Source organism: Kogia breviceps, chromosome 14, assembly GCF_026419965.1.
Source record: "Kogia breviceps isolate mKogBre1 chromosome 14, mKogBre1 haplotype 1, whole genome shotgun sequence".
NCBI lineage: Eukaryota > Metazoa > Chordata > Mammalia > Artiodactyla > Physeteridae > Kogia > Kogia breviceps.
Window position 1 is genome coordinate 75,798,092 of NC_081323.1, and position 1,153,433 is coordinate 76,951,524.

The following is a 1,153,433-nucleotide window of genomic DNA, read 5'->3' on the forward strand; positions in this document are numbered from 1 at the left end:
ATTACCTGCAAGGGATAGAGACCTGCCTGAATTTCTGCAAGAAAGTGGGGGCTTGCTGTGAAGATACATGGGGCTCAGTTGTGAGGATGTGCGTTCTGGGGGACTAAGCACCCCCCAGAACCAGGCTGCTCTTCACCCCTCTCTCAGAGGCTGTACCGCTCCCTCACATCTCTGCTCCTCTCTGTGAATAGACTCCAATTCCCTTTTTGTTACCTCTACCCCTTTGAAATTTAGTTTTCCCAAGGCATCACTTCTGCATTCTGGAAGGGGGGAGGGGGCAAGAGGGAAGGGTCAAGGAGGGGCGGTGTCAGCCCTCTGTCCATCAAGGCTTTCCTTTACATCTCATTGATCAGAATGGGGTCACATGACCACTCCTCGCTGGAGACAGGTTGGGAAAACCTGTAAACAGCTTTTCCAGTCCCTATTGGAGAGACAGACAGAAGAGTCAGTGGAGGTGGAAGTCAGACCAACCTGCCTGGGAGTGTTGAGACAAAAATTTATAAAATGGCTTGAAACTATAAAGCTTTCTGCAAACATTGGCTTCAAAATAGAATGCATGTTGTACCACCCATTTGGAGAGTCATTTGGCAGTGAGTAGGAAGGGTCCCAAAGTGTGCATCATCTTGGCCCCAGTTATTTCATCTTAAAAATTCTATCTGGGGACTTCCCTGGTGGCCCAGTGGGTAAGACTCTGCGCTCCTGATGCAGGGGGCCCAGGTTCGATCTCTGGTGGGGGAACTAGATCCCACATGCATGCTGCAATGAAGAGTCCGTATGCCGCAACTAAGGGTCCACATGCTGCAACAAAGATCCTGTGTGCCGCAACGAAAATCCTGTGTGCCGCAACGAAAATCCTGTGTGCCGCAACTAAGACCCAGCACAGCCAAAATAAATATAAAATGTTTTTAAAAATTATATCTGAAGAAAAGAATTGCAAAGAGCTCTGTGCAGAAAGTTGTTTAATGCAGTATTGCCTAAAATAGTCAAACACTAAAATTTCTCAACTTAATGGAATATTTTATACCATTAGAATAAGCCCTGTAGAGCTTGCAATGAATGCAAACACACAGCTATATATAAGATAGATAACCAACAAGAACCTACTGTATAGCACAGGGAACTCTATTAATATTCTGTGAGGGCTTCCCTGGTGGTGCAGTGGTTGGGAGTCCGCCTGCCGATGCAGGGGATACGGGTTCGTGCCCCGGTCCGGGAAGATCCCACATGCCTCGGAGCGACTGGGCCCTTGAGCCATGGCCGCTGAGCCTGCGCGTCTGGAGCCTGTGCCCCGCAACGGGAGAGGCCACAACAGTGAGAGGCCCGCGTACCACAAAAAAAAAAAAAAAAAAAAAAAAAAAAAAAAAAAAAATTCTGTGATAACCTACCTATATGAGAAAAGAATCTAAAAAAGAATGAATATATGTGTATGTATAACTGAATCACTTTGCTGTACACCTGAAACTAACACAACATTGTAAATCAACTATACCCTAATAAAATTTTAAAAATAAAGTCTTGGAAAGCTACATGAAATATTTGTGCTAAAACGTTATATGACAAAACCATAGTACAGAATCAAACCTATCCTATTATGACGTTTGTAAATAGTATCTGTGCAGAAAAGCTGATATATTATGGTAGTGGGACTCTGTGTTGTTTTTTCTTGTTTTCTTTAGTATTGTCATAATACTGTTTGCATAGTTCATACAATTGGGAGAAAGAAATACAATTACAGTGGCTTCCTAGGCCTGCCCCAACTTCTTAGGAGTTGAACAGTCAGATATCTTAGGACACATCAGACTCACACTCCAGAAGAACCTGCCTTGTGGGGTTGGGGAGGGGCGGTTGACCTTTTACATTTGCGTCTACCCCTCTGACCCCAGAAGCAAAATAATCTGCTCAAAAGATCTTCTGGTTCTTCTCCTCCCCTGACAGAAGCACAGCTTCCTTCCTGTCCTATTCCAGGAATTAGTATTTTTCTCCTCTATTCTGCTCAGGTCAGGTCCTGAGCTACTTCTGCTTTCAAGGATGGGAAGCAGGAGGAAGTATTTCGGGGTGGTGGCAGTGCACGTCTGACCCTGCCCTGCGAGTGACCTCTGGCCAACCATGTGCTTAGTGTGATTTTGGTGGAAATGCCCAAGATGCCCATCAAGCCTGTGGTAGGAATTTTTCTCTGATCTGCCTGACGTTTGGCTCCCTGCTTGGACAACTGAGGGAGCAGGTGGAAAAGTCTAGAATGCTTCCAACTGAGTGACAGGCAACTCTGATGCCAATATACCATTTATGTGTCATTGGGGCCATGCCAGCCATATCATGGTCAACCCAAGGCACAGTAGGTCAAATAATTATAGCTAATGTTGACTGAATATTCACTACGTGCACTCTGACATCTATTATCTCATTTAATCATCACAACAACCTCAAGCGGTGAGTACTATTATTACCATCATTTCCCAGTTGAGGACAAAGGGGTCCAGAGGGTAACTTGCTCAAGGTCCTAGGCTTATAGAGCTAGGATTTTAACCCCCCAAGTCTGGCCCCAGGCATCAAAGGCTTAACCAGATTGTTGAGGATGACATTCAAGTGGAACTGTCCTTGGCAATTCAGTGTAATGGAAAAACAATATTCTGTTGTTGGTACTTCCCAGAACCTTCTTAGGAGGGTCGATCCTGTGAGGCAGTTGCCTTTGAATGTGGTATGTCAGGCAAATTGGAGGGGTTTAGACAGAGGTAAGTTGTCTGGCTAGGTGAGGGAAAAGAGATTTGGAGAGATGGGTCTGAGAGATTGTGTTGGGGAGAGAGGAGCCTTGATCCTGGTTGCTTCACGGGGCAACAGGAGATGGAGACCCTGCTACCTTCTTTCTCTTGAGAGCAAAGCCAGAAAAGTTTGGGAAAAGAAACATGGCAGAGAGGATTTGTAAGGCTGAGCATGGAGAGTCATGTGATAGCAAACCCACTTGTTTGAAGGAGGTGGGGGAGTGACCCATGCAAAGATCTGGGGGAAAAATACTCCAATCAGAGGGAAGAGCCAATGTGCTGGCCTTGAAGAACTGCAAGGAGGCCAATGTGGCTGGATCTGGGGAGCAAGGGCTCAAAGAGAAGGAGATGAGCTCAGAGAGGCAAGGGTGCAGGCTGGGACGACAGATCATGCAGGGCCTGGTAGGTTATGGAAAGACTGGCTTGGACTCTCAGCGAGGTAAGAGACTTTGTAAGCTTTTGAGCAGAGGAATAATTTATGCCTTGTGGGTTTTTTTGGTTTTTGTTTTTTAACATCTTTATTGGAGTATAACTGTTTTACAGTGGTGTGTTAATTTCTGCTTTACAACAAAGTGAATCAGTTATACATATACATATGTTCCCATATCTCTTCCCTCTTGCGTCTCCCTCCCTCCCACCCTCCCTATCCCGCCCCTCTAGGTGGTCACAAAACACCGAGCTGATCTCCCTGTGCTATGCGTATGCCTTGTGTTTTGAAAGGCTCCCTCTGGCTACGGTTTTGAAAACTGACTTTGTGCTGTTGGGGGGAAATAGAGAAGCAGTGGGGCACAGACAAGGTCTAAGGCTCCATCCCAGGTGGGACAATGGTGGCTTCCACAATTTTGGTAACAGTGGAGTTGGTAAGGAGGGGTCATATTTTTGGACATATTTGAAGGTAGAGCCGTAGGATTCCTTATGACTTTCAGTCTGAGCGACTGGACGTGTTACTGACCAGGGTTTTTGGCCTTCAACAATCAACTGAAATTGAGAAGAGGCCAGTGAGGAGCTTCAGGAAAGTCTATATTGGGGTTCCTGCAGCTGTAGGAGGGGGCAAAACCAAGTGACAGGTTTCCTTGCTCGCTTCCCGAGGGGGGCGGGGATGAGCCAGCTCTTTATATGGGGCGAGAGTAGGGGTGTGTCCAGGGGTCGTGCTGGAGGCGTGGCTTAGGTGGTTTGCCCACCCCTTAGGTAGTGTTGAGTGCAGGGGGCAAGCGCAGTACCCTACTTTAGCTCCCTTTCCTTCAGAAGTAGCAGTTGCGTTTTTTTTTTTTTTTTTTTGATCTTTTTGTATATTTTGTCCAGAATTTGCCCCAACTGCACGTGCATGCAGTTATAGTCCCTTACAGTTTCCTTGTATTTTGTTGCTCAAGGAGACATTTGTCCGGGTGCAAGCATTACAGCAGTGCAGCAAAGAGTCCCAGGCCCCAGCCTGTCTCACAAGGACACTGCTGCCACTGATTGAAAGTGGGGGAATAGCGCTGCCATGGTGCCCCCAGCCACCTGGCACTACCACATGGGCCACACAGGCAAAGGCTTGAACCACAGCTCGTCTGAGTTTCAGCAGAACGTCTGTGAATCTTCCTGGAACAGAGGATGAGAAGCTGCTCTGGGGCCACCTCCTGCTCACCCCCTACATCCCTTAGGAGGGTCTCAGGAGTCATGACTCATGTCCCAGGTTCTGACTATGTATGAGGCTTTCTGCCTCACCCACCGCCCGCTGCCCTGCAACAGAGCTCCAGATTAAAGCTGCTTTGCCTCTTGGTCTAGGATATAGCCTCCCTCTTTTTTTTTGGTATCGTCCTTTTTGATGTATAGGACGACCATGGAAGGATTGGTTTTGCTGTCTATGTCTATTGGTTTTGCTGTCTATGTTTTGCTACCCTGCCCTCTTTCCAGAATTCTCTCTCTGAGGGAGGGGCGGGGGGATCTCTCTTATGAACCAGGCACTCTTCTGTGCACTGGAAATAGAGTGATGAGCAAGACAGACAAGAATCTCTGCTCTCTGGAGCTTATAGACTCTAGTTGGGGACTCAGACAAAGATAAACTAAATAAATATGTAATATAATTTCATGTAATATTGAGCGCTATGAAAAAATATCTGAGTATCTGTAGCAGACACTGCAATTGCTCCATTCACGTCCCGTCAGTGTTTATCATTCTCGTGCAAGCTGGCCAGGTTTCCAGCTGCCAGTACCTGCCTGCCTGAGGGCTCTCTCTGGCTCCTGGAACCTTCTCTGCCTGGGTGCAGGGCAAATTGGATGCACCAGAGAAGGAAGGCTTTCCCGGAGAGCAGCCCTCCACTGATAGCTGATGTGAGCTGTGTATAAAAATCTAGCCCCCTCTCCTCTCAGGTGGGTAACTCTGAGGCATGTTCTACCCTGGATTTCAGAGCTCAGTGTATTGAGCTCCGATCATCCACAGCAGTAACTTGTTTCATCTCACAGCTTTTATGGGCTCACTTCCTCACCAGTGTTTCCTGGATTACCTCTCAAACAAATTACTTCCCCTTGTCTCAGTGTTCATGTACAGGGGAACCCAAGCTAAGCTTTCATCAAGAGTAGGGGTAGGGGATGGGTGGGAGCTTACAGCTAGGTGCCCACCTGTGGTTACCTGGTCAGGTGCACACCATAGGATGGGTCATTAAGAAAGGCTCTGGGGGTTGGACAATCTTTCTGAGATACTGCCTATGCCTTTAAAGTGGGCCCTTGGCCACTGCTAAGGGCACAGAGGGGCCATGATATCTGAGCAACTTCCTGTGGAGGTCAGAGTGTGCAAGTTTTTTTTTTTTATCAAAAATAAACCCAGCTTATTTATTTATTTATTTCTGCATTAATTCATTTTTTAAAAAAACAATATTTATTTATTTATTTGGTTGCGCCAGGTCTTAGTTCCAGCACATGGGCTCCTTAGTTGTGGCATGCGAACTCTTAGTTGCAGCCTGCATGTGGGATCTAGTTCCCTGACCAGGGATCGAACCCAGGCCCCCTCCATTAGGAGTGCAGAGTCTTAAGCACTGTGCCACCAGGGAAGTCCCGCCAGCTTATTTATTAAAATATGTCCCCACACCCTGGTTGGTAGCTTCTCATCCTGATCCAATGGTCTTATTTCTTTTTCCACAGCCTCCTTTCCTGCAAACAAGAATGGGCCCTTTGTTGTTTAAATTACTTATTGGTGTTTTTCTTTTCTTTCTGATTATAAACGTCACTCTTTTTTTTTTTGTATAAAAAATTTAAGTACACAAATATATATAGAAGAAAATTAAAATCTGTGGCAGATTAAAGTTGATCACAAATTCTTTGACACACCTCCCACGGAGAGGTGAGATCTTTGTCCCCCTCTCTTAGAATGTGGTCGAGCTCTGTGATTGCTTGACCACTAGAATATAGTGGAAGTGACTCTGTGACAGTTTCCAGATCAACACCTTAAGAGACTGGGAACTTTCAATTCTTATCTCTTGGAATACTTGCTTTTGAAGTCTAACCACTATGCTGTGAGTAGCCCAAGCCACACAGAGAGGTTACATGGAGGTCCTCCAGCTGACAGCTCCAACCGAGCTCCTGGCCTGCTGATGGCACCAACTTTCAGCCATGGGAGTGATCTGTTTTGAAAGTCCAGCCGAGCTGAGCCTTCAAGGACTCCAGCCCCGGTCACGATCTGACTGTAGCCATCTGAGATTTCCCTAGTGAGAACTGCTGAGGCTAGACAGTCCACAGCACCATGACACAATGAGAAGTTGCTGTTTTAGGCTTGTGGTGGCCAAGGGAGAGGGCATATGGGGGAGGGATGAACTGGGAATTTGAGATTAGCAGATGCAAACTATTCTGTATATGTAGAACTGAATTACTTTGTTGTACACCAGAAACGAACACACATTGTAAATCAACTACACTTCAATAAAATAAATTTTTTAAAAAGTCGCCATTTTATGTGGAGTAGTTTGCTCTGCAGCAATAGAGTAGAACAGACCCATTGTCCTATGATCCAGCGACAACCACTATTAACATTTTGGTTTTCCTACAGATACGTATTTTTAAACAGGTAATTTTAAAACAAAATGTTCAGAATTTTAATGGAATTTTTTCCAGGGCACACACATTTCTTTCCTCTGGTTATTAAGAAAGCAGAACTAAGGGCAAGAGAAAATATTTTGGAGAGAGAATGAAAAATGATTGGCTTGGGAATCACATTAGCAGACACAAGTATGGTTTGGTGTTCTATATAATTTCATGAAGATATGCTCCTGTGTCTTTGAAAACAGCTTGTGCAGGCATCTTTGACTGTACTTCTCAGATATTTCTTAGGATAAATTCTTGGAAGTGAAAATTCCAGGGCAAAAGAGTTTGAGGCTCTTTTCTTTTTTGGCTGCATTGGGTCTCGTTGCTGCGCGCGGGCTTTCTCTGGTTGCAGCGAGCGAGGGCTACTCTTCCTTGCGGTGCGCGGGCTTCTCATTGCGGTGGCTTCTCTTGTTGCGGAGCACGGGCTCTAGCCCACGGGCTTCAGTAGTTGTGGCCTGCGGGCTTAGTGGCTCCACGGCATGAGGGATCTTCCTGGACCAGGGCTCAAACCCGGTTGCCTTCCTTGTCAGACGGCTTCTTAACCACTGAGCCACCAGGGAAGTCCTGAGGCTGTTATTTTGTTTGTTTGTTTGTTTGTTTAAAGCAAAATAATATTAAAAAAACACCGCGTAGAGGACTTCCCTGGTGGTGCAGTGGTTAAGAATCCGCCTGACAATGCAGGCGACACGGGTTCGAGTCCTGGCCCAGGAAGATCTCACATACTGCGGAGCCACTAAGCCCGGCGCCGCAACTACTGAAGTCTGCGCGCCTAGAGCCCGTGCTCCGCAGCAAGAGAAGCCACCGCACTGAGAAGCCTGCGCGCCGCAACGAAGACCCAACGCAGCCAAAAATAAATACATAAATAAATAAACTTATATTTTAAAAAAGCACCTGGTTTCTCTGTACCTGAGTTGACCTTACTCGTGGCCACACAGGAGGATAGCTCTGGCTGACAGGTACTCTTGTTTCCCTGAGCAGGAGGGAGGGACATTTTGCAAAGCGTGCTTTCAGGGAGACATGTTCTTGGGGGCAGGTCATAAGTCTGTGCTTTGCTGTTCATAATGTTTCTAGAAGCAGGTGGGCAAACAAAGCCACCTATGGGTTAGTGACCCTGATGGTTTGGGCTGGGAGGCTGGGTAGAGGGGGCAGGTCCGGCAGGGCAGTGTGCTCACTGAGCCTCCGTCCTCTTCCTTTGAGTTTCTGACAGACTTCTGCCTCCTACTTCCCTTTTTCGGTCCTTCCTGGCTTTGGTGGCTTCCTTGAGGTGGCTCAGTGGTGCCTGCAGCCTCACAGCTCCTGCTCTCTCCAGCTATGACTCACAGAGTCCTTCTACTAACAGGTGCGCCAGGAGTTGGGGGGCCCTCAGGGTGAGGAGGAGGGGAGGTTTTGGGTTTGTGAATTTGTGGAGAGAAAGGGTACAGAATATTTAGGAGTTAGGCTGGGAGAGACAAAGGGCATTGGGGGAAGGTTAAGGGATTTAAGAAGCAGAGTAGAGCTAGACCGAGATGGGATGAGCAGAGAAGCTTGGATAAATGACTCAATTCATGGACTAGGCAAGGGGGTTTGGCTGGTCCCTTCTTCACAGAGGAGGAAACTGAGGCCCCGAGAGGTGAAATGACACGTCTAAGTGTGCAGGGCAGGTCTTGGCTTCTCTTCTTGGAGTGTTTCTTCTTGGATTCCACCTCACCTCCTCTTATTGGTCTCTTTTCCAAGGACGCAGGTGTAAATGTTTGTTGAATGACTGACTGATCAAAATGATTCAAGTTTTTTCCCTTTGTGTCTGTGTTTTGTGGACTAAGAGCCAGAGAAGGGAAAGAAATGCTTGAAAGTTGCACAGGAAGGAAATTACCTAGCTGAGTCTTTAGGAACTTGATTGTTGGGCAAATCAGTTGGGTGGGAACCCAGGGTGGGGCTCAGAGAGGGGCTGAATGCACCTGTTGATGGAAATAATCAATGAACAAGAAAAGAGTTTTCTTTGAGCCAAACTGAGGACTATAGCCCAGGAGACAGTCTCTCAGAGAACTCTGGGGAACTGCTCCCGAGTAGCATGGCTTTCAGCACAGTTCTATATCTTGTCAGAACAAAGATCATCAAACAAGTCAGGGATACATTCCTTCAAGGTTAAAAACAAACAAAACAAACAACAGATCAGCATCTACACAGCCAGTCAGTATGGCCTTAGTACCTGGGAGTCTTATCATCAAAGGAATAGCAGCTCTGGCATCCCAGGAAAGGAGACATTTAATCTTTATTTTTAACATGGACGATCTTTACTTCTGGACAATGCACCCTTTTCTTTAATTAGTAAAATAGTTGTACGATGTATGTTTGATAGGCTACACACAGGCTGTTTTAGTTAGCATAAAATTCAAGCTAAATCATGTATAAGCCAGAATGACTTCCCCATAGCTCAATATGTGAACATTTCTTCCTTTACACCCTGTTGGTGTTTCTTAGGCCAGGAGTCAGCAAACTGTCCTCTGTGGGCATAAGATGAGGGCTCCACCATGTGTTTTTGTACAACCTGGAGCCATAGGTCCCAGATGAACATTTATAATCGATTTATGACAGGGAACACTAACTCTGAATCATTTTGAACACTAACTTTGAATGGCGTGCAATGTTATTTCGCCTAAAGAATTCCACTTGTCTCATCAGTAAATTTGTATTACAAAAAAAAATTGTACTCAATTATTATATTTTGAATTTCCTTCATGAAAAATTTGTAGACATGCATTTCCTCTTTTCTTATATAGGTACATACATAATAGACTCCATTTGCCTCTTGGTCCACAAAGCCTAAAATATTTACTATCTTGCCCTTTATAGAAAAAGTGTGGCGACCTCTGCTCCAGGCTGGGACCTGGGAGGCACCCATGTCCATGCTGGGTTAGGGTGAATCCCAACAGGAAGATGCTTGGGGCAGGAGGTCAGGCTGCTTTCTTTTATTTTTAAAAAAATACATTTATTTATTTATTTATTTTATTTCTGGCTGCGTTGGGTCTTCGTTGCTGCGAGCTTTCTCTAGTTGCGGCCAGCGGGGGATACTCTGTTGTGGTGCGCAGGCTTCTCTTGTTGCGGAGCATGGGCTCTAGGCACGCGGGCTCAGTAGTTGTGGCATGTGGGTTCTAGAGCGCAGGCTCAGTAGTTGTGGCGCATGGGCTTAGCTGCTCCGCGGCATGTGGGATCTTCCTGGACCAGGGCTCAAACCTGTGTCCCCTGCATTGGCAGGTGGATTCTTAACCACTGCACCACCGGGGAAGTCCCCAGGCTGCTTTCTTAACTGTCTCCTTCTGTCCTCCTGACTCCTGCCCCCCTTGTTTTCCCTCCAGCCTTGGCCTTATGTCACGGGTTCAACCTGGACACGGAAAAACCAGTCATCTTCCAAAACAATGCAAAGGGCTTCGGACAGAGCGTGGTCCAGCTTGAGGGATCCAGGTAAGGGCCCCGGGGGGACTCCCTGCCCACACACTTTCCCTCCAAGGCTTAACATACCTGAAAAAAAAAATCACAATTTCCTTGATTTGTTTTTTTCTTAATTTATCAGAGTTCTAAATTCAAAAGATACAAAAGAGTGTGATAGAAAGTCTCTTCCTCACTCCCTTCCCCCAATTCCCTCCCTAGCAGGGTCCCTGTTGAATGGTTTCTCGTGTGTTCTTTCAGAGAGATTCTACAGTGCACAGACCTCCACATCATCCTGCACACAGTTTGTAGCACACATTATACTCAAACTACAACCTGCTGCCTATTTTTGTAAATACATTTTATTGACACTTGGCTACCCCTACTCCCCACTTGTCATTTATTATTATTATTTTTATTATTTTCCAATACTTAAAAAAATTTTACTGGAGTATAGTTGATGCACAATGTTGCATTAGTTTCAGATGTACAGCAAAATGATTCAGTTATACATATACATATATTCATTCTTTTTCAGATTCTTTTCCCATATAGGTTATTAAAGAAAATTGAGTAGAGTTCCCTGTGCTATACAGTAGGTCCTTGTTGGTTATCTGTTTTATATATAGCAGTGTGTGTGTGTTAATCCCAAGCTCCTAATTTATCTCTCCCCCTCACATTTCCCCTTTGGTAACCATAAGTTTGTTTTTGAAATTTGTGAGTCTGTTTCTGTTTTGTAAATAAGTTCATTTACATCCTTTTTCTCTGTGTGACTTACATCACTTAGTATGATAATCTCTAGTCATTTATTTTTTAGGGCAATTTTGGAGCTATAGTAGCAGAACAGAGAGGCTGGAACAGAGCCTCTATGGCCTGCAAAGACTAAAATATTTACTTTTACAGAAATAATATTTATGGAGATTATGTTACTTTTCTAGAAGAAAGTTTGCTGGCCTCTGCTCTATACTGTCCTTTGCATTTTTAAAAAAATTAATGAAACTTGCTGATTTTACCAAATAAATGAAAAAAGAGCTTACTTATTCTTTTTAATGCTTACATCATATCCTATTATTTGGAAGTACTGTAATTTACATTTATATTACATTTAAATCTCTTTTTAAAATTTATTTATTTATTTAGGCTGCTCTGGGTCTTACTTGCGGCACATGGGATTTTCGTTGCAGCATGTTTAGTTCTTTAGTTGCAGTATGTGGGATCTAGTTCCCCTGCCAGAGATTGAACCCGGGCCCCCTGGATTGGGAGCGTGGAGTCTTACCCACTGGACCACGAGGGAAGTCCAAAAATCTCTTCTTAATGGACATTAGATTGTTTCCAAACTTTTGCTATATGAACAATATTGGCATTTTGTACATGTGCTAGTATATTTTGGAAGCAAATTCCTAGAACTAGGATTGCTGGATCCAAGGGTATATGTGCATATGTAATTTTAATAGATTTTTCCAAATTACCCTCTATGAGGGTGGCAACAATTTGCACTCACACCAGAAGTTTATGCAAACACCTACTTCCCCACCCGCTTGCCAACCCAAAGTGTTAGCAAACTTACGATCTTTGTAAATTGAACAGGTGAGAAACGGTATCTCAATTTAGTTTTAAATTACATTTATTTTTTAAAAAATAATTAATTAATTAATTAATTTATGGCCGCGTGGGGTCTTCTCATTTCGTTGGCCTCTCTTGCTGTGGAGCACGGGCTCTAGGCGCGTGCGCTTCCGTAGCTGTGGCTCGAAGCCTCTAGAGCGCAGGCTCAGTAGTTGTGGTGCACGGGCTTAGTTGCTCCGCGGCATGTGGGATCTTCCCAGGTCGAACCCACGTCTCCTGCATTGGCAGGTGGATTCTTAACCACTGCACCACCAGGGAAGCCCTGCATTTCTTTTTTAAGGAGAGATTTATTTCCTTTTCTGTGAACATGTTTTTCTTATCTGTTGCCCATTTTTCTCTTGGTTTGTTTCTTTTTCCTTACTGGTTTGTGGGAGCTCTGACTATACTGAGGAAAGTAGTCTGGGGTATGAGTTGCTCATCTCCCTCCACTGGTTTATCGTTAGTTTTCTGACTTTGCTTTTGGTAGTTGATCAGATACAGAAATTTATTTAAAATGACAGTGGGGGAAAAAATAAAATAAAATAAAATAAAATGACTGTGGAGTTGAATGTATTCACTTTAAAATGACCTCTGGGTATTATGTCATTCTTAGAGAGGCCCTTCTCTCTCCAAGATTAAACATTTTACCATTTTTGGATTGTACATGGATTAACTCATTTAATCCTGATAATAACCTTGAGGTAGGTACTGCTATTATCCATATTTTAGAGATGAGAAAATTGAAGCACAATAAGGTAATTAATTGACTTGCCCAAGGTCACACAGGAAGTAAGGGTGGGACTAAATTTCAATTTCAGGCAGTAAAACTCCAAGGCCTCTATTCCTGTCCTCTATGCAATATTGCATCCCTGCCTGAATGTCGAAGTGATTCCAAGTTGGGAAGGTAGGCTGTCTACCTTCACTGTTTGGCCTTCAGGATTTGGAAATTCTTGAATTTACTGAAATGACCCCTGGGAATTCGAATGACTGGATTACGAGAATATTCACAATAAACAATCAGCGGTTAAAAAAAATTCTCATGTTTTTCTTTGCTGAATCTTCCTCCTATTTCTGGGAGTTGGGGAATCCCTGTGAGGTTGGCTCCCCCACTTTTATTTTGGGTGGCGGGACTTCCATGGTCTCCTTCTGTCCCCAGATGTCATAGCATTCTCTTGTCCCTGTGGTGAGCTGTTCCCACCTCTCCCCGCAGGCTGGTGGTTGGAGCCCCCCAGGAGATAAAGGCTGCTAACCAGACGGGCGGCCTCTACCAGTGCGACTACAGCATGGGCAAGTGTGAACCCATCCCCCTGCAGGGTGAGTCACTGCCCCTTGCTGGCACCTAGGGCTAGGGTTCCACCTTTGCACACACCTGGACTTGCCAGACGTTGCCTTTGTCTTGGGATCTGTGATGGGGGCCCAGGGAGCCAGCTCCCTGGCCTCTGAGCTGTATGCAGGCACCCTCGGACACCCCTCTGTGTCCCTTTCCATGACCTACGTGCCTCCTGGAACCCCTCACACCTCCATGTCTCCCTGGTTGAGGTTCCTGTCCATCCCCTGTCCAGTTATTACACAGTCCTGTCCATTCCCCGAGGGTGACCATGTATATATCTGTCCCCTCAGTCCCCCCGGAGGCTGTGAACATGTCCCTGGGCCTGTCTCTGGCGTTCGCCACCAAACCTTTTCGGCTGCTGGTGAGTTGCCTTGGGTCATGGGAGCGTCCCAAGGGAAGGAGTCGGGGGCCTAAGACTGCTGGGGCTGGGGTCTTGTTGGGTGGAGGTGCTGGGGTGAAAGGACAGGAAGCAGGGACAGCCCCTCCCACCTGTCCCCTGCCCCCTAGGCATGTGGCCCCACCGTGCACCAAATCTGCAAGGAGAACACCTATGCGAAAGGCTTCTGCTTCCTGTTTGAACCCAATCTACGGCAGCAACCCAGAAGGCTCCCAGAGACCCTCAGAGGTGGGTGCAGACGAGCAGCATGAGACTGGAGGGAGCTGGCAGGACTGGGCTGAGGGGCTCATAGTCTGGGGGTTTATTTAAAAGTCTTGGTGCAGAAGCGTGAGGGAACTGGCTTCCAATGCGGAGAGGGGCTCTGGAGAGGTGCTAGGATCTTGCGCTTTGATGAAAGTCCTGATATAGCCACCCATCTTTGTGAGACAATGTCTCAACCATTGTCCTTAGAGTTAGTGCCTGACCGTAGCCTTTGAGGCTCTAGCTGGTGTGGCCCCCGTCCACCTCTCCAGCTTCTTTCCCAGCCCTTCTACCTTAGTCACTGTGCTCCAGCTGCCTTTCTTCTCCAAGAACCACACCAAGCTGTCCCTGCCTCAGGGGCTTTGCACTTACTATTCCTTCAGCCTGGCATGATCTTTCCCCAGATCTCAGCTGACAACCTATTACTGTCATCTCAGCTCAAATGTTAACTCTTCAGAGAGACCTTCCTTGAGTGGCTCTTCTAATCATTTCCACCATCACTTCCTACCACATTGCCCTGCTTTGCCCTCTTCATAACTATATATCCATATTTTACTTATTTCTTAAATGTCCTTTCTTCTGGGATGTAGGCTCTGTGATAGCCAGAGATTTTGTTGAGCTTGTTCACTTGCTGCTTGACAAATTGCCCCTGAACTTAGCAGCCAAAAACAAGAAACATTAATTATCTTACAGTTTCTGTGAATCAGGAATCTGGACACAGACTAGTTGGGTATCTTTGTCTCATGGTTTCTCATGAGCTTGAAGTTGTCAAACCAGGGGTGTGGTCTCATCTGAAGGCTTGACTAGGGGAAGATCCGCATCCAAGCTCACTTATAAGAGGGTTGGACTGAGGGCCTCAGTCCACACTGGCTGCTGGCTCCTGCTTCCCTCACTTGCTTGTCCCATGGGCTTCCCCACAGAACAGCTCACAACGTGGCAGCTGGCTGCCCTCAGGGTGAGTGAACAAGGCAGTGAGAGAGCAAGAGAGAGTAAGAACCCAAGATGGAAGCCACAATCTTTTATAATCTAATCTCAGAAGACTTCTGCCATATTGTATTCTTTGGAAGTGAGTCAAAAAGTCCAGCTCACAGGGAGGATGTAGAGAAAAGGGAACCCTCCTACACTGTTGGTGGGAATGTAAATTGGTACAGCTACTATGGAGAACAGTATGGAGGTTCCTTAAAAAACAAAAAATAGAACTACCCTATGATTCAGCAGTCCCACTCCTGGGCATGTGTCTGGAAAAGACAAAAACCCTAATTCAAAAAGACACATGGACCCCAGTGTTCATAGCAGCACTATTTATAATAGCCAAGACATGGAAGCAACCTAAGTGTCCACCAACAGAAGAATGGATAAAGAAGATGTGAGATATATCTATATCTATATCTATCTATCTATCTATCTATATATATGTACACACACACACATAAACAGAAACAACAGAATATACTCAACCACAGGAAAGAATGAAATAATGTTATTTGCTGCAACATGGATGGACCTAGAGAATATCACACTAAGTGAAGTAAGTCAGAGAGAGACAAATATTACATGGTATTACTTATATGTGGAATCTGAGAAGACAATATAAATGAACCTATATGCAAAAGAAAAACAGACTCACAGACATAGAAAACAAATTTATGGTTACCAAAAAGGAAAGGGAAGTGGGAGGGATAAATTAGGAGTCTGGGATTAACAGATACACACTACTACATATAAAATAGATAAGCAACAAGGATTCACTGTATGACACAGCGGACAACATTCAATATCTTGTAATAACCTAAAATGGAAAATAATCTGAAAAGTATACTTGAATCACTTTACTGTACACCTGAAACTAACACAATATTGTCAATCAACTATACTTCAGTAAAAATAAATAAATAAAAACTCCAGCTCACAATCAAGATGAGGAGATTATGCAAGGGTGTTACTATCAGGAGGTGAGAATCTTGGGGACCATCTTGGTGGCTCCTTACCCTTGTTCCCCAAACATCTGTTGATTGAAAGAGAGTGAGTGAATGAATGTTTTTATCCAGCTGATTTCTTTCTCTTTTTTTGTGTGTGCGTGGCTGTGTTGGGTCTTCGTTGTTGCACATGGGCTTTCTCTAGTAGCAGCGAGCGGGGGCTACTCTCGTTGCAGTGTCTGGGCTTCTCAGTGCCGTAGCTTCTCTTGCTGCAGAGCGCGCGCTGTGGTTGTTGAAGCACGCAGGCTCAGTATCTGTGGCACGTGGGTTCCAGGGCGCACGGGCTTCAGTAGTTATTGCACGCGGGCTCAGTAGTTGTGGCACATGAGCTTAGTTGCTCTGTGGCATGTGGGATCTCCCTGGACCAGGGCTCGAACCCGTGTCCCCTGCATTGGTCAGAGGATTCTGAACCACTGTGCCACCAGGGAAGCCCCATATCCAGCTGACTTCTGACACTGATTTCTTCAACTGCTTGGTCATCTTTTTGCTTGTTTCCAAGTTGCTTCTGGAACCAAGGGCAGATATGTCTTCCTTTTACAGTTTTTTTTTTTTTTCTCAAGTTCCTTTGTACTTCGCTCTCAACCCATAACCTTCCCTCCTTCTTCACCGAATAAACGAAGGCTGCCAGGTGTAAACTCCTTCCACGTCCTCCTTCTCCTTGTCCAGATTTCCTCGATGGCACCACTCTCGGCAGCATCTCACTGGTTTTAGAGGAAGACCTGTCCTTTCCATGAGTAATTCTTCCATCTGGGCTTTTGAGGCTCTCTCTCATCACCAACTCTGAGGTTCACATCTTTAATCACTTGCTCTCTCCAGGAACCTAAATCCCGCCCCCTCCTTTGAATGTAAACCTGCTCATGCTTCCCATAACTTAAAAACAATCAACCACTCAAACTGATAGCAATGAAAATAACCTTTCCTCCCCCACCCCCTCTCCTCTCCATCTTCTGCCTTCTCTCCTCCCCTTCATCACCAACCTTCTTGGAAGGGATCTCTCTCCTTGCCTCCATTGCCCCCATGCTGTGATCCTTCGCCCTTTGACATCTGGCTCCTGCCCACCCATCATATAGACCTTGCTGTTGCCAGTGGCATCTGTGACCCTCTAAAGGCCAAATCTCTATTCTGTCCTCATGTTCTCTGACTTTTCCAATGTGACCTGCAGATCACCTCTTCCTTCCCCCAGCACCTTGGCTTCAGACATCTCTCCTCTCCTCTCTTCTCTTTCTCTTGCTTGTGTCCCTACTGAGGGCTTCTGCGAAGCTCCAGCTCCAAGCTGTCTTCCTCTGCCTCCTCTGCCCACCTAAGGGCACCTGATTACAGCTTCTGTTCTTGCCCATGTGCTCTTCGTGTCTGACTGCATCCAATTTTGTGGCTTCAGCTCCCACCCCCACGTTTCTCTCTTCAGTCCTCACTCTTGAGCGTTCCAGACTCTTCTTTTTGAAAACAGTTTCATTTCCTTAAAAATAGATAAGACATGCACTTGGTTCAAAGTTCAAAACGCACTAAGGGATATACTATAAAAACCTCTCTTTCTTGGGTCACCGAGGCTCCTCTTTCCTTCCTGAGAGGCAGCTACTGTTACCAGCGTCTCATGGCTTCTTCTGGAGGTACTCCACGTATCAATATTTACTGACATAGGCGTCTGTATACTTCACTTTGTGCCACAAAAGGTAGCGTGCTCTACACACTGGATTGTACCTTGATTCTTTCCACTTAATGTACCTTTGAGAGTTTCAAGAAAATTTCTGGCTTATCTTCCCTGTTTATTTTCTATATAAATGTTAGAATCTGCTTGTCTATTTTTTAAAAAGCCAATACTTTTTCTGGGTAATTTTATCTTACTTTTTCACTGATGATACAGTAAAATTGATCTTTTTTTCCCTTGTAGTGTACAATTCCATTAATTTTAAGATATGCTTAGACTTGTGTAGACAGCAACATGAACAGGATGTGGAAGAATTCTTTTACGTCCTAAAAAATCCTTTGTGCTGTCTCTTTCTACACTGAACCCTTGAAAAATGGCCAGTTTAAACTGCGTGGGTCCACCTAGATGTGGATTTTTTTTTTTCCCACTAAATTCATGCTACAGTACTACCGGATCTGAGGTTGGTTGAATCCACAGATGCAGAATTGTGGATATGGAATTGCGGATACGAAGGGCAGACTGTGAAGTTATACACGGATTTTTAACTGCATGGAGGGTGGGGGCCCCTCATCCTTGCGTTGCTCAAGGGTCAACTGTATTTAGAAAGGGACTAATTATAAAGGTGTGGCAGGGTCTAAAGAAGCTACAAGGGATGGTCCAGGAACCCAGGGTGAACAACAGTGGAGCTGTTGCCACCCTAGGCTGATGGGACAAGGAGAGGCAGAAGTCCCCAGAATCTGGAAGGACAGGGAGTCATGGGGAGTGGGCCTCCTTGAGAGGAGCACTGATCTGTTGAGGGACACGGTTGGCCCAAAGCAGCCTTGCAGGAAGGGAGCTGAGGGAACTACTCTGATCTGACCCTCTTCCTTCCCTCCAGTCTCTTGCTGAGGCTCCTGATTGGGCAAACGCAGCTAGAAGCCAGGGGTTGAAAGAGCCCCGTTGACATATCCCATGTGGGCTGAGCTCCGGGCAAAGTGGGGAATGGTAGAAAGTGGATTTGGCGCTGGGGCAGAAAGGGGGGGTGGAGGGAGGACATCCAGCATACCTTTATATGCACTATTCCTTTTTTTCCCTGTAACTTACTTCTCCCTTTGTATTTCTGGCAAATTATTTCTTATTCTTCATGAGGTAGCTCTGATGGCACTGCTTTCCCTGACTGCCTTGAGCAGAAGAAACCATCTTTTTCCATACCACTCTGTCCCGTGTTTTTATTTAGCTAGGCACATGGGTTGCATCTTGTTTACCTTTCATTCTCATTGCTCAGCAGAGAGCTGACATGCAAAAAATGAACGCTGAGTCTCTTGTAATCAATTCCTTTTCCTTTTTCCCCAGGGTGCCCTCAGCAAGACAGTGACATTGCTTTTTTGATTGATGGCTCTGGTAGCATCAGCCAAACAGACTTTCAGAAGATGAAGAACTTTGTCTCAACTGTGATGAGTCGATTCCAAAAGTCCAAAACCTTGGTAAGGGTCAGTGGGTAGGTTAGGGAACAGCTTGCATAAGGCTGGCAAATACGTGGCAACCAGGCTGCCACGTTCCTGTCCTGCTTCTATTAGAGATGTTGCCAAGTTGCCAGTTGATCATCGTTTTCTTTCATGATTTGCTTCCTTGGCTCTGTCTGGATGTGGCCTCAGCCTTCCTCCAGCCCCCTGTAAAGCAGGCAGACTAACTGACAGGGGTTGGCCTGGGACATGAAACCCACATGTCATCTCTGGCTGAGCTCTAGTGCTGGGAGGTGGGAGCTGATGGCCGATCTCTGTCCTGGTGAGGGAGAAGGACTGGGGGCAGCGCAGAATTCGGAGGAATTTGGAGACTAGAGTATTTCAAGATTTATGGAGAGCTTGCTGGGAGATGGTTACGGGAGAGGAGGGACGCCTTCTCCAGTGTAATACCAGGTGCCCGTTCCCAGTTCTCTTTGATGCAGTACTCTGAAGTATTTCAGACTCATTTCACCTTCAAAGAGTTCAAGAGAAACCCTTCCCCGGAATTTCTGGTGAGGCCAATAATGCAGCTGTACGGGAGGACACACACGGCCACAGCTATCCGCAAAGTTGTGTAAGCTCTTCCCTCTTTGCTTAGGGTGGAAGGAGGAGGTTTTATTTTTTGTGGAGCTTTGCGGGAAGAGGGGAGTTGTTCAGACAGGGCCGGGGTAGAGGGCATTTCCGGTGGAGGGGTGAGTAAATGTGTGGAGGAGGGACTGTGCCTGGTATGTTCATGACATACAAGTCGTGGGTAAGGGTGGGATTAAGGGGGCGGGGAGGGAAGGGAAGGCTAGAGAGAGGCTAGAAAGATCATTTGAGGCCAGGTCACCAAGGCAACTGAAAAGCCAGTGGATCCATTGAAGGTTTTAGCAGCGGGGAGACGTACCCATATCTTGTTTTAGAAAGTTCACTCTGATGTGTGTGTGTGTGTGTGTGTGTGTGTGTGTGTGTGTGTGTCTGTGTCTGTGTGTGTGTGTGTCTGTGTGTGTCTGTGTAGAGGCAAGGGTGGGGATTGGGACAAAAGTGCAGGAAGATACACTGGAGAACCATTGCCTCACATCAGGAGAGGTTTGATGAAGGCACAATTAAGCTTATTAATTTTTTAAATTTAGAAGGAATAATACTCAGTTAAAAAAAATCAATCTATGCCAAAGTATGTAATGGCAATGAAGGCTTCCTTTCCCTCCACTCTTTCCCGTTCTCCTGCTGCCCTTCCAGATCTTGGGGCAGCCACATCTCAGTGTTTGTCCCAGGAGAACCCAAGCGCCTCCTAGACAGAGCCCAGTTGCATCTGTAACTGCTGACGTTCCTTCCCTAGCATCAAGCGTATCTCTGTCGGCTCGAATTTGACTTTTCCCTCCTCTACTCTGGACAGAAGAGAACTGTTTCACAGCAGAAATGGATCCCGGGAGAATGCCCTTAAGATCCTGATTGTCATCACAGATGGAGAAAAGTATGGCGATCCTTTGGACTATGAGGATGTCATCCCTGAAGCAGATAGAAAGGGGGTCATTCGCTACGTCATTGCGGTAGGAGATGTGGCTCCCCGGCCTGATGCTTCTGTAGAGGGTTCTACTTGGATACACCCTCCTTTGAATTTGCAAACATCAATAAAATCAAAGTGGGGCAAGGCTCATCTCTGCTAGCCCATATGTTCACAATAGTGAACTATTGTCGCAATAATGCTATGTAACAAACTATCCCAATATTCAGTGGCTTAAAACAGTAAGTGAATCTGTGCATCAGCTGGGCAGTTTCTCCGGTCCTAGCTGGACTCCCTCATGCGTCTGTAATCAGCTGCAGGTTGGCTGGCAGCTCTGATGATCTTGGCTGGGCTCTCTCCATTTCCGAGGGTTGCCATCAATATCTGTTTGCCAGGCTGGAACGACCCGGGTAACTTGGCTCTTCTGTTCCCTGTGTCTCATCCTCCAGTGGGTTAGCCTGGGCGTGTCCTCATGGTGAAGGCAGAGGAACAAAAGAGCAAGTGGAAACGTTGCAAGCACTTTTTCCAGCCTCTGTTTTTATCACATATGATAATGTCCGCGGGCTGAAGCAGTACACATGGCTGAGCCCAGAGAAAATGAGCGGAACAGAATACTCTGCCAAGAGGAGGAGGGCAGAGCACAGCTTTGGGGAAAGGCCTCGGCTACAGGAAGGGGCAAAGGATTGGGAACATCAGTGTCCTCAAATTACGACAGTATCTTGGATGGCATAGAAAGAGGTATCATCACGGGTCTCTGGCTTGGCAAGTAGGAAACACCTTCATATGAAGGAGAAAGCGCCCCCTTGCTCTGAAGGGAGGTCAGCCCCACACCAGGAGGTATGACACAGCAAACGGACCAAAGGCTGGATTTCAGCCCCAATTTCTCCCTTGACAGAATGTAGAGTGTACAACCTGCTCTACCGTACCTGGCAACTCTGTCCCAGGGGCCTTCTGGTGCATTCCTTCCTTGGACAGATATTGTTTCAGATTCTTTTCCTGCAGAATTTTCTTTGCTGGAGGAGAGTGCTACCCCCAGAAAGTGTCTGATTCGGCCTCTGTTTTTTGGTAACAGGTGGGAGGTGCCTTCTCCAGTAAAAAATCTCTAGAAGAGCTCGATACCATCGCATCCAAGCCGTCTGGTGATCACGTGTTCCAGGTGAATAACTTTGAAGCTCTGAAGACCATTCAGAACCAGCTTCAGGAAAAGATCTTTGCGATTGAGGGTGAGCTAAGGTTTTGTAGTCCTGGAGCAGCTCCTTATCCCCAAACACGTGCTTCCCTGTAGAAGCAAGAACCTCCCAGCCCTCGGTACCCTGAGTCTCAGTGTCAACTCCCTTCTTCTTCCATTTCCCAGCAACTCTGGCCTCTCTTGCTCAATTACTTTGAAATGGAAGGATCTAGACTTTTCTCTCTAATTTTGCAATCTTGGCTATAGGCTGAAAAATTAGAGGGTAGGGGACTCAAATCCCTCACAGTATTTTCCCCCAAATTTGGATGTGTTGCCAACATTTGTCTCTTTGGTCCACTGCTGTATCCCCAGTGCCTAGAATAATGCCTGGTACATAAAGGGTGCTCAATAAGTGTTTGTTGAATAAAAGAATTTAAAAGTTGGGGGAAGGTTCATATACAATCTGGATTTATGGTTTCTCTTGAAAATTTGGAAGATTAGACACCTTTAGGACCATATTCCCGCTTGGCAAAAAGTAGTTGGGGCCAAATAGCCACCATCCCTTTAAAAGGGGCATATGGCTAGATAAGCAACAAACATATACATTGTAGCCATTATCCTTTTTTTTTTTTTTTCCCGATTTATTCATTTATTTTTTTTGGCCATGCCATGAGGCGTGCAGATCTTAGTTCCCCGACCAGGGACCGAACCCGTACCCCCTGCAGTGGAAGTGTGGAGTCTTAACCACTGGACCGCCAGGGAAGTCCCTGCACTATCTTGTAACAACCTATAATGGAGTATAATCTGCAAAAATACTGAATCACGATGCTGTACACCTGAAACTAACATTAATATTGTAAATTAACTATGCTTCAATAAAAAAAGGAAAGCATAACAGAGGACATGTAAGAAAAAGGGGGGTGCACATGGCTTCCATTTGAGCCTCCTTCTGTCTGGCCACCATAGCATTGAGTTTCCAACCCCTGTTCTAGGCTCCTCTACTTTCTTTAATGTAAACTTTCTTCTCCTCACAGGTACGCACACAGGAAGTGCCAGCTCCTTTGAGTATGAGATGTCTCAGGAAGGCTTCAGTGCTGTCTTCACCTCCGTAAGTGGTCTTCTGTTTAATGGGGGTTGGGGGCAAGACGAAGAGGGAGAAGAGGTTCAAAGGTTTGGGGGCTCATCTCTGTGACAGGTGTTTGTTGGGAGGCACCTCTTTGAAGGGCAGCTGTGGTCCCTTCTCTCTTCCTTGTCAATCCTGTTCTTTTTTTAAAAAATTGAGATATAATGGACATATAACATGATAATAGCCTCAGATGCACAACATAGTGATTTAGTATATGTATATAGCATTGCGAAATGATCACCACAATAAGTCTAGTTAACATCCATCACCTTACACAGTTACCCAATTTTTTTTTTCTTGTGATGAGAACTTTAAGATTTATTCTCTTAGCAACTTTCAAATACACAATACACTATTATTAACTGTAGTCACCATGCTGTACATTACACCACCAGGATTTATTTATTCTATGACTGGAAGTTTGTACTTTTTTTTTTTAACATCTTTACCGGAGTATAATTTCTCTACAATGGTGTGGTAGTTTCTGCTTTATAACAAAGTGAATCAGCTATACATATACACATATCCCCGTATCTCCTCCCTCTTGCGTCTCCCTCCCACTCTTCCTATCCCACCCCTCTAGGTGGTCACAAAGCACCGAGCTGATCTCCCTGTGCTATGTGGCTGCTTCCCACTAGCTACTTTACATTTGGTAGTGTACATACATATGACCATTCCACTCTCTCACTTCGTCCCAGCTTACCCTTCCCTCTCCCCATGTCCTCAAGTCCATTCTCTACTTCTGCGTCTTTATTCCTGTCCTGCCCCTAGGTTCTTCATAACTTTTTTTGGGGGGGGTTCCATATATATGTGTTAGCATATTTGTTTTTCTCTTTCTGACTTACTTCACTCTGTATGACAGACTCTAGGTCCATCCACCTCACTACAAATAACTGAATTTTGTTTGAAGTTTGTACTTTTTGACCACTTTCACCCATTTTGCACACCACCCACCGCTGCCTTTGGCAATCACAAATCTGTTCTCTGTATGTATAAGTTTGTTATTTTTAACTTCACATATAAGTAAGATCATGCAGTGTTTGACTTTCTCCGATTTATTTCACTCAGCATAATCCTCCAGGTCCATCCATGTTGTCACAAATGGCAGAATTTCCTTCTTTTTAATGGCTGAATAATATTCCATTGTGTACATATACACCACATTTTCTTTATTTGTTCATCTGTTGATGAACACTTAGGTTGCCTCCATGTCTTGGCTATTGTAAAAAATGCTGCAGTGATCATGGGGTAGCATATATCTTTTCAAGTTAGTGTTTTCATTTCTTTTGGATATTTACCCAGAAGTGTAATTGCTGGATCAAACTGTAGTTTTATTTGTAAAGTTTTGAGGAACCCCCATACTCTTTTCCATAGTGGCTTCACCAATTAGTACAAGGGTTCCCTTTTCTACACATCCTTAACAATACTTATTTCTTCTCTTATGATGACAGGCATCTAACAGGTGTGAGGTGATACCTCATCGTGGTTTTGATTTGCATTTCCTTGATGATTAGTGATGTTGAGCACTTTTTTCATGCACCTCTTGGCCATCTGTATGTCTTCTTTGGAAAAATGTCTTTTCAGATCCTCTGCCCATTTAAAAATCAGGTTTTAAAACAAAATTTTGAGTTGTATGAGTTCTTTATATATTTTGGATATTAACCTCTTATTGGATATATGATTTGCCAATATTTTCTCCTGCTCTGTAGGTTACCTTTTCATTTTGTTGATTTCCTTTGCTATGTAGAAGCTTTTTAGTTGATGTAGTCCCACTGCTTATTTTGCTTTTGGTGTTAAATCTAAAAAATCATCACCAAGACAAATGTCAAGGAGATTACTACCTATGTTTTATTCTTGGAGTTTTATGGTTTCATGTCTTATGTTCAAGTCTTTAATCCATTTTGAATTGATTTTTGTGACTAGTGTAAGATAGTGGTCCAGTTTCATTCTTTTGCATGTGGCTGCCTAATTTTCCCAACACCATTTATTGAAGAGACTGTCCTTTCGCCATTGTATATTATTCTCTCCTTTGTAGTATATTGATTTACCATATATGCATGGGTTTACTTCAAGGGTCTCTGTTCTGTTCCATCGATCTACATGTCTGTTTTTATGCCAATACCATACTGTTTTGATAACTATAGTTTTGCAATGTAGTTTGAAACCAGGAAGTGTGATGCCTCCAGCTTTGTTCTTTCTCAAAATTGCTTTGATTATTTGGGGTCTTTTGTGGTTCCATACAAATTTTAGGATAGTTTGTTCTATTTTGATGAAAAAAATGCCATTGGGATTTTTGATAGGGATAACACTGAAGCTCTAGATTTCTCAATCCTGTTCTACCTTCTTGCCCAGGATGGTCCCTTGTTGGGCACTGTGGGGAGCTTTGATTGGGCTGGCGGAGCCTTTCTGCATACGTCAAAGGATAAAGTCACCTTCATCAACACAACCAGGGTAGATTCAGACATGAATGATGCTTACTTGGGTAAGTGGAGAGGGCAGGGTTACTTTAAGAAGGGGTCAGGATATGGCATAACTCAACTAGTTTAGATGTCCTTGGATCTTTCATAAGCTCTTGGGATAGGTTTAAAGACAGAAATTTCAAAGCTTCATTTTAATTATGTTAACAAAGAGGAATATATAGTGCAGGGTCCAATTACCCCAAGCTCCCAAGCATGGGGCTGCCCCACTGCCCCTGCTCAAGGGATAGTCCTGTTGGAGGAGGCAGTGCTTTTCCTCTTAGTTCATCATCTTCAGGTTATGCTGCTGCAGCCATCTTGCGGAACCGGGTGCAAATTCTGCTTCTGGGGGCGCCTCGATATCAACACATTGGCCTGGTGGTGATATTCAAAAAGAACGCAGGTGCTTGGGAGAAAAACTCTGAAATCAAGGGCAGCCAGGTGAGTGCAGAGTGTGTGGGGCATGGATGTGCCAACAGAGGCACCCTGGGGGCTGAGGGCTTCTGGGATGGGCATCATCAGATCCGAAGTATGGCAGAGTTTTGTAAAGCAGAGGGCTTTAAGCTGGAGAGTCATGGGACCAACTTTGCATTTGAGAATGTTGTGTCCTCACTTTTCTAATAATGGTAAATAACAACACTTGACCTGTACAGAGCTCTCTACAAGTCTACCTGTACACAAAGCTGGCATTTGACCAGTCCATAACCAGTATAGCCATATTAGTTATTAAAATATTGAAATAATTCTATATCTGTCAATAAATAGCTGTTTCCTTGAGACATCCTTCCCCCCTGAACCTGCCATACACTCTGGTCCCTCCCCCCAATACTCTTTGAACTTCCCCATGATCCAGTAACTATGAAGTCAGACAGGGAAACTCAGGAGACCTCTAGGACCCACTCCAGCTAAGCCCATGGTTGGTGCCTGAGAAGTCCCAGGAGTTCAATATTTTGAATATCACCCCTGCAAAAGCTGTTTTGTAAAATCCTCAAAAAAAGTATCAGCAAAAAAAAAAAAAAAAAAAAAAAAAAAAAAAAGTATCAGCAAACAGAATCTAGCAATCTATAAAAAGGATAGTACATCATGACCAATTGTGGTTTATCCCAGGAATGATGCAGGGCTTGTTCAACAATGTTGCAGAAATGGACAAGCTGATTCTAAAGTTCATATGACAATTCAAGAGACCCAGAATAGCCAAAATAATCTTGAAAAAGAAGAACTAAGTTGGAAGATTCACACTTCCCAATTTTGAAACTTACTGCAAAGTTACAGTAATCAAGACAGGGTGGTACCAGCATAAGGACAGACCAGTGGAATAGGACTGAGAGTCCAGAAATAAACCCATACATCTATGGTCCATTGATTTTCAAAAAAGGTGCTGGGTCAACTGGATGTCCACAGGCAAAAGAATAAATTTGGACCCTTACCTCACAATATGCAAAAATTAATTCAAAATAGATCAAAGACCTAAATATAAGAACTAAAGCTATAAGCCTCTTAGGGGGATTCATAAGTGAATTTTTGTAACTTTAGATTTGGCAACGATTGTTTAGATATGACACCAGAAGCACAAGCAACCAAAGATAAAATAGATTAGTTGGACTTCATTAAATTAAAAACTTTTGAGCAGCAAAGGACACTATCAAGAAAATGAAAAGAATGGGAGAAACTATTTACAAATCATATATCTGATAAAGGTCTAGTATTTACAATATATAACGAACTTTTACAATTCAACAATAAAAAGCCAACCTCATGTAAAAATGGGCAAAGGATTTGAATAGATATTTCTCCAGATAAGATATAAAAATGACCAATAAGCACATGAAAATATGTTCAAATTTATTCATCATTAGGGAAATACAAGTCAAAACCACAGTAGAGATACCACTAGAATGGCTATTTAAAGAAAAAAATGAAAAATAACACATGTTGATGAGGATGTGGAGAAATTAGAACCCTCATACATTGCTGGTGGGAATGTAAAAGAATACAGCCCTTATGGAACACAATTTGACAGTTCCTCAAAAAGTTAAATATAGATTTATCATATGACTCAGAAATTTCACTCCTAGGTATATACCCTTTTCCAAAATGAAAATAGTTGTTCAAAAAAAACTTATACGTGAATGTTCATAGCAGCATTATTCATAATAGTCAAGAGGTAGAAAGAACCTAAATGTTCATTAACTTATGAATAGATAAACAAAATGGGGTATATCCATACAGTGGAATACTATTTAGCCGTAAAAAGAGTGAAGTGTTGATACATGCTACAACATGGATAAACCTTGAAAAATTTATGCTACGTGAAAATAGCCAGTCACAAAAGGACACATATTATATGATTTAATTCGTCTGAAATGTCTAGAGTAGACAAACCCACAGTCAGAAAGTAGATTAGTGGTTGCCAGGGTATGGTGGGGGGTGGATTGGGAGTGACTTCTAACAGTTACAGGGCTTCTTTCTGGGGTGAGGGAAATGTTTTGGAATTAGTGGTGATGGTTACATAACATTGTGAATATACTAGAACCCACTAAATTTTATACTTTAAAATGATGAATTTTATGTAATGTAAATTTTATCTCAATTTAAAAGAGCCATTCTGAAAAAAAAACTCAATGTAATTCACCATAACAACAGACTAGAGAAGAAAAGTGTAATAATCTTAACAGATACAGAGAAGGAATTTGACAAAATCCATTCTTCCATGATGTTTTCTTCTCAGCAAACTGGGAATTAAAGGGAACTTCCTCAACCTGAGAAAGAACATTTACAAAAAATCTAGAGCTAGCATCATATTTAAAAGTAAAAGAGAATTTTTTTCTCCTAAAATTGGAAACAAGGCAGGAAAATCCACTCTTACCACTCCTATACAACATCATACAGGAAGACGTAGCTGGTGCAATAAGTCAAGAGAGAAAAGTAAAAACAGCATGTGGAGTGGAAAGGAAAAAATAAAGCTATCTCTATTTGGGGATGACATGATTGTTTGCGTGGAAAATCCCAAAGAATCTACAAAAAAGCTATATAACTTATTTCAGTGAGTTCTCAGGATACAAGATCAATATGTAAAAATCAGTTGTATTTCTATACTAACAATGAACATTTGGAAATTTAAATTTAAAGAAAAAGGACCATTTATTAATACAATAGCACCAAAGACCATGAAATACTTGGGTATAAATCTAACAAAATGTGTACAACATCTTTATACTGAAAACTACAAAACACTAATGAGAGAAATCAAAGCCCTAAATAAATGGAGAAATATACTGTGTTCATGGACCGGAAGACTTAATATTGTTAAGATGTCACTTTTCCTCAAGTCGATCTATAGACTCAACACAATGCCAATCAAAATCCTATTTTATTTTGTAGAATTGACAAGCTAATTCTAAGATTTATATGGAAAATCAAAGAAAGTAGAATATCCAAAACAGTTTTGAAAAGGATATTATGTAAATACCATTAGGTATTTAGTGGAAGATTCATACACTATGTGATCTTAAGGCTTTCTATAAAGTTACAGTAAGCAGGACAGCGTGGCATTGACAAAAGGATAGACATGAACATCAGTAGAACAGAATAGGCCTGAAGTATAAGCCTGACACATATTGATTTTCAATAAAGGCACAAAGACAATTCAACGGAGAGTTCAATGGTGCTGGAACAATTGAACCCATGGTAACAAAACAAAACAAAATCCTTACCCATATCTTGTCAATTCAACCATGTTAAGATTAATTTAAATCGAGCATAGAGCTAAATGTAAAATCTAAAACTACTGGGCTTCCCTGGTGGCGCAGTGGTTGAGAGTCCTCCTGCCGATGCGGGGGACACGGGTTCGTGCCCCGGTCCGGGAGGATCCCACATGCCGCCGAGCGGCTGGGCCCGTGAGCCGTTGCCGCTGAGCCTGCGCGTCCGGAGCCTGTGAAACTTGGGTGAATCCTAAATGCTTACTCTAGTTGAAAGAAGCCACAGCCAAAAGGCTACATACTGTATGGTTCCATTTATATAACATTCTGGAAAAGGCAAAACTATTGGGAAAAAAACCAGATCAGTGGTTGTCAGGGGCTGGTGACTGAGGGAAGAGGTTGATTACAGCATAAGGGAATATTTTGGGGTTGATGAAACTGTCCTGAATCTTGACCATCATGGCAGTTACATGAATTTATGCGTTTGTCAAAACTCATAAAACTCCACTAAAAAGTCTGAATTTTTTTTAATGGAAATTATACCCCAATAAACTTGACCTAAAAACACAAAAGTCTGTTGACTTTAGGATGAAGCTTAAATGCTGTTACTGGACCATTGGGAGGCCTCCCTCAGTGGTGGGTGGGGCAGAGATCAGACTGTAGTGAGTCATGTCTTGACGTCCTCTGCACTTTCCTTCCTAGAACTCGCCCCAGAAGTTTGAAATTTCCATATACATCTCCCTTTGATCTGTTACTATTCCCCTCCATTCCACCCTGCTGCACCTAGAGCCTTGGAAGGCACTGTCTCCACTACCCAGCCTCACGCTTAGCAAATAAGCGTTGTTGGTTGAATGAAAGAATGACTAAATGGATGGTTCCTATGGATGAATTCTACCTATTTACATTGAACATATTTTGGTGTTTTTTTTGAACATACTTTCAAAATTCTTTTAAAAGGTAGACATTATTTCTCAATATCATGCAAAAAAATTCCTGTGGCAATAGTTGTTTTTCATCTAAGCCAGTTGATTCCTTGTTAGCCAGACTGCCAAATTTGACTTACCTCCCTAAAGACTTGCAATATATTGAAAGGATATCCTGTCTGGTCTTCCAGGCTTTTCTGTCTGTATTTTCAAATCCATCTTCTTCGCTACCTTAATCATCTCCCTGGAACACCATTTGGGGTAGATCCTCACCCACTACCTGTCAACTCTATCATATACTCACTCCTCTAACTGACAGTATATTCAAACAAGGATTGATCATGAAACAGAGAGAGGATCACATCCGCTCCAAAGGGCTTTCCTCAGCAGGCATGATTTTTCTTCACAAGGAGAAAAATCCCCGTGCTCTGCTTTAGGTGGAAAGAGGTATGTGATCTTGGCCTTATCTCTTTCAGATCGGCTCCTACTTCGGGGCCTCCCTCAGCTCCGTGGACGTGGACAGAGATGGCAGCTCCGACCTGGTCCTCATCGGGGCCCCCCATTACTATGAGCAGAGCCGGGGGGGCCAGGTGTCCGTGTGTCCCTTTCCCCGGGGGGTGAGTGGCTGGTGAGACCCGGGCTGGGTGGGGTCTGGGTGTGGAGGGGTTGCGTGGGGTGGGACCTGAGGCTGCTTTTGTTCTGCAGAGGGCTAAGTGGCAGTGCGGTGCCGTCCTGCGAGGGGAGCAAGGCCACCCCTGGGCCCGCTTTGGGGCAGCTCTGACGGTGCTGGGGGATGTGAACGGGGACAGGCTGACGGATGTGGCCATCGGGGCCCCGGGAGAGCAGGAGAACCGGGGTGCTGTCTACCTGTTTCACGGAACCTCGAGACTGGGCATCAGCCCCGCCCACAGCCAGGTGAGGCCCGGTCCCTGTTTTTGTTACAACTGTAGCCTCTTTGCCAATCTGTCCCTTTCTAATTCAATGTTCCGACAGCTGCCAGATCAGCTTCCTTTTTGGAAGCTTCAAAAATAACACATACTTCACAGAAAAGGTTCATTCTTATCCCAACGAGAGGAGGTGCACAGAGCCATCATCAGCCCCACTTTACAGACGAGAAGATGAAGGCTCAGAGGTGATGAATGGTGAGCTGGAAGTGTTAGGATGTAGACATTCCTTTCCTCCGAATCTCAGTCTTGGTAGGATGACCAGCAGACCCGGTTTGCCCAGGTCTGTCCCGGTTTTAGCTCTGAAAGTCTCCCAGCTCAGGAAGCCCTATGGTTGGGCACCCTTCCAGGACCGCATGCTTCATGGGCTTGTGACTTGTGCAGTTACACGGGGCTCCTCTCTCAGAATGGCGCTGTGCTTAGATTAAGGCTCTGCTCTGGCCATCTTGAAACTCTTAATAACTTTTGAACAAGGAGTCCTACATTTTTTTCTCCCCACTGGGTCCTGCAGCTCATCCTGATGGTTGGTCACTTGAAATGCGGGTCACCACAACTGCTTTCCACTCTAAACTGGCTCCATGTTTCCTGCTGGACGAAGCCCACTGTCTGGAGGGACCCCCAGGTCTGGCAGTCTCCCATCACAGCCTGCCGAGGCCATCCAGTCTGCTGGCTTCTGGTCTCTGGTTTTTTGCCAGCCTCACAGTTTTCTTCTGTCCTTTCTCTCTCTGTCTCCTCATCACTCCTGCCAAATCCCTCACCCTAGAGGTTCAACCCTACCCACACATCAAAATCACCCGAAGGTCTTAAAAAAACAGGTGCCTGGGCCCTGCCAGTAGGGGTTCTGATTTAATTGGTCTGGGGTCAGGGCCCCAGGCATCAGTAGAGTTTTTTCAACATTTTATTTAGAAAATTTTCAAAGTTACTGCAAAGTTGAAAGAATTGTCCAGTGGACATCCATATATTTATGAGCTAAAATCTACGATGGATATTTTACTAGATTTACTTTATCACATCTCCATCCTTGTATTCATCCTTTTTCTACCTGTCCATCAAGTTCATCGTTATTTTTCTAATGCAATTCAAAGTAATTTGCAACACCAGTCCAACTTTGCCCCTAAATACCTCAGCATGTATATCATTAACTAGAATTCAAAATATTCAAATATGCTGACTGTTGTTTTTAAGATAAATTGTACAGACAGGTAAAGCACAAATCTTTAGTCAGTCAAAGAATTTTGAGAAATAGAATCCACAATCCCATCAAGATGCTGAACATAATCATCACTTTAGAAAGTTCCCTCCCGCCCCCATCCAGTCAATTTCTGACCCCACTCCCTCCCAGAGAAAGCTACTGTTCCAATGCCCATTCTAGTGTATGGAATAGTACACTACATAGGCCCTAGTATTTTTCACACGCTCTTTAGTCGCAGCCCAGGCTAAGCACTACTGCCTTACGTTGTTCCCCCTGTGTCACGGAGCCTCTTTCCACAATTGTGTGAATACTATAATATGCCTCTGTTCATTGGCACCTGTTGCTTCTCTGTGTAAATGGGATTTGAAGGCTCTGGGTTTACTTCATTTTTATTACAAAAGCTTTACATGCTTGTACAGATTTAAAAATCTAAAGTAAACAGTACCGCAGGTTCAGACATTTGGTGTATGTGCTTGGCTGAGGAGCCAGTGGGGCGAAGCTACCATCTGTGGGATTATGATTGAACGCCTCTAAGTCAGAATCCCGCCCAGGCGGAACGATGCGGCAGCGCCGCGGAAGCCTCGGTTGCCCTCGGATAGCCGGTCCCGTCCCCGCCGGCGTGGCGCGGCGCGTCGGCACCGGGGTCCGGTGCGGAGAGCCCTTCGTCCTGGGACACGGGGTGAGGCCGGAAAGGCGGCCGCCCCCTCGCCAGTCACGCACCGCACGTTCGTGGGGAACCTGGTGCTAAACCATTCGTAGACGACCTGCTTCTGGGTCGGGGTTTCGTACGTAGCAGAGCAGCTCCCTCGCTGCGATCTATTGAAAGTCAGCCCTCGACGCAAGGGTTTGTAAAATAATAAGAAAAAAAGAAGAAGAAGAAAAAAAAGCAACAGTGAAAGTCTTAACACTCTCCCCTTATCTGCACCTGGAAAGGAAAACAAGGTAAGGGGAGGGTCCACACACTCACCCACTCTCACCCACACCTACATACCTGCTCTCACCCACCCACCATACACCCACTCCCACCCCACAGACTTTGGAATTAAAAACAAATGCAAAAAGCGTCATGCAATACTATTGCTCTACTGTTTGCATTTTTTTTACTTGCTCTTTTCCTATGACTGGGGCTATGGTGGTCAGTATGCGGGCGAGCAAAACTGCTGTGGCTCTCCCAACTACCATATTATATAACTGCAAAACAAAGCATCCTTCCAACAGGATACGCTTTTTCTCAAAAAAATTTGCAGTGTAATGTACGTGCAGTAAACGCACAAATCTCAAGTGATGAATTTTCCTATCTGTGAACTCACCACCCAGATTAAGATATAGCACATTTCCAACATCCTGCACTTCCTCATTCTTCTTTCTAGTTGATAAATTCACTTAAAAAAATGGCAGTAAAATATCCATGACCTAAAACTCACCATCTTAACCATTTTTATGTGTACACTTCAGCGGCATTAAGTACGTGACAAAATCACTTTTAACATTTCTTAATATATTTGGCTGTTATCCTTTCAGTGTTACTTTTGCGCATAGATTAAGGAGTCAAAATTGTTCTTAACAGCTTATAATGAAAAGCAACAATTTCCACACCCACACTGTGATTTCCTCTTCATTTTCCCTCCCTTGAGGAAACCACTTTCAGCTCTTTCAGTGATTCTCCATACTTCCCAAGGGCACAAGTATGTTGCTGCTTCTTGATTTTTGTTTTCGCATTGACTTCCCACTATGGGAGGTGAGGACTGAGCTCTCTTTCAGACCCCTCTTGCCACATATTCATACGCCTCCCATCCCACCCCCCCATTCCTTAAATTTATATGATAATTTTGGTTCGATCTATGTTCAGTGTTTGCATTTTCCTGACCATGTAAAAGAGATTCAACTGTGTCAAATAGTGTACTATATCACTTCTTTCCTGTGATACTTTTTGTTTTTCCTGGAAAACCCAGTAATTGATGGACACTTTGGGTATCACCTCAAGGTTGTGGTCTAAAGCTTAATAGTTACCCAAATTCCTTGAGAAGGTGTGGGAGATATGACTTGAGTGGAGCCCAGACAATCTCTCCTTGGGTCATCCCAGGAGACTGAGTTACACTCTTCCCTGTTCTTTCCCACCATTTTCTCTCCTCCTCTTTTCTACCCTCAGCGGATCACAGGCTCCCAGTTCTCTCCGAGGCTGCAGTATTTTGGGCAGTCACTGAGCGGGGGCCAGGACCTCACAATGGATGGACTGGTGGACCTGGCTGTAGGGGCTCAGGGGCACGTGCTGCTGCTCAGGTGAGAGCACACCAGGTATCTTCTTTTTCTTTTTTTTTAAACATATGTACTTTTTATTTTTAATAATTTTAAAAAATATTTATTTATTTATTTATTTAGGCTGCATTAGGCCTTCGTTGCTGCGCGGGCTTTCTCTAGTTGCGGCAAGCGGGGGGTACTCTTCGTTGCGGTGTGCGGGCTTCTCATCGCGGTGGCTTCTCTTGTTGTGGAGCATGGGCTCTAGGCATGCGGGTTTCAGTAGTTGCAGCACGCGGGCTCAGTAGTTGTGGCTTGTGGGCTCTAGAAGCACAGGCTTCAGTAGATGTAGCACGTGAGCTCAGTAGTTGTGGCTCACGAGCTCTAGAGCGCAGGCTCAGTAGTTGTGGCGCACGGGCTTAGTTGCTCCGTGGCATGTGGGATCTTCCAGGGCCAGGGCTCGAACCCGTGTCCCATGCCTCGGCAGGCGGATGCTCAACCACTGCGCCACCAGGCAAGTCCCCCAGGTATCTTCTTTTTAAGGAGTGGCTTTGCTGTACGAAGGCCCCTGAGGGCCCTCTGGTGTCCCCCCACAGGTCCCAGCCGGTGCTGAGAGTTGAGGCGACCATGGAATTCACACCCAGGGAAGTGGCAAGGGATGTGTATGAGTGTCGTGAGCGGGTGGTGAAAGGTCGGATCGCTGGGGAGGTCAGAGTCTGCCTCCATGTCCGCAAGAGCACATGGGACAGGCTGAGTGAAGGTGAGGCTGGGTGGATAGGTCTCAAGAGGTTAAATGACTGGGGACATGGACAGGTGGCCCAGAGTAAAGTTCTCACAGGCTCCGATAGCCTTCTTCAAGCTTGGGTGGAGTGAGCAGGTGGTCCCCTGCTGGAGGGTGGGTGGGGAGGCCCAGCAAACACCCCTAAAGAAGTAAGCATGTGGCACTCCTTTACACTCTCAGTTCTCCAGAGAATGAAGGGCCCCATCCCTGTGAACTAACCAGGTCTTTTTTTAAAAACTGAGAGATGACTCGTTTAAAGGGGAGGTTGAGCTGATGAAGCTAAACACAAACTCACAAAGCATTCAGATATGCATTTTATCACAACTAACACGACTTCCTTCCTTGTCTCTATTCTCAAAGAGTGGCATTGTGCTTGGGGTGAGGAAGAGTAATGGTGGTTCTAGAGGGAAACAGGGGGAGGGAATAAAATTGGTTTCTAGCAGTAATCTTACCAGACTGAGGAGAGAGCAGTCAGAGTTTGGGGCAGCCAGCATGGCTAGAAATTGAGAGCAAAGTCTTGGAGACTAGAGAATTACAGAGAAGGTATCCCAAAGTCTACATAGAAATTTCCTGTAAGTCATTGGCTGACTTCTAAGCCATGCATGTCCAGATCAATACTCTTAGAAACTCAGTGGAAGAAAACAGCGGGAGAGCTCAAGAGTTGAACAGAAATCTAGCAGCTTCCCCATGCTGGGGAAGCAGAGATTTGAGAGGGACCTTAAAAAACACCTTGGTCCTTCTACTGGGACAATGTCCATTGAAACCAGCAAACCAAGAGAAACAATAGACAATAGAAATAGATCCATAGGTGATTCAGCAATTAGAATTATCAGATAGGAATTTAAAAGATAACTAAAATTAATATCTTCAAGAAAAAAACAGGAGATGATGGAGAACTTCATAAAAAACCTGGAATTCATGAAATAGAGTTAAATGGAAACACTAGCACTGAAAAATACACTGAATGAAATTGAGAATTCAATAGATTTAATAGTGGACTAGAAGCAGAACAAACAGATATATACTACTATATATAAAATAGATAAACAGCAAGCATTTACTGTATAGCACAGGGAACTATATTCAATATCTCATATAACCTATAACGGAAAAGAATCTGAAAAAATATATGTATAACTGAATCACTTTGCTGTACACCTGAAACTAACACAATATTATAAATCAACTATACTTATATTTTAAAAAAGTAGAACAGAGAATTAATGAACTGGAAGGTAAGTAAATTGCAAGTATCCAGATGAACACACAGAGAGAAAAATAAACCATAGGAGACATATGTGACATGGTGAAAGATCTAATAAACATGTAATTGGAATTCCAAAAGGAAGGGAGAGAGAGAGAATAAGAAAGAAGCAACAGTTAAATCTAAATAGGAAAAGAATGTGAAAAAGAACAGATACATGTATATGTATAACTGAATCACTTTGCTGTGCACCTGAAACTAACACAACACTGTTAATCAACTATACTCCAATATAAAATAAAAAATTAAAAAAAAGAAATGGTGGTAAAGAATTTTATAAAATTGACGAAAAACATCAAGATTCTCTACCAAATTAGGAACTTCCCTGGCTGTCCGGTGGTTAAGACTCCCTGCTTCCAATGCAGGGGGCGTGGGTTTGATCCCTGGCTGGGGAACTAAAATCCCATATGCCATGCGGCCAAAAAATAAATAAATAAATAAGATTCTCTACCAAATCAAAGCAAGATAACATTAGACATTGTACCATCCCAAGGCACAAACTGCTGAAGACCAAAGACAGAAAAAAAGTTAAAAGCAGCCAGAAAAAATATACTTAATTTTCCAATATGTGACAGAATAGCTACTATTTATTGAGCAGTTACTGTGTGGCAGGCACTGTGCTAAATGCTCTGTAGGCACTATTTCGTTTTCACTATTGGGAAGATCCAATTATTATCTTCAATTTAAAAATAAGGAATTGAGGTCCTCAGAGAGGTCAGCTAACATGTCCAAATTCAGAGAGCTGGGGCGCAGAGGAGGTGGGCCTCCACCTCCTGCCAGTCCGACTCCAAACCCAGGTTCCTCACCACCATTCTGCCCTGTCCCTTCAGGAGGTACCCAGAGCACCATCACATATGACCTGGCTCTGGACCCAGGTCGCCCACATTCCCAGGCCATCTTTGATGAGACAAAGAACAACACTCTCAGACATATAGTGATGCTGGGGCTGAGTCAGAAATGTGAGACCCTGAAGCTCCGGTTACTGGTGAGCAGAGAGTGACCATACTCCTGTGTCCTCCAAGCATGGGGTGGGCTTGGGATGCTGAGGAGGGCCGACCACCAAACCCCCTCTATCTCTCAGGATTGTGTAGAGGACACAGTGACCCCCATTGCCCTGCGCCTCAACTTCTCTCTGGTGGGGAAGCCCTTGCCCTCTTTGGGGAACCTCCGGCCAGTGCTGGCTGTAGACGCTCCGACACTCTTCACAGCCTCGGTGAGTCTGGAAGTTGGGGTCCAGCAGAGGTGTGGAAAGGACCAGAGGCCAAGGTTGTTGAAGCTCATTTTATTTCATTTCACATAATTTTATTTCAAGATTTCATTTTACTGTTTCATTTCACATCTTTTCATGATTTCCTTTCATTTTTCTCATACTCTGTTTATGGCAGTTTCCCTTTGAGAAGAATTGTGGCAATGACAGCATTTGCCAGGATGACCTCAGCATCACCTTCAGTTTTATGAGGTGAGTTTCCTGTCCTCATTTTTACCCCCAGACCTGCACCATGACCTGCTGCTCTGTTCTTCTCCTGGCCCCCAAGGGAGCCCGGCGCAGAGCAGCTGCCTCAGAGGTGTGTTTGTGTGGCTGCCTCGTGTACTGTCTTCTCTCTCCGAGTGTCCGCGCCTCCTTCCCGCCGGATCAGACTCGCTGCAGGAAAGCCCTCAGCATCTCATGGCCTGGCTTGTTCCCACCACAGCATGGACACCCTGGTGGTAGGTGGTTCCCGGGACTTAAACGTGACGCTGACTGTGAGAAACCAGGGCGAGGACTCCTACAGAACACAGGTCACCTTCTTCTACCCATCTGGCTTGTCCTATCGGAGGGTGTCAGGAGCCCAGGTAGCCAAACCCTTCTCAGGCTCCATCTGACTTTGAGTTCCCTGCCCCCATGGCTGCTGTTTGACATCATCACCTCTGCCTCCCTTGCCTTCCAGAACCAGCGCTCACAGCGGTCCTGGCACCTGACCTGTGAGTCTGACATCTCCACTGAAGGGTCTCGGACCTTGAAGAGCACTAGCTGCAGCATAAACCATCCCATCTTCCCAGACAACTCAGAGGTCAGACTGCTGGCTCCTCCTCCCTTTTTCTCCTTTGTCTTCCTCTGAATTCTTCCCTTGTTCTTCTCCTTCTCCTTCTCCTTCTCCTTCTCCTTCCCTTCCTCCTCCTCCTCCTCCTCCTCCTCCTTCTTCTTCTTCTTCTTCTTCCTCTTCTTCTTTTTCCTCTTCTTCTTCCTCTTCTTCTTCTTCCTCTTCTTCTTCTTCTTCCTCTTCTTCTTCTTCCTCTTCCTCCTCTTCTTCCTCTTCTCCTTCTCCTTCTCCTCCTCCTCCTTCATCTTCTTCTCCTTCTCCTTCTCCTTCTCCTCCTTCTTCTTCTTCACTGCACTGCATGGCTTATGGGATATTAGTTTCCTGGCCAGATATTGAACCTGTGCCCTCAGCAGTGAAAATGCGTGGAGTTCTAACCAATGGACCACCAGGGAATTACCTTCTTTTTTAAAAAAAGTAGATGTTTCTGTTTTTTTTTGAAAAACAGCTTTATTGAGATAAAATTCATCTACCACACAATTCACTCACTTCAAGTATACAATCCAGTGGCTTTTGCAATGTTCACAGTGTTGTGCATCCATCACCATGATCAATGTTAGAGTATTTTATTACCCCAAGAAAAGACCCTGCTCCCCTTAGCCATCAGCCCATGTCATCCCATCTCTCCCAGCCCTAGGCAACCACTAATCTATTTGCTGTCTTGAGATTCACCTATTCTGGATATTTCATATAAATGGAATCATATAATAAGATTGCTTCTTTGAGCATCATGCTTTCAGGATCATCCATGTTGCAGGATGTATTAATACTCAGATTCTTTTTACTGCTGAATACTATTCTGTTGTACGGATGTGCCACATTTTATTTACCCATTCTTCAGCTGATGGACATTTGGGTTGTTCCTTCTCTCTTACTCTTGTCACTGTCTCTTCTTTCTCCAACTCCAGATCACCTTCAATATCACATTTGACGTGAACCCTGATGCTTTCTTTGGAAACAAACTACTTCTCAAGGCCAATGTGACCAGGTGCGCTATGCCTGGCCTCCTCCATTTTGAGGCCCCAGCCCCCGGCCCCCATGCTCAGGGTGGACCATTGCCCTCTCCCCACTGGTTCTCCCTTCAGCTCATTTGTTTACTCGACAAACACGAACTGAGCACCCACCACGTGCCAGGCATGGCCCCCTGTGCTGGTGGGACAGTGATGGACAAGACAACTGTGATTCTTGCCCTCACAGAGGTTATAATTTAGGGGCAAAGATAGACAGGAAAGCCGATGATTATGATACAGTATGAAATGAATGATGTTCAGTCTTCTTGGGAGATTAGTGTTCAGAGAAGACTATACATTCAGGCTGTGAGTTAGCCAAGCAAAGGCATGAATTGAGGCTGGGCATGAAGACAGGGAGAAGGAAGTGTGGACCAAGCAAAGCCCGGAGGCTGCAAAGGTCAGGCTGAGTTTGAGCACAGGAGGCAGGATTGAAGGAGTTGGTTAGATATGGGCCGTGTCATGAAAGAATCGATGAGTGTTCTTAGGGAATTTGCAGTTTAACTTGGGAGTGACGTGACCACCTTTGCATGCTAGAAAGATCACTCTCCAGGAGCGGGGGGGAATTGGGGTGGGAGTCGTTTTGAATTCAGGGGACCAGTGAGAAGAAGGCACCCTTCTGCAGGCATCCGTCCTGGTGAGTAGGGATGGGCCTGGGCTACACAGGGGCAGCCTTGGTCTTTCCTACGATCTCTGTTTCCTCTGTTGGATTTAGAGGACAGCGTTTAGGATGCTGAGAGGACAGGACTTGGTGGTTGGTTGGTGATGGAGGGTGAGGGAGAGGAAGAAGGAGAAGGAAAGGCTGATTCTCAATTCTCAAGAGCTGACCAGAGCTCTCTGTTTCCCTTCAGTGAGAACAACATACCTGGGACCAACAAAACCGAGTTCCAGCTGCAGCTGCCTGTGAAATACGCTGTCTACGTGGTGGTCACCAGGTACTGGCTGCTGGGGCTTTAGTTCTGCCTTCACCACTGGGCTGGACATGGCTCACTGAGTATCTGTGTGCACGAGTCTGTGCACATGTGCCTGTGAGTGAGTCTGAGGATATGTGTGCACACGTCTGTGTCTGTACGTGCATGTGTACGTGTGTGGGGGAGGGGCCCAAACCGGCACGTGCTGCAGGTCCCGCCCACACTGTCCCTGCACACCGTCCCGCTCGCACCTCCCAGGGCTGCGTTACCGCGTGCCTGTTTACCCCTTTACACACTTAGCCCAAGACCCCCTCCCAGGACTCCCCTGATGTTCTGTCACCTCCTGCCCCTTCTTCTTTCTCCCATCAGCCTTGAGGTCTCGACCAAATATCTCAACTTCACAGCCTCAGAGAAGACCAGCCGCATTATAGAGCATCAGTACCAGGTGGGGAGCTGAGAAGGAGGCTGGGGAGGGAAATCGAGATGACGGGAACACGGAAAGAATGGTAGGAGGGACTTCCCTGGCGGTCCAGTGGTTAAGACTTCGCCTTCCAATGCAGTGGGCACGGGTTTGATCCTTGGTCGTGGAACTAGGATCCCACATGCCACGTGGCCAAAAAAAAATATGATGGGAAACATGCATGAGGTGCCTGCTTTGGGCCAGGCTCCGTTCTAAGCTTGCTGTGAATTCGCACACACCACCACGTGCATCCGTATGTATATACACACACGTATGTAATTAACTCATTTTATCTTCGTAATGACCCTGTGACGGAGGTCCTGTTGTCTCCCCCAGTTTATAGACGAAGAAACGGGGGCTCAGAGAGGCTAAGAGAACGTGCCCACGGTCTCACCCCCAGTGAGTGGAAGAGCCATTGCTTCCGACCAGCCTGTCTGGCTCTGGAATGGGTGTTTAACCCCTGTGCTCTCCTGTCTCTCAGAAAGCATCAAGAGGCAGGATGCTTGGGTCTGTGAGACCTGATTCAGTACCGGGCTGTTGGGAGCGGGGAACCTGGTTCTAGTCGCTGGTGGGGGCAGGAAGGCCAGAACCCTGACACCTGCCCCTCCCACCACGCAGTTCAACAACCTGGGCGGGAGGAAGCTCCCTATTAGTGTGGTCTTCTTGGTGCCCATCCAGCTGAACAGGGTGACCGTGTGGGATCAGCTCCACGTCACCTTCTCCCAGGTAAGCGCAGCTGGGCCTGAGGATAGGGCCCAACACCTCTCTCCACAGCCCTGGTCTTGCCTAAAATCTGTTTCCTCTTTTGGGTTTTGGAGCCATTTCAGACCCTCTCCTGGACCTTGGTTTTCTCACCTCCCGGAGGGTGGACCCAGGAGCCCTCGCTTCAATCCGTCCTCACAGTGTCTCTCTTTCCTCAGAACCTCTCCAGTAGATGCCACAGCAACACGCGTGACCCTCCTCGCTCTGACTTCCTGGGGGAGCTTAAGAAGACCCCACTGCTGGTGAGACTAAGCCCAGCCTCAGCCTCGCGGCTGCACGCCGACTCCACGCTGCCCCCTCACCTGGGCCCAGTACCGGCTCTCAACTGCCGGCTGAGGGCATGGGATGTGGCCTGCATCCAGCTTTCCTGCTCACCTCTCTCCCCTCCTCCCTTCCCCAGAACTGCTCCATCGCTGTCTGCCAGAGAATCCAGTGTGACATCCCATCCTTTGGCGTCGAGGAAGAATTCCAGGTCACCCTCAAGGGTAACCTCTCATTTGACTGGTACATCAAGGTATGTGGGCGCCTGAGGCTCGGCTGGGCACAGACGAGATCCTCCAGGGCCAATGGGTCCAGCTCCCATCCTCTCTGTCCCACAGACTTCGCATAAGCACCTTCAGCTTGTGAGCACTGCGGAGATCTTGTTTGATGATTCGGAGTTTGCCCTGCTCCCAGGACAGGGAGCGTTTGTGAGGGCCCAGGTATCTGTCTCGCAGACATAGAGGGGCCGCTGGAGGCAGGAGAGGAGGCTGGGCTTGTGGGAGAGAGAGAGGGAGAGGGGGCCGCGGAGGAGGAGTGAGGGGTGGGATTAGGGGGCACAGGGGATTTAGTCATGGGGTTCGGGGAGCACACAAGGTCTGACTGGGGAACCCCCAGAAATCCAGAGTCTTTCTCCCCTGATGCCCCCCTCCCCCTCTCCCTGCTCCAGACAGAGACCAAAGTGGAGTCTTACGAAGTACATAACCCTGTCCCGCTGATCGTGGGCAGCTCGGCTGGGGGGCTGGTGCTCCTGGCCCTCCTCACGGGCGGCCTGTACAAGGTAACTCCCCCGGGGGCCCTCTTCCTGCCCCTCCCCTCCCCCCACCTCCACGGCTTCTCACTCAGCAGCGCCTTCCTGGGTTCAGCTCCCAGCTGTGCCTCGGGCAGCTCACAGAGCCTCAGTTTCTTCAGCTGTAAAATGAGACTATAAATACCCATTCTGTGGAGGTCTTTGGTTTCGTATCTCTAGAGCACTTAGAATAGTCTCTGGTACAGGGTAAACACTATATAAAAAGTACTTATTATTATATTTTAGATTTCTTTCCCTCTTTTCTTTCTCAGCAGTGATGCCATCCCCCTCCCTGTCCCACTTTCCCCAGATCTATTCTGCACTCCGCCACGTTATTCTTTTCATCTCTTGGTCCCACCGTCTCCCAGCCTGGCCTGCATGGCCTTCACTCGCCCTCCTGGCCTTGGTGCCCTTACTCCCCTGCCTCTGCCTCCACAGCTTGGCTTCTTCAAACGACAGTACAAGGACATGATAACTGAAGCTGGCCCTGAAACTGCCCCCCCCCAGTAACAGCAGCTCCTTCCCCACTCCTTGCTGAGTGGCCTCCCCTGCAGCAAATAGGATGTGGTCGGACCGAAGAGTGAGCGGGTCCCCAGGCTGCTGGACGGACACATCTGTTGGGAGACCAGGGTGGTGATGTCTCACTCAGGAGCGACCTGCTTGGGTTTCCATTCCTCTGTGTGTGTGTGTGTGTGTGCGTGGGCGCGCGCGCGTGTGCACATACACGAGTGTGAATTGTGTGTGTGGCTCAGATCTCTCTTGCGTGAGGACAAGTGCCTTCAGCACAAATCTCAGGCAGAAGGGAGTTGCCTGGGCTTCCTTGTGTGTGGGTGAAGGTGCCATTGGTTCTTCCTCGGGGACAGAGGTCATGGCAGCTCTTGTGGGCGAACACAAAGGGAAGTGCAAGAAATCCTCCCCCAGCTATAGGAAGCGAGATCTCCTTTCGTGGGTGAGACCGCAGGTCAGCAGGAGCCCATGCAGCTGGGCCTGAGCCTACCCGGACAAGCCAGCAGGAACCTGTCCAACCACTCCACACTAGAGCTGATGTGTCCAGTGTGCAGTGGTGCACCTCCCCTTATGTATTCACTTTATTATTTTAATGCTACTTTTATTTTTTGATTGGATGAGCAGGTCCGTAGTATCAAAATCAAAAGACATGCAAGGGTGTGCGGTGAAGTCTCCCTTCCATCCTGGTCTGCCAGCCATTTAGGTCTCTTGTAAAGCGCAGTCCAGGCTATGCGTTTGGGGGTCTCCTTCACAAAGATTCTGGGCATATGCAAACACACACACACAAGTTTTTTTACACAAATGGCAGCATGCGTTGTTTATACTGTTCTGCATCTTGCTTTTTTCCCTAATGTGGCTCAGACATTGTTTTATACCAAGACATAAAGTGCTTTTCCATTCCTTTATATAGTGCGCCATGTTCCACTGTGTGGGTGGATCCTAGTGTCCTTAACAGTATCCCTCATACATTATTTCCAACTTCTCGCAATGACAAATAATGGTGAATTAATAAATTGAATATATGTCATTTTTGCATATGTGTAAGACAATTTATAGGATACATTCCCGGAAGTCTGAATTCTGCCAGAAGCAACCCCAAGAGAAGAATTTGAGTGAAAGAAGCTTATTTAAGAGAGACTCCGGGAAATACCAGTGGGGGAGGGACGTGAGCTGGAGAGGGGAAGGCAGCCAGTAAAGGGTATATTATCAACAGAGGGACCATTATGAGCTCCTGGAGTGTAACCCCACCGGGGAGGTCTGGGACGCAAAGTAGAACACGCACCTTGACACTTCCCATCCGAGCAGAGAAGGAGCTGGCGCATGGATACACCAATTCCACATAGTTATTGGCTGAGGGTTGCCCTTCGTGGGGAAGGAAGTGCTAATTCCCTGGCACCTCTGGCTGGACAGACAGAACCCTAGGACAAATGGTAAAAGCAAAGGTATACAGACAAAATCACTCACAGAAGCATACACATACACACTCACAAAAAGAGAAAAAGGAAAAAAAAATATATATATATCGTTGCTCCCAAAGTCCACCTCCTCAATTTGGGTTGATTCGTTGTCTATTCTGGTTTTCCACAGATGCAGGGCACATCAGGTTGATTGTGGAGCTTTAATCCGCTGCTTCTGAGGCTGCTGGGAGAGATTTCCCTTTCTCTTCTCTGTTCGCACAGCTCCCGGGGTTCAGCTTTGGATCTGGCCCCACCTCTGCGCGTAGGTCGCTGGAGGGCATCTGTTCTTCGCTCAGACAGGACGGGGTTAAAGGAGCCGCTGATTCGGGGGGCTCTGGCTCACTCAGGCTGGGGGGAGGGAGGGGCACGGAGTGCGGGGCGAGCCTGGGCTGCAGGGGCCGGCGTGACGTTGCACGGGCCCGAGGCGCGCTGTGCGCTCTCCTGGGGGAAGTTGTCCCTGGATCAGGGGACCCTGGCAGTGGCGGGCTGCACAGGCTCCCGGGAGGGGAGGTGTGGAGAGTGACCTGTGCTCGCACACAGGTTGGTTTTTTGGTGGCGGCAGCAGCAGCCTTAGCGTCTCATGCCCATCTCTGGGGTCCGCGTTTATAGCCGCGGCTCGCGTCCATCTCTGGAGCTCCTTTAAGCGGTGCTCTTAATCCCCTCTCCTCGCGCACCAGGAAACAGAGGCAAGAAAAAGTCTCTTGTCTCTTCGGCAGCTCCGTGCCCGTCTCTGGAGCTCCTTTAAGCGGTGCTCTTAATCCCCTCTTCTCGCGCCCCAGGAAGCAAAGAGGGAAGAAAAGGTCTCTTGTCTCTGTGTCAGCTCCAGACTTTTTCCCGGACTCCCTCCCGGCCAGCCGTGGCGCACTAACCCCTTCAGGCTGTGTTCGCGTCGCCAACCCCAGTCCTCTCCCTGGGATCTGACCTCTGAAGCCCGAGCCTCAGCTCCCAGCCCCCGCCCGCCCTGGCAGGGGAGCAGACGAGCCTCTCGGGCTGGTGAGTGCTGGTTGGCACTGATCCTCTGTGCGGGAACCTCTCCGCTTTGCCCTCCGCACCCCTGTGGCTGCGCTCTCCTCCGTGGCTCCGAAGCTCCCCCTCCGCCACCCGCAGTCTCTGCTCGAGAAGGGGCTTCTAGTGCGTAGAAACCTTTTCTCCTTCACAGCTTCCTCCCACTGGTGCAGTTCCCCTCCCTATTCGTTGTCTCTGTTTTTTCTTCTGCCCTACCCAGGTACGTGGGGAGTTTCTTGCCCTTTGGGAGGTCTGAGGTCTTCTGCCAGCGTTCAGTAGGTGTTCTGTAGGAGCAGTTTCACGTGTAGATGTATTTCTGATGTATTTGTGGGGAGGAAGGTGATCTCCACTTCTTACTCTTCCGCCATTTTCTGGTGCACCATTTTGGACCTTGCAGATGAGGGCAATACCCAAGAATGCCAGAGGGAGACAGAATGAGCCTGGGTTCCAACTCTGTAGAGCTGCCATATTAGCCCTGGACTCCATATTCTCATACTGTCGTAGGAGAGAGAAATGAACACTGATCTTGGCTGAGCCTCTGATACAGCAGCTGCCCCTGTTTTGCAACTGTTAGCACTACCTTCCCAAAGGTTCTGTTTTCCACTTGATCCAAGAAACTAAACTTGTGAAGGCTTCTTGAAGGTGTTGCTACCCCAGTTTTAGCATTTCGGTCTAGCATTTCCTTCTCATCACAGCTCATGATATGGCTGGCACCCAGCATGGAGGGGCTAGAGTATTCCTGTCTATCCATCCTCGTGATGGAAACAGGCCTCGGTTATGCTTTGTAGGACCTTCCTGATTAGCCCACTTGGTCTGGTCTCCAAGGATTTATCCTCAACTTCTGAGAGCACCAGGGGAGGGTCCTATCTCTCGATCCCTTTCCTCCTGGACGCAGAATGACCTAGTAGAGAAATGAACTGCTCTGTTTCCCCTGTAGATGCATGAGAAAGGTACTAGGGGGGTAGTTCCCCTCCCTCTCTCTTGAGAGATGACCCAGAGATGTGTGTTCTAATGGCGTCCTTTCCCCAGGGAAAGCACAGGCTTTCTTTGTTGTTGTTGTTGTTAAATCCTTATCTCTTAACCACTTACAGAAAAAAGATTTCTAACTGGCAACCTTTGGGCCAAAAGCAGCCCTCAGGTTTTATTTAGCACCCATGGTTTTATTTGTTCATTTAAAAAAATCAATAATTAAATTTAATGTTATCCATTGTTTTCCATTTTACAACATTTAATCAAAAATTTTTTTTTAATTGGGGTATAGCTGTTTTACAATGCTGTGCTAGTTTCTACCGTACAGCGAAGTGAGGTAGAGTCCCCTGGGCTACACAGCACGTTCTTATTAGTTATCTATTTTATACATATTTGTGTCTATATTTCAATCCCAATCTCCCAATTCATCCCACTCCCCCCCCCCTTTTTTTTTTTGCGGTACGCGGGCCTCTCACCGTTGTGGCCTCTCCCATTGCGGAGCACAGGCTCTGGACGCACAGGCTCAGCGGCCATGGCCCATGGGCCCAGGGGCCCAGCCGCTCCACGGCATGTGGGATCTTCCCGGACCAGGACACAAACCCACGTCCCCTGCCTCAGCAGGCAGACTCTCAACCACTGCGCCACCAGGGAAGTCCCCCACTCCCTATTTTTGATTAGTTGCTGACATTAGAAAATGGAGAGGTTTCTGAGGGAAATCCTGTCTGGTTTCTCGTGAAAAATGGGGGTGTTTGGCCGAATGAGGCTACAACTTGCCAGAGGCAGCCTGTTGGGCAGGACACGGCTCCCCAGCTCACTCCGTATAGGACTTGTGCCTCTGAGGCCAGAGCCTATTGTATTTAAGGTGACCTTCGAGGCCCTATGTGTATTGGCCCTGCCAACCACTGCAGCTCACCTGTTCCTGCCCTCCCCTCTCAACCTCATATTTCTCAAATGCACCATATTTAGGGTGACCAACTAGGACCTTTTTTTTTTTTTTTTTTTTTTTTTTTGCGGTATGCGGGCCTCTCACTGCTGTGGCCCCTCCCGCCGCGGAGCACAGGCTCCGGACGCGCAGGCCCAGCGGCCATGGCCCACAGGCTCAGTCGCTCCGCGGCATGTGGGATCCTCCCGGACCAGGGCACGAACCCGTGTCCCCTGCATCGGCAGGCGGACTCTCAACCACTGCGCCACCAGGGAAGCCCCTAGGACCCTTTTGAAAGTGAAAGAGAATGTGATTAGGAATTACATTGGGATTGAGGCTTAAACATGACCTGCTGGGACAGATCTGGATACACTGGTGCTCCCCCTATACTCTCTCTCACATCCTGGTCTTTGCCTATGCTGTACCCTCTGACCAGACTCACTTCCTCTCCTCCTTCACCTGATTCTTGTCTTAGCTTGAGTGTCCCTTCCTCCAGATCCTCCTGACTCCCTGGCTGAGAAAAACTGCAACTCTCACTTGCTGTCACAGTAACCTGTGTTTTTTCTTTTTTTTTTCTTTTTCTTTTTAATGTCTTTATTGGAGTATAATTGCTTCACAATGGTGTGCTGGTTTCTGCTGTACAACAGTGAATCAGCTATACGTATACATATATCCCCATATCCCTTCCCTCTTGCGTCTCCCTCCCACCCTCCCTATCCCACCCCTCTAGGTGGTCACAAAGCACCGAGCTGATCTCCCTGTGCTATGCGGCTGCTTCCCACTAGCTAGCTATTTGACATTTGGTAGTATGTATATGTCAGTGCTACTCTCTCACTTCATCCCAGCTTACCCTGTAACCTGTGTTTTTTCCTTTGGACACTGTACCTTCCTGGAGGTACAGGAACCCCTAGGGCAATATCTGGAACACAGAACAAACAACTGCTAAATATATGTGTTGAGCAAATGAATGAACAGGCGTGGATTGCCCAGCTTCCTGTTCTTGAGCTCTCTACCAGAAGACAGAGCTCTCAAAGAATCAGTTTCTCTATATACATCCCAACGCATTTCTTTAGGACCATATGGTATCTGACTATATGTGATTACTTCACATTTTCTAAATCCTGAGAGACTGAATATACAAATGGACAGTGGGTAGACACAGAACTCTGACCCACAATCTGCAGGAACCAGCTCAAAAAACCGACCCATCATCTAGAGTAACCAGCTCAGGAAGCCAACCTGCTACCTATAAGCCAAACTTATAGGAAGTCAGACCACTATCTCTAGCAGCTGGTCCAGGAAGCCAAACAATAACACCTGTAATAATCAGCTCAAAATGACCAAGGCTGGGCTTCCCTGGTGGTGCAGTGGTTGAGAATCAGCCTGCCGATGCAGGGGACACGGGTTCGTGCCCCGGTCCCGGAAGATCCCACATGCCGTGGAGCGGCTGGGCCCGTGAGCCATGGCCGCTGAGCCTGCGCTCCACAATGGGAGAGGCCACAACAGTGAGAGGGCCGCATACCGAAAAAAAAAAAAAAAAAAAAAAGACCAAGGCTTGATTAATAACTGATAGCTCCCCTAATTTTCGGCCCTGCTTCCAACTTAGGACCAATTGTGACTGGGATGGGAACTAACTGTATCTTCTGTACAAAGAGACCCATTCCCTTGCCTGAGATCATCGCTGCCTTTCTTTAACTTCGCTCATGCACTGGGTATTGATGGGGTGCTTCCTATGTGTCAGGTGTTGTGCTGGGTGCTGGGGATAGAGGGGCTAGAAGGACACAGTCCCTACATTGAAGAGAAATTCTCCAGCGCCCTCAAATCATCCATCACACCAGAACTCCATGCCCAGGGATCCAGGAGTGTAGGGAGAACCAGATGCTTTTGGAGAGAAGCATCTTCCTGAGCACCTATGCCTGTGTGTGTTTCTACATGATAGAATTCAAATAAATTCTGTTTTGAGAAAATTTGGGGGCAAGGTAGGAAACTGTCCTTCCAAGACAGAGAAGTGAGATGGGTTGCTTGTAGCAGGAGGAAGGGCAGAAACTTTAGGGAAAATCCATTCAGGCCCTGTAGGTGAGCATGGGGTGGAAATACATGAGAAAGACGAGGGTTTCTGCCCACTAGATTTCTGTTCTCTTCTTTCCATGGAAAAGAAACAATCTGGGAGACAGATCCCAAATTATTCAGTTCCACTTAGCTCAGGCAAACCAGACCTGAATTAAAACAGCTTTTGTCCTGGTTTCTCCACCACCCCAACCTTGCCCCAGTATGTGGCAGATCAGATGCAGCCCCTCCTGCCCCACTATCCTTCTGGAATCTTCTGTAGCACCTCTGAGCTCAGGGACAGCGTAGAAACTTACTGAGTCAGGAATGCCAGCAGTGGAAAAGGATGACTGTTCTCCAAATCTCCCCAGACCCTCCCTCTGCCTTTGACCAGGCTAGGGGTGCCAGGAGGACAAAGCTGGATGTGGACTCCCTCTTGCTAGAACACCAGAATCACAATTAGCTGCTGGACAATCATCAACAGGAAGACACTGGAACTCACCAAAAAAGATACCCCACATCAAAAGACAAAGGAGAAGCCACAATGAGATGGTAGGAGGGACACAATCACAGTAAAATCAAATCCCATAACTGCTGGGTGGGTGACTCACAGACTGGAGAACACTTATACAACAGAAGTCCACTCACTGGAGTGAAGGTTCTGAGCCCCACATCAGGTTCCCAACCTGGGGCTCTGGCAACGGGAAGAGGAATTCCTAGAGAATCAGATTTTGGAGGCTAGTGGTGTTTGACTGCAGGACTTCAACAGGACTGGGGGAAACAGAGACTCCACTCTTGGAGGCCACACACAAAGTAGTGTGCCTATCGGGACCCAGGGAAAGGAGCAGTGACCCCAGGGGAGACTGAAACAGACCTACCTGCTAGTGTTGGAAGGTCTCCTGCAGAAGTGAGAGGTGGCTGTGCTCACCGTGGGGACAAGGACACTGGCAGCAGAAGTTCTGGGAAGTACTCCTTGGTGTGAGCCCTCCCAGAGTCCGCCATTAGCCCCACAAAAGAGCCCAGGTAGGCTCCAGTGTTGGGCTGCCTCAGGCCACAGAAACAACAGGGAGGGAAGCCAGCCCCACTCATCAGCAGTCAAGCGGATTAAAGTTTTACTGAACTCTGCCCACCAGAGCAACAGTCAGCTCTACCCACCACCAGTCCCTCCCATCAGGAAACTTGCACAAGCATCTTGCATAGCCTCATCCACCAGAGGGCAGACAGAAGCAAGAAGAACTACAATCCTGCAGCCTGTGGAACAAAAACCACATTCACAGAAAGATAGACAAGATGAAAAGGCAGAGGACTATGTACCAAATGAAGGAACAAGATAAAACCCCAGAAAAACAACTAAATGAAGTGGAGAGAGGCAACCTTCCAGAAAAAGAATTCAGAATAATGATAGTGAAGATGATCCAGGACCTCGGAAAAAGAATGGAGGCAAAGATCGAGAAGATGCAAGAAATGTTTAACAAAGACCCAGAAGAATTAAAGAACAGACAAACAGAGATGAACAATACAATAACTGAAATGGAAACTACACTAGAAGGAATCCATAGCAGAATAACTGAGGCAGAAGAACTATAAGTGACCTGGAAGACAGAATGGTGGAATTCACTGCTGTGGAACAGAATAAAGAAAAAAGAATGAAAAGAAATGAAGACAGCCTAAGAGACCTCTGGGACAACATTAAGTGCAACAATATTCTCATTATAGGGGTCCCAGAAGGAGAAGAGAGAGAAAAAGGACCCAAGAAAATATTTGAAGAGATTATAGTTGAAAACTTCCCTAACATGGGAAAGGAAATAGCCACCCAAGTCCAGGAAGCACAGCAAGTCCCATACAGGATAAACTCAAGGAGAAACACGCTGAGACACATAGTAATCAAACTGGCAAAAATTAAAGACAAAGAAAAATTACTGAAAGCAGCAAGGGAAAACCAACAAATAACATACAAGGGAACTCCCATAAGGTTAACAGCTGATTTCTCAGCAGAAACTCTACAAGCCAGAAGGAAGTGGCATGATATACTTAAAGTGATGAAAAGGAAGAACCTACAACCAAGATCACTCTACCCAGCAAGGATCTCATTCAGATTCGATGGAGAAATCAAAAGCTTTACAGACAAGCAAAAGCTAAGAGAATTCAGCACAATGAAACCAGCTCTACAACAAATGCTAAAGGAACTTCTCTAAGTGGGAAACACAAGAGAAGAAAAGGACCTACAAAAACAAACCCAAAACAATTAAGAAAATGGTAATAGGAACATGCATATTGATAATTACCTTAAATGTGAATGGATTAAATACTCCAACCAAAAGACACAGGCTTGCTGAATGGATACAAAAACAAGACCCATCTATATTCTGTCTACAAGAGACCCACTTCAGACCTAGGGACACATACAGACTGAAAGTGAGGGGATGGAAAAATATATTCCATGCAAATGGAAATCAAAAGAAAGCTGGAATAGCAATACTCGTATCAGATAAAATAGACTGTAAAATAAAGAATGTTACAAGAGACAAGGAAGGACACTACATAATGATCAAGGTATCAATCCAAGAAGAAGACATAACAATTATAAATATATATGCACCCAACATAGGAGCACCTCAATACATAAGACAACTGCTAACAGCTATAAAAGAGGAAATCTACAGTAACACAATAATAGTGGGGGATTTTAACACCTCACTTACACCAAGGGACAGATCATCCAGACAGAAAATTAATAAGGCAACACAAGCTTTAAATGACACAATAGACCAGATAGATTTAAATGATATTTATAGCACATTCCATCAAAAAACAGCAGATTACACTTTCTTCTCAAGTGCACACGGAACATTCTCCAGGATAGATCACATCTTGGGTCACATATCAAGCCCCAGGAAATTTAAGAAAATTGAAATCATATCAAGCATCTTTTCTGACCACAACACTATGAGATTAGAAATGAATTACAAGGAAAAAAACGTAAAAAACACAAACACATGGAGGCTAAACACTACATTACTAAATAAACAAGAGATCACTGAAGAAATCAAAGAGGAAATAAAAACATACTTAGAGACAAATGACAATGAAAACATGATGATCCCAAACCTATGGGATGCAGCAAAAGCAATTCTAAGAGGGAAGTTTATAGCTATACAAGCCTACCTTAAGAGACAAGAAAAATCTCAAATAAACAATCTAACCTTACACCTAAACGAACTAGAGAAAGAACAACAAACAAAACCCAAAGTCAGCAGAAGGAAAGAAATCATACAGATCGGAGCAGAAATAAATGAAATAGAAACAAAGAAAACAATAGCAAAGATCAATAAAACTAAAAGCTGGTTCTTTGAGAAGATAAACAAAATTGATAAACAATTGGCCAAACTCTTCAAGAAAAAGAGGGAGAGGACTCAAATCAATAAAATTAGAAATGAAAAAGGAGAAGTTACAACAGATACCGCAGAAATACAAAGCATCCTAAGAGACTACTACAAGCAACTCTATGCCAATAAAATGGACAACCTGGAAGAAATGGACAAATTCTTAGAAAGGTATAACCTTCCAAGACTGAACCAGGAAGAAATAGAAAATATGAACAGACCAATCACAAGTAATGAAATTGAAACTGTGATTTAAAATGTTCCAACAAACAAAAGTCCAGGACCAGAAGGCTTCACAGGTGAATTTTATAAAACATTTAGAGAAGAGCTAACACCCATCCTTCTCAAACTCTTCCAAAAAATTGCAGAGGAAGGAACACTCCCAAACTCATTCTATGAGGCCACCATCACCCTGATACCAAAACCAGAAAAAGATACTACAAAAAAAGAAAATTACAGACCAATATCACTGATGAATAGAGATGCAAAAATCTTCAACAAAATACAAACAAACAGAATCCAACAACACATTAAAAGGATCATACACCATGATCAAGTGGGATTTATCCCAGGGATGCAAGGATTCTTCAATATATGTAAATCAATCAATGTGATAAACCATATTAACAAATTGAAGAACAAAAACCATATGATCATCTCAGTAGATGCATAAAAAGGTTGTGACAAAATTCAACACCCATTTATCATAAAAACTCTCCAGAAAGTGTACATAGAGGGAACCTATCTCAACATATTAAAGGCCATATACGACAAACCCATAGGAAACATCATTCTCAATGGTGAAAAACTGAAAGCATTTCCTCTAAGATCAGGAACAAGACAAGGAGGTCCACTCTCACCACTATTATTCAACATAGCTTTGGAAGTCCTAGCCATGGCAATCAGAGAAGAAAAAGAAATAAAAGGAATACAAGTTGGAAAAGAAGAAGTAAAATTGTCACTGTTTGCAGATGACATGATACTATACATAGAGAATCCTAAAAATGCCACCAGAAAACTACTAGAGCTAATCAATGAATTTGGTAAAGTTGCAGGATACAACATTAATGCACAGAAATCTCTTGCATTCCTATACACTAATGATGAACAATCTGAAAGAGAAATTAAGGAAACACTCCCATTTACCATTGCAACAAAAAGAATAAAATACCTAGGAATAAACCTACCTAAGGAGACAAAAGACCTGTATGCAGAAAACTATAAGACACTGATGAAAGAAATTAAAGATGATACCAACAGATGGAGAGATATACCATGTTCTTGGATTGGAAGAATCAATATTGTGAAAATGGCTATACTACCCAAATCAATCTATAGATTCAATGCAATCCCTATCAAATTACCAATGGCATTTTTTACAGAACTAGAACAAAAAAATCTTAAAATTTGTATGGAGACACAAAAGACCCTGGATAGCCAAAACACTCTTGAGGGAAAAAAACGGAGCTGGAGGAATCAGGCTCCCGGACTTCAGACTATACTACAATGCTACAGTAATCAAGACAATATGGTACTGGCACAAAAGCAGAAACATAGATCAATGGAACAAGATAGAAAGCCCAGAGATAAACCCATGCACCTATGTTCAACTAATCTATTATAAAGGAGGCAAAGATATACAATGGAGGAAAGACAGTCTCTTCAATAAGTGGTGCTGGGAAAACTGGACAGCTACATGTAAAAGAATGAAATTAGAACACTCCCTAACACCATACACAAAAATAAACTCAAAATGGATTACAGACCTAAATGTAAGACCGGACACTATAAAACTCTTAGAGGAAAACATCAGAAAGACACTCTTTGACATAAATCACAGCAAGATCTTTTGTGATCCACCTCTTAGTGTAATGGAAATAAAAACAAGTGTAAACAAATGTGACCTAATGAAACTTCAAGGCTTTTGCACAGCAAAGGAACCATAAACAAGACGAAAAGACAACCCTCAGAATGGGAGAAAATATTTGCAAACGAATCAACAGAAAAAGGATTAATCTCCAAAATATATAAACACCTCATGCAGCTCAATATTAAAAAAACAAACAACCCAATCCAAAAGTGGGCAGAAGACCTAAATAGACATTTCTCCAAAGAAGACATACAGATGGCCAAGAAGCACATGAAAAGCTGCTCAACATCACTAATTATTAGAGAAATGCAAATTAAACCTACAATGAGATATCAAGGTATCAGTTAGAATGGGCATCATCAGAAAATCTATAAACAACAAATGCTGGAGAGGGTGTGGAGAAAAGGGAACCCTCTTGCACTGTTGGTGGGAATGTAAATTGATACAGCCACTATGGACACAGTATGGAGGTTCCTTAAAAAACTAAAAATAGGGCTTCCCTGGTGGCGCAGTGGTTGAGAGTCCGCCTGCCGATGCAGGGGACATGGGTTCGTGCCCCTGTCTGGGAGGATCCCACATGCCACAGAGCGACTGGGCCCATGAGCCATGGCCACTGAGCCTGCTCGTCCGGAGCCTGTGCTCTGCAACGGGGGAGGCCACAACAGTGAGAGGCCCGCGTACCGCAAAAAAAAAAAAACACACCTAAAAATAGAATTACCATATGACCCAGCAATCCCACTACTGGGCATATACCCAGAGAAAACCATAATTCAAAAAGACACATGCACGCCAATGTTCATTGCAGCACTATTTACAACAGCCAGGTCATGGAAGCAACCTAAATGCGCATTGACAGACGAATGGATAAAGAAGATGTGGTACATATATACAATAGAATATTACTCAGCCATAAAAAGGAATGAAATGGGGTCATTTGTAGAGATGTGGATGGATCTAGAGACTGTCATACAGAGTTAAGTAAGTCAGAAAGAGAAAAACAAATATCATATATTAACGCTTGTATGTGGAACCTAGGAAAATGGTACAGATGAACCGGTTTGCAGGGCAGAAATTGAGACACATATGTAGAGAACAAACATATGGACACCAAGGGGGGAAAGCGGCAGGGGTGGTGGTGGTGGTGGTGGTGGTGGTGTGATGAATTAGGCAATTGGGATTGACATGTATACACTGATGTATATAAAACTGATGACTAATAAGGACCTGATATATAAAAAAATAAATAAAATTTAAAAATTAAAAAAAAACAAAACAAAACTGGATGTGACTGACTCATGATCCCACTAGGCTGAGAAGATGAGTAACTGGGGGGTGTCCACCCCTTCCTTGCTTATATCATCCCCTTCAATTGCCATCTTTTTCTGGAAATGTCAAAGCCATGATTCACTGAAATAGGGCTGTGAGTTTTAGACACCCTAAGGTCTTGGCTGGAGCCTCACTGTCCTCATCTGTAAAATGAGTGTGCTGAATTAAGAACCCATCCTGTTCTACACTTTTATGATCCAAGTTATCCTTGACAAAGGCAAGGTGCCTTACCGTGACTTTTCTCTGAAGCATCATGGAAGTACGTTGGGCAGCTTGAGAGAAGAGATGGAGTCTTACTGGTCCAACATTCTTATCTTGTCCATCCTCACTCATCCAGGGTGGAACCCAAGTCTAAGAAAAGAGAGCGAAGGAAAGGCCAGGTTCAAGGTCCTTCGAAGGCTGGTGGTCTCTCGACCTGTCCACAACAGCAGCCCTGAGTCTCCCAGACTTCTTCTGGTTTAAATCATTTCTGGTTGTCTTTTATCCTCTCCAGGATCTGGACCACTTCTCCTTTCTCTTTATTGGGTTTTTCTGTCACAATTTCCTTCTTGGAATTGAACCGCTGCACCCTCGCTCTCTCCCTCTCTCAAATTTTCTTCATCGCCAAGAATTCCAGGGCCTTTATCCAGCCATGTTGTGTCTGAGGTCTCCTCAGGGCTGCTCCCCTCCGGGTGACATTGCTACTCCCATCCCTGTCCCCTCCCTCTCCCCCACTGCCCTGGCACAGCCCAACTCCAGGGTCACCAACGGCCTCTGTAGCCAGATCCAGAGACTTCCTCATTTCTTACTTCACTCAGTGTCACTTGACAGCAGCCTGTGATGTTGTTCATACTCCTTCTCTCCACGCTGCCTTTGCACTGTGCCCTTCTCTCTCCGTCTTCGCGGACACTTTCTTTCCCCACCTTCTTGAGCCCCTATTCTGTGGCCATCATTGACATTTCTTGGGACCCAGCTCAGGCCCATTTTTCTCCTTCCTCTTCACACTCCCATCAGGATCTCATCCAGCACTTCTGCCGATGGTTTCAGAACTCATCTCCAGCCCATACTTTTCTCCTGAGATCCAGCCCTGCACACCCTTCAGGATGTGGAGGCTTCCCCCCTTGGGAAGCACACTTACCTAACACAATAATCATCATAGCATAGTAAGGATAATAGCCAATAATAAAAGCTCTTAAATAGTCTTTTGAGCATTTTCACACTTACAAACTCAACTGTCTCAGCAACAATAGGAGGTGTGTATTTTTATTAACACCCCATTTTGCAGAGGAGGAAACAGGCATAGAGAGGTCAGAAGAGCCCACGCTTTTCTTTTTTTAACTTTAAAAAATTTTATTTTTTAAAGTTTGTATTTTTATCAAAGTTATACATAGGCACAGTCAAATTATTTTACAAGCTTTGCTATGAAAAATATCAGGCCCTTATCCTTTCCCTCCACATCTCCCTCCCTGGAGCCGTCATTTTCAATGAAAGAGCCCAGATAAAGGAGGGAAGGATATACAGTGGAGAAAAGACAGCCTCTTCAATAAGTGGTGCTGGGAAAACTGGACAGCTACATGTAAAAGTATGAAATTAGAACACTCCCTAACACCACACACAAAAATAAACTCAAAATGGGTTAAAGACCTAAATGTAAGGCCAGACACTATCAAACTCTTAGAGGAAAACATAGGCAGAACACTCTATGACATAAATCACAGCAAGATCCTTTATGACCCATCTCCTAGAGAAATGGAAATAAAAACAAAAATAAACAAATGGGACCTAATGAAACTTAAAAGCTTTTGCACAGCAAAGGAAACCATAAACAAGACCAAAAGACAACCCTCAGAATGGGAGAAAATATTTGCAAGTGAAGCAACTGACAAAGGATTAATGTCCAAAATTTATAAGCAACTCAGGCAGCTCAATAACAAAAAAACGAACAACCCAATCCAAAAATGGGCAGAAGAACTAAATAGACATTTCTCCAAAGAAGATATACAGATTGCCAACAAACACATGAAAGAATGCTCAACATCATTAATCATTAGAGAAATGCAAATCAAAACTACAATGAGATATCATCTCACACCGGTCAGATTGGCCATCATCAAAAACTCTAGAAACAATAAATGTTGGAGAGGGTGTGGAGAAAAGGGAACCCTCTTGCACTGCTGGTGGGAATGTAAATTGATACAGCCACTATGGAGAACAGTATGGGGGTTCCTTAAAAAACTAAAAATAGAACTACCATATGACCCAGCAATCCCACTACTGGGCATATACCCTGAGAAAACCATAATTCAAAAAGAGTCATGTACCAAAATGTTCATTGCAGCTCTATTTACGATAGCCAGGACATGGAAGCAACCTAAGTGTCCATCAACAGATGGATGGATAAAGAAGATGTGGCACATATATACAATGGAATATTACTCAGCCATAAAAAGAAATGAAACTGAGTTATTTGTAATGAGGTGGATAGACCTGGAGTCTGTCATACAGAGTGAAGTAAGTCAGAAGGAGAAAAACAGATACTGTATGCTAACACATATATATGGACTCTAAGAAAAAAAATGTCATGAAGAGATTAGTGGTAGGACGGGAATAAAACACAGACCTACTAGAGCATGGACTTGAGGATATGGGGAGGGGGAAGGGTAAGCTGTGACGAAGTGAGAGAGTGGCAGGGACATATATACACTACCAAATGTAAATTAGATAGCTAGTGGGAAGCTGCCGCATAGCACAGGGAGATCAGCTCTGTGCTTTGTGACCACCTAGAGGGGTGGGATAGGGAGGGTGGGAGAGACGGTGACGCAAGAGGGAAGAGATATGGGAACATATGTATATGTATAACTGATTCACTTTGTTGTAAAGGAAAAACTAACACACTATTGTAAAACAGTTATACTCCAATAAAGATGTTAAAAAAAAAAAGAATCCATGAGTTCATAGTGACGGGAAGAAAGAGAGGAGGGAAGAAGGAAGAGAAAAGAGAGGGAGGGAGAAAAGCAGGGAGAGAAAACTCTTCTGTACAATAAAGGGCCAACTAATAAATACAGAAGGAATAACAGAGTTAGAAAACCACCACCTTACAACAATCCTAGCAGCAACTAATTTAGGCAAAATGGGTAATAGATATTCACACAGCCTCAAAGTAGCCTCTCATAGATTTTGTATTAATCACAGAAGGAAATAGAGTTAACTTCACAGTGGAGAAATCCATTAACCACTACTTAACCAAGGGATCGATCCAAGTTGACATCACCAATAATGGAAAACCCTACATCGTGTGTCTCCCAGAGTGTGGCACCGAGAAGGACACAACATGCATTGTGTATTGCTCCCACACAAATGCAAAACTTGATTCTAATTATGAGGTGCTGGATATACAGAAATGGAGGGAGATTCTTCAAAACTACTGGTCTGTATGTTTCAAAAATATCAGTAACATGAAAGACAAAGAAAGGCTGAGGAATCATTCCAGATTAAAGGGAACTAAAGACATGACAGCTAAATATAATGAATGATTCCAGATTCCAGTCCTGGATAGAAGAAGGGGAATGTCTGTCAAGGATATTAACGGGAAACTTAGCAACATTTGAATATGGACTAAGCATTAGATATAGTATTGTCTCAATGTTAAATATTTTGAATTTGATCATTGTGTTGTGGTTGCATAAGAGAATGACTTTGTTCTTTGGAAAATCTCACTGAAGTAATTAAGGGTAAAGTGAACACATTGTCTGAAACTTACTCTCAGTTGTTACAGAAAATAAATTGTGTGTGTGTGTTTGAGTAAATTCCACAATCAAGAAGTGGAAAAAAGCCAGGATTTGAATTCATAAGATTTATAAGTTTATTAGCATAAAGTTATAAGTGATTGTAAAATGCTAAAAATTGGTGAATCATCTTGAAGGATGATGGAATTTATTGTACTATTCTTGCACCTTTTCTAAAAATTTGAAATCTTTTCAAAACAAAAAGTCAAAAATAAAAATATACGTAAGTAGAAAAAAAAAAGAGCACAAACACTTTTAAAAAAAATTAAATTAAATTTATTTTTATTATTTTTAAAAATTTTTAGTGGAGTATAGGTGATTTACAATGTTGTGTTAGTTTCTGTACAGAAAAGTGAATCAGTTATACATATACATATATCCACTCTTTAAAATTCTTTTCCAGCATAGGTCATTACAGAGTATTGAGAAGAGTTCTCTGTACTATACAATAGGTCCTTATTAGTTATCTATTTTATATATATAGTGTGTATATGTCAATCCCAATCTCCGAATTTATCCCTCCCCACCCCCCTTTCCCCCATGGCAACCATTAGTTTGTTTTTTATGTCTGTGACTCTATTTCTGTTTTGTGAATAAGTTCATTTGTACCATTTTTTTAGATTCCACATATAAGTGATATCATATAATTGTTTTTCTCTGACTTATTTCAGGTCCATCCATGTTGCTGCAGATGACATTATTTCATTCTTTTTTATGAGTCCAAACTCTTAAACACCATGTTTTGGTTTCCTTAACACCAAAGTTGCCCTAGCCCACCCCCGTCCCTCCTCCAGCTCAGGGACCATCACGACTTCACGCCTTAGGGACAAGTCAGCCTTCAGTTCATCCACAGGCCCCCATCACCTCCCTCCTGAATGATCTGTCTCCAGCTAGCTCCCAAGGAAACTGTGCCCTACACAGCCCCTCTTTCTAGCTTTCTGAAACATAAAATTGAAGATCTCAGTCTTCATAATTAGCTTCTATGCTTCCCTCTGTCCTCGAGATAAAATCAACAGGCCTTAAGGGGGCTTTCTGGGCCTGGGGCCTGCTTCCCCTTCCCTCCTCCCCCACTGACCTCATCTCTTGTCACTTCCTACCTCCCACTGTCTGGTTTCTACCACTGATTTCCTAAGAGGCCCTCCTATCTCATGCCACTTCCACAGTTGGCCAACCCTTCTGATATACGCTCCCCTCTAGTCAGTTGCCTTCAAGACTCAGATCAAGTGTCACCTCTTCAGTGAAGCCTTCCTGGAAATCCACATGCTTCCAAACTGGGTAAGATACCTTGTGACCGATGGGTACCTTCTCCTCTCACAGCAATGTCTTGCTGTTTACATATTTTTCTTCTCCACTGACCACAGGGCTGGGGCCTTGTGGCTTGTGTTTTCTCCTGCTTACAGAGGGCTTGCATAATCAGCCTCAAATTAGACTTGTTGAATAAGTTATGAACAAATGAGCAAATACCCACTCTGTACCCCCTCCTAGGGTCCAGCCACTTGACTCCTGGGCCCAGAACTTTCCAGGTCCAAAAAGGAGGGTTCCTACCAGAGTTTCTCTTAGGGCCCTGATCCCACCTTGGCATCTACCCCTTCCCCTCCCCAGGTTAACTGAAGTTTCAAGGTCAAGGGGAAACTTTTGCCAGTACAATGAGGGAAACTGGAGAGGGAGGGCAGGGCAGGAGATTTGCATCCACCCGAGCCTAGGGTGGGGACACAAAGAGAAGCAAGTCATGTCATCTCTGAACTCAGAGCATGTGGGCTGCCTGACTGACCTCTTTCTCTTCTTATTTTAGTTGCATTCTCCTCCCTCCACCTCTGAGTCATGCTGACAACTTCCCTCCCTACCTCTGGCCTCCTGTGCCCCTCTCTGTTCACTTGCTTTCTTGGCACCTTGGTTCAGCTGTTTCCCTGGTGGCTCTGATGCTCCGATGCCCATGTCTGACCTTCCAGTCATGACCTGGACCAGGATTTTCCTCCTCCTGTTGATGGGTAAGCTGAGAGTCACGAGGAAGGGGGAGGAGGGCATGGGGGTCCAGGCAGGGAGAGAGCTGAGAGTGCATGCTTTGGACTCAGACATTAGGGGAGGGATCTGGAGTTACACCGGGTTTGGGATCTGGAGTTTGTGGAGGTTGAGAGGATACTGAACCAATTTTAGGGAGGTTCAAGAGATTCTGGAAGAGAGGCCAGTTGCCAGGAAAATCCAAACGTTTTTCAAGTAGGCAGAACGAGTCAATCTTTTTTTTTTTTTTCTTGCGGTACGCGGGCCTCTCACTGCTGTGGCCTCTCCCGTTGCGGAGCACAGGCTCCGGACGCGCAGGCTCAGCGGCCGTGGCTCACGGGCCCAACCGCTCCGCGGCATGTGGGATCTTCCCGGACCGGGGCACGAACCCGTGTCCCCTGCATCGGCAGGCGGATTCTCAACCACTGCGCCACCAGGGAAGCCCACGAGTCAATCTTATACTCTGTCCACTGCATCCGTTTGGCCCCAAGTTTTCCTGTATTCTTCCTCATAGGATCCCAGGGGGAGGGGTGGGGAAGGAGTGTCTTTAGAGCTTGGGCGTTGCTCTGTGGAAATGAAGAACTGAAACTTGCTAGCAGACCAGTGGGTGAACAGCTGTCTCTGCACCATCTGAAGGAGAGAAGCAGGGCTGAGCCTGGGGGTCCAGAAGACCGGGAGATGCTGGGGCATTGCGACTGGAGGGGACAGTGAGGGAGGGGCTGGGGGCCAGGGAGATGGAACAGAAGGGAGGCCCTTCACCAAAGTGTGTCTCCTCACCCTCCTCCCCAGCCCTGGCTTCTTCTTTCTGCTTCAACTTGGACATAGAGCAGCCAACAACCTTCCGTGTGGACAGTGCTGGGTTTGGATACAGCGTGGTCCAGTATGCCAACTGGTGAGGACGGTGTGGTATCTGGCCTTTGGCTCTCATCCAGTCCTCCCCTGCCCCTCCCCACATCCCTCTCTTTATTCACAAACTCTCCTCTGTCTGCCATGGCAATTCCCGCCAAGGCTATGAAGAGTTGGACTGAAAGAAGGGCCATTTTGCCAACTCGAGGACCCCAGCTAACTTTATTTATTTATTAAGCAATTACAAAGTGCCAGGCACCCTTTTGTGGGCACTGATTTCATCCTCACAGCAACCTTATGATGTAGGAATCCATCACTCAACTAATGTTTATTGAGCATCTATTACTAAATGTCTCAGGAGCCAGGCATACACCAGAGCATAAAAGAGACAAAAATCTCTCCCATGAGGAATTTAAATTGTTATTAATCTCCACTTTACAGATGAGGAAACTGAGGCTCAGAGAGGGGAAACAAACTGGTCAAGTGGCAGTCTGGCTCTGGCATCCACACTCTTAGCTGCCATGTTCTTTTCTCCCCCCAGGCTGGTGGTTGGAGCCCCCCAGGCGATAAAGGCGGCCAATCAAACGGGCGGCCTCTACCAGTGCGACTACAGCATGGGCAAGTGTGAACCCATCCCCCTGCCGGGTGAGTCACTGCCCCCCGGCTGAGACCCAGGTCCGGGCTCCCGTGCTCTGGGGGACTGTGGAGAGCACAGGAGACCCACTTCCTGGCTTCAGCTCTGTCTGCAGACCCTTACCCTCAGACAGGCTTCCTGACCCACTCAGAGTCTCCCTTCCCAACGCACCCCTGCACCCCCATACCTCCATCAATACCTGAGAGCCCCCTTCACCTGTCAGACCCCCTAATCTCCCAGAGATGAGGTGCTCCCTGCCTCCCCTGTCCTGAGGGTGACCATGCACACATCTGTACCTTCAGTGCCTCCAGAGGCTGTGAACATGTCCCTGGGCCTGTCCATGGTGGCCACCACCAGCCCCTTTCGGCTGCTGGTGAGTTGCCCTGGGTCACGGGAGCATCCTGAGGGAAAGAGTGGGGACCTGGGGCTGCTGGTGCTGGGGGTCTCGTGAAGGATGAAGGTGCTGGAATGGGAGGGTGGGACAGAAGCAGGGGCAACCCCTCCCACCAAGCCCCTCTGTCCACAGGCCTGTGGCCCCACCGTGCACCATGCCTGCAGGGAGAACATGCACTTGACCGGGTTTTGCTTCCTGCTGGTCTCCCCGTCCTGGCAGGCCCAGAGAATCCCGGCTGCCCTGCAGGGTGAGTGTTTGGGGCCACTGAGTCCTTCAAGGTACCTATACACATCTGACTCTGGTTTGCAGTGGAGCCAGAGACACCGCAAAGTGGATAAAAAAAGAGGGATCCAGAAAAAAAATTTACTGGATGGTATTGTGATTCCAAACATGGGCTGGAGGGGTCACCGGCTGCTTTTACAGCTGCCCCATCACTGTCCCACCGCAGGACCTTTCCTAGGACCTTTTCCTCTCTGAGCTTCAGTTTCTTCATCTGCCTGTGGGATAATATCACACCCAACACTGAGAGTAACATACAATGATCCTCGGCTAGGGCTTAGCACAGTGCCTGGCATGTGGTGAGGGCTCAGTTAATGCCAGCTGCAAGAATTTTTAGAGTGAAGGGCATTTATTTTCACACAATGCACCCTGCAGCATAGCCAACTAGTTCATGCAGCAGGTTGGGAAAGGGTGATGTGGGTGCAGGCAGTCTGAGCAGCGTGTATGTATGTGTGTGTATGAGTATATGTGTATGTGTGTATGTATGTGTATGAATATATGTGTATGTGTGTGTATGAGTATATGTATATGTGTATGTATGTGTATGTGTGTATGAGTATATGTGTATGTATGTGTGTGTATGAGTATATGTATGTGTATGTGTGTGAGTGTGTGATGTATGTATACATGTATATGTGTGTGTTGTGTTATGTGTGTGTGTGTGTAGTGTATGCATATATGTGTATGTGTGTATATGTACGTGTGTGTGTGCATGTTGAGGCGCAGGACCCGGCTTCCCTGGTGCTGACACGGAAGGGGTATGAAGAGGTGGAACAGTGAGCTTTTCAGACCCCCCATCCAGGGCAGGCCGAGGCCCCTCCCTGGTTTCACATTCACACTCAGGCCGTTGGGGAGACTGACGTCTGGGGCCCTGAATGGGGTGCCCCTCCCAGTGCCTCCTAGGTTCTAGATTCATCCACAGGTGCCTGGGCTACCATCAGGACACCCGTCTCTCTGATGGGAAGCCTTGGGGTAGAAGGGGGCAGCTGGGAGCTAGATAGGAATCTCCCTGAGCAAGTCAGGCCAGGAGAGCTTCCGCTTCTGAGGACAGATTCTTCACTCACTCCGAGGAGAGTGGGGTCCAGACTGCAGCTGAGGACAGCACAGGACCAGTGTGCTGCTGTTGCCGGGGATGACGTTAAAAATATTTAACAAAAGTGCAGTTTGGTGCTGACCAGCTTGGGGTGTACCCGGGCCAGGGGCTGGAGCAAGGTCCTTTTAGTGCTGGATGGTGGGCATGTTGGGGGAGAAGGTGGGGTAGGGTCAGGGGGTGGGGCACGGACAGCCGAGGAAGAAGGAGGGGCCCCCAGCCTCTCACCATCTGGATTGGAGGAACTGTTCCTTTTTTATCAACCAGGTGTGAGCAGCTGAATCACAGATATGTCCTCTTTAGAGACTTCAGGACACCAAAGGGCCCTGCTCTAAGCAGGAATTAGGGCAGCCCCTGGGAGGGTGGGTTCTCGTGGCCAGGAGGCCTGGGCTTTGGGAGTGTCCCTTGGGGGACTGGTGCCACCTCCTTCTCCAGAGTGCCCAAGGCAGGAGCAGGACATCGTCTTCCTGATCGATGGTTCAGGCAGCATCTCCTACACCAATTTTGCCAAAATGCTGAACTTCGTGAAGGCTATGATGAGCCAGTTCCAGAGGCCCAGCTCCCAGGTGTGCTCTCAGGGGAGGGAAGGGAAGGGTGCAGCTGCCCCTAGCCCTCCCCTCCCCAGGGGAAGCTTGTGGGAGGAACCCCAGGGTTCTGGTGCCTTGGCCCGGCCGCCAGCCCTGTGTCGTTCTCCCAGTTCTCCCTGGTGCAGTTCTCTGACCAGTTCAAGGTGCACTTCACTTTCAAAGCTTTCGCAGACAGCTCAAACCCACTAAGCCTGCTGAACTCCGTACAGAAGCTGAATGGGTACACGCACACGGCCTCAGCCATCAGGAAGGTCACGTGAGTCCTGATTCCTCCCACGTCTTCCCCCAAAGCATCTGGGTCTTCCTTTAGGCCGCATCTGTCTCCAAGAGGAAGGGAGAGATGGGTACCGGAGTTCAGCCTGTGGTCTCCTTACCAAGCCGGGGGCCTCTGGGTGGGACGGGGGCATCACAGAGGAAGCGGCATCTCCCTGTTCTCACAAAGGCATCAGAGGCTAAGCAGCAGCTCTGTTCACCGGCCTCTGGACCCTCATCTTCTCTGACAGAGAACAGCTGTTCAGTGCCTTGCATGGGGCCCGGAAAGATGCCTCCAAAATCCTCATCGTCATCACTGATGGGCAGAAACAATTTGACCCTCTGGATTACAAGGATGTCATTCCCAGTGCTGAGGCTGCTGGCATCATCCGCTATGCAATTGGGGTAGGATGTGGCGGTGCCCTCCCGCTGCTTCATCCCCTCTCGTCCTCTTAAGCCACCTTCCCTTCCAAGGACAGAAACCCCAGCTCTCTCAGCTTCTACTTCAGGATGAAAGCTCTGTTCCAGCCTGGGGTAGCCTCATCCTTTCCCTCAGCTCCTTGACGAGGCTGTCTGGGCCTCATTTTTCTTGCCTGTACCCTGGTGTAATAATATTAACCTTGCAGGGTTATTGGAGGATCCCAGCATCCAGCAGGCATATGATAGCTATGATTATTTTCCCTGAATTGGTCTTTGCTGGGCACAGGTGGGATTGGCTTTTCAATATGCATCTTCCTGGCAAGAGTTAAAGGACATCGCATCGGAGCCCTCCCAGGAACATATATTTAAAGTGGAGAACTTTGATGCTTTGAGAGACATTCAGAACCAACTGAAAGACAAGATCTTTGCCATTGAGGGTAAGTCAGAGATGGAACTACTCACTTCAGAAGCCCTCACCCGTAAATGTTTTTCCTTCTAGAACCTGGACCCCATGGGCCAGTCTTTCCCTTTGGGTATTAGTCTCCAACATGAGATCCTCTTAAAGCTGAGCTCCTTCTTGAACCTGGCAAAGCCTGTCTTTCCCCATGGATCCTAGGTGTCATGCCTTTCCGCAGGTACGCAGACCATAAGCAGCAGTTCCTTTGAACTGGAGATGTCCCAGGAGGGCTTCAGTGCTGTGTTCACGCCTGTGAGTGGGGCCCCTTTCAGGCCACTGATGTCGGGTGAGGCAGAGATAGGAGGCGGGAAGGCAAAGGGTGAGCTGCAGGCGAGTGGGCGGAGTCAGTGGCAGCCATTGCTTCGGAATAGGCTGTCTTCTTCTTCTTCCCACCCGCTCAGCCCTGGAATCCTTTCCTCCCAGGATGGACCAGTGCTGGGGGCTGTGGGGAGCTTCAGCTGGTCCGGAGGCGCCTTCCTGTACCCCCCAAATAGGAGCCCCGCCTTCATCAACATGTCTCAGGAGCGCGCGGACACGAGGGACTCTTACCTGGGTGAGGCGAGGCTGTGGCCGGAGGGCCGGGCGGGAGACGGGCGGCCTGGGAAGGGCGGGGCGCGGGCGTGGGGAGTGGAAGCCTCTGTGCCGAGGCCTGGTCCCCTCAGGTTACTCCGCAGAGCTGGCCGTTTGGAAGCGGGTACACAGCCTGGTCCTGGGGGCCCCCCGCCATCAGCACACCGGGAAGGCTGTCATCTTCACCCAGGTGTCCGGGCAATGGAGGCCGAAAGCGGAAGTCACAGGGACCCAGGTTGGGCGTGGAGGAGGGTCTCCAGGGGCAGAGAGGGAGATGAAGGGGGTGCGGGGGCCCAGCAGGGAGGGGCCGGTATCTGGGGAGAGGCGGGACCCGGCGCAGAGCGGGTGCGGGGTAGCAGGACGACTCCACGCTCTGCCCTCCAGATCGGCTCCTACTTCGGGGCCTCCCTCAGCTCCGTGGACGTGGACAGAGATGGCAGCTCCGACCTGGTCCTCATCGGGGCCCCGCATTACTATGAGCAGAGCCGGGGGGGCCAGGTGTCCGTGTGCCCCTTGCCCCGGGGGGTGAGTGGCTGGTGAGACCCGGGCTGGGTGGGGTCTGGGTGTGGAGGGGTCGCGTGGGGTGGGACCTGAGGCTGCTTTTGTTCTGCAGAGGGCTAAGTGGCAGTGCGGTGCCGTCCTGCAAGGGGAGCAAGGCCACCCCTGGGCCCGCTTTGGGGCAGCTCTGACGGTGCTGGGGGATGTGAACGGGGACAGGCTGACGGACGTGGCCATCGGGGCCCCGGGAGAGCAGGAGAACCGGGGTGCTGTCTACCTGTTTCACGGAACCTCGGGCCTGGGCATCAGCCCCGCCCACAGCCAGGTGAGGCCGAGTCACTGTCGCTGTTGCCACAGCAACCTCCTCCAGGCTTTTCCCTGTCTTTGACACTGCTTCCTGGAAAATTCTTTTTTCCCTTGTCTTAATTTTTTTGTCCAGCACTGAGCACCTAGTAGACAGCAAGCAAAATCTGTGGAATTTGAGAAATGGAGACATTGTTACATTCCCTGCTTTGCATGGTGACTTGATACTTGAGTGGGTTCTCCACCCAAGCCTTTTAGTCCCCCAGCAGTTTTGCACTGTACATAGGCCAGACATTAGCAAACGCATTTTAGAGATGAAATCTGGGGCATGGAGAAGATAAGTGCCTTGACTTGTCCAAGGTTTATAGTGGATCAGGAATGATGATGAGGGAGGTTCCACCCTCCTGACTCTAACCCAATGCTCCGTCTCTTGGAGCCTCCCTTTGCCAGTCACCTTAGTTCTGGTGGCCTCAGTCTGCCTGTCCCCTCACCTCTTCATCTCCCTGGATGCCATGACTTTACTCTCTCCTGCCGTCAGTAATCCTGCCAAATGCCCATAGGTAGGAGCCTTTCACCCAAGGGGGCAGGGTTCCCTGAGAAGGGAGAGCTACTTCCCCTGGCGAAAGTTAAGGAAGCCCCAATTAAAAAATAAGGAAAGGATCTGAAAAGACTTTTCCTCGAAGATGATATACAAAGGACGAATACGCACGTGAAAAGATGTTCAGCACCATTAGTTACCAGTCATCAGGAAATCAAAACCACTTCACATCCACTAAGATGGCTAGAATCAGACAGACAGATGACAAGTGTTGGTGAGGGTGTGGAATATCTGACACTCTCATCCACTGCTGGTGGGAATGTGAAATGATGCAGCTACTTTGGAAAACAGCTCCTCAAAAGGTTAAACACAGGGTTACTATGTGACCTGGCAGTTCCACCCAAGAGAATTAAAAACATGACCGCACCAAAATAGTTACACATGATTGTTTATATTAGCATTATTTATAATAACCAAAAGGTGGAAATAACCCAAATGCCCATCAACTGATGGAACAGGTAAATAAAATGTGGTATACCCATACAATGGAATATTATTCAGCCATGAAAGGAACGAAACACTGACACATGCTACGACATGGATGAACCTTGAAAACATTATGCTAAGTGAAAGAAGCCAGACCCAAAGGACCACATATTGTATGATTCTATTTACATGAAGTGTCCAGAATAGGTAAATCTATAAAGACAGAAAGTAGATTAGTGGTTGTCAGGGGCTGGGGTGTAGAGGAGAATGAGGGACATGGGGATGACATGGTGGTGAGATCAGTTCTCCTGCACACAAGGCTGTCTGGCTGTGTTTGTACTATTTCTACCCCCTCTTCCTTGGTAATCGGTAAATTTCTCTTTCATTTTATTATTACTACTCTCAATGTCTGCCAGTCTCATCAGTGCCCAGAGATTTAAAGGGCATATTCTTAAAGGGACTGGTCGTTACAGGAGCCACGGAAATCAAAGGGGAGGGAGCCACAGGGAAGGTGGTCCAGGAGCGTAGAATCTGCATATGGGTGCAGCCCCTCCCCATCCCGACCGGGTCCCACCTTGTCTTCTGAAGAGACAGGGTGGCTACGGAGAGCAAAAAGGGGTCTTGGGCATGAGGTCAGAGCATCTGATTTCAAGTCTGGAATTGGCCTCTTAAAGGCCCTATGGCCTTGGCACCATCTGCAATGTCGGGGGTAGGGCTGGAGCCCTGATACTCATAATAGTAAGTTACTGACTCGTGGTTCTAAGAACTCCATGAATTAATTCATTTAATTCTCTGAGGTGTTATTATCCCAGCTGAGGGATGAGGAAACTGAGGCACAGAAAGACTGACTCCTGGCCTAAGGTCCCATGGCTCATAAGTGAAGGAGCCAAAATCAGAACCCAAGACTAACTAGCTGAGTGAGTGAACAACTCAGGTCATCAGGCCAGTCTTTCCATCTCCACTTCTTCATTTATGTGCTAGAAATCTTCCCTTGTCTCTAGTCACCATTTCCCCATCCCCACCTCTCTCTTTGGGCACTTCTTAGAGATATCTTTTTACTGCTCACCCCTTCGTTCTGTCTCCCATACCCCCAGCTCCCTGCTCCTCTCGTTCTTCTGTCCAACTTGTTTCCATCACCCCCCAACCTGACTTGCCTCTCCCTCTCTGGCCAGCGGATCACAGGTGCCCAGTTCTCCCCCAGCCTCCAGTATTTTGGGCAGTCGCTGAGCGGGGGTCAGGACCTCACCATGGATGGACTGGTGGACTTGGCTGTGGGGGCCTTGGGGCACGCGCTGCTGCTCAGGTGAGAACAGCCTTCCCCAGACACTCCCCGGGTGGTCCTGGGTCTGCCTAGGACACCAGCCTCCCTACCTGCCCTCCCAGGTTGTCCTCCCAGGACCAAGGGCCTGTCCTCAGCTCAGTGTTCTGCCTGCAGGACCAGACCTGTGCTTAGGGTGTGGGCAAACATCCACATCACACCTCCAGAGATCACCAAGTCTGTGTATGAGTGCCACCAGCAGCTGGCCTTTGCCCAGTCTCTGGGTGAGGCCATTGTCTGCCTTCGTGTTTCTCAAAGTCCCAAGAACCGGCTGGGTGAGTTATTTCCCCTCTGACCCAGGATGCCCTGATCCTGGGAGTCTGCAAGCCGAGGACTCCTGTCTCCTACCTCGCCCCTTGCCCAGCTGGGAAGTTCCTCACTCTCTCAGCCTTTTCTATCCCCCGCTTTCCCCTACAGCTAACGTCCAAAGCGTTGTGACCTTTGACCTAACCCTTGACCCTGGCCGCCTGAGTCCTCGTGCTGTCTTCGAGGAGACAAGGACTCGGAATCTGACTCGCGTTCGACACCTGGGGCTGACACAGCACTGCGAGCCTGTGAGGTTGCTCCTGCCGGTGAGGGGCCCTCAGAGTCCTGGGAATAGAGGCAGTTCTGAGGCTGGCAGGGGGCTGGGCAGGGAAAGAACGCGTGTGTTCTGGTCCTCGCTCCGCCCCAGCATGGCACACGGAATGCAGGAGGTACTTGAGGTACTTGACACATGTTGGTGGAGTGAGTGAGTGAATGGATGGATGAGGTTGGCTGCATCTGCCAGAGGCTACATGGCTGGATTTCAGGAAAACGAGTACGGCTGCTTCAGAGAGCCATGGGGCGATGGGGATGGGATCCTTTTATCCAACTCCTCCTCTGAGACAGGCCCTGTCCTTGTCACCAGGGACCCCGCAGTGGACAAAACAGTCATTCCCAGGGGGAGCTCTGGGGGAAGATCAAAAGTGATGAGATTCCTAAATAAGAGATGTCAGGTAGTGATGAAGGCTATGAAGAGAGATAAAGCTGGGGAGAGGACAGAGAGAGTGTAGGGGCGTCACTGGGAGCAGTTTGGGGAGACCCTGAGTAGAGTGCGTGAGCCTGTGGGAGGCTGCAGGAAGGATGTTCAAGACCAAGGACAACCACAGCAGAGGCTCTGCACGCAGACTCCTATGGATGAGCATTTATGGGGGGTGGGTAGGTACCACTGTTACTCCATTTTACGGATGAGGAGACGGGACCCAGCTAGTGGCTGCGACGGTGCGTTTCTTAGCCAACTGGTCCCTCCAATGTCCGTTTGCCAGGCCTGTGTGGAGGACTCGGTGACCCCCATCATCTTGCGTCTCAACTTCTCCCTAGTGGGCAAGCCTGTCTCTGGCTTTGGAAACCTCCAGCCTATGCTGGCAGTGGATGCCCAGAGATACTTCATGACCTCTGTGAGTTCTGGTGCTGGGCTCTTCCAGAGAGGGTGGAGGGTGTGGACTCCAGATCTTGGGGAAAACCCCTGCTTTCCCTTCACTCTCAGCTCCCCTTTGAGAAGAACTGTGGTGCCGATCACGTCTGCCAGGACGACCTCGGCATCTCCTTCGGGGTCTCAGGGTGAGCGTCCAGCCCCTCAGACTTCCCCTGGTCCCCCAGCCCCCTTCCTGGAACCCGGAACTCCCGCCCCTGGCTCTCCCTAACATCTCTACCCAGTGCTCTGGACCCAGACATCCTGTCCCCATCTCTCCCCTGCTTTCCCACTCTGTGTTTCATCCCCACACCGTTTCCAGCCTCAGTCACAGAATCACCTCCTCCCCTCTACTCCAACACCCAGCTTGAAGACCCTGATTGTGGGGAGTAACCTAGAGCTGAACTTGGAAGTGAGAGTGTGGAATGATGGCGAGGACTCCTATGGAACCACAATCACCTTCTTCTACCCGCCGGGGCTATCTTATCGACGTGTGGCAGGGGGCCAGGTATTGTCCTCTCTGGGGAAGGAAAGGCTGACGGTGGGGCATCAGCAGAGACTCCTGTGTTGGGTTCAAGGCTCAGGCAGGGCTTCCATTGTTTAACAGCCTCTTGTAAGCCAAGAGGGCTGGGCTGATCGTGGTTGGATGGATGTGGTTGTGTTGGCTGGGGCATGCATTGGCTCATTCTGTGTTCAACCCTGGGCTTGCATTTTAAGAATGACAGTCAGGAATGAGTTCCCAGGAGGCTGCTAATGTGAGGAGAGCAAGGACCCTGCCTTACATTTCTTTGTATTCCACATCGTATCAATATTCCTCTTTTAAAGGAAAACATATCTTGACCTTCAAATACTTTATTTTATTTTTTTAACATCTTCATTGGAGTACAATTGCTTTACAATGGTGTGTTAGTTTCTGCTTTATAACAAAGTGATTCAGTTATACATATACATGTATCCCCATATCTCCTCCCTCTTGCGTCTCCCTCTCACCCTCCCTTTCCCACCCCTCTAGGTGGTCACAAAGCACCAAGCTGATCTCCCTGTGATATGCAGCTGCTTCCCACTAACTATCTATTTTAAAATTTGTAACATATATAAGTCCATGACCCTCTCTCACTTCATCCCAGCTTACCCTTCCCCCTCCCTGTGTCCTCAAGTCCATTCTCTACATCTGCATCTTTATTCCTGTCCTGCCTCTAGGTTCTTCATGACCATTTTTTGTTTTTTAGATTCCATATATATGTGTTAGCTTACAGTGTTTGTTTTTCTCTTTCTGACTTACTTCACTCTGTATGACAGACTCTATGTCCATCCACCTCACTGCAAATAACTCAATTTTGTTCGTTTTATGGCTAATATTCCATTGTATATATGTGCCACATCTTCTTTATCCATTCATCTGTCGATGGACACTTAGGTTGCTTCCATGTCCTGGCTATTGTAAATAGTGCTGCAATGAACATTGTGGTACATGACTCTTTTTGAATTATGGTTTACTCAGGGTATATGCCCAGGAGTGGGATTGCTAGATCATATGGTAGTTCTATTTTTTGTTTTTAAGGCACCTCCATACTGTTCTCCATAGTGGCTGTATCAATTTACATTCCCACCAGCAGCACAAGAGGGTTCCCTTTTCTCCACACCCTCTGCAACATTTATTGTTTGTAGATGTTTTGATGATTCAGCTTTCAAATACTTTAAAACACTGTTCTGGGGAATTCCCTGGTGGTCCAGTGGTTTGGACTCGGTGCTCTCACTGCCGTGGCCTGGGTTCAATCCCTGGTTGGGGAACTAAGATCCCTCAAGCTGTGCAGCGTGGAAAATATAAAATAAAATAAAATTAAATTAAATTAAAAAGTAAGTAAAATAAAATAAAATACTGCTCTGTAGAAGAAAGAGTTGAATTTATTGGTTACTCTAGATCAGAGCTTGGCATACTTTATCTATAAAGGGCTAGATAGTAAATATTTCACCTTTGTGGGCCACAGAGTGTCTTCACATCTCAACTCTGCTGATGTAAGGTGAAAGCAGCCATTGACAATATGTGTATGAATGAGCATGGCTGTGTGCCAATAAAACTTTATTTATAAAAGTTGGGGGCTTCCCTGGTGGCGCAGTGGTTGAGAATCCGCCTGCCAATGCAGGAGACACGGGTTCGTGCCCTGGTCCGGGAAGATCCCACATGCCGCGGAGCAACTAAGCCCGTGAGCCATGGCCGCTAGGCCTGCGCATCCGGAGCCTGTGCTCCGCAATGGGAGAGGCCACAACAGTGAGAGGCCCGCGTACCGCAAAAAAAAAAAAAAAAAAAAAAAGTTGGTGCTGGGCTGTCATATGGCAATCCCTGTTCTAGAGGACAGAACTAGGACCACAGGGAGTCAAAGAGAAACAGATTTTTAACAAAAATTTTATTATGAAAAATTATGTTAAACATTTACAAAAGAAGAGAGTAGTTCAACAAACCTCCCCCAAAATTATCACCCAGATTCAACAATGATCAACGTTTCACCAGATTTATGTCACCTGTTTTTTTTTTCCCCCCCTTTACTCAAATTTTTTTTTCTTTTTTTTTTTTTTTTTTGTGTGTGTGTGTTTGTGTGTGTGTTACACGGGCCTCTCACTGTTGTGGCCTCTCCCATTGCGCAGCGCAGTCTCCGGACGCACAGGCTCAGCGGCCATGGCTCACGGGCCCAGCCGCTCCGCGGCATGTGGGATCTTCCCGGACCGGGGCACGAACCCGCGTCCCCTGCATCGGCAGGCGGAGTCTCAACCACTGCGCCACCAGGGAAGCCCTACTCAAATATTTTAAAACCAATCCCAGACATCCTGTCATCACACACCTTCCTATGTCACTGTTATGGACAGTAGGGACATCTTACGTGACCCTGCAGTCATTATCACACCTAATGAAATGAATGTTTCCTTGGTATTTAGACCATAATCAAATTTCCTTAACTGTCTTAAAAATATTTTTTAACTGGTTTATTTGAACCAACATCCTAACTAGGTCTGCACATAATGTTTGGTTGGTCTCCCATGTCTCTCTTAAGCTAGTCTTCCCAATGGGAGTATATTTTGATCAATGCATGAAGAAATACACTAGGAATGGCAGACTCCAGCTGTGTGAGGGGTGAACACCCTATCACTGGACTTACTCCTAGACACATCAACGAGATGCCATGTGTGGACCTTTGTTGGATATTGCATTTAAAAATGAACTGTAATGTAACATTTTTGGAGACCATCTAGGAAGACAGAACATGACCTGGATATTAGCTGATCTTAGGGATCAGCTTTTGTTGAGTATGATTTGTTGAGTCTTGTCTTATGTTAAAAAATACCCTTGTTTGTTGGTGATACACACTGAAGTCTTTCAAGATGAAAGTATGTGATGTTAGGAATGTGCTTTAAATTAATCAGGAAAAAAAAAAAGAATGGAGAACAGCTGAATAAAACAAGAGTAGAAAGATGTTGGTAATTTAAGCTGCGTGATGGGGCCATGGGGTAGATTTACCTAGTCTCTCCGCTTTTGAGTATATTTGAAATTTTCATAGTACAACCTTTTAAAAAGAACCATAAATAAAAAGGAAGAAAAGCAATTATACTCCAATAAAGATATTTTAAAAAAGGAAGAAATGCTAATAAATCTGGGATTTCTACATTAGGAAGAAGTTTGACCAGATAGTGTTTAAAGATTTTTTGTAAGAAACATAACCTTAAGGTAGATTCCAGGAAACTGTCAGTACTTTATGGAGTCTCGTTGGAACACTAACAAATGCTCACCGGCCTTGGTTCATCTGTGCTTCCTTAGAACCAGCTGCAGTCACGTGCCCTGCGCCTGACCTGTGACAGTGCCCCCACCGGGAGCCAGGGCACCCTCAGCACCAGCTGTAGCATCAACCACCTAATCTTCCGTGAGGGCGCCCAGGTGAGCCTTGCTCCTGCCCCCCCTACTCCCCTGCCCCCCACGTCCTACTCCTCGGTGACCTCCCCCCCACCCCATTCCCACCTCTTCCTCAGATCACCTTCAGGGCCACCTTTGACGTCTCCCCCACGGCCATGCTGGGAGACCGGCTGCTTCTTGAAGCCAATGTGAGCAGGTGAGCTGGGCCAGGCCCTGGGCAGTGCTCCCTCCCGCTCAGCCTCCTCTTCTGGGGAACTTGCCAGCTGGGATCCTCCTCTTTTGCCAGTGAGAATAACAGCCCCAAGATGAGCAAGACCACCTTCCGGCTGGAGCTCCCGGTGAAGTACGCTGTCTACACCGTGATCAGCAGGTGCCACACCATGACCTCAAAGGGCTCCTCCTCCATCACTCTGTGGGGCTCGGGGAATTCTCACTCTCTGCGGCAGCTGAACATCTGTGATATTTAAGTTTTATCACCACCCTCTCAATCGGTAGACGACACTGCTAGCAGCACTTACTAATCAGTCATCGAGTGCTCACTGTGGGTTACTGATGATAATAGTAATTGTGGTATTATTATCATTACATCCTACATTTAACAGAGGCTACAGTCCTCAGAAGCCTTTCTTAAAAGCCTCAAGATTGTCCGGGGTTCTCTGAGACACACGAGATGTGACCCTGTTTTCAAGGCTCTTACAGCCTTATTGGGGAACGAGGTGATCCTGATTCAAGGAAGAATCTCATCAGGGGCCTCCCTGTGGTTCTGTCTCCTGAGGCTGCCTGAGTTTTCAAGGGGGCGAGGGGACGCTAGGGGCTCCTGTCAGGGGAGGCTTCAGCTAAACGTTGAAGTGTCCATGGCACTGCGCTTAAGCCTTGGCATCTGGGCAGGACAATTCCTCACCACAAGGAACAGATTTACACTCTGCAGGGCTTTTAGAACCACCTGTCCCCTTTTTCCCAGTCTCCTTTGGGAAGGACAGGGGGAAATGACCTGCTGGCTGCAGAGACTGGGGATCAGGGAAAAGCTGGATGAAAGGAAAAGGGCTTAAATGCTGCCCAAGGAGGGCTACGCACGGTGTTTGATACTAAGGAGTCAAGCCAAGAGCTTGAGCGGATACCTTCCTTCAACAGATACCTTCCTAGCATCTACTGTGTTCCAGACACAGTGCTGTGGTTACTTTCCATAAATTCATTTGTCATTCGGCAGAGCTTTATTGAGCCCCTCTTATGTGTAATCAACACCAGATATAAGGCCTGCCTTTGTGAGAGCCACACACTCGTGGTGTGAAACAGGCCCACATGGCTTCGCCTGGGTACCTTCCTCTGCTAGTTCTGCCCACGGGCCTCCTTGGATTACCTCCTTCTGCCCGGGGTTTCACCCTCTCCTTCACACCTGCACACTGGGGGCTCTCAGCAGCCCAGGCAGCTGCCAGCTCGGAGCTTGCTTGCTGGTGTGAGCACCGGGGTTATCACACCTGCTTGCAGGGGACCCACAAGCAGGACATGCCACGCCTAGGTGTGTGCGACTCTACACTTGTATTCTACAGTTGTGATTCTGTGGGTCGGGGCACTCCGAGGGGCCCCCAGGACAAGGCTGGGGTGTTTGAGCCCCTCACAGAGGAAGGATGAGACTTTGGAGTCGGAGTGGGGGTTAGAATTTGAATGGTACAGGTAAAGGGCAGGCATGCAAAGAGTAGAGTGGGGCAGGGGGGTGGGGCAGAAGTGAGAGCAGCCGCCCAGCGAGGGGCCAGGCTGGCCACTGGGTCTCCAGAGGGGCCTAGGCAACCTCAAGGTGTTGTTACACCGCCACCCAGGGAAGAGTCTGTGTTGGGCCCACCCTCACCTCCAAACCTCAGGCCTAGGAGGGCTGAGGAGTGAATTCCCCGACGGTCCAGTGGTTAGGACACTGCACTTTCATTGTCGAGGGTGCGGGCTCGATCCCTGGTCGGGGAAATAAGATTCCCACAAGCAAAAAAAAAAAAAGAAGGAAAGAAAAGGGCCCCAGGGAAGGCCTCTGGGAGACCAGAAGGGGCAGGTCCAGAGACATTTGTCAACAGCATCTGCCTGAGTCTCCCTCAACCTTTGTTTTGTCTTACCTGCCCATCCGGCATCCTCCGTGTCCATGAGGGCCTGGAAGGAAAACCCAGGCGCAGAGAAGACAGGCCCTGGGTCCCACTCCCCCCGGGTCAGAGCTCTCAGTCCCTGTCACCGCAGCCCCAGCCCAGCTGCCTCGCGGTCTCCTCTGTGGGCAGCCTCTGCAAGAACCTTGCACCCAGCTTGAAGCCCAGCCCTGCTCCCTAAACCCTCCCGTTACCCCAGATCAGCCACAGACCTCATTGCAGACCAGCCCAGGGGCCTCTGACAACCTGTCCTGTCATGCTCCCAGCCAGAGCCTCCTTAGGAGGCCCTAACGGGACTGCCCATCCGCCCACGCCTCCTCTCCCCTCAGCCATGAACAATCCACCAAGTACCTCAACTTCTCGGCCTCCGAGCAGGCGGAAAGCAGCGCGACTCAGCACAGATACCAGGCACGTGCCGGTGACTCAGGAGCGTGGGCTGGGGCGGGGGCCCAGGAGCCAGAGATTCGGGAGGGATGTGAGGCTCGGCATGCTCTTCGCCCTCACTGTCCTCCGTGCAGGTGAACAACTTGGGACAGAGGGACCTGCCTGTCGGCATTGACTTCTCAGTGCCCGTGGGGCTGAACGGGGTGAAGGTTCAGGATATGGAGGTCCTCCACCCTCAGGTACTCAACGACCGTATGGCTCCTCCACTGATGCCCTCTCCCTGGATTCCTTGGTCCTCATGAATCCCTGGTGACCCCATCACATGCTTCCTCCCTGTGCCTTTTCCTAGAACCCATCCATTCAGTGTCCTTCAGAGAGGACAGTACCCACAGAGTCCAACTTCCTGACCCACTTTCAGAAGAAGCCTGTCCTGGTGAGAGGGCCCTGGGCTGTCCCCCACTGGAAGCCACACTTCAGAGGCATTTAATTCAGGAATGCGTGTTACATTAGGGGGGTGTCTGCTGAACAGCCTGCTTGAGCTCAGATGTGGCCGCTCCCCTCAAATCAGACGGTTGAATGCTGTCTTTTACCTTCAAACCCACCTTTCTCCGGCCTGATGCCACTGCTCTTCCCCAGGACTGCTCCGTTGCTGACTGCCTGAGGTTCCACTGTGACATCCCCTCCTTCGGCGTCCAGGAGGAACTTGACTTCATCCTGAAGGGCAACCTCAGCTTCGGCTGGGTCAACCAGGTGTGTCCCCTCCCAGACTCAGGTGGGGCCTGATGTGTGTGAGCCCACCTCGAGCCAGGGCGTTTCTCTAACCCCGAGCCCTCCCCAGAGCTAGTTCCCAGCCTTCCCCTTCGCTTTTGCAGACACTGCAGAAGAAGGTGTTAGTTGTGAGTGTGGCTGAGGTCACGTTCAACAGATCCGTGTATTCCCAGCTTCCAGGACAGGAGGCGTTTTTGAGAGCCCAGGTAGTGACCGTGTGGTAAGGCAGTGACCAGGCTGGTCAGAGAGCTCCTGATGCTAGATCTGTGATGCTGAGTGGGGGGCTTGCAAGTCTGGAGGGAGGAAGGATGGAGGTCCCTGGGCAGGACAATTGTCCCTTAGCCCATGAGTGCTTCTGTATCTCACCTCTTGGAGCAGAGCCTGATGAAGAAGGGGAGGGAGTTAAAGGGGACCTGGGAGGAGTCTGGGATAGCAAGAGGCCTGATACTTTCTGATGGGGTCATCTCCACTCCAGACGGAGCTGGTGCTGGAGAAGTATGAGGTCTATAACCCCACCCCCATTATTGTGGGCAGCTCTGTGGGAGGACTGCTGCTGCTGGCTCTCATCACAGCCATACTGTACAAGGTGAGTGTTTTCATCCCACTCCTGACACCACCAACATTGGGTCCCACACTTTCTACAGTGTAAGAAAGACACACCATGGAGTCAGGCACACATTCTTCCTAAGTCACTGCATGTGAGAGATCCCTTCCCACCTGTGACATAACCAGTCAACCTCGGTTGACCCCATGTCCTTCTATCTGATTCTCAAGCCTCCTCTAATCTGTCTCCATTTCTTTTTCACTCTTCTCCACCTCTTTACCCGCTTCCCTTAAAATCAAATTAGAACATGAGAGCGCAGCTTGGATTTGATGTTGACACCACCACTGATTCTTTCCTTGACCATTGGCATGTGCTTGGTCCATGCTCGGTCTCGGTTTCTCATTCTGAAGGTGGTTCTACCCAGCTCACAGAACTGTGGCAAAGTCTAGATGACACAATTTAGATAAAGCTCCTAGAGCAGTGCTGGAACATAGGGGGGTTCCAGAAATGGTCATTGCTCCCCCTCCTCCTCATCTCGTTTCCTCTCTCCCACTGGACTTCCTGATTTTCTTCTCCTTCCTCCCCAACAGGTTGGCTTCTTCAAACGTCAGTACAAGGAAATGATGGAGGGAGCAAATGGACAGACATCTCCAGAAAATGGGACAGGAGACCCCCAAGTTTCCCAGTAAGAAACTACCTCCTGCTCTCCTTTGGACCTGCTCTCCCCTGAGAGGTTCCCTGGCCTTCTTACTTTCACCCAAGTCAGGCCTGATGAGGAAGAACATTCCACCAGAGGGAGACTGACATCAGGCTGCTTTCTCTCTTTGGGAGGATGCAGTGTGTTTGCACAAAGTACCTAGCCTGGGAAGGGCCATTAGTCTTGTCAAGGCTCCAACTGGAAATCCCAGGACAGGATCCCTGACACGCCTCTCCTGAGGACTTGACTTGGAATTTCTACCTAGAAATAGATGGACAATAGCCTCAGGCTCCAGTGTCCCTTCGTCCACTAACCACCGAAGGTCTTCCTAAAATACAGTTCTGAACCAGGCTCTCGTCCGCATCCATCTTCAGTGGCTTCCCATCACTCGCAGTGTAACTTCTGAACTCTTCAGCTTGTGAACCAGTACGCAGATGTTCCTTACAAACCCTGGGATGTATTGAATGGAACATTGTCTGCGTGTGGTTAGTGATTGGAGATTGGAGAGCACTTTGAAGTCCTCTAGCAGAGATGTGCTGCCCCCAATAAGGTCATTCTTATTATTATGACACCCGTCTCAGCATAACGCTCAAAGTAGTGCCTGGTGCCGACCTGGGAGTCAACACACAGCAGCCCGTTCCCTGCCCTGGAGAGAACCCACTGCTTCCACAACCGGGGTGCCTGGGCCACGTGGATGCTTTAGTTAGAAAAGCAGAAGGGGAGGCAGTTAACCATGGGACTTGAGGTGACACGGTCAACTGTATCCCCTTCTGTCCCCAAACTATCTCCCCCATCCATCACAGGGTCCAAAACCCGTTAGGATTTGGAAGCTTTGGGAACTCAGAAGGACCAATGATGATGAAATTGCCTCAAGCTGGGCTCCATTTAGACTTTCTGAAGATTGAGCTTTAGAGTATTATTTTCTCAAAAGGTGTTCCACGAACCTCTGGTGGTCTCCAATGGTCTCCTAAGTGCTATGTTTTAGAGGGAAAAAAAAAAACCAAGAAAGTTTTAAACCCACACATCTCACACATTTGAACCTGGTGACCTTCACAGAAATCCTGTTATACCCTTAATAATTGTGTTCCTAAAGCTTGTCCCTGGACTCCAAGAACTGCAGGGGGCTCTTGTCTAACATGCAGGCAATGCGTGCTATTTTTACATAATTTTCCTTCATGCTTTATTGCTTCCCTTCATTATATTTGCATTTTTTCAGGATTGCTATCTAATTGTATTATATCTCCAAATCAAAAAAAGAGGATCAATGGCTCAAAAATTATTCACTGAAGCATAAAAGTTGTGATTAAATCAATAAAACATAATTGCTGCAACTTAGAATAATGTCATCAAAATCAGTACTGAACGAGTTTCTAGTGCACATTGAGTATAGAGATGCATGAATGCTGGGATGAGTGCTTATGAGCCAAAAAATTAAAAATCTATCCAGAAAATATACCATCTGAAAATTGGATTTTAGTGGGTCAGGTATCCGTTTGTTCCTAGGCTGTTGTCCATTATGAAACTCTGTCAAATCGTACCATGAAACTATCAAAGCTTTTGTGTCATTTTCAAACAAAGTATAATGACCTCTCACATAAAGCAACAGAGGCTTCTTAGAATGACTGCAACATATCACTTTCCTATCTAAAATCAATTAATTTTATCACAGAAAAACTCCAGTGGCATAAATCAAAGTTGCTTTGATAACAAAAGCATGTGCAAGTCACATAATTTCCAAGAAGCTTACAGAACCAGCAGTGAGGTTAATGTTTCCACAGAAGATTGCTTTTGGCTGCAATAACAGGAACCCACAGAGTACATAAAGGCATATAAAAGGCCTTCACGCAAGAGGTCCAGTAGACCCCTGGCCACTGAGTCTCCAGATCAATTTGCCTTCACGCGGGAGGGGCAACAGTGAACCTTTCAAGTGCTCCCCAAGGCCACCTGCACAGCCCTGCCGTATGTCACGGGATGGTAGCCCGAGACCTGTTCCTGTTCTCCTTCCCCACGTTAGTAAAACGGGCCCATTACACTGGTGATAGAATATTAACATAGGAAGACTTGCCTCTGCTCAGGACACTCTGCAGACTTCGCTGGAACATGTGTGAGGGAGAGGATGGGTGGTGATCCCACAGAAAATTCAAGGCCCAGGCACTGCCGTAAAGTCTGGGGGACTCCTTTGTTGGGGTAAGGGGCACACTGTCCCAGAAGCTGTGATGGGTGAGGTGCAAGCCTATCCATGGGGAGGAAGCACCAGTGTCTGTAGGATTTGGGGTTTGGAGGACTTGCATTCCTCACCTGCACAGTGCCTCCGTCCCTTGTACTGCCGGATAAAGGAAGGGCGCGTGTGGTACAGGGGATCAGAGCAACAAGCCGCCTTTGAGAAAGCAAGACGCTAGTGAAGCCCATTAAAACTCTAGGCATCCCCCAAGAAGGACTACCATTGGACTTAGATACGTCTGTGACTCTGGGAGGTATGACTCTGGCACAGCCTCAGAGACAACAGGAGGGAGTACCCCTAGGATTTTGGTCCCAGTTCTAGAAGGGTGTAGAAACCCAATAAACCTGCATATAGCACCAGCTCCTAGCAGGTGCACACGGTGCTCGTCCAAGTGGAGTCTCTCACGAAGGAACGGCAATCATGGTAAGAATCTCCCTTCCTCTCGAGGGGCAGGTTGACAACACGTGACACCAACCCACCTCTGCCACGGCGCTAACTCTCACGTTGACAAAAGGGCTCGCCCGTCTGCAGCAGAGGGACACCCTGTCCCCCCAATTCTCCTGCCCCTAATCTTGCCCCTGTGGCCTGTAGGGAGGGAGTGGGGGAGACACCTGCTGATGGCTGGTATACAGATGGGTCTGGCTGGGGTGACCCGTCTACAGGGACCGCAGTCACTGTTCAGCCCAACACTGACACCATCTGGAGGGAAACGGGAATGAACCACAGCTACCAGCGGGCTGAACTCAGAGAGGTTTGCCTGGTGGTCAGTCATGAGCTCTGGCCGTTAAGGCTTTGCACTTACAGTTGGGCTGTTCTAAAGGGATTAACTTTACAGCTTAGAAAATGGGAAGCTGAGGGGCGGATGACCATAAATAAGCACTTGTGGGGTCAGGATATGTGGAAAGACATTTGGGTTTACCTGCAAGAGCCTGAGTCAGTCCTCACTGTCCTCCATGTCCCGGCTCAGGGGGCGCCAACACCCTTGGCAACGAGGAAGCTGATGCCGTAGCCTGGATACGCACCCTAACAATGAACCCTTCACGTATAGTGCCCGAGTGGGACGGTACATTGCCAAGGATGCTGCATTGCCCTTGAAATACAGTAACTTGGCTAATGCAGTAACAGCATGTCCTGTATGTTCTAAACAACAACCAGGGCAACCGCCAAAGGAGTCTGGGGCCATCCACTGCAGTTTCCAACTGGGGAGGGATTGGCAAATCGAGTATATTGGCCGGCTCCCTCTGAGCGAGGGCTCTAAACATGGCTTGGTTTGTGTGGACACTGAATCTGGTCTGACTCAAGCTTTCACCTGTTGCCGCACAAACCAGGCTTCAGTTAGGGGATCCGAGAAGGTGAGTACCATGGCCAGGTACCCTCATCGTGTAGACAGTGATGGGGGTCACATTTCAACGGTCGTGAAATGCAAGACTGGGCGAAGGAACATGACATTGAATGGAGGTTCCCTCTCCCCTATAAGCCGCAGGCAGCAGCGTTGGTAGAAAGGAAGAATGAAATATTAAAGCAGCAGATTCAATTACTAACAGGTAAAACCACCTTGGCCGAGTGGACTAAAGTACTGTCCCAGCCTTTAATACGTTTGCATGACAACCAGTAGGGCCTGTTGCCCCATTTGCCAGACTGGGGACCCCCTGCCGAGACACCCAATGCCTTAAAGGTATGCAAGTCATGAGAGACAGACATCGCCATGAATCAACATGCTGTGCTGCTGAGAACACCAAGCCCCATCACGCCTGGAAAGGCGTTATCTACTGGAATTTGCGATGGGATGTCCCACTGGGGTGGGTAGATTACTTCTCCACTGAATCCCACTGTCCTGCCGTAAGCCGGACCAGGGGAAATGCACTCTACCTGGAATGGAAAATGCACCACTGAAGGAGGGGAGAAGGTGGGGTCCTGGTCCGGCATATCCCACCCCCAGTCCATGTCCTCACGCCTGACAGTCTGCCTCCCCAGAAGCACGACCAGGTCAGGTTCCTAAAGCTGCAGCCACATTAACATCCAAGGGTCAGGCCACACGTGTAGTTCACATAGAAGGGGAAGACCTCCCCATACAAGTTCCTACTACGTATCTGTCTTTTTGACCTTAGACTTCTGCTCCTGTGGTGTCCGGTCACGGATGGGCCCCTGATGGAGATGCCTTTCTACAGTGGGCCCACTTGATGCCCGGCAAAGGAATCAGTCCACCTATTAGGTATGTGGGCAGCTGCCCCTCTCAGCTCGTCAGGACAAGCATGGCGGGTATCACCACTCCAGGGAGGGGATTGGAAGGCCCTAAAGAAGTACATTAAGGAAAAACAAGCTAGGACTAGTACTCGTTTTCTCTTTTTCTTGAAGTATTGTTGATTTACAATATTGTGTTAGTTTCAGGTGTACAGCAAAGTGATTCAGTTATATATATATATTTTTTTTCAGATTCTTTTCCATTATAGGTTATTACAAGACATTGAATATAGTTCCCTGAGCTACACAGTAAATCCTTGTTGTTTTTCTATTTTACTTATAGTGGTGTGTATCTGTTAATCCCAAAATCCTAATTTATCCCTCCCCCTCCTCTTTCCCCTTTGGTAACCATAAGTTTGTTTTCTTTGTCTGTGAGTCTGTTTCTATTTTGTAAATAAATTCACTTGAATTTTTTTTTTTTAGATTCCGTATATAAGTGATATCATATAACATTTGTAGGACTAGAACTCTTAATTCATCTGATATCACCAATATGATCCTGGCCTGCGGCACCCATGATCAATAGCACTGGGTAAGAGTATTCTTTTTCTGTCAATCAAGCTGCAGAGACAGCCCATCAAACTGCTGGCAGGAAGGGTCCTAAAAATACCACCATCAGAGCCATGGGTGGCTGCACTCAGATTTGGGATGGGTTCATGTGGGGCACCCAGGGTTGTGGACGTTTGAGCACCTGGGCAACTCTATGTTGGGAACAGAAAAATCACTCTAGAGAGAATCAACCCAAGTGTACCCTGGGACATGGGATGGATATCGCTGGAACTGTGTGGTCATTCTGTCACATGAAAGGATAGCGACTGGTTTGGCACTGACTGGTCACACCCCCCAGATACTTATTGGGTGGCCCTGAACGGGACTCAATGGTTGTGTGGCTCATATCCTTGGCCATGTGGTTGGGCTGCTGCACCCTGGGTTTTCCTGAGCCCAGGGAAGAATCCACCCACAGTAACAAGAACTGCCAACCTCTCTCTCCTCAAGTCCAGATGGGCACATTCTGTTTTCCCCTGGTACGATCATTTGGCCTCCATCTTTGTCCCCTCCATTAGCCTGGAAGACATCATAGCACACATAGAAGCCCTTACTAAGTTTCCCCAGCAAGGCTTCGGTGACAGCAGGCAAAGCCTGACCTTACTAAACCTTGAACTGTGTCTAGTGAGAAAAGCCACCCTACAAAAGAGGATGGCCTTGGACGTTATTGCTGCCTTGCAAGGGGGCACAGGATGTTGTGTGTTCGCACCCGATGAGTCAGCTAATGGATCATCTTTAGTAACTCACATGAGGACACAAGTGGTTGCTCTGAGTGATCCAACCCCAGCCCAGGGGCTTTTAATAAATCAATGATTTAGATCATGGGACTCTCGGTGGAAAAAATTGTTACTTATTCTGAGAATAATTATCTTGATCTGTGTTTTCTCTTGCATGTGCCTCTATGGCTGCTGTGGCATCTGCCTCCAGTGCAACCAGACAGCCGCCCCAACGAGCCACCTCCACGCTAGTGACACCCCTTGTTGACCGCTCAGAGATGATTGTGGAAGAGGGGGACAGGTGAGACTGTAACAGCTGGTCATGAAGGGTGGGGTGTCGGAGGAGGTCACCAAGAGGACGTGACAGCTGGTTGACCCACGAGCTGGACCCCCTCCTCTGTCCCTGTCGTGTACTCTCTGCCACAGTTCTCACGGTGGGAGCCATTTCAGTGACGCAGCCTTGAGAGAGTCCAGTGTTGCTGAGACCATCCGGACAGTATACATGACGAAACCCAGTTTAAGGCCTCCGTATAAACTTTTAAGATTCTGGCGGGCCGGTGTGGAGATCTACTCGTCTTGTGGCACCCCAAGGCAAGCCTCGTATGTAAGTTCCCTTGCTTGTTACACTTGCCACCTGACAATCTGGGGTGGTCTGCCTCTTTCTTCGGTCTCGCCTTGTCCTCCATGTACAGGGCCAGTGTCAGGTTTTAGTTCTTGAGACTGCAAGTGAGTTTCTTCTCACGTCTTTATGTATCAGGGAGGTAAATCTTTTCCATAGATCCTCAGATGATGCCCCCTTAGATCTCACTGACCGGGATTGAGTCAAATTCCATCCCCTGTTGCAACAACATGGATAGACTTGGAGGGTATTGGGCTTAGTGAAATAAGTCAGACAGAGAAAGACAAATACTGTATGATATCACTTATATGTGGAATCTAAAAAATAAACTAGTGAATGTAACAAAAAGGACTTACAGATATAGAGAACAAGCTAGTGGTTACCCACGGGGAGAAGGAAGGGGAAGGGGCAATACAGGCATAGGGGATTAAGAGGTACAAACTATTAATAAGTAAGCTACGGGACTTCCCTGGTGGTCCAGTGGTTAAGAATCCACCTTCCGATGTAGGGGACGCGGGTTCAAACGCTGGTCAGGGAACTAAGATCCCACATGCCACGGGGCAACTAAGCCCATGTGCCCCAACTACTGAGCCCGAGTGCTCTGGAGCCCGTGAGCCACAACTAGAGAGAAGCCTGTGCGCCACAACAAAGAGCCTGCGGGCCGCAATGAAAGATCCTGTGTGCTGCAACTAAGACCCGACGCAGCCAAATAAATAAATATTTTAAAAATAAAATAAAATAAGCTACAAGGTTGTATTGTAGCACAGGGAATATAGCCAATGTTTTATAACTATAAATGGAGTATAACCTTTAAAATTTTTGAATCACTATATTGTACACTTGTATCTTATATAATACTGTACATCAACTATATCTCAATTTTTTTTTTTTTTTTTTTTTTTTTTTTTTTTTTTGCGGTACGCAGGCCTCTCACTGTTGTGGCCTCTCCCGTTGCAGAGCACAGGCTCCGGACGCACAGGGTCAGCGGCCATGGCTAACGGGCCTAGCCGCTCTGCGGCATGTGGGATCTTCCCGGACCGGGGCATGAACCTGTGTCCCCTGCATTGGCAGGAGGACTCTCAACCACTGCGCCACCAGGGAAGCCCTATATCTCAATTTTTAAAAGTTCCATCCGCTGACCACATGGGACACTGAGAAAAGGAATATCTGCCTTTTGCAGGCTTAGTAATAGATATAGCTGCGCCAGCCAGGCACAAGGTGGCACGGCTGGTGGCTATTGGGTAGGCTTCACCCCCAGTGTCTGGCAAATGTTATGCTTGAAGAATAAGTTGTGGGCAAAACTTTTATCAAAGACCACTTGCACGTGGTGTAATGTCAAAGGCATGCAGTGAAGTAGCAATGACTCACTCGTGTATGGCCAAGAAAACATATCACTTTACACTTGGATGCACTCACTGATGTGGCAAGTCTGAATCAGCCCTGGGCTTTTTTAAAAAATAAAAATACACGTATTTATTTTGGGTTGCGTTGGGTCTTTGCTGCTGGGCGTGGGCTTTCTCTAGTTGCGGAGGGCGGCGGCCGCTCTTCGTTGTGGTGCGCGGGCTTCTCACTGCGGTGGCTTCTCTTGCTGCGGAGCACTGGCTCTAGGCACGCGGGCTTCAGTAGTTGTGGCTCGCGGGCTTAGCTGCTCCACGGCATGTGGGATCTTCCCAGGCCTGGGCTCGAACCCACGTCCCCTGCCTTGGCAGGCAGATTCTTAACCACTGTGCCACCAGGGAAGCGCAGCCGTAGGCTTTTTTGGCAGTGCATTTATGGGAGAGAAGTGCTAGATAAATTTTTGTTTAGCGCTGAAAACCTGAGTAACAGAAAATGAGATTTGGTTGGTTGTTTGTAATTAAAGTTCATCTTGTGAACTGCAGAAGAAAAGGGGTAGGGTCAGTCCTGCTGGAGTGCTGGCCGGAAGAGGCTGGTCTGCCTACGCTTGCTTCGCAGAGAACGGGGGCAGTTGACAAGTCGCCTTTCAACCTTGATTCAGTGCTGAAGGAAAGAGAGAGAATTGAGAATCTGACCAAATCATGGCCCCTGGGTGTTCATCTTTGCAGTGCTGTGTGGAGAGATGGGTAATTATTTCACATTAAAGTAATGTCAGGGAGAAATACAGTCACTTGAGATTTTATTATTATTTTAAATCGTGGTAAAATGCGTGTAAGGTAAATTTCACCCTCTGTTTTTAAGTGTAAAGTTCAGTACCGTCAAGTGCTTTCCCTTTTCTGGGCAGCCATCACCACCATCCATCTCTAGAACTCTTTTCATCTTGCACAGTCAAACCTCTATACCCATTTAACAACTCCCCATACCCCGCCACTCCCCAGCCTCTGGCAACCACCGGTGGTTTTACTTTCTATATCTGTGAATTTGACTACCTTAGGGACCTCCCATAAGTGGAGTCAAAACAGTGTTTGTTTTTGGTGATTTAGCCAGAAGTAGAATTGCTAGATCATATGGTGATTGTGTTTTTAATTATTTGAGGAGCCACCATACTGTTTCCATAGCAGTTGCACCATTTTACCTATTTACCAACAGTGCCAGTGGTTCCAATTTCTCCATACCCTTGCCAACACTTGTTATTTTATATTTTTTGTTGTGTATTTGTGGGGTTCTTTTTTTAGATAATATACATCCTAAAGAGTGTGAGGTGGTACCTCATTGTGGTGTTGCTTTGCCTTTCGCTAATTATTAGTGATGTTGAGCATCTTTTCATAAGCTTGTTAGCTATTTGTATATCTTTGTATATACATGTCCTTTGTCTATTTTTAAATGGGGTTTTTCTGTCGTTGTTGATGAGCTGTAGGAGTTCTTTGTGTATTCTGGATATTCCCTCTTTATCAGATATACATTTGCAAATGTTTTCTCCCATTCTATCTTTTCACTCTGTTGACTGTGTCCTTTGATACACAGAAGTTAATTTCGATGTGGTTCAGTTTATCTATTTTTCTTTTGTTAATATGCTTCCAGTGTCATATCCGTGAAATCATTGCAAGATCCAATTTCATGAACTTTTCATGTATCCAGTTTCCCCTATTTTTCTTGTAAGGGTTTTATAATTTAGCTCTACGTTTAGGTCTTTGATACATTTTGAGTTAATTTTTGTGTATGGTAAGGGCCCAACCTCACTCTTTTGCATGTAGAGATCCAGTTTTCCCAACTTTATGCCTCTTTTTAATCTCAGGCAACCACTGATTTTCTTTTTGTCCTTATATGTTAGTTATGCATTTTTAAAAGATTTTCTATAAATGGAATCATACAGGATTTGCTACTTTTTGTTAGGCTTCTTTCTCTCAGGATAATGACTTTGAGATTCATCCCTATTGTTGTGGGTACCAATATTTCATTCCTTTTTATTGTAGAGTAGCATTCCATTGTAATTCCATGGGATTTTTAAATGGCTAAGGAGACAAAGCATTTTTTATCAGACTCTGATGATGACCATAAACCCAGTTTAAAAATTTCAAGTGGTTTGTTCAAGTTTCACATTTCACAGCAATATATTATTTAGTATCTTAAATAGCTTAAACCTGTCTAAGGCCAAAATATCACAATTTTCAAGGTGAAGGAAAAGCCATTGGGATTTCTTAAGACCAAATTGTGTTACAAACTTTTGTGTTTGCCCCAACTTCAAGATGTTCTTTAGTCATCAGAGAAAAACAAATAACCAATAATACAGTGGTAGGCATGATTCAAAACTACATCTTAACGCTGTAGCAGAGCACAGAGTCTGAGGAAATGCAATCAAAGACAGAGCTAGGAAGCCATGTGCTACTCTTCCTAAATCCCAGCACTCAAGCTCCCCTCTTTGGAATGTTCATCAACTTAGCACCTGATGAAACTCTAAAAGTCATCTGAGAGGGACTTCCCTGGTGGTCCAGTGGGTAAGACCCCACATTCCCAATGCAGGGGGCCCAGGTTCAGTCCCTGGTTGGGGAACTAGATCCCACATGCTGCAACTAAGAGCCCACTTGTCGCAACTAAGAGCCCACTTGTCGCAACTAAGAGCCCACATGCCGCAACTAAGACCCAGCACAGCCAAAATACATAAATAAATAATAAAATAAAAATAAAAGTCATCTGAGAGACTTTTTCATGACTTTAGGTGTTCATGTTTTTTTCTGGAAATCTAGAATTATCATGCACAGCTGTCAACACATGCAGCCATTCTATTGACTTATAGTTTCGAATTCGGATTTTCTTGTTCAATCAAAATAAATAGTAGGAGAAAGAAGAAAAAAACCTACCGGATGTGGAAATTAAGCTGTGGGGACCTGTGTTCATGCCTCTGTTACTGAGGCAAGCACAGATCATTCTGGTGAAAGGTTGCAAAAATATCCTCCCTCACACTGATTTGAAGAGAATATTAAATGTGTTGTTTAATTATTTTTTTTCAGCCCTGGGGGCTCTTTATTGAAACAACTCACAGCACGGTATTTGAGACAGAGAGCATTGGCTGGCTGAATCCCAGGAGGCTGAGAAATTAAGGCTCCAGCACCCATCTCTGCCCTCCTGGGGAGGATTCCTCCATGAAGGCAACCAGGCCTGAGCAGCCCCGGGCTGGAGGGTGGGTGGTCCATACATAGAGTCAATAAGAGCACTAGAGATCAGTGGCCCTGCAGCACTGCCCTAGGCTGGGCCCCCAAAGTCCCGCAGTTGTGGCATCCATGGGGCGGGGGCAGGTGCACCCTTGTTTAATTATTTTTTAAGTATAGCTTTGACAGTTCTGAGCACCCCAGTTTGAATGGTGTGCGTGCGTGTGTGTGTGTGTGTGTGTGTGTGTGTGTGTGTGTGTGGTTTTCCATATAACCAAGCAATTCTCGGACACTATCTGGGTGTCCTGCAATTTAACTCAATTCTGACACTACCCCGAGAGAGCATCAGATTCCACAGGTGAAGGGCTCAGTCCTACAAGTCTGCTCCTCGCCATCACTTCAGACACTAATTGCAAATCCAGGCTATCACCTGTGCGGCTGACCAGCTGGCTGTAGATAGGACGGTCCCACCATCCCTCCTCCTTAGGTTTGCTTAATTTTGCTAGAGTGGCTCACAGAATTCAGAGAAACATTTTACTCACTGGATTACTGGTTTAATATAAAAGGATGTAACTCAGCAACAGCCAGATGGAAGAGAGGGCAAGGTTTGGGGAAAGGGTACAGGGTTCGACCTCTCTGAGCGCATCAGTCTACCCAAATCTCCAAGTGTTCACCAACCCGGATGCTCTCCAAATTCCGTCCCTTTGAATTTTTATGGAGGCTTCATTACATGGGCATGTAGATTAAATCATTGGCCAGTGGTGATTGAACTCAACCTCCAGCCCCTCTCCCCTCTCAGTGGGGCTGAAAATTCCAACCCTGTAATCACGTGGTCCCCTCTACTGGCAACCAGCCCCCATCCTTAGGTGCTTTCCAAAAGCCACCTCATTAACATAACAAAAGATACCTTTGCCACTCGCATCACTGAATTCCAAGAGTTTTAAAAGCTCTGTGCTAGGGGCCATGACCAAATATGTATCTCTTATTGTAAATCATAATATCACAGTCCAACCACTGGTCTTCCAACATGGCTCTCTTATAGTAAAACAACCAGAAAAGTCAGAAGTACTGGTATATTACTAGAATCCTTATGAATAACTATCAGCTACTGATAACAATCCAGTCCATCGTCCTATGGTATGAAAAAGCCTATCAGGATGAGGCCACTCAGGTTTTCAGGCTTCCATTTAATATTGTGAGGCTCCAAAAGCAGGAGTGGAGTCAGCTTCACCCTTTCAGGCCTTTGGTATAATTGAGCTAAGAGACAACATCATCTCTTGCTCTGAACCTTTTTGGAGGTGTTAATGTAATGTTAGATTTCCCTTGTTACATAACCCATTTATTCATTCCTTTACCCAGAACTACTATTTTTCCTTCTCTCCTTTTATACCCAAACTTTTCCACCTTTGGAAGTGACATTAAGTTTGGCCACTGTGCTGGTCTAGATTGCAGGCAGCAGCACTGGTGTAGCAAATGCCTCCCCTTCAATCCACTTCTATTCAGAAAACGTAAGGTTACAACAGGTGCAGAACTGGTGGGCTATCTTTACCACCAGGCAATATAGCTGCATTTATTGTTAGCCCCAATTTTGTCAGATGGGGTGAAGGTATGTCCTGCCCCATCAGTCCCTTAGGAATTCCAACATAAAGGTTAAAAACACAGTCAGAGTTTCTTGCTTAAGAATCACCCCCATTTCCTGCCTTTGTAGTTGCAGCCCTGGTCTTATAACCATTGCATCAAGAAGGGGAGGAAAGGGCTTCCCTGGTGGCGCAGTGGTTGAAAATCCGCCTGCCGATGGCAGGGGACGTGGGTTTGTGCCGCGGTCTGGGAAGATCCCACATGCTGCGGAGCAGCTGGGCCCGTGAGCCATGGCCGCTGAGCCTGCGTGTACAGAGCCTGTGCTCCGCAACGGGAGAGGCCACAACAGTGAGAGGCCTGCGTACCACAAGAAAAAAAAAAAAAAAAAGAAGGGGGAGGAAAGAAAAAAAAGTTGCAGTGATGCAAGGAAGAGAGAATAACAGCACCTTCCCTAACCTCCCTTCCCCAGATCTGAAACCTAGCAGGACCCTGGGGGGGGCCTTCCCAAGTACAAAAGCCTCTCTGAGTCCCTCATTTCTTGTTTGTAGAAAGAAAGCTTTCGTCTCCTAAGCTTTCCCTGAGCTTCAAAGAGCAGACTCAAGCAGTTGCTAAGTAGGGAAGTGAGGGAATGCAGCTACAAAGGAAAAGTAGTCAAGCAAGAAAAGTAACGATAGCTTAAACAATAGCTCAGTGATAAAACAGAGTCCTAGTTCCTCCTCAAGGAACATACATAATGATCTGACACATGTCTTTGAGTTGTTCTGCAGAAACTAAGACCCTTACTCAGGTGGGAGATGCTAACTACATGCTGACTACAAGCACGTAGATCCCAGACTGGCTGCAATCAGAGGGTTGATGATTAAGATTCCAGAAGCATCAACCTGTTACCTCACCACCAACCAATCAGAAGAAAGTGCAGGAGCTGCACCCCTCACGCCAAGTGTTACCTTTAAAAACCTTCCCTGAAAGCCATTGGGGAACTCAGGTCTTTTGAGCACGAGCTGCCCATCCTCCTTGCTTGGTGCCCTGCAATATTCCTTCACCATAACCAGCAGACTGGCTTTGCTGCATTGCGGGTGAGCAGACTCAAGTTCAGTTCTGTACCAGATCCACCAAAAAAACGGAGAAATCTATCCAGTGGGGACACTCCTTTAGCCCCACTCGTTTTCGTGTTGGATGTGAGTACACACTTGTGAAGGCATGTAAGCCAGCTTTCATGCCTTTATCCCCACCCCCACACTGTTTTAGACAACCAGTGCTTTAACTGTCAGTTCCAATTCTCTATCAAACTAGTACTCCAAAGAGGATATCTCTCTGCCCATTGTTGGACATTATAAGCTCTAGAGTGAGTTCCTTGGTCTGAAGAAATGACGGTTAGCCATCCATATTGGTATAATATCTTCTCTTCCAGTTCTTTCATCATGCTCTAAGCATTTGCATCTACACCAAGTAAGCAAAGCCCATTCCAGAGTCAGTGTCTATTCCTGTCAGTATCCGTCTGCAGACCCCAGGGCTATGAGAATCAGTCTGACTTGACAGCTATGTTCAGGGCCTTCCCACCAGGGAATCTGCAGTCTCTAACCACCTGCAGGCTCTGTCTTTTTTGCTGGAAGACAGTACAGTTCTTATTGACATTTTGCACCTTAGAGAGTGTGATAAAAAGGAGACAATGGTCCCCAAATGGATTAACCTTTGTTAGGTTCCCATGTCAGCAAACCAAGACTTAACACATAACTAATTACAGTTTCAATCTTCCCCAGGAATGCGACCTTTAGCCAGCAAACCTGGAATTTCCTGGGCAGCACAAGGAAGAAATCTGCTGATAAACCCCTTCCATTCCCACTTAGAAGGATGACCTTGCCTAAAACAATGCTTTCTTTGCTGATAATTTCCTTTTTTCTGTTCCCTCTCTGCCTTTAAAGACCTTTTCTTTTCTGCAGGTTGATGGAGCTCCTTTCTATTGCTAGATGAGGTGCTGCCCAATTCATGAATCATTTTATAAAGCCAATTAGATCTTTAAAATTTACTTGTTTGAATTTTGTTATTGAACAGGTACAAAAGGAACACATCTAGATTCAGCCCATCTCTTCATTGCTGCAGTGCCCCCATGTCCCCTCATTTCTGGACCCAAGGGGCCATCTCAAGAGAGCATGTGGGGGGACTTCCCTGGTGGAACAGTGGTTAAGAATCCACCTGCCAATGCAGGGGATATGTGTTCGAGCCCTGGTCTGGGAAGATCCCACATGCTGAGCAGCAACTAAGCCTGTGCGCCACAACTACTGAAGCCCGCATGCCTAGAACCTGTGCTCTGCAACAAGAGAAGCCACTGCAGTGAGAAGCCCATGCACTGCAACGAAGGGTAGCCCCTGCTTGCTGCAACAAGAGTAAGTCCAAGCACAGCAACAAAGACCCAATGCAGCCATAAATAAATAAATCAATTTATTTAAAAAAAGGAAAAGAGAGAGCATGTGGGAATGTCTGCTTGTTAATTCCAGTCACTTTCCAAACCTGGAAGGGAGTTCTGATGGGCATAGACACGTCCTAATTTAATGCACTCCTCCGATTTCCATAGGGTTGCACCCCTTATAGGCATCCCTTTAATAGGTCAGGTTTCCATTAACCTCCCACCTGACCAAATGGACTGGGCATTGGCCACTGCCCATGAGTCATTAAAAACCCAAACGTAGGAGTTTTTACCACTGTTCAACTCTTCCATCACTGCTATGAAAACAGCATGCAATTCAGTACACCAGGCTGATCTCTTTCTACCTCCTTCAATCAGATTGGTGGCCTTCCAATCAGAATGTTGTCCATTTACCTTGGAACTGCCATCTACAAACCAAGTAGCTCTTTGTCTGTCAGTGGAGAACTGTTTATAGGGCACTGACCAAGTGACAATAGAATCCATCAACTCCTCACACAGTTCCAGAGTCAGTCTTAGGGGGGGAAAAGGCTCCCTGCTGGTGTCTATGTCCTCCTTGCATTCTCCCCAGAAAAAGACCCTATATAAGCAATTTCCATTTTACTGTGGAGCTCTTCTGGGCACCGCCATCTTCATTAGAGTGTTTCAACTCTCTGGTCCTAAGTCCCAGTAGGCATTTCTCATAGGCTTTTGCCATATGTCCCAGCCTGTGCTCCATGCAGGGCTATCTCACATAGGGCTATCACAGGGAGAATTTGTCCCCACCAACACTCCAGTTTCTATTCTACAATGTGTGAGCTCAGGGAATCTTCCTGATTCCCATTTAGCATGTCCAATTAGCATTGCTTGAAGGGCGGATTTACATGCCTTCTGTTTTACACAATACTAAGTAGGGGAAATATTCCCCTGTGAGAGTTGATGTCCACCCCCATAATACAACAAAGTAAAAGAAATGCAACCACTATAAAGACTGTTGGAACATATCAATCTTTCTACAAACTTTTACCTTACATTTCTAGCTGTAGCCTCCATTAGGACTTCATCCAGAGGTTTTGGTTTGCAATACTGGGTAGGAGAAGTGTTCCACAGCCAAATATAATAACCATTCCCATAAAAGGAGACACAAATTCTTTACGTATAGCCTGTTTAAGCATTCCAACTGTCATAATCCTATCAATCATTACACGTTTACATTCTCTCGATCTAATTGTTGCCCATGTAGGAGTTTCACCAATAGGTGTGGCTTCTGTATCAAGGAATCCTGGAAACTTTTCACCACCCTCTGACCACTTCGCGCACTCTTGTGCCAAAGTCTTTTGGTCACCAGTGAGGGAATGAAGCCAGGCGCTTTTGTCAATCTTTAACCTGATTAATCTAACCACTGTCCCAAACGATGACTGGTCAGGTTTCTCATTGTAATTTCTGCATTCTGACCTTTACTTTTCTTTTTTTTTTTTCATTATTTAGATAATACTTTATTAGTTTCTGTAATCAAACCCAAGTAGATAGGACGTTACCTATTTAATACAGTGCATTAGCCCTGTACAAATGGAAAAAATTATGTTTAATGTTTCTAGACAAATATAGCTGCTGACTTTTAAAATTTCTCCAAAATCATCTAAAAATTCCCCTCCTGCTGGGACGGGTCCCATGACTCTCGCCTTTCTGTTTCCTCTTTGTTTTGCTCTTATCAATATTTGCTTATTCACCTTATTTCTTAATAACCATTAAAAAATTTCCACTCTGTTGGGAAGTCATTTGAGTCTCCCCTCGGCCTCTTTGCATTCTCTTGTTAATTAACTTAATGTTTTTATCACCATCTGTGAAACTGAGTTCTCCTAAAACCAAGTTATGCAAAACTTTATTCCCCTTCTTGTCTCCTCTAACCTCAATTCTGTGCTAACTGAACACTAGCCAACCAGAGTCAGATGACTAAAATTTTGCTGTTGTCGATAAAGTCGTTAATGTACAAAAATTGCTCTTATAGATATCATCATTAACGTACAAACTCAGGTTGTTTCTTCAGGGTAAGATAAGCTCACAGACTCCCAAGCCATGGACCACCTGGTCAGAGAATCCTACATCAGAGACATCTTGACTTCCAAAACCGTGATTAAGACATGTCATAAGAAATGATTAACCCCAGCCTCTTTGTTCCTCACCTTTAAAAAACCCCCAAAAACCTTTAGTTCAAAGATCAAGTTGGAGTGGATTGGAGGCTTGTCTCCCATTCCCTTTCTTGGCACCCTGAAATAAATCCATATCTTGCTGCAAACGCCTGCTGTCACAGTTTGGCTTTCTGCGCTGTGGGTATGTGAGCCCTTTGCTTGGTTACATCTGTAAGGCCTATGAGGAGAAGCTGAGACAGGAAATTCGATAAAGCTTCTGCACTGTTTTTTGGTTTTGCAACAATAGGGTTATAGGGAGTGCCTGTGTGAAAGGGGACCCCTTAACCACAGCATTTACCATGTCCTGGGTAATGGGCATATTCATCAGGTAAATATCTCGGTCATCACAAAGCCCGTGCCACGTGGCTTACATAGGAAGCATACCAGCGGCTTCATTTGGGGTGTCCCACTTGGCATTCATAGGGGCTGATGGGCAGTCTCCCTTCTCAGGGTTAACGGATGTTTTCTCCAGTCCACCAGGCTGGCTGAGCCCTCGGGAATAACCTCGTGTGTGTCTGGATCACATACAGCCATCTGTGATTTTTCTGTAGTGAGCTGTGTGTCCTGTATCAACCCAAACATGCTTTTCTACTCTGTAGCACTCAACCAGAGACCAGTCCCCAAATTAATTACTCTCACAATCCATTTTAGTAAAGTTTCCTCAGGAAGCTGATAATATCAATTCACAAAATGAAACAACTCCTTCACACTCTAGTCCCTGGTTTTAATAGTTGCTTGTCTTTGCCCTTCTTTCACATTGACTACCTTCTTCATGACCAGGGATCTTAGAGGTACTTTCTGTTGTCCCTTGTTTACAAAATTTTTTTCCAACTGAATAAATTTTATTTATTTATTTATTTTAAAATATTTATTTGGCTGCACCAGGTCTTAGTTGCAGCACACGGGATCTTGTTCCCTGACCAGGGATTGAACCTGGGTTCCCAGCGGTGGGAGTGTGGAGTCTTAACCACTGGACCACCAGGGAAGTCCCTCAACTGAATAAGTTTTTTTTTTTTTGCGGTACGCGGGCCTCTCACTGTTGTGGCATCTCCCGTTGCGGAGCACAGGCTCCGGATGCGCAGGCTCAGCGGCCATGGCTCACGGGCCCAGCCGCTCTGCAGCATGTGGGATCCTCCCGGACCGGGGCACGAACCCGTGTCCCCTGCATCGGCAGGCGGACTCTCAACCACTGCGCCACCAGGGAAGCCCTGAATAAGTTTTAAAGATCTAATTGTCTTTACTGAACCATTCATGATTTGGTCAACATCCCATCTAGCAAGTAGAGAGGAGCTCTGAGGAGCTGTACTAAAAGGAAGGCTTTTCTAGGCAGAGAGTGGATTACCTCATCTTCCTCTGGGGGATGGGAAGGGTCGGTGTGCCAGATGACCTCACTGGTGCTGACCAGAAAATTCCAGGCCGGCTGGTTAAAACTACGTTCCTGGGAAATGTTGAAGCTGCAATTAGGTTAGGTATTATGTCTTGGTTTGCTGGTGTGGGCCTTAGCACAAGTGACCCCATTTGGGGCCTGTTGTTCCTTTTTAATGATTCTCCCCTTTTGATCAGACTCTATGCTTAGCTGAGAGATGTGATAAAAATTTTAAGGCATGGGGGCTTCCCCGGTGGCGCAGTGGTTGAGAGTCCGCCTGCCGATGCAAGGGACATGGGTTCGTGCCCGTGTCTACAAGACCGCCTCCCACCCCCACTTCAGACACCGATTGCAAGCCCAGGTTATCACCTGTGCTTCTGACTGTCTATTGATTGGAGGTGTCAATGACACCCTTGCTTTGGTTCCATTAATTTGCTTGAACGGCTCACAGAACTCAGAGAAACATTTTACTTACTAGATTGCCAGTTTATTATAAAAGGATAGAACTCAGACACAGCTAGATGGAAGAGATGTAAGGTGTGGGGAAAGGGTATGACTTTTCTGAAAGGGCGACTCTGCTCTCCAAACCCCATCCATTTGGGGTTTTATGGAGGCTTAATTACACAGGCATCATTTTTGAAATTAATTTTTATTGGAGTATAGTTGCTTTACAATGTTGTGCTAGTTTTTGCTGTACAGCAAAGTGAATCAGTTATACATATACATATGTCCCGTCTTATTTATTTATTTATTTATTTCCCCCTCTTTTTTAGATTTCCTTCCCATTTAGGTCACCACAGAGCACTGAGTAGAGCTCCCTGTGCTATACATTAGGTTCTCGTTTGTTATCTATTTTATATATAGTATCAAGAGTGTATATACGTCAATCTCAATCTCCCAATTCATCCCATTCCCCCATTCCCCCCTTGGTAACCATGATTGATTAAATCATGGCCATTAGTGATTGGACTCAATCTCCAGCCCTTCTCCCCCTCAAGAGGTTGAAGGGTGGGGCTGAAAGTGCCAAACCCCTAATCGTGCGGTTGGCTCTCCTGGCCACCAGCCCCCATATTTAGCTGCTTTCCAAAAGTTGCCTCATTAACATAATTACCTTTATCTCTCACTATCTTGGCATCTTCAGCATCCGGCCTGGCAGAAAGACACTTTCGTGGCAACACGTGGTTTTCACAAATATTTGAAAATCTTTTTGCCATTCGCCCTTAGTGTTCTTCAAAAATGAGTGGAAAACAAAAAACTTTTGTGGATACAAGTGATAGTACAACTGAGGCAAAGTTGGAACTTTGTTTCAGTTGCTGAAACAGCCAAAAGTTAGTTAGCCTCAAGCTTTGCTTGTAAAGAGAAGTCCGAAAGTAAAGATTACGTATAAAATGTGATGTCATTCAAGAGTGTTTCTAAAAGATGAGGTGTTGGTGAAGATGGAGAAAATGAAGAGAACTTTAAATTTTTGGATTAACAAGAATCGTGCTGCCAAGAGAACAGTCCAGAAGTTGACAACGGTATCAGGACCACATTCGTGTGTCATTTAAAAAATCAGTTGGGGGCTTCCCTGGTGGCGCAGTGGTTGAGAGTCCGCCTGCCGATGCAGGGGACACGGGTTCGTGCCCCGGCTCGGGAAGATCCCACGTGCCGCGGAGCGGCTGGGCCCGTGAGCCATGGCCGCTGAGCCTGCGCGTCCGGAGCCTGTGCTCCGCAACGGGAGAGGCCACAACAGTGAGAGGCCCGCATACCGCAAAAAAAAACAAAAAAAACAAGAAAAACATACACACACAACCCCTCAAACCATTTGCATACACACACATATATATTTATTTATACACATACACAAACAAATAAACAAAAAGCCCAGCACGGCCTTTCAGCATATGTGGGTTAGACTCAGGCCCTGATTTTTAATAACCTCACATGTGGCGGAAGCCAAGAGCTCCCCTCATGAAGTCTCACTTCCCCATGACACTTCTTCACCCGAAGCGCTTTGTGCCCCAACCCCTCCTGTGACTGTCTGTCCTGGTTGTGCCTCCAGACTCGTGGTGGGAGCCCCCCTGGAGGTGGTCGCAGTCAACAAAACAGGACGTTTGTACGACTGCCTGGCTGCCGCCGGCGTGTGTCGGCCCATCTTGCTGAATAGTGAGTGACTCGCCCCAGGAATCAGGGCCTTCAACCCTCCTACACCAGACCACCCCCTCCTCAGCCTCCGGCTCGAACTGTCCCCCCAAACGAGGGTGTGCCCTTGAGTGTGACCCTGTGTGTCTGCCCCCTCAGCACCCCCAGAGGCCGTGAACGTGTCCTTGGGCGTGTCCCTGGTGGCCTCCACCCATCTCTTCTGGCTGCTGGTGAGTGTTTCTGGGTCCCGGGAGAGTCTCGAGGGAGGAACGGGGGCCAGAGGAGGCTGGGGCTGGGCGAGAAGGAGGAGAAGTGTTCTGGGGGCCCCCTCGCCCACACAGGCCTCTATCCCCGGGACTGCGGCCCAACCATGCACAGAGCCTGTGGGGAGAACATGTATGCAAAAGGCGCTTGCCTCCTGCTGGGCTCCCACCTGCAGATCATCTGGACAGTCCCCGCCACCCTGCCAGGTGGGTCCCCTAGATACAGCAGTTCCGTGTGGAGCAAGTGCTGGCACTGCTCATGCGCGCAGAGCATGAAGCCTGGGTCTCGGCCTCTTGGGCCTCCTGTGTGCAGGCCCCTTCCCAGAGGCCTCGGCAAGCACAGGAGGGGCTGGGAGCATGGTCTGGCCTGGCAGGAGGGGTAGCTCATGGCAGGAGCCCTAAGCCGACCAAGCGGTAATGGCTCTGATGGGGCAGGAGGGAGTCCAGCTCTTGCAGGAGGCATGAGGGCCCTACATTTGCCAACAGGTGCAGGGATGCCCCCTGGTTTCCAGAGGAAGGGCCTTGTGGGGGTGAAAATGTGTGGTGAGGACGATAGATCCAAGAATCCAAGAGGGAAGCAGTCCTGGCTCATTCACTGCTGAACTGCCAGGACCCCCCCAGACTCACTCCTCCCCTTCCAAGGGGAGCAAATGACCCAGCCATGGCGAGTGTGAGGCACAGTTTTGCAGCACTGATGTCATCCACAGAGAATGGTGACTGGGGGCCCTGCCGTGGCTTCTCTCTGAGAGTCTGTCTTTACAAGTTCATCTTCTGTGTCCTTGGGCAAGTGGCTTCTTTCCCTGGGCCTTAGTTTCCTCATTGGTAAAATGGAACTTAATAATCGAGGTGGCTATTAGGATTAAAAAATTTAATACACATAAATTGCTTAGACTCCTTTCTGGCACATGTAGGTGATTGCCATAATGACTGATTTTCTAGCTGAAGACCATGTGTTCCGTCTAGGAGGAAGTTATGGATAAACTGCCCCATCTGTGGCATCAGAGGGAATAGTGGGCCCCAAGTGAGATCCAGGGACCACTCAAGGCATGTTTTGGACCAGAGAAACCATGATGCCAGCCTTGGTGGGCTTTTAGCAGAAAGTGAAACAGCAGCAGAAAGAGGCCCCAGACCAAATTGTGAGAGCAGAGTCCATAGAGGGGACAGAGAGAGTGGAAAAGACTCTTGTGGGTACCATGCCCCACCTGGGATGTCTGTGCAGCCAGACATTTACTAGATGGTAAATGTCTTTTCCTAGATGTTTCTGGGGCTCGTGAGGTGGGATGCCTGATGAAGATGGGACACAGATGTGTAAAACTGGTCCAGACGAGGCAGGTTTGAATAGATTTGACAAGACTGTGTGTCAGGCAGTACTGGGTACTGGGTTCCGGGTGTGCATCACATTATAGCATCCTCTCAAGATCCTTGTGGAGGCCAGGATGATCTCCATTTTATAGAGAAAACTGAGGCTCAGAGAGGTGAGTTTCCACTTTAGGAAGTGGCAGAGCCCAGAGCTTGAGCCAACCTTGCCTGATTGGCTCAGTTCTTTTTCAGAAGGCCATTCAGCTACAGCCAGCTGCCTGCTATGGGAAGCCCAGTGGATGCAATAAAAGAAGCAAGAGCACTTCCTTGGTGGCACAGTGGTTGGGAGCCCATCTGCCGATGCAGGGGACACAGGTTCGTGCCCTCGTCTGGGAGGATCCCGCGTGCCGCGGAGCGGCTGGGCCCGTGAGCCATGGCTGCTGGGCCTGCGTGTCCGGAGCCTGTGCTCCACAGCGGGAGAGGCCACGGCAGTGAGAGGCCCGTGTGCCGCAAAAAAAAACAAAAACAAAAACAAAAAAAGCAAGAAACAGAAGTAACTTTGCAAGGGCGCTGGCCCCAGGCCTAGTCTGAGAGAGCATGTGGGGGTGGTTTTGTGACGCAGCTAAAAATGTGGGCCCGAGTACAAGATGTGGTGGCAGGGAACGCCAGCTACCCAGCTGTCGGGGACAGATCAAGGGTGAGAAGGGGAGCGCCTGAGGGCTTCTCGGCCTGCTGTGTCAGTGGATGGATTTCCTGGTCTTCAAGGAAGCAGGGAGGGAAGTGATCTTCCATTTCTTCTGGGCACTGGTGATGTTGGTTGAGTAGGTGGGATGGGTGAGGAGTGAGGAGATGGGAGAAGGCGTTTTTGCTTCAGTGCCCTGAGGCAGGGTACCACAGCTCAGTATCACACCTCAGAGCTGTGGTGGTCTCATCTCCCAGCACCCTGGGACCAAAACAGGATGTGGGGTGCTGGTGGAGGCATCAACCGGGTTTTGCACGCAGGCCACAAGCCCTTACATAAGTCTGGGGATAACCTGAAATGTTTAATTTGTTCATTTACGTATGATGTGTCTTTCCATTACGGTGTGGACTCCACAAGGGCAGGGACGAGATCTTTTTTAAAGCTATGGTCTTCAATCAGATTTCCCTGGAAATAGACTCTGAGGCTCACCTGGGAATGTTCTCGGGAGCAACCCTTATGAGAGTGTGAGGGAAGCAGGACTTGACAGCTGGAGAGGGTGCACTGTGAGAGGCCTCAGCTGCCCCATGGAGAGCTCAGAGCATGGCCGGATATGGGTTGCCCACAGGAGCAGGAGGTGACCTTGGGCAAGGCACCTCCCTTTTGAGTGGGGTGACACTTAGGGAGGAACTCTGTTGGGAGCCATCAACAGCCAACTTCCTGCAGCTGGGGATGAGCACCTCCAGCCTGATGGGGGGCAGGTCTTGGTGGCACACCTTAGCATCCGCTGCAGGTGTGTCCTTGGGCCTAGAACAATGCCTGGCATGTGGTGATGATGGTGATAACAGCTACCCCTTATGGGATGCCAGGCCCTGTCTTAAGTACTTTATGTACATATTCATTCTTTTTATCTTTGCAATAATCCCATGTGGTAGGCACTACTACTGCCCATTTTACAGATGGGGAAAACTGAAGCCCAGTGAGGTTATGTAACTTGCCTGAATTCACCACTAAGAGCTGGGCAGAGGTGGGATTCGAGCCCAGGCATGCTGGCTCCAGGATGCACATTCTGAATCACTTTGCTAAATTGCCTTCCGCTGTGCCCCACAGTATCCCTGGTGGTGTATTCAATAAACATTTGTTGACTAAATGAGTGAGGAACCCACCCGGCCCCACCCTCTACTTCTTTCTCCCCTTTTGTAGGCCTTGTGGAAGGAGGGGAGCAACAGGGGTTCTGCTGAAGGGAGAAGGGGCTTGGGCAACAGATTTGGACCTCCTCAGTGGAGGGTGTCAGAAACTGGGTGGGCCAGGGGGCCTTGGCATCCCTACGCCAAGGATGGCCCCCTGGCTCTGTGGAGCAGAGAGGGTTTCTGGGTCCCAGGAAGTGGCTGGGACCTGCCCATGCATTTCTGATTCCTCCCTCTCTCTCTGCAGAGTGTCCAAATCAAGAGCTAGACATTGTCTTCCTGATTGACGGCTCTGGCAGCATTGACCCAAATGACTTTAAACGGATGAAGAACTTTGTCAGAGCTGTGATGGACCAGTTCAAGGGCACCCACACACTGGTGAAGGTGGGCCCCCGAGGCCTGGGGATTAAGATCAGGGAGGGTCTACCTCTGGGAAGGCCAACCTGGGAGGGGGCCTGGCATCGCTGGGGGCTGGCTCAATGGACTTGTGCCATGGGGAGGCCAGGGTCCAAGGTCAAGTTATGGTTCCGGTGCAGGGCCGATCTGAGCCCTAACCTGAGGAGGTACCCCCAATCACATGTACTATGTCCCCACATGCCACAGGAAATACAAAGGTTTTGCTGTTTAAATACATTGAAAGGATTATCAAATCATCTTACTGTGAAATTTGACTGAAGGTAACTTGGCCAAATGATGATTTCTTTATTATGTTTTCCATGTAACTCACAATTTCTTTATCTTATTATTTTATTTCCCAGTAATCAGTGTGTGTGTGTGTGTGTGTGTGTGTGTGTGTATGTATATATATATATATATATATACAAATTCTTGAGAAGCAAGGAAATATAACCTACAAATTAATTTCATGTATTACACATTAAAAAAAAATCTAAGTTTAACAAATATTGTGGTTGGCAAGGCTATTCTTTGTAAACTATGAAAGAAACATTATTTAGTTTTGATTTTCCAGTTTTCTTTTGGGGCCATTTATTTTTATTATTTATTTATTTATTTATTTTTGCGGTACGCGGGCCTCTCACTGTTGTGGCCTCTCCCACCCAGCCGCTGCACGGCATGTGGGATCTTCCCGGACCGGGGCACGAACCCACGTCCCCTGCATCGGCAGACGGACTCTCAACCACTGCGCCACCAGGGAAGCCCACGGGCCATTTATTTTTTTCTGGGTCTCAGTATATATTTGTCGGGCCTCAAAACCACACGGAACATGGTTTATAAACACAAAATTATTCCAAAATAAAAAACTTCCTAAAAAACAACTCCTGAGCCCCAGGGCCCTCTTCTTGGCCTTCACAGTTCTCGCTGATGCAATACTCAGCCCTCAGCAGCATCCAGAAGCAGCTGCAGGAGAAGATCTTTGCAGTCGAGGGTAAATGGGGAGTGACCTTGGGTCTCGGAATTGAAAGAGTCACAACCCAGTCCTGAAGGTTCATCCCTGCTCTTAGCTCACCCAAAGTTGTTCCCCAGAACCCAAGCCCCAGACCACATTCTCCTCTTTCTGCTCTGAATCTTCATGGTCTCAGGGTCTCCGGGAGCCTGATTGACCTGTTTCCCCACAGGAACGCAGTCAAAGACAAGTAGCTCCTTCCAGCATGAGACGTCTCAAGAAGGCTTCAGCTCCGTCCTCACAGCGGGGAGTGGAGTGTGTGCTTGATTAACGAGTATCGGGCACCAGCCCTGTGTTGGGAGCTGGGAACCAGAATAAACAAGAACGCAGACCCTGTCCTCAAGCTCACCATCTAGTCCAGGAGAGACACACAGGCAGTGTATGTAGGTACAGAGAGCTGGATAGCGGAGGTTCCTGCTCTCTGGGAGGAGGTGACAAACGACAAACAAACGAAAGACTTTCAGATTGTGCTAAGCATTGGGATAGAGAAAGAGAGGTGATCAGAGGAGGCCTAAGGAGAAACGGCTGAGGCTGAATGATGACAAAGGGCGAGGCCTGGAAAAATATGGCAAGAGATTGCTCCAGGTAGAGGAAAAAGCAAGTGCAAAGGTCCTGAGTCAGGAACAAGGTTACTGTACTAGAGAGATAGAAGGGCCAGCCACAGCTGGAGCGGCATGGAGAGAGGGTGGGAGAGATGGGAGAGACCAGCCCATGCAGAGCAAAGAAGTGACAATATAGACAGACAATTGTCCGAAAGTAGATGTGTGTTCAAAATATCCAGAGGGATTTGCTTCAGAATAATTTTTCAGGGCAATCGAGGGGGACGTAGACGTGCAACAAGGTTTGTCATGAGTTAATCACTGACGCTGGGTCACGGGTTCTTATGGGTTCATTACACATTTCTTTCGAGTTTTGTATATGTCCTAAATTAGCCATAATCAAACGTTTGAAAAGGCAATAAGCATTCAGAGGAGGAAATGCTAATCACTTCCTGAGGGAGCCAAGGAAGACCTCGCAGAGGTGACTTAGAGGTTGACTCTTCCAGAGAGAGGAGCTGCGTCCCAGAAAGAGGAGAGAGGAGCATCCAGGCCAGAGGCTTGGTGTATTTTGGAACAGAGGGTCACTCCACAGGCTCCATAGGTTAGAATCCTAAATCCCACCCTCAGGAGCTTGGGGACGGTGAGCCACCTTGGTTTGCCAGCGGGCTGGTGGCTGCACGTTTGGGTGGGAAGAAACCCAACTCTGGGGCAGTAGATGAAACAGAGGAAAGCAAGCTAGGAGGCAGGAAGGGCAGTGGGTGAGAGGCGCTGGGGTGACCGTGATGGCGTCAGTGGGGACAGACTGAGAGAGGTAGGAATCGGGCACACGGAGGCTGCTGGTGAGAGCCAGGGAAGAGCAGAGAGAATTCCACAGGATGGGCGGAGTCAGTGGCAGCCATTGCTTCGGAATAGGCTGTCTTCTTCTTCTTTTTCCCACCTGCTCAGCCCTGGAATCCTTTCCTCCCAGGATGGACCAGTGCTGGGGGCTGTGGGGAGCTTCAGCTGGTCTGGAGGCGCCTTCCTGTACCCCCCAAATAGGAGCCCCGCCTTCATCAACATGTCTCAGGAGCGCGCGGACACGAGGGACTCTTACCTGGGTGAGGCGAGGCTGTGGCCGGAGGGCCGGGCGGGAGACGGGCGGCCTGGGAAGGGCGGGGGCGCGGGCGTGCCAAGGCCTGGTCCCCTCAGGTTACTCCGCAGAGCTGGCCGTTTGGAAGCGGGTACACAGCCTGGTCCTGGGGGCCCCCCCGCCATCAGCACACCGGGAAGGCTGTCATCTTCACGCAGGTGTCCGGGCAATGGAGGCCGAAAGCGGAAGTCACAGGGACCCAGGTTGGGCGTGGAGGAGGGTCTCCAGGGGCAGAGAGGGAGATGAAGGGGGTGCGGGGGCCCAGCAGGGAGGGGCCGGTATCTGGGGAGAGGCGGGAGCCGGCGCAGAGCGGGTGCGGGGTAGCAGGACGACTCCACGCTCTGCCCTCCAGATCGGCTCCTACTTCGGGGCCTCCCTCAGCTCCGTGGACGTGGACAGAGATGGCAGCTCCGACCTGGTCCTCATCGGGGCCCCGCATTACTATGAGCAGAGCCGGGGGGGCCAGGTGTCCGTGTGCCCCTTGCCCCGGGGGGTGAGTGGCTGGTGAGACCCGGGCTGGGTGGGGTCTGGGTGTGGAGGGGTCGCGTGGGGTGGGACCTGAGGCTGCTTTTGTTCTGCAGAGGGCTAAGTGGCAGTGCGGTGCCGTCCTGCGAGGGGAGCAAGGCCACCCCTGGGCCCGCTTTGGGGCAGCTCTGACGGTGCTGGGGGATGTGAACGGGGACAGGCTGACGGACGTGGCCATCGGGGCCCCGGGAGAGCAGGAGAACCGGGGTGCTGTCTACCTGTTTCACGGAACCTCGGGCCTGGGCATCAGCCCCGCCCACAGCCAGGTGAGGCCCCTCTGCCTTCAGCCTCTTCCGTTCGCCTCCTCCCCACCCTGTCGTAGATTCACCTGATGCCACCTCCTGTCACCTGCCTCGGCAGTGACCATTCCCTTCCTCCTTTTAGTGGTTTACTTTCCTGAATTTCCCCAGGCCCAGCTAAGCACAAATTCTCTTTTCTCTCCTTTGACTCCAGACTTCAAACTGTGTGGGCAGCTTAGTAGTTAAGAGATCACAGGCCCCAGGTCAAATGCCTAACCAGCCCTGTGAGCTGCGTGGCCTCAGGCAAGTGACCGGTTTAGCCTCTGTGGGCCTTGGTTTCCTTCTATGAAAGGATGAGCAAATTCTATTGGCTTCTTGTAAAGATAACTCAGTGAGAGCACCAAGCACTCCATTCCTCAAATATTTATGAATGAACATACGTAATTTACGTATAAACGATGAATGAATGAATCTATGATGCTCCCATCATTACCCTTTGTCATTAACCTGCACCTTCGTGGTCCTCATTGGACCAAAAGTGCTCCCCGCTCTGCCTGTGAACTGTGGGGTCCTCACTTTGCTTGCTCTCCACTCCTTCCCACTCTTCAACTTCTCTACTCAGTGTCCTTTCCAAATCTTTCTTCTCCAACCTTTCCAATCCCCTTTCCTTGACTTGCACTTCTTTTGTCCCTCTCTGGCCAGCGGATTGCAGGCTCCCAGCTCTCCCCCGGGCTCCAGTATTTTGGGCAGTCGCTGAGCGGGGGTCAGGACCTCACCCAGGATGGACTGGTGGACCTGGCCGTCGGGGCCCAGGGGCACGCGCTGCTGCTCAGGTGACAATTCCCCTACGTCCCCCTTGCCTGCCCCTTGTGTCTGATTCACTAAGCTGTCCCCTCCCTTGTTCTCCTTCTGGGGGCCAGAGGCCCACCCTCAGCCCCTCACGCACCCTCAGGAGCCTGCCGGTGCTGAACGTGGAGGTGGCTATGAGATTCACGCCCCCGGAGGTGACAAAGTCTGTGTACCAGTGCTGGGAAGAGCTGCCCACCGCCCTGGAAGCTGGGGACGCCACAGTCTGTCTCACTATCCACAGAAGCTCACAGGACCAGCCAGGTGAGTTTCCTCCTGGTAGATCCAGACCCTCACTGCCCCCGAGAGACCCCCAGCCCTATATCCCCAGGACAGAATGAGCCCAGGAACCCAAACCTCACCTCCATGTCCACGCAGCTGTCCTCCTCCCTCCTTCTTCCAGCACCCGGGCCTCTAGGTTCTGTCTCCAGGACACATCCGAGGTCTGCCCTCTCCACCGCCTCTCGCGAGGACACAGCTTCTCCTTCCCACCCACCCTGAGCTGCGCCCGGGGCTATTCTTGCACGCCCCCTCCACTCTCCACAGGGAACTACGGCAATTGGTCCTAAATACTGCTTAACACTCCTCAACCGCCCCCTTCTTGCACTTATAAAGACCAGAAGTTTTGCCCACAATGACCCCATGATTTGGTCCCTCTCTGCCTTTCCAGCCTCACCTTGTCCCGTTCCCCCGTACGCCATACACTTTTTTTTTTTTTTTTTTGGCCGGGTCACATGGCTTGCGGGATCTCACTTCCCCCATCAGGGATTGAACCCAGGCCCTCAACAGAGAAAGTGCAGAGTCCTAACCGCTGGACCTCCAGGGAACTCCTTTTTAATTAATGTGCCAACCTCCCTCTCCCTTCTGGTCTTAGCCACTATTCCCAGAGTCTGGGATTTTCCCCTCCCCTCTTTTCACCTGACTCCTGTTCGTCCTCCAGGTCGGAGCTCAGACAAAGCCCATCCAGGAAAGCTTCTCTGACCCTCAGTCTGAGTTAACAAGCCCTCCCGGGTACCACTGAGGATCCCACCCTTGCATGGATCTCGCTGTGATGTTATGTCCTACGTGCTGGTCTCTGTTTCTAGGCTGTGAGCTTATGAGTGCAGGGACCATAATTCTCCACCTTCCCCACATGTATCCCCAGCACCTGGTACGGTTCATGGCCCACAGAAAGCGCTCAGCAAGTCTTTATTGCATGAAACAATGAAAACAGAACATTTGCGCTTCTCTCACTTTCCGTCTTCCATGCCCCCTTCTGCTTCAGGTGACATCCGAAGCTCTGTCATGTACGATCTGGCATTGGACCCAGGTCGTCTGATTTCTCCTGCCGTTTTTGATGAGACCAAGAACTGGACTTTGACTCGAAGAAAAACCCTAGGGCTGGGAGAGCACTGTGACACCGTGAAGCTGCCTTTACCAGTGAGGACTTTGGGTTCTGGGAAAGGGAGAGGGAGGGAGGAGCCCAAGGCTAGCCTCTGGCATCTCCACTCCCTGCTGAGTGAGGTGGGAAGGGTGGGAGGCCGCAGCTGGAGAGGGGAACGTCGGGCCCAGGGAACCTGGCTCCACAGTGTGGATGGGGTGCTGCCTGGTCAGCGGGGCACGGATGCAGTGGAGGAGAAGCCCGAGTAGTAGCAAGTGAGGAGGAGGAGAGCGGGTTCTTGAATGGCCCTCCTCCCTCAGGACTGTGTGGAGGGCGCGGGGAGCCCCATCAGCCTGCGACTCAACTTCTCCCTGGTTGGGGAGCCCATCTCCTCATCTCAGAACCTACGCCCTGTGCTGGCTGTGGGCTCACAGGACCGCTTCACTGCTTCTGTGAGTCTTGCGACGAAGTCCCAGGGATGTGCTGACTTTTACTGTGTCTCCATGTGCTTAAGAGCCTAGAGTGGCTCCCACCAACCACTTCAAATCGAAAATGCTCCCACCCAGTTACCACAGCCCCGCCCGGCTTGGATCCCTACACATCCCGGCTGGTTATCCACTTCAGCCCAACATAAACTCGCTGGTCATTCTGCAGACCCTTCCCAACTTTTCTCATGTCTCTCTGTGCCTTTGTCCATGTCGTCTTTCTTCCTTCCTTCCCTTCCTTCCTTCTCTCCCTCCTTGCTTCCTTGCTTCCTTCCTCCTTTCCTACCTTCCTTCCTTCCTTCCTTCAGTTTTCACATTACGATTCCTTTCTTCTTCCGGAGGAGGCACTGTCAAATGATCATAGGTACCTAGAACTGCTCATAATGTTCCTAATAAGGGCACATAATACACAGATTAAGACATTGTTTGGCAGTTGATTTTTATACCCTTCCTGCATGCCATATTTCTTATTTGGAAAACATCGCCTTCTCTCCACCTCAAAGATCTCCTCTAGTCCCCAAAGCCCCAGTCTGATCTCCCTCTCTTTTGAACACGTCACTCAGCATCTGTCACCTCTTCTCTTCATGGTGATACCATGCCAAATATCACGTGACTGGACTCATAGCAAGCTGTGTCTACTTCTGTGGCTGCTTTGGTATTGAAGGTTCCTTGAGTGCAAGAACCATGTCTAATTCACCTGTAGTTCCCACCTTTCCTGGCCCAGAACCTGTCCCATTATTGACAATCTATAATGTTTGTTGAATGGTTGTTCCAGTGTGAGCTGGATTTGACTCCTCAGCTAAGCTTTCTGTTCCTTGAAGCCAAGGATCTTGTCTTATCTCCCCTTTATATCCTAACTGCCCCGCCCTCATTGCCCTACTTGCCAGTGTTTAGCAGGGTGCTGGGTGCAGGGTGGGTGCTAATACTCAATGTCATGAGTGCTCCTAATGAGGGGATTGGAGATGGATTAAGACATGGATGGGAAGAGAATATACTGTTTTGCTGCAGCTCCCCTTTGAGAAGAACTGTGGGCAAGATCACCTCTGTGAAGGGGACCTGAGGGTCAGCTTCAGCTTCTCAGGGTGAGTGAGCTCTATCGCCTTTCGTAGCCAGACACTCAAGCTTTTGGGTCTCCCATCCTCATAGGATGAGAAGTCCTTGTGTTTCCCTTTGGCTCTCCTTCTAACAAAGAAATGCTTTTGATCGGAAGGTTATCAGCCTGTAGCTCATGAGTTCCCACAGCCCGGCCCCTGCCCCTGATTCAATTCCAATCTACTTCCTTGAGTCTCTGTCCCAGTCTTGTCCTTCCTTGTTCGGCCTGCAGACCCTGGTGGTGGCGAGCTCCCTGGAGCTCAATGTGACAGTGACTGTGTGGAATGAGGGTGAGGATTCCTATGGAACTGTGATCAGCTTCTACTATCCAGCAGGGCTGTCCTATCGACGAGTGCTAAGAATCCAGGTAAACAGCTCCCTTGGGCTCTAGTGGCTGGGACCTTTCTCCTGCTCTGGGTTATAATACGTTCCTCTTAATTTCTTCTATAATGAAATATAAACACACACACACACACACACACACACAAGTGCATAGGCATATATATAGTTTAATGACTAACTATTAAGCAAAAGTCTATGCAGTTAACATCCAGGTCAAGAAATAAAGCACTGCTAGCACCTCCAGAAGCCCTTTCACTATGTGCCTTTCCTCATCCTAACCTCACACTCTTCCCAAAGGTAATCACTATTCTGACTTTGCAATGATCAATTCCTTGTATTTCTTTATAGTTTTACCACCCATAAATACATCTCTAGATAATACTGTTGGGTTTTGCCAATACTTGAACTTTATATGAATGGAGACATGTTGTATGTTCCTTTTTTCCTGCAAGTTTTAAATTATAGTTGATTTACAATCTTATATTAGTTTCAGTTGTACAACATAGTGATTCAATATTTTATAGATTATACTCCATTTAAAATTATTATAAAATATCGGCTATATTCCCTGTGCTGTGTAATATGTCCTTGTATCTTATTTATTTTATATACAGTAGTTTGTACCTCTTAAACCACGACCTGTATCTTGCTCCTACCCCACTTCTTCTTCCCACTGGTAACCACTAGTTTATTCTCTAGATCTGTGAGTCTGTTTCTGTTTTGTTATATTTATTCATTTGTTTCATTTTTTAGATTCCAAATATAAGTGATAACAATGTTGTATGTTCTTTTGTGTCATTCTTCTTTTCTTCAATATTATGCTTGTGAAATTCATCCATGTTGTTGCTTGCGGCTATGGAATATTTTCACTGCTATTCAGAATCCCTTTGCATGACTAAATCACAATTTATTTACCCATTCGATGATCGATGGTCATTTGAGTTGTTTCTGATTTTGGCCATGACTATTCTTGAACATGTATCCTGGTGCCCCTACACATAATATTTGGAAAGTATATACCACATGTAGAATTGTTGGATCATTGGCTATGTGTATCTTCAATTTTAATAAGTAAAGCCAAACCATTTGCACTTCCATCAGCAACGTATGAGAGTTCCTGTGGCTTTACATCTACTCCAACGCTTGGTATTGTCAGACTTTTAAATTTTTGTTGATCTGGTAGGTGAGTAATGATATTTCTTTGCAGTTTTAATTTGTATTTCTCTAATGAGGTTGAGCTACTTTTCATTTGGACTTCTTGGTTGTTTGGATTTCTTCTTTTGGGAAGTGCCTGTCCAACTCTTTTTCTTATTTTTCTACTGAGTTGTCCATCTTTTTCTCATTGAGTTGTAAGAGCTCTTTGCATATTCTGGTTACTCGTCCTCTTCCAGTTATATGTGTTCAAATATCTTTTCCATTCCTACTGCTTATGTTTTCAGTCTCTTTATGGCATCTTTTAATAAATAGATGGTCTTAATTTGGTTGTGGTTGACTTTTATCAAAATTTTCCTTTGTATTTAGTTTTATGTGTGTATCATGTTTAAGAAATATATCTCTACTCCAAGGTTATATATAAAGACATTCCCTTATATTATCTTTTAAAAGACTTCTAATTCTGCCTTTTCACATTTGAGTCTTTAATCCAGTCAGGATTTATTCTAATGTATGGAGTGAGGTAGGGATCCAGTATTTGTTTGTTTGTTTGTTTGTTTTGTATGGGCCAATTTTCCCAGGACCATTTACTGAAAACTTGTCATTTCCCCTACTGCTTTGCAATGCCACCACTGTTATACATCAAGCCCATATATACATGTGGGTAAATTTTAAAAAATTCATTCTCCTCCTCTGGAAGCAACCCCATCAGCGTCCCCTGCGCCTGGCATGTGAGGCAGTGCCCACTGGGAATGAGGGCCTGAGGAGCAGCAGCTGTAGCATCAACCACCCCATCTTCCAAGAGGGCACTAAGGTCAGAGCTTCCCCCCAATCCTCATCACTCTTCTCCCTTGTCCTGGCCCATTTCCTTCCCTCACTCCACCATGGCCTTCCCTATCCCCAGCTCTTCTTTCTTACTCCCTCAGGGCACCTTGATAGTCACATTTGATGTCTCCTACAAGGCCACCCTGGGAGACAAGTTGCTTTTGAGGGCCAATGCAAGCGGGTGAGCCCAGGCCACATATGGTGTGTCCCTTGCTCTCCTTTTTCATGCCCCAGCCAGAAACTCCTCTCCTGGATCCCTTCCCAACCAGTCACCCCTCTCTCCCTCCAGTGAAAATAATAAGCCTACATCCAACAACACTACCTTCCAGCTGGAGCTCCCAGTGAAATATGCTGTCTACACAGTGATCAGCAGGTACTTAATCCCTGGCCCTTCCCTTTGGACCTTTCTCCAAGCCTAGTACCTCCCCCTGCAGGCCAGCCTGGTCTTTTGAGGATGGGTATCTAAGCTAGCCACTCTGATTCCCCACATGGTGATTCTTGTGACCAGCCATATATTTATACCATAGCACCATATCCCACAATTCTTGGTTCTCTGACGAGCTGACCTGCTGGTGGGACACACATACCTTGCCACCACTGTGTATCCTCTTCTCTCTCTCCAAGATGCAGGCTTCCTTTAACATGAAGCCAATTCCAGCCTTTGTGCTAAACACGAATACGCTGAATTGAAGCTACGAGATTAAGACTGAGGCTTTTCTGATCACTCTAAAGTAGGGAGCTTGTGCCCAACAGGATATGGTCTGTCACCACACAGAGTGAAGAGAAGGTCAGGTTTTCACAAAACTCAGAGGAGAGCAGAGATGTGAGAAACTGTTGGGACGGTTTTTAAGAGCTCAGGGCTGAGCAGGCCACACGAAAGGCACGTGTAGGGCTGCTGCTCTGGGTTCTAAAGGTTGGGGAAGGGGCAGGGGTGGGCCAGCCTGGGAGCAGGACAAGGAGCCCCCCCCACCTGGCTGAATTCCAGAGGCTTTAGAGTTGATCAGAAGCGTATAATATTGCCATGGGACAGAGTTTGCTGCTGCTGCTGCTGTGCCAATTTTTAGGGGAACTAGAGAGGGGGTTCAAGCAGTGTCATTGCCTTTCCAAATTCCATGTGTGAATTTCCCCTTCTATCTATGGGAAAACACTGAAACTTACAATAAGAGTTTACAGTCATATATACTTACGATATGCCAGGCCTTGCTTTAAGTACTTTACATGTATTTACATTTATTTAACCACTCTATTAGCTCTGTGATATAGCCATTGTAAATTTATTTATTTATTTATTTATTTTTGGCTGCGTTGGGTCTTCGTTGCTGCACACGGGCTCCCTCTAGTTGCGGCGAGCGGGGACTACTCTTCGTTGCGGTACACTGGCTTCTCATTGCGGCGGCTTCTCTTGTGGCAGAGCACAGGCCCCAGGCGCGCGGGCTTCAGTAGCTGTGGCACGTGGGCTCAGTAGTGGTGGGTCGCAGGCTCTAGAGTGCAGGCTCAGTAGTTGTGGTGCACGGGCTTAATTGCTCCGCGGCATGTGGGATCCTCCCGGACCAGGCCTCGAACCCGTGTCCCCTGCACTGGCAGGCGGATTCTTAACCACTGAGCCACCAGGGAGGTCCCTATATAGTTATTGTTATACACCTTTTTGCCAACAAGGAAATCCAGACGTTTTTACCCCTGTCATTCAGCTGGTAAGTGGCAGAACCAGGAATCAAACCCAGGTGGTTTGGCTTCAGAGCTGTGCCCATGGCCATATACTACATGCCTCTCCAAGGATTGGAGAAGCTGAGTGATTTACTCAAATTTGAAAAGAGCTTAGAACTGGAAGATTTTAAGATGGGAAAACTGAAGCAGAGAGAGAAAGGGGTAGGACGGGGAGCAGCGAGGAAGGCTAGTATCCTAAGTGGAAAAATAGATTTTAACATTTATGGCACTGCTGCAAACCTCATCACAAGTCTGTTACAGGCATTATTGTTAGCATCTCCATTTTATTTTTAAAATTTTTTTATTTTTTATTTATTTATTTTTTTTGCGATACGCGGGCCTCTCACTGCTGTGGCCTCTCCCGTTGCGGAGCACAGGCTCCAGACGCGCAGGCCCAGCGGCCATGGCTCACGGGCCCAGCCGCTCCGCGGCACGTGGGATCCTCCCGGACCGGGGCACGAACCCGTGTTCCCTGCATCAGCAGGCGGGCTCTCAACCACTGCGCCACCAGGGAAGCCCAGCATCTCCATTTTAAAGAGGAAAAAACTAGAGGGGCCCAGAGAGGTTAAGGAATTTGCCTTAAGTTACTCAGGAAGGAAGCAGTGGACCAGAGATGTGAACCCAGGTGGTCTGGCCTATATGCTTAATCACCAAGCTGACAGTCACATCTGTGGGAAAACTGTGGGGCCCATGGAGTTTCTGTAGGGCTGACCTGGCTTCTTTACACTAGTTACTGGTGAAACCTGCAGGCCCCTCTGCTTGTTTGCCTGATTCCACTGAGCCCTTAGATGTTAAACCCTGGGAAGACAGGGATTATGGCTTGTTAACTGTTGAATCTCCAGAGTCAAGCACACAGCCTGGCAGATGATGAATGTTGACTAAAGGAGGCCATGGATGGATGGATGGAAAGAAAGCCACCTGCAGCCTGGGACATTTATGTCCACTTTGTGGGCTTGTGTCTACACACCATCTTTCCTCCCAGTTACTTAACTGCCCCAGGAGAGCCGGATCTATTTTCTTCATTCCCATTATGGAAGGGCTTGCACCCCATTTCCAGGCCTTGGTTCCCTCAAGTCCCCTTAGATTTATTTGCTCTGGCAGCTGTCTCTGCAAGCATTACGGGAGGCCAACCGTGTACCTAGTAGAGAAAGCAATGGGAACGCCTTTTTTCCCATGGGAAATGGTCAGCCATCACGAGAGGTCATGTTCAAGTTGGGCCTTTAGGTGAAAATTTCCAAAAGGGGAGTGTGTAAGGACATTCCAAGCAGGGAAAAAAAGAGCTTGAGCAAAGTCATGGGGAGAGGAAAGGGCCAGGGTCTCAAGGGACAAGCTAGCAGTTCTCAGGGACGGGGGCAAAGGCCACGAAGGAGAGGAGCTGAAGCTGAGGCTGCACAGTCACAGGGGAACCATCATCGCTCCCCTGGGTCATCTGCTGGGCCCAACGGAGGCCTCGGCAGCAGGCTGGCGTGCAACTGAGGTGTTTTTCACCAGCAAGCCCTCTCTCTCTCTCTCCAGGCAGGAAGAATCCACCAAGTACTTCAATTTTTCAGCTTCTGACCGGAAGAGCAGAAAAGAAGCTGAGCATCGATATCGTGTGAGAGGCCAGGGAATATCCACGTCTGTCCCTCCCATGTAAACGTAGGAAGCTGGTGGGCAAGGATGGAGAGGAGTCGAGGGCTGAAGCCAGGAAAGGTGGTGGGGGGTTGGGGATGCTCCAGGGACCACAGTAATGTTTTGTCTCTATTTTCTGCAGGTGAATAACCTGAGTCAGAGAGATCTGGCCATCAGCGTTCATTTCTGGGTCCCGGTCCTGCTGAACGGTGTGGCTGTGTGGGATGTGGCTATGGTGGCCCCTTCACAGGTGCCTGCCTGCCTTTTGTCACTCTCCAGGGTCTGACCCCACAGGGCCTCATACCCTCTCACCAGGGGACTGTGGATCATTCTATGGCTATTCCTCTCTTCCTAGAGTCTCCCCTGTGTGTCAGAGAGGGAACCTCCCCAGCAACCTGACTTCCAGACCCAGATTCCAAGCAGTCTCGTGCCGGTGAGAAAGATCCCACCGCAGGACGAGCTAGGAGCTGGAGGATCCAGGGAAATGTACTGCTAGCTGTGTCACCATGTTTACGTTCTGTGATTGTCCATCTGTTCCCCACCCCAAATGTGATAGATTTCATTTTCTCTTGCGGTTCCTCCTTAAGTGAAGACCCTCCTCAATTTCATTCCTCTCCTGTCCCCAGGACTGCTCCATTGCTGACTGCCTGAGGTTCCGCTGTGACATCCCCTCCTTCGGCGTCCAGGAGGAACTTGACTTCATTCTGAAGGGCAACCTCAGCTTCGGTTGGGCCAGCCAGGTGTGTCCCCTCCCAGACTCAGGTGGGGCCTGATGTGTGTGTGCCCACCTCGAGCCAGGGCGTTTCTCTAACCCCGAGCCCTCCCCAGAGCTAGTTGCCAGCCCTCCCCTTCTTTTTTGCAGACACTGCAGAAGAAGTCATTGGTCGTGAGTGTGGCTGAAATCATTTTCAACAGATCCGTGTATTCCCAGCTTCCAGGACAGGAGGCGTTTGTGAGAGCCCAGGTAGTGACCATGTGATAGGCAGTGACCAGGCTGATCAGAGGGCTCCTGATGCTAGATCTGTGATGCTGAGTGGGGGGCTTGCAAGTCTGGAGGGAGGAAGGATGGAGGTCCCTAGGCAGGCAACTGTTCCTAAGCCCATGAGTACTTCTGTATCTCACCCCTTGGAGCAGAGCCTGATGAAGAAGGGGAGGGAGTTAAAGATTGGGAAAGTGGGAGGAGTCTGGAACAGCAAGCGGCCTGATACTTTCTGATCCCCAAATCAGGTGGAGATGGTGCTAGAAGAGTATGAGGTCTATAAGCCCATCCCCCTCATTGTGAGCAGCTCTGTGGGAGGACTGCTGCTGCTGGCTCTCATCACAGCCACACTGTACAAGGTGAGCGTTTTCATCCCACTCCTGACACCACCAGCATCCAACCCCGGCCCTCCCACAGACAGGATGGTATAGCAGGAAGAACTCAGACAGTGAAGTCAGGCAGGTCCGGGTACACACTTTGGCTCTTACTCGCTGTATCATGTCAGGCAAGTTGCTCAACCTCTCTGAGCCTCTTTCATCATTTTCGAAATGAAATAATGCCTACATCATAGGGTGACTGAAACGAGACAAACATGAGGCCAGGGTGTGCAGAATCTTTGCTTTTCTGCTATGGATGATGTGTACAGCTACTGAGCTGGGCACAGAGAAGACACTCAGTATGTGATAGGTGACTGTTCACATAAGTGTTCTGGCACACCAATACAAGTCAGTTTGGTCTCCTTCTTCTGTCTCAGCTTCTTCCTACTCCCAACTTCCTACCCTGCCCTCTGATCCAGACTTTCTGATTTATTTCCCCTCATAGTGTGGCTTCTTCGAACGTCAATACGAAGAAATGATGGGTGACAACCCTGAAGACACTGCCACATTCAATGGGGAGTATCTCAGCTGTGAGGCCCCCAATCAGCCTTTGTCCTAAGAATCCACTTTCCCATTTACCTCTACCCCCCTGGGCTGACGTCCATGGGAATAACTTCTGTGTAGATCTGGACTGGCCAGATCTACAACTTACCGGGTGCTAAGTCATCTTCCCAAGGCATTGAAAGGTTTTGATATTTTTACATATCTACCCGACTTCTTCAGTGATGACCCACTTTTTACAGAAGCGGGCATGATGCCGGCATGAATTCTCATGTGTATAAGAATTGTCACATTAAATGAGGATGTTTATAACACAATTTCCTTGTATGAAAGAGCTCTAATCTAGGGACCTGAATGCTGTTCTAGTAAGGGGGGAGGGGCTGCTTCTGGGTACAGAAAATGTACTCTCTTTCTCAGGTGACTGGGGCCTGTGAGCATCTTTTCTCAATGGTGCTGTGAGTAGTTTGAGGAGAGGAGGGCAAAATAAGCTCTGTGTGTGTGTGTGTGTGTGTGTGTGTGTGTGTGTGTGTTGGTCATGGGTTTCAGCTTAGGCGTCAGGCCCCTTGGTAATGGCACATGAGCTGACTGTCCTAGGAGGTGAATGAAATGTCCAGAGCTTGTCTGAACCAACATCCCCCTTGAATGGGGTCCCCCAAAACTAGGAGAACCAGGCTTCCAGAAAGGGAGCATCTAATTTCCCCCAACTAACACAGAAGACCCATTAAAGGTGGTCATAGAGAATGACCAAAATATTCCAAATCCAGAATTAGGTCATGAAGATCTACACAGAGGGCTGTAGATCCTGTGTTTGAAATCACAATTGTCTCCAGACGGCGGGAAATCACAGAGGCCCTGAATGTGTGTCAGGAAAAGAGTGGTACCTCAGGATCTGCAACCCTGAGTCTCCCCTGGGCCTCTGACAAGCTGCCTGAATTGAAGTCATTTAATCTCTGAGAATCTCAAATTCCTCCTCTGGAGAAGGTGGAACCAAACTTGGACCTTGCTCCCAGAGTTACTGTGAGAAGTCAGTGTATGTTAAAGCCCTTTACAGCCTAGAGCCCTAATTATTAATAGGTGAGAGGGGAGGGGCCATCTCCTACCTGTCCATCGAGGCTGTTCCCTCGCGTCCCTCCCAAGTCAAGGTCCCCAGAAGAGGACGTGGAGCGCCCACTGCGCTTTGCGCACGAGCCCAGCTCTAGCCATGGACGCCCCGCCCCGCGGTCCCCACGGAGCCCGCGGCCACACGCAGCTTCCACACTTTTATTGTGTCTGGGGGCATCGGCCAAGGCCTCAAGGCTTTTCGTAGCCCGTGGGCAGAGGGTTGACCCGGGGATTGTGGAAAAGAGTGTGGTTGCCGTCTCCCCAGGAGTAGGGCTGTGGAGAGAGGGAGGGGGAGCGAGGCGTCAGCCTGGGGGTCCCCCGCACCCCCTCGCTCGCGCCCGCGCGGGCCGGTGTACCTTGGTGCGGATCCGGAGGTGATGGTAGGGGATGAACTCTGGGCGCTCGTGGTGGCCCGAGTGGAGCCAGGAGTTGAGGGTGCAGAGGGCCACGCTCGGGAGCGCCAGCGTGAAGGTCAGGAGGCGCCAGGTGCGGGCTGCAGCGGGGAAAGGCAGGGGTGAGAGAGAGAGATGGACTGCGCGGGAGTGGCGGCGTCGCCAGGACCCTGGAACGTCCTAGAGGCAGGAGTGGGGGACAGATGGACAAGCTCAGGAAGCCTCAGGGTCAGGCCCTGGCTGCAACTCACCTCCTGTCCCTCCGTGGTCTCCCTTGGCCGCAGTGGCCAAGCCCCGACCCAGGGACCTCAGAGGCAAAGCCATGGCGGTGAGAGAAGCTGGGGACGACGGCACCGTCCTTTCCTTCTCCTTCACTGAGGCCTCGGTTCCCCTCCCCTCTGTTCCCGCCAATCACCTGTTGAGTCTGGGTGGCTATTTTTAGGGGGTTTCTATATTTAAAACGCGGCCTGCCTGGCTGGAGGTCTTTCTCTCCAGACAGCTGCTGTACTGTGCCTCTGATTTTGGTAAGGGGACATTTAAAATACAATATGCCCTTCTTTTTATAGTTGTGGGGAACTATTTTGTTCAATACTCTATTCCCAGTGGCTGGCACACAGTAGGCCTTTAATAAATATTTGTAGAATGAATTGTGTCCTTTTGAATCGCAGGTGTTTTCAGGTGTAAACTGTATAATAATTTGTACCTTAAATGATCCTTATGAAGTTTAGGTAAAGCAACAGAGGATTGTGCCAGCCTAGAGTCTGGCACGTAACAGGAGCTCAGTATACGTATTGGTCACAGTTCTTTGCAAAGAGCAGAACTCCCTTTAACTAGCTTTAAAAAGGTATGCAATTGCGAATCTTAGGTAGCTCGCAGTATCTCTGGTACCGCCAGAAACAAACCATTCTGTGGGCCAACTGTGCAGAGACAGTTCACACTGCTGGACACCGAGTGCCAAAAACTTCATCAGTGCTGCCATGGAAAGTGTCACCAAACTTTAATCAGTAGTCAATCTAAGAAAGACATAGGGACTTTCCTGGCGGTCCAGTGGGTAAGACTCCCCGCTCCCAATGCAGAGGGCCCAGGTTCGACCGCTGGTCGGGGGAACTAGATCCCGCATGCATGCTGCCACTAAGAGCCCGCATGCCACAACTAAGACCCGGAGCAGCCTAAATAAATAAATAAATTAATTAATTTTTTAAAAAGAAATGGAAAATTTTATTGGAGGCAACCTGAAGGTTATAACCAGGGAGACAGTCTTTCAGAAAGCTCTGAAGATTGTTCCACGTGTCAGAGGTCGAGATACAGTTATGTAAGTTGTTGAGACAAAGGGTTATACATCAATGTAACATACTGACAGTTTACATACTCCAACAAGGCATGTAGTGGGCTATTGTGACCCCTTACGGGATTGAGAAAGGAACGTTATCTCCAAGGAATTACCTTGCTGGCGCCAGGAGGAAATTGCTTTCTTTTGGGGATGGAGGGGAGCGAGTAGGCATTCCTGTGTCTTCTAAGGGTATCTAGTTAACGTATAAGGCAGATACACAATGCACACTAAAGGGGAGGGGGAAGTGGCTCAACCGGGCAGAGAATTTTATGCTTAAAAATTCCCTTGTCCCGCCTTAAAAATTTTATTTCATCAAAAGCTAGATTCTTCCACCCTCATCCCCTCTTGAAAACGGATTCTTCATGAAACTTGCATCCTTCAGCTGCTCTCTTCTCGATCAAAGAATCATGTGGGCACCAAATGGCAACACCTAGGTCATTGCCTGTGCCATAGCTTCGAGAAAGGCTGGGAAATCTATCTAGTTCTGGCTTCTGCCTTCAGGAGGTAGGAACTGTGTCTCGGAGAAAATGTAGGATGAGTGTTCCAAAGACGCTGGACAGCCACAAACTTGACAAGTGTCAACTGCTAAGTATGTTATTTCAGTCTGAAAAATCAGACGACTTGGAGGAAAAAGAAGAAAGCATATGCAGGGCTGTGTGAACCCTAGAGGCTCTAGAAAACTGCAAGACAGGGCAGGGCTGACGTCTGCCTTGTCCGTGGTTCTGTCCTCAGCACCAGCACAGAACCTGGCATGAAGTGGGTGTTCTAAAAAGGTGTATTTAATGAATGTTTGGACCGTGTTACTTTGGATAACGCTATAGAAACACCTTTTCAGAACTACAGTCCAACAGGATGTCCCCAGCTTTGATCAAGAGCTGATGTACCTGATATGAATTTAATATATAAAAGAAAAATAAGTTTTATGTATTGATACCTAATCTAAATAGATGAAAGAAAAATGAGGAAGGTATATTTTCAAGAAGGGGCTCCATACCTGTTCCTCCTGATGGGTCTAAACTGGTTCTACATGTCTTTTTTCAGCTTTTTGTTTTGTTTTGTTTTTAGTAACCTTGTTGAACAGTTAAATGTTATACAGTGTTGCTAAATTATTCCCACACCCTCACTGAGCTATAACAGAGTTCTTCCTACAGTTGCTTTTTCCCAGTTGTATTTTGGAACTGCTGCTGAGAAGATGGGACCTTATTCCAGTGAAAGTTCCTTGGCTTCTTTGTCCACACACAGTCCCCTCAAGCCCCCTCCCTACTGAATGATTATGGCTCTTGGAGAAAACAAAAATGAAGGGGGTATTTTTACCTGAAAAGGTTCTAGGCGCCCCTCTCTCCACTCAGTGTTGCTGGTCATCACCAAACAATTCCTTGGCGATTCCCATCCCTTAGCCTCAGCTTGGAAGCTCCCACTAAGAGCTGGTACTTGGTCGATGGCCCGAGGGTTGCCAGCATCCTCTGCTGCTGTTGCCCTCTTGTGGCGCACTTGCCCAAGGACCCCTCTTGCTGAAAATCTGATGAGCCCACACTGAGAAATGTATACACTGGCAGAACCACCAACGCAATCAAGATAGAGAACATTTCCATCACCCCTCAAAGTTCTTTCATGTCCCTGTGCAGTCAGCACTCCCTCTCCCACCCAGCCCCAGATAATCACTGATATCTGCTTTCTGCCCCTATAAATTAGTTTGGCCTATTGTAAATTTTCGTCTAAATGTAATTGCACATTATGTATTCTTTTGTGTCTGGCTTCTCTGGTCTAGCATCATTTTGAGAGTCGAAAGGAACAACTTCTCCTCTCTCCTGTCCCTCAAATCTCACCATTTACAGAAGGATTTAGGGAGGTAGTAGGCAAAAAGGTATGTTACTGAAATCCTTATATCCTTGGTATGGACAAGCATAATATTAAGTGATGTCTCAACATCAGTGATTAATAAATTATTTCCCTTGTGTTTTATAAAAATTGTTTACAAATTATTACTTGTTGGTCTTCCCAACAATGTGCTATTAGCATCAAAAAAATGTGGAGTTCGATGAGAATTCAAATAGCATAGAAGTGCCTCAGAGCATCACCCATCCCGTTTCCAGGCTTGCTACCTAAGTCCTTTTTTTCTTTTTACTTATTATTCTTATCTTTTCATGTGTTCTCTTTTTATTTTTTTAATTTTTGGCTGTGAGGCTTGTGGGATCTCAATTCCCCAACCAGGGATTGAACGGGGGACCTCGGCAGTGAGAGCACGGGGTCCTAACCACTGGATCGCCAGGGAATTCCCCTTCCCAAGTCCTTGACTCCGCTTTTTCCCCTAGCTCTGCACCTCCAACTCAGATCTCTTCAGGCACCAGATCCTTTTTGTTCTACTTCAGAAAGACTTCTCACCTCCGTCCTCTCCTCTCTGTTGCCAGTTCTACTGCCTGAAGTGCAAATCCTTGTCATCATTTGCCTGGATTATTGCAAAAGACTCCTTACCAGCCTCCCCTGCTTCCGGTCCCTGCATTCCGGTTTATCATCCGTATAATCCACCAATGATAGTTCTCCCTTAAACCCCAGACTCCAGCATTAAATCTGATGTCACTCCCCTGCTTCAAAGCACCCGTGCCTAAAGGCCACCCACCACATGGCCTACAGAAGAGGGTTCAAATGCTTCAGCACGGACAGCAGAGCTTCTCAGCCTGGTTTTGCCCCACCTCTGCAGCTTTACTCGCCATGGCCTTTCACATCTCTGTGCTTTTGTACTTATTTTACTTCCAACTGCCTAGAATGCCCTCCCTACCCCCCGTCCTGTCGCCTAAACTAGTCCTACTTATCACGTGAACCCCCAGCTCCATCGAAAGCTTTCCCAAACTCTCCTATCACACTTGGCGTGGTGACTGCTGCAGCGGCATTGAGAATCATCACGAACGTCTGGTCACATGTCTGACACCCCAGTAGACTGAGCTCCGCGGGAGCAGAGGCTCTGGCCTAGTGCCTGACACAGTAGGCACTCAATAAATGGTAACTGAATCAAGGAACCACTTCCGGGTGCTCAGGTTTGTTTATGCTAAGACTCAGATTCTTTTATCTTTGTTGTCCTCCCAAGATACAATGTGGACACACTTGGAAGGTTAACCAAAGGGATCATGAAAGTGACCACACCCAATCTAAGTCTTCCCAGGCACTTTGCCTGCCACTCAATGAGATCATGGTTATTTCTGTAGCAATAACAGAGAAAAGCAACTAAAAATATTGCTCTTTACTTGGGTCCAGTGCCTTTCATCTACGCATCTGTACTAATGAGATTATCTGTTCTAAGAATTTCCGCACATTGATTAAACCTCACGACAACTAACCGAGAGAGGGACTATCACCCCATTTTACAGATGAATAAACTGAGGCACCGAAAGGTCTTATCCTTGCCAGTGCTCATCCATGTGATAAGTGGCAGAACCAGGACCCAAACGGTCTGGCTTCCTGCTAATTTCTCTGCTAAAATGCCCATCTCATTAGGACAATTTGGAAAAAGAAACTACCTTTCCTCCATAACCCCGCTGCTTCTAAGAATAATATCATCGTGTTTGCATGTTTCTTCAGGCTTTGCCGACATGCCTACATATTCTGACTACTCTATAGTCATAGTTTAGCTACTGAACAAGAGAAAACTACTCCAAGCAAAAGATGAGTCTAATTTTGCTTTCCGAAAAGAATTTGTGCATTCTTTTTTCACTTGTGAACATTTTCTGGCTCATTCATATTCTTTCACAAGGATATTTTAATGGCTACATACAATTTTTATTTAAAATCCCACATTTTATTCATTTCTTTTATTACTGGAATGTCATTACTACAGAAAGTGCTGTCATGAGCATGTTCAGGCCACGCACAGAGCTTATTTTTTTTAAATCTCTTGTGTAGAAATCATCCTCAGGAGTGCAGCTCATGCCCTATGTAAGAAAGGGCCTTTGGCCTTCATAAAGTAGACGCTCTTCTGAAAGTCTGAATGGCCGCAGTTCAATTTGCTAGTGTCTGAGACTGAGCCAAGCCTGATGACCGTGGCCCATTCATGGTCTTGGGGGCCCTAGGAAAACCACAGCAGTTCTGGCAATGCTGAGTCAGCTGGGACACAGTCAGTGCAGTCAGTCCCTGTGACAATTGAAAGTGCCACATGTTGCCAAAAACTTCGATCTTGTTAGCCACCATAATCCATCACTCTCTCTGTGACTATCACAGCTCTCCCCTCCTACATTCCCTGCCTAGCCTGGGCTTTCCTTACCTCTTCCTGAGATTATTGTGTTTCCTACTTGGCCTTTCTTCTAACTGCCTTACATAAGGCTGTCAGATACGTTTCTTACTGTAGGGCAGAGCTTCCTTTTTCCACAGCCTGGGACACATAGAAAATGTTAACAATGATTTGTGCAGCACACTGGGATAAAGGGTTGAGGCTGCTCCCAGCTGGAGGTGCCTGGCCTAGTGCTTCTGGCCAGCCCAGGCCCCACCCATCTGTCCTAGGGGTTAAAGCAGTGGTCTCAACCCTGGCTGCACACTAGAATTAACCAGAAGTTTTACAAAATTCTTTTGCCTAGGTTGTACCCCAGAGTAATAACAATAATGTACAGCCAAGGTGGAGAACCTTTGAACTAAAGGGATATCTCAGGTTATCCTCAGTAACCTCCACAGGTTACTCCTTCCTTCACTGCAGTGTTTCCCTTCTGAGCAATGGGTCCAGGGTATCAATAGACTAAGAGCGAGTCCTGAACTTGGGTGTGTGCAGCTCTCAGTAGCTGGACTCAGTGTCACATGATGATAAAATTTAACTTAACCAAACCGTCTAAACCTACATGATTGTGTCCGGGCTGGGGGTACACAGTGGCCTAGTGGAAAGCTGAGAAAGCTGAACCTGACAGAAGGCGGGTGCGCGGGGTGGGGTAGGGTGGTGAAGGCATAACGCGCGGACACCTTGGGAACAGCAGTAGAGGACCGGATTTTAAGGCGGGAGGGGCTGTGGTTGCCTAAGGGACTTAATAGAATAACTAGACTCCAGGAAGAGAATGGAAGGTGGAAAGCTGAAAAGGGCAGTGGAGGTGCTCGTCCCGCCCCTTCTGCCCCGGATAACACCCGTGTGCTTTCCGGGCTCACGGGGCGCCGCATCAAAGGGACTCGGCGGAGGCGTGTGTTCAGAAACGCCCCCTGCTCTAGATGGAGGCGGCGGGCCGGGCTGCTGCCCATCGCCAGCTCTTACCCACTGAGACCCCGCACCTCCGTGTCTCCTGCATGACACAGCCGGGGTGCAGCCGAGACGGGGCCGGTCGCCCCCACTGTCCGGAGAGGGCCAGACCCCAGCTCCGGGAAGGCCATCCGTGGCGTGGCGAAGGGCCCAATCCCGAGAGGGCTGACCCCCGAGGGATGGCTGAGAGAAGGCGGCAGCGGCGGCGCCTGGCTCCGCTGCAAGGGATGCAGCCAAGCCTCCGCGACTGGCAACCTCCGCGGCTGGCAACCTCCGCGGCGCCTTCTGGGAAATGTAGTCCCCGCAAAGGGGCCGAGACCCGGATGCGAAGGGTCCCGGGCATCCTTACTCAACCTCCGGCAGGGGGCGCTCCATCCCCCGCCGCCCTGCTTGCTTCTCCTCCCCCAAACCCGCCCCACCTGTCCCCAGGCCTTCCCAAGATGGGCCGAACTGGTCAGAGCAGTAAGCACACCATAAAGAGCCACCGAGGAACCACATCCCAGGCCCTAACTGGAATGTGAGCGGAAGTAGCCGGCTGGGGCGCCCGGGAGAGCGAGCCCTGGTGGAGGTGACCTGGCCTAACGTGGTGTGGTGGCACCTAAAACCTCTCGCTAAGGAAAGACCGAGAGTGAGGAGCTGGCCTCTGGCAGAGAATTTAAGGGAACGCCCCCAAACTCAGTAATCAAGAGAAGCGACATTGTAACTTGATATTTCAAAAAATCAAAATGAATGCAAAAAATTCATGGTGAACAAAATATCGAAGATTTAAATAAAGACAGGCATCAACCCTGTATTTTCTCCACCCGGCCTCACTCACCTCACCCTAATCACGGCCCTGGTACCAATAAAACTTTATTTACAAAAGCAGGTGGCTGGCACAGGTAGTAGCTTTCTGATTAAAAAGTATATATAGGGGGACTTCCCTGGTGGTCCAGTGGTAAAGAATCCACCTTGCAATGCAGGGGACAAGCGTTCGATCCCTGGTCAGGGAACTAAGATCCCGCATGCCGCGGGGCAACTAAGTTCACGTGCCTCAACTAGAGCCCGGGTGCAGCAACCACAGAGCCCATGCGCTCTAGAACCCGCACGACACAACTAGAGAAGACCTGCACACTGCAACTAGAGAGAAGCCTGCGCACCGTAAGGAAAGATCCCGCATGCCTCAACAAAGATCTCACGTGCCACAACTAAGACCCAACGCAGCCAAAAATAAATCAAATTAAATAAATAATAAATAAACCTTTAAAATATATATATACGCATAGATGTATCATTTATCTTGATTGTGAGTATTTTCATGCTCCCTTAAATTTTGCACTAGAGGCTGGTGCCTCGCTCATCTAACCCTAGTGCCCCTCTGCCAAGTCCCCTCAGCTTTGGGAGCCACATATCTGCCCTGGAACCCAGAAGTGGACTACATCTGGAAAGGACCCTGATTTTGGTCTAAGTTCAGCCACCAGCTGCCTGAGTGACCTTGGGCCAGTCAGGCTCCACCTCGCCCTCTGTTGACCCCCAGAGCTGTGTCTTCCCAGAAGGGGCAACTTTTTCTTCACGTGGTGTCATACAAGCTCGAGGAGACTTGGATCAGAGCTGCAAACCGGCGATTAGGAAGCTGCTTCGTTGCCTCTAACCTGCTTCTTGACACCCACAAGGCTGAAGATTAGACACTGCAACACAAACCCCCATGCCTCCTCTACCTTACTGGTCATCAGAAAATAGCAGCAAGAAAGTGGCCCATTTCATTCACACCTTCTAAATCTCATGCAAGGACATTGGAAGAACCTAATATGCAAGGGAAGCTAAGAAATGTACTGTTTAGTTTTCCAACAACTACAGTCTAGAGAGCCTCTTTGGAAGGAAGTGAGAATAGATTCTGGGTGTCAGATGACATCCCAAACTATGGGAAAGCCAAGTTTCAATGCAGGTATAAACCCATGCTGGCAAACACGCACCCTACACATAGCACAATCATAAACTCTTTGAGGGAAAGCTCTGCGAGAGGCCCTGAAAACCATCTCATCCTATCTGCTTATTTTACAGCTGAAGAAACTGAGGCCCAGAGAAAGGAAGTGATTGGGGAGTGGGGGTGGGCAAAGAGTGTTATGAAGACGCTGGCACGGGTGAGCTGGAAGAAGAACCTGCAGAAAACTTCTTGGTGCCCAAAGAGTTTCTAAATTTACAAAGATTGTACTGAGGTTTGAATGTGTTGAGCCTAATTCAGATCCAGGAGGACACTGGCCATTAAGAGATGTAAGCATGGGCTTCCCTGGTGGCGCAGTGGTTGAGAGTCCACCTGCCGTTGCAGGGGACACCGGTTCGTGCCCCGGTCCGGGAAGATCCCACATGCCGCGGAGCGGCTGGGCCCGTGAGCCGTGGCCGCTGAGCCTGCGCGTCCGGAGCCTGTGCTCCGCAACGGGAGAGACCACAGCAGTGAGAGGCCCGCGTACCACAAAACAAAACAACAACAACAAAAAAAACCAGAAGCAATACTGTAACAAATTCAATAAAGACTTTAGAAATGGCCCACATCAAAAACAAAAAAATTAAAAAAAGAAAAAAAAGAGATGTAAGCATTTTTCCAGGTCATGAAAAACAAAGAAATTGTCCTAAAATACTAAAGAATTCTTCTAGATTAGAAGAGACTAAAGAACCATGCAATATGTGCATGTAGTTAGGATTATATCCTGGACCATAATTTTTTTTGTTATGCTATAAAGGCTATTAGTGGAATAACTGGTGAAGCTGTAATAGTCTGTTCATTAGATGACAGTACTGGATCATTGATAATTTCTTTGTTTTTAGAAAATCCACATTAAATTATTTAGGAATAAAGAGAGAGAGACAGAGAGAGAGACGGAGAGAGGGAAAGAGATAAGCATTTTGAACTGGCAGGAAAGAAGAACAGAAAGGGATCCTGAATCCCAGAGAAGAGAAGCTGCGGATCACCAGGCAGTGTGATCAGACCCTCCTCAAGGTGTTCTGCACCTGCCCCACGTGGGATGCTGGGGACTCAACGGGGACAATGCAGAGTCCCTGTCCTCCTGGAATATGTCTAGGGAAGGGAGGGAGGGAGGGAGGGACTTTGGCTTGGGGCAAGGGGGTGCTGTTGCGGCATCCCCAGTGCACCTCTCAAAGCACCTGCCAGCCACTGTTGAGCTTCTGGGTGGGTGGGACTCCAGCTGCCAGCCCGTGGCCACACCCACTGCCCAGCACCAGCCTCTGTACCGCCCACCAGGCTCAGAGGAGGAACCAGGCTCCCGGGACTGGGTGAGATCAGACAGAACTGGATGGAGTCCAAGCTCATGTCCAGAAGCCAGGGCCAGCCCAGGGGACACAGTATTACTGACTCCCCCTCCCTCCGAGCCCACCCGGGCCTTAGCGTTTATAGAGCACCTCCACACCTGCTTGCTTCCCAAAATCGCCCTGCGAGGGGTGTCTGCGGGGACTGTCTCCCTTAGGCTCACAGGGCCCAATACTTGGCCCTCTGACCAAGGCACACAGGGGTTTGCCTGGCCTTGCTGAACTCGTAAGCTCTGCCCCTACTCCCTGGCACACATGGAAAGGAGCTTCAACATTAGAGGGTGATATCTGGGGTCGGGAAAGCAGGTCTGGTCTGTCAGCTGGGCTGGGAGGCTGGGGAGGAAAATGGCTGGTGGGGGGCAGGAAGGGGTGAGGGAAAAGAGAAACTGCCTCCACTGCATGGGTCTTTCTCACGCATGAGAGTGTAGGGTGGGGGATGGTCACCCCCAAACGCCTTTCTGTAGCTGTTAGGCAAGTAATTCAAATGAAACTCACTGAGTCAGGGACACACCAGGGAGTGGTGGGGACTGTCCATGTCCGGGGCAGCCACTACTCAGCCTTGTCAACACGTTGTTGCTGGAAAGCTCCAGTGTTGCTGAATTTTCTGATCCTCTCCCCTCTCTCCTCCCCAAAAACAGCAAACTAGAAATCTAGATTGTGATGTGAAATCTCCCGATTTAAATGTTGGTTCATGGGACTTCCCTGGTGGTCCGGTGGTTAGGACTCCACACTTTCACTGTTGAGGGCATGGGTTCGATCCCTGATTGGGCAACTGAGATCCCACAAGACGCCGGCAAAAAAAAAAGAAAAGAAAAGTGGCTCAATAGTGTGAACACACACACACACACACACACACACACACACACACACACAGTGAAGGCCAAAGCAAACACACCCCGTTGCCTCTGGCCTAAGCACTGGCCACATGCTTGGAGAGTGAGGCTGCCTCTTTCCCCGCTCAGGGCACAGTGAATGCCGGATAAACCCCTGTTGGATTAAGCCCATCCTTCCTGTTTCCAAGGATGGGCCTGCCTCCCTGCTCTGGGCAGGACCTGTCTCTACAATTGAGAGGAGATGGGGCCCAGGGCTATTTACCTGAATGTGAGAAATTAGCTTCCAGTTGACTGACGGGATTTTGCAAACAAATTCTCCTCCCATGCCCACCTCTGCCATGTACCTAACGTCCATCTGCAGTTACAATTTTGCAGAGAACGCAATCCAGCTTTGAGGAAGCTGAGGCCCCAAGGTTGCTAGTAAGAGTATAAACAGGACCTGATCATAACAACTACTTATTGAATGCCTACTACAGATGCACCTGGCTCAGGCCTCCAACTCAGTCACTGGCTTGTGCTATTTTGAGATGCCATTGATGGGGAATATGCCAGAACCCATCCATTCATCGCAGACCCAGCTTGAGGAGACAAGTGGCATCCGTTAGATGTCACCTTCATGAAGCCTCTTAGACTTACTCCAGGTGATGCCCTTTCTCCGGTGCCAGCATCGAGCCTGAGTCCATCTCCTTCACGACACCAAACTACTCCAGGACTGGGGCTGTCTCGCTCATTTCTGTAACCTTTGGGAGAAGCTAGGAAGCACGCTGGCATGATGTCTGTGGGCTGACACCACCGGTGGCAGGGTGACAGACTTAAGGAAGAGCAGAGAAACTGAGGACTGCCCAGTCCTTTCCTTGACAAGTCCTTTCATCATCCCTGTTTTACAGACGAAGAGACTGAAGCTCAGAAGAGGCAGACCTGTCCAAGGTCACGCAGTCACAAAGAGAGAAGCCTGGACACTCTGTGCTAGAAGCTGAGAGAGGAGTTACCTCACATCCCTCCCCTTTGGCCCCTCTTCCCCGTGGATACAGTTCTAGATGCACCAAGCCTGATGAGACAAGATTTGGGGACAGGGCTCACGAGGCTCATGATCCCATGGGGTGGGCATTAGGCCTCCCCCAACCTCCTAAGGGCTACATTCTGTGCCTCTCCCAGGAACACAGCCAGCTACGGCGGGGAGAGCAGGGCCTCACAGCTTAGACTCTGCTCTGGGCACACATTGTGCAGTGCTTTGGGAAACCTCCCTCTGGCTCCCATATACTTTAAGTTTTACCAACAGAAACACATTTGTTTACGGAGGCAGCCAGCCCCAGCGCCCTGGCAAAATGGACCATGTCCAGTCCCCAGTGTCCGGGCACAAGTGAATCTTCGCATTTTCTCCTCTGTTGAGGGATCAGAGAAAAAGCCTGGGGAACCTGTGAGGGAAGAGGCTAAAGAAGAGGAAGGGGCAGACGACCAACCTCGGGCCTTCTGCCCTTGCCTAGAAATGTCACCGGGCACCCCCCAAACTCAACAGACAGGCCTCCCGGTCCTTTGCTTTGGCCCTGGGCCCCACCAGCTTCACCCTGTAAAGACAGCTCTCTTGCAAAGGGGTCATACACCCCAGAGCTCACCTAATGGCCCCAAATTCAAACTCTGATCCTTGTGCTAGAACACAGCCTGCCTTATGGTACCCTCTGGAGGTGAGGACCTCCCTGACCCCCTCTTCCCCTACTGTGCTCCTCATGGGGTCTTGCCTGCCGTTGAGCCCCGATCCCCTGGGCTGAGGTAACTGTTGCTATTGGTGTGATTAGCCCCATCACTCCCTAGGCCTGTGAAGGGACACACCTAGGCTGCCAAAGGTGTTCTGCATCTTAAAGCAGCTGGGCCAGCTCTTGCCATCCCCAAACTCTCCCTCCAGCTGGAATCCCATCTCCAGGGCCTCAGAGAACAGGCCTAAGCCCACTTTTCTGTTCCGATTCCTCCAGCCTGGGGTTCCCTGATTCAGCCCACTAATCAGCAGCCCTAGAGGAGCAGAAGTGAGGTCTTCTGAGAAATGCTGGTCCCCTCAGGCTCCTTGAGGACTGGACCAAAGTCAGAGCTGAAGTCTGGGCTGCAACTTAAGCCAGGGATACTGGCAGGGGCTGCGCCCCTGCAGCGTCCGCTGGTGCTGGCCCAGGTTGGAGCTGCGGGCGAAGGCCTTGCCACACTGCAGGCAGACGTAGGGCTTCTCTCCGCTGTGCGCCACCTGGTGGATGAGCAGGTGGGAGCTCTGGCGGAAGCTCTTGCCATGCTCGCCGCAAGCGTAAGGCTTCTGGCCCCTGTGAGTGTGTTGGTTCCGCAGCAGATGTGAACTGTCTCCAAAACTCTTGCTGCAGCTGGGGCACTTATAGGGCTTCTCGCCTGTGTGCGAGCGTTGGTGTTTAAGGAGCTTGGCGCTGTGGGAGAAGGATTTGCCACATTCTGGGCAGGCATAGGGTCGTTCACCCATGTGAACACGCCGGTGCTCGGTGAACTGGGTGTGCTCACTGAAACCACGACCACACTCAGGACACTTGAAGGGCCGCTCTCCACTGTGGGTGCGCTGGTGCTGTAGGCAGTCCGAGCTGTTGGTGAAGTTCTCGCCACGCTCACAGAAACTGTAGGGCTTCTCCCCAGTGTGCGATCGCTGGTGCTTGAGCAGAGAAGAGCTAAGTCCAAAGCTGTCACCACACCAGGCACAGCGGAAGGGCTTCTGGCCCGTGTGTGAGCGCTGGTGCTGCACCAGGTTGGAGATCAGGCTGAAGCGCTTGCCGCAGTCCCCGCAGGGGTAGGGCTTCTCGCCCGTGTGCGTGCGCTGGTGCTGGATCAGGTTGGAGCTAACGCTGAAAGTCTTACCACACTCAGCTCAGGTGTAAGGCTTCTCACCCGCGTGCACCCGTTGGTGTTTAACCAGGTCCGAGCTGCGGCCAAAAGCCTCCCCGCACTCCAGACATTTATGGGGCTGGAGGCCTGAGTGAGAGCGACGGTGTTGGATGAGGTTGGAGCTCAGGCTGAAGCAACGGCCACACTCAGGACAGGGGTACGGTTTCTCGCCACTGTGTACCCGGTGATGCTTAACCAGATCTGAGCCACGTCGGAAGCTTTTGCTACACTCCGGGCAGCAATAGGGCTTGTCGCCCCCATGGCTGCTTTGGTGGTGAATGAAGTGAGGGAGGTAGGCTGCGGACAATCCACACTCCTGGCACTCGAAGGCTCTGGGGACTGCAGGATAGTTGGTCTTCTTCCTCCCCAGGGCCAGAGACTGACCTACGTAGGTACTGCAGGCCCATCATCATTTCCCGGGCGGCCGGTTGCCCCGGCCACACCAGGAAGGGCCGCTTTGGTGGAACAACTCCGCAATCGAAGGCGGACCTCGGGACTCCCTGGGATCCTGGCGACCGGTTCCCCCGCTGCTCGGCCCCGTCGGAGTCCTCCCTTGCCGTTTCTGGAGCCACCGACTCCACAGAGGTAAGAACATATCGTTTCCTAGACACCAACCACCGAGCGCACAAGCACAACCACAGCTGGAGACACTGAACCCAGGGATTCAGCACCGGAAACGGAAATGTCCACCAGCCCGTGCAGTTCTAGGAAGTGGCTGCGAACGGTCTCGGTAGGTTTAACCCTCTCATTCACCTGGCGGAGCAAGTGCTCCCATCTGCCGCCTCTGTCAGGAACTTGATACTTTCCGCTTGGCTCGGGGTTCTCAGTCCGTCAGCGCGGACTTCGGTGCCCCGGCCACCAATGGGGGGCGGCGAAGCGAGCCTGAAGGAAAAGGCTGTTGCTGCCAAGGACATGCTGGGGGCAGAGTAGACAAGTCACCTGGAGCAGCACTGTACTGAGACTCCATGATCGGACGTCTGGGTTCTCCAGAGGCACCGGCCCACCCCAGTCCCTTGAGTTTCCCATCCATCCTAAGCAAGGCGTCTTAAGCTTGGCGCGGACTACATATCCCAGCATGCGCCGCACGCGCCTCTGGGGCTCGCACAACGATTAGATAACCACTACTCTCAACTGGCCTTCTGCAACTATGCAAGCCGGAGCACCGGGATCGAGAACTACAACTTCCGACTTGCATGACAACTGCGGCGGCGCTATCTAAAAAGCGTCAGAGAGGAGGTGCCTGGCTACGCCCTGCTCTTCCAGTTCCGCTCCCTAGGATGCTGCGAAGAGAGGGGCGGAGCCTTAGGCCTGAGCCAAGATGGCGGCTGCGAAGCTAAGCCCCGCGGACTCGCTCTCATTCTGCCTCGCGCAGCTCACGGCGGCGGCCGGGGAGGGTCTAGGTGGGGGAAAGGACACAGCTACCAACGAGACACCCTTGGGCCGTGCGCTCTTAGCCCTCCGTACGCGCCACGTCAAGGCAGCTGGGGGAATCGAGCGCTTCCGGGCACGCGGCGGGCTCCGCCCCCTTCTCGCGCTGCTACGGCGAGCGGCTGCAGCGGGTCCCGCCCCGTCCCAGGCTGGCCCAGGCTCCGCCCCCTCGTCGGTCGAGTCAGCGGCTTCTTCTGGCCCCGCCCCTTCGCCGGGCCCCGCCCCCTCTGCTGCGTCGTCATCGACGCCCTCGCCACCAGCGCGCCTGCGCAAGACGCTGGACTTGGCGCTCAGCATCCTAGCCAACTGCTGTACGGAAGGGGAGTGCCGGGCTGAAGTGCGCAGACTCGGAGGCATTATCCCTTTGGGTAAGTGCCCCGCCCCCATTTCCTAGAAGGATTCTACCCACACCTCTGTCTGGGCCTGGGCGGAGTCTTGAGTTCTTTGTGTTGTAGCCTGGAAGATCGTGCTTTCTGACGGCGCAGCGCCCGCAGCTCTCATGATGTCATGGCCCGTGACGTCACTGCTCTCTCTATAAATTACACCCTAGCCCTCTTAGATCAGATGCCAATTACCTGGGTATTGGTTGTGGAGCACTTCTCTCGCATCTGGGCTGGTGGAAGCCAAAGGGTTATTTGGTGACTCTTTGAAATGATTCTTACTCTCCATTTATGTTCATAGCAGGCACTCAGTGCCGGCTGTGTCCAGCCTTGTGCAGGGCTCTGAAATCCCATTTGATGAGCTGGGGGTCGGAAAGTGTAGTGGTTGAGAATGTGGGCTCTGCAGTCAACTAGACCCATCCGAGGCTAGGATTGTAAAATGGAGTAATAACAGCTACCTCAAAAGACTGGAATAGGGAGAAAATGAAATACAAAGATAGAACGCAGATATCTAAGTCTGGACTGGGTACTTCTAGTTATTAAAAACTAGCATAATGGGAACAAATCCTGGGAATTCCCTGGCGCCCAGTGGTTAGGACTTGCCCCTTTCACTCCTGGGGCCCGGGGTTCTGATCCCTGGTCGGGGAACTAAGATTCCGCAAGCCTTGTGGCACAGCCAGAAAAATAAAGAACAAATTCTAAGCCAGTATTTTATAATAACTATAAATGGAGTGTAACCTTTAAAATTTGTGAATCACTGTATTGTACACCTGAAACTTATTTAATATTGTGCATTAACTACACTTCAAATTCTTTAAAAAGAACAAATCCTAACAAAAGATAGCAAGCTTTTCTGTTTACCAGCTAAATTGGCGCCTTCTAGTGGCAATGTTGTGAACACAGTTTACACTTCATTGCCAGCTATGAAATTATGCCTATTTTGATGAAATCTTAATTTTTTTGATAAAATAAAACATTAATATATTTTAAATTTTCATTGACAAGAGGCCTGGCACATTAATAAGTCCTCAGTAAATATAAGTTTTGTTGTTAGTGTATAACCCCCATCATTCATTCACTGTTTTGTATTTTAAATATCTCCTGAATCCATCCACTTCTTTGCCTTCTTCCGTCACGTGCCCAGAGACTGTGCTGGGTTGTGCTGGTAGCTGACTTGGGTCAAGCCATCTTCTCACTATTGCAACACCCTCCATGTTGCTCCTCCTGCCTTATTCTTTCCCCCTGTAATCCATTCTCCCCGTGGCTGCCAGATTTTATCATGTCACTTCCATTCTTAAAACCCTGTGTGGCTCCCAGTGCCCTCACATTCAAGTCCTGAGCCCTTGGCCTGATCAAGGCCCTTCATGAAGTCAGAGCATAAACACTAGATCTCACCTCTGGGCCTTTGCAAAGGTTACTTCGAAACCTGAAATGCCCTGTAACACTCCCATCCACCATCCTTCTAGAAAATACCTACCTATCTAACTTTCCAGACCCCACAAGTGTTAGGCCTATTCTGGAGGCCTTCCCTGACTCTCTCAGGCCACGTTCTTGAGGTGATTAATGAGAGAGACAAGAAGGGGTGGAAACCTCAAGAGGCCAAACCCTCTTGCAGTGACTATTCTTCAGTGTGTGAAGACAGACAGCATCCAGAACCGAACAGCCCGTGCTCTGGGGAACTTAGCCATGGAACCTGAGAGCTGTGGGGACATCCACTCTGCTGGTGAGCAGGCTCTGAGGGTGGAGCCATCTAGGGCTTGGGGGTGGGAGAAGGGCTTGGGTGTCTGTCCTCGCTCACCTTCTGTCTTCTTCCCTCTCCAGGTGCCGTTCCCCTGCTTGTTGAGGGCCTGACGGCCTGCCAGGACTCACAGTGCCGCCAGAGTGTGGTTCGTGCCCTCCGCAACCTGGCGGACTCACCCCAGCACCGCCTGGCCCTGGCAAAGCAGGGAGCGGTGCGCCCGCTGGCCGAGCTTCTGGCTGCTGCCCCAGACCCTGCGCTGACCTTGGCCTTAGTCCGTGCCCTCCTGGAGCTGAGTCGAGGCTGCTCCCGGGCCTGTGCTGAGCAGCTAAGTCTGGGTGGAGGACTAGGCCCACTGGTCAGCCTGGCCTCCCACCCCAAAAGAGCAGTGCGTGAGGCAGCCATCCTGATCCTTGCCAATCTGTGCGCCCAGGGCCTGGTTAGGCCTGCGCTGGGCAATGCTGGTGGTGTTGAGGTGCTACTAGGTGAACTCCGGCGGCGCCGGGGCCCCGGCGGGGCTAGCCCAGCCTCCCAGCAGCCCCTGGTGCGGGCCGTGTGTCTGCTGTGCCGGGAGGCTATCAACCGGGCCCGACTGCGGGATGCTGGTGGTTTGGAGCTGCTGATGGGCCTGCTGCGGGATCCTCGCGCCAGCGCCTGGCACCCTCGTGTTGTGGCAGCCCTCGTGGGCTTCCTCTATGATACTGGGGCCCTGGGCCGGCTGCAGGCTCTGGGACTTGTACCTCTCCTGGCTGGGCAGCTTTGTGGTGAGGCTGGTGATGAGGAAGAAGAGGGAAGAGAAGCTGCTTCCTGGGACTTCCCTGAGGAGAGGACTCCTGAGCGGGCAGAGGCCGGAAGCTTCCAAAGCCTCAGGTGAGTTCCCACCTGATGCTGTGGGGTAGAGTCTCTTCACTACCCTCACTCTCCGCCCATTCTGTCTCGGTAAGACTTATTGACTCTGATTCCTAATTCCTTGTTCTCGCTGAACATGACCACTTTCCAGTCCCCATTAAATACACCTCTTCTCTCTTGGGGCCACCTTTGACCTTGGCTCCACCCCAGCACCTCTGAACTTTGGGGCACAGACAGGTTCCCTGGAAGGTAGTATGTGCACTGGTTCTGATGATACGTCCTGGCGTCTAAGTTCTTATTCTGGTACCACCACCTACAAACTGAGTCATCTCAGAAAAGTTAATAAACTTCTCTGAGCATCGGATTCCTTGTTAGTAGAACGAAGGATAATACATACCTACCCCATAGAGCTGTTGTAAAGATCAAATGAGGGCACTTTAAACCTTACCTGGCATTAAGCAGCGCTCAGTAAACGTCAGAGTTCTGTGAACTCCTGACCTCATTTCCCACTGCTTTCCTGGTGCCCACTGTACTCTTACACATTGGCCTTCTAGCTAGTTTTTGAACCTGGCAGATAAGTACCATCTCAGGGCCTCTTTGGTTATTGTTCCCTGTGCCTAGGGCACTCTTCCTCCAAGATGCCTTGATTAGATCTCACCCTCAGCAGCACCCAATTTAAAAATGTCAGCTCTCCCCTCCCCGGGCTCTTTTCTGTTCCCTTTTACTTTGCTCCATATGCATCACTTCACACCACACTAACTGCACACTAACATACCTTGTGGCTTCCTTATTTTGTTATCTGTTTCTCCTCACTAGAATATAGACTCTAGGAGGCAGGACCTTCTGCTCACTGCTTCTCCCCAGCACCTGAAACGGGGCTTAGCACACAATAGGCATCAGTAATTGCTGAATGAGCTGGGGTTTGCCCCTACCTCCCTTTTTCCCTGTCTCCCGCTCAGACCCACCCTCTCTCCTGGCCTCTGTCACCTCTTTTTGCACAACGCGTCTTTTGGCCCTGCCCCCTCCCCTCGGCTCTGGGTTCCATCCCCTCTTTCTCCCTCGGCAGGTCCTGGCTGATCTCCGAGGGCTATGCTGCAGGCCCGGGAGACATCTCTCCCGACTGGTCGCCCGAGCGGCGCGAGCGCCGTCCGCCACCGCCAGAGCCGGCCAGTCGGGCCAGCCCCTCCCTGGGCCCGACCTCGCTGCGGACGCCCCGCGCCCTGCGCCCGCCCGGCCGCAGCCCCGCCGCCACTGCCCCCGAGGAGCCCTGGGGCCGCGAGGGGCCAGCGCTGCTGCTGCTGTCGCGCTTCTCCCAGGCTCCCGACCCCAGCGGGGCGCTGGTGACCGGCCAGGCCCTGTGCGGCTTGCTGGCCTACGTGACGGGCGCACCGGGCTCGCCGAGCCCCCGCGCGCTGCGCATCCTGGCGCGGCTCACCTGCAATCCCGCCTGCCTCGAGGCCTTCGTGCGCAGCTACGGGGCGGCGCTGCTGCGCGCCTGGCTCGTGCTCGGCGTCGCCCCCGACGACTGGCCCGCGCTGCGCGCCCGGCCCGCTCGGCGCAGCCAGCACCAGCACCGGGAGCTGGGTGGGTACCCGCGCGCCTCTCTGCCCACGTGTGAGGCCACGAGCCCCTCCATGCCTTCTGCGCACCCTGCAGCTCACCCGCTGTCTCACTGCCCTCCTCTGCCCACCGCCCTCCGTTTGGACAACCTCAGCCACTAGGTGGTGGCGGGGAGGGACTCCCTTCTGCTCCACTGTCCCCCACACGCAGAGTTCTTCAGCCTCTGCCCGAGCCTTGGGGCCCAGAGACCCCAACACTGGGCTTGGCCCGAACAGCTTAGACTTGTGCCTGTCTTTGTCTCCTTACCCAGTGTCTTCTTGGCTCTGCATTGTCCTGACTCCTGCACTGTCCTTGACTACCACTGGGCCCACTGACGGTGAACCCAGGCCCAGGCACCATGTCCTCCCAGGCCCCACCACCCCTTCCAGCCCTGCCAAGGAATGCCCAGGCTTCTGTGCCCTGTTTCAGTCCTTGAGGGCCCAGACTCACTCCTTGACCATCTCACTCCCCGTTCTTGCCCTTGACCTCCAGTTCTTAGTGTCCAGACCCCATCCCTCCAGGGCCTGCAGTCATCCCCCTCTTCCTTGCCCCGGGGTTGTTCGCCCCCATTCCTTTCGGGGACCCAGAGGCCTGTCCTGCCCATCCACTGCCATCTTGGATACCAGCTCCCAACCTGACCTGCTCTGCCCACCCCTGCAGGTGAGATGCTGCTGCAGAACCTGACCGTGCAGGCCGAATCGCCCTTTGGAGTGGGTGCCCTCACTCACCTGCTTCTCTCCGGGAGCCCTGAGGACCGCGTGGCCTGCGCACTCACCCTGCCCTTCATCTGTCGGTGAGGGAGGCGTGGGTGCCTCGCAGGGGTGGGGGGAGCAAGGTTGCTGTTCCCCAGCCCCGCCTTTTCCCACCTTCTGAAAGGTTCTCTTTTCTCCCCGAAGGAAGCCCTCCCTGTGGCGCCGGCTGCTTCTGGACCAGGGCGGCCTCCGTCTCCTCCTCTCAGCACTCACTCGGCCAGCTCCACACCCACTCTTCCTCTTCTTTGCCGCGGACTCCCTTTCCTGCCTCCAAGGCCTGGTGTCTCCCGCTGTGAGCCCGGCCCTCCTACCTGCAATCCCCTTGGACCTGGACCCGCCCTCCCCTTGCCTCTATGAGCCTCTGCTGGGCCCTGCCCACGCGCCGGCCCCTGACCTCCACTTCCTGCTGGACTCAGGTCTCCGGCTCCCTGCTCAGAGAGCGGCCTCAGCCACCGCCTCCCCCTTTTTTCGTGCCCTGCTAGCTGGCAGCTTTGCCGAAGCCCACATGGACCTAGTGCCACTGCGGGGCCTGTCACCCAGCGCAGCCTGGCCTGTCCTGCATTACCTGCATGGCTGCCGGGGCTGCGGAGCTGCCCTGGGGCCCGTCCCTCCGCCGGGCCAGCCCCTGCTGGGCTCAGAGGCTGAGGAAGCCCTGGAAGCTGCTGGCCGTTTCCTGCTGCCCGGGCTGGAGGAGGAGCTGGAAGAGGCCGTGGGCCGCATCCACCTGGGACCCCAGGGCGGCCCCGAGTCAGTGGGTGAGGTGTTCCGCCTGGGCCGGCCCCGGCTGGCTGCCCACTGTGCTCGCTGGACCCTGGGGCCGGGGCAGTGCCCACGGAAGCGGGCCCTGGCCCTGGTGGGGCTTGTGGAGGCAGCAGGCGACGAGGCCGGGACCCTAACTGAGGCCTTCCTGGCTGTGGTGATGGGGGTAGAATTGGGGAGCGAGGGTCCCAGCCTAGACGGTTGATGTCCCCTGGGAGGAGGCCCGAGGATGCGTTGGCTGTGAGGAGTTCTCCCTCAGAGCGGCACAGGAGGAGGCCGAGCAGGAGGAGTCCCCGTCAAGGACCGATGAGAGGGTGGGCCGAGACCCCGGGATGATGATCTGAAGGCTCAGGAGTGAGAAGCCAAGGCGAGGCATGGGGCCCACAAGATGGAGGACGGCCCAGGGCCCCAGGCACTTGGCCTGGCTCAGCTTTCTGGAGTTGGAATTAAACACTTTGGAGTTGGCTACCCCTGTTGTGTGGTGTCTCTGCTTACCTTCCTGTGGTAGTACCCCGACCCCTTCACCCATTCAAGTAGGGTCCTGTCCCGGTTTCTGTGTCTCAATACAGGCCACCCTTGGCGTATAGGAGTTGTTTTCTAAATTTTTTATTTATTTACTTTTGGCTGCGTTGGGTCCTCGTTGCTGAGCGCGGGCTTTCTCTAGTTGTGGCGAGCAGGGGCTACTCTTCGTTGCGGTGCGCGGGCTTCTCATTGCGGTGGCTTCTCTTGTTGCGGGGCACAGGCTCTAGGCGCACGGGCGTCAGTAGTTGCGGCATGTGGGCTTCAGTAGTTGTGGCTCTCCGACTCTAGAGCGCAGGCTCGGTAGTTGTGGCGCACGGGTCTAGTGGCTCCATGGCATGTGGAATCTTCCCGGACCAGGGCTCGAACCTGTGTCCCCTGCATTGGCAGGCGGATTCTTAACCACTGCGCCACCAGGGAAGCCCAGGAGTTTAGTAAGTAATTATGCGCTGGTTCCTGGAGCCCTGGGATATGGTTGAGTTCCCAGGCTTCTTCTGAGGATGTGGTTTTAGACCCCAGGGGAAGCCTGCTTCCTGCTGAGGCTACTTCATTGCTCAGATAGCCACCCAACTGGACACAGACCTTGATGAGGACTAAGAGGGTTGTGCTGAGGGGATGTGAGTGTGAGGATGTATATCCAAGACCTTGGCATTATGGTTTCCTCAGTTCCCTTCACCCCTTGTGTGTCTTTAGTCTCTGGATCCATTTTCATCTCTTGGGCCAACTGTCCTGCCATTTTTCTGAGGGAAGATCTACTGTGTTCTTCAAGCCCCTGAGGCCCTTAGTCATGCCCAGAGGGAGCTGGAGCCCTAGGCTGGCATTCAGGTGAGCAAAGGGCTTGCATTGCTTTGGTCGTCCAGGCAGTGTCTCCATAATCTGGCTCCCAGATCACTGGCCACTTAGGTGGCAGCCTGACTTTGAGGACAGTGTCTGGACTGGGCCTGTCTGCTAGCTTCTGGGGAACTAAGGTTGCCCCTTGCTGCCTCTGTGCCTCAGGGAGTGTCCAGGTCTCTGTTCTCAGGCTGTGCCTTAAAACCACCCAGAGAGCTTTTTTTCCCCCGCTAATGTATTATATAAATATTTATGTAAGGATCTCTTCATTTCTCTCTCTGGCATTTTTGCGTGTGTGTGTGACACGCGGCATGTGGGATCTGCATGCAGTATCTTAGTTCCCTGACCAGGGATCCAACCCATGCCCTCTGCAGTGGAAGCATGGAGTCCTAACCACTGGACTGCCAGGGAAGTCCGCAGAGAGCTTTTTAAAAATACTGATGTCTGGGCCCTTTCTGACTGAATTGGACTGAGGGGAGGGTGACTTGGGCATCAGTATTTTGAAAACAGCTCCCAGGTTCTGATTTACTGCTGGGTTGAGGGACCCCCTGCCCCCATTCCAGTGCTCATGTCTGGACTCAGGTCTGGGTTGAGACCCACAGTCCAGTGGCTGCAGCCACACCTGTTGTGTCTGTCCACACCTATCTATAGAGTTTCTCGTTTCCGACTTGATTTCTCAGGGTCTCAGTCCAGGGAAGGCCTCTTGTTCCTTTGTGGCTGGAGCCTGTGTCTTGCTTTCTTCTCTATATTCAGCAGTATCTTGGGAAAGGGCTCTTTTGGGACAGGTCTGGCTCATCTCAGTGCTGAGGATGGCTGGCTGGGGTCTGGCTGCCTGGGAGTGTTTCCCCTGAGTCTGTGGGGCTGTTTCTGTTTACCTGTGTCTGTATGTCTGTTTCCAACACTATAGCTTAGAGTCTGTGGGTGGGTTCATTGTGTCTCTCTGTCTCTGAGAGATTTCTTTGTATCTAGTTTGTGTGCCCTTTGGGATCTCTGTTTATGTCATTGTCATGGTCTCTAAGGGAAGGTCTCAGAACCTGGGATCTGACTGATCCTTAGAACATCACTCCCACCTCCAGCCCCAAAACTCTGTCTGGAGCAGGCTCCCAGGAACAGCCTGGGTGGGAGGGGAGCTCTGTCTAAGACTCAGGGTGCTAGTTTTGGGGTGGGGGTGGGCTTGGGGGCCTCAGTCTGTGTCTAATGGTCTCACAGGCAGAGGATCCCCAGCTTAGTCTGCAAGAGCCACTTTCTTACTTTGGCTCTGGCGGCCTGGGGCTCCCTGCCGCTGAGGCCAAGGCTGGGGTGTGGCCGTCTCCGCAGCAAGCAAGCAGGCTGGGCCTGAGTGGGCCGGGGCCCCGGGGCCCTCCCTCCCTTTCAGGCCCCCACCCCGGGTTCTCCCGTTCATTGCCCCCCCCCCCCAGCCCTATCCCAGCGGGTCCCGGCTTCCTTACATGGTCACGGCTGGGCCTCCAGCTCCCGGACGTCCCCCCGCCCCCCGCCCCCACCGGACACGGCCCCCGCCCTGCTCGCCCCGCGCGCGGTCTGCCCGCGCCCCGTCATGGAGGACCTGGGTGAGTGGGGCCCGGGTGCCCTTGTCCCCAGTCCCTCCCCACCGCGTGGACCCGCTTCCCCATCCTGGCGCACCCTCGCACTCCCGGCATCTCTCCATCCCTGCCTCCTGTCTTCTCGCTTCTGGTCTCTGCCGGCGCCTCCTTTCCGACTCCACGTCCCCCTTCCTGCCTCTCCCTTCCTGCCTTTGCCAGACTGGCTGCTCCCTCCCTTCTTCCCTCGCTCCACTCCTCCATCAGTGGCTGCGGACGGATGGGCAGGGAGGCGCAGCGCCTGTCGGTGCCTGGGCTCAGGAGCTCTGGAAAGGGAGGAGTTAAAGGCACCTTGGGTCCAGGGACTGGGAAAGTAGACGGGAAGGGAGAATATGACATCAAGTTCTGGAGAAGAAAATGGGCTTGCCCTAGGGTTTTGGGAAGGAAAGAGTTAAGGGCCCTTAAGTATGGTAGGGGTCAGGTCCTTGGGGCAGAAAGTATAATAGATGAGTGCCAAGATGCCAGGGAGAGGTTAAGAGTTCCACCAAGGCACTCAGAGATGCAGAGTAAAGGGGCAGGGACTTCTAGATTCTGGAAGGTAATGAGTTCAAAGGATCCGGATCTGGGGATGGAGGGTGGGGGGCAGGGGAGGGGGACGGCGTGTGTGTGTGTGTGTGTGTGTGTGTGTGTGTGTGTGTGTGTGTGTGTGTGTCTGTCTGTCTGTCTGTCTGTCTGTCTGTCTGTCGGTCGGTCGGTCTTGGGGCAGGAAGGAGCACCCAGGCATCTCATCCTCCCTGTCTGTTAGAAACGGGGCTGGAAAGCTGTGCCCTTCGTGGGAGAGAAAGGGTTCCAGCACCCTGCAGTAGGGGGTGCTGCTCAGCTGGGGTAACGCTCACTGGTACGGTGAAGAATAAGCCAATCAGAAAGCAGGTCCCAGGAGACTCACCAATGAGGTGCATAGGGTGGAGCCCAGTGGCGTCTGGAGGTGGGCCAGGGCTGGGAGGGGTCTCTTTAGGTGTAGGGGGTGTGGCAGAAAGAGCATCCAATCAGAAAGCTGGTGTCAGGCATACAGCCAATTGAGCAATTTGGGGTGAAGCCAAATTTGGCTCCAGTAAAAAGCCGCTTTTGACTGCATTACGGAAGATTCGGAGAATAAAAGAATCAGGTAGCTGAATTTGTATATGAACCTCAGGATGAGCCATGTGGGATGTTCTGATCTTAAATAGTCCTTGCTGCCCTTACACATCTCTGCCTTGGTCTGGCTTTGTGTTTCTTCTGATTCTTGACCTCTGCTCCTAATACTGGCTTCCATCCAACTCAAACACTGCCCACTTAGAACACTTGTTCTCTGATCTCTTAAGGCCCTGTCTCTGCCTTAACCTTGACCTCCCAACCTCTCACCCTTGACGGCCTCTCCCTGCAGATGCCCTGCTCTCTGACCTGGAGACCACAACCTCACACATGCCAAGGTCAGGGGCTCTAAAAGAGCGGCCCCCAGAGCCCCTCACGTCTCCTCTGACACAGGTGAGATCAGATGCTGGGGACTGGGGCAACCACTAGGGCCAGGTTTGGCAGGGGCAAAGGGAATCTAGGCCTGAGTGGGTGCGGTACAGTACAGGCAAGTACAGTACTGTACTTTACAGTACAGTAAAGTACAGGCCTATCATCCCACACATATGTCTTTCTCTATAGATGGGGTCCGGGGAATCTTCAGGAGCCTCTGGGGACAAGGATCATCTGTATAGGTGAGGGGGCTGGGTACTGGGAGATGGGGGAGCCAATTGGGACTCAGGCTTGTATTCCCCACCCCTGAACCCAGGCCCCCACCCTGTTTCCCAGCACGGTATGCAAGCCTCGATCCCCGAAGCCTGCGGCCCCTGCAGCCCCTCCATTCTCCTCTTCCTGTGGTGTCTTGGGCACGGGTCTCTGTGAGCTAGACCGGTTGCTTCAGGAACTTAACGCTACTCAGTTCAACATCACAGGTACCAGCGTTACTAGGGCAGGGCTTGATGGGATGGGGGGCAGGGCAGGGCAGACACTAAGTGGGTATAGACTTCCCAGAGGAGCAGCTAAAGGGATACAAGCCTTAACTGGGAAGGAGGCTAGAGCATGGCCCCGTGTCCAGTGCCCTTCTATCCTCTCTGCAGATGAAATAATGTCTCAGTTCCCATCTAGCAAGGAGACTGCAGGGGAGCAGAAGGAGGACCAATCTGAGGACAAGAAAAGGCCCAGCCCGTGAGTTTGGCATAGTTGGCAGGGCTGGGAGAGGGGTGATCAGTCCTGGATGCCTGAGTTACGGGAGGAAGCGTTACTCTGCGGCTGTAAGCTGACACAAGTTGTGTTCTTCACAGCCCTCCCAGTCCATGCCCTGTTCTCCCAAAGCCTTCGGCCACCTCAGCCACCCTGGAGCTAGATAGGCTGATGGCCTCACTCTCTGACTTCCGTGTCCAGAATCATGTGAGTCACTCAGGGAGTGAGGGGTGGGCCAGTGTGGATTTGTGGCTCTCAACCCATTTTAGACCCTCCCACATCTGCTGCCTTGCTGACTCAACTCTCCTGTCCTCTCTGCTGCAGCTTCCGGCCTCTGGGCCAACCCAGCCACCAGTGCCAAGCTCCGTGAATGAGGGCTCTGCCTCCCCACCAGGGCCCGCTGGCAAAGGCAGCCTAGACACCATGCTGGGGCTGCTTCAGTCTGACCTCAGCCGCCGAGGCGTTCCCACCCAAGCCAAGGGCCTCTGTGGCTCCTGCAATAAACCCATTGCTGGGCAAGTAAGTGGAACCCTGCGAATAAGGGAGTAGAGACCCACAGACCCATCTTTACTGAGAGCCAATGGGTACTATTGTTATTCGTATTTTACGGATGAGGAAACTGAAGCTCCAAGTCACACAGCAAGTATGTGGCAGAGTAAGAATGCCAATCCAGTTATGTGGATTGTGTGTGCCAGGCTCCTTTACAAACCCCCATCTCAATTAACCTCCACAAAAGCCTCATTGGCTCCACCCACCAGTCTGGGTTGGGAGCTCCGGTCCTTGGCTTACTGACTGAGCAGATGTTACTGGCAACTGTGCCCAGTGGTTGACCTAGTTCCTCCTGCTAGATAAAGCGCCCTACCGCCATCCTAGAATTTCCAACCTCAGCAAAGCAGGGTAGCATTGTGACTTTCGTGGGCCCTGAACACTTTCACCTTCATGGGTCCCTTCTTCCATTAATAAAATTATATTAAAAATTGCATTTTATGACTGTGTTGGTATAAAGGTGAATATATTAGTATTATATATGAAATCATTCTTCTCCTAGCTCATTTTTTCTTCTAATTTTAAAAGAAATTACAACATTTTTGTGGGTTCCTAAAGTATGCTGGGCCCTAGGCACTGTGCTGGAAGACGGGTCGAGTCTCCATCACTTACAGACTGAGTGACTTGAACGTTAGATTCTTCATCCTGATTGCTCACAGATAAGATTCGAAAAGTACCACGTAAACCTTGACTCACCGGGCACATGGCAGCCCGAGGGCCACTCTGACCCAGGCCTCACCCCCCAACTCGCAGGTGGTGACGGCGCTTGGCCGTGCTTGGCACCCTGAGCACTTCGTTTGCGGTGGCTGTTCCACAGCCCTGGGAGGCAGCAGCTTCTTCGAGAAGGATGGAGCTCCCTTCTGTCCCGAGTGCTACTTCGAGCGCTTCTCCCCGAGATGCGGCCTCTGCAATCAACCCATCAGACACGTGAGCCCCGCCTCTGTCTCACCCAAGGCGCCTATGGGATGGGCCTCATCCACTTACAATTCTCCCATCCCCACACCCACCCCAGCCCCGCCCCTCGTTCTCGTCCACGGCCCTTTAGACTTCGCCCTGTCTCTTTGATTCCCAAGTTCCTGCTTAGGGCTCCCACACCTTACACTCGCACTTCCACCCACTCACCTAGGTTCAGGGCGGAAGAGGGAGGGGAGTAGTAATTGAGGGCCACACTGAGTGTTCCCTTTTATTCCCCGCAGAAGATGGTTACTGCCTTGGGCACCCACTGGCACCCGGAGCATTTCTGCTGCGTCAGTTGCGGGGAGCCCTTCGGAGATGAGGGTGAGAGCTTGACTCCCACCTTGAAAGCCGCGGGTCAGCTCGACATCCCGCCCTGCTCTCTTTAGGCCAGCGCACTACGACCTCCGCAGTCCTCGGGGCCGCGAATTTTCTCCTCTCTCTCCTGGCCCCAAGCTGTCCCCCTGTGTGTTCCCATCCCACCCATTCCCGCTCTGCCCCCGCCCCAGACCCCATCCCTCGCCGCCTACCGCCTCCCCTGGCCCCATAGCCTCAGATCTTGTGGGGCTCCTGGTGCCACCTCGCACCCTTTTCCTTCCTCCTACTCGGTTCCCGCTCCTAGGTTTCCACGAGCGGGAGGGCCGCCCCTACTGCCGCCGAGACTTCCTGCAGCTCTTCGCCCCGCGCTGCCAGGGCTGCCAAGGCCCCATTCTGGATAACTACATCTCGGCGCTCAGCGCACTCTGGCACCCAGACTGTTTTGTCTGCAGGGTGCGTGGCTGGGGGGCGGGGCCTGGGAGGGACAGGCCAGCGCGGGGCGGGACTAGGAGCCTGGGGCGGGGCGATTATTCAGAGCAGGGTCCTGGGGAGGCGAGGCTTCGCCTTTGAGGGCGGTGCGAGGGGCTGCGGGGGGTCGGAGGGGGTGTCTTGGGACGGGGGGCGGGTTATTCAGCTCGTAAGGCAAGTTATTTCGTCTGGAGATCGGCGCTGACACTTCCTTTCGCGGTTGCCCTTCCCCAGGAATGCTTCGCGCCCTTCTCGGGAGGCAGCTTTTTTGAGCACGAGGGCCGTCCGCTGTGCGAGAACCATTTCCATGCGCGGCGCGGGTCGCTGTGCGCCACGTGTGGCCTCCCGGTGACCGGCCGATGCGTGTCGGCCCTGGGCCGCCGCTTCCATCCGGACCACTTCACCTGCACCTTCTGCCTGCGCCCGCTCACCAAGGGCTCCTTCCAGGAGCGCGCCGGCAAGCCCTACTGCCAGCCCTGCTTCCTCAAGCTCTTCGGCTGACCGCCTGCCGGGCTCGCCCTTTTGGGAGAGCGCGGCCCCCAAAACCTCGCCCTTCCCGAAAAGACCGGGCTCTCCAGACCCCAAGGCCTTGCTCTTAGAGCTTGGGGCTCCCCCAGCCCAGCTCCGTGAGGTGCCACCCGCTGGAGGGACCGGCCCCGAAGGTACTGTACGTTCTCCATGGGCGAGTTCAGAAAAGGCCCCGCCGATCCTAAGGCCACGCGCCCCGCGAAGTGGGTCGTACACTGGCAAGCGATCCCGCGTGAGCGCTTCACTTTATTCCCAGCCTTGAGGGAGCCCCCCGACCGGAGGAGGGCCCTTGCAATTCCCACGAATCCGAGGCCAGGCCAGGATGTCCCTCTCCCCTCCCCTCACTGCTCAGTGCACTTTTTTCTACCTACATAAACACACAATCCACGTCACACTGGTGCTGTGTCTCTGCGCGGGAGTGCCTCGCCTTGCGTCGCGACGCCCCACCCCTTATACTGGCTCGGGCCTGATGCGTTCTAGGCCACCGCCCTGTGGCGGGAGCCGGACCTTCAGACTCAGCCCTTGCAGGCTGTCCTTCACCTGTCAGATGCGCCTGAGGCTGGAAAAGCCGGCCCCCTGCGCAGGATTGTACAGACGGTGACGAGCCGGGACGACAGCTCAAGCAGGACCCACCAAACCTTCCCGTCCCCAACCCCCCATCCTTCAGTTCCTTATATCCTCGAAATAAGCACTTAATCTGTACCCCTCCCACTCCCTTCCACCTTGCCACCTTGGCTGGCTTCCAGATTCTTTTCCCCCCTCCTTAAAAGACCCTGAGAGATGGGGCTCCAGTCAAGTGCCAATTTACGCCCATTGTTTGGATCTGGGCATTAAATTACAGCTTCCCTCATACAGGTATTGACTCATAACAGCTCCGCTAGGCAGAGGATGACACTTGGGGTGGTCAGGGCAGTGACTGAGGGAAGTGCTGGGGGGCTGTAAGAGCCAGAAGGAGGCTTCTAACTCAGATTGGAAGTCAAGGAGGGCTTCCTGGAGGAGGTGACACCTGAGCCTAGCCCCAGCAGAGAAGGGTGGGGCCAGGGGTTCTTAAGTATGGAGAAGTTCAGGCTCCATCTGAATCCCCAAGCCCCAGAGACCTTTCTAAGCCTGGTACCTTAGACTCTGAAGTTCCCTAGGGAGGGGGCCTGGACTCCTGGGTCCTAACTACAGGGACCTTTGAGGCTGGAAACAATGGATTCTCAGAGGCCCTTCCAGCTCAAGGAGGAACTAACAGCCAAGGAGAACGTGTGGGCAAGAGACAAAGGTGAGGTTCTCTGTCTTGGCCTTGGGCAGAACCCCCAGATCCTTTCCTCTCTGAGGCTCCACCCCCTGGGTCTTCCTAGGCCTCCTGCTCTTCCTCTTCCACAAATTCTCCCTGGGGAATGCTGTCCATCCCTTGGCTTGTAACCACCACCAAGTCTTGAGCCATTCATTTACCAAGTGTTTACTGAGCACGTGCTGTCCTAGGCTCCATGCCAGGTGCTGGGGAGACCATAGGGAACATGTTCCTTGGCCTCACAGTCTAGTAGGGGAGACAGAGGAAAAACAAACACACAGTGACAAGCGTGATGAGGTAATGGGGACTTCCTTGATGGCCTAGGTAAAGCTGGCCCTTCCCTCTAGTTTCCACCCACAGCACCTCCCTAGTCCCTCACTTATCACTATTGCAAATAGGTGTTTGTTTGTTGCTTGTTTATTTCTGAAATGAAGGCAAGCTCCTGGGAGTTTGTTTGTCAGATGACATGTTTGTTTTGCTGACCGTTATCTGTCCAGTGTCTAGGATGCTGTCTAGCATGTGGTAAGTGCTCCATAAATGCTTGCTAATGAAGGAAGGAATGAGGAAGGAAGGAAAGGAGCGAAGGCTAGAAGGAAAAAATAGAGAACTAAGTTAGTGAAGGTGGGGAAGGGAGTACTTGAACCAGACTGTCAGAGAAGGCCTCTGTGAATATCTACATTGAGACTTTGAAGGTTGAGGAAAGAGCCAGCCAGGCAAAGAGACTGAGGAGAGCATCCCAGGCAGAGGAAACAGCGAATGCAAAGGCCAGGCGGTAGGAAAGAGCTTGGCATATTGGAAGAAAGAAAAGAAGGCCAGTGTGGTTGATTAGAGCGAGCAAGGGAGAGAGTAGTTGGAGATGAGGTCAAAGAGGAACTAGGTGCCACATCACGAAGGGCTTTGCAGGCCCCCGTGAGGGCACATAGATTTGATTTTAAGTGCCCATAACCCCAACGTGTCCTCTGATGCTTGCCCCTGGATTTCTCCCAGGCCCTTCAAATTCATCACCCACTGAAGCAGACACTGTGGGTGCCCTGCCCGTATCCACCTGGCCCATCTGGGAAGTCGTATGCAGACACTTCCCAGACACCCAGTCTCCCCAGCTGCTCCCTGAGTTTCTGTCTAAGGGTGCTCTCTGGAGGAGGGCCTGGGGTGGGTGGGGGAGGTTCTGTAACCTCCAGCCAGTTAGAGACAGGGATTGGTGAATGAATACCCCAGCTTTCTGGCCCCTTGGGGGTCAGTTCTGAGGTGAGTTCTCCACAGTGTCTCAGAGGGTCCCCACTGGGATTGTCACAGTGATAACCTTTCGATCCACACGTGATTTATTGGCTTTTCTCCTTTCTTTGTCTCTCTTCCCCATTCCTTACTGGGATTGGCTCCCCGATACAGTCCTTGCACCCCAATTCTCATCGTAGAGTCTGCTTTTGAAGGGACCAAATGAAGGCATTCCTTAAATAACTCATCACATTCCCCTAAAATATCATTCTCCGTTCCCCATCTCCAGCATGAACCCAGTTCCCATAATCAGACATCCAAGTCCGGTCAGTTCTAGAAAGGCAGAGGTATAGATATTTATCCAGCCCCTCCCTTCTTGCATCCAGCCCTGTGCTGAGCAATGGGACTCCAGGGACGAATCAGATCATTTCCTGCTCTTGGGGAGTCTTTGGTCAACTGGGGAGACAGACCTGGACCGAGGCAAGGTCCATGCCATGTGCTCAGAACTGTGTCAGGAAAGTCCAAGAAGTTTTTCCCAAAGAGATGCCATGGGCTGGGCACTAAAGGCTGAGCAGGAGCTGACCATTTGAGAGGCAGGGAGGCATTCTAGGAAAAAAACACAGCTCACACAAAAGTTTGGGGGTATGAGAATACAGGGGCTGGGTTGGGCAAGGGAATGGGAAGGAAATATGATTTCACTCTGGGTTTGGTATGGAGGAGCAAGGCGAAGGGTGGGCAGGGGTCGGGCCGTCAGGCTGAGAAGCTGCTGCCTCCTCCCGGGTGTGGTGGGGAGCTATGGAGGCTTCCTAAGCAGGGGAGTGACACTGTCAGATTTGGGTTTGAAAATGATTCCTCTGGATTAGTCAGAATCAGGGGGCTGGCTCAGCCGGGATCCCTAGGTCAAAGCTGAAGGGTAGGCATTTTTAGCAGGTGAAAGAAGTGATTTTGAGCCTGGAGCTCTGGGGAAGGGGCGGGGGCTAAGGCCCAGGAAGGGGAGTGCTCTTGAATTTGAAAGTGTCCAGCTCCCGCAGGACAAGCCTGCAGCCTCGATGAGAACTGATTCAGCTAAACAAAGCCAGGGAGGGGGGACTTGTCGGCTCATTGCCCCGGGGGTAACCATTAATCCTTCCCCAGGGGGAATCCAGGGGCTGGTGCCCTGAGGGGCAGATCCTGGGCAGAATGGAGGAACACACAGAGGCAGGCTCAGCACCAGGGCTGGGGGAACAGAGGGCCCTAATTGACAATCCTGCCGACATCCTGGTCATTGCGGCTTATTTCCTGCTGGTCATTGGTGTCGGCTTGTGGGTGAGAAGTTGGGGGATGCTGCTGGGAGCCCGCTTTTGGAGCCTGGGGGAAAAGTCTCGGACAGTCCCGATGTGTGGTAGGGGAAGGATGCCTGGATCTTTGAGGGAGAAAGCCGGGGTGGGGAGCAAGTAAGTCTTTTGCTAGCCCCAGGGTCTGTCCACCTTTGGATCGGACTAGTTGAGGGGTTGGTGGATCTTCAGTGGGGACAGCATTCTAAATGAGGTCTCTTCTGCATAATGGCTGGCTGACCAGAAACCCAAATCCAGGGCCCCCAGGAAAGTGCGGCCAAATGCAGCCACACTCGGGCTTGGGGGACCGGACCCTAGGTTAGGGTCTGGGTAGATCTGGGTGCCTGGGAGGAGGCTGGGGGTGCAGGTATGAACCGTCAGGGGAGCCGTGCACTGGTTAATCTTCAGCCTGAAACAAGGCTGAGGAATGTGTTGAGGAGGCTAATGAGGTCCAAAGATGTGCCCCAAACCCAGGCCTCTCCCCACTCCCGTCCCCCAGTCCATGTGCAGAACCAACAGAGGCACCGTTGGCGGCTACTTCCTGGCGGGGCGAAGCATGGCGTGGTGGCCGGTGAGAGAGACTGGGCTATGGAGCGGGAGGAGGCCTAGAGGAGCAGCCCGGCTCAGCCCAACCTCTGGCCACCCAGGTCGGGGCCTCTCTCTTCGCCAGCAACATCGGCAGCGGCCACTTCGTGGGCCTGGCAGGGACGGGCGCGGCAAGCGGCCTGGCTGTGGCTGGATTTGAGTGGAATGTGAGCGTCCCGTTTTGCCAATAACCCCCACCTCCCCGTGGGAACCCCTGGAAGGGTCACACCTGGAGAGGCTCCAGGCGGGAGAGGTGGGGATGTGAGACCAGAGGTGGGACTTCCCAGCTGTGAAGTGGGGTTGGGCTTCGAGGGAGGCTCACGCAGCCAGCTTGGAGGCAGAGGCAGAGGCATGTGGGAGATACCACGTTCAGGGCAGGGGTAAGCCCTGCTCCTGACTCGCTATCGCTGTGTGAGCCTGGACCAGCCACGCCCTCTGTGGCCTTGATTTGACTCCTCTCTGAAGTGGCATGAACAGCCTCAAGGATAGTGAAGTGCGTCTTCTGGTGCTCTCTGAATCTGTGGCCTGTGAGGATCCCTAGGCTAAATGAAAGCCCCTTGCAGAAGTGGGCAGGAGACGAAGCTCTGGGACTGAGGTTCGCCTCGGAGGTTTGGGAAAATCAGGGCTTTGAGCTCAGGGCTTCCTGGAGGAGGAGGCCTCTGAGCTGAGCCTTGAGGGAGAGAAGGTTTGGGTGGGTGGAGAGGAGAGGGAAGGCAGAGGTTGGGGGTAAGGCTGAGGGTTCTGTGCTTGGATTCAGGTGTGTTGTGGGGGGGAGGACGAGGAGGATAGGGGTCATCTTGGGAGGGATGGCAAGGGGTCATGGCCTGGCAGGGCAAGAAGGGCTCTAGTTAAGGGCCCAACAAAGTATCAAGACCTTGTCCCTGATGACCAGGGCCCAGGGACATCTGCATCTGTGTCCTCTGGGCCCCTCCTGCAACCTTGCCTCGGAGTAGCACTTTTCACCAAGAGAAGTTTCCTTAGACCCAGCAGGGGCGAGGACGCACTCATGGCAGGATCTCCCACAGGGAGTGACCCTCAGCTGTCGCGCTGTGCCCGCAGGCGCTGTTCGTGGTGCTGCTACTTGGCTGGCTCTTCGTGCCCGTGTACCTGACCGCGGGCGTCATTACGATGCCGCAGTACCTGCGCAAGCGCTTTGGTGGCCGTCGAATCCGCCTCTACTTGTCCGTGCTCTCGCTTTTTCTGTACATCTTCACCAAGATTTCGGTGCGCATGCGCGGGGAGCTGGTCGGGACCCTGGTAGGGTGGGATCACCCAGTGGAGGTCTCTGGAAAGCCCTGGACGGGGCGGGACCAAGGAGCAATGGCTGTAAGAACCGTGATGGAGGCAGGGCCTGGAAGGAATAGGCTTCTGGGGCGACAACCATAGTGAGAGGTATCTGGGAAGACCAGGTCATCAAAACACGAGGGGACCTTTGAGGTGTGGCCACGTAGGGTCGTGATCTGGGCAGGAAGTGGACCTGGGTCCCCACCCTGGCCCCTGGGTCCTGACCTGCGCGCTTGCTCCTCCCCGCAAGGTGGACATGTTCTCCGGGGCGGTATTCATTCAACAGGCTCTGGGCTGGAACATCTATGCCTCCGTCATCGCGCTTCTGGTCATCACCATGATCTACACTGTGACAGGTGGCAGGTGGCAGGGGCTTAGGGAAGGGAGCGGGGATCTGTGGGCGGGGCTTAGGGGAGTCGCCAAAGGAAAGCGGGCTGGAGAAGTTCTTAAGTGTGCTGTGATCCAAGCAGGAGAAGGACCTAAATCTTTGGAAAGCAAACTACTCCCCCCACCCCACCCCACCCCACATTCCTTGGATTTGGTCTGGAAGTTCAGAGATCTGAGCCCGTCCTGGGCCTGGGTAAAAAGGAAGATTTAACAGCTCTTGAACACCTGGGAAGGGAGAGCCGACTTGGCCAGACTCCAAAGCTCACCAAACCCAGTGCAGGTTGGAGGATTCTGGGGTGGTGCCCGAGGCCTGATGCTCGAGCAGCGTGGGTGGGGCCTGGTACCAAGGCCGGCTTGAGGGGCCCGTCCCTTCGAATGGGATGAGAATCGGACCTTAGAGAATCACCTCCTCCTATCACACAGAGGAGAAAACTGGGGCTGAGAGGAGGGCCTGTAGTGGAAGTCCTGCACGTGGGCACCTGGCATTAGTGGAGCCTAAAACTCAGCCCACTGTGCTCACGCAGCCCTGCCTCCTGATGCCGGAGTGCGTGAGCCCAGGGAATGGGCCATCCTTTTGAAATTTGCCCTCCAGGAAAGGGGAACCCTTTTCCAGTTCGCACAAAGACACTGTATGTACCAGTGGCAGCCTGTCTGGGCTGTCTCCACTGACCCAGGCCATTGCAGGAGGGCTGGCAGCGCTGATGTACACGGATACGGTGCAGACCTTCGTCATTCTCGCGGGGGCCTTCGTCCTCATGGGTTACGGTACGGGCTCAGCTGATGGGGGAGGGGCGCAGAGGTCACAGTTCGCAGATCTCTCCACCTGGGAGCGGGGACATCGCGCGTCTGTGGCATGTGGGTCCTAGGGAGGGCCACGTCACGGGCACCATGTCCCCTAACTGCTTTGCCCTCACAGCCTTCCACGAGGTGGGCGGGTATTCGGGGCTTTTCGACAAATACCTGGGGGCAATGACGTCCCTGACGGTGTCCGAGGATCCGGCGGTGGGCAACATCTCCAGCTCCTGCTATCGACCCCGGCCCGACTCCTACCATCTGCTCCGGGACCCTGTGACGGGGGACCTGCCGTGGCCTGCGCTGCTTCTGGGGCTTACCATTGTCTCAAGCTGGTACTGGTGCAGCGACCAGGTGCGGCGGGGTCAGGGCCTGGGCGGGGAGCGAGGCTGGGGCAGAACTGGAACCGCGGTGGGCGGAGCTGCGATGGGTGGAGCCTGAACCCGTCTGGGAAGCCAGGTGGAAGGCGTGGTCCGGGGGAGCGGGAAGCCCGCCAGTTAGAGCTAAACCAGACGGAGCCGGATGCGAGTCAGGGTCTGCGCTTGGAGCTGTCTTGCCCGCTTCGATGGGCCAGCCGCGGGGCCTGGATTAGAGCGGCGAGTTGAGGCAAGGCGGAGGGGCGGGGTACCGGGGCTGGACGCAGGTAGTTGAACGCCCCTCGTCGCAGGTCATAGTGCAGCGCTGCCTGGCTGGGAAAAACCTGACCCACATCAAGGCGGGCTGCATCCTGTGCGGCTACTTGAAGCTGATGCCCATGTTCCTCATGGTCATGCCGGGCATGATCAGCCGGATTCTTTACCCGGGTAACGTCTGCAACCCCGCCCCGACCGAGAGTCCTGTGCCCCATCCAGCCCCTTTCTTGTGCAAGGATACAGGTGCCTGTCTCCCCTTTCCGTTCCCGTCCTAAGATCTGGGCCACCCAGTCCCACCTCCCACCCGGGGGTCCCATCTCTCCTCCACTGGGATTCCCCGTCCCCACTTCTGGGATCCGAAGTTCCAGACCCGGTGCCGCCCTAGCCGCGTCGTGCCCTTTCCCGCAGACGAGGTGGCGTGCGTGGTGCCAGAGGTGTGTAAGCGCGTGTGTGGCACCGAGGTGGGGTGCTCCAACATCGCCTACCCGCGGCTCGTCGTGAAGCTCATGCCCAACGGTGAGGGCGGGCCCCCGGGATGCCCCACTGCCCACAGGCGCCAGTGGGAGGCGTCACCCCTCGCCCAGCTCGTACCCTCCCGGGACCCCCTCGTGGCCCCAGGCTCACGGCTCCGTCGGCCCGCAGGTCTGCGCGGACTCATGCTGGCGGTCATGCTGGCCGCGCTCATGTCCTCGCTGGCCTCGATCTTTAACAGCAGCAGCACGCTTTTCACCATGGACATCTACACGCGCCTGCGGCCCCGCGCGGGCGACCGCGAGTTGCTGCTAGTAGGACGGTGGGCCTGGGTTTTCCATCTCCTGCCCCACGAATCGGCCCCGGGCGGCGGCAGGGGGCACTCGTAGGGACAGGGGGAGACGGGGTCCTGGGTGAAACCACCTGATGGCCGTTCACCGCAGGCTCTGGGTGGTGTTCATCGTGGCCGTGTCGGTGGCCTGGCTTCCCGTGGTGCAGGCGGCGCAGGGCGGGCAGCTCTTTGATTACATCCAGTCGGTCTCCAGCTACCTGGCGCCGCCGGTGTCGGCCGTCTTCGTGCTGGCGCTCTTCGTGCCCCGCGTCAACGAGAAGGTGAGTGTGTGTGTTCATTGGGAGCTCGGGGCAAACCCGAGGCTGATGCGCTCTCTGGCCCCGCAGGGCGCCTTCTGGGGACTGATCGGGGGCCTGCTGATGGGTCTGGCACGCCTGGTTCCCGAGTTCTCCTTTGGCTCGGGCAGCTGCGTGCGCCCCTCGGCGTGCCCCGCGCTCCTCTGCCGCGTGCACTACCTCTACTTCGCCATCGTGCTCTTCGTCTGCTCCGGCCTCCTCACCCTCGTGGTCTCGCTGTGCACACCGCCCATCCCGCGCAAGCACGTAAGTGCGGGCCTCTGGATGGGGCACCAAACGTGGGCCGCTGCGGGCCCTCTCCACCGGCAGTCGGCCAGCCTGCTTCCCAGAACTCCCAGTGGGTAGCACCTGAATTTCTATACCAAGGCTTGGTGAGGGCAGGCTGAGAGTCCCGTCTGAAGCTTCATTTGCAAAGCAAGTACAATGTTTTTATTTAAATCACATTTATTTGAGGTGCTTTGGAGGCGGCTTGAAGAAGACTGTGGGGGAGGTTAAAGCCCCCCCCCCCAAGTCTTGGCCTGATTGGTGGCGGAGAGGGACAGCGTACTACCCTGAAAGCCCCAAAAGGGTTTGGTCTTGTGCTGTGGCAAGGCAGGTGCCCCAGGGCAGAGCTGATTGCGGGGAGGACAAAAGAGATGGGCCTGGAGGGACCGGCAGGACCCCACAGGTGGAGAAGGGGAAAGGCAGCAGGAGGGAACGCTGTGAGCAAACACCCATAGGAAGGAACAGCTGTGAGCAAACACCCACAGGAAGGAACACTGTTAGCAGGGCTGTAAGACTAAAGTACTACAATCGTGAGTGTAGACAGGGTGATGAAGCAGAGGGCTGAGCAGGGCCAAGAGCTTTAAACACCCAGCTGAGGATCTTGGGTTTAGCCTGAGGGCAAAGGGCAGCCATGGAAGGCCATCCTGGAGTGAGCCTGGGAGGGTGTGCAGGCTGGACAGAGGAGGCGAGGGAGTGCCGGGCGTGGATGGGAGGCCTCCAGTTCGGTGGGGGGGGTGGGGAACGGCACTCCCACTTGGTCCCTGCTCCCACCTTTCCCCAGCTCCACCGCCTGGTTTTCAGTCTCCGGTACAGCAAGGAGGAGCGGGAGGACCTGGATGCTGAGGACCTAGAAGGTCCAACCTCAGCCCCTGTACAGAACGGGCGCCCTGAGCACGCGGTGGAGATGGAGGGTAAGGCACTGCCCGGGGAGTTGGGCTGGCGGAGCTCGGGGAGCTGACTAACTGTAGGGCCGCAATGTCTCCCAGAGCCCCCGTCCCCAGCGCCAGGCCTGTTCCGCCAGTGCCTGCTCTGGTTCTGTGGAATGAGCAGGGGTGGGGCGGGCAGTCCCCCACGCCCTACCCAGGAGGAGACGGCTGCCGCAGCCAGGCGACTGGAGGACATCAGTGAGGACCCAAGCTGGGCCCGCGTCGTCAACCTCAATGCCCTGCTCATGATGGCCGTGGCCACGTTCCTCTGGGGCTTTTACGCCTGAGGTCAACTGTGTCGGGCACCAGGAGCCACAGTCTTGCAGTGAGTGGGGGTGGGGAGCCTGCAGTGGTGAGAAGGGCCTGGGGCAGGAGAGTGCGGGGGGAAGGCCCTGGTACTCCTTCTCTCTACCTTGTCTCTGCCTGGGGCCCAGTCCATCTGATTGGTAGTCACTTCCTTGGCCAACTGGCCACATCGGTGCCCCTAAGCAAAAATAAAGCTGCCTTTCCCAGGTCCTGCTGTGGCCAAAGTGTCCTCGCTCCAGGCTCCTGTCCTGGGACCTGGGCCTCTGGCTGGGCTGCTCACAAGAGCTTCTTTTCTGGACACAGGAGCCACGTGGCCCTCCACTCATCCACCTCAAGCTGGTGATTCTCAGTCCTCCAGCCCGCATCCTGCAGTCCTGGGGAGAGGGCATAGGGATACTGCTGAGGAGGAGACTCTGGGCTGACCCTGCGGAGGAGGAAGGAGCAGCAAAGGCTGGGCGTACCGCTCAGGTTCCCCTTGCCTCTGCTGGGTAATCTCTGGCATAAAATGAGCCTAAAACCTCGTCTGGTTGCAACAAGAATTCATTGAGCAGCACATGAAAAAGGACCAGAATGGAGTAGGTGCTAAATGAAAGAGCATCATCAGTAATTTGTGAGCCTTACCCACCCCCCGCCCACCATTCTCCAATGCCAACTGGGATTCCATAGTCTGTCAACACTGACAGCGCCTCAGAGACCATCCTAACCTCCCCATCCTGCAGACAGGGGAAGTGAGGTCCAGACTTGAGATCACAGAGAGGAACCCAGGTCTTCCACCCTCTAGGTGAAGGGGGTGGGGATGGGGGTAGGCAGGGCCGCCGGGAGAAGGCCTAGGAGCCATGAAGCAGAAGGATATTACCTTTTAAGAACTTTGGAAATAGCTTGTCCAACACTTGGTGGGTCTCCCTGACGATGACGCAGCTCTCTTTCTCGGGACCTGGAGTGGGGTGAAGAACCAGAAGCTCCTGGGTTCCCCAAGCCGAACAGGGTCCTTCCTCTCTCCACCCCGCTTTGAGTCAGAAGCAGCCTAGATGGTGAGGCGCTTACCAGCCCGTACTCGGTTCCTCAGTTCCTCCAGCTCTCCCGGGAGGGGTCCATCTCCCTGCAGGGCTCCAAGCACCAGTCCGTGAGTGGCAGCCCTTAGAATGGTCTCAGGGCCTGCCATCTGGCTCAGGACAACCTGGACCTGGTCTGGAGAGACCCAGGGACAGACTGGCACCAGGGAAGGGCCACCTCCCCAAACACTCTCAGGCCTACCAGCCTGCTTCCTCCCTGTCTGGACCAAAGGCCTCGGCCTGGCATGAAAGGTCATCTCTCACCCTTTCCTTTCCAACTTCATCTCACGTTGCTCCCCAGTGCTCCGGCCAAGTAATTTCCAAACTACAACTTCAGAGCAGCTCCCTGAGGTGGCTTTAGTTTGCACGTCTTTAATGGCTAATGAGAATAAGCAGCTTTTAACACACGACCAGCAGACCAGTAAACTTTAGTACATGTTTCCTCAAGAGGTGACCCCGGATAGGAGAGGAAAGCGGTTCCTCAGGGATAACCAAAGGTCTTAATCTTATCTGAGTGTGCTGCAACGTACAAAGTGCTTTTACAGAGTCACCTTATTGGATCCTCATAAAAACCCTGCAGCTAATAAGGCAGGTGTTGTTAGCGCCATTTTACAGAGTGGTAAAGGGAACTTCACTGGGGCATGTAGCTATCATCTGAATGCATCCGATGTTAGTCTAGAGCTCCCTTCAGGACACTAGGCAGACTCCAAACCGCCCAGCGCATGTCCAGGGCTTGGGGCCCTGGGGCTGGAGGAAGGAGAGGCTGAGCCCAGGAGGGTGAGTCTGAAGCTGGGGGAACGCGGCACACTTACTTTGTGACTGGTCCCAGCGAAGGAGGTAGGGTTCTTGGTGCCCCTCAACCAGCTTTTGCAGCTCAAAGACACTGAAGGAGGGAAGAGCGTGCAGTGGAGGAGGAGAAGACAAAGGCAGCAGGGAGCACCCAGTCAACTGCACAGCCACCTAACTGTTAACTGTCCTGCACCTCCTCGCCGTCCATCCCTCCTCCCCCGCATCAACCCTTCCTTTCTTCCTGCATCCAACAAATATAAGATCCCTTATATCTACTTCATGTTATACACCTGCTGCCCTCAAGCACCCACACTGACCCCAAGTCTATTCGGTGGAAATAGAGAACCAGAGAGGTGGGGCTTGGTTGGGGGAGGCCAGTGTATAATCAGGACAGGGAGCCCGTGTGGGGCGGGGGTGACAGTGGTGATGGGTCAGAGACGCTGGGCCACTCACCTGGAAGTCACACGGTGCAGGGGGACCCCCAGGGACAGAGACAGAGATGGCCAGAAACCTGTGGGAAGCTGGAGTCAGGAGGCCCAGGCAGGGGGAGACTAGGAGCCATAGGAAACTTGAAACGGAGGGGCTGGCTCACCTGTCCACAGCGGCTCCATCTGATTGGCTGAAGCGGGGCCAAGTACCTCTCCCCGCTGAAGGAAGTGCTTCAGGACCAGCCAGAGCCGGCCTTCGTTCAAGGTCTCTATGACAAGGGCCCGGACTGCCCGGTAGTTGGCATAGATGTGGAGGGCAGTGAGGAAGAAGAAGCAGCCAAGGCTTAAGCTGGGGTGACAGAGTGAGGTGGTCAACGAGAGCAGAGGCCCAGCGGGGCGCCTCCTCCCTGCCCTTGATCCTGGCTTACCTAGGGCAATCTGACACCAGGGGAAGCATCAAGAGGCTGACCAGGAGCCCTGCCAGGCTTACCAGCGTCTCCTGGAAAATGGCAGAGGGGATGGGAGCTGGAGGGTTCCCCTCCAGGCCAGAAAGAATACCCCTGAGTGCCTTTCACCACACCCCTCCCTGCCCCAGACACTCCCTACACTGATAAGGGTGCCTAGGAAATTTTTAACGTTTTTGATGAGTGAGCTGTCATTTAAGATACCAGCTGCTTCTCTGCCCAGGTAGGTGCAATGCCCTTGGAATGCCTGTGGAACATGCCTTCTTTGTTTTGCAAGAGTCAAAGTGTAGCCCTACACTCAGGCAACTAAATGTCCACAGAGTAAAACTACTTTATCTGGTGGTTTAAAAAAAAAAAAAAAAAAGGGAATTCCCTGGCAGTCCAGTGCTTAGGACTCTGTGCTTCCACTGCAGGGGGCACGGGTTCGATCCCTGGTCGGGGAACTAAGATCTTGCAAACCATGCAGCGTGGCCAAAACAAACAAAAAAACCCCCAAAAACAGAAAAAAAAAAAAAAAAAAAAAAAAGGTCCATCCGCCCAGTAACCAGCAGATACTTTTGCAAAGGGGTCAAGGAACCACCCAGGAAGAAAAGCACAAGATCCAAACTTCCCTTGAGAATCAATATTATCAGACCCCTCTGATGGCCCGAGATGGCCCGACTGAGCTTACCCTGGGGGAGAAGACGCCTGGCCACCGCCCCTCAACTCAGCATGAGAGAGGAGGAGTCTGGACTGGTGTCCCTGACTACGGGGTTCCCCGGGGCAGAGGGACCTCCCCTCCCCCAGGTGGGAACAGTCATTTCCAGCATCCACATCACGTGGCAGCAAAGCAACATCAGCAGAAAGCAGGGGCCTAGTCTGGGGCTGGGCACGTGTCTCGCTGCCCCAATGACGTTACTGCCTCCGTGAACTGAGGAAGCCCTGGGGCCTTGGAAAATGCATCTGGGGGTGGAAGGGGCTGGGGGTTAGAAAGAGGGCAGCTGAGACAGCAGGCACGGGGCTGGTTGTCCTTATTTCCCCTCCCTAACAACCTGTGGAAGTGATAATGGGGAAGAACTCATCCAACCATTTCTGGGGAGAAGGGATGTGCTCAAAGGGACCCAGGGAGACTCAACCATTCGGTGCCTTTTTTCCCCTCATCTGTAGAGTGGCAACAATGAACACCCCTGCACAAGACCACTGTACGGATTTAATGAGTTCATACAAATGAAATCGTTGGCACATGGTTAATGTTTAAAAAACATTAGCTTGTGTTAATATTACTGAAAGGAGTTAAGTCAATTTTTTTTTTAAATGAAATTCTATTTAACAAAACAATATAAGAGAAGGCCAGAAAGTAGGACTGGAGAGAACAGAGGTTTCTAAATTGCTTCAGTGTCAAAGAAAACCATCACACTTGTGACCAGCCTGGGCCTCACTTTCCTCATCTGTAAAAGAGAGATAATAACAGTGTCCACCTTAGAGGGTTGGTGTGAGAGGTAAACGACGCAGTGCACATAGGCACTTAGCACCAGGGTACAGAGGGAGGCGATACCTGAAGGGTTCAGCCTAAGGGTGCCTCCACCTGCACTTCAGGCTCCTTTGGTCACGTGAGGGCTGGGCCGGAAGGGCTTTGCTAAACTGCCCAGCGGAGGCCTCTGCAGTGACTCCGGCCTCCTCCCACGCTGAGCACTTTCTGACTTGCCAGGCGCTTTAACGTGTGGGGCCTCATGGGGTCAGAACACGCACCTCCCAGGGTGGGGCTCTGCCTAGAGAGGGCGAGGTCCAGGGCAAGGGCTCCCTCCTGGCCTCACGGGCAGCAGGCAGGGGCTGAGATGACCAGCTTGGACTCGTTGCCGCCAGAGCCCGAGCCCTAGCCCTCACACAGACTACCGATCCTAAGAGTCAGAGCAGGGAGAGGCTACGTTTCCTCCCGCCTGTCTCCCACCCCACCCCGCGGGAGCACTCAGGTGCTTCTCTTCATATGCCCAAATCGTGGCTTGGTCTGATGGCTGCCCCGCCTCCCGTACATCCGCGCTGCCCCCACCATCCCTCCGATTCTGGCTGCTCACCTGGCTGCCGTCCTTGGCTGACACGTCGGCCATGTTGTTTCTCCGGGCCTGATGCATGGTCAGTGCTGCCCGAGTGGCCCCACCAGCCACGCCCACAATGCACTGGGTGGGGAAAGGAAAGAGTGAAAGTCAGAGTGGCCATAACCTGCTGCAACACAGGAGTTTCTGTGGGTGAGCCAAGTAAACGGCTCAAACCAGTTTAAGAAAAGTAGGCCTCAGGCCACCCCGCAGCAAAACCCTGAACGCCGTCCTTGGTCTCCTGTTCTCACCCCGCATTTCCACTAGGCCCGCCTCCCCTGTCTTGCTCCAGGAGAAAAACTGAAGGCCTGCCTGTCACACCACCCTGTGGACCCAGCCCCAAAGAAACTCACTTTCTCCCCGCAAGGTGGAGGCCCACAGACCATTCTTAGCCCAGAACTTCCCCAGCCTCCAACTTCTGCTTTGGCTGCACCCTCCCCCCTGCAGAGCCAAGTCTGGTTTCCAACTTGGTGCTTACATTCTGCCTGCCTGGAACTAACTCCACTCTCTTCCTGCCCCAGTCGAGGCCCAGCCAAGCCTTCCAGGCCAGTTCAAAACCCACACCAGGGGGCTTCCCTGGTGGCGCAGTGGTTGAGAGTCCGCCTGCTGAGGCAGGGGTCACGGGTTCGTGCCCCGGTCCGGGAAGATCCCACGTGCCGTGGAGCGGCTGGGCCCGTGAGCCATGGCCGCTGGGGCTGTGCGTCCGGAGCCTGTGCTCACTCCGCAACGGGAGAGGCCACGGCAGTGAGAGGCCCGCGTGCCACAAAAAAAAAAAAAAACAAAAACCCACACCAGTGGCTCTGACCTCCTAGGGCTCTCCCTCTGAGATGGGAGAGCTCATCGATTAGGGTCACTGACTTCGTTCATGTCTATCAAATCTCTTCTAGATGTCAGATACAGATTTAGGTGCTGTGAGAGACTTCAATACAACCCCTGCCCTCGTGAAGCCTGTAAATCATCAGATGGTAAACGAATAAACTAGTTGTTACATAGGCAGTGTTTATTTGAAGGTAAGAGGAATGTGAATCAAAATGAGGCTGGAGTTATGGGCGGGGACCTGATCACATAGAACGTACCAAGCCTTGTAAGGTCTTTACACCAAGAGCAATGGGCACGGGGAAGTGACCTGATTTGATTTCCACTCTAATGAGGACGACGGGGTTGCTCTGAGAAGGGCTGAAGAGGGGTGAGAATAGACGCAGGGAGATGACCTAGGAAACAACTGTGCTTTTTCAGCAGCAAGGAATCACCAGGTGACACGGGGATGGAGGCGTGAAAGGTCTGGAGAGATTTAAGAGGGCAAATAACGGACATGAATGGAGGTTGAGCTGAGGGTGACAGGTAAAGGGGGCGGAGATGAAGGCCTGGATGACAACCAGGCTTCTGGTTGGTGTACCTCAGGGATGGAGGTGCTGGAACTCTAGGGAGGGGCGGGAAGGTGGGGAAGGGGAAGTTCATGGCCCTGCTCGAGTCCCTTATTCGACAGATGAAGAGACTGAGGCCCCCAAGGCGGAGCTTAGTGCAGAATTTAGGCAGAGGTCACAATCCTTGGTTTCTCTGTGGTCTCCTGCCCTGGAGGGGCAGGCGGTGCTCATGGCCTTTAGTGCCTGGGCCAGGGAAGCTCGGTGGCCTCCACCACAAAGAACTGTTGGCTCCTAAATATCAGTAGCGCCCAGCAGAGAAACACAAGTGATTGTGAACAGATGGATGGGCCTTTAAGATGGGTCTTACGTGTCTTCTTAAGACTCTTTGCCCTGTGCCAGGTACTTAGCCCTGTAGGGAAGACAGGCTGAGCTCTTTACCGAACCTTGCCAGGCCTCAGTTTCCTCATCTGGATGAGGCCAACCGGAAGGAACCATGAGGGTGAGCAGCATGGCAGAGAAGGGCTGCGATTCACCCCAGTCGCCCCTTCAGCCTTGCTGCCCAGTCTGTGCTGTCTTGCCGCTGGACCTGGACCTGCACTCTTCTTTCCGCTCAGAATGCCCGCGCTGTGCCTCTCACTCATCCTTCAGAACCCAGCCCCAGGGAAGACCTTCCTGCCTCCCCGGACCAGGCCAGATTCCCTGCTGAACCCTGCTGCAGCCCCCTACACTCCTCATCTGACATAGCTACAGCTATCACTCGATAAATATTTAACTATGTGTGGCTTCTTTCAGAGATGGGAGGGCCCGTATTCTGTGCCAAACATGCAGTAGGCACCCTAAATATTTTCCTGAAAGAATGAAAGGTAGCCAGGGAGCTGGTCCCAAGACGTTGACACTGGACCACCCTTACTCTCTTTCAGCTCAGAGCTCCCTCACCAGTCCCGTGGCTCCAGACACTGCCTTAGACTGACTCTCTGAGGCTCTAGAGGCTGTCTGGCTGGAGGAGGATCAGAATACGTGGCTGAGTCCCAGAAGAAACATCTGAACTTCTTCACTCTTCTAGAAATGCCTCGAACACGGGGCCCAGGCTGGGATCCCCTGTGGGCCCCAAGCGAGCCCGCACACAGCACCACCAGGGCAGGTATCTTGGGTACAGGGGTGTCCCAGAGGTGGGTACCTTGGCCAGATTGCTGATGCAGATGGTCATGGTGAAACACACGGGAAATATGGGAGCCATAATCTCGAGGAACATGGCCACATCATTGAGGATGTCGGCAAAAAGCCTGGGGGAAGGGATAAGAAGTCAGAGGTCAGAGACCTTCATACTAGAAGACTCCCCTCCCCTCAGTTCCAGCCCCTTCTCACCTCCACTGCTTGGCATTACAGTCCATTTTGCTCCTGTGGGGGAGGAGAGGTTGGTTTGCAATTTGGATTTAAGGAGAAAACACAGCCTGTGGGCAGTGCAGGCCATTCCTATGCCTTGGTAAGGTCCGAAGGGCTCAGGAAAACCCACACCCCAGCCAGACATCTGTCCCCACACCCTGTCACTGCTGCCTCAAATGCCACCATTAGCTGGGAGGACCTTCAGCGGTCACTCATATTTCCCCTTTACTAACCCATGAGGCACCAAAGGAAAAAACTGATTGTCTTGTGGCTGCTCCCAACCCTCGGGTCCTCCTGGGAGAGAGGCCATCCCTGGGTTCCTCTGCCAACTCCCCTCCTCTTCCTTCTGCTTCATAGAAGGCACCCAGCAAGAAGTCCACATATTCTATAAACAATATATTTATTGTTTATAAATACCTACCCTGCATGTTATAGACAACTAGCCCAGAGAGGGATATGACTTCCCTCGGATCAAATGGGAGAGGGGGGAAAAGGCCGAAAGAGCCAGGCTCTGACATCCAGCCTAGGATATCTCTATTACATGATGCTGCAAATGGTTCCCTCCTCTGCAGGCTGAGTGACACCCTGGCCCTTGCACAAACCCCCAGGGACTAGTTCTCCAAGATCCCAGTGGCAGGAGATGCTGCAGCCCCCTGCCCAGCTCAGAATTTGCAGCATTAGCCCTGACCCTCAATTTGAAACCTCCTAGAGGGAAAGGGAGCATTCCTGGACGGGGCATGGGACACACATGGGGAACTCCGGATGGAACGAATATATGGCAAAGGCAGGACTAGAACACGTGGGCCTGGTCTTGGGCTCTGTCTGATGCCACAGAAAGACCACAGGCTTTAGGTTCAAATCCCATCTCACCAGTTACAAGCTGTGTGACTTGGTCTGCTTCACATCTGGAAAAGGTACACATTCAATCCAATTCTACACAGTTACTATAAGGATTAGAGAGGATACACAGAGAGCTGGTGAGGCCCAGTTAGGGTTAGTAATCGCAGTTGGTGTTTACTGAACACTTATTAATGTGCTAAGCACTTTACATAGCTCACTGCACCTCACAACCACGACTGACGGCAGATACTAACTCACTCCTGAGGTCACCCAGTAGTGACTCAAGGAGGGAGCAGGCAGCACGAGACCCTTAATCCCTTCTAGATAAATGGTGATGTGGATCCCACGTTGGACAGGGATCCTGATGACCTACCCAAGCCCACTCCCCACTCAGCAAAGTCCAACCAAGTATCTAAGCCGCCACAGTAGCCTCTGGAGTAAAGGTATTCCTTCTGGGCTAAGCACTGTCCCATCCAAGCTTCTCTTTTAACAAGCCAGCAGAGGATGCTCAGAGCCTGTGGCTCCCTGTGCTTTTCCATGATGGGCAGCAGAGGGGCAAATCGGTGCTCTTGAAGGCAGATCTCATCCTGGCAATGGCTCTGTGGCCTCACTGCTTGGTGACCCCGGGCAAGTCACCTGTACTGGGTACTCGTTAAGACTCCTTAGCTCTGATATACCTGCTAAATCTCCCCGCCCCTGGAGACTGGTAGGAAAGAGGGGGAGCTGAAAACACAGCCAGGGCTGAGAAAGACATGACTCCTGTCTAGGGAGAGTGGCTTGAAGTCTGCAGATCGGGAAGAAAAACTCACCCCATCCACCAGGCAAAGATGATGCGGCCCAGCATGCCAGTTGAATCTGGGGGAGAGAGGCATCGGTAAGGAACAAGCAAGAGCCTTGGGGGCTGTAGGGCCTGGCAGAGCCTGACACTGGGATGGCTTTCCACCTCGGATCGCTGCCCTTGGGAGCTCAGTCTGGTACGATAAGTTCTAGACAGACGTAGCTGCATTATGGGGTCAGAAGTGCCTAGACCAAGCAGTCCCTCAGCATGTACCCCAGAGAACTAGGTCCCCATGCACACCAAGAGACACGGACCAGAAATATTCTTTGCAGCATTGTTTGTAACAGCAAAAAACTGGGAAGAATGCAAATGCTCATCAACAGGAGAATGCATAAACAAATTCTGGTACATTTACTCAGGGGCAAACTAGACAGCAGTGAATACCTAATGGACCACAATTACCCACGTCGGCATGGATGAATCCTAGTATTATCATCCTGCATGAAAAAGATGACTACATACAGCACAGTATACTCTTCATAAAGCTCGAAAACGACTGAGACTAAATAATATAGTGTTTGGGTATATATATCTGTACGGTAAAACTATTTTGTTTAAAAAAAGCAGGAAATTCTGTGTGGAAGGTTCAGAGGTTATTGTTGATATTCTAGCTCTTAGGCTGTGCAGTGGGTTCACAGGTGGTCATCAGAGTATAAATAAATAAAAAGGCTTTGAACTGCAGGTTGGTGACAAGCGAGCTGGCCAGTTGGGAGTGTGGGGCAGAGGAAGAGGCCTTCCTCAGACTAGGGAGAGTCAGAGAAGTCTCTGGAATCCACTAGACCTTCACTTGCACGACAAGTGCTTCTTGGCTACCCACTGCCGTGAGGCCTGGGGGACACCACAGCGAGCCAGAGTCATGGTTCCAGGCTCAAAAGCCAGTGTAAAAGCAGACAGCAGCCACTATGAAAAACACTGATTTAGACCAAGGGTCAGTTAACGGTGGTCTGTGGGCTTCTACACCGTTTCTGTAAATAGTTTTACTGGAACACAGCTGTGCCATTTGTTTCCAGACTGTCTACGGCTTTTTTCAGAAAACAATGGCAAAATCAAGGTGCTGCAAGTGAAACTGTACAGCCTGCAAAGGGTAAAACCTTTACAGTCTGGTCCTTTACAGAAAGTTTGCCGACCACTGATTTAGACCCTACCTTATACTGAGAGTAGTACTCATTAAGCCCAGCAGGGGGATCGCAAAGAAGGACTGTTCTAGAATCAAACTGAGAAGGGCTCACACTGCGGCCACTGGGAAGGACAGGCAGAGCCCGCAGAGGACCCTTAGCTTGTCTGAGCTTGAGGGAAGGGACCCTTAAGTGGGGGCCTGCAAGAAGAACTAGGTTGTGGGCAGGAGGGATGAGAACGTCCCACGACATATAAAGGTGGTGACATGGGCCAGTCTTCCTCATCCTCCTCTTGCCACGGCGGCCATCCTTGGGCATTGACCCCTTCTAGCTAGACATCTTTACCCAGCCGTGGACTTGAAGGAGACCGCTAAGCACTCTGGCAGAAACCTGAAATACCCATGTCCTCCAGTCGTCACGAGAATCCTACGAGCTTGAGGGATCATCCCCTTTTGAAGATGAAGCAACTGAAGCTCGAAGGTTCATAAACGAAAATGGGGCACGTTACAAGAAAATCTGGATTTACAGCTTTCCGAGAAGAACCTGAAGACACGGCAGCACCAGGCCTGCTTCCCCTCGCCGCTCCAGTTGGCTGGGGCTGAGCAGCAGCGGCCTCATCCAGAGGCATGTGTACAACACATTTCCCATCCGGCCTGCCCGGCTTCTCTATTTCTGTCCCCTCTGTCCCTGGAAGTTATACTTCCCAGGGTGGCTTTAGAAGCCTCCTCCTGCTGTCACTCACCCATACTCTTCCTTTCAAGCACTTTTAATTCTGCACAAAATTTTCATTGTTCAAGATTTTTGTACTGGATCATTTTAGTGACTCTGAACATGGCAAGGTTACTTTTACTGGTTGAGAGCTCACAGGGCCAGACTATTTTCCTTCCCTCCGACTGCACAGTCTTTGCCAGTCAGGTGTGTATGTCCTTCACACAAGAAAGGGGCCTACTCTATCTTTCATCGGAGGCAGTCTGCAGGGCCCTTGTCAGAATCTGGAGGTTGGCAATAGGATTCAGTGACATATATCCTCCCTATTAGCTGAAAGTCAACACTGTCCACTAGACCAAGAAACTTAATTCCCACCTGCTCCTCTCTACCTCACTTACAACTGGCCATGCTGTAAGATCTAAAAATTTTGAGTCCTAGTAAGGGATCAACTGTCCATAAATTGTACTCGGCTCCACTCTGAAATCCTAACTGGCCAAAGAGTGGGTGGTTAAGAGTAGGACACAGGAGTCAGTGGGCCTGGGTCCAAATCCTGGCCCTATGTGACCTTAGGCAAGTTACTAAACCTCTCTGTGCCTCAGCTTCCCCCCCCGAAAAAGGTACTCATAAAGGCATCTCCCTAATATGGCTGCTGCAGAGACTAAGTTACATATTACATGTCAAAATGCCTGGCATACACTCAGCTGGCAAAATATTGGCTGCTAGTAGTATTACTATTGCTAGTTATGACAATTAACATCATGTTCTATTAAGAGATCTGTAACTAAAAGTGACCACATCAAAAAATTCCAAGGGAGTTTCTTATATAAAGCTCTGCATACAAATTTCCCATGTCTGACGGAAACAAGTTTGTAATATCCTTTCTAATTAAGGGGGTTTCCTTTAATACCAACAACAGGCTTTAAAGTAAGAGGATATTTTTCCACATCTCAAAATGATCTTATTTTTTTCTTAATAACTTGCCTGAGCTGAAGACATACATGAGCAACATGTTGGCGATAAGACTAGGGTGCTGAGAAATGACATGGAACTATTGACCCAAGCTCCCACTTCGTTCCAAACAATTAACCAATAGGAGAGGAATGGAAAAGATCCAAATTAAGCACAGTGTGGTGGTATGAAAATGTACTCTGGAACTAAACCTCCTGGGTTCACATCCGTGACCCTGGGCAAGTTACCGTTCTGTGCCTCAGTTTTCCCATCTATAAAATGGAGATAATGACAATACCCGTCTCAGAACTATTGTGAAGACTGAGTCAGGACATTTAAAGACTGGTACACAGTAAGTACTGTTCAGGGAACTATTATTATTAAAAGAAGAGACAACTAGGACAAGAGGCACAGATCACCACCACTTCTCCACTGATATGCAGTCTCAGAGAAAGAGCTTCTTTCCAGCAGTGACTCACATTTGGACAGTATGCTCGTCTTAATGGTAAGGGTATAAGAAGGAGCCTCCAGATTCTCCAAAAGGTCCACGGAGGCTCACCAGCGCTGTGGCCAGGCTGATGCCAGGTGCAGAATGAGCCTTACCTTGGGTCTGATTTAAACGGCCACTGGGAACAACAGTGAAAGACAAAGGATGGTGGAGAGAGCCATTGGCCCTCCTGATGTGGGCCGTTTCCCTGTTCTTCTCTACTTCACTCTCTAGGTAGCACGGTACCCAACTGTATCTTTATTCCCCCCCTCTTTAGTGGTTTTTCAAAAAGCGGTACACATTCAACAGATAGTTACTATAGTTATTATTCATGGTATCATCTAGCATCCCAGAGGATATAAAATGCCTTTCATCCTTCCCCAAACATCCTCTATGCCACTCAGGACCTATTACAAAACTGTTTCTGTCTAGAATTAACTAATTTCCCACACCCAAGGCAGTTGGCAGTTTTATTCAATAACCAAATTCTTAAGGCAGTCCTCCACAGATTAGGAGTAAAAGGGAGGGGACGGTTTACTTGGGGATCTGGGCTCCAGATGATTAAGGGACACTGCACAGTACGTATGGGGAACGGAGTGCAGCTACCAAGGCTAGTGGGCGGGATAAGGGTGTTCCCGCCATGGGTTACTAGTCAGTCGTCAAAAAAGCCAATACAAATCTTTAAAATTTACTCAGTTGAATTTTGTTTTTTAACGAGGTACAAGGCACTCTTCTAGAAAGTGGGGAGGCTTGGCTCCCGGATCTAATCAGACAGGAATGCATAAATAAACATACTCATCAGAGCCCAGAGCTAGGTGACAAAACACTGGGAGAAGGGGAAAGGAGGGGCTGGGCCTCCCGGCCGAAGGAAAAGGTGGACAGAGAAACGGCAGAGCTGAGAGGAGCGATCGGTGAGACTCCAGGGGTCCAGCTCACCTTTCACGAGCCAGGTGGCCGTGGCAGCTGAAACTGAGGCTTTTGCGTCCCCTACCCCTATGCCCAGCAAGACTGCGTGGGTGGCCAGGGAACCCGAGAGGCTGGAAGCAAAGGCCTGGAGAAGAAAAGAAGTGGGGTGAGGAGTGGGCGCAGGAGCATGGAGGTCTAAGACCTGTTATCAGCTCTCCTGGGTGTGTGGCCTGGGATGTGTCACAGCTTGGCTCTGGGCCTCAGTGTCCAGTGTGTAAGTGGGGAGGGAGAGGTGGCGCGCTGTCTCCCCTGCCCCGGCTACATGTCGCTCCCTTCCCCAGTCGGCCGGGCTGACCTGCACGGAATCCCACAGCTGGTAGGGCAGATAGTCCGGGCTGACGCTATCGGGGAAGCCCTGAGGCAGGAAGACAGCCAGGAGCCGGGAAAGAGGTGGGACGGCAGTCCCGGGAGCCACCCTTTCGCCCCCATCTCGTCCTCCGGGTTTCGCTGTGAGGGCCCCGGAGAACCCCCACCAGCGCCGCCCCCAGGCCTCCCACTGCAAGCTCCCGTCGGCGGCGGCGCGGCAGCCCCGGGCCGTCCCGGAGCCGAACTGCTCGGAGCACAGTTGATCCTCACTCCTAGCAACATATGCCATCCTGGATTCCTCCCTTTAGTTCCGCGGGAAGAGAAACGTGGCCGAAAGACGTGTCTTGCTCGGCTACGGCGGCTGCAGAGGGGCATTATTCCTTCGCGAAAGGGCCTCCTGTCTCCGCGTACTCTTTCAGCCAGCCCAGGAGCCAGATGGTTCCTTTCCGACCTCCCGGCTCCGCCTCGACCCCTCGGGGCTGGTCCCGGTCCTGGTTCTTTGTAGCATCTTGTCTGGGGTCGCGGGAGCCCTTTGGCCCTCCAAGCCCTGAAGGTACCTGCTTTGCTGTGACCCACGACTTACAGTTATGGGGAGAAGGGAAGAGGGCGTCCCTAGGGAATCGCGTTGAGACCCGGTGCGGCCACAGAATTTTTCGCTGTGTGGCTTTGGGCAACTCAATGTCCCTCTCTGGACCTCGGGTGGCTTCTTTGCTGTGAGGCCAGGGCCTGTATTTTACTCCTATTCTAAACCCGGTACCCAACACATAGTAGGTGCGTAAAAGAGATAATATTTATGAATGAATGCATGCATAATGAGAAGTTGGACCAGATGATCCCTGAGGCCCCTGTAAAGCTTCTCTTTTTGTTTGTTTGTGGTTTTTTTGGTTTTTGTTTTCCTTCTGGGCGTCTCTGGCCCTCCACTAGAAATTTTCTGCCCTTCAGCCTTTCCCGACTGGAAGAGTATTATTTCTGAAAGGATCCTAAGAACATCTGAGGAACAAGAGAATCAAGGGATTGTAGTGAATAGTATCAGCAAATAGGAGAAATAGGCAAGAAGTTCTTCTGTGTTTATTGGGGGAGAGGGTCTATGAAATTGGGGGGAAAGTCTAAAGACAGTGTTTCCCTCCAAACTCACCTCTTTTTCTCTTTCCCTCTCTCCCTTTCTCCTTCCCATCTAGTGCACTGTACTGCCTTCAAAATAGAAATTTGCTAAAAGCGTCCTCCTTTCTTCAGAAAATAAAATATCCTGGTTCCTTAGCTCAGCATTCTTGGATCCTCACAGTTTGATTCCCTGCTTGAAACTTCTGATTCTCCCAAACTATCATCTTTCTCTTGGATCTCAGCCTGCAATGCTCTCCACCTCACCTCACCTTACCTAAAACCTAGGCAGAGTCTCTGAGGCTGAGGTAGACCCAGGGCATTTGATTTTTTTGTTTGTTTGTTTGGTTCCTGTGAGAGTGAAAAATTGAAGGGATACAAACGTGTAATATTTTAAATGTTAGCTTCTGTGGGTATATTGAACTGAGACTAACCTCCAGGAATGAATCCACCAGAGGGCCTTAGTTTGGATGCAGGTTCTGTCACTTAGTATCTGTGAGACCTTGGGCAAGTTTCTCACCACTCTGGCCTTCAGTTTCCTCACCTGTAAAAGGGGAATAATACTAGTGCCTACCATATAGGGTTGGGATGAGGATTAAATGAGTCATATGTGTAAAGCTCTTAAACTAAGTTTGGTACATAGTACATTGCTATTTAAGTGTTGACCATTATTTGGAGTTACTGTCAAGTATTCAAATGTGAGGCCCTTTGCTTCATATGGCCCTCATGACCAGCACTACTCTATGACATATTGTCCAAACCAGGATTTTTTTTTGGCTGCGTGGCGCGGCTTGCGGGATCTTAGTTCCCAGACTAGGGATTGATTGAACCTGGCGCCATGGCAGTGAAAGCACTGAGTCCTATCTGAATCTCGAAGAGGACTGCCACAAGGATCTGGAAAGCAGAGTTTTGCTGTGAAAAGCAAAGATCCTTTACCTACACATTTTACAAGAAATGTACAGAAAGCCATTGATAAATATGCCTGTGAATCCGCGTCATCACTTTCACCAAGTGGAAGCCCCGTGCCCACAGAAGCTCCCAACTCCTGGTCTGGGTCTGGGACACAGAGTTCAACCACAGACTTATCAACCGAGAGGAGCTCCATTTACTCTTGGAGAGATGATGTATGTCTCACAAAATTTTGGATCATCCCATGGTTACAACTTATAATGATGATTTGCTTTCTTATTTAAAAAGAAATCTTTTTACCAATTTTAAAAGCATTACCTAGGCCACACATACATATACATAAATATAAAAGCACTTACATGTCACACATGAAAACTGAAAATACAGAAACTCTAAGGAAAAATAAAAATTGCCCATAATCGCATAAAAAAAAAAGAAAAAAAAAGAAAGCACTGAGTCCTAACCACTGGACCGCCAGGGAATTCCCCAAATCAGGATTTTTGAGAGTGTCTTTAAAGGAGGCACCATTAATAATCACATCGGGCTAACAGACTGGAGCCATCCTGGGCAAACTGAGAAATACGGTCACACTATTTACCAACCCTCTAGGCTTTACTGAACATCTTTGTCCACTTTGACCTCTCCCTGCTCAGAGACCATGGCATCCCTTGTTCACTGTAGAACTTATTTAACACTTAGCATATGCTTTCTGGAGCCAGTTTGTACTTGCTTTTATTAGGTATCTAAGTCCTGTCTTCCCAAGTGGACTGTAAGTACCTGATAAGGACTCATACACTTCTTTGCAACCCCAGTGTCCAGATCAGTGGCTTGACAAAGAGATGAGGGATGCTTCCTCTTCCCCTACCCCATGAGACTTCTTGGCAGCCTGCATTCACAGTATAGTAAGCACCGGGCAGAACACTCCAAGCTCCTCATCTCCTTGACTTTATCCTCACTGATCTCCCCACTTCCACAACTACCCGCTTATGGTCTACTCCCTACACAGTTTAAAACTCCCCAGCTCAAAAGCTTTCAGCAGCTTCCTGTTACTGTTAGGGAAGAGGATTGCAATATTCTCCTCCAAACCCTTCAATGACTTTCCTTCATATTTGAAAATAAAACATGAACTTCTTGTCATGGCCCGTGAAGCTCTGTAGATTGGGCCCTGCTCCATCTTTCAGACTTCACCCCTTACGGTTCATCGTCTCACTCCCCCCACTGGAACATAAGCTCCCAGAGAAGAGGAACTTTGTCTTTGGCACTGATGCATTCCCAGGGCCTGGCACAAGGCAGGTGCCAAATACCTATTTGTGGAATGAATGAATTTATTTTCTCAGTAACCCTCATAGGTATTATTTCATTCCTCCTTTAAACAAAGAAACTGGGGTTTGCATGTGTGAAGTGACTTCATCAAGGTGACAGAGCTGAAAAGTGGCAAAAGCGTTCATTCTCCTATTCATTCAACAAATATTTAGTGAGAAGCTGCTACTCTTCTAGGCCCTGAGGCAGGTGTCCAATTTGAGGCTAATGGTTTCAGAACTATACCATCTTGTTTCTTTTTTATTTTGTATTCTTGTTAAGTATTTTAAAAAATAATAGAAGGATACATTCTCGCTATAAAATAATTCAAACAATATAGATGGAGGTCAAATTCTCCCTTGACATTCATCGCTCTTTCTATTTTTCAGCAAATACCAGTCAATGCCCAGAAGTAAACGTTGTTCACCATGAGAGAGAGAGAGACAGACGGAGAGACAGACAGAGAAATATAATTTTACATTTAATCCCCTCTCCCGTACTCGCAGCCTGAGGTAGCCTGCTCTAATTATAGTTCATTTAACATTGTCATTGAGATCTTTTCCTATCAGCACATATGTAGCTACCTCATTTATTTTAATAGTTGCATGTCATGCCGTGGTGTGAATGTGCCATAGTTTCTATAAAGATTCCCCATATTGCTTTTTTCATTATTACAAATAGGTATGATAAATTCCTTGTACAGGCCTTTCTGTACATTGAATATGAATATTTCTTTAAAATGAGTCCAAAGCAGAATTGTGTGGCTGAAGGTTATGTGTATTTTAATTTGAACAAGTATTGTCAAACTATCCCTGTAAAAAGCTTTACCAATTTACACTCCTACTAACAGTATATAAGAATGCTTGTCGGGCTTCCCTGGTGGCGCAGTGGTTGAGAGTCCGCCTGCCGATGCAGAGGACACGGGTTCGTGCCCCGGTCCGGGAAGATCGCACGTGCCGCCGAGCAGCTGGGTCCGTGAGCCACGGCCGCTGAGCCTGCGCGTCCGGAGCCTGTGCTCCGCAACGGGAGCGGCTACAACAGTAAGAGGTCCGCGTACCAAAAAAAAAAAGAATGCTTGTCATAGTCAAGATATGTATTCCCATTATCTAAAAAAGTTCTCTTGGGCACCTGTGCATTTTAATGTCCACTCTTGTATTCTGATCGCAGATAACCCCTGATGTGCTTTCTGTCACTATAGATTATTTTGTCTTATTCTAGAATTTCAGAGAAATGGAATTATACTGTATATGGTCTTTCATGCTTGGCTTCTTTTGCTCAGCATAATGATTTTGAGATTCTTCCATGATGTCATGAGTACCATTAGTCTGTTTCTTTTTATTGCTGAATAGTATTCCATTGTATGAATATACCACAGTTTGTATATGCACTCACTGGTTATTGGACATTTGGGTTGTTTCCAGCTTTGGGTTATTGTGAATAAAGCTGCTATGAACATTTGCATTTGCATGTAAGTATTTTTGTAGACGTGTATGGACTCCACCTAGGAGTGGAATTGCCAGGTCCTGTGGTAAGTGTATGTTGAACTTTATGAGAAATTGCCAAATTGTTTTTTCAGACATTTCATTTTACCTTCCCGCTGGCAATGTATGAGATTTCTAGTTGTCCTAAATCCTTACCAACACTTAATCAGTCTTTTTAACTTGCAGTCGCTGTAGTGGGTATGTAGTGGTATCACATTATAGCTTTCATCTGCATTTTCCTGATGAGTAATAATGTTGAACATCTCTTCATGTGCTTATTGGCTATTTATATATCTTCTTTGTGAAGTGCCAGTTCTAATCTTTTGGCCATGTAAAAAAACTGGGTTGTCTTATTATTGAACTATTAAGAGTTTGTTTTAAATTCTGTATACATTTTTTGGTCAGGTTGTATTGCAGTTATTTCTCCTAGTGGTAACAAATACTTTCTACCCTAAATACATGAAAACACGTTTACACAAAAATCTGTACACAAATATTTATAACAGCTCTATTCATACTTGCCAATAACTGCAGACTATCCAGATGTCCTCCGGTGGGTCGATGAATAAACAAACTAGTGCGTCCGTACGATGCAATGGAAAGGAACAACTCACTGCTACTTGAAACAACTCGGATGGAGCTTTTAAGGGCATTATTTTGAGAGAAAGAAGCCAGTCTCAAAGGTTAGATGTTTTATGACTCCATCATAGGACATCCTCAAAAACACTGAACTGTAGTGGTGGGCAACAGATCAGCGGTTGGCAGGATTTAGGGGTGAGAGTGGGGGTGACTACAGAGGGGTGGCACGAAGGAGTTTGGGGGCAATGGAAATGTTCTGTATCCTGATTGTGGTAGTAGTTACATGAATCTACATATTAAAATCCAAACATCGTACACCAAAAGGACGTTAATTTGCTGTGTATTAATTAAGATAATGCTATAAACAAAAAAGCAGAGCAACAAGCCATGAGTGAATAGGTGCCTATGAAAACTGGTTTTTGAAGGCAGGAAGATGTGACAGGAAATACACACATCTTCAATGCTGGTTACTTTGTCGGGGGAGGGAGCAAAAATGATCCACTTTTCAGTGTGAATTTTTATAATGTTTCACTTATTTCAGTTATTATATGGTGATTTTGAAATTTGAAAAAATCTATTAAAAATGGAAAACATTAGGAAAATATTTTTTAAAAAGAAAAAGAGTATTTTTGCTTTGTTAAGTACCCAGTGATATGTTAGAGAATAAGACACGAGTCTCCATTCCTGTGGAACTCAGCCTAGTAGAGTCCAGTCCCCTCCATCTTACAGAAGGCTCATCTGCAAAATATGACTATTATTGGAATTTGCCTAACAAGAGTTTTCATAAGAATAAATACTTATTTATTCATTTATTTTGGCCACACCATGTGGCTTGCAGGATCTCAGTTTCCTGACCAGGGATTGAACCCGGGTCATGGCAGTGAAAGCCCTCAATCCTAACCACTAGGCCACCAGGGAACTCCCAAGAATAAATACTTTAATACTTGCTTGAAACAGTGCCTGGCACAAATGATGACTGTAATGTTAGCTGCTATTAATATATCACCTATGAATTGGGAGAATAATTGCCACCACTTGTTAGGATGATTTTAAAAGTGTCTTTCTCGTAACAGGGCATCTAACAGTTACTGTTAGTTTCGTTAGCATTTGGAGCCTGGATTCTGGGATGTGGGGGAGAGGGCATGGCTCTATCCCTGGTTTGGTTTTCTGGGTCTCCCCACTTATCTGTTCTCTTGGCTTTGCTATCTCTCTAATTTCAGGGAAGCCTCTCCCTCCTTCCCCTCCCCTTGTTGACCTATCACCCTCCCTCAGGACCTAAATGCAGGGCGTTTCCCTCTTTGGCTGACACTGGACTCCTTGTCTACATCTAGCTTGGCACAGAGGGACATCCAGACCCTGAAAAGTGTAGGTGAGACGTCTATACATAGCGCTGTTGGACCTGACTGTGAGCCAACCTGGGGGAAATGTGATCTCAGAGCAGGGCAGGGTTTGAAAGGTGGTGGAGGGGAGGTGATCCTGCAGGGCCCCAGGGATGCTTAAGGGCAGTGAGGAGATTGGGGGAAATACCCTGGGAGAAAAAAATACTTAAATTCCATCTCTTTCTCTAATCAGGCAGATGGCCCTTCTTCAAACCAATAAGGATCTCATTGCTACAGGAATAAAGGAATTTAACGTTCTGCTAAATCAGCAGGTAAGTCTGGTGCTCTGTTTCATAGGACAGGCCTGGAGCGTTGGGAGGTGGGTGAGGACAGAGAAGGGAGAATAATGTGGAGCTGGGAGGGTAATGGTTGAGTTGATGGAAACAACTAGAGACAGGTAATACAAAGCAGAGAAAAGAGGATGTCAGAGTTTGTGGTTATTCCTGAATCACGTGGCCGAGCGTGGTCTCCCTTGCCAAATCCTGACCTCCCCCATCCCCATCCGCTCCCCCTCCAGGTCTTTTCTGATCCTGCTGTCCCTGAAGAAGCCATGGTGACTGTGGTGAATGACTGGGTGAACTTCTACATCAGCTATTATAGGCAGCAGATGGTGGGAGAGCAGCAAGAGCAGGACAAGGCTATGCAGGAACTTCGGCAAGAGCTGGATACTCTGTCTGCCTCTTTCCTTGACAAATACAGGAACTTCCTGCAGTCCTTGTGAGCAGCCGATCACAGGCTGCCTTCCTCCTAGCCGGGAGACCCAGGCTGCCTTCCTCCTAGCCGGGAGACCCAGGTGTGCCTGAGACCCGTAACTGCCGCCTCTGTGTTCTTCAAGGCCTCAGGCTCTGCTCCTTCATGGTGTTACTGCACCCTGACACCTCAATAAAGACCAGTACTTGTGTTGATGGTTTTCCTGGCTCTGTGGCTCTTCTTTGGTTTCCATCGCTGCCTCGTGGAGACAGTTGGTCCTTTTGCCCTCACCCTGCTTCCTAGATATGATCTTGGAGATCTAATTCCTTAGAGCAGAGGTTTGCAGCCTTAAGTCACCCCTGGGCAGCACTAAAATAGCCCTAAGGAGGGGCCAGCCGGCAGAGCCGAAAGAATAAGTGCTGAGGGACGGGGGAAGGGCTCGTAGACAAAACAGGGGAGATAGAGGCTCTCCAGAAACTGTGGCCCTGTGACCTGCTGTCGAGAAGACAGTTGTTGAAATCTCCCAGTCTTGTTTATCCTTCACTAGGTGGAATCAAGAGTCCTCCCGCCTCAATTTTCCAATCCCCTGCCCTTGGCCCCAGTTTGAACAACGTTATAGGCTCTTCTAACTCTAAAGACGACCACAGAACACCTCCTGGGAGTACCTCTTGATTTAGAGTTGGAAGGGGTCTTGGGAACTATTCAGCACACCCCTTATTTTTCAGACGGGATAACCTTGAGCTCTATCACCCCTCAGCCCCAGATCCCAGGCTTGGGAAGCGAAGATTCCTGCCAGCCGGCCCTGCCGCCCCAACTTTCTCCTGTCACTCCCCGGACTAGACCCCCTTTCACTACGACCTCCAGACCCTAGGCCTCCTTATTTGAGGGCTTTAGGGTAGAACAAGGGCCGGGCCAGGCTCTCGGGCTTTTAAAAAGCGAAAAGAAGGTATTAGGGAGAATGAGGAAGGGTCCGCTGGCTGGAAGACCCTTACCTAAAACCCCGGGGCGCGGGGCAGGAAGGGCGGGGCTCGGGGACAGGGCGCACCAATCAGATGCGGTGCTCGGCGCGCGCCGGGGGAGGGAACGGGGAGTTCTCCTGGGGACTCTCTCTACCGCGTTGGAGAGAGGATAGAGAAGGGGTGTTTTCTCGTTCCAACCTACAGCGAGCCTTCATTTCGGATCTGTGCACTCCCACCTCCGACTTTTGGTTTTTGGGGTCTCTGTAGTCCAGTTCAAGGTCCAAAGGGAATGAGCTAGGTAACCCCAGCCATCCTTTCAAACTTGGGGTATGTGGAGGCCCCAGACCTTGCAAGAGAGTAGCGGCCTCCAGGTAACTAGGTAATGAGCACCTCTACGGTGTGACTGGTGGCCCAGGCTGAGGCCAAGGCCTTCCCAGTGCGCCCATCAGAAAGTCTCAGCCCGTTAATGGGGACCCAAGGGCCTGCTCAGGGGGGATGGTAGTCAATGGCGTCACCTGTGCAAAAAGACCCGGACTGCTGCGCGTGGGTAGAGAGAGAGAGACAGAGGTGCCACATGAAAAAAATATTAGATTAACCCCATTGCTGTTGGAAGCATAGCTGAAAAGTATGGTCAGAAGCCACTTCTTTCCTGTCTTTCTTTATCCCCTGCTGCCCCCAAGAGCAAAGATTAATTTAAAGGCAAAGATGGAGTCCCTGTAAACTCACCTGTCCTCATTGACACCTTCCTTTTCTTTTCCAGTGCAGCAATTAAAAGTAAGTATAAAGCATGGTGATTTGGAGTTGCTTTGTGTGTGTCGGAATCACTGGTAAATTGTTGGCTGAGAGCAGTTCCTCCCCTTGCACTGTGAAAAAACACTGAGTGCTTAAAGAGATTAGAACGAGAAATAATTTAATATCTTTTCTCTTAAAAAAAAAAAAAGAAGAAGCCATTTTGGCTCCATTAATGAAGGTAAACTTTCTATAAATTTGGAACTATCTAGCTTTGAAGCTGTAAGCCAACCGTTTCTCAACGTCTAAATTCCATTCTGACCATTCCATTAACTGTATGAAATTGAGAAGTTGAAAAACATTTTTTAGGCCAGAAATCTGTTAAATTGCACTGCATGTTCTTGAATTCCTACCATCCAAGCATCTGGCAGTAAATCTACAAAGAAGTAAAATTTGGAATATTTTGATTTTTCAGAGTTAGTGGTATGAATTATCTGGATCTGATGGTCCATAATAATACAATTAAAATTACTGGGCCAGTGAGTACCCCAAATCCATTACTGTTCCCACAGAAAAATTAACCAGAATCAGCAGGAATAATAATGTTCCTTTTACTTTGACAGCAGTACTTGAATTAATACTAGAAATAAGATTGTAAACAAAAGGTGAAATATTACAGCCATAACCCTGCCCTTATCCTCACCCTGACATTGACTCTGCCCCTAGAGCTGTGAACTTGAACCTCACCTTTAATCTCACCCTGACTCTGATGCTTATCCACTCTCACTTGACCTTGATTCTGACCATGACAAACACCCTTACCCTCCCACTGTCCCTGACCTTCACACTGACATTATCTCTCATTCTTACTCTCACACTGATCCTGATGCTGAACTAGACCCTGAACTTTATCTGACCCTACTTTTCACCCTGACCCTGATTCTGACTTCTACTCTGACCCTGACTGACAGACATATCCTGTCCTAGACACTGACTCTGAAGTTGACTTTGACCCTGATACACATGAGCACCCTGCCCCTAAACCTGACTGTGACCCTCATGTCTGACTTATATTCTGACCCTTAACCTCACATAGTACATAGCTCTGAACCTCACCCTGACCCTGAAAGTTACAAGGACTCTCACCCTGACCCTCACCCTGAGTCTGCTCTTGATGCTAATCCTGACTGATTCTTAACCTCGCCCTGACCCTGAACTACTTACTCACACTGATCCTGACTATTACACTGGCATGACACTCAACCTGACACTGACCCCAATTGTGACTTCATTATGGCCCTGCCCTACTCTGATGTTGATCCTACCCTGACCCTCACCACATCCCCGATTTTCGCATTGCCACTGAATCTCTGTCACCCTGACCCTTACTTGACATTCACACTGAACTTGACTGTCACACTCATCCTCACCTGACCCTGACGTTGACCCTCAGTTTGACCTAAACACTGATTATAACCATCACTCTGACCCTGAAGTGTATACTCACTCTCACCTTGACTCTGAGTCTCACTCTCATTCTGATACCACCTCTGTTCAATACCTGAATCTCACCTTGTTACTCACTCTTACCTTGTGTCTGACTGTGACACTCACCCTGACTTTGATCCTGCTACTCATTCAAACACTCTATCTCATTCTCACCCTGACTCTGATTCCGTACCTGACCCTGACTCTCACTCTCACCTTTACCTTCAATTTCATCTTTACCCTGACCCTGCCCCTAACATTGATGCTAACCCTACACCAGCACTCAACTTGACCCTCACCCTGGCCCTGAATCTCAGCCTCACCATGACTCTCATCATGACCATAAACTTGACCCTTACCTGACCCTGACCCTGACTCTTATACTCACTCTCCATTTACCCTGACTTGACCATTACCTTCTCCCTGAGCCTGACCTCACTCTGACTCTTCAATGACCCTTACACATACCTTCACTATGCCCTTGACACTGTCTTGAATATGAAACTTATGCTTAACCTGAACCAGATGATCACCCTGACACTACCCTTCCCTCACCCTGGCCCATGTTGGCACCACACCCTGATCCTGACCCTGATCTTGGTGCTGAAACTGACCTTGACCTCTTCCTGATCATGACTCTGAACATTTGCCTCACACCCTTGACTGTTCTTCCTGACTCTGACACTAACCCCCGCTCTGACCCTCACAATGACACTCAATCTGACCTTGAGCGTGACCCTTACCTTCATCAAGACCCAGAAATTAGCATGGGCCTCACCTGAACCTGACACTGATCTTTACCTTTAAATTTACCTGATTCTGACCTCTCTTCCTTTGCCTCCTGACCCTGACTGTGACCCTGACCCTGATCCTGAACCAAACCCTCACTCTACAATGAATCTCATCGTTATCTTGACCTTCACTTAACGTTTACCCTGACCCTGAGACTCACAGCCACCCTAATCTTGACCATGACCCTTACCCTTAGCTCTATTCTAACACTACCCAGACCCTGATAATCCTCAAGACCAAGATATCCCTCAGCAGGTGAATGGATAAATAAACTATTATATCCATACAATGGAATATTGTTTGGTGGTTTAAAGAAAATGAGCTGTCAAACCATGAAAATACATAGCAGAACCTTAAATATGTATTGCTAAGTGAAAGAAGCCAATCTGAAAAGGCTACATACTGCATGAGTCTAATTATGTGACATTCTGGGAAAGGTAAAAGTATAGAGACAGTAAAAAGGTCCGTGGTTGTCAGGAAGGAAATGAGAGTCAAAGAGGGTTAACTAGATGAAGCATAGAGGATAGTTTTTTAGGGTGATAAACCTATTCTGTATGCTACCGTTATGATGAAGACATTATGCATTTTTTGAAAATTCATAGAACTTTACAGCATGAAGAGTGAAACTTAAGTATGCAAATTTAAAGAAAAATAATTTGGCTATGTTTGAAGGATCCCAGGAGGGAATGCAGAATGTGACATGAGAGTCAAACTATTACAAATGTACAAGACAACCTCACTGTAGGGATGGGGGAATGAAATGTACTAACCTAAGTGACTTTGGAAATGATGGAATTGATAAGGCTAAGCCAGAAATAACTGCACACAAACACTGTGCTCTAGTTGATAAAGTTATTTCTCACAGATGTACTAGTTAATAATTCTGATACTGCTGTACATGCACATTAGAATTGAACAATGAAGTAAATAGATTGTGGATGATGGGAGCTGGGTTTCTTAATGATGGAGCGGGAATTTAGGGATAAGCGCAGGGGGAAGGTTAGAATAATCTATGTAGTAATGGATTAGAGTTAGAAATATCAGCAGGGATAGACTTGTAGGAGTGATATCAGCATATGGCCAGTGGGGTAAGTTGCTCCTCTTTTCCCTCCCACTTTTTAAACAACTAATTAGACATCCATCACTGAACAAAAGTGCCTCTGCACATTACATCAAGGAAGCCAGGAGGTTTCTAACCCACCTGTGTACCTGAAAATAAACAAACAGGACCTCAGTAAGGGTTGTAGATCCAAAGGAGTCAGCAAACCTGCTCCACCCCCACTAGTCACAGCGGGGCAGGGGATGGAGGGGAGGAGAGCCTGGAGATTGCCAAACGGGGAAGAGACCAAGAGACCCTCTAGAGAGAGAGAATTTGTGGAAGTCCAGCCTGCCTGAGGGGGATTCTACCATGCCATTGGAACAAGGTGAGGATGAGTTTAGAGGCAAGAGGGAGAAACTTGTCAAGGTGGCCCATCTCCCCAGGGTGACACTAACAAGGGACTGAGCTTTTGGCAGCAGTGGTGGTGACTCCTCCAACAGAGGAAGTGGAAAGCCATGAGTTGGTGGAAAGCGGAAGCGATGAGTGACTGGCCCACTATCCCAGTCATGCGAGTTGCAACTGGAGGAACCCATTTCTCTCCAGCAGCAACCAGATTCCTGAGGAGGGACCTCCATGACTGAGGGGAGAGAGGAAAAAGGGAAGGAAACAGATAAGAATATCAAGAGGCATTAAAGGTTTGTTTCCTGCTATCTGCTTCAGGACTTCAGCAGGAAGTCTGCCCACAAACCTGCTGGAGAACCTCACTCGAGGAAACACCCACCAACCGTGGGCACTCCAAGAACCCCAAGTGCTGAACCCATACCTCCTTCTACTCTGCTGTCGCCTCCCAAGTGCATCTGCCAGAGTGAGCCCTAGTTGACACAGAGGGTGCTCAGATAACAGGCGAAGGTTTGCGGTGGGGGTGGTTGGGGGTGGAGGGCAAGGAAGAAAATACAAACTTGAGCTATAGCACCACCTTCTGGGGTACAAAAGAAAGGATTCTAATAGCCGGCCTGGTGAACTGTAAGAGCCAAAGAAGACATTAAAACTTACTTAGTTAAGGTTTCTGCTACTTCTAATGTGAAAGCAGAAGTGTGTACCTATAAACACTATATAAAAATCAAGGAAATATGATGGACCTAGAGATTATCATACTAAGTGAAGTAAGTCAGACAGAGAAAGACAAATATTATGATATCACTTATATGTGGAATCTAAAAAATAGTACAAGTGAACTTATTTACAAAACAGAAACATAGAAAAACATAGAAAACATAGAAAAAACATAGAAAACAAACATATGGTTACCCAAGGGGAAGCAGGGGGAGGGATAAATTGGGATTATGGGATTAACAGATGCACGCTAACATGTATAAAATAGATAAACAACAAAGTTTTACTGCATAGCACATACAGTATATTGAACTATATTCAATATCTTGTAACAACCTATAATGGAAAAGAATTTTGAAAGAATATAGATGTGTATAACCGAATCAATTTGCTATACACCTGAAACTAACAAAAAATCAAGGAAATAGGCCATCATAAAAAGAAAATGACAACCTTCAGAATGGGAGAAAATATTTGCAAATGAAGCAACTGACAAAGGATTAATGTCCAAAATTTATAAGCAACTCATGCAGCTCAATAACAAAAAAACAAACAACCCAATCCAAAAATGGGCAGAAGAACTAAATAGACATTTCTCCAAAGAAGATATACAGATTGCCAACAAACACATGAAAGAATGCTCAACATCATTAATTATTAGAGAAATGCAAATCAAAACTACAATGAGATATCATCTCACACAGGTCAGATTGGCCATCATCAAAAACTCTAGAAACAATAAATGCTGGAGAGGGTGTGGAGAAAAGGGAACTCTCTTGCACTGCTGGTGGGAATGTAAATTGATACAGCCACTATGGAGAACAGTGTGGAGGTTCCTTAAAAAACTACAAATAGAACTACCATACGGCCCTGCAATCCCACTACTGGGCATATACCCTGAGAAAACCATAATTCAAAAAGAGTCATGTACCAAAATATTCATTGCAGCTCTATTTACGATAGCCAGGACATGGAAGCAACCTAAGTGTCCATCAACAGATGAATGGATAAAGAAGATGTGGCACATATATACGATGGAATATTACTCAGCCATAAAAAGAAATGAAACTGAGTTATTTGTAATGAGGTGGATAGACCTGGAGTCTGTCATACAGAGTGAAGTAAGTCAGAAGGAGAAAAACAAATACTGTATGCTAACACATATATATGGAATCTAAGAAAAAAAATGTCATGAAGAGATTAGTGATAGGACGGGAATAAAACACAGACCTACTAGAGCATGGACTTGAGGATATGGGGAGGGGGAAGGGTAAGCTGTGACGAAGTGAGAGAGTGGCAGGGACATATATACACTACCAAATGTAAAATCGATAGCTAGTGGGAAGCTGCCGCATAGCACAGGGAGATCAGCTCGGTGCTCTGTGACCACCTAGAGGGGTGGGATAGGGAGGGTGGGAGGGAGGGTGACACAAGAGGGAAGAGATATAGGAACATATGTATATGTATAACTGATTCACTTTGTTGCAAAGGAGAAACTAACACACTATTGTAAAACAGTTATACTCCAATAAAGATGTCAAAAAATAAATAAATAAATAAATAAAAGCAACTCATGACAAATAAATCTGGGCCTCCATATTGGTATGGCCATTTTCTGTCATGTACTAAAATTACATAAATAAATATATATATATAACAGCTTATAGTTATAATGATGGATATCATCATAATTATATCATTGTCAATTTGATGTTTCTTGGTGGGGACAGGTGGTAGAAATTCTTTTACTGTCATCTTGCTGACATCATCCTAAGAAAGTCCTCTGCTTCCTCTATTGCCTGTACATTTAAAGTATTTGCAGTTTATTTTGTGTCATTATACTGTAATAAACTAATTCAAAGGAGAAAAATGAAATGATGCATGACGGGCCATAGGGGTTTATTTTACTTGTTTTGTTTGTTTGTTTGGGGTTTTTTTCTCTCTGTCACCACAGGATCTTAATCACATGGAGCTGAGTCACATTGAATAGGTGTGTGATATATGTCTTCTAACTGGGAAAAAGCAAATTGTTATTTATGGCTATATGTAAAATGGAATTAAATGAAGGCAATTCACATTTTAAAAACTCACTTTTTTTTTTCCTTTTGGGATTTCCTTGGTGGCACAGTGGTTAAGAATCCACCTGCCAATGCAGGGGACACGGGTTCGAGTCCTGGTTGGGGAAGATCCCCATGCCGTGGAGCAACTAAGCCCCTGCACCACAACTACTGAGCCCACGTGCCACAACTACTGAAGCCCGGACGCCTAGGGCCCGTGCTCCACAACAAAGAGAAGCCACTGCAATAAGAAGCCCGCGCACCACAACAAAGGGTAGTCCCAGCTCGCTGCAGCTAGAGAAAGCCCACGCGAAGCAATGAAGGCCCAATGCAGCCCAAAATATATTAATTAATTAATTAATTTTAAAAAATTGGACAGCCATATGCAAAAGAATGAACCTGGACACCTACCTTACACAATACACCAATCCCACTCAAAATGGATAAAGACTTGAATGTAAGACCTGAAACCAAAGATCTCCTAGGAGGAAACAAAGGCAGTAAGCTCTTTGACATCAGTTGTGGTGGTGATTTTTTGGATTTGACACCAAAACAAAGGTAACAAAAGCAAAAATAAACAAGTGGGCCAACATCAAACTAAAAGGCTTCTGCACAGCAAAGGAAACCGTCAACAAAATGAAAGACATCCTACTGAATGGATGAAAATATTTGCAAATTATGTATCTGATAAAGGGCTAATATCCAAAATACATAAAGAATTCACACATCTCCATATTAAAAACAATAGAAAACAAAACACCAATCCTATTAAGAAATGGACAGAGAAACTGAATTGACAGTTTTGCAAAGAAAACATACAAATGGCCAACAAGCATGTGAAAAAGTACTCAATATCACTAATCATAAGGGAAATGCAAATCAAAATCACAATGAGGTATCACTTCATGCCTGTGAAAATGTCTATCATCCCAAAGAGAAGAGATAACAAGTGTTAGTGAAGATGGAACCCTTGTCTATTGTTGCTGGGGATGGAAGTTTGTATAGCCACTATGGAAAAAAAAAAGGATGTTTCTCCAAAAATTAAAATTAGAATGACCATGTGACCCAGCAAACATACTTCTGAGTATATATTCCCATGTTTGTTGCCGCATTATTCACAATAGGCAAGATATAAATACAACTTCAGGTTATATCAATTGATGAATGAATAAAGAAGTGTGGAATACTATTCAACCACAAAAAAGAAGGAAACCCTGCCATTTGCAACAATTTGGATGAAACTTGAGGACATTATGCTAAGTGAAATAAGTCAGACAGAGAAAGGTACATACTGTATGATATCACTTATATGTGGAATCTAAAAATGCCAAATTCAAGAAACAGAGAATGGTGGTTACCAGAATCCAGGGTTGGGGAAAATGGGGAATTATCAGTCAAAGGGTGCAAACTTTTAGCTATAAAGTTAACAAGTTTTGTACAGTAATCTAATGTACAGCATGGCGATTATAGTTGATAATACCATATTATATACTTGAATGTTGATAAGAAAATAGGTCTTAAATGTTCTCAACACAAAGAAATGATAAGTACCTGACAGTGAGAAGGTGTGTTAGCTAACGCTATGTGGGTAATAATTTTGCAATATATAAATGTATCAAATCACCACACTGTACATCTTAAACTTATACAATGTTCTATGTCAATTATATCTCAATAAAACTGGAAACAAATGATAGATTGAACTGTATCTCTTTCTAACATTGAGAATGAGATAATGAAGCCCCCGTCACCACTTCTACTCAACATTGTACTAAAAGTCATAGTCAATTAAGTAAGGCGAGAAAATAAAAGACATAAAATTTGGAAAAATAAATGGCTTTCGCTCAGATACCATGTAGCCAGGAAATCCAAATAAATCTACCAAAAAAGCTATTACCACTTATTAGTGAATTTAACAAGTTTTAGAAGGGTTACAGAATAAGATAAATGTATAAAAATCATTGGAATGTGTATTACTAGCCATGATCAAGTAGAAACTGAAATTTAAAAAATATGATTTACATTAATATCAAATAAATAATCTAGCAAATAAAAACTCTAAGGAAAAGTAAAGTATACTTATAAGTTTTTAGTAATCTGACTTATTAAAACTTTCTGTGCTACATAAATCTGGAACCTCTGTTTAACATGAAAGTGGATCTGAAAGAGAAAAATAATTTTATTCATATAGTTAAAAGCTATATAGGAAAAAATACTATTCTATAAAACCATTATTTAATGAGCAAATGTATGCTTTATAAACTACTAAATCATAATTTGTTTTATACATTTGGAAAGAAAAACCATATAGTTTATTTAGGGTGAATCTTTCCTTTCTCTAAAAGAAACTATGGACTATCACATTATTACCTAAAGGGTCCATCCTCAAATGCAACCAAGTGCATTTTATAAATGCACTTTTACAAGGCTAACGTTATTGTTTTTTATATATGTAACAACATTGGTGACTCAAATTTTAATAACACTGGATTATGTTGAGAGAATGAGAAGATGAAAATCCCTTAGCTGTATAATTCACCAGCATGTGGAAAAGCAATAATAAGTTATACTAATTGTTTATCTTCTAAAAGTCAATGATCTAAATTAAACTATCCATGCATATAATATAGCTAATGTACTATTATTGTTTTCATTTATTCAATGAACAATTACCACCATGTGCCAGGCACTGTTCTAGGCCTAGGGATGAATTCATAAGTGAACAAAACAAAGATCCTGGTCCTTGTAGAGTTTCCATTAAAAGTTCACATAGTAGACTTCATTCTTCCCCCAAATGATAAAATCATAAGGTGACCTAATAACATATATAAAAATCATTATGGATATACCTCCCTTTCCCTGTATTTTTCAAAAAAAATTTTTTTCAAGAAGTAAAGGTATTATAAATCAGATTATATTTTCTCAAATATTTGGAGGCAAAATCACAATACCCTGATACCCTGAAAAAAATGCTGCCTTTGAAATGAATGCAGTAATAAAATTATAACAGAAGAAAAATTTATTCTTTTAGGGACATGAGAAAAATTCCATGAACTATGCCAGATGTAGCTGGAGTAAATATATACAGACCCTCAACGGTAATACTTTCATAGAATGAGTCATGGTGAGTCAGCCACGCACATAGGTGAACTGACATTGTAAATGCGGAAAATCAGGATATATAGTCAGAAGGAAAATTTTGAAATGGCAAAAAAAAAAAGTCCACTTTATTTGATAACTTTAGTTTTAACATATACCCCAAATATGTAAGGTGTAATATTATCATCCAAATGTTACTCATGGTTTCCCACTATTTTCTGGCTCTCCCTAACTTTTCAAGATTTATTCCAATATTAGTTTTACAAGGTCTAACATAAAAGCCTAAGAGTTCCAATCAGAAACAATCTTTTATTTAATAAAAACTATTAAGAAATTATTATCAGTAGAATTTGTTAAGAAATATCAGCATAAGAATTAGCCTTTTCTAACATAATATTTTATGCCAACAAATCCCCTACTTCTATTTAGATATGAAATAGTATATATACACTTGGTCCCTGGAGCCACAGGTAGGGCTATGGTAAAAGAATTTCAACAGCTAATCACTTTTTACACTGTGCTATATAATTCTTTGATTTTCTTTCATTTTAGCAAATATTTATTGAGTGCTAATTCTGTGCTACTCTTGTTCTAAACACTGAGGACAGAACATTTACCAAGATGGTCAAGGTACCTACTCCCAAGGAGTTCACATTCTAGTTGGAGAAAATATACAATAAGCAAACAGATTTTAAAACTTAGTATAATTTCAATCAGAATTAGTGCTATGAGAAAAATCTCACAGGAAGTGGGATTGAGAGTGATAGGGCTCTATGACACACAGAATGGTAAGAGAGGATTATTTCTTACGATCTTTGTCCTTCCTTATATTGGTACACCCCTGAGTCTTCAATGTTCCAGAGGCAGCCTTCATTTTATAAAAATCTATTATTTCTTCTTCCAATTGTCTTCTCTCCTCCTCAAGTTTCATTGTCTCCTCTTGCTGGACCCTCTTAAGATGCTCAAACTTGTCCTGTAGCTGTGAAACAAATCTGCAGTTGTCACTCAAAGCACGCTATGGTGGCACATCCCCAAGAACGTGTTTCTTTTTTTCTGGTTATCAAACATACCCTAATCATCAGAGTAGCACTTGATCTTAATAACAGTCTCAAAAATTATCTCTACTGGAGTCATATTGCTTGTAATTACATTTTCAGACCTGAGAAGTGAATGAGCATCTAGATACAATGGCAAGAAGAATGACTGCAAAGGCTGGGGATGTGGGAGTGTGGTATTTATAAATGATGGCAAAATCATTGAAAAAACTTTTTACTTAAAGATGGGAGGTTGAAGGTAGAAATCAGAGAAAGCTAAACTTTATCTTAATACATAAACATTTCAAATATTAACTACTCTGGTGAGAAACTCGAACTTTTCCTGCAAATCAGGTTCAAGGTAAGGATGTCCCCCCTCACTACTCCCTTTCAACATTGTACTGGAAGTCCTTGCTAATGCAATAAAGTAAGAGAAGAAAAATAAAATGTATACAGATTGGGAAGAAAGACATAAAACTGTCATTGTTTGTAGATAACATAATCATCTATGTAGCAAATCCAAAAGAACTGACTTAAAGCTCCTGGAACTAATTAGCGATTATAGCAAGGTTGCAAGATATAAGGTTATTATATAAAGGTTAATTGCTTTCCTATATACCAGCAGTGAACAAGTGGAATTTGAAGTAAAAAATGCAATAACAATTGCATTAACCCCCCCCCATGAAATACTTAGGTATAAATCTAACAAAAATACATACAAGATCCGTATGAAGAAAACAACAAAACCCTGATGAAAAAAATTAGAGAAGAACAAAATAAATAACTATTTCATGTTTGTGGATAGGAAGATTCAATATTGTCAAGTTGTCAGTTCTTCCCAACTTGACCTACAGATTCATTGCAATCCTAATCAAAATCCCAGCAAGTTATTTTATAGATATTGACAAACTGATTCTAAAGGTTTTATGGCAAAACAAAAGACCCAGAATAACCAACACAATATTGAAGGAGAAGAATAAACTTGAAGAACTGATGCTACCTGACTTCACTGACTATAGTAATCTGACTAAAACTACAGTAATCACGATAGTCTGATATTGGTGAAAAAAATAGAGAAATAGATCAATGTAACAAAATAGAGAGCCTAGAAATAGATGCAAATATATTTAGTAAATTGATCTTTGACAAAGGGGCATAGGTAGTACAAGGAGGAAGGATAGTCTCTTCAACAACTTGTGCTGAAACAACTGAACATTCACATGAAAAAAAAAACCCCCAACGATGTTGTAAAGGAAAAACTAACACGCTATTGTAAAACAGTTATACTCCAATAAAGATGTTAAAAAAAAAACCCAAAGAATCTGGACACAAACCTTCACAAAAATTAAACTCAAATGGATCATAAATCTAAATGAGGGGACAGAAAAAGTATTCTATGCAAATGGAAAGGAAAAGACAGCTGGTGTAGCAATACTTATATCAGCCAAAATAGGCTTTAAGGCAAAGACTGTAACAAAAGACAAAGAAGGACATTAGATAATGATAAAGGGATCAGTTCATCAAGAAGATATAACAATTGTAAATATAGATGCACCCAACAAAGGAGCACCCAAATACACAAAGCAACTATTAACAAACTAAAAGGAAGAAATTGACAGTAGCATTATCATATTAAGGGACTTGAATAATGCACTCACATCCATGGACAGATTATCCAGACAGAAAACCAATAAGGAAACATTGGTCTCAAATCACACACACACACACACACACACACACACACACACACACACACACAGAATACTCTGTCCAAGAGCAGCAGAAATATACATTCTTTTCAAGTACACATGGAGACCACAGAAGAAGTCTCAATAAATTTAGAAGAGTGAAATCATATCAAGCCTCTTTTCTAACCACAGCACTATGAGCTAGAAATCAACTATAAGAAAAATACTGCAAAAACACAAACATGTGGAGGCCAAACAATATGCTGCTAAACAACCAATGGGTCATGGAAGAAACAAAGAGGAAATTTTAAAATACCTGGAGATAAATGAAAACAGAAACACATTTTTCCAAAATCTATGTGATACAGCAAAAGCAGTGCTGTGAGGGAAGTTTATAGCAATACAAGCTTACCTCAGGAAACAAGAAAAATATCTGGTATAAACAACTTAACATTACACATAAACAAATTAGAAAAGAAGAACTAACAAAACCCAAAATTAGCAGAAGGAAATAAATCATTAAGGTTGAAGCAGAAATAAATGAAATCGAGGCTTAATAAATAGAAAAGGTCAATGAAACTAAGAGCTGGTTCTTCCAAAAGATAAACAAAATTGATAAACCTTTAGCTAGACTCATAAGAAAAAAAAGAGAGGGCTGAAGTAAAATCAGAAATGAAAAAAGAGAAGTTACACATGATACCACAGAAATACAAAGGATCATAAGAGATTAATATGAAAAATTATATGCCAATAAAATGGGCAACCTAGAGGAAATGAATAAATTTCTAGAAATGTACAATTTCCCAAGACTGAATCAGGAAGAAATTCAAAATATGAACAAATTACCAGTAGTAAAATTGAATCAGTAATTTTAAAACTCCCAACAAACAAAAGTCCAGGACCAGATAATTTGACAGGTGAATTCTACTAAACATTTAAAGGAGAGATAATGCCTATCCTTCTCAAACTATTTCAAAAAGCTGAAGAGGTAGGAATACTTCTGAACTCATTCTACAAGCCCAGCATTACACTGATACCAAAACCAGACAAAGAAACCACACACACACAAAATTACAGGCCAATATCACTGATGAACATAGATGCAAAAATCCTCAACGACATATTGGCAAATCAAATTCAACAATACATCAAAAGGATCATATACCATGATCAAGCAGGATTTATCCCAGGGGTGCAAGGATGATTCAATACTCACAAATCAAACAATGTGATATATACTATATTAACAAAGTTGAAGAATAAAATCATATGATCATATCAATAGATGCAGGAAAAGCTTTTGACAAAATTCCACATCAATTTATGATAAAAACTCTCAACAAAGTGGGTATAGATGGAACATAATAACCTCAATATAATAAAGGCCATATATGACAAACCTACAACAAACATGGTACTCAGTTGTGAAGAGCTGAAAGTATTTCCTCTAAAATCAAGAAAAAAACAAGGATGTCCACTCTCACCACATCTATTCAACATAGTATTGGAAGTCCTAGCCAGAACAATCAGGCAAGAAAAAGAAATAAAAGGCATCTAAATTAGAAAGGAAGAAGTAAAGCTGTCACTGTTTGCAGAGGACATGACGCTATATATAGAAAATTCTAAACATGTCACCAAAAAACTGTTAGAACTAGTAAACGAATTCAGTAAAGTTGCAGAATACAAAATTGTTACACAGAAATCTGCTGTATTTCTATACACTAACAAGGAACTATCAGAAAGAGAAATTAAGAAAACAAACCCATTACAATTGCAAAAGAACAATAAAATACCTAGAAATAAAATCTAGCCAAGGACGTAAAAGACTTGTATTTGGAAAACAATAAGACAACGATGAAAGAAATTGAAATGACACAAATAAATGGAAAGATATACTGTCATCGTGGATTGAAAAAATTATTGGTATAATAACTACAATACAAAAGGCAATCTATAGATTCAATGTTATCCCTATCAAAGTGCCAATGGCATTTTTCACTGAACTAGAACAAATAATTCTAAAGTTTGTATGGAAACACAAAAGACCACGAATAGCCAAAACAATCTTGAGAAAGAAGAACAAAGCTGGAGGTCTCTCTATCCCTGATTTCAAACTATATACTACATAGCTACAGCAATCAAAACATATAGTACTGGCACCAAAACAGACACACAGACCAGTGGAACAGAAGAGAGAGACCAGAAATAAACCCACACTTAATACAGTCAACTAATCTACAACAAAGGAGGCAAGAATGTACGTGAGGGAAATACAGCCTCTTCAATAAATGATGTTGGGAAAACTGGACAGCTACATGCAAAGGAATCAAACTGGACTACTTTCTGATGCCATATACAAAAATAAACTCAAATTGGATTAAAGATATAACTGTAAGATCTGAAACCACACAACTCTAGAAAAAACATAGGCAGTAAGCTCTTTGACATCGGTCTTATCAATTTTTTGGGATATGTCTCCTCAGGGAAGGGAAACAAATGCAAAAATAAACAAATGGGACTGCATCAAACTGAAAAGCTTTTGCACAGTGAAGGAAGTTATTAACAAAATGAAAAGGCAGCCTATTGAACGGGAAAAGACATTTTTAAACAATATATCTAATAAGGGGTTGATAATCAAAATATATGAAGAATGCATACAACTCAACATAAAAAAACCACAAACAGCCCAATTACAAAATGAACAGAGGAACTACACAGACATTTTTCCAAGGAAGATATGGAGATGACCAACAGGTACATGAGAAAATGCTCAACATCACTGATCATCAGGGAAATGCAAACCAAGTTCACAATTAGATATCTCTTCACACCCTTCAAAATGGCTATTATCAAAAAGATAACACTTTGGCAGGGATGTGGAGAAAAGGCAACACTTGTGCAGAATTAGTGGGAATGTAAATTGATACGGTCACTATGGAAAATAGGACGGAGCTTCCTCAAAAAATTAAAAATAGAACAACAGTATGATCCAGTAATTCCACTTCTGGGTATTTTTCTGAAGAAAACAAAAACACTAAGTTGAAAAAAATATATGCACCTCTATGTTTATTGCAGCATTATTTACAATAGCCAAGATATGGAAGCAATGTAAGTGTCCATCAATAGATGAATGGATAAATAAGATGTGGTATATATATATATATATATATATATATATATATATATACAATGGAACATTAGCCATAAAAAAGAATGAAATTTTGCCTTTTGTGACAAATGGATGGACCTGGAGGGTATTATGCTAAGTGAAATAAGTCAGATAGAGAAAGATAAATGCCATATTATTCAACTTATACACGGAATCTAAAAAACAATTCAAATGAACAAACATAATAAAACAGAAACTGACTCATAGATACAGAGAACAAAGAAGTGGTTGCCAGAGAAGAGTGGCGTTAGAGGATGAGTGAAATAGGTGAAGGAGATTAAGGGATACAAACTTCCAGTTATGTAATGGGCATATAATGTACAGCATAAGGAATATAGTGAATAATATTGTAATATTGTAATAATATTGGGACATCATGGTGATCATTTTGTAATGTATAAAAATATTCAGGGGCTTCCCTGGTGGCACAGTGGTTAAGAATCCGCCTGCCAATGCAGGGGACACAGGTTCGAGCCCTGGTCGGGGAAGATCCCACATGCCGCAGAACAACTAAGCCCGTGCGCCACAACTACTGAGCCTGTGTGCCGCAACTACTGAAGCCCATACACCTAGAACCCGTGCTCCGCAACGAGAAGCCACCACAATGGGAAGCCCACGCACCGTAACGAAGAGTAGCCCTCTCTCGCCGCAACTAGAGAAAGCCCGCGTGCAGCAAAGAAGACCCAACACAGCCCAAAATAAAAATAATAAAATAAAATAAATAAATTTAAAAATATCAGTCACTGTTGTATACCCGAAACTGATATAATATTGTAAGTCAAATTATACTTCAGTTTAAAAAATTTTTAAAGTGAATTCTCCAAATGCTCTAGAAAAAAATAAGATTACAGATGGCAAATTTTTAAAGGCTGTATCCAAAACCTATATGGTAAACAGCTACTTTTTGAAGAATAGTAAGTATCCTCCAACAAAATCATCCAAACTCTCGAGGTGAAAACCTCCAACTTAATAGGACACCTAAACTTGAATACCAATTATATCAAACTAGCAGGACTTGCCTCTTTTTCAGCTTCTTTAAATGCTGTTTCTTTCTCCTTTACTCTCTGCATAAACTTCTGTTTCAACTCTTCTTCTTCCCTCTGACATTGATCCAAGAAATCCTGCCTTTTGGCTTCATAGATATCTTGAAAACTGAAAAGAAATTTGTGTTACTTTTATATTAAAATGTTAATATAAATGAACATGTAAAAATATATATTGTTTATTAATATAAGTAGCTCATACAACTCAACAACAAAAAAACCAGACAACCCAATCGAAAAACAGGCAGAAGACCTAAATAGTCATTTCTCCAAAAGAAGACATACAGATGGCCAACAGGCACATAAAAAGATGCTCAGCATCCCTAATTATTAGAGAAATGCAAATCAAAACTGCAATGAGGTACCACCTCACACTGGTTAGAATAGCTATCATTAAAAAATCTACAAATAACAAAGGCTGGCGAGGATATGGGGAAAAGGGAACCCTCCTACACTGTTGGTGGGAAAGTAAATTGGTACAGCCACTATGGAAAACAGTATGGACATGCCTCAAAAAACTGAAAATAGTGTTGCTATATGATCCAGCAATCCCACTTCTGAGCATATATCCAGACAAAACTATAATTCAAAAAGATACATGCAGCCCTGTGTTCATAGCAGCACTATTCACAAGAGCCAAGACATGGAAACAACCTAACTGTTCATCAACAGAAGAATGGATAAAGAAGAGGTAGTACATATATACAATGGAATACTACTCAGCCACAAAAAAGAATGAAATAATGCCATTTGCAGCAACATGGACGGACCTAGAAATTATCATACTAAGTGGAGTAAGTCAAAAAGAGAAAGACAAATACCATATGGTATCACTGATATGTGGAATCTAAAATAGGACACAAATGAACTTATCTACGAAATAGAAACAGACTCCCAGACATAGAGAACAGACTTGTGGTTGCCAAGGGGGATGGGGGAGGGGAGGGATGGATTGGGAGTTTGGGATTAGCAGATGCAAACTATTATATATAGAATGGATAAACAACAGGGTCCTACTGTATAGTACAGGGAACTATATTCAATAACCTGTGATAAACCATAATGGAAAAGAATATGAAAAAGAATATATCTATATCTATATATATATCTGAATCACTTTGCTATACAGCAGAAATTAACACAACATTGTAAATCAACTATACTTCAATAAAATACATATATATATATAGTTATGTCACATATAAGGACATTTACCAATATTCTCTCATGTATAGAAATGAAAATTTCTATATCAGGAGATGTAAAAAAGTGAGGTGCCATATTGAATATAAGTATAGAGAGTGTATATATAGTAAGTACTCACATTTTGAAACACTTAAAATATGTTTTGTTTCTCCTACCACTTTTTATTATATCACACTTCTTCACATCTTTTGACAACAAAACTTGGGGAAACATCTAATTTATGAGGTTCTCAAAATAATTAAAATAAGGCCAGGCGTCTTTCAAAATATAATGCATTTAAGATAGCCAGTTCAGGGCTTCCCTGGTGGCGTAGTGGTTGAGAATCCGCCTGCCGATGCAGGAGACGCGGGTTCGTGCCCCGGTCCGGGAGGATCCCACATGCCGCGGAGCGGCTGGGCCCGTGAGCCATGGCCGCTGAGCCTGTGCATCCGGAGCCTGCGCTCCGCGATGGGAGAGGCCACAACAGTGAGAAGCCTGCGTACCACAAAAAAAAAAAAAAAAAAAAAAAAAAAAAAAAAAAAGATAGCCAGTTCAGTTCTGGTTGCCCTCAAAGTACTGTAACTAATATAACTGGATTGTTCTACACTGTCATCCTTCTACAGCACAAATCCTGTTCCTCCTCAATATAGCTAAGTACACCTGCTCTCAAACTATTTTCACTTGACTTCCATTGAAACTGAGTCCCCCGAAAACCTAGTTCCTCTGCCAAGTTTACGATTGAGCTCTCCGTTCAAAACGTTATTCCCTTTCTTGTCCAACACCTGTTCCCCTCAAGATTGAGGGATATCAAAGAAAAGGGGAAATTGAAACCAGGCATAAAAGCCTTTCTGTGTACCCCCTTTCTTGTTTGTGGGAAAAAGGCTTTCTGCCTCCTAGACCTTCCCTGAGTTCCAAAGGGCAGATTCAAATAGTTACTGGGAGGAGAGTGAGGGAATGCAGAAACAATAGTGCAGCATGGGGTCCTGGACCTGGTTCCTCCTGGGGCAGGGACGGGAGTGTCTGTATGACAATCTGATACACATCTCTTGAGTTCTTCTACAGGAACTAACGTGCCTACCCAGGTGGAGGATGATAATTTCACGCTGAGCACAAGCAGGTAGACCCAGATTGGTAGGAACCAGAAGACTGATGACTGAACATCACCCTGTTACCTCACCATCAACCAATCAGAGGAGAGTTACACACCCTACAGCCCTCCCCCACAAATTTTGCCTGTAAAAACTTCTTCCGTGAAACCTATCAGAGAGTTCAGGTCTTTTGAGCATGAGCCACCCATTCTCTCCTTGCAAGGTCCTTGCGATAAACCTTTCTCTGCTCCAAACTCCAATGTTTCGGTTTGTTTGGCCTCACTGTGTGTCGTGCACATGAACTTGGATTCGACAACGCCATGACATTACACTGCTGCTTTTCCTCTTTCCTCCATCCAATCCTCAATATCCTTTGCCATCCTTTTCAATATCCTTTGCCATCTTATACCAATTTTTACTAATATTTGCAAATCTCTTTCCTGAGCTTCTGTTCCATATAAAATCTACTTTTTCTTTTGGATACACATTTCAGCACGTACACATGTTGGATGCATATAAACGAGCCTTTGCATTATGTTGCTCCTACTAACTCTCCATCTAAGTCTGAAGATGAAGAAAACCCACAATATTTAGGATGTGAGAAGTACAGCTATTCTCATTTCAAAATAATCATATCTCATCGTTGCAGGGGATTTCTAAGTCACCCGTCATCTTGTTTGAGCAAGATCTCCACTCACCTAACTGGCTGGTTGTCTGGACCCACATCAGTAAATCCCATTTTCTGAAGTTTGCTGCACCTATAACGTTCATAGTGCCGAGTGTGGGTTTGTTCTTTCAAGTCTTCCATGTTTGTAAAAAGAAGCACATCCCGGAGCTTAATAAAGTCACAGTGATTTTCATTTTCCACTAGGCAGAAAAATAATAAAGCCACATTGCTTATTATCAATCCCTATCACTTTCTAAGTATTCTTGAATGAGCTAAGAGAGCGTTCAGATTAATAGTTATAATTCTTTTAACCATGTAACTATGGTTGTATGGTACATACCAATTATAAGTAGAGTTTATTTATAGACCAGGAAATTTGCTTGAAATTTATTAGCCAAAGAATAAATAGGAAACACTGAACTAACATGTAATATGAGTAGATGGCATAAACTTTCATTAATAATTGTGTTCGTATTTTTCAGATGAATATTCTCAAGGTATTTTACAGAGCACTAAAAAAGAATATAGGGCTTCCCTGGTGGCGCAGTGGTTGAGAATCCGCCCGCCGATGCAGGGGACACGGGCTCGTGCCCCGGTCCGGGAAGATCCCACATGCCGCGGAGCGGCTGGGCCCGTGAGCCATGGCCGCTGGGCCTGCGCGTCCGGAGCCTGTGCTCCGCAACGGGAGAGGCCACAGCAGTGAGAGGCCCGCGTACCACAAAAAAAAAAAAAAAAAAGAATATAATTTCACTAAAGTAAATAATTTTATTAAAGTAAATCCTGCTAACATAAAGGTCTTAACTATGCATGATTTAGTTATTAAACTATATTTATACACCATATTTATGAGAATGAATTAGTCAATTTTCAAAATCACTCAATAAATTCACATGGCTCTCTACTCTCTTTGTCATATCCAAAAGACTGAGCACAATACTTTGTGCATTGTGTATGATATTGTAACCAAATGTAATATTCATTAAAATATGTTGTTTTTAAGTACATTTCATAAATTTAAAAATTTGTAATGTATTAACTGAAAATAACATTTGGAAACTAGTCCCCAATAATTAGTATCACAAGTATATGAATCAGACAATAAATGACTGCTATTACATTATTCTAACTCATCATTATGCTAGATAACTAATATAAATGTCTAGGTATAATTTATCCAAAAATGAATTGTATTACTTTATTTTTTAAATTTTTTTTCACGGTACGCGGGCCTCTCACTGCTGTGGCCTCTCCCGTTGCGGGGCACAGGCTCCAGACGCGCAGGCTCAGCGGTCATGGCTCACGGGCCCAGCCGCTCCGCGGCATGTGGGATCTGCCCGGACTGGGGCACGAACCCGTGTCCCCTGCATCGGCAGGCGGACTCTCAACCACTGCGCCACCAGGGAAGCCCTATTACTTTATTTTTAAAACGGTTTTCCATCCTTTTTTATAGTGACCACTTTAAAATGCTTTATAAATTAGGTCGAAATTAACTTATATAACATGTTTCAAGTACCAATGTTTATGCTTCTGTGTTGTTCAGAGTTCTTTTGTTCAAAGAACTTTCCAACATTCTGAATGTGATGGTTTATGCATAGAGAGGTAATCTGCATATGGCAGATAGGGGGAAATGAGGAGGTTCTGCCCAGTTTCTGAATTTTTGCCTAAAGCACCATCCAGAAAACTCCCGTGAGAATAGATTTACAATCAAAATAAGCATTATCTTAAATGAAACAGAATCTGTGCTCCTTATCAGTAACTATTAATTTGCTGTTTAGCGAGAGTTACCAATATTTACTCAATTAAAATATTTTGTTTTATATATTTATAGTTATATTTTATATAATTTTTATAATTATATATATATTTAAGCATAATCATTCCAGAGCAAGCCTGTGTATCTTTGTTACATTTACCTTGTAAAACTCCCCAAGGGTACTGACGGCCTCTGACCATTCTTTTTCCAACTTTCACTTCATCCATACTTCCTACTACAGCAAAAGGTAAGAGTCCCTAGAAAGTAAGTACAATTTTAATGTTTCCTTATACCAATATGACTTACTCTATTACTCTTATTTCTGTTATGGAAACAACAGAGACAATAATATCATCATAAGTTTATTCAAACAAGTGATTTATCCTGCCTCAGATTTTATGACTTCACATTAAATATGTGTAAATTAATTTCTGTAAGCATTTGTGCAAAATTATGAACACAACTGAAAACTACCTACTGAGTACAGCCTAAAGCAAGGCATTCTACTGTGGGGAATACAGAGAAAACAGTTTTGGGTAGACATATCATTTTTCTCACATTATCTTTACCCTGAAACACAATAAGCAAATCACTTTTAACTCCACTATAAAAGCTAAAAGACAAAATTAAGAAAACTCTAATAATTAGTTAATTGAAATATAACATGAAGCATATTAATAAATAATACTATATAGAAAATGGAAAAGAAAATTTAAAAAGAAAAAAGGAATGCAAATCAGAAAGGAATAAGTAAAACTATCTGTTCTCAGATGATATTTTTTAAAATATTTTTTAATTGGGATATAATTGACATATTATATTAGTTTCTGATGTACAACATAATGATTTGGTATTTGTATATATCGTAAAATGACCACCACAGTAAGTCTAGTTAACATCCATCACCACACAGTTACAATTTTTTTTCTTGTGTTGAGATCTTTTTTAATCTACTTTCTTAGCAACTTTCAAATATACAATACAGTACTATTAACTACAGTCACTATGTTGTACACCACATCCCCAGGACTTATTTATTTTATAACTGAAAGTTATGCGACACAAACGTACATATCTATGAAACAAACAGACTCACAGACATAGAGAACAGACTTGTGGTTGCTGGGAGGTGGGGATTGGAGGAGAGAAGGAATGGGAGTTTGGGATTAGCAGATACAAACTAGTATATATGGGATGGATAAACAACAAGATCTTACTGTATAGCACAGGGAACTATATTCAATATCCTGTGATAGACCATAATGAAAAATAATATATGTATATATATATATATATATATATATACATATATAACTGAATCACTTTGCTGTACAGCAGAAATTAACACAACATTGTAGATCAACTATATCTCAATAAAGTATAAAACAAAATAAAATAAACTATTTGGGGTTAAAATAAAGAAAGGCAACTGATTTCTGTATGTTAATCTTGTATCCTTCTACCTTGTTGAATTCATTTATCAGTTCTAGTAGTTTCTGTGTGGAGTCTTTTGGGTTTTCTATATATAGTATCATGTCACCTGCATATAATGACAATTTTACCTAATCCCTACTGATTTGAATACCTTTATTTCTTTTTCCTGTCTGATTGCTGTGGCTAGGACATCCAATACTATGTTGAATAGAAGTGATGAGAGTGCGCATCCTTGTCTCGTTCCAGATTTTAGCAGGAAGGCTTTAGCTTCTCACTGTTGAGTAGTATACTGGCTGTGGGTTTGTCATAAATAGCTTTTATTATGTTGAGTTACATTCCCTTTATACCCACTTTAGTAAGGGTTTTTTATCATGAATGGATGTTGAATTTTATCAAATGCTTTTTTCTGCATCTATTGAGATGATCATATGGTTTTGTATGCTGTACATGGTGTATCACATTGATTGATATGCTTATGTTGAACCATCTTTGTGACCCTGGTCATGGAAGGCTTGTTTTTTAAAAAGGTAAACAAAATTGACAACCCTTTAGCCAGGCGGAATTAAAAAAAGAGAGAGAGAGGACCCAAATAAACAAAATAATAAGTGAAAGAGGAGAAATTACAATGAATATTACAGAAATTTAAAAATCATAAGAGAATACTATGAATAATTATAAACCAATAAGTTGGACAACCTAGAAAAGTGGATAAATTCTTAGAAAAATATAATCTCCCAAAACTGAACCAGGAAGAAATATATAATCTGAACAGACCAATATTTAGTAGTGAAATTGAATCAGTAATCAGAAAACTCCTAGCAAACAAAAATCCAGGACCAGACATCCTCATATGGGAATTCTAATAAACATATAAAGAAGAGCTAATACCTATCTTTCTCAAGCTACTCCAAAAAACTGAAGAAGAGGGAAAACTCCCAAATTCATTCTACGACTCTACCATTACCCTGATCTAAAACCAAAGACACAGCAAAAAAAAAAGAAAAAAAAAGAAAGAAAGAAAATGACAGGCCAACATCTTAGATGTATATAGGTACAAAAATCCTCAACAAAACATTAGGAAACCAAATTCAACAATATATAAGAAGAATCATAAACCATGATTGAGTCTGATTTATTCCAGGGATGCAAGGATGGCTCAATATCTGCAAATCAATCAGTGTGACACACCATATTAACAAATCAAGGGATAAAATCTCATGATCATCTCAATAACTGTAGAAAAAGCATTTGACAAAATTCAACATTCATTCATGATAAAAGTTCTTATCAGTGTTGGTGTAGAGGGAATATATCTCAACATAATATATGTCATTTATGACAAACCCACAGGTAAAATCATACTTAATGTTGAAAACTGAAAGTTTTTCCTCTAAAATCAATAACAAGACAAGGATGCCCACTATCACCACTTCTATTTAACATAATATTGGAAGTCCTAGCTACAGCAGTCAGAGAACAAAAATAAATAAAAGGCATCCAAATTGGCAGGGAAGAAGTAAAACTGTCAGTATTTGCAGATGACATGATACTATATACAGAAAACATTTAAGCCTCTACCAAAAAACTACTGGAACTAATAAATGAATTCAATAAAGTTGCATAAAAATGTTAATATACAGATTTCTGTTGCTTTTCTATACACTAATAATGAACTATCAAAAAGAGAAAGCAAGAAAACAATCCTGTTTAAAATCACATCAAAATGAATAAAATACCTAGAATTGGCTTAAAAGAGGAGGTGAAAGACCAATACTCTGAAAAATATAAGACGTTGGTGAAGGAATATGAAGGTGACACCAATTAGTTAAAAAAATATACCACGATCATGGGTTGGAAGAATTAATAATGTTAAAATGTCCATACTACCCAAAATAACCCGTAGATTTAATGCAACCCCTATCAAAATACACATGACATTTTCCACAGAACCAGAATAAATAATAATAAAATTGCATGGTACCACAAAATCCTTGAATAGCCAAAGCAATCTTGAGAAAAAAGAACAAAACTGGAGGTATCACACTCACTGACTTCAGACTATACTATAAAACTACAGTGTCAAAATAGTATGGTACTAGCACAAAGACAAACATGTAGATCAATGGAATAAAACAGAGAGCCCAGTTATAAAACTACACACATATGGCCAATTAATCTATGACAAAGGAGAGAAAAATATACAATGTGGAAAAGACAGTCTCTTCAATAAGTGGTGCTGGGATAACTACATGATAACTACACAGCTACATGTAAAGGAATGAAATTAGAACCTTTTCTCATAAGATATAGAAAAATAAACACAAAGTTGATTAAAGACCTAAATGTAAGACCAGAAATCATAAAACTCCTAAAAGAGAACATAGAACACTCTTTGACATAAGTGGTCACAATATTTTTTTGGATCTTTCTCCTCAGGCAGAGGATACAAAAGCAAAAAAAAAATTTTAAATGGGATCTAATTTAATTTAAAACCTTTTGCACATCAGAGGAAACCATCAACAAAATGAAAAGACAACCTACTGAATTAAAAAAATATTTGCAAATGATATAACTAATAAGGGGTTAATACCTAAAATATATAAACAGTTCATACAACTCAACATCAAAAAAAAGCAAACAACCCAATTTTTAAAAAGGGCAGAAGACCTCAATAGACATTTTTTCAAAGAAGACATGCAGATGGCCAACAGGCACATGAAAAGATGCTCAACATCACTAATCATCAGGGAAATGCAAATCAAAACCACAATGAGATACCACCTCACATTCATTAATATAAACTATTATTTTAAAAAAACAGAAAGTAACAAGTGTTGGTATGAATGTGGATAAATTGGAATCCTTGTACACTTTTGGTGGGAATGTAAAATAGTGCAGCCACTATGGAAAACAGTATGGTGGTTCCTCAAGAAATTAAATGTAGAATTACCATACAATCCAGCAATTCCACTTCTTGGCATTACCCAAGGGAATTGAAAGCAGGGACTCAAATAAATATTTGTACAGGTATAAAAGGGAAAATATTATATATTTCCCTCTACTAGAAGTACCTTGAATAGTCAAATTCATAGGGCTGAGGGAAGGAGTAATGGGGAATTATTGTTTATTACAGAGCTTCAGTTTTTGAAGATGAAAAGAGTTCTATGGATATAGATGGTGGCAATGATAGTAGCACAACATTGTGAACGTATAATGCCACTCAGCTGTAAGCTTTAAAAGGTTTAAGATGTGGGCCTCCCTGGTGGTGCAGTGGTTGGGAGTCCGCCTGCCAGTGCAGGGGACACAGGTTCGATCCCTGGTCCGGGAGGATCCCACATGCCGTGGAGCAACTAGGACCGTGCACCACAGCTACTGAGCCTGTGCTCTAGAGCCCGCGAGCCACAACTACTGAGCCCACGTGCTGCAACGCTGCAACTACTGAAGCCCGCGCGCCTAGAGCCCGTGCTCCACAAAGAGAGAAGCCACCGCAATGATAAGGCCACTCACCGTGACGAAGAGTAGCCCCCACTCACCGCAACTGGAGAAAGCCCCGCGCGCAGCAACAAAGACCCAACACAGCCAAAAATAAATAAATAAAATTATTTTTAAAAAGGTTTAAGATGGTAAATTTCAGGTTATGTGTATTTTACCACAATTTTAAAACCTCTTAGAAGAAAACTTGTAAGTAAATCTTTATTACCTTGGATTTGACAAAACATTCTTAGATATGACATAAAAAGCATAAGTAACAACAAAAATAAATAAACTGGACTTCATCAATATTAAAAATTTTGCTTTTCAAAGCACACCAAAAATAAAATGGAAAGACCAATAGATTGGGAGAAATATTTGCAAATCATGTATCTCATAAGCAACTTGTATCCAGAATATATAAAGAACTCTTACAACTCAATAATAAAAAGACAAAAGCTCAATTAAATATAGACAAAGGGTCTGAGTAAATTTTTCTCTTGGGAAGACACATTAATAGCCAATAAAAACATGAAAAGACCAAATATTATATAATTCCATTCATATGGTATGTCTAGAACAGAGAAATCTGAAGAGAAAGAAGTTGATTAGTGGTTTCCTAGGGTTGGTGGAGAGGAGGGCTGACAGGTAATAGGTGAGAAAAGCTGAAGAGTATGGGATTTCTTTTTGAGAAATAAAAATGTCCTAAATTTGGTTGTGGTGATGGTTGCACACATTGTGAATAGACTAAAACTCACTAAATTGTATATTCTAACTAGTGAGTCACATGGTATGTGAACTATATCTCAATAAAACGCTTTTTAAAAGAATTGATTATCAGCAAACATTTTTCAAAATCAAGGAAGTGAAACATTTTCCCACACTGGCTTTTAGAAAGAAAATATCTTATTTATAGTATCTGTCAGATACAAGTGACACTATATTACTAATATTGTTACTTATAAATTATACTTTCATTCCCACCTGTCAAATAGAACTGATATTCAGTAGTTAGAAGCTTACATTCATTGAGGTGTTCACGCGCGTGGTAGCTTCATCTGTTGGGAGCTGGTATATCTGGATGCCATTACTAATCAATTCACTCATTATCTTACACTTAAATTTCTGTAAATCATTTTTAGAAATTGTATCTGCTTTGGCAATCAGTGGTATAATGTTCACCTATTAAGAAAGAAGCAAACAAAATCTCACCATTGAGGATTTGTTATTAATTTGTTATATTTACAGTCAAAACTTCAATCTCTGACAATAAATTTTCATAACTAGATAATCACTGGCTATCATGACTTCTTCAAAGAATTACTTTCCAAAATCATCAGTACTTTTGAAGATTAATCCTTAATCAGAATTCAGGTTTAGAAATCTCAATTTTCTTTCTCTTCTCAAATTTTCTTACACTTCCGACACATCTGGAGTTAGTAAAATGTATGTAGCAAAATGAAGTATGATCAATTTGATTTCATTATTAATTTGATTTCTTATTAAACTGAGTATTAAAAAGTCAAGAGACCTTTCATCAAAATTATAGAACAGATCAACTTTGTCCTTCTACCTGTCATTCATTTGCATCATCTTCTCCGTAAATCCATCTTAATCACTGTCCCATCTTCTAGGTAGAATTTGTTCTACCTAGATGACCTTGCAGGTAGATCTGCTTGTGTTTTCCAAAGACCATCTAAAAACAGTAGACTTTTTTTTACTATACTTTAAAAGCTGAGTGTGTATATGTGTGTGTATAGCACCTTGCTAACAAAAAAGTCCATTTGTAATTTGTAAAAAGAAATGATTTCACATTGCATATTTGAAGTTGAAATTTTATACATAAAATTTTCTTCCTAGCTCTACAATATGATCATTCCTTCTCAATGAATTTACACCTTAATAATTAAACTTTGTAGAAAATAGCAATATAAAATGCCAAAATATGTTTTATTACTGTTAAAATAAATCATTACTGTTAAATCATAGCTACACAACGTTAAGTTCTGTGATCTAGTATAAATGCATAAAAGTCAGTTTTAGGTCTATTGCTTTTCTTTTAGGTTCCTCAAAGTACATTTTTTAAAAAATCCTTGTGAAAATCTAGGGCTTCAACATTATAACGTGGATGTTCAAAATTTTGTCTAATTTTAAAATCTTGAATAATAGCTTCCATAGTAAAAAGCAGACAACTGCTATGGTAGATTCAAGACTAACGTAAATGTCTTGGGTTGTATTAGTGAGAAAGCTGGGAAAAGATATCCTCCAGTGATAGTAAATCATTAACACATGAGAAATGAAAATGCTTCATGTCAATAATTCCTCAGGTGTTCATATCTAAGGAACAAAAATCACTTATTGTAAGGAGAGCTGAGAAACCAGTAAGAGAAGACAACAGAGAGACACACACCCTTGCCCAACCCTTTATGCAATGGTCTTTGCAAAAATTAGCAACTTCCTGTATCTGGAAATGGCTTGATGATTATAGCTGCCCATAAAATTAAAAATAAAACTGTGTGTCCTTGAGTATTGAATATACTACTAATCGAGAAATTGAGACAGCTCTTAATTTTAACTAGAAATCTAACTTCTTTCAACTACTTGGTGACTTAGATTAAGTACAACGTTTTTTTCCAGTTTGAACAATACGTAGCAAAGGTCAGGCCTTCTTTGATAAAGGGAACGCAATTTTAGAACTCTTCCTCCCTTCAACTGAATAAAGTTGAAGACAGCATGTTTTATCAGGGCTGAGTGCAGAAAAGAATCTCATGACATAACAAGTTCTTTCATATGTATATTTGCTCTCTGTTGGAAAAAATAATTATATATATTATGAATTTTCTCTGACAGAACCAGTAGCCAGGATCATGAAATCTTCATGTTTCCCACCATCAGTGGTACCAGGTAAACGTTAATGGCATTATTTTATAGTACTATAGAGTAAATTCTATTTCAAAACTACAGGTAAATGACAATGATCTGAATTATGATTTAATCACAAAACCCCTAAATTTTAAAAAGAGTTTTTAAAATTTTTATTTTAGATTGGAGCATAGTTGATTAACAATGTTGTGTTAGTTTCAGGTGTACAGCAAAGTGATTCAGTTATACACATACATGTATCTATTCTTTTTCAAATTCTTTTCCCATTTAGGTAATTACAGAATATTGAGCAGAGTTCCCTGTGCTCTACAGTAGGTCCTTGTTGGTTATCTATTTTAAATATAGCAGTGTGTACATGTCAATCCCAGACTCCCAGTCTATCCCTCCCCCCAACCCTTCCCCTCTGGTAACCATAAATTCTGTTCTCTAAGTCTGTCTGTTTCTATTTTGTAAGTTCATTTGTATCAATTTTTATTTAGATTCTGCATAGAGGTGATATCATATGATATTTGCCTTTCTCTGTCTGACTTACTTCACTTAGCATGATAAATTTTAAATTTTATTAAACTTTTTAAAACCTGTGTCTCATTTTCCTAACTGATACACATTCTAATTAAATTTCTCTGGAAAGGAAGAAAGGTTGAAATGTATCAAATGCTATTATGGGCTGAATATGTCTCCCCCTTCTCCCTCACATATATCTTAAAGCCCTAAACCCCAGAATCTCACAAAGTGTTTGGAGATAGAACCTTTAAAGAGGTGATTAAGTCAAAATAAGGCCATGAAGATAGGCCCTAATCCAATCTCACTGGTGTCCTCGTAAAAAGGGGAAACTTGGGGCTTCCCTGGTGGCGCAATGGTTGAGAGTCCGCCTGCCGATGCAGGGGACGCGGGTTCGTGCCCCGGTCGGGGAAGATCCCACATGCCGCGGAGCGGCTGGGCCCGTGAGCCATGGCCGCTGAGCCTGCGCGTCCGGAGCCTGCGCTCTGCAACGGGAGACGCCACAACAGTGAGAGGCCCGCGTACCGCAAAAAAAAAAAAAAAAAAAAAAGCGGTGGCGTGTGTGGAACTTGGACACACAGAGACATCAGCTGTGTGTACAAAGGAAAGATCATGTGAGGACGCAGTGAAAGTGGCAATCTGCCACCTAAAAAGAGGTTTCAGAAAAAATGAAACTCGGCGACACCTTGATCTTGAACTTGTAGCCTCCAGAATTGTGAGAAAATTAAGTTCTGTTGTTTAAACCACTAAGTCTGTGGTATTTTGCAATGGTATCCCTAGGAAACGAACACAAATGCTTTAAAGATTAACAACAAAAAAGATATATATACGTATTACAAAATAACAAGTTCTCTGTGTGCAAACGCCTTCAGGATTTGTATTATTTCACAATAAGTTTCAAATCTTGATTGGTTGATAGATTTACCAAACTCACCTTACTGTCAATGTTCTTCATGGTTAATAGATCAAGGGATTTCAGAGAATGTCCTGTAGGTGAAATGAAGTAAAGGCACACGTGGATACGGGAATCACGGTAGTCAACAAAGGAACGCTTAATTTTCAATTCTTCTTGAAGATAGGACTCAAATTGGGCATCTATGTACTCAACTATCGGCTGGTAGCTGAAAAAATGATTATTTAAATATTTAGCATAACAGATTAATAGCATCTGATGTCTGCATTTTTACCATTTAATATCTAGTTACTATGTGTACTCACTAGTTTGCCACAGTGATAAAATAACATGTCCTTACAAAGATAACAGCTACAAAGCAATAAGAAGTCCTCTTGTTTATAGAAAAGGAAAAGTGATCTATCAGTTCAATGAAGTTCCAATCAGAAAACAATTTTTTATATGCATACATATGTATAAGTGCAAAGAACCAAGAATGCTCAAGACGTACTGAAAAAAAATGAAGGAGATATATTCTTCATATATCAGGTCTTACTATGTATGAAGTAAAACAGTTAATATGGGATGGTATCAGCACAAGGATAAATAGACTGAAGCACAAGAGAATTTTTGGATGTGACAGAACTGTTCTATGTCACAACTAAGACGGTGGGTATAAACCCTATGCATTTTTAAAAACCTGCAGAAATATACACCACAAAAATTGAGTCTTACTGTATGTAAATTTTAAAACAGTGCCATCAGCATCATGACACTGAATACATCTCTCCTTTTGCCCCCCTTTTTAACAGCTAATAATTGGGTCCACCCACAAACAAAAGTACCTCTGTGGGAGATGGGACACAGCACCACATGCCAGGGAACCAGGAGGAATCTTGCCCATCTGTCTGGCAATAGGGAGACAGATGTCCATACAGGCTGTGGAACCAGCAGGAGCCGGTGAACCTGACACACCCTCTTGCATACAGTCATGGAAATTTTGAAGTGCGCTGACTTGGACACATACCCACAGATGGGAGAGACCTGTAGAAGTTCAGCGATCCATATGGCAGATTCCAGCACTTCGTGGAGAATAAGAAAGAATTTGGATGTGCTGGAGAGGGTAAGAGGAATTTCTTCAGTGTCAATGCTTCCCCAAGACAACACAGCACAGGGCTGAAATAGTCATCAGTAACCTCTCCCACAGGAGAATGGGAGGCCGTGAGTGAGTGCCCAGCACCCAGTGCCTGGCTGTGCAGGACACTGTTGGAGAAAACCGTTTCTCTCCAGCAGCACCCAGAATACTGAAGCCGGAACTCCATGACTAGGGGCAAAAGGACACCGGGAAAGAGGTAGATAGAATATCAAAGGGCATTAAAGGGACATGCTGACCAAGCTCAGGACTTCAGCAGGAAACTCAGCCATTAGCCTCTGGGAGAACCTCACCTGACAATCTCCCCATTGGACCCATGCGTATTCTCAGTGCCCCGTGTGCTAAACCCACACCTCCCTACACTCTGCAGCAGGCTGTGTGCACACTCCTGCATGTGATGGCAAGAGTGAGATCGGGTAAATGGAGTGTGCTCAGAAAAATCAGACCAGAATCTGTGAGCAAGAGAAACCACTTTCTGGAAATTTTGAGCTATAGCACCACTTTCTGAAAGGAAAAAAAGAAGTTCCCAGAAGCCAGCCAGGAGAGTTGTAAGAATCAGAGAAGGCATAAAAGCTTAAGAATTTGGCCACAAGAGGGAGCAAGAATTGTGGAGCTGGGCTGTACATACAAGGTCAGAGAAAGCCCCCAGATATAACAGGACGGATAAACAGTTTATCCATCTAAATGCAAGTAGTAAAAGATTTGAGGAGCTGTCTGCTACTTCAAATGCAAAAGCAGCAATGCAAAACTCCAAGGAATGTGAAGAATCAAGAAAACATGTCACCCGCAAAAGATAGTGATAATCCTCTAATAACTGAATCAAGGGCACAGAATTTTGCAATCTATCTGAAAAAGATTTCAAAATAATTGTTTTAATGAAACTCAATGAGATACAAGAAAACACATAAAGACAATTCAACAAAATCAGAAAAACAATGTATGAGCAAAATTAGAAACTTAACAAAGGGATAGAAATCTTAAAAAAAAAATCCAAACAGAAATTCTGGGGCTGAAAAATTCAATGAATGAAATAGAAAATGCAATAGAGAGCATCTACAGCAGAAGAGACCAAATGAAGAATAGAATTAGTGTGCTAGAGAATTGGAACTTTGAAATAACTCAAGCAGAGGAAAATAAAGACAGAAAGAATGAAAATGAATGAAGAAAGCCTATATGATCTAAGAGACTTCAAAAAATATATAAATATTAGAATAGTTGGAGTTCCATACTGAGAGGAAAGGAAGAAAAGGGCAGAACATTTATTTAAAGAAAGAATAGGGACATCCCTGGTGGCACAGTGGTTAAGAACCCGCCTGCCAATGCAGGGGACACGGGTTTGAGCCTTGGTTCGGGAAGATCCCACATGCCACAGAGCAACTAAGCCCATGAGCCACAACTACTGAGCCTGTGCTCTAGAGCCTGTGAGCCACAACTACTGAGCCCGCGAGCCACAACTACTGAAGCCCGCGCACCTAGAGCCCATGCTGCACAACAAGAGAAGCCATGATGATGAGAAGAAGCTCGCGCACTGCAATGAAGAGCAGCCCCCCCTCGCCACAACTAGAGAAAGTCCGCACACAGCAACGAAGACCCAAAGACAGCCATAAACAAACAAACAAACAAAAAACAAATAAATAGAAAGAATAGCTGAGTGGTGACCTAAATGGGAAGGAAATCTAAAAAGGAGGGGATATATGTATACGTATGACTGATTCATTTTGCTGTACAGCAAAAAACTAACACAACATTATAAAGCAACTATACTCCAGGAAAAATTAACTTAAAAAAAAGAAAGAATAGCTGAGAACTTCACAAATTTTGGGAGACACTTAGCCATCTAAGTTTACAAACATAATAGATCACCATATATCTCAATGCATAAAGACCTTCTCAAGACACATTATAATGAGGCTGTCAAAAATCAAAGACAAATAGAGAATCCTAACAGCAGCAAGAGAAAAAAAAAGTGTAACCTGTAAAGAAACCCCCATTAGGTTATCAGCAGATTTCTCAGCAGAGACCTACAGGCCAGGAGAGAGAAAAATAACAAAATATTAAAATTGCCAGCCAAGAATACTCTGTTTGGCAAAGTTATTCGTCAAAAATGAAGGAGAATAAGACTTTCCCAAACAACAACAGAAAAGCTGAGAAAGTTCATCAGTACTAGATCTGCCTTGCAAGAAAATCTTTAAGAAACTCTTCAGGCAGAAGCAAAAAGACACTAATTAGAACATTAAAATGTACAAAAGTATATAACACACTGGTAAAGGCAAATATACAGATTTAGAAAAATCTAATCTGTGATAAGATAGCATGTTAACAACTTAACTAGAGTATAATGGTTAAGGACAAAAGTATTAAAAATAACTATAGTACTGTAATTTGTTAAAGAATATACAATATAAAAAGAGATAAATTTGTGACCTCAAAATATCAAAAGGGGAGCAAACGGGTGAAATTTTCTTATGCAATCAAAGTAAACCACCTATCAGTTTTATCTGTAAGATGTTTTATGTAAATTTCATGACAACCACAAAGCAAAAACCTAGAGTAGATTCACAGAAGATAAAGAAAGGGAAATCGGAACATACCAGCACAAAAAATCACCAATTTACAAAGACAGAAAGAAACAGAGAAAAAAACTAAATAATGGAACTACGGAAGAGACAGAACACAATTAATAAGATGGCAGTAGTAAGTCCTTTCATATCAATAGTTATTCTAAATATAAATGAGTTGAACTCACTAATCAAAAGGCACAGATGGCTAGATGGATTAAAAAAATGAAACCCAACCATCTGCTGCTGACAAGAGACTCATTCAGCATTAAGGACACACATAGGCTCAAAGTAAAGAAATAGAAAAAGATATACCATGAAAGTGGAAATGAAAATAAAGCAGGGGTGGCTGTATTTATGTCAGAAAAAAATAGACTTTTAAGCAAAAAGGGTAACAAGAGACAAAGAAAATCATTATATAAAGGTAAACTGGGGCTTCCCTGGTGGCGCAGTGGTTGAGAGTCCGCCTGCTGATGCAGGGGACACGGGTTCGTGCCCTGGTCCGGGAAGATCCCACATGCCGCGGAGCGGCTGGGCCCGTGAGCCATGGCGGCTGAGCCTGCGCGTCCGGAGCCTGTGTTCCACAGCAGGAGAGGCCACAACAATGAGAGGCCCGCGTACCGCAAAAAAAAAAAAAAAAAAAGATAACCTGGCCAATCCATCAAGAGGTTATAACAGTCACAAAATACATGTACTCAGCATTGAAGCACCTATATATTAATCAAACACTAACAGATCTGAAGGGAGAAAGAGACAACAATAGCATAATTGTAAGGGACTTCAGTACCCCACTTTCAGCAATGGGTAGATAATCTAGAGAGAAAATTAACAAGAAAACGTTGGACTTGGGAGTTCCCTGGCAGTCCAGTGGTTAAGACTCCCCACTTCCACTGCAGGGGACGTGGGTTCAATCCCTGGTCGGGGAACTAAGATCCCACAGGCCACGCTGGACAGCCAAAAAAAAAAAGGAAAAAAAAGAAAACATTGGACTTGAACCATGCATTAGACCAAAGGGACCTAAGAGACATATATAGAACATTTCATCCAACAGTAATAGAATACACATTTTTCTCAAGTGCACATGGGACACTGCTCCCAACAGCCAAGACTGGGAAAATGTGAGCAAAAAAAATTTTTTTTACAGTAATGTATTATAACTCATAAAATAAAATAAGTATCCACGAGTCCAACTGATATAAAAAATGAATAAGTAAATAAATGGGGGAGAACATTAAACTTCCCTTAGAGAAGAATTCCAACTAATAAGTGTAGAAGGAATAAGAGAAATACAACTTCAACATTAAAGCACCACAGCAATGATTGTTACAGGCAGAATCCAGATGCTTACAAGAGTAGTTGAAAATTTTAGGAGAAATAGAATATTTGTATAGTCTCAAAGTATTATTCCCCAAGATGTTTATTCATTACAAAGGTAAAAAAAAAATCTTAACAGTGAAGAAACCCTGGTAGATACTATCTTAATCTTAATCAGTTTAACATCACTAGCAGTAAGACACGTCCACATTATGCACCTGCTGTTATGACACATTGAGAAAGTAAAATCGACTCTGTGGTATTCTTGCCAAATTGTACAGACTCAGTCTAATCATGAGAAAATATCAGGGAAACCGAAATTGTAAAGCATTCTACAAAATAACTGGCCAGTGCTCTTAAAAATGTTAAAGGTCATGAAAGGTGAAAAAACAAACAAACAAAAAACTGCCATAAATTGGAGTAGACTAAAGAGACATGACAAATAAATGAAAACTGAGATCCTATGTTGAATCCTAAAACAGAAAAAAAAAAGTTGCTAGTGGAAGAACTGGTGAAACTGAATAGTCTATAGTATAGTAAACTACATTGTAGCGGTGTTCATGTCTTACTTTTGATAATTGAACTATAGTTATGCAGGATGTTGACATATATGGAAAAATGGGTAAAAGTTATAAAGAAGCTCTCTTTACTAATTTGAATCACAAAAGTCTAAAATTTCTGTAGGTCCAAAATTATTTTGGAATAAAATAATTTTAAAAACTCAGTAGGAAAAAGAAACTCAGTAGATAAGCAACAAGATTTACTGTACAGCATAGAGAGTTATACCCAATATCTTATAGTAACCTATAATGCAATATAATGTGCAAAAAAAACCCTATAATGGAAGATAAACTGCAAAAAAAATCACCATTCTGTATACCCAAAACTAACACAATATTGTAAAACAACTATATTTCAATTTTTTAAAAAAGAGGAAATACCAAAGACAAAAAACAAATAAAAAAACAAACAAACAAAAAGAGTAGAAAAATAAGAAAAAGATCGAACAGGGATTTCACAAATCAGGTTCACAAAATTAAATGTCAAAAAAAAGAAAATATAAAAATCTCAGTAGTATTTAGGGAATTGCAATACAATACAATCATAAACCTACTAGATGGCAAAACTTGAAAAGTCTGTCAATATCTGGTGAAGGTAAAGACGTGACACAAAAAGGTGTGGTGCATACTTTGCTGCTGGCAGTGTATATTTTTATAAAAACATTGGAGAAAAGTTCGGCATTATCTAGTAAACTTGAAGATATGAATATCTTCCGATCCAGTAGTTTTACTCCCAGTTATATATTTAGGATACATTTACAGCAATGTCTATTGCAATACTGTTTTAAATAGCGCATGTGGTAGCCAGTCTTCAAGAGATAACCAATGATCCTCAAAGTCTGCTATTTGTATCCTGTGTGGTCCACTCCCAAGAGTTAATAAGGGTTGCTAAGTAGCAAGTAAAAGTGACCATATGTGATTACCAGGGCTGGGTTATAAAAGTATTTCATTCTCCACCTTAGTCTCTAGGATAATTTATTCTGGAGGATGGACATCTAACATGTTATGAAGATACTGCAGCAGTTCAAGCAGGCTTTTGGAAAGATTTATGTGAGGAGAAGCTCAGTCATCCTGCCAGCATCCAGAACCAACTTGTTAGCCATGTATTTGAGTCATTATAGAAATGGATCCTGTAGCTCCAGTCAAGCCTTTAGACAACTGTGGCCATAGCTGATATCTGACTGAACCTCATGAGAAACCTGAGCTAGAACTTTTCCAGGTGGCTTTGTATGAATACATGATGCACAGAAAATGTAAGAGATAAAAAAAAAATTATTGAACATGTCTGGTTTTTACATATTTTGGGAGATGTAGAAACCTAAAAAGATGATTGCTCTCATTCTTACAACAAACAACAAGGATGTACTTGTTGTTTGCACAGGTAACTATATTCAATCTTATAATAACCTATAATGGAAAAGAATCTGAAAAAAATATGTATATAACTGAATCACCTTGCTGCACACCTGAAACTAACACAATATTGTAAATCAACTATACTTCAATTAAAAAAAAGAAAAGAAAAAAGCTGGGCAAAGTGAAAAATCAATGACTTTTCTTGAATCCATCAGAGAAACAAAGTCATAGAACAAGAAACTTACTGAAAATCTAGAGGCAAAGAGAGGTGTACAGGGAAAAATGGTAACTGATCATTTGCTTACCTGAGACACATGTCAATGAAAACTATATATCCCAGTAAAAACATTAAGCTAGGATTTTTTGTTGTTGTACGCGGGCCTCTCACCGCTGTGGCCTGTCCGGCTGCGGAGCACAGGCTCCGGACGCGCAGGCTCAGCGGCCATGGCTCACGGGCCCAGCCGCTCCGCGGCACGTGGGATCTTCCCGGACGGGGGCACGAACCCGCGTTTCCTGCATGAGCAGGCAGACTCTCAACCACTGCGCCACCAGGGCAGCCCTAAGCTAGCAATTTTTAACTAACTGTTAAAATCCAAGAGTGGGCTAGCCTGAGAGCATAAAACACTTCAGGAACCATATTAGGGAATCACAGAGAAGATCAGGGAAAATCCTGAGAAATTTCCCCCAAGATGCTGGCGAGGGAAAGGTCACAGCAGTCAATGCTGAAACTTCAAACAGACCTGTCTTCCAAAGGAATAAGTCTTAACCTTCAGGGATAAAGGCTTCAAAACTGCAGCCTGAGGGCACTAGTAGAAAGCCACTGAAGATTAAGGAGAGGAACACAGGCAAAAAACAAAAACAAAAGAAAAGGAAAAACTCTACCCACAAGGAAGGCACAGAAATAACAAAAACAAAAGAAAACAAAAAACTCTACCCACAAGGAAGGCACAGAAATACGTGCTAGGCCAAACATTATATATGTAGGAGGAGAAATAATGCTTATGAAGACCACACCCTTGATAAACAGATTCTTAACAACTAGCTAACATTAAATTTTAATTAGAAAAATAGACAATGACTGATGAAGCCCCAATGATGTGAGTGAGGTAGATACTGTTCCATGAATTATACAGAAAAGGAAAACTGGGCTGAAAGAAGTCAAGTAAATCTTGAACAAAATGGTGGACCGGGAAGCCCCAAGCTCTCACTCCTCCACAGCAACATTAAATAACATCCAAAAACTACCTGAATTAACTTTAATAGAGCTCTTGAAAATAGTCAAAGATTTATAGGCACCAAATAAATGCCCAATCAACAAAAAGCCACCTTCAAATAGTAAGAAAGTTTTGTGGCATTTGTTATTTGCCTTTGTTTCACCACCTCCTTGTCATGGAAGTGGTCTTGGCATTACAGGAGTGACAACCCAAATCACAATTTCCTCCCTCAAACTGGGGGGAGCAGAGCAGACCTTATTTGCAAATTGTTTAGCACTTATGTTCTAACCAGTGGAGCTACCTGAAAGACAAATCAGAAAAGAAAATAGAGACATTACTACTGATAATACAGAAATAAAAAGGATTTTTAGAGAATACAATGAACAATTATATGCCAACAAATTGGATTACCTATAAGAAATGAATAAATTTCTGGAAATATACAACTGATCAAAACCGACTCATGGGGGCTTGCCTGGTAGCACAGTGGTTAAGAATCTGCCTGACATTGCAGGGGACTCGGGTTTGAGCCCTGGTCCAGGAAGATCCCACATGCCACGGAGCAAACTAAGCCCGTGTGCCACAACTACTGAGCCTGCACTCTAGAGCCCAGGAGCCACAACTACTGAGCTCACGTGCTACAACTACTGAAGCCCACGAACCTAGAGCCTGTGCTCTGCAACAAGAGAAGCCACGGCAATGAGAAGCCCGCGCACCGCAATGAAGAGTAGCCCTCACTCAATGCAACTAGAGAAAGCCTGTGCACAGCAACAAAGACCCAATGCAGCCAAAAATAAATAAATAAAATAATTTTTTTAATTAAAAAAAAACCTGACTCATGAAAAAATAGAAAATCTGAATATATCTATAACTACTATAGCTATTCAATCTGTAATTTTTAAATTCTACATAAATAAAATTCCATGACAGACGGCTTTGTTGGTGAATTCTACCAAACATATAAAGAAGAATTAACAGCAAACTCTTCTAAAAATTGATGAGGAGGGACTATGTCCTGACTCATGCTATGAGGCCAGCATTATCCTGATGCCAGAGCCATACTAAAACACTAAAAGAAAAGAAAATATACACCAATATCCCTCATGAATATTAATGCAAAAATCCCCTATTAAATATTAGCAAAGCAAATTCATCAGTACAGTAAAAGGATTATCACCACAAATAAGTGGGATTTATTCCTAAAATGCAAGGATGTTTCAACATATGAACATCAATCAATATAATACATCACATTCATAGAATGAAAGGGAAAAAAACAGATGATCATCTCAATAATTGCAAAAAAAGACATTTGACATAAGTCAATACCGTTTCATGATAGAAGAAAACACTTAATAAACTAGGAATAAAAGTAACCTTTCTCAACATGATAAAAAACTATATATGAAAACCCCACAGCTAAAATCGTACTCTATTGCAAAGTCTGAAAGACTTTCCCCTAAGATTAGGAACAAGTCAAGTATGCCTACTTGTGCCACTTCAATTCAACATAGTATTGGAAGACCTAGCAAGAGCAGTTAGGAAGAAAAAGAAATGAAATCCAAATTGGCAAAGAAGAATTATCTTTGTTCATGGATGACATGAAAGCAATTTCATTTATAGTAGCATCAAAAAGAATAAAATACTTAGGAATCAACTTAACCAAAGAGGTGAAAGATTTGTACACTGAAAACTACAAAACATTAATGAAAGAATTTAAAGAAGACACAAGTTAATGGAAAGAAATATCATGTTCAAGGAGATTTAATATTGTTAAAATGTCCATAATACTCAAAGCAATCTACAGATTCAATGCTATCCCTATCAAATCCCAGGGGATTTTTTTTATATAGAAATAGAAAAAACAGTTCTAAAACTCATATGAAAACACAAAAGACGGGAGATTCTGAAGGTGAAGAAGAGAACAACTGAACTAAAAAACCACTAGAGGGATTCAAGAATGACTTGATGAGGCAGAAGAAAGAATCAGCAAACTCAGGTTATTTAAAATTGCCCAGTCAGAGGAGCAAAAAGAAAAAAAAGACTGAAACAGGGTGAAGAAAGCCTTAGGAAATTATGGGACTCCATCAAGCAACAAGCAAACCAACATGCCTATCATGAGAGTCCTAGAAGAAGAGAGAGAGAGAAATGGGCGGTAAGCTTATTTAAAGAAGTAATTGCTGAAAACTTCCCATATCTGGGAAAGGGAAATGGAAGAGGAGATTGAAGAAACTCAGAAGACCCCAAAATAAGATGAACCCTAAGAAGTAGCCACCAAGACACAATATATTCAAACTGTCAAAAGTCAAGGACAAAAAGTAAATTTTGAAAGCAGCAACAGAAAAGCAACTCATCATGTATAAGGGAGCCCCCATAAGACTATGAGCTGATTTATCAGGATAAAATTTGCAGGCCAGAAAAGAATGGGATAATATATTCAAAGTGAAGTAAAGAAAAAACATGCCAACAAAGAATATTATACCCAACGTAACTGTCCTTCCAAAATGAAGGAAAAACAAAAACTTTCCCAAATAAACATGGAGGAAGTTCATCACCACTAAATCTGCCTTAAAAGAAATGCCACTAGATCTGCCTGAAAAGTAATGCTAAAGGGAGTTCTTCAAGTTGAAACAAAAGGACACTAAACAGTAACACAAAAGCACACAAGTGTATGAAACTCACTGGTAAAGGTAAATATATAGACAAATAGAGAATACTGTAATTTAAAAGGTATGTATATCACTTTTACCTGTAGCATAAAAGTTAAAAGAAAAAGAGAATTACAAATAACTATAAATACAAAAATCTTTTAATGGATACACAACATAAAAATATGTAAAGTTTGATATCAAAACAAAGTGAAGGACAGGTAAAAGGGTAAAATTTTTGCATGTGATTGAAGTTGTTATCAGCTTAAAGTAGACTGTTATAACTATAAGATGCTTTATGGAAGCCTCATAATAACCACACAGAAAATACCTATAAAAGGTATTTTATAAAAAAGAGAAAGGAATCAAACATATTACTACAAAAATCAACAAAATACAAAGAAGTTCAAAAGAGAGAGGAAAAGAGGAACAAAAGAACTACAAGATAGACAGAAAACATTTAACAAAATAACAATAGTAAGTCATTCCCTGTCAATAATTACTTATATGTATTACTATATACTATATATAATAGTTACTTGAATGGAGTAAACTCTCCAATCAAAAGACATAGAGTGGTTGAGTGGATTTTAACAAAAAAGATCCAACTGCATGCCATCTATTACAATAGACCCATTTTATTATTTTTTAATTGAAAAATAGTTGATTTACAATGTGTTAATTTCTGCTGTACAGCAAAGTGACTCAGTTATATATATATATGTACATGTATATATACATATATATAAATTCTAGAAGACTATTACTTTTTAATACATGGAGAAAGAAAGTTCCTTGAAATAAGAATAATTTTTAAATTAAAATAAAAAACCACTCACCTGGCTTCCTTGTTTATTTGATCACCATACCCCACTGTTTTCACAACAGTTAAGTTCAATTGAATATTGCTTTCCTGAAGTTCATATGTCTGAATTTTAAGTCCAACATTTGGGTTAAAATGTGAGGATTTTTTGTCTTTCAAATTAGTATTGAACAGTGTGTCGATCAATGTTGATTTTCCAATCCCAGTTTCCCCTGTATAAACATGGATACATCATAGGGGCATAAGATGTCTGAGAAGAAGTAACACCCTGACCCTCTAGGATGGTTTAAAGGGTCCCAAACACTTTAAAGACTGGAATGTCCTTGAAAGTATACATGCTACTCTTGACTCCCTCCATCATTAACATAATATAGAAAGATAATATACACAAAGCTATATCAGATTTTGAAGAGCACTGAAACACTTAAAGAAAAAAGTCTAAGTAACATGACTAAGAAGATACAAACCAATGCAAACATGAAGACATAGTCTTAAATTAACAGCACCAGTGTTATGCTGCTTAAGATAAGTTGAAATGAGCATTTAGGAAAATTAGGAAATAATTCATGTGAGGGGTTTGGCACTTACCCACACAGAGAATATTTAAAAAGAACCCTTGCTGAACAGATTTGTTCATCAGTTGATGAGGCAAACAATCAAAACCAAAATGACCAAGCGTAGTTAAGCAACGGATATTATCCTCTTTTGGCTTATAGAAAAAAACAAATAAAAATATATTAATTGGAATAGAAAATATCATTTGAAAATATGACTATAATAATGTTAAAGAAATGGAATTGATTATCATTTGATTATCATACCTCAGATAAGATGCAAATGAAGTAAATTTGTGAAAAATCTTTATCCAGACACATAGATTTTTGTCATAATTTTTATAAATAGTGACTCTATCTCTGATCACACTCAGGCTATGTTTCTAAATTTAAAAATAGGAAATTAAAGAAATACCACAAGAAAGCCTAGTGTGTTACTATACAAAATAAATTATTTTTATAGAAAAAAAGGAAACAAAATTCTTTCACTCCGTTTCAGTGTGGTAATACATTCAGGAAACCCAATATATGTTAATATAAGTAAGGAAATCAAAGTTAATTTGAATTTTTTAAAAAGCAACTAAAAACTTTGACTTCAAATTTGTTATATGCCCTCTGAGAACTTGTTATATCAAATTGTTAAAGGAATCCACTGCTAATAATACCAACCTAGAAAACTAGAAATCCAACAATATTATATATAAATTTAACAACTGATTATTTTTAAAAGGTGGAAAAATAATTCAAAGAATGCTTAACAATCTACACTAATCTCACCCCTAGAAATCTCTCCCAAACAACTAGAAAATTTCACAAATGCTTTATGCAGAAAAGTGTTCACTGTAGCTATCTAACATCGAAATATATGACTCTCTGAAATAGAATATCCAAGTAAATGATAATATATTTTTTCATGCACACACTGGGGCATTCTTAAGTCATTTTTAAAGATATTTATGAAGAATGCTTTAATAAGTTGAAAAATACATGAAAATATTAAGTTAAAAAAGTAAGGTGTGAAATTGTGTGTACACTCCTAGTTTTTGGTGATAGAGTAACTTATAGCATTTTACCTTTCCTTACATCAACAATTAGAAACAACTATTTGGGGAGTTCCCTGGTTGCCTAGTGGTTAGGATTCCGGGCTTTCATGGCTGTGGCCTGGGTTCAATCCCTGGTCGGGGAACTAAGGTCCCTTAAGCCGCATGGTACGGCCAAAAAAAAAAAAAAAAAAAAAAGGACTGTTTGAAGGCACTGGGAGGGAAAGAAAAGGAGGCAGAAACAAGAATAAATCACGCTGGAAATAAGGTTAGCATAAGAGGTGAAACTAGGTTTATCCATATATTCCCTTGAAGTGACTCCCCAGTAAATGAGAAACTTGGGAAGCAGAGCTCAAGCAGAGTGACGATCTTGAGCTGGGAAGTCTAAGGTCAGAAGTTGGGCTGCCAAAATACTGGGATATTGAGAAAGAAATGCTGGAAGAGCAAGCCACAGAGTGAGGAGATCCAAATCTGCAAACTTTAGAACACTTGTATGAGTCTAACTCTGCACATGCAGGCATGACGACAAGAGCTCCGTGGCAATGGAGAGAAGAGTTGGCATTTCAAAAGTGCTAAGGTGGTATCTCAGCAGTGGTCCTGGGAAGACCCAAGGACACAGAGTTTGGAGTTTACATTTTTTCCAAGTTAGACAAGTTTGGTCAACACTTTAGATAAACACTTTGGACTTTAAATTTGTAAAAGGACTTGCTATAGGATTTAGGATTATGTTCTAAGTCAAAAGGTTACTCCCAAGTCAAAGGGTATAACTAAGGTAACCCATCTTTACAAAGAGTATCATGACTCAACAGGATCCAAATGACTTGCCAGTAATCTAACTGCCTGCTAAAACAAAATTCAATACTCTTTAGAGAAATATAGTAATAGAATTCAGACTTTCTACAATACCATCCACAATGCCTAATGCATAATCAAAATGACTAGATTTGAAGAAGCAGAAAAAAATCTGTCTCATAGCCAAGGAAAAACACAATCAATAGAAATACCCACACAATGAGGATATTGGAATTGGCAGACAAATACTATAACTATTATGAACATGTCTAAGAATCTACAGAGGGCTTCCCTGGTGGCGCAGTGGTTGAGAATCCGCCTGCCGATGCAGGAAACACGGGTTCGTGCCCTGGTCCGGGAGGATCCCACGTGCCGCGGAGCGACTAAGCCCGTGAGCCATGGCCGCTGAGCCTGCGCGTCCGGAGCCTGTGCTCCGCAACGGGAGAGGCCACAACAGTGAGAGGCCCGCATACCGCAAAAAAAAAAAAAAAAAAAAAAAAAAGAATCTACAGAAAAAATGAGTTTAATGGATGAAGTGATAGGTAATTTTAGATACATGAAAAATGATGATATAGGAGTCAAAGCATACCACCAAATAAAGTCATCAAATCACAAAGGAAGACAGCAAGATAACAAATAAAGAACAAAGCAATTACAAAACAATCAGAAATGATTAAGAAAATGGCAATAATAAGTCCTTACCTATCGATAATTGTTTTAAAGGTAAGTGAATTAATTCTCCAATAAAAGGTCATAGAAGGTTGAATGGATTTTAAAAAATCAAATGATATGCTGCCTACATGAGAATAACTTTAAGAACACAACAGACTGAGAGTAAAGGGATGGAGAAAGATATTTCAAGCAAATGGTTACCAAAATAAAGCAAAGGCAGTTATACCTATTTCAGACAAGATAGACTAAGTTATCATTATAAAGAGGACAATCTATCAAGAAGATGTATTTATTATAAATATGCACTCAGTACCTAAATATGTAAAGCAAATACTAGCAGAACTAAAAGGAGAAAGAAATAGCAATGCAATAGTAGCTGGGGACTTGAATACCCCACTCTCAACAATGGATACATCATCCAGATTGAGAACCAATAAGGAAACAGCAAATGTGAACAATGCAATAGACTGAATGGACCTAATAGGCATATATAGACAGTTCCACCTAACAGCTGCCTACTACACATTCTTCTCAGGTGCACACAAAATATTTTCTAAGGTAGAGCATGTATTAAGCCACAAAACAAGTCTTGATTAATTCAAAATGATAGAAATAATATCAAGTATCATAATGATATGTAAGACATTTACACTGAAAACTACAAAAGAACGATAAGAGTGATTAAGATTGAAATAAATAAATGGAAATATATATCATGTTTACACAGTGGAAAAACCATTAATATTAAGATGTTCTTTCACCCCATATATATTCAAATGCAATTTCAAAAGCACAGGAGAATCTGTTTAAATGGCACCTACTGGCCAAATGTTGCATAGCTGAGCATCAAAATTATTAACTATGAGATTACTGTTCTTTATATTCCAATTTCATGCTCCTTTCTACATGCCTACCCCTTCCTGAATCACCCTGCTATGGGACTCTTTTTTTTTTTTTAAAGAAGATATTGGTGGTAGGAGTTTATTAATTTATTTTTGCTGTGCTGGGTCTTCGTTTCTGTGCGAGGGCTTTCTCTAGTTGTGGCAAGCGGGGGCCACTCTTCGTCGCGGTGCGTGGGCCTCTCACTATCGCGGCCTCTCTTATTGCGGAGCACAGGCTCCAGAAGCGCAGGCTCAGTAGTTGTGGCTCACGGGCCTAGTTGCTCCGCGGCATGTGGGATCCTCCCAGACCAGGGCTCGAACCCGTGTCCCCTGCATTAGCACGCAGATTCTCAACCACTGCGCCACCAGGGAAGCCCTATGGGACTCTTAATTGAGTTCAGTATAAGAGTAAAATAGGTTTACTATATCATGTTTTTAGCATAACTATTTTGAATAGTGTGGTCAAAAATATGAAATTATTAAAAAATTTTTCTTAACAAAGAAAACATAGAATTGGTAGTCCTAAATAAAAATATGCTTCAAAGATTTTTTTTAAAAACACTCTTTGCATAGAAAATAAAATTATGCTATTTCTTTTTCCATAAGCATTAAAATATTATAGACACAATGATATAAGGAAACATTTGTATTAATAGTTTCACTATGATTAGTATTAGAATTAATTTAATCCTCTTATGTTAAAATAAGGGATTAAGATCCAAACAGTTTACATGATTTACCCAAAGACAGAGTTCAATACACTTTGGGCTCTTTGAGATAGAATTTTATTCATTTTATATCATTAACTCCCAGCTCACAGTAGGCTTTCAATAGTTTTTGGTTGAATTAGTGCATGCTAAATGAAGAGTGAATGGTAGGGATAGGAGCCTACCAGGGTCCTATCTGGTCTCAACTAAGAATCCAGGAATCAACCAAGAATTAATTAGTAAAAATTCCATGGGGATTTTATATTTAAAGAGAGCGTATTTAGCAATACTAAACTGAAAATACAATCAAATAAGAAATAATAAAAAATTTCAGTTTGTAACTATTTGTGCTCTTAGAAGACAGTGTTTATATATGGTGGTACATTTTGAGTTCTCTACTCAAAAGAGAACATTCTGACTCACATAATCTGAAGATTATATGTAACAATAAAAGATTTGGACACTCTACTGTCCTCTCTGTCCTAGACTCCCTTGTGACAGGCTTCTCTCATTTTAAAAACTGTAGCTTAGGGAGGTACCAGATCAAAGTGCTTTGTGTGTCCATAGAACAAAATATAGCCCATTTTCTTATCAGGAACAGACCAGAAACCTTGGCCTCATGAACACTGACTTTTCACCCACAGAGCAAATATCGATAGAACAAGCAGGGGTTTCCATAGAATCATCACTGTTACTTAACAAACGTCTTCTGATGGGCCAAAAGTTCTTTCTTATAATATTTACTTTTATAAAATTCTGATATAATCTATGTAGAGAACTTAAATATTTCAGATTCTATTAATTTGGAATTTGTGATCTTTCAAGTCTCGTTCTTGAATTCACCTTTGCATCATCCACAAACAAAGCACAATAAAGCAAATTAAGAAATAAACAAGGTAGATATATAAAAGTATATGAACCTACTATTAAAAGGATTATTTCATATGCATTCACATGAAACTGAAATGCAAATCGTACATTATTTTAATCCCTCATGATAGCAAGGACACACAGACTACATCTAGCAAATGGGATACTGTACATAAAGTTATAGTCTGTAAATTTATAAAAGGACTCTACAAGCTCTGACAAGCCCTGATGTTAACCCTGTACTCACTGAACATTTTTTTCCAGCGGTACGGGGAAAGGTAGCTGAATAAGAAAAGTCACTAGTCATTGTGAGCCTTTGGGACAGTCACTGGTGCCTGTTTTCTCTTCTGTAAAATGAGAACATTTGATCAAGAGAGCTTAAAATTCTTTCACACTCTGATGTTCTATAAGTCAAAGAGTCTTATTTATGAAGAGCCTACAATTTCAATGAGAATAAAAGCCATGAAGAAAAAGTTAAAATATCTATTAATATCATACTAAGTACCAAAATTATAGAAAAGTCAAAAAATAATATAGGAATTTGGAAGAAGGATAGATGACTGTGGAGTAGTTAAAAATAATTTTTAAAGATGGCAGATTGTCTCTTGAAGACAGGATAAGATTTGTATGAAGGAGGGAGGTATTATGAACAAGAGGCAAAAAACGGACCCCAACAATAGAGAGTTTTAAATGTGAGGCTAAGGAATATGGATTTTATCTAAATGGTAATGGGCAGTGGCTAGAGATTTGAGCCAGAGAATAGTAGAAGGAAGAAGCATTTCAAAAAGATGAATAAGGCGGGCTTCCCTGGTGGCGCAGTGGTTGAGAGTCCGCCTGCCTATGCAGGGTACACGGGTTCGTGCCCCGGTCCGGGGGGATCCCACATGCCGCGGAGCGGCTGGGCCCGTGAGCCATGGCCGCTGGGCCTGCGCGTCCGGAGCCTGTGCTCCGCGATGGGAGGGGCCACAACAGTGGGAGGCCCGCGTACCCCACCCCCACCAAAAAAAAAGATGAATAAGGCACTAGCATGACAGTGGCCTGGAGAGGAAACTAGAGCCAGAAGATGAGTTGTGAAGCCCCTTCCCTTATAAAAGTGAGTGTTCTGTTGGTGGGAATGTAAATTGATACAGCCACTATGGAGAACAGTATGGAGGTTCCTTAAAAAAACGAAAAATAGAATGACCATATGACCCAGCAATCCCACTACTGGGCATATACCCAGAGTAAACCATAATTCAAAAAGAGTCATGTACCACAATGTTCATTGTAGCTCTATTTACAATAGCCAGGACATGGAAGCAACCTAAGTGTCCATCGACAGATGAATGGAGAAAGAAGATGTGGCACATATATACAATGGAATATTACCCAGCCATAAAAAGAAATGAAATTGAGTTATTTGCAGTGAGGTGGATGGACCTAGAGTATGTCCTACAGAGTGAAGTAAGTCAGAAAGAGAAAAACAAATACCGTATAATACATATAAATGGAATACATGTTAATAACACATATAAATGGAATCTTAATAAAAAGGTTCTGATGAACCTAGGGGCAAGACAGGAATAAAGACACAGACGTAGAGAATGGACTTGAGGACACGGGGAGGGGGAAGGGTAAACTGGGATGAAGTGAGAGAGTGGCATGGACATATACACACTACCAAATGTAAAATAGATAGCTAGTGGGAAGCAGCCGCATAGCACAGGGAGATCAGCTCGGTGCTTTGTGACCACCTAGAGGGGTGGGATAGGGAGGGAGGCACAAGAAGCAGGGGATACGGGGATATATGTACACATATAGCTGATTCACTTTGTTGTACAGCAGAAACTAACACACCATTGTAAAGCAACTATACTCCAATAAAGATGTAAAAAAAAGAACAGAGCTATTAAAAAGAATTAGGTTGATCAGTACGGGCTGATATGAAAAGTTGTCCAAAGATTAGATTAGTTATTGCCTGTAAAGAGCTAGGTTGAGAGGCCTGTTATCTCTTTCCTATTGTTTGAATTTTTCTTTTAATAATGTTATTTTTAATTTCAAAAAGGAGAATAAATCAAGTTGCCAGTTGTAAAGGGTTCAAAAAAAGTTTGGAAGACTACTTGCTAAATGGTTTGTAGCAAGCATTTATATATCGGATTACAGTTCGACTAGTTGGCCTTTGGGATCCGCCTATTCTAAAATTTTATGATTTTCATGTCATGTAAACAGAGGAGCATTCGCCGTGATTTAATGCATCAGAGGGCCCAAAGGTAATATGGGATGGACGTAAGTCAGTGGTTTAGTAACTGAGATAGGACTCTGACAGTAGTTTTGTCACCAGCAAAGCTCACTGGGGTACCTGGGAAAAATATGATGGAATCTAGGTGATGGGATAAGGTCTAACCTCTTCGTCTGTGCTTAGTCTAATCTCACTTGCCTTAAGGGGGCCAAGGGCAGAGCCCCTACACCCAACGTGTGGGATTAGAGTTCCCAGCTCAGAACCACGGCACTCAGGACTTCCCTGGTGGCACAGTGGTTAAGAACCCACTTGCCAATGCAGGGGACATGGGTTCAAGCCCTGGTCTGGAAAGAGCCCACATGCCAAGGAGCAACTAAGGCCATGCACCATAACTACTGAGCCTGCACTCTAGAGCCCACAAGCCACAACTACTGAGCCGACGTGCCAAGAGTAGCCCCCGTTCGCTGCAACTTAAGAAAGCCTGTGCGCAGCAATCAAGACCCAACGCGGCCAAAAATAAATTAATTAATTAACAAAAAGAACCGCTGCACTCGACACGCCAACTTGGCGCTCCATATGGAGAAGCGCTGCGCATGACATCTCAATTCAAGATGATGACAGTGAACCGTGTACAGAGATGCCGCTGCACCCGGCACTGCAGTCGCCCTCCAAGAACGCCGCCCCTCTCTCCCCTGACAAGAACCCTATAAAGCGAGCCCGTCAACAGCTTGTTCAGGAAAGCCAGGACTCTAGAGCGAGAGCTCACACCTCTCTATTCTTTGATCAAAGAATAAAGCTTTCCTTTGCTTCTGAACCAAACTGGCTCTCATTCTATTGGCTCCAATAACACCAGGCAGGAGGACTCTTGTTGGAGCCCGACTCAAAAGGGTCGGTAACAATAATATAAGGTCTAACCTTTTCTCTCGCGCTAAGTCTAGTTTCACTTGCCTGCGGGGGGCCGTGTGCAGAGGCCTGCACCTAACACCTCCGATTAAAGTTCCCAGCACAGAACCGCAGGGCCCAACACCGCAACTTCGCATACCGCGTGGAGAAGCCCTGCGAGCAACACTTCAACTCAAGATAGAGGTGGGGTGCCGTGAGCACCCACGAGAACTCAGCCCCTCCCTCCGCAGACTGGAACCCTACGAAGCGGCCTGCCCACAGCCTGATCGCAGAGCGTGTACTTTAGAGCTTGAGCTCACACACCTCTCCATTCTTTAATCAAAGACTAAACTTTCCTTTGTTTCTGAGCCACACTCAGTCTCACTCCACTGGCACGACTGACCCCAGGCAGGAGGACCCTTGTGGGGACCCGACTTGAAAGGGTCAGTAATGGTTTCAGAAAAGCAACGAAGATGAAAGTTGGATCAAATGTGATTTTTAAAGTGTGGCTGATAGAAAAATAAAGGTGGAATAAGCCATTCCCTTCAGAAAAGTAACTGAGAAAGAGAAGAGAAAAAATATGATCATTTGATGGTTCAAACGAAGATACAGAAAACCATGCATGATTGGAGGAAAACACCGAAAAGAGAGTCATTAGTTATTAAGTCATAAACAAATACGACTTAACATAGCTCAATATTCATGTATCTATTTTGGTCAAAAATAGTTCTAAAACTCAGTTTTCACCCATTCAGATATACTACTCTCTCTTTTAGGGTAAAATTGTATGTGAATTACTATGTTTTCCCTAGTACAGAGGCGCGTCTTAAAATGGAACTTGGTTCAATCTCCCACTCAGTAAAGTAATAAAAAAGCAGCCGCCCAGCCACTTCCTAAAATAACTTCATTAAAAGTTTTTTATTATCAGTATCTAAAGGTCCACAAACATATGCATCAAAGTAGCATTATTCTCCTCACCTACTGGGAGGTTCTGGAATTTTCATTTGTTATTCTTTGGTGTTAAATAGGATTAGTTTTTTGTACTACTAAAAATGTCTGCAGATGCAAGAAACATGCATCAGTTATTTAAACGATCATTGATATTTAACTCCAATCAGTATAAAAGTTAATTCATGTCCAAACATAAGAAACATAAGCCTTTACCATCTAGGTCTGTATCAGTTTACTGAGTCAATATTTTGAAGCTACACAATTTTGTTAGGACAAAAAGGAGAATTCTCTTTGAAAGATATACTCAACTATATCTTCATCATCGGGTATTTGTGTGGACATACGCATTGGTTTTTCTGCCATGTCAGACTGAAGGAGCTGAAAACAAAGAAACAAAAACCTTTAAAAGATTACTTTAAGAGGCTACATTCCTACAATATAACTTAGATCAATAAGGGAGCCTAATATAGACATTATCCCTGGTTTTGGCTTTCAGTCCACACTGTTAACCTGTTTTCAATTGTGGCTGCTTTGCTAGACAGGCTTTTATATAATAAATAATACTCAACTTATAATGTACAGTAATACATTTAATCATAAACACACAAAAAGCTTCTAAAGAAAGGTAAACTCCCTTTTGAAATCAAAAGGACAAAGAGCATTGTTCTTCTTTAAAGAACTCTCTGGGCATGAGAAACGGAAATAGGGAATTTTGCTTTTCTTTTTCACTTTTTCTTTAGTGAAGTATAGTTGATTTACAATAGTATATTAGTTTTAGGTGTACAACTAATAGTATATTGCTTTCAGTGATTCAATATTTTTATAGATTATACTCCATTTAAAGTTATTACAAAATAATGTCTATATTTCCCTGTGCTGTACAATATATCTCTGCTGCTTATTTATTTTATAGGTAGTTGTTTGCGGCTCTTAATCCCGTACTCCTATATCATCCCCCTTCCTTCTTAAAAAGTGCTAAAAGAACCAGGAAGACACTTATAATTACTTAACTTTACAGAGTAGCTTATCAGGGGAGGCTGGGGTGTTAGAGTGTACTTATTGAAGGAGAATTGAGAAAGCAGAGCTTCTAAAAATCTAAATGACTCCCTTAGACAAGGAACTAAATTAATGATAGTTGTCATTTATGAAGCATTGTGCTGAGTGCTGATATGCTTTATCTCCTTTAGTTCTCATAATAGATATGAGATACACATATTTTCATTGCCATATGCTAAAAGAGAAAATTTAGAATCAAAAAAATTAAGTAACTTACTTGCTTAAGATTTCAGCTATGCGGCAGACACAGGTCTGAACTGACTCCAATGCTGGTGTTCTTTATACTGTCCCCAGTTCTGGACCAAATATTCACTGTGTTTGCAACAGTTTGGAACAAGGGAGGAGAGGTACAAGAGAGCAAGCTGTGCTGATTTCTAAGCAACACTGCCTGAGAAAGACATGCTACCCTACTTTTGAGTATAACACAAAGATACTGAGACTATGAGGCATGTTTTAAAGTGAAATATTATATATAAGCATAGCAAAGAGAAAAGCAAACAGAATTAAAGAATGGCTCTGTACCATGGTCTTTTCACTTGATATATCCTGAGGATTATTCCACTTTAGTATATAGATTTACCTCATTTTTTCCCTAATGGTAAATAGTATTTTCTAATACAGGTAGTGTTTTGTTCTATGGTATGGTTTACTCTAGTCTAGTATATATGAAGGTTCTATATTATTTAGCAGAACAATAATGGTGGGTATTGCAGTGATTTCTGAGCTTTAATTGCAACCCAACAGTAAACACTTAAACCACTGAAAAAGGGTTATTTCTTAACTTCTTATACTTATCCTACCTCAGAATTTGAAGTAAATTACTATAAATTTAAGAATCTTTTGTTTCAGTTATGCAGATGAAAAAAATTCTAGAGATCTAATGTACAGCGTGGTGACTACAATTAACAATACTGTATTTTATACTTGAAATTTGCTAAGAGTAGATCTTAAGCATTCTCCTCCCCCAACACACACACACACACACACACACACACACACACACACACACACACACACACACACACACACACACAGAGTGGTAACTATGTGAGGTGATGGATATGTTAGCTTGATTGTGGTAATCATTTCACAATGCATATGTATATCAAAACATCACATTATGCACCTTAAATATATACAACTTCTATTTGTCAATTATATCTCAGTAACTCTGGAAAAAGAGAGAGGAATTTTTTAAAAATAAGAGTATCTCTGTGTAACTGCTGACTTTTTGTCAAGTCTGCAGAAGACGGTTTGAAAACTAAAGATACAAGTTACCTTATTTTTTAAAACCTAATTAATGGTGCCTTAAACAAATAGGGGCTTACTTCTTTCACATAAATCTAGAGCTGAAGTTTACAAAGTATGGTCCCTGGGCCCCTGGGGATCCCTGACTCTCTTTCAGGGGGCCCATACGGTCAAATTTTTTTTTCTAATAATACTAAGGTAATTTGCTTTTTCCACTGTGTTGACATTTGCACTGATGGGTCAAAAGCAATGGTGGCTAAAACTGCTGCTACTTTAATCAAGGTAGTGAGTACCGTAAAGCATTTATACCATATACAAGTTCAATGGCTCTCTTGAGCAAAACAAGTTATATGATTGTGAGAAATAGTAACTCCTTATTTTATGGAACACCAATTTCAACTGCAAAAACAACGGACAAATACTAGTTTTTTAGACTTGGTTATTTCTAAGACGGTTTCTTGAAAATGAATGAAGTGTGCTTTATAGCATGAAGGAAAATAACTGAAAATATATGTTGTAAATGATAAAATTTGAACTTTAAAGTTTTTGGAGAACTTGTATCCACTATCTTGACAACTTCCTAATACTTACAAACTTTTCCCAAAAAGATTAGTGATGATATTAACAAACACAAATTTTTATATTGTATAATGAAATATGTCAGCATTAAATAAACTAGGGTTTTCCAACCTCAGCACTATTGACATTTGGAGCTATGTAATCCTTTGTTATGCATCGTTAAAATGTTTAGCAGAATCTCTGGCTTCCACCCAGTAGATGTCAGTAGCAACCCCAGCGTGTGACAACCATTGCCACATATTGCCAAATATTATTTCCTAGAGGGTAAAATCATACCCAGTTAGGACCCACTGAATTAGGTAACTCAGTAAACAGATATTTTCCAAGTGGCCAGTGTGTGACATTACAAAGTCATACATGAGTTCAAGATCCATTTGGAGAGTGAGATAGACTAACAGATAGTGGTGTAAGACCCCAAAGTATATGAATATGGTTTCAGATTCTACACTGCAATTGATCTCATCAAGTTCTGGTGGGGTATCAAAGAAGAATATTCACAATTACATGAGAAGACTTATTAAAGGATTCTTTTTCCCAGCTATGTATCTATACGAAGGCAGATTTTCTCCAGAAACATCAGCCAAAACAACATATTTCAAAAGATTAAACGTGGAAACAGATATAAGGATCCAGCTGTCTTTTTTCTCTTTTTATGGTATTAAAAAATACATAACATAAAATTTACCATTTTAAGTTCAGTGGCATTCCGTATATTCACTTTGTTGTGCAGCCATCATCTCGAGAAGTCTTTTCATCTTCTCAAATTGACATTTTGTACTCATTAAACAGTAACTAGACATCTCTATTCCACCTTCAGCCCCTGGCAACAATTGTAATGTCTGTCAATGTCCAAATTTAACTACTCTAGGTACTTCATATAAGTGGAATCATACAGTATTTGACCTTTGTTTTATAACTTTTTATTTTATATTGGGGTATAGCTGGTCAACAATGTTGTAATAGTTTCAGGTGCACAGCAAAGGGACTCAACCATACATATGCAGGTATCCACTCTCCCCCCGACTCCCCTCCCATCCAGGCTGCCACATAATATTGAGCAGTGTTCCCTGCGCTGTACAGTAGGTCCTCGTTCGTTATCCATCTTAAATATAGCAGTGTGTATATGTTGATCCCAAACTCCCTGACTATCCCTTCCCTCCATCCTTCCCCCCTGGTAACCATAAGTTCGTTCTCTAAGTCTGTGAGTCTGTTTCTGTTTTGTAAATATGTTCATTTGTGTCATTTCTTTTTAGATTCCACATATAAGGGATATCATACGATATTTCTCTTTCTCTGTCTAATTTACTTCACTAAGTATGACAATCTCTAGGTCCATCCATGTTGCTGTAAATGGCATTATTTCATTCTTTTTAATGGCTGAGTAGCATTTGACCTTTTGTGACTGAATTATTACACTTTGCATAATGTCTTCAACGTTCCTTCATGTTGTAGCATGTTTCAGAATTTCCTTCCTTTTTAAGGCTGAATGATACTCTATAGTATGTATACATATAGCACATTTTGCTTATTCATTCAACTGTCAACCAACACGGGGTTTCTTCCACTTTTTGGCTACTGTGAATAATGCTGTAACACACATGGGGATGCAAATATCTCTCTGAGATCCTGCTTTCCAGTCTTTTGGTGTTATCTACCCAGAAATGGAATTGCTGGATCATATTGTAATTCTATGTTTAATTTTTTGAAAAATTGCCAAACTCTTTTCCACAGCAGCTGTACCATTTTACATTCCCACCAGTAATGCACAAGAGTTCCAATTACTCCACATCATTGCCAACACTTGTACTTAACTGTTTTTTTCATAGTAGCCATCCTAGTGGGTGTGACTTGGTATCTTATTGTGGTTTTGACTTGCATTTCCCTAATGAGAAGTGATGCTGAACATCTTTTCATGTGCTTTTTGGTCATTTGCATGCCTTGTTTGAAGGATTGCCTATTCAAGTCCTTTGCTCATTTTAAAATCTGGTTACCTGTTTATTTGTTTTTGACTTAGAGTAGTTTTTTATACATTCTGGATATTAATCCCTTATCAGATATATGATTTGCAAATATTTTCTCCCATTTTGTGGATTGTCTTTTCACTCTATTACTACTGTTCTTTGATGTACAAAAGGGTTAAATATTGAAGTCCAATTTATCCACTTTTTTCTTCTGTTGCCTGTGCTTTTGATGTCATATACAAGAAATAATTGCCAAGAACAACATCATGAAGCTTCTCTCCTATGTTTTCTTCTAAGAGTTTTATAATTTTACCTCTCACGTTTAGGCTTTTTGATCCATTTTGAATTACTTTTTGTATGTGGTGTAAGGCTAGGGTCCAATTTTTTTCTTTTGCATGTGCATTTCCAGTTGTTCCAACACTATTTGTTGAAAAGTCTCTCCTTTCCCCATTGAATACTAGCATTAACAGATGAACATTTGCAACCGATTTTGGTGAATCCCAATTAAGCAAAATGTTATCCCCTTAAAAGAATTCCATTAGCCTCATCAGTAGACCTGTATTATATATTATATATTCAATCATTATTATTGTATTTTTAGTTTCGTCAATATAAAATTCGGGAGGGGGACGGTATTTCAGGACTGAGGAGAGCGACGGCTTGTGTGGTCACCTGGGGGACCGAGCAGCAACCCACGCGGGAGCTTCTTATTGGCAGGGGCTATGAGGGGTTCTCGGCCCTCTCGGAAGGCGCAGTTCTCCGAGTGCCGGGAGCGGGAGGTCCGGGCCCGCGGGGTCAGCGCGGCCCTGGTGACAAGCAGAGCCGGGGAAGCGGGTGGGAGTTCCGAGCCCAGCACATGGGAAGCGGTCGGCCCTGGGCGCCGCCGGCGCATGCGTATTGCAGAGCCGAAGCCAGCGCGGCGCGGCCGCCATTGCTTGGAGGCTTTCGTCAGAGCCCGGCTGGCGCCGGCGGCTGGTCCAACCCCAGGGGCCCCGTCACTGGGCGTCATTGGCTCAGGCATCAGGGCCCTCATCACCCTCTCCCGCCAGGGTCCGGACGGGCGGCTGCGGCGGTGGTGCCGTCGTCAGGGGGCGGAGCCGGCCTGGTTGCCCTTTGTCTGTGGAGGCGGGTGAGTGCGGCCCCCGCGGGCCGGGCGGCGGGCGAGAGGGCAGGGCGGGCGGCAGCCCGGGGGTCCCGGGTCGTGGACGCCGCCCCTCCGGTCGACTCGGAGCCCCCCAGCGGCGCCCTTAGGCTTCTTGGACACCCTGTACCCCTTTGATTGGAAGGCCTCCCCATTCCAAGATTACAAACCTATTTTCCTCTAATATCTTCTACAATTTATTTTGGTATAGGCGTGGGTGGGTATCATTTTTGGAAAGTTTTCCCCATCTCAAGAGTATTAAAACATTCACCTTTATTTTCTTGTAATACTTTTAAAGGATTTTTTACATAGCTTTTTTTTTTTTTTTTTTTACATTTTTACCTACTGGGTATTAATTTTGTGATAACGTGTTAGATAGGAATATGCCTTTTTCCCTGGTGGTCTTGCCATCATATTTTCCCACTGAATTGAAATGACGCTTTTATTCTATTCTACAGGCGTGTGTATACTCGGATCTGTTTCTAGACTGTTTCACGGCCCTCATATACTCGGTTCTGTTTCTAGACTGTTTCACGGCCCTCACAGTTTCTGCACTGATACCATTTTGTTTTAATATGTGGCAGAGCAGATCCCCCTAATTGTGTCTTTTAACATAATGAGCTTTCTGTGTCTTTTAGTTATTTTGAATTGTGGGAAATGTAAAAGGTACAAAAGTTACCATTTTCTGGGCTTCCCTGGTGGCGCAGTTGTTGAGAATCCGCCTGCCAATGCAGGGGACACGGGTTCGTGCCCGGTCCGGGAGGATCCCACGTGCCACAGAGCGGCTGGGCCCGTGAACCTTGGCCGCTGAGCCTGCGCGTCCGGAGCCTGTGCTCCGTTGAAGTTACCATTTTCTAAGAGACAGAGTTGACCATGGCACTTAGTAGGTGCTCTTATTAAATGGAGAATTTGTTGAAAGTCACTCTATTGCTGAAAACTTTTATGTGCTTCCCTGCTGCCATCAGGATATTTTAGCTTCTTAGCAGTGCCCTCAAAGCCCTTTATGACCTTAATATTGCATACTGCTTGGCCTTCCACCCTTGCAGTTTATGCTGTAGCCCTACCAAACCACCCAAACAGGACGCAAAACCCTTGGGGAAAATTCACTAATTTAATGATATCGAAATTTAAAGTTTTTGTATTTGAAAAGAACAGAGGGCTAAAAATTAGAGATATGAAGAAAATATTTGTAACATGTGTTAGAGAAAGTGACCATAATATGTAAAGAGACTTGTTGAAAAAAGAAAAGAGAAAAAAGAAAAGTGGGCAAAGGATGTGCACAGGCAATTTATAGAAGATATAGGAAACCAATGAAAAAAGTGCTTAACTTCATAAGTCACTGTAGAATGCAAATGAAGACATATTTTTCACCCACTGGACTGGCAAAATATAAAAATATTGGTGATACAAAGTGTTGAGGAAAGTGCAGGGGGGAAGGGCACCGGTTGTACAGTTGAGGAAGTATTTTGGGTGGCAATTTGACTGCATTTATCAAAATGTTAAGTGAGCTCACTCTGTGGTTCAGAAATTCTATTCTAAGATCTGTCCTGCAGAAATACTTGCACAGGTGCACAGGGAAGTATGTACAAAGATGTTTATTACAATATTGTTTGTAATTTGAGAAATAGGTACAGCTTAAATGTTCACTCTGGATATGTTTAAACATATTGTGATAGACCCATACAGTGGAATATTGTGCTGCTATAAAATAGAATAAGATAGTTTATTATGTAGTTTATTGTGAAGTTAACACACAAAGAAAGATCTCTAAGACATTTGGTGAATAAAGGATGTTGCAGAACAATGAATATAGTATGGTGTGCATTATGTTAAGTATGTATGTGGTTATATTATGTATGTTCATAAATACACAGAAAAGGATGCAAACCAAGTGACTGACAATGAGTTACCTCCAGGGAAGGAAGTAGAGTAGAAGAGAAGTTAAAAGGCACACATGGGCTTCCCTGGTGGCGCAGTGGTTGAGAATCCGCCTGCCGATGCAGGGGACACGGGTTCGTGCCCCGGTCTGGGAAGATCCCACATGCCGCAGAGCGGCTGGGCCGGTGAGCCATGGCCGCTGAGCCTGCGTGTCCGAAGCCTGTGCTCCGCAATGGGAGAGGCCACAACAGTGAGGCCCGCATACCACAAAAAAAAAAAAAAAAAAAAAAAAGGCACACATATTTTACTCTGTGTACACCCATGTTTTGCATACTCATGTTTTTATGTAGAATGTGTAAAAACAAAAAACCTTGTTAACATGTATAATCTGTGTAAGGAAAATAAAACAAAACAAAAACCCTCACATGCACTTAGAACCTATACAGAGAGAAAAAAAAAACAGGTTTTATAAGGTAAACTTTTTAAATATTAGCTCTTTTTAGAAAGCAGCAAAAATTAAAGACAAATGATGAAGTGAAGACTATATTTGTTATCTATGTTATGACAGGGGAGTTGCTGGTTACTATCTGTGTTCAGAGGTCCCCAACACCATACTCAGGTTCAGTGATGTTCTAGAAGTACTAACTCAGCAAAACTGTTATACTCCCAGTAAGATGAGTATTACAGTGAAAGGATGCAGATTAAAATCAGCAATGAAAAAAAAGCATGTAAGGCAGGGTCCAGGAGAGACCAGGTGCAAGCTTCCAGTTGTCCTCTCTCAATGGACTTGTGCAAGTAGTCCTTAATTCTCCGAGCAATGATGTGTGGCCATGTGTATGCAGTACTGCCAACCAGGAAAGCTCATTCAAACCTTGGTGTCCAGAGTATTTATTGGAAGTTGGTCATATAAGCATGGCTGACCATCCATTTTGCTGACCTCCAGTCTCCAGCTCCTCCAGTGGGCAAGCTGATACCACATGGCCCAAGGTTCCCACCATAAATCCCATTGTTAGCATAAACTTTTTGACCTGTCCCAAGGCCTCAGGTAAACAGAGACACTCTTAACAGACAGGATGTTTCAGGGGCTTGTAGGTTATCTACCAGGAGCCAGGCCAGAGTCAAACCTTTCCTTGGAATATGCAGAGTTTGGACCATTCAGACCTGCTCATTTAATCCTTTATTGCAGACTATGTAATAAAGGACTCTTACAAATCAATAAGAAAAAGACAATATGGTAGAAAAGTGGACAATTGACACAAAAGGGTAATTTATAAAAGAAAAAATATAAAAGTTAAAAATGTTAAAAGTCCTACCTTACATGTTATCTAAGAATTGCATATTAAAGCAGCAGTTAAATACTATTTGTGTATTAGATTTAAAAAGAATAATACCTAACATTGGCTAATGGTCACTATCATATATTGCTGAATATGTAAAATGATACACCTTCCTGAACACCTTTTGCCTTCCTTTGTACCCATCAGTTCCTCTGCTAGGAATTTATCCTAAGGAAATAGTCAGGCAAAATTATGCCAAAACTGTATAATGTTTGCTGTTGTCTGTAACAGCAGAGAAAGGAGAGAGAGAGGCCTAAATGTCTATTAATAATAAACTTGTTAAATAAACTTTAGGTATCTCATGCAATGGAATATACTATGAGCCTATTTTTTTAATGAATATTTGGGTTTTTGTTTTCTACCATGATGTATACAATATTATCAATTAAAATCCAGGTTTCAAAAAAGAAATAACATGCCATATTATAATGTGCATGGGTGTGTGTGTGTGTTTGTGAAGGAAAAGCCTGAAAGGCTATATCCCGAAAAAGTAATTGGTTATCTCTGGGTGATGACATTATAGGTGATTTTTTTCTGCTTTTCTGTATTTACTAAAATTTTCATTTTAATATTTGTCAGAAAATAAAGTGAAGGTGTTTCCACAGTAGAGAAGGGGTGTGGAGAAAGATCTCTCTGGCTGCAGTGTGAAGAAAATGTTGGACTACAGTCAAGGACCAGTTAGATGGGTGTGGCTGTAATCAAAGTGAGAGATGATACCTGAATAAAGGTAGTGGAAGTGAAGATGGAACACTGACCACGTGTTTAAGGAGGGAAATTTACCAGGATTTGACGTTTGATTGGGGAATGAGACTAAGGGAAAGAAAGAGAGGTCAGGAATGGCACACTCAGGTTTCAGGTTTGGTAGCGCTATTCATTGAGACAGGGAATATGATAGAGTAAGAATAATATGTAAAATATATAAATACCGCTAACTAAGTGCTAATATGATCTGAATATTTACAAATATTTAATCCCTTAAGCCTCACAACAAACCCACGAGGTAGGTGGGGATGTCCAGTAAGAGTGTATGTGGTTATATAGCTCAAAAAAGATGATCAATGAAACCGTAGCAATGGGTGAAGCCACCTGAGAGTAAATAGACTACATTCAGCCCTTTGTTTTTCAGCTTCCATATTTATATATTCAACCAACTGCAGATGGAGAATATTTGGGGAAAAAATTCCAGAAAGTTCCAAATAGCAAAACTTGAATTTGCCATGTGCAGGCAACTGTTTATGTAGCCTTTATACTGTATTAGGTATTATAAGTAATGTCATCTAGAGATGATTTAAAGTATACAGGAGGATATGTATAGTTTATATATAAATACTACACAGCATATTATATAAAGCATTTGAGCATCCTCAGATTTTGGTATCTGCAGTGGATTCTGTAACCAGTCCCCCAGGGATACCAGGGGACGGCTGTAAAAATAGAAGATAATGAATACAAACACTAACAAACATAACTGTAGTACAAATGAATGACATAACCTCACTGAAGGAAGTGGCAGAGAAAAGAACTGACCTAAGTAACTTTAGCAACCACTATCTTGACTGGATACTCTTAAGGTTAAAGACAAAGAGAACTCTACATAAATGCTGTAATCAAGCTAGTAAATGTGTTTCTCACAAGGGTATGAGTTAGTAATTCTGAAACTACTTTGTGTGTATACCAGAATTGAACAAATAAGTAAATATATTGTAGATAATGAGAGCCAACAATTTTTCACTGTTGAAGAAAGAAGTTACCAATGAGAAAAGGAAGAAGACCAAAATGAGCCCTGTGGTATCGAATTGGAATCAGAGGTGTCAGAGTGTGAACTCATGGTATTTAATATATAGACAAACACAATAGAAGTATGTATATATATGGTTGATATGCATACATATATACTTCATAGCTCAGTCTCCTGGAGGGCCTAGAAGCAATGATACAGCAGTAGCAAGCAGCACACCTGGTAACCAGATTTTTGTGTCTAAACACTTTTCCAATAAATGGAACCAGGGCTCTTTGGAGAAGTGGCTGATTCCAGGGATGGTCAGGGAGAATACAAGAGCCTAGAACATCTTATGGTGCCAGGAAGTGTGGTCAGAATAACACAGGAGCCTCCTAATGGCCAAAGCTGGAACAGTTTGTATAATAAAATAATAATGTTTTGTATTTTAACTCATAGAATAAAACAAATATCCATAAATCCGTACAGATATAAATAAATTAGAGCCAAGGAACAGATTTTCCTTATGGAAACATTCCAATTAATAATTAGTAGGAAAGAGGGAAATAGAGAAATCACCATTAAGCAAACACCATATTAATAATTGTTGCAGTGGAGAAAACTGGTAAACACCACCTTAACCAGGTGATAATGGTCAATGTTACCATTCATAAAACATACCTACATCATAAACCCATTCATATTATGCACTAAAAAAGACACAACATCACTTCTGTGTCATTCTTGGTAAAAATCTTAACTTCATTCCAACCCTGAGAAAACATCAGACAAACCCAAATTGAGGGACAGTCTACAAAATAATTCATTAGTACTCTTCAAAAGTATCAAGCTCAAGAAAGAAAACCTGGGGAGCTGTTACAGATTGGAGGAGACTCAGGAAAAATAAAAACTAAATGCCATGTGGGATCCTGGATCAGAGAATATTAGTGGAAAAACTGGTGAAATTTGAATAATGTGAATTAATAATATTGTTAAATTCCTGGTATTGATCATTGTACCATGGTTATATAAAATATTAATGTTAGGACAAGTAGGGTAAATGGTATTTAAGAACTGTGTACTACTTTTGCAGCTTTACTGTAAGTCTAAAATTGGTTCAAAATAGAAAGTTAAAAAATAAAAAAATAGAAGAGCAAACACCAGAACCCTTTCATTTACTCATTTAGCAAATATTTGATACATATCTACTGTGAATCACATACCGGGCCTTGAAATTAGAATAGTTAAGCAAGACAGAACAGATTCCTGCCTTCACGGAGGTTAACATCACACAGTAGTGAGGTATAAATAAAGATGGATAACTGTACAATAATTACAACAATAAAAAATGCTACCTAAAGAAGGAAGGTGTGAACAAGGGAGCCTCACTTCGTCGGTGATGTCAAAATCTTAACTTGATTTAAGCTGAGACCTGAAGGAAGCGTACGTATTGCTAGGGGAGGAGGTGGGGGTGGATCCCACACATGGCACATTTAAACACCTAAAAGCAGGATGCTGTGTATGAACCCTCAAAAGCAAACAGCAGAGTGGCTTGAGAGGGAACAGGAAGCAGGTCGTAGGTTTCTTTACGGCTTTGTACTCCAGCCTGAGGAAGCTGCTGAAGAATTTCAAGTGAGGGACTGATACGGTCAGGTTCAAATCTTTTAAAGATCCCTTTACTTCAAGTGTGGAGAGAGCGAGAGTAGATTTTGGAAAATCCTAAGGAACAACAAACAATATGTGAATGGTAGGCAGAGGAAAAGGGATTAGAACGTAGCCCACTGAAGTAAAGCAAGACGCAGCTGTCAGCCGTACCAGATACCATCAGAGCTCAAGAAAGCAAGAAGTAATGAGGTCCACTGCATGAACTACAAAAAGAGTTTGGTATTCTTGACCAGAGCAATTTCAGGGGAATGCTGATGGCAGAACAGAAGCAAGATTACAGAGAATTGAAAAATAAATGGGTAATGAGGAAGTAGAGACAAGTATCGACAATCCTTTGAAGAGTTGTGGCCTTGAATAAAAAAAGAATGGTAGTTGCAAAGGGGTGTAAAAGCCAGTGAAAAATTTTAATGTTGGGAGAGACATTAAATGATTTTAAATGATGATAGGAAGGAGTCAATAAAAGTTCAAGTTGAAGATCTAGGAATGAGAAGATAGGTGCTAGATTAGTACCTGTAGGGAGGCTGGAGAGAACGGACTGATTCCAGGGAAGAAATACTTTGTAATGCAAATTCTTGGGCCAATAATATCTCCACAGGTGCTATTTCATGAGATCTAGAATAGGACCAGTGAGTCTGCTTTTCAACAAATACCATGATTCAAGTGCTCTTCAGACCACACTTTGATAAACACTGCTCTTTTGTCTATTTTCCCTGCATCTATTAAACCACTACTCCTGCCTTCATTTTCTTCCCCATCTAGTCTAGAACCTAGGTCTCCCGATTCACAGTCTAGTGTTGTGTAAGGTAAGAAAGATTTCAGAAGTGGTTCGGCCCTAGAAGTGGGTGACTGAAGTAGAATGATGGTGAAAATCATTGGGATTGAGGGTGTGAAGGAAACGAAAGGCTCTGATAGTTGTTCTGAGTTCTTGCTTGCATCAGAATCACTTGTGGGGCATTTAAAAAATATGTGGATGCCAGAATTCTTCTCAACAGTTTCTGATTTAGTAGCTCTTGGGTAGAGCCTTGCCATATATATATATATATATATATATATATATATATATATATATATATATATATATATATATATGCATCTGTAGTGTCATTTTAAATCTGGGCTGAGTCTAATGCACAGCCCAGATTGAGAACCACGGCATAGGTTTTCTATGGGCAGTGAAGTTCACTCAGATTTTTGGAAGAGCTTGGGGTGAAAATGAAAACTGTTAAGCCAGAATCATTCTTCCTCTGAACTGACTATAATTCTAGTATTCTTTAAGCAGTCAAGGGAATTTGTTACTTTCCCAACCATCATGGTTACTTGTTTGAAAAAGACTGGCAATTCTGCAGTCTCTTTCTCTGGAAAGCTCCACCCATTTGTATGAGGAATTGCACAGTTTGTGGGTTGGGAGTGCTTCTCTTTTTTTGTTCTTTCCAATCTAGGAATTAAAAGGGAAATTATGAAAAGAAAGGGATCATATTTTTTTAAAAAGAAAAGGGAGAAAACAAGTAGCAAAAAGGACTTTAGTGTATACTAGGAAAAGCCCAGGGCTGAATCAGAAGACCTAAGTGTTCTAGAACCAGCTCTTTCACTTAGCTCTGTGATTAGAGCTTCATTAAGCCAAGAATTCATTAAACTCAGAATCCTTCATTAAACCAAGAAACTGAGAACTAAATCAGCATTTCCAAAGGTGTATTTTAAGGAACCCTAGTCCCATCAGATGCCATAAAAAGTATTCTCAGGGGACTTCCCTGGTGGCGCAGTGGTTGAGACTCTGCACTCCCATTGCAGGGGGCGGGGGGTCAATCCCTGGTCAGGAACCAGATCCCATATGCATGCCGCAACTTAGAGTTCACATGCCACAACTAAGGAGCCCACGAACTGCAACTAAGGAGCCCACCTGCCACAACTAAGGCAGCGCAACCAAATAAATATTTTTTAAAAAAGTATTCTCAAACTAGCTATATTTGTATACAATGTATAATATATTTGAAATGTTCCTCATTGCCTTGGGTTCACACATATAAAGGAGAAACCCTGTCCACTAACATGGTTAGTGCTGTTTTTGTTGTTGTGAATAAATGGTTTTCAGGTGACTGGGTTTGAAACCTCAGGACATCCTCGTAGATCTACCTGACTCTTCAGACCACAGTACCTTTTTAGAGCTTTTGCTTGGTAAAATAAGGACCTGGTTCTTAAAGTGCTTTTAAATTACTCTTGAAAGGTCTGCCTCTTGGTCAACTGGTTGTAAAATGTTAGAATCGTGCCATGTCTTGGCTTGAATGGCTTCCTTATCTAACAGGGCCACTCCATTGGAACTGCAGTTTTCTCTTTTTCTTCTCAGAAATGACTTCATTCTTCATTTCTATCAGTAGTTTTTGAGAAAAGTTTTTCAGGTCAACTTTTGTGAACAGAGAACAAATGTATTCTCTCATGATTACTAGCAGATCAGTACATTTCACTCTGTTGTTGGTATTGGTGAAACACCTGTTTTTTCTTCTTTCTGAGGAGAAAACTCTATCTGAAAGTCTTCCTCTGGGCAAGGACCACATGTTTTCTGTTCTGAGAAGAAGGTGGGAGAGGACTGAGGCTAAGTTTGTTGTAGTTGATGCATCTGTACATCTCTGCTCTTTGTAATCTGAGAAATTCTAAAAATGCTTTTTGCTTGTTTTAAAGAATTCCACATCCTACGGTGCTCTATCTTTATGAATGAATAGTTTGTATGTCTCTTTATAGACTCCCTAGGTCCCTAGGTGACTGACACTGCTGGATTTCTTCTGCTGACTCTGGTGCATCTCATTACAGCTGTTCAACCTGAAACTGCTCAACCAGGAGGCAGATTTGAATATCATAGTGAAGTCTGTACATGAAGGATTGATGCCTTTAGAGAGAAAAACTAATGTAATAGCCACTTTCAGGAACCTCTGCATCTCAACTCTGCATGAACAAGGCAAGATTCTGAGAGTGGCTGCTCCTGGCAAGCAGAAGTCATTCTCATGGATATCTACTGGCTCCTGACCCTCTCATGAGTTGAGGCACCTTTAATACCTGGGAGTGGCTGTTTCCTGTAAGGCACTGGGAAAAATCAGCCTTCAGGGACTGACAAGGATACTGAAGCTGCTAGTACTGGTATATCTCCTGACTGTCATGCTAGAAGAGAACAAGGCTTTGGGGACATTACAACTTAAGAACTGCAAAGAGGTGTAGTCATCCTGGTGGAGGACTGAATCCAGGTACTCAAAAAGGAAAGCAAACATTCTGAAAAATGAAAAGAGTGAAATCTCATTTCTATATTAGAAGGGCCATCTTAAAGAGAGTAGAGGAGATATCTGGAGTTTGAGGTTAGGGATGAGTTTATCCCCTTAAAGGGTAAGAATAGGCCCTTAACATATGTTCTCTGCATCACCTCATCTCAGTGGTTCTCATTTCCCACTTAGAATCACTTGGAGACTTTAGAATTTAAAATGCTGTTGCCCAGGATCACCCTAGACCATTAAATCCAAATCTTTGGGAATAGGGGCTAAGCGTTGGCATCTTTTTAAAATTCCCCAAGTGTGTAGCTAGGGCTGAAAATCAGTGAGCACCTCTGAGCTTCCCATATGTCACAATAAGTGGAGAAAACAGAGGAGAAAAAGTCCCATATTATGTTCCTCAATGTGATAGAGGAACAAGAATGTCACAGTTAAGTCACCCAGCCTTTAGGCTTATGTCTTAGAGGGCTTCTCTCTAAACCATTTGCCATCCTAATCCAAAACAAAAGGTCCAAGGTTTAGGTTCAGCTTTAATGTCATACATTGACAAGATTCTTCTTTTCTCTTTTTCCCAGTAATGCCTTCTCAGAATGCTTTACTTTCCCAGGAGGGAAACATGGAGAAGGAAATGAATGTTGGATCACAGATACAGTGGTCTCAGGTAAGTTCAGTCTTACTCTGCTCTGAAATGCTATTATAGTTTTCAGAATGCGGGTACTTTTATTTTTCAATTTTCAGAAGTACTAAGCCCCCAAAATCCAGAGCACTTGAGGCTCTTGAGACAGGTGCTGATCTCTACAGGATGTTTCCCACTCTCTTTATGTGCCCCTTTATAGCTCTTCTCTCCTTCAGCATTTTTATCAGATCATGGACTCATGTCTGAGCTAGATGGTGTAAAGGTAACACAAGAAGCCATAGACTGTGTTTTAATCACCCTTCCCTTAAATAGCTCACTAGAATTCAAACAACACTTGCCACTCTGTCTGCAAACAATGAATGATGCCCAAGTCACTGTGACTGCTTGAAGGTAACAGGACTGTTAATGTACCTGAGAACATCTGCTGCCACAAGTTAATATTTATCAAGAATCTGTTGTATCTCTTGCAAAACCTGTTTAAACCAGTTGTTACAATTTGATTAAGTATGATGTAAACCTCTATGAGGTATAAGTATGATAAGTTGTTTCGATGAAAACTAGTCGAATGCTTTGGAAAGACTCAGTAAATGCCAGTCACCTTTTAAAATATTGCTGTCAAATTAGGTGTGAACAAAACTGTAAAACATTGAAGGAAAATCCTAAAAATCTCAGAGAGTTCTACACCAGTATTATTTCCTAAGAGTCATTTGCTTGTTCTGATTTAATGAAACAGGAAGTGATACATTTTGGATATGGGCACTCAATCATTAAAATCATTCTCATATCAAAAGACAAGGGAATAAATGTACACTTATGTATTTTAAATTTAAATGTTTAAATCTTTGAGATATTCTTTATGGATCTCCACTTTAACCAGCTGGTACGTACCAGATACCAGTCTCGATTGCTTCAGAAAGGAGGATTTCTGTTGTTCCATGTTGTTATGAGATAATCATTATCCACAGATAGCAAACTCATTGGAGGAGATTTTTTAAAGCCTACATCACACAGTTAATATTTAGAAAAGTGTAATGTTAGGTTCTTCTCTGAAAGCCAAAGACAACAGATACAGCAGGTGCTCAGAGAGGAGAGAAGTCCAATTAAGACTGGAGTGGCAGGGGCTTCCCTGGTGGCTCAGTGGTTAAGAATCCGCCTGCCAGTGCAGGGGACATGGGTTCGAGCCCTGGTCTGGGAAGATCCCACATGCTGTGGAGCAGCTAAGCCCACGTGCCACAACAACTGAGCCTGCACTCTAGAGCCCACGAGCCATAGCTACTGAGCCCATGAGCCACAACTACTGAGCCCACATGCCACAACTACTGAAGCCCACACGCCTAGAGCCTGTGCTCCCCAACAAGAGAAGCCACGCAATGAGAAGCCCACACACCGCAACAAAGAGTAGTCCCTGCTCACCTCAACCAGAGAAAGCCCACGCACAGCAATGAAGACCCAATGCAGCCATAAATAAATAAATAAGACTGGAGGGGGTCAAGACTTCCCTGGTGGTCCATTGGTAGAGAATCCGCCTTCCAGTGCAGGGGGGTGCAGGTTCAATCCCTGGTCAGGGAACTAAGATCCCACATGCCGCAGGGCAACTAATCCCGCACACCACAATTACTGAGCCCCCAGGCGCCTCAACTAGAGAGCCTGCATACTGCAAACTACAGAGCCCCCCCACCCTGGAGCCCATGTGCCACAACTAGAGGAAGAAAACCTGCACGCCACAACTAGAGAGGAGCCTGCATGCCGCAATGAAGAGCCTACGCACCACAACTAAGACCTGACGCAGCCAAAAAAAATAAAAATAAATTAAAAAAAAAAGAAAAGGCGAAAAAAGAATGGAGGGGCAAGGGAAGACTTCATGAGGAAAGGAGAGTTTGAATTTGTTCTGATATCAGGTAGTATTTGGACATTAGAGAAGACAGGAAATAGAACTTGAGCAAGAGCAGGGACCATAAGGAGACCATCTGCCGAGCTTTAGCATTTATTTGGTACATCAGTGCTTTGGGTTGCAAGGAATAGATTCATTCAGTTTACTCTTAATTGTAAGGCTCCCCACAGACAGGGATAGAAAGACATTGAGAACTAAGGTAGTGTATCTGCTTGGCATTCTAGCCAGAGGAGTTTGCTTTAATTTTCCAGAACCATTTACTTTGTTCAGAAGAAAGATGATTCATTCATTCAATGAGTATTTTTTGAGCAATTGCTATGTGCCAGAAATTGTGCTTGGCATCAGAACTACATCAGTGAGCAAAACAGACATGGTCCTAAACCCAAGTTGTTTAGCAGAGACAGACATTCAGCAGATATACTAAGGAATTGCAAATTGAGATGTTTATTATACATAATAAGAATAAGGCATTGTGAATATGCATTAGGGAATCAGGGAAGAACTTTCTGGGGAAGCTAAATTTAGGGTGGTATGTGAAGGAGAATATAGGAGTTATAAAAAGTAAGTAGACCATCTCTACAACCTCATAGCAACATCTGTTCACAGGTTGCAACCCAGTTGAACTGCTGTATACCTGGGCACCAGGGCATTGGAAAAAATAAGAAATTTGTATCTGCTTATACTTACACGAAGAAACTCTAGAAGAATACATAAAATACTGATAATAGCGATTATCTGTGGGAATGGAGGTGGGGACCAGGTCAATTGTACCAGGAACGTGAGACCTTTTTTGAGCCGTATAAATACACCTGTTCAAAAATATTTTAGGGCTTCCCAGGTTGCACAAGGGTTAAGAATCCACCTGCCAGTGCAGGGGACAGGGGTTCAAGCCCTGGTCCGGAAAGATCCCACACGCCGCAGAGCAACTAAGCCCATACGCCACAACTACTGAGCCTGCGCTCTAGAGCCCATGAGCCACAACTACTGAGCCCACATGCCACAACTACTGAAGTCCGCGCGCCTAGAACCCGTGCTCCGCAACGAGAGAAGCCACTGCAGTGAGAAGCCCACGCACTACAACAAAGAGTAGCCTCTGCTCGCTGCAACTAGAGAAAGCCCGCGTGCAGCAATGAGGACCCAGAGCAGCCATAAATAAATAAATAAAATTTATTTTAAAATTTTTTAAAAATTATAAACAGTGTACCAGAGAAAACTAAATTGGATATAATGAAGCTTGATGACAGCTTCTGACGTCAATAAAAAAGCAGATTTGGAAAAAAAAAATAAGTGGAAAAGAGCATTTTAGGCATGTGCTAAACATCATGTACAAACACTATGGGTATATTTGAGAAATCAAAAGAAGGCCACTGTTGTTGGACAGAACGGAGAGGGGGACTTGGAATAAGCTTGGAGAAGTATGCAGGGGCTACGTATACATGGCTTTATGACCATGATAAGAAGTTCAGTTTTTATTCTAAGTGCAGTGAAAAGCCTTTGAGAGAATTTAAGCAAGGTAGTAACATAATAAGTAACTGAATTCTACTTTAAACATCACCCTGGTGCGTGCTAGAGTGCATTTGTGGAAGGCAAGAAAGGAAAGGGGAGAGATCCCTTAGGAAGCTACTGCAGTATTCTAGATGATAGAAAGTAATACCTTAAAATTAGAAGATGGAGAAAAATAGGTGGACTTGAGTGCTCTGCTCTGGGAAACAGCAGAGATTAGTGAGAGGGATAAAGACAAAGGAAGAAAAAAGATGACTTCAAAAAATGTAGCCCACATAGAGAATGGACTTGAGGACACAGGGAGAGGGAAGGGTAAGCTGGGACGAAGTGAGAGAGTGGCATGGACATATATATACTACCAAATGTAAAATAGATAGCTAGTGGGAAGCAGCCGCATAGCACAGGGAGATCAGCTCGGTGCTTTTTGACCACCTAGAGGGGTGGGATAGGGAGGGTGGGAGGGAGACGCAAGAGGGAGGAGATACGGGGATATATGTATATGTATAGCTGATTCACTTTGTTGTACAGCAGAAACTAACACACCATTGTAAAGCAATTATACTCCAATGAAGATATTTTTTTAAAAAAAGACGTAGCCCAGGTAATAGCAGGCTAATGGTAGATCAGACCATGTCACTCCTGGCTCTCATTTCACTCAGAGTAAAAGCCAAAGTCCTTATGATGGCCTAAACAGTCCTACAGAATCCAGACCTGTTACCTCTCTGACTTCATCGTTTACTTCTCCCCCTTGCTCATTCCACTCTACCCTGGCCTCGTTCATCTTCCTTGATCATGCCACACACTCTTGCCTTTGTACTGTTAACTTTTCAAGTCTTTTCTCCATTGTCACCTCTTCAATTATATCTTTCCTGACCACCTTATATAAAATTGCAACTGCCTCACCTCGACATTCTCAAACCCTCTTCCTCTACTCTTCTTTTACCTTCTAACACACTATGTAATTTACCTAGTTTTTATGTTTATCTTCTACTTCCTCTGCTAGAGTTTCATAAAGGAAGAGAATTTTAGTCTCTTGTTCACTAGTATATCTCAAGCACTATAGTTGGCATGTAGGAAGCACTGAATAAATATCTGTTGAACAAATAGGAATTTAGCATATAATATAGGTCACATCTCAAACCAGTGGTGAAAAGATGGTTTATTCAATAATTTATGGTATTTCTATGGAGCCACCTGGAAAAAGGCAAAGTTGAATCCATACCCCATACTTTACATCAGAGTAGTCTTCAAATTGATCAAATATTTAAATGTGAAAAATTAAGCCATAGAAGTTACACAAGTATAAAATGGGAGAATTCCTTTATAGAGTTCACTGAGTAAAGACTTTCTAATTACAACTGAGAATCCAGAAGCCATCAAAGAAAAAATTGATGGGTTCAACTCTTTAAAAATACCCAAAAATCTGTATGAGAAAAGAAAACTGTAAGCAAAATAAAAAGACATGTCAAATTTGGAAAAATATTTTTGCTACTCAAATTGTAGTGGGGTAATCTTTCTAATAATAATAGAAGTCTTTCTAATAATAATAAAACACTCCTCTAAATCAGGTAAGAGATTAGGAGTCCAATGGAAAAACAACATAAAAAGACAATTCACAGGAAAGAAAATTCAGATGCATCTTAAACACAGGAAAAATGTTCATCTGTACTCATAACAAGAGGAAATTTAAACTAGAGAAAGCTTGGCGTTTTATTACCAAGCTTTGTATTTCCTACGGGGTTGATATTTTCCACAAGCTTGATAACATACTCTCTTGGCAAAGTTTTGGGAAAACAGACACTCTCTTACATTGCTAATGTGAGTGTGTGGCCGATCGCATTTCCAGAAAAATGACCAAATGTCTGCCATCCAAAATGCTTTCTATACAATGACTTTGACATTTATCCCATCAAGAGACATTAAGGTCAGTGTTTCCTCCATTGAATCTGGGCAAGCTTGTGACCAGTAAAAGTGAAACTATGTGACTTTCAAGGCAGGTCATAAGAGGCAGTAAGACTTCCGCTTCATTCTCTCATGATGCTTGGTCTAAATCCAGCCACCTTGCCACACACACACACACACACACACACACACACACACACATCACACACACACACACACACACACACACACACACACACACACACACACCCAAACAGCTCATGGAGAAACCTACATGGAGCGGAACCAAGGCCCACAGACCTGGCTGAGCTCTCAGCTGAGAGCCAGTACCAACTTGCCAGCCATGTGAGTGAGCCATCTTGAAAGTAGACTCCCCAAACCACAGTCAAGCCCTCCCAGCTGATGCCACGTAGATCAGAGGCAAGCTGTCCTCACTAAGTTATGCCCAGATTACAGATTTGTGAGCAAAATCAATGATAGTTGCTGTTTTAATCCCCCAAGTTTTGAGGTGGTTTATTATGCAGCGATAGATAAATAACTGGTACAGATTTTGTTACCTGGAAGTGGTGTGCTACCAAAACAAACATAGAACCACATGTTCTGCTTTGCAGCAGAGCCAGTTGAACAAAGGGCAGAAGATGGAAAGGAAAAGATTATTAGTAGAATCATAATGGCCTCAAGGAGAGTTAGTGGAGGCCTATGGGACCTTTCCCAGGGCTTAAAGGATAATGAGGAAAATCTTACTATGAGCTGGAGGAAAGGGGAAGCTTGAAGAAGGAATTTTGGTCAACACTGTCACCTTCAGTAACAAGGAAGATAGGAAATATACTTAATGGACTCAATGATCTACTTAAGGAGATTTACAGGTAGAAGATTGAAAGTGCCAACTGGCAGCTTCTGGCTGCCTAAAATAAAATGCTAGAGGAAAAAGAAGATTAAAAAAAAAGAACTTAAATATACAGGAACCAGACATGAAAATATGCTCAACATTGCTAATCATCAGTGAAATGCAAATCAAAACCACAATGAGATATCACCTCACACTTGTCAGAATGGCTGTCATCAAAAAGAACACAAATAACAAATTTTGGCAAGGATGTGGAGAAAAGGGAACCCTCATGCAATGTTGGTGGGAATGTAAATTGGTGCAGCCACTGTGGAAAACAGTATGGAGGTCTCTCAAAAAACTAAAAATAGAATTACCACATGACCCGGCAATTCCACCCCTGGGTCTATATCCAAAAAAATCTACAACTAATTTGAAAAGATACATGCACCCCAATGATCAGAGTGGCATTTACAATTGCCAAGATGTGGAAGCAATCTTAGTGTCCATCAACAGATGAATGGATAAAGATGTGGTGTGTGTGTATATATATATATATATATATATATACAACAAAATACTACTCAGTCATAAAAAGGAATGAAATTTTGCCATTTGCAGCAAGATGGATGAACTTGGAGGGCATTATGCTAAATGACATAAGTCAGAGAAAGACAAATACTGTATGATATCACTTACACGTGAAATCTAAAAAACACAAACTAGTGAATAAAACAAAAAAAGCTGACTTGCAGATATAGAGAACAAACTAGTGGGGAGAGGGAAGCGGAAAGGGGCAATGCAATTGGTAGGGGATTAAGAGCTACAAGCTATTATGTATAAAATAAGCTACAAGGATATACAACACAGGGAATATAGCCAGTATTTTATAATAACTATAAATGGAGTATAACCTTTCAATTTGTGAATCGCTATACTCTATACCTATAACATATAATATTGTACATAAAAAATATTTCAATTTTTTAAAAAGTCTAAAAAATAAATATAAAGGAGCCAGGAGTTACTGAGCTTGAAAAGAAAACTACTTGTCATTCACACCTCTCAACATGTGCCCAGCTCAGCTACATTTTAGAATTGCTATGAATTGCTGTGTACTTGAACGGGAGTGTCTCTCATGGTTATTTCTATGCCTTTCCCACCACTTCGAGTTTGTGAAGGGTAGAGGGTGGGGCCAGATAACTATTTCTTTAGCTCACAGAAGGAAAAATAGGGAGAAAGATTTCAAGGAACTGTACCTGAGGAACTGCACTCAAAGATCCTTATCTGCATGTGGACCTGATATAGGTGACAAGATCCTGAACTTCACACTGACGCTCTAACAGGATGAAACATGAGGGTCTTGAGGAGGATGAATGTATTTTGCATGTGGGAGGGATGTGAATGTTTACATTCAGAGGGTAGACAGTAGCAGATTGTATTTTCTGAAAATGGCACAATTTCTCCCATTCCCTAGGCTCCTCATATACTATGATTTAAGTACTCTTTCTATCAAGAGATGTGGGAGTGTGTTCCTTCCCCTTGGATCTGGGCAGGCCTGTGACTGTGGTGGATCTGAAGCTATGTGACTCTTATTTTTTTTTAATTTTTATTGGAGTCTAGTTGATTTACAATGTTGTGTGTTAGTTTCTGCTGTACAACAAGGTGAATCAGTTATACATATACATATATCACCTCTTTTTTTAGTGAAGCTATGTGACTCTTGAGGCTGGATGATGAAAGCTGGTTCTGTTGGGAGTTTTGCATTTGGGGTCCAGCTACCATGCCGTGAGGAAGCCCAAGCAGCCTGTGGAGAGGCCTGTATGGAGAGAACCTGAGGCCCCTGGTTGAGCTCACAGCTGACAGCCAGCACCAACTTGCCAGCCACATGAATGAGCCTCTTAAAAGTGAATCCTACAGCCCAAAGTTGAGCCGCCCCAGCTGAAACAAAATGGAACAAAGATGAGCTAGTCTCACTGAGTCCTGCGCATGTTACAGATTCTGTGAGCAAAATAAATGATTGTTGTTGTTTTGAGCCACTAAATTTGGGGGTGGTTTGTTATACAGCAATAGATAATGACAGAACTGATACAGCCCCTGTGGAGGTCAGTTTGACAATATATATCAAAATTGCAGATTCATATGCTCTTTTGGATTCTAGAGATAGACTTACATGCAATTGCAGAATAATATACATAAAAGATAATTCACTACAGCATGATTTGTAGTAGCAAGAGAGTAGAAAGCAGCTAAAATGTCTGTTAATAGACTAGTTAAGTAAATTGTGGAACATTCACTCTGTCCCATCCAACTATAAAAACAAATGAGGAAAATATCTATGAGTTGATGTGGAGGGCTTTCCAGGATAAGCTGTTCAGTGAAAAAATATCAAAGTGCAAAAGAGTATCTGTAAAATGCTACTTTTGTGTAAGAAAGAAGAGGAAATAAAAATATGCATATAGGGACTTCCCTGGTTGTGCAGTGGATAAACTCCACACTCCCAATGCAGGGGCCCCGGGTTTGATCCCTGGTTAGGCAACTTGATCCCACGTGCATGCTGCAACTAAGAGTTCACGTGCCACAGCTAAGGAGCCCACGAGCCACAACTAAGGAGCCCACCTGCTGCAACTAAGACCGGTGCAAACAAATAAATATTTTTAAAATATGCATATAAATCTATTTGCTTGTTTGAGCAAAAAGAGACATTGGAAGGGTAAACTTGAGTCTAATGAGTTTGGTTACTTGTAGGGCTTATATGGGACTGGGGTTGGGGTGGTATGGGAGGAGGGCTTAAAATTGAATACAAACAGAAACAAGTGAACCAAACTGTACTTCAAATTACTGATATAGCCACACTGAAAAGGAGTTAACTTTTGAACCTAAATAGTTATTTATACTCTGTGTCCTCAGGCTAAAAGCAAAACAGTTCTAAATAGTGAACTCTCATTTGTAGGCTTGTTTTGCACTGAGGCATGTGTTAGCAATACTGAAACCACTTTCTTTACATTCTAGGATTGAGCAAATAAGTAAATTCATTGTGCGTAATAGGAGCCAGGTTTCTCTTGGTCAAAGAAGGGAATTACAGATATGAAAAGAGAGGAGGATGGAATGAACCTTGCCATGTTGGATTAGAATTAGAGGTGTCAGTGTGGACTCATGGGTTTTAATACGTATAACTAAATACAGAATTGGGTATGGAGTTGTGTGTGTATACATACATCATTATGTATATTCCTTTCTTTCCCAGGTGCGACCCCTGAGAGGGCCTAGAAGCAGTAATACTCCAGTAGCATTGGACACATCTAGTGCCCAGATATTGGTGTCCAAGTGCCATTCTCCATTAAAAGGAACCAGACATATCCACTCAGTATTTGACCAACAGAGCAGAACATGACAGACTGTGACTCTGTAGAGCTTCTAGTGGGAAGCAGAGCTGCTCAGTATTTGACCATTAGGAGTCAGGGATCCTTTGAGAAATGGCTGATTCCAGGTTTGGAGCAGGAAAAGCACAACATGAACCTTGAAAGAACATCTTTCTATCCCAAAAAGTAAAGTACTCAAAGAATGATAGGTACATTTCAAAAGAACAAAAAAGCCAGTTTGAAGGGGCTTCTTCTGGCTAAATGTAGGACCATCTGAGCATTTTTAAAATAGTGATAGTAAATGATTATAACTTATAGAATAAAATAAGTAAGTAAATCCACCTCATATAAATTAATGAATAAATAGGAAGGGAAACTTCTTCAGCACAGTAGAAAGCCAACTAATAATGTACAAAGAGTGTTAGCATTAGAAAAGCACCATGAAAATTACAGTTGGTTCAGGCAAGAATTATCAGTGAAAGCCAAAATGAGTGGGTGAAAGTTTGAGGGGGAACAAAGTATCTCCTCTGCAAGAAACTTAGTAATTACAGGATCCAATAGTAATCTTCCAGGGGAAATTACTGGTAGGTAACCACCTTAACCAAATTATCAAAGTTAACATTGCCAGTAATGGAACTAGTCAACAATGCATACAATTCACTGAGAAGAACCCAGCATCGCTCCTGGACTATTCCTGCCATAAATGCATAGTGTGAATCTACTCATGATGAGACATTAGACAAGCCCAAATTGAGGTTTATTCTACAAAATAACTAGCCTGTGTTTTCAAAATGTCAGTGTTAGGAAATACAAAGAAGGGCTGGGGAACTGTTGCAGATTCAAGGAGACAAAAGATACAAGACAACCAAAAATCTTGATTTTTGTTATAAAGGACATTATTAGGACATTTAGTGAAATCTGAATAAGTATATAGCTTAGACAACAGCACTGTATCGATGTTAATTTCCTGATTTTGATCATCCTGTTGTTATGTAAGAGAATTCCTTGTATTTAGGAAGTCAATTTTTTAGGGGTAAAGGGGAATCACCTCTGGAACTTACTCTTTTGTAATAGATTTATTTATTTTTAGCCGCGTTGGGTCTTCGTTTCTGTTCGCAGGCTTTCTCTAGTTGCCGCGAGCAGGGGCTACTCTTCGTTGCGGTGCGCCGGCTTCTTATTGGGTGGCTTCTCTTGTTGCAGAGCACGGGCCTTAGGAGCACGGGCTTTAGTAGTTGTGGCACACAGGCTCAGTAGTTGTGGCTCATGGGCTCTAGAGCGCAGGCTCAGTTAGTTGTGGCGCACGGGCTTAGTTGCTCTGAGCATGTGGGATCTTCCCGGACCAGGGCTCAAACCCGTGTCCCCTGCATTGGCAGGTGGATTCTTAACCACTGCGCCACAAGGGAAGTCCCTCTGCAACTTACTCTTTTTTTTTTTTTTTTTTTTTTTTTGGTACGCGGGCCTCTCACTGTTGTGACCTCTCCCATTGCGGGGCACAGGCTCCGGACACGCAGGCCCAGCGGCCATGGCCCACGGGCCCAGGCGCTCCGCGGCACGTAGGATCCTCCCGGACCGGGGCACGAAACCGTGTCCCCTGCATCGGCAGGAGGACTCCCAACCACTGCGCCACCAGGGAAGCCCTGCAACTTACTCTTAAACAGTCCAGGAAAATTATAGAAAGAGAAAGGGAGAGGATGGGCTTTTTCTTTTGCTGATCCCAACATGCATCACGTGCCTTCTACTCTCAACCTATTTGCCCTTGTTGCCTTTTTTTTTTTTTAAACACAGTGGAATATTCTCTCTCCTCTTCTGTCTAAAGCTTAAAAATCTGTTAAGGATGTACACATGATCCACCAACTTGATACCTACTTTCACTATTTCAGCATATCCTGAATTCTTTCAATTCCGAAATCTTAATAGTATGAATTTTCCATGTAGCTTTTTAATTGTTTAGATGATACGAGAGAGTTTCCTCCGCAGCAGGTTGTAAAAAGCCTAAAAGCAAGCATTATTTCATGCATGTTTTTATACCTGTCTTGAAAGGTGATAGAAGATAGAATTGTTGCTTCCAAAATTTTGACCTGGATTACTCAAGAGTCCTGAAGACCTTCAGCACAACTGTTTAGACATCCTAACCTTTGTCTACTGCAGCACCTTTGCCTTTTACCCTAAGGGCCCCTGTAAAAAAAAGTTTTCTGGCTGAACAAGGATGTACTTGATATTTCAGGAATCACTGACATTCCAGGACGTGGCTGTGGACTTCACCAGAGAGGAGTGGGACCAGCTATACCCTGCTCAGAAGAACCTCTACCGAGACGTGATGCTGGAGAACTATAGAAACCTGGTTGCACTGGGTAAGGATGGCATCCCTGTAAGACTGGAACTCATCCTACATGGGTTTCTTTCCTTTAGTAGTGAAAACCTTCAAAGCTTTTGTGTATATAGTTCAGGTCAGGATGGAAGAATGCTAATCAGTTTTGGAGACAGAGACCTCTGTTTTTTGCTTTCTTCTCAGGTGAAAGGTCCTGATTTTGAGATGGGTAGCTTTAGTTTGCTGCCTCTGAAGCCTCCCCTTTCCAAATCCAGAGGCCCTAAAGATTAAACAGGTTGGAAATGAATTCTGAGAGAGATGTTTGTTCCCAGTATAAAATTCTAAGATACACATTTTTTCCCATGAGTAGGGCATCAACTTTATAAGCCAGAGGTGATCACTCAGCTGGAGCAGGAGGAGCAGTGGATGATGGAAATAGACAGCCCACCAGACACTCATCCAGGTGAGAAGCAAGCATGTGGGTATTTGCAACTCAGTGAAGGAAAAGAGTCGCTTTTGAAATACTTAACTGAGTGTGTTACAAACATCTGCCTCTGGGATTTAAAGAGGCATGCTTCTTAAAAATTCAGTTCATATTTGACATTTTTCCAAAGTGGAAATGAATCTCATACTTTTTTTCTGATTAAACAGATAATATATACTTTTTTTTTTTTTTTTGCGGTACGCGGGCCTCTCACTGTTGTGGCCTCTCCCGTTGCGGAGCACAGGCTCTGGACGCGCAGGCTCAGCGGCCATGGCTCACGGGCCCAGCCGCTTTGCGGCATGTGGGATCTTCCCGGACTGGGGCTCGGACCCGTGTCCTCTGCATCGGCAGGTGGACTCTCAACCACTGCGCCACCAGGGAAGCCCTATACTTATTGTTTAAAAAAGTTACACAAGACAAATTTATTTTGAAGGTGTTAATTTGAATGTCCATAAATACCTTGATGTTGCAAATCTCCACGAAGCATTTTCTTTCTCTTCTTTATTCATACATCCTCTCGGTATTCTTTAAATCTTTTTCTTCTCCATATCAAAAATCCTCTGCCATTTTTACCCATTTTTCATTCTTTTTTTTCTTTTTATTATCAAACACATTAAACTTGTCTAAAACCCATAGCTTCCGTTCTAATTCTCTAGCTCACCTTTGTCATGTGACAAAGGTGTTCTACCAGTGTTACCAAAATTGTTTTCTTGGAGATTACCACTGACTTCCTTCCAGTCAAATCCAGTGACTAAAAAACCACAGTTATTGTCTCCTATGATTGTGTTGCATTTAACTGTGCTGACTTGACTTTATTGAAAGTCCACTCTGGCCTGTGATACACACCATTCTTGCCTCTTCTGGCCTCTCCCCTGTCTCTCTACCTGCTCCTTTAAATACCCTCTCCCTCCTTATTCTTCTAAAGGCATATATTCTTATGGACTTGGTATTCACTCTGTAGTAGTGTGCTTTTTTTTTTTTTTTTTTTTTTTTTTTTTTTTTTTTTTGCGGTATGCGGGCCTCTCACTGTTGTGGCCTCTCCCGTTGCGGAGCACAGGCTCCGGACACGCAGGCTCAGCGGCCATGGCTCACAGGCCTAGCCGCTCCGTGGCATGTGGGATCTTCCTGGACCGGGGCACAAACCCGCGTCCCCTGCATCGGCAGGTGGACTCTCAACCACTGTGACACCAGGGAAGCCCATACTGTGCTTTTAAGTGGCCTTTCTATGTTCATTTTCCCATTTCTACATTTCTACATTTCTAGCCTCAGTATTTCACCCACATTCTCTTCCCAGATTTTAGATTATATTTGTGTTTATGAATGTCATGCTATCATCTTTTTTTTTGGCTTCATTGGGTCTTCATTGCTGTGCACGGGCTTTCTCTAGTTGCAGTGAGCAGGGGCGACTCTTCGTTGCGGTACGTGGGCTTCTCATTGCGGTGGCTTATCTTGTTGTGGAGCATGGGCTCTAGGCACGTGGGCTTCAGTAGTTGAGGTGCACGGGCTCAGTAGTTGTGGCTCACAGGCTCTAGAGCACAGGCTTCAGTAGTTGTGGTGCATGGGCTTATTTGCTCCATGGCATGTGGGATCTTCCTGGACCAGGGCTCGAACCTATGTCTCCTGCATTGGCAGGCAGATTCTTAACCACTGTGCCACCAGGGAAGCCCCTGTATAATGCTTAATGAGGGTGTTCGTCCTTAACAGTGCCCATCCTTAAGGGCAGTTGCAGTCATGTCTACTAACATAGGGACTTGGGTTAGGTGAGGAGCTGGAGCAAAGAGACTAGAGTTTGTTTTCCAAAACTGCTTTAAAGCCCAAGATAATCATTGTCTCCATCTGGAGTCTAGACCCTGTCCCCTGGCGTCTTGCTGGGTGGCAACCCTTTGGTTGAAGATCTGATGTGCCTTGAGGGTGTCTACCATGGGGGAGCAGTGCCTATACATTTCATGCACTATCACTCCTCCTGGTATGTTGATCAGGCTGCGCTGTTTCCAGGGATAAATGAAAGTTCTGGAAGATAGGCCTTAGGCAGTGAATGCCCTGAAATGTACTCCTAGGCTGTAGGAGCCTAGAGCACCACACTTACCTGTGGTTCCAGGAGCCAGGTCAGCAGCCTATGGATTTTAATGCTAAGAGAATAGAAAAGACAGTGTTCTGAGCCTCAGCCAGTTATTCCAACCATTTGAGAGCCAAAGTCCCTGAGCAGATAAAAGCAAGTGGTCCAGTTGATAATTCTGTTGAAATGATAAACTGGTTTAAAATGAATATTTTAAATCATATTTTTCCACATATAATTTAATTCTTGACCAGAGTAAGTTTATTTTCTGACTTGGACTTTTTCTTTTTATAATTTCTATTGCATGTTCAGCCAACTAACTCATCATGTTGTGCTGTTTGTGATAAGAATAAGCCCAAAGTAACCTAAATGTGAATTGACTTTGGCATATCCATAAAATTGGATATTTTACAGTCCTTTAAAAATTATGTGGGGGCTTCCCTGGTGGCGCAGTGGTTGAGAATCCGCCTGCCGACGCAGGAGACACGGGTTCGTGCCCTGGTCCGGGAAGATCCCACATGCCGCGGAGCAACTAAGCCCGTGAGCCATGGCCGCTGAGCCTGTGCGTCCGGAGCCTGTGCTCCGCAACGGGAGAGGCCACAACAGTGAGAGGCCCGCATACCGCAAAAAAAAAAAAAAAAAAAAAAAAATTATGTGGAAATGTATTTGATGACATGGAAGTGTGTTCATGATATGCAATAATGTAAGAAAGCAGAATACAACAGTATTATGGTATAATTCTATTTTATTTTCCCACGACAGTTGCTGGCATAATTATTTATTAATGTTGCCTCTTTTGCTGTCAAGTGTCCTTGACCATAAGCATATGTGCCAGCTTAAAGCGGAGCACTCGTACAGCTTTTTATATACCTCCCCTGTGGGTAGAAGACCAGGACTAGTGCATGATTCACATCTGAGAAAGCTAAAGCAGTACAAGGCCTGAGAACAGCTGACTCTGACTAAGGAAATGGCTCGATGGGTGAGCCAGGAGAAGCTGCTGAGTTAGGATCAGTCTGTGCTACCCAAATTTTGTTGGGACAAGGTTTTATGAGTGTTTTTCATGAGTCAGCCAACATGATCTTGGATCTCGTCCAATAGGGTTCATGCCCTAAGGCTGGTCCCAAGGGATTACCCCAAATAGAAATATATCTATCCTAGATCATGGAAATGACCGGAGAGAAGAGAGGTCTAGCTAGAACCTTCCAAGAGTCATAAAAGTTCCCAAAAGTGAGTCTGTTTTAAAGATCCACCAAGCTGAGAATGTGAAGCTAAAAAAAACTGGCCTATCTCTTGATCTCTCTTCCCTCCACACAGCTGCTACCCTCCAACTCTTGTTAGAAGGGAATTAAACAAGAGTTAGTGAGTGAAGGAAGAGGTGTGTAGGGAAATAGTTAAGGGGAGAAAGAAGCAGAGGAGAAGCAGGGAAAAGACTAGCAGGGAAGGAGTAGGGCGGGGGAGAGGCAGGGAGAGAGAAGGAGGAATATTGACTCTGTAACAGCCCAGGGAACGGGAGAGGGATTAATTTTGAAGTTTTGAATACTATACATGACTGAACACTTTAATTACTGAATAGAGACTGTGTTTGCAACTTAATGTAACAGTAGGAGTATCTGTTACCTAATAATTAAAGGAAGAGCATGGGTCCTGCCCAAATCTTCATACAGAAGCAGAGGAAAAATACCCCCACTAAATAAATTTTAAAGAAGCAGTGGGAAACTCAAATGAAATTTTGTTTTTACCACAATCCATGTGTCATGCTTGTTCAAAATATGGTTACATTTATATTTATGTGAATATAGGAGAAATCTGGCAAGAGAGGCTCCAAACTTAACAATGATTACATTTAGGGGGTGGAATTCTTACTTTGTACATTGGATATGTTACTATAAGCAAGTATTAGTTTTATCATTTTAAACAAAAGATTAAAAATCGCAAGAAATACTTTTAAAATAAACAAGTAGTTGGCATTATAATAGAATAATCCACAGGTGAGATTTAGAAGGTCTTGGACTTGGACCTGTCTTCTCTAAGTAGTCTTTTCTCTGTCTCCCACCTCTGAACACAGACCTTACCCTGATATTTCTTATTCTCCTTTCCATTTCCTTTCGACTATGTATGCTCCTGATTGATCTCTTCTTTTTATGATTACCACACATATTTTAAAATTTCCACCTGCTCACTGCTTCTCATCATCCTTCTATAGTCTTTCCCCTGTTACATGGCCATATTTCAAAACTTTTAATGCCATATTTGCCTTGTCTGCATTACTGTCAGTTTCATTTGGTAATTCACTATGCAATAATTTCTTTTACAAAACAGAGAATACTGAAAAGTGTTTATATGTTCTGAATTTCTTTTAGATGGGGAGAATAGTCCAGAAATTAAAAAATCAAATCAGAATATTTCTGATGAAAATAAAACCTGTGACATGCTAATGGAGAGATTAACAGGAGACAGTTTTTGGTACTCCATCTTAGGTGGACTCTGGGATTTTGATTACCGGTTAGAATCTAACCAAGAAAACCAGCAGAGACATTTAGGACAAGTATCTTTCACCCACAAAAAGATCACACAGGAGAGAAGCCTTGAATGTAATAGATTTGGGGAAAACTATAATCTGAACTCAAACCTTGTTATGCATCAGAGAATTCCTTCAATTAAAATACCCCTTAATTCTGACACACAAGGAAATAGCATCAAGCATAATTCAGACTTGACTTACTATCAGGTAAACTATGTAAGAGAGAATCCTTATGAATATAATGAGTGTGGAAAAATCTTCAATCAACATATTCTTCTTACTACCCGTATTCATACTGAGGGGAAACCCAGTGAATGTGGGAAGGCCTTCAGCCAAAACTCATCTCTTACTCAACCTCAGATAGTCCTCACAGGAGAGAAGCCCTATAAGTGTGATGAATGTGGGAAAAGATTCAGCCAGAGGATACATCTTATTCAACATCAGAGAATTCACACAGGAGAAAAACCTTTTATATGCAATGAATGTGGGAAAGCCTTCCGTCAACATTCATCCTTTACTCAACATCTGAGAATTCATACTGGAGAGAAGCCCTATAAATGTAATCAGTGTGGTAAAGCCTTTAGCCGTATCACATCCCTTACAGAACATCATAGACTTCATACTGGAGAGAAACCTTATGAATGTAGTTTTTGTGGGAAAGCCTTCAGCCAAAGGACACATCTTAATCAGCATGAGAGAACTCATACAGGGGAGAAACCCTATAAATGTAATGAATGTGAAAAAGCCTTCAGCCAGAGTGCACACCTTAATCAACATAGGAAAATCCATACTCGGAAGAAATTATGTGAATATAATAAATGTGAGAAAACCTTAAGCCACAGTCCTCCACTTACTCCTCAGCACGTAACTCAGAATTTTTAGCTTTGTCCTGGCGGGGGTGGGGGTGGAGTAAGGGACTCATATGAATATATAAATGTAGGAAAATTTTGGTCAGACCTTTTCATCCCATGCAATATCATATTATTCATAGTGGGGAGAATGGTTATAGATAGACTTTTAATGTGTAGAAGCCAAATAAATTTAGGCCTTTAACTAGTAGCATATTATATTCCCAGGAGAGGTTATAAATAGTGAGAGTAATTTATTTTATAAACAAGATTATATGAGGAGTCATGTTCCAAAACTTTTCTTAATGACCAGAAATCCTGTAGGCAATAACCTATGATTATTCCCCTGTGATTTTTATAGCATAAAGTTTTAAAATTATATAAACATTGATTAATCAAGGCAATGATATAGTATAACCAGTCACATAAACTTGAAATAAACAGAAAAGAGCAATATTTCTTAAACTTCAGTCATTTGTATGCATCCTTTACAGATTTTACCATATTCAGTGTTTACTTAATATTTTCCTTTAAAGGGACTCAGAATTTTTAGCCTTGTCCTAGGAAATATTATTTATGGAAATTATGAGTTCTGTATGCTAATTATATTCTAATTTCCATCAAAATAAATATATAACTTTGAAATTGAAAGTATCCATTGGTGTACCATCTAAGTCTTCTGACCATTTTTTGAGAAGCCATGTGAGAGGATATGACAATATTATGTTATTTTTTAGGAATCCTTGCATTATTTTCATCAAACAGGTCCTAGGATCTTTAAGAAGAGTCTTGGAGGAGACTGAGGGTCATATTGATGAACTTTGAAAAGTGATTCAGAGAAGTCTACTTTTCTATCCTGTTATTCTAGTTTTAAATTTCCCTGTAGCAAACATAGATTTTTGAACTAAAATTGTCATTTCTGTTATTATTACAGATTTGAATAGAGAGGAGGTTTTATTTTATAATGACAGGGGCTTTATAAGAATCTCTACACCACTGTGGAAGACGGAAGTAGGGTACCGTGCCAGAGGATGAGTGGTGGTGCCACACTGAGGCTAAGAACCAGGGAAGAGCCTTACTGGCTTATATAAACAACTAAGGAAGTGTTACTAATTGGCTTATTAATTCATTTTATTTATTAAAATATATTTATGTACCACCTTTTTCCAAAAAGAATTTAAGGTGTTTTAATTTGATTTTTATGATTACTGCCTTGTTTGACAGAAATCACTTTTTTTTTTTTTTTTTGTGGTACGCGGGCCTCTCACTGTTGTGGCCTCTCCCATTGCGGAGCACAGGCTCCAGACGCGCAGGCTCAGAGGCCATGGCTCACGGGCCCAGCAGCTCCACGGCATGTGGGATCTTCCCGGACCGGGGCATGAACCCGCGTCCCCTGCATCGGCAGGCGGACTCTCAACCACTGCGCCACCAGGGAAGCCCAGAAATCACTTTTTGACATTACAAAGCATCATAAATATAAACTGTCATAAGCCATGCGTAGCTGCAACTAGGATGCTGCTTCTGTTTCTTGGCTTTCTGTTTTTCTCTCGGTCTTCTCAGGAATGGCTGAAGAAGCCATGAGGCTAAGTAAGAATGCAGTCCCCTTGCTTTCTCACCTTCCTTCTAACATATCTCCCAGCTCAAGACTTGCCATTTTTTTTCCCTGTGAAGGACTAGATATCATAGGCCTTAAGTGAAAGCTGGAATGATTTAAATTTTTTTAAAAATTAAAACACTAAAAACCAAGAAAGTAATGAAATGAATTCATTTCATCATGGAAGTTAAACTTTTCAAAGTACATTTATGTCCCATGCATCAGTGGATGTAATAGTTAATAAAACCCCAAGTTACTGTAGTCATGGAGGATTTCTAATAGTATTTTGTGTTCAAGTATCTGTGAAATGGAGATCCATTGTCAAGACAGATAAGTTCTGGAAGTGTCTCTTCACCAAAAGGATCTACATTGAACATTTATTTACCCTAAGGAGGCAGAGTATAGAGCACTCAGGTTTCAGGAAGAGAGAGTGAGCCAAGGCGAAGTCTCAGATAGCAAAGGTATGTATGAAAAGAAGTAATGGTTAATTACAATTGGTGAAGCCTTTGATCAAAGTTTAATTTTGCAACCTTGGTGCGGGGGGGAACCTGAATAATCCACAAAGAGTGCTAAGGGCTTCAGTACAAGGCAGTGTATCTCAGCACAGGGGAAGAAGGAGAGCAGTATGGGATTTTTCAGGAGAGGATCAGCAGAATTTGGACAATTTCAGAAAAGAGGAGTCAGGACTGAGGAAGACCAGTTGGCCATGGATTTTCAGCAATTCTTCATAAATAGGCATTATAAAATTAAAAGCTTATTATATATCCTTAGGGTCATAAATGATTATGCTTATGTTAACTGTACAGTAAACTGTCATTCTGGTGTGAATTCATTCTCATGTCCTTTGTTGTCTTCAACATGTTCCAAGTTAAGTGAATCCTAAATATATTTATTACATCAAAATTCAAGGAAGCCATAGGAGTAGTACTCATTCAGAAACCTGTTGTTATGATTTATTTCTGTCTAGTCTGTCTAGACTTTTACATATATTAATTCATTTGGTCCATCCAACCAGGTGTTGTTGCCTTTCTTTTATGAAAAGAGATACTTCAGCTTAGACATAATAATAAGTGATTTATTATTCAGGGTTTCTTGGACTGAAATGTCACTAGAACATGGATCATGTTACTCTTAATCCAGTGGATACAAAAAGTGCCTGGAACAGTGTTTTATAGCACTCTGAAAACATTTGATAACTATATTAAAATTAATAAAATTGAGAGATTGCTGCTCAACACCAAAATTCATATGACTCTTTCTCTGAACCTCAGAGTATAAAAGGATTACCATGTTGATAGATTCTCTTATGTCCAAAGGGCTTATGGGTTGGAGAAAAATACTCATCTGGATTTTGATTAATGTTCAATTTATTAATTTAAGGAACCAACTGACATTCTTTAAGCAGCCAACATTCCTCTAATTATTCATAGATGTGCAAATAATAAAAACTTAAGAATTTCTAAAAGTAGATATCCCTACTCTTTTAAACACTGATCAGATTTAAACACATGTCAACATTTCATTAAAATCACAAACCTAGGGCTTCCTTGGTGACACAGTGGTTAAGAATCTGCCTACCAATGCAGGGGACATGGGTTCGAGCCCTGGTGCGGGAAGATCCCACATGTTGCAGAACAACTAAGCCTGTGTGCCACAACTACTGAACCTGCACTCTAGAGCCCGTGGGCCACAACTACTGAACCTGCATGCCACAACTACTGAGGGCCACATGCCTAGAGCCCATGCTCCACAAGAGAAGCCACTGCAATGAGAAGCCTGTGCACTGCAACAAAGAGTAGCCCCTTCTCGCCACAACTAGAGAAAGCCCACATGCAGCAACGAAGACCCAACACAGCCAAAAATAAAATAATTTTTTAAAATTTCACATTTTATTAAGTGCCTTAAACACATTAAGAAACAGGTAAGAGGTACCCAGATTATAAAAATAATTATACCAAAACTAGTTATAAAAATGTTAACTCTGGGCTTCGCTGGTGGTGCAGTGGTTAAGAATCCACCTGCCAGTGCAAGGGACACAGGTTCGAGCCCTGGTCTGGGAAGATCCCACATGCCACAGAGCAACTAAGCCTGTGCTCCACAACTACTGAGCCTGCGCTCTAGAGCCCATGAGCCACAACTGCTGAAGCCCGCGTGCCTAGAGCCCATGCTCCGCAACAAGAGATGCCACCATAATGAGAAGCCCACGCACTGCAACAAAGAGTAGACCCCGCTCGCCGCAACTAGAGAAAGCCCGCGTGCAGCAGTGAAGACCCAACACAGCCCAAAATAATAAGATAAATAAATTTATTTTAAAAAGTTAACTCCATGGACTTGATGTTTTTGTCCTTATTTGAATATTTTCCCAGGGTTCCAATTTTCATATGTTCCTAGGTTTACGTTTTGCTACCAGGTACTATTTGTATACCTTCCTCGGGTTTTATTAATCTTATTCAACCAAAAATAAGAATAATACTGTAACAGACAAATTAAGTTGAAATTTATGGGTTAGCAACTGGCTGATCTTTAGTTAGGTCATCCATAAAACCTAGTTGCACAGACCAAATATTCTTCGGTCTCCTTTTAAAACAAAATATCACTTGTTATGTCATGAGACATTTTAAGACCTTACTTTTATATAGATTGTAAATTTTTGACACTTGAATTTCCCAAAATCATCTGGCCCATTGGCCTGTCATTATGGTATGGTGATCTCGCTGGCTAGCATTATTTAAAGCTTTTATGTGCATCAATAGGATAATTAATGAGGCTATCCAGCTCCTTCCGAAAGAATGCAAGTTTTGTTGTCAGTTTTCCTCTATAGAACATTTGGCTACCTCATCATTTTGCAACATAACTGCAACCAACTTTCTGCTTGTTTACTGTATGTGACCGTTAGAGGTGATTAACTGTTGAACCATCTTTCCACTTGGTCTGAGTGACTGTCCGGTTCTTCCTATTTCTTGATATGGTTCAACATTTTCCAGGATTATCTGGCTTGCCCCACACCCCTTTGTTTCTTCTTAACTGATTAAACAGGAACAAATACATATATACACATACATGCATGTATATATACATATATATGTACATATGCACATACTTAGCAAGAAATATATATATTACTTTTTAAGATCAGTATTGAATTATACATACCATGTTACAATCATCCTTTTATGACTGTTTTAACACACTTGACTTGAGCATCATTATGAACACTTGGCCTCTTATATAACAAGCAGTTCCAATGAACCAAATTTTTAAATGCTCAAATTGTGAGAACATGGCCAGTGGAAGTTGCATTAAGCTAGCTTCTTTTAACTCTTAGCACTTTATCTGTTATCTGTAAACACTTTCTCATTTTTGGAAGTAAGGTGGTCCAAACCCATTCCAAAATTTTTCACTGCTCCAAGACGTGAGTATACTGTCTTTTTTTTGGCCTCACTCAGCATGTGTAATACCAGTTCCCCAACCTAGGATCGAACCTGCACCCCATGCAGTGGAAGCGTGGAGTCTTAACCACTAGACTGCTGGGCAACTCCCAAGATATGAGAATAGATCTCCTCCACCTCCTGCCCAAAGAGTTCTAGATTCTTTTAGTACAGAGTAGTAGAAAAGACCAAAATCTGGGCACTAGGGATGTCCATGACCATTGAGAGTGAGCAAAAGTCCTGCTGTTACTACAGCCACTGCTATCAGGACACTTTTTAGACTTTATAGAAAACCTTCAAAACTCCACCAAAAGCTATTAAAACTAATAAATGAATCCAGTAAAGTTGCAGGATACAAGGTTAATATACAGAAATCCGTTGCATTTCTATACACTAATGATCTATCAGAAAGAGAAATCAAGAAAATAATCCCACTTACAATCACATCAAAAAGAATAAAATACATAGGGAATAAATTTAACCAAGGAAGTGAAATACCTATACTCTGAAAACTATAAGATACTCATTAAGGAAATTGAAGATGTTACAGATAAATGGAAAGATGCCCCATGTTCATGGATTGGAAGAATTCATATTGTTAAAACGTCCATACTACCTGCAGAAAACTATAAGGCACTGATGAAAGAAATTAAAGATGATACAAATAGATGGAGAGATATACCATGTTCTTGGATTGGAAGAATCAATATTGTGAAAATGACTATACTACCCAAAGCAATCCACAGATTCAATGCAATCCCTATCAAACTACCACTGGCATTTTTCACAGAACTAGAACAAAAAATTTCACAATTTGTATGGAAACACAAAAGACCCTGAATAGCCAAAGCAATCTTGAGAAAGAAAAACGGAGCTGGAGGAATCAGGCTCCCTGACTTCAGACAATGCTACAAAGCTACAGTAATCAAGACAGTATGGTACTGGCACAAAAACAGAAATGTAGATCAATGGAACAGGATAGAAAGCCCAGAGATAAACCCATGCACATATGGTCACCTTATTTTTGATAAAGGAGGCAAGAATATACAGTGGAGAAAAGACAGCCTCTTCAATAAGTGGTGCTGGAAAAACTGGACAGCTACATGTAAAAGAATGAAATTAGCACACGCCCTAACACCATACACAAAAATAAACTCAAAATGGATTAAAGACCTAAATGTAAGGCCAGGCACAATCAAACTCTTAGATGAAAACATAGAACACTCTATGACATAAATCACAGCAAGATCCTTTTTGACCCACCTCCTAGAGAAATGGAAGTAAAAACAAAAATAAACAAATGGGAACTAATGAAACTTAAAAGCTTTTGCACAGCAAAGGAAACCATAAGATGAAAAGACAACCCTCAGAATGGGAGAAAATATTTGCAAACGAAGCAACTGACAAAGGATTAATCTCCAAAATATACAAGCAGCTCAATATCAAAAAAACAACCCAATCCAAAAATGGGCAGAAGACCTAAATAGACATTTCTCCAAAGAAGATATACAGATTGCCAACAAACACATGAAAGAATGCTCAACGTCATTAATCATTAGAGAAATGCAAATCAAAACTACAATGAGATATCATCTCACACCAGTCAGAATGGCCATCATCAAAAAATCTACAAACAATAAATGCTGGAGAGGGTGTAGAGAAAAGGAAACTCTCTTGCACTGTTGGTGGGAATGTAAATTGATACAGCTACTATGGAGAACAGTATGGAGGTTCCTTAAAAAACTAAAAATAGAACTACCATATGACCCAGCAATCCCACTACTGGGCATATACCCTGAGAAAACCATATGTACCCCAATGTTCATTGCAGCTTTATTTACAATAGCCAGGACATGGAAGCAACCTAAGTGTCCATCAACAGGTGAATGGATAAAGAAGATGTGGCACATATATACAATGGAATATTACTCAGTCATAAAAAGAAACGAAATTGAGTTATTTGTAGTGCAGTGGATGGACTTAGAGTCTGTCATACGGAGTGAAGTAAGTCAGAAAGAGAAAAACAAATACCGTATGCTAACACATATATTTGGAATCTAAAAAAAAAAAATCATGAAGAACCTAGGGGCAGGATGGGAATAAAGATGCAGACCTACTAGAGAATGGACTTGAGGACACCAGGAGGGGGAAGGGTATGCTGGAAGAAAGTGAGAGAGTGGCATGTACACATATACACTACCAAATGTAAAACCGATAGCTAGTGGGAAGCAGCCGCATAGCACAGGGAGATCAGCTTGGTGTTTTGTGTCCACCTAGAGGGGCGGGATAGGGAGGGTGGGGAGGGGAGTCACAAGAGGGAAGAGATATGGGGATATATGTATATGTATATGTATAGCTGATTCACTTTGTTATAAAGCAGAAACTAATACACCATTGTAAAGCAATTATACTCCAATAAAGATGTTAATAAATAAATGTCCATACTACCAAAAGCAATCTACAGATTTAATACAATTCTTGTCAAAATACCCATGACATTTTTCACAGAACTAGAATAAATAATTCTAAAATTTGTAGGGAACCCAAAAGACCCTGAGTAACCATAGCAATCTTGAGAAAAAAAGAACAAACCCAGAGATATCAGTCTCCCTGACTCTAGGCTACAAAGCTGCAGTATGAAACAGTATGGTCCTGGCACAAAAACAGACATACTGATAAATGGAACAGAATAGAGAGCCCAGAAATAAACCCACACGGTTATGGTCAATTAATCTATGACAAATGTGGCAAGAATATACAATGGAGAAAAGATGGTCTATTCAAGAAGTGGTGCTGGGAAAACTGGACAGCCACATATAAAAGAATAAAAGTAGATCATTTTCTCACAGCATAAAAACAAATAAACTGGAAATCATTAAAGACCTAGATGTAAGACCTGAAACCATAAAACACCTAGAAGGAAATATAGGCAGAACACTCTTTGACATAGGTCTTAGAGATATTTTTTTGGATCTGTCTTTTCAGGCAAGCGAAATGAAAGCAAAAATAAACTAATGGGACAGAATCAAACTTAAAAGCTTTTGCACAGCATAGGATACCATCAACAAAACGAAAAGGCAAGTGTCCATGGACAGATGAATGGGTAAAGAAGATGTGGTATATATATATACAATAGAATACTACTCAGCCATAAAAAGAATGAAATATTGCCATTGCAGCAACATGGATGGACCCAGAGATTAACATACCAAGTGAAGTAAGTCAGACAAAGACAAATACCATATGATATCACTTATATGTGGAACCTAAAAAAATGATACAAATGAACTTATTTACAAAACAGAAACAGACTCACAGACATAGAAAAAAACCTACAGTTGCTAAAGGGGAAAGAGGGAGGGGAGGGATAAATTAGCACTTTGGGATTAACATATACACACTACTATATATAAAATAGGTAATCAACAAGGACCTACTGTATAGCACAGGGAACTCTACTCAATATCTTGCAATAACCTATAATTTAAAAGAATGTGAAAGAGAATCTGAATCACTTTGCTGTACACCAGAAACTAACACAACATTGTAAATCAACTGTACTTCAATTTAAAAAATTCGACAACACGTTAAAAGGATCAAAAAACATGATCAAGTGAAATTTATCCCTGGGATGCAAGAATGGCTCAACATACACAAATCAATAAATGTTATATACCATTAATAGGATGAAAGATAAAAATCATATCCTCTCAATGGATGCAGAAAAAAACATTTGACAATCCTGTCATGATTTTTTAAAAAAATCAACAAATTGGGTATAAAAGGATATCCTAAAGATATCTGCATTCCTATGTTTATTGTAGCATTATTCACAAAAGCCAAGATATGGAAATAACCTTAGTAGTGTCTGATGAATGAATAAGGAAATGTCATATATATATATACAAAATACTATATATACAAAATACTATATATATTTTTACGTTATATATATGTGTATATATTATATAAATACAAAATTCCATCTCTATATATGTATATACAAAATACCATAGACTGAGTGACTTATAAAAACAGAAATTAATTGCTTACAGTTCTGGAGGCTGGGAAATCCAAGATCAAGGTGCCAAAAATCTGTGTTTAGTAAGGGCCCACTTCCTGGTTCATAGACAGTGCCTTTTTGCTGTACCCTCACATGGTAGAAGGGAGCAAGGGAGTTTTCTTGGAGTCCTTTTGTAAAAGAGATTGAATCCCATTAATGAGGGCAAAGCCTAATCACTTCCTCAAAGCCCCATCCCCTAATACCTTCACAGTGGAGGTTAGGATTCAAGATAAGAAATTTAGAAGGACACAAACATTCACACCATAGCAGTGACCGTGAGGAGAAATGGATGAGAAGGATGGGCTGGGGGGCAGGGGGCGGAGGGAGAGAGAGAGGGAGATTGAATATGAGAATGAATAATGTGTATATGGGTTATGGGTTAGGGGACTGGATGGCTGACCAAGAAGCTTATCAGATGTGGGGTGGTTTTTTTACTCCTTTCCAAAAGCATCTGATTCATGTCTTACACTATGAATGATTGCATGTTGTTTTCCATTTTCCAAGTGCCAACTTCTTTATAGGCTAAATTTTTGTGGGTGCAAGCAGCAGACATTGACTCTGGTTGTATAGTCTCTTCAGGACACCTCCCTCAGGATGCAGTAGCTCCAGTCACCTCCCATCCTCCGATCAGAGCGCTCAAGATTCATATTCCTGGAAGGTAATTTGATTGGTCCAGCTTGGGCCTCGTGCTAAACGAAGATGGAGGACTTTGATTGGCAGACCCATTGAGGCTACAGACACAAGAATTCACAAAGGCAAATCAAGGTGTTTTTTGTTGTTTGCGGTACGCGGGCCTCACGCTGTCGTGGCCTCTCCCGTTGCGGAGCACAGGCTCCGGACGCGCAGGCTCAGTGGCCATGGCTCACGGGCCCAGCTGCTCCGTGGCATGTGGGATCTTCCTGGACCGGGGCACGAACCCGTGTCCCCTGCGTTGGCAGCCGGACTCTCAACCACTGCGCCACCAGGGAAGCCCATCAAGGTGTTTTTACCACAGCAGACAGGACACTAAGGGGTGATAGGACTCAATCGGATCCCCCAAAATGGTATAAAGATTCCCTTAAACTGAGGACATTGAAGATACAGCGGATGCAGAAAAAAAGCCTTTTCAGAGTGTCCCTTATCTAACTAAAGGCAGAGCTTTCTTTTTTCTTTTTTAAAGACAATAGTTTTAATATTTATTTTGGCTGCGCCGGGTCTTAGTTGAGGCATATGGACTCCTTAGTTGAAGGAGGTGAGATCTAGCTCCCTGACCAGGGATCGAACCCGGGCTTCCGCACTGGGAGCAAGAAGTCTTACCCACAAGACCACCAGGGAAGTCCCTAAAGGCAGAGCTTTCTAAGAGTGAAGCTGCCGTAAATCCCCTCTCAGGGGAGATTCCAGCTAGGAAGGAGACCAACAAACTACTGGCACCAGGATGAGAAATTGAACAAACAAACATTATGACAAAATACTTTCCATTGTTCTCATAAAAGCCCATTTGCCTTTCCTAAAAGTCCACTTGTTTTCCCAGAGGCTCTTTCTCCCTCCTTCCTTTCCTGTATTAAGTTGGTATATAATCTCCTATTTCTAGTTGTCCAGGAGTCTCTTCGTCTGCTCCTGCATGCATGTGTAAATAAACCTTGTCTTTTCCCCTGGCAATCTATTATCAGTTCATTCACAGCCCCACCATCAACACTCAAACTTAAGTTAGTAGAGGGAATGTTTTCCTCCCAATGAGGGTTGGAAAATATCAGCAGATGTTTTTTCTACCTTCGATGGTGTGAAATGATTTGATTTGCATTAAAAAAAATCATTCTGGGGGGACTTCCCTGGTGGTCCAGTGGTAAAGAATCCACCTTACAATGCAGGGGACGCAAATTCAATCCCTGGTCAGGGAACTAAGATCCCACATGCCACTGGGCAACTAAGCCTGCACACCACAACTACTGAGCTCGCGCGCCTCAACTAGAGCTCACATGCCTGAAACTACAGAGCCTGGGTGCACTGGAGCCTGCACGCCACAACTAGAGAGGAGAAAACCCGCACACCACAACTAGAGAGATGCCTGCGCTGCAACGAAAGATCCCGCATGCCTCAGTGAATATCCAGCGTGCTGCAACTAAGCCCCGACACAGCCAAAAATAAATAAAATAAATAAATAATAAACCTTTAAAAAAAATCACTCTGGGTATGTCTTGGTTTTATTAACAAGAGAAGTTGTAAGCTTGCTTGTAAAAGAAAGGAATTTAAGTTCATAGCTAGAGGGAAATATGATATCCCAGAAAAGTTTTTGTTCATATGAAATAATGCATATAAAGTTATTACCACTTTCATTGAAAATTAGCTCCCATTTCTGAAATTTCAAACATCTCACACTCTCTCCACCACCATCTCTCCTTTTAAATTCACTTGCTAAGTGTGCCCTTGGCCTTAATTCTTTATCTGAATTCACACTTCAATCTAATGACACCACCCCCCCCTTTTTTTTAACCCTCCATTAGCTCCCGCCTAGTCTAGCAATTCCCTAACAAGAGCCTAATACGTTCCCAGCCTTCCTTCTAACTGAGAAGGCGTCAGCAGCAGCCCACATATATATGTACCCACACCGGACTTCTCTCCATCTCACAGATATTGAAAACACCTGAAGTCATACTAGATATAAAAATCTCCCGAATTTTATCTTAAATACAACTGCTGGGGGTGGAAACGCTTAAACATTTCAGTCTCAGCATTTGGCAGCGTCCAATGTTTCAATGTTTGATGAATGAATTAAGTTCCTTTGATTTGGAAGGCCTTGTCCAATGCCTGGGAGCTCAACAGAAAAAGAGGGAAACTAAGTGGAACGGATAAAGGAAAGGCCAAATCCCAACGCTCCAGCCGCCGTGCAGGTGAGGAAAGGATAGGTCAACGTCTCCAGTTAAGCCACAGCCCGCGGCTCCTTTTAAGGGGGAGTGGGCGGAGCCCTGACTTTAACCACGCCCAGGACTGAGGGGACCCGCGGCCAATGAGAGGGCGGTCCGGGGTGGAGCGACCTGCGTGCGACGTGACGCCATCACGCTCCGGTCGGCGCTCCGCAGGACGTGCGCCGCAACAGTGGACTTGGTAGGTGACCGTCTGCCCCGCTCCGCAGTAGAAGTGGGGTGGATTCCGGAGACCGAAGCGACGCGTCGTGGGAGCCCTCCAGGCGAGTCGAGTTGAGTCGAGTCACCCGACCTCGGGGTTTTAGGGGCGAAGGGATCAATCACCCCCAACCTTCCTCATGCCGCCCATGCTGGGCGGCATGGACTCACTATTAATTGATCTCGAAAGCGATGCCAAATCAAGGTCTCCTGTGGAGAGGATACCACGGCCGCGCCGCGTCGGCCTTGCGTGCCCCAAGTAGCCAGGCTGTGAGCGTCTGGGGAGAGGCAGCCCAGCGGGATGGAAAGCAATAGGGACGCCAGTAAAGGCCAGTGTTTATTCGCGCTGTCGGGCACCTTATAGGTTAAATCTTCAAAGCACTCCTGTGAGTAAGCTCTGTTGTTATTCCCATTTTGCAGAGGGGTAAACTCAGGCTTAGAGAGTTTAAAATTACAGCTTTGTGGGGGCTTCCCTGGTGGCGCAGTGGTTGAGAATCCGCCTGCCAATGCAGGAGACACGGGTTCATGCCCTGGTCCGGGAAGATCCCACATGCCGCGGAGCGGCTGGGCCCGTGAGCCATGACCGCTGAGCCTGCGCGTCCGCAGCCTGTGCTCCGCAATGGGAGAGGCCACAACAGTGAGAGGCCTGCATACCGAAAAAAAAATAAAAAAAATAAAAAAAATAAAATTACAGCTTTGTAAACAGTATAAAGATGGGAGGTTGAGTAGTTAAGGAAGTAATAAAACGTGTAAGCAACTCTAAAGCGGTGATTCCAGAGGGCCAACAAAAGCTGTTTCTGAACTGGGGCAGTTCTAGTGACAAAATTCATTTGGTGAGGCACAACCATCAGAATATTGAACTTTGGAATTTGTTTTCAGGTGACCAAAGCCACATAATGTCAATAGTTCGTTCATCTGTCCATGCCAAATGGGTCGTGGGGAAGGTGATTGGGACAGCAATGCAAAAAACTGCTAAAGTGAGAGTGACCAGACTTGTTCTGGATCCCTATTTATTAAAGGTAAGGAACATCTCTGTTTTCAGATGGCATCGATAAATCACCAACATGTTCTGGGTTCTGAACAGAAAAACACTCCCCTGTCAGTAAAGATGCATTGAGCATCTGCTGCATACCAGACATTGTGCTGGTCTGTGGGTGTAACAAAGTGAATTAATCATGGTTCACACTCACATTTTAGAGACACACAGTTAATTTCAATTCAGTCTGATAACTGCTATAGTCATTCTATGTGCAAAGTACTGTGGGAGCAGAAGACTCCTCGTTCTTCCTTCCCAGGTTGCTGAGAAGAGCATTATTGATTATATAAGACATATGAGCTGAAGCTCCAAAAGGATTTTATCCAGAGGACCAGCTGGGGGGCAGGAGGAGTTAGGGGGAGTCATTCCAGCCATGATGAATGGTTTGTGGAAGTTCTTTTAGCCATGTATTTACCTAAAACAAATAGACTGCTAGTTATTTCAGCAGCAAAAATGGATTTATTCGGGATCAGCAGAGAATTGCAATTCAGGGTCTGCAACATGGTGAGCCACGTGCAAATCCCCCACAAACGTGGTGCGGTGACCGGGGAGGAGAGTGCTTTTACAGAGGGGAAAGGAAGTTGGGAGGGGATGGTAAACAGAGTCCATGGCTCTTCACTGGCTGAGTTGTTGCCAGGAAAGAAGAGAATGTCTTTCTTCCTGTTGAGCTCTGCTATCACCACACGGTGTGAGGACTTCCCCTTCAGGTCTCCTGACTCTGTTTAATTGAGGTTTCTGTTTATTAATTCCTTACACGTGAAAGGGCATGACATTCTAACTGGAGCAGCAAGTGGTTCGGCAATGTTGAGCCCAGAGCTTGGCACTAAGTAGACGCTGTTGTTGAATGAACACGAGAAGGATTGGAGCTGGAGTGTGAAGGGTCTTTTATGTTGTGTTTTGGATTTCATCCTATAAGCAAAGGAGACAGATAGGGATGAGGACTGGAGGTAAGGAAATGGGTAAAGAGGTTATTGCAGATGTCTAGGATGGAAATGATAAAAGAACTGAACAGTCCTGGGAGCAATGAGGCTGGAGTGGAAAAAGATTTCAGGAAAGAAGGGACAGCGTCCTTGATTTGGTAGATGCGCAAGGGAGGGAGGGAGAAGTGCCAAGGATGTTTCTGCTTTCAAGATTGGGCACACTGGTGGGCACAAATGCTGTTTGTTATCTAGGATCAAAAACACAGGAACCTTTTCAGGGTCTTGTAATGCTGGGGAGACCCAGCCGGGTGAAGGACATTGGATCTCATTGTCCTCCTAGCCCTTCGACTCTCCCTCGAAGCCTCTCAGTGAAATGGCTTGATCCCAAAGCAGAAACAAAAACAAAACCACAGGAGCAAGCTGAAGAGTGATGGCATGATCATTGGCCTTAGAATCAGAGGGCCTTAGTTTGAGTACTGGCTGTTGGTTACTAGCCGTGCACATTACTTAAGCTCCTTGAGCTTGTTTTTCTCATCTGTTAAATGGGACTACCTGCTGTGGCAGGGTTGTCTTGAGGAAGAGGTGGTTCTAGTTCTCATCTGTGGTTTGTTTGCAGTGCTTTGAGTGAGGCATGAAGCTAAGTGCTGTATGAACATTATAATGTTTCATTCTCTTGATAACTTTAGAGGTGCAGGTATTGGAGCCTCATTTTATGGTGGGGAAAAAAAAACTGAGCTTGGAGTAGTTAAGTGACTTGTCCCAAATCACACAGCTAGTGGTGAGATAGTGTGTTTTTAGGCTGGAGAGAAGGCTCTACTGGGAAGGAAGAGTTTAAATATTGTGGAAGAGGATGATAACTGATAGAGCAAGGGTACTGCAGGAAATAAGCAGGAGAGCTCGGGACAAGATCAGTTCTGGAAAAGTCATTGCTGTTTTCCAGAAATTAAGCAGCTAATTTTTGTATTGGAAGTCTCCATAAGCATGTTATCTATTTTTTCCCCCAAGTTCCAACTTGTTTTCTGCGCATTCCTTTTTCAGATTTTGTACTGCATTGCCAGGTCATGGATGGGAACTACTGATTTGTTTCCTCCTTCTCTCAACAGTATTTTAATAAGCGAAAAACCTACTTTGCCCACGATGCTCTCCAGCAGTGCACCGTTGGAGATATTGTGCTTCTCAAAGCTCTGCCTGTCCCGAAAACAAAGCACGTGAAGCATGAACTGGCTGAGATAATTTTCAAAGTTGGACAAGTCATAGATCCAGTGACCGGAAAGCGCTGTGCAGGAACCACCTACCTGGAGAGTCCAGTCAGTCTGGAAACCACCCACCTAAGCAAAAACCTGGAAGAACTCGATCTCTCTTCAACACAGTGAAGGAGGATTGGAAAACAGAGCCAAAAGGGAAGGATTTCTAAGTTTGCTTTATGGAAAAATTTTTATAAGTTTCCTCACAAACCGTCCAGTTTCTCTTTTGGTATTTATGAACTAGCTAAAAGTAAATGAAGTAAAGGCCTTGTTGTAATTTTTCATAAAGGTTTACAGTCATGTTTCACATTTCCTTCTCAGCGAACATACTTTCCTGTTACACTAAGTGTGCCTAGCAGTGCGATGCATTGTTTTGTAAGCTCACTGTTGTAGAAGGGGGTTTTTTGTTTTTGTTTCTGTTTTCATTCAAAGGAATCTGGAATTTATCTTAGAACTTTTATTTTGGGAGAAGAAAACCTTTTTATATCATAACCAGATAAGACCACATTAAGTGAATATTTATTTTTGATACTATATATTCGAAATTAAGTTTTTCTCTGATTTAACCAATTCCAAATGGAAACAATTAACATGCTGGGGTCAGACTTTATCAGATTAAAGTCTGTATTAATAAGAATGTTGACACGTAGAAAATAAAACAAATTCTGTCACTTTTCTCCTGTATCCTAGGCTAGATTAAGTAGGAATAAGTTCTTAAAATCTGATACATTGATGAAGTTGTGGGATTTCTCACACATGCATTTGAGTTGGAGAGTTGCAGAGTTTTATTGCTGTTCATTGATAAACTGTGATAACTTAGATTTTGACTTGATGAAACACTGAGCTATATATTTCAGTTTTCTGGCTCCCAGAAGGGACTTGGAGTATATTTCAACCTCAACAAATATGTCAGTATTTGGGTAATAACCACAGGCACTGCCCCCTCCTCAGGGCTTATAATCTCCTGGGCAGGTATGCACAAGTGTCTTCATGACAAACACAGAAACACATGGGTGGGGGAGAAATTGGGATGACTTTCCAGAAAAAAATGAGAGAATGCTAGAACTGAATCTTAAAGGAAGAGTCTCCAGGTTAGTGCGTGAGGCATTTGGAAAGGGCATTCCAGGCAGAGGAAGGGAGTGTAAAGTCCTCGAAGGATGAGAGAAAGGACTGTAACCAAGGGGTTTTGGAAGTGGTGAGCACTGCTGGGACATTGAACAAGGGTGGAACTCAAGTAGAGAAATAGGCAGGAATTGTAAGTGGTGGTGGGTTGTTTAATGTTTTAAAGAGTGATATAATTAGATTCACATTTCTGTAAAGTAATAGCATCTGTGTCAAGAATAGACTGGACTGGGAAGAATTGGAGGTAGGGAGACCGTGACCTGTTCAAAGATTGGTCCTAAGACATAAACTGAGTTGGGCAGGGAAGATGAAAAGAAGATAGATGATGTTCCGAAGTAGAACTCAGGGAGGATGAGCCAAAGGGAGGCATCTTAGCCTGTCTGCCAAGGGGGTGGCTATGCGGTACCGGTTATCCTGGAGGGGACAGGACACCTGTCCGAGCCATCTCGAAAAGCTCAAATATTTTAAAGGCTTACCTATACTCTAATGTATCATTTTTATCTTAACATAGATACTTTGCCTGAAAACCTTGGTGTAACAATTATCCTCCAGGAAGATGCCCCATATTTAAACTATGACATTGTAACCTAAGGCACACACCTGTGAAATAAGAGTATCTCCTTCCCCCCAGTAAAAAGCACTGGATTAATGGAACTTCAGAGCAAAATGATAGTGGAGAAAAAAGTGCAGAATGAGTGGCCTAATACTAAACAAAAAAAGCCAGGTCAGCAAAGAAATGCCTTCCAAGTTAACATTTCAGGAAAATAGACTTGAAAGCATCTGTCTCCTGAAAGAGAGCTGAGAAATTGGGGAATATGTAGGAAAGTCACACCGACACCACTGGCTTGAAGAGGCCCTGCCTCCCATAGTGCAGGATGGGGACATGTCCTTTCCGCCCTGGAGAGAACTCCAGCTTTCCTTTTGCGTCTCTGCAGCCTCTATGGCCTCACGAACCATAAGCCAGTTGAGATCAGGAGCTGGCCTGATCAACAGCCTCTGGCCTCCTGTCCCTGTGTGCCTGGCCTCCTTTCCACCAGATGCCTCTCTCTGGTCTGGGGCAGTTCCTTGTTTCCCTTCCTCCATCCACAGGATCCACTTCTGTTCTCCCTGGTGGCTCCTTGCCGTATTAACATGTTCAAACATTGCCCCAGTCAGAGAAACTCCTGCACCCCTGGAGCCCCCTTGCCCTTCCTTCGCCTCCAAAGATTACCAGCTTCAGAGAACCCCTCAGTCCGCAAGCCCAGTTCCTGCCCCCAGCCCTCCTAGCAGAGACCTCCCAGCTCCCCAGCCCTGAGTGTCATGGTCCGAACGCGGGTTGGAAAAGAATTTCCAGACACGAGGCAGAATGTAAAGAAGATAGAATTTATTAGAGGGAAGGGTCGCTGTCAGAACAGCGGGCCGACTTCCTAGTAGTCTGGGAGAGCCGAGCCAGAACATGTGCTATTGATCAGTTTTTATAGCCAAAAAACAAAGGAATGGTCCGAGGTGAAAATTTCATTTACCGATCGGTCGGGGCACATATACCTTCCTTCTCTAGGGTGGGAGTGGGACAGGCCAGATGCCTTACCTTATTTGGGACAGGTCCTGTTGCCCAGGTGGGAGTCACCCAGGTGGACTCAGGAATTTTGTAACCATCGCAACATGGTGGGGAGGGCGAGTAAGAGTCCGGTGAGAGGTGTTGAGGGGTATAACGCTGACACTTTTTCAGGCAGGGTCGTACTTTGCCCTTGAGGCACCTTTGTCCTTGGAGCACCACACAGGATTCGCACTGGCCTTGAAACGCTCCCTATGGTGGCTGGGGAGCTCCTCCCTGTTTCTCTCCCTTTTCTAACTGTCCAGCTCACTTTCTGTGGGCCTTGTCTTGGTTGCGGTTTCATGAGTACATCTGTGGCTCTTTTATCTTGCCACAGGGTACATTTCCCCCCAACAGTGCCATCCCGACCCACGCCCTTCTTTAAGCTGTTTCCTTGGCCAGACAAGTTGTACTCCCTTCTTCCACGAGTCAACTCTTTCCCTTGGGACTGCGCTATTGTGCCAGCTCCCCGGGGTCTATCCTCCACTTCCCAGGCACCACCGGTTACATGCTCTCCCGTCCGTGTTCCCTCCCTTCTCTCCATTTCAACACTTGACACTCCAGTCATTTCACATCCAGTCCCACAAGACTGGGACGGCTCGAGGGCGAGGATGGGTCCCAGCCCACCGGTGCTGAAATCAACGGGAACAATGGAGTCTGGAGACCACGAGAGAACCTGAGTGCGCCGTCCATCCAGAATGCTTCTATTACAGCGTAATTTATTTTTGAAAAGGCAATATATTTACACGGAGCAAAATCCAAAAGGGTATTCGGGGAGAAGCCCGACCCCCCCGCCCCAAGCTTCGCACCCCAGGTCCTGGCTTCCCCTAGGAACCGTGTTACTCTCCCTTTGTGGATCTCTCCACGTGCATTCAAGCCTTGCCCTTGTTCCTTTGGCGCGCCCTGTGTTACGCAGAGAGCTCCCTTCTCTGGAGCTTAAAGTCTCAAGATAGGTTCTTCTCCGGCTTCCCTTTGTCGCGGCTCGGGACCTCAGCGCCGGCACGCGCTGCGGACGCGACCGCTGCGGGCCCCGCTCCCCCTGGCGGCCGCGCCCCGCACTGCAGCGGTAGCGCGCCCGCCCCGCCCTGTCCCGCCCCCTCCTCGGCTGGCCCGGCCGGGGGAGGGGTCGCGGCGGCGGCGGCGGCGGCGGCGGCGTCAGCGGCGGCCCGGGCGGTGGGAGCCGAGGCGCTGGAGCAAGATGGCGGCGCGAGTGCTGCGCGCCGGCAGAGCGGCCTCGGCCGGCAGCTTTCTGCGGCGGGCCGGCCCCTGCAGCCTCCAGCCCGGGCTCTGGTGAGCAGCGCCGCCCTTTCCGGGAGCGGCCGGGGAGGGGCTGCCGCGGGGCGGAGGGCACGGGTCCCCGGCACGAGTCTACGCCCCGGCCCGGCCGCGCTCCCCCTGGGCAGGGCCTCCCAGACTGCGGGTCGGCGGGACCGAGGCCTCTGTCGGCGTGGCTGTGCGAGTCGGAGCCTCGGCGGGGTCGGAGTGCCTGCCTGCCGGGCCGGCCGGGCTCAAGGTCACGGTGGGAACGACGCTTGGCGCCGAAGCCACGTCCGCGCGCCGAGCCTGCCCGGCCTGCGGGACCCTGACCCGGCGCGACCCGGAGCGGTAGCCGGGCGGCCGGCGCATGCCTGAGGCCGCAGGCCCTGAAGTTGCGACCGCCTGAGAACACTGCTCGCCCGCGCAAAGCCCCAGTGCTCGATTCCGCAAATGGCAGTAGAGATAACCCTCACCTCCTGGGTTGTTGTGAGGAAGAAATAAAATACCGCATCGTCCCCGGTGAGCCCTCAAGTGGAGGTCGGGGGAGTAGTGAAGAGGTGTCAGCCCTAAGAACAGTCGTTGACTGCATTTAAAAGTAGATAGCGAATCAAAAAGTATGTACACTTATCAGCACTAAGAGTCCAGACTGAGTCCTAAAGAACACCTACAGTTAAAGCAGACTAGAGCCCAGTAAGGAGTGAGTAGTCGGAAGGTACAGGGGACCTTGTGTAGAGAGACAAGGCTTCATGTTTAAACTTTTTTGGCTTCATGTTTAAACTTTTTTTCTAACCTCATTGGATTAAATATTTGGTTTTCAGAATCCATCCCTGAGATAGCCATGTCCCATTTTCCAAATTGAAAAACCGAATCCCATACTAACGTACACGTCGATTTGCTTCTTCGGTTTCTTTACGTTGGGTAACTTAAATTTTCTCTTTTTTGTTTGTGTTTAATTGAATAGTGAGCCTATAGAAAATACAGTTGGCACTTAAAAATGGAAGCGCGAGGGAGCTACCTGTTTGTTAAACTCTTAATATGGGCCAACTTTATACTGTTACGGCTTATTTAATGTAATCCTAGTAGCACTCTTAAGAAGTAAGTAATAGGATCTGCATTTTAGAGATGAGAAGGAACCTAAAGGGCTTGAGACACATGGCTGGAAAAGGCATTTGAACCCAAGTTTGTGAGGCTTGAGGCCCAGTGCCCTTCCAAGGACTCATGCTCAACTTGTGTTTCAGAATTTGATATTTATGTTTCCAAGTTGGTTAACAAATCACCCTCCTTTTATTTTTATTCTGTTATTAAGTGTCTACTGTTGCTTTATTTTTTCACACAGATGATAAAAGCCCATGAAATTGATATTTTCTTCTTTTCACAAAAGACAGCTGAGACTGAAGGTGTTCCCCTAAAGTGCCCAAGGTCACTTGAAGCTAATAAACTGGAGATTTGGACCCGGGTGTCCCCGGTACCCCCACCTCCTGCTGGGGCCAAATGCTCTCGACACTGGCGTCCTTGTCTCCATACAAGGTCCCCTGTACCTTCCGACTACTCACTCCTTCCTGGGCTCTAGTGTGCTTTAACTGTAGGTGTTCTTTAGGACTCAGTCTGGACCCAGCTAACTCATTGATTCTATCAGATATTGAATGTATATGATGTCGTTGAAGCCCCTTGGACTCTCCCCAGGAAGCCATGGCAGAGGTGAAATCCCATGTAGACTTACAGATTGAGGTAGGTGGCATGGGAGAATCAGGGAACCTCCCTGCATGAGGTCACATGGCAGAGTTGTGAAATCCCATGTAGACTTACAGATTGAGGTAGGTGGCATGGGAGAATCAGGGAACCTCCCTGCATGAGGTCATGGAAGGCCTCTCCGAGAAGGTGGCATTAAGCTGAGACCTGAAGGATCAGTGGGCATGAAAGCCATGAACGGGAGGAGTCAGGCATGCTGGGAAACCCGAGAAAAATCCAGGAGCAGGAGTAAAGGGAAGATGGAGAACAGGTGGTGGGGAGCAGGGGCCCGATAATTCCAGGCCTTACAAGCCATTGAGAGAGCTTGGATTTTACTCTGAGAGCCATGGAAGGTTTAGTGTGACATGATCTGATCTACGTTTTTAAAAGATCAGCCTGACTTTGAAAAGGGGACAGTCAGGATGATGGCCAACTAGGCAGATGCTGGTGCCATTTACCGAGACTCGTTTGTTCCAAAGGTGAGAGTGCCTACCACGTGCCAGGTGCTGTTGGGAAGCATCAGTGAATAAGGCACACAGGGTGCTTGCTAGTCATTCAGAGAAGGAGGAACAGGTGCAGGGTGGGGAGGGAGCGGATCCAGGGCAGTTTTGAACCCTGTGAAATTGGAGATGTCTGTGAGCTACTCGAATAGAAAGACCCAGTAGGCAGTTGGCTTATTGGACCTATATGAATCCTGCAGGGAGATGTCTGGACAGCATTTGAGAGTTGTCAGCATATAGGAATGCAAAATGTTAATAGATCCATGGGTTTCAGTATACTATATTTGATTGAAATTTTTCATAATAAAATGCTTTTTTAAACTATAGGAATGGATGAGATTTGCTTGAGGAGTGTGGATAGAGAAAGAGCTGAGAAGCAGGCCTTGGGCTGTATGGATATTTACAGGCTGGATATAGGAAGGAGAGGCAGCAAGGGAGCTGGAAGGGGCAGCTGTGAGGTCATTATGGGTCAGGGCCTGGGGGCGGTATTTCAAAGAGGGAGTGGTTCAGCTGTGCCAGATGCTGCCAGAAGGTTAAAATGATGGAAGAAAACTGCGCTTACCGACAGGGGTGTTGTAAGTGACATTGCAAGAGTGGTTCCAGGGGGACGGAGGACGCGTTCCCGGGAGGCTGATTTGCCAAGCACGTCTTTGCTCTGCTCAGTGCCAGGCCCTCTGCTCGGCTGTTCACTGAGCACTGCACCAGTGTCCCCCAGGTGCTGGAAACAACCATGTACCCAGAATTTAACTCATCTTCCTCCTGCAAAGCCTGCTTGCTCCTCCTGGGTTCTGTCTCCCCAGCCATGGAACACCTTCCATTTAGTGGTCCAGGCGGGAAACGAGGTCTTCCCGAAGCCCTTCCCCTCCTGCTCCCCCGCCTGTCTAGTCAGTTGCCAGATCTGTTAGTTCTGCCTCCAGCATGTCTGGACTGTGCCTCTGCATCACCACTCGGCTGGATTCCTATCAGGAAGTGTAGACTTGAAGCCATTGGTGAGGGGGACAGCTAGAGAATTCCGCAGAACAGACGAGCAGGACATTTTCCTACTAGGAGGACCTCTGACGTGAGCCCTGACTGGATCCTAATCCCTCTTCCTTTCCACCCCACCTCCACCAAGAGGAAATCTATAAAAAACATTTTAGGGACAACTGGGGACATTTTAAGATGGAGTGGGTATTAGATATTATAGAATTATTATTTTCCTTAGATGTGATATTTATCAGTAGTGACGTGGTTTGTCCTTGATCTTAGGAGATGTGTGCTGAAGTATTTAGGGATGGTGTATCATGGTGTCTGCACTCTGGTTTCATATGGTTTGGTAAAAATGAAAAAGCAAAATATATATAAACAGTAAAAATTATAAAATGTTCATTTTTCATCTAGATACAGGCCATAGCGGCCTTCGTTATACTGTTCTTTCATCTCTGTGTCTGAAGTTTTTCAAAATGAAAGGTTGGGGAACTGCTGTCTCTAGCAGCAGTGGCGAAGACAGATTTCCTGGGCTTGGCGGCCCGGGCGGGGGAGGGGAGTCCCATGGCTCCTGCTTTAAGGCAAGACTCTTCTTGGGTGGGCCCTTCGGCCTCCGCCCCTCCCCCTCATCTCTGCCGCATTCACATTCCCCTGGCTTTGGCAGCTAGAGTTCTGCTTCCGAGAAAGTCCTTCCTCCCGTGGGCAGCAGCCTGACAAACTGCTCCTCATCTTCCAGGTCCTCAGCTCAACAGGTGCCTCTTCAGAGGGCTGGTCCACGTCTCCCTCAGGCTGACCTAGACCCCACTTCCTCTGCCCCAGCCCGCCACGCCACGCCACCACCTGTGTCTCCACGGAGGGGCCTTTCTTCCCCTGGGCTGTGATCACCTGGGCTGTGATGACGTTTGTCCGTCTGCTTCCACCAGCAAACCGAGCTCTGTGAAGTCAGGGCCAAGTTTATTCCTCTTCGTAGCCTGTGCCTGGCATGTGCGGGGCACAGTCTGTGCATATTTGGTGATCAGACACCCAAGCCCCTTGCCTCATCCCGTGGTCTCTGTTAAATGTATCTCCCTTCTGTAATTTGCCAAACCCAGACACCACCTTCCACACCTAATCAGGACCCGTGTCTCCTCCTCTTCACCTCAGGAGTATCTTTTGAATGTAATCCATCCCCTTCATCCCTCCTGCCGTCACCTTAACCCGGGACCATCCTTTGGTCCATCCAATGAGTATCAGATGCCCTCGGTGTGCCGGTACTGCTGGGCTGGGCAGCCGGCCAGGAGCCATGCCCCTGCCTTTCTTGCTTAGTCCACCCACCACACCACCGCCGGGCTGCTTTGTACACCTGGATCTTTCTGCAAACTTTCTAACATTGCCCCATCTACAGGATAAGGTCCAGCGGATAGGCTTGGTGCACGGGAGCCCATCCCCCCTGGCCCTCTTGCCCTCCCATGGTTCTTCTCACTGTCCTCCCACACCCTGTTCTCTTGCCTTCCCGAATCCAGAAACATGCCACACAGCTTCACGGCTCCATGCCCCAGGACACGTTGCTCCCTTTGACTGGGATTATCACTGGCTTTGTCCCCTGTCTTGCTTGTCCTCCAAGACAGAGCTAGAATGTCTCCACTGGAGTCCCTCTCACTCCTTGCAGGCCAAGGCCAGGACGGTTCATTTCCTCGAGTTCCCACAGTGCACGTGAGTCCGCAGTGCCTGTGACCGCTCTGGCTGTTTACTGGTAGGTTTTTCCCATGACGGTGGGAAGGCTAGGCATCTGTTCATCTTTGTATCCATTGAGCCAGGCACATAATGCTTATTCTATTTAGAATCTAGTGTTTTGTAGGATGTGCTGCCCCCTACCTCACCCTCTGTAAAGTGCCACCCAACACATAAATGATGTTGTAAAAACAGCTGATTGCAGTGTTTGTCACTCTTGGTAAAGCACCCTGGCCCAGCCCAGGTCTTAGCACCCTGACAGCTGTTGGCATGGCTGCTTCTGTCCCTTTCCATGATTCAGCTTGGACAGTGAGGTGGACTGGGCACATGAAGCAGTTTTGGTCACCTGCCAGCTGAAAGATTTCAGAGCTCGACAGTCAGTTGGGGCTGTGCTGCGCCACACTGTTTTTCATTTGTCAGGACAGTTGCTACCCAACTTTGACAAGTAAGCAGCGCTCAGGTTCTTGTGTGTGTCCTGTGATGTTGACTACTTCTTAGGTTAATATTTAGCTTACAAAGTGTTGTCATATCCCTTACCTCATCTTACCCATCCTAAAGTAAATCCCTTTGGTATTAAAATCTGGAACGAATGCTCACTTGGGGAGGTTTGTGTGGAGGAGGCATCCCTTATTAGTGAAAATATTTTGAACTTTACAGTTAGATCTGGGTTCATATTTTTATCTTGCTGCTTCTTAGCTCAGGTTGTGTAATAACCTCTGTGAGCCAGTCCTTAAAATGCAATAATACCTACCTTGCTAGATTGTTCCAGGGATTAAATGAGGAGACAGGAACAAACTGCCTAGTCCAGTGCCTAACAGGAAGTATGTGCTTATTAGCTTGTAATCCCCTTAAATTCTAAGGAGGAAGGGAAGAATTACTTTGGAATTTTTTTCCCTTCCAGATTTAGTCTGTCAATAATTCTTTCTTATGCTCTCTTATTTTATAAAGTATTAAATGCCATAGGAATTAAATATCAATATGAGTGCACATGGTATACACTTGTCTGTGCACTTCTGGAAGGATTCATTAAGAACTATTAGTAGTGGTTGCTTTGGTGAGTATTTCTTAATGAAATTCCTTAGTGCTGATATTTTTAGAAACTTCCATTGTACCCCTTTCCTAGTTGTTCATAATTTTTATTCCTAAAAAAAAAAAAAAAAAGGAACTATACAGAGTCCCATTAAAAAAATCCTAAAACTTTCTACTTTGCATATCACTAATTTTATATGCTTGCCATTTCACTTCATGATATTATTTAAGCAAATATCCCAAAACATGGTGTGTTTAAAATACTTTAAACACAGGAATTCCCTGGTGGTCCAATGGTTAGGACTCGGTACTTTCACTGGCGAGGGCCCGGGGTTCAATCCCTGGTCAGGGAACTAAGATCCCACAAGCCACGTGGCACAGCCAAAAAATAAATAAAATGAAATACTTTAAACGAATTAACAAAAATGTTTTTATTTTTATTGAAGTAAATTTTACCATGATTCATTTGGAGAATTGCCTTCTTCAGAATTAGTTTATTTATATAATCAAAGAGTCGGGGGGGGGCTTCCCTGGTGGCACAGTGGTTAAGAATCCACCTGCCAATGTAGGGGACACGGGTTCGAGGCCTGGTCTGGGAAGATCCCACATGCCGCGGAGCAAATAAGCCCGTGCACCACAACTACTGAGCCTGGGGTCTGAAGCCTGCATGCCTAGAGCCCGTGCTCTGCAACAAGAGAAGCCGCTGCAATGAGAAGCCCACGCACCACAACGAAGAGTAGCCTCCACTCACAACTAGAGAAAGCCTGCGTTCAGCAACAAAGGCCGAATACAGCCAAAAATAAATAAATAAATAAATTTGGAAAGAAAAAAAGTGAATTGAAAACAGAGACAAATACCGTATGATTTTGGTTTCTGCTAAAGAGCTAATAGTTGTTATATATAATTTCTTTTAAAAGTTTTTTTAAAGTAGTTTTAAAAGTTTTTAAATCTCACCATTAATCAGGTGCTGTCCTAAGTGCTTTAAGCATATTTACTAGGTGTTAAACATGTACTTAAAAATATACAAGAGTAAAATAAAAAACATAGTCAATACAGATACTATATGGGGAAAGATGTGTGTCTCCTCTATTTTAACTCTCCATCCTTCCTTCAGGGATACCACCGTTAATACTTTTCTTAATTCTAAGGCATTTTAACATATAATAAAAGCAAAATGGAAGAATTTCCACCTTCTTTTTACAAACCCCGCTTAGGACTATATATTTTTGCCCTATGCACTAATAAGAAAAATTGCATGTACTGGTATTAACTTGTTATTTTGCTTATTTAACATGAGCTTGCTGCTTTTTAATCTTAAAAGATTTGAAAAAATGCTTTTCTGTTTCTTGATCATTACTGTATTTATAGAAAACATTTTATTGTTAATTTTATATTTGTATATTTTGTTTATATATTTGTAAGCTCCATTGGTCAAAAAAAATCTTTTTATCTGGTTTCTAGCTATTTGTGATAATATCCTATGAATTGATTTTTAAATTTAAAACAGTCATATGGAGTGAAAAGAATTCTGAAATGTTTGTTCATTAAAGCAGCAAGTCGATTTTTTTTAAGCAAAAAAATAAAAAGGCTGCCAGTGTAACCCGTGAAAGTGAAATTTAGAGTTCTGTTTTTTCTAAAGCACCATAGTTGAATAAGAATAGGAATTTGTATTAATGTGGAATACACACGTTCATCTCAGTGAGGCATTGGGGAATTTGCATGTCATGCAAGTTTTTCTTGCCTCTTGTTTAAACTCCCCTTCCTTAACACCTGGGGTCACTGCCTCTTTTCCTCATATTTGCTTTATGGTATCTGTGCCCTTAAACAGGTCTGCTAAGCAGATTGAAAATGGTCTGTAGGAAATCATCTAGTGTTTCCAAGAGATCCCCCTAGAAAAGGCTCACGCTGGCCTGTCAGTAGCCAGACCTTGTTTTGAAGCACTGGATAAGATCTGAGTGTTTGTATTGGTCATTTGGAATCCCAGCACGTTACTGCCCTTGGCATGATCTAGCAAGGGGCAGAAAAGATCATTTATGTGTTCATGAATTAAAGATCAAAACAATAAAGAGTATGCGGCGGTAGCCCCGGCCAGAGAGTATGGTCATCTGCATAAAGGCAGTCGTGCAGAAAGAATGGGCAAGACTCAAACGACTGCATTCTGTATGATTCCATATATGAGACATTCTGCAAAAGGCAAACTATAGAGACATAGAACAGATCAGTGGTTGCTAGGAGTTGGGAGACTGTAGAGACATAGAACAGATCAGTGGTTGCTAGGAGCTGGGAGAAGTGTTGATTACAAAAGGAGGAATTTTAGGGAGTGAAGGAACTGTTCCTTATCTTACTGTGGTGGTGGTTACATGGCTTTATGCATTTGTCAAAACTCATAGAACTGTATGTCCAAAAAAGAGTAATTTTACTGTGCATGAATTAAAGTGGAGAAGATGAAGGGATGCCATTTGTCATTTGATTATGGTTGTATGAAGTTAGGAAGAGGGTGAGTCTCAGCCAGGCTTTAATTTTTAAAATCTTGTTCTCAGGTTATATATACCTATATACCTTACCCATAAAGGAGTTTCTAAACATGCAGTTTAGATATTTTAGCTAATTTTAGGTATAAAAATAATATATGTATATGGAAAATTCTCAAAGAGTCCGGAAGGTTATACAACAAAAAGGAAAACTCTCTCCTCCCATCCCAAGCCCACTCACAGTCCCCAGATGTCCTCACTATTAGCAGTTCACTTTGTGTGTGTATTTGTGGCACTGTTCTGGGCCTACTTTTCCATGTAACTCATCTCAGCGATACCAACATATCAGTGCGTGTAGATCTACCTCATTCCTTGTACTGATTGCATTCTATTCTGATTTTGGCTCTACTTTGATTTATTTGACCAGTCCCCATTAATGGGTTCCAAATTGCCTGTACCAGGAACAAACTGGAAACAAGGTAGTAAGGAATGCTTGCATGCATTCAGCTGTGTGCACTTGTCTAAATATAGCTGCCCATGGGACATACTACAAATGCAACTCTTAGGCCGAAAGGCCTACGCAGTTTTAATTTTGCTATAGATAATGTCACACTGCCCTCTAGGGAGGTCACATAAATTTGTGATCCCACCAGGAAGCATATGGGAATTAAACATGCACTTAAAATTTCACGGGTAAAGTGTAGTTTGTTACTTAAGTCAAATCTGTCCCCACTTTCTGACAGCATGGATAGTAGGAGTTCATTTAAAAGATGAAAATAAGCAAATTATTTATACATTAATGAAGTCTGTATTCTTAGGTTTTTGTGAGTTAAAAATCTTGATTCTAAGGTTAATTTAGTTTGGGGGTAAAATAGTTTTTTTAACGAAAGAATTCATTTCACTTTCTCTGTATATTCCTTTTCACATTCTTTTGTTGTGGTAAAGTACATATAACATAAAATTTGCCATTTTTAAGTGTACAGTTCAGTGGCGTTAAGTACGTTCACATTGTCGTACAACTGTCACCCCCATCCCTCTCCAGAACCTTTTCGTCTTCCCCAGCTGGAACTCTGTACCCATTAAGTAGTAACTCCCCATTCTCCCCTCCCCTCTGCCCCTGGCAACCACGTTCTACTTTCTTTCTCTGTGAATTTGACTAGTCTAGGTTTCCTTGTATGTTTTTTCTATGTTGAAAATGTCCTTGGAGGAAGGAAGAACGCATGGTGGAACTCACAAAGGTACACGTGAGAGCTCTCCTAGGAGTGCCGAAGTTACTCCCCTCACGCTTTGCTCCTGTGCTCGGAGTGCATGCTGGTGGCATGGAAAGTGGACATGTGGTATCCCAGGTTCTAGAGCAGTGCCTAGACAGTGTGCTCAAGGCGTGTTTGCTGAATGGATTGATGAATTTATGAAAACAGTGTACTACGCGACAACCTAAAGACCCTGAGATCTTCGTACCTCTGATTAAGCTCAAATTTTTGCATTTGTTATTCCATAGGAAATTGGCGTCTTCCAGTAACAGACCTCGAGAGGACAGCTGGTTAAAATCCTTATTTGTCCGGAAAGTTGATCCAAGGAAAGATGCTCACTCTAATCTCCTAGCCAAAAAGGAAACAAGCAGTCTGTACAAATTACAGTGTGAGTCATAGGTTTGCTATCTTCATAGTTGACTTTTTTCCCTTTGTTCATAAGTTTATCGTTGAATTTTCTTTTGTTTCAGTTCACAATGTTAAACCGGAATGCCTAGAAGCATACAACAAAATTTGGTGTGTATACCAAACTATCCTTTACTTGGGGAAAAATAATGATTTTAATATTTGTCAATTGCGCTAACCCTTGATAGCAGAGCGAGATCTTTCACACCTCTTCTTAAAGCTGAACATTGAGAGGCTCTTAAGTTGAGCTCTCTTGGGCATTACCAAGGGTGTTTTGATTTTAAGCGCTCATTCAGCTAACTTCTCACATAGGCTATCAGACTTCGGAATGTTACTGAACTCTTCAGGTTGGAAGGGACTTTGCAAGGCGGTCTATCTAGCCCAGCTACTCATCCAGTGCAGCCCTTCCTGACGCTATGCTTAAATATATTTCATATGCTCCATTTCTGGACAGCTTTGAGTGTTAGGAGTTAGAATTCACATCCCTGGGACCTCCACTGTGTCCAGTTTTATTCCTAAGTAATATTGCCACGTGAGAGCCCTGTATGGATTTCAGTAGAGCTGCCATTTCTTCCCAGGTCTTCCATCCGCCAGGATTCAGGTCCCTTCAGCAGATTTTCACATGACATGAAACCCATATATTCTTATAGAATTTGTAAACTTTAAGACCAAAGAGAATTAAGTGTGTTAGTTCTTAACAGAAATAGCATTTTAATGATGAGTTGTCCACAAATATAATTTAAAAGCTTTTTTTTAACCTTTCATATCTTTTGCTTTCATGAGAAAGCAAATGATTTTGTTACCAGAATCAGCATAACTTTCAGAAGCAAAACATCTTTTGTTTTTTTATTTTTGGAGGCGGTTCGTGAAATGTAACATTAGTGTTGTTTCTTGCTCCCCTTAGCACAGTTCTCTTTATTGTAGAAGTGTCCTAAAAACAAAACAAATGCTTTTTTCTAATTCTCTTCTCATAAAATGAAATTTTTCTGTATGCTGATGTTTCCATGGATTATCTTTCCTGTCCTTTTTTTTTTTTTTCACTTCATCTCCTATCTCAGATTCCTGGCTATCTATTCATGTTCTTTTTTTTTTTTTTTTTTTTTTTTTTGGCCGTACGCGGGCCTCTCACTGTTGTGGCCTCTCCCGTTGCGGAGCGCAGGCTCCGGACGCGCAGGCTCAGCGGCCATGGCTCACGGGCCCAGCCGCTCTGTGGCATGTGGGATCTTCCCAGACCGGGGCACGAACCTGTGTCCCCTGCATTGGCAGGCGGGCTCTCAACCACTGCGCCACCAGGGAAGCCCTGTATTCATGTTCTCACTTCAAACTCAATGTGTAGAATTACCCTGCTCTTCCACTTTCTCCATGTGTGACACTCACCATGGTTTTATTTGACTCTTTCCTTAGTTTTATGTGAGTAGCCAGTCACTAAGGGCTGTGCATTCTTCATTTGACGTGTATTTTGCTTCTCTTTGCTTGTTTCCCTCTCCAGGCCTGTTGAGGCCCATTTCCAAGTAGCCCTTTCTGACTGCCTTCCTGGGCTTGAAGCTGCCCCTGTACCTTCACCCCACCCTGCAGTCCATTACCCAAAAGTTTGTCAAATTGATCTGCTTGAGTTCTGTTTTTTCCTTCATCATGTTTGTTTTTCTTTTCCCTGAAACTTTCAGCAGCTCCCTGTTTCCAGCCTGGTTTTTAGGGGCCCAGATAATGAGGTTCTTCCCAACTCATCAAGTTCTGGGTACAAGTACTACCTACCTTACAGCCCCCATTCACCTGGCTCATCTGTGCAGGCTTCCATCTGCCACACTAACTCCAGTGCTGTGTGGTTTACTTCTTGCTCATGTCATGTGGCAAAAAGAAAACCCAATTCCATTTCCCTGACATAATCTGTCTTTCTCCACCCCCGATTTCCATCAATCCCATGTGTTTTCTGAACATTCATGGGTCGTACATCAGATACACTTAGTATCTGATCTTAATTTTAAAAGTAAATGCTACCCTTCAAAAAATTACGTGGATTGGTCATTGTACTGGGTCTTAAAGACATTTGAGTTTTCAGTTAGACATACAACCATTCAGAGCTTTTCTCTGTTAACTAGTCATATCCACCCAGTCCTAGTGCTTCAACATTGGGTGGTGATCAAAAGCTTAATATCACTTGATGTCAGCAAATAATCAGAACAGGTTCCATTTCTGACCCTTGATATCTTTTTGCATCCATTGTTGGATCTATATGGCACTTTTTCATCATAATTTTTCTATTCAAAAAGTGTGCAAATTTTAGCTTTTCTCTTGGAATGATGCAGTTATGCCTCTTCCCTTTGCCTTTCCCTGTCCATTAGAATCTGTAATGTGGGAAGGTTTCCGTGGAACCAGGCTCTGACACCTCTGTTAAATTAATACACTGCCAGGACCATGCGCGATCAATAGTGACAGACTGGGCGGTGTGTCCAGTGTGGGATTAGGTGCGGTACCTTTCACATCCTCTCAGCTGGTTGAATTGAGTAGAAACTAATTTATGCCTCATGTCATCTCTTTCATTTGGATTCCCCTGCCCCTTTGATGCCCTTCGGGATGGTTGGGGTCGGGGTTGCTTCCAGACTGTGTTGTGTCCCGGCCCCGTCGTCTTCCTTAAAGCCCACTCGTTCTCTGCTGCTGCTTCCTGTGCCTCCTGGGCCACTCCTGTCATCTACCCCGTCCTCCACATGACCTTCTTCCCTTTCTTCTCCCGCGTTCTTTTTCTGCTATTCCCGTTTCTCTCATCCTTCTTACCTTTGGAACCAGCAAAAGTTAGCTTTCATACACATCACCATTCCTAAGTATATACTTCTTTTTTTTTTTTTTCTGAAACAGCAAATAATAGACTCATAGTTCCTGGAATTTTCGGACCTTTGGCTCTTCTTTATCATTATTATCAATATACTTGAGTTACTTACCACTGTTGTAGATAGCTGGGGTATCAGTCACCTAAGCTTCTGATAAGTGGGACATGAGAGCACAACAGAATTCAGCCAGAAGGCTAATTCTGCATGTCTTTTTATCATAAACGTATTCTGAGGTCAGTTGTCAGAACACAGAGTAGATGACCTTTTCCTGTTACTGATCATGTGTTGTCCACCTGGTGTAATTTTGGTGGTTGTTTAATTAGTGTTGCTCTTTCTTCTCTTTAAGTCAAGAGGTGTTGCCAAAGATTCATGAAGATAAACATTACCCTTGTACTTTGGTGGGGACTTGGAACACGTGGTATGGCGAGCAGGATCAAGCTGGTAGGAAGCAGAAGTCTTTGGAATAAACACTTGTTCCTTAAGCCTTTACTGTCATTACTTAAATCATTTTTAACATAATGCTTGTTTTTATAAGCAATGCTTTTCAAGTCTCAGTCTAGTTTTATGGTTAAAGTAGTTTCTCCAGTAAATCACTGCAAAAACTCCTTTTTGATCATTTTTCATGTTTGAATCTATTATTGAAACTTTATGGTGTAACTTGAGCCAACACACATTACAGTTTTGTACTGTGTTAACACCATGCGTATCTAGAATATTTGCAAGGTAAGTATCGTGAAACTCTAAATGTATGTTATTGTTTAAAATATATTTCAGTTCACCTCTGGAGGTATGAAGGAGGTTATCCAGTCCTCACGGAGGTCATGAATAAACTCAAAGAAAATCAGGTAATGATTTTTGAAAAAGACTAATGATATAGTAGATGTTAGTACAGAATTAAATGACTTTTCTGTCATTATTTTTGTTAGTAAACTGTTAGTTTTCTGTAGTAAAAATTTTATTATTTGAACTCTTGAGGTTGTATTTAAACATAGAGTAGCCAGTTGTAATACTATTAAAATAATAGTTCTTATTGTAAAAGTCGGTTGTACTTTGATAAGCTGGAACTCTGAAACCGGTAAGTCAGTCGGGGTCACCTAACACACACCTGCTTCAGGAACTGCCAACCACATATGCTTCATCTTGGGCCGACTTTGCTCTTCTCCCCCTCCCTTCACGAATAGGTGTGTGTCAGTGGAGAATATTCTACCAGCCATACATTATTAGGAAAGAAAACCTTTTGTGTAGACTCCCCATCCATAGATAAATGACTTTTTTTTTTTTTTTTTTTTTTTTTGCCTGGTTGTGAGGCTTTTGGGATCTTAGTTCCCGATCAGGGATTGAACCCGCGCCCTCAGCAGTGAAAGCACGGAGTCCTAACCACTGGACCGCCAGGGAATTCCCAAGATAAATGGCTTTTTGATTATCTGATGTTTTGAGGTGTCCATGTCACCTGTCTCAATATGCTGTCAAACATGTGTTAGAAGAACCTAAAATCATAGGAAATTAAATTAGTTTACTTTGTCGTTTAAATAATTAGGATGACTATGTAATTTGATATCTAAACTTGGACACTTTTGAGAGTGAAAGGGAGTACTAATTAGTCATTATGCTGGTTCAACGAGATGTAAACTGGGACTGTCGTCTCAGGCCAACTGGACCCTATTATAATAGTATTCTATTGTGGGAGGGACATAAATGTTGCTAAAGTGGGCTTATATGTAAATCTTCTAATATTTATAATATAAATATTAGAAGATTTCACAAGCACCTTTGTTCACTCAAAGGAATTTGAGGAATTCCGTAAGGCGAGAAGCAACATGCTTCTCTCGAGGAAGAATCAGCTGCTGTTGGAGTTCAGTTTCTGGAATGAACCTGTCCCACGGTCAGGACCGAATATATATGAACTCAGGTCTTACCAGCTCCGAGTAAGTACTGAAATAGGAGTTAACTGTCCCCTTGTTCTTCTGTGCAGAAGGACACGCACCCCTGATGCTGAGTGGACAGCAGACACTGAGCGAATGTTCTGTGATGTGTGTTTGGCTCGTTTTCTCCCCTGTCCAGTTCTTCTCCTCTTGTTTCCTTTTTTTAAACCTTCCTTCTTTCTCCTTCTTTCTCTTTGCTAAGCTCATTTGTTTTTTGTAGCCTTACACATAAGAGGAAAGACCTAACATGCAGGACCAGCTACATTATATAGCATCTATTGTCATTGAACTAGAGCAGCTAATAAGCATGTGACTATTGAATACATTATACAGCACTGCAAGACAAAAGGGGAATAATATTTGTACGACTTTCTAGATATTTCCCTACTTAGGTGACCACTAAAAAGAAAGGCCCAGGTGGCAACATAGTTAAAGTGAAAAAGTATCAGTAGATCTTGGTGGTCTAATACTCAGTATTATACTGGAAAAAAATCCAAGTGATGTCCTTGTTAGGTTTACTTAAATTGAATTATTTAAAAATTTCACGATAAAGTCTGAATAGGTGCCAACAATTTAATCATCGTGGGCCTAACTATGGTTTTCATAACTATAATTGTATGACTTAATTAACTTTCACTTTGTGTGTATGTTGTCTTCTTAGATGAATATTACTTCCCCTGTGGGATAGGTATGAACACAGTGAATAATACTATTTTGTTACTTTTTTTAATCTGTTAGATCTCACATTATTAAAAGTTAATTTTTAAGTTAGTCTTGTCATTGGGTGTTTTTTATACTGTTAGTTCCATATTTTTTCACAGAAGAACTAACAAACCAAATCCAAATCTCTTTTCAGCCAGGAACTATGATTGAATGGGGCAATTACTGGTGAGTATTTTACCAAATGATGAGTTTGTTAAGTTTTATAAATAGATTCTTTTAGGCCATAGTGTTACTTCTAGAAATAAAATTTGGGATTAGTGCCATGATTTGATACTATACTGTTGTTTTGTTTGACGTATTTGTATTATGAAATTTTTCAAACATATACAAAACTAGAGAGAATAATACCACAGATCTCCCTTCCATACCCGTTACTTAGCTTCAGTAATTATCAACACGTGGCCAGTCTTGCTTAGGTCTAAATCCTCCAACCCAGAGTATTTGGAAGTAAATCTCAGACAACATAAAATTTCATCTATAAATATTTTAGTATATATCTCCAAGAGATAAAGACTTTAAAAAAAAAAAAAAAAAAGCCCCCAGTGTCACATGACGTTATTTCATATTCTTCTTGGATGTTATCTTTTCTGAAATGTTGCTTTTGTCACATAAACAGAGCACCACAATGATACAGTTGCTTCTTTTATTTTCTTCTTAGTTTAGCAAAATACGAATTTTTCTTCAAACTGATCTATAGATTCAACAGAATCCCAATCAAAATCCCAGCAGGCTTTAGAAATGCAAGGGACCCAGAATAGCTGAAACAACCTTGAAAAAGAGGAACAAAGTTGCAGGACTCACAGTTTTCAATTTCAAAACTGACTGCAAAGCTAGAATAATCAGGACAGTATGGTACTGGCATACGGACAGGCATATAGATCAATGGGATAGAATTGAAAGATAAGAAATAAATTCTCAAGCATGTGAGCAATTGGTTTTTGACAGATGTACCAAAGCAGTTCAATGGGGACAGATGGTCTTTTCATCACAGTGTCCTCAGACAACTGGGTATCCTTGCAAAAAGATGAATTTAGACCCCTGCCTCACATTGTATTAAAAAAAACTAACCGAAAATGAATTGTAGACCTAGATGTAAGAGCTAAAGTACAACACTTTCAGAAGAAGACATAAGAGAAAATCTTCGTGACCTAGGGTTTGGCAAAGAGTTCTTACATAAACACCAAAATCACAATCCACAAAAGAAAAAAAATGGTAAATTATAATTCATCAAAATTAAAACCTTTTGTAATTCAAAGGATACAGTTTTAAAAATTAAAAGACGGGTCACAGACTAGGAGAAAATTTTGCAATCACATATCTGATAAAGGACTTGTATCCTGAATATATGAAGAAATCATACAACTCAATCACGAGAAGATAAATAACCCAATTAAAAAATGGGCAAAGGACTTGAATAGACAGTTCTCCAAAGATACACAAATAGCCAAAAAACATGAAAAGATGGTCAGCATCACTAATCATAAGATAAATGCAAATCAAAACTACAATTATTTTCCATTCATCTCACACCCTTTAAGAAGGCCATTATCAAAAGAACAGAAAATAGCAAGTGTTGGCAAGATACAGAGAAATTGGAACCCTTGTGTACTGTAGGTAGGAATATAAAATGGGGCAGTCATCATGGAAAACAGTACAGAGGTTCTTCAAAACATTGAAAATAGCATTACTCTCTGACCCAGCAACCCTACTTCTGGGTATATATTCAGAAGAATTCAAAGCAGCATCTCAAAGAGATGTTGCACACCCATGTTCATCACAGCATTATTCACAGTAAGTAAGAGGTGGAAGCAACCCAAATATCCATCAACAGATGAATGAATAAAAATGTGGCATATATATATAATGGAATATTAATGCAGCCTTTAAAAAGAAGGAAATCCTGCCACATGCAGGGTGAACCTTGAGAACATTACGCTAAGAAAAATAAGCCAGTCACAAAAGGACAAATACTGTATGATTCCACTAATACAAAGTTTCTAAAGTAGTAAAAACCATAGACACAGAAAATGAAAAGGTGGTTGCCAGGGGCTAGGTGCAGGGGAGTTGGTGTTTAGTGGGTATAATTTCAGTTTTGCAAGATGAAAATGTTCTGGCGATCTGTTGCACAACAACGTGAATAGACTTGGCCCTACTGGCCTGCACAGTTGAAAATGGTTGAGATAAATGTATTGTTAGGTGCTTTTTACCACAATAAAAAATAAAATCATAAAATAAATTTGGAAAAATAAATTTAATGGGCAAAGAATTTGAATAGACATTTCTTCAGAGGAGCTCTATGAATGCCTAAAAAGCTGCTCAACATCCTTAGTCAGTATGGAAATGCAAAGTAAAAGCACAGTGAGATAGTACTTCATACCCAGTAGGATGGCTATAATTAAAAAGACGGAATAACATGTTGATGAGGTTGTCAATGAATTGGTATCTTTACACATTTCTGGTGAGAATGTAAAGTGGTACAGCCACTCTGGAAAAGGAAAACCATGACTTTTTACTTACTTTCAATTTATATATAGTCTCTTTTTTTTCAGTTATAAAATTTCTTGCTTTGGGCTAGATAATTTCTAAGATCTACCTCCAAAAAACAGTTCTGGGATCTCTTTTTCTAATGAATCTTTTCTTCTTAGGTCATCAAAGGCTAAATAATGCAAGGTAGAATTCCTTTTCATTTGAAAACTAAGAAATATGTATTTGATTGTATACTATTATTGTAGACATCATTTTATTAAGGAATTGGGGGGTAGGGTGGATGCTATAAGTGTAGTAATTTAGTTGCCCACAGAATAGGATCACCTAGTTCTATGTTGCCGTATTACTCGTTGAGACTTGCCCACCATGGAATCCACAAGGAAGGAACTGAGGTTATTCTTCAGTTATTTTAAAAATTATTTATAAAGCCAGTTCAGCATTCAGTTTATATTTTGGCACATAGGTAACTAAGGTGGTGATCTCCTCTTCACCACATGCTTCTGACTATTTCCAGGCGAAGGCAAGTTATGTTTTCTTTGCCTACTGAGAAAGTGAATGAGAAAAATTCAGAGTGAAATGAACAGTCCTGAATATTTATCACTGTCAATGAAACTGAGGGTTTTCCCCCTTAGGGTTAGAATGCACATTAAAGTGATTTGCTTAATTTCAGTAATTTACAAATCAGATTGGTAATTTTTGTGAAGACTATGATCACTTAACACTACATGGAAGGTTAAAGAAATTAACATCAGTTGGAGGTAGCCCATGGGGGCATTAGCAAGAGATCCCTCCTGTTCCCCTAAAGAACCTGAAAGCATGGGTCACCTTCGTGGAGTTGAGCACGTGGTGAACGAGAGCCAAGATGTACAAAGTGACCTTGAGGAGACTGGCTTCCTCACTGCCACCACAGGCTGCCCTTGCTCTGATTCCACGCCCCGTTTTGAGATGTTCTAATTCAGTTACTATGAAGTTTGCCTCTAAGAAGAGAATGCGTTGGTCAAGCCGACTCACTTATCTTTCTCTCACTGTGGATATTAGTGGATTGAATCCTTGTTCATAGTCTCCAGCTCTTTTAAATGAATTAGAATGAATCCATCTTCCCAAGTCCTGTCCACTCTGGGACCCTAATATGACTGAGACATCAGGCCAAGCCTGGGAAGTGTTGATATAAATTGACTGGGTAACTGGGGTGTGGAGTCTCTTGAGAGACTCTACCTGTGGCCTTCCTACATCACTTGAAGCTGCTTCCTTCATTTTCAACTTTGATTCTAGAAAACTGCTTTAAGAAATCATACATTTTAAAAACTTGTTCAGGATTTCAAGTGCATCACTAAATATAATAATAAAGTACTGGTGCAGACACAAAAGAAGGTGTTTAAAAAGCTGATACCTTTTGCAGCAGGGAATCTTAAAAAGCAAAGTTTAAGGCAAGTGCCAATTTTTAACCAATTTAATCACAATTTCATGTTATACACATAGACACGTGTATCCACACATGATGCATACATAATGAATGCCATTTGGTACTCATTTTCCTAACGGTTTGCTGAGGTAAGTGGGGAGAAAAGGAGGCAGCTTCAGTGTTGGCAGTGACAGTGAACTGCCAGGAAGCTCACGTCCATGGTTCTTCCATATGCTGTCCAAGGGGTCGCAGAATTCGACACCCGCCCTCGGCCATAGATCACAGAGCTTGCGCGTTTCTCAGCTCACTGTGTGCAGCTGCTTTGTAGGTGCGGTGCACTTCCTTCCTCTCTGTTTTAAGCCCCGTTCTCGAGACAGGGTCCCTGTCTCCCTTGGAGTACAGTGCCTGTGGCACCGTGGGGTTCTCGGATCGAGAATTCCCTCACTTGCAGTGTGCTCTTGGAAAGCAGTATTTTTTTAAGTTGACAGGTCCTACCCTCTGCCAGTTTTCTAGACTTTAAGTTAAGAATCAGCAGCGCAACCAGATATCCTCACGTTGTTTTTATTTTTTATTTTTTTAAATTTATTTATTTTGGCTGTGCCGGGTCTTAGTTGCGGCATGTGGACTCTTAGTTGCAGCATGCATGCGGGATCTAGTTCCCCAACCAGGGATCGAACCTGGGCCCCCTGCATCGGGAACGCAGGGTCTTACCTACTGGACCACCGGGGAAGTCCCATGTTGTTTTTATTTTAATAGTTATGAATAATTACTGCCCACTTTTCACAAAAATGACTGCTGTAGCTACAGAAAGGTACATTTACATCTTATGTACATTAAAATAACTTTAGAATGCATTCTGAACAACTTGCGCTGAGGATGGGGGGAACCCACTGATACTTTTTAACATACCTGATTCAGTATCTGAACATTGTTTTTTTTCTTAACAGGGCTCGTGCAATTCGCTTCAGACAGGACAGTAACGAAGCAGTTGGAGGATTCTTCTCCCAGATTGGGCAGCTATATATGGTGCATCATCTTTGGGGTATGTTTTTTTCCCTTCATTTTTGTATTCCTGGGATTTCAGAGTTCATTACTAACTAACTTGTCCTAGCAGTAAATCGTGTCTCAAGTCAGGAAACTTAAACACTGCAGCTGACCCAAATGTCCCAGATGGAACGTAGGTGCTGGGCTGCCCGGAACAAGAGGTCAATAGTGAAGGGTCCACAGGTGTGCGGCACGCCAGTGCACTGGTGACAGTGAGAGTGGGGCGAGAGAGGTGAGGCAGCAGCCCCGGGTGAGGGGAGATGATAGAGCTGCCCCCGGCTCCCTCAGGGACGGTCCCGCATTCCATGCAGTAGAGGGGCCCACACGCGCACCCACCCCCTGCCTCGGGTCTGACTCCACTGTCCCAGGGGCCCTTCTCTGCCTTTTCCATCCCCGCCCACTTTGGTTTGGTACCATCTTTGGTGTCTTTCAGGGCCTGACTCAGATGTTCCCCTTTGTCCCCAAGGGAATGTCGCTGTCCTCTGAGCCCCCAGAGCCCAATACTGTGTGTGTGGTCACAGTCATGGCTGTTTGTGTCTGTCTCCCTGCTGAACAGGAACCGGGTCTCAGCAGTAGCTTGGTTCATTCTGGGCACATTTGTAAATGGTTATTAAAGTTAAAGAGATGAAAAGCATGACTTTTTCCAAACCTTATTAATTTGCTGAGGTGTTGGTTTGCCCTGTTTGGTCCACCAAGTGCTGCGGAGTCACGTGCCTGCTGGGTTAGCAGGAGGCTCAGAGACCGATGACAGGTCTGCTGAGCGGGAAAGCAAACCTGAGTGACAGGCCACCAGGCCGTGCTGAGTGGTGAGTGACGCAGGGAGTTGCAGTTGGGGTCCTCCTCGTCAGGAGTGTATATCGGGTTATAAAGGGGTACAAAGCTGTGAATTGGGGGAAAACCAGTGAAAGGTGGAATACGAGCTAGACTTCAGCATCTAGGTAGGACTGGAGAGGAGGTGGGAAGGAGGGGCTGGAACAGCAGTGGAGACACGGGAAATTATAAAAAGTGCTCAGGAAACTACAAATAGTGCCAATGGGCTAAACGGTAAGATACCTGCCGGGGACCTGGGTCTAAATGGGTGAGTTGAGGCAAGAAAAGTCATTTTCACATTGTGCCCCTGGAACCTTTCCCTGAAACCCTCCGCGTCTGGGGAGGAGACCCCACTCCAAGTCCCCGCCAGCCACTGCTTACCTAAGCCACACACACTGGGCTTCCCCGGCATTTAAAAGATTGAAATCTGCACCAAATGATTAGAGGCCACCAGTAACCCTCAGCTCCCGGAATGTCGGGGCCAGTGGTGTTCCTGGGAGCTGTTTTCTAGCCAGCGGAGATTTGACCTCCTAAGGATCAGAGTTTTCAAATGGAGTAGATTTGCAAACAGATCTTTAAAAGATGTGTTCTGTGTCCCTGCCTTTTGATTATACTAAGTGTAATTTAACCTTTATGGGTTCAAGGTGGGAGTGAAGTCATTTTTATCATTTTTTAGTGCATGATCTGTCCAGAGGATATGAACTGTAAAGACAGACCCCTCCCCTTCCCCAGCCTGTAGGGGCCTCTGAGGGCGGCTTCTGTAGTGAGTGAGCGCGGAGATGGATGGGTCAGGACCCACGTGCTTTGGTGCACAGGCAGAGGTCAGGCACATGTCTACTCTGAGGCCCCGCCCTTCTCCACCTTCCTTTTTGTCTTGAGTCTGTGTCCCAAATGTCCACTGCCCACTTCCTACTTTATAGGAAAAAGTCTTGAGATGTGCAGAGATGAATTCTCAGTTGTCTGCCCCCAGAACTTACCCTCACTTTTCCATCTTTTTTAGAGAAAGAGAACCAACATTTATCAAGCACCTCCAGTGTGTTGGTTATTCATGCACCATTCCCTTTAATCCTTACAGCCACACACCACAAATGAGAGACCTGTGACTCACGGGTGATGAATAAACCACCCAGGACCCACAGCTGTTCAGGAGCTGAGCCAGGCTCAGACGTCAGCAAGTCTGGCTTCAAAGCAGGCCTTCCTGCCAGCACAGCCCCCCTTCCTGTTACCCTTGCACGTGATGCCATCCCTCCCCCACCTCCTCAAGGCCTCGCTGCAGCCACGGCTCCTCCATTACCCCATGTGTGGCCTCCTTCCCTTAGTATCTGAATGGGCTCAGTGCCTCCCATCTTTAAAAGCCTCCCCAAACCCAAAGGTACATTGACAGATGAACAAAATGTGGTTTGTTCAAATTCATAGAAACAATGTAGAGTAAAGCGTATCGGGTTGGGAGAAGAGGGGATGGGAAGATATTGTTCAATGGGTAATGGTGGCACAACGTGAATGTACTTAATGCCACTGAACTACACATTTAAAAATAGTTAAAATAGTCAATTTTGTTATGTATATTTTACCACTCCAATTATTTTTTTAATTAAGAAAATTTGTGAAAGAACACAGGCCTCTCCAACCTGTGTTTGTTCCCTGAGGGGGGGCCGGGGGGGGCAAGGCGTCACCACATGGTACCCTAGGTGTGCACCTGACCCCGGTGAGGACACTGCTGCTTGTCACATGAATGTGGTGAGAGGTAAAAGATTTTGTTTTCCTTCTGTTTTTCAGCATCTTCAGTATTTTATGTAATAAATTTATACTCCATTACTAGTGGAGGGAACTTTTGTCTTTAGATGGTCAAATTGCCAGGCCTGCAAGGTTAGGTCTTCTCATAGGGAGAACGAAGCCCCAAAACAGAAACTAGAACTGAGGAGGGAGCCCTGGGTGATGTCTTAGTCACGACTGACACCGTGTCCAGATGCCTAGGAGGCATTTCCCTGGTCACTGGTTGGAAGGATCTTGCCCGGGTTGGGAATCAGAGACCAAGGCACGTGGGTGAGATATCCGAACTGTACCCCAAGGACTCTGACCCTTGGCCCGTGCTCTTCCCTCCACCTGGAGCACCTTTCCCTCCTGTTCCCGCGTGTCGATGATGAAATGGCCTTTTCAACCTTGAAGACCCACTTTGTCAGATCACAGCTTCCAGGCAGCTCTCCCTGGTCAGCTGTGTTCTCCCTGTTGAGTCTCTTTGTTCTCCACTGCCTTGAGTACAGTCTCACCCAGATCACTGCAGTGCTTTATAAATGCTGAGAAAAATGGAATCTAATATTGCTTATCCATAGTCTGACAGTGTGTGGGTACAGATTTAACATATATCGAGGAAGTTCACTTGGTTTGTAAAGGCACGTCTTGAATCCGCTAGACTGAGCCTTGAGAGCGGGTGTTTTGCGTCTCCCACGAGGCCTAACGGTTTTGCTCAGAATAGCCACCGCACCGTCATTCCAGCTTAGTACTGAGTTCCCAAAGTATACGTGGTCCCTGACTTACGACGGCTCAACTTAGAATTTTCCAAATTTACGACGGTGCAAAAGTGATCCACGTTTAGTAGAAAGTGTACTTCACATTTTGAATTTTGCTCTTTTCCCGGGCTTTCGATACATTCTCTCGTGATGCTGGCCAGTGGCAGCCGCAGCTCCCGCTCAGCTACACGATCACGAGGGTGAACAACCAATACACTTAAAACTATTCTGTTTTTTACTTTTAGTGCAGTATTCAGTAAGTTACATGAGATAGTCAACACTTTATTATGAAATAAGCTCTGCGTCAGATGATTTTGCCCAACTACAGGCTAATGTGAGTGTTCTGACGTTTAAGCTAAGCTAGGCTAAGCTAGGATATTCCAGTAGGTTAGGTGTATTGAATGCATTTTTGACTTACGATATTTTCGGCCTACAGTGGGTTTATTGGGATGTAACCCCGTCATAAGTTGAGGAAGGTCTGTAGGCTCTTTGAGAAAACAAGGAGTGCAGCAGAATCAACACTTAATGGATACACAGTTGACCCCTAAACAACACAGGTTTGAACTGCTGGGGTCCACTTACATGCAGATCTTTTTCAGTAAATACACACAGTACTGTATGACCTATGGTTGGTCAAATCCAGGAGTACAGAACCATGGATACAGAGGGCCGGCTATGGGATTTGAGCACCTGTGGATTTTGGTATTCACAGCGGATCCTGGAACCAGTCTCCCACTGTACTAGTGGAATTATGTTTGGTTTAAGTCTTAATTCTTCTGTGTGGCTATTTTTAAGCTTACAAGGATCTTCAGACCAGGGAAGATATACGGAATGCAGCATGGCATAAACACGGCTGGGAAGAGCTGGTATATTATACAGGTAATACCTTAATAGACATAAAACATTTCATTCTTCTCATCTCATTGTTTTAATGTTCTTTCACCCTGAAGCTAATATGTATTTTTTTAAAAAAATAGTACCTTGCTCTAGGATTGTGAATTGTAAGGTTGAGGGAATGGAGAAATAGTCATATTTTTCTTTGACAGTTACAGGACATTTTTTCAATAGAGAATATTCATTCTTTCAAGTATATATGTTGTCTGGTACAGTTCTCAGATCTCCGTGTGTTGTAAATTTTACATCATTACCCTTTTTGTACATTTCTGTATTCTCTGAAGATTTATTATACAAGTAAATTTTTTTCTAAGCTTTTCCTTTCTCATCAAAATTGTCCATTCCCCAAAGCATTACAATTTAATACAGCAATTAAAAAGTAATTTTGAAAATTAAGTTGGTATTTAGACTTTCCATATGTACATGTGTACATATGTGTACACCTATACATGTATGTATACCCATACATATACACACACACACACAAAATGAAATCCTAGTTGCTTGATTTTTAGAAGAAAACAACCAGGCTGAATACCACCCAATGACACCAATGCAGGTACGACCTATGTTGCATGTCAGTTACATTTAAGCCCATATCCTACCAGGAAGATCAAAGAGTAATTTGTTCTGGAAAATAACTATTATCTTGTCTTTTAATTCAAAAAAATCATATAACTGTATGTGGCTTTGCTGTTTATTCTTACATTTCCATCAGTTCCCAAAGATGTGTTTTACTTAGCACTGACAGTTCTACAAGTAGTGTATTTGTTCCTTTATACAGGATACAGTCAAATTATTTGAAGTTATATAAATTTTAATTCAGTTGAAAGAACCTTCTGAGAAAGCACCATTTTTCTCACAATATGGACTTCCCTAATTTCCTACAAATGAAACACATTTCCGACAGAATGTTTAAGTATCTTATAGGATGTCAGCTGATCTGTCATTAGCTTGTGTATTTCTTCCCCTGAGATCAGTCCTAAATATTCCAGTACTCTATTCTGATTTCAAGCAGCATGTCTTCTGAATATACTTAGCAACCTATTTGTTAATGTATATTTACTGCAGTCTGTTTAGAAAAGAACAAGACCAGTAATCTTGATGTTGGTTTTCAGTCCCACTTATTCAGGAAATGGAATCCAGAATCATGATCCCACAGAAGACTTCACCCCTTCAGTAAAGCTACAGAATTTCGATGTGCCTACATAAATTTATGTGACAAGTACTTGTCATAAATTAATTTGAACTGTACATCAAGTGAAAAGAAACACTGAAGTGTAAACTGCTGTATATAGCTTGTAAGAGACCTCTTTTCTTTAAAATTTACAAAATCACAAGAAAGTAAACTATTACAGTTTGGCTGATTGTAGCAGTGCTCTGTAGTCCTCTGAAACATCCCTGTATTTGTCAAATATACCTTACAATACTGGGCCACCTCTCCCCACCCTCCAGGAAAAGAGGGCCCAAATTAAAATTGGAATCGTCTCCAAATAAGAATCCAGCCATGAAAAAAAGTTAGCCATTTCTTTATAAAAAGCAAATCTGTTTTATAATTACAGATTTTTAGACAAATTTCTTGTATCAGGAAGAAATATAAATTTTGTCATGTTTCTGTAACATTTTTCTGAGTCTCAGACTAGGAACAAATTATAAGTGTACCCAATACCTGAAAATGTTTTACTTCACTCTCATTTTTAATGTCAGCATAGTAAACAGTGTATCATTACTGAGCTGGAAGTGGTTGATCGGTAATTCAGTCTCCACATTGTGTATCGTGATATCTTTATATGAGAGGAAAAAATGGCTTGAACCTGTGTATCATGTGACTTTGAAATGAACACCTTGAATAGCACTAATTTTTATTTGTAATATTTTTCTATAACAAAACGAGTAGCACTAGGAAAAGAGGTTTTATTTTGTAAACAATCATCTGTGACCTCAGACATTCTCTGGTTAATATTTTAGTAAGCTCACGGACGATTTTTCCAAGATCATGTGTGAGAGGTGGTGCATGTTGAGATGTAAATTGGCATCAAGCTGCATACTGTGTCTAGCTCTGATTTCATTTTTTAATATAGTGTGCCAATTTTGTGACTGTAATCATGTGAAAGTCCAGTTGAAATGAAAAATTATGTCTGACCCCCAGATCAAAGAATTTATGTTAAAGTGTGAATAAAAATCTCATGTCAAATGTCAAGCTTTTACATGAGAATGGTTTTCTCCAAGAACATATAAAAGTCAATAAAATCCTCTTAATTTTCACATATTACATGTTTGCGATCTTTTTTTAATGACTGGTGCTGAGAATGACCCTGTCACTCTTGAAAGATAGCTTGTCCCAGTTCAATGGGCATATGTGCGTCTACAGAGTAAAATATTAAATAGGCTCATCAGCTGCTCCTTATGGCCACTTGGTAGGTGTTATGAGGAATGGGTGTTTGGGTACCAGTGCATGATGGCCTGATGTTTGGGCGCTGGGACTGCCAGTGGAGGAACAGGCTGTGCTCCTTGATGGGGTACTTACCCCTCCTGGGTGTTGGGTTCCTTAACCTATAAAATGGGGAGGTTGAATCCAATAGCCTTTAAGGTCCCTTCAGCTCTGAATTTCTGTAACTGGCTCTTCATGGTGGCACAGGAAGCAGTGGGAGAGAGAGGGTATATCAAGCTGTGACACAGAAAACCTGCAGTTTAGCACCAGCTACTCTACTGATTAGATGCTCTGAGCATGTTTGCAGCATGTGAATGAAAACTACATGAAACTGCTTTCTAAACTACTTAAAAATGGTAGAATTACTATTACTAGTAAAGGTAATCTAGCTATTCAGAACTGAAAAAGCATTGCTGGGAACAGGGAATTTTCACTTACAAAATTGCGTGGACTTGTAAATGAAACAAACCCTGCAGAGGTCAGGAATCTTCTATCATACACTGGTGTATCCGGGTCCAGAGAAACAGAACCAATAGGATATCTAGATATAGGTATATTTAGGGGGGGTGAGGAAGGGGAAGACCGGGAGTTGGGGATTAGCAGAGGCAAACTGTTATATATAGGATGGCTAAACAACCAAGTCCTACTGTGTAGCACAGGGAACTATATTCAACATCCTGTGACAAAACATAATGAAAAGAATATGAAAAAATATACATATATGTATAAATGAGTCACTGCTGTACAGAAGAAATTAACACAACGTTGTAAATCAACTACACTTCAATAAATTTTTTTAAAGATATATTTAAGAGGAGATTTGTTATAGGAATTGGCTCATGCCATTATGGAAGCCAAAAAGTCCCATAGCCTGCTGTCTGCCAGTTGGAGAACCAAGAAACCCAAAGGTAAGATTCTGTCCAAGTCCAAAGGCCTGAGAATCAGGGGGAACTGATGGTGTAACTCCCAGCCCGAGGTCAAAGGCCCAAGAACCAGAAGCTCCAGTATCAGAGCAAAAGATGGGCTTCCTACCTCAAAAAGACAGTGAATTTGCCCTGCCTTCACCTTTTGGTTCCATTCATGTCCCTGACGGATGGGGTGATGTCCACCCACATTGGGGAGGGTAATGCGCTTTACCCAGTCTATTGAATCACATGCTAATCTCTTCCAGGAAAACCCTCACAGACACACCCAGAGATAAGGTTTTACCATCTGAGCATCCCTTAGGCCAGTCAAGTTGACACATAAAATTAACCATCACGCTGGGCTCAAGAGCTTCCCCAAACTGCCTCATGCACCTGACTCCCCGTCCACGGGCCATTCAATATCTGGTGAGAACCAGAGTGTCCAGGTGCCAAACAGAATATGAAAGGATGACATTTTCTTTTAGAAATAGTTCACTTCTCTCTTTCGAAAGTCTTGCTTTCTCTTCAGAAAAGCATAGAGGGGACTTCCCTGGTGGTCCAGTGGTAGAGAATCCACCTTCCGATGCAGGGGACGGGGGTGCAATCCCCAGTCAGGGAACTAAGATCCCACATGCTGCAGGGCAACTAAGGTCACGTGCCTCAACTAGAGAGCCCGCGTGCCGCAACTAAGACCCGACGCAGCCAAAAATAATAAAAATAAACAAATTAATTAAATAAGTATTTAAAAAGAAAGAAAGAAAAGCGTAGAGCAATAAACCGACTCTAAAACGGAGTTCGGGACTTCCCTGGTGGCGCAGCAGTTGAGAATCTGCCTGGCAATGAGGGGGACACGGGTTCAATCCCTGGTCTGGGAGGATCCCACATGCCTCACAGCAGCTAAGCCAGTGTGCCACAACTACTGAGGCTGCACTCTACAGTCCGTGAGCCACAACTACTGAACCCATGTGCCACAACTGCTGAAGCCCGCACGCCTAGAGCCTGTGCTCTGCAACAGAAGCCACCGCAATGAGAAGCCCGCGCACTGCAACGAAGAGTAGGCCCCTCTCGCCGCAACTAGAGAAAGCCTGTCTGCAGCAAAAAAGACCCAATGCAGCCAAACATAAATACATAAAATAAATAAATTTTAAAAAATAAAAAATAACATCAGCTCATATAGTGAAAAAATAAAATAAAATAGTTCAGAATACACCCTCCTCTAGAGTCCTGAGGAATTTCTGTCCTAATTAAATCATTGGGTTTCACAAGGCAGCAAAAAAGCCCCACACTGGGCTTTCGTCTTCATTCAACTCAACAAACGTTGAGCTTCTGTTATGTGCCAAGCACCAGGCACTTGGAATAACATGAACAAAACATGATCCCTGCCCTTGCGAAGCTTACAGTCCAGTGAGAGGAGACTGGAAATTAAAATAAAAAACCCTGTAAGTTACATGGTATGGTAGAAGTTGATAAATGCTGTAGTGGAAGAAGGTAGAATGGGTAATGGAGTTCAGGAATCTGAGGGGGCGCTGGGAGGGGAGGTACATAACATTATATACGTTTGATCAGAGTTGGCCTTTCTGAAAAGCTGAGATTTAAAATTGAAGGAGCTGGGCTTCCCTGGTGGCGCAGTGGTTGAGAATCCGCCTGCCAGTGCAGAGAACACAGGTTCGAGCCTTGGTCGGGGAAGATCCCACATGCCGCAGAACAACAAAGCCCGTGCACCACAACTACTGAGCCTGCGCTCTACAGCCTGCGAGCCACAACTACTGAGCCCACGTGCCACAACTACTGAAGCCTGCATGCCTAGAGCCCATGCTCCGCAACAAGAGAAGCCACCACAATGAGAAGCCCGCGCACCACAACGAAGAGTAGCCCCACTCTCTGCAACTAGAGAAAGCCAGCGTACAGCAATGAAGACCCAATGCAGCCAAAAATAGATAAATAAATTTTTTTTTAAAAATGAAACCACTTGTATTTTTTGCAAAACAGGTCTTCCATCGTAGGAAGTAAACTTTTATCTACTGTATTAATATATGTTAACACTTGTGATCACAGTTCAGGGTGGATTCTCTCGGCCCCAGTAAATTGTTAACACTCTAGTAATGCATAAGATAAGGAATGCTGTGGAAATCATTGGCCTGGGTTCCAGCTCTGAATGTGACCTCGTAGCAGTCATTAACTTCTCTGAGCTTGTTTCCTTTCTGTTAAAAATAGGGCAGTGATATCTGACCTCAGGGCTATGAGAATCACATGAGGAACATGTGAAAACACCTTGGAAAATGTGAAAATAAGCAGTGTGACTTGTGGTCAGATCACTCCCCAAGTTTTCTGAACCTGATCATAAAGATTCTGAGGGTCACAGAGGCAAAAGCCACCATGCCGTGCCGTCAGTTACTGAGGCCGACCACTTCAATCTCTGGAATCTCTTGCTATACTCCTGCCCCAGGTCTAGAATGCTGTCCCCTGCTCTTGGAATGGCAGCCAGATGGGCCTCCCTACATGTCATGGAGAGACACTTGTCTCCACTGGAAGAGACAGTGAGAACCCAATTCTCAATTTTTTTCTTTTTACATAACCCAGTGCTCATAAACAGAATGAAAAATGGTGGGTGTCACAAGGATAGGAAGCCACATAACACTAGCACTGCTTTCTGAATCCTGTCCTGGTGTCACCATATACATAACTCCTGGGAGAGCCTTTCGGTGCTGTTTCCAGTGAGTCCAGAATTAGAAAAGCATGAAAGAGGTTAGCACAGTTCTCGGGACTGTGCTAACTCACCCCTCTGACTCAACAAAGAAGGGACTGTGCCTGCTGCTTTTGTGCAGCTTGTGAGAGCTGGGCAGCCTGGGGGCCAGAGGAGGGGCTGTATAATTGGTATAAAAGGTTTTCTGTGGGTATCATGATTCCTCAGCAGATCAGACTCCTCTGAGCCAAATTTAGCATGCACCGCCCCCCGTTCAGGCTGCTGCCCAGTGGAGGGCAGGCTCTGAAGGCCAGGCAGTTAGAACAGAAGGAACAGAATGGTGGCTTTTGCCTCTGTGACCCTCAGAATCTTTATGATCAGGTTCAGAAAACTTGGGGAGTGATCTGACCACAAGTCACACTGCTTATTTTCACATTTTCCAAGGTGTTTTCACATGTTCCTCATGTGATTCTCATAGTCCTGAGGTCAGATATCACTGCCCTATTTTTAACAGAAAGGAAACAAGCTCAGAGAAGTGAACCTGCCCACCCGGCTTGCTCCAGCTTATGCACACAGGGTGGTAGCAGAGGCTGAAACACTTTGAAGCACCCTTCACAGGCCTGGCATGCCTGGCCCGGCCAACTTTGCACCTCTGAGAGTGCCAACACCGCAAAACAGCTTCGAAGAGAGCTGCCAGCAAGCACTCACAGTTATGAAACAACTGCCTTGCTGTCTGGGGTCTTGGTTAAAGGTTGCCAAACTTATTTCATGGCTCTCCTACAGAAACTTTGATCTGGAAGGAAGCTTGATTCACCTAATTTGATTATTTGGCTAAATAATTATCTGACAATTTGGCCAAATTTGATTATTTGGTTAAAATATAAATTTTTCAAATAACTCCCAATGTTAAACCCTTCCGGCCTTTTCTACTTAATTATCCAATAGTATCCACTCATGGCCTGCCTCTTCCTAAACCTGTGTCTCTGTCTTCCCCCCAACTTTCCCACCAGGGAGAGAATATAATCTCCTACTTTCAAAGCATGTTCTGAAATGTCCCTTTCAAGGCGCTACTCAGAATAAATATGAACCTGGGCTTTCAGGTCCTCCCAAGCCCTCTGTAAGAGACAGAAATGGTTCATATATGTTCTGAGGAGTTACTTCTTAATTCATTTAAGGGAAAATTCATTAAGGGAAAATTCATTTGGGATAAGTAAAACTTGTTTTTAGTTCTCCTAGTTCATGTGATTATCAAATCCATTTTTTAAGATCAGTACTTTTGTTTAAGGCGCCATGGTTATCTTTTTTAAAAAATCTTTGTAACATTCCCTATAGGACAAATACCAAGAGGTAGTAAAAGCATTTCCATCCCTCTGGCCCAGCGCTTCCCTCAGTGGCGGGGGCTGAGTGGTGGATTCACTGTGACAAGCACTCTGCCCTGTGCTCAGGAGGGTCTCGACTCCTTGGTTCCTTGCCCGGAGGTCGTTTCTACTCAAACACTTAAACACTTAAAATACTGGATACTGAAATACATGATAGGCAGAATTAAAAATTCTACAAATTGAGAATTTTCTGGCAGTCCAGTGGTTAGGACGCCATGCTTTTTCACTGCTGAGTACTTGAGTTCAATCCCTGGTCGGGGAACTAAGATCCCACAAGCTGCGTGGTGTGGCTCAAAAGAAAAAAATTAAAAATTCTACAAATCTGTTCTGATATGTGGATAAACTTTTATTTATATATAAAGGGAAAACCAATTTCACTTAAAGCTGCCTAATCCATATTTCCAATAATGAAGGTGTTTAATTTACTATCTACCTTCAAAAGCCTTCAAATAAAATATAGCTAGGAAAATACACAAAGAATTTAAATTATAAAACTCTCCAGGTAATTAAATGGTCATAATAATACCAGAACTACAGTTTAAAAAAAAAAATGAACCACAATGTTCTATGAGCCCTAACTATAGTTTACTTGGAAGTACAGATAATCAGTACTAAATTTATATAGTAAGTCCTAATATGCAATTGGAAGCAAACAGTATCAAACTGTATAACTTTTAAAAATTAACCTGAAGTTGTTATGAACTTGTATAAAAACTGATCTTACTCTTCCAGTTCTCCCAAAAGCTCTACAAAATCAGTGATGTACCATTCCGAGTTGTCCTTTACTTGTTGCCTGATCACATTTCCTCCAAATCCAATGAAAACATCCTAAGAAGAGAACAAAAGGGAAATAGTTTAAAAGAGAGAGAGAAAGATACAGCAGCAGCCTAGGGCAGTAAGTGTTGTTTAAAAGAATAAACTCTATTCAAAGAGAGGTGAGCCCAGCCTCACCTGGGGCACCTCCCTCCCCAGCTCCCTGTGAGCCTCTTCCCCTCCTCCTGCCCCAAGAATGAATGAGTCTGACCACCACTGCTGCAGATGCATTCAGCTGGACATTGTGGGCTTCAGGAGAACTGAAGCCCTCTTAAAACCAAGACAATTGCTTACAAAAATAAAACCACACCAGCTGGTAAACATCTGAGTTCTAAACTAGGTGGCAATCACATCCAGGCCAGACAATTTCAGAAAAAGAAGATCAAAGAGAAGCCTGTGGTGCCGTGGAAATGCCTGAGGCCTGGAATCAGGACCAGAGCAGGTATCTCGGGGCTGGCATCCTGGGTGAAACTGAGGGAACTCCCTCCCAGGAGGGCATGTTATTCTGGGCTGAAGGAGATGACAACCCCAGAGTATGTTAGCAGCACTCTACTTTTCACTATTTAAAGTTACATTGTTTCATTAATTTCTACTCAGTGATACCTTCTTTTAGTCAATGATCTTTTTAAATAGTATTTTCTCTTTTTCTGCCAGGCTACAGACACAATATACACTAATTGAGAAGTACAAAATTCTCTTACTTGACCTTTGTCTTCATTTTTATTTTCATACCATACAAGGGGGGGGGGGAATAACTAGATGCTTCCCTTCTAGTTAAATTTAGCCTCCTCCTAACTGAGCTCCCTGCCTCTGCTGCAGCCCTTTCTGCATGCCAGCACCAACTCAGCTGTCCTAACACACTGACTTGTTCCTTCTCTGTCCAGAAGCCTTCCAGGGCTTCCCAGGACCCAAAGGTAACACCAGAGTGCCTGGTACGTGGGGTCTTCTCTTGCTGAAGAGAAAGCTCACTCGTGCCTAGGACCATGCTAGTACAGCCTTACTGTGCTCTGCTGCTTCCCCTCCCTCTAGAAATTCCACACACACACACCCTGCCAAGTCCTGCCAGGCCTCCACATGGAGGCTGCTAACCGTCCTTTAGGGCACAGATTCCTCTAACCACCTTCCAGGGCTGCACACCACTTTCTCTTGGTTCAGTCAGGCTGTATCATTTTCTGACTGGTAGGGTCATCTGAAATTTGTAATTTTGCTCCTTCTGGACACCGGGATCGGGGGCCCCCTGAGAGAACCTTGCATTTTATGCCTTGCTATTCAACTAGACCGGCGTTCACTACTTAGTCGACCCCAACATCAGCTATAAATCATCTAAGAATGTGTTATCTCGAACTGACTCAAGTAGTGTTAAAAGGATCCCAAAAGATTCTTTAACCACGAATGCTAATCATTGACAGAGAAAGATGCTATTTTTAGATCTCAGGAAACTAGGTAGTAAAATGTTCACCACTATATTTTTGGTTCAGTTTTTCTTAAGTTAGAACAAGACAATATAGTCATAGTCCTACGTGAAATGGACATGTGATAAGTTAATATATTGGCTTAACTTAAGATAAGATATTGGCTATATAGCATTTGTTTCCTGCTAGTCTCAGAAAACAATGTTAATTCAGAAGAATAAAATGCCTTAATATGGGCATGGTATCAAACCTCCCTGAGCCTCAGTTCCCTGATCAGTAAAAAGGAAAAGATAATACTTTTACCTCACAGGGCTGTTATGAGGATTAAATGAGATAACGTATGAGGAAATAGTTTATCAAATATAAAACAACATTAAAATTTTGGTTATAGTAATAAGAGCTGCATTATTTGTGGAAATGAAGCCAAACCTTGTTGAGCACATACTTGGGCTAAGAGGTGGCAGCCATCCTGTAGGGACAAGGGGTCTTTGGAAGTTTTAAAAGGTTTTTAAGTTCCTTATTTGCAACCCTCATTGGGTTTGCAAAAAGTCAATTAATATATTGAGATTGAATTTGTTTTATTTATTTTGGTTTTTTATTTTAGGCTGATACAGGTTTTTGTTTAACTCTCGCAAATTGTACTGAGTTCTAAGTCAGCTGTCAACAGTAAAAGTACAACTGCAAAAAAATTAGTACACTTAATACATACAGCAGGAGGACAGGCTTCCATGTCTGTGGCTCCATCTCCAATCATGACTATTTTCTTAAAATGAAATTTTTCCTTTAAAAGTTTAATAACTTTTCCTTTCCCACCAGATTCGGCTGTTGGCTGCATCTCATCAAAACCTGCATATTCACCTTAAAAGAGCCATTAAAACAGTGTTAAAGATCCACAGGATTGTATCAGTAGGGCCAGCCTTTTGCATAGATGATAGCCTCACCTTCATGTCACTCACAAAGCTAAAAACAGCCTTCAGTAAAGTGACACAGCCTGGACTTCCACACTTACTCCTCAGAATGAAAAAGCTTTGCTTTTAAATTACAAATACCTCTTGTCAAGGTTACTCCTTCAGATGATAAACATCTTGGAGTAAATTAATTTTATCCTCTAAGCTTCCAGTGTCATAATTCTCAAAACTTGAGGTGGCAGAACACCATGAAATAGTAATATATTAATTTAAAACATGTTAATATACAATTTCATCTAAGAGGAGATTCCAATTTATATTTGATGGGTTATTTCCATTCTTATAGTAATTACCACACTTATTCTCTACTTTTTTTAAAGACTTCTATCTATAGACCCTTAAAAAGTGTTCTATTAATACATTTAATTTTTTTTAATTAATATTATTTGGTTTTAAGAATGTCAGCCACCCCTTGACATAACTGGAGACATCTTGAGATGACAGAAAACTACAGCTGTGGCTCTGTGGTGGTCCAGAGAGGGGCCAGGAGGTGCCTCCAAAGGAAGCTAAAGTGCAGCAACTTGCTCACAAATTAACTCTCCTTCCTGAGTCTAAATTGATTCAGATACATGAGAGCTTTCATAGAAGTGAAATATGATGCATAACAAAATAAGTGAGGTGGGTTACATAGGAACTAACATTTTACTAAGTACAGACATTTATATACAGATAGATGATTATATGGATACTGAAGGTAGGAGAGATGATGACCTAAGCCTATTTTGCAGAGTAAACGATACCAAGGTGCAAAAGACATCAGTAAAGAGAATCCTTTATCTCAACATTTAACTCTGATGCCACCTTGCTTGAGTCGCGTTCCAACAGACATTACCTAGGATATTGAATACTAAAACTGATAAGAAGGAGAAAATGTTACTATTAAAGACTTACCATTAAAGTAGAATTTCAGCCTGTTGGCAAATACATTGGTTGATGGGATGTTGAGCTTTGAAGCCACATGCTCCACAATGCTCCTAAAGCCTCCAGATATTAGAAAAACCTGAACATTTCGCTCTTGTAGGCGACTTACTAGCTCCCTGAAAAAATAAAAACAGAAAAACATATAAAATACCAAATGCTGATTAATATAAAAGAGAAAACATGAAACATGAAAAGGAAACTCAAATATATTTTTTTCTCCAAATGCATTTGCCCAAGGTACACCAGACAAGGTATACTGCCTAATGAATTAATGTTTTATATATGTTTTTCTAAAATCACTTAAAAATTAGTGGGTGGGGCTTAACTGCATTAGGAAACCATTCTACAACTCTATTCTGCCCATGGACCCAGAAACACAAGAAAGAGAGAAGGCTTAGGCTCTCTGTGGGGAGAGAGGGAGGGCAGACGTGGGCAGGACCAACTAGCAGACAAGACCATATACAAGTACCAAAGGAAGCACAAAGAAGGGAGCTCTAAAGTAATGGTGAGATGCCCTCAGGAGGACATGCCCCCAAATGCAGGTGCTGATAGGGAGACAGTGTACCCAGACCAGCGAGCCCCTTACCTTATGCCAGGGGTCAGGTGCGGTGGGTGCTCTGCTATGAGCCTTTGCACCTGTTCTCTGGAGGGCTGGATCAGAGCTAAGCGCTCTGTGAGGGCAGCCTTGAAAGGCACTGCCCCGCCCATGGCTCGCCGTGTCCTAGGAGGAAGACCCAAAAATCAGGCCAGCCAAGTGCTGTCTTCGAAGTTTACACGCCTACCCTCCCCCGCTCCTCACAAGGTCCACGCATGAGGAAGGTGCCCCACCATATAACAGACGTGGTACATGGCCATGGGAGTGAGTGAGGCCTGGGATAAACTACTGAAGGTTTGCTTGAAAATCACATTACTATTTTGCAGCCAAAATAGCCTAAGTCTATTTTGCAGAGCAAATGATACCAGGGCGCAAAAGACATCAGTAAAGATAATCCTTTATCCCTTGCATCTACAAATACACCATCCAGTGAGCTAAGAAAACCACATATACAATCCACAGGTACGTGCCTTGGAAGCTGTGTTTGTAAACCAAGAAAGAAACCAAAGGCCAGGTACTCTTGCATCAAAGGAAGCTGAACATGAAATGGCCCATGACCTAGAGACTGCAGGTGGCACAGGGAGGGCAGGAGGGAGGGAGGGAGGGACTCTCACCCAGGCATCCATGAAGAGACTCTGAACCATAACTAGCTTTCTAGCCACAAAGCACTGGACCCCTGGAGACCCCCCAGGTCATCTTCTTTGGTTACTTATCATCATTCCCCTGACCAAGCTAAGAGTATGTCATCCATATTTGTTTGTCAGAGGCAACCATATATTTTTTTGCCATAAATATTTGTATAAATGGATGGTTGGATGATATACACTACCAAATTCAGCTCTCAGTGATGGAGGAAAAAGCCTAGTGCCCATGTTTCATAGGCAGGGACTAAGATCAGGGAATTGTGGCTCTGGTCCTGCATGTCATCCAAAAGTCACTCTTCTTTTGCAATTCTTTATCATTTCCTAAGGTGAATAAATACTGTTCCTACATTTCTGACACAGCATCCTCAACGCCACAGAATTTGGCCAGCTCATCAATTCCTTCTTCTCTGATGACTGTGCTGTCAACGTCAAAGCACACTGCATCAGCTGAACAGAAAAGTTTCCTCAACTCTGAATGGGAGACCATCCTGGGAAGAATTTTCCTCCTACAACAGAAAAAGATAAATATAGTTAAAGACATAAAATATAGTCATAAAAAGGTCTAATTTTGCCTATGACTGTCAATATATTTTAATTTGTATCAAAGTCAGTGTAGCCCATATAAGCATGTCCTCATGGAATCATTCTTTTTTTTTTTTAACACAAATTAAGCATCTTCTAAATGTCAGGCTCTGGGGTTACAAAGATTAGCGGGACCCAAACTCTGCTCCCAAGAATTGTCTAGTGAAGGTACCAACTTATAAATATATTTGATGTTCAACCAATATTCAAGGACTTTTGACCTAACAGAGCAATAAGCCAAGGGCTACAATGGAAATGTGCATAAGATACCGTGAGCACACAGAGGAAACGTTGAACCTTGTCTATGAAACAGGGCTTCCAAGAAGTACAGGCATTAAGCTGAACCTTGCAGAGTAAGTGGCCCTCTGATTGGGTTCTCAAAGGGCGGGGTATCAATTTGGGGTGTGCTGGGAATTAGCAGGGAGGGAGACGCAGCAAGGAGAGAGGGTATGTTGGCAGAGGGAAGAGCAAGGGCAAAGGCAATGCAGCAGAAGAATGGATGACGTGCTGGAAGCTGCCCAACAGCCCAGTCCAGCTGCCAGGCAGTGCACAGGGAGTTAGTGTGGGCCGGGCTCAGGAGTTTGGATTTTAACTTCTAGCTAATGGGAAACCTTGCTTTCCACCTCAGAAGAGAAGTCAGAGCTACACACACACGGGTTACTCTCTGGTGCAGAGGTGGTAGCTGAAGTCACAGCCTGATGGAAGTCACCAGGGAGAGTAGAAAAGGGGAGAAAGAAAAGGCCTGAGGACAGAGCGCAGGAACGGGACATTCAAGTCAGGAGCCTGAGAGGAAAATGAGAGGGAAAGGTCACGGGAAGAAACTCTGGGAGACCACAGTGCTGCAGAAACTATGGAGGATAGTTTCTAAAGAATTTTGAGTATTTCTTTCTTTTTTTTTTTTAAAGAAAATCATTGGACTAGAATCGTGGATATGAACTAGATTCTAGAAGTTACCCAGACCACTCACCCATCAAAGAGACTAATATGTCATGTACAACGCCACACAGACAATGCAAATCAGCATAAACAGTGGCTGAAAACAGACTCAAAGGAGTCTGGCCAACCCACTTTGTAACTGATTTCAAACCAATGCATTTGGGGCTTCCCTGGTGGCGCAGTGGTTAAGAATCTGCCTGTCAATGCAAGGGACATGGGTTCGAGCCCTGGCCTGGGAAGATCCCACATGCCACAGAGCAACTAAGCCCATGTGCCACAACTACTGAGCCTGAGCTCTAGAGCCCTCAAGCCACAACTACTGAGCCCACGTGCCACAACTACTGAAGTCCACACTCCTAGAGCCCATGCTCCGCAACAAGAGAAGCCACGACAATGAGAAGCCCGCGCACCGCAACAAAGAGTAATCCCCACTCACCACAACTAGAGAAAGCCCACGCACAGCAACGAAGACCCAACACAGCCACAAATAAATAAATAAATAAATTTTTTTAAAAAAACCAATGCATTTGGCAGAATGATCTGGTTCAAAGTTGACCTGGAAAAAAAAAATCTTTTAAGCCAGGGGTCAGCAAACTACAGCCAGTAGGCCAAATCCAGCCTGCCACTTACCTTTGTACAGCCTACAAAGAATGACTTTTTTACCTTTTAAGTAGTGGGAAAAAAATAGAAGAATAATATTTTGTGAAACATTAAAATTACATAAAATTCAAAATTCAGTGTCTGAAATCAAGTGTTATTGGAACACAGCCATGTTCATCGTTTATGTGCCTATAGCAGCTTCCCTACTACAACAGACAAGTTGAGTAGCTGCATCAGAGACTGTACAGCTTGCAAAGCCTGAGATATTTACTATCTGGCCCTTTACCAAAAAAATTGTTGATCCTTATTTGACCTCTTACAAGAGAGTACTCCAAACAGGAAATCTGAGTTTCATTAGAGACCCAATAAAAATAGGCAAGGGAAGATAAATTAATGAATCCAGTTAGATAATAGAATCTTAAACTCTGCATTAACATTATCAACCTAAAAGTGAATAAGTCTCCATTCAACAGAAAACTATTCTTAAAAAACATGAATACTAAACACATCTACTCCTGGTTACCAACAATTTGTTTTTTTCCCCCGGCATCACGCTCTTGTTCAAGCTGATCCCTCAGCTTAGAGGACTGACTTCCCAGGTTCACAGATCATCGGCTCTTTGAGGCTAAGCTCCTTTGCTGGTTGGTTCTCTTCTGTTCTCTTAATGTTGCAATGGCCCATGGTCCGTCCTTGGTCTTCTCTACCTATACTCACTCCCTAGATGAACGAATTCATCCAGGCTCATGGCTTTAAATGCTGTCTCTATGACAGTAACTCCCAAACGTACACCTGCAGCTCAGTTTTCTCTCCCAAACTCAAAACTCCAACTTACCTACCTGACTTCCACTCAGATGTTTGGTAAACATCCCAAACTTAACATATGCAAAACTGAACTCTCCCTCTTCCCTCCCCCCAGAAAACTGTCATTCTTGCAGCCTTCCTTCTCTCCCTTGATGGCAACTCCATTCTTTAGTCACCCTTGACATTTCTCTTTCTCTCAAATCCCACATCCAATCTCTCAAGAAATGCTGTTGGTTCTGCCTTTAAGCTCTAGCTAAAATATGACCACTTCTCACCACATCCACTGCTATTGTTCTAACTTGAGTCACCAATGTTTCTTGGCAAGATTATACCAAAAGCCTCCTAAAAGGTCCCCACCCCAGTATTTGCTCTCGACATAACAGCCAGAGAATCACTGTAAGCTATAAGCAAATCATGCTACACTTCTGGCTCAAAATCCTTCACTGGCTCCTCATTTTACTAAAAGTAAAAACCAAAGTTCTGATGATTACTTAGAGGTCTGCCCCCCAACTCTGGCACCACCACCACCATGCCCTCCCCATTACTTCTCTGGCCTCATTTTCAACTCCTCTCCCCCTCGTTCTCTCTGCTCCAGCCTCGCTGGTCCTCTTGCTGCTCTGCAAATACACCAGGCAGACTCCCCACTTAGGGCCTTTGCTCCAGCTGTGCCCTCGGAGGGAAGGCTCTTCACGCGAATATCCACTTGGCCAATTCCCTTGGCAAGAGTTTGCCCAAATGTCAACCTGACCACCCTGTTTACTGCTGTAACCCCCGCTCCCTAACCTTACCCCCGACATTACTAACCTCCCTCATGATGCCCTACTTCTTTTTTCTGTAACATCTCTCATCTTCTAACACATGATAAAACTTAAGTTTATTATGTGTTGTCTATCTGTTCCCATTAGGATGTAAATTTCACAAGAGTAGGATCTTTATCAGCTTTGTTCACTGCTGGATCCTTAGGACTGAGAACAGTATTTGGCACACAGTAGGACTCAGTAATATCTGTTGAATTAAGTGAATGAATAAAGCTCAAATGCCATCTTCACTATTAAGTCTTCCCTGATTCCCCTGAGCTGGAAAAAAATCTCTCCCCAAAACTTCCACAGTACTTCATGTAGATCTGTTTTTTTAAGATATGGAATTCATAATATTCCAACTTATCTTAAATTGAGTTATGTGCATAGCACCTCCACTCTTGGATTGTAAGCTCTTTATACTAAGATCCAAAATTTTCTAAAACACCTATTGTTTTGAACCTCTTTTGAGTAGATGCTCAATTAATTCTGAAGGTTGAATGAATGAATAAATGATAAAATTGTGAATTACATACCCACAACTAACCATTTTTTAAACTTTTTATTGTGGCAAATTTCAAATGCATACAAAAATAGAAAGTATAAATACATGAACTCCATGTATTTATCATCCTGCTTCAACAATCATAGCAAATCTTGCTTTATCAACCCCACTATAAAAGGTTCTGCACCCCAATTCCAACATTGGGGGCGGTTAGGGCTCCCACACTACCAAGCAATTCTCGGACACCAGCAGGGTATCCTACATTTCAACTCAATTCCGACACTATCTACCCATAGGAAGAGCATCAGGTTCTACAGGTTAACGGTTCAGTCCCACAAGACTGACCCCACTCCACCCGCGACACACATACACACACACACACGTGCACACACACACACACACACACACACACACACATTTCAGATGCCAGTCACAAATCCACAAGTCCAGATTATCACCTGTGCTTCTGACTGACCGGCTATAGACTGGAGGTTCCAACAACCCCCTCCTTGGGTTTGATTAATTTGTTAGAGTGACTCACAGAACTTTACTAGATTTACTCTAAAAGGATATAACTCAGGAACAGCAGATGAAAGAAATGTACAGGGCAAGGTATGTGGAAAGGGGCATGGAGCTTCCATGCCCTCTCCAGGCATGCCATTCTCCCCAAATTTCCATGTGTTCACCAACCTAGAAGTTCTTCGAACCCCATCCTTTTCGGTTTTTAGGGAGGACTCATTACAAGGGCATAATTGATTAAATCATTGGTCATTGGTGACTAAGCTCAGCCTTCAGCCTCTCTTCCCTCCCCAGAGGTCAGGGCAGTGGGACCAAAAGCTCCAACCCTCTAATCACATGGTTGGCTCTCTTGGCAGACAGCCCCCATCCGTAGGTGGGTCCAAAAGTCACCTCATTAACATAAGAGACATCTTTATCCCTCTCATCATAGGAAATCCCAAGGGTTTTAGGAGCTCTGTGCCAGAAATGGGACAGGACCAAATATATGTCTATTACAAATCACAGTGTCACACCCACACACTTCCACCTTTGAGATAAATCTGATTTATCTCAAAGCAAATCATATCATTTCATACAAAAATATTTCAGTACGTATATTTTAAGGTAAAGACTTTTTTGTTAACATAGTCATTTGCACTTAAATTTTAACCATACTGCTGTGCCTGCCTGTGTTCAGGTTTGGCTGCTGAGGACTGAAGAATCAAATCAGGTTAATCACATCAGACCTCATGATGCCCTTGCTCATCCATTCTTCATCATTAGCATATAAATTAACAAAATGTCTCTGTTATTCATTTATGCCCTTCATGATTTGAATTCTATTTCACCAGTCTCTTCCCCATTGCTCTTCTCCCCTCACATACACTCACATACACACACACCTTATGCTCAAGGATTACAGAGGACTTCTTGTTCCTTAAACATGTCATGATTTTTTAGTTCTCTGTACCTTTGCAGATGCTGTTCCCTCTGCCTGAAATCACCTAATTACTCATGTCTAATGGGAAAATCCCTATTTGTTCTTCAAGGTTCAGAATAAATTATTTTCCTAGCTCCTTCATAACCCCCTCAGAGAATTAATTAATCATTCCCATTCCCTTCCTAGAATGTGAGTTCCTTCAGGGTAGGGACCTTGACTGAATTATCTTTCTGTTTCCAGCACAGTGGGTGCTAAAATTAAATGTTTCATGAATTAGAATTGAATCTAAGCAGTTACTGAGAACACAGAATTGAGTAGATTACTATTTTCAATAAAACAATTCAAATTTAGTGTGCTATTATCCTAAAATTAAAATCCTTAACAAGCAATGATGACTATAACAGAGAAACAGAATCAATACCATATATTATGAAGTTGGAAGGAAACTCAAAGCCATTATCTGGGGCTAGTCCCATGCCTTTCTGCAGGAACAATATTAATACATCCATTTCACAGATTAACTAACAGAGGTATAAGGAAGTTAAACGCTTTACCCAAGGTCATACAGCTCCTAAATGATGGCCAAAGAACTGAAACTTGGGTCTCAAATGCACAGAGAGAACATAAAAGAGGTGGATAAATTAAGCAGAATTAAATAAGGTTAGACATTGTTAAGAACGTAACGTGGGGACTTCCCTGGTGGCACAGTGGTTAAGAATCTGCCTGCCAGTGCAGGGGACACGGGTTTGACCCCCGGTCCAGGAAGATGTCACATGCCACGGAAGCAACTAAGCCTGTGTGCCACAACTACTGAGCCTGCGCCTAGAACCTGTGCTCCACAACAAGAGAAGCCACTGCAATGAGAAGCCCACACACTGCAATGATGCAACTAGAGAAACCCCGTGCACATCAATGAAAACCCAACACAGCAAAAGAAAGAAAGAAAGAAAGGGAAGGAGGAAGGGAGGGAGGAAGGAAGGAGCTAAGGAGGGAAGGCAGGAAGGCAGGAAGGAAGGAAGGAAGGAAGAAAGAAAGAAATGTGGACCCAGGAAATGTCAAAGACTTTCAGCAAGAATTCAGACTGTCCTCCAAAGAAGACATACATATGGCCAACAGGCACATGAAAAGATTCTCAACATCGCTAATTGTTAGAGAAATAGTGAAAGAAGAAAGTCTGCCCATTCTTTGGGAGACCAGCAGATGGAAACAGGTTTCATAAATTGTCAAATTCCCACCAAGCCAGCGAACTCCAAGGAGCCCCATATCCCACTCTCTGTGCCTCAGAAACACCCATTTGGCTCTGGTCCAGAGGGAATTAAACTAATATTACATGGCTAAGCAGGCTCACTATAAAAGCCTAGAAGACAGAAGTCTATCAGCAGAGAAGCAGTGCTTAATGCAGTGCAGTTCCACTGAACATGGAGAATGAGCCATTTGTAAATGGAGAGAAAGCCAGCAACAGACAAACAAATGATGTTAGAGGACCTAAAATGAGATAAATGGAATGGGCTAAAGAACCTTACAAGAATGTACAGGAGGCGACATTCACAGAAAGATAGACAAGATGAAAAGGCAGAGGGCTATGTACCAGATAAAGGAACAAGATAAAACCCCAGAAAAACAACTAAATGAAGTGGAGATAGGCAACCTTCCAGAAAAAGAATTCAGAATAGTGATAGTGAAGATGATCCAGGACCTCGGAAAAAGAATGGAGGCAAAGATCGAGAAGATGCAAGAAATGTTTAACAAAGACCTAGAAGAATTAAAGAACAGACAAACAGAGATGAACAATACAATAACTGAAATGGAAACTACACTAGAAGGAATCCATAGCAGAATAACTGAGGCAGAAGAACGGATAAGTGACCTGGAAGACAGAATGGTGGAATTCACTGCTGTGGAACAGAATAAAGAAAAAAGAATGAAAAGAAATGAAGACAGCCTAAGAGACCTCTGGGACAACATTAAACACAACAATATTCTCATTATAGGGGTCCCAGAAGGAGAAGAGAGAGAAAAAGGACCCAAGAAAATATTTGAAGAGATTATAGTTGAAAACTGCCCTAACATGGGAAAGGAAATAGCCACCCAAGTCCAGGAAGCGCAGCGAGTCCCATACAGGATAAACTCAAGGAGAAACACGCTGAGACACATAGTAATCAAACTGGCAAAAATTAAAGACAAAGAAAAATTATTGAAAGCAGCAAGGGAAAACCAACAAATAACATACAAGGGAACTCCCATAAGGTTAACAGCTGATTTCTCAGCAGAAACTCTACAAGCCAGAAGGAAGTGGCATGATATACTTAAAGTGATGAAAAGGAAGAACCTACAACCAAGATCACTCTACCCGGCAAGGATCTCATTCAGATTCGATGGAGAAATCAAAAGCTTTACAGACAAGCAAAAGCTAAGAGAATTCAGCACCATGAAACCAGCTCTACAACAAATGCTAAAGGAACTTCTCTAAGTGGGAAACACAAGAGAAGAAAAGGACCTACAAAAACAAACCCAAAACAATTAAGAAAATGGTAATAGGAACATGCATATTGATAATTACCTTAAATGTGAATGGATTAAATACTCCAACCAAAAGACACAGGCTTGCTGAATGGATACAAAAACAAGACCCATCTATATTCTGTCTACAAGAGACCCACTTCAGACCTAGGGACACATACAGACTGAAAGTGAGGGGATGGCAAAAGATATTCCATGCAAATGGAAATCAAAAGAAAGCTGGAATAGCAATACTCATATCCGATAAAATAGACTTTAAAATACAGAATGTTACAAGAGACAAGGAAGGACACTACATAATGATCAAGGTATCAATCCAAGTAGAAGACATAACAATTATAAATATATATGCACCCAACATAGGAGCACCTCAATACATAAGGCAACTGCTAACAGCTATAAAAGAGGAAATCTACAGTAACACAATAATAGTGGGGGATTTTAACACCTCACTTACACCAAGGGACAGATCATCCAGACAGAAAATTAATAAGGAAACACAAGCTTTAAATGACAGAATAGACCAGATAGATTTAAGTGATATTTATAGGACATTCCATCCAAAAACAGCAGATTACACTTTCTTCTCAAGTGCACACGGAACATTCTCCAGGATAGATCATATCTTGGGTCACAAATCAAGCCTCAGTAAATTTAAGAAAATCGAAATCATATCAAGCATCTTTTCCGACCACAACGCTATGAGATTAGAAATGAATTACAGGGAAAAAAACGTAAAAAACACAAACACATGAAGGCTAAACAATATGTTACTAAATAACCAAGAGATCACTGAAGAAATCAAAGAGGAAATCAAAAAACACCTAGAGACAAATGATAATGAAAACACGACGATCCAAAACCTATGGGATGCAGCAAAAGCAGTTCTAAGAGGGAAGTTTATAGCTATACAAGCCTACCTCAAGAAACAAGAAATGTCTCAAATAAACAATCTAACCTTACACCTACCTAAAGGACCTAGAGAAAGAAGAACAAACAAAACACAAAGTGAGCAGAAGGAAAGAAATCATAAAGATCAGAGCAGAAATAAATGAAATAGAAACAAAGAAAACAATAGCAAAGATCAATAAAACTAAAAGCTGGTTCTTTGAAAAGATAAACAAAATTGATAAACCATTAGCCAGACTCATCAAGAAAAAGAGGGAGAGGACTCAAATCAATAAAATTAGAAATGAAAAAGAAGTTACAACAGACACCACAGAAATACAAAGCATCCTAAGAGACTACTACAAGCAACTCTATGCCACTAAAATGGACAACCTGGAAGAAATGGACAAATTCTTAGAAAGGTATAACTTTCCAAGACTGAACCAGGAAGAAATATAAAATATGAACAGACCAATCACAAGTAATGAAACGGAAACTGTGATCAAAAATATTCCAACAAACAAAAGTCCAGGACCAGATGGCTTCACAGGTGAATTCTATCAAACATTTAGAGAAGAGCTAACACCCATCCTTCTCAAACTCTTCCAAAACATTGCAGAGGAAGGAACACTCCCAAACTCATTCTATGAGGCCACCATCACCCTGGTACCAAAATCAGACAAAGATACTACAAAAAAAGAAAATTACAGACCAATATCACTAATGAATATAGATGAAAAATCCTCAACAACATACCAGCAAACAGAATCCAACAACACATTAAAAGGATCATACACCATGATCAAGTGGGATTTATCTCAAGGATGCAAGGATTCTTCAATATACGCAAATCAATGTGATACACCATATTAACAAATAGAAGAATAAAACCATATGATCAACTCAATAGATTCAGAAAAAGCTTTTGACAAAATTCAACATCCATTTATGATAAAAACTCTCCAGAAAGTGGGCATAGACAGAACCTACCTCAATATAATAAAGGTCATATATGACAAACCCACAGCAAACATCATTCTCAATGGTGAAGAACTGAAAGCATTTCCTCTAAGATCAGGAACAAGACAAGGATGTCTACTCTCACCACTATTATTCAACATAGTTTTGGAAGTCCTAGCCATGGCAATCAGAGAAGAAAAAGAAATAAAAGGAATACAAATTGGAAAAGAAGAAGTAAAACTGTCACTGTTTGCAGATGATATGATACTATACATAGAGAATCCTAAAAATGCCACCAGAAAACTACTAGAGCTAATCAATGAATTTGGTAAAGTTGCAGGATACAAAATTAATGCAAGAAATCTCTTGCATTCCTATACACTAATGATGAAAAATCTGAAAGAGAAATTAAGGAAACACTCCCATTTACCACTGCAACAAAAAGAATAAAATACCTAGGAATAAACCTACCTAGGGAGACAAAAGACCTGTATGCAGAAAACTATAAGACACTGATGAAAGAAATTAAAGATGATACAAATAGATGGAGAGATATACCATGTTCTTGGATTGGAAGAATCAGTATTGTGAGAATGACTATACTACCCAAAGCAATCTACACATTCAATGCAATCCCTATCAAATTACCAATGGCATTTTTTACGGAACTAGAAAAAAAATATCTTAAAATTTGTATGGAGACACAAAAGACCCCGAATAGCCAAAGCAGTCTTGAGGGAAAAAAAAACGGTGCTGGAGGAATCAGACTCCCTGACTTAAGACTATACTACAAAGCTACAGTAATCAAGACAATATGGTAATGGCACAAAAACAGAAACATAGATCAATGGAACAAGGTAGAAAGCCCAGAGATAAACCCATGCACCTATGGTCAACTAATCTATGAGAAAGGAGGCAAGGATACACAATGGAGAAAAGACAGTCCTTCAATAAGTGGTGCTGGAAAAACTGGACAGCTACATGTAAAAGAGTGAAATTAGAACACTTCCTAACACCATACACAAAAATAACCTCAAAATGGATTAGAGACCTAAATGTAAGACTGGACACTATAAAACTCTTAGAGGAAAACATAGGAAAGACACTCTTTGACATAAATCACAGCAACATCTTTTGTGATACACCTCTTAGAGTAATGGAAATAAAAAGAAAAATAAACAAATGGGACCTAATGAAACTTAAAAGCTTTTGCACAGCAAAGGAAACCGTAAACAAGACGAAAAGACAACCCTCAGAATGGGAGAAGATATTTGCAAACGAAATCAACGGACAAGGGATTAATCTCCAAAATACATAAACACCTCATGCAGCTCAATATTAAAGAAACAAACAACTCAATCCAAAAATGGGCAGAAGACCTAAAAAGACATTTCTCCAAAGAAGACATACAGATGGCCAAGAAGCACATGAAAAGCTGCTCAACATCACTAATTATTAGAGAAATGCAAATCAAAACTATAATGAGGTATCACCTCACACCAGTTAGAATGGGCATCATCAGAAAATCTACAAATAACAAATGCTGGAGAGGGTGTGGAGAAAAGGGAACCCTCTTGCACTATTGATGGGAATGTAAATTGATACAGCCACTATGGAGAACAGTATGGAGGTTCCTTAAAAAACTAAAAATAGAACTACCATATGACCCAACAATCCCACTACTGGGCATATACCCAGAGAAAACCATAATTCAAAAAGACACATGCACCCCAATGTTCACTGCAGCATTGTTTGCAATAGCCAGGTCATGGAAATAACCTAAATGCCCATCGACAGACGAATGGGTAAAGAAGATGTGGTACATATATACAATGGAATATTACTCAGCCATAAAAAGGAATGAAATTGGGTCATTTGTTGAGACGTGGATGGATTTAGAGACTGTCATACAGAGTGAAGTAAGTCAGAAAGAGAATAACAAATATCATATATTAACGCATGTATGTGGAACCTAGAAAAATGGTACAGATAAACCGGTTTGCAGGGCAGAAATTGAGACACAGATGTAGAGAACAAACATATGGACACCAAGGGGGAAAAGCCGTGGTGGGTGAGGATGGTGGTGTAATGAATTGGGTGATTGGGATTGACATGTATACACTGATGTGTATAAAATTGATGACAAATAAGAACTTGCTGTATAAAAAAATAAATAAAATTAAATTAAAATTTTTTTTTTTAAAAAAGAATGTACAGGAGGCAACACAAATAACGGAGAATGGGCAAGACTCCTGAGTATGACTGACAAGCTCCTGAAGCCTCGAAGATGAAGCCAATCTACAGTGCCTCTCTGTGCCTAGCACAAGTCCTGGGAAATGCAGAATGGGCACCATCCTCAAGAGGTTCCCTGTCTCGTTGGGATGATCAGAAAAATCATTATTGCTCACATTTGAAAAGCCAGCACCTTTAGCCTCTTTCCAACCACTGATATCAGCAATAGTTTCAACCAGATCATGAGCCTCAAATATGAAAGGAAATGTACATTTCCTCAAATAAAGTGAGGACTGATTTTCACAGACCCAGATGAACATTAGTCCTGACTTATGACTCAGAATTGCTGACACCTGCATCCTGGGTTGCACTGTGGTTCCAAAAACAGATTTTGCTTCCAAAGACAGGATTTTTGAGACAAACTATTGGAGGACAGAGGGAACGAAAAATGCCCACCAAACTGAGAAGGTATCTTGAGACCGAAAAATGATGCAGGCAGCTCTGTATAATCAATGTTTATCATAGGTAACTTTATCATAGGTAACTTACTCAGAGGGTGGGATCTGGATTGGGTGGACAACAATCCAGAAGCATTTGCAGCTGCACTTCCCACCACCAAGGGGCCACTGGGACAATTTTATAGCGCTTGGGAGTAGGTGCTTGGAAACAGGGCGTGCACTCCCAAGACAAGATTTATGAATGGGTAAGTAGTCTCGTGGGTGCCGGGAATACATCAGGGGAGGGTTTTCATCATTGTTTGGGGACTAACAGAGCATAGAGGCTACCTGGTACTAATGATTATTAAACAATGTCTATTAACTACAAAGCCCTTGATGACAGAGAAGTGAGTCACTGCACAGTACAGTCCTGGGTAGGGTCAGCGGAAGGACAGGAGAAACTGTAAGGGTCCATGATGGTGCCAGTTATGCTACCAGCCATACACAAACATTATACTGAAGTTACATGGAAGACTGATTCTTTCTTCATGCCCTCCCTAGCAGATGGAGCTGGATTATATGACCTAAACTTTGCCCACTAAATGCTCGTGCCAGAGGATATGCCCCCCACTCCTCAGCTTACATGGGTTTCAATCCCCTGCTTATACTGCAGAACAAATTCAGCTTCCTTTAGCGTTTCCCAACCCACACTGTAAAATTCTCTGCCTCCTTGTTCACTTCTGGTTCCCTCTTTTTTTCATTGTCTCCACCAGTAGTGACTCATGATTCATACAAAGTCAAAATTCTCATAGCTCCAGGGGACAGAGGGGAAATCTGCTGAGTAAATTCAGTTGCTTCAAAGTGAACTGTGTACATTAGAAAAATCGTTGCTGGAGAATGGACTCTGGATCCTTCACATCTGGCCCTTGCAAGGAAGGGGGACAGGACGGGGGTGGAAGAAATCCTGGTGGAAAGGTCTGTGCTTAGACATGGCAGCTTCCAGGCCTGGTCCCGACCACTGGACCACTGCCTTCTGTGTCTCAGGACAGGACTCCTGCCCACCCGACCTCAAGCAGGTCCATCTTGGGGAAGCAGAGGGCCAACTGGTAAAGAAGCCACAGCTGACAACCCCTTCTCACCCCCAGCTCCAAAAGTACAAAAACAAGTTTTCCTTCATGGCCAACCTTAGGAGGTCTGGTTTTAGATAAAAGGAGAAAAACTTGCTCATCCAAACTCTCTTCCAACTTTTCCATCTAAGTGTCTCACAAGAGGCATCTAAGATCACCTTCACCAACTTCCTCTTTTGCTGGGATTGACCTCTTACCTTCACCTGTGTAAGAACAAATATAAGCTGGTACAGAGGTTAAGGAAGCCGACAGAGCAAAGCTTCCTGGGCTTAGATGGGCGTCACCTGGGGTGGCTTTGGTCTTAGGGGTGAGTCTGTTTGGGGCCCTCCAAGCAGTGAAACAATGCCCAGTGGAGTCTGAGAGGTTTCTGAATCAGAGGAGAGTCAAAGAGGCTTCCTGTGACTAGGACTATGGTTTCTGGTCAATGCATTATAGTATATTTTATGATAAAAAAAGAACAGCTATTCTTCGGGGAACCTGAGATTTTTAAGCATGCCACATAGGTTACAGCAGAAAAATTTTTTTTATTCAGTGAATATTAAACTGTTAACTGATAAATACACAACAATGACAATGAAAACAGAAGACAAACTGGACTCACGTTTCTCCAGGGCTGGATTCCTAGGAGACAATACTCTTCTCTTCCTGCTTCTTTCCTGAATAAAAACACAGCACAAAGTTCTGACTACAAATTTCTTTAAGAGAGATCTTGTGAGTTCTGCAAGAGCAAGAGCCTAGAAAAAAACAGGAACATGAACATCAAGGTCCAGACACAGGAGAAGAAAGAGGAGACTGTCTAGCTTCACTGTCCCTCCTAGCAGGACTGGTACAAAGAAGGGTCAGCTGCAAAGTCTCCTAAGACTGCTTCCCCTGGGAAACCCTTCACCTCTGTCTCCTTGAAGTGCGCAGAGGAGGAAACACTCTTCTGTGGCTTTAATTCTGCAAAAGCTTCAAGTCTGATAGGAAATCACCTACACCTGATTAGCAAGCCTCAAAGGCAAGGGAAGGAGAGAGAAAAGGAAAGAGGATCTGCTGGGAAAACACGATACAAATACAGAGAAGCCAACACAGGTCCATTACAGGGTCTACAAAATGGTCCCTGCTGTCTTCAAAATGAGGAAAGTCAACAACATTCCAAGAACAGTCAGAGGGGAATCCTGCTGCCCTATAACAAGGGAACGAAGCCAACAACTTCAAATTATAATCCTCATCATTTAAACTGTAAATAGAAGTGGATAGGGACTTCCCTGGTGGCGCAGTGGTTAAGAATCCACCTGCCAATGCAGGGGACACGGGTTCAAGCCCTGGTCCGGGAAGATCCCACATGTTGCGGAGCAACTAAGGCCATGCGCCAGTACTACTGAGCCTGAGCTCTAGAGCCCGGGTGCCGCAACTACTGAAGCGTACACGCCTAGAGCCCGTGCTCCACAACAAGCCACCGCAATGGGAAGCCCGAGCACTGCAACGGAGAGTAGCCCCCGCTTGCCACAACTAGAGAAAGCCTGCACGCAGCAACGAAAACCCAAAGCAGCAAAAAAAAAAAAAAAAAGGATAAAGGTGCTAAATCTCAGAAGCAAAAAAGAGATAAAAAGAAATAGTTAAGAACAAGCGGCAAGAAAAAGCAAAGTAGAGGTTGACAAAGAAAGGAAGCCAGAATGGAAATAAATCATTTGGAAGGTTCGAATATGGTCCTCACTGAACTCAGAAAGGGTTCGGTGTACCCTTCTCTCAGTGGAGTCACACAGGATAATACTCCTGTGAAGGAGGAAGAGTACAAAGTGTACTCAAAGCCTTGTACCTGAGCATGCAAGTCTAGCGTTTCTTTCCACTCTGCTGAGCATGACTGGCTTCTGCAGGTGTTCTGAATCCCACTCCCCTGCAGGCCAGCTGCACCCTAGCGACCCTCCCCGGAAGCTGCTGTTCTTAAGGAGAACCCACTGCCCGGAATGGCAGGACAATAAAAGGAATATTTCCAATTTGCTTCTTTAATAGAGTTTATTCTTCCTCCTTTGATCCATTGGTTTAATTATAAAGGCCCACTATTTCTCTTCTAATTTAGAATTCATACTTTGCTACTGGCCTTTTTTTTTTTTTTAAATTGGGCATGTATTAGATCATGTGAAAATTTAAGACATCCCTTGTTTCACCAGCATGAAAATGACAAGACTCTGATCGTTATTATATTGAAATCCTACCTGGTAGTTTTATTTTTAATAAAATATAGAAATGTATATTCTTCCCTAACTTGTAGTCCAATGCCAAAAATTAACTCCAAATGAATCAAGACCTAAACACAAAAGCTAAAACTTTAAGACTTCTAAGACACAGAAGGAAAATTGCACACCTGTGGTAGGCAGCCTCTAAAATGGTCCCTAGTGGGAATTCCCTGTCGGTCCAGTATTTAGGACTCTGTACTTCCACTGCAGGGGGGCCTGGGTTCCATCCCTGGTCAGGGAACTAAGATCCTGCAAGCCACACAGCAAGGCCAAAAAACAAAAAATCCAAAAAACCTAGTGAACCGACTTCCTGCTATCCCAACCTATCTGTAACCCCCTACCCTTGAGGGTGAGCTGGGTATAGTGACTCTCTTCCAGTGAATAGAGTGAGGCAGAGGTGCTAGGATATCACTTGCAAATTTAGACTGCCACAGATGAGTGTGTGTATAACTGTGAGGTCTGAACAAGCTCTATGGATTGTGCTAGTGTCAGTTCCTTGGGATGTTGTCTTCAGGGGAAGGGACATGGGCAAAGGAGGAATGCATGAGATTTCCCTGTATATTTCTTTGCAGCCTTCTGTGAATCCATAATTATTTCTAATTAGAAAATATTATAAAAGTGGTTTTTTTATAGTGAGTTAATCTTGGGGAATTCCCTGGCAGTCCAGTGGTTAGGACTCGGCACTTTCACTGCTGGGGCCTGGGTTCAATCCCTGGTCGGGGAACTAAGATCCTGCAAGCCACACAGTGAAGCCAAAAAATAAAATAAAATAATAAAATAAAGTGAGTTAATCTCAAAAAAAGAAAATAAAAGGAATGTGGCTTCCATCTTGCCCCAGCACCCCCACTCCTTGCTCTGGAGGAAGATAGCTACCATGTTGGTAGCTGCCCAATGAGAGGCCCATGTGGCAGAACTGAGGGGACGTCCAGCAAACAGCCAGTGAGGAACTGAGGACCTCAGTCCAACAACCCTCAAGGAACTGAATCCTGCCAATAACCAGGTGAGTGCTCTAGGAAGCAGATCCTCCCCCAATAAAGTGTTCAGATAAGTTGACCTTTGCCAACTGCAACCTCTTAAGAGACCCTAAGCCAGAACCACCCAGCTAAGCTGCTCCCAGATTTCTGACCCACAGAAAGTGAGAAAATAAACATCTGTCATTTTAAGCTGCTGAGTTTTGGGATAATTTATTATGCAGCAATAGATACTAATAGAACAACATTAAGGTAGGCAAAATTTTCTCAAAAAAACCCAAATAGCATGAATAATAAAAGGAAAAAAGTGACAAATTGGACTTCATCAAAATTAAAAACTTCTGCTTTTCAAAAGACACCATTAAGGGGGAGGGGGGAGAAAGAAAGGGAAAAAAAGGCAAGTCGCAGAATGGGAGAAAATATTCATATTCACAATACATATATTTGATAGAGGACTTGTATCTAGAATAAAGAAGTCTTATAACTCAATAAAACAAACAACCCATTAAAATATAAGCAATAGATATTTCAAAAAAGATGTGCAAATAAACTCAAAAGAAGAATAACAAAAATAAAAAAGACTGACAATACCATGTATTGGTGAGGACATGGAACAACTGGAACTCTTATACATTGCTGGTGGCGATGTAAAATGGTACAACCACTTTGGAAAAGTTTGGCAGTTCCTTATGAAACTAAACATTGACCTACCAAAAGAGTCAGCAATCCCACTCCTGGAGATTTATTCAAGTGAAATGAAAGCATATTCAGGGGGCTTCCCCAGTGGCACAGTGGTTAAGAATCTGCCTGCCAATGCAGGGGACATGGTTTCGAGCCCTGGTCTGGGAAGATCCCGCATGCCGCGGAGCAACTAAGCCCGTGAACCACAACTACCGACGCCCGAGTGCCTAGAGCCCTGTGCTCCTCAACAAGAGAAGCCACCGCAATGAGAAGCCTGCGCACCGCAACAGAGAGTAGCCCCCACTCGCTGCAACTAGAGAAAGTCCGCGAGCAGCAAGGAAGACCCAACACAGGCAAAAATAAATAAATTAATTAAAAATATATATTTTTAAAAAAGAAGCAGCTAAGGTATGGGACTTCCCTGGTGGTCCAGTAGTGAAGATTCCACACTTCCAATGCAGGGGGCATGGGTTTGATCCATGGTCGGGGAACTAAGATACCATGTGCCGTGCGGTGTGGCCAATAAATAAATAGATGTATGTAAAAAACCAAAAAACATATTAAAAGCAGCTTTATTCATGATAGCCCAAAACTAGAATGACCACCAACAGATAAATGGATAAACACAGTGTGTTACATCCCTAGAATAGAACACTACTCAGGAATAAAAAAATATGAATTACTAATGATGCTGTAACATGAATAAATATAGAAAACATTATACTGACCAGAAGAAGCCAGACACAAAAGAGTACGTACAATATGATTCTGATTATATGAAACCCTAGAAAATACAAACAAATGCTATTATGACAAAAATCAGGCCAGTAGGGCTAGGAGTGGGGGGATCTGACTGCAAAGAGGCCATAGGAAACTTAAGGGTGATGGAAGTGTTTTATTGTGGTGGTGATTATAAGTGTGTACAACATTGTCAAAATTCATCAAAATGTACATGTAAAACGGGTGCATATTATTGCATTAAATTATACATCACTAAAACGTTAGCTTAAAAAAGGTTATTAGGCATGTATCAAATAAACTGAAAACTTAAAACGTCCGGACTACTTTGTTTCCCATCATGAAAGTGACAGGACTATGATCATTACATTGAAAATACACCAGGCAGTTGTAATAACGTATAGAAATCCTGGATTTAATTTTTCTTCCCTGATCCTCATTCCAATACCAGTCAGTCAAATATTTAAAGAATAAACACAACGTGCAAGTCACATATAAAGAAAACATAGTACATAAGTTTAATGAATAGAAGAATTATTTACTTAATTCCCAGCTTGAAGCTCTACCTTTACAACAATTTATCTGGTAAGTGCATATTTAAAATTCTAATTCTAATGGTAAAGAAGTTGATGAAGTCAGACACTGCAACTCTAAATTCTGGAGATTTTCCTACCCTTGTCCTGATGACTCCCCTATGTAGGATTGCATCATTCATTCATGCTGTTTGGTAACAGGCAGCAGTGGGATAAAACAAGTGAAAACCATTCAAAAGTAAACGGATGAAAAAATAGCCTTGGAATCCCATGAAATATTTTATCTATCCCGATTAAGGAAAATAAATGTAGAATCACAGAAGCCCTGAGTGTAGGACAGACAGACCGGTAATCAGAAAGTTGGGCGCAGAGAGATAAACACATGCCCAGACTTACCCGGGCGCTGCTGCTAGTTCCTGGGCCGCTGCCACCGCCTCCAGGTCTCCCGCGGCTGTAACCGTCCGACTGCAGGGGGGCCGAGGGCTGGCTCCGACGTGGAGTCTCGGAGTTCCGAGGGACGTGACCTGTGTAGACCCGCAGAGCCTTTACCAAACAATCGTAAGATCTGCTGATAAATGCGGTGGCTTCTGGCCGGGTTTGCCTGCGCTTTACTAAACTGGAGCCTGCAGACCTCCGCTCTGCAGGGCTGGGCAGCGAAGCAGCCCTTGGCCCCGCCCCCGAAGGAGGGACTCCCTGAGCCCGCCACCTCCTCCCTCAGGGGGCTCAGCGCTGGCGGACCTAGACTTGAACTCCGCGGTGGACGCTATCTCGCAAAGCCTCGGGCCACACCACCTCCACTTTGCGGAGGAGGAACAACAGAGCTCGAGTGCTACCCAAGCGCTCCCCACCGCCACCACCACTTGGGATAAGAGTACGTGAGAGGAGCGAGGGACCTCTGCACTGATTTTGCACTTAACGAAAGCCCCTTAGGGACCTTTTTTGAAATCCACGTTTGGCTTTATGCTGCTGTAGTAATGTAGGTCCCAAGAGAACTTCAAAAACTACTTACATTCGCAAATGCAAAAAACCGTGAGTGACGAAATAAGTCTTTGCACACTTTTTTTTTTTTTGTCATCTTATTTTCTTCTAGGTGTCACTTGCCCAGCTACTTTTATGTTGACTACAATAAATAAGAGTGATCGCCCCCAAACATTTACTTTTGGGTACAGCTGGCTGGAGCTGGGCAGTGAGGTCCTACCCTAAAATACAACCTGAAACCTCAGATACTGACAGTCATGTCTGCAGGCTCCTTCCAGAACTGGTCATTCAGGCAGAGGGGACGCAATTGCTGGAGCAAGACTCGCTCGGTCACAGCATCCCTGCCCTTTGCTACAGGACCCCTCAAAAAACATAATTCTATCCAGAAACAAAAGTCCTGATGCTCCGTGGTCACATGTGCCTTTGAAGTTCAATGTTCTCAGATTTCATTAGTAAGAATATGTTTGCAGGTTTGGGGCACACCCTGTTTAATTTCTCCCAGATCTGCCAGAGATGGTTTTGATGAAGGATGGAAAGGAGGAATTTTGATGTTTTGAAATATGAGGTGAAAGATTATACAATTAGTAGGGGAGGGCAAAATAAAGGGGTCTAAAATAACAGTCTAGTCAAGAACTTGTTTATATTTTATGATAAGTAATTTAAAAATAAGTATAATAAAAGAAACAAGATGTTAAACACCAAATATTTACTTGTATATAAGTATAAAATGGTAACTGAGAATTTATTTCAAGAGGGAAAGAAACCCAAGTACCATAAATGTGAAACAGTAAAAGAGTTCATTTTTGCTATTATTCATATTTCATAGATGTTTAATATTAAATAGGTTTCAGATAAAATATACCAAATAAAATCTGTCAGCTATTTACGGTCCCTGTACCCACCTCACATTTACACCTGTATTAACACTTGTGGGTGGGAGGTGGCAGTGTTGTAGGCACAGTTTAGCTAGAACACATAACATTAAAAAAAAAAAAAATGTTGTCCAGAGGAAGCTAATGGGTTGTCACAAATACATATAACAATCAGGAAGTAATACATGTAACAATCAGACAAGGCATAACTATATAAACAGATTATAATATGCTTATTGTTGTTCCTCAGTAATATGTTAAATAGCACACCTAAACCAAATACAATATAGTATAATGAAGTCATAATCAAAACATCAGCAAGTTATTTTGCAAAGTTTTAATCATAACTGGCTATTAAAAAGTAATACAAGTAATACTAGTGTTCCTGAAAGGTTTTCTATAGATCACATTTTTATAAGCTAACAAATTTTCTAATGATTAACTATGTTAGAATCAAGTACTATTTTTTTAAGTAATTCAGTGCTAATCAAATAGCCTTCTAAAATATAGAATGTTGGAACAGTCACTCTAGAAAACGATATCGTATTATTGAGCAACATTGAACCTGCACATTTTCTATGACCCAGCAATTCCACCTCAAGAATGCACTCAGAAGAAACTCTCATACATGAGTACTGAGAGTCACATAGGAGAATGTTCACAGCAGTACTGTATATATATAAATCGTCATTGATTGGAAACGTTAAAAAGATAATATCACTTAATATCATAAATGATAACTCATAACATAAAATTCAGAATGGCACTTACCTCTAGGGACAGAAAAGGAAATGAGACTGGAAAGAGAGTATAAATAGACTTAGTTCTTTAATGGTATTGACAGTATTCCTTTATTTTAAGGGCAGTGCATATACAGGACTTTTTTTGTATCTGTGTATATATAAAATATTTTATAATACATGTAATATTTTATATCAGTACATTAAATGCCAATATATTAAAACATCGTAAACATTTTAAAAGAATATACTTAAAGAAAAAATACAATTTAATGTAAACATTGACATTCAAAATGTCACACCCTGAAAATGTGCCCATGATATGTCATGTGAATAAAGCAGGTTGCAGAACATTATATATGGCTTAATTCCCATTTTTGAACAAAGAAAACTCTGTGTATGTCTATAAACATGTGCGGTATATGATTATATGTCTATGTCTACATATAGTTGTTAATTCTGGGGAGTAGTTAATCCTGGGGAGTAAAAGGAATGAAGAATTTACCTTTCTACTTTATTTGGTTTCGCAGATACAGAGAACAGCCTTGTAGTTGCCAAGGGGGAGGGTGGGTGGGGGAGGGAAGGGCTGGGAGTTTGGGATTAGCAGATGCAAACTATTATATATAGGATGGATAAACAACAAGGTTCTACTGTATAGCACAGGGAACTATATTCAATATCCTGTGATAAATCATAATGGAAAAGAACGTAAAAAAGAATATATATATGTATAACCGAATCGTGTTGCTGTACAGCAGAAATTAACACAACATTGTATATCAACTATACTTCAGTAAAATTTTAAAATATATTTAAAGTAACTCCTCTTAGGTCATAATAGTTGCTTGGAAGAATAAATTCTGATAATTTAAAAAAATGGTGTAAATCTATATCTATTGATAAAGAAGAACTTTGGGACATATTATTGAATAAAAATGCAGAATACAAAACAGCATATATAGTATGAGCTTATTCTTATAAATCTGTGTATAACTGAGAGACGTTTGGAATGTTTACCAAAATGTTGAGTAGTTGCCTCTCAATGATTTTCATTCTTCCTTGTACTGTTTTGTATGACTTGAATTTTCTACATGATTATGCATTATGTATTATCTTTGGCATTAGAGAAAATATACAGCTATCTTTATAGTGGAGAAAAATGGGGAAATTTTACATTACAAAGCAATATGATTATGATATAGGTACTGCAGTTATGTATGACTGAATGTCCGCCACCCCACCCTATAAATTATATAAAGCAATAGGGAAATATAGGAAGGAAAAAAAAAAGAAAATCCCATATTCCACAATACCAGGAGACAAAGAGCAGGGGGAGACTACGAGACCTGAGTAAGGATTCCCAAGAGCAGCTGAAATTGGGCAGAGGTTGCATGGCAAGAGACTCTTGGAGTGTTTAAGGGAAACAGCAGCAGCAGATACCAGAAAACATCAGCAAAAATAGACTCCCAGAGAATGAGAAAATAGATTCACTGAGGATGAGAAGTTCATGCGAAAGTGAAAATGTTTGTTGTTCTAAACAATCAGAGCAGAAGTAGAGATAAAAAGAACTGAGGTTGGGTTAAAGCTATAGGGAACATAGTAGGAAGAGGAGGTACAAAATGTCCAAAAGAATGTCTGGGAAACTCAGATATAAAAATCTCAGAAAGTAGATAAAGAGCTCACCTAAAATGCAGGGGCTATGTTTCCTGTGTGCAATGACTAGTGATGATACCAGAGAGCACAGGTTGGGGGCAAAAGCCCTGTTTAGAACAGAGAAGCAAAGAAAGCAGGGCTACACAAAAACTACAAAAAGGGCCACACTGAATGAGACAGTCTGATTGTCGCAGCTGAAAACCTTTGCACTGTGAAGCCTGGAAAACTACCTTGGTCTCTCTTGCCCTTCCTTCACAGAAGACACTTGAAAATGGTTGGAAAACACAATTCATTTAATAATGGATTAAAAAAAGAAAGAAGAAGGGTAAGCTGGGACGAAGTGAGAGAGTGGCATGGACATATATACACTACCAAATGTAAAATAGATAGCTAGTGGGAAGCAGCCTCGTAGCACAGGGAGATCAGTTCGGTTCTTTGTGACCACCTAGAGGGGTGAGATAGGGAGAGTGGGAGGGAGATGCAAGAGGGAGGGGATATGGGGATATATGTATACGTATAGCTGATTCACTTCGTGATACAGCAGAAAATAACACACCATTGTAAAGCAATTATACTCCAACAAAGATGTTAAAAAAAAGAAGAAAGTGACAAACACCTTTGTTATGAGACGAACTGTGTACCCCAGAAGTTTATATGCTGAAGTTCTAACCCCTAGTACCTCAGAATGTGACTCTATTTGGAGATAAGGTCTTTAAAGAGATGATTAATTTAAAATGAGTTCTTTAGATTGAGCCCTAAACTAATCTGACTGGGGTCCTAATAAAAAGAGAAAATTTGGATGCCAGAAATGCGAGTGTGCACAGAAAAAAAACTATGTGAGGACACAGTGAGAAGGCAGCCACCTGCAAGCCAAGAAGAGTGGCCTCGGAAGAAACCAAACCTGCCAACACCTTGATCTTGGACTTCTAGGCTGCAGAGCTTTGAGGGAAAAAAATTCTATTTTTTAAGCCACCTAGTCTGTGGTATTTTGTTATGCAGTCTAATGCAATCTTTCATACAAAATTACTATTAAAATGGTAGAAAAGAGCAGCTAATCCTACCTATAGACAAAAAACACACACTAGAAAACTAGAAAACTGTTGGCCACAGAAAAAATGAAAGCTGTGATTGATTATACATTCTGCCTTGATATTTAAAAACACAAAGGGACTTCCCTGGTGGCACAGCAACGAAGAACTATGCAGCCAAAAACTAATTAATTAATTCATTCATTTTTTTAAGACAAATCATGAAGTGAGAAAAAAATATTTGCAGAACTAATTTCCCTAATATAAAAAGAAGTCCTGGGCTTCCCTGGTGGCGCAGTGGTTGAGAGTCCGCCTGCCAACGCAGGGGCCGCGGGTTCGTGCCCCGGTCCAGGAAGATCCCACATGCCACGGAGCGGCTGGACCCGTGAGCCATGGCCGCTGGGCCTGCACGTCCGGAGCGTGTGCTCTGCAACGGGAGAGGCCACGACAGTGAGAGGCCTGTGTACCGCAAAAAATAGGAAAGAAGCTCAATTTCACTTACATGAAATGCAAAATAAAACCATACTGAATGATTTCTCACTGTTGTATAAAGAAGTTACAAATAAGGAAAGCAGAAGTACTAGAATGAACCTTGTGGTATTGGATTAGAATTGAAAGTATGAGTATAAATGGATGGTTTTTGTATATATGCAGATTGATGTAGATGTGTATGTGTTCATACAAATATTCTGCTGAGAGGGTCTAGTGGCAATGACACCCTAGTAGCAGTAAGCATACCTAGCATCCAGACGTTACTTTCCAAATACGATTAACCAATAAGAAGTCCAGAGCTCTTTGGAGAAATGGCTGGTTTCACGGCTTGGGCTAAGAAAATACAAGATGCGTTTGGAACATTTTATACTGTGCTGCCAGAAAGTAAAGTGCTCAGAAAATGACGGGGACAAGTCAAAAAACAAAAGAGCCAACTTGAAGAGCTCCTAATTTGAGGATCAAAATAAAGACTATAACTGACTACAATCTAAGAATAAAACAAGAATCCTTGAGAGAAGGGGAGAATGGAAAGATCTTCCTTACAGTAGAATTCCAATTAACATAAATACATAAAGAATGATCAAAATAGAACAAAGGAGGCAAGAATATACAATGGAGAAAAGACAGCCTCTTCAATAAGTGGTGCTGGAAAAACTGGACAGCTACACATAAAAGAGTGAAATTAGAACACTCCCTAACACCATACACAAAAATAAACTCAAAATGGATTAAAGGGGCTTCCCTGGTGGCGCGGTGGTTGAGAGTCCGCCTGCCGATGCAGGGGACGCGGGTTCGTGCCCCGGTCCGGGAGGATCCCACGTGCCGCGGAGCGGCTGGGCCCGTGAGCCATGGCCGCTGAGCCTGTGCGTCCGGAGCCTGTGCTCCTCAACGGGAGAGGCCACAACAGTGAGAGGCCCGCGTACCACAAAAAAAAAAAAAAAAAAAAAAAAAAAAAAAAAAAATGGATTAAAGACCTAAATGTAAGGCCAGACACTATAAAACTCTTAGAGGAAAACATAGGCAGAAAACTCTATGACATAAATCACAGCAAGATCCCTTTTGACCCACCTCCTAGAGAAATGGAAATAAAAACAAAAATAAACAAATGGGAACTAATGAAACTTAAAAGCTTTTGCATAGCAAAGGAAACCATAAACAAGACGAAAAGACAACCCTCAGAATGGGAGAAAATATTTGCAAACAAAATCAACGGACATAGGATTAATCTCCAAAATATACAAGCAGCTCATGAAGCTCAATATCAAAAAAACAAACAGCCCAATCCAAAAATGGGCAGAAGACCTAAATAGACATTTCTCCAAAGAAGACATACAGATGGGCAACAAACACATGAAAGGATGCTCAACATCATTAATCATTAGAGAAATGCAAATCAAAACTACAATGAGGTATCACCTCACACCAGTCAGAATGGCCATCATCAAAAAATCTACAAACAATAAATCCTGGAGAGCGTGTGGAGAAAAGGGAACCCTCTTGCACTATTGATGGGAATGTAAATTGATACTGCCACTATGGAGAACTGTATGGAGGTTCCTTAAAAAACTAAAAATAGAACTACCATATGACCCAGCAATCCCACTACTGGGCATATACCCTTAGAAAACCATAATTCAAAAAGAGTCATGTACCACAATGTTCACTGCAGCTCTGTTTACAATAGACAGGGTATGGAAGCAACCTAAGTGTCCATCGACAGATGAGTGGATAAAGAAGATGTGGCACAAATATACAATGGAATATTACTCAGCCATAAAAAGAAACGAAATTGAGTTATTTGTAGTGAGATGGATGGACCTAGAGACTGTCACACAGAGTGAAGTAAGTCAGAAAGAGAAAAACAAATACCATATGCTAACACATATATATGGAATCTAAAAAAAAAAAATTGGTTCTGAAGAACCTAGGGACAGAACAGGACTAACGATGCAGACGTAGAGAATGGACTTGAGGACACGGGGAGGGGGAAGGTAAGCTGGGACGAAGTGAGAGGGTGGCATGGACATATATACACTACCAAATGTAAAATAGATAGCTAGTGAGAAGCAGCCACATAGCGCAGGGAGATCAGCTCAGTGCTTTGTGTCCACTTAGAGGGGTAGGATGGGGAGGGTGGGAGGGAGATGCAAGAGGGAGGAGATATGGGGATATATGTACATGTATAGCTGATTCACTTTGTTATACAGCTGAAACTAACACACCATTGTAAAGTAATTATACTCCAATAAAGATGTTAAAAAAAAAAGAATGATCAAAATAGAAAATTACCATTTGGCAAACTGTCAGGTCTGAGAGTTAATTTTATCCTACTTACAAACTAATAAGTTAGACTGATACCACTTCATAGATGGTGGCCAAAAACAGAGACTCCTGGATCAGAGACAAAGGACTTTATCACTTACAGCATAGCAAACAGCATAAGCATCATTTTATTTCCATCAGTTCTCCTTGTTCTCAAGTTCCATGGGGGCAACATAATACAGCAACATAATACAGCCCTCATGAAAAGGATTAGTGCTCTTATAAAAGAGATACCACAGAGACCCCCCAGTCCCTTCCACTATATGAAGACACAGAAAAAAGGCACTGGCTGTGAACCAGGAAGAAGACCCTCACCTGACCAGGCTGGCACCTTGATCTTGTACTTTCCAGCCTCCAGAACAGGAATACGGCAAGGATGCCCACTTTAACCACTTCTGTTCAACATAGTACTGAAAGTTCTAGCCAGAACAATTAGGCAGGAAAAGAAATAAAAGGCATCCAGATTGGAAAGGAAGAAGTAAAATTATCTCTGTTTGCAGATGATATGATCTCATATGTAGAAAACCCTAAAGACTCCATAAAAAAGCTTTAGAACTAATAAATGAATTTGGCAAAATAGCACATTAAAAAGTTAACACGAAAAAATCAGCTGCATTTCTATACACCAATAATAAACAATCTGACAAGAAATTACAAAAATAATTCCATTTACAATAGCACCAAAAAGAAAAAAAAAACTTAGGAATTAATTTAACCAAGGAGGTGAGAGACTCATACAATGAAAAGTACAAACTATTGCTGAAGGAAATTAAAAAGGATATAAATAAATGGAACACATCCCATATTCATGGATTGGAAGACATAATATTGTTAAAATGGCAATACTACCCAAAGCAATCTGTAGATTCAATGCAATCTCTATCAAAATTCCAATGATATTTTTTGCAGAAATAGAAAAAACCTATCCTAAAATTCATATGGAGTCTCCAGGGACCCTGTATATGTCCTAAAACAACCTTGAAGAAAAACAAAACTGGAAGACTCACACTTCCTGATTTCAAAACTTACTACAAAACTATGGTAATCAAAACAGTATGGTATTGGCATAAAGACAGACATATAGACCAATGGAATAGAATAGAGAGCTCAGAAATAAACATCTATGGTTAAATGATTTTTGACAAGGGTGCCAAGACCATTCAATGGGGGAAACAATCTTTCCAACAAATAGTGCTGGGAAAACTGGATATTCACACAAAAAAGAATGAAGCTGGACCCTAACACCTTATACAAATATTAATTCAAAATAGGTCAAGGACCTATATGTAAGACCTAAAACAATAAAACTCTTAGAAAAAAAAGGACAAAAGCTTCAAAACATTTGATTTGGCAATGATTTCAGGATATGACACCAAAGGCACACATTACAAAATAAAAAATAGACAAATTGGATTTCATGAAAATTTTAAAATGTTGTTTATCAAGAAACAGTATCCAGGGCTTCCCTGGTGGCACAGTGGTTGAGACTCTGCCTGCCAATGCAGGGGACACGGTTTCGAGCCCTGGTCTGGGAAGATCCACGGAGCAACTAGGCCCATGAGACACAATTACTGAGCCTGCGTGTCTGGAGCTTGTGCTCCGCAACAAGAGAGGCCACGACAGTGAGAGGCCCACGCACGGTGATGAAGAGTGGCCCCCGCTCGCCGCAACTAGAGAAAGCCCACACACAGAAACGAAGACCCAACACAACAAAAAATAAATAAATAAAATTTTTTTTAAAAAAAACAGTATCCACAGAGTAAAAAGGTAACCCACAGAACGAGAGAAAATATTTTCAAATCATATATTTGATAAGGGATTAATATTCAGAATATACAGAGAACTCCTAAAACTCAACAACAACAAAAAAAAACCAACCCAATTCAAAAATGGTCAAAGGACTTGAATAGATATTTCTCCAAAGAAGATATACAAATAGCAAATAAGCACATGAAAGGAGTTCAACATCACTAATCATAAGGGAAATGCAAATCAAAATTACAATGAGATACCCACCTCATACCCATTAGGATGGCTGTTATCACAAAACAGAAAACAACAAGTGTTGATGAGGATGTTGAGAAATTAGAACACTTGTGCACTGTTGGTGGGGATGTAAAATGGTACAGCTACTATGGAAAACAGTATGATGGGTCCTCAAAAAATTAAAACTGGAAAAAAAAAAATTAAAACTGGAATTACTATATGACCCAGCAATTCCACGTCTGGGTATATACTCAAAAGAATTGAAAGTAGGGTCTCGAAGAGATATTTGTACACCCATTTCATGGCAGCATTATTCACAATAGCTAAAACATGGAAACAGCCCAAGTGTTCATCAATGGATGCATGGATAAGCATAATGTGGTATATACCATCAACGGAATGTTGTCCAGCCTTAAAAAGGAAGGAAATTCTGCAATATGCTATAACACGAATGAAACTTGAGGATGTCTGCTAAGTGGAATAATTCAGTCACAAAAAGACAAATACTGCATGATTTTTGTTATGTGTATACATATATATATCTTTACATATATAGAGATGTGTGTGTGTGTGTGTGTGTCTGTGTGTACAGGCATACCTTGGAGATACTGCAGACCACTCCAATAAAGTGACTATCACAACAAAGCAAGTCACACAAATTTTTTGGCTTCCCAGTGCATATAAAAGTTATATTTACACTGTCATGTAGTCTACTAAGTGTGTGATAGCATTATTTGTTAAAAAAAAGTACACACCTTAATCTAAAAATACTTTACTGCTAAAAACTGCTATCATTTGAGTCTTCATTGAGTTGTGATCTTTTTGCTGGTGGAGCGTATTGCTGATATCTGATGACTGATCAGGTTGCTGAAGGCTGGGGTGGCTGTCACCATTTTTTAAAAATAAGGCAGTGATGAAGTTTGCTGCATCAACTGAGCATTCCCATCGTGAACAATTTCTCTGTAGCGTGCAATGCTGTTTTAAAGCATGTTACCCACAGTAGAACTTCTTCCAAAACTGGAATCAGTCCTCTTAAATCCTGCTGCTGCTTTATCAACTGAGTTTATGTAATATTCTAAACCCTTTGTTATTTTAAAAATCTTCACAGCATCTTCACCATGCATAGGTTCCATTTCAAGAAACCACTTTCTTGGGAGTTCCCTGGTGGTCCAGTGGTTAAGACTCCTTGCTCCCAATGCAGGGGGCCCAAGTTTGATTCCTGGTCAGGGAACTAGATCCTGCATGCCACAACTAAGAGCCCACATGCCACAACTAAGTGCCCACATGCCGTAACTAAAAAAAGAGCCCACATGACCCAGTGTAGCCAAAATAAATAAATAAATATTTTTTTTAAAGTAAAGAAGAAAAAAGAAACCATCTTCTTTCCTCAACCGTAAGAAGCAACTCTTCATCCATTAAAGTTGTATCTGGAGGTTACAGCAATGCAGTCACATCTTCAGACTCCCACTTCTGATTCTAGCTCTCTTGTTTCCACCACGTCTGCTGTTACTTCCTCCACTGAAGTTTTGAACCCCTCAAAGTCATCCATGAGGGTTGAAATCAACTTCTTCCAAACTCCTATTAGTGTTGATGTTTTGACCTCTTCCCATAAAGTACAAATATTTTCTTAACATTCTTAATAGCATCTAGAATGGTGAATCTTTTACAGAAGGTTTTCTTCTCTTTTTAAAAAAAAAAAATTTTATTTATTTATTTTTGGCTGTGTTGGGTCTTTGCTGCTGTGCACGGGCTTTCTTTAGTTGTGGCAAGAGGCGGCTACTCTTTGTTGCGGTGCACAGGCTTCTTATTGCAGTGGCTTCTCTTGTTGCAGAGCACGGGCTCTAGGCACACGGGCTTCAGTAGTTGTGACACGTGGGCTCAGTAGTTGTGGCTCACAGGATTTACAGCACAGGCTCAGCAGTTGTGGCGCACAGGCTTAGTTGCTCCGCAGCATGTGGAATCTTCCTGCACCAGCGCTTGAATCCATGTCCCCTGCATTGGCAGGTGGATTCTTAACCACTGCACTCCAGGGAATTCCCCAGAAGATTTTCTATTGACTTTGCCCAAATCCATCAGAGGAATCAATGTCTATGGCAGTTATAGCCTTATGAAATATATTTCTTAAGTCATAAGACTTGAAAGTCAAAACTTCTCCTTGATACATGGACTGCAGAATGGATGTTAACAGGCATGAAAACGTTAATCTCATTGTACATTCCATCAGAGCTCTTGGATGACCAGGTGTATTGTCAGTGAGTAGTAATATCTGGAAAGGAATTTTTCTGAGCAGTAGGTCTCAGTGGGCTTTAATTACTCAATAAACTATATTATAAACAGATGTTCTATCATCCAGGCTTTGCTGTTCCACTTATAAACCATAGGCAGAATAGATTTTGCATAATTCTTAAGGGTCCTAGGATTTTCAGAATGGTAAACGAGCACTAGTTTCAAATTAAAGTCACCAGCTGCATTAGCCCCTAACAAGAGAGTCTGCCTGTCCTTTGAAGCTTTGAAGCCAGGCATTGACTTCTCCTCCCTAGGTATAAGAGTCTTAGACAGCACCTTCTTCCAATATAAGGCTGTTTAATCTACATTGAAACTCTGTTATTTAGTGTAGCCACCTTCATTAATTATCTTCGCTAGATCTTCTGGATAACTTGCTGCAGCTTCTGCATCAGCACTGTGGCTTCACCTTGCACTTTTACATTATAGAGATGGCTTCTTTCCTTAGACCTCGTGAACCAACCTCAGCTAGCTTCAAACTTTTACTCTGCAGTTTCCTTACCTCTCTCAGCCTTCACAGAATTGAAGAGAGTTAGGGCCTTCCTGTGGATTAGGCTTTGATGTAAGGGAATGTTGTGGCTGGTTTAATCTTCTAACCAGGCCACTAAAATTTTCTCCATATCAGCAATAAGGCCGTTTTACTTTTTTATTTGTGTGTTCACTGGAGTAGCACTTGTAATTTCCTTCAAAAACTTTTCCTTTGCATTCACAACTTGGCTAACTGGCACAGGAGGCCTAGCTTTCAGCCTGTCTCAAATTTTGACATGCCTCCCTCACTAAGCTTAATTATTTCTAGCTTTTCACATGAGAGACATGCGACCCTTTCTTTCACTTGAACACTCAGAGGCCACTGTAGAATTATTAATTGGCCCTGTTTCAAAATTTTTGTGTCTCAGACACCAAGGGGGGAAAGCGGTGAGGGGGGGGCCGTTATGAATTGGGAGATTGGGATTGACATATATACACTAGTATGTGTAAAATGGATAACTAATAAGAACCTGTTGTATAAAAAATAAATAAAATAAAATTCAAAAAAATATAAAATTTGAAATATGAAATATAAAAAAAAAAATTTGTATGTCTCAGAAAATAAGGAAGCCCAAGGAGAGGGAGAGAGATGGGGAAATGGCTGGTAGATGGAGCAGTCAGAATGCCCACATTTATTAATAAGCTCACCATCTCATGTGGGCAGGTTTCATGGTGCCCCCAAATAATTACAACAGTAACATCAAAGATCACTGATCACAGGTCACCATAACAAAGATAATAATAATGAAAAAATTTGAAATATTGCAAGAATTAGTAAAATGTGACACAGAGACATGAAATAAGCAAATGGTGTTAGAAAAATGGTACCAGTAGACTTTCCTCAATGCAGGTTGTCACAAACCTTCAATTTGTAAAAAGTGGAATATTTGTGAAATGCAATAAAATGAAGTACAATAAAATGAGGTATACCTGTACTATACACACACATACACACACACCACAGAGAGACAGAGAGAGGTACTTTAAGGGATTGGCTCACGTGACCATGGAAGCTTGGTGAGTTCAAACTCTGCAGGATAGGGCAGCAGACTGGAGACCCAGGGAAGAGCTGCAGATTAAGTCCAAAGGCAGTCAGCTGGCAGAACTCTGTCTTGCTATGGGGAGGTAAAGTTTTTGTTCTATTAAGGTCTTCAACTGATTGAATGAGGCCCACATGTTATATAGCATAATCTGCTTTACTCAAAGTCCACTGAGTTAAATGTTAATCGTATCCAAAACACACCTTCACAGAAACATCCAGAATAATGTTTGTCCATATATCTGTGTACTGTGGCCCAGTCACGTTAACACATAACCATCACAAGTCCACCCCTTGTCTAGTTGGCACTCGTATGCCTCTCCTCAAATTTAATAATCAAATAAAGACAATAACAAGGTCATAATTTTGCCTAACATGATACAACTCTCCTGCAGACAACTGAAAACATCCTAACCCTTTCCCCAGAAGAGGATGCAAAGTCCTTGGGTGATGTTTATTCTTCTTCCTGATATCCCATAACTTAAAAACTATGCTATAAAGTCAACGATAAATACTATGACATAAAGTCAATAATGTTACATGACTATGTTACATGATAAAGGAATGAGACAGAAGAAAACAAAGATATTTGCTCAAGACACACACACATGAATAATAATAACATAAGGAAGAAATACTCGACAAATACAGTCCTCGTTTCTGTAACTGGTTATGTGGTTGCCGATGGTATTTAGAACTACCTTCTTCCACTCCCATATGGTGTTCCTGTTGCCCTCAGCAAGGACTTCAGCTAGTCACAGTTCTTTATTTGTTGGAGTGGCCCAAATCTTCATGCCTGAAGGGTCCTGGGGCATTAGTAATCCTGCCTGAATTGAGTTGTTATAGTTTTCCACTGACTTTTTTTTTTTCCCACTAACTTTAATCATAGGCATGGTAATACTAAGAGACACCCTGTGGGATATCTTGTATCCCAAACATATCTGTGTTGTGGAGTAGTCCAATTTCCCTTTGTTTGTTTGTTTTGTTGTTGTTGCTGCTGTTTTTGTCTGCACCGTGCAGCTTGCAGCATCCCAGTTCCCTGACCAGGGATCGAACATGGGCCCCTCCAGTGAAAACGCCAAGTCTTAACCACTGGGCCGCCAGGGAATTCCTCAATTTCCCTTTGGTAGTCAGGATAAATCACCCCAGTCAGCCCAGTAAAACTCTTCTTTCCCTGTTGACCCAGAGGCATGAGGAGCTCAAAGTGGCTGAGTGGCAGTATTAATTTCCAGTTCCATGGAATTATTATTTTGTCTCCTAGTAGAAGCATTTCTCCCTTTGGAACTAAGACCTGTAGGCTAGTAGAGCATAAGGTCATGAGGACAGGTAGCGAAAATTTTACTAGTGGGTCACTAGGGGTGCCACTCTCATTTCTACTCCTAGATACCTGTGATTCCTGGCTATGGGAGAAACAGCACTGTATATTGGACCTTAATTCAGAGCATATAAGCCTCCTGGAGAACTTTTTCCCAGCACTGCAAGGGACTGCCACCTAGCTAGCCCAATAACTGAGTCTTCGAAAAGCCATTCTTCCATTCTATCAAGCTGCTTCAGGAGGGTGGGGAACATGGTAACATCAGTGAATTACATGAGCATGGGCCCACTGCTGCACTTCCTCTGCTATCAAATGAGTTCTTTGAACAGAAGCAATGCTGTGTGGAATACCATGATGGTGGATAAGGCATTCTCTAAGTCCACGGATGGTAGTTTTGGCAGAAGCATTGTGTGCAGGGAAAGCAAATCCATATCCAGAGTGTCTATTCCAATAACAAAACGTTGTCCCTTCCATGACAGACGTATGGTGCAGTGTAATCAACCTACCACCATGTAGCTGGCTGATCACCCCAGGGAATGGTGTCACATCAGGGATTGAGTGTCATGTCACTCAATCTCAGTGCTCAGATTGAGCACTCAGCGGTGGGGGTAGTCAAGTTAGCCTTGGTGAATGGAAGTCCATGTTGGAAGTCCCATGCATACCTCCATCCCTGCCCCCAGGGCCACTTTTTTCAACTTCACTGGGCAATGACAGGGGTGGCTGGGGAAAGAGGCCAACTGTTATCCACAGAATAAATTATTCTAGCCACTTACAAAAATCTTCCTCTGCTGAGGTCACCCTTTGGTGAGCATTCACATGGGACAAAAATATCTTCACATTGTTCACCCATTCAGAGAGGTCAATCCATGTATCTCTTTCCAAGACTTCCTTGTCACCAATTTTCTAATCATGTTTCTTTCAAGTCCCTGACCATCCAGCCAAAGCATTGGCCACAGCCCATGAACTGGCATATAATCACTCATCAGGCCTTTTCTCTTTCTAAGCAAAATGAAAATCCAGTTGCATTGCTTGAAGTTCTGCCTGCTGGGAGGATTTCCCTTTACCATTATCCTTCAGGAATGTCCCAGAAAGGAGCTATAGTACTACAGTTGTCCACTTTTAGGTGGAGCCTGCATGCCCTGCAGAACCATCAGTAAACCAGGCCCAAGTTTTCTCATCCTCTGTCAGCTGATCACAGGGAACTTCCTATGAGGCCATAGGTGCAGGCTGAGAGAGAAGGTAAGACAGCATGAGTTGGGATCATGGATATTTAGGCCACTTCTTCATGTAACTTACTTGTGCCTCCAGGGCCTACTGAGACTTTAGTCTAGTTACAGCTTCAGAAGTAAAAAGGGGTGAGTCCTGAAGAGAATCACCAGTATTTTGCAAGGCAACTGCCTCAGAGGAGGCCATTACAGTTTCATAGAGCAACATAGCGTAAATCTCCACAGACGGGGTTAGAGAGGCTGCTTCTACCGGCAAAGAAGATTCAACAGAATGTAGGGGCTCAATGTCCCCAGCTTCATCAGGGTATTCTCATACGTCCCACTCCAAATTGCAGATCCCATTCCTTCCTCATAATGCCCTCACTTTTCAATTTGCATTGTAATTCAGCCACTCACATGATAAGACTTCAGCAATCTCAGCCCTGTGGCTATAGGAGCTAAAAGTCTCTTTCAGGATAGACATAGAAGCTTTCAGGTGATTTATATATTGCTTAAGCTGGGAATTTGAATCCCTGATCTCATCCTTTTCTTCCCCCACTTTGTCCAGTGACATTAGAAGCAACCAGCCAACCTCATTATATGCATTAGTTTGACAAAAATGTTCGAAGGTATCATATATATGGTTACCCAGGTCCTTGCCTCTTGTGTTTGATTAGGAGCATCCAATTAGGATACTTTGCATATTTTCATAACATGCCATGAACTATACCATTACTACTACTCTCCTTTTTATCAGAAACAGAATCATTAGTCTTTAAATCTAATATTAGAAAGCCAATTCCAAAAACCCCAGAACAAATTCAGAAAATTCATCCTTAAGATTCTGCTCCTTGGGCTTCCCTGGTGGCGCAGTGGTTGAGAGTCTGCCTGCTGATGCAGGGGACACAGGTTCGCGCCCCGGTCCGGGAAGAATCCCACATGCCGCGGAGCAGCTAGGCCCGTGAGCCATGGCCGCTGAGCCTGCGCATCCGGAGTCTGCAACAGGAGAGGCCACAACAGTGCGAGGCCCACACCGCAAAAAAAAAAAAAAAAAAAAAGATTCTGCTCCTTTAGAAGCCTTATCAGCACCATAATCTGTATTAGTCAAGATTCTCCTGAGAAACAGAACCAACAGAATGTGCATCTAGATATCTATCTATACATATCAATCTAGATATATAGATATACAGCCTCACAGCATATCTGTTAAAGTGAAGACATGTAGGGCATCACCCACGTTAAAATGAGAGAGATTGATTTACTTTAAGAAATTGGCTCACATGATCATAGAGGGCTGGTAACCCAAAGGCTGTCTGCTAGCAGAATTTATTCTTGCTAGGGGGAGATATGCCTTTGCTCTATTAAGGCGTTCGGCTGATTGGAGGAGGCCCACCCATTATTGTAGGATACTCTGCTTTACAATACAGTAAATTTAATGGTTAAATTTTAAATCCACCAATTTAAATGTTAATCTTATCCAAAAAAAAAAAAACACCTTCACAGAAATGTCTGGAGTAATGTTTGACCTAATATCTGGGCACCATGGACCAGCCACATTGACACATAAAATTAACCATCACAAATGGTCACCTTTGAGCAATGAGATTATGAATTTATTTTAAATTTATTTGCTTCTGCTACTTTTTCTATAATGATTATGTATTATTTTTGTAATAAGAAAATCAAATATAATTTTTTCAATAGTTAAGAAAAAGAATTGCTTTAGGAAGTCTTCTCTAAATAGCATGCACTGAGATTATACATACCATAACAGGTCTTTAGTATATTGTATATATTACGTATGTTATTGTGTGTTTGTCTCTCTACACTGGGAAGTCTTTGAAGGGGCCTTCTCTTTTCATGTGTATATTTACTCCAAGCACAGTACTTGGCAACACAGTAGACACTCAGAAAATGAATGGCCAACAACAGAAGAAACATTACCCAAAATCAATATTGTTACCCCACCTCCCCATACAAAACCTGCCCCTTTTCCGGAATTTCCTTGACCTCTTCAGACTCCTAGACTAGAAATGGTAACTATGTAGCAGGTTTCGAAATTCAGTCAATTTTATGTCAGAAATGCCTCTAGCCCCTGGCCTTTTGCTATCTCCACTTCCATTGCATAAATTTGTATATTCCACCTGTTAAAACATGTATTTTACTTAAAAAGTAATAAAAAAAGAGATTTTTTAAAACTAGATTAATTCTATTATTTATTTAAAAAGAAAAACAAACATGCAAAATAGCCAGAAATTTTCTGAAAAAAGATTGATGAAGAGGATCTGGCCCTACCAAACTTTGAAACATACTGTAAAACTATAGTAAATTAAACAATATGGTGTTGAAACGTACAACAGTATGGAACTGAATATAGTCCAAAGTAGATCCAGATACATCTGGGAATGTAGCATATGCTAATAATTACATTATACGTTAATGGTGGAAAACATTAATTATTCTGGAAGAAAAATTAAATTGGATTCTGTGTGAGTTTTTCCCAAGCACCAATTCCCAGAAACCAACTATCTGATTCTCCACCACCAACTGGGCATCCAGCAACTCAATCTTGACACTATCTGGAGTTAGGGCAACCCCCACAGTTAAGGGTTCAGACCCACAGGACTGCCTCCACTCAGACACTAGTTGCAAGTCCCAGGTCCCTAAGCTACCCACACTTCTGTCCACCTTGGTTACAGATTTTGGGGTTCCCACAAAATCCCCTCTTTAGGGCAAGCTGAAAATTTTTGAGACTGACCCACAACTCAGGAAATCACTTGACTTAGGTTTAGTAGCTTATTAGAAAGGATACAACTCAGGCACACCCAAATGGAAGAGGTGCACAGGACAAGGTACTGGGGGAGTGACGCAGAGCTACCATGCCCTCTGGATGTACCACCCTGCCAGGACATCAATGGGTTCACTCACACTGATTGTTCAAGCATTTTTATAACCCATCTCCAGCCCCCCTCCACTCTCCAGAGGTTGGGGGCACGGGGCAGAGACTTCCCAACCTCTAATCACATGTTTGGTCTTCTTAGTGACCAGCCCCCACCCTGAGGCTATCTAGGGTCCCTACCTTGACTCACCTCAATAGCACAGACTCAGGTATATTCTAAAGGGGACTGTAATGGATAACAAAAGACACTCCTATCTCTCAGAAACAAATAGTTTTAGTTCTGTTCCAGGAACCACGGACAAAGACCAAATATATATTTTTATTATATCACAGATTCTCTCATTCCTTACCAAAATAAAATAAATTCCAAATGAATGAAAGATTAAAATGAAACACGAAACCTTAAAAATACAAAAGAAAACATGGGAGAAATTTAAAAATATTTTTTGTGTGTAAAGCTTGTTTTACACAGTATAGCACAAAATTCAAACACACATAAAAGAAAAAAGATACAACTGACTACCTGAAAAAAATTTTAACGTTTAATTGGAAAAAAAGGCATAAATACTAAATATAAATAACACTGGGACAAATTAAATGCAACACAGAAAACACAAAGAGCTCCTGCAAATCCATAAGAAACCAAATAGGAAAACAGAAGATGTAAATAGACAGCTCACAGAAAAAAAACCTACAAATGGCTCTTACATATAAGATATATGCTCAACCTCACCCTCAACAAACAAAACTATAAGGGAGTTCCCCGGTGGACCAGTTATTAGGACTCCACACTTTCACTGGTGGGGGAACTAAGATCCTGCAAGCTGCATGGTGCAGTCAAAAAAAAACCCCAAAACTTTCAGATACCATTTTTCACCTATAAAATTGGCAAAGATAGAAACAAAATGTTCAACATTTTGAGGATATCCTTCCTGTCCTTTACATATATAAATTTTTAATATATACATATGTATTTTTTTGGCGGTGCCATGCGGGATCTTAGTTCCCCGATCAGGGATCGAACCCGTGACCCGTGCAATGGAAGCTCGTCTTTTTTTTTTAATTTTAATTCTTTCATAGTTACATGTTTCATTAATCACGTCTGAGAAAAGTCATTGATTTTCATTTAGAAGCAGTCTTAACCACTGGACCGCAAGGGAAGTCCCCTAAATATTTAATATTTTTATGAAATCATATGTGCATATACATGATTTCAAAAAATAAGACACTGGACATACTTTGTATATTTCATATTTTCATGTATATAATTCTGTATCCCGCTTTTATGGATACATAAATTGGGGGGGGCTGCAAAAATGAAAACATTATGAATTTTTTTAATATAGTCAAAGTTAATACCTTTTAAAATATTTATTTGGCTGCGCCGGGTCTTAGTTGCGGCACACAGGATCTTTTAGCTGCAGCATGTTGGATCCAGTTCCCTGACCAGGGATGGAACTCGGGCCCCCTGAACTGGGAGTGTGGAGCCTTAGCCACTGGACCACCAGGGAAGTCCCCAATGTTAATATTTTGATGCATATCCTCTGTCCTTTTTTGTATAGATGCATGGAGAATGGTTAAAAAACTGAGAACATATTATACATGCTATTTAAAACATGATTTTCCCCCTTATTTATGTTATTAAAAATGTTTCATCACCTTCTGCATGGACTTTTCAACCCCTTTCTTTCTGATTGCCTTATCCTCAGTCTTCTCCCTTAGTTCATCCTCCACTGCACCTCCAGAGTTATCTTCATCACTACTTCTTTGGGTGGATTCTCACCAAAGAATCCAGCTGGCAGGCTTCGGCCCAGACTTCTTAACTAGCAAACCAGGCCCTAACAGTCAGGACAAGCTACTTCACCAAATTTGTCTCTTGCAGATTGTATCCACCCACCTTCCGCTGGGCATGCCAGGCCCTTCCACTGTCACTCTCTGTCTGATATCACTGTCCTAAGCCCTCTTCTCCTGCAAAGTATCTATGTATCATTCAAAACTTACCTCCTCCAAGAAGCCTTCCAATACTCCGAGTTAATATGTTTGTGCTCAGAGAACTGCATTCATCCCTTAAATAAAACATCCTATACTCTACTGTCATTTGTTTACAAGTTTATCTCCCTAACTAGGCTACCTGCTTCTTGAGGATTAAGGCTCTCCAGAACTAATCATGCATCTCCTTCTACTGTGTAACTCAAACTTAGATGCTTCTGTGATTCTCAAATACACAAAGCCACTTAAAAGCATTATATACCACGGTAGTCGCTAGAAGACTGGGAACAACCTAAATGTTAACCAGTAGGTGACTGGCTAATCAGGTCATTCTTATAAAGAATATCATGCAGCTATTAATAAGAATGAGGAAGACGTATTTGTATTGATATGTGACAATCTCCAAGATACTGTAAGTGTAACACACCCAATAGTGCGTATTATAAACTGCCATTTTGTGGGGGGGAAATTTCTTATATTTATATATGTATTTATTTAGAAATGCAGAGAGCATCTGGGGAATTCACACTATCTAAAGGAAACTTATGTAGCTAAAGGTACATGCCAGGAAGAAGTTGAACTAGAGGAGGGAGGAAGACCTTTCACCATATACGCTTTGGCACCTTCTGAATTCCGAACAGTTTTAGTCATTACCTATAAAAATAAAATACAAAACACTAGTGAATACCTGGTATCTACGCAGGGGGCGGGAACTGGATACTAGAAAACAGTTGTGGACATCTTTCAGAATAAAGGAGTTCTCTCAAAGGCTGGACACCATTGCTCAACGAAGTCTGAGTTTTCAAAACTGCCTTGAGGGCCTGAAGCCTCAGCACTGTGTCGAGTGCCCGAAGGGTGGACTGACTCTAGCTTTTCCTCAATTGCCATCGCACCAATCAAGTAGCTTTCTAAAGGCTTCTAGCACTTTCCACCTCGCATTATATCTCTTCGTCTTCCCTACGCCTGAAACACCTAGGATACTGAGATGAAAGGAGCAAGGCGATAAAAAGGGCAAACGGCGCGAGCGGGGGAGGGAGGAGGCCCACCCTACACCCTGCGGCCGGAGACCTCCGGGAAAGAGCAGCCGCCTCTCCCCTCACGCCCTGACGCACGCGGCCAACAAGCCCGCTCCGCCTACGCCCTCAGATCCGCGGCCAGCAAAACCCGGCGCTGACGAGGGCCCCGCGAGCCCCGGCTGCCTGTGGGAAACGCTCCTCCCGAGCGCAATGGCGCCACGGCCAACGCGAGGGGCGGGGCTACGTGCGGCCGTGACCCAATGAGCGGCACCGGCCGACCCGAGGCCCAATGGCGGTGGCGCGCGGTCACGCTGGAGGCGGGCCCGGCGCGCCCGATTTTTCCAGAAGACCCGGATAGCGCCTCCCGGCCACGCTGAACCGGCTCTGGGCTTTCCGGACGCCGGGTTCCCTCATTTTCTTCTGTTGGGTCAGCTATGGCGGCCGTGAAGACCCTGAATCCCAAGGCTGAGGTGGCCCGAGCCCAGGCGGCGTTGGCGGTCAACATCAGCGCGGCCCGGGGGCTGCAGGACGTGCTGAGGACCAACTTGGGGCCTAAGGGCACCATGAAGATGTAAGGCGGGGCTGGGCGGGCACCGCGCACCTCGCTCTGTCGCGGGCCTGCGCCGGGGACCGAGGCCTGGAGCCCGCCGCCTCCGGGCCTCTGCGCTCGCCGCGGCGGCCTTTCTTCCCCCCATTGTCCCGGGTCGGCCCTATTTCTTGCCCTGGCCGTTTCTTTTGGTGATCGATGCCGTCTCCGCAGAGAACAAAGCTTCCCGCGTGCGCGGTTTCCCCCCCGCCCCCCACCGCGCCTGGGACCTAAGAGACCCTGAGGACTGTTTCCCAGACGGGAGGGGGTGGGCATTGAACCATTCCTGTTACCGGAAGCAGAGAACCAACCCTTGGCCCCAGCTCCTGAGGATCTGGGTAAAGCCCGATTTTTATGGGCCTCTTAATTTGGTCTCCATTGAAAAAGTCAAACTGTGATTCATTTCTGCCCATTGAACAGGCTTGTTTCTGGTGCTGGAGACATCAAGCTCACTAAAGATGGAAATGTGCTGCTTCATGAAATGGTGAGAGGCTGCTAGACTAGGTCCAAAATGTCTTGGTTTTCCGTAGTACATTTGATTTGTAGGAAGACTTTTACTATTCGTTTACAAAGTAGGAGAAAATCACATTCATTCTTCTCAACAGGTAGTTTTCCAGACAATGGAAGAAGTAGAAAAAATGTAATCAGTACTGTTGTTGACAGTATGGTACAGTGAGGAGCCCTGGAGTCTAAGAAACTTCCTTTTGAATCCCTTACCCTTGCCATTTAAGGCCTTCGTTAAAGGGTATTAATTACTAAAATTCTAATAAAAACTGAGAGCAGTTGACATAATCAGGGAGGCAAAATGCGACAGGATGGTTATACTTTTTCAAACAGCACTTCTGTTATATCACACTTCTCCACCACCAACTGGAGGAGAAATAAAACTATACCATTTTTAAAGTCCCAGTGACTAAGAATCTGAGGTTACTGAGAGGAGCAATCATTTTACTCATCCCTAAGTTTCCAAAATCTAACAGTTCAAATCCTAGAGAAGGAAATGACTTGCCTATGTTTTGAGTTTAGAGTAAAATTTAGGGTTTTGATAATAGCATATCATGCCTTCAACATTCCAGGTGTTTGTAAATATCTTCAGTAAGGAATAGCTAACCTAGAAGGTGTAGTTTTTGTTTGGTGGCTTAAGTGGTGGCCTGTGCTAGCAGAGAACATTAAGAGTCATAGTTTAAACTTGATGTCAGAAAAGTCATCTCTACATGGCTGGAGTATAAGAAGACAAAAGCAGTGCAGGAGCCATGTTGGAGCCTTTGTAATTAAGAATCTGTGGGTGACAAACATAATATTCTGTTTTTCCAAAACCTTTCCAGAGTGACTGAGCATCCATTGATGATCTTTGCTAAAGAGGCTAAGTTTTTCTTTTTTTTTTTTTTTTTTCATCTTAATTATTTGTTCAGTGCCAAGTAAACTGGGCAGATGGGCTTTCATTTAAAAGGCACTTGGTTTATTCTCACAAGAATCTTAAATTTGTCATAAAGAGGCACGCATGGATTTGAAATTATTGCTTGTTAGTTCTATCACCTTGAGTTAACCTTAACTGGGTCTCACATTTCCTCATCAGTAAAGTGGAAATAATCAGAAGGAAACATTTATATATGAAGGTGTTTCTGTCATCATAAACTGGTAGCTAATGGTGAGTTTTTAATCAGAGTAATATGTAACTGTACACTTGGGCATTTTGTGCAGATAGATTAGCCCTTCACACATTTTAAGGTATATTTGGACTGTTTTCATTTTTAAGTTGTTGCACAAATTTTTTTCTTTCTCTACCTGTAGCAAATTCAACACCCAACGGCCTCCTTAATAGCCAAAGTAGCAACAGCCCAGGATGACATAACTGGTGATGGTACCACTTCCAATGTCCTAATTATTGGAGAGCTCCTGAAGCAGGCGGATCTCTACATTTCTGAAGTATACATGATTCTCGTGTTTCTGTGATATTTTATTGTGTATAGGAAATAATCTTAGTTTTACTTATAAAAACTGATGTGCTAGTCGTAACTGAGGCCATATAATAGAATGTAAAGAGCATGGGGTTAAATATGGGAACAAGGGTCTGTATCCTACTGTGACACAAATTTACTATGATCCTGGATGAGTTGAAGAATCTTCCTTGGCATGAAATGTGTTTTTCATCAAGTTGCATTGCATATACAATATGCCTATAACAGATTAATAATTGTGATGTAGAAATGGAATATTCAGGATTAGGCATATTTTTAAGGAAAAAGCTAACAAAAACCTTGAATTTAAATAAGAATACTACAACTTTTTTAGCCCTCAGTAGTTCCAAGGTTAAAGCAAACCTCAGTGAGTACTAATCTGATGTTAGGAAGAATTTCCTGGGAAGAGAGAGAAAGTAGACTCTTATTCTTCCTGTTTATTTTATTAGTAAATGGTGTGAATTAATTTCATATCACCTATAGGAAAGATATAATGGTCCTATTGACTGCCAGTTGTTACGACACTTTGAGTTTTGGGCGTTATCCCTTGTGGTTTGCACAGTGAACACCCAAGTGTGCTTTATAGTTCCCTTGGCTTTGACTCTGTGCTAGAGCAATGTCTGTTCTTTTCCTCTGCATTGAAAGGAGTATTTGTCCTTTTAAATGTATTCAGAAAGTCAGCACATTATATTAATTGTGTTTAAGGGTATGAATGATCCAGAATATCCCTTCATAAATTTGCTTTATCGTGAACTAGTTGCATCTAACTGAAGGTCTCTGTTGTTAGTGGCGGTTTTGTAATTGTGTGTTTATCATAGGGTCTTCATCCCAGAATAATTACAGAAGGATTTGAAGCTGCAAAGGAAAAGGCACTTCAGTTTTTGGAACAAGTCAAAGTAAGCAAAGAGATGGACAGGGAAACACTTATAGATGTGGCCAGAACATCTCTACGTACTAAAGTTCATGCTGAACTTGCTGATGTCTTAACAGAGGTATGTGTTAAATTTGGTATGTGTCTGGTACATTACACCTATACTGAAAACCCCTGGCAACTGGAAACATCAGTATTCTTACTAATTCCAGTTATAGAGTGCCATCTGAAGTCTTCACAGTTCCATCCTGTGTGGAGTAAATAGGTTCATTTTTGTGGCAGTGATAACCTGATCTGTGGGCCTAAAAGTAGAAAAAAAAATAAGTAAAGTGAGAAAATCATAATCACATACCTGGCCAGGTTACGAAGGTATAATCAGAGCTTTCAGTAAAAAAGGTTTCTAAGATGGAGATTTCCTTATTAAAAAGCTACTAGTAGTAGAGATGCCAGTGATTCTTTAGGTAATTACAAATTGAGGTTTCAGAAATGTAAATGACTTCAGCCCTTTACAAATAATGCATTCTATTAGTGTGTAAAAAAAGACTTAGATCAATTCAGAGATTTTTAAAGACGAGAAGCTGTCTGCTTTAAACTTTTCTGAAGAATAAACAACAAAGTGTCTCAACTTCTGCTAGTCAAATTCATTGAATGGTTATACTTTGTTGCAGGCTGTAGTGGACTCCATTTTAGCCATTAAAAAACAAGATGAACCTATTGACCTCTTCATGGTTGAGATCATGGAGATGAAACATAAATCTGAAACCGATACAAGGTAGGTGGTGGAATGCTATGAAATAAAAAGAGTGTTTACAAACTTGAAGGAGTCTATACAATACATATATTTTGCCTGGTTTTTTTTTTGTCTTTGAATTAACGTATATTGCCTAGATGAGTATTTCATTTACTCAGTAGTATCAGTATTTCCTCTTGAAATGAAGTTAATGGTATGATGTATTTTTACATAGAATGATTCTGGAAAGTCAACTATATCAGTCACTTGGCATTTATTGAACAAGGCATATGGGAGACTTCAGGGAATTTTAAAGAAAATTATTTCAAAGACCTAGTTTGAAAGCATTTTTTAAATGAGGTGATCACAGTTTAATAGCCTATCAAACTTGTGACTATTTCTCTGCAGAACCTTCTGCACAAGACAGGGTTGTTACTTATATTTGAATGGCTTGTTTTTGTCATGATCTGGAATTCTGCTTTTTCACAATTGAATCTTCCTAGGTATTACCCAAAAGTCTTGTTCAAATAGCTCAAGAAGTAAAGCTGATTGTGTGAAAATTATCAATACAGTCTCAATTCAGTGTTTTAGTTTTGTTAGCATATGTTACACCCCATCTGGAAATCAATAAGAACATAATTTTTATGTGTTGTAACAGCTTGATCAGAGGTCTTGTTTTGGACCATGGGGCACGGCATCCTGATATGAAAAAGAGAGTAGAAGATGTGTACATCCTCACATGCAATGTGTCATTAGAATATGAAAAAACGTGAGTTTATGTATAGCTCCTTAAAAATGGAAGAGGTGGAAGAGCTTGATAATTGGGGCAAGTCACTTTTTTGTGAGACTCAGTTTCCCCGCTGTACGGACAATAATGCCTCAATGGGGTTTCGGAAAATTACAGGAAATAGTCTCTGAAAACGTACCAGGGGTGGAATTGGAGCTCGGTGACTATTTGCTAAATATTTCCTCCCCTTTCTGTAACTTCCTTTTTTTTAGAGAAGTGAATTCTGGCTTTTTTTACAAGAGTGCAGAGGAGAGAGAGAAACTAGTGAAAGCTGAAAGAAAATTCATTGAAGACAGAGTTAAAAAAATAATAGACCTGAAAAAGAAAGTCTGTGGTGATTCAGATAAAGGATTTGTTGTTATTAATCAAAAGGTAAGAAATTTTGTTTTATAAATAGTGTGTTTATTTTTATTTTAAAGGTAAAATATTGAAACTTATTTTTTATTATAGGGAATTGACCCCTTTTCCTTAGATGCTCTTGCAAAAGAAGGCATAGTAGCTCTGCGCAGAGCTAAAAGGAGAAATATGGAAAGGTATGGATAGCAGACTGTGACATGAATTTCACTTATTTTGCAAGTTAACTTAGATTATTCCTTTTTTTCTCTTAGTTTTGTGATTTACTTATTTTTTATTGCAATAAAATATACATAATATAAAATTTATCTTTTTATCTGTGTTTTCCAGGATCACTTTTCTTTTTAAGGATAATATTCCATTGTATGAGTATACCACATTTAGTTTCATTTATTTTATCTGTTAGTGGACATTTATTTGGGTTTCTGCCTTGGCTGTTGTGAATAGTTCTGCTATGATTGTTGATATACATGTTTTATTTATTTATTTATTTATTTATTTATTTTTGCGGTACGCGGGCCTCTCACCGCTGTGGCCTCTCCCGCTGCGGAGCACAGGCTCAGCGGCCATGGCTCACGGGCCCAGCCGCTCCGCGGCACGTGGGACCCTCCTGGACCGGGGCACGAACCCGCGTCCCCTGCATCGGCAGGCAGACTCCCAACCACTGCGCCACCAGGGAAGCCCATACTTGTTTTATTTTTAAACGATGACCTATACAGTACACATTTTTCCATGTCAAGAGACAGCATCAAGGGTTTCAGAGGAATACTTTCTTCCAAAGAGCTCACCATGATGAAGAGCACCTTTAGATTTCATATCAGAGGAGTATTTGCTGACTTAAGAAGTGTTTTAAATGGAGAGTTAGGAGAAAAGACCAGTTTTCAGCTAGTTGGTAGTGAATGGAAAGGCTTAAGCTAAAGTATATTTTAGAATATGATTTTTGCATGTAATTCTAAAAAAGATTGCTTTCTAAAAATATTAATCTCTAAACATAACTAATAAAACCCCTTCTGCATTTCCCTTAAAACACTTGAATATTTCAGGCTGACTCTTGCTTGTGGTGGGGTAGCCCTAAATTCTCTTGATGACCTAAATCCTGACTGTTTGGGACATGCAGGACTTGTCTATGAATATACATTGGTAAGTGTATTTTCTTTCCAGAATAATACTACTTTTTGGCTCATGAATTCTTCAGTAGTTAAAAATTCATTCAAACTTTGGATGATATTTTTGCTTTGTTAATATACATTTTGATGATTTATATGTAGTAGTGATAAGCCATTGATGGGAAAATCACATTTCTTTTATGTGACTTTTTTAAAGAAGTTATTTGCTTTAATGTGATCAGTGCTGTGCCCTATTAATATGCTACTTATTCCCTCATAAGGCCCTCTCATCTGGTCATTCTTTGCACAACCGTATCCTGGTTTTTGAAAATAGTCTCTTCACACAGGGAGAAGAGAAGTTCACCTTTATTGAGAACTGTAACAATCCTCGCTCGGTCACATTATTGATCAAAGGACCAAATAAGCACACACTCACTCAAATCAAAGATGCAATAAGAGATGGCTTGAGGGCTGTTAAAAATGCTATTGATGATGGTAAGATCGTCATTGTATTTAAATTGTATTCTTTTGCTAGTCTAAAAGGCATGGCTGAATACTGTGTTCTTTTTATCAGTAGTTTACACAGCCAGACACCATGCAAAAGTAAAGTTTTACCTTTAAAATGGCTATGATGGTATGCTGTTTTTTCATGGCATGCTATTGTTAAAAGGGGATACAAATAAGTGAACTAATACTAAGAGGATGTTGCCTGTATTGCTTTGAAATGTAATATTAAAATTGCTGTGGTTATACTGAATTCTCAAATTAATGGATTTCCGGTGTGTGTTTTAATTTATATATTTTCTTAAAATTGCCTCTACAGTTTTTTTTTCTTTGTAGCTTAGCATTTCTCTCTTCCTCCCACCCAACAGGCTGTGTAGTTCCAGGTGCTGGTGCAGTGGAAGTGGCAATGGCAGAAGCCCTGATGAAATATAAGCCCAGTGTAAAGGGCAGGGCCCAGCTTGGAGTTCAAGCATTTGCTGATGCATTGCTCATTATTCCCAAGGTGTGAATGCTTTAACTGTTTTCTAAACTACACCAAAATGATTCATCTGATGAAAACTTTTTGTTAATGTGGGTTTTTTCATAATGTGGATTTTGAATAAAAAGGGTTCATCAGTTTTCACCCTAACACTAGAACAGGTATTTATTATCTAAATGTATTGGTTCCTCTGGAGGGGAGGCTTGAATATCTGATGTTTCAGATGGCAAGAGATAGCTGTTTTAAGAGGGTTTGCAGTGTGGGGGTACAAGCTTGCTTTTTGTTTTTGTTTTAAACTAAGGTTAATACTGTGATTAAATTGTATGCTTATTTGAGGGTACAGTTTATGACCAGTGTATTGCCGGGCTTGGGGTGGATTAGTAAGTTGGTTGGTAATGTATATCTAGTCATTCTCTGAAGTGAACATAAATACCGGTCTGTTTTCACTTATTAAAGGTTTTCTTTTAACTATTAATTGGAAATACTGTTCATTTATTACAGACTTGACTATCTGTTATTAGGTCCTGTCTTTTAAATAAATTTGTTTCCTTTAGGTTCTTGCTCAGAACTCTGGTTTTGACCTTCAGGAAACACTAGTTAAAGTTAAAGCAGAGCATTCAGAATCAGGTCAACTTGTGGGTGTAGACTTGAACACAGGTAAGGAGGATGTGACTATTTGTAGGGGGTGAACTAGATACTATAGGTGAGGTAAGACCAGGAAGGATAAAAAAAAAAAAGGGAGCGAGAAGAATCTTGGAGTTGCTTTTGCTCTTTGACACCAGTGCTATCCGGGATCTCTGGGTTCTAAAATATGATACAAAAATGTAATGACTAGATACAGAAATAAAGGGAATCGAGGAGACATTTGAATAATTTAGAAGAGTACGGATTTGTTGATATTGCTGAGTTGTGGTAGGTGGTTTGGTTTAATGTTGAAGGGTTTCATGTTGAACTGCTTTACTGTTTTTTATCAGGGACTTTGATTAAAATGATACATTTCATGATCATACTCATGGGTGAAAAAAGGCTGAGGATAGCAAAAAATGCTGGAAGAGGGAACCAAATCTAAAAATGAGTAAAGCCCTGATCTTAGGCCAGTGTAATCCAAATTATACAAGTACAAAGTGGAAGAGAGATAACTGAGATACATCTGTGCAGTATGTGTAAGACCTATTGTGAACAGCATCATTTACATTGAAGTTAATATCAAAGGTTTCTTTTTTAAATTAACTTTTATTGTAGTATAGTTGATTTACAGTGTTGTGTTAGTTTCTGCTGTACAGCAAAGTGAATCAGTTATACATATATCCATGCTTAGATTCTGTTCCCATATAGGTCATTACAGAGTATTGAGTAGAGTTCCCTGTGCTATACAGTAGGTTATTATCTATTTCATATATATATAGTAGTGTGTATATGTCAATTCCAGTCTTCCAATTTAGTTAATTTAAAAAGGTTTCTGGAATGAGGGTAATGATAAGCCTTTTTGCTAGATTATATTTCAGGTGCTATACTTTAATATGGACAAATAGGAACATCTCCAGAAAAACAGAGATGTTCAAATATTTGATAACCAAATAGAGCATTCCTATCACTGGAAGCATTCTAAGTAGAGGAGAGCCGCTCATCAGAGCTGCTGTCCACAGGAGTCATGGTCTGGAGTACAACATTGGGCTAACTGAGGAACTTTGGGTTCTCATAGATAATACTGGAGGAAATGAGTGACCACTGATGAGTAAAGCAGCACAAGATACTCTTATTAGTTCTCTCAGACAGTATTCTGATCTTAGGACCTGCTCTATATGATTTTAAGAATACTGGGTTACTTTTCAGGTGAGCCAATGGTAGCAGCAGAAGTAGGCGTATGGGATAACTATTGTGTAAAGAAACAGCTGCTTCATTCCTGGTAAGTTTGGGAAAGCCAAAATTATAACATTTGGGGAATATTCGTACTCTTTAATGGTATGTTTTATTTAATTTTCTTTCTGTAAGAAAAGGTAATCAGTCAAAAGTAGCAACTAAGTGAGCCTTCTATGTATGGAAAGGGAAGGGGAAACCTGACTGGATATAATTTGTGCAATTTAATTGGAGATTGAGTTGAATTAGAGTTCATACCTCAAACCTGAGTAGTCTGATTGTTTTCCCCCCCTTTTCAGCACTGTGATTGCCACCAACATTCTCCTGGTTGATGAGATCATGAGAGCTGGAATGTCTTCTCTCAAAGGTTGAATTGAAGCTTCCCTTGTATCATCTGAATCATGAAGATTCTACAGAGTGATCCTAAGAATATAGCTATGGAATTTTTGTCCGAGCTTCAAATGATTTTCAAAGGATTTTCTTTTCCCATATAAAAAAAGGAGAGAACACTGGCATCTGTTCAGATTCTGAAGTTCTGAAATTAAAATTACAATATTTTTTAAATTGCACTGTAGTGTACACATACAGGCCATACTTACGAATAAACAGGATGTTTTGCTTTAGCGTCAGTGATAAAAATACATGTTAGATAAGTGTATATTATCTACTGTATTAAATATTCCTTGAAAAACATTTTAATGGTTTAATAATTCTTCTAATGTATTTTATCTCCAATAGTTCCCCATCATTAAGCATTTAAGTTTTCAATTTTTATGCTAGTTATTAGACTTAAGTAACTTAAGGTTTTGAAAGCATTCCTGCTTCCTTAGTATAAATCCTTTTGAGCAGTGGTACCCAACCCCTGGGCAGAGGACCAGTAGTACTGTTTAGTGGCCTGTTAGGAACCAGGCCGCACAGCAGGTGAGCAGGGAGCAAGGAAGCAAAGCTTCATTTGCTGCCCCCCATCGCTTGCATGACTGCCTGAACCATCCCCCGCCCCCCTCGAAAAACTGTCTTCCACGAAACCAGTCCTGGTGCCAAAAAGGTTGGAGACAGCTGCTTTTGAGTAAAAAAAACTTGGATAAATTGGACTTTTCATGCTTTTGAAGTAGCTTTGCTAAACTGCTTCCCAGAAATGTTACGTTGTAGTTGAGTAGAAAGATGGAAATAGAGTCAAGGGAGTTGAAAGAGCTGCAAGTCTAAAGTGGCAAAATAGGAAAGGCAGAGGTTAAATACATGGCTGAAGGTGTGGTGACAGAGGACCAGGTGAGGTAAGAGATTTTCAGGCAAGACAGTATTTTTGCACCTCGTAACCTTGCTTAGGCTAATGTCCCTCCCAAACCCTCTAGTGGCCTATTTTTCTCACCCAAATTACTGTTCTCCTACATGTTGCAACAAAATACAGTAGGTATATTTGAAGACCCTGAAAGGGAAGTTGTGTTGCTAAGCTTTGCGTTTTGAGGACTAAGCAGTTACCTACAGTGAGTGTACAATAAATTGGAAGTTGAAACCTTTTCTGTGATCTTGCGGTGGTACTCCAGGGCACAAAAGGGAAGGAAATCAGTCCGTCCAAATGTTCACAAACTAAAGAAGGGGTTTCTAGAATGGCAGGGTCTCTGGACCCCAACGCTGAGAAAACTGCCTTCTCTTAACTACCTGGCCGGGCAACAACGGAGCTTCGGCCCCAGGAGTATTTTCTAGGTGGGGCCGCGTAGAGGAGCAGTGCGCACGCGTGCGCAGGGCACGGCCGCCGACGTGATGCGCGCGTTGCGCGTGCGCAGCAGATCCGCATGGTGGCGCGTCTTGTGGGGCTCCAGGGGTCGTGTTCTCGGCATGGGCACCTCGCTGTTGCCGCTGCTGACTCTGCTGTCGCTCCTCTCCGCCTCGTGGCTCGAACTAGGTCAGTGTGCTGGCCTGCCCGACTGCCTCTGGCAGGCAGGAGAAAAGGGGTGGAGCGCTCGGCCCCTGCGGGGAAAGAGATGATGGCCGGTCTGCCAGCGTCCTGCGCTATCTTGCAGCGGCCGGAGGTGCCTCCCAGAGGCGGCCAACTTGGCGAGGTGTATCTCACTTCTTTTTTACTTTTAACTTATTATTCTGGAATCTTTTGAGCATAAAAAAAGAATAAAACGATCCTTTCCCGTCCACCACGTACCCGTTAACTTGTTTAAACGGTTGCCAATTTATGGCTTTAATCTTGCTTCTTTGGGACCCTTCCCCTGGGAAATTCACTTTGGAGTGAATCGAGGCACAATACAATTTTATTCCTCAGTATTTAACTTGAATAGCCAAAAAGACAAGTCACGAAAAAAACAGTATCACTCACTTTCCCACCTAAAAAATTAACCGTACTCCTTAATACCATTAAACATTCAGTTAGTGTTCAAGTTCACCTACTGTAAATGTTTTTAAGTTATAGTTTACTTGTTGAATTAGTGTCAAAATAAAATTCATATATTGCTAATGTGTGTGTGTGTGTGTGTGTTTTGTTTTGGCTGTGTTGGGCCTTCATTGCTGCGCGTGGGCTTTAGTTGCCGCGAGCCGGGGGCTACTCTCTTCGTGTGCTGTCGCAGCTTTTCATTGCGGTGGCTTCTCTTGTTGTGGAGCATGGGCTCTAGGCTCATGGCCTTCAGTAGTTGTGGCATGCAGGCTCAGTGGCTGTGGCTCAAGAGCTGTAGAGCACAGGTTCAGTAGTTGTGGCGCACGGGCTTAGTTGCTACGCGGCATGTGAGATCTTCCTAGACCAGGGATCGAACCTGTTCTCCTTGCATTGGCAGGCAGATTCTTAACCACTGCGCCACCAGGGAAGTCTCTGTATGTTGTTTCTTAACTCCCTTTTAATCTGAGAATTTCCTGCTTTCTCTATTCCAACCCTCACCCCCCTTAAAGTGGACGAAATCATGTGTGAGTGTGTCAGAATGTAAATGAGAAAAGGGCCAAAGATGGGATACTGGGGAACATGAAAAGATGTGGACTCTGTCTTTAGGGAAATTATAGCACTTAGACACTGTTAGGTAGAAACATAACAAAACAGTACGTCAAGCCAGAAAAGTGTGACCTTTTGGAAATAGCACTGACCTGGAAGTAAGGAGACCTGGGTTTCTCCTGTTAACTAGCTCTTTAAGTCATTTCCCTTTTGGGTTTTGGTTTCCTCCTGTCATATGAGGGGGTTGAAATAAAGATCCTTTTAATTCTATGATTTTTGGAGGTATCCAAACAGCAAGTGTAAAGCAGTTCATTCAGTCATTTGATGATAATTATTGTGAACTTATGCTAGGTGCCAGGGATACACGGGCAAAACAGATGTAGTTCTTTTTTCTTTCTGGAACATATGATATAATGGTGAAAATCATTACGAATTGATGAGTTCAGACAAGAAAAGGAAGAGTCAGAGAAACATGCACAGTAGTATGGGTAGAAAGTTGATAGATGTATTTCAGAGTATAGTGTCTAGATTTATCTCTCTGGGACAAAAGGTTGTCATGCAGAAGAATAGAGAGGTAAGGAAAGGAACTAAGCATTTGTTGAAAACCTACTGGGACTTCCCTGGTGGTCCAGTGGTTAAGAGTCTGTGCTCCCGGCGACTTCCCTGGTGGTGCAGCAGTTAAGAATCCGCCTGCCAATGCAGGGGACACAGGTTCGAGCCCTGGTCCGGGAAGATCCCATATGCCGCAGAGCAACTAAGCCCGTGTGCCACAACTACTGAGCCTGCACTCTGGAGCCTGTGAGCCACAACTCCTGAGCCTGTGTGCTGCAACTACTGAAGCCCATGCACCTAGAGCCAGTGCTCTGCAACAAGAGAAGCCACCGCATAAGAAGCCCGCGCACCACAACAAAGAGTAACCCCCACTGACCGCAACTAGAGAAAGCCCGCGCAGAGCAACAAAGACCCAACACAGCCAAAAATAATAAATAAATAAAATTTAAAAAAAAAAAAAAGACTCCGTGCTCCCAATTCAGGGGGCCTGGTTTCGATCCTTGGTCAGAACTAGATCCCACATGTATGCCGCAACTACGAGTTTGCGTGCAGCAACTAAGACCCGGCACAACCAAATAAATAAAATTAATTTTTTAAAAAAAGAAAACCTACCATGTGCTAAACATTTCATACATTATTTTAATACAGCCATCCATTTGAGTTAGATATTATCCCCATTTTATAGATGAAGAAATTGAAATCCAGAATAAGTAATTTGCCCAAGGTGTCACCCAGCAAATTAAGTGACAGACAAGAATTTAAAGCCAATTTTTAAAAATAAATTTATTTATTTATTTAATGTTGGCTGCATTGGGTCTTCGTTGCTGCACGCGGGCTTTCTCTAGTTGCAGCGAGTGCAGGCTACTCTCATTGTGGTGTGCGGGCTTCTCATGGCGGTGGCCTCTCTTGTTGGGGAGCACGGGCTCTAGGTGTGTGGGCTTCAGTAGTTGTGGTGCAAGGGTTCAGTAGTTGTGGCTTGCGGGCTCTAGAGCACAGGCTCAGTAGTTGTGGCACACAGGCTTAGTTGCTCCGCAGCATGTGGGATCTTCCTGGACCAGGGCTCGAACCCGTATCCCCTTCAATGGCAGGCAGATTCTTAACCACTTCGCCACCAGGGAAGTCCTAAAGACAAATTTTTTAAGCCTCCATTGTTTTTTTCATTATAGCATGAGTTTTACATATGATCCAAATATTGCCACTTCTTTTACATATATTCGACTCTTTTTTTCTCTGCAGGGAGTGGGCAGACGACCAACATGGTCCAGCTACCAGGTGGGAGATTCCAGATGGGAACAAATTCACCAGATGGCAGAGATGGTGAAGGACCTGTCCGGGAGGTCACGGTAAAACCCTTTGCCATCGACATATTTCCAGTCACCAACAAAGACTTCAGGTACATCCAGTGTTCTTCCAGGAGAAGTAAAGGCTATTCTAATCTTCATAATATTTAAAAGGAGATTAGCTTGTTCACTTCCACATATCATCTTTGCAATGGTACAGTGAGATAAGTGTTATCCACGTTTTTAAGATGAAGAATCTGAAGTCCAGGGACTTCCCTAGTGGCACAGTGGTTAAGAATCTGCCTGCCAATGCACGGGACACGGGTTTGAGCCCTGGTCCGGGAAGATCCCACATGCTGCGGAGCAGCTAAGCCCGTGCACCGCAACTACTGAGCCTGTGCTCTAGAGCCTGCAAGCCACAACTACTGAAGCCCTCACGCCGAGAGCCCGTGCTCTGCAACAAAGAGAAGCACTGCAGTGAGAAGCCCACGCACCACAACTAAGAGTAGCCTCCGCTCACCGCAACTAGAGAAAGCCCGCACGTAGCAACGAAGACCCAACGCAGCCAAAATTTTTTTTTAAAGTATCTGAAGTCCAAAGTTTCTGTTAGTGGCAGAGCTGGGCCTGGAACTCAGATCCTCTGACTTTTGAGCCAGTGGATTGTCCAGTGCACTGGGCATAGCGCTGAGAAATATGGGCAGAAGTCAGACACTCAACAGAAACCTCTGCAAGAGGGGAGAAGGAATTGGGAGAAGGGTCATAGTAGGTGAGAGTCCCTTAAATTCCCTTTACATTTACTTAGGGAAATGGCATTGTTTCCAGAATCAAACATTTTGGTTCCAGCTTAATCTAAGAAGCCATGTTGAGCTGCGTCAGTGTCCCCAAGGTGATATGTTTTGGGTAGGCCAAAGTAGAAAATGATCCAGGACATATCTATAACTTACCCTCAAATGGTAGAGGAGGGAGTGTATAGAGAGGAGAGGGAAAGGAAGAGGAGGGGATGGGAAGACGGTAAGGCAAATGTGAGAAATGACTTAAATGTTACATTTGTGGACTTAAAACTTTTCAGGATAAAAAGTTTTGGGGAAAATTTGATTCAGAAGACACAGGCTGAAATAAGCATAAGGATTATCAGTATACTCCTCAGGCCTTTTGACTCATTGGTTCCACCTCTAGGGATTTGTCTTGAAGAATTAAAAGTCCTGAAAACATTTAGCTACACAACGTTTAGCTATTGATACAACGCTAATACATTTACAATGTCATCTTGTAAAGAAGTGTTAACAATTTTAGGATCTCTTAAACATATTGTATCAATATAACAGACTACTTAGCAGCCCTTAAAAATCCTGTTGTCAAAAAGAGATAGCTTTCTAGCATGAGAAGTGGCTGAGGCTATTATTTAACATATTGACTGCCCCTGTGTCATTTTTTTTCACATTTAAAATGTGCCACTGAAGTTTTAAATTGGATAAGACAAGCTTACAAACCTGAAAATAAACTTGAGAGAACTTCAAAAAAGAGAGATAGTTCTGAAGTGTTAAGAGAAGAAAGTAGGTTACAAAATACTAAATAGGGTATGATCCTATTTTTTAAAACTGTATGTATAGAATGTATATGCATTAAAAAAGACTTGGAAGATGCAACATGGCATTAGGTGACGGATTCTGCTCATGTTTTTGTGACTTCCAAAGGAAAATAATTACAGGAAGCACCTTCTGAAAGCTATTTAAAAATCCTTGGTTGTGGGGTGAAGGGGGAAAGAATATGGACAAGTATATCTTAGTTGGTGTGATAATGGATGATTTTAGTTTTTTTCTTTTTACCTACCTCTATTTCCTCATTTTTCTATGATATGATGTTACATATGCTTTTAAAAAAATATTTTTAAACAGGAAAGTTATTAAAATCAAAGGAGAAATCACTTCTAATCAGGCTTGCACCGCATCATGACAACCAGAAATAGCTAGCTAGGTAGATGCATTCTTTTTTTAAAAAAAATTTAATTTTATTTATTGATTTTAGCTGTGTTGGGTCTTCATTGCTGCGTGTAGACTTTCTCTAGTTGTGGAGAATGGAAGCTACTCTTCATTGCGTAGGCTTCTCATTGCAGTGGCTTCTCTTGTTGCGGAGCCCAGGCTCTAGGCACGCGGTTTTCAGTAGTTGAGTCTTGCGGGCTCTAGAGCGCAGGCTCAGTAGTTGTGGCGCACGGGCTTAGTTGCTCCGTGGCATGTGGGATCTTCCTGGACCAGGGCTTGAACCCATGTCCCCTGCATTGGCAGGCGGATTCTTAACCACTGTGCCACCAGGGAAGCCCTAGATGTATTCTTTTATATTTTAAATTGACCTTTTATATTATGGAAATATAATGTCACCTTCAGTAAGCCCCTAAACTTTGCTTAGAACCCTAATCTGTCTTTGCCTCTCCGGTAAAAGAGTCTCAAACCGTTCAGGTGGTCAGAGGTCGGTAAATAGCTATTGCTACCAAATCTCATCTCCTCCTCCATTCTCAATGCCCCTTTGATGGGTGAACAATGTCTTCTCATCTCAGAAGTCTGGCACAGATAGAGTACTCCTAGCCCAGTGAAAACAATCCATCTTAACCCTGGAAATCTGCTTGCTGAAATTTGCTCAGCCATACCAAACTATATGAAAATCCATTCTAAAATCTCGGCAGGTCATTTTTGTTTGACTCAATCTCCCTCATCTGTTAGAGGGAGATAATAACCCCTGTTCTGCCTCCCTCCTGTGATTGTTGTGACATTAGGTATGTGATGAAGACCTTTCCGAAGAGAGACCCATTCCCACCCTTGAATCTTCTCAGCAGCTTTATTCATTATATCCAAAAACTGGAGGTAACCCAGATGACCTGCAACTGGTGAATGGATAAACAAAATATGGCCTATACATCCAATGAAATACTACACAGCAATGAAAGGCAACAAACTGCAAAAGAAAAAAAAAAAAGGAACAGGGAATCTTGGGAGCAGTATGCTAAGTGAAAGAAACCAGACCCCCAAAACTACATACTCTGTATCATTCAATTTATGTGAATTTATATTCTGGGAAAGGCAAAACTATAGAGACAAACAACAGATCAGTGGTTGCAGAGGCATAGGGGAATTTTGGGGGGTGGTTGATGGAACTGCTCTGTATCTTGATTATGATAGTGACTACGTGCTTTGTCACAACTCACAAAACCATACACCAAAAAGAGTGAATTCTCCTGTTTGTGCACTGCACACACAGCAACGGGTTTTAAAAGCAAATCTGCTCAGGTTCTCAGGTTAATTCCTTGTAGTTCATGAAAATTCTGTGATGTGTGACTAACAGGATAAGGGTTTATGAGGTTTTCTGGAGCAGGAGAGGGTGAGGGTGGAGCACAGAACCCTATTAGCTAAACCGTATGAAACATCTCTTTTCAGGGAGTTTGTCAGGGAGAAAAAGTACCAGACAGAGGCTGAGGTGTTTGGGTGGAGCTTTGTCTTTGAGGACCTTGTCTCTGATGAGCTTAGAAACAAAGCAACCCAGAAAATGCAGGTAAGAGAACCTGGGTTTGCAGCTGAGGGGATGGGAGTGGGACCTAGACAGAGAATCCTGTGGGATCTGGGGTCCCCTGGGCCACAATAGAGAATCAAACCTGAGAACCAGAGGCAGGGAGGAAGCAAGAGAGACCCACCCTGGACGAGTCAGATGAACACACACTCCCAGGAAGTTCACCCTGTGCTGGATTCTGTATAGAGAGACTCTGTAAAGATGCAGATACACACAGGGTTCAAGATACTCCCTGGACCAGTAAGAGAACCTCTTGAGAAGCCTCCCTCCAATACGGGTGGTGAGATTTTGGACACAGCCTCGCTTGGACCACCTGAGTCTCAGCCTAAAGTCTCTGCTTTGCCTCCTGGGTGTCAGTCAGGAAGGTGCCCTCGCTGGGTCAGAGCATCTTTTGAGTCGTGTTTCTTCCTTTTTGCAGTCTCTCCTCTGGTGGCTTCCAGTGGAAAGGGCATTCTGGAGGCAGGTACGGGTTGGTTCCTCTACTTTGTTTTCTACCCCTGTTGACTCTTGGGAAGCCTGGCTTCCCTAGACCCTTGCCCATCTAGAAATACTGAGTTCAAAAGGATGACAGAGAAATTTCAGGGAAGCAGCCAAGCCACCCTGTTTTCTCTGCCCTAATCCTTTTACCCCTGACCCATTCCATTTCTCCCTTTCGTCTCATGCTTAGTCCTTCTTTCTGACTCTGGACTTCTCCTCACTCACCAGGCTCTCTCTTCCCACTTCCTTGCTCCATCTGTGGTAAAACCGAACTCAGGCACCCTAAGCCTACCCTTCCTCAGACTTCCACGAGCTCCCAGAAGCTTGTCTCACTTCATCCTGGCTATCAGCCTGCAGGTCCCGGCTCTGGCATCCGAGAGAAACTGGAGTTCCCAGTGGTACACGTGAGCTGGACTGATGCCCGTGCCTACTGTGCTTGGCGGGGGAAACGGCTGCCTGTTGAGGAAGAGTGGGAGTTTGCTGCCCGAGGGGGCTTGAAGGGTATAGAGATGCCATGCGATCTCCCTTTATTCTTTCTCCCCATCCTGCCTTGCATGGGGGGCTTTAAAGGGTGGGACAGGTTTGTGCTTCCTAGAGCAGTGCTGCTTCTTTTTTTTTTTTTTTTTAATTTATTTATTTGTTTTTGGCTGCATTGGGTCTTTGTTGCTGTGCACAGGTTTTCTCTAGTTGCAGCGAGTGGGGACTACTCTTTGTTGCGGTGCGCGGGCTTCTCATTGCGGTGGCTTCTCTTTGTTGTGGCACACGGGCTCTAGGTGTGCGGGTTTCAGTAGTTGTGGCTCTCAGTCTCTAGAACGCAGGCTCAGTAGTCGTGGCGCACGGGCTTCGTTGCTCCACGGCATATGGGATCTTCCCGGACCAGGGCTCGAACCCGTGTCCCCTGCATTGGCAGGCGGATTCTTAACCACTGCGCCACCAGGGAAGCCCCGAGCAGTGCTTCTTACACTGTGTAGTGATGGACCAGTTGTTGGTGGTGTTATTTCTAATCCATCTCATACCAATACTTCCATAAAATAGCATAAAAATTAGTAACTGGCAAATGGAATGAAAAAAACAGACATATTTTTTTAATTATTGGAGAGTCTACAGACATGTTCCATTTCAATAAGTATAATCAGAACAACATAGCATGGGAAAAAGAAAAGGATTACCTATACTGTATACCTTTTCAATAGCTGTATAGGGATTAATATAACATTGCTGTTTGCTTATAACTTTGTTAGTTTGCAATCCTAGCTAAACAGAAAGTTAGAGTGAAATAGCAATTTCCCATATTCAACACCTCTACACAGTCTTTGAATGAACACTGGCTATACCAATAGTCAAAGTTATTAGTGTGATAAATGAGGTTGCTTGTTCATTTATCCAGTCTTAAGTCTAGCAAACAAGTTTCTCAATGCTTACTCTCAATTTCTGTACTTATCCCAGCATGAGCTGGTAACAGATAGTTTGCAGAATGGCATTGGTCAGAACCACACCTAGAATTGTCCTGTCCTGGAGCAAATCAGAAGCCAGGGCCTCCGAGTGCAGTACTGTGAGTGGAAGGGAGGGGTGTGGGAAGTAAAAGTAAGTAATCTTACTCTTCTGTTCTCATCACTTCCTTACTTCCTTTCGGTTGCCTCGCTCTTTCTGCCTTTCCCTTCTTCCCCAACTCCTCACCTCTTCCTCCTCCGCTGTCTCCTTGCCCTCCTGGCAGGTCAAGTTTACCCCTGGGGAAACGAGTTCCAGCCAAACCGTACCAACCTGTGGCAGGTAAGACACACGTTCCTCACTCCTGTCCCTTCTCAGAGTGTTGATCGAGACCCGCTGTGGGCTAGACACGTGTGTTAGGCTGTGGGACTTAGAGGCCTTCGTGTTCTAATGAAACTGAAAGGTGGTAAAGGGGTAAAGCAGAAGACAGCGTGGTAGGGCTGTATAGTGAAGATGTGCAGCGTGTGCTGGGGGGTGTGCTGGGAGTGTGCTCTCTTGTGCTGCAAGAGCAGGGCGTGACTTCACAGTGAACATGCCATTTGAGCTGATTGAACCGGAGTTTGCCACGAGAAAAGTGGAGGAAACAACATGGATGTCAGTAGTGGGTTAGGAAAGGGTGCTGTGTGTTCAGAGACATGCCAGACTCGGAGAGGCTAGCGCACAGGGAAACAGGAGGTATAAGAGTTGAAGTAGGGCTTCCCTGGTGGCGCAGTGGTTGAGAATCCGCCTGCCGATGCAGGGGACGCGGGTCCGTGCCCCGGTCCAGGAGGATCCCACATGCCGCGGAGCGGCTGGGCCCATGAGCCATGGCTGCTGAGCCTGCGCGTCCGGAGCCTGTGCTCCGCAACGGGAGAGGCCACGACAGTGAGAGGCCCGCGTACCGCAAAAAAAAAAAAAAAAAAACAGAGAGAGATGAAGTAGGCAGTGGATTGGAGGCAGATTACGAAGGACCAGGGGTGCCAAGATGTGGTTTTAGATTCTGCCCTCCAGGCAGTGGGGAGCCGACAGAGGTTTTGAAACAGGGGAGCAACAACATCATTTTGATTTGGGGGATGCTGATTGTTGAAAATTTGTGTGGGATCAAATGAAGTAGAGCTGCAGGAGGTCTCTGATTCTGAGGCTGCGGCCATGGCCCGGGGATGTGAACACTTGAATGAAGTGGAAGTGAAATCGAGAGGAAGCCAGGTGGGAGACACCTGCCTGAGAGGAGAGACAGGGTTTGGTACTTCGCCAAACATGGAGGAATGGAAGAGAGAAGAACTCAAGCATGAATCCAAGCTTGGGCAAGAGAGTGCTGGTGTGACCATTATCCAGAATAGATAATATGCATGTTGGGGTTCAGAGGGACAGGACTTGGTCAGTTTAGGATCAGCCTAGCTTAAGCCGCCTTTGGGTCATGGATATGCTCAGTAAGAGGTTGAAAGTATGTGTTTGGAGCTTAGGACAGAGGTCTGGGTCAGAGCAACTGGTTTGGAGTCAACAGCATACACTGTAGGCAGGAGTGACATCCCCCAGGGGGACTCTGCAGCATGAGGGGAGCCCAGCACCAGCATTTTAGGGTGAAGCCTTGAAAAGGGTAGACTGACCTTTTAGATGATCTTGGGATCAGAGCTTTGCAAAAAGTCTTATCTGACTTATTCACCATGGGATCTTTGATAAATTAACTGTTTTGAGTCTCAGTCGCTAGCTTTTTTTTTTTGGCTGCTAGCTTTTTTTTTTGGCTGCTAGCTTTTTTTTTTGGCTGCGTTGGGTCTTCGTTGCGGTGCGCGGGCTTCTCATTGCGGTGGCTTCTCTTGTTGTGGTGCATGGACTCTAGGAGTGCGGGCTTCAGTAGTTGTGGCACACGGGCTCAGTAGTTGTGGCTTGTGGGCTCTAGAGCGCAGACTCAGTAGTTGTGGCACACGGACTTAGCTGCACCGTAGCATGTGGGATCTTCCCGGACCAGGGCTCGACCCCGTGTGCCCTGCATTGGCAGGTGGATTCTTAACCACTACACCACCATGGGAGTCCCAGTTGCTAGCTTTTTAAAGGGAGAAAATACTTGCCTTACAACCTGGTCAGGATTAAAGACATAGATGTAGCAGCCCTAGCACATAGTTGGCGATGAGTAAATTGTAGCCCCTTCATCTTCCCTTTCATAAGATCAGCCTCCATAGAGCAGGGCCAGCTGAACTCCAATTCAACGAGAAGCAGAATGAACAAGCTGAACAAGTTGCGTCAGCAAATACAGGTTACTTTTCCAGAATCTTGGCGGTAAAAAGCAGGAGGTGAGGAAGGCAGGGTCAGAGCAGATGAGGGAGAGTTAAGGCTGTTGGTGGTAGAAGGGAAAGCGATGGTACAGGGGAGCACAGGATGAGCATCTTGTTCCTGAGGAGACGGGTGCAGGTCATGGAGGAGGGGAGGCAGAGCCTGTCTTCTCAAGGCACATGGGGAGGAAGTCGAGAAAGTGGGAGTGGGACAGGCTGGTGTGGACACAGGGGAAACGACACACTTCCTTACCCAGTCAGGAGGTCATGGTGGAGGACATGAGGCAGCTGGTTTGGGAGCTCAGGGTGGGAACCTCGGGTCACTGCCCCGTGCCCTTCCCCTACCGCAGAGGATACCGCAAGATGGCCTTGGTTTAAACTCCTCCGGGCAGGTGGGAGCAGCTGCCTTGGGACGGGATGGTAAATCTTTGAGCCTGAATTTCTCCCCCTCAGGGAAAGTTCCCCAAGGGCGACAAGGCTGAGGATGGCTTCCACGGAGTCTCCCCGGTGAACGCTTTCCCCCCACAGAACAACTACGGTAAGATTGCTTGTCGGGTTGCCTTCAGCGTTCACAGCTTGGCTGGTGGGATGGTCCTGCCGGAAAGATGAGGAGGAGAGAAGCAGCACGCGGCACCAGGAAGCGTTAGCTCCCCAGGGCCGGCGATGGCCAGGAGGGGCGGGGGTGGCGCTCCCCAGCCTGGGCCAGACCCACCACTGTGCTTCAGGGCTCTCCGACCTCATGGGCAACGTGTGGGAGTGGACAGCATCACCATACCAGCCCGCCGACCAGGACATGCGTGTCCTCCGGGGGGCGTCCTGGATCGACACGGCGGACGGCTCTGCCAATCACCGGGCCCGGGTCACCACCAGGTGAGGGGCTCGGTAGCTGGGGGCTGAGGGTCTGGGTCCTGGTCTCCCAGAGCACAGGTGGCACCAGATCTGGCATGGCCGCCGCTGCCGTGCCTCCCCCTCCACTGGGGGCTGTGGGTACAGAAGAGGAAGGAAGCCACACTTGCCGTCCAAGAGCCCGGGACTGCTGCTGCCTTTTCCTGCCAGCCGTCAGCACCAAGGCAGACTCTATGTCCAGCATCTTAACTGTGTGGTTTTCCCGCTTGTCCTCCGAGCTAGGCTTGCAGAGAGAGGGAGGTGGAATGGCCACATTGATAGGTCATGGCCAGCGGTCACGGAAATATTGACTTTTCCAACGAGTGTGCACATGAAAAGTCATTTTCGACAACCATTTTGTTTTATAGTCAAGAAAAAAATAGGCTCAGGGAGGTCCTGGAACCTGCTCATTTCACACAGATGCCTAGTGGGGGCACCTGAGTGGTAGAGTCCCCGGCTTCCGAGTCCCCTTCTAGGACTTTCTGCTTTGTTCATCTGTAGATTTATTTTGGTTAATCTCCCTGCAACTCCTCCTGCTCCTGGATTCCATAAGGACTGTCGAGAAGCCACTGTTCCTGTGGCCTCAGGGTATCAGGTTTGCAGGCGTTTCTTTGATACGTTGAGCCCCCTGGATTTTCCTCACCTTTTTCTTTAGGACAAAGTAGTGGAGAAAGTATTGGCCTGGGGACCAGGAAACTGGGTTTGCCACTGATTCTGTTGTGCCACTGAAGCAGTGGTTGGCCTTGGGCAAGACATTTAAATATTTCTAGTGTCTGACTGTGGGTCTGTGAGATGGTGAACAAAACACGCCTTCGAGAGCAGTAAGGGAAATGGCAAATGAAGGAATACATGTGAAACTTCTTTGGAAAGTGTGAGGTACTGATTGGTGCTGTGATAGTCTCACTTCTTGCCGACAGGTTTTTTTCGGCTGAGTTATTCTAAACTACCGACAGTCGAAGTTATTACTTGTGGCCTTTCCTTCCTTCCAGTTCAGTCTCTCAGGACCACCCTCACTTCCTCCACTGTGTCCCAAGGTCCCTTCTTACCCCTTTCCCCCAGGAATGGCACACCCTCAGGCCCTACCCTCACGCTAGGTTTCTTTCCAGACTGTGTATTCCCCCCCCACCAGTCCTTAGGCGCCCCAGACCACAGCAGGCCCTGGGAGCTGGAGCAGGAGAGTTGGGTAAGGCCCCGGGTCCCTTTCTCAACAGATGCCCATTCTCTCTCCCCTTCTCTGGTGCCAGGATGGGCAACACTCCAGATTCAGCCTCAGACAACCTAGGCTTCCGCTGTGCTTCCAGTGCAGGCCGACCACCTGGGGAGCTGTGAGCAGCCACACAGAGAGGAGGAGAGTCCCCCGTGGCGCTCCCTGGCCACGTGCCAAGCGCGGGACGACGCCCATCCCCTCCCCCATCCTCTGTGGCAGGCACCTCTCCCCGGGGCAGGAAAGGACCCTGACCTCCGCGGAGGGGCGCCACTGTCTCTTGGAGAAGGGGCCCAACTTACTGATTGTGCCCAGGAGCCAGATGTTTCTCTTAGAGGTCAAATATTGACCGTATGGGGGCCACATACTCAAAACAGTTGGGGCACAGTGTGCTCTGAAAGGCAGTTTGTGAAAAAATTTTAAATCTGCTCCCTCCTCCTTTCTCGCTGTCTGACCCGGGGACCTGACATTGTTTGCTCAAGGCAGAATTTCCCCAGGTCTCCTTGTTTCCCAGCAAGTTGCTGTAGAAGGAAAATGATTCCTCCATTTGCCTTATTTGTGGGGTTTCGTGCACCTCCGAGGGAACCTAGTTTCCACCGTATGTGAAATGCAGTTCTGGGGGCTCTTGAAAGCACGCTGTCAGTCTTAAAAGGGTCTAGGAGAACGACGGATCTACCAGGCGCAACTGTGTATTCTGGGAGGCACAGAGTGAGTAATACTCCACAAAGACAAACAGCAGAAGCTTCCCTTTCTATTATTAATTACGTAAGGGCTGCCCTATGCCTCTAAAAACATGGCCCCGGAGAAGAACCTGCTCCCGTGGTGTCACTGGACTTTGTGAGGTCAGTAAAATCTCCTGTGATTGCAATTCTCAGACTGCTCTCTTTCGTCCTCACCCTGGGACCCTAAAGGCGGTGCACCGAGTGTCAGTAACTGGGGGCCTCCCGTGAGGACAAGCGGACGTGGTGGTATAGCTGGGCCGTGGAGAGGCAGGGTGCTCCTGGTTCTGGACCACAGCTGGTCCCCCTCCGTGGGCCTGGCTCCAAGTGCACTGACCACCACGTGACGCCTCCAAGAGGGGAGAGTGGCCCCAGCTCCTGGGGTCCGGGCTGGGGCCAAGTGCCCCCTCTGGACAGAGGCCTGCACACGCTCTCCTGTGCCCTCCACGTCGGTGGCTCCTCCTCCCGGCCTGAGCCCCGCCCCAGCTGCCCTGCCGGCCGGCCAGTCAGTAGCCCTCCTCGGCCAGGGAGAGGAGCACAGCCTTGGGTGTGTTCTCGAAGAGCGCCGCCCGGTTCTGCTGCTGCCCCTTCTTCACCCAGTGGCCGTAGATCCGGAAAGCGTAGGCGTCGATGAGTCGCCGCAGGGGCCGGAGGGCATAGGGGTCTCGGATGACGATCTCCCGGGTCACGGGCTTCACCCGGCGGTACTGGTAGTAGATCCGCACGGAAGCCAGCACCGTCAGGGCGATCACCTGTGGAGGGCCTGGCCTGAGAACCGGGCCCGCTCCGCGGCCTGTTTCCTTCCCCATCCCTGGCGGCAGGCCCTGAGCTTGTTTGCCACGAAAGCTTGTGTGGTTTCCGCTGGGCCTGTCCTAGCGTTCCCGCCCCCCGCTCCTCCGTTACCCCCGTTTGCCACCCGACCAGCAGGCACGGGGCTTAGGGCTGTCGGAGCCAGAAGCCAGAAGCTGAGCTGCAACCATCACAGGGCTGGGCGGGAGGAGAAGGGTGGCTGCTCTGGAAACCCCGTGGGCGTAAGGAGTCCCCAAGAAGGACGCCGGGAGCTTGGACTTCAGGGGCCTGCGGCACCTGCCCCGGGGCCCTGAGTGGCAGGGGAGCCTAAGTACCTTGAACTTCCCCCGGGGGCTGAAGTGACGCACTTCCTGCACCGTGTACTGCTGGAAGAAGGGATGCGCTAAGGCCTCTTCAGCCGAACAGCGGCCTTTGGGGCTCACCACCAAGAAGCGGGAGACCTGAGAGCACGAGACAGAACGGAAGACGTCTATGGGGGGCGGGGGGGGTCCCTCCTGGCAGGGCCTCCATCCCATGGCATGCACGGCACACTCCCCCCTCCCCACCGTCTGCCCCTCGCCTGACCCCCGGGCCAGGAGGCCTTTGCTCTCACCAAGTCCTTCACGGTGTCCGAGTAATCATCCCACTCTGGCGAGCCAAACTGGTAGTTGCCACTCATGATCATGCGCAACATCAGCATCTGCTTGCGGTGCCAGAAGGGTGGGGAGCCGGCCAGCAGCGTGTACATGATGACGCCCGTGCTCCACCTGGCACCGGGCAGCGGGGAGGAAGGCAGGGGGGCCAGCTGTAGCTCCCACCGTGCCCGCCTCCCCAGCCAGGTGCTCCCGGCCATGGGGGCGTCCCTGTCCCTACGGGTCACCTACCTCCCCCAACACACTCACATGTCCACCTCCTTCCCGTAGCCAGGGTGGTCATCGTCCATGGAGCACTCGATGATCTCAGGGGCCAGGTAACTGGGGGTCCCACAGACCTCTGCAGGGACAGTTTCCATCCGAACAGGTCAGCAGAGGCACTTGGAAGAGGAAAGCCCAAAGAGACAATGGAGAAGGAACCGAAGTGGTGGCTGGGCTGGGACTCTCTGAACACGGGCCTGGCCCAGGGCCAAGGGCAGGGCCAAGGTGCTGGGTCCTGTGGCCGCCCGATGGGGGACCGTCAGTGGCCTGGTCGCTTCTAGCTATCCTGGCCTGGAATGCAGGCAGTGGGAACCTGGCTCAGCCCATTCCGGGGAAGAAACACCCAGCCCTGAAATGGTAGGATTTTTACTCTGGGTTGGGGGGGAACCCAGGCAATCTCTGTTCCTAGGAGAGCTGAGGAGAGAGCCTGAGCCCCTGACATGGGCCAAGGCCTTGTTACCGGACCTCGCAGCTTCTCTCCTGGCTCCAGCTGGCAGGAAAAGCCGAAGTCTGTGAGCTTGATGTTCATGTCATCATCCAAGAGGATGTTCTCAGGTTTCAGATCCCGATGCACGATGTTGAGTTTGTGCAAGGTGAGGATCACCTCCAGCAGGGCTCTCATGATCTTTCTGGGGTGGGACAGGAACAGGTTACTTTCATCTGCTACTCTGCAGGGTCAGGTAACAGGCAGGGACACCAAAGCCCATAAGCCAGCTGGACTGCAAGTGAGGGAGGACTCAAGACAGGCCAGGCCTACCTTGGCTGAGTCGAGGAAGGGAGGCCACCAAAGCCAGCGGAGCACACTGCCCACCCAGACGGCTTCATGCCACGCCTCCTCCAAGACCTCGGTGCCTAAGCAAGGGACTCAGGCCGGAAGTAGGGAGAGGGGCAAGTGGACCCTCACCTGGTTTCCTTCTCACTCAGGGTGACCTTCTCAGTGAGGTAATCAAAGAGCTCCCCTCTCTTCATCCTGTGGGGACAGAGGGTTTGTAGCTGGATGTGCCCCCAAGGCTACCCCCTCCTTACCCTGCACCCGGAAAACTGTTTCCCACCCTAACACCTCCAGGGGCAAAGTGGGCTGCTCCCCACAAGGGACCAAGGTCTGTGGGGAGGAGCTAGGGAAGTGAGTGGAGAGGCTGTCTCGGAAGGTTGAAAGAAGAACAAGGGAGACTGGGGGCTGGGGGATGGCACCAGTGCGAAGGTCCCCCCATGTGTGGGAGTGACAGCATGGACTGGGATCCATCAGGGTCAAAATCAGGGTTGGCGGGGGGGGAGAGAGGGAACTTGAGCCACTGGCACAAGGCCCCAGACCCAGATCAGAAGGACAGGAGTATCCTGATTTTTCCCAGGAACAAACAGAAGCAACAGCAGTGATAGAAGAGCAGTTTTACCTATTTTAGGATTTCTTAGGTTTAAGAATTGCGGTTCCATTTTCTCACCTGGGATGATCTAGAAAGAGGTTTCTGCTAGAATCATCTAGTTACACCCTGAAGGGCAACTTGGGGCAGCATTAAAAATAGCTTCCCCAAGCAACTTCTTCAAAGGTTAGACATTTGAGCTGCCCCCAAGGGCTCTACAGGGCAGTGCCACCGAATGGAGTTGAGACAGCTGGAGCTGGGCAAATCTGGAGGGGCCCTAGGAAAGTCTCCTTTGGTTAAATAGGAAAGGTGCATACTGCCTGCCCCTCCAGGAAAAGCAGGGCCCACGGGAAGAATTCTGGCCAGTATCTGAGGGAGGCAAGAATATCCTTGAACTTAACCGGTGGGGTGGGGAGTTGAGTTCTGTTTGAGGAGCAACCCAGAAATTACAGAAGTGAGCCTTGTTTCATACACGATTGGTACTGTGTCCCTAAAAGGCAGTGTGTGCCTCCAGTTTTGATCACTTTAATTCCATTTTAAACACGCTAGGAGGACTCACTAATAGCAGCAGCAGCAAAAAGATTTACCAGTCAACACTGGGACCCTGCAAGGTCCATCAGCAGTCTCCTGCCTTCCTGGAGCCGGTGGTTGAATTGTACACACAGGCCAAGTTAAATTGTGTCTCCAAGAAAAACTTAACACTGCACGTGTTCAGTATGGCTGCAAAATGAAGTGTTCCAGCAATACAAAATCTGCTTGAATAATTTTCTCAAGTAAAGCTAGTCCCTAAATTAGCAGTTACGTACGGAGAAGCCAAGACAGCTCTCCAACAATGATTCGTGCAACAGAGGTGTGTGTTCTTTAGTGAGGACTCAATGGAGCGGGGGCATGGGAGCTGGAGAGTTCCCTTCCTTGGGAACCTTTTCCAGTAAAAGTGGTAAGAAGTCTGGGGGCTTCCCTGGTGGCGCAGTGGTTGAGAATCCGCCTGCCAATGCAGGGGACACGGGTTCGAGCCCTGGTCCGGGAAGATCCCATACGCCACGGAGCAACTAAGCCCATGCGCTAAAACTATTGAGCCTGCACTCTAGAGCCCACCAGCCACAACTACTGAGCCCGAGTGCCACATCTACTGAGCCTGTGCTCTAGAGCCCACGAGCCACAACTACTGAAGCCCACGCGCCTAGAGCCCATACTCCACAAGAGAAGCCACCGCAATGAGAAGCCCGTGCACCGCAACAAAGAGTAGCCCTCGGTCGCCACAACTAGAGAAAAGCCCGTGCGCAGCAGCGAAGACCCAATGCAGCCAAAAATAAACAAATAATTTTTTTAAAAAAATGGTAAGAAGTCTGAGTGCACGGTTCACAGAACACTTTGTGTTGTTGGAATTTGATGCTTGGAGCCTGGTGAGATGGACGGTATCGCTTTTCCTTTCCTGAGAAAACAGAGGCTCTCACAGCTAAAAGGCCCACTGGTCCCTGGGGGCAGAGGGCTCTGTGACAAGGAGCTCATCTTGATGGCCCGGTTGGTGCACAAGCAGGGGAATAGTGACGTGCTGCTGTTGATGCTCCTGCTGGTGACAACGATGATGATGTCCATCTCTGAACCACGTCCCAAAGACAATCTCTACCACCTGTCTCCCTGCTGGGCCTCTTGCCCCCATAGCGCTGGCTTCCTCCTTTCCACTCTCGCCTCCTTACAGGCAGTGGAATCCTTTATAAAAGTAAGTCAGATCACATCACCCTCCTGCTCTTGGCCCTCCAAAATGCCTGCATAATCTGCTTTTTGGTACCGACTGACCTTGCATCCTGCCATCGCCACAGGCTTGCCCCAACCCCCCATCCTGACTTGCTTGCCGAGCCTCAAACATGCCAAGCCCACACGGCAGCACCCCTGCTCTGGCCCTTCCCTCTGCTAGAGGCTCCTTCTCCAGCTCTTGGCACGGATCCCTCCCTCCCTTCATCCGGGTCTCTGCTCAGGTCACCTCCTGGAGCGCATTCCCTGCCCGCTCGCTCCCTCTGACCCCTGCTCAGCTTTACATTCATGTGTATATGTATAACCCTGTGTGTGTTTTATGACTTGATTGCTTTCTGTTCACGCCCTGTGAAAATCAGTGCATGAAGTAGGACTGCGTATCCTCAACGTCTAGGGTAAGTACTGAATGACCGCCGTGGTCATCGTCGTGGTAGTTCATAATCATTAGCATTTACACGGTGTCAGTCGCTGTGCCATTATTACGCCTGCAATACCGATGGGAAAGCTGACACTGACAGAAATCATCCAGCCCATAAGTGATGGACCCAGGATTTAAAACCTGGCAGCCTGACTCCAGGGGCGGATCTGCCTAAAGCGTCTGTGGCCTAGTTTGGCATCCACGGTGTAAGGGGCTGGCTGCTCGTCTCCAGGAAGCCCTGCATGGGGGACTACAACAGAAGCCTCTCCAGTAGGCCCCAGGCCTGGGTACTTACAGATCAAACACCAAGAAGAAGAAAGTGTTGGTCTCGTAAGTGTCCTTCAGCTGTACTGAAATGGAAATGGCTCGCTCGTCTCAGGCAACAGAGGAACCCAGGCGGGGGCAGTGGAGGCGCGGGGTCAAGGGGACTAAGGCCGCTGAGGCCGGACTCAGAAGCCGGAAGGGGTATCGCGATGGTGTTCAAAGGAGGCGTACCAGGGGAGGGGGCACCCAGGGACTTCACACTCCCATTCCCGCGCCTGCACCCAGCCCTGCCTGTCACCCCTTCTGTGGGGCTGGAAGAGGAGGCTGAGAGCTGACTCCCGGGAGCGGTGAGGGTGGAGCCGGGTCCCTCGAGCCTCTGGGCACTGGGCTTTCAGGGCCTCAGGGTGCGGGAGACACTCTGGTGGTCCTGGCTCGCTGCACTGGGGCCATACTCCCCGGCTTGGGTTATCAGAGCAGACCCGTGGCAGGGCACCGCGCCGCGGCTCGGGGCCGTCACTCACTGATGTTGGGGTGTCCTGAGACCTTGTGCAGGATGTCCACCTCCTTCTGCGTGGCCTCTCGCAGCTCCTGCACCTCCTCGGAGCTGAAGCTGCCCCCACCCGTGACGTCGATGATCTTCACAGCGTACTCCTGGCACGTGGGCTTGTGGATGCAGCGCCTGACAACGCTGCTTACTCCCCTGGGGGTGCAGAGGACAGATCATGCCCGGGGCCCCTCACCCCAGGCGGAGGCCCAGATCCAGGCCGCAGCACAGATGCCCTGCCTTGTCCCCCAACTCCCTGTGAGCTTTGGGGGATGGTAGGATGAAGAAGGCACAGAGAGGGCCATTTGCCCGGAGCCCAAGAGGAAGAAGCCCGCTCTGGGGCCTCCTAGCTCCTAGTTCAGTGCTCTTTCTCAGCACGGAGGCAGAAGCTGTACCCTCTCAGGGCCATAAGTTTCTCTCTGACACCTGATTCCCGACCCTGGCCCCAAACTCTTGGCTGGGAGAGGTCTCTAATCTGGGTGCCCTTACACCCGCTTCCTCCATCCTGGTGCAGGAGGGCAGGACCCCGAACTGAGAGTTTCTCCAAGTGGACAGTACTTTCGGGATGGAAATGGGGTCAGTGCTCAGGGTCAAGCAGAGGTTGCTGCCGCCCGCCGTGCCGGCCGGAGCCCAGGACAGAACCTCATGGGGAAGGCCCGGGCCTCACCTGCCCAGGATCTCCTTGGGTTCGTAGTTCTCATAGAAGCCCTGTGCGGAATAGGAGTCCGGCAGTGCCTTGTTCTGGGTCATGTTCAGCTCCTTAAAGAGGGGAACACAAAGAAGCGGTCAGCCTTCATGACCTGGGGGTTGTGCTCTTTGAGGGCCGAAGCCGTTTCTCCCTTTTTTGCTTTTGGCTGCACCGCACAGCATGCGGAATCTTAGTTCCTTCCTCTGGTAACCAGGCACCTAGCAGAACCGGGGATCAACCCCGTGCCCCCTGCACTGGAAGTGCGGAGTCTTAACCGCTGGACCGCCAGGGAAGTCCCTCTCCCTCGTCTTTGTATTTCCTGGCATTGGTCTGGCCTCTTGTGAATATTCAAAATAAATGTTTATGAATTTTTTTAAAAAGCTTTGGAAAGAGCCCAACTTGCTTCTCCCCACTGGCTGTGAGCTCTCGTGACCCCAGGTGACCAGGTGGCTCCCGGCATGTTCTCACTGGTCGTTGTTGCTCCCCGGTAGGAGCAACAGATGGGCAGACAGGCCGAAGCCCAGGCTCGAGGCAGGAATCGGACCGCCAGGCTGCAAGGTTAGTTCCGACAGGGCCAGCACACGCTTGATTTTAGAAAGCACCACCGAGAAACCGCAAAGGACAAATTAAAGTGCTCTTTCCTTTCCTCTTTGAGGCAACGAGGCTGGTCCTGCTTTTCCTCTGCCTGCTCTCTGCACTTCTGGAAAAGGTGAGACGCTTCATGGTTTCATTTTCAAATATGCTGCTGCCATAACCTCTCCTTATCTCCCCCACTTGTAACTGTCCTACCCAGAAAACACCCCTCCTTCTGGGACAGCCTTGCTGTGCTTCCCATTGCTGCTTCCTCACCCATTCTGCCCTTAGTTTTTGTGATCACTGTCCTTCCTTCCTTCCTTCCGTCCTCCCTTCCGCCCTCCCTCCCTCCTTTCTTCCTTTCATACTCTGAGAAGTACTGCGCCAGGCGCTCTGATGGATGCAGTTTGATGGGTGAGTCCTGGTCCCAGCCTCTGGTATCACTTGTTCTCTCATCTCTAACCCACCATGATCATCTCCACATCTTCCCGACCATCCCTCCCCACTGTGCCCAGTGCAGGTGTGTCGCAGGTGCTGCTCCGTAGATATAAGTCAATGGCTGGAGGTGTCCCTTTGGTCCAGGTTCCTGCCAGCAGGATGGTCATGTCCTCAGAATGCCCTGTGTCCTACCTAACGATGGCCAATGAGCCCCGAGCGGTCCTGCTGCAGCATGGGTTAGAACGGAGCCAGGACACTCAGGCCTAGACCCAGAGGAGCGGGCCGGCTTTGCTTCAGGAACATAGAGGCCACTGGGTACGGAACTCCTACCTGACGTGGAGGATTTGAGGAATGGAGAAAACGCTGTACCAACAGGAAGAGGGGCAGATAGAAAATGGGCACGAGCTGCCTCTCAGCGGGGCCAAAGATGCCTCTGGTCCCATTTCCACCGCCCTTTCTGGGTCCAAGAAGGTCTGGCCTGTCAAAGAGGTCAATTTGCTGACCAGCCAAGCAGCAGCCCTGGCTGCCTCAGGACAGGCTGGCTGTTCCAGGGAGGCTGGTGTCCCCACTGCTGGGTGCCTGGTTACCAGAGGAAGCATTAGAATAACAAGAGTCTCCTCTGCCAGCAGCAGGCTCTGGAGCTGTCTCTGTTCCACTCCCGTCAGCAACCCCAGCTGAGCCCCGGAGTGTCTGTTCCCTATAAAGACTAGCCCAATTCCTGGTAAGCCCTTTAAAGTTCCCACGAGGGGCATCTGTTCCTCCTCCTCCCCCCACCTCCCAAAGCTGGGTAAGGAAAGGTCTCTCCCTTCCTGCAGCCCTCCCTGCACAGACGGTACATGTGGACCCAGCCCGGGATGCCGTGCCGTCCGGGCCCGTTCCCTGGTACAACCGGCCCCACTGAGCCCCAGCAGCACTCCCGTCTCCTGGGGTGGGCGGCGGAGGTCTATCTTGCCTCATCCCCTTACTCGAGGCCTAACCTGGGGCCAACTTCGCGCCTCTGTCCACTGCCCCCGCCTGCATTCCCCATGCCTTACCGAAGATGCCTTTGGAAAGGGTCCCCAAACGGGAGTAGGTAGCCTGGTCCTTTCTGGAACATGACATCCCTCCCTGAAACTTAAGAGAATCAGTGCTGCCACTCTTCTGGGCCCATGTGCCTTCAGAAGCAGGGAGAGGTGGGTCTAAGGGATGTGGGGGGTTCTGTCTTCCCTACGCCACAGCAGCTCCCGTTCCCAAACCAGCTACTCACCTCTATGTCCTCGCAGGCCCTGGAATGAATGTGACAGGAATCCCAAAGGTCCAGGAGCCCCCTGGGGACAGGGGACAACAGAGGGCTGAAGCGTGTCCCGAGCCGACGCTTGTGGCCAGAACAGGATATCTTGCAGCTCTTCCTTCAGGCTTTGCTACTTGAGGACGGAAGGCTGATGTGCCAAAAATAACTCCCAGCTGCAAAGCTGGGGTGCAGGCCAAGGCTCAGCACGACAGTGCACGAGTCGGGGCCAAGGCGCAGCACCCCGGGTGACCTCTAGTGGAGGGTGAGGGAAGCTCCGGTGGCCTGGGAGCAGGCAGGACAGCACAAGGTGACCCATCTTCCCTCTGGAGCTCACTCAACCTCCAGGCTTAGAGGAGATAAAGCCAGCTTGCTGGGAACACGCTGGCTTCTCTGGGAGCCATTCCTGTGTGTGCTGAGAGCAGAGCCCTGGAGACACCCCAGCACACTGGCGTGCCCACCCTGCAGCCCTGGCTGCTACAGGGACCCGCTCAGCTACGGTTTGTGTGGCTGCCTGACCCAATGCAGACCTCAAAGGCTAGGGAACATTCCCTTCAAGACTCCATCTCTGATCTGCCTCCATTTCATCCTTAACTTCAGCCTGCAGTTTCCAATGAATGAGTTGTTCCATGTGCCACGAAAAGCACGTGGGCTCTACCCGTGTGTGGCTTTAGGCTCTTTGGGTGAGGATCCTCATCGGTGAGTCTAGCTTAAGAGGCTGACAGAGTTGGAAATAATGTATGCAACATGCTGGCACACAAGTAAGACACTTTTTAAATGCTCACCCTCATTCTAAAGCTACCTGTTCTTCAAACCCCTAGTTCTTCTAAAATACCAAACGAAGAAAGGGGTAATACACTGCTTCATACAGGTGCTGAGCACACAAAAACCCATTTAATGAGCATCTTACAAAATGCACTCATACACACTCTCATTGGGCCCCCAAAACTCTGGTATTAAGCCAATTTTAGAGATAATGTGACTTGCTCGATGAGGTGAGTAGGAGGGCCTAGGTGAACCTCAGTGTAGGCCCACGTGCTCTTTCCATTGTATCATGCTCACCATCTCTTCCACTCTGGGGAAATACTTTGCTGAACTGCTGCTATATAGAAAGGAGTTGTAAATGACTTTGTCCCTATCTTTAAAGGCTTCCAGCTTATCGAGATACAACATCTGGTTCCAAAGGTGAAAACACTGAATTCTCCTTTTACCTGTCAATAAGCCTTTTTCCCCGATTCTAAGCTGCAGACGCCTGGTGGCTTACACTTCCAATACATGACAAAAATCCCTTCTGACTTTAGGGTAAAGGCCAATACACCTGCTGGATTATTCCGTGACCTTCTCTGTGTAGCCATGGCTCCCACCAGAGGCAGGCCAGGTCAGCCAGACTCTTGCATTTTATTGTCAGTGGCTCATTCTCCTTTGATTCAGTGATTCAACCATCTTTGGGTACCCACCATACAGCATCACACCTTGGACATAAGGGGCATTAACACTATGAACTCAGAGGTCCTGAGCCTTTAGGAAAATGGTTAAAAGAGCTCACTGATGAACCCAGGAGGGAATATGCTGGGGGACTGGCCAGTAGTGAATTGTCTGTGGTCATTTAGGTCCTTGGGCAAGGTAGTCTTGGCCTCTTTCAGAAGTGAATGATTAGGTACAGAATGGGGCATTCTAAGAATACTGATGACAGGGAGGTAACAACTGATTAATTCACTTACTCAACAGCACTTCACTCACCTTGCAGTAACAGAGAGGAAAAAAAAAATCAGATAATGGAAACTATGAAAGGTATATTTGAAAGTAGGAAAACTGCAAAGCATAATGGAGACTGGAGGTCAACTCCCAGAAGTAAATGAAATTTTAAGCTCTTTGTGAGGGATGGAACTGGGTTCATTAAAAAAAAAAAAAAAAAAAAAAAAGATGCACCCCAAATTGAGTCCAACATGGACTTAAGACAGCTTGGAGAGGGCAACCTAAGTCTTTCAGGAAGAGGAAGCTACAATGCCTTAAGTAGAATAAAAACATCTGCAGGGAAACTGCCTATATTAAGAGAATGAATGTTCATCTCCAACCAATAAATTGGGTAATCTAGGTTAACAATGATGTGTAGTGTTGACCTGGCCACAGGGAGCCCACATGTGTAATGAGTCTGCTCCCAGATTTCCTTTATCATTCACCTGATTAGAACAGTTAGTATTTTAGTTTTGTTACTGCTCAGTTTACTGAACATTGGCTCCAAAGGCCTGTAGCACCTGGAACCTTTTTAATGAGCAGCACGTTTGCTAGGGAGCTACTCTTTACATAACTATTTCTCTACCAAAGCTCCTCAGGAAGCTCTGCCAGATGTTCCAGGTGGCCACTACTTTAATATCCAGAGACTACAGACTAGATACACTTAAAGACATGTAGACAACTGTGTTCTTCTGCAAAATGCATTCTGTTCAGCATGTGTATACCATGTGTGATTTATAAGCTTATACTTAAGAGACACATTTGGGTATAACTGATTCACTTTGTTGTAAAGGAGAAACTAACACACTATTGTAAAACAGTTATACTCAAATAAAGTTAAAAAAAAAAAAGAGAGACACATTTGGAAATAAAATCACTTTATTCTAATTCACAAACAAAAGCATGTTTAAGACGCCACACATCCGCCTAGCCCCAAACTCAGTATCATCTCAGTGAGCTTCTATATGGTAAGAATACCCTCTTCCATGGCAATCCTGAACCACAAAAGCTATTAATGATTGCAGAGCGGTTTAACTGGTGGCTTCACACTTTATATCTTCACTATCAATTACATTTTTAATGCTAAATCAACGTGGTCATGAGAGATGATTTTTCATGCCTTCAACTGGAACTTCTTGATTAAGCTAACCCTGCAAACAGAAAAGGTTTGTTAGAAGAGCACTAGCTACGTATGCTCAACAAAACAGAAGTCCTCCAAATTATGAAAGCAGGGATGAAGCCCAAGGTTATTAGTTTCTTTCATAAGCTGTTTAAGGCATCCTGCAACCAATAAAACTTCAACTCTACACTTTGAAGCAGAAATATAGTTACTTTGGTATTAGACGTAGCTTCATCAAAGACTTCTGATAAACTTGGCCATGCAATCTCTTAATTCCACAGTTTGACCACCTATAAGGATTAACTTCTCCCCTATTTCCTACATGAATGAAGGTGGGGAACTTTGAGAACCACTGGCCCAGACCAGGGTTTTAAAACGTTTTTCCGTAAAAAAATCAGGTAAATACTTTTCGCTTTGTGGGCCATATAGTCTCTGTCACAACTGCTCAACTCTTCCTTTGTTATGGAAAGCAGCCATACACAATACCTAAATGAAAAGGAGATGGCTGTGTTTCAATAAAATTATTTACAGAAACAGGTGTCAGGATGGCTTTGGTAAAGGGATCATAGGTGGTCAACCTCTAGCCTAGACCAATTCAGTGTAAGAAGCCTGAAAAATGACTGTATATATTAAATATACTCTGTGACTCCATGAGAATCAACTATAGATTTATCCACAAAAACTCTTTCTAAGTTTCTAAATAAAATCTGCAGAACTATAAATAAAAACACAGGCAGGAAAATGAAAATAATTATTTTTAATCGATGGCAAATTCTTAGGATGATAGGAGGAAATCACACAAAAACAAGTTGACTGCCAACATTCCAGAGAACCTACACCTCAAAGTCCCACTGAGGGATTTAATAAACTTGTCTCTCTCAAGTGAGGTGTGCAGAATGACAATGCTCTGTCAGATCTTGTGCTCATTCCTGGACTTTGGTGAAATCAGCGCTAAGGCTATGCAATAACCACAGTAAGATCTTGGCACACTAATCTATACCCGCCCAAGGAAGAATCAGATTCAGAACATAACTGAATCTGATTCTTCCTTAGGTAGGTAAAAGCCTAAGATAATGACTAGAAAACTTTGGACCAGCTCCTTGTTAGAAGAGTTAGATTATTTTTAGAGTAATTTAAACAAAATCTCCTCTAATTTGTCAGTTTAATTTATTAAACACAGACTCCCTAAGTTTTATAAGGTCCAGGGGTACCATTCAGTGAATTAAGCAGATGCAAGTTCAACTATGGATCGATGTATCACCTACCGTTCGCCAATCTGCACTGTTTCAGCACCTCACTGAAACCTTCACAAAGCTTAAGGTCACCCTGGTTCTGGGCACACTCCAAAAACTGTTTCACCTCAAAAAAGCATGGGCCATTCTGCTGCTGCTGTGCCAGCTGGGTTCCCTGAGGCTCCTGCAAAGGCATAACATTCAGGACTGTTAAGAAAGGAAATCAGGGACTTCCCTGGTGGCACAGTGGTTAAGAATCCACCTGCCAATGCAGGGGACACGGGTTCGAGCCCTAGTCCGGGAAGATCCCACATGCCGCGGAGCAACTAAGCCTGTGCACCACAACTACTGAGCCTGTGTGCCTAGAGCCCATGTTCTGCAACAAGAAGCCACTGTAATGAGAAGCAGAGTAGTCCCCGCCCAAAGCCTGCGCACAATGAAGAGTAGCCCCCATTCGCTGCAACTAGAGAAAGCCCACGTGCAGCAACGAAGACCCAACGCAGCCAAAATAAAATAAATAAATAAAAAAGGAAATCAGACTTACACCCGAACAAAGAGTAATAGCCACTCTTTGAGGTTAACTGGGGGAACAGAACTAGAAACAGATGCAAATTAAAGTTTCTATCTAATAACATGGAGAGTGAAAAAAAGTAAAGGCAGAAAGAAATGAGCTTTAACAAAAATCCCAGTTGTCATCACAAAGATTCATGAACAAAGATGCAAATAAAGTGGTTATCTGGGCATCTAAAGACCAGTGGTTCAGTGATGTTTCATGGAGGAAAAAATGGGCCTACTACAGAAAAAGAGATGGATGAGAGTTTTAAGTACATCAGAAATACAGAGTATACACCCATGCTCCTTAGAGGAGAAAATTCACGTATCTCAGAAAGAAGGGCAGTGGCAAATATCCGATAAGAGATGAGAGAGCACAGAGCCATTAAAAAAGATTTCTGAACACTTAACAAAGATTGAGATTGAATTAGTTAGGCGCGACCATGACAAACAAAACAAAACATATATATGTATATATATATGTATATATTTATATTCATTTATTCATTCACTCATTCATTTATTTATGCCAGGCCACACGGCTTCTGAGGTCTTAGTTCCCCAACCAGGGATTGAATCCCGGGCCCACGACAGTGAAAGCGGCAAGTCTTAACCATTGGACCACCAGGGAATTCCCCAAAATATTTAAAATAAGGGGAAAGTGGCTGTTTGACAGTGCAGCAGATTGAACTGCCACAATTCTACTCCTTGAGAAGAAAAACCATTTGTCCAGGACTCTATGACGCTGGCCTAAGTAAGGTACTAACTCAACTGCTGCCAAATATGGATAAACCATTCTCCACAGGTGGAGACAGTCCCAATACATAAGGCACTTACAACTAACTAGGTGTTCTCATAAAATACACCACCTTAGAGAAAGCTGCCCCAAATCTTACCTGGTAAGTGATGTCAGGCCTTGAGGGCTCAGCATTACTTCCTCCACTAAAGCCACCAGTGATGGCATGACCCAGAGTGTGGCCGACGGCAGAACCCACAGCCATGCCGGCTGCAGTGGTTGCCATCTGGGCCATCAGACCTGGCTGTCGGGGAGCAGCAGCAGGGGAGCCAACAGCAGATGGTGGAGCCGCTGCTGGTGGCTGAGCTGCGGGCGCTGGCCTGGGCACAGTTCTCATCTGAGGCGCCCGGCTGTGAAAGAAAGAAAGAACAGAAAGTATAAAGTTCCCACTCCCAACCAAGTTTGGAAATTGTCAACTTTTTTTTTTTTTAATAAATCCAATGGGATATTAAGTCGATGTTATATTTTTTTTAAAAAAATAATATTTATTTATTTGGCTGTGCGGGTCTTAGTTGTGGCACGCGGGATCTTCGTTGTGGCACGTGGAATCTTTAGTTGCAGCATGAGGGATCTAGTTCCCTGACCAGGGACTAAACCCAGGCCCCCTGCATTGGGAGCGCTGAGTCTTAACCACTGGACCATCAGGGAAGTCCCAGGAAATTGTCAACTTAAATAAACAAACAAACAAACGAAAACCCCCTGTATATTAAAATAACCTCAGGATTTCATTTTAAATCATTAAATGCAAATACTACATACATACAAGAAAACCTTACAGAACACAATTCCCTGAACTGTTTACATCATTTTCCCTTTAACCTTTTACGGTTGTAATCACCAAGTATAAACGTTTTTTTCCCTGCTTTTTTCCAACCATTTCCACGTATTCACAAAGTCTATAGTATCTTTAGAGAACACAGTTATTCCAATACGTCATAAAAATCAATATAACTGTTAATGAGACAAAAGCCTCTACCTTCGTGGAGCTGACATCCTATTGAGGGATCAAATAAATGTTAAGAAAAATGTTAAGAGAGAGCACAGCGTGTTGTGGGATGCTGCAATTTTCGGACAGTCAAGGGAAGTCTCACTGAGCTGGTTAACAATTGAATAAACACGGAAAGATAATCATCTGGGGAAATAAACTAGTCCAATTCCTTCATTTTACAGATTAGAAAACTGAAGCCCAGTAAGTGGAAGTGACTTGCCTGAACTGTTATACCTAAACTGATTTCAACTATTTCCCATCTGTAGAACATTTGGATGCCTTCAAAATTTCACTATGTCCAATGTTGCTCCAAAAATCTTTCACACAGATTATACCAACTCTGCATTTTTAGATTGTTTCCTTGGGCGCTCTTCCCTCAAATGATGCTAGGTTAAAAGTTTATGACTTCACTTCCTATCAGGTGGTATCTGGTCTAACTTTACAAAAATGTGGTTTACCCTCCTTTAGATAGCAGCATCTTTCCATTAGTGAACTCCTTCCCTATGCTCCTAGCACACAGTTTAAACACAATTCACCTTAGTCTTGAGAAGCAACGTGGTCCTCTGCTAAATGTCCTGAATTTGTCACCGGAAAACTCAGGTCTGAGAGCTGGCTTCTCTACTTATTGGTGGCATGACCTTGGACAAGTCACTTATTCTGAGTCTCCAGTTTCCTTACTCCTGTAAAACATCTACCTCTGAGGCTATCAGGAGGTGCAATTGGCAGTACATTTTACAAGTATTTTATGAACTAGAAAACGTCATGTACACGTGGGGCCTTAGTGACTATGACTGTGTCCTCTACTGGGCCGAGCCCTTAGAATGCTCACTGCTCCTGGAAGGTGCTCAAAGATTACTTACTGAATTGAAATACGATCGTTTCTCCTGATTATACTACCTTACACTTTTTTTTTCTTGCTATTTTTAAAGAAATTTATTTATTTACTTATTTTTGGCTGCACTGGGTCTCCGTTGCTGTGCGTGGGCTTTCTCTAGTTGCCGCGAGGGGGGGCTACTCTGCATTGTGGTGCGCAGGCTTCTCGTTGCGATGGCTTCTCTTGTTGTGGAGCATGGGCTCTAGGCACAAGGGTTTCAGTGGTTGTGGCGCACAGACCCAGTAGCTCCGCGGCACGTGGGATCCTCCCGGACTAGGGCTTGAACCCGCGCCCCCAGTACTGGCAGGCGGATTCTTAACCACTGCGCCACCAGGGGAGCTCTTCTTGCTATTTTAGACGTTTCAGCCAGATTACATTTAGGAATATCCATTTCTTTCTAGAAGTGGCCTGCTTTAACTTAAAATGTATTCTAAGTATTTTAAGTAATAATTCATGGACATTCCAAATTAGCAAGTTTGCCACTAACGGGAAAACTAGCCAAAGCCCTACAACCAGCTGCGGCGACCGGAGGCGGGCCCACGCCGCCCCAGCCTTCGTACGCCCCGTCCCCCGCCGCCCCGCCGCCCCGAGGCCCAGCGCAACCTCCCTCTGCGTCATGGCGTCGCCAGGGCCCCAAACCTCGCGGTGGCCTCACCTGGCCGGAGGGGCTACGCGGGAAGTGCGGCTTCGGCTTCCACGAGGCATCTTAAATGCGTGGCGAAGCGAGATCTACAAGCCCGAAACTCGGAGGAGACCCTGGCTGCTCCTGCGACGAGCGAGAGCGGAAGGCGGAAGGCGGAAGGCGGGGCTGGACTCAGCGCGCGGCCAATTAGAGCAGAGGAAGGCAGAGGCCTTCCTTTCGCCGACGTCTCCGCGCGTCTGAAGGTCACAGGAAGAGCAGGACGTCACGGCGGCGCCTTGACGGTTGACGTCAGGAGCTCGGCGCAAGGACTGTTTAGAAAACCGGAAGTGACAGTTGTTGGCGTGCGTACCTTGTCCTGCGATCCTAGCGCGGACCTTGTCCTCCGAGCCTAGTGCGAGTCACAACCGCTAGCTGTTTGCTTCCTAGGGCACAAGGACCGTCGCTACTACCTTCAAACGTTTGCCTTATTAACATGGTAGGTCAGCTCCAATCTTGAGAGAGTGAGTCAGAGCTCTGGCGTGATTGTCTCTGGACCTTGGGCCAGTTACTTAACCTTTCTCACCATTAAGTTACTCATTTGGGTAAATATTTTTTGAGGCACAATGTGGGCACATAATAAGACGGAAAACTTTAGGGATCGACAGAGCTGAGTTGGTTCTACTTTTATTTTGTCCGTGGATCCAGTCAACAAGTTAAATTCAGACAGTAATAATGCCTTACATTTATGTATTTCGTACATTTTCAAACCCCTTTCATATATTATAGAATTTGTGCCCGTAATTTGTATGGTATTCGTTTACTGATACTTAAGTGAGATGTTCTGAATGATCTCCAAGTGCTAGCTAGGTTTTGGAGATAGAGCAGGAAATAAGACTACCTCCAAGGAGTTTAAATTCAGGGAGGCAAGAGACAAACACCTACATAAATTAGATGGTGGTGATATGAAGCGAAAGCAGGGTAAGGGTGGTAGGGAGTGAGGGGTTGGAGAGGGCATGAGTCTTTGAAGAGGAAGTATTTGAATGGAGTCCTTGAGGAAGTGCGGAAGCAAGCCTTGTGTTTATCAAGGGTGCGAGCATTGCTGGCAAAGGGAATGGCAATTGCAAAGGCCCCAAGGATCTGTGCTTCAGTGATACTTGGTGTTAAATGCTTTTAACAGTACATTTTAGCGCCTCTGCAGTAGGGGACAAGTTAACTAGTGGCATTTCATGGGGGGCTTCATGGGAAAGTCCTTGGGGGTGGGGTGGGATTTATGGAGGAGAGAAAGCAGAGGTAAACCTCCATTTCTGCTTGGATGCCAATCAGAAATTTCCCCCTTCCACCAGAGGTAGCAGAGTTTAACACAGCCTTTCCAACAACAGCAGAATGTTTGTGGAACTGAGGGGTAAATAATGCAAAAAGCTTTTGTGAAAAACAAAGTTTTATTTTCACAGAACTTTTTAAAGAAATGAAAGGTTTACAAATGATAAGCCTTTGTATTCGCCTTTGGATAATTCATAAAAAGAGATGGGAGAAAGGAACTTTATTTATAAAGGACATTCTGGCACCAGAAGAGCTTAAGCGTGAGCAGAGCTTTGGACAGACAGGCATGCAGACCAGAACAGAGACAATTTTAATCATACTTAGCCAAGTCATTAATTCCTAAATTGAAGAGAGAAAATTAGATGTTTGTACAAGGTTATTTTGTGATAGTAAAAGATTAAACAGTCTAAATTCCTGTCAGCAGAATACAGGTTAAAAAAATTATGGCACATTCACACAATATGCAGCTATAAAAAAAGTTTTTCTGTGTATTGATATGAAATGATTTCCAAGATAAACTGTCAAGAGAAAAAAAGCAAGGGGCAGAATTGAGTATAGGGTGCTATTTGTGAAATGGAGAGAAAAGCCCATAGTGTCCATGCATAAAATATCTTTAGCTGATAACACTGGTTGCCTTCAGGCAGTGGCACAGGGGTGAGACTTTTACTGATAACATTTTCTGTCTCTTGGATTTTGAAACAGTTAATGTATTACCTCTATTCAAAAGACAACAACATGTTAAAAGTTAAAATGAATAGCAAAAAAGTGGGAATTGAAAATAAATAGAATTCTACTACCTATCATTTGCAGTTTGGCGGGTTAGGTGTGCTGAAGTTCACACTTTAGTAGAATTTATATACCAACTTATTCCCTAGTGATCACAGTCATTCTCAACAAATGCAATTACAGTGATCAAAATTTGAACAACGAACTCTTGCAGGCATTATTACAGATATTTGATGCAGATATTTGAATGAACTTTTGATGATTGCAATAAAGATTCTACTGAAATTAGGTGGTAAATATCAGAAGTTTTAAAACTGTGCAAACTCTGTTCCAGAAATTCCATGTCTAAATATTGAGAAAGTCATGAATGTGAAAGAAATTAGCCATGAGGATGTTGATTTAACAAAATGTATAAAATAGGGAAAACGTGAAATAACCTAAGTGTCCTGCAATATACAATTAGTTAAATAAGTTATAATACATACATACAATGAAATGCTATGCAGCCATTTAAAATGTTGTGAAAGAATATCTGAAGTGAGAATTATCTTCACAAAATACCAAGTGAAAGAGCAGGTTACAAAGTAGTATACATAGTATGTTTGTATTTTGAGAAAGTTCTTTTATATTTTAAAGTCTGTAATTATATACATCCCAGTAGTGATGTTATCCATTGGATAGTGATTTCTTTCTTCCTTCCTTTTTTTTTTTTTTTTTTTTTAATTTATTTTTTTGGTGGTACGCGGGCCTCTTACTGTTGTGGCCTCTCCCGTTGAGGAGCGCAGGCTCCGGACGCACAGGCTCAGCGGCCATGGCTCACGGGCCCAGCCGCTCCGCGGCATGTGGGATCTTCCCGGACCGGGGCATGAACCCGTATCCCCTGCATCGGCAGGCGGATTCTCAACCACTGCGCCACCAGGGAAGCCCTCTTCCTTCCTTTTTTTTGGCTTGTCTATATTTTCTAATTTGTCTACAGTGAACACACAATAATTAAACCTACATTGGTGGTTTAAAATATGTCCTCAGGGCTTCCCTGGTGGCGCAGTGGTTGAGAGCCCGCCTGCCGATGCAGGGGACGAGGGTTCGTGCCCTAGTCCGGGGGCATCCCACATGCCGCGGAGCCGCTGGACCCGTGAGCCATGGCCACTGAGCCTGCGCGTCCGGAGCCTGTGCTCCGCAACGGGAGAGACCACGACAGTGAGAGGCCCGCGTACCACAAAAAAATAAAATAAAAAAAAAAAATAAATAAAATAAAATATGTCCTCAAATTCCTTGATGCTCCCTTCAAAAGGTGGAGCCTAATTCCTCTCTAGCCTCCTGAAAGACCCTGAGTTAGAATCATCCAGCTAAGCCACTCCCAAATTCTTGACCCACAGAAACTGAGATAGTGATTTGTTACACAGCAATAGGTAACTAATACACATAACTTCTGCAGTGAGCATATTTAAAATTTAAAAGCTCTAGTATCTTAAAATGAGCAAAATCTAGTTAGAACATCTTAGAGTGTTGCTTTAACATAGCTGTTGTCTCTCTGGATATGCTGTACTTTACAACAGGAATTGTGTAGGAACTGAGATGTTTAAGACATTAAGGTCTATACACTATAAATGTAGTTTTCTCTTTGGATAACTAAGACATAGTTATATGAATATGGTGCCTTGCACATATCAGACAAAAAAAGAATGAATGAATTAAACTGTCGATCTAAAAAAGTACAGAATACTATAAAACAAATGGTTAAGTGGTGTTTATATGAAGTTCTAAAGGATTTTAAAGGAATGGACAGTCAGTGTGGATGAATGCTTCAGGGAGAAAGTGGCACTTGGTGCCACTTTCACTTAGGTGAAATTAGTTTTAGAAAAATTAAAATTGTAAAGGGCACACTGAGTAGCACAGCACAGATTCAAAGAAGCAGAATTGAATATGGTGAATTTAGAGGACAGAAGACGTGTGTCACGAACCAGTGTGTTTTTGGAAGTTTTGAGAAACAAACTTAAAATCCAACAGATGGGGACTTGCCTGGTGGTCCAGGGCCTTCCAATGCAGGGGACGCAAGTTCCATCCCTGGTCGGGGAACTAAGATCCCACATGCTGCGGGGAAGCTAAGCCCACGTGGCACAACTCGAGAGAGAAAACCCACAGGCCACAACTAGAGAGAAGCCTGCGCACTACAACAAAAGATCCCGTGTGCCGCAATGAAGATCCCACGTACCACAGCTAAGACGCGACGCAGCCAAAAAATAATGCAACAGATGATTTGCAGCACAATATAAGGCATTTAAGCTTTTTGGCCTGCAAGGTTAGAGCAGCACTGAGGGTCTTTATATTATTAAAATGGTCTTCTGAAGATTAATCTGGACATGTGTGAGATACTGCAGAGGGAGACTAGGGGTAAGGAAAAAAATCCTGATGGCTAAGACAGTGGTGATGGGAACATTATTACTAATTATTTGAGTGCCTATTGTATACCAGGCACTGTGAGCTTTACATGCGTTATTTCATTTATGCCTCACAAGAACTCTTGAAATAGGTACTGTATCATCCCTATTTTATATGTAAGGAAACAGATGCTTAGAGTTTAAGCACCTTGCCCAAGTCCATACAGGTGTTTGACTCCAAAGCGAAGACTCCTACCACACCACACTGCCTGAATGCTGGAGACATTTTAAAATAATTAATGAAGTGAGTGAAAGAATTTAAGACTTCCCTGGCAGTCCAGTGGTTAAGACTCCACACTCCCAATGCAGGGGGCACGGGTTCCATCCCTGGTTGGGGTACTAAGATCTTGCATGCCGCATGGTGCGGCCAAAAAAAAAGAAAAAAAAGACTTCGTGACTAGAGAGGAAGGAGAAGAGGGATCACGTTCTGTAAACTTAAAAATAATTACCATTTATTGAGCATCGGTTATGTGCCAAGCCCTTAAGGGTGTCAGACATTTTATATATTTTATCTATAATCCTGTTTGGCGAGGTAACCCAGTATTATTCCCATTTTACAAATGCAAAACCTGAAGCATGGTGGAACTTGAAAGTAGCTACCACTCAGAAATTTGCTGAATGCCAGATTGATGAACACCCATAGCTAGGATTAAAATTCAAGTTGCTTCTTCCAGAACACCACCCTTCTCCCCCAACAAAGGACTCACCGCTGGGCGAAGAGACCTGACTGCAGAGTGAAGAGAAAGAAAAGGGACCCTGCCATACTCTGCATAATTTTTAAACTATAACCCTAGTTCTTGGACATGGAGTTTGTGGGTGGTTCTGAACCACAGAAGGATGTCTACAGTTGAGGAAAACTGATGCTGGGAAGAGTGAATGTTTTTGAGTATCTCTTATGCCAGGTTTTCTAATTAGCTGTACGACCTCTGGAAAGTTACTTGAGTTCTGTGCCTCAGAATCCCGTCCGTAAAATGGCGATAGCATTCGCTTCAAAGGATTGCTGAAGGGTCAGCAGCGCAGGGAACCTAGCATACAGCATTACAATTTAAAATATTCCTATTCTGGAAAATAAATATTAAGCCTGCACAGTAGTATATGACACTTGGGTTGAAATCTTGACAAATTCCTATCTTTGTTCTGCCCAAATTCATCTTTGTGACCTCTTCTTTGCAGATAAGAACTCAAATATTTGTGGACTTGAAAAGTTACCACAGCAACTTAAAAAAAACAAAACACCAGAAAAATTTTAATGCCATTCTTGCTGCTCTTTTAATTAAAAACCCTAAACAGGCATACCCACTTGGATGTTACTTAATTAACAATCAGTAAGGAAAAGATACTGAACTTAAGCGATGTCGAAAAGAAGTTCTGTTAACCAACATGGACTGTTCCCGTTAGGACCACAGTTACAGCTGGAGTCAGAGAAAATACTTTTATCAGGTCCTTTGGGTATGGGTATCCTGTTGAAAACCAGACAAAAACAAAAAACAATTATTCTCTTTAGTCCGTGCATAAACACTGGAAGTAAATCCCTTACTTGTATGTTTAGAAAGATGTTTTCTGCGTTTCCTAGCCCCTTCTACCCAACTAAAAAATTCCAAAAGGTAGAATTTTAACTGCAGCCGGGAGATAGGCTGGGAGTTTAGGAGGCCCAGCTAATGACTCGCTACGCGGGGCAGCCTCGTGGGGGGGCGACTGTGCCCCGTTCGAGTCGCAGGGGACGGACCGGAGCGTTACCAGGGCGCTCGCGCGGGCCCGCACGCACCAGCGCTCAGGCGAGACGTGTGCGCGGCCGGGGCTGCAGCTGGCGCTGGCGACGCTGGCGCTGGCCGTTGAGCTTCTGCGCGATCCTGCGCTCGTGGCCGCCGGGCACCCGCCAGTTGGTGCGCAGTTCCCGCTCGCGCCGCGTCTGGCCCTTGCTGCGCCCGGCCCCGCAGGCCGGGAAATCGCGCAGGTAGTAGTAATCCGGACAGGCATAGAGCGTCTCCTCGGAGCCAACCAGCGGCCACGTTTCGGGTGGCGGCGGCTGGGCCTGACCCTGGACACCGGGAAAGGCCGAGTCCATCGCGCCTGGCCTCCTAGTCGCCCGCTTGCGCGCTCGCGCGCCTGAGTTTCTGGAACCCCCCCCCCCCCCTCAGCGCTTCGATTGGCTCCGCCGAAGGGGGCGGGGCCTAGAGGTGTGTCACAGAGCCGGGAAGGTACTCAGCGCGAGGCCTCTGCGGTTTGGCACCTGGAACCGTGATCCCTTCCTCCATCACGACCTGTGCGCCGCCGGAGCGAGAAGGGTATTTGGCAAAATTCGACCAAACACTTGTTTATGTCGGTCAAAAATGGGAAATTATCCAAGTATGAAGTGTGAGGGAGCTGTGCATTCCTCCGGCGGACTTTTATCAGCATTGAACATTTTGTTAGGCTATTTGATGACAGGAGTAAGTGCTCAATAAATGATGCAATGTGAAAAAGGAGCTTCTGAAGTAATATCTCTGGTATCCCAGTAATATATTTTTAAAACATGTCTGGAGTGAAAGGAAATGCGGTGGAATGCTAAAAGTATTTCTGACTGGTAGGGACACACGCACATTAGTTCGTTTTCCTTTCCACAACCCACGTGTTTGATAAGGGGTTCAAATTAACTATTAAGCGAGCGAGCGATTAAGAAGGGAAAGACCCTGCCTGGTGCGAGGCCGGGAACCGCGTGCAATTTCGGATTATCAGCAGGGGCCCAAGCCCTGCGGCCAGGGGACGCTAAAATTGTGGTAGCTTGATGCGCCTGCAGTTTGGGGGTGAGAGCCGAGAGTTGGGAGCGGCCGCGCCGGGCAACCAGCGCGAGGCCAGCGTCCCACCCGCCAGCCCCGGGTGCGCCCGGCCCCGCGGGCGTTGAGGGAAGGATGCTCCCCGAGAGCGGCAGAGGCGAGAGGAATCAGGGCGAGTGCCCTGCGCTCAGAAAAGGCCAGGCCTACCTCCTCGCCGAGGGCAGCTGCACAGCTGAGCAGAAGTCATTAACACCCTGCGGCACCCGAGGCTCTGTGGTGACTCCCTGGTCTAATTACCTAATTACTGTCTCCGTAAACGCTGCTCTCAGGGAGATACTGCGAAGAATGCCTTTGTTTTGGTTTGGTTTAACTAGCGCAGATAATTCTCTTCCCACGAAAATTGCATCTATCCCCTCGGGGATTTTCTTTTTAATAGATCGAAAATAATTCAATACTTAAAAAAAAAAAAAAAAGTCCTTTTCAGGTATTTGATCTTGCTGAGTTTCTGTCTGTGACCAAGTTGCCAATTTGAGGTTTTTTTTCTGCTCTCTGTGAAGTATCCCTGGTGGGGCGTGGCCTACATACCACGCTCTGAGGGCAATTTTGTTAGTTCCTTAAATGAGCAAATCCCAAGAGAGAGTTTTTAATAAAACGCAGAGAGGATTTTCTCTTCCACCCACGTGTCTTACACCTGCTACTGGGAAAGAGAGAAGCTAATATTTATCCCTCTACCACTCTCCCACACATCATCTCCTTTTAAAACTATCTTTAGAATTTGTTATGAAAATATTCAGACCTTCTCAGAAGTGAAAATAGAACAAAGAACTCCCGTATCCCATCACACGGATTCAACAATTATCAAGATCCTGTCAGGTTTGTTTTACCCCTTTCTGTTTTGCTCTGCTGCAGACCTTATGTCATTTTACTCCTCTATATATCAATATACAGCTCTAAAAAACTAGACTTTTTTCTTACATAACCTCAATGCCATTTTCATACTTGACAAAGTCAACTTGGCCCTGTTATCATCTAAAACCCAGTCCAGAATCAAATTTCTCTGATTGTCTAAAAGACAATAGAAAACATACAACTCAGAATACGTACAGAATCTACACATGAAATTTTCTTGTGTGATGTTTAAGCCTCTTATAATTTAGGGTGGGCCCCTGCCCTTTTCATTTTTCCCTGTCATGACTTGCTGCAAAAACTGGATCAGTTGTCCTGTAAAATGCCCCACTTTGTGGATTTTTCTGTTTCCTTGTCGTGTCATTTAACTTCTTCCTCTCTCTCCCATATCGTATAAATGGAGGTTGGCTCTAGAGGCTAGGAGGTGAAGTGTGTTGGTATCACACCAGGAGACCCGCAATAGCTCATGGTCCCAATTATAGTGATCAGTAGGCTCAGGTGGTGACAGCCTGCCCCTGCAATTGTATAGTTCCACGTTAAGCTCTTATCTAATAGTTTCAACCATGGTTCATTGCTTTATTTGCTATTGTGTTCATTTGCTATTATCTTACTAGGGGCTGTGAAATGGTAATTTTCTAATTCAATCCTTTCTTCCACATTTATTAGCTAGAATTCTTTCCCTCATGAATTTAGACTCTTTGGTTACCCTGATACACCTTTTTTTCTTCCAGTTTTATTGGTATATAGTTGATGTACAGCACTGTGTAAGGTGTACAGCAAAATGATTTGACTTAATACATCATGAAACGATGACCACAGTAAGTTTAGTGAACATCCATCATCTCATATAGATACAAAATTGAATAGAAAAACTTTTTTTTCTTGTGATGAGAACTCAGGATTTGCTCTGTTAACTTTTGTATATCACATACAGCAGTGTTAATTATATTTATCATGTTGTATGTTACATCTCTAGTACTTATTTGTCTTATAGCTGGAAGTTTGTATCTTTTGACTACCTTCATCCGATTCCCCCTGCCCCCCATACCACTCTCCCACACATTACCACTAGACCTGTCCTACAAGAAATGCTACAGGGATTCCTTCAGGTTGAAATGAAAGGATGCTAGACAGTAACTTGTAGCCAGATATAGACATAAAGATCCCTGTTAAAGGTAAATACATTGGCACATATAAAAACCTATTGTTGGGGCTTCCCTGGTGGCACAGTTGTTGAGAATCCACCTGCCAATACAGGGGACACGGGTTTGATTCCTGGTCCGGAAAGATCCCACATGCTGTGGAGCAACTAAACGCGTGCACCACAACTACTGAGCCTGTGCTCTAGAGCCCATGAGCCACAACTACTGAGCCCACGTGCTGCAACTAATGAAGCCCGCGTGCCTAGAGCCCGTGCTCCACAACGAGAGAAGCCACCACAATGAGAAATCAGCGCACTGCAACGAAGAGTAGCCCCCACTCGCCGCAACTAGAGAAATACCACGCACAGCAACGAAGACCCAACGGAGCCAAAAATAAATAAATAAATAGATAAATAAAACCTATTATTATACATTTTTTTGTAACCCCACTTTTATTTTTTCACGGGATTTAAGAGACAAATGCTACAGTAATCAAAACATGTAGTACTGGAATAAGGCAGACATATACACCAATGGAACAGAATAGAGAACCCAGAAATAAGCTCTTGCATATATGATCAAATGCTTTTCAACATTTGGTTCTGGGTAAACTGGATATCCATATGCAAAGGAATGAAATTGGACCTTTACCTTACATCCAATACAAAAATTAACTCAAAGTGAATCAAAGACCTAAACATTAACTCTATAAAACTCTTAGAAGCACACGTAGTGGAAAAGCTTTATGACATTGGATTTGGCAATGATTTCTTGCATATGACACCAAAAGCACAGACAACAAAAGAAAAACTATATAAATTAGACTTCATCAAACTTGAAAACTTTTGTGCATCAAAGAACACTACGAAGAGAGTGAAAAAGCAACTTATGGAATGAAAGTATTTGCAAATCATTTATCTGATAAGGGTTTAATATCCAGAATATATGAAGAACTCCTACAGCTCAACAACAACCAAAAAACAACCCAGTTTAAAAATGAGCAACAGACTTGAATATACATTTCTCCTTTCCTAACCTTCCTTGCCATATTGATTTCTAGCCCCCTATGGTACTCCAGCAGCTATGATAAACAATATGGGGTCTGTGCCAGTTGCCAATTTATTGCCTTTTGGCTCCAAATTCACCCTTCATTGCTTGCTGTGCAAAAATTGGAGCTGGACCATTTAAGTATTTTTTTCTTTACCAGTTGGCACAGTGTTAGACTTTGTCAGGTGAGGGCTCTGGAGAGTAATTGCAGGAGGAAGGGGTTTCCCTTCTCATTCTAATGTACTCTTTTAGCAGGCTCCTGCAGCATGCATGGGTTCCTTAGTGCTCAGCTCCTGCAGTGCAGATAGCTTCCCCAGCACCAGCGTTCCTCAGCTCATGTAGCTCTTCCAGAGCCCGGCTCCTGCAGTGACAGTGGCCAGCACCACCCAGCCAGTAGTTTCCCCCTGAATCCTCCCATCCTTGGTTGCCTTTGAGATACCTCAAAGGGTATCTCAACGGCACCTCATAGGGTGCCTCCATTGAGATACCTCTCCAAGAATGGCTTTCCTTGACACCCTAGAAGGTAGGTTTCTGGCAAGTTCTGGAGGGCAAGTTTCCAGCAACTACCATTGCTCTGTAAAGCTCAGCTTCTATGTACACCGGTCCCAAATCTCAGACACAGAGTTTTGGGTAAAGTAGAAAAGGATAGCTTTATTACTTTGTCAGGCAAAGGGGGACTCCTGCCTGGAAAAACTGTGTCCCAACCCGGGAGGATTTGATGAGGGGTTTTACAACAATGGTTCAAAGGTGGGGTCTCTGACAAGATGAGGGTGTGTGCGAGGCTTGCACTTCCTTAATCTCTTCTCAGATGGTGGGTCTCCTAATCTTGATGAGCTTCTCTGGTTCCTTTCATCTTGCCTCAGGTGGTTTCTTGGCTGCTTCTCCCTTGATTAGCAACTGTTCGAATCTGCCCTTTGGAACTCCGGGAAGGTCGTGGAGACTGGAGTCTTGCCTATAAGAAACAGGGGACAAAAGGGCCTCTATACCTGGGAGCCTCACAGGGTCTCACTGGGTTTCACCATTGGCCCAGCATTGAGTGACTTCTGTGCCATCCAGTTACCCACAGCTGTGTAACTCTCCAACAAGGTCTGGATCTCAGCCCTGGTCCTCTGCCTCAGCTTAGGGGCTGAGGGATGCACCTTATATATGCCAATCCTATATTCTTTAGAGTTCTCTCTACTTTTTGGCTAGCAGCCAATCCCACTTTACTCAAATCCCCTATTATAGTTAACACTTACATGTATTAAAATTTTGCTGTTCAAATTGCTGTGTGGCTTCCATCTCCCAATTTAACCCTGAGTGATACAGGGTCTCTGCCCAACATAACAAGGAAGAAGGACACCCAGTCTCTCGTCATTACACAGTATGGTGTGCTAAACCAGTAGTGGGACAGAGTATTGGGGGTAGTGGGTAAGAAGATACCTAGAGGGTCCATGAAGACTGAGAGAATTAAGCTGAAAGGATAAGGAGGGGATCAGGGCACTCCAAGTTCATCATTAACACCTCTTGTCTTTCTTCCCACCATCACTAAATCTCTGAGTTATATCAATTCTATCTCCCAAGTCTGGTCCATGCTTTCCACCCCACTGCTGCATCTTATGCCAGGCCATCATCGTCTCTGGCTGGTTTATTGTGAGGGCTCTCTAATTATCCTCTTTGCTTCCACCCCTTGTTCAGCCTGTTCTCCACAATGAAGCCAGAGAGATTCTTCTAAAAGACAAATGTGAGTCCTTGATTAAAAACTGTTGGTCGCTGCCCATTGCCCCTAGGACAAAATCTGACTCATTTGGCCACAAGGTTTGGAAAGATCTGGCCTCTGCTCACCTTTTCAGTTTCATCTTGTGCCACCCCTGCCTGTATTCTTACTCTCCAGCCACATGGAATGTTAGTTTCCTTAGGAACCTTTATTAGTACTGTTCCCTCTTCCAGGAAACCCTCTCCCTACCACCACCTTCACCCTTTCACTCTCATCTTTGCTTCTTTAGCTCATCCTTAGCCTCAGCTAAGATATCTACTCCTCGGAGGAGACTTCCCAAGCCTATCTTTCTCTGATCTGGCTAGGCACCCCTTATGTATATTTCAGTCAATCCTGGTACTTTTCTCATAATGCTTATCACAATTGTAACTGGCTGTTAACATGTATGTCCCCTCACTACCATGACGTGAAATTCATACTTCGTGGCAAGAAAAGAAAAATTTAAACATAAAAACTTTTCTCTGCCCTTTGGCCTCCTCTCTCCCCTCTACTGTGCATTGTGTATCTGCATTATGCATCAACCATGCCTCCCCATAGGCAGAAATACCTTCTCAGCCATAAAGAGCAACATTCTCCTAGCACCAGCAAGACAACTCCTTACAAGATAACATTCCTTCCTGACTTTGTAAGGGGTCACGATGACCCACTTACAAAATTGGCACTACTTTGCACTCACAGATCTGTATTGTGTAAACTGTCAATAATACGTCACTTAATGTACGGCCCCTTGTCTCAAAAAAACTTACGTAACTGTGCTTTGACTTCTAATGGGCGGAACACTTCTTGGAGCTTTCTGAGAGGCTGTTCTCAGGTTATAATCCTCAATTTGGCTTGAATAAAATTTTCCATTTCTTAGATGGACTGATTAATTTTTCGTCGACACTACACTACAAGCTCCATGAGGGCTGAAACTCTTGTTCACCCTTGTTTCCTCAGCATCTATTAATATTATAGTGCATGGTACATATTAGGCACTCAATAAAAGTTGGGGGGAAAAGAATGAACCAGCAAAGATGACAGGGAGAATGTGTGAAAGTATGTGATGTAAGCAGAGTGTAGGGACATGGGTAAGAGTGGCTGGACCTGAAGGGCCCTGTAATTTATACTGAGCAATTTGTACTATAAAATGTAAATCACACACTCCACATTGGTTGCTGGTGATTGAACTGGGCTTCCTGTTCATACGTTTGGTTTGACCAGCACAGTTTTAAGAACCTTTGAATGTGTATGCCTTTCAGTTTGCCACAATTCCCACTGGTCCCCACATTACATGGGCCTCCTTTCCTCATTGAAGCTGGCTGCCTGCCTCACTGAGATCTGTGTTTGCTATCCCCGCATATGGATGGGAGGTAATTTAAAGAGGGGGATTTAAGATATGAGTTCTAGAAAGATGAATCCACCCTCAGTGGCGGTGTGCTTTGAGGATTCCTCGGGAGAAGTGAATTTGTTTCATTCAAAGAGCCCTGGGAATAAAGGTAGACTCAGAAAATCAGAGGCATCGACCACATTTTGAACAGCTCACGTCTTCAGACTGCTAAGTTGGCCATTGCCGGGCTGGGTCCATCCTCTCCTGTTTGCTTTCTGAAACACAAACTGCCCTGGTGAAATCTGAAGTCAGAGCTGCAACATTGACTCAACAGCCTGCCATATTGCAAAGCCTCATGCCAGGAGCTGTGGGGGGATATAAAATGTAAGGGGAGGCTGGAATATAGCATTTCCTAGGGGATATGGCAGCTGTGGCCACACAGTGCCCCACAGAGACAGGGGGTTGGTGCTGTTAGGGAAAACTGGATTTGCCTCTTGGTAGGTGTGGAGCCAAAAGTCACAATCAAGCCAAAGAGTGGGAGGAGGATTTATTACTTGCAGCAAGTAAAGAGAACACTGGAGATCTTTCCCAAAGCAGAGTGTCTCCCCAAACAGCAAAATTGGGGAGGTTTTAAGCTAAGCTTGTATACATATTCATGAAAGGGCTTGGGCTGTCCACAGAGTCCAAGCTTTAGTTGATTGAAGTATCAAGGGTCAGAAAAGGTCAACATCATCATCCCTTAGGTTTCAATTGATCTGGTAGTTGAGTCCCGGGAGGGGGGGGGGTGTTAAATTCTGCAAAACACCTCAAGAAAGTGCTTCAGAAGGCTAGTCTTTACCATTGAAACAGAACTTAAGAGTCTTTACAACAGATTTGTTATCTTTGCTATTGTTAACTTCTCTTGCTTGATAACAGTTTATTCTTTTGTTCCCCTTCTCCTACAGTTTCCCTACATTTACATTCTGAAATATTGTGTTATGCTTGTTATAACTGATGAACCATATTGATACATTATTATTAACTAAAGTCCAATATTTTATATTAGGGGTCACTTTTTGTGTAGTACATTGTATGCGTTTTGACAAATGTGTCCATCATTACTGTATCATAGAGAATAGTTTCGTTGCCTTAAAAATCCTCTGTATTCCACTCTTTGTCCTTCACTCCCTTCCCCCAACCTCTGACAAAACTAAAACTCCCGGAAAATAACATAGGTGAAAAATCTTGGTAACTTTGGTCTTGGTGATGACTTTTCAGTTACAACACCAAAAGCATGATTCATGAAAGAAAAAATTGATAAGTTGGACTTTATTAAAATTAAAAACTTAGGGACTTCTATAGTGATCCAGTGGTTAAGATTCCATGCTCCTGGGACTTCCCTGCTGGTCCAGTGGTAAAGAATGTGTCCTGCAATGCAGGGGATGTGGGTTCGATCCCTGGTCAGGGAATAAGATCCCACATGCCACAGGGCAACTAAACCTGCGTGCCACAACTACTGAGCCTGCGTGCCTCAACTAGAGAGCCTGTGTGCTGCAAACTACAGAGCCCACGTGCTCTGAAGCCCGCGCACCACTAGAGAAGAGAAACCCCGCACGCCACAACTAGAGAGAAGCCTGCGTGCCACAGCGAAGAGCCCGTGTGCGGAACAAAGATCTCGTGTGTCACAACTAAGACCCGACACAGCCAAAAATAAAAATAGATAAGTAAATAAAAGATAAATTAAAAAAAAAAAAAAAAAAGGCTCCGTGCTCCCAATGCGGGAGCCTGTGTTCGATCCCTGGTCAGGGAACTAGATCCTGCATGCATGCTGCCACTAAAAGATCCCGTGTAGGGCTTCCCTGGTGGCGCAGTGATTGAGAGTCCGCCTGCCGATGCAGGGGACGTGGGTTCGTGCCCCGGTCCGGGAAGATCCCACATGCCGCGGAGCGGCTAGGCCCGTGAGCCATGGCCGCTGAGCCTGCGCGTCCAGAGCCTGTGCTCCGCAATGGGAGAGGCCACAGCAGTGAGAGGCCCGCATACCGCAAAAAAAAAAAAAAAAAAAAAAAAAAAAAAAAGATCCCGTGTACAGGGAACTCTACTCAGTGCTCTGTGGTGACCTAAATGAGAAGGAAATCCAAAAAAGAGGGGATATATGTATACACATAGCTGATTCACTTTGCTGTACAGTATAAACTAACACAATATTGTAAAGCAACTATACTCTAATAACAGTTTAAAAAATAAAAAAAATTAAAAAACAGAAAAATAAAAGATCTTGTGTGCTGCAACTAAGACCCGGTGCAGCCAAACAAATAAATAAAATATTTTTAAAAATGAAATGAAAAACTTGGACTTCCCTGGTGGTCCAGTGGGTAAGACTCTGTGCTCCCAATGCAGAGGGCCTGGGTTCAATCCCTGGTCGGGGAAATAGATACCACACGCACGCCGCAACTAAGAGTTCGTGTGCTGCAGCTAAGACCTGGTGCAGCCAAAATAAATTAATAAATAATAAATAAGTAAAATAAAATAACAAAAAAAATGCATTAAAAAAATAATAATACATTTAAAACTTAAGCTCTGTGAAAGACACAGTTAACAGAATGAAAAAACAAGTCACAGACTGGGAGAAAATCTTTGCAAAACACATATTTGATAAAGGAGTGGTATCAAAAATATATTTAAAAAGTCTTACCGCAGGCCTCTCACTGTTGTGGCCTCACTCTGGAGGCGCAGGCTCAGCGGCCATGGCTCACGGGCCTAGCTGCTCCGTAGCATGTGGGATCTTCCCAGACGGGGACACGAACCCGTGTCCTCTGCATTGGCAGGTGGACTCTCAACCACTGCGCCACCAGGGAAGCCCCTACAGTCTCCAATTTTTTGATGTTTGTCACCATCCTTGTCAAATAGTGGAAAGCTTCTTTCAATTCTGCACTGTTTTCCCTTCAGCTGGTCAACCATGCTACCAGTGCCACTTGTCTTCAAGTGACAGTCACACAAACGTTCAGTTCATTAGCTCCACTCAGACTCTCTGAAATACTATTACTTCTTAATGTTTATATGTTTATATTTATACATATTTTAAGTAAAACTTACATGGAAAAAGCTTATGTGTGCATTCACTATTTTTTAAAATTTATTTATTTTAATTGACGTATAGTTGATTTACAATGTTGTGTTAGTGTCTGGTGTACCTCAAAGTGATTTCTTCCCCCACCTCATCCTCTCTCTTGGCAACCACAAGTCCGTTTTCTATGTCTATGAATCTGTTTCTGTTTCATAAGTAAGTTCATTTGTAGCATTTTTTTAGATTCCACATATAAGTGATATCATATGGTATTTGTCTTTCTCTTTTTGTTGTTTTTAAAAAAATATTTTATTTTATTTGTTTACTTTTATTTTTTTGGCTGCAGCGGTCTTCGTTGAGGCGTGCGGGCTTCTCTCTACTTGTGGTGCATGGGCTCCAGGATGTGTGGGCTCTGTAGTTTGCGGCACGCGAGCTCTCTTGTTGAGGTGTGCAAGCTCAGTAGTTGTGGCTCACGGGCTTAGCTGCTCTGTGGCATGTGGGATCTTAATTTCCTGATCAGGGATTGAACCTGGGTCCTCTGCATTGGAAGGCGATTCTTTACCACTGGACCACCAGGGAAGTCCCTTTCTCTTTTTGACTTACTTCACTTAGTATGATAATCTCTAGGTCCATCCATGTTGCTGCAAATGTCAATATTTCATTCTTTTTTATGGCTGAGTACTATTCCAATGTGTGTGTGTGTGTGTGTGTGTGTGTGTGTGTGTGTGTGTGTATCACATCTTCTTTATCCATTCATCTATCGATGGACATTTAGATTGCTTCCATGTCTTGGGACTTCCCTGGTGGTTCAGTGCGTAAGACCCTGGGCTTCTAATGCAGGGGGCCCAGGTTTGATCCCTGGTCGGGGAACTAGATCCCACATGCATGCTGCAACTAAGACATGGGGCAGCCAAAATTTTAAAAATACATAAGTAAATAGATTGCTTCCATGTCTTGGCTATCATAAATAATGCTGCTATGAACATAAGGGGGCATGTAACTTTTTGAATTATAGTTTTGTCAGGATATATTCCGAGGAGTGGGATTGCTGGATCATATAGCAACTCTATTTTTAGTTTTTTGACAAACCTCCGTACTGTTTTCCATAGTGGCTACACCAATTTACATTCCTGCCAATAGTGCAGGTGGGTTCCCATTCACTGGATTTTGCAAATTCATTGGTTTATTTGATAAATGCATGTGTGCATTGGTAACCACCCAATGAGAAAGAAAGTCATTTGTTACAGTCAGGAACTGGTTTTGCACTATCAGGCTTTGGCATTCTCTTGTTTTTTATTGCTGAATACAAGTCTGCTGTATGACTATACCATACTTGGCTTTTCCATTCACCTGTTTGTGGTCATTGGGTTGTTTCCAATCTTTAGCTGTTAAGAATAAAAATGGTATGAATAAAAAGACTTTGTACATGTATATTTTGTGAACATATATTTCATTACTCTTCTAGAAAATATCTAGGTGTGAAATTGCTGGGTCATATGGTAGGTGACATTTAGCTTTATGACTAGCTGCCAGATTTTCCAAAGTGTTTTACCATCTTACATTTTCCGACAATGTGTGAACGTTTCAGTTGCTCTTCTTCCTTGCCAAACAGGGTAGGCGTTGTCATTGTTTTCAATGTTAGCCATTCTAGTGGGTAGGAAATGGTATCTTGTCGGTTTAATTGAATTTCCTTTTCAGAAAACATCATCATATTAACTGAATGCTGCTCATTTGAATTTTACTGTTTTTTAAATATATTTTATATTTATATTACTGTACAATTACATTTAATTTTCTAACTTGCTTTGGTTTTATCCTTGTACAAGGATCCATAAGAATAAGGCATTTATATCTACTTTTCTGTTTGTACATATTTAAGTAACATCATAATAAAAATAATATAGGTCAACATTTGAGGCTCATAATTTTTCCTTTACAAGATGTAAGTGCATTGCTCAAGTCTGAACTGCTAACCCAGCCCACGCATTTCTGCCATTCAAGTCTTTGTCCAATTTTCTTTTTTAAAAAATGTATTTTATTATTATTATTTTAGAAGTCAGTTTTTTTTTAATTTAAATTTTTATTTTTTAAATTTATTTTTGGCTGCGTTGGGTCTTCGTTGCTGTGCGCGTGCTTTCTCTAGTTGCGGCGATTGGGGGCTACTCTTCCTTGCAGTGCGCGGGCTTCTCTTTGCGGTGGCTTCTCTTGTTGTAGAGCATGGGCTCTAGGTGCGCGGGCTTCAGTAGTTGCAGCACGTGGGCTCAGTAGTTGTGGCTCGCGGCCCCTAAAGCGCAGGCTCAACGACTGTGGCGCACGGGCTTAGTTGCTCCGCGGCATGTGGGATCTTTCCTGGACCAGGGCTCGAACCCGTGTCCCCTGCCCTGGCAGGCGGATTCTTAACCACTGTGCCACCAGGGAAGTCCCAATACTTACTTTTAAATAAAGATGTAAGAATTGTCCTCTACTCCTTAGCTCCATGCTCTTATTTTAAAAGACAATTACTGTTAACAATTTGGGGGCTTCCCTGGTGGCACAGTGGTTAAGAATCCGCCTGCCAATGCAGGGGACATGTGTTGGAGCCCTGGTCCAGGAAGATCCCACATGCCGCAGAGCAACTAAGCCCGTGTGCCACAACTACTGAAGACCGTGTGCCTAGAGCCAGTGCTCTGCAGCAAGAGAAGACACTGCAATGAAAAGCCTGCACACCTCAACGAAGAGTAGCCCCCGCTCACCACAACTAGAGAAAGCCCACCTGCAGCAATGAAAACCCAACGCAGCCAAAAGTAAATAAATAAAATTAAAAGAGGCACATTTTTTAAAAAAAGTTTGGGGGGTTAGTGGGAGGGAGGTCACTTCATACTTTCCACTTTAATACATCATGGACACCTATGCTTATATCTACTGATCTATCTTAATCTTTCTCATGGTCACATCGTGTTTCATTGTATGAATGGATTACAGTTTTCTCACCAGTCCCTGTAGGCTTTTAGATTCCTTCTCACATTTGTTATGAGCTCTTTACATCATTAAAAAATGAAAATATCTCACATTTCCTGGTAACATTTTCCTCTCTAAATTTTCCCCATAAGCCTTTGAATGTTGTTAACTTTTCACACACCATTTAAAACTTTTAAGAACTTATAGTGTCTGTGTGTTCCTTCTTTTTCTTCACGGTGTCTTCTGCTCTACTCTGGGCTTCACCATCTAGGAAGAAAGGCTGAGGAGGTAACATGGCTCCTGCGTGCTGGGCGTGGGAGGGACAACCCCTCAGCTCTAACGTCTCCTCCAGTGCCCGCCCTAGGAAGGTGATATTCAGTGTTCTGGAATCAGTTCCCCCACCCCTTTATTTTTTTTTTTTTTTGCTTTATTATCCCCTGACATAACTTCAACTGCTCTCTCCCTATCTGCTTCAAAATCTGTCTCTTTAGCACCAGACTCTCCCCCAGATGCCTTCTACTCCTATCCAGATAGATGCCTTGCATCTCCAAGACAACAGCTCTCCAGCCAGACTCATTATACTCACCCACAAAAACTGATTCCCTTTTTCTCAAGACCTCCTAGTCTTTCACCATCCATATCAAACCAGTCATCACAAACCTCATTGATTCTACCTTCTAAGAATCTCTGGATGCTTTCTCTTCAAGCCCACTGTTACCGTCTGGGTTATGGCAATTGAAATTGTCAAGTCCTGTGTGTGACAATTATTTAAATCTTAGTACAACAACAACAAAACACAAAACATAACAGAAAAATCTTAGTACAATTGACCCTTGAACAACATGGGTTTGAACTGCACAAGTCAACTCATATGTGGATTTTTTTCCCACTGCATAAATATGTACAGTAGTACAGAATGAGCAGTTGGTTGGATCCAGATGCAGAACCACAGAGGGCCAAGGGCTGACTGTAAAGTTACTGGAGGATTTTTCACTGGGCAGTTGGGTGCCCCTAACCCCAGTGTTGCTCAAGGGTCAACTGTCAATAGAAATGATCTAATTTCCTCCCTTCCTCTCTGTTCCTCTCCCTCCCTCCTTTCTTCTTCTTTGTCTCCCCATCCAATCCATCATCCATGCTGCCCCCCAAAGTTCTCTCTCCAAAAGACAGATTTGGTTGTTACTCCAAAACTGTAAGATAATAAACTTGTGTTGTTTCAAACCACTAAGTTTATGGCAATTTATTACAGCAGCAATTGGAAATTAATAGTGGGGGTGGGCATAGACAGCAGTGTTAAGTAGAGTGGTCAGGGTTGGCCTCATTAAAGTAAAAATTAAGCAAAGTCTTTCTTTTTTCCAGGGAAGCCCAAGCAAAGTCTTGAAGCAAGTGAAGGAGCTGGCTAATGGTCCACCTGGGGCAAGAGCATTTCAGGTAAAAGGAACAGAATGAAGGCCCTGAGAGGGACCTGTCTGGTGTGTCTGAGGCTTAGGAAGGAGGCCAGTGGAGCAGAGAGAGTGAGGGAGAGAGAAGTGGGGGAAGAGGCCAGAGAGTTGACAAGCTGGGGTCCATGCAGATCATGTGAGCCCTTGGAGGTCGTTGCCAGGATTTGGCTTTTACTCTTACTGATATGGAAATCAGGAAAGGGTTCCAGCAGAGAGGTGACATAATATGTCTCCTGATTTAAAAGGACCTTCTGGCTGCTCTAGGTTGAAAAGACTCCAGGAAGATTTGGGTAGAAGCAGGGAGACCAAGCTATCGCAACATGTGGGTGGGAGATGATAGTGGCTCGGACCAGGGTCATAGCAGTGGTGAGAAGTTGTCAGATCCTGAATACATTTTGAAGATCACCAATGGGATTTTCCTGACAGACTGGATATGGGGTGTCAAGGCTGAGTTTTATTTTTGTGGAATTCTTTTTTTTTTATAACCTTCAATATTCTTTTATTAAAATGAAAATATTTTATTTTTAATATCAGAATACCTTAGATAGCTATAATTAATGTACTACACTGTAGATCATTCTCATTCTAACTTCTTTATATACATAGAACAGTGAGACTCTTACCCAAGGTTGTAGCTCACCTCTACTTCCTCACAGACTTTTTTTTTTAACATCTTTATTGGAATATGATTGCTTTACAATGGTGTGTTAGTTTCTGCTTTATAACAATGTGAATCAGTTATACATATACATATATCCCCATATCTCTTCCCTCTTGCATCTCCCTCCCTCCCACCCTCCATATCCCAACCCAAAGCACCGAGCTGATCTCCCTGTGCTATGCGGCTGCTTCCCACTAGCTAGCTGTTTTACATTTGGTAGTGTATATATGTCCCTGCCACTCTCTCACTTTGTCCCAGCTTACCCTTCCCCCTCCCCATGTCCTCAAGTCCATTCTCTAGTAGGTCTGCGTCTTTATTCCTGTCTTTCCCCTAGGTTCTTCATGACCATTTTTTTTTTAGATTCCATATATATGTGTTAGCATACGGTATTTGTTTTTCTCTTTCTGACTTACTTCACTCTGTAGGACAGACTCTAGGTCCATCCACCTCACTACAAATAACTCTATTTCGTTTCTTTTTATGGCTGAGTAATATTCCATTGTATATATGTGCCACATCTTCTTTATCTATTCATCTGTCAGTGGACACTTAGGTTGCTTCCATGTCCTGGCTATTGTAAATAGAGCTGCAATGAACATTGTGGTACATGACTGTTTTTGAGTTATGGTTTTCGAAACTTCTCTAGTAACAAACTATAGAAATGATCCCTGAAAGTATAGTCTTTATTTTTGTGGAATGCGTAAATGATTTTTAAAAATAATACTGCCTTTCCCAATCCTACCAAGAATGGGAAGCTAGATTAAAGAAATCTCAAGTCAGACCAGTCCCTCTTTGACTATACAGACCTTATAACACCCCAACCGTACAATCAGGATTTTGTTACCAAGGATTAGGAGAGACCCCTGCACAGCTGGTGCCTGTTGTTGTATTTTTTTTTCATCTACTAATCAAACTTACTTTATCATTCTTTTTTTTTTTTTTTGTGGTACGCAGGCCTCTCACTGTTGTGGCCTCTCCCATTGCGGAGCACAGGCTCCGGACGCTCAGGCTCAGCGGCCATGGCTCATGGGCCCAGCCGCTCCGCAGCATGTGGGATCTTCCCCGATTGGGGCACGAACCCGCGTCCCCTGCATCGGCAGGCGGATTCTCAACCACTGCGCCACCAGGGAAGCCCTATCATTCTTTTAAAACATTTTATTTTATTGAAGTATAGTTGATATACAATATTATGTTAATTTCTGCTGTACAACAAAGTGATTCGGTTATACATATATATACATTCTTTTTCATATTCTTTTCCATTATGGTTTATCACAGGATAATGAGTATAGTTCCCTGTGCTATACAGTAGGACCTTGTTGTTTATCCATTCTATATGTAATAGTTTGCTTCTGCTAATCCCAAACTCCTACTCCATCCTTCCCCCACTCCCCCTCCCCCTTGGCAACTACAGTCCGTTTTCTATGTCTGGGAGTCTGTTTCTGTTTCGTAGATAAGTACATGTGTGTCATATTTTAGATTCCACATCTTTATCATTCTTGATAGTCTTATATACATGTGGTTTTGGGAATTCTTTGAACAGCTTGTAACATCTTATTGGTTCCCTCATTAATTAATTTTTCCCTAATCAGTTTTGATAAATGAGGAAATAAAATTATGCTGTTTGCATACTTTATCCAAGATTGGAGTCATATTGGCTACATCAAATCAATGCTTGAGCAAATGTGAAATTAGAGCTTTTTTAGCCTGGAACATTCTGGGTGTTGTTATTAAAGAAGATGCCATTTTATTTATTTATTTATTTATTTGTTGATTTATTTTTTTCAAACAGTGAAGAGAGTTAACCAAATTTTGGCTGTATTTATTGATACATAGTGTTTATTTTTATTTATTTATTTTTAATTTATTTATTTTTGCCTGCGTTGGATCTTTGTTGCTGTGCTCGGGCTTTCTCTAGTTGTGGTGAACAGGGCTACTCTTCCTTGAGGTGTGCGGGCTTCTCATTGTGGTGGCTTCTCTTGTTGAGAACACGGGCTCTAGGCACGCGGGCTTCAGTAGTTGTGGCATGTGGGCTCAACAGTTGTGGCACATGGGCTTAGTTGCTCTGCAGCATGTGGGATCTTCCCTGACCAGGGCTGGAACCTGTATCCACTGCATCGGCAGGCGGATTCTTTTTTTTTTTTTTTGTGGTACGCGGACCTTTCACTGTTGTGGCCTCTCCCGTTGCGGAGCACAGGCTCCGGACGCGCAGGCGCAGCGGCCACGGCTCACGGGCCCAGCCGCTCCGCGGCACGTGGGATCCTCCCGGACCGGGGCACGAACCCGCGTCCCCTGCATCGGCAGGCGGACTCTCAACCGCTGCGCCACCAGTGAAGCCCAGGCGGATTCTTAAGCACTATGCCACCATGGAAGTCCCTCACTGTACTTCTACCAAAGAAGTTTATTTAAGTCTCTCCTCTTCTCAAAATCCATAGATTTTACTCTCACAGACCATATCTATTGTGGTATCAGGCAGAGCGGTCACAAAATCCCTGTAACATCAATTTCATTGTCCAAAACCGAGAAAAATACATACTATTTGAGCATCATGGGAATATCACAGTACAGTCCCAAGATGATTTCAGCACACATTTTATATATTTATTTATTTATTTTGGCTGCACCAGGTCTTAGTTGTGGCACGTGAGATCTTCGTTGCCGTGTGCAGGATCTTCGTTGTGGCATGCAAACTCTTAGTTGCAGCATGTGGGATCTAGTTCTCTGACCAGGGATCGAACCCAGGCCCTCTGCCTTGGGAGCACAGGGTCTTAGCCACTGGACCACCAGGGAAGTCCCTCAGCCTACTTTTTTAAAGCATGTTTTTTTTTTTTTTTGCGGTATGCAGTCCTCTCACTGTTGTGGCTTCTCCCGTTGCGGAGCATAGGCTCCGGACACACAGGCTCCGCGGCCATGGCTCACGGGCCTAGCCGCTCCGCGGCATGTGGGACCTTCCCGGACTGGGGCACGAACCCGTGTCCCCTGCATGGGCAGGCGGACTCTCAACCACTGCACCACCAGGGAAGCCCTAAAAGCATGTTTAGTACAATATTTTAGTAGAACTGAGATGTTTGGAGAGTCTTTGGAGGTTTGTGATAAGAGAATGTGACCCATATCTCTCAGGTTATTCAACCTAATCACTAAATGATTACTAATTCAAGTCCTTTCTATACCTCTGGGTATATGGGTGATTTTGAACATGGCAGATCCTTAGGGTAGACGGTGAAGAGTGGAGACTGAAAGCTTTGTCTTTGCTGTAAACGAGCCTGCCAGACAGATGACCTGGGGAAGCCCATTTAGTCTCTTTGAGCTACAGTTTCTCATTTGGGCTCAGAGTTAAATATCACTAAGGGGCTTCCCTGATGGCGGAGTGGTTAAGAATCCTCCTGCCTTGGGGCTTCCTTGGTGGCGCAGTGGTTGAGAGTCCGCCTGCCGATGCAGGGGACACGGGTTCGTGCCCCGGTCCGGGAGGATCCCACATGCTGCGGAGCGTCTGGGGCCATGAGCCATGGCCGCTGGGCCTGCGCGTCCGGAGCCTGTGCTACGCAACGGGAGAGGCCCCAACAGTGAGAGGCCCTCGTACAGAAGAAAAAAAAAAAAGAATCCTCCTGCCAGCGCAGGGGACATGGGTTCAAGCCCTGGTCCGGGAGGGTCCCACATGCCGAGGAGCAACTAGGCCCGTGCGCCATAGCTACTGAGCCTGCACTCTAGAGCCAGCGAGCCACAACTACTGAAGCCTGCGCTTGTAGAGCCTGCGCTCCACAACAAGAGAAGCCATTGCAATGAGAAGCCCTCGCACTGCAACGAAGAGTAGTCCCTGCTCGCCGCGACTAGAGAAAGCCTGTGCACAGCAAGGAAGACCCAACGCAGCCAAAAAGAATTATAAATAAATAAATAAATATCACTAAGGTTCTTTCCAACGTAGAGAGAGTAGTATTTTCTACGCAAAGACCTGGATTTTAGTTTTTAGGCTTTGCCATTTATTAGCTGTGTGGCCTTGGGCAAATTACAAAACCTCTTTGAACCTCTGACTTCTCACCTGAAAAATGGGAATAATCATAATTTGCAAGTTGTACCAAGCACCAAATAAACTGATATATGGGATAATACTGTCTAATAAACCATAAAGGAATACTAATGCAGAGGTATCAATTTTTATTTTTAAGAGTAGCTGGTCATAAAGGAAAACAAAATAAAACACAGTTTTGAGTTGTGTTCTTGGTTTCTTCAGAATTTGCGAAAACAGAAAAATTGTAAATGTGCTTACTGGGCCTTTATAGCAACGAGCACTTAGTTTGAAATACAGTATTAATGGCTTATAATATATAGACCAGTGCCCTCTGGGAATGTTTGGTCGTGGTGAAGAGAGCCTATCAGCTCTGATATGGAGGTGCATGGAGCCCAGCATCAGGGAGTGGCTGGTTATATGTCTCCAGCAGGACACAAAACATAGCACATCATGTGGCCATGAAACACTTTGATTCCTGGGACCTTTTTATTTTTTAAATTAATTTATTTAATTTGGTCTTGGCTGCATTGGGTCTTCGTTGCTGCGCACGGCTTTCTCTATTTGCGATGAGCAGAGGCTACTCTTCGTTGTGGTGCGTGGGCTTCTCATTGCGGTGGCTTGTCTTGTCGCGGAGCACGGGCTCTAGGCACACGGTCTTCATTAGTTGTGGCACGCGGGCCCAGTAGTTTTGGTGTGCGGCCTCTAGAGCGCAGGCTCAGTAGTGTGGCACATGGGCTTAGTTGCTTCCAGAGCATTTGGGATCTTCCCAGACCAGGGCTCGAACCCATGTCCCCTGCATTGGCAGGCGGATCCTTAACCAGAGTGCCACCAGGGTAGTCCATGTGACCTATCTTTAAAGCCAGCAATGGCTGGTCGAGTTTTTCTCCTGATGCCATCCCTCTGGTTCTGCCTCTCTCTTCTGCATTTAAATGATCCTTGTAATTACACCTGGCCCCCCTAGATAAGATTTCCCACCAAAGTAATCTTCTTTTAAGGTCAGCTGATTAGCAACCTTAATTCCATCTGCACCCTTAATTCGCCCTTCCTGTGTAACATAACATAGTTACATGGGGACTAGGACATGGATGTCTTGGGTGGGGGGCATTATTTTGCCTCCCACAGTGACGATTTTGTCACTGTGCTAACAAGACCAAGTGCTGAGCTCAGCACTGGGAAATTAAGCATGAATAACTCGAGCTCCCTAATCTCCATTCATTCATGGGGGGAGAACCTCACCTAGGTTTGGCAAATCAGAGTGGGCTTCCAGGAGGAGGTGATGTCAAAGCTGACAAGTGTCAGATGAGTAGGAACAGAAGCAAGGCCAGCTGAGAGCAGGGGTTTAAGAAGAATGTTCCGAGCAGAGGGGAATAACACACTCCAGAGGCTCCCCGAAGAGAGAGCATGGGGCATTTGGGGGGCAGAAGAGATTCAGGAGGGCTAGACAGCAGGTAAAATGGAGAGGGGAAAACAGTGATGTTGCAAGGTAGGACAGAGCAGGGACCGTTAAGAAGTTTGGACTTTATCCCCAAGGCAAGGTATTTAAATGGGGAAGCGACACGATCAGATTCATGGGGTAGAGGCATCACTCGGGCTGCTGTGTCCAGAAGGCACTGATAGGAGCGGACAGCTCAGTGGGAGAGCTGGAGAGGCCCAGGGGAGAGGCAGTAGAAATGGAGAGGATGGATGGATGGATGTAGGAGATGCTGAGGAGACAGAATCATCAGGGGTGGTGAATGGAGTTAAAGGGAATGTGCCTGGGTTTCTGTTTGGGCAACAGGTGCTTCTGTGTGTGTCTTTCACAGAGACAGAAATAGGGTCACATTGCGGCGGCGGGGATGGGGGTGGGGCAGTGGTTGTAATAAGATGCTTTTAGGACGTGTTAAATTTGGGATGCTTGTGGCCATCCTAGTGTGGATTCTAGTAGGCACATCAGTGTAGAAGTCAGAGACCCAGAAGAAGAGTCTAGGATGAAGATGCCTATTTTGGTGTGATCATCAACTAGATGAAAGCCATGGGAGGGGATGGTTTCACCCAGGAAGAGAGTGCTGAGTGAAAGTCAAGAAGTCACAGGATAAGGAGCACAGACATTGGAGGGACTGGAAAGGCAGACTCAGCCTCCTATAACTGGAGGGGCCAGCTTCCTTTCCCTTCCTTTCTTCCACCCTCCCTCTCTCCTTTTCTTCCCTTGTTTCCTTTCTTCCTCACTCCCTTCTTTGCTTCCTTCCCCTTTCTCCTTTTCATTATTCCATTCCGATTCAGCCCCAAATTAGGCTTGACGAGGCCAAATGAGGTGGTCATGGTGGCCTGTGTGAGGACAGCAAAGAAATGGGGTGGCAGGGGCAGCCCACCGGGGTCAACTGATTGGCGACATAGAGAGGGTTGAGCACATGGAGACAGATTCTTTTTATTTTATTTTATTTTTTATTTTATTTTTTTTAAACATCTTTATTGGAGTATAACTGTTTTACAATAGTGTGTTAGTTTTTCCTTTACAACAAAGTGAATCAGTTATACATATACATATGTTCCCATATCTCTTCCCTCTTGCATCACCCTCTCTCCCACCCTCCCTATCCCACCCCTCTAGGTGGTCACAAAGCACAGAGGTGATCTCCCTGTGCTATGCGGCAGCTTCCCACTAGCTGTTTATTTTACATTTGATAGTGTATATATGTCCCTGCCACTCTCTCACTTTGTCACAGCTTACCCTTCCCCCTCCCCATATCCTCAAGTCCATGCTCTAGTAAGTCTGTGTTTTATTCCCATCCTACCACTAATCTCTTCATGACATTTTTTTTTTTCCTTAGAGTCCATATATATGTGTTAGCATACGGTATTTGTTTTTCTCCTTCTGACTTACTTCATTCTGTTTGACAGACTCCAGGTCCATCCACCTCATTATAAATAACTCAGTTTCATTTCTTTTTATGGCTGAGTAATATTCCACTGTATATATGTGCCACATCTTCTTTATCCATTCATCTGTTGATGGACACTTAGGTTGCTTCCATGTCCTGGCTATCATAAATAGCGCTGCAATGAACATTTTGGTACATGACTCTTTTTGAATTATGGTTTTCTCAGGGTATATGCCCAGTAGTGGGATTGCTGGGTATGGAGACAGATTCTGAATATACATTGAGATACTGGGAGCCAAGTTTCTCACTGTTCGAGAAGAGAGGAAGCAATATGGTGGAAAGAGGAAAGGAGAATGGGCCCTTTGTTGTTGGCTTGGAATTGCAACTGTTGGTGTAAATTCATGCTTTATAATGTAGAAAGATAGCTATAAAGAGAGATATAAAAGTATATGTGGGGGGGTATACATATATTTATTCCCTGTTCCATCCACTAAAAGAGCCTGGGAGCCGTGACTCCTCATAGCAAATGAAACCAAGGCTCCTTGAGAAATGACTAATTTCAGTCAAGGCTTGGGAATGTATAAGATGGACCTGGAAAATTTTGCTGTGGAAGTAGTGTTCAAATAATGATGGGAACGTGTCAAAAGACACAGAAGGTGATTTGAAGGCTCTTACTTGCCAAATCTGAGATAATTTGACCACAAAAGTAAATAAGGATAATAATTGGTTAAAACCAATTGAAAAAATACAGAAATTCATGAGTCTACACGGATCTAAAAAAAATGAACAAATAAATGGGGAAGAGAAACTCTTCTTCATATAGTAGAATGTAAATCAACAAATGGAAAGAAACCAAGAGGGCCTAGAGATAGGAGAGAATTGAAGAAACATAATGGAAACCAGAAGAATGACATGTATGGAGGAGGGTGTGGTCAACAGTGTTGCTTATTACTGAGGGGAAGAGCAAGGTAAATTCTAGAAAGGGTCTTATGGCTTCGGGCCCATGGAGGTTGTTGATGAGAATCTATTGAGCAGGTTGAGGAGGAGGGAATGGGGAGGGAGAAAGTGGACCCACTGAGCACAGACAATTCCCTGAAGAAATTTCGCTATGAAGTGGAAGAAATAGAGGGGTAGCCGCAGGGAAACACACTGAGTTTAGGGAGGGCTTTTCGAAATGGAAGAAACATGAGTAGTTTAAATGCTAATAAGAAGGAACTAAAAAAGAGGGACAGGTTAAAAATACAGGAAAGTGGGAAGAAAATTGGTGTGAGGTTCCCGAGAAGCCAGGAAGAGAGGAAACGCCCCAGCTGGGGGATTAGCACTTTCTTTATAACATGAGGGAAGGAGGAAAGGCAGAGTACAGGATAATATGTAGATTTAGGGGCAAAAAGTTGAGAGAGTTTCTGTCTGATGGCTTCCAAGTTTTTGTGAAATAGGAGATGGGGTCACTGATGGCAAATGAGGGGCAGATGAAGAGCACAGAGAAGCATCTGGAAAACATGGGAGACAAAAAGCTGGCAAACATGCAAACAACTCCTTGGAAGTATCAGGGGTCCAGTGGAGGGTGGCAGTCATCAAGTTACAGTGGCCCCAACCTATGTGGTTATGGGGTCTTTGTCCTGTCCTTCTCAGACTGGCTCTGCAAACCTGAAAGGGCCGGCTTTCTTTTCCTTCCTTCCACCCTCCCTTTCTTCTTTAATCCCTTCTTTCTTTGACAGGTGGAAATGATATATCATGTACCAGTTACCAATTGATGCCCCTTAGCTCCAAATCCACCCTTCATGGTCTGCTTTGCAAACGTGGAGATGGGTCCTTTTAAGTGTTTCCTTGTGAGCTGATGCAATATTAAGTATGGTCAGTAGAGGGCAATAGAGATCCATTGCAGGGACACGGGGCTTTTCTTTCTGGTTCAGGTGTACTATTCTCAGGCACCTGCGGTGCGCGGTGGTTAGCAGCACCTGACGGCCAGCAGCTTTCCGCAGCACACCCCTTGGGTGATTTTATAATGGACTGCCTCCAGCGAGACATGTCTTCATTAACCGCTTAATCTAGCACCCCGAAAAGTAGATTTCCAGCAAGTTCCAGGAGGTGGATTTCTAGCACACCCCACCCACCACAACTCTACCATCCAATTACTCAGGACTGTGCCCGCCCCCCCTCCCCACCAATGTGGTCTGGATCTCAGCCCTGAGGGACGGCGTGGTGGGGGGAGATCCTTCCTTAGGGATAATAGCTACCCTTTACATCTGCTATTGTTATATTCTTTAGAGTTCTCTTTACTTCTTACTAGCCAGTCCTTAGTTCCTCAGATCCTCTGTTACAATAATTCTTTATTTGCTTAATTTTTGTGTGGTTTACGTCTCCTGATTGGATCCTGACAGATACAGGATTGGTACAAGCAGTGGTACCAGGAGATAGACTTGCAAAGATGGGATTTGGGGATAGGTTTGGTCATGGCTTTGGCTTTGAGTACAGTGCTGAGCTCCTTGTCAATGGAAAATGGGATGCTGGTAGTTTATCACATGAAGTGAGGTTGCAGTTAATCAAGCTATTTGTTGTTTATTGTGATGAAACGCCAACTGAAGCACATACCTTGGAGGCTAAGTGGCTGCTGCACTTGACAGTTACAACAGTAATGATGACTTTGAAGACTGTGGTATGAGACGGATTTTTGTGAGTGTACTTAAGCACTTACAGAGAGAAGAACCACAAGCTCAAGTCTTTAACTCTCAGCTTAAGTCATGGTTTAAGAACCTGAGATTGCCATGATAGCCCTCTTATTCTTATACAAGAATCTCTTATTTCTTGTATCAACAGGGCTAATACTGCTGAAAATCAAACACAGATTTATGTATGTGGGTTGTTGAATTACAGCAAGAGTTGAGCTCACAGTCTCACCACGTTTCTCATGTGAAAGTTAGGGCATGAATTGGTAAAGAATGGGATTCTAAAACTTGGAATGGGAATGTATGTTTAGATCCAGATGAAAGTGACGATTTCTCACATAAGCTGAGAAGCCAAAGGGGTGGATTATCCAGTTATTAATTTATTGCTTCTCAGATCCAAATCCATCCTTCATTGCCTGCTCTGCAAAAATAAAGATGGGTCTTTTAAATATGTTTTCTATGCCAGCTAGTATGATGTTCAGCTTTGTCAGCAGAGGTACTGAGGAGACACTGCAAGAGGAAGTTTTCCTTCCTGCTTCTGATGTGCTCCTGTTGGCAGACTCCTGTGACGTGAACAGCTTCTCCAGTACCCAACTCTTGCTTGTCCTGGATGCTGTTTCTACTCAATGATTCAGTTGACCCGAGAGTCAGTTGAAATTTCTGTTTCCCTACTGTCCCATATGTTGACCACCAGGTCAAGTGGATTCTTTTTTTTTTTTTTTGGCTACGTTGGGTCTTCGTTGCTGTGCACGGGCTTTCTCTAGTTGCGGCAAGAGGAGGCTACTCTTCATTGCGGTACGCAGCTTCTCATTGTCGTGGCTTCTCTTGTTGCAGAGCACGGGCTCTAGGCATGCAGGCTTCAGTAGTTGTGGCTCGCGGGCTCTTGAGCACAGGCTCAGAAGTTGTGGCACACGGACTAAGTTCTCCGCGGCATGTGGGATCTTCCCGGGCCAGGGCTCGAACCGGTGTCCCTTGCAATGGCAGGCAGATTCTTAACCACGGCGCCACCAGGGAAGCCCGGGTCAAGTGGCTTCTGTCTGCTGAATATTTCTCACCCCTCCTTCACTCTACCCCCACCCCTACCTCCTCTCCATGCCCACTCCCACTGCTTCTATTCAAGCCTTGCTTGCAGGGTTTGAGTAGCTCCTAGCCTACAGCCTCTGCCTGTATTTTCACCTCTATTAATTCACTCTCCACACTTCAGACAGAGTGATTTTACTAAAATAAAATTGGATCCTGTTGTCCCCCAGCTTAAGTTCTTCAGATGGGTTCCCGGTGCTTCTAACAGTGGTCTCCAATCTTCGTTCCTACATAGCATCAGTGAAACATTTTTGAGCATGCAACCACAATCTGTGTACATTGTTATAGATATGTTCTACTCTACTTAAAATTATGAAAATGGGGGGAGGGATAAATTGGGAATTTGGGATTAACAGATAGACACCACTATATATGAAATAGATAAACAACAAGGACCTATTGTAGAGCACAGGGAACTATAGTCAATATCTTGGAATAACCTGTAATGGAAAGGAATCCAAAAGAGAGTATACACACACACACACACACACACACGGTTTTATATATATATATATAACTAAATCGCTTTGCTGTACACCTGAAACATTGTAAATCAACTATAATTCAATAAAAAATTTAAAAATACATTCCAGTGGGTAAAAATTATGAATATGATAAAATATATATAAAAAAGGAATGAAAATGTGCAAAATAAAAATAAATATGAATAGAAGTTCTGGTATTTTCTTTCCACACTCAATAGTTATTTTTGGAATCTCCTGGGGGAATATTTGCCCATTTTGAATACCACTTATTAATTGGACAAAGGAACTGCTTAGCTTGGCATACCAAGCCTACATGATATCTTTTATTTGACAATAAAACTTGGCTTAGGGACTTCCCTGGTGGTCCAGTGGTTAAGACTTCGCCTTCCAGTGCAGCGGGTGTGGGTTCGATCCCTGGTCGGGGAGCTAAGAGCCCACATGCCTCAGGGCCGAAAAGACAAAACATAAAACAGAAGCAATATTGTAACAAATTCAATAAAGATTTTTAAAAGGGTCCACATCAAAACAAACAAACAAAAACTTGGCTTAAAAACTGCCTCTCGGGGCTTCCCTGGTGGCGCAGCGGTTGAGAATCCGCCTGCCGATGCAAGAGACACGGGTTCGTGCCCCGGTCCGGGCAGATCCCGCATGCCGCGGAGCAACTAAGCCCGTGAGCCATGGCCGCTGGGCCTGCGCGTCCGGAGCCTGTGCTCCGCAACGGGAGAGGCCACAGCAGTGAGAGGCCCGTGTACCGCAAAAAAAAAAACCCAAAAAACCAAAACTGCCTCTCTAGGGGATATATGTATACATATAGCTCATTCCCTTTGCTGTACAGTATGAACTAACACAATATTGTGAAGCGACTATACTCCAATAAAAATTTTTTTAAAAACCACCTCTCACCTGTGCCACCTTCTCTTACTTTTCCAGCTGAAGCTGGAGACTTCTGCCCAAGATCCTGTGGCCCCCTTTTTCAGATTTTTACCATAGCATTTTCATTAGTGGCAACTCCAGAGGCGGAAATCCGGTTGGGGTAGCTGGGTGTGGAGGGAGCTGCAGCTGCCTGGTTTGTCCTACTACCAAACACACACTTTTTGCTTAGACGGTAGGGACTTTCTGGCTGTGCCACCCAGGCCCACGGCAGTGAAAGTGCCAAGTCCTAACCACGGGACCACCAGGGAACTCCCATTTAGGGACTTTTGGGGCCTGACTTCAGTGGAGGTGTTGAAGGTGATGAGGCTGCTGAAGCACCCTGACGCCCACCCCTTGGCACACCTGAGTTTGGTGCGAGGCCGTCAGGGTGTGTCCGTAGGGGACTCATCAGGAGGAAAGAGCACCGAGGCACACGTGTCGGGTTCAAGAGCGCTGGGCCAGGATCAAGGGAAAGTGGTTCTGAGTTGCCTTCTCAGCCTGTTCCTCTCATCGTCTTCCAGCCCACGGCCCAGAGAGAAATGCGGTTAGAGAGGCAGATGGGGCCAGATGCTGCAGGGTCTCCCAGGCCATGGTGAGCCATTCACGGTGTGTGGTGGGACCCCCCACTGTAGGGTTTGGAGCCAGGGAAATATATGGCTTGATTCATGTTTTACATCCACTACTCTCTGTCTTGTGGAAAAAAGATTGTAGAGGGACACGTGGAAGTAGGGGCAGATTTGTGTGGGTCCTGCGGCAGCGATGGGACCTCAAGTGGACCACGGCCCTGGCAGTCATTGCTATATGGGGCCCTCACGATTCTAGGAGACATGATTATGAGCATGCCACATCAGAGGAAGATCCAGTGGGGTAGCCAAGGACACATGCCACACACACCCTGGGCAACTCAAGATTTTATGAGATGGAGTTCCCAGAGAGCAGGTTGGGTAGGACCCAAACCATGACATTCTCTTACAACTATGATGGTGGACTCATTTTTCATCTCCAGGCTCCTGTTAGCATGGCCTGGGAAACGTGGGTGACACTTTTATTGCCATTTGCTTTTCATCTATCATTAAGAATTTTTTTATCCATATCGTGTGACTATATATAAACATTCATTATGAAAGAGATATTTGAATACCCAGAAATTGATACGTTTCCTCAGGCTTTTGAAACAACCCTTGTAACAAAGACTAAAGAAGTACAAAGTATCATTGCTAATGAAAGTGGACAGAGGTGACGAGTCAATAGTACTTTGTACTTCAACCACCTTCCAGCAGAGCATCTCAAAGGGCTGGATATATATCTGAACATCAGACCCTTTTACAGAGGTCAGGAGGCTCTGTGATGATGACTTCTCTTAAGACCTAAGTGTGACCCTTGTCAGGGTGAAGTCACCAGGTATTTCCCCAATCATAGAGATATTGAATAACAGCTTTGGTCAGGATATGAGTATTGCATTTGGCTTGTCATAGCAGTGTCCTGGCCTGGGCAGGTGGAGTATTGCAGAAATGTGTGTGTGCGAACACTCACATGCACACGGTGGGGGTGGAGGTGGTGGTTGAACTTGATAAAACCAGGGGGAGGCAGGCTGCTAAGGGGGACATTGGCTTTGGCCTTGGGCAAAGTTCTGACTCTGCCCTTCCTAGCTGTGTGACTCTAGCAAATTAACAAATACCTGTGGGCCTCAGTTTCCTCTTTTGGAAAATGAAGATGATAATTCCTCCCTTGATGAGTTAGTTATATGTGGATTAGATGATCCAATATGTGCAAAATATCTAATACATAGTAGGGGTTGACTAAATATTTCCTGTAGCACATTCTTAATGACTGCTTAATTTAAGAATTTTTAGAATGACTATTGTTTTTGTAAAAAGAATTTGAGATTGTAAATGTAAAATTGTAAAATTCAAGTCATATACAAAAGCACGAAGAAGAAAGTAACAAATCATAAAATTTCCTACCACCAGGAAATAACTATTTTTAACACTAGGTGATAATCATTTCATATAATCATTTCATACCTCTTTCTGTGCAAATAGGTAGTTTAATAGGTAGTTGGATAAATGAATGGATTAAAAATAACTTTACATATTATGTATGTATTTTAGTTGAAATACAAATGTGAACTTTAATTTTCCTTGGGAGCTAATGAAACTAAAGTAAGATGAAAGATTTTCTGAACTTCAGAGAAATGCTTATGTACAAGTGATATTTGTTTCTTTGAGATTCATTAAGGTTGTGAAAAAAAGATCATAAAAAAATACGCTGATTCTTTTTAAACTGCAGTGTCCGTTTTAGCTCATATTTATTTCCCAAATTGGTACATGTTTGAGAGTTTCTGCTTAAAGCTTTTGTACTTGGGATGACATCATTTTGGATGGAATATTGTTGATTCATTTTTTTTCCAGCCCTTCCTTTGAGCTGGTAGAGGCTATGGAAAGTTCTGAGGTTAGCTGAAGTTTCTTCTCAGATGTAGGTCATGGTTTCCTGCCCGAAGTCCTGTGGAATGCTTTCTCTTTACTTGAAGTTCAATAGCTTAGCCAGGATTTTCTCTGGGCCAGTCACTCTATTAATTTTTCAAGGTATTTGATGTACCCTTCGACTGCTGATTACCTCCTTCTATATCTCTGCATACTTTTCCTGTTTCCTTTTTTTAGGTTCTCCGCCTCTGAGTCATCAATTACAACCAAGTGTTGGATCGTCTCTTTCTAATTTCCACAATTATGATATTTTTCCAGGTCCTTTTATCTATTTCTTTTCTCCTGTGAATTCACTATGATTATCTCCAGCACGTCCTTCATTAATAATTCTGATTTTTGATCATGTTGGTTCTCTTCCTTGTGTCTAATTGATTAGATTTTCATGGTGGTGTTTTGGTCCTCTCTTTGTTTCCTTTTTTTTTTTTTTTTTTTTTTTTTTTTTTGCCACTTGTGGGATCTTAGTTCCCTGACCAGGGGTCGAACCTGGGCCCTTGGCAGTGAGAGTGCAGAGTCCCAACCACTGGACCACCAGGGAATTCCCTCTCTTTGCTTCCTTAGTTCTATAATTTCCCTTTTCATCTCATTCTGGGGTGCTATTTTCTTTTCCTTGTGCTCTTATTTCCTGATTCATCTATAGTGCAAAGCACTTGTAGGGGCATTTTCTTCCAAACAGCATTCTAAATGCTGCAGCATCTCTAGGACTGGTGCTTTTCCCTTCTCTGCCTACATCCTCTGGCTAGGTGATCTCTTCTATCCTATGACTGAATGCCATGTAGATGCTTATGACTGGCAAAGTTATACCTTTAGCCCACACCTACCTATCTCTTGAACTCAAATTAAAATTCAGCTGATTTCTTGACATCTCCACTTGCAAAGCTAATATGCATCTCAAAATCCAAATGTCCTATACAAATTTCTTGATTTTCTTCTCCCACCTCCCAGTCACTCTTCCTCCCTCAATCATCTCCATTAGAGTAAATGGCACCAATATTCACCCTGTTGCTCAAGCAAAAGGCCTCACAGACATCCTTCTCCTCACGCCCTACGTCCAGTCCGCTACCCAGCCCTATTATGTCTACCTCCCAAGTGTGTCCTAGCATTCTGCACCTCTTTCATCTCCACCCCATTGTTATTTCCTGCCTGGATAGTCCACTGACTCCTAACTGGTCTCCCTTCTTCCACCATTGCCCCCCTATAATTTATTTTCCACTTGGGAACCAGGATGTGGTGGTTTAAAACATGTTTGCAAATTCTTTGCCGCATCTGTCATCAACATGTGGAATCCAGTTCCCCTTCCCTTGAATATAGACTTAGTCACATGCTTCTAAGAATAGAATACCCATGCCTTCAAGGCTAGATTGTAAAAGATGATCTGGTTTCCACCTGCCTCTCTCTCCTGCGATGGTTGCTCTTGGGACCCATTCCCCATTCCTTAAGTGAGCCCAGGCCACGTGGAGAGGTTACCTGTACATGTTGCACTGGACAGCCCCAGCAGAGGTCCCAGCCAACAGCCCACTTTAACCACCAGATATCTGAGCAAGGAAACCCTGAGATGAATCCAACCCAGCTGTTGTTTAAAGGCAACCACATAAGAGACCTTGATCAAGAACCACCTAGTTGAGTTTAGTCAGCCCCCAGAACTGTGAGAATGATAGTGAGTGTTGTGATTTTACATCACTAAGCTTGGGGTGGTTTGTTACACACAATAGGTAACTGATACACTGAGTGACTTTCAAATATAAATGATATTATGTGACTCCCCCACTTGACAGCATTGAATGTTGTAGAATTGAGTTTATTTTTTAATTTTTTTGGCCACACCACGCAGCTTGCAGGATCTTAGTTCCCGACCAGGGATTGAACCCAGGCCCTCAGCAGTGAAAGCACAGAGTCCTAACCATTGGACTGTCAGGGAATTCCCTCAGCAGTGAAAGCGCAGAACCCTAACCATTGGACTGCCAGGGAATTCCCTCGAATTGAGTTTAAAGTAAAATCAAAACAAAATCCTAGCATGATCTGGCCCCACCTTCCATCTATCTCTTCCCTCTTGCTCATTGTGCTCCAGCCCTGTAAGCACCAAGTGTTTCCTCTTCTCAGGACCTTTGCACATGCTCTTCCCTGCATGAAATAGACTTCCCATACCTCTCACCACGGCTGGATCTTTCTCATCTTTCAGGCCTCAGCTCAAGCCTCACCTCCACAGAGGATTCCTCTCTCACTCTGTCTAAAGGAGGAACTCCTCCTTCTGGTCACACCACCCTGCTTAGTTCCCTCAGCGCAGATACCACACTCAGAAATTAGCTCATTACTTGTTTATTTAAAAAAATTGTATGTCCTACCCCCCAAATTAGAACACATGGCAGGAGTCTCATCTTGTTCATTCTCAGAACCTAGTAATTGACACATAGTAGGCACACAATAAATGTCTTTAGAATGAATGCGTATCAAGGGAGGGAGATTTTGTGATTTACCTCCTCTATATGGAAATCCTAGCAAGCGTTGAAATTTTCCATTTGATGGCATTTCCTAGTATTGAATCTGGACTAATTAAAAGAGAATAACCTTTTGTTGGTTGTCCTCACTTTTTTCATTCACTCATTCATTCGTTCATTCATCAAGCACAAGATTCCTTCTCCCAGAAGGTGGAAGTAAACAAACAATAAGTATTAAAGGTACAATGTAATATTAGGATGTGATACATCTATGAAGCAGGGCAAGGGGATAGAGTGTGAGTATTTTAGGGGGACTGTTTCAGATGGAAAGACCTGTCTGAAGGGGTGACTGGAGCAAAGACCCAAGTGAAGTGAGAGATGGAGCCACAGGAGGATCTGAGAGTCCTCCCGCAGAGAGATGGATCAGTAAGTGCCACGACCCTGAGAAGGGTGTGTGCCTGGTGTGTTTGAGGAATCGCAGGGATGCCAGTATGGCCAAAGCAGGACAGAAAGGCAGGAGATGAGGTCACAGGGGTCACAGGGGCCAGTCAGGAAGGGTTTCTGAGACCCTGGTAAGATCTTTGGTGCTTACTAAGAACTATGGGAGGCTGTTGAAAGGTTGTGAGCTGAGAAGTAACTGATCTGAAACTGGACAAGGAAGGGAGAGGGAGGAGGATAACTGGTGAGGAGCTCCTTTTCACTCCAGGCCAAGTTTTCAGCAGGGCCCCGGAGAAAACGTGGCCCAGCCCCAGGTCCCCTCACCTGTGTCTGGTGAGGAGGCCCAGTGGGTCCAGACTGTGGAGGCTTCTCGGGAAACTGTTGGCTCCTTGAAATCAACATCTTAATTCATTCCTTCACTGGAGACAATGGTCTGTCTCTCCTCAGACACCTGCTCCATCCAACTGCAAACAGAGTGGAGTGTCTCTTAGCTCAAGGGCCTGTGTTGCTCAAACAGAAATCCTTGTCACAGGCTGCCTCCCAGTTGATGTGGCTTAGTTATGAGTCAAAACAGCCTTTCGACAGCGGTGGGCTTCTAAAGAACAAAAGTTCCCCAATAGCTCTTTTCCCAAGTTTGAAAATGACACCCACACTTTGAGAGGGACAAAGACATAGGGAAGAGATTGACCAAGAAACCAACCAGGCTTGCCTGGATCAACACAGTGTCCTTTAAAATTGGTTTTACTTCCACTATTGTCTCTGAACTTTTTTTCAGTTTCTTTGAATTTAAAATTTCCCAAATGGTATTTGAGTTGTTTTCCTTCTCAGTGAATTCGAACCTTGAGTATCCATTTTGTCATTGAACAAAGCTGATATTTTACACTTGGAAAACTGTTTTTTTGCGGTACGCGGGTCTCTCACTGTTGTGGCCTCTCCCGTTGCAGAGCACAGGCTCCGGACGCGCAGGCTCAGTGGCCATGGCTCACGGGCCCAGCCGCTCCGCGCGCGGCATGTGGGATCTTCCCGGACTGGGTCACGAACCCGCGTCCCCTGCATCGACAGGCGGACTCTCAACCACTGCGCCACCAGGGAAGCCCGGGAAACTCTTTTTAAATATGAGTGGATTATATGGGCTTCCCTGGTGGCGCAGTGGTTGAGAGTCCGCCTGTCGATGCAGGGGACGCGGGTTCGTGCCGCGGAGCTGCTGGGCCCATGAGCTGTGGCCGCTGGGCCTGTGCGTCCGGAGCCTGTGCTCCGTAGCGGGAGAGGCCACAGCAGTGACAGGCCCGCGTACCACAAAAAAAAAAAAAAAAAAAGAGTGGATTATAGAAAGAAATGGACAAACTGGCGGCCAGGTGGAGGAGGGTGTCACTGTGGCTTGTGTCCCTCAGCCCCTTGCACACCTCCTCCATCCCCTGTTCTCCCAGCATGCTTGTTAAGTGGCATAGGGTGCAGAAGGAGGGATTACCAAATGGAACATCCCAAAGGCATAATTCTTGGCTTCATGGAGTTCACTTACTTTTATCTAATTTTTTTACTTATAAGATTCATTAAATGTGCACTGTCTGAGGACTTCTGAATATCTACACCAACTGTTAAACACAATGATGATATTGGATTCTTAAAACAAGCTTCATTTTGTAATCGTGAAGACAGGCAATGAGGGCGGGTGAGATGTGTGTCATGGGGCTGGAGACACGCGGCCCTCTGCAGGCTCTTGGTCAGAGTGTATTGACTGGCTGAGTGATGGTATGTATTCTCCCAGCTTTATCTGCCAGCTCAGTGACTGGCACTGCCATGTGCTGTAACTGGCCATCTCAGCCGGGCACCTGGGAACCTTCTTGAGTTTTCCCTTTACCCATGCCACCAGATCCACTTGCTCTCCAGGTCCCATTTGGTTGTATCTCTGGACCATCTCTCTTGTCTGCCTCTTCCTCTCCGTCATCCCCACCATCATACTCTCAATCCAGCGATAATCATTTCTAGCCCAGAGCAGTGCAGTAGTTCCTAGTTGGAATCTTTTAAACTCCCTCTTTTAATCAGAGGTAGAACTCTCTACAAAACAGCTAAATTTAGACACTTCCTGGTATAATGACACATTGCCTTTTAAATGATCCAGGTACCATGTCTGTGTGTCTAAAATGTTTACGCATTCTAATTACCATATGATCCAAAAGAGGACACAGTTGTACCCCCCAAACACATCAAGTTGTATGCGTTAAATATGTACAGCTTTCTATATGTCAGTCATACCTCAATAAAGTGGTGGGGGGAATACGACTTTAAAGAAATGAAATACGTAGGCACTTTTCTCAAACTTTAATCGTTAACTTACTTCGACCATGATCTCACTAGGCCAGAATGAAAATGATCCTTTGTAACTCATCGGATTTTCTTAGACCCCAAATCTCTTGCTAATGTGTTTTACTCTCTCTCCAAGTGGAAAGTCATTTTCCATTTTCACTTTAAGTTGCTCCCTGGCATATTTAGTTAAGCTTCATTCTGGTTCACCAGAACAAAGGCATCCCTGGCTGCCCTGGAGTGAATGCTTCCATTGTCTGAGTTTATTGTGTCCAATTTCCACGGGGAAAATTCCAGAGGTGGTAGGGGAGCAGATTGTACTAGCTCACAGCTTTCCTCCCTAACTAAATACTTGAGGAACAAGCATGGATTGAGAAATAGGAGAGAGAAGTCAAAATAGGGCTTGGAATCCTTTCTGGAGGTAAATTCAGAATTGGAGGGGAGAGTAGTGAAGCAAGGGCTTAGTCCTGCCTGGAATTTTCTGGGGATTTCCCCACTTCTCCTTCAAGCCCTCCTTCCCTTTTTAACTTCCTCCCCTGTCTTTCTCTCCCCTCTTTTTTTTTTTTTGATATTCTGGGAACCATAGGGAATAAATATTAATCTTATTTCCATGGGCAATATTTTAATGGAGGAGAGTCCAGTAAACACTATGTTTGATAAAAAAATAACCTGCTCAACTCTTGAAATGTCCCCCTCTTCACCCTCCATTTTCTCCTTTCCTGATCTCACATCTGATTTCACTGAACACTGGATTTCACTGGATACAGTGAAAATCAGTATCCACTGATTTCACTGGATACAACCGTCTTCCTTCCACTCTTTGGTCTTTTCAACGTGTTGTCTTACATTTCCGTGTTTTTTCGATCTTGCATCTAGAGCTAAAAGTTAGGTTTCATTTGGGCTAAGGGAAAACATAGAGAAAAGCAGACACATTATTTCAACCTTCATTAACATTAGCTTCAAAATTCTTTGAGGGTTTTTACTCCCTTTCCTGGCTGTTCCCTGTGTGGTGGCCAGTGAAGTCTTCTAGAATAGTAACAGTTAATGCTCTCCTCTAGTTGACTATTTTTCTTTTACTTCAAGAGGAAAGTAACTTTAACCCCTCTTTTTTTTTTTTTTTTTTTTTTAATGGAATAAGTTCGTTTCAGAGAGAAGTGCAAGGAAAAGCACAGGGTGACACAATTCCCGAAGGAGAGGCCTACAACAGGGTGCATGGGATCTGGCACACGTGAGGAATCACACTCCAAGCAGAGAAAGAAGAGGAGGAGAAAAGACCCTGTACTGGGCAGGTGTCTGGCCGGAACCTTGTCTGCTCTTGGCTTTGGCTTCTCCCTGGGGGTTCTTCCAGGCCCACAACTGTCCCCACTGACCCTCAGTGAGATCTGGACCAGCACTGTCCTCTTTTACTGCTGTGCACCAGTATTGTGTGTGCCTGGGGCTGACCTTGACTTCACTCTGGAGTTGGGGGGGGCACCCTGGAGGCCCCCTGGGGATGTCACTTGGCATGGCCACCCAGCTCAGAGCACTCAGTCAGGACTGGCAGGTGCTTCCTGGGTTGGACCCCCAGGGACCTGCTGGCTGTGGTGCTGGGCAGTCATTCTGGATGGCCCAGTCCTTACTGCCCTCTCCAGCCATCAGAGGGATCAGGACAGGACCTCACAATCCCTGAGGCTGGTCTGGCCACTTCTACCCCTCGTTGATGGGCCTGGTCTCTACTCACCTAACTAGGAACAACAAATGTGTTTTCAAGCCTCTGTGGAGAGAGTTGGGTGCGGGCCGAACCATCGCAGCCTTTGCCCTCCATTGCAAACAGAGTGGAGAGCTTCTTGGTGCAGGAGCTGGCGCTGCTCAAGGGTTTGCACAAACACAAAGTTGAGAAATCCTGCTTGCTGGAGGGTGTGCGAGAGGCAAAGGGAACTGGTTGTCCTTGTAGGAGGAGACACTACTGTGTTGGCTTCAGCTGTTCCTCGTTGGACCCCTTGTGGGAATGGTTGACCTAAGTGTCCCTCTTCTCCATCTACTTGGTGAGTAATTTAGCCTCTGTGGAACCTGATTTCCTCATCTTTGAAATTAGGGATAAGACCACATGTTCCTCAAGATCCTTTTCATCTTGGCCGTTCTATGAGTTAATTAGTTAATTGGTTTTCTAATAAGCACACACCCCAAAACAGTGCTGTGGTCGTGAAAGTAGGTATTAATGTATTCCTATAATCTTGGATTCATCCAAAATGAGGGGGAAGTACTTGAAGGAAGGGACCTTCCTCCCCTCCTTCCTCCTTTCCTTCCTTTTTTTCCTTCCTTCTTGGCTTCATTGCTTTTTGATAACCTTAATTACCTTCTACAATCTTATGTCTTTTGACACTAAAGTTGACATTTATGAACAGCCGTTTGAGCCAGGTCTTGTGGATAAGTGAGGGTCAAACATGATGCCATAACTTTGGCTATGACAGTTTCCCAGAGAGCGTGCTGTAAACTCTGAAATGCTGTCTGCCAGTCACTGAGCCATAGTTCAGACATCTTGCCAAATTCAGAATTACACATGAAAAATATCCTTCGTGTGAAAGGAGTAAAGCACAAGGGCCTTCCCTTTCTTTTGATCCATTTATTTTCTTGGTTCTGGAATTTTTAACTGCTGCCTTTGATAACTGGTTTGGTTGTACTAGACACTCCCACTGCTGTTTTCTTTCGCACTTGCTGATTTGTCCAGCTCCTTTGAGAGATCTTTGCTGTTTTATATGTCAAAATACGTGGACTAATAATTGCAGAAACATTCTACATATTCCAGGTTACTTTAAAAATTAAACCAAATCTTTATTTGTAATTTACCTTTCAGCTTTTGTGAAAGCAGCTAGCCATCATTTAAAGAGAATAGAATCTTCTGACCTTTCCACCATTTTTGCAGGTTGTAAGGTGCCTGCATGGGCATGGGTGAACATCATAGGCAGATGGTTTCTCGTCCAGTATGACTAGGAGACCATTTCTAACCATGTCATTGTGCAGATGTAGAACGAGAAGCTGCTTGTCAGGGAGCTATATTGGGAATTCAGGCATCATGTGGGTGGCGGGATTTACGGGGCCTTTTCTTTTCAACCAGAAAATTCTGCATTTCTGTGATTCTAACCCCTTCCCTACATTCTATACACCATCTGTAGGCAGCTTCTGACATGACTCCCAATAATCCTGCCTCTTGGTATTCACTCCGTTGTGTAATAGCTTCCTCTTAAGTGTGGGTTGCACCTGATTCCTGGATTCTAAGGAATAGAATACACAAAGATGATCGGATGTCACTTCCATGATTAGGTTACTTACAAAAGACTGGGACTTCCATCTCACTACCACTTTCTTTTAGCTGGCACTCTCTCTTGCTCTCTCTGCTTGCTTACCCTGATGAAGCAAGTTGCTACCTGGGGAGGCTCAGATAGTAAGGAACTGAGGTTGATCTCTGGGCAACAGTCATCAAGGAACTAAGGCTCCCAGTGCAACAACCAGTGAGGAAGTGAATCTTGCCAAAACCATGTGAGGAAGCTTTGAAGCAGCCCCTTCTCCAGTCAAACCTTCAGATAAGACTACAGCCTTGGCTGAAACCTTGACACAGCCTTGTGAGAAACCCTGAGACAGAGGACACAGCTAAGCTGTGGATTCCTGGGAACCTAGATTGCTGACTGAGAGAAACTGTGAGATAATGACTATTGTTGTTTTATTTTTATTTATTTATTTGGCTGCACCACGAGGCATGCGGGATCTTAGTTCTCCAACAAAGGATCGAACCCATGCCCTCTGCAGTGGAAGCACAGAGTCTTAACCACTGGACTGCCAGGGAAGTTCCAATAACTATTGTTGTTTTAAGCCACTAAAAGTTTAAGGCTTGGGGGTAATTTGTTATGCAGCAGTAAATAACCAATACATCATTCAAGATTGTCAAAAACCATCACTCTCTTAACATTGTTTTATTGACCAGAACTCCTTTTAGGGTATCAAGTGTTTTGCTTATAGATTGAATTTGACTGAAATTTGCTATCAAAGGGGTTGGACTCAGTCATCTAGAGAGTTCCTTTCAGCTGTAATTTTCAGAGACACATTCTTTGCTCCAAAAAACGAGCATTCATTTTTTCATCCTCATGAAATAAGAAGGCTTAAGTGGCCACAGTTGCTGGTACAGGATTAACTGGCCAGCCGTGCAGAGGGCTGCCGGTGTGAGCAGATTCAGGGCCAGGGTGTGCAGTCGTGACTCCTTTGCAGTAGCTCCTTTACAGAACAAACTGTACTTTAGCAGTTCTGTTCCTGAACTGAACTGTACCGTAGCATTGTTTTTTTAAATTAATTAATTAATCAATTAATTTTTGGCTGCGTTGGGTCTTCGTTGCTGCGCGCGGGCTTTCTCCAGTTGTGGCGAGCGGGGGCTACTCTTCATTGCAATGCGCGGGCTTCTCACTGTGGTGGGTTCTCTTTGTTGCAGAGCACTGGCTCTAGGCACACAGACTTCGGTAGTTGTGGCTCGTGGGCTCAGTAGTTGTGGTGCACTGACTTAGTTGCTCCGGGCACGTGGGATCTTCTCTGACCAGGGTTTGAACCCATGTTCCCTGCATTGGCAGGCGGATTCTTAACTACTGCACCACAAGGGAAGTCCCATAGCATTGTTAAAGATACTCCTGAGACTCCTTTTTTCTTTCTTCTTCAAGAACAGGTGCCTGAGTCCTCACTTGTCTTGTTCCTTTGAGGACATTGACGCAAAGACAGGTTAAGTGACCCACTCCTGGCCAGATCCTGGACTCCTCCCTCCTTATGGCTGGGCATCCCAACCTTGAAGTATCTTCACTGAAAAATGAACTCTAGGCTTCCCTGAGGATGGTGATGATGCTTCCAGCACACCCTGAATCATCTGAATTGGACAATTCATGATGCTACCTAAATTCTCTAGAGTTGTATGAAAGTGATATCGTCAGCTTTAACCTATTTTCCCTCTCTTCTTTTTCTATTTTCCCTATTTTCTGCCCCTTTCTCCCTCTCTTTATACCACCTTCCTGTATCATCTGCTACGGGTAAAGACAAACAAACATTGTTTGTTTAAAAAAAAACCCAAGTTGATATATATATATCAATTAAAAATTTAGGGGCTTCCCTGGTGGCACAGTGGTTAAGAATCCGCCTGCTAATGCAGGGGACACAAGTTCGAGCCCTGGTCCGGGAAGATCCCACATGCCATGGAGCAACTAAGCCCTTGAGCCACAACTCCTGAGCCCACGTGTCACAACTACTGGAGTCCACACGCCTAGAGCCCCTGCTCTGCAACAAGAGAAGTCACCATAATGAGAAGCCCGCGCACTGCAATGAAGAGTAGCACCCGTGCACTGCAGTGAAGAGTAGCCCCAGCTCGACTCAACTAGAGAAAGCCCTCATGCAGCAGCAAAGACCCAACGCAGCCAAAAATAAATAAATAATTTTTTAAAAATCGAAACAAACAACGAATTTCAGAATTCTTTCCTTCTCAACCCCAGACATTCTAACAAGCCTTGATGGCTCCTATTTTGAGGTTACGTACTGTGACCAGGACCTGGGCAACAGGTCTCCTGGTGACTCGTGGAGGTTGTTGTGGACTAACAGGTTTCCTAGGGCCTGCCTCAGCCTGTGGGTAAATAGAAGGTCACGTCAAGAGTTATGAACATCCCGAATGTCTCTGGGTCTTAGCCTCACCTGCTGTCATAGGATCTTCCTCCTGCCTCCTCCTGCCCTTAGAGGGAGTCTTATAGTGTGTCCTATTGGTACTCCTGAGAACTGGCAGGTTTGTTGCCCCAGGGCATCACCATGTTCATTCCCCCTTGCTCTGGCCTTCTTGGTTAATGCCCACAGCCCCTTGGCAGGCCTTACGTCTTCTGAGCCAGGGCATTCTCATAGAGCTTGTGTCCCTGCTGAGGGCACTGTGCTCGGAAGCTTCTGAAGTTAAAAAATGCTAAATACTGGTCGAGGTACTATGGGCAAGCATCACAATCAGCTCTGGCTAATTCAAAAGGAACAGAAATTTATTAAAAGGATATTGGATAGTTTGCAAAATTGCTGGATGGTCAGGGAAAACATGATGGGAAGCTCTATAGGCAGCAACAAGGGCCCAGGTCCTGTCTGGGAGCTGCTCTGGTGAAGACACCCCTCCCTGATGCCCTAGCTGGACACCTGGCATGCCCCCCCACTGGCACCAGAACCCTGTCACTGTCACCTCCAGAAACTAATGCTGCCATTGCATCTACTGTCCCTGACACAAGGCCTTTGGGTCTCCCCACACCCTCCTCTGTGGAAATATTGGGCTGCCTGTCAGAGTTTGGGATTGTGGCAATAATTACACTGAGGCAGTGACAGCAGTGGATTGCAGCCAGTCCTGTGTGTCCACTCATTGGCATCGCTGAGAAGTTATGGGAACCAGTGGCTGCAGGGTCTTGGCTCAGCCAACAGGGGCACTAGCCATGGTGGAAGATTTACAGACAGTGACAGTGATTAGGGAAATAGAGGCCAGAGGCAGTGGTATACTTGGACTCAGGCACTTCTGAGGACCTAGGAGGGCCATGACTGCGTAGTCCTGGTTCAGTGAGCAAAGGAAATATTGATGATAGTACCGGTGGTAACATTAGCTAGTGTTTATGGAGCATGCCAGATACTATTCTAAGTGCTTTCCATGTATTTATTCACTTAGTCCTCACTACAACACTATAAGGTAGATACTACTATTATCCTTCTTTTACAGATGAGAAAGTTAGGCTTGGATAGAGGTTGTTATGTCGCAGATTGAGATTTCCAAGGATTTCCAAAGCTGCCACCATATTGCCTAACCCACATGTTATTCTGCAATGTGCCCTTGATCCTCCTACCACTGAGCGATGGTGTTTATTCCCCTCTGCTTGAATCTGGACAGGCTTCTGACTCTCTTGGAACCTACAGAATGCAGCAGAAATGAGGCAATGTGACTTTCAAGGCTAGGTCAGAAAAGGAGATGCCCTTTTCAACTTGTTTACTGGAACACTTATCCTGAAGCCCTGAGCTGCCATGGAAGGAGTGGCCTGAGGAAGCCATGCTGTGAGGAAGCTCAAACTAACCCACCTGGTATGACCACATAGAGAGGTCCTGAAACTACATAAAGAGTGAGAGTGAGAGATACCCAGCCAGCCCTTGTTTCTCCTTCCCCCTACTGCCCCAATTCTAACCCCTGTCTGATTTCAACCATATGGCGAGATGCTGCACCAACCAAGCCCTTCTTAAACTCCCAACCCACAGAAACCTTGAGAAATAACAAAACAGTTGTTGCTGTTTTAAGCCACTAAGTTTTGCAATAATTCGTGAGGCAGCAATAGATAAGCAACAGTAACTTGCCCCCCTTGTTAAATAATGGAGCTGAGATTTGAACCGTCAGTGTGGCAAATAAAAAGACAACACCCGCATACCCGAAGACACTTTTTTTGAGATCTTCAGATAAACCTGGGGAGGAGAACTGATTATTGCACAATCATCTGGTGTTCAAAATTCACAAGCCTCAGTTACAATTTTAATGAAACCTTGTTTATTTGCACACATTGATGAGGTCTGGGAAATTGAAATTACACAGCAAAGTCAGACTTTTTCTTTTAAAAAATATGTCTGGCTTCTCTCTAGCGTGTGAATGACCAGTGTTGAAAGTGCTTCTCAAAGACTTGCCCTGGAGGGGAGGGGCTGGTTGAAAAATGTCGATTGCTGAGTGTCCCCCAGATCTCTGAATCAGAATCTCTTGGTGGTAGCACCAAGAATCTGAATTTTTAACAACTCTTCAGGTGATTTTTGAGCACATTAGAATTTGAAAACAGCCGCTTTAGGGCCAACATCATTTAACCTGGAGAATATTCAAGGTAGGGGTACTAATTAGCCTCCCCAGGAAAGCCATGCACTCATTAACCCTCCAATCAATATTACTGCCAGAATTTGTCTGATTGTAAGGATCACCTAGAGGATTTGGCAAAAGTACACATTCCCAGGTCTCTCCTCTGCTGGGAATCAGGGAAGAAGCAAAGCACAGGAATGTGCACTTTAAATTAGTTGTTAAGCACATTAAAAGGATCATACACCATGATCAAGTGGGGTTTATTCCAGGAATGCAAGGATTCTTCAATATACGCAGATCAATCAACGTGATACACCATATCAACAAACTGAAGGAGAAAAACCATATGATCATCTCAATAGATGCAGAGAAAACTTTTGACAAAATTCAACACCCATTTATGATAAAAACCCTGCAGAAAGTAGGCATAGAGGGAACTTTCTTCAACATAATAAAGGCCATATATGACAAACCCACAGCCAGCATTGTTCTCAATGGTGAAAAACTGAAACCATTTCCACTAAGATCAGGAACAAGACAAGGTTGCCCACTCTCACCACTCTTATTCAACATAGTTTTGGAAGTTCTAGCCACAGCAATCAGAGAAGAAAAAGAAATAAAAGGAATCCAAATAGGAAAAGAAGAAGTAAAGCTGTCACTGTTTGCAGATGACATGATACTATACATAGAGAATCCTAAGGATGCTACCAGAAAACTACTAGAGCTAATCAATGAATTTGGTAAAGTTGCAGGATACAAAATGAATGCACAGAAATCTCTGGCATTCTTATACACTAATGATGAAAAATCTGAGAGTGAAATTAAGAAAACACTCCCATTTACCATTGCAACAAAAAGAGTAAAATATCTAGGAATAAACCTACCTAAGAAGACAAAAGACTTGTATGCAGAAAACTATAAGACACTGATGAAAGAAATTAAAGATGATACAAATAGGTGGAGAAATATACCATGTTCTTGGATTGGAAGAATCAACATTGTGAAAATGACTCTACTACCCAAAGCAATCTACAGATTCAATGTTATCCCTATCAAATTACCACTGGCATTTTTTACAGAACTAGAACAAAAAATTTCGCAATTTGTATGGAAACACAAAAGATCCCGAATAGCCAAAGCAATCTTGAGAACGAAAAATGGAGCTGGAGGAATCAGGCTCCCTGACTTCAGACTCTACTACAAGGCTACAGTAATCAAGACAGTATGGTACTGGCACAAAAACAGAAATATAGATCAATGGAACAGGATAGAAAGCCCAGAGATAAACCCACACACATATGGTCACCTTATCTTTGATAAAGGAGGGAAGGATATACAGTGGAGAAAAGACAGCCTCTTCAATAAGTGGTGCTGGGAAAACTGGACAGCTACCTATAAAAGTATGAAATTAGAACACTCCCTAACACCACACACAAAAATAAACTCAAAATGGGTTAAAGACCTAAATGTAAGGCCAGACACTATCAAACTCTTAGAGGAAAACATAGGCAGAACACTCTATGACATAAATCACAGCAAGATCCTTTTTGACCCATCTCCTAGAGAAATGGAAATAAAAACAAAAATAAACAAATGGGATCTAATGAAACTTAAAAGCTTTTGCACAGCAAAGGATACCATAAACAAGACCAAAAGACAACCCTCAGAATGGGAGAAAATATTTGCAAATGAAGCAACTGACAAAGGATTAATATCCAAAATTTATAAGCAACTCATGCAGCTCAATAACAAAAAAACAAACAACCCAATCCAAAAATGGGCAGAAGAACTAAATAGACATTTCTCCAAAGAAGATATACAGATCGCCAACAAACACGTGAAAGAATGCTCAACATCATTAATCATTAGAGAAATGCAAATCAAAACTACAATGAGATATCACCTAACACCGGTCAGATTGGCCATCATCAAAAACTCTAGAAACAATAAATGCTGGAGAGGGTGTGGAGAAAAGGGAACACTCTTGCACTGCTAGTGGGAATGTAAATTGATACAGCCACTATGGAGAACAGTATGGAGGTTCCTTAAAAAACTACAACTAGAACTACCATATGACCCTGCAATCCCACTACTAGGCATATACTCTGAGAAAACCATAATTCAAAAAGAGTCACGTACCAAAATGTTTATTGCAGCTCTATTTACAATAGCCAGGACATGGAAGCAACCTAAGTGTCCATCAACAGATGAATGGATAAAGAAGACGTGGCACATATATACAATGGAATATTACTCAGCCATAAAAAGAAATGAAACTGAGTTATTTATAATGAGGTGGATAGACCTGGAGTCTGTCATACAGAGTGAAGTAAGTCAGAAGGAGAAAAACAAATACCGTATGCTAACACATATATATGGAATCTAAGAAAAAAAAAATGTCATGAAGAGAGTAGTGGTAGGATGGGAATAAAACACAGACCTACTAGAGCATGGACTTGAGGATATGGGGAGGGGGAAGGGTAAGCTATGACGATGTGAGAGAGTGGCAGGGACATATACACACTACCATATGTAAATTAGATAGCTAGTGGGAAGCTGCCGCATAGCACAGGGAGATCACCTCTGTGCTTTGTGACCACCTAGAGGGGTGGGATAGGGAGGGTGGGAGGGAGGGTGACGCAAGAGGGAAGAGATATGGGAACATATGTATATGTATAACTGATTCACTTTGTTGTAAAGGAGAAACTAACACACTATTGTAAAACAGTTATACTCCAATAAAGATGTTAAAAAAAATTGTTGTTAAGGGAATTCCCTGGCGGTCCAGTGTTTAGAACTCTGCGATTTCGCTCCTGAGGGTGCGGGTTCAATCCCTGGTGGGGGAACTAAGATCCCATAAGCTGTGCAGTGTGGCCAAAAAAAAAAAAAAATTAATTGCTAAATGTTCTTCTAAGTAACTACACAATTTTATGTGTTTCATGGAGTTATTGAAATACAGCTCAGTTAAATTTTGGATAGCATTTACCCAATATGATAATTTTAGTTTTCAAATAGCAGTTTATTTTAAGCCATCGCTTCTGGAAGAATTAAATTTCACCGAATGCTTCATTTTTCTTTTACCCATAGAGACAAGGATTAAGATGACAATAATTAGCATTTATTGGGCACTTACTATGTGCCAGGCACCATGCATTTGATCCTCCTCAGACACTTTGAGACAGGTACTATTGCTATCTCTTTGGCCAAAAGATTGCTAGAAGCCTTGCTCCTAACACACAGGCCTCTTCTAAAAAATATTTTCTATATCAGCAAGAAAAGATTGCCAACTAAATTATGAGAGAAGGTAAAGCCTTTTGTTAATGACTTTTGAATAATTTATTCTTGGGCTTCCTCTGAATTGTTCAGGAATTCACAGAGTATCTTGGAAAGCCTCTAATTAGGAAGTTTTAAAATAAAGCATAAACATTCATAGGAGTTATATTTGAAGGCAACTGTTTTTGTGTGGTTTTTTTTTTTTTTTTTTTGGTGTGTTAGTTTCTGCTTTATAACAAAGTGAATCAGTTATACATATACATATGTTTTTAACACCTGATCCTGAAACTGAGCAAAGGGCTTATGTGCCTGCGGTGCAGAAAGCCAAACTGCCAGTGGAAGTTTGCAGCAAAGTACGGAATTACTGCAATTACAGGGCACCAAGCAAGGGAGTGGGATACAAGCCTCAGATCCACTCCATCCTGGGCTTTGAGTTTGGGGATTTTTTAAAGGGGAAGAACAAAAAGGCTGAGATAAATCATCATCTTGTGACATTTCTAAAATTGAAGTATGTATATTTGATTGACAATATTGTGTTAGTTTTAGGTGTACAGCAAAGCGATTCAATTATATATATATATTTTTCAGATTATTTTCTATTATAGGTTACTACAAGATATTGAATATAGTTCCCTGTGCTATACAGTAAATCCTTGTTACTTATCTATTTTATGTATAGTAGTTTATATCTCTTAATCCCATACTCCTAATTTATCCCTCCCTCCCTCCCTTTCCCCTTTGGGAACCATACGTTTGTTTTCTATTTCTGTGAGTCTGTTTCTTTTTGTATATAGATTCATTTGTATTATTTTTTAGATTCCACATATAAGTGATATCATATAATATTTGTCTTTGTCTGACTTACTTCACTTAGTATGATATTCTCAGTCTATCACATTGCTGCAAATAGTAGTGTCTCATTCTTTTTTATGGCTGAGTAATATTCCTGTGTGTGTGTGTGTGTGTGTGTGTTTGTGTGTGTGTATGTGTATATCACATCTTAAACCAATCATCTGTTGATGGGCACTTGGGTTGTTTCCATGTCTTGGCTGTAGTAAATAGTGCAGCTATGAACATTGGTGTGCATGTATCTTTTTGAATTAGAGTTTTCATTGTTTCTGGATATATGCCCAGGAGTGGGATTGCTGGATCATATGGTAACTCTATTTTTAGTGTTTTAAGGAAACTCCATGCTGTTTTCCTTAGTGGCTACACCAATTTTCTGTGACATTTCTCCCTTTCTTTCTTTCTTTCTTTCTTTCTTTCTTTCTTTCTTTCTTTCTTTCTTTCTTTCTTTCTTTCTCTCTCTCTCTCTCTCTCTCTCTCTCTGTTTCTTTCTCTTTTAAGAGAAGTAAACCTTTATTTCCTTGTTTCACAAATAAAGCTGGCTGAGTTGGTTGCTTTCTGTGACATTTCTTAATCATAGTTTTGGGAGTCAGGATGTATCTGGTGTATGATTCTGTGGCCAGGTTGTCCATGGCTCGGGGCCCGTTAGCTCATCTTGCTCTGGAGAAACAACCTGAGTTTGTACATTAAGATGATATCTATAATAACAACTTTAGCACATTAACATGTTACTGACAATAGCCATTCTTGTCATCTGACTCTGATGAGTGTTCAGTTAGCAGAGGATTGAGGTCAGAGGGGACAAGAAAGGGAATAAAGTTTTGGAGAGAGATTAATCATAGACTCCATAAGGGAACTCACTTTTAGGGGGATTGGGTTTCACTCCCACTAGGAATTAAGCAACTTGGCAGGAGTTATTTATTGTCTTCCTTGAAACAGAAAGCACGCACATCGATTAGCTCAAAAGTGTTCTCATCCTCATATAGTGTAGAAAATATATGCAAGAAGAGAAAGTGTGCTGGGCAGGGAGGGCCAGGTGCAGCTTGTATTTGGCTTCACTGCTGGCCGGAGTGTGGACCATGGACAAATTAACTCATCTCTTTATGGGTGGCATATGACCCTCCTCGGAGAATCTCAGAAATTCTCAGGGAGGGAACCCTGCAAAGTCAGGGCTTGCTACCATCACGTAGATTGAGTATTTAAGGTGATTAAGACTGCGGGAGAAGAGAGAGACATTTAGCTTAACCAAGCAGGATGAAAAGTGGTCTTGAAACAGCCATGAAGATCAGGGAGATGTCCCAACCTGTCACCTGCTGGGACAATGGGGAAAACGTTGATTAGGACACAGCAGGTCTCTAGGGAGAGACTAGAAGGAAAGAAGGGTGTTTCAATTACCCTTACTTCATAATGTATAAACCCAAAACTTTAGAGGCTTAAAACAATAATCTTTTTTTTTTTTCATGGTTCTGGGAGTTGACTGGGTTCCGCTAGGTGGTTTGCACTTGGGTCTCTGATACTGTTGCCGTGGCTAAGTCTGGAGTTATCTTTTTTTTTTTTTTTTTTTTTGGTGGTACGCGGGCCTCTCACTGTTGTGGCCTCTCCCGTTGCGGAGCACAGGCTCCGGACGCACAGGCTCAGCGGCCATGGCTCACGGGCCTAGCCGCTCCACGGCATGTGGGATCTTCCCGGACCGGGGCACGAACCCGTGTCCCCTGCATCGGCAGGTGGATTCTCAACCACTGCGCCACCAGGGAAGGCCTGGAGTTATCTTAAAGGCTTCTTTAGTCCCATGTCTGGTGACTGATGTTGGCTGTCAGTTAAGACCTGCAGCTGTTGGCTCAAAGACCTAAATGCAGCCTCTCCACTTGTCCTGGGGCTCCTCACAGCATGGTGGCTGGCTTCAACAGGCAAGCACCCCAAGAAGACCATGGAGGAATGGTTTACGATCTGACCTCAAAAGGCACAGAGCATCATTTCTGCCACAGTCAGACTCTCAGATTTAAGGGGAAAGATCATAGCCCCAAAGTCTGGATGGCAGCAGGGCCAATATCACAGTGAAGAAGAGCATGTAGGATGGGAGATCTTATTGTTGCCATCTTGGAAAATGCAATCTGCTGTAATAGGGAAGAACAAGGAGCAGAGTATAGATGTTTACGATTTCAGAAATCTGGCCATTCAAAAGGGTCACAAGGACCACTCCTGTGGGCAGCTGAAGTAGAATGGAAGCAAAGGTCATCAGAGTTGAGGAAGATATGGGGCAATGAATCAGGAGAGTTGCATGGCCATTCACAAGGACACTGACATCCTCAGGAAAGCAGAGGACTTGAGAGAGGTGTGCTGAAGGCAGAGAGGTCAAATTCTATTACAATGTCTTTCTTGAGTTTTTGCCTTTTGTTACCAGGTGGTGAAAAAAGTAGTCTCTGGGGGGAGAATTTCTCTTTTATTTGGAAAAAGATGTTTGCTGTGGGCTTATTATTTGTGCAAAGATACTGATAGCTAACATTTTTTCAGCACTCATTCATTCAAAATGTACTTACTGGGTACCTACTCTGTGGTCAGGTCCTGTTCTAGATGCTGATACAGTAACTAACAAAGCAGACAAAGATCTCTGCCTTTGGGGGGCTTACATTCTCGTGGGAGAGACAGACATAAAAGAGATTTAAAAAAAAATATATTATGTTATATGGTGGTAAATGCTAAAGAAAAAGAAATCTGAATTCTCTGTGTGTATTAGCTCATAGCACAGAAGCTAAGAGCATAGATCAGGAAGCCAGCCTGCTGGAGCTTGAATCCCAGTTCTACAACTTATTAGCTGTGTGATTTTTGGCAGTTTACTTAGCCTCTCTGAGCCTCAGTTCCTTATCTGTAAAACATAGAAAACAATAATTCCTACATCAGAGGTTGTTGTCGGAATGAAATACAGGTAAAGATCTTGAGAACAGGATGGCAGGGGTGAGGGCCTGGTGGGGAACATCACCAGCTTCAGGGTTCCTACTGGAGCTCTGGGACCAAGTTTAGGCTGGGTGGTCAGGGTGGTCATGCTGAGATTCATGGATCTTGGGAGGAAATGATCTCAGTGGAGCCTTAGGCTGCCCCAGCGTGGTATCTGGGATGGCAGTGAGCAGACGTCAGCATTTAACCCTGGGTCCAGCCTACCACAGACCACAGGGATATATTGGGTTTTACATTGAGGCAGGAACAGGGAAAGACCTTGGAACTTGGTTACATGCATAGAGTAGAATGGAAGGGAAGGGTTGGTGAAGAATCCATTCATACATCTGGGAACAAACAGAGCATCCATGTCAAATTGAGAGATGCCTTCTCAGAGAGAAGCCACATGGGCTGGTGGAAAGATGGGGAACAAAAACCAGATCGGCCTGGGTACTAATTGAAGCTCTGCTTCTTACAGTAATTGGGCCAGGTACTTAGCCCTCTGAGACTTACTTTTCTCCCATGGAAACTGGAGATAATGATACCTACCTTGTACAGAGCTTATGAAATTTAAATATAACATATCAGAAGCCAACACAGTGCCTGGTATGTAGATGTGTGCTCAGTGGACAGCCTCTTCATCTGGTGGGTCGGCAGGTCATCTATGTACATAGGATGTTTACTAGTCCACTCCTCATCCAGTATTATAAAAAGAGATTCCATCTGTGCTGACAATAATGAAATGATATCAGCATCCATTCCATTATGGCTTGAAAGCAAAAATGACACATCCATCCCCTTTCAGTAGGATATTCACTTTGAGTGGGATTTTCCCGAAGGACACTGGGAGGCTTGGGATGTCACAGACTCTGTTATAAAAAGATTTTTAGGGAATTCCCTGGCGGTCCAGTGGTTCGGACTCTGGGCTTTCACTGCTGAGGGCGCAGGTTGGATCCCGGGTTGAGAAACTAAGATCCCACAAGCTGCGTAGTGTGGCCAAAAAAAAAAAAAAGAGATTTCTAGCCAGCAACTGCCACACCTACAGCGTCCTGCTGTATCCTTGCTGTGACCTTTCTCAAAACTTGGACAGAAAATATACAGTGTTCTAACCCAGCAAAGCAAGTTTGGGGTCATGAACAAGCTTATAGAAGCCTTTTGGGATTTCTGGTTCTGGTATGATGGATTGAGCCAACACAGGAACTACAGAAATACAAATACAGAAATATGAGATAAAACCTTCTGAGAAAAAAAGCTTAGGGGATTCCCTGACGGTCCAGTGGTTAGGACTCTGCCGAGGGCCTGGGGTGGATCCCTGGTTGGGGAACTAAAATCCCATAAGCCGCACGGCATGGCCAAAAATTAAAAATAAATTAATAGGAGATCTTTTAAAAAAAGAAAGAAGAAAAGCTTAAACACATAGCTGAGCTCAGTAGGAAGAAAGGCGTATCTCCAGGTGTTGATGAAAGGGACCCTAAAACCAGCCCCAGGAATGAAGTGCTGTAGCTGCAGTGGCCCGAGGGGATGTGGCCAGGGAGCTGGCCCCAGAAGTTGGGGTGATAAACTGGAGTGGAGACTCCTCCCAGCCTGAGTCTGTCCTTCCATGAAAGAGAAGGGTGGTGGTGGGGTGCTCTTCGGGAGCACAGAGGGGAGGAGTTTCCTGAATGAGGTGGCATTTAAGCTGGTATCATTCATTCAGTCATCCATTCACCAAATAATTCTTAAGCCCGTGTTATTGTGCCAGGCACTACCCCAACTGCTAGGACTACAAAAGACACAGCCACCGCCCTCATGGGATTTGTAATTGGTAGAGACAGACATTAAGTGAGCAATTACAACACGGAAGCTCTATGTACACATTTTTTAAAATAACAGTTTTTTTTCTTTTCTTTTGTTTTGTGTTTTTGGCTGTGAGGCATGTGGGATCTAAGCTCCCCGACCAGGGGTTGAACACGCACCCCCTGCATTGGAAGGCGAAGTCTTAACCACTGGACTGCCAGGGACGTCCCTAAAAAGTAAGTTTTATTGAGGTGTAATTCACAGACCACAAAATTCACCCTTTTAGAGCGGTTTTAGCATATTCATAGAATTGTGCTTCCACCACCACCGTCTAGATCCAGAATGTTAGATTACCCCAAAAGGAAACCCCATACCCGTTAGCAATCACTCCACATTTTCCATCACCCCAGCTCCTGGCTACCAGTAATCTAGCTTCTCTCTCTAGGGACTTGCCTACTCTAGACATTTCATTTAAAAGGAGTGTTAACGTAAATAAGCTTCAAGGATATATTGCACAACAGGGGGAATATAGCCAATATTTTATAATAACTATAAATGGAGTATAACCTTTGAAAATTGTGAATCACTATGTTGCACACCTGTAACTTATTTAATATTGTACAGCAACTATACTTCAATTAAAAAATAAATTAGAGTAATGACATAATACATAGCCTTTTATGTTTGGGTCTGTCTTCTTTCATTTAGCATAATGTTTTCAAGATTCATCCATGTTATAGCGTATATCAATATTTCATTCCTTTTTTTTTTTTTTTGCCACGCTGTGTGGCTTGCGGTATCTCAGTTCCCCAACCAGGGATTGATCCGGGGCCATGGCAGTGAAAGCCCAGGATCCTAATCACTAGGCCGCCAGGGAACTCCCCATTTCATTCCTTTTTATGACTGAATAATAATACTCCATTGTATGCATATACTACACTTTGTTTATCCATTTATCAGTTGATGGGCATTTTTGACTATTATGAATAATGCTGTGATGAACACTCATGTACAAGTTTTTGTGTGGATGCATGTTTTCAGTTCTCTTGGGAACATAGCCAGGAGTGGAATTGCTGGGCCATAGAGTAACTATGTTTAACATTTTGAGAAATTGCCAACCTGTTTTCTGAGGGGCTGCACCATTTTACATTGCTACCAGCAACGTATGAAGTTTCCATCTATGTACAAGGTTTTTTGTTTGTTTGTTTGTTTTGGCCGCCCTGCGCGGCTTGCGGGATTTCAGTTCCCCCACCAAGGATGGAACCAGGGCCCCCGGCAGTGAAAGCTCAGACTCCTAACCACTGGACCGCCGGGGAATTCCCTATGTACAAATTTTGAAGTTCACATTCTTGGATTGGCACAAAGCGACCTCCCAGAGTTGTGCCCACCAAGCACAGAAGGCCTCAACTGCCTCTTGGCACTACAGAAAGGTTGATGAACTGCTTTGCAGCGCAGAAGAGCTTCTTCTGGACAGAGACAAGGGCTGTTCCCTGTGAACCCCCAACAGTGACAGCCTCCCCCAGCATCCTCCCACAGCAGCTTCCTCCTGCTGGGTCTGCCCACCTACCCCTTCCTGCTTCTGGGAACAGCACTTTCTTGTTTTTATCTTTTTTTTTTTTTTTTTTTTTTTGTGGTACACGGGCCTCTCACTGTTGTGGCCTCTCCCTTTGCGGAGCGCAGGCTCTGGATGCACAGGCTCAGTGGCCATGGCTCACAGGCCCAGCCGCTCCGCAGTATGTGGGATCTTCCCAGACCGGGGCACGAACCCGTGTCTCCTGCATTGGCAGGCGGATTCTCAACCACTGCGCCACCAGGGAAACCCTAACTTTCTTGTTTTTAGGAGAAATGGTTTTGCATAGACTCTCTTGTAGGTCTGGGGGGCGGCTGCCGTCTCCAGCACTCTTTTCTTTTCTAGCTACAGGGCTCATGAGTGACCTGAGTCTGGTCGAGCTGTCTGAATTCTTCATCAGGATTTTTAAAAATGGATTTAAGGGAGGAGAGGCATTCCCTTACTGGCAGGAGAAAACAAAGATGCAAATGGAGGAACTATGGCACCACTTTTCCTTCTATAGGCAAAAAACTGACCTGAGGGAACAAAATTGACATGTAGGTAGGAAGTGGACAGAGAGAGTCTTGAGGGGGTTTGAATCCCTGGCCTAGTGAGCCCGATTAGTACAATAGAAGTGGGAAAGTCTTCAAGGAGAAAGAGATATCTAAAATGTGGGAAAGTAGGAGTTTGAAAGCTCCAAGGTGAAAGTAGTAAAATGTGTATGAGGAATTCAAAGAAGTCTCTTCATTGTTCAGCAAAAAACACCATTAAGAAGGAGAAAGGGCACTTTTTCCGGTAAGCGGCCTGAGGTGACCTCTAAAAATGCTGTGCTATTCACTTGACCCAGAAAACCCCACAAAATCATGCAAATCAGGAAGTTCAGATCTTCGTGTTCACTTTAAGAACATTCGTGAAACTGCCCAGGCCATTAAGGGTATGCGTATCCAAAAAGCCACCAAGTATCTGAAGGATGTCACTTTAAAGAAGCAATGTGTGCCATTCCATCGTTACAATGATGAAGTTGGTAGGTGTGCCCAGGCCAAACAGTGGGGCTGGACGCAGGGTCGGTGACCCAAAAAGAGTGCTGAATTTTTACTGCACATGCTCTAAAATGCAGAGAGTAATGCTGAACTTAAGGGCTTAGATGTAGATTCTCTGGTCACTGAGAACATCCAGCTGAATAAAGCCCCCAAGATGCGGCGTAGAACTTACAGAGTTCACGCTCGGATCAACTCATGCATGAGCTCTTCCTGCCACATTGAGATGATCCTTACTAAAAAAAACCAGACTGCTCCTAAGCCAGAAGAGGACGTTGCACAGAAGAAAAGGATATCCCAGAAGAAACAGAAACTTATGGCCCAGGAATAAATGCTGCAAAAAAATAAAAGTTAAAAAAAAAAAAGGGGGGGGGGAAACAGCAAGCCAAAGTATAGGAGAAGGTGGGACTTCCCTGGGGACCAGTGGGAAGACTGCGCTCCCAGTGCAGGGGGCCCAGGTTTGATCCCTGGTTGGGGAACTAGATCCTGCATGCATGCCGCAACTAAGAGTTCGCATACTGCAAGTAAAGAGTCCGCATGCTGCAACTAAGTCTGCATGCCGCAATGAAGATCCTGCCTGCCACAGCTAGGACCCGGCGCAGCCTAAATAAATAAATAATTTAAAAAAAAAAAAAAGCATAAAAGATATCTGCAATACACATACTGACAAAGATTTGTATCCAGAATATATAAAGACTTTCTTTCTACAAACCAATAAGAAAAAGACGACCCATTTTTTAAAGTGCTAAAAAGGCTTAAATAGGCACTTCACGAAAGAGAACATCTAAGTAGTCAAAAAGCATATGAAAGGAGCTCAAATTCGTTGGTCTTCAGGGAAAGGCAATTTTAAAACCACCACGATCCCTCTAGAGAGCCACCAAATTTTCTAAAACGGAAAGCACTGACCTTGCCAAGGATTGGTGAGGATGTGGGGTACCCAGAACTCTCATACTTTGCTAATGGGAGCTTAAATTGGTACAACCCCTGTTTGGTAGTGTGGTGGCCCTGGTGGTACACCAGTCAGTCTCCCTTCAAGAGAGTCTGCTGCAAAGAGGCTAGCTGGCCAGTAGCCTCCAGTGGCTGCCTACACCTTTTTTTTTTTTTTTTTTTTTTTTTTGCGGTATGCGGGCCTCTCACTGTTGTGGCCTCTCCCGTTGCGGAACGCAGGCTCAGCGGCCATGGCTCACGGGCCCAGCCGCTCCGCGGCATGTGGGATCTTCCCGGACCGGGGCACAAACCCGTATCCCCTGCATCCGCAGGCGGACTCTCAACCCCTGCGCCACCAGGGAAGCCCCTGGCTACACCTTTGGATCGATCACAACATTCATGCTGAGGCCATGCTCTCCCCAGGCTGCTCCCAGCCCATGACTGTGCCTGGCAGGGCTACTAGATAGGGGGTACTCCTGCCTGCTCCCTGTCAGCCTGGCTGAGACTGCAGAGCTTTCATAGTGGTCAGACCTGCTTTGTGATCTGGAGGTTCTCCATGCCTGTTCTTGTTCCCTGTCTCCGTTATCCTTCACAGGAATTGCCCCCTGTCAGTCTCTTACACATCTGATTTCACTATGGCATCTCCTCCTTGGAGGACCTAAATTGACTGAGGCAGTATAACTAATACTGTCTGACTCTAATTCCGCCCCTGGATGTATTCCCAATACACATGACTGCATACAGCCACCAAAAGACATTTACAGAATGTTCACAGCAGCTTTATTCAAAATAGCTAACAACTGGCCAAATGTTCATCAACAGTGGACAGACTGGATAAATAAAATGTGGTTAGTTATATAGTGGACTATTATACAGCTGTGTACAATAACATAGATATAACCCTCACAGACATAATGATGAGTAAAAGAAGCCAGATAATCAATAGATTTTATCAAGTCAGTGAAGGAATCCAGAAGGAGGGGGCTACAGGAGAATGAGTCCACTCAGAAGTATGAAAACCACCAGAGAGTTAGAGAGTCGATCTTTTTGAGGACAGTGTTAGGCAGGCTTTAAGATGATCCCAATGAGGGCTTCCATGGTGGTGCAGTCGTTAAGAATCCACCTGCCAATGCAGGGGACACACGATCCCTGGTCCAGGAAGATCCCACATGCCACGGAGCAACTAAGCCTGTGTGCCACAACTACTGAGCCTGTGCTCTGGAGCCCACAAGCCACAACTACTGAAGCCCGTGCCCTCTAGGGCCCGTGTGCCGCAATTACTGAGCCCGCATGCTGCAACTATTGAAGCCCACGTGCCTAGAACCCGTGCTCCACAACAAGAGAAGCCAATGCAATAAGCCCGAGCCCTGCAACGAAGAGTAGCCCCTCGCCATAACTAGGAATGAAGACCCAACGGAACCATTAAAAAAAATTATTTTAAAAAAAAGATGATCCCAGTGATTCCCCTTCTGGTATTCATGCCTTTGTGTAATCCCCTCCCTTTCAGTGTAGACTGGACCTAGGGACTAGCTTCTGTTTCTCCTCCAGTTTGGTTTTTTTTTTTTTTTTTTCGGTACGCGGACCTGTCACTGTTGTGGCCTCTCTCATTGTGGAACACAGGCTCCGGATGCGCAGGCTCAGCGGCCATGGCTCATGGGCCCAGCTGCTCCGCGGCACGTGGGATCTTCCCGGACCGGGGCACGAACCCGTGTACCCTGCATCAGCAGGCGGACTCTCAACCACTGCGCCACCAGGGAAGCCCTCTCCTCCAGTTTTATTGAGATATAATTGACATATAACATTGTGAAAGTTTAAGATGTACAACATGATTCGATATACATATGTAGTGAAATAATTACCACAATAAGATCAGTTAACACATCCATCACTTCACATAATTACCATTTTTTATTTTTGGCCTCGAGGGAGGGAATGAGAACATGTAAGATTTAGCAACTCTCTTAGCAACTTTCACATATACAATATTGTTAACTATAGATACCATAGTGTACATTAGATCTCCAGAATTTATTTATCTTATAATTGGAAGTTTGTGCCCTTTGACCAACATCTCTCCGTTTCCCCCACCTGCCAGCCCCTGCCAACCACCAAACAATTCTGTTTCTATGATTTCAGCTTTTTTAGATTCCACGTGTGAGATTGTATAGTACGCTTGACCCTTGAACAACACACGCTTGAACTGCACAGGTCCACGTATTGGTGGATTTTTTTCAATACACACAGAGGACAGTAATACATGATCCTTGGTTGAATCTGTGGCTGTGAAACCTCGGATATGGAGGGCTGCCTGTACAGTTATATTTGGATTTTCAACTGCACAGGGGGGCTGGTGCCCCTAACTCCTGCCTTGTTCAAGGGTCAACTGTATTTGTCTTTCTCTGTCTGATTTATTTCTGTTATCATAATGCCCTCAAGGTTTGTCCTTGTTGTCTCAAATGGTAGGATTTCCTTCTTTTTTGTGGCTGAATAATATTCCATTGTGGGTACATACCACATTTCCTTTATCCATTCACCCATCCATGGACACTTAGGTTGTGGACTAGCTTCTAAGTAACAGAATATGTAAAAGTGATGGGCTATTTCTTCTGAGATTAGGTTACAAAAAAGTCTGTGACTTCCATTTCCCTCACTCTCTCTTATCCCTTGCTTTAAGGGAAGGTAGCAGCTTCTTATGGAGAGGTACAAGTGGCCAGGAACCGATGGATCCAGCCAACAGCTGAAGAGGACGTGAGGCCTGCCAACTGCCCTGTGAGTGAGCTTGAAAGAGGATTATCCAGACTTGAGATGCCTGCAGCCCCAGCCAACATCTTGATTGCATCCTTGTGAGAGACCCTGATCCAGAGGACCCAGCTAAATAACACCCAGATTCCTGACCCACAGAAACTATGAGAAAATAAAAGATTTTTGTTGTTGTTGTTTTAAGCTGCAAGTTTGGGATAATTTGTTACCCAACAATACATAACTAATAGGACATCAATTATTCAAAATCACTACATAAAACTGAAATTTCTTGGCCAGAGGCAACCAGGAAAAATCTAGCAATCTCCAAGAACAGTGTGTTTCTTCTTAGAGACGGTGAGAATAACATACATGTATTTTTCTTTTAGTTTTGGCCACCAGGAAGCTCAGAGCCAAATTTATGGCTCAGTTTTAATAATTATGTGATACTCTATGGCCTGCTTGTCTGTGTTCTTTTTTAAAAAATTAATTAATTTTTCGCTGCATCAGGTCTTACTTGCAGCACGCAGGATCTTTTGCTGCGGAGGGTGGGCTCTTTGCTTTATTGCAGTGCATGCGCGGCTTCTCTCTAGTTGTGGCATGCGGGCTTCTCTGGTTGTGGTGTGTGGGCTCCAGAACACTTGGGCTCTGTAGTTGAGGAGCGTGGGCTCAGTAGTTGTGGTGAGCGGGCTTAGTTGCCCCACTGCATGTGGGATCTTAGTTCCCCCACTGGGGATGAACCAAAGTCCCCTGCATTGCAAGAAGGATTCTTTTTTTGCAAGACGGATTCTTTTTTTTTTTTTTAATTGGTCTGAGCCATTAAGGCATTTTATTCATTCATTCATTCATTCTTGGCTGCGTTGGGTCTTCGTTTTTGAGCGTGGGCTTTCTCTAGTTGCCGTGAGTGGAGGCTTCTCTTCGTTGCGGTGCGCAGACTTCTCACTGCTGTGGCTTCCCTTGTTGTGGAGCACCGGCTCTAGGCATGCAGGCTTCAGTAGTTGTGGCTCGAGTGCTCTAGAGCACAGGCTCAATAGTTGTGGCACATGGGCTTAGTTGCTCCGCTGCATGTGGGATCTTCCCGGACTAGGGATCGAACCCGTGTTCCCTGTAGTGGCAGGCGGATTCTTAACTACTGTGCCACCAGCAAAGTCCCTTGTCTGTGTTCTTACTCCTGGTCTTTTATTTATTTATTTATTTATTTATTATAAATTTATTTATTTTTATTTTTTGCTGTGTTGGGTCTTCATTGCTACGTGCGGGCTTTCTCTAGTTGCGGCGGGCTACTCTTTGTTGCGGTGTGCGGGCTTCTCATTGGGGTGGCTTCTCTTGTGGAGCATGGGCTCTAGGCATGCAGGCTTCAGTAGTTGTGGCTCGCGGGTTCTAGAGCGCAGAGTCAGTAGTTGTGGCGGACGAGCTTAGTCGCTCTGCAACATGTGGGATCTTCGCGGACCAGGGCTCGAACCCATGTCCCCTGCATTGGCAGGAGGATTTCCAACAACTGCGCCACCAGGGAAGCCCCTGGTCTTTTATTTTGATTTGTCTTTTTCTTCGTCCTGATTTTTTAGTTCATTTTTATACTTTACTATATTACACGATATGTTAAGCCATCTCAAATTCAGCTTACAGGGAAGCAAGACATTCAGAAGTAATGTTTTAAAAATAGTTAAGTGGGCTTCCCTGGTGGCGCAGTGGTTGAGGGTCCGCCTGCCGGTGCGGGGGACACGGGTTCGTGCCCCTGTCCGGGCGGGTCCCACGTGCCGCGGAGCGGCTGGGCCCGTGAGCCATGGCCGCCGGGCTTGCGCGTCCAGGGCCTGTGCTCCGTAGCGGGAGAGGCCGCAGCCGTGAGAGGCCCGCGTACCAAAAAAAAAAAAAAGTTAAGTTTGCACTTGTTGAACACAAAGTGCGTGGAGGTGGTGATGGGGAAGATCAGGTAATGTAAACGTGGCTCTGGAGCTTGGCTCTGGAGCTCTGGGAAATGGCCAAGGCTAATTTGGATTGGGTCAGAAAATATCAAGTGATAATGACAAAAAAAAAAGGCAGAAAGTATGGCAATTGATTACCACCCGCAGCAGGTGGGGCCAAGGGCTTATCCAGTCACACACGGTGGTATCTTTGAAATTTATTCCTTTCACCGGGTACCCTAGGGCCCGCCCCGCGCCACCCCTCCCCTTCCCTCCCCTCCCAGAGCCCCGCCCTTCCCTTCCCCTGGCCCCGCCCCTCCTTCGGCCCCGCCCGCTGCGCGCGCCGTACTGCCTCTGGCTCCACCCCCCGGCCGGCCTCCCGGCCGGTTGCGCACTCCGTCCCCCACTCCGCGCCCGCGCGCGCCTTCCCCGCCCCGCCAGGATCTCTCCTTTTGGGGCGGTTGGGCCGCGCGCCTGTGGGGGCGGGGCCCGGAGGAGGCGGTCGAGCCAATGGGGCGCGGCGGCGGCGGTGGCGGTGGCGGCGGCGGCGGAGGCGGTAACGGTAGCGGCGGCGGCTGGGTCGGGCCCCGACGGGCGGCGGCGGCTGAGGTGGAGGCGGAGGGAGGCGGCGGCGGCGGCGAAGGAGGCGGCGGCGGCGGAGGGGGGAAGATGGCGGCGCCCGTCCTGCTGAGAGTGTCGGTGCCGCGTTGGGAGCGGGTGGCCCGGTATGCAGTGTGCGCCGCCGGGATCCTGCTCTCCATCTACGCCTACCACGTGGAGCGGGAGAAGGAGCGGGACCCCGAGCACCGGGCCCTCTGCGACCTGGGGCCCTGGGTGAAGTGCTCTGCCGCCCTTGCCTCCAGGTAGCCCGGCTAGGGGGAGCGGGCCGGGAGCGGCCGAGCGGGGCGAGGGCGTAGGCTGGGGGTGGGGAGCGCGCGGCGGGAGCTCGGGCCTGGGGGGCGGCGGGGATCGGGCCGCGAAGGGACCGACGGCGCCGGGAGCCTGGCCGGGAGCCTCGGCCGGGGCCGGGGGGCGGCGGCCGGGGTGGGGCGGCCCGAGTGCAGGCCGCCGAGGCTGAGGTGGCGGGGCCGCGAGACCGGCAAGGAGGGATGAGGTGGCAGAGTGCAGCCGCGAGGCCGGAGCGGACCGGGGGCAGTTGGGCAGGCTGGGGCCGGGCTCGGAGGGAGCAAGCGAGGTTCGCGGAGGGTGGGTCCCGGCCGCTTGACAGATTTCGTGGTTCTCACCCGGGGAGGCGAGTCGGGGGTGTGGGAGTCTGCCCGAGGGAGCCGTGAGGTCAGTGTCCACCCCTCGTCTGGGGTCGCTGTTGCTGCCTAAGTCTGTACGGCCGGCGTGGGCTCGGGGTTTGCATTTCCCACTGTCTTCCCGGTGCTAGGACAGGTGTTTCCGTGGTCAGGCCTCTTTGTACTCTGTAGCGCTAATGAGAATTTGCAGACTTCTTGAGACAGTGACATTTGCGGGCAAACAAGAATTTGACCCTACTCTGGAAGGAGATACCTGCACTTAACATATCTGATTTCTTGGATTCCCCCTCGTATATTTCAGTTTGTCCGCGATGGGGGAATGGCCTGAGTTTGGATCTGGTCTAAGCATAATTTGAGTAAAATACGAGTATGTCATGTGTAATGATGATGTTTGGGGCATTAGGGTGCCTTTTAAACGTTGTTGGTTTCTATAATGGAATACCCACCGAAGCATACAATTACACGCATTGCTAAACTGGAGGGATTGGTTTGTTTTACTGTTACTTTCAGGTTTTTAAAAATATTGTCGTCGATTTATCTGTTACACTTTATTTTCTGCATTAGATTTTTCTGGGCAAGTTACTTTGAAAAAAAGGAATTTATATCTTAAAAGTGGCTGCTCTTTTTTTTAAATTGAGGGTTCATTTTTTAAAAGTAGAAACAGTGAAAGAAATTATTTCACAATTGATAGGTTATAATTTTAATAGAGACATACTATGCCTAATATTTTGAGTTTGTTAACAGTAGTCACATTTGAGCAGTTTCTTCCTCTCATATTGATCTGTAAATTATTAGGTAGACAGTAATGTATAGCTCACAAGTTTATTTTGACCTACATATTGGTGATTACATGAACGACCTAGCACTGGAGTTAGTCTTGTTACTATTTACAAATTTCAGGCTGCTGATCTTTTCCACTTAGACAGCCTTCTTGATGAAACACGTACTCTTTCTCATTTGCCCTGAAACCAAAATCCTGTAGCTTTTTAGTGGGAAAATAGTCATCATTTTTGCTACATTAGACATAATGTGTTTAAAATGCAGATACCAGTTAACAGTTAAAATATGTCAATGTGACAGAACCTCACATTTGTTGTTGGGTATTTTGAACCAAGTTAATAGACCTAACAGACTCTCAGATATCCTTTGAGAACCAGAGTGTATTTTATACAAACATTTTTGTATTATTTTCACTATCCATTGGAAAGGACTTTTATACTTAAAGTACCTTGCACCCAAAGTTAGCTAACTAACTATATAATGAAAAGACTAAGCAGCAGTATATTTCAGGTATTTGAAAAAAGGAATAAAAATTACTTTTGGTATTAGATTAATATGGAATTTAAGCAGAATTATTACCAATTTTAGCTTTTGGAAACACTGTAGTCTGTCATAAATTTAACTAGACCTTTTAACATTTGGATTTGGAAAGAGTGCTTTATGTTATCCAGACTGCATGTTTAAGTTCTTAAAACTGGCTTTCCTTTAAAAAAGAGTGTTTTTGAACCATGTAATAAGTATAGATTATAAATATTTTCAGTTATGTATCCTGCAAGGTCCAGATTTTTGTGCTCTGATTTCTGTTTAATAAAGTACCATAAGATAATATAAATAACATCAAGTGAGATTATATATAAAGTATATGTGTAAGACTGAAAATATCTGGATCTCTTTATAGTTTTAAATGTGAATTTAATATGTTGTGACTGACACTAATGTTTAATTGTGTAGCTGTGTACATAGAATATTTTAAATTTGATGCTCACTAAAAAGGAAGATAGGTAAGAAATAAGACATGCTAATAAGAGGAATAAATAGCTTATTTGCTGTGTACACAATAAAATTCAAGAAATTTAGACAGTTTGACCAACCTGTTTATAAACTGCTTGCAAAACCATATATATCAATACATATATACATTATATATATATAAACTATATATTGTATATAAATGATGGAGGTAAAGAAATGTGGAAATTAAAGTGGCTTGAGTCTAATTTATAGATCAGTTTTCTTTTGGAAGTAGGTAGACTAAACATAATTAAAAGTTTTTATTTTGTCAAAGTGAAAAAGGCTTTAAATAAAAGCAGATTATTGGACACCTCAAGTAGTAGTTCTTTTTATTTGACTTACGTATTGATTGCCAGTTAGCAGTAGTAGTAAAAAATGTGACTATTTTATTTATTAAAAAATTTTTATTATTATTATTTTTTATTATTTTTGGCCATGCCACAGGGGCATGTGAGATCTTAGTTTCCTGACCAGGGATCGAACCCGCGCCCTCTGCATTGGAAGGGTGGAGTCTTAACCACTGGACCACCAGGGAAGTCCCAAAGTGTGACTTTTAGGAACAGAAAGTTTGAGCCCAGGTTTGAGTAGAATTAAAGATAAAGGATGAGAACAATTAACCAGTGAAATCCTGAGGAAAGTTCTCTGCCAGAATCCAGCGTTAACTCATGTGATTTTGGATTGCTGAAACTCACTTTATTCTCATTTCTTAATCCTTATGAGTTCTAATCCAAATAAAGTAGAGATTAATGAGAGAATCTTGAGAGCTATGTGTGTGTGTGTGTGTGTGTGTGTGTGTGTGTGTGTGTGTGTGTAAGTCCTCTGTTATTTTGGGAGGCATCATTGTCTAAGGAAGTAGTTCCCAGATTTTTGGATTTCAAAAGAAGTATTTCCCCCCCAAATTGGGAGGCTGCAATAGAGTTGCCAGTTCTGCTGGCTATAGTCAATAAAAACAGCAACAGTAACCCATACCACTATCTACTGTCACTGTCATTTCATTGTAAGTAAGGATATTTTAACTCAAATAGTTAGAAAGAACTGAATCTCTTAGCTTTATTGAAAACTTTCTTCTTATTTTTCCTCATTTTTATTTAAATTACTAAAAACTTTGTTGCAAGTCTGCACCAGCCTGCCTGCTAATCCCTGTCCAGTGCACTAAGTTCAGATCCAGAGGTTCGGGGTGGACTCCTAGCTCGTCCACTTGTTAGACTGTGGCCTCGAGCTAGTCACTCATCTTCATGGAGCTAAGGTTGCTTCTCGGTTAAATGGGGTTATTAAAACCTACTTTGCCAGATGAATGGGTAGGATTAAAGACGATACATGGAATAAATAAATGGATGATACTTGAAATAAAATATGTACTCCATTAGTTACAGCTGTTATTGACTGGAGGTGGTATGATTATTTTTTTGCAATGTCTGATCATAAACTCCTTAAAGTAGTACAAGTTACTTGTCTTAGATGTAGTCATTTATGTATTTTAAATGTAAATTGTTTTAGAGTACTTTATTGTTCACTCCATGGCATAGTATAAAGACTTAAAATCCATTTAAAACAACTCCAAAAGTGTGGCAAGAGACACAAAATAATGTATAGAATATTCTTTATAGGTATTTCCTATACGTTGCATTAGACCCCTTCTAAGAAGAGCTTTTATGTAAGAAAAAAATGATTTTGAAAGATGAAGAGGCTTAACAGTTCATGTCCTCAAAAAGTTGCCTTATTTTGCAAAATGGTGGACTAGTACCCCTCTCATGTCTTAAAAATAGTACCATCTGTTTACTACCCTCCTCTTTGAGATACATTTTTAGAATTAGAATAGAACCTAGGAATCTGTGCTGCCCCTTGCATAGCTCAGCTAGACTCAGAGGTTAAATGACTTGTGCAAGGAAACACAGTTAGTGGCAGATTGGGACTAGAAGCCTGGCTTCCAGAGTACTTGTTTAGAGGGACCACCCCCCCACCCTCCTCCATTTTAAAAATTAAATTCTTATATAGGTAATATATTCACTGCTTAAAGTTTGAAAGATACTAAAGCATATATAGTGAACTGTCCCCTTCATAACCCTGCCCCCAGACTTGTAGTTCTCCCTTTCCTTAAGCAGACATGAAACTTTACAGAGCCATTTTATGCATATACAAGCATAAATAAGACCATATTAGTCTCCCCATTTTTTACACATAAAACTACCATATTCTATGTTCTGATCTGTACTTTACTCTTTGCTAGCATTCTTTCTATCACCACCATACTTTTAAGTGCTTACATTCATATTTGGTGAATGTTAATAACTGCTACCATTATGTAAAAAGCAGTTTGTTCTACTGGTTAGTTTTGACCAAGATGAATTTAATAAATAAAATACAGGTCTTATGTGACCATTGTTTCTTGATATGGAAATTTCAGAAGCAGTATGGACTTCAAAGAATGTAAGGGGAATAGAGGGATATCACAAAGAGGTAAACCTGGATTGCCATGCATTAGAGATAATTGTTAATACTTGGATAATGTTTACTGTGTACTAGGCAGTGTTCTAAATGCAGTTTATTTAATTCTCACAGCTGTCCTGTGAGGCACTTTTATCACCATTTTACAGATGAGAAAATTGAGGCACACAGAATGTAAATGAAACTTGATTTAGATAGTACAGTGGCAGAGGCCACATTTTAACCCAGGCAGTCTGGCTCTTTACCACTACTTTAAATTCCATTTGATCTGATTTTGATATAGTGTTACCCATATCAGCCAAATTTTAAAAATTATGCAAACATCTATGCTTTTTTTTTACATCTGTATGTTTGTGTTTTAGCTTTTACTTATTGGGAGCAATCTTTTTGGAAAAGCAAGGACATTACTCTGAAGGCATGGTATTCAAGAAGTAAATCCCTGGAGTGTTTGCCTTCTAAGCCTAAACTTGTGAAGATAAGGCATTTGTCACACCTAGTGAGTGAACAGGTATACAGTGGGGTGAGCTATCAGGAAGACCTAACAGAATAGCTGAGGGAAGAAAGATAAAGTGGATCTAGGTACCTGGAGGTGTAGAGGGGAGGGGAAAATGTTAGTATGAATTTGTACTGGGGTGGGGTAGTCTTCCTAAGAGAGGTGTTGACTCATAAGGACCTACTGCATATAGAAACAGAAGAATTGGGCCTGGGATGTGGTGCGGTTAAATCACCAGAACCAGGAATTTAAAAGAGGGATTCATTTCCTTGATGATTTGGAAGGATTCTAGGAAGCAACATGAGGAAAGGCAGAAAACGGTGACCATTTTGAGGGGAATAGCAAATGGTCATATTTGAATGTAATATAGATTTATTTACCTGGGTTAGGAAAGGACTGGAATCTAGAGCTTGGCCAGAAAAATGCAAAACCAGGCATTCTTGTAAGCCACGTGTTCTTGTAAACAAAGATAAAACTTAACTAGCACTGTGCCTTGGGTTTGTCTTCTGTACTGTGTTTGTACTAGATTGCACTAGACTTGTATTAGATTATCAATTTTTAAAATTCATTCCCCAGAATCCTAGTTCTGTGGTGATACAACAGGGATTTCATAAGCATTTGAGTCACATTTTTAACATTGTAAACTTTAAAACGATTTTACATTAGAGACGCTGATTTGTACTGCCGGGTTATCTAGGTAAAAAAAAACATTCAATCTTAAAAGGTTACAGTCAGGCTTCCCTGGTGGCGCAGTGGTTGAGAGTCAATCTGCCGATGCAGGGGACACGTGTTCGTGCCCCGGCCCGGGAAGATCCCACATGCCGCGGAGCGGCTGAGCCTGTGAGCCATGGCAGCTGAGCCTGCGCGTCCAGAGCCTGTGCTCCGCAACGGGAGAGGCCACAACAAGTGAGAGGCCCGCGTACCACAAAAAAAAAAAAAAAAAAAAGTTACAGTCTATAAGATTGCATTATATAACATTATTGAAATAACAAAACTATAGAGATGGAGAATAGCTGTTGCTGGGAGTTAGGAATGGGGGAAGGGGTGGTTAAGGAGGCAGCACAAGAGAGCTTTGTGGGGAGGGAACAGTTCTGTATCTCAGCTGTGGTTACTTGAAGCTACAAATGTCAAATGTGATAAAATTGCATATAACACACACACACACACACACACACACACACACACACACGAATGCAGAAGTGGTGAAATAAGAGTAAACTCTGTACCAAGGTCAGTTTCCTGGTTATGATCTTACACTAGAGTTATGTAGGATATTACCATTGAAGGAAGTTAGGTGAAAGGTTTTCAAGGACCTTCCTGTACATTTTTTTGCAAATTCCTGTGATTTATAACTATTTTTAAAATAAAAGTAAAAAAGCAAAAAAAAAAAAAAAGTAGTGTATTTAGGGTGTTTGAGGGGAAATAAGCGAAAAGAAAAAAATGAAAATTATCCATAATGCCAACAGCCAGATAACAATCCTTATAATAGTGTTTCTTACTTTCTTTGTGCATATACTTGAATTTTTAAAATTTTTATTGATTGGAAAGATTGTAGCTTTACACTGGTCTTTTAAAAATTCAGACCAGTCCGTGTTTGCTTATGTAAAATTATATGAGCAAGTTTGGTCCTGTAGACAACTCTCATTGCATTGTGTAATAACATGTGACTGCCTTATGTATAATGCCTTGATGTCGATTAGTATATATTTTAAGATTTTTATTTTTTACCAAAATATTTGTGGTTACCAAGTATTCTCATTCCTAATATTATTAGAGATTTAACTTAGAAATGTTCTACTTGGACTTCCGGACAGGTGTAATAAAATCCTCAGATAGCATTTATGTGCTGTTTTTTAAAGAATCACAAAAACTCTTATTTGCAACGGCTACTCTCTGTGAATCAGGTTTTTCTTGATACTGCGCAGTCAAACAAAACAAATTCGACTGCCTTAATCATCCATAATTTGAAGTTTGTATTCACCAGAAGAGCTTCATTGTAAATGTTATAAATTTGAGCTTTTCAAATATACTAATACAATGCAATACTGCTTTAATCTGTTTCTCATATCGTAGATCGATTTAAATTTTCATTTATAAAAAAGTTCTTTTGCTAAACAACATTTTTAAATCCCCTGGATTATGATCTATAAAGTTTCTTTTGTTGTTAGCACCTGTAACTTAGGGGCATTTCAAAGATGCTGTTGTCACTGTTGTGTGATTATTGACCTTTTAAAAACCATCATTGTGTTTGAAAAGTAAAATGGAAAATCCATGACAAAATAGGAATTAAGTGGAGTATATTCAACGTCACTTTGTCATAGGAGTTTTAGGAGTTTGATTTATTTCTTCCTCTGCATTGTGCTAACAGTTAGAATCACAGACTCTAGAGCAAGTGTAACTGGGTTGAAACTTTGGTTCCATAACTTGATCTCGTCGCAGTTTCCTCCTCCATCAAATGAAGATAATAATAGCGTCTAACTCAGGATTATTGTATGAAGTGCACCAGTGCACCAATACCTGTAAATGGTCTTAGCACAGTGCCAGGCACAGAAGTAAGTGCTCATAAAACTTAGCTCTTATTTTAAAATATGGTTGAGATCATACTGTACATACTTTATATCTTTTTTCCTCATCTAACATGTCACAACTATTTTCTTATGTCATTAAAAATTCCACCAGTAATGTAAGAGAATGTCAAATGCCCTGTACCCCTGCCAGTATTGGGCATTCTCATTTTTTAGACCTTTATCAGTTTCATGTATGAAAAATATCATCTCATTGTTTTGACTTGCATTTCCCCCCAAGGTATAAATAAGGTTTAATATTTTTCACATTTTATTAACTGTTTGCATTTCTTCTCCAGTCTTGCCTGTATAGATCTTAGAATTTTTATATTGATTTAGACAAATGTTTTATATACTTAAAGGATATGAATATTTTATTATATGTGTTAATATTTTTGCCAGTTTAGTTCTATTTCATTAATTTTTGCAGTACTATGGGTTTGTTTTTTTAACATTTATTTATTTATTTTAATATTTATTTATTTTTGGCTGTGTTGGGTCTTCGTTTCTGTGCGAGGGCTTTCTCTAGTCGCAGCAAGCAGGGGCCACTCTTCATCGCTGTGCCCGGGCCTCTCACTATCGTGGCCTCTCTTGTTGTGGAACACAGGCTCCAGACGTGCAGGCTCAGTAGTTGTGGCTCACGGGCCTAGTTGCTCCGTGACATGTAGGATCTTCCCAGACCAGGGCTTGAACCCGTGTCCCCTGCATTGGCAGGCAGGTTCTCAACCACTGTGCCACTAGGGAAGCCGGGGGTTTTTTAAGTATATAAAATTTAATTACTTTTATGTAATATTTTCTCATAGGTTTTAAGTTTAGAAGGGCATTTCTCATTCTGATATCAGATGAATTTATAATTTCTCTTAGTTTTGAAAAAATTAATGTCTTAATCATCTAGAATGTAGCTTATCAGGTATTAGATGAGTCTGTAACCTAATTTTTGTACAGACATATGTTTAATGGGCATTCGTATTCCTTCTGGATATTGCAGGTTCATGCCTTTGCCCATTTTTTCCCTTCAGTGTTGTCTTTTTTTCTTATTGGTTAGCAGGAATTCTTTAGATATCACAGTAGTTAATCCTTTGTTATATGTATTACAGATATTTTCTCCTAGTTTCTCACTTTTAATTCCATTTATGGTATTTTTATTCATACAGAAGTTTAAACTTTTTATGTGGTCCCATATTCGACTTCTTTGTAGCTTTTGAGTTTTTTTGTTTTTTCTTTAATCTTGTTTATCAAAATCTCTACCATCCCAAGTTTTTTTTTTAAGATTTTTTTTTTGATGTGGACCATTTCTAAAGTCTTTATTGAATTTGTTACAATATTTCTTCTGTTTTATGTTTTGTTTTTTTGGCTGCAAGGCATGCAGAATCCCAGCTCCCTGACAAGGGATCAAACCCTCCTGCATTGGAAGGTGAAGTCCCAAACCACTGGACCGCCAGGGAAGTCCCAAGACTTTCTTTTTTATAAAGTTATTTATCTATTTATGGCTACATTGGGTCGTCTTTGCTGCACGCGGGCTTTCTCTAGTTGTGGCAAGCGGGGGCTGCTCTTCGTTGCGGTGTGCGGGCTTCTCATTGTGGTGCCTTCTCTTGTTGCGGAGCACGGGCTCTAGGCACATGGGCTTCAGTAGTTGTGGCTCGCGGGCTCTAGAGCACAGGCTCAGTAGTTGTGGTGCATGGGCTTATTTGCTCTGCAGCATGTGGGAACTTCCCAGACCAGGGCTTGAACCCCATGTCTCCTGCATTGGCAGGTGGGTTCTTAACCACTGTGCCACCAGGGAAGTCCCCCCAAGATTTTTTTTTAAACTCTCATATGTTATATTTGAAATTTGTTTTTTCATATTTAACTCTTTTAGTTTGTGTGGAATTTACTTTTTTGTCGGATGTGAGGTAGGGATCTAACGTACTCTTTTTTTTTTTTTTTTTTTTTTGTGGTACGCGGGCCTCTCACTGTTGTGGCCTCTGCCATTGCGGAGCGCAGGCTCCGGACGCGCAGGCTCAGTGGCCATGGCTCACGGGCCCAGCCGATCCGCGGAATGTGGGATCTTCCCAGACCGGGGCACGAACCCGTGTCCCCTGCATCGGCAGGCGGATTCTCAACCACTGTGCCACCAGGGGAGCCCCGTACTTTTTTTTTAATTGATAGGCTTTTGCGTAATTCCACTTATTGACTTGTCCACATTTGAAATGGTGTGAGAATTTCCTTATATATATATAGGGCCTCTTTCTGGACTCTCAGTTCAGTTCCAGTGATTTGTTTGTGTATGTTTCTGCAGAATTCCATTACACAGTCGCTCTTTCCCCTGTGGCTTTATATAATACAGTTTGATACCTGATAGAGCAAATATGCTCATTTTCAAATTTTTCTTGGCTATTATCATGCATGTATTGTTTCAGGTGAATTTTAGAATTTACTTTGATGAGCTCTAAAAAAAAAAAAAATCCCATTGATGGCCTTCCCTGGTGGCACAGTGGTTGAGAGTCCACCTGCCAGTGCATGGGACACGGGTTCATGCCCCGGTCCCGGAAGATCCCACATGCCGCAGAGCGGCTGGGCCCGTGAGCCATAGCCGCTGAGCCTGCGCGTCCAGAGCTTGTGCTCTGCAACAAGAGAGGCCACAACAGTGAGAGGCCCGCGTACTGGGAAAAAAAAAAAAAAATCCCATTGAGATTTTGATTAGAATTGTACTGAATTTATAGATGATTTGGGAAGGAGACAACCTTCACTAAAATCTTTATATCAAGGAACAAACGTATTGTGACTTCCTACTTATTCTGGAGTTGCTAATCTGATGCCATTTTAACCAAATGCCCATTGTGGTTTTGTTTTGTTTTGTATGTGATTTATGTGGTGCTAGAAATTGAGAAATTTTATGATGATATTCCGGTGGGATCCAGGAATAATAGAATTCCCTCCAGTCCACAGCCATTATTTTCAAGTCTATAGGGTCCCTAAGGGAGAGATTTATATTTGTACCGGCAATGAAAAACCAAAATACTTTGCATCTTGAGGAGGACTTGGGCATCAAAGTCTAAGACAGAAGACTGGAATGAACCCAGCTGCTTCATGTGGAGATGCTGTTTTTCTCAATTTAGTTAAACTTCATTTGTTTCAAACTGAAACAGGCCATGGGATGGCCACGCTCCATCTCCCCAGTTTTCAAACGTGGCTAGATCTTTCCCTTGTGATGTGGACAAAGCTGCTCTAACTCATTCCTATCAGTGCTCAGGGCCTTGTAACCAGAGAGAGCCCATTTGCCCTGGCTGACTGCTGATCTGGTCTTGGCCACGTGCCTCTGGCCTTTTCTGCCCAAGTAGTAGGTTTGACCCTGGCTGTCACTTGGAGTAGAGGAAGTCCTCTCTTGAAGGCGTCTCATACCACTTCAGTCACATGGAAGAAGCAGAAAAATGAGCCCGCACGTGTGTACTGACCTTTACATGGTGATTCTACCCAGTAGCACACAGACCTATCAGTGCTCCCAAATCTGTCTTCTTCCTTACTGAGAGTCAGGGAGAAGAGTGAGAGGGGCCTTAATTCCTCACTTCTAAAGATAACACAAAAACTTGCAACCATTCTCAGAAGCATTGGTTTTCTCTCTGGGTGTTGCTTCTCTCAAATCAGCGAGAGAGAGGTGGAGTAAAAACTGCCTTGCTGAGTATTGTACATAACCTGTATGTTTTTTTAACTATGCATCAACCTGCAGTAAATGACTAATTACTCATGAGATGTTCTCTTCCCTTGCTTAATGGTTCATGACATGTTCTTGATTGTCCTCCCGCCGCTTGCTTCCTTCTGAGTTTTCTTTACCGGTTTATCATCCTGTACCTGTCCATTAAATGCTGACATACCAGGGATCAGCCGTACACCCTCTCGTCAGTCTTCTTTCCCTAAACAATCACATCCCTGTCCATGATTTTACTTACAGATGAATCCAAAATTTATATTTCTAGCCTGGACCTCTCCTTTGAGCTCAAGATCTGCATATCTAATTGCCTGTTGGACATCTCTGCTTGGATGTCTCAAAGGTACCATTAAGTTCACCATGTCCAAAGTTTAATTCATATTCTTCCCCTGAAATGCTGTTTCCTGTCTCAGTGAAAGGCAGCCCACCCAAACAGTTGTGCAAGTCAGCAACCCGGGCATTTTCGTTGGTTGCCTTTACTAACCCCCACCCCAACCCAGTCAGTCACCAGGTCCAGTTGACTTTTTTAAACCTTTTTTCTGATTTGTAACCTTTTTGTTTTTGTTCTGTTAGTACAGAAAAGTCATTGATCTGTGCATCTTTTTTTTTTTTTTTTTTTTTTTGCGGTATGCGGGCCTCTCACTGTTGCGGCCCCTCCCATCGCGGAGCACAGGCTCCGGACGCGCAGGCCCAGCGGCCATGGCTCACGGGCCCAGCCGCTCCGCGGCATGTGGGATCCTCCCGGACCAGGGCACGAACCCGCGTCTCCTGCATCAGCAGGCGGACTCTCAACCGCTGCGCCACCAGGGAAGCCCTGTGCATCTTTTTTTGATGTGGTTATAAAGCATAAACCGTGTAACCAACATTCAGGTCATTAAACAGACAAGTTTTCAGCACTGCAGAAAGCCCTCCTTAAACTCCCTCCTTATGAACTATACTTCTACTCCTTCACTAGAATAAGCTCTGCCCTGACTTTTATGATAATCACTTTCTTTTCTACCTAAGGTTGCACCCAAACTTGGTAGTTTAATTTTGCCTGCTTTTTCAACCTTATATAAATGAACTATTCATTTTGTATTCTTTACTCTGGCTGCTTTCATTCATCTTATTTTGTGAGATTCATCTGTGTGTGATGGAGCTGTAGTTTGTCATTGCAGAATGTTCTTTTATACAAATATATCACGGTTGATTTTTTTTGCTCTTTTTTTGGATGGGTATTTAAATTGTTTTTACCTTGCAGCAATTATGAATAATGCTGCTGTGAACACTTCTGTGATTCTTCAGTTTTAGTTGATAATGCTAGACTATTTTTCAAAGTGGTTGCACTAGTTTAGATTCCTACCAGCAGTGTATGAGAATTCCTGTTATTCCACCTCTTTGCCAAGCCTTGGAATTGTCAGTCTGTTAAAGTAACCATTCTGGTTTATATGTAATCGATTTTTGTGTGTAATTTGAGGTATATGTCATATGCAATAAGTTGCAAAAATCTTAAATGTACAGCTTGAAGAATATTTTACATATGCATGCACCATATCCAGATGAAGATGTAGAATATTTCCATCACTCCAGAAAGTTCTCTCATACTCCTTTCCAGTCAGAAGCTGTTATTCTGACAAAACTGTTTTGACTTCTACCACTATAAATTTGTTTTGCCTGTTCTTGAACTTCATGTAAATGGGTTTGTAACAGTATGAACTCTTTTGTGTCAGGCTTCTTCTGCCCAGCATAATAATGTTTTTTGCAATTCATCCAAGTTGTTGGTTTTATTAGTTATTCTTCTTTTACTGCTTAGTCCCATTTTATGATTATCATTTTCTTATTGATTATTGTTTCTAAGTTTGGCTATTGTTAATTAAGCTGCTATGAATATTCTCATGCACATCTTTCTATATATACATACTCATTTCTCTTGACTGTATATCGAGGAGTGGATTTTGGGGCATCAGGTAGGCGTTTAATTTTATTAGAAACTACAGAACAGTTTCCCAAAGTGGTTGTACTATTTAACACTCCTCTTTGGTTTTAATTTGCATTCCCCTGATTACCAGTAGGGTTGAGCAGCCTTTTGTGTGTTTATTGACCATCATCTTTTCGAAAGGCTCATTAAAGGCTTATTAAAGTCATTTTCCCATTTTTCTATCTGGTGTTCTATCTTTGTCTTATTTGTGTGTGTGTGTGTGTGTGTGTGTGTATTCAGATACTCATATTGCAGATATCCTCTTCCACTCTTTGGCTTGCCTTACCTTTTCATTTTCTTAAAGGTATATTTGGATTAACAGAAATTCTTAATTTTAATGTAGTTAAGTATGTCAGTCTTTTCCTTTATAATTAGAACTTTTTGTATCCCGATGATGAAGATATATCCTATATTATTTTATGTTCGTTTTTGCCTTTCACATTTAGATCAGCAATCTATGTGGAATTTTTTTAATGGTGTGAGATAGGGGTCAGTTTAATTCTTTTCCTAGATGACTGTCCAGTTACTGTTATTGTGGCACCACTTTTTAAAATGTCCATTCTCCCCTGCTCTGTAGAGTCACTTTTGTCATAAATCAGCTGATTGTATGTGCAAGGATTTGTCTGGACTCTCCTCTTCCATTTTTCTGTTTTGTCTGTCCTTATGCCGAAGTGCCATTGTCTTAAATAGTCTATTTCATTAGTTCTCCTGGGACCATGTAGGGTCCCTGAGACCGTTTAAGGGGGTCTCTGAGGTCAAAACTATTTTCATGGTAATAATAAGATGTTATTTGCCTTATTCACTCTCATTCTCTCATGAGTCTACAATAGGTTTTCCAGAGGATGCATGACATGTGATATTGAAATAGTTTGAATAAAGGAGCAGATTTGAGAATCCAGCTGTCTCCTATTAAGCCAGATATTAAAGAGATTTACAAAAATGTAAAGCAGTGCCACTCTTTCCACTAAATATTTTTGTTTTGGAAAACGGTTATTTTTCATAAAGTTATTTTTGTTAGCATGTAATGGGTTTCTTATCATTTTTAAATGAATAAATAAATATTTCAGAATTTTCTGCTTCAGTTTCAAATGTGAAAAAAAAATAAGCTCACATAAACTAAAGCTCTTTAGAGTCTCAATAACTTGTAGGAGTATAAGACCAAAAAGTTTGAGTATTACTACTCTAGTTTTATAAATCTTGATATGCAGTAGATAATTCTTGTTTATTTTGAGCCCCTTGCATTTGCATATGCATTTTAGAATCAGCTTGTGAGGTTCCACAATGGGAAGTTTAGTGGTAATTGAAATCTTTATACTGATGAGTCTTCCAATTCATGAGTATTTTCTCTCCATGTGTTTTGGTCTTCTTTAATTTTTTTCTCAATAATGTTTTATAGATTTCTAAATAGAGGTTTTGCATATCTTCCTAACAGAATTTTTGAAGAGAAAAAGGTAATTTAACAATAGGCATAAAATAAAAATCCTCAGCATTATGTCATAGCTGGGCAATGTCTTATTTTTTAGTGCTACATAAAATAATTGTAAATCTTACATCGAAGGTATCTTTTTTTAAGTTTTTATTGGAGTATAGTTGATTTACAGTGTTAGTTTCACATCGAAGGTATCTTGAAGTTTATAAAATATAATCTGTAAACTCAGTGTAATAACAGTATCTCAAACAGGGTTTTCAAAACTGGATTCTAAAGTTCATATGAAAGGACATATGTGGAATTTTTAATAAGAATTATGAAAACCAGTGTTCATGAAGGAGGTATTAATGCTATTAAAGTCTGTGTTAAAGCTAAAGTAATTAAGGGTACCAGAATAGACAGGTTATCACTGGATAGAGTTGAGAGTACTGAAGTGGCCTCATTTATAGAAATGTTATATGTGATAAGGATGAAAACAATTCTTCAGTAAATAGTATGGGGTCAACTGAGTAGCCATTTGGGGAAAAAAAGCTAGCTTGCTCTCTCACTTTAAAAAAGAAAACCTTTTATTGAGGTACAATTCACAGGAAAGTATGCATACTTGAAGGGACCAACCCAACAAATTTTTATGTATGTATACACAAAGTACTCACCGCCCCAATCAAGATATAGACTATCTCCAACATCTCAAAATTCTCCATTATGCTCTTCCCAGTCAATACCACCTCCACCAGTGATAACCACTATTCAGACCTCTAGCCATAGATTAGTTTTGCCTGGTTTTGCTCTTCAAATAAAGCGAATCATATAGTAAGTCTTCTTTTGTGTCTAGCTTCTTTTGCTTAACATTATGTCTGTGAGGTTTATTTATGTTGCATGCAGCAGTTCTTTTTTTTACTGTTGTGTCATATTATGTTGTGTTAATATGCCACACTTTATTCTACTGTTGATAGAAATTTTGGTTCATGCTTTGGGGGGTAAATGAATAAAACTGCTGAGAACATTCTTGTACATGTTTGTGGGGGGAGCACAAGTGCTCATTTTCTGTTGGAATTGAGTGGAAATGCTGGGTCATATGCTGGGTCATAGGATATGTGTATGTTTAATTTTAGTATATTTTGCCAAACAGTTTTCCAGAGTGACTGTACCGGCTTATACCCATCAGTAACGTATGACAGTTCCAGTTGCCCTAAATGTTGCAGAACCCCAGAAACCATAAAGAAAAAAAAGTTGATGAATTCACATAAAGACAGACAAAACCTATGCGTGGCAGTAAGTAGCATAAAACAAAGTTAGAACTCCAAAGATAAACTGGGAAATAAATTTGCCATGCATCATATTTAAGGAGCTAATTTTCTTTAAAAAGAAAAAACAAAAAACCTGGAGTCCTTTTAAATCAGTTCAGAAAAGACCAACAACTCAATAGACAAGTGGGACAGGACATTCAAAGACAGTTAAAGTAAAAACAAATAATTTTAAACAGGAAATGACCCCCAGTTTCAATCATAATAAGAGAAAAGCAAATTGAAAGTATATTGAAAGCATTTTTAATATATATGATTGACAAAAAGAAAAAAGTTTGATTAATGTAGCTAAGATGTAGAGAAATAGCTACTTCCACTTAGTAATGGTAGGATTCTAAACTATGGAGAACAGACGATATCCATTAAAATTAAGAATGCATGTATCTCAAGAGTAATATGGATAAGTTGTGATGTATTACACAATGGAATATTACAGAGAGAAAGAATGAATGAATTACGGGACTTCCCTGGCTGTCCAGTGGTTAAGATTCCGTGCTTCCAGTGCAGGGGATGCGGGTTTGATCCCTGGTTGGGGCACTAAAATCCTACATGTCGCGTGATGCAGCAAAAAAAAAAAGAATGAATGACAGTTCATACACCATATAGATGATTCTCACAAACGTAATATTGAGTGGAAGAGCCAAACACCCAAGTTCAAAACCAGACAAAATTAATCTATGGTGTTAGAAGTCAGGGTAGTGTTACCCTTGATGGAGCTCACTGAAAGGGAACACAAGAAGGGCTTTGAGGGGCTTGTAATGTCCTGTATCTTGATGTGGGTGCTGGCTACACGGTTGTGTTTACATTGGGAAAATTCATCAAGTTATAAACTTAGGATTTGTGTACTTTTCTGAATGTATGCTATACTTCAATAACAATTTTAAATAAAAAGTGTATATACATAGTCATAAAGTGTATACCTTTGTTTTAGCAATTCCCTTCTATGCTTGTAAGCACACACATACATAAACATACACATTTGTATATATGGAGGTTAAATAATATGAGCATATTAACTGCTGTGATTGTAATAGTAAAAGTTTGGACAAAACCTATTTATCCATCGGTGGGAAACTGGTAAAATAACTAATGGTATAGTCATACAATGAATTAGTAGTAGCTCTTAAAAGGAGTAAGGCAGTTCTATATGAACTCCTTTAGAAATATCTCTAAGATATATTAAATGAAAAGACCAATGTGCATGAACACTATTTGTAGTATGCTACCGTTTCCGTTTGGGTATTTTCTTTTAAGGCAGGTACATACAAACATATATAAATAGAATATCTCTAGAAGGATAGAAAAACATACTAATGCTGGCTTTCTCTGAGAAGTGGGTGGCTGGGGGCAAAGTGGGAGACACTTGCTCTGCATACTGTTTTGTGACTTTTAAATTAAAAAAATTTTTAATTGTGGCAAAATCCACATAACATAAAATTTACCATCTTAACCATTTTAAGTGTGCAGTTCAGTACTTACTGTTAAGTATATTCACGTCTTTGTGCAAGCAGTCTCCAGAACCTTTTCATACCCATTAAATAACTCTTCATTTCCTCCTCACCTTGACCCCTAGTAATCACCATTCTACTTTTGTTGTTTCTATTACTTTGACTACTCTAGATACCTCATAAAAGTAGTCACACAGTACTTGTCATTTTGTGACTGGCTTATTTCACTTAGCATAATGTCCTCAAGGTTCATTTAACCTATTTTGTGACCTTTGACTTCTATACCTTGTTCATTTATTACTTATTTTTAAAAGATCATTAAAATAAAAAGTTATGACCTTATTATTCAGAGCTGGCTAATTATATGGTAAAAAGTTGATAATGTGTATCATTCACCTTAACCAAAATTTAATGCCAGTTTTGTCAGTAAAACAACCTTATGCCAACGTGCCATTTGAAGCTTTATTTCATCTGTAGGTGCCAACCCAAATGCAGGCTTATCGAGTCCCCAGTCTCTTGACCCTCAGTCTGCTCAGTAGTTTTTACCCTGGGCTTATTGTCCAACTTTGATCTTCTCAAAATCGAGCTCTTTACCCCAGGCACAGCCTGGTTCTCTGCCAAGGGCATTGCTTCCTCTTTGCAGATTTCTCCTCTATCTCTGACCTGTTTAAGAGGGTTTCTGGTTCTGCTAGCTGTTCAGTACTGCTTGAGATCATTACTTTAGAGCCTTCTGCAGTAATCTTGTTTCCTGTGAATTGCAACTCATTGTTTCATTGGAATTGTTGACTGTGGGGATTGATGTGGAGACAAAGGAACAAGTTGAAATGGCTTTGAAGTTTATGGGAGGACTTTGTACCATTAAATAGAACAGAGGGGGACAGGCAGGCTCTAGGTGGAAGATATGTGACTGGTTTTTGAAAATTTTGGTTTGAGATGCTGGCCTGTGAAATAACAGGAGCTGTGAGCTAGACATGGGGATTTAGAAAATAAACTTGTCATTATAAATGTATTGTTTATGTGTGTATAGAAAGTAAAGAAAATATATAGAATAAAAAGTATTCATAAAACAGATAATCATTCTTAACATTTAATTGAATTAACTCCTGGGTATTTTTATGGTTACATACATATAAATGTACATAAATAAACTCACATTTTAAGATGTAGTTGAGATTTTACATTTTGTATTCTGCATTTTTTTTTCTTTGTGTTCTATTCATGAATGAAGAAGTCCAAGGCCAGTTACATATGGTGCTTCTGTTGTGTTAAGAGTCAGCAGCAAAAGAGGTCATAAAGGAAACTGTGGGGCTTGTTGAAATTACACATGGTGAGATTGTGCACAGATGGAGAACAAAATGTGGCAAGGACATAACTTTGGAAACTTGCCTGTATTTGAGGATTCAAGAATAAATCATAATCAGAGAAGGAGAATTAAAAGAGTTTAGTGTCAAACTGGGAGTGGAGCAGATTCTAAGAAAAAAAAGGAGTAGTTAGCATTGTTAGATTTTTTTTTAAAAAGAGGTAGAGCTGAATGAACTAAGAAAAAGGCTTTAGATAGGAAATTGTAAACTAGTTAGTTGATTTACAAAACTTATTCTGTCTAGCAATGAGGGAATAACAAGGACTGAATTTACCTTGCTACCTTAAGCAGCTAGAAAACTAGGCAATGTAAGAAATAACAGTTAAGAGACATTGGATAACAGGCAGCACAGGAACTGTGATCACTGAAAGAAGAGAAGCAAACCTTCTGAGCTCTATGGTTGCCTCAGTTTATTATCTGGAGGTGGTTTTCAGGCTGCAGAGCAGGAATGGGGAACCCAAACAGAGCCAAACAGAGTGGTCTCACTGAGTTGAGAAGACAGAGACAGGAGTTTGAAGGCAGCTATGATTTGTGGGGAAGACAAGAGAGGAGGGAGTTGCACAGAGAACTCCAGAGATATGCAGAGGTGTCCCCTTGATCTTCTCAAAATCTAGTATTTTACCCCAGGCACAGCCTGGTTCTCTGCCAAGGGCATGAGTCAGTACTCACATGCATGAGAGGAAACCCCCTGAGGCCAGAGAAAGAACTTCACTGGAAAATGGTAGGTGGGAGCTCACGTGGGTTGGGAAGAGTCTAAGTTCTCACTTGCCAGAGCATGCACAGGGCATCAGAAAGGTATTGCCTCGGTAATAGGGCTAAATTAGCCCTAAATTAAAGGCTGCTCTGGACTTACTCTCACAAAGCACAAAAGCAAGCCTTGGAGGATCCAACTGATTCCAAGAAACTTAACTGTACACCAGAACAAAGTCAGGCACTCTTTAAAGGAATACAGCAAAATCCAGCACCCAAAGCATAAAATTCACAAGCCAATCAAAAATTACCAGGCATTCAAAGAACCAGGAAAATATGACCTATAATCAGACAAATCAATCATCAGAAATAGACCCAGAGTGGATGGAATTAACAAACAAGGATGTTAAAGCAGCTGTTATAAATATGTTCTGACACACCACTGTAAAGCAATTATACTCCAATAAAGATGTTAAAATATATATATGTTCTGTATGTTCAGGCAGGTAGAGAAAATGATTAACAATGGGGAGAGAAATGGAAGATATAAAAAAGACCTAAATATAGCTTTTAGAGATGGAAATGGAATGAAAAAATAACACTGATGGAACTGACAACAACGAGGCACAGCAGATGAGTGAACTTATGTAACAATAGAAAGTGTCTGAAATGAGAAAAAGAGAAAAATGTTGGGAAAATTAATAGATCACCAATAACTATAACAGACAGAAGTCAGGAACAAAAAACAGTCTAATGTACATATATTTGAGCCCTTTTTGGAGAGGAAAAGGGGAGGATAAAAAATACTTTTAAAAATAATGGCTGGAAATTTCCAAATTTAATGAAAACTACAAACCCACAGACCCAAGAAGCTCAGTACATTTCCAAGGAAAAGAAATATAAAGGAAACCACACCAAGGAACATCATAGTCAAATTGCTGACGACCAGTGATAATGAGAAAAATCCCGAAAGCAGGTAGGAAAAAAACCCCCACACATTATGTACAGAGTAACAAACTTAAGAATGTCGGCAGATTTTTCATCAGAAATTTAGCAGATCAGAAGATGGTGAAGAGGGACTTTGCTGGTGGCACAGTGGTTAAGAATCCGCCTGCCAATGCAGGGGACACGGGTTCGATCCCTGGTCCGGGAAGATCCCTCATGCTGTGGAGCAGCTAAGCCAGTGCTCCACAACTACTGAGCCTGAGCTCTAGAGCCCGAGAGCCACAACTACTGAGCTGGCGTGCCACAACTACTGAAGTGTGCATACCTAGAGCCTATGCTCCACAACAGGAGAAGCCACTGCAATGAGAAGCCTGCACACCGCAACCAAGAGTAGCCCCCGCTGGCCACAACTAGAGAATGCTCATGCACAGCAATGAAGACCCAACACAGCCAAAAATAAATTAAAAAAAAAATAAAAAAAGAAGATGGTGAAGAGACATCTTTAAAGTGCTTAAAAAAAAAAAACAACCCACAAAACTGACAGCCTAGTATTTCTTACCTAGGAAAATGCCTTTCAGAAATGGGAGCAAAATACTTTTTGAATAAGCTAATAATGCCAAAATCATTTGTTGCCAGCAGACCCACACAAGAAATGTTAAAGGAAGTTTTCCAGGCAGAAGGAAGATTATTTAAGATGGACATCTGGATCTTTGCAAAGGATTAAAAAGTACCAGAAGTCGTAAATGTTGGGGCAAATATACAGAAATTTATTCTTATTTTTTAATCCTTTTAAAAGACGATTGAACTGAGAGTGACTTCCAACAGGTGGAAATGTTTTGGAATTAGAGAGTAGCTAAAAAAAGACGCTCTGTTTTTAAAGCAAAAATAATGACATAGGTTTTACAACATGTAGAAGTAAAACATTTGACAACAGCACAAAAGTTGGGAGGGAGGTAAATGGAAGCATACAGTTGTAAAGTTCTTACATTGTACATGAAGAGGTATACCATAGGCAAGCAGAATGAGAAGGTAAATACGTATAATGTAAAGCTTAGAGCAACCACTAGAAAAATTAAACAAGTATAGCTAGTTAACTAATTGGGGAGATATAACAGAATCCTAAAAAATACTCAGTTAATCTGGAAAGAAGGCAGGAATTGAGGAGAAAAGGAACAAAGCACAAATGGGACAAATAGAAAACAGCAAGATGGTAGACTTAAACCCAGCTGTATTGGTCTGTCATTACATTGAGTATAAATGGTCTTGAAAATTTTATTCTGGTTTTTTAAAAATTTGCAAAGTAAAGAAGATAAATATTATCTCCAGTGTCACCACGATTAACATTTTTAGTGCACTTCCTTCTGGTTGATATTTGTCTATACATATGTATGTGTATACATATGTATATGTATATATGTATATCATACAAATGTTTATGTATACACATAAATATGTGCCTTTTTTTAAGAAACTAAGTTGAGACTATGCTCTTTGTTTTCATTTAATTTTGAATTGTAAGCATTTTGACATGTAATAAAATATTTGAAAACAGCTTTTGATATCTGCATAGTATTCCACTGAATGGCCAGAATGTAATTTGTTTCATCCTAGAATGTTTGCCATGTAGTTTTTTTTTTTTTTTTTTTGGCTGTGGTGCACGGCATGTGGGATCTTAGTTCCCCAACCAGAGATCGAACCTGCACCCCCTGCATTGGAAGTGCAAATCTTAACTGCTGGACTGCCAGGGAAGTCCTAGGTTGTTTCTTTTTGTTTGTTTTGTTTTGTTTTGTGCAGTACGTGGGCCTCTCACTGTTGTGGCCTCTCCCGTTGCGGAGCGCAGGCTCAGCGGCCATGGCTCACGGGCCCAGCCGCTCCGTGGCATGTGAGATCTTCCCGGACCGGGGCACGAACCCATGTCCCCTGCATCGGCAGGCGGACTCTCAACCACTGCACCACCAGGGAAGCCCCCACATTGTTTTTTAATTTGCCATTTTCAATACTGCTGTGATGAGCACTCTCGTACACTTTTATGTAAATCTTTACCTCCTTGGTTATTTTCTAGGCTATATTCCTGGAAGTGGAATTGTCAAATTTATCTCTAGAAAATTTTACCAATTTATATTTCCTCTGTAGCATATAGGAGTGCCAATTTAACCTCATCCTTGTCCACAGGTAATATTAGTTAAACATTGCCAATCAGATTTTTTTTTAATTGTAGGTAACTTGACTTGCACTCTGAATGCTTATCGGATACTTTATCTTTGAAGTTTGAAATTCTACCAGAATGTCTTTATATTAAATTTAGCTACAAGACAAAATGTGGACATTTTTCCTTCTCCTTCCTTCCCTCCTTCCTTCTTTTCTTCCTTTCTCTCTTCTTCAGCAGTAGAGTTTTCATTTCTTTGGTTATTGCTTCAGCCTCATTTGTTCTAGAATGTGAACTTTTCCATGTCTATCTTGTTCACTGTTGTCTCCTCAGTGCCTGGCTATAGTATACTAAATGCTCAATAAATTTGTAGAAGAATAAATACTGTTTTTCTTTCTACAACTATTATTGGTAAGGTTGATCTGTATAATTCTGACTTTTTTTCTTTCATTTTATTGATCTATTTTGTCTTTTTGATTAGAGTTGTGGGATAATTTATTCATTTATTTTATTATGTCACTGATTTTCATTTGGTAATATTTCGTCTGCCATTCACCGCTTCTATTATTTCAAATTTGGCAAATCATGTTTTTTGTCTTGGAAAATCTTTACATCTCTGTGAAATCTTTCCTCATCTTAGATTATTCCCACTTTATGATGATTTACATAGTTAGAATTCTCTCAAATTCTTTTAATTAATTTATTTTTAAATTTATTTTTGGCTGCATTGGGTCTTTGTTGCTGCGCATGGGCTTTTTCTAGTTGCGTTGAGTGGGGGCTACTCTTCATTGTGGTGTGCGGGCTTCTCATTGCGGTGACTTCTCTTGTTGTGGAGCACGGGCTGTAGGCACGCAAGCTCAGTAGTTGTGGCTCGCGGGCTCTAGAGCGCAGGCTCAGTAGTAGTGGCGTGTGGGCCTAGGTGCTCCGTGGCATGTGGGATCTTCCCCGACCAGGGCTTGAACCCGTGTCCCCTGCATTGGCAGGTGGATTCTTAACCACTACACCACCAGGGAAGCCCCTCAAATTCTTTAAAAACATTAAGTACTCTGCATTTTATTATTTTCTCCTCAATTTATACCAGCTTTTTGAGACTCAGTTTTTTTATATCTTTTTGTCAGCTCTAGGGAATTTAAACTTCAATGGGAAATAAAAGAAAATGGAATGTCCATTTGTTGATTAGTTTTGTCATTTTTTCCTTTACTTCAACCGCCTCAGCACAATTTAAATGTGGTATCACAATATTTTTAATAGTAGAAATTTAGGCTCAAGAGTTCTTATTTGGGGCTTCCCTGGTGGCACAGTGGTTAAGAATCCACCCGCCAATGCAGGGGACATGGGTTCGAGCCCTGGTCCAGGAAGATCCCATATGCCGCGGAGCAGCTAAGCCTGTGTGCCACAACTACTGAAGCCCGTGCATCTAGAGCCTATGCTCTGCAACAGGAGGAGCTACCACAATGAGAAGCCCATGCACCACAAAGAAGAGTAGCCCCTGTTTGCCACAACTAGAGAAAGCCTGTGCACAGCAACAAAGACCCAACGCAGCCCAAAAAATAAATAAATAAATAAAATTAAAAAAAACTATTGGGGGGAAAAAAAAAAGAGTTCTTATTTGCAAATACTCCCATGTAGGAGTGTTCTAGAAAACACCTACTTTTTGAACTATATTTTGAGACCTCCAAAGGTAGAGAACTGGATCAAAGAAACAAGTAATCAAAGAAAGTTTGAATACAAGCTACCTATTTTTGAGAAGACCACATATTCAGAACTTGAAAGAGTTGGAGTTATTCCTTTTCTTAATTACATACACTTTGGAATTTGACCCTGGGGACCCCGAGGTGAATAAGAGTTCTGTTCTCAAGGAGTCCATCACCTTTGTCTGGCATTAGACAGAAGGGTGGTGGTGGTGGTGGTGGTGCTGTACCAGATGGTGAGGCAGATCCATAATTCTTGGTTTCCATTTTCTACTGAGAGAGGCCAGGAGAGGTTTATGCAGAGTGAGGGAGCTTTGAGATTGCATTTTGGAGTAATAGACTTGAACCTGGGATGAGTAAAAAAATTACAAATTAATGCTTAAGAGTTTTTTTTTTTTTCTAGTAGTGTGAGTCCTCATGTAGAGTTAGAAAATGACAGTAATTATTGATTCGATAAGGTGATTTGAAGGAAAATGGGACTGAGCAACAAAGTGCTTGACAATCAAGCTCAGTTTTGTGCATATAACTGCTAGAATCCTCATTACTTTTCATATTTAATGTGAAATTAATTACCAAAACGTCAAGTTAAAATGGAAGTTTAAAATGTTTTTCCTCATACCTGAAAACTATTCATGGTAGCAGTATTTCTGATGGCCTCTGGCATCCTCTTTCCCAACACGGATTACTGTCTTGAAAGAATGGCTTAGATTTGCTTTCACATTACAGAATGACTCACAGAAGACCTCCTAGTGTTCAGTTTTGGTGACTGGCAGATATGCCACTGTGAATACTACTGGTTTTGTTTTTTGTTTTGTATTTTAATCGTGGTGGAAAGGTCTAATATTCTCATCAATACTAGCTGGCTAATGATCTGCAGATCTCCGAAGCAGGTGTTTAATTGGTTTTCAAGTTGAAATATACTTAAACTTAAGGGAGTCTGACATTAAAATCAGAACACTTTGATATTTCCAAAGACAATTTTCTTCAGTTTGTTAAACTCTAAACTAGATAAGTTTTGTTCTGAAGGGAATATTCCTTGTTTTTTGATTTTTCCTATCAGAGACAACAGTTTCAATGGATAGGACACTGGATTAAATATGAAAATGTGCTCTAGTCTGAGCTTTCATTATTTACTGTGAAAACAAGCAAGCAATATGTGAGGCCTGTTAACTCCTCCGCTGCCTGGGGGCCATGAGTACTCTGCATATAAATACCAACAACTGGTTAAGATGTTTTCCTAGACCTGTCAAATTTCTAGATACTTAAAAATTTAGGTTTACTTCACAAAATCTCAATAAAGATGTGTTCAGGATTTACATGAATTTACTCTGTTGACACAAACTCAGGATACAAGTTTGGATTCACTGTTTGAGGCTAGCCCAGTGTTTCTCAATCTGTGATGAAGGAAGAGTGAAATTTCCAGTCCATTATGGACGTGTATATTTACAAAATGAATTATTAGCAAATAGGTGAAAACAACAGACATACTAAATATGAGCTCAAGTAGTTTAGTCATCTCACAAAATTACATTTTACTGATTAATATAATCAGTAAAATAACAGTAGAACACAAAGAGTTACAAAAACTGTAAAAAGGAACCAAAACACTGTGTATGCATAGTCAATTACTAGGGTGAATTTCTCTGCTATATTCTTTTTTTTTTTTTTTTTTTTTTTGCGGTATGCGGGCCTCTCACTGTTGTGGCCTCTCCCCTTGCGGAGCACAGGCTCCGGACGCGCAGGCTCAGCGGCCATGGCTCACGGGCCCAGCCGCTCCGCGGCATGTGGGATCTTCCCGGACCAGGGCACGAACCCGTGTCTCCTGCATCGGCAGGCGGATTCTCAACCACTGCGCCACCAGGGAAGCCCTCTCTGCTATATTCTTAATGTAATTTTGTGATTGTAACTAAATAAAGTTATGCAATAGCAAGTAGGTGTTCTAAACACCTAACATACACTTGAACAAACATTATTTTATCACTATTTAAAGTTTTGATGTGACAGGCTCACTTCTTGCTTGTTAACTTATCTAGGTTGGATGGAAGACAGCACTACTTTCAGGTAATAACGTAGCTAAACTGTTGCTGTGCTTTGATTTAGTAATACTCAAGTAGAGAAACTATCTTTACTGAGTTATGCTGATGGGATTGGAAGAAGAGATACTAAGGCAATTTCCTCAAGCTCAGTATATTCATTTAGAATTTTATTCAAAAAAAGTGGTGCTGTAGTCTCAAATGTATCCTTTACCATTGAACAGTAGCCAATTCCAACAGTTTATATAGTGAATAGTTATATTATCTTTAAATGAAAGAAATGGGTTTAGTTCTATTACATTTACTATCTGTGAATCTCATTTGGTTGGAAAATTGAATTTGAAAATGGTCTATGACATTTATGAGGTGTATGGTGGTAATCTGTAGAAACTGTTCTTTCAAGTTTCCAATTTTTGTTTTTCCCTTTAATCTTACCTGTCACTGAAAAGCACCTGTCATTTCTTCCTTGTGAGAAAGTCTTAAGATTGTTAAAAGTACTGAAGATATTAGACAAATTGGTTATCCAATTTACATCTTTTAAAGTTGGAAGCAACCTGTTTTTTGTCTTGTAGAAACACTAAGTATGTTCTGTAATTCCAGTTTACCCCCTTAAAACCATTGTTTTAACATTGACATTGTTTTAACGTTAAATTCATTAGCAGTCATTTATAAGATACTTCTTTATTATTATATACTAATGAGAATGATCTCTAACTTAATGCTTTAGCATTAATATTTTGATGGTTTTTATTGTGACACTAAACATGCTGTTTAGTTCAGCTGACTTTTTTTGTACCAAGACTTTGTCAACAAAAGAAGCACTGTGTTGATTTACTTTCTGGTGCTCCTTCTTAATCTGGGGAATTTCTCCAGAATGTTTTCTTGTCTTTGCAGCTGTGACATCGGAACATTCTTCTCTACAAAACTCCAGACAACCTTTGTTGATGATGTAATTCTTTAGAGTTTTCCAGAGCGGATTGTGTTTGTTGGCTATAAAACTGAGAACAACAGTTCTTCCTCCATATTACCATCATGTTCAAATAGCAATATCTGTGCGCTTGTCAAGGGGCAATGAAAAATACTTTGCAAATTGGTCTTCCGTGTCATTAGTTTCTAAATGTGGTGAGCTGTGCTGTCATTGGAAAGTGCAGATTGACCCAGTATTTCCAAGCAAATATCTTTCATGTACTTGTTCACTTATCTCTTAACAATTGTATTTAGCATTTTAGTCTTGCAATCCAAAGTGCAAGGATAGGAAGTCTGTAAAACCAACATTTATCGATGAAATACTGAATATCTGCTTCCGTTAGCCTTTTTAATTCAGTGCTTTTTCTTTCAAAAATTCTTTTGTCTGTGAGCTTATTTTTGTATACATTTTGTAAGTGAATGCTCCTTAAATTTTGATGTTTTTGTTGCTCCATTAACTAGTATATCTCTGCAGTTAACACACTGATGTTAGCACTTCATCAATTATGGCTACAAAACTGAACTCAGTGTATAAGGGATCAAACTCCTGAATGAAAGAAGGCCTCTTTGGTCTTCATCTGTTTGGAATCACTTCCTTCACCCTTATTTGGTTTACTACTGCTGGTGCATTCAGAAAAGGTGTGTCTTTTCCACTAAACAACGCTGAAAAATCCACGGAAGCTTGTTTGTCCCCATGTAAATTTGGTTAAAAATAATATAAATTTCACTTCTCTCATTTAACTAATGATATAAAATTATAAATTAAAAAGCAGGCATGATTAAGATTAAAATGTTTGTAAAATTAACTAGTTATTAAAAATGAGTAAACCTGTGGGTTTTTTTTGTTTTTTTAGATGTGTTTTTTTTTTTTTTAAATTATTATTTATTTATTTTTGGCTGTGTTGGGTGTTTGTTGCTGCGTGTGGATTTTCTCTAGTTGTGGCGAGTGGGGGCAACTCTTCGTTGCGGTGCGGGGGCTTCTCATTGTGGTGGCTTCTCTTGTTGCGGAGCACGGGATCTAGGCATGCGGGCTTCAGTAGTTGTGGCACGCGGGCTCTAGAGCGCAGGCTCAGTAGTTGTGGCTCACGGGCTTAGTTGCTCCGCGGCATGTGGGATCTTCCCGGCCTAGGGCTAGAACCTGTGTCCCCTGCATTGGCAGGTGGATTCTTAACCACTGCGCCACCGGGGAAGCCCCAAACCTGTGTTTTTTCTGAGATTTTTATACACCTTTAGGTAGTTGACAGAGTAACCTTAAAATATTACATGTAACTTTGTTCTACTATGCCTCACTGGCACATCATGCCAGATGCAGTTCACTATTGAATCGATAAGTTTGATAACACTTGGATCTATCTGTATGCTCTTCAACAAGACAAATCCACTAATCATGTGCTTTGATGTCATGGCAATGTCAAATGTCTGTAAAAGCTTCCAAGTGCTTAGTTTCAGTTTCTGAACTGATCTCATCACGGATCTATAACAAATAGTTCATAGACCATCACTGGTGTGTGATCCATGCTTTCAATGGCAGTGGACTACCAATAGAGTAGTGCTTTATGTTCACTGGTACTTAAATCTATAGGAAGTAATCAGTTTCACTGCATCTTTTAAAAGGAGTTATTTGATACCTATTACATGACACAGCAGAGCAAATTACACACTATTGAGATATAATTCCATAATAAGATAATATTAAGGTAAAAGAATATCTTATTAGAAACAATAAGAAATACCATACTTATATTTAGTCATTATTATACTTTAATTTTCAAATATTTGACAGTGCTTTTGTGAACAAATGTTCAGGCATCTACTGTTTTAACTGGAATTTCAGAACATTTAAAGTAGATGTGAGCTGTTCTTAAATGTTTGTGAGATGTGAATTTGCAAATGTAACTTATTAGTGATGGTGCAGCTGTACAGTATTGTTTCTTCCCCAAGAAGCCATCAAGAAAAGCACCACTGTGTGGTGTTACTTGTGGCTCTTTCCAAGATCACAGTGCTTACAGCTGACACTTTTCAGTGCATACTTACCCCCATGCTTCTGAACGAGCACCACTGGGTATCTTCTGCTTTATGTAATGGATGAGAATGTGTGATGAAATGTGTAAGAGTAACCCAACATTTTGTTATGAAATTTTTCAAGCATACAGAAAAGTTTAAAGAATTTTATAGACTTCCTGTATACCCACCACGTAGATTCTACCTTTAACATTTTACTATACTTGCATTATTACATGCCTATACAAGTATCTATACCTCTATCCAACTATCACTAAAAACTTTCTCCTAAAAATGTCAGCATACATATCATTAACTAGAGTTTATTGTTTGTTTACAGTCTGTTTTCTTTTGAGCTAAAATACACATACATTGCAATACACAGATCACAAGTGTATGTTCTCTGAGTTTTACCAAATCATGAACCTATGTAAGCCAAAGCTCTGTCAAGATATAGGGCGATTGTATTCATTTAGGGGCAGTTTTTCCTCCAAGGGACATTTGACAATGTCTGGAGCTATTTTTGGTTGTCCAAGCTGGGCAGGGTAAGGATGGGGTAGTGCTGACATCTAGTGGTTAGAGTCTAGTTACAGTTCTTTGTCTATAGTGCCACTTTTGAGAAATCTTGATGTAGAGCATTACCATAACCCTGGAAAGTTTCGTCATTTCTCTGGCCAGTCAGTCCCCCCCTTACCCCCGAACGTTCCAGAGATAACCATTGGTGTGGGGTTTTTTTCTACTATAGTTTTGCTTGTTCTAGAATATCATATAAATGGGATCATACATTATATACTTCATGGCAGTCTTGTCTAAAAAAACCAAAACAAAACATTGCCTATAACTCATCAGGGGAGGCAGTTTTCTCCCTATTAACTATAAAAGAAATGTCTTGCAGGGTTTCACATAAAGGACACAGAGACATGTAGACAATGTTTTCAGCAGCATTCCTATAGGAAACAAAGTACACGTATTCCCTTGGTATCCACAGGGGATTGCCTCCAGGATCTGCTGTGGATACTAAAATCCACAGATGCTCAAGGCCCACAGTCGGCTCTCTCTGTATTCATGGTTCCACATCCTCGGATTCAACCAGTCTCAGATCATGTAGTACTATATGTATTTATTGAAAAAAATCCGCATATAAGTGGACCTATGTAGTTCAGACCTGTGTTATTCAAGAGTCAGTTGTAAAGGAGTTCATTCATATGACTGTTTCCTTTAGGAATTACCAAGACATAATGCCAACATGAAACTCAGTGCAAGCAAGTTTATATAGAGACAATATTGTCCAAAAGCATAGATTTCTGATGGTCCAAGTTGATTTCAAATTAAAATCCATAGATGAATGTTTGGAGTGATCTTCAAACACTCCCCACAAAGGGTACTTTTTGCAGCCAGGATTTGATAAGATATGTACAGCATCCATTTCAAGGTATATACAGAGTGCAGATAACATGGTGCCAGTTAAGGGGAAATCTGCCAACTTTGTAGAACAAATAAGAAACTTGCCTTGCCTGAATGTTGGCTATGCAGTTTTTTCCTTGAAGATGGTATCTGAGAATATCTGAAAGCAAAGAAAGATTCTTTAAAAACCAAAACAAATAGCATAGTTTTTTTCACTCCAGCAGAAGCTCAGGTTCCCAAGCTAACCACCACTTTTTCATCCTTGACAGCTCTGATGACTGATAGTCATGTTTATTAGTCATTGATTGATGAATTGATTCATTTATATCAAAAGTTACTTGGCAATGTCATTTCAGTCTCATGACTTTGAATACCACCTATATGCTGACAACTCCCAAATTTCTTTTTTTTTTTTTTAAACATCTTTATTGGAGTATAACTTTTACAATAGTGTGTTAGTTTTTCCTTTACAACAAAGTGAATCAGTTATACATATACATATGTTCCCATATCTCTTCCCTCTTGCATCACCCTCTCTCCCACCCTCCCTATCCCACCCCTCTAGGTGGTCACAAAGCACAGAGGTGATCTCCCTGTGCTATGCGGCAGCTTCCCACTAGCTATCTAATTTACATTTGGTAGTGTATATATGTCCCTGCCACTCTCTCACTTCGTCACAGCTTACCCTTCCCCCTCCCCATATCCTCAAGTCCATGCTCTAGTAAGTCTATAAACTTATAAATCCAAATGCCTACCTGACATCTCTACTTGGATATATAAAAGGCAATTCAGACTTCATGTTTCTAGAACTGGAGTCTCTCTCTTGTCATTTCCCTAAAGTCTTCTCTTTCACATCTCAAAAGAGCCAGCTTTCTGGCAGCTCAAGTCAAAATCCTCCTATCATCTTAGACCATTTTCATTGTCTCACACTGTACAACCAGGCTGTGAGCAAGTCCTGGTGGCTATATCTTCAAAATTTATCCTGGGAATAACCGTTTTTCGCCGTCATCTCCACTGCCATCATCTGCCACCATAATCTCTTTCTGGGATTATTGCAGTAATCTCATAAGTGGACTCCTTATTTCCAGCTTTCTCCCTCATAGGCTGTTTTAAATACAGCAGTCAGAGTGATGCTTTAAAAATATAAACAGTGGCTAAACCCGCAAATTAGCTTCCTGTTTCATTCAGAATAAAAGTCATAATAATGGCCTAAACACCCTATATGATCTTCTGTGACCCTTGCCCTGGATTTTTTTTTTTATTTTTTAACTTTATCTCCTATTACCTTCTTTCATTTGCTCACTCTGTTCCATCCATGCTTCCTGACTGTTCTTCAGACCTGCCAGGCGGGCATGGTTTGCTTTTTCACCTCAGGGAGGCTTTCCCTGACCCCCCTGACTTCACAATTTAAATGTAAAGTTTAAATTGGAGTTCTTTCAGCCCTAAACTCATCTTGCCTTTGTTTCTGTTTATCCCCATTTGGCATAGTATATATTTTCCTTGTTTGCTTGTCTCTCCTTCCATGAGAATGTAAACTCCATGAGGACACAGAATTTTGTCTATTTTGCTTATTGTATTCTGGACACCTAAAACAGTACCAAGCACGTGGTGGACATTCAGTATTTGTGGAAATGAGTGTTGAGTGCCTAGCCTGTGGCATGCTGTTCACTGGCTAGACCTTGGGTAGTCAGTAGTGAGTGATCCCTCTCCTCATGGAGCATGGAGCATAGACAAGTACAGCAACACAGTAATTCGCACATAAATGGACGTACAGAATCTGAGATAAAAGCTCTCCAGGAAAGGAGCTTGGTTGTATGAGTATTAAACCAAGAAGCTGACAGGAGGGGTGGGGAGGCGCTTCCCTGGTCAAGTGTCAAAAGCTGGGATCTGAAAGATGGAAGTTAAGTAGTTTCTGTACGTGGCTCACCCTTACCCTTTCTCATTCCTGAAACTGTTTTCCTCTTTTTAAAATTAAAGATGGGCCTTTATGGGCATTGATCCCTTTTATTAATCTTTGGTTTGTGCCATTATACTTCCTATTTCATTGACTACTTATCTTACATTTATTAGTTTCCTCCACTTTGGGGAGGTTTAATTTGCTGTTATTTTTCTAACTTTCTGAGATTAATAATTATATCACTAATGCATGCAGTTATGGTTATAAATTCCCTTTAAACAGTGTTAGCTTAAACCCACAACTGTTGGTAGTGATATTCTTAGTAGGTTTTTTGTGTGCGTTTGGTATGCGGGCTTCTCACTGTTGTGGCCTCTCCCGCAGCATGTGGGATCTTCCCGGACCGGGGCACGAACCCATGTCCCCTGCAGCGGCAGGCGGACTCTCAACCACTGCGCCAACAGGGAAGCCCTTAGTAGGTATTTTAACAGACTTTTTACGTGGTGAGTTTAATTACTGATATATTTGGATTTAAAAATAACATCTAACATCTAACAATTTCGATTTCGATTTCTCCCACCAGTTGTGTTTATTTTTCTTTCTTGTCTTCTCTTGGATTAATCAAACATTTTTATTATTCCATTTCCCCACTGTGTTATCTTATTCATATACATTCATTAATATCCTTTTAGTCACTACTCTACAGATTATACCATGCATCCTTGGATTATTGAGGTCTAGTATAAATTAATAGTTTTATCACTTCTCTCTCAGTGCATGGACCTTGGAATATTTATGCTTCATCTACCACAATCCCACCTTTTATGTTGGGATTTTAATTCTACATATCTGTGACCCCACAGATATTAATATTGTTTTGTATAGTCCATATTCATTTAGCTCTTCTCTCATATTTCTCCTTTTGTCTTCATTCTTCCAGTTTGCAGTGCTTCTGTCTGGGGTCATATTTCTTTTGCCTGAAGAACTGTTTTTAGTGTGGGTCTTCTAGTGAACACATTCAGTTTTTACTCATATGAGAAAGCATTTTCCCTTCATTTTCAAATGATATTTAGACTTGATATAGAATTGTAGGTTGGCAGTTCATTGTCTTTTGGCTTCCATTTCTGTTGGTGTTAGCTGTCAGTCTTATTGTTGCTGCTTTAAGAGTAATGTGTCCTTATATGCCCCCCAGCCCCACCCTGGCTGCTTTTTAAGATGTCTAATTTTCTTTTGTTTTCTGGAGTTTTACTATGATATTCCTGTGTGTGTTTTTCTTTAGATGTGCTGCTTGGGATTCAGCACCTCTTGAATCTATGGCTTGGTATTTGTCTTCAGTTTTGGAAAATTCATAACCGTTATCTATTTCTTCAAATATTGTTTCTGTCCTGTTTTCTCCTCTGTTTCTGGTGAAACAAAGTGGAAGGTTTGATCATGGGAATGGATGACTGACTTGGAGTTACTAAGTGGGTAATTGATGTGGTTGGCTGGTTCATCTGTGTGATGTTGAAGTCTCTCAAAAAGATTATGGGAGCTGGGGAGGAGAGAAAGCCTATGAACCAGGAGCCAAAGGGTGTGAGAGTATGACTGTCAATGTGATTACAAGGTTGGTAGGTGGCAACAGTGAGAGTGGTGGCTGGGCTTGTATATTGAAACACAACTGCAAGGAGCAGGGAGTTTTGCAAGAGGGAAAGAGGGGTAAAGACTTGAAAGCAAAAATTAGAAGGAAGGAGCATATTTTCCTTCCTGGCTCTGACAAATGTGTATGAGACAAAAACGTGTCAGCATGTGAATGGACTGTAAAGGAATTCATGTTGTCAGAGAGCTAAAGAAGGCAGAAGAGGGTTTTTTAAAAGAGAAGAGCTGACGGGTCAGTGAACAGGATTTCAGAAGATATAACTAAGAGGTTTGGGAGGTAGGGGAGAAGAATGAGATACTAGATTTTTTTTTTTTTTTTTTTTTTTTTTTGCGGTACGCGGGCCTCTCACTGTTGTGGCCCCTCCTGTTGCTGAGCACAGGCTCCAGACGCGCAGGCTCAGCGGCCATGGCTCACAGGCCCAGCTGCTCCTTGGCACGTGGGATCTTCCCGGACCAGGGCACGAACCCGTGTCCCCTGCATCGGCAGGCGGACTCTCAACCACTGTGCCACCAGGGAAGCCTGAGATACTAGATTTTAATGGGAAGTACATCATGTGATGATGCCTGATTTAGGAAGTCTGACCTTCTGGCAGTGACAGGTAAAAGGGATGACGTGAGGCATAATGAGAAGGGTCCTGATAGTTTCCGAGATAAAGATGGCCTACCAGATTTCCTCTCCTGATTATGAAGGCTTCCCCTTCAGGTATGGGGAAATGAGGTGGTGCCTTCCTAGAGCTTTAATGTATTGGTTCTTATGAGCTTATTGGATAGGGTGACTTAGCGAGGGCAGGCTTCCCAGTGGAGACTCAATGCTCTAATATCTTCATTCATGGCTTACTGAGGCTGGAAATAGCTTCTCAAGGCTTTTCAGGGTTTTGAGATTTGAAACCCAAAGCAAGGCCCTTGACCGTGACCAATGCACCAAGCTAAATAGCAATTTGTGAGACCTCTGATGGCCTCACAATTGGTATTTTTCTTTTCTTTTCTTTGGTTAGTTTTTATCCTCTGTTAGTCTGGACAGTCTATCTTTACATTCTGTAACTGCATAATCTTTATCAATAGTGACATTATTCCGGTCAAATACAAAGATTGGCTGACTTTTTTTTTTTAACAGTGGGTCCTTGTTGGTTATCTGTTTTAAATATAGCAGTGTGAACATGTCAGTCCCAAACTCTCAATCTATCCCAACCCCCCAACCTTTCCCACTGGTAACCATAAGTTCATTCTCTAAGTCTGTGAGTCTGTTTCTGTTTTGTAAATAAGTTTATTTGTATAATTTTTTTTTTTAGATTATGATATTTGTCTTTCTCTGTGGCTGGCTTTTTCTTTAAAGGGCCAGATAGCAATTATTTGAGATTTTGTGGACCACATGATCTGTCCCAATTAACTTGACTCCCTGAGCCATCTTATTCGTGGCTGTAGTTTTTAGAACCGCACTTCTAAATCCACATTTTAGACCAATTTATAATCCTTCAGATTTTTCTTTTTGTCTGCTTATTAAACACAGTTATGTGTGTGGCTCAGAGACATGAAAGCTCAAAATGTCAAAACTCAACTCCATCCTCCATCGTTCTTCCTCCTGTGTTTGTCTCATGAATGTCCTCACCGTCTACCCAATCATCCTGGAAACTTGGGAGTCAGTCATCCTTCCTCCATAATTCAGTACATTATCAAATCCTCTCAATTTTACTTCCTAACGATCTTTTGGATCCATCTTTAGTACTCTTACTTCTAGTTCAGACCTTCATATTTCCCCTAAATTATTACAGTAGTTTACAAATTGGTCTCACTGTTTTGAATTCTGACCCCTTGGATCAGTCTGTGCTATATACCAGTGCCACAATCCCTTGTTAACCCTCTCAGGCAGAATTAAACCTTCTTCACTTAGGAACATAGGTACTTTACAGTGTTTATTAGTTTGCATTATGTTTCTGGATGTCATTTTTCTCTCTGTTCTTTAAGACAAAGCTTCTTGAGGGTATGGGCTGTGCTTCATGCATTTATATGTCCAGCTTCACAGCCTTACTGCTTTAAACACCTACTGCTTTGATAAATTTGATAAAATTTGAATAAGTGAATTTTAGATTTCTGGATAAACATAATGGATTTTATGCATGTGTTTATCTCTACACCCTCAGGAAATTCCAAGGAAATGAGAGTAAAGGAATAAAAGAAATTGTATAAAACCACAAAGACAAAAAGAATGGGAAAGTAGACACAGCTCTAAGAACACTAGCAGCCAGTCATCTTCAGCCGTATCCCTACCCCTAGCAGTAGGAGACTGGTGGATTTTTTTTTTTTTTTTCCCTAGAGAAACATTTACTTTCCAAAAAAAAAGAAGTACAGATACTGACATTCAGGGACCTTTAATGATATGATTAGCTCTCTACCTAATAACCCACCTATAGTAACATCTAATGTTGATAAAACCATACACAATAATAAAAATTCCATTCTGCTTTTAAAATCTAAATTACTTTAAAAATTAATTTAAATTTACATAAAGGAAATTTGCTATTTGGCTTCCAGTTTGTTGAGTTTAGACAGATGCAGTCAGGTAGCCACCAGTACCATCAACATCAGAACAGTTCTTCCCCTTTTTAGTCAGCCCTCTTCCATCCCTAACCCCTGGGAAACATTGATCTATTTTCTGTTCTTATAAGTTTCGCCTTTTCCAAAATATCATTAGAATGGAATTTTACAGTATCTAGCTTTGAGTTTGGCTTTGTTAACTTAGCATAATGTATTTGTAGTTGATCCATGTTGTTGCATGTATCAGTAGTCATTTCCTTTTATGACTGAGTGATAGTCCTTGATATGTACTAGTTTGTTCATCCATTTACCTATTGAAGGACAATTGGGTTGTTTCCAATTTTTGGCCATTATAAAGTTATTATAAACTTTTACAATCAGATTTTTGTGTGAGCATAAGTTTTCATTTCTCTTGGGTAATCAACCAGTGGGAGTGCTGGGTCATATGGTAAGTGTATGTTTAACTTCTTAAGAAACTGCCAAGCTGTGTGGCCCGAGGAGTCTCGGGAGCTGGGGGAGAATCCCGGACATGCGCCAGCACCGGCTTCCTCGGCTTCCTCCGCAGAAGGAGCTCCCGGGAGCGGCTGCCGCCAGCGTAATTTAAAAAAAAAAAAAAAAGAAAAAGAAACTGCCAATTTGTTTTCCAAATGACTGTACCATTTTGCGTGACAACCAACAACGTATGAGAGTTCCATTTGCTTTGAATCCTTATGAGCACTTCGGTGTGTATGTTTTGTTTTATTGTGTTTATTTACCATTCTGGTAGGTGTGTAGTGGTATGTCATTGGAATTTTAATTTGCATTTTTCTTAATGACTGAAGATGTTGAGCATCTTTCCGTGTACTTATATGTCATCTCTATGTATTTGGTGGTGTGCTTATTGAAATCGTTTGTGCTTTTTTTTTTTTTAACCTAAGTTGGGTTTTTTTTATGGTTGAGGTTTTAGAGATCTTTATGTATTCTGGATAAAAGTCCTTTGTTTTATATGTAATGTCCAGGTATTTTCTCTCAGTCTCTGGCTTATCTTTTCATTTTCTTAACAGTGCCTTTCACAAAGCAAATGTTTTTAAGTTTCAAAGTCCAACTTCTAGTCTTCTCTATTGAGAATAGTGATTGAGGTTTCTTTCTCCAATAAGTTGTCTTTGCACTTTGGTTAAAATCACCAATTGTATCTACTTCTGTTGTCTTTGCACTTTTGTTAAAATCACCAATTGTATCTACTTCTGAGCTCTACATTCTGCTCTGTGATCTCTGAGTCTGTCCTTTTTCCAGTAGCACACTATCTTGATTACTATAGCTTTACAATATCTTGAGATTAGTGTTTTCTCCAGCTGTATTCTTTTTAAAAAATGTTTTGGCTTTTCTAGTTCCTTTACCTTTTTTGCCGGGGGGTGGCTGAGCCACGTGGTTTGCAGGATCTTAATTCCCTGACCAGGGATCAAACCCGCATCCTTGGCAGTGAAAGTGCAGAGTCCTAACCACGGGACTGCAAGGGAATTCCCTTCTTTACCTATCTATGTAAATATTTGTCACTGTCTGCCAAAAATCCCACTCGTATTTTGATTAGAATTGCATTGAATCTGCATTGCAGTCTGAGCAGAGTTAGTATCCTAACAATATTGAGTCTTCCAGTCTTTCTCCATCTATGTAGCTCTTCTTTATTTTATCAGCGTTTTCTAATTTTCAGCATACAGATACTACACATATGTTGTTAGATTCGTTCCTATGTATTTTATTTGTGTGTTTATGTACTATTGTAAATGATAATTTTGAATGTTTTATTTTCAATAATTCATTTCTAGTATATAGAAATACAGTTCATTTTTGTATACTGACCTTGTGTTGTATAACCTTATAAACTAACTCACCTGTTAATTCTAGGAGCTTTTTAGTAGATTCATAGTTTGGAAACAAATGAAGACCACCCAAATAAGAACAAGTAGGGCACCAGCCACCGTTACTTACATTTGGCACAGACTCAAAAGGAAATCTAAAAGGAGAGTATAAAAGCTTTAGAATGGAAAAAAGGGAAAGCTTCAGGTTGTCTTAATTGGAAGTTGTTGGCATGGGGAAGCTGGAAGCAGACCTAACTAGAAGTAGGGCATCCTGTGTGATTGGTTAGGGGAGCATATTTGGCCTTCTCTGGTTGGTCCTAAATTGGAAGTGGGGGCAAAACTGAGGGAAGCTGGCAGTTATTGATCAAGGCCTGGCTGTTTGGAATTGATTGCTACAGAAGTTGTGGTTTGGCTTCCTGAACTGGTTGCTGCAGAGGCTGTGGGTCAGAGTTGGTTTTGGATGTGGTCTGGCTATTGTCCATTTGTATATTCAGTCTCTCACTTGGGATAGTCTATATAGACAATCCTGTGGTCTTGCAAATAGAGTTTTATTTCTTCCTTTCTAATTGGTATGCCTTTATTTTCTTCCCTAATTGTACTTGCTAGGACTTCCAGTACAGTGTTGAATAGGAGTGGTGAGGGCAGACATCTTTAATTTTGTTCCTGATATTAGGGAAAAAAAGATTTAGTCTTTCCCTATTGAATGTGATGTTAGCTGTAGGTTTTTTTGTAGATGACTTCTATCAGATCAAAGAAAACCCCTTCTCTTCCTAGTTTGTTAAGCATTTAAAAAATCATGAATGGATGTTGCATTTTGTCAAATGCATTATCTGTATCTACTGAGATCATCATGTGGTTTTTTTTCTTTAGTCTGTTAATATGATGAATCACACTGATAGATTTTTGAATGTTGAACCAGCTTTGCATTCTCACAATTAATCCCCCTTGGTCATGATGTATTATCCTATATGTGTATTGCTGGATTTGATTTATAATATTTTGTTGAGGATTTTTGTGTCTATTTTCATGAGAGAGATATTGTTCTGTAATTTTTTTTTTTGCTTTTGTTTGTTTCTTGTAATGTTTTTGTCTGGTTTTGGTGTAATGCTCGCCTCATAAATTGAGCTGAGAAGTATTGCATCCTCTTCTGTTTTCTGGAAGAGATTATTTTCTGGAAGAGATTGTATAGAATTGGTATTATTTCTTCCATATATATATATAGTAGAATTTGCCAGTGTAACCATCTAGACCTAGAGAGTTTTTGTTTTCTTGAAAGATTCTAAACTATTAATAGTGCTATTGAGATTCTCTTTTTCTTCTTCAGTGAGTTCTGGTATTTGTGAATTTCAAAGTATTTGTCCATTCCATCAAAGTTGTCAAATTTGTGGGCATAGAATTGTTTGTAGTATTCCCTTATTATCCTTTTAATGTCTGTACCTGTCTGTAATGATATCCCCTCTTTCATTTCTGATATTGATACCTTTTGTCTTCTCTGTCTCTTTTTCTTTTTCTCTTTGTCAAGTGTAGCTAGAGATTTATCAATTTTTATAGATCATTTCAAAGAACCAGCTTTTTATTTCATTTACTTTATCATTTTTCTGTTTCAACTTCATTGATTTCTGCTCTAATCTTATTTTCCCTCCTTCCTTCTTTTAATACTATAAATTTCCCTCTAAGTGCCACTTTAGCTGCATACCACCACTTTTGATATGATATATATATATATATATATATAGTGTGTGTGTGTGTGTGTGTGTGTGTGTGTGTGTTACACGGGCCTCTCACTGTTGTGTCCTCTCCCATTGCGGAGCACAGGCTCCGGACGCGCAGGCTCAGCGGCCATGGCTCATGGGCCCAGCCGCTCCGTGGCATGTGGGATCTTCCCGGACCGGGGCATGAACCTGTGTCCCCCGCATCGGCAGGCAGATTCTCAACCACTGCGCCACCAGGGAAGCCCGATATGTTATATTTTTATTCAGTTAAAAATATTTTCTAATTTCCTTGAGACTTTATCTTTGACCTGTGGATTTTTTTTTTTTAAGAAAAAAAAATGTCATGAAGAGATTAGTGGTAGGACGGGAATAAAACACAGACCTACTAGAGCGTGGACTTGAGGATATGGGGAGGTGGAAGGGTAAGCTGTGATGATGTGAGGGTAGCAGGGACATATACATACTACCATATGTAAATTAGATAGCTAGTGGGAAGCTGCCGCATAGCACAGGGAGATCACCTCTGTGCTTTGTGACCACCTAGAGGGGTGGGATAGGGAGGGTGGGAGAGAGGGTGACACAAGAGGGAAGAGATATGGGAACATATGTGTATGTGTAACTGATTCACTTTGTTGTAAAGGAAAAACTAACACACTATTGTAAAACAATTATACTCCAATAAAGTTGTTAAAAAAAAAAGTGTGTTGTTTAATTTCCAAATAATTGGGGGCTTTTTTTTTTTTTTTCTTTTGCGGTACGTGGCTCTCTCACTGTTGTGACCTCTCCCGCTGTGGAGCATAGGCTCTGGATGTGCAGGCTCAGCAGCCATGGCTCATGGGCCCAGCCATTCCGCGGCATGTGGGATCCTCCTGGACCGGGGCACAAACCGCGTCCCCTGCATTGGCAGGCGGACTCTCAACCACTGCGCCACCAGGGAAGCCCTGGGAGTATTTTTAAGATACATTTCTATTACTGGTTTCTAGTTTAATTTTCATTATGGTCCGAGGGTATACTTTGTATGATTTCAATTATTTAAATTTGTTAAGGTTTGTATATAATATGTTTGTGTTTTGTTTATAGTGTGGTTTATCTTGATGTGTATTTGAAAAGAATATATATTCTGCTATTGTTGGGTGGAATGTTCTACAAATGTCAGATCAGGTTGGTCTGGGTATGATGTTCTTTGAGTTTATCAACTCTTTCATGTTCACTGAGTTTTATTTTTTAATTTAAATTTAAATTATTTTAATATTTCTTTTTAGAATTTTTTAAAAATTAATTACTTTTGTCTGTATTGAGTCTTCGTTACTGCGTGTGGGCTTTCTCTAGTTGTGGCGAGCAGGGGCCACTCTTCGTTGCGGTGCGTGACCTTCTCATTGCGGTGGCTTCTCTTGTTGCAGAGCACAGGCTCTAGGCACATGGACTTCAGTATTGTGGCACTCGGGCTCAGTAGTTGTGGCATGTGGGCTCTAGAGCGCAGGCTCAGTAGTTGTGGCACATGGGCTTAGCTGCTCCATGGCATGTGGGATCTTCCTGGAGCAGGGATTGAACCCGTGTCCCCTGCATTGTCAAGTGGCTTCTTAACCACTGTGCCACCAGGGAAGTCCCTGAGTTGTTTTTTTTTTTAATCCATTATGTTTGTATTTTGCTAAATTTGAGGAGTTTTAAGCCACTATTTCTTAAAAAACTTTTGTGCCTCAATCTCTTTTTCTGTCCCCTTCTGGGAATCCAGTGACATGAATGTTAGACTGTTTGGTATTGTCCTACAAGTTCCTAAGTGCCTGTTCATTTTTTTTTTCTTTTTCTCTGTTCTTCAGGTTGGATAATTTCTATTGATCAATCTTTCAGCTCACTGAATCTTGCCCTTTGCCATCTTTATTCTGCTTCTGACTTCATCTAGTGAATTTTTAATTTCAGATCTTTCATTGTTATATAATTTCCATTTGGTTCCTGTTTTTTTTTTTTTTTTTTTTGCGGTACACGGGCCTCTCACTGGGGTGGCCTCTCCCGCTGCAGAGCACAGGCTCCGGACGCGCAGGCCCAGCGGCCACAGCTCACGGGCCCAGCCGCTCCGCGGCATGTGGGATCCTCCCAGACTGGGGCACGAACCCGTGTCCCCTGCATCGGCAGGCGGACTCCCAACCACTGCGCCACCAGGGAAGCCCTGGTTCCTGTTTTATAGTTATTCTTTCTCTTCTGAGAACTTTCATCTTTCCAGTCATTTTTCATTACCTTCACCTTGTGGAACATAGAAGGATTACCTTCACCTTGTGGAACATAGATATAACTGTTTTAAATCTTTTTCTGATAACTCCAATATCTGTGTCATTTTAGGATTGACATTTTTGTTTCCCCTGAGAATTGGTTACTTTTTCTTTTTTCGGTTCGTTGTATGTCATATAATTTTGGAATATATCCTCAACTCATTTGGAATGTATCTTGAATATTTTGCTTTTAGACTCTGGCTTCTGTTAAAATCTTGAGAACATTGATTTTTGTTTTAACATGCAATCAACCCAGTTAGATTAAGACTACAAGTTCTATCTCCTCTGTGGGCGATAGTTTCAATGTCACTTCCATTTTCAAAGCCTTTGCCCTCACATGCCCCACTCAATAGTCAGTCTGCAACTTGAGTGGTGTTTAGTTCTCAGACTTTGGTGGGCTTCTTTGGTTCTGTTCCATGCATTTGCAGCTCAGGGGTGAGACTGGGACTTGTGTTAGTTGCTACACAGAATTAGGAGATCCTTTCTTTGGCTTCCTCCTTACTGGGATTTTCTTCCTAACCTCTGGTTCCCAGTGGCCCCTTTTCCAGTTCCTCTAGCTAGAAAGACAGGTTTCTCACAGCGCATTTTATTCCCCTTGCTGTCACATAGTTCCACATGACAGATTTCACCCTCAGGGTAAAGCAGTGAGAGAAATGAGAACAAAAATGACAGGATTCCCCTTACTTGCTTAAGACCACAGGGGCCCCTTTTCTCATTTCTTCCAGGCAGAGACAGGTTTTCTCTCAATTTGAGGTACCTGGACTGTCATCCCTGAGATGCAGTTTCAGAACACTTGCTCACCTTTAAGCAAGGCCAAGAGGGAAAAAATAATATGAAAAGAAACTGTGGTTGCCCCCCTCACAAACTACTCAGCTCACATGGGTCCCTTTACTTCATCTTCTAGCCAGAAAGAGGGGCTTTTTTGGCTGTCTACTACCCCTGGGCAATTCTGAAACTTGAGCTACTCTTGCTTCAAAGGCAGAAGATAGAAGAGGGTAAAACCCCCAGAAAACTCCACAGTACCGGTTGTTCAAGTTTCAACTTCTTTACCCTGTTCACTTACTGTTTTTACTTTTTAGAGTTCTCAGGTGGTTGGTTTTCATATTCTTTCCAATTTTCAGTTGTAATCAGTGAGAGAGAGAGGCTATGGTGGGCATAATCTATTTTGTCCAGCACTGGAATTGGCATTCATATTTTTTATTATAAATTTATATATTTATTTTTGGCTGCGTTGGGTCTTCGTTGCTGCGTGCAGGCTTTCTCTAGTTGCAGTGAGTGGGGGGCTACTCTTCGTTGTGGTGCACGTGCTTCTCATTGCGGTGGCTTCTCTTGTTGCGGAGCACTGGCTCTAGGCGTGAGGGCTTCAGTAGTTGTGGCTCACGGCTCTAGAGCACAGGCTCAGTAGTTGTGGTGCACGGGCTCAGTTGCTCTGCAGCATGTGGTATCTTCCCAGACCAGGGCTTGAACCTGTGTCCCCTGTATTGGCAGAGAGATTCTTAACCACTGCGCCACCAGAGAAGTCCCAGCATTCATATTTTTAATGCCTTGGTCTACAGATGACTTGACAGTTAAGGGTCCTCAGACATTTGAGGAAAGTCTTCAGTATGAGAGACAGATACACGTAGACACACACCAAGGAACTCAGAGGAAACAGAAAATGAAGCTGCCTGAAGTAAACTTAAAATAAACATAAATGGTTCTATCTCCTTAAATCTAAGATAAAAAAGTGGTTACCTTGGGCTTCCCTGGTGGCTCAGTGGTTGAGAGTCTGCCTGCCGATGCAGGGGACACAGGTTCGTGCCCCGGTCCGGGAGGATCCCACTTGCCGCGGGGCAGCTGTGCCTGTGAGCCATGGCCGCTGAGCCTGCGCGTCTGGAGCCTGTGCTCCGCAACGGGAGAGGCCACAGCAGTGAAAGGCCCACGTACCGCAAAAAAAGGTGGTTACCCATAAACAAAGCAAGATGCTATTTATGTAAAAGGAGCCATCAGCTAATAAGAATCCAATGTATGGTAGCAATAAGTTTAATAAATGAATTAAGATTGCTTGGAAGAGTACATCATGTTAATCTAGAAAATGGAACCAAAGGAAAGAGAGATGGCAAATAGAAGGAAAGGTAAAAGAAAATTAGAGGTTCTGTTTTACAAGTCCAGCGGTTGTCTAAATCATGTTATGTGAAAATGTCTGTACTGAAGAATACAAATTTCTATGCTGAAAGAGCCTACTAAGGGCCCTTCACAATGAATGACTGAAGACCCACACCAAGGCACATCCTTTGTGAAATTTTATATCACTAGAATTAACATGCAGTTTCTTAAAGCTTCATGGAGGGACAAAAATAGGTCATATTCAAAGGTCAGAGTGGCATCAGATTTTTCAAGGACCAACTCTGGAAGTAGGATAGTGGAACAATGTCTTTAAAAATTCTGAAGGAAAATTATTTTAAATTTGTAATTATATACCCAAACAAAATGTCAGTCCATTGTGATGGTAGAAGAAATATATATATATATATATATTCTTTGACCGCACCACACGGCTTGCAGGATCTCAGTTCCCCAGCCAGGGATTGAACCCGGGCCACTGCAGTTGAAAACCCTGAATCCCAACCACTAGGCCACCAGGGAACTCCCTAGAAAGATATTTTTAGACTTTCAACATCTCAGAAATTTTACCTCTAGTATGTGTTTTCTCAATGAAGCTATTAGAAGATTGTTTCACCAAAATAGGCGATTAAACTAAGGGGGAAAGGAGCATGCCAAACCTAAGAAATAAAAGATTCAGTGTAGGGAAGAGATTGGAAGTCTTAGGATGACAGCTGTGCAGCAAGCCCAGAGAGCAGCCAGCCCAAATCAAGTCCTCTAGAGTGGTTAGGAAGGTCAAGGGTTACAGGGACGATGTCTCCAGGGGAAAAAATGCAATTCGTAGATTTTTTAAAAATTATTTATTTATTTATTTATTTATTTATTTATTTATTTATGGCTGCGTTGGGTCTTTGTTGCTGTGCGCGGGCTTTCTCTAGTTGCGGTGAGTGGGGGCTACTCTTTGTTGCGGTGCGCAGGCTTCTAGTTGTAGTGGCTTCTTGTTGCAGAGCACGGGCTCTAGGCTCGCAGGCTTCAGTAGTTGTGGTGCACAGGCTCAGTAGTTGTGGCTTGTGGGCTCTAGAGCTCATGCTCAGTAGTTGTGGTGCACGGACTTAGTTGCTTCACAGCATGTGGGATCTTCCTGGACCAGGGCTCAAAACTGTCCCTTGAATTGGCAGGCGGATTCTTAACCACTGTGCCACCAGGGAAGTCCCTGCTAGTAATATTTTATTGACAGTTTTTGCATCTATATTCATCAGGGTATTGGCCTGTAATTTTCTTTTCTGGTAGTGTCCTTTTTTGGCTTTGGTATCAGGATCATGCTGGCCTCATAAGATGAGTTTGGCCTCTTCAAATTTTTTGGAAGACTTTGAGAAAGATTGGCACAAAATTAACTATTTTAAAGGGTACAGTGACATTTAGTATACTTGCAGTGTTGTGCAATCATCATCTCTATCCAGTTCCAAAACATTTTGATTACCCCCAAAGGAGATACTGTACTGATTAAGCAATCACTTCTCACTGCCCCCTCCCCCAGCCCCTGGCAACCACAAACCTACTTTCTGTCTCTATGGATCTGTCTGTTCGGGAACTCTCATATAAATGTGATCTTTTGTGTCTGGCGTTTTTCACTTAGCATAATGTATTCAAGGTTCATCCATGTTGTAGCATGTATCAGTACCTCATTCCTTTTTATGGCTGAATAATATTCCATTTTATGGATATACTGTGTTTTGTGTATCCATTCATCAGTTAATGGGCACTGAGTTGTTTCCATCTTTTGGCTATTGTGAATAGTGCTGCTGTGAACAAGTACTTGTGCTTTCTTGAATACCTGTTTTCAAATATTTGGGGTATATACCTAGGAGTGGAATTGCTGAGTCATATGGTAATTCCATGTTTAACTTTTTGAGGAACGAAAAAATTGTTTTCCTCAGCAGCTGCTTCATTTTACCCACCAGCAGTATACAAGGGTTCCAATATCTCCACATCCTCACCAACATTTGTTATTTTCTTTTTTTTAAAAGTTATAGCCATGGAATCTATAAAAATATAATTTATTAAAGGTATATTATTTATTTTGTTGAGGTATAATTGACATCATTTTAGGTGTACAATGCATTGATTTGATATTTGTATATATTGCAAAATGATCACCATAATAAGTCCAGTTAACATCCATCACCATACATAGGTATACAAAATTTCTTTTCTTGTGATGAGAACTTTCAAGATCCACTTACCTAGCTACTTGCAAATATACAATACAGTATTCTTAACTATAGTCACCATACTATATATTATATCCCCAGGGCTTATTCATTTTATAACTGGAAATTTGTACCTTTTGACTCTCTTTACCAGTTTTGCCCACTCCCTCCCTGAGGCAACTGCCAATCTGTTCTCTATATCCATGAGCTCAGTTTTTTTGTTCATTTGTTATTTGTTGTTTTTTTAGGTCCCACATATAAGTGAGATCATACGATATTTATCTTTTTCTGTGTGACTTATTTCATTTAGCATAATGCCCTCAAGGTCCATCCATGTTGTTGCAAATGGCAAGCTTTCATTCTTTTTTATGGCTGAATAATATTCTATTCTCTATATATATTATACACACACACACACACACACACACACACACACACACAGCCAGCACATTTCCTTTATCCATTCACCCACTGATGGACATTTAGGTTGTTTCCATGCCTTGGCTATTGTAAATAATGCTACAGTGAACATAATACACATATTTCCAGTTAGTGTTTTTGTTTTCTTTGGATAAATACCCAGTAGTGGAATTGCTGGATCTATTTTTAGCTCTATTTTTAGTTGTTTGAGGAAGCTCCATACTGTTTTCCATAGTGGCTGCACCAATTAACATTCCCACCAACAATGTGCAAGGGTTCTCTTTTCTCCACATCCTCACCAATGCTTATTTCTTGTCTTTTTGATAGTAGCCACTCTAACAGGTATGAGGTGTTATCTCATTGTGGTTTTGATTTACATTTCCCTGATGACTAGTGATGTTGAATACCTTTTCATGTACTTGTTAGCCATCTGTGTCTTCTTTGGAAAAATGTCTATTTAGTTTCTCTGCCCATTTTAAAAATCAGATTGTTTGGTTTTTTGCTATTGCATTGTATGAGTTCTTTATATATTTTGGGTATTAACCCCTTATCAGATATATGATTTGCAAATATTTTCTCCCATTCAGTAGGTTGCCTTTTCATTTTTTTAATGGTTCCTTTTGCCCTGCAGCAGCTTTTTAGTTTGATGTAATCCTACTTGTTTATTTTTATTTTTGTTGCCTTTGCTTTTGGTGTTAAATCCAAAAAAACATTGCCTAGACTGCTGTCAAGGAGCTTACTGCCTATGTTTTCTTCTAGAAGTATTATGGTTTCAGTTCTTATATTCAGGTCTTTAATCCATTTTGAGTTAATTTTTGTGTATGGTGTATATAGTGGTCTAGTTTCATTCTTTTTTTTTTTTTAATTTTTTAAAATTTAATTTATTTATTTATTTATGGCTGTGTTGGGTCTTTGTTTCTGTGCGAGGGCTTTGTCTAGTTGTGGCAAGCGGGGGCCACTCTTCATCGCGGTGCGCGGGCCTCTCACTATCGCGGCCTCTCTTGTTGCGGAGCACAGGCTCCAGACGCGCAGCCTCAGTAATTGTGGCTCACGGGCCCAGTTGCTCCACGGCATGTGGGATCTTCCCAGACCAGGGCTCAAACCCATGTCCCCTGCATTGGCAGGCGGATTCTCAACCACTGCGCCACCAGGGAAGCCCTAGTTTCATTCTTTTGATGTGGCTGTCCAGTTTTCCTAGCACAATTTATGAAGAGATTATCCTTTCCCCATTTTATATTCTTGGCTCCTTTATCATAAATTAATTTACCCTATATATGTGGGTTTATTTCTGAGCTCTCTATTCTATTCCATTGATCTATGTGTCTCTTTTTATGCCACTGCCATACTGATTTGAATGCTGTAGCTTTGTAGTATAGTTGAAAATCAGAGACTGTGATGCCTCCAGCTTTGTTCTTTCTCTACATTGCTTTGGCTCTTCAGGGTCTTTTGTGATTTCACAAAAATTTTAGGATTGTTTGTTCTATTTCTACTTTATCTCACCCCAGTTTTTAAAATTTTGTCTGACCTGTGATTTGTTTTTTGTTGGGGGGGGGAGAATTGGTCAAAAGCAGTGATTTTCAAACTTTTTGATATCAGAACCCCTTTATATCTTTAATAATTATTGAATACCCCTAAAAGGTTTTGTTTGTATGGGTTATATCTCTGTGGGGTTTATTTATTTAAATATTTATTTATTTTTTAAATTTTTGGCTGTGTTGGGTCTTCGTTGATGTGCGCGGGCTTTCTCTAGTTTTGGCGAGTGGGGGCTACTCTTTGTTGCGGTGTGCAGGCTTCTCATTGTGGTGGCTTCTCTTTGTTGCAGAGCACAGGCTTCAGTAGTTGTGGTGCATGGGCTCAGTAGTTGTGGCTCACGGACTCTAGAGCACAAGCTCAGCAGTTGTGGCGCACAGGCTTAGTTGCTCTGCGGCATGTGGGATCTTCCTGGTCCAGGGATTGAACCCATGTCCCCTGTGTTGGCAGGCAGATTCTTAACCACTGCGCCACCAGGGAAGCCCCTATATCTTTGGTATTTACTGTATTAGAAGTTACAAACTGTGAAATTATTTAAATACGTATTCATTTATTGAAACGTAATAAACCCATTACATTATATTACATTTGTTAACATTACATGTTTACAAAATATTTTCATGAATAATAACTTTTTCCAAACACACACACACAAAATAGTGGAAAGACTTGCCTAGTTTCTCTTATTGCAAATCTCTTTAAAGCCTGCCATAAAATAAGACTGTTGGATTCTCACATCAGCTCCTATATTCAATCTATTGCATTATCACATGTGATGCATGTAGCCTTTGGAAAACTCCCCTATACACTTACGAGAGAATGATAATGAAGGAGGCAAATATTGTCTTAGATTTATCCTCAGGGACCTAGGATACCCAAGTTGGAGAGCAATTGGTTTTAAGATTTGTTGTTTCTGGCAAAATTAGGAGTGTTTCGAAACCTTTCAACAATTTCTCATAATACCTAGGGAAGAGGTATGGGTTGTTTATGCACCCAAATACAGAATATCCAAGGAAGTTACTATTTGGGTCAAAGATGAACCTTTTTTTAGAGTCAGAGATTAAAGAGAAGTTCTTATTTGCATAATCACTTCATTGATGTTATTCAATACTATACTGAAGCAAAATGAACATCTGTATAAGTAGTACTTTAAGAAAACATTTCTTTTTGCTCCATTGGTTAATATCCCATCTTGTCCCGTAAAGTACTTGGGGCAACTCTGCAGGTAAGTAGTATAATAGAGTTTTGAATATAGATGGGACAAGAAGAAAAAGGTTAGAAACTAAGATAAAGCCAAGCATAAAGTTAGCACATAAAATTTATTTCATACACTTTTGTATAGCTTTTAGAAGTGGGAGAAAACTACAGTATTGTCAAATGTTCCAACTTGAAAAAAAAGATTCACTAAGGGTTTTGTTTTTGTTTTTGTTTTGTGTGGTTCTTGGGTCTCTTACTGTTGTGGCCTCTCCTGTTGCAGAGCACAGGCTCCGGTCGCACAGGCTCAGCAGCCATGGCTCATGGGCCTAGCCGCTCCGCGGAATGTGGGATCTTCCCGGACCGGGGCACGAACCCGTGTCGCCTGCATCGGCAGGCGGACTCTCAACCACTGCGCCACCAGGGAAGCCCCACTAAGGGTTTTAAATTACTCACACCATCCTTAGCAATTGTGAAGTATAGTGTCATTTATGAAAATCTGCTCTTATTCACCTTTCCTAGGAAAATAATCTTAACGTAATGCCAGTCTACTTTGCTAGTGATTTCACTTGCTAACAGTTATTCCATCAGCCTTATCAAAGTTAATTAAGCATTATTCAACTTTATTAATTGTATTTATCAAGGAATTAAGCTATTATTCTGTTTGATTGAAAATGCTGGAATGGTAACTGCATTTTATAACTTCATGCAACATGAGAGAAAGAGCACAGCACTGCGATCCAGGAGACCAGAGATCTAATTTTGGTTCCGAGACTGGATTCCTACAAGCCTAGGCAGCCACATGCATCTTGCTCATGTGTGGAGAGGAGTGTGGATTGCTGGAAAGCGACTAACAGTTTAATTTGGGAGATGGAAGCACTCTATAGAATGTTGAGGTGCTTTTTTGTTTGTTTTTTTTATGAAAGGTACTTACATTCTCACTTCACACTCCTGCAATTACTTCACACTTCAGAATTATTGTACCAGGACTAGTTTACCAGGATTACAATTTGTATACCAGGGTTACTCAGGTGTATGTATTTGTCAAAATTATACAGTTAAGATTTGTGCATTAAATATATGGACATTTTACCTTAAAAAAATCTAAAAATAATCATCAGGTGGTTGGGGGTAGAGGTGGAGATAAAACAAGAAAGGCACAATTTTCGGAACTAGGTGATAGGGACCTAAGGTTATTACACTGTTCTTTTCACTTTATGTATATACATTTGAAGCTTTCCATGTCAAAATGTTTTTATTTTTTTTAAAGCAACATTTTGGTCTACCATATTAGAAGGTCAAAAGATTGATAAATCAAGAAATAGCGGTGTAAGCATATTATTTAGAAACGTGGAAGTGAATAGAAGGGAAAAACAGTTAAAAGGCATCCAAGTGGTTGCCTATGGGGATCAGAGCTGAGTGTGGAGAGGCCTGGAGTAGGAAATATCTCTATTTTGTTTTATAAGGCTTTTAGTGTTACTTGATTTTTAAACCTTATGCATGTATTACTTTGATAAAATGATGCATTCATTCTATGGATTACTGCTTTGCTTTCAAGGAAAATATCCACATGATCATATGTGAATAATTAGGCATAGACTAATGCTTAGAATATAAAAATTCTGTTTATGTGTGATAATTCTGGTACTATGCCCAGTTATTTCCATTGCCAAAGTTGGTGATTTACATTTGAATTCCTACTTCAGATGAGTAGGGCTTCAAAGTGTGATTGCATAGTTTGTCCCTGCCCTCCTGAAGTTTGGTCTTTACACAGTAGTCAAGAGTGATCATCAATAAGCTTATATTACTTTCCTGTTTAAAAGCCACTGAATGCCCTTCCCATTGCAGTTAGAATGGAATTCAGACTCTTCATCATGGCCTACAAGCAAGGCTATAAATTATTATAAATGATGGAACGGTGCCTCATTCTCTTGCCACTCTCCCCCATCAGTGTCAGCCTTGATGGTCTTCTTTTACACTCATAGCTCTTTCCAGGCCTTTGTACTTGCCATTCCTCATGAGATTGGCTGCTTCAGGATTTCATTCAGGATTTAATTCCTGAAAAAGGCCTTCCCTGACCATGTAGCTAGAGTAGCTCCTTCCACCCCTTCTCCGCCTAGAGCAGTGGTGCTGAGTGTGGTCCTCAGACCAGAAGCATGAGCATCACGTGGGAGCATTTTATTTTGTTTTGTTTGGAAATGCAGTCCTCCACCCCACCACAGACCAGCTGCAGTAAAATCTGCATTTTAACAAAACTCCAAGGTGATTGCATGCAGTTTAAAATTTTCAAAAGCTCTGATCTAGAATAACCCCCCTTCTCAACTTTCCTGTGTATCTGTTAATAGTGCATCCATTTCTGAAGATAAGTTAGTCATTTACTTGTCTGTTACTTTTCCCTAAATGGAACATGAGCCCCACAAGGGCACCACTTTGACTTGTTCACTCTGGACAAGTCAGCACCTGACCCACTGTCTGCATCTGGAACACACTTAATGAGTATTTGATATGTAAAAGAATATATGAATATGATCGAGATTATTTTGTGTTCCTTGACGCATATAATTGTATAACAATCTTCATGGTTCTCACTTGCTTGTAAAACTGGGGTTATCACCCAACATCATCATTATGAAGAGATTTCACTCTCTTTCTTAGATACTAAAGTTGTGTGACTAGTAAGGAATCACTTATTTATCCTTATTTTCAGGTAGTTTGTCTTCAGAACCCAAGTTTAGATTTTATTGAGTAATTTGCTACAGAGTGAAAACATTTTCTTTTTGGTATTTTAAAAAGCACTTTCATTCAGAGTTAAAGTTATTATCAAAGGTTTTTATCCAAAGTAAATGTTAGTTTGATATTTGTATCAAATTTTATTAAATCAGAATTTAATTTTTAATAAGAAAATAAGATTCTGAAAACGTAAAGTCAAATGCAACATTTTCAGTTAAACTGCAAATAAAAACTGATGGGGCAAATAATGTATCAACTTTTTACTCTTGAGATAAGATTCTAGGAAAGACTTTAGTTTCTGATATTCTATCGTACATTTAAAGGTGTGTTCCCAGGATATGTTTCCTCATGCATGTCCCGGTCAGGAAGCAACATTATGGTCTATGTACTTTGAATGAAGAAATAGGAGAGCTTACATCAGTGACTTCTAACTGGTGGTGATTTTGCCCCCAGGGGACATTTGGCAATGGCTAACGACATTTTGGGAGGCACAGCTGGCCAGGGGGGTGGAGGCCACGGATACTGCTGAACATCTTGTAACGCACTGAATAGCCCCCCACCACAAAGAAGCATTTAGCCCAGCGTGTCAGTGCTGCTGCTGCTAAGAGACCCTGGCTTAAATCGAAAGAGCCCTTTCTCTGCAAATACTAATGCTGTCAGGAAGACACTATATAGAAATGGGCAATTTAGAGATTCAGATGGGTATGTGGGCATGATATGCTCAGATAATTCTACATTTTTTAAAACAGGAAAACTCAAGTATAGGTTTACTGGTTTTCTTTATTTTACAGATGGGGTCGAGGATTTGGTCTTTTGGGTTCCATTTTTGGAAAGGATGGTGTATTAAACCAGCCAAACAGTGTCTTTGGACTTATATTTTATATACTACAGTTATTACTTGGTAAGTATTTATACAGCAATACAAAAATAAGTTATATTTCATTTAGTACTTTGTGTCTTTGCCCTGATGTGTGTCTTTATATTAAATAAAAGCATATGTTAGTGATAGAACCGCTGGTTTGTAACACATTTTGGTGGGAAAACTTGGTTCACTAAGATTTTGATGAAGCTCAAGCTGAACTTGGTTATCTGTTGGTGTTTAATCAGGGATAGCAGCATCCCATGATGCCTAGAAAAACAAGTCCCATTCAGAGAAATTATTACTCCAAACAGTTTGCCCTGGAAACCTTTTCCCTTATTATTTTGTATACTCTAGCTATTTTAAAATATTATGCATTGAGAAAACATGAATGGTATATGATATTCAGTCATAATTCCATCACCTTTACATAGCCACTATTGCCATTGTAGTCTACTTTTTTCACTTAATTTTATGTGAACTCTCTTATATTGTCTATCCTCTTAAATGTTTTATTATTGTGAACATCAAGGCCTCAGATTTTTTAATATCCTAAATAACACTGCACTGATCAACTTTGTTTAAAGTCCCCTTCTCATACCCCCTTCCCTCTTTGAATTATTTCTGCAAAATATCTATAGGATGAATGAATCAACAAACAAAGATTTTTTTTTTTGGTATGGATTTTAATAGGTATAAGCTTTTCCTTCAGTTGTAAGGTTTCCCCAAAGCTTCATCCATCCTCATTTTAAAAAGTTTTTTCTGTAAAATTTCTAATTCAGTAGTTACATATTAGTAGCCATTATTTTAATTTTACTGTATTTTAATTTACTTTTATTGCCAATTTAGTTATTGGGATCCTCATAATAGTACACTTCATATTTGTTACAGACATTTTACCCATTCTTTATCCTTTTTAATGTTAGTTTCGTGAGTTTTGATTGTACAAAAGTTTTCATACTTTTAGAGTTAAATCCATCCTTTTTTGTCCTTGCATTTCAATTGTTAATATTTTATCCTGTTATCTGCCAGGTCTTCTGTCTAGCTGCAGTAGATTTATTACAAGGCAAATCATGTATCAGTTTTTCTCAGTACTCCCGTCATGTTTGCCCAATTCCATATCTGTATATCCTGCAGAAATATGAAAATACACACAAGAATATTCACAACAGTACAGTTTAAAATAGCGAAAAATTGGAAGTAGCTTAGCAAAACGTAATGGTTGAATAAATTAGGTTACAAGCATACTAGAAAATACTCTGTAGCCACTGAAGGGAAAAGTAGGTGTACAAACCCTGGAAGATATGGACATAGTTTAGTGAAAAAAGCAAATTGTGGTATAATAGGTGTAAGATAAATATATGTTTATATATATGCATGTAAATGCACAGAAAATTGTGTGGTGGTTGGGGGCCAGCGTTGAGACTTTCATTTTTTATTCCATTTAATTGTTTTGTTTGGATTTCTGAAGAATATAAAGTATAAGCCCATATTAAAATAACCTAAGAAAAGCTTTGACTACTTAATTCTTGGAGATAGGGGTTGAATAAATTTCTGTTTACAATATTTAATTTGTTAATTTCATTATATACACATTTTAAATCATGTGTATCATATGCATCTTTATAAATTTATTTTAAAATTTATTTTTATTTATTTATTTTTCGCTGCATTGGGTCTTCATTGCTGCGCGCGGGCTGTCTCTAGTTGTGGCGAGTGGGGGCCACTCTTCGTTGCGGTGCGTAGACTTCTCATTGCGGTGGCTTCTCTTGTTGGGGAGCACGGGCTCTAGGCACGCGGGCTTCAGTAGTTGTGGCTTGCAGGCTTTAGAGCGCAGGCTCAGTAGTTGTGGCGCGCAGGCTTAGTTGCTCCGCGGCATGTGGGATCTTCCGGGACCAGGGCTTGAACCCGTGTCCCCTGCAGTGGCAGGTGGATTCTTAACCACTGTGCCACCAGGGAAGTCCCCATATGTATCTTTTCTATTCACATTTTATGCGTTCACATGCATTTTTAGTGTCAATGTCTTTACCACTGTGGCACATTTGAACTCCTCAAACATAGTTTTCCAGAGCACATCATCTTCACTTCCTTCTAAGTTCTTTGAGATACAGCCTTTTTTGGTTTTGTTTTGTTTTTGGCCGCACCTCTCGGCTTGCGGGATCTTAGTTCCCCGACCAGGGATCTAACCTAGGTCACCGCAGTGAAAGCGCCGAGTCCTAACCACTGGACCACCAGGGAATTCCCATCCTATTAGCTCTTTTAATCTGCACAACAGTCTTCTGGAGGCAGTCATGATTATCATCACAGTTTTACAGTTAAGGAAAAGAGTTGCAGAGAGAGAGTATAAATAACTCGCCTGTATCATTTTGAAATTAACTTTCTTAGAGAAAATTAAGGTGACAGCACTAATTTTTTTTTTTTTTTTCAGTTTTTGGCCATACGACACGGCATGTGGGACCTTAGTTTAGTTCCCCAACCGGCGGTCGAACCCACACCCCCTGCAGTGGAAGTGCGGAGTCTTAACCACTGGACCGCCAGGAAAGTCCCTGATAGCATTAATTTCTGAGGTTTTAGATGTTAGCATAGATGAGGTCAGCAAACTATGTTTGTTAGTAAAGGGCCAGATAGGAAATAATTTAGGGTTCTCTGACTGTTGCAACTGCTCAACTCCGCCACTCTAGTGCAAAAGCAGCCATGGACATTACATACATAAATAAGTGTGGCTGGGTTATGATAAATCTTTATATACAAAAGCAGGTGGCATAAGTAATGCAACAGCATCTTAGTCTTAAAGAGCCTTGTTAAAGCATCATATTCTCTAGTACTGACTGGTGTTGGGGCAAGTCGGCCCCCACGGCCAAGCTGCAGCCCACAGGCAACTCCTCATTCTACTTGCAGCGGGGATTTCAGCTTCTTAACCTCTTCAAACCACTACCACCTATTCTTATTTTTTCCTGTTTCTGTGATCCTTATCCATTACTTGCTGGGTAGGGAGGGTAGAGGTAGTTTAATATGCTCTGCTGTCTCCTCTGTCCTTGAAAATAAATGCACATGTTCTCAATACTGTTGGCTACAGGAAATTACAAAACAATACATGTGAAGACATCAGATAGCATCAAGAATTCAGGCAAGCCTTTGTCTTGAGAACCAAGCTAAGCACACATAACTGCCTTTTTTCTTGATCTGGTTTTGACCCACATGTGGTTTTGACCCACATGTGGCCAACTGGCCAAATGCAGTTTCCGTTATGCCCCAGGGTGAGCCCTTTCTGAAATGTTTATCATGATTTTTTTTTTCTTCGGCAGCATGTTCGTGTAATCATCTCCCATTATGGTTTGTTGGGGTTTTTTTTGTCTAAACATGGGAAAGCAAATTTTACTTTCCACAGGTGGGGATTCTACCTATAGCTAAAAGGCCAGGGGGAGGGTCTCCTCAAATGTGTCCTGCTTGGATGAGAAGGTTGTGGTCCTCATGTTACTTTATTCATTAGAGGTAGGGCTGTCAGTTTTACAAATCTGTTCATTGCATAATGTGATTGAGAGACTGCATATTTTCTTTGTGTGCCTTAACTGAGGCTGGTTTATGAAATAAGTTAATATTTCATCTAGAATATTGACAAGTCAAAAATATTGCAGCTATAAAACTGGTATCCTATGTGCAGAGTCAACCTGCGTAATCTTAACAAAATAGACCTGTAGTTTTTGTCCTCCAATTTCAGAATGTTTTGTTGTAAGATCAGTATTCCAACACTGCAGCAAATCACAAAATGTTACCTTTTAACTCCGAAACTCTCCAGTGTCAAGGTCTGATTGAGCCAAGTGTCTCTTTCTCTTGCAGGCCTGACAGCAAGTGCAGTTGCAGCTTTAATCCTCATGACATCCTCCATCATGTCTGTAGTGGGGTCTTTGTACCTGGCCTACATCCTGTACTTTGTGTTGAAGGAGTTTTGCATAATCTGCGTCATCACATACGTGCTGAACTTCATTCTTCTTATCATCAACTACAAACGACTAGTTTACTTGAATGAGGCCTGGAAACGGCAACTACAGCCCAAGCAGGACTAACCACCTGATGAACTCTTAACTGACAGTCTGAAGTCCCTTTTTCCATTAAGTTTATTTTGCAGCAGTTTGGTTGTGTTTTTTTTTTTTTTTTTTTTAAATTCTTCACAACAGACACTTTCCCTAAGAATCTTAAACTGATTTTTAAAAATCCTGTAAATTAGAAGGAGCTCTAGCTATTTTCTGTGTCAATCTTCATTTTAAAAATGGATACAAAAAAAAAGAGGATACGCCGAGCCAATCAAAGACAAGCTTTAACTTTACTTTGGAGATGTTTCTGAAATAATAAATGTAGCCCTAGTCTCCTTTCCTCAATTGTAAAGTGAGCAACCATTGCTAGTAATTCTCTAATGTGTATAAATTAAATTTCAGCTATAACAAATGTGATCATGACATGAAAATATTTTAGAATAGATACTGTATTAAATATTGCCATGTTTACAATATGTAATGTTTTTAGCTGATGGATTTAAACATGTAGATTCAAGTAGAATCCATTCATGTGATATTTGTAAATAAAGGTAGAAATATTGGATCCATCCCTGCAGAACTTACTGTACAGTTTAGTTGAAGTGTAGCAATGAAGAAATGTCAGCTCAACGTTGACTGAAGAAATAGTGAAAATAGTAAGTCCGTACAGAGCATCTTGTGAAAAGCACTGAGAGCTGTGGGTCTAGCATTGACAACAAAAATAATAGGGTGATTGGTTCCCTTTCATCTCCTTCCTCGGAAAGGAGGAAACTAAATTTGGACATTCAAGTCAAGCTTGTACCTAGTCATAAAACTGGATCAATTATAACCTTACAGAATGAGTCATGTGACAAGACTTTCAAGTCCAAGGCCTTCAGGATACTAAAGATGGGAAAATGGGTAGATTTCTTTGGAGAAAAGCTAGAAATATTAATACGGCATTTTTAGGTAAAATCTCTTACAACAGTTGAATTTTCATGCAGATAATTTTCCTTAACATTGGTGCCAGTCAACCAAACAGTATTGACTTTGAAATCATCAGTATAAGCCCAGTCGCTCCAGAGTAGGATTGCTTTTGGGTAGCTCTGCAGTGTTTTCCCTGTTTCTTTCTACACTAATTAACCAGACGTCTAGTTTAATTGTTTTAGAGTCAGATACTGGATTTGTAAACTTTAGGGCTGACATGCTGCTCAGTTTGCTTAACTGGGAGAGGAGTACTAAAGGTAGAAATAGCTCAAGGTGAAATACAGTACTCTTTCTAATAACTACCCAAATGCAGAGTTTTTGAAAGTGATCTGAATAAACCCAAATGAAATAGTGACAGTATGTTTCTATGGTTAAAAGTGCCTTCTGTCTTAAATCTCAAACCAAATATTTTGTGTGTTGAACTTGGGCAGAAGTGTCCTTCCTTCCTTTCTTAGCATGAAGTAGAAAACTTGCATTCTATAGACAGGTTCTGTATGATCATTTTATTCCTTAGATTGAGAAGTAGTAGCCATGTTTTTGCTTCCAATTCCATTCATCATTATGTTAAAAAGAGACCGGTAACTTTTGAGTGCTTTATTTGCCTTCTTTTGAAGGGAGGGGACAGGCTCTGCTCTGTAAACTGTAACATGCAGAGTCATCAACTGTTCAGCAGTTTCCAACTGACTGTCATAATTGATGCAATGTATTCTTCTGGCCCAAGGCAGGTATAAGATCTGAGTTGTAATGTACTTTCAACCAGTTTAAACCAGTTTTGTAAAAGATAGCTTAATTCAGATTTCATCAAGGCTTATGTTCTCCCAAGAATGTGAATATTTCAATGCCTGTTTTATTATCTATGTATTATTCTTGTTTCTATAGTTAAAGAACTCTAGAAAGCATTGATTAGATGTCTGATATTTATGGAAAAACAAGTCCTAATGCTGGAGAACCATGCAACGAGGTCATCTTTTAGCAGCGCTTCTCGTCTACCCAGCAGTTTACTGCTTCTCTTTTCTCCGCTAGAGTGGAACTGGCTTCACGGTGAAGACTTCATGGTATATATAACTCTGGTCGTGCTAAACAAGTTCCTCGTGTCCCAATTTAAAATTGTTTTTCACCATATTTTGTATCAATCAGCAGAGTAGAGTTAAAGCTTGTCTTGATGTTGCGTTCTTGCGAACATCTTCAACTCTTACATGAGAGAACGTCAGCGTTCAGCCAGACCCTTCGAGTTTTTTCTTTGCTTTTCGAAGCCTTGGGGAAACCACTGTTTCAGTTGTAGAAAAATTGTTGCCACATTCCTATGACCCCAGAATTAATATCCTTCTTTTCACTGGGTGATGACCATGTGCTGCCTGAAATACCAGCGTGGTGATGCCTGTATCGCTGTAAGCAAAGGACCCGCCCCCGTCCCCCGCGCCCCCCTCCCCCATGCGTGTGATTTGGTATTTTTGCCCGGGAAGAATTTAGGCTTCCCTCTACATCCTCAATTACACCCCAGAAGAGGGGGAAAACCCCATGTTATAAAATCTGAAGGCTATTTTGACTATTTTAGACAATATTAAGCACTGCAACATTATTAGCCACCAATGTCGAAGAACAGATTAGGGAAGAAATTGAATTTCTGCTTCTTGGTTTTTGAAATGATTTGTAACAACGAAGGCTCTTACCTATTTGACAGTCCTATCATTTGAAGAAATAAGAGAAGTTGTGGTTAGATGATAAATTCTAGGGAATCTAGGTGGTTTGGAGGGTTTGGTATTTTTCATTGCAGCTAGTTGCTATCAGTGAGGGTAAACGTCTGGTGAAATAAGTCAGGTATAACTAGCTGTGTGCCAGGAATTACTTTTACTTGATGTCTAGAGCCTCTCCTTAAATCCATTACTTCTAAGGATGTTGAAAGCATTGACTGTTTTCTTACAAAGAGACAAAGATCTATCATTTGGTACAAGAGATCCTTGGACCTACTAGGTAGGATACAGGACCAAGACTACAGTGAAATCAAAACTGTTAGTTGGCTTTAGTTTTCTTGTATTTCATTTATTTTTACGACTGTCAGCAAAAGTGCAAAGTTGTCTTCAGCAAAGCTTGACACCAATGAATGCCGACAGATCTTGTCCTGAAAAATCAGTATTGAACAAATGCCAACAAGAAACCCACTATCATTTTTGGTAACCTATTTGGGAAGGAATACCTAATATTCAGTCTTTGTCCTCGTGTATTTCTCCCCAACAGGCAAGCACTGGTGAAACGTTTCTCTTCAGATATTTTAGGCAGCACTTATGATTCCTGATTTGTGAGAGCTACCCTTCAATAAATCAAAGGGGGCGGGGGTAGGAGTCCAGGCTACTTGATTAAACATTTTTTTCCACAAATTAGCCCAGAAAGGTGAAATGTTTTGTTATAAAACTATTAAGCATGGCCTAAGTATTAGGTGTATGATCTGTATAGTACGTTCCATCAAAAATATTTATTACTAGTGCTCTAAGCTCCAGAGTAAACATTCATTTAAAATGGAGTTCACTGGGCAGATTTCCCCTTTAATATAGATAGAAATATTCTTTATCAGAGATTTAGGACACAGTTTTGCTAACTGGTAAAAACAAATGTAAATATGTAAGAATGTTTATTTGTTGCACATAACTTTTTGGTATAAAATAAATGTAGAAGTTACCTGTGGAAGTTGTGCCGCCCTCATTCTTATACTGCAGTATTGCATTTCAAAAAAGCAGGAATGAATTCAGTCTTATAAATTATTCTTGAAATTGTTTCTGTAGCTTCATTTCTACGTGTACTGAAATGTATTTCTACAGGTATTTCTACAGGCGTACTGTAGAATGTATTTCTACAGGTGTACTGAGTTGATTCTTCTTCTCTTAAATTATATGTAACTTAGAGAAGACACAAGCAGAATTCTCAGAGATTCTAGTTCTTGGAATTCCCGTTGATTTATGATGTATGTGGTTGTCAAGAATTAATGAAAAAGATGTTACTGCTTACAGTTCTGTAAGCACATAGAATGTATTAATCGGCTGTTTTTCCACTGCTTTATGTTAGCTCACCTCGAACACTCCACTGTTATAATCTTCTAAAAAGTTAACATCTGTAAGAAAGATGATTCCATTTGAAATGCAGTTAGCCATATTTTATTGAATAGAACAAATGTGCCCTGTGTTAGAACCTTAGGACTTAAGAAATGGACCTTACCTCTCATTTGTAAAACATGTAAGTGTGTTTGTGATGTTTAATTTTTTTTTTAATGTTTGTCAAGTAAAGAGTTTTATATATTATTCCTTGACATTAAACTGGAACACAAAACTTGATTACTTCAAGGGACTTAAGTTGAGCGGTAGTGAAAGAACTATGTAACCACTAGAATTCCTAACTTATTATTTGAACTGACTACACTCTCATTTCTTAAAAATGGTCTAAAGACGGCCACTAAAATGAGGTTAAATTATCTGTACTGTGTCTTTCACGGAGCTTGGAAAGGAAGGGTAAAAACGGGCATGTGTTGAGATGTGAAATCCCCTGCAAGTGAAGTGGATCAAGCTCTGTATTAAGAATTGTATTGTTTCATGGTCTTCTGTTTGATTGGACAGTATTTTTCCAAAGCTTTCAGCTTTAAACCAAGATGGATGAACACTGAACTCTTACAAACAATGTGCCTTAATGGAGCCTGTGGAAGAGGAGGAGGAGGAGAGATTCCATAAGGAAAGACCATCCTCAGGAGCAGAGCGGGTGGCATCACCCAGAGGCACAAAAGCCTGTCCTACTTGTCTGCAGGCCCAGCCTGTTTTTTGTTCTTTTTTGCGGTACGCTGACCTCTCACTGTTGTGGCCTCTCCCGTCGCGGAGCACAGGCTCCGGACGCGCAGGCTCAGCGGCCGTGGCTCACGGGCCCAGCCGCTCCGCGGCACGTGGGATCTTCCCGGACCGGGGCTCGAACCCGTGTCCCCTGCATCGGCAGGCGGACTCTGAACCACTGCGCCACCGGGGAAGCCCCAGCCTGTTTAAAGAGGCCTCATCCCATTCACTGGAGTCAGCTGTGATGGCCCAGTGGGCTTCTACGCCCATCCATCCCTCTCAGTCCAGAAAAAACTATGGCTGAGGTTGGAAGAACGTCCCAGAAGAACTGGTAACCTCTCAGCTCCCTTCCAATTCTGACGTTCCTCAACTCTTACCTTTCTTATGCTTACATGTCAGCTTAACTCTGGAAACTGGTACCTCGACCTTGTGCATTATTCCAGCATGATACTACTTTCTGTGAATTTGCTGGGACTGGCTTATCTGTGGAGTTACTAGCACTTGTCTTTTACTGTCACCCACTCAGGTCAAGGCTAGCCTAAAGCACAGGTGGCATCTGAGCACAGGTGGCCCTAAAGCGGCAGGGCTGTTCCTGTGGCAGCACACAGTCTGTAACCAGCAACTCTGATTGTGGCGAGTGCTGAAGCAGAGGTTTCTCAAGACTCTGTACTCGGTTAAGGCCATGAAAACAGCCTGACACAGAAAAACAATTTCAGATGCTTCAGCAGTACAGATCATTGAATTTATGGATGGTCACTTTTAAGCCAACTCTTTATTCTCATACTACAAAAGCCTTTATTTTCACCTCTAACGTTCCTTCTAGCAAATGACCACAAAATCCAGACCAGAAGACCAGAAACTTCCTGGTCTGCCATGCACAGTCCAGGAAGCACTTGCTCTGTGTCCTGTGGAAGTCGCCCCCTACTTGGGAAGGAGGGGCTGACAGAGCCGGTGTCAGCAGAGAGGTAGTACTTGCTTAAAAAGTAAACGGGCTGTTTCCCACACACTGTGACTTCACAGCTGACCGGTGGTACTTGGTTTCATTGGCAAGTTTCCAGTATCTCTCTCGCAACAGGAATGCTGCACTTTTCGGTTGTCTCTGACGAGTGAAGATCCCTTTTCTGTTCCCTATCGCCCTCTGTGGTGCTAAAAACAAAGCAAAAGGTATTTCAGATGACTTCTGATGGGCCAAATCAGAACCAGCCTGTAGCCAAGCTGGGCACTAAACAGAGAGGTCCTCATGGTTTAGAGATGCTTGGTCTGAAGTGGTATCTGATGGAGTGGCCCCTTAACGGGTTAAAGATTTAAATACCACTGCTCCCTCAAAACACTTAGCTCCCTGGTGTGTTAAGTTGTTTCCTGTGAGGGAAATAATCCAAAATTATTTATCTTTTACTTGCAAAATAAGGTTTAAGACATTATGGGTACCCACCTGCCTGGTAACCGGAGTGGGGCTGAGACAAAGTTCCCCTTGGAAAGGCTTGCGCCTCTCTTGAGGAGACAGCTGTGCTAGTGGGAGCCAGAGTCTTGACCGGTCACAGGCACCCAAGAGGGAGCTACTCGTAGATTTTAAAGTCCTGCTGGGCAGACTTCCAGCTGGGTCCCCACCCCTGGTGGCAGGTCCGCCAGAGCTGGAGCTGGGAAAGGAGCAGCTACACTCCCAGTGAACCCCTCCATCTCCTAGAGAAACCACTGCTTCTGTTAAATGGAAAGCAGGTCTTTCCCACTGAAAAGCTCAAGACAACAATAATTTCTTCCACGAAAAGCAAATGCCAGGCACTGTGCCAAGCGCTTCGTCAAATGGAATCCCTGCGTCAACCTGCAAGGCGGTAGGCGTTAGCCCCGCTTTACAGGCTTGTGAAAAGGTAGATACCTTGTACAAGGTCACACAGCTAATTCCTTACTACGCAAAGCAGTGCACCTAGTCACAAAACTAGACTTCCATCCAAGCTTATTTCCAGGAGCTGTTAGTCTCATTTGCCAAGCAGAGTGGAGGCTCATGCTCTCTCTTTTTTTCTTCACCTCTCCCATTCGGATTTTTAATTAAACCTTAATCTTCTAGGGACTTCCCTGGTGGCACAGTGGTTAAGACTCCATGCTCCCAAAGCAGGGGGCCCGGGTTTGATGCCGGGTCAGGGAACTAGATCCCACAGGCATGCTGCAACTAAGAGTTCGTGTGCCACAACTAAGGAGCCGGCGAGCCGCAACAAAGGAGCCTGCCTGCCACAACTGAGACCCGGTACAACCAAATAAATAAATAAAAATATATCAAAACAAAACAAAACTTTAACCTTCTAAAAACCTGTCTTTCCTCATAAGTAATGTAATGTAATTCCCACTACTACCAAATCCTTCCCTTCCTCCCCAGATTGCTATCCTAAATTTATTGTATATCAAGAAGCTAGTTACCCAGAGGGGTAGAAAGAAATGGGAAACTCATTCGGAACTTTTGTAAAGTAGCCCTCATTATCCCCACTTGAGAAATCACAGATCGTATTCACTTTGAAGGCTTTTAAACACTCCCACATTCAAAACCCTTTGACACTTAACCTGTATTTGGCGAACTTGCCTTTTATAAGTGAATAATATAAAACAGACTGAAATATCTGAAGTTTCTCAGGCTTTGTACCTTATTCTGGAATAATGAGTATATTCCACAAATAAATCCAGTACGAGGTCCACTTTTTCCTCATACTGTGGTGAAACACAGAGGTAAGCTAGCCATCTCTGCCTTGAGACGGTAGCCTCTCCCATTTGCCTGTTTACCATAAAATGATTTAGGCAGCCAGCAAGTGATGGCTGCTTGCTAAAAGCAACTTACTTTTCCTAGGGAATCCTCTATGTAGCCTGCATTGATTACATCAGCTTTCCCCCCTCTTGTTTCCAGGGTTCCTACGACCAAACGTCCTGAACTAAAATGCCAACCTGAAAAAAGGAGAAACGGTACGTTCCAAGCACCAAACTGCCACTTACACTGGCCAGTCATAAAATCAGCAAAATTCCAGACGAGCTCTCCAACCACATATTCTTTTCGCTTTTGATCCAGAACCACGTGATACTGCTCAAGCAGGCCCTTCTGGTACTCTTCACTGAACATCAGAGGTGGATCCTGGAAGTTAAGGCAAAGAGAATTTAGGACTCAGAACAAGCAGCACTGTAAATGTTAGATAAAAATAAAGATCCATGTGATGACCAAAATATGTCCTCATGGTGGGCTGTAGTGACTGCAGGACTTGCTGATGCTGATGTAGGGACACAGCCAGGGTATGACGTAGCCCAGGGTAAAAAAAAAAACAAACACAAAAAAACACCTTAATTAGTAACTTTTTTTTTTTTTTTTTTTGGCCACACTGCGTGGTACGCAGGATCTTAGTTCCCTGACCAGGGATTGAACTGGGGCCCTTGGCAGTGAAAGTGCCAAGCCCTAACCACTGGACCACCAGGGAATTCCCATAAACAGAATTTAATATTTGCTTTATCTTTAACATCTCTATTCCCCAGTGCAGTCTTAAAGCTGAACTACACTAGGATTAAAAGTATGCTCTGGATAATAAATTTAAAACTCAAGTTTGCAGTAGCTGCCAGTGCATTAATTTGAGAACTAGTGTGACTCAGACTTAACTCACCTCAGATTCATCTGTATCTCTTCTGGGTAAGTAGCTGCTGTTTAGCCCATTCACTCATTCAACAAATAATTATTTAGTATCTGCTTATATGACAGGCATTGGAGACAAAGTGACAAACTAGAAAGATAGGGTCAGGGAACTAGATCCCGCATGCCACAACTAAAGATCCCGTGTGCCACGGCAAGGATCCCGAGTACCGCAACTAGGACCTGGCGCAGCCAAAATACATACATAAATAAATATAAATGCTATTGTAGGGAAAAAAAAATGCTATTATAGGGACTTCCCTGGCAGTCCAGTGGTTAAGACGCTGTGCTTCCACTGCACCACTGCAGGGGTCACAGCTTCAATCCCTGGTCCGGGAACTGAGATCCTGTATGCCTCGTGGCACAGCCAAAAAAAAAACAAGATACAGAACAACGACAACAGTGAAAGCTACTATACACCGAAGATACGACTGTACCACCGAGCCCTGTTTAGTTGCAGTTCCAAAGTGGAATTTGAGGGCAGGGCAAGATGTCGAGTTCCTTCTGTGTTTTAATGGAAATGACCCTGCCTTGTGTAACGCTAGCCACATGAGGTTATTTAAATTTAAAACTACATTAAACTACATCAGTCACGCTAGTCACGTTCCAAGTCCTCAGAAGTCACACGTGGCAGTGGCTCCCGTTCTGGACGGTGAAGGTCTAGAACATTTCCATCACCACAAAGGCGCTGTCAGAGAGTGCTGACCCAGACTCTTTCAGAATTTCCTTTTTAAAAACAAAAAAAATCTTTATTGAATTTGTTACAATATTGCTTCTGTTTTATGTTTTGGTTTCTTGGCCAGGAGGCATGTGGGATCTTAGCTCCCGGACCAGGGATCAAACCCACACCCCCTGCATTGGAAGGGGAAGTATTAACTGCTGGACCACCAGCACCAGGGAAGTCCTTTTCAGAATTTGTTAAAAATTCAGAGTTGGTCACCTTTTCAAAGAGAGAGGACAAATGTACATACTTTGTCTTCACAAGATACTTCCCCCTACGTTAGCAGCCTGTCCAGTGGCACTCTGTGTAGGCAAGATGAATTTAAGCGTGTGAACAGAATAAGAGAGTCCATTTGGGTTGCTGTTCAACCTACTAAGGATCAGCAAATGAAGAAATGTATCAACAAGGAACCCCAGCCATTGTGACAGGTGAGTGTCGGCTGGCTGGGGTTCAAGAATCCGCATGAAAACAATCCCCACAAGACAAAACAGCCTATCTTTGGTGAGGAAATGGACAAAACAAGGAGAAAAAGCTAGTGATTAAACCTTGCTCCAACGACTTCCCTGGTGGTCCAGACTCCACGCTTCCAGTGCAGGGGGTGTGGGTTCAATCCCTGGTCAAGGAACTAAGATCCTGCATGCCGTGCGACACAGCCAAAAAAAAACTCCCCCCCAAATCAAAATCTTGCTCCAAGATCTCACTCATTCCCTTAACAAGTATCATTTAGCACCCACCGTGTGCCGGACCCTGCTGAGTGCTTGGGAAGCAACGATACGATACATAGGATTTAGTCTCCCTCCTGGAGCCCTCGGTCTGGTCAAGGAGAGAGCCAAAGAGATCATGACAGTGCACAGTGAGCAATGCTGAGACAGACGGAGCAGGGGAAGAGCTTCCTCTGCCCGGGCAGGTGGGGTAAACCTCACCAAAGAGGGGCCACCTCAGCTGAGGCTCGAATGCTGAGTAAGAATCCATTAGTTGGGCTTCCCTGGTGGTGCAGTGGTTAGGAATCCGCCTGCCAATACAGGGGACACGGGTTCGAGCCCTGGTCTGGGAAGATCCCACATGCTGCAGAGCAACTAAGCCCACGAGCCACAACTACTGAGCCCACACACCACAACTACTGAGCCTGCGTGCCTAGAGCCCGTGCTCCGCAACAAGAGAAGCCACCGCAACGAGAAGCCCGCGCACCACAACGAAGAGTAGCCCCCGCTCACAACTAGAGAAAGCCCGCGCGCAGCAACGAAGACCCAATGCAGCCAAAAATAAATAAATACATACATACACATACATACATAAATACTCAAATAAGTAAATAAATAAATAATCCCTTTTAAAAAAAAGAATCCATTAGTTGATGATTATGGTGCTAAGAAGGGCATTCTAGGCAGACGGAACAGGCCAAGCCAGAGCAGAAGCCACAGTGAGCACAGTGAAAGCAGGCCAGGGTCCAGGACTGAAGGCAGAGGAGGATGAAGACCTGAGAGATGGCACAGGGCAAAGGATGTTGACAGCCCTGACCACAGAACCACAGATCAGGGCTTCGTCCTGTGGGCCAGGAGAAGCCAGTGACGGGACTCCCAAGGTTTGGATTTGTTCCCAAGACCATTTGGGCAGCTAGTGGGAGGCTGTCTGAGGACCACGCAAGTGAGGCAGAGGCTGAGTCCAGGGCAGCTGTATGGAGGGGTAGGTGAAGGTGAGCCTGGTGAGCTATAGGAGGTCATCAGGACAAGTGAGGGACCGGGAAGGAGGCACCTTTCTAGCCTGGGGCAGTGAATGACATCACTGTCCAAGAGAGTGAAAAAATAACTCGAATGTTCTACACTACTCACCTCGTGAAACCCTGTGATGGTTTCTGCTCCGTACTCGCTCTGAATAATTGGCTTCCGGTAGGTCTTATACCAGCTCTCAAACTGGGTTGCCAGCTGCAGCTGAATCACCTCCATGTGCCCGTAGTCATGATACCAGGAGTAGTAACTGTTCACACAGATGACATCCACGTATGGCACCTGGAAGAGTGTTAAAACGTGCTCACGAACCAGGAGAGTGTAGGATAGCGTTCGGACTCACACTCGGGCAGGGGGGCGGCGCTTCTGGCACAGGAGGTAAGAAGGCGACACAGAAATGAGTTAGGGGACTTCCCTGGTGGCGCAGTGGTTAAGAATCCTCCTGCCAATGCAGGGGACACAGGTTCGAGCCCTGGTCCGGGAAGACCTCACATGCTGTGGAGCAACTAAGCCCGTGCGCCACAACTACTGAGCCTGCGCTCTAGAGCCCATGAGCCACAACTACTGAGCCCACGTGCCACAACCACTGAAGCCCACGCGCCTAGAGCCCGTGCTCCGCAACAAGAGAAGCCACTGCGATGGGAAGCCCGCGCACCGCAACGAAGAGTAGCCCCCGCTCGCCGCAACTAGAGAAAGCCTGCGTGCAGCAACGAAGACCCAATGCAGCCAAAAATAAAATTAATTAATTAATTTTTAAAAAGAAATGTGTTGGATGCTCACATATATAGGACGTGGAGTTAGAAGAGACCTGAATGGAACAAGTCTCTTAACTCTGGGCTGGTGCCCCTGACCTGGCTGCAGCTGGGCTCAGTGGAGGGTGCCCAGCACGCTGGCCCCAGTGGGAGCCCAGGGCCCATCCCAACCCAACTGTGTTCCTCTTTAGGTTGCGCTCCTGTCACTGGCTGTCCCCCTGGCCCTGGAGAAGTGTTCCCAACTAAGGGACAAAGGCAGTTTTTCTCCTCACAAAGGCTCTTGATTCACCTTCCTGAGCTAGTACTGTGGGCCATAAAGTGGCTGGAAAATTCCCTCCTAGGAGGGTAGCCCAGATGATGGGGCGGGACTGCCTCGAATCTGAACAGTGTGGTGCTCGGTGGGCAGCAAGGCTCACCCGAACCCACACTCACCTCCAAAGTCTGCACTGTGACTGTCGTGGTCCGTCTTTCCCAAGTGACCTCGGCACCTTTCCGAACTGCTGGCGGAAAGATGCAGGTGCAGAGCGGTGCCTCTGGGTGGGCACGTGACCATGACCATGGCGGGGGGAGGTTCCCCCGCCACTAGAATGGGAAGGGACACCACTTGGGCTCTGAGGAAGTCCAGGTCTGCCTGTGTCACACCGGTATCTGACCACAGTCTCCTGCTCCTTCAAGGGGGTGTTGTCGAGGGGATGGCACAGGAACACCAGGGCTACACACTGCCCCATCCGCGTCAAAATGACAGTGCTCACAACTGACACTTGTGCATGGCGCTTTCTCATCCATTCTTTCTCCTTTAGATGATTTCTCTCTCTGGAGCACTTTTAGGTACTGGCCTCAGTTCTCTAGTGGAGGAGCACCTTCTTGCTCCCATGTTTTCCAGCTTCCGTGCAACTCAACACGGTTTCCGAGGGGCTGCTGCGCCCAGGGGCCGTGAGGGTAGCCGTGGGGTCTGGCCGGCTGTGTGCGCCTGTTCCTTTGATTCTCAATCCCAGGTTCTGGATCTAGTCTAGTCTAGTCCGGTTCCCAAAGCTGGGTTGATGAGTGGAATCACTGAGGAGTTTTTCAAAAACTCAGATTCCCACCCTGGACTCTACTGAATCAGAATTTCAGAATCCAGACATCTACACTTTCAAAAAGCTTCCCTTAGGGGTTCTGACGATCAGCCAGGTTTGAGAAACACAGGCCAATGATGACTTTAGGCTCCCGAAAACCTCTACCCTTTTCTGAGCTGAGCATATTAAACTGAGGGGCATAAAATTAAATTGATAAATTGAGGTGCACAAAAATCGATGAGTCTGAACTGAGAATGAATTCGACCTCCCTGTGCCCAGCCTCCGTAGGTTCAAGAAGCCACACTGCCTGGCAAATCAACGGGCCGTCCTCTTTAACCTACAGACCATCTATGGAAATGGTTGGACTGGCTGCTCGAGGTCCCTCCCAGCGGCCTCATGTCGGCAAGCATCCGGGCGGGAGGAGAGGACAAGCAGAGGGGAGACGTGGCACGGAGACCCCCAGGCTCACCCCCAGGTCTGCTTCATAGTTGGAGTTGGTCACAAAGGTCACGGGCCGGGAGGGGTCCAAGGCTTTGGTGTGGGCAATCAGCGTCCTGTCCACGGAGGGCAGAAGACACGGCACCGTCAGTCAGTCCGAGGCGGACTCTCAGCCCGCATCCTCTCCTTCCCATCTTCCCAGCCAAAACAACCCCCAAGACACCGCTCTCCTCCCTGCCTTCCAGTGTATTTCAGGTAAGCAAACATGTTCTTCTAGGCATCACGTTCCCTGACATCATTCTTTCCTCCTTCCTCCCTCCCCAGATCCTAGTCCCCCACCCCTCCCAGAGGAGAGGCCATCCTCCAGGGGTGGGAGGCACAGAGCAGAGGTCCTTGGGCTGGGCACTGCCAAAAGCTGGGCTCTGCATCTCTGGCGAAGCTCTTGAAAATCGGACGGGGTGTGGAATAGGATGGAGATTAACTTAACACGTAAGTCGGGGGCTGGGAGGCAGGCTGTGCGCTGGGCACTCACTAGAGACTTAAACAGCCGTGAAGCTCCGTGGAGCGAAGCCACACAGGCGAATGTAACAAATTACAAGCACGGGCTTCTATGAGACTGTAAGGCAGCACATCCCCGAGACCAGACAGTCAGCGCAGCCGCTCTGAAGACACGGCATTTACGCCGAGTCCTGCTAACCGAGGAGGGGTGGCGAGAGGATGCTTCCCAACAGAGGGGCCGGTCTGTGGTCAGGGCTCGGCCTCTCCAGCGCAGGTCACCCTCACTCACTGATTAAGCCTATTTTCCTCTTCTATTTCCTCACAGCTGGTTTTCTCTTCCTTGACACGCCCCCCCCCCCCATTATAACTCTTCTCACTCGAAGGCTGTGGTTTCCACAGGCCAGAACGGTGCCCCGCAACCCGCAAGTCCCTAACCCACTGTCCGAAACAGCCTGTCACCGGGGGACCTTCAAAGCCCAGCCGAGCGCCTCCGGCCCAGGCAGCCCTACTTACATCCTGCCCCATCCCCACTGCTCCCAAATCAAGATTCCCCCTCTCCGCACCTCCCAGAAAGGTTCACAGGAAAGCTCAGGCACCTGTTCCTGGAAGCTTATCACGCTCCCAGAAAAAATTCTGTCCACCGGCCTGGCTGAACATCCCTGTGCCACGTGCTCCGGGGCTGTGTGTCCAGAGCTCACCTTCACCTGGGTGGGTCCGTTCCTCAGAGCCTGCATCTGGGACACTGGGATGCAGGCAGTGTCTGCCTCAGGGAGTATTTCCACGGCCTCTGCTGCCTCTCCAGTAAGTGAAATAATTGCCCTCTCCAGCCTACGCTACAACTGCGTGATCGTTAAGAAAGAGAGGGAACCACGGAACACCCCAAGGGGAGCCAGCCCAGGGCGGGGAGATGACCCCTAAGTGGGATTTCTGTCCACAGCAATGCCTGGGGGGTGGGGGGAGCTACTGGCATTCAGTGGACGGGCCATGAACTTTAGATGGCCGGGTCCCGTCCAACAATGTAACTTAGAATGGTTAGAACACGCACACCATTGAAAACCTGTTTATAATTACATACCTAGGTAAGCCGGCTTTATAAAGCTTAATTCCCCTTTACAGATGAAGCATCGCAAAGTGGTTTTGTGCAGTTTTAACACGCACTAAATTTCCCAGGAACGGAGATACCATAAAAATCGAGGGAAGACTATACTTGGTTTTGGTTGCAGCTTTACCTGGGGTGGCTCAGTGTTTCAGAAAAGGGCAGCACTGAAGAAAACGCTGCTCACGGTATCAGAGTCACCGGCGATGCTTTCCAGCCCCCGGCATCAGCTTTTGTAGCTGTGCTTTCAGGGAGATGCCACATCTAGATGCAAGATCCTGACCCCTCCGCTCGATCTTCTGGGGAGTCAGGCACATGCACTCACGGATTATTTTAGAAATGACTCTCCCTTATATTACGGTTAGGCCACATCACTATTTTTTTTTTTTTCTTTCTTCATTTGAAGTTATGTGTATAAGTAGGTTAGCTTAACTCTGCATTTCATTTCAGGTGTGTCAAGGAGACACTGGGTTGAAATCACGATCTGGGTGGCTGGGTACTTGGTCCCCTGAACTGACCAGGTATGGATGCACCTGGGCTGGGAGCAGGTGCTGACCCTCTCACAGCCCACACGCACCCCAGGGCCCACTGCAGCTCTCCCGCAGCTGCCAGCCGAGGCTGAGCTGGGCCAGCGGGCTGAGGTCTCACCCCTGGGCCAGGGGAAGGCAGGGGCACTCACTTAAAGTAGTAACCAGCCGGTTTCAGGAAGGAAGCGGGCTCATTGGCCACAGACCACATCACAACAGCCGGGTGATTCTTGTCCCTGCGGACCAGCTCCTCCATCACCTCCAGGTGGTGCTGCAGAGACACGTTGCTGTAGCTCTGGCTGCGGGGCCGGGGGAGGAAAGGGAGCGGGTCACAGGGCGCCAAGCTGGTCGGGCTGGGCCGTGCAGGCGGTGGGCACTCACGCCAGCACGATGCCCACGCCGGGACTCTCGTCGATGACCACGATCCCATAGCGGTCGCAGAGCTGCATCACCTCCTCCGCATAGGGGTAGTGGCTGGTGCGGAAGGCGTTGGCGCCCAGCCAGCGAAGCAGGTTGAAGTCCTTCACCAGCAGCGGCCAGTCAAAGCCCCTCCCTCGGATCTAGGGGACAGCACAGCAGAGTGAGCCCCTGCCCCCTGTCCCCGTTGACGATGCGCTTCCTTCTAGAGCTGGGGCCCTCAAGAGTCACCCTGTTAGCCCGCTATCCAGGCCAAGCACAGGCCCCATCGGGCAGTGGTTTTGAGCGGTTTGCTTAACCTCTCTGAGCTGCCCTCAACCACTTCAAGGGACACGGAGGAAGGGATGGCGAGAAATGGCCCCCCACAGGGGCTCAGGAGCCCCCAACTCACGTCTGCATCCTCATGCTTGTTGACGCCGTGGAAATAGAAAGGCTTCCCGTTGATGAGGAACTGGCTCTCTGTGACAGCCACGGTGCGGATCCCCACGGGGAGGGTGTAGAAGTCAGACACAAACCCAGCAGCCGTCTGTGCGGTCAGCTTCACCTGCAAAAGCCAAGCACTGGGCATGAGGCATCCTGGACGGCCTGAACCCCACGCAGCCCGCACTTCGGCAGGGTGGCCCCTTGCAAACCACGGCAGCCCACCTCTGGAACGGCAGGTAGAGAGATGCAGGAAGTACAGGCGACCGCCATGAACAAGAAGGAACTTTTATGAAGACCTACTAGAGAATGGACTTGAGGACACGGGGAGGGCGAAGGGTAAGCTGGGACAAAGTGAGAGAGTGGCATGGACACATATACACCACCAAACGTAAAACAGACAGCTAGTGGGAAGCAGCCGCGTAGCACAGGGAGATCAGCTCGGTGCTTTGTGACCACCTAGAGGGGTGGGATAGGGAGGGTGGGAGGGAGGGAGACGCAAGAGGGAGGGGATATGGGGACATATGTATACGTATAACTGATTCACTTTGTTATAAAGCAGAAACGGACACACCATTGTAAAGCAATTGTACTCTAATAAAGATGTTAAAAAATAAAAAATTTGTTTGAAAAAGAAGGAACTTTTGCCCACCCTGCCCCTGGGGCCTGCTCTTCAAACTGGGCCTCCCCACCAAGGGCTGGAAAAAAGCAGGCTGGGGACTCTTCAATCCACTGACCAGGAAGATCAGAGGACCATGCCTGCTGAAGCCAGGGCTGCTGGATGGGGAGAAAAGGCCTCCCACAGCCCAGTCCTCACCACCATTACCTCCAACGAGTACAGGTAAGCAGGGTGCTCGTGCATCAGGTACGGCCACCAGAGGTGGGCGCTGGGCACCCGCAGCTGGCCCCGGCCCCCTGTCCCCTTGGCCGCGACCCTGCCTTCCTCATCCAGAAGACACACTTCCAGCTGGAAGCGCTCACTGCCCTGGACCACGATCTGGTAATTCACCAGCCCTGCAGGAGACAAGACAGATCAGACAAGAGAGAAGAGGGAGGGATGTGACCTGGGGTCACACAGATGAGAGTGCCCTGAGGCCACCTTTCTGGGGAGCCCCTAGCTGACAGCCGTTTATTTCTTGAGCTCAATTTGCAGCGAGGGGAGATGCAGTGAGGGCGGCACAGTGGGGAAGGGACATGGGCTTCTCCTGCATCCTGGGCCATCATTCACCACGAGCTACGACTTGAGGCAAGCCCCACTTCCTCCCAAAGTGAAGTCAGAGCAGATGGGTGATTCCCGCAGCCCCTGCCAGCTCGGAGAGGCTGGATTCCAGCTGCTGAGGTGGATGGGACAGTCTTTCTCCTAGGGGATCTTTCCAAACAGGGAACAAAGGCACCGAGGGCCTGGCTGACGGCAGACCCTGCCAGGAGCCTCACCAGTGTCTTGGTCCACGTCGGTGGTGACGGTGATGTCATCGATGTAGGTGGTGGGCGTGGTGTAGAGGAGCACAGTCCGATGCAGTCCCGCGTAATTGAAGAAGTCAAAGTTTGTGTTCTGGACAAAGTAACCCTTGGGGTACCTAGAATGGGAGGACAGTGGCCTTGCTCTGGGCCCTTAGACCTCAGCTCACACGTCTCCCTGGCCTCCCGGAGCCAGGGCCTCACCTCGGTTAAGCCACCCTGCCCCTGACGGGAAGACCACGGGGCAGAGCCGGGCGGGGGGGCGAGGTGCTGCTCACTTGGAGGTGTCCGTCTGGTAGAGGATGGTCCCTGGCGGCAGGGTGTGGGGGGACAGCGTGTTGTTGATGGCGATGGTAATGCGGCAGGAGGACAGGGGCCCACTCTGGACCAGCTTGCTGATGTCAGCCTCGAAGGGGAGATGGCCCCCCTCGTGCTCTGCCACATGGACCCCATTCACCCACTGCAGACACAGGGATATATGAGGAGGGGCCCCTGCCCTCTCAGGCGCTCCCTCATGTAGAAGTGCCGTATCGGGCAAGCAGGCGGGACGGGCTGCCAGCTGCCGCCCGCCTCAGAAGTGGAGGAAGGGAGTTCCGGGTGAACAGATGAGGCCACCCTCCCCGCCCAGGGCACAAACCCCAGTGCGGGGCATGAGTGTGCCCCCCCCCCCGCCCCGCGGGCACCGCAGGAGGCAGGCACCCTACTCGCTCCGCCTGCCGCTTCGCTGCACTGACCACGATGGCGTAGTAGTGGGCGCTGCCGATCCTCAGCACCACTCTTGTGCCCAGGTCCTCGGCCCATCGCTGGGGCAGGGTGGCCTCCCGTTCATACCACACCCAGCCGACGAAGCTCCGCAGCCGCCCATCCTGGCCCACGTCATTGAAGCTGGAGGGAACCGGCATGTCCAGGCTGGGGCCCGACTGAGGAGACAAGGACCGGAATCAGGTCCAGGTCACCTGGGAAGCTAAGCCCCCCCCCCACCCCAGCAACCCCACTTACAGGAAGAAGCTGGACGAGATGACTCCTCCCAGACCCTCCCGGATTCCAGGCCACCCCACCAGCAACTGACCAATGTCTTTTACGGACTCATTTAATTTTCGCGACTCCGTGAAGTAGACCCAGTCACGCACTCACTCACTCAGTCAGTGGGGCACAGTGAACACCTACGTGCTGTTTTAGGCGCTGGGAATGAAAGTGAACAAGGTCTCTGCTGCCAGGTGAGCAGCTCTACGAAGAGAGCGTGGAGCATGGCAGGGGACTATCTTAGGGGCCAGGGCCCCTGAGATACGACCTCTGGACGTCCCAGCAGAACCAGGTGAATCTGAGCCCCGCAGGGAATCCCCTGAACCTCCGCACCCTTGAACACCTCAGGGAGAAGGCAAGGCAGGAGTGGGGCAGAGAGCTCAGTGAGTCTGGAAGCAGCCTGGGGAAGAGCTTCCTGAAGACACGTGTGACCTCCAAGGAAGCAGGGATTTCCTGTCCCTCACAGCTGTCTGCCCAGCTTCTGGCACAATCCCTGCCACATGGTAAGGACTCAACATATATTGGATGAATGGATAGATAACTTGCTGATGAGAGACCAAAGGCTACGATGCTTTGTGTCCAAGGTCTGGTGAGGCCATAAGTTCTTAGGGCAGCGGGCAGCAGGCACCAGGGTCTCCATGGAATGGGGTGAGCCTATGGCCACAACCAGGCGAGGGCAAGAAGGATCTGCAGGGACAAACCAGACCCTGACTAAGAGGAAGATGATCAACGGACTGCCCCAGGGAGGGAGGAAGGAAGGCTGGCCGGGGCGCATGGGCCGCTTTGCTGAGGAAACTCTGAGTGGGGCAAGTGCCGGGCTCCAGCCCCCGCCCGCCCCTTTCTTCCTCCGCTGATGAGGGCTGGGCGGCAAAGACTGAAAAAAAGAGGATCTAAGTGAGGTGAGTGTCGGATGGGCACACAGGCCTGCCCCTGCTCCAGTTCTCAGCCCACCCGATCCAAGTCAGAGGGGAGACCTAGAGGGGGGTCCTCGGCTGGATGCCAAGCCCCGTCCTCTACCTGAACCTTGGAACCCAAGGTCCTTCCTGCCAGGGCAGAGCTGGCCCCAAGACATCCAAAGCCTCCCCTCCCGCCACTGCGCGGCCACCCGCCCCCAGGTCGGGGCCGGGACACTGCTCCGGCTCCGCCTCCCCCACCGACATCGAGCCCGCCCATTTCCTCCTTCCCGGTCACTCTCCGGGTGGGTCGACCCCACGCCCCCACAGGCCCGTCCATCTTTAACCTCCTCCTGGGCGGCAGTTCCGAGGGCTCAGGGGAAGGCTCCCCACACCCCCGACCGACCCGGCTTTCAGGAGCTTCCCTGCCCTGGTCCCCGTCCCCAGAGCCCGCACCTCCCGCAGCGGCGTCCGGTACCACTGCTGCTCGAAGCCCTGGCGCCGGTTCTGGGAGAAGTCGGCGCGGAACCTCCAGAGGCCGTCCAGCTCCTTGCGCTCCCGCGACCGGCTCTCCCGGGGGTAGAGCATCCCGCCCTGCAGCAGCGCCAGCCCGCAGCCCCAGAGCAGCGGGCCGAGCACGGCCCAGGTGCCCGCCAGCCCCCGGAGCATGGTTCCTGCGGGGCCCTAGCTTCCAGCAGCCCCGCGCCGGGTGCCGTGAGCGCGGGAGGCGGGGCCGGGGTGGAGCCTGAAGTCACGTGTCCCGCCCCCGCGCCATCTTCGTTGAAGGCGATTACGCGGCCTGGGGTACCCCCGCGAGGCCTGCGCCCGCAAGGCTGTTCCAGGCCCGCCTTCCGGACTCAGAGCGGCGGCGGGGAAGGGCCCGCGGGGAGCCCGAGCTCCACCCCGGGCCCCGAAGGGCGGAGGTCGCAGGCTCCGCGCCCGCGAGGTCACTGCCGTCCTGCGCCCTCCCCCGCCCTCCCATACCCGGCTGCTCGCGCCCACGGCGGCTGTTCCAGGGACGCGGGCCGCAGCGAAAACCGAGAGACGGCCGGGTTACCCCCGATGCTTCAAGGAGGCCGACCTGGGATACCACCACTCGCTTATGCTTGCGGGACACCGGTGAGCTCAGACGAAGCCTCGACATGCCTAGTGACTTTCGCGCGGGCCCACCTGGCTTATAGCCTTGACCCTGGGCTTCCACCTGCGGTCCCCGGGGCCCCGAACCCCTACCCAGGGGCCCGGCGCTCCCTCTTGGCATTGCGGACACACACATAAAGATGCAAGGAGCGGGGGTCTATGGTACCGGTAACCTGGCCAGGATGCAATTGTTCGTACAGTTACTCTATTTTTAATTTATTATTATTATTTTTGTGTGGTACGCGGGCCTCACTATTGTGGCCTCTCCCGTTGCGGAGCACAGGCTCCGGATGCGCAGGCTAAGCGGCCATGGCTCACGGGCCCAGCCGCTCCGTGGCATGTGGGATCTTCGCGGACCAGGGCACGAACCTGTGTCCCCTGCATCGGCAGGCGGACTCTCAACCACTGCGCCACCAGGGAAGCCCTAATTTATTAATTTTTTGCTCCGATTTCATGTTCACCAAAGCAACCTTCTGGTAATGGACCTTGACGCCGTAAACAAAGTAGTTCCCAGGGTGGTAAAAATAAATATATTGTAAGAAATGACAAGGCCTACAGGTTTTTCTTTTCCCAAAATACTTACCATATAAACATATGAGAAAGTAAAATGCAAAAGTATATACAGTATGATCCCAATTGTGCTAAAATTATATCCACACAGATCTAGATAGTTGTAAAGTGTTATTATGGGTGTTATAGATGATTTTCATTTTGTTTTTCGTATTTTCTGATTATTTTGAAAATTTCTATCTTGAACATGCAGTATTTTTATAATCAGAATCAAACCAATGAGCCTTTTAAAACTAGCAAATGGGCAAAAATAAATAAGTAAAGGTCGATCTGCTTCTATAAATTAATAAATTGATTTTCCATTTGCTAGTCAACCTATATATATTTAGTACGAGTTGATTTTCTTTTTTTTTAATTTAAATTTTTAATTTTTGGCTGCGTTGGGTTTTTGTTGCTACGCGCAGGCTTTCTCTAGTTGCCACGAGCCGGGGCTACTCTTCGTTGCGGTGCGCGGGATTCTTATTGCGGTGGCTTCTCTTGTTGCGGAGCACAGGCTCTAGGCGCGTGGACTTCAGTAGTTGCGGCGCGCGGGCTCTAGAGCGCAGGCTCAGTAGTTGTGGCACATGGGCTTAGTTGCTCTGCAGCATATGAGATCTTCCCGGACCAGGGATTGAACCTGTGTCCTCTGCGTTGGCAGGTGGATTCTTAACCACTGCGTCACCAGGCAAGTCCTACAAGTTGACTGTTAATAGAGATCAAATAAAACTTGGTTTCTGAACGTTTGAACCTGAGGACCAGACCCTGATGGGTAAAGCCCATTGGCCAGTTTCTTTCCCCACTAATTTTGCAGCCTGGTACAAACATATGGATCTGGAGATGAAAATTTGGGAATTGTCAGCAGTGAGAATGGATGAGGTCACCAAAGAAATGAGTGCGGGTGGAGAGCAGATCCAAACATTAGCCCCAAGACACCCCACATTATGAGATGTGGGGATGAAGCATGGAGCATAGGGCTCGAACAGTGTCCTCTGCATTGGCAGACGGATTCTTAACCACTGCGCTACCAGGGAAGCCCCTCAGAAGCTGTTTCTTTGCTAGAATATATCAACACAGCCTCTGGCACTTGATATGTGGCTAATGATTTGGTAAATGTGTTCTTTTCAATCCTCAGTAACAAAACAGGATCAAAAGCAGGTCGTAATTATATGGGGCAGTGGTAGACATTCACTGTCTAGCCCTAGGCCTACGCTCCCTTTATCCTCTGTCAGTATAGTCTACAGGGACAGGGCGTTCCACATTACATCATACTGACCCAGACCAGTATGGTCCAGACCACAGGCATCTCTCACCTGGTTTGTTGCCTCTTCACTGATTTCCCTTCCTCCACGCTTTCCCATCCCACCAGAGCAAGCAGAGTGAGTGGTCTTTATAAAAATTATACCATGTTATCTGGTTAAACAGTGGCTTCCCAGTACATTTTGGAGTAAAATTCAGGCTCCTTACCATGGCCTTCAAGGGCCGCTGTGACCCAGCCCTGCCGGCTCTCACTCTTATTCACCATTTTGCAAACAAACACTTGAGCCATTTTCCTGTCCCTCAAATGCTTCAAGCCGATTCCTGCTTTAGGGACTTTGCACACAATGCTCTCATAGTTTCTTCCCCTTTTTTGTGATTCAGGCAGTTGGCTTAAATGTCACCTCCTCATTGAGTTCTCCTCCTCTGCCTACTTTAAATTCAATTATGATAGTTAACCATGGGACTTCACTGGTGGTCCAGTGGTTAGGACTCAGCGCTTCCACTGGTTGGGGGGACTAAGATCCCACGTGTCACAAGGTGCAGCAAAAAAAAAAAAAAAAAAAAAAAAAGTTAACTATGGTAGCCGTTAGTGCTTTTCACCAAACATTTTTCTGGTCCTCCGCCTTTCTAGACACATGGTCCTTGCCCCTTTGAAGTTATGTGTGACCATGTGGCTATTTTTGCCAAATGAGATTTTGATAGAAATTTAAAAGCCAGTGCTGATCTGCCACATCCCTTTTTCCTGCTTTGGTGATCATGGAAGCATGTGTCCAAGTTGAGCTTCCATCAGCCTGAATTCCTGATGACTGAGGGAGATCGGTGCTTCCCTTCCAACCTGTGATGATGGACGTGTGGCATGAGTGAGAAATAAACCTTTATTATTTCTACCACAAGGCATTACCTTATTCATTCTCATAACATTCTCTTTTAAGAAAGGCAGCATCAAGGATCATGACCACAGTTTTACAGATGGGAACACTAAGACAAATGGAGCTAGTGACTTGCCAAGATCAGAGAAAAACCGGTAGCAAAATTCGGAGTAGAACTTGTACTTTTATAAATTCAAAATCCTTTCCTATTTCTTCTCAATGATATGTCTCAAATTTGTCTTAACTTTAGCACTACTTTATAAATTAGCATGTTTAGAATCATGCTAATGATTATAATCTATTTGAGAAGTGTGCATCATGAATCTGGCAGTTTCTAATCAAATAAATTATAAAATGGTAAAAAAAAATAAAAAACACCTTTATTGTTTCAAACAGCTAAGATTGTGGGGTTCTTTGCTATTACAACATAACTAGCCTATCCAGACTGATACACTATAGAGGCAGGTACTTATTTGGGTGTTTTGCATGTATTAACTCATTCACTTCTCACAACATGAAGTAGGTACTATTGTTATTCCCATGTTACTAATACAGTGACTGAGAAAAGTAAAGGGCAGAGGTAGAGTTTGAACCTGGTTAGAGATTTATGCTCTTGGTCATTCTGCTACACGACCTCTAAAAGACGTTCAAACTCATGTTTGAACAAGGGATTGACAGAGTCATGGGTTTTATTACGTATTCATACATATATAGAGAAAAGGGAACTGCCAGTTTTCATCCTTAGAGAGAATGTGAGTGTGTGTATCTTTTAGGAATACAAGGATGTCACTTGATATATTGATTGATATATTTTCTTTTTTTTTTTTGTGGTACGGGGGCCTCTCACTGTTGTGGCCTCTCCCGTTGCGGAGCACAGGCTCCGGACGCGCAGGCTCAGTGGCCATGGCTCACGGGCCCAGCCGCTCCGTGGCATGTGGGATCTTCCCGGACCAGGGCACGAATCTGTGTTCCCTGCATCGGCAGGCGGACTCTCAACCACTGTGCCACCAGGGAAGCCCTGATTGATATTTTAATATCAATACCAGGACAATAATTATCAAGTATAACAACCAATTAGAATAACAATTTTTTTTTTCTTTTTAAAAATTTTTTGGCCTCGCCACGTGGCTTACAAGACCTTAATTCCCCGACCAGGGGTGGAACTCTGGCCCACAGCAGTGAAAGCACGGCGTCCTAAGCACTGGACTGCCAGGGAATTCCCTAGAATAACAAATATTTTAGAAGTTAAAGGTTAATTTTACAAGATCTGAAAATAAGTCTGAGTGTCTTAAAAAGACCGTCCCCCACCTTGTAGAAATAATTCCAATGACTTTTTCTTTTTAATTGTTTAAAACAAACTCTCTTGATGTATAGTTTACAAATAATGAAGTGCACGCGCATTCTAAATGTACAGTTTGATAAGGCTTGACAGATGTCTACGCCTGAGTACCTAGCAGCACTATCAAAATACAGAACAGTTCCATTACTCCAGGCAGCTTCCTCCTGACCCTGTCCAGTCTGTCCTGCCTCCACCCCTGGCCCCAGGCAACTACTGACCAACATTGTGTCACCATAGAGTAGACTGGGCTTTTCTAGAGCTCCACATAAACAGAATGATACAGGGTGCTTTTCTGTGCCTGGTTTCTTTCATTCAGTATAGTGTTTTTGAGATTCTCCATGTTATTGCACATGTCAATATGTCATTCCCAACGACAGTTTTTAGTAACAGAAAATAGAACAAGTTTCGGTTCTGGGCAGAACTTTCATAACTATTCCCAATTCCATACTTTATTCAGATAAGAGTCTTTGAACCAATTTTATGACCTGGAGTGGTGTCTACCCTCTGCTGCTTGGAAACAGGAAATTCCTTTTCTCTTGCAACATTCTCAAAACTCAATACCAGCTTTCCATTAGCACCCAGAGTTCCGAGGAGCTCCAAAGCTACCCAATGGAAAGGAAAAAGGCAAAAGAGAATTCTAAGCCAGAGGAATAAGGGGCATGTAACGTTCTTCTCGATACACCTGGTAGGGAATTCCCTGGCAGTCCAGTGATTAGGACTTCTCGCTTTCACTGCTGAGGGGGCAGGTCCGATCCCTGCTAGGGGGAACTAAGATCCCACAAGCCAGCACAGCCAAAAAAAAAAAAAAGGTACCTGATCGAAGTTAGCACCTCTCCCATCACCTTCTCACCTCTCTCCCTGATCTACCCCTGACACTTCTCACAGTCTGAAACGACTGTGCCCATTTCCTTTCCAGAATACCGGCATAGCCAGACGCGTGCCTTGGCCAGCTCTAGCCATGCTGACAAATGTAGCTCAGGCCCATGCATTTTAATGGCTGGAGAGTATCACATTGTGTGAATACACCACCACTGATTTCACCCCTTTTCCTGTTGAGCATTTAGGTTGTTGCCCTTTTTCACTTTCCATCAGGACATTCCTCATGTACCTCCTGACCTTGTGCTCACATGTGAGACTTTCCCCAGGTGTTTGCTAGGGATGTTGCTGCTAAGCCGGAGACTCTGTTCATCTTCCCCTTTACTGTGGCTGAGCACTGTCCACGGGGGCTGGGCACACCAGCGCTTTTACTCCCAGCTACCCCATGGAAGCTGAAGAAAAACACCCAGCCACCAGCCCCTCACTGGACCCAGCGCAGGCCCCTGTGTCTCCCCTTTCACCACTTCTGCTTGTGTCTGGTTCACAAAGAGGTCTTCCTTATTTTTACCTTGACTAGATCTTTCTGGGTCTTTTCTCCTTTTGTATTTTATTCGTCTTTATTATATGTCCGAAGCATGGAGTCATGATGCTATTTGACTGTAAGTCTGTCCTAAGTGACTTTTCTATGCATCTCCCCCATCCCTGGATGCCCTTCTACTGGTATACTTGCTCCTTGGCCCCAGAAATAACCTTCCCAGGCTTGTCTTGAAGGTGGCATAGTTCTTTTTTTTTTAAATAAATTTATTTATTTATTTTTGGCTGCGTTGGGTCTTCACTGCTGCACACGGGCTTCCTCTAATTGTGGAGAGCGGGGGCTACTCTTCATTGTGGTGCACAGGCTTCTCACTGCCATGGCTTCTCTTGTTGCGGAGCACGGGCTCCAGAGCGCAGGCTCCGTAGTCGTGGCACACAGGCTTAGTTGCTCCGCAGTATGTGGGATCTTCCCAGACCAGGGATCGAACCCTTGTCCCCTGCATTGGCAGGCGGATTCTCAACCACTGCGCCACCAGGGAAGTCCCAGGTGGCATAGTTCTTTCTCGTCTTCTCTGGGTCATTTTTCTAAGCTTGGCTCACATGCCAGCTCTTTTGTTTCCTGATGGGGACAGGACTTCCTCCTATGATAAGCAGCTGTCACTGCATTTGTAGTCAGGGTCCTGAACTGGAGTCCTGGCCGCCTGGCCTGAGCCAAACTGTGACTCTCTGGCAACTGATCCTTCTTTTGTAACCACAGTGATGTGGGCCTCATGCCATAGGCAGGAGCATTCAGAGTATCACTTGGGTAAAGGTGACCTGGGGCCTATAGGGTGTCCACTGGACTCCTACCGCTTGATAACAGTAGTATCAGCAGCCCACTGACACCCCCCCCCCCAGCAGACACTCTGCTAAGAGATTCTTACAGCTCTGAAAGACTGTAAAATGGAGTTATTCTTTCTCTGCTACAGATGAGGAAATTGAGGCTGAATTGAGAGGAGAGATGAAGTGACTTGCTCAAGGAAACACACCCCAAATACATTGACTGGTTTTTTTTTTTTGGCACAGCTTGCGGGATCTTAGTTCCCAGACCAGGGATTGAACCCGGGCCCTGGCAGTGAAAGCGCCAAGTCCTAACCACTGGGCCGCCAGGGAATTCCCTACATTTACCATTGTTGCTGGCACATTCACTCCTCTTCTTCCCCCAGATTACCCTGCATCCAGAAGACTTTCTAATGTCCAGGACAGAAGATAATATTGATGGAATAAGCTCCCCCTGGTGGGGAGGTGCATCAACACAAAATGTCCTTGCAAAGATGTGAGGGTTCCAGCCTTGAGCATAACAAGCAAGTCACAGGACACTCAGCTGATCAGAGCACAAGTGTGAGACTTCTCTTTTTTTTTTTTTCCAATAGATAAGTTTCATTGCATTTTAAAGATATCACAAAGAGGTCCTGGGAATCATTTGGTATCTTCTTGTTTCCATAGCAAGACAACTCTTAGATCTTATTCATCAGCCTGATGATTTGTTCCTTTTTCAGAGACATAGATAACATCCAAAATGTTCTGGTATCCTTATTTTTAACTGTGTGGCTTGCTGAATCAAAGCAGCTGAATTTGATGCAAGGTCAGTGCAAATCACTTCCTGGGCTTGAGATACTGAATAAGCAATGCCTGGCCTCATATGAGGCCTGCAGATTTTTCATCTAAGAAATTTCCAGTTTCAACAAGAGACTTGCTCTCCTGAATAAAGACATGGGTGGGGAAGTGAGCATACACAGACGTACTCTTGTAATGGAAGCTCAGTGGAACACCCTCGATCATGTGTTGTGTTGGACTTGGGACTGCATGAACTGGAGCCGGTTCCTTTCTCTTCTCCATTGTTTGTCAACCTGGAGTCCCTTCCTATTCTTTCCAAGGAGGCTGAGTTCTATACTGATGTAGTCCCTCTGCAGGATTCCTCTGGGGCCCTTCACAATAATTGTGTGTCCTTCCACAGTGATGTTGACATTTTCTGGAATGTCGACAGTCTGGTTGCTGAAAATAGTCTTCATTCTCATGGTGGATTCAGCAAAGAGAGCATCTTAAGGTATTTTTTTTGTTTTTGTTTTTGTTTTATTTTGGGGGGGTAGGAGTTAATTAATTTATTTATTTTGGCTGTGTTGGGTCTTCGTTTCTGTGCGAGGGCTTTCCCTAGTTGTGGCAAGCAGGGGCCACTCTTCATCGCAGTGTGCGGGCCTCTCACTATCGCGGCCTCTCTTGTTGCGGAGCACAGGCTCCAGACACGCAGGCTCAGTAGTTGTGGCTCACGGGCCTAGTTGCTCCGCGGCATGTGGGATCCTCCCAGACCAGGGCTCGAACCCGTGTCCTCTGCATTGGCAGGCAGATTCTCAACCACTGCGCCACCAGGGAAGCCCCGTTTTTGTTTTTTTAAATGAATGAATGAATGAATTAACTTATTTATTTTGGCTGCACCAGGTCTTAGTTGCGGCATGTGGACTTTTTAGTTGCTGCACTCGGGATCTTTAGTTGTGGCATGTGGACTCTTTAGTTGTGGCATGCAGACTCTTAGTTGCGGGTGCATGCGGGATCTAGTTCCCCGACCAGGGATCAAACCTCCCGGCCCCCTGCAGTGGGAGTGCGGAGTCTTACCCACTGGGCCACCAGGAAGTCCCCTTAAGGTTTATTTTTTAAGCAGTCTTAAAACATTTTTTCTTGGGGTATAGTTGATTTACAATGTTGTGTTTAAATGATTTTATTGAGATATAATTCACATATCATATAATTCATCCTTTTAAAGTGTACAATTGAATGATTTTTAGTATATTCATGTATATGTATGACCATCATTATGATCAATTTCAGAGTATCACCTCAAAAAGAAACCCTGTGCCTTTTACTTATCTATCCTTCTATCTCTCCCACCCAGCCCTAAGCCACCACTAATCTATTCTTTGTCTCCACAGATTTGGCTAGTCTGGATCTTTTATGTAAATTATGTAATATGTGATCTTTTGCCTCTTAATGTTTTTAAATTAAATGTGTTTACACTGTAATTTTGCTTTATACCAGAATTCATCAGAAACAGTGCTTTTAGCTCTGTGATTTTACACGTTTTTCAAGATTAGCAGAACATTACAGCAAACCTGAAAGTTATATTTTCTCCTCCCTTCTCTGAAGGAAAGCCCAGAGACTCTTCCTTTAAGAGATCATTCTAGGGGAAACAAAATGAAAAGAAGGACAAATAACAACCCAGGGAATTTGGGACATTTTGAATTTTTATTGAGGTTCTCATCATCCAGACCCCTGATCTCCAGGCCCTGCCTGCTCTGGGGTCTGAGCCCGCCTTTGTGGTGCAAGGGCTGGAAGGTGGGTCAGGGCTGCCTCTCCTCCCCCATGTGCAGACTGCAGAGCTGCCTGCCGGAGGAAGAGTGCCCAAAGACACCTTAGAGGTGGACATACAGAGAGACAAGAGTGGAGAAGAGGTAAAAGTCCCCTTGCCTGGAGGCCCTGGGAGCACCATCAGAGCAAGGGCTGAAGACGGGGCAGTTGCCAACAGGCCCAACCAGCTCTCAAGCCTGCCTAGGGGGCCCCAGCGTACTTCAGCGGGTGGGGTGTCCTGCAAGGTCAGCCACAGGATGGACACCTGCTAAGGTGGTCCGTGGACGCTCTGCTTGGGTCCTGACCCTCAGGAGGGAACTCGTCAGACTGATCCTCTCCTGACGTCACCTTTAGGGAAGGTCAACCAAGTCCCTGCTTCCAACCGTAGTCCCTTTGCCCAGCAAAAATGACAATCCTTTGTCTCAAATATTGGGCAGGAATCGTATGACTCTAGGACAAGACCTGAAAGGAAGCGCCTGTGGACTTCCCTGGCGGTCCAGTGGTCAGGACTCTGCGCTTCCACTGCAGGGGGCGTTGGTTCGATTCCTGGTCGGGGAGCTAAGATCCTGAAAAAAAGAAAGTGAGCACCTGTTGCAGTGCCAGCTCGTGGTGTGAAGCAGATACTCTAAGGAGGAGGATGGCTCTGGAGACCTCAAAATCTAGATTCTACTTGGACAATCTCACGTGAGCCAGGGTGGGGGGAAAGGAATTGTTCTGACTGAGCTGAGGTAGAGGGATGACAGAAACAAAGGTCCAGTGCCAGATGGAGACCGGGCTTGTAGCGAGAGCGTGAGTGGGGCAAACACACACACACACGAAGAGCTAAAATGTTAACAAGCAGATTCAGAACCACTGATACAGAGGGCCAACTATAAAGTTATACGTGTGGGTTTTTGACGGGTCAGACGGTTGGTGTCCCTAACCTCTGCCTTGTTCAAGGGTCAACAACTGTATTTGCTCTGGCTAGAACCTTCAGTACAGTGTTGAATAGCATCAGTGAAAGCAGGCATCCTTGTCATGTTCCTTATGTTAAGGGGAAAGCTTTCAGTCTTTCAATATGATGTTAGCTGTGGGTTTTTCATAAATAGCCTCCATCATGTTGAGAAATATTCCCTTTATTCCTACTTTTCTGAGAGTTTTTATCATAGAAAGATGTTGGATTTGTGAAATGCCTCTTCTACACCGTTTGAGATAATCATGCAGTTTTGTTTCCTTCATTCTGCTAATGTGATATGTTACATTGATTGAATTTCCTTTTTCTTTCTTTCTTTTTTTTTTTTTTCTTGGCTGTGCTTTGCAGATTGTGGGATTTTAGTTCCCTGACCAGAGATTGAACCTGGGCCTTCGGCAGTGAGAGCATGGAGTCCTAACCAATGGATTGCCAGGGAATTTCCAGATTTTCTTATGTTTAACCACCCTGGAATCCCTGGGGCAAATCCTGCTTGGTCGTGGTGAATAATTATTTAAATATGTTATTGGATTCAATTTTCTAATATCTTATTGAGGATTTTTGCATCTATATTCATGTGGGAAATTGGTCTGTAATCTTATTTTCTTGTGATATCATTATCTGGCTTTGGCATTAGGGTAATGCTGGCCTCATAGGATGAGCTGGGGACTGCTTCTTCAGTTTTTTGTTAAAGAACAATTAGTGTTAACTCTTCTTTAAGTGTTTGGTAGAATTCACCTGTGAAGCCATCTGGTCCAGGACTTCTCTTTGTTGGGAGGTTTTTGATTACTGATTCAATCTCTTGTTATAGGCCTGTTGGGATTTTCTGTTTCTTCTGGAATTGGTTTAGGTAATTTGTGTGTTTCAAGGAATTTGTCCATTTCTTCTAGGTTATCTAATTTGTTGGTGTGCAGTTGTTCAGAATATTCTTATAAACCTTTTTTATCTCAAAATGCTCAGTAATAATGTCCCCATTTTCACTTTTTTTTATGACTATGGTCTTAGCTGTATTTTATTTATTTATTTATTTATTTATTTATTTAATTTATGGCTGCGTTGGGTCTTCGTTGCTGTGTGCGGGCTTTTCTCTAGTTGTGGCAACTGGGTGCTACTCTTCATTGTGGTGTGCAGGCTTCTTATTGCAGTGGCTTCTCTTGTTGTGGAGCATGGGCTCCAGGTGCCCAGGCTTCAGTAGTTGTGACTCGCGGGCTCTAGAGCGCAGCCTCAGTAGTTGTGGTGCACGGGCCTAGTTGCTCCGCGGCATGTGGGATCTTCCTGGACCAGGGCTTGAACCCGTGTCCCCTGCAGTGGCAGGCGGATTCTCAACCACTGTGCCACCAGGGAAGCCCCCCATTTTCACTTCTGATTTCAGTTATTTGCAGCTTTCTCTTTTTCCTTTCTAAGTGTGTGCTATATTCTGAATGTTATGTCCACTCAAAACTCGTCTATTAAATCCTAATGCTGAATGTGATGGTATTAGGGGGTGGGGGCATTTGGGAGGTGATTTAAGTCATAAGGGCAAAGCCCTCACGAATGGGATATGTGCCCTTATAAAAGAGGTTCCAGAGAAGTCCCTGGCTCCTTACACATGAGATAATGAGAGTCTGCGACCTAGAAGAGGACCCTCACCTAATCATGGTGGCACTTTGATCTTGTACTTCCAGTCTGTAGAACTGTGAGAAATAAGTTTCCATTGTTTATAAGCTACCCAGTCTGTGGTATTTTGTTATAGCAGCCTGACCAGACTAAGACAGTCTAGCTAAAACTTTGTTAATATTGTTGAGCTTTTCAAAGAACCAACTTTTTTTTTTTTTTTGGCTGCTTTGCGTCTTGGTTGCTGCACGTGGGCTTTCTCTAGTTGCGGTGAGAGGGGGCTACTCTTTGTTGCGGTGCACGGGCTTCTCATTGTGGTGGCTTCTTTTGTTGCGGAGGATGGGCTCTAGGTGCACAGGCTTCAGTAGTTGTGGCTCGCGGGCTCTAGAGTGCAGGCTCAGTAGTTGTGGTGCATAGGCTTAGTTGCTCTGCAGCATGTGGGATCTTCCTGGATCAGGGCTCAAACCTGTGTCCCCTGCATTGGCAGGCGGATTCCTAACCCCTGTGCCACCAGGGAAGCCAGAACCAACTTTTTGTTTCATTGATTTTTTTTTTCTCTTCAAATGCCTTTTTTTTGGTGACACAATTTAAACCATGACAGTGACCATATTTAGAAATAGAGTTTTTGCAGAGGTTATAGTTATTTATTTTGTGTGTGTGTGTGTGTGTGTGGTATGTGGGCCTCTCACTGTTGTGGCCTCTCCCATTGTGGAGCACAGGCTCCGGATGCACAGGCCCAGCGGCCATGGCTCACGGGCCCAGCCGCTCCACAGCATGTGGGATCTTCCCGGACCGGGGCACGAACCCATGTCCCCTGCATCCGCAGGCAGATTCTCAACCACTGCGCCAACAGGGAAGCCCCTGCAGAGGTTATAGTTAAAATGGGGTCGAAATGGATTAGGGTGAGATCATACTGGATTAGGATGGGCCCTAAATCCAATGACTAGTGTCCTTATTTATTTATTTTTGGCTGCGTTGGGTCTTCGTTGCCGCGCGCGGTCTTTCTCTAGTTGTGGCGAGCGGGGGCCACTCTTCATTGCAGTGCGTGGCCTTCTCATTCCGTTGGCTTCTCTTGTTGCGGAGCATGGGCTCTAGGCATGTGGGCTTCAGTATTTGTGGCCCGTGGGCTCAGTAGTTGTGGCTTGCAGGCTCTAGAGCGCAGGCTCGGTAGTTGTGGCGCACAGGCTGCGACATGTGGGATCTTCCCCGACCAGGGCTCGAACCCCTGTCCCCTGCATTGGCAGGTAGATTCTTAACCACTGCACCACCAGGGAAACCTGACTAGTGTCCTTATACCTTCCCATTAGCAGTGTACAAGGGTTCCAATTTCTCCACATCCTTGCCAACACTTGCTGTTTTCTGTTTTTTGATAGTAGCCATCCTTTTGGGTGTGATGTGGTATCTCACTGTAGTTTTGATTTACATTTCTCTATTGATTAGTGATGGTGAGCATCTTTTCATGTGCTTATTGGCAATCTGTATGTCTTCTTTGTTAAAATATCTATTCAACTCCTTTGTCCATTTTTTTTAATGTATTTTGGCTTTTTTTTTTTTTTTCTTTTGGCTGTGTCGGGTCTTTGGTGTGGTGTGTGGGCTCTACATCACATGCAGGCTTCTCTCTAGTTGTGGCATGAGGGCTTAGTTGCCCTGTGGCACGTGGGATCTTAGTTCCCCAACCAGGGATCAAACCCGCATCCCCTGCATTGGAAGGTGGATTCTTTTTTTTTTTTTTTTTTTTTTGCGGTACGTGGGCCTCTCACTGTTGTGGCCTCTCCCATTGCGGAGCGCAGGCTCCGGACGCACAGGCTCAGCGGCCATGGCTCACGGGCCCAGCCGCTCTGCGGCATGTGGGATCTTCCCGGACCGGGGCACGAACCCGTGTCCCCTGCATCGGCAGGCGGACTCTCAACCACTGCGCCACCAGGGAAGCCCGGAAGGTGGATTCTTAACCACTGGACCACCAGGGAAGTCCCCTTTGCCCATTTTTGAATCAGGTTGTTTGTTTTAATTGTGGGTGAGTTGTAGGAGTTCTTTATATATTCTGGATATTAACTCATCAGATATATGATTTGCAAATATTTTCTCCCATATTTTCTCTGTGGGTTGCCTTTTTACTCTGTTGCTATGCCTGTTGATGCACAAAATTCTTAAAATTTCATCAAGTGCAATCTATTTTTTCCTTTGTTGCCTGTGCCTTTGGTGTCACATCCAAGAAATCATTGCTAAATCCAACGTAATGCAGTTTTTCCCCTACGTTTTCTTCTAAGAGTTTTATAGTTTTAGATTTTACATTTAGGTCATGGATCAATTTTAGTTCATTTTTGTATAAAGTGTTAGGTAAGGGTCCAACTTCATTCTTTTGCATATGGATATCCAGTTTTCCCAGTGCCGTTTATTGAAGATTGTCTGTCACCCATTGAATGGTCTTGACACCCTTGTTGAAAGTCAGTGGACTATATTTGCAAGTGTTTATTTATGGACTCTATTCCATTGTCCATATGTCTGCCTTTATGCCAGTGATCTTTCAACACACTGTTTTAATTACTGTAGATTTGTAGTAAGTTTTGAAATCAGAAGGCTTGAGACCTCCAACTTCATCTTTTTCAGGATTGCTTGGCTATTCAGGGTCCCGTGGGATTCCATTATGAATTTTACAATGGGATTTTATATTTCTGTTAAATATGTCATTGGGATTTTAAGAAAGATTGCTTCAAACCTATAGATCACTTAGAGTCCATAAACATGGGATGTCTTTTCATTTATTTATGTCTTTAATTTCTTTCAGCAATGTTCGATAGTTTTAATGGTATAAATCTTTTGCCTCTTTGGTTAATTCTTAAATATTTTATTCTCTTTGGTGCTATTATAAATGGAATTATTTTCTTAATTTCCTTTTTGGATTGTTCATTGTAAGTGTATAGAAATGAAACTGTATTTTTGTGTGTTGCTTTGTAGGTTGCTACTTTGCTGAATTTGTTTATAAGGTTTAACAGATTTTTTGTGGAATCTTTAATATTTTCTACATATAAGATCATAACATCTGTGAACAGAGATAATTTTATTTCTTCTTTTCCAATTTGAATGACTTTTTCTTTCTTTTTCTTGCCTGATTATTCTGGTTAGGACTTCCAGTACTATGTTGAATAAAAGTGGCAAGAGTGAGCCATCCTTATCTTGTTCTTTATCTTAGAGGAAAAACTTTCTTTCACCATTGAGTATGATGTTTGCTGTGTATATGTTTTCATATATGGCTTTTATTATATTGAGTTAGTTTCCTTCTATTCCTAGTCTGTTGAGTATTTTTATCATGAAGGGGTGTTGAATTTTGACAAATGCTTTTTCTGCATCAATTGAGATATTCATGTGGTTTTCTTTCCCCTTCATTCTGTTAATGTGGTATAGTACACTGATTGATTTTTGTATGTTGAACCATTCTTGAATTCTAGGGGAAAGTTCCACTTGGTCATGATATATAATCCTTTTAATGTTGTTATTTTTAAAACTGTGGCATATTGCACTTTTTTTTTTTTTAAAGAAAAGATTTATTGAAGGAATGGTCAGCAGTGTCAGGAACCTCAGAGAGGTCAAGTAGGGGAAGGACTGAAGGGGATTTTGTTACTAAGAGCTTTTTTGTTAAACTTGTACTTGAATGTTCTTAGCAGCACTATTCATAATAGCCAAAAAGTATAAACAATTCAAATTTCCATCAACTCATGAATGTGGTATATCCATGCAACGGAGTATTATTCAGCCATGAAGAGGAATGAAGTTCTGATACATGCTACAACGTGGATGACTGAAGTGAAAGAAGCCAGGCATGAAAGGCCATATACTATGTGATTCCATTTATATGAAAGTCAAATAGACAAGTCCACAGAGACAGGAAGTAGATTAGCAGTTTCTGGGGTTTTGGGGAAGATGTTTGGATCTGGTTGGGAGCTTGAAGAAGGTGTGAAATCTTTGGATTAGCTCCCCTCAGGAGAGGGCAGGAAAAGTTAAGCAAGAATAAGTGAAAAACTAAATGTTTGGCTGAGCTTATAAGCCCAACCTTGTACATTCAGTTTGCCACAGGAGTTGGTAAGAGATCAGGGTAACTGAGAACAAGCTGATGATTTTTCAGAATTACTGTGGGCAAGGTGGTAGCTGCTGGTGAGCCAGGGTAGGCTAGAAGGAGCGTTAAGTTTTTAAGAATGAGAAGAAGGTGAAGCCCACAAATATTTTAATAGACTAGTGTGCCTTCAGCACAGCATCTGGCACATGTAGAAAACACTTACTTGTTAAAAATAAAAGAATAATCAATTTTGGGGAAGGGTATCAACTTTACTGAGGTATAATTCACATACCATACAATTCACTTATATTGGTCAGTTGATTTTTTTTTTTTTTTTTTGGCCGTGCCACACAGGTTTTGGGATCTTAGAACCCCAACCAGGGATCAAACCCAGCCCTGGCAGTGAAAGTGCCTAGTCCTAATCACTGGACTGCCAGGGAATTCCTGGTCAGTTGATTTTTGACAGGGGTGCTAATACATTTCAATTGGATACAAACAGTCATCTCAACAAATGGTGATGAGACAAATGCATTTCCACATGGAAAAGAAATGACGTTGGCACCTTTCCTCACACTATATACAAAAATTAACTCACATCCTAGTGGGTATAAAGTAATTTCTCACTTTGGCTTTGCTTTGCTGTTCCCTAATGATTAATGATATTGAACATATTTTCACGTGCTTATTGGCCATTTATATATCTTCTTTGGAGAAATGCCTATTCAGATATTTCGTCCATTTTTAATTGGGTTATTTGTCTTTTCTACTGTTGAATTTTAAAGGTTCTTTTTATATTCTGCATATGAGACCCATATCAGGTATATGATTTACACATACCTGTTCTGTGTTTCTTTTCACTTCCTTTGAAGGGCAAGTTTCTTGTGGGCTTCTTTTTAGCGTGATGAAATGTTCTAAAATTGATTGTGGTGAAGATTGCACAGCTCTGTGAACATACTAAAAACCATTAAACTGAACACTTTAAAATGTTGTGTTTTATGGCATGTGAATTATGGCTCAATAGAGCTGTTATAAAATAACAAATGCTGGAGAGGGTATGAGAAAAGGGAACCCTCCTACACTGTTGGTGGGAATGTAAGTTGGCGCAGCCACTACCGAAAACACCATGGAGTTTCCTCAGAAAACTAAAAATAGGATTATCATATGATCCAGCAGTCCCAGTCCTGGGCATATACCCAGACAACACTATAGTTCAAAAAGATATTTCTCAGTGGTTAAGAATCTGCCTGCTGGTGCAGGGGACATGGATTCGATCCCTGGTCCGGGAAGATCCCACATGCCGTGGAGCAAATAAGCCTGTGTGCCACAACTACTGAGCCTGTGCTCTAGAGCCCGTGAGCCACAACTACTGAAGCCTGTGTGCCTAGAGCCCATGCTCGGCAATAAGAGAAGCCACCACAGTGAGAAGCCCCATGCACCGCAACGAAGAGTAGCCACCGCTCACCACAACTAGAGAAAGCCCGTGGTGTGCAGCAACGAAGACCCAATGCAGCCAAAACATTTAAAATAAAATAAATAAATAAATTTATTTTTTTTAAAAAAAGAGGGCTTCCCTGGTGGCACAGTGGTTGAGAATCTGCCTGCCAATGCAGGGGACACGGGTTCGAGCCCTGGTCTGGGAAGATCCCACATGCCATGGAGCAACTGGGCCCGTGAGCCACAACTACTGAACCTGTGCATCAAGAGCCTGTGCTCCGCAACAAGAGAGGTTGCGATAGTGAGAAGGCCGCGCACTGCGATGAAGAGTGGCCCCCACTCGCTGCAACTAGAGAAAGCCCTCGCACAGAAACGAAGACCCAACACAGCCATAAATAAATAAATAAATAAATTTAAATCATATGGGCTTCTAAGAAGACCTGCTTTTAAAAAAAAAAAAAAGAAAGAAAAAGAAAAAAAATCACAAGTTAAAAAAAAAAAAAAGTTTGGTGGCAAGGGAGCTGCTCTGCTACGTACAAAACCCCGGCCCAGAAGCAGGTCGTCTACAAATGATCTAGCACCAGGTTCCCCACAAACGTGTAGTACGTGATGGGCAAGGGGGTGGCTGCCTTTCCAGCCGTGCCCTGTGTCCCTGTATGAAGGACTCTCCACACCGGACTCTGGTCCTGTGAAGTCTACCAACTTCGTGATTGCCAAACACGTCAGTGCGATCTTGGTGCTTCAACAGGACAGTAATCACCCACTCTGGACTCCAGTGGCTGCTAAATGAACAGTCATTGCTCCTCTCCCGTCTTCCTTAGTTATGGACCCTAATATTGTTCAGAAGACAACAGGAGCAGTGAAGTGGGCCCTGCCCCAGTCCCCAAGGGATGTTTAAGGTTTAGTATGAGTCAATAAGACAACCTCATTACCTTTTGCCAGGTACTTGCTTCCTCAGCATCCTTGCAGCTTTGAGTATAAAATGTAAGAATAAAGACATAAATTGAGGTAAGAACTGGTAAGCAAGAAGAAACCAGGACTTGATGATTTGGGAAATTCTCAGCCTATCTAGATTGCAAAAGATGCTAAAATTAGGAGATTCACTGTTAGGAAAACATGCTTTAGAGAGAAAGCCTAGGGTGTGGTTGGACAAACTTTTGCTACTGCCTGGAAAGGATCAGAAGGCCAGAGTATCCTGTTAAGAGTGCTCTTTAAGAGATTTGGGGGCTTCCCTGGTGGCGCAGTGGTTGAGAGTCCGCCTGCCGATGCAGGGGATACGGGTTCGTGCCCCGGTCTGGGAAGATCCCACATGCCGCGGAGCAGCTGGGCCCGTGAGCCATGGCCGCTGAGCCTGCGCGTCCGGAGCCTGTGCTCCTCAAGGGAGAGGCCACAGCAGTGAGAGGCCCGCGTACCACAAAAAAAAAAAAAAAGAAGAAGAAGAGATTTGGCACATGACTCATGGATCCCTCCAGATATTTCAGCAGAAGCCAGGAACAGAGATGGGATTATCTAGGAAAGAGGACTCTCTTGTCCAGTGAAGTGTCCTGTGACATACACAGGAGACCCACAAAGTTCTTGAGGATGTTATATCAGCAAAAACTCTGCCGGCAAGGACTAAAAGGAACAAGAGAGGGGGAAATTAAAGAAAGCTCTAAAAGTTCTCTCAAAATATTAGGAAATATGCTAATATGCTTATATGTTACTCAGCTACAAACATGTGCTACCTACCCTTCAAGATAAAGGAGTGGTGACTGTGAGGACGCAGGTGCAGGTCCAGAGGGTAGAGCTGAGAGCCATGGAGGATTATTTCCATGCCTTGAAACCTAATGGAGTTTGCTAGGCTGGATTTCAAAATTGCTTGGAATCAGTGACTCCTTTTCTCTTTCCATTTTCTTCCTTTTTAAAAAAATTGAAGTATAGTTGATTTACAATATTGTGTTATCCATTTTCTTCCTTTTATTTATTTATATTTTTTGGCCATGCCACACAACTTGTGGGATCTTAGTTCCCCAACCAGGGATCAAAACCAGGCCCATGGCAGTGAAAGTGCTGAGTCTTAACCACTGGACCGCCAGGGAATTCCCATTTCCTTCCTTTTTAATTTGAAATGTCTATAACTGTTATACTGTACCTAAACCAGCATCTTACTTTAGAAAGTGAGTAAATAATTTATTTCTTGAATTTTTGTGTGTGAACTCATTTAATTCTCAGCACAATCACAGGTTCATGGATGGAGAGGAATTTTGCCCCAGGATGAATCATACCCAGAATCTCAGTCATACCCATTTTAGATGATGAGATATGGGACTTTTGAGCTGATGAAATTTAGATGAATTTTTGAACTTGAGTTGATGCTGCAATGAGTTGAGACTTTGGGGGACCTTGGGATCAAGTGAATGTATGTTGCATGTGGGATGGACATAAATCTTTGAGAGCCAGACAGAATGTAGTAAGCTGCATAATAATCCTTGGAACTTGTAACTACGTTACTTTCACATGATAAATAGGGACTTTGTAGATGTGATTAAGTTAAGGATATTGAGACGAGATTATCTTCGTTTATGCAGCTGGATCCAATGTAATCACAAGGGTCCTTATAAGGAGGCAGAAAGGTCAGTCAGAAGATGTGACAATGCAAATGAACCTATCTATGAAACAGAAATAGAATCAGGGACATAGAGAATAGACTGGTGGTTGCCAAGGGGGCAAGGGGGTGGGAGAGGGTTGGACTGGGAGTTTGGGATTAGCAGACGCAAACTGGTATCCATGGAATGGATAAACAACAAGGTCCTACTGTATAGCACAGGGAACTATATTCAATATTCTGTGATAAACCATAATGGAAAAGAGAAAGAATGTATATATATGTATAACCGAGTCACTTTGCTGTACAGTAGTAATAAACACAACATTGTAATTCAACTACACATCGATAAAAAATAAAAATTAAAAAAAGATGTGACAACGGAAGCAGAGGGTCAAGAGAGATTTGACAATTTTACATTGCTGGCCTTGAAAATGGAGGGTCGTAAGCCAAGGAATGCACGTGGCCTCCAGAAACTGGAACAGACAAGGAAACAGATTTTTCTCTAGTCTCTGGAAGAAGCATGGCCCTGCTGAGGTTTGATTTTGTCTCAATAAAACCCACTTCGGGGACTTCCCCGGTGGCGCAGTGGTTAAGAATCTGCCTGCCAGTGCAGGGGACATGGGTTTGAGCCCTGGTCCGGGAAGATCCCACATGCCACGGAGCAACTAAGCCCGTGCGCCACAACTCCTGAGTCTGCGCTCTAGAGCCCTCGAGCCACAACTACTGAGCCCGTGTGCTGCAGCTACTGAAGCCTGCGCACCTAGAGCTCATGCTCCGCAACAAGAGAAGCTCCTGCGATGAGAAGCCCACACACCGCAACTGGAGATGGCCTGCACGCAGCAACAAAGACCCAATGCAGCCAAAAATAAATTTAAAAAATTAAAAAACCCACTTCAGACTTCTGACTTCAAGAATTGTGGTTATGTTATTTTAAGCCAGGAAGTTTGTGGTACTTTGTTACAGCAGTAGGAAATCAATACAAGATCACACTGAGGTTTGGTGTAAACAGCTTCTGAGATTAAAAACACAGTAGACAAGAGGAAAGTATGTAGCCAGTCTGTAGCAGAACTGAAAGAGGCAGATATGGGGAGTAGCTCAGTCATGTATGGACAGAGTCTGGGAGAAAAGCTACACCAACTCTTGCCCTTCCTGAGCTGGGACAGGCCATTCTGTCAGGCCAGTCTCCTGAGTGGGAAGCCCAAAGAGGCTGACTGCAATTCAGTTAAGGAGGAACTTTTAACAGGATTGTCTGGAAAGAGTCCCCATTTAGACTGGGGTGTGCGCCCTCATTGGAGGCGGTAGAGATGGAGGGAGGCATCCCAGCAACTTCCTGCCTCCCTCTATTCCAGTTCTCCGTGTGCTGAATGTATTACAGTTATTTTAATCCTGTCTGCTGTTGGATGGTTAAGGCCCTCCTTCATTTCGGAGACTAGATTTTAGGCATTCTCTGGATTAGCACTTTTTTTTCTTTTTACTCCTACAATTTTGTTTCTGTTTGACCCCTCTGGGTTTCTTTAATTTTTTATTTTTAAAAATTGAAGTATAGTTGATTTACAATATTGTGTTAGTTTCAGGTATACAGCAAAGTGATTCAGTTTTATATATATATATATTTTTTTCCCAGTCTTTTCCATTATAGGATATTACAAGTTACTGCATATAGTTCCCTGTTCTACACAATAAGTCCTTGTTGTTTATCTGCAGATCAGCACTTCTGACTCTAAATGTGCAGAAGAATAACCTGGTGAGTTTGTTAAGCTGCAGATTCTGAATCAGTAGGTCAGGGTAGGGGCCCAGGGAGGCTCATGTTGTTCGTCTGCAGCAACTTTGTGTAACAAGGTTCTAAAGATCAGTGACTCTCAAACCTGAGCAGACTTCAGCATCACCTAAAGGACTTGTTAACACAGACTGCTGGGCCCACCAGAATGTGATTCAGTAGGTCTCGGTGGGGACTGAAAATTTTCTTTTTAACAAGTTTGAAGATGATGACGATAATAATCAGGAACCACACTTTGAGAACCACCACTCTAGAAGATTCTATGTGTGACCCACAGCTTTCACCCTTTTAGGAATTTGGTATAGTGTCCCCACTGCTGGAGTTTTGGTTCTTTAGTTTACAGAGTCTTTTCATTGCTCCCAGAGTCGCTCAGGAGGAGTTATTCATTCTTCTTTGTGTTTAGCTTGCTTATCTTTGTTGTTAAGAAACACCTGAAATTTATGTTTTATTAGCAGGATCTGGGTGAGATTTGTATAAACGAGGCCTCTGCATCTCTGCTGGCTCTGGGGACCACCGTTATCGAATACTTACCATGTCCTAGGCCTGGCCTCAGGCTCTTTGCAGACTCAGTGAGACCATCCCTCCCTTGACTGCAGCACGGGCAGGCCCCTCTGGCACCACCTGTCCGTGGCCCTCACCTCACGGGTAGTGTCTGGGAATTTGTACGTTACTCTTCAGGGCGGAGGAAGCGTCTTCTTTACCTGTGTATGCAGCTCACCTAGTGCCTGGCATCACATGCTAGCCGGATGACCGACTTTACCACCAGATACACCATTCCCCTCAGAGAGTACAGGACCCTGATGGTCTGGGGAAGGGTGGGTTAAGCAAGGGGAGAATGAGCAGGGCAGCCTAGGAAGGACACTGGAAGGAAGGGGGATGGACAGGGGCTCACTGGGTTAACCAAGACCGTCAGCTCCCACCAGGGCTCCAAGGAAGCCAGTCCCGCCAAGACACCCGAAGGCAGGAAGTCACTGTGAGGCCTGCGGTGGAGGGGGTGGCGCCTGCGCAGGGTGGAGGCTCAGATGGGCATCCCCTCCACCCTTCCCCATCCCTGACTCTAGCCATGCTTGCCCAGTTCCTCCACTTCCTCTATGGCCCCTACTGCATCCCCACCGACCGAGGCAGACAGGCTGGGCAGGAAACACACACAGCCTCCTCTTGGGCCCACTTTATTTGGGAGAGGCATGGGGAGGGCTCTAGGCCTGCTGCGCCCCTAGGAGAGCTCGCACCTGGCCAATCTGCCAGTCGACACTGGAGCGCGCGGTGCCCCCGAGGGCTGCGTACTGCTCCACGCTGTGTGCATAGTCCCACACGTGGCTCACGTCTCCTGAGAACAGCGGGCTGGGGGGGAAGGAGGAGGTGGGCCCGGGCTGGCCTCCCAGAAGGCAGCAGAGGGAGGGGAGGAGAGGGGAGGGAAGGGGAGCGCACCTGATGGTCTGTAGTTCCTGTAGCGACAGCTGGTTGAGGGCGACCCCTCTGGTCTCGGCCATGAACACGGCTTTCCCAGAGGCCTCGTGGGCCTGGCGGAATGGCATCTGGGGGCGCGGGGGTGGGGGGCGGAGAGTGGTGCTGACACAGGCTTCCTGAGCTCCCTGTTCTGCTGGGGGTACCTGCGCTCCCCCAGCGCCATGACCACCGCCAGCCTGAGGACCATCCCTGTCCCCTCGCCCCTCCACCCTGGCTGCCCCACACTTACCCCTTTGCGGACCAGGTAGTAGGCGAGGTCAGTGGCCAGCATGTCAGGACTAAGAGCCAGTGCCATGTTCTCACGGTGAATCTGGGGACAGCAGGCCAGGCTAGTGTGAATCTGGGGGACCCTTGGTCCTGGAGCTGCCAGCCTAAGGCCTACGCCCCCTCAGCCAGGAAGTCCCCTGCCTTGGGCAGATCCCCTCTTACCCACCCTCTTCTGCTTTCTCTGCTTGAACCATCATTTCCTAATTATTGATTATTATTCGCTGTGCTACTGGGGTTGCCTCCTTATCTATAGCATCAGAATCACCTGGAGGATTTATAATGAATACAGATCTCTGTGGCCTAACCCAGAGTCTCTGATTCAGCAGGTCTGGAGGGGGGGCCTAGGACTGCAGGTCTGTCAACTTCTCAGGTGATACTGATGCTGCTGATCTCGGGACGACACTTCGAGAACCACTGCTTTAGAGACACATCCTGAACTATTTAGGAATGAAATGATGAGGGGGATTTGCTTAAAAACAACAGTGGAGGGGGTAGTGGGTACAGACAGCTGAAGCAAGAATGGCCATGGGTTGATTGTTGTTTAAGCCGAGTGTTGGTACATAAGGGTTCATGATACAGCCTCTCAGCTGTTGTATACTGAAATTTTCCATAGTAAATGGTTAAAGAAGAAATTTGGCCAGGCCAGGTGATGGGGCTCCTGGAGTCTAACCCGCTTCCATTCTACTGCAGTGAGTCTCTTCGCTCCTCCCAGGGCAGGAACAAGCACGTGCCCCCCCCCTGCCCCACGGCCTCTGGACCCACCCACACTTGCCTCCTCTCAAGATCACCCTCCTGGCATCCCAGCCCTGAGTTTAGGGGCCTCGGGGAGAAGAGGTGCGTCTTGCCTGCAGTGTAGAGATGACGCCAGTGGCCACCTGGAGGACGGCGCTCATGGTGCTAGACACTTCAAACACGGCTTCCTTGTCCTCCTGGGAGGCACGTGGCAGGAGGTAAGGGCCCAGTAGCCCGGTCGCCAGTGAGGCCTCCCCAGTGCCTTCCACTGGGAACACTCAGCACTTTGTATACCCCCAGGGGAGAGGAGAGCACTCCCAGGGCTGGGTGCGCAGGACAGGAGGTGGCAATTCTGTGGGGCCCCTGCCCAGATGAGCCAGGACCCCGAGAATTGGTATGTGGTGTGTATGCAACTGGGTCCCCAGCCTCGCACCTGTAAGTCCTTGTTGTAGGTGCTCGGAAGTCCCTTGAGTGTCATCAGGAGCCCAGCACACTGAGGGGACAGTGAGGATCAGGAGGCTGGATCTCGGAGCCTGTCCTGGACGTTCCCTCGGGACCCTCCGGGTCAGCGCAGAGGCCTTGCCCCAACTCCCTGCCCTGCTTACCCGCCCAAACACTCGCCCCGCCTTGCTCCGGATCAGCTCCAGACTGTCTGGGTTTTTCTTCTGCGGCATCAGGCTGCTTCCCGTGCTGGAGACAGAGATGCTGGGGCTGAAGGGGCTCCGGTGCCCCTTGGCTGGTCTGCTGGGCAGCTCTGCCCAGGGGTTGGGGTGAGGAGGAAAGAAGCCATACTGGGGGGCGCAGAGCTGGGGGAGGGCAGGCGCAGCCTTACCTGTAGGCATCTGAGAGCTGCACCAAGTTGAATTCCTTGGTGCCGTAGAGGATGAGATCCTCGGCCATCCTGCTGAGGTGGGTCATGCACAGCGAAGCCCAGAACAGGAACTCAGCTTGTGGGAGGAAAGGGAGAGCACGCCGTCTGGTCACAAGGCCTCGCCCCCCACCCAGCCTGGAGAAGGTCCGGTGGCAGGAAGCTGGGGAGGAGGCGGGGGCCGGGGCACAAAGGCAGCACACACCGCAGGGGACTGGCCCTGGAGGGCGGGCGGGCTAGCGCCCAGGACTCACCCACAAAGTCTCGCTCACTGATGGCGTCCATGCTGTTGAGAGTGATGGCCCCAAAGTTCAGTTCTGGCCGATTCGGGAAGGGGAAGGCAATAGGCTTGGGCTGGGGGGCGAGGAAGGGCCTTCTCCCCAGCCCCACCCCCCAACCAGGCTGCCCAGGCCCTCCCCATGACCCCCTCTCAGGAAGGACGAGTAGGGAGGGGCAGGAGGTTGGAAAGGTCTTTGGTACAGGTCCCAGGAGGGAGGCGGGAGCCCTGAGTCCCCCCGGCACCATGCACCTCTCCCATGGCCTCCCCTTGCCTCTCTAGCCTCACTCTCCATAGATAATAGACCAGAGTTTTACTCGGACCCCTGCCCTCTCTAAGTGTGTGTCTGCGAGACCTGGCAGGTGCCGAGGGTGGTCTCCTGGGAAAGGAGGGGCAGGGTGCCTCACCTGCTCGGAGCAGCTCCCGGTCCACACCCAGGGGGTTGCCTGCGATGGCCCCGCTGCAGAGATGGGAGGGGTTCTGAGTGACTGGGGCTCCCAGCAGGGAGGCCCTGGCATGTACTTGCAGGCACACCTGTGCTGAGCTCTGGTTGCCAGGGCTGCGGCCTGGTCGGCTTGGGTGCCAGACAGTTGTCCCCACGCAGGGGAAAAGGCACGATGTGAGCAGCTGGCTGGCTCTCTGGAGAGCTCTGGCCTGGCTGTGACACTCATCGCCCCCATCTTAGAGAAGCTGAGGGTCCATTTGTGGTCCCCCTCCCACCGTGGCTGGGGAGGCTGATGGCCTGGCTTCTGTCCCGCTCTGCCCTTCCCGGCCCCTCCTCTTTTCTTGAAGCCCAAAGACCACGCTAACTATGTGGCAGCAACCCCGTCCTGGGTGCACTGGGCCCCACTCACCTGCCCAGGGGCAGGACGTTGACCCGCCTCTGCACCTCCAGCAGCCTCTCAGAGTCTCTGGTCAGTGCCACAGCATGGCTGTGGGAAGCCAGGAGGCAGGAGGGTCAGGGCAGCCTCGGCTGGGCCCCTCCCCTCCACCACGCCCCTCCATCACTGCCCGCTCACCTCAGGATCCAGTGGCTCCAGCGGATGGGCTGAGCCCTCTGCAGGTGTGTGTACCCTGGGAAGAGGATGTCACGTTCCCTGTGGGGGAAGAGTAGCGGCAGGGAGCCTGAGGGGCTCGGGAGGTTCAGGCGAGGCCTGCCTGGGCCCCTGGGACCCTGCAGGCCTGGGCCCCTGTAGGGAAGAGCAGGGCAGGCTCACCAAGGATCTGCCTGCACAAGGGACCAAGTGATCTCCTGGGGACAAACCTGGTGTAAGGGAAGGGTCGGAAGGTGGGGCATTGTGACTGGGCCATGGCCGTGGGGCGTCCAGAGGGTGAGTGTAGGACCGAGTATAGATTACACCTTCAGCTGGGGCCTCTGCACCTTGGCAGCAGATCTGGGCGGGGCCAGGGCAAGAGGGGAGGTGCACGGCAGGTACCACCTGGCAGTGAGAGGCCGGAGTTTGTGAGCATGAGAGGAACTCCCGAGGAGCCCAGAATAGCTGGGGGCACTTTAAAGTAGGCGGGGCAGGGGCAGAGGTGCTGTGAGTGATGGTTCTAATTTTTTTAAATAAACAGCTTTATTGAGATATACTTCACATACAAATCACCCATTTAAAGTGTACATTTAGTGTACAACCATCACCCCAAGAAAGAAACCCTGGGACCTCCCTGATGGTGCAGTGGTTAAGAGTCCGCCTGCCAATGCAGGGGACATGGGTTCGATCCCTGGTCTGGGAAGACCCCACATGTCGCAGAGCAACTAAGCCTGTGCGCCACAACTACTGAAGTCCGCGCGCCTAGAGTCCGTGCTCCGCAACAAGCAGAGCTACAGCAGTGAGAAGCCCGCTCGCTGCACGCACCAATGAAGACCCAACGCAGCCCAAAAAAAGGGCAAGAAACCCTGCGCTCATGAGCAGTCACTCCCCAGTCCTCCCAACGCCAACCCTGCCCCGAGGATGACAGCTTGGGGGCCCTTGTTCTCCCCCAGTGAAGTCGGTAGAACAGGGGTCACAGGGAGTTGGGGAAGAGGAGGGGTCAACCCTGTCTCTGACACCAAATAGAGACTTCTCAGCAGGCATGTCACAGAAGCCAAAGCTTGGGATTAGGCCAGCGGGAGGCAGCCCTCAGCTCTCTGCTTTGCCCGCCACACTGTGTGGGGACGGGGCACATGGGGCACAGGCAGGCCAAGGAGTGACTCTCTGGTTGCCCCAGGCAAGCCGGCCCCTTTCCTCAGGCTTCGGGCCATCTGCCTAGTGCCTTAGCCTCTGGCCTATGGCCCCTCAAAGGGGGAGTTTCCCCTGCATGCTGAGCTGGGCTGGCTGGGGGTCGCGGATGCTGCAAGAAATCCCCACCCCTGGCTGCTCTGCCTCACTCAGTCCGGGAGTTCTGGACTGTACCCCTGTCCCCAGAGCCTGGCCCCCCTACCCTCATCACCCCTGCCACCCAGGTCTGGCATTCAGGCCGCCTGTCTCGGGGGAGCAGGGACCCCGGCTGCCCTCGCGCTCCTCTCTGCCACCTGGTGTTCGTGCACTCACGCCTCTGCCCGATCCACCATGGTTCTGATGAGCTCCCGGAGGAGGGCAGAGAGCGTGGAGCAGTTCTGCCGCATCCACAGCCTGAGGTCCGTGACCACCTGTTGGGAGGAGGATGTGGCACTCAGGGACCACAGATGTGTTGCCTCCCTGGGGAGCCAGGACCGCTGCTGAGCCTCAGCTCTGCTGCCTGGATCCCCCAAGGTTGGGAAGGCCCAGGGCGGGGAGCCGGGCAGGCTGGCGGCACCTGGTCGTTCCGACTTCGTCCTGTGTGCAGCTTCCCTGCGGTTTCACCGATGAGCTCCTGGGGGTGGAGAGAGGCACGCAGTCGGGGTCTGCCTCCTTGTGGCCCAGTGGTGTCAGCCCAGGCCACGGCCTGTCCAGCCTGTGGGCCTCCCTTCCTGCCCCGGGGTCCCCTGGCTCTGCCCCATCTCTGCCAAGGCCTCCTGCTCTGAGGTCCCAGTGTTGAAGGGGACAGAATGATGGTGCGTATGCTCAAAGTGGCCCAGAGAGGGGAGGGGCGGGGGCGGGGGTGAGGTGGGGGGGTGGCCTCACCTTCAGACGCCGCTCATTGGCCGTATGGATGTCCTCATCATTGGGGTTTAGTTTGAAGGTGCCCTGGGCCCACTCCTCAGCTACCTGTAGCAGATAGCAGCAACACGGGGGTCGGGAGCGCGGGCATCAGCAGTTGAGTCCTGGCAGCGCTCCACCCCCCCGAGGGGCATCACAGGCCAAGAGCATGTTTGCTCAGGAGCCACAGGACCACAGGGGCATTAAGGGATGAAGAGAGACAGTCAGCACAGCATGTGGTTAAAGGGCACCTCTCTAGGCATATGATCACTACGAGGGGAGATGACAGGCTTGGGATGATACCCTGCGCTCGCTCGGGGATTTGGTGAAAGCCTGGGACCACAGGGAGGGACCCGGGGTTGGGCCTGGGGGTGTGGAGAGTACCTTGTCCAGGCCCTGGAGTATCTGGTCCATCTCGGTCTTGGTTAGGAGCCCCGCCTTCTCCAGGCCCCGGCTGTAGGCCTTGCTGCCCTGCACGTCCGCCTCCCAGAGGTGCTGGTCATAGGTGATGGACGAGTTGAACTTCTCCATGATGGGGTCCACTGTGCCCACAAACCGGCCACCCCACAGCTTCCCGCTCTGGCCAGGAGGGCACAAGCAGTTAGTCTCCTGCCCCCTCGAGAACAGTACCTCCCACAAAGGGCCCTCAGGAGAATTATCAAATCTGACGGCAATGGAAGCCAGCGGCAGGGTTATTCTCACTGGACAGATAAGGAAACTGAGGCTCAGAGAGGGTTAGGAACTTGCCCAGAGTCACTCAGGGCGTGAATGTGGGAACTTGGCAGGACACTGAAGTTAGGTTCTTTCCCACCATGGGGCGCTGCTCCAGGGAGATGGTGGCAGGCACCCCTGAGACCACAGCAGAACTTCTGGGACCCTTCCTGCCAGTGACCAAAGTGAGAAGTCACTCTGGAATCCAGCTGATGTACCAGGTATAATGACAGTAATACTGGCTAACATACGTCACATTCTCCCTGTCTTCCAGGCACCATTATTTGCTTGTCACGCAGACAGCAACGCTATGAACTGGGTACCAATACTATCCTGCTACAGGGAGGAAAAACTGAGGCACAGAGCAGATCTGTACCTTGCCCTTGCTGAGAGCGGCAGAGCCTGGACTGCACCTCGGCAGCCGGAAGTCAAAGCCCTGCTCTAAACCCCACACGCCACGAGGACCTCTCTGCTGGCTCTGCCGTTCTGAACATTTGCTGCAGGGACAGGTGAGGAGGCACTTGAGAGGCCCCATCAGTCTCAAATTACCTGCATCTCCCTCCCCCAGCTTGGGGTGGGGCCTAAGGTCCCAACCCCCCCACTCCTCTGGAGAGCACCCCGGACACACCTGTTACCACTGGCCTTCTAGGAGAGGTCACTAGCTGACCCTCTGCCCCCCGGGAGCCAAGGGCAAAGGGATGGGACAGAGACGCCTCTGTTTTGAAAGGGGGCATAGGTCAGGGCATGGACAGATGGGGGAGGGAGCGCAGCACCCCTGAGGGGCAGTCCTAGTGCCCAGTGAACCAAGGACAGGAGGGGAGTGGTCCGGGGTGGAGATGGGAACGTTACTTCACTGGCATCTTTTCTGTGGAAGGGGTCTACAGTGGCCACTGGGGACATATGTTCTCCTCTGTCCCCCTGCAATGTCCCAGACCTCAGTTAGCCACCTGACCATACAAGTGTTATATTACCTCTCTAACCTTCGGGGTTTCCCCTTTATAAAATAGGAATAATAATAGCATCTGTCTGATGGAGTTGTTAGATTAAGCCATTAGATTAAGCTAACTGCATACATAGCACAGTGCCTGGTTCTCAGTAAGTTCTAGGTATTGCTAAGGGAGGGGCCGAGGGCTGCCAAGGTCAGGGTGTGCCTTAGCTCCACTCCTCACTCCTGTGTGCACCCCCGGGACCTCCACCGTGCTCTGGCCCCAGGCTGTGAGCTGACCCCTCAGTGCCCAGCAGCCTTGGCTGCCAGAGGACTCTGCCCTGCAGATGTAGCCTCTGCCCCCACTCAGCCTTTTGAGCTAGACCTGCCCCTTAGCCCCTGCTGCCCCACCAAGCCTAGATCTCCAGCAAAGCACCACGTGGGGCCCTGGTCCTAACCACTGGGGCCAGAGGGCCAAGGCCAGCCAGTCAGGATGGGGAGGCAGGCTGCCCTTCAGCCAGGGGCCTGGCATCACCTCCCCCAGCAGGCCCCTGGACTCGCTTCGTGGGTTGTTAGTAATAACAACTATTTAACAAGTGGGGCCGCAGCCAAACCAATTAGTGCCAACCCACAGGACGGCCTGGGGAAAGCAGAGGTTGCCTGGTGCCCTGGTTTCCTGAAGGCAGCCCACTCTGCATTGGTGCCAAGCTCCTACCCTGCTGGCAGTCTTAAAAGGACCCCAGGAGGATGTTAGAGTGACGTGCCACCACCTGGGCACTGAGGGAGGGGCGAGGTGGTGGGAGAGGGCACTGCTGTGAGCCAGGGCACATCTGGGCCAGAACGATCCCTTTGGGGCAAGGGGACAGGGACACTGGTGCAGGCTGGGATGAAAGAGCAACAGCCAATTTAGAAAACACGGGAAATACCTGCATTGTCCCTCTTAGCGTCATTAGCCACGGTTTATTGAGCACCTACTATTGCTTCGCCCTGTGCCAGGCATTCTCCAGATGCTCTTACACCCTCCTATGAGGTTACCCCTATTTTACAAATGAGGAAAGACGTTCAGGGAGGTCGAGTGACTGCTTCAGAAGCCAAGTCTGTTTGGCTCCAAAGTCCAGGCCCTGCCACGGGCCCTCCACCATGACCCAGAAGCTAGCAGGGCAGACAGTCTTAACCCATTTATTCAATAAAAAATGGAGGCGCAGGGCTGCCCTGGTGGCGCAGTGGTTGAGAGTCCGCCTGCCGATGCGGGGGACGCGGGTTCGTGCCCCGGTCCGGGAAGATCCCACATGCCGCGGAGTGGCTGGGCCCGTGAGCCATGGCCGCTGAGCCTGCGCTCCGCAACGGGAGAGGCCACAACAGTGCGAGGCCCGCGTACCGCAAAAGAAAAAAACAAAACAAAACACCTGAGGCCCAGAGAGGAAGTGCCTTGCCAGCTAATAGGGGCCAGGAGGGCCTGGAACCCACACCTCCTGCTTCCCAGGCCCAGGGTTCCCTTCCCTGGCATCGGGCAAATAGCCCCTTTTACCTGAAGGGTTCAAAGCAATGACCTCATGATCCAGTACCTTACAGAGAAGGCAGACAGCTAATATTATCCCCATCTACCAGATAAATCAGCTGAGGCCCAGGGAAAGGAATCTGTGCCTCAGACTCCTGCCATTAAGTCAGAAAGAGAACCCAGGAGTCCTCTGGCTCTGAGGGAGAGAGGCCAATGAGACAGGAAGCCACCAGGTCCTGGGGCCACACGGCACGGTCCCCTACGTCCTGGCTCTTAGCACACGCAAGAGTCCTGTGGACTCTGCTACACAGGGACAACTGCTATGGTAGGAGAGGGGCACGGGATGGGGACTGACAGGAGGACAGGGGGGCGGGGGGCGGGAAGGAAGGAATGAAGAGGTGAGGGTGCTGAATGAGTGGGCCGCACCTTTCCCGCCGGGCCTAGAGCACGGTCAGGTCAGGGCCATCTTCCCCAGCAGTGTGGGTTGGTGCGTTTGCCACAAAGGCTGCCTGGGAAGGGGTGAGGGACGGGAGAGAGCAGATGGTGGTGGGGACACCGGGAAGTCGGGGCAAAGCTCTCTTTCGGACTCTGGCAGGTGCGCCAGGGGGTACCCACTGCCTGGAGCCAGCGAGGACAATTACCAGGAGGGTGGAGGGCGACAGGTCTGGCTCGGGGAGATCGCGTGCTCAGGTCACTGTTCCGGCTGGCGCCCAGGGCGCCCCTCCCCCTCGTTTGGAGGCTTGGAGGACCGGCGTTCTCGAGGTCCCTGAGCACTCACCTCCGATGCCATGTTGGGCGGTTCCTTGCAGTCCGGGAGCCTAGGTCCTCCGGGTCTGGAAGACAGGGCGGGACTGACGACCTCGTCGGCCACCGGTAGGTGTCCCCCGGGCGGGGTCGGCTCCGGGTTGGGGCACTGCCCTTGGCGGAGCGCAGCCTGTGGCGGAGGCGGGCGTGGGCAGCGCCCAGCGCGCTCGCGCGGGTCCTCTGCGTCCTCCCCTCCCGTCAGTCCCGCAAGTCCCGCCCGTCCAGCCTGTCCGGCCGCCGAGCACTTACCACCGCCTGGCCGCGCAGTGCGTCTCTGCACAGTCGCGGGGCTGGATTTTTCTGGCCGGGAGAGCGTCAACAGCAGCCCAGCGCTGTCCCCGCCTCCTATTGGCGGCCGCACCAATCCCAGGCGGCCCGGCCCGGTGGGCGTTGCCTCCGCCCTCCAACCCCGGCTGTGGGCGGAGCCGTCTCCGGAGCGTCTTTGGGCAGAGAGGCCCTAGGGAGGAGGTAGGGAACTGTGAGGGTGGTGCCAGGGCGGCAGTGCTCAAGGCTGCAGACTGCTCCGGGCACTGGAGGGAGACCCGGGCTAGGAATAGAGGTAAAGACACTGGGCCGGGCCTGGCGGGCTCACAGGAGACGCAAGGTGAAAAGCCGCGCCCGATCATTCGTTCATTCAACAAACACGAACCCGCACCTCCTATGTGGTAGGTACAGAGTTAGACCCTGAAGAAAAGGAAATGAGCATAAGAAATGATGCTTGCCTCAAGAAGCTCTAACAAAGCGTGGATAAGGTGGGCAGGGGGCACAGAGGGCAGCGCAAGAGTGGGGGGTCCATCTTGGGGTACTCAGGGAAGGGTTCCCTGACACGATTAATTAACTAATTATTCAACAAAATAGACAGCCTGGGTTCTGGCCTTAGGGGCCCTTGAACTTCTGCCCTGGAAGTTCCACATTCTGGGGGAGATGTCCCCTGAGTTGAGTCTTGGAAGATGAAAGGGAGTTAGCTCAGCGAAAAAGAGGATTAGAACATTCCCTGCGGGGGGCGGGGGGGAGAGGGGAGGGGGCAGCCTGGGCAAAGTCTGGGAGGCCAGAGGCCAGAAAGTGAATGGCCTGCTTGCAGAACAGGAAACCAAGAGTGGCTATAACAAAGGGTCAGGGGCTTTAGAATGGAGGTGGGGAGGAGTGGCGGAAAGTAGGTTGGGGTAAGATTGTAAGGCGTCTTGAATGTCAAACGAGAGGGTTTGGTGTTGATAGGACCTACTGTCCTCCCATAGGTCATAGGGAGCCAACAGATGTTAAAAATTGAGGGAGCCAAAATTTTTTTAGAAAGATACTTCTGGCAACAGTATTGAGGATGGAATGGAGGGGAGAAGGGACCAGTAGCTGGGATATCTTATGGGTTGAAGGTTTTTAGCCCTCACTCAAGAGTGGAATTACTTGGAGTTCCTAGAATGCATCTTCCTAAATGCTTTCCTAAATGCTCTTCCCTGTGCAAGCTTTCCTAAATGCTCTTCCCTGTGCCTGGAATGCCTTCCCTCACTGTCTGTCTTGCTACTCCCATTCATCTGTCAGTATTCGAGCCAAGCATCATCAACATTGGGAAGACTCCCTGCTGATCCCGGTGTCCAGCTCTGGGCTCCCATGCGATCCTGGGGAAGCATCTAGCAGTCTTTCCCTGAATTGGGAACACTAGTTGTAGCTTCTGTGTCTTCTCCCTCACCCAACTGTGGGCTCCTTGGAAGCAAGGCCTCATCCTCTTTATCTCTGTGATCCCACAACCTCTCCTGTCTTCTCCCACAGAAGCCCCAGAACAGGGCTGCAGCAGGCCCCTAGGTGGGCAGGGAAGCCCTGAGACCAGCTGTGAGCCATGTGGTCCTGACAACTGAGTGCTGTGGCAAACCCCTGGGATCTACCTGCTAGTGTCTGAGGTCTGACATCCCCTCCTGGGAGGTCAAATGTCAAAGCCAGATGTACTTTGCAAATATGAGGTCACATTCCTGAGTATCCAGCAACATACAGGGATCAAACCCTTTGGCAAATGAATTGAGGCTGGAAAGGGTGTTGGGGAAGTGTTAAAAAATGCTCACAGTCTCACTGTTAAAAGCCTCGTGAATCTGGATATGTATGGATGTGTGTGTGTGTGTGTGTGTGTGTGTGTGTGTGTACGTATATGTACATGTATACAATGTATGTATCAGCTTTATTGAAATTTAATTGATACACAATAATATACAAATATTTAAAGTGTACAATTCGATATGTTTTGACATATGTACACCCATGAAAATACACCATAATCAAAATAGTGAATGTACCCATCATACCCAAAATTGTCCTAACCCTCTTCATAATCTCCCCCTCCTGCCTCTCCCCATCCATCCCCAAGAAAACACTGATGTGCTTGTAACAATAGATTAGCTTAGGGGCTTCCCTGGTGGCGCAGTGGTTGGGAGTCTGCCTGCCGACGCAGGGGACACGGGTTCGGGCCCCGGTCTGGGAGGATCCCACATGCCACGGAGCAACTAGGCCCGTGAGCCACAACTACTGAGCCTGCGCGTCTGGAGCCTGTGCTCCGCAACAAGAGAGGCCGCGACACTGAGAAGCCCACGCACCGCGATGAAGAGTGGCCGCCGATTGCCACAACTAGAGAAAGCCCTCGCACAGAAACGAAGACCCAACACAGCAAAAAAAAAATATATATATATATATACATAAATAAATTAAAAAAAAAACCAATAGATTAGCTTACATTTTCTCTATATATACATGGAATTATTATATATATGAAATTATTATATATTTTTTGACCTGTCTTTTCTCACTCAGCATAATTATTTGGAAATTTATCCATGTTAGTACATGTGTCAATAGTTCATTCCTTTTTATTGATAAGTAATATTCCATTCTATGGGTATACCACAATTTGTTTATCCAGCTGCCTGTTGATGGACATTTGAGTTGCTTCCAATTTGTGGTTGTTACAAATGTGCAAGTCTTTCTATGGACATGTGCTTTCACTTCCCTTGTGTAAATACTGGTTCTCAGGACTTTGAACTTGGACTGAATGGCAGATTTGGGGACTTTTTGGCCTCCATATCAGCATGAGCCAATTTCTATAGATTATAGTTATAACTTTTTTAAATTATGTATTTATTTATTTATTATTTTTCGCTGTGTTGGGTCTTTATTTCTGTGCGAGGGCTTTCTCTAGTTGCGGCGAGCGGGGGCCACTCTTCATCGCAGTGCGCGGGCCTCTCACTGTCACGGCCTCTCTTGTTGCGGAGCACAGGCTCCAGACGCGCAGGCTCAGTAGTTGTGGCTCACAGGCCTGGTTGCTCCGCGGCATGTGGGATCTTCCCAGACCAGGGCTCGAACCCATGTCCCCTGCATTGGCAGGCAGATTCTCAACCACTGCGCCACCAGGGAAGCCCCTATAATAACTTTTAACGTCCTTCTCTGATTTATTAATCCTTCTCCTCATTATGGTTCATATTTTCTTGTCTTTTTACATACTTAGAAATTTTTGGATGCTAGACATGAGATCTTTATCTTGTTAGGTGTTGGATATTTTTGCATTCCTATAAATCTTTTTGAGCTTTTCTCTGAGATGCAGTTAAGTTACTTGGAAACAGTTTGATTCTTTAGGGTTTTGCTTTTCATTATCTCTTAGGTCAGAAGCAATGCGCAGTCTGGAGCTAATTATTCCCCCCCACTAATAAGGGAAGACCTTTTTGAATACTCTACCCAGTGAATTATGAGTTTGTTTTTTTTTTTTTTTTTTTGGTGGTACGCGGGCCTCTCACTGCTGTGGCCTCTCCCGCCGCGGAGCACAGGCTCCGGACGCGCAGGCTCAGCGGCCATGGCTCACGGGCGCAGCCGCTCCGCGGCACGTGGGATCCTCCCGGACCAGGACACGAACCCGCGTCCCCTGCATCGGCAGGCGGACTCCCAACCACTGCGCCACCAGGGAAGCCCGGCACTATTCTTTTTAATCCTTTTGGATGGTTCTTTCCCCAAACTCAGATAGCTTCCTCACATGCATGCACTAATCAGTAATGCACTGAATACTCGCAGGGAACCCTTGGTAGATCTTCAGAGTTCTCTTCTCCCTGTTACTCTTTTTGATGAACTCTAAAGTCCTCTGTCTCTCTAGGCTTCACTTTTTTTTCTCAACTCAGCGGGTCTGCCAGACTCTGCCTCGGTTCTTCCTCCCTGCACCATGTCCTTGGAACTTTCTCAAAATAGTAAGCTGGATTACTATAGGGCTCACCTCTTTTGTTTCCTGTTTCCCAAGAATCACTATCTTTCATTGAAAAACTTTGTTTCATGTATTTTGCCTTTTTAAAAAATTGTATTTATTTATTTAGGCTGCACTGGGTCTTAGTTACAGCATGTGGGCTTCTTAGTTGTGGCATGTGGACTCCTAGTTGTGGCATGTGGACTCTATAGTTGTGGCATGCATGTGGGACCTAGCTCCCTGACCAGGGATCGAACCTGGACCCCCTGCATTTGGAGTGTAGAGTCTTACCCACTGGACCACCAGGGAAGTCCCTATTTTGCCTTTTTAATTTTGCTTTTTGGTTGTTTCATGTGTGATGGTAAACCAGATCCCAACTGACTCTATCCTGGCCAGAAGCAGAAGTCTGGTGGCAGATATTTAACACAAAAGGTAAGGGTGGCAGAGTCAAACTTACCTTGGCTTAAATTCCAACTCTGTCACTTACTGTAAAATGGGGGTGGGGCGGTCTTTTATATCCAAATGGCTATTTGATCTCTTTCCTCAGACGTTTAAAAGACATCTAAAAGTCAACATGTTCAAAACTGAACCCCTGATCTCCCCACTACTGATTGTGATTGTCATTTTGTGTTTCCCATGACAAGAAATGCCAACACCAACCATCTAGTTGCTCAGACCAAAACCTTTGGACTCCCGTTTTTCCTCACACCCAAATCTGATCAGTCGTGTAATCCTGTTGGATCTATTTCAAATTATATCCAGAATCTGTTTCTCTCATTTCCACTGCTTCTTCCTGGACTGAGCCACCATCATCTTTTCCCTTGACTATTAGTTACAACAGTCTTTCCTCTGGTGTCGCTGCTTCTACCCTTGCCCTTGGAAGGTCCCTTCTTAACACAGGAGCAGAGGATCCTTTTAAAATTTAAGTTAGGTCACGGTACTTCTCTGTTCAAAACACTCCTTTGGCTCCCCATTCTGTTCAGAGTGAAAGCCAACATCCTTCCAGGGGCCTAGAACTCAGTGACCTGCCCTGCTTCCTCCTTCCTTACGTCTCTGTCCTCCCCTCCTGTGACTTTTCACTCTCTACTCCAGCCACACTGGCTCGGTGTGGTCCTCAAACATCCAGGCCTGGGGACTTCCCTGGCGGTCCAGTGGTCAAGACTCCATGCTTCCACTGCAGGGGGCACAGGTTCGATGCCTGGTCAGGAACTAAGATCATGCAGGCCACGCGGTGAGGCAAAAAAAACCAAACAAACCTCCAAACAAACAAAACAAAACAAAACAAACAAAAAACACCCCACAGGTGTTTCTGCCATGTTTTTTTTTGTTTGCTTGTTGTTTTGTAAACATATTTATTTATTTGGCTGCGCCGGGTCTTAGATGTGGCACTCAGGATCTTCATTGAGGCATGCGGATCTTTTCACTTGAACTTTTTAGTTGCACCATACGTGTGGGATCTAGTTCCCTGACCAGGGATCAAACCCGGGCCCCCTGCATTGGGAGCGCAGAGTCTGGACCACCAGGGAGGTCCTTGCCATGGGGTCTTTGTAATTCTTGCTGTTCAGTGTGTGTCACTCCCTCACCTTCTTCATGTCTCTGCTCACATGTCACCTTCTCAGAAAGTGAGGACTTTCCTTGACTACCTTGTTTAAAGGAGCAGTTTGCTGCTGCTTCTCTCTCGCCTCCTCGCCTTTATTTTTCTCCACAGCACCATCACTCTCTGACATACTGTATTTGTCATCTGTTTGTTTATTTGCACTTGTCCCTGCACACTAGAATGTGAGTGATTTCTGTCTTTTATTTTTTAATGTACTCCAGGTACCTAGAACATTGAAGGAACACAGTAAGTATTTGTTAAATGAAAAAAAAATAGAATGAATAAATGAGTAAAAATACCTAGCTTGTATGATTTCTTGTGAGAATCTGAGTTAATAATATATGTAAAATCTCAACACTAGGTCTGGCAGCTATACAGTTGGGGCTCAATAAATGTGCTTTCATTGCTATTATTATTTTTATTTTTTATTTTTTATTTTTTTGGTGGTACGCAGGCCTCTCACCGCCGCAGCCTCTCCCTTTGCGGAGCACAGGCTCCGGACGCGCAGGCCCAGCAGCCACGGCCCACGGGCCCAGCCGCTCTGTGGCACGCGGGATCCTCCCGAACCGGGGCACGAACCCACGTCCCCTGCATCCGCAGGCGGACCCCCAACCACTGCGCCACCAGGGAAGCCCTATTATTTTAAATTTTTGGCTGCACGCGGGCTTTTTCTAGTTGCTCTAGGCACGCGGGCTTCAGTAGTTGTGGCATGTGGGCTCAGCAGTTGTGGCTCGCGGGCTCTAGAGTGCAGGCTCAGTAGTTTTGGTGCACAGGCTTAGTTGCTCTGCGGCATGTGGGATCTTCCCGGACCAGGGCTCAAACCCGTGTCCCCTGCATTGGCAGGTGGATTCTTAACCACTGCACTACCTGGGAAGTCCCTCATTGCTATTATTGATAATAATAACTGTGCTCCCAGGAGAAGAGGGAGTCAGGGAGGAAAGGGAGAGGTTCTTACCTTATTACATCTCCTGAGCATCATCCTCAGAAATCCAAAGCTCTGACTCCTGCCAGAGGGAAGAAAAAGTTAAGGAAGAAATTTAGAGGTAGCCTGAGGCATTTCCTGTATATAAATAGAACAAGAAGCAAAACAACTACAATAGCTAATATTTGTTGAGCTCTAACTGTGTGCCAGGCACTATGCTAAACATATTATATAGTGATTAGGTACTTAGCTCCTCACAACCACCCTTTGTGGTCAATGCTATAATTACTCCCATTCTGCTGATGAGAATACTGAGTCTGGGAGAGATTAAGTGACTTGCCCCAAAACACCCAGCTAGGAAGTGGCAGAGCTGAGAATGGCTACCAGTAGTCTGGCCACGAAGCCTGTGTTCTGTGCAAGCAGCAATAACATCCGTCTGAGGAGCCTTGACCATAGGCAGACCTTCTGTGTCCATTCTCATTGCCACCTTGGGGGTCCATGACTGTTCAGACAATGGACCACACCCATTTTCAGCTGAGGGCTAAGTGCTATACGGAATTTACCTGCCTCGGAAGAATGAAAACCCTGCCCCGCCCCTCTCCCCTAAAATTTCCACCTTGGTACAGCAAAAGAGTCTCGGAAGGGTCTAGTGCAGAACAGGGAGGAATCCCTAATGTTGACAGGAGAGAGGTGAGGTTGGAGTTGGCCAGAGAACAGTGAGAACCCTGGCTCTGACACTTCCTGACTCCTCTCTGAGCTTCACTTTCCTCTCTGTGAAATGGGCTGATCATAGTGCTTAACTCTGAGGACTCCTGAGAGAAGTGAGTGAGACCCCGCTAACACCATGCCTGGCATGCATCCCCGTAGGGATTTCGTGAGGATTAGATGAGTGTACACATGTGAAGAGCTTAGCTCAACTCTCTGGCAACTGGTAAGCACCCAAGTCTTACTATTCTAGACTCTCCCTGGGTGACTTCACTTTAAAGGCTTCAATTTCTGCTTATACCTTCAAAAGCTCTATCTGCTTATTTTTTTCTGAGCTCTAAACCTAAAATCTTCAGTGTTCAACAGGACATTTCCACTTGGAGGGCACACGGGCTTTGTTCATTCTCTAGCCCTTTGTATGTATTTAATACCTCTGCCTAAAGAGCCAGCTGTTAAGGAAAAAAAAAGTCATCTTCCAGGGTGGTGTGATTTAGGCGGCCTCAAGTTAGAAAAGTTTCAGGGAGGCCCTCAGTGGGGACACGCCAGGCAGGAATTTCAGCTATGGACTGGCCCAGCTTTGTTGCCTGGGTTACCTGTTGCGCAGACTCCTTCTGGGCAGCCTTCCCTTGGGGGAGGGCCTCTCTCCTGACTACTTGGCTGCCTCCATGCCATAGGTTGGGTGGCTGCATATGGCCCCCAAAGTCTTAGTATAGCATCCTTTGGAGAACCTGGAGCTTAGCCATTTTATCATGGGGTCCTCAGAGGCACTAGCTTCTCTTCTGTGGAAGCCCATCCCTGAAGCCTTGGCCTTGTGTGTTCCTTCCCACACCCCACTCAAACACCCCTGGCTTTGGGACGTCTCTCCACCTCATTAGTCATTCCCTCCTCTGTTCCATAGCATCTAAACACAGCATATCATAGTTATTGATGTCCAGAGCTCATTCCCAACTAGGCTGTCAGGTAGGCAGCGTAGGAGGTGTGTATTATTCATATTGGTATCATCACCATGGGTAGGAGGTGTGTATTATTCATATTGGTATTATCACCACCGAATGGGCCATCAGTACATGTTTGCTGAGTGAATAACACGACGGGGACTCTCCATATGAATTAGGCCAGCTGGGTCTGGGTTGGCATTTTATTTACTTGTTGATTTTTAAAGTAAATTAGTTGTTTTAAAAATATTTTTGTAGGGAGTTCCCTGGCAGTCCAGTGATGAGGACTTGGCATGTTCACTGCCGTGGCCCTGGGTTCAATCCCTGGTCAGGGAACTAAGATCCCACAATCTGTGAAGTGTGGCCAAAAAACAATTTTTCTTTTGTATTGATAGTTTAAAAATAACATGTATATTGAAAAATATTTTTAAAATTCCGAAGGTGTAAAATTAAATGTTAAAAATTCCCCTCACTTCTCTTCCAAGCAATCCCCACAGGCAAATACGAGTAGAAAACATTTTAATAGCTTTATTGATATATAATTTGGATACCATACAGTTCACCCATTTAAAGTGTACAATTCAGTGTTATTTAGTGTATTCACAGGGATGTGCAGCCACTACCACACTCTAATTTTAGGACATTTCTGTTTCCCTCCAAAGAAAGTATCCAGCAGCTTTCCATCACCACCCTAGCCTCTCTCCCAACCCTAAGCAACCACTAATCCTCTTCCTGTCTCTATAGATTTTTTTGCCTGTTCTTGTTCATACATATGGAATCATACAATATGTGTGTCTGGCTTCTTTCACTTAGCATGTTTTTGAGGGTCATCCATGTTGTAGCATGTGTTATACTCCATTCCTTTTTATTGCCAAATAGTATTCCATTGTATTAATATTGCATATTTCATTTATCCAGTCATGTCACTATTTTTAAAGAAAGTAAATTTATTTATTTATTTTTGGCTGCGTTGGGTCTTTGTTGCTGTGCGCAGGCTTTCGCTAGTGGCGAGCAGGGGCTACTCTTCGTTGCGGCGCACGGGCTTCTCATTGCGGTGGCTTCTCTTGTTGCGGAGCATGGGCCCTAGGTGCCCAGGCTTCAGTGGTTGTGGCTTGTGGGCCCTAGAGCGCAGGCTCAGTAGTTGTGGCACACGAGCCTAGCTGCTTTGCAGCATGTGGGATCTTCCCAGACCAGGGCTCAAACCCATGTTCCCTGCACTGGCAGGCGGATTTCCAACCACTGTGCCACCAGGGAAGTCCCAGTCATTAGTCACTATTAACAATCTAATACACCTCCTGTATTTGTTCAGATTGCCTGGGTTTGAATCTCTACTGGACAAGTTCCTAGAGGAATGACTTTTGGTAAATTATAATCTCTCCAAGCTTGGCTCAGTTTCCTCAGTAGTAAAATTTGAATAACAAAGGAATCTACCTCATAGAGTATCATGGTTGTACTGTCACAGTAATTATTATTTGCTGAGCACTAAGTATGTGCCAGGCATTTTAGGTATCTAACAGATAGATCTATGATTTACACATCAGGGAACTGAGGTTAGGAGAAGTTAGGTAATCTCCCAGGGTTAAACATCCCCTAAGAAAGTGATGGAGGTAAATAGAATCACAGGCTGCCTGCAAAGCCTGCACTGTTACTGTTAATATCACGGAATAGCAAAGCACCTATCAAGGGCCTTGCAAAGAGAATGTGTTTAGTAAATGATCTAACTATTAAAAAGTGGGGAAAAAAGACATCTGCCATTGTTAATCTTTGGCATATTTCCTTCCAGTCTTTAAGAAATATTTCAAACCATACCAAAATTCCAGAAAATAATAGACATCAACATTTCACCTCTTTTTTTTTTTTTTTTTAAGAACACAAAATTTAGTAGATTAGGTGGCTCTTTCTCCCATACCCTTAGGTTCTTTTTTCCCTATGCTTATTTTTCCTTAGGTTATTAGTCACACCACATCATTTTGCATCTTTTAAATCCTATCTTGAGCATTTCCCTAGCATATCAAATTATGCTACATGATTTCTCATGGTCACATATACTGATATTATACTGTATGGTTCAAACATGATTTATCAATTCCTCATTGTTGGGTATTTAGGCTGCCTCCCAGCAAAATTACCATTACACATCGATCTTTCTTCAAGAATCTGATAATTCCTTTTCGACAAATTCCTAGAAAGGCTGGAAGGTCAGAGACTGTGCTTGTCATTCAAGCTCTTTGTACTTTCCTGCCAAATAGCTCTGAAGAATGGGAAATGGGAGAAGGGAGGCGGAGATTTTTCCCCCCACTTTTTAGAACGTTTTATTCAATTATAACACACATAGAGAAAAATGCACCTAAGCGTGCAGCTCACTGAATTTTCAGAAACGGAACACACCGCGTACCCAGCACCCAGATCCTGAAATAGAGCATTTCCAGCGGCCCCGCGCCGTCTCGCCCCTTTGCCATTGCTACTATTCCCGGGGTGGGATTTTAATGCCGCAAAGGCCTACTAATCCGATTACGTCTTTGGACATTTACTTTATTCATACTACTTAGATATAACTTAGACCACGAAAACGTGAGCTAAATCCTGTCTGCAAACGCTTAACAGTCCGAAGTTGAGCTGGGCGTAGAGGACACGGCTCGGACGGCTAGAGGGGCACGCAGGGCTTGCGGCCCCTCCGGGTCCTCCAGGCTCCCGGTGTGCAGCGCGGCGATCCCGGCGTGCACCGCGGCGCGCGGAGCCGGCCACAGGGAGTTCGGCGTGGATGCCGGGTGCGGCGGCTGGGTGGTGTGGAGTTTTGCGGGTGCTGTCGGCCGGAGGCGAAGAGGCGGGGTCGTCATGGAAGTGTAAGCAGCTCAGGGCGCGTCGCTGGGTTTGGGCCGACGCTAACAGCTGGGGACAGCTAGACCCTGGGAGCCGGGAGACGTGGGCCTGGGGCGACGGCTCGTCGCGGCTTGTGGGGAGGGCAGGGGCTCTCGCTCTGTCCCTCCGAACCTTCGCCCCCACGCCCACCGCGTACCCAGCACGCGGGGCCGAGTGCCACTTGTCTCGTCTGCCTCTCAGGGTGCCTATTCCCTCTCTCATCCACTCACTAGCGTTGCAGGCGTCACGGTGGGGAGCCTGGCCCAGTGTTGGAGCGGGGACTTAGAAGGTATAAAGCCCTGGGTCCGGCCTGGAAGTACTTGGAGGAGAAATGGGTAAATGCTGGGGTAGAGCTTTGCTTAGGGACAGTGGGCTCCTTTGGAACCCTAACTCAGAACAGGTGCTGTCCAAGTTGGATGAGAAGTATTTCGGTGTGTGTGTGTGAGTGTGTGTGTGTGTGTGTGTGTGTGTGTGTGTGTAGGGAGTAAAAGCCATTCTAACAGTTTTAACTCCACATGGTCTTTTCCGTGTCTGCTCATTGTACCGGGTGCAAATGGAAGTTTTTGTAGCTACTCTGTATGTGGATTTTTGCACGGTTGACGTTAACTTGTAGGCATATTATATTGTGTTCTCTTTGCCACCGATTATTTAATATTGATATTTTCTTTTATGTTCTTTAGCCTGTTTAATGTCTACATGTACTACTGTTTTTCAGACTTTTAAAGCAACACTGTATGTATATGTAACTGAAATGAAAGCTTCATGAGACAATGCTGTATGCAGTACACTCTGATAGTCTCTTTTATTAAAATAGGGTGTAGACCCATAAATTGATTTTGCAATCCACTAATGGGGTTTAATCTGCAATTTGAAAACCATGCATAATATTACTCTAGCCCAAGCCGTCATTATCAGTTTTTCACTATTTATTAAGCATTTCCTGTCAGCATAGAAACCAGCTTTAATTTATCTATCTTAAAAGAAAAATCGCTTGTCTGCCCCACATCCATGTCCACCTGTTGCTCCCTCTCTGCTTCCCGTCACCAGAAAACTTCTTAGAAATGTTGTTTACCCCCTCATTCTCTCAATCATTCTTTTGGGCTTTCATCTTCACCAGTCTACAGAAATGGGTCTTACCTAGGTTACCTGAGCCTTCCATCTTGTCAAATTCAGAAGTTGATTTTCTGGCCTCACCTTCCTTGGTCCCTTAGCAGCAATTGATACAGAAACTCTAGACACTCTCTTGGCTTTGTGACGTACTCTCTTGGATTTCCTCCTACATCAAGGACTACTTCTCAGTCTTCTTTCCTAGCCCCGCCTTCCTTCCTTGCTTGGCTTCTAAATGTTGAAGTATTTTAGGGCTCAGTCCTGGGACCCTTTCTCTCCACATTCCCTTGGTCATTTTACCCATCTGTATGCAAATGATTCCCCAGAATATATTTCTAGTCCTTTTCTCGTATCCATCCAGTTGCTTAAACCAGAAATCTAGCCCTCTTTCCTCACCACTAAATCCAGGCCATCAGCCAGTCCTGTCATCTCCACGTTCAGAATGTATTTTGAAGGCAGCACCATCCCCACTGCTAATTTTGTAGTCCATCATCTCTGGTCCAGATTAAGCAATAGCCTTTGGTTTCCACTCTTGCCCCGCCCCCTCCATTCTGTTTTCCACACAGCTGCCAAAGTGAATTAAAATATTAATTGGAGCAAATCACCCCCTGTGTAAAAACCCTTCATTGCTTTTCTATGTGCTTAGAGGATATCTGCATTCCTTACTTAGTAGGACTACAAGACCCTATGTAACCTCACGTACTCACCAACCTTGTCTCTTGCCACTGTCCCCTCCCCCAAAGAGACACACTTTCCACTGGCAGTCAAGTAATTTCGGTAACTCTCCAAGCCCTTGCATTGCTGTTCCCTCTACCTGGTATACTTTTCTCCCTGGCCTGCCCAGTTCTTATCTTTTTGACAGCTCAGGTTGAGTGTCCTTTTTCAATGTTGTTTTTCCTCTTTGGTAAATCCAAAATAAGTCCTGGTTTTTGTCTCTCATAGAACCTTGGTTTACTTTTCCCTTAAATAATTACAAGTTCTGATAATAGATGTGTGTTTACATGTCTAGTGTATTGTCTCCCTCTTGAGAGTGTAAGTATTATGAAGGCAGGGACCAGTGTCTCTTCTCCTAGTGCTTAGCAGTGCATCTGGCACACAGTAGCCCTTTGGCAAACACAGTCGGCCTTCCGTACTTGCCGGTTTTATAGTCGTGGGTTTCACATCCACAGACACAGAGGGCTGACTGTACTTGTTCAGTGAAGTAATATAACAATACTTAATTAATTTAATAAATTAAATTAATAAAAATTAATATAAATTATTTAACTAGTTTCCTGATTGCTGAGTATATAGATTTTCTGATTTTCCTAAGTGAAATGGTTTCAATCAAGAGTTTTTTCTCCTATATAGTAACCTGTCCACTTCTCCCAAGGAGTCAGTGACTAATCAAGAATTTTGTGGCTAGCAGTTAGTGGGAAAATGAGGTTTTCTGAGGTAGGCATGTGGTTTGCGGGTGGAGGGGCCCCTGGAATGAGACTGTCTGGAGGCCTAATTCTGTTTTTTTTTGGCTCCAGCATGCCGCGTGTGGGATCTTAGTTCCCCGACCAGGGATGGAACCGTGCTCCCTGCCTTGGAAGGGCGGAGGCCTAACCAGTGGACCGCCAGGGAAGTCCCTGGAGGCCTAATTCGAGTTCTTGCCTGGCCTCCAGCATGAGGTGTGGCCTCTGGCAGTGTGGTCCTTAGGATCTTCAGGAGACCTCCAGGTCTCTGAGAGGGCAAACACATTGCACCTCTGTTAGGCTTTCCTAGGACCTGCAGTGAGGAGGCATGGATGGAAAACTCCCCTGTGTTTTTACTACTTTTTTTTCTTCAGTCACTGAGTAACTACCTACTGTGTGAATGATACATATAGATAGATATACACTAGAAGTTTTTTAAAGGTAAGGAATATTTACGCTTTATTTGGTTGAATGATAGACTTTAAAAATAAAACCTTTTTGACCATCACATCGGATACAAAATATTCATAGCAAAATTAAGTATTTGTATATTAAGGTACTTGCTGTTTGGCTAACTTTGTCTAATGCCTCGGGACTGTTTATATGTTTATATGCCTGGAAAACTTTGTGTTCATCCTTTTATTCTTGAACTTAGTATACATAGTTTCGGAAAATGGAGTTTGTTCCACATCATCTTTTTGAGATAGTGTCAGAATTTCCTTCTTTTTACAGCTGGAAATACTGAGGTTTAGAGAAGTTAGCTAATAGGTCTTAACAGCAATTCAGTAACAGGACTGGAAAGAGGATAACTTGCTAGCTCCCAAGTGAATGCTACAGTTTAAATTGCTCATTGACTTTGAAGGCTGCTCAGTTTTCTTGGACCAGAGTTTAGTTTTTCAGAACAGGACTTGAGTCAGTAACATAGGTTAAACGTAGGAGAATTTGAGCAATTGTATTTGTCATTGTGTTTGTAAGAGTTAACTGTGTGGCATTTAATAGGCACTGTTTGCTTGGGCTTTTTTGTGCATGTGTGAGCCTCTAAGGAAAGTCTGTCAGTAGATCATTTTGTTCTGTTTATTCAGAATTTGATTTTCTGAAGTAGTTGTTTGTGTCCATTAAATTGACTCAGCAAGTTAAGCAGATTTTACAGGTGAAATTTCAAATAGCACATCAGCTTCAGTCAGCTAATTCATTACTTAAGGAAGTTAAGTGACTACCTTCCTTTAAGTATAGATTCAGACAATATTTAAAATTCACTTGGAATATTTGCTTTAAACATCTGTAAGTAAAATCAGTACCATTCTAAGTCCTACAGGAGAGTATGAAGTAAAAAAACATTGGAGGAGAATGTCAATTACAAGTTACTTTAATTATTATTTTTTTTAACTTCATGGAATTTTTTAGTTTTACACGGGCCTCTCACTGTTGTGGCCTCTCCCGCTGCGGAGCACAGGCTCCGGACGCGCTGGCTCAGCGGCCATGGCTCACGGGCCCAGCCGCTCCGCGGCATGTGGGATCTTCCCGGACCGGGGCACGAACCCGTGTCCCCTGCATCGGCAGGCGGACCCTCAACCACTGCGCCACCAGGGAAGCCCTCAGGTACCTTTATATCCTTTACCTGGGGTCACCATTTGTTAACATTTTTGATATATCTTCCTTCTCTTTGTTACACATGCCTGCATTCTCTCACCACATGCACTCTTTACTGAACCAGTTCAGAGTTGTAGATATGTCATTTTATCAGTCTTAAAAAGACATTCTCCTGTGTAACTGCAATACCATCATCACACCCAGGGAATTTAGTGCTGATATTACCACTATTATTAAAATGCAACCTATATTAAAATTTCTCCAATTGTCCTAATAATGTTTTAGCTGGATTTAAAAAAAAAAATTGATTCAGGATCCAGTCAGGAATCACACATTGCATTTAGTTGTCAAGGTTCTTTAATCTCCTTTACTCTGAGAACCGTTTCTTAGCTTCTTTTTGTGACATTGACATCTTGACAAATGATAGTGATATTTGAAGAATCTAGGCCAGTTGATTTGAAGAAGGTTTCTCAGGTTGGGTTTGTCTGATTATATTCTTATAACTACATTTTTTGACAGGATTGCTATAAGGGATGTTTCCTTCTCAGTGCATCACATCATCATTATTGGTGCTGTTAATTTGGATAACTTGATTAAGTTGATGTCTGTCAAATCTCACCATATCCTGTTCTCAACAACCTGCCACTTCATGGTGGTTACAGTAACTTCTTCAGGATAAAAACTGCCTTCAAAAAATATTTCCCAATACACACAGTTCATTTAGGACTCAATGAAAGGCAGATACTATACTCGTTGACATTTTACTGAATAAAGGAATGCCTAGCATATTTTGGCATTTACTCCATTAGTATTTAGCTGGGTAAAAAAATTATTTATCTTCCTAATAAAAGAATCAGGGCCTCCCTGGTGGCACAGTGGTTGAGAATCCACCTGCCGATGCGGGGGACGCGGGTTCGTGCCCTGGTCCGGGAAGATCCCACGTGCCGCGGAGCGGCTGGGCCCGTGAGCCATGGCCGCTGAGCCTGCGCGTCCGGAGCCTGTGCTCCACAACGGGAGAGGCTGCAACAGTGAGAGGCCCGCGTACCGCAAAAAAAAAAAAAATAAAATAAAAGAATCAATGAATAAATCAGCTTCTGCCCACCAGAATGCAAGACGCTGTACTTTTTTTTTTTTTTTTTGACGCTGTACTTTTTAAACATCCATTGTTCTCCTGGCCCCAAAACACAGGTTCATGAAAATATACATGAAAGAGAGTTCCAAAAAAAAAAAAGAAAGAAAGAGAGTTCCTTTCCTTCTTTGTATATTGGCTCTAGAAAAGGCAGAAGATGTCCTTTGGATTCTTGCAATTAACAATATTGACTTGGGCAGTGGGGCAGTAATTTGGAAGAGACAAGGACAGATTTCCCAAGGCATGGAATAATCTACATGACAGAGGGGGGCTGTGATTTGGAAATGAAGTTGTCACCGTGGCACCTGGGATGGATCCACTGGCATTGAGGAAAAATAACGTGTAATTTTTCTCCACCCTATTCCAGGAAGGGATGTTTTAGTTCCCCTGAATGTTAGGGCATGAAGGGAGTTGTAATTCAGTTTCAAGCAAAGATAGGAGGAAGCCGTGTGGGCTAACTTCCTGATTAAGTAGGCAAAGATGACATGTGGTTTGATTTGTCATTTTCAATTTTATTTATTTATTTATTTATGGCTGTGTTAGGTCTTCGTTGCTGTGCACAGGCTTTCTGTAGTTGAGGTGAGCGGGGGCTACTCTTTGTTGCAGTGCATTAGCTTCTCATTGCGGTGGCTTCTCTTGTTGTGGAGCACAGGCTCTAGGTGTGCAGGCTTCAGTAGTTGTGGCGCACGGGCTTAGTTGCTCCACGGCATGTGGGATCTTCCTGGACCAGGGCTTGAACCCGTGTCCCCTGCATTGGCAGGCGGATTCTTAACCACTGTGCCACCAGGGAAGTCCTGTCATTTTCAGTTTTAAATGAGCCGTATCACATACTCTAATTATGCATTATCCTTCCTGTGTTAGGTTCCATTTATTTATTTATTTAAAATTTTAATTAATTTATTTATTTCTGACTGCGTTGGGTCTTTGCTGCTCGCAGGCTTTCTGTAGTTGCGGTGAGCGGGGGCTACTCTTTATTGCAGTGCGTGGGCTTCTCATTGCAGTGGCTTCCCTTGTTGCGGAGCATGGGCTCTACGCGCGAGCTTCAGTAGTTGTGGCACTCTGGCTCAGTAGTTGTGGCTCACCGGCCGTAGAACGCAGGCTCAGTAGTTGTGGTACACAGGCTTAGTTGCTCTGCAGCATGTGGGATCTTCCCAGACCAGGGCTTGAACCCGTGTCCCCTGAATTGGCAGGCAGATTCTTAACCACCGAGCCACCAGGGAAGTCTCCTAGGTTCCTTTTAAATATGGTGTTCTTTGTGACCTGAGTTCCATTGTGGTCATTTGTGCAAAGCAGCACTTTTGTGAAATCCTGGCTATTTGTTGAATGACTAGTCGCGTTTGGTAAGCTTCACGTGCTGATTTGATTAAGTGCTGACATTACTGTGCTGATGACCTAAGGCCTAGGTTGAAGCCTGTGTTAACCACCTGCTTGTTTTGCTTTATTTATTGACTAGGGAAACCACCCATCTATTTGGCTAATGTTTTTGAAATTTTGTGTCCTCATTTTCATCATATAGCCCCATTCCTAGTTTAAGAACAAACGGTAATCTTTGTTGTACATTATGTCAAGTCCATACTCCTTCCTGAATTTTAAGGATTCTGCGTTACTGGTTTCCATTTGTTCAATCCTGTTTTATTTTTCACAATCCCATAGTTATTGTCCACTTCAGTTAGGCTTTCTACTGTGTGCCCTTGAGCAAGTTTTTAAATCTCTGAGCCTCAGTTTCATCATCTATAAAGAAGGAATCATAATAGCTCCTACATCACAGGGTTTTTAATGAGAATTTAAGTGAGGTGATATCTTTTAAAAGTAATAGCCTTCATTTAGGAGAACCTAATAAGTACCAAGAACTGTGTTACACTTTTAAAATTTGTTTTCTTTTCATCCTCAGAATGGCTTTTTGAAGTAGGAAGAAGTGGTGGTTGTGGTGGTGGTAGCCCAGGCAGTAGTGATAATAGATGGTATTTATTGAGCACATACTGTGTTCCAGGTACTTTACATGTTTCACCTCAATCCTGTAATAATGTTACAAGGTTGGTACTACAGTTGCCATTTTATAGATGAGGAAATTTAAGCATAGAGAGGTTAAATAACTTGCCCAAATTCACATAGCTAATGGATGGTGGAACTAGGTTTAGAATCCAGGTTACATTTCTAGGTACTAGTTATCTGCATTTTTTGTTTTATATGGGGATGCTTAGCGGGGGTTAATTAACTCACTGAATCTCACATACCTTATAAGTGGCAGCGCTGGAATATGAACCCAGATTTGTCTGATTTCAAAACTGTATTGTTTTAAAATTGAAGTATAGTGGATTTACAGTGTTTCAGATATACAGCAAAGTGATTCAGCTATACATACATATATTATGTATATATGTATTCTTTTTCAGGTTCTTTTCCATTATAGATTATTACAAGATATTGACTGTAGTTCCCTGTGCTGTGCACTATACAGTAGGTCAAAACTGTATTCTTAATTATTATACTGTACTGCCTCCAGACTGTTAAAAACAATAAGTGCTTTCTGATGTGATATTGTAGAATGGATCAGTTGTAATTTAATGCACGTCACATTGCTGTGCTCATTCATACATGAAAGGTGACGTTTCGCCTTGATTGACCATTGCCACTGCACAACACCTGAACTCTACTTGTTGAGTTGATAGAAAAGATGAACACCTTGGCAGTTTTGTGGGTATCTGGCAGGATTCCAGATGTTGCTGGAATTTCCAGTAGTGATGTTAGTGTTAAGGATCCCATTTCTGATGATTTAACAGGAGGACTTGGCTTCCCAGGAACGTCAATAGCTGATGGAAGGCAGGTGGTACTGTAGAGGGGACATGGCTGTGGGATGAGGCGGCACTCTCTTTCTCCAGTTAATTCTAGCACCCTCTGTTTATTGACATCCCCCTACTCCTGTGGTTTTGCCCCCCTCTTCTTCCTGTAACTGACTTCCCCTAGATATCTGACTTCTCAACTTCTGCCTACTTGGACCAGGGATAAGTATAGTATTTTAATCACCTACTTGGTGAGGAATGTGTGATATACTGTGGCGATTAAAGGGAGAATTTGCTCTGAATTTGTCCATCGCCAGCTAAACCAGTAAGACTTAGGACGTTTCTCAGTTTTAGGTTTTAGTCCCTAAATTTCTGAACTGTGCTACTGAATCTTGACAGAGGGATTATTTTGTAGATATTTAATTCCCACAAAGGGATGTGAGCCCAGACTGATGATAATTTACTTTATTTTGCAGGAAGGATGCCAGCGCTGCGCTGCTCAGTAACTATGAGGTAAATAGCTTTGGACTATTGTGTTTTCCTCTCTGAGCGTTTGCCCTTTGCTTCTGAAGATTATTCAGTTAGTTTTGGTTAGAAATGACTGAGTTCATTTAGATTTGCCACTTTAAAATAGGAGAGATGGCACCATCTGGTGGACCTTGGAATAGTCTTAGCTTGGTAAATTATATACAGTAATTCAGGGAAGCTGGGAAGCCTTTAGTTTACTGTTGGCAACCTTCTCCAAATCCCAAAGATTTTAGATCTTCATTTGGGATGCCTTCCTGTGATGGAAGCATCAGTTTTGGAACTGTTTCTGTTTGCAGAAGTTTTCCATTAAAATACTTAACGCCTTTTCCTAATTACCACTCTTTAGCTATAAAATGCTTTTATAAGTTATTATTTTGATCCTCATAATAGCCTCATAAGTTTTAACACCTTCATTTTGGAAGTGAGAGTTTAGTGACTCACTATTACGAATAATTTAGTAGGAAGTAACAGACTTGGAATTTCAGGGCTTGAGGATTGGGTTGCTGGGGAAAGAAAGGAAAGAAGTTGGTGAGAGGGAGGAGAGAACATTATTTTTGCCTACCTTCTATTTTGCCTGGGTGTTGTTTGGTACTAGCAAAACTATCTGATAGGTTAGCTCCATGTATAGAAAAAACCATTCATATATTCACTGTCCATTTTTCTTATGCCAGAGTCTAAACTCAGGAAGACATAGGAGATTTGAGTCAACATTTTGTGATATATGTAGAAGGTAGTAGATTTAACACAGTGGGCCATATTCTTTTCTTCCTAAAGGTTCATCTTAAATGGTTGCTGCTCATAATAGGAAGGAAATGGTTGTTGGTCAAGCCGTTGGCTTTTAGGAACCTCCTTCTCCAGTTTAGACTCTGGACAAGGTGTGTAGTGCTTTATCCATTGGGGAAACATTGCATTAATTGGGTCTCATTCCCGTATTTCTGAAAGGAATGACAGGCAGGGGAGGGGTTATGTTTTATCTAGTCATTACTGTGTTTATGATCCTATGCTTCTCTCAATTCTCTGGTATAATCTCTAAAACAGGAGAGAGATTTCCTCCCCTGACCCTTCTTAGCACTAATACACATGTGTTTCTACCTTGTGGGGAAAATTTACTTCTAAAGTTATATAGCATTTTTTCTTTCTTTCTTTCTTTTTTTGTTTGTAAACTACTTTTTTAAAAAAAATTAATTAATTTATTTTTGGGTGTGTTGGGTCTTCGTTTCTGTGCGAGGGCTTTCTAATTGCAGCGAGCGGGGGCTACTCTTCATCGCGGTGCGCCGGCCTCTCACTGTTGTGGTGTGTCTTGTTGCAGAGCACAGGCTCCAGATGCACAGGCTCAGTAGTTGTGGCTCACGGGCCTAGTTGCTTCGCGGCATGTGGGATCTTCCCAGACCAGGGCTCAAACCTGTGTCCCCTGCATTGGCAGGCAGATTCTCAACCACTGCGCCACCAGGGAAGCCCTTGTAAACTACTTTTATCGCTTGCTTCATAATTTTTCTTTTCCAGAAATAAAATCGTTTCATGATAGAGAAGCAAGATCTTTTTTAAAAAAAAATAATTAGTTAATTTATTTATTTTTGGCTGCGTTGGGTCTTCATTGCTGCACACAGGCTTTCTCTAGTTGCGGTAAGCGGGGGCTACTCTTTGTTGCAGTGCGTGGGCTTCTTACTGCAGTGGCTTCTTTTGTTGTGGAGCACAGGCTCTAGGCACTTGGGTTTCAGTAGTTGTGGCACACAGGCTCAGTAGTACTGGCTCGCGGGCTCTAGAGCGCAGGCTCAGTAATTGTGACGCACGAGCTTAGTTGCTCCGCGACATGTGGGATCTTCCCGGACCAGGGATTGAACCCATGTCCCTGAATTGGCAGGCGGATTCTTAACCATTGCTCCACCAGGGAAGCCCGAGAAGCAAGATCTTTTAAAATATATTTATTTATTTATTTATTTATTTTAGGAAAAAATTTTAAAATTCAGGTACAGTCAGCATACAACATTGTATTAGTTTCAAGCATACAACATAATGTTTCGATATTTGTATATATTGCAAAATGATTACCACAATAAGTCTACTTAACATCACTCACCATACATAGTTACATAATTCTTTTTTTCTTGTGTTGAGAACTTTTAAAGATTTACTATTTTAGCAACTTTCAAATATGCATACAGTATTATTAACTGGCGTTGCCATGCTGTACATTATATCCCCATGACTTACTTAGTTTATAACTGGAAGTTTGTAACTTCTGACCACCTTCCTCCAGTTTGCTTACTCCCCCTGCTGTCTCTGGCAACCACCTGTTAACACTCTGTATCTATGAGCTTGGTTTCTGGTTTCGGTTTTGGTTTTGTTTTTGTTTTAATTTTTGGCCATGCTGTGTGCCATGTGAGATCTTAGTTCCCTGACCAGGGATCGAACCCATGCCCCCTACAGTGGAAGCATGTAGTCTTAACCCCTGGACTGCCAGGGAAGTCCCTTTTTTTTTCCTTTTCTTTTTTAGATTCCACGTATAAGTGATACCATACAGTATTTGTCTTTCTCTGACTTCTTTCACTTAGCATAATGCCCTCAAGTTCCATTCATGTTGTCACAGATGGCAAGATTTCATTCTTTTTTATGGCTGAATAATATTCCTTTGTGTGTGTGTGTGTGTGTGTGTGTGTGTGTGTGTGTGTGTGTGTGTATATATATATATATGCCACATTTTCTTTATCCAGTCATCTGTAAATGGACACTTTAGTTTATTTCCTTACCTTGACTATTGTAAATAATGCTGCATTGAACATGGGGGTGCATATGGGGGTGCACATATCCTTTCAAATTACTGTTTTTGTTTTCTTTGGATAGTTACCCAGAAGTGGAATGGCTGAATCATATGGTAGTTCTATTTTTAATTTTTTTTTTTTTTTTTTTTTTGGCTGTACGCGGGCCTCTCACTGCTGCGGCTTCTCCTGCTGTGGAGCACAGGCTCCGGATGCGCAGGCTCAGCGGCCATGGCTCACGGGCCCAGCCACTCCACGGCATGTGGGATCTTCCCGGACCGGGGCACGAACCTGTGTCCCCTGCATCGGCAGGCGGACTCTCAATCACTGCGCCACCAGGGAAGCCCTAGTTTTAATTTTTTGATGATCCTTCATACTGTTTTCCATAGTGGCTGCACCAATTAACATTCCCACCTATAGTACACAATGGTTTCCTTTTCTCCACATCCTCCTCAATATTTATTTCTTGACTTTTTAATAGTAGCCATTCTAACAGGTGTGAGGTGGTAATTTCATTGTGGTTTTGATTTGCATTTCCCTGATGATTAGTGATGTTGAGCATCTTTTCATGTACCTGTTGGCCATCTGTATGTATTCTTTGTAATATGCCCATTTTTAAATTAGATTTGGAAAAATGCCCATTTTAAAATTAGATTATTTGTGTTGCTCTGGAGTTGTATGAATTTATATATTTTGGATATTAACCCCTTATCAGCTACATGATTTGCAGATATTTTCTCCCATTCAGTAGGTTGCATTTTGTTGGTGATTTTCTTTGCTGCACGGCAGCTTTTTAGTTTGTTGTGGTCCCACTTGGGTTTTTTTGCCTTTGTTGTCTTAGCTTTTGGTGTTAAATCCAAAAAATCATTGCCAAGACCAGTGTCAAGGAGCTTACTGCCTATGTTTTCTTCTAGGAGTTTTATGGTTTTAGGTCTTACATCATCAAGTCTTTAACCCATTTTGAGTTAGTTTTTGTGTATGGTGTATATAGTGGTCTAGTTTCATTCTTTTGCATGTGGCTGTCCAGTTTTCCCAACACCATTTATTGAGGAGACTATCCTTTCCCATTGTGTATTCTTGGCTCCTTTATCATAAATTAATTGACCATATATGTGTGGATTTATATCTGGGCTCTCTATTCTGTTCCGTTGATCTCTGCATCTGTTTTAGGCCAATATCATACTGTTTTAATTACTATAGCTTTGTAATGTAGTTTGAAACCAGGAAGTGTGATGCCTCCAACTTTGTTCTTCTTTCTCAAGATTGCTTTGACTATTCTGGATCTTTTGTGATTCCATACAAATTTGGGGATTGTTCTATTTCTGTGAAATATGCAGTTGGAATTTTGATGAGAATTGCATTGAACCTGTAGTTTGCTTTGGGTAGTATGAAAATTTTAACAATATTAATTCTTCTAATGCGTGAACATTTATGTGTGTCTTCTTCATTCTCTTTCATCAGTGTCTTATAGTTTCCACTGTACAGGTCTTTTGCCTCCTTGGTTAAATTTATTTCTAATTTTATCTTTTTTGTTGCAATTATAATAAATAGGATTGTTTTCTTAATTTCTCTTTTAATAGTTTGTTATTAGTGTATAGAAACATAACAGATTCCTGTATATTGATTTTGTATCCTGCAACTTTACTGAGTTCATTTATTCTAACAGTTTTTTGGTGGAGTCTTCAGGGGTTTCTATAAGTAATACCATGTCATCTGCAAATAGTGACAGTTTTACTTTATTCTTTCCCATTTGGATGGCTAAATTTTATTCCTTTTCTTGCCTAATTGCCCTGGCTAGGACTTCCAATACTATGTTGAATAAAAGAGGCAAGAGTGGGCACCGTTGATGTTAGCTCTGGGCTTATCATGTATGGCCTTTATTATGTTGAGGTATGTTTCCTCTGTACCCACTTTGTTTAGAGTTTTGATCATAGATGTTGAATTTTGTCTAATGCTTTTTCTGCATCTATTGAGATGATTGTATTATAGGAAAATTTACTTTCAGATACTCAGAATATTATTTTTGAGAGTTGAGGAGATCAGTTATATGGTGTGTGTTGGTAGGAAACACTTGAAATAGTTTATGTAAACAAATGAATTTGCACTATTTGACTTAGATAAAAGAGCATTTTAATTTAATTTTATTTTTTAAAAATTTATTTTAATTAATTATTTTATTTATTTGGGCTGCATTGGGTCTTTGTTGCTGTGCGCAATAGTTGTGGCAAGTGGGAGCTTCTAGTTGTGGCAAGTGGGAGCTACTCTTCATTGCAGTGCACTGGCTTCTCATTGTGGTGGCTTTTCTTGTTGCAGAGCACGGACTCTAGGCACATGGGCTTCAGTAGCTGTGGCATGTGGGCTCAGTAGTTGTGGCTCGTGGGCTCTAGAGCACAGGCTCAGTAGTTGTGGCACACAGGCTTAGTTGCTCCGTGGCATGTGGGATCTTCCCGGACCAGGGCTCGAACCTGTGTCCCCTGAATTGGCAGGCAGATTCTTAACCACTGTGCCACCCGGGAAGCCCAAGAGCATTTGTAAAAAGTCATATGCTTCTCGGACTTACTTGCTCTAATGCAAGAGTTTGGGGGAGGGTTTATGAGAAGAAAAGAGATATTATTCTCTTTATCCTTTAAAATCATTGACCTTGGAATACGTACATTTCTCAAATTTATTTATGGAAATCTTTTGTATATCTCTTCCTAGGTGTTCCAGTTACTAACTGATATGAAAGAGCAGCGTAAAGAAAGTGGAAAGAATAAACACAGTTCTGGGCAACAGAACTTGAATACTATCACGTATGAAGTAAGCCTAGGTTTTTGGAAGGTCTATCCAAACTACCATTGAAGGGGGTTGGTTTATCTTGCTGATGACTGGCCACCAAATCGTGACTACCTATTATCTGATTTGAGTAGGTTTACTGTAACCCAGTTTTTATCCTGTTTATAGAAGTGGAAAGACTTTGGCCAATTGCAAGTGTTAACCAATTGCAGAGTCAGAGGAGGGAATAATTAAAAGTCTGCCATCACTTCTAATGCCAATTGCAAGTCGGGGAGCCTCACGACCACCCTCAGGTTCAATAATTCACTGGAAGTACTCACGGAACTTGCTAACAGCTATTATATTCACTGGTACAGGTTATTACAAGGAAAAGATACAGATTAAATTTGGCCAAGGGAAGAGGCAAATGGGGCAGGTGCCAGGAGAAATACCAAATGCAGAGAGAGCTTCCATTGTTCTCTAATGTGGAGTCAGAGCACATTTCTTTTGAAATCAGTGTGTGTTAATACACACAGAATATTGCCAACCAAGGAAGCTCGGCCAAGCTTTGGTGTCCAGAGTTTCTATTGGGGCTCCATTACCTAGGCATGATTGAATGATTGATTGCCTGTGTAGTTCATGTTAGCCTCCAGGTCTACTGATACTGCATGACCCAAAGCCCCTACTCTAAGTCACATTGTTTAGACCATCCAGTAGGACATAAGGCCCCCAGACAAAGATACTCCTATTAGATATAATGTTCCAGGAGTATGGAGATTACCTCCCAGAAGCTGAGGGCAAAGTCCAGACTCTGTTTTAGCAAAGCCAAATTCTTTATTACAGAGAAAGTGATACTTTTTATGGTAGAAAATTGAGAAAGTACAAAAAAGCATAAAGAAGAAATCAAAAGTAATTCATAATCTTAATATCTAGTTGATAGTTTGTTGCATTCTCTCCCAGTCTTATGCTTAAGCTGTTGTATTTGTTATATGATGTTTGATTTTTGTATCTGTCATTTTGTTTTTTTCTTGTTGTTTGCTTTCAATTTTGATTTTGTCTTTAAAGAGGTTTGGATTTAACTCGTTTTAAATTTATCTTTTCAAAGACATTTTTAAACTTGCATTAAGGTATCATAATCTCTTTTAAGGAAAATAAGGAATTTAACACTTTCATCACCATTCCTTCCCATCTGATTTTTTTCATTTAATTGTGTGTTTAGAACCCTACAGTTCATTTATTCATTCGTGTTCTTTGACATTATATAGTTCATCTCTTTCAAAGAAGAAAAAAAAAAGATTGTTGGTAATTAGTTTTATACACATTTCAAACTATCAAGCACCTTTAACTACACAGTTAATTAGTTTATGCTCACTATCACTCTATTAATTTTTTTAAAAATTAATTAATTTATTTTTGCCTGCATCAGGTCTTTGTTGCTGCACGTGGGCTTTCTCTAGTTGCAGCGAGCGGGGGCTCCTCTTCGTTGTGGTGCACGGGCCTCTCATTGCAGTGGCTTCTCTTGTTGTGGAGCATGGGCTCTAGGCACACGAGCTTCAGTAGTTGTGGAGCACAGGCTCTAGAGCACAGGCTCAGTAGTTGTGGCCCACGGGCTTAGTTGCTGTGTGGCACCTGGGATCTTCCCCGACCAGGGATGGAACCCATGTCCCCTGCCCTGGCAGGCAGATTCTTAACTACTGTGCCACCAGGGAAGTCCCCACTCTATTAATTCTTAACTTCTTGCTTTTAATCTTTGGTGCCTTAAGGAAAGTTACTTTGGTAATAAATGTGCCCTTCTCATTGCATGATACAGAGTACATGGTATCAGTGTCTTATTACTGATGCTGTTAACTTTGATCACTTGGTTAAGGTGGTGTCTGCCTGGTTTCTCCACTGTAAAATTACTGTTTTTCCATTTCCATATTCTGTTAATTAGCAGAGTCACCTAGTCCAGCCCACATACAAGGGGAAGGGGAATAGGCTTCATCTCTTAAGGGAGGGATATTAAAGAATTTGAGGACACACATTAAAACTACCACAGTAATTAATAAATATTTGGGGGAAGCTGCTTTGACACTATGCAAATATCCTACTTCTTAAGCTTTTGCACATTTTTAGTATTCATAGGTAGATCCTTCCTGCAGTAATTATTCCTATGGTGCGATTGCCTAATGGTGATTTATTTCCCTCATTCTTTCTATGTTTAATTGTTAGAACTTTGTAAGAAAGAGTTGTTCCTTCTAATCCATTTATTGGGTCATTTATATCTATATGGACTTAAGGCTATTCATTTTATTCTTTGGGTTCCCTGTCTATAAAAAATTGATACATAATAACACAGTTGTTACACTGAGTTTTTTCTTTAAGATCAGAAAAGCTTTATTCTAAAATTTCAGTAATCTTTTTGTTCTAGCTACTGGTTTTATTTTTGAGGAATTCCTATTATATGAAGATTGACTCTCCTGAAGCCATTTGTTTTACAAAAGATTTTTGAAGCAAAATTTTAGAATACTAAATTATAGCCATTGCCTTCTCTTTTTGTCATTCGGGATTGTTTGTCTTATGCTTGCCTTTCCCTTTTTTTTTTTTTTTTGTAGACATTAAAATACATATCAAAAACACCATGCAGGCACCAGAGTCCTGAGATTGTGAGAGAATTTCTCACAGCAGTGAAAAGCCACAAGTTAACCAAGTAAGTAAAAATAATCTTAAGTGGGAAAAGACTGACACATAATGAAAATGATAGCTTATAAAAGTCATCCTCAGCAACTGTGTATTTATATTAGGTTGGGTTTTGAATTGTAATCGATATACAGGGCGTAGGGTCATGGTATTGTATAAATTTATTGATTGATTTATTGATTGATTTATTGATTGATTACTGCTCTGGGTCTTCATTGCTGTGCGTGGGCTTCTCATTGTGGTGGCTTCTCTTGTTGTGGAGTACGGGCTCTAGGCTCGTGGGCTCTAGAGCACAGGCTCAGTAGTTGTGGTGCACGGGCTTAGCTGCTCCGCGGCATGTGGGATCTTCCTGGACCAGGGATAGAACCTGTGTCCCCTGCATTGGCAGGCAGATTCTCACTGCGGCACCAGGGAAGTCCCAGGGTCATGGTACTGTAGATGAGACAACTGAGACTTAGACACTGGGATCCTTCTAGAGCCAGAAACAGAATGTAGTGGGCTTTTTAATCTCAAAAATCTTTCCCAGGGCTTCCCTGGTGGCGCAGTGGTTGAGAGTCTGCCTGCCAATGCAGGGGACACGGGTTCGTGCCCTGGTCCGGGAAGATCCCACATGCTGCGGAGCGGCTAGGCCTGTGAGCCATGGCTGCTGAGCCTGCATGTCCAGAGCCTCTGCTCCCAAAAATCTTCCTATAACCCCTTCCCAGCATTCAGACGAAATTGGTTGAAAAACGGGATTCACAAATTGAAGTGCTTTTTATAAAGTTGATGAATGTAAGTCATTTGACATTTGTGTTTGTTTGGGGCAAAAATGGCTTGATAATATTCTGTCTGCTCTTCTAGTGCCCATTTACTTTCTTGGTGACTTTCTTGAGTAAGTTAAGTTTGTAGGAATTAAAAACATTAAGAATTAGATCAAAAGTTTCCATGAGAAGAATACTAGCCCTAGTCTTTTAGAATTGATACTAGAGCTGATAAATCCAAAAAGCTTTTGTCATTCATTGAGAATAATCAGTAATTTTCTTTTGGAGGAAACATTTGGTGTTACTTCAGGCGCACAGCTGATACAGTATCAGTAAACTAAGTGCCCTTCTCCCCTTGCCTCTCTTCTCTAAATGAACTCTGAAGACAAACATCTTTCAGATGTGTGCATGTGTGTATGTTTACAGTTTGTTTTATTTTTGTGAGAAAATACACACAACAAAATTTACCATCTTAACCATTTTTTAAAAAAAATATTTGTTTTTTTGGCTGCATTGGGTCTTTGTTGCGGTGTGCGGGCTTCTCATAGCAGTGTCTTCTTTTGTTGCGGAGCACAGGCTCTAGGCGCACGGACTTCAGTAGTTGTGGCACATGGGCTCAGTAGTTGCAGCTTGCAGGCTCTAGAGCGCAGGCTTAGTAGTTGGGGTGCATGGGCTTAGTTGCTCTGTGGCACGTGGAATCTTCCTGGACCGGGGCTCGAACCTTTGTCTCCTACATTGGTAGGTGGATTCTTAACCACTGTGCCACCAGGGAAGCCCTACCATCTTAACCACTTTTAAGTCTACAGTTCATCTATATTAAGTATAGTGTTCACATTGTGTGTAACCAATACCCAGAATTTTTTTTTTAAATTTATTTGGTTGTGCTGGGTCTTTGTTGCAGCAGGCAGACTCCTTTGTTGCAGCTCGCGGGCTCCTTAGTTGTGGCTTACTGGCTCCTTAGTTGTGGCTCACAGGCTCCTTAGTTGCAGCATGCAAACTCTTAGTTGTGGCACACATGTGGGATCTAGTTCCGTGACCAGGGATCGAACCTGGGCCCCCTGCATTGGGAGAGTGGAGTCTTCACCACTGTACCACCAGGGAAGTCCCCAGAATTTTTTAAATCTTACAGAACAATCTGTATACCAATTAAACTGTTTCTGTGGATTTGACTATTCTATATACCTCATGTAATTAGAATCATATAGTATTTGTCTTAAAAAAAGAGTCTGAATATTATTTAATATTGTTATCTTTTAATTTTAACCATTTTAAAGTGTGTAATTCAGTGACATTAGATATATATAATTGTTGTACATCTCTGCCATCCATCCACAGGACAGTTTTTCATCATGCAAAACTAAAACTCTATACCCATTAAACAATGACTCCCCATATTCCGTATCCTCTAGCCCTGGTAACCACCAATTTGCTTTATGTCGCATGAAGTTGGCTAGTTTAAGTACCTCATATGAGAGTCATACAGTATTTTTTCTTTTGTGACTGGCTTATTTCATTTATTATGTCTTCAAGGTTCATTGAAGACATAATAGTATGTGTCAGATTTTCCTTCCTTTTGAAGTCTGCATAGTATTACATTTTATGTATATATGACATTTTGTTTATTCATTTATCAACTGATGTATACGTGGGTTATTTCTACCTTTTGGCTGTTGCACATAATGATGGTGCTATGAACATGAATGTACAAATATCTCTTTGAGACCCAGCATTCAGTTCTTTTGAGTATATACCCAGAAGCCAAATTTGCTGGATCTTATGATAATTCTATTTTAAATTTTTTGAGGAACTGCCATACTGTTTTCCATAGTGTCTGCTCCGTTTTACATTCCCACAAACAGTGCACAAGGGTTCTAATTTCTCCACATCCTCGTCAACACTTCTTATTTTATCTTCTCCCTTTTGTTACAATTGTCGTATTTATTATATCTATATATGTTGAAAATAGTGTTTAGCAGTATTTTATTACTTACGTTCTATACTTCTACGTATTTTAAAGAACATAAGAGGACAAAAACAGTCTTTTATATTTACCCAGAATTTTGCTATTTCTTTTGCTCTTCATTCATTCCTGTTCCATGTTTACTTTTTATCATTCAGCCTGAAGAACTTCCTCTATTGTTCTTTTAGAACAGGCCTGCTGGCTACAGTTTTCTTTCAAATGAGAATGTTATTATTTTCTTTCATTCCTGAAGGATAGTTTCACAGGGTTGAATCATCTTTTCTTTCAGCACGTTAAAGATGATAGTTCAGTGTCTTCTCATTGCCATGGTTTCTGACGAGAAATCTGTGGTCATGCCAATATGTAATGTATTGTTTTCCTCTGACTGTTTTCAATACTTTTCTTTATGTTTGGTCTTTGAAGATTTGATTATGATTTTTTTTTTTTTAGTTTATCTTTGCTGAGCTTCTTGATTATGTAAATTTTTGTGTCTTACCCAATTTGTGAAGTCTTGGGTCATTGTTTCTTTAAATATTTTTTTCTGCCCCAGTGTCTTCCTCCTTTCTTTTCAGAACTCCAAAGACACAACTGTTAGAACTCTGATAATTGTTCTGCAGTCCCCAAGCCTCTGTTTTTGTTGTTTAAAGACAAGGAAACTTTTTAATTGAAGTATGGTTGATTTACAATGTGTTAGTTTCAGGTATACAGTATAGTGATTTAGTTATACATATATATATTATTTTTCAGAATTCTTTTCCATTATAGGTTATTACAGGATATTGAATATAGTTCCCTGTGCTATATAGTGGGTCCTTGTTGTTTATCTATTTTATATATACTAGTGTGTCTGTTAATCCTAAATCCCTAATTTATCCCTCCACACCTTTCCCCTCCTTTCCCCTTTGGTAACCATAAGTTTGTCTTCTATGTCTGTGAGTCTTTTTCTGTTCTGTAAAAACGTTCATTTGTATTTTTTTTTATTTTTAGATTCCACATATAAGTGATATCATATGATATTTGTCTTTGTCTGACTTACTTCACTTAGTATGATAATCTATTGGTCCATCCATGTTGCTGCAAATGGTATTATTTCATTCTTTTTTTTTTTTTTAACTATCATTTGTTTCTATTGATGTGTCATGATAACATTGTGAACATTGTGGTTTTTTTTGATGTTGGGGGTAGGAGTTTATTAATTTATTTATTTTTGCTGTGTTGGGTCTTCATTTCTGTGCGAGGGCTTTCTCTAGTTGTGGCAAGCGGGGGCTACTCTTCATCGCGGTGCGTGGGCCTCTCACTATCGCGGCCTCTCTTGTTGTGGAGTGCAGGCTCCAGACGCGCAGGCTCAGTAGTTGCTCCGCGGCATGTGGGATCCTCCCAGAACAGGGCTCGAACGCGTGTCCCCTGCCTTAGCAGGCAGATTCTCAACCACTGTGCCACCAGGGAAGCCCTCATTCTTTTTTATGGCTGAGTAATATTCCACTGTTACTTATACACACACACACACACACACACACACACACACACACACACACACACACACACACACACACACACACACACACACACACACATCTTCTTTAACCATTCATCTCTTGATGGACACTTTGTCCCTTCTGGGACTCCCAAACTGTATATGTTGGTCCACTTCTTGGTGCTCCACAGACCCCTTAGGCTTTGTCCACTTTTCTTTAATCTTCTTTTTTTCTGTTCAGGTTCATTGATTCTTTGTTCTGCCTGTTCATATCTGCCTTCATATCCCTTTAGTGTTTTTCATTTCAGTCATTGTACTTTCCAGCTCCAGAATTTATTTTTGTTTTGTTTGTTTGTTTGTGTCTCTTATTGATATTTCCATTTTGTTTATACATTGTTTCCTTTACTTTCTCCACATCTTCCTTTAATTCTAGGAGCATCTTTTTTTTATTATTATTTTTTTAAAAATTAATTAGCTGATTAATTTTTGGCTGCGTTGGGTTTGTTGCTGTGTGTGGCTTTCTTTAGTTGTGGTGAGTGGGGGCTACTCTTTGTTGCGGTACGCAGGCTTCTAATTGCATTGGCTTCTCTTGTTGTGGAGCATGGGCTCTAGGCACACAGGCTTCAGTAATTGTGGCTTGTGGGCTCTAGATCACAGGCTCGGTGGTTGTGGTGCACTGACTTAGTTGCTCCGCAGCATGTGGGATCTTCCCGGACCAGGGCTCGAACCTGTGTCCCCTGTCTTAGCAGGCGGATTCTTAACCACCGCGTCACCAGGGAGACCAGCCATCAGGTTTTTTTCAGGGACGTTTTCTATTTATTTGTTTTTTTCCTTTGAATGGGCCATACTTAACTGTTTCTTAACATACTTAACTGTTTACTTTGTGATTTCTTGGGCTTCTAATTGCATTGGCTTCCCTTGTTGCAGAGCATGGGTTCTAGGTGTGTGGGCTTCATTAGTTGTGGCACACGGGCTCAGTAGTTGTGGCGCATGGGCTTAGTTGCTCCGCGGCATGTGGGATCTTCCCGGAGCAGGGCTCAAACCCATGTCCCCTGCGTTGGCAGGCGGATCCTTAACCACTGTGCCACCAGGGAAGTCCCTTTCATCCACTTATTTCTTGTTTGTTTCTTTTTTTTTCCAGTATAGTTGATTTACAATATTGTGTTAGTTTCAGGTGTATAGCCTAGTGATTGAGTATTTTTTGCAGATTATACTCCATTATAGGTTATTACAAGATTATGGGTATAATTCCCTATGCTATGTAGTAAATCCTTGATTCTTATCTATTTTATGTATAGTAATTTGTATCTGTTAATCCCATACCCATAATTTGTCCCCTCTCCTTCCCCCTCCCTTTTGGTAACTACAAGTTTGTTTTATATATTTGTGAGTCTGTTTTGTATATGTATTCATTTGTATTATTTTTTTATTTTAAAATTATTTTTAATTAAAAATTTTTTGGGGCCAATCCGTGCAGCATGCGGGATCTTAGTTCCCCAACCAAGGATCGAATCCATGCCTCCTGCAGTGGAAGCATGGAGTCTTAACCACTGGACCGCCAGGGAAGTCCCTGTATTATTTTTTTAGGTTCTGCATATAAGCGATATTGTATAGTATTTGTCTTTTTCTGTCTGACTTATTTCACTACACATAATATTCTCTAGGTCCATCCACATTGCTGCAAATAGCAGTGTTTCATTCATTTTTTTTAGCTAATACTCCATTGTGTGTATGTGTGTGTGTGTGTGTGTGTGTATTACATACACACACACACACACACACACACACACCACATTTTAATCCGGTCATCTGTTGATGGGGCACTTGGGTTGCTTCCATGTCTTGGCTATTGTAAGTTGGTTCTTTTGCCCATTTTAAAAATAGGGTTGTTTGTTTTTTTTTTTTTTTTTTTTTTGCGGTATGCGGGCCTCTCACTGCTGTGGCCTCTCCCGTTGCGGAGCACAGGCTCCGGACGCGCAGGCCTAGCGGCCATGGCTCACGGGCTTAGTTGCTCCGCGGCATGTGGGATCTTCCCGGACCAGGGCACGAACCCGTGACCCCTGCATCGGCAGGCGGATTCTCAACCACTGCGCCACCAGGGAAGCCCCGGTTGTTTGTTTTTTAATTGCTGAGTTTTAAGAATTCTTTCTGTGTTTTGGATAACTGTCCTTTATCACATGTCTTTTAGAAATATTTTCTCTCAGTCTGTGGTTTATCTTGTTTTCTTGACTTTGTGTTTCATAGAGCAAATATTTTTAATTTTAATGAAGTCCAATTTATCAATTATTTCTTTTGTGGATTGTGTCTTTGGTGTTGTATCTAAAAAGTAATTACCATATGCAAGGTCATCTAGGTTTTCTCCTGTGTTATCTCCTGGGAGTTTTATAGTTTTGCATTCTACATTTAGGTCTAGTTGTCTAGATGGTTGTCGTCCAGGTGGTGGGGAGGCAGTTTCCTGGTTCTTCCTACTCTGCCATCTTCCCTGAATCCTCTCTGTTCATTTTTTTCCCTCTTTGTTGTTCAAATGGGGTAATTTTTACTGAACTGTCTGTATGTTCGCAGACTCTTCTCTTCTGTCAACTCTATTTTGTTATTAAGCCCACATAGTGAATTATAAAATTTCATATATTTTTCAGTTCTAAAATTTTCATTTGTTTACTACTTAAAATTTCTGTCTCTTTCCTGAGAACTTTTATTATTCCATTCATTTCAAGAATGTTTAAAAAAAAAGAAGAATGTTTGTTTATATCTCATGTTGTAATAATAGCTACTTTAAAGTTTTTGTCAGATAATTCTAACATCTGGGTCATCATAGGTTTGGTATCTGTTGATTAACTTTTCCCTTGAGAATGAGTGATATTCCCCTCATTGAGATAATTTTAGATTGTATCCTGGACATTTTGAATATTATATTGTTTAGAACTCTGGATCCTGTGAAACCCCTCTGGTTAATGTTGCTTTTTATTGTTTCTTTTAGCAGGTGGTCAGTCCAGTTACGTTCACACCTCAAGTCTGTCTTGGCTTACGTGGCAAGGATTTCAGTATCAGTTTAGGTTTTAAACTGTTTGTTCTCCCACTTTGGATCTTTTTTGCATATGAGACTGGAGTTATGTTTTAACTTGTTCACTTCTCAGTGTGTTTGCTGTGCTGGGTCTCTGCTCTTTGTTGTTTGGGGCTGTTCTACACATGAACAGCTTGGGCTAAACCTAAGATTTGTGCTGATTGGTACTCAAATTTAGGGAAATCCTCTCTCTTGCTCTTCTCTCTGGGATTGCCCCCAGACTCTCAGGCCCACATGTGCCCCCATTTTTAGGCCTCTGGCCACAAGTACTAGATTTCTCTCGTCATTTTAGCTGCCTACATTTGCATTTGTTACTGGTGCCACCCTTGGGGCAAAGAAGGTAGGAAAAAAAAGGAGAGGGGAAAAAAGATACTCCTTGGCACTCTGGACCACAGTGGTTCCCTTCCTGGATATACCCACTGCCAGGGCTCCCTGAGGAACTGCCCTCAAGTTGTGGGCTTTACCTAGATCTCCAGATCTCTGGGGCCCCTTTTCCCAATCTTCTGGCCAGAAAGATGGAATTTCTCTTGGAGTTTCAGCTGCACGTGAAACTACTGCTGTAGGGCAGTACTGCTAAGGGCAGTCCTGAGGATCAGGGCTTATGAGAGAAAGGAGGAAAAGAAAGAAACTCACATCCATCCCCCACACCAACTAGTTCTTTTTTCTTTTTTAAAAAAATATTTATTTTATTTATTCATCTTTGACTGCATCGGGTCTTAGTTGCAGCACACAGAATCTTCGTTGCAGCGTGCAGGCACTTTGTTGCGGCACGCAGGTTTTTCTCTAGTTGTGGCGCGTGGGCTTCAGAGTGCAAGGTTCTTCGCTGCGGCCTGTGGTCTCTCTAGTTGAGGCGTGCGGGCTCAGTAGTTGAGGTGCACGGGCTTAGTTGCCCCGTGGCATGTGGGATCTTAGTTCCCCAACCAGGGATTGAACCTGTGTCCCCTGCATTGGAAGGAGGATTCTTAACCACTGGACCACCAGGGAAGTCCCACCAAGTAGTTCTAGCTTTCTTCAAGTTTTGTTTCCCTTCCCAGTCCACCTACTTCTGTTTTCAGAGTCCAGGTTTTTGCTTTTGTGTTTTGTCCTGCGTTTGTTGTCGTAAACTGCAGGAAGAGGCTTTAGTGGGTTTACTCCATGTTGTCTACAACAGAAGTCCTAATGGTCGATTTTTAAGACCTCTTCTCAGCTTTTGCCTGGTGTTTTGCTTCCCAATCCCTACATCTTTTCTGCTATAAATATGCACCTGGCTACTATTCAGTTGCCTTGCAAGCTGATTCATGATTGACCATAGTCTATATATATTTAAAGTAGACTGTAATATTCAGAGGAGGATTTATTTCAGTTCTCTTTTTCCATTTGTGATCCTAAATTTGAAGATTTGTAAAGTCCTTTTTGACCATTTAGTGTCTACTTTTCGTTAAATGGTTGATTCCTGGGACAGATGAACGTGCTAGCGTTCTTATTGACACACAGGTTATCTATGACTGTAGGAAGCAAAAGCTGCAGGCAGTGTTGTTCTGAAAACAACCAGTAGAGGGGGCCGGCAGGCTTCGTTCACTGTCGCTAGGCCCGGCTCCTCTGGGAGGTAGCCAGCTGTTGCAGCCCACTGGAATTCATTTGGCCTCAGTGCCTGGTGACTCAGGGGGCTGTTTGCCATATGCTATCAAGACCTGGATCATCTTGTGCTAGCCAGTACAGTTTAAGACAGGAATCACATTTATAACAGAAACTGCTGAGAAGTGCTCTTTAATTCTTATTTCTGAATATCCCGATAGAGTTTTTCTCTACCATTCTCTCAGGAAGAGGAGATTCAAGATAATAGCCCTTAAGTGGTCTGGTTCTAGTAGTACAAACTGGAGCTGCATTAATTTGCTTAAAAGCCTCCATTGCTAGAGTTCTTGAGGGTTTGGGAGGAACCATGTTTTATTTGACTTTATAGCTTTATTCAGCAAAATGGTAGTTTTGAGACTCAGCTTAAAATCACTTTAACACTAAGTGCTATATCATTTTTCTCCTGTAGCGTGTTAATTCCCCAAGGCATTTGGTTCTCTAATCATTTAAATTTTTTGCTTGAGGTACTTTGTTCTTAAGAAGTGCAGCCTGGCTTGCAGCCCCAGGTCTCATCCTGTGATCTCCTTAGGATGTACAGCCGTGTCTGCCAGGAGTAGAAGGACTTGCCTTTGAGACCCAGGTCTGTAAATAACCCACGTGCAGCAACGAAGACCCAACGCAGCCAAAAATAGTAAATTAATTAAAAAAAAAAAAAAAGCGGTCAGCATGGAGCTCCCTGCGCCCTGTAATGAGAACAGTTTTGGTGACCAGTTGCAGGGGGAGCTACAGTGCAGTGAATTAAGTGAAGGAGAGAAAGCAGAGATGATAAAAATAACCCTGATTATGAAGTCAGGGGGCATGTTTGTAACCCCCACCCCCAGAATTGGCACCTGCAGTACGTGTGGTTCTGGGACTTGACTTCAGCAGGGCTCAGCTCCTGGGGTTGCAGAGCAGAGCACTTGACCGGTTGGTTTGACTCCAGGTTGGGGTTTTTCAGGGAGTAGCTGTGAATGATTTTGTCGGTAGAAGACTTATCCTTTTTGCAACTGTAGGAACGTTTCCAGCATTTCAGAGCCTGGCAGGATAATGACTGTTCAGTAAACTGAGTTCTGTTGCTTTGATTGATTTGTAGCTGAGATGTTCATTTATTCAGCTATGTCTTTTCCTACTCTTTATTCTTTATTCATGCTGTTAGATGATGATGGTTAAAATAAATAATTTTGTTTTGAGTGAGGATTCACATTTTCCAACTCAGCTGGTCCTTCAAAGCTGCTTGCTTATTCCTAGTCTTATTCCTAGTCTCCTCCTTACTCGATTCTCTGCAGCTTTTAGTCCTGTTAACCCTCTTCACGTCCAGTCCTCTCAGATGGTGACCTCACTTTTGCTTCACTGAGAAAACTATCCAAAATGAACTCATTTCCCTTCACATCTCCTTAAGTTTGCGTTTTCTTTCCCCATTGCTGTGATCTCAGTGAAACATGAGCCTTTTCACAGAAACTTTGAACTTTTGTTTTTTTGAGGGTCTTTCCCTTTCTCTCCTGTAATTTCAGCCTCTCCACCTGCTTATGTTCTTAGCTGACAAACATGCTTCAGTTTCCCTTCAGAACCTGCCCTCCTCAGGCCATAATTGCTTTTTTACTTCTATCCTGTCAAGAGGTCATTTCTGTCCATGACACTGAGCTGAACCAGACCCACAGCCTCCATGAACGGCAGGGGTTAGTATCCACCACAGCCGGCCTACCCTGCGCAGCCTCCTGGGAATCCAGTGTACTCTCAGACCTTGCATCTTCCTCAGGTTCCACCCTGTACTGATGCTTTACCTGCCTGCTCAGAGGTCTGCCATCTGAGCTTTGTACACTCAGGGGCTGCCACAGTCCCCACCGTGTCAGCTGCTTTTCCTGGCACCTCGCAGTATCTTCCCGTGGCCTAGTCTGTGGCCATTGGCCTTTTAGGTTGCAGAGTCCCCATGGCTTAGTATCTGGTTGGTCCCATCTCCAGCTGGTTCAGCAGTGCCGGTGGGAGGAGGGTGTGATGAAGGTGCCAGATTCAGAGCTGAGGCTACTGCTGGCACAGTTCCTGCTACAGCACCGGGTATCCTCCCAGCACTGCGCAGCTTGCAGTCATGCAGGGAGCCCATGTCCTTGTAATTCAGTGGAAGAGAAACTTCTCCATGCGTGGCTCAGATGGTGACTAAACCATCCGGTGAGGAACCAAGGCCACCTCTGTGCCATAGCTTCTCACAATATAACTGCTTTAGTCACATTAACCTGAAGTTGTGGTTTAGACACATGTTGTTGAGGTGTCTTTCTGGTGCCCAAACTTTCAATCACTTTTCAAACTTAATAAGAAACCATGTATTATAGTAGTAGCATTACTGCCCTGAAGCATTTTGATGTAGGGGGGTATATCCATTCATAAAGTGAATGTGAGTGAAGCAGCCCTAGGGACCTTCGTTTAGTTCCTCTGGAGTAATACTGTACCATACTGGTCTTTGCTTTTAGTAATAAAACATGAAATTAGGTTTGGAGAGAACTTTGATCTTCTGATCAAAGTTGCCAGATTATTCTGATTGGTCTTTAATCTCCTGTAAGTCTTTGATTTTTATTACTTGTTATAAATGAAACACATTGGTTATCTGCCTTTTCCTCTCCACCCTTTGCCCTAATCCCACCCTTTGCCCTAGTCTTCCATTCCCTCCCACCAGTCTCCATTGAATCAGTGGTGCAGGACAGAAGGCAGTCAGACCCATTTCCTTCTCTCCTTGCACTTCTCCCACTTGTCATCTTTTAACTAGTCTTTTACAAGGATCCTCTGAGACTCCCTCTGTGTCCTAAGCACAGACCCCTTTATTTCCACTTTGGATCTCCTTAGGCAGACGTGGAGAATGCCTTTGGACCTTCCTTAAAGATCATCTCTTTATACATGAACCAAACCCAAATTTGCTTTGGTGCCAGAAAAACTGAACTTTTTCTGATATCAAAGCATATCAATACAAACTGTACTGAAAACAGTTTAGAATAAGAGGGGCAACAAGGAGGATGCCTTTGAAAAGCCTGATGACTTTAGAGCCAAATTAAGGGGAGTTTTCAGATCACAAATTGGTTACAGTTTATTGTCAAAGTACCTGATGTGGCCACTCATGGCTCCCAAGAATCCCTAAGCTGGGTTGATGGGGCCATGTTGTGAATGTCTCACTCCAAAATGACTTGAGTCCAGTGAAATTTCACTAGGGTTAAGAATATTTCGGGAACCTTAATCTTTTGAGTTTTGTTTTCTGAAATTAGATTTTATTTTATCTTATAATTTCAGTTCACCTAAATTTTGTGTTCTCTACATGGTATGTTTGACTGTTGTGGAAGTTCAGTGTTGTTTGTCTCTAGCTGCACTGTGGTGCATCTGTCTTGTGGGTTTTTTATACTAAAAATGTAGAATAAAGACTTTTGAAGATTTGAATAAAGTGATGATAATTGAATTACAAAGGAAAAAAAAAGAGAGGTATTTCCTCCACAGTTATTCCCCAGTCCCCACAATCCAGTTGTCACCTTAACTGTTATTCCACTGAACTACTTGCTCAGGCCACCGGTGCCCTCCTTTTTGGCAAATCCAGTGACTTCTCTACCATCAACCTACTTTCCTCTCTTCAGCATTTGACATTGTTGATAATACCCTCTGTCCTGAACTTTTTCTCTCTTGGTTTCCATCACACCACTCTCCTAAGTTTTCTTTTTCTCTTTTCACTCCTTGCTCCTTTGCTGCTTTCTTTCCTGGCCCCTTGAATGGAGGTGTTTTATGGTGTTCTGTCTGGGTCTTCATTTACTCAGCAGCTGGTCTCTGGACTACGATTTCCACTCTTGTGGTTTCACAAAACTCCTTGATAATAAAGCCAGCTCTGATCTTTTTCTTTAGTTCTAGACCAAACTAGAACTAAAACTAGACTGTTCGACAGAGAACTCTTCATTGTGGTTCCAAAAGTACCACAAACTCAAATTCAAATTTTCAATTAATACATTTTTTCCAAACAGGCTAAACATCTGACAGTAAGCCTTAATTCTCACATTTCCTTCACCCGCCCCCCCGACCCAACCTAGGCAGTTGTCAGGCCCTGTTGACTGTACCTGAGGGTGACCAGGAGCATTTCACAGTTCCAGACTCTCATTTCCTTTCCTGCTGCTGCTGCTGCCACCCAGGTTCACAACTTTTGAGTGTTATAGTGTCTCTGCCTCCATTTTCTCAGGTGTTCTAGACCCAGCAAGTCACTCCTTCCCTCGGTTGCTCTCCAGTGTCTACAGAGTAACATCTGGCCTCTTGGTAGTCAGGGCCCTTTGTGACCTTGTCCCAGATGACTCTTTCAGCCTGTGTCCCACAGCCTCTCTAGCAGCCATTTCCTGAAACCCCATGAATTTTTGTTCTTCTGGGTGTTTACTTGTACTGTTCCTTCCCTGACCGCCCATTCCTCTTATCCTTTTTTGCCTAGAAAATCCTTAAGGGCCCAGTGCAAGAGTCTTCTCCTCTATGAAGTCTAGAGTAAATTTTTGGAGTAGAGTAGAGTATGAGGAGTAGAGTTTAACTACAGCTGCCTTACTATGACTACCATTTACGGGGAAATTGCTGTGTGAGTCGTCTTTATGAACACTGTGAATGGTTAAGGACATGGGCTTTCATGGCAGAGTCCCAGCTCTGCCATTTACTAGCTGTGTAACCTTGGAAAAAGTATTTCTTTACCATCTCAGTGTCAAGTCTGAGGGTTAAATGTGCTTGCTATATGGAAGGTAAGCAGTAAATGGTAGCTGCTCCTGCTGTAAATGGTAAGATTTTCATCCCTCATAATTTCCTTATGAGATCAGTAAGTACTGTTGTCATTCCTGTTTGACAGGTGGTGAAACCAAGGCTTAGGGAGAACTGGGTAACTGGTACTTCTTCCCCAAACACCTGGCTGTGAAAATTGTGGCTTACTCATCACTTTATTCCAGAATTGTTTATTGAATTGAAAGATGAAATTGGAGGGACTTCCCTGGTGGTGCAGTGGGTAAGGCTCCATGCTCCCAAAGCAGAGGGCCTGGGTTTGTTCCCTGGTCGGGGAACTAGATCGCACATGAGTGCCGCAACTAAGAGTTCACATGCCACAACTAAGGAGCCCGCCTGCTGCAACTAAGACCTGGTGTAAGTAAGTAAATAAATAAATAGATAAAATAATATAATATAATATTTTTTTAAAAAGAAAGGAAGATGAAGCTGGAGCTCCAGGGTCAGATTGAGAGAGAAATGTAGAAATTGTCACCTGCACAAGGGTGGTAATTGAAGCCACTTTCTTTCAAGTCCTGTCATCTTTGAGAGTCCACACATTTCAACCACCCCTTCAGCAAGGAGCCGTAAATTGTGACAGATGATAACGAGTATCTTCACTGTTACTTAAATCTTTTGTTGAGAGTTGCTTGTATTTGTCTTCTTTCCCCAACTGGATTGTAAGCTCTTTGAGGGCAGAAGACTGTGTCTTGTACTACTGTGTATTAACTCCTGTCCCCTTAGAGTCCTTGTTTTTGTTTACTAAGATAACAGGCCCAGTCTGAATAACATTTAATCTTAATCTCAAAAAGGAATTCTCAACCATTTCTAAGTGCGGACCAACCAAGATGATTTTTGTCAATCTTCACTTTCTATAATTTGGATTAAGAAAGCATTATTCACATTTTCCAAATAAAATTTATTAAAACTAAACCTGTGCCATCTGCTATCAATGCATTTCTTTCTTTTTTTTTTTTTTTTTTTTTGTGGTATGCGGGCCTCTCACTGCTGTGGCCTCTCCTGTTGCGGAGCACTGGCTCCGGACGCGCAGGCTCAGCGGCCATGGCTCACGGGTCCAGCCGCTCCGCAGCATGTGGGATCTTCCCGGACTGGGGCACGAACCCGTGTCCCCTGCATCGGCAGGCAGATTCTCAATCACTGCGCCACCAGGAAGCCCTCAATGCATTTCTTGTAATCCAAGCCTCTGTACCATTAGGATTCTAATACACATTTGTGCCCTTGAGTAAGAGTCACTGATATAGGACTCTCTTACTCCCATTCTTTCGTTTTACAGTTGAAGAAACTGAGGGCCATGTTCCAAGTTGTTCTTCCATTTGTTATCTGTTCTCTAAACAGCTTGGTCAAGACTCAAAATCCTAACGGGTATGAGAGTTTTAAATGCTCTGTACTTTTCTTTTGACAGAGCTGAAAAGCTTCAGCTGTTGAATCACAGGCCAGTGACTGCTGTTGAGATCCAGCTGGTGAGTGAAGGAGGCTTGAATTTGGGCGGGTTACTTTCTGGGTCTGAGATGTAGAAAGGGTCCTAAAGGCTGAGCTCAGATAAGCCAGGAACTGCCGTTACTTGAAAAGACTGCCAGACCACCCGTTCTGTAAGTGAAAAGAAACCTCACCTATTTGATGCTAGTTAGTATGGACTTTGGGAAAGGGAAAGACTGGAGAAAATTCAGTTCCTTCTGTCGGGTCTGGGGCTATGACTTGGCAGCTCTTTGTCTCCCCGATGTCCTACACCATTCTGGCCATTGCTTCCCTGTAGAGGTTATTGCCAACCAGGTAAAAACATTAGATTTGACATGACTGGTGTTTATCTCCCTCTACTCCCACCCTTTAACCTCCTCTTCCTGTATCTTCTCTTGGTTAATGGAGTGCACGTGCACTTTCCCGCGTGCTCGCTCTCTCTTACCCTCCTGGCCCAGTGTCCCAAGCTAGAAGCCCAGAAGTCATTCCCTTCTCTTTATCTCCTAGTTAGTCCGTCCGTCCCGGGTTCTCTTGCTTCTCCCTCCTCTTGCTCTTTCTTCTCTCCATACTGCACTGCCTTAATTCCTGTAATTGTTTCTCAGCTCGGCTCTTGCACCTGTCCTCTCACCGTTCTCCCTGCCTCCAGTCCAGTCCTCTTCTGTCCATCTTCTACACCATGATCAGAGTTCACTTTCTAAAGCCACACATTTGATCATGTTGTTTCCCTGCATGAAACCATTCAGTGGAACCTCAACACGTCACAGCATAAAGCTTTAGAATTAGGAAAGCCAAAGGAAAAGGCGGAGATGGTATAAGGAGAGTGTGAAGATGCGGCCCAGTGGTGCAGACCCAGTGACTGCTGTACTGGCATGTGCCGCGCTTTCCTTCCGTGTACAGGGCAGAGAGCACTGTTAAGCTCCAAATATTAGGCAGGCCATTCAACTGCGAGTAAAAGAAAAGTTTGGCTGAAGAATTAATAAAATGAGAGTAAAGCAGTTTTCAAAGTCAGTTTTAGAAGTATTTAGCTCTTTGTCAAATTTCCTTCAGAAGAATGTAGAAGAAAATGGCCAAAAATACCTCTGATATTTAGAGTTGCTTAAAAACAAAACAAAAAAACCTTTTTTTAAAAGGATCGTGGAGTATTTAATTTTTGACTAAAACTTTTACTGTCTTCTCAGCATTTTGTTTCTCCCCTTCAAAATGCACCCAAAATTAAATTAGAAGAATTCCTTCCATAAAGGGTACCTTTCTGGGGGAACTGGCCTCCAGGCTAAGCAGAGATCCTTTTTTTTTATATCCTCATTATTCTGATGCCTTCGACTATGTTGGAGATTCAGCTTAGAAAAGAGAAAAAACAAAACAGCAAGAAACTAATCCCTGTCCTTTTGGGTTAAAGATCACATGTCATGTCTCCTCCAACTTTAATCAGCAACATATGTTATTCATGGCTTAATGACAGATGGAGAGAAGAGATGAGGAGGATTAGCATGACCTCATCCCAGGGCCTGTAGAAAGCTCTCATTACCTGGTAAGATTAGCTGCTATTAAGATTGCCTGCTCTATGCCAGACTTGGTGCCAGGGGCTTTGTATATGTCACCTTTAATGCCCTCACCATAGTCTTGGTTAATGAGTGGCTGAGTGGGTCTGTCTGATTCAGAAGCCTTACTCTGTTCCTCCAAGCCATGTGCTTCTACATGGTGAGGAGAAAGGTGTGTGTGGCATCCCCTCCTTTCCACGGGTAAATAGGCCTTGTTAAAAACTGGGTGTGTGGGCTTCCCTGGTGGCGCAGTGCTTCAGGTTCCGCCTGCCGATGCAGGAGACACAGGTTCGTGCCTGGGTCCGGGAGGATCCCACGTGCCGCGGAGCGGCTGGGCCCGTGAGCCATGGCCGCTGAGCCTGCGCGTCCGGAGCCTGTGCTCCGCAACGGGAGAGGCCACAGCAGTGAGAGGCCCGCGCACCGCAAAAAAAAAAAAAAAACTGGGTGTGTTATTTCCCAGCAGTGGGACCGTTTTCTGGCCAGATTTTTCCCAGCCTGGGATTTGGCTACAAAGGGTTAGCAAATCATTTACCAAGATTTGTAGCAGTGTCTCTTCTCACCAGAAAGGGATAAGAAATGAGGTTATCCCTAGAGTGGAAAGTGCAAAGGACTTGAGAATTTCCCTGTGTTAACCTTACAGCCATTTATTCTCCCTGGGTCCAGAAGTAATCTCAATATTCAGCATTTGTCAGGATTCACTTTTGGAGACTGAAGCTTCTTTCTTTCATTTCAACTTCAGCCATGATCTGTTGTGATCCTCAGATCCACAGCCAGCTGCCTGCTGTGTGTGAGGAAATGAGGAAGCCACCAGCTCTGTGACCTCTGCCATGCCCTGCTATATATTCATTTGGGACCATTTGTGAGTCCTCTGGCCTAAAGACAGGACCGTGAACCCCCTGACCTCACAGGCCACTGTCCTGAACAGCACTGCCATCTGTGCCTATTGTAATTTAGTGATTGTAAAAAGGCTTGAATTACATAGTTCCATGGCTTAAATTATGTTCTCCTTTGGTCCTTACTGTAGGCATTACTTTTGTTTTACTTTAGAAAAACTCAAAATATATAGAGGTTAAGTGAACCGTCTGGGTCATATAGCTAGAAGTGTCTGTTGCTGTTAGACTTTGTGTTGTTTTGAGGAAAGTAAGAGATTAGGCTTGGAAGCTTAGAGTGAGAAGCAACCATTTTTATAATGCAGCAGCCCAGTCTGACAGCCTTGGTAACCAGTGTGATCTTCATCTGTGAAATTTATCATTTATGTTGACCTGCCTACAAAAACTGTGTATTTTTACATTTCATTTGCCCTTATATTCAGAACAACTTGAACCCTTTAATGTTTGGGAATGTTGAGACGGTGCTTTGCATTTCTTTATTTGGGCTCTGTTTCTTCTGTGTTGGAAAGAAAAGGTGAGGAATAATGTAGTTATTATTTACTCTAGCGATCCAAGAGGGGTTAGTAAGTTTTTGGTTTCTGCAAGTTTCTTTTTTGTGTATATTTCATTCTGCTTAGTACAGCTCAGGTTTTCTTCCTGTGACTGGGAAAGAAAATTTCCCGACTCTAATTATCCATGAGGGTTGTTTGCTGATAAAAGCTTCTGCTCTCGGCAAATTTGGCAAAATTAGTAAAGCTTGTCAGCCCTGTTGCTAAGAACATACCTAGTTGAAACTGGATCTGTCAGACCCAGAGATTGGGATGCAAGAAGGTGGCCTGTCAAAATCCTCTCTGTTTGGTTTTCTAAAAAGAGCCCTCAGAGGTCATACAACCAAACTCTTTCAAACCAGTGGGCTCTGGTGTGCCATACAATGTCTCTAAGAGAGGAAATGATAGAAACCTCTTACCTGAGGCCGTGGTATTCTAGAAGGAGCTGGGACTCAAAGTCTCAAAAGACCTTGCACTGCTTGCTGTGAGATACAGATCATGTTTTCCTTGTGATGCTGAGCCTCCATGTACTTGTCTGTAAATTGTCCTCATTTTATGTACAACATCCTTGAGAAGAGAAGCTCTGGTGGCAGTGATTGTAGGAAAATCCCCGGTCCACTGTGGAGCACAGATAATGGCGGGAGGTTGTCACTGGTCTAACGACAGTCTAAGTCTCCTTCACCCTCTTCCCCTGAGGAAACAGTTCATCATCAACTGTGTGTGCCAGTTATTCATAAACTTGGAGACATTTTTCTCCAAAATAGAGATCACTTTTTCCTCAAGATTAAATTATCAAATCAGATATATCCCTCCTTCCTCCTCCTTCATTCTTTGGAGGCGGTGTATGTTAGAGTATTAACTTTTACAGACCATAATTTTACATGTCTGATTGTAAAAGTGGGCTTTTGAGGATTGTTTCTTGTTCAGTAGAGAAGTTACATGGAGCCTTTGAATCTTTAGAATATGGTCATTTTATTTCACAGTATGATGGGAAGAAGCCCCATTGGTTCACTCTGGATTTTAACTCTAGAACACCCAGGATAATTCTCTAGTTGTGGAAACATTTTTGGACTGAGGTGAATGAAGAGACCAGTGGTTTGCCAGGACTTTGATCTTGGGCATGTCACCTGGCTTCTTTAGTTTCTGTACTGTTGTTTGTGAAGCTAGGCAGTCAGACTGAAGTCCTTTTGAGGATTGTGAGCCAAGCTTGTCATCATGTTTTACTTAAATCTGCCAGGATTTCTTTCTGAAACTCCTTTTGGTCTTAGTTGCCAGATTTCAGAGATTGTTATGCCACAGGGTAGGACCCTGGACACCTTTAACTGAGAAAGCTATTTGTGACAGATGGCTAATGCCACCAAGTGAGCGTGGTTGGTTAAGTAACTTGACCGCCTGCATACTGCTTTTACAGAGGTGGTTGATGGCATCATGTTTGTAGTAATTAACGTATTGAGGATTAGAGGTGAGGCTACAAATTGTGGATATCATCTGTGTGTTCAGATATTCAGGACCATGTCAGAAACTGGGCTCTAAGTGGATGGGGTGGTGGGAGATTGTTTCCCAGCCATCACTCATCAGACTCCTGCATTCCCAGGAGATGACCAAGGCCACGGTGTGTGTGTTAGATTGTAGGTGTTAGAGATGGGCAGATCTGGCTTGGGATTGTAGTTCTGCCCTTTGCTGGGCTTGCTGTGAGGTTTAAAAGAAATAATGGGTGTGAAGTGCAAGGCACAGTGCCAGGCACAAGAGCTCCCTGGCAGGTCTTGTCAGTGGTGGTAGTACTGAGGATTAGAAAAATATACAGGCCATTTGGCACATAGTGGGCAGTCATCAAATGAGTTGTTGATACTATTCATGTTTTGATATACAAAAGTATATAAAATGCCATTTCACTCCCCAGAGGTGAGTTTTCTTTGCATAAACAGCATATTCATGTGAGAGTGTGTGTGTGTGTGTGTGTGTGTGTGTGTGTGAGTAGAGAACTGTTAGGCTTTGCTTTTTAAGGAAATATGCGAACCTGCAACTCGCTTTTTTCACTGACCCGTTTGGAGCGGACACATCGGCTTACCCTGGAATTTGAGCTGGCTTCTCTCTCCCGTGGAGCCAAGATGGAAAGGACCTAGAGACCCCGGACAGCTCAGGAGCTAGGCCCTGAGCTCTGTGCTGCGGGGCTGGGCCGGGACCAGGAACAGCATGGGCAGGGCCCTGTCTGTGAGGCCCCACTGTGACTCCGGAGGGTTTTCTTTCCTTCTGCAGATGGTGGAGGAGAGTGAAGAGCGGCTGACAGAGGAGCAGATAGAAGCTCTGCTCCACACCGTCACGAGCATCCTCCCTGCGGGGCCAGAGGCTGAGCAGAAGCAAAATACCAACGATGAGGTGACAGTGGACGAAGAGGACCCGGCATAGAAGAGCACAGCTGGCCCAAGTGTCTCGTGAAGTTGAAAGGCCCAGCAGCCACTTCCCAGACATTCAGAGGATTATTTATTTGGTTTTACCTTCTATCCCAACAGGCCTGATTTCCTGGTTAGTTGGATAAACCACAAAAATAAGCCTTTCTCAAAAATAAGCTAAAAAGAAATCCTTGTGCCTCTGAAAGAAGAAACATGGTGGATAGGCTGAGGTTGTTGGGGCAGAGAGCTAAAGAGAGGAAGAGTGAGTCCAAGAGGACAATACTGTGGAACTTTCTGTGGTAAAAATATTTTTTCTGTGGCCTCTGCCATGGTTGTGGGAAGGTCCCTGTACACAGCTGGTAAAATACTTGCACTGGCTTTGATGGGCCATATCCTAATTAATTTCATCTGCTTCCCCAGGAGCTTCCCAAGCAGGCATGCAGAGCGCTGCTAGGATGAGAGCTGAGTTAAGAGAATCCTGTTAGATGGCTAAAAACTCCCGAAGCAGCAAATACTTGCTCTAAGTTAAAATGAGCCACTGAACTTGGCTCACCTTAGAAGAATCTTTTCCTTGAGAATAGAAGAGATAAGAGAACTCCTGGACAACTCTTCATCAGGTCTAAAGGCCCCTTTCCTCTGCTGGCATGGGCTTTGTTTACAGCTCACTAATTAGTCTTAAATGTTAGGGCACCAGCTCACTCCAGTTGAAAAGAGGCACTCCAGACTGAATGACCGTGTCGCCTGCCTTTCTGAATACCTTCCGTTTCCTGCCCTGTGACAGGCTCTGCCTGTTGAAGCCAGGTGAGCTTCATTTGCACAATGGGCAAATTGTTCTCATCTTTTTAAAAGGGCAATTCCCTGGGGTTCCAGTGGTTAGGACTTTGCACTTTCACTGCTGAGGGCATGGGTTCAATCCCTGGAAAAAACCCCAAAATGAAGAGGGTACAGTTATGTAACTCTTTTTGTGGATGGAATATGAAGAGCTAGAGGTTAATTAATAAGAATTTGAATTTGTTGACTGTTGCATCAGTTTTTGAATTTACAATATTAGAATAATTACCATGTGAAGAACTTGTTAATATTCAGGCTTTGGAGAGTTTAGTAGCCCCAGACATGTAGTTGCCGTAGATCCTAGGAATATTGTTGAAAATTAATTTCCCATATTCACTCTGCTCCCTATTTGGGGAAGAAAATGCCTATAGACATTAATTTTTCAAATCGGTACTCGTGTTGTAAGATCACATTTTCAATGCTTCTGTTAATTGGATTACTTCCCACCCCTTGGAATTCCCAGGTTATTTCAGCCTCCCTACCACCCCTGCCAATAGGCAGTTATGTTCATCTTAACCTTATCATCTAAAGATGAGTTGAGATCTGCTTACAGGCAACATCGAAATTAACAGGGCATTTATTTTTTATTTTTTTAAATTAATTTTTATTGGAGTATGTTTGCTTTACAACGTTGTGTTAGCCTCCACTGCAGAACAAAATGAATCAGCCGTACACATACAGGGCATTTATTTTTTTATTTTTATTTTTCATTGCAGAAAGAATTCAGTGAGAGACAAAGTGATAGGTAAGAAGTGGATTTATTTAGAGAGAAACACACTCCACAGACAGAGTGTGGGTCATCTCAGAAGGTGATAAAGGCCCAGGGCATTTATTTTTAAATCTCTCTTGAGTATCAGGAATTTTACCAGGAGCTGTTGATTTGTCAAGGCATGCATGTGCTTGTATTATTTTTGTTTCATTTTGACCTTCAGTGTGTTAGGTACTTTTTCTTCATGGATTCAGGGCTTAATTAGTTAATAATAAATTGTTTGCAGATGACTGCCAACTTGTGCTATTTTTATAAATCTTTAAAGAGTTTGTTTTGCCATAGATAGGAAGAAATAAAATGAAATCTGACTTAAAAGCCAACATATATATGCATTTTTTTAATTTTAATTTTTTTCTTAAGTTGAATCTATTTAGAACTAAATTTTGTGTTGGATTTCAAGAAAATTTTAAGTTTCTTTATTTGGGACCTGAATTTAGCCTCTGATTAAGTTTCTGATTAAGTCAGACAGGTTCTAGGAGACTTAACCTTTATAAGAAATGTGGTCTTTGTAATATTCCCGTAGCATTAGTAATCGACATTTCAGAAATAAAAGGTTGTAATTTACGCAAGAAACTTAACGAGGATCATATCTGGAAAGGAGAGCTGGGAGTCTTTGAGACTTGCTTTTCATTTTATGTCCTTCTGTATGGCTTCAGTTTTTGACAAGGTGACTGTTTTATTCTTTAAAAAGAAAAAAAATCTGTTTATTTGCATGTTGTCCTTGGCCTCTGCGAAAGTTATTAAATGTATAGTGGTTAGTTAAGTTATGTCCCAAACATGGAGACTGACACCCAGTCCAGTCACTCTGGGAGATGCAGCACTGAGGGGATTGATCTTTCAGGAAGGTACTGCTGAACTCTTAAAAGATGAAGTTGACTCTCAGAGGTTTATCCAAATAATTTCCTTGCCTCTTTTTGCTTAAAAGTTACTGTATGACCCACTACCACCTCAGAGGACTTGCCACTTATTCAAGGCTTGTTCATAAAATAATGGGTCCTGTTTTCCTAATCAGTCATTGTGTAAGCATACCAGCTCTCAAGAGCTTATACCCTAGTGAGAGATGAGAGGATCAATCCTCCCATATATTCTTTGCTAAATCATTTTCTCCCCTGAAACCAATTTATTACTGCTCGTGTAAATGGATCATTTCTCAGTAAACTATAAAACAGACCACATGCCCTGAAAAGGATCGTCAATCTTATTTAATTACACAATGAACTAAGGGGATAAAAGGAAGCAAAACTGCCCAGAGCTGGCCAGAAATCCTTTTACGTATTTTAAAAATAAAGATATAATTCACAGGGACTTCCTTGGCAGTCCAGTGGAAGCTGCACTTAGCCTTCCAATGTGGGGGGTGTGGGTTTGTTCCCTGGTCAGGGAGCTGGGGTCCCACATGCCTCGTGGCCAAGGGGCCAAAACATAAAACAGAAGCAATGTTGTAACACGTTTAATAAAGACTTATAAAAAAGAAAAATGTTCCACATCAAAAAAAAAATCTTAAAAAAAAAGATAATAAAGGACCTGAACAATACTATTACCACCTGGAACTAACAGACAGACACTCTACCCAACAACAGCAGAATACACTTTTCTCAAGTGCACATGGAACATTCTCCAGTACAGACCATACATTAGGCCACAAAACAAGTCAATACATTGAAAACTATTGAAATTACAGTTGGCCTTGAACAACATGAGTTTGAACCGTGTGGGTCCATGTATATAGATTTTTTTCAATAAACACAGAAAAATTTTTTGAGATTTGCAACAATTTGAAAAAACTTGTGGGTGAACTGCAAAGCCTGGAAATATTGAAAATTTTAAGAAAAAATTATGTCATAGACATTTTTCCAAAGGAGATATACAAATGTTCCATAAATTTGTAAAAAGATGCCGGACATTGCTAGTCGTTAGGGAAATGCAAATCAGAACCACTAAGAGATCCACATCAGTTAGGGTGGCTGTTATAAAATAAAATAGCAAGTGTTGGTGAAGATATGGAGGAATTAGACTCTTTGTGCATTGTTTGCGGGAATGTAAAATGGTGCATTCACTGTGGAAAACAGTATGGTAGTTCCTCAAAACGTTAAACGTGGAGTTATCGTATGATCCAGCAATTCCACTTGTCAGTACATACACCAGAGAATTGAAAGCAGGAACTTGAACAAATATTTGTATATTCATGTTCATAGTATTATTTGTAATAACCAAAAAGTAGGAAGAACCCCAATGTCTGTTGATGGATAAGTGGGTAAACAACATGTGAATATATATAAAATTCTAGGCATTTAACCCTAGCATTCTAGGTTCTTCACAATCTGGTTCCCAGTAAAATTTCCAACTTTATTAGTCTTCTGTACAACCCTCTGTTCCAGCTGAATGGATCCACTCATTCATTTACTGAACACGTTTTTGATTGTCTACCATGCAGGCAGTGAAGGTACGATGTGACTCTGTCATCCAGAGCCACTGCCTTCAGAAAGCTTTATGTTCTAGGGGAAGAGATGCTAACTGATCAGTTTCACAATTCATTATTTTATTATAACTACAGTTGGAATTAGAAGTGAGAATGAGCTAAGAGAGCATATAACAGAGAACCTGACCTAGTCTTGTAGAATCAGGAAAGGTTCTCTGAGAAAGGAATGTTTGGACTTGAAGGATGAATAAAAGTTAGTGAAAGAAAGAACATTCCTTGAAAATATTCTTTGTTTTCCTATCTCTATGTTTTTGTGAATACTGTGCCATCTGCTTATACTATGTGCCTTCTTCATGTATCCAAATTGTAACTCAAGATTTGGCTCATACCCGCCATTCTCCAGAAAACCCTTCCTTAACTCTTGCATGTTGATAATAGTATGTGCTCTTTATATCTGAAAGTCAATTTTCCTGGATACAAAGTCCTTGAGTCACATTTTCTTTTCCTTGAATTTAAAATATTGTTACTCTGTTTTCTTCTGGCATCAAGCACTTATGTTAAAAAGTCTGACAGTATCCTCATTTTGTTTCTTGTATAAGCCACTTGCTTTTCTTTCTTTCTTTCTTTTTTTTTTTTTTTTTTTTTGCCTAGATGCTCAAAGGATTTTTTTTTTCTCCTGAAAAGTCTGGTGAATTTACTAGAATATGTCTTGGCAGTGGTTGTTTGAGTCAAGTATTCTTAAATGCATATGATGTATGTATAGTTTCAGATATTTTTTTCTTCAATTTGGGAACATTTCTGGAATTTTTTTTACATAATTTCTTGATTTTATACATATTGTATACCAAGATATATATACCTTGATTTTTTATCTATTTTCTTGATTTTTATATTCTGTTCATTTGCTTCAGTTCTCTGCTTCAGAGACTTCTATATTCTGTATTAGTTCTTTGCCTATCTTCCATATTTGTCATTTTTATTCAGATCATTTTGCTCTCTATGATTTATTTTTTTAAAAATAAATTTGTTTATTTTTGACTGCACTGGGTCTTCATTGCTGCATGTGGGCTTTCTCTAGTGTGGCGAGCGGGCTCTACTCTTCGTTGTGGTGTGTGGGTTTCTCATTGCGATGACTTCTCTTGTTGCAGAGCACAGGCTCTAGGCACGTGGGCTTCAGTAGTTGTGGCACATGGGTTTAGTAGTTGTTGTGCGCAGGCTCTAGAGTGCAGCTTCAGTAGTTGTGGTGCACGGGCTTAGTTGCTCCACGGCATGTGGGATCTTCCCAAAGCTGGGCTCAAACCCGTGTCCCCTGCATTGGCAATTCTTAACCACAGCACCACCAGTGAAACCCTCTTCTATGATTTCTTTAAAAAATTTCCTCCTATTTTCCTTAAGACATTTTTTAAATTGTATTTATTTGGTCTTATGTTTCTTCTAATTTAGTCTTCATTTCTTTCCCCTTCTAGTTTTTACTCTGAGTAAAGTAAAACTCTTATTTATGAGTTTTTCTAACTTTATTTACTGTGGTTCATTCATATCATGTATCATTTTCTTATTAATTTTTAGCTGGTTTTAAAATAGTAGGTTGCAATTTGAGCTGTTTCATGTGCATGTATTTCTGGTGTGCTCTCTTTAGCTTATGGAAATGTTACACTCTTTTTCTTTTTTTAAAATAATAACCTTGTATGAAATTTGGCCTCAATAATTTTCTGCTGTTTATTTTTATATGAAATTAGTTTTCTGGAACTTTTAGAAGGAGTTGTGTGGTTCAGTATGGTTTTACTAACTTCACAAAGCTCCCTCTTTTGTTGTTGTCATATAATATTCAAAAATATGGTGGCTTGCTGACTCTGTTCCCCTCCCACTCTTTTACTTAGACCAAGGATTGGCAAAGGCCACCTGTTTTTTTGTAAATAAAGTTTTATTAGACCACAGCCCTGCTCATTCACTTACATATGTTTATGGCTGCTCTCAGGTCAAATCTGCAAAATTGAGGAGTTGCAACGTGGACCCTGTAGCCTACAAGCCAAATATATTATGGTCTAGCCCTTTAAGACCCTGATTTAAACCTCTTCTTTCTTTGTCTCTCTATTGTCCCTGTTTTGCTCAATTTTGACTTTATCCCAGCTGTGTCTTCTCAGTGTGAGGCACTGTCAAGGAAGCCAGTCAGTTTAGAGAGTTCAAAGGGACCCACACTGCTTCAGACCTTAGTACCCCTTATATTTAAAAAATTGTGGTAAAATATACATATAACATAAAATTTATCATTTTAACCATTTTTAGTTTAACAATTCAGTATATTCACATTGTTGTGCAATCATCACCACTGTATATTTTCAGAACTTTTTTATCACCCCAATCTAAAACTCTGTACCCATTAAACAGTAACTCCCCATTCTCCCTCTTTCTCTAGCCCCTGGTAACCTCTATTCTACTTTCTGTCTCTATGAATTTGCCTATTCTAAGTACTTAATGTCCTTCAGTGTCTGTTTTATTCCACTAAGCATAATGTTTTCAAGATCATCCATGTTGTAGCAGGTATCAGAATTTTGTTCCTTTTTGTGACTGAATAATATTCCATTATATGTATATATCACATTTTGTTGATCCATTCATTTATTGATGGACGCTTCAGTTTTTTCTGCCTTTGAACATTGGTGTACAAATATCTGTCTGAGTCCCTGCTTTCAATTCTTTTGAGTATATATCTATAAGTGGAATTGCTGGATTATACAGTAATTCTATTTTTAACTTTTTTTATTGTTTGTGTGGTTTCTTTTTGTTTTGTTTTGTTTTTTTTTTTTTGGCTGCACTGCACTTGCAGAATCTCAGTTCCCCGACTGGGGATTGAACCCAGGCCATGGCAGGGGAAGCCTGGAATCCTAACCACTAGGACACCCGAGAACTCCCTGTTTTTAACTTTTTGAAGAAATGTCACAGGGGCTTTTCCATTTTTCCACAGTGGCAGCACCATTTTATATTCCCACCAGCAGTGCACTTGGATTCCAGTTTCTCCACATCCTTGGCCAACATTTGTTTTTTTCAGTTTTGCTTTTGTTTTAGTAACAGCCATCCTGATGAGTATTAAGCATCATCTCATTGTGGTTTTGATTTGCATTTCCCTAATGATTAGTGATGTTGAGTATCTTTTCATGTGCTTATTGAGCACTTGTGTTTCTTCTTTGGATATATGTCTATTTGAGTCCTTTGAATTGTATTTGTTGTTGAGTTGCAGAAGTTCAGTTCTTTATGTATTTGGGGTATTAATTCCTTATCAGATATATGATTTGCAAATATTTACTCCCATTTGTGTGTTGTCTTTTCACTCTCTTGATAGTGTCCTTTGATTATTTTCCCTTTTAGAATTAATAAATAATTTATGGAGAGATATTTTAAGATTATGTAAATATCCTCATCCCCATCAGACTTTCATTCACTAATTTAAGCATCTATCAGTGATTCTTTCCTGAATCGATGGCTACTATTTTTGCACACCAACCATGTTCCACATACTGTGCTAGGTGCTTACCATGCATTATCCCTATGTCATAGATGAGGAAACTGAAGCTGAATAAGTGAAACAACAGTGTAAGCACTCCTAGCAATCAGTAGAAATGGGAGTAGACTCAGGACTGTCTGCTCCAGAGCTAGAGCTCATGTGCTAGGGCTTGGGAAGCAAGCGTTAGCTGGAAACTTGGGGCTCCAAGCATCAGGTCTATTGAGCTAGCCTGTTTTTGATGCTCCTTCCTTGTGTTTCCCAAACACCCACGACCTTGAGAGGGGAAAGGACAGGCAGACTTCAGGGCTATGGGCTGTGACGTGCTGGGTGTGTTCTGCAGTCAGGAACCAATCCCCTGATAGAGTACCAGCTACCCAGATTGATCTGCTTACAGTTTATTGGGTCACTGTGTATCCGCAGTGTTCTGCAGGTATGGTTGAGTCAGTAGCTGGGCTCACAGAACCAGAAGTCCCAAGTTGTCTTTTCAGTGATAGGGGTGGCGGGGGGTGGTCTTAGTAACCTGGCAGGTTCTGGGTTAAACACTCCCCCTCTTTCCTCCTCTGGGGCCTTAGCTGGGAGGAACAGAACATAGGCAGGGTGGGGTCCTGGGGCAGGGAGCCAGAGCCCTGAGTCATAGGGAAACCAAGGAGTCAGGGTGAGGGCACAGCATGTTGAGCCAAAAAACCTAGAGGAAAGCCATGGTCTGACTGCTGGGAGGAGGGAGAAGTCACCAGATGCAGGTGAGGTCAAAGGAGGGATCACAGTCAGAAATGGAGCCAAGAACAAGCTCCAGTGTGTCAGGATCACGTGAGGTTGGTATAGGAGATGCTGAACCTGTGTCTGGAGATCTCCACTGTGGGAGGCTTATTCTCCAGGGCTGAGAGTGGCCTAAGCCACACAAGGCCAGGTGTGTGCATTAGTCACAGGTGCCTTATTGGATCAGGCTTCATGGTGGACATTTACCTCTCCAGCTACAATTGGGCATCTCTAATAGGCCCATACCCACCTCCAGTGCCTGGGATTCAGCCTCTGTATCCTATCAGCTGGGGTCACCTAGCTCAGCTCCTCATCTGCTGTGATTACTCAGTCAGACCCCAACCCTCTCTTGGATGAAAACTGCATTCTTCATGAGCTTTACTCTCAGACACTTTCCGTGTAGTAGGGTTTTTTTTTGTTTTGTTTGTTTGTTTTTTTAACCATCCAGAAATAATTCCAAGCTTACAAAAAGTTGCAAAAATAAAAGCAGCACAATACAAAAATATACATTTTCCCCCAAAACCATCTTCAAGTGAGTTAAATACATCATGATTCTTTACACCTAAATACTATATAATTAATTATTGCTAGTGTTTTCTCCCTTGCAATGAATAAGCAGTGCAGGGAGACCATGCAAATTTTCCTTAACAAAATTGCCCCCTTAGATTGAGCATCCCCTGATTCTTCCCTAATCCAGTGTTTACCACGATGGTTATGAAATGGGTTTGCTGACTCCAGCACTCCCTCCGCATCTTCTATTCTGCCCTCAAAACCCCCTTTTTTCAAAAGTGCTGCCTTACTTCCTGGATGGGGTTCCAAGCCTATCTTGTACCAGGCCCAGACTCAGTCATTTCTGTGAGGAGTATGACTCCTTGTAGTGGTGAAGGTATCAGAGATCAAGTTCAGAGAACTGGGTGTCCTCATTGCTACTGGAGTGCCTTTGCTTCCTGGCTTTTTCAATGGACAGAGCTAGGAAATATATGCTTGTGTATGCACGTGTACATACGTACACATATTTGCATATTCATACATATGTATAATATCAACATGCATATACATATTTTAGAAATCATGAATTTACACTGATACCTCCTCACAGAGTTATTTCTTGCTTTGCCCACTCCGTATTTATATGTCCCTCCCTCAGTGAGAATCCTGGCTCCCAACCGTATCAACATATTTGCTCAATCCTATATTACATCTAAAGTAGTTTATTACATCCAAGATGGCTTCTGAATTGCTTTGCCCACACTATTACAAATAGCACACCTACCAAAAGGAGTTCAGGATTTGTTTCCAATTCTTACCCCTCCCGCCACACCCCTGCCCCCAGTTGAGGGTATGTAGTCAAATACTACGTTAAGTTACTTGAATTGATTCTTCTTTTCTTTTTAGTGTGGTTATGGAGCTTATTTGATTATTTCCATTGTTTCAGTTTGCTTTCAGTTTAAACTTACCTCCTTTCCATTCTTATTGATTTAATTTTATTTTTGCAAATTTTTTTTTTTTTTTTTTTTTGTGGTACGTGGGCCTCTCACTGCTGTGGCCTCTCCCGTTGCAGAGCACAGGCTCTGGACGCGCAGGCTCAGCGGCCATGGCTCACGGGCCTAGCCGCTCCGCGGCATGTGGGATCCTCCCGGACCGGGGCACGAACCCGCGTCCCCCTGCATCGGCAGGCGGACTCTCAACCACTGTGCCACCAGGGAAGCCCCTAATTTTATTTTTGAATGTGTGACATATTGCCATACTTTCAAAAGTCAAATCTATAAAAAAAGGTATGCTCAGAGGAATATCACTTCCACCTATTCTCCTCCACCCCTTGTAGGTAACCAATGACATTTTTTCCTGTTTTATCCTTCTTGTGTTTTATTTTATAATGATAATCAGATATACGTATATTTTCTTATTTTCCCTTCATTCTCGAGCAAAAGATAGCATACTATATATGTGTGATATAATAAGAAATATATTTGGTCTTTGTTCCTGGTTCCTTGCACAGAGCTCCTGAGACCCTTGAGATTTCCTGAGTGATGGAATCTTTAGTTACTCATAAGGAGCCCATTATTTTGAGCACACCTGAGTTTATGCTAATGAGATGATATAGTGTGTAGCCCCTAGATAGCTTCAGGATGGGGCTGGTCACCAGAAAGACCAAGTGATTAGAAGGTTGGAACTTGCAGCCACACCCACTAACCAGCCCTCCTTCTAGCAATTGTCCTGGCCAGAGCCCACCTGGATCACACATGAGCCAGGATAAGAGGCCTGAACAGTTTGGGGCTCTAACTCAGCTTCTGGTTACCAGGAATGGGAGAGGACCTTACAGTCCATCAGGAACTTTCTTGGCACTGACAGTGTGGGAACAGCGATGAAGGCTATAGACAATGTCTTGGAGAATGAGGGTTGGGGCAGCCCCAGGAGGTATCTTGAGTAAAGGACAACTACGATAGGACTGTTCTGAGTGGCTGAATCCTGTCTATACTTTAGTGCAAGAACATACACACACCTCACATGCCCTTTAATGCTCGCACTGGTTTCAGCCTCCTTTGAGTGACCTGGCCCTTGCTCTTGGAAGCCATGCTGGTGAGTGCCTAGCAGGAGTACAAGCCCTAGGCCAGATGAATCTAGGTTCTGCTGTTTACTTGTTGCAGGACCTTGAAATTACTTAACTTCCTTGATCTCTCCATCTACTAAATGTGAATAATCAGAGTAACTACCTCCTGGGATATTAGCGGGGGTGTTATCAAATGAAATCGTGTTCACAGAGGGCTAATGCATTCCTGGCAGAGTCAGTGTCCAGCAAATGTTAGCTGTCTGAGTTTATGCCTTGGTTCATTTCTGGCTTTGTACCCCGAGTTCTTCTTGGCTTTCCTGTGGTCCTTAGTGTTAGCCTCTGTATTCTCTCAGCATGATGGCTCTTGGTTCCCAAGTGTCCTGTCCTAGAACTTGCCCTACTCTCACAACTGTTAAGGGTGGAGACCTAAAATGAAGTACCGTGTTTATCAGACATCCACTTCAAGACACCCAAACAAGAAGCAACCTTCTGTCCCTTGCATGCCACTGTGTCTCTGCTTAACCCAGTCCCAAATGCAAGTTTTGAGAAAAGGCATCTCTTCTGTTAATTTATTGTTATGTAACGAAGTACCTCAAAACTTGGTGACTTAAATAGCCATTTTATTTTCATCATTTTGTGAGCCAGGAGAGGGTTTGGTTGAGTGGTCCATATCTGATCCATGCTGGAGCAGCTGGAACTGGAAGTTTTCCTTCCAAGATAGCTTCTTCACGCCCATAACGAGCACTTGCATGTAATGTCTCATCCTCCAGGGCCTTCAGGATGTTTGGGCCACAGACAGCATGGCTGTCCGAGGACAGTCAGACTTCTCACATGGCAAGTGGCTTCCCCCAGAGCGAGCGTTCCAAGAGAGAGGCCCAGATGGAAGTTTCAAGGCTTCTTATGAACTACACTCAGAGTTTGAGAATGTCCTTGCTGCTGCATCCTTTTGGCCAAACAAGCCTGCAAGGCCAGATCAGATTCTAGGGAAGGGGAATTAGATTCCACCTCTCAGTGGAAGGACTAGCAAGGAATGTGAGCAGGCTTTAATCTACCACAGCAGCTGATGAGTGGAGATTAACTCCCACCTGGAACCCTGCTGCAGTGCGGTCTGGGAAATGTAGTTTTAGGATTGTTTTAGGTTTTCTAGTCTTTGCAGCATAGAAGGAGGATGGGGCATAGGAAAGAGGGTGGGGGGCAGTTCAGCATTCGGTCATGTTTTGATGATCAGATTCTACAGTAGGCTTCCCTTCATCCTTGGTGTCAGCATCCTTGAGTCCAAATGGGAATGGGGAGCAGTCAGTCCCTCAATCTGTCCTGTCCTCTGGGTCAAGGCTTAAAAAAATTTTTTTTTACTAAACCTCACAGCAAAAAATACAGTTTATATCAACATATGGACATATATATGTAACTGAAACCAAAGTTTTATGAAACAGTCCTTATCTTTACTATGTGCAATGTTCTCTTATAATTTTCTCTTCTAGTGTATTCTAGTCTGTCCTTTTAAATAAATATGTTGATTGTGCCTCCACGCAATCTCATGACTCACTAATGGGTTAGCACCCATAGATTGAAAAGCATTGCTGAGAACTCTTCTGTCTCTGTCTTCAAATAGGGAATTTAAAAACGAAAAGAAAAAAAAAATGAGTCAATAGAAAAAAATATATATAAGAACAAAAAGTATATATTTCCTCCAAGTAGATTTAATTAATTCAACAGACATATAGTAGAGTATATAATTGTTTCACCATTATTCCTTCCCTTCCCTGTAAGGTGATTATATATACCTTCTTTCTAATCAGTCCATTGTGAGGTTTGGCCATGTTACTTCTCATGGCTTTTGGCAAGTGAGCAGGAATGACTCATATAATGTCTGAGCAGTAACTTTAAAAGCAAAAAATTGCATAGTTTGGCTTGGTCTCTAGTGATTTTGCCCTCTGCTGTGAGAACAGTATGTTTCAGATAGGTCTGTTCCTTTGGCCTGGGTCCCAGAGTGAGAAAGTACACAGATCCAAAGTGCAGCCTATCCTCAGCCCTCATGTAACATGAGAAACAAATATTTGTTGCTATAAGCCACTGAGATTTGGGGTTGTTTGTTACTGCAGCAAAAGCTGACTATTCCAAGAAGCAACTTAATGAAAAAAAAAAAAGAAAAAACCCAAAGCATTCTTTTGAACACTTAAACAATACAAAAGTATATAAAGTAAAACATAAAGTTCCCTTTCACCAACTCCCTGCTTCTTCAGGAGTCATCATTGGTAACATTTTGGTGCATGTCCTTTCAGAGAAGGAAATTTTTGAAATGGTTGTTTTCTAATCTTAATGAGATAAAATTAGTACACTATTTTCCATATCGTGTTTTATCGCCTGTTTGTTTACATATGGCTGCTTTCACACTAAAATAGCAGAGTTGAGTATTGCAACAGAGACTGTAATTCCTAACATATTTACTGTCTAGCCCTTCACAGAAGAAATGTGCTGACCCTTGACCTAAGTTTACCAAATGTTACATACATTTGGCATTTTGTAACTTTTGTTTTTATTTCTCTCTCTTTTGTATATGGATTTTCCCCCTCAACTATTTAGAATAAAGTGTAGATATCATGACACTTTATATATTTCAGTATGTATTTCCTAAGAATAAGTGTACTCTTATACATAACCTGTCAACTCTAATTTAAATATAATAGCCAGTTATTTTACTAGCAAAAGTGAGTTTATTTGGGAATAGCAGAGGTATTGAAATTTGGGATATGTGAACCATGGTGGACAATAGGCAAGTCCAGAGAATAAGGAAGGGAGACTTGCTTTTATAGGGAAAAGCAGGGAATTGGGAAGAGCTTGTGATAACCAAAGAGTGCATTGGAGGAAGCTGGTAGTCCAAAGTATGGAGCCTTCTCATTGGTTGGGCTACTACAGTCTCTAATTGCCTGGGTTGCCATGGGTGGAGAGAAGTTGTCTTCTTGTGTTGGATAGTAAAGTAGAGGGATCTTCCTGTCGGAGATGTAGGTATATATCTCTTCCTGTTTGGAGCAATCAGTGATGCATGGTGGGGCATGAGAGCTCCCCCTACAAGCCTGTCCCAACTCCAGTTTTAGCTGAGGTTTCTTTAATTGATTCCACATTTCCCCCTATGAACCAAAATCTTTCCTTGAAGGCATTGCTGATCAAGAGTCAGGATCTCTGCACGTAGTGGTTTGTCCCTGGGTGCCAGGAAGGATCTTTCCTGGTTGTTATGTCCCATGTGGGAGGGAAGTACACAAATCAGAAACCTTTTGAGTAACAAGGAAAGGTGGTAGGAAGAACTCTCAGGCATTTCTTGTTTAAAGTCCATATTTAGTCAAGGTTGTAAGTGCTGGAAATTACCTCGAAGTGCTGAACTAGCTCATCTTATCAGGCATGTCATTTTTGCAAAGGTTCAACTAGCAATAGGTACAGAACTTAACAAACAGGACCACAGATCATTATAAAATGATACTTAGTTATCTATTTGATCAAAGTAACAATAAAAGATTTCAGAGACAAATAGAAAATGTTACATAGTTGTAAGGGAGACTTAGCTCTTTTAATATTGAGAAGATTCCATTTTCTTAACTAATCAGAGACTTGATTAAGACAACGTGAAGCACAGGAAATAATTTTGGTAAAACAGAAATCTCTGTTTTCTAAGACGATTACTTAAAGGTAAGGAAAAACCTTTCACAATTTTTTGTCAGGAGTAGATCAGTATTCCAAGAAAATCTTGTTCTTTTAGCAAATGAAAGAAAATTGTTTTAGTTTTATATAAGTACACCACTGATTTTAAACCTTAGTCTCAAAACCTTTATAATCTCCACCAGCTTGACCACACATAGAGTTTCTTTTTTCAAAGATTCTTTTTCCACAAATCTACAACTTACTATTTCCATTTAGCTTTGTCCTGTCTTTCCTCTTTCCTATTCTGAAACAATCAGCCTTATTTTAGGACAAAATTACTTTCTTTCCCTCAACGAAATTTCCATTCCTCATACCTTTTAATGCCAAAAGCACATATCCTTCTTTCCTTGCATACAGAGTTATTTTCCCTTATTATTCCTAGTAACTTCACTAGAACGGTCTGTTATTGACAAATTTCTGCATACATTTCATAATTCCTAGAAGCATATTTTCCCCACAGTAAAATTTCCAAAATATTGCATGCTTACTAATAGATCCAACTATCTTTAATTCCTTTGTAAAGGAAGCCCAAAGTGAATTAACCCATTTTTAGTAATGTTTCAGTATTTTATCTTACTTGGGAATGATGTAGATATTTAATGATTACCCATCATTTAACTTAGCAAAACTGTAAGATTCCAGGTTACCAAAAAGATTTGGGGAAGCTACCTAAAAGCATTACTTATAAACCTTTATCTCATTCACATCTAATTTACTTGTTTTCAACAGTCATGTTTAGATCACTCACAAAAATTTTTATCATACCAAGTTATTTTTCTTGCTGACAAATTTTATAACAAAGATAACATGAACTTATCTGGCCAGTAAGCTCAGGTAGAATAAAAATGGTATGCCTGCATTCAGTGTTGATAACTCCAAAGATATGCCTATTTTAATTAAACCCCAAACTAGCTTTCATTCACCAACATTAATCTCAGATCATGTAAGCCTGAAAAGCACCTGGTTCAGTCTCTGTTATATTTTAACTCATATAAGTGCTTGTTTGTTTTTAAACCAATTAAATAGAACTCTTTTATAAATTAATTTTAGCAATACCATCTACAGGTAGAAAAGGAAAAAAAAAACCCCACACATCATAGACATAAATGAAAATACAGACAGATGCAAACAGGGACCTTCTAGGTTTGTTTTAAATTTTAGCCATGTCTCAGATACAAACTCAGAAGAATAGTTAGATCCAAATTGTGTCTCTGGCATGCTGTAATAATGCTTTTAGAGCTGTTTATGGAGTCAATTTGTCGTTCAGAAGCTTCTGCATACTAATCAAAGAATGCATTTTATTGTTCCCTAAGAGTTTGGACTTCTCTCTTTTAAGGGTACTCCGTAAGTTGGACTTATTTAAAACAAGTTTCCCCCTTTTGAACAGGATGGGGTGACTTACAAAAAAGCTTCAACAGACAGACAAACAGAAAGCAATTTTTCTCCTATTATCAAAAATCTAGGGCAGTTGATATTTAAATCTTTCCTTCTCGTTGTTTATTTGCTCCAGACAACTTAGAAACAGTAACTAGGGGTTCAGCATTTGGATCCTCAGAGGGTTCGATTTTAAAGGGGCTAGGTTTCACAGAGGAAAGAGGAAAGTGGCATTGGGGTGGGGCCAGAGCACAAGGTGGAGTCTGAGACAAAGGGGGCAGAGAAGACACACAAGATGGCCCCTGAGACGAAGAACCTGGGGGAGGGGAACACAAGAAGTATGAGGTTTTAGAAGTCATTTTGTTCTTTTCTCTCTCTCTCTTTTTTTTTGGCCATACTGTGCAGCATGTGGGATGTGGCATCTTAGCTCCCCAACCAGGCATCAAACCCATACCCCCTGCATTGGAAGCATGGAGTCTTAACCACTGGAACACCAAGGAAGTCCCAGTCATTTTGTTCTTTTCTAGTTTTCTGGTTGTTTCTGCCAATTTAGAAAGGGTATCTTGCAAAGAGGTAATTTTAGAGTTTTGTGTGTATTTGGAAGCTTCCAGGTACCAAGAAAAATAAATATACCATTTGTTTAATTTTAAAACCATGGACCTCCAATTTAGTCTTATAAAAAATGAGTTTGGGAAGATTGAAAACTACCCATAATGGCCACTGTAATTCTGAATTACCTTTAGTTTTCTCAGCCCACTTAGTTAAAAATGTGCATGTGGGGAGCCCATAGTTTTTAAACATGAAACCAGCTGGAGTCCCCAAAGGAGGGCTTCCCTCAGAGCATTTAGATGGCCAGGGTCTCATTTTCTTAAGTTCTCCTGGAAACCCAAGAAAGTTGCTAGAGTCCTAACCCAGATTCCAAAAGGACTAAAACAAAATCTTACATCCCAGTTAGCTTGGTCCCCGAAAGAGAACCTCACTGCCATGCTCCAGAAAGCAACTGAGTACTCACCAAGTATGAAGCCTTGAACCAGAAAGAACAAAACCTTTCCAGATCCCAAATGAAGTCCAAGAGCTCAAAAGAGTGGAGCTTGGAAACCAAGATGAGACTCCAAACTGAAAGCAGGTGGTGACCCACAGAAGCAATGAGCTCGTTCAGTTCTGGGAGCCATCATCTCTCAGGTCCACCTCCTTTGGACCCCACTTCTGACACCAAATATGTCAACTTTAATAATATAATAGCCAGCTATTTTACCTGCAAAAGTGAGTTTATTTAGGGATAGCAAAGGAATTCCAATTCGGGACGTGTGAACTACAGCACACCATAGGCAAATCCAGAGAACAAGGAAGGGGAACTTGCTTTTATGGGGAAAAGCGGGGAGTTGAGAGGGTGTGTGATAACCAAAGAATCCATTGAAGGAAGCTGGGAGTCCAAAGTATGGTGACTTCTCATTGGTTGGGCTGCTAGTCGTTGATTAGCTGGGCTGTCATGGGGCAGAGAGATGTCTTGTTCACCCAGCTGGGTAGTAGTGTAGAGGCACCTTCCGGTGGGAGGTGTAGGTGAGGTCTCTTCCTGTTTGGAGCAATTGATGATGCATGGCGGTCATGAGAGCTCCCCCTACAGGCCTGTCCCAACTCCAATTTTAGCTGAGTTTAAGAAAATTAATTTCACAAACCACATTATAATTATCACACGTGGAGCATTTAACATTGATACAGTTCTACTAATATTCAGATTTTCCCAAAATTGTCCTGAAAATGTCCTTTATAGCCTTTTCCACCTCAAGTCAGTATGTAATTAGAGATTATACAGTGCATTTATTTATCATGTCTCTTTAGTTGCCTTTAATCTAGAACAGTTCTCAGTCTTTTTAGACTCTCGTCAAACTTTTTTTTAATTAGTTTTTTTAAATTTATTTATTATTTATTTATTTTTGGCTGTGTTGGGTCTGCGCAGGCTCAGTAGTTGTGGCTCACGGGCCTAGTTGCTCCGTGGCACGTGGGATCTTCCCAGACCAGGGCTTGAACCCGTGTCCCCTGCACTGGCAGGTAGACTCTCAACCACTGCGCCACCAGGGAAGCCCCTCATGAAACTTTTTGACAAGTTTTTGAAGAGTCTGAGCAGCTGTTACGCAGATTGTCAGTTTGGATTTGTCTGTTTTTTGCCACCGCAGTATGAGATTCAGGTTAATCATTTTTTGCCAGAAATTCTGCATAGGTGATATCTTGTTCTTATCAGGAGGCTTATGCTGTCACTTTGACTAATTATTTGTGATGTTAAGTTGTGTCACTTGTTTGCCTAGTGTCTGCCAGATTTCTCTTCTGTGAAGGCCATTTTTCCCCTTTATAACAAGTAAGTCATCCGTGGGGAAATTCTTTGAGCTGTGTGGAAAAACCTATTCCCCAACAACATTTTGCCCCGTGGTTTTGGCTCCACTGATGATTCTTTCCTGAATCAGTTGTTGTCATGTAGGATGTAAATGGACATCAATGTTTAAAATGGTACCCAAGTGATTTTAAAGTGTAGTAGCATTGGGAATCTAGACCAGTGCTTCCCAATCTTTGTTTAGGAATCCCCTGAGGATCTTGTTATAATGAAAATTTGGATTCAGTAAGACTGAAGTAGAGGTAAAATTAAGCATTTCTAACAAATTCCCAGGTGCTGCTGGTGCTACTGGTCCACATGGACCACACGTTAAATATCAAGGGTCCATCTAGACTCCAGACAATACATACAATTCATTCTGGATACATCTCTTCCCTAATTTAGTTTTTCCCAGTGTGTCAGTCAAGATTCTCAGTTACATCAGAACACATTCTAGCTTGTCTACACAGAAAAGGTATTTATCAGTCAGCATTGGGGAACTCTCAGAACCCCTTGGCACTGAGCTCCGAGGAACAGTGCCCAGACACGTTGCAGAACTGACCTAATGAGGGAACCAGTCTTCCCACTGCTGGGCACTGAGCCCATCGGCATTGATGCCAGGGTTGTAAACCAACTGTGACCACTACCGCACCAGCACCAATGCCACATTGATGCTTGAAACTCAACCTCACAGCTATTGCCAGCCTTCAAAGCTAGATGTCAGTTGTCACTCTCACGAACAAACAAACAGATTCCACACAGAGCCCGCTTTCTCATGTTGTTTATTTCTAAACTAAAGTTTCACACAAGTATGTGAGATTGCTGGAGCCTAGGTCACATGCCCATTCCTTAGCTGCAAGGGAGGCGGGGAACTCACATTTCCTGGCTTCTCTCTTGGGAGATGGGGAAGGGGCAGGATTCATAAAGCAGAAAATGCTCTGAAGAGGCAGCTCCAAAACATGACAAGTGTCCAGTACACTTTACTTGAAAGAATAAACATAAGTGTTAGAAATCTATGAAAAGTAAGAGTAATAATAGAGACATTCTCTCTTATATGGAAAATACACTGTAAAACTGTAATAATGTGTGAGCGCAGATGAGAATAGATAAATATCTGGGGTATACTTGTCATATATATATGTATATATGTTTATATATATATATATATTTATTTATTTATATTTATATATATGGAAAAAAGGACTTAGATCCAGGCCTTTACATCAACGTTAGCCAGAGCCAGTCAGGATGACCAAGCCCAGAGTCAGTGTGGGAGGGCATCAGACAAGGGCTTGGATAGAGGGAATCCTTTGCTGCAAGAGTCTACCTCAAATATGTTCTCATCTTTTTTTTTTTGGCCGTGCCATGCAGCATGCGGGATCCCAACCAGGTATTGAACCTGCTCCCACTGCAGTGGAAGCGCAGAGTCTTAACCACTGGACCGCCAGGGAAGTCCCTCATCTATGATTTTTTTTTTTTTTTTTTTTTTTTTTGCGGTATGTGGGCCTCTCACTGTTGTGGTCTCTCCCGTTGCGGAGCACAGGCTCCGGACGCGCAGGCCTAGCGGCCATGGCTCACGGGCTTAGTTGCTCCGCGGCATGTGGGATCTTCCCGGACCAGGGCATGAACCCGTGTCTCCTGCATCGGCAGGCGGATTCTAAACCACTGCGCCACCAGGGAAGCCCCTCATCTATGATTTTTAAGAACTGTATATGAATAAGGCCAAAAGGAGCTGTCAGAATGTTACTAGTGTTTGTCTCTGAGTGGTAGTTGCCTCTCCATTTTAGTACTTTGCTGTGTGGTCCAAGGTATTTGTAATAAGTATGGTTTTTTTTTTTTAATCTTTGGAAAAAATTAAGTTAGAAGAATGGAAAGAAAGAGAGAGAGAAAGAAAGAAAAAGAAAGAATGAGAAGGAAGGAAAGGTGTGAGGGAGGAAGAGAGAAAGAAAGAGAAAAAAGGAGAGGAAGTGAGGGAGGAAAGGAAGAAGTAACTGAAACTGATTTATAGCTAGAGGGCTGGTTGCTTTCCTGGGGCTGAATTTTCCAGAAGAGCAACCTGAGAAGTGCAATACAATCTGAGTGGCATGTTTCTCTTTTCCTCCTCAGCCACTCCTGTGTAGCTGGATCTGCAGAGCACCACAAATAGCAGCATCTAGTCCGGTTCTTGTGTTAGGCATCCCCTTGAACAGACTTCTGCTCTAAGCGTCTATGTATTGTGACTTTTGGCTTTGCCCAGAGCTTTAGATGGACTGTTCCAATCCAAGCTGTGAGAATGGAGAGCTATGCTGATGGGGGGGATTCCTTTGATGTGGAGCAGGATGGAGTGAGAGAAGGGGTAGCCAGGATCTCCTGATGTTTCTGTTAGAGCCTGAGCTGCTTCTTTTTTATAAATTTATTTGTTTATTTATTTTTGGCAGCGTTGGGTCTTCGTTGCTGTCCGCAGGCTTTCTCTAGTTGCGGAGAGCAGGGGCTACTCTTCGTTGTGGTGCACAGGCTTCTCATTGCAGTGGCTTCTTTTGTGGAGCACGGGCTCTACGCACACAGGCTTCAGTAGTTGTGGCTCGCGGGCTCTAGAGCGTAGGTTCACTAGTTGAGGCACATGGGCTTTATTTTTTATTTTATTTTATTTTATTTTTTTGTGGTACGCGGGCCTCTCACTGTTGTGGCCTCTCCCGTTGCGGAGCACAGCCTCCGGACGCGCAGGCTCAGCGGCCATGGCTCACGGGCCCAGCCGCTCCGCGGCACGTGGGATCCTCCCGGACCGGGGCACGAACCCACGTCCCCTGCATCGGCAGGCGGACTCTCAACCACTGCGCCACCAGGGAAGCCCAAGGCACATGGGCTTTAGTTGCTACACAGCATGTGGGATCTTCCTGGATCAGGGATCGAACCTGTGTCCCCTGCATTGGCAGGCGGCTTCTTAACCTCGGCACCACCAGGGAAGTCCCAAGCCTGAGCTGCTTCTAGCTGAGGCTGGGACGAACCTTCAGAGCTGGTTTGAAGTGAGAGGTGGAGTGAGAGGGCCTGACTGTTATCCTCTGATGTCAATCAGTCCTTAGATGAGGGCTGCCTGAGGTGAGGATGTGACCTTGGGCAAGGTGGCTCTCCTCAGCTGAGGCTACTGTTCTTGAAGGTGGCTGAGGCTTATCCATGGGGGTCGCTCTGAGGTAATTTGTGCTTCATTCCTGAAAGGGAATCTTCATTTCTGAAGGGGGATCACGGCGTCCCCCATGAATTCACAGAATAGTGTATTGATATGAAACTAGGCAAGAATAGGATGAGAAGACATAAGAGGAAGCAGTGAGAAAGGAGGCAGGAAATGGTGTCTTGTTTAAGTGGGGGCTCTTTTACCCACCACAGCACAGGCCCCAGGCCAGGCTCACTCACCTAGGAGAGAACCTGGCTTCACCCTTGACGCTGCTTCTGTCTGTCTGTCTTCTTCCATCTTCACCCACAATCCAGGCCTGCAGGTTTCTCAGACATTCTGCTCCGAGGGACCCGTGCTCAAGGGTCTTTGCTATGTTTGGGACTCCAGGTCTGTTTAGCATCTGGCCTCCCTGGGCCACTTGGAGCTACTCCCTTGGGTACACTGCTTCATCCTGGGAACACCACCAGGGCACATTACAGACACTCTTGGCTTGCAGGACCCAGGCTGAGGACTCTGTTTTTATCTGAAGAAACACTGCCTCTCCTCATCTTGCTTCTGAAAAAAAGAAAAAAAAAAAAAGAGAAAGAAAATATATTTTATGGGATTATCCTTTTTAAAACAAAAGACACTGGGAGCCATGGAGATGTGATAGGTGGATCTCCCTCAAGAAAGAACGTGTCCTTCAGCTGCCAGGTAGGTGTGCAGGTAGCTGACAGCCTTCAGCTGTCTGCATCTCACGACCTGCCTCAGCTTTCACACTGAGGCCAGGGTCTTACTGGGCAGCCCCAGACCATGATACCTATGACAGGGACACTAGGACCTGGATATTTTTGCCCAACATATGATTCCTCTCTGGGCTATCTTTGCTCCCTGTCAAGAAAATGAAAAGATAACCCACAGAATGGAAGAAAGTATTTGCATATCTTATGTCTGATAAGTGGCTTGTCTGCAGAATATATAAAGAATTCTTACAGTCCAATGATAATAAAAACAAACAAACAAATAATCCAATTAAAATATAGGCAAAGGAGGGGCTTCCCTGGTGGCGCAGTGGTTGAGAATCCGCCTGCTGATGCAGGGGACACGGGTTCATGCCCCGGTCCAGGAGGATCCCACATGCTGCGGAGCGGCTGGGCCCGTGAGCCATGGCCGCTGAGCCTGCACGTCTGGAGCCTGTGCTCTGCAACGGGAGAGGCCACAGCAGTGAGAGGCCCACGTACCGCAAAAAAAAAAAAAAAAAAAAAAAAAGCAATCTTTTGGGCTTCCCTGGTGGCGCAGTGGTTGAGAATCTGCCTGCCGATGCAGGGGACGCGGGTTCGTGCCCCGGTCCGGGAAGATCCCACATGCCGCGGAGCAGCTGGGCCCGTGAGCTATGGCTGCTGAGCCTGTGCATCCGGATCCTGTGCTCCGCAAAGGGAGAGGCCACAACAGTGAGAGGCCCGCATACCACCAAAAAAAATAAAATAAAAAAAAAATTTAAAATACAGGCAAAGGATCTGAATAGACTTTTCTCCAAGGAAGAAATAACAAGGGCACAAGATGTTCAACATCATCACCCATCAGGGAAATGCAAATCAAAACCACGAGATACTACTTCATATGACCAAGATGGCTAATCAGAAAAACACATGAGTGTTGATGAGAATGTGGAGAAAGTGGAAACCTCAGACACTGCGGGTGGCAGTGTGAAATGGTGCAGCTACGTGGAAAACAGTCTGGCAGGTCCTGAAATGACTAAAAACAGGGTTACCATATGACCCAGCAATTCCACTCCTACATACATGCCCCATGAGACATGAAGACAGATGTCCACACGAAAACTTGTACACAAATGTCACAGCAGCATTATTCACAATAGCTAAAAGGTGGAAGCAACCCAAATGTCCATCAAGTGAGGAATGGATAAACGCAATGTAGCATACCCATACAATGAAATATTATTTGGCCATAAAAAGGAGTGCAGTGCTGATACGTGCTACAACATGCATAAACCTTGAAAACATTATGCTACGTGAAAGGAGCCAGTTACAAAAGACCACATATTATATTATTCCATTTGTATGAAATGTCTATAATAGGGAAATTTATAGAGACAGAGAGTAGATTAATGTTTGCTTAGGACTTGAGGGAGATAGAGGATGAGGGGTAATAACTAAAGGGTACAGCATTTTGTTTTCGGAGGTGCTGAAGTTGTTCTAAAATCGAGTATGGTGATGGTTGTGCATATTTCTGAATATACTAAAAACCATTGAATGGTATGCTTTATTTTTTTCTATTTTTTTTTTTTTTTTTTTTGCGGTATGCAGGCCTCTCACTGTTGTGGTCTTTCCCATTGCGGAGCACAGGCTCCGGACGCGCAGGCCTAGCACGGCCATGGCTCACGGGCTTAGTTGCTCCGCGGCATGTGGGATCTTCCCGGACCAGGGCACGAACCCGTGTCTCCTGCATCGGCAGGCGGATTCTCAACCACTGCGCCACCAGGGAAGCCCGAATGGTATGCTTTAAATGGGTGAATTGTATAGAATGTGAATTATATCTCTATAAAGCTTTTTTTTTTTTTTTTTAAAAAGAATACAGTGTGAAGAGAGCTGTGGTCATAGGGGCATACATAGAGTGCTGTGACAGCAAATCTAGAAAAAAACAGAAAAAAAACCAGACCACCCCAGGCTAGGAAGGTCAAGGAAAGTGTTTCAGTGAGGCCCCGAAAACCTGGTGGGACTTAAGAAGAGGTGAGAGGGTTCTCAGGGTGAAGGCTAATCTGGGACCCAGGTGGGAAGCCTGAAGTGGGGAATGGAGTCCAAGTAGTTAACTTTTGAGAAGCTAGCTTGGACATGGAATACCAAAAAAGGGAAGAGAGAAAAGGGAAACGGGAAAGTTCTTATTTGAGCACTGCTGCTGTGAGTTGGTTTCGGATTTGTTGAATGTTTAAAGCCAGATCTTTGAGGCTTGGGTACTTGGGTGAGTTCTCCGAGGAATCCTTTTCTTCAGTCACTAGATGTGAAGCAAACACACCTCTCCTTCTAGAAAATTCTCTCCCCAAATTTTCCTCCTTAAATCCAATTGCCAACCTTTTTAGACCTTTGACGGGGCAAAGAGTTAAGACTAAAGTAACTACTTTTCAGAAACCTTATAAATTCTGTATTTGGTTTTATCCCAGGGTTTCTCAGCCTCAGAGTCACAGACAATTTGGTTGGATAATTCTTTGCTGTGGGCACTGTCCGTGCACTGTAGGATGTTTAGCAGTGTCCCTGGCCTCTACCAGCTAGGTGGTTAACACCCTCCACTTCCAGTTGACAAGCAAAAACATCTCCAGACATTTCTCACTGCCAGATGTCCCCTGGGGGTGTTGATGACAAAATCGCCCTGGGTTAAGAACCACGACCCAGCCCCCTTGCTACTCAAAGTGTGGACCATGGACCAGTACCATAAGCATCATCTGGGAACTTGTTAGAAATGTAAATTGTCAGGCCCCCACCCTAGACCTGCTCAATCAGAATCTGCACTTGAACAAGATATGTGATTTGTATGCTCATTAAAATGGGAAGCCTGATCTAGTACACTGCAGCATGCGGGATCTTAGTTCCCTGACCAGGGATCAAAGCTGTGCCTCCTGCAGTGGAAGCGTGGAGTCTTAACCACTGGACTGCCAGGGAAGTCCCGAAACTGACATTTTTAACATAAAAAGAAAAAAAATATCAAGGCCATGGCCTGGCCTTACTGGCACTGTATTCTCTTGCACCGGCCCTTAACTCGGGGCTTGCATTAGAATCTCCACAACCTTTCCCAAACTACATGGGTCTAGGCCCCAGATTTCTGATTCAGTGGGTTCAGGGCCTATGACTTTTGAGACGTCTCTCCAGGTGATGTGTTCTCAGTTAAGGTCCCCTGGGCTAACTTTACCGGGTACTTAGCTACTTCCTTCCAAATCAACTATCCAAGTTGCAGAATCTCTTGAGAGAGAATAATTGGCTACCAAGTGAGCCCTGGCCATGTTTCAGAAGCACAGGGGAAACAGGGTTATACTTGGATTCTGGAGTGGAATCTTCTCAGGCCTCCAAACCTGGGGAACTGTTGTCTCTGGGAGTCGCCAGTTGCTGAATCCCCTTCTCTTGCCGGGAGGACTCGGGGAGCTGCTCTTTCGGTCATCACACCCTGCATTGCACACACCCCTGCTGAAACTCTGGCCACCAAGCTCAGGCATAGCATTCCTTCCAAGAATACCCAGGCTCTCTTAATTTCCTCTGTGTCCTCAGACGAGAGTGGCTGGAAAAAGTGACAGGGCGGGCTTTCTTGGAAAGCAATCTGGCCTGCATCAGCATAAATGAGTAAAATGTGTCCTCATGTGGCTATTCCCCAACAGACAGCACATTCCCAAGCTATTTTAACTCATCGGTTCAGAAATTCTAGAGTCCCCATCCTCAGTCCTTGAGGTCTGGGTCCTTTTTCTCCCAGAGAATCAGACCCAGACGTCATTGATTAAAGGTTCTATAAGTCTCAGAGAATAGTTCCCTATTTATCATACATCTGTGTATCTGTCATCTCTCTATCATCATCTAGATATAGATTGACAGTTGTAGAGGTATTTATGTTACAGCGTGTTAAGAAACTCAACTGAGGAAATGTTAAAGATCTTACTGGCTTTATTCAATGATTCATGAATCGGGCAGCATCCCATCTAGCAGATAGAAAGGAGCTCCCAGGAGCTGTACAAAATAAAAGACTTACTGGCAGAAGGAAGGGGGTAAGGAAGTTAAACTAGCAAAAAGTGGATTGGTTTTAGCAAGGTCACCTTTCTTTAGGGGACAGCAGGGTGTATCAGGCAGATTACCTCACTGACCAGGTAATTCCTCATTGACTGATTTAAGATTCGATTTCCAGGAGATGCCAAAACTATAATAATTATTATTATTTTCTTATAAGTTTATAATTTGTTTATTTATTTTTGGCTGTGTTGGGTCTTCATTGTGGTGCACAGGCTTCTCATTGCGGTGGCTTCTCTTGTTGCAGAACATGGGCTCTAGGTGCGCAGGCTTCAGTAGTTGTGGCATGCGGGCTCAGTCGTTTTGGTTCGCGGGCTCTAGAGCACAGGCTTAGTAGTTGGTGCACAGGCTTAGTTGCTCCGCGGCATGTGGGATCTTCCCGGACCAGGGCTCGAACCCATGTCCCCTGCATTGGCAGGTGGATTCTTAACCACTGCACCACCAGGGAAGTCCCCAAAACTATAATTATTAAGTATCACTTAGGTGCCTTGAGGCTTAATATAAGTGACTCCATTTTGGGCCTGTTGTCTTGTTTTTAACAAAAATAATATAATCTTGATTTAGAAAGTTTGGAACATGATACAATTTTTACAACCCTGTTAAATTTTAGTGTCCAGAACCTTCTTGGAGCTGTCAGAGTAACTTAGAAAATGCCAAGAATAGGCTGCCTTTTAGAATCATAGAAAACTGGACTATCTTTATTATGCTTCCCAAGGCCGTGGAAGCAGGCCATACACCATTTCAGGCCTTGTCCAAAAGAATGCATTTTCCCAGTCTACTGGGTCTTTTATTGTTAAAAGTTAATTTTTTTTTTCCTTCACAAATAAACATGCAATTGACTAGTTTCAGTGTGGTAAACACCTGACTTGAAGCTAAAGAGTCACCAATTTTAGTTCAGCTAATCATTCCCACTTTTGTCTCGACTGGGTTAAGTTCATGAGACCTTTGTTTCTTATCACTGATCAGCACTGTCATTTGTATAGTATTTTTCTCTTCAATTCAATATTTAAATAATGACATCAGTTGCTATCCTGAGAATGATGACAGCTGGTGATGCTGAAATGGGACTCTTGGCAGCTACGCAGCACCCCCAGGAGTTAGCCTGAAATCATCCAGAGTCAGATGAGAGATAAAGGTGCAAATTCAGGCTTTGAAAAGTGCATTAGGTCTGTTCGTGTATAGTGTATGAAACGTATGAATGTGTAAACTGTTTAAGTCTTGAATTTAGCAAAGTTGAGGACTGTCTGTATATATAGGACATACCCTTTCCCTGCAGCACCGTATCTCCAAAATTCTTCCCTCCAATCTCCTGAAAACTCAGAGCCTGACTCTCCTATCACTATAGCAACCGCTGCCTCATGGTGAATAGGGTCATTATCAAGAGTGGCAGAAGTGGTGAAGACTTTTAGTATTTCTCTTCAGGTCCCATCTGGAGCTTGCATCTTATTTTGGGGGCCTCTTGATATCTTGACCTATGGGACCCTTGCCAGTTGGGCCTATAACAGCCCTCGAGTGACCATCTGGGTGATCATAGTGACAAATATGGTAATTAAATTCTAACCAAAGTTTGCCATCCACACACAAAAATAAGACAAGTGCTTAGAATAGATAAATCCTGTGTAAAAAGGAGGATAAGGGCGATCACCTCTGATTAATTATCCCAAGAGAGGCAGCAAAATTCCTGCAGAGGAAGGGAACAGAGTGCTGGCCTGTGCTAGAGAAGGTTCTCTCTAGGGGCACCAGACTGCAGTCCAAATTGTGAGCCTGTTAAGGCCAGTTGCCGAGGCTCACTTACCTGGAATCTGTTTGAGAATACCTGTTTTCAGTCTACTCAACTGCATTAGGTAGGACTCTTGGTTGTGAGTGGTAGAAACTCAAAATAGCTTAAGCCTGAAGCTGAATTTATTGTAAGGAACAGTGGACCCTTGGAACCAATGGATCTCTTGGAACATGGGTATCTTGGAACCCAGGAGCAAGAATGCAACTGGGCCTCAGAAACTATATGGAGTCGGAGACTCAAACACCACCAGCCTCTCTGTCTTGTTTCTATGCCTCTCTGAGCTTCACTCTTTTTTCTCGGCAATGCATCTGCCTCCAATCCTTCAGTCCAGATCATCTGAAACATGATTGTAGAGAGCTCCTAAATTTTATATTTTTACAACCTCAGACACCAACAAGAGCGTGTTTCAATTCTCTATCAGTCTTTGGTTCAAAAAATCTGGGATAAGGAATTCATTGGATCAGCTTGAGGCAGGTGCCTTCCCTTGAGCCAGTCAGCTGTGGGCAGCGGACAAGGTCACGTGAAAACCTGGCAGCCTGGAAGCAGGAAGCAAGGAGCAAGGGCAGCAACTCAAAGGCGATTAGTGCCAGCCAGTCATTCCTGTGGGGTCTCCACTGAGCCAACAATCCCACCATTTTGATGTCTTCTTTTGTATTCATTTATCTATGTCTGAGGCTAGAGAAATATGCCATGTTCACAGATTGGAAAACAATATTTTAAGGATCAATTCTCCCCAAACTGATTTCTAGATTATACATATCCTTATCAAAATCTCAACATGTTATTTTTCTTTTTTTTGGTATTTGTTTTGTTTCATTTTTAAATTATGATTTTTATTTATTTTGTAAAATTTATTTATGTATTTATTTATAATTTATAAATGATTATATTCTGTTTATTTAGGTCTTTAATTTCTCTCTCTCTTTTTTCAAAACAAACAACTTTTTATTCAAGTATAGTTGATTTACAGTGTTGTGTTAGTTTCAGGTGTACAGCAAAGTGATTCAGTTACACATACGTGTGTGTGTATATATATATATATATATATATGCACACATATATATATTCTTTTTCCAATTCTTTTCCATTATAGGTTATTACAAGATATTGAATATAATTCCCTGTGCTATACAGTAGGTCCTTGTTGGTTATCTATTTTATATACAGTAATGTATATCTGTTAATCCCAAACTCCTAATTTATCCCTCGCCCTCCCCATTTCCCCTTTGGTAACCATAAGTTTGTTTTCTATGTTTGAGTCTGTTTCTCAACATGTTTTTTAATAGAACTTGACAAGCTAATTCTAAATTTATATGAAAACACAAAGGGCCAAGAAGAGCCAAGATAGTGGTCTGTTCTGAAGCTCTGGTCTAGAAATGATCCACTTCTTACTCACTCAAGATGTGACTTTAAAAAAAAATGTTAGAAAGAAAGAAAAACTAGCAGCATACTACCCACAGTTTTCACTCAATAAAGGAAGGGAAGGTCAAAAGCAGGCTAGAGCTCCATAGGCACAACCAGAAGCTTGTTCACAGGCACACAGGAAGGAAGATCCAAGGGGAAAAGAACAGTTAAGTGAGTAACGGGGAGAAACTGTGTGCTATACAGTAGGTGCTGCCTTCCTTCCATCCCCTGACTCTCATGAGAGAGTATCGCTGGTAGCCCACCCTAACTGGAACATACTGGACAGGGAATTTTGGAGTCCTGTAGATCAGCCTAGCCAGCATGCCACTTCACACACCCCCTGCACTAGTGTGAGTGCGGGTTTTGATAGACAACGCCAGGATACAGTCATCAGTCTCGCTTATCCTGCACATCATTGCCAACGGCTGACCCGCACCTTCTGGCTGTGTCTCCTGTGGTCAGGCTCTTTCCCCTCCAAGCAGCCCTGCCCACCTTGTCCTTTGAGCCAATCTCGAATCCAGTGTGTGCGTGTGTTCAGGCCTCTGGCTGTTCAGGGCCCAGCTGGTCCCTTTGCTCAGACTCCTCCATCTCACGCCCCAGAACTCCGAGCCCCTCCACAGCAGCGCAGAGATTTGCTCTTTGGGGAGTGGGGTTCACGCCTGCCCACAGATGTTTCACTTAATCAAGGATTTGTTGTTTTAAAAAACCTTGCTGGTGACTTGATTTTCGTTAAGGGCCTTTACATTCCCCTGCTGCCTGTGGCCTGGAATTGCTGACTTCAGCCCTTCTGGGAGCCCTGGGCATGGAAAAGCCCTGCAGATTGTACATCCATATTATGCTCGGTGTCTGTGTGTGTGTGTAAATATTTTACCAGAATGTAAACAAGGTGCGGGCTTGCTGCCTTGTTCACTGCTGTGTTTCCAGTGCCTGCACAAGGCCTGGCACGTGGTGGGCACTCAATAAACATGTGGCAAATGAGTGAATACAGCATACATGCACATTTCTGTACAAGGACCTGGGTACAGTGTGTAAACATCTCTGTGTAGATATGTTATTTTGTGCATGTGCGCGCGTGTGTGTGTATGTGTGTGGCAGGGGGAGGACAGAGATATTTGGGTAGGCCCAAAACAGCCATCGGGGACTATTTTAATTACTCCTAATCATCAGTTTAGAATTTGTTAGAGAAATATGTGGAAGAATAATGTATACATGAGAGCATTCATGAATTCCTTCCATGGCAAGTTGACTGGTGGCCCCCAAAAGATACGTACTAACTCCCAGAAACTGTGAGTGTGACCTTATGTGGAAAAAGGCTCTTTGCTCTGTAAATAAGTTAAGGATCTCACTAGGAGATTATCTGGGATTATCTGGATGTCCCTAGGATCCTGCCCCAAATCCAATGTCAAGTTTCCTTTTAAGAGAGAGGAAGAGGAGGCCATGTGACCACAGTGGCAGAAACTGGAGGATAGGGCCAAGGAAGCCAAGGATTGCCAGCAGCCACTAGAAGCCGGAAGAGGCGAGCAAAGATTCTCCCCTGGAGCCTGCCGAAAGAGCCCAGCCCTGCTGACGCCTCGATTTCAGACTTCTGACCTTCAGAACCATAAGAGAATAAATGCCTTTTGTGCTAAGTCCCCCATTTGTGGTCATTTGTTACGGCAGCCACAGAAAATGAATACACCTTCTGTCCAGCGCACAAGAACCCGTGGCCAGTTTGTCCCAGGCTGTGTGTGTCCTGTGGGTGTGCACCCCCTGCTTTCCACCGTGACTGCCAGACCACGGCTGTAACAACCGCAGAGCAGATATTTGTAAGGAGTGGAGCAAACAGGCAGGGGGCTGCGAGGGAGCCTGGCTGGGAAGGCCAGGCCGGGCCCAGAGGTCTGGAACCCTTCAGATTCGCTGGGGGCCCCTGGAAATATTCTGGAAATGATGCCTCTAAGGCATTCCCCCCGCCCCACTGAGCACTAGGGGCCGCCAGGGAATAAGGAGGAAAGGATGGCCTTCCTGCTTCCTGCAAACTGGTCCCTCTCCAGGTCATGATTCTGGTGAAGGGGCCAGTACCCTTGAGGCTGCCCTGAGGTGCCTGGTGTGGTGTGACTGCCACCCACACCTCAGTGAGCTGCAGCTCAGCTCCCAGCATCGCACTCAGACTGCCTGCCCTGCTGTTCGCGCAGTTTCCTGTCCCCAGTGTTTTTCCTTCTCTGCCCATCCCAGTTCTGTGATCTCCAGAGCCTCAGCTCCGGGCCACCAGCCAACTCCACTTTCCTTGAATGACCGGCAGGCACGTCAGGGCCAGGCAAGAATCATCATCAGACAGGGAACAGGATATTCTCACAGTCTCTGAAATACTAAGTCATTTCAACAGATCGCTTATAATTACAAAAGGAAAAACTGTAACTTCTCAGTGGAGAAACCCGGCAGATACCACCTTAACCAGATCATCAAAGTTAACGTCACCAATAACGGGACAAACCGACCTCGTGTGTGCCTCCTGCTGCCATGTGCTGTGAAAGGCACAGCTTCACTCTCGGGGCCTTCCTGCCCCCCCCCCCCAAATGCATAACCTGAGACAGCGAAGTCAAGTCAAAGGCTATTTTACAAATAACTAGTATGCCTTAAGAATGAAAGAGGGAGAAACTGTTCGATATTGTAAGAGACTAAAGTGATACAACTAAATGCAACACATAGATGATGTGAATCAAAAATGTCACCTCGGTCTTCCCTGGTGGCGCAGTGGTTGAGAGTCCGCCTGCCGATGCAGCGGACACGGGTTCGTGTCCCGGTCCGGAAGATCCCACATGCCGCGGAGCGGCTGGGCGCGTGAGCCATGGCCACTGAGCCTGCGCGTCCGGAGCCTGCGCGTCCGGAGCCTGTGCTCCGCAGCGGGAAAGGCCACAACAGTGAGAGGCCCGCGTACCGCAAAAAAAAAAAAAAAAAAAAAATGTCACCTGCCCTATCAGTAAACAAAGGATGCTGCAGCCATTAAGCCATCACATTACAGGCACTCCCGAGGGTGAGCCCTGTGGGAACTCAGGATGGGAAAGAACTGGATACTGGCCCTGGATAGCTAAGGTGCCTGTCAAAGGAATGATTTCGGTGAGCCCAGACTCTTGCATCTTCCCATATATAGAAAAGCACTGAATTCATTACCTTCAGATGTCTGGTTGTTTTCTTTAATTAACAGTCCTTTTTTTTTTATTTGAGTGTAGAAAGCGAGATTTATTAAGTAAACTGCAAGGGAACAGCCGGCAAGACCAGGAGGGTCTGCCGACAGTTATCTCTTGATACGCCAGCTACCAGGTCTTTGTTGCTAAACGCCTGCATACCCTGGATCCGCTCTGACCTCTTTGGAGCCATCCCTCAGAGCCGGCTGTGAGGCTACTCCCGGGCTTGAGCGCTCAGAAAGTCCTCCGAGGGACTTGCCTGGCGGTCCGGTGGCTAAGACTCCACACTCCCAATGCAGGGGGCCCGGGTTCAATCCCTGGTCAGGGAACTAGATCCCACAGGCCGCAACTAAAAGATCCCGCATGCTGCAACGAAGACCCAGCACAGCCAAATAAATAAATAAATATTTTTTAAAAAGAAAGTCCTCCAAATAAAACATAATTCTCGACTCTTAGGTTGTACATTTTTTTCAGCAGACAATGAGAATGAAAAAAATGGTTGTGAAGGACATAATTGGGACAATTGGGGAAAGTTGAATAGGGACTGTATATGTAGATAGTAAATAGTATCATATCAATGTTAAATTTCCTTCATTGGATCATAGTACAAGAGAATGTCCTTATATTTAGGAGGTACCAATGAAGTATTTAGGGGTAAAGCGACACAAGACACAATGTCTATAATTTATTCTCAAATGGTTCAATAACTAAAAATAACGATAATTATAGCTAGCCAGCTAGATGGATAGAGAGAGATATTAAAACAATTGTAGCAAATGTTAGCAATTGATGAATCAACAGTCACTTCGTAAGGGTACATATACTGGAGTTAATTGTACTATTCTCACCAATTTTTTTCTAGTTTAAAAAATTTCAAAATAAAGTAAAAAAAAAAACAACTTTGTGAACTATAGAGATGTAGAACAAAGTGAACTGTTGATTCTTCAGGGAGATGCTGTGCCATCATTCAATTTAATCCATCTCAGCAAACATTCCAAGGCCTCTTATGGGCCCATAAACAGTGTTGGGTGTTGCAAGGAAAATTCCATCCCCCATCTAAGCAGCTTTCTATCTGATGGGGGTGAGGGGGGAGAGCCAGACAAATACACAAAGAACAAGAATACAAAGTAGAATGGGAGAAAGGCCTTAAGAAAGGTGTAAATTGGGACACAGGTCACAAGAGTCACAGAGATGAGACCCTTCCGAGCAGAGCTGGCATTTCAGTGTAACGTAAGGTTGGCTGGATTTGCACTGGTAGAGCTGCACTGAGTTTTTGCTGGCTGGGTTGAGGAGTACAACACTAGAAGGCTATGCATGAGCACAGGACCAGAGTAGAGACAGGGGCACACTGAGTGGTGAGCAAGTCTTTGTTGCCTTGAGTGCCTTTGTTAAGTATGTGTAGGAAAGGCAGTGCTTGTCTTCTGCTCTTCTTAGGTTCCGTGGCTGTAGCCTGAGAATTAAACTGACAACACATTACAGGCATACCCTGTTTTTTTGTACTTCGCTTTGTTGTGCCTCATAGATACTGTGGTTTTTTTTTTTACAAATTGAAGGTTTGTGGCAACCCTGCAAGGAGCAAGTTTATCGGCACCATTTTTCCAACAGCATTTGCTCACTTCATGTCTCTGTGTCACATTTTGCTAATTCTTGTGATATTTCAAACTTTTTCATTATTATATTTGTTATGGTGATCTGCGATCTTTGATGTTACTGGTTGCTTTTTTAAAATTTGGCTGCATTGGGTGTTCGTTGCTGTGTGCAGGCTTTTCTCTAGTTGCGGCGAGCAGGGCTACTCTTTGTTGCCATGTGTGGGCTTCTCATTGCAGTGGCTTCTCTTGTTGCGGAGTACAGGCTCTAAGTGCAGGGGCTCCAGTAGTTGTGGCATGCGGGCTCAGTAGTTGTGGCGCACAGGCTTAGTTGCTCCATGGCATGTGGGATCTTCCCAGCCCAGGGCTCGAACCCGTGTCCCCTGCATTGGCAGGCAGATTCTTAACCACTCTGCTACCAGGGAAGTCCTGATGTTACTATTATAATTGTTTTGGGAGCCATGAGCTGCGCCCATGTATGATGGCAAACTTAATCAATAAATGTGTGTGTTCTGACTGTTTCACCAACCAGCCATCTCTCTCCCTCTTCTGAAGACTCCCTATTCCCTGAGACACAGCAATATAGAAATTAGGCCAATTTATAACCTTACCATGGTCTCTTAGTGTCCAAGGGAAAGGGAGAGTTGCATGTCTCTCACTTTACATCAAAAGCCAGAAGTGGTTAAGCTTAGTGAGGAAGGCATGTTGAAGGCCAAGACAGGCCACAAGATAAACCTCTTGAGCCAAACAGTTAGCCAAGTTGTGAATGCAAAGGAAAAGTTCTTGAAAGAAATTGAAATTGCTATTCCAATGAACACACAAATGATGAGAAAGCAAAACAGCCTTTCTGCTGATATGGAAGTTCTTTTTTTTAACATCTTTATTGGAGTGTAACTGCTTTCCAATGGTGTGTTAGTTTCTGTATATAACTAACAAAGTGAAACAGCTGTATAACAAAACTGTATAACAAAGTGAAACAGCTATACGTATACATATATCCCCATATCCCCTCCCTCTTGCGTCTCCCTCCCACCCTCCCTATCCCACCCCTCTAGGTGGACACAGAGCACCAAGCTGATCTCCCTGTGCTATGCGGCTGCTTTATTGAAGAAGTTTTACTGGTTTGGTTAGAAAATCAAATCAGCCACAACATTCCCTTAAGCCAAAGCCTAATGCAGAGCAAGACCCTAACTCTCTTCAGTTCTGTCAAGGCTGAGAGAAGGAAGCTGCAGAAGAAAAATTTAAAGCTAGCAGAGGTTGGTTCATGAGGTTTAAGGGAAGAAGCCTACTCCATAATATAAAAGTGCAAGGTAAAGAGCAAGTGCTGATGTAGAAGCTGCAGCAAGTTATTGAGAAGATCTAGCAAAGATCATAAACAAAGGTGGCTACACTAAACAACAGATTTTTCAATGTAGACAAAACAGCCTTCTATTGGAAGAAGATGCCATCTGAGACTTTCATAGCTAGAGAGGAGAAGTCAACTCCTGGCTTCAAACTTCAAAGGATAGGCTGATTCTCTTGTAAGGGGCTAATGCAGCTGGTGACTTGAAGTTGAAGCCAGTGCTCATTTACCATTCTGAAGATCCTAGGGCCCTTGAGAATTATGCTAAATCGACTCTGCCTATGCTCTGTAAATGGAACAACAAAGCCTGGAATGACAGCACATTTGTTTACAAATACTGACTACTTTAAGCCCACTGTTGAGACCTACTGCTCAGAAAAAAAGAATTCCTTTCTAAATATTACTGCTTATTGACAATGCACCTAGTCACCCAAGAACTCTGGTGGAAATGGACAATGAGATTGATGTTGTTTTCATGCCTGCTAACACAACGTTCATTCTGCAGCCCACGGATCAAGGAACGATTTTGACTTCCAAGTCTTACGATTTATGAAATACAGCCATAGCTACCATAGATAATGATTCCTCTGATGGATCTGGGCAAAGGAAATTGAAAACCTTCTGGAAAGGAGTCACCATTCTAGATGCCATTAAGAACATTAAGAATATTTGTGATTAATGGCAAAAGGTCAAAATATCAACGTTAACAGGAGTTTAGAAGAAGTTGATTCCAACCCTCATGGATAACTGTGAGGGGTTCAAAACTTAAGTGGAGGAAGTAACAGCAGATGTGGTGGAAATGGCAAGAGAACTAGAATTAGAAATAGAGCTCGAAGATGTGACTGAATTGCTACAATCTCATGATAAAACTTTAATGCTTGAAGAAGTGCTTCTTCTGTATGAGCAAAAAAAGTCGTTTCTTGAGATGGAATCTACTCCTGATGAAGATGCTGTGAAGACTGTTGAAATAACAAATGATGTAGAATATTATATAAACTCAGTTGATAAAGCAGTGGAGGGGTTTGAGAGGATTGACTTCAGTTTTGAAAGAAGTTCTACTGTGTGTAACATGCTATCAAACAGTATTGCACGGCTACAGAGAAATCATTCATGAAAGGAAGTGTCAGTCAATGCAGCAGACATTATCGTTGTCTTATTCTTAAAAATTGTGCATTTTGAGACGCTTTACATTCTGTCTATGGAATATGTATCTCTCTAATTAAACTTACTCTCACTTAACTATGGCTCGCTCTTACATTCTTTCCTGTGCAAAGCCAAGAACCCTCCCTTGGCGGTCTCAGGGACTCATCCGAGACCTGGGATATGAGCATTCTCTCATCCCCATTCTCCTGCAGCAGTTGCATGTCCCAAATTGCACTTTGCTGCTCCTTGATAAACTCATTTTGCTGATAAAAATAACTGGCTCTTTTATTGTTTTAGATTCACAAATATAAGCCGAATAAAGGCAGCTGGGACTGACTTGTTCACTGCTGTGTCCTCAGCACCTAGAACAGTGCCTGGTGCAGGACATTGTTAAACCCCCAGTTCTGGAGTTCCCCAGATCCTGCTGGGAGTAGCATGCTCTTCAAAGAAGCTGCTTGCCCTAGGAAAGGGACCTGGGAGGGTGGCAAGAAACTGGTAGCCTCTGCAGCCTATTTAACCAGGGAGGGAAAACCAAAGCCACAGGAGAAAATGGCCCTCTTGAATTAGACCACAGGAGGCCTGAGCGAGCTCTGTCCAAGAGGCAGGGCCCAGGAAAAGTCTGCACTGTGTCATGGGTCGGCATCCATGGGCAGAGAAGGTTTGGCTCCTCCCTGGAGCACCTCCCATCCGGGCCCCTCCCCTCCCTGGAGCTTTTCTCCACGGAGGGTCAGAGACTTGCCTTAGATGGAGGCAGACCCTGTAGCTACTCCAGCCAATACTCAAAAGCACCCAGCATCTCTCTTTTGTGTAACCAAAACTCCTCATCCTGAACTTCCAACTCAGTGGTTCTGACACCTGGTGGGGGAGCAGAATTTACCTGGGAGATTTTTGTTTTTGTTTTTTAAATGTAGTGTAACGAACATACAGAATAGTGCACATGTGTGTATAGTTTGATGAATTTTCACAGAGTGACCAAACCAGGTAGTTCCCAAGTCAGGAAACAGGATATCATCAACTAGCCTCTCTGAAGTTCCCCAAGTGCCACCTCCTTCCTAGTCGCTACCCCCATCTCTTTCTCTTGGGAGTCGGGGGGATGCTTCTCTCAGAGTTTCTGCTTCATGAAACTGACCTGATGCCCAGTGTCTATTTTACAAAGCTGCACAGGTGGTTTACTTGCATAGCTAGGTTTGGCAACTACTCCTGGAAGTCATAATCTTCTTTGTTGTAAGGGGAACCAGAGGCAGCTTTGCTCCCAGTCTTCGGCTCAGCACTGGTAGCTGTCTAGCTAGGTTTACCTGTGAAGCAGTGGGCATTTCCTGAATCTAGGGTCTGCAAAGCATGGGTGGGGGCAACTTCTGGACTCAGGAAGCCCAATTGCTTGGTTCCAGACTGGGCATGTGGCCCTCCCTCCTTGGCGGGAGTTGCACAAAGAGGTATTTTTGGAAGGTGCAGGAATTCTGTAACCATTTGGAAAATGCCTGCTCATAGGCTGGGCTGGATTCTCATTTTAAAATGATGATGTGGCTGAGGGGCCTGACCTGGCCAGTTTTCCTGGATCTAGGGGTGGGGAAAGTAAAGAGGCATGCTCATTTTTTTTTCTCTTTTTCTTTAAATTGTATCACCATTTTATTTTTGTCTCGAATCCCTCTAACGCACAAGCTTCAAGAGAATTGTGAGGTGTCTCCTGCAGTTCATGGGCTCTTTGATGCTGCTTGCAGGTAACTGTTTCATCTTGTCTCATGTCACTCAGGGCTCTGGGGTCACTTCAAGTCGAATGAAAGTTTAACCCTCACTTCCCCAGCAAGGATCTTTGGCTCTGGAGCCCTCACCTGGAGTCTCCCTGCCCTTCCAGGCAGGACCCTGAGTGCCCTCCTACTCTCTTCCCCGTGTCTCTCTCTGCTTTGCCCTGCTGCCTTCATCTTTATCAAGAGCAGAAGCTTTTTTTAAAAAAAATTAAGTATAGTTAATTTACAATGTTGAGCTAATTTCTGCTGTACAGCAAAGTGATTCAGTTACACATATATATACATAATTTTTTATATTCTTTTCCATTATGGTTTATCACAGGATATTGACTATAGTATCCTGTGCTGTACAGTAGGACCTTGTTGTTTATCCATTCTCTATATAATAGTTTGCATCTGCTAACCCCCAACTCCCACTCCATTCCATCCCTCCCCCTCCCCCCTTCCCCTTGGCAACCACAAGTCTGTTCTCTATGTCTGTACATCTCTTTCTGTTTCATAGGTAAGTTCATTTGTGTCATAGTTTAGATTCCACATATAAGTGATATCATATGGTATTTATCTTTCTCTTTTTGACCTACTTCACTTTGTATGATAGGTCCATCCATGTTGCTGCAAATGCATTATTTCATTCTTTTTTATGGCTGAGTAGTATTCCACTGTATATATGTACCACATCTTCTTTATCCATTCATCTGTTGATGGACATTTTGGTTGTTTCCATGTCTTGGCTATTGTGAATAGTGCTGCTATGAACACAGGGATGCATGTTTCTTTTTGAATTGTAATTTTGCCTGGATATATGCCCAGAAGTGGAATTGCTGGATCATAAGGCAACTCTATTTTTAGTTTTCTGAGGAACCTCCATATTGTTTTCCATAATGGCTGCACCAACTTACATTCCCACCAACAGTGTAGGAGTGTTCCCTTTTCTCCACACCCTCTCCAGCATTTGTTATTCGTAGACTTTTTAATGATGGCCATTCTGACCGGTGTGAGGTGGTACCTTACTGTAGTCTTGATTTGCATTTCTCTAATAATTAGCGATGTTGAGAATCAACCTTTTCATGTGTCTGTTGGCCATCTATATGTTTTCTTTGGAGAAATGTCTATTTAGCTCTGCAGTTTTTGCTAATCATCCATTCACTCACCCATCCATTCATTTAACCAGTGCCAGGCTCTGTGCTGGGGACAGCATGGAGGGTCAGGCTGACAAACCATCTTCTGTCATCACCATTTCTGCCCTTACCCTTGACAACTCTTTGTCCCCACTTCTCCACTTCCTCCCAAGGCCATGTCCGTGCTCTCTGAAGGACTTCTGTGCCTTCCCTTGCATGGCAAAGGTAGCCTGCCCTCTCCATTATCTGCGTCCAAACCCCTTGTCCCCGACCCTCATTTCCAGCTCCCTTGGGCTGAGACAGAGAATAAAGAAGTAGAATCTGGCATGATTCTCTTCCCCTGTTTTCCATTTCTGAGCTCCTCCCCATCCCTTCCACCTCCCACCTCCACCACTATCCTCTCTCCATGCCAGATCCTGGAATGGAAGTGCCATGAGTGGGGAGCTGCTGTACTTTTGTCCTTCCAGGGAATTCCCTGGCAGTCCAGTGATTAGGACTCTATGCTTTCACTGCCAGGGCCCCAGGTTTGATCCCTGGTCGGGGAACTAAGATCCTGCAAGCCATTCAGCACGACCAAAAAAAAAAAAAAGAAACCAAAGCAAAGCCAACAACCCCCCAAAATAAAAGTGATGGAGGGCTGGGCTGCCTCTTCAGTTCTCCTCAAAGCCTGGATGTTCTTAGGTGTGTTGCATGGAGACACTCCTTCTAGGAGGTGAGATGACTGTAGGAAGGTGTCCTCACTTACTCTCAGCCAGGCCTTCTTGCTGGGAAATGACTCCCTGAAGTAGAAGCCGGGCAAAGGTTGAACTAGAAGACGGCAGTGGCTTCCGGGTACTCACTGGGGTGTCAGTGAGCACTTGTCTACTTCCTCTCTTTCCTTGGGCCTACCAGCCTGTTTGGAAGAAACAATCTCTGAGCCTTTGAACTGCCTATCAGCCAGGGAACGAAGCTGTCTAGGCCCTCAGGTGAGGTTCTCTGAGTCTGAGCTGATCACCTGGGAGAGGTAAAGCTGGGGCGAGAAAAAGTAGATCCGGAATGTTCAGAGTATGTGTACTCAGTATGAGACTTACTAAATGACACAGAGCAATACCTATGTCACATAAACCAGATATTCATATAGGCTTGATCAGTGAGTTTTCCAGAAAAGAGTTCTTTTCTTAAAAAAAAATTATGTATTTATTCATTTTAAATAGGTAATCCAAGTACAGGGCACAACATTTAAAAAAGTGCCAAAGAGTATATATAGGGAAAAATAAATGTCTTTCCCTCTCCTGTATCCAAGTTCTTCAGTTTCCCTCCCGGAAACAACCGCTGTTGCCAGTTTACCGTGCATCCTTTTGGAGATTGTCTCTGAAAATCACAAGTGTGTGTGTGTGTGTGTGTGTGTGTGTGTGTGTGTGTGTACTTGAAAAAAATACAAATGGACATATTATATATATTGTTTTAAAAATTGTTCTTTTCACGTAAGAGTATATTTTGGAGACTTTTTTCTTAACATATATGGGTTGGGGGTAGATTTGGAAAGCCGAAAAACTTGTTCCCATATGACCCTGAGCTTTGCTTCAGATAAAGCAGCTCCTTGTTTGGGGCTGGGTTTTTTTTTACAGACAGTGTGGTCCCTGGGCCACCTGAAGCTGTCTTGCTCAGGGAGACAGTCCTGCCACAGGATGGGCAGGGAGTCAACCTCCCTGTCAGATTTCACTGGGATTCATGTCCCCCGTTCTTACTGAATTCCTCACGTCTGGAATTTGTTCTCAGTGTTTATATGAGAGATACCAGCAGCAAGCCCCCACCTGGCTACTCAAAGTTTTGTTATCAGGTCTTGTAGGTAGGTGAAGTATTTTCTGGGTATTGTGGAGGTCATCTCAAAGCTGCATTTCTGGCTTGTGGAGAGACGATGGCAGGGGCTGTGTTTAAGGGATTAACGCTCCATGGTGTGCTGGCCGTGGCTTCAAGATTACTCAAGTCAGGGTGAGCTGTTTCCCTGAAGGAGTCTGGAATGCAGGAAGTGGAATGGGACACAGCTCTTACTTAAAGTTAAAAGACTTGTTCAACAAACGACTTTGGGTGCAGATGTATCTAGAATCACCTTGTAGAATGCTGTGTCCTTTCCCTTTCCTCTTGCTTTCTGCCTGCCGACGTTGTTCATTTTCTTTTGATGAGCTTTGTAATCCTAGTGTATCATTTCTGGTGCACCAAAGCATCTTGGGTCAAATCAGATCATCTTTTTCATTTGATTTAAATGTTCCATAGAAAAATACTGTGGTGGGTATTTCTTAAATTTCCTCAGGTCAAATTGCTTATAAGGTTTTGCCAATTGAATAAAGAGAAAACAGATATACTGAGCCCTGGTTCTTAGAGCGGCACCACAGCCTGGGGCTTTCAGAGGTTTGTTATCTTATTTGCTTTTTAAAAAAAAAAAACAGCTTAGGGCTTCCCTGGTGGCGCAGTGGTTGAGAGTCTGCCTGCCGATTCAGGGGACACGGGTTCGTGTCCCGGTCCGGGAAGATTCCACATGCCATGCCATGGAGCGGCTAGGCTCGTGAGCCATGGCCACTGAGCCTGCGTGTCCGGAGCCTGTGCTCCGCAACGGGAGAGGCCACAACAGTGAGAGGCCCGCATACCGCAAAAAAAAAAAAAAAAGCTATTGAGATATAATTCACATACCATACAATTCACCTACTTTAAGTACACAATTCAGGTTTTTTTGGATATTCACAGAATTGCACAATCATCACCACAATCAATTTTAGAAGATTTTCGTCAATCACTCCCCCCGCAAAAGCCCCATAGCCATTAGCAGTCACTTTCCGTTTCCCTCCAACCTCCTCAGCCCAAGGCATCCACTAATGTACTTGCTTTTTCTATGCGTTTGCCTATTCTGGACATTTCATATAAAGGGACTCATATAATATGTGGTCTTTTGTGACTGGCTTCTTTCACCTAGCATGATATTTTCAAGAGTCATCCCTGTTGTAGCATGTATAGGAACTTCACTTTTTTTTAATGGCCAAATAATATTCCATTGTGTGGATATGCCATATTTTACTTATCCATTAATCAGTTGATGGACATCTGGGTTATTTCCACTTTATTGGCTACTATGAATAACGGTGCTGTGAACATTCGTGTACAAATTTTGTGTGGACTTCACTTGATCTTTACAGCAACTCTCTGAGGTACATATTCTACAGACCTCATTCTATAGATAACAAAACTCATTCCAAGATGGTAGACAGGAATTGTGAATACAGCTGTTAGATTCCTGAGCCTATGCTTTTTCCAATGTACGTTGATAGAGTTGAAATAATGGCTTTGACAGAACCTCGTGTGGATATACCTGTAGGTATTGTGAACACGAACGGGTATTTTTTTTTTTTTTTTTTTTCCGGTACGCGGGCCTCTCACTGTTGTGGCCTCTCCCATTGCAGAGCACAGGCTCCGGACGCGCAGGCTCAGCGGCCATGGCTCACGGGCCCAGCCGCTCCGCGGCATGTGGGATCTTCCCGGACCAGGGCACGAACCCGTGTCCCCTGCATCGACAGGCGGACTCTCAACCACTGCGCCACCAGGGAAGCCCGAACGGGTATTTTTCAGTTGTGAAATTTCAGCCCTCTCCTCAACGTCCCCCTTCTCTTTGCCCTTTTCTCCTTTCCTAGTTTTGACTTCTTTCTTTCAAGTATCAGTTCCCTGCCCCTGTGGTGGGGGCAGAATCTATCACTCACTTTGGTGTGTAATGAAATGTGTGAATTTGATATTTATATTTTTGAGTCACCTCAATGAGATGAAAGCTCCTCTGCCAGCAGCAAGCACAGAGGTGGTTTCTGAAGCAAGGACAAGCAGAGAGGATTTCTTGGAAAAGTTCATTCTCCTGTCCCAGGATTTCAAGGCTGAAGGGCACCCACGTTGGAGGTTAGGGCTACGGTGGACAGCCACCTGCCCCCGGCTCCCCTCCAGCTAGGTCGCGCGCACCGTTGCTTGGCAACAACCCGCTCACACAGGTGGCGGCCCCAGAACCCCGCGGGGAGCGCGCACACGCAGGGACGCAGGGACGCCCGGGCGGCCCCGACGTCAGACCCACCCCGCCCCTTAGCGCGTGTCAGACCTGGCGGAAGGCCGAGCCCCGCTCCCCTCGGGGTGGTGGTGGTGGGGGGGGCAGCCAGTGGAACCCACGAATCAGAGAGTCCGACACATCCCCCGGCCGGGCGCCGGGCAACCAATCGCCGCACGCGTGTGATCCCGCGCCAGTCCGGGAGGGCGGCTAAGCAGGCGCTAAGGCGGTGACTGGGGGAGTCGCTGCTAAGGCGGCCGCGGGCCCGGGTCGCGTCGGCGCAGCTTCGCGCGGCCGAGCCGGGCTGGCAGCAGCTGGCGCTTGGCGGTGAGGGCGGGCTGCCGGGTGGGTGGAATGGCCCTCACCTAGGGCGGTGGGAGAAGCGGCTGAGCCGAGGATGCTGGGGAGGCGGCGCGGCGGCTCCTCACTCATCCCAGGTAAGGGGGACGCCGCACTCGCTGTGGCTCGGGTCGGAGCGCCGGCCCGGCCCCGCTGTGCTTCCGCCGCCGCTCACCTAGCTCCGAGTCCCGGCCGCCTCTGTCCTGGCATCCCTCGGCCCCAGTCGCCGCCGGCTGCCGCATCTCCCCTCTGCACTCGGGCGGTTGTCCAGCCCCGCCCCCTCAGCGCAGAGCCCGGCGGCCCGGCCCGGCCCGGCCCGGCTCCGGCGCCCACCCCTTCCCCCAGCGCCGGCGTTTCCCTGTCTCGGGCTTCCCTTTGGCACGGCTCGCCCCCGCCGTGGTCGGCCTCCCGCCCCCTCCCCGCCTTTCCCTCTCTCTCGCGGGGCTGGCACCATTTCCCAGCCCCCGCGGTCCTTCGGGGAGCCTGCCGGGGATGAAACGCCCTGGCTCCCCAGGATTGGACTTTTGCCCTCACCTCTACCCGGGCTTCCCTTACTCAGTCTCACCACATCCTTGCCTCCTATACGGTGTCCTCTGGACATTTCACTCGCGCCCTCCCACCCCCACGCCATGTGTCCCTGGGTTTTGCCCTTTTGCTCCCAGTTGCCTTCCTTTCCCAACTCGCCCCTTCTCCCTTCGCTTCCATCAACCACGGTCGCTAACACTTCTTTTCCTTTACACTGAAACCTTCAGACACTAGGACTCTCCTGAATACCCGGTCTATAGTTTTAACACCGTAGTTCGTCTTTCAGTGAGCTGCACCCATAACGTGTCAAGTGTATTGCCCAGTCTGGCACACAGTAGGCCTGGTACATGGTAGGTGCTCACACGTGTTACCATCTTCCTCCTTCCAGGCTTTTGTACTCTCCACATGGTGGTAGCAGGAGGTCCAGTATCCAAAGGGAATTGATGCGCTACCCGAAGAGTGGTATGAATTAGGTGGCCGAGGTGAATTAGTGAACTCCAAGTGTGATAGAGATTACATTGTCAGTTATTTACTCACTGCAGTCATCCCGAAGAACTGAATTCTGCTCTCTTTGTGCCATGTGTTGTTTTATAATAATTGGCTTTGTAAAGTATTCTTAACAATGTTTGCAGTGTAATTGCCCCCTTAACTCCCCCCCCCCAAATCTGGTGTTTGCTGAACCTTTATTTTTTAGGGAAGAAAGAGCCCTAACTCCTAGTTGAAATAGCATTGTGTGTAAGAAGTATTTCATGTGTTTATCTCCCAGCTGGATAGTCCAGTCTGCAGTGAATTTTCATCCTTTAAGAGCCTGCTGGGAGGAATCAGGTTCAGATTTCTTGGAATCAGCTGTTCAAGGGACCAAAAATGCTTAGGAGTGGAAGTTCTGACAAGTTCTCTAAGAGTGAAAGAGGAATTAGCCACTCCCGCCCCCCTTTCTGGCTCTCAGAGGAAATGACTATAGTCGATTTTTAAAAAGAGTAAAATAAGTTTGACTTTTTAAAATTATAAAAGCAGTGTTACTGGCCTCAAGCCATTCTTGCCACATTTGCTCTGATGGTTTCCAAGCCTGGATGAATCAAACGGTCGGCTTTTTCTGCTCCTAGGGTCTCCAGAGCAGGCTGGAGGAAAGTGTGTAACAGCCGCTGGTGCTGTTCTAGACTTCTGGATCCCAACTTTACTTGCACTGTCTGGAGATGCTTTGACTTACTCCTCAGCTTCCTTTTATGTACCCACACCTAATTTCTGTCTATAGGTTTTTACCGTTCTCCTCTCCTTGTCCTACTCTTGACTTCTCTACATTGCTTATCTTATCTCCTACTTCACAAAAGAAATTGTTCAGCATCAGCCCTGAACTCTTAAGGGTGTGTTATTTTTCTGTGTGCTTATAGCTCTCTGATATCTGATCTCCTTTCCTTTTACCAGAGGAAGAAGGTGTTACTTTCTAAGGCTAACTAACATCTTTCCTATTCTATATTCTGTCTCTTTTTCTCAGCCTGCACACATGCTCAGGTTTTTTACCAACCAAATCAAACAAAAACAAAACATTGCCTTGGTATGCTTTCCCTCAGATTAATGTGGTATTCCTTAGGGTTTTATTTTCTGTTCTTTTCTCTGTCCTCTAATTTCCTTGTGTGATTACACTTCCCTTCATGGCTTTAAGTAGCACCTGTATATTTTTGATTTTCAAAGATGTATGTTCAGTCCCCATTTTTCTTGAACTTCAGGTGTTTCATATTTTCGTCTGTCTATTGGGTAACTATACTTGGATAACTTGGTACTTCAAACTTGGTTTTTTTTCCTTTCTCTTCCCTCATCTTGCTCATAGCTGTGTCAAGCACATCCACAAGCTTCCTATTTTAGGGTCTTCACCTTAGAAACCTTAGAATCCTCTTCTTTCCTATCATTAAGTCTACCATAGATCCTGTTGTTCCTACCTGAAATCCTTTTCTTTCTCTCCTCATTGCCAGAAGATTGGTTGAGGTCTAGGTTATGTTTTTCCTGAACAGAGGAGGCTGTTTTCAACCCAGGCTGTACTTTAAAACCACCTGGGGAGCTTTTAAAAGTTAGGGACGAGAGGATCAAGGCATCCAGGAGATTCTGATTCTTGGTCTGGTGTGGGGCCAGACCTTTTCATTTAAAAAATGTTTCTCCTCTTGTAAAAATAAAATACAGTGTATGTGTGTGTGTGTGTGTGTGTGTGTGTGTGTGGAAAAAAAAAAGTTTCTCATGTGGCAGTAACAGGCAGCTAGGGCTGAGAACTGGTTTGAGAGCTCTAAGAGGGAGTGGGAACCCTGAGGATCTATTAACTCATCCTTTATAAATCAGCATAAATGTCACTTTTGTTAGCATGGTTAGTTGCCTACTTCCCTGATATTTTGTACATGTACCTATTAAACTACTTATCACATTTTATTTAAATTATTTCTCATGGGCCCATTTTTGTCATGACTAGGAGTTCCTTGAGGTCTGGGATTATGTCTAAAGGTAAACTACTGTTTCTTAAATTGCTCGGAGCACTTCTGATACCAAATATGTAGGTCTTCCCCTCACATTAAATACTTCTCCAACTCTCCAGGCAACAACTGGGTATTCTACAATTTAACTTAATTATTACTAACTACCTGGATTTAGTCCAGACCCCACAGATTAAGGACTCAGTCCTGCACGACTCCTCCCAACTTCAGACCAATCACAAGTCCTAGATTGTGACCTGTACTTCTGACCAGTTGGGTATAAATTGGGGCTTCCCACAGCTCCCTCGTCAGGTCAGTAATTTGCTATAATGGCTCACAGAACTCAGGAAAGCTCTTTACTTACCTTTACCCATTAACTGTATTATAAAGGCTGTAACTCAGGAACAGCCAGATGGAAGAGATGCATAGGACAAGGTATGTGGGAAGGGGCACGGAGCTTCCATGAGCTTCCATGCCTCTTCTGGGCTCGCCATCCTCCTAGCACCTCAGTGTATTCACCAGCCTGGAGGCTCTCCCAGCCCCTTTATTTAAAATTTTCATGGAGGCTTCCTTACATAGGCATACTTGATTAAATCATTGGCCGCTGGTTATTAGCTTCTTTCCCCTTCCAGAGGTCAGGGGTTGATTCCTCTGGCAACCAGCTCCCATTTTCCCAGATGTGGTTGAAAGGGCCCTATTATGAATAACAAAAGATGTTGCTCTCACCCCTGTCAAGAAATTTAAGGGTTTTAGGAGCTCTATGCTAGGAACCAGGGATGAAGACAGATATACTGTTCTATTCTACAATAAATCTCATAATATCACAATCTCACAATGCCTTATTTATCTCTTCATCACTGCCTTGCACAATGCTTGGTATATTTTAGAAATGATAAAAATTGGCTGAATGAATCAGTTGGTAAATCATGTAAAACAGATCACTGAATTCACGGTTTTGCAAGCTGACCAGCTGTTTCTTTTTTGGCTGCTTAGCAGGTCACTAGTCACACCTGCACAGTCATTCTTGTTTTAAAAAACACACACACTATAAATTAGAGTGCATTAAGAGAAATATTTGCCCTTATGCTTTGGCTTTTAAGATGGTTAAACTATCACAGTATTATAGAGGTTCATTCAGGCTTCCTCTTTAGCAGATACTATTTAAAATCGATTTTATTTCATATGGTTGAAGCAGATGTATCTTTTCTAAACAAATAGCTCTGATTTTAGGCTTATAAGCTTTGGAATCTTTAGAACAAAAATTGTCCAATTGATAAAGATCTTGAACAGTGACAGAACTTTCTTTTTAACTAAGAGAATTAAGGAAGGTAGGATTAAAGCCATCTACCTATGTGAATAGCATTGGTGATGGCGAGGGGGGAAATCTGTAATTCTCAAATATTTAATTACTGTTATAGGAAAAACTTGTAATGCTCATATATTGATATCAGCATATTTTATAATTCCTCAGAGCTAAGATGTAAACTGTAGAGTTGTTTGCCTTTTTTTGTTTTTTAGCTTTTAGATTTTTTTGTGTGTGTCATGGCGGGCAGCTCTTGGGGTCTTAGTTCCCTGACCAGGGGTCAAACCCTGGCCCCTGGCAGTGGGAACGCCAAGTCCTAACCACTGGACCTCTGGAAACCAATGGATTCGCTGTTTTTTAGTTTTCTTAAGACTTTGTCAGCTATGTCTCTTTATAGAATTTGTGGTTGACAGGTCTTTACTTTCAGCATTTGAAAAATGTGCCACTTCCTTCAGATATGCATGATTTCAGATGAGAAATCTTCTGTCATTGGGATTTGTGTTTCCCTATAGCTAATGTATCCTCTCTTCCTGGCCACTTTAAAGACTTTTTTTTGGTCTTCAGTTTTCAGAAGTTTAATTATGGTACGTCTTAGCATGGATTTCTTTGGGTTTATCCTATTTGGAATTCTGTTAGCTTCTTGAACTGTGGGTTAATGTCATTTGCCAAATTTGGGATATTTTCAGCCATTTCTTAGAATAACTTTTCAGCCCCACTCTCTTTTCTTTCTGTGACTCTGATGATACAAATGTTAGGTCTTTTGTTACTGTCCTACAGGGCATGAGGCATTCTTCTTTTTTTTTTTCTCTGTTGCCCAGATTGGGTAATTCTTAATGTTCTACTTCTAGTTTCAAGTTCACTCCTTCTTTCTTCTGTCATATTCATTCTGCTGTTGAGCCCATCCAGTGAGGTTTTGTTTTGTTATTGTATTTTTCAGTTCTATAAACTTCCATTTGATTTTTTTCTGTTTATCTTCTCTTTCTTTGATAATATCTTCTATTTTGTCATTTGTTTCAAGAATATGTCTCATTGCTCATTAAAGCATGATGACTGCTATAAAATTCTTGTCAGATAATTCCAACATCTGACTCATCTTGGTGTTAGCCTATGTTAATGTCTTTATTCATTCAAGTTGTGATTTTCCTGGTTCTTGGTATGATGAGTGACTTTTTTTTTTTTTTTTTTTTTTTTTTTTTTGTGGTACGCAGGCCTCTCACTGTTGTGGCCTCTCCCGTTGTGGAGCACAGGCTCCAGACACGCAGGCTCAGTGGCCATGGCTCACGGGCCCAGCCGCTCCGCGGCATGTGGAATCTTCCCGGACCGGGGCACAAACCCGTGTCCCCTACATCGGCAGGCAGATTCTCAACCACTGTGCCACCAGGGAAGCCCATGAGTGACTTTTGATTGTGTCCTGGACAGTTTTGATGTTTTATTAGGAGACTCTGGATCCTATTTAAATATTTTATTTTATAGGTGAGAGAGATTAAAAGTTACAAACTTCCAGTTATAAGATAAATAGATCTTGGGGGTGTAATATACAATATAGGGAATATAGTCAATAATATTGTAATAACTTTGTATGGTGACAAATGGCAACTAGACTTATGGAAGTGATCATTTTGTAATGTATAAAAATATTGACTCACTATGTTGTACACCTGAAATTAATATAAATTATAAGTCAGTTACACTTTAATAAAAAAATGCCTTCTATTTTAGTAGGCAGTCGCCCTAGCAAGTTTAATGCATAGGGCCCAGCCAACTTTCTTTTTTTGGTAGCAGCTTTATTGAGCTATAGTTCACATACCATACATTCACCCATTTAAGGTGTAAATTTTTTTTAGTGTATTTACAGGGTTGTGCAACCCTTACTACAGTCAATTTTAGGACATTTTCAAGAAACTGCACACTCCTTACCTGTCACCTCCAACTCTCCCACCTGTCATCCCCTCCATCCCTAGGCAACTGCTGCTCTTGTTTTTTCTCTATATAGATTTGCTTATTCAGGACATTTCATATAAATGTAATCATACAGTATGTAGTCCTTTGTTACTGGTTTCTTTCACTTTGCATGTTTTCAAGGTTCTTCCATGTTGTAGAATGTATCAATATTTTATTTCTTTTTCTTGCTAAATAATATTCTATTTTATGCATAGACCACATATATTAATCAGCTGATGTGTGTTTGGGTTGTTTGTACATTTTGGCTGTTATGACTAATGCTGCTGTGAACATCTGTGTACAAGTTTTTGCGTGGACATGTTTCATTTCTCTTGGATATATACCTATGAGTGGAATTGCTGGGTCATGTGGTAACTCTAGAACTCTAGGTCTAATATCTTGAGGAACTACCAGACTGTTTTCCAAAATGGCTACTCTATTTTACATTTCTATTAGCAAGAAATGAGGGTTCCACTTTTTCCACCTCATTGCCAAGACTTGTTATTATCTGACCTTCATATTTTAGCTGTCCTAATGGGTGTGAAGTAATATCTCATTGTGGTTTTGATTGCATTTCCCTGATTGCTAATGATGTTGAGCATCTTTTCGTGTGCTTTTTGGCTATTTGTGTACCTTTGGAGGAATCTCTGTTCCTTTGTCCATTTTTAAATTGAATTATTTGTCCTTCTGTTGTTGAGTTGTAAGATTTCTTTATATATTCTGGATACTAGACCCTTATCAGATATGATTTGCAGATACAAATCTGTTCTGTAGGTGTTTTTTCACTTTCTTTCTTTTTAAAAATTTATTTATTTTATTGTTTATTTTTGGCTGTGTTGGGTCTTCGTTGCTGCACGCAGGCTTTCTCTAGTTGCGGTGAGAGGGGGTTGCTCTTCGTCGCAGTGCTTGAGCTTCTCATTGCGGTGGCTTCTCTTGTTGCAGAGCATGGGCTCTAGGCACTCAGGCTTCAGTAGTTGTGGCACGGCGGGCTCAGCAGTTGTGGCTCGTGGGCTCTAGAGCGCAGGCTCAGTAGTTGTGGCACCTGGGCTTAGTTGCTCCGCAGCATGTGGGATCTTCCCAGATCAGGGCTCGAACCCGTGTCCCCTGCATTGGCAGGTGATGCTTAACCACTGTGCCACCAGGGAAGCCCTCTTTTCACTTTCTTGATGGCACAAAGGTTTTTAATTTTGATTAAGTCCAATTTGTCTGTTTTTTTTCTTTTGTTGCTTGTGCTTTATGTTTCATATTTAAGAAACCATTGCCTGATTCAAGGTCATGAAAGCTTAGTCCTATGTTTTCTTCCAAGAGTTTATAGTTTCAGTTCTTACATTTAGATCTTTAATCCACTTTTGTGAATTTTGTATGTGGTATGAGATAGGGGTCCAACCTCATTTTTTGCTATAGATGTTCAGTTGTCTTAGCACCGTACGTTGAAAAAACTATTCTTTTTCCCTTTGAATTGTCTTGGCACTCTTGTCTGGTTGGAATTTTGATAGAGATTGCATTGAACTTGTAGATCAGTTTGGGGAATATTGCCATCTTAACTGTATTATTCTTCCAATCCATTAGCATGTAATGATTTTCACTTATTTAGATCTTCTTTAATTTACTTCAATAGTGTTTTCTAGTATTCAGTGTACAAGTTTTGCATTTTTTGGTTAAATGTATGTCTTAATATTTTATTCTTTTGGTGCTATTGTGAGTGGAATTCTTTTCTTAATTTTGTTTTTGGCTTGTTATTGATAGTATATAGAAATATAATTGAATTCTTTATATTAGTCATGTATCTTAAAACCATACCAAATTAATTTAATAGTTCTGATAGTTTTTTAGTGACTTGTTAGGATTTTATATATACATGATATATAATCTCTGAAGAGAAATAGTCTTACTTCTTCCTTCCAATCTGGATTGTTTTTCTTTTCTTCTTCTTGTCTAACTACCCTGGCTAGAATCTCCTGTGTAATACCGAATAGAAATGGTGAGAGTGTACATCCTGTCTTGTTCCTGATATTAGGGGGAATCGTTAAATGTGAAGTTAGCTGTGGGTTTTCTTAGATGTCCTTTTTCAAGTTGATGATGTTCTCTATTTCTAGTTTATTCATTGTGTTTATCATGAAAGAGTATTGGATTTTGTCCAATGCTTTTTTCAGTGCCTATTTGAGATCATGTGGTTTTTGCTCTTTTGTTCTTGTGTATGACATTAATTGATTTTCATATGTTGAAACAACTTTGCATGCATGGAATATACCACATTTGGTTATGATGTGTGATTCTCTATATATGTTGTTGGATTTGGTTTGCTGCTATTTTGCTGAGGATTTTTGCATTTATATAATAAATGTTTATTTATAGTTTTCTTGTATTGTCTTCGTCTGGTTTTGGAATCAGGAAAATTGGCTTCATAGGATGAGTTGGGAAGTGTTCCCATCTCTTCTGTATTTTGGAAGAATTTGTTAAGGGTTGGTGTTCATTCTTAATGTTTCACAGAATTCACCTGTGAAGCCATCTGGTCCTGGGCTTTTCTTTGTGGGAAGTTTTTGATTATTCATTCAATTTCTTTACTTGTTATAGCTTTATTCAAATTACTTCTTTGTGAGTTGATTTTAGCAGTTTGTGTCTTCTGGGGATTTGTCCATTTCATCTAGGTTTTGTAATTTGTTACATTACAACTGTGTAGTATTCCATACAATCCTTTATAATCATTCTTATTTATGTAAAGTTGGTAGTAATTTCAGTAATTTGGTCTTTAGTAATTTGGGTCTTCTCTCTTTTGTTCTTGTTCAGTCTAACTAAATGATCGTCAATTCTGTTGATCTTTTCAAAGAACCGACTTTTTGTTTTGTTGATTTTCTCTATTCTTTTATTCTCTATTGTATATATTTCACTAATTATTTCCTTCTGTCTGCTGGCTTTGGGTCTACTTTGTTCTTCTTTTTCTAGTTTCTTAAAGCGTACAGTTTGGTTGTTGATTTGAGATATTTTTAATTTTTAAAATTAAAAAACTTTTAAAATTCAGATATAATTGACATATAACATTGTGTAAGTTTAAGGTGCGTAACATATTGACTTGAGATTTTTTTTTTTTTTGCGGTACATGGGCCTCTCACTGTTGTGGCCTCTCCTGTTGCGGAGCACAGGCTCCAGACGCACAGGCTCAGCGGCCATGGCTCATGGGCCCAGCTACTCCGCGGCATGTGGGATCTTCCCAGACCGGGGCACGAACCTGTGTCCCCTGCATCAGCAGGCGGTCTCTCAACCACTGCGCCACCAGGGAAGCCCGATATCTTTTTTTTTTAATACAGGTGTTTACAGCAATAAATTTTCTCATAGCATGGCTCTTGCTGCTTTTGTCATGTCCCGTAAGTTTTGGTTTTTATCGCAAAGTATTTTCTTTTTCTTTTTTTGGTTGTGTCAGGTCTTAGTTGCAGCATGCAGGATCTTCACTGAGGCATTCGGGGTCTTTCATTGTGGCACATTGGCTTCTCTCTAGTTGTGGTGCGTGGTCTTCCCTAGCAGGCTTCTCTCTAGTTGTGGCATGCAGGCTCCAGGGCACGTGGGCTCTGTAGTTTTGTGGCATGCAGGCTCTCTCGTTGAGGTGCTTGAGCTCAGTAGTTGTGGCATGTGGGCTTAGTTGCCCCCTGGCATGTGGGATCTTAGTTCCCCAACCAGAGATTGAACCTGTGTCCCCTGCGTTGGAAGGCAGATTCTTTACCACTGGACCACCAGGGACGTCCCCCAAAATATCTTCTAACTTCCCTATGATTTTTTGGCTCATTGGTTATTTAGGGGAGTGGTGTTTATTTTCACATCTTTGTGAATTTCCTAAATTATTTTCCTGTTATTGTTTTCTAATTTCACTCCATTGTTGTTGGAGAATATACTTTGTATGATTTCAATCCTTTAAATTTATGGAGACTTCTTTTATGGCCTGTTTTAGAAAATGTTACCTGTGCACTTGGAAACAATGTATATTCTGCTATTGTTGCTTGGACTGTTTTATAGATGTTTGCTAGATTTTGTTGGTTTGTAGTGTTGTTGGAGTCTTCTGGTTCCTTGCTGATCTTTTGTGTGGTTGTGTTATCCATATTGAAAGTAGAGTATTGAAGTCTCTAATCTGTTATTGTTGAATTGTCTATTTCTCCTTTCAATTCTGTCAGTTGTTGCTTCGTATATTTGGGGGTTCTGTTATTAGGTGCATATATGTTTATAATTGTGATACCTTCTTGATGGATTTGTCCTCTTGTAATTATAAAAATGTTCCTTGTCTTTAGTAACAATTTTTATCTTACAGTGCATTGTATCTGATGCAAGTATAGCTACTCCAGAGTCTTTGGGCTACTGTTTACATGTGTGTATCTTTCTCTCCTTTTGCTTTCATCCCACTTAGTCTTTGAGTCTGAAGTATGTCTTGTAGAAATCATATATTTGGATTTTTTTTTTTTTTTTTTTTTTTTTTTCAGTACGCGGGCCTCTCACTGTTGTGGCCTCTCCTGTTGCGGAGCACAGGCTCCGGACGTGCAGGCCCAGCGGCCATGTCTCACGGGCCCAGCCGCTCTGCGGCATGTGGGATCTTCCCAGACCAGGGCACGAACCCATGTCCCCTGCATTGGCAGGCGGACTCTCAACCACTGCACCACCAGGGAAGCCCTGGATTTTTTAAAATTGTTTTTTGTTTTTGTTTTGGTCCATTCTGCCAATCCTCACCTCTTAAGTGTGTAATCGATTTACATTTAATGTAATTACTGGTATATTAGGATTTATGTTTTCCATTTTGCTATTTGTTTTCTATATGTTTTATGTCTTTTTATTTTCTCTATTCCTCCATTACTGCCTTTTTGGTATTAAATATTTTCTAGTATATGTTTTAATTAGCTTGTTATTTCTTTTATTATAATTTTCTTTATTTTCCTGGTGATTACAGTTAGTATCTTAGAGCAATCTATTTTGGATTAATACCAACTTAATTTCAGTAGTATGCAAAAACTTTGTTTTAATAGAGTTCTGTTCATTTCCTCCTTCTTTGTGTTCTTATTGTCATTCAAACTGCATATTTTATAATAAAATCCCATCAACAGTTATTTACTTATTGCTTTATGTAGTTGTCATTTAATTCATGTAGGAAAAGAGTTACGAACAAAAATATGTTTATACTGCCTTTTGTATTTATCTGTGTAGTTATCTTTGTTAGTGCTTATTTCTTCATGTGGATTTGGGTTACTGTCTAGTGTCCTTTTTTTTGTTGTTGTTGTTGTTGTTTTTTGGGGGTTTTTTGCGGTATGAGGGCCTCTCACTGTTGTGGCCTCTCCCGCTGTGGAGCACAGGCTCCGGACGCGCAGACCCAGCGGCCATGGCTCACGGGCCCAGCCGCTCCGTGGCATGTGGGATCCCCCCGGCCCGGGGCACGAACCCCTGTCCCCTGCATCGGCAGGCGGACCCCCAACCACCGCGCCACCAGGGAAGCCCTGTCTAGTGTCTTTTTATTTCATCATTAAAGACTCCCTTTTTTTCTTGTACAGCAGCCCTTCCAGCGATGAATTCTTTCAGTTTTGTTTACTGGGGATATCTTAATTTCTCTTTCTTCTTCTTCTTTTTTAAAAGAGATGGTTAGTTTTTTGTTATTTTTTAGATTTTTAAAAAAATTTAATTTAATTAATTTGTTTTTTGGCTGTGTTGGATCTTTGTTGCTGTGCGCAGGCTTTCTCTAGATGTGGCAAGTGGGGGCTACTGTTTGTTGCCATGCGCAGGCTTCTCCTTGTGGTGGCTTCTCTGGCTGCGGAGTGCAGGCTCTAGGTGCACAGGCTTCAGTAGTTGTGGCATGCGGACTCTAGAGTGCAGGCTAAGTAGTTGTGGCACACAGGCTTATTTGCTCCATGACATGTGGGATCTTCTCGGACCAGGGATCGAACCCATGTCCTCTGCATTGGCAGGTGGATTCCTATCCACTGCGCCACCAGGGAAGGCCCTCTCCTTCATTTCTGAAGGATAGTTTTGCTGGATTTAGAATTCTTGGTTGATAGTCTTTTTCCTTTTCTTTTAGCACTGTGAATGTGTTATCCCACTGTCTCTGGCCTCTGTGGTTTTGATAAGAAGTCAGCTTTTCATCTTATTGAGGATTTTTGAATGAGATGAATCACTTTTTTCTTGGTACCTTCAATAACCTCTGTTTTTGGCTTCTGACAGTTTGATTATAATGTGTCTAGCTGTATATCTCTTTGATTTATCCTACTGGGTGTTTATCTAGTTCCTCAGTTGTTAAGATTAATGTTTTTCACTGAATTTAGGGTGTTTTCAGCCATTTATTTATGTAACTCTGATTTTTTTCCTCTTTTTGTCTCCTCTGGGACTTCTGCATATTTTGGTGTGCTTGATGATATCCCACAAATCTGAGGCTGAATTCATTTTTGTTCATTCTTCTTTCTGTTTTTCAGACTAGAAAATCGATCTCTCTTTAAGTCTGCAGATTCATCAGCTAGCTTAAATCTGCCGTTGAACCCCTCTAGTGAATTTTTCATTTTAATTATTATACTTTAAATTCAGAATTTCTGCTTGGTTCTTTTTTTTAAAGAATAATTTTTATCTCTATTGATACTCCCTATTTGGTGAGAAATTCTCATAACTCCTTTAAATTCTTCAGACATGATCTCCTTTAGTTCTTTGAACATAGTTATAAAAGCTGATTTAAAGTCCTTGTCTAGTAAGTTCAACATCTGGGCTTCCTTAGGGATAGTTTCTATTGACTGCCTTTTTTCCCCTGTGTTTGGGTCATACTCTCTTCTTTCTTTGTGTGTCTCATAGTTTTTGCTGAAAATGGACATTTTAAATAATATAATGTAGCTACTCTGAAAATCACCCTCTCTCCCAGGGTTTGTTGTTGTTGCTATTTGTTTTGTTACTTTTTTGGACTAATTCTGTAAACCCTCTACTCTTTGTCCTGTGTAACCACTGAAGTCTCTGCTTGGTTTGCTTAGTGGTTAGCTAATGATTGGGCAGATTTCCTTAAATGTTTTGAACCCATAAGTCTCCCAACCTTGTTGAGGGACTGTGTGTGTGTGTGTGTGTGTGTGTGTGTGTGTGTGTGTGTGTGTGTGTGTGTTGTGGCTCCCTTAATGCACCAGAAGTTTACGTTTTGCCTTAGCCTTTACTTCCTGCTTGTGTAGAACATCAGGGTCAGCCAGAGGTGAGAGAATAGGGCCTTCCTAGGTCTTTCCTGGGCATGTGCATGCCTTCTAGATTACTAAAAATATGTTGGAGCTTTCTAAACCCTCTATGTACATCTCATTCCTCAGTTTTTCCTTTTAAGTTTTTGGATCAATATTGTTTGCCCCAATTGTTATTGCCACTGCAGACAGCTGTGGCATTAAATATTGTCTCCAGGGCTTCCCTGGTGGCGCAGTGGTTGAGAGTCCGCCTGCTAACGCAGGGGACGCGGGTTCATGCCCCGGTCCGGGAAGATCCCACATGCCGTGGAGCAGCTGGGCCCGTGAGCCATGGCCGCTGAGCCTGCGCGTCCGGAGCCTGTGCTCCGCAACGGGAGAGGCCACAACAGTGAGAGGCCCGCATACCGCAAAAAAAAAATTGTCTCTGGTTATTTTAACAAAAGCCCGGGGGATAGAATTGTTTACATTGAGGGTGTTCTGATTCAGGTCCAGTAAAGATAAACCCTGAGAATGGAGTTTTTCCAGTGAGGTGCTAGACTGGTTAAGTAATACAATTCTTTGGAGTTGTGATTTCAGAGGGAGCTCCTAACCTCTTCTGCTCCCTTGAGTGGCTACTGGACTACTGTTTTTCACACCTACCATGTTTGCAGGTTGTTGGTTTCCCAGGCTTCCATGGGCTGGGAAGAATGAAATAGGGCAAATTGAAATGCCATAAAGCTTGCTCTGCTTGATGAAATTCAGCTGCTTTTCATGACTAAATGTTTCTTAGATTGTTGCAAGCCTTTGGTTTTCAGATTTCCGAAAAAGTTGATTTTGACCATTTGTGTCAGTGTTCTCATTAATTTTATGGAAGATCAGACTTTTAGAGGTCCTTCTCTGCCATACTGGATGTGTTTCCTTCAGCCTTTTCTTACATTTATGTAGTAGAAGAGTTTCATGCATTAGATTTTAGCACATTTTTTTAGGTTACTGACAACATTGAGATAATACATTTTTGTTTTTCCAGTTTTCTTTGCTTTTGTTCCCATACACTCTGGTTAAACTGATTACTTAATATTTTCTGAATACATGCTATAGTCTTCCACTTTGAGGCTTCTTATTATCTTATTTTCTCTGTTCAAAATACTCTTTCTTCCCTCAGTCCCACAGTGGGAGTCCTGCTTATCTTCTAAGATTCATTCTGATGTCATTTTCTTCATTTAGCTTTTTATGAGCCCATGGATGTGATCCTTTATTGGAAAACTTGTATTCTTTTTTTCATAACTTTTGTATGATCTTATATTTTCATCATGTGTGTATACATATGTGTGTGTGTGTGTATATATATATATATATATATATATATATATATATATATATAGTAGGCATACATAGTTTATTGTCTTTTCCCCCTGCTGAGTTCCTAGTTCTTTGAAGCCAAATGATGAATCATACTTACTTATGTGCTCAGTAAACATCTGTTTAATTCAAGTGTAAGTGTAAGGTTTCATGGCAAGAATGCTCCACATTTTAGGTATTTTACTGGGAATTGCATTTTATTCTTCTTTTTTTTTTTTTTTTTTTTTTTTGCGGTACGCGGGCCTCTTGCTGTTGTGGCCTCTTTTGTTGCGGAGCACAGGCTCCGGATGCGCGGGCTCAGAGGCCATGGCTCATGGGCCTAGCTGCTCCGCAGCATGTGGGGTCTTCCCGGACGGGGCACGAAACCGTGTCCCCTGCATCAGCAGGCAGACTCTCAACCACTGAGCCACCAGGGAAGCCCTATTCATTTATTTTTGAACTGAAGGAAAATGTCTACTCTGGAAAAATGTAACAATACATAGTTGTACACACACTATACTATATAATCCTTGGTAAGGTGCAGGAAGATGAGACTATAAAGGCAAAATTCAATTTTTCCCATTGAGATTGTTATAATAGTGGTTTCTGTTCAAAGATTTGATACCCAGATTTTTATAGAGAAGATCACAGAATTCCAGCTCTGAGTAACTTTGTCAGAGGCATAATTTCTCATGACAGAAGTGGGAACCTATTTACATGTGAGAGTGACTGTGCTGAAGCAAAACTAAACTGCTAAAAAACACAGGAAATGTAGAGCTACTTGACATGCTAGATTTTAGCTTCTGTGTATATCTATTATCTCTTAGGACCAGATCTAGCTCTCCATTCTTAATGCTATCTAGATAAAATCATCAGGGACTAGCAGAAAGTGTGCAAAAATGCATGCTGTTCATTTACGCAAGTAAAGCAGAATGCATACCTGGATTTAGAGTTTTCATCTGTCATTCTAATTAGATCTGAGATGATCAAAATAGGATAATTCAAAAGTCCACAGGGACTTCCTTGGTGATGCAGTGGTTAAGAATCTGGCTGCCAATGCAGCGGAAACGGGTTTTATCCCTGGTCCGGAAAGATCCCGCATGCCGTGGAGCAACTAAGCCCGTGCACCACAACTACTGAGCCTGTGCTCTAGCGCCTGTGAGCCACAACTACTGAGCTCACATGCCACAACTACCGAAGCCCGCGCACCTAGAGCCTATGCTCCACAACAAAGAGAAACCACTGCAATGAGAAGCCTGCGCACCATGATGAAGAGTAGCCCCTGCTTGCCACAACTAGAGAAAGCCCACACACAGCAACGAAGACCCAACGCAGCCATAAATAAAAAAATAAATAAATTTATTAAAAAACAGTAGGTACATGTTTTAAACCATATGCTAATGAAAGCCTTATAACACTATCAGAGTCTTAAATTCACTTCATTTGCCATATGTTGCCTACACTGCTTTTTGTTCATGCCAAGCCTAATGTCTGGGAAGCAACGATGGAATAGTCATCATACTTTTAGAGTCAGACCTGGGTTGCAACTTGGTCAACAATTTGCCAAGTATTGATACCTTAAGTAAGTTACTTATTCTTTCTGTGCTTCACTTTCCTTATGTGTTAAATGATTCTAGGACAGAAATGTAACTTTAACTTCTGGTTTGTTGCAGTGAGTCTAAGGGAGTACAAAAAAAATAAGATTCTGATTTATTCGTTAATGAGAGTGTGAAATGATAGAGGCAGATGAAATAGACTGATCAATAAAGAAGGTGGATTGGGGCTTCCTTGGTGGCGCAGTGGTTGAGAGTCTGCCTGCCGATGAGGGGGACACAGGTTCGTTCCGCAGTCGGGGAAGATCCCACGTGCCGCGGAGCAGCTGGGCCTGTGAGCCATGGCCGCTGGGCCTGCGTCCGGAGCCTGTGCTCCGCAATGGGAGGGGCCACAGCAGTGAGAGGCCCGCGTACCGCAAAAAAAAAAGAAGGTGGATTAGAAGAGCAAGGGCCAGAGGGGGAAAAGCAAGAGGTGAACTTTGTACTTTAGTCTTTCTGAATATAGTCGATCCATATTTTAACACTGGAATCAGGAGGAAAGACCAGTATTCTAATTATAGGAAAGAGTTAGCTGTCTGGGATTTTAGTGAGAAAGAAAGTTTTAGTGGGGTCACTCATTGCATATTTACTGAGTGCTCAATATGCATGTAGCATTTTATGTTATATGCTATGGGGAAAACTGAAAAGGATAAGATATAGTCAGTACCTTCCAAGAACTCACAACAAATTACACTCATAGAATCTAGTTACATTAACTTATTGGCAATCAAAAATCCATTAACTCATTCAAGTCCTTACTTCCAAGGAGTTCACAGTCTACTGAAAGAAACAGACAAATTAGAAGAAATAAGATATGGGTTAAGTACAACAGCACTAGGAAGGACAACTGCGTATATGAGGCAGAGAGCTGTCAGGAAAGCTTCCTAGAAGAGATAGTATTGAAACCTAATATTGAAGGATGAATGGGAGTTGTGAGTAAGAGATGCTGCACGTTGTTGAAGATGAAGGCAGCTTTGAGTGAGTGAGTGTGTGTGTGTGTGTGTGTGTGTGTGTGTGTGTGTGTGTGTGTGTAGGGGCGTTGGTGATGAGGAGTAATAAGAGGCTGAGGGGCAGGCAAGGGCTGTATCATGAAAGGCCTTATGTTATGGTAGGGATTTTTTTGAAAGAAGTAGAAAGTCATTGAAGGGTTTTAAGTAGGGGAGTGTCATAAGTATATTTACATTTTAGATGGATCACTCTTGGGGGCTTCCCTAGTGGTGTAGTGGTTAAGAATCCACCTGCCAATGCAGGTTACACGGGTTCAATCCCTGGTCCGGGAAGATCCCACATGCTGCAGAGCAGCTAAGCCTGTGTTCCACAACTACTGAGCCTGAGCTCTAGAGCCCAAGAGCCACAACTACTGAGGCTGCGTGCCACAACTCCTGAGCCCGCGCACCTAGAGCCTGTGCTCCGCAACAAGAGAAGCCACCGCAATGAGAAGCCTGCGCACTGCAGCGAAGAGTAGCCCCCACTCGCCGCAACTAGAGAAAGCCCGTGCAGCAACGAAGACCCAATGCAGCCATAAATAAATAAATAAATAAAATTTTTTAAAAAAAGATCACTCCTGAAACAGGATAGTGAATGAACAGATTAAAGGAAGTCAGAAAGTACCAGTCAGTAGGCTGTGGAGTTATCCTTGAGAATAAGATGAGGATGAGAATTAAAGCCATACCAGCAGAGGAAGAAAAGGGAGGAGAATTGATTCAAGAGCTATGAAGGTGGAAGAATTGACAGGACTTATACCTGTTGTGTATGGAGAGGTTAAGGGAGAAACTACATAAATGCTCCCAGATTTTTAGCTTAAGCATTTGGGAGGAAGTGGTTCATTTACCAGTAGAGGAAAATGGAGAGGAGGATTGATTTACAAGGGAAGATATGTTCCATTTGGTGTTCTTTGAATTTGACAGGCCCAGTGGAACATTCAGATAGAATTTGTCCCTTGGCCTTTGAATGGTCAGGTCTCGGGATTTAGCATAGAAGTTCTGGTTGCAGGTAGATTTGTGAGGCATCAGAAAATAAATAGGAGGTAGCCATAGATGAAGCAGGATGAGTGTAGGAGTGTGGATGAGGGAACACAATACCATAAATTAATGTTTTGTGACTGTTTTGTGATGTTTGCTTCTGATACATATTAAATTTATGTACATAGATGAGGCTGTTTTTTTTTCCTGGGCTTTCTATTTTGTGCCACTGATTACTGTTAGTATCGTAACAGTTAAAATATTTTTATTAATACCTTAATATCTGTTTGGCTCTTTCCAAAGTCTTGGAAAAGCTGTTTTTCCCATCTGCTATGAATTTTGTAGATTCAACTTAAAAATCCTGTTGGAATAATGACTGGGATTGCAAAATTTTGTCCTGGACTCCAGATTACTTTGGTTTTATTTGTAGTTCCTTTTTCATTTTTGATATTATTTGTTTCAGATGACTCTGTAGGCATGTTAAGGAGATTTAAGAGAGATTTCACTAGGTGCTGATCCATCTGTAAATTCCTTGCTTTATATTTTATTTGATAATAACGCACCCACTGCATGAATGATGAATGGATTTTAATTTGTGCTTTTTTATTTTTTATTTTTTTAGATTTGTGCTTTAAAGGAGCTTATAGTTTAGTGGGGTAAACTAACCACAATATAATGCATGAGCATGCAAACCAATGTGTTTTTACCAAGTGCTTGAGGTTACAGAAGAGGGAAAAATTGATTTGGGGGGTGAGGGGTATGAGTAAAGAGCCCTGAGGAGGCATGTATAAAAGAGAGAAAGGGGCTTGATACAGGAGGCAGCAGCATGAGCAGAGGCCAGGTGTGTGTGAAGGTGCCTGGTTTGAATGAGGGGTGGTCCTGAAGGGGGCACGAAGGGGGCATGAAGCCTCATGGGAGGAGTGCCAAGAGGTGAAGTTGGTGGAAGAGCAGGAGCCAGTGTATGAAGGGTGCCACAGGCCCGTGTTCTTTAAAAGTCCTTTCACATGTTATCCACCTGATGGCCACAGCAGCACTGTGAAAGAAAAGAGAACTTGCAGGCATTCTTTTATCTTTGCATTTTCTCTCCAGTCTTACTTCTTGTAATTTCTACTCTGATTACATGTGGAAAAGAGCTTGATTATCATTATTCCTGTTTTATGAATGAGAGACTTGATGCTCAGTGATTTATCTAGTTCCATATGGCTAAGAAAAAATGGATTTGAGACTAGAGCCCACGTCTTCTGACTAATATACTAGGCTGTCTTTACATTATTTCAATGCCATCTTCTTTTCTCCTTTACCTATTCTAGTTACTTTTAATTCTAAAACTTGGGAGGTTGGTAGGAAAATTGCATAATTGAATAACTGAATGAGAGTATATGATTTGAGCAAATTTGTTTTTTCTTTTCTTTGTGCTCCCTCTCATGGATGATTTAAACAGACGATAAACATGAGTGAAGACTCTAGAATAGGAATGGTTAGCATACAATGGCCCTCTGATTTATAGGTCTGAGAAGGTTAGAACTTAGTCACTTAAACTTTTTTTGTATGTTTGTTTTTTGTTTTTTGTTTTGTTTTTGTGTGTGTGTGTGTGTGTGTGGTACGCGGGCCTCTATTCTCACTGCTGTGGCCTCTCCCGTTGCGGAGCACAGGCTCCGGACGCACAGGCTCAGTGGCCATGGCTCACGGGCCCAGCTGCTCTGCGGCATGTGGGATCCTCCCGGACCGGGGCACGAACCCGCGTCCCCTGCATTGGCAGGCGGACTCTCAACCAGTGTGCCACCAGGGAAGCCCACTTAAACTTTTTATTTTGTTTTATTTCATTTAACTCTGTATTATGAAAAATTTCAAACATATGCAAAATAATAAAATTACACTGAGCCCTCAAGTACTCATCGCTCAGCTTCAGCAGTTACTAAATCGTAGTCATCTAATTTCATATAAACCCTTCCTCCCCCCGCCACATCTGCCTTCAGATATCTTTGAAGTAATTCCCAGACATCATTTCATTTAATTTAAACTTTAAAAAATGTTGTGCTTGAGTTTAACTTGTGCTCTTGTCTCTATTTGTGTCCTAGGCATTAGGTCCAGTTCTTAGTATTTGGCCAGCTCTTTTCCCTCCTGACCATGGGGTTTATTGGAAACAAAATTCCAGTACACTGCTCCTCTATGAAGATGGGTCCCAGCAGACTCCCAAAGATCGTCAGCTGTGTGTACTGTATTTTTCTTAAATTTGTTGTCAGTGGTTTTAGTGCCAGCCCCCAGGGTGTGGCTAGGAAAAGACGTTCCCATGTTGGTACTCTGACCTTGAGCTGACATAAGGATTGGTTTTACAACAGTGGGTTTATTTGAAGTTTCTGCTGAATGCAAAGCTGTCATTCAAATTAAACCCTGGACACTTATTAATTGGCAAGTTCAAGCACACGATACAGTTATTTTTCCTTTTGCTAAAAAAGCTGGAAGCAAATAGAGAAACCCACTATAAATTGGACTTTAGACAGAAGGCAAAGTGTCACTCGGTGTTGCCATTTGCCACGTTGGTTGGCATGAATAAGCATGGGAAGCAAGGAGCTAATGATTAATATAGGAAAGAAAGCATTTAGAGGATTGTTACATTCCTATAATTTATCTTTTGCTGGGAAATTTACCCAGCATCTCTTTGTACATAGCACATGGCTACTTTCCTGACTATAAAACAGGGTGGGGCTTCCCTGGTGGCGCAGTGGTTGGGAGTCCGCCTGCCGATGCAGGGGACACGGGTTCGTGCCCTGGTCCGGGAGGATCCCACGTGCCGCGGAGCGGCTGGGCCCGTGAGCCGTGGCCGCTGGGCCTGTGCGTCCGGAGCCTGTGCTCCGCAGCGGGAGAGGCCGCAGCGGTGAGAGGCCCGCGTACCGCAAAAAAAAAAAAAAAAAAAAAAAAAAAAAAAAAAAAAAAACAGGGTGTAAGGAATGTGGTCATGAGTGCATGTGCCTGGGCCTGTGTATATGCGCTGAGTGTTGAAAATGGTCTGCTGACCACCAACCTCTTATACTCCTATGTTTGTTGACTGACACTGCTTTTGATTAGAAATCTTTATAAAATTTATAAAGATCTAAGTATGGAAGTATAATGTCATCATTCTCTTCTTCTCTAGAGCATTATTTCTGGGAGTCTTTCATTTGGCTTGCTGGGAAATAACAGTCTTATTAATAGTAATTTTTCAGATATGTTTGTTGCTGTGTTTCAGTGCTTTTTCTTTCTACTGGAGAGAAAAATGAGACTGAACTTTCTAGTGTTTCCTTCTAGCACAGCCTCAGCTTTGTAAATGTCCCAGTTGAGAAAATATTGATACTACTTGTCTGAAAATACAGTGACGTGGACTTTAAGATACTGGAAAGAGGCTGGTGTGTGTGTGTGTATTCGTGCGTGTGCATGTGGACAGTGGTCAAATATATAAGGGTAATGGTCAGACAAGCTTTTACTGTACTTTCTTCTTAAATTATAGGACTACTTTTTTCAAGAATTTGAGAAGAAGCATTATTGAGGCTTGAGTAGAGACCTCAAGCTCTACAGCATCTCTCTTCCATAGACATTTTCTTCCCAGTTTGATTCGTTTACTTTTACATTTTGAAGACTCAGTGTACACTGCGACCTGGTGCTCTGTTAAGCATGCTGTGGTAGCGGACGGAACATAGACAAGGTCTCTGAGCTTCAGGAGTTTAAAATCTTTGGGAGTAAGTAAAATATACACAGTAAAATGAAGAGTGACCTTGGAAGAGGAGGTAAGATTTAGAGAGGTGGTGAGGAGAATGTGCTACTTGGGCCTCAGTTTCTATGTTTGTAAAATGAGAGTGTTGGACCAAATGTCATAAAGGCCCCTTTTAGCAGTCATGCTCTATGATTCTTCAAGTTAAGAAACATCTAAAGACAGAAAATTAGGCTTCATATACTTAGTGAAAAAGTAATGAGAGACTTCCCTGGTGGTCCAGTGGGTAAGACTCTGTGCTCCCAATGCAAGGGGCCGGGTTCAGGCTCTGGTCAGTGAACTACATTCCGCATGCATGCTGCAGGACTAAAGAGTTCGCATGCCACAACTAAGAGTCTGCATGCTGCAACTAAGAAGCTCTCATGCTGTAATGAAGATTCCGCATGCCGCAATGAAGATCCCATGTGCTGCAACTAAGACCTGGTGCAGCCTGAATGAATGAATGAATGAAAAGTAGTGAGAATGTTTCTGGGGAAGCCAAGAATTCTCTTCCTTTCCTTTTTAGTATCCCTTACAAGGCCTTTGACCACTCCTTACTTGCTTTCAAACATCTTGAAGCGAAGATAGAACATACGTTTTTCCCCTAAGTGTGTTGGGGGAGACAATGTTTAATTAATTTATTTTAAAAATAAATTTATTTATTTGGTGTTTTTGGCTGCGTTGGGTCTTCGTTGCTGGGCGCGGGTTTCCTCTAGTTTCAGTGAGCGGGGGCTACTCTTCATTGCTGTGCGTGGGCTTCTCCTTGTGGTGGCTTCTTGTTGTGGAGCATGGGCTCTAGGTGTGCGGACTTCAGTGGTTGTGGCACGTGGGCTGAGTAGCTGTGGCTCGCGGGCTCTAGAGCGCAGGCTCAGTAGTTGTGGTGCACAGGCTCAGTTGCTCTGTGGCATGTGGTATCTTCCCAGACCAGGGCTCGAACCTGCATCCCCTGCATTGGCAGCAGGATTCTTAACCCTGCACCATCAGGGAAGTCTCATAGTGTTTAATTTAAAATGCAACGGGAATGAAGACTTGAAAAAGATTACCCCAAATTATGTTAATTGACACAGCTCTCAAGTATGATGGGATGTATGGCAGGGTTTTCTTTTTCCCTAAATTGTCCCGTAGTAAAGAGGAAGTTGCCTTCATTTGAGTCCTTATTAAACCTCTAATGTGAATAGGTACCTTCTCAATTGTTTCACTTTGAATAACAAACTACTGTTTTGGGATAATGATATATTAACCTGACTTCAATCAGTGCTGCTTTTGATGCCTATTGACAGAATCAGTAGAAAGAGACAGATAAATTTAGTGTTGGATGTCTTAAAATAAGCCTTTTCAAGACCATTTTGAAAAATAATACCAGGCTTTGAACAGAGAAATGACGTGTTCTGACTTAAGTTTTGAATAAAATTTCTTTTGTCTGTTGAGTTGAGAATAGACTCTAGGGGGCAGTAGAAGAAGTAAAGATACCTTGCAGAAATCCTGGTGAGAGAATCTGGCAGTCCTAATGGAAGTGTTGAGAAGTGGTGGGATTCTGACTACATTTTGAAGAAAGAGCTAGTAGAATTTTTGTCAGATTTGGATGTAGGGTATGAGAAAGAGGTAAATCAAATATGTATTAAATGCTTTGAAATCAAGCACATCTCACAACCTTTGACCTAGCAATTCCTCTTTTAAAAATTCAGAGTAGAAAATAATCATGTGTGCAAAGATGTTTGTACATGCAAGAATATTCATCACAAAAATTTAGAAACAAGTAAATAATAATACAGAATTGGCCAAATAAACATTGGTAAAGCCTTTTCAGTAAAGTATTATGCAGTCGTGAAAATTTTACAAGTATGTTTCTGGACAAGGAAATACATTCATAATATATTTCCAATTTTTGTCTTTTTATGTATTTTACTGGGAATTTGGGGTGTTTTAATGGGAAGTTATCAGATACTGTTGATTGCTGCTATAGTAACTTAAAGGTCTATCATGTTAACTTTTGATTGGTGAATTCTATTTTGTATCTAATATGTGCTTGGGGAAGTTTTCAGAGAAGTAGTTATGTTGGTTTTGTACAATTGAATTCTAAATTGTTCATGTAATTTTTGAATGAAGTTGAGTCATTTGTCACCTATTGGATTCTGACATATGTCAGATGTTGGTAAGTTAAATGTAAAGTATGTATAGTACTAAATTTTATCAAAAAGCTTTCCAATTTCGGGGTGATTTCTTAGTGATCGCTGCTTTTCTCTCATGCAATATACATTATGCAACCCCCCAAACAAATGAATGTACTAGAGGAATCATTCCTAGATAACTATAAAATGAAATTGACTAGAGTTACTTGTGTCTCTAAGAGCATTCCTCGTTGCTTCATTAAATGAGTTTTGTTTGCTTTGTTTGTGTTTAAATGAATTTATATTTCATTTAAATATTCATAAAATGGAAAATACGGGGATCATTTTTCTAGGATCATTTCTCTACTCTTCTCAGTAAAACCCGTTATTTACTTAATGTCTTCCTATCACCACTGAATCTATCACCACTAAATAATGTTAATCAGAAACATTAATTGGAAGATTTAGAATCACAAGCTCTCCTCTTCTTGGTCTTCTCCTGTCATCTGTCTTCTCCTCCCCCCATGTTTCCTCTCGATTTAAAAAATTTTTTTGTTTTAAAAATTGTTATACAGTAAAATTGACTTTTTTCTGGTGTATAGTTCTGTGAATTTTCATACATATATTGACTCATGTAACAACTGCCACAATCAGGATACAGAACAGTTCCATCATCCCAGAAAACTTGTGTTATATCCCTTTATACTTAGTCCTCTGGCATCCAGTGATGTAGTTTTGTCTTTTCAAGAATATTTTATAAGTAGAATCATTTTGAGACTGGCTTCTTTCACTCAGCATAATGCCTTTGAGGTTCATTCAAATTGTTGCATGTATCAAGAATTTGTTCCTTTTTACTGCTGGATAGTATTCCAGAAGTGGAGGTGCCACAGTTTATCCAAATTTAACCACTGAGGGACATTTGGTTTGTTTTCAGTTTTTGGTGATTATGAATAGAACTGCTATATTCATGTGCAGGTTTTATGTGAATGTAGGTTTCATTTCTCTAGGACAAATGCTCAGGAGTGCACTTCTTGGGTTGTATGGTAAGTGTATGTTTACATTTATTAGACTCTACCAGGCTTTTAAAAAAAATTTTTATTGGAGTATAGTTGATTGACAATGTTGTGTTAGTTTCTGCTGTACAGCAAAGTGAATCAGTTATACATATACATATATCCACTCTTTTTTAGATTCTTTTCTCATATCGGTCATTAGAATCTACAAGACTCTGGATGTACCATTGTGCATTCCCAGTAATGCGTGAGAGCCAGTTGCTCCTCATATTTGTCAGCACTTGATATCGTCTGTCAGCATTTTTTTTTTTTTTTTTTTTTTTTTTTTGCGGTACGCGGGCCTCTCACTGTTGTGGCCTCTCCCGTTGCGGAGCACAGGCTCCAGACACGCAGGCTCAGCAGCCATGGCTCACGGGCCCAGCCGCTCCGCGGCATGTGGGATCTTCCCGGACCGGGGCACGAACCCGTGTCCCCTGCATGGGCAGGCGGCCTCTCAACCACTGCGCCACCAGGGAAGCCCTCAGCAGTTTTTATTTGAGCCATCCTAATAAGTGTGTAGTCATTTTTTTAAAAAACCAGTATTATTGACACATAATCCACACACCATATATTTTCCCACAACCTGGATTTAGAACATTTTCATCACCCCCCCAAAAAAACCACATGCGCTTCCCTGGTGGCGCAGTGGTTAGGAATCTGCCTGCCAATACAGGGGACACGGATTTGAGCCCTGGCCCGGGAGGATCCCACATGCCGCGGAGCAACTGGGCCCGTGCGCCACAACTACTGAGCCTGAGCTCTAGAGCCCACAAACCACAACTACTGAGCCCATGTGCCACAACTACTGAAGCCTGCACACCTGGGGCCCATGCTCTGCAGCAAGAGAAGCCACGACAATGAGCCCGTGCACTGCAAGGAAGAGTAGCCCCCGCTTACTGCAACTAAAGAAAGCCTGCGCACAGCAACGAAGACCCAACGCAGCCAAAAATAAATAAATAAATAAATTAATTAATTAAACAAAAAAATGGTATGGGCTTCCCTGGTGGCGCAGTGGTAAAGAACCCGCCTGCCATTGCAGGGGACACGGGTTCGATCCCTGGTCCGGGAAGATCTCACTTGCCGCAGAGCAACTAAGCCTGTGTGCCACAACTACTGAGCCTGTGCTCTAGAGCCCACAAGCCACAACTACTGAGCCCATGCGCCACATCTGCTGAAGCCCGTGCACCCTAGAGGCCATGCTCTGCAACAAGAGAAGCCACTGCAGTGAGAAGCCCACGCACTGCAATGAAGAGTAGCCCCCACTTGCTGCAACTAGAGAAAGCCTGCGCACAGCAACGAAGACCCAACACAGCCAAAACTAACTAACTAAATAAAAATAAATAAATTTATTTTAAAAAAACAAAACAACCATGGTCATTGTTTCCATCTTCCTTCTCCCCTCAGCCCCAGGCAACTACTAATTTTTCTGTCTCTACAGATTTGCCTTTTCTGGACATTTCATATAAATGGTATCATACAATATGTGATCTTTTATGAGTTATTTCAGTCAATTAGCATAATGTTTTTAAGGTTCATCCAAATTATAACATGTATCAGTACTCCTTTCTATGGCTGAATAATACTCTGTTGCATGGATATACCCTATATTGTTTACCCATTTATCAGTTAGTGGGCATTTGGGTTGTTGCTTATTTTTGGCTATGAATAATGATGCCATGAACACTTGTGTACAAGTTTTTGTGTAGACACATGTATTCAGTTCTCTTGGGTGGAATTGCTGGATCATATGGTAACTCTTAACCTTTTGAGGAACTGCCGAACTGTTTTCTAAAGTGACTGTGCCCCTGCCAGTTTACAGTTCCACCCACTGGCAGTATATGAGGGTTTCCGTTTCTCCACATCTTCACCGACACTTTTTATTGTCTGTCTTTTTTTTTGTTGCCATCTAGTGGGTTTGAAGTGGTATCTCATTTTGGTTTTGATTTGCATTTTCCTGAAGACTAATATTGTTGAGCATCTTTTCATGTGCTAATTAACTATTGTATATCTTCTTTGCAGAAGTGTCTATTTAGAGCTTTTGTCCATATTTTATTGGATTATTTGTCTTGTTGAATTGTAAGTTCTTTATATATTCTGGTTACAAGTCCCTTGTTGGATATATGATTTACATATATGTTCTCCCATTTCTTGGTTTGTCTTTCACTTTTAGGATATTGTCCTTTGAAGCACAAATATTTTAAATTTTGATGAAGTCCAATTTTTCTGTTTTTTTCTTTACTTTTGGTGTTGTATCTATGAAACTGTGGCCTAACGCACAGCCACAAAGATTTACACTTTTGTTTTCTTCTAAGAATTTTATAGTTTTAGCTCTTACATTTAGGTCTCTAGCTCATTTTGAGTTGATTTTTGTGAATAGGTATTCAACTTCATTCTTTTGCATGTGGATGTCCAGTTGTCCTAGCATCATTTGTTTAAAAGAATGCTCTTTCCTCACTCAGTTATCTTGGCACCCTTGTCAGAAGTCAGTTGACCATAAATGTAACAGTTTATTTCTGGACTTCCATTCATCTGTATGCCTGTATTTCCACCAGTATTGCATTGTCTTCATTACTATCCCTTTGTAGTAAGTTTTGAAATTGGGAATTGTGAATCTTCCAACATTGTTGTTTTTCAGGATAGTTTCGGCCAGAGTGAGATTGTATAAACCTAAGTTAAGTTAAGTAACTCACAGCTTAGAATCTTTAAATCAGTCACATTGATTGCATCTATGATAAAATTTTATATCCCTAACCTGACCCACAAGATTTATGAACTGACCCCTGCCCATTTTTCCAGTTTCATCTCTCACTCACTTTCTCTCTTGCTTACTGCCTTAGCCTGCTCTTGGAAAGCTTTTTTTTTTTTTTTGGCCACACCGTGGGGCATGTGGGGTCTTAGTTCCCGACTAGGGATCGAACCTGTGCCCCCTGCATTGGAAGCACAGAGTCTTAACCACTGGACTGCCAGGGAAGTCCCCGAAAGCTTTAAAATGCCTTTCTATTGCAGGGCTTTTGCGTATCCATTTACTTTTGCTTAAACTGCTCTTCTCTTCACTCTTTACCTAGTTCCTACTCATTCTTCAGATCTTTACCTGTCGATTTTTAAGAAAGACTATTCCTATTATTTTTTTAAAAAAATAAATTTATTTAGTTTTGGCTGCCTTGGGTCTTCGTTGCTGCGCGTGGGCTTTCTCTTGTTGCTGTGAGCGGGGGCTACTGTTCGTTGCAGTGCATGGGCTTCTCATTGCAGTGGCTTCTCTTGTTGCAGAGCATGGGCTCTAGGCGCGCGGGCTTCAGTAGTTGTGGCACGTGGGCTCAGTATTCATGGCTTGCGGGCTCTAGAGCGCAGGCTCAGTAGTTGTGGCGCATGGGCTTAGTTGCTCCATGGTATGTGGGATCTTCCCGGACCAGGGCTCGAACCCATGTCCCCTGCATTGGCAGGTGGATTCTTAACCACTGCACCACCAGGGAAGCCCCCTATTATTATTATTATATTCTTTTTGCGGTACACAGGCCTCTCACTGTTGTGGCCTCTCCCGTTGCGGAGCACAGGCTCCAGACGCGCAGGCTCAGCGGCCATGGCTCACGGGCCCAACCGCTCCGCGGCATGTGGGATCTTCCCAGACCGTGGCACGAACCTGTGTCCCCTGCATTGGCAGGCGCACTCCCAACTACTGCGCCACCAGGGAAGCCCCCCGACTATTATTTTTTAAATATTGGTTTTTCTTTTCTCACTTAGAAAGGTAACACATGTTCATCATAGCAAATTTGAAAAACAAGGAAAGGTATCTTACAAGGAAACCAGAGGATAAACATTTAATATTGTAGAGACATCTAATGCCAGCTTGTTTTTTGGTCCTGTGGTCCTTATTTTCTTTTTCTGTTTGGAAGCCTGAAAAACTATTTCTTTCACATTTGAAATTGAACTATATTTGAAATTTGAAATTGCCATATTTGAAATTGCCATTGGGTTTTTTGTCATTTGTTTTGCTTGAAAGGTAGGCCCTCACTTGAATAGACTAATGTCTTTTTTTCCATTTCCAAAAGGTTTTTTTCCCTTTGTGCTTGTAATACAGTTTTAGTTTCTTTAACCAAAATGTTATTTTTCTAGGGTTGAATCTTAATTCTCCATTTTCTCTATTACTCTCTTTTCTCTCCATTGTTTTCTTTCCTTCCCACTTACTCCCTTTTAAATTAAATACTGGTGTAACATCTTAAGTGTGCCTTCTACATCATGGATACGGTTTTCTGCATAGATATTTCAATGCTATATTGCTACCAATTATCTTAATTAATGTTTTTTTCTTTGCAGTCTTTTCTTATCAAGCTGATCTTCTAATCTCAACCTCTTCTCACTTTGTGGTTCTTTGTTGCAGCTTTATAACAAAGTACAGCGCCTGGCACAATAATATGTCTTCACATATGTGGCTAAAGGAATGAATACATAAGTAAACAAAACCCAGATCTTGATTGTTGTATCCTACTGAGACTCTCAAAAAATATTTCTTTGAGTGTATTCTTCAAAAAAAGAAAAACCAGCTGTACTGAGGTGTAACATATACCATAAAACTTACTCATTGTAAGGGTACAATTCAGTGATTTTTAGTAGATTTTATAGAGATGTGCAACTATCACAACAGTCCAGTTTCAGAACATTTTCATCACTGGAAAAAGTCCCCTCATGCCTGTTTGCCATAAGTTCTTCCTTCCATCCCATGCTTTCTGTCTCTGTAAATTTGCCAGATGTGAACACTTCATATAAATGTATGCTGATGTAGCTGCTCAGATACATATACACACACACACACACACACAATTGTTTTCATTTTTAAGCATGGCTTTCTTGTGGTTTGCCCCCCTGTCTGCATAGCTTAGTGGACAGCAGTTGTGCTCAAACATATTGAGGCAGTAAGACTTGTCCTCTGCCAGTGGATCTGCATGTGGGGCAGAGGAACACGTTCAAAGTTCAGGCTGTTCTCAAATCTTCCCTGGTGTTTACTTCCACTTGATCCTTTCATGTGTCCTCTTTACCTGTATGCAGCTCAGCGTTGGCCACGAGCTTGCTGATCACGACTACAGCCTCAGCCTGCTAGAGCTCTTCACCCTCCTTGCTCACCTGCCGCCTGGAGCATCACTTACACCGGCAGCACAGTTGGGCATGTGTACTACACTCCAGTTCAAATTGAGTGATCTCCCGTTGATTCCAGCAGCAAAGCCTCCAGGCCTTGTAGTTTGCCCTGCCCTGCAGAACCTCTGTACCTGCTGAATGGGTGGATGGTGGGGGTGGGAGTAGTCTTGGGCACAAATACCACAGCTCTCACTGTTCTTACTGAACGTTGAGCAGTTTTTCAAACATAAATGCTTGGGTTGCTATATTCCTTTGGTCAATTTCCAGAGGACTGAAAGGGTGGTTTTGTCAGTTTCATTCCTCTTTATAATTTGTTTTTTTGGGGAGAAGAATTGCCTACCTTCTCATTAGTTCATAGCTAGACATCCTGCCTCTCAGAATATATTCTTTTTCTGGTGGAGTTAGTCATTTCCCCAGGTGTACTCACTGTCGGAATTGGCTCATGTGATTATGCACTGGTATTTCTAAAATCCATACAGCAGTCCGGCAGGTAAGAGTTGATGTTAGCCTAGAATCTGAATTCCTCAGGGCAGCAGGCTAGAAACTCAGGCAGGGTTTCTGTGTTGCAGTCTTGTGGAGAATCGCTTTTTCTTCAGGAAACTTGTCTTTTCTCTTAAGGACTTCAATTGTTGGATGAAGTCCACCTGTATTTTGGAGGGTAATCTACTTTACTCAAAGTCTGTTGATTTAATTGTTAATCACTTCTAAAAAAAATACCTTCACAGAAACATTTAGACTGGTGTTTGACCAAACACTGGGCACCATAGCCTAGCCAAGCTGACAGATAAAACTAAACATCACACTTGCCCTCTGAAGTTCAGGGTAAGTTTACATGTACATAGTACATATGTTTTACATACATGCCCCTGCTTTTACTTGTCTGTGTCTTTGGTCATAGTGTATCTTCAGTTTAGAATGCTCTGTGTACCCAAATCTTATCTATTCTAGATAAGGCTAGATCACAGACACACACAGTTTTCTTTGCACCCTATACACCAGCTTTCCTGAATACTTCTTGTCACCTAATTATGCTGTGTTCTGTCATGCCGTTGTGCTTTTGCACACAAGTTTCTATTGCTTAGCGTACTCCTTCCTCTTGTTTTATATACGGCTTTTATAGCTTCCTGAGGTAGACTCTGTGTGCCTTTTCATTATACTACCATTGTCTCCTTTGCTTATTCCTACTAAGACACTGATCACACTTCATTGTCATTGTATATTTGTCTGCCCATGAGACTGTTTCCTGAGAGCAGGGGTCACTGCACTGCTGTCCTTTTCAAAGTTTATCCTCAGCCAAGCCCAAATATCTGGACTGTAGCACCTAAATAAATAATTTGTAAGATATGAATAAACTGAATCTGTGTTAAAAATTTGGAAGTTGTATATTTCTTCTGTCATTTCTCTTTATAGTAGAATGTGGATGAAGCTTCTTGGGGATGAAGCAACTCTGAATATCAGAGATGAACCTTGGGTTAGACTCCAAACATACTTGGGAATATTAAATATTTGCTTGACTCACTATAGAAATAATGTTATTTATTTTTCCATTCTGTGCAAGGTCTGTAGCTTCAGAATTGTTACATTAAGAAAAACTTTCTGATTAGAAATATTGATTTATTTTTGCTTGTATTTATATATACTTGTATTCTAAGAGTATCAGTGTATTTAAGACTGCTTCAGCTTCTTTCTAGCTAAAATGTAATGGTGATAACTGATGATTAATTTGTAAACAATCTTAATGTGATGGTAAAATAACTTTTTCCTTTTCCTATTAGATATTGATCATCTTCCTGAAGTAGAATCTCCATGGCCTGAATGTTTTCTGAAAAACATTTGTAGCAAAATATCTGTTGAATAGCAAGATAACCACATCAAGATGGTTGGAAAACTGAAGCAGAACTTACTATTGGCATGTCTGGTGATTAGTTCTGTGACTGTATTTTACTTGGGCCAACACGCCATGGAATGCCATCACCGAATAGAAGAACGTAGCCAGCCCCTCAAATTGGAGAACACAAAGACCACTGTAAGAACTGGCCTGGACATCAAAGCCAATAAAACCTTTGCCTATCACAAAGATATGCCTTTAATATTTATTGGAGGTGTGCCTCGGAGTGGAACCACACTCATGAGGGCCATGCTAGATGCACACCCTGATATTCGCTGTGGAGAGGAAACCAGGGTCATTCCTCGAATCCTGGCTCTGAAGCAGATATGGTCACGGTCAAGTAAAGAGAAAATACGCTTGGATGAGGCTGGTGTCACCGATGAAGTGCTGGATTCTGCCATGCAGGCCTTCTTACTAGAAATCATTGTTAAGCATGGGGAGCCAGCCCCTTATTTATGTAATAAAGATCCTTTTGCCCTGAAATCCTTAACTTACCTTGCTAGGTTATTCCCCAATGCCAAATTTCTCCTGATGGTCCGAGATGGCCGGGCATCAGTACATTCAATGATTTCTCGAAAAGTTACAATCGCTGGATTTGACCTGAACAGCTATAGGGACTGTTTGACCAAGTGGAATCGTGCCATAGAGACCATGTATAACCAGTGTATGGAGGTTGGCTATAAAAAATGCATGTTAGTTCACTATGAGCAACTTGTCTTACATCCTGAACGGTGGATGAGAACACTCTTAAAGTTCCTCCAAATTCCTTGGAACCACTCAGTATTACACCATGAAGAGATGATTGGGAAAGCTGGGGGAGTATCTCTCTCAAAGTGAGTAGATGTTATGTTTTTTATTTACCATATTCAGCTAATAAAGAAGTGGTGTGTGTGTGGGTGTGGGTGTGTGTGTCTATATGGAATATATATATGTATATGAAAACTATAGACCTTTTCTGGAATAGAGCTTCATCAGTGAGTTTTTAAAAAATTCTCTAGCCAGTTCATTATAGACCCTTTCATTTACTTAATTCATTTTTAAATTTATGAATTGTCCTTTATGTACTTGATGGAGGCAAACCCAATTTATAGCAGTGAAAGGACATCAGACTTTAATGTCTATCATTCAATTTTAGTGGCTTCTGATATTTAATTTCTAGATATTTTTGTTAATAAGGATAGTTAACTTTTGTGTAGATTAAGGTCAATATGAAGAAAAGCATCTACCATGTTGGTATGTAGTGAATTCCAGCATATAGGAAATTTTAGTGAGAGAAAAATAAAGGTTAAAATTATCTAACTCGTTCCCTTCATTTTACAGATAGGAAATCTGAGTCAGAAAGATCAAAATGATTTACTCAAATTTAAATGGCAGGGCCAGAATTAGAATCTGTGCTTTGGTCTTAATGGGCTAGTGCTTTTTCCCTTGGCATTTTATTAGTGCTTTATGTAGTGCTTCTTTTGTCATCTGATGGATACATCTTCCCTTGATTTTTACAAAATTTTAGAGGATCTCTGAAATTTGGAAGCTTAATCCATAATTCATACAAGAAGTTCCTTGGATTCAAATATTTCTAAAACCATTGTATTTTTCTTCCTTTCTCATGAAATGATGACTAGGGTGGCCTGACTTGATCTGATAACCTGACTTGATGACTTATACCTAGAATAAGGATATAAGGATATAAAAACTACTGTTGGGCTTCCCTGGTAGCACAGTGGTTGAGAGTCTGCCTACCGATGTAGGGGACACAGGTTCGTGCCCCGGTCCGGGAAGATCCCACATGCCACGGAGTGGCTGGGCCTGTGAGCCATGGCCGCTGAGCCTGCGCATCTGGAACCTGTGCTCTGCAACGGGAGAGGCCACAACAGTGAGAGGCCCGCGTACTGCAAAAACAAACAAACAAACAAACAAAAAAACTACTGTTAAATTCAGGTAGCATCTCCTCATGAAGAAAAGTTGGCTATGACTAAATTTTATTTTTTATCTTTCCATTTATAAAAGTAATATGCCCTGTAAAAAAAAAGAAAAGAAAAATCAGTGAACTTCCCTTTTGTATCCTGCTTGCCCCTATCAAGGAATGTCTTCTTGATTTTTTTTCAAAGTATAGAACTTGTACAGTAAATACTGATTCCTCATATAGGTAATTGGAAAGGAACAGCTACCTTTCTGCAACAAGCTTTCAGTTATTGATTATAAATTATTAGGTATCATCACTCCAGGTTATTTTTATTGATTCAAAGAGAATTACAGCTTTAGCTAATGTCATCACAGTTTACTGTTCTTTCCAAATAATAGAGCATCACTACTTTCTAATCACCTGTATTCCTAGGTAGCATTTTACTTTGTATGCTTGTATGTTGGCCCAGAAATTCTGATGCTAGTTCCATCTATTAATATAAAATAAACCTATTAACATCACCCCATCTCTCCAAGTAGGGATTAAAGAGATATGCTCAAATTAAATTTCTATGGAATTCAGGAAAAGATAATTTTGCAGGGACTTCCCTGGTGGTCCAGGGGTTAAGACTGTGTGCTTCCACTGCAGAGAGCGCAGGTTTCATCCCTGGTTGGGGAACTAAGAACCTGCATGCTGCACAGTGTGGCCAAAAAAAAAGAAAAAAAAAAGATAATTTTGCAAACATGCAGACCAAGGAAATTCATAGGAATTTTGAATCAGTGAGTTTTAGAGGGGGAAGAGACCTTATTTAGCATGTAGTATATGGAATGCAGACCCAGTGAGGTTTTATGCTTTGTCAAGAATCACACATGGAAGAACCATGACTAGAGCCTCCAATGCCTATTCCAAGACTCTTGCCACTATATGAGTTTTTTAAAATTAGGGTATAAGAGATGGCTTAAAGATGGCGGAAGAGTAAGACTCGGAGACCTCCTTCCTCCTCACAGAGACATCAGAAATACATCTACACGTGGAACTTCTCCTATAGAACAACCACCGAACGCTGGCAGAAGACCTCAGACCTCCCGAAAGGCAAGAAACTCCCCCACATACCTGGGTAGGGCAAAAGAAAAAAGAATAAACAGACAAAGAATAGGGACGGGATCTACACCAGTGAGTGGGAGGGAGCCGTGAAGGAGGAAAGACTCCCCCACACTAGAAGCCCCTTCGCGGGCGGAGACTGCGGGCGCCGGAGGGGGAAGCTCCGGAGCCGCGGAGGACAGCTCGGCCACAGGGTGCGGAGGGCAAAGCGGAGAGATTCCCGCAGAGCATCGGTGCCGACCGGCACTCACCAGCCCGAGAGGCTTGTCTGCTCACCCGCCGGGGTGGGCGGGGCCGGGAACTGAGGCTCGGGCTTCAGTCGGATCCCAGGGAAAGGTCTGGAGTTGGCAGAGTGAAAACAGCCTGAAGGTGTAGTGTGCCACGGCTGGCCGGGAGGGAGTCCGGTTGAAGTCTGGAGCTGCCGAAGAGGCAAGAGACCTTTTCTTCCCTCTTTGCTTCCTGGGCGCGAGGAGAGGGGATTAAGCGCGCCGCTTAAAGGAGCCCCAGAAACGGGCGCGGAGCTGCCGAAGAGACAAGAGACTTTTTCTTGCCTCTTTGCTTCCTCGGGCGCGAGGAGAGGGGATTAAGAGCACCGCGTAAAGGAGCTCTAGAAACGGGCGCGAGCCGCGGCTGTCGGCACAGACAGTAGAGACAGGTGTGGGATGCTAAGGTTGCTGCTACCACCACCAAGAGGCCTGTGTGCCAGCACAGGTCACTCTCCACACCGGCCCTCCCGGGAGCCCGTGCAGCCCGCCACTGCGGGGGTCCCGGGATTCAGGGACAGCTTCCCCGGGAGAGCACGCAGCGCGCCTTGGGCCTGTGCAGCGTCACGTCGGCCTCTGCCGCCGCGGACTCGCCCTGCATCCGTGCCACTCCCTCCCCCTAGCCTGAGTGAGCTGGAGCCCCCGAATCAACTGCTCCTTTAACATCGTCCTGTCTGAGCAAAGGGCAGACACCCTCGGACGAGCTACACGCAGAGGCGGGACAAAGTCCAAAGCTGAACCCCAGGAGCTGTGCGAACAGAGAGGAGAGGGGGAGGTCTCTCCCAGCAGCCTCAGAAGCGGCGGATTAAAGCTCCACAATCAACTTGAAGTGCCCTGCATCTGTGGAAAACCTGAATAGACAGCAAAATATCCCAAGTTGAGGAGGTGGACTTTGGGAGCAAGATATACTATTATTTTCCCCTTTTTTTCTTTTTGTGAGTGTGTATGTGAGTGCTGCTGTGTGAGATTTTGTCTGTATAGCTTTGCTTTCACCATTTGTCCTAGGGTTAGACTGACCCGTTTTTCTGTTTTTTTTTTTTAATAGAAATTTTTCTTCTTAATAATTATTTTTTATTTTAATAACTATACTTTATTCTACTTTGTCTTCTCCCTTTCTTTCTTCCTTTCTTCCTTCCTTTCTTCCCTCCTTCCCTCCCTTCTTCCTTCCTTCTCCCCTTCTTTCCTCCCATCCTTCCTCCCTTCCTCTCTTCCTTCCTCCCTTTCTTCCTCTCCACCTTCCTTCCTTTCTTGCTTTCTTCCTTCATTTCTTCCTTCATTTCTTCCTTCCTTTCTTCCTTCCTACCCTCCCTCACTCCTTCCTTCCTTCCTTCCTTTTCTTTCCTTTCTATTTTTTCTCCCTTTTATTTTGAGCCGTGTGGATTAAAGGCTCTTGGCGCCCCAGCCAGGCACCAGGGCTGTGTCTCTGAGGTGGGAGAACCAACCTCAAGACACTAGTCCACAAGAGACCTCCCAGCTCCATGTAATATCAGACGGCAAAAATCTCCCAGAGATCTCCATCTCAACACCAAGACCCAGCTTCACTCAAGGACCAGCAACGAACAGTGCTGGACACCCTATACCCAACAAAGAGCAAGACAGGTCTACAGCCCCATCCATTAGCAGAGAGGCTGCCTAAAATCATAATAAGGTTACCAACATCCCCAAACACACCACCAGACGTGGACCTGCCCACCAGAAAGACAAGATCCAGCCTCATCCACCAGAACAGAGGCACTAGTCCCCCCAACCAGGGAACCTACTCAACCCACTGAACCAACCTTAGCCACTGGGAACAGCCACCAAAAACAACGGGAACTACGAACCTGCAGCGTGCAAAAAGGAGACCCCAAACACAGTAAGATAAGCAAAATGAGAAGACAGAAAAACACACAACAGATGAAGGAGCAAGATAAAAACACACCAGACCTAACAAATGAAGAGGAAATAGGCAGTCTACCTGAAAAATAATTCAGAATAATGATAGTAAAGATGATTCAAAATCTTAGAAATAGAATAGACAATTTGCAAGAAACAGTTAACAAGGACCTAGAAGAAATAAAGAGGAAGCAAGCAACGATGAGCAACACAATAAATGAAATGAAAAATATTCTAGATGGGATCAATAGCAGAATAACTGAGGCAGAAGGACGGATAAGTGACCTGGAAGATAAAATAGTGGGAATAACTACTGCAGAGCAGAAGAAAGAAAAAAGAATGAAAAGAACTGAGGACAGTCTCAGAGACCTCTGGGACAACATTAAACGCACCAACATTCGAATCATAGGGGTCCCAGAAGAAGAAGAGCAAAAGAAAGGGACTGAGAAAATATTTGAAGAGATTATAGTTGAAAACTTCCCTAATATGGGAAAGGAAATAGTCAATCAAGTCCAGGAAGCACAGAGAGTCCCAGACAGGATAAACCCAAAGAGAAACATGCCAAGACACATAATAATCAAACTGTCAAAAATTAAATACAAAGAAAACATAATAAAAGCAGCAAGGGAAAAACAACAAATAACACACAAGGGAATCCCCATAAGGTTAACATCTGATCTTTCAGCAGAAACTCTACAAGCCAGAAGGGAGTGGCAGGACATATTTAAAGTGATGAAGGAAAAAAACCTACAACCAAGATTACTCTACCCAGCAAGGATCTCATTCAGATTTGATGGAGAAATTAAAACCTTTACAGACAAGCAAAAGCTGGGAGAGTTCAGCACCACCAAACCAGCTCTACAACAAATCCTAAAGGAACTTCTCTAGGCAAGAAACACAAGAGAAGGAAAAGACCTACAAGAACAACCCAAAACAATTAAGTAAATGGTAATAGGAACATACATATCGATAATTACCTTAAATGTAACTGGATTAAATGCTCCCACCAAAAGACACAGACTGGCTGAATGGATACAAAAACAAGACCCATATAGATGCTGTCTACAAGAGACCCACTTCAAACCTAGGGAGACATACAGACTGAAAGTAAGGGGATGGAAAAAGATATGCCATGCAAATGGAAATCAGAAGAAGGCTGGAGTAGCAATTCTCATATCAGACAAAATAGACTTTAAAATAAAGACTATTACAAGAGACAAAGAAGGACACTACATAATGATCAAGGGATCGATCCATGAAGAAAATATAACAGTTGTAAATATTTATGCACCCAACATAGGAGCACCTCAATACATAAGGCAAATACTAACAGCCATAAAAGGGGAAATCGACAGTAACACAATTATAATGGGGGACTTTAACACCCCACTTTCACCAATGGACAGATCATCCAAAATGAAAATAAATAAGGAAACACAAGCTTTAAATGATACATTACACAAGATGGACTTAATTGATATTTATAGGACATTCCATCCAAAAACAACAGAATACACATTTTTCTCAAGTGCTCATGGAACATTCTCCAGGATCGATCATATATTGGGTCACAAATCTAGCCTTGGCAAATTTAAGAAAATTGAAATCGTATCAAGTATCTTTTCTGACCACAACGCTATGAGACTAGATATCAATTACAGGAAAAGATCTGTAAAAAATACAAACACATGGAGGCTAAACAATACACTACTTAATAATGAAGTGATCACTGAAGAAATCAAAGAGGAAATCAAAAAATACTTAGAAACAAATGACAATGGGGACACGACGACCCAAAACCTATGGGATACAGCAAAAGCAGTTCTAAGGGGCAAGTTTATAGCACTACAATCCTACCTTAAGAAACAGGAAACATCTCGAATAAACAACCTAACTTTGCACTTAAAGCAATTAGAGAACGAAGAACAAAAAAACCCCAAATTTAGCAGAAGGAAAGAAATCATAAAGATCAGATCAGAAATAAATGAAAAAGAAGTGAAGGAAACAATAGCAAAGATCAATAAAACTAAAAGCTGGTTCTTTGAGAAGATAAATAAAATTGATAAACCATTAGCCAGACTCATCAAGAATAAAAGGGAGAAGACTCAAATCAATAGAATTAGAAATGAAAAAGGAGATGTAACAACTGACACTGCAGAAATACAAAAGATTATTAGAGATTACTACAAGCAACTGTATGGCAATAAAATGGACAACCTGGAAGAAATGGACAAATTCTTAGAAATGCACAACCTGCTGAGACTGAACCAGGAAGAAATAGAAAATATAAACAGACCAGTCACAAGCACTGAAATTGAAACTGTGATTAAAAATCTTCCAAGAACAAAAGCCCAGGACCAGATGGCTTCACAGGCGAATTCTATCAAACATTTAGAGAAGAGCTAACACCTATCCTTCTCAAACTCTTCCAAAAGATAGCAGAGGGAGGAACACTCCCAAACTCATTCTATGAGGCCAAAATCACCCTGATACCAAAACCAGACAAAGACGTCACAAAGAAAGAAAACTACAGGCCAATATCACTGATGAACATAGATGCAAAAATCCTCAACAAAATATTAGCAAACAGAATGCAACAGCATATTAAAAGGATCATACACCATGATCAAGTGGGGTTTATTCCAGGAATGCAAGGATTCTTCAATATACACAAATCAATCAACGTGATACACCATATCAACAAACTGAAGGAGAAAAACCATATGATCATCTCAATAGATGCAGAGAAAGCTTTTGACAAAATTCAACACTCATTTATGATAAAAACCCTGCAGAAAGTAGGCATACAGGGAACGTTCCTCAATATAATAAAGGCCACAGATGACAAACCCACAGCTAGCATCGTTCTCAATGGTGAAAAACTGAAACCATTTCCACTAAGATCAGGAACAAGACAAGGTTGCCCACTCTCACCACTCTTATTCAACATAGTTTTGGAAGTTCTAGCCACAGCAATCAGAGAAGAAAAAGAAATAAAAGGAATCCAAATAGGAAAAGAAGAAGTAAAGCTGTCACTGTTTGCAGATGACATGATACTATACATAGAGAATCCTAAGGATGCTACCAGAAAACTACTAGAGCTAATCAATGAATTTGGTAAAGTTGCAGGATACAAAATTAACGCACAGAAATCTCTGGCATTCTTATACACTAATGATGAAAAATCTGAGAGTGAAATTAAGAAAACACTCCCATTTACCATTGCAACAAAAAGAATAAAATATCTAGGAATAAACCTACCTAAGGAGACAAAAGACTTGTATGCAGAAAACTATAAGACACTGATGAAAGAAATTAAAGATGATACAAATAGGTGGAGAAATATACCATGTTCTTGGATTGGAAGAATCAACATTGTGAAAATGACTCTACTACCCAAAGCAATCTACAGATTCAATGCTATCGCTATCAAATTACCACTGGCATTTTTTACAGAACTAGAACAACAAATTTCACAATTTGTATGGAAACACAAAAGACCCCGAATAGCCAAAGCAATCTTGAGAAAGAAAAATGGAGCTGGAGGAATCAGGCTCCCTGACTTCAGACTCTACTACAAGGCTATAGTAATCAAGACAGTATGGTACTGGCACAAAAACAGAAATATAGATCAATGGAACAGGATAGAAAGCCCAGAGATAAACCCACACACATATGGTCACCTTATCTTTGATAAAGGAGGGAAGGATATACAGTGGAGAAAAGACAGCCTCTTCAATAAGTGGTGCTGGGAAAAGTAGACAGCTACATGTAAAAGTATGAAATTAGAACAATCCCTAACACCACACACAAAAATAAACTCAAAATGGGTTAAAGACCTAAATGTAAGGCCACACACTATCAAACTCTTAGAGGAAAACATAGGCAGAACACTCTACGACATAAATCACAGCAAGATCCTTTTTGACCCATCTCCTAGAGAAATGGAAATCAAAACAAAAATAAACAAATGGGACCTAATGAAACTTAAAAGCTTTTGCACAGGGCTTCCCTGGTGGCGCAGTGGTTGAGAGTCCGCCTGCCGATGCAGGGGACGCGGGTTCGTGCCCCGGTCCGGGAGGATCCCACGTGCCGCGGAGCGGCTGGGCCCGTGAGCCGTGGCCGCTGGGCCTGTGCGTCCGGAGCCTGCGCTCCGCAATGGGAGAGGCCACAGCGGTGAGAGGCCCGTGTACCACAAAAAAAAAAAAAAAAAAAAAAAAAAAAAAAAAGCTTTTGCACAGCAAAAGATACTATAAACAAGACCAAAAGACAACCTTCAGAATGGGAGAAAATATTTGCAAATGAAGCAACTGACAAAGGATTAATATCCAAAATTTATAAGCAACTCATGCAGCTCAATAACAAAAAAACAAACAACCCAATCCAAAAATGGGCAGAAGAACTAAATAGACATTTCTCCAAAGAAGATTTACAGATCGCTAACAAACACATGAAAGAATGCTCAATATCATTAATCATTAGAGAAATGCAAATCAAAACTACAATGAGATATCATCTCACACCAGTCAGATTGGCCATCATCAAAAACTCTAGAAACAATAAATGCTGGAGAGGGTGTGGAGAAAAGGGAACTCTCTTGCACTGCTGGTGGGAATGTAAATTGATACAGCCACTATGGAGAACAGTATGGAGGTTCCTTAAAAAACTACAAATAGAACTACCATATGACCCAGCAATCCCACTACTGGGCATATATCCTGAGAAAACCATAATTCAAAAAGACTCATGTACTAAAATGTTCATTGCAGCTCTATTTACAATAGCCAGGACATGGAAGCAACCTAAGTGTCCATCAACAGATGAATGGATAAAGAAGATGTGGCACATATATACAATGGAATATTACTCAGCCATAAAAAGAAATGAAACTGAGTTATTTATAATGAGGTGGATGGACCTGGAGTCTGTCATACAGAGTGAAGTAAGTCAGAAGGAGAAAAACAAATACCATATGCTAACCCATATATATGGACTCTAAGGGAAAAAAAATGTCATGAAGAGATTAGTGGTAGGACAGGAATAAAACACAGACTTACTAGAGCATGGACTTGAGGATATGGGGAGGGGGAAGGGTAAGCTGTGATGAAGTGAGAGAGTGGCAGGGACATATATACACTATCAAATGTAAATTAGATAGCTAGTGGGAAGCTGCCGCATAGCACAGGGAGATCACCTCTGTGCTTTGTGACCACCTAGAGGGGTGGGATAGGGAGGGTGGGAGAGAGGGTGATGCAAGAGGGAAGAGATATGGGAACATATGTATATGTATAACTGATTCACTTTGTTGTAAAGGAAAAACTAACACACTATTGTAAAACAGTTATACTCCAATAAAGATGTTTAAAAAAAATAACACATTATAAATCAGCTATACTCTAATAAAAATTAATTTTTAAAATGTGATTAATTAAATTAGAATTAAAGAAAAAATAATAAAATTATTTGTTCTAAAAAAATAAAAATAAAAATAAAAATAAAATAAAATAAAATTAGGGTATAACATATATAGTAAATCACAAATATTCAGTGTACAATTTGATGAATGTTTACATCTCTACACACTTGTGTTCTCACCATCCATATAAAGATATAAAAAAATTACCAGCACTCAGGAGACTCCTTTATGCTCCTTCCCAGGCAGTATCCTCCTCAACCCCGAAGTAACCACTGTTCCAGTCTCTTTCACCAGAGGTGATATGAGGTTGCATATAAAGTTCAAAAACAGTCTTGCTTGTTTTTGAACTTCATATAAATGCAGTCACGTCAATTTATTATCTTGTTCCTGGATTTTTTTCATTTAACATTTAGATTCACCCAGAATATTATACATAGCAGTAGTTGATTCTTTTTCATTACTACGTGATATTCCAATATGTAAATATAACACAATTGATCCATTGTTCCATTGATGGACATTTGATGTTTCCAGTTTTGAGGAATTATGGGTAAAGTTGCTAAGCATATTCTTGTACATATCCTTTGGTTGACATAAGCTTTCATTTCTCTTGGGTATATAACAATGAGTAGAACTGATGGCTCATAAGATATCTCTGTCTGTGTATCTATATATCTTTAACAAATACTTCCAGTTTTCCAGAGTGTCTGTGTCATTCGTGTATGGCTGTACCATTCATGTGTGACTATACTATACATGAATGTGTTCTAGTTGCTTCACATCTTTGCCAATACTTGGTATTGTCAGTCCTTTTAATTTTAGTGGGATGCAAGTAGTTTTTAAACTTAAAAGCAAAATAGTAACATTTAAACTCCTTTTTGAAACAAAGTCTTACCCAGCATTACAGTATAAAATAGATAAGAGCAGAGCTACTGTGGTTGAAGCAGGTCTAATCTAAACTGTACTGCCTCTTTTAAGACCGAGTCCCTGCCCTTAAAAAGAGCTAATTGGGGAATAAGGTAAAAACATACAGACTTATTCCATTAGTAAGTACCAGGTTGTAAATACTACATGTTAGTTGAGAGTCATGACCATAAGGAATTCATAGCCCAGAGTCAATCATCCTGTGTGCTTTTGCCTTCCTATAAATATTTTTATTCTGGGAAAATTGTTTAAAGTAAGTATTATAATACTTATTTTAGTATTATTATTATTATTATTATTATTATTTTTTTTTTTGCGGTACGCGGGCCTCTCGCTGTTGTGGCCTCTCCCGTTGCGGAGCACAGGCTCTGGACACACAGGCTTAGCCGCCATGGCTTGCAGGCCCAGCTGCTCCGCGGCATGTGGGATCTTCCTGGACCGGGGCACGAACCAGTGTCCCCTGCATCAGCAGGCGGACTCTCAACCACTGAACCACCAGGGAAGCCCTTATTTTAGTATTATTTAGTACAAAAATACTGAAAATATTTAGGCAGCCTTGAAGGCTTGAAGATATCACCAGATGGCTCAGGATGCAGAAATTGTTGACGACAGCAATAAGAAGGGCCTTCATGGTTCTACCTGCCCTATCTTGTTAACAATGAAGGTTAAGCTTTCTTTTGCTTTGCTTAGGAATTTTCAGTTATTTTCATTTCATCTCTTGCTTCCCTGGTCAGTTCCAGTTACAGAAGAGTAGGAGGTGTAGGGTAGTCACCTGCTAGCATGTATAAGGGTCATCTATGAAAGAGTTTGATAGAAGAAAGCATACTTTCATTCATACATTCATACATTCATACTTTCATTCATAAATACATTTCATTTGAAAATTTTCAATTTTCAAAATTGAAAATAAAAGCAAAATATTTAATGAGTGGAGAAGGGATGAAAACAGATGGCTTTGACTGGCTGATAATTTGGCTTTAGTTCTGCATTTAGGTAAAACTGTAGGATTTTATTCTATTTTATTTTTTTACTTATTTTTTTTGGCTACGCTGTGCAGCATATGGGATCTTAGTTCCCCGACCAGGAATCGAACCCACACCCCTTGCATTGGAAGTGCAGGGTCTTAAATGCTGGACCGCCAGGGAAGTCCCTAGGATTTTATTTATTTATTTATTTAAACATCTTTATTTGAGTATAACTGTTTTACAATAGTGTGTTAGTTTCTCCTTTACAACAAAGTGAATCAGTTATACATATGTTCCCATATCTCTTGATATGATTGATATGATTTCAATTTTCTTAAATTTACTGAGGCTTGATTTGTGACCCAAGATGTGATCTATCCTGGAGAATGTTCTGTGTGCACTTGAGAAGAAAGTGTAATCTGCTGTTTTTGGTTGGAATGTCATATAAATATCAATTAAATCTATCTGGTCTATTGTGTCATTTAAAGCTTCTGTTTCCTTATTTATTTTCATTTTGGATGATCTGTCCATTGGTGCAAGTGAGGTGTTAAAGTTCCCCACTATTATTGTGTTTCTGTTGACTTCCTCTTTTACAGCTGTTAGCTGTTGCCTTATGTATTAAGGTGCTCCTGTGTTGGGTACATATATATTTATAATTGTTATATCTTCTTGGATGGATCCCTTGATCATTATGTAGTGTCCTTCCTTGTCTCTTGTAACATTCCTTATTTTAAAGTCTATTTTATCTGATATGAGTATTGCTACTCCACCTCTCTTTTGATTTCCATGTGCATGCAATATCTTTTTCCATCCCCTCAGTTTCAGTCTGTATGTGTCCCTAGGTCTGAAGTGGGTCTCTTGTAGACAGCATATATATGGGTCTTGTTTTTGTATCCATTCAGCGAGCCTTTGTCTTTTGGTTGGAGCATTTAATACATTCACGTTTAAGGTAATTATCGATATGTATGTTCCTGTGACCATTTTCTTAATTGTTTTGGGTTTGTTTTTGTAGGTCCTTTTCTTCTCTTGTGTTTCCCACTTAGAGAAGTTCCTTTAGCATTTGTTGTAGCTGGTTTGGTGGTGCGGAATTCTCTTAGCTTTTGCTTGTCTGTAAAGCTTTTGTTATCATTATTCTGAATTCTTTTTCTGGAAGGTGCCTATCTCCACTTCATTTAGTCATTTTTCTGGGGTTTTATCTTGTTCCTTCATCTGGTACATAGCCCGCTGCCTTTTCATCTTGTCTATCTTTCTGTGAATGTGGGTTTTGTTCCACAGACGGCAGGAATGTAGTTCTTCTTGCTTCTGCTGTCTGCCCTCTGGTGGATGAGGGTATCTAAGAGGCTTGTTTAAGTTTCTTGATGGGAAGCTGGTCGTGGGTAGAGCTGAGTTTTGCTGTGGTGGGCAGAGCTCAGTAAAACTTTAATCCGCTTGACTGCTGATGGGTGGGGCTGGGTTCCCTCCCTGTTGGTTGTTTGGCCTGAGGCAACCCAACACTGGAGCCTACCTGGGCTATTTGATGGGGCTAATGACAGACTCTGGGAGCACTCACACCAAGAAGTACTTCCCAGAACTTCTGCTGCCAGTGTCCTTGTCCCCAGGTGAGCACAGCCACCCCCCACCTCTGCAGGAGACCCTCCAACACTAGCAGGTAGGTCTGGTTCAGTCTCTCCTGGGGTCACTGCTCCTTCCCCTGGGTCCTGGTGCACACACTACTTTGTGTGTTTCCTCCAAGAGTGGAGTCTCTGTTTCCCCCAGTCCTGTCGAAGGCCTGCAGTGAAATCCCACTAGGCTTCAAAGTCTGATTCTCTAGGAATTCCTCTTCCTGTTGCCGGACCCCTAGGTTGGGAAGCCTGATGTGGGGCTTGGAACCTTCACTCCAGCAGGTGGACTTCCGTGGATAAGTGTTCTCCAGTCTGTGAGTCACCCACCCAGCAGTTATGGGATTTGATTTTACTGTGATTGTGCCCCTCCTACCGTCTCACTGTGGCTTCTCCTTTGTCTTTGGATGTGTAGTATCTTTTTTGGTGAGTTCCAGTGTCTTCCTGTCAATGATTGTCCAGCAGCTAGTTGTGATTCTGGTGTTCTCACAAGAGGGAGTGAGAGAACTTCCTTCTACTCCGCCATCTTTGTTCATCCTCTCCCTTATGGTTTGAACTTTGTGTTTTGTAAAGAAATCTTTCCTCACCCTAAGGTCAAAAATAGTCTCCCATATTTTTTCCTAAAACTTGAAAAATTTTCCTTTCATATTAATCAATCTGGAATTTATTGATCAATATGAAATTTACTTTTTGTGTGTGAGGGTACAGATCCATCTTTAATTTTTTTCCATATGGATGTCCAGTTCCCCAGAGCTGTTTATGGAATAGTCTCTTTTTCCCTAGCCACCTGCAGTACCTGCTAGGTTAAATATTAAGTTTCCATATATGCATTTTTCTGTTAGTGAAATATAACATAGTTATACTCTATTTTAATTACTATAGTTTTACGAAATGTCTTAATATCCAGTAGGGCAAGCCTCCTGCTTAGTTCTTCTCTAGGAGTGTCTTGGCTATTTTTAGCCCTTTATTCCTCAGTTTTCTATTTAAGTATGATTTATTAATGATTAAATTTACATTGAATTTGTAGGTAATTTTGAGAAGGATAGCTATCATTATATCAATATTAAGCCTTCCTATCCATAACACAGTATACTTCTCCATTTATTTAGGTCTTCAACATCTTTTGATGGTATTTTATTATGTTCTTCATAAAAGTCTTGTACTTCTTTTGATTAATTTTGAGTACCTTTTTGTTGTTAATGTGAATAATGTGGGTTTTTTCAAATAATTTTTTGCTTGTTTTTGGCCATACTGCACGGCTTGCAGGATCTTAGTTCCCCCACCAGGGATTGAACCCCGCCCCCCCTCAGTGAAAGCTCCAAGTCCTAACCACTGGACTGCCAGAGAATTCCCCTATATAATTTGTTGTTTTTAAAGTCTCTGTTAGTTGCTATTGTATCAAAATACAAATGACTTTTGTATATATTTATGTCCTGCAGCTTTCCTAATGTTTTGTGGTTTTGTTTAGGCTAGGACTTATAATAACAAGCAACCTTGTTTTAAAGAAATGGTTCTCAACTCGGGCCATTTTGCTCTCCTGCGGGAAATTTCACAATGTCTGGAAATATTTTTGGTTGTCACAATGGTGGGGTGGTTGAACTGGTGGCATTTAATAGGTAGAGACCAGTGATGTTGCTAAACAACCTGCAATGCACGGAACAAGCCCCACAACAAAGAATTTATCCAACTTAAAATGTAAATAGTGCCAAGGCTGAAAAACCTTAAGATAAGTTTTTTCTTTATTGTGAAAATTTTCAAGTACAAAAATATTCAAAAGAATAGTATATGTATGACCACCAACAATGATCAATATAGGCCAACAGTGTTTCATTTAACTTTCTCCCTTCCCCTACTCTTGAATTATTTTAAAGCAAATCCAGGACATTATATCATTCCATCTTTTATTTTTTTAATTTTCGGCCTTGCCGCATGGCTTGCGGGATCTTAGTTCCTCAACCAGGGATTAAACCCGGACCATTGGCAGTGAGACCACAGAGTCCTAACCACTGGACCACCAGGGAATTCCCCATTCCATCTTTTAAAAAAATAATTAAATGAATCATTTATTTCATTAAAAGTAGACATTAACAGTTTTAAATCAGACATTTACAAAAAAAAAATTCTGATTGTAATCTACATTAAAATTAGCTCCTGCAAAGACATATTCAGTGAGTAAGATAGTTAAGATTTTGGTTTCTTACTGAGGTAGTCCTGGGTTAGAATCCCAGCTCTGCCTCTTATAAGCAGTATGAGCCTACATAAGTCACTCTGTCACTTTGAGTCTTGGTTTATTTCTCATTTAAAAGGCTGAATTTAAGAAAAAATCTGGAGCCATTCTTAGAAAGGATACAGATGAAGTACGTAGGGTGAGGTCTGGAAGGGTCCCAAGACAGAAGCTTCTGGCCCCATGAAACAAGGGTGCTCCATCCTCCTGACATGTGGATATGTTCACCAACCTGGAAGCTCCTCAAAATGTAGTGACTTTAGTGTTTGCTTAAAATAGCAAACATGTATTTTTATCATAGTTTCGGTGGGTTGGGAATATGGGCTTGTCTTAGCTGAGTCTTCTAGCTCAGAATCTCTTACAGGCTGCAATCAAGGCTTAACTGATAGGGGACTGTTTCCCAGCTCCTGTGGTTTTGGGCAGGATTCAGTTCCTCATGGGTGTTGGATGGAGGGCCTCACTTCCTTGCCATGAAGCTTTCTCTGTATGGCTAGTCACAACACAGCAGCTGACTTAATCAGGGCAAGCAAATGAGAAGAACCAGAGAAAGTGAGCAAGATGGAATTCACATCTTCTTAACCTAATCTTCAGGTGACATCCTATCACTTCTGCCATATGCATTAGAAGCAAGTCCCTAGGTCTAGTTACAATCAAGGGGAGGAGATTACATAAAGGAATACAGGAGTTGGGAATCTTGGGCACCCTTTTATTTTTTAATTTATTTAATTTATTATTATTTTTAATATTTTATTTATTTACTTATTTATTTGGTTGTGCTAGGTCTTAGTTGTGTTTTTCCAGCTCCTTAGTTGTGGCTGGTGTGCTCCTTAGTTGCAGCTTGCCAGCTCCTTAGTTGTGGCATGTGAACTCTTAGTTGTGGCATGCATGTGAGATCTAGTTCCCTGACCAGGGATCGAACCTGGGCCCCCTGCATTGGGAACGTGGAGTCTTAATCACTCTGCCACCAGGGAAGTCCCTCTTGGGTACCATTTTAGAAGCAGCCAATCAGTCTGCTCTCAGGCTGCCAATGACTCATATGCAAAATACATTTCCCCCCTCCCCATGTCCCAAAATTCTCATCCTGTTACAAGCTCAAAGTCCTTCATCTTGTCATCTAAATCAGGTCTAGTTGTGGATGGAGCTTCTGGGTGTAGTTTCTTAAATATAGGTCCTTGAATAGAAAAGATCTGTAGCACTAAAGATACAAGTGATGTCCCCACCCCACCCCCAATACCAGTATACAGTGATGGAACAGGCATAGGACAGTAGACATTTAAAATGAAGGCAAATAGGGGGAAGAAAAAGGTGTCATTGGTTCATATCAATTCTGAAATCCATCTGGGAAAATATTAGACATTCTTTGATCAGGTCTCAGTCAAATGTAAGTAATTCAGGAATTATTTTCCATGTCTCTCAGCTCTGCCCTTTGGGCTCTTGAGTGATCCTTCCTTTTTCATGAAAGATAGCACATATTTTGTAGCCATGTGGTTTTATCTGTCTAATTCCTGCCAGAAGAATTTTGGGAATCTAGTGTCTTTCCATTTTGTACTGTTTCTGTCCCTTTCAGTCCAAGTTGGCAATGTTGCTGCTGACAAACTTCTTAAAAACGTTGTGGGTCCTCTGTAAATCTCACTGGGGTTCATTCCATTTGGATAATAATTTTATCCACAAATCTCTTTGAGATAAACCGTTCTTTGCTTTGGACTCCTGCTGAGATGGCTAAGGGACAATGTGCTTAAGCTTCCTAGAGGCCTTATTGTTAAATTGAGAGGATCTGTGAGGCACACCCTTAATTTGTTTAAAGGACTCTGTGTGACTGAATTATTGGGAGCCATTTAGGAGCAGCCTACCACAGAGGTTAATTTATCTAATTGAAATAGTTGTATGACTTTTTTTCCTCCTTTTAAGCTACTAATGTAAGTTACATTCATAGATTTTGTAATGTTGATGTAACCTTGAATTTCTGGAAAAACTCCAACTTAGTGGAGCACTAATTATCATACGATAATTAGTGCTGGATTTGATATGCTAACTTTTGGTTTAGGATTTTTATATATATTTCATGAGTGATAGCTGTAATTTTTATTATTCCTATACTCTATGTCTGGTTTTGATAGGGATAGAGTAGGATAGTTACACAGGTAGTTTTAGAAATCCCACTAGGGGATTATAGATAGAGAGGGAGCCTTAGGGAACTTTGGGAGACCACTGTAAGTTTTTATCTTGTTTTATTTTTGAGACCACTGTAAGTTAATGGTTGAGTCCAGCAAGATAATATCCTTAGGACCAAGGACAGGAATGTAAGGGAAAGGTGACATTCCAAAGTAGAAGACCCTCATTATAGTGAAATCTGTGATGATTTAACATATTTTAGTATATGTTACCACCCTTCTGCTGATTTGAATAAACACCATGATAGTCCTAGTTTGACCTTATAGGGTCAAACACTCTCTTGCCTGATGAGAAGGAGGAGCTAATGATGTAAGCCTAACCTCTACTCAAAGAATGAGGAAGAAGGTGGTCCTCTCCCCCTCCCCACTTTCCTTTGACTATAGAAATGTAGCCCGCTTAATTCTCGGGGCAGAGCCCCCTTGCCTGCCTGCTTGTATCCCTCACAAGCGTCCTATATTAATAAAGCTACTCCTTGCCTATTACTTTGCCTCTTACTGAATTCCTTCTGCGCTGAGACATAAAGAACCTGAGCCTCAGTAAGTTCTGACACTATGTTAGTGATTCTAATTAAAAGACCGTGGCTTCAAGTCCCAATCTGGGTTTTGGCTGGGTTCAAGTCACAGCCTGTGGGTTCAAGTCCCAATCTGAGGTATGCGGTTTCAGTTTTGTTACATAGTTATGCTGGCCTTATAAATTACTTAGAGAGTGTTCCCTCCTGTTCTGTGCATCTTTTGATTGTCTTTTCCCTCAATATTGGATCACATTTTCTTGGTTCTCTGTATCTGAGTATTTTTGGAGTTATGTTTTGAGGCTCTGAATCCTGCTAGAATCCTCTAGTGAATGAAGATTTTTTTGTTGTGGTGGGTAATCAAGCTGGTTAGTTTCGAAACCACAAGTTTGTATCTCCTTCTGTGAACAGTGTTTCCAGTATCAGTTTAGTTTTCAGACTTTGCTGTGCTACTTTGGGTTTTTCTCATTCACAAATCATTTATGAATTTGGAGTGTTGGTGGCAGTTTACTTCATAGTTTAATTCTCAAAGCCTTTGCTGTGCTTCCTTCAGTCTCTCCCAGGTGTGAGTTGGAAGTTATGCTGATTCATATGCAAAATTATGGGAAATGTTCTCTGGTTCTCTCTTTTTTTTTTTTCAGTTTTTTTTTCTTTTTATATAATATATTTTTAATAAGGTTCACTTTTTAAAAAACATCTTTATTGGAGTATAATTGCTTTACAGTGGTGTGTTAGTTTCTGCTTTATAACAAAGTGAATCAGTTATACATATACATATGTTCCCGTATCTCTTCCCTCTTGTGTCTCCCTCCCTCCCACCCACCCTTCCTATCCCACCCCTCTAGGTGGTCACAAAGCACCAAGCTGATCTCCCTGTGCTATGTGGCTGCTTCCCACTAGCTATCTGTTTTACGTTTGGTAGTGTATATATGTCCATGCCACTCTCTCACTTTGTCACAGCTTACCCTTCCCCCTCCCCATAACCTCAAGTCCATTCTCTAGTAGGCCTGTGTCTTTATTCCCATCTTGTCTGGCTCTCTCTTTCCCTTGATTTCTCCCTAACACTCCCTGGCTCCCAGAGGCTACATTTCTTGTTATTCTGGCCAGAAGTATGGCTTTCACTCAGCGTTTTAGCTGCCTGCACCATCACTATGCATTTCTGCATGCTGGGTGCCACCATTAGGGCAAAGAGGTGAGAGAAAACTGTCAAAAATAATGAGGATGTTTCTTATAGTATTCTTTAGACCCCAGTGGTCCCTTTTCCCAATTATTTTTTGCCTAAAAGATGGGGTTTTGTTCAGTTTTTGCTGCTTACATTTGTGCATAGTATGGACTTAGGATTTAAATTTTATTCTAAGATTTATTTGAAAAGTCTTTAATTTTTGGAAGATTATCTTTGTTCTATTCAGTCTGGGTTGGCAGTAATTTTCTTAGTACTTTGAAGGTGTTATTCCACTGTCCACTAGTTGTAGTTGTTGCTGTTGAGAAATCTGCTGTCAGTCTAATTGTCAGTCCCTTTTCTATATGCCATTTAACGTTCATCTTTTGTGTTCTTTATTTTTACTTTAACAATCCCTGCTTCCACTGTAGAGGGCATGGGTTCAATCCCTGGTCCAGGAACTAAGATCCCACATGCCGTGCAGCCAAAAAGAAAAGACCCTTTTTGGGACTTCCCTGGTGGTCCAGTGGTTAAGGTTCTGTGCTCCCAGTGCAGGGGGCATGGGTTCAATCCCTGGTTGGAGAACTAAGATCCTGCATGCTGCATGGCATGGCCAAACAAACAAACAAACAAACAAAACCACTTTGTGACATAGAAATTTTTTTTTTTTTTTTGATACGCGGGCCTCTCACTGCTGTGGCCTCTCCTGTTGCGGAGCACAGGCTCCGGACGCGCAGGCTCAGCGGCCGTGGCTCACGGGCCCAGCCGCTCCGCGGCATGTGGGATCCTCCCGGACCGGGGCACGAACCCGCGTCCCCTGCATCGGCAGGCGGACTCTCAACCACTGCGCCACCAGGGAAGCCTGTGACATAGAAATTTGAATTCTATATGATTTTTATGTGTTTAAAATATTATTCTTTTGATTTTTTTAAAAAACATTTAAAAATGTAAAGCCACTCTTAGCTTGAAGGCCAGACAAAAACAGGCAGTAGGACTGGATTTGGCCTGTGACCCATAGATTACTAATCTTTACCTTAGCTACTTGGTAACTTATGCTGACTCATGTCACACCCTAGTAGAGGAATGACCTAGTTCTGTCATCTGCATTGCCATAATATGGTTTCTAACCTCTGTCATCACATTTATCGTGCTGCATATTAATCATGTGTATGCTTATCTCTCTTACTAGACTCTGAGCTTCTTGAGAGGAAGGCCATGACCTAGTCATGTCATCTTTGCATACTTAGTATCTAATGACCTGACCCATAGTGGGAGTTCAAAAAATATTTAATATAAATTTTATGCTCAATCAATATAAAATGCCATTACTGCTGCCTTAAAGAGAAATACCTGATTGATATGCAGTACACCTTCCCAAGTTCTTCCCCCTAAGGAGTCCATGGCAACTGCATTTGCTACTAGTGAATTTTGTGACTCAGTGGTTACATCACAAAAAGCCTTTTCATTTTAGAATTCTATCTCTTTCAGAGAAGAGATGGTTGGACTTTATCTTTAAATCAATCATCATGATAAATAATGGCTTTCATTTTTCTTCTGAACCAGTGCTATATTCTGGATGCAAAAATAATACTAGCTATTGTTTACTTGGCACATACTACATTTCAGTCTCTTAGTCAACTCTAATTTTCCTTTAGACTTTTGGTAACTTCCTTACTACTATCAATTTACCTCTTTTCCTTTGTTCCCTACATCTGAAACAAAACTAAGCAACAATACTTATGCTTTTCCTCCATGCTATTGTAATGAATGAAAACACGGTCCATTCAGTCCTTCAAGTCAAATACGAATTCATCTAGACTCCTTTCTCTCCTCCCCATATCTAATTGGCCACTAAGTCTGATCAATTAAAAACAAATCTATGACTTCCCTGGTGGCATAGTGGTTAAGAATCCGCCTGCCAATGCACGGAACACGGGCTCGATCCCTGGTCTGGGAAGATCCCACATGCTGTGGAGCAACTAAGCCCGTGTGCCACAACTACTGAGCCTGCTCTCTAGAGCCCGTGAGCCACAACTACTGAGCCTGCCGTACCACAACTACTAAGCCCACACGCCTAGAGCCTGTGCTCCACAACAAGAGAAGCCACCACAATGAGAAGCATGCACACCACAACAAACAGTAGACCCCACTCTTTCCTTAGTAAAGAACATCCTGGTTTGTCCAGGACAGGTCCAGTTTATACTGACTGCCCCCAGCTAATTATGAACAGCACATCCCACTCACACCCACAAATGTTCAAGTTTGTATGATGAATTATATGGTTACCCTATCCATATACCCTGCACACACCCAAAAACTAAGATGGTCCAAAACTGGACCCATCAACTTCTGCTCAAAATCTACTCCTCTTCATATACATTTTATCTTGATAAATGGCACCACCACCTATCTACAAGGCAAAACCAGAGATCTCAGATGGGACAGGGAGAAAGCAAGATCACTCCCAAGTTATCCAGTTCTAGAGACTCTATCTTTGAGTAGGAAAATCTCTCCTCCAGTCTTACTGCCACTAACCTTAGTTCATGTCACCATCATTTCTCACCCAGATTACTACAAAAGCCTCCTAATTTCCCTGCATTTAAGTAGTTGGCTTCCTTGCCCAACTATCTATCCCTCCACCAGACTATAAGGAAGGTCTATGTTTTATTAATTTCACGATCACCAGTATCTAGCATATTAACATATAATAGATGCCCAATAAATGTTTATTAAACTAATGAGTAAAAGCTTTTCATGGGGAAAAAAACCCTACAAATTTAGTTTATACAAACATGCGCAAGAGGTCAAGGATCATATATTAATAACGAGATCAACTGCCACAAGATGAAATAACTAGGGACTTCCCTGGTGGTCCAGTGGTTCAGAATCCATCTTCCAATGCAGGGGACGTGGGTTCGATCCCTGGTCAGGGAACTAAGATCCCACATGCTGTGGGGCAACTAAGCCCACGCACCACAACTACTGAACCCATGTGCTCTGGAGCCTGTGCACCACAACTAGAGAGCCTGTGCGCCACAACTAGAGAGGAGCCCATGCACTGCAACGAAAGATCCCACGTGCCACAACTAGGACCTGACATAGCCAAATAAATAAATAAAAAGAAAATAAAAATATCTAGTATATAACCAAACATACTTTATTTTTTAAAAAAATAACTAGAGAACACGCAAGTACTGAACTGTGTGATACTTACTGTGGGTGCACTAAGAATGTTAGAGAATGGGAGTCACATCTGCAGAGATAAACATCTCGAGAAAAAAAATGCTTTATAGTAAACAAAAAATAATAATTTCTGTTCATTCTATGTCAGGTACTTTGCATATGATATCTACTTTAATCCTTGAAACAACCTTAAGAGAAATATTATCAGCCCCTATTTTTCAACTGTGTTAACTGAGACCCATAAGTGATTTATCCAAAGTCACACAGTCTGAAATAATGGAGTTAGAATTTGAACCTATGTATGTCTGACTCCAAAGCACCTGTTTTATCCAGTTTCTCTTACTGCCGTCCTATTGACGTCAAATCACATCTTGATTTTTACATTCTATGCTTCCCTGAAAACCTTGGCCTTTTGTTCTGTACTGCATAGACTAAGTGGTTTTGCCACAGTGATAACATACTACACATGTAATAGGTATATACAACGCTGTGCCAGTAACACTTTACAACCTGATCTCTGAGAAGGGAAAGGTCAAATTTTGTAGCATTTACTGATGACCAATGGTGTAAATACTCTCACCATGGCTGATTTCAAGCTACCAACATGATGTCATTGACCACAGAGTTGAGAAGAGATGCACAAAAATGGGTTCACTGTAGCTGGCGCAATCCAGCTCCAGCAGACCACTAGATATCTATAGGGTCACAATCTCTTGTCCCAAATTCTGAAATCCAAAAACTGAACGTTTTCCTGTAACTCATGTGGCAGCAAAACATAACCTGAACTGATAGGAATCTATTTAAAGTCTTTATTCTTCTTGGCATAAACAGTCATACTCTTTAATGCAGAAATACTGATGTCCTTGATTACAGTGTTGACCCAGAACAAACAGAGGATGTTATATAATATGTGTTATGTACATCATATGACCTTTCTAGAATCCAAAAATTTTGAATTCTGAAACATATCTGTGTTAAGCACTGAAGTCACACATAGGGTCTCGTATGTCGTGACTGGGAAGTTGGGAATGATAGAAGGGTTTTGATTACAGGACTGACAAGACTAGATTGTTCTTATCTGCATTCAGTGTTGAAAACTGTGGGAAGAGTAGATTGAAGGATGGGGTAACCGGGGTCAGTAAAACCAGTAAAGACGTTCAACTATACATTGAAAGAATTGAGAAATGATTAAAGCTTCAACTACAGCAAATGACATAGAGATGGAAAGAAAAAACCTCCATCCATTTGTTTTTTTAAAAAATAAATTTATTTATTTATTTTTGGCTACATTGGGTCTTCCTTGCTGCACGTGGGCTTTCTCTAGTAGTTGTGGCGAGCGGGGGCTACTCTTCATTGCGGTACGTGGGCTTCTCATTGCAGGGGCTACTCTTGTTGTGGAGCACGGGCTCTAGGCAGTTGGGCTCAGTAGTTGTGGCACACGGGCTTAGTTGCTCCGCAGCATGTGGGATCTTCCTGGATCAGGGCTTGACCCCGTGTCCCCTGCATTGGCAGGTGGATTCTTAACTGCGGTGCCACCAGGGAAGTCCTCTCTTGTGTATTTTTTAAGGAGTGGAGCCCGTTTGAGGGATTCTTCATCAGATAATGGTTATCTGCAGCAAGAGATCAAAAACTTAAAGAAAAAGGTCTTTTTAACCTTTTATTAGAATACTGTGTTTGAATGACTTCTAGTGTATTATGATATAAAACTCTCTTACGCACTTTTGTTTGATAGTCATTTGGCCAAAATCTGCTAGTTCAGATCCAATTTCAATTTAGATGTCATTTTAGATTATATTTTACCCTAAGATTATGATTTATTTAGTCAAGTATAGTGTCACTATAAGCTTAAAGTAAATTTCTAGGTCAAGAGGTAGAACACATTTATTTTGTAATATTGAAAGTCATAAACAGCACTCCTTTTTCTTCCTTAGAAAATAGGGTTCTTTAGGAAATCAACAGAAAAATAGGACAAATGAATATTTTGCAGTCTTAGTGGATTATGGTTGAGTATTTTCTCCCCAATATTTTATTATGAAAAATTTCAAACATACAAAGAACTGAAAGAATTATACCTACTAGCTACAATTAACATTTTGCTATATTTGCTTTATCTCATAATCTGTCCATCTTTCTGTTCCTCTAGTCATCATTCATCAAGCCATCTTATTTACTTGTGGGTTTTATTTTTATGTATTTCAAGTAAGTTGACCAGCTGTTTTTCTAAGCAGTCTTATCTTTGTTATGTTTTTCTGAATGTTGTAATTAAAGTGTCAATACATTCTGTGCAGTTGTTTTCAGCTGACCGTTTTTCCTATTTCTAGGGATCTGACGTTGCCAATAATTGCTGTCAGATTGAGAACATTTTTTTAAAAGTCTAGTAAGTAATGTCAAGCCTGAAAAGTGCACTCTTTCTCAATAGCTTTTATGATCTGGAGACTTGTAATTTTTAAAGTCATCAAAAATAATTTCCAGTACTGTTTTCAGTATTCTAAATACATGTTTATTTACATTATATTGTTTTCAGAGTGGAGAGATCTACAGACCAAGTCATCAAGCCAGTCAATGTGGGAGCTCTGTCAAAATGGGTTGGGAAGATACCTCCAGATGTTTTACAAGACATGGCAGTGATTGCACCCATGCTTGCCAAGCTGGGATATGACCCGTATGCCAATCCACCTAACTATGGAAAACCTGATCCCAAAATCCTTGAAAACACTAGAAGGGTAAGTGAGATTTTTAAAGTGAATTGAGAAAACTGGATATGGAATTTGGGTCCTGAAAAGTTTTTTCTTACTTTGTTCCTTGCTTTTTTATGATCAGAAAATTATTTTAGGGCTTCCCTGGTGGCGCAGTGGTTGAGAGTCCGCCTGCCTATGCGGGGGACACGGGTTCGTGCCCCGGTCCGGGAAGATCCCACGTGCCGCGGAGCGGCTGGGCCCGTGAGCCATGGCCGCTGCGCCTGCGCGTCCCAAGCCTGCGCTCCGCAATGGGAGAGGCCACAACAGTGAGAGGCCCGTGTACCCCAAAAAAAAAAAAAAAAAAGAAGAAGAAAAAGAAAATTATTTTAAATTAGAAAAATCCTATTTGTAAAATGTTTTATCATCAGAAATCTTCCACTGCATTTTAAGGATAACTGTGGCTCTTTCCAGGGACTATGGGGACGATTCTTTAATCTCTTTTTCCCAGTTTCTAAGAATGGTGCTTACTGTTGGGGAGATTTAGTCTCATAGCTGATTATCATAAATTTGCATAAACACCAGAATTATTAGTGATCTCACTTCTAGTTTCTTTTTACTTTGAATCTGATGGCTACTTTACTTTTAAACCTTTGTTTAGATGAGGCATGATTTCTTGATACTTGAAAACTAAACATTGGCTACATGAGAAGAATTATTACATAGGTACAGTAAACAACCCTCTGATTGAGAGAAAGTTACTATTAAAGTGTAGTTACAACTACTTCTTTTATAAGTTATGCTCACATCTTTATAATCTTATTTGAGAAAAGCTGAAAACTCAAAAAATCTGAATATATACCTTACCTGTATAATCTATTTCAAATCATACCTTTATGTATTATTTTTTATTGTGGTAAAATTTAAATAACAAAATTTACCATTTTAACAATTTATAAGTGTACAGTCCAGTACGTTCGTATTGTTGTAAACTGTCACCACCATCCATCTCCAAGACTTTTTTCATCTTTCCAAACTGAAACTACATAATCATTACCCATTCCCCCTTCCTCCAGCCCCTGGCAACCACAGTCCTACTTTCTGTCGATAGATGTGGTATTTTTTGAAACTACAGCTTAAATAAGACAATCATGTTAGCGTAAGTTCACTGATAGGCTGTTGGATTTCAAGATTAAAATTCCTTGCCTTTCTCTGGTATTTTTTTTTTTAATGTCAGTTTCCTCTCCTCCCCACAACCTTATAATATATCATCTCTTTATTCTGTTTTTCTGTTGATACCTTTAATCGACAAACAAACATATTTCATGAGGCTGATTTCCATGTGGATTTTTTACTCTTAGATATTACTTTTGTTTTCTTTTTTCAAGTCATTAGTGGCTATATATGAAGAGCTATTTTCTTATAAACCATCATATATGGAGGCAGATTTTTTTATTTTTAAAATCTTTATCCTTTTTATATTTTTCATACATACAAGCATTATTATAAAAATATAAACTTAGTTTATAAAACTTATAAAATTAAAAAGATAAGAGAATAAAATTCACCTATAATGTTACCGCCCAGACAAATACCATTTTTAGCATTTTGATGGATTTCTCTTTCTTCTTTGCATGTTGTTAAACAAAGGTAAGAATACTTGTCTTACATCTCACTTTTGCACACACACAATCTTGTATTCAGCCCTTTCCACTTAATATTCGTGAGCATTTTCTCATTGTGCACATGCTTTTTATACATAATTTTTCATGGTTGTATAAATAAATCATTTTATGAGCAACCTTAAATCCTTTATAAAACACAGTAGTAAGTGAATGAATGAATGAACAAACAAAATGTTTCCCTAGTATATGTTCTGTAATTTATTTTACCATTTTTCTTTTGCTGTTTACAGTTTTCTGTTTGACAAATAGTGCTACAGTGAACATCTTTGCTCATACTACATTTTAGTGGGGGTTTTTTTAGGGCTAGACTAATGAAAGTGGAATTAAACCACGTCAAAATATCTGAAATTCTTTTAAGGTGCAAGATATATGTTGATAAATTTTTTAAAAATTCTTTTGAACTACCAGCATAATATAGGTAATTTTATTTTAGATTTTTGCTAATTTTAATAGTTTCATTGATTAATATAATTGAACATTTTCCAGTTATTACCTATATGTATATATTCTTTTTTTTTTTTTTTTTTTTTTGCGGTACGTGGGCCTCTCACTGTTGTGGCCTCTCCCTTTGCGGAGTGCAGGCTCCGGATGTGCAGGCTCAGCCGCCATGGCTCACCGGCCCAGCCGCTCCGCGGCATGTGGGATCTTCCCGGACTGGGGCACGAACCTGCGTCCCCTGCATCGGCAGGCGGACTCCCAACCACTGCACCACCAGGGAAGCCCTGTATATATTCTTTTCCGGAACATTTCTTAAGTTTGAAAGAAGTTTTATATGTGTTAAAGTTTTGTCAATTACATTATGCTAAAGGCGAAGCATACAGTGCATTATCATAGTCCTTTTTAATCTCTTGGTAATTGGTAATTCATAGCTTTCTCCTTTGTACAATACTGAAATGGTTTTTATAAACCAAGGTACATGTGTAAGTGATATTTAGAGGTTCCCCAAGTAGTAGACATTATACTTTTCCTACATGTGAGTTGACCAGCTAGATTATTCTTGGCTTGCTTGAGTGGTTAAGTAGGGAAGAACGCTGTGGTTTGAATCCTTGTGACTAGAGAATTTGTTTCATACACATTTGTGGCTTTTGAAAGAGTTTCAAAATGCACACTGGAAAAAACCTCCCCATCATCTTTGTCTACCTCTAAAGTGACAAATAATTTTGAGGAAAAAAAGATAAACTATGAACTATAATTGCATTTTTGAGCACTTTGTGATAATGCATACAAGCTGACATCCTTGTTTTGTGGGGTTGGACTATATATTTTCAGAGCTTTTTGCCTATAAAAACTCAGATGCTAATATATCCAGCATTGATGATCATGAAGTTTCATAAAGTAATGCTTAAAAAGTGATCTTCGATTGTCAGCTGTGACATGAGATGGACTCCAGAGAAAGAAGGTGGCTGCGGAGATTGTGCCCTTTATTTTGGGATGGGAGTGGGGAAGAAATTCACGTTTTGACTGGGAATATAGAATCCAAAGCTCTAGGCCTAAAATTCTAGTTTTCATACAATTTGGGGTAATCTAGAAGTACTGGTGTCTGAGTCAGTGTATTTGGGGGACATGTTGCCCAATTTTGAATAGAAAATCATGTGCTTCATGGTTGCTGTGACTAAGATGGTAAATTGGAAATGAAATGCTAACATATTCCATACGCTTTCCCACCATGGTCTCTAATCCAACAATTGTAGCATATTTTAGTAAGGAGTGCCCTCTAGGTTACATTCTAGCCATCTCCCTCCCCCATAGGTTTTTAATCTTTTTAGAGTTTTAGACCTTTGAGAATCTGATCAAATTTATGGATCCCTATCTGAGAAATGCAGATACATACATACACAGAATTTTACCCACAATTTCAGTGGATTCATAGATGCCCCTAAAGCCTATCAGATTAAGGACTTCTGTTTTATAGTCTCCTTAAGCTCATCCACTCATGTGATTTTGATTACAACCTATTTGCTGATTATAATAAATCTTTATCTCCTACTGGGTCTCTTTCCTGAGCCCTAGGCTCATTTTTTTTCCACCTGCTTTCTGTATCACTCCACTTGGATATTCACAAAGACCTCAAACTCAATGTCCAAATGAACTTATTGTCCAAAGTTGTTCCTTGATAGGCAGAAGCTAGATGGATTGTTCACTAAACTGAGCAAGAATCTAGAATAGGGGTGGGATGAGGCTGTGTTTAGCTATATTTGCATTGCCTATGAGCCAGTGAGCAGGTATGAGGAGCAGAGTCCTCAGGACACATGGGTCAAAAAGCCAAAAAACAGGGCTTCCCTGGTGGCGCAGTGGTTGGGAATCCGCCTGCCGATGCAGGAGACACGGGTTCGTGCCCTGGTCCGGGAAGATCCCACATGCCGCGGAGCAACTAAGCCCGTGAGCCATGGCCGCTGGGCCTGCGCGTCCGGAGCCTGTGCTCCGCAATGGGAGAGGCCACAACAGTGAGAGGCCCGCATACCGCAAAAAAAAAAAAAAAAACAAAAAAACAAAACAAAACAAAAAAAAAGCCAAAAAACAGTTCAAAGACCTGGTTACTAAACCTGGAAAGTGAGCTGAAAAGCAGATCCAAGTGTGAATGGAATATCCAGTTGAAAACCAGACTAGACAGTACTAAAGAAGAGCAAATAGTCAAATGGAAAAGCACGTGTCAGTGTGCAGAACCCACAGAGCAAACAAGAAGGAACTTGAATATTAATTAAGTGAGCTGGGAGGGGGAGTTGGGTTATATCCCTGAACCAAACAGTAAGAAGCTGCAGCAGTTAGAATTGATGTTCTTGCATTAAAGGGAGAGCCTGTAATGCACACCTGTGTTTTCTAGTTCCTGTGCCCATCAGAAACTGCGTCTCCCTGTTTTTCCTGTCTCCATACGTAGCATTCCTATTTGTTTAGTCATCAAAGTTAGTTAGGATTAACTAGCTTTGCAGATCACATGTAATTAATTGGTCACCAAGTCCCCTTGATTCTGCATTTGAAAATATCTTGATTCAATCCTATTTCAGGTACCTTAATTCAGTTTCTCCTCATTTTTTACATGAATTATGGTTTATTCCCCTTTGTGTATGTGAGTGTGTTCAGTCATTCTTCTGCTACATTTTAAAAATATTCAATGAAAGTTATTTTTTAAAAGTTCAAATCTGAATGTATTATATCTGAATGTATCATTCCCTTGCGTAAACCTTGAATAGCTCCACTGGTACTATAGGATAGAGCCCAGACTTCTTAAAATGGCATGTACTTTTCAGGTCTTTGGAGATTTTGTGGTGATCTTTTTATTGTTTGTTTCTAGATTAATTCCTTTACAGTTAGAGAACTACTCAGTGTGGTTTCAGTCCTTTGAAATATATTGAAAATTGCCTTATGGCCAGCATATATGTTCTCACATGTCACTTGAGAGGATGTGTATTCTGCAGCTGTTGCAGAATTCTATAAATATCAATTAAGTCATGTTGTTTCACAGTGTTGCTCAAATCTTCTAATTCTTATTGATAGGGGGTGTCTAATTTTATCAATTTTGGAAAAAGATTTTTTATTTCTGTTAATTTTACTTCATGTGTTTTGAATCAGTGTTATTAGGAGCAAACCCTTTTATATAGTCTTGAGGAATTAACTCATCATTATGAAGTGTCTCTCATCATCTCTGATGCTTCTCTCTGGAAATCTAGTTTGTCTGATGTAAACATAGCCACTTTGTTGTTTTTATTCATACAGTGTACATGGTATATTTTTTCCATCCTGTTACTCTTAATCTGTGTCTTTATATTTAAAGTATGTCGCTTATAAGTGGATATAGCTGGTCTTGTTTGTTAAACTCTTAATCTCTGACTTTAAATGGACTAGTTAATCTACTTACATGTAACGTTATTACTCACCTGTTTGGGTTTAAATCTACCACTTTGCTGTTTGTTTTCTATTTGGATGTCTGTCTTTGTCCCTTTCTTTCTTTTTTCCTGCCTTCTTTTGCATCAGTCTAGTTTGTTTAAGTATTTCATTTTATCTCCACTATTGGCTCTTAGCTCCCCTTGTTAGCTATACCTCTTTTTTTATTTGTTTGTTTATGGTAGCTGCTCTCTGACAAGAGCTGCAAACTTTTCTGCGGGCCACAAGTGGTCTTTTTCATCTTTTCTGAAGACTCAGATGTTCATCTGGAATCATTTCTTTTTACCCTGATGAAATTCTTTTATTTCTTATAGTAAGGGTATGCTGGCTACTAATTCTCTCAGCTTTTGTGTATCTAAAAATGTCATTATTTCTCCGTTATATGAGAATATTTTGCTGAGTATAGAGTTCTAGGTTGACAGGTTTTGGGGTTTCGTTTGTTTGTTTTACTTTCAGCACTCAGAATATGTTATTTTATTGGCTTTCATTGTTTTTATAGGAAGTCAACTAAAATTCTTATGAATGTAATAGTTTTTTGGGGTTTTTTTGGGGGGGTGCTGCTAATAAGACTTTTCTCTTATCTCCAGTTTTTGGCAGTTTGACTAAAATGTGCCAAATTCACTGATCGTCTCTTTTGCCATCTCTAGTCTGGGCCTCAGGTTTGATTTGTTCTTAATTAACCTATCTTTGAATTCATTGCTCATTTCTTCTTCTGTGTCTGGTCTGCCATTAATCCCATCCAGTGACTTCATTTCAGATAGTTTATTTTTCAGTTCTAGAATTTCCGTTTCTCTGCTGGAATCATCCATCTCTCCACCCATTCTGTTCATCTTTTCCTCTAAATTCTTATTTATTTATTCATTTATTTATTTTTGGCTGTGTTGGGTCTTCATTGCTGTGCGTGGGCTTTCTCTAGTTGTGGCGAGCGGGGGCTACTCTTCGTTGCGGTGCACGGGCTTCTCATTGCGGTGGCTTCTCTTGTTGTGGCTCGTGGGCCCTAGAGTGCAGGCTCAGTAGTTGTGGCGCATGGGTTTACTTGCTCCGCGGCATGTGGGATCCTCCCAAACCGGGGCACGAACCCGTGTCCCCTGCATCGGCAGGCGGACTCTCAACCACTGCGCCACCAGGGAAGCCCGTGTTGCCCATTTTTATCCCTAATAACTTCCCTTGCTTTGAAGTCTACTCTGTCTGAAATTAATATAGTTACTCATGCTTTCTTTTGATTAGTGTTAGCATAGTATATTTTTCTCCATCCATTTACTTTAATTTATATGTGCCTTTATTGAGTGGGTTTCTGCTGTAGAAGTAGCCAGTATGCTTACCATAATTAGCCATTAGAGAGATACAAATCCAAACCACAATCAGAGGAATTCCGTGGGGGGTCCAGTGGTTGGGACTCTGTGCTTTCACTGCTAAGGGCCCGGGTTCAATCCCTGGTCAGGGAACTAAGAGTCCGCATGCTGTGCAGCACGGCCAAAAAAACCCCCCACAAAAAACCCCCCACAATCAGATATTACTTCATGCACACTAGGATGTCTATAATAAAAATATACAGAAAACAGTATGGTAGTTCCTCAAAATACTAAGATATGATCCAGCAATTCCACTTGTGAGTATAAACACAAAAGAAATGAAAGCAGGGACTCAGATAATTTTACACCAATGTTCATAGCATTATTCACATTAGCCAAAAAGTGGAAACAGCAACGTATTGTCCATCAGTAGATGAACAGATAAACAAAAAGTAGTATATACATACAGTGGAATGAAATTCCCTAAAATGGAATGAAGTTCTGATACATGCTACGACATCGATGAACCTTGGAGGCATTATGCTAGGTGAAATAGCGAGACACAAGGGCTTCCCTGGTGGCGCAGTGGTTGAGAGTCCGCCTGCCGATGCAGGGGACGCGGGTTCGTGCCCCGGTCTGGGAGGATCCCACGTGCCGCGGAGCGGCTGGGCCCGTGAGCCGTGGCCGCTGGGCCTGCGCGTCCGGAGCCTCTGCTCTGCAATAGGAGAGGCCACAACAGTGACAGGCCTGCGTACCACCAAAAAAAAAAAAAAAATAGACACATACAAAAAGACAATGTTATATGATACTACTCATTTTAGTTGCCTGGAATAGTCAAATATATAAAGACAGAAAGTAGAACAGTGATTATCAGGAGCTGGTGGAAGGAGGGAATTAGAAGTTATTATTTAATGAATGTAGACTTTCAGTAAGGGATGAAAAACAAGTTCTGGAAATGGATAACGGTGGTGGTCGCACAACAGTGTGAATGCACTTAATGCCACTGAACTGTACACCTGAATATGTTTCAAATGTACTTAACATCAAGTGACATGTATTTTATGTTAAGTATATTTTACCACAATAAAAACAAAAGAAAAAATATAATAATATGTTTCCAAGGATGTGGAGAAATTAGAACCCTAATACAATGCTGGTGGGAACGTAAAATGGTGCAATCACTTTGGAAAACAGTCTGGTAGTTCCTCAAAAAGTTAAACATCAAATGGACAAAGGCCTTGAATAGATATACAGATGGCCAATAAGCCTATGAAAAGATGCTGGTCTTATATTCTTTTATTAGATGGTCAGTCAGGTGTGGCTACAAGAATCAGAGGAGAGACTCAGGAATACAAAGTTTCTAGCACTCACAGGTCCTAGAAAGAGGAGCCCGTGCAGGGCTACATGAGAAACCCGCCAGGGTGGTCAGGAGGCAGAAGACAGGAACAAGGGGAAGGTTTAAGTCAGAAACTTAATTGAGATTTCCAAGGGAACGACAAGACAGGGCAGGGTGAACAGTTTAAGACTGACTATTTGTAGTGATTTGGGTGGGATGTGGGCTATAGGGATGGTCCCTACTTACCTGGTACTTGACTTGGGATGATTAAGGCAAAAGAATATTGTCTACTGTGTTACAGGGTCCAAATAGAGGAGGTTTAGCCCTGGATTATTGGTTAATTTGTATAACAAAAATATCCTTCAGGTGAGGCCCTTTGCTATCTCTAAGAATTGGCTAGTCCTCGAAGGGCAGTCTCTAACCAGAAAGGTTTTGTTCTGTCTTGCTTTTTAATGATGGCAAAACATCATAGTATACAACACAGTGCTCAATATCACTAGTCATTAGGGAAATGCAAAGCAAAATCCCAGTGAGATACCTCTTCACACCCACTGGGATAGTTACTGTTTTAAAAAGCAAGGAAAGGAAATTACAAGTGTTGGTGAGGATGTGGAGAAATTGGAACCCCCATGCGTTGCTGCTGGGAATGTAAACCGATGCAGCCACTTTCTGACAGCTCCTCAGAAAGTTAAACGTAGAACTACCACATGACCCAGCATTCTGCTTCTACGTATATACCCAAAAGGATTGAAAGCAAGGACTCAAATAGATTTTTGTACACCTGTGTTCATGGCAGCATTATTCACAAGAGCCAAATGGTGGAAAAAACCCAAATGTCCATTGATGGATGAATGAATAAACAGATGATATCCACACAATGAAATATTGTTCAGCCTTAAAGAAGAATGAAATTCTGATACATGCTTCAACTTGGATGAAAATTTAAAACATTACACTAAGTGAAATAAGCCAGACACAAAAGGATAAATAGTGTATAATACTCTACTTATGTGAGATGCACAGAATAGGCAAATTCATAGAAAAAAATCAGATTATCAGGAGCTGGGCCATGATTTTATTTCTATAAAGTTCAAAGTTACTCTTATTGGAGGAGAGAGATACTTTTTAACTAGGAGGCACAAGAGAAGCTGCTCGGTCATGTTCTATTTCTCAATCTATGTTCATTCTGTAAAATTTCATTGAGCATTTCAGCCACAATTTGCACATTTTCCTTTATATGTTATACTTTAAGTTGTACTTAAAATCAGGAGGGGAAAAGATACCTGAATTTCAGTTTTTAAGTGCCGGAGTAAAAGATAGCAGTTTTCTTCTTATCCTGGAAATCATCTAAACACAATAACCATAACAAGAAATAGAGACATAAGTTCTATGTTTGACACTTGGAGAAATCCACAGCCCCAAACCACAAGACACTGAGGAAGAGTAGACAAATGCAGTGAAGAGAAAACAAAAATGAGAGGGACTTGTTGAGAGAAAACATTAAGGAATGATCAACAAATGCAGTGAAGGTCAAGGAAAGGTGAGGGGGACACTCAGTGTGGATGCTTTTAGGCAAGAACACAGGTTTCTACAGAATTGGCAAGCACTGAGGGCAAAACCAACAGTCTTTTTTTTTTTAACTGGCACTGGAAACCAATTTATTTTACCTAAAAAGTCAGGGACAGAAGTGACAGCGTCTGTGGGTAAAATCAACAGTCTGTAACAAGAACAGTACACAGCCAAGTTCCAAGACAGGGTTTGGCATGAAATATCACAAAACAGGGAAGATGGGGACTAAGCACAGACCATTTAAGCCATATTTGTATAATGCTGTTGTGAAGCAGGTTCAAGGAGAGTTTTAGCAATGAAAGCAGCTTTGCAGTGTGGATCTTTGTTAGTTGTAGAGAAGTAAAGGTAAAAAACCCAATTTTCCCACACAATCTGTATCATAAAGAGAATTCCTACTAACCTGGAATGTAGCCCTGGTCCTTCCCCAATGTGAACCTCTTATAAATATTTGACATATGAACAACTCTTCTCTTTCAAAAATGAATAATAAGGCAAAAAGGGATCAGCACCAGATGAAAATTTGACCAAGCATATAGCCCTGAATTTTTTTAAAAAATGAAAAAAATCACCTTTAAAAATTATTAGAATTATCATTAATTAGATAGAAGGAGATATGAAGCAGGGCATGTATGTGTTGTTTGCAGTTTTTTGTTTGTTTGTTTCTTTTTTTTTGTGGTATGCGGGCCTCACTGTTGTGGCCTCTCCCGTTGCGGAGCGCAGGCTCCGGACGCTCAGGCTCAGCGGCCATGGCTCACGGGCCCAGCCGCTCCGCGGCATGTGGGATCTTCCCGGACCGGGGCACGAACCCGTGTCCCCTGCATCGGCACGCGGATTCTCAACCACTGCGCCACCAGGGAAGCCCCTGTTTGCAGTTTTGATACGGGAGACAAGATTTGTCTCCTACCGAGACTTACGAGGTAAGGCATTTCCTAAATGTAGGAAGGGGATTCAAATCCTGGGCAGCCACAAAGAGTAAAACGACTGCTATGTGGAGATGTACAGCAGGAGAAATACATGCACACACAGGGTTTGGTCTCCTTTTCACTGATTTCAACACTTACCAATCTCTGTTAAGTAAATCAGATTTTACTTTCTGCTTTAAGGAAACTTTGAACACTGTCTTTCAGCCCCAGTACTGATTTTGAGCTCTTCAATCTAGTTTAACTAAATATCTTAACAGAGTGAAGGTGTGACATACTTCCTTGTTCTTAGCCTCCCCTTTTCTTTACAGGTCTGCTTCTCTACACAAAATATGATTGTCCTAGCCTTGCTTTCCTTTTCTCATCGTGTCCATTTTATTTATTTATTTCATCGCGGTACGCGGGCTTTCTCATTGCAATGGCTTCTCTTGTTGCGGATCACAGGCTGTAGGTGCACGGGCTTCCGTAGTTGTGGCATGCAGGCTCAGTAGTTGTGGCACACGGGCTTAGTTGCTCTGCAGCATGGCTTTTACCGGATGAGGGCTCGAACCCATGTCCCCTGCATTGGCAGGCGGATTCTTAACCACTACGCTACCAGGGAAGCCACCCATTTTTAAAAAGGAAAATAAGGCAAAGCACTTGTATCTGCAACATGCTTTTTCTAGAATGGTCTTCGAGGCAAGAGAAAGAGATCACAATTAGAGGTCTTTGAAAATGTGCTATATTCTTTCATTCATATGTGTACACACACACACACACACACACACACACACACACACACACACTATAAGCCTTACTAATGTTGGGGCCAGGGAGAATTTCTTAGATTTTCTTCCTTTTTTTTTTTTGGCTACTTGGCACCAATTGGTTCCTTCATGAACATTTCAAAGTGCAATTAAGCAAAAGGGAACACTTTTTCAAAAAGCTATGTAATTTCTTATCAAAATAATTTTAAATTCTTGAATTCTTTTATTTCCAACAGTAGAACTGAATAGAATGAATAACAGTATTCTATAAGGTAATGTATATGTAGCCCTGAAGGGTCAGCAGGTTCAAATCAGGGAGGGCCAGATGGAGTTGCTTCTTCTGCTTCTCTGCTCAGTGTATACTGTAAGTTGGCCTCAGAAACTGTTCTCAGTCCACCATCTGTAAAAATGGAGACCACTATGAAAGGATCTCTGCATTTATTTCTTTTTTTATCCAACTGTCCATTCATCCCTGGATCCAGGATATACAGATGATTAAGGGTTTATCCTTCTCCTTAAGAAGTATGCTGAAAATAGATCTGTAATTAACTATAATTCAACGTGATAACTGCCATAAAAGTAGGGTATTCGGGATGGCATGTGGACACAGAAATGGCACTACTGGATTCTCATGTTTAAAGGATAACTAAAAGTTCCTCAGTTTGAGAAAAGAAGGAAAAAGGACCCCAGTGAAGGAAATTGATGAAATTATTATTGACTACTTGTATGTATGAACTATCCTTCATTGTTTCTGAAAACTATGTTCATTACGTTTACCTTTGAATAGAAATGACTTAGCATTCTTGCCTGATAAGTGTCCCATAGTAAAATGATGCGATTTCTTAGTCATTCTGCATGCTAAACTTTTCTCCCCAGGAAATCAAAGTCCTAATGCTATAATTGCTATATTTATACTGCTTTCTGTAGAGGTTCCTATAGTTACTACATGTTCATAATTCAATTTACATTCCAATCCATCGTGTCCAACTTCACCCAAAAGTCAATACACTTTTTTAAAAAAACATTATTGGAGGAGCAGATCATGCTTCTGAGCTGATTAATATTTTTTCTTCTTGATATAGGGAGTATAGTATTAATAACATTTGTCTGTTGTTTCTAGTACAAGATTATTGAATGCTTCAGGAGCCCAGTCTGAGACTTGCAAAGCTGCCAGAATATTTTAATACAAATGAGAATATGTAAACATACATGTTATCAGATGTTTCGTATTTGTGTTTTGGAGATAATGAGTCTCTAGTGGGCCACAAGAGCCCAGTGGGATTAAAGATGTAAATTTCAAAATCTAGATTCCTTCCTACATTATCATATCTGGCTGGAGTTGTGTTTTCTCTGCATGTGAAACTATCAAGTCATTGTTTCTCAAGGGGGAATGCTTTGTCTATTAATAAAAATAATGGATTGCATAACAAATAACAGCAGGCCAAGCATGGACCAATGATGAAAGTTTGTCATGAACTGAGGATTATGAATAATCCAATTCTGTGCACTTGAGCACACTTGGAAAGAGGATGGCAAGAAGGAAGAGGGAAGGAAGGGAGAGAGGGAGGGAGGGAGGGAAGAGAAGGAGGGAGGGAGAGAGGAAGGATTAACTATATTATAGAGTTTACAGTGAGTTTACAGAAAGGAGGAATAAATTAGGTCTGAGCTTACAGTGACATTTGAATTCACAACCCGGGGTTATGAGACTAATCTTTTAACCCTTGGAGAGAGAGAGAGAAAGTGTATGTGTGTGTGTGTGTGTGTGTGTGTGTGTGTGTGTGTGTGTGTGTACACATGTGTATATGTACCTACACTTTGAGCAAAACAATTTATATGTACACACATACACTTCAAAGAACACAATGAGCAAAAGCAACACCTTAAAGTCTGCAGTGTGCATAGTTTGGTCATTAGTATGTATTTCTGGAGATTGTTTAAAATTCTCTTATTTTGAAAGAATGTTTTGAGTTAAATCAGCAATTGGTACTTCACAGCCTACAGGCCAAATTTGGCCTGCCACTTGTTTTATAAATAAAGTTTTAGTAGAACACACTACACTCATTTATTTACATATTATCTATGTCTGCTTTCATGCTACACAAGCAGAGTTGAATAGTTGGGAAAGTGACTGTAGCCCACAAAGCATAAAATATTTACTCTCTGGCCTTTTATAGATTAGGATGCCAACCCCTGAGTTTACTCCTCAATTTCAGCCCCTTCACAAATTATATATTTCTTATAATCTAATGAGCTTTCTAAGGCTAATATATTTGTTCTGTTGAAAATTGTTTTGATCTCTCTGATTTCTCAACCTTTTCATACTTATAGAACAATTTGGAAAACATCTATATACCTGTAACAGATTCATTAGTTAAAATTTTGCCATATTTGCTTCGTCTCTCTATGTACATGTGTGCACACATGATTTCTTTGTCTTGGTTTGGTTTTTTTGCTGTTGAATTATTTGAAAGTTGCAGATATTATGCTCCTTCAGCACACATCTCTAAGAATAAGAGCATTTCCTACATAAGTCATTGTTTTAAAATTTAAAGATACATGTAGGGGCTTTTTGTTTATGTGTAAGAACTATTTCATTTCTATAGCATTTTATTCAACCCCGTGTTCCTATTTATAAATGGGAATTTCAAGTATAGTAATTATTTATCTATTGATTATAACCTGAATAATGGTCCCCTAAAGATTTCCATGTCCTAATCCCTGGAATCTGTAAACATGTTCATTACCTTATATGGCAAAAGGGACTTTGTAGATATAAGTAAGGAATCTTAAATGAAGAGATTATCCTGTATTACCTGGGTGGGCCCAGTGTAATCACAAGGGTCCTTATAAGAGGGAGGCAGGAGAGTTAAAAGGCAGAGAAGGTGATATGACATTGGAAGCGAAATCAGTGAAAGAAATGTGACAGTGCTACGCTTCTAGCATTGAAAATGGCGAGGCTAAGAATTTTCAAACGCATTTCAAAACCAGCAACTCATGGCTCCTTTTTTTTCCTTTTTTTTTTTAAACAATGTTTCCCTCAATATCTCTCTTCTCTTGCATATTTTACTATAATTATTGAGAAGAAAACTAGTGATACCTTCAGTACTTTGCTTGGAAGTTTCCTTAGCTGGACCATCCAGTTCGTTTGGTTCATTTTCTACTTTCTGTATAACTGCAGGTGACAGGGTTGCTAAACTTTCTGTTACTGTGTTATAAGATCCCTCTGCCTCTAGTGTCTAATCAGGTGTCCCTACATTCCTTAAAACCTGCACAGGTAGCCTCCTCAAAGTCTAAAATCTACTGTCAATTCATGTCCGTTTAGGCTTTTACTGCTGCTCTCCTTAAAGTCCCTCTAGTTACCTCCTCCTGCCCAGTTCCAAAACTTCTGCCACATTTTAGGTGTTTGTTACGTTATCACCCCACTTATGACACCAAAATCTGTATTAGTTATTTACTTAGCCATTGCAAATTACCCTAAAATTTAGGGTAATTAGCTTAAAACAACAAATGTATTATCTCACAGTTTATGTCGATTAGGAATCCAGGTGCAGTTTATCTAGATACCTTGGGTCAAGGTCTTTCATGAGGGTGTGGTCAAACCGTGAGCCAGGACTGCAGTCATCTCAATGTTGAATTGGGAGAGGATCCCTTTCCAAACTCCCTCGTGTGAGTGTGGGCAGGCCTCAGGTCCTTGTTGGCCGTTGGCTGGAGATATAAGTTCTTTTGCCACTTGGGCCTCTCTATAAGGCAGTTCACAGCATGCAGCTGGCTTCCTTCCAATCAAATAAATAAGCAAGAAAAAGTACCCAAGACAGAAGAAACACTTTTGTGACCTAATCTCAGAAATAACATCCCATCACTTTTGCCATATTCTAGTTGTTAGAAGCAAGTCACTAGATCCAGCTCACACTTAAAGGAAGGGGATTACACATGTCATGAATACCAGAAGCAGGGATCATGGGGGCTCAATCTCAGGGAATGTGGCCACAAACACTTTTAGCATGAAAATAATTTAGATAAAGTTTATTATTCTCCGTAAGATCAAGCCAGATTCAGAATTAGGCCTCATAACATGTCTGACACTTTCTCCTGTAAATTGTAGAAGCTTGACTGTCTGAAACCCTTGGGGAACCCATCATTCTAGAAAGTCAGGTTTCTGGACAGATTTGTCCCATTTAAGACCAAACCTTAATATTTTGGTGTAGAATTCCTCTGCATTTTGATGACATATTTCTTTATCTTCTGAAATAAATAATTGATCATAATTTAAATTTTCATTTCATCCAAAGGAAATTACTGTATGTGTTATAAAGAGAAAAATGCCCATCTTCTCTTTATATAAGATATAGAACTCTTTGGTCCCTTTCTTAAAGAACTCAAGGCTTCCTGTCTGCCTTTTATAATTTCTGTGTCTTCCTTTGTTTCATTTGTCACTTCTCAGTTACCAGTACTTGCCCACTGCCTTCCTGTTTGCTGTATCTGATTGCTACAGGTTGAGACCAGATAACTTACGGTGGTTAAAACTGTGTAAAGGAAAAGGGACCTAATGGAGGACGGGATCTGCAGTCTGCAAGTGTGTTAACGACACCCATTTTGGCTGCTTGGAGACTTTTGTTTACATCTTAATTGTAAACTATTACTACAGGTGAGGCTGTGGTAACAGGTGAAGTGGTACTGGGCATAGTTGGTCAGTTTCTGATTAATCTTGTAAGAAAGCTGAAAGTGGCCTGAGGACAAGTAACAAGAATGATGCATTGCTTGCTTCAGTCAGTATTCAGAACCCCTCCTTTCTTGGGTTTTTGAAACTCACAGGCAGCTTAGATAAATTCTCCTCCCTTCTCTAACTCTGTAGTCTAAGGTAATTCCACAATTGAAGGCTTCGCTTATAACAGAGTTAGTCATACCTCACTCCAGAAAGTTGAATCTGACTTTAGTCTATAAACCCAAAACAACAAATACAATTTACTTTTCTATGTGAGTTATTTCTTTTGAAATGGTATATGTCACCAGCCAAAACCTCTCAAATGGAAGCGTGCTATCACTATCACAAGTAAAAGCTATAAGGCAGGGTTAATTATGCGGAGCTTACATTTTTATATGCATTTCTTTTAGACCTTGTTTAGTGTTTTGCTCTATGAGAAGATCAAGAGCAGTGTGGTAATCTTTATAAATTGTTAGACACAGACCAGGAGGCCTGCTAGAGGGGGCAAGGGTGGAACTGAGAATGTATTCGTTGTGGTATTCAGGCTTTAAGAAACTTCTTTCAGAATCGCAAAATGTTAGAGCTTGGAAGGGAGTGGTTAAAAAAAAACCCCTTAGTCCTTTTCCCTCAGCTCCGGTGTCTTGCAAATAGTTAACAATACAGCTAAAGGTTATGGGAAGTACACATCTCTCCTTATCTTTTTTCTCTGCATAACATAGAATTCCTTTTCCAGTAGTAATGTGTTCCTTTACTTAGCAGTCTTATAAATAGTGGTTTCCAGCTTCTGCAGAGCTTCCTACCACATGTTACTCACATGGACCTCAGAGAACATACAGACTATGAGTACACCCTCACCACATGTTTCTTTAAAATTAAGTACTATTGGGTCCTTTAATTTTAGCACCTCTTCTTCTCCTTTTCTATCTCCAGCTTTGCAGAGGCCACCAAACTAGAGACCCCAAACCCGTTTGTCACCACTAAAACATAATATATGAAGATGGAAAGCTGTTGTAGGAATAGTAAATGACTTAGCAGAGTGGAAGATAGCTGAATTTATATGCCTGAAAAAAGGGGGATGCAAGCAAGCAGAGGAACAAGAAACAAGCCAGTTCACCCTGAACCCTACAAAAGTTCAGGGATTTGGAAACATCAGGTATTAGGGGAGGGGGATGAGGTCTGATACTAAAAAGAGAGAGATCTAAAGTCTGTATAGAGCAGTTAGACTTCCAGATCACCACCCTTCCCCTCCCCTTGCAGAAGAAGTACATTCTCTTAGAGGGAAAATAGAGACATTAGGAATAGAGTTAGGGCTCCAAATTGAAAACCAGAGCATTAACTGAAAGTCTGCTTTCTGAAAAAATAATTTATCATTAGATGATGCCTCAATCCTCTACCTCTAGTGAAGAGTGCTGGGACCAAGGTAAGAGATTGTGGTGCTTTCTCTACATTCTTAACTGCCCCCCCCCCAAAAAAAAAAGCCTACAAACATGATACATGGAGAACCCTGACCAAAAAAAAGCTGGCTGAGGAAGTATACCTGCAATTAGACTCAACCCTCATAAACAGAACTCTGCTTCATAGCCCAGACTCACTGGACGTTTGTAGAACATCTCTAACATGAAAGAGACTAAAAGAAAGATAAAAAAAAGAACCTCAGAGGAAACAAAATGTAAAGAGCCAAAGAAACGTAAATGAACTATAATTAACGTTCTTAAAAAGTAGAACAAGGACTTCCCTGGTGGCGCAGAGGTTAAGAATCCACCTGCCAATGCAGGGGACATGGGTTCAAGCCCTATTCCGGGAAGATCCCAGATGCAGTGGAGCAGCTAAGCCCATGCACCACAACGACTGAGCCTGTGCTCTAGAGCCCATGAGCCACAACTACTGAGCCCACCTGCTGCAACTACTGAAGCCCGCGCGCCTAGAGCCCGTGCTCCGCAACAAGAGAAGCCACTGCAATGAAAAGCCCGTGCACCACAACAAAGAGCAGCCCCTGCTTGACACAACCAGAGAAAACCCACACACAGCAACGGAGACCCAATGCAGCCATAAATAAATAAATTTATTTATTTATTTATTTATTTATTTATTTATTTTTAAAATGTAGAACAAAAAGACCAAGAGATGACTTGAAGAGGAAAAAAAATAGAGGCTTAATTCAAGTGGTCTAACATCTGACTAATCGGAGTCCAAGAAAAATAGAGAAAATGATGACTGGGAAATTAGCAAAGTAATAATTTAAGGATATTCCCAAGAACAGAAGGACATGCATCTCCAGTACCCATGAGTGAAGAAAATGAGCCTCATCAAGGCACCTTATCATAAAATTATAGAAACACCAGAGATAAAGAGAAAATTCTTAAATCTTGCAGAGTGAAAACAAAGATCACATACAAAGGACCAGGAATTAGAATAGTATCAGCCTTGTCAACAGAAACATGGGAAAATAGAAGACAATGGAGCAATGCCATAATTTCAGAGAGAAAATTACTATATTCTAGAATTATATAACCAGATGAACTTTCAGCCAGGTGTTAGGATAAGATAAAGACATTTTCAGACATGCAAAAAGACAAATACTGTATATTATCACGTTCCACTTAGATGTGGAACGAAAAAAAATAAAGCAAGCTAGAAAATATAACAAAAAGAAACAGACTCACAGATATGGAAAACAAACTAGTGCTTACCAGTGGGGAGAGGGAAGGGGGGTGGGTCAAGACAGAGGAAAGGGATTAAAAGGTACGAACTACTATTGTAAAATAAATAAGTTACAAAGATACATTGTACACCACAGGGAATATAGCCAACATTTTATAATAACTATAAATGGAGTATAATTTTTAAAAATTATGAATCACTATGTTGTACACCTGAAACTTATGTAATATTATAAGTCAACTATACCTCAATTTTTTTGTTTTTTGATAGGAAAGTAGGATTTATTGGTAGGCATGAGTAAGGAGGGGACAGCACCAAGGCTGTCATGCGTGCAGGGCCCGCCATTCGTCCAGGGGCCACAATTAGGGATGTATTTGACTCCACAGCCTTTTGGGATGAGCTGCTTTTCTGGCACCATGTTTTCAAATTCATCTACATTAAACTTAGTGAATCCCCACTTGGAGATGTGAATCTTCTGGCAGCCAGGGAACTTGAACTTGGCCCTGCAGAGGGCCTCAAGCACATCCTCCTTGTTCTGCAGCTTGGTGCAGATGGACATTATGACTTAGCCTATGTGGACCCTGGCCACTGTGCCCTGGGGCTTTCCAAAGGCACCGCGCATACCTGTCTGGAGCCTAGAGTGGGGACAGCATGCCAGTCATTAATGTCCACTGGAAAGGGCTGTCTCCAAGGTCCCTTAGGGCAACCCATACAGGCAACAGGCTGCATACACTGCTGAGGAGGCTGCTGTTTGCAGCCATTGTGCACCGGGCCCCCATGGGGATATACCTCCTTTTTTTAAAAAAAAGAAAGAAAGAAAGGGAAAATGGGCAGAAGATCTGAATAGACACACCTTGCTGAAGGAAAATATACCAATGGCAACTAAGCATACGAAAAGGTGCTCAGCATTGTATGTCATTAGGAAAATGCAAATTAAAACAACGAGATACCACTACACACCTAGTAGAATGGCCAAAATTCAAAACACTGACACCACCATATCATTGTGAGGATGTGGAGTAACAGAAACCTCATACATTGCTGGTGGGAATGCAAAATGGTACAGCCACTTGGAAGACAGCTTGGCAGTTTCTTATAAAACTAAATATACACTTACCTTGTAATCCAGCAGTCACATTCCTTGGTATTTACCCAAATGAGTTGAAAACTTACGTTCACACAAAACCTGTACACAGATGTTTACAGCAGCTTTGTTCATAATTGCTAGAACTTGTAATTTGTAAGCCACCAAGATGTCCTTCAGTAGGTGAATGGATAAATAAATATCCAGACAATGGAACATTATTCAATGATTAAAAGAAGTGAGTTATCAAGTTGCAAAAAGACATAGAGGAACCTTAAGTGCATATTACTAAGTGAAAAAAGCCAATCAACAGGCTGCATACTGTATGATTCCAACTCTATGGAGATGGTAAAAAGATTGGGGGAAGGTAGGGAGGGCTAAATAGATGGAGCACAGGGGATGTTTATGCTAGTGGAACTATTCTGTGTGCTACTGTAATGGTGCATACATGTGTCAAAACCCATAGAAAGTACAACACAGAGAGTGAACCCTAGTGCTAACTAAAACTTCAGTTAATAACAGTATATCTATACTGGTTTGTTAATTGTAACAAATGTACCACAGTAATGCAGGATGTTAATAATTGGGGAAAACTGTAGGAGAGGGAGAGGAAGTATATAGGGACTCTGCTTTCAACTCAGTTTTTCTGTAAACCTAAAACTGCTCTACAAATAAAGTCTATTAATTTAAAAAGTATATGAGGCAATTATTAACTCTAGCTAAAACAGCACAAATTGTGTAAGAAAATGTAACTGTGATGTTTATATTGTCATAATAATGAAAACTTACAGAATGTGGCTTTAAACAAAAATTATTGTGTAATTTTTGAGAGACTAGAGGAAGGGAAGTATTACGACCTAATATCCTCATCTGTCATAATAGAAAGTCTCTGTAACAGAAGTGAACATCTGAACGTGTGCCTATCCAAAGGCGTTTCCTCCCCTGTGTACCCAAGCCCTTCTCCCTGTTTCCTGCATCATCACATTTTGCATTCCAGCAGAATCTTTCCCATCAACAAACAAATATGCCTTTAATTCTTCTATCTTAACACACACACACACACACACACACACACACACACACACACACACACCCTACACGTATGCCAGGTGCCCTGCCACTGCCATTCCATTTCTTTGCTTCCCTTTACTTAAAAGCTCATTTTCTGTACTCCTGTCTCCAGTTCCACTCCGTTTTTTCTTACATTCACTCCATTCAGAATTTCACAACTACCATTCTACTTAATTTGCTCTTGTCAAGGTCACAGTGACCCTCACATTGCTTAGCCAATGGTCAGTTATCATCTTGTCTCCCAGCCTCTTCTGATCCAGTTGATTACTCCCTCCTTGATATGTTTCCTTCACCTGGCTTCTAGACACCACTTTCTAAATTTTTCCTTCTGTGTCATTGGTGGCCTCTTCTCAGTCTTCTTTGCTTATTCTTCCTTTTCTCCCTGACCTCTTAATGTTAGAATGCCCCCATATCTCAGTCTTAAGTCCTCTGCTCTTCTCTCTTTACCCTGAGCACCTGGGTTATCTCATCAGGTATCAAGTTTTAAATACCATCTATAAGTTGATGATTCTCAAATGTATAGATCCCAGCCCAGACCTCTTCCATGAACCCTAGATTTGTATATCTAACTGGCTACTTGACATTTTCATTTATTGTCTAATAGACATCTGAAGCTTAACATTTCTGAAATTGAACCCCTGAAAATCCGCTATACCCAGAACCTTTCCCAACTGAGTTGATGGCAACTTCATATTTCCAGTTGCTAGTTGCTTAGGCCAAAAACCTTGGAGTCATCCTTGACTCCCCTTTGCTCTCTCATATTCCACATCCAGTCTGTTAGGAAATCTAGACATGATTAGGGGAAAAAAATCCACAAACGTACCACTTCTCACCACCTCCACCGCTGCCTCCTTGTCATCCCATCTTGTCTGGCTTACTGCTGTTGCCTCTGCACTTCTGTCCTTGGCCCTTTACAGTCTAAACAAAGCAAGTAGGATGACCCTTTTAAAATCTAAGCCCCATCATGGTACTTAGGAGCCTCCCATTTCACTGCACTGGACAAATTAATTTCTCTGTGCCTCAGTTGCTTCATCTGTAAAAAGAGAATAATACCTCCCTCAGGAGATCGTGGGATTCAATAAGGCGGTGCATGGGAAACTCACGCTCAACACTCAAATGATGCAGACAAAATAATCAAGTTTAGCTGCTGTTCGTATTATATTTATTGCCAACGCACCCTCTAAATCAGAAGCCTACTTTTGTTTCCTTGTTGTTCTTCAGTGCATGAGGTGGGAGGGCTCTGTAGGAGCATTTGGATTCTGACTACCTAGCTCATTTCTGTCTAGCAGAATCCTCAGTTCATTAGTACCGGGGATTAGTATGTCCAGAAACACTGTTCCTTTAGCCAGAGAAAATTCCACTCCTAATTTTGCTGTTTTTATTAAGTGATGCCGTACTTGGTTTCCTGCACTAAATAGGAACTGCTTTGTCAGTAGAAAGTGTTCTTTTTGTCAGTACTGTAGTTCCTAACTTTTGAAGCATTTTTTCCCTAAAGGATAATGAGAGGAGACAACTTCCCACTTATTTTTTGATTGAGCCTTTTGTCTGATGTCTTATCCTGAACCGCCCCCCCCCTTTTTATTACATTTGTAACATCACATATTTAAGGTTTTGGTTTTTTCCCCCCTTTCATATAAGCCTTACCTCTCTGGAACTGTTGATTTCTGGAAGACACTTAATAATATTTAATGTTCCCACTCGTATTATCTGTCATGCCTTACAACAAACCAAAAAGAGAAGGGAAAATTTAACAGTCAGATTTGCTAATAGTAGTAAAATGCAAGGAGCTGGTATACTGGGAGAGTGCTGAGCCAGGGCCTCCTGAGCCTCACCTGCCACTAACTAGCTGTGTGGCCCCGTGGGCTTGCATTGGACCTTCTGCTTGAATTGTAGCAGAAGAGGCTAGCTAAGAGAGAGGAAAGTTGGTTTCTGAGAGGATGTGAGGAATACAAGAAAAGTTTCTTAGGGCCCAAACCCACTAACACTGCAAGAGGCACTGGGGCAAACAAACTTGTTCTGGTAAAGGAGCCAAGGCCCAGGAGCCTAGGTCTGAGCAGCTTATGCTTAGAGGCTGGGAGGATATGGGGGTTGGGACTCAGTTCCCTGAATAGAGGGAGACGGAAAGACACTTGAGAATCTGGTAAAAAGCAAAATCAAAAAACCTGTTCTCATGGCTTGAGCCCCTGCTTTGGATATAGTGTCTGCTTGTCCCAGAGATAGTGGAGACGGGCACAGTGGAAGTCAGTGTTAACGTGATACATACACACTTCCTACATCAGAAAGCTGGAACAGTAATACAGTGTTATATGTCAATTATATCTCAGTAAAACTGGGGGGAAATGAAGAAAGCTGGAACAATCTCTGGACTGTGGTGCTGGGGTAAAGCAAACAGGATTCTGACATGCAGATTCTTCAGGGAGCAGTTAGGCCAGCCCTCCAGTGACCTGGGACTCTTTGAGGGTATGAAGGTTTCGAGGCACTCCTAGCAGCTGCATTGTTATTCTGCACTCGCCTCAGCTTCCAGCGTGATGCATATCTAAAGAAATATCTTATGCGTAAGCCTCTTCTCTCTGCTTTAATTTAGCCTTCCTAGAACTGTAGCAGAGACCCTAAATAATAGACCTGGTTTTAGAAATTGCAGAGAAAGAGACAGGAAAACAGTACATTCATTCTCTCAATCTCAGAAGGAATACTGCTACTTTTAGAAGTGGATCAGTCATCTTATAACCAAGTAAAAATCCTTTAGGTTTATAGGCTTTAGTATTCACCATTTAGAAGATTTCTTTGTGCTCTGAGGGGCTACCCAGTGACTCTCTTCTCAGTGACAACCCATAGTGTCTTCCTGTAGTTTCTCGAGTCCAGCAGTTATCAAACTGTATCTGACGGAGACCTCCTTCACTCTTGATTGACATGAATAGTTCCTAGTTTTTTTTTCTGTTGTTGACAGTGTTGAAACAAACATCTTTGCACTTAAAGTGTGTATGTGTGTGTGTGTGTGTGTGTGTGTGTGTGTGTGAAAGAGCAAGACAGAGCGAGTGTAGTAAATTCCTAAGCTACTGGCTTAATTTTTTCAGTTTTGTTATTGAAGTATAACATACATAGAGAAAAGTATCCAAGTCATAGCTCAATAAATGATCACAAAATGAACACATCTTTATAATCACTACCCATATCAAGACAGAAAATTACCAGCGCCCTGGAAGCCTCTCCCATCCCCATCCCAATCACTTCCACCCTGCTCCTCCCCCAAGTAAACAGTATCCAGATTTCTAACATCAGAGTTGCTTTGCCTATTTTTGAGCTTTAAAAGTTTTAAATGGAGACATGTGTCAATAGTATATTATTTTTGGAAATCTGGCTTGTTTCTCCTCATCATTATGTGTTGGGATTCATCTACGTTGTTGGTTTAGTAGTAGTTCATTTTTAAAATTGCAGTATGGTATATCATTATGTACATAAACACATTTATTTATTCGTTCTAACTGTATTGCTCTGCAGTGCCACCTTTGTCATAAATCAGTTATCTCTAAATGGGGGTCTGTTTCTGGACTCTTCATTTTGTTTCATTAACATATTTGTCTATCCTCGTGCCAAAACCTTACCGTCTTGATTATAGCTGCGTTTTTTTGTATGTATAGGTGTACTTCCACTTTGTTCTTTTTAAGATTACCTTGATTATTCTTGGCCCTATGCATTTCCATAAAACTTTTACAATCAGCTTGAAATTACCCCTACCCCTACCCCAAAAAAGCATGCTAGAATTTTTATTGGAAATCCTTCGAGGAGAATGGACAGCTTTACTATGTTGAATGTTACAATCCCTGAAAGTGGTATGTCTCTTTATTTATTTGGTCTTTAATTTCTCTCAATAATATTTTATAGTTTTCTATGTAAAGATCTTACACATCTTTTGAAAAACTATTTCCTAATTATTGCTGCTATTAGAAACATTTTATATGTTGAAAAGAGTACGTTTTTAATTATAAGATTTTACAAGGTTAAAAGTATATATCATTTTAAGAACCACCTAATATTCAAATTATTATGGGAATATTGGGTACATGAAGAAAAGTAAAGCTGAATTAAATCCAGCGTTGTAAGGTTGGAGATGTCAGAAGGAAATCAGGAGGAGCCTATTCCTAAATTATGTGAATTCTGTGTTGGTTGCTGGAGAGAGAAGGCCTAGGGCTTGCTTTCTCTCTCAGCTAAAATGATTGGAACTTGGAATGTTAGGATGCTTTTCTTTCTTCTTCAGAGACTCTACGCCCTCTCCCAGCCAGCCCCCAATTGGGGAGCGCCCAGGCAAAAGTAGAGCAGGTGGGGTCAGAGTGAATAGGGATTTCACTCAGTCCTCAACTCCGGCTGCTTCTGAACTGACGGGTTTCCCTCCCGTTCTAAAACTTGCCAAGAAGGAAGCAGTGAACCCATCCACTATCAGTCAGTCCTTGCAAGCATCCCAAAGTGATGATGACAGTACCTGTCTCCTTAAACTCATACTTGGCTTTGTTTTTCCAGGTCTATAAAGGAGAATTTCAGCTACCTGAATTTCTTAAAGGAAAACCTCAGGTACTGTGTCTGCTTCCTCCTCTTGATATACAGTAATAGATGGGCTCTTGCATTGAAGTAATCTTTTCAAGGAGATAATGCTATTGTGCTGGTGGTAGAAAGACTGGCTTCTGCAGGGATATCAGCTCAGTGCTTTGTGACCACCTTAGAGGGGTGGGATAGGGAGGGTGGGAGGGAGACGCCAGAGGGACGAGATGTGGGGATAGATGATTCACTTTGTTATAAAGCAGAACTAACACACCATTGTAAAGCAATTATACTCCAATAAAGATGTTAAAAAACAGAAGAAAGGAAGAAAGACTGGATCCTGGTAATTGTTGGTTTTAACAATCTGTGTTAAACAGATTTGTTAAATTTAACAATTTAACACAGTCTGAATTTCAGAGGGCTCAGTGTCTTCCAAGAGTAGGGAAATACTTTATTGATAACTAAAATCTGATAGCTTGAGGTCGCTCACAAGCCACACAGTATTCCACATATAAGGAGCCTGCCTTGGTGAATCTGCTCCAGGCTTCTGATACCTAACTTGAAATAAAAATGTACAGCCATCCTTTGTTCTTGTTACATGTACATCCGTGGCCTTTTCATTTTTCTCATTTGGAGCCTAGAAGACTTGTGAATACATCATACACATAGCCATGGGCCCTCAACTGCTAAGTCCCCCAAGTTGGGAATGGATGGTATGAGTTTGAAGTTTATAACTTTTACTTTTTAAAAAATTAATTAAAACAGATCCAGAGTTCCTCTTGTAATGTCACACTGTCACTTATTTGGATTCCAATATTGTTTCTTGAGTTGAAGAGAAATAGGTGATGTTACGCTCGACAGGCCTAGAGTAGCCCGGAGTGTCCTGCATGGGCGCATCACCTGCCATTCCTATGTCGTAGTGGGAAGAAATCAATGACTACAGCCTGAGTCCAGCAGAAGACTTCCCTGTCCAGCATGGTGATAATACATGTTGCCTCCAGGCTGCTGCTATCAGTGATTAGCTTGTTAATAGGAAATGAAGACCCAGCACTGAACTCAGTTTCTAAAAGTGTTCCAGATCTGGGTTGTTGAGGGGAACCTCGCAGATTGTGTGAAGTCGTGTTGCTTAAAGCAAGCTTAGAGTACATGGGCTTCTCTGTAAGAGCAGCTGTGTCTCACACCAGGATTGAAGGCTCTGTCTTCTCAGATCCTTGTCTCATAACAGCCATCAATAACTGATACATATTACTTGAGTATTTTAAACTACTTTCGTGGTATATGCTTATTAACATATATTTAATTTTAATCCATCCATTCATTCATTTATTCAACAAATGTCTACTGAATTACTTTTATGTGTGAGAAATTGAAACAAGGCCTCAAGAGTCAGAGGGGAAAAAAAAGATCTTCAGAGGAACTCCTTATCTATCCAAAAGACTCTGATCAACTTTTGCAGACAGAGGGGCACAGGGGCCCTGAGCCTTGGCTGGGCAAGATGTGCCAGAAACCTGGATGGATTCATTAACAAGTTGTCACTCACTTCCAGGCTATGGTAACTGGAGCCAGAGAATAATCCAAGAGGCAGAGTCTGGAAGAAATGTCAAATCCAAAGGCTGTTTTGCATAGTAAGTCTGAAGGAGTCAAGAAAGGGAATTTGAGACTAAAACTAAAGGGACACCCCTGCTTCACAGCATACATAAAAAATCATTTCCAGGTTGATTATAGGCCTAAATGTGAAAGGCAAAATAATAAAGTTTCTAGGAGGCAGTAAAGGAGAATATCTTCATGACCTTAAGAGGGAGGGATTTCCTTTTTTTTTTTTTTTTTTAACATCTTCATTGGAGTGTAACTATTTTACAATGGTGTGTTAGTTTCTGCTTTACAACAAAGTGAATCAGTTATACATATACACATGTTCCCATATCTCTTCCCTCTTGCATCTCCCTCCCTCCCACCCTCCTTAGGGAGGGATTTCTTAATTTAAGTTAATTAATTTATTTATTTAAACATCTTTATTGGAGTATAATTGCTTTACAATGGTGTGTTAGTTTCTGCTTTATAACAAAGTGAATCAGCTATACATATACATATATCCCCATTTCTCCTCCCTCTTGCATCTCCACCCTCCCTATCCCACCCCTCTAGGTGGTCACAAAGCGCCGAGCTGATCTCCCTGTGTTATGCTGCTGCTTCCCACTAGCTATCTGTTTTACATTTGGTGGTGTATATATTAGCCCATGCCACTCTCTCACTTTGTCCCAGCTTACCCTTCCCCCTCCCTGTGTCCTCAAGTCCATTCTCTACATCTGCATCATTATTCCTGTCCTGCCCCTAGGTTCTTCATAACCATTTTTTTTTTTTTAGATTCCATATATATGTGTTAGCATACAGTATTTGTTTTTCTCTTTCTGACTTACTTCACTCTGTATGACAGACTCTAGGTCCATCCACCTCACTACAAGTAACTCAATTTTGTTTCTTTTTATGGATCATTAATTTTTAAATGGATAATTTGGACTACATTAAAATTGAGACCATTTACTTATTAGAAAGCATCATAAAGACAGTAAAAAAGGACACCTTAAGGGGGGAAATTTTTGAAACAAAAAATTCATCAGTATAGAAAATTCCTACAAATAAATAAGGAAAAGGTAACAAAAAATTGGGCAAAAGACTTAATATAGGCACTTCAAGCCCCGTTCTGGTTAGTTTCATTTAATGTATCACACACATACTAGAAAAAAGCCTATCAAAGGCTTTGATTTAACATCTAATACATGAGAAAACTGAAGCCCACAGAACTCTCAGGATTACATTTAGCTAGAATTCTGACAGAACTCAGGAAAGTGCTACACTTAAGATTATAGTCTTGGGAATTCCCTGGCGTCCAGTGGTTAGGACTCTGCACTTCCACTGCCGGGGCCCCGGATTCAGTCCCTGGTGGGGGAACTAAGATCCCACAAGCCACACGGTGTGGCCAAAAAAAAAAAATTATAGTTTTATTATAAAGGAAACAATTCAAGACCAACCAAATGAAGAGACACATAGGACAAGGTCTGGAAGAGTCTCAGAGTTTCTGTGCCCGTTCCCTGTGGAATCTGTGTACTTCTCCCTCAGAGCACATCAGCGTGTTCACCAGCCAGGGCGCTCCACTGAACTTCAGCATCCAGAGTTTTTACTGAAGTCTAAGTGCATAGGCATGATTGATTGACTCATTGGCATGGAATTGAACTCAATACCCAGTCATCGTCCCCTTCCCAGAAGCTGGGCTGGCTCAGAGCCCGAACCCTCAAATCACAGGTTGGTCTTCCTGGTGACCAGCCCTCATCCTGAGTCATCTCATCTCTTAGCAGAAACTCAGGGATGATCTAAGGGGCTCGTGAATAACAAAGACACTCCTGTTACCTGGAAAAGTCTAAGGATTTAGAGTCACCCTACCAGGAGCAAGAGCCAAAGGCCAGTCATCTTCTTTATTATACAACAGTAGCAGACGGAATTCATTAGAAAGTCTCTGATCACAGCCTGCAAGCTGCACCTGATATTTTGATGAGAGCAGTCACTTCTCATGCTAACCAACGTTAAAACATCTTTTGCTTCCTTCCGCAGACTGAGCAAGTGGAATAGCAGAGCCAGGAACCTGTTGCATAATTGAGGTGAGGTTAGGGACATTGCTGGGGCTTTGGGTTTCACTGCCCTGGGGTCAGTTCACCTGCTTTGGAATCTCGGCTATGTGTGGCGTTGAGCAAGTTACTTAACTTCTCTGTGTCTTCGTTTCTGCATCTGTAAAATGAGGACGATGTTAATGAGAGTGGTAGAATGAACCATGATGATGTCTGCTAGAAGCCTGGCACATAGTAAGCACGCAAACAGTGTTAGTTATTATTTTCAGTATGAGATGGGGTTTCAAATGATAAAATATTCTCGCTGAAAGAAACCTGAAGACCATCAACTTCAAACACCTGTTTACTGATAAGGAAACTGATCTTAGAGAGAGGATTTGTCAAGGTCACATCATAGGTCGGAAAAACCCAAGGCTAAAGAGCACCGTCTCCTGACATCCAGCCAGGGACTCTCGCACCGCCCTGTACTGCTTCCTCTGGGTGCTGGGTGTGCAGATGTTTCTGCGCTAATATTTTCGGGAGCTGCCTGGTTGGTTTTTCAACCTCGCTGATGTTAATGCATTATGACGTCTTAATGTTTGTAACCTATGTTGTCTCATTGTAGTTAAAGGCTACAGTGTGGAGCAGGACTTATCGGCCCTTTCTATCTGAGTAATCATCAGGCATGTCCAGGGATACCAGCCAATTAGTGGCAAAGCTGGTTTCTGAACCTAGACCTCCTGACATGGCTGCTCAGACCTCACACCCCTATCCCACACTTTCTTAAGATTCTGTTTCACTCTGAATATTTTGGTTATGCCTTAGATCACTTGGAACTTGAAAAGCTTTATTTTTTTATTTTTATTTTTTTTTAATTTTTAATTTTTTGGCGGTACACGGGCCTCTCACCGTTGTGGCCTCTCCCGTTGCGGAGCGCAGGCTCCGGACGCGCAGGCTCAGCGGCCCTGGCTCACGGGCCCAGCCGCTCCACGGCATGTGGGATCTTCCCGGACCGGGGCACGAACCCGTGTCCCCTGCATCGGCAGGCGGACTCTCCACCACTGCGCCACCAGGGAAGCCCGAAAAACTTTCTTTAAAATATGATTTTTCCTGGGAGTTCCCTAGCAGCCAAGGGGTTAGGGCTCCGTGCTTCCACTACAGGGGCAGGGTTTGATCCCTGGTCGAGGAAGTAAGGTTCCGCAGCCGTGCGGTGTGGGGAAAAAAAAAAAAAAGTAAAATAAAATAAAATACTAAAATAAAATGTAAAAAGAAAACCTATTATAAAAAAGTAAAAAATAAAATCTGTTTTTTTCTTATAGTTTTGTTTGCTGTTTTATTTTTATTTTATATAATAACCATGTATTGAGTGTGTACTCCATACAAGGTATAAAATACCAAGCATCATATATATATATAGTATATAAATGATATAGGATATATTATGTGATATCTATAATAAATATATATATTATTCATATATATACATATATGAATGATTTCATTCAAGTTTCAAACCACTCTGGCAAGTAGGTGATATTATTCCTCTTCTACTGTTGAGAAAATTGAGATTGAATAATTTGATTTGAATAAGAGGTTTTTATGACTTGCTGTGTGCTAATAGATTATAGATAGAAAAAGCACATGAATGCTGCTATGCCATGTCAAAATCACGGATGGCAGTGAGTTAATAATATTCATAGGTTTTAGGAATTATGATTGCCTTTTTTGCTAAGAAGGAAGTGCTAAATGTAGACTTCAACTTGATGGGCATACAGGCATAACAGCCGTTATCAGGCCTTGGATAATTTTGTTTATTCAAAAATACTTTCAAAAGTATAGATAAATTCCCTCCTGGAAACATGCATACAGGGATTCATTACTGACCAGCTGTTTTACAAGGCAGAATGCAGTGTCAGGTGACTCCAGCCTTGAGTGGTCTCCACAGCAGCATTTCATCCTTGTTTGCTTATCGAGGCTTGTAGGTGCCCACGTGCAATGAGAGAAGGACTCGGGAGAAGCTAGGAAGACATCAAAGCATCTCAAGACAAATCGTAGTCTTTCTCTTGTCTTTTGGATCCCTTTGGCATATGAACGACAGTCACTGTGTTTCCTAAAGCTTCCTTCAAAGAATCTCAGTATCCACTTTTTCATACTGAGTCAGCATGTTCGACCCCTGGACATTTGACATCCCTGTCAGTGCCCCTGCAGTAGCTTCCATTGCAGATGACAGTTGCAGCCATTTAGAAATGGGCAGGAACAGCCCTTGCTTTGGCTGCCATCCTTTTGTGTTGCACGTTGAAGCGACTGGCAGGCATCTCAAAGCATCCCAGACTGAGGGAGACTGCGCCTCTCTGGTAGTCCTTCTGAGGCAGCTGTTCTCATAATGATCCATCCCCTACCTTTCTGCCTGGCTTGTGCCAGGCCCACAGCTGGGAAGGAGGCGGTATCGCGCGGGGGAGAACAAACTGACTGCATACCTGTAACACGTTCTGTTTGTTTGCCCTAGGGAAGACTGCTGCCTTTTCAGCAGCAGAGAAGTTTCTAGGGCTGGCTGTTTCTAGGACTGGCTGTTCCCTGCTGAGATCAGTGGAGTATATGTACCATGGCCCGAATCTCCTTCTCATTTGCCAGTCTCCTCCCACTGAGAGGGTGGGATGTCAGCACACATTCGGACCTTCCTGGGTGACCTGCTGCTTCCCGAGTACAGTGCTCTGATCCCCGATTATGTGCACGGCCCTGTGGAAGAGGAGCCCAGAGAGGATGTGTGCTGTCTCTTAAAACTGCCCTGGGCCTCATCTTTTCTTAACAGATTCCAAACTTTGTTTTCAAGGGGAGGGTTTAAAGATGGGATTCTGTAAGCAAAATTGGGTACTTTCATCTTGGAATCGGTTGTCTGTACATGTTCTAATGTTTTGTAGAACACTTGTACCTGTTTAAATGTACTGATGTGGATAATATTAAATATCTTAATTATTTAAATAATTCATTGTATTGTTTCTGAGTTGAGGAATTACCACATACATTTACAACTTGATGACTTTTGTATTTTATTTTTCAAAATAAAATTTTAAATGTGAAGCACTGGTAGTTTACATGTTTTCATTACTGTGATTTCTGAGAAGCAATAAGACCTATCAGATAATGATCTGATAAACCACAGTTTCTTCAGTTGCTGTATTTTAGACATTCCCCTGTATACATCATAATTTCTTAGTGAAGTTTTTGCTATAATTTATTTCAGAGAGACCTGCTACCATCCTTTTGTCTCAGAATCCTGTTCTTCTATTTCCTTCTCAATTCTCTGGTCTCCATAAATTCTTTTTTTTTTTGATTTTTTAAAAAATAAATTTATATTTATTTATATTTATTTATTTTTGGCTGCATTGGGTCTTCGTTGCTGCACAGGCTTCTCTAGTTGCAGCGAGCGGGGGCTACTCTTCGTTGCGGTGTGAGGGCTTCTCACTGCGGTGGCTTCTCTTGTTGCAGAGCATGGGCTCTAGCCGTGTGGGCTTCAGTAGTTGCGGCGCGTGGGCTCAGTAGTTGTGGCTCGCGGGCTCTAGAGCGCAGGCTCAGTAGTTGTGACACACGGGCTTAGTTGCTCCGCGGCACGTGGGATCTTCCCGGAGCAGGGCTTGAACCCGTGTCCCCTGCACTGGCAGGCAGATTCTTAACGACTGCACCACCAGGGAAGTCCTGGTCTCCATAAATTCTAATTTCTCAGAAAGACTTTCCCTGATCCCCTTCCTGCCTGCCTTATTCACAGTATCACCTTATCACTTTGTAGTTTTTAATGTTTCTTAACTTCTTAAATTGTCTATCTCTTATACTAGATGGTAAGTTCCTGAAAGACAGAGACTGTGTCTTTTCTTGTCCATTTTTGTACCCCTGACAGCTAGCAGAATGTCTGGCCCATTGTAAGAAACTACTAAAATATTTGGTAAATGACTAATCCTCCCAGACAAAAACTGCTAACATATCATTTTCAGGTGGAGAAACAGAGGCTCAGCCAGGTCAAGTCACATACACAAGGCCCCTCAGCTAGTGCCACAGTGGTGACCTGGTTTCTAAGCCTGGCTCTGGTATCCTTCTTTCCGCTCCACGCCCCTAGCCGTGTCCCCTTCAACTGAAAAGGAATACTGCTGCCACATCAATCCTTTGTTGAGCACTGTGTCTTAAGTCACTCTTTTGTTCAAAAACCTTCTCTGACTCTCTGATGCCTCACACATTACACCTAAACTGTCTGTCTCTGCAATGTAGCCTCACCACCCCCTTGTGAACAGTACACCTCTTCCCTGTCTCCTTACACTCTGCGTTCTGCTTCTTCCAAATGCCCAGAAACCTAATCCCTCTCCCCTGTCCCTGGGAAATCCCAGCCCTGTTAAGGGCTCAGCTGTCTTAAGTCCCATTTCTTGTTACTGCTCTAGTTACTGCTCCAGCCTCCAGATAGCAATAAAATCAGCTTCAGCATAACATAATTTGGTTTGGGTTTTGGTTTTTTGCTTTTTTCCTGTGTTAGTCTTATGTTACCAGCATGGTAGGGAGGAGGTCACATATCCCTCTAGAGCCTATCAGAATGGGAGGTGAGGGCATTTCTAAGCTCTAACCCAGCCTGACTCCAATACTCGCCCCTAGGTGAACAAAGGGATTTGTATTCCCTACGCCTGCCCACCCCTGGAGACTCCACTGTCACGAGTGGGAATGTATTGGAACAGGAAAAGGGCAGAGAACCACCGCACAAAAACGGCTGACTCAGGAAAGAAGAAACCACTGCACAACTGGCCCGGAGAAGCAGATGCTGTGATATCTCCCTCCCTGTTGACATTCCCTCCTTCACAAAGCCTTCCTTCTGGTCTGAGCACATTTCTCTTGAGCCCTGTGAAGCAAAGCATTTCTGTTCCATGTGACATCTTAGAACACCTGTAGGAAGATGATTATATTTGTGAGATGTTGTGATTTGATGGAATCAAATGGAATTACTGTCAAACAAATGAAAGATGCCTGGAGTAAAATGTAAAAATTGGTAACTGGGGGACTTCCCTGGTGGTCCAGTGGTTAAGAGTCCGCCTTCCAATGCAGGGGACGCGGGTTCAATCCCTGGTTGGGGAACTAAGGTCCCACATGCCCCAGGGCAACTAAGCTCACGCGCCACAACTACTGAGCCCGCACAGTCTGGAGCCCACACGCCACAGAACCCAAGTGCAGCAACTAAGACCCGACGCAGCCAAAAATAAAATAAATATTTTTTAAAAATTAAATAAAAATTGATAACTGGGTAAGGGACCAGGTTAGATGTGTTGCCTGTGAAGATCAAGAGAGCTGCCCAGGGCCAGCACGGCCATGGCCACAGCCAGCGGGGGAGCCTGTGGAGCCAGGGAGAGGCTGGCGTCCTCAGTGGCTGCAGGAGGAGGCTGCAGAGAGCATCATCCATGAAGAACCATAGAATTTTTAAATGAGAGAAAAACATCTTAGTAATCACTTAGCCACGTAATCATTCTAGCAACATTTATCAACAGCTTCTCATGGTCTAGAGCCTGTGCCTGAGTTTACATATTTAAACTCATTTAATTCTCAAAATCACCGTCTGAGGTAGGTACTGTCACTACCTGCATTTTATAGACATTGGTTTGGGAGGCAGTACCAGCTTTCTAGACCAGCTAGTAAGTGATGGGATCAGAATACAAATCCAGGCAACCTGGCTCCAGAGCCTATACCCTTAACCACCACTCTACCTCTCAGTAATCATCTTTATACTAGAATAGAAACTTGTCATTAGCATTGAGTGACAACTATTTAAATACCTCCCTTGTACTTAGTAATTTGCTAGGTATAATTGTTGTGCTAAGAAGTAAAGGCAGATTGCTGCCCTTGGGAATTTATGGTCTTGGTGAAAATCAAGAAAAATGTACATAAAACCATTATTTCAAGCTTACCTAACAAAACCACCTATAGTATTACCTACGACAACCTGGCTAGTAGGTGATGGGTAAGTAATAGTCTAGGCAGGACTCCATTCAGTGTTGCCCCAAAACTTGTTTTTCTAGGGAGCTACAGATCCTGGGGGCTTTCTGAGCTTTTCTCTGGCAAGGTCAGTATTTTCAGCATTGAGTTCACTTTCCTGATTGTCACTATCCAACAGTCTTCTGCAGGGAATTTAGGCCTTTGCATAAAGCAGAGCAGTCACTTTGTTATTCTGAGCAAAAGATCATTTTTATTCATTTTGGGTTTAAGTCCTAACAAAGCTCATCATTTGAGGGTTTTTTTTTTTTCGGGGGGATGATTCTGTCTAGACAGAAAAATAAATGACTTTGATTCTCCCTTTGGAGTTTGCTGATTATTACTGAACATCCAAAATTGAATCATTCTTCACAATAAAACCACTATTTTTGTTGTTATATACTGTAGAAATGGCTATGGCCTTGCCCTGAGAAGGAAAGCCTTAAATGCCCTCTGTTGGTCAAACGTGGAATAACTGCTGAACGTATGAAAAAGTGTTAAAAGTTGCAAGAATTAGGGAAATATAATCAGGGAAATTAGGGAAATATATCACAAAGGTGTGCAAAGCTTTCTCTACAAAGACGTCCGATGCAATGAAGTTTATAGAAACAAAAAACTGGAAAAAAAACTAACAAAAGGGGGAGCTTAGTTAAATGAATTATGGTACATCCACGTAACAGAATACTCTTCGGCTAATACAGTATTGTAGAAAAATATTTCATAACAGGAAAAATGTTCATGTTACATTAAGTAAAAATTTGAAATCACAAAGCTGTTTAGCGTGCTCCCACTTTTATGATTGAAAGGGTAGACAGAAAACTAGAGTCACTAAATTGATAGAAAACAGAAAGGACATGTGCCAGTGTCCCTTGTTATCTCTTCGTGGTGGAGTTTTGGGGATTCTTATTTTCTTTGTGCTTAACTCTGTTTTCGAGATGTGCTACGATCGCATGAATTACTTTAAGTAAGAAAGTGAAAAACAATGAGAGTTTTTTAAAAGAGAGAAATCGAGATTGAACCGGCCTAATCTTAGAGATAAAATCGGGGGTCTAGAGTAGTGCTGTGACTTACCCAAGGCTACCCATCTATAGTGAGACTTAATGTGGACTTTCAGTTCATTTATTTTCTGGTAAATCTCATTTAGCTACTTCTTTTTTTTTTTTTTTTTTTTTTTTTTTTTTTTTTTTTTGCGGGCCTCTCACTGTTGTGGCCTCTCCCATTGCGGAGCACAGGCTCCGGACGCGCAGGCCCAGCGGCCATGGCTCACAGGCCCAGCCGCTCAGCGGCATGTGGGATCTTCCCGGACCGGGGCACGAACCCGCGTCCCCTGCATCGGCAGGTGGACTCTCAACCACTGCGCCACCAGGGAAGCCCTAGCTACTTCTTTTGATGAAACATTAGTAATGTTAATAATCTGAAGACCTGGCTATTGGTTGTTCTTCACAAATGAGTAAATGAGACTTGAATTAGAAATGAAGCTGTGCTGAGATCTATTGAAAGTCAACCCTCGACACAAAGGTTTGTTAAAAAAAAAAAAGAAGAAGAAAAATTTTTTAAAAAAGAAATGAAGCTGAGTATTAGCTATTAGGACATTTAGATGGAGCACATTTGAAAAGATCACAATGCACTTAGAATTGATCTATTTCTCTTGTGTAGGGGTTGGTAAACTACAGCCATTGGGTCAAATCTGACCACACCATTTATGTCTTACAACATAATTTATGACATAACCTATGACATCACTTATGTCTTGTCTATGGCAGCTTTTCCTCAACAGCAGCAGGGTTGAGTAGAGACAAAGTCTGTGGCCTGCTAAGCTAAAAATATTTACTCTCTGGCCCTTTACAAAAAAAGTTTTCAGGGACTTCCCTGGCAGTTCAGTGGTTAAGACTCCACGCTTCCACTGGAGGGGTCATGGGTTCAATCCCTGGTCGGGGAACTAAGATCCCACATGCCACGCAGCATGGCCATAAAAAAAGAAAAAAAAAGTTTTCAGACCCCTACTCTTATAGATTATTTTAATTCTATATTGCCTCAGAATATTTTAATGTTTCACCAAAGGACTCTTAAGCTGGCAGTTCCAAACAAATGTCCGAACAAATATTAGCAGCTAGGAAGCCCCCAAATGGCAAGTTGTTTTTCTCTGATACTCTTTTACTGCCTTAGAGAAGCAGGCCACTCCCAGCCTCAAATCCAAGGCGGTTTCTAAGTGGGTGTGGGTACCTGGGGGAAGAAAGGCTGTGGAATGGTGGAGAGGCCCCAAGAGATGAGGACACTAAGAGACGGGGTACTTCTTGTCAGGGTACAGGGGATTATATTTCCAGCTAAATTCTTTTTCCACTTGATGGAATCATATTGAATAATAGATATTTAAACTGTGAAGTGCTTAAACACTGAACTGATAGACCAGTGGAAATGCCACATAAATGGGCCATGGGGATGGGAGGGAAAATTGGGGATGTGGCTCCAAGATACTCACCCAGTCACCAGTGGGGTTTGACCATAATGCTTCCAGAGGTGACTGGAACAAGAGCTCCCTTAGAGACACAAGGGATGAGAGAGTAAATAGGCAGCAGTTGGGAGGACGACTGTGGACGCTGAAACCACGTAAGTAAAACACGATTTTCATCGAATTCTGGATGTGAGTTATTTTTTTAAATTAATTTTTATTGGAGTATAGTTGATTTACAGTGTTGTGTTACTTTGTGCTGTTGGATGTGAGTTATTTTTGCATCTATATTTTCTGTTATTTGATTTTATTATAATTAAGTAATAAATGAAAATACAAAACAACATTCATCAAAAGCTTACCTATAAAGAGCTTGGGGTGAGAGCATTTTTTTTTTTTTTTTTTTTTTTTTTTTTTTTTTTGCGGTACGCGGGCCTCTCACCGCTGCGGCCTCTCCCGCAGCGGAGCACAGGCTCCGGACGCGCAGGCGCAGCGGCCACGGCTCACGGGCCCAGCCGCTCCGCGGCACGTGGGATCTTCCCGGACCGGGGCACGAACCCGCGTCCCCTGCATCGGCAGGCGGACTCTCGACCACTGCGCCACCAGGGAAGCCCCAGGGTGAGAGCATTTTGAGGCCCATATCATCCTGCACAGTGAAAACATCCATGGTTACCAGTGTGTACTCCAAACCAAAGAGCCCCCCCCCCCACCACAAATGTTCTGCTCTGAATAACAGCCGTAGGACCTCTCACAACTTGATGGGAGCCCCTTCCCACCAGCCCAGCGTGATGGCATCCTGGAATTCCCTACCTCTATGATACCAATAACAATCCATGCCCCGATATACTAATAATACCAGTAAAATACATGAGAAAAATATCTACATAGACAGGTAACTCTTTGAACGTGATCACAGCACAAATTTCTTTCATGTATTCATCTATTGAGTTGCTACTATACGCCAGGCCTTGTGCTGGACCTTGGAGGTTGATTAGAGAGTAATGAGACAGTAAGATGGATGCCCCAACCGGCTTTCTGACACCCAGGAAGGCGAAGGCCAACACGGGACCTCTGCTACAGCCACAGCAAAAAGGAAACGTTTTTAACACTTCCACATCCACACTTGTCCGCCCAAAGAGCAAGAAGCCTGGCCTCCAACTCAGTGTTCACTTTCCCCCTCCAAATCTCAAGTGCAGGGATCTGCTTGGTGAAGTTAGGTCACCTGTGGAACCCAGGGTACAAGGTACCATGGGACAAGCAGCTTTTAGATTTCAAGTTTCTAGCATTCAGTGGGGCACAGTGGGGTGGTGGTGGGGACAGGGGTTCAGAAAAGAGATGTGAGAGGCAATCTGAACATTGGCCACATTTACCCCGTGCACTGTGCGAAGAGAAGTCCAGGAGACAGAACAGCGGTGGTTAACGAATGGGGGGTGTGTCAGAGGCTGGGGGAGAGCCGAGCTGGGTTGAGAGCAAGTGGGCCCTTAGCCAAGCTTCCGTGCCTTGGGAAGCTGCTGGCAAACAACCTCCTCCTCAAGGCTGGGAGAGAAAGGAAAGGCGAGTCCTCCAACTGGAAGGAAAAGAAGATGGATGCTTTTGTTACCATTTTCATTTCCTTTATTGTTGTTAAATTATTCAATACATTAGAATCGGAGAGAAAATTCAGTAGCTGAATCAGCACTTTGTTAATCTGTTGCCATTCAAAAGGTCTTTTCTTTGGTGAGGCATGGAGAACAGAATCCAATTGACTAATCTCAGGACTCCGTGCCTGTAGGACCATTTTCTTGGTTGACTCCTGGAGGAAAAGTAATACCAGGGCTATAAATGCTAGTGTCTTGAAAGCAGCCCACACCTCTGTGCGGCCATGTGCTACCCATTCCCCGCCCCCCCCCCCGCCCCCCACCCCCAGGCGCCGAGGCTCACTGACCCTTCCCTGCAGCCCTCAGGCGAACTGGCCTGGAAGTCATTTCACTGCAGGGTGGGGATGGCCACTGCAAGCAAACGGCCCTGCTTTCCCAGATGCCTGCTCCAACCCCTGCCTACTCAGTCAGCAAGTCCTCATTCCAGGCGGCTGCCCTTGGACTTTTCCCTACCGCGTAAACAGAACCAACTGGGAAACTATATTCCTGCAGGAAATCCTCAGCTGAAGTGGAAGATGAAAACTCCAACACATTCAGTAACGTAACCGTGATCGCACGTGGATTTTCCTACCTCCTGAGCCCTCTGGGGCTCCTGTCCCATTCTCTTTATACAGTCTTCCTTTAAGGTGTAGGAATAACTGTCACTCTGATAGCCCTTAGCTCTCTGGTTTCCTCATATGGATTCCTAGAGGCGGAGAGGCCATCTGGCAGAGTGGGTAAATGGAAGGAAGCTGGTCCAGGTAACTCCTTGTTGCGTTATTTAATGAACCAACCCAGAATCTACTCAGACTTCTTGTTATGTAAGATAATAAAATTCTCCTATTATTTAAGCCACCTTTGATTGCAGTTTCTACTACAGCTGAGATATCCGAAGGATGGAAAGAGGAAATTTTTTTATAGATATTGTTGAGAAAGACTGGAGCAGGTAGTGATAGCTAAGAGATGGCCTCAGGGAGCCTCCTTTAGGGCAGTGCTATTCAAAATGTGGTTCAAGGACTTGCAGCATCAGAATTACCTAGAGTGGGACTTCCCTGGTGGTGCAGTGGATAAGACTCCGTGCTCCCAATGCAGGGAGCCCAGGTTGGATACCCGGTCAGGGAACTAGATTCCACACGCATGCCGCAACTAAGAGTCTGCATGCTACAACTAAGGCGCCCGCCTGCCGCAACTAAGGGGCCCACGTGCTGCAACTAAGACCTGGCGCGACCAGATAAATAAATTTAAAAAAAAAATTTACCTGGGAGTTTGTTAGGAATGCAAATTCAAGGGCTTCCTCCCAGATGGACTAAATCAGATTCTCTGGAGGTAGGGCTGGGAATCTGTATTTTAACAAGTTCTCCCTCCAGTGCTTTTGATGCAAGTATATCTGGAGAAAACACTGACCTAGGAGACTCCTACAGCTGGGAGTGTGATTGGTCCAACAGAGGAAGTGCTGTGCCTCTTGCTCACGGCTGACCTCCCTGAAGCTGTTCTAATCTTCTAGGCCTCAGTTTCCTTTTCTGTCACAACAATGTGAGATCCCAGTGAGGAACTGGGTGTAAAAATGGTTTGAAGAGCTAAAACCTTGACACCCTAGGAGAGTCTCTGAGCTGACCCTTCCATACCAGGGGACACAGCATCTAAGGCTGCAGACAGATGTGTTGGACCAGGCTGGACTCTGCCTCAGCAGCCTGTGAGCTTCTTTGGACAGGGCCTGTTTCCATCTGTGTCTCCAGGTGCCCAGCAGAAGAACTGACACATAGAGGGTGGAGAGTCACTGTCATTCTTAATTGAACTCAACTGCCCCTATTTTGAGTTTTCTTTTTCGGACTGCTGCTTGAGTCAATCAGGAAAGACTGGAGACCCAGGTTTTACTCTTGTGGTTAGAGGAGAGCCAGCCCCTATCGCAGTGCTGCCCTTCCTCTCCTACAACCCCAGTGACCTCAGTCGTCCTCCCTCACAATCCTCCAGGAAAGGATGCTCAGGCTCTCCATTGAGGTGACCTGGTCCTCCCAGATTTCCCTGGCCTTCGACCCCAGGGATGCACAGGACCCGTTGCCCTGGAAACGTACGAACGATTAAGTCTCGAGCCCTCTCTCGTTTCAGGTTTCTAGGTGTTGACCTGGACGCGGGAGCCACTCCCCAAGCCTATAAGAAGGCCTGGCTTAGAGGCGGTGGCCTCGCGCGCACCCAGCGCGCCGAGCCAGTGTTAGCGGGTGGAGAGGGAGCGCCTGCTGGCCAGGGGGCCAATCAGAGAAGGGCAGGCCAGTCCGTCCGGCTCCCGGTGGCCACTTAGACGCTGGCTGAAAGCGCTGCCTGCTCTGCGATTGGGCGAGCTTCCTGCCAATCAGGGGAGGAAGCCAGCGGGGGTTTGGCCAATAGCGGGAGGCGACCGGGTCAGGCCGGTCGCCCTGCGGTCATCAGGGTGGTCGGCGAGCCCGTCGGCGCTGAGGGAGCGACGGCCTTCCGGCCCGCCCGCGCTGCGCCCTCCGCCCCTCCGGCCCCGCCCGTCGGTCGCGCCGCGTCATGCCAGGCGCTGCTGGGTGCTAGTGCCCGGGCCGCCGCCCTCCCGCCCGCCTGAAGCCGCGCCCACTGCCCAGAGCCAGAGGGATGGTGGTAGTCACGGGGCGGGAGCCAGACAGCCGTCGCCCGGACGGTGCCATGTCCAGCTCCGACGCCGAAGACGACTTTCTGGAGCCGGCCACCCCGACAGCCACGCAGGCGGGGCACGCACTGCCTCTCCTGCCGCAGGAGGTACCTGGACCGAGGGCGTGCCGGGGCGCGGGAAAGGGCGCGGGGGGAGGAGCCGGTGCCAGGCAGAGCTGATCTTGGGATGTGAGCAGAGCTGCAGCGTTGAGGCAGGGGTGGGGGTCGGGCCGAGGGCGGCGCCAGAGGAGCCGTGCTCTCCTGCCCACCCCGCTCCCACCCCCCCGACCCCACCCCCCCGAAATGCACCAGGTGTGTCTTCCCTGCCCGAGGCGGCACCTGGCCCTCCCATCCCCCTCCTTCCAGGATTCACTGCCTGCAGGGTTGGTACTCCCATCCCTATGTCCCACCTTACCTACTGGAGGAGGGAGGGTAGGCTGTGGGAAGGGGCCCTTGGAGCCCCAAGAGATGATAGTGTATCCTAGAGAATCCAAGAGGAGGCCTCCGTGGTTGCCCAAACGCAGTCTCCAGCTGTCCAGAGAGTGGGGTTAGGGGCTGTATGCAGATAAGGAGCAGGCCAGTTAATAGATGTGGCCTCACTCACCTGACAACTCCATGGCTTTCCCTCCTAGCTGCTGTGCTGTGATGCACAGTGGCTTCCACTGGTCTTACTTAACGCATGTGACACTATCATACGAACACCTGAAATGACCCTCAAGAGAAGGGAAAGGAGGGAAGGTGGGGCCCTGCTGGGCAGTGAAGACAGAGGCTAGGAGGTAGGGGCTAAGGCAGTGGCAGACATGACCTGTGGAGTCCTAGGTGAAGGGACTGAGACCCAGAGGGGCACGGTGGGGCTGGGTGAGGCTCTCGGGACACTGTAGTGTCCTCTTGGGTTATGAGCCAGTACTCTAAACATCGTGGGGCAGTTGTGAAAATGGGCAAAGCTCCAGAGGACTCTTGGTAATTGGAAAAAAAAAAAAAAAGAAGAAGAAGAAGGGAACCATTGGAGACCCAGGGTGCCATTTTTTGTGCACTGTCACTCGGGGGACGGTGTGGCTTGAGGAAAAAAGCACAGGACCCAGAGACTATAGGCCAGCTCTCCAGTGCCCGCTCTTTCACAAATTACATGGCTCCATGTGGGTAATGTAAAGTATTATTATCTCCACGTAACGTTGGGGTCCTTGGTATGCACATAAAATAGTTTTAGAGGAGCTAGCTATAGAATAAGCAGAAGGCATTTCCCATCCTCTGGTTGCAGAAGAGTAACAGTACCTACATTCACAGAACTGTAAGTGCCTGTCGGTTTCATTCATCCATTCATTCAGTGCATATTTGGGCCTTTACTATGAGTCAGGCACTGCACAAGACGCTGGACAACTTTGATGTAATGTATTTGTATCCTACTTTATTTCACAAAGGATTTGAAAGTCGGGAAAAAGGACTGTCTAGATAAATACACATAGATTTTCACAGAGCCAGAGAGATGTCGTAATATTGAAAAGTATGCACTGGGATAAAATTTTAGTTAATCTGGAGAAGGTTTGTGGGACAATAAGGGAGAACTGGCCTCATTTCTTTCAAAACCACAAACAGTGAAAGAGATTTTAAAAAATAAATAAAGGTCCTGAGCATTTTAGGGAGACCCTAGAGCTTCTCAGGGCAAACGTAGGTACCATCATTCCCTGCCCTTGCCTCCAGAACCGTAGCTGGACTGGGCACTAATCTCCCTGCACAGATTAAGGAGAGAAGTGGAGAGGTACAGAGGATGAGGAGTGGATGCCTGGCATTATTCAACAAACATCTGTGGGCCCTGCTCTGAGTGGCCTCAGGATAGGTGAACAAGATGCTGTTCCTGCCCTCGGGAAACTTGGGCAAGAATAACCACCAATAGCACAAGGCGCCCGTTGTGCATATAGCTCTGTTATACAGGAGGATGTGGATACAGTGAAGGCACAGTGGCGGGAGTGTTCAGTTAACCCTGTCTTGGGGCAGGCAAAGGACAACAGGGCAGAAATGCTCACGGAGTAGGGGACCTTGAATAGAAGCTCTTAGAATGAGTGGATGCTGCTAAGCGATATGGCGCCTTGGTGTGAATTAGCAAAAGGGTGTACAGCTGGGCTGAGCCCACCTGGCTCACGCAGGTGCCCTTGTGCAGTGAACAGCGCACACTGCCAGATGGGGCCATTGCATTTGCTGCCTGGACAGAGGGAGAGTGGCAGGAGCATTGGGGACAGAGAAGACAGCGTGAGCAAGGGCACGAAGGTGGGAAGTTCAGGAAGTGGAAGGAGGACAGTGAAGGCTTTGAACTCTAGAGCAGAGATTGTAGGACTGCGGTGGAGAGACCTGATTTAAGAGCTGTGGACTTGGTAATTGATGATCGCAGGGAAAGGGAGGAGAGAGAAGCGGTCGGAAAGATGCCTGGGTTTTGGCCTCGGGTGGCGCTCATCAGACCCAGGGAGGCGGCAGACGGGGCAGCCCCGGCTTGCTTCCCCACTGTGGGACTGAAAGTGCTGGTGATTCCTCCCCAGTTCCCTGAGGTTGTCCCCCTTAACATCGGAGGGGCTCACTTCACCACACGCCTGTCCACCTTGCGGCGCTACGAGGACACCATGCTGGCGGCCATGTTCAGCGGGCGGCACTACATCCCCACGGATGCCGAGGGCCGCTACTTCATTGATCGGGACGGTGCGCACTTCGGGTACGTTCCTCCCTCTGCCGTCTCCTGCGGGGTCCTAGCAAGTGAGCGGCCCGGGCTTGGGCATGGGACTTTGATGTCTTCCATAACACTTAGAAGAGGAGATAACCTGCTCGTGGAATTTAATAAATGTGCATGTATTGAATTGGATCCGAATTCTTAGTTTCTTTCCCAGAGGAGGCGAGGACAGCCGGAGAAATCCCAGGTAACACACATTGGCTAGATGTGATGAAACTGATTCTCTGCTATGCAAATTAAGACTGGGAAGTTCTCATCCCTGTGGAATAGGTGTGACCGCACGGAGGGGCAGGGGAGTTCCGACACAGCTTCTGGGAAAAGACCCTCAGATCCAGATCCTGGGGCTCGGCATTGCTGTTAGGGAGAAACATGGGGGTGTGGCAGTGGTTCCCAAACTTCTTTCAGTAGTTTAAAACAAATAAATAGGACAAAAAAAGGTGAGGGAAGGGCCAACATAGGGTTGCCATCCTGTAAATTTGCCAGGTCTTTAAAAAAAAAAAAACACCTTCAGGGACTTCCCTGGCAGTTCAGTGGTTAATGCTCCACGCTTCCACTGCAGAGGGCACAGGTTCAGTTCCTGGTGGGGGAACTAAGATCCTGCGTGCCGCACCGTGCAGCCAAAAAAAACCCCCCAAAAGCAAAACAACAGCAACAAAAACACACAAAAAAACCCACTTTCAATTGTTACTGTCATTTTAACAGTAAAACATGGAACAACAGAATCTTAAAAAAAGATAGCCCTTCCCAAGAGAGGACTTCTGACAACCTTACAGTTAAACAGTTTAAAGACTTTATGTTTCAGTTTCCTTTTTTGTGAGATGAGAAGTAATTATAGCTGCCTTGCAGGCCTGTCATATGGATTAAATAGCGTCTTGGTGTGACCCCTGGCCAGGTCCTTTCAGAGTATGTGGCTGAAACTCTTTGCTCCATCCATCTAACTTTGGAGATGACTGGAGAACTAACATGGTCTTTGACCTTGAACAAAAGGAGACCCGCCAACCACTACATCTCTGTGCCGGCCTCCAAGTAGGATTGCCCACACTGGGAGAAGGGTCATTTTTCATCCTCAGAAAGGAGCCTCGTCAAATCATTTGCTCTGAAGCATCTGGGTTTCCCCATCGGGCGGTCAGCTGCCTCCAGTGCTGAGAAAACAAAAGTGTCACATCGCTCCGCAGAGCTATAAAAAGATTTTTGTTTGCAGGCTGTTTGGGAGAGGAAAGTGCTTGGCCCCGGCTGGCAGCTCCCACAGCACTCTTCGCTCGCTGGGCCTTGCCCGGGCTTATGTTTTTCAGGACTCACCAAGATTTGCTTGAGGACTGATTTTGGAAGGAGTGATGGGGAGGGGGAACCCGGTTTGGCCCTAGGCTGACGCGCCCATACCCAGGTGGCCTCAGCTGGAGAGTGGCAGGGCCAGGCAAGGGCAGAGCAGCAAGCAGGATATTGTGGTGTTTATCCTCAGGCTCCTGGACTCCAGTGGCCTAAGATTCATCAGCAGCCTGTGAAGCTGTTGAAAGAGTCAGATAAAATAAAATAGGGGTTCAGGGCATCTCTCTGTGGGTGAGCTCACGTAGCCCCAGCAGCCGCCGTGGAGGCTGCCTGGGCCTCCACCTGGGGCACTTTCCCGTCGTGATCAGTGCACAGCGCCTTGGACTGGAGTCTGGACCACTGTGGGTGTGGATGTGGAGTCACCCGTGTCTGCATCTGGCCTCTGGCTAGCTGTGGCTCCTTTAGCAAGGGTGTTCCTTAAGCTCTCTGAGCCCCACTTTTTCCTCATTTATAAAACGGATGTAAGGAAGCACTTACCCCATGTCGGTGGAAGGATTCAATGGGATAAGTCCTGAATAGTGACTAACACAGATTAATACTTGGTGAGTGTTGGCTGGTGTTGCTTCATGGTCATAGACTCACTATTGAGGTAACAGCTGGGTCTTGGGGTTTACTGATACATCCTCACAGAAAAGCCCTTCCCACACCTACCAGTGATGGGTCTGATTACTTTTAGCCCTAAAGAATCTGAAGAGAGAATGAAAAGAACTGACTTGTTATTTTAAGAAGGCGCAGTATGTGATTTTTTGTTCACTCCTGAAGCCAGTTTGTTCAGTTGTCAGGGTTAGGCATTCCCCTTCTCCGAATAGCTACAGGATGATACTGATGGCAAGGATTTGAGGGGAGTGCAGAACTCCTCCACGTGGCCGGTGAGAACAAAATGCTACAACCCCTTTGTCAAACAGGCACTTATGACCGAACAATTCTCCTCCTGATGTTTACTCAAGAGGAATCCGTGCCTGAGTCCACAAGAAGTTTACAGGGAATGTTTATCACAGCTTTACTCTTACGAGAGCCAAACTGGAAACAACTCAAATGTCCATCAATGGGAGAATGGGTAAATAGTTTATAGTGTATCCATACAACGGTGTGCTACTTAGCAATAAAAGGAACGAAACTTCTGCTACACACGATGACGTAGGGAATCAATCTCAAAAACACTAGGCTGAGGGGAAGAAGCCAGGCACAAAAGAGAACATACCGTGTGATTCCACTTACGTGCATTTCAAGAAGAGGCAAAACTAATCTTTGTTGATAGAATTAGAAGTTAGAGTGGTTGCCTCTGTAGTGATTGGCTGGGAAGGGGCACAGGGAAACTTTAATTAGATGGACATGTTCTATATCTTGAGGTAGGTGGTGGTTGTGTGGGTATATTCATACGTGAAAAAGTAATTGACCTGTACAATTAAGATGTGTACCTTTATTAGCTCTTATCTGTACCTCAATTCAAAATATAATTAAGGGGCTAGATAGCATATCTTCCCATTTTTCCTATATATACTTAATAATTATAGTAATAATGATACAATAACAACTACTAACACTTAGTGAGGGCTTGCTCTGTGCCAGATGTTTTCTAAGCACTTTTTATGTATTAACTTATTTAATCCCCTCATAACATTATGGGGTAGTTTTCTTATTTTCCCCCATTTTACAGAGGAGAAAGGGCACAGAGAGGTTAAGTTCACTTACCCAGGGTTACACAGCTGGCCATCTGGGTCCAGATCCTGTGCTCTAACCACTGGGTAGCACTGTCCGGATCCATTAACTCCTTCTCACCAACCCTTTTTCCTTCCTGCTCAGAGATGTGCTGAACTTCCTGCGCTCGGGGGACCTGCCGCCCCGGGAGCGCGTGCGGGCCGTGTACAAAGAGGCCCAGTACTACGCCATCGGGCCCCTCCTGGAGCAGCTGGAGAACATGCAGCCACTGAAGGGGGAGAAAGTGCGCCAGGCGTTTCTGGGACTCATGCCCTATTACAAAGGTGAGGGGTTCACTGTGCGGGGCCGTCGGGGTGTGAGGAGGGGGGCTAGCGAGGCATCTGTCAGTGCTGAGGTCTCCACCAGAACAAGTGGGTCACGGCTCGCCAAGACACCTGTCCTGCTCAAGGTGGGAGAGGATCCTGCTTCCCTTCCTGCTGCCCTCCCAGTCCCGCAGGAAGATTCAGATGAACTAGGGACCACCTTGCCTGCAGCATCATCAAGTCGCACTTCAGAAGGGTGGTACTCTTCCCATCCCTTGTTCCTTTTGCCCCGCAGAACCACGATTCCTGTTTAAGTTCGTGCCCGTCATGGGCCCAGAGCCCCGTCCCCAGGGATCTGTCTCTTCCCTCTTGGGTCCACCGTCACTGGGGCGCTCTCTGTGCCCCGCCCCCGCTCCCCACCCCCGTCCCACTGATGGGTGACGTGTTCACCCCCGCAGACCATTTGGAGCGGATTGTGGAGATTGCCCGGCTGCGCGCCGTCCAGCGGAAGGCCCGCTTTGCCAAGCTCAAGGTCTGTGTCTTCAAGGAGGAGATGCCCATCACCCCCTACGAGTGTCCGCTTCTCAGCTCCCTGCGCTTCGAACGGAGCGAGAGTGACGGGCAGCTCTTTGAGCACCACTGCGAAGTGGATGTGTCTTTCGGGCCCTGGGAGGCCGTGGCTGACGTTTATGACCTGCTGCACTGCCTGGTCACGGACCTCTCGGCCCAGGGCCTCACCGTGGACCACCAGTGCATCGGGGTGTGTGACAAGCACCTCATCAACCACTACTACTGCAAGCGCCCCATCTATGAGTTCAAGATCACGTGGTGGTGAGTAGCCCTGGCAGGGAGCAGAGTCCTGTCAGGGGGGGTGTCCGCTCCCCTTGGCGGCTCTGGGAGCGAGGTTCCTGGAAGGGCTGCTGGCTGCCCCAGAACCTGCTGAGGTGAGGACGGGTCCTGAGGCACAACTCCAGGTGGACGGAGGTGCAGCCCCAGTCTCCTTGGCTGTACCTCGGGGCCAGGTTCAGGGCTGGTGGCCCACGGGGACTTGGTGCCTGCGCTCACCTGGCCTTTCCTCGAGGCACGGCAGCCTCTGCCTGAGGCTGATGGGGTCCGGCTAGCGAGGGCTTGACCGGGAAGTCCAGAGAGGTTTTGTCACTTTCTTGACCTTGCAAGAGAGTTTCTGCCCTTTTTAGAGCCACGTTACAAACTCACGTAGGCATGACCCCTCCTCCGCCCTGTTCGCGAGTCCCTTCGTTGTGCTTAGTGTATCGGTGTGAACGTGGAGCCTGATGGGGGACTTACCCACGGAGCCCCCAGAGCCCCTGGCTGAAGAAGGAACATTTTCTCTCCCTCTTCCCTCAACAGTAGCCCCGCGCTTTGTTTTAGGATGTGGAAAGACTCTTTTCCTCCCAAAACGAATTCTTCACCACCTTTTAGATATGTAACCATAGTTGCCAAAGCCATGCACCAGGTTGGCCTTAGAAAAGCACAGTGTTTACAGCCCTGCCTCAGGGCCTTGGCTTCTCCTACCTTCCACTAACCTTCCTTGCTTGAAGGGTTATCTTCTCACGAGGCTGGAATGCACATTTCAGGGACTCCTTTTGAAGATTCCCTAAGTCAAGCAGGCAAGATGCCTAGATCTTGTGTTATCTTTGAGATGTAACATACTTTCTAGAGGCTCAGAATACATCCTTGGCTGCCATTCCATGTTAGGATCCAATTTATGGTGAACCTCCTTGGATGGGAACCCCTGTTGCTTTTTCCTGCCAACGTTCTCCTTCTCAGAGATTGTCTATCTTGGGGAAGGAAAGAGAGGGCCGGAGGAGAGGCGCAGCTATCCCAGGAGCTGTAGGAAGACAGCAGCAGACCTCCGTTATGTTGGCCTCTGCACAGTTGAGAGAGAAAAAGATCCACCAGCTTCTGTTCCACTGCATTTCCTTCTCACGCTGTCTGCAGCCTGCGGCAGCCCGTCGGGGTGTGGGCCTGCGCCCCCTAGAGGAAATACTCTGCAGCACCAGTCACTGGACCGGGGACGTTCCCTTGCTGCGTGCAGGGCTCCTCCCTGTAATCGCGATTGAACTTGACTGCTCCTGGGTGTTGTCGTAGGGAGATTTTTTTTCTGTCAGCCTGATCGGTCTCAGTCTTACAAGACCAGATTGGTGAGGAGGGTAGTGGGGGAGCTGAGGAAGAGAAGGCCAAGCCCTGGGAACTTGGCTGAATTCCTTCACGGGGCAGTGACCCCTTGGCCCCTGTATGGGAAGATTCCAGGGCATGGTCCCCTGCTCTTACATTGTATTCTTATGTGCGTGGAGCAGGCGTCCAGGCTGACATCTAAGGGGACGGTCCAGTCAGTGGCTCAGGTTCCGAGATAACATGTTCTCTCCTTGTTCTCATCCGCAAATGGCTTGTCGCTTTTCCGGAGCTGATGTCCCTGCTTGGACCTTACCCCAACAGCACGGCCCTTGCCTTGTCCTGAGGGAAGGGTCTTTCATTTAAGTTGCCCAGATCGGCAAATAGATTGAACGCTAATACAGGTTCGTTTTTTGACAGACCCTGAGGCAGGCTCTTCATGAGGGAGCCAGTGTGAGGAGAGAGCAGATAGGTGAGCCCAGTGCCCGCAGTGATCCGACCTCGGCCCCTTCTCTCGCCCTCCCTGGTCCAGAGCATCACAGCACTCGGTTACTGACAGTCCATACGCATAAGACAGGGAGGGACTGATTCGCGCAAGCTCAATCAGCTCAAAATCAGGCCCCGAAGACTTGCTTGGGGCTTCAGGGACGCCGGATAGGAACGCTGTCCCTGCGCCTCTTGCTGGCGCCCCTCCGTTCCTCTGCCCCCATGTTGTCCTCGCGGAGGTGCTCTGTGCCGTCGTGGGGGGACAGGGCTGTGGCCAGTAGCCCAGGCAGAGCAGGGACACCGGCGGCCAGATTAGAGCTCCTTCTAAATGGAGTAAAACAATTCGGTGGCCCTGTTTGGCCATCGTCTGTTGAGAAGCCAAGGCCGGGCTGAGTAGCCCTCTTGGATGTGGAGGGTTTGTGGTGATCGCCTCCAAATAAAGGTCATCTCTGAGGAAGTGACCTCTTCTAGTTGGGTCCCTTTTCAGCTGTCAGCGGCCAAGCCCAGAGCATAAGAAGCGTTGGGTAAGGAAGGAGGGCTCCAAAGGACAGCTGCTTCTCCCAGATTGAAAGGAAGTCTGTCTTCATGGAATTCTTGTGCGTAATGTCCTTGGGTCAAACCGAGAGGCCTACCTTTGGAGCTTCCCTTATGTTTGACTTCGGGTACCTTTTCTCCCAGGTGCTCCATTCACTGGTTGGGAAGGTGAAAGTTTTAGGAAATAGGACCGCATGGTGCAATGCTAGCTGCAGTTCAGTAAGAATGAAAAACTTAACTGCAACTAGGTTTGAAAAGATTGAAACAAAACCACAGTGAAACTCAGCACACCATCCCAGGTGGGGGAATTCTTTGGGTAACGCTTTAAATAGAAGACATAGAGGAATCGTCACCATCCTTATTCTACCTCTGGTGAATTCACCAGGCTGTCCAGTGCTTATCACATGGAAAGCAGTCAGCTGTGCTCTGAAAGTTTCTGTTCTTTCTTGCTGGGGCTTGGGATATTCCGGGAGCTGTCTGAGCCTTGTGCCTCAGGCTCCTCAGGTGATACAATCTTCCTGTTCTGGGTCGCTCGTTGGAGGACCGGGAAATTGACGTCTGCAAGCCACAGAGTGGGGTGAGCCTCACTGCGTGATCTTGGTCTAAGCTGGATCCTGAAATGATTAAGACAAACAACAACAACAGAACAAAAACCACTCACACTAATCATTTTGATCCCGTTAGAATTTCAGATATCATCCTTCTGCATACCTTCTGTCTGCATTTGATTGTGCTACAAGTGATTAAGCTTTCTCGGGTACCATTTTGCTGGGGCTCTTTCACAAAGGTGGCGCCTGCCTCGTGATCCTTAAAAGAGGGAGGCTTTATTCATCAGAAGCCAGAGTGTTGGGAACTTGGTGTGGGAGAGGCACTCTTTGGAATTCTGGAAGAAACATACATGTATATATACATATGTTAATTGGAGGAAGGGTGGGCTGGCCGAGGGTCAGAGGAGGTGGGAACAGAGGCGGGGAGGAGGGATGGGCAGTTGCCTCTGGGAGTGGGAGGTCACGGGGTCGGTCGTCTTCCTTCTGTACAGTGTGGGGTTTGTGTACACAATATAACGCTGCCTGTGTTTGTTCATTTCCTGTCTGTGAGCGCTTTGGTGCATGGAGCCTCAGTACCCTCACCTGGCATTAAAGTCAAGAATTAGAACCTGGGTGCCGTGCCTTTCTTGTTTAGAGACTTACCCTCCTCCGCCCTCCACGCTGCCAGCAAATATGTGTTGATTTCTGCTTAAGACGTGGTATGTTTGGGGATGCCATACTAAATCAAGCAGGCTCTTCCCTGAGACATGCGGCTGAACTTCCGCCCTGACTTGAAGTTAAAGGGAGACGGGCCCCCTGGAGGTTCCTCTGCAGTTACCCTCACCTGGTCTCTGTCCCGGCAGGCATACTCACCTGTGCCCCCAGATTTCTGGGGTTTATAGGCAGTACTGGCCATTTGTTCATGACCCTCAACTTCCTCACTTGACCATTCTATCTTTTAGGAAGTGGGTTCACCTGATCCCTTACTGAAGACCCAGGGTTCCAGTAGCTGAAAGCCCTGTAAATCTTTTCTCCTATCCTGGCCCTACACCTCCAAGACACACTCCAGTACCTCAGTAGGGGTCCCAGGGAGGCGCCAGCACGGGCAGCCTCTGCTCCTTGTTCCTACATCTCCATGATGCTGGGATTGGCTGAGGCCAGCAATCCTTATAGGTATGAGAGTTGGAATACATTGGGTTGGCCCAAAAGTTCGTTCGGGTTTTTGTAACATCTTATGGAAAAACCCGAACGAACTTTTTGGCCAGCCCAGTAATAAACAGATTCAAGGTCCAGAGGCACCATGTGCGTGTCTGTCCGTGCAGCCGCCTGGCCTGGTCAAGGTGAAACTGGCAACTGGGTCCACACAATGAGGGCAGGTCAGGTTTTGCAAACACTTTGGCTTCAGAAGATGCTGCATTACACGTGCAAGATCCCAAGGGGCCAGCAGAGGAATGGCAGCTCTGGTTGTAGCTGACAAGAGAAGCCGCTGCAAGCTGCAGGTAGGTGCCCACGTGCAGCGAAGGCCAGCCAAAACCTAGAGCTTCCCGGAGCGGACGCAGAAAGGGACAGTATCCTCTTACAGCGGCTGACTGGCGTGCCAGAAGAGGAAACTGAACTCCTGCTCACCCTTTTGCCAACCATGTGCCTTTACATCCCACCCGTTCAAAATGGAACGTAACACAGAGACTCCTTGGGACCTTACGTCTGTCTCCGCGCCTGACTCGCACTTGGAGTCATTTGTATTAGTCAGGAGGATAAAAACCACACGGTAATTTGAATAATTTATGTCTTTAATATAAATAGCTATTAATTATAAGAAGGTTGGAGTAATGAGGGATTGGCTAATAAAGAGTAGAGATCACTATAAAGAATTTAGGAATAGCAGATGTAAGAAGCAGACACTAGGGCAGAGATAGAGCGTCCAAGGACGAGTACCCCTCTCCTCCCAGAGCTGATACCCAGATCTTTTTTGGAGAAGGCATGACCACGGCTCACCGAACGGTAGAGAAGTCACGGGGAAACTTGCTGGAAACCCACCCTCTGGGATGCTGGAAGAATCCGTTCCTTGGGAGGTGTCTTGCCAGAGGCCCTCCACGACAAAAACCACGCCAGGGGAGTGCCGGGAAAAGCTGCGGGCCTCTCTGTGCTGCTGACTAGCCTGCATGGCAGGAGCTGGGTGCTGGAGAAGCCGCGTGAGCTGTGAGCAAGCACACCCGAACCAGAAAGGAAACATCTCCCTCCTTGCAGTGTCTCACCAACGCCCTCTACTAACAAAGAATCACATCCTGTTAGGGCAAAGGCAAAAAATACTCGTAAGTCCCAACCCAATTTCTGCGGAGGCGCCGAAGGACGAATATGGGGCTAGAAGGCAGTCAATACCTGGCACATCATCTGCATCTGCTGATGGCGCCCCCGCTGTATACTCCTGTCCAGGCTTCTTGCCTCAGCCGCGAATTATACACCCAGTAACCTGCCAAATATTGCTACTTCAATATCTGGTAGCCATCTCAAACTTAATACATCCAGATGGAAGTCTTGATCGCCCCTCCCACCCCAAACATCCTCACTGCACCTCCTCCCTCTCAGGAAATGGCACCACCATGCATCCAGTCAACAGAAACCTGCATCACCTTTCACTCCCGCCCTTCACCTTGCCCTTCTCCTTGCAGTCCATCACCAAGTACTGGAATACATCTTCAAGATGTATCGAGTTTTCACAGATTCGCTTGTTTGACTCACCATCATCTTTCATCCTGAGTTACTTACAAAGGCCTCCTGGCTTCATTTGGCTCTCAATTACCCCAACTAACCTATTCTCCAGAATAGTCTTTTGAAACGGTTGATTAGATCCTGCACTGTGCTGATTTAAAAACCTTTGCTTTTCTCTTTTTTAAAATTAATTTTTATTGGAGTGTAGTTGATTTACAATGTTGTGTTAGTTTCGGGTGTACAGCAAAGTGAATCAGTCATACATATACATATATCCACTCTTTTAAAAATTCTATTCCCATATAGGTCGTTTACAGAGTATTGAGTATAGAGTTCCCTGTGCTATACATTAGGTCCTTTTTAGTAATCTATTTTATATATAGTAGTGTGTATATGTCAGTCCCAATCTCCCAATTTATCCCTTCCCCCATGGTAACCATAAGTTTGTTTTCTACATCTGTGACTCTATTTCTGTTTTGTAAATAAGTTCAAATCCTTTGCTTTTAAAATGAAATTGGAAAGGCTTACCATGTTTCATCTGGTTCCTGCCAACCCGTCCAGCCCCAACACACCACCCTACTCCTTGTTTCCCATCCTCCACCCTGGCCTTCTTCCAGTTCCTGCCTCAGCTTTCTGTGATTGACATTTCCTCTGCCTGGGATGCCCTTCCCCCGCCCTTCTCATTTATGGCTGGCTCCTTTTCATATTTTACGTTCCAGCTCAAATGTTACATACTCAGTGAGACCTTCTCTGACCCTGCCATCTAAAGCATACTCCCTCCCATTACCATCTATCACGTCACCCTGTTTCTTTATAGCCTTTATTACCTACAGTAGTTGTCTTGTTTGTTATGTCTCTATTTTCTTTCAAATAAGCCCCTCGAGGGCATAGATTTTGCCTCTGTTGTTCACACCTATATCCCAATGCTTGGAACAGTCAGTGCCTGGAAGAGAGGTGCTCACAGTCAAGATCTGTTAAACAATCTGTCCAGTATATGGACAGGAGACCACTTGGAGCATCTTTGTATTACCATGCCCTGTGATTAAAGTCATTGGAAAACTGCAACAACCCAATCCAGGCAGGATTACTAATGGCTCAGACCTTTCATGAGTGAAAGTTTGGGTCACCCCACCAGGTAAAGAGATTGAGTATGGAGATTAAGTTTGATATAAGGAGATGCAGATGGGTGCCAAGTTGACAGGGGGTGGAGATATGACAGCTAACTGTATGTGTCAACTTGGTTGGGCCACAGTGCCCAGATATTTGGTCAAACATTATTCTGGATGTTTCTGTAAGGGTGTTTTTGGATGAGATTTACATTCAAATCAGTGGTCTTGGAGTAAAGCAGATTACCCTCCATAATGTGGGTGGACCTCATCCAATCAGTTGAAGGCTTGAATAGAACAAAAGTCTCCCTCAAGCACGAGGGAATTCTGACAGCGGTCTGTCTTCAGACTTCACTGCAACACCGGCTCTTCCTGGTTCATCAGCAGACTGCCTTTGAACTTGAACTTCAATTCTTTCCTGAGTCTCCAGCCTGCCAGCCTCCCCCATCAGATTTTGGACCCACCAAGCCTCCACAATCACATGACCCAATCCCTTAAAATAATTCTCTTCCTATATATACTGCATCTATCTATCTGTCTATCTATACCAGGAAATGTATATCTATCTATCTATCTATATCTTTAATCTAGAAAGAGATTTATATACATCCTAGGAGAATATATATCTATAATGAAGTGCAAAGGTAGCATACCACATGTTTTGCCACCTTACTATTCTCATTTAACATTATCTTTTGGAGATCTGTTCATTTCAGTTCACGTAGAGCTGCCCCTCCCCCCTTAAAAAATTTGATAGTATTCCATTAAAAGTATGTTCCACAAAACTATTTAAAAATAGTTTCTGCTGCCTTTTGAGATACATATGCCTCTAACTATTTAGCAACAGATTAATAAGCCTTTCCCACATTTAAGCAAATACAGCCCTCAGCTCTCTTGTTCCTGATATGATAAAGACTACTTAGAAACGTTAAAAAAAAAAAGAAAAAGTAAGATGGAGGTCTTGGGTTTTTTAGCTGATTGATTCTATAATGCTTATAGATTTGAGTCATGGTTGACCACAGTATGGTTCAGCAAGAGAGAATGTACTCCTTTGCTTATGTGAATGGTCTGTTTTCCTTGATTTTGGATCCTGTGGAAAATGGCTTAAGTTACGTGGTTCCTGGATTGCTTCTCACTTGGGAACTTGGCAATTTGATGAGCCCTTCCCGCTGTCACTAATCTGATTATCTCCCAGAGTCTATCCCTGAGGCTTTCCCCTGGGTTGCTTCATTCTTAGGCAGCCTTTATCTACTGCTGCAGAGATCGCCTTTGCCAGAAAACCAGAGGAGAGAGAGTCACTTTCTTGAAAGCTAGAGAAGTCCTGGAAAGGAATTATGGGCAATCCTCACGCATTTGTTGAGGCCAGGGGAATGGCAGAGCTCACATGCCTCTTCTTGGAGCCAAGGGATAGGGTCATCAATGGCCGAACTCTGTGGACTAATAATGTAGGGAGGTGCGGTTCCCCAAAAAGAAGCTAGGTAGACAAAAACCACACATCCTCTACTAGTTTTACAAAAGTGTATACTCTTTCTCTCTTCTGATAGGGACCTCTGTTTTCACTGGCAGACATTAGTCATAGCCAAATCTTATGAGTTTAGCACGGATCTCTAGCTGTTAATGGTTTTTTTAAACTCTTGCATTCTGCAAAAACCAACAACAAAAATAATTTCCTCTGTGGGGTGAAGTAGAAAAAAAGGGGGAGAGGGTCAAGTTTTAACTCCTTTTCTCTTTAATGTATATATTAAATGGTTTGATATTAGTTTTTGATGAACTGATATTTGTCCTATCATACAGCAGGTAGAAAATTTGCTTCTCCTTCTCTATGATAGTGATGTGATTTTACTATTACAAACCAGGCAAGTCTCATTAAGAAAGATTTGTTTCTTTTATATAACTGCTGCAAGAAAATGTTGCAACTGACAAGGGCTTAATCTCCAAAATATACAAACAGCTCATACAACTCAACAACAAAAAATCAACCCAATCAAAAATGGGCAGAAGACTTTAATAGACATTTCTCCAAAGAAGACATACAGATGGCCAGTAGGTACATGAAAAGATGCTCAACATCACTAATTATTAGAGAAATGCAAATCAAAACTACAATGAGATACCACCTCACACTGGTCAGAGTGGCCATCGTTAAAAAGTCTACAAATAACAAATGCTGGAGAGGGTGTGGAGAAGAGGGAATCCTCCTACACTGTTGGTGGGAATGTGAGTTGGTGTGGCCACTATGGAGAATAGTATGTAGGTTCCTCAGAAAACTAAAAATAGAATTACCGTATGTTCCAGCAATTCCACTCTTGGGCATATACCTGGACAAAACTATAATTCAGAAAGATACATGCACCCCTATGCTCACAGCAGCGCTATTCACAATAGCCAAAACATGGAAACAACCTAAATGTCCATTGACAGATGAATGGATAAAGAAGATGTGGTACATATATACAATGGAATACTACTCAGCCATAAAAAAAAGAACAAAAAAATGCCATTTACAGCAACATGGATGCAACTAGAGAGTATCATACTAAGTAAAGTAAGTCAGATAGAGAAAGACAAATACTATATGATATCACTTATATGTGGAATCTGAAATATGGTACAAATGAACTTACGTACAAAATAGAAACAGAGTCACAGACATAAAGATCAGACTTGTGGTTGCCAAGGGGCAGGGGGAGGGAAAGGGAAGGACTGAGAATTTGGGGTTTGTAGATGCAAACATTTAGAATGGATAACAACAAGGTGCTACTGTATAGCACAGGGAACTATATAATTGCTGCAAGAAATAATGGCTCAATGTTATATACCTCCATTTAGCAACCATCATAATTATAACAATCATCATCAATCATCAAAGTATTTTCCTATAAATTACTAATTAATTATAAAGGTAAAAATAGTAACTTCACAGTGGAGACACCTGAAAGACTCCACCTTAATCATTAATAGGTTGTTAGCCAAAATGGGACAAACAGACGTCATGCACATCACCTATCTTAGTGCCTTGAGGAGAATACAACATTACGCCAGTGATTTTTCTGCCAAAAATTTAATAACCTGAAGCTAATCATGAGAAAACGTCGGAGAAACCCAAAGTGAAGGACATCTTTTAGAAGGACTGTCTTATACTTTACAAAAATGTCAAGATTATGAAAGACAAACTGAAATGGAAGAACTATTCCAGATTAAAGAAGGCTAAAGAGACATGGCAATTAAGGGATCCTGGGTTAGATTTGGGATCAGGAAAAACAATAGCTATAAGGGGCATTTTGGGGACAATTGAATAAAGGCTATAGATTAAATAATAGGATTTTATCAATGTTAATTTTCCTGATTTTGATCATTTTGCTTTGGTTTTTCTCAGGGAATATTCTTAGGAAATACACACTGAAATATGTAGGCCTCAAGAAGCATGATGTTTGCAAGTTAGTCTTAAATTCTTTAGGAAAAAAGTGAGATAGAGAGGGTGCAAATGATAAAGAAAATGGGGCAAATCTACAAATTCAAAAAGCTCAAAAAACTCCACATAAGATAAATTCATAGAGACCCACAGCAAAACACATTGTAATCAAACTGTAGAAAGCCAAAGAAAAAGAATCTTGAAAGCAGCAAGAGAGAACCAATTCGTCACATACTATGCAAGCCAGAAGGGAGTCAGATGTCATATTTAAAGTGTTGAAATAAAAACCTGTCAACCAAGAATTCTGGATCTGGCAAAACTATTCAAGAATGAAGGAGAAATTAAGACATCGTTACCAGTAGACCTGCTCTATGAGAAATGCTAAAAGGACTTCTTCGGACTGAAGAAAAAAGGACACCGGAAGAAGCCACACGGAGAAATAAGAACACCAGTAAAGATAAATACCTAGGTAAACGTAAAAGCATTATTGTACTAAAGGTTTATAACTCCTCTCTTTTCCCCTATATGATTTAAAAGACATATATGCATAAAACATTAATTATAAACCTGTGCTGACAGGCACACAATTTATAAAGATGAAATCTATGACAATAACAGGATAAAATGAGAGGGACATAGTTGTATTGGAAGCAGAGTATATACTATTTTAAATAAGTTGGTATTATTCAAACTAAGTTGTTATGAGTTCAAAATGTCAATTGTAATCCCAAAGGTAACCACTAAGAAAATAACGGAAAAAATGTACAGAAAATGAAAGTGGTAGGCTACAGAAAACAATTAAATACCAAAATATGAGGTAATGGAAGAATTGAGGGAAAAAATATAAGCTTTATAGAAAACAAGAAGCAAAATAGCAGAAGTAAGTCATTATTTAGCAGCAATTACTTTTTTTGTTTGTTTGCTTTTTAATATAGTCAATCCTAGCAATTACTTTAAATGTAAATAGATTACACGCTCCAATTTAAAGTCAAAGATTGGCAGAATGTATTTCCCAAAAAGTTCCATCTATCTGCTCTCTATAAGAAATTCACCTTAGATACAAAAACACAAAGAGGCTGGAAGTAAAAGGATGGAAGGATATATTCCATGAAAACAGTAACCAAAGGAGAGTTGGGGTGGCTATATTGTTAGACAGAATAGATTTTACTTTAAAAAAGAAGGTTGGACTTCCCGGGTGGCGCAGTGGTTAAGAATCCGCCTGCCAATGCAGGGGACATGGGTTCGAGCCCTGGTCCGGCAAGATCCCACATACCACGGAGCAACTCAGCCCGTGCGCCTGGAGTCCGTGCTCCGCAACAAGAGAAGCCACCACAATGAGAAGCCCACACACCGCAACTAGAGAAAGCCCATGAGCAGCAGTGAAGACCCAATGCAGCCAAAAAGTTAAAAATTAATAAGTAAATACATTTTTTAAAAAAGGTTATAAGAGACAAAGACATTATAGACAGAAAAAGATTTAATCCAACAAGATGATGTAACAATTATATGCATATATACACCTAATAACCAAGCACCAAATATATATGAAGCACAAAAAAGGGCAGATTTAAGAGAGAAATCAACAGTTTTACAATAAGAGTTGGAGACTTCACTATCCTGCTTTCAATGATGCATAGAACAACCAGAGACGAGATCAGTAAGGAAAGAGTACTTGAATGACACTATAATCCAATGAGACCTAACAGACATATATAGAATACTTCACCCAACAATAGTGGATACACGTAGAACATTGTCCAGAATAGAACATATGTTGGGCCACAAAGAAAAGCCTTAGTAAATTTTGAAAGGTTGAAATCATACAAAGTATCTTTTCTAATCACAATGGAATGAAACTAGAATCAGTAACAGAGGGAAACTCACAAAAATGTAGAAATTAAAAAACATGCTCTCAACCAATGGTCAAAGAAGAAATCACAAGGGAAATTAACAAATACTTTGAGACAAATGAAAATGAAAACACAACTTACAAAACCTATGGAATGACGTGAAAGCAGTGCTCAGAAGGCAATTTGTAGCTGTAAACATCTACATTAAAAAAGAAGAAAGATCTCAAATCAATAACATAACTGTACACTTTAAAGGAACCAGAAAAATGAAGAGCAAATTGAACCAGCTAGCAGAAGGCGGAAACTAAATATTAGAGTAGAAATAAATGGAATGGAGAATATGAAAACAGGAGAATATAGAAAATCAACAAAACCAAAACTTGGTTTTTTTAAAGATCATCAAAATTGACAGGTCTTTAGCTAGATTGACTAAGAAAAAAAGAAGACAAATTGCTAAAATCAGAAATAAAAGAGGTGACGTTACTACTGACTTTACCTAAATGAAAAGGATTATGAGAATTCTATGAATATATGTGTACCAACAAATTGAATAACTAAATGTAATGAACTAATTCCTAGAAACATAAATCCTACCAAGTCTGAATCACAAAGAAATAGAAAATCTGAATATATTTATAACTAGTAAGGAGATTGAATCAGTAGTCAGAAGTTTCCCAACAAGTAAAAGCCCTGGACTTTATGGCTTTGCTGGTGAATTCTACCAAATGTTTAAAGAACTAATATCAATCCTCCTCAAATTCTTCAGAAAGAAATTGAAAGTGGAGAGAATGCTTTCTAACTTATTCAGTGAGGTCAGCATTGCCCTAATACTGAGCCAGATAAAGACACTACAAGGAAACTACAGACCAATACCCCTTAAGAACATTAATATAAAAATCCTCCCTTTCCAACCCGGGACGGGCAGGATGGCTCCAGCAAAGAAGGGCAGTGAGAAGAAGAAGGGCCGGTCTGCCATCAACAAGGTGGTGACCCGAGGATACACCAACAGCATTCACAAGCGCATCCATGGAGTGGGTTTCAACAAGTATGCCCCTCGGGCACCCAAAGAAATCCGGAAATTTGCCATGAAGGAGATGGGAACTCCAGATGTATGCATTGACACCAGGATCAACACATCTGTCTGGGCCAAAGGAATAAGGAATGTCCCATACCATATCCGTGTGCGGTTGTCCAGAAAACGGAATGAACGTGAAGGTTCACCAAACAAGCTCTATACGTTGGTTACCTGTGTATCTGTCACCACTTTCAAAAATCTGCAGACAGTGAATGTGGATGAGAATTAACTGTGCTTGTTCAATGAAGTTACAGAACGGCCAAAAAAAAAAAATTCCTCAACAAAATACTAACGAAGAATTCAGCAGCATATTAAAAAGGTTACATGCTGTGATCAAGTGGGATATATTCCCGGAATACACAAGGATGGTTCAACATATGAAAATTGATCAAATGTTATTCACTATATTGAAAAAACTACCCGATCTTCTCCATTGATCGAGAAAAAGCTTGTGACACAATTTAATACCCTTTTCATGATTAAAAAAAAAAACACTCCAAAAAACTAGGAATATAGATATAAGAAAGCTACATATAAAAAACCCATAGCTAACACTGTACTCAGCAGTGAAAGATTAAAAGCTTATCTGCTAAAATAAGAAACAAGACAAGGATGACTGTTTTTGCCAATTCTATTCAATATAGTATTGGAAGTTCTAGTTAGAGCAACTAGGCGAGAAAAGGAAAAGCCATCCAAACTGGAAAGGAAGGAGTAAAATTATCTGTTTGAAGCTGATATGATCTTATACGTAGAAAACCCTAAGGATTACACACACACACACACAACCTGTTAGAACCAACAGACGAATTGAGCAATGTAGTAGTACAGAATCAACACGGAAATCAGTTGCATTTCTAATAATGAACAATCCAAAGAGGAAATTAGGAAAAGAGTTCCACCTACAATATCATCAAAAAGAGTAAAATACTTAGGAATTAATTGAGGAGGTGAAAGACTTGTACACTGAAAACAGCAAAACCATTGCTGAAAGAAATGAAAGAAGATGTAAATAAATGGAAAGACATCTCATGTAAATTGGTTTGTTGTTGAATTTTAGGAGCTCTCTATATATTCTGGATAACAATCCCTTATCACAGATAGGTGATCTGCAAATACTTTTTCCTATTCTGTGAGTTGCCTTTATACTCTGTTGCCTTGGATGTACAAAAGTTTTTTAATTTTGGTAAGTCCAATATGTCTATTTTTTTCTTTTATTACCTGTGCCTTTGGTATCATATCTAGGAAATTATTGCCAAATCCAATGTTATGAAGCTTTTCTCCCGTGTGCTTCCTTCTAAATTTTATCTCTTACATTTAGGGCTTTCATCCATTTTGAGTTAATTTTTTTACATGGTGTTGGGTAAGGGTCCAACTTCATTCCTTTGCATGTAAATTTTATATTATGTATATTTTACAATTAAAAATAAAGTTAAAAATTAATACCCTCTGATGATAAAAACACCCAGTAAACCAGGAATAGAAGGGAACTTCCTCAACATGATAAAGGCCATGTATGAAAAATCCACTGGTAACATCATATCATGGTGAAAGACTGAAAGCTTTTTTCACTAAGATTGGGAAAAAGACAAGGATGTGTAGTTTAAGCACTTCTGTTAGTATGTTTTCACTTCTCTCTGGTAGATGGATCTTACCTAACTTTTCTGCAGAATTTGACTCATCTGATCAATCCCTTGGCTTTCTCTCTCTCCTTAGCCTCCACATTACTCCTCTTTTTTAGTTTTCCTCTTTTTTTCCCCTCTTTGATGGCTCTTTTTCTTTTGACCCACTCCAGGATTTACTCTTAGCCCTCTTTTATCTTCACTTTTTCCAATGGGACTGAGTTTTATAAATTAACATGCAAAACAACACATAAATTGAAATAAAGAATAATACAGTGAGTAGCCATATACCTATCACCCAGCTCAAGAACTAAAACATTGCCTGCTCAGTTGACTGTACCTTTTGTGCCCCTTTCCAATAGCCTCCACTGCCACCCCTTCTCCCAGAGGGAAGTGTGGTAGTTTTGTGCTAGTTTGTTGCATTAATGGCCCCAATGAGTCAGACTTTGTCCTCACTTTTGCTAGTCCCCTCCCACTTTGACTTTGGGGTTTGCCCCTTACTTGCTTTGCCCATTACCTTTTGATCTCTTCTCCTTTCTCCCCTCAATTCACTGCTACAGTTACACAAGTTGGCATCAGGAGGGCCTTTGCACTTGCTGTTCCCTGTGCCTAGAACACTCTTGCCCAAATACTTGCATAGTATTGTAGTATAGCTAGCTCCCTAACCCTTTGCTCTGGTCATCTTCTCAGCCAGGGCTTTCCCGTCCACCCTAAAACATCAAACTTCTTGGTTGCACTGGCTATCCCTCTCCCTTGCATTATTCTTTTCCATAGCAATGGCCACTATCCTATGTACTATTGTAAATAATTTATTGTTTAGTGGCTCCTCCACCTCTTCCCTAGAATGTAAGCTTCTCAGCTTAGGTACTTTTTTTTTTTTTAAATAGTCTGGTATCCTCAGTCTAGCATTCATTAGGTACTGTAGGGGAGGGAAAATAATTTTCCCTCTGCTCCTCTGATTTCTTGGCTGAAACCCTTATAATAAAAGAGTAACAAACAGGAAAACAAATAGAGATTTGTTAACATGTATACCTCACATATACATAGGAGATACCCAGGGAAAAGGCTTAGAATGCCAACTTAAATACCATTTTCCGGTAAAGACAAACAAGGAAAGGTGTCTGTTGGGGGGTGGGGTGGGGGGAGGGTGGAGACCAGTTATGGAGGTGACCAGGGAAAGAAAAATAAACAAGCTAAGAAGCTTGTTATACAGATTTAAGTCAGTGTCTTCTCCACTGATGAGTCTCTAGTGATTTATTAGAGTTGTCCTTTTCTTCCAGGTACAGAGGGGGAAACACTTTTATAAATAGCGATTTCCTTCATAAATGTACGTTTCCCTTACAAAAGGTTAACTTCTAGTTTTTTCAGGGCTTCTCTGTGTTTACTTTCTCAAAATAAGCCTTATGTCAAAGAGGCATATTTTGGGGTGGCATATTCTGCTACCTTCCAGCGTTTAGGAATAATTTGAGGAACAAATCAATCTCCATTTTGCAAATAACGAGCAAAGACTGAGATATTAGGCAAGCTGTCCAAGATCACAGAGGCAGCATTTAGCAAACCTGGGATTCCAACCCAGGGCTCCCTCCCAGACACTGTACTATAGCATTTTCTTTTCTGTCTCTTATTTATTTATTTATTTTCCAGTCGTGGTGGAAAATGACCCAGTAACCCCCGTAGATGGCATCCAGAATACAGAGGCAGCTGCTGTCTCCAACATTCCTGAAATGGGAATCACGGAGAATTGGATTCCATTTATAACTCGACCATTAATACTGTGTGACACTGGCTAACGTATTTAACTTCTGGAACTCAGTTATGCTCAGCTGTAAAACCGGATAATAGATCAACCAATCTCTTTAAGTCCTCTAACTCAAGAACTTTTAAAATCCTAAAATCTGTGTGAAGCGATGGGATTCATTAGTTTCTCAGGCAGCCTCATTCCCTACGGGCTGGAACCGTCCACTGGCCCAAACACCGCTCTGCCGCAGCCTTTGCCACCGCCTCCCATTCCAAGCTAAGAATGGGCAGTGTCACCCTCAGGCTACTCCTAGTGGGATCCCGGTAGCAGGGGTTGAGGAAAAGACAAGGAAGGAAACACCCGCTTCTCCGCCGGCTCCCGAACGCTCCAGGTCAGCGCCCCGGGGCCAGCGTCGAGGCCGCCTCCTTCCCTTCGCCCTACGGCTTTGTCGGTGCTGTCACCCACGCAAGCCAGCCTCGCCCCCAGCTCCACCCAGGACAGACTCGGACCCGCACCCTCATCCTCCCGGCAGCGCGCAGAGGCCCCGGAAGTGACGTCCGTGCGTGCGTGGCGTGCGCGCGCGGCGCCGGGGGCGGGGCTGCGAGAGGCAGGGCCGGCGTGAGGGCGGGTTGTTACTGGCACCCGGACCTACTCGAGCGACGCGGGGAGAGCGGCGGTCCGGACGTCGGTGGAGCAGCAGGTGAGGTACGGGGCGGACGGACGGGGGCCCAGTGCAGCGTCGGGGCAGTGGGGCGGCGGCGCCGTACCGGTGGGGGTTACTGGGTCATTGGTCCGGGCTGTACACCCTGCTGGGGCCGTCTCACACCGGTGCCTCCTGCCGCCCTCCGGCTCAGCCCGGGGCCCGGCGGCGCGGCCCTGGCCGGTGCCAGGCCGGTCCCAGGCCGTCGCCGGCCCCCCTCGTCCTCTGCGTGCTCGGCCTGCCCGTTTCGGGCGCTTGTCGCCAAGTTCTCCTTGGCCCGGCCCAGCTCCGACGGGCAGACGCATATCGTTTCCTGGCCGCCGCCTGCCACCCGTCCACCCCTCGCGGGATGGCTGCGCTCCAGCCGGCTCCCTCCTGACTGTCTAGTCGGCGGAGTGCCGAGGGACACCTGTGGTGGTGACCGGACGGGTTGTGCCCCCAGCCCCTCGGGGACCTGTCGCAGCCCGGTCTGGGCAGGGGCGCCGGGACCTCAGGGACGCGCGTCGGTCTCGGGAAGGGAAAGGTCCCGGAGTTGGGAGGATGCTTGCTGTCTTTCGCAGCGCGGGGACTGGAAGACTGGTCCTAACTTTCGCTCCGTGGTTGAGGGCGAAGTTGTGGGCCTGGGTTTAGGAGCAGAAGTCCCTGCTTCCGAATCGTCTCGGAGGAGAGCAGAGGTGATGCCCATAACGGAAGTTTAGTCGACGGGGTGGAAGGACTCAGGCGCTTCAGAGAATAGGTCAGAGCCTGCTGGTGGTGTCTCAGCGCTGGTGACCAAACCCTGTGGTTGAGAAATGTGTCACTGGGCGCTGGGACTCGCCTTGCAGAGAGATTAGATGTGAACATTTGTCAGGATGAGTTCACAGCATCACCTGGGGAATAGTTTTTTTTTTTGGGGGGGGGATCTGAAGAGTTTTGTTTGAGTTTAAAAAATAGTTGTACCTTTTTTTTTCAGTAAATCTAAAACTGCAAAACAACCCCCCCAAAATCTATGAAGGTTACTAATTAAAAGAGTTGTACCAAGAAAGCTTGCCGGAGTTGCAAGGAGATTTGATTTTACTTAATCCCCTTAATGATAAATAATGTTAATTTTAAGAGTTACTGGTTCTTAGGTGGAAGATTAAGGTGTTCAAGGATTTGAATTTTTATTGACCTTCCAAGCAATCATTTTCTTCTCTCTAGAAGTTAGCCACTTTAGGAGAGAGGGACAGCGAGGATACTCGCCATGCAGTGTAGTGCGCAGCAGAGCACAGAGGGGGGACACCCTTGAGGGACTGCAGGGCCTGGAGGGTGGAGGAAGGTACCAGGGAATATTTCTGGAAGTGTCTTGAAGAGTGAGTAACATTCAGCCTAACAAGGTGGGGTGAGAATTCTAGAGGTAGTGGGAATGTGGACGTGGGGCAACTAAAGAAGAGGCCAGTAACTCCCAGGCGGTGGTTTGTTTGTTTTTTTTTCCCGGTACGCGGGCCTCTCACTGTTGTGGCCTCTCCCCTTGCGGAGCGCAGGCTCCGGACGCACAGGCTCAGCGGCCATGGCTCATGGGCCCAGCCACTCCACGGCATGCGGGATCCTCCCAGACCGGGGCACGAACCCGTGTCCCCTGCATCGGCAGGCGGACTCTCAACCACTGCGCCACCAGGGAAGCCCCAGGCGGTGGTTTTTGAAAAGTGAAAAAATACAGGCAGAGGCGGGTGGCAGATGGGGGCAGAGATGCAGGAGTTTCTTGGAGTTTTCTCTGATGATGACGGAACCAGGGAAGGGTTTTAAGGAGGGTTATTTGCCTGGTTAACATGGAATTTTATGTTATTTGCCTGCTTAACACACGGGCTGCTAAGGATTGTGCCCCGTATAGTGCTTGATTATGTGCTGCTTGTATTTGAATCGTTTCTGCTTGTTAAATGTTTGAATTGAATTTTATATTCATTTACTAATTGTATGAGAGTGTGTGACCCTGCTTATTTGTAAACTTCTATAAACAGGAATTCTGTTTTTATCTCTTTGCATCTCAGTCCAAGTCAGGCATTCATGAGTGTTCCATGAGGACTTGATGAGAAATCATTGATTTCTGATGTTGATTTTCAGTGAAAAAAAGACTTGACCGGTACTTATTTTAATTTCTGTGTATAGAAGAGCTAAGGTCTTGTTTCATTTACTCTTCTCAGTCTTTGGCTAGGGACATAGAATTTCTATCTTGACAATGTGAGTTTAAATTTTGGCACATGTGTTTATATTGGCTGCAAAGTAAACATCTCTAGCAGAGATGACCCATCCCTAAAATATAGGAGATGCCTGTGTAACATAACATACCTGTCTATTCTGTGACTTAGAATAGAAATGCTATTAAGTGGCTTCTTAACCCAGCAATAAAGGTGTCATCCTAAAAAAAAAGTTTCACAATAGAGGCCACACATTTTGAAAGTCATATTAAATGTTCATTTCTGTCATAAAGCATTGTAGGAACATAGTGTATGTTGTTTCACATGACTGAAAGGCCTTGAAATAACCTAGACTATTGTTTGTTGAATAAACACTTAGGAGAAACAACAATTGACTCATCTTTATCCCACATAATATTATGTGGCTCTTATTTTATCTGTTATTTGGATAAAGCTCCTACAATGCTTTAAGAAAAGGCTGTACTTCATGGTGCTGCTTTCAAGTTACCCTGGCAGATTCCTGTTGTTGATGAAGTTACTGTTGGTGGGGTAGGCAGTGTAATTTTTATTGTGTAGTAAAACAGTTTTTCAAGTCTCTGGTAGCATAGCTCACTTGTTTGTGGTCACTAGGAGGGTGAAGGACTATAATTATAATCAATTAATTAGTAGTTGAAAGTTAGAAGTTATGATCAGAATGCTAAGTATGAGTTCATGATAGGGTAAAATTTTACCCACTAAGAGAATATTAAGCTTTTTGTTTTGCTCAGATGACAGCAATAAGATTACTGAAATCCCTGAAGCAGGAATGTAGCAAGAGCATTTGGGGCTTTAAATTCTGTGCTGTCTCCCAGTAAGGAATGGTTGGCAGCATCCCCTGTGCTAGGCACAGGGCAACTCAGAAGGAGCTGGACAAAAATTTTATACATCATTTTTGAAGCTAGCTTATTCAGTTCTCATTCAGAATAAATACTCAAATGCAACTGCATTTGTGGTGATTTCATCTGTATTTTAAAAATAAGAATGACTTTTGGGGGATTTTTACATGGGATATATTTACAGGTTTCTGTGTGCTCCACAGTTAAAAATACATAATGAAAGTGTTTTATTTTGGTAGTTCCTCTGTTGTTAGAATTTCCTAATTTTAAATATAATGTTTGCTACAACACTTTCTTTTTTTCTTTTGGAGCACAAGAAAGATAATACCTCTAGAAACTGAACTCATAACATGCTTATTAATGGAAGAAAATGTCTTCCTATTGTGCTCTACTGTTTTTCAAGTGGAGCATACCATTTACTTATATCACCTCTTGTTCCAGAAAGGATTCATAATGACTTACAAAGATACAAACAACATGCTTTTGGTAACAGACAGAAATAAAGGGGTATTGGATTTAGGACTGTGGGAGAAAAATTAAGATGGAAACAGAAATGAGATCTGTACACAAAGTACTTGGACTGAAGTCTTAAGTATTTGTTAGAGGGCCACAAATGTGACTCTGCTTTTTAGTAGCCACTTCAGAAAGAAATGTAATCAGTTACATGGTTCAGTGACCATAAGATAAAAGACTAGTTTCTCCTTTGGATTCCCAAAGATGCCTTGTATTGAGAAACTCCTCAACTACATCCTTAAGTATAAATACAGCATGCATTTCAGAGGGCTGAGTTGTGTTTTACTTTGTTTTTTAGTAAAATTCCTCATTGCCTCATTGTGTAGGGTGATGACATAAGATCAAAACATAATTCAATAAAAAAAGTTCTGGTGTTGGCAAAATAATGTGGACTAAGCACTTGGCTCTGTAGAGATAGATTTAATTTAAGGATCTGTTTTACATTATTTAGATAAGTAAATGGGGATTACACATTTTTCAAGTTACCTTTCATAAATGTTTTGTTTCTCAGTGGAGCCTTTGTTATTAATTTATCAGCAGTGGTGTTTGTGTTTGTGCTTCCCAATAAGTTCCTTAAGTACATATATTTTTTGTGTTGTTGGTTAACCAGAGAGCCGTATTTTTAGCAGGCATGCTTTATTGTGGGGGGTATGAAAATGGAGGAGACTGACAAATATTTAAGTAGAAGTCACTTCACCTCCACACTCCGATGGGCTGAAGGAGTATCAGTGAATACCAGATTCATTTCTGGAAGTAGGCACGGGGTGTTAGCTCCAGCACAGAGAGCACTGGCTTGAAAAGTCTAGGCATGCAATTAATTAATTAATTAATTAATATTAATTATTTTATTTATTTATTTTTGGCTGTGTTGGGTCTTTGTTGCTGTGTGAGGGCTTTCTCTAGTTGCCGTTGAGTAGGGGCTGCTCTTCATTGCGGTGGCTTCTCTTGTTGCAGAGCACAGGCTCTAGGCGCGCAGGCTTCAGTTGTTGTGGTACATGGGCTCAGTAGTTGTGGCTCGCGGGCTCTAGAGCTCAGGCTCAGTAGTTGTGGCGCACAGGCTTAGTTGCTCTGCGGCATGTGAGATCTTCCCTGGCCAGGGCTCGAACCTGTGTCCCTTGCATTGGCAGGCAGATTCTTAACCACTGCCCCACCAGGGAAGCCCTGTAATTTCTTTTTAAGAAGGGAACAGATCCACTCATCTTAGACGTAGTGTCCGTAAATTAATGTATATGTATTTTGCTCAAGCTAAATAAAAAGTTGAACTTTTAAGTAATTAGTTAGAACTTAGCAAGTGCTAGCATGGGCCAGGCATGTGCTAATAATAAGCTCTTTACGTGCGTTATCTCAATGTTGTCATCTTCGTTTATTCCCTTTCTTAAAAGAAAAATATAAAGAAATGTGGTTCACAGCAGTAACTTGTTCCAGGTCATATAAGAGGTGATGGAGATTTGAACTCAGGTAGTCTGACAGACTCAGTGGTCTGCACATATGACTTTATACTGCTTGAGGTGGACTAGACTGGGCCCACAGATGGGACTAGACCATACAGTTAATAGAGGTAAACCCACTGGCCAGTATTAGAACCCACCACTGCAGAAGGACCTTGAACAGTTCTGAATCTTCCATCCAGAAGATAAGCTGAGAGCTACAAGTTCAGAGCATTTGGCCATAGTTTATAAAGCTGGGGAAACACACATCTTCTAGGCATCTATCAGGGTTAGAAAAGTGGGAATATTATTTTATGTGTTCGTTTGCATCTGAAATGCATATATTTTTTCTTTCTATTTGTTACAAATTTGTCTCATCAGATCAGGAAAACCACAATGATATAGTTATAAAGATAGTGTGCCATTCTGGAAAGAGAGGTCTATATTTATATTTTAGAGTAAAACTTTAGCTGGTGATCTCACTGCTATGATTTGGGGTGAATTTAGGTTCTACTTCTGTAGTGACGTCGCTAGGTGTATATGTTCTTAAATCTTATTCCATGTTTTATTAGGAATTGTATTGCATTAGAGTTGTACAGATTAGTAAACCATTATTTATTGTGAGTTTTCATATGAGACTATTCCAGGTTATTCCAGATTATTTTATTTTGAAGTATTGTAATATAGTTCCCACAGTATATTGTAAATTGTGACCTAGCCTACAAAACTAAAGAGTAGAGAACATCCTTATTCATCCTTAATTAGTAAACAGTGGGTGGAACTGTCCTTGCTTAAATATAGTTATGTAACATGGTGTTTCCTTAATTGCATTTCCACAGAGCTTTTGTCATTGTTAAATAGGTTCCTGAAAAATTAGTTAGGCTAGTGACCTGAGTTTTGAATAGGATATTATATCAATAATACAAATTTAAAATGTGAAAACAAACAAACAAAAAATAGGCTGATGAAACAGAATGTCTAAAATCCATTATAATTAGTGTCTCAGGAAGTAATATGCTTGACTTTTACTTAGCAAATTGGATTATGTATTTGTGTAAATTAATTAGCCTTTGCAGTTGGGGTTGTAGTGTGATAAGTGTGTAGATTTCATTTGTGGTCTCAAATGGACACATCTTGGGCTTCCCTGGTGGCGCAGTGGTTGAGAGTCCGCCTGCCGATGCAGGGGACGCGGGTTCGTGCCCTGGTCCGGGAGGATCCCACGTGCCGCGGAGCGGCTGGGCCCGTGAGCCATGGCCGCTGGGCCTGCGCGTCCGGAGCCTGTGCTCCGCAATGGGAGAGGCCACAGCAGTGAGAGGCCCGCATACCGCAAAAAAAAAAAAAAAAAAAAACAAATGGACACATCTTAAATATCATTTATAAGGAATAATCAGATGGCAAAGTATTTTCATACAACATGCTAGCTGCTGATACCTTTACAAAGCATTATGTGATGTTACCTGCCCCAGGAAATAGAGTGGCTGATGAGAGACAAAATTGAAATTAAGTCCTTTGAATATCAACTGTATGAAGTGGACATCACTCTCTCCCAAGAGCCTACTTTCATTTTGTTTTATTTTTTATTGGCATATTGTTAATTTACAATGTTGTGTTAGTTTCAGGTGAACAGCAAAGTGAATCAGTTATACATATACATATATCCACTCTTTTTCAGATTCTTTTCCCTTACAGCCCATGACAGAGTATTTAGTAGAGTTCCCTGTGCTATACAGTAGGTCCTTATTAGTTATCTATTTGATATATAGTAGTGTGTATATGTCAATCCCAATCCCCCAATTTATCCCTCCCCCCGGTAACCATAAGTTTGTTTTCTACATCTGTGACTCTGTTTCTGTTTTGTAAATAAGTTCAACAGCCTACTTTTATTCTGGCACATATTTGAGAACAAATTGCAGGCAGATTTTCTTGTTGTTGTTACCCATAAGAGGTTGTAGCCTGTTACCCTAAAGAAGAATTTTAGCCTTTTCAGTATGTTGGTCTAATAACTGACCCCCCCCATATAAATATATATATAATCTCAACTTTAAAAATTCTTAAAAAATAATGCTTGAGAAATAAGTTGAGGTTCTTTTGAAGTTTAAAGTTCTTAGATTCTGACAGAAAAACTGACCAGGAGGTTGGATTCTAGTCCAATCAATTCCAGCTCCAAACACCACCAATAATGGTTATAATGTTGAGTCTGCCATTTAGGTAAATGTAATACAAAGATTTCAGTTTCAGTCTTCAGTGAACGCTTCAGCTGTGTTTGGAGGAGAACAATCTGAGTACTGAAAAATACTTAAAAAATTTTTTTTCTTTTTCTGAGGGTTTAATTTCAGGAAATCTAGTTTTTATAGTTATGAATTTTAGTGGCTTTACCAAACTACCCAGTCTAGTAAACACTACATCACCCCAGAATATCTTCTGATCTTTATTAATGTGTATGTTTTTGTTGTCAAAATCTGTCTACCTGTTATTTCTTGATTTTAAAGTTTTAATATTTTGTGTAAGCATTTCAGAACTCACCATAAGGTACATATGTGAGTTTTATTGTATTGCAAAGAAGTCCGATATTTAAGCTCTATGTTACTGTGTAGTTCTACCCTTCTTTGAGCTGCCATAGATTTCCTAAACAGAATTGGTTTCAGCCAGTGTATTCTTCTTAGCTCCAAGTGATGACTAATTTCTCACCAGTTGGCTCACATTAGAATTTTCTTTGTGGATTAACACTGTTATCCTTAAATCATTAGTAGTGCTTTTTGCCTTAAAGTCTACTTTGTGTGCTACCAGTATAGCTCTACTTTCTTTCTCTTGATAAATGTTGCATGCTATATATATCTTTTTCCATCCTTATACTTTCCAACTTTCTTTGTCCTTGAAAGCACCATGAAGTTAAATTTAGTTTTTTTTTCTTTAGTCTGACAATTTTAGTCTTTAAATTAGAATCATTAGTCCATTTAATGTAATTGTCACTATATTTGGTATTATATGTACCATCTTCTTTTTGACTCACCTGTTTTGTTCCTTTTTCCTTTTTTAACCTCTTTTTGGATTATTATTCAATTATTATTTAATTTTTCCTCTCTAGTAACTTCTTAGTTATACATTCTTTTACTATTCTTTTGTGGTTACACTAGAGAGTATAGCATGCACCCTTGACTTATTATAGTCTAATACAAATTATAGCTTTTTTTTTTTTTTGGCCGCACTGGGTCTTCGTTGCTGTGTGGGGGCTTTATCTAGTTGGCGGTGAGCAGGGGCTACTCTTCCCTGCCCTGCGTGGGCTTCTCATTGTGGTGTCTTCTCTTTGTTGCGGAGCACAGGCTCTGGGCACGTGGGCTTCAGTAGTTGCAGCACGCAGGCTCAGTAGTTGTGGCTCACGGGCTCTAGAGTGCATGTTCAGTAGCTGTGGCGCACCGGCTTAGTTGCTCTGCGGCATGTGGGATCTTCCCAGGCCAGGGCTCGAACCTCTGTCCCTTTGCATTGGCAGGCAGATTCTTAACCACTGCGCCATCAGGGAAGCCCTTGGAAGCCCTCTCCATTGTCTTTTGTCTTTTATTATTTCTTTTGAGAATTTAGCTGTTAGTTTTATTGTTGCTCTTAAGAAAGTAATGTGTCTTTTTTCCACTGGTTCCTTTTAAGAGTTTCTTTGTTTTTGATGATCAGCAGTTTAATTATGCTATGTTTTTGTGTGGTTTTCGTTGTGTTTATTCTGCTTGGGGTTCACAGAGTTTCTTAAATTTATGGGTTGTCTTCATCAATTTGGAAAACTTCATTCTTTCCTCTTAATATTACTTCTGACCTAATTACTCTCTCCTCTCCTTTTGGGACTCCAGTTACACCTGGTAGACTTTTTCACAGCGTTCCTCATTCCCTTTTACATTCCCACCTGTCCTTGTATTTTCTGTTAGTTTTTATCTCTGCTTCAGTATGGATATATTTTATTGACTTGGGTTCTAGTTACTAATCCTCTCTTCTACTGCGTCTGACCTGCTCTTAAGTCTATGCTTTGAATTCTTTTAGTTAATATACTTTTCAGATCTAGAATTTCAGTTTGATTCTTATAGATTCCAATTCTCAGTTGCAGTTCTTTTTATATGTTGTTTCCTCTTACTTCCCCTGTTTTTTAAAATAGGAATTTAAATAGCCATCATTATTTAAAAGTCTTCCTGTTAACTTCAATGTCTGGATTATCTGAGCATCTGTTTCTATTTTTTCCTTTTGGTTTTCAGTTATATGAATGCTGAGCGTTATGAATAAAATGAAGCTCCAGATGATGCTGTTCTTTTTCAGAGGAAATCCCCCCTCCCTTTTGCTAGCCAGGTAGAGTAGGGGCTCATCACCTAATCCTTTTACGGACTGAGTTGTTGGTTGAGGTTGTGTTGCCGGTTTGGTAACGCAGTGTTTCCCTCTAGTTTGCCTTTGATGCTAGCAAGTAGCCAGGCATCCCGTGCTTCCAACTGATAGTTTTGTGAATTCACAGGGGGCCCTCCTCCTTGTATTTTCTATACTGTAATCTTTGTCTCCTGAGAACAATGAGATTGTTGAAAATTCTACTCTTGATTTTCAGAGGCTTTTAGTTTTGTTTTGAAGCCCTCTTTGTGCAACTGCAGAATTTGGTAAATGTCTTCAGCGGAAAGCCAGCCCTTTGTTAGGCCCAGTTCTTCGACTCTCCTCTTTCACTGGGATCTTGACTCCTTGAGTCTTGCTTTTCACCTCCTCTAAAAGCTCTCATGGTTCCTCTGCTGAAGGAAAGTCTGGATTCTAGGCTTTTTGCCCCAGAATCAGCAAATGCACTTGGGGGAAAAGTGGCTGCAGAATGTCATTTTGTTTCTCTACAGTTCCTCTCTTTTTCCAGAACCTAGACCCTTCTAGTCTTGGTTGTTTCAGCTGCTTTCTCATGCCTTTAAACATTGGTTTTTAAAATATATCTGGCTTTCCTAATTCTCAGCAGGAGTGTTGGTCTGCCTCAAGCTACTCTGTCATATTCAGAAAAGAGAGTTTCCCGCTGGGAATGAAGTTATAAGAAGAAATTAATCTTTTATTAATTGTGGTGCTTACTTCATAGCATTGGTTCTCAAAGAGTAGCTCCTAGCCTCATCACCTGGAAACCTGTTAGAAATGCAAACTCTCAGGCCTTACCTACGTAAGACCTCTTGAATTAGCAGGTCTGGGTTGGGGCCCCATACTGTGTGTTTTAACAAGTCTTCCAGGTGACACTTATGCATGCTAAAATTTGAGAACCACAGCTTTATAAGCTATTCATTTTGCTGTTTAAGTTTCTCTTCCTACCTCCTACACCCCAGAGTATATAAGGGTGTTAAAACCAAAACTTAGCTGAGTAAATTTGAAGAGCTAATTGGCTTTATCAAGTGATTCATGAATCACGCTGCATCTCATCTGGCAAACAGAGGTACTCTGAGGGGTTACACAACATGGAAGGCTTTTATAGGGAGGAGGGGGGACAGGAAAGGAAGTCATCAGCAAGGAAAAAATGAAAGTTCATTGGAAGCAAGTAAAAGTTCAGGTGACGCCAGCTTCTCATTGGCTGAACTATGGCATTTTCTGTTGGCTAGGCTGGTTGCTGGGAAAAAAGGAAGTCTTTCTCTTGCTGACGTAGTAAATTAGTGTACTTCCTGTTTGGGAGTGCAAGGTACGTCTTTTCCTGTTGGAGTCAGTAACTGACCTCTTTCTCTTGGGGTAATTGATGGCTTCCTGTTTGGGGCAGCTGAGGATGAGGAAGATGAGTGTAGCTGTAGGGCATGAGAGCTCCCTTTACAGACCTTCCAGTCACCAGTTCTAGTTGAGATTTTCATTTTTTAATTTTCACAAGGGACAAAAGTGAAAGAAAACTGTCTCTGCAGGTACTTTGTCAGTCTTCTGAATAAATCATTTAATACATTTAGAAGATACCTATTGAGTATGCATTCTGTTCCTGGCACTGTGTTGTCTACAAACATGGAGTGGACAAGTAAGCAAGTAATTGTAATAAAACATGAGTATTATAATAGCTGTATTTATAAAATGCTATAGAAACCAGAGAGATGGAATTATTCTGAGGGTGGGGAAGGGGCATTTGACGTTATTTGAGTAGGTGGGATTTGAAGGCAGACAAACAGAAGTGTATTCTAGGCTTGTTCATACATAAGATGACCATGTAATTTATTATCGAAAACAGGTCACTTTTGAGAACCAAAGGGATGCTTTTATACCAGGACAGCAGGCATAAGCCAGGACTGTTCTCATTAACTGAGATATATGATCATCCTATTTGTAAAGACCAAGTAATGCTGTGAACCCACAGTTCTGTCAGCTGGTGGAAAACTCATTTCTTTACATTATTTCTAGAATTTACAACAATTCTTACTGGATGGTTTACTAGTTTCCTAGGGCTGCTGTAACAAATTACTACAAACCAGGTTCTTAAAACAACAGAAATTAATTTTTTTGGAGTTCTGGAGGCTAGAAGTCTGAAATCAAGGTGTCAGCAGGGCCATGGTCTCTGAAAGCTGTAGGGAAGATGATTGCTGGCCGTCCTTGGAGTTCTTGGCATGTAGCTTCATCCTTAAAATCTCTGCTTCTGTGGCCACACGACCTCTATGTGTGTCTCTGGGTCTCTCAGGGCCTTCTTATGAGGATATCAGTCATTCAAGTTAGGGCCCACCCTAATCCAGCGTGACTTCATTTTAACTAATTACATCTGCAAAGACCTTATTTCCACATCAGGTCACATTTACAATATTGGGGTCTAACCTATCTTTTGGGGGGACACAATTCAACCTACAACAGATGGGATGGTTTTAGTAGCTTTTGAAAGCTTCTGCAGATGGGATGGTTTTAGTAGCTTTTGAAAGTTTCTGCAGTTTAATTTTATTTTTTGTTATACACAAGGCACTTCTCAAAAACTTAGAATATAATACAAATATTTATTTGATTGAGCCCTCTAACAAGTCTGAATAAATAAATACATTTCTGACCAGGCAATTGCTTTTTGTATTTTTCTTATCTCATAGATATGTGTATGTCTAGCCCAGCCACAGCAACTGGCTAAGGTTGAAATGGCTGCAGCAAAGCTAAAACTAAGCTGTAAGTTTGCAGAAACAAAATAAAAAACATTTGATCATTGAAACCTTATATATTGCAGTTTGCTGTTACTTTAAGTTAAGAGACGTAATTTTTGGTCAGTTACTTATTGAATAAATAGACCAGTTGAGGAATTGGCTGCTTCTATGGATGAGAGAGGGTAGAGCATGGTAGAAATAGACTTGAGCAGCCAGGTTGTTTTGCATGTAATTTTGAGTTATTTGCCTGGGGAATGGCATGCTCTGATTGGAGTCATAATTTCACTTTGCTGAAGAGGGTGTGACATAATACAATAGAAGATTGTTGTCTAGGATTCATTCCTTAAGAATGCTGCTCTGCTGGCTCTGCTCATTCCAGCAGCATAAAATCTACATTATATTCCATGGGTTTGATTATCATTTAGAATTATTTGGGCAGGCTAGTGTTTGGATACTTTGTATTCTATTTAACAGTGGAAATTTGCCACTGATTATCTGTGTGACATTCACATTCATCTTGGAGGCAATGTATTTTAACGCTATGAAAGTCAGTGAAACCTAGATACAGTCTTTGATTAAAACTCTAGTATCTTAACATACACAGCCAAAGGCTAAAAGATAACATAAAAAGAGCACCTATAAAAGGAAAAAAGATGTCATAGAAAAGTGAGCAAAGAACAGGAACAGTTTAATTCTTCAAAGAAAATATGCTAATGGCCAATAAATATCTATAAAGATGGTTAATTTAAGGACATGGGTATTAAAACAAGAAATGCTTCTTTCTTTGCCTTTCAGATTGGCAAAGATTAAAGACTAATAATGCAGTTTTTATGAGTTTGTGGGAAAGTGGATCACTGTAGGTGGGAATGTAAATAGGTATAACCTTTCTGTGAGGACAATTTGGTGATATAAATCAGAGTTCACAAGGCACAAACCCTCTGACATTCTATGTCTGTTCCTAGGAAGCTATTTCCATTTTGTGAATGGTCTGCTCATATCCTTATACTGCATATCAGAGTTTTACAAATCTTATTGGTGTAATTTCTAAATATGGTAAAACACTCTCATCCTGTTTACTTAAAATATTCTGCCTAGTCTCTTATTTGCCTTTCTATTTTGGTTCTAAGTGGGGCCTTTTAAAAACTAGGTAGAAGTTTCAATGTACTTACTCAAATTGGTTTCCTTTCTGATTTTGCCTGCTGCCTGTGAGCTTAGATAGCCCTCACCTCTTTAGAAGTTTCATAAATACTTAATTTTAGTCCTTTCTGTTTTTTCATTAGTCTTTTAAAAACGTTAACTCTTTGAAATTCCTGTTTAAGATTCCTGTAATTAATTTGGAGGGTACTAGATTGCTGACCAGTTATCCCTGCATTGTTTATTAAAAATTCTTCCCTTCTCCTCCTTCCTCTAATAATAAATTATTTTATGTATTAGCAATTCATTTTGGGGTTAATCCATTCTGAAGTGATTTGCCAGTTCTTTTGCTAAGTTCACACTATTTTAACTAGTTTGCAGAAAATTAAAGTTCAGTAAATTAATTTAGAGTATTTTTTAAAATTCTTGCCCGTTTATTATTGCTGATAAAATATGGAATAATTTTGTCAAGTTCCAAAAAAATCTTTTGGAATTTTTTTGTCATTTATAGTAAACTTAAAAATCTTGAAACATTTGCCATTTATAAAATATTTCACTTTCTCATACTGTGTCCTGGTATGTGTTGCCAACTATTTAAGCCATCTTTATATCTCAGTATTTTTATGTAAATGATATAATTTTCTTATTAAAATAGTACCTAGATGTTACATTTCGATACTATTGGGAATGAGATCTCTATTTATATTTCCTAACTTCTTATTGTCAGGCTATTATAAGAGTTTCATAGATTTCTTGTACACATATTTAGCTTGTTTCATATAAACGTAAATTCTTTTATGAAATTCAGTAATTTTAAAATTAATTAATTCCTCAGTGTTCATAGTGCTTTAATTTCTTCTTTCAGGCCTTCTAGATATATAGTCACATCTTCCATACTTGACAGTAAGCTCTATGAGGACTGAAACTTTATTATTACTTAAATTTGTACCCTAAGTGCCTGTCATGTAGTGTAAATCTGTATATAAATATTTGTTGAATAAATGAATGAGATCATGATGAGTAGAGAAAGCACTATGAGAATATAGTGACTGCCTCTGGATGATGTTTTCTTTATTTTCTACTTATGTCTCAGGTTTTTTAGAGTAACCATCTTTTACTTCTATAACTGGAAAAAAAACAAATTTAAGGGAAAAAGCTTAACTTTAAATTCTGTTTCTTAACTGAGGCTCAAGGATAGTTTATCATTTTAGTAGAGTTGATTGGATGTTTTCTGTAAATCCCAGGTGCGTTGCCCAGAGGAATGATCTATGAGGACATGACATCAAACCTAAGAATAGGAAGCAGGACTCTTACAAGGAAGATAGTGGGAAGCTACTCAAATCTACAAAGTATTTTTTGTTTTTTGTTTTATGAAATGAATGTGGTTTGCATGCAGAGCCTTAAGGAAGAACATACACAACTCTGTGGGCTTTGTGCTCCTCTGGCCCTTTTTAGGGTACCTAGCCCTGAGGCAGAATTCACAGGAATCTCAGCTGTCTCAGCAATAGAGATCATTTTTACTCTGTCCTCCCTAATGTGAGTGGGCCAATTGAATTATGCAATCTTTGTGCCCAGGTTGCTCAGTAAAAGCCTGCTTACTGGAGTGCAGAGCTCAAATAGGAGCTGGGTGTGGCCCCTCTGACGTGCCCCCTGGGTGCAGTAGTGATGGTAGTTGCCTCTGGATTGTGGCTAGGGATAGGTCTTTCTGCCCGGGAAAGATGGACTTGAGTCTCAGAATTGATTCCCCCATGTTTCTCCCTAACTGAGGAAGGTATGGTGTCTATATACTCTGATGTCTAATCTGGATGTGCTGACTGTACCTGCTTTGCCTCACCAAAACAACTTCATCATCACTGCATAGCCTTTCAGATCAGGGCGTGTACTTTTTTTTGGGTTGCTGACTTGCTCACTTTGTTTTCCGTACTTAGGAACAGAAATGATCTGAGTAGTATGTACAGCTGTCTGATACACGTTAATTCAATCATAGGTGTTTTTATTTAATAAATTTTGAGTGGAATTTTTCAAAAAATACTTTTAATTTGAAATTACAGATTAACAGGAAGTTGCAAAGATAATACAGAAAGGTCCTGTGTACTCTTCATCTAGTTTGCCCAATGGCTATGTCTTACGTTAACTATAGTATAATGTCAAAACCAGTAAGTTGACATCTCTACAATGTGTATTATAGTTCTGTGCCATTTTATCACATATGTAGATTCCTGTAACCACCAACATAGTCAAGGTACAGAACTATCGCCACTAAGATCTCCCTTATACCTCCCCTTTATGATCATGTCCTGTCGACAGACCCCAAGACCACCCCCAGGTCTGGTAATTCACAAGAAGGACTTGCAGAACTCATGTACTCCTGGCTGTGTTTTATTACAGTGAAAGGATATTAAACAGGATCAGTGAAGGAAAACAGTGCATTGAGCAGAATTTGGAGGATACCAAGCATGAGTTTCCAAGAGTCTTCTCCCAGTGGAGTTGACAGGGGTACATTTAATCCCTCATCAACAAACTCTGGCAACATGTGTGAAGTGTTTTCTGTTGGGGAAGTTCACTTAAGCCTAAGAGTCCAGGGTTTTTATTGGAGGCTGGTCACATAGGCACAAGCACCCTCATGATTGACCCCGCCCAGAAGGAAAGCAGTATTCACCATACATCACACAATCTGCACAAACTGTCTAGACAAGTTGGTACAGTGTGGATCAAGACTCCAAGCATACAAAACACCCTTATCAGTTAGTACATAAAGATACTCTTAAGACCTTAGTTCCCAGGAGCTGGCCAGGAGTCAGCCACAGAAGCAGGCCCTTCTGAAAATGAGAATGTGCACGATTTGAGCAACTCAGGTCTGCTTGGTTAACTCTTCCTGGATATGGAGAAACAATTCTGGGCCCACAGTGGAGGTGAGGGTTGGGCAGGTTGGGGTAGGTACTGCTTTAGATAGAGTGGCCAGGGAAGGCCTTTCTGAAAGTATGACATGAAAGCTGAGACCTAAATGAGGAGAGGGAAATCAGCATATAAACAGCAAGGGTCACAGCATTTAGGCATTAGAACACTTGTGCAAAGGCCCCCAAAAGAGAGAAATTGAAATGAGGCCTATATTAGTTTTCTGTTGTTGCCATAGCAAGTTACCACAAACTTAACAGCTTAAAACAACACCCAGAGTATTGTAAGTATTTTAAGTCAGCACTCCTGGCCAACTCAGCCAGGTACTCTGTTAAGGCTCTCAAGAGGTCCAAATTAAGATGTCATCCAATCTGGGCTCTTATCTGGAGGCTATGGGGAGAATCTGCTTCCAGACATACTTAAATGTTGGCAGAATTGAGTTTAATGAAGTTATGCAACTGAGGTCTTCATTTCTTTGTTGGCTGTCAGGCAGGGGTCATTCTCAGCTTCTAGAAGCCACTCACATTTCTTACATTTCTCCACCTTCAAAGCCAGCAATGGTTCTTTGAATCTCTTTGACTTCCCATTCTTCCCTCCTCTTCTGCTTTATATTTTAAAAACAATTTTATTGAGGTATAATTCACATACCATAGAATTCACCCATTTAAAGGGCACAATTCAGGACTTCCCTGGTGGCACAGTGGTTAAGAATCCACCTGCCAGTGCAGGGGACACGGGGTTTGAGCCCGGATCCTGGAAGATCTCACATGCCGTGGAGCAACTAAGCCTGTGCGCCACAACTACTGAGCCTGCACTCTAGAGCCCGTGAGCCACAACTACTGAGCTTGTGTGCCACAGCTACTGAAGCCCGTGCCCCTAGAGCCTGTGCTCCGCAACAAGAGAAGCCACTGCAATGAGCAGCCCGTGCACTGCAACAAAGAGTAGCCCCTGTTTGCCGCAACTAGAGAAAGTCCACGCTCAGCAACAAAGACCCAACACAGCCAAAAATAAACAAATGAATAAATTTATTTTAAAAAAGGACACAATTCAAAAGCAACCATCACCACAGCCAACTTTAGAACATTTTCATCATCTCAAAAAGAAACTCCATGCCCTTTAGCTACCTTCTTATTTTGTCCTCTCCCTCTCAGTCCCAAGCAACCACTACTCTACTCCCTGTCTCTCTAGGTTTCCCTGTTCTGGACCTTCATATGAATGGGATCATATAGTGTGTTGTCTTTTTATGACTGGCTTCTTTCACTTAGCATAATGTTTTCAAGTAGTAGTGTTGCAGCATGTGTCAGTTCTTAATTCCTCTTTATGACTGAATAATCCTACCTTGTATGAATATACTACCTTTTGTCTCTTCACCAGTTGGTGGACATTTGGGTTGTTTTCCATATTTAGGCTATAATGAATATTGCTGATATAAACATTCATATACAAGTTTTTATGTGGACATATGTTTTCATTTCTCTTGGAAATATACCTTGGAGTATATACTTTGGAGCAGAATTGCTAGGTAACTAATTAAAATCATTTGAGGGGGGCTTCCCTGGTGGCGTAGCGGTTAAAAATCTGCCTGCCAATACAGGGGACACAGGTTTGAGCCCTGGTCTGGGAAGATCCCACATGCCACAGAGCAACTAAGCCCGTGCACCAGAAGTACTGAGCCTGCGTTCTAGAGCCTGCGAGCTGCAACTACTGAGCCCACGTGCCACAACTACTGAAGCCCACGTGCCTAGAGCCTGTGCTCTGCCACAAGAGAAGCCACCACAATGAGAAGCCTGCACACCGCAGGGAAGAGTAGCCCCCGCTCGCTGCAACTAGAGAAAGCCCATGCACAGCAACGAAGACCCAATGAAGCCAAAAATATTTTTTAAAAAATCATTTGAGGAACTGTCATCTGCACCATTTTACATTCCCATCAGCAATGTATGAGTGTTTCAGTTTCTCCACGTCTTTGTCAACACTTGTTATTATCTGACTTTTTTGTTTTTTTGGTGTTTTTTGGCTGTGTTGGGTCTTCGTTGCTGCATGTGGACTTTCTCTAGTGGCGAGTGGGGGCTACACTTTGTTGCAGTGCACGGGCTTCTTACTGTGGTGGCTTGTGTTGTGGAGCACGGGCTCTAGGCGTGTGGGCTTCAGTAGTTGTGGCGCATGGGCTCAGTAGTTGTGGCACATGAGCTTAGTTGCTCCATGACATGTGGGATCTTCCCAGACCAGGGCTCGAACCCATGTCCCCTGCATTGGCAGGTGGATTCTTAACCACTGTGCCACCAGGGAAGTCCTCTGACTTTTTAATACTAGCCATCCAACTGAATGTGAAGTGGTATCTCACTGTGGTTTTGATTTTGATTTCCCTAATGACTAATGATGTCAAAAGTCATTTAATGTGCTTATTGACCATTGGCATATCTTCCTTGGAGAAGTGTCTATTCAGATCTTTTACCCATTTTAGAAATTGGGTTGTTTATCTTTAAAAATATTGAGTTATAACAGTTCATTACACATTCTGTATACAAGTTCTTTATTAGATACATGATATGCAGATATTTTCTCCCATTCTGTGGGTTGTCTTTTCACTTTCTTGATGGGGTCCTTGGAAGCACAAAAGTTTTTAATTCTGATGAAGTACAATTTATCTATCTTTTCTTTTGTTGTTTATGCTTTTGGTGTCATATCTAAGAATCGAAAATCATGAAATTTTACCTGTGTTTTTGGCCAAGAGTTTTTATAGTTTTAGCTTTTACACTTAGGTCTGTAATCCATTTTTAGTTAACTTTTATACGTGGTATGAGACAAGGGTCTGACCTTATTCTTCTGCATGTGGTGATCCCATTGTCCCAGCACGATTTGTTGAAAAGACTCTTCCATTTGATAGTTGTGACCATAGATGTGTGGGTTTATTTCTGGACTCACAGTTCTATTCCATTGCTCCACATGTCTGTCCTTGTGCCAGTTCCACACTGTTTTGATTATCACAGGTTCGTAGTAAGTTTTGAAATTGGTAACTGTAAGTGTTCCTACATTCTTTTTCAAGATTGTTTTGACTCTTCTGGGTTCCTGTCCTCTTCTGCATTTAGGGTTCATGTGCTTATATTGGCCTCACCTGGAAAATCAGGATAATCTCTCTATTTTAAGGTCAACCAATTAGTAATCTTGTCTGGAAAGTCTTTTTTTGGCCATGTGAGATAACATAATCACAGGTGTAAAACAGAGTGAAGGTCATGGGGGCACAAAGCCTATGAGGCTTAGATTTGTGAAAAGGTAGGAGCAGAAGTTGGATAGAGGGGTATGAATGGAAGTTTCAGAAATGTTAATTTGTCCGAAGTCACATTTCAGAGCTGGGATTTGAATGCAGATTTGACTGATCTCCATGTTCTCATGTGCACATCAAATTGGTCTTCGTAGACACATAGCTATTATTTTTAAGTTTTCATCTTAACCTGTTGAGTTCTTAGTATATGCTAAGTAGTCCTCACAGCAATTCTACTATGTTTTTCTAGCTCTTACATAGTACCTGGGCAAGTCTCTGAATGCAGGTAATAGGCTCTCCTGTAGCTGGCATAAGAAAAAACCAGTCAGGGATCAAGGGGTATGTTTCAGAATCTGAGGGTAGGCAAGCAGCTAAACCTTAGCAAAGGATTGGAACTGAGAAATGGAAACCCCTCAAGACCTAGAGAGCATTTTTCTTCTGCCATTTTTCTCTGCTTCTTGTTGTATATCTTGTATACCAGTCTGTTGTATCTGCAGACCACTGGTTACTCAGACCACTTGTTGGAAGGTGGTCATGCCACAACTTCTCCATCAGTCAAGAGAACAGCCCAGACTTAGTCCCATTTCCAAAACTTCATTTTGGGTCAAGTGTCCACCTCTGGATCAATCAGCTGTGGCCCTGCGGTGGTGAGGGAGGAGGGACTGCACCATATACAAGCACGGCAGCTGACCTTTGTAGATTTGGGGAACAGTTCCCTGACGAAAGGGAAGTTGCTGACACGTGTTAGGTAGACTCCCTAAAATGTGTTCATTTTAGTAACAGACCTGTGCTATAGTCTTTGTAGTATAAAAAAATTTAAACTTACTGAATTGGTATAAGGAAAAAACAGATATTTCTTTTTGCTTACTCCTCTTGGAATTGAAGAAAGGGACCACAGGATGTTGATGGTGAGATTAGCTCAGACTCTCAAAATAGTTTGATGGCACTCAGGACCTAGTACAAGTGTAAGCTTTTGTGATGTCCCTGCCACTTACTACCTTTTTGATTGAACAGATCATAATTTCTCAGTCTCAGTGTCTTTATCTGTATTATAATAGGAGAAAGTAGACGGTCTTTGAAGTTTCTTAACTTATCATTCTAGACTCTGGCTATATTTTGTTATTCTTCCTTTCTACCTCAGCCTCATTTACTAAATGATAAGTGCGATAGATCTAAATCCTGTCCTTGGAGGGCTTTAATCTCATAGAGGCAGTGAAGAGTATTTGTAAATGTGCAGGTCTCCCTGCCATGTCTCATTAGTTAACTCTTACAGACCCTACTGCCAGAGTGTGCTGCCATCCCTCCCCTTTCCATTCCCACTGTATTACTTCTATTATTATAACCTCTTAACTGTATTTGTCTCTTGATCACTATCCCTGTCTCCTGTTCTGCACTTTTCCCCAATCCAAACTAGAAATTGCCTCTCAAATTTAAAAAAAATTTAAAAATCATACAGTAAAGTTGAATTTTGGGGGAGTATACAGTTCTATGAATTTAAAAACATGTATAGATTTATGTAAACACCTCCATAATCGGAATACAGAACAGTTCTATCACCTCTAAAAAAGTTTCTTGTGCTATTCCTTTATAGACATCCTCCCTCCAGCCCTAATTCCTAACGAACCCTGATTATACAGTATGTAAACTTTTTTCAAAAATATTTATTTTATTTACTTTATTTATTTATTTATTTTGGCTGCGCCAGGTCTTATTTGCAGTATGTGGGATCTTCGTTGCAGCGTGTGGGATCTTTAGTTGCGGAACGCAGGCTTCTTAGTTGCAGCATGCATGTGGGATCTGGTTCCCCGACCAGGGATTGAACCCGAGCCCCCTGCTTTGGGAGTGTGGAATATTACCCACGGGACCACCAGGGAAGTCCCTACAGTAAGTAAACTGTTAAAACTGGCTTCATTCACTCATCATAAAGCCTTTGAGATTTCATCCAAGTTGTTGGGTATGTTTTGTTGTTGTTGTTGTTTTTGCTGAGTAGCATTCCATTGCATGGATGTACCACACAGTTTGTTTATTCATTCATCTATTGAAGGATATTTTGGTTGTTTCCATTTTTTAATGATCATAAATAATGTTACTAGAAACATTTTTATATAGATTTTTGAGTGAACATCAGTTTTATTTCTCTGGAGGAAATAACTGGGAATAGGATTGCTAACTTTTTATGCAACTACCAAATTGTTTTCCATGGTGGTTGTACTATTTGCATCCCACTAGGAGGCTTCTAGTTGCTCTGCATCCTTGCTACCACTTGCTATTGTTCTTAATTTTAGCCATTCTGATAGGTGTGAAGTGAAATCTCACGGTGGTTTTAATTTACATTTCTCTAACGGATGATGATGTTGAACAACTTTTCATGTGCTTATTTGCCATGTTGTCAAGAACTGTGACTGACATGGGTTTTTCCCCTCTTAAACGTAACAAGTTAGCCTGCCAGTTTCATGGATGCTGGCAGAAGTCATGAGACTCTGGAGTCGGAGACAAATGTTCTATTTATAGATGTTTATTTATTAACATAACAATAAACATCTATTATAGATGTTTATTTATTGATGTTCTATTTATAGAACCTTAATAAAACAAGCTTCATCTCACATGGGCTACCCTTGCCCCCAAGTCCCATGGGGCTGGTGTCACAGCTGAGGAACCTAAGCTTAAGGAACCCAAATCCTTTATAATGGGCAGCTAACAAACCCACCTGACTTTTGACCTGGAGGGAAACATTATATCTATTTTACTTGACAGTAAACAAACTTGCCCTTTCTCTGGAGGGAGACAGTGATCTGTTCCTCCTGAGAATGTTAGATATGCAAACATCCTTGAAGAGATAGTCTGTTACAAAGGCCTCTTGTACAGAAATGTGAGACACCCGTGGAGAATTGTCTCCCAATGTGTATACCTTCTTTGGATAAGTCTGTTCAAATCTTTTGCCCATTTTTAAAATTCGGTGGTTTTTCTTTCTGTTGAGTTTTGAGAATTCTTTATATATTCTGGATGCAAGTCCTTTGTCAGATATATGATTTGCGAGTATTTTCTACCAGTCTGTAGTTTGTCTTTTCATTTTCCACACAGTGTCATTGGAGAAGCAAAAGTTTTTAGTTTTGCTGCCAAGTTTGGACTTCAGGTTCCAACCCTACTTCTGTGAGCTGTGGTTTCCACGTTGGTTCATTTTTCAGAGGCTTCGCAGTGCTATTTTGATCTGTTTCCTGTGTGTGTCAGTCTGAAACGTGTGCAGTGGTCTCTGTTAATGTGAATTTTAGTCTCTGATCCTGAATAGCATCAGACCCATGCACACATTTTCAGCTTGCTTTCTTGAGTTCTCCTCATTGATTCCTCCTGTATTTTTAAAGTTCTCTCGGGGCTCATCTTCTCTCCTCTGGGTGGAAGGCTGTGGAATTAGTTACCCTGCTCTGTCTTGTACTCCCATCACTGTCTAGGAGACTAGAGAGTGGGAAAAATGGATAGTGCCCCTTCCTCCGAGTTTAGCTCCTACAGTCTCTCATTCCAGCTGCTTCTGTGGACACCATGTGATTGCTCATGGCTCAAGAGAAGGAGGAAAAAAAATGACAAGGAAATGGAGGGATTTTCATATTTCCTCTCAGCGTTAGGAGTTCCCGTTCTCATTCTTTGAGCCAGAGCTAGAGGAGTTCTCTCTGTGCCCTGGTGTCCATTTCTGGGTTGGCTTGGTGATACTGGAGGGGGAAAAAAGGGTAAACTCACTGAGGATTCAGTGATACACTGAATTCTGGTCTTCTTCCTTAATTCTTCTCCTTTTTGCCTTTGAGAATCCTCAAAAATAGTGCTTAGCGCATGCCATCTAGGATTTGTAGCTGGACTACACCTGTGAAGTCTCTCTTCCCCACACCCTGCGGCTGCTCATGTCTGTCCTCGTATTTTTTTCTTATATTTATTTTTATCCTTGATTTCCTTCTCGGGAAATCACCCGTCTGCCTGCATACCTTAATGTTCAGCGGAAGATTGTTGTTTGTTCAAAGACTGAATTTGTGCACAAACATCTCTAGCCAGTAAGGCTTCCATTGTCTGGCCAACAGAGACTGTGCATACACACAGGAGATGCGAGAGAGCCGGTCGGAGGCTTGAAGTTTGAATGCATTCCTTGGTTCACACTTTGATCCATCAGCAGAGAGGAAGTTTTGTCCATCTTTATAGTTGATTTTGGTGGAGAGGACTTATTGTCCTCCTCACTTCATACTGGAAGACAGAACTCCACCTCTCAAGTTTTATGTCTTAAAATAGACACCTATCCTGATTTCCCCTTTTCAGTGAAACAACAATGCTGTAACCCAGACTCTTGCCTGCAGTTTTAAAAAGCCATCATAATTGAACTTCACACGTAACTGCTTCTGTTTACCTCCTACTTATACACATCATTCATGTTCTGCATTTGCTGTCCTGTCTCTGAGTGTTTTGCAAAAGATGTTCTTCCTGTCTGGAATGTCTTTCCTCTTTTGTGTCATCGCTCCAAGACCCTCTAAGCCTCAACTCAAGGCTTTTGAAGGTCTACATCCCCCACCTTTCACTCCCTGGCCCAGGTGGTCTCTCTATGCTCCCTAAGTCAGAATGACCTCACCTTCTCCCGCCACCCCTTGGTTTCATAGCACTTTTCTCTTTTTCTTCATTGTTCATGCTGCCTGTGTTTTTGTTTATGAATTTTCACATCTAATAAAATGGAGATAATATCTACCTTGGTTTTTGTGAGAAATAATTATACTGAGTACCTGTCACAATATTAGGCATGTAGTGAGTGGTGGCAAACAGTAGGGCCTTGAATGCCGTCTCAAGGAGTTTAGATTCTATTCTGATGCTTAATTACACTTGGTTTTCTTGGTGAATGTTAAATTATCTCATTTGGGACAAAGTATTCACTTTTATATCGTTGAAATGAAGTTGTCTTTTTGAGCCAAATACATAATGTAGTAAGAACACAGTGTATTTCAAGAAGATTGTACTTTGTCCCTTAGGTTTAAAATGGTAGCAAATGAGAAGGACCTATTAGTCCCCCTCTTTTTAATATTAAAATCTTTTTTTATTGTGGTAAAAAACACATAACATGAAATTTACCACGTTAACCATTTTTAAAGTGTACAGGGTGCTTCCCTGGTGGCGCAGCGGTTGAGAATCTGCCTGCCAATGCAGGGGACACGGGTTCGAGCCTTGGTCTGGGAAGATCCCACATGACACGGAGCAACTAAGCCCGTGTGCCACAACTACTGAGCCTGCACTCTAGAGCTTGCGAGCCACAGCTACTGAGGCCACGTGCCACAACTATTGAAGCCTGTGTGCCCTAGAGCCCGTGCTCTGCAACAAGAGAAGCCACTGCAGTGAGAAGCCCGCACACCGCAACGAAGAGTAGCCCCTGCTCGCCACAACTAGAGAAAGCCTGCACGCAGCAATGAAGACCCAGTGCAGCCATAAATTAATTAATTAATTAAAAAATAAAGTGTACAGTAGTGTTAACTATGTGCACCTTGTACAACAGATCTCTAGAACTTTTTTGTCTGGCAAAACTGAAACCCTATACCCATTGAACAGCAACTCCTCTTTGCCTCCCTTCCCCCAGCCCCTGGCAACCATCATTCTACTTTCTCGTTTTGAGAGTTTGACTAATTTGGATACCTCATGTAGGTGGAATAATGTCTTTGATTTGCCTTTTCGTGATTGGCTACTTGACATAATATTCTCAAGGTTCATCCATGTTGTATCATGTGATAGGATTTCCTTCTTTTTTAAGGCTATATAATATTCCATTGTATATACCATGTTTTCTTCATCCATTCATCCTGTGTTTATACATTCATCCTTTGATGAATATTTAGATTGCTTGGCTGTTGTGAATAATGCTTGAATGTTGTGAATAACAACTCTTGGCTGTTGTGAATAATGCTCAGTGAACATGAGTGAGCAGGTATCTCTTCAAGATCCTGTTTTCAGTTCTTTCTTTTGGGTGTATACCCAGAAGTGAGATTGCTGGATCATATGATAATTCTATTTCTAATTTTTTGAGGAACCACCGTACTGTTTTCTCCAGTGGCTGTGCCATTTTACATTCCCACCAACTGTACACAAGGGTTCCAATTTCTCCACATCCTTGCCAACACTTGTTATCACTTGTTATTTGTGTTCTTTTTTTTTTTTTTGCGGTACGCAGGCCTCTCGCTGTTGTGGCCTCTCCCGTTGCGGAGCACAGGCTCCGGACGCGCAGGCTCAGCGGCCATGGCTCACGGGCCTAGCCGCTCCGCGGCATGTGGGATCCTCCTGGACTGGGGCACGAACCCACATCCCCTGCATCGGCAGGCAGACTTCCAACCGCTGCGCCACCAGGGAAGCCCTATTTGTGTTCTTTTTGATGATAGTCATTCTATCAGGTGTGTGGTGATATCTCCTTGTGGTTTTGATTTGCATTTACCTGATGATTAGTGACATCGAGCGTCTTTTCACATGTTGGCTATTTGTACGTCTTCTTTGGGGAATTGTCTGTTCATGGCCTTTGCTAATGTTTTTTTTTTTTTTTTTTTTTTTTTATGGTGCCGGCCTCTCATTGTTGTGGCCCCTCCCGTTTCAGAGCACAGGCTCCAGACACGCAGGCCCAGCGGCCATGGCTCACGGGCCCAGCCGCTCTGTGGCATGTGGGATCCTCCCGGACCGGGGCACGAACCCATGTCCCCTGCATTGGCAGGCGGGCTCTCAACCACTGCGCCACCAGGGAAGCCCAACCTTTGCTAATTTTTAATTGGATTTTTGTTGTTGTTGTGGTTGAGTTTTAGGAGTTCTTTACATATTCTGGATATTAACCTCTTATCAGATATATGGTTTGCAGATATTTTATCCCATTCTATAGGTTGCCTTTTCACTCTATTGATTCCTGTGTAGAAGTTTTTAAGTTTGATGTAGTCCCATTTGTCTATTTTTTTTTTTTTTTTTTTTTTTTGAGGTATGCGGGCCTCTCACTGTTGTGGCCTCTCCCGTTGCGGAGCACAGGCTCCGGACGCACAGGCTCAGCGGCCATAGCTCACGGGCTTAGTTGCTCCGCGGCACGTGGGATCTTCCCGGACCAGGGCACGAACCCGTGTCTCCTGCATCGGCAGGCGGATTCTCAACCACTGCGCCACCAGGGAAGCCCCCATTTGTCTATTTTTGCTCTTGATGCTTGTACTTTTGGTGTCATATCCAAGAAATTGTCTCCAAATCTAATGTTGTGAAGTTTTTCCCCTATGTTTTCTTCTAGGAGTTTCATAGTTTCATGTCTTCTGTTTAGGTTTTTAATCCAATATTAGTCCTCTTAAAGTGTTCTTTATATTATTGGGCAGGAATAAGAAGTTTGTTCTTTAGTATGATGATAATTTGCAATATTTAAACTTTCTTTTTCCCTCCTTCCCTCCCTCTCTCATTTCTTCCATTATAGCTTGAAGATGATAGACTCATTCATTTTTTTTTCTTAATTGCTTCACTGTGAGTAGAATGATAGTGATTTCATTTTCAACAAAACTTTCTTGTTTGCTCTTTGATTAACAGGAAGAAGATGAGCCTTAAGTCTGAACGCCGAGGAATTCATGTGGATCAGTCAGAACTCCTATGCAAGAAAGGATGTGGTTATTATGGCAACCCTGCTTGGCAGGGTTTCTGCTCCAAGTGCTGGAGGGAGGAGTACCACAAAGCCAGGCAGAAGCAGATTCAGGAGGATTGGGAACTAGCAGAGCGGTAAAAGGACTTAACTAGGGGTGGTTTAACAGTGATATAACTGGATACATAGCTCTGTCATTGTCAGAATACATTTTTTTCTTCTGTTTTGATCTCTCAGCAAGTCAGTTTAATATTAAGAGAAATGAATTTTTTCCCCTCATTCAGCGTTTAATGAGTAGCTTTCAGTGATTTCTTTATTTTGTCTTTGTCTTAACTTTTAATCGTTCTGTGTTTGGGATGCATTAGTCTTAGTTCTCTAATAAAGACAGTAAGCTCCTTGGAGTGAAGAATGGAGATAAACATATTTTGTGGTGAAAGATTAAATGAGGTTATTGCACATGACTTTCATCAAGCATTATTTTCCTCGTTCTTTTAATATATCCAGCATGGCATCTTGGCACAGTGATAAGCACATAATAATAGAAACCTGTTGATTTGTATATATAATCCTTACATTACGGAAATTTAACTTTTCTTTAAAAAATGGCATTTGTTAGTATTATGCAGAAATTTAAAACAGAATGTCTAGTGAGCATAGGAACTAATAAAATACCATGAATAATGTTAATCCTTTACCAAAGCATCCTAGAAACTGTGAAGCTTCTCTATAAAAGAAAGACTGATCTCTGACAGCTTTTGCTAGTTTTTTTAATATTTAATCAGGTGTATTTGTTGAGTGATTACTTTGCTACCATCTGTGACGAACTCAGTATTATAAAGTACACTTGCTGCTTTTAGTGAATCCATAGTCAGTCAAAGAGAAAATATAGACATAGAACATTAACTATTTCCTCGGGTTTCCCATTGCATTCCTGATATTCTCTGTAGCTGATCCTATTTTAGAAAGAAGGTAGAGGCCACTAGTCATGAATTCCCTTAGCTTTCTCCCTTGTTATCAAACTGTACTAGTGTCTTTATATTAACTTCTGTTTTGTCTCAGAGAAAGATGTGTCCCTATTCCATTCTCACACCAACACCTCTACCTGTGCTTTTGTTGCTGTTTCTTACTGCTTCCAATTGCGACCTTTCCTACACTTTCTCATATTTGAACAGGCATGAGAATCACCTGGAAAGCTTGTAAAAACGATGGTCACTGAACCTCACACTCAGAATCTCTGACTCTCGTAGGTTGGGAGTGAGGCCTGAGAATTTGCATTTTTAACAAGTTCCCAGGTGATGTTGATGTTGCTGTCTGGGGAATCCACTTTGAGAACCATAGTTCTATAGATAGCCTTTGAGATTTACTATAAATACCTCAAATTCAGCTGGTCCAAGGCAAGATTCCTTGCTTTCATTTACTCTAATCCCCACTCCCAGCAGTTCCTCCTAACCCTCCTCCAGTATCAATTAACAACATCACTATTTATTCAGTTGGCTAAAAAACATTAGTCATTATTAATTTCTCCTTCACCTCCCACACTGTTTACAACTAATTAAGCAAGTTCTGCTTATTCTAGCTAAGAGAAGTATTTTGAATTTCATCCTTTCCTATTTTCCAGGTTCTTATTTCTCTCACTTAAATCTTTGTAATATATTCTTAATTATTGTCTCTGTCCCTAGTCTCTCTGCCCCTCAAGTTGTCACACAGCTACCTGCATTACCTTTAAAACACAGATCAGATAATGGTAACCTACTAGATTACAGTCTTTCTTGGTTCCCCACCACATGATGAAATCCAGGATTATAGCAGGCTTGGCAGTCAAGGTTTCTTACCACCTGCTGCCTAACTGTACATCCAGCATCATAGTCCATCACACCGTCAGTGATCTGACTGTGTTGAATGAACTTGGTCCACAACAAAAGCCACATCCTTCACATTTGTAGTACCTTCTTCCTGGAATGCCCTTTTACTTGGCGGAATCCTCTTGATCCTTCTAAGACTGGCCTAAATGTCACCATTATAAAACCTTGTTGGACTCCTTCAGCAGATTTAGTTTATTTTTTCCTATGTTCTCATAGCACTTGGGTTTTGCTCTCTACTATAATAGGCACTGTTAGATTATGTGGTAATTATTTATTTGTCTTTTTCTCTCTTCCAACCTTGAGGTTGTCAGGGAAAAGGACTAGACTTTATTTGCTTTATGTAACACTAGTACAATTGCTGAGTGAACATGATCCATGGAGAAGGTCCCTTTTGAAGTTTGTAGTAGCACATAGGAGAGCTTCCTATCAGAGACCTCAGACCTATTTGGTGTATTTAGCCTCTAGTTCTACAAATTTTAGATCCCCAGTTCATTGAGTTATTACCTTTAGATACAAGCAGAACTTGGAGAATTATCAGGGTTAAACTTCACGTCTTCTTGAATTACAGACTACAGCGGGAGGAAGAAGAGGCCTTTGCCAGCAGTCAGAGCAGCCAAGGGGCCCAATCCCTCACATTTTCCAAGTTTGAAGAAAAGAAAACCAATGAGAAGACCCGCAAGGTTACCACAGTGAAGAAATTCTTCAGTGCTTCATCCAGGGTTGGATCAAAGAAGGGTAATTTTCTGATTCTCTTTTTTCTTTTGTGCCCAAAGAGGTATAGAGTAGATCCACAGTGTATGTGGGCTCAGTTTTTTAATTTCTGTAAGCGTTCAGACAATATCAATGTAGACTTGAGATGTTGGGTATGAGGTGCAGATGACATATGAAATCTCTTTTGTTGGAGGATATTGTGTTTTAGAGAACTTATTTATTCTATAGGAGGAATAAAGATAATTGAAATATGTAGTTTTGTTTATAAAATTCATTCCCATCCCATCTGTTTGGATGTTTTATTTTTTGTGCCTTTAATTTTTGGATATTGGTTTATTCTCCTTTGTTTAATATCCTCACTATCCATACCTTATCAGAAATGACTGTTTCTAGGCTTAAAGCTGTCTAAAAAAGTTTTCTGAGAGCTTATTAGAGAGACAGCCTGTGTGTTGAGGAAATACTACGTAGAGAACATGTAGGAAAAGGCTCACTTTTGTACATACTTGACCTTATTCATCCTACTTCTTAAAATTCCATATTAAACAAGCAGGAAGATTCTCACTAGTGAGCAGATTGGCTAGTTGAAGTGGCCTAGCAGGAAACAAGAAAGAATGTCTGTTGTTAGGGCTTAGTCTCTGAACCTTTCTGTTGGTAATCAGAGCTATGCAGTAAATTTTTTTGTGTGTGTGGTACGCGGGCCTCTCACTGTTGTGGCCTCTCCCGTGGCGGAGCACAGGCTCCGGACACGCAGGCTCAGCGGCCATGGTTCACAGACCCAGCCGCTCCACGGCATGTGGGGTCTTCCCAGACCGGGGCACGAACCTGTGTCCCCTGCATCGGCAGGCGGATTCTCAACCACTGCGCCACCAGGGAAGCCCCAATATGCAGTAAATTTGAAATGGTGAGGGATACTGGGAACCAACACTGATGCTATCGGTAGAGCTGTTCTCTTAGACACTCCCTTGCACCCCCTCACCCCCTGCCCCCCAACCTGGGGTAATTGTCATGAGATTTTTGGTCTGCTTAAAGGAAGGGGCATAATAATATCACACCTTAAAAAAATTAATAATAATACTATCACACCTTAAGATCTTTTCTGGTCTTTCGGATTTAATGACTATTGTTTTTTGTTTTATTAAAAGGAACAATTGCTTATCGAAAAACACAGCACTTCTCTTTAATAGAGGCAAACCTTTAAACAATCTTTTTGTTCACGTGATTAATTTGGAGTTGTTCTTGGTTGGCTGTCACTCAGCAGTTTTCTCTACAGTAGTAAAAAGGGAAATAATCAGTACCTGCTAGAGATTAAATGTATTTGATAGGAATGTATTTGGCTCATGATTTATTTGTTAGAAGATAGTGTAGTAGGGTGATTAAAACTGTAAGCTTTGGAGTCACCCTGGTTTGAGTCTCAGCTTTGCAGTTTGCTAGCTGTGTGACCTTAAGCAAGCTAATCTCTTTAAGCCCTGTCTATTCTGAGGGACAGTAATACCTATCATAGGCATGTCTTGAGGATTAAATGAGCCGATGTGTGTACAGAGTTCAGTGCAGTACCTGACACACATGGTTAATCTCCAGTGTTAGCTATTTTTAAATGCCTGTTGTTTTTCTGACAAAATAATCTCTGCTGGTAAGGAGCTCAAAGGTATTGATCAAAGCCATTCATTCCTATTTAGCTTAAATTCTGTTTCCTACTTTGAGAAAGTCTCATTAACCTTATGAATTTATAAATGTATGATGAAATGGTATATGACAACAGATGAAATAGTAAAGAAATTCGAAAACCATCAGCTGTAACTGCCACATTTTACAGATGACAGTGTGAAAGCCCATAAAGGTTAACTAATTTACCCAGGGTGATATAATGAGTTGATGTATTAGACCTCAGGTCTCCTAACTCCTGGTTAAGCTTTTTTCCATTGTATCCCTTGACCTTGAAATATGTGTTTTTATCTATAACTATATCTGTGTCTGTATCTAGATAGATAGATAGATAATGAAGTTTCTATTACTGAAGTGCTTAATAGTCACATACATTCATTGACTATACTTGGCAATTTAAAAAAATCATGTCCTAAGACCTTCTGTACAGTATGCATTATATTATGGAGAGAAGATTTGTACTTTAAAAGAAAAACTTCAAGTGATTTTTATCTTAAAAACTTTTATGTGGAATAGTTCTTACCTTTTTTCTCTTTAGAATGATAGATTTTTACTTTATATTTTTTTGATCTTTAGCTGTTTTTTTGTCTGTAGAAAGCATATGGTGAGAAAGACCTCAAAGCGTTGGGGGGAAAAAATTGATGTGTGTGCATTAGAAAAGAGGATGCTGTTGGATCTTTGTTTCACAGATTGCTTATGTAACTCTGCCAGGCGAACTTTGCATTTCAGGCTGATTATTTGTTTCGCCTTTGCATGTGGATAAAGTTAGCCTATACTAAATGCAGTTTTAATTTATTGACTCTATAGACTACAATCAACCTTTTGTGTTCTGTATTCTTTATTTCACTTTGTTAATTCAAGATGTCCTTGCTCTTAATATTTTGCTTGCTTCTATTGGTAGCATGAAAGAAAGCTCTTAAGCCAGGGCAGATTGGTAGTATATAGAAGACAAATGACCTTCTAAGGGATTTGAAAACTATTTTAACTTCCTGTTAGAATTGGCTGTCCCTCCAGAAGAGGTAAATGAAACAGCTTGACTGTAAAGACTCAGAGAATTTACTTTTAGTTCTTTACTCTCCAAAGTAAGGTTGAGTGAGCTATAGTTAGAGTAAATCATAGGGGGTCAGCCAAGTCAAAATACTTGCTCATATGTTCCAAAATGCCCTTTTCTTTTGGAGCTCAAGTAGATGTTGTCACCCAGAGCAGACTCTTGTGTACATCTTTTACAAACTAATCTACAAGCAGTGCTCTAAGGAGGAATATCTTTTCTTTTTTTAGAATTAAAATACCAATCTTTCTACTCAGACCTTAGAGTCTAAATACTATTCTTCACTGAAGTGAATTAAGGTTCCTTGGAGAAATGACTGATTCTGGAACTTGAGGTGGGAAAAGGGCCCCTCAGAAATGTTGGGGACAGGTCAAAGGCCCAGAAGTCAGCTTGAATGGGTTCCCAATGGCCAAAGACAATAAATGGAGTGTAAATGAATAAAACAATAATCCATTAGTCCGTCCAACTAATAAAATAGATAAATAATTAAATAAAGAAGAGGAGAACCTTACCATAGAATCTTGACTAATAAATATAAGAGTGATGGCGATAGAAAATCACCATTTTGTAGTCATCTTAATAAGAATTGATTCAGACAAGTTTCATCAGTGTGGATGCTAAGTCTGGGATGAGAGAGGGGGTTTCCCGAGGAACAAGTTATGAACATGATCTCAAATTAACTCCCACAACTTATTTATTAATTCCAAGTAGAGAAATGGCAGCTCCATAAGGATGGGGGGAAATGGACATCCTGTGCCTCTAGATATGATACTTTGAGAAGAACACAACATGAATTGTGTAATATTTAAGCTGAAAATTTATAACCTGAAATCCAGTCATGAGGAAACAGTAGAGAAACCCAAATTGAAGTGCATTGGATAAAATAAACTGGCCTGTATTCTTCAAAATTGTCAGTGTCATAAAAAAAACAAAGGAAGTCTGGGGAACGTTTCTGGATGAGAGGAGACTAAGTATACATGACCACTAAATGAACGTGTGACCCTCAATTTGATCCTCTGTGAAAAACAAATCCTTTTTTTCAATAACTACAGTTAGCAACAGAATATCCTTGTTGCTGAGAAATACTCATACTAAGGGGTAAAGTGCATGAAACATACAATCTACTCTGAAAAAATTTAGAAAAATAATACACACAGACATGGAACAAAATGTTAAAATTTTGTAAATCTGGATAAAGGGAATTCTTTGTAACAATCTTGCAGATTTTCTGTAAATTTGAAGTTATTTCAAAATAAGATTTAAAAAACAAAACTATAATCCTCTTACACTCAGTGCTATCCCAAGACCCGAATTTCAGATGTTAATTAAGTTGAAGCATAGTGTTAATTACATCATTTGAAGAATTACTAATGAATTGCTACTTTAATCATGTGGGCCTCTTTGGTACTTAGATGAAACTGAAGTAATGATTCCCCAGGTTGAATTTGGAACCGGTTTTATAACTGTGCCTGTTTTTACAGTCATTTCTCAGGTACACTCAGCTTGACTGCCTTTTCTTATCTATTCCAAAAATTGTTTTAACTTGTAAAATCATCTTTTATAATGTTTGAATATAATGTATTTGGAACATGCTCAATTTCTGACTTTCATTGGTAAGGACAATGAGAAATTTTTTCCCTGAGCCAAATATGTGGTTTCTATTATTTTACAATACCAACTGTATATCCAGCAAGTCAGTCCTATTCTGACCCTAACCTCGCAGAGTCAGCACAGACTCCATAGGTTAAGGGCTGGACCCCACAAGACTGCCCCCACCTCAGATGCCAGTTGCAATCCCCAGGAGTGGGGACAGCTGTACTTCTGACCAACCAGCTGTAAATCGGGGGTTGCCACAACCTTTTCCTTAGGTTTGATAATTTGTTAGAATGACTCACAGAACTCAGGAAAACAGTTTGTTTATGCTTATGGGTTTATTAAAGAATACAACTCAGGAACAGCCAAATGGAAGAGAGACGCATAGGGCGAGGTAAGGGAGGGGGGCACCAAGCTTCCATGCCCTCTGGGCATTTGCTCCCAGCACCTCGATGTGTTCATCAGTGTGGAAGCTCCCCAAACTTTGTCATATAAGGGTTTTTATGGAGGTTTCATTTTATAGGCATGGCTGCTCGAATCATTGGCCATTGGTGATGAAAAATATCCATCCCTGGGCCCAAACCAAATATATATATTTTTTATTATACTATAGACTCTCTGCCTTTTAGTCCATATTATATATCTATGGTCAAAACAGCTGAAAAAGTTAGAAGAACTATAATATTCTACTGAGTTGTCCTTATTCTATTTGGATAATCTGAGAAATGTGGGATTTTCAGTAAATTTTTTTAACATTGAGATACAAAATATGTTTTTAGTACTAAAATGGTGTTAATCATCTTTACTACATGATCACGCTCTATTTTGATATTGACATTTTTAGGTTGTGTTTACTCTTTTACAGCTATCCTTCAAATAGCCTTTTTGTTGAAGATTTTGCTTTTATAAATTTATTTATTCATTTTTGGCTGCATTGGGTCTTTGTTGCTACACGCGGGCTTTCTCTATTTGCAGCGAGAGGGGGCTACTCTTTGCACAACCGCAAGCGGTGAGCAGGCTTCTCATTGCAGTGGCTTCTCTAGGCACGTGGGCTTCAGTAGTTGTGGCACGCGGACTCAGCAGTTGTGGCTCACGGGCTCTAGAGTGCAGGCTTAGTAGTTGTGGTGCACGGGCGTAGTTGCTCCGCGGCATGTGGGATCTTCCCGGACCAGGGCTCAAGCCCCTGTCCCCTGCAGTAGCAGGCAGATTCTTAACTACTGAGTCACCAGGGAAGCCCCTTGAAGATTTTGCTTTTATAGGTTTACTTTATTGAAGATTTAGCTTTTATAGGTTTACCTTATTGAAGATTTAATTCGATTTAATATGTCATCTGGCTTGCAGACAGCCTCACGTAGTAGGTGCTCAGTTGATACTCGTTGCTTGATTTAAACAGGAATAAATATGCTGTAATGATAGGAGGGAATTATGGTGTGACTGTGAAGAACTTGGGCTTGGGAGTCAAACAGATCTGGATTTAAATCTCAGCTTTTCTTCTTAACCTGTGTAACATATCTCACATAAATGACTTAACCTCTAACCTCATTGTATTCATGTGTAAAATGATAATTCCACCTACCTAACAAAAAAATTTTATTGGTATGTACATTTATTATTTCATATGGTTTCAGGAATATAACAAAATTGTTAAGGGTTGATGAGTATATGGAGTAAAGCACAGTGTCTGCCATGTAGAAAATTGTCATTGAACGATAGCTTAAACATTATCATTATAATTCAAGAGCACATTTTGTTCTGCTGCCAAGACTTTTAAAAACTGAGTGTTTGGATTGGGAAATGGAAAGCTTGATATTCATAACAGACTGGCTATACTTGAAATACAAGCTTTGCTTCTATGTTAAAAACACAGGGCTATTTAGACTACTTATATTTAATGAAATTTTTGATAAGATGGAGCTTAAACCTACCATTTTGCTCTGTTTTCTATTTATCCCACCTGGATATAATTCTTTCCTCTTTTCTTGCCTTCTTTTTGTGTTTTGTTTTTTAAAATGTAAATTTATTTATTTATTTTTGGCTGCGTTGGGTCTTTGTTGCTGCGTGCAGGCTTTCTGTAGTTGCGGAGAGCAGGGGCTACTCTTTGTTGCGGTGCACGGGCTTCTCATTGCGGTGGCTTCTTTTGTTGTGGAGCACGGGCTCTAGGCTCACGGGCTCAGTAGTTGTGGTTCACAGACTCTAGGGCACAGGCTCAGTAGTTGTGGTGCACGGTCTTAGTAGCTCCGCAGCATGTGGGATCTTCCCCGACCAGGGCTTGAACCCGTGTCCCCTGCATTGGCAGGCGGATTCTTAACCACTGTGCCACCAGGGAAGCCCTTAAGTAAATTTTTGAATGAGAAAATGTCTTTTATAGTTGCCCACATATTTGCTATTGCTAATACTCTTTGTTCCTGGCTAGTAGGAAAAATGAATTATTTCCTGTCATGTGTGCTCAGGAGATTGTTCTGCCCACTCCTTTACCCAGTTGTGGGTCGTTTTCTCACGTGCATGTGCAGTACTCAGTCTGAGACTCAAGGGAACCCCTCTGCAGTTATTTGGAGTTTTTTCTTTGCAGCCCATCCTCTATGTGTTTTGCCATGCAAATTCTAGCAACTTCGGCCTTCTTGAGCTCTAAGTATTGTTTCCCCAATTCAGCAAGTCTGCTAGGCTCTGTTTGAGTTGCCTCTCCCTGTGCCAAGGCCTAAAAACTCTACCTGCAGTGAGCTGGGACACTTGTAGGATTTACCATGTTTGTCCCCTTCTCTCAGGGGTTACTCTCACCGCTGCCTGTTGGCCAGTGTCTGAAAACCATTTTTTCATATGTTTTGTCTGATTTTTCTAGTTGTTAAGGCTGTAGGGTAAACCTAATCCCTGTTGTTCCATCACAGCTAGGAGTGGAATTTATCAGATTGAGTGAAAGATTAAATTCCAAGTTTAAAGAATGTTTTCTAATTGTACAGGGTGTCAAATATAATTTTAGGTTTTCCGTTTTGGTAAAAAAATGTTTCAGAAAAGATGTGCCAGTTTTTGTTTTGAGTTAAATTGTGCCTTATTTGCTTAAAAAAAAAAAGGTAGTACATCCAAATGGCTCAAAAATAAAAGGTGTATATGGTCCCTCACCCGTCTAGTTCCCAGCCACTACCACCATCCTTCCCCCATTTTCAGACAACTTTTGTTACTAGTTTGTGTATCATTCTTTGCTTTTGTTTTCATTTATAAACAATTTGTTCTTATCCCAATCCTCCTATTTTACATAAAAGCACATTACGCATACCCTGCTTTTTTAGCTTAGCAGTATATTTAAGAACTCTCCTTATCAGTACATAAAAAGGATACTTTTAAAATTTTAAGCTACATAATATTGCACTTTATGGATTAAGCCAAAGTTTATTTAGTCTGTTAGTAGTGGCCATTTATGCCATCTTCAGACCTCTGCTTTTACAAGTACTAAAATGAGTAGCCTTGTACATATTTCATTCTGTACATGTGCAATTATGTCAGTGGAAAATTTCTCAGAAATGGAATTGTTGGGTCATAGGATAAATGTATTTTTAATTTTGATGATTATTGCCAAATTGCATTCCATTGCAGGTATGTCATTTTACATTCCCACCTCCATAGTGTAAGTGACTTTTCCCCTATATCCTCATCACCATCAAACTTCAGAGTTTTGTTGACTTGTTAATTTTTAAAATGACATCTAATAATAGTTTTTTTCTTTGTCTTTTTAAAAAATCTTATTGGAGTATAATTACTTTACAATGTTGTGCTAGTTTCTGCCATACAATAATACTAGTAGGTTTAATTTGCACATTTGTTATCGTGTGTGAGATTGAGTATATTTCCTGTGCTTAAGATCCATCTATGTTTCCCTTCTGTGCAGTGTTAGTATTCTTCACGTATTTTTCTGTTGAACCATTGGATTTTTCTTCCTCTATATTTATAGGAGTACTTGTATATGAGGGAGAACAGCCCTTTGTGATGTAGCTTACAAACAGTTTTTCCAGTTTGTTGTCTGACTTTTGACAGTATTTTTAGCCATACATATAGTGTGTTTTTATGTGCCCTTCTTCTCTTTTTTATGCTTTTTTTTTTTTTTTTTTTTTTTTTGTGGTTTTTTTTTTTTTTTTTTGTGGTACGCGGGCCCCCCACTGCCGTGGCCTCTCCCGTTGCGGAGCACAGGCTCCGGACGCGCAGGCGCAGGGGCCATGGCTCACGGGCCCAGCCGCTCCGCGGCACGCGGGATCCTCCCAGACCGGGGCACGAACCCGCGTCCCCCGCATCGGCAGGCGGACTCCCAACCACTGCGCCACCAGGGAAGCCCTATGCTTTCTTTTCATATGATTGAATTCTTTTAGGGCATCTACATTTTTTTTCATAACTTAAAAAATTTTTTCCCTTAATTTTATTTATTTATTTATTTATTCATTCATTCATTCATTCATTCATTCACTCGGCTGCGCCAGGTCTTAGTTGCGGCACTTGGGATCTTTTAGTTGCGGCATGCAGAATCTTCATTTGTGGCATGCGGGCTCCTAGTTGTGGTGTGTGGGATCTAGTTCCCTGATCAGAGATCGAACCTGAGCCCCCTGCATTGGGAGCATGGAGTTTTAACCACTGGACCACCAGGGAAGTCCCAGGACTTCTCCATTTTGAATCATAGTGAGGAAGCACCTGATACTTTAGAAGATAGGCAGATACGTGATTTGGAAAGATAACTATAAAGTACATTTTTGATCTGCTAACTACTTAATATCAGTATGCAGTTTAGAGGGCAAAATGGGGTTTTTTGTTTGTTTATTTTTTCATATTCTTGTCCATTACGGTTTATTATAGGATATTGAATTTTGTTCCCTGTGCTATATACACTATATCCTTATTGTTTATTTTTATATATGGTAGTTTGTATCCACTAATCCCAAACTCCCACTTCATCCCTCCCTCACCCTCTACCCCCTTTGGTAACCGTAAGTTTGTTTTCCATGTCTGTGAGTCTGTTTCTGTTTGGTAAATAAGCTTATTATCAGTCATATTTTAGGTTCCACATATAAGTGATATCATATGGTATTTGTCTTACTCTTTCTGACTTACTTCACTTAGTGTAATAATCTCTAGGTCCATCCATGTTGCTGCAAATGGCATTCTTTCTTTCTTTTTAATGGCTGAATAGTATTCCATTGTGTATATACACCACTTCTTTATCCACTCATCTGTTGATGGACATTTAGGTTGCTTCCATGTCTTGGCTATTGTACGTAGTGCTCCTGTGAACATTGTGGTGCATGTATCTTTTTGAATTACAGTTTTGTCTGGATATATGCCCAGGAGTGGGATTGCTGGATCATATGGCGACTCTATTTTTAGTTTTTTGAGGAACCTCCATACTGTTTTCCATAGTGGCTGCACGAATTTACATTTCCACCAACAGTGTAGGAGGGTTCCCTTTTCTCCACACCCTTTCCAGCATTTATTATTTGTAGACCTTTTAATTGAATTTTTTTTTCTTTTCTTTTCTTTTCTTTTTCTTTTTTTTTTTTTTTTTTTGTGGTATGCGGGCCTCTCACTGTCGTGGCCTCTCCCGTTGCAGAGCACAGGCTCCGGACGCGCAGGCTCAGTGGCCATGGCTCACGGGCCCAGCCGCTCCGCGGCATGTGGGATCTTCCCGGACTGGGGCACGACGAACCCGTGTCCCCTGCATCGGCAGGTGGATTCCCAATCACTGCGCCACCAGGGAAGCCCTCTTTTCTTTTTTTTTTTTTGGCCGCACAGTGCTACATGCAGGATCTTAGTTCCCTGACCAGGGATTGAACCTGTGCCCCCTGCAGTGGAAGCATGGAATCCTAACCACAGGACTGCCAGGGAATTCCTGTAGACTTTTAAATTATGGCCATTCTGACCAGTGTGAGGTGGTACCTCATTGTAGTTTTGATTTGCATTTCTCTAATAATTAGCAATGGTGAGCATCCTTTCATGTGCCTTTTGGCCATCTGTTTGTCTTCTTTGGAGAAATGTCTGTTTAGGTCTTTTCCCCATGTTTTGATTGGGTTGTTTGTTTTTTTGTTACTGAGTTGTATGAGCTGTTTGTATATTTTGGAAATTAAGCTCTTGTCAGTTGCTTTGTTTGCAAATATTTTCTCCCAGTCCATAGGTTGTCATTTTGTGCCTTTTGGCTTCCTTTGCTGTGCAAAGTATTATGGGTTTGATTAGGTTCCATTTGTTTATTTTTGCTTTTATTTCTATTGCCTTGGGAGACTGACCCAGGAAAACATCGGTGCGATTTATGTCAGAGAATGTTTTCCCTATGTTCTCTTCTGGGAGTTTTATGGTGTCATGTATTACACTTAAGTCTTAAAGCCATTTTGAGTTTATTTTTGTGTATGGTGTGAGAATGTGTTCTAACTTCGTTGATTTGCGTGTGGCCATCTAGCTTTCCCAACACCACTGCTGAAGAGACTATCTTTTCTCTATTTTATATTCTTGCCTCCTTTGTCTTTGTTTTGTTTTGTGTGTGTGTGTGTGTGTGTGTGTGTGTGTGTGTGTGTGTGTGTGTGTGTTGGTTTGTTTTGTGGCTACACCGCTTGGCATGTGGGATCTTAGTTCCCTAACCAGGGATTGAACCTACAGCCCCTGCAGTGGAAGCATGACGTCTTAACCACTGAACCACCAGGGAAGTCCCTCTTACCTCTTTTGTCGAAGATTAATTGACTGTAGGTGTGTGGGTTTATTTCTGGGCTCTCTGTTCTGTGCCATTGATCCATATGTCTGTTTTTGTGCCAGTACCACACTGTTTTGATTACTGTAGCTTTGTAGTATTGTCTGAAGTCTCAGAGGGTTATGCCCCCAGCTTTGTTCTTTTTATTTAGGATTGTTTTGGCAATTCTGGGTCTTTTATGGTTCCATATAAATTTTAGGATTTTTGTTCTACTTCTGTGAAAAATGTCTTGGATAATTTGATAGGGATCACAGTAACTCTGTAGATTGCTTTGGGTAGTATGGCCATTTTAACAATATTAATTCTTCCAATCCAAGAGCTTGGGATATCTTTCCATTTATTTGAATTATCTTCAGTTTTCTTTATCAGTGTTTTATAGTTCTTAGCATGTAAGTCTTTTACTTCCTTGGTCAGGTTTATGCCTAATTTTTTTTTTTTTGATGTGATTTTAAAGGGTTTTTGTTTGTTTGTTTTTACTTTCTGATATTTCATTGTTAGTATAAAGAAATGCAACAGATTCCTTTATGTTAATCCTGTATCCTGCTACCATGTTGAATTTGTTTATCACTTCTAGTAGTTTTTGTGTGGAGTCTTCAGGGTTTTCTGTGTATAGTATCATGTCATCTGCATATAATGACAATTTTACCTCTTCCAATTTGGGTACCTTTTATTTCTTTTTCTTGTCAGATTTCTGTGACTAGCACCTCCAATACTATGTTGAATAGAAGTGGTAAGAATGGGCATCCTTGTCTTGTTTCAGATTTTAGCAGGAAGGCTTTCAGCATTTCACCATTGAGTATTATGTTGGTTGTGGGTTTGTCATAAATAGCTTTATTATGTTGAGATATGTTGCCTCTGTAGCCATTTTGGTAAGAGTTTTTATTGTGAATAGATGTTGAATTTAATCAAATGCTTTTTCTGCGTCTGTTGAGATGATCATGTGGTTTTGTCTTTTCTTTTGTTGATGTGGTGTATCACATTGATTTGTGTATGTTGGAAAAGAGTTTTTTTGAAGTGAGAGGTGGAATCTTTAGTTTGACCTATGTAGTTAAGGTATATTTTTACAAGATCTGTATGTGTTTGTCTCACTTGAATAGACCAGTCATTCTAATAGGGGTAATGCTTTTATTATCTTAAAACTTTATTGCTGCTACATCATTAAAATGTATTTCAGATACTAAAGTTCAAAAAATAAGATTGTAAGAAATTACTCTGAAACAGATTCACAGACATAGAAACAAACTTATGGTTACCAAAGGAGAAAGGGGGTGGGGGAGGAATAAATGAGGAGTTTGGGATTAGCAGATACAAACTATTGTATAGAAAATAAACAACAAGGTCCTACTGTATAGCACAGGGAACTATATTCAATATCTTGTAATAAACCATAATGGAAAGAATATGAAAAAGAATATATTTATATGTATATATAACTGAATCACTTTGCTGTACACACAAAAAAACTAACACAGCATTGTAAATCAACTATACTTCAGTTAAAGAAAAAGAAATTGCTCTGAGAAAGCATGTAATAGGTTGATTTTAATACTTAACAAAAGGTACTTTTTCTTCCTAATTATCTTTTTTCGTGTGTGTATAGAAAAGGATCATGGGTATATGAGATACTTTAATTCCTTTCAGGTATTGCATTAGAGAGCACAATTCAAAATCAGGAGGCTTAGAATGTGATCAGAGACCAAGTGATATTTCATGTTTTCTGAGAGCACTTACCCTATTACAACACCCTTATCTCTGTTGTGTAAAGGTCTTATTTTCCTTTCAGTGTATTTGAAGAGGGCAAAGAATTGTGTGGCCAACTGATTGGACAGTGTTTTTTTTTTTTTTTTTTTTGCTTCTCTTGCCTCTGCTCTATCATGTTTACTGTGCTACTTTGGATGCATACTTTCACTTTGAGCAGTATGACTTGAAGTTTGAATGGTGGGTAAATAATTGTTCATCTCCACATAAATTAGCCTTTGCCTTTTCGACAAATCAAGTGGATTTGGGAAGGTTGTCTAGCATAAGTCATCTATAATTTTTGTGCTTCTACTGATTGTTATTTTACATGTTGACTGGTTTTGTAAATTCATGCAGTCTTTGAGAGAGTTGTTCAAGATAGCAGTGCCATTTCAGTGTTAACGATTAAATATATAGATCAAAGCATGATATATTTTGGCTAAGAAGATTCTGATAGAGCACCTTTATTTGAATAGGAGTATCTTTTAGATATGTAGTTTTATCTAATTGTACTTCCTACTCATAAAATCGATTTAGCTTACTTTAAGGAAAATCCAAATATTTAAACATAAAGTAATTTAAATTCAAGTTTAACTTTGATTTAGCATAATTTAAATAATTTTAAATTAGATACTGAAAGTAATTCCATGCATGGCTCTTCTGTGTAATGAAACTTACTATGTTTAATTTTCCCAGCAGAAATTCAGGAACCAAAAGCTCCCAGTCCTTCTATAAACCGGCAAACCAGCATTGAAACGGATAGAGTGTCTAAAGAGTTCATAGAATTTCTCAAGACCTTCCACAAGACAGGCCAAGAAATCTATAAGCAGACCAAGCTGTTTTTGGAATCAATGCATTACAAAAGGGTAGGTTGAGAACCACTTAGAAACATAGAGTTTTGGTTTTAGGAAAGGTCTCAGAGATAAAGTAGTACAACTTTGTCATTTCACAACTGAGAAAATAAAGATCCAGAAATGTTAAGTGACTTACCCGAGAAATGTCACTGAACCAAGTTAAACACGCCGCCCAGGCTAATACTTTTCCTCTGCAACTCAGTGGTGTTTGGATCATCTTCGCATGGAACACGTGGCATCAGAGCTACTTGTGTTGTGTACTTTAGTAATAAGCCTTCCTAACTTGTCACCTTGTAAATAGCGTAAACTGCCAAGAGAGCCGTAGTAGACCTTGAACTCTAAGTAACAATCATTAGACCAATAGTAATCATTTTAGGTTTTTTAGTTTTGTTTTGTATTGGTTTTTAATTTTCCTCTCCTTTATCAGGTAGAGAAGGGAAAGCTAAAATTTAAACATTGAAAGCGACCTTAGCAACTATATAGTTACCGTCCCTTTATTTTACAGGTGGGGAAGTTGAGAGCCAGAGAGGATAAGTGACTTGTCCAAGGTCACTTGGATAACACCTTGTGTCTTCCACACGTGTCTTTGACCTGTACTTTCTAACCCATAATTTCAACAATGAACCACTCTTGCCCACATCTTTTTCCTCTTCATTCCTATTTTCTCCAGTCCTAGTGTATGCCCAGTGGTAAGCAACCTTTTTACCACATATGGGTCAAGTCTAGAAAATTAAGTATTTTCAGAATTGCATTAAATTTTTTTCAGCCATTTTATCTTTATCAGGAAACATTTAATATCTCTACTGAGATTTTTTTTAAAAATTTCCTCATTCCCAGAAGGTATCTCTTTTGGCTGAAATTTCATTCAGCACCTACATAATCCACACACATTGCAGGATTACAATGTAACACTTGACTTTTCAACAAATGTTGTTTGCTAAGACTCTTTGGAAGCTGAAGGGTTTATATTTTTACCCTTTTTTCTTTTTGATTAATCTCATTAGCTACTTAATAGTCCCTTGTCCCTTTTCACATTCTTTAAGAGATATTTCTATTACACACAGGACAGGCAGTGACATCATTAACACAGAATTCATTTATGTTGAACATACAATTGTCATCAGCTACTTTTTTCTTCTTCGAAGTCACCACAGCAGGAATTTAAATTTTATTGAGAAAATGGGAAGGGGAGGGGGGGAGGGAGTGGGGTGCTAATAAGAAGCTAAAGAAGAATTTACAAGGTTTAGTTTTTTAAACTTATTATTGTTACATATTTAGTTTACATAACTAGAATTTAAGAATCTCACTGTGAGAACCAAGCTTCAAATAGGTTTAAGAGTGGCCATGGACTCAGGGGTGTATATGGTCACCAGTGAAATGAAGAATGTCTAGATTTCTTTGTCATTTGGATGAAAAACTGTATGTGCCCAGGGTAATTTTAAAGCATTATATAGACCCAGCTAGATGTTCACCTTTCCCATCATAACTTGAAAACCATATTTTCTAACTTAATGAGCTCCCTGACTTGGTAAAAAAATTTTTTTCCACAAATTTATTCATATGAAAATATTTTCAAAACACACAAATCAAAGTAGATCAAAGTAAATAAGACTCCTAGAGAAACTCTTTTGCTGCCCAAACCGTTTAAATCCTGCCCTTGCTAATTGTTGATAAATCCCTCACATACATTTTCCCCTGTTCTGAAAGTGTAGCTTGCTCCATTTTTAAAAGTATAACCTTTGTAACCCTCTGCTACCTCAAAATTTAGACCCTTTGATTTATTGGATATTGCATTAAAGCTTTTTAATAAATGAACTTTCTGGGTTTTTCAATGCTGTTTTTAAAACACGATTTCTTTATTAGTAGTAGTTCAAATATGCTCTTTTTCCTTGCAAAGGAAGCAGTCAAGCACAATGTTAAGACCTTTTGCTGATTTCAGTGTTCTTTTCCCAGCCATTCATTCTGTAAAAGTCTGGTATTGATTATATTATATACTTAAAGTTTTTCTGATATTAATTCTCCTGAAAAACTGTTTTCTAAACCTGAATGAGGAGAAAGGAAATATAATAATTTAAAATGTGGCTATATCTTCTCTTCCCCAAAATAAGTAAAAAGATAGGTGTTCTCCTATATTTTAAAACAGCTTTACAATTCTAAACCATATGTGTGTGTAAGGAGTAGTTTGCCCTGCTGTGTAATTACTGTTAGGAGAGCAGAAGCATGTATTCAAAACAAAGAAACTTTAATCAACAAAGTAGGCTTTAATTATGGTAAGAAAATCAGGGGGTTGGGGGAAGTAACCCAGGACCTAATGGTTCTGGGTTAATTTTAAAATTAGAGGCATTAAGGATGAGAAGTGAAGCAGCGGGGCAATGGGAAAACATCTGAGGTGATAGAATGTGTATACATCATAAGAAAGAAAACTAGGTAAAAGATTGAGTTGATAACTGTGTTAAAAGTAATGAATGAAGAAAAATAATCAAGAACATGTCATACAAGGCAGCCTTGATGGCTCAGTGGGTGAGGCTGGTGCGATATAGTCTCCCAGCTTTGACATTGTTTCTCAGGCCCTTTCCTATTGTGCACAGCTGCAAAACAAAAGAACAGTGGCCAGAATGGAAGAGGATGTGGTTCAGAGTGGACCAGAAGAGAGATACTCCTTCTACAGAGAAGATCCTCACGGACAGGAAGGTCAAGCTAAAAGAGCAGCTAAAAGAGATTATGGAAAAATGGTTTTTAGAGCTTCTGCAAGGACTTGTGAGAGGCTGCAGACATTTTGGAGAAGGCAACACAATGAAGAAGTAAAAGATGATAACTGTCACCTGAGGAGCCTCTATGAGGGCCTTGTAAGGACTGAAGTCCACATTCAGAAGGTGTTCACGAAGCATGGCTTACTTAACTTGAACCAGTTATGGTTCAGATCTAGCCAAGTTTTGACTCTTACAGACGTGAGGCCTTGTTCCACGTGCTGGTTGAGGGGAAGGAACTGGGCACAGTGGTGCTAGTGTGGGGTACAACTGCACGGGCACACCCAAAGGCCCACCCTGCTGCGAGTGGTGAAAGAAATGTAGCAGCCTCTTGAAGAGATTTTTTTAAACTAGCTGCTATACTCCTTGAAAGCCTGGTTCACTTTACTCATCTATGAGTACTTTTAATCTTTTCCTAAACCTTGTTGGAAAACTCAAGTAACCAATGCTAAACACACAATTGCATTAAGGAACTCTAATTCGGGAGTCTGTTCATTGATTTTTAGGACTACATGTTTAGTAATGTCACGTACTTGCAGAAGAGGCCAACAGGATACTACTGGACCTCTAGAGTGTCATGAATAATGCTGTATCTGCTCAAACTCTGGTGACATCAGAGTGTTTTAAATGAATGCAGCATCTTTGGGAATTCTGCAGTTTGGCTACCTGACTGCACCAACTGCACTGATTCTTCTGCATCTCACTGTAAAATGGGAGTTACTGGAGCACTTAGCCCCCTACACATTTCATTCATTGAAGGAAAGGCACAAGTTTAAACATTTCTGTTGCTGAAAAATGATATGATGATGTTTGTACAGAGCATATTTGAGTTCATTTGTAATTTGTAACTATCTAGCTCCTGAAAGTGATCCACTACTGGCTTTTCCTTAGAGATATGAAATGAACATATATATACCTTAACACTTCTTACCACCTTCATTTTGCCAGTAATTGAATTTGACAAAAATCAATTACTTTTGCTCTGTTTTGTTCATCTAAAGGTAGAAATGTTTCAATCTGTATTCAACTAGCTACATGACCTCAAGATATATTCCCTGATAAGGTGGACTATCTTAAAATCTGAGGACTGCATGCTTGTTGTACTTTAAATGTTAATGTTTAATTTTAAGTTTTATTTAGGAGGAGTAAAGTCCTAATCTGTTTAGTTTCCCAAAAAATTTATTGAAGGCAGCAGAAAATAGCAATAAAAAAAAATGAACATTAAAGTTAAAACCTAAATAGATCAAACAGTTAACTGTAGTACAAAAGAAAATTAATCCAGAAAACAGATCATGGAGATCCAGTTTTTAAAGATGAAATAACACAGAAAACATAATTAAGGAAATAGTCAAAGATTTTCAAAACGGGGGTGGAAAAAAGAAAAAAGATTTCAGCCAGACAGTTAAGAAAGAATACAGAGACCCTCTCGGAATATTCAAAGGAATATACCCACTTGTCAAACTTTTACACTACAAAGAAAAAGTTTTTTAGGCAAAAAAATAAAATGGCTTTACACAGACATTATAGAAAAGATGATCCCAGGCATTGGCTAGAGAATACTTAAAGAAAAGTGTTCATTTACGCCGCTAGACTGTGTTTTTTCTTAGAAAACTATGAAAAAACCTTTAAAAGAATTTACCAGCACAAACCTGCAATCATATCACTTAGCTCCTTTGGCAAGAACTTTGAAGGATCTGAGACGTACTCTCCTTGCAGGGTAAAAGTTAGCCTGCCATAGTTTCATGGATACTGGCAGAAGACACAAGCCTCCTGGGTCAGAAAAAAGAGAGGCCAGTTTATTACAGCACTAGCCGTAACCAGAGTATATCAGCGTTTGTACCCATTCCCTACGTATCAATTCCCACAGGGCAGTGCAAAGAAGACCAGCTAATGCCTGCACATGCAGTAAGTTACAGTAGAGAAGAGGATCTTTTATAGGGCCATGAGCTTGCCTGACCTTTGCCCCAGAGGGAAACATTATTATACTAGACAGTAAACAATCTACCCTTTTCACTTAAGGGAGGCTCTACCTCTGTCTTCCAGTCCTGTCTGCTATACAGCTATCCTTGAAAAGTGTGCAGAACAAAGGCAGTCAGTGTCTCTCCTCACAAGATGTGTAGAAATAGGAGAGGTCTATGTAGAATTGTCCCCCCACATCTTTACAATATTATAAAGGGTGGAACAACAGTAAATGGCCACTTTCATTCTTTCTTTCATTCAACTAGTGTCGAGCACTATGCCTGGCTCTGTTGTAGGCGCCAAGGGTGCAGGCGCCAAGGGTGCGGGAGTGAACAGCGCCCGCGTGGAGCTGACATTTTAGTGGAGAAGATAGACAAGAAACTAATTTACAATATAAAACAGTGGTAAGTCCTCCAAATAATCTAAAGCAGGAAAAGAGGACAGAGTGGCAAGGGAGTTCACATTACGAATTAAGCACTGTACTGAAGTGTAAATCTGTGCAAGAGAAATAGAAATATAAAAAGGAGTTTTCTGAATTGTAACAAAATTAGTGATTGTGTGGAACTGGTGTAGGGATAGGTGATCCATTGCCACCTGTGAAACAGGCCATTTAGGCCTGTAAAAGGAGGTCACGGTTTCTGGTTAGAAGTAAGTACTAGTAATAATCACAAGAATGAAGTGTGTTCTTAGTGTTACGATTTGGTGCAAATGAAAGGTAACCATGTGTAAGCTACCTAAGTAGATAATCCATTGCAGAAAGTACTGAATTATGTGCATTCAGTCTTCCTGTTTAACCTGAATGCCCCCTGAGAATTTTAATATTTTTTATATTGTCTTGTACAGTGGCTGGCAAGTCTACTAACCATGTAGTAAATGTTTTTAGAATGGATAGAAATATCATTTTCCAGAAATTGAGGAAAAATAATCTTACTGGAAAATCCGAGGGAAAGTAGAATACCAATAGAGGTATAAATTTAGCAACATGGTGAGATAGATCCACAAAATTTAGTTATAGTACAAGATGCCAGAGATAAAAAGCTAAAGAGCCTAGCACATTTTTTAAAAAATAGCAATTTTTAAAGACAATAGCAATAAAAAGATTAAATATTAAATAATCACTTAATCTAATATGGAAAGTTAGAGGCTCATTCAAAGAATTAAGACTGTTTCTGGATTTTATCTTGGATTTAGCTGAGGAAGTATGATACTCCTGGATCTAGCTGAGGAAAACAAAAAGATAAATTTACAAATACTTTGCAGGTCAACATGAACACTTAAAATATTAAATTACAGTGTTATGTTGTTTATTCTGGAAAAAGAAGGAAGCAGGGGTTTGTGAGGGAAGGTTTCTAAATGTAGCAGACTTCAAAATATACTAAAATGAAAGTTACCACTAGATATGATTTTCATATATATATATTCAATATGTAGAGAGAGAGAGAAGAGAAAGAGAGCAGTGAAATAAACTTAGGGATTCCAGAAATAAATTCAGTTTCTCAGGAGCAAATTATATGAGAATTGGAAAGCAAAGGGAACAGGATTGCTTTTCACTAATTGCCACTGACAAAGGGAAGTTTGTATGCAGATTATTTAAGGTCTGTTTTTCATACTATGAACCTTACATGCCAGCCAAATAAAAGAGCTAAGCAGGAAAAAACTTAGAAGAAAGCAGATTAAGATTTGTTTCACCTACAGAGAGGAGCTAAATTCAGCTGTTGAAGCATTGTTCTTAATGACCAGAGAAGGGTTTAACGGTATTAAAAAACATTCAGGCAGTAACAAGTGTGCAGTCAAGGTGGTCACAGAGTGCTCTGAGTGCTGTGAGGCCTGCAAAGTTATTTTGACCGAGGGAATGGAGGGCACCTTCTTAGAGGAGGCAAGATGTGGACTGAGCCTTAACGGAGATACTGTGGAACTTCCTTGGGCAGCTGTTGGAGGATTGGAGAGGAGTAAAAGTCATCTGGACAGAGAATTTCACAGTGTTAGAGAGGCGGGAAGACTAAATGCAGATTCTCAACAATAGGTAACCCGGCAGGGTAAGTGGGGACCAGATCGTAAGATATGACGATCAGTTGAGAAGAGAAAGATCACATGTGGGGAGAGCAGCTGAACTCCAGGTGAGAGAGAATGAGGACGCAAACCAGGGAAGGGTCGACGGGATAGGCATTGTGAAGGCAGATAGGCAAGGTTTGGTCACTGTCCCTCACCCCAAGGCATCTTTTCTAAGGTAGCCGAAGCATCAGGGTCTGCGTGCTTCATCAGGGCTTTATTGGCCCGTGTCACTGGCCTGTGCAGAGGTGGTCTGTGAGAAGCAGTGAAATTCGTCTTGGGCCGTATTCATGCGCATCTGTGATGAAATCTATGAGAACCCTTGGAGAAATTCCTGATTTTGGTGTCAGAATTTCACCTGAAGAATTAGGTTGCTTTTACATTTTGGACACTCAGTTATGTGACTCTTTTCATCTTAGTGATGATTGCTAGAAAGTTTAGTTAGAGACAAATTTATGGGCTGACTTTTTGCTCACTTCTTTATCTTCAAGGAATACATTTTTGTGTTATCTTTCCTGGCTCTACTTTCTGTTTCTGTTTCTCTCCGTGTTTTGTTTTGTTTATCATTTTCTAGGTTATTGTGCTGAACTCTGTTTATCTTTTATATAGACTTCAGATATTCTTTGGAAGAAAGTATATGTGAATATATATATTTGTGTTACACCTGTAAAATCAGTAAAACCAAATAAAAACGATAAAGCTCAGTGTTAGAGGGGCTGTGGAGAAACAAGCACACCTGCGTGGCTAATGACTGTACTTGGAGTTTCTGAGGCTTATATATCTAGCAATGGATATTTAGAGCTGTAAAGTTGTCCAGACTTATTAAGCTGTTAATGCCGCTTTTGAAAATGAATCACAAAGAAATAACCTAAAATAAACAGTCTTCGCATAGTTGTTTATAGCTGCAATATATAATTAGCAAAAAAAGGGAAAGAACCCAAATACAAAGCGGTAGAAGTGGTTAAATAAATCGGTTAATATAATGGAATATTATAAAGCCATCAGATGGTTAAGTAGATTAGATAAATCAAAATGTACATAAACATGCAAATTATCAAAATATGCATTGTACCTGTATAAGAATGTGTATATACAGCAAGAAGAAGTGAGAGGTCATAGAATGTTGTAAATAATATTAATGGACAGGCTTTCTCCCCTGCAGCATTAATTTAATTTGTAAGTACTTTTGAGATTAGTTCAAGGAGTGTGTTTTGTAAAATTCAGAGCTTTCCTCGTGACCCTTCTTCAGCTACTAAGCAGACTCTTTGTCCCTTTGTTTCAGGATTTAAGCATTGAGGAGCAGTCAGAGTGTACTCAGGATTTTTACCAGAATGTGGCAGAGAAAATGCAGACTCGCGGAAAAGGTAATACCTTGTTAGCCTGCCTTTGAGGGATTGCTGGTAGTTGCATAGGGCCTACTGCTGAGTCTCCTGGCAGTTTCCCTCTTTCTCAAAAGGCTTGGTTGGTTTGCCTGCTCTGTTCTGTAAATTACTCGTCACTGACATTCGGGTAGCTGGTGTTATACTTAGCAGTGTCTTTGAATACCACCATGTATATCATTCCAAGATAATTTAGCAATTGGATAATTTCTTGAACAATGTTTAATAATTTTATTAGGGGTAGGGACAGATTAAAACCCGTTGGGAGGCTTCTAAATGAAACCCCCATCTTGGAATTGCCATCTTGGTGAGTCATTATTCATGACCATGTATTCCTCATGTGGGTTGGGGCAGGAAAGAAATTGAGAACCACTGGCCATGCTTTAGTTTTTTAGGGATTCTTCTTGAATTTGACTTGCATTGATGTAGTACACCCTAGTGTACTTAGCATACATGTGTATCTGACAAATCTGCCCTATATGTATACCTCAGAGCAACCCCTAAGGTTTCATAGGAAACTTCAGAAAAATGAAAGGGTGAGTCTTGTCAGCATTCATCAGTCTTGGGAATTTCATGTGCTTTTCTAATGTAGCAGTAGGGAATGACCCATGCTGAGGTCTTGCTACTTGGCAAGGTGTACAACTGTTAGGTCCTGCCAGACAGCTTAAGTTAGAAGTAGGGATTCTATAAAAGGCAGCCCCAAAAGTTGAGGTAATTTTTTAAAGGGTACTTTTTAATGAAACATCTTATACTTTTGTTTCTGAGTATATTTAATGTATTTCTGGTAAATTAGTTTTCTGCTACATTGAAAGTACTGTGAAAACATACTCTTAATTTTAAATGTTCATCCTTCATTCAAATATCCATTTGGATATTTCAGTGCCTCCAGAAAGAGTTGAGAAGATAATGGATCAGATTGAAAAGTACATCATGACTCGTCTCTATAAGTATGTGTTCTGTCCAGAAACTACTGATGATGAGAAGAAAGATCTCGCTATTCAAAAAAGGATCAGGTAGCTGATTGTTCTTTTTCTTGTTGTATTTACTACCTCCTGTTGGAAGAACTCGTTGCAGGAAAACAGGACACTTGAGTTTCAAACCTTCAGGGCAAGTAACAGCTTAGGTACCTGCCATCCTTAGCATATAAACTCCTTTGTGGCATCAGAAAGAAAAGGAATGTGGTAAATTGACAGGATGAAAAGGCTCAAGTCACCATCTTGCTTATTCATTTGAATCCAGGCAGCTTTAGATAAGAACCATGTTTGATATGTGAGACTGTTTAAATCTCCCAAATCTCCAAGGAACAGGAGGAAATTTCACTGTTTTCTCATTTCACTGCACTAACTATCTTGTCAGGCAGGAAGCTGTGAGTATCAATGTCAAGGCAGTGTGTGTCATTTTTCCTCATTCCTTCCACGGCTGCTCGTGATGTGATTCAGCCATTCCTCCAGTTGCATCTTCCCGCTACCACTGGGTTGCTAACACTTCGCAAAGCACCCACTCTTCCATGGCCAGAAGAGTGAACCCCAGTGCTCTGCATTCCAATGGCAGCAAAACACTGAGGAAAGAGGCTGTCTACATGTGGGAACAGGGCCAAGCCTGAGCGTGATGAGGTGCTTCTGGAGGAGAGGGGCCTAGGAATCGCAAATGGGGTTCCCAGACAGCGGGGCTGGTCATTGGTAGCTTTGTACTTGATGGGGTCTCACCAGAAGTGAGGAGTTGATCTTGGGAAGATGGAAGACAGAGCCAGAAGTAACTAGGTGGGCTTTGGCCTGCGCTGCATGGTGAGAGTGTTAGTCAGGCAGCTGGTGAGGGTCAGCAGCAGAATCTCTGGAGCAAAGGTAGCATGTGACCAGGAACCTCAGTGATTCAGGCAGAAGTGACACATGCTTGTTGACCTCTTACTCAGGCTCTGGTGTGCCTCAGAAGTCGAGGGCAGAGCCGAAAAGGCAACAGCAAGGACAGGGAGCAGCAGAGTCTTCTCGAATCCTCAGTCTCAAAGATCAAGTGCTTTTCAATCATAGTATAATCTCATTTCAACTGGTGAAATTGTCTTCTGCTTTCTTGTGATAAGTGCAGAAGGGAAGCCTTGTTTTAGGATTCCAGTTACTTCGGCACATCAGCGGAGCTCCTAATATGTGCGTGCGCCTAGGTTTGCCTGATTAGTCGGTGGTGCCCCATCCCCATTCCCCTAACTGAGGAAATGGCAAGATAATTGCTGACAGTCCATCCTTGGAACTTCTCTTAATTGTCTGTCTCTCTCTCTCTCTCTCTCTCTCGGTAGAGCCCTGCACTGGGTTACACCTCAGATGCTTTGTGTCCCTGTTAATGAAGAAATTCCAGAAGTGTCTGATATGGTGGTGAAAGCCATTACAGGTCAGTGAAACTGAGAGCTTTTATATTTGGATGCTTTTCCCTTGAAGTTAGCATTTGGCTTTATAAATCTATACTTATTTCAGCGAGTAAAAAGACAGGTTCCTAAAGTACTTTTAAAATGCAAACTGCCAAAGCTATGTTGGAATGTGGTAAAAGTGATTTAAGAGTGTTAGTTTTATGAATTCGAAGCATGCAGATTGGCAGGTAAACCACTTTCCCCCTTCATTTTCCATGACTTATTTCTTGAGCATTGAACTAAAGTCAAATACAGCTAGGGTAAATTTCTTAAAACTCAGTTGCATTTATATATTCAAAATAATTTTGAGAGGTGGAATTGGTGAGGTAGGGTCATCCCCAAGCTAGAATTATATATTAAAATGATGCCTCTAGGGACTTCCCTGGTGGTGCAGTGGTTAAGACTCTGCCCTCCCAATGCAGGGGGCCCAGGTTCTATCCCTGGTCAGGGAACTAGATGCCACAGGCATGCTGCAGCTAAGAGTTCACATGCCACAACTAAGGAGCCCACAAGCCACCACTAAGGAGCCCATGTGCTGCAACTAAGGAGCCAATGAGCCGCAACTAAGACCCAGCACAACTAAATAAAATAAATAAATAAATATATGTATATATTTTTAAAGAAATCTAAGAAATCTTTGTCTGACAAAATCATAAAGTTTTAAAAAAAATGATGCCTCTGATTGGTTGTTCATCAGAGATGTGCTTTGAATTACTTCTCTGGTTTGTTCAAGAAGTAAATGAAGTGCCCTAAATCGATGTGGCTCTGACATTCTGGACAGGTCCAGGCATCTAATAAGGTTTCTCTTTCTTATTCATAGGAATAATCCAGCAGAAGTGCAACACAAAAGTTTAAAAAAAAAAACAAACAAAAACAAAAAAAAACACCTCCTAATGGAGAAGACATCCAACTTGCCCAACTTCTTAATTAAGGAGAAGAGTTAGAAAGACTTGCTGCTTTAGAGATTGTCAATGAAATTCTGCTGGGAAGGAGAGCGGGCCAGCTGATGTTAGCTAAGCTGGAGGTGCGCCATTAAGTAGGCTCCACTGGTTTTCAGAACCAGAGACTCAAGTTACGGGAAGAAATGTGGTGGTGGGGGTTTGCTTAAGATACTCTTAGGGTTGGAAGGGAGGTGAGGCTGTCACAGAAACTTAGCTTCAAGGCCCCTCTAGGGACTGAATTATCTCCTGGTTAACATAATTCTTCCACTTTCTCAGGTTCTGCTTCTCTATGTACATCTTTGCATTTCAGCACTCATTAAGAAATGAATTATTTTCTGTATTTCCCTGTGTAGAGTTTAATTGGCCTCACTAAATACTGTCCACTTTGTTGTTCAGAGCTTTTCTTCTAGGCTACTCATGGGTCCCATGAATGACTACTTTGGGTCAAGACCCACCTCCAACCCCACCTTTTGCTGAGGGAACATCCATAAGAGATCAAAGATGAAGCCTGAAACTTGTACTTAAGTTTTCCCCAAAAAATGGTTCTGAAGAACCTAGGGGCAGGACAGGAATAAAGACACAGACGTAGAGAATGGACTTGAGGACACGGGGAGAGGGAAGGGTAAGCTGGGATGAAGTGAGAGAGTAGCACCGACATGTATACACTACCAAATGTAAAATAGACAGCTAGTGGGAAGCAGCTGCATAGCACAGGGAGATCAGCTCGGTGCTTTGTGAGCCCTCTAGGTGGTCACAAAGCATGGAGGGTGGGAGGGAGATAGGGACGGGGGAGGGAGATGGGGGGGGGAGACGCAAGAGCAAGGAGATACGGGGATATATGTACACATATAGCTGATTCACTTTGTTATACAGCAGAAACTAACACACCATTGTAAAGCAACTATACTCCAATAAAGATGTTAAAAAAGAATTTGAGAGGTGGAACTTTTCTCTTGAGGCATCTAAGATGGTGTTTCAAGAGATCCTTTTATAGTAAAAATACAGCCACAAAATTTTAAAAGCCTTCTTACTCTCTCATCTTAGCCCCCTCTTCTTGCCACTCCAAGTGCAGACACATTCTGTCTCTGAGGACCAAAGTTTCTATGATCACTTTCTTCCTACTCTAAACTTGTCAGCCTTAGAAAGGACAGTCTGTAACAACGGTCTTAAATATGGAGATAATCAGTGAAATTTCTCCAAATTGTCCTGTGTGCTACTAATCAGGACTGTCAGTTTTATTTATAAATACACTGAGCTGAGGCCTTTGCCATTTCTGTTGACCTCTGTCTTCTAGTGGGTAGAACCCCCGGATGCTACTAAATATCCTGCAGTGTACAGGACAGTCCACTACAACAGAATTATCCAGCCCAGATGTCCGTAGTGCCCAGGTTGACTGACCTAGAAGTACAATCTACTTTGTTTTCAAAACCCCATTAAAGGGGCTTCCCTGGTGGTGCAGTGGTTGAGAGTCCGCTTGCCGATGCAGGGGACACGGGTTCGTGCCCCGGTCCGGGAAGATCCCACGTGCCGCGGAGCAGCTAGGCCCGTGAGCCATGGCCACTGAGCCTGCGCGTCCGGAGCCTGTGCTCCGCAACGGGAGAGGCCACAACAGTGAGAGGCTCGCGTACCGCAAAAAAAAAAAAAAAAAAAACCCATTAAAGATAAGCCTGGACATCTGCTAAGATAGAGTACCCACACTCAACCCTATCTTTCCTACTAATTAAAAGCCCTGGGGCTTCCCTGGTGGCGCAGTGGTTGAGAATCTGCCTGCTAATGCAGGGGACACAGGTTCGAGCCCTGGTCTGGGAGGATCCCACATGCTGCAGAGCAACTAGGCCTGTGAGCCACAACTACTGATCCTGCGCATCTGGAGCCTGTGCTCTGCAGCAAGAGAGGCCACGATAGTGAGAGGCCCGCACACTGCGATGAAGAGTGGCTCCCGCTTGCCACAACTAGAGAAAACCCTCACACAGAAATGAAGACCCAACACAGCAAAAATAATAAATTAATTAATAAACTCCTACCCCCAACATCTTCTTTAAAAAAAAAACAACCCTGAACAGAAGGTGCAAAGCAGTATCTGAGGACTCTGAAAAGTAAATAATAGCAGGTAGATTGGGAAGGGAAGGTCATTACTAGAGGAACAACTAATACAGTGGTGAGTTTCCTGTTTTGTTCACTTTTCTTTCCATGTCTCCTAGTTTAGACTTTAGCACAGTGCAAATCATGGAACTGCTCAGTGGGTTGGGCGATCCAAAAACAAAGAAACTTCTCTCAGACTAAAGGATACTTAGGAAGGGTGGTGTTCACTACAAGATGAAGAGTGTGGGAGAAATCCCTTGGGTTTTCCCCTTTATTCTCCTTCCTTTTCCTTCTGTTCTCTTCCTTTTTACACTACTGGCCCCGCTCCTTGGCAGTGGCAGCTACACACACATGCATCCAGATAAAAAGTACAGATAGGCCTCGGAGGTACTGCGGGTTCGGTTCCCAACCACTGCAATAAAGCAAATATCGCAATAAAGTGAGTCACACGAATTTTTTGGTTTCCCAGTGCATATGAAAGTTATGTTTACACTATACTTAGTCTGTTCAGTGTGCAATAGCATTATGTCTTAAAAAACAATATATATACCTTAATTAAAAAATACTTTATTGCTAAAAATGCCAAAGCAGTTACTATGATAACATCAAAGATCCCAGATCATGATAGCAAATATAATAGTAATGAAAAGGTTTGAAATATGCAAGAATTACCACAATGTGACACAGAGACATAAAAAGAGCAAATGTTGTTGGAAAAATGGTGCTGAGAGACCTGCTTGATGCAGGTTGCCACAAACCTTCAATCTGTAAAAAAACACAGTATCTGTGAAGCGCAATAACATGATCTGTGCCTGTGATTCACATTTTATTCATTTTAAAACTTAATAAAGATTAATGAGAAAATGGTTAAATGTTTGAAATAGAGAATGAAAACCAACAGTAAAAGGCAGAAGGCTAAATAGGGTGAAAATGATATAAAAAAATATACATTTCCCCAGATCTTTTTGGTAATAAGTTCTATTTAAATAGGAAAAGAAAAAGAAATAGACTGAGACATGGTAACAGTAATTACAGCCCAGAATTAAAAGATTAAAGGAACTAAACAATAAACAAAAATTATGTCATTCACACAATAGACAGGTAAGTGGAGGAATAGAAATATTAATAAGTTACAGTAAGGCCTCTGCACTGCCCGGTGTTCCTGTGCCACACACATTAGTCTTCCGTGGCTGGTGGTCCTGTGAGAGTTTCCCCAGGTAGCTGACCTCAGGGATGAGAGCTAAGAGGAGAAAGAACTCTTTGGCGTGTACCACCATCCCACGTAAATCTGAAACTTATATTCCTGCTAATGGCAAGAAACTGGTGTCAAATTAAGCTGCCTCAGCTCTTTTCTTTCATGATGTTCTAGACTGCAACAGATGTGTCCATCTCAAAGGCACACACCTGCCCTCCTCTTGTGTTGTTCTGACAGTGCTGAGTTTGTACTTGATTATTCCTCATTGCCTCCTAGTCTTTGTGACAAAGAATGAACTTATAAGAGCCCACCAATTGGACTTAGTGGTAGTTAAGGGCAGTGAAATAATTTTTTTCTGAGAGAAATAAAATATTGTTTATGAGGTTAAATGTATACCCACGCTCATCCTCTCTGCTAACCAGCAGGTTATAAGTGTCATAAGGGTGTTGTAGACATTCGTTGCTAGTGGAGATTTACGTGCCGCGAGGACTGGCCACCGTGGACCTCCATGTGATGGATTTCAGCTGCTTGCACTCTGATATCCAGTACAGAGATGCCTTGTATCAATATAATAGCCACATTTCTAAAAAGCATTATGCAAATGAGGCCGCCTAACCTGAGTTTTACAATGTATTAAGAGGAAAAAAACAGTAAAGAGACTGCTTATTTCTCTGTGGAGCTCATAAACACTTTACCATCATGATTAAAAGAATGGGCTTTAGAGTCAGATAGAGTTGGCTTCAAATCCCCCCTATGTCCCTTTTTATTGTATGATCTTGGGCAAATCACTGAACCTTTCTGAACCTCAGTTCCCTTAATAATAATAGTGCACATGCATGATCTGGGGATGGAGAGAAATAGGCTTGTAGAGCACAGTGAGTAGGGCCTGGCTCATCGTCATGTGTTCCCTAAGTGTGAGCTAGTATCTACTGTTGTTACAGTCTAAGCTTTTCATACACTAAGTTAACTGGTGGCGAAGGGGTTAGCGAGGGTACCTCTGTAACTTAATAGGTAAAATATGATTATCCTAATGCCTCTTTGATGTAATGACTTTCTCACTGGAAGCAGCGTCTTTTCTCCTTTACAGATATCATTGAAATGGATTCGAAGCGTGTGCCCCGTGACAAGTTGGCCTGCATCACCAAGTGCAGCAAGCACATCTTCAATGCCATCAAGATCACCAAGAACGAGCCAGCTTCAGCTGATGACTTCTTACCCACTCTCATCTACATTGTTTTGAAGGGCAACCCCCCACGCCTTCAGTCCAATATCCAGTATATCACCCGCTTCTGCAACCCAAGCCGATTGATGACTGGAGAGGATGGCTACTATTTCACCAACCTGGTGAGTATTTGATTTCTTGGTGTTGCTGAGAAGAACCAAGAAGGTATTTATTTTAAGGATGTGACAGGTCACTCACAGGTCTGCAACACGTTAGTGCTCCTGAGTTGAAGGGTCAGCATAGCTGAGGATGCTTGCTTGGTGTCACAGAGCACATGTGACCAGACCATGCACACATGCCACCTCCTGGGACTTGGCCATTGCGGTTCCCCTACAGGACACATGACGGCCACATTGAGGAGTCTCTGCTGTTGCTGGGCATTTGCTTCTGGGCTCCTGGGTGTAAGAGCCATTCACTTAGTTGGTTGTTGCAACCATGAGTAAGTCAGATCTTGGACTGATTCCTTTATCAAAAGACAATATTTATTTTTTGTTTTATTTTTACAAGTTACATCTTAAAACTGAATACTGAGATATTTTAAGAAAGCATCAGGTTAGAGGATGTGAAATGATTTTCAGCTATTGTTTTTCTACAGTGCTAATGAAACTCTAGGCAGAACAGTAGTAAAGTATGCACTTCTAAGTCATAAGGCAGAATACTTCCTTTTACTGACTGCTGGACTACTGCTTGTTTGTTTTAGAGTAGATACATTGTCAAGCCAGTGAATTTGAGCCTCGAGACACCCTATGTTCTCTGTTTCCTGTGCTGGAAGTTGTACAGGGTGATAGGTAGGCAGGGGAGGCCAGGTTACATAAGGAAGCATTTCTGGTGAATTGTCTAAAAAAGATGGGTACTTGAATCACCTACACTCTGCAGCTTCCCAGCCCCCTGACCTACAACCTTAACTGTGTCTGCATCTTCTTTCTTCATCCTTTTCTTGCCAGACTCAGAGTCTGGCTCCTACTCCCACTGCCGCAATGAAACTGCTGTGGCAAAAGTTAAAAAGTCTGCCAGTTGCCAAATCCCATGGGAGATCTCAGTTTCACTTCACTTCTTTAACACTCCTTATGACCCCTTCCTTCTGGAACTTCCCATGTGCCTTGGCTTCCACAATTCCACTGCATCTTCCTGGGCTCTTCTTAGGCCTCGTGTCCTCCACTTCCCCTCGAATGTGTCATTCCCTGAGGTTCTGTCCTCTGTGCATCTCTCTCCCTAGACTGTCTCCTCTGGTCATAATTCTGCCGGTCACCTGTACAGTGAGGACCTGCAGGTCAGCTGTTTTGACCTCACACTGAGCTCCACTCCCAGCTGTTTATCGTGCCTCAGATTTAATTTGTTCAAAACTCAAACTGCTTTCCCATCAAATGTTTCTTTCTTTTCCAATATACACTCTCTCTATTAGTGGCAGTACTGCACTACTCCTGTAAGCCAGGAATGTTAGAATCGTCTTAGATGCCTCCTCTTTCCAGATAACGGGCTGCAGCGATTCCACACACGTAGTGTGAGCCCATGGGCAAGGGTCAGACGGGCACATTCTCATCAGATGAGTCTGTTGAAATAGATTTGCTAAATATTCTTTAAGGAGGTGATTCGCTTTTTTATGAATAATAAGGTAAGATCCCATGAATGAGTTTCTCAGAAGAAATTCTGAGAGCTGCCTATTTTCTCCTGTTTATAGTGGATGTTTTTCTTATGAAAATAGCTTTTTTAAAAAAAGTGTGAAAGTGGTATGTGCTCCTTGTAGAAAAATTTAATTAATATAAGAAAGTATAACTAGCATGTCTGTGTCACTTAACATTTGCATTTGTTGTACTAATAATTGCTACCATTTATTCATTGCTTACTATAGACCTATGAGCTAAGCATGTTACATGTGTTATGTTATTTAATTCTCACAATAAATCTGGGTAGTATTTCCCCCATTTCAAAGATGCAGAAACCACAGAGAGCTAAGGTAACTTTTCTAGGGTCACACAACTCTGGACTGTCAAAGTGACAGAGGTGGCAATTCACTCAGGCTGTCTGATTTCTAAGCTTATTCTTTTAACCGTTTGATGTTAAAATATCTCTTTGAGAACCAGAGATCTGTGTGCCACACCAGTACCTGAGGACATACTCAGTGGCTGGCCATGCACTGGGAGGGCCTTGTGGAGCTGGCACGGCCTCAGAAGCGAAGGGCCTTAACGGGGCATGGCCCCCAGATCCTTGGCCCTGGAGCTCCTGGCCTCAACAGGGATTCCTCTGCCCTGCAGCATGGCAGGGAAGCAGAGAGCCTCTGACCTCAAGGAACCACACAGGAAACTCTGTGATAACCATTGCAGAACAAATACTGAAGGTGCCTCTTCAAATATTTCACTCTGTACAAGACCCTAGGACCTGCAAACAACCCAAGGAGAGGACGGAATTTCTGACAGACTCGATGAAGATGACAATTAGATTTAATTTTTTTTTTTTAAGGAAGAATTGTATTATTGCAGATGGGAGTATAAAGGAAACAACATGAGTGGCTATGAGTTGGTAATTTTTGAAACTCAAGTCCATGGAGGCTTATGAGATTATTTTGTCGACTTTTGATTCTGTTTTAAATTCTCCATAATAAAAGGATTTTTAACGTTCTATTTGAATATTTGTAGCTTTCCTCATACAACTATAATAAATAACATTCTCTTCTTTATATTTATAGTGTTGTGCTGTGGCTTTCATTGAGAAATTAGATGCTCAATCTTTGAATTTAAGTCAGGAAGATTTTGATCGATACATGTCTGGCCAGACTTCTCCCAGGAAGCAGGAATCTGAGAACTGGTCTCCTGATGCTTGCTTAGGTGTTAAGCAGATGTATAAGAATTTGGATCTCCTGTCTCAATTGAATGAACGGCAGGAAAGGATTATGAATGAAGCCAAGAAGCTTGAGAAAGACCTAATAGATTGGACGGATGGAATCGCAAAAGAGGTTCAAGACATTGTTGAGAAATACCCGCTTGAAATTAGGCCCCCAAATCAGTCTTTAGCTTCTATTGACTCTGAAAATGTTGAAAATGATAAACTTCCTCCACCGTTGCAACCTCAAGTTTATGCAGGATGATGACAATTTACATGGATAGTATTTATTTGAGCCTAAATTATAGCCAGCCCTTAATACAGTCCACTGATTGGGTCTAGAGTATAACTTAATTGCTTATAAATATCAGAGCATTTTTAAAGGTACAGTTTGTGGGAATTGTTTTGTTCATTTTGTTTTTCCTGTCTGGGGAGACTTAGTAAAAATGTACTATTTATTTGAGTCACTGAATAGATTCATTTAAGACTTGTTTGAAAGTTTTGTCTGTAAATCTGTTTTTTCTCCATGATTTTCCTACGTGCTTTCTCTGTGGCATTCAGTGTGTTTTGGATTTGGTTAAATAATTGCCTTTTAAAGGAGAAAACAAATGAATGCTACAAAAACGTATGTTTAAGAAAATAAAACGGTACCACTGTTCTACAGTTTGACATAATTTTATAATTGTAAAGATAGAAGATATATTGCTAAGTAAATATGTAAAATTGTAAATATGTAAAAAAAAGAAAAGGAATGGTGTGTGCTGTGCATGGCATTTCATGTGTTAATTTTTTTTTTTTAATTTAAAATGAAGTATACTGAATGTTTGCCTTTACACCATTTTATTTGGTTTGCCCCACTAAAATGAATCTAGAAGTATTTAGACATACTCCGCTAAAATGTTAACTCCATCGTTACAACGTGTTAGCCCTAACTTTGAGGTTCTGTACAGTCAGAGAAGGTGACAGACACTATTGAGGTTGAGGATACTTTTTAGGTCATACAGAGTCACCAAAGGAACTTGTCCATTGAAGGCTGAACCATGCTTTCAGCACCTCTTTCCTCTTTTCATTCAGCAAATATTTACTGAGCTTTTGGTAAGGGAGGTGGCCCCGGGTCTGGGTCAGAAGACAGGACTGAATAGGTCTCTGCAGATGAGTGCTGATGGGGAATCCCTCTGAGCTTTAAGGTGCAGGGGGGCCTTTCTGCCTCCATGGTGTAATTTTGATTTTATGGACAACCCAGACACACATCATATAAGCCTCTTTCAGGGTTTCGCAACCTCAGTACTATCTGGAGCCTGAGGACTTTTTGTTTGAGTGCCGCCCCATGCATTGTAGGGTGTTTAGCGGCGTCCCTGGTCTCTACACCCACTAGATGCTAGTAGCAGCCCCCCCAGTTGTGAAAAATCATCTCCAGACATTGCCAAATGTCTCCTGGGGGACAGAATTGCCCCCAGTTAGGAACTACTAATCTACTTCGTAAGCAAAGGAGTTTTCCTCCTGGTGGGTAACATGATGTAACCAAAGAATATTGCACTAAGTGCACAGTATAACGGTGAACTGAAAGCTTATTCAGTGAGGCTTTACAGCCCCTGGCAGTGTGGAACCTTTTCTAACCCTAATGGAACCTTTCATAACCTAAATACACCATTATGATCTTCCTTGCATTCAGTGATTTCTACAGATTCTCAGCGTACCTATGAAATTGTAATTCCCAGGGCACCATTTTTGAACAACATCACATCACACAAGCAGTTAAGAAAGCTTCCTTTGCTTTTCCAATATCTTTCTAGTGGTGTACCACAAATCTGTAGTGCAGTAGTTTTGGAATTAAACTGGGGTGGGTATAAAACTTTTTACCCTTTACTTAAATTAACGTATAAAATCCATCACATTGACGCATCTATTGTCCTAAAGCACTGAAGACATGAAGCAGTTAACTGAGTCAGCTGATAGCCAAGCTGACTTGGAATGTAATGAGTTACCATCAAATACGGGGAGAATCTGCTCATAGAAACCTGGGCCCAGATGGTCTTCGTAGAAAGCTTTCCTCTTTTTTCTTTTCTATGTACTTTCTAGGTGCTAATCCAGGTATACACACTCTTAATTCTCCTGGGAATATACCGTTCTTTTAGTCGTTGTACATTATGTTTGTTAAATAAAATGCATATCAGCCTCCCCAAAAAGCTGTCTTCTTTTGACTTCTTACCTATGTTTAAAGTAAATTGTTGAACTGGTTTTTTTTTTTGTATATATCTCATATTGGTTGAGTGCTTCATATTTGGACTCATATTTTTCTTAAGTCAGCTTCAGTACTATGGCCAGAGTTTCTGTTTTCTCAACAAGAAAGTACTGATATGTACTATAAATATGATTAGAATAAACTTTTGGAACAGAAGTCCTTATCAATAAAGTTTCCTGATCCATTCTTCTTCCAAATAGGTTAATTCTTGGTTCTTCATCTTAGGAAAATATACATTATTAATATTCTCATGTTATATAGGTTTCCCTTTTAAGCCACAACCATCATTATCATACTTAAAAATGAAACAGGCATTAAATTAATTAAAATTAAGAACAAGAGAAGGATGTTTGCTGTCACTACAATTAGCCTTTTTCTGACAGTTTTACCCAAGGCACTCAGTCTTCAGACAGAAATAAAGGGAGTTAATCTAATCAATATACAGTTAGTATAGCATGGTGTTTGAGGACATGGACTCCAGCTAACAGGCTTGGATTTGGTTTTGAATTTAGACTCTGCCACTTACTTATTAGCTCTTTGGCCGTGGGCAAGCTTCTCATGTTTCACATTCCTCATCTGTGAAATGGGGGTAATAACGGTACCTGCTTCAAAGGGTTGTGAGGATTAAATGACGTAGAACAGTACCTAGCAGTGCTAAGTGCTCAAGTGATCGCTGTTACTTGTACATGACTTTTATATGTAGAAAACCTAAGAACTGATACTGAAACTTTATTAAATTTTACTAAAGTGGTGAGATAAATACTAAAATAGCCATCAAAAGTAACTAAAGAATGACTTTTCTATATTCTCATTACTAGCCAGTTAGCAAATTATAATGGGAAAATTTTATTCACAATAGAAACAAATATAAATCACCTATAAGTAACAAGAGCTTTTAGCATTTATATGAAACAAAATTACAAAATTGAGTGAGAAACAAAAGAATAAACATACACGGGGCTTGTGCCCAGAAGTTCCCTGCACTTGGACTTTAATGCTCTATCTTTGCCATTTTGGAATTCTTAATTTTATCTTTGAATTTGTGCTTTCAGCTGAAGTCTGATGGGACGGTGGAGCCTAATGGGGGCTTGGAGTCCAACTCATGCACAGTCTTGTCTCCCCCTCCTCAAACCCCAGGCTAGGTTCTTGGTCTCCCTGCTCCCACCCTGTGGACACTCTAGCCAAGACCTGGGCACTCAGGAATGGTTAGGGCTGTCTGTGCATGCCTGTGGTGTCTTGGGCCAGGGCAGGAAGGTGCATCTGGCTGTTAGCTAGCTGGCCATTTGGGAGGGGGTTGGTGGTGAGGACAAACCTCTCGGCCACCCCTGATTCAGCATGCTCCTTGGAGAAAAGCCTGAATCCGGGACTGGGGAAGGAAAGAAACGAATGAGAAAGTCCCAGCAAGACAAAGATACAAGGAAGAAATAAGGGGACTTCCCTGGTGGCGCAGTGGATAAGACTCCGCGCTCCCAGTACAGGGGGCCTGGGTTATATCCCTGGTCGGGGAACTAGATCCCACATGTATGCCGCAACTAAGAGTTCACGTGCCACAACTAAGGAGGCTGCGTGCCACAACCAAAGAGCCGGCAAGCCACAACTAAGAGCCCTGGAGCTGCAGCTAAGGAGCCTGCCTGCCTCAACTAAGACCCAGTGCAAATAAATAAAATAAATAAATAAAATCTTTAAAAAAAAATGGAAATGTTAGTACTGAAAACTACAACAACAAATTTTTTAAAAAACCAAAACCTCACTGATGGGCTGCATATCAGAAGGGAGATGACAGTGAAATGAATTTGCGAACTGAAGAGAGATCAATAGAAATTACCCAATCTGCTAAACACAAAATAGACTGAAGTTAAAAAGTGATAGCCTCGGGGGCCTCTGGGACAATCATGAGAGATCTAGCATTCTTGTCATCAGAGTGCCAGAAGGAGAGAAGAAAAAGTCTATGGCTAAAAAAATATTAAATAGTGTCTGAAAGTTTACCAAATTTGTCCAAAGGCATAAACCTATAGATTCAAGAAGCTGAGTGAACTGCTAACAAGATAACCCAAAGAAATCCATGCAAAGACACATCACAAACGGCTCCAAATTAAAGGCAAACAAATCTTAAAAGTAGTTAGCAAGGACACATTACCTATAATGGAGCAATGACTTGCATGACATTGGATTTCTCATTAGAAACCATGGTGCCTAGAAGGAAATGGCTGACAATGATATGGAGAAAGTGAATCACTCATACAATCCGATGGAAATCTAATATGGTAAAACTACTCTGGAAAATAGTTAACTTCTTATAAACCAAACATGTAATTATCATACAACCCACCAACTGCATTGTTGGACTTTTATCCCAGAGAAGTGAAAACTCACATTCACACAAAGGCATATACACAAATGCTCGTCGCACCTTTATTCATGTTAACTCCAAACTGGAAACAATCCAAATATCCTTCAACAGATGAATGATTAAACAAAGTGTGGTACATTCATACAATGGAACACTATTCAGTAATAAGAAAAATGAACTACCGATAAAACTGCTTGGATGGATCTCAAAGGATAAAGGAAAAAAAAACAATCTCAGAGGGTTACATATTGTATGAGTCCATTTATACACATAATTTTTAAAATATATAATTTAAAATGACAGCTATAGAGATGGGGAACAGATTAGTGGTTTACAGGGATTCAGAATAGGGTGAGAAGGGAGCTGAATGTTATCATAAGAGAGCAGCACAATGGATTCTTTGGTGTGGAATCAATCTGTGTCTTGTCTGCAGGGGTGATTACATAAATGTACACGTGATAAAATTGCCTAGAGCTAAACCACAATATTAGGCAAAACTGGTGAAATCTGTAAAAAACCAGTGTATTGTTGCAGTGTAAATTTCCTGGTTGTGGTATTGTACCATAGTTATGCAAGACGTTACCATTGGAGGGATCTATTATTTCTTACTCCTACGTGTGAATCAATGATGATCTCAAAATAAAAAGTTTAATTTTTAAAATCTAAAATCACATAGAAAAAAGCTAAATGCCCATCAGGTGATGAATGGATAAACAAAAATGGTATATCCATTCAATGGAATACTATTCGGCCATAAAAAAAGAATGAAATACTAATACATTCTACAGCATTGATAAACTTTGAAAACATTATGGTGAGGGAAAGAAGCCAGACATAAAGTACCACATATTGTATGATTCCATTTATATGAAATGTCCAGAATAGGCAAATTCATAGAGACAGAAAGGAGATTAGGTTGTCAGGGGCTGGGTAGAGGGGAGAATGGGAGTGACTGCTAAGAGGTACAAGGTTTCTTTCAGGGGTGATGAAAATGATCTGGAATTAGATAGTGATAAGGGTTTCCCACAACTTTGTGAATCTACTCAAAACATTGAATTTTACACTTTAAAAGGATGAATTTTATGGTGAGTTGTGTTTTTATAAAGCTTTAAAACATCAGAATGGCAGCTGTGGAGCTCATTGTTAGCATCTAAAATATTTTTCGGACAAATCCTCCAGGCTGAATTGTGGCATTTACTTTAAGGTTTCTGTCTTGACTTCAGGATACTAAAAGTTGATGTGCTTTAAGGAAAATGCACTGAGCATAATTTTAGCAGCTTTCCTTTTGTGTTCTTAAAGTTCCCCTGGTGATTTTGCTAAGATATTTATAGGAATAAATATTTGCTAAAAAAAGAAATATGTTAGCAAAGAATACAAACATAAATGGAAGGTAAATAGGCACTTTGCAGTGAAAGTGGATGCTAAAAGTTGATTTCTTTTGCTTAAATAAAAATTAAGTTATGCAGATACAAAAAATATATGTATATATGCCAGCAGTGAACAGGTAGAATCAAGTATAAAATATACTACTATTTATAAATGTTCAAAAAACAATGTATTAAGGTATAAACATAATAATACATGTTCTGGACATCAGTGCTGAAAACTGCAAAATGCTGATGAAGAAATCAAAAAAGACCTAAATAAATGGAGAGACATACTGTGTTCATAGATTGGAATACTCAACGTAGTAAAGAGAGCAATTCTCCCCAAACTTCTATAGGTTTAATGTAATTCCTATCAAATTCTAGCAAAAATTTTTTATAGATATAGATGTGCTTATTCTAAAATTCAAATGAAATGGCAAATGAACTAGAACAGCTAAAAGAAATTTGAAAAAGAAGAATAAAGTGGGAGGAATCACTCTATCCAATTTTAAGATTTGCTATATATTTATAGTAATCTAGACAGTACAATAGTAGTGGATAGACACATAGATCACTGGAAAAGAATAAAGAACACAAAATGGACACATACAAGTATGACCAATTGATTTTTTTCCAACTGATATTTGACAGAGGTGTAAGAGCAACTAAATGGAAGAAGGATAGACTTTCAACAAATGGTGCTGTAGCAATTGGACATCCATCGGCAAAAAAAAAAGAACTTCCACCTAAATATATGTTATAATTTCTATAATACTTTTAGAAGAAAATCTTTGGAACTTTAGGGCGAGGCCAAGAGAATCATAATCCATAAAAGAAAAAAGTTGATAAAACTTAATCAAAATTTAAAACTTTTGCTGTATGAAACACCCTGTTAATAGAATTAAAGGACTAGCTAGAGACTGAAAGAAAAGTATTTGCAAATTACATATTCAACAAATAACTAATATCCATGGTAAATATATAAAGAACACTCTGAACTCAACAGTTTAAAAAGAATTCAGTTAGAAAATGGGCAAAAGTCTTGAAAAGAAACTTAACCAAAGAAGATCTATACAAGGCCATTCAATGGGGAAAGAACTTAGCACTGAAACCATAAAACTCCCAGAAGAAAACATAGGGGTAAGATTTTTGACATTGGTCTTGGTGATGATTGTTTGAATTTGGCACCAAAAGCAAAGGCAACAAAAGCAAAAATAAACAAGAGGGACTACCTCAAATGAAGAAGTGTGTACACAGCAAAGGAAACCATCAAGAAAATTAAAAGCAACCTATGGAATAGGAGAAAATATTTGTAAATCATATATTTGATAATGAGTTAATATCCAAAATACATAAAAAGTTCATACAACTCAATTGCAAAAACAAAAGAACCAAACAATTCAACAACAACAAAAATGGTCAGAGAACCTGAATAGACATTTTTCAGAAGCGGACATACAAATGGCCAAAAGATACATAAAGGTACTCAACATCATTAATCATTGGGGAAATGCAAGTCAAAACCATAATGAGCTTTCACCTCATACCTGTTAGAATGACTGTTATTAAAAAGACAAATATGTGTTAGCAAGTATGTGCAGAAAAGGGGACCCTGTGCACTGCTGGAGGGAATGTAAATTGGTTCAGTCACCATGGAAAATAGTATGGGGTTCCTCAAAGAATTAAAAATACAACTACTTTATGATCCAGCAATTCCACTTCTGGATATAGATGTGAAGGAAATGAAATTAGCATCTTGAAGAGATACCTGTACTCCTGTGTTCATTGCAGCATTATTCACAATAGCCAATACATGTAAACAAGGTAAATGACCAACAAAGGATCAATGGAGAAAGAAAATGTGGCACATGTACACGATGGAATATTATGTGGCTATAAAAAGGAAATCCTGGGCCTTCACTGGCCGTGCAGTGGTTTAGACTCGCGTTCCCAATGCAAGGGGCCCAGGTTCGATCTCTGGTCAGGGAACTAGATCCTGCGGGCCCCAACTAAGACCGGCACAGCCACATAAATAATTTATTATTTTTTTAAAAAGGAAATCCTGTCATTTTCAACAACATGGATGAACCTTGAGGGTATTATACTAAGTGAAATAAGTCAGACAGAAAGACAGATACTGTATGATCTCACTTATATTTGAATCTAAAACAGCTGAATTCATAGAAAGAGTCAGTGGTTGCCAGAGGCTGAGAGCTGGCGGAAATGGGGAGATGTCAGTCAAAGGGTACAAACTTCCAGTTATAAGATGAATAAGTTCTGAGGATCTGACGTACAGCTTAGTGATTATAGTTAACAATGCTGTATTGTATACTTGAAAGTTGCTGAGAGAGTAGATCTTAAATATTCTCACCAAAAAAATAAGGGTCATTATGTGAAGTGATGGATGTGTTAACTAACTGTATTGTGGTAATCATTTCACAATATTCATATTGTATCAAATCATTATGTTGTACACCTTAAACTTACACAATGTGATATGTCAATTATATCACCATGAAGCTGGGGGAGAAAAAGAAAGACAAATTACCAATACAAATATGAAAAAAAATTAAGTACTTTTTCAAATAAGAAAATGTAAGAAAATTCAGACATTTAAAAATACAACAGGGCTTCCCTGGTGGCACAGTGGTTGAGAGTCCACCTGCCGATGCAGGGGACACGGGTTCGTGCCCCGGTCCGGGAAGATCCCACATGCCGCCGAGCGGCTGGGCCCGTGAGCCATGGCCGCTGAGCCTGCGCGTCCGGAACCTGTGCTCCGCAACGGGAGAGGCCACAACAGTGAGAGGACCACGTACCGCCAAAAAAAAAAAAAAAAGAAAAAAAAAATACAACAAAGGACATGAACAATTCACCATTTAGAATTAAAAACGGACAACAGATGAAAAATATTCAACCTCATTAATAAAGAAATAGAAAATAATTCAATAACAAAATTAATGTTTTTCTTGTCAAATTGGCAAAGGTGAACATCTTATGGCAAATATAGCATTTTATGACTATGAATGTCCAGAGAAACGTACCTCATTGATGGAAGCACAAATTATAATATTTGCCGAGAGCAGATCAGGGCTGCGTGTCAAAAGCCTTAAAAATCTTTTTACTTTTCTGGCACAATAATCCTATTTCTATAAAGCTATGCTAAGAAAATAATTTAAAAAACAAAAATTTATATAAAAATATTAAGTACAGAAGTTAAAAAATTCAGTGTTTCAAGTGTATAGAGGGGAATGTTTTAATTAAAGAATAATTATGAAGATAGCTATCCTTGCATAATATTAAGCATTGTTCCAAATTTGTTTTAAAATCCCAAGCAATGCTAGAGAAGAAAAAGAAATACAGCAAAATCTCCTCAGTAGTTACCATTGAGTTAGGGGATTACAGATGGTTTTAATTTTCCTTTTTAATGTTTTCTAAGTTTTCCTAACTTTATACAATACCATGGTTGTTTAGTCATCAGAAAACAGGAAAAAATTATTCTCAGTGTATAAAAACAAAAGCTTCAAACCACTGCATGACACAGAATTGTAATGCTACACGTCAGCTCTTAAAGGGAGAAGTTTGTTTTAAAAGTGACACAGCTGTCTCTGAACAGGGTTTCCCAGGCAACCTCTCGGTGGTTGCCAATACAGAATGCCACCTCTGGGGGGGGCATCACACTCTTGGAAGGTTCTGAGGCCTGCCCCTCTTTAAAAGAATAATGAGTTGTCTGCAGGGATAAGGTATCTGGTTTAAATTTCCTCTACAGAAGTACGCACCTGCTGCATGGTTTCCCTGCCAGAAGAAAATTGCTTGTTCCCTTAATAAAAAGTCAATGAAGCTGAAAGAAATCTAGTTTCTTGGATTTGGAGCGGCAGCCAGAAGACTGGTAAGCATTCTTAAATATAGAGGAATCTCCTCTAAGCACTAAGAAGAGTCTGAGTCAGAAATAACCTGAAATTCTGGTGGCATCTGCTCTGGGTGGTGGACAGGCGGGATGCCGGGGGAGAGTCTGGTCATTTTCTCCTGATTTGGAAAGTGAGGGGGTGATGCACACGGTCACTATTTCAAGTGGAAACTTTCTCTTAGTACTTTGTAAATAAGAGTGACTCATTCTGAAACGAGCCCTTTTTCTGTGTGTTTAAGTGAACCAGTCAGCATGGGGCTGGACGAGGTAGTCTGTGGAAGGGTCTTCCTTTAAACCATATTAATTCTCTGCCCTAAATCTAGGTGGAGTCCAGGCTACATATATATAGAACAGTGCTGGTGGGACTGTAAAAAGGCACATGTCCTGGACTTTGCCTTCAGCCTATTTACAATCCAGTAGAAATAGGAAGCTGTAAAAATATGGAAAGTCAAATAGGTCAAGACTTAAAAAGTGGCAAAGCACCAAATGTGGATTTAACTGCCCAGTGGAGTAATTATAGCATCTCACATGTATTCAGCTGTTATATACAAGGTACCCTTAAGCAAGCCTGTAAAATGTATTACTTCTTGAATGTGTCTAATAAACCTAGCCTAGCGGGAATAAGAATAGGTAGCCTTAATTAGTGCTTCATACAGGTGCTAGGCCCTGTGCTAAGTGCTTCACCTAGAACAATACATTTAATCTTCTCAGGTACCCTGCGGGGGGGGGGGGGGGGGGGGGGAAGGATTACTATTACCCCGAGGCACAGAGATGTGAGCGTCTTGCGCAAGATCACAGAGCTGAAGTGGGAAGCCAGGATTCAAATCCAGCCCTCTAGCTCCAAAGTCCCACTCTTTTTAGTTTTTTTTTTTTTTTTTTTTTTTTTTTTTTTACTTTTTATTGTGGTAACAACACTTAACGTGAGATTTACCCTCCGAACAATATTTTGTTAAATTTTGTACGTGATTGTTGACTCTAGGTAGCGTTGCACAGCAGATCTCTGGAGCTTATTCTTCATCTTGCTTAACTGAAACTTTACGCCTATTGATGCATAACTCCCTATCTCCCATTTCCCCAGCCCCTGTAACCTCCGTTTCCCATCTTTGATTTTTATGAATTTGGCTCTTTTAGGTACCACCTGGGGGTAGAATCAGGCAGTACATGTCTTTTTGTGTCTGGCTTATTTCATTTAACATAATGTCCTTAAGGTCCATCCATGTCCCATATTGCAGAACTTCCCTTTTTTAAAAAAAAATCTTTTTTATTTTAAATTTATTTTATTGAAGTATAGTTGATTTACAATGTTGCGTTAATTTCTACTATACAGCAGAGCGATTCAGTTATATATATACATTCTTTTTCATATTCTTTTCCATTATGGTTTATCACAGGATATTGAATATAGTTCCCTGGGCTATATAGTAGGACCTTGTAGTTTATCTGTTTTGTATGTAATAGCTTGCACAGAATTTCCTTATTTTTTTAAGGCTGAGTAGCATTCCATCGTTTGTATACACATTTTCTTTATTCATTCATTTGTCGGTGGACATTTAGGTTGTTTCCACGTCTCAGCGATTGTGAATAGTGCTGCAGTGAACACGGCAGTGCAGATATCTCTTCAATATCCTGATTCTGTTTTTTTAATATGTATACCCAGAAGTGCTGGATCATATGGTGGGTCTCTTTTTAATTCTCTGGAACTACCGTACTGTTTTTCATAGCAGCCACCCCGTTTTACACCCGCACAGAGTTTCCACTTCAAAGCACCGTTTTATACCAACTCTCCCAAGAGAACTGAGAAGGGAGAGGATGGTAGGCATTGGTGCTTTAGACCTTGGGCTTCAGGAAGATAATGAGATTTGAAGAGCTTTTATTAGAGAAAAGTTGAAGAGGAGAGAATTTTTTAAGTGGGACATGGATGAAAGGTTCTTAGTTATTAGGCAATTAGGATTACAGCATTTCAAGCTGTAATATTTGATTCATGTTTTAAGAGAATTTGTCACTTTCAGCCATGAATTTCCAGTCGACCATGGGATGCAGCCTTGAGTTTCTCACAGCCTAAAGCAGGGGTCAGAAAATATGGCCGGCAGCCAAATCTGGCCCACCACCTGCTTTTGTAAATAAAGTTTTATTAGAACACAGCCACTCCCATTTATTCTGTTACTTTCATGCTGCATGGCAGAGATGAATAGTTACAAGAGAGACCCCATGGCCCGTAAAGCCTAAAATATTTTTTGCTTAAAAGTTTGTTGACCTCTGGCCTAATGTAGTACAGTAATTGTTATTTTTCCTCCTAAATTTTTTATTTTGAAAAGTGTCAAATCTACAGAAATATTGCAAGAATACTATAATAAACAACCTACATGCCCTTCTCCTTGATTCAATCCTTAACATTTTGCTGCATTTGCGCACGCTCCTCTCTCCCTCCCTCCCTCCCTCTCTCCCTATCTCCCTCTCTCTTTTCCTCGTTCTTTCTCCCCCGCTGCCTGTCCCCCACCAAGGACATGTAATCACTCTCTGGCTACAGTATTTGAGAGTTAGGTGCAGGTATAATAATTTAATATCCCTAAATACACTAGATACATATCTCCTAAGAATAAGGACAGCCTTTTACATAACAACAGAGATTTAACCTTGAGGCAATAAACAGACCAACTCCAAATTCTCCAAATAATGTCTTTAATAGATTTTTTTAAAATCCAGTTTCCTGTACAGGATTAATCACTCATTTAGCAGTCATGTCTCTAGTCTCCTTTAAACAATTGCGCAGCCTTATGTGTTTGGGTTTGTTTTTCCAGCTTTATTGAGGTGTAATTGACACATAAAATTGTAAGATGTTTAACGTGTACATCAGGATGATTCGACATACATACACATTGTGAAAGAATTGGTTTTTGTTTTTCATGACATTGATATATTTGAAGAGTGTGGGCTCAATGTTTTACAGAACGTCCCTCATCCTGGATATGTTTGATCATTTCCTGGTGACTAGATTCGGATTTTAGCGTTTAGGGATACCAAAGAGGGGATACGCACCCATCAGGAGACTGTGATTTTTAGTGCAGGAAAACTGCCCCAACGGTGGTAGTTAAACAGGTTTGAATTGCTAAAGACCCAAAATGACAGGACTCAAAATGGCAATGCTTACAAATCTAGAGTTTATCTCAGGAAAAGGGTACAAGATAGCAACAGCTATTAATGTAAGGAAAGGTAGCACAGCCAAAGGCTGTCACTGTATGAGCACAGAACACCTGGGAACAGAGGACCTGTTCATGTAGCGAGTCCAAATGTGCACACATATTCCCAATGTTTGCAATCCTTTGAGGGGTTGGTATTCACTTAAACAGACAGCTGCTCCATCCAGTAATACCAGCACAAACTCTTTTATACTTGACTGTTCTTTTCCTCCCTGATCCGTGACGATCTATCATTGATTTTTTTGCCCCTCCCAACAAAATCTACCTTTTCCCATGTACCGTATATTATTTTTCATGGGAGTATAGGTTAGAGGCTTCGTCTCTGTTATTTCAGGTTCCAAGCATTTTGAGGATATAACCAAACTCCTTTTCTTGGGTCATTCCTGTCGAGGAATCCCTCGACAGGGCCCAGGTGTTTGCAGTAGGGAGCACTCTGGTCTAGGTTTAAATCTGTCCAATACCTGTGACTTGGATTTTAGGGAAAAAATGGTTAGCCCTCAGCTGTGGGACCAAAGTCGTGGCACTCTGATAGGTTGCATTTGCCAGTAAAAATTCCATCCACTGAGATGCTCTCCTGTAAGTGCAGAGCCTGGGCTTCTGCTACGAGAATTCCTGGCCAAGGTGCCTGGGTCGCCCTGACACCGACCCAGCTGTGTTGATGTGCCAGCTGTTCCCACTGTGGGAAGCTCCCACACCCCTGTCCTTCCTCCTGGAATAGGATGCCTTTGAGGCAAAGGCATCCTGTGTGCTCCGAGGCCTTTTTCATCAGTGTGTTTGAATCCTCATTCAAAGTGATTTCCATCCGGCCAACTACGCCTAGCCCAGCTCCGTATACTCCCAGGGCTCTTTCATCTTGGGCCAGTGCTCTTTCCAACCTTCAGACATGTGGGAGCCATTGAGCGCTAATCGCTTTAGTATATTTAGGAAATAAACATGAAACTCGAAAATGTGGAGTCCCCCCAGGGTAAGATCAACGGAGTAGTCCCTCCTAAATAGACTTTGTTTTCTTCTTCCAGTTTTATTGAATTATAATTGACATATGGTGCTGTATAAGTTCAAGGTGTACAGCATAATGATTTGACGTACACACATCACGAAATGATACCACAATAAGATTAGCAAACAGCCGTCATCTGGTATAGATACAGCATTAAAGAAATAGAAAAACGTGATTTTTTTTTCCTTGTGATGAGAACTCTTAGGATTTACTCTCAATATTCATGTATAACGTCCAGCTGTGTTAATTATATTTATCATATTGTGCATTATATCCCTAGTACTTATTTATCTTATACCTGGAAGTTTGTACCTTTTGACCACCTTCATCTTAATCCCTCTTCCCCAACCCTTGCCTCTGGTAGCCACAAATCTGATCCCTTTTTCTATGAGTTAGTTTTTGAAGTATAATTGACCTACGACACGATGTTAGTGCCTGGTACACAACATAGTGATTCGATGTTTATGTACATTTCAAAATGATCACCACGGTAAGTCTAGCTGTCCTTTGTCACCATACAAAGATATTACATAGTTATTGACTATATTCCTAAATACACTTTGGTTTGCATATGGTGAAGTGTTCCTCATAACCATCCGTGTGCATTTCTGGCTTTTCATTCTCAGGAAGGTAGGCCCACCAAATTATACCTAATTCTTTTCCTTTTGTCAGTGCTTCAAATGTCCCAATTGACCCTCCACTTCCTTATGTTTTTTCCACCCACAACGAGAGAGCTATTTTTACCCATAATGACGGATGGGTCCGGTAGCGGACAGCCTTCTACCTTTATATTTTGGTACTTTTCTTACACCTTCATTAACACAATTAATACCCACACAAATTTTTATTTTTACTTTTGAAATATTTATTTATTTATTTGGCTGCTCCAGGTCTTAGTTGCAGCACGCAGGATCTTTAGTTGCGGCATGCGAACTCTCAGTTGCGGCCTGTGGGATCTAGTTCCCTGACCAGGGATCGAACCCATGGCCCCTGCATTGGGAGCACAGAGTCTTAGCCACTGGACCACCAGGGAAGTCCCAATACCCACACAATTTTTTTGTTTGTTTGTTTTGTTTTGCGGTACGCGGGCCTCTCACCGTTGTGGCCTCTCCTGTTGCGGAGCGCAGGCTCCGGACGCGCAGGCTCAGCGGCCATGGCTCACGGGCCCAGCCGCTCCGCGGCACGTGGGATCCTCCCGGACCGGGGCACGAACCCGCGTCCCCCGCATCGGCAGGCGGACTCTCAACCACTGCGCCACCAGGGAAGCCGCCACACACAATTTTTAAAATAAACTTTTTTTTAAAGGACAGTTTTAGGTTTACAGAGTGACCGTGTAGTGTTCGTTCAGATCCTCATTGATTGGTATACTCTGAGTTTAACCAGGGAAATGTTCCCACAGGCTGCTTCCCAACACAGATCCAGTATACTAACATACATAGAGGAAATGGGAACTCACAGGCATAGCCACACTTGTCCCGGTCCAGACGGTCACACAGTCAGGCCTCCCACCTGTGCATCCATTGTGAGGACACAGACCACCCCAGAAGTTCACGAGGTATCATATGCTGTCAGCTCACGTGTTTTTTTAATTTGGTGGAATGTATACATAACATAAAATTGACCATTTTCAAGTGTATAATTCATTGGCATTAAAGAACATTCACAATGTGGTGCAGCCATCACCACTACCCATTTCTAGAACTTGTTCATCATCCCAAGCAGAAACTCTGTACCCATCAAACAGTAACTCCTCACTCCCCACCCCCGCGGGGGCCCCTAGTGACCTCTATTCTACTCTCTGTCTTAATCAATTTACCTATTCTAGTGGCTTCGTGTAAGTGAAATCATACAATATGTATTCTTGTGTGCCTGGCTCATTTCATTGATCATAATGGTTTCAAGGCTCATCGTGTTGTAGCATGTATCAGCATTCCATTCCTTTTTAAGATTATATTCCATTGTATGTATATATCATTTTCTTTATTCATCTGTTGGTAGACATTTAGGTTGTTCCTGCATTTTGGCTCTTGCAGATAATGGTGTGATGAACATTGATATACAAGTATCTGTTTCATTCCTGCTTTTAATTCTTCTGGATGTGTACCTAGGAGGAGACTTGCTGGATCATACGATAATTCTGTGTTTAACTTTCTGAGGCCAAACTGTTTTCCACAGCGGTCAGATCGCTTGTTGGAAGAGGTTTTGGTAAACTTTGCCCCAGGGATCCTGTGAGTGAGAACCAAGAGACCATATGTATTCTCTTGCTCTAAGCTTCTCACGAGTCATCAGATTAACAACAATTTATTCTCTCCCTCTCCCTCAGCAGCAATCTCATCTTCTTCCATATATCATTAATTTCAATCCATTTGTTTTCCCCCTCTGAAGCAGGACCCTCTGGTTTCCCACTGGGCAAGCTGTATGGGTGGTAGCAACAGGACGAGACATGGAAGGGCCTCCGCTTCTTGTCATTTCGAGGTTCTGATGGGATAAGTGCAGAGAAATACAACTATCCCATCCACTAGGCAACAAAACATTTTCGACAGTCATCTCCAGTGTGACAGGGTGCGGGGAACGGACCTTCAGTCCCATCAATCCCTTTGGAATTCCTGCAGTTAGGTCCAAATTAATAGACGTGGTGTCTTGTCAGGAAATATTCCAGCCTCTGGAGCCCTTAACTGTAGTTCCAGTGCAAAGACTACCAGGTCTAATATTGAAAAAGAAAACTAGGTACAGCAGGGAAGACTCCTATGAAGATTTCTCTATCATGGCTCCCCCCACCCCAGTGCCACTATAAGAGCATAGTGGGTAAGGGAGACACCACCACAGTGTATATTAAAAAAAAATCACGTATTCCAACTTTTAACCAGATTTCAATTTTGATCCCTCTCAGTAGCATCCCCATAGCCCCCTAGATTAATTCTGTTGCCCCTAAGGGGCTCATGAGCAGGCCTAGGCAGTACTGGAGCTGCTCCTGTGCCCAACAGAATTAGAAGACTTACTCTTCCACCCCTGGTCATTTCACCCACACATGGGTAAAGGCCTTAGGAACCCTACAGGGAGTTAAGAGACCCCAGCCTTTATGTCAATCTTCTTCCTCCATCATGGCCTTGATTTTTTTTAAAATAAGAAATGTCAATTGTTTTAAAATTTGAAATAATCTCGATCTTAAGGAAAATTTGCAAGTATGGGACAAAGAACTACTGCCTTTATATTAAAAGTGGGCATTTTGGAACTCAATGCTGTAGACTCATTGGAAACTTTTGCTTTCTGAAATTTCTCTAAGCCTTGGGATTTTACATCCTAGGGGCTTTGAGGAGACAGTTGTGGGAAACTCAGATTCCCATAAAATTTCTCTCAAGGTTTCGATGGCACTCTGTCAATTTCCTCCTATTTTATTTTCATTTAAACATTAACTGTCTAAAGATTTTCACATGATTAGAGCCTGAGAAGTTACTCCCTTTCTTGTTTTGATTTCCTTTCTTTTGTAAAGTCCTCATCTTTTTATTTATTTATTTATTTTTAATCAATTAACTAATTATTTTTGGCTGCGTTGGGTCTTCGTTGCTGCGCACGGGCTTTCTCTAGTTGCGGCGAGCAGGGGCTACTCTTCGTTGCGGTGCATGGGCTTCTCATTGTCGTGGCTTCTCTTGTTGCGGTGCACGGGCTCTAGGTGCGCGGGCTTCTGTAGTTGTGGCACGTGGGCTCCATAGTTGTGGCACGTGGGTTCTAGAGCGCAGGCTCAGTAGTTGTGGAGCATGGGCTTAATTGCTCCGTGGCGTGTGGGATCTTCCCGGACCAGGGCTCGAACCCGTATCCCCTAAGTTGGCAGGCGGATTCTTAACCACTGCACCACCAGGGAAGTCCAGTCCCAATCTTTTTAAAAACAGTTTTAGGGGGATGTAGTTCATATACCATACAATCATCCAATTAAAGTGTACAGTTCAGTGGTTTTCAGTATATTCACAGAGTTGTGCAACCATTACCACAGTTAATTTTTGAACATTTTCATTGCCCCCAAAGGAACTCGCCTTTAGTTATCACCCTCCAGTCGCCTCCCACCTTAGGCAACTTTTAATCTAGTTTCTGTCTCCATAGATTTGCTTGTTCTGGACATTTCATGTCAATGGAATCATATAATATGTGGTCTTTTGTTACTGGCTTCTTTCACTTAATATGCGTTCAAGATTCATCTGTATTATGGCATGTATCTATACTTCCTAACCCTTTATGGGTGAATAATGTTCCATTACATGGAGACAGCACATTTTGTTTACCCATTCATCAGCTGGTAAACATTGGGCTGTTTCCACTTTTTGGCTATCAGGATGCTGTTGTGAACATTTGCGTACACATTTTTGTGTCGACAGGTTTTCCATTCTGCTGAGTCTCTAGGAGTGGAATTTCAGGATCAGATATGAACTCTGTGTTTAACATTTTGAGGAACTGCCAGTCTGTTTTCCAAAGTGCCTACACCATCTAACTTTTTTTTTAATTTTGAAATTCCCTATGTGGTCATTGGGATAAAGGATTTGAGATGGCCTCTTTTACATTCTCTTGTGGTCTCAATAGCAAAGTCACGGTGCCAGTGCTAGTGGGATTCCTTCCATTATGGTTTTGGTCTTAGCCCGGGTGACTTGGTCTCCAATTATATAGATAGCCCAATCCTGCCTGCACCTGCAGTGCTTCTGCAGCCTCAGGATGTATGGACAAAGGGAGGGGCAGTAAAATTGTCTTTCTTTGGATATGTAGGATGGACCCTTCTCTTAATCTATTCTGTTCATCTACGGGGCTTCCCCATGAACCATCCTCACAAAGGTTTTAGTCAACAGAGAATGGGGGGTGGCCCAAATATTCCCCCTGTGGTCAGCAGTGTTCAAAGCAGCGACACTGCCCCTTGTTCTAAATTTCTCAGGAGTCGTTTCAACAAAGGTTTATCAGGATGATGTCTGTAATGATCTACAAAATGACTCCATTCCTTCCCTGAATAATCCCTTGTTTCCATGGTTTCCTGCCCTCCATCATCATCTTGCCCCACTTGAATTATCTTCTTAGTTGTCATGGGTGTCACAGGCTTCGCTTATTATCAAAACTTATAGGGCTTCCCTGGTGGCGCAGTGGTTGAGAGTCCGCCTGCCGATGCAGGGGACACGGGTTCGTGCCCCGGTCCGGGAGGATCCCACGTGCCGTGGAGCGGCTGGGCCCGTGAGCCATGGCCACTGAGCCTGCGCGTTCGGAGCCTGTGCTCCGCGACGGGAGAGGCCACAGCAGTGAGAGGCCCGCGTACCGCAAAAAAAGTAAAAATAAAAACAATTATAGTGCCAGCCAGAGAGGGCATAGCTCAACCCATGGAGATTCTGAACTTGCTCACATTTTGCTACTGCTCGAAGCAGCAACCACGGAACTGAATTTTTAGCCGCCCTGACGTTGGTTTGCATTTCCCTTCTGATCCATCTTTCTAGCTCCTGAAGTTCAGATTCTTTCATTTCCAGATTTCACTAGAACGTTTTTTTTTTTTTTTGTAGTACGCGGGCCTCTCACTGTTGTGGCCTCTCCCGCTGCGGAGCACAGGCTCCGGACGCGCAGGCTCAGCGGCCACGGCTCACGGGCCCAGCCACTCCGCGGCATGTGGGATCTTCCCGGACCGGGGCACGAACCTGCGTCCCCTGCATCGGCAGGCGGACTCCCAACCACTGTGCCACCAGGGAAGGCCCCACTAGAACGTTTTATTATTAATAAGTATCTCATTTCAGTCTGTGCTACTTCAAACCAAGGGTAGCTTGTTCATTTTCATCCGCTTTATCAGAGTCATCCTTTTTCTTTTTAAATTATGCCTTAGCCATATTTTGAGTAAAGAATGAGTCAGGGGGTTTTCAGTAAATCCTACTTCTGACACCAGCTGCAGGAATGGTGGCAATTAAGAAGGGTTTAACAGGGTTTGGTTGCTCAAAAAACTCACAGGACCCTAAATGACAATGCTACAATTTATTACAGGGAAAAAAAACGGTATAGCAACAGTATCAAAGTAAGGACATGCATCATAGCCAAAGGCTGTTTCATAGCAAGAGGTCTGGAAAGGCCAGGTCCTATTATCCGTTTTTTGTAAGAGCCAAGATCCCGAACCATCAACATGTGCATGGAACACCTTGGAACAGGGAGCCCGAAGTGGATCCTTTGAAAAAAAATCTTGCTGGTCACATAGGCATCATCCTGCTACGTTCTTCAATTGCAGAGCCCTTTGTGGGGTCTCACTGAGACCAGGTGTAAATCGTCAGCCTGATTATTATCAATAAATAATGCTGAAAATCTGACCTAAACCATTCTGAAGCTCCTTGAACCCAAGGGTTACAAAGCAACACTATTATAATCAGTATGACGACCAGGGGTTGGGACCCCGCCTGAACTTTCACAAAACAGCTCAGCTAAGCTCTGGTCCCACCACAATTAACCCTCACAGCACATAACTTATCTTTGGATGGCGCTTTACAGTGTACAGAACGTTTGGAGGATTTTTACCAACTTGAATAAGCTGATATTATCATCTCCACCTTAGGAATGAAGAACATGAGGTTCAGAGTGTTTGCGACTTGCTCAAGGGTATCCAGACGGTGAGCAGCAAAGCCAGTACAAGACCCCAAATCCCACCTCCGACCAGAGCCTCCTGCTCTCCTTTCAGCTGTGGAATACCCTCCCTCCCAGCAAGCTATCTGCTTATCGTCAGTGAGTCCTTCATCGCTATTACCAATGACATCTTTTTCTATCTGTTGGAATTCATATTTCTTCTTTTATTACCTTTTTTTCTTTTTTTTTTGCGGTACGCGGGCCTCTCACTGTTGTGGCCTCTCCCGTTGCGGGGCACAAGCTCCGGACGCGCAGGCTCAGTGGCCATGGCTCACGGGCCCAGTCGCGGATCCCCCCGGACCAGGGCATGAACCCGTGTCCCCTGCATCGGCAGGCGGACTCTCAACCACTGCGCCACCAGGGAAGCCCCATATTTCTTCTTTTATGAAATGTTTACTGTTGTTTCACTTATTCAACAAGTATTTTTTTTAACATCTTTATTTGAGTATAACTGTTTTACAATAGTGTGTTAGTTTCTCCTTTACAACAAAGAACAAGTATTTATTGATTTATTTCATTGAGTGTAAGACATTCATTGATTCAATAACAGCTTTTCAGAAAAAAAATTACATAAGTGTGCATGAAAATAGGGGAGCTAAAATTTTTTATTTCTTTTTTTTTTTTAGCTTTTTTTTTTTTTCTTTTTTGGCCGCTCCACATGCCTTGTAGGCTCTTAGTTCCCTGACCAGGGATCGAACCTGTGCTCCCTGCAGTGGAAGGGTGGAGTCCTAACCACTGGACCACCAGGGAATTCCAAAAACTTTTTATTTCTATGCACAGACTTGATGCACAGAATTGAGAAGACTTATTTTTAATTTATGACAGCGTATATTTATCCTGACACAATGACCCACCGCACTGCTCTCCACCTTCACAATCCAAGTTTCAGTTTAATCCATATTCACCAACTGATTTAAATGACCCTTGGCCACTTGCAGTTGTTCACTACTTGTATTGGCATGCTTGTCAAAGCCTCCACATAATTTGGATTGCTTTGACAACTTTAAGGTTGAGGGTATAATCTTGAGGATAGAAATTTTATCTTTGGTTTAATTACTTTGTACTGCAAGTTAAGCAGCTTATTTTGAAAGCCAGCTGAAAGCTATTAATAACTTTGTCAAAAATATATGTTTTGGGGCTTCCCTGGTGGCGCAGTGGTTGGGAGTCCGCCTGCCGATGCAGGGGACACGGGTTCGTGCCCCGGTCCGGGAAGATCCCACATGCCGTGGAGCGGCTGGGCCCATGAGCCATGGCCGCTGAGCCTGTACGTCCGGAGCCTGTGCTCTGCAACGGGAGAGGCCACAACAGTGAGAGGCCCACGCACCGCAAAAAAATAAAAAAAAAAAAAATATATGTTTTGGGGTACAGTCATTCTCTCTCATGACTCTTGCATGACTCCACATCGACATCTCCTCCGTTTAACTTATTTTAGGATACTTAGCAACTTCTGCTGCCTTTGTCACATGACAGGCCATCTTCTGGACACTCAACAACTTTCTAGTTCAATGGTGAATCAGTTTTTCCTTTTTTAAATTACTTTAATTTTTAATTAATTTTTATTGGAGTATAGTTGATTTACAATGTTGTGTTAGTTTCTGCTGTACAGCAAAGTGAATCAGTTATACACTTACGTTTATCCACTCTTTTTAAAATTCTTTTCCCATGTACGTCATTACAGAGTATTGAGAAGCGTTCTCTGTGCTATACAGCAGGTCCTTATTAGTTATCTATTTTATATATAGTAGTGTGTATATGTCGATCCCAATCTCCCAATTTATCTATCCCTCCTCCCCATTTTTCGTTTTTATTAGCTACCTAGTAGATACAAAATTAAAATTTTAAGTTACACGTAAAATATAAACAGTAACTTAAATTCATTAAATAGCTGTGTACCCATGAGCCTTTTTAAGATAGGGAACATTTCCATTACCTTTGAAGTGCCCTGTGTGCCCCTCCCCAATTCCATCATTTTAACACTTAACATGAAGTTTGTGCATCTTTTCTCATGGTTCTTGTCAGAGTTCTACCAATTATGTATGCATCTCTAAACAATATGTCCATGAGATTAGCACGTTTTGGAATTTTATATAATGGAATTATGCTGCAATGAATCATTTTGTGATTTGCTCCCTGAGGTTGAGACCCCTTGTGTCAGCTGTTTTCAATTATTTTCACAGCTCTTTTGTATTTGATTATTTATGAATATACCTAAGTCTAGGTTTACATTTGACTGTATGGGCGTTTGTTTTTTCCCTCAGTTCTTCGTGTGTACAAATAGTGACGCTATAAACATTATTTGGTTTACTTGTGCAGATGCGCAAGTGTTTCTCTAGGGTCACACATATTCTCCAGAGATGATGTGTATCTTCAAGTTTACCGGACAAGGCCAAATTTATTTTACAAAATTATTTTACAAAATTATTTCATAATTTTGATTGTACCAAGCGATACTTTCATCAACAGTGATTAATACAGGAGCAGAGAAACACAGACACACACGCACACACTTTGCACTCACACCAGACACTAAACTCGCGCACAGATTCACACAGAGATCCACGTATGTGCACCAGCCACAGCCTTGTACATAACGCACACTGACACACAGATCCACATACGTGCACCACGCACGCACACTCTGCACAGTCGCTCTCACAACACCCCACTCACAGACACACAAAACGACGTCCCGTTCTCAGCGCCCGCACGCACGCAGCCCACGTACTCAGACGCAAACCCTTTCACGTGACCCAGCCGGGAGGCGTGGTCTCAGCCACCCGCGAACGAGGAGTCTTGTCCCGGCCGCGCCGCCGTCGGACGCCAGGTGTCGGGGGTTAAGGCGGCGTTGGCGGTGGTGTTTTTTTCTACCCGGAAGCTACGACTGCCGGACCCGGACACCAACCCGTGTCGCGGCGGCGCGAGCCCGACTGGCTTCTGGTCTTCGCGTCGGCCCCGCGGAGCCGGACGCTGCCCCCGGCGCGGCGGGGAGGATGGTGCCGAGCGGCCCCGGGCCCGCCGCGCGCCGCTGCGAGTGAGCTCCGAGCGGCCGCGGGCGTCCGGCGAGCAGCTGGCCCGGCCGGGCCCGGGGCGCGCCGCTGCCCACCGGGGCGGGGTGAGCCGGGGCGGGCGGCCCGGGGTTGGGGCTTGGCCGCGGCTGACCCATGGCCGGGAGGGGACGAGCTGGCCGGGTTTCTTCCTCACGTCTCGGGCTGCAGCCCCTGCCCCAGCCGCCGGTGGGGGTTGGCCCGGGTCTGGCCTGCGCTGTGGCCTCGGCCTGGTCGCCCGCCACCGGGGTTTGTCCACTCGCGTCCCCGGAGCCGGAGTTCCCTGGCCGCCCTCGAGATGGTGGGGCTTCCCACGTCTGGAGCAGAGGCCTGGATTATTTGGGTTTGGCACGGGGAAAGTGCTGGTAGTTTGCCATTTTTGAGTTTGGGTTGTGTTTGCGTTACTCTTCCGTTTGCAAAGGATACACATCTCAGAAAGAAGATGGGAGGGAGAGACTTGCGTTATGTGCCGACACTTGAAATGAAATAGTGGTATTTTTTTGTGTCAAGCTTGCTCAGTTTCCAGAGGTGGGGTGGATTATCATCTTCACTCATATTTTAATAAACTAAATTGTGTGGCGTCAGGATAATCTAGCGGTACGTAGTTGTACTTCCCTTGATAGGCACCACCGGAATAAATCTACGCCTGTTGTGCTGTTTTGAATTGTGCAAACACCATAACCGGTGGACAGCTGGTGAGGGGGCCTTTGTTGAAAAATCCGACGTCTGTAGTTTAGTTCTCAACTAGCAGATGACAGCCTTGGCTGAGTGTTGAATGATGAGCTTCTTTGCGGTCTGATTGGAAGCAGGAAAGCTCCTGAACTGCTACTTTCCTGACTCAGGTGAGCCCGCTCTGGGAGGTGGCAGGAGGCAGAACTCCAGGGTTGGTGATGACTGTTGGTTTGTCCCTATAGCCCTCTTTTTGGCAGCTTGGAGTCTGAGCATTTGTATCCCATCTGTAGATGAATGCTCCATCGGTGCTTAATGGTGTGAGCATCTTCCCGCTCCCTCATTTCATTTCAGGATTCTGAAAGGAAATGGACCTGTCGTGCAGTTGTACTTCATGACTCCAAGCCTATTTACTCTCTGGGAGTAAGGAGGCAGTGGGTTGACTCCCTAGTAAAGGTCCGGGAAGAACTTCTGTGACCTAATTGAGATGGACTGGAATCAGGGCTGCCGCTGGCCTCTGGGTACTAAGGTCACGGATGCTGATTGAGCGCACCTGCTTTGTTGGGGCCATAGCTGCAGCTTCTTCAGGGAAGCGAGACACACCTAAGTGCAAATACAGTTTCTTCCCACAAGGAACTTAATTAGAGAAAGCAATAGGCTGTAAGATGTGGCAGGACTTAAGTGTCATATGGAGGTACCAGCTATTAAGGATTTTCTTCTGATTAGGATCAGAAAAGGCTTCATAAAGGAAGTAACTTTTGAGGTGGACCTCGAAGGATTCGGAGGATTTGGGTCGTTCAGAATTAGCTGGGAAATGAAAAAGCTCTGGCCAGTTGGCGGAAGGGCACCTAGTCTAGGAACTGGGCAGTAGATGCCTGGAAGTATTGACAGAGGCAGCTGGTTAAGGGTTAAGTGCTTTTCTAAAACAGAAAACACATGCTACCCAATCTGGCTTCTGGTGGATTTCTGGGTTCTAGAGAATTGTTTTCATTTGGTGAGTTTGTCTTGTTCCCTTAAACAGCCAATGATACAAAGCAGTGCTTAACTTACTTTAAAGACAGTGAAAAAGAGGCTGATTGTAATTCCTGTCTGGTGTTAACAATCAGGAAATTAAATTTGCTGTCTGCAAGTTGTTTCAGTGCCTGTGTTTAGTGTGCAGGGGCACAGCTCTAGCACCATCTCTGCTACTCTGGCTGCAGCCAAGTGTTAAATGGCAGGCTCTTAGCTGTCTCCTGAGGGTTTTTAATGACATCTAGTTCACTTCACAGAGATGCTGTTTGTTTCTATTACTCAGTTGTTAAAGAACCTTTGAAGCTGTTAAAGCGGGACGCCATGTAATCGCCCTGGAACATTATGATTAGTCCTAGGACCTCACTGGCTTCAACTCTAGCTTTTCTCTAAACGCGCTCAGGACCATGTTAACTTTTTCATGCTTCTTTTTGACTCTTCTTCCCTCTCTACCCACTGCTCTATCTCCTCCTTGTTATAAACAAGTGTCTGAAAAAGGGTGGTCCTAATAGGCATGGCAGATCTATAGGATGTTTTTGTCAAATAATATTGCCATGTAAGAGGGCTTTAGAATTAAAAAATTTTTTTTTCACTACGACATTCCAATTAAAATGAAAAAAGGAAATGGAGGAAAGATAAGGTTTTTAGCAAATGTAATTTCTGTGAAGGATTTGTTCTGATAAACATAGAAATCCTTAAATTATCTCTTCCATACAGAAAATAAATTTGACCAGAGGTCTGCAGCTCGTTCTGTGTATAATTATATATCTAACTGTAGTCCCGGGGACTATAGAACAATGTTTGGTGATAGTTTTTAAAGGGCTGCCATTTGTCATTTGGACTTTTGTGCTATTTGTTTAAAAATGCTGTTTTCAGGGGCTTCCCTGCTGGCGCAGTGGTTGAGAGTCCGCCTGCTGATGCAGGGGACACGGGTTCGTGCCCCGGTCCAGGAGGATCCCACGTGCCGCGGAGCGGCTGGGCCCGTGAGCTGTGGCCACTGAGCCTGCGCGTCCGGAGCCTGCGCTCCGCAACGGGAGAGGCCACAACAGTGAGAGGCCCGCGCACCGCAAAAAAAAATTTTTTTTAATAAAAAAATGCTGTTTTCAGAACATGTCCCAGTCTTTACACTGAGTTTGGATGTTATAGTTTCATATTGAGCTTTTAGTGTTCGTTTAATCTTGTCATCACTCATGATTTGTTTTCTTAAGTATCTGTTAATTAAACCCCAGATCATTACATCTTAATATGGGGATACTTTTAATTTGGTTTTTAAGTAGGTCAGCAATTTAAAAAAACTAAGAAAAAAGATAAATTATTTTGAATTTCGGGACTAAGATGAACTTATTTGTTAAAAGGAGAGAGGGAGCATGTTGGAAGTTCCCATGATTTTACATCATGATTTTGAAAATGGAGCGATGTATTAATTAGTTGTAAGTGAGTAGAAATACAGCCAAAGTCTGAATTTTGGAAAGAAGTCCATGAAATTATTATCAGCCCATGTTGTTCCTTTTCCTTTTGTCTTTGAGTACTGATGTTGCCTAAAATGCACATTTAGCAACTAAAACTTTATGCTTTATGTTATAATTTCTCTTTTGATCATTTAACCTTGTTGAGTGAAACACATTTTTGAAAGTCTCTCTGCACTGTGAGTTGTATTAGATTAACAAACACGAAACCATTGGCAGGAGATTCCACTTGTCTTTGCTTTATACCCTGATGAGGGTGCTGAGGTGGGAGTTGCCTTACTGAAGTAGTGGGAAATAAGGTAACCTCAGAAAAATCCATTTTAATCGTGCTTATATTGAAGTCGGTGACTAAAATACACTATCCATGGCATGTGAATTTTTTTTTTTTTTTTCTAGCATTGGGCTCAAAACCTACTTATCAATCCTGGTATTGTGATTAATGGCACAGCTTGGGGTCAGATGAGTTAAGTCGGAGTCTTAATTACTTACTGCCACTTTTTTGTAGTATAACCTTGTATAAATTACTTAACCTCTTTTGACTTAGTTTCCTCTTCGGTAAAATGAGGATAGTAATATCTACTTAGCAGCGTTGTGAGGATTAGAACATATGACGTATGTAAAGCACTTGGCATGGGGCCTGGCCCACAGCACATTCTAAATGGTGGCTATTAAAAATGATACTCTTTCCTTAGCCCCTAATGAGAGAGGTTTCTGCTTACATCACTATTGATGTCTTAATTACAGAATTGTATGGATACTTTTCAGTGTTTATCTCATTTGATGGGGTCGACTCAGTGGGGCACTTAGTGGTTAATGCACGGGCTCTGGAGGCCGACTGGATTTGAATCCAGGTTCGCTTAGGACCTTGGGCAGCTTAGGTAACTTCCTTATGCCTGAATTTGCTCATCTGTAAAATGCAGATGTTGTGAGGACCGTATGAAACGTGCAGAACTCTTAGCGTGCCTCGTTCACAAAAGTGGGCAGTAATGTAAGACATTACTGGTAAGCACCTTCCCGGTGGTGCCAGGCCCTGCCTGAGGTAGGAGGGTGCAGAAACAGCGTCACGGAGATGAGAGAGCACGGGAGCAGGACACATTTGAGGTTCATTTTGGCTGAAGGAGGCCGTGGGGCTGCAGCGAAAGCTGCTGTCGAGAGACACTGCAGCGATGGGCGCGACAGGGCTGGTGACGGGTAACTGTTCGGTTGTAGGAGAGAGTCCAGAATGGGTGCCAGGGGTCCCTGGGTAGAAAGCTCTGTCTTTCTTTATAAGGAAGAGATGATTTGGGGATTTTGGATGAGTTTTGGCCTTGATGGTTCAGGTGCCTGTGGGTTATCTGTGTGGAGTGTTGGGTAGGTAGATGTTTCCATCTGGAGTGAGGGGGTAGGTGAAATTGATAGGAAGCCGAGAATGAGTGTGTTCACCTTGAGCAGAGGCCTAGCCGGAGCCCACGGGGAGCCCCAACTTTTGAAGAAGAGTGAGAGGAAGGGTGGCCAGGAGAGTGAGGTCCCGGAAGCCGGAAGGTGGTGTGGCCCTCGGTGTGCAGTGCCGCAGGGGGGTAAGAAAGGACCGAAACCCAGACTTTGGCTTTAGCATTGAGACCTTAGTGGAGACCTTGAAGTTCTCTTTCGACTTTGTTGCTCCGCGTTTGCCTCTTTGAGGGTCTTTTCCGTCTACACTCGCTGTGTGGTGGGGGAGGGAGGGTGGTTTCTCCTCAGTGCTGGCTAGTTGCGTGTTGAGATCGCCCAGGGTCTCTCTGATACCAGCCTGTGTCCTCACCTCTGCTGAGTCTTGGATAATCCGGCATCGCATTCATTAACGTTCTTTATTAGGCTCAGGGTTTACAATCCCCAACCTTAAAGCCCTTTGAATATCTCAAACATCACAGGATATTTGAGAAATGCTACTTTAATTTTTACATTCAAAATGGGCCTCTCCCACATCAAGGCAAGTTCCTGCTATTCTCTCTTAGCACAAGACCAGTGTATTTCCTGCAGTGGGTATTAGAACAAGCTTGCCTCTCTCATCCTCCCCTCTCGGTCCCCCTGTGGTGTTCTTCTACCACTTCTCTGACTCCTAGTCTCTTCAGAACTTTGAAAAGGGCATGACTTTATAGGAGAGCTTTAAGGAATTTCTCATTTAGCCTAAGGTGGAAAATCCAGTTTAATAAGATGAATGGTGGTTTTGTTGTTCATGTGAAGTGAACTTTTTCATCTGGGTCACAAGTAGTGGTTTAGTGAATCTTAAAATAAGTTAGGAACTATTTAGGAAATATCATCTGGGAGTGTGGAATCCCCGTCCTGTCCAGAGATTCTAGTTTTAAACTTAGGTCATCATGTGGTACACTTTAAAGTTCGTGGGCTCTGGAGAGAGGGAGAGAGACACACGAAGGACTCATGTATCTGACATAATGAATGTTAATTTACTTCCTTTCTAATAAAATAATCAAGTTGCAAAATTATACATTTCCGCCTTCACTGGTCCCTTGGGAGGCCTTCCGCTTTTACTGGCTTCTTCTCTGCTTACAGATATGTTTGTTTCCTCACTTCTTGTGACCCCACTGTTCCTCCTGCCTCCCATTTGAACCAGTGATGTTCCGCTGTTGCCTCTGTTTCCCCTTCCCTGTTATCTCCTTACTGTCTGACTTCCTCCCCCTGCCAGAGTGAGGTTTCGGAGGCCACCGGTGATCTTGCCAGGTGGAGAATTTTGATTAGACAAGGACAGGTTCGCCTGAGTACTTTTTATAGCACAGAGGGGCCTAGAGACCCTTTCTTTGTACTCCTCACGCTTGGTCACTTCCCAGAAATATTTGGCTGATACCTCTTCCTTCTTGAAACTCTTCTCCGCTGCCTTGCAGGACCCCTCCCCGTCCTGGGCACCCTTTTGGCTCGTGGTTACCCCCACATCCCATGCCCTCGCAACCTCTGCCCTACGCTTGTCTGGAGAAGCTGTGTGCACCGTCTGCCCCGGGAGCATGCAGCACTGGATTATCTGGAGGAGTCTAGTCAGTGTTCTTTCTCATTTTATTTTTGATTTCTCACAGATCCAAGTACAAATCACTGCAAGTTAAGCTTTGCCTTTCTTTAGCACCAGGACGTTTTAAAGGACTGTCCTGCTTTCTTTTTTTTTTTTTCCTAGGTGGGTTTAAGAAATCACTTTTTCCCCCCTGTATATTGCCTTTCTTAATGAAGAAAATGAATGGAATTAAAATTTAATGAAGTTTTATTTGGGCCACAAGACCAGCAGGATCAATGGAAGATTATTTATAAATTTTATTGTTAGAAATTACTGCAGAGGAAGTACATATTCATGATGGAAACATTTAAAAAAGAAAAGACATATGTAATCTCACCAGCTAGAGATAACCATCCCTGTTTACATTTGAGGGTACGTTATGTCTTTTTTTCCCATGTGAGTGCTTGTGTATCTCTCATACATTAAAAACCTGAAATAGCCTCATTTTGTGTATTTTAGGTCCTCTGTTTTTTAACAGCTACATAGTTTTCCTACTGGTGATATATTATACTTGAACCATTTCCCTACTATTGTCAGATGTCTAGTTTTCCAGTTTTTACTATTTTATACACTCCAGAGATAACTATCTTAGTAGTTAAGTCTTTGTTTTCAGCAGTGGGTGTCTTCTCAGGTGAACTTTTTAGAGGCAGAATCACAGAAGTAAGAGTGTGCTAAGTGTTAGTGCTCTTGGTATGTATGGCCAGGTTGGTCTCTAGAAAGTTTGTAATAGCCTCCCCTTGCCTTTTTAGGATCTCCTGACTTGGGGCTTGCTTGACTTATAACTCTAGGATAATCTTAGTATTGCCTTTTGCTTACTTGAAGTGCAACCTGATGTTTAGTGTTGTCATTGAACTAGTCTCAGAGCTCTAGGTACTGAGTCGATGGACTTCAGTCGTGTGCTCTCACACACTTGTGAAATCGGCTTTTGGCCGTGTTCTGTGTACCTTAAATCCCTAGACTTTCCAGAGAGGCAGCTTCACAGCCCTGGTCATTATCTTTATCCTGGTGAAAGTCTGCAGCTGGAGTTGGGATGAATGAATATAGGGGATGGAGGTTGGATAGTGTGCTTTCTCTCCATCCACTTTTCTTCTCCCCATAGAGCTTGACTTATTTTTTAATTAAAAGAGACATTTACTGTTGAGAAGATTACAGAAATTTTCTTGTAATTCTTTGCAGGGGAAATTTGTTTAGCCCTTGTTAATTTCATATTTGAAAACACTTGTAAATGGTGGAAAGGAATTTTAAGTTTATGAAATATTTGGACTTTTAATAGTTTTACTAAAAAAACAAAAATGCTTTTACTTTTTAAGTGAATACAATTGGCCGCCTCTAGAACTTTCTCTAATTAAATTGGCTTATGTTGACATTGCTTGCTAATTTGTGGGTATTTATGTTGATATATATATATGTATATATATGTTTAAATTCTAGTGTCACATGGTTTTAACGACCATTAGTTTTATCTAGAAGGGAATTTAATTCAGATTTTTTGCTTTTCTAAATGTTTCGTAATTGTAGTTCCACTTGGTGAATAGTTCCTATTTATTTTATATATTATTCATATTTTGTTGTCTTTCTTAATAAATGGAACTGTAATTTACTGTTGATGTTTTTGTTTCTGAAGCTTATTAATCTTTTTTATTTTATTTTTTAATTGAAGTATAGTTGATATACAATATTAGTTTCAGGTGTACAACATAGTGATTCAATACTTTATAGATTATACTCCATTTAAAGTTCTTATAAAATATTGGCCATATCCCCTGTGCTGTATGTTACATCTTTATAGCTTATTTATACATAGTGGTTTGTACCTCTTAACCCCCTACGGCTATCTTGCCCCGCCCCCCCTTCCCTCTCCCCACTGGTAACCAGTAGTTTGTTTGCTATATCTGTGAATCTGTTTCTGTTTTGTTATATTTGTTTGCTTCATTTTTCAAGTTCTACATATAAGTGATAACATACAGTATTTGTCTTTCTCTGTCTGACTTATTTCACTAAGCATAATACCCTCCAGGTCCATCCATGTTGTTGCAAATGGCAAGATTCATTCTTTTTTATGGCTGAGTAATATTCCATTGTGTGTATGGAATATTTTCTTTATTCATGTCCTGCTATTGTAAATAGTGCTAATATGAACATTGGGTTGCATGTATCTTTTTGAATTATTGTTTTCATTTTCTTCAGATATATACCAGAAGTAGAATTGCTGGATCATATTGGTAGTTATATTTTTAGGTTTTTGAGGAACTTCCATACTGTTTTCCATAGTGACTACACCAATTTACATTCTCACCAACAGTGTACTAGGGTTTCGTTTTTTCCACATCCTTGTCAGCATTTTTAAAAATTCTTATTTATTTATTTGGCTACATCGGGTCTTAGTTGTGGCACGTGGGATCTTTCACTGTGGCGTGTTGGCTCTTTGTTGCAGCGCGTGGGCTTCTCTCTAGTTGTGGCACACAGGCTCCAGAGCACGTGGGCTCAGTAGTTGTGGCATGCAGGCTCTAGAGCTTGCGGGCTTGGTTGCCCTGCGACATGTGGGATCTTAACTTCCCTGTCTAGGGATCAGACCTGCATCCCCTGCATTGGAAGGTGGAATCTTAACCACTGGACTACCAGGGAAGTTCCCATCCTTGCCAGCATTTGTTGTTTGAATCCTATTTAATGAATAGAGGGTTCCTATTGCTCAACATCCTTGCCAGTATTTGGTATTGTCAGTGTGCTGGGTTTTGGCCTTTCTAATAAGTGTCATGGTATCTTCTTTTAATTTGCATTGCCTGATGACATGTGATTTGGGAGCATCTTTTCATATTCTTATTTAAGTGTCTGTTAAGCTCTTTGGCTAATTTTTAAAATGTGTTGTTTATTTTCTTATTGTTGAGTTTTTATAGTTCTTTGTATGTTTTGGAGAACAGTCCTTTATCAGATGTCTTTTGCAAATATTTGCTCCCAGTCTGTGCTTATTTTCTCATTCTCTTAACAGTATCTTTTGTAGAGCAGAAATTCTTAATTTTAATGAAGTCCAGCTTACCACTTCCTTCTTAATTTTTTTTTTTTTTTTTTTTTTTTCCGGTATGCGGGCCTCTCACTGTTGTGGCCTCTCCCGTTGCGGAGCACAGGCTCCGGACGCGCAGGCCCAGCGGCCATGGCTCACGGGCCCAGCCGCTCCGCGGCACGTGGGATCTTCCCGGACCAGGGCACGAACCCATGTCTCCTGCATCGGCAGGCGGATTCTCAACCACTGCGCCACCAGGGAAGCCCTCACTTCCTTCTTTCATGGATGGTGCCTTTGGTGTCCTTATCTAAAAAGTCATCACTGAACTCAAGGTTTTCTCCAATGTTACCTTCTAGGAGTGTTTCATGGTTTTGCATTTTACAGTCAGGTCTGTGATCCATTTTGAGTTCTTTTTTGTGGAGAGTGTAAGGTCTGTGTCTAGATTTATTTTTTTGCATATGGATGTCCAGTTGTTCCAGCACCATTTGTTGAAAGACTTGTCTTTTGCTTCTTTGTCAAAGATCACCTAACTATATTTATGTTGGTCTATTTCTGGGCTCTTTATTCTGTTTCTTTGATGTATCTGTCTGTTCTTTTGCCAATCAAAACCACACTGTCTTGATTATTGTAGCTTTATAGTAAGTCTTGATGTCAAATACAGTCATTCCTCCCACTTTGTTCTTCTCCTTCAGTATTGACTATTCTGGTTCTTTTATCTCTCTGTATAAACTTAAGAAGAAGTTTGTTGATATCCACAAAATAACGTGCTGGGATTTTGATTGGGATTGTGTTGAACCTGTAGGTCAAGTTGGGAGGAACTAACATCTTGACATATTGAGTTGCTGTATCCATGAACCTGAAGTATCTCTCCATTTATTTAGTTCTTTGATTTTGTTCATGAGAGTTTTGTAGTTTTCCTCATATAGATCTTGTACACATTTGTGAGATTTATACTTAAGTATTTTATGGGGGAAGTGCTAACATAAATGATATTGTGTTTTTAATTTCAAATTCAACTTGTTCCTTGCTAGGATATAGGAAAGCAATTGGCTTTTGTATATTGGCCTTGTATCCTGCAATCCTTGCTGAAATCACGTTCTAGATTATTTTTTAGTTTAAGTCTGGATTCATTGATTCATTCATTTAATGAACTTGCATTTTAAAATCACCTATTTTGTGTCTAGATATTGATAATATAGAGATGATAAGATGTTGTACCTGCCCTTGAGAGGCTTACAGCTTGGTTGGGAAGATAGATGTATACACAGGCAACTGCAGTAAGGTGTTTCATTCTGTGTGAGAAATTTTTGGAGTATAGTGGGGACATAAAAGTGAAAGTGGTCACTTCTGCCTGAGGGGCTGGTGGGGGAGGGAAAAGTTTCATAGAGTAGGTAACCCTTCAGCTGAGCCTTCAAAGAAGGGAGTTGAAGTAGTAAGATGTGGTTCATGATGGTCAGGAGGACCAGTGGACTCAAAGGCCTGAAGCTGTAATATTGTCTAATATGTTCTGGGAATTGCAAGCAGTTAGTCAAACCATTGAGAAGTAGACAATACCTAGTTTATGGTGGACTGCCATTACAAGGAGCTTGGACTTTATCCCTAGGTCATTTGGAGCTCTGAGATAATTAAGCAGTAACGTGATTAGATTTGCATTTGGAAAAATCACTCTTGACAGCATGTGAAGATGGATTATTTGATTGATAGCAGGAAGATCCAATTGAGACTCTTAGCAAGAGTTGCAAAAGAGGATGCTGAGGGCCTCAACTAAGGGAAGTAGCAGAGGAGTGTGGAAGGGAAGAGTCAGAAGTAAGCGATGTTAAAGAAACAGAATCGTGGACTACCCTGGTGGCGCAGTGGTTAAGAATCCGCCTGCCAATACAGGTTCGAGCCCTGGTCTGGGAGCAGCTAAGCCCGTGTGCCACAACTACTGAGCCTGTGTGAGCTCTAGAGCCTGCAAGTCACAACTACTGAAGCCCATGCGCCTAGAGCCCGTGCTCCACAACAAGAGAAGCCACCGCAGTGAGAAGCCCACGCACCACAACAAAGAGTAGCCCCTGCTCTCTGCAACTAGAGAAAGCCCACGCACAGCAACGAAGACCCAATGCAGACAAAAGTAAAAAAATATAAATAAATAAATTTATTTTAAAAAAATAGAATCTTTAGCACTTACTAGTTACTTGGATATGGGGCAGAAGTAGTCTAGGATGTTTTCCAAAGTTCTAGATTGAGATGGGGAATACAGGAGGAAGAGTCAGATTAGGCATGAATGCAGATTAGTTCAGTTTTGGACATGTAGAATATATAAGGATGTTCAGTGGGCACTTGGATATAGAGGTCGTAGGGCTGTAGAGACATGTAGAGGACTGATACAGTGATCAGTCTCTGTCATCTTAACAAGAAGATAGGGCAAAGTGGGTAGATCTGAGATGCATTTTGGAAAGAAAATCAAGATTTGCTGATGGATAGATTGATGCTAATGGTGAGGGAAAGTAATGCAGCTAAAGAAAGAGTATGTTGAGGCAAGTTTGTATTTTGAAATGTTTCCATTAAAAAAGAACAAAAAAATCCGAGATAAGATTCCAACCGAAGAGGTTAGAAAAACCAAATAATTAACCCAAAGAAGGCAGATGGAGAAAAATAATTTTTTTTAAATGTAGAAATTACTGAAAAAAAAAAATTATCTAGATATACTCTATAAAACCAAATACTGGCTCTTTGAAAACACAAATACAATACAGCTCTGGTAAAACTGATTACAAGGAGAGAGGAGAAAACAAACACAAAAACATCTGTAATGAAAAAGAACATGACTACGAGTAAAAATTGAACAAATCACAAGATAATACTGTGCCAGGAATCTTAAAAAATATATATAAAATGGGCAATTTCCTAGAATAATGCATCTTATCAAAATTGACTTACTAGAAATAGAGAACATAGACTTATTTTTAAAACATGAGTAGTTAAGACAGCCCACCAAAATATAAAACTAGAGAAAAACTTGAGTCCAGATGGTTTTTTGGTCAAGGTCTATCAGGCTTCCCAGAAATAGAAGCAAATATCTTACATTGTTCTAGAAAATAGATGAGTGAACACATTCAGTTAATCTTATGATACTAGAATGACTTACTCATACTAGTCAAGGAGTATATTACAGTCAAAGTGAGAATGATAATGGCTTATAATTTTTTTTAATCTCACTTGTGAATAGGTGTGGAAATTCAGAATAAAATTTAGCAAACATAAGTCAGCTATATAGTTTGAAAAGATCATGATTAAGTTTATCCAAAGAATGCAAATGTGAGTCATCATGAAAAAAATCAATTAACATAGTTCCTATTAACAAAGGAGAAAAATTGATTGTTCAGAGGTTGCAGATAAAGCATTCATTAAAGTGTAACACTTATTTATAATGAAATTATCTTTGCAAACTTGAAGTAGAGGGTACTTTAATCTGGTGAGGAATTTCAGAAACGTTTAACATATGCCATATTTATAGTGAAGCATTAGAAGCATTTGCTTTAAAGCCAGGAATGAGGCAGGGATTCCTGTTGTTGCCACTTCTAGTCATCATTTCACAGAAGGTTCTAGTCAAAGTAGTAAGAAAAAGAAAAAAACAATGAAATAAGTGTTGGAAAGAAACACTTATTGCTTGCAATATTTTATTTTAATTTTTATTCGAGTACAGTTGATTTACAATGTTGCATTAGTTTCTGCTATACTACAGTGTTTTTTTTTTTTAATCTTTATTGGAGTATAATTGCTTCACAATACTATGTTAGTTTCTGTTGTACACCACAGTTAATCAGCCATATGCATACATATATCCCCATATCCCCTCCCTCTTGAGCCTCCCTCCCACCCTCCCTGTGCCACCCCCCTAGGTCATAGCAAAGCACCAAGCTGATCTTGCTGTGCTATGCTGCTGCTTCCCGCTAGCTAACTGTTTTACATTTGGTAGTGTATATATGTCGATGCTACTCACTTCACCCCAGCTTTGCCCTCCCACCCCATGTCCTCAAGTCCATTCTCTAGGTATATGTCTTTATTCCTGCCCTGCAACTGGGTTCATCGGTGCCTTTTTTTTTTTAGATTCCATATATATGTGTTAGCATATGGTATTTGTTTTTCTCTTTCTGACTCACTTCACTCTGTATGACAGACTCTAGGTCCATCCACCTGAGTACAAATAACTCATTTCTTTTTATGGCTGAGTAGTATTCCTTCCATTGTATATATGTGCCGCATCTTTTTTTTTTAACATCTTTATTTGAGTATAACTGTTTTACAATAGTGTGTTAGCTTCTCCTTTACAACAAAGTGAATCAGCCACACATACACATATGTTCCCATATCTCCTCCCTCTCGTGTCACCCTCCCTCCCACCCTCCCTATCCCACCCCTCCAGGCGGTCACAAAACACAGAGGTGAACTCCCTGTGCTATGCTGCAGCCTCCCACTAGCCATCTAACTTACATTTGGCAGTGTGTATATGTCCCTGCCACTCTCTCACATTGTCACAGCTTACCCTTCCCCCTCCCCATATCCTCAAGTCCATGCTCTAGTAGGTCTGTGTTTTATTCCCATCCTACCACTAATCTCTTCATGACATTTTTTTTTTTAGATTCCATATATATGTGTTAGCATACGGTATTTGTTTTTCTCCTTCTGACTTACTTCACTCTGTATGACAGACTCCAGGTCTATCTACCTCATTACAAATAACTCAGTTTCATTTCTTTTTATGGCTGAGTAATATTCCATTGTATATATGTGCCACATCTTCTTTATCCATTCATCTGTTGATGGACACTTAGGTTGCTTCCATGTCCTGGCTATCGTAAATAGAGCTGCAGTAAATATTTTGGTACATGACTCTTTTTGAATTATGGTTTTCTCAGGGTATATGCCCAGTAGTGGGATTGCAGGGTCATATGGTAGTTCTATTTGTAGTTTTTTAAGGAACCTCCATACTGTTCTCCATAGTGGCTGTATCAATTTACATTCCCACCAGCAGTGCAAGAGAGTTCCCTTTTCTCCACACCCTCTCCAGCATTTATTGTTTCTAGAGTTTTTGATGATGGCCAATCTGACCGGTGTGAGATGATATCTCATTGTAGTTTTGATTTGCATTTCTCTAATGATTAATGATGTTGAGCATTCTTTCATGTGTTTGTTGGCAATCTGTATATCTTCTTTGGAGAAATGTCTATTTAATTCTTCTGCCCATTTTTGGATTGGGTTGTTTGTTTTTTTGTTATTGAGCTGCATGAGTTGCTTATAAATTTTGGATATTAATCCTTTGTCAGTTGCTTCATTTGCAACTATTTTCTCCCATTCTGAGGGTTGTCTTTTGGTCTTGTTTATGGTATCCTTTGCTGTGCAAAAGCTTTTAAGTTTCATTAGATCCCATTTGTTTATTTTTGTTTTTATTTCCATTTCTTTAGGAGATGGGTCAAAAAGGATCTTGCTGTGATTTATGTCATAGAGTGTTCCGCCTATGTTTTCCTCTAAGAGTTTGATAGTGTCTGGCCTTACATTTAGGTCTTTAACCCATTTTGAGTTTATTTTTGTGTATGGTGTTAGGGAGTGTTCTAATTTCATACTTCTACAGGTAGCGGTCTACTTTTCCCAGCACCACTTATTGAAGAGGCTGTCTTTTCTCCACTGTGTTTCCTTCCCTCCTTTATCAAAGATAAGGTGACCATATGTGTGTGGGTTTATCTCTGGGCTTTCTATCCTGTTCCATTGATCTATATTTCTATTTTTGTGCCAGTACCATACTGTCTTGATTACTGTGGCCTTGTAGTATAGTCTGAAGTAAGGGAGCCTGATTCCTCCAGCTCCATTTTTCATTCTCAAGATTGCTTTGGCTATTCGGGGTCTTTTGTGTTTCCATACAAATTCTGAAATTCTTTGTTCTAGTTCTGTAAAAAATGCCAGTGGTAATTTGATAGGGATTGCATTGAATCTGTAGATTGCTTTGGGTAATAGAGTCATTTTCACAATGTTGATTCTTCCAATCCAAGAACATGGTATATTTCTCCACCTATTTGTATCATCTTTAATTTCTTTCATCAGTGTCTTATAGTTTTCTGTATACAAGTCTTTTGTCTCCTTAGGTAGGTTTATTCCTAGATATTTTATTCTTTTTGTTGCAATGGTAAATGGGAGTGTTTTCTTAATTTCACTCTCAGATTTTTCATCATTAGTGTATAAGAATGCCAGAGATTTCTGTGCATTCATTTTGTATCCTGCTACTTTACCAAATTCATTGATTAGTTCTAGTAGTTTTCTGGTAACATCCTTAGTATTCTCTATGTATAGTATCATGTCATCTGCAAACAGTGACAGCTTTACTTCTTCTTTTCCTATTTGGATTCCTTTTATTTCTTTATTTTCTCTGATTGCTGTGGCTAGAACTTCCAAAACTAGGTTGAATAAGAGTGATGAGAGTGGGCAACCTTGTCTTGTTCCTGATCTTAGTGGAAATGGTTTCAGTTTTTCACCATTGAGAACAAGGCTGGCTGTGGGTTTGTCATATATGGCCTTTATTATGTTGAGGAAAGTTCCCTCTATGCCTACTTTCTGCAGGGTTTTTATCATAAATGGGTGTTGAATTTTGTCAAAAGCTTTCTCTGCATCTATTGAGATGATCATATGGTTTTTCTCCTTCAGTTTGTTGATATGGTGTATCACGTTGATTGATTTGCGTATATTGAAGAATCCTTGCATTCCTGGAATAAACCCCACTTGATCATGGTGTATGATCCTTTTAATGTGCTGTTGGATTCTGTTTGCTAGTATTTTGTTGAGGATTTTTGCATCTATGTTCATCAGTGATATTGGCCTGTAGTTTTCTTTCTTTGTGACGTCTTTGTCTGGTTTTGGTATCAGGGTGATGTTGGCCTCATAGAATGAGTTTGGGAGTGTTCCTCCCTCTGCTATCTTTTGGAAGAGTTTGAGAAGGATAGGTGTTAGCTCTTCTCTAAATGTTTGATAGAATTCGCCTGTGAAGCCATCTGGTCCTGGGCTTTTGTTTGTTGGAAGATTTTTAATCACAGTTTCAATTTCAGTGCTTGTGATTGGTCTGTTCATATTTTCTCTTTCTTCCTGGTTCAGTCTTGGCAGGTTGTGCATTTCTAAGAATTTGTCCATTTCTTCCAGGTTGTCCATTTTATTGGCATAGAGTTGCTTGTAGTAATCTCTAATAATCTTTTGTATTTCTGCAGTGTCAGTTGTTACATCTCCTTTTTCATTTCTAATTCTATTGATTTGAGTCTTCTCCCTTTTTTTCTTGATGAGTCTGGCTAATGGTTTATCAATTTTATTTATCTTCTCAAAGAACCAGCTTTTACTTTTATTGATCTTTGCTATTGTTTCCTTCATTTATTTCTGATCTGATCTTTATGATTTCTTTCCTTCTGCTAAATTTGGGGTTTTTTTGTTCTTCCTTCTCTAATTGCTTTAGGTGCAAAGTTAGGTTGTTTATTCGAGATGCTTCCTGTTTCTTAAGGTATGATTGTATTGCTATAAACTTCCCTCTTAGAACTGCTTTTGCTGTATCCCATAGGTTTTGGGTCGTCGTGTCTCCATTGTCATTTGTTTCTAAGTACTTTTTGATTTCCTCTTTGATTTCTTCAGTGATCACTTCGTTATTAAGTAGTGTATTGTTTAGCCTCCATGTGTTTGTATTTTTTACAGATCTTTTCCTGTAATTGATATCTAGTCTCATAGCGTTGTGGTCAGAAAAGATACTTGATACGATTTCAATTTTCTTAAATTTGCCAAGGCTAGATTTGTGATCCAAGATATGATCTATCCTGGAGAATGTTCCATGGGCACTTGAGAAAAATGTGTATTCTGTTGTTTTTGGATGGAATGTCCTATAAATATCAAGTAAATCCATCTTGTATAATGTATCATTTAAAGCTTGTGTTTCCTTATTTATTTTCATTTTGGATGATCTGTCCATTGGTGACAGTAAGGTGTTAAAGTTCCCTACTATGATTGTGTTACTGTCGATTTCCCCTTTTATGGCTGTTAGTATTTGCCTTATGTATTGAGGTGCTCCTATGTTGGGTGCATAAATATTTACAATTGTTATATCTTCTTCATGGATCGATCCCTTGATCATTATGTAGTGTCCTTCTTTGTCTCTTGTAATAGTTTTTATTTTAAAGTCTATTTTGTCTGATATGAGAATTGCTACTCCAGCTTTCTTCTGATTTCCAGTTGCATGGAATATCTTTTTCCATCCCCTCACTTTCAGTCTGTAAGTGTCCCTAGGTCTGAAGTGGGTCTCTTGTAGACAGCATATATATGAGTCCTGTTTTTGTATCCATTCAGCCAGTCTTTGTCTTTTGGTGGGAGCATTTAATCCATTTACATTTAAGGTAATTACTGATATGTGCTTTCCTATTACCATTTACTTAATTGTTTCGGGTTGTTCTTGTAGGTCTTTTCCTTCTCTTATGTTTCTTGCTTAGAGAAGTTCCTTTAGCATTTGCTGTAAAGCTGGTTTGGTGGTGCTGAACTCTCTCAGCTTTTGCTTGTCTGTAAAGGTTTTAATTTCTCCATCAAATCTGAATGAGATCCTTGCTGGGTAGAGTAATCTTGGTTGTAGGTTTTTTTCCTTCATCACTTTAAATATGTCCTGCCACTCCCTTCTGGCTTGTAGAGTTTCTGCTGAAAGATCAGATGTTAACCTTATGGGGATTCCCTTGTGTGTTATTTGTTGTTTTTCCCTTGCTGCTTTTAATATGTTTTCTTTGTGTTTAATTTTTGACAGTTTGATTATTATGTGTCTCGGCGTGTTTATCCTTGGGTTTATCCTGTCTGGGACTCTCTGTGCTTCCTGGACTTGATTGACTATTTCCTTTCCTATATTAGGGAAGGTTTCAACTATAATCTCTTCAAATATTTTCTCAGTCCCTTTCTTTTTCTCTTCTTCTTCTGGGACCCCTATGATTCGAATGTTGGTGCGTTTAATGTTGTCCCAGAGATCTCTGAGACTGTCCTCAGTTCTTTTCATTCTTTTTTCTTTATTCTGCTCTGCAGTAGTTATTTCCACTATTTTATTTTCCAGGTCACTTATCCATCCTTCTGCCTCAGTTATTCTGCTACTGATCCCATCTAGAGTATTTTTCATTTCATTTATTGTGTTGCTCATCGTTACTTGCTTCCTCTTTATTTCCTCTAGGTCCTTGTTAACTGTTTCTTGCAATTTGTCTATTCTGTTTCCAAGATTTTGAATCATCTTTACTATCATTATTCTGAATTCTCTTTCAGGTAGACTGGCTATTACCTCTTCATTTGTTAGGTCTGGTGTGTTTTTATCTTGCTCCTTCATCTGTTGTGTGTTTTTCTGTCTTCTCATTTTGCTTATCTTACTGTGTCTGGGGTCTCCTTTTTGCAGGCTGCAGGTTCGTAGTTCTATCTGTTTTTGGTGGCTGTCCGCAGTGGCTGAGGTTGGTTCAGTGGGTTGAGCAGGTTTCCTGGTTGGGGAGACTGGTGCCTCTGTTCTGGTGGATGAGGCTGGATCTTGTCTTTCTGGTGGGCAGGTCCACGTCTGGTGGTGTGTATGGGGATGTTGGTAGCCTTATTATGATTTTAGGCAGCCTGTCTGCTAATGGATGGGGCTGTAGACCTGTCTTGCTCTTTGTTGGGTATAGGGTTTCCAGCACTGTTCGTTGCTGGTCCTTGAGTGAAGCTGGGTCTTGATGTTGAGATGGAGATCTCTGGGAGATTTTCGCCGTTTGATATTATGTGGAGCTGAGAGGTCTCTTGTGGACCAGTGTCCTGAGGTTGGTTCTCCCACCTCAGAGACACAGCCTTGACACCTGGCTGGAGTGCCAAGAGCCTTTAATCCACACGGCTCAAAATAAAAGGGAGAAAAAAATAGAAAGGCAAGATAGGAAGGAAGGAAGGAGGAAGGGAGGGAGGAAGAAAGGAAGGGAGGAAGGAAGGAGGGAATAAAGGAAGAAAGGGAGGAAGGAAGGAAGGAGGGAAATAGGAAAGAAAGGAGGGAAGAAAGGAAGAAAAAGGGGAGAAGACAAAATAAAGTAGGGTAAAATACAGTTATTAAAGTAAAAAAATAATTATTAAGAAGAAAAATTTCTATTAAAGAAAAAAAAAAACGGGTCGGTCTAACCCTAGGACACATGGTGAAAATAAAGCTATACAGACAAAATCTCACACAGCAGCACTCACATACACACTCACAAAAAGAAAAAAGGGGAAAATAATAGTATATCTTGCTCCCAAAGTCCACCTCCTCAACTTGGGATATTTCGCTGTCTATTCAGGTTTTCCACAGATGCAGGGCACTTCAAGTTGACTGTGGAGCTTTAACCCGCTGCTTCTGAGGCTGCTGGGGGAGACCTCCCCCTCTCTTTGTTCGCACAGCTCCTGGGGTTTAGCTTTGGACTTGGCCCCGCCTCTGCGCGTAGGTCATCCGAGGGCGTCTGCCCTTCACTCAGACAGGGCGGGGTTAACGGAGCAGCTGATTCGTGGTCTCTGGCTCACTCAGGCGGGGGTGGGGGGCACGGATGTGGGGCGAGTCCGCGGCGGCAGAGGCCTGCGTGACGCTGCACCGGCCCGAGGCACACCGTGCGTTTTCCCCGGGAAGCAGTCCCTGCTGGATCCCGGGACCCTGGCGGTGGCGGGCTGCACAGGCTCCCGGGAGGGGCGGTGTGGAGAGTGACCTGTGCTCGCACACAGGCCTCTTGGTGGTGGCAGCAGCAACCCTAGCGTCCCACACCCGTCTCTGTTGTCCATGCCGACAGTCGCAGCTCGCACCCGTTTCTGGAGCTCCTTTATGCGGTGCCCTTAATCCCCTTTCCTTGCGCCCCAGGAAGCGAAGAGGCAAGAAAAAGTCTCTTGTCTCTTCGGCAGCTCCGCACCCGTTTCTGGAGCTCCTTTAAGCGGGCGCGCTTAAATCCCTCTCCTCGCGCAGCAGGAGGCAAAGAGGGAAGAAAAGGTCTCTTGCCTCTTCAGCACCTCCAGACTTCTCCCGGACTCCCTCCCGGCCAGCCGTGGTGCACTAACCCCTTCAGGCTGTTTTCACTCTGCCAACTCCAGACCTTTCCCTGGGATCCGCCCGAGGCTCAGTTCCCAGCCCGGTCCGCCCTGGCGGGTGAGCAGACTGATGAGTGAGTGCTGATCGGCACCGATCCTCTGCGGAATCTCTCCGCTTTGCCCTCCGCACCCTGTTGCTGCACTCTCCTTGGCGGCTCTGAAGCTTCCCCCTCCGCCACCCGCAGTCTCTGCCCGCGAAGGGGCTTCTAGTGTGTGGGAACCTTTCCTCCTTCACGGCTCCCTCCCACTGGTGCAGGTGTTCTATAGGAGAAGTTCCACGTGTAGATGTATTTGTGATGTATCTGTGAGGAGGAAGGTGATCCCCGCGTCCTACCCTTCCGCCATCTTCTCGCTCACCTATGCCACATCTTCTTTAGTCATTCATCTGTCGATAGAAATTTAGGTTGGTTCCATGTCCTGGCTATTGTAGTGCTGCAGTGGAACATTGTGGTACATGACTCTTTTTGAATTATGGTTTTCTCAGGGTATATGCCCAGTAGTGGGATTGCTGGGTCATATGGTAGTTCTATTTTTAGTTTTTAAGGAACCTCCATACTGTTCTCCATAGTGGCTGTATCAATTTTCATTCCCACCAACAGTGCAAGAGGGTTCCCTTTTCACCACACCCTCTCCAGCATTTATTGTTTCTAGATTTTTTGATAATAGCCTTTCTGACTGGTGTGAGGTGATACCTCATTGTAGTTTTGATTTGCATTTCTCTGATAATTAGTGATGTTGAGCATCTTTTCCTGTGCACATCTGTATGTGCATATCTGTATGTCTTCCTTGGTGAAATTTAGACATTTAGGTCTTCCGCCCATTTTTTAACTGGATTGTTTGTTTTTTTGATATTGAGCTCCATGAGCTGTTCGTATATTTTGGAGATTAATCCTTTGTTGTTTCATTTGCAAATATTTTCTCCCATTCTGAGGGTTGTCTTTTTGTCTTGTTTATGGTTTCCTTTGCTGTGCAAAAGCTTCTAAGTCCCATTTGTTTATTTTTGTTTTTATTTCCGTTACTCTAGGAGGCGGGTCAAAAAAGATTTTGCTGTGGTTTAGGTCAAAGAGTGTTTTTCCTATGTTTTCCTGTAAGTTATTGAAGAGGCTGTCTTTTCTCCATTGTATGTTCTTGCCTCCTTTGTCATAAATTAGGTGACCATATGTGCGTGGGTTTATCTCTGGGCATTCTATCCTGTACCATTGATCTCTATTTCTGTTTTTGTGCCAGTCCCATACTGTCTTGATTACTGTAGGTTTGTGGTATAGTTTGAAGTTGGGGAGCCTGATTCCTCCAACTCCATTTTTCTTTCTCAAGATTGCTTTGGCTATTGGGGCTCTTTTGTGTTTCCATACGAATTGTAAAAATTTTTGTTCTAATTCTGTGAAGAATGCCCTTGATAGTTTGATAGGGATTGCTTTGAATCTGTAGATTGCTTTGGGTAGTATAGTCATTTTCACAATATTGATTCTTCCAGTCCAAGAACATGGTATATCTCTCCATCTGCTTATGTCATCTTTGATTTCTTTCATCAGTGTTTTATAGTTTTCTGCATAAAGTCTTTTCCCTCCTTAGGCAGGTGTATTCCTAGGTATTTTATTGTTTTTGTTGTAATGGTAAATGGGATTGTTTCCTTAATTTCTCTTTCTGATTTTTTGTTGTTGGTGTATAGGAATGCCAGAGATTTCTGTGCATTAATTTTGTATCCTGCAACCTTACCAAATTCATTGATTAGTTCTAGTAGTTTTCTGGTGGCATCTTTAAGATCTTCTATGTAAAGTATCATGTCATCTGCAAACAGTGACAGTTTTACTTCTTCTTTTCCAATTTGGATTCCTTTTCTTTTTCTTCTCTGATTGCCATGGCCAGCACTTCCAAAACTATGTTGAATAATAGTGGCAAGAGTGGACATCCTTGTCTTATTCCTCATCTTAGTGGAAATACTTTCAGTTTTTCACCATTGAGTATGATGCTTGCTGTGGGTTTGTCATATATGGCCTTTATTATGTTGAGGTAGGTTCCCTCTATGACCATTTTCTGAAGAGTTTTAATAATAAATGGGTGTTTAGTTTTGTCAGAAGTTTTTTCTGCATCTATTGAGATGATCATATGGTTTTTCATTCCTTAACTTGTTAATGTGGTGTATCACATCGATTGATTTGAGTATATTGAAGAATCCTTGCATACCTGGGATAAATCCCACTTGATCATGTTGTATGATCCTTTTAATGTGTTATTGGATTCTCTTTGCTAGTATTTTGTTTAGGATTTTTGCATCTTTGTTCATCAGTGATACTGGTCTATAATTTTCTTTTTTAAAAAATTAATTAATTTATTTATTTTTGGCTGCATTGGGTCTTCGTTGCTGCACGCAGCCTTTCTCTAGTTGTGGCAAGTGGGGGCTACTCTTTGTTGCAGTGCACAGGCTTCTCATTGCGGTGGCTTCTCTTGTTGCGGAGCACAGGCTCTAGGAGCATAGGCTTCAGTAGTTGCAGCACAGGGGCTCAGTAGTTGTGGCCCATGGGCTCTAGAGCGCAGGCTCAGTAGTTGTGGTGCACAGGCTTAGTTGCTTCACAGCATGTGGGATCTTCCCAGACCAGGGCTCGAACCTGTGTCCCCTGTATTGGCAGGCAGATTCTAAAGCATTGTGCCACCAGGGAAGTCCCTATAATTTTCTTTTTTTGCGGTATCTTTTTCTGGTTTGGGTATCTGGGTGATGGTGACTTTGTAGAATGAATTTGGGAGTGTTTCTCCCTTTGCAGTTTTTTGGAAGAGTTTGAGAAGGATCGGTGTTAGCTCTTTTCTAACGGTGTTAGCTCTAAATGTTTGATAGAATTCGTCTGTGAAGCCATCTGGTCCCAGACGTTTTTGTTTGTTGGAAGATTTTTAATTATGGTTTCAATTTCATTACTTGTGATAGGTCTGTTTATATTTTCTAATTCTTCCTGGTTCAGTCTTGGAAAGTTGTACCTTTCCAAGAATTTGTCCATTTCTTTGTGGTTGTCCATTTTATTGACATACAGTTGTTTGTAGTAGTCTCTTATAATCCTTTGTATTTCTGCAGTGTCAGTTGTGATTCCTCCTTTTTCATTTGTACTTTTATTGATTTGCGTCGTCTCCCTTTTTTTCCTGAGGAGTCTGGCTAATGGTTTATCAATTTTGTTTATCTTCTCAAAGAACCAGCTAGTTTTATTGATCTTTGCTATTGTTTTCTTCATTTCTATTTCAGTTATTTCTGCTGTGATTTTTATGATTTCTTTCCTTCTACTGACTTTGGGTTTTCTTTGTTCTTCTTTCTCTAGTTGTTTTAAGTGTAGGGTTATATTGTTTATTTGAGAATTTTCTTGTTTCTTGAGGTGAGATTGAATTGCTATAAACTTCCCTCTTAGAACTGCTTTTGCTGCATCCCATAGGTTTTGGGTCATAGTGTCTTCATTGTCATTTGTTTCTACGTATTTTTTAATTTCTTCTTTGATTTCTTCAGGGATCTCTTGGTTATTTAGTACTGTTTAGCCTCCATATATTTGTGTTTTTTACACTTTTTTTCCTGCAATTGATTTCCAATCTCATAGCATTGTGGTCAGAAAAGATGCTTGATATGATTTCAGTTTTCTTAAATTTTCTGAGGCTTGATTTGTGACCCAAGAGGTGATCTGTCCTGGAGAATGTTCCATGTGCACTTGAGAAGAAAGTGTATTCTGCCACGTTTGGGTGGAATGTTCTATAAATATCAGTTAAATCTATCTGGTCTGTTGTGTCATTTAAAGCTTGTGTTTCCTTATTTATTTTCTGTTTGGATGATCTAGCCATTGGTGTAAGTGGGGTGTTAAAGTCCCCTACTATTATTGTGTTACTGTCGATTTCTCCTTTCTTGGTTGTTAGCATTTGCCTTATGGATTGAGGTGCTCCTGTGTTGCATACATATATATTTATAATTGTTATATCTTCTCCTTGGATTGACCCCTTGATCATTATGTAGTGTCCCTCCTTATCTCTTGTAACAGTCTTTATTTTAAAGTCTATTTTATCAGATATGAGTATTGCTACTCCAGCTTTCTTTTGATGTGCATTTGCATGGAATATCTTTTCTCATCCCTTCACACCTTCAGTCTGTATGTGTCCCTAGGTCTGAAGTAGGTCTTGTAGACAGCATATATGTGGGTCTTAGTTTTGTAGCCATTCAGCCAATCTGTGTCTTTTGGTTGGGGCACTTAATCCATTTACATTCAAGGTTATTATCAATATGTATGTTCCTATTACCATTTTCTTAATTGTTTTGAGTTTGTTTTTGTAGGTCCTTTTCTTCTCTTGTGTTTCCCACTTAGAGAAGTTCCTTTAGCACATGTTGTAAAGCTGGTTTGTTGTGATGATTCACCTTTGTTGTAAAGCTTGGAGTAGTTATATATGTCATTTTTTAAAAATTGGAAAAGGCTCAGTGTCTAAAATATCAAAAAAATTATTTTAAACATTAAGAAGACATAGACAAACATCCTACTGGTAAATGGCCAAAGATTCAGGCATTTCACCTAGGAAGAATCTAAATGGCCGATAAAGAAGTAAAAATATATTCTGTTTCAGGGAAATGTAATTTTAAATAAGGGTGAGATACAATTTCACATGATCTCATTGGTCCAGATCCACAAGATTGCCTTAGAATATCAAGTGTTGGCATGAATGTTGGTAAATGGAGCGAGCCTTTTCCTTGCTGGGGGAAGTGTAAACTGGTATGACTTCCTCGGAGAGTCTGACAATACAAAGTCAAGTTGCAGGCGGGCCTACTGGTGACCTCGTTGTGTTAGAACCACTCTTGTCCTGCTGTGGTGCCCTTTGTGAGTGAAAACTGGGCTTCTATGCTTGTGATAACTGTGATACAGTTGCATCCTATACAGCAGGTAAACCCAGTAGACTGAATCAACAGAGATAAATCTCAGAAACAGAATGCTGAGTCAAAGACTCTTGTGAAAACAAACAGGTACACAGCCTGGCTTGTTGCATGTGGTTGCTATTGGTTCTTAGGGGCTGTTGATGCATCTTTTTCTCTCTAAAATTTAAAAGCTGGCACAGATTTAAAAAATAGTTTTAGTGTTGTAGTCTGATCATGTATATAAGAGCTCATTACATGCCAGCTACTGTTCTAGGGACCAGGAGCCAGGGCCATAGCAGTGAGCAAGACTGGCAAAATGTCTGCTCTCTTGGAGCTCACAAATGAGGGATGATAGACTATAAACAAGTAGAAATTTAACTAAACAGTGTGAAGGAAGTCAAGCAGGGTCCTGGGAGGCCGGGGGTGCTGAGGGTGGTCAGGGAATGCCTCTCTGAGGAGCTGACTACTGAGCCTAGACCTGCATTCTAAGAAGAGCAAACATGTGGAAATTTGGGGCTAAAGCATTCCAGGCAGAGGTAAAAAGCCTGCAGATAGGACATGTTCAAACTTCCAAGAATAGAATACTTAGGAATAAGTAAAAAAAAAGAAGTACAAACATATGCTTTGATAACTACAAAATATTGAAATAAATGAAAGAGAACGCAAATAAGTGGAAAGGCATCCCAGGTTCATGGACTGGAAGGTAATATTGTTAAAGTGGTGGTACTCCCCAGACTGATTTGTAGATTCAGTGTAATCCCTGTCAAAGTCACAGCTGACTTCTTTGCAGAAATTGACAAGCTGATCCTGAAAAATAGCAAGGCCGGTGTGGCCAGCGGCCGGTGAATGAGGAGGGAATGTTGGTGGAAATGTAGTCATGGAGGTTGGCGGGGCTTCTGGATCATGACACCCTGTGGGCCTTCACAGGAATCTCATGCCAGGTCCAGTGGGAAGCCTTAGGAGGGCTTTAAGCAGAGGAGTGATAAAATTCCGTATTTGTTCAGTGCCTACTCTCTGCCAGGTGCTGGGATAGGCATGAGTATGGTGGTGAACAGGACAGAGTGTTGAGTAAATAGGATTCAGCTCTTCAGTGGTAGGAAATGCGAGCATCCTCAGTTTCTTTTTGTACATGTTGGCATATATTTCTGTCGTATTACTGACTTAAACATTTTAAGTAATATGGAAGTAGCAAATGTTCATTAAAGAATAATTAGAAAATTCAAGCTGAAAGAATGCCTATCTTTCAAGATCCTACCACTTGGAAATAATGACAATTAGCATTTAGTGGTCTTTTATTTCCTTCTAGCCTTTTGAATGGATTTATGATCAGATAGTTCTCAAGTTCAATAGTGAGTGACCTCCTCATCCCCCCAAACCGTCAAAGGAAACAGAAGTGAGTGTCATAGGTTTTCTTCTGGCGAGTCAGTGGGTGAGTCTTCTGATTCATTCTTTTCAGGTGGAGCTGATCAGAATAATGTTCAACATCAACCCCCTGGAGAACCTGAAGGTGTACATCAGCAGCCGGCCCCCCTTGGTGGTCTTTATGATCAGTGTAAGCGCCATGGCAATAGCTTTCCTGACCTTGGGCTATTTCTTCAAAATCAAGGAGATCAAGTCACCAGAAATGGCAGAGGTATAGTAAATTCTGAGTTCTCCTCTCAGACTGGCTGGACCTTTATAGAGTGGGAAAACACCTTTTGGCTCTCCACATACCTTTCTTTGGTTGTGACTTTTATCCCAGTGAGAAAGAGTAATATTTATTCAGAATTTTTGGTCTTCCATCTTGGTGTGACTCACTGTGTTAGGAAATAACCTAGTCAGATAGTTATTGATTTAAATAATGCTACCAGCTTTAGTTAGACTGTTTCAGCAATGAAACATGTATTTCGGAAAGTATATTTGTAAAATGTTTGTGTCAAGAAGATCAAGAACTAACGTCTTTGCTATTCATATTAAATTAGCTAACTACAGTTTTTTAAAACATTTGTTATTTTAAAGCCATATATTGTCATGGAGTTTTATCAGCTGTACTGATAGCTTTTTCATTGGAGAAGAAGAAATTCTAAAGAAATTAGAAAGCAGCATCTTATTTCCAAATATATTTGTCTTTTTCTTACCAAGGAAAGCTTCAGTAATCTACAAACTTGCCTTCTAGATTTTATTTTTTGGTCAGTTTAAATGAATTAATTGGGCATTGCTCTTTAATCGTTAGTCTAGTCATATAATAGTTTTTGAACAGTCATAATACAGATTTCAAAAGATGTGTGTGGGACTTCCCTAGTGGCACAGTGGTTAAGACTCTGCCTGCCAGTGCAGGGGACACAGGTTCGAGCCCTTGTCTGGGAAGATCCCACATGCCGTGGAGCAGCTAAGCCCGTGTGCCACAACTACTGAGCCTGCACTCTAGAGTTCGTGAGCCACAGCTATGGAGCCTGTATGCCACAACTACTGAAGCCCGCACGCTTAGAGCCTGTGCTCCGCAACAAGAGAAGCCACTGCAGTGAGAAGTCCACACACCACAACGAAGAGTAGCCCCGGCTCACCACAACTAGAGAGAGCCTGCATGCAGCAACAAAGACCCAATGCAGCCAAAAATCAAAAATATCAAAAAATTTTAAAAAGTGTTTCTGCATATCAGAAAATAATACAAAGTTGATAATCTTGTTTAATAGAGGTGAGTAACAATATACCTATTAATAAATTTATTTTATGTGTTAGAAATTATGCTGAATCAATGATATGGTGAATTTACTGGTGGATAAGTGTCTTTTAGGACAAATTAGTTCCCATCTTAGATTCTGTGAGTGTCTTCTCTTACACTTTTTCTTCTTGGGTGTGTTCGTCGGTGAGAGTGGGCATCGGGGCGGGGCTAGGGATTGCATTATTGTTGCATCGTGTGTGCCTTGTGATGAAGAGGAGAGTTTTGCTCAGTGTTATGGGGATTATGCTTCCTCTTGTGCTCTTTGGCATTCTAGATCATAGGTGGTGTTTATTAGCAAGAGGGACCACCTTCCCACATTAACTCTCTAATACAAAGTAACAAGTTGTAGCTATTTCTCCTGTGAAACCCTTCCAAAGAGTTCCTTACCAAGAGACCTATTGGCTGGCTTAATTCTCACCCTTTTCTGACCCTGCCTGAATCTTTAAAGGTTATTGAAATAGGCTGTACCTACATTAGGGCTGAAAATGAACATTCTAGTCGCAACCAAAGTTCTTCAGCATCCTGGCATTGCTCTCCCTCAAAGCTCAAGTCCATGTTGAACACGCGGCCAAGGCCAGTGGTTAAGATGTAGCCTGGATAATTAGCCCTTAATCAAAATGGGGCCTTGACATTGGCCTTGGCCAGCTGTTCAAAATGGACTCGAACTCTGCAGGAAAGCAGAGCTGCAAGATGCTGCAGAACTTTGATGATGATTACTTTAGTGATTTTATTTTCAAATGAGGATCCTAGGTGTATGGAGAAAGTTTGGCGCTGTGAATCAGAAAACAATTCTAAGTCTGCCTTCAACTGAGCTGGCACTGGAGAGTCCCTAATTTGCTCTGGGCCTCAGTTTCCTCATGTCTGGAATAGGAAGGGGTGAAACTAGGATGTTCATTTTCAGCCCTAATGTTCTTTAATGGTCTGCTGAGTTTGTAGGTGTCAGGGAAAATGTAATTTGAAATATCTGGTGCCTTCTTACTATAAATGCCAGATACTGATAAACTGAGGCTATAAAGGTAGACCTGACTGGTTAGGAATTACTCCAAATGGCATTTTTAATCAACGTTAGAGTTATTCAAAATGTAACTTGGGGCTTCCCTGGTGGCACAGTGGTTAAGAATCTGCCTGCCAATGCAAGGGACACGGGTTCAAGCCTTGGCCTGGGAAGATCCCACATGCTGCAGAGCAGCTAAGCCCATGTGCCACAACTACTGAGCCTGTGCTCAAGAGCCTGCAAGCCACAACTACTGAGCCCATGTGCCACAAGTACTGAAGCCTGTGTGCCTAGAGCCCGTGCTCCGCAACAAGAGAAGCCATGACAATGAGAAGCCCGCGTACCGCAACGAAGAGTAGCCCCCTCTTGCTGCAACTAGAGAAAGCCTGTGCGCAGCAACGAAGCCCCAACGCAGCCAAAAATTTTAAAAAACCAAATAAATAAATGTTTTAAAAAAATGTAACTTGGGGCTTCCCTGGTGGTACAGTGGTTAAGAATCTGCCTGCCAATGCAGGGGACACGGGTTCGAGCCCTGGTCTGGGAAGATCTCACAGGCCACGGAGCAACTAAGCCTGTGTGCCACAAAGACTGAGCCTGTGCTCTGGAGCCCACGAGCCACAGCTACTGAAGCCCACATGCCTAGAACCCATGCTCCACAACAAGAGAAGCCACCGCAATGAGAAGCCCACGCACTTCATCGAAGAGCAGCCCTCGCTGGCCACAACTAGAGAAAGCCTGCGTGCAGCAATGATGACCCAGCACAGCCAAAAATAAAATAAATGAAATAAATAAATTTATTTTTTTTTAAATGTAACTTGATTTGTCTTCACATTTGGCACCTTTTTGTGGATAATGTTGCTTGGGAGAAAGAAGTTGTATGTAGCAGCCTTGGTTGATTTGTTATTGCTATTTTAGCCTGAGTTCATCTTTGGGTGTCTGCTAAAACTAAAAACACACCGTGGTGGGTACTTTGTTGGTGTCAGTTTTAAAACTGCTTATAACTTAAACCATCAGTACAGATGTTAAGAGAAGCCTGAAAACATCTTTTCTCCTCCCTTTTGAAATTGTTCCTGTTCTGAAGTGGCATCCAAAGTCCATGACGAGGGGGAAAAGTACCACACGAATGTTGGTATTTACTGCAGTTTTGCATTCCCAAGACAGAAAGCAAGGTGTAGAAAATTGACCTTATGAGAAAATATTTTAAGGCGGCCTTAATTTTTAAAAAATAACTAATTGTAACTGCTAAATGAGTTTGGATTAGTACTTTTAATGTTTTACTACTTTTGTTCAAGCTTTCTTTTCAAGCTTGATTCTGAGGCTAGATCATTTCCTGTAAGTTTAATACCTTTTTCTTTACATATTTTCCTGAGTAAGTTGGCTTAATCTCACAGTGTAATAGCTCATGCCAATGAAGAGTTTATATTTTAGATTTTGAATGTGAGAGTGGTTGAAAAACCACACTATTACGCCAGCACAAGAGGCTGAAGGCTGTGTTGTTGTATTTTGAAGGACTGACTCTGAGGCATGGTTCCCCTGTTGTGTGACGCCACACCGGGTGTTGAGACTGTCATTGCACTGGCAGCACTTTCAGTCGGCTCAGGCTTGTTTTCCTCTCGTTTTACTGAAGGATTGGAATACTTTTCTGCTGCGGTTTAATGATTTGGACTTGTGTGTATCAGAGAATGAAACACTAAAGCATCTCACAAACGACACCACAGCTCTGGAAAGCACAGTGACCAGCGGCCAGGCCAGGATGTCCACCCAGTCCCCACAGTCCCTGGAGGATTCCGGCCCAGTGAACATCTCAGTTGCAATCACCCTAACCCTGGACCCACTCAAACCCTTTGGCGGGTACTCTCGCAACGTCACCCACCTGTACTCGACCGTTCTCGGGCGTCAGATTGGACTCTCAGGTATGTGAGTGCTAGCCCCTTCCCTCCAGGCTTTCGCAGGCAACAGCTGTTACAACACAGAGCATCAGAGTATACGGTTTTACTCATCAGACTGTTTTTTATTTTTTGTATATGTCTTCCCTTTTGTTGAGTTTGAACTAAACGAAGCCAAGAAGGGACCATTTCTACTACATCTTCACTTATTAAAGTGTTTGGTATGCAGTAGGCTCTCAATAAAAGCCCATAAGAGTAGGAGACTGGGAGAAAATTATAAGGCCTATTTCTGGTCTTAATATTTAAAAACACACATTTTAAAATTTTTGAGTTTTTATTTTTTTTAATTTTATTGAAGTATAGTTGATTTACAATGTTGTGTTAATTTCTCCTGTACAGCAAAACGACTCAGTTATATATATTCTTCATATTCTTTTCCATTATGGTTTGTCACAGGATATTGAGTATGATTCCCTGTGCAGGACCTTGGTGTTTATCCATCCTGTATGTAATAGTGTGCCTCTGCTAACCCCAATTCCCAATCCTTCCCTCCCCCACCAGCCCACCCCTCGGCAGCCACAAGTCTGCTCTCTATATCTGTGAGTCTGTTAAAAACACCGATTTTTTATTCTGGCTCATCATTTCGGAGTTTTCAGTACATACTACAGATACTGCTACTAGTCTTAAAATTTGTGAATGCACTGGGCTAAGTACTGAGAACTAGAAAAAGCCTGGTCTCTTCCCTTTGGAATTTTGGGATATGGAAGAGACAAGCATAATGTGACTTAATATTCATCAGGCACTTAAAATAGTTCCTGGCACAAAGGAAATGCTATATAAATGCTTGTTAAATGATATTAAAAATAAACACCTATGGAACATTGAGCACTGCCCTTGGACTAGTACTAAACCCATGACAGACTGTAGGTGGTTCAGGTGATTGTAGGTGATTCGGGAGAAGGTTGGAAAGTAGTAGAAGCTGGAATAATCCGGAAAGGCTTTGTGCCAGAGGCTTGGGCCTTGGAAGAATTATCTTTGGTTTGGTTACCAAGAACCTTCTAAAGTCCTTGAAGGAACTTGGGAGTGCCTGCCAGCCTCCTGTTGGCTGTACCAGGTGAGAGCTGTTCCCATGTAAGGAGGTAAGGGCGACATCTGGGTTTTCCACGTAGCAAGTGGACCTTTTTCTTCCGCTGTGACGTTCGAATACCTTATTCATTTATGCTTCATCACTCACCCGTCTCATGACCTTTCTTAAGTCTCTTCAGCCCTCTGATCCGCAGTCCGCTCGTATGTAAAGGGGGAACAGGAACACTTTTTATTTTTTTTTTTTTTTTTATTTTTTTTTTTTTTTTTAATTTTTTTTTATTTTTTTGTGGTATGCGGGCCTCTCACTGTTGTGGCCTCTCCCGCTGCGGGGCACAGGCTCCGGATGCGCAGGCTCAGCGGCCACGGCTCACGGGCTCAGCCGCTCCGCGGCACGTGGGATCCTCCCGGACCGGGGCACGAACCCGTATCCCCTGCACCGGCAGGCGGACTCCCAACCACTGCGCCACCAGGGAAGCCCAGGAACACTTCTTTGGTCATGTTCGTAGGATAGTGGTACATTTTAAGTGAAGTAGTACATATAAAAGCAGTTGGAAAATAGTAAGAGTGCTGTACGAAAGCTGTAACAATGGTGATGACTTACCCAGCCCCAGCCTTCCCACTCGGGCATGGCCTGGGCCCTTGTGTGGCAACTCCAGGCCTTGGCTGAAAGTGACCCCTCTCGGTTTGCCATTTGGTGGCAGGCCTCAGTCTGGCTCGGAACTGCTGTTATTCCTGAAAGCCCACAAAAGCAGGGGTCCCACTTCAGTGGGCTGATAGGTGATTCCTGGGTGGGTTTGATGTCAGGATTCATTCAGAATAATAAATGTATGAATTCTCGCTTTACTTACCAAAAAACCAATTTCTCTTTCCAGGCAGAGAAGCCCACGAGGAGATAAACATTACCTTTACCCTGCCCACAGCCTGGAGCTCGGACGACTGTGCCCTTCACGGCCACTGTGAGCAGGTGGTGTTCACAGCCTGCATGACCCTCACAGCCCACCCTGGCGTGTTCCCCGTCACCGTGTAAGTACTTTCCTGACCCCAGTGGATGTGCGTAAGAAGCTCCATTTACCGTAAACGTGACCGGGATGCCTGAGCAAATTCTCAGGACGGCTTGCATCGTGTTACTTTGTAGAATTGTCATCACTGGGGCCTGTCTATAGGATTGTTTCAGTTTAATTTGGTTTTCTAAAGGTAAAACTTATGCATAGAAGTATCAGAGGGTTAGTGTTTCGACAAGGTTGTGAAAGCATCTGGTTGCTGTGTGTAAGTTTTAGGTGGCCTTTCCTGTTGGTAGAAGAAGCCACAGGAAAGATGAATAAGAGCTGATCCTGTGACCATAAGGACATTTAAGGCTCCTGAAAGAGAAAGGTTTTGTTCATCTCCATTATCCAGGAAGAGTTATTTTTTAAATTGGTAGTATAAATTGAACCTTATTTTCTGTGCTATAGTTACTGTTTCTGAAACTTTTGCTTCATATTTTTTTTTTGAGCAGTTGTCAGTGTAACCGCTTTGCGTTTAAGGCTTTTCTTGCCTCTCCTTTCTCTGGAAAGGAGATAATGATCTATAATTACATGAAATACACAAGATGTAGCCTATTTAAAATAATCTTAGGGTGAATCCTCTTAAAATAATTATCCTGGGATTTATCTATTAGACATTTGGAGGTTTGTAGGACAAGTTAAGCATTATTTGCTGTTGGTTGTAATATCTGGTAGAGAACTTTGTATGTAAAACTTCCAGTTGTGACTAAGAGTTTAGATAATTTGAGAAAATGGACTTAAAAAGAACGAGTCCTTCTCTGGCCACATCATATGCGAGAGGACATGGGTTGAATTCTGAAGGCAGAAGTCTAACACCCAGACTCCTAAGTGCCGGATGGCTATTTCTTATTCTTTACGTGTTTACTAATTTTTTTTAAAAAAATCACTGAACTAAAAATATAATGTTATTTATCTCAAGAAAATGTGTTTCTTATTTCTCACTTCCACACGTGTGGCTCTGCTTGGCGCTATGCCAGCGCCGGTGGCTGAGACACAAGTAAATGTCTCAAGGCCACTGAGCATGTGTCTTGCCCCGTCTTCTCCTGCAGACAGCCGCCGCACTGTGCTCCTGACACCTACAGCAATGCCACGCTCTGGTACAAGATCTTCACAACTGCCAGAGATGCTAACACAAAATATGCTCAAGACTACAATCCTTTCTGGTGTTACAAGGGGGCCATTGGAAAAGTCTATCATGCTTTAAATCCCAAGCTTACAGTTATTGTTCCAGATGTAAGTGAGAACAGTCGTGTGTGTGTCTGTGTCTGTGTCTGTCCAGGAACGTTAGAGCAGGCCCTGTTTACCTCCTTGGGCTAGCTTAGCCCCCGCCATTCTCGCTGTCCAGCTGTGTTGGGAGACCAGGTGGAGTGCTGGAGACTTGGAAAAACATGCCGCCCATTGGGTTAAGAAAATTGCTTCTGCTCTTTGTTTTCTGCTTTGTTCAACAGCAGTTATTTATTGAGCACTGCTGTGTGCCTAACCTGGGGCTACAGCAGAGGCTGGTTCAGCCTCACTCATCCCCGCAGCCACTCCCCGAAGTGTGTTTGGTTAGCGTCAGTCTGAGCAATAACTAGTTCAGAATTCAGAAAGGCAGAAGTCGATAGGAGGAGCTGACTCTGGCTAGATATTGGTGCCTGTGTAGGATTTTACTTGACAAGGAGGAAACGGGCAGAAAGCACTGTGCTGATTTGCTAGTTTAGTTTGCTGCTCAGACTTGAGCCCACTTGTAACAGACTGCACTGAATTTTTGTAAATCCTCTTCTGTCCGTATATGCCAGGTGGAGTTTTCTTTTTGCCTGGTCCTTCTCTTTTCTTATGCCTCGTTTTTATCAGGCTGTGGCCAGTGGTATACCAGGGGCCTGCAGGAGCGACCAGTGGGGATCAGGCTGTGTGCTGGGCAGGGACCAGGCTCCAGAAGGCCCTTTGTGCCTCGCTGAGGTGAACAGACTTTCTCCTCGGACGAGGCCGTCACTGCCTCAGTCTGGGCTCTAGGGAATTTGTAGAGCAGTGTGTCAGGAAGACTGGTCTGCCCGACTGATGTGTGTAAGTGGGATGGCGCCTGCGGCCTGGAGCTGTGAGGAGCAGCAGGAGTGGGGGCCTGGCTGGGATCTCAGCAGCTGGCCGGGCCTGGTGGCTGATTGCCTGTGGGACATCAAGGAGGAGTGAGTCAAGGCCGGCCTCGGCGTTTCCAGCCAGGGGCTTGTCCAAGTGGGGAAAGGCCCAGGAAGGACGCAGCCTCTCAGGGGAGGAGTGAGGGACACAGGCTTAGGCTGTCAGCCATGCAACCTGAGGGCTGTCAGAGCAAGAGGGCATAAAGAGAAGAGCAGGGGTTAAAGACTCTGGGGCCTTGTCAGGGGCGGGGGGATTTGGGCAGAGGACCGCCTTAGGAAGGGAAGGTATGGGTGGTGTCGGAACACCCTGTCTTCACTTAACAAGCTCCAGCTTTAATAACAAGCTCTCACATGTCAATTCCCATGTGAGAATTGATAGTTGAGGCAAGTCTGGAAGTTGTGCACCCTGATTCCAGGAACCCAGCATTGAAATCCTCAGTAACTCAGTGCAGATGTTTCTGGTTTATTCTCTTTGTTTAGGATGACCGCTCATTAATAAACTTGCACCTCATGCACACCAGTTACTTCCTTTTCGTGATGGTGATAACGATGTTTTGCTATGCGGTTATCAAAGGCAGACCCAGCAAACTGCGTCAGAGCAATCCTGAATTTTGTCCTGAGAAGGTGAGCGGTGGGTGGGGTCTGACCCAGCATTGTGCCAGAAAGTCCCAGTTACTCCTGTTCCATGTATTGTGGGTGATTCCTTTCCTCCAGAGAAATTAGTTCCTGTCTTTTTATCAGCGGTCGTCTCCCCTCAGCCATTATGGTGTTGCATCTTCAACCACATACCCAGGTCTCAGCTGGAAAAAAAGTGTCCTCAGATCCACCACTGGCGAGCGGCTCACCCTGAGGGCTGCCTCCCCTCCGATTCCGCGAGCTTGAGAAGTCACCTCCCAGAATGCTCATCTGGGTTTCCAGACGTAACGCTGTATCACAGCAGAGTGGTTCTGCAGGAGCAGCTGCGTCTTGCAGGAGGCGCAGATTTCTATTCATTCCCTCCTAGATGAGATCTGTTTTCTTAGGGGTTTAATAGTTCCCCTGACTGATAGGTGGGTGCGGTGTGGCTCCCTGGGTTTGGGATAGGACCAGAACCTGGTAAGAGTGCTGGTGGGGCCGAGTTACAGGCTTTGCTGCGTGACTGGGTTGCCGTCTTGCTCTCTTCTAGGTGGCTTTGGCTGATGCCTAATCCCACAGCTGCCGTTGTCTGAGAGAGACTGAGAGAACCATAATCATTGCCTGCTGAACCCAGCCTGGGCCTGGACATTCTGTGAATACATTATCTTGCAATGTTGGGTTATTCCAGCCAAAGACATTTCAAGTGCCTGTAACTGATTTGTATATATTTATAAAAAATCTGTTCAGAAATTGGTCCAATGATGCACGTGCTTCGCACTGGGCGTCGCCAGAACCCTTCAGCCTCACCTGCGGACTTGGTGGGTTGATCCTGAGTAGCGCCGGCGAGGATGGAGCAGGCCAGGCTCTCTTTCCCAGGGGTCCCAGAGGCGCTTCACTGCTGGTGGGGTTGAGGTTTGCTTTGGTTCTTGTTTCAGCCCGATCTGTACAGAATGTTCGAAACAGTCTGCACCTTTGATATGATACTGCATTTCCAAAGCCACCCCAATCCATTTTGTGGATTTTATGTGTCTGTGGCTTAATAATTATAGTAACAACAATAATACCTTTTTCTCCATTTTGCTTGCAAGGAAACATACCTATCTTTCTAAGTTTTTTTTTTCCTTTGAAAAAAAATAGTCACATTTTAATACTACTCTAAGACAGATTTGTGCTTTAATCTTGAGTAAAAAGTTAAATATTTAAAAGTCACCTACATGGTAGAGATCTAAGTTTCATTTTCCACGTGGACAGCGAGGAATTCGGTCTTGTTTGAGTTGAGTTGGCACAGAGTGTTCCACTGTCGTTTTCTTCTCTGTTGTCCCTTCCCTCCATTATAAAAGTTAAAACAGGTTCCTCACTCAAAAGGGCTTAAAAATGAAGTACACACGGCTCTAGAGTGACAACGAGCTGTTCTCTTCTGGAATGCAGATGACAGTATGGAAAAGAGAGGGTGATGAGTTGGTCTAATAGTTATGACAGGGTTTCTTGTTTTCTTTGAAGAGGGAGTGGGTTTTCTTTCTTGGGTGTTTTTTTTTTGGTTTTTTTGCATTTATTTTTATGCAATTAACATTCTCAGAAGGAAATGGCAACTAGTAGTAGATCAGTAACGTTAAGAAAACGATGCCTGTGACATTTGAAGGAAAGCAATTCTGATTTGCCATTTATCGGGAAGACCAAAAGCATTTTTCTTTCCTATAACATTTTGATGATCTAATTCCTTTATCCCTGTTTTCCTTCCAAACCATCTTCATTTTGAAACAGTTGTGCATCTTTTCCAGCCTTGTTACTTGTATTCTTACCATTTTTTTTTTCTTAATAGCTTTTTGCCTTAACTCATAGTCATTCATGATTTCTGTGTTCTCCCAAGCCATGTTACAGCAGAAGGGCAGTCAAAACCTCGGAGACGACTGTCAGCACTTCTTTCTCTTATAACCCCAGGTCTGTGTTCTGTTCTAGATTAGAACCAGCCCTGCACTCTGAAATATATTCACCTAGAACATTTTATCCCAGGCTTTTTCTTCTTTTCTTCTTTTAATATCCAGGCATTCTTAAATGGAAAACATTTGTGGGCTTTTACTGAAGGTTGTTATTAAAATAATCATCATAGTAACTTGATATATTAATATTCCTTTTTTCCTTTTAGTACGTTTCAAGCGCAGTAATCGTACTTGTCTATCCAGTTTTTTTATGACATGAGTTGCTTACATGATGCATGACTAACCGGTTAATTTAGTTTTCTCTTTAGAGACTTTGAGACAAGATTGAGAAAGAGCCATTTGGCTCGGCCTTTAGAAACATCAGTATCACTAAGACCAACAGATTTTAGAGGAAGCTGCTGCTGAATAAAATCCCAATGAAGTAGAGTTACAGGAATAGATTTAGAACTGGCAGAGTAATATAAAAGGAAGACAGGTGAAAAAAGTCAGTTTCACTGGTTTGTTCAATCCAGCTTGTTGCTAACATTAGTGGCCCTTGTTTTAATCACAGGGACTGGCTGGCATCTGTAGCCAGGGGAGCAGGGACACTGTTAGGCATGAGGAAAGGAAGTGCCAAAAATGCCCGGATGGTATGACTTGTCATGAGGTCAGGTCACTCACTTTAAAATCCAGCATTCTCCCTCGCAGGTGATTCTCAGAGATCTTCTGGAAACCCAGCGTCAGCCAGGTGTACAAAGGGAGGAGGGGAGCCCGTGGGGCCTGGGTCCACGGACCCTCAGCAAGTCCAGAGGAGCTGTTACCATCTGGGCACTAGCAGACAAGGCCTCGTCCTCTGCTGTCTCTTGCTGGGGGGCCTCAGGATGAGAAGAGTGTCACAGACAAGGCCTGTCTGCCATTCAGGGGTGACCCCGTGCAGGAACACTGGCTCATCCTCAGGCATCTTGGACCAGAGTCCAATAAAAGGTCAGCAACTTACTATTAAAATGGTTGTTTCAGATCATATTGATCTCTTTCCTTTTTCCTTTTGTCCTTTCACTGTATGACTTGAATCAGTTTTGATTCTATCTGTAAGTTTTTCTCGTCATTAGGAACCTGCCACTTCGGTTGTGTTTTCTTTGGCAGTACGTAGGGATTCAGCCTCCTAGTTTTTCCACCCTCCTGCAGGCACTGTGGGGTTTCGAGGGCCAGCGAATCCATTTCACTTACCTTGCTGCATGACGGGCAGTAGCTGGTCTGTTACGGCGTTCACTCCCGGATTAATTTTCTGTGTTTGAAATAGGTGCATATGTGCTTTCCAGAATAAAAAATCTGAATTTGCTGTGTCTCCATTTCCTTCTGTCTGATGGGTGTTTTCTAAGGGAAGAACACGTGCGGTCAGTAATTGGGGGTGTTTTGTAAGCCGTTCTTTCCAAGTGTCACCCGTCGTCAGGATGAGCGGTGGGCAGTGGTATCCTTCTGGGTCTCACCAAGCACACGGGTCTTCTCCCTGAGAGTACAAACCTCTTTTAGTGTATTGGACCAACAAGTGCTCGCAGAGCTGACCCAACTCCTGCCCGGAAGGAGGACGTAATACAGAGCAGGAGGAGCATTCGCATGCGCATGGGAGTTTAAAGACACCCTTCTTGCTTACACACACGCCCTCCGTGTGCACTCAGCCCGAGTCTCCGGAAGCCGGCCCTGACCTCCCGGTACAGAGCTCCCGCGTGGGCCGGGCCTCTTCTGCCAGGAAATGCATCCTGCGCATTTGTAAAGGGCAGTCGTGTTCACCAACGTGAGTTTTTCCCTTTCCCATTGGGCAGGGGCTCTGTGGCTCCTCCCTCCCTCGCTCTCCAGCAGGGGCCGGGCGGTAGGGGCCAGCCTCCGGGTGCTCTGTGGGACAGGGCAGTGCTGAGGATGGGACACTTCAACGGGCTTTTGCTTCTACCTCCTTCGCCTCGTCTTGCCTTCCCTAGTGCGTGGAACGCTGCTCCCTCCTCGGACTCGGAGGTCTGTGTGTGGTATTCCCATCACGATGCAGAAGCCCTTGGAGAATAAGAGCTCGCATCTTCCTTCCCTACCATCTGTAAGATCTGACATGGACCCAGCCCACAAGTCCAATTGGAGATGGTGCTTTGGAAGCACCTCTTTGTCCTGGTGGGTGCACTGTGCCCGAAGGTCCTCGGACGCGCCCACTGTCCTTGCACATTTCAAGAGAAGCGGAGCGAATGCACAGACCCGAGGTGCGCTGTGGAGTCCAGTCCAGCTCATTGTGAACTTATTTGCCGTCTTGAACAAACTCTCTCTCTGCCCGTCGGTGAGAGCCCATCTTTTTCTTTGTCTCTGAAGACCCCAGACTCCTTATACCATGCTCGTTGTTGATCGATGAACTAGAGTGGTTTGACCATTGCAGGAACAGATGGCAGGTTGATAACAGGTTGATAGTGTTTTGTCCGGGGGTGAAGGGGGTTAAGTTTTGCTTTTGAAGTTATTCACCCTCTTTACTCCAAACTCTTGCTCACTCAAAAATATTTTTCTGGGGTTCTTCGTATGTGCCATCATCCATCTAGGAGCTAGAGGCACAGCAGCACAAAATGCCTGCCCTCTGGTACTTCCTTCTGGTGGGGGAGACAGTCCGTACACACACAAATATATTTATAATTTCATGGCAGCCAGTGATGAGGTAAAGAGGGTTACCTGGATGAGGATGCTGGCTGTGACCCCTCAGCTACGGTGGTAGCAGCAGCCATCTTGAAAGAGGTGTGCTTTGAAGGCACACACAAAGGGGGGAATTCTGGTCTGGAGCATTCTATGCAGAGGGCAGAGACTAACTGTACTCCTGGGGCCCTGGCTTGTTACGGGCTGGAGGATGGGAGTCCTACCGGGATTTTCTTCCCACCTGAGGACAAGATTTCTCCGGGCTGCTGACGGGGTGGCCACACAGGCGTGGCAGGCCACAGGCTCTGCAGGGAGATGCAGGGAGATGCTGCAACGCCATCTGGCCCAGGAAGGGCGTTCTCAGGACTGGAATCGGCGTGGCAGGTCCAAACCCTGGCTGCAACTCCGACGGGCCACGTGACTTTGAGTGGCTTAACCTCTCTTAACCTCTCTGTGCCTGTTTCCTCATCTGTAAAATAAGGATATCCAGTTGAATGCAGTGAGGATTGAGCGGGTTTGTTTGTTTTGTTTGGGTCATTTTTGGCCACACCGTGCAGCTTGTGGCACCTTAGTTCCCTGACCGGAGATTGAACCCGGGCCCTCGACAGTGAAAGCACAGAGTCCTAACCACTGGGCCGCCAGGGAATCCCCAGGAGCAGGTTAACAAAGCACTTCGAACAGTGCCTGGCGCTCTGGAAACATTTAGTTTAACAGTGTGTTGTGGAGGGTGTCCAAGAGCAAGGCTAGTGGGTCACCTCTGGTTACCTTTGGTAGATGAGAACCAGCAAAGCAAAGAGATCTCAGATCTCCTCTAAGCTCTACTCTTCCATCAACAGTGCTGTTGCCTTTGCAATGGGTTCCTGTCATTTGCTGAAGTATTTGAGAACTGATGCCTGAAAAGGATGCGTTTATAACTGAAACACATTTCATGAAATAAATACCACCCTCACCGCACATAACACGCATTGATATTTAAAATTTTTAGTTTCTTCTATTTAATTGAAAAACCAGGCTTAACCACGAAATTGATTGCATGACCAACTTAAAGGCAGGCAGCCTGCAATTTCAAAAGCACTGTCCTAGTGCCAGCAATAATAGTGACCAGGTCATTGACAGATGGTAACATATGGGGAGGCAAGAGAACACAGTGTTTAGGAGCTTGGGTTTAGGATTAGGAACCGGATTGTCTGGGTTCAAATCCTGTCACTGCCAACTTTTCTCTTGGGGATCCTTGGGCAAGTTTCATTTATACTCTCTGCCACCAGTTTTTTTCATCTGTAAAAATAAGGATGAGCGTTTACTTCCTAGGGTTCTTGTGAGGATTCAGTGAATCAAAATGTGTGGAGCCTATAGAGGATAAATGCTGGTTGTAGTTGTGGAGGCCCAGAGTCAGCCTGTTTACCTAGATCCCTTCCATGCAGGGGATCTGGTGGGGGTGTGGGTGTAAGGGCCTTCACTTGGGGGTCAGTTGCTGGAAACAGGACCAGAGCTGAGCCCACAAGCCCTGTCTACTGTCCTATTCACACCCTCCCTACTTTGGTCCCTGGAAAAGTTAAAGGTTAGTGGTACAATTCCACCAGTGATCTGATCCATTGTACAGATTGAACTCTGTGAAAGATGACATTTCTCATGACCTCTCTGATGGAAGATGTAGAGACTAGGATGTAGCCCATCTGCAGTCGTGAGCACCCATTGATAAAGTGGGTACCTTGGGATGAGGCCAGGGGAGTGATGTCGGAGGATGCAGGGATCAGTCTGCTGGTTACGTACTGAGTTCTGGTCCTGCAAGCTCAGCCCCAAAGCTGCAGGACACTGAGCCTTCCCTCCCCAGCAGAGCGAGGTCTGCTTTGAATGGAGAGCTTCACTTAGAGAAGGCTGATTCACCCACTGGGGCTGTAGCTGGTAGGGTAGAGTCGGGATCCCAGCTGGATCCCAAGCTGTGTCCAAGGCTGAAAGGTTCAGTCATGCCTGGATATTTCTGGCAAAGTGTCGGGCAACTATAAAACAGGACAAAATTGTCTAAACCAGCCATTTGAGGGTGCTGGAAGTTGACCAAAGGCAAGTAAATAAAAAAAAAATTTGAGAAGCATCTATTTATGGAAAAACTGCTGAACTTCAGGAAAGAACACTTGAGTATTTTGCCTGGAGCTGCTTCCATTTCCCCCCCTCATCCCCAGCTTGTAGTGCTACCAGGGTGAAGGTGTCTAAAAACTAGCAGCTTCATTGTTGGGCTTGATCTGGAGGGAAAGGTGTAAGACCCGTGTGCAATGGCATTGTCTGTAAAAATAGCAAACTCAATAGGAAATGAATGGGGAAAGCCCACAGCTTTGTTAGCCTGAGGCTGCAGTCCCACTTGGGGCAGGTTGCAGACCAGTGGACTCTATAGAAATTTACCAAGGAACTCCTGGAAAAGAGAGAACCAGTGAGGTTCCACACATCCCTGGTTGAATGGGAGTCTGTGTGCACACACGGGAGACCCAAGAAGGCTCAGGCTCTGTGGTGGAAAGTAAACGCTGGGATAGGCTTGAAAACAGACTGAATTTTGAATAGGCTTCCCCACTCGCCCCCAGCAAAGGGTGAAAAGCCTTACTGGCTCGAGTGTTTGATCAGAACCTCAAACCAGTCATTGCTGGTCTCCTGTGCTATACAGATCCAGGGGCAATCTCTTGGGAGTTTTTATTTTACAAAAAATAAAAATATGAATTAAACTGAGCAGAGACATCATGGGCTACATACCATGGAGAAGATAGTTTCCACAGATTGAGTATAGGCAATTTACTAAAAGCAAAACAATAACATCAGCCTCGGAGGAAAATCAGAATCCACAGAATCCACAGTTGCTACAATGTATTATCTAAAATGTCCACTCTTGGGGACTTACCTGGTGGTGCAGTGGTGAAGACTTGTGCTCCCCAAACGGGGTCCAGGTTCAATCCCTGGTCAGGGAATTAGATCCCACATGCATGCCGCAACTAAGAGTTTGCATGCTACAACTAAGAATCCCGCCTCCTGCAACTAAGACCCAGTGAGCTGCAACTAAGGAGCCCACGTGCCTCAACTAAGACCAGGCGCAACCAAATAAATAAATATTTAAAAAATAAACAAAACGTCCACTTTTCATCAACAAAAAAGGAAAGTAAAATGAAAGATACAGTACCATTTACAACCACTTAAAAATGCTTAGGTATGAATCTAGCAAAAGCATATATAGAACATATATGCTGAAAACTATAATACACTGATAAAAGAAATCAAAGAAGACCTAAATGGAGGGACATATGTTCATGATTGGAAGACTCAACATAGTAAAGAGGTCACTGCTTGCCAAATTAAAAGTATAATACCATTCCTATCAAAATCCTAGCAATGGTTTTTTTTGTAGACATAGAAAAGATTATTCTATTTAATTTATAAATTTAATTTTTTAATAATTTTATAATTTTTATAATTTATAATTTATAAATTAAAATTCATAAGGAAAGCCATAGGCCCTAGATATCTAAGGTAATCTTGGAAAAGAATAAAGAGTGAAATCACTCTACCCAAATCAGCCTTACTATATAGCTACAGTAATGGAGAAAATAGAGTATTGGTAGAAGGACAGATGCATAGGTCAATGAAATAGAGGAGCCCCAAAATAGACCCACACAAGTATGCTGCTGGATTTTTTTATGTAAATCTATACTCTTATTAAGACAAAAACTGACAGTGTTGGTACGAAGTTTACATTTAAAAGTTTTCACAGAAACCTAACACATGCTTTTTACAATGGAGTTCTAGATGCAGGTCTAGACGATGTCAAGAACTGATGGATCTCATGAGTCATGACAGCATTTTGGGTTTTAGTTCATGCTTAGGATTAAAAAAAATTGTTTTGTTTTAAAGTGAACCACTGCCCCAGTGTGAAATTTTAATCTTCTCCTGAGACCAGGGCTTTTGAAATCATTCAACTCTTGAAGTGCTTCAGTGAGCTTGTGCTATCAGTGACTGAACCCTGCCACCAATGGTTTCAAAGTTCAAAAAACAGAAGCTCCAAGAGTTTTCCACCCTAAGAGCACTGGCCCTTGTCTTTCCCTACTCTCCCACCTCCTATACCACCCTCTGCCCTTCCCCAAATACTTCAGCCAGTGGCTTGGATGGAGAAGCTGATATTTATAACTTCATGACTGGAGAAGAAAGAGTCTTCTTGTCAATTTCAAGAATCAGCACCTCTAGGACAGAATGAACTGCCTGTGTATACACTCCAATAAGACTTTTCCTCCTTAGCCGGTTTCCATCCCCCCAAAATGGCAGCTTCGGTAACTTCGTAACTGGCTTAGTCCTTTGTTGGGAACAGCATTATGCTGCAGCAGGGAACACCTTGGCTTCTAAGTTCCAGGCATTCACAGCTTATAAACGGTCTCTCAGAGCCCTCATTTAGGTTGCCAATGACATTTTTTGAAAGGATGAAATATTCTGGACACAGAACCAAATCATCATTAGTTGTTCTTTCCTTTGTTTCACCATTTACCCAATCAGGCCCCAAATTTTAACAAAAATGATCCTAACCCATCTCCCTTCTTTCCCACCCCATCCCTCCCACCCCAAATAATACACCAGAAATAGCCAAAAACTACATACATGCTACGCTGTAAAAATGCAGAGTTAACACCGTTGGGAAGAAGGCTGTGGGTTGTGGAAACGCTCTTTGAAGATCTACAGTATCTTTTGCTCTCCCACATCCCAGCCTGCAAGTTTTGTCCTATGTAGAAGGCCCTTTGCGTTTCTCAGTAAAGTTCAGAATGCGTTGCCTTGAAACACTGACCCTCCTTCCCCTCCACTGGGATGGGTGTGCAAACTCTACAGCATGGAGCGGCTTTAAAGCACTTGGGCTGCTGTAGGGCACAGAAACTATACTGGCTCTTCAAAGGACAGCTTCTCAATCCCCCTCTACGGTGTCAAGACAAGTAGAACCCCTTCTTTCCCCACTTGAAACCCACAGTCAGATGTGACAGGGGCCGGTACTGGAGGGTTAATTCTTGTCATCTTTTTTGTCATCATCCTCCGAGGGGTAGGAATGCCACGTCAGCCTTTCCTCATAGGAGGATACGACAACCTGTGGACACCTGACATTGGCTTCCTGTCAGCCTCATCAGTTTTTCCATTTCATCAGGAATATGAGTTCTCCACTGGAGTCTGTAGCTCCAATAATGCGCTGCGGTTCCAAACCCCGGGCAGAGCCTCATGGCTTTTCTGACTCTTCTTTCTTCTTTGGTTTGCTCTCCTCCCCCTTCTCTTCCGAATCAGAATCAGCGTTGCGCTTGCCCCCCTCTGATTTGTCTGTCTCGTGTGCTGTTTCCTGTGACTGCAGGAACTCGGCAATGAGGTCGGGGCGATCCAGGTTTTCTTCTGTGTCGTCCTCATCTAAGAACCCCTTCCACTTGGGGAGGTACTCCACTTGGCCCTTCACCCCTCGATGGTCGAGAACTTTTCCTACCACGTATTCTTCTTCCTCTTCTTCTAGCACCTCCTCCACTTGCTTCTTGTTTTGCTTTTTCCCCCGCAGTGCCCGCCAGCTTTCTGGTATAAAGGGTGACGCTGCTCAGAGCAGCGCCGATGAGCCTGAGAAGAGTCAGTGCCGCGCTACTGGCGCTTTTTTTTTTTTTTTTTTTGAGGAAAATAATTATTTAATAAGTAAACATGAAAACAGTTGTTAAAAAGTCATGGCACAGACACATGAAAAGTCATTTATAGCCATTTAGTTAAGGTTATTATTAGGAGTTTTAATAAGCTAGGAAAATGCTTACAATTTATTTTTTTTTTGAATTTCTGAATTTTATTTTATTTTTATACAGCAGGTTCTTTATTCATTTTTTTCAGTAAAATTTTGCAATTTATATCATTCCTGTCCATTTAATTTTTTTAAAATTTTATTTTTTACACAGCAGGTTCTTATGAGTTATCTATTTTATACATATTAGTGTATATATGTCAATCCCAATCTCCCAGTTCATCCCACCACCACCAACTCCCTCCACTGCTTTCCCCACTTGGTGTCCATACATTTGTTCTCTACATCTGTGTCTCTATTTCTGCCCTGCAAACCGGTTCACCTGTACCATTTTTCTAGGTTCCACATATATGTGTTAACATACGATATGTTTTTCTCTTTCTGACTTACTTCACTCTGTATGACAGTCTCTAGGTCCATTCATGTCTCTACAAATGACCCAATTTTGTTCCTTTTTATGGCTGAGTAATATTCCATTGTATATATGTACCACATCTTCTGTATCCACTCATCTGTCTATGATCATTTAGGTTGCTTCCATGACCTGGCCATTGCAAACAGTGCTGCAATGAACATTGGGGTGCATGTGTCTTTTTGAATGATGGTTTTCTCTGGGTATAGGCCCAGTAGTGGGATTGCTGGGTCATATGGTAATTCTATGTTTACTTTTTCAAGGAACCTCCATACTGTTCTCCATAGTGGCTATATCAATTTACATTCCCACCAACAGTGCAGGAGGGTTCCCTTTTCTCCACACCTTCTCCAGCATTTATTGTTTCTAGATTTTTGGATGATGGCCATTCTGACTGGTGTGAGGTGATACCTCATTGTGGTTTTGATTTGCATTTCTCTAATAATTAGTGATGTTGAGCAGCTTTTCATGTGCTTCTTGGCCATCTGTATGTCTTCTTTGGAGAAATGTCTATTGAGGTCTTCTGCCCATTTTTGGATTGGGTTGTTTGTTTTTTTAATATTGAGCTGCATGAGCTGTTTATATATTTTGGAGATTAATCCTTTGTCCGTTGACTCGTTTGCAAATATTTTATCCCATTCTGAGGGTTGTCTTCTCATCTTGTTTGTAGTTTCCTTTGCTTTGCAAAAGTTTTTAAGTTTCATTAGGTCACATTTGTTTCTTTTTGTTTTTATTTCCATTACTCTAGGAGGTGGGTCGAAAAAGATCTTGCTGTGATTTATGTCAAAGAGTGTTCTTCCTATGTTTTCCTCTAAGAGTTTTATACTGTCCAGTCTTACATGTAGGGCTCTAATCCATTTTGAGTTTATTTTTGTGTATGGTGTTAGGAAGAATTTCATTCTTTTACATGTAGCTGTCCAGTTTTCCCAGAACCACTTATTGAGAGGCTGTCTTTTCTCCATTGTATATCCTTGCCTCCTTTGTCATAGATTACTTGACCATAGGTGCGTGGGTTTATCTCTGGGCTTTCTATCTTGTTCCATTGATCTATATTTCTGTTTTTGTGCCAGTATCATATTGTCTTGATTACTGTAGCTTTGTAGTATAGTTTGAAGTCAGGGAGTCCGATTCCTCCAGCTCATTTTTTCCCTCAAGACTGCTTTGGCTGTTTGGGGTCTTTTGTGTCTCCATATAAATTTTAAGATTTTTTTGTTCTAGTTCTGTAAAAAATGCCATTGGTAATTTGATAGGGATTGCATTGAATCTGTAGATTACTTTGGGTAGTATAATCATTTTCACAATATTGATTCTTCCAATCCAAGAACATGGGTATCTCTCCATCTGTTTGTGTCATCTTTAATTTCTTTCATCAGTGTCTTACAGTTTTCAGCATACAGGTCTTTTGTCTCCCTAGGTAGGTTTACTCCTTGGTATTTTATTCTTTTTGTTACAATGGTGAATGAGATTGTTTCCTTAATTTCTCTTTCTGATCACCGTTGTTAGTGTATAGGAATGCCAGAGATTTCTGTGCATTAATTTTGTATCATGCAACTTTACCAAATTCATTGATTAGCTCGAGTAGTTTTCTGGTGGCATCCTTAGGATTCTGTATGTATAGTATCATATCATCTGCACACAGTGACAGTTTTACTTCTTCTTTTCCAATTTGTATTCCTTTTATTTCTTTTTCTTCTCTGATGGCCATGGCTAGGACTACCAAACTATGTTGAATAATAGTGGTGAGAGTGGACATCCTTGTCTTATTCCTGATCTTAGAGGAAATGCTTTCAGTTTTCAACCACTGAGAATGATGTTTGCTGTGGGTTTGTTGTATATGGCCTTTATTATGTTGAGTTAGTTTCCCTCTGTGCCCACTTTCTGGAGAGTTTTTATCATACATGGGTGTTGACTTCTGTCAAAAGCTTTTTCTGCATCTGTTGAGATGATCATATGGTTTTTATTCTTCAATTTGTTAATGTGGTGTATCACATTGGTTGATTTGTATATTTTGAAGAATCCTTGCATCCCTGGGATGAATCCCACTTGATCGTGGTGTATGATCCTTTTAATGTGTTGTTGGATTCTGTTTGCTAGTATTTTGTTGAGGATTTTGCCTCTATATTCATCAGTGATATTGGCCTGTAATTTTCTTTTTTTGTGGTATCTTTGTCTGGTTTTCCTATCAGGCTGATGGTGACCTCATAGAATGAGTTTGGGAGTGTTCCTTCCTCTGCAATTTTTTGAAAGAGTTTGAGAAGGATGGGTGTTAGCTCTTCTCTAAATGTTTAATAGAATTCACCTGTGAGGCCTTCTGGTCCTGAACTTTTGTTTGTTGGAATATTTTTAATCACAGTTTCAATCTCATTACTCGTGATTGGTCTGCTCATATTTTCTATTTCTTCCTGGTTCAGTCTTGGAAGGTTATACGTTTCTAAGAATTTGTCCATTTCTTGCAGGTTGTCCATTTTATTGGCATAGAGTTGCTTGTAGTAGTCTCTTAGGATGCTTTGTATTTCTGCGGTGTCTGTTGTAACTTCTCCATTTTCATTTCTAAATTTATTGATTTGAGTCCTCTCCCTCTTTTTCTTGATGAGTCTGGCTAATGGTTTATCAATTTTGTTTACCTTCTTAAAGAACCAGCTTTTAGTTTTATTGATCTTTGCTACTGTTTTCTTTGTTTCTATTTCATTTATTTCTGCTCTGATCTTTATGATTTCTTTCCTTCTGCTAACTTTCGTTTTTGTTTGTTCTTCTTTCTCTAGTTCCTTTAGGTGTAAGGTTGGATTGTTTATTTGAGATTTTTCTTATTTCTTGAGGTAGGCCTGTATTGCTATAAACTCCCCTCTTAGAACTGCTTTTGCTGCATCCCATAGGTTTTGGATCATCATGCTTTCATTGGCATTTGTCTCTAGGTATTTTTTGATTTCCTCTTTGATTTCTTCAGTGATCTCTCGGTTATTTAGTAACGTATTGTTTAGCCTCGCTGTGTTTGTGTTTTTTACGTTTCTTTCCCTGTAATTGATTTCTAATCTCATAGTGTTGTGGTCGGAAAAGATGCTTGATATGATTTCAATCTTCTTAAAATTACTGAGGCTGGATTTGTGACCCAAGATGTGATCTACCCTGGAGAATGTTCTGTGCACACTTGAGAAGAAAGTGTAATCTGCTGTTTTTTAATGGAATGTACTATAAATATCACTTAAATCTATCTGGTCTATTGTGTCATTTAAAGCTTGTGTTTCCTTATTAATTTTCTGTTTGGCTGATCTGTCCATTGGTGTAAGTGAGGTGTTAAAGTCCCCCAATTTTATTGTGTTACTGTTGATTTCCTCTTTTATAGCTGTTAGCATTTGCCTTATGTATTGAGGTGCTCCTATGTTGGGTACATATATATTTATAATTGTTATATCTTCTTGGATTGATCCCTTGATCATTATGTAGCGTCCTTCATCGTCTCTTGTAACATTCTTTATTTTAAAGTCTATTTTATCTGATATGAGTATTGCTACTCCAGCTTTCTTTTGATTTCCATGTGCATGGAATATCTTTTTCCATCCCTTCAGCTTCAGTCTGTATGTGTCCCTAGGTCTGAAGTGGGCCTCTTATAGACAGCATATAGATGGGTCTTGTTTTTGTATCCATTCAGCAAGACTGTGTCTTTTGGTTGGAGCATTTAATCCATTCATGTTTAAGGTAATTATTGATATGTATGTTCCTATGACCATTTTCTTAATTGTTTTGGATTTGTTTTTGTAGGTCCTTTTCTTCTCTTGTGCTTCCCACTTAGAGAAGTTCCTTTAGCATTTGTTGTAGAGCTGGTTTGGTGGTGCTGAATTCTCTTAGCTTTTGCTTGTCTGTAAAGCTTTTGATTTCTCCATCGAATCTGAATGAGATCCTTGCTGGGTAGAGTAATCTTGGTTGTAGGTTCTTCCCTTTCATCACTTTAAGTATATCATGCCACTCCCTTCTGGCTTGTAGAGTTTCTGCTGAGAAATCAACTGTTAGCCTATGGGAGTTCCCTTGTATGTTATTTGTCATTTTTCCCTTGTTGCTTTCAAATTTTATCTTTGTCTTTAATTTTTGCCAATTTGATTACTATGTGTCTGGTCATGTTTCTCCTTAGGTTTATCCTGTATGGGACTCTGCACTTCCTGGACTTGGATGGCTATTTCCTTTCCCATTTTAGGGAAATTTTCAACTATAATCTCTTCAAATATTTTCTCGTGTTCTTTCTCTCTCTCTTCTCCTTCTGGGACCCCTATAATGTGAATGTTGTTGCGTTTAATGTTGTCCCAGAGGTCTCTTAGGCTGTCTTCATTTCTTTTCTTTTTTTCTTTATGCTGTTCCATGGCAGTGAATTCCACCGTTCTGTCTTGCAGTCACTTATCCGTTCTTCTGACCCAGTTATTCTGCTTTGGATTCCTTCTAGTGTAGTTTTCATTTCAGTTATTGTATTGTTCATCTCTGTTTGTTCTTTAATTCTTCTAGGTCTTTGTTAAACATTTCTTGCATCTTCTCTATCTTTGCCTCCATTCTTTTCCAAGGTCCTGGATCATCTTCACTATCATTATTCTGAATTCTTTTTCTGCAAGGTTGCCTCTCTCCACTTCATTTAGTAGTTTTTCTGGGGTTTTATCTTGTTCCTTCATCTGGTACAAAGTCCTCTGCCTTTTCATTTTGTCTGTCTTTCTGTGAATGTAGTTTTCCTTCCACAGGCTGCAGAATTGTAGTTGTTCTTGCTTCTGCTGTCTGCCCTCTGGTGGGTGAGGCTATCTTAGAGGCTTGTGCAAGCTTCGGGTAGAGCTGGGTGTTGCTCTGGTGGGCAGAGCTCAGTAAAGCTTTAATCCGTTTGTCTGCTGTGGGTGGGGCTGGGTTCCCTCCCTGTTGGTTGTTTGTGCTGAGGCGCCCCAGCATTGGAGCCTACCCAGCTCTTTGGTGGGGCTAATGGCAGACTCTGGGATGGCTCACACCAAGGAGTACTTCCAAGAACTTCTGCTGCCAGTGTCCTTGTCCCCACAGTGAGCCACAGCCACCCCCCACCTCTGCAGGAGACCCTCCAACACTAGCAGGTAGGTCTGGTTCAGTCTCCTATGGGGTCACTGCTCCTTCCCCTGGGTCCCAATGTACACACTACTTTGTGTGTGCCTTCCAAGAGTGGAGTCTCTGTTTCCCCCAGTCCTGTCAGAATCCTGCAATCAAATCCTGCTAGCCTTCAACCTCTGAATCTCTAGGAATTCCTCCTCCCATTGCCAGACCCCCAGATTGGGAAGCCTGACTTGGGGCTCAGAACTTTCCAGTGGGTAGACTTCTGTGGTATAAGTGTTCTCCAGTTTGTGAGTCACCCACCCAGCCATTATGGGATTTGATTTTATTGTGATTGCACCCTGCCTAAGCATCTCATTGCTTCTCCTTTGTCTTTGGATGTGGGGTATCTTTTTTGGTGAGTTCCGGTGTCTTCCTGTAGATGATTGTTCAGCAGTTAGTTGTGATTCTGGTGCTCTCGCAAGAGGGAGTGAGTGCGCGTCCTTCTACTCTGCCATCTTGAACCAATCCCTACTGGCACTTCTTGTTGGCCTGGCTGGGGGAGTCTGCCCATTGGAATTTTGACACAAGTGTATAAGAAATTCAGTGAAGGAAGAACAGTCCTTTCAATAAATGGTGCTGAAGCAACTGGACATTCATAGAAAAAGAAAATTGTACTTTGACCTAAGTCCCATACGTTATGCAAAAATTAACTCAAAATGGATCATGTAAAACATAAAACTATAAAACATTAGAAGAAAACATAGGAGAAGGCTTCCATGGTGGCAGAGTGGTTAAGAATATGCCTGACAATGCAGGAGACACGGGTTCAAGCCCTGGCCCAGGATGATCCCACATGCCGCGGAGCAACTAAGCCCGTGCACCACAACTACTGAGCCTGTGCTCTAGAGCCCACGAGGCACAACTACTGAAGCCCATGTGCCACAATTACCGAAGCCCACACACCTAGAGCCCGTGATCTGCAACAAGAGAAGCCATCACAATGAGAAGCCCGCACACTGCAATGATGAGTAGCCCCCGCTTGCTGCAACTAGAGAAAGCCCGCACACAGCAACAAAGACGCAATGCAGTCATAAATAAATAAATAAATAAATAAATAAATAAATAAATAAATAAATAAATATTTTAAAACATAGTAGAGTATCTTTAGGGTCACCAGAAGCACAATCCATAAAAGGAAAAATTGACGAATTGGACCTCATCAAAATGTAAAATTCTTGCTCTGTGAAAGACATTTGAGAGGAAGAAAAGACAAGGCTACAGAGTTGGAGAAAATATTTGCAAACCATATATCCAACAAAGGACTATTTCATAGAATATATAAAGAATACTCAAAACTGAAAACAAAGAAACAAAAAACACCCCCAAAACCCCACCCAATAATCCAATTAGAAAATGAGCAAAACACACGAACAGACATTTCACTGATGAGGATTTACAGATTTCACATAAGCACATAGAAAGATGTTCAACATCTTTAGCAATTAGGGAGATGAAAATTAAAACCACAATGAGATATCACTACACACCTATCAGAATTGCTAAAATAAAAAAATAGTGACAACATCAAATTCTTGTGACAACACAGAGAAACTGAGTTATACATTGCTGGTGGGAATGTAAAATGGTACACCTACTCTGGAAAACAGTGTGGAATTTCTTATAAAACTAAACATGCAACTAACATACAACCCAGAAACTGTACTTCTGGGCATTTATCCCAGAGAAATGGAAATGTATGTTCACACAAACACTTGTACATGAATGTTCATAGCAGCTTTATTCATAATAACCAAAATCTAGAAATGACCCCACATGTTCTTCAATGGGTGAATGGTTAAACAAATTGTATGTCTTAGTCTGTTTGGGATGCTATAACAAATTACCACAGATTAGGTGTCTTACAAACAACAGAAAATTATTTCTCACATTCAAGAGTGGGAAGTCCAAGATCGAGACTCCAGCAGATTCGATGTCTGATGAAAACCTGTTTCCTACTCTGGAGTTTCTTTTATAAGGGCATTAATCCCATTCCTGAGTGTTCAGCCTTCATGACCAAAGATCCCATCTCTAGGTACCATCACACTGGAGATTATGTTTCAACATATGAATTTTGGGGCAACACAAAAATTCAGTCTATGGCATGTGGCACATTCATACAATGAGACAGAACTCAGTAAAAAGAGGAATGAACTCTTAAAAAAATTTTTTAAATTGAGGAATAGTTGATTTACAATGTTGTGCTAGTTTCTGGTGTACAGCAAAATGATTCAGTTATATATAGATATAGAAGCAAAGGCTTCAAAGCAGCTATTATAAATATGCTCAGAGAAATAAAGGAAATTATGACAAACAATTAAAGAAAAATATAATTACAACTAAAGAGCAGGGAATCTCAACAAAAACAAAAAGATATAGCAAAGAACCAAGTGGAAATTCTAGAGTTGAAAAGTGCAATAAGTTTAATGAAATATTTACTAGATGATCTTACCAATAGGCTTGAGATGGTAGAAGAAAGAATCAGTGAACTTGAACATAGATCATAAAAATTACCCAACCCTGAAGATTCAAGAGAAAAAAAATGATTGAAGAAAAATGAACAGAACCTCAGCACCTGTGGGCAACATCAAGCATTCCAACATAGGGAAATGGCAGTCACAGAAAAAGAGGAGCTAAAAAAAAAGACTTGAAAAAAACATTTGAAGAGGGCTTCCCTGGTGGCGCAGGGGTTAAGAATCGTGCCAAAAGACCTGTACTCAGAAAACTATAAGACATTGATGAAAGAAATCAAAGATGATGCAAACAGATGGAGAGATAGAATTCTTGGATTGGAAGAATCAATACTGTGAAAATGACTATACTACCCAAAGTAATCTACAGATTCAATGCAATCCCTATCAAATTACCAATGGCATTTTTTACAGAACTAGAACAAAAAATCTTAAAATTTATATGGAGACACAAAAGACCCCAAACAGCCAAAGCAGTCTTGAGGGAAAAAATGAGCTGGAGGAATCGGACTCCCTGACTTCAAACTATACTACAAAGCTACAGTAATCAAGACAATATGATACTGGCACAAAAACAGAAATATAGATCAATGGAACAAGATAGAAAGCCCAGAGATAAACCCACGCACCTATGGTCAAGTAATCTATGACAAAGGAGGCAAGGATATACAATGGAGAAAAGACAGCCTCTCAATAAGTGGTTCTGGGAAAACTGGACAGCTACATGTAAAAGAATGAAATTCTTCCTAACACCATACACAAAAATAAACTCAAAATGGATTAGAGCCCTACATGTAAGACTGGACAGTATAAAACTCTTAGAGGAAAACATAGGAAGAACACTCTGACATAAATCACAGCAAGATCTTTTTCGACCCACCTCCTAGAGTAATGGAAATAAAAACAAAAAGAAACAAATGTGACCTAATGAACCTTAAAAGCTTTTGCAAAGCAAAGGAAACTACAAACAAGATGAGAAGACAACCCTCAGAATGGCATAAAATATTTGCAAATGGATCAATGGACAAAGGATTAATCTCCAAAATATATAAACAGCTCATGCAGCTCAATATTAAAAAAACAAACAACCCAATCCAAAAATGGGCAGAAGACCTCAATAGACATTTCTCCAAAGAAGACATACAGATGGCCAAGAAGCACATGAAAAGCTGCTCAATATCACTAATTATTAGAGAAATGCAAATCAAAACCACAATGAGGTATCACCTCACACCAGTTAGAATGGGCATAATCAGAAAATCTACAAACAACAAATGCTGGACAGGGTGTGGAGAATAGGGAACCCTCTTGCACTGTTGGTGGGAATGTAAATTGATACAGCCACTATGGAGAACAGTATGGAGGTTCCTTAAAAAACTAAAAATAGAATTACCATATGATCCAGCAATCCCACTATGGAGCATATACCCAGAGAAAACCATAATTCAAAAAGACACGTGCACCCCAATGTTCATTGCAGCACTATTTACAATAGCCAGGTCATGGAAGCAACCTAAATGCCCATCAACAGACGAATGGATAAAGAAGATGTGGTACATATATACAATGGAATATTACTCAGCCATAAAAAGGAACGAAACTGGGTCATTTGCTGAGACGTGGATGGATCTAGAGACTGTCATACAGCGTGAAGTAAGTCAGAAAGAGTGAAATAAATATCGTATGTTAACACATATACGTGGAACCTAGAAAAATTTTACAGATGAACCGGTTTGCAGGGCAGGAATTGAGGCACAGATGTAGAGAACTTATGGACACCAAGGGGGAAAGTGGCGGGGGGGTGGGGGTTGGTGGTGTTCTGAATTGGGCGATTGGGATATACATGTACACACTGATGTGTATAAAATTGATGACTAATAAGAACCTGTTGTATAAAAAAATAAGTAAAATTCAAAAATAAAATAAAAAAGATTACTATATAGAAATCTGTTGCTTTTCTATACACAATCAACTATCAAAAGGAGAAAACAAGAGAACAATTCCATTTAAAATCACATTAAGCAGAATATATACCTAGGGATAAACTTAACTAATGAGGTGAATGACCTATACTCTGAAAACTATAAAACATTGATGAAGGAAACTGAAAGATGACATGAAATGGAAAGATGTCCTGTGATCGTAGACTGGAAGAATTAATATTGTTAAAGTGTCCTTACTACCCAAAGCAATCTACAGATTTAATACAATTCCTATCAAAATACCCATGACATTTTTCACAGGCCCAGAGCAAATAATCCTAAAATTTATATGGAACCATAAAAGACTCCAAATAGTCAAAGCAATCTTGAGGGAAAACAAACAAACAAACGAAGCTGGAGGTATCATGCTCTCTGACTTCAGACTGTACTGCAAACCTACAGTAATCAGAACAGTATAGTACTGGCACAAAAACAGACACATAGATCAATGGAACATGATAGAGAGCCCAGAAATAAACCCATGCACTTATGGCCAATTTATCTACAACAAAGGATACAAGAATACACAATGGAGAAAAGACATTCTCTTCAATATGTGTTCCTGGGAAAACTGGACAGCTACATGGAGAAAAAGACATTTCGTTCAAAAATTATACTTGGAAATTTCCATACCACACTCTCAAAAATTATTAGGATAACTGGACATAAAATCAATAAGGAATAGAAGAGTTGAAAACACTATCAAAAATTGAACCTGATGTTTATTCAGTTAACTCCACACAGAAGCAGCAGATTACACATTCTTTTCAAGCACACTTGGAGCATTGTCAGGATGTTACACTATAAGACTGAAATTGAAGATGACACACACAGATGGAAAAGTATAATGTGTTCATGGACTGGAATAATCAATATTGTTAAAATGATCATACCATCCAAGGCAATCTACAGATTCAATGCAAACCCTATCAAAATACCAATGGCATATTTCACAGAACTAGAATAAATAATTCTAAAATTTGTACAGAAACACAAAAGACCCCAAATAGCCAAAGCAATCTTGAGAAAGAACAGAGGTGTTGGTATAACACTCCCTAACTTCAAACTATACTACAAAGCTACAGTAATCAAAACAGTAAAGTACTGGCACAAAAACAGACACACAGATCAATGGAATAGAATAGACAGCCCAGATACAAACTCACACCCTTATAGCTAATTGATCTATGACAAAGGAGGCAAAAATATACAATGGGGCAAAGACGGTCTCTTCAATAAGTCGTGCTGGGAAAACTGGACAGGTACATATAAATTAATGAAATTCGAACATTTTCTCACACCATATACAAAAATAAACTCAAAATGGATTAAAGACCTAAACTTAAAACTGGAAACCATAAAACACCTAGAAGAAAATGTAGGCAGAATACTCTTTGACATAAATCGTAGCAATATTTTTTAAGATCTGCCTCCTAAGGCGAAGCAAAAATAAATAAATGGGACCTAATTAAACTTAAAAGCTTTTGCACAGCAAAGGAAACTCTCGACAAAACAGAAAGACAGCCTACTGAATGGGAGAAAATATTTGCAAATGACATGACTGATAAGGGGTTAACGTCCAAAATATATAAAGTTTATTTAAGTCGATATCAAACAAAAAAAACAACCTGATTTTAAAAATGGGCAGAAGACCTGAATAGACATTTTTCCAGAGAAGACATACAGCTGGCCAACAGACACATGAAAATATGCTCAATATTGCTAATCACCAGAGAAATGCAAATCAAACCCACAATGAGATATCACCTCACACCCAGCAGAATGGCTATCATCAAAAAGACCATAAATAAGAAATGTTGGTGAGGATGTGGGAAAAGGGAACACTTGTACACTATTGGTAGGAATGTAAATTGGTGCAACCACTGTTGAAAGCAGTATGGAGGTTCCTCAAAAAACTAAAAATAGAACTACCATATGATCCAGCAATCCCACTGCTGGCATATATCTGAAGAAAAGGAAAACACTAATTCGAGAAGATGCATGCACCCCAGTGTTCATAGCACCATTATTTACAATGCCCAAGAAACAGAAGCAACCTAAGCGTCTACCAACAAGTGAATGGATAAAGAAGATGTGATACACACACACACACACACACACACACACACACACACACACACACACACTAGGATATTACACAGCAATAAAAAAAAATTTTGCCATTACAACAGCATAGATGGACCTGGAGGGTATTATACTTAGTGAAATAAGTCAGACAGAGAAAGACAAATTCTGTATGTTACCACTTATATTTGGAATCTAAAAATACAAAACTGATGAATGAATATGAACAAATCAGAAACAGACTCACAGATACAGAGAACAAACTAGTGGTTACCAGTGGTGAGAGGGAAGGGGTTTAGAGGATTAAGAGGCACAAACTACTGTATAGAAGAAAAATAAGCTACAAAGATGTAATGTACAGCACAGGGAATACAGCCAACATTTTATAAGAACTTTAAGTGGAGTATAAACTGTAAATTTTTTGAATCACTATGTTGTACATCTGAAACTAATACTGTAAATCAATTATATTTCAATTTTTAAAACATGACTGAATGATGAATAAATGGGGGAGAAGGGACAAATCTTCCACACAGAAGAATTCCAAATAATATGTATAAATTCTCCCTGCCCCCTTCTGGGAGATGGAGCTTAATTCCTTTCCCCTTATGTGTGATCTGGACTGAGTGACCCACTTCCAAGGAATAGAGCTCAGAAAGGAAAAAATAATAACTTTACAGTGGAGAAACCTGGCAGATGCAATCTTAACCTACTGATTAAAGTTTTATCACCATTAATGTCATGCTGTTAAGGCCCTAATATGATGCATTGAGAAGGGTACCTCACTCTGAATATTCTTTCCAAAAACCTACAACCCCATTCTAATCACGAGAAAACATCAGAAAAATGGAAGGACATTCTATAAAATTCTTAGCCAGTATTCTTCAAAAGTGTTAAGGTCCTAAAAATACAAATAGATTGAGAAACTGTCACAGATTGGAAAGGACTAAGGGGACACGATGATTAGGTGTTATGGGTACCCTGGGTTGGGTTCTGGAACAGAAAAAGACTATCAGTGGACAAACTGGTGAAACTGGAATAAATGATGTCATTTCATTAATAGTATTGTACTAATGATAACTTCTTAGTTTTGACAAACGTGCCACAGTTGTTAGATGTTCATATCAGGGGAAGCTGGGTGAAGGGTGTATAGGAACTGTATATTGTCTTTGCAATTTTTCTGCAAAACTAAAAGTATTCCAACGCAAAAAGAAAAAGTGTTAAAGAATGAGAAACATGTCTATGGAACGATCTGGAGAAAACTCTGAGACATAAGTGAAAATAAAATCAAGTCCTAGAATGATAGGTAGTGTTTGCTATTGTTTGATTGTAAATGCTGAGACCTCTTCTAGAAAGACGCCCCCCCAAAATTGGTAAGAGAGTTGCCTCAACGGGAGGGTAACTGAGTGGGGTGGGGAGAGGAATGGAAGGGAGACTTTTTGCTCTGGAACTTTTGTACCTTTCAAACTTTATACCCTGTGCAAAAAAGTAAGTTAAAAAGTGGGTAGGGTCTTCCCTGGTGGTGCAGTGGTTGAGAGCCCGCCTGCCGATGCAGGGGACACGGGTTCGTGCCCCGGTCCGGGAAGATCCCACGTGCCGCGGAGCGGCTGGGCCCGTGAGCCATGGCCGCTGAGCCTGCGCGTCCGGAGCCTGTGCTCCGCAACGGGAGAGGTCACAACAGTGAGAGGCCCGCATACCACAAAAAAAAAAAAAAAAAAAAAAAACCCACTTAAAAAAAAAAAAGTGGGTAGGAAAATTGCCTTTGGTCAAAAGTGCCCGTAAAGATCCTTTTAATTACCCAAGATTAAACAAAAATCAATTATAAAAATTTGGTTGAGTTCCCCCAGAGAAGCAGCTGGCCTGAATTTAGGAGCCACAATATGCCGTTCTGTGTACTCAGGCCGGTGGGAAGGGGCCACCCTGGGAAGCTGTGAGTCCGAGGCAAGCTGAGTTCACGAATTCTGTGGGTCAGAATTTGGACAGGGCACAGCAAGGATGAATTGTCTCTGTTCCACGATGTCGATGTCGGGGGTGACCTCGATGGCTGGGGGCTAGAATCACGTGTCTGGATTCCTGCCCTGTGCTCCTAGGAAGACGATGCTCACCTGGGACTGTGAGTACAGTGCCACCATGTGGCCTTTCCACCTGGTTTGGGCTTCTGAGCGCGTTTACAGGTGCGTCCGCAAGAGGAGTCAGAAGAGCAAGCGTTCCGAGAGACATGGCCTTTTATGAGCTAGTGTGGGAGGTCACTTGTGCCGTTCTCTATTGGCTGAAGCAACCCCAGGCCCGCCCAGATTCAGGGCGGAGAGGTATCAACTCCATCTCTCCCTGAGAGAAGCGCCAGAGAAGTGGGGCTGTGTTCTAAGACCACCACCACACTCGTTTATTTTGTGTCTTCTTTCTACCACGGCAGGGACTCTCTTGGTTTTGTTTTCTACCATATCCCTTGTAGGCACACAAAGATATTTTGCTGATGAATGCTGTATAATGCTCATGTGGAGAAAGTGTCATTTCCCAAAGTGGAACGCCTCTTGGCCACTGTGTGTCGTCTTGCTGGGATGGCAAATCCAAGTCACCTGCCATTCTGCTATAGAAACCCATGTGGTCCCTTCACTGGTCACTCTCTCTCCCCTCTCCCAGCCAAGGGCTTGACATGGGATCTACATGTAGCTGGTCAGTATATCTGTCATGGGACCGCACATCTCAAAGGCAGCGACACAGGGCAGAAAAACGGCTAAAGCCACTCTGGCAGTAGCTCCAAGGCAGGACTGTTGAGCAGTTCCTACAATTGACTGTCCCCCCCTCAAAGGTGCCAGATTCCTGTCTGTTCCCAGACTATGTATCCATCCTCCCTGAATCCTGTCGCTTCTCCCACACAGGAAATGATGTTCAGCATCACTAATTATTAGGCAGGTGCAAATCAAAACCCCAATTAGCGATCACCTCATGCCTGTTAGAATGGCTATTATCAAATAGGCAAGAAATAACAAGCGTTGGTGAGGATGTGGAGAAAAGGGACCCCCCTCATACAGTGTTGGTGGGAATGTGATTCGGTGTTACTACTATGGAAACAGCATGGAGATTCATCAAAAAATTAAGAAAAGAACTACCATGTATCCAGCTATCACACTTGTGGGTATTTATCCAAAGAATTCTAAAGCACTAATTTGAAAAGATATATGCACCCCTATGTTCATTGCAGCACTGTTTACAATAGTTTCAGTCGTGTGAGATGAAAAAAATTATTGAGATCTTTTGTATAACAATGTGCATATAGTTAACAACACTATACAATACACTTAAAAATTAAGAGGGTAAATTTATGTTATGTGTTTTTTACCACACACAAAAAAGAGCAGGGCAGGGCAGTGTTTTAAGTAGGTAGGTTTAAAAAGTAAGGAGAAGGAGGAAGAAGTCAAAGAGGAGGAAGAGGAGTCCTTGTCTCTGCCTACACACAGACATACATTTAAATTTTATAAACACGGTTTCCGAACTCCGGGATGTCTCTGAACCTTTATATGCTGCTGTGCATTGGGACTCTGGGACTGGGAAATCTGTGGAAGCAACCCAAGGGTGGCATATAATACAATGAAATATCCATCATCTAAAAAGAAGGAAATTCTGACATATACTACTACAAAGTGGATGAAACTTGAGGACATTTCGCTAAGGAAAATATGCCAGTCCCCCAAAGACAAATACTACATGGTTCCACTTGTGTGCGGAGCTTAGAATAGTCAAAACCACAGAGGCAAAATGTACAATGGTGGCAGAGTGACATCAGCAGCATGGCAGATTGAAACACTCCCTCTGTCTCTTCCTTTCACTCTACACCCAGGAGAACATCTACAACTCAACAAAGATAGCTCTGCCCAACAAGGTTCCAGAGAATTCCACACGTCTGTATGTCTAAAGGTGGGTGGGCTGGAACACACAGAGGGTGTGGAACCAGTGAACCTGGAGGTGGTGTCCGCAGCCCTGGCCTTCTGGCTAGGACGGCTAAGCCCACAGCACCAGAGAATCTGGTAGCATCAGGGGAGGCGGTGCACATGACTCCAGCCTTCAGGCAGCAGGGCACCTGTGGCCACAGGTAACTAGGAAGCAGTGGCAGTGGAGCCTGGGACCCATTCTTCCAGCTGCTGAGGCGCCCACAACTCTGCCCCCGACTCCCATGCTCCACAGTGGTGGAACCTACAAATCTTACAACACTGGACACAGCAGAGGTGCTCCCACTATCCTGGCTACCTCCTCACCCTCACACACTCCCAGCAGCAGCAGCAGAGCCTGTGAATCAGGGGATCTCAGTCATGGCATAAGGAGCTCACTATCCAAGTGCCCTACGCGGTGATGCCAGAGTCACTGAGAGAAGCTAGGTACCTAAGACCCCAGAGGCACAAGAAGCAACAGCAAGGGCACAGGGCAACACCTCTGACAGAGGCTGTGGACAGTGGAATGTGCAAACTTTCAAATATGAACAGGAGCAGCTCAGGTAAGAGAAACCAAAAACGTGTGCTATAGCGCCACCTACTGAGAAACAAAAGAATGGCCTCTAAATTTTTACCGGATGATTCTTTAGAGTCAAATAAAAATGCTTTTGTTATGTCAAACGCAGCAGCAGAGGGACAACTTATCAAGCACCATGAAGAACCACAGTAATACCGTGCCGCAAAATCAAACTTACAAGTCTCCCAAAACCAATCTTAAACTGATGGAATATTGTGATCTAAAATTCAAAATAACTGCCAGGAAGAAACTCAAAAGATAACAAGAAACTCAGAAAGGCAGTGCAACGGGCTCAGGAATAACACTAATGAACAGAAGAAATACTTTACCCAGGAGAGTGAAATTCTAAAAAGCACCAAACAGAAATTCAGGAGCTGAAGAGCTCAGTAAATGAGATGAAGAATGCACCAGAAAGCATTGGAAATAGAGCAGACCATATGGAAGAGAGAATTAGTGAGTTCAGAGATAGAAATCTAGAAATGATATAAGTAGAAGAGGAAAGAGAAATAAGATATTTTAAAATGAGGAAATTCTATGAGAGATATTCAGTTCTTTTAGGAAGGGCAATATTAGGGTCATGGGTGTCCCAGAAGGAGAAGAGAGTGAAAAGGGATCAGAGAGTTTATTTAAAGAAATAATAGCTGAGAACTTCCCAAACCTGGAGAAGGAACTGGATATATAAGTTCATGAAGCTAAGAGAACACCTAATAACCTCAATGTGAAAAGGCCTTTTACAAGACACATTACATTAAAATTGTCAAAATTCAATGACAAAGAATTTTCAAGGCAACCAAAGAAAAAAGGATGGTAACCTACAAAGGGACTCCTATTAGGCTATGAGCAGATTTGTCAACAGAAACTCTGCAGGCCCGGAGGGAATGGAATGACATTCTCAGAATACTGAAAGATGAAAACTGCCACCCAAGAATACCCTATCCAGCAAAGTTACCATGCAGATGTGGAGGAGAAAGAAAGACTTTTCCAGACAAACAAAAGCTGAGGGAATTCATCAACATTAGACCTGTCTTACAAGAAATGTTAGAAGAAATTCTACCAGAAACAAAAAGGCAAAACTACACAAAACATTGATTAAGGTGATAAATAGACAATCAAAAATTGCAACTCTTTATCAGAATTGGTTTTTAAACACTATATTATAGCATAAAGGTTAAAAGGGGGAGTAAAAAAATAACTATAGCTACTTCAATTTGGTAACATACAGAATAAAAAGGGATAATTTGAGACAAGAAAAACACAAAAGGGAAAAAGGAAAAGACAGAACCTATATAGGTAAATGAACATAAGATGTTATCAGCAGAAAAAGAACTATTTTATTTATGAGACATTTTATAAAAATCCTATGGCAGCCACAAAATATAAATCTAGAGAAGAGACACAAAGCATTAAAAAAAAGAAGAAACTGAGAAAACATCATAAAAAACCCACCAAACCAAAATAGCAGAGAGAAACACAATGAAAAGGCAACATTGAAGGTGCACAGCAACCAGAAAAGATAAAATGGTAGTACTAAGTCCTTGCCTATCAATAATCACCCAAAATGTAAATGGATTTAATTCACCAGTCAAAAGACACAGAGTAGGGCTTCCCTGGTGGCGCAGTGGTTGAGAGTCCGCCTGCCGATGCAGGGGACACGGATTCGTGCCCCAGTCTGGAAAGATCCCACATGCCGCGGGGCGGCTAGGCCCGTGAGCCATGGCTGCTGAGCCTGGGCGTCCAGAACCTGCGCTCCACAACGGGAGAGGCCACAACAGTGAGAGGCCCGTGTACCGCAAAAAAAAAAAAAAAAAAAAAAAGACACAGAGTGGCTGCATGGATTAAAAAACAAAATGCATCTATATGCTGCCTCCAGGAGACTAACCTCAGCTCTAAAGAGAAACACAGGCTAAAAGCAAAGGGATGGAAGATGATACTTCAAGGAAATGGAAGCCCAAAGAAAGTGGGTGTAGCCATACTTACATCGGACAAAATACACTTAAAGCCAAAAAAGGTAACAAGAGACAAACATAGACAATATATAATGATAAAGTGGACAATTCATCAAGAAGACATAACAGTAATTAATATATATGTATCTAACATAGGGATACCAAAACATATTAAAAAGTGCTTAATAGACCTAAAGGGAGAAATTGACTGCAACACAAAAATACTAGAGGACTTTAATACCCCATTTACATCAATGGATAGATTGTCCAGACAGAAAATCAACAAGGAATTTTCTCAAGGATAGACCATATGTTGGGACACAAAACAAGTCTCAGTAAGTTTAAGAAGACTGAAATCATTCTAAGCATCTTTTCCAATCACAATGGTATGAAACTAGAAATCAACTACAAGAAGAAAGGTGGAAAAATTATAAATATGTGGAGGCTGAACAACATCCTATAGAACAACTATTGGGTCAATGAATAAATCAAAGGGGAAATAAAAAATTACCCCAATACAAATAAAAATGAAAATACAACACACCAAAATCTATGGGATGCAGCAAAAGCAGTACTCAGAGGGAAATTTATAGCAGTACAGGTCTACCTCAAGAAAGAAGAAAAATCGCAAATAAACAATTTAACCTTGGGCCTTCCCTGGTGGTGCAGTAGATAAGACTCCACACTCCCAATGCAGGGTGCCTAGGTTCCATCCATGGTCAGGGAACTAGATCCCACATGCATGCTGCAAATAAGAGTTTGTATGCCACAACTATGGAGCCTGTGTTCCTCAACTAAGACCCGGCGTAACCAAATAAATAAATAAATATTAAAAAGAAACAATCTAAACTTATACCTAAAGGTCTAGAGAAATAAGAACAAATGAAATCCAAAGTCAGTAGACAGAAGGAAATAATAAAGATAAGAAAAGAAATAAATGAAATATATCCCGAGAAAACCATCATTCAAAAAGAGACATGTATCACAATGTTCATTGCAGCACTATTTACAATAGCAAGGACATGGAACCAACCTAAATGTCCATTGACAGATGAATGGATAAAGAAGATGTAGCACATATACTCAATGGAATATTACTCAGCCATAAAATGAAACGAAACTGAGTTATTTGTAGTGAGGTGGATGGGCCTAGAGACTGACATGCAGAGTGAAGTAAGTCAGAAAGAGAAAAACAAATACCGTATGCTAACACATATATATGGAATCTAAAAAAAAATGGTGATGAACTGATGAACCTAGTTTCAGGGCAGGCATAAGGATGTAGACATAGAGAATGGACTTGAGGACACAGGGTGGGAAGGGGAAACTGGGGTGATGTGAGAGTAGCATCGACATATATACACTACCGAATGTAAAATAGTTAGCTTGTGGGAAGCAGTAGCATAGCACAGGGAGATCATCTCGGTGCTTTGCGATGACCTAGGAGGGTGGGATAGGGAGGATGGGAGGAAGACGCAAGAGGGAGGGGATATGGGGACATACGTATGCATATGGCTGATTCACTGTGGTGTACAACAGAAACTAACACAGTATTGTGAAGCAATTATACTCCAATAAAGATCTATTTAAAAAAGAGGAATAGGTAGCAGAGAGAAGATGGTGGAAGGGTAAGGCGCGGAGATCACCTTACTCCCCACAGATACATCAGAAATACATCTACACGTGAAACTGCTCCTACAGAACACCCACTGAAAGCTGGCAGAAGACCTCAGACCTCCCAAAAGGCAAGAAACACCCCATGTACCTGGGTAGGGCAAAAGAAAAAAGAATAAACAGGGACAAAAGAATAGGGATGGGACCTGCACCAGTGGGAGGGAGCTGTGAAGGAGGAAAGGTTTCCACACACTAGAAGCCCCTTTGCGGGCAGAGACTGCGGGTGGTGGAGGGGGGAGCTTCAGAGCCACGGAGGAAAGCGCAGCCACAGGGGTGCAGAGGGTAAAGCAGAGAGATTCCTGCACAGAGAATCAGTGCCAACCAGCACTCACCAGCCCAGGAGGCTCCTCTGCTCCCCATCCAGGGTGGGCGGGGGCTGGGCGCTGAGGCTCGGGCTTCAGAGGTCAGATCCCAGGGAGAGGACTGGGGTTGGCGGTGCGAACACAGCCTGAAGGGGTTAGTGCACCACGGCTAGCTGGGAGGGAGTCCGGGAAAAAGTCTGGAGCTGCCGAAGAGACAAGAGACCTTTTCTTCCCTCTTTGTTTCCTGGTGCTTGAGGAGAGGGGATTAAGCACGCTGCTTAAAGGAGCTCCAGAGATGGGCGCGAGCTGCGGCTATCAGCGCGGACCCCAGAGACGGGCATGGGACGCTAAGGCTGCTGCTGCCGCCACCAAGGAGCCTGTGTGCAAGCACAGGTCACTCTCCACACCTCCCCTCCCAGGAGCCTGTGCAGACCGCCACTGCCAGGGTCCTGTGATCCAGGGACAACTTCCCCAGGGGAACACACAGCGCGCCTCAGGCTGCTGCAATGTCATGCCGACCTCTGCCGTCGCAGGCTCACCCTGCAACCGTACCCCTCCCTCCCCCTGGCCTGAATGAGCCAGAGCTCCCGAATCAGCGGTTCCTTTAACCCTGTACTGTCTGAGCGAAGAACAAATGCCCTCAGGTGACCTACACGCAGAGGCGGGGCCGAATCCAAAGCTGAACCCCGGGAGCTGTGCGAACAAAGAAGAGAAAGGGAAATCTCTCCCAGCAGCCTCAGGAGCAGCGGATTAAATCTCCCAATCAACTTGATGTACCCTGCATCGGTGGAAAACCTGAATAGACAACGAATCATCCCAAATTGAGGAGGTGGACTTGGGAGCAAGATATATTACTTTTTCCACCTTTTTCTCTTTTTTGTGAGTGTGTATGTGTATGCTTCTGTGTGAGATTTTTGTCTGTATAGCTTTGCTTTCACCATTTGTCCTAGGGTTCTGACTGTCCCCTTTATTTTTGATTTTTTTTTTTTTTACTTTTTAAAATTTTTCTTCACAATAATTATTTTTTATTTTAATAACTTTATTTTATTTTATCCTGCTTTATTTTATCTCCTTCCTCCCTCCCTCCCTCCCTTCCTTCCTCTCTTTCTCTCTTTCTAGTTTTTCTCCCTTTTATTCTGAGCCATGTGGATGAAAGGCTCTTGGTACTCCAGGCAGGTGTCAGGGCTGTGCCTCTGAGGTGGGAGAACCAACTTCAGGACACTGGTCCACAAGAGACCTCCCAGCTCCACGTAAGATCAAACAGCAAAAATCTCCCAGAGATCTCCATCTCGACACCAAGACCCAGCTTCACTCAACGACCAGCAAGCAACAGCGCTGGACACCCTATGCCAAACAACTAGCAAGACAGGAACACAGCCCCATCCGTTAGCGGAGAGGCTGCCTAAAATCATAATAAAGGCTACAGACACCCCAAAACACACCACCAGACGTGGACCTGCCCACCAGAAAGACAAGATCCAGGCTCATCCACCAGAACACAGGCACTAGTCCCCTCAACCAGGAAACTTACTCAACCCACTAAACCAACCTTAGCTACTGGGGACAGACACCAAAAACAACGGGAACTATGAACCTGCAGCCTGCAAAAAGGAGACCCCAAACACAGTAAGATAAGCAAAATGAAAAGACAGAAAAACACACAGCAGATGAAGGAACAAGGTAAAAACCCACCAGACATAACAAATGAAGAGGAAAGAGGCAGTCTACCTGAAAAAGAATTCAGAATAATGATAGTAAAGATGATCCAAAATCTTGGAAATAGAATAGAGAAAATGCAAGAAACATTTAACAAGGACCTAGAAGAAGTAAAGAGGAATCAAGCAATGATGAACAACACAATAAATGACATTAAAAATACTCTAGGTGGGATCAATAGCAGAATAACTGAGGCAGAAGAACGGATAAGTGACCTGGAAGATAAAATAGTGGAAATAACTACTGCAGAGCAGAAGAAAGAAAAGAGAATGAAAAGAACTGAGGACAGTGTCAGAGACCTCTGGGACAACATTAAACGCACCAACATTCGAATCATAGGGGTCCCAGAAGAAGAAAAGAAAAAGGGACTGAGAAAATATTTGAAGAGATTATAGTTGAAAACTTCCCTAATATGGGAAAGGAAATAGTTCATCAAGTCCAGGAAGCACAGAGAGTCCCATATAGGATAAATCCAAGGAGAAACATGCCAAGACACATATTAATCAAACTATCAAAAATTAAATACAAAGAAAACATATTAAAAGCAGCAAGGGAAAAACAACAAATAACACACAAGGGAATCCCCATAAGGTTAACATCTGATCTTTCAGCAGAAACTCTACAAGCCAGAAGGGAGTGGCAGGACTTATTTAAAGTGATGAAGGAGAAAAACCTACCATCATGATTACTCTACCCAGCAAGGATCTCATTCAGATTTGATGGAGAAATTAAAACCTTTACAGACAAGCAAAAGCTGAGAGGGTTCAACACCACCAAACCAGCTTTACAACAAATGCTCAAGGAACTTCTCTAGGCAAGAAACACAAGAGAAGGAAAAGACCTATGAGAACAAACCCGAAACAATTAAGTAAATGGTAATAGGAACATACATATTGATAATTACCTTAAATGTAAATGGATTAAATGCTCCCACCAAAAGACACAGACTGGCTGAATGGGTACAAAAACAAGACCCATATAGATGCTGTCTACAAGAGACCCACTTCAGACCTAGGGACACATACAGGCTGAAAGTGAGGGGATGGAAAAAGATATTCCATGCAAATGGAAATCAGAAGAAAGCTGGAGTAGCAATTCTCATATCAGACAAAATAGACTTTAAAATAAAAACTATTACAAGAGACAAAGAAGGACACTACATAATGATCAAGGGGTCGATCCATGAAGAAGATATAACAATTATAAATATTTATGCACCCAACATAGGAGCACCTCAATACATAAGGCAAATACTAACAGCCATAAAAGGGGAAATCGACAGTAACACAATCATAGTAGGGGACTTTAACACCACACTTTCACCAATGGACAGATCATCCAAAATGAAAATAAATAAGGAAACACAAATTTTAAATGATACATTAAACAAGATGGACTTAATTGATATTTATAGGACATTCCATCCAAAAACAACAGAATACACATTTTTCTCAAGTGCTCATGGAACATTCTCCAGGATAGATCATATCTTGGGTCACAAATCAAGCCTTGGTAAACTTAAGAAAATTGAAATCCTATCAGGTATCTTTTCTGACCGTAACGTTATGAGACTAGATATCAATTATAGGAAAAGATCTGTAAAAAATACAAACACATGGATGCTAAACAATACACTATTTAATAACGAATAGATCACTAAAGAAATCAAAGAGGAAAAAAAAAATACCTAGAAACAAATGACAATGGAGACAGTATGACCCAAAACCTATGGGATGCAGCAAAAGTAGTTCTAAGAGGGAAGTTTATAGCAATACAATCCTACCTTAAGAAACAGGAAACATCTCGAATAAACAACCTAAACTTGCACCTAAAGCAATTAGAGAAAGAAGAACAACCCCCCCCCCAAATTTAGCAGAAGGAAAGAAATCATAAAGATCAGATCAGAAATAAATAAAAAAGAAATGAAGGAAACAATAGCAAAGATCAATAAAACTAAAAGCTGGTTCTTTGAGAAGATAAACAAAATTGATAAACCATTAGTCAGACTCATCAAGAAAAAAAGGGAGAAGACTCAAATCAGTAGAATTAGAAATGAAAGGAGACATAACAACCGACACTTCAGAAATACAAAAGATTGTGAGAGATTACTACAAGCAACTCTATGCCAATAAAATGGACAACCTGGCAGAAATGGACAAATTCTTAGAAATGCACAACCTGCCAAGACTGAACCAGGAAAAAATAGAAAATAGGAATCTACCAATCACAAGCACTGAAATTGAAATTGTGATTCAAAATCTTCCAACAAACAAAAGCCCAGGACCAGATGGCTTCACAGGCGAATTCTATCAAACATTTAGAGAAGAGCTAACACCTATACTTCTCAAACTCTTCCAAAAGATAGCAGAGGGAGGAACACTCCCAAACTCATTCTATGAGGCCAACATCACCCTGATACCAAAACCAGACAAAGACGTCACAAAGAAAGAAAACTACAGGCCAATATCACTGATGAACATGGATGCAAAAATCCTCAACAAAATACTAGCAAACAGAATCCAACAACACATTAAAAGGATCATACACCATGATCAAGTGGGGTTTATGCCAGGAATGCAAGGATTCTTCAATATACGCAAATCAATCAACGTGATACACCATATCAACAAACTGAAGGAGAAAAACCATATGATCATCTCAATAGATGCAGAGAAAGCTTTTGACAAAATTCAATACCCATTTATGATAGAAACCCTGCAGGAAGTAGGCATAGAGGGAACTTTCCTCAACATAATAAAGGCCATATATGACAAACCCACAGCCAACATCGTCCTCAATGGTGAAAAACTGAAACCATTTCCACTAAGATCAGGAACAAGACAAGGTTGCCCACTCTCACCACTCTTATTCAACATAGTTTTAGAAGTTCTAGCCACAGCAATCAGAGAAGAAAAGGAAATAAAAGGAATCCAAACCGGAAAAGAAGAAGCAAAGCTGTCACTGTTTGAAGATGACATGATACTATACAAAGAGAATCCTAAAGATGCTAGCAGAAAACTACTAGAGCTAATCAATGAATTTGGTAAAGTAGCAGGATACAAAATTAATGCACAGAAATCTCTGGCATTCTTTTACACTAATGATGAAAAATCTGAGAGTGAAATTAAGAAAACACTGCCATTTACCATTGCAACAAAAAGAATAAAATATCTAGGAATAAACCTACCTAAGGAGACAAAAGACCTGTATGCAGAAAATTATAAGACACTGATGAAAGAAATTAAAGATGATACAAACAGATGGAGAGATATACCATGTTCTTGGATTGGAAGAATCAACATTGTGAAAATGACTATACTACCCAAAGCAATCTACAGATTCAGTGCAATCCCTATCAAACTACCACTGGCATTTTTTATGGAACTAGAACAAAAAATTTCACAATTTGTATGGAAACACAAAAGACCTCGAATAGCCAAAGCAATCTTGAGAACGAAAAATGGAGCTGGAGGAATCAGGCTCCCCAACTTCAGACTATACTATGAAGCTACAGTAATCAAGACAGTATGATACTGGCACAAAAACAGAACTATAGCTCAATGGAACAGGATAGAAAGCCCAGAGATAAACCCACACACATACGGTCACCTTATCTTTATAAAGGAGGCAAGAATATACAGTGGAGAAAAGACAGCCTCTTCAATAAGTGGTGCTGGGAAAACTGGACAGGTACATGTAAAAGTATGAAATAACTCAAAATGGGTTAAAGACCTAAATGTAAGGCCAGACACTATCAAACTCTTAGAGGAAAACATAGGCAGAACACTCTATAACATAAATCACAGCAAGATCCTTTTTGACCCACATCCTAGAGAAATGGAAATTTAAAAAAATAAACAAATGGGACCTAATGAAACTTAAAAGCTTTTGCACAGCAGAGGAAACCATAAACAAGACCAAAAGACAACCCTCAGAATGGGAGAAAATATTTGCAAATGAAGCAACTGACAAAGGATTAATCTCCAAAATTTACAAGCAACTCATGCAGCTCAATAACAAAAAAACAAAAAACCAATCCAAAAATGGGCAGAAGACCTAAATAGACATTTCTCCAAAGAAGATATACAGATGGCCAACAAAAACATGAAAGAATGCTCAACATCATTAATTATTAGAGAAATGCAAATCAAAACTACAATGAGATATCATCTCACACTGGTCAGAATGGCCATCATCAAAAAATCTAGAAACAATAAATGCTGGAGAGGGTGTGGAGAAAAGGGAACACTCTTGCACTGTTGGTGGGAATGTAAATTGATACAGCCACTATGGAGAACAGTGTGGAGGTTCCTTAAAAAACTACAAATAGAACTACGATACGACCCAGCAACCCCACTACTGGGCATATACCCTGAGAAAACCATAATTCAAAAAGAGTCATGTACCAAAATGTTCATTGCAGCTCTATTTACAATAGCCAGGACATGGAAGCAACCTAAGTGTCCATCAACAGATGAATGGATGAAGAAGATGTGACACATATATACAATGGAATATTACTCAGCCATAAAAAGAAATGAAATTGAGTTATTTGTAGTGAGGTGGATGGAAATGGAGTCTGTCATACAGAGTGAAGTAAGTCAGAAGGAGAAAAACAAATACCGTATGCTAACACATATATATGGAATCTAAGGGAAAAAAATGTCATGAAGAGCCTAGGGGTAGGACAGGAATAAGACACAGACCTACTAGAGCATGGACTTGAGGATATGGGGAGGGGGAAGGGTAAGATGTGATGAAGTGAGAGAGTAGCATGGACATATATACACTACCAAACGTAGGGTGGATAATAAGTGGGAAGCAGCTGCATGGCACAGGGAGATCAGCTTGGTGTTTTATGACCACCTAGAGGGGTGTGATAGGGAAGGTGGGAGGCAGGGAGATGCAAGAGGGAAGAGATATGGGAACATATGTATATGTATAACCGATTCACTTTGTTGTAAAGCAGAAACTAACACACCATTGTAAAGCAATTATACTCCAATAAAGATGTTAAAAAAAGAGGAATAAATGAAATAGAAGCTAAAAAGACAATAGAAAAGATCAATGAAACTAAGAGCTATTTTTTAAAAAAAGATAAACAAAATTAACAAACTTTTAGCTAGCCCCACTAAGCAAAAGAGAGAATTCTGTAATAAATAAAATCAGAAACAAAAGAGGAGAAATAACAATGAATAGCACAGAAATATAAAGGATTATAAGAGAATATTATGAACAGTTATAAGCCAAAGAAATTGTACAACCTAGAAGAAATGGACAAATTCTTAGAATAATACAATTTCCCAAGACTGACTCATGAAGAAATAGAAAATCTGAATAGACTAATCACTCGTACAAAGATTGAAACAGTAAACAAAAAGCTCCCCCAAAACAAAAGTCCAGGACAAGACAGCTTCACAGGTGAATTCAAAGAAGATTTAATACCTACCATTCTCAAACTCTTCCAAAAAACTGAAGAGGAGGGAACATTTCCTAACTTATTTTATGAGGCCAAAACCAGACAAGGACAACACACAAAAAAGAAAATTACAGGCCAGTATCTCTGATAGACACAGATACAAAAATCCTCAACAAAATATTAGCAAACCAAATACAACATTACATTAAAAGGATCACACACCATAATCAAGTGGTATTTACCCCAGAGATGCAAGGACAGTTCAACAGCTGCAAATCAATCAACATTATACAGCACATTAACAAAATGAAGGATAAAAACCACATGATCATCTCATATGCATCTCAGATGCAGAAAAAGCATATGACAAGATTAAATGCCAATTTATGATTAAAAACTCTCAGTAAAGTGGGTATAGAAGGAATGTATGTCAATGTAATAAAGGCCATATGTGATAAACTCACAGCTAACTCAATGGTGAAAAACTGAAAGCTATTCCTCTAAAATCAGGAAGAAGAATAATATGCTCACTCTTGCCACTCTTACTCAACTTAGTGTTAGAAGTCCTACCCAGAGCAATTATTAAAAAAAACAAAACAAAACAAAAAAAAACATCCAAATCGGAAAGGAAGAAGTAAAACCATCACTGTTTGAGGATTACATGATTTTATATATAGAAAACCCTAACAATTCCACCAAAAATATATTAGAAATAATAAATACAGTAAAATCAACACACAAAAATCTACTGCACTTCTATACGTTAACAATGAGCTAGAAGAAAGACAAATTAAGAAAACAATCCCATTTAAAATTGCAAAAAAGGAGATGAAAGACCTGTACACTGAAAACTATAAGACATTATTAAAAGAAATTTTAAAAGACACAAATAAATGGAAAGATATTTGTGCTCTTGGATTAGAAGAATTAACATTGTCTTAGGTGATAAGGACATTTTAATAATCTATACATTCAATGCATTCTCTATCAATATCCCAAGGACATTTTTCACAGAAGTAGAACAGAAAATTCTAAAATGTATGTGGAACCAAAAAAGACCCTGAATAGCCAAAGCAATCCTGAAAAAAAAAAAGAACAAAGCTGGAGGAATCACACTCCCTGCTATCGAACTGTATTACAAGCACATAGGAATCAAAACAGCATGGTACTGGCAGAAAAACAGATACATAGATCAATGGAATAGAGTTGAGAACCCAGAAATAAACCCATGCATATATAAACACTAATATTTGACAAAGGAGCAAAGAACATACAATGGAGAAAGGATAGTCCCTTCAATAAATGGTGTGGGGAAACCCGGACAGTCACATGCAAAAAATAAGACTAAACCACTATCTCACACCATACACAAAAATCAACTCAAAATGGATTAAAGACTTGAATGTAAGACCTGAAACCATAAAACGCCCAGAAGAAAACGTAGGCAATACATTCTGACATAGGTCTTAGCAATATCTTTTTTAGATATGTCTCCTCAGGCAAGGGAATCAAGAGCAAAAATAAACAATCAGGACTACATGAAATTATAAAGCTCTGCACAGCAAAGGAAACCATCAACAAAATGGAAGACAACCTACGTAATGAGAGAAGATATTTGTAAATGATATATCCAATGAGGGGTTAATATCCAAAATATATAAAGAACTCATACAACTCAACAATAACAGAAACAACCAACTTGATTAAAAAATGGGCAGAGGAGCTGAATAGACATTTTTCCAGCGAAGACATACATATGGCCACATGAAATGATGTTCAACATCACTATTAGGGAAATGCAAATCAAAACCCCACTGAGATACTACCTCATGCCTGTTAGAATGGCTATTATTAAAAAGTCAAGAAATAAGTATTGGTGAAGATGTGGAGAAAAGGGAATCCTTGTGCAGTGTTGGTGGGGATGTAAATTGGTGCAGCCAGTATGGAAAAAAGTATGGAGATTCCTCAAAAAATTCAGAAGAGAACCACCATGTGATCCAGCTGTCCAACTTCTGGGTATTAGCCAAAGAATATGTGAACACTAACTTGAAAAGATACATGCACTTCTATGTTCATGGAGGCCTTATTTACTATAGCCAAGATATGGTAACAATCTAAGTGCCCATCAACAGGTAAATAGATAAAGAAGATGTGGTGTGTATATGTGTACACACACACACACACACACACACACGACACAATGGAATACTACTCAGCCACAAAAAGATGAAATCTTTCCATTTGCAACAATATGGTGGAACTTGTTATTATACTAAGTGAAATAAGTCAGACAGAAAAAACAAATGCTACAAGATTTCACTCATATGTGCAATATAAAAAAAAAAAAACATAAGATAAATGAACGAACCAAACCAAACAAACATATAGATACAGAGAACAAAATAGTGTTTGTCAGAGGGGAAGGAGCACAGGGGAGGGTGAATAGGGAAAGGGATCAACTGTATGGAGACGGGTGGAAACTAAATATTTGGTAGTGAGAACATGGTAGGGTATACAGCAGTAGAAATGTAACATTGTACACATGAAAGTTTCATAATGTTATAAACCAATGTTACTTCAATTTAAAAATGAATAAAAACATTCAGCAGGATAGAAAAGATCGAAGTGTATCACATGTATTCAATTCATGAAACTCCTATTTCCATTTCACTTACATGCGTGTATAAGTATGTGTTAGGTCATTATGTAAAATGTACTTCTTACTGGAGTTGTGGTTTAAAAGGTTTGAAGGCACTTGCTCTGGGAGCTGCTCAAGGAGACGGCTCTGAGATAACTTAGGAAACAGAGGGCAGTCCTAGGAGACCAGCCTGGCCTACATATGTCTGGTTCCGTCCAGTACTCTGATTTCTGGCCCTCCGAGCAAGCCTACCTCCTGGATGAAGGATGCACCCTCAGGCCCAGTGCCTATCAGCAGAAGTCCCCCACAGGCACTAGTATTGCATGCAGCTTTTCTTCCTTTACTGAATGGCAACTAGCCTTCATGAGTCTGGCTTTCTGACCCAGGTGGAGCTGCTGCCTCAGAGTAAATACCTTCAGGACCACCATGTGTTGGGTGGGTCTCCTGTGCTTTGTGAAACTTAGGGACAGAGGCCCAAGGGATCATTCCTGATGGTCAGGAAGGGGTCCAGTGCTGCAGCTAAACATCCTCCTCACCTTCCCCTCGGCCTTAATTCTACCTGTTCTTGTTTCTTAACTATCATCTCCTCCTAAAAGCCTTCATTTTCTCTCCTTATTTTCTGCACCATATTTTTGGCTTAGATTCTGTCCAGTGTCATACTTTTAAATATATCACAGGATATTTGCTAGGCATTGTTTTTCTGTGGTATAAACCTTGTCTTTTCTCAGGCATCAGACTCTTGTGAGAAAGGTCTGCATGCCTTTTAAAAATTCTTCACCATGCTAGGCACTTAGTAGATGCCTAGTAAATACTCATTGAACTGAACCAAAATATAGGCTCAGATTTGTCAAATAAATAAGGATCACACCTATTTAGATTATGAGCATGAGTGCTGGTGCAACCACTATGGAAAACAGTATAGAGGTTCCTCAAAAAACTAAAATTAGAGTTGCCATATGATCCAGCAATCCCACTCCTGGGCATATATCCAGAGAAAACTATAATTCAAAAAGATACATGCACCACTATGTTCATAGCAGCACTATTCACAATAGTCGAGACATGGAAACAACCTAAATGTCCATCAACAGATGAATGAATAAAGAAGATGTGGTATATATACAATGGAATACTACTGAGCCATAAAAAAGAATGAAATAATGCCATTCATAGCAACATGGATGGGCCAGAGATTATCATACCAAGTGAAGTTAGAAAGACAAATATTATATATCACTTATATGTGGAATCTCAAATATGACACAAATGAACTTATCTACAAACAAACAGACTCACAAACAGAACAGACTTATGGTTGCCAAGGTTGGGGGGGAGGGGTGTGGGGGAGGGTTGACGTGGGAATTTGAGATTAGCAGGTACAAACTATTAAACACAGAATGGATAAACAACAAGGTCCTACTGTAGAGCACAGGGAACTATATTCAATGTCCTGGGATAAACCATAATGGAAAAGAATGTATATATATGAATAACTGAGTCACTTTGCTGTACAGCAGAAATTAACACCACATTGTAAATCGACTGTACTTTAATAAATTTTTTAAAACAGAGAATGAGTACTTATTTCTCAGATTTGGGCTGAATAAAATCATGATAATGAGTAAGAATCATAATAATCACTATTCATTGATTGCTTACTATGTGCCGGGACTGTGCACGTGCTTTATATGTATCATTTAATTTTGATCCTCATAACAGCCCTAGTGTGTTACAAATTATGACCATCGTTGCCATTTTGTCAATGAGGAAACCAAAGCTTACAGAGGCTGGGAGACTTGTCCAGTGTCACATCGCCGGTAGGCGGGGTGAGCAAAGACTCCAATCCAGGCTGCGAGCCCCAAAGCTGGGGGCTCCATCATCATTTAGTGACAAGTAAAGCAAGGGAAAGAACTCGGCTCTTACAGTCATCACAATCACGATCCAATAATTTATGGACCACAAATCAGACATCGCCATTTGATCCTGCACAGTTGCTTCCTGAAGGAATTACTTACCCTCAAGCTTACTTGAATTCCTCATTTGCAGTGGCGATGACGCTATAAACTACCTCCAAAGGGTTGCCATGGTTAAATGAGATGGTGTGCGAAGTTCTCAGCCCTGTGCCCGGCCCGCAGTGGATGCTGAGAGAATAGTACCTGGTACCTGCTGTCTGGTTATTATGGGATGGCCCATCCAGCCCTGGGCCTGATTTCATGATATGCGAGTGGCCTTGATAATAACAATCACATCAAGGTAAAAATGACTACAAAAGAGGCCTTCAGTAGAGACTTTTGTCCAAAGATGAGAACGCCATCTCTTTTTAAATGATAAAACCATGACTTACCAAAGTTAAGGAACCTTCTGGAGGCTTCATGCTACTAAGTGATAGAACCAGGTCTGTTTGATCTGTACTTTTGTTTTTGTGATATTAAACATGAAGTTAATGTTGCTACTAGGAAACTCTTTGGGACACATCAGATTCATAATTGTTTAAAAAGTTATGCTTATCTAGTACACAGTGCAGAGATAACAAAACCCTCCTGAAACTGTTGGTGGCATTCTTATTTTAGTATTTAATAATCATTCAGCACTGTAAAACAGAGACAGAATTATAGGGCATGAGTGCAGCTGTGGCAACATTGCTGCTCTCGACTCCTTTTCCACGGGAGACCCAATTTATGTGAAATATGAAAATGTCCTCACAAACTTTGTGGGCAAAGAAATACTAGACCTATTAAACTAATAAAAAATCCAAAGTGGGCACCACCAAAGCTGAGATCATTTCAGGAATATTATTAAGGGCACAATAATAGCTTTAAAGCAAAATTATGGAGATTAGATGCCAGACTTTTGGGAAGAGCAAGTATAATCACCGACTTGTTCTACAGGGATGGAGTCGAGATGATTTATCTGAACATTGCACAAGATTTGGAAATGGCTGGTGTCCTTTGCTTCCCCCTCACCGTGAGCTTCATGGTGATTCAGCCTCACTTTTCCATGAGTGACTGAGTTTCTCTTTTCAGGGTGGTTTGAGAAGCTGCTCATGAAATATGTTTATGGATCATTTCATGGTAAAAGGCTAGGGCTGTTTGCATCGAGTTCTAGTAGGAGTAACCTGAGTTCTGAGACTATTAGGGTGAGCAAAGGTCAAGGGGCAGGGATTTTCTTTGCAAAAAATCGACGTCCTTTTCTCTCTATAGTGCCCACCTGGGTGGGACATTCTGCTGACCTCAGGTGTCCAGGCTCACAGGTGTGTTCTCTGCCCTGGGAAGACACAGTTCCCTCAGGACATCATGTTTCTTCTTTAGGGTCCCCTTTTTTGGTCTTTTTCTCATATAAGCCTGTGATATCTGTGACCCTGATGTGATACTCAGTTTCCTGTCTCTGGTCATCACAGGACTTCCTGAAGGCTGGGGATTAGAATGAAGACTGACCATGAAAAAGTGTATTTGGCCTTAAAGGTGGCTTTGCAGGTGGCCTGAGGACCACGGGGCCTTCTGCAGGGACACTTAGTGTTTACCAGCACAGTGGATTCCTCAGGGACTGGGGATGGGAGGTCCAGCTCGGTGCTGTGCTGTGTCATCACCCCATGTTTTTGTTATTCGCTGTGAGCTGTGTGGAGACAAGTTAGGGCAGAGGTTAAAGGGCTCATAAATTATTACCAACACGTACCAAGTTCAAAATGGCTTTCATGTAACATTGTTTCTCATGAAAGGTAGCCTGGAGATTCGAATCCCCATCCACCAGGGGGTCAGCTGAGAATCCCCCATGGGAAGCAAGAGGTTGCTGAGGCTGGTGGTTGGCAGTGCTGGAACCTGCCTTCTGACCCCAGAACCCCCTCCAACCCACAGGCCCATGTCCCTCCAGGACCCCCTCCACTCCACAGGCCCTCCTCCCTCCTGGTGAAGCAGCAGGAAGGAGGGGGCAGATGTTCTGGGCTCCCAACACCGGTTGCTACTCTCCTTGTAGGGGAGTTGGCTCTTGTGAAGATGGGCGTTCACCGCTAGTCCAGCTGGGCTCAGTGTTTGATGGACAGTGACAGTGTGAGTTAGGGTTTCTCAAGAAAACCCCAAAGTTTTGTCACTCGTAAATGCACATTTCAGTCAACTTGAAATTTTACAACGGTTCCCCTTAGGCGGTTTATTTTTCTTGGAAGCTGTTCAGGACTGGGATGTTTGGACTCAGTTAGGAGCAGTCTGGTAATCAAGGCTCTGGCAGGAGAACATTCCAAGAGGCCCCAGCAGCCCCTCCCTCTACAAGGTGTGCCAGGGCAGCCCTCGGTAACCCACGGCCTCAGACCCTGCTTTGCTCTGGTTACACATCTCCTGAAAGATACTGGGGAGGATCAGGGCAGGGATGATTCTAGAAACCCCAGCATCTGCTCCAAGAACACTTCCAACACTCTACTGAGGCAATATATAAATAAGACATAAAGAAAATCCAGCTCTATTATTTGCCTGGAAATAAAGTCAAAAAGCTCTCTAATATTTTTCTTCCCTGCCTCCATATTTTAGTAGAAATTCTATTTTTAACATCTGCCATGATTAAAAAATTTTTTTTAATACCGTGCATTAAAAAAAATTATTTTATTTTATTTATTTTTGGCTGCGTTCGGTCTTCGTTGCAGTGTGCGGGTTTCTCATTGTGGTAGCTTCTCTGTTGCAGAGCACAGGTTTCAGTAGTTGTGGCTCGCGGGCTCTAGAGTGCAGGCTCAGTAGTTGTGGTGCACGGGCTTAGGTGCTCCGCAGCACGTGTGATCTTCCCGGACCAGGGCTCTAGTCTCTGCCCCCTGCATTGGCAGGCGGATTCTTAACCACTGCACCACCAGGGAAGTGCCACCATGATTTATTATTTTGCAGCAAAATAAAAACTACCTAGCTCTTTTAGTTAATGTGGACACCCAGAGGACTTCACTTTTATAGCATCAATAATTGTTTTCCTCCAAATCAATCTTTTGAACGGAACAGTCCACAAAATATTTCCTACAGAGAGAAAGAAGTAGGCACATCTGATTTCTTAGCATGCTCTGGGAGTGAGTAGAATTGACTGGAGCATTATAAAGTAAAACCTGCGTTTATTCCACAACAATGGGATGTGACACAGTGATGTATTTTTAGATATACAGTAGTCACCCCTTACCTGAGGGGGATACATTCCAAGACCCCCACTGGATGCCTAAAGCCTCAGATAGTACCAAGCCCTATATATACTATAATGAAGTTTAATTTAGAAATTAGGTACAGTAAGAGATTAACAACAACTAATAACAAAATAGAACAATTATAAAAATATACTGTAATAAAAGTTATATGAATGCGGTCTTCCATAATAATTGGGATAGCTGAAAAGCTCATTCCAGTTTTTCCATAACACCTTACGGAAAAACTGGAATGAACTTTTTGGCCCACCCAATATCTTATTGTACAGATTTAATGTCTTTTCTATCTTAACTAAGCACTTATGTGCTGTGGCCACATCTTTTACAGTTTGAGGTGGGACAGCAAATCTAGCACGAATTTCTTTTTCCTTCTTCACAATGTCATGCAGATTTGTTCTTAACAGTAGATCTTGGCAACTTCAGCATATGATTTTTTCCCTTCCCTTATTAAGTAGAGAACTGTCACATTTTCACGTAAAGGAAGCACTTTAGGCTTCTCTTTGGCACATCCAAATTGCCAGCATCCCTCCTCTGGCACCCTGCAGCCATCATTAGGTAAAATAAGGGTCACTTGAACACATTCGATCTGATAACAGAGCTGGCTACTAAGTAACTAATGGGCGGATATGCTGGCAAAGAAACGATTCTTGTTTTGTGTTTGGTAATTGCAATCATTGTTGCTTTTGTTGTGGTCATCCATTTACAATGCTTGGTGTCAGGTTATTTATCTCTTGTAAAAATAAAATACAGTGTGTGTGTGTGAAAAAAAAAACTTTTGAAGATTCTAAAAAAAAAAAAAAAAAAGATTCGCGTCCTGGGTGGGACAGAGCTGATGATGTGAGATTTCATCACACGACTCAGAATGGCAAGCAGTTTAAAACTTATGACTTGTTTATTTCCAGAATTTTTCATTTAATATTTTTGGACTGAGGTTGACTGCAGGTATCTGAAATCGCTGAATGTGAAACCACGGATGAAAGAAGACTACTGTATCTCCTTTATTACCCGTGGGCTCCTTGAGGGCAAAGGGTATGACTTGCTCGCCACTGTTCTCAGCACCTGTCACTGTTTACTTTTTATTTTATTTTTAAAAATTTATTTATTTATATTTATTTTTGGCTGTGTTAGGTCTTCGTTTCTGTGCGAGGGCTTTCTCTAGTTGGGGTAAGCGGGGGCCACGCTTCATGGCAGTGTGCGGGCCTCTCTCTATTGCGGCCTCTCTTGTTGCAGAGTGCAGGCTCCAGACGCGCAGGCTCAGTAGTTGTGGCTCACTGGTCTAGTTGCTCCGCGGCATGTGGGATCTTCCCAGACCAGGGCTCGAACCCGTGTTCCCTGCATTAGCAGGCAGATTCTCAACCACTGCGCCACCAAGGAAGAAGCCTTCTGGCACTGTTTATTGATTTGCTTTAAATCGAGGAAGAAAAAGCTCTGTCTTTGTTATTTGAAAGTTTTATTCTAAAAGACCCAGGAAGACTATTCTTAAAAGGAAAGCAGCTTTTTGACACACATCTCCAGATACTGAAATCACAGAAAGGCACCTTATCATTTCCTTGCCACTCAGAACCAGTTATCTGTGGATGCCCAGGCTTCTAGGCAGAGACTGCGAAATAGTCATGGGAGCCAGCCTAGTCCTGCCCCAGAGCCGGCGGGGGGTGGGGGGGGGCGGGCAGTACAGAGCTCCCTCTTAAGACTTGAGGGAGCAACTTTACTGAGCCCATTGTGTGCTAGACATTGTTCTAAGTATTTTGCATACATTATTCCACTTAGATCATCACCAACTGATGAGGTAGATAGTCCACGCCTCCTTTTATAAATACAGACATTGAGGCTTAGTGAGTTTAGCAATTATGTGAGCAATTCTGCTCACATGTCTTAGCAGACTCTCTGGTTGCAAGTCACAGAGACCAACTGGGGCTTAATCTTGCAAAGGAAAAAAGGTAGGGAGGGACAAGGAGGGTTATTTTAAGGATCCTGGGGTGTTTTGCTGAACCCAAGGGCAGACTTGCCACTAGACTCAGGAAGGTGTTGAGTCTGAATCTGGAAAGTGCTGGGAACCCAGGAAACACACCCACGATTCATCTCTCTCCTCCTGCAGAATGGTTTCTTTTTCTTGGCAACCTCATCCTTGTAGAGAATAATGGCCGCCCCACAACTCAAGTCATAAATTATAGGTCCAGGCACTTGTAAAACCTGATTGTTCCTGTGTCTTGATTCTAAACTCCTTAGAGAGACACTTGTGTCTTCTTAGAAGGGCCTGGAGCCAGGCACACACATATGGCTGCAAGAATCTCTCCACATATAGAAAGATTGAGAGACAGATTCTAGACAAACAATGGAAAGATCATGGGATGGCAAACACTAACAAAACATACCAGCTGTATACCAAGCTCACACAACTAGTAAGATTTAAATTCCTGTCTATCCAACTCTGTTTCAAACAGACTTTGGGCTTTCTACTCCTATGATGCTTTAAAAAAACCTGTTTGATACTTTCTTTTTTGTCCCTTTTAGCCTCCCAAGAAGGCTATCAGTTTAAAAACCATATGATCTCAATACTTGCAGAAAAAGCATATGAGAAAATTCAACATCCATTCATGATAAAAACTCTCAAGTTTGATATAGAGGGAACATATCTCAACATAATAAAGGCCATTTATGACAAACCCACAGCTAACATCGTGCTCAATGGTGAAAAGCTGAAAAAGTTTTCTCTAACATCAGGAACAAGACAGAGATGCCCACTCTTGCCAATTCTATTTAACATAGTATTGGAAGTCCTAGCCACAGTTATCAGACACAAAAAACAAATAAAAGGCATCCAGATTGGAAGGGAAGAAGTAAAACTATCACTGTTTGCAGATGACATGATATTATATATAGAAAGCCTTAAAATTTTTACCAAAAAACATCTAGAGCTCCTCAATGCATTCGGTAAAGTTGCAGGAGAGAAAATTATTGAAGTCTGTTGCATTTCTATACACTAATAATAAAGTATCAGAAAGAGAAAGCAAAAAAAAAATTCCATTTTCCATTGCATCAAAAAGAATAAAATACCTAGGAATAAATCTAACTAAGGAGGAAAAAGACCTGTAATCAAAAAGTATAAGACATTGATGAAAGAAATTGAAGATGACACAGATGGAAAGATATACTGTGTGTGCAGATTGGAAGGATTAATAATGTTAAAATGACCATACTACCCAAGGCAATCTACAGATTCAATGCAATCCCTATCAAAACACCAATGGCATTTTTCACAGAACTAGAACAAATAATGTTAAAATTTGTATGGAAACAAAGTCCCCAAATAGCCAGAGCAATCTTGATAAAGAAGAACAGAGCTGGAGGTATCATGCTCCCTGACTTTTGATGACAAAGCTACAGTCATCAAAACATCATGGTACTGAGAAAGACATATCATATGATATCACTTATATGTGGAATCTAAAAAAGGGTACAAATGAACTATCTACAAAACAGAAATAGAGTTACAGATGTAGAAAACAAACTCATGGTTACAAGGGGGTAGGGGGAGGAATAAATTGGGAGATTGGGATGGACATATACTATGTATTACATATACTATGTATTAATATGCTGTATGTATTAAAATAGGTAACTAATAAGGACCTGCTTTATAGCACAGGGAACTCTACTCAAATCTCTGTAATGGCATATATGGAAAAGAATATTAAAAAGTGGATATATGTATATTTGCTGTACACCTGAAACTAACACAACATTGTAAATCAACTATAGTCCAATAAAAATTTTTAAAAAGCATGGTATTAGCACAACAGATACATTGATCAATGGAACAAAATATGGAGTTCAGAAATAAAGCCATACACTTATGATCAATTAATCTATGACAAAGGAGGCAAGAATATACAATGGGGAAAAGACAGTCTCCTCCATAAGTGGTGCTGGGATATCTAGACAGCTACATGTAAAAGAATGAATAGAACATTTCCCACACCATATACAAAAAGAAACTCAAAATGGATTAAAGACCTAAATGTAAGACCCGAAAACATAAAACTCCTAGAAGAGAACATAGGTAGAACACTCTTTGACATAAATTGTGGCAATAATTTTTTGGGGGTCTCCTAAGGCGAAGGAAACAACAGCAAAAATAAACAAGTGGGACCTAATTAAACTTAAAAGCTTTTGCACAGCAAAGGAAACCATCAACAAAACAAAAAGACAACCTATTGAGTGGGAGAAAATATCTGCGAATGATATGACTCATAAGGGGTTAAGATCCAAAGTATATAAACAGCTCACACAACTCAATATCAAACAATGCAGTTTAAAAAATGGGCAGAAGACCTGAATAGACATTTTTCCAAAGACATACGGATGGCCAACAGGCACATGAAAAGATGCTCAACATTGCTAATCTTCAGAGAAGTGCAAATCAAAACTACAATGAGGTGTCACCTCACACCAGTCAGAAGGGCCATCATGAAAAAGTCTACAAACAATAAATGCTGGAGAGGGTGTGGAGAAAAGGGAACCCTCCTACACTGTTGGTGGGAGAGTAAGTTGGTGCAGCCACTATGGAAAATAGCAGACCCTCCAAGCTTCACATAGCTTAGACAATATGTCACAAGGCTCTTAACCACCCCCTATAGATAACACCTCTGATGTATGGGTCACTATAACAGTTGCCCAAGTTGGTTTCTTAGGAGCTAGTTCTTGCCCACCTCAAACTGGCCAAGACCACCGACCATTCACCTGGGCCTGTGTGATGTCCCCCTTTTGACATCAGAGGGCAGAAAACGTCACCCTCGGATCGTGCTAATGCTGCCATTTTCTGAACACGCATACTGAGAAGCGGGATGTTCAGTTGCACCTGCGCAGAACAGCAATCACCTCCCCCGCACCTCTGACAACCCGACACTCTTTACCCGTAAGTATCCCGAGCCCCCCGCCTTGAAGGAGGCAGATGTGAGACGTATTCTTCCATCTCCTCACTTGGCTGTCTCGTGAATAAACCCTTTCTTTGCTACAAACATTGGCGTCTCTGGCTGGCTTCCTGCCTGTCGGGCAAATGAACCTGGTTAGGTAGTACTTTCCTCTATAAAAGCAAGCTTCGCTCCTCCGGTCTCTGGACTTGCCTACGGTTTGCCATATTTTGCATGTCCTGATTGCGATTCTCTGCTATTCACGAATAAACACATTTTGCTGGTACTATCACTGGCTCTTTGGTGTTTTTTAAGGTCAGAATTGCATGATGATCAGAACAAAGCTCTGAGAAATTAACGAACCCTGGAACCACGTGAGGTGCTCACTCAGGCCCTTTCTGCCCTCTGCTTCTGTGAGTTGCCTTTTTCCTTTCAGTAAGTCTCCTCTCAGATGGGAGCTCCCTCCTTTCAGTTGAGCTCCGGCTTTATTTGGGATCTGTTTAAAGGTTTTGTCCTTTCTGGTGAGTGCTTGTTTTTTTTCGTTTCTTTTAAACTTTAAAAAAATAAAAATATTTATTTATTTTTGGCCGCATGGGGTCTTTGTTGCTGCGCGCCGGCGGCGAGCTAGGGCTACTCTTTGCTGTGGTGCACGGGCTTCTCATTGCGGTGGCTTCTTTTGTTGTGGAGCACGGGCTCTAGGCGTGCGGGCTTCAGTAGTTGCGGCACGCGGGCTCTAGAGTGCAGGTTCAGTAGTTGTGGCGCGCAGGCTTAGTTGCTCTGCAGCATGTGGGATCTTCCTGGACCAGGGATCGAACCCGTGTCCCCCGCATCGGCAGGTGGATTCTTAACCACTACGTCACCAGGGAAGTCCCTCGTTTGTTTTTTGAACCTCTGGTTTTGAGTAATAGAATCCCAATCTGCTAAATTTTCTCAGGAGGGTCCTCCTTCTGGGACTCCAGCAGGTTTTATGTTTAAAAAAATTATACACCTTGGGACTTCCCTGGTGGCACAGTGGTTAAGAATCCGCCTGCCAATGCAGGGGACACGGGTTCGATCCCTGGTCCAGGAAGATGCCACGGAGCAATTAAGCCCGTGTGCCACAACTACTGAGCCATTGCTCTGAAGCCCGTGCGCCTAGAGCCCGTCCTCCACAACAAGAGAAGCCACCGCAATGAGAAGCCCGGGCACCGCAACGAAGAGTAGCCCCTGCTCGCCGCAACTAGAGAAAAGCCCGCGCACGGCAAGGAAGACCCAATGCAGCCAAAAATAAAATTAATTAAAATAAAATAAAAAAATCTCTAGAGTATATTAAAAAAATTATACACCTTTAAAAATATCACTTATACATGGAATCTAAAAAAATAATACAAATGAACTTACTGACAAAACAGAACAGATTCACAGACATGGAAAACTTATGGTTACCGAAGGGAAAAGGGCTGGGGGAGGGATAAATTAGGAGTTTGGGATTAACAGATACACACAATTATATATAATATAGATAAACAACAAGGACATACTGTACAGCACAGGGAACTACAGTCAATATCTTGTAATAACCTCTAATGGAAAAGAACTGGAAAAAGTATATATACACACATATGATATATATGTATATATATACTGAATTACTTTGCTGTACACCTGAAACATTGTAAATCAACTATACTTCAATAAAAACACAAACCAAACCAAAAAACAGAAGGAAAAATACCCAAAAAACTTATACACATTTTAAACTAATTTGACCAGCCTAACCAAAAACAATTTAGAACTCCAATTGCCATTATGGGGAACTTTTGATCTCCCCAGACTTGCTTCTCTTAGAACCAAATTAGAAGACCGAGGCTCTAAAATACAACAAACTGAACGGGACGCCCGTTTCAAACGCCTGTTTCAACTGGTGTCTTGAGGCTTCTAAGCATATTCGCGATACTAAAATTGCCTCTTTACAAAATACCATTTCTCAATTAATCAACGCGAACAAACAATTGAAGACAAACATACCTTTGAAGCTTCTTTTTCCCCTTCCCCGTCCTCTTTGCCTCCAACCCCACCTCCTTCATACCCTCCTCTTCCTCATTCGAATTCTCTCACTGAACTTTGCTTTTTCTCCAAAGCTCTCCCTACTTCTTCCTCATCTGAACCCAGTAGAACCTGTCGCATTAAAATCAGACCCTCTGAAGATTCTAATGCTAAGCCCCTAATTTTCAATGCCCCCACCCCCTGGACTAAGGCTGAACTACAAGCCACAGAGATTTTCCTGGAGTAGAACTAAGGATCCCCCATACATTTGCCGAGGAATTTAATGTACCCGTTCAGACTTACCCACCAGGTTTCTCAGGCTTATACCACGGAGCTCACATGCTTGTTGGTGAAAGCCAAGCCCAAGACTGGATGAAAACATTACGTTGCGGGTAGTCCTGAGAAATCTCTAGAACTGCAAATGAAAGCTCAACCCCCTGCCTTGATATAGGATCAGGCTCGGGCAAACTTAAATGGCTTCACCTGGTTTTCCCAAAACCTACTGATTGAAATAAGATTCAGCCTTGCCTCCAGACACACATTGAGCCTGTGCATGGTTATGATAGCCAGTTCCCAACTATTTTTAAGGAAAATTCTGGCCTTTCTATGGATGTTGATTGCACTTGGGTAGCCTTCAACTCTTGTTTATGAATGGGCTGAACCGGGATCTTTCCCTTCTAGTTAAAAGGACCAGGATGGAATGGGAAACCATGTTGCCTCCTAATTCCCAGTGACGGGACTCTGGGCTTTCCCCAATCCTTCCTCTTAACCAGCTTGGAGTGTGATGAATCGCTCTGTGTCCTTATCGATACCACAGATACCCTCTCAGTGCTCAATCCCACTATTATTCACATCCCTTGCCTGGGAGTAGAAAACGGTTCAAATAGTGGGGGTCTCTATAATAAATTTAACATGTTCCTATCTCTAAACCTGTTCCCTTTTGTTTAGTTCCTCTAAGAGATACACTTTCCCCCTTTGTTCCCCCACCCCTACTCATTTATTAGGTGGAGATTTCTTAAAGAAATATTGTCTGGAATTTCTTCCTCCCCAAAAGGGGAACTAACTCTAGAATATGACAGCAGTGTTACCAAGCAAGGGCTTGCTGCCAGACATGCACAGAAGTCAATTCCATGGCACCGGCTTTTTTTTTTTTTTTTTTTTTTTTTTTTTTTTTTTGCGGTATGCGGGCCTCTCACTGTTGTGGCCTCTCCCGTTGCGGAGCACAGGCTCCGGACGCGCAGGCCTAGCGGCCATGGCTCACGGGCTTAGGTGCTCCGCGGCATGTGGGATCTTCCCGGACCAGGGCACGAACCCGTGTCTCCTGCATTGGCAGGCGGATTCTCAACCACTGCGCCACCAGGGAAGCCCATGGCACCGGCTTTTGAAAAAGAAAGAGCTTTATTGTGAGGTTGGCCGGCAAGCAGATAGAAGGCAGGGCTCAAATCTGTCTCCTTGATCCCGGCTTGGGGGGTTAGGGGAATTTCAAGCTTGGCAGAAGTTGATTGGATAGCCTCAAATCAGTACACATATGATAATCAAGGTACTTAGGCTGCTGGAAGCCAGATTTTCCTTATTTTAGGACCTCTCCCTTCTTAAAGGCCTCTGGTGGCAACATTTCTATCCTTTGAGTTCCACAGACTGAAGATATTTGGTTCTGGGCTCATCCTGGAGACATGGGTTCCCATCTTGCACATGCACAGTGCAAGAAATTAACGTGCTGTCTCTATAAAACAACTTCAGGTCTGATTAATCACCAACCTGTTTTAAGAAAGCAAAACCAGCTTAAGCCAGTCAACGTTTTATGTGCTATTTCAGTAGCAACCAAAATAGCCTACAAGGTGAATCCAATGACCCTTTGGATGATATAAAGTTACCTGGATCCTCTAGTTTATTTCAATAAGTAAAAAAACTTGCTTCTCTGCTTCCCTTCTCAGGCCTCTTTGCAGGACAGCATTTACCTGTTAAATTTTTTAGCCTTTAAGGGACACAAAGTCTCCAAGGGAAAATTGCAGTTTGTTCAAACTCAGATTTCATAGTTGGGGCACCTGATCTCAAAACAAGGGCTACATTTAGATCCAAATAGGTTTCATGGCATCCTGAACGTCCCCAAACTCAAAACTAAGCTTGGGCTAGCTGGCTACTCTTGAAATTGGAAAAGCTTGATAAATCCCCCTACCCTTGGCCTGTGAAATCTTTTGCTAACAGCTCTTTCTCGCTGTAATAATCTTAACACTGCCACTCTTCTTCCCTCCTCTATGGACAATATTCCTCACGACTGATTCTGACAGATTACCTCCTGACCCCTGTGATGACTTATAGGAAACTCCTTTTGGATAACACTGACTTTTTGTGGGTTTACCAATGGTTCTGAACATGGTAAGTATTATGCTGGGTACACTCTTATAACTCTTTTTTTTTTTTTTTTTTTTTTTGCGGTATGCGGGCCTCTCCCGTTGCAGAGCACAGGCTCCGGACGTGCAGGTTCAGCGGCCATGGCTCAAGGGCCCAGCCGCTCCGCGGCATGTGGGATCTTCCCGGACCGGGGCACGAACCCGTGTCCCCTGCATCGGCAGGCGGATTCTCAACCACTGCGCCACCAGGGAAGTCCTCTTGTAACTCTTTCGAAGCCATCAAGGCAGCAACTTTGTCCTCGGCTACGTCAGCCCAATAGGCTGAACTGTACGCTCTTGCTTGGGCCTGCGTTTTGGCCGAGGGTAAAGCTGTAAATATCTCTACAGACAGTAGATATGCCTTTGGAGGAGCTTATGACTTTGGAATGCTATGGAAAGAGTGAGGCTTCCTCACTTCCAGTGGGGACCAAATTTAAAACGGCCCTTATGTTCAGGAATTATTAGATGCCATACTCTTGCCAGGGAATGTAAATTGGTGCAGCCAGTACGGAGAACAGCTGGGACACGTCCCTCACAGCCCCCCACGTTAATGGCCATCATGAGGGCAGATGTTTCCCTTTAATAAACCAGCAGGTGGAGCCGTTCTGGCCTAAGGATTAGTCAATCAGAGGATGTACGAAGAGCAAGAGGACAGCCTGACCAAACACATGGCAGAGGTTTAGTTGTTGGTTCCTTTGATAGTAGCGTTCTTTTCAGAAATATCAGTGAGGCGGTTTCCTTCAACCGCCAGGGAATCAAGCTTGGAATGCCCAGGGACCTTGATAATTGGCCAAAGTGGCTGGCATAATCTCGCTGGTAAAATAAGTGGCTCTTTTGCTCTTTGAAGATCAAACACTATGAAACCACTTCACAAAAAAGCTGAAGTTAAAAATTTTTATCTTCACAAATGAGGGCGAATGAACTGGTTGGCTAGCCCATGTCTGCTACTTCACTTACTGAATGAGTGTCCTAAAAATAAAATATTAATATCCTAAGGCAGACATTTATACTAAATTCTGGACCCTGAAATGGAATCCTGCCCCCAGACCCTTATTTAACTTCACATTCTCCATCTGTGAAGGATGTATGAAAACAGGAGTACTTTGTAGACAGGGAAATGAAATGATATCTGGAAAACACTCAACAGACACAATTACTATTTGCTTTGTACTAACAGAAAGTACTGAATTGCCAAAACATGCAGGGAAAATTTAGCTGTGTTTGTTATTTTGTTTGGGCACAAATTGGTAAAGAAATTGCTCAGAATAGTTTCTCTGAAGAGCTTTGGGTACGCTTACTATCATTTGCAAACCTTGGAAAAGGACTTAATTCTTATTGAAAGGAGCTGGAATCAGAAAATGGAACTTCTGCAATGAATTTTAAAATAATAAAGAAGTCAGAGAGAAGTCTGCCATTTGATATTCACTGGTCTTTTAAAAAGGGAAATATTTCCTATAAAGACATTTAATGCCAAGGGGGAGGGGGTGGGAGAGGGGTGGATTGGAAGTTTGGGATTAGCAGATGCAAACTTGTTTATATAGAATGGATATTTTTGTTGTAAGGCAGAAACTAACACACCATTGTAAAGCAATTATACTCCAATAAAGATGTTAAAAACAAACCAAAAAAGAATGGATAAACAACGTCCTAGTGGAATTCCCTGCAATCCAGTGGTTAGGACTCCACACTCTCACTGCTGAGGGCCCAGATTCAATCCCTGGTTGGGGAACTAAGATCCCACAAGCTGCACGGCATGGCCAAGAAAAAAAAAAAAAGTTCTGCTATATAGCACAGGGAATTATCTACATTCAATATCCTGTGATAAACCACAATGGAAAATAATATGAAAAAGAATGTATCTATAACTGAATCACTTTGCTGTACAGCAGTAATTAACACAACATTGTAAATCAACTATACGTCAATAAAAAATAAAAAATAAAAGAATGTAAGAGACCCATGAGCTCTTTGGGGGTGTTATGGTATGAAGTAAAGAGAAATGGCAAATTACCTGTCAGCCCTGCCTGCCTCTCTGCCCCACACAGTGGCTTTTGAGAGAGGTGCAGGAAGTAAACATGGGGTGTTAGATGTCATGAGGCAGATGGTTGGGTAATAGGTGAGTAGCTACATACTCTGCATTTCACAGATTTTACAAGTGTGTATTGGAAATCACGATCAATTTATAAGGAGGAGGAAAGTGGACTCTATTGAGATGAAGCAAATGAAAACAGGCTAAGGAAATAACGGCTCAGAATAAAGTGAATTAATTCTCTTTTTAAAAAATCTGTGTTTTGCACTACACTTTGTTTCTGCACCATTTGCTGGCAATTCCTGAAGGAGAAGGACTAATTTTAAAAACTGAAATGTGTTCTGAAATGTTAAATATCTCCCTGCTCAGAAATCTAATTTAACACAGTAACTTACCTCAAAGAGGCTTCCCTTTTTCGAACGCTCCTACACTGTTGGTGGAAATGTAAGTTGGTGCAGACACTATGGAAAACAGTTTGAAGGTTCCTCAGAAAACTAAAAACAGAATTACCATATGATCCAGCAAACCCACGCCTGGGCATATATATCCAGACAAAACTTTAATTCAAAAAGATACATGCACCCCTGTGTTCATAGCAGCACTATTCAGAATAGCCAAAACATGGAAACAACCTAAATGTCCATCGACAGATGAATGGATAAAGAAGATGTGGTACATATATACAATGGAATACTACTCAGCCATAAAAAAGAATAAAATAATGCCATTTGCAGCAACATGGATGGACCTAGAGATGATCATACTCAGTGAAGTAAGTCAGAAAGAGAAAGAAAATACCACATGATATCACTTATATGTGGAATCTAAAATATGACACAAATGAACCTATATATGAAACAGAACAGACTCACAGACATAGAGAACAGACTTGTGGTTGCCAAGGGGAGGTGGAGTGGGGAGGGATGGGCTGGGGGTTTGGGGTTAGTAGATGCAAACTCTTACATATAGAATGGATAAACAACAAGGTCCTACTGTATATCACAGGGAACTATATACAATGTCCTGAGATAAACCATAATGGAAAAGGATATAAAAAAGAATTTATATATATGTATAATTGAGTCACTTTGCTGTACAGCAAGAACACATTGTAAATCAACTATACTTCAATTTAAAAAAAAGATACTTCCCTTCTTCTAATTGCCTAGTAATAATTTTTGGCCAAAAGTAACATAGTGAGACCATGCAGAAACAGAATGATACAGGGCCTCTGTTTTAAAAAGGAAAATATGGGCTTCCCTGGTGGCGCAGTGGTTGAGAGTCCGCCAGTTGATGCAGGGGACACGGGTTCGTGCCCCGGTCTGGGAAGATCCCACATGCCGCGAAGCGGCTGGGCCCGTGCATCATGGCCGCTGAGCCTGCGCGTCTGGAGCCTGCGCTCCACAACGGGAGAGGCCACAACAGTGAGAGGCCCGCGTACCACCAAAAAAAAAAAAAAAAAAAGGAAAATATGAGATCAGAAATATGGGTCTCCGTTTAAGAAGTGAATCATCTTTAAAATAAAAGGAAACTCTGAATAAGATCACTTTGACCCAAAAGTGCTTGTTAATTCAGATGCTGTGCTGTAAAATGGCTTAGTTTTCTGTTGATAAGAAAATGAAATTTACAAGCTCCACAGGATACACCTCAAAGCTCTTCAAGTCTTTCTAGCTTTTATCCTCTAGTTAGCATCACCTATGTGGATAGGGTCCTGTGTGGATGTCTAGGCTTCTGGGCATTTCTCTGTAGAATAGAGTTCTTGTCACCTATTGCTCTCAAGAGCAATTTTGGAGACAATGAGTCAGATTTTGACATCCTGTTAGGTAATGATGTCACTTAGACGTCACCCTGTGAGATAGACTGTGTATTTTCTCCATTTTAAAGGTGAAGATATTTTTTATTGAAGTATAGTTGATTTACAATGTTGTGTTAATTTCTAGTGTAGAGCAAAGTGATTCAGATAGATATACATACATACATATATATATGTATATATATGTATATATATACATATATATATGTATATATATATATACATACATATATATATGTATATATATGTATGTATATATATATATATATATATATATATATACAATTTTTGTTTTGGGCCGAGACACACAGCTTGTGGGATCTTAGTTCTCTGACCAGGGATTGAACCTGGGCAGTGAAAGCGCAGACCTCCAGGGAATTCCCTACATACATATATTCTTTTCCATTATGGTTTGTTACAGGATATTGACTATACTTCCCTGTGCTATACAGTAGGACCTTGTTTATCTATTTCTTATACAGCAGTATCTTCTAATGCTAAATTCCTAATATATCCCCCCACTTCCCCTTTGATAACCATAAGTTTGTTTTCTTTCTTTTTTTAAAATATATTTATTTATTTAGGCTGCACCAGGTCTTAGTTGTGGCACACGGGATCTTCATTCTGGCATGTGGGATCTTTTAGTTGCGGCATGTGAACTCTTAGTTGCAGCATGCATGCGGGATCTAGTTCCCCGACCAGGGATCAAACCCAGGCCCCCTGCCTTGGGAGTGGAGTCTTACCCACTGGACCACCAGGGACGTCCCATAAGTTTGTTTTCTCTATCTGTGAGACTGTTTCTGTTTTGTAAATAATTTCATTTGTATAATTTGTTTAGATTCCACATACGATATTTGTCTTTCTCTGACTTACTTCACTTAGTATGAACATCTCTAGGTCCATCCATATTGCTGGAAATGGCATTATTTCATTCTTTTTTATGGCTGAGTAATATTCCATTGTATATATGCACCACATCTTTTTTATCCATTCATCTGTTGATGGACATTTAGGTTGCTTCATGTCTCGGCTATTGTATATAGTGCTGCTATGAACACTGGGGTGTATGTATCTTTTCCAATTATAGTCTTCTCCAGATATAAGCAGGATCATATGGTAACTCTATTTTTAGTTTTTTAAGGAACCTTCATACTGTTCTCCATAGTGGCTGCACCAATTTACATTCCCACCAACGTAGGAGGGTTCCCTTTTCAAGGTGAGAATATTTTATTTATTTATTTATTTATTTTTGCGGTACGCGGGCCTCTCACTGTTGTGGCCTCTCCCGTTGCGGAGCACAGGCTCCGGACGCGCAGGCTCAGCGGCCATGGCTCGCGGGCTTAGTTGCTCCGCGGCATGTGGGATCTTCCCAGACCGGGGCATGAACCCGCGTCCCCTGCATCAGCAGGCGGATTCTCAACCACTGCACGACCAGGGAAGCCCTCAAGGTGAGAATATTTTAAAGGTGAGAAAGCCCGTGTTAGACCCTGGGCCCTGGTGCTATGTCCTGCCCCTGAGGAAAGCAATGTCTTCTTGCTCAGCCAACAGTTTGTTCTCCGGCCGTGAACATATATCAGCAAACTTCTCTGAAATAATGTTAAAAACAATTTATTGTGCATGTGCTCCGGGATGGGTTTAGGTTTTGCATCCATCATCAGCTCCATTTTACTGATGAGGAAATAAAGGCTCAGAGAGGTGAAGTGATTTGTCAGAGGTCACACAGCTGTTAACTGGAAGAGCTGGGATTAAAGTCAGGGTTTTCTGACTCCATATTCTACATCCTTCCTTCTATTGTTTATAGAACAACCGAATTTATAAAGCTCCCCCAAAAATGTTCAGAGGGAAAGAAAGGATATAGGCAAAGTTCCACTGTTTCATGAACTAGAATTTTTTTTTTTTTTTTTTGCTGTTGTTCTTTATCTTTTTCAGTCCTTGTACAAAAACTCAACAGCTTTCAACTCCAAATGATGGTGAAGACTTTGCACTTGAAAAGGGATCTATGAAGGTGGATTTGGGAAATACAGACCTGAAGAGCCTCTCTTTGGAGACTGAAAGACAGAGGTAAAGCTTTGCAAAAGTCATTGGTCATCAGTGGACCTGTTAGGAGTTGTCCTCTGATGTCTTGGGACTCAAGGCAGGAAGGGTCATGAACACTAACCACGTGGTTTGATTGTTGAGTAGGTCTGGTGTAAAAGGGCCTGGATTTGAGTCCTGGAGCACAGCTGGAGTGAGGGTCCAGGTGTGCAGCCGAGGACTCCAGGTCTCCCTCTGTGTCAATCAGACGGCAGGAGGGAAGGATCCTTAGCTTCTGAAGCAAAAGAACAATGGAAAAACCATAATCCTTCCCAGACGACTTTGTGATCTGGGATGATGACACGTAGAACAATGTTTTTCATACTGCAGGTCATGGCGAGCATGAAGAATGATAAAAAAAGAAAAGTGGTAAAATAGAAAATAATGGAGCATATTAGACACTGCATGTAGTAAGGGTACTTTTTCTTGGAAAAACTTGTATCTCAATGATATACACACACCTAAGCTGAGCCATGATGGAAAATGGAAAATGACATAAAATGGGTTGCTCCAAAAAGGAGTAGGCTGCCCTGCTCGTTTGCCCTTCTGTGGTTTACAGTAGGCTAGACTATTTGGAGAAAAGCAAAACGTTCAAAGACTGATTAAAAGAGTTTAAATCTGAGATCCATGCCATGAGACTGAAGGACAAAAAAAAAAAAATGGGGAAGTTGTTTCATTGGCACTGAATCCCTGGGCTTGACTCAGCCTTGGAGGAGAAGTACATGAAGAAATGTCAGGGCCAACACACATTGTTTGCCCTGAGGGGAGGTGAACTGCGGTGAGAAGTAGCTGCTCTGCTCCAGTCTCCTATCTTGTCTTCACTGGGAGCCTTCCACCATTCCCAGGCTCTGCTTGATTTTTGTTTGAAATTCTCCCCTGGTTTCCCTGCCAGCTGACCTAAGTAGCATTACATCATCCACGCCTCCTAGCACCTGCAGTAGGTGCAGGACCTTACCGTGGAGCAGCCCACCTGCGCTCTTTCCTGGGCTTTTTGCTCTTGCAACTTGCTTTGTAGGGCCAGGGTCACCTGCTAAGGTCCTGGTCACACAAGGGACAGAGTTTAAGACCTCAGGTTCCCAGAACCATGGAAGTCTCCCAGCGTGTCCAAAGGTCGGGGCAGAAGAGATCCTCGAAAACGAACATTGATGAGACTAAAGATTTAATGTCACTTTAAATTTAAGTGAAAAGCTTATTTAAAAAAAAATTTCTTGGGGGCTTCCCTGGTGGCGCAGTGGTTGAGAGTCCACCTGCCGATGCAGGGGACACGGGGTCGCGCCCCGGTCCGGGAGGATCCCACGTGCCGCGGAGCGGCTGGGCCCGTGCGTGAGCCATGGCCGCTGAGCCTACACGTCCGGAGCCTGTGCTCCGCAACGGGGAGAGGGCACTGAAGAGCTATCCCTTGCCAATTTATTTCTATTTTAAATTGAATGTTTTGATTATTTAATTTCCTTAAAATTTGGGTCCACTAGTATTCAATACACAACAGCTTAAAATTAGTATTTTCTTATTCTTTGAAAACTTGCACCCCAAAATATGCCACTTGGGCATATTATTCTGAATTATAGTTAAGAAACAGTCAGTGCAAGGACACTCTGACTTCTTTTGTTCCCCTGAAAGTAGGAAATAAATCTCTCACATGAAAGGTGTCCTTTCTGTACCAGGAGGGTAGAAAGCCTCCTTATCACCAGAGACAGGGAATTCAGGGCCTCGAAGGCTGTATAAACAAACCTTGTTACTTCACTAATTTGCTACCCCAAGCCCAAACACCTTTGTCTTGTCAATTCTTCACAAATTTATTGTTTGCTTGTCTAAAAGGTATAAGGCTGCCTGCTTTGGTCACTTACTTGGAGTCTCATATTTTTGTATGAGTTCCCATGTATATGAAATGAAATCCGTTTTTCTCCTGTTAACCTGCCTTGTGTCAGTTTAATGATCCAACCAGCTAAAGAACCCAGAAGAGAAAGTGTTCCTCCCCTACACCTCCGAAAAAGGTAAAAGAATGGGATTAAACTGTAATACATTGTTCTATAATGTGTTTCCCTTCCTTCAACCCTTCCCCTGCCTCCACTTTTATTATCTTGGACATTATGGAATACTGTAGGTCTCTATAGGACACACAGGTAGCTACGTCTCATTTGTAAAAACTACTTAATTCTTCACAATGAGGAAGTATCGCAATTTATTAACATTTACGTGTTATGGATGGTTATTTTCAGGTCTTCCGAAGCAGAAAACATCCCTGTATGCATATCCTTAGAATTTAGATACATTTATTTCTGGAGGATAGATACCTAAATGTAAGGCATACATATTTAAAATTTTCAAGATATCACCAGGTTGTTTTCCTAAAAGTCTGTAGCAATTTATACTTCCATCAGTCAATGTGTCAAAGTGGTGGTCCCTCCCCCCCATCCTTGCCAGCATCAGAATTTTTTACCTTTTCCTCAATATGAAGGATGGAAAATTATTTTGCATTTCTCTGAGAGAAGGTGACCATCTTATTCTGCATTTATTTCTAGTGTTTGGGGTTGAACATAAGACTTTTTTATTGGTTTGTCCTGACTTGCTGGCAATCCACCTGACTTAAATGTTCCACGTATTTTCTTTCAATCATATTTTCTCTGAACATTCTTGAAATATCTTTTGTCATTTGGAAATTTCACTTTTTTGGGTTGTTAAATCCTTTAGTATTTTCTTTTATAATTTCTAGGTTTCTGTTTTCCTTAAGAAAGCCTCTTTTACTCTTAAGGTAAAATATTTTCCTATATTTTTGAACACTTTTTTGTCTATTTTCTCATGCATTTACTTTTACACTTAGCTCTATAATTCATGTAAAATTAATTTTCTTTATGTTATGATGTAGGAGTTTGGCTCTGTTAGACAGATAGCCAATTATGCAGATGTCTTTGAGCCAATCACCCATTTTTTGCTCATCATATTGAAACATCTATGATCTACAGTTTCTACTTCTTTTGTAACACATTAGCACAAACTTAGCAGTTTAAAATACACAAACTTGTTACCTAACGGTTCTGTATGTCGGAAGCCAGGTTCAGATCTAACTAGACTAAAATCACGGGGTCGCCGCAATCCCACTACTGGGCAAAACCATAATTCAAGAAGAGTCATGTACCAAAATGTTCATTGCAGCTCTATTTACGATAGCCAGGACATGGAAGCAACCTAAGCGTCCATCAACAGATGAATGGATAAAGAAGATGTGGCACATATATACAATGGAGTATTACTCAGCCATAAAAAGAAATGAAACTGAGTTATTTGTAATGAGGTGGATAGACCTGGAGTCTGTCATACAGAGTGAAGTACGTCAGAAGGAGAAAAACAAATACCGTATGCTAACACATATATATGGAATCTAAGGAAAAAAAAATGTCATGAAGAGATTAGTGGTAGGACAGGAATAAAACACAGACCTACTAGAGCATGGACTTGAGGATATGGGGAGGGGGAAGGGTAAGCTGTGACGAAGTGAGAGAGTGGCATGGACATATATACACTACCAAATGTAAATTAGATAGCTAGTGGGAAGCAGCCGCATAGCACAGGGAGATCAGCTCTGTGCTTTGTGACCACCTAGAGGGGTGGGATAGGGAGGGTGGGAGGGAGGGTGACGCAAGAGGGAAGAGATATGGGAACATATGTATAACTGATTCACTTTGTTGTAAAGCAGAAACTAATACACCATTGTAAAACAGTTATACTCCAATAAAGATGTTAAAAAAAAAAAAATCATGGGGTCGGCTGTGTCCGTCCTGGGAGCTCTAGGGGAGAATCCATTTCTTCACTATCTCAGGCTGTTGGTAGAATTTAGTTCCTTTCAAGTCCCCATTTCCTTGATGGCTGTCAGCTGAGGGTCCTTCCCAGCTTCTGGTAGCTGCCTGCATTGTTTGGGTCATGGTTCCGTTCCTCCATCTTCGACGCCAGCAATGGTGGGCAGAGTATCTCTCCAGCTTCAAATCTCTCCTGCCCCTTCTCCCATCCTTACTTCTCTCTGAGCCACTTGTTCTGCTTTCCTTGTCCATTTTTGTTTTATTATTATTTTAAAATCTAAGTTTCCTTTATTTTATTTATTTATTTTTATTATTTTTGTCTGTGTTGGGTCTTCGTTGCTGCGCGTGGGCTTTCTCTAGTTGCTGTGAGCAGGGGCTTCTCTTGTTGCAGAGCACGGGCTCTAGGCACACGGGCTCAGCAGTTGTGGCTCACGGGCTCCAGAGTGCAGGGTCAGTAGTTGTGGCACACGGGCTCAGTAGTTGTGGCTCATGGGCTCTAGAGCACAGGCTCAGTAGTTGTGGTGCACGGGCTTAGCTACTCTGCAGCATGTGGGATCTTCCCGGACTAGGGCTTGAACCCATGTCCCCTGCATTGGCAGGCGGATTCTTAACCACTGCGCCACCAGGGAAGCCCCTTTTAACTGTTTTTTACTCAAAAGAAAAATTCCAAATGCAGTGATGATGAGCCCTTTACAAAATAATATTCTAGGGCTTTCCTGGTGGCACAGTGGATCCCACATGCCGCAGAGCGGCTGGGCCCGTGAGCCATGGCCGCTGATCCTGCGTGTCCGGAGCCTGTGCTCCGCGGCGGGAGAGGCCGCAGCGGTGAGAGGCCGAGCGTACCGCAAAAAAAAAAATAATTCTATACTATTATGAAATCTTAATTATGACAGCATGTTCAACACAATTATTGAACTCCTGAACAATCACCATGTCTCTGAGAAAATCAGGCGGTTATCACTCAGGTTTTACACAATTATCTCTTTATACAAATTTCACTAAGAAATGCTTTATTATACCCTTTTGGCATGCCAATGCATGTCCAAAATCTGTCCAAAATCTTTCTATAATCTGCAAAGTTTTAACTTTAAAACCACAAACTATTTTACCTTGATTACATGCAAGATTGCTTGTCTTGACCCTACCTCTGCACGACAGTAATAAATAAATAAGCTTGCGGCCCTGTTTCCTTGAAAAGTATGCCAACTATGCTTGTCTGCCACAGGAAGAGTGCCACTCAAGAAACTCTTGGCATTCAAGTGTATCACCAGATGGAAAAATCTCCTAAGATATGAATGGCATTGAGTGTAGAAGACAGCTCTGTTCCTCTCTGAAGTAAAAATGACTCTGTTCTTTTCAATTCCACAACCCATTTATCTCCATTCTCTACCAACCAAAAATAGGTAGGAATTTGGTGACACTGATGACTCTTCCTCTGGGGTGTTTGGAAGGGGGCCCTGGGCCACTCAAGTACACGTGCTTAGAGTGTTGTAAAACTGTTCTTGGAATATCCAAGCTGATAAAGAATTAGGTCAGGATTATACTTTTAGCTCAGACGAATTGTTGCTGCAGTAAAGTTACATTTAGACTCGTTAATTTTGTAGGTACCATTAATATACACGTGGAGATGAAAATCAATGGCCTTCATCATCCCAGACATTAAATGCTGTTAGTGGCAAACTATTTATCCACTTTTATGTGAAATACTTTTATGTGAAAAGTATTTTCACATAATCAATGCCTTGAAATTTCAGTAATTTAAGAGCAAGTACACAAAAAACTCTAAATAAGGAAGTGCACTAGTACCAAAATCATAGGGACCTCATGATGTGGGCTTAAGGGTAGCATGCAGGTTAATATCATGTGTGTGGCTACTGTTTATAATAATGAGTGCTGCTACCCAATTTCCCCTATCACAGCCCCTCAGAATATGTGCGTATGACACCCTGGGGTAAATGTGAGAGGCTGCTTGCAGGAGAGATAAAAGCCTTTAGGACTGAGGGGATCTGTGCAGACACAAACCACCAGCGGCACAGCAGCATGCATGGGTATGAATGGTGGGAGGCTGTGGCTTAGCTGACAAAAACTCAATCAAGCTTTAAAGATGGATTTGAAAAAGTCATTACCTGTCCTCACTTCTGATGGCATGGACCCCCACCGAGAGAGTATGCTTATAACTCCACAGACATTTATTCCACAACTACTAGGTCCAAACCATGGAGGGATACACACCTGGCTAATCTGCCCTTGAGCTGCTCACAATCTAGTGTGCCAGGCAGGTGTTTAAGCAGCTCTCTATAACACAAGGTAGGGCAAAAATCAAGGCCAACGAGCGAATTTCAAAGTGGTATGAGGTTACATAAGCTGGAACAAACAGTTGTGTATGGGTACAAGGGAAACTTCAAAGAAAAGAGTTCTGTTAATGAAAGAGGTTTAATTCTGAAACGTCATTCTGACCAAATGTACACAATAAAGCTTGCATTGAAAAGGCAAAATAAACCGATAATCCTTAAGGTAATCCATTATAGCAGTGCTACTGGGAAGATAATTATGAACCAAACTTTTAAACTACTTCTGAATAATGAGATTAATATAAGGTAGAATTTTTAAAATTTTTCATAGGTTCAGAAACATGACTCTGATCTACATTTGACACTTCTTGAAGTTCCAGCTTTTTAGAAAAACTTAAGGCAACGTTACGGTAACATTTACCTTTTTTCTATTCAAGATGCAGTTCTTGAACATTTTTAGTAATTATGACTTTCGACCTGAAACGTTGCTTTACTGTTTAAGCTAGAAATAAACTGTAAACTTCATTGGTTAAAATAATTTCCTGGGACTTCAAGTTTAGATTTTTGTAAAAAAACAAACTATGTAAGTAAAATGGAATCAGTGAGGGGGTCATCTTGAAGACTGTATCAGAACAGTAGTTCAAAAAAAAAAAAAAAAAAAGAACAGTAGTTCAATTTCAGCATTAAAGAAAGTGTGTCTTAAGAATATTTCTTCCAACACTATGAGAAAAATGTTTGACTTCAATCAACCAATCAGGAACTGTTCAAGTCAAGAACTCTTTTTTACTTAAAAACTTAAAAACTTCTATGCATAAAATACATCTGTATGTTTATTTTGAGTGAAACCCTACTTTGTATTCTAGACTATCTCTTTTGAGGGTAAGTAGATTAAAAAAAAACTTGCACATTGTCTATTTAAGTGTTCAAATACTAAAACACTCAAGTTCAATTACATCCCAAGTAATATCCCTAAGATTTACTAGGTATTTAACAGAACAGGCCCTGTTCTAAGCACTCCTCCTCCTGACTTGTTTAATCCTGCTAAGAACTCTCCCATCCTACCAGATAAGAGGCAGAGAAAAGAAAAAGTTAGGAAGCTGTCTAGAAATACAAGCCATAGTTCAACAAAAATAAACAGTGGTTTTATTGATTACATATATTTTCAACTCTAGTAATATATATTATAAACTTTAAGGATTAGCAATAAATGGCTGTATTTTTTACCAAGAATAATCTAGGCTATGGCAGCATGATGGATGAATATTATTGAAGTCCTGCACAGTCATCCTCTATCTATTTTTCAGAAAATCAAGAAGTCATCATCCAAGCTTTGTATTAGGTCATGAGACAGTTACCCCTATACACACATTTCATTAAGTAGAAATAAGACATTACACGTTTCCTTTTTGGCAAATCCTCCCTTTCTGTCATACAGATATATCCTCCCAAAGTTATTTTCTTGTAACGTACAAAATTTAATTTTTATCCACCAGAGTTGTCTCAAATAACTTTCACCCTGGAAAGCTCAAAGGCATGAGGCAGTAACAAAATGCTACTCTGGACTCTGTATTCCACTTTTGCCTAAAACCCCATTTGATAATTAAAACGAAACTAATCCCACATTATAATACTTACTTAGGAAAGTCTTTTTGTTACATGTTTGCCCCAAAGATGGAAAATGTCAACTCATCTGAGCAAGTATCTGGCAGATCACTGAAAGAAAACGGGGCCGTGGGAAGTGAAAAGGCTTTAGTGTTTGACAGCGGAAGAGACTGATGACCGTCACTCCAATGTCTCATCTCCTTCTTCCACGTCTTTCAAACTGAGTACTTCCAGAGAGCCTTTGCCTTTCGTCTCCTTTTTGACGAGCTCATCAATTTCTCGGAAGCAGCCGGGGTCAATGAGACACACCTGAAACATTGAACACAGCTGCTGACCACATGAGGACGAGCAGTACCATAGAATGGACACAGCTTTCACATCCTATGAGACAAACACACCATACTTTCCAGGTCTCTCTACAACCCCAGATAAGACAACGCACAGGAGGGCGGACTGGGTTCTGGTCCAGCCTCTGCCCTTAACTATGCACGCAGGCCCCTGTAACAAGGCATTATTCTCCCTGTTGAGGACTTTTCCAGATTCCTCAGCTGTAAAACGAAGTGGTTGGATTAGAACGCTCTGGTCCTTTTCACACTAAAAGTTAGCATTAAAATTTACAGTTCAATGAAATCATCTTTGTATCCACATTTCAAGGAAAAAAAAAAAAGAGGTGGAAGGCCTATTTAGAAACCATGTGCAAAGTTTTGCAAAGATTTTAAAACTTCAGAGAGTGTCAGATGTGTTGTTTTACATCTACAGTGGAAAGCGCAACAATCCTCTAGAGCTCATTTATTTGTCAAGAAGCTGTAAAGCTCTAAGACGTGGGTTTGCAGACAGATGAATGTACACGATGTCTGAAGGTGCGGGGTGAGGACCCAAAGACATGATGTTTTTGCTGCTTCTTTAAAATGTTCTGTGGTAAACGAGACTAACAAACTTTTAGTCCTATTTCCAATTTCCTCATTAATAGAAGACTCACTGTAAAATATATTCTCTCATCAAAAATGAGCATTGACCAAAATCATTTTATCATGAATAATTTAACTAAAAAAGCAAACAAAAACTGTAAGTGTTCTTAATGACAATTTGGTTCTATGGAGACCTTGACTGTCTTACCTAATGCTAGTTAAGATGTTTCTGGAAATGTCTTACTGTTCACACCTCCTAAATGTTTGTGACAGATTTATGACTAGAAAAGAAACTCTTTTGGTAACACGGAAGCAAAGAAACAAGCGTATGTTAATCTTACAATATCTAACTGTTGATGATAGTCTTCACTTTCTATAACCTTGATGAGTGGCTTGAGTTTTTCTTTCAGCTTCTTCGCTTCATTCACTGGAAGAATGAACCGAAGTCTCATGTGAGCACGTTCTATCTTCATTTTCTCCTTTAACTGCTTTATCACTTCCAAAGCCTATCAAGACAAAATTAAAAACGTTTGTAATTTCTTTGCTTCTTCTGCTGCATTACTGCAGAAGGTATTCAAAACAAAGCAGTTTCCATCTAGCTGGACTGGGCAATGGTTTCTTAGATGACATGAAGAACATTAGCAACCACAGGAAAAAAAATAGATGAATTGGGCTTCAAGATTAAAACCTTTTGTTCTTCAAAAAAACTATCAAGAAAGTGAAAAGACAACCCACAGAATATGACAAAATACTGGCAAATCGTTCATTTGATATGGTACTAGTATCCAAAATATATAAAGAACTCTTACAACTCAATAATGAAGAGACAACTAATCAACTAAAAAATGGTCAAAGGATCTGAACAGTGATTTCTCCAAAGAAGACAGACAAAGGGTCAATACGCCCATGAAAATATGTGCAAATTATCAGTCATTAGGGAAATGCAAATCAAAACCAGAACAATACCCCCAGGATGGCTATAATCAAAAAGTTGGACAATAACAAACATCACTGAGGATGTGGAGAAACTGGAACCCTTGTACACTGATTATGGAAATGTAAAATGGCTCAGCTGTTTTGGAAACTGGCTGAGCAATTCCTCAAGAGGTTAATACAGTCACCATATGAGCTAGCAATTCTGTTCCTGGGTATAGAGAAATGGAAACATACGTCCACACTAAAATTTGTGATCAATTTCATAAGCAGCATTATTCATGATAGCTAAAAAGTGGGAACAACCCCAATGTCCACCAACTGATGAATGAACAAAAGGTGGTATTTCCACACAATGAACTATCATTGAGTCCTAAGAAGGAAAAAAGTACTGACAGATGCTACAACATGGATTAACCTTGAAAGGGCCACATACTGTATGACTCCATTTATATGAAATGTGCAGAATAGACAAATCAATAAAAACAAAAATAAAATTTGCGGTTGCCTTATTCCCTCCTTATGAGACAGGGGAATGAGAAGTGACTGCCAACAGGTACAGGGTTTCATTTTAGGGTGATGAAATGTTCTCAAATTAGGTAGCAGGGAAGGGTGCAAAAACTTAGTGAGTATAGGACTGAATTGTAGGCTTTAAATGGGTGACTTTTATAGTGCATGTATTATACAAATATTAAAAAAATCTAACAATTGGTGTTAAAATAATGCTTTAAAAATCCAACTTTTATCTTTGTAAAAACATTTTTTATTTTATATTGGAGTATAGTTGATTAATAATGATGTGTTAGTTACAGGTGTACAGCAAAAGGATTCAGTTATACCCATACAAGTATCCATTCTTTTCCAAATTCTTTTCCCATTTAGCTTATTACAGAATATTGAGCCAAGTTCCCTGTGCTATACAGTAGGTCCTTGTTGGAAGAATCCAAGTTTTATCTTTAAAGGTCTGACTTGGATAGGAAGATGAGAGTCCTAGTATATTTGTGTTTAGTTAAAACAAATTCCATCACTCCTCTAAAACCTCCATCGTTCCCCTCCCCTCTACCCAAAACCTCCTCCCACTTGCTTCCAAGTAGTGCCATTTTGTTATTACAGACCAACTATTTTAATGTTTTCCTCAGAGAACACTGATTTTCACGGACACTTTTTGACATTAAAAAACAACTCACCTGCTGTTTTGTACTCTTGTTGGGTTTGACCGAATAGTGGATGTCCTTCATGGCTCGCTCGATAAGGATAACGGTGTACGGTCTCTTTGTTTCAGGGTTCACACATTTGTCGGCCACAATAGTTGCAATGTCCCTAAACATCTGCTCCAGCTGTGTGTGCCGTTCTTTATCTGACACTTGAACCTCTCCTTTAGTCAAAATCTTAAAAAACCCAACAAGTTTAAGAAAAGTAATATCTTTATTCCACACTATTTGTTAACTAACCACAGGAATTAATAACTGGGGAGAAAATTAAATTTCATCCTCTTCAGCTACTGATATTTGGTAATAACTTGAGCTTTGCCTAAAGGGATTATCTTGTTCCAAAATCTTACTTATTTAGATGGGGGATTGGGTAAAGGTAATCTTAGCAGATGGTGTAAATGATGAAATACTTGAAAAGGAATTCTATTTTTAGGCATATTACACTAAAAATATATAAATGGACAAAATAAGGCAGTTTAGTAGGAAATCTGATTTCTGGAGCCTTTGGCAAAAAATATCCATGTCCTGAATTATTAAAAGTGATGTTGCACAGATCGAATTCTTGCATAGTAACTGTTCACTCCAAAAAAATAGTACTTTAAAGTTTAACATACCTGTAATTAATATCTAATACTACTGGATATCAGGGTCAATTATGCTGCAACTGTTAGAACCCACCTGCTTACAGATTTCAGTCTGGTCATCTGTTCCAAACGCACTGATGAGATCTTCCTTCTTTGCAACCTGACCTTTAGAGACATTTACAAACACTGAGTGGGTCTGTAGAACTTCATCAAGGTCTTTTTCCCTTGGGAGGACAGGAGAGACAGTCCTAAGTGAGTATGCTTGAAACTTCGAAGTTCATTCACATTTAAATACAAGACGGCGACGATATGAATAGTAAGAAACAACAAATACTCCTAAATGACCCTCGGTTCCAGGGGACCATTTCGTAATTCATAACTCCATTTGTATTCGCCGTTACTCAGATGAAAAACGTCGAGGGAATAGGTGTGCAATCACTGAAGGGCGGGGTCCGGCTGCTGCCAAGGAATTCCAGCCGCTAGATGGCAGCAGTGAAGACCTTACGCACTTCGGTGAATCTACTGGGCTGAGATCTGTGAACTATAGAAGCACCTGGAAGACCAGGCCCTTTGCTTTGATCATTATTCTGACAAAAGGACCACAATTATGGGGGTTTCTTGGCTGTGGCTTTTATGACACCTGGGAAGCAAAGTAAAACCAAGCCCCAAACCAAACCGACCAAACAAATAAAAAGGGAACGTCTGGTTTAGACCCTAAGCCCGGGCAGCAGGAGTAAGTTTCCCATTTCCTTCCCTGACGAGACCCAAGCTGGGCCCATTCGTTAGACGACCAGAGGGAGGCCGCCTTCGAGGCCACCAGCTCCGGCCAGGGCCCAGAGGGAGAGTGTCACTCACACGCCGCTCCGCCAGCCCACGACTTTGTTTTTGTAGCAGGCGATTTCGAAGCGCTTCCCGGCTCGCTTCATTCGTACTACGGCCACATTGGTCAGGCGGATCTGGTTGGTGGGGGTGAAGATCGACATCGTGGCCGCTCACAGACCTTGGGCCCGGCAAACCAAGGCAGACCGGCGCTGCCGGCCTGAGGGCCAACTGAGCCTCGATATAAGCACCCAGCTGCGTGCGACACAGTAACGCCCGCAGCGTGCGTAGCGACGTTACTAACTCTGCAGCCACAATACACCACGCAACTTACTGCGCAGGCGTCAGGTGTAGCGAAAACCGGGCGAGGAGGGAGCCAGAACGCCTGCGCATTGTGGCTTTTACGACACTGTTCCGCGCCCGGAAAGAGAGGGGCTCTTCCTTGACGTAATTTTCTTTCCAGAATGAACGAAAGAGCTCTGATTGGTTGGTGGAGCTCATGTTTGGTGACCGGGTGGAAACTCAGTGCCAGGCGCCTCACAGTTCCGCCGAGTTTCGGGCCACGCCCACATTACCCTTTCGTTTTGGAAAAGTTTTAACACAAAAAACGTAGAGAAAAAAGTGTAACGAACTGCCATGTACCCATCACCCCGCTTCAAAAATTATCAACGTTTTGCCGTTCTCCCTCATTATTTGTGTGGGAGTATTTTAAAGAAAATCATCATAAAGTTTTAGCTTTAAATACTTCAGTTTAAACTAACAAATACACCCAACGAGATTAACCATAATTCCTTAATAGCGTCTCATAGCTAGTCCATAATCAAATTTCCTCTAAATAATGCCTTTTTACAGTCGGTGTGTTTCAAATGAGATTCAAACAGGCTCACAGATTGCATTCGGTTGGCGATGCCCTTAGTCTCTTAACGCCGACTTTCCCTCCCCCACCCCTCTTTTTTTCCCTGCTTCTCTCCGGATTCGCCCCTAACTCTCAAGCGCGGTTTCCTGAGCCGCGGGGAGCTCTCCCGCTTCCTCGCCGGGAGTTCTGGGCGGTGCTTTTCTCTGGGCCCGCCCCCTTCCTCCTCTGAGCCAATCCGGACAGGTCTGCGAGTGGCATGGCTGCCCCCAGGTCCTCCGACTGTCGGCGCCTAGCGAATGCTTCGAGGTATTTCTGGTGGTCTCCCAGTATCCACGCCGGACAATAAGTTTCTTAGGTCCGCAGTCCTGGTGTCTTGTCGGGCCGCAGGGCTCGGGCTCTGAGGAGAATGGGTAAGGTCCCCAGGCGGGTAAGGTTCGTAGGGTGGGAAGGGAGGAAACCGTTTTTCGGAGACCCTCGGGCCCCTTCCTCCAGAGTATGTTGCCCTTGTCAGCCCGGGACCGGTGCCGCTGGGGGCAAGGGAGGACTGATCCCTGCTCGTGACCTGGCTTTTGCCTTTTGAGGCAAGGAGATGAGTTTAGAACTATGCTTCTAACCTCAAGCAAAAGACAGAGAAAACTGTTTCTCCCCCTTACCCACGTGTGTTGAGGACTTTTGGACCTTTCTATGAGTAGCACCTGTAAACCTCAAATCTTAGACCTCGCCTTTTGAAATTACCCCCAGGTTCAGCATTTGAGGCCAGGTCCATCCATATCTCCCTTAAAAAAAAGTGGGACTTGGGGTCAATTATTTGAGAACCCTTGGCAAGTAGCTGTGGGTCTCTAAAAATAAAACTAAAAAAAGAGGAATACGTTTAGTATTATTTTTCTTATGGAGCAGCATAACAAAGCAAAATTAACTCATAATTCCACATAAAGTGTTATGACTTTATGTTCCCTTCTTTCCCAAACGCTATATTCAAATGAAGATAAAATTTTATATTCTTTTTTGAATTAGCATTATCATTATGACAATTATATTACATATCACAGTGTCTTGTTTTTATTAGTGTTGCTTTTTATAGATTTCTTAATGGGGTTGTTGAATATGAAGGTTGGTTTTTCTTTTTCTTAAAGTAAGAATGGGCATCATTGTATATGTAACTTCAAATAAAATTATATGTGTCATTTTAAATTTAGAACCTTCTTTGGATATGTGGGACTTCTCATCTTTAATATCATTATGGATAAACAGGTTTTACATATATTTGGGCTTTGCCTTTGGCTTTAGCCTTTGGATTTGTTTCCAGATTGTCATCAGAAAGCAGGTAAGTGGAGTTACTTTTTAAAAAAAATATCTATTTATTTATTTATTTTTGGCTGTGTTGAGTCTTCGTTGCGTGTGGGCTTTCTCTAGTTGCGGCAAGCGGGGGCTACTCTTTGTTGCTGTGCGCGGGCTTCTCACTGTGGTAGCTTCTCTTGTTACGGAGCATGGGCTCTAGGCACACAGGCTTCAGTAGTTGCGGCATGCAGGCTCAGTAGTTGTGGCACACGGGCTTAGTTGCTCTGTAGCCTGTGGGATCTTCCCGGGCCAGGGCTTGAACCCGTGTCCCTTGCATTAGCAGGCGGATTCTTTACCACTGTGCCACCAGGGAAACCCAAGTGGAGTTACTTTTCCTAGGAGAGTATTTGGCATCAAATTTTATAGAGAATGCAGAGTGTGGATTTTCTAAGGCTTCCAGAAAAATATAGAAATTCTAAAAGGAACTTACGATCACTTTTGTGTTTGGTCTTTAGAAATAGTTTTTCAATGCCAAAAAATTTTTCTTGTCAGTTTTAATAGACTAAGTTATTTACCTTTTCTTTGATGGGCTGTGGAAGTCTCATTGTTAAGATACAGGAAGGTTTTGTAATGAAAAATTAAACTTTTGCAAAAAACCCAAATCTGCTTAACACCCTTAAGGGGTATTAGTCTTCTCTTTTCTTTCCAGTAATTAAGAATCAGAAAATAAGTTTCTACTATTATTCCACTACAACACATTATGGGTGAAAGTACGTGTAGTTTTATCCTGGAAGGAATGGGAATGATTATAGTCTTAAGAAATGTGGGCCCTGCTTTTAAAGGACCTAATTATACCAAGGGGTTAATATTTGAGGAGTACAATCGAAGGATTAAGAGAATAATAAAATGGACCAGTATCTGAGCGATTGATAATTTTCATCCCTAATGAAGTTGGGAAATATTCAAACTTGATGGATTTTGTGTTTATTTCAAGAACAAAAACTCACAGGAGAAAACCGTTCCAAAAGCATCTCGGGATTTGATGACAAATGGCTGTATCTCTCTTCAAAAGAAGGAAGTCTTTGTGTCTGGAGTGAAGATTTTCTATGGTTCTCAGACTGGCACAGCAAAGGTAAGAACTTATAATGACACTTTTCATTGGGTCTCCTGATCTTTTAAGAAAATTTCTGAAAAGTGTTCTTTAGCAGTGAACTGAATTGGTCTTCTAATCTTGTTTTCAGCTTTGTTTTTCCTTTTTACAGCATACATTTTTCCTTTCTGGGGTGGTGGGTGGGTTTCATCTCAATTTCAGCTGACTGGGGGTGTCTGGACCTGTCATGCGGGGGGCTTTGCTCTGAAGCTTGCCTCTGCTCAGCAGAATGGAGACTTGGAGTTCCAAGTCCATGACTGGGCAGAGAAGTAGGGGATAGTGAAAAATGGCAGCAGTATGTCCAGTATGGGCCCTGAGGTTCACAACTTCACACATCTATTTAATGAAATGTATTTTGATTTCTCATAGTGTTGAAAGTGCTAATGATATACATTGAATACTGTATAGATACCGGCTGCAGATATATAGCTGAAAGATGCTTTAATTGTATCTAGATGCTGCCTGCTTTTTTATTATAGAGGTCACAGCTATTTATTGCTTTCTAGGAAAAGATTCTAAGCCTAACGTGAAAATGAATTAAAAACAATTCCTTGTCGTTATTTTGGTAGAGTATTAAAGAGGGTTCTACTGCCCTCTTGTGGATGTTTTGTAGAATACTACTTTTTAAAAGGTTTTCAGTATTTTGTTGTGTGTGTCATAATTGAAGGTCACTTATAATTAAGTTCAACCTTAAGCAGCAGAGGCAGGAAACCGGAAGAAACATTAGAAAGGCATCTGAGCTGCGGAAACAAAGTCCTTTTATGTTACTCATAGAAGATTTCTTTCCTAGCCTCTCTTTTATGCCCGCTTTTACGTTTTTTTAAAAGATCAAATTAATACTTGCAGATGGTAACAAATCCAGGTGTACAGAGGGTACATAATGAAAAGTACTCTTCAGAGAATCTATTTTAACTATTGATATTTCTGTTTTTAATTCCTCTGAGGGTTATTTCTTGAACCTCCTTCTGCCATGTTTCTGGATTTATCAAGTTAGATAAAAGTTATGAACTCCTTGTATTAGTCAGTTCCTCACATCTCAGCAGCTCAATATTGTTGCCCACATCATTGTTGATATGAGTTAAATGGCCCCCCCCTTCTTAAAGCTGTGCCATCTGAATTTCTCTATTTGACTTTCACATTTGATTGATTTGTATTTGGCTTGGTATAGAGGACTCGGGCAAAATTTTTTTCTTACAACTTTGAGGGCATCACATCCTTGTCTTTTTAAAATAAATTAATTAATTTTTTATTTTATTTACTTTGGCTGCGTTGGGTCTTCGTTACTGCATACGGGCTTTTTCTAGTTGCGGCGAGAGGGGGCTACTCTTTGTTGTGGTGCGTGGGCTTCTCATTGCGGTGGCTTCTCTTGTTGCAGAGTATGGGCTCTAGGCATGTGGGCTTCAGTAGTTGTGCACGGGTTCAGTAGTTGTGACTAGCGGGCTCTAGAGCGCAGGCTCAGTAGTTGTGGCTCACGGGCTTAGTTGTTCTGCGGCATGTGGGATCTTCGCGGACCAGGACTTGAACCCATGTCCCCTGCATTGGCAGATGGATTCTTAACCACTGCACCACCAGGGAAAGCCCCTGGAAGCTTTTAGAATCATTCCTTTGTCCTAGATGTTTGGAGCTTTTGTGAGATAGTGTCTAGGTTGGGTCTTTTTCAGCCATTGTATTGTATACTTGGGCCGTTTTTGTTTTGAAAATTTGTGTGCATTAATTCTGCTAATATTTCTTGGGTGAATTTCTTTCCCTTCTGTTTTCTCTGTTCTACTCTGTTAGTTGGATGTTGGACCTTTTGGATGGTCTCCTGTGTCTCAAATCCTCTTTCATACTTTTGGTAACTTTCTGTGCTGGGTTCTTGGATTTCAATTCCAAACCTTTTTTTTGAATGTTTTAGTTCGACTATAATGTTTTTAATTGCAAAAATGCCATTTTGTTCAATTTCTATTGCATCTTTTTCATAATCTAAGAATATATTTCAGTGAGTTCCTTTTTCAGTTCTCTGATTTATCTGCTTCCACCGTGTTTCTTTTGCTGCTATTTCTCTTTCCTGTCACTTGTTCTCATCATGGTCTTGCTGATCCGTGGTTTTCTGTTCATATTTAGGATGGAATGATGGGGTAGCTGGTGTGGATTTTCTCTGTTAACTGTGTAAATAGACTTGTTTTCTCTAGTTGTAAGTTCTCACTGTATGCTGTGTGCAGGGTGGGTCAGGGATGCTAGGTGACCTATCTATACCTCACATCTCCCTCTAACTACCACCTCAGTTTTTTTTTTTTAATAGTATTACTCCTTGAAAGTGTTGTCTGTGCTTGCTGTCTCTAATTTCTCTACTCCTATCTTTCTTTCTTTCTTTATTTTTTTTTTTGGTGGTACACGGGCCTGTCACAGCTGTGGCCTCTCCCGTTGCGGAGCACAGGCTCCAGATGCACAGGCCCAGCGGCCATGGCTCACGGGCCCAGCCGCTCCACGGCATATGGGATCTTCCCGAACTGGGGCACGAACCCGCGTCCCCTGCATCGGCAGGCGGACTCTCAACCACTGCGCCACCAGGGAAGCCCAAGTGCTGTCTTCTGGACCCACTCCAGTTAGGCTTGTGTGCCCCAGCCCAGTAACTTTCATGTCGCTAATTAATTCTCAGTCTTCATCTTACTTGACCTCTTAGCTGCACGACAACTCCTTCCTTGTTGACATACTTTCTCCATTGAACTTTTGGGACAGTCTTCTCTAGGTTCTCCTCCTCCTCTGCTGAGGCTAGTCTGCCTCACTATCATTTGCGGATTTCTCCTCATCTTCTTGCCCTCCAAAGATAGGGGCATCCCAGGGCACAGTTCTTGAGACTATGTCTTTATCTGCACTCACTTCACTCTCTAAGGGATCTTGTTATCTAGCGCTTTCAGTTCTATTTATTAGAATTTGACAGAGTTTTTCTGTAAAGGGCTAGATATTTTATTTTACATATGTTTTTTAGGTTTTCAGGTTTTGCAAGGTGTATGGTCTTTGTTACAGCACTTCAGCTCCACTGATGTCGTGTGAAAGCAGCCATGGACAATGTGTAAATAAATGAGCATGACTGTATTCCAGTAACCTTTACTTAGAAAGACAGAGGGCCGGATTGGGCCTGTAGGCCTTAGTGTGCTGATCCCTGTAGTAGATGGTAGCCTCTAGATTTATGTTTCTAATCTGAACTTTTCCTCTCAACCCCAGACCCTCATCCCCAGCTGCCTACCTTAGATCTTCATGTGGATGGATGTGTAGTAGGTGACCCAGAATTAGTGTGCTTACAACTAAACTCCCAATTTCCTGCCCAAACCTGTTCCACCTCTACTTTTTCCCATTCTGATAAACGGCAACTTCATCCTTCCAGTTGCCCAGTTCAAAAAAACCTTTGACTTCTCTCTTTTTCTTACTACCCACATCCAGTCTGTCAGCACATACTGTGTGTTCTACTTTCAGAATAGATCCAGATTCCGGTCGCTTCTTACCGCCCTCACTGCTGCTGCCCTGGCCTACGCCAGCCTCCCTCATATTTTGTCTGGGTTACTGCGGCCATCTCATCCTCAGCCTTCTTCATTCAGCCCGTCCCAGCAACCACAGGGACTGTTGAGAACTTAGGCGAAATGGTGTTAATCATCTTGGCTTAAAAGCGTGCAGTGACTCCCTCATTCACTTAAAGCAAATGCCAAAGCCCTCCTGGTGGCCAGGAGGCCCTCACTTCTGGGTCTCCGCCATCTCCTTTACCTCATGTCCTTGGTCTCCCGGCTCCAGTCTGATTAATCTCCTTGCCGAAGGTGCCTGCGCATTTGGGCCTTTTCACTTACACGTCCCTCTGCCGGGGATAGCCTCCGGCTTGCTCTCTCGTTTCCGTCAGGTTTTGCTCCAGTCTTTATTTTTGAGGCCTGTAGCAGTGTTTTCTGACACCAGATAGTTGTTTTCCCGCACCTGTTTTCCGATTCTGGTACCGTCTACCCGAGTTATTGTCAGACTGTCCCCACCTCAGACACCAGTCACAAGTCCCAGGGGCCATGTGTACTCCTGACTGGCCAGCTATAAATTCTGGGGCTCCCACAGTCTCTTTCTTAGGTTTGCTAATTCCCTAGAATGACTCACAGAATGCAGGGAATTGCTTTGCTTAGTCTACTGGTTTATAACAATGGATATAACTCAGAAAGAGACAAATGGGAGAGATGATGGGGCAGGTCTTGGGGGGAGGGGCGGCACAGAGCTTCTGTGTCCTATTTTCACGTGCCACCTCCTCGGCATATCAATGTGTCTCCCAACCCCTGTCATTTAGGGTTTTTTATTGGAGATTTCATTACGTAGGCATGACTGATTAAATCATCGACCATATCTGATTGAACTTCATCTCCTGCCATCCCTCCCCTCCCCTCCCCTCCCCACAGGGAGAGAAGATGTTGAAAGTTCTAAGCCTTTAATCCCAGGGTTGGTTTGCCGCTGACCAGCCCCCATCCTGAAGCCACCTGGTCCCCCACTGCAACCCCAGTGAGTCATCTCATTAACATACCAAAGATAGCAAGTTCCAAGGATTTTAGGAGCTCTAAGAGCTCCCTGGAGACAAAGACCAAATATTTATTTTTTATTATATACACCTGTCGTGACCCTCCTTATGTAAAATAACAGCTCTCCCCATGCCTCCAATACCGTATTCTTACCCCTTATCCTCTTTTCCTCCACAGCACTGATCACCAACTGATATACTGTGTATTTTCTCATTAGAACATCTCCTTGAGGATGTTCCTTGATGCTCCTTAAGGGCAGGGAACATGTGTGCCTTGTTCCCTGTTGGGTAATATCGCCCAGAGCTGAGACTGGCCTGGTGGATGCCTAGTAAATGGCGAGGGCAGGCTTAGCTTTAGTCCTGGCAGGTGGCGAGCCAAGTGTTAGGCTACGAAGCCAGAAAGAGGAAGAGAATTTCCTGGGGTACCAACATCTGGCCAGAAGTTGTAGCTCTCCCCAACCGTTTGGTTCATTTTGTTTGGAGAAGAGACTGGTAGGAGTCGGCCTGGGGGTAAAAGGTGAGAGTCGCTGAGGCTCTGTGTGCGCTGGTCCCATATCATACAGATTCTCTGTATTCCACAGGGTCTTCTCTGGCCCGCTACTCCCTCCCGTTTTTGCCCCAGTGACTGACTGACCCCAGAGCCCCTCTGGTGTTCTGTCTCCCCTGTGGCTTTCTTCGGTCTGTCAGCCTGCTTCTTTTTGCTTTCTATCCTCCAGAAATGTGCTCACAGCTCTCATATTTCCCACTCTCTTCCCTCTTTGGTATTTCTTCTCTGTCTATATGTTTATTCTAGTGGGGCAGAACAGCCGAAATGTCTACAAGTACATATAATCCCACATATGTACTTGTAGAGTGAGAACAACACAGCTGAGTGATTGATCTCTGTAAAGATGCTTGAGAAAATGGTACAAATGAGAATAGAATTTGTGTTTATGGTGATACATGTCAGTCACCGAAAAATCTTTTCATGCTCAATGCCTCATTACCTTGCCAACAGGAATAAATGAAAACTGTATTTTTCATTTATTTAGCTTATTGAAGACTTTATTTGATTTTTTTCCCTCCTATCAGGGATTTGCGACAGTTCTTGCCGAAGCAGTTAGCTCCCTTGATCTGCCTGTGGCGGTTATTAATCTAAAGGAATATGACCCAGATGACCATCTAGTAGAAGAGGTTGGTAATTGTCTTATTTTTCCTTCAGTCACAACTTTCAAATTTAATTGACCTCCTGTGTTCTGGGATAAACAGACAGACTCTTCAGGGTAAATGTAATTTTCATGCTGAAGGACTCCAGTCGGTTGAGCGTTCAGTGTCAGTCGGAGGTGCTGAGTGTGCGGTGGCGTGTGCTGACTCGGGCGTGACGCGGGGCTGGCCCCTCTGGGGTGTTAGCCTGAAAGCTTGGGGGGTTGGAAGTTCCCTCCTTCTTTGACTGTTGTAATCAAAGAGGGTTGTCACTGAGGGCCATGTGCTGGGCTTGTGAACCACGTGTAAGCCTGCTGAAGGGTCAGGAGCCGCTTGGGTGTCAGAAGCAGTATGGGTTTTGGAGTTAGAGAAATCTCTTTAACTGGCTGTGTGACCTCCAGGTGTAACGTCATATCTGTGAGAGCTTCATTTCTTCACCTGAGGAATGCCCCGCCCCCTCCTCTAGCCATGCCCAGGTGGGGAAGTTGGCCTGACAGCAGCGGTTCTCCAAGCCTGGTCCTTGAACCGACAGTATCAGCATTTCCTGGGAACTCGTTAGAAATGCAGATTCTCAGGTCCTAGCCCAGCCCCGCGGAATCAAAGTCTGGATGTGGGCCTGTGTTTTAACAAGTGCCCCAGGTGATTCTGAAGCAGCTAAAGTTGGGGAAGCGTTTGGAACAGGCATTGACAAGCCTTTTCTGTAAAGGGCCAGATGGTAAATATCTTCAGCTTCGTGGGCCAGGCAGCTCCTGAGTTCTGCCTTTGAGGCACAAAACAGCCAGAGACGGTATGTAAATGAGTGAGTGTGGCTGTGTTCCAATAAAATTTTAATTACAAAAACAGGCAGTGAGTGGGACTGGGCCTGTGGGCTGTAATTTGCCAGTCCCTTCTTAGTGGATAAACCTCTAGCTGTAAATGTGCATTTGTTTCTCCCCCAAGAAAACGTTGGAGTACAAATGAGTGAGCTTGAATCCGCTCTAAATTATTTGTTAAAAATTATTCGCAAGCTTGGATACTTAATTATTCGTAAGGGATTACTTATAACTTACCTCCTGACTTGGAACTGTGAAGATGCACTCGCGCAGGTGAAATACTGTGGCTCACAGGCTGAAGGTGTGTTTTGTTTCCCGGGGAGATGATGATGCCAAGTGTTAAGTCACTTTACGGTTAATGTTTTATTGCTTTGATTTTTCAGGGCATTTTTAAGAGAGCTTTCTATATTTCTTCCTGACTGATCTGGCTTTTGTTTCCAATATGACAAGCAGGAGCTGATAGGAATTTATCAGCTGGGAAATGGGACGGAGTATATGGTGAAGGGCACCAGGAAGTGCGTTGGCAGGAGCAGGGGGCTGGGTTTTCTCCCCTGTGCAAGGTCCTGGCCCTGTTTCCTTTCTCTTTTGAAAATAAGTAACATTTCTAAAAGCACTCTTTGTCTTTAGAGGTTAGTGTGATATGAATGTCAGTGTTTCAAAAAGGATTTTCGTCATTGAGATAACTTTATATCTTGGCTTCTCCTCTGAAATTATGACTTTGTTGGTTAGGTTACCAGTAAAAATGTCTGTGCCTTCCTGGTTGCTACCTACACTGACGGTCGGCCGACTGAGAGCGCAGAGTGGTTCTGCAGGTGGCTAGAGGAAGCGGCCAGTGACTTTCGCTTTGGCAAAACGTACCTGAAGGGTGTGAGATACGTGGTGTTTGGTCTGGGAAATTCTGCATATGTGAGCCACTTCAACAAGGTAGGTACAAGGTAGGTACACGTTGAATTGTAGGGATACATTCTCTTAAGTGAAAAAAAAAAAACACCTACACAGGTACATATATGTGGGTGTATGTGAGACAATCCACACTCTTTGGTACTTACTAATAAACTTTTTGTGTTATTCTTTTTATCGCTGGGGATTGCTCCCATATAGGAGGCTCTCAGTAAATTTTTATTGAATAAAATGAATGAAAACGCTTCCTATTGGCTAGCGTCTTAGCGGCTTGTATTCATGGCCAGAATCTAGCCTCCTGCCCCCAGGCAGGACCTTGTAGATGGAAGGTCCCTGAGTCTTTGGACTTTCTCAACTATGTTCTGTTGTGGAATGACCTTTAGTGCCCAAACTAATTCTTCACACAGTTAACTTGTTGTCTTTTAATCATTACTTTTCTTTTTTTAAAAAAAATTTATTAGTTGTTTGTGCCAGGTCTTAGTTGTGGCAGGTGAGCTCCTTAGTTGTGGCTCGTGGGCTCCTTAGTTGTGGCAGGCGGGCTCCTTAGTTGCGGCTTGCATGTGGGATCTCATTCCCGGACCAGGGATCAAACCCGGGCCCCATGCTTTGGGAGCATGGAGCCTTAACCACTACACGACCAGGGAGGTCCTTAATCATTACTTTTTTAAAGTAATGAAATAGAAGAAAACCATTCACTGCCCTTTATGTAATAAAATATTAATTGTTTTCTTTTGTTCTCCTGGATCCTTTTCCTTTGCATTCTCTATACTTTAAAAAACAAAAATGTGGAGCCTCTCAGTTTCTTAGTGGTTCTGAAAAGTGATCAGAATTTGTTTACCTGTACCTCTCCCCAGATGTGAGCCCAGCTCGGCTCACCTATCTTTGGTAGAATGTGAGGAAAGATGAAGGTGGAGATCTTTCTGTAACAGTTGTTTTCATCCAGCTGTTCTATCAAGATGTGTATTCTCTGTGCCTGCCCCCCCCTCATATTTTCAAAGGAAGTAGACACAAGGTAAAATTCAGATACATAAATATTTTGTTTACTGCCTTGCTACTTAGGAAGCCTGTTAAGTTTTTGAACTCTTAATTGTACTTCTTGATAACTCCTGTGCCTCAGCTTAAGTGCTTCATACTGTAATAAAACGTATTTCTGGCTATGAAATCATGAGTCTTGCCAAATGGGCTCCGTTTGTACTTTATTGTTTAATGGTCTTTGGCCCCAGAGGCTTTATTTTAGAAGAAACTGATTTTGCTACTGAGTGATTTCATTCTGACCATGATTTAGAAGAGTAGTTTTCAAATTCTTCATCAGGTACTAACCCTTAACTTAACAAAAGAATTTGTCGGTCCCTATATTTAACAACAACAACAAAATCTTCTGCAGAATCTTACCTGAATGTATCAACGGCTGGAGGGCCTGAAGCCCTTTTGACTGGGCAGTTCCTTCTTCCTAGCAGCAGCCGGGGACAGGGCCCCAGCAGAACCCCATGCTGTCGCAGAGCAGGCTGCCAGCCTCTGATCTGGAGGACTGTTGTAGCTCACCCGTCTCTTTCTCCTGCAGGTGGGGAAGAACGTGGACAAGTGGCTCTGGCTGCTCGGCGCCCATCGCGTGATGGCCCGAGGGGAGGGTGACTGCAACGTGGTTAAAAGCAAACACGGCAGCATCGAGGCCGACTTCACAGCATGGAAGGCTAGGTTCATTTCCCGGCTACAGGCGCTCCGTAAAGGAGAGAGCAAGCCCTGTGGTGGCAACTGCAAGAAAGGCAAGTGCGAGTCTAATCAGCACGGCTCAGAGGCAATGGAGCCGGAGTCTCACGCTCAAGATGGATTTCATCAGAGAGACGCTGAGGTACGGAGCCCACGTGTCCATGTCTCCCTGTTTTCCTCCTGCATTTGGAGGTGCTGAACCTTTCCTCTGTCCTGGGAAGCTCTTTCCTTGGCCTCTGGTTAGCAGGAAGAGCTGAAACTCACGTGGGGATGTTCTAGAGAGAGTGCGGTCTTAGGATAAGCCATGTTGTGCTGGATGCTTTCCTAAATATGTTCTTTAATTGTTGCATTGCTGGAATCCAGTAGGTTTCTACCCCAGTTTGCAGGTTAGGAAACGGGTCTGGAGAAGTTGAATATGTCCCGGGCTGAGCTCATGTCTTTTTACCCCCAAACCACATATTCCTCCCGACCTCTTTTATTTAACGACACCATTAATCACTCAAACTTGAAGGCTGCAAGTCATCCCAGATTCCTCTCTCATCCCTCACATTCTAAAAATTTCTCTTTCTTCAGATACCCCAGTTCTTTTGAAGCTCGTGTTACATCAGGCTGTATCACTGCTGTTGTCTTTGGGCCACCTGGTCGCTTGCATCATTTGGGAACAACTTGACATTCTGACTCCCTGTCTTTCTCGGCCACCCTTGTTCCTGTCATTCCTCTTTGTGGCTGAGCCATCCACATAGATGATTTATCCTGTCCCTTTCCTGCCCTTCACACCCCCAGGAACCATTTTCTCCAGTGACCTCGGCCTCCCACTTCCATGCTCACCTCTGACATTTCATGTCCCTGTGACCTGAACTCTGAGCTCTCTCTGGTGCTCTTACTTTAAAGTTCTTTGGACCGCACGTTTTTTTTCATAGGGTAGTGCTTACTGCTTACTTCACTTCTGTCTTTACCCAGTTCAAATTTTATACTCGTTCTCTTAAAAACATCTTCAATTCCCTTGCCATCCACTCCCTCTTCCAACCCAGTCGTCTAAGCCCCAAGCCAGGTTGGAACCCGCCTGCCTTCTCTTTGACCACAGATTGGTGACCCCGGGCTCAGCTGTGCAGCCAGAACTGCCCCCAGTCTCCAGCATCCTCTGTTCAGCGTTCTCTTTCCCCCACCCCTTCCTCCAGCTCTCATAGGAAGCCGACAGAGAATTCTCTTAGAACCTCCCCGTGCTGTCTACAAATCCTGCCATCTTTTCTGCCACAGAGACCAAGTATCTAGTTCCTGTCAAGCCCACTCTGTGCATGCTCTGGGATCAAGGACTTTGTTCCTTCATATATTGTGTGTCTCTCCCCTGCGCTGTTAATCTCTCTCTCTCTCTCTACTAGGTGGTCCCCAGAAATACATAAACATGCTCTGGAATCACCTGTGTTTAAACAAACACAGAAAACAAATAAGAAACAAGCCTTTCCTTTGTTCTGTGCCTTTCAGCTGATGTTTCATTTTTCTGCTCTTTTTCTAGCCAGTCTTTTTGCTTTCATTTGTTTATCTTCCCTCCAGTTGGCTCCTCACATTTTAAAAAACTTAAAAAAAATTTGAGGTAAAAATTTGCAAAGCATAAAATTAACCATTTTAAAATACATGCAATCTGGTGGTATTTAGTACATTCCCAATTTTGTGTAACCACTGCCTGTATCAAGTTCCAATACCTTTTCATCACCTCAAAAAAAACCCCTTACCCATTAAGCAGTCACTCTTCACTCCCTTTCCCTCAGCCCTGACCAGCTCCACTTTGCTTTCTGTCTCTATGGATTTACGTATTCTGGACACTTTATACAAGTGGAATCATTAATATGTGACCTTTTTTGTCTGACTTCTTTCACTTAGCATAAAAGAGTTTCATCCATGTTGTAGCATGTGTCAGTACTTCATTCCTTTTTACAGCTGAATAATATTCCATTGAATGGAATTGTTGATCCGTTTATCTGTTGATGAGAATTCTGGTTATTTCTACCTTTTGGCTATTGTGAATAGTGCTGCTGTGATATTCATGTGCAGGTGTTTGTTTGAGTAACTTTTCAGTTCTTTGGGGTATATACCTAGGAGTGGATTGCTGGATCTTGTGGTAATTCTATGTTTAACTTTTTGAGGAACCACCAAGCTGTTTTCCCCAGTGGCTGCACCTTTTTGCATTCCTACCAGCAATGTACAAGGCTTCCAATTTCTCCACATCCTTGTCAACACTTTTTTTTCCCTTAATTGTAGCTGTTCTAGTGAGTGTGAAGTGATGTCTTCTTGAGGATTTTTTTGTTTTTGTTTATTTTTTTAATTTTTAAAATTTTTATTGAAGTATAGTTGATTTACAATGCTGTGTTAGTTTCAGGTGTACAGGAAAGTGGTTCAGTTATATACGCACACACATATACTTATATATATATACACATATATGTATATATTCTTTTTCAGATTCTTTTCTACTTATAGTTACTACAAGATACTGTATATAGTTCTCTGGGCCATGCAGTAGGTCCTTGTTGTTTATCTCTTACCAGATATATAACTTGCAAATATTTCCTCCCATATAGACTTCCTTTTCACTTTCTTGGTCATGTCTTTTGATGCACTAAAGTTATTAATTTCCATGAAGATCAATTTGTCCATATTTCCTTTTGTTGCTCATGCTATAGGGATCATATATATGAATCCATTGCCAAATCTGAGGTGATGAAGTTATATCTATGTTTTCTTCTAAGAATATTATAGTTTTAGTTCTTATATTTAGGTCTTTGCTTCATTTTGGGTTAATGTTTGTGTATGGTGTGAGGTCAGGGTCCAGTTTTATTCTTTGGCATGTGTAGATCCATTTGTCCCAGCACCATTTGTTGAAAAGATGATTCTTTCTCTACTGAATGGACTTAGCACCCTTGTCAAAAGTCCATTGTCCACAGATGTGTGGGTTTATTTCTGGATTCTGTTCCACTGATCTATATATATCTCTCCTTAGGTCAGTACCACACTGCAGATTTGTAGTTAAGTTTTGACATCAGAAGTCCTCCTACTTTGTTCTTTTTCAGTGTTGTTTTGGTTATTTTGGGTTCCTTGCAATTCCATATGAATTTGAGAACTGGTCTTTCCATTTCTGCAAAACACATTGTTGGGCTTTTGATAAGGGACTGTATTGAGTTTGTAGATCACTTTGCATAGTCTTGTCATCCTAACAGTATAAAGTCTTTCAGTCCATAAACATGGGCTGTCTTTCCATTTATTTATGTGGTCTTTTAGTTCCTTTCAGCAATATTTTGAGTTTTCAGTGTCCAAGTGTTTTACCTTGGTTAAATTTTTTCATATGTATTTTATTCCTTTAGGAGCTATTGAATTCCACAGTCATCAGAGAAGATACTTTGGTTGATTTTAATCTTGTTTTGTGGTCTAATGTATGGTCTGTCCTGGAGAATATTCCATGTGCACTTGAGAAAAATGTGTAGTCTCCTGTTTTGGGGTGGAATGTTCTGTCTAATGGATTATAGTGTTGTCCCAGTCCTCTATTTCCTTGATCTTCTATCCAGTTGTTCTATCCATTATTGAAAGTGGGGTATTGAAGTTTCCAACTGTTATAGAATTATCTTTTCTCCCTTCAGTTTGTCAATTTTTACTTCATAGATTTTGGGCTCTGTTAGGTCCATATATGTTTATAATCACTAAGTCTTCTTGGTGGGTTATTACTTTTATCAATATATAATATCCTTTGTCTCGTAACAATTCTTGGCTTAAAGTCTATTTTGTCTGATGTTAGTATAGCTACCCTTGCTCTCTTTTGGTTATTATTTGCATGGCATATCTTTTTCTTTATTTTATGTTTTTTTTTTTTTTTTTTTGGCTGTGCCATGTGGCTTGCAGGATCTTAGTTCTCCAACCAGGGATCAAACCCAGGCCCCCTACAGTGGAAGCACAGCATCCTAACCACTGGACCACCAGTGAATTCCTTGGAATATCTTTTTCTGTCCTTTGACTTTCAACCTGTTTTTATCTTTGTAGCTAATGTGAGTCTCTTGTAGACAAAGTGGAGTTGGTTCCCTTCCTTCTTCTTTGTTTTGATCTATTCTACTTGTCTCTGCCTTTTAATTGGAGAGTTTAACCCATTTTCACTTATAATAATTACTGATAAGCAAACGCTTCTGTCATTTCATTATACTTTCTATATATTTTACATCTTTTTGTTCCTTAATTTTTCCATTACTGCAGCCTTTTGTGTTTTTTTTTTTTTTTGTGGTGTACCAATTTGATTCCTTTCTCATTTTCATTTCTGTACATTTTTAAGTTATTTTTTGGTAGTCACCCTGGGGATTGCAGTTAACCTCTTTGACTTACACCACTCTATTTGAATTAATACCACCTTTATATACAAAAACTGTGCTCCTATTCAGCTCTGTCACATCCCCTCTATGTTATTGTCACAAATTACAAGTTTACATGTTGTGTGCCCATTGACATGGATTTATAGTTAGTTATTTTATGCGTTGGTCTTTTTTTGGTTTGTTTGTTTTGCGGTATGTGGGCCTCTCACTGTTGTGGCCTCTCCTGTTGCGGAGCACAGGCTCCGGACGCGCAGGCTCAGCGGCCATGGCTCACGGGCCCAGCCGCACCATGGCATGTGGGATCTTCCCGGACCGGGGCATGAACCCGTTTTCCCTGCATCGACAGGCGGACTCTCAACCACTGTGCCACCAGGGAGGCCCTATGCGTTTGTCTTTTAAATCATGTAGGGAAAAAGGAATTATAAACAAAAGTTACAGTAATACTGACTTTTGTTTTTAACCTATATACCTGACTTTAATTTTCCTTTTTCTTGGTTCTGTGTTTACTTGGTTTTTGTAAGCCTTTGACTAATTCTCAGAGTTCTGACAAAATGACATCTGTTGGTTTTTGCTTAATTTTTGGGTGTGTCTGTGGGGGAACAAGCCCTTGGAGTTACCTACTCTGGCGTTTTTGCTGATACCACTCATAGTTTTTAACATTTAAAAAATTTAAGTTAAAAATATTTTTAAAATCAAAAGTAACACTTGTACATATAAAACTTCAAATAGTACTTAGAGGCTTATAATTAAAAACTGTACTTCCTTGTCTATTTCTATCTAATTCCTATTTTCCCAGGGCAGCCACTTCTAATTCTTTTATGTTTTTCATTTATATTCTTAAATAATAGTCCCTTCCTGCTATTGATTTTTTAAAAATTTCAAAATCACACACATACACAGCATCACTTCCCTTCCTCTTGTATGGTTGTATCATACTTTCTGGTTGGACCATTATTCATTGTCATTATTGTAACTGTACATATTTGTGTATCTGCCCTATATACTAGATTATTATATTTTCACTCTTACACATTTATTCTCAAGATTATTGCTGCATTTAAAAAAATAAATTTATTTATTTATATTGTATTTTTGGCTGCGTTGGGTCTTCGTTGCCATGCACAGGCTTTCTCTAGTTGTGGCAAGTGGGGGCTACTCTTCGTTGTGCTGCGCGGGCTTCTCATTGTGGTGGTTTCTCTTGTTACGGAGCATGGGCTCTAGGTGCATGGGCTTCAGAAGTGGTGGCACGCAAGCTCAGTAGTTGTGGCTCACAGGCTTTAGAGTACAGGCTCAGTAGTTGTGGCGCATGGGCTTAGTTGCTCTGCGGCATGTGGGATCTTCCTGGACCAGGGCTTGAACCCGTGTCCCCTGCATTGGCAGGCGGCTTCTTAACCACTGTGCCACCAGGGAAGTCCCCTGTTGCTACATATGTTTTGATTTCTCTGTAACCATCACTAATTCCAGAACTAACAGAACTGAAAGTTATTTTTCAGTATTCTGTAGTTGTTATTGATTCTTGGTGGCTTCTCGGGTGTGCCCTCTGCTTCGGCTCCACTGTGGCGTGGCTGCCCTCTAAGCCTTGCTGCAGCTGAAGTCCTGTGTCTTCCATCCACAGCCTTCCTCTCGCCAGCTTCTTGGGTTCCCTAATTCTTGTGTCTCATATCTTCTTATCTCTCTACTGACTCTTGTTTTTTGGAGCACATTCTCCAGTAGCTCTTTGAGAAAGGGTGTTTTAAAGGTGGATTTTCAGACTTTTCATATCTGTGAGTCTTTATCCCATCTTCACAGTTGATTGATGCTTTGGCTGCGTATAGAATTCTAGATGGGAGTCATTTTCTTTCAGAAAATGGAATGCGTGATCCATTGTCTTCTAGTTAGGAGTGGAACCCAAGTTTACTTTGGTTCTGAATTTGTATTATATAATCTTTCTTCACCCCTCCTAGAAGCCTTAAAACCTCCAAATAAAACCCCTCTATCTGTTCTTTGTTCTGTTCTTTCCCCCAAATTCTGTGCGTGTTTTTCTTGCTTTCTCTGCTAGTACAGAACATTTTTTTCTAGTTTATCTTTACACCAAGGATGCAGCCTTGTGGGGTCCCCAGCTTTGACTCTCGTCTCTATGTAAGAATTTCCTCCTAGTATTGTCCCTTCAACTTTACCTCCTCTTCCCTTGTCCTGTCCTGCTGTCAAAATAGGTTCCACAGATTCAGCAGATACTCTCAGCTCCACTTGTCACTTACCTCCTAGGATTCCCCTTTTTAGTTCATATTTGTCTTCTTTGGATTCCTTACGTTTTTGCCAACTCCATGATACATTTAAAATTATGCTTTTAAAATGTAGGGACTTCCCTGGCAGTCCAGTGGTTAAGACTCCATGGTTCCACTGCAGCTTTGTAGGCCATATTGTTTCTGTTGCAGCTATCAGGCTCTGCCATATTATTAAGAAAGTAGCCATAGATAATGTGTAAATGATGGACTCCTTTAGATTTGGCCTGAGGCTGGCTGGCCTCTAGCCTAAAATATATCAAGTCCATTCAGTGAACTTATAATCTGGGAAGGAATATTAGACACTTTGCTACTTTGCACAGTGTATTTCTGAAGCATTGATGTTCCAGCAGGAAGAGCCCTTTGGGAGCACCAGTGAGGAAGAGTCTGGTACTGAGGACCATCAGAGTCTAAAATCTGTCATTGATGTTGAAGACCTCGGCAAGATTATGGATCGTATGAAGAAAGAAAAGGTACTGTAATTTTGGGAAATGGTGAGCTGGGATCCTACAGTTGGTTGACATCTAGCATCTGTATTGGTACATAGTCCATCTGAGCTCATAATTGGACAGTTTTATTTCTTTGCCTCCTGTTTTGAGAGTGTTGTACTTTTTTTGGCCATTTTAACCTGAGTTTTGTGAAAATCTTTCTCAGCCCTGTGGAAATGAGCTCGTAGTAGAATAGACATAACTGAGGAAAGGGTAGAGGGTCAGAGGAACTTTCCTCTGTGTTGTGGCTGAAGATGACAGGATGAGCAGCATGATGAAGTTGGTGTTGAGATTCCCAGTGGAACCCTCATGTAAAAGTGCTTCTCTGTTGTAGACCAAGTGGTTTTGGGCTTAGGGATGGCACAGTGGTCTGTGGGTGTTGAGGTCAGCTTAGTTGGAGGCCCTAGGAATCTAGGAAATGTTCATCTAGGTTGTCATTGTCTTAGTTACATGAAGAGTAAGAGAATGTATGGTGTAGTAGGATTTTATGCAGAGTCTAATGATCTAAAATTGAAATAACATTATATATACAATAATATAAAAATATAAAGTCTCAATTTATGTATGAGTTTTGGGAAATGAGAATATCCTAAGGTAAAAATGTATCGAATACATAAGTCTTAGAAACAAAAGAAGCAAACTGTGGAAGAATCCAGGAAAACCTATGATAAAATTAACACAAACTCAAATGAAGCAGTTCAGTAAGGCAGCAGGCCATAGTAAGGTAAAGAGTCAACACCCTTTATATTCCCAGATAATAACCAGTTAGAAGCTGTGGTGGGAGAGGACCCCATTTACAGCAGCTGCATAAAAAATAAGCACGCTCATAGGGATACACTTCTGAAGAAATAATCTTAAATCTCTATGAGGAAGACTTTAAACATTCCTGGAAGATGTAAAAGTGCCTTGAACAAATGAAAAGACCTTCCTCGTTTTTAGATATGGTGACTCAGTATTGTAACGCTGTCAGTTCTTTTAAGTTAATACATACATTTTCAATCCCATTAAAATTCCAGTAAGGTATTTTTTTTTGGAGCTAGACCGGTTGATTCATGTGGAAAAATAAACATGCAAGGGTAGTTAGGGAAACTTCGGCAAAAGTCATAATGAGAAAGGCTAGCCCTACCAGGTATTTAAACTTACTACAAGGCATCTGTAACTGACACGGTGGTACTGGCTCCCGATGAGACAGACAGACCAATGCAACAGAATAAAATTCCAGGAATAGATCCAAGAATATACGGAATTTCATCTATGATAAAGGTGGTGTCTCTTTTCCCCAGGGGGAAGATACACTTTTAAGATAAATGATGTTGACAGCTGGCTAGCCACTTGTGAAAAGATAAGTTGGCTCTGAACCTCATACATACATCAGGATAAACTCCAATCTGAGTTAGATCTCCAATCAGAGATATAAATGTTGAAAAATATGTAAATAATAGAATTAGATGCATCATTTAAAACTTGAAGAAAGATTTTACATATGATCTGAAATCTGGAAACAATAAAACATTGAATATCAGTGATTTTTAAAAAAATTCACGTGGCTATAAACAAAATCAAAAGACAAATGATAAAGTGAGGGAAAATATTTGCCCCTTATACTATAAAGAAGGAGTTAATTTTTCTACCATACACAGCACTCTTAAAAATTGAATGAAAAAAATAACTTTAGTAGAAAAAAATAGGAAAAACACATGAATAGGCGAGTCTCAGAAAAACCTCTACAAATAGACTTTAAACATATGGAAAAATCCTCAAATTCACTCATAAAAAAGGACATGCAAATTAAAACTACACTGATATACATTTCTTACCTAGAAAAATAGCAGAAATTCAAAAGTTGGACAATGCACAATTGGTGAGGCTCTGGTGGAAACAGGCACCCATAGCTTTCTGATGGGAGTCCAGAATGGTATACCCGTATGCAGGGGCTTTTGGCAGTCTTTACCAAATTCACACGCATTTACACGTGATCCAGCAGGCCCAGATATATAAATTTGCCTTGAAGATACATCTTCACAAATACAAAGCAGCATCTGCACAAGGCTATGCCTTGCAGCAAGTATAACAAACAGCTGTTGGATACTGGCTGAAAAAAGCATGATGTACCCACACAGTATAATGTTGTTGTACAGCTGTGAAAAATAATAAAGTGGATCCATATGCATTAATGTGATTTCCAGGTGGTATGATTTGGAGGCTGATATGAACTTAAGATTTTTAAAAATGTACGTTTATTGTCATGTTATATTTGCAAATTTATAATTTAAGTGTGTGTGCATATAAATAATATTTTGTGGCTGTGTTTGTTGAAAGGACCTTTCATGTTCTGACACTGACTAACACCGAGTTAATTCAAATGACCTGCAGTTGAATTCAGTTCTGGCACTACCTGGAGTTAGTGTCAGACCTCACAGGTTTAGGGGATAGTCTTGTGCAAGACTGTCCCCACTTCAGTGGTAGCTGTAAGTCTAAGGGTCCACTTGGACTTCCGACCAACTGGTCATAAGTATGGGTGTTCTCATGTCCGATCCCCTCACGTTTGATAATTTGCTAGGATGACTCAGAACTCACTGAAAGCACTGTACAAATCTCCCTTGATTTACAATGGTGTTATGTGCCAATAAACCCATTTTAAGTTGAAAATATTGTAAGTCAAAAACATATTTAATATACCTAACCTAGCAAACATCAAAGCTTAGCCTAACCTACCTTAAACATACTCAGAACACTTAAATTAGCCTACATTTGGGTAGAATCATCTAACATAAAGCCTATTTTATAATAAGGTGTTGAATGTTTCATGTAATTTATTGAATAGCATACTGAAAGTGAAAGAGTGGTTATAGGGGTACAGAATGGTTTTGAGTGTATTGGTTGTCGATGCTCCTTTGTGATTGTGTGGCTGACTGGGAGCCTTGGCTTGTTGGCATCACAAGAGTGTATTGTACTGCATATGGCTAGCCTGGGAAAAGACCAAAATTCAAAATTCGAAGTAAGATGTCTACTAAATTTGTATTGCTTTCGCAACATCGAACCATTATGAGTCAGGGACTTATGGTTACAGTTTTGTAGTGAAGGATACAAATCAGAAACCACCAAGTGGAAAGGAAGCATAGGGCAAGATCTGAGAGTGGAGGGTTGGGGAAGAGACCCAGAGTTTCTGTGCCCCCTCGTGGAATCTGGGCACATCACCCTCCCACCCCATCAATGTGTTCACCACCTAGGAAGCTCTACTGAGCTTTATTTTTTACTTTCTAAATTTATTTGTTTATTTATTTATTTTTGGCTGCGTCAAGTCTTCATTGCGGTGCGTGGGCTTCTCATCTCATGGCAGTGGCTTCTCTTGTTGCAGAGCACAGGCTCTAGGCGCGCGGGCTTCAGTCGTTGTGGCACATGGGCTCAGTAGTGGCTTGCGGGCTCCAGAGTGCAGGCTCAGTAGTTGTGGTGCACAGGCATAGTTGCTCCATAGCATGTGGGATCTTCCCGGACCAGGGCTTGAACCCATGTCCCCTGTGTTGGCAGGTGGATTCTTAACCACTGTGCCGCCAGGGAAGCCCTCTACTGAGCTTTAGCACCCAGAATTTTTATTGGGGTTTCATTATGTAGGCATGATTAATTAGATCATTGGCCAGGTGTTTGAACTCAATCTCCAGCCAGCCTCCCCTCCCCCTCATGTCTCTGGAGATCCAGCTGGCCCAAAGTTGCATTATGTGATTGTCTTCTGGTGACCAGCACTCTTCCTGAAGCTATCTAGGGGCCCACTGTGAGTCACCCATTAGCATAACAAGGGCACTTCTGTCTCTTTAGGAAATGCCAGGGTTTTTTGAAACTCTGTGCCAGGAGCTAGGGACGAAGACCAGATGTATTCTTTATTGTGCCACAGACCTAGAAACAAACAGTGAGCACTCAGATCTTGTTTTCTAAAATGATTACCCTACTAAAAGGAACTAGGGCTCCTTGAAGAACTGGCTGATTCCAGGGTTGGGGAAGGGAGTGTAACAGATGAGCCTGGGACGTCTTGTTGAGTAGATAGGTCTTCAGTGTCTAAAGGATATAGGAACCAGCTTGAGGAGTTTCCCACAGGCCAAATATGGGGCAGTTTGAACATCAAAAATCAACATAATGATTATATAGTGAACATAATGGATTATATTACATCAGATTAAAAAAAATCAATCCTTGTGCTACTCAAAACAAAAAGGAAGGCACAGGAGAAAGTCTTTTTTTCTTTGGACTTTTTTTTTAAACACCTTTATTGGACTATAATTGCTTTACAATGGTGTGTTAGTTTCTGTTGTATAACAAAGTGAATCAGCTATACATACACGTATATCCCCATATCCCCTCCCTCTTGCGTCTCCCTCCCACCCTCCCTATGCCACCCCTCTAGGTGGTCACAAAGCACTGAGCTGATCTCCCTGTGCTATGCGGCAGCTTCCCACTAGCTATCTATTTTACATTTGGTAGTGTAAATATGTCCATGCCACTCTCTCACTTCGTCCCAGCTTCCCCTTCCCCCTCCCTGTGTGCTCAAGTCCATTCTCTACATCTGTATCTTTATCCCTGTCCTGCCCCTAGGTTTATCAGAACCTTTTTTTTTTCTTTTTAGATTCCATATATATGTGTTAACATACAGTATTTGTTTTTCTCTTTCTGACTTACTTCACTCTGTATGGCAGTTTCTAGATCCATCCATGTCTCAACAAATGACCCAATTTCGTTCCTTTTAATGGCTGAGTAATATTCCATTGTATATATGTACCACATCATCTTTATCCATTCGTCTGTCGATGGGCATATAGGTTGCTTCCATGACCTGGCTATTGTAAATACTGCTGCAGTGAACATTGGGGTGCATGTGTCTTTTTGAATTATGTTTTTCTCAGGGTATATGCCCAGTAGTGGGATTGCTGGATCATATGGTAGTTCTATTTTTAGTTTTTTAAGGAACCTCCATACTGTTCTCCATAGTGGCTGTATCAATTTACATTCCCACCAACAGTGCAAGAGGGTTCCCTTTTCTCCACACCCTCTCCAGCGTTTGTTGTTTGTAGATTTTCTGATGATGCCCATTTTTACTGGTGTGAGGTGATACCTCATTGTAGTTTTGATTTGCATTTCTCTAATAATTAGTGATGTTGAGCAACTTTTCATGTGCTTGGCCATCTGTATATCTTCTTTGGAGAAATGTCTTAATTTAGGTCTTCTGCCCATTTTAAAAAATTTTTTTTGCGGTATGTGGGCCTCTCGCTGTTGTGGCCTCTCCCGTTGTGGAGCACAGGCTCCGGACGTGCAGGCTCAGTGGCCATGGCTCACGGGCCCAGCTGCTCCGCGGCATGTGGGATCTTCCCGGACCGGGGCACGAACCCGTATTCCCTGCATTGGCAGGCAGACTCTCAACCACTGTGCCACCAGGGAAGCCCCCTGCCCATTTTTGGATTGGGTTATTTATTTTTTTAATATTGAGCTGCATGACCTATTTATGTATTTTTGAGATAAGTCTTTGTCCCTTGATTCGTTTGCAAATATTTTCTCCCATTCTGAGGGTTGTCTTTTCGTCTTGTTTATGGTTTCCTTTGCTGTGCAAAAGCTTTGAGGTTTCATTAGGTCCCATTTGTTTATTTTTGTTTTTATTTCCATTACTGTAGGAGGTGGATCAAAAAAGATCTTGCTGTGAGTTATGTCAAAGAGTGTTCTTCCTATGTTTTCCTCTAAGAGGTTTATGGTGTCCGGTCTTACATTTAGGTCTCTAATCCATTTTGAGTTTATTTTTGTGTATGGTATTAAGGAGTGTTCTAATTTCATTCTTTTACATGTAGCTGTCCAGTTTTCCCAGCACCACTTATTGAAGAGACTGTCTTTTCTCAATTGTATATCTTTGCCTCCTTTGTCATAGATTAGTTGACCATAGGTGCGTGGCTTTGTCTCTGGGCTTTCTATCTCGTTCCATTGATCTATGCTTCTGTTTTTGTGCCAGTACCGTATTGTCTTGATTACTGTAGCTTGATAGTATAGTCTGAAGTCAGGGACTCTGATTCCTCCAGCTCCGTTTTTTTCCCTCAAGACTGCTTTGGCTATTCGGGGTCTTTTGTTTCTCCATACAAATTTTAAGATTTCTTGTTCTAGTTCTGTAAAAAATGCCATTGGTAATTTGATAGGGATTGCATTGAATCTGTAGATTGCTTTGGGTAGTATAGTCATTTTCACAATATTGATTCTTCCAATCCAGGAACATGGTATATCTCTCCATCTGTTGGTATCATCTTTAATTTCTTTCATCAGTGTCTTATAGTTTTCAGCATACAGGTCTTTTGTCTCCCTAGGTAGGTTTATTCCTAGGTATTTTGTTCTTTTTGTTGCAATGGTAAATGGGAATGTTTCCTTAATTTCTCTTCCAGATTTTTCATCATTAGTGTATAGGAATGCAAGAGATTTCTGTGCATTAATTTTGTATCCTGCAACTTTACCAAATTCATTGATTAGCTCTAGTAGTGTTCTGGTGGCATCTTTAGAATTCTCTATGTATAGTATCATGTCATCTGCACACAGTGACAGTTTTACTTCTTCTTTTCCAATTTGTATTCCTTTTGTTTCTTTTTCTTCTCTGATTGCCCTGGCTAGGACTTCCAAAACTATGTTGCATAATAGTGGTGAGAGTGGACAACCTTGTCTTGTTCCTGATCTTAGAGGAAATGCTTTCAGTTTTTCACCATTGAGAATGATGTTTGCTGTGGGTTTGTCGTATATGGCCTTTATTATTGTTGAGGTAGGCTCCCTCTATGTCCACTCTCTGGAGAGTTTTTATCATAAATGGGTGTAGAATTTTGTCAAAAGCTTTTTCTGCATCTGTGGAGATGATCATATGGTTTTTGTTCAATTTGTTAATATGGTTTATCACATTGATTGATTTGCATATATTGAAGAATCCTTGCATCCCTGGGATGAATCCCACTTGATCATGGTGTATGATCCTTTTAATGTGTTGTTGGATTCTGTTTGCTAGTATTTTGTTAAGGATTTTTGCATCTATATTCATCAGTGATATTGGTCTGTAATTTTCTTTTTTTGTAGTATCTTTGTTTGGTTTTGGTATCAGGGTGATGGTGGCCCCATAGAATGAGTTTGGGAGTGTTCCTTCCTCTGCAATTTTTTTGGAAGAATTTGAGAGGATGGGTATTAGCTCTTCTCTAAATGTTTGATAGAATTCACCTGTGAAGCCATTTGGTCCTGGACTTTTGTTTGTTGGAATATTTTTAATCACAGTTTCAATTTCAGTGCTTGTGATTGGTCTGTTCATATTTTCTATTTCTTCCTGGTTCAGTCTTGGAAGGTTATACCTTTCTAAGAATTTGTCCATTTCTTGCAGGTTGTCCATTTTAGTGGCATAGAGTTGCTTGTAGTAGTCTCTTAGGATGCTTTGTATTTCTGCGGTGTCTGTTGTAACTTCTCCTTTTTCATTTCTAGATTTATTGATTTGAGTCCTCTCCCTCTTTTTCTTGATGAGTCTGGCTAATGGTTTATCAATTTTGTTTATGTTCTCAAAGAACCAGCTTTTAGTTTTATTGATCTTTGCTATTGTTTTCTTTGTTTCTATTTCATTTATTTCTCTGATCTTTACGATTTCCTTCCGTCTGCTAACTTTGGGTTTTGTTTGTTCTTTTTCTAGTTCCTTTAGGTGTAAGGTTAGATTGTTTATTTGAGATTTTTCTTGTCTCTTGAGGTAGGCTTGTATAGCTATAAACTTCCCTCTTAGAACTGCTTTTGCTGCATCCCATAGGTTTTGGATCATCGTGTTTTCATTGTCATTTGTCTCTGGGTTTTTTTAAATTTCCTCTTTGATTTCTTCAGTGATCTCTTGGTTATTTAGTAATGTATTGTTTTGCCTCCATGTGTTTGTGGTTTTTACGTTATTTTCCCTGTAATTCATATCTAATCTCATAGTGTTGTGGTCAGAAAAGATGCTTGATATGATTTCAGTTTTCTTAATTTTACTGAGGCTTGATTTGTGACCCAAGATGTGATCTATCCTGGAGAATGTTCCTTGCGCACTTGAGAAGGAAGTGTAATCTGCTGTTTTTGGTTGGAATGTCCTATAAATATCAATTAAGTCTATCTGGTCTATTGTGTCATTTAAAGCTTCTGTTTCCTTATTTGTTTTCATTTTGGATGATTTGTCCATTGGTGTAAATAAAGTGTTGAAGTCCCCCACTATTATTGTGTTACTGTCGATTTCCTCTTTTATAGCTGTTAGCAGTTGCTTTATGTATTGAGGTGCTCCTATGTTGGGTGCATATATATTTATAATTGTTATATCTTCTTCTTGGATTGATCCCTTGATCATTATGTAGTGTCCTTCCGTGTCTCTTGTAAGGAGAAAGTCTTTACAGAAGGTTTACAGATTTTAAATAAAGAGGGCATGATAGAATTAGAAAATTACCTGTTTGCAGTCCCTAGTGTAATAATTGATTTAAGCAAGGATTAGGTGAAATGTCTTTGAGGAACAGATATTGACATAGTCTCAAAACATCATGCCAGGAACTAAACCACTTAGACGTGCCAAAAATAAATAAATCAGTGGGGAAAAAAAAATCCCCCACAGACTATTTACTAAGCATAAAGGGAAAAATGTACCTTTACAAAGAATCAAGTTTAACATCATCATTTATGTTACAACTTGACCTTATGTACCTCCTGATATGATGTGTAGCAAGGTGTATATGACATCATCTATGCAATTTTGTTTCAAAAAAGTTTAACCTGAATCTAATGGGGAAACAATCAGACAAATCCAGAATGTGGGACAGTCTAGGAGACAACAGGCCAGGCTCTTTAAAGAGTCTATGTTGTAGACAGTAACAACAACAATAAAATGTGGAGTGGGTAGTGTTCTAAGATTTTAAAAGACTAATGAAATATAAACAAATGCATTGTATAAACTTTGATCTTGAATCAAAGAGAAAAGGCCATTGTCTTGATATTTGAGGACATTTGAATTGAATTTTCTATTAGGTAATATTAGATTTATGTTAATTTTTCTAATGTAATAATGGTGTTGTAGTTCTGTAGGTTCATATCTTTTTCTTGGAGATGAATTTTGCAGTAATTTAAGGGTGAGGTGCTCTGGTGTGTGCAACATACTTTCAAGTGGTTTAGCAAAATTTTGTTTTTATACATAACACATACATGTGTATTACGTGTGTGTGTGTGTGTGTGTGTGTGTGTTTATAGATAGATACTGATCAAGCAAAAGTAGTGAATCTAGGTGAAGGGAATGTGGGTCTTCATTGTACCTTTCAACTTTTCTGAAGTTTTCAAGATAAAGAGTGTCAGGGGAACTATTTTCCCATGCCCACAAAACAAAATAAAACAAAATAAAAGGCCCACAAAACAAAATAAGACAAACAAAAAAACTGGTATCAACTGGATTATGAATTATTTATGATATTGCCATATGAGAGTATCTACCAGTTTTTGATAGGACTAGTTGGTGAATAACTAGTTTTGAATTATATAAAAGTCTTGAGTACTTATTATATCTGTAAAACATGAAGACCTTCTAATTTTACTCTGGGTAGACTCATACGATAGCAAATGGTAATTTAAGGAAACAAATTTAACGATTATTTATTTAATTTTGACTAGTTAAAATTAAAATTTTTTTTCACTATAGGGACTTCCCTGGTTGTCCAGTGGTTAAGACTCTGTGCTTCCACTGCAGGGGGTGTGGGTTCGATCCCTGGTCAGGGAACTAAGATCCCACAAGCTGAGTGGCTCAGCTAAAAAATTTAAATTAAATTAAAAAAAAATTTTTTTTCACTATAAATTAACATAATAATGAAAATTTGGAAAATAGAGAAAGGGCAAAAATGTACCAGTAATTCCATTGCCTCAGAAAAAATCACTATTAGTAATTAAATAAATACTGGAATATTTATTTAAATTTTATTTCATATGTACCTAAATTTCTATTTTTTAAATAATTAATTAATTTATTTATGGATGCATTGGGTCTTCGTTGTCGTGTGCAGGCTTACTCTAGTTTCACAGAGTGCGGGCTACTCTTTGTCGCGGTTTGTGGGCTTCTCATTGCAGTGGCTTCTCTTGTGGAGCAGGGGCTCTAGGTGCATGGACTTCAGTCGTTGTGGCACGCGGGCTTAGTAGTTGTCGCTCGCTGGCTCTAGAGCTCAGGCTGAGTGGTTGTGGTGCATGGGCTTAGTTGCTCTGCAGCACGTGGGATCCTACTGGACCAGGGCGCAAACCCGTGTCCCCTGCATTGGTAGGCAAATTCCTAACCACTGCGCCACAAAGGAAGTCCCTAAATCTCTATTTTATTATAAAAATATTTATCATATTCTTCAGACAGTCTTTTTTTTTTTGTGTGTGTGTGTGTGGTACGTGTGCCTCTCACTGTTGTGGCCTCTCCCGTTGCAGAGCACAGGCTCCAGAAGAGCAGGCTCAGCGGCCATGGCTCACGGGCCCAGCCGCTCGGCGGCATGTGGGATCCTCCTGGACCAGGGCACGAACCCATGTCCCCTGCATTGGCAGGCGGACTCTCAACCAATGTGCCACCAGGGAAGCCCCAGACAGTCTTTATAACCTTATTTTTAAAATCTTACAGAAAAATCTTTCTAAAATAATAAATACTGGTATTGTCTATGTTACAACAAGGATTACTTTTGGGAAGTTATCATAAAAGCTGCTTTATTTTGAGTTTTACTGTCCTTTTTCAACCTGCATGGGAGGGAGACCCCTTCCGCTGTCTAGGGATGAAAACTCTGGTGGACTCCATGACTTTTCTGGTCATTTTTGGTCATAAAGTATGGCAGGCACTTTAAGGTACAGAGTCTTAATTTGGTGTTAGAATGTCCAGTCCTATGTAATACTAAGTAATACTAAATAAACAAAGTCAAAGTTTCCAGTTTAATTCAAAGTGAAACTTCTCCCCTCCTTATAATAGTCTGCTCTCTGGCCTATTTGCTAGTAGCTATTTTATAATATGTCCTTAGGGTTTGGGGTGTGGATGGGGGAAGCAGGAGATAAAGAGAAGTGGGAAAGTTCTTACTTAGCAGTGTCACAAGGGGACTTTGTGCTCTCCCGTTGTCACGTGTTTAAACTTGACTCTTCTTGCAGGCAGCGTGTTTAGTGCTCCTTTGGAGACATTGTCCATGGCTGTCTTCGGACCTGGCGCCTTGCACTGAGCACGTTTACTCTGAGAAGTGTGCTTCTGATGGTCCTCACTCCTTCCTTGGAGCCCTGTACCCCTGGTTTCCCCTCTTTTGAGGTCTTTCGTCTGTTCTCCTCTCTGGTTGCCCAATGGGTCAGGATCGAAGATCTCCCCCACCCTTACCCCACTCCCAAGGGAGTGCTCCTGAGTTCTTTATTCTGGGAGCACAGGCTGGTTCCTCTCCAGCAGCAGTGCTCACTTGCTAAAGCAACTAGTCAGGCCTTCTGCTCTCTGGATATCCCGGGCAGGAGTCATTCACCAGTCTGAGCGCAGGGGGTACATAGTGGCTTCTTTGAGGTTCCTGGGGTTTGAGGTGAGAACACAGCCCTCCACCCCCAAACATCTCTTCATTTGAGGCAGATGAAGGAGCTCAAAATACCTTTCTAATATTCTCTGAAGAAATCCTCAAAAATCCTCTCTTGTTATCTCCATACTATCTACCCTTTCATATCCTTGATGTCAGGGAGGCACTTTTCAAGTTCTTAAACTTGTTCTCAGATATTTCCTTTGAAAATTTAATTTTTTTTTTTTTTTCCAATTTATCTTTTGGCCGTGCCGCATGGCATGTGGGATCTTAGTTCCCCGACCAGGGATCGAACCCATGACCCCTCCATTGGAAGCGCAGAGTCATAACCATTGGACCACCAGGAAAGTCCCATCCTTTGAAAATTTATAACTTGATCTGACCCTCTCTTTGGAGTTTCATTTAATTTAATACCCTGTTTACATATGTTTAAAAAACTCAAAGAATACAGTTCCCTGTCCCTATTCTTCCTAAATGTACTTTTCACAGGTAACTGCAGTTTACACTTTGATACTATTCTTCCAGGTATTTTACTGCCTTTACAAACACACCTGCATTTTGGTATAACTTCGTTTTTTGGGCTACACAGATGGAATAATTTTGTACTCCAAGTCTACAGACTACTTTTTTCCATTTAACATGACAGCTTTCCAGTCCTGTGATAGAGATCTGCCTAATTAATTTTAATGTTTATGTAGTAGTCCACAGTTATGTCCCATAGTTATTTGACTCTTGTTGATTAACATTTAGGTGTTTTCTGATTTCTATAATGAGCACTCTTTTTTTTTTTAAACCTATTTTAATTCCTGAATTGTATTTTATTTTTCTTTTTTCTTTTGGTTGTGCCATGTGGCTTGTGGGAGTTCCCTGACCAGGGACTGAACCTGGGCCACAGCAATGACAGCGCTGAATCCTAACCACTAGACCACCAGGGAACTCCCTATAATGAACACTCTTGCTCTTATATTTTTCATGACTGATAAATTTATCTTGAATAAATTTGTAAAATTGAAATTACTGGATCAAAGAGAATTTTATAATTTTGATGATATTTCTAAATTGCCCTGTAAAAAGCTGAAAACATTTTTATTTCTTCTTACTGCATAAGAGAGAGATGAGAATGCCTGTTTCTGTATACCCTTGCCAACCCCCAGGTGTTCTCAATCTTTTAAATCTTACCAACCTGAAAGGTGAAAAATAATAACCTTAAAAAATAATAATTTGCATTTCTTTAATTTTGAGTGAGATTGAATGTATGTTTTTCCTGTGAAGCATCTCTTTCTGTCTACCTGGAGTTAGACAGACTACAAAGTCTGAGGCACAGTTCCTGAGACTGCTTTCACTTCTGACACCAACTGCAAGTTTGGGGGGGTCCTAAAAACCTCCCTCAGATTCAGTCAATTGCTAGAAAGACTCACAGAGCTCACTGAAAGCTGTCACCCTCATGATTACGGTTCATTGCTAGGAAAGGGTACAGAAAAACCAGCCAAAGGAGGAGATGTATAGAGCAGAGTCTGGGAAGCATTCATTCATTGTCCTCCGGACGTGCTACCCTCTCAGCACGGATGTGTGACATGACATGTGGAGCATCGCCAACCTGGGAAGCTCACCTGAGCTTCGGTGTCCAGAGTTTTTATGGGGGCTTCATTATGTAGGCATACCTGATTGATTGCCCACAGGGTTGAATCCAGCCTACAGCACAGCACCCCCAAAATTTGGCGTGAGTCACCCTAATAGCATAAACTGTCAAGTGCCTCTGGAGGGCCCACCATGAATGAAGATACTCCTAACACTCAGGAAGTTCCAGGGGGTTAGAGGTTACTTTCCAGGAACTGGGGAAAGGCCAGACTTCTCTTTGGGCAAGGCCAAATTCTTTACTGCACACTGTCCTATGCCCATTTTTATATTGGGATATTTGGTTCTTTTTGTAGAGATCATAACCCCAAAATACTCTATGAGTATAAAACTAAACTATAGAATCCAAAATTATTTTCCAAATTTAAAATTATGAATGTTCCTGTTGCAGCATTTTGTTACTTATTTCCTAATACTTCTGTGTGTTGGTGTTGCCGCTGTCATTTTTAGTAGCTTTTGTATTTTAGAAGCCCTGGCAGAGGAGCTGTTAAGAATGACAAGTTTGTGGGATGTAGGTTCAGGGCCTGGGCCAGCCAGTTTGTAACTTGGCGCTCTTAGGGCAAAGCTTAATCTTCTCTGGCCTTAATCCCCATGTCTGAGAAACGTGGACCATAACCTCTGCCTTCCTCACAGCGTTGTTGAGAGTCAGATAAGAACTGTGCTTGAAAATGCATTACAGTCTCTGAGAGCCTGACAGATTGAAATGAGAAGTAAATATGCTTAGAAATTTTAAATTTGCTTATGTGTTCTGCTAGAGTTGGTCGTTTAGTCTGTTTTCAGGTTTTCTGCTGTTGTAATTAGCACTGGTCTGAGACCTTTTTTACTTAAAAGAGAGTGTTGATATTTTCTTGGTTTATATTTTCCCCAAGTTGAGATACTGGGTCAAAGCAAATATATAATTTTGACTCTTAATAAAAATCTGAGTAATTTTAAAAGGTGAAACTCTCTTGAAATGGGATAGATTTCAGTGCATGAGATGCCTGATTTAGGTAGATTTCTGGATCTACTAAGTTAAGAGAAGATATTTATAGCTTTATTTGTAGTGGGTGAAGAGTTTGGGACAATTTTTTTTTCCAACTTCATTGAGATATGATTGACAAATAAAATTTCATATACTTGGGTTGTACAATGCGATTTTTTTTTAGGGTGTATAATGTTACGTTTGATATGTGTGTACAATGCTTAATTAACCACAGCCCACACATCCCCACTTCATATTGCTAACATTGTGTGTGTGTGTGTGTGTGTGCACGTGTGTGCTGAGAACACACAAGATCTACTTTCAGAAAATTTCACAGGTACTGTAAGAGTTTGGAATAGTTTGCGGGTCCATTTTTTTCCTTTGCTTTTTCCCTCTTATGTCCATTAGAGGGCACTGGAGAAAAAGCACTAAGGAAAAATTTGGATGTCCATGTAAATTATTTTTTGAAATGAAATGATTTTGGACTTTATGAACTTTAAGCAGCTGGCTTATGATATTTCAGGTTTCTTGTAGAAATCACTCATAAAATCGTCAGATCTAGGGGAAAAAAGTATATATTTCAAACTTCAGTGCAGCATGAAAATAACCACCCTGTTTTTTGTTTTTCATTATTTTTAGGTTACAGCAGGGTTTCCACATGTGTCCTGTGTGTTCATTTGATATTGGAGACAGTATACTAAAATTCAGTGATGGATGTTATTACTGCTTGGCTCTTCTTTTTTGTATTTCCGGAGAGCATTTTCTTTGGGGTCCGTCCACGCAGATTCCTGAGCTGCTTTCTGCCTGTTCATCGTTCTACATCACATTAATTGCCTTAGTTGTTACTGCAGAGGGAGCAGTACGCTCGAATACCTAGGAGCATCAGCTGTAGAGTTGGGCCAGAGCACTCCTGCTGTAAGGCCTCTTTTGAATAATATTCACTAACTTTCATGGTGTCACAGCATCTCAGCTTGTGTGTCTGGGCAAGTTATTTCACTCTGTGTGCTAGAGTGGGAGATGATAACAGTAACTGCTTTATAAAGTTGTTTTGAAGATACAATAAGTTAATCCATCTAAAGCCGTTATTTTATTGCCTGCCACATAGTATATCCTTGATAACTAATAACTATTATTGTCTAAGGAGATATCTTCAAATGGGGTACGTTTGGTCTGACTAGAATACCACCATGGTTTCTACCCCCCTCCCTCTGCAGCAAGGCAGTAATTCCAGGGCCAAAGAGAATTTGAAGGGTGGGAGTGAGAACTGAGAACAAGAGAGCTAGAGTTTGAAATGTTGCACGTGCCGAGGGGATGGGGTGTTAGGGGAATATGGCAAGGTTGGGGAACTGTCCAACCAGTTTGGTATGTTAAGAGTGGAGTGTGGTGGGGATGTGTGGAGAGGTGAACTAGGGAAGGAAGGCAGGATCCTGGAGGCCTTTTCATCCTCTGCCGTGAGAGTGTGCGCTTTGTCCTAAAGGCAGTGGGAAGCAATGTGAATTGATTGAATAGGATGAGTGGGCTGGAGGTGTGGGGAGAGAGAGCCCCAGGGGTGGGTTCAGACGATTAGGAGAAATCGAAGTACACGTTAGATCATCTCATTCAGTCCTCACAAAGACCCTGGTATGGGTACTGTCACCTCCACTTTATCATTTTACAGTGCAGGACACAAGCTTAGAGAAGCAAAGCAATTTGTCCAGAGTCGGATGGCTGCCTCCTAAGCGGTGGGACCAAGCCCAGGCTCCATCTCTTTGTCTCACTCCCCTTTGCTGCCTCCCCAGCAGGGAAGCTGAGGAGTTTGGTTAGAGAACAAGAAGTCAGGAAGAGCCTGCCAATACTTAGGTTGTTTATTTTCTGTTTCTCTCATGTTGTGCTTGTAAATGTAAAGCAGATTGCTACTTGTTTTCTTCCTGCAGTAAATAAATGTTGCTAAAATACTCCCCACAGCATGTTCTGGTTAAGCAGACAAACAGGGGTATCAGTATCATTAGTTTTGGAAATAAAGGCGGATGCTTGGTAATTACTCACCAGAGAAACATTTCAATTTGCAAAAGGAGCTCGGTGTGTCCAGTTCTGATTATAAGGTTGCATAATACTGCAGTGTAACAGCATGAAGCTGGTTCTCCTTTCATAATTATTTTTAAGACTTTAAGTGTTAAATTCACCCTCAAACGTAAGGTGACGTCTCTTCAACCCCAAGGTTGGCACTTAACCAACTAGGTGGAATTTTTACCTTAAAGTCTTTAACAAATTCCCTTTTGTCTTGTTTTTATCCTAGGCAATATTGGGGTGGTACTGTGGTTTCTGGGATGAAGGTGTGAAAATGAATTAGGTAATATTGTATAATATCTTTTTCTTTCTTCTTTTTTTAAAGAGAATTTGTACCACTTTTTGGCTCCCATTATTATAGCAGATTCATATATTTCCGTCTATTTATAAAGAACTTTTCACTTATTTATAGTCATTTTCCTAAGTGCCTAGGATGTGAGCTTATAATCAGTTTTCCGTTTCACGTATCAGAAAATAGCAGCTTGGAGAGGGCATGCATTTTCTTTCAAGACAAGTGTGATGGGTTTGGGAGTTGGGGAGGGGTGGAAGGTTGGAGACAGGGAGACTTTAGATTGGCTATTGCAGTTGTCCCTTAGGTGAAACCAAGACTGGGGGCAAAAGCAGTGGCATTGTGGATGGAGAGAACCCATACGTTGAGAATTAAAAGTTTAGAACTTGGTCACGTGTTGCCCAATGGGTGTGCAGGAGAGGAAGGAGTCCAGATTGACCAGTTCTGGGATCTTCATATATTTCTGCTTAGACTCTGTAATGGCTATAAAAAAATAAATAAAAATATACGGGTCCTATGTCAGTTGTTATGTTGTTATATTCTGGGGAAATGGGAAAATGTCTGCAGATAGGAGATGAGAATTAGAATTTGAATGGGGCTTTGCACTTCCTTGGAGAGTGTTGTGAACCATTGTATTTCTTTTCAGAAATGGAGTTACTGCTGCATATGCAAGATAGGACTAAGCTGTCATAGAGGGAAAGAATGATAAATGTTTGTCCTGAATACCCAAGACCTTTAATCATAGCCGCTGCTCTCTTTCCATGTGAATTATGTGTCCAGATGATTGAATCTGGAGTAGCTGCACTCACATTTTATAATAGATAATTTCTCTAGTGTTGGGACATGGACAGTGTTCCATGGCCATTCATTTTTTAAAAAAAAATAAATTTATTTATCTATTTTTGGCTGCATTGGGTCTTTGTTGTGGTGTGTGAACTTCTCATTGCGGTGCGCAGGCTTCTCATTGCCATGGCTTCTCTTGTTGCGGAGCACGGGCTCTAGGCGTGCAGGCTCAGTAGTTGTGGCATGCAGGCTCAGTAGTTGTGGTGCATGGGCTTAGTTGCTCCACAGCATGTGGGATCTTCCTGGACCAGGGCTCGAACCCGTGTCCCCTGCATTGGCAGGTGGATTCTCAACCACTGCGCCACCAGGGAAGCCCTCCATGGCCATTCTTTAAGAGTGTGTTCATTTTATGGGGGTCATAAGTTTATGTTTAAAACCATAATGGGGTGTCTTTGGAGCTCTGAGCACAGTGGTCAGAGGCCATTGTTATGCTGGGTCCAGTTTTGGATTTACATGGCCTTTAGGGTAAGCAGTTGAGCTGGTGATATTCTGTGGTGAAAGGCTTTTGAGGGCAGATATTGCCACCTACTATCAATTCTTGCATGATTAGTAGGGAATTACAGTAACTTACTTCGGAATTACTTCAGAGACATTTAAATGCTCTTAAGGTCAAAGTTAGTTCACTTTGCTCCACCACAAGACTTCCTTGGAACTCAAGCTCACACCTTTGCTTTTAGGTATGAAATAGACTTAAAAACAAAAAAGATCAAACCATAGGATTCTTTTTTTAAAAAATATTTATTTATTTATTTGGTTGCACTGGGTCTTAGTTGTGGCAGGCGGGCTCCTTAGTTGCAGCATGTGAACTCTTAGTTGTGGCATGCATGTGGGATATAGTTCCCTGACCAGGGATCGAACCCAGTTCCCCTGCATTGGGAGCGTGGAGTCTTATCCACTGCGCCACCAGGGAAGACCCTGGTGGGACAGCAAATCCCTGTTCACTTCCTGCCCAGGTTCAAACATGGATCATCCTCCTTTTTCTATATTAGCTGGACACAGACCTGAGACATCATGTCATCTGTGAGGTGTTGTCACTTTTAGGTAGAAAGGGCGTTGTTGTGAGTCTGCTTATTGATTCACTGGGGTCTAGACACTGAAAATGGACAGGCACTGAGGGTACTTTAGGGCTCGGTGGTAGGGCTCCTGTTCAGATGAGTTATTTTGGATTTCTGCAGCTCTTAGTAAGATCTGATGAATGTCTCCTCTGAAGTATAACACAGACTTTGTGGGTTGTCTCAGAATGATTAATTAGCACTTTAACCGTCTTCCAAAAAGGTATTGAGATAACTTTAAAATATATATATATATGTAATGAGATTTAAAAAGAGAGGAAGAAATCAATGTAAAAGGCGAATGGGGTCATCTTGTAATATGACGTCACTGACAGAATATAAGACAAGGATGATGCAAGGCCTGATACAGTGATCAGAGTTGTGCTGTGGATTTTCTAGTGGCCAAAGTCAAAAGGAAACACAGTTTTATATTATCCTTCAGATTTATTTCTATCACTGAAGACAAATTTTCACCATGGCGCCTTCTGTAAGAAGCCTTTGGGGCTGCAGGTGGAGGTGGAGTGACTTGGGTTCTGAGCAGGTGGCTGTCTGGGCAGCTCAGAGCAATTTTTTGACTTGTTTTGGGGGTTTGCAGATGTTATAACCAGCATTACTATAATTTAGTGAAGACATGTTGTGTATCAGGTATTGTGCCAGGTAATTACGTTTCATTTAATCTTCAACACAGCTCTGCTCCATAGATACTCCTTTTCTCTCTTTTCGGGTGAGGAAATTGAAATTTAGAGAAAGAACTTGCTGAAGTTGGGCAGCTGTCTGTACTCAGATTGTGAAAACTATTTGACATCTAGATGAGTGGGTTATTGATTTATGGTTTGTGGATGTATGTGTTTGAATATGTAGTTACTGTTTTGGGGGGAAAAAAAGCGCCCGTGGTGTGTCTTTAGCTCAGTGTGTGACTGGAAGTGTGATCACTTGGAAGAGAGCAGGTCTATGGGCTGTGGTTCTTGATGAGCCCTTTATCCATGCCACGTGTGCATGACTGCCGTGCTCTTATTTCCCTTGCCCGCTACCAATTCTGGGTTTCATTCTTTTCATTTTAATACAGAGAGAAAAGGAGCGGCAGGAAGGGGCAACTAGTTTGATCAGGAGCACAGTGAAGAATGAAGCCGGTGAAAGAAGAGCTATGATAACTCCTGCTCTCCGGGAAGCCCTTACTAAACAAGGTGAAAGTCCTCAAGAACTGTTATAATTCTACACTCTTAAGCATTCTAAAAGAGGAAACATGAAATAGGGATTGCCAAGAGGAACAAAGATAAAGAAGTCCCGCTATAGTTGGCTCAGCTGCTGTGTGGTTGTGGCAGCTGTAGCTGTTTAAGGAGTCACGGTCTTGTTTCTGTGGATCACTTGTGTGTTGGCTGCCTGGACCAGCAAGGGTTCTTCTTCGCTTGGTTTATTGGGATGGTACTTTACCATCAGTGAGGCTCAGGTATGCAGATGGAAGGTGCAATCACTGGCTTCTTTACGTGTCACTGTTATTAAGGGGAAATTACTAAACCTCACATGATATTAGGCTGGGTTAATTAGAAGTGTTTTATGTAGAAGTATATCTGGATTTCTGTGGTCCTCCCTTACGAAGAAGGCTGCAATTGAATGAGCGAATGATATTGGTTTCCTGTAGAAGAAAGAGTAATAAACTGGGGGTGAGTAGACCGACTTCCTTCCCTCCCTCCATCTTTCTATAATTGTTGAGATCCTTTTATGCGACAGTTGCGGCAATGCAGAGGAACTTAAGATACTTGAAATATCTCCTTCAAGGAGCTCTCAACTTATTAGAGGAGACAGACAAAAATATACAGATTTTTTTTACATAGAAATATATATGCCTTTTAATTAGAGTAGAATAAAGTGATTTTTTTACATCAAATCATATTTAATACTTCTGATTACTGTTCACTTTGTCAGTATTGATGCAGAATTAAAAGTCTCATTCATATAGGAATAAAGTGATTTTTATAATAGGTTTAAATCTGTCATCTTGCTGTTTGTTTTCTGCTTGTCTCATGTGTTTTTTGATTTCCTTTCTCTTGTTTTACTGCCTTCTTTTAGATTGTTTTTTAAATTATATGATTTTGTTTTACATCCTTTGTTAGCTTATTAGCTATAGCACTGTTTTGTTCCTTAGTGGTTGCTTGAGGTTTTATACTATACTGTATTACAGTATATCATCACGTGGTTTTATACCACTTCATGTAAAGTGGAAGAACCTTCAGTACTTCTGTTTTTGCCCTCCTCAACCTCTATGCAATTGTTTTCATGCATTTTACTTTTACACATGTTTTAAGCCCTGTACTACATTGCTATTCTTTTGATTTAAACAATTATCTATTACAGATTTAAATCATTAGGAAAAATTTTATATATTGACTTATGTAGTTACTACTTTTGGTACTTTTCATTCCTCTGTGTAAACCCGTGTTGTCTGATGGCCTTTTCCTTCTGCCTGAAGGACTCCGTTTTGCATTTCTTGTAGTGTGGGTTTGTTGGTGATGAATTATTTCAGCTTTTGTATATCTGAAAAAGGCTTTCTTTTCCCTTCATTTTTTTTTTTTTTTTTGTGGTATGCGGGCCTCACTGTTGTGGCCTCTCCCGTTGTGGAGCACAGGCTCCAGACGCTCAGGCTCAGCGGCCATGGCTCACGGGCCCAGCCGCTCCGCAGCATGTGGGATCCTCCCAGACCGGGGCACGAACCCGTGTCCCCTGCATCGGCAGGCGGACTCCCAACCACTGCGCCACCAGGGAAGCCCTCCCTTCATTTTTGAAGGATTTTTTTTTGTTATTTAATTTTATTTTTGAAGGATATTTTTTGATATGTCTAGAACTGGCAGTTTTTTTCTTTTTTGCACTTTAAGGGTGTTATTCCACTGTCTGCGGGGTCACAGTGCTTCTCATGAGGGCTCTGCAGGCATCTTTTGTTCGTTCCTTTCAAATGCAATGTTTTGTACCCCCTGATTTTCTTCTAACAACTGATTTTGAATGATTTTAATTATAATATGTCTCAGTGTAGCTTTCTTCATGCTTCTTTACTTGGAATTTGTTGAGCTTCTTGGTTCTGTGGATGTATAGTTTTAATCAAATTTGGACAAATTTTGGACATTATTTCTTCAAATATTTTTCTGCCACTCCCTCTCTTTCTACTTTTTGGGGACTCCAATTACATGTATAACAGGCCACTTGAATTTGACCCATAGCTCACAGATGTGCTTTTCATATTTTAAAATTATTTTTTCTGTCCTGCTTTACCTGACTGGATAGTTCTATTGCTGTCTTCAAGTTTAACTCAATAATCTTTTCATCTCTAAGTTGAATCTTCTAGTAATTCTATCCAGCGTATTTTTCCAGCTTAGATGTAGCTTTCATCTCTAGAAGTTCAGTTTAGGTCTTTTTCTATCTTCCATGTCTCTAACTTTCAGAGCTTATGGAATACAATTATAACTGTTTTCATGTCCTTATCTGCTAACATCTGTGTCATTTCTGGGTCGGATTTGGTTGCTGGATTATTCTCTCCATTATTAGTTATGTTTTCCTGTCTTTCTGCATGCTTGGTAATCTTTTATGGGATGCCAGATCTAATTTTATGTTTTTGGATACTGGATATTTTTGAATTCCTATAAACATTCTTGAGCTTTGTTCTGGGATGAAGATAAATTACTTGGAAACAGCTTGAGCCTTTTCATCTTGCTTTTATGATTTGTTGGGTGAGACCAGAGCCGGCTCACTATACAGCTAATTTTTTTCCCCCACCATTGAGGCAAAACACTTCTGTGTACTCTGCCCAGTGCCTTGGAATCTTGAGGTTTTCTGTCTGACTGGTAGGAACAGGCACAGTTCCGGCTGGCTGTGAGTACCAGGCATGCCTTTCATCTTTTCAGATGGTTCTTTCCCATTATTGGGTAGCTTTTCTCTCACATAGGCACTAAGCAGTACTCAAGCAAGTACTTACAGGAATCCTCTGCAGACCCTTGAGTTCAATCTCTGTGTAGCTTTTGTCTCTCCAGTACTCAATCTTGCAAACTTTAGCCACAGGGGCTCCCTTCTCTACTTCCGTGTCCTCAACTTGGGGAGAATACTGAGCTCTGCTTGTGTCATCTCTCCCTGCTGCACAGCCTGGCAACTTTCAAGGCAGTAAGCTTGGGTAATGGTAGGGCTCAACCTTGTTTGTTTCCCTTCTCTCTTGGATCATCTTCCTTTGTTGCCTGATGTTTTGTGTCCTGAAAATGGTTGTTTCATGTATTTTGTCCAGTTTTTGGTATTTCAGGTGGGAGGGTAAATCCTTTGTTACTCCATCTTGGTTACAAACAGAATCCTGCACTGCAATTTTAGTAACTGCGTAGTGTGTATTGTGGTCAGCTACAGGTCTCTCCATCCTATCCTGTGCAGTGTTTTCATATCTACCTAAATGCAGAATTTGTAGAATCCTATGTATCTTGGGAGAGAAAGATATAAAGAACTAATATAATACAGTGTGATTTCTATGATAGTGGTATGAGCAACATGTAATGTAGGAGTCCAAAAGAACTAGAATTTTCTCTGGGGATCTTTTAAATGCTTATTCTGTATCTGAGATTAGCTGATCAGTTGGACTCGGTTCCATCTTCAAGTAGATAAGCAGTGCTTTATTTATATGCGAGATGTTTACATAAATGTGGAAGAGGATAGAAGACAAAGCCCTGTAATGTTGCCACTAGAGACTTGTAATCCAAATTGACTTTGTTCCATTAATCATCACCCTACGAATATGGATGTTTAACCAGCCACTGATTCACTTATGCCATTATCCAGACTGTATTTCTCCATTTACCTCATTTATCTGCAAGTCAAGAGTCTTTTTGTGCAAGAGACTCGTGATAATTGTGGCTTATTACTTGAAGCCTCATGAGAAACTTTATTAAATGTTTTCTGAAATCAGAATTTTCTACTTGTTTGCTCTACTAGTTTGTTAAAATAAGGAAATGTGACTGCTTTGGTGTGGCTTTTCCATGCTTTTCGTGTCTTATGTGGCTCAAAATATTTAAATAGCTTGTGGAGCGGTGCTGAGAATTCATGTCAGTTTCCTAGAATTTGATTTTCCCACTTTTGGGGGGCAATATTTATTTTAATCTCCTGTTGCCCATCTTTATTTATTTTTGAAGATTACTGATGACAGTTCCCCAGTTGTTCATTGTACTGAAATATACTGTTAGCTGTTTTTGCTGTATGGTCCAGCGCATGGTTCATTTTCATAAGTGTTCCTTGGGTCTTTGAAAAACATGTGCATCCTGTAGTTGTTGAGTGCGGTGCTCTCTATGTGTCCTTGATCGAGTTTACTGTGTTGCTTCAGATCTTAGAGCTATATTGAGTTTTGATCTATGAGATCTGTTATATACTGAGAGATCTTAAAATATCTCCCTGTGATTTTGGATTAGCTTATTGTTTCTTTATGTATTTTGAGTCTGTGTTATTAGATGCATACATGTTTTAAATTGTATTATCATCCTGGTGAATGAAACCTTAGTGGCATTGGATTGTTGTCTATCATTATTTAAACAAAGAAAAATGACTTTGCTACAGTTTTATAATCACTTTTGATATGAAGTTTTGAATCAGTTCAACTTTGTGTTCCCTGTTTTTTCATTCAGGTTATCAGTTGATTGGGAGCCACTCTGGGGTGAAGCTTTGCAGGTGGACAAAGGTATTTGTTTTTATTCAAATATTATTTCTGTTTTATGCCACTTTTATATGGCTATTATATGCAATGAATTTTACCATTTTAAAGGTATAATTTACATTTAATAAAATGTAATGATTTTGAATGAATTAGTTAAATGAGTTTAGCTTTTTTTTTTTTTTTTTTTTTAACCTTTTGGCCACGATGCATGGCATGTGGGATCTTAGTTCCCCGACCAGGGATCAAACCAGTGGCCCTTGCATTGGAAGTGTGGAGTCTTAACCACTGGACCGCCAGGGAAGTCCCAAGTTCAGCATATTTTGATGGATGTAAAAACCCTTATCCACCACCTGAATTAAGCTATAGACTACTTTCCTTATGCCAGTAAATTCACTTATGTCCTTTTCTGGTCAATACCCCCTTCTCCACAGCCAGGCAACAGTTGTTCTCGTTGCTATCACTGTAGTTTAGTTTTGCCTGTTGTAGAATTTCACATGAATAGGATCATATAATGTGTAGCTCTTTGCAAGTCACTTCTTAAACTCAACATAAGGTTTCAGAGATTTATCCACATGTAATGTGTATTGTAGTTCATTCCTTTTTATTGGTGAGTACTATTCAGTAGTATGAAATATCACAGTTTTTAATCTGTTGATAGTTATTTGAGTTGTTCTCAGTTTTTGGCTATTATGAATAAAATGGCTATGAATGTGTTTGTAAAATGGTTTTTTTGGTGAACATATGTTTCGATTTCATTTGGGTACATACCTAGGAGTGGAATTGTTAAGTTGTAGGGCAGGTATATATTTAAATTTATAAGAAACTCCCAGTCTGTTTTCAGTGTGGTCATACTATTTTATACTTGCATCAGCAATTTATGAAAGTTGCTACATACTCTCATCATCATGTGGGATTACACATCTTTTTCCTGATGAGTGTGAAGTGCTACCATTTTGGTTTTAATTTACGCTTTGACAATCGATGATGAGGAGCATCTTTTCATGTGCATATTGGCCTTTCATAGTTGTGGAGTGTCTGTTCACATATTTTACCCAAGTTGAGTTGTCTGACTTGTATTATTGACTTGTAGGAGTTCTCTATATATTGTGGATATGAGTGTTTTGCCTGATGTGCAGTATGATTATTTTCTCCTAGTCTGTGACTTCCTTTTTCATTTTCCTAATGGTATCTTTTGAAGTTTTTTTAAAAATTAATTAATTAACTAACTTATTTATTTTTGGCTGTGTTGGGTCTTCATTGCTGTGTGCAGACTTTCTCTACTGGCAGCGGGCAGGGACTACTCTTCATTGTGGTGCACAGGCTTCTCGTTGCGGTGGCTTCTCTTGTTGTGGAGCATGGGCTCTAGGCACGTGGGCTTTAGTAGTTGTGGCACGCGGGCTCAGTAGTTGTGGCTCATAGGCTCTGGAGCGCAGGCTCAGTAGTTGTGGCACATGGGCTTAGTTGCTCCACGGCATGTGGGATCTTCCTGGACCAGGGCTTAAACCCATGTCCCCTGCATTGGCAGGTGGATTCTTAACCACTGTGCCACTAGGGAAATCCCTCTTTTGAAGTTTTTAATTTGAATAAAGTCCAATTTATCATTTTTTTTTATGGTTAGTACTTTTTGTATTTTAAGAAATCTTTGTCAGCTTTAAGGTCACAAGGATAGTCTGTGTTTTCTTCTGGAAGCTTCATATATAGTTTTAACTTTTATGTTTGGGTCTGTGAATTAATTTTTATGAATGGTATAAGGTAAAGGTCAAGATTGTTCCTTCCTGGGCTTCCCTGGTGGCACAGGGGACATGGGTTTGTGCCCCGGTCCAGGAGGATCCCACATGCCGTGGAGCGGCTGGGCCCGTGAGCCGTGGCTGCTGGGCCTGCGCGTCTGGAGCCTGTGCTCCGCAGCAGGAGAGGCCACAGAGGTGGGGGGCCTGCGTACTGCAAAAAAAAAAAAAAGACTGCTCCTTCCTACCACCTGCCCCCTATATGGATATTCGGGTGTTTTAGCATCATCATTTGTTGAAAAAGATTTTCCTTCCACCACTGAATTACTTTTAGGACTTTGTAGAAAATTCAGTCAACTATATGGGTAGGCCTGTGTTTGGACTGCTCTTATTCTGTTGCATTGATGTGTTTGTCTATCCTGAAGCCAGTACCACATTGTCTTGATTACTCTGGCTTTGTAATAAGTCTGAAATCATGCAGTATAAGTTCTCTGTATTGTTTTTTTAATTTTCAAGATTGTTTCCCCTCTTCTGGGCCTTTTGCATTTCCATATACGTTTTAGGATCAGCCTGTGAATTTCTGTTGTTTGTATTCTTTCTGTTTTCTTAGATTCTATATTTGTCTGTTTGTCATCTCTTCACCACAGGGTCAATTACATGAACTATAATTTCTTATTTTCTGCATTCTTGATGCTCTGCAGTCTTATAGAGACTGCCCTTCCCCGGGGGCTAATTCCTAAAGATTAACAGCAGTTTGCCTTGAGCATGCCTTTCATATGTAATTCTGAATCTGTAGCTTTCAGCTACCTCCTTATGTAACTCTCTCACATACCAAGCCAATATTTTCCCTGTCCTAAATCATCCCAGGCCCAGCTACCAGTAAACTAGGGATAGCCTTGTAGCTCAAAGCCCACTGGAATAATTCATACTAGCCAATCCTGCATTGTTTACTTTGCTCTGCCTTTCCTTTCCTGAGGAAACTCCAGTAAAAGCTCTGGCCCAGGCTTCCCCCTCGCTCCTCTGGCTCCTGAACAAACCCTGTGTGGTGTGGTGTGCACCCTTCTCTTGGGATATGTAAGTAATATATTCCTTCAATAGCATTGGCCTATGTTGGCACTCAGTCACCTCCATAAATTAAAATCCTATGGGCACAAATAAGATAGCATTAAAAATTATTTTATTTTATTTTTTAATGAAAATACAGTGACAATATTATGTTAGTTTCAGATATATGACATAAGTTGACATTTGCATACGTTATGAAAGGATCACCACAATAAGCCTAGTAACCATGTGTCCCCCTACAAAGTTATTACAATATTGTTCACCATATTCCTTCTGTTGTATATTATATTCCTGTGATGTATTTATTATATAACTGGAGGTTTGAACCTCTTAATTCCCTTCACCTGGTTTGTCTATCCTCTCTCCTGTCCCTTCTGGCAATGACCCATTCTCTGTATGTGAGTCTGTTTTCAATTTGTTTTGTTTGTTTGTTTTGTTTTATAGATTCCACATATGAGTGAGATCATGTGGTATTTGTCTTTCTCTCTCTGACTTATTTTACTTACCATAGTACCCTCAAGGTCCATCCATGTTGTTGCAAATGTCAAGATTTCATTATTTTTTATGATTGAGTAATATTCCATTGTGTGTATATATACACACACACACACACACACACACACACACACAGTTTCTTCATCCATTCCTCTATCAATGGACACAAAGGTTGCTTCCATATCTTGGCTTTGTAAATAATGCTCCGTTGAACATTGGAGTGCATATATCTTTTCCAACTACTGTTTTTGTTTTCTTTGGGTAAATATCCAGCAGTGAAATTGCTGTATCATATAGCAGTTCTATTTTTATTTTTTTGAGGAACTTCCATAATGTTCTCCATAGTGGCTGCACCAGTTTACAATCATAGCAGCAGTGCATGAGGGTTTCTTTTTCTCCACATCCTCACCATCACTTATTATTAGTTGTCTTTTTGATGATAGTGATTCTGAAAGATGTGAGGTAGTATCTCATTGTGGTTTTGATTCGCATGTCCCTGGTGATGAGTGTTGTTAATCATCTTTTCATGTGTCTATTGGCCATCTGCACTTTCTCTTTGGAAAAATGTCTACTCAGGTCCCCTGCCCATTCTGTATTTTTAAATTTTTATTATTTTTTGTGGCTGCATTGGGTCCTTGTTGCTGCTCGCGGGCTTTCTCTAGATGTGGCGAGCGGGGGCTGCTCTCCGTTGTGGTGCGCAGGCTTCTCCTTGTGGTGGCTTCTCTTGTTGCAGAGCACAGGTCCTAGGCACAAGGGCTTCAGTAGTTGTGGTTTGCGGGCTCTAGGGTGCAGCCTCAGTAGTTGTGGCGCACGGGCTCAGTTGCCCCGCGGCATGTGGGATCTTCCCGATCCAGGGATCAAACCCATGTCCCCTGCATTGGCAGGCGGACTCTCAACCACTGCACCACCAGGGAAGCCCCCCCTGCCCATTCTTTAATCAGGTTGGTTGGTTGGTTGTTGTTGCTATTAAGTTGTATGTGTTTTAATGTATTTTGGATATTAACCCCTTATTGGATATATTGTTTGCAAATATCTTCTCCCATTTAGTAGGCTGCTGTTTTGTTGTTGATAGCTTCCTTCACTGTGCAAAAGACTTTTAGTTTGATATAGTCCCATTTGTTTATTTTTGCTTTTGTTTCCCTTGCCTTAGGAGACAGATCCAAAAAATATTGCTAAGATTGATGTTAAAGAGCGTGCCACCTGTGTTTTCTTCTAGGAGTTTTATGGTTTCAGACCTTACATTTAAGTCTTTGATCCATTTTGAGTTTAATTTTGTATACGGTGAGAGAAAATAGTTCATTTTGATTCTTTTGCGTGTAGCTGTCCAGTAATCCCAACATCATTTACCGAAGAGGCCGTCGTTTTCCCACTGTGTATTCTTGCCTCCTTTGTCGTAGATTAGTTGACCGTGTAAGTGTAGGTTTATTTCTGGGTTCTGTATTCTGTTCTTTTGATCTATGTGGGTGGATTGGAAACAGAACTGGTCGTAAGAGTGGTTGAGGGAAGTGAGGTGGACCTCTGCTGACACTTTCAGAGTAAGATTTAAAGATGACAGGCAACCCCAAAATATACAAGTTCAATTTCAAATAATTATTGCAAGATAGATTTCTCATCATTGTGCTATAAAAATTAATACATAAAATGACCACACTAACTTTTTAAACAACTTTGATTAGTGAGAATCCTGCATTTCATATGTCTATTAACTTAATATTTGGTTCCAAGTCTACCAAAAGCATCTCAGATCTCTTCTGTAATATATTTATAGGTGACACCTACGAATATGACATGGGATACAGGTATTGTGTTGGTGACTTACATACTAGAAACAGCATTGTTCTCTGTGACATGGTTTTTCAAAATGCTGAAATTTCTTATAAAAGCTTTGCATCAAAGAAAGTGTTTTCTTTCCTCATTTTACATAATAACTGCATTCCTGGAAAATTCACTGTATGATAAAATGTGCAGAAAATACTTCATTGGTAAAATGAAGTTGGAATCTAAGCTTGGATGATTATAATAGGTTTTTCACAAGTATGGAGGTCTGGTGAGTCATTTGAAAGGAAGTGGATTAAAGGACACTTTTTGTGTGTGTGTTTGTGTGACTATCTTAAGCATTGCAGGAGATGTGAAACACTTGACCCCTCCCTTACTTTTTGCTAGTAGGGCCTCCCAACCATTTTGATAACAAAAGTATTTCCACAAATTTCCAAAATACCCCCTGGGGTAGTGTTGGCCCCATTGAGAACCTCTGCCCCAGTCCATTTTCATTGCCACCCTCGAAGTTCAGGTTGTCCTGCTGAACATTGCAGCTAGCTTTTTTCCCTCTACTTCTGGCTTCCAGTGAATGCGCCCCCCCCCCCACCCCCCGCTCAATTTATCTGACGTTAACCAGGTTAATCTCAAGTTCAGTTCTCATTGAGCTATTCCGTTTTCAGAGCCTGTGGTGGCTCTTCATTACTTCTTACTCAGTATATCAATTTGAATTGATGTAATAGGCATCTTGAACTTAACGTGTCAGAAACGGAATTCGTGATTCCTCACCTAAATCTGTTCCCCTCAGTCTTCACTCCAGCAGTTTATGGCAATGCTATCCTTTCAGTTGCTCAGGCCAAAAACCTGGGAGTCATTTATACTCTTCTGGGTTTTTTTTTTTTTTTTTTTTACCCTCCCACATCTAATTCTGTGAGCAAATCTTTCAAAATATATCCAGAATGCAACTACTTATTTTTCACCCCTTGTATGCTTATACCTTGGTCCAAGTCACTGTGATATATTCTTTTTATTATTTAAGTGATCTCCTGCCTGCTTTTCTTGGTTCCATTCTTGTCATCTCCACTGTCTGTTCCCTACAAAGCAGCCAGATGTCTCACTCTTTCACTCAGAACCTCCAGGGGTTCCCATCTCACTCAGTCTGGTCTGCCATGCTTCGGTCCAGCCTTACGAGCCTTCTTGCTGTTCCCTGAATACACTGAACTCAGACTCCTCTCTGGCTTTCTGGTCTCTGTCTGCTCACTTAGATCTCTGCTCAGTGAGCCTCTATCAGAGAGGCTCTCCCTTGACCGCCTGATATAAAATAACAACCTTCCCTCCTATCCCCTTACACTGCTTGGAATTTCTCCATAGCAATTATTACCACTTAATAGATTATATCTTGTTTATTATCTGTCTCCTCCCTTCCCTTTTCAGGTCCTCCCCAACCTAAGAGTCTTTGTTTTTCTTTCCAATACCAAAAACAGAGGCTGGCATGTAGTAAACGTTTGTCAGATGAATTATATAAAGCCCTGAGCCCGAGGAAGCCGCTACTTTGTGTAGTTCTGATCTACTCGTTCAGCTTTATTTTCTGTTTTAACCTTCATACATCATGTGCTGCTTCTCTTCCCCGCTCCGATCTCCACCTGACTGAATCCTACCCATCTGCGCCGGTCAGGAAAACAGAAACCATCCTGGGTATTTTAGCAAGAACAGATTTAATAAAGTAAATCAACGGACTGATTACAAAGCCACTGAAAGGCCTGGGGTAGTGAAGGTCAGAGAGAACTGGCTTCTTGCTTTGAGAAAGTCAAAAAGTGCTGGACTCACAGGACACCGCTGGAAGTGACCTGAGATGCTGGCAACAGTAACGCAAATGTTTCCCAGGAGCTTGCTTGGAAGCTGCTGCAGACTCGGTGTTTGTTGTATGCCCTTGTGTCTGCCAGCTGCTGCCAGGGAGGAATAATGGTTTCTCCTTTCTTGCCATCTAAGTCTTGCATAAATGCCTCTTCTTGGTGGAGTCTAAATCAGAACCCCTTGGGCAAGGGAATCTGAGAAATATGGTGTTAGGGCTCCTTAACCCCTGCTTAGAAGCGCAGGCACAGGACTCAGTATTAACAGCATGGTCTACCTCTTTGGATACTCAGCATCTGTACACACCCTTCTACCTGTATTTATGTTTTCAATCTATAATATAAATAAAACATTTGCTTCTGCCTAACCCGTTGCAACTATTATTCATGCGAGGAAGGATGTATTCACCCTCTCCTTTCACTCTCTTGAGATCCTCTAACCTAAGGATGACATTATAAGGTTAACCACCACTGAGCCATCTTATATAAAACAGTTGGAGGGGAGGAGAAACAATTATATATATCCAAACAAGGAAGATAATATGTATATTTATAACTCTGCTCATATTCACACTTGGTCACCTGGTCATGGTTGGTATTTATACCTTCCTTCTTCCATGGGGCAGGCCGTGTTCGTTCCTCTGTGCTCTATCAATAATGCTTCTTTACCAGGGGTATGATTCTGTCAATGAAGTGTTTGAGCCGGTAGTGGCCTCTTCTGCAAGCTTTTCTGAAGTTCTACTACTGTAAATGAGAATACTAAATAGATGTCCCAGAGATCCCCTTGGTTCTTGACAAAATTTGTTTCTATGGCATGAGACGCTCAAAGGAGCCAGGGGCTAGTGTTAACTGTGGAGAGTCTGCTTTTTCAGCCTGCAGGCCAGCAAGTCACCTGGCAGAGTTTCATAGATGTTGGTGGAGGACCCAGGACTCCTGGGGCAAAGACAAAGCACAGCAGGCAGATTGAGATTCATGTCCAGTTGGGGAGACAGATTTCTGCTGCTTCCTGCTCCTTTGTCTTTCCTCAATCCTCTTCCTGTTTGTACTTTTCTAACAGTTTGTTTAACCAGTTTAGAATTTATTTTGCTCTGTTGTATGAAATAAATATCTAAATCAAGGGTTAGCAAACCTTTTCTTAAAGGGCCAGATAGTGACTTTTTAAGGTTTTGGGTTATACGATCTTGTTGCAACTTTTCACCTCTGCCATTGTAGCCCCAAAGCAGCCATAGACGTAAGTAAACAAATATGGGTGACAGTATTCCAGCAGAACTTTACTTATAGTAAACAGGCCATAGCCTGGCTTTGGCCCATGGGCTACAGTTTATTGACCTCTGCATTGAACTCTCCATCCCCTGTTTAAAAAATGGAAGAGTCTGAAACTTTACCCTACTTGCAGGCTAGCAAGTTAGCCTGCCACAGGTTCATATATGCTGGCAGAAGGCAAGTACAGTTTATTACTCATTATAATAGCAGTAGCCAGAATATTATCATTTGCTCTGGTTCCTGAGCCCCGGTTCCCATAAAGCAGCACTAGGAAGGCGTAACATCTGCACATACGTTGTAGGAGAGGAGCCCCAGGCTTAGGGACTTCAATCTTTTATAATTGGCAGTAATCCTGCCTGACCTTTGCCCTAGAGGGACACATCTTCATTATATTGAACAGTAAACATACCCATCATTTGCCCCAGAGGGAGACACTGTATCTTCCAAGGCTATTCACTATGTAAAACTTTTTGAAAAGGTAGTCTAGAATAAGGGCGGTCAGGGCCTCTGCTTGCAGGACATTCAGAGAAAGACCCATGGAGCATTGTCTCCCAACACCCCACCTCCATCCCCACCAGGTTGATGTACACAGAGCCTGTCTAGCAGTGGTATCTTGCATTCATTCAGTGTGGATCTACTGGGCTACCGTTGTATTTTCGAGGTTGTATTGCTCTCATTTGCCTCGAGGATAAGAATTCATGAATTAATGAATCTGAGGTTACTTATAATCTTTTTCTCCTAGGTTCATAACATGAAAACTTGGTTCTAAGCATGTATTGCTCTCATGTGTTTTCTTTTTGCACCCTGCTTATCTACTAATTTTTAGATATGGGAGCACTTCCTTTCAAAATATAATGTCTAAAGACTTCCAGTCTGGACAAGATGGCATAAACCTTTTTCTCTTTGCTCCTTCCTGCTATGCACAACTCTAAACCCTGGAAAACACAAGAGGCAACCAGACAAGAACTCTGGAATGGGGTAAGGGGAAGGCTGACTGGTTTGGGACCCCAGCACTGCAGGAACAACAGAGCAGCAGGATGTCTTACATCCCTCCACCTAAAGAAGAAGGCAGGCCAGACCCTGTGTTTACTGAGCCTTAATCTAGCAACAGAAGGCCGCTTAGTTAGGCTTGTTCCTCCCTAGTATGGACTGGGAGTCCCTCTGACATATTCAAGTGAGCCCGGAACCACTGGCAAAGGGGATCCGTTGGGAGCCCCACCAATAAGCAGCTGGGACAAGTGCTCTCCTGCCCTGCTGGACCATAAATTCCCCTCTCCTGCTAAGAGATACCAGGCGGTCAAGTACAAGTGGAAAGAGAGACTCCTCCTTACCACCTTACTCCTGCAACAGTCGACCTGGCCTGTGAAATATTCTCCATACCTGCTGGGCCCAAGACTCCCTTCCCCCTCTGAGAGCCATGGTGGCTACGTGGCACTGGCAAGAGGGACCTCACCACAAGAAGTGGCCCATCTGGGGAAGCCAAGCCTCTTTGTTTGTGTGTCCTGAGACTTCCCTCTTCCACTCAGAGTTACAGGGGTTGCCCAGGGCCATTGGCCAGAGGGACTCTGCCACACAAGCAGCCTGCTCTGGGAAGCCTGCTGGCCTGAGACTCGCCTCCTCCATTGAGAGACCTCTAGTGGGTCACCCTGGAGAAACCTCTTTCACCTACTCTGATGCTACCAGCAGAGATCAGTGGGAGCCCAAGCAAAACTGCAGTGCAAAGCCTCTGAAAATTAAACTGCCGCTGGAGCCACAGCACACAAAAATAGTCCAGGACCTGCAGGCACAACCTAAACAAAGTGCCTGCTGCTAAAATGAAAGAACGAAATAGGATCTAGAGCCTCCTAACATAGTAGACAAAATGCCTAGGATGCAGTAAAAAAAAAAAAAAAAAAAAAAAAAAATCGCCTGTCATTCCAAGAACCGTGAAAATCACAACTTGAGCAAAAAAAGATAATGAACTGACACCAACACCAGATGAATCAGATGGTGGAATCATGTGATGCGGATTTTAAAGCAGCTGGTGTCATAAAAATGCTTCAGCAGTCAGTTACAAAGCCTCTTGAGACAAACGGAAGAATAAAAAATCTCAGCAAAGACATGGAAATTATCAAAGGAACCAAGAAGGAATTATAAAATTGAAAAAAATACAATCACAGAAATAAAGACTCACTGAATGGGCACGGTAATAGAGTGGAGATGACAGAGGATAGAGTCAGGGACCTTACCAAGTAACAGAATGGTCTGTGACCAGGACAAGTCAATAGAATTTACCCAATCTGAACAGCAGAGAGAGAGATCTCCAAACAGGATAGGACCAAGGACATCCGCATGGAGATAACCCTAAAATCAGTGATCTGAAAACTAAAGAAGAAAAAAGTCTTGAAAGATGCTAGGGATAAACAATGTACTAACATCAATTTGACGTCAGATTTCTCATCTGAAACCATGGAGGCCAGAGGGAAGCAGCACATGGTTTTCAAGTGTTGAAAGAAAATAACTGTCAATCAAGATTTCTGTGACTGGCAAAACTTCAATGATGAGAAATCTATCTTGCAATAATTATTTGAAATTGAACTTGTTTATTTGGGGGTTGCCTGTCATCTTTAAATCTTACTCTGAAAGTGTCACCAGAGGTCCACCTCACTTCCCTCAACCACTCTTACGACCGGTTCTGTTTCCAGTCCACCCACATAGATCAAAGGACCAGAATAGAGAACCCAGAAATAAACCTACACTTACATGGTCAACTAATCTACGACAGAGGAGGCAAGAATACACAGTGGGAAAACGACGGCCTCTTCGGTAAATGATGTTGGGATTACTGGACAGCTACACGCAAAAGAATCAAAATGAACTATTTTCTCTCACCAAATACAAGATTAAACTCAAAATGGATCAAAGACTTAAATGTAAGGTCTGAAGCCATAAAACTCCTAGAAGAAAACACAGGTGGCACGCGCTTTAACATCAACCTTAGCAATATTTTTTGGATCACCATCAAACCACATACACCAAAAGTACACACACTGACGCATACACACACAAACATACACACATTTTGAGTTAAAAATTAACTCAAAATGGATCAGGACCTTAAATCTAAAGTGTAAAACTTACAGAAAACAGTTTTTAAAAGAAAAACATGCCATCCTTCTCACATGTGTCTGTCCCTTTATCCTTTTAGCCTTTTAGTATTCAGTTTGGACATCTCACGTCTGAGGAGTTCTCACTGGTCCTGGAAGGCTGAGCCTGGCTGGTCATCTGTCCCATGGGCTCCAGTAATACCATGCTGGACATTTGTCTTTTCTCCGCTTGCCCAGCATCTGAGTGTTTTCATGTTTGGCGAATTTCCCATTCAACGGGCTTTGTTTGATGTGAGGACCCACTGCCTGCTACAGAAGCTAAGGAAGACAGATACCGCTTCCTGGTACCACGTCGTGGCAACTTGGGTATAAAAGTGTCATCTAGGATAGTCATTCTTTTCAGCCGGAGACTTTGAGTGTGGAGTGAGTGATGGAAAGGGACTGGGACATGGAGAACTCATTCTTGTGCTGGTGGCGGCAGCATCTGCCCTTTGGGGGTGGTGCTGGTGATGGTATCCAGAGAGGGGTGGTGTCTGTCGTATGTGGCTTCTGGGGGATTGAGTGGTGGTCCTGCTGCCAGCCTTCCTTCGTTCTTGCCTTTATAGTGGGTCTATGAGCTGTGAAATCCTTCCAATAAATTCTTTTTCTCTTTAGCCAGACTCCGTTTCTGTTGCTTGCAAAAGAATCGTAATTGCTTCAGTCAGACTATCATAATAGTATTGCACATTTTTCTTGCTTACTTGCCATTTCGTCCAAACAGATCATGGGCAGGGGCTCTGTCTTATTAGTCATTGTACATTCAGTACACAGCATGCTTGAAGTACATTAACTAATTGCTAAATAATGAGTGAAACATGCAAGCCTTCAACTTGGTTTCTCCATTGGCGTGATATTGATATTTAGTGGTAATTACTCTGTGACTTTTGCATGTGGTGGACTTTGTAGTTTTCAGTGTTACTTGCAAGATATAAATATTTTGTTTGCCTTCTTGAGTATTTTATTGGGAGCTTGGAAGAGAGTTTGTAGAAACAGTTATCCTGAACAATATTTTTCCTTCACTCTGTTTTTCTTAGTGTAAGTACTAAGTGAGATGGACAGGGGAACCCCTTTTATCAGGACCTAAAAATAAGACTGTGTGATCAACTGACATAGTAACAAGCTGGTAGATTTTATGTGGACAGCATTGTAATATCAGTACACTGATGTATGTTATACACTGATATACATGTGTAAAGGCTCTCCATCTATGTCTCCTCGTTTGTTGTTCCCATTGTTAGTTCCATAGTACGTCAGTCACTTAGGCTCAAAACCTCAGTTATCTTGGATGACTTCCTCTGTTCTGCACCTCTAATTGGGAGTGGCACTGATTGTACCTCTTCAGTACCCTTCCCGTTTCCTCCACCAATGTTTAGAGCCAAGTCACCATGACCTTTCTTGCATAACCTCCTCACAGGTTTCACTTTTCCTGAATCAAGCCCATCTTGCATGGAGCTCCTGGATGGATCTTTCTGATGATACCTCAGGAAGCTCGATAGTATCTTGTGATTCCAACCCTGAGTTGATCTGCAGTGTTTCTTCAAATTACCTTTCTTACTGCACTTCCCGTGGTTTTACCAATCACATATTAAATAGTGTTCTTTTTTGGAATAATCTTTCTTGTGTACATGCTATATTTGCCCCCTCAACAGTCTCAGTATATTCAAATTCTGCCATTCGGTTGACATAGAATATGCTCCAGGTTGCATTCCCTAACCCACCCTCCTTTATTCAATGCAGAGATACTCTTTCAGATGAGTGCTACACCGCGCCCCCCCCCACCCCCCCCGCATTCTGGGAGCCTGTCTTATCTCTCCTTTGGTATTATATATTATTGTACTAATATTTGAGGCAGTTGGGTGGATTTGAAAATGAAAGCATCCATGGTCCTCCCTATAGAACTTTCAGAGTTAATCATAGGTTTATCTCATTTATCTCATTAGGTTGTAGAAAACCCAGAGCAGTATCAAAACCCAAACACCATCAAAACACTGTAAGCCTTTAATGTTAATTTTCTGCCTCATGCAGCTACCAGTAGGGGTATTTATGCTTACGAAACACATGGTTTCTTCTTTAAAATGATGGCTTGGTGTATTGTTTCCTTGCTTTGAGGATTTTATTCAAATTATCATTTGGTTTTTACTTTCACAGTCCATGCTCCGAGGGAGAGGAGGTTGCTATAAACATACGTTCTATGGCATTGAAAGCCATCGTTGCATGGAAACTACCCCGAGCTTGGCATGTGCAAATAAATGTGTCTTCTGTTGGCGGTAAGTAAAAATGAATGGCCATGGTGACCAAATATGTAATGATCTGTAATAATCAATTTCTGCCCAACACTGCACTCAGATTTACCTAAAGCTCTGTTGTTTCTGTAATTAATCCCCTTTTTCATTCCTAATATTACATTTATGCATTTGTTGTTTTTTTTCTTGATCAGTTTTATCAGGGGCTTGCCAATTTTTTTTTTTTTTAAGATGCTGCATTGGGTCTTGGTTGCTGCATGCGGGCTTTCTCTAGCTGCAGTGAGTTGGGGCTACTCTTCGTTGCAGTGAGTGGGCTTCTCATTGTGGTGGCTTCTCTTGTTGTGGAGCATGGACTCTAGGTGTGGGCTTCAGTAGTTGTGGCACGCGGGCTCAGCAGTTGTGGCTTGCGGGCTCTAGAGCGCTGGTTCAGTAGTTGTGGTGCACGGGCTCTAGAGCGCAGGCTCAGTAGTTGTGTGTGGTTCATGGGCTTAGTTGTTCCACGGCATGTGGGATCTTCCTGGAGCAGGGCTTGAACCCGTGTCCCCTGCATTGGCAGGTGGCTTCTTAACCACTGAGCCACCAGGGAAGTCCTGCAAAGGTCTTTATTACTCCATTTTTGGAAAGATGTTTGCACTGGGTATAGAATTCTGAGTTGACAAGTTTGTTTCCTTTAAGCATTCTTTCAGGTGTCATTATAGTTTCATCTGGCTTATTTGTTTTCTGTTGAGTTGTCAGAAATAATTTTTAGCCTTTGTTCTTAAGTAATATGTCCTTTTTCTCTAAGTTGAAGGTTTTCTTATTTTCTTTTGTTTTCATTAGTTTAGATACCATACTTTTAGGCTGTTTTAAAATATCCTGGTTGTTGTTTTGTGAGTTTCTTCAATCTGTGGTTAATTGTTTCTCATTAACTTTGGAAAATTGTTGGCCATAATTTTTCTACATTTTTTTCTGCTTTGTTCTCTGTTTCCTTTCTGGGATTTCAGTTAGGTCTTCCCATTGCACTGCCTCTCAGAGAGGGTCTTGCAACAATATTCTACTGGTGGTCGTTACTGGATGCTTGTTGGCCTGGTGTTGTATGGCTGCGAGAGGGTTGCACGTTTTATATTGTCCTGAATAAGTCTCAGTCTTGGCCAGGCACTTGACATCTATCCCTCTCTGCTAGGTGTCATGACTCAAAGTAAGTTGTAAACTACAGCTATAAATAGCTGAGCTTTTTGTAGGAAACCAACCCTGATTTTATAATTATATGGACTCCCTCATAGGAGGTAACTAGCTGAGATTTAATGCAGGGAGTCCTTTAGAACTTCTGCCTCTTTTTTTCTAGGCACCACACCAATCCAGTGGGTACTGAATGGCGGTGGAAGATGGACCAGGCTGAAATGATCTTAAAGGAAGCCATTGAAAACCATCAGAACATGATGAAGCAGTTTAGAGGTATTTATTGTCCCTCTACAAAGGGATGCTAATAGCCTGAATTAAACTGGCAGAGGAATTGTCCTTTGGCAGGATTTTGTCCTTGCTGACAAATTCTTGTATAGGAAAGTGGAAACTTTGTAGAAATATTATATATGTTTTGGCCTTTTTAGTTTTTACTAATAACTTTATATCGTATATGATGGGAGAATTAAAAAACTTAATTCAAAGCTTAGCTATTTATAATATGGTACACTCAGCCTATAAGTTTTGACTGGGAATATATCCTCATTCTTCCTAAAAACTTTTGCTATTGTTCTGTCTTGGTGGGTACAAAGCAGCAGCCTTGTGAATGGACTGAAAATTTTGTAACACTGGAAAATTTTTAAGTAATATCAGTTAGTGTTGGGAAAGCATTTTTGAATAAATGCCTTACAAAAAAGGAGGGTTAATATTAATCAGATTTCCTCCACATGATCCACGGTGATGTGTAGAATTCTGCCACTCGGTTTCTAGAATTTCCTGATCTTGTTGTGTCTCATAGTTCAAAGTATTTGACTCTACTGGAGATTGCTGGTTCTCAAGCTTTAGTGTGCATCAGAGTCGTGCATTAAAGTAGAGATTCCTGGTCTCCTTCCCCAGAGAATGATTCAGTAAGTCTGAGGTAGCAACCAAGAATGTGCATTTTGAGCAGATTTCCTGGTGGTATCGGTGTTGTTAAAGTGGGGACCATACTTTGAGACCCACTACCGTAGATAGATGTGGAGGACTTGTAAAGTGATATAATGACAGCTGCAGATGCTCAACTGAAATAAAAATATTAGGTTCCCTGTTAAACGTGCCTCTGTCTCCATCTGCCACCTGTCAGTCCTCTCCCCTTTGTTCTCCTTTCCTTTCATATACAACAACAAAAAAGATGAGTTCCAACCAAGGTTGTTTTGACATAGGCACTCTTGTGGTGCTAGCATCATCAATGGGAGTCTTTATAAGCCCCAGTAATTAGCATTTTGAAGATCAGGTGATTCTTTCATGCAAAGAAATTCGTTCGGTCCGGTCACTGCTTCTTGAGATCACAGTGCTTCTGATGATGTTTTCCTAACATCACCCAGCAGTTCTCCAGGTCTCAGCAGACACTGCCTGGGTGTCTGACAAATTTAATTCAATCCTGACACTGTCTGGAGATAGCATCAGGCCCCGCAGGTTAAGGATTCAGTCCTATAAGACTGCCTCCGACTTCAGGTGCCAATCACAAGTCTGGGATGTTACCTGTGCTTCTGACCAGCTGGCTGTAAATTGGAAGTTCCCACACCCTCCTCCTTGGATTCCTGGTTTGTTAGAGTGGCTCACAGAACAGAGAAACATTTACTTATTTCTATCATTTTATTATAAAGGATATGTAGAGGTCACAGAAGAACAGCCAGGTGGAGAAGTACATCCGGAAGGGTCCCGAGTCCAGGAGCTTCTGTCTCCATGGAGTTGGCCACCCTCCTGGCATGTTCACCAACTCAGAAGCCCATCAAATCTTGTTCAAGAGACTATAGAGCTTAATTTGTAGCCCCCTCTTCCCTTTCTCACAGGTCTGTATGGTTGAAAGTTCCAGTCCCTTAAAGACTTGGTCTTTCTGGTGACCAGCCCCAGCCTGAGGCTATTTAGGGATCCTACCCTGTGTCACCCCATTTGCATAAATTTAGGTATGCTCAAAGGGGGCTCCTTATGAAGGACAAAAGACACTCCTACCACTCAGGAAATCCCAGGGGTTCTAGGAGCTTTGTGTCGGGAACCACGATCAAAGACCAAATCTATTTGTTATTTTTTACCACGGTACTTCTTATTACTATTATGATTTCCTAGGAGAAATTGGGAAAGCAATGCAAATAATGATTCAAGATCAATAATAATTTATAAAGGATAGTCAATTATACCTTTATTTTATTCTGTATGAATTTCCTAGGGAAAGTTGCCCTGTACATATTTGTGTGTGTCTGTGCTAACCTATTGTACATCTTCAGAGATGCTAATAAATATTTTAGTATTTCATCTTGGCTTTTAGTCTCAAGTATTTTTTTCTTTTTTGAACAAGTCATTTTCTCTTATTTGGATAAAGTAGTGTCTCTTACCAGTCTTTTGGAAAATTAAATGAAACTGTGTGGTGAAGAACTAGGAAGTCTCTATATCAGGAATTTATTAGCTTTTCTTAGACTGTTTGTTGATTTAATTAATATTATTGATTGTTGATCTTCAAATAAACCATATGCCTTTTATTTATTTTTATTTTTTTATTTTTTTGAGTTTTCACCAATATTTTTATTATGAAGATTTTCAGACATACAGCAAAAGTTGAAAAAATTTTATAGTGAACACCTGTATACCCACCATCTAGATTCTTGTTTTATCACATATCTATTCATCTCTCTATCCATCCATTAGTCCATCTTAGTTTTTATGCATTCAAAGTAAATTGGAGACATCACTATTTATCCCCTAAATATCTCAGCATGCATTATTAGAGTTCAGTACAGTTTTTATGTAAAATTTACATACAATGAAATATAAAAATCTTAATTATATATTTGCTGAGTTTTGACAAATGCATATATATGTGTAACCTAAAACTCTATCAAATAAAGAACATTACCATAATCCCCAAAAGTCCCTTCATGTCCCCTCTCAATCAATCTCCACTCCTTTTAAATAAATTTCAAGGCAAAGTCTTGTTTTCCTTTGGATAGTTACTAGTCAGAATTCTCCAGAGAAACAGAGTCAACACACCCACTGTGTGTGTATATATATATATATATATATATATATAGAGAGAGAGAGAGAGAGAGAGAGAGAGATTGATAGAGTGAGATTGGCTTAAGGAATTGGATCATGTAATCGTGCAGGTTTGGCCAATCAAAAAGATAGATAAAAATAATCCATTGGGGTAGACCAGCAGGCTGGAAATTTAAGGAAGAATTGCAGTTCAGATGCAGAGGCAGTCTGCTGGCAGAATTCCTTCTTGCTTGGGGGAGGTCAGCCTTTGTTCTTTTAAGGCTTTCAGTTGATTGGGTGAGGCCCACCCACATTAGAGAGGGCAGTCTGCTTTACTCAAAGCCCACTGACTTAAACGTTAATCTCATCCAAAAGACGCCTTCACGGCAACATCCAGAATAATGTTTGACCAAATATCTGGGCACTATGGCCCAGCCAAGTTGACACATAAAATGAACCATCCCTGGTAATAACATCAGAAGCAGGGAAATGCCAGTAATTTTATCTTTAGAGTCTAATCAGTTTGTTTTGGTTTAGTGCCTAAAGAGTCAGTTGAACCCTTAAATAATGTGGTGATGGCTGAAGATGTGTATTTCCTGGACATCTGGGAATCTCCCTGAATAAACTGTGCCCCAGGGGATTTGTATGGGAGGAAGCAGTCCTGAGGAGTAGACATTCATTTTTCCATTCTGAGATGTCCTTGATACAGAACGACAGTCTGAGTTTTGACGGTAATTTTTCTGACAGGAGTATTTTTGCAAGTGTACTTTAAATGGAGATAAGAGATGAATAAATCATGAGGCTGTCTTTCTTCATGTTAATAACATGTGTTAGGTGAGATTGGTGAACACCTAGTCTTTGTTGTCTGCCTAGCTTGTTGGAGGGTGCAGAAAGGTATACCTGATTAGTAACCTTGTGCTTGCCTTTTGTTTTTTTTAATATTATTTTTGTGTATTATTTATTTATTTATGCTGCCCTGGGTCTTAGTTGCGGCACGCGGGATCTTTAGTTGCAGCATGTGGACTTCTTAGTTGAGGCATGCGGACTCCTAGTTGCAGCATGCATGCGGGATCTAGTTCCCTGACCAGTGATTGAACCCGGGCTCTCCCCGCCCCCCACATTGGAAGGGTGGAGTCTTACCCACTGGACCACCAGGGAAACCCCACCTTGTGCTTGCTTTAATCAGTAGGCATCTCAGATGGTTTGTCTTCAGGTATCCATGGAGTAAGAGACAAAAGAGTTTTAAAACATATATATATTGTCTTGTAGGGGGCGGACAGATAACAGGACTGCAGGGAGAAAGGAAGAGCATGTCTGTGAACAAGTGAATCCTGAGTAGGGGTGAGAATGCCTAAGGGGGTGAGAATGACCCCCAAACATTCAACAACTGCCATTCATTTCATCCTTAAAAACAGCTTTAATAGAGTATCTACTTTGCCCTTGTAATTCTCACAAAGGATTCTTTTTGCATACCTTAATTAATTGACTTGACAGAATGTTACCATGTCAGCAAATCATGTCTTTATATAATCGACAGTAAATTGTCTAGAAAGGTTTCCAAATTGGAACTGGTTGATATTGGTACACCGACACTCTTCAGGGTACCAAAGCAGTTTTTCTTTAAAGTAATAGTAGAAAACAGGTGTATATTTGAAGATGTGATGCACAGTAGACAGTCGGCACATGGGCATAAAGGAGCTCTCCTTCATTATCTTTTCACTAATATGAGAACTTCCTTAGTTTCCAATTTTTGGATGGTGGTGACTATTTGTTAATGCTTTTTACTTTATTCTGCGCTTAATCAAGACATTACGTTTTTGAAAATCTGTCTCATTGCTATCATAACCAAAGCAAATCCTGCTGTGAAACTACAGGATTAGAAAAGGAAAAAAAACCCCACCTAATTACCAAAGGATGAAATAGATAATTTGTAAGAATCTGAAGTTCTTCTGGAAAACTGGGGTGGTCTATGATACAAAAATGTTAATTTTTTCTTTTTATTATAACTTTGGCAGAATGATAGAATTTTAGTATTTCAGAGTATTAGTTATGTTTTCTGTGTTCTTGGCTCTTGGCAGAAAGTAATCTGGTGTTCAAATTGACGGTTGTTTACTGTGGGCATTCAGCTTGGCAGTGAGATTTTATAACTTCACTCAGTCTTTATCAATGGTTATAATCTAAAGTTTTCTTTTTAAATGAACCTGAATTCCTCCTGCAATCAGTGAAATTTCTATGTTCTATCTTTTATTCATCCTTAAGGGTATAAATAAAACAGGTCACCCTCCTTTCTGGATAGTCAGCTTCAGGGTGAGGATGGTGAGACTAATGCAAGTCACTCTACCTCTTTGAACCGAGTACCGTCACCTGGGTGCAGCTCTGACACACATCCTACTTCTGGATGGTAAAGATGCAGGAATGTAACTCTAGGTTTCATATCAGCCCCTGGTGGAGAGTATATTTTTTTCTCCTAGTTCCACATTTATTCCTTTTTTAAAATTTACAGTGCTTTATTTTTACCCTTTAATATACCATGGTTATCTTTGCTTACTAATAACATGAATTGATCTGATTTCTTTTTTAAAAATTATTATTTATTTTATTTATTTATTTATTTTTGGCTGCGTTGGGTCTTCTTTGCTGCACGCGGGCTGTCTCTAGTTGCAGTGATCAGGGGCTACTCTTCGTTGCTGTGCACGGGCTTCTCACTGCGGTGGCTTCTCTCGTTGCGGACCACGGGCTCTAGGCGCGCGGGTTTCGGTCGTTGTGGCATGCGGGCTCAAGAGTGCAGGCTCAGTAGTTGTGTCACATGGGCTTAGTTGCTCCGCGGCATGTGGGATCTTACCGGACCAGGGCTCAAACCTGTGTCCCCTGCATTGGCAGGCGGATTCTCAACCACTGCACCACCAGGGAAGCCCTGATTTCTTTTTCTTTCTTTCTTTCTTTTTTTTTTTTTTTTTTTTTGCGGTATGCGGGCCTCTCACTGTTGTGGCCTCTCCCGTTGCGGAGCACAGGCTCCGGACGCGCAGGCTCAGCGGCCATGGCTCACGGGCCCAGCTGCTCCGCGGCATGTGGGATCTTCCCGGACCGGGGCATGAACCCGTGTTTCCTGCATCGGCAGGTAGACTCTCAACCACTGCACCACCAGGGAAGCCCTGATTTCTTTTTTAATCTAAACTTCTTAACAAATCGTATTATGAAAATGTCCAAGTATACACAAAATAGAATGGCACAATAAACCCCCATATCCTTTTCTCCTCTATTTAAAAATTGTCAAAATTTTACCATACTTACTTCTCTATCTCCCTTTTTTTCTTTGCTGAAGTGATTAAGACAAATCCCAAGTATCACATTTGCCTTCAGACTTCAATATGAATCTCTTTTAAACATTAGATTTTTTTTCATAAACACAATATCATTATCACAGCTAATAAAATTATTATTATTATATTTTAAAAATAAATTTATTTTTGGCTGCGTTGCGTCTTCATTGCTATGCGTGGGCTTTCTCTAGTTGCGTCGAGCGGGGGCTGCTCTTTGTTGTGGTGCGTGGGCTTCTCACTGCAGTGGCTTCTCTCATTATGGAGCACAGGCTCTAGGCACGCGGGCTCAGTAGTCGTGGCACGCGGGCTCAGTAGTTGTGGCTCACAGGCTCTAGAGCACAGGCTCAGTAGTTGTGGCACACGAGCTTAGTCGCTCCACGACATGTGGGATCTTCCCGGACCAGGGATCGAACCCGTGTCCCCTGCATTGGCAGGCAGATTCTCAACCACTGTGCCACCGGGGAAGCCCAAAATTATTATTTTTAACATGACTATTTTCTTCCAGGTTTACTGAGGTACAGTTGACATATAGCATTGTGTAAGCACTGTGTTTTCTTCCAGGTTTACTGAGGTACAATTGATATATAGCATCGTGTCATGTACAGCATGACAATTTGATATATAGACAGACTGTGAAATAATTACCACAATATGATTAGTTCCATTTCTTTCTTAGTTTGTCATTTTCTGGGTATCTCCACTTTAGCCTTTCCTTAGAGGTCACTCATTAATAATTTCCGTTACTCTAGCTTGGAGTCCTGTTTTACAGGGTGCTTTCCTAGCCCCTGATGATCACCCGCTCTCTCCTGTGGGTTTGGTTCAGTCATTTGATGATCGTATTTTGTGTAGGATGAGACTTGTTGTGTGTACTCTCGTTTTTGCCTCTGAGTGTCCAGCTTTAGCTGAGTGGCCAGCCTTGAGCACATTTTGAAGGTATACTCATCTTTTAAACATTTCCTTTTCATGCATCTATTCTCAATCCCAAGGGCAATCATTGTCTTTTCAGCTATTTCATTGATCATTAAACCAGCTTTCTTCCCATGACTCTTATTAGCTTTCCCTTTATATGCATGCAAAATTAACTTTACATTGATTACAAGTAGGTCAGAATTACAGTGCAACTTGGCCTTTTTTCAAAATGCTCACTGCCCCCTCTAAATACCACCATGGCAGGGAGAAATAGTTTTCAGAGAATGGAGTTCAGGTTTCTTTAGCTCAGCTTCTCATCAGTTCAGCTGACATCAAGTGAGTGAACGCTGTTTGTGAGGAACATCCTCAGTGCTGAAGGTGCAAAGGTGAAGATGACATCATTTGTTGCTAGATGTTTTTATCTATAGTTTAAGCTAGAAGTGAAGTAATGCGAAAAATAAAGGGTCGCCAACAGATGGTCCTCAGGAACGAGATGTGCTGAAGTACACATCCAAAAGGAATGTCGGGGAGGCGGGGAAGAGAACACCACCTGCTAATTGTTTTCCGAAGCTTATTTATGAAATAAACATCATAGTAGAAGTGGCTGTATCAAAGATATATTAGATATGACTTTCAGCCAGGAGGGGTTCTTAGGAACATCTTTGGCCAGGAACTATACTGTTATTTGAGAATAAAGGAGAAAATGTTTTATTTCTGATTGGTCCAGTCTTTAGAAAGAGGAATACTCACACATATCAATTATACCTCAATTTTAAAAAAGGCATAAGAAAGTATTCAGAATAGAGGGGGGTTAATCAACCCCCCCCAAAAAAACCCCCAATTTCTTTGGAATACTCTACTCTAGGAATACTCTACGTTGAACCTTATATCATTTTTAAAAATATTTATTTATTTATTTTTGGCTGCATTGTGTCTTCATTGCTGAGCGCGGGCTTTCTCTAGTTGCGGCGAGCAGGGGCTACTCTTCGTTGTGGTGTACGGGCTTCTCATTGCGGTGGCTTCTCTTGTTGTGGAGCACTGGCTCTAGGCGCGTGGGCTTCAGTAGTTGTGGCACGCGGGGTCAGTAGTTGTGGCTCGCGGGGTCGAGAGCGCAGGCTCAGTAGTTGTGGCTCACGGGCCTAGTTGCTCCATGGCATGTGAGATCTTCCCAGACCAGGGCTTGAACCCATGTCTCCTGTGTTGGCAGGCAGATTCCTAACCACTGCACCACCAGGGAAGCCTGAACCTTCTGTCATTTTTATTTCTGGGTTATTCAGCTTATTGCTATGACCTTAGGATAAAAATTCTGGAATCTTAAGTTTCTGCTTTGGCATCTTTCAGTGAGATAAGGTGTGCTTCCTGGTTAATATGACTGTAGTGACTGTTCAGGATCAGGAAGCTGTTCAGGCTAAGAGAAATGTCACAAAACTTGCTTAAGAAAAAACAAAAACAAATAAAACTAACAACAACAACAAAAACCTCCAAACCAAAAAACAAAAACAACAACAAAAAAACAAAACCAAAGCAGAGTTTAGAGGTGAAAGGGATAAGGTTTAGGGAAACATGCAGTGAACAGGCTCTGTGTGTGTGAGTGAGAGAGAGAGAGAGAGAGACAGACATACACACAGTGGGAAATATCCCTATAGATCTGCTACTGAAATGTAGTGTCTGCTGTTGCCTGGGCTGTCCTCCTGCTCCAGGCCTGCTTTCCATTAGAAATTTGGAGGATGTCTTATTTTCTGACATATTTCTTTGAGGACAGTGAAAGACAGCGTGAGGTTGAGTCCCTGAGGGCCTTGTTTTTGGGGGAGCGCTGTAATCGCCTCTGACAGTGAGCATGAAATAGAAATGTGCTTCTTGAAGGAGAGAACCAAGGTTTTACATATTCTCAGTGCCTTACTTTTGAGAAAATTAGGATAATTTTAAAATCCCAGAATTCTTCTTTTAAAAGCCTTATCCACAGGCTTTTTTTTGGTCTTGGTTTTTGTTTGATTTTGTAGTTGTCTGATATTTATTAGCTGTAGCTCTCAGAGAAGATGGCAGTTGATCTCTCTGCCTTTAAGTTTCCCTCATTCTTCCCTGCCAGTGTCCTTTGTTGGTCCCTCTTCCTTTCCTCAGATACGTGATTGCGTAGACTTCAGTCCTCTTCTCTAACTGCCCTTTTTGCCTTGGTAATCTGCTTTGGGCCCTTGGATAGAAATACCATCCATTTCGCAAAAGTGTTTATTTCCACCTAGGCCTTTCTCCCAGAATCCAGACCTGAATGTTGGACACACATTCAGCTATCTAACAGACATATTAAACTTCACATGTCCAACATTGAACACATGGTATCTACCTCCACCCCCTTTCCCACCCCCCCAATACTTGTTACCCCCATGTTACCCCTAAGGCTTTCTTACCACCAGCTTGTCTCAATTGATGGTGACTCTTGCTTAGGCCAAAAACTTTATAGAAATCATTGACACCTCTCTGTTTCTCATAACCTACATCCAATCCATTAGAAAATCTTTCAAACATGCCTTCAAAGTAGAGCCTTTGACTATACCTTTGACATAGGCCCAGCTGATAAGGCCTTCTTGCCACCTCCACTGCCACCACCTTGGTCCAGACCACCATCATTTCTTGCTTAGATTATGTAATAGCCTTGTGGCAGGTTAGCCTCTCTGCTTGCCCCTCTGTTCTCAACATAGCACCCAACGTGAGCCACCCTTCTTAGGCCACCCTTCTCAAAACCCTGCCGCGGCCATCCATGTTACTCAGATTCCATGGACATGTCAGCATCTCCCTGCTGTCTCGGGTGGGGGAGGGGAGGCAGGAGAGGCAGGCAGGCACACTCGGTGTGACTTTATGTAAATACATAGTAATTTCTGTCGGACTTTTTTGCTTTTTCATTTCTCTAAACGCGTTTCTATATGGTACCAGTCCTTCTTCCACCACTTGCTTTAGTCTCAGTGCCCGTATCATAGGAGGGTCCACCTCGTAAAAGAAGTCAAAAGCAGTCCTGAGTAATCGAATGCTTCTGAGATTGCCTCGTGTCCATGTGGCTTCTGGCACTGCTGCTTCTCTGTCTTCTTCCTCGTCGCCTGGTACCGGTTAGGAAGCGCTCATCTCCATGCAGTCATCTTCTGCTCGCTCCTCTGGTGTGGTGTCTGCTAGCTCTTGAATTTCTCCAAGACCCGTACCTTGAAGCCCTTCCTTTTTTTGTTGTTGTTGTTAACTATATACGCAATCTCTTTCGTGATTTCCTTGATTGGCTCTGTTGTAAATCCTGTGAAGTCATGTGCAACAAATGGACACAGTTTTCTGTAGCAGGAATTTATTGGTTTTGGCTTGATGGCTTTCACACATTTTTCTAGAACAAGGATGGCATCTTCAGTGGTGAAATCCTTTCTGACTTTCCTAATGTTCTGTCTGTCAGGGATCTGACAGTCCTTTCCATAGAGGACCATGTGTAATGAGCCTTAAAGGCCCTTCTGACCCCCTGGTCTAGAGGCTGAATTAGAGATGTTGTGTTTGGGGGCAAGGAGACCACTTTGACGCCTTTGGTGTTGAACTCATGGGGTCTGGATGGCCAGGGGCATTGTCCAATATCAAAAGAACTTTAAAAGACAGTCCCTTACCAGTAAGGTACTTCCTGACTTCAGGGACAAAGCATCCATGGAATCAGTCCAGAATAAGTGTCCTCATTGTCCAGGCCTTCTTTTTGTACAGCCAAAAGCCTGGCAGCTGGTGTTTATCTTTTCCCTCCAAGGCTCAGGGCTTAGCAACTTTATAGAGGAGGGCAGTCGTGATCGTAAACCCGACGGCATTTGCACAGAACCACCGTAGAGTCAGCCTACCCCTTCCTGCCTTAAGTCCTGGTGCTCGCTTCTCTTCCTTACTAATAAATGTCCCTTGAGGCTTTTTTTTGCACCCCAGAATAGAGCAGTTTTGACTACATTAAAAACCCGTTCCGGCAGATATCCTTTCTTCTCAATGATTTTCTTTGCTGGGAATTCCTTTGCTGCCTCTTGGTTGGCAGAAGCTGCTTCTCCTGTTACCTTGACATGTTAAAAACCAAACCTCTTTCTAAAATCATCAAACCATCCTTTGCTGGCATTACATTCTCGAGCTGTAGATTCTTCACCTTCCTTTTGCTTTAAGTTGTCATATAATGACTTCGCCTTCTGACTCATATTCGTCTATAGGTATGCCTTTTTTTATAACAATCCTGCACCCACATAAAAGCTGCATTTTCAATATGAGATACAAAGGTGTTGTGCAAAAAGCGCAAGGTTTTCACGCCTGCTGGTGTAGCTGCAGCGACAGCTTCATGAATTTCCTTTTTTTTTTAACAGTGGTCCTTACACTGGACTCACTTATCTTGAAGTGGCAGCCAATGGCAGCTGCAGATCTGGATCTGCGGTACATATCAAGCCATTCCCCCTTTTCTTGTCATGTGATGATTTTTCTCTGCTTCTTGGGAGCACTTCCAGCATCACTAGTGGCACATCGTGGGGGTCCCGTGGTATTATTTCAAGGTTCATGGTATTGCACAAACATGATGAAACCTACCAGAGAACTGCGAGAGGTTTCCTTTTACTGCGATTTGCAATTGACTGGAGAGATGAACTGCTCACGTGGAGATGATGAGCCTCACGTGGCGTGGCGTTTCAAGCAGATACTTTGCAACACTTGCGCTCAGTGCAGTAGCAACAGGAGATCCTAGGAAATTATTACCGAGGTACAGTCGGTACTATGATTAATTTTGTGCAGTTATGATTTAATACTGCAGCTTTACATTTTGCATGTTTGTTTACATTTCTCTGGACTGGGAATGGTGCTGTGTGTGGTCCTTAAGTGTTTGTGTGAGCACATTTTGATACATTTTAAACTTTTAAAAAATTTATGTGTATTTGGGACTTCCCTGGCGGTCCAGTGGTTAAGACTCCGAGCTCCCAAGTTTCCATCCCTGGTTGGGGAAGATCCTGCATGCTGCGTGGCTGGCCAAAAAAAAAAAAAAAAATTATGTGTATTTTATGGTAGTAAATGATAAAATAGACAAGTATCTACATATATTTTATGCATTCGTGATATACCTAAGTTCTTAAATTTTCTGTGCTGTGGGGTGCATCTGCTAGTTTTTTCAAATTGTCACAAATCTCCAAAAAATTTTCCTGTGTGTGTGTGTGTATATACACATATATGCACACACACACACACACACACACACACACACATATATAAAAATCCACATATATGTGGGCCTTCACAGTTCTAGCCCTTGTTGTTCAAGGGTCAACTGTATGTTGAGTTGAATGGAATTACCATTTTATTTAAAATAATGGAAATAATTGAATTTCTATTTCAATTCATTAAATAATTACTGTAATAAAAATAAGATTTTTTGGAATGCTTATGTGCTGGGCCTGGTACCAGACCTGTTATTTCATGTGGCTTATTTCATTGAATTCCTATAACTGTGTGCATGTGAAATCCCTATCTTATAGATTAGGGAATGGGTATAGAGGGGGTGAGTGGCTTGACCCAGGACACAGACCAGCCTAGTGGTAGAGCAAGAATTTGGACCTGGTGTGTCTGACTTCCAGTGGTTAGGGCCCAGCCAGCGCTCAGTCATTCTGCTTTCTGAGTTTTAGGTTAATTTTGCAGTTCTGATTAAATCTGCCCTTCTACTTACTCATCTTCTCCCGGCAAGATTTAAGTTACTGATTTTTTTTTTTTTTTAACAAAAAGGAAATTTTATACTTAATGCTGAGTTGTCTTGGCAACACAGACTGCGTTATAGATCAAGTTTCATTTAAAACCTTGATTCACTTAAGATATTAGATTTCAATAACTTAAAAAGTATTCATCCCCCAAATACTGACATGAAATACATTCTTAGAATTGCAGTTAAGTAGTCATAAAAGAAGATAAAAGCTGCCACTTTTAGATTGTTTTGATTTTAGCATGCCTTATGTTGGTTTGATGTCTTGGGTATTTACTTGCCCTTGCTTATTTCCAAGTAGATTGTGTGTGAGTGTGTAAAATAAAGTCACTTCCTGGAAACTAAAGCACAAGCAAGCAGTGAAAGCTAACTTTATTTTCTCCAGATTTTTTTTTTGTTGTTGTTCTTTAAGGTGATAGTGACTGGGATTTAGTCATTTTAAGAAACCAGGATAAAGGTGACGAAAAGAAAAAATCCTTAATGAATTTTTTGTGTGTGTGCTAGGCCCTCTTCTAAAGCTTTTCCATGCATTATCTCATTTAATTCTAAGAAACATTCTTTGGGGTAAGTACTTCTTACAGTCAAGAAAACTACTTTTCAGAGATGGCTCATAAATGACTGAGAGGGAATATGAACATGTTTCCTCCTATACCACCAGTCTCGGTGAGGAATCTGTATCCTTTAGAGAGAATGTGTTCTTCAAAAAGAAACTAGAGTAATGGCTAGAAATATCTGAAGTAAAGGAGATATGTTTTTATTTGCCTTTTTAAGCAATTTCCAAGTCTTTCAAACTCTGTGTTAGATTGAGGGACTTTCAGGCATGCTTTCTATTTTTTTTTTTTTTTTCATGCCTGCTTTCCTACAGTACATCGAGTCTAGAGCAGTGCTGCTTAACCCATCCTGTCCACTCTAATCACATGGGGACCATTTAAAAAATAAGGCTGTCTCAGGCTCTCATCCCTAGAGGTTGCGATTTAATTGGCTTGGGATACTGCCTGGATGCTGGGATTTTTTTAAAGTTCTTTGGGTTATTTCTCAATGTCTTAACTAGGGTCGAGAACCCATGGTGTGCGGCAGTGGTTCCCCAAGCTTGTCTGCATATTGGGATCACCTGGGGAGCTTCAAAAGCTCCTGATGCCTCTGCGCCTCCCCCGGAGATGGTGATTTCATTGGTCTGTGCTGTGGCCTGGAATTTGGAACGTTGACAGTTCCAAGGTGATTCTAGTTGGCATATAAGTTTGGGGGCCTCTGGTTTATGCAGTGTTTTTTCACTTTGGCTGCACATTAGAATCACCTGAGGAACTTTTAAAGCTCCCGTTACTCTGGCTTGCATCCACTCCACTTAAACAGAATCTTTGGCAGTGGACGTAGGCTGCCGTGGTTTACGATACTCTCCAGGTGATTCCAATATGAAGCCAAAGGTGAGAACTGCAGGCTTCTTTTTCTCTCTGTTCTTTTGGACCGACTGCATTTAGTTTCCCAATTCAAAATACTTGAGGAATGAAGGCGGCAATGATTGGTATAGGAGAGGCTTTCCTTATGCAGCTATACTGAGTTCATTGTCTTAGACCAACATGAAAGAATGCAGAGCTAAGCAAATTATGGAAAGTAATACATTCTGTGTTTCAAATAATTAGCTAATAACAAAGTTAGTTTTGCCTGCTTGTATTGATGTAGTTTAATTAGTACTAAAACCAAGGATGAGATGGCTGATACAATAATTCTAGGGTTTTTTTTTCTGGTTTAATAATGTTAGGGTTGCCCCCCGCCCCCGGGCTCTTGTTTTGTATTATTTGGCTGGTATCAAAAGTAATTTTACCCTCTAAAATCAAAGAACCATTAAGAAAAATTTGAAAAATTTTAATTAAGAAAAATGAAAGTGATGTCCTCTATCTGTGCCTTGTTGAACTTGTTCCTTTCCACCATGTTCTTCAGGAGTACCAGGTGTCAGAGAGGAACGCTTTGAGGAAGGAATGACAGTAAAGCACTGTGCATTATCCCTTGTGGGAGAGCCCATCATGTACCCAGAAATCAACAGGTTTTTGAAGCTACTCCACGAGTGTAAAATCTCCAGTTTCCTGGTCACAAATGCACAGTTCCCTGCGGAAATCAGGTGAGTGGTCCAGCTTGTTAAGATACTGCTGCTTGACTCTGTGTTTGACTGAAAAGTAAAACTAAGAGGCATTAATATATTCAGAAAGGATTTACTGATTACTAAGTACATACACATGTTGGCTTTGAGGGGCCAGAGCTCCTGCTTTTAAAAATCCATTCTATCGGGGAAGATAACATTAGTTTAAGAAATAGAGACACAAATAAATGTCTGGGGGAATTCAAAAGAGAAAGCAATTTTTTTTTAGATGAGAGAAGCAGGGTAAAACTTCTCAGAAAAGGCTTCATTAAATTTGGTTCTTAAAATATGGCTGGGATGGGTACTTGGGGAGATAGGAAACTGTAGATTTTTAAGAAAAACTGTCCGAGAAAGATACAGAGTTGGGGTATTTGGGATACCATTATGAAAATACAGTTGATTAGGACCACAAGGTGTGCAAAAGAGACTGGCAGCTGGAACCCAGGTTGGAAAGGTTGGGACAAGATTGCAGAGGGCTTCAAATGCTGTTCTTTAGAAAGATCTTGCTTTCTGCAGAGTAGTCTGCCGGCAGATGTAAAGTGGGTGAGCCAAGAAGCAGGAAACTGGGTAGGAGATTATACGTTTGTCTAGGTAAGAGTTAAAAGGATGAGAGTGAGACAGAATGAGGAGTCTTAAAAGAGGTATCACTGAGGCATGATAAGCTTGGCAAACTGTTTGTATGGCTCTGTGAGTCCTGCGCAGAAGAGGACTTAACTGATGACTCGGAAAGTTCCAGCCATGTTGATTGCTAGGACTGTGGGGCCCGGTAACAGTCGAGGGAATCATGTGAGGAAGGAGCGGGTTTAGGAGGTAAGATGATGTGGTTGGTTTGGATGACTGGGAGGGCTCTCCAGGTAGAGATGACCGTCTCCTGGGACCTGGAAATGACCTGATTTTGTATTATACTTGAACTATACGCGTATTATAATACCAAAACCATTAAATTTTACTTGGTTATCACTTACTTGTGCCTTCTTCATTAGACTGTGAGTCCCTGGGCCAGTGACCCCTGCTTATTTATCTTTATGCCACTAGTATAATTCCTGGCACACTGTAGGTGCTTGGTTTAGAATTTAGCATCATAGGAAATCAAAGAGTTGATTAAAATTATTAGTTACCAGGCAGTAAAGTGAAAATCAGTAACATTGTCACAAAGATAGCTAAAATATTACTTTTTGAAGTTGTATAAAAAGTTAAAAGGGAAAGGTTTTTAAAAAGTCAGTGTGTACATTTTGCATAGGGTCACCGTTCCTTTTTTTAAAATTTTATGTTAAGATCTTTGACTTTTCAAGTGGCTCATGAGGGCGGGGTTCAGATAGAGTGGTGTTGGGATATGCACCCCCCCCCCCACACACACACATAGAAAAAAGCAGGCGGGGTTCAGATAGAGTGGTGTTGGGATACGCACCCCCCCCCCCCACACACACACACACAGAGAAAAAAGCAGTCTATCCCAAATTTAAGACATGCAGTCGTCCCTGGTATCTGAGGAGGACTGGTTCCAGGACTCCCTGCAAATATCAAACCCCACTGATGCTCAAGTTCCTTTTATAAAATGGTATAGTATTTACATATAACCCACACATATCCTCTCATACCCTTTAAATCATCCCTAAATTATTTATAATACCTGATACATTGTAAATGCTGTGTAAATAGCTGCTGGCACATGGCAGATTCAAGGTTTGCCTTGGGGAACTTTCTGGAATTTTTTTTTCCCTAGAATATTTTTGATTTGTAGTTGGTTGAATACGTGGACGTGGAACCCTCAGATACAGAGGGCCTACTGTAATGCCTAAAAAGAATTGAATGTTCCAGGAGTGGCATGTAAGATAATAACCAGAGAGGATGATTCATTGTTTGATAATACATGGTATTCCTTGTGAATGCCATTATGGATTGAGGAAAATGATAGAGAATTAAATAAGATATGTACTTGAAAGTGGTCCAAGAGAAAATGGAAAGAGAAATTTCCTAGGTGCAGATAATATTGTTTTATTTCCGTGAATTAGGAGGACTCTAAATACCAATTGTCTCTGGTGTCCTATAGAAAAACAAGGCTGTAGATTTACTAATATAGCACAGAGATCATGGATTTTGGAAGTTACCCCTAATGTTGATGCACTTTGCTCATTCAAATCAGTTGTTAGATGAACCTCTTGCAACCATTTTATCTTTGAGCATACACTAGGAAGTAATAATATTCTCTGGGTGGTTGGCTGTGTACTAATTTTTTTTTTAATAAAAAATTTCTAAATTACTACAGTGCCTAACCCATACTCTTTTGGTATCTTTTGAAGAAGATCTTGACTTTGTCAACTAGCCTTCCCTTGACCCACATGCAAGCATTACATTCAGGCCGGTGGCCTTTTCAGGATACTTAACGTTTCTTGAAAAGGATCTCAGTCTCCCCTCCAGCTCCAAAGCATGTGGCTCTTTGCTGACAGTTCTCCCACTGAAGGGAGTTTTCACAGTGAGTGGTCCTGGAGGATTTGTTGAAGATAGAAGCAGACACCTTAGGCAAATGAGAAAGCTTTTGCATTCTAGGTAGCTTTATGTTTTTGTTTGTCGACATAGAGGCTAATTAATAAAAGTGACAAGAATGTGTAAGACACTTAATGTTAATGATAGAGCTGGTGGTGATTGCACAAAAAAAACCCCTTTCTCTTGAGAAAAAGCCTTCTTAGTTCCACAAAAATAAGTGCCTTTCTAATGTTTTTTTTTTAATTTAATTAATTAATTTTATTTTTATTTATTTTTGGCCGTGTTGGGTCTTCGTTGCTGCGTGCAGGCTTTCTCTAGTTGTGGCAAGCAGGAGCTACTCTTTGTTACGGTGCGCGGGCTTCTTGTTGTGGTGGCTTCTCTTGCTGTGGAGCATGGGCTCTAGAGCACGTGGGCTTCAGCAGTTGTGGCACGCAGGCTCAGTAGTTGTGGCTCGCGGGCTCTAGAGCTCAGGCTCGGTAGCTGTGGCACATGGGTATAGTTGCTCCGCGGCATGTGGGATCTTCCCAGACCAGGGCTCGAACCCGTGTCCCCAGCATTGGCAGGCAGATTCTTAACCACTGCGCCACCAGGGAAGCCCCTATAATGGTATTTTTGATAGGCGTAAAACTGATATATGATACACTGTAGCATGTATCAGTTATCTTTTGCTGTAACCACTTGCCTTAAAACTGACTCAGTCAAACTAGCAACGATTCATTTAACTTGTAGTTCTGTGAATCGGCTGGGAGGTCTTTTCATCTTGGCTGGCTTTGCTGGTCTCAGTGTTGTTCATGTGTCTAGTCAGTTGGCAGATATGCTGGGATGGCTGGTTTATAATGGCCTTGCCTGGGACAACTGGGGCCTCTATTCGTGTAGCTTCTTATCCTCCAGCAAGTCTGAAGTTGACCACATGGTGGCAGGGTTTCAATGAACAGCAAGAAAGGATAAACTCCAACACACAGGCATCGTTCAAGCCTCTGCTTGTGTCACATTTGCTCACTTCTCCTTGGCTAAAGCACGTCATGTGGCCAAGCTTGGAGTCAGTGGGGGCACTCAAAGCTGCATCACAAAGGGACATGGGTACAAGGAGAGGGAGAGTTTATGGCCATGTTTGTACTCTACTGAATAGCACAGCAGGCTCTGCTTTGTACAAGGAGGATAACCTTGAAAGTACCAGGACTCAGTCTTTTTCAGGAACTTAATTAATTATGTGAGAAAGCTTGGAGAGTTCTTGAGACCAGAAGTCTCAAACTGGCAATTGATAAGGAGTAGGTTTTATTTGTCCTGTAGCATGTTTAGAAACTTTTTTTTTCTTTTTTTAGTCAACATTTAAAATCCAGAAATTTTTCATAAAAGAGATTTCTGACTTTGGGAAAAAAAGACAATCTGGCAAAAATTGTCAAGAGCCAAGTATGAAGTGCTGTTTTTACAACACCAGAACACTTCACTCGTGTCTGTTTTTTTACTCACAACACTTCTAACACCGGATGTGTGTTTTTTTTCCCACACCAAGCAGTCCTCTAATTCTCTGCAGGCACCAGCTAGGTGTCCTGCAGTTCAGTTCCATCCTGACACTATCTCCCTGGAGTTAGCACAGACCTCACAGGGTCAGGACCCAGTCCCAGGCTGCCCCCTACTTCAGACACCAGTCGTAGTCCCAGGCTGCCACCTGTCCTTCTGATGAACCGACGGTACATTGGGGTGTCGCACAACCCCTGCTTCGGTTTAATAATTTGCTAGAACAGTTCACAGAGCTTGGGGAAAACAATTCAGTTACTGTTACTAGTTTATTATAAAGACTCCAACTCAGAAACAGCTGGATAGAAGGGTTGCATGGGACAAGATGTGGGAAAAAGGACCCTGGGCTTCCCCACCCTCTCCAGACGCATCACCCTCCCAGCACCCAATGTGCTCACCATCCCGGAAGCTCTCTGAAGCCGTCCTGTGGGAGGGTTTTATGGAGGTTTCATTAGATAGGCAGCATTGATGAAATCAGTGTGATTGCTCATTGGTGATTAGCTCAACCTCTAGCCCCTCTCCCTCTCCTAGAGGTTGCAGGGGGACTGAAAGTGCCAACCCTCTAATCACGAGGCCGGTTCTTCGGGCACCAGCCCCTCCCTGGAATGTGTCCATGGGTGCATCAGGAGTCACCTCATTATCATAAATTCTTACATGGTTGAAAGGGGCTTATCATAGATAACAAAAGGCACTTCTCTCACCTCTGTCACTCGGGAAATACCAAGAGTTTTAGGAGCTCTGTGTCAGGAACTAGGGACAAAGACCGCACGTGTATTCCTGATCGTCTGACAATATCACAGCAAGGAATGGCTGTCTTTTCGGTAAAGCCTCTGCCTTTCAGTTTGCCATGCTCTCTACCCCTTTGCTGTCTCCTCAGCCCTGAGGCTGAGTCTCATGTGCCACCTGTCAGAGGGATTGCACTGTAGATTCTCTTATAGCAGAGAAATTTCTGTCGCCATTTCTAACAGACATGAAACAACGGAAGGGAGACAGAGTACCGCATACAAGAAAAATGGAAGCATCTTGCTTTGAGTAAGGAAAGAATATTCTTGAATGTTTCACATGTAGTCTGTGTTTTGGTGTCCAAAGAACTTCTTTTTCCTTTAGAAGTGGCTTGCTTGGGCTTCCCGGGTGGTGCAGTGGTTAAGAATCCGCCTGCCAATGTAGGAGACACAGGTTTGAGCCCTGGCCCAGAAGACCCCACATGCCACGGAGCAACTAAGCCCACGTGCCACAGCTACCAAGCCTGTGCTCTAGAGCCCGTGAGCCACAACTGCTGAGCCCGTGCGCCACAACTACTGAAGCCCACACACCTAGAACCCGTGCTCCACAACGAGAGAAGCCACTGCGATGAGAAGCCCACACACTGCAACAAAAAGTAGCCCCCGCTTACCACAACTAGAGAAAGCCTGCGTGTAACAACAAAGACCCAATGCAGCCAAAAATAAATAAATAAAATAAACAAATTTTTAAAAATAAATAAATAAATTTATTAAATAAATAGATAAATAAATAAAAAAGTGTCTTGGTTGACTCACATTATATTCTTGGTTCCTGCAGACATGTGAGTTTAGGACTCTTATTCTTGAGACTGTATGATATATGCTTGCATTCAGCCCTGCAGTCAGAAAGGCCCATCACACCTGGGTATCACTGTACCACTAGAGCGCTCCCTGCCATTACCTCCTGTAAATTGTTCTGTGCTAAGATGTCAAAGACCTACATGAGACATCTTGCTAAAAGTAGAGCATGTTGTAAGGTAAGGAAGTTGTTGAGAAACACTGAACCTAGTTTGTGCTTACTTTGTGGTCGTTTGAATCCTATAACTGTGTCTCTTTATGAGCGTAAGAGGATTTAGAGTCAAATGTTCAGCCCTTTGTTGACTGGCTCACTCTTAGCTTCATCTTTAGTTCACCTCTACACGATTTTCTTTTTAAAAATTTTTTAGCAGAATCTTTTTATTATTTTTAAAAGGTATAAAAACAACTACTCCCATCAGTAGCAATACAAGGTTTAACATTTTAACCAGACTTTTTAAGGCCTTTTTCTGATACCTTTAGTAGCTAATTATTTTGTCTACCCCTTCTTCTACACGATTTTCTTAACTATTTTATATTATTTTTAAGTTTACATTTAAAATCTTAAAATTTTTCTTTTGTGTTAAGTACAGTTAATTCAAAGCTTTCTTCCTGCTAGCAGGCTTATCATAAGAAGACAGAGCTGTGTTCCATTTTTAACTATGACACGATTAACATTTAACTTCCTACACCTCCTCCACCACCACAGAATTTGTCCTGGTGTACATTTACTTTTGAGCACCTTCATTGAAACTATGTGTGAACTTCATTTGTTCTCTTCTTCCACTTGTATTTCTGTTATTTTGTTTGCTTTATGTTTTGTTTTCTCTAGTTTTTGCTAAGATATTCACTATATGTGTTAGAGAACCTCTATAAATTGGACATCTCTTCACATATTACTTAGTAAATGTATCAAGAAATGCATGAATTTTAATAAAAATAAAGTTTTCTTGTATGTATCAGCTCAAAGTGGCTATAGGTAACAGTTAACAATGAAATGAAGATTGATTATAAATACTACCTGATCCTTTCAATAGAAGTTTTTTTTTCTCCCAGCCTGTTTTGTTTGTATTAAGTTTAAAATATAGTCTTCTTTTGTGTCTGTGAATTGATGGGACACTTTTCAAAACTATGTTTCTGGATGGGCTAAAAAAAAAAAGAGACAGGCAGCACAGTGAAGTGACGAAGAGCTTGTGCTCTGTCTAGAAGAGACCTGGGTTTGAATCTTGACTGTATCTCTTGCTGTCTTTCTGACACTGGGAAGATAACTTCTCAGTGCCCAGTTTCCTCATCTGTAAAATGATTGCAATAATAATGATTACCTTATCGTGGCATTGTTAGTGTATGAGATAATACATGAAAAGCAGCTTGGAAAGGTAGGCTAAGTAATATTGGTCAAGTATACTTTAAGGCAAGAACCATAGCTTGAGATAAGATGGAACATTTCTTTTTTTGTTGTTCTTTTGTTTTGTTTTGTTTTTGGTACGTGGGCCTCTCACTGTCGTGGCCTCTCCCGTTGCGGAGCACAGGCTCCGGACGCGCAGGCTCAGCGGCCATGGCTCATGGGCCCAGCCGCTCCACGGTATGTGGGATCCTCCCAGACCGGGGCACGAACCCGCGTCCCCTGCATCGGCAGGCGGACTCTCAACCACTATACCACCAGGGAAGCCCCTGGAACATTTCTTAATAATAAAATATTAAACCTACCAGGAACATAAAACAATATAATAATTCAAAATTTTTCAACAGTCAGTAACATAATCTCAAAATTGACAGAACTGGGGCTTCCCTGGTGGCGCAGTGGTTGGGGGTCCGCCTGCCGATGCAGGGGACACGGGTTCGCGCCCCGGTCCGGGAAGATCCCACGTGCCGCGGCGCGGCTGGGCCCGTGAGCCATGGCCGCTGAGCCTGCGCGTCCGGAGCCTGTGCTTCGCAACGGGAGAGGCCACAACAGTGAGAGGCCCGCATATCACAAAAAAAAAAAAAAAAAAAAAAAAGTCTAAAAAAAAAAAAAAATTGACAGAACTGTAAGGAGAAATAGTAAGTTTTTAACACATTTCTCTCAAACTGATAAAACAGGCAAATCAAAATCAGGAATAGTAGTGAAAATTTGAACAACTAAATTAGCAAATTTAGCATGTATTAACAGAAATAGAGTATTGAATTGAGAAACTTTGGAATATAAATTCCTTTTAAGAGTACAGGACTTGCACTCAGAAAAATTACCAAATGGCCATATGCTGGGCATTATAGCAAGTTACAAGAAAGTATTGCAATCATTTAGATCATGATAGGTGAACACAATGCAGTTAAACTACAAATCAATACAAAAAGATAACTAGAATATTCCAGTATGCTTATAATTTAAGCAATGCACTTTTCATTTGCTTATGGGTCAAAGAAGAAATCACAATGGACATAGGAAATATTGTGATGAATGTGATGGAAATAAAAACAAAACTTGTTTGTTGGTTATTAGAAATAGCAGAGTATAGACCTTCAAAACCTACTCTTCTATAAAAACAGTGAGAATACCAGCAAAAGTTGTCAGAATCAAATTCTTAACCAGAGGTATGCAACAACCTGAGGAACGTTTTTTTGCCCCCAGTAAATAGTATTTTTATTCTCATGTCAAAAATGTATTTCTAGGGAATTTCCTGGTGGTCCAATGGTGAGGACTCCATGCTTCCACTGCTGGGGGCCTGGGTTCAGTCCCTGGTCGGGGAAGCTAAAATCCTGCGAGCCGCATGGCATGGCCAAAAAAAAAAAAAAAAAAAAACAACAACAGTGTTTCTATGATATGTATTAACAATACAAAAATATTTTGAATACCGCAGTGGTCTTTTTTTCTCCCAAGACTTCTTGCAACAGTACACTAGAATATTTGAGTTTTGGATTCTGAGAAGCCAGTGGCTAAAGTAGAAACTGAAGGCTTTTGTTGAGGGGTATGTGTGGGTATGGGGATGGCCCTTTTTCTTTGGATCCAGGCTCTGTACAGTAAAGAGGAGGCAAAAAACAACTAAGTTAAATTAAAAAAAGATTTGTCTTTTAAGGCTCGGGATTGAAACTTGGCTTAGAAATGGGTTAAAGTAGGCTGTGGTGAAAACCCACTGTTCCTCAGAAAATTAGCTGAATTGCAATATGAACAGTAAGCTTTGTGATGTGTTAACATGTCCTTATTCCATTCCAACTTCTCCAGCTCTGCAAACTAGTAGCCTACAGTCATGGTAAAAACGTAGCCTGGCAGCCAGGGGAAGGGACAAAACAGTTGGAACTCTTTCAAATTCCCATGCCTGGAGAACTGTCATTATATGGTATGTGTGGCAGTTCTCCGGAAACTAACTCACAGGGGTTGTGTTTGTTAGAAGTGACTCAGAGTTTGTTCAGCACAGAAAGCCTTTGTCTCCCGTGTTTCTCATAAACAATTATCAGCAATTGTTTAACTTCGGAGCTGCCTGAGGCAGCAGTAACCCTTGGGGCAAACAGGAAGCTAACCAAATGCTTACAAGGAAAAGCCAGGGAATGAGATTTTTGTAGGGGACTTTGAGAAGCTCCAGCATGTTCCTGGAAATCTAGAAGACCATGTACACGGGCAGGACTGTGGGTAAGCCAGGGAAGACTTGAAAAGGCCCTATATGCCCACCTCCACTTGATATATTGATGTCTTGAGCAGGTAGACAGTGAAAGCTAAGGCACAGTTGTCAAATGCCTGCCTGGACATCAAAGGTGTGCCCTAATATACACACATAGAGCCTCTCAGCAAAGGCTAGGAGACTTATTGATTGAAGTCATTTAAGGATATCTATGTCTAATCCTTACCTGACCACTAAGCTAATCAAACAGGGATTTTAGTGGTTAAACACAACCAAGAATGCAGAATTTACCAAATTAGTTCAGTAACAACAAAAACAGCAAACAGACAGAAAAGAAAAAAAAAATAACACCCCTGGGTTGGGAGATATCTGATGTAGAATTGCCAAATAATATTATTTAAAATGTCCAGCTTTTGTTAAAAAAAAAAACATGAACTAGACACAGAAACAAGAGACTGTGGCCCATAACACAGGGAAGGAAATAGCTAATTGAAACTGTCCCTTTTTTGGATAGATTTCACATATAAGTATTGGATATTTGGGTCACTTTGGTTATTTTTTTGTCCAGTAGGAGCCTCAAAGTTACTATTGAAGCCTCTAGATTTCTTACAAACATAAATCTCTCTCCCTTTTTTCCTTTCTGTAGAGATGAGGAGGTTTCATTCTAGGTAGGATCTTGATATGATTATTGATTATTCTAGGTAGAATGAGGCCTAATCTCTACAGGAAGGGAAGAAGGGAGAGGGATTTTTATGTTCAATTGCAATGTTTTTCTATATATGATCATTCATAACTCAGAGATTTAAAATTAGCAGGATGAAGGTCATCACAAAAATCATATCAAGATTCATAGGGTATTTTCACTGGGGATTGGGCTCAGAGTTATATATCCCTTTTATTGTATAGTCCTTTTAAATTGTTCTCCACAGCAATGTGAGATTCTGAGACACAGGAATTATTATGATGGTTTTAAGGATATAACTAAAATGATCCTATCTCTGAATAGAATGGAGACGGCCAAGTGACTGTGCTTGGGGCCTCATCACCTGTCACGGGGAACAGAGACCAATAGCAGGCAGACATAAGATCCCTGAGGCTCAGAAAATTTCTCCAGTGTCTGTTTACTCCTTTTGAGCCCCTTAGGAATGAGCTCTACAATTCCTTGGGGTTTTCCTCTTCTCCATTCTTCCTCTGATCCCTGGCCAAAGAGCTATAAAATTCCTGATTATAGCACCTCAGACATTTAGTAATGTCAAAAATTCCTTATTGCTAGTGTCAATGTCCAGGACTACTTTTTTTTTTTTTTTTTTTTGCACAATGGTGGTGGTTTGTAAGACCACTATGGCCTTTGGAATTTACTGTTGATACTCTTGAAGTAGTTATGGCGGCGTAGTGAAAAGGTCAGGCCAGTTCCCATTTTGCATCAGGCAGCTTTATGACAAAGTCCTGTGAGTATCAGATGATGATAGCCAGCCGTATTCATTAATACAATCCTTTTTATTTTTGTAAAACATAAAATCCAGTTAAAGTAGCTTGTCTGTTATTAAAGAGGCCCCAGCAAAAGGGGTGGTGAGACAAAATGCTGCCATTACAGTATGCTGTTGTTTTGCATTTCTAGTAATTGATGTCCTTTGGTCAGTAGTGACACATTATTGAACTTTCAAGGATTCCGTTATATCAGTATTGGAGAGGGATTAAAGCAATGAGAGTCTGCCAGTGTTTTAATCATTCTTTCCTAACTTTGGTCAGAGCTTCTCCACTTTTAACAACTTTGGGTTCAGGCCCTTCTGATTTTTCCATATGTCACTAAGCCAGATGATTACAAGCATTTGTTTGGCCTACATTTCCTTAAAAGTTCTGTCAGCTGAAGTCAACAATATCCACTAAAAAGTAGCTTTAAGTGTCTACCTATATGGATGGATAAAAAGAAAAATAGAGCTCCTGTCCTTCAAGGTCCTCCACTCAAAGATTGGTAAGGCCAATACTGATAGATATAAAAAGCACATAAACCACTTTGATGGTGAATTTTATGGCATGTGAATTATGTAGCAGTTTTTAAAAGTGCCTAGACTTTGAAACAAAAAATGTATAAATAACATTCTAGGGGTAAATACAAATTATGGAATAGTTATAGCAAATTAATAATGGGAGAATTTGGTCAGAGGATTATTAAGGGGGAATTTCTTTCTACTTTGAAATTTATTGAAGAGAGTGAATTATGAGACCTATTTGAAGGGAGAACAGAGAGGCTCTGGAAAAAGTACAATCTGGGCTTAAAACAACTGGCAAGAAATGTGGTAGATGATGACATTGTGAAATGAGTCAGTGAATTTGAGCGAAGTGGAGAATGAGTGGTACGCATGGATGCGGATTAAGAAGGCAAAGAAAGATAAAGAATCTACAACATACATTTTTCTTCTGGGTTGTGCTCTTTTGTAAGTGCTTGGCTGCTCTTTTTCTAACTCTGCATTGCTTATGGCTCCCTAAATGGGTCATTGTTTGCCCGCACAGGGCTTGACTTTAAACCCACTCCTGCTCTCAGAGGCATAGGTGAGGCATTGGTGTGGCTCTGTGCCCTTCAAAGAAGCCTTATTCTTGTTCCTTAGAAAACATCCATCAGCAAATTGATGATGGGAGGTGGCCCGTAAGCACAGACCCCTGTAGAAGTCTTAAGTGGCAGAGTTTATGAAGAAACTTTGGTCCGAGAACCCCTTGTAATTGTGCTGAGCTGATGGTGCCAGACCTAAAGCCTGATCTTGTTTTATTTTCCACTAAAATTTAGTGTTTGAAGAGAGACCAATTTTAAGTAATCAAATGTTTTCAGTTTATTAGGGATGGTGTCCAGTCATATTAAAAAATAACCGACTGACATCCCATTCTGTCACATTAAAATCATGGCTTCAATCTTCTGGGAGAAGCAGAACCCTCTAGACCCCAGTGAAATGTTTAATCATCACATCTGTTACAGATTGTAAATTTAACATCATGAAAGCCCGACTTAGGCATAATTTTCTTCTTCTATTGTTTTTTTTTTTTTTTTTTTTTTTTAATTTTAAATTACCAAGGAGCCTCAAACCAGTTACCCAGCTATACGTCAGTGTGGACGCCAGCACCAAAGAGAGCCTGAAGAAAATTGACCGCCCGCTCTTCAAGGATTTCTGGCAAAGATTCCTCGACAGTTTAAAAGCCTTGGCTGCAAAGGTAAGAATTATGACATCTTAAAAAAAAAGATATTTTTTTCTTTAAAAAAAAAAAAAGACTAAAATCTTCAACTTTTTTCTAGACTTCCACTTTTATTATTCAGTAAATATTTATCGACTTCCTCTTAAGTTTCTAGCACTCTGCCTTATATATATTATATGTCCTTCATGTATTTCAGGAGAGAGATGCACAATCTCAAAGCTAATTAATAAAACACGGGTAAGCGCAGTACATAGCAATCCTAGAAGAGGTGTCAGCAAATAGTATATGTTTAAATATGAAGTTAATTTTCCTGAATTTCTAGAACAAAATTTCCTACCCAATAAGGAACTCAACCCCGGAATGTCCGACCCCAATGTCTTTTCCTGCAAACAGTTGCCCCTTCTTAAGTCTTCCTATTCTTTTAGACCTAAGGTACCTTCTGGTTCTTCTTTTCCATTGGCCCCTATGTCAATAGTTGGTATTTTCTGTTAGTTCTACCTCTTCTTCTCTTGTAGCCATTTCCCCTTTTCTGTTCTCTTTGCTTCTACCCTGCAGTTCCTCTTGCTTTACCCAAATCTACTGACAGTCACTACAGGAGCTTAAAAAATTACAGTTTCCTATTCCTAGGGGGATTTGAGAATCTGCATTTTAAACATCCCGGGTGATTTTTGATGTGCAGCCAAATATATGGATGTCACTGTCCCAGAAAACCTGCCTTTCTCTCCTTTGCCCGGCACTTACTGTGGTATTCCCACCCCATCGCTGTCTGGCTACAGTGAACGTTTCTAGACTCATCCTTCACCATGTTCCCCAGGAATGCTACACATCCTTGCTTGTCTTGCTATTTCTTCAGGTGTGCCCAGCACTTGTCCCGAGTCTTTGGTTACCTCCTCAGAACCTAGACTGTCCTTTCTTTCCATTTCTTTGACTTGTAGAAATTCTGTGCAACCTTCCAAGTCTCAGCTTCGTTATTACCTCTACTGCGAAGCCTTTTTCAGTTGCAAGTAGCTGCCCCGTCTCCCTTCCCAAGTTTTATATGTGTAAATACACTTCATTTCCTCTGTTTTATCCTAGCTTCTCTCTCCCCAACTGGATTCCTTACTCAGGTCTGAATTCTAACACAACATAGTTAATGGTATTTGATAAATGTTTGCTAAAAGAATGAATGAGTGGAGACTCACCCAGAGCTCTGTAGTAGTGAGATGTACTGTACCCATTTTCTTGACTTTTCAGCTGATCAGAACCCCCTTGCACCTCCCCCCTCCCCACTGGCCCCCAGCTTTTATGCTTGAGAAGTTAAATCAGTGCCTTTTTTGGTGATTAACACTGACATTATTTAAGACATTCAAAATAGGCATTGGTTTCTGATCTGTCTTGGATTATTTATAAAGCTAGCAAGTCAGATGGTTTTTGGTTCCTAAATTTTCTTTGTCTCTGGACTCCACCTTCAGCTGTATCCGCATTGCTTATTGCTGAGACAGGAGATACATAGCATAAAAATCAGAACGGATTTAGATGGAAGTAAACAGCAGGGGCTGGTAGTCTCAAACACATACGAGATTGTTATCTGGACCATATCCTGAGTCAGAGTGTGGAGGATGAGGAATAGGCATTAGCAGGATGGCTCAATAGCCTCCTTTTTGCCTCTTGGCCAACATTTTCCACAAAATGAATTCGTATCTTGAAGTCACGAGTAAGCCTTTGGATGTCCAGTTCAGTTGTAGGTACTCTGGATTGACTCATTGATAGTAACGCACTGACTTAAAGTTCTACAATATTTTCTAACCCATGAGCTTCTTACATATAATATCATAATTGTGTCCACATAACTCTAGTTGAAAAAGTTTCCTTGGGCTGTTTAAACTAGCTGCTCTCAGATTAGGGCAATTGCTCTCTAAGCATTTTGTAGCAACTAGTTTATGTTTCTCATTCTTGTATTGTTTATACTGTCATTTAAGAAAGATCTGCAGCAGGAAGCTGCTGTCAAAATAAAAAGTTTTCTTTAAATTAACTCAAGCTATGTTATTTCCTTTTGAATGTCTGATTTTTTTTTTTTTTTTTTTTTTTTTGCGGTACGCGGGCCTCTCATTGTTGTGGCCTCTCCCGCTGCGGAGCACAGGCTCCGGACGCGCAGGCTCAGCGGCCATGGCTCACTGGCCCAGCCGCTCCGCGGCACGTGGGATCCTCCCAGACCGGGGCACGAACCCGCGTCCCCTGCATCGGCAGGCGGACTCTCAACCACTGCGCCACCAGGGAAGCCCCTGAATGTCTGATATTATTGGTACATTAGATACTATCAAGAAAGGTTGACTTTGCTGCTGTTTAATACTGAAAAATAAGACATTTATGTTGTGACTACACTTATTAGCTAGGGTCAAATATATGATCACTATCATCTGATAATCATTTGAGTTTTTCAATGAAAACTTTGAATTAAAAGTGATATTTGAGATGTTTCAATTAGAACATCCATACTGTTATCTTCTGTTTGAGCTTTTAGTATACCTGAGCAAGAAAAGACATTTGAAGAGAAAGAATTTCTTAAACTTTATAAACAAAGAAATCCGATTTTTCCCAAGCTTTTCAGCCTATGTATGATCTAGTACCACCCAAAGTAGAAGAAGGCAGCATATTTTGTTTTATTACTCTTGGCAACTATAAAGGTTACATTTCAATATTTTTATCCTTTGTCTAAATGTTCCTTTTCAAATATGAGGGGAGAAATAGATTGGTATTTGAGTATGTGGGGCTAAAAAGCAATTCCATCAAGATAACACAGCATAAAATGTGTTAGCTTCAATTTCTGGACATGACAGCTACTTGTCAAACAGTTCTTTTTTTAAAAAAAAAAGAAATTCATCTTCTGCAAGACAGCACTGCCTACCTTTGGCAGTAGACTTTAAAAAAAAAATAAATTTATTTATTTATTCATTTACTTAATTTTTGGCTGCGTTGGGTCTTCGCTGCTGTATGCAGGTTTTCTCTAGTTGCTGCGAGCAGGGGCTACTCTTTGTTGGTGGTGCATGGGCTTCTCATTGCGGTGGCTTCTCCTGTTGTGGAGCATGGGTTTTAGGTGAATAGGCTTCAGTAGTTGTGGCATGTGGGCTCAGCAGTTGTGGCTTGCAGGCTCAGTAGTTGTGGCTTGCAGGCTCCAGAGCACAGGCTCAGTAGTTGTGGCGCACAGGCTTAGTTACTCCGCTGATGTGGGATCTTCCTGGACCAGGGCTTGAACCTGTGTCCCCTGCATTGGCAGGCGGATTCTTAACCACTGCACCACCAGGGAAGCCCTGGCAGTAGACTTTTATCAGCAGTGTGACCAGATGTGTTTCTGCTGGCACATTATTATGCCAAGTTGAAGATCCAGCAGGAAGTGGAAGTAATTAATCCTTTTCCACGTTTGAGCAATAATACTGATATTCTTGAAACCTCATGTTTGAAAGAAAAAATAATTTCCCGCATTACGTATTTTTGGGTATCCAAAATGAACTTAGTTCTATGGGTGTGAGCATGCATTGACCTGATGTTATCGGAGGAATGTTGTCTCACTGTTAAGAAGGGCTTATTGTACATTAATGAGATGGCTCTGTATCTAATATTTAAATAAACCAAAGTATCCATGTGACCCACAACTGGCAGGTTTTAAAAAACAAACATTTAATATTTGACCTTATCTCTGATTATAAAAATTACACGTTGAATATAGAAATTTGGGGGGAAGTAAAGAGAAATATAAAGAAACAAAGGAAGAAGCTACCTATAATTCCAGGACCTTGAGGCAGCTACTACTGACGTTTTGAAGTAGTACTTCTAGTTAATCCTTTGAGGGGGAGAGAGTGATTTATTTTGCATATATGATTCAATTTTATATGTTGCTTTTCGTTGTTGTTAACACCGGGTCATGAGCATTTTTGCATGCTGTTAAAGTTTCTCTATGACCTTCAGGTTAAAGACAGCATAGTTTTTCATCAGTAACAGTGTGAGATAATACATACATTGGTCTCTGTCCCCAGTTCCTGGCACAGAGTTCCTAAAGCCCTTGTAACTTTCTAAGTGATAAGAGCGTTAGGAGCATCTTTTATTCTAATACGGCACATTGGGATTTTCAGCACCCCCCCTGCCCCGCCCTCCCCACCCTCTTTAGAGAGGGGAGATGGGCTGGAAATGAAGTTAATAATTGATTGTGCCTGCGAGAAGAAGCCTCCATAAAAATCCCACTAAGGGGTTTGGGGAGCTTCCAGGTTGGTGAACACATCCACATATCGGGAGGTTGATGCGCCCCCAGCTCCATGGGGACAGAAGTGCCTGTGCACAGGACCCTCCCAAGACCTCGCGTTATGCGTCTCTTCAGCGGGTTATTCATATGTACCCTTTAATAAACTGGTTAACCTAAGTCAGTGTTTCCCTGAGTTCTGTGAGCTGCTCTAGCAAATTAATCAAACCAGAGGAGGGGGTTATGGGAACCTCTGATTTAGAGCCCATCAGCCAGAAGCACAGGTGATAACCTAGACTTGGGACTGGCGTCTCAAGTAGGGTGTAGTGTCAGAATTGAGTTAATTTGTAGGACACCAGCTGGTGTTGCAGAGAATTGCTTGGTGAGGGAAAATCCCCCTCACATTTGGTGACCAGAGGTGTCAGAAGTGAAGTGTTGTGTGTGAGTGGTAAAGCAGACACATGGGAGAGAAGACTGGGTTTTTCCCTCCTCACTCAGTTTCCGGTTTGTTGGCCAGTATCAGGGTCTCGCGAGAGTGTGTTCCAGCCTGCTTCTTCATATCGTGGGGGCCTGAGTGTAAATCAGGCTCCTGTCCTGAGCACAGCTGAGAGGGGGCCTTGTGCCTCTGCTGCTCTCCAGTTGCAGCATGCACATTTTGTTACTTTCTAACATTTCCAAAGTCAGATGGGTAGAGATGGCATGTCATATTTAATTGCTAGCATTGTTACTTTCATAAAGGAGAGCCATAAAATGATGGTACGTAAAATAATTGTGTGTCTTACAATCTAGAATATCTTAGAGTCAATGAAATAGCCTATCTTCTTCCCTCCCTCCCTTTTAGGATAAGCTAATCACCCCTCCATCATTCTGACTAGTCCCCCTGCTTATTGATTTATTTGGTTCATTTCCACCTCCTCTTATCGATGCCAAAGTCTTCTCTTGAGCCTTAGTCCATCTGGCTGTGGTCTGGATACTTGTTTCTTATTATTATCTTTTCATAGGCTTTATCTTGCCCTTTACCTTTATGTAACCTGTGTGTACCCTCTCTGTAGGCATGGATCTTCCAGGGTGTTGATTCCACCCATCTTGGGTTTAATGCCATTTCACCCTCCTCTGGTTGGCTAAAAGAATATTCTGGTTTTAGCCACTTTTGAAATCAGACCAAGACTGCTGACCTTGATCTCTCCCATGGTGGTTTCCAAAGCCAGTTCCTACGAACTGTTTGGCTTCCCCCAGCCCCAGGAAATTCCCTAGTAAATAGATTTTTTCCAGACCTGACTTCTGCCTAAGCTTATTAAGGAAAGATGAACGTGTTGCATCTTAGGTTCATGTTGAGACATTAAGTGATGTCTAGTAGATCATTGCTTACATGATTTGGGGACTCAGAGGAATGTTGGGAGTGTGAATATGTAGATTTAGAAGTCATCTCTGTAGCAGTAGATTGCAGGTGAAGGCAGGAAAGTGGATGGAATTATCCAAGAAGTGTCTAAAGAGGGCCAAAGAAGGAAGCTTAGGGAAAGCTTTTCAAGATATAGAGCCTATATGGAGAGTGACTCTGGGAAGAATTTGATAATGGTGTTGGTACAATCCCATGCAAGTATTGTTTATTACATACAATTCAAATAAACAATGAGTTTTCATGAAGATATTGAGGGAAGGTTAAGGGGTGATGAAAAAGAAACTTGGTTTACCAGTTGACCTCTAATGACTGTGTCAAAAAGAACTAGAATACAGTGTATTGCATAGAAACCATTGTGTAGTGGGTTGAATGGAAGGATGGAAGTGGGGAGAGTGAACAAAAGATATTAATGTAATGAACCCAGAGCAATAATATTGTTTAATGAATAAATTAAATGCATTTCCTTTTATGAGGTTAAACATTAGATAAGCATATCTGCTAAAAAATTAGATAATAAATATTCCCATAATGAAAAAAATAACATGACTTATATGCCACCAGAATTCAAAGGTAAAAACAGTATTACTACAGTGCTATTTTTCTTCCAGAGTTTAATGTATGTGTATATAAGTGTGTGTGTACTTTACTTATAAAATGAGATTGTTACATATTTTTACAACTGTACGTTTTATTGAAAATATCATGAACAACTCTGTCAACTTCTGTCACCATACATTATTTTGTGCATTCTTGAACTTTTACATTTATTTTTGATTTGACTATTTTTGAACTTTATACAAATAGAACCATTAATTATGTATTCCTTTGTGTCTGATTTTTTTTTTTTTGCTCAGTAACCTGTTTGAGATTTCTCCATGATGTTATATGCAACAATTCATTCATTTTTACTGCTATATAGTATATGACTATACAACAAACTATTCAGTGTTTCTACCATTGATGGACATTTGAATTGTTTTATGTTTTTCACTATTATGAATAATTTTTATGGACATTCTTGTAGAGATATATATATATGTGCATTTCTGTTGGGTAAATATGTAGACTGGAATTGTTAGATTACAGGGTAAGTGTACATCCCACTTTAGTAGATACTACCAGTTTTCCAAAGTAATTGTACCAATTTATATTTCTACCAGCGGTGTGTGGGAAGGCCAGTTGTTCTACATTCTCTGACCTCCCCCCAACTTTAAAATTTAGCCATCTTCATTGTTGTTTAGTGATATTTCACTGTAGTTTTAGGTTGCATTTCCCCAGTGAATACCTTTCAATTTGAATACTTTTACAGATGCTGATTGGCCATTTGGCTATCCTTTTTATGTGTTCAATTCTTTTGTTCCGTATTTATTTGGATTATTGTTGATTTTTTATTGACTTGTAGATGTTCTAAAATATATTCTGGATACAAGAGCTTTGTCAGATACATGTTTTCAAGATACCTTCTAGTCTGTCTTTTTCTTCTTCTTTTTTTTTTTTTTTTTTTTTTGCGGTACGCGGGCCTCTCACTCTTTGTGGCCTTTGCGGAGCGCAGGCTCTGGACGCGCAGACAGCCATGGCTCACGGGCCTAGCTGCTCCGCGGCATGTGGGATCTTCCCGGACCAGGGCACGAACCCTGTCCCCTGCATCGACAGGCGGACTCTCAACCACTGCGCCACCAGGGAAGCCTTGCCTTTTTACTCTTAATGATATATTTTGATAAACAGAAGTTCTTAATTTTAACAAAGCCCAATTTATTAATTTGTTGAAGTTTTATGGTTAGTGCTTTTCATGTCCTGTTTATGAAATCTTTGTCTACCCCAAGGTCATGAAGATATTTTCTTATTTTTTTGTGAAAGCTTTATTTTCTTTCACATTTGGGACTATGAATCATCTCAAATTAATTTTTTTAGGGTAATTTGAGGAGGGTTTATTTAGTAAGGGCTTAATTATAAAAGTGTGTGGAAGGAATAGAGGAACCATTGGAATTGTGCCAGGATCCTGGGGCCAGCAGCACCAGAGTATTACCGTCTGCACAAGTGTCCAACAACAGGGGGCTTTAAGCTTCCCCTTGTCCGTTTTTGCATTCTGATAGAAGTTTAGGGCGTATTTCTGGACAAAGCTCTGAGGGGATACAGTTTTGGTAAGAGGGAGCAAAGAGTTAATTCAAAACTCTTGTTCATGCTTTTGCCCATAGGTAGATGAGGACTGGGTAGGCTGGGAGCTGGTTCTTCTTGGGGAGATTCTCTGACCTGGGGAGGCCTAGCTAGACCAAAGTACAGCCCAAAGGAAGGAGTAAGTGGTTTGGGGCAATTCTGCTGACTGTCTGAAGGACAAGGTCTTATCTTGGGGATACCTTTTTCTTTTTTTTAGGAAAGTTTTTTTTTCTATTTTATTGAGAAATAATTGACATATATCACTGTATCAGTTTAAGGCCTGTAGCCTGATTGTTTGAGTTACATATATTGTGAAATCCATCTTTTTATGTTTTTATGATGTTAATTAGCATTCTTTTACTTCCACTCAGAGAACTCTCCCTTTAGCATTTCTCGTAAGGCGGGTCTGGTGGTGATAAACTCCCCCAGGTTTTGTTTTTTTGGGAAAATCTTTCTCTTTCTGTGTCTGAAGGACAGCCTTACAGGGTATAGAATTCTTGGTTGGCAGTTATTTTCTTTCAGTATTTTGAATATGACAGCTCATTCTCTCCTGGCCTGAAAAGTTTCTATTGCAAAATTCACTGATTGTTTCATGGGAGTTCCCTTGTGAGTTCTCTTTCTCTCTCACCACTCTTAAAATTCTTTCTTTGACTTTTGACAATTTAATTATAATGTGTCTGGGTGTGGTCCTGTTCATTTCAATCTGTTTGGGTCCTTTGGGCCTCATGGATCTGGATGTCCATTTCTCTCCCAAGGTTAGGAAGTTTTCAGCCATTATTGCTTTAAATATACTTTCTGTCCCTTTATCTTTCTCTTGTCTTTCTGGAATTCCCATAATGTGAATGCTGTTTATTTTCATGGTATCCCATAATTCCTGTAGGCTTCCTTCAATTTTTCATTTTTTTCCCCTTTTTGTTCCTTTGACGGTTTCCAGTGTTCTGTCCTCCAGGTTGCTTATTATGTTGTTTTGTTTTCTTTTTTAAATGCACGGTGAGTCTAATTTTGAAACTCTTTATTGAATTCTTTAGTTCAGTTAGGATTTCTGTTTGGGTTTTTTTGATGGTTACTGTTTCCTTGTTGAATTTCTCATTTTGTCCATGCATTGTTTTCTTAATTTTGTTTAGTTGTCTCTCTGTGTTTTCTTGTAGTTCACTAAACTTCCTTAAGAGGATTATTCTGAATTCTTTGTGCGATAGTTCATCAGTCTCCATTTCTTTAGAGTCAGTTGTTGGAGCTATTAGTTTCTTTTGGTGGTTTCATATTTTCCTGATTTTTGGCGATCCTTGGTTCCTTACATATTTTTCTATGCATTTGAGTAATTGGGCTCTTCTTCCAGACTTCACAGGTTTGCTTTGGCAGAGACAGTTCTTCACCAGGCAGCTCAGTTTGGGTTTCTGGGTGTGTCAGCTAGTAATGTCCTTGGGCAGCTGGGGCCTGCTATTTTGGGCGAGGCACTTGTTTGAGCCCTGAGAATGGGGATGGGGGCAGTGTGCCACTGCCTGAGAAGTTTGTATAGGGCTGCTGGCTTGGTTCCCCACACAAGTGAGGCTGGAGGAGGGGCTCCGTGGTTGCCTGGATTCTCTGATCAGGCCTACTCAATGGTCCTGACTGTGTACTATATTCTGTAGTAGATGGGGTTGTGAATTAGCTTCCCTGTCCTGGCAGGCCAGCCAGATGGGATCCAGGTCCTGTATAGCTGGTTGTTTGGGGACCTGAATCAGGCCAGAGTGTGCACTGACTTTCCTGGTCAGGGAAGGCCATCGGTTTTGCTCTGCAGATCAGGGAGGCATGGGCTGTGCTCTCTGTTCAGTGCCACTGTACATAGGGCCATTGAATGGGCTGTGCAGCTTCCCCTGTACTCTGGTCAGACTCCCTGGTTGGACAGGCTGAAGGCTGTATTCAACAGTAAGTGGGCCTGTGAATTAGATTCCCAGCCTGGGTGCAGCAGGAGAAGAAGCTGTAAAACTGGTAAAGCTTTTTGTTGTCGCACCCCAGGTTTCCTGACTGATCAGGGCCATTGGCTTTGGTCTGCAAACTACCGGCTCTGCCTGCCCACCTCTCCGCTGGAGTCCTTCTGGGCTACACAGCTGCCAGGTGTTGTCACCAGCCCTTCTGGTCAGATGAGGCTGGAGGACACTGTCCACAATGGATGGGCTTGTGATTCAGCTCCTCGCTTGGGCACAGGCAAACCGGGCTCTAGGGCCGCAAAACTGCTGTTTGAGGATCCGAATCAGGCAGATCTGCCCCCCGCCAAGTTCCCTGGTCAGAGCGCGCCCTGGGCGCTCTGCAGGTGAGCAGAGCCGCTGGTTGGGGTCACTGCCTGGACACTGCAGGTATGAACTCAGTCTCCCAGGATCCATGTGCTGGTTGTTGCAGGCCCCTCCCCGCTTCTCTGTGACAGTCAGATTCTGAGTGTTTGTGCCCGAAGATTCCCTGCAGTCCCCGGGGTGCAGTATCAGAGTAGGGGCTCCCGCAAAGCAACCCATTTTGCTGGGGGCAGGTACGGTGCTGCCTGTCCCTGCTGGGTTCTCTTTTCCTGTTGGAGGAACCAGAGACTTAGGAGACCCCGCTGTGTGCTGCTGCACTACCCTGGGGGAGGGGGCAGTGTGGTCAGCGTGCAGCCCCTTCTCTTACCTTCTATCGCAGTCTGTCTTGGTTTCTGTGGTGCAGGGAGTGCTTCAGCCTCACCCCCGTGTTCTAGAATTCTCTCAGTGGTGTCTTGTTTTTGAATAGTTGTTAGTAGTCTTCTGAGAGGGAGTGAAGTCAGGAACAACCTATGTTGCCCTCATGGTGATGTCACCCTCAGATACATTTTTATATATCGTATAACGTCGCAAGTCAAGGTTAATTTAAAATTTTGAAATCTGGTACTCTTAGTCTTCCAGCTTTTTCCTTCAAGATCTAGTCATCTTTCTCTTTGTGAATTCTGCCTTTGGTGATGTGTTTAAAAAATCCTCACCCACCTCTCCTGGGTTATAAAAATATTTATGCATATTTTCCTGTTCCTTCATGGCCTAATTTAAAAAAACTTGACTCTTTAATCCAACTGGGATACAATTTCATATTCACTTTTATTTAGTTATCCAGGATCATTTATTGAATAATTCATCCTTTATGCATTGATGTGATAAGCTTATTGTATACTGAAACTTATATCAGTGCCAGTTCATTCCAAGGAGATGCTATATGTGTTGATTCTGACCTTTTTTTCCAGTGTGTCACAGACATTTTTCCACAGTAAATGTAACACTTCAGCACTGTTCTTATTGTCTGGGTACTATCTTATTCTGTGGGTCTAACAATCTAATTTGCAGGTTGCGGTGCCCTGTGCTATCTTGTCACACGCCATCATAGTGCTTACCACGGTGGGTTGTGATTGCTTAGTTAATTGTCTTTCTTCTTGCAAACTGAAAGGTCCCAGAGAGAAGGCACAGTGTATGTCATGTCATTTTTGCTCATTGTTGTTTTCCCAGCTCTTGTCACAGTGTGACACACAATAGCCACATGATAAATGTTTGGTGAATGAGCAAATTAGATTTATCCCCTTTCCTTTTGATGTATATATCATCGTTAACCAACCGTCTGTCTTGTGTGGCAGTTAACAGCTTGGGATTCTTAAATAAGACTGCTCATGTTGGAGTCCTGTCTCTACCACTTGCTGGCTAATATTGGTCAAGAGACTCAGTTTTCTCATCTGTAAAATGGGGTTAATGACAGTGCTGACCTCATAAGGTCTATATCTAAAAACATCATGGGGTGCTTGTGTTTATGTTTTAAAGTATAATGCCCTCTATCACCAATTTTGTAGGTATGATTAAATATTTTGGATATGTAAAAAATAGAGTAAATAAGATGGTAAATATCAAAGTAACTACCATCTAGCTTAAGAAATAAAACATTATAAATTCAGTTGCAGTCCCTATGAAACTCTTTTCTTTCATATTTCCTTTCCTTCCCTCTATTTCAGAGATCATCTGTGTCCTGTATTTGGTGTTTATCATTCTATGCTATTTTTATACTTCACTCTATATTTACAACTTTGTAAACAACAGAGCTGTTTTTCATATTTTAAAACCGTATATAATAGTATCATCATAGCATTTTGCAAGTTGTTCTTGTTTTGAGCTTTAGAAAAAATCAAATTTACCATTTTAACTATTTTTACATGTATAGTTCAGTGGTATTAAGAACGTTCACATTGTTGTTCAGCCATCACCACAGTCCATTTCCAGAGTTTTTTATCTTCCCAAACTGAAACTACACATCCATTAAGCAATAACTCCCCATTCCATGCCCTCTCGCCTTTTAATTTTTTATTTGTTTAATATTACGTTTGTGGATTTACTCATGCTGATACATTTAGCTTTTGAGATACTGTAGCTGCTCTATAAGCATCTTCCATCTTATAAATATTCTACAGTGTATTATTCATTCTCCTGTGGATGTGCATTTGAGTTTTTCTGAAGTTTTCAACTCTGCAGTGAACATTATTGAAAAGTGTTTCTTTGTATACACGTGCAGTAGTTTCTTTAGGGTCCATACCCAGGAGTGAAAATTGCTGGATTGTAGGATACACACATCTTCCATTTAACTAGATTTTTTCAGAGTACTCAGGAGAGTGGCTTTGGAGACTAGTATATTCGAGTTTCCATTTTCTGTCCTCACAAATATGTGGTATTGTCAGCTTTTAAGATATATACATCTTCCATTTAACTAGATATTTTCTAGAGTACTCATCTGTTTAACGTTTTTAAGTTTTAATGTATTGTCATGCTTTTTTAAGTTTTGCCAGTCTGATGGATATGACTTGGTATCCATCAGGACTTGTGGTTTTATTTTATGTTCCTCTGTTTAGTGGGGTGAATATCTGTGGGATGTCCTCCACCACATGCAGGCTTGGCTCTAATCCTGGTCACCTTGCACCTGGCAGAGTGCTCTCCAGTGGGCCATTGCTGCAGCACGTGTTCAAGGTGGTAAAGTGTGGAAGATGTTATTAGTTGGATAGTCAGATCTTCTTGCTATAGTGAACTCCTTCACTGGCAAGAGTCCATCCTGATTCTCAACATCGATAGTACTACCTAGACAATACACACGTGGCCTACTGCGTTCTGGGGCCACAATGCCTGTGTTTGAATTCTGGGTCCACCCCTCAGAGCTTTGTGATCTTAGGCAGCATCCCTGTGCTTCAATTCCTTTATCTGTAAGATGGGGATAAAGGAGCACTCACCTCATAGGCTTGTTTTGAGGATTAAATGAATTATTGTGGAAAGTGCTTACTGGAATGGCCTATAAAACAGAGGAAGACTTAATAAGTGAAAACTTATTTATAAGCCTCCAAGATGGTTTAGTGAGAATTTATAATCTGTATATCATGTTGAGGACTTTATGTCCTCAGTTTTTAAAAAATATATTCTTTTAAATAAAAATTATTCAGCTGACTTAAATTTATATCTATTTTGAGTATGTACATTTTAAAATATTCTGAGTTTACCTGTTCTCTGCTTTGAATGTTTATTCTCAAGACCAGAAATTGTTTGTTTATTTTAACTCTGTAACTCTCTCTAAGCAGGAGAACTTCATTGCAGAAGGGAGGTTCTGAAAATAATTTTGATACCAATATCTGCAGTACATAATCTTCCCTGTTGCCATACTTCATATGTATTTATCTGTGGATCATTTTTTATCTTGAATTTTAAAATGGAACAAATATTGGTAATACTTGAAGCAAGTATATATAGACACATGCATACACATGTGTATACATGTGTGTGCATATATATTTTTGTGGCATCTCCATATTTATTTACATATATAAAGTATAAAGTATGTATATATAAAATATATATATTTTTGCAGTAGCTCCAAATAAAAAAATGTAAGTTCCCAAACACTGGAAACTCTAATGATCACCATATGATAAAAATTCTGTTTCCCTCTTAGACTTACCTTCATGAATCATTTTGCTTCATGATCTGTTAATGTTGGAGGGATAAGATCCCTTGATTTTGCTTGTAGACCTCATAAAAATACTAGTCAAGCATCTTGTTTCTTTCCTTAAATATTTCTCAGCTGTATAATGGTGTATTTTGGGATAAGGATAGTTCTGAAAAAAAGATTTTTAAATGAAGTCTTAAAATAAAGGTAATAAAATGAATAAAGTTAGGCAAGTTTAAAAAGTACTGAATTTAATGAAAATGCTGCTACCAATCATTCAGAAAAAGACCAATAAAACAATAGAAAAATAAGCCAGAGATAAAAACCCTTAATGGAACATGAAATGCAAATGACTTTTAAATACAAATAAAAATAACAGTAAGGAAAAAAGTACTCTCATATATTTCTGGTGAGAATACAAATTGGTACAGTCTCACCTCTGAAGGACACTTTTTAAAAAAAAAACATTTTCACTTTAAAAATAATTATTTATTTATTTATTTGGCTGCGTTGGGCCTTTGTTGCAGTGCGTGGGCTTCTCATTGCGGTGGCTTCTCTTGTTGCGGAGCATGGGCTCTATGTGCATGGGCTTCAGTAGTTGTGACGTGTGGGCTCAGTAGTTATGGCTTGTGGGCTCTAGAGCGCAGGCTCAGTAGTTGCGGCACGTGGCCTTTGTTGCTCTGTGGCATGTGGGATCTTCCTGCAGCAGGGCTCGAACCCGTGTCCCCTGCATTGGCAGGTGGATTCTTAACCACTGCGCCACCAGGGAAGTCCCTTAAGGACACTTTTATGCTGTCTATTACAATAAAAAGTGCATGTGCCTTTTGAGTGATCAGTTCACATCAAGTAATTTACCCTGAGACATACTTCCATCTACGTGAAGTAAAATATATACAAGATTATTCATTGTGACCTTACTTATAATAACAAAAGATTGGAAGCAAACTAAATATCCATCAGTAGAGAACCAATTAAATAAATTACGGTATGCACCTATACATTTGAATTCTTTTTGACTTGAGCGTCTGGAGGTGGAGGGAGTTCTTTGGCTGTTTTCCTCTTTGCACCTTTTCAGAGTGTTACTTATTTTCAAAAAGGATAACCATCAAGGAGCTGCCCCAAGAAGATAATTTTTTCTAGGGAATAGAATTGTAAAAACTATTATATTCTTCTTCTTTCTAGTAGTAACAGACATTATTGAAACTTGAGTAAAGCAGAGAAGGTGGGATAGAAGCTAAAAAGCCCCTAGCAGAGAGCAGAAATTTTATGGATGTCAGATCATAGTGGGTTATAGAGAGTGGGTATTTTAACTGTCTCATATACAAACATTTTCATTTTGAGCTCTTATTTCATCAACATTACACATATTTGTTTTTCCTAACTATTCTAACCAACGTGTAATATAATTTCCCAAGAGTTAACACTAGTAATTAGTCATCTTAAACATGTTATTTGATCACCATTTGATGCAATGTTTACTAAAAAACATTGAGTTTTGGGGACTTCCCTGGTGGTACAGTGGTTAGGACTCGGCACTTCCACTGCACGGAGCACGGGTTCATTCCCTGGTTGGGGAACTAAGATCCCATGTGCCAACATGGCCCCCCCCCAAAAATTTTATACTCCATCTCCTGTTGTTTTTGTTTGTTTGTTTTCCACCCATTGAAGCTTTCAGGCAGTGATTTTTTTCTGTAGTTAGTGTTTAGTCAGAGTATTTGATTGGAACCTCATGGGGATCTTTATAGTCCTTGGAAAGTGAGCATAGTGGAGGTATGTGTGTCCATCATGGCACCATACCAGCTTCGTGACCTTGGCAAAACTACTGATCTCTGTAACCTTTGTTTTCTCACCAGTTAAGCGGGATTAAAGTATTGATAGTTCATGACTCACCAGATTGTGTTGAGGGGTTAAATGATATAACACAAGTAAAACTCTTAGTAAGTACATTGCTTGACACATGGGTTCAATAGTGTTAGTGCTATAAATTGTTAAAAAAAATTAGTTCTGATCTAAGTAGTGATCATTTGCCTCTTAAAATAATTTTTGGTTACAAATGATTCTCAACGCTTTGGAGACTGTTTTTACTGCATTCATTTCAGCCACCTCTTACTTCGAGCTTATTATGTTTCAAGTCCTGTGCTAGGCCCTGGATATAATTAGATCTAGGATGTGGTCTAAGTCCTAGAAGAATTGCAGTGTCCTGGGGACAAATACAGGCATACCTCACTTGACTGCGCTTCGCTTCATTGTGCTTCACAGATATTGTGTTTTTCACAGATTGAAGGTTTGTGGCAACCGTGTGTCAAGCAAGTCTTAACTGGCACTATTTTTCCAACAGCATTTGCTCACTTCGTGTTTCTTTGTCACGTTTTGGTACTTCTGGCACTATTTCCTACTTTTTCATTACGGTTATATTTGTTATGGTGTCTGTGATCAGTAATCTTTGTTACTACTACAACTAGCCGAAAGCTCAGATGACAGTTAGCATTTTTTAACAATAAAGTATTTCTTAAGGTATGCGCTTTTTTGAGACATAATGCTACGCACACTTAATAGACTAGAGTAGAGTGTAAGCATAACTTTTATATGCACTGAGAAGCCAAAATTGCAGTGGTCTGGAACTGAGCCTGCGGTATCTCTGAGGTCTGCCTACAGGCAGATAAACAGACAGTTTCAGCACATGGAGATAAGTGCTGGGGAAGGAGCATGCACACGGTCAGGAGAGACCCTGGGAAGGATCTTTATTACTCAACAAATAAGAAGTGGTCCTAAAGAGCTAGCTCTCCACGGGTTAGTAATGCCTGGCACACCAACAGAGTTTTAAAAAATCTGTTAAATAATTCTGTGGTTCTAAAAACACTCAATTAGTCATTTAACTGAAGCTGGAAAAGTATATACTAATCACTTTTTTTTGACTTACATTGCACAAAAACATTAATAAGAGTTGTATAACTGTGAAGTCATGGGTGACATTTAACATGTTTTCCAGGTTTTTAAAAAAATAAAATCTATGGTAATATCAGAGAGGAACAATTTATATTTTATCTTTAAAATTTGCTATAATTTTATATAGGTCATTAATGTAGCAGTGGATAATTTATCCAGTGGAAGTCTCTAGATCCTGATGGCCTAAATAGCCAAGTACATAGAGTAGTATTCATTTCAGGTGGATGACTTTCAGGGTCAAAACTTTCTTTCTATTTGTGAAAGTGTCTTTTACATGAAACTGGATGTGTATTAAGGTCAGCCCTGAGTAGATTGTGGCTTGAATAATAGTGAATGATACTGACACACTGCAGCTCAGAAAATGAGAAATGGTTTTAAAGATCTGGTTATCCACAAGTTAATAGGGTTTTATCTACCCTTTGACCTTCGATTCATGTTATCAGATCGGCTGAAGGATATAGCAAGAGACATCTCTTCCAAATACAGACACACCCTACCGACCATCTCCCTGTCAGTTGTTGGTTTACACCTTTTTGTTTTTAATACCCCAACACATACAGCATAGAAGTCTTTCAGTACAGTGTTTTAAATTAATATTTACGAGGACAAAATTTCTACTTATTTTCCAAAACTGAATACAGCATTTAAAGCAAAACGATATGGAAGAAAAATCTCGAATGGCGTTCCAAATACAATTGGTAGATCATCAGAGTCAGGTGTAGACGATTTGAAAAGCTCACCATGTCCGCTGAGGGGGCTTTGCTTCTTGGTGGTGCCGGCATGGAGAGAGGCCACTTGCCTTTACAGAGCAGTTGCCATTAACCTTGTTTGTTTTCAGAGGTTAAATCAGGAAGTAGTGTTTTATACATTTTGTAGGCTAACATAATAGTTGTTACATTTGTGAGCATCTTACCCTATTTTAGTTTCATTTTAAGAAAGTCTTTGGAGGCTTTGAGTTGATGTGTAACACATTTTAATTTTTCCCATTTAAAATAATGGGAAATATGCTTCACTTAGCATTTTTATGCATGCTGTTAGATTTCAGGAACAGATTACTACTCTTAGCTGGGAGGTGCTTGTGTTACTGTAGTTTCATTATTTTAAATTATTTAGTGATTATTGATGGCTCTTGAAATGTTTTGGGTGTGTGTTTCCTATAGTCATTTTTTTCTGGATGTCTTTCTGCTGCCCACTGTATTTTAAATTGCATTTTTCAGATTTATTCAGGGATGCATGACTTATATTCTCTTTTGTTATCTTTATAGTTCTTGTTTAGGCATAAGTTTGAGTTTTGGGTAACATAGCTGTAGTCATACTATATGTATAACTTTGTCTCCTTTGCAACATAAGTGTTTTTCCATGCTGTGATATAATCTTGCTCTACTATTCACTGATAATGATGGATTGCCTTCCTCTAATACTTAGCAGTCTTCCTTTGTCTTCTTATTTTTATTATGATTCCCTCTTATGTGTGCATAAAATTTAATATACTCAATCATAAACAAATGTTTAAAAGATCTAAACTACACAAACTGCATTCATTCATTCATTCATTCATTCAGCAAGTATATATATTGCTAAATATTTGGTAAGGACTCTTCTAGCCACTGCGAATCAGTAAATAAGGCCCATGAGGCTCCTGTTCTCTGGTAGGAGAGACAGAAAACAAATAGATAAATAAAAATTTACCATTTATAGGCCACCGAACATAATGTGGTAAGACCAACAAAAGTTTAAATAAACAGAGCCCAATCACTTGATAATTCAGAAGAGTAAGTTGTCATTTTCATTAGGTAAAAGGAAATCAAAACTACAAGTACAGATATTTGTAAAATGGTGGAAGTCAGAATACTGCATAACAATATCTAGAATTGAACCAAAGGGGAATTGTATCGCTTGGGATTCAGATTAACTGCATGTAGAGACTCCCAGATACTGAGTGGGATAATCACGTCAGAAATGTTTTTCCTTCTGATGTCACAGAAGCCCAGATAAAGGTGAACCAATGACTGATACGGCGGCTGTGAGATAGTAGAAAATACATGTATTGGTGGTTTCTGTTCCCAGTTCCTGGCACAGATCTCCTAAAACTTTTGTAATTTCCAAAGTTAAGAGTGTCTTTTGTTCTAATATTGTTTTTGACTCTGGTTCCTGACACGGAGTTCCTAAATCCCTTGGAATTTCCTGGGTGTCCTTTGTTCTAATGAGGTGACTCTTGGTGGCCTTGTGGATGGGAACTGGTCACTAGAAAGACCAAGCCAAGCTCAGAAGCTTGGAACTTTCACCGTATACCCATATCCTGCAGGAAGGGGAGAGGGGCTGGAAATTGAATTAATGATCAATCATGCCTGCATGATGAAGCCTCCATGAAAATCCCAGAGGCACAGGGTTCAGGGAGCTTCCGGGTTACTGAAAACACGGAGGTGCTGGGAGAGTGATGCCTGGAGAGAGCATGGAAGCTCCTCTCCCCTTCCCACATACCTTGCCTGCTCTGCTATTCCATCTCTGTGGTCATCTGTATTCTTTATCATATCCTTTTATGATAAACTGGTATATAGTAAGTAAACTATTTTCCTTAGTTCTGTGAGCTGTTCTAGAAAATTAATTGCTCCTGAGGAGGTCGTGGGACTCGCCCATCAGAAGCACAGGTAACCACCTGAATTTGCAATTAGCATCTGAAGTGGGGGTGGGGCAGTCTGGAGGGACTGAGCCCTTAACCTTAGGGATCTGATGTTATCTCCAGGTAGGTAGTGTCAGAATTGAGTTGAATTGGAGAATACTCAGCTGGTGTCACATTCTTGCTTGGTGTGGGGAAAAAACCCATACCTCTGGTGTCAGAAGTGTTGTGAATATGGTAGTAGTGGGTAAGTAAAGGAGAAACACAGGAGAGAGTGTGAGTTTTTCCTTTTCAGTATTTTCACAGTGTCATCAGAGACCCAGGTTCCTATCTGACATTCAACATATGACTTTTATTCTGAAGTTTACTTCATGGTCCAGAATACTTGCTAGAGCTCCAGCCATCATGTTGGTATTCAGCCTTCATTTTGAACAGGCAGTACAAGGATAGGTATTAGAAGAGCACATCTTTTTCCTTCTAAGATAATTTGTATAACTCTTCCTTTTACATCTTTTTGGCCAGAACTTAGTCCCTTAGCCACATCTTGCGGAGGGAGGCTGAGAAATGTAATCTTTTAGCTGAGTATATTGTTGTCCCCAAATCGTTCACACATTCTGCTTATAAGGAAGAAGGGGTGGATGGGTATTGGTAGGCGACTAGCAATCTATATCAATGAACTAAGCATTAAGTTCAAATGTTAAACAAGTAACAATAAAATAAGCCTATTAGGAAGAAGGAAATAATCAAGATAAAAGAAGAAACCAATTAATTGGGATTAAAAACCCCCTAAATATAGGATGTATGGAAGGTTATTGGCACCCATCATCAAAGTAATCTCAGTGGTCTGGTGAAGATGGAAGGCTTCAATTTTCTAGAATAATGGTTTTGTCAGTGTCTCAGGATTCTTGAGTTGTTGTGGTGTATGTGTTATCCTCACTCAGCACAGTGTTTTTAATAAGATTAAAAAAAATTATTCCTGGACAGTGACTTGGAACTGAGGTGCTTAGCAAGGCTTATTTGCGAGGTAGGTATATTTGTGCTAGTGTGCACACATCATGGATTTTCTTCTGGTAAAGGGCTAGGGGTGGGGAACACACCCAGGTGGTATGAACAGACATTTTCAAAAATGACCATCACTTTCAATTTGTTTTTAGTGATATTTGCTTTGACATTTCAAATAGCATTGAAGGAAAATTTTCATGTTTATCGAAAGTGGTTTGGGGTTACATGTGATTGAGATCTGCGGCCACAAATCAAGGAAGTCATCAGCACCCCCCCCCCCCCCGTCACTGACAGACCAGTGGGCATTTTCTTATGCCACCTCATAGATGTCCTCCTCCTCCTTCCTCTTTAATATCTTCCAAGTGGACTCATTCAAGACCATTCATCTCAAAGCTTATTTTAAAATTTTAGCTTGCGTATTGCTATTTTGGACATTAGAATTGAACCTTTTTATGAGAATCATTGTGTTTGATTTCTGAAAAGAGTGTGGAGAAAAGGGGTGTTAAAAAGAATGGTCGGAAGCTAATTTGTTTTGCTTATTGAAAGCAGAAAGAAGGAAGCACTTTCTCACATTGACATTTGAAGACCCTTTTTCGTGTATTTGGGAAATGAAGATAGTGGAAACCGTGAGTCCTGTTTGACTTACGGCAATGTGAAGATAGCTTGCTCGTTTGACGTGGCCCAGAAGAAGCTAGTCTGTGTGGCAGAAACTCATTGTCCACTTCACAGGAATCAAAAAGTTATGCCATTAGTGCCTTCATAGTCTGAGATTCTGGATTGAAATCAGTACCATTCATATGTAGCCATTTGCACCTCCCCTTCGTCCAGCCACACAGTGGGGGGAAAAGGTGTTTTGCCTGTGACAAGTTAGAAAATGTTAAAAATCATGTACATAGAATTTGAGCAACCCTTGGAGTTTCATAACTTTATCTCTTCTAGTTTTCGAGTCTTTCTGATGACATGTCTTCTAGCTTTGGAGTTTGTGAAACAAACAAAAAACCCCGAAATCAAAAAACCCTTCTCTGCCTGTATTAAAAAACTCGAAGGGGGGGTATGTCAGTCATCTTCCTCCTAACTCATGAACTGTATGCATCTCAAGATGTCGGGAGACCCTGTCCTTCCTGGTCCAGTGATTGAAGGAAGCTTCCATTTTATATTACCGTAAAGAACGTTTCTATTTTTTTTTTCCTGTTTCTGTTTCATGATAGAAAATTATCACCTTTTGACTATATGTACTTTGAAGATATCTGGTAGACACTGAAGACACTGGAGAATCCTTCAGTTGTAGGTCTATTTGTATATTTATAACCAATTACAATTCAAGTGCATCTTCCCCAGGGGAAAGGCGGTGATTAGTTTTTACGTTCCTGATGGCCAGTTTCTGGGAGTGGTAGGATGTAGAGACTGAGGACGAGGATAGGAGAAAGGATGGAGACCATTTAATTTCCAGAATTTACTCCTCATAACCCGTAAGAGGGAAACAGGGTACACAAACCACATCCTGTCTTTTTAGATGGTTCCATTTAGTGGAGCTGCTTTTTGAACACAGAGGTTTCTTTACCAAAAGTAAAGATTATATCCTAAAAAAAAAAAAATCCATGCAGTAGGAAAAGGCATGTTTGAAGAGTTTAGCACTTAAAGGAAAATTTAGATTGAAATTGGGAATTACAGTGAATCAGTGAAATCCCTTCTAAATACTATGTTCATTAAATAGGAGGACAAAGGAAATTGTACTGAATACAGAGAACATTAATAACATTTTACAAATCTTTAATTAGTATTGGGTACTATTCTGTTAATGTCTACCTCTCCGTTCCTTGCCTGTAGTAACATTTCAGACTCCCCTACAGCAACCACATGATAATTGCAGAGTTGTTTGTGTTTGTGCATAGCAAATGAAGCATTTGTTTTTTCTTTCCTGTCTGACCCATGACTAAATTGTTGACTTCTAGGTTTCACTGTAGTTCAAGAAATCAGAGAATTTGATGCTTAAAATTAAAAGCCTGGGGATAATTTTTATTTAATCTATTTAGTTTATTATAGTTTAAAATGTTCTCCTTAACACATAGAGTTAGCTACCTGTAGTGCCACCCAAGGTAACTTTACACCGGACCTCACCAGAATATGGCACAGTTAGAATTTCCTGTCTCCTGGTAGGTTCTAAGGTGCATTTTTATGGCCTGTGTTTGTTTTGTCTTTTTAATGATTACTCATGACTATACTCCAAAAACCTCCACTGCTCTACCTTTTATTTTCTATCCTTTTTTGTCTCTCATTAATACCTAGATCTCTTTTTTCTAACATTTCCAAGAGTAGTGATTCAAAAAATCCCTCTCCATTCTCATTTAAATGTTCACAGCAAAGGAAAATATATACAGGAATAAATCTACAAGTGGTAGGATTTTACAAACAAGGAACCAGTGATCGACTTACATACATTATGAAATGATCACCACAGTAAGTTTAGTGAACATCCGTTGTCTCATCGTATAGATACAAAATTAAAGAAATAGAAGAAAAAATATTTTCTCCTTGTGATGAGAACTCTTAGGATTTACTTACTTAACAACTTTCATATGTAACGTAAAGCAGCGTTCATTATGTTTATCCGGTTGTACCTTACATCCCTAGTACTTATAACTGGAAGTTTGTGCTGTTTTGGTTCTTTACTGTTTTTTTCTTTTGAGATGTTTGTGATTTTCATTGACTTCCAAATGCTTTTTATTAAGGACTTAGGATCTCTTTCTTTATGTATACAAATACACACATAAATATATATATGTATGTATCTATATTTTTCCAAGTATAGTATGAGACAGGTATTCTTTTTCTCCTTTATGGATTATTGATTGAGCCAGCATCATTGTTGAATAATTTATCCTTTACCCCATGATTTGTAATGACTGCCTGTTGTAATCAAGTTTTCCTGTATTCATGGATGTTTCTGAACTTTCAACTCTGTTACATTGATTAATTTTTGTCTTGCCCCATTACCATACTGAGTTACTATAGCTTTGTGATAAGAGTGATATTTAGTACAAAAGACCCCTCCTTCTTCAGAATTGTCTTGCTTATTCTTAGCCCCTTAGTACATTTTTTCATATTTATTTTGGGATCATTTTTTCAGTTTTCTCTCCCACACAGACACACACACACACAAATACACACACACACACAGAGATAACTTTGAGATATTGATTGGAATTGCACTGAATTTACAGTTTAATTTGGGAAAATTGCCTTCTTTATGAAGTCATGTCTTTGTTTGAAAGTTGCTTGTTCTGTCACTTTAATTTTTTTGACTGAAATTTATCTTCTAATTGTAGATTCTGTTGGCTGTCTTTGTGAAATGTTACATTTCCACACATCTCTTGGAATTGTTTGCAGGCTCTTCTTGAGTAGGTGGTTGTTTTTGCTCACATGTGCACTCTTAACAGGCGGCTAGGTCCAATTCCTGGTCACGAGGCTGTTTCATTGTATATTTTTAGACAGGTTTATTTGATTTTCATTTTCCATTTCATCTGTGTGTCACTGCAGTGGGGATGGCTCAAGAGATGAGCTAAGGTACCCCTTTGACTGTACATTCATTAATGTATGGGTTGGTAAATTATGCAAATCAGATACAGATTTGGAATTAAAGGCTTAATTTTTGGCATTTTTGTGTCTGTATAGCAAGTACCGAACATCCTTCTTCTTCCAGGCTCTTCTTGCTGTCATTCCAGATTCACTTTCTTATGAGTCAGACATGAGGTAAAGTGCTGTACACTCAGGCACATCTTGTCACTAACAAGCTTTCCAGGGAGGAAACTTTATAGGCTTACTTCAAGAACTGAGTCACCTTCTAATGAGTCTGGTTTTGCTCTTTGTTTTTTTGTGTGTGGGGTTTTTTTTTTTTCCTTGCAGAGCCAAGCTTAGGCACAAGGAAGTTGTTAACAGTGGCTTAATGACAGCCTGAACATCCCTTGACTACAAGGCATATGCATTTGGACAGTTGATTACCCAGGAAGGGAGCCTTTACTCTTTAATATTTGGGACTTGAACTTGTGAATTGTTACAAGTAATATTTCTGGAGAAATAGATCTATCGGATTTATTGATTTTAGAGTTGTGTGGTTTCTGGCTGCCCCGTTATCCCTTTCAGATTTACTTTGTCTCAGTGGTTTTGTAAGATGTGTTCTGGGTGTATCAGGATGTCCTTCTCATAACATCTTCTGCACACTTTGCGTCCCGGTGTTTCTGTCTGTTTTTGTCTGCTGCAGGATGATGGAGAGATTGTTGCCTGAGGGAACTTTGCCAGAGATTTTACTTTTTTGTCAATATCCTTGGACTTCCAAGTCAATGTGCTGCTTACGTGACTGCCATCTGTGTTTGCACCCTGGGGTAGGCTGTAACATAATCTTCTGCTGATTTGTATGACATCATTCCTCTGACTATTACTTATTCTTTTTTTTTTTTTTTTTTTTTTTTTTTTTTTTTTTTGTGGTACGCGGGCCTCTCACCGCCGCGGCCTCTCCCGTTGCGGAGCACAGGCTCCGGACGCGCAAGCTCAGCGGCCATGGCTCACGGGCCCAGCCGCTCCGCGGCACGCGGGATCCTCCCGGACCGGTGCACGAACCCGTGCCCCCTGCATCGGCAGGCGGACCCCCAACCACTGCGCCACCAGGGAAGCCCTACTTATTTTTATGTAGATAGGCTACCTCTCTCATTCATCTTGTGTTGGTGGCCTTAGACTTCTCAGTTTAGATCTCCTACATGCAAAGTAGAGAAACCGGTCCTATGATTTTGTAGTCAAGCCTTTCTTCCTCTAGAAATCTTACCATTTATTTATTCTCTTTTATTTATTTTGGTTTCATCTTTGGCTCTTTACATTGTCTCCCTTATTAATCGTCTTTTCTTTTTTTTTTCTTTGTTCTCATTTCTTTCCTTTTCCTTGCATTTCCATATTTTAAATCTCTGTGTTCATGGCTGTCAGGGTACACTGGTCATTTTTACACTGTGAAAGCTGTCCTGTTCAAAATGCCAGTAGAACCTTACCTCTTCCATTCTCTCCCAACCTCCAGAGGATGGAGAAACACCGCTCCATACTACTCCTTTGCTTTTCTGACGTGTAAATACTGCTGCCTTTTTTTTAATCCTGTAGTGGGGATTTTTTTTTCCTGCTATTGAGTGTTTACTTACAGTTTGTCTTTATACAGCTGCCAGTGCTCTTAGCCTCTGTTGTGTTTGCATTTTGCACTTCTCAGCTTCCTCTTCTAATGGTTTTTCAATAGATGAACTTATAGTAGCCCTTTAACCGTACGTCGATTATATAGTAGGCCCTCCATATCCACCGGTTCCACATCCACAGATTCAACCAACCACGGATCAAAAATATTCGGAAAAAAAAAATTCCAGAGAGCTTCAAAAGGAAAACTTAAATCTGCCTTGGAAAGCAACTGTTTACATAGCATTTATAGTTGTATGTACAAGTACAAATAATTATTTGTAACAAATACAAATAATAGTTGTATTTACAACTATTTACATAATATATACATTATATTTGGTGTTATAAGTAATCTAGAGATGATTTAAAATATACAGGAGAATGTGCGTAGGTTATGTGCAGCAAATACTGTGTCTTTTTGTATAAGAGACTTGAGCATGTGAAGATTTTGGTATCTTTGGTTGTCCTGGAACCAATCTCCTGCGGATACCGAGTGCTGACAGTATGCATTATAACATGTGGCCGTGTGTGTGTGTGTGTGTGTGTGTGTGTGCGCGCGGATACCGAGTGCTGACAGCATGCATTATAACATGTGGCCGTGTGTGTGTGTGTGTGTGTGTGTGTGTATACACATGTATATATAAAATTTTAAAAAATATGTGTGATCTCACCCTCCTCCTACTCCTTCACACAAGCAACATCTTCTTGGGTATTAACCATGTTACCAGGAGGATGTCAAGCCCTTCTTTTCTTTTTGCTATCGTGGGTAACATAGAGGTCCATGACTCTTCAAACTCTGGCCACACTCTGTCTCATATTCAAGTTGATTTGCATCGTCTTCTGAGGTTCTGCTGAACCTAAGACAAATCTTTTTCTACTTCCTTTACCAGATTTCTGGTCTTTGAGCAGGAGAATTTTGTTTAAGGCATCTGTTTAAGGATAGTTGAGATCAGGCGTATCAAGAAACTATTAAACTGATCCATTCTTATCTCAAGAGTCAGTACTATTAAAAAATGTGTGTGTGTGTGTGTGTGTGTGTGCGCACGTGTGCGTGCGTACAGGTTTTCTGACCCCGCAACTTTTCTTGTATTTCCTTCCCAGCCTTTTGTGTTTCCTTTGTGTATATGTATTTATGTCATTAATACTATGGTATGTGTACTGTTTTGTTTTTAGCTTTTTAAAAATTCAATGCTATTACATAAAAATTACCCCTCATTATTAAACATTCTTCTAAAACAATTATTCTCAGTGGGAGCAAGGGTATAGAAAAAAAAAAAAACAGGTCTCCCACCCCTTCCTTCTCCTTTCTGAGAATCACATCTGCATTGAGCTCTCTTATTGTTAAGAGTGTGTTTCTCCATCATGTTGGAATTCATAACTGCTGTTCTGAAATAATCATCTTTAGTGTTAGTTAAATAGCTGTGTCATAAATCATCTAGCTATTTCTTGGGATTGAACATATAGCTATTTCTTGGGATTGATATATTTATAACATCTCATTATTATAAATAAAGCTGGAATGAACATTCTTATTCATCAGTATTTGTCCACAAATTTTATCATTTCCAAAGGCTTAAAATCTTTAGAAACGCAATTATTGGATCAACATATTTGGATACTTTTCAGATTCTTTAATCATGTTGCCATGTACTTCCCAAAATGTTTGTAGTGAATTATGCTTTTACCATCAGTGAATGAGTGTCTGTCTTGCTGTACTCTAGGCAGTATTGAATATTGCTATTTTACAATATCTTTGCCAATCTGATAAGCCAAAATGGTACCTCATTACTGCTTCAATTTGCATTTCTTTGATTACTAGTAACTCAGAACCATATTTTAGGAGACCATTTTTTCTTGTTTTGACACAGCCTCAACTCGAGTTAGTCTTGAATTGCAACTGTCAAGGTAAATTGTTGAAATTAGGAGCTGTAGTCCTCGGATGTAATAACCTCATCCAGAATATGTAACACTGAAAGCTGCCTAATTAGAAGTGACAGAATGCTAACACATAACTGCATATTTTTAAACTTTTTTATTATGGATTTTTAAAACATTTAAGAGAAGAGAGAATAATGGAGGGAATTCCTGTGTAAGCATGATCTTAGCTTTGACAGTTATCAGCATTCTACATTTCATGTTTCATCTGTCTTCCCAATTTTTTTGGGGTGGGGAAGCATTGGACTATTTCAAATCAGATAAATAGTATCATTTTATCCACAAATACTTGTGTATTTAACACATAAGGACATATTAAAAATGGAATGCCTCCTCCCAGCACTTTGTGTATATTTTTAAATTTTTTAATAGGATTTTTATATTGAAGTATAGTTGATTTACAATATTTTTTAGTTTTACAGCAGAGTCATTCAGTATTTTTGTAGATTATACTCCGTTATAAGTTATTATAAGATAATGGCTATAATTCTTTGTGCTATACAGTATATCCTTGTTGCTTATCTATTTTATATGTAGTAGTTTATATCTTTTAATCCCATACTCCTAATTTATCCGACCCCCTCCCCTTTCCCCTTTAGTAACCATAAGTTTGTTTTCTATGTCTGTGAGTCTGCTTCTGTTTTGTAAATAAATTGATTTGTATTACATTTTTTGATTCCACATGTAAGTGATATCATATATTTGTCTTTCTTTGTCTGACTTATTTCACTTAGTATGATAATCTCTAGGTCCATCCATGTAGCTGCAAATGGCAGTATTTCATTCTTTTTTATGGCTGAGTAATATTCCATTTTATGGATGCCATCCATCCAATAAGATGGATACCACATCTTCTTTATCCATTCATCTATTGATGGACATTTAGGATGCTTCCATGTCTTGGCTATTGTGAATACTGCTACTATGCACATTGGTGTGCATGTATCTTTTCAAATTAGAGTTTTCCTCTTTCCCAGATACATGCCCAGGAGTGGGATTGCTGGATCATATGGTAACTCAAGTTTTAGTTTTTAAAGGAAACTCCATACTGTTCTCCACAGTGGCTGCACCAATTTACATTCCCATCAACAGTGTGGAAGGGTTCCCTTTTCTCCACACTCTCTCTAGCATTTAATATTTGTAGACTTTCTGATGATGGCCATTCTGACCAGCGTGAGGTGATACCTCATTGTAGTTTTGATTTTCATTTTGGTTTGTTTATGGTTTCTTTTGCTGTGCAAAAGCTTATAAGTTATTTTTTTTTAAAGCCCCTCATTTTCTCTCTTCCTCCTTATGTTGTTAATTTCACAGATTACATTTTATACATTGCATGCCCATTAACATAGATTTATAGTTATTGTTTTAGGTATATGTGTTTTAAATCACATAAGAACAAAAAAAGGAATTAGAAACCAAAAATAGAATAATACTGGCTTTCATATTTACCTATTTAGTTATCTTTATCACAGTTCTTTACTCATGGTTTCAGGTTGCTGTCTGGTGTCCTTTCATGTCATCCTGAAGCATTCCCTCTAGCGTTTCTTCTGTGGCAGTTCTGCTAATGATGAACTACCCGAGCTTTTGTTTATCTGGAAATGACTTTATTTATTTATTGCTGCATTGGGTCTTTGTTGCTGCGTGTGGGCTTTCTCTAGTTGCGGTGAGTGGGGGCTACTCTTGGTTGCGGTGCACGGGCTTCGCATTGCGGTGGCTTCTCTTGTTGGTGGAGCGTGGGCTTCAGTAGTTGTAGCACGTGGGCTCAGTAGTTGTGGCTCACGGGCTCTAGGGCGCAGGTAGTAGTTGTGGCACATGGGCTTAGTTGCTTCACGGCATGTGGGATCTTCCCCAACCAGGGCTCGAACCCGTGTCCCCTGCATTGGCAGGTGGATTCTTAACCACTGCGCCACCAGGGAAGCCCCTCTCCTTTATTTTTGAAGTATAGTTTTACCAGATGTAGAATTCTTGGTTGATAGTTTTTTTCTTTCAGCAATTTAAATATGTCACCCCACTGTCTCCTGACTGTTATGGTTGATGGTGAGAAATAGGCTCTGATCTTATCAAGGATCCCTGTACATGACAAGTCACTTCTCTTTTGCTGCTTTCAAGATTCTCTTTGTCTTTTGACAGTTTGATTATAATATATCTCAGTGTGCATCTCTTTGAGTTTATCCTACTTGAAGTTCTTTGAGCTTCTTCAATGTATAGGCTCATGTTTTTCATCAAATTTTGGAAGTTTTGGCCATTTTGTTTTCAAATATTTTTTGCCATTTTCTCTCTCTCCTTCTGAGATTTTCATAATGCACATGTTGAACATTTCATGGTGTTCTACAGGTCTTTAAAGAGAAATGTAAATAATAAACCTACAACCCTTCTCTTACTTCTCTTCCTCAGAAGTAAGCACTATTAATGGCTTTGATATGTTTCCTTCTATGATTTCTTTTCCTGTTGGGTTGGATTTTCTTCACTGAGTCTTTATAACATTGTTTTTGCCCTCTTTCTTTGATCTACATTTTCAGTTATTCATTACAGTTTAATTTGGTTGGTTACTTAGTTAATTTATTTTGGAAGTAATTCTATAGTAGTTTTCCTGCTTGTCTTCTTTGATGATAAAGAATACTTCATTTGGCTGCATCATGAATTATATCTTTGAATTTATTTTCTAATTCTTTGCTTATTTGACAAATCAGATTGACACATTTTGTTTTGTCTCCTATGAACAGTAAAAAATTTAGTTAATTAAAGCCATTTTAAGAATAAGTATGTTTTCTAAGGACTTTGAAAGATTCATTGCCCAATTTCTAGTAGAGGCAATACATATTCCTTTGCTTTTAGAAACAATGGTCGTCAGTGAGGGATTGTTTCAATTTTAACGTTTTTTTGTTTGTTTTAAAGAGTTGAGAATTTTTTGACAAGCATGTTATGACTTGGTCAGCATTCAAGTTGTTTGTTTTTTAATTGAGATATAGTTGCTTTACAGTGTTGTGTTAGTTTCTGCTGTACAGCAAAGTGAATCAGCCATATGTATACATATATCCCCTCCTTTTTGGATTTCCTTCCCTTTGGGGAGCCAGGCAGGAGTGGTGGAGTCTTACCTTGCTGGTTTCCTGGTTCCTCTCCTCTTTTGGTATTAACCATTGTTGCTAATTTCTTTTCTGACTTGGTTTTGTTCGTTTACTAGAATAAAATGTAGATTATACAACAGTCGGTACTTTGGTTGCTTGTTCACTGCTGTGTCTCTGGCATCTAGTATTATACCTGGTGTACAGTGGGGACCTGGTGACTGTTGGTTGAATTGATATCTGTGTGAACAAATGAATGAATCTGTGTAACTGCTTCTGGTGGTGGTGATGATGGTAGCTGAAATTTATTCATAGTTTTCTATCTGCCAGGCTGTGTTCTAAGTTCTTTATTTGTTTTAGTTCTTTTAATTTTATAGCAGTACTATGAGATATAGATATTATTACTCTTCCTATTTTACAGAGGCACAGAGAGCATGCCTAAGCTCACACAGCTGACTCCAGAGCCCAGTAGCTTAATTGCTACTGTGTACTCTTTTCCTCATCTTATACTTTTTTCCTCTTTTCTCTCCTCCTTCCTAACTACTCAGACCTTTTCTACTTTGTACTTAATACTTTTTTCCCTCACTTCCCTTTGATAAGCATTTAACATTTACCTTTGGAATTTTGACCTCAATTTTCACTCCGTGTATTGGGTTGGCCAAAAAGTTCGTTCAGGTTCTTCCATACCACCCTGAAAGAACTTTTTGGCCAACCCAATATTTTCAGTCCGTGTATTGCTTCCCTCTAAGAAACAAACGTAAGTTAAAACCCAAATTTAAGCTCTATCACAAAGATCTGGTCTGAATTCTAGAGGTTAACATCTAGGTTTCTTGCTGCACATTGATTGTGATGTTACTTTCAGGTTCACCACTCCCTCCCATTTTATTGTGTTTGTTACTACCACTGGGGGAAAAAAGTCCTAGACTCTCAAATTAAACAGAAAATACATGAAATTATAACATGCCAGCTACTTGACACTTTTTTACAAATCTCATTGTGACATTTTACAAATCACATTGTAGCCTGAACAGAAAGTAGCTAAACTTTTTGCCTGAATTGGATACTTTCATCTTCATTTTTGTGTTCCGTAGTATTACACAAACCCTGTCCCTGCTAGATAATATGCCACATTCAGAAAATCCTGCAGTAATAACTGACCAGAACCTATCCAAATTAAAATTACTAACTAAATCCCCAAACTGGGAAAAAAAATAGGTTTTATTCAAATTAAATTACTATAATACAATCCAGTTTGTACTCCAATTTTTTCTTTTTTTTTTAATCTAAAAGAAGGATAAAATAAAGTGTTAAGTATGTCCTTTGCAAAGGAAATTCCAGCTCTCACCTCTCAGGCAACATCTGTACTCAGTTTTTGTTTTAATTTGATCTAACTGGAGTATAATACAACTTTCTTCTATAGACTTTAGGAACTGCTTTAACTAATTTTAAGCAGACTTTAAAGTCTCCAAAACCATCCCATCGAGCAGGCTCCCTACAGACACAGTGAAACGCAGAATGTGAATTTGATAATTTGAAGTGAAATCTAATGACATTTCTTTTTTAGTAACCCCATAGTGCTTTTCTTTGTCCTTAACAATCTGAACATTAGTAGGCTATAGATAAAAGGTAAATGTACTAAAATTAGTTATATCTGTTGATCAAAAGATATGAAGAAGTCAGAAAGGAAAGCCATAAAGTGGATGAAAATATTTCTAATACAATTATAACAGCATTCTTACAGCCAGAATCCATAAAGAATTTGAAAAACCCAGTAGTAAAAAGATAGCTATCCCAATAAAGAAATATTCAAAACATTTGAACAAGTACTTCACAAAAGTAGAGATCAAAATGGCCAAAAACATACTCAACTTCATCAGTAAACGGGCAAATACAAAATAGGACAGTGCAGGGATGGCTAAAGTTTAAAAGACTAACAACAAGTGTTGTTGAAGAAGAGAAGCAGCTGGAACTCTGATCCACTGCAGGTGGAAGTATATGGTGAAATGACTTTGGAAACCAATTTAGCAGTATCTGCACATCCTGTGATCCAGCATTTCCACTCTTAGCAACATTCAAGAAACATCCATCGGGAGTCAGGTACAGTAACAGCCATAGCAATGCTATTTCCTAAGAGACCCAAACTGGGGAAAAAAAACCAACCAACCAACAACTTTCACTAATGTAAGTATTTTCATATACTGGAGTACTAAACAGCAGCAAAAATATATGTAAAGCTAAAGTCACCATCAAATTCAGTGAAAGAATTTCAGTGAAAGAAGCCAGACATAGAAGAATACATGTCATAATAGCATTTCATAAAATTCCCTAAAGCAGGAAGAACTAAACTCTAGTGTTACAAGACAGAACAGTATTTTATAATAACTAAAAACCAGAAATAATCCAGATGTCTATCAATTGGGGATCGGTTGAATAAATTATTGTGTATTTATATAATGGAATATTAGATAACAAAGAAAATGAACAAATCTCAACATGAGGCAACATGGATGAACTTTATAAACACTGTTGTATGACAGAAGCAAGATGCAAAAAAGTATATGGTTCTGTGCATATAAATTTCAAACCCAGGCAAAAATCTAAACTTTAATGTTGAAGTCAGGATATTAGATAGCTTTGGGGTAAAGGCAATGGATGGTGACCGGGTGATGTATATTTTCTTTGTGTTAATCCCTTGGGCTGTCCATTCGTGTTTTATGTATGTTTCTCTTTGTATGATTTATTTCACAATTTGAAAAGGTTAAGCAATGAGAGATAGAGTCTGCCCTGGATTCATTCTGCTTGGGTTCATATCCCAGCTTTGCTGCTTTCCAACTGTGTGACTTTGGGAAATTCATTTAGCAGCACTAGGCCTCAATTTCATATCTGTAATGTGAAGCTAATAAACCTATTTTGTAAGATTTATTGCAAAGATGAGACAAATATTGGAATCTTTGCTAAGATGTTAAACACAACAACAGCTGGCACATAGTAAGGGCTGACTCATTGCTAACTCTTGCTATTGTTATTTTTGGTATCATTGCCAGTTTATTTGTTGAAAGGAATTTTAAACTCCCATTGGAATTACATTGTATTTAGAAATCTATCGTGGCTGTCCATGTAGGCTAGTTTTTTATGGTCTCAGAAATATTTACTTTTTTCACTGTCCATATTATTTCATAAATAATCATCAGGTATTTTATAGATGTATTTTAGAGTTGAAGTAGAATTTTCTTTGCCTTGCATTTTGTAATTGTACATATAGTATATATGTACCATACATATGGCATATAATAGCTAATACTTAGTATGACTTACTGCTGCCAACATGGTCCTAAGCGTTATGTAGATGGACACTTTTAATCCTGTGTAAACTCCCGTTTTGCACAGGTAGAAACTGAGACAGAGCTAAAGATGGGTAGTATGTGGTCTGGGATTCAGTCTGGCCTCAGAGTCCACATTTACCCCACTGCTCTATGCTAGGAAAGCTGCTCATTTTTCTATTTTTATTTGGTAACTGGCCAATTTCACTTAATCTGATTTTTAGTTGATTTTCTTAAGTTTCCAAGAAGCCAGCTATATCATTTGTAAGTAATTGTTTTTTGTATACTATCCACTTATTCTTGCTTTTGCCTTATTGCTTTGATTTTAACTTTCAGGGAAGTGTTTATAAAATTAATAGAGTGGGGGCTTCCCTGGTGGGGCAGTGGTTGAGTCTGCCTGCCAATGCAGGGGACATGGGTTTGAGCCCTGGTCTGGGAAGATCCCACATGCCGTGGAGCAACTAGGCCCGTGAGCCACAATTACTGAGCCTGCACGTCTGGAACCTGTGCTCCGCAATAAGAGAGGCTGCGACAGTGAGAGGCCCGCGCACCGCAATGAAGAGTGGCCCCCGCTTGCCACAACTAGAGAAAGCCCTCGCACAGAAACGAAGACTCAGCACAGCCAAAAATTAATAAATAAATAAAATTAAAAAAAATAATAGAGTGGACATTCTGCTGTTATTCTGATTAAATAGAAATGCCTCTATTTTTTACATCTCTAAGAATGACATGGACTATTGACTGGAGAGTGTTTTCTTTATGTTAAGGATTTGTTTTTTAATTTTTGAGTTTACCAAATGGTTTTTCAGTTGTTCATTCTGTTTTGTTTTAAAATCAGGGATGGGCTTTAAATGATATGAAATGTCTTTGTGTGTCTATAAGATGATTGTATAACTTTTCTGTGTTGAGCTATTAACGTGATGAAATGTATTAATGTATAGTCTAATATTGAATCATCTTTGCATTTCTAGAATTTTTAACATAATGCTGAATTTCATTTGCTAAAATTTCTGTAAGATTTTTGCATATATTTTTGCATATACAAGTGAGATTGGCCTGCACTTCTATACCATTTTTGTTAGGTTTTGGCATTGGGTGAATTCTAGCTATGTGAAGGGAATCTGGAAGATTTCTATCTTTTCGTGCCTTATACCCTGCATTTTAAAAATAAGTTTTGAGTACATTTTCTGGTATGGCTGCCTAATACTTTTCATCCCTTGGTTATCTTCAGACATGAGCAAAAGTAGAGAGATTGGCATTCTTTTTAATTGAAGTATAGTTGATGTACAATATTATATGTTTCAGGTGTACAATATAGTGATTCACAAATTTTAAAGATTATACTCCATTTATAGTTATTATAAAATATTGGCTATATTCCCTGTGTTTTACAATATATCCTTGTAGCTTATTTTATACATAATAGTTTATACTTCTTAATCCCCTACCCCTATCTTGCCTCTCCCCCCTCCCCATTAGTAACTACTAATTTGTTCTCTATATCTGAGTCTCTTTTTTGTTATATTCACTAGTTTGTTGTATTTTTTATATTCCACATATAAGTGATATCATACAGTATTTGTCTTTCTCTGTCTGACTTACTTCACTTAGCATAATGCCCTCCAGGTCCAACCATGTTGTTGCAAATGGCAAAATTTCATTCTTTTTTATGGCTGAGTAGTATTCCATTGCATATATATATACCACATCTTTATCCATTCATCTGTTGGTGGACATTTAGGTTGCTTTCATATCTTGGCAATTGTAAATAATGCTGCTGTGAACACTGGGGTGCATGTAGAGAGAGATTGGTGTCATTTTGTTCACATCTTACTTCACTTTGTTTTTCTCTTGAGTATTTTGAGCCTCGCTACTTAAAGCATGGTTTGAGGTTTAGCAGCATGGATACTACCCAGGAACTTGCTCCAGATGGATGTAATCATGTGCACATAACTACAGGTGTCACATCATCTTTGCCGTATTCTATTGGTTATAGGCAAGTCACAGGTTCTGCCCCCACTCTTGTTGTAGGTTTCAAACTATCATTAATCATGTTGTTTTGAGATGTTTGAATAAATCTTTGAACTTTTAGTAATTTTTCTAGGGTCCTGGAAGGGAGCTACAAAGTCAAAGGTATAAAGTTTTTAAAGGCTTGTATGACTGTCGTCTAATGGCTTTTCAGAAAATTAGTACCTCTTTTGGTTATATGGTAAACAAATGGCAACATTGACAGTTCATCAACGTGCCTTTTCTGCCAAGTAGAGATCATTAAATAATGAGGAAGCAGGAAAGAGGACAAGAGTGATTAGAAATTCTTACTGTAAATAACTTTGAGCAATTGATCCCTGAAAGCCTGAAGGTTATGTGAATTAATTTTCACCAATCTAAAACTGTTGGGTCAATTTACTATTTCTAACTAAATGGGATTCAGTGTATTTGTTAAGAAACTTTTGGGTGTCTTATCTAGTGTTCGATACTGTAAGTGAGAGAAGAAAAATATACCAATATCTGTGCCTTTATAAGGCTTCTGGGAGTCTTATGACATTGTTTACATTTTTTTCATCTTTCTACAAAATGCAACTTCAATTTATAGAAGTTCATGCCAGGTTTCACCTATGGGTTTAAGAAATTTGAAGATCTTCCTAGGTGATAAAAACAAAGTTGTGTTTTCCTCTGTTTTAGCAACAACGTACTGTCTATAGGCTGACTCTAGTGAAAGCATGGAACGTGGATGAGCTCCAGGCCTATGCCCAGCTGGTGTCCCTGGGGAACCCTGACTTCATCGAGGTGAAGGTAAGCCCCTGCCGGCTAGTGTTGGGCACGTTCCCATTATGCTTTGTTGGCCATGGTGGAATTGCAGTCTTCTAAAATTCTGTAGGAGGTCCCAGATGTTTTATTTATTCAGTCAGAAATATTAATCAAGATTCCTGGCACTGTTCTAGGTATTGGAGGTAAGAGCAGTAAAGACTAAGCATTTGCTCTCACATATAAAAAGCTTATATTTTAGTGAGAGGTAGACCATCAACAGAAAATGAATGTACTGCTCACTACATAGTAACTTTAATATGCTGAGAAATAAAATACTGTTATAGTGAGTAATTGGTTGGCTTTTAACTACACTTTTACTATGGAAAACTTCAAATATATACAGAAGTAGAGACTGATGTAATGAACCCCATCCATCCATTACCCAGCTTCAAAAATTACTAGCTCGTGTTTCAGCTGTACTCCTACCCATTTTCCTGCCCTTATCTGTGAAGCAGATCCCCACGTTACGCCATTCCTCCATAACTATTTTAGTATGTATTTCTAAAAGATATGCACTCACTTTAAACACTTACTCAGAATACTATTCTTACTAAACAGTTCTAACAATAATGTCGTATATTGGAACGTAAAAGTTTCAACTCGACCAGTTATTTTAACAGTATTTTTTTTAAATTGAAATTTTATGTACAGTCGTGTTTGTCTGTTAATCCAATACTCCTGATTTATTCTTCCCCTCCTCCCTTTCCCCTTTGGTAACTGTAAGTTTGTTTTCTACATCTGTGAGTGTTTCTATTTTGTATGTAGATTCATTTGTACTCATTTTTAGATTCCTCACATAAATGATGATATCATGTAATTCCCTTTCTCTTTCTGGCTTTTTTCACTTAGTATGATAATCTCTAGGTCCATCCATGTTACTGCAAATGGTAATATTTCATTATTTTTTATGGCTGAGTAATATTCATTGTGTATATATACCACATCTTCTTAAACCAATTGTCTAAAGTATTTTTTAATCTGGATCCAAATAAGGGTCAGAATTGGATTATTTCTCTCTTAAATTTCTTTTAATCTCTTAGTTCCTCTTCCATGTGTTTTTTTTCCCCCTTGTAATTTATTTTGTCGGAAAAAATGGATCATTTATCCTGGTTAGTTCCCCATATTTATATTTTAGATTTTGGTGATCGCATGTTGCTTTGCCCCTTAGATTTCCCATGGATTGGTAGTTAGATCAAAAGAAGATTGATCAGATTTGTGTGTGTGTGTGTGTGTGTGTGTGAATGTTTGCATTTCAAGATTATTTCCTTGGTGGTAGTGTATGCTTCCAGCAGGAGCCATTTAATGTCTGGTTGTCACTGTCATGTTTTTGCCAGTGTTCCTTTGGGATAGATACCTGTAAGTGGATCGATGTGTCAGAGGGTAAATGCATATGCTGTTTTGCTAGATATTGTGGTTGGCTGCTTTAGATTTCAAAAGCAGGAAGGCTTTTCTGAAGAGATAACTCTTCTAAAAACTGATACCTTAATAGTAAGAAGCAGCACAGTATGCAAAGGCTTGGGGTCAGAGCATTGTGGGCAGATGGCACAGCTGGTCTGCAGCGGTCCTGCGTGATCTCTGTGGGGTAGCTGGAGGTGGCTGTGGTTCAAGATGAATCCGAGTGGTGGGCTGGGGCCAGATTTTGTTAGCCCTTTCATGCATGGCTAAGAGAATCAGATTTTATACTGAGTTTAATGATAAGCTTTTTAAAATACTAGGTGTGCTAGGAAAGGGTTTTAAACTGGAGAGTGATACGATCTGATTTATGATTTTGAAAGATCACCCTGCTGTTGCCATGAGTGGATTATAGAGGGCAGTAGTAGAAGTAGGTAGACCGGTAACAAAACTTTTGCCAAGCAAGAGATGTGATGGCGTGGGGAAGGTCATTGGAGAGGACTGGGTGCATTTGTGATACAGTTTGGGAGTAGATCCAACAGAACTTGTTGTTAGATGACATGTAGGGTATGAAAGAACAAAAAGAATCAAGAATAGTACCTGGGTTTTTGGCTTAAGCAATTGTGTGGATGTGGAACAGTTTGCCGAGATGGAAAAGACCAGTGGAGAAGGGAGGCAAATTTAGGGAGTAATTGCATGAGTTCTATGTTGACCTTAATACTTTGAGATAGCTTTTAAATAATCCAAGTGTAGGTTCAAATAAGCCACAGGTTCTATAAACCTGGCGCTCTGGGGATAAGACAGGCCTGGCAGTAATGATTTGGAAGTCATCAGCATGAGATGGTAGTTCAAGCTGTAGAGTTTTCAGAGGCAGACAGTTTTCTTGGACAACTAAGAATACACAGAATGCGAGAAAGTGACCAGAAAATTAACCCAGTCTCTGAAAGCTCCACTCTTCAGTTTATGTTTATGAAGCTGGATGGACTCTGTCACATCAGAGCATATTTCAGTTTTATAGCCGTTTTTTAGTACAGCGTTCCGCATTACTGTCCTCTGGAGGGATGGGGAGGTGAGAGGAGCAGATGAAATATTGCTGAGTGTGTAGCAGCCTCTGGTCAGGTCAAGACACTTTTCTTTTAAAATTGCTCTTAATTTCAAAAGGCTACTCTTGGCAAGAACTCTAATGATGCAAACACACAAGCTACACTTTAAATATATGCATTGGCTTAAGGAAACCTTGCCAGCATCAGAGATTAGTGGTGTTTTAATTTATGATTTAGCTATTCAAGAATGCTGCTTCAAATTATGCTGCAGTAAAACCTCTATTATTAACTTGGCTGGATCGCACTGTCACCTTTTTTTCTCCTTCTTTCTTTGCAGTCATGTTTCCTATAATGAAGAAGATATTTTGTAATCTGAAAAGAATCAACCAAATTTTAAAGAAAGATGGCTACTTTGTAAACAGTGTAATTCTCTGATGGGCATTTTGTAGCTGGACAAACTATTAACATAATGAGGAAACAGATGAAGCCTTCTGCTTATAGCTGAGATGCTATAATGCCATAGTTTCTTTCAAACAAGGTTTCCATTTTACTGTTTTATCCCTGCATTTAACAAATATTTCTGAGCTGTCTTCATGTGCCAGGCCTCGTCAGAGCATCATAGGTACACATTTTTTTTCTAAATTTGGATATGCTGTGTGGGAAATGGATGTCTTATTGAACAAGGCAAAATCTACAGAAGTAAAGTGAACTACTTTGAGAGATTTTTTTAATTGAAAAATCTTGGAGAAGTGTGTCATCTAATCACAATTTTAAATGTCTTATTTAAATTATAAAATATAAGGTAATAGACAACAGTTTGTGTGTATCAGGGGGAAAGCATGTGATGATCAGTTGTCTCTGGTAGGAGACCTGTAATATCGAGTACCTGGGCCTTCCTTGGAGGATTAGATCACATGGTTTATTGAATTCATCTCTCATTTGTCCAGCAAGTTAATGAAGTATCTTTCTCTTAAACTGAAGTAGGAAAAGGGATGTTTACAGAAAATCGTATACTTTTAAGAAACAAAACAAGTTATAGAATAATTATTACTCAATCAAATTTTTAACAGTACATATTTAGATACATTTATACAAGAAAAGTATGGAAGGATACATATCAAATCATTAACAGTGTACGATTTGGGAGAAGGGGAAGGAAAGGCTTGTTTTACTTTTCATATTTCTGTGTTGTGTGAATTGTTGCAGTGAGCATGCATTACTTTTATAATTCAAGTGATTGAAATGAAATCAGTAAATGGAGAAGGCATGCTTTCCTGTTCAGTAGGGTTAAACTATTTAATGTCTGAAAAGGCAGCTTTTTGTTGTCTTACTAATTAAAGTAAAATTTTCTAAAATGGAAGCGTTTTAAAGATAATAGTAATAAAGCCTCTCCAAAAAACGTTTGGTAAGAGCTAGCAATACGGCAGCCTAAGATAACCTCAAATTCCTCCAAAAACAGACACTTAGAAGTAAATGTTATGGTAAACATACTTTTGAGAGAATAGTCAGTCTGTCAGGTCTGTAAGGGAATTCCTTAGGGGCTGTAAAAAGGGAGATTGCCTGGTGGTGCTCTGCAATTGCCTGGTGGTACTCTGCAGCTCCAGCAGAGACAGGATGTGGCAGAAGACTAGGCCCTTTCACCTTTAGTGAAAGGACGAATTAGGAAAAAATTCACCCACTGACAACAGAGTGGTACTTGGAGGCTTATCCCTTACCTATGCTTTTGGTAAAAAGAAAAAGTCTCCCAGGGCCTAACCCTAAAATGGGGTTGGTGTTAAAATTTAATAGTACCTCAAGGTCACATAAATGCCCTGAAGATGTGAAATTGATAATAGAGTGACCTTGGGCTAGTGAAATACCTGAGGCTCTAGGATACCATTCATATCCTTTTCCTGGATTTCCTGGATGTGTGTGTGTGTATGTGGAGGGTTCAGGGGGGGTCTCTCATAGTCTCAGGTGGGGAAGTTGTATAAGCTTTGATACACTCCTAAAATGTATTCATTTAGCCTGGGACAGGTTACTTATCCTCCTTGAGCCTAAATTTCCTCAGTATTAAAATTAGAATACTAATATCAATTTAATAGACTTGTTTTGAGAGTTCAAGGAGGTAACATATGCCTGGGTTCAGTAAATGTTTAGATCACTTTCCATCAAGCACATTACTTAAAAATGAATCAATAGAAGCAGTTTCTCTATTATATTGATTTTCTCTTTTTTTTCACTGGTAGTCTTGTAAAATATTTCTCTGTTCCATTCCCTGTAAGTTAACATGTATTTTAGCTTCATTAGGCTTAAGTAGACCTATATTTGCTAACCTGGAAAGCTTAACCATCGTTATTTGCTTACTTGTTTGTGAAAATTTGTTTCGTGTTGTAAACATCTGCCTTACTGAAAAGCTTTCATAACAATCCATCTGTAAATGAAATACCGTCTTTGTATTCTCTGCCTAGCACTGCACCTTGAGAAGAGTAAGTGCTCAGTAATTATTTGTTGTCAAATGATTTAAAACTCTCATCGCCTTAGCACCATGACTGTCTACAGAACTCAATCCTTGCAGAATGCATCTTGCAAAACAAATGTCTTAGCATAGTCTCAATCTCTTTCTGCACACAAACGTAGGGAGTATTACCAGTTGTTCATGTATGTAGCAATACCTAACCAGTGTTTATCAGTTGGTTCATAATCATTAAAGTGTAGAAAAATCTTGAAAAATATAAATTAAATATTGTATTAGATCAGAAAAGAGTTCTGGAGTTTAATGTCATAGAGGAACATGTGACTTGCTCTTTAGAATAGATTGGTTGGGGGTACAGAGAAGAATAGGCTGTGGCCCCCGCCCTCTAAGAGCTCAGGATTTAGACACATCAAAGTTATGCCAGTTATCTGAGAAGAGAGATGCACAGGGTATGATGAGATTGGGATTAGATGGGATTGGGGTTCCTGGCCGAAGATCAAAGAGATGGTGGAGAATTTAGCCAGGGAAAGACTGGATGCTGAGTGGGGCAGTCCAGTAAGAAGGCCTGAGGTGCTAGGCTGAGAAACGTGGACTGGTTTTTTGGTGGGGGGGACAGCTATTGAAGCATTTTTAAGATAAAGGAGTGACGTGTATTGCTGCAAAAAGTTATGAAGACATTTCTCCTCAACCTATCAGGGACAAAAACAATCATATCAGGAGTCTTTTGACAACCAGTCAGTTTAATTAGACTATCAAAAGCCACAATACTGCTCTTCTCACAGACTTTGAATCCCCAAGTAAACTTTCTAAGCAGCCCATGAAAAAGACCTGATGGCCCCCATGTCCTGGAGCAGAGTGGTCCATCCAGAAGTCACCAGTGTAATGGTGTGGGTTGTGCTTTTCACTACAAACGGGAAGATGCATAAGTGGTCCTGCTCTTCAGGAACTTACTTTGGGTCTGCTTGTCACCTCTCAGCCTTTGGAATTCTGGAGTGAGTGCTTTCAGTTGCCACATTCTACCCATCTGTTTTCTTGAGGACATTGTTTTTCCAAAGTTGTGAGGCAAGAACTTTGTGCTGGTGATAAACGGGGTGGGAGCGGAAGGTGGTGCTGGGATGAGAAGGTGGCGGGCAGCTGCCATGTGAGGGAAAGCGAAACGTCTTTGGACTATTCAGGGGCAAGTGCGATCAGGAATCCAGTCTGGGCGGGTCATCGGTCGACCGCAGTGTGCGATGAAGTGAAGTAGCCCATGCAGTGCGGGGAGGACCGGAGGGAGGTGTTGAGGAGCCCAACTGAGGGAGGCCTCAGGGAGGCCGTTCCGTGAGGCTGGTTTCTACCCGTGGCAGTTCTGTCACGCGCAGGCTCGGCCTCCGCAGTCGGCTCAGGAAGTTACCCACACTTCCCACCTCCGAGGATTTTGTCTGGCTAAAATGAGAAGTTTTACGTGAAAATGCTTTGCTAACGATAAAGCATCAATGCGAACGTATAGAGAAGTGTAATGTGAAGGCATAGTGATGACCTACGGCAATCATTCTCTCATTTCCTTTCCAAACCAAATCTCTCCTTAGCATTTCATGCTTTATTATTGCTGAGTAATCAATATTAAAGTATTTTCCAAAGCCATTATCATGGATATAAGATCTTACTTGGGGACTTCCCTGGTGATCCAGTGGGTAAGACTCCACGCTTCCAATGCAGGGGACCTGGGTTCCATCTCTGGTTGGGGAACTAGATCCCACATACTGCAACCAAGAAGCCCGCATGCCACAACAAAGACCCAGCACAACCAAAATAAATTTAAAAAAAAAAGATCTTACCTAAAACCTCTGCTTCAATGAACTAACATTTTAAATATTAAAAATAAATTCCTGGGACTTCCTTGACGGTGCAGTGGTTAAGAATCTGCCTGCCAATGCAGGGCACACGGATTCGAGCCCTGGTCAGGGAGGATCCCACGTGCCGTGGAGCAGCTAAGCCCGTGCGCCACAACCACTGAGCCTGCGCTCTAGAGTCCGCGAGCCAGAGCTGCTGAGCCCACGTGCCACAACTACTGAAGCCCACGTGCCTAGAGCCCATGCTCCGCAACAAGAGAAGCCACTGCGATGAGAAGTCCGCGCAACGCAACAAAGAGTAGCCCCCGCTCGCTGCAACTAGGGAAAGCCTGTGCGCAGCAGCGAAGACCCAACGCAGCCATAAATAAATAAGAAAAGTATTATTACAGAATAAATTCCTTTGAATTAAGCAGTATCGACATGATTGTTCATGAATTTCGTCCCTCATAAACAGTATTTAAAGTGAAGTAAAGTTCATTTTTATGACTAATTTGACTTATGAATAAATCATTTTCATGTATTTGGTCAAGTTTAGTACAATTTTTCCGCCACACTTTCTTAAAGATTTTTAAAACTATTGTATTATTTGCTTTTTTTTATTCAGCTAAAACCCAAATTCAGTTTAATGAATTCTGTAAATCAATGGGCTAATAGAGAAGCTTCTCTTGATTATTGTAATTAAGCTGGGTCTCCTCTAGTTTCTGTTCAGCAAAGGTCATCTCAGTGTAGTACACCAGTAAGTAGTCTTTGAAGAGCCATCTGGAGTAGAGGTTTTTGCAGAACTCATCTGAGTTTTTGGCCCCCTCCCAGCTCTGCCATCTGTAGGGTCGGGGTCACTCTGCAGTGCTCATTGTGGGCTTTTCATTTAATGTCATTCTATCCCCTCCAGTCTGTGTGTGTAAGAGAGGGAGAGAGAGAGAGCGTGAGTGAGAGAGAACCTCATTCTATTTTAGTTATTTCCTACTTAGTAGCAGCACATCTAGACTATTTGAGCCTGTTTTCAAGAAAGTTTGATTTCTTGGGTATTTAGAGGGCCTACAAAGTTACGATAGTATTGAAAATTAGTCATTAATCACTTATCACTATGTAACTTACCAAATGGAAAACTTAGTTATAAAACTTTTGTGTCTTACATGCCTGGGCTGTCAACTAGAACTAAAAAGAGTTAAAAACCAATTTATCTTACTGCATTTGTACTGAATGGGAATTTCTCTAGGGGTAGATACACGTATATACATGTAGTGTGTGTAAAGGTATATATATATATACATATCTATGTATATATATATATGTATATGTATTTCTACACATGTATTTTCATTTTGGCATGATTCTGTGTTTATACATATCCACATAAAAAATGCATTACAAAGTGATCTCCTTAGAATGATTCCAAAAGAATAATTTGAAAGGGAACCCTATCTGGCCCTTTACAGAATGTTTATCAACCTCAAATCTAAATTATACTAGAAAATAGGAGCTCATCTTATTTTCCCAGTCAGTAAACTATTCACTGAATTTTTATGGGTGTCAACTATACCTCCATTATTGTACTAGGGGATTATAATCCCATGAGAATTGATCTGTTATGGTACACAAATGAATCTGAATGGAAAGATATGTTATTAGTTCAGATACATTATTGTGACTAGACAGTGTAGTTGGTGATGTAGCACAAAGCACAAGTACCCAAGCATCAGGATTGTCAGAGTGTAAAGAGCACTGGCCTGCTGTCTTTGTCACTCGCTACTTGTATGAGTTTCCAAGCAAATTTTATCATCTTTGTACTGCTTTCTTCACTTTAAGATATGGATTGGCTTGGCTTGGATTGGATTGGTTGACCTGTAGAAGCCTTTCTGGCTCTGAAGGTCTTCCTTTGTGACATTTAAATAGGTCTGTAACTGTCTCTAACTGTTTTAATGTTTCCACAGGGTGTTACCTACTGTGGAGAGAGTTCTGCAAGCAGTCTTACCATGGCCAACGTGCCCTGGCACGAAGAAGTGGTGCGCTTTGTCTGTGAGTTGGTGGATCTGATCCCCGACTATGAAATTGCTTGTGAACACGAACATTCCAACTGCCTCCTGATAGCTCACAAGAAGGTAAGAACCACTCAAGTATGCATTCTTCCATCACCCTTGTCCTTCCTGCTCTCTTTTCTGTTTATTTTCCCGTATTATAATGAATATCTACTTGTTTGCTACCTTTCCTAAAACAAACATTAAGAAAGCCCTGAATTCAGTCTGTTGGACTCATAAACTGTCTTTTCTGTGTGAGACTGCTTTGTTTTCAGCTCTCACCCAGGCACCTGAAGTGCTTTCTGGCTTGTAATTGGTGTGTACTGAGAAACAAAACAAATCACCCTTGTAATAACTTCTAGTCCTTTCCCAGAATGACAAGGGAAAGCAAAAATAGTAAACAACCCCCATATGAGTGTTTCTGTGAGAAGAAATATTGAGGTGTTTATCAAATTTTAGATCACTTTGAATCTTGGCCTCTGAAGAAATGTTTCTGGGATTTTGGTTTTCCTTTTTCCCTTTTAGTGTTTTTATTAGACAGAACGAGTGCCTGAATCTAAAGTATTTTTTAAGTAAATAATGCCTAGCAAAGGAGAAATTCAGTTTTTAGTAGAGATAGGCCATTAAAAAAAAAAAACAACCCAATCAGAAGGCCAGTGTTAGAGTAGCGATCATAATTATATGTCCTTACTGAAATATTTATACAGAAATAATGTAGTGTCTGGGATTTGATTCAAAATGATATGAAGTAAGAAGTATGTGGGTGTGTGGATGGGTTGAGGGTTGTTGAGGCTAGATGATGGATACATAGAGGTTTGTTTTACTCCTCTGCCTAGTTTTCTGTTCAAACTTTCCATTAAAAAGTGCTTTTTAAAACAGTGGACATGGTTGAACCTTGAAAACATTATTCTAGATGAAAAATCGACACAAAAGACTATAGAATGTATGATTCCATTTATATGAAATGTCCAGAATAGGTAAATCCTTAGAGACAGAATGTGGTTTAGTGGTTGTTGGAAACTGGGGGAAGAGCAGACTGGGAAGTGATTGCCAATAGGTATGGGATTTCTTTTTGGAGTGATGAAAATGTTCTGGAATTATTTAGTGGTGTTGCTTGCACAACTTGGTGACTATACTAAAAACCACTGAATTGTATACTTTAAAAGGTTGAATTTTATGGTTTGTGAATTATATCACAGTAAAGATTAATTAATACCAAAAAGGTAATAAAGAATGGGCTACCTTTTCTTATAAAAATGCTCTGTATGCAAGTAAAGTCAGGCTTAATTGAACAGGAAACTCACTTTTTCCTCCCTCCACAACCTAAGTGGCTTCCTGAACAGCTTTGCAGGTTAATGATATTTAATAATATTAGAATCACTGAATTAAAATTTCACATGGTCTAGTCTCAAACAAACAGGAGGTTAAAAGGCCCTCATGCCTTGATCCCAATTAGATTGTATATATCTGACCTAATGATCTGTCAGACTTAAATATTTAGACAGAAGAATATGTACTGGGAGCATTAAGGAACAAAGAAATAAAGGCTACCTAGTATTTGAAATGTTAATAAAGTAGCTGCAAAGACAATTAACTTACAAAGTAAATCTTACAAATTAAAGCCAAAAAAGCTGTATTTTATTTTCTAGCTTTTTATTCATTGTTACTATTTTAGGTAAGATAGTACCTTCAAAACAAATTATTTGATGGGAGGGACAGTGCTCTGGAAATAGTCCTGACAATGGTAGTAAAGTTCTCTCTTCTTCCATAAGGTCTTCACAACATAGCCAAAGATGTCTTTATAGAATGTATATCTCTGCTGCTTAGGTGCCTTTGATTGACCTCCCATTGCTTTTAGCATGAAAATCAAAATCCTTAATGTGGCCCCTAGGGTCCTATGTGATCAGTCTCTCTATGCCTCTCCAGCTTCTTCTGGAACCCCTCTTCCTTCTCTTTCTGCACTTCTTTCATTTTCTCAGCCACCAAAGGTCTTATTTTTTCCTCCAGTTAGGCTGGGAATTATATACTTCTTCTATTCTTTTAGTGGGTGCACTAGAAATTACTACATGCAAACTTGACTAATCAGTCTGGTGTTAAAATACTTTTACTCTGTAACTGTGCAAAGCAAGGACTTTAGAACACAACCTCCATTTTTCCCTTCCCAACTCATGCTGTCATTGTTGTGTATATTAATTATAAATGTGTGTAAGGACAGTATTGTTAATTGCTTTATGTAGTCAGTATTTATTTAGATTTACCTGCATTTTAAACATGATTTTGTTCTCTGTTCCTTTTTGCATTTTTGAGCCTCCATCTGGGACTGTTTTCTTTCTGCCCAAAAAGCACCTTTTAAAATTTCCTTTAGTGGAGGTCTGCTGGTGGCATACTCTCAGTTTTTGTCCAAAACTGTATATTTTAGCTGGGTATTAAATTCTGGGTTGGCATTTGTTTCCTTTTGACACAATAAAGATATTCCCCTGTCTTTTAAATTCCACTGATGAAAAGTCAGCTGTTAGTTTGTTGCTTCTTTTAAGGTGATTTGTTGTTTTCTTCCCTCTGGTTTCTTTTTCTCTCCCTTTGGTTTTATGCTCTAATGTGTCTAGATGTGAACATTTTATTTTCCTTTTTGGGATTTCTTGGGCATCATAAATTTGTGGGTTGATACTTTCCATCATTGGTTGAAGACTTCTTAGCTTTTATTTCATTAAATACTTCTTCCCCAGTATTTTTCTTCTGGAACTCCAGTTAAACATGTGTTATCGTAATTTTTATTTCACTTGGACAGTTTCTTTTGATTTGTATTCCAAGTCACCAATTTTTGCTTCAGCTGTGTCTCATATGCTATTAAGTGCCACACCAATTTTAAAATTTTGGATAGTGTGTTTCTCAGTTAAATAATTTATGTTTGTTTTGTTTGTTTCAAATATGATATATCACACTGTATGCTTTCCAGTTCCCTGCTGAAATTTTCAAGCTTGGCTTTATCTTCTTGAATACTGGAAATTTCAGCTATTTCATTGTTTGTATCTGATAACTCCAATATCTAAAATCTCTGTGGATTTGTTTCTGTTATCTGTTGTTTCTGTTGGTTCTCAGTTATGTTGCCTTGTCTCCTTATGTACCCTGTCTTATTGTGTTATGTACAATGTATGTAGAAAATTATTTATAGAAATAATATGAGGTTTAGGATTAGAATATCACTTCTGAGATTTGGAGACACGTTTTACCTCACTTTTTCCCTGTGGAAACTGATCAGATGGTGAAGAGACTTCCTTAAAGTCTCAAAGTGGCTGAGCCAAATCTAGACCCACAGCCTTCTGCCCTCTAGTCCATTGGTCTTTCTTGTACCACAGGGCATCTTTTGATACCACTGACGCCATTCAAAGGAGAGTTTAAAACTGGGAAATTTTATGTTAGACCAATACTTGACTTCAGTCTCTAAGATTTCTTCTCTCTTCCCAGTGTAAACATGGACATAGGGGAAATAAATGGCGCCGTATCTCATTCAGGCCATTTTAGTTCTGTAAACGTTTATTAGACACCTGCTGAGTTCTGACACCAGGCTCTGCAGTGAGGGCCACAGCACCTCAGCCATGAAGAATGTCAAGCACAGCCATGCATGAAAAATCCAGTTTCTCTGCATCCTAACCAGCATTTGGTATTGTCATTTTTTAGGTTAGCTGTTCTAACAGGTTTGTCATGATCTCAGTGGGTCTTAATTTGCATATCATGAACATGATCTATTTAAATTTTTGATCTCGTTAGTGAGCGTTTTATAGTTTTTAGCATACAGGTCCTATACTTTGTTAGATTTATACCTAAGTATTTTTCTGTTTTAGCAATTATAAATGGTATTGCATTTTTAATTTCAGTTGTCACATGTTCACTGAATTCTTTAGAAATAGAATTAATTTTTGTATGTTGATCTTATATCCTGCAACCTTGCTGATTCACTTATTACTTCTAGCAGGGTTTTTTTAGTAGATTTCTTGGGGTGTTCTACATAGACCAATATATCTTCTACAAAAAGGGACAGTTTTGTTTCTTCTTTTCCAATTGGCGTCCCTTTAATTTCCTTTATTTAATTACATTTACTAAGACTTTGAGTACTTTATTGAATAAGAACGGTGATTTTGGACATTCTTATCTTTTTCCATCTCAGGGGGAGAGCATTTAGCCTTTCACTGTTTAATTTTATGTTCGCTGTAGGTTTTTTATACTTGCTCTTTTCCAAATTGAGGAAGTTTCCCTCTATTTCTAGTGTTTTGAGGGGTTTTATTGTGAGTGGGTGTTTATTCACAATAAGATTATTAAGTCAAATCCTTTTTCTCCATTGCTATGAACATGTGATTTTTCTTCTTTTACCCATTAATATGATGGATTACATGGATTTTTGAATATTGGACCATGCTTGCATCCCTGGAGTAAACTCTCTTAGTCATAGTGTGTATTTCTTTTTTATATATTGCTGAATTCTTTTTGCTAATATTTTTTTTTTTTTTTTTTTTTTTTTTTGGCGGTACGCGGGCCTCTCACCGTTGTGGCCTCTCCCTTGTGGAGCACAGGCTCCGGACGCGCAGGCTCAGCGGCCACGGCTCACGGGCCCAGCCACTCCGCGGCATGTGGGATCTTCCCAGACCGGGACACGAACCCGTGTCCCCTGCATCGGCAGGCGGACTCCCAACCACTGCGCCACCAGGGAAGCCCGCTAATATTTTTAAAAAGATTTTTGCCTCTGTGTTCATGAGGAATATAGGTCTGTAGTTTTCTTTTTTTATACTGTCTATGATTTTAGTATTAGGGTAATACTGGCCTCACAAAGCAGGTTGGGAAAGGTTTCCTCCTGTTTTCTAGGAGGGATTGTGTGGAATTGGTGTTAATTCTTCTTTATATGTTTAGTAGAATTCTCCAGTGAAACTGGGCTTAGAAGCATATTTTGGGGGGAGTTTTAAAATTATGAATTACATTTCTCTAATAGTTATAAGGCTATTTATTTATTTCTAACATCTTTATTGGAGTATAATTGCTTTACAATGGTGTGTTAGTTTCTGCTTTACAACAATGTGAATCAGTTATACATATACATATGTTCCCATATCTCTTCCCTCTTGCATCTGCTTCCCTCCCACCCTCCCTATCCCACCCCTCTAGGTGGTCACAAACCACCTAGCTGATCTCCCTGTGCCATGCGGCTGCCTCCCACTAGCTATCCACCCTACGTTTGGTAGTGTATATCTGTCCATGCCACTCTCTCACTTCATCACAGCTTACCCTTCCCCCTCCCCATATCCTCAAGTCCATGCTCTAGTAAGTCTGTGTTTTATTCCCGTCCTACCCCTAGTCTCTTCATGACATTTTTTTTTCTTAGATTCCATATATATGTGTTAGCATACAGTATTTGTTTTTCTCCTTCTGACTTACTTCACTCTGTATGTCAGACTCTAGGTCCATCCGCCTCACTACAAATAACTCAGTTTCATTTCTTTTCATGGCTGAGTAATATTCCATTGTATATATGTGCCACATCTTCTTTATCCATTCATCTGTTGATGGACACTTAGGTTGCTTCCATGTCCTGGCTATTGTAAATAGAGCTGCAATGAACATTTTGGTACATGACTCTTTTTGAATTACAGTTTTCTCAGGGTATATGCCCAGTAGTGGGATTGCTGGGTCATATGGTAGTTCTATTTGTAGTTTTTTAAGGAACCTCCATACTGTTCTCCATAGTGGCTGTATCAATTTACATTCCCACCAGCAGTGCAAGAGGGTTCCCTTTTCTCCACACCCTCTCCAGCATTTATTGTTCCTAGATTTTTTTGATGATGGCCATTCTGACTGGTGTGAGATGATAGCTCATTGTAGTTTTGATTTGCATTTCTCTAATGATTAGTGATGTTGAGCATTCTTTCATGTGTTTGTTGGCAATCTGTATATCTTTGGAGAAATGTCTATTTAGGTCTTCTGCCCATTTTTGGATTGGGTTGTTTGTTTTTTTGTTATTGAGCTGCCTGAGTTGCTTATAAATTTGGGAGATTAATCCTTTGTCAGTTGCTTCATTTGCAACTATTTTCTCCCATTCTGAGGGTTGTCTTTTGGTCTTGTTTATGGTATCCTTTGCTGTGCAAAAGCTTTTAAGTTTCATTAGGTCCCATTTGTTTGTTTTTGTTTTTATTTCCATTTCTCTCGGAGGTGGGTCATAAAGGATCTTGCTGTGATTTATGTCATAGAGTGTTCTGCCTATGTTTTCCTCTAAGAGTTTGATAATGTCTGGCCTTACGTGTAGGTCTTTAACCCATTTTGAGTTTATTTTTGTGTATGGTGTTAGGGAGTGTTCTAATTTCATACTTTTACATGTACCTGTCCAGTTTTCCCAGCACCACTTATTGAAGAGGCTGTCTTTTCTCCACTGTATATTCTTGCCTCCTTTATCAAAGATAAGGTGACCATATGTGTGTGGGTTTATCTCTGGGCTTTCTATCCTGTTCCGTTTAGATCTATAGTTCTGTTTTTGTGCCAGTACCATACTGTCTTGATTACTGTAGCTTTGTAATTTAGTGTGAAGTCAGGGATCCTGATTCCTCCAGCTCCATTTTTTGTTCTCAAGATTGCTTTGGCTATTCAGGGTCTTTTGTGTTTCCATACAAATTGTGAAATTTTTTGTTCTAGTTCTGTAAAAAATGCCAGTGGTAGTTTGATAGGGATTGCATTGAATCTGTAGATTGCTTTGGGTAGTAGAGTCATTTTCACAATGTTGATTCTTCCAATCCAAGATCATGGTATATCTCTCCATCTGTTTGTATCATCTTTAATTTCTTTCATCAGTGTCTTATAATTTTCTGCATACAGGTCTTTTGTCTCCTTAGGTAGGTTTATTCCTAGATATTTTATTCTTTGTGTTGCAGTGGTAAATGGGAGTGTTTTCTTAATTTCACACAGATTTTTCATCATTAGTGTAAAAGAATGCCAGAGATTTCTGTGCATTAATTTTGTATCCTGCTACTTTACCAAATTCATTGATTAGCTCTAGTAGTTTTCTGGTACCATCTTTAGGATTCTCTTTGTATAGTATCATGTCATCTGCAAACAGTGACAGCTTTACTTCTTCCTTTCCAATTTGGATTCCTTTTATTTCTTTTTCTTCTCTGATTGCTGTGGCTAGAACTTCCAAAACTATGTTGGATAAGAGTGGTGAGAATGGGCAACCTACAAGGCTATTTAGATTATCTTTCATCTTGCGTGAGATGTGGTAGTTTGTACTTTTCAACGAATTGGTCCATTTCATCTAAGTTGTCAAGTTTATGTGAGTAAATTGTTCATAGTATTACTTTATTTCCTTTCAATGTCTGTACAACATCTTGTTTCATTTCTGATTTGGTTGATTTGTGTCTTCTCTGTTTTGTTTTTGTTGGTTTATTCAGTTTGTTGATTTTATTGGTCTTTTCAAAGAACCATGTTTTGGGCACTTCCCTGGCCGTCCAGTGGTTAAGACTTTGTCTTCCAATGCAGCGGGTGCAGGTTCAATCCCTGGTTGGGGAGCTAAGATTCCCCCATACCTTCCTGCCAAAAATCCAAAACATAAAACAGAAGCAATATTGTAACAAATTCAATAAAGACTTTAAAAAATGGTCCACATCAAAAAAAGAAAAAAATCTTTAAAAACAAAACAAAGAACTATCTTTTTGTTTCATAGGTTTTTCTCTGTTTTTCAGATTTCAATTTCATCTATTTCTGCGCTTCTCTTTATTATGCCCTTCTTTCTCTTTACGTTGGGTTTCTTTGCTTCTTGTTTCTTAAGATAACGGCTTCGATGATTGACTTTTCCTCTTTTCTAATGTAAACATTCAATACTCTAAATGTTCTTCTTTGGACCATGGATTACTTAGCAGTTTGCTGTTTAGTTTCGTAGTATTTGGGTTTTTTTTTTTTCCTGTTGTGTTTCTGTTATTGATTTCAAGTTTGATTCTCTTATAATCAGAGAACATACTCTCTATGATCTTGGTTCTTTTAAATTTGTTGAGGTTTGTTTTTTGGACTAGGATGTTGTCTATCTTGGTAAATGTTTTGTGTGCGCTTGCCAAGAATATACATTGGGTTGTTGTTGGGTGGGTGTTCTGTGAATGTCTATTTCATCCTGTTGGTTGTTGGTGGTGTTGAGTTCTTCTGTATCTTTGCTGATTATATAGTTCTATCAGCTATTGAGTGAGAAGTGTTGAGGTCTTCAACTGGAATTGTGGGTTTTTCTATGTCTCTTTTCAGTTCTGTCAGTTTTTGCCTTATATACTTGGCAACTGTGTTGTTTGGTGCATACTCATTTAGGGTTTCTGTATCGTCTTGGTGGATTTGACCTATTTTTCATTTATGTAATGTCCCTCTTTGTTCCTATAAATTTTCTTTGCCTTGGAGTGTAGAATATCTGACAGTAATATAGCCACTTCTGCTTTCTTTTGATTGATGTTTACATTGTATATCTTTTCTTTTAAATTTCAATCTACCTATATCATATATTTGAAGTGAGTCTCTTAGAGACAATATGCAGTTGCCTGGTGTTTTTTTAATGTACCCTGCCAATCTCTACAGGGTCTCCACTGAAAGGATAGAGGGGGGTTGGGATGGCAGAATTTCCCATTGCACCTTCTCTGACACCTCCCCAGCAGTGGGAGGGGGAGGGTACAGCTCAGTACAGCTGGTCCAGTGTGGAAGTCTAGGATCCCCACTAGGTGTTTGTTGACTGGGGTGAGAATGAGGCCAGTTTTTCTCTTGGCCTAGGATGGTTATTATGTAAAAATTTTCTGTCTTTCTTGGCTGTCCTTTGGCTAGGGAGGCTTAATCTGAGGCTTATCTGAGGCTTAATTTTTTTTTTTTTAATTGTGAGTGCTCATTGGTGTTTCTAGATTGTGGGCTTTAACCAGGCTTCTGAATTTTCATACACAGTGCAGGATATATGAGCCAAAATGAAAACCCAGGGAACATATCACTATGTTCCTTAGGTCCTGCAGTCCCTAGCCAACCTGCCTTCTTATCTCCACCTTTCAGAGCCTTCTTATGTTTGTTTTATAGATAATATTTAGGGGTTTTAGCTGTAGAAATACATTTCTTGTCCAGAACAGAAGACTTATGACTGCACAGTTTTGACGTTTATAGTTTTTTGTTTACTTTCTCCTGAGTGAACAGTAATAACCACTCCACTTGGCACTGTTTGTTATTATTAGATTATTTGCATGTAAACTCATTTTGTTTGCTTATGTTAAAAGTGTCACCCAGTATGGTTGCATGGCTACCTCTGTAGTGTTACTAGAAAGATTTTTCAGAAACTTACATGAAAAGATCTTTTCCTAATCCTAATCAGACCCCATCAAATCCCATTTAATAATTATGCTAGCAATTTACAGATGAATGCCTTTTTAAGGGTAGTAAAAGCAGAGTTATAACCAAAGGAAAAAGACAAAAACAAAATCCACAAAACAGATCATTTAGTCTACAAATAATTGAGAGTGGGCTTTGACTATTCAACATCCTCATTGTTTTTGCCGCCAATTCCAAGTTTATTGTTTCTCTGCTGTATTTTTGAAACACATGCCATCTTACAGAGCATGCAAGAGAAAAACCTAAACGTTTTATTTGGTTTTAATGGCCTTCACAATCAAATCCTTTCAGTTTCATTTCGCACCCACTCCCCGGGCCTTTACTAGGCGTTGCTGTGTTGTTTCTTTCCTTTGTGTATTTGCGGAAGGTATCTCTTCTGCTAGACCTGCCCTACTTACCCCACTTCATCTGGTGAATTTCTGCTTTTTAAAACTGTAAAACAAACCTCCTTGAGGACTGCTTCTTTCAGAGCTATATGCACATCTGAAAGGCTGTTTTCGCTAAGAAGTTAGGGTTCCTGGAACACAAGGGCTGTCATTCCCAGCACCTCCTAGAGTACCTGGTACATATTAGATTCTCAGTGTTTGTTTAGTGAATTAACAAGCTCTTCACCTTCATTTTCTTTCCGTAATCATTGTCTTACCTTCTGAAATCAGAGACATTGTTCTGTCTTCCTTGCTCATTTTGGTAACTGCTTACCTTCTTCCTTATTTATTTGCTCATTCATTTATTCAATGAATATTTACTGTTGAGTTTGCTATTTTATAGGTCATCAGTAGCCTGCTAGTTGTTAAATCCAGTTGTTTTCTCATTCACCATTCCTCTTTTTTTTCTGCAGCAGGAAACTGATGCCCATTCATGCTTTTGAAAGTCTCTCCTGCCTACTGTACTGTACTTTTTCATTTCTAGTAAACTTGGCTAGCAAAAATAAGAACATTGCCAGAAAGTGCAGCATTGAAAATCCCCAAACGGTGGCCTTTCTTTCTTTACCCATTTCAAAAATTTGAAATTCTCTCTGAACCAGGATAGCTCAAAATGTAAGGTGAATTATAAATGAATGAACGAATGAATGAATGAATGAATAAATAAATAAATTCTAGAGAGACCCTAAGCATGGGTTGACTATATTTAGATGACCTTTAAGGATCCTGCATTAAATTTGCAAGGTTTTCACAACATGAATTAGCCTCTGGAGAGTTTATCATAATTTGTATTACTCTATCCATTCCCAGAATACTCTGTGGTCATTTGCAGTGCAGTGATCTTTTCATTGCCATATGCTACACCACATGTAAAGCATTTCTGAATTCTAATAGTGGAATTTTTTTTTTAATGGATGATTACTTTTTAATATCTCTAAGGAACAGTTTTGTTATTTAGAAGTGATGTTCAGACTAAACAGGAACATAAAGGAGTTTCTGCTGTTGATGAGAAGTAGGTTTTTTAAGTGGGTGGAAGAGTAGATGGGAGTAGAAAGTTCAGTGAGCGTCTCTGACTTTGAACAAAGGAAAGATAAAAAAGACTCACATTGAGATAAATAAGTCAGCATATTCCAGTTCCAGGGTTGAGCTAGAGGGACAGAGAGGTGACTACAGATAGTTGGTGAGAGGAGGGTCAACCTGTCGGTGTGATTTGGAGGGGCTGGCTGGGAGAAGGAGGTACAGTCAGCCTTCTGCTTCTGGCTTTCTGGCCTAGCAGCTTAAATGTAACTGTGGTCCTGTCAGTCTGCAAACTAGTTAGACCATGATGAATCTGATATACTTTGATCATTTTAGTTCAGAAATGTGAAGTCCTTTCTACGTATTGGTAATGTCCAATTATAGTGGTTCACTATCTGTGGAAACCAAGTGGTAGGTTATATGCATGGGTTGCAGAATCCACATAGCATTGTTTTTAAACTTAATTCCTTATTTTTTAAAAAATAACTTTATGTTTTAGTACAGTTTGAGATTTACAGAAAAATTGAGAAGATAGTACAGAGGGTTACTGTATGCCCTGGATTGGCCTGTTATTAACATCTTACATTGGTATATAGTACATGTGTTACAATCAATGAACTAATATTGATACATTATTATTCACTGAAGTCCATAGTTTAGATTTCCTTAGGTTTCACTTAATGGCCTTTTTCTGTTCTAGGATCCCATAACTTTGAGGAGTAGTCAGGAGGTATTTTGTAGGATGCACCACTACTGGAATTTGTCCAATGTTTTTCTCATAAGACTTGCATTATGGGTTTTTAGGAGGAAGATCACAGAGGTAGAGTGCCATGTTCATCACATCATATCAAGCTCCCTTGATTTTGACCTTGATCCAGCAAGCTGTGGTAGTGTTTGTCAGTGTTTGTTTTCCCCTCTCCCTTTCTGTAGGAAAATTCTTCCTTCCCCTCTCTCCTTTGGAAGGAAGTCTATATTCAGCACATATCTAAGGAGTGAGATTTATACTCCACATCCTTGAGGGTGGAGTATCTGCATAAATTATTTGGAATTCTTCTGCACAGGTTTGTCTCTTCTTCCCATTTATTAATTTATTCAATCATTTTTATATCAGTATAGGCTCATGGATATTTATTTTATAACTTTGGGTTATAATCCAATTCAACTTTATTACTTTTGCCCAAACTATTTGTAGCTTTGGCCATTAAGAGCTCTTTTAGTTGGCTCCTGTGTTTCTTTTACATACCCCCATCAATGTGTGTGTTTGGGGAGGGCGGGGTTTGTTCATTTTGAGCTCTTTCCTTTCTCGCACCACAAGAAGCTCCAGGCTCATCTTGTATATTTCCTGCCCCAGTCCTAGAATCAGCCATTGCTCTCTGGATATGTGGTTTCTTTTATTGGAGAATGGTGTTAGAAACCATGATCTGGGTGAAGGTGTGCTTGTTGCTACTAGGGTGTTGTTTGTTTTAGGCTCTCTTAGATGACAGAGCAAAGAAATATATGTGTATATATCAATACTAACCTTCGTATATACACGTGTAGGTACCACGTGTATATGTACCATTTGTATCTATATTAAGCTAAACATACTGATGTCTCAGACTCTAATCTGTTACCACATGACTCATCCTAGTCTCCTCTCCTTGCTTATTTGTAAATTCACACTCCAACAGTGAGACTCTAATCCTAGCTCCTACTGCCAGTCATCTGTTTACTTAATTGTTCATTTCCAATATAGGTAAAATATATAGCAGTATCAGAATTTTTAACCCTAGACTACAGTGTTTATGTTTAGTTTCTTTTGCCTTTAGTCTTACAGGCTCCACTTACTTTAAAAATTACTTACGTCAGTGCCCTTTCCACCCCCTCCCCTTCACTGAAGTTATATCACATATTTGTAATTTAGTAGACTCTCTTGTCACAGTCTGCTCCTCTTTCTGGATTCCCCTGACCTCCTAAATGACTTTTTAAACTTGCATACTTTAAGGTTCAGTATTTGTGTTATAAAGTTCTGTAGGTTTTGAAAAGCGTATAATGGCATGGAAACATGAATGAACATATTTTTCTTATGCTTGTTTGCCATCTGTACATCTTTGGTAAGGAGGTCAGATCTTTTGCCCATTTATTTAATTGGATTGGTTGTTTTGTTATTGTTGAGTTTTAAGAATTTTTAAAATGTATTTTGAATACAAGTCATTTATCAGATATGTTTTGCAAATATTTTCTTCCAGTCTACATGACCCGATTCTTCATTCTCTTACCTGTGCCTTTCTCAGAGCAAATGTTTCTCATTTTAATAAAGTTGTCAATTTTTCTTTCATGGTTCATGTCATCGGCAAATAGAGGCAATTTTACATCTTCCTTTCCAATTCTGATACCTTTAATTTTATTTTTTTCTTGCGTGATTGCTCTACCTAAGACTTCTGGTACTGTGCTGAGTAGGAGTGGTGAGAATAAGCATCCTTGTTTTGTTCCTGATCTTAGAGGAAAAGCTTTCTGCCTTTTACCATTGAGTATGGGCTTGTCTCACACAGCCTTTATTATGTTGAGATATGTTTCTTCCCTGCCTAATTTATTAAGAGTTTCTATCATGAACGGATGTTGAATTTTATCAAATGCTTTTTCTGTGTCTTTTGAGATGATCTTACAACTTTCAAAATGTACCTTAGACTTACATACATAAACTATAACTCTATAAAATTTCTAGAAGATAACAAAGGACATTCCCTTCCTCCCTTCCTCTCTCATGGCTTCTTTTGCTTCTTCATTTTCAAACCACTTGTTATGGCTGTTGTAGCCCCAATTTAGCTCAAGCATCCACCACTACTTGGTTCAATCTCAAGTGCCAAATTCTCAAGAGAAGACTTACCTATGTATAAAACCATATCATCTTTGAACAGAGATAATTTTACTTCTTCACTTCTTATTTGGGTGCTTTTTTTCCTTTTTCTTGCCTAATTGCTCTGGCTAGGACTTTTATATATGTGTGTCTGTTGATCTAGTTGATTTATTGTGTTGTTCAAGTCCTTTGTTTCTGTAGTTATCTTCTGTTTGGTTGTTCTATCCATTATTGAGTATGAGATATTATAGTCTCCAACTATTGTTATAGAACTGTCTATTCCTCCCTTCAATTCTGTTAATATCTGCTTCATATATTTTGATGATGTGTGATCAGGTACATAAATGTTTATAATTGTTGTATTGTCTTGCTGTACTGAACCTTTTACTGATATATAATGTCCTTCTTTGTTTCTTGTAACCTTTTTGATTTGATGTCTATTTTGTGTGATATTAGTATAGACACTTCTCCTTTTGGTTACTATTTGCATGGAATATCTTTCTTCATCCTTTCACTTTCAACCTATCTTGTCATTGGACATAAAGTAAAGGACTTGTAAACAGCATATAGTTGGATTATGGGTTTTTTAATCCGTTTTTCCAATCTCTGGTTTTTGATTGCAGAATTTAATCTATTTACACCTCTGAGATCAGAAGCAGCAATTGATGGTGAGAAGACAGATCCCCAGTGTTTGGAGGACAGGGTCCTCAGTGCCCACCCTGTCTCCCACAGGCTGCATGCAGGCTGCTCCAGGAACATGTTTACAGCTGCCTGCTGTGGGCATGGGGAGTGAGGGGTGGGTAGCTACTGCCTGTCTAAACTGAAGTTAACTACAATTTACAGTTCAAACCTTCCCCTCAAAGTTGCAAACCTTCAGTAGACTTCGGAGTTCCAAAATAGTTATGTCAGGCAAGATTCTGCCAGTATAATTTTTGTCTGGGTTGAGAGAAGTCTTCCTAATGCTTCCTACTGCACCACCTTCCCAGAATCCTGTACTCTTATATTTTAAAAGTTTTTACTTAGTTTAATTCTGAAGTTAATTGACATTGCTGTCCTCCTTCAGCACAATTACAGGGACTTTCCAGTACTCTTTCTTGCAATTAATTCATGTTTTGATGGATCCATGTAAATCTCACTTGCATCCCAGTTGTTCCTGCTGGGTTCCGTTTCCTTCTTGATGACGTAAGTGGTAAACTTAGTCTTTTTTTCCCCTGAAACATCTTTATTTCACTTTTGCTCTTGAATGATAAATTATCAGAGTAGAAAACTCTAAGCTGAGGTATTTCCTTCCAGCACTTTGAAGGTGTCATTTTGTTGTCTTCCAGCATAATCTTTTCATTATCTTCTAGTATCTTTCATCATCAGTGAGATGTCTGGTGTCATTCCTTAGTTTTAGTGTCTGCTGTTAAACTCAACAACCAATAACATTTATTAAGGTCACTTTGATAACACTATGCATGCATTAATTCATTTAATCCTTACAAAAATCTTATGAGTCATAAATATTATTTTTCCTCATGTTCCAAAGGAAGAATCTCAGGCTGAGAGTACAGATCTTCTCCAGGGCCAAATAGGGCACAGTTAGAATTCAATTCCATATCTTTCAAAATTCAAAGACTACTTTGGACCACTACATTATACCATCTCTCAAATGCCACAGCAGTCAGACAGGGTGGGGAAAGGGAAATGTCCCTTGGAAACAAGGTGCAGTTTCCCATCCCATGCTCACCAAGCAGCATCTCTTTAATCTTCACCAAGATCATCAACACTGAGAAAGTTTTTGCCGAATTTGAGGCCTTGTAGGTAATTAAGCACTGATCACAGAGGCCTCCCTCTTGGATACATAAACTCACAATCTGTGAAGGGAGGGAATGAAGAGATGTCACCTCCCACACCTTCCCCTGTTGGAATAAGAAGGGAACTGTATGTCTCCATTAGGGTTTAATGCAGTGTTTTCCTAACAAAATCTACTGACTGAATATTTTCCCCTCTTTGTTACATGTGGAACTCATTCTTATCGGAGACCTGATTGTTCCCGGTAATTACTTTCAGAAAAATGTCAGAGAAAATTGGCAATTTGGTGACACTACCGAGAGGACTTAGCTCTACTCCAGTAGGATGGGGGATTAAGATTGAAACTCCAGAAACTGAGTTTCCAGATAAAAAATTTTTAATAGCACTTGGATGTATCTAGAATTCAATTGCGTTGTTGTAGTTTTGCCTCTCAAAATGGTTCCCCAGGCAGCTGTGCCATGGGAATGCTACTTATCACCAGTAAACTCAGAAAAAGGTGGCAACTCTTCTCAACGTCTCACTGTCACAGGCAGTCAGGTGCACTTTGAAGTCTGTCTTTGGGATCTTTGCCTCCTCCTACCCAAAGAACAAACAATGCAGTTGTAGCTACAACAGATGAGAACAAAATTCATAAACCTAAGAAATTCACTGTAGCACTCTTTTTTTTTTTTTTTGTATTCCAAAGTCACTCTCCCTGTAACTACCTTAGGACTCCCTCTACTTCTTCCCAGTTAACATGTACTTCTGAGTTCTGAGAAGGTCTGGCAGCGCTCCTGTTCCATCCTTTAACCAGTGCTTTCCTAGTTGTTTGGTTCCTAAGTATTACAGTATGTTTGGAGGAGCCAACTACGAAATAATTGATACTAAGATCACATAAAAGCCTTTCTTAAGAGTATAAAAACGAAAATGGTATGTATGATTCTTATTTTTGTATTATTCTTCTTTGTTCTCTATATGTGGACTTTGAGGTCTGGTTATCCAGTAAAGGATTAATTTTACCCGAAGAAAGGGCTGACATTTGTCCTCAGCTTCCAGGGGGTGATTTCTAAGCTCTTGGAATGTCCTGACTGACAAGAGTGTCTTTGCTCATCTGGAGGCACATTGGGTCACACTAGATCGTCTATGCTGAGTATGTGGTTTGGGGTGGGGGCTTGGGTCTCCACAGGACCTGCTCGACCTCCAGAGAGGCTGGAAACTAAGGTCAGCCACTCAGCAAGCAGCTAAATCTAGGTGCACAAACCCGATTAAAATTCCACCAAGGCTCAGATGAGCTCCCCAGGTTGGCGGTACTCCACTCCTGTTGTCAGACACCATTCTGGGTGAAGGTAGCATGTTCCACGACTCTACTGGGGGGAACATCGGGGAGCTCCTTGCATGGAACTCTCCTAGTCTCTGCCCACGTGCTGCTTCCCATGGCTGATTTTAATCCCTGTCCTTATGCTGTAATAAGCCATACTATGAGTATAACAGCTTTCGGTGAATTCTGTGGGTCCTTGTAGTGAATTGTCAGACCTGAAGGTGAGCTTGGGAACCCCTAAATTTGCAGTTGGTGGCAGAAGTGGGAGTGGTCTTGGGGGAACTCCTGAACTTTGTACTGGTATATCTGTTTTCAGATCCCAGCCTCACTGTTTTTCATTTTTCTTATCTGCAAAATAGGGGTAACTCTGTTTACAACGTTACTGTGGTAGCTAAATAAAGTGACATATATAAAGCATCTAGTATATTGCCTTGCCTATAGCAGGTTCTTAATAAAGGATCTTCCCTAAAGGTGCTGATCATTTGATTTTTTAATAAAGAATACTACAATATCATGTGGAAGAATATTTGTACAGAATACCTACAGTGATGATGTTTTGCTTGTTTTTCTCTTTTTGCTCATTATCTCTTTACTTTGTATTATGGCAGATGAGAGTTAAATTTCTACCTTTCTACCTTTTCTCATCACACACTTCCTATTCTCCCACCTTCCCAGCATACATATGCCATAATTTTATGCATTATTATGACCATATGAATAGTATTCACTGTTGAGCAGTGCAATCTTTTATGATTGCCGTTTGTTTCTGGCACAACTTTTTGGTTTTCCTGGAGTTAATATTTGTCTTTTTTTTTTTTTTTGTCTGCTCTATGTTCTTGAGCTAAATCAACTCTTGAACTCTCTGCCATCATCTATTTCTCCTTTCAGACTTTCAGATGTGTTGAATTTTCTATCAGGTTCATCTTTTAAAAGGAGTCTCTCCAGGGGCACTTTCTGACCCACCTACATTGGACACACAGCTGTCCTACTGGGGTTTCTTTTAGCTTTCTCCTGTGTGGAGTATCTTGTTCCTGGTTTTTCAGGTCTCTTTTTAATTTACTCCCTCATTCAGGTGAAGTATCCTCCAGTAGATTCCTGAGAAAGGGTATGTGGGAGGTGCAATTTATTGAGACTTCGAATTTCTAAAAATATTTTTATTCTCCCTACACATGTGACTGATAGTTTTGCTGGATATAGAATTCTAGGTTGGAAATTATTTTCCCTCTGCAGTTGGAGCCCTGTCTTTAAGCTTTCAGTGTAGCTGTTGGGAACTCTGAAGGCCTTCTGATTCTTAATCCTTTGTACAGGACCATTTTTCCTTGTTAAATTTCCCTTTGTCTCCATTGTTTTCCCTCTGTGAAATTTCACTGAGATGGGCCTCAGACGGTATGTCTATTTTCATCCATTATGGACCCCTTCAGTCTGGAAACTTGTGACCTTCACTTCTCAAAATTTTTCCAGAATTATTTCATTGAGGTACCTCCATCCTGTTTCTTCTCCTTTCTTTCAGTTACTCCTATTATTTAAAAATTGGGTCTCTTGGGCTAGTCCTTAAATTTTCTTTTATATTTCTCTCCTATTTTCTATCTTTCTTTTTTACTCTACATTCTAGGAAATGTTTAAAATTTTACTTCTTAACTTTCTCAAGAATCTTTCATTTCCATTTCTATAATTTTAAAATCTAAAGTCTTTTTCATTCTTTGAGTGTTTCTTTTTATAGTGTAACTTTTTAAAATGAATACAGTAATCTCTCATTTCTCTGAGGATAATTGTTTTAGTTTAGTTGTGTGGATTTTTATTTTGTTTTGTCATTTCCTCCCTACGCTAGGCTCTGTTTACTCGTTACTCTTTTCTTTATTTTATCTCTCTTCCATGTTAGAAGTTTTTCTCAGATGATCGTCAGTTGTCTCCTCATATTTAAGTGCGAGACTAAAAAGCGTACTGAGAATCCTAAGTGTGTAGACTGGGCTTGACTTTATCTTAGAGAAATCTACCTGGGCCATTTCCTTAGGGAACCCAGGAAGTCTTCATGGCCACCAAAGGTCAGGAATCAGGGAATAGGGCTGTTCTGATCTCTCATTTTCAGTGTGACAGCCCTGTTCTCTGCTGTACCTGCTGTTCCATAGTCCATAGATTTTCTATTTTATTGTCTTCCTAGAATAAACCTTTTGTCTTCTGTTGGGGGTGGGGTGGGTTGGGTAGGTGCTCAGCTGTGTGTATGTCCAGGGGGTCAGAAACTTGATATTCTAACAATTTCTTAGTCGGAATGTAAACCAATCTTTGGGCTCTTTTTTTGGCGGGGGTCGGGGGGAGTTGGGGCCTCTTCTGCCCCACTTCCAGGGGTGACTGGCGCTACCAGTTTGGGGCCTTTGGGGAATTCTGAAGCATACATTGGGTTGAATCTTGGATTTTTCTGTTTGCTAGTTTAGGATTCAGCTCTCTTGGGTCTGCTAAGCCAGTTATTGCTTATCTGTCATCTTTTAAGCTTCTAAAAGTTTGATACTGTTTTCTCCTCTCCTGACCTCTTTGTGGTTTTTTTTTTTTTTTTTTTTTTTTGCGGTACATGGGCCTCTCACTGTTGTGGCCTCTCCTGTTGCGGAGCACAGGCTCCGGACGTGCAGGCTCAGCGGCCATGGCTCATGGGCCTAGCCGCTCTGCGGCATGTGGGATCTTCCCAGACCGGGGCACGAACCCGTGTCCCCTGCATCGGCAGGCAGACTCTCAACCACCGTGCCACCAGGGACGCCCGACCTCTTTGTTTTTATAGGTTATATATCTTTTAGAAATAGCTTTACAGTCATTTTAGTGAGATTTTAAGAAGAAATGAAGCAAATGCCTGTGTTTAATCTGACATCTTTAATAGAACCTTATTAAACATTTAAAATAATAAAGGACCTATTTGTCATCATTCTGTTTAATGAAATTTTCCAAGTGTGAAAGATGTGGAAGTAATGAGAACAGGGCCCTTTGTACCACAGTTTGATTGTTCTAGGTGGTGGGAGCCTGTAGAACTGGCCGGTCTGGCCAGCAAGACCACACACACATCCTCAGCAGCCTGGCATCGTCTAGTCAGGCCATACCGTATTGCGCTTGTGGTGTATTTTTGAGATCATCTGTGACCTTTTGAGTTTATTTGTAATTCTGCATAGATTTCCTCTTCCCTTACTGTTGGATTTGAGGAATTTTTGAAGCAGGGTGACCTCATGTCTCAGCATACTTAACCTCAAATTTTGTGATTTGGGGTTTCATTCCTCTGTTTATGCAGCTCCAACTTTCAGCTTTATTTTTGTGCCAATCATAGTAAAATTTGCCCTTTTAGCTTCTGCCTTTTGCCTGGAATATTTTGACTTTTTCTGAGCTATTATTCAACGCGATTATTCTCACATTGTCTTGAGAGGGGCATATGTGTGGATGCAGTTTTGTCTTAGGGGTTTTATAGCTCAGCGTTAATTTGAGAGTAACTTACGGTTATAGACTGAGGGTTTATGTCCCTTCAAAATTCCTATGTTGAAGTCTTAACCACCCCACCCCACCCCCCCAACAAGTATGGCCATATTTGGGATGGGGTCTCTAAGGCAGCAGTGAAGGTTAAATGAGGTCATAAGGTGAGGCCCTGATCTGATGGGGTTGATGCCTTTATAAGTAAAGACACCAGAGCACCCCCACCCGCATCCTCTGCTTGTGCACATACTGAGAAGATGCCACGTGAAGCCAAAGTGAGAAGGGGGCTGTCTGCTGGAACCTTCGCCTTAGACTTCTAGCATCGAGAACCGTGAGAAAATTAACTTTTGTGGTTTAAGATACCCAGTGTATGGTATTTTGTTATGCAGTCAGGCAAACTAATACAGCAGCCTTCTGTCACATTTACTTGGTCTTGGTATTTTGTTATGCAGTCAGGCAAACTAATACAGCAGCCTTCTGTCACATTTACTTGGTCTTCTCGTTTGTTTTTTAGACATTGGCAGTCTGAGTTGTCGTTGTCAGGTATTAGCTTATAGTTGTCATATACATGCAACTAATTTCTTCTGTCTTAAGCCAGGGTAGAGTTCTGTAGTTAGGAGACCAGATCTTCAAGCTGCATTAGGAGTTAGGAAATCAGTGCAGTGGGTTGCACCTGGCAGTTTCTTAAATGAAATACATTGCCTATAGTTTTGTGAAAGTTGTGTTTCCAGAGTATATGTATGTGAATGTGTGTACTAGATCAAGATATAAAATATGTTTCTTACTATAGGTTGTGGCAAAGAAAAAAGATTTTAAATCTATTGCTATAGTCCAAGCTAATCTTTTAGTTCCTCTTCGAATATCCATGGCAGGGGATTCTCGTCAGAGTTTGAGGGAAAAGGAAGACCAGAATTGTGGACACTGAGGGTTCAGAGTTCAGACCTAGAGCTCCGAACCCAATAAGGGAAAGACACAGGGAAGAGGGGAACATGGTATCTGTTTAACTAGGCAAGCGAAGCAGGGAACCCCCGGGAGGACTCTTCTTAGCAGTGCCAAACTCCTGGGGGCTGGCTGTGACTTACCACCTTCCTCTGCACTCCCAGAGCACACTCACTGCACACACCGTGTTATAGTATAACTGGTTTTTAATTGTCTGTGACTCGGCCAAGTCCATAGTTGGCACTCCAGAAACGTGAGTAGGAGGGAGGAATAAAAGGTAGGCATTGTTATCGTCCTTGTTTTACTGTCATGCGAGTTAATGACAAGTTTCATCCTGCACTGGTTGGGAAGTGAGCCCACTTCCAGTCACGTGTGAACGTTGTGCCCTCTATCACGAGTGCACTGTGAACAGTGGAGCCAGGAACAACAGAATTCCATCCTGTCTCTCAAGATGTCAGGAGAACAGGTGGAAATGTTTTCATTGTATGGACTTCTAGCTTTATTAAGAGAGGTAAGGAGGAAGAGGTTATAATACGTCAGGAATAGTCATGAAACCAGCAGGCTTGGCAGGATGCGGGGGGAACGGGGGGAGTGGCTACGGAAGCAAGTATAATGTGCTCTTGTCGGGCAAGTTCAGGGTGCAGTGAAGGCCTGTGGCAGGGGACCGTCACAGGCGTCTAAAGGGATTCAGGAGCACTTCCCAGAGCAGAGGACTTCTGTGAAGAGATTTGAGGCTTCAGTAGGTGCTAATCAGACAGAGGTAACAACGTAGGAGTCACCAGAGGGGGCGGGTAGCTCATGAGCAGCCTCCAGTTGGAGTTGTGACACTTTGACGGCATGTCCTAGGTAGCTGCGCTCCATTCTGCTGTAGGCGCCGCCATCTAGTGCAGCCTGCAGAAGCTGAAAGCAGCCCAAACTGGAATCAGTCAGTCAGCCGGCAGACTGTTGGCGACTTTTAGAAGTGAGGGCCTGCCTTAGGGCGGTGCCAGGATGTGGCCATGGAAGTAGAGCTAAGGAACAATTGATAAGGCCTGACCGTGTTTGAGGTGTAAGCGGCCAGGGAAAGGAGAGGCACCTTTGACTCTAGTTTTGAGGTTCAGCACCCGGGGATGACAGTGATTACTTTCCTACTGGTAGAGGACATTTGAGAGCAGTCAGCCTTGAGAGGGAAAATGGCAGGGAAGGTGGATTTTACATCTTGAGTTGTAGAATTCATAGAGCTCTTAGGGCAACTTTTCAAGAAATAGTCTTATTAGAAGAAAAGATTTCATGATTCATAGGTAGACTAAAGTTTCCCATTTATGTGGCATTTTTTCCCTTAGAAAGCTCCTTGCTGTTGGGTAAAAAATTAGATGTTATTTAAATACAGCATATTTTAATATTCTAAATCCAGGAACCTATATATTTTCAATATTTTTCTCAGCTAGGACATGAAATTGTTACTTACCTTGGTTCATAATCAGGTTTTTTAAGAAAAACGGTGGCATAACAAAGATTTGTCCATTTATAAATCAAATATCAGTGTGTTTACATTCTCATGATTGAATGCCAAGGGGTTGCTTTGAATTAAAAGCCTTCACAATTCCATTTGTAGTTCCTTCAGAGCCTCCTCAACTTACTTTCTCTTTTCGTCATTCGTGATCATTATTCTACAGTGACTTTTGAGAAGCGATTTTCTTAAAAGAATACAAATTGGATTATTCCCCTTTATTGAATTGAAATTCTTAACAAGGCTTTCTGTTAATGAGATATTGTATTCATGTTAGGCTAAAAGGGCTAGTTTGAGTCATTAAGTTAGCGTTTCAGAATTAGAAAGTCATCGATTAAAGCTTCACTAATAACTCAAGGAAAATTTAGTAATAAAGGGATTCCACTAGGTGCTGCTAACACAAGCATGAAAATTCATACCGGGGGAAAACTGGCAACAAGAGGAATCTGAATTAACTTGACCATTAACACATGACAATAACGAAAAACTTCATTAATCTTCTTCCAGTGATACTGCTCAAGATAAACACATCCTTGACTTTCAGTCCTAGGATGTATTCTTTATTCAGCGACTGGGTCTTCCAGATCCAGCATGGAAGTGGTCCTAAGGGAAAAGAAACTCTCCTTTGACTGTGTATAGAACATTCTGCTTTGATACGGAACCATGTCTGGAGCGCAAAAGAATTTTCTTTAACATGATAGGGAGAAAGTATCAGGCTCATTTTTGATTTTTCGATACTTACTTGACATTTTTCATGGGTGTTTTCAGTTCTGACCTGACTACTTTTTTTCTTGCCAGTTTAAGATTGGCAGAGAATGGTGGACGTGGATTGATTACAGCCGCTTCCAGGAGCTCATCCAGGAATATGAAGACAGTGGTGGATCCAAAACTTTCAGTGCCAAGGATTACATGGCCAAAACTCCTCACTGGGCGTTATTTGGTGCCAACGAAAGAGGCTTTGATCCCAAGGACACAAGATATCAGAGAAAGAACAAATCAAAGGATATTTCTGGATGTTGAGATTATCTGAATTTAGGATACCGAAGGACACAAACTGATTGCCCAAGAAGGGTCTCAGACTCCACTGTGATTTTTCCAAGGACAAATTGCACAAAGTATATTTCACGTAGAGAAGGGTGTAAGGGGACGCAAGTCACATCCTGAGGCTCGGGAGACAGCAGCCACGCTCTGAGTGCCTGGGACTCAGCCTCACCGTCTCTTCCCAGAACTCAGTCCCTTTTCTGAGTTTACTTCTGAAAGGAAATCATTTTGAGGGGGAAGTACACAATCTTTATTAGTTTTGAATTATAATTAGGAAGACTGCCTAGAATGCCAACCATGGGAGTATCGTGCAGAGTGAATTTCTGTTCCTCTTCCCCCGTCATGGGCTGTTGGCCTTTGTCAGTTGTACTACCCTGAGGTCAGTGTATCTGCTTCCTCTAAGATCTCCATCCCTTTCTTACATCTTAAGATAACATTTCCTGAAAGTAATTTGTCATAATTCTCAATTATTTTAAGTACTACGTAGATTTCTTTAAATGTTCATTTAGTACCAACTCTTAAGAAACTGATTTGGATCTAAAACTGTACTAGATCTCATTCTATTCCCATACAGATTGCCATAGAAAGTAGTATGTGAGCTGGATTAGAGTAAAGTCTCTCTTCTTCTGTAAGAGGAATTGTCATATGATGTCACTGAATAATTAGTCTCACAAATTAGTCTCACAAATTAGTAAAACAATGAGTACAATTTGTTTTTGGTTTGAAAAGTCAGTGTTTAAGCCTCTCATCACTACACATAGAGCAGGTTTCCATCTTCTTTCACTCTTGTAGCCCTAGCTACTTTCTGCAATCTGTTCTTTAAGTTTTTTCCTAGTTGAAAACATCACTAAATACTCAGTAGTTTTTAAAAAGTATTATAGTTATTTAAAAAATTCCTTTATCCTAAAATTTTAATAAAATACCTTTTGTGAAGACTTGGACCACACATTTTCTTTTGAGCGCTTATTTTAAAGATGCTTCTAGTCCCGTGGTTCTAAGCCCTGTCAGACCCATCTCGTCCTTATATTCCTCCTCTATTCTCTGCTGAAGTAAAGTTCATAGTAATATAATCTACTTACTCATTTAGTTGAAAACTGGGCACTGTATTTATTTCTAAGTGATAGAGTCTCTCTGTGCCATAGGATGAAATCAGATGTTCTTGAAGTCACCACATCTGCAAGCATGTGTTCATTCTCCTGTTCTGTTTACCCCTGAGACAGACAAGAGATGGGTGTGGTCCAGGCCAGTGAGGCAGGAGCTCACTGAAGCTCAGATGTGTCAATGGTCGTTGAGTAGAGACGGAAAATCTCTGTTCAAACCTTAAATTAGAGCAGAGTATTAAAAAGCAAGAGCTCACGCTAAGGAGTGCACAGATGGGCTCCTGTTTGTGACAGCTAACTGGGCACACAGCTGTAGGAAGACCCCTCTGGGGCTGCCATAAGGAACAGGGCAGGCGGAAGTGCATGCTGGGCTTTGGACCGTCCCTCAACTTCTTTTTCAACCGGGCAACTCTGCTTTAATTTTTTTATGTGTTGAGGTTCTGCTCAGGATTTAATTTGAACGAAGATATTCTGTTGCTTCAACGAAAAAAAGAACGTAGCAAACCTCTCACCACTAGAATGAGCCCTCCTGACTCCACTAACTTTAGGCACATAAATGAGCAGTTTTTCTCCCTCTGCCACCCAGGAAGTGTTTGCTTTATATTAAAAAAAAAAAAATAACATGGCATCTTAATCCCAGTTCACAGTCCCAGCAGAAAATTGTAAATGCCTAGGGGAAAAAAAATACAGTGGAATCTGGATGAAAAAAATTAAATGTTTGCTGAGCAGTATTAAAGTAGAAGAGATGGGGAAGCTTGAATATTCTTAGAAGAAAATAGCGTTCTAGATGTCCAGTGGAAGTTATTGTTGGAGTTTGAGCAAGCGATTCTAAAATTCTGCCGAAAAACTAGCCAGGTAAGAATAGTTACAAGATTCTAGAAAAATAATTATTCAAGGAAAATTGCTTTACAAGATATTAAAGAATGTTGTCTAAAATAATTCAAACAATATGAAATGAGATCAGCTTCCAAAATGACAGAGTGAGAACTTCAGTGAACTCACTCTCCCTCCTAAACAGTGAAAATATGGGCAAAGCAACTAAAATCAAAGAATATTAGAACTCCGACAGTTTAACCAAAGCTTTGCCATGAGCTGAAAATCATCTGTTAAGAGAAACTACTGAACCTTAATAAAATTAACAGTTTACTTCTCATCAGAAAGCATGGAGGCCAAAAGACAGTGGAATGGTATCTTAAAAGAGCTGGAAGAAGAGACTTTCAACCAAAAATTCTATGCCTAGCTTAATCTTCCTTCAAAATTAAAGAAGAAATTAAGACATTTTCAGATAAGCAAGAAGTAAAAGAATTCATCACCAGCAGACCTGCCTATGAGGAGGAGTCCTCAGGCCTTAATGAAAGTACGTTAGGCACTCCCACGTGAAGAAATAAACAGCACTGGTGAAAGTAAATACGTAAGTTTTATAGAAGACAAGATAAATGTACTTTTGTTTGTAACTCTCCTATCTGTTTTATAAGATAGCTGCGTAAAGCAGTATTTATAAAACGGTGTTGATAGACTTAGAATGTATAAAGATGTAATTTGTATGACAGTAATAACATGAAAGAAGTGTGAGTGGAACAGAGGTATATTGGAACAAGTCTTGACTACCCACTGTTGAAATTAAGTGGGTATGTTTCCAAAGCAGATTGTTTTAAGATGCTAATTGTAATCCCAAGAGCAGCCACAAAGAATAAATTTTAAAAGTTATAGTAAAAAAAATACGATTCTGCTCATAGTTTCAATGTGTGGATTTTCCCCCCCACCACACCAAACAGTTCTCCAACACCAGCTGGGTGTCCTGCAGTTCAGCTTAATTCTGACACTGTCTACCTGGAGATATAGCACCAGATCCCACAGGTCAAGGGCTCTACCCCCCAACGTCAGATGCCAGTCTTGTCACCTGTGCTTCTGACCAACCAGCTATAGACTGGAGGTTCCCGTGGGTTTGATTAGTGTGCTAGAGCGGCTCACAGAACTCAGAGAAACATTTTACTTCCTAGATTATTGGTTTATTATAGAAGGGTATATAACTCAGGAACAGCCAGATGGAAGAGATACACAGGGCAAGGTACGTGGGAAGGAAGATAGGGCTTCCATGCCTTTTGCAAGCATGCCGCTCTCCCAGATCATGTGTTCACCAATCTGGAAGCTCTCCAAACCCAGTCCTTTTGGGTTTTTATAGAGACTTCATTACATAGCCACGATTGATTAAATCATTGGCCGTTGGTGATTGACCTTAATCTCCAGCCCCTGTCCCCTCTCCAGAGGTCCAGGGGTGGTTCTGAAAGTTCCCAACCCTCTACTCACTTGGTTGGTGGCCCTGGCAACGAGTCCCCTTCCTTAGGTTACCGAAGGGCTTTCCAAAAGTCGCCTCATTAACATAACCAGACACCCGTGCGTTGTTGTGATCACTTAGGAAAGTCCAAGGGTTTTAGGAACTCTGCCAGGAACTGGGAGAGAATAAGTATATTTAATAATTTAATATTTATTTTTAAATAATGTATATTTCTTATTATAAATCACAAAGAAACGAGAATTTAAAAGGTACACTAGAAAATATCTATTTAGAAGACGGTAACAGTAACAAAACAACAAAGATCTAAGACATTCCAAAAACAAATAGCAAAATG

At 42.8% G+C, this 1,153,433-nt stretch overlaps 29 protein-coding genes, 1 long non-coding RNA gene, 4 other non-coding genes and 6 pseudogenes across 98 annotated transcripts; 22 read left to right on the forward strand and 18 right to left on the reverse strand.

Annotated features, from left to right (window-relative positions):
- Window positions 1-8,061: 8,061 nt before the first annotated feature.
- Window positions 8,062-43,955, forward strand: ITGAM (integrin subunit alpha M). The gene is made up of 30 exons (XM_059038647.2): window positions 8,062-8,151; window positions 10,145-10,250; window positions 13,027-13,130; window positions 13,437-13,507; window positions 13,654-13,771; window positions 18,737-18,867; window positions 19,314-19,459; window positions 20,261-20,414; window positions 21,441-21,591; window positions 22,571-22,644; window positions 25,015-25,144; window positions 25,417-25,559; window positions 30,216-30,356; window positions 30,445-30,654; window positions 34,025-34,155; window positions 34,707-34,870; window positions 36,986-37,140; window positions 37,237-37,368; window positions 37,541-37,614; window positions 37,847-37,988; window positions 38,084-38,206; window positions 39,142-39,221; window positions 40,092-40,175; window positions 40,521-40,596; window positions 41,230-41,337; window positions 41,532-41,615; window positions 41,774-41,887; window positions 41,973-42,074; window positions 42,302-42,412; window positions 42,860-43,955. Exons 1-30 carry the CDS (start codon window positions 8,124-8,126, stop codon window positions 42,929-42,931), a joined length of 3,459 nt encoding a protein of 1,152 aa, XP_058894630.2. The 5' UTR covers window positions 8,062-8,123; the 3' UTR covers window positions 42,932-43,955.
- A 16,874-nt stretch (window positions 43,956-60,829) lies between these two features.
- Window positions 60,830-81,656, forward strand: ITGAX (integrin subunit alpha X). 3 transcript variants are annotated; one of them, XM_059036636.2, is made up of 31 exons: window positions 60,830-60,945; window positions 61,463-61,658; window positions 62,458-62,560; window positions 63,056-63,159; window positions 63,451-63,521; window positions 63,675-63,789; window positions 65,347-65,477; window positions 65,609-65,754; window positions 66,002-66,155; window positions 66,457-66,607; window positions 66,806-66,879; window positions 67,051-67,180; window positions 67,290-67,432; window positions 67,582-67,722; window positions 67,811-68,020; window positions 70,195-70,325; window positions 70,458-70,615; window positions 70,758-70,912; window positions 71,627-71,758; window positions 71,848-71,921; window positions 72,139-72,280; window positions 75,581-75,697; window positions 75,790-75,869; window positions 75,960-76,043; window positions 78,123-78,201; window positions 78,312-78,416; window positions 78,527-78,610; window positions 78,814-78,927; window positions 79,050-79,151; window positions 79,421-79,531; window positions 80,080-81,656. In XM_059036636.2, the coding sequence occupies exons 2-31, from the start codon at window positions 61,598-61,600 to the stop codon at window positions 80,176-80,178; spliced, it is 3,501 nt and encodes a 1,166-aa protein (XP_058892619.1). In that variant the 5' UTR covers window positions 60,830-60,945; window positions 61,463-61,597; the 3' UTR covers window positions 80,179-81,656. The 3 variants fall into 3 exon arrangements, with proteins under 3 accessions (XP_058892619.1, XP_066868854.1, XP_066868855.1); XM_067012753.1 differs by having other exon boundaries at window positions 60,872-60,945; window positions 79,480-79,531; window positions 80,080-81,650; XM_067012754.1 differs by lacking the exon at window positions 62,458-62,560 and having other exon boundaries at window positions 60,872-60,945.
- A 4,439-nt stretch (window positions 81,657-86,095) lies between these two features.
- On the forward strand, window positions 86,096-119,322 carry LOC131741621 (integrin alpha-D-like). Its single transcript, XM_067013708.1, is given in 28 exon segments — window positions 86,096-86,211; window positions 100,646-100,749; window positions 100,885-100,959; window positions 101,067-101,195; window positions 104,401-104,531; window positions 105,468-105,540; window positions 105,731-105,813; window positions 107,065-107,194; window positions 107,286-107,341; window positions 107,343-107,429; window positions 107,579-107,719; window positions 107,808-108,017; window positions 108,693-108,823; window positions 108,943-109,100; window positions 110,101-110,255; window positions 110,517-110,648; window positions 111,690-111,767; window positions 111,979-112,140; window positions 113,968-114,081; window positions 114,194-114,273; window positions 114,382-114,465; window positions 117,312-117,390; window positions 117,550-117,657; window positions 117,763-117,840; window positions 118,034-118,147; window positions 118,270-118,371; window positions 118,635-118,745; window positions 119,209-119,322. Coding segments are annotated over 28 exon segments (3,135 nt in total).
- A 1,188-nt stretch (window positions 119,323-120,510) lies between these two features.
- On the reverse strand, window positions 120,511-121,158 carry COX6A2 (cytochrome c oxidase subunit 6A2). Its single transcript, XM_059036729.2, has 3 exons — window positions 121,009-121,158; window positions 120,722-120,858; window positions 120,511-120,638 (listed from the first exon to the last, which is right to left on the reverse strand). Exons 1-3 carry the CDS (start codon window positions 121,079-121,081, stop codon window positions 120,555-120,557), a joined length of 294 nt encoding a protein of 97 aa, XP_058892712.1. The 5' UTR covers window positions 121,082-121,158; the 3' UTR covers window positions 120,511-120,554.
- A 789-nt stretch (window positions 121,159-121,947) lies between these two features.
- LOC131741622 (zinc finger protein ZFP2-like) lies at window positions 121,948-135,220 on the reverse strand. The gene is given in 3 exon segments (XM_059038650.2): window positions 121,948-134,665; window positions 134,667-135,010; window positions 135,149-135,220. Coding segments are annotated over 3 exon segments (1,584 nt in total). The 3' UTR covers window positions 121,948-133,497.
- Window positions 132,020-150,155, forward strand: ARMC5 (armadillo repeat containing 5). Of its 3 annotated transcripts, none has more exons than XR_010836466.1 (17): window positions 132,020-136,102; window positions 137,730-137,837; window positions 137,936-138,722; window positions 139,768-140,285; window positions 140,961-141,093; window positions 141,197-141,807; window positions 144,632-144,729; window positions 146,061-146,223; window positions 146,392-146,444; window positions 146,539-146,681; window positions 146,847-146,934; window positions 147,051-147,156; window positions 147,274-147,468; window positions 148,249-148,422; window positions 148,692-148,773; window positions 149,072-149,220; window positions 149,470-150,155. XR_010836466.1 is itself a non-coding variant. In XM_067012752.1 (16 exons), the coding sequence occupies exons 1-16, from the start codon at window positions 135,625-135,627 to the stop codon at window positions 149,734-149,736; spliced, it is 3,993 nt and encodes a 1,330-aa protein (XP_066868853.1). In that variant the 5' UTR covers window positions 135,569-135,624; the 3' UTR covers window positions 149,737-150,155. The 3 variants fall into 3 exon arrangements, 1 of the variants encoding a protein (XP_066868853.1); XR_010836465.1 differs by having other exon boundaries at window positions 146,123-146,223; XM_067012752.1 differs by lacking the exon at window positions 144,632-144,729 and having other exon boundaries at window positions 135,569-136,102; window positions 146,123-146,223.
- LOC136792536 (uncharacterized) lies at window positions 142,402-145,067 on the reverse strand. Its single transcript, XR_010836467.1, has 2 exons — window positions 144,803-145,067; window positions 142,402-142,708 (listed from the first exon to the last, which is right to left on the reverse strand). It is a non-coding gene; the product is annotated as an uncharacterized lncRNA (long non-coding RNA).
- Window positions 150,156-153,419: 3,264 nt separating the features above from the next.
- On the forward strand, window positions 153,420-160,068 carry SLC5A2 (solute carrier family 5 member 2). Its single transcript, XM_067014038.1, has 14 exons — window positions 153,420-153,556; window positions 154,064-154,135; window positions 154,212-154,316; window positions 155,209-155,373; window positions 155,684-155,789; window positions 156,505-156,585; window positions 156,737-156,966; window positions 157,280-157,415; window positions 157,653-157,760; window positions 157,887-158,037; window positions 158,159-158,327; window positions 158,394-158,609; window positions 159,409-159,538; window positions 159,614-160,068. The coding sequence occupies exons 1-14, from the start codon at window positions 153,431-153,433 to the stop codon at window positions 159,838-159,840; spliced, it is 2,022 nt and encodes a 673-aa protein (XP_066870139.1). The 5' UTR covers window positions 153,420-153,430; the 3' UTR covers window positions 159,841-160,068.
- Window positions 158,790-173,975, reverse strand: RUSF1 (RUS family member 1). Of its 3 annotated transcripts, XR_010836646.1 has the most exons (14): window positions 173,606-173,948; window positions 173,281-173,395; window positions 169,058-169,103; window positions 167,391-167,423; window positions 167,203-167,308; window positions 164,644-164,745; window positions 162,557-162,627; window positions 162,293-162,477; window positions 162,154-162,211; window positions 161,724-161,794; window positions 161,176-161,290; window positions 160,904-161,047; window positions 160,716-160,793; window positions 158,790-160,233 (listed from the first exon to the last, which is right to left on the reverse strand). XR_010836646.1 is itself a non-coding variant. In XM_059036669.2 (13 exons), exons 1-13 carry the CDS (start codon window positions 173,903-173,905, stop codon window positions 160,136-160,138), a joined length of 1,407 nt encoding a protein of 468 aa, XP_058892652.1. In that variant the 5' UTR covers window positions 173,906-173,975; the 3' UTR covers window positions 158,790-160,135. The 3 variants fall into 3 exon arrangements, 2 of the variants coding, with proteins under 2 accessions (XP_058892652.1, XP_066870140.1); XM_059036669.2 differs by lacking the exon at window positions 161,176-161,290 and having other exon boundaries at window positions 173,606-173,975; XM_067014039.1 differs by lacking the exons at window positions 161,176-161,290; window positions 173,281-173,395 and having other exon boundaries at window positions 173,606-173,922.
- On the forward strand, window positions 173,234-181,271 carry AHSP (alpha hemoglobin stabilizing protein). 2 transcript variants are annotated; one of them, XM_067014040.1, is made up of 3 exons: window positions 173,234-173,255; window positions 180,555-180,633; window positions 180,879-181,271. In XM_067014040.1, exons 2-3 carry the CDS (start codon window positions 180,559-180,561, stop codon window positions 181,080-181,082), a joined length of 279 nt encoding a protein of 92 aa, XP_066870141.1. In that variant the 5' UTR covers window positions 173,234-173,255; window positions 180,555-180,558; the 3' UTR covers window positions 181,083-181,271. The 2 variants fall into 2 exon arrangements, with proteins under 2 accessions (XP_066870141.1, XP_058892718.1); XM_059036735.2 differs by lacking the exon at window positions 173,234-173,255 and adding an exon at window positions 180,259-180,351.
- Window positions 181,272-193,126: 11,855 nt separating this feature from the next.
- On the reverse strand, window positions 193,127-234,691 carry SEPTIN14 (septin 14). Of its 2 annotated transcripts, XM_059036686.2 has the most exons (9): window positions 234,638-234,691; window positions 225,350-225,470; window positions 224,778-224,973; window positions 213,178-213,364; window positions 209,883-210,041; window positions 204,115-204,211; window positions 202,233-202,401; window positions 199,238-199,370; window positions 193,127-193,306 (listed from the first exon to the last, which is right to left on the reverse strand). In XM_059036686.2, exons 1-9 carry the CDS (start codon window positions 234,689-234,691, stop codon window positions 193,127-193,129), a joined length of 1,296 nt encoding a protein of 431 aa, XP_058892669.1. The 2 variants fall into 2 exon arrangements, with proteins under 2 accessions (XP_058892669.1, XP_066870138.1); XM_067014037.1 differs by lacking the exons at window positions 199,238-199,370; window positions 224,778-224,973; window positions 225,350-225,470; window positions 234,638-234,691 and having other exon boundaries at window positions 193,255-193,306; window positions 213,178-213,198.
- A 5,382-nt stretch (window positions 234,692-240,073) lies between these two features.
- On the forward strand, window positions 240,074-270,916 carry ZNF713 (zinc finger protein 713). 3 transcript variants are annotated; one of them, XM_067012453.1, is made up of 7 exons: window positions 240,080-240,301; window positions 249,713-250,140; window positions 250,734-250,819; window positions 258,625-258,920; window positions 262,504-262,630; window positions 262,958-263,050; window positions 267,488-270,916. In XM_067012453.1, the coding sequence occupies exons 5-7, from the start codon at window positions 262,597-262,599 to the stop codon at window positions 268,528-268,530; spliced, it is 1,170 nt and encodes a 389-aa protein (XP_066868554.1). In that variant the 5' UTR covers window positions 240,080-240,301; window positions 249,713-250,140; window positions 250,734-250,819; window positions 258,625-258,920; window positions 262,504-262,596; the 3' UTR covers window positions 268,531-270,916. The 3 variants fall into 3 exon arrangements, with proteins under 3 accessions (XP_058892667.1, XP_066868554.1, XP_066868555.1); XM_059036684.2 differs by lacking the exon at window positions 258,625-258,920 and having other exon boundaries at window positions 240,074-240,301; window positions 267,488-268,605; XM_067012454.1 differs by lacking the exon at window positions 258,625-258,920 and having other exon boundaries at window positions 240,103-240,301; window positions 262,792-263,050; window positions 267,488-270,218.
- Window positions 270,917-280,549: 9,633 nt separating this feature from the next.
- Window positions 280,550-284,188, forward strand: MRPS17 (mitochondrial ribosomal protein S17). Of its 3 annotated transcripts, none has more exons than XM_067012455.1 (3): window positions 280,550-280,753; window positions 281,559-281,698; window positions 283,739-284,188. In XM_067012455.1, exons 2-3 carry the CDS (start codon window positions 281,576-281,578, stop codon window positions 284,006-284,008), a joined length of 393 nt encoding a protein of 130 aa, XP_066868556.1. In that variant the 5' UTR covers window positions 280,550-280,753; window positions 281,559-281,575; the 3' UTR covers window positions 284,009-284,188. The 3 variants fall into 3 exon arrangements, with proteins under 3 accessions (XP_066868556.1, XP_058892700.1, XP_058892699.1); XM_059036717.2 differs by having other exon boundaries at window positions 280,640-280,744; XM_059036716.2 differs by lacking the exon at window positions 280,550-280,753 and adding an exon at window positions 280,980-281,065.
- A 3,506-nt stretch (window positions 284,189-287,694) lies between these two features.
- NIPSNAP2 (nipsnap homolog 2) lies at window positions 287,695-314,770 on the forward strand. 2 transcript variants are annotated; one of them, XM_059036705.2, is made up of 10 exons: window positions 287,695-287,864; window positions 297,734-297,873; window positions 297,956-298,001; window positions 301,059-301,153; window positions 301,487-301,557; window positions 302,497-302,637; window positions 303,491-303,522; window positions 308,194-308,288; window positions 312,403-312,486; window positions 313,620-314,770. In XM_059036705.2, exons 1-10 carry the CDS (start codon window positions 287,773-287,775, stop codon window positions 313,682-313,684), a joined length of 861 nt encoding a protein of 286 aa, XP_058892688.1. In that variant the 5' UTR covers window positions 287,695-287,772; the 3' UTR covers window positions 313,685-314,770. The 2 variants fall into 2 exon arrangements, with proteins under 2 accessions (XP_058892688.1, XP_058892689.1); XM_059036706.2 differs by lacking the exons at window positions 297,956-298,001; window positions 301,487-301,557 and having other exon boundaries at window positions 287,713-287,864; window positions 313,620-314,766.
- A 5,454-nt stretch (window positions 314,771-320,224) lies between these two features.
- PSPH (phosphoserine phosphatase) lies at window positions 320,225-366,795 on the reverse strand. Of its 4 annotated transcripts, XM_067013937.1 has the most exons (10): window positions 366,232-366,783; window positions 365,556-365,620; window positions 358,097-358,211; window positions 344,611-344,738; window positions 339,677-339,731; window positions 325,600-325,758; window positions 324,600-324,734; window positions 323,984-324,129; window positions 322,834-322,982; window positions 320,225-320,727 (listed from the first exon to the last, which is right to left on the reverse strand). In XM_067013937.1, the coding sequence occupies exons 6-10, from the start codon at window positions 325,737-325,739 to the stop codon at window positions 320,620-320,622; spliced, it is 678 nt and encodes a 225-aa protein (XP_066870038.1). In that variant the 5' UTR covers window positions 325,740-325,758; window positions 339,677-339,731; window positions 344,611-344,738; window positions 358,097-358,211; window positions 365,556-365,620; window positions 366,232-366,783; the 3' UTR covers window positions 320,225-320,619. The 4 variants fall into 4 exon arrangements, with proteins under 4 accessions (XP_066870038.1, XP_058892694.1, XP_066870037.1 ...); XM_059036711.2 differs by lacking the exon at window positions 365,556-365,620 and having other exon boundaries at window positions 366,232-366,795; XM_067013936.1 differs by having other exon boundaries at window positions 365,556-366,786.
- On the forward strand, window positions 366,510-377,305 carry CCT6A (chaperonin containing TCP1 subunit 6A). Its single transcript, XM_059036665.2, has 14 exons — window positions 366,510-367,130; window positions 367,566-367,629; window positions 368,937-369,071; window positions 369,922-370,095; window positions 370,643-370,746; window positions 371,363-371,473; window positions 371,704-371,863; window positions 371,942-372,024; window positions 372,889-372,985; window positions 373,299-373,446; window positions 373,824-373,957; window positions 374,488-374,590; window positions 375,767-375,839; window positions 376,090-377,305. Exons 1-14 carry the CDS (start codon window positions 366,994-366,996, stop codon window positions 376,160-376,162), a joined length of 1,596 nt encoding a protein of 531 aa, XP_058892648.1. The 5' UTR covers window positions 366,510-366,993; the 3' UTR covers window positions 376,163-377,305.
- On the forward strand, window positions 369,658-369,791 carry LOC131741891 (small nucleolar RNA SNORA22). The gene has a single exon (XR_009331246.1). It is a non-coding gene; the product is annotated as a small nucleolar RNA SNORA22 (small nucleolar RNA).
- On the forward strand, window positions 373,495-373,632 carry LOC131741886 (small nucleolar RNA SNORA15). Its single transcript, XR_009331242.1, has one exon. It is a non-coding gene; the product is annotated as a small nucleolar RNA SNORA15 (small nucleolar RNA).
- Window positions 377,306-377,451: 146 nt separating the features above from the next.
- On the forward strand, window positions 377,452-391,268 carry SUMF2 (sulfatase modifying factor 2). Of its 2 annotated transcripts, XM_059036696.2 has the most exons (10): window positions 377,452-377,690; window positions 380,502-380,658; window positions 383,971-384,085; window positions 384,519-384,563; window positions 384,806-384,838; window positions 384,928-385,078; window positions 386,292-386,347; window positions 388,765-388,849; window positions 389,037-389,181; window positions 390,441-391,268. In XM_059036696.2, exons 1-10 carry the CDS (start codon window positions 377,549-377,551, stop codon window positions 390,523-390,525), a joined length of 1,014 nt encoding a protein of 337 aa, XP_058892679.2. In that variant the 5' UTR covers window positions 377,452-377,548; the 3' UTR covers window positions 390,526-391,268. The 2 variants fall into 2 exon arrangements, with proteins under 2 accessions (XP_058892679.2, XP_058892687.1); XM_059036704.2 differs by lacking the exon at window positions 384,806-384,838.
- Window positions 391,132-400,283, reverse strand: PHKG1 (phosphorylase kinase catalytic subunit gamma 1). 2 transcript variants are annotated; one of them, XM_067013935.1, is made up of 11 exons: window positions 400,104-400,235; window positions 399,892-399,970; window positions 397,826-397,917; window positions 397,136-397,314; window positions 396,646-396,700; window positions 393,727-393,792; window positions 393,288-393,451; window positions 392,811-392,901; window positions 392,522-392,675; window positions 392,244-392,369; window positions 391,132-391,871 (listed from the first exon to the last, which is right to left on the reverse strand). In XM_067013935.1, the coding sequence occupies exons 3-11, from the start codon at window positions 397,906-397,908 to the stop codon at window positions 391,626-391,628; spliced, it is 1,164 nt and encodes a 387-aa protein (XP_066870036.1). In that variant the 5' UTR covers window positions 397,909-397,917; window positions 399,892-399,970; window positions 400,104-400,235; the 3' UTR covers window positions 391,132-391,625. The 2 variants fall into 2 exon arrangements, with proteins under 2 accessions (XP_066870036.1, XP_058892670.1); XM_059036687.2 differs by lacking the exon at window positions 399,892-399,970 and having other exon boundaries at window positions 400,104-400,283.
- A 2,436-nt stretch (window positions 400,284-402,719) lies between these two features.
- CHCHD2 (coiled-coil-helix-coiled-coil-helix domain containing 2) lies at window positions 402,720-408,168 on the reverse strand. The gene is made up of 4 exons (XM_059036715.2): window positions 408,076-408,168; window positions 405,659-405,908; window positions 404,244-404,394; window positions 402,720-403,009 (listed from the first exon to the last, which is right to left on the reverse strand). The coding sequence occupies exons 1-4, from the start codon at window positions 408,123-408,125 to the stop codon at window positions 402,999-403,001; spliced, it is 462 nt and encodes a 153-aa protein (XP_058892698.1). The 5' UTR covers window positions 408,126-408,168; the 3' UTR covers window positions 402,720-402,998.
- Window positions 408,169-413,789: 5,621 nt separating this feature from the next.
- Window positions 413,790-414,591, reverse strand: NUPR2 (nuclear protein 2, transcriptional regulator). The gene is made up of 2 exons (XM_067013938.1): window positions 414,292-414,591; window positions 413,790-413,986 (listed from the first exon to the last, which is right to left on the reverse strand). Exon 1 carries the CDS (start codon window positions 414,589-414,591, stop codon window positions 414,298-414,300), a length of 294 nt encoding a protein of 97 aa, XP_066870039.1. The 3' UTR covers window positions 413,790-413,986; window positions 414,292-414,297.
- Window positions 414,592-430,126: 15,535 nt separating this feature from the next.
- LOC131741890 (small nucleolar RNA U3) lies at window positions 430,127-430,200 on the reverse strand (annotated as a pseudogene).
- A 44,401-nt stretch (window positions 430,201-474,601) lies between these two features.
- Window positions 474,602-536,821, forward strand: VKORC1L1 (vitamin K epoxide reductase complex subunit 1 like 1). The gene is made up of 3 exons (XM_059036714.2): window positions 474,602-474,853; window positions 528,434-528,543; window positions 532,339-536,821. Exons 1-3 carry the CDS (start codon window positions 474,660-474,662, stop codon window positions 532,563-532,565), a joined length of 531 nt encoding a protein of 176 aa, XP_058892697.1. The 5' UTR covers window positions 474,602-474,659; the 3' UTR covers window positions 532,566-536,821.
- Window positions 529,178-552,892, reverse strand: GUSB (glucuronidase beta). Of its 2 annotated transcripts, none has more exons than XM_059036663.2 (12): window positions 552,435-552,892; window positions 550,797-550,982; window positions 550,341-550,522; window positions 550,039-550,181; window positions 549,431-549,618; window positions 548,576-548,728; window positions 548,149-548,327; window positions 547,920-548,066; window positions 545,678-545,762; window positions 543,507-543,683; window positions 540,278-540,413; window positions 529,178-529,632 (listed from the first exon to the last, which is right to left on the reverse strand). In XM_059036663.2, coding segments are annotated over exons 1-12 (1,791 nt in total). In that variant the 5' UTR covers window positions 552,648-552,892; the 3' UTR covers window positions 529,178-529,630. The 2 variants fall into 2 exon arrangements, with proteins under 2 accessions (XP_058892646.1, XP_058892643.1); XM_059036660.2 differs by lacking the exon at window positions 529,178-529,632 and adding an exon at window positions 538,010-538,450.
- Window positions 552,753-671,608, forward strand: CRCP (CGRP receptor component). Of its 17 annotated transcripts, none has more exons than XM_067011853.1 (8): window positions 552,753-553,097; window positions 576,695-576,932; window positions 581,946-582,180; window positions 604,636-604,672; window positions 610,144-610,242; window positions 612,792-612,886; window positions 627,868-627,925; window positions 633,132-639,215. In XM_067011853.1, exons 5-8 carry the CDS (start codon window positions 610,165-610,167, stop codon window positions 633,279-633,281), a joined length of 381 nt encoding a protein of 126 aa, XP_066867954.1. In that variant the 5' UTR covers window positions 552,753-553,097; window positions 576,695-576,932; window positions 581,946-582,180; window positions 604,636-604,672; window positions 610,144-610,164; the 3' UTR covers window positions 633,282-639,215. The 17 variants fall into 17 exon arrangements, with proteins under 17 accessions (XP_066867954.1, XP_066867958.1, XP_058892703.1 ...); XM_067011857.1 differs by lacking the exon at window positions 576,695-576,932 and adding an exon at window positions 605,462-605,562; XM_067011855.1 differs by having other exon boundaries at window positions 553,077-553,097; window positions 576,673-576,932.
- Window positions 559,983-560,530, reverse strand: LOC131740655 (large ribosomal subunit protein uL6 pseudogene; annotated as a pseudogene).
- On the reverse strand, window positions 575,402-585,239 carry ASL (argininosuccinate lyase). 4 transcript variants are annotated; one of them, XM_067011845.1, is made up of 17 exons: window positions 585,148-585,239; window positions 584,873-584,927; window positions 581,345-581,539; window positions 580,946-581,029; window positions 580,638-580,694; window positions 580,394-580,491; window positions 578,879-578,956; window positions 578,714-578,791; window positions 578,267-578,319; window positions 577,837-577,899; window positions 577,547-577,661; window positions 577,320-577,404; window positions 577,148-577,207; window positions 576,828-576,911; window positions 575,945-576,025; window positions 575,677-575,783; window positions 575,402-575,589 (listed from the first exon to the last, which is right to left on the reverse strand). In XM_067011845.1, the coding sequence occupies exons 2-17, from the start codon at window positions 584,882-584,884 to the stop codon at window positions 575,445-575,447; spliced, it is 1,395 nt and encodes a 464-aa protein (XP_066867946.1). In that variant the 5' UTR covers window positions 584,885-584,927; window positions 585,148-585,239; the 3' UTR covers window positions 575,402-575,444. The 4 variants fall into 4 exon arrangements, with proteins under 4 accessions (XP_066867946.1, XP_066867948.1, XP_066867949.1 ...); XM_067011847.1 differs by having other exon boundaries at window positions 584,873-585,028; window positions 585,148-585,212; XM_067011848.1 differs by having other exon boundaries at window positions 584,736-584,927; window positions 585,148-585,198.
- Window positions 589,333-589,405, reverse strand: TRNAW-CCA (transfer RNA tryptophan (anticodon CCA)). The gene has a single exon. It is a non-coding gene; the product is annotated as a tRNA-Trp (tRNA).
- Window positions 623,365-623,856, forward strand: LOC131741005 (DAZ-associated protein 2 pseudogene; annotated as a pseudogene).
- TPST1 (tyrosylprotein sulfotransferase 1) lies at window positions 633,976-767,365 on the forward strand. Of its 2 annotated transcripts, XM_059036689.2 has the most exons (6): window positions 676,964-677,194; window positions 709,135-710,080; window positions 735,060-735,258; window positions 760,671-760,721; window positions 764,295-764,341; window positions 766,794-767,365. In XM_059036689.2, exons 2-5 carry the CDS (start codon window positions 709,236-709,238, stop codon window positions 764,310-764,312), a joined length of 1,113 nt encoding a protein of 370 aa, XP_058892672.1. In that variant the 5' UTR covers window positions 676,964-677,194; window positions 709,135-709,235; the 3' UTR covers window positions 764,313-764,341; window positions 766,794-767,365. The 2 variants fall into 2 exon arrangements, with proteins under 2 accessions (XP_058892673.1, XP_058892672.1); XM_059036690.2 differs by lacking the exons at window positions 676,964-677,194; window positions 766,794-767,365 and adding an exon at window positions 633,976-634,066 and having other exon boundaries at window positions 764,295-764,677.
- Window positions 754,680-754,807, reverse strand: LOC131741953 (small nucleolar RNA SNORA70; annotated as a pseudogene).
- A 9,334-nt stretch (window positions 767,366-776,699) lies between the features above and the next one.
- RABGEF1 (RAB guanine nucleotide exchange factor 1) lies at window positions 776,700-883,519 on the forward strand. 20 transcript variants are annotated; one of them, XM_067011864.1, is made up of 13 exons: window positions 776,700-777,100; window positions 779,521-779,690; window positions 782,835-783,013; window positions 783,451-783,823; window positions 827,741-827,926; window positions 830,220-830,386; window positions 843,805-843,974; window positions 852,000-852,081; window positions 852,977-853,109; window positions 854,381-854,472; window positions 859,794-860,050; window positions 872,471-872,590; window positions 883,353-883,519. In XM_067011864.1, the coding sequence occupies exons 1-12, from the start codon at window positions 776,957-776,959 to the stop codon at window positions 872,555-872,557; spliced, it is 2,040 nt and encodes a 679-aa protein (XP_066867965.1). In that variant the 5' UTR covers window positions 776,700-776,956; the 3' UTR covers window positions 872,558-872,590; window positions 883,353-883,519. The 20 variants fall into 20 exon arrangements, with proteins under 20 accessions (XP_066867965.1, XP_058892623.1, XP_058892625.1 ...); XM_059036640.2 differs by lacking the exons at window positions 872,471-872,590; window positions 883,353-883,519 and adding an exon at window positions 862,612-865,181; XM_059036642.2 differs by lacking the exons at window positions 872,471-872,590; window positions 883,353-883,519 and adding an exon at window positions 862,612-865,181 and having other exon boundaries at window positions 843,808-843,974.
- On the forward strand, window positions 796,475-797,053 carry LOC131740654 (large ribosomal subunit protein eL31-like). Its single transcript, XM_059036712.2, has one exon. It carries the CDS (start codon window positions 796,475-796,477, stop codon window positions 797,051-797,053), a length of 579 nt encoding a protein of 192 aa, XP_058892695.1.
- On the forward strand, window positions 846,400-847,120 carry LOC131740653 (grpE protein homolog 1, mitochondrial pseudogene; annotated as a pseudogene).
- Window positions 883,520-886,237: 2,718 nt separating the features above from the next.
- On the forward strand, window positions 886,238-925,262 carry TMEM248 (transmembrane protein 248). 3 transcript variants are annotated; one of them, XM_067011885.1, is made up of 7 exons: window positions 886,238-886,451; window positions 913,015-913,191; window positions 916,881-917,166; window positions 919,098-919,248; window positions 920,318-920,501; window positions 921,860-922,003; window positions 922,545-925,262. In XM_067011885.1, the coding sequence occupies exons 2-7, from the start codon at window positions 913,033-913,035 to the stop codon at window positions 922,563-922,565; spliced, it is 945 nt and encodes a 314-aa protein (XP_066867986.1). In that variant the 5' UTR covers window positions 886,238-886,451; window positions 913,015-913,032; the 3' UTR covers window positions 922,566-925,262. The 3 variants fall into 3 exon arrangements, with proteins under 3 accessions (XP_066867986.1, XP_058892634.1, XP_066867985.1); XM_059036651.2 differs by having other exon boundaries at window positions 886,451-886,532; XM_067011884.1 differs by lacking the exon at window positions 886,238-886,451 and adding an exon at window positions 887,126-887,306.
- A 6,112-nt stretch (window positions 925,263-931,374) lies between these two features.
- On the reverse strand, window positions 931,375-964,780 carry LOC131741623 (chromobox protein homolog 1 pseudogene; annotated as a pseudogene).
- A 25,385-nt stretch (window positions 964,781-990,165) lies between these two features.
- On the reverse strand, window positions 990,166-996,110 carry SBDS (SBDS ribosome maturation factor). The gene is made up of 5 exons (XM_059036709.2): window positions 995,139-996,110; window positions 994,378-994,507; window positions 993,676-993,876; window positions 991,897-992,061; window positions 990,166-990,956 (listed from the first exon to the last, which is right to left on the reverse strand). The coding sequence occupies exons 1-5, from the start codon at window positions 995,264-995,266 to the stop codon at window positions 990,828-990,830; spliced, it is 753 nt and encodes a 250-aa protein (XP_058892692.1). The 5' UTR covers window positions 995,267-996,110; the 3' UTR covers window positions 990,166-990,827.
- Window positions 996,111-996,185: 75 nt separating this feature from the next.
- LOC131740634 (S-adenosyl-L-methionine-dependent tRNA 4-demethylwyosine synthase TYW1) lies at window positions 996,186-1,152,521 on the forward strand. Of its 5 annotated transcripts, none has more exons than XM_059036654.2 (16): window positions 996,186-996,368; window positions 997,155-997,282; window positions 998,231-998,368; window positions 1,003,974-1,004,075; window positions 1,005,626-1,005,820; window positions 1,007,358-1,007,645; window positions 1,014,461-1,014,583; window positions 1,034,025-1,034,142; window positions 1,038,595-1,038,647; window positions 1,052,049-1,052,167; window positions 1,053,468-1,053,577; window positions 1,068,185-1,068,362; window positions 1,080,618-1,080,753; window positions 1,117,199-1,117,309; window positions 1,125,978-1,126,145; window positions 1,149,461-1,152,521. In XM_059036654.2, the coding sequence occupies exons 1-16, from the start codon at window positions 996,365-996,367 to the stop codon at window positions 1,149,680-1,149,682; spliced, it is 2,193 nt and encodes a 730-aa protein (XP_058892637.1). In that variant the 5' UTR covers window positions 996,186-996,364; the 3' UTR covers window positions 1,149,683-1,152,521. The 5 variants fall into 5 exon arrangements, with proteins under 5 accessions (XP_058892637.1, XP_058892638.1, XP_066870248.1 ...); XM_059036655.2 differs by having other exon boundaries at window positions 1,014,464-1,014,583; XM_067014147.1 differs by lacking the exon at window positions 1,003,974-1,004,075 and having other exon boundaries at window positions 1,014,464-1,014,583.
- Window positions 1,026,996-1,027,067, reverse strand: TRNAD-GUC (transfer RNA aspartic acid (anticodon GUC)). Its single transcript has one exon. It is a non-coding gene; the product is annotated as a tRNA-Asp (tRNA).
- Window positions 1,152,522-1,153,433: the final 912 nt, after the last annotated feature.

Excerpts from the sequence above, each read along its gene's own strand:
- ARMC5 (XM_067012752.1), top strand. The coding sequence starts at position 135,625 with ATGGCGGCTGCGAAGCTAAGCCCCGCGGACTCGCTCTCATTCTGCCTC. Across the intron at positions 138,723-139,767 it reads GGAAGCTTCCAAAGCCTCAG|GTCCTGGCTGATCTCCGAGG; the intron begins GTGAGTTCCCAC and ends CTCCCTCGGCAG. Across the intron at positions 147,469-148,248 it reads ATAAACCCATTGCTGGGCAA|GTGGTGACGGCGCTTGGCCG; the intron begins GTAAGTGGAACC and ends CCCAACTCGCAG.
- SUMF2 (XM_059036696.2), top strand. The coding sequence starts at position 377,549 with ATGCGCGCGTTGCGCGTGCGCAGCAGATCCGCATGGTGGCGCGTCTTG. Across the intron at positions 380,659-383,970 it reads GTCACCAACAAAGACTTCAG|GGAGTTTGTCAGGGAGAAAA; the intron begins GTACATCCAGTG and ends ATCTCTTTTCAG. Across the intron at positions 388,850-389,036 it reads CCCCCCACAGAACAACTACG|GGCTCTCCGACCTCATGGGC; the intron begins GTAAGATTGCTT and ends ACTGTGCTTCAG.
- NUPR2 (XM_067013938.1), bottom strand. The coding sequence starts at position 414,591 with ATGGACTCGGCCTTTCCCGGTGTCCAGGGTCAGGCCCAGCCGCCGCCA.
- GUSB (XM_059036660.2), bottom strand. The coding sequence starts at position 552,647 with ATGCTCCGGGGGCTGGCGGGCACCTGGGCCGTGCTCGGCCCGCTGCTC. Across the intron at positions 548,328-548,575 it reads ACAAGCATGAGGATGCAGAC|ATCCGAGGGAGGGGCTTTGA; the intron begins GTGAGTTGGGGG and ends GCTGTCCCCTAG. Across the intron at positions 540,414-543,506 it reads CCATCACAGGGTTTCACGAG|GATCCACCTCTGATGTTCAG; the intron begins GTGAGTAGTGTA and ends CTTAACTTCCAG.
- LOC131740654 (XM_059036712.2), top strand. The coding sequence starts at position 796,475 with ATGTTTAAAGAACTAATATCAATCCTCCTCAAATTCTTCAGAAAGAAA.
- SEPTIN14 (XM_059036686.2), bottom strand. The coding sequence starts at position 234,691 with ATGGCAGAAAAACCAATGCGTATGTCCACACAAATACCCGATGATGAA. Across the intron at positions 204,212-209,882 it reads GCGTGAACACCTCAATGAAT|GGACTCTTACCTTTTGCTGT; the intron begins GTAAGCTTCTAA and ends CTTACTTTCTAG. Across the intron at positions 199,371-202,232 it reads CCAGACAACCAGCCAGTTAG|TTTTCAAGATATCTATGAAG; the intron begins GTGAGTGGAGAT and ends ATTTCTTTTCAG.
- SBDS (XM_059036709.2), bottom strand. The coding sequence starts at position 995,266 with ATGTCGATCTTCACCCCCACCAACCAGATCCGCCTGACCAATGTGGCC. Across the intron at positions 994,508-995,138 it reads GTGGGCTGGCGGAGCGGCGT|GGAAAAAGACCTTGATGAAG; the intron begins GTGAGTGACACT and ends TGTCCTCCCAAG. Across the intron at positions 990,957-991,896 it reads ATCATCAACAGTTAGATATT|GTGTGTCTCATTGACCCCGG; the intron begins GTAAGATTAACA and ends TCAATGTTTCAG.
- PHKG1 (XM_059036687.2), bottom strand. The coding sequence starts at position 397,908 with ATGACCCAGAACAAGGCACTGCCGGACTCCTATTCCGCACAGGGCTTC. Across the intron at positions 396,701-397,135 it reads CTCAGGACACCCCAACATCA|TACAGCTGAAGGACACTTAC; the intron begins GTGAGTGACGGC and ends TTTCCATTTCAG. Across the intron at positions 392,902-393,287 it reads GCCAGGAGAGAAGCTGCGAG|AGGTCTGTGGGACCCCCAGT; the intron begins GTCCGGTAACAA and ends CTGTCCCTGCAG.
- RABGEF1 (XM_059036640.2), top strand. The coding sequence starts at position 776,957 with ATGGTGGTAGTCACGGGGCGGGAGCCAGACAGCCGTCGCCCGGACGGT. Across the intron at positions 779,691-782,834 it reads CGGGACGGTGCGCACTTCGG|AGATGTGCTGAACTTCCTGC; the intron begins GTACGTTCCTCC and ends CTTCCTGCTCAG. Across the intron at positions 854,473-859,793 it reads GGTGGTGAAAGCCATTACAG|ATATCATTGAAATGGATTCG; the intron begins GTCAGTGAAACT and ends TCTCCTTTACAG.
- RUSF1 (XM_059036669.2), bottom strand. The coding sequence starts at position 173,905 with ATGGCATATGTTGCTAGGAGTGAGGATCAACTGTGCTCCGAGCAGTTC. Across the intron at positions 162,212-162,292 it reads GATGGAGCCGCTGTGGACAG|GTTTCTGGCCATCTCTGTCT; the intron begins GTGAGCCAGCCC and ends AGCTTCCCACAG. Across the intron at positions 160,234-160,715 it reads ATTTCCAAAGTTCTTAAAAG|GACTGCAGGATGCGGGCTGG; the intron begins GTAATATCCTTC and ends CCCTCTCCCCAG.
- COX6A2 (XM_059036729.2), bottom strand. The coding sequence starts at position 121,081 with ATGGCTTTGCCTCTGAGGTCCCTGGGTCGGGGCTTGGCCACTGCGGCC. Across the intron at positions 120,859-121,008 it reads AGACCACGGAGGGACAGGAG|CCCGCACCTGGCGCCTCCTG; the intron begins GTGAGTTGCAGC and ends TCCCCGCTGCAG. Across the intron at positions 120,639-120,721 it reads ACCTCCGGATCCGCACCAAG|CCCTACTCCTGGGGAGACGG; the intron begins GTACACCGGCCC and ends CTCTCTCCACAG.
- ITGAM (XM_059038647.2), top strand. The coding sequence starts at position 8,124 with ATGACTCACAGAGTCCTTCTACTAACAG. Across the intron at positions 18,868-19,313 it reads TCCAAAAGTCCAAAACCTTG|TTCTCTTTGATGCAGTACTC; the intron begins GTAAGGGTCAGT and ends GCCCGTTCCCAG. Across the intron at positions 40,176-40,520 it reads GTCTACGTGGTGGTCACCAG|CCTTGAGGTCTCGACCAAAT; the intron begins GTACTGGCTGCT and ends TTCTCCCATCAG.
- TMEM248 (XM_067011885.1), top strand. The coding sequence starts at position 913,033 with ATGTTCAACATCAACCCCCTGGAGAACCTGAAGGTGTACATCAGCAGC. Across the intron at positions 913,192-916,880 it reads AGTCACCAGAAATGGCAGAG|GATTGGAATACTTTTCTGCT; the intron begins GTATAGTAAATT and ends GTTTTACTGAAG. Across the intron at positions 922,004-922,544 it reads CTGAATTTTGTCCTGAGAAG|GTGGCTTTGGCTGATGCCTA; the intron begins GTGAGCGGTGGG and ends GCTCTCTTCTAG.
- PSPH (XM_059036711.2), bottom strand. The coding sequence starts at position 325,739 with ATGGTCTCCCATTCAGAGTTGAGGAAACTTTTCTGTTCAGCTGATGCA. Across the intron at positions 324,130-324,599 it reads CACCTGACCCCTGGCATAAG|GGAGCTAGTAAGTCGCCTAC; the intron begins GTAAGGGGCTCG and ends TTATTTTTTCAG. Across the intron at positions 320,728-322,833 it reads TGGAAGCCTGTCCTCCTGCT|GATGTTTTCATTGGATTTGG; the intron begins GTATGTATTAAG and ends TTCTCTTCTTAG.
- VKORC1L1 (XM_059036714.2), top strand. The coding sequence starts at position 474,660 with ATGGCGGCGCCCGTCCTGCTGAGAGTGTCGGTGCCGCGTTGGGAGCGG. Across the intron at positions 474,854-528,433 it reads TCTGCCGCCCTTGCCTCCAG|ATGGGGTCGAGGATTTGGTC; the intron begins GTAGCCCGGCTA and ends TTTATTTTACAG. Across the intron at positions 528,544-532,338 it reads TATACTACAGTTATTACTTG|GCCTGACAGCAAGTGCAGTT; the intron begins GTAAGTATTTAT and ends TTTCTCTTGCAG.
- CRCP (XM_067011849.1), top strand. Across the intron at positions 610,243-612,791 it reads TGAATACTATCACGTATGAA|ACATTAAAATACATATCAAA; the intron begins GTAAGCCTAGGT and ends TTTTTTTTGTAG. Across the intron at positions 627,926-633,131 it reads CTGCTGTTGAGATCCAGCTG|ATGGTGGAGGAGAGTGAAGA; the intron begins GTGAGTGAAGGA and ends TTCCTTCTGCAG.
- SLC5A2 (XM_067014038.1), top strand. The coding sequence starts at position 153,431 with ATGGAGGAACACACAGAGGCAGGCTCAGCACCAGGGCTGGGGGAACAG. Across the intron at positions 155,790-156,504 it reads CATGATCTACACTGTGACAG|GAGGGCTGGCAGCGCTGATG; the intron begins GTGGCAGGTGGC and ends AGGCCATTGCAG. Across the intron at positions 156,586-156,736 it reads CTTCGTCCTCATGGGTTACG|CCTTCCACGAGGTGGGCGGG; the intron begins GTACGGGCTCAG and ends TTGCCCTCACAG.
- MRPS17 (XM_067012455.1), top strand. The coding sequence starts at position 281,576 with ATGTCAATAGTTCGTTCATCTGTCCATGCCAAATGGGTCGTGGGGAAG. Across the intron at positions 281,699-283,738 it reads TGGATCCCTATTTATTAAAG|TATTTTAATAAGCGAAAAAC; the intron begins GTAAGGAACATC and ends TTCTCTCAACAG.
- ZNF713 (XM_059036684.2), top strand. The coding sequence starts at position 250,736 with ATGCCTTCTCAGAATGCTTTACTTTCCCAGGAGGGAAACATGGAGAAG. Across the intron at positions 262,631-262,957 it reads TAGAAACCTGGTTGCACTGG|GGCATCAACTTTATAAGCCA; the intron begins GTAAGGATGGCA and ends TCCCATGAGTAG. Across the intron at positions 263,051-267,487 it reads CCCACCAGACACTCATCCAG|ATGGGGAGAATAGTCCAGAA; the intron begins GTGAGAAGCAAG and ends AATTTCTTTTAG.
- TPST1 (XM_059036690.2), top strand. The coding sequence starts at position 709,236 with ATGGTTGGAAAACTGAAGCAGAACTTACTATTGGCATGTCTGGTGATT. Across the intron at positions 710,081-735,059 it reads GGGGGAGTATCTCTCTCAAA|AGTGGAGAGATCTACAGACC; the intron begins GTGAGTAGATGT and ends TATTGTTTTCAG. Across the intron at positions 735,259-760,670 it reads TCCTTGAAAACACTAGAAGG|GTCTATAAAGGAGAATTTCA; the intron begins GTAAGTGAGATT and ends TTGTTTTTCCAG.
- ITGAX (XM_059036636.2), top strand. The coding sequence starts at position 61,598 with ATGCCCATGTCTGACCTTCCAGTCATGACCTGGACCAGGATTTTCCTC. Across the intron at positions 75,698-75,789 it reads TCTTCCGTGAGGGCGCCCAG|ATCACCTTCAGGGCCACCTT; the intron begins GTGAGCCTTGCT and ends CCTCTTCCTCAG. Across the intron at positions 78,611-78,813 it reads TTCAGAAGAAGCCTGTCCTG|GACTGCTCCGTTGCTGACTG; the intron begins GTGAGAGGGCCC and ends GCTCTTCCCCAG.
- CCT6A (XM_059036665.2), top strand. The coding sequence starts at position 366,994 with ATGGCGGCCGTGAAGACCCTGAATCCCAAGGCTGAGGTGGCCCGAGCC. Across the intron at positions 372,986-373,298 it reads TTGTCTATGAATATACATTG|GGAGAAGAGAAGTTCACCTT; the intron begins GTAAGTGTATTT and ends CTCTTCACACAG. Across the intron at positions 375,840-376,089 it reads AAACAGCTGCTTCATTCCTG|CACTGTGATTGCCACCAACA; the intron begins GTAAGTTTGGGA and ends CCCCCTTTTCAG.
- LOC131740634 (XM_059036654.2), top strand. Across the intron at positions 1,007,646-1,014,460 it reads TTCATCAGAGAGACGCTGAG|CAGGAAGAGCCCTTTGGGAG; the intron begins GTACGGAGCCCA and ends TTGATGTTCCAG. Across the intron at positions 1,068,363-1,080,617 it reads CAGTTCCCTGCGGAAATCAG|GAGCCTCAAACCAGTTACCC; the intron begins GTGAGTGGTCCA and ends TAAATTACCAAG.
- NIPSNAP2 (XM_059036705.2), top strand. The coding sequence starts at position 287,773 with ATGGCGGCGCGAGTGCTGCGCGCCGGCAGAGCGGCCTCGGCCGGCAGC. Across the intron at positions 298,002-301,058 it reads GAAGCATACAACAAAATTTG|TCAAGAGGTGTTGCCAAAGA; the intron begins GTGTGTATACCA and ends CTTCTCTTTAAG. Across the intron at positions 301,154-301,486 it reads TGGCGAGCAGGATCAAGCTG|TTCACCTCTGGAGGTATGAA; the intron begins GTAGGAAGCAGA and ends AATATATTTCAG.
- ASL (XM_067011845.1), bottom strand. Across the intron at positions 580,492-580,637 it reads GACGAAGTCGGAACGACCAG|GTGGTCACGGACCTCAGGCT; the intron begins GTGCCGCCAGCC and ends TCCTCCCAACAG. Across the intron at positions 578,320-578,713 it reads AACGTCCTGCCCCTGGGCAG|CGGGGCCATCGCAGGCAACC; the intron begins GTGAGTGGGGCC and ends CCATCTCTGCAG.
- AHSP (XM_067014040.1), top strand. The coding sequence starts at position 180,559 with ATGGCCCTTCTTCAAACCAATAAGGATCTCATTGCTACAGGAATAAAG. Across the intron at positions 180,634-180,878 it reads ACGTTCTGCTAAATCAGCAG|GTCTTTTCTGATCCTGCTGT; the intron begins GTAAGTCTGGTG and ends CTCCCCCTCCAG.
- CHCHD2 (XM_059036715.2), bottom strand. The coding sequence starts at position 408,125 with ATGCCTCGTGGAAGCCGAAGCCGCACTTCCCGCGTAGCCCCTCCGGCC. Across the intron at positions 405,909-408,075 it reads CGCGTAGCCCCTCCGGCCAG|CCGGGCGCCTCAGATGAGAA; the intron begins GTGAGGCCACCG and ends TTTCTTTCACAG. Across the intron at positions 404,395-405,658 it reads GGCCTGACATCACTTACCAG|GAGCCTCAGGGAACCCAGCT; the intron begins GTAAGATTTGGG and ends ATGCCTTTGCAG.